The sequence below is a fragment of the Ceratotherium simum genome, chromosome 5 (assembly GCF_057802395.1).
Source record: "Ceratotherium simum simum isolate JZ-2026a chromosome 5, ASM5780239v1, whole genome shotgun sequence".
Lineage (NCBI taxonomy): Eukaryota > Metazoa > Chordata > Mammalia > Perissodactyla > Rhinocerotidae > Ceratotherium > Ceratotherium simum.
The window spans coordinates 51815637-52896650 of NC_141904.1; the positions used below are offsets into that span (position 1 = coordinate 51815637).

Genomic DNA, 1081014 nt, shown 5'->3' on the forward strand with positions numbered 1-1081014 from the left:
CCGCTGCCCCGTGCCCCCAGGATACCAACATCTGGGACACCGGACTGGGATGGGGGCACACGTTAGGCCGACAGAGCCCGACCAGGGAGAGGCCTGAGTCGTCTGGGGCTGCTGTGCGGGCTTGTGGCAGGGGTACCAGGAAGGCAACCTGTTCCAGCCGTCTCCCAACGCTTCTTCGCCTGCAATTCCATTAACAGTGCCTCATCTCTTCCAGATCTTCCTTTGAAGTCCAGCTGCTTCTGGATGAGGGGCCCATTAGTGCCTGTGGCTGTATTCAGCAGTGGCCAAGTGGAGCTGGGACATTCATTCCTTCTTTCCTTCATGCATTCAGTCACCAAAGGTGTCAGAGTATCTGCTCTGAGCCAGGCTTCGTGCTGGGGGCTTGGCATGGAGGAGGGTGAGCCAGACAGGTGACGTCTTTGCTCTAACCACAGGCCCCATACTGCTTTCTCCTCAGAAGCAACTGGAGTGGAGATAATTCTCAGACTGGGGCAGCTCATCCTTATTCCTAGAGGAGCAGGTCTGGGAGGGGTGGGGGGAGCATCAGATTCCCAGCAGTAGGCCCTGGGCTGGTCACTGCCCCTCTCTGAGCCTCAGGCAGTGCATCTGCAAAGCAGGATTATAATAGCTCCTCCTGAACAGGGTAGCCTCAGGTATTAAGCATGGCCTTGCCCAACATTGTGCCTGGCACAATATAGCCGGTCAATAAAAGTTCCTTTCCATCTTGGCCCTGCCATCCCCCTTACCCCACTGAAGAAGCAAACAGACCAGGGCAGGGAGAAAGGAAAACTGAGTGAGAAGACTTCAGTCACCTGTGGCCCCAGCCTGATTCACGCCTTCCCCAGGTCAGCCAACGGTGCAAGCCCTCCTCCTGCAGGGTGGGGGCCCATCTCTCTGCCACCAGGGAGCTGAGGAGCCCGGCCGATGGAGACCCTGCTAGACCAGGATTCACATGTGACCTTGGCAAGTCTCTTCCCTCTCTGGGCTTCTATGTCTCCATCGGGAACATGGGTCCACCACCCAGGTGAGCTAACACTGCTGACCAAGGCTGATGCTGCCCATCCCAACCCTCAGGAGCACCTAGGCTTACCAGCACCCACTGACCAACCCCAAGATAAGCAGCTGCAGCCCTGGGTTCAAATTCTACTCTGTCATTATTAACTGTGGGACCCTGGGCACACCCTCTCTGGGGCTGCTGATGGTCCCTACTTCATAGGGTTGTGCACGGGGTCAAATGTCATGACGGATCCCAGCTCCTGAAACCCAGTAATGACTTCACTGGTGGAAAGGGTAGAGGGACTCAGAGAGAGGAAGGGTGGGCCTGGATGAGAGTTTCCAAAGGACGAGTAAAAACTGGGCCCCTTGCCTCCGTGCCCACTGGTTATGTGGTTACATGTCCATCCAGAACCCCTATGAGCCTCACAACAGCCCTGTGAGGGGCCATGCAGAAGCTGTGGTTTGTTTCCATTTCACCGATGAGAAAAGTGGGAGCTCAGTGAAGGGAAGGATCTTGCCCAATTCACACAGCAAGAGAGAGGCAGACTTAGAATAGGGCCCAGACCTACTGACTCTAAGTGGGGGAGTCTGTGGTGACTGGATGGGTCAAGGGGAAGAGAGGGCACATCTGGCAGGGATGCCTGTTGGGAGCAAAGGCCTGGAGGCAGGAACACATGTGACACAGGCAGGGGGAAACGAAAGCCAGGTTCAATTTCAAAACTTCCTGGAAACTTGGCTCTGGCTTATTGGTAACCAAGCAAAATGTTGGAGGGGCCTCTACAGAGTTGTGCCTCCTGGAGAAGGGAAAGCCAGAGGCCTCAGCGGGCAGAGACGGGGGAAGGACTGAGGCTCAGGCAGACACAAAGAGGAGCTCAGGCAGACTGAGGGGCAAAAAATCAGACCAGGAGATGCATCGACAGGCTGACAACAGGCAGACAGATGGATAGACAGAGGGATGTACAGACACATGGGTAGACAATGGACAGATGGATAGACAAATGGACAGACCAATGAACAGACAGTGAGCACTGAGCAGGATTCAGCAGAGCCAAGAGGAGGAAGGGCATCCCCAGCAGGAAAACCCGTGTGAGCAAAGGCTTGAGATGAGGCTGATAGTTACCTCTGAGCTTTGGGTAGTAGAGGAGGAGGCTGATGTCCTGTTACAGTGAATCTCAGAGGCCCAGGGCCATGAGGAAAGCAGGGCTGGGTGTTGTGTCCCCCTCCACACCCCTGCCGACTGCAGGCAGCCCCCCACAACAGGACAAAGGCAGTTCTTGGGTGGGGCCAGTCATTCCTAACCCCCAAGGATCACTGCCCCACAGCCCTATACAGCTGGTGCCCAACATGTGTTTGGAGGATGGAGCCGGATCACGAAGGCTTCACTATACCAGGAGCCAGGTGTGTGGTCCGCCTCTGGAGCAAATCTGTGACCACCCAGGGCCAATTGGGGGCAGGTGGCGGGCAAGCCTTGGCCACCTGAAGGAGCCTGCTGCAGCCACAGCACGGGGAGCCTCAGTAGGGGCCTACACCAATTAGGAAGGAAGGGGAGGCAGCAATAATTAAAAATTAAAAGCCAACAAGACAGCAGTTTAAAAATGGAAGGAGTAAAAACAATTATCAAAGATGAGGCAACAGGGTGGGCACGTTACAAATGGAGCTGATCACAAAGCACTAATGACGTGGGAAACCTAATTTTTATTGTGTCAGGACTGCGTGATGAAGCACTGGGACTGCTCCCCTGACCCAGGCCCCGTGTGGTCTCCTCTGAGGGTGGTGGGGCTTACTCTCCCTCCACTCGCCTCAGAGGGGCCTGAATGGAGGGGCTGGGGGCAGAGGGCAAGGGCTGGTGGGGAGGTTTGGAGGCAGGGAGGCTAAGGGACAGTGCTGAGGGGCAGAACTGGGAGGCCAGGAATCTGAGGCACGAGCTGGAGTGGGGGCAGATATTGCCCCCTCGGTGTCCCACCGACAAGGCAGCGGTGGTGAAGTCACAGTCCTCCACCGCACCCGGTTGCCGCGGAGACCAGGCGACCCTCTTGGCAGAGGGAGGCTGAGTCAGTTTGAGTAATGGCGGAGAACGCTGCTGCTGATGGAGAAAAATACATCTTCATAACAGGGTGAACCTTTTGGAAAATGGAATAAGTAAAATAATTGAGAGAAAGAAAATTGAGTTTTTATTGCTTTTTAAGTGTTTAAGTGGAGGTTTCATTTAGGGAAATTATCGTTGCTTTTATTTTTAGCCACCGGGTAGGGTGGGGTGGGGCCTGGGGGAGCTTTGATTCAGGATGGGGCTTGGGTCTCCTGCCCCTCCCCAAGGAGCCCCAGGGGCACCCTCATCTCACAGAAGACCACAGCAGATGGTCTGGATCCCACCTTGCCTCCTGGCGTCTCTTGGGTCCTGCCGTCAGGCTGGCCACTTGGACTCCTCTCTCATTGGTCCCCTGAATGTGTTGCAATGCCCCCCTTCACTTCCACAGCTCTTGCCACACAGTCTGGGATGGGCCCAGTGCCTCCCCCTGAGCTCCCTGAGCCTCTGGATGCTCCCTGGTAATTTCCTAGCCCCTCCTGACCGGTCCTGTGTCTCCTGTCTCCAGCCCCGCATGGCATGATGGCAGAGGTGGGGAAGGGGGCTCAGTAAATCCTTATTGACTGCCTCATCTGCTCCATCGAGGCTGAGGAGTGAGGGGGGACTCCTCAGATAGTCCCTGGACCTGATGCACAGAAGGTGCTGTTTGAGCCTCTCTGACGCCCTCTGCCAAGCCTGGGTGTCCATAGTCTCATCCACACTTCTCATCCTCGTTCTCGCCCCTGTCCCAGCTCTAGCTGGAACCCTTCCACACCCTGGAAATGGACAAGCCAAGGCCACCAGAGATCCCACTGGGAAGATCACACAGTGGATGAGGTGGCCTGCCTCTGCAGACCCCACTGCCCTCCCCCTGCCCCGTGTCTGGCTGCTACTTGGGGTTCCATCCTGGGCCTACTCCCATACACACTTTCCTCTCCCTGCATTTGGGCTCTCCAAGGCTCCAGTCTTCCTAGGATCTCCCAGACTCCCTCCTAGGTCCCAGATGGAAGCCCCTGTTGGCTGGTGTTCTTCACTCTTTTCTGGCCCCACCATCTCCCCTTGCTCAGTTCAACCTCTGATCCATTGATTCCACAGACCCTCTCATCTCTTGCCCAGATAGCAGCTCCGGCAGCTTCCTGGTCTCCTGCCTCCACTCTTGTGCTGCTCGCCCAGGCAGCTTCTTTCAATTCCTCAACAGTGTCAAGCTTTCCTCAACCCCAGGGCCTTTGCTCATGCTATTCTTTCTGCTGAGAACATTTTTCCCCTCACTTGGCCTGACCAAGCACAGGGGGTACTCTCACCCTTCAGGTCATGAATCGGGAGGCAGAAACCATGACTCATGTTACTGCAGTCACAAAATGGAATTTATTGGCACAAGTAACTGAAAAGTCCAGATCTATGAGCTTCAGGCATGGTTGGATACAAGTATTCAAATATTATTACCAGAACACAGCATCTCCATCTGGTTGTACCTCCTTGAATGTGAACTCCATGCACAGCCAGGCTCTCCCATGTCCTGCCCCCTCCATATACCTCATTCCCTGTCCCCCCAGCAGAAGCCCAGCATCTGAGAGATAGGAGGAGGGCATGTGCTTGTCCCCAACCCATGGAGAGAGAGTCGTGGGATCAGGGATTCCCCAGGGACAACTGGGAGTGAGCAGCTGAGCAGGCCTGGCCTGTGCTGAGCCTGTGCAGTGCCTTAACTCTCCTTTCCTCAATTAATTCCTTGAGGGGCAATTCTCTTCTTGTCTGGCCCCCCTTTTGTCCTGAGCCCAGAGGCAGGAACCAGACTGTCTTGTTCACCATGGGATCCCCAGTACCCACGAGTAGGGGGGAGTCCCTCATGTTACAGATGGGGAAACTGAGGCAAGGGCTTCGCCAAGATCACACATCCATATTCATGCTAAGATGCCCTATGCTCTGCTCCTCATGTCATCTCCATCACTCCCTTGACCAACCCCTCCTCCCACCCTCCTCCCACATCTGTCTCCCCTCTCTAAAACCCCTCCTATTCCTGGACATGGCTCCAGCTCTGGCTGCCTGTCTATTCATCTCTCCTAAACTCCTCCCATGGTGTCCACACTTTGTTCTCCACTTCCTCAGTCCTAGAACTGCCATATGCTAGCTCCTGCCCAGCCAGGCTCCCTCCAAGGCCCTGGTCGCCCCCCTCTGACTGACATGCACACAGCAGCCCCTCACCAGCACGTGGCTTGTCAGCGGCTGCTCTCCACATCACACACCTGCCTCCCCTCCTGCCCCCCCGGCCACTCTGTCTCAGTCCCTTCAGATGTGTCTTCTTCCAGCCACCCCTGGACCATGGCTATCCCTGGGGCTCTGTCTCCCACTGCTGGTCTCACACCTCCTTTCCCAGGCCATCCTTGTCTGTGGCCTCATTCCCATCCTGGGCCCTGGTGCACACCTTGTTCTCCTGGGTCCCTGATCTCCGCCTCCAGTCACCCCATGGGACACCTCCCCTGTGTGTTCCTGAATGCCTGGAACCCAGCAGGTCCATGTTGAGCTCAGGGTCTGTCCCCTGACATGCTGCCCCCATCCACATCCAATCCATCCCTCCTCCCAGCTCTGCAGCCTCTATAGAGACCAGATTACAACACTCTGGCCTGGACAATTCAGCCTCCAGATGAGCCTTTTCATCCCTCCTCTGCTCAAAACCATCCTTGGCTCCCTATTAAGACCAGCCCCAGCTCCTCAGTGGGCCCCCAGAACGTCCCATACCCACCATGCTGACTGCTCCAACCCCAACCACATGCCTTGACCCTGGCCTCCCGTCTCCACAGATAAACAAGCTGCCATCTCTGGAGGGTGCTCTTGTCGGCCATCTGCCCATGCCCCTGCCTTCTCCAATGCCCAAGTGCCTTCCCTCCCAGTCCTCCCCCTACGTCCACTCCTTTCCCTGGTTAACAGCTCTTATTCTTCAGCCTTAGCTCAGGGGTCACCAACTCTAGGAAGCATGCTGTGCCCCCTCTCCCAAGCCAGACTCCTTCTGTCCCCGGCTCCTCCCCTGCTACAGGATACTTCTCCATGCATGCATTTTCTCCCTGTCATACTCTGCCCCCTCAGGGCAGACAGTGGGTGATTCCTCTCCGTGTCTGCCTGTGCCAGAGCCTGAGCCTGGTGCTCAGTGGGTGCTCACTGAATGAATGAATGAATGAATGAATGGCTTTCCAGTGATAGTCAGGGCTTTCACACATGGGGCCAGTTCTCCTTTGTGAGGGATGTGGTCAGTCCAAAAGACTGGGCACCCTTGGCAAAGCCCAGGACCAGCATTGCCAATGGAACAGGTCATGAGGCATCCTAGAAGCCGGGTAATCTGTCTCCATCCTGACTGTGGCCCCTGCCCCACCAGGAGAGGACCCCTGAGAAGCTGAAAAGACACAAGCTCATCCTCCTGCGCACCTTGGGTCTCCTTTCCATCCTTCCCATTCTCTCCGCCACCACCCAGTCCCGCCTGGCCCCCTTGGTCAGTGGCCTTGGTTGTAGTTCCTTTCCCCTCCCCTTGGCTTCTGCCCTCCTCCCCAGGGTGCATTCTACAGCCGTCTCCAGCAGCCACCCCTCCACCTTGTCCTGCCAGCTCCTCATCACCCCCCTGCTCCCTGCGCAGTCTACGTCTCCTACAAGTCTGCCCTCCATCCGCTGAGTATGGATGCTTTCCTCTTAGAAGTTAAGTTGAATTGATCTGCTGTTTAATTACCCGATGTGTTCATTGCCCACATAGCCTATTAGCAGAGGTGACTGAGGTGGTGGGCAGGTGGACACCTTGGATGTTTCAGTGTCTAGGTGGGCACCTGCCTGCCCAGCAGGGGCACTGCACAGCAGTGCAGATGTGCTTCCCGAGAGGCCAGGGCAGCAGGAGAGGAGTGCACACACCCAGCCACACATGCATTCACAGACACAGACACATAAACACCTTGCTGAGTTTCCACACACATAAACACACGCACACAGTCATGCCCCCACCCCCCACACGGCCAGCGTGTGTATGCACATGTGCACACACACATACACACACCATCACACACACACAGACCATCGTCTCCTCCACCCACACCCACACCAGCTTACTGTGCTTCCAGCTGCAGTCAACAGCTGTTATTACCATCTCTTCTGGGCCTGGCATTCAAGGCCTCTATGACCAAGCCTCAGCAGACCAATCCAGCCATACCTCCTCAAGGTATCCCTGGACACAGGAGAGGAGGCTCTTCATCTCTGCCTGTCTGTGTGTCCATGTAGGTATCAGTCACTCTGAGAGAGCTCTCAGGGCAGACACTCTGGGGTCCCCTCTACAGGTGGTCAGCTCCAGGCCGGGCCTCCCACTTGCACACCACCTCCCCTCCACTCTCAGCCCTGCCCTGGGCAGCACGTGGACTCCGACTTGCCCTGAGCTGATCCTAGGCACTGGGGAAGCGGGGTGGTGGCAGGGAGGACACTTCCTGGAGGAGGCCAAACTCAGAGGAAGATGAGGCCTCACTGAGCGCTACTGTGTGCTGGCGTTTTCACACCGCTGTTGCGTTTGGTCCTTATCACAATCCTGGTCATCCTGTCCCCTGCCCACACATCCTCCAATCCCCCTCCTCTCACAGACAAGGAATGAGCTCATCAGGATGCAATTTCAGTTGCATCTCTTCTCTGGGCCGAGCAGGAGCTGGGGTGGGGTGGGGAGTGGGTATCATTGTCCTTTCTGCCCGTTGCTAACCTAGGGTCATCCGGCTGCACTCAGCCATGATCCTCTCTGGTCCTGCCTCCTATGGGCAATGTCTGAGTGCCAGGCAACTCCTGAGGTCCTCACATGCCCTGTGGCAGAGACACGCCACATAACCCCATCTTACACATAGGGAAAGTGAGACTTTGAGAGTTTAAGCAACTTGCTAGGGAGCTCACAGGTAGGAAGTGGCTGAGGCAGGAATTGACCCTGGGTCAGGTCATCAACTGGGCTGGCTGACACCCCATGCCTTTGATACAGATGGGGAGACTGAAGCCCTGAAGCCAGGAAAGAAAAATACATGGTGGCCCCAAGCACTGCAGCGTGCCTAGTATTCAATGCATGGTATTCTGCCTGGAACTGGAGGACAAAGCTTCCTCCTGAGGATTTCCTGAGGATTAGACTCCAGATTGTAGGGAGCATGTTTAGGCTGCTGGGGATGGGATGCAAACCCCTCCAGGCCACAGTGCACATTTGCATCTGGTAAGGCACTCCCCATTACTAGGCCCTCTTATCTCCACAATAAAACAGCCTCCAGGGGCCTCTCTTTGTGGGGTGTCATTAGCTGCTCCTCCCCTTTGGAGGAAAGTGGCCAAAGGGGTCTTTGTCCAGCTGCCCTCAAAGGCTGACCTTGGATGAGTGAGTACAGTGGCCACTGTTCACAGCTCCCCAACTCCTTTCTCTCCCCAAGGGAGGGCATGGGGTGGGGGAGAAGGAGGGGAAGGAGGGGGAGGAAGATGAGAGGGTAAAGAGAGAGAGAAAAAAGGGAGAGGGAGGAGGCTGTGGGGGAGGAAGGGGGAGGGAGGGGGAGGGAGTGGGAAGGAGGAGGAAGGTGAAGGGAGGAGACAGACGGAGGGGAGAGGAGGAAGGAGGACATACCAACCTGACCTGCAGAGAGGCTGGAGGGAGGGGGAGGCTGGCCGCAGGGGAGTCAGCGATGGCTGCAGGAGACAGATAAGGTTGGGGAGAAAGATGCTGCCACTGTTGGGAGCGCAGGGATTAGGGGCTTCAAGGGCCTGTCCTGGGCCTGTGGGTGGAAACTCAGGAAGAAGGGAGGGCGCCCTAATGAGAAGGGAGGAGAAAAAAGAGAGATCCCATTTTAGGGGACCCCTGTGTCCTTGGGGAGCAATGAAAAAAGCCCCCACCATCATTCCTCTTTGGCTCCTCAGTGAACTGTCTGAGTGGCCCAGGAAGGGCCAGGAGGGAAAAGGCAGCGTGGAAGATCCCCTGGGCTCAGGGCCCTCCCCGAATCAAAGATGTCTCATGGCTATGGCTCCTCCCCTGCATGCCACCCTGGCATGCTCACACTCTGGCAGGTGTGTGTACCAGCCCATGGAGGCAACAGGGACTGCCCCTGCCCTGGTAGAGCTTGGCTACCCTTCACACATATGTGCTGTACAGCCATGTCCTCACACACTCAGGGCCACGCATGGTCTCTTGGATTCCCACACTCAGCTTGGTGCCTGTGGCCTCTCACCTGGGGCAGGTGAAGACATGCCAATGCGAGCCAGGCAGGGACCTGGTGGCAGGTGAGGGGAGAGCCCTGTGTGGCATGCTGTCATTTGCAGGGCTAGATTCTGAGGATACCCTTGTCCTCGCCTCCCAAGGCAGGATGAGGCAGGTCCCTTGCGGAAGCTCCCAGACCCCAGGCTGGAGGAGCCCAGGCCTGAGGCTCCCTGAGTTTGCAATGGCCATGGGGCTGGGCTTGGGATCCAAGTCCCTCCTGGCCAGGGGAATACAGCTCTGTGTGGATGGGGGTGGGACCCTGGCCTTGTTCACGGTGCTGGACCCAGTACCCAACACACATGGGCATGTGGTGGGCACTCACAGATTTCTGGGGTGGATGACTCCTGAGCTATTAAAAGCTGAGTCTCTCAGGGATTTGGTGGGAAGGGGCCCAGAACTGTGCAGGGACCTGTCTGAGGTGGCCTCTCCCCTGAGGAGTCCAGCTGATGAGACTGAGAGTCAGGGAAGCTCTGCCCAGCATCAGCCCCATGGGATGGAGATAGGACCTGCTGGCTGAGAGCCTGGCTGCTGGGAGCAGCTGATGGAGATAAATGGTCCCTGGCTAGGGGTGGGGGTCAGGGCTGGGTAAGGCAGCCTTGGGCCTGAAGGATGACTCAGGGCTGGGCCAAAAAGTCAGGGAGGCCTCCTGCAGTGGATCTGCCTGGGTAGCAGGAACCCAGCTGTCCACAGTCTGCTCAGACCACCTCCACAAGGGCTGAGAGTACGGGGTAGTGGAGGGGCTGGCCCCTCCCTATCCCAGGTGTGGAAGCTGAGGCCTGCAGGGCCCTTAACTGCCCAGTGGGCCAAGCCCCACCAGGGCAGGAAATGGTGGGTTTTCCTGGGTATGTTTTTAAGTGGACCAAGACCCTCCTCACAAAGACCTCAGGGTGAGGGCTGGGCTACTGGAGGGGCCTGGTCCCAGGCCTCATTCATTTGTTCATTCATTCATTCATTCCCATGCCTGCCCCTGGTGTCCTCTCTGCCTGCTATAAACCCCTCTGTACCCAGGGAGGCCATGCCCTTCCCTCTGCTCTGGCATCTCCTTGCCCATGCCACTCTCCTCCTGCCACACTGGCCTCCTGGCTGTTTCTCCAATGAGCTTCCGGACCTCTACTTTTGCTGTTGTTTTTTCCGTCTGGAACTCTCCTGCCCCAGGTGCCCACATGGCTAGCAACTCTTGACACTCAGGTGTTGGCCCAGGGCTTCAGGTGCCCTCCCCTCCTTGAGCACCCATCTGAAGCTTTCCCCCTCCAGTTTTTATTTCCATACAGTCCTGGTTTGTCTCCTTAAAAGCCTAAAAATATCTTGTTTATTGGTTCATCTGTTTATCAACTGTCTCCCCCAGGCATTGGGAGCCCGAAGGAGGCGTCACCTCACCAAGTTGTCCCCAGGAGCCAAGGTCCCAGCTGCTTTCCTTACTGGTCCATGAGTGCCCAGAGGTCCTCAGGGCAGTGTGAGGCAGGCCCTGTTCATGGACCAGAAACAAGAGGACAGTTGCCAGGGCAATGGTCTGCCCATCCCTGAGGGTTCCATATAAAGGCTTAAGGCTTTGGATCCAGTCTATCAGAGGGGGTCCAGATGGCCAGGACCCCAAGGAGCCTACACACCCAGAAATCAGGTTCCCCAAACCCTGCCTGGGCTAGGCCCTGTGGCTGGAGCCCAGAGAGGGTGCATGTGGAGGTTGGCACCAAATCTGGACACCTCCACCCCCAACATGATGGAGATAAACAAGAGGTGTCTGGAGCTGCAGTGGATGACAAGGAGGCTGGTGCAGCCTGAGTGATGCAGGGCTTGGGGAGGGGAACAAGGCAGTGGGAGACAAGACGCTGGGAAAATCTATAAACCCTCCAGGGCGCTGCCCTCCATGGAGAGGAGGGGAGCCCAGTTCAGCCTCAGCCTATGGAGGGGCAATGCCAGAGCCTTTAATGCCATCCTGGTGCTGAATCCTGGGTGGGGGACCAGGCATGGGGCAGTGGAACCTCACCCAGCAGTCCTGGCTCTTCTCCCTACCTACCCCACCCTCTTCTCTCTCCCTCTACCCTCCCAGTGTCCTCAGGCTCCAGGAAGAGTCTTCTCTGGTTACATTCTGGGAATCAGTGGGCCTGGTTGAGCCGTGGCTGTGGGCATCTCGGGTAGCCAAGCTCCTGAGATCCACTCCAGGAGCCCCCAGTCTCTGGTCCTCCCACCCAGCTACTGCCCCAGCAGTCCCTACAAGGGTGGTGCAGGGAAAGGAGCAGGGCCACCGGCCTCTCATTCGTCTGAGATGGTAGGGGGTCCTGTGCCTTGGAGGGGATGTGGCCCCATCTTTCCTCGGCTCCTTGGAGGTCCAGACCACCAGATAACCTCAGGGTCTCTGTGGAGGTCAAGTCCGCAGCTCCAAAGAAGGATGGAGTGAGGCAGAATATGGCTTGCACTGTTGCCACCTGGTGGCTGAAAGAGGAAAAGCATCTGCTATTCCAATTTCCAGAAGGAGGTGGAAGGACATTCCTCAGGGTTAGGGGCAGAGGCACAGGGGAGTAGGATATGGACCCCCTCACCTCCCACTAGCATCCTGGCCAGGAACCTGGGTTTCCACTTGTCTTGGTTCAGCGCTACCCCAGGTGCCATCAGACATGTGCCCACCAGAACCTTCCAGAATGCCTTCAAAGTAGATCTAGCATCAGAGATGGCCTGTCTGGGCTTCACTGTATTAAAAAGAGGACTAAGGGCCTGAATGACATCCAGGGCCACACCTAATGGGTCTTGATGGCAGAGAAGAGGGGGAGAAGTTAGAGGAGCCGGGAGGAGAGCAGGGAGAAGGGGGAACAGGGAGAAGGGGGAGCAGGGAGAAGGGGGAGCAGGGAGAAGGGGGAGCAGGGGGTGGGTACAGCCCAGCCAAGCCTTGCCTGTCCTTTCCTTCTTTACTCACAAATGCAGCTGGTTCTCTCTTTGCAGGACCTGAAGTGAGTCCCATGAGGCTCTCCTCAGCACCTTGCAGTCGCCCACTGTGTTGTAATAACCCCCCTCCCCGCTCCAGAACTCAGGGAGGCCTTGCTCAGGACCCTCAGGCCTTGGCCAACTGGCCCCAGCAGAAGGTCCTCAAGAAAGAACAGATTTCCCTTCCTGCTACCCCTCAATTCCCCACTACTCTGCCTGCATCAAGGTTATGTCAAGGTCACAAAATCTACTGAAGAAATTATGGTGTGGCAGGCAAAGTTAAAACTGGGTACCAAAAATGACTGTTCCTGGAGTCCAAGGAAAAAATCAAATGCAGCCCCTCATGTGGGCTTTCCTGTCCCTTTACTCAACCTTCAGGGGACATATCCTATTTTGCCACTCCATCCTACTGGGGCTAGTCTCCTGACATGGTTTGCCCCTTTCCACCCACCAGGCCATAGGACATGCTGTTTCTCCAGTGGTACATTTCCCAAAGTCTCAATAATTCAGTAAAGAATAATCTTCAAGAAAAGATGGTGTTGAAATCACTGGATAATCTGGGGGGAAAACTTATCTTGGATCCCTACTTCACACTTAAAACAAACACCAAATTCCAGTTGGATCAAAGCTGGAGGGTCTAAAAAATGAAGAACCAATTCCTAGAAGAAGAAGAAAGCAAGGGGATTTCTGCATAGGTTTAATCTGATGTGGCCTTTTCTAAGTGTAACAAAAAACAGGAAAATCATAAGAGAAAAAGTGTATACATCTGACTACATAAAAATCAAAGTTTAAAGACAAACAACAAGCTGAGGAAAAAATTACAAATTTCATAATATATAACTGGGCCCTATAAATCTAGAAGGAAAAGACCAACAATCCCACTGAAAAATGGGCAAAGGAGGTGAACATATAGTTCACACAAAAGGAAATCCAAAAGACTCAACCACTGAAACCACCCTCAACCTCATTCCTCTAAGAAAAATGCAAATTAAATAGGCAAAGCTGGGAAAGGTCCATGCACATTCCAGGGGAAGCGGGGAAGCAGAAACTTGTAGATGCTTGTTAAAGTGTAATTGTGTCACCTCTGTGAAAGTAATTTGGCGATATTTGTCGAAATTAAAAATGCACAGATCCTTTGACCTAGCACTCCCTGCTTCTAGGAATTTATCCTACAGATAAACCCACACGCATGCTATAAACTCACTCACAAATTATGCCCCAGGGTGTTCACTGTGTGATGTTTCTAAGAGTAATCGATTGGAAATAGCCTACCCTGAGGAGCCTGGTGAGTAAATATGGGGCATCGTCACCATACATACTATGCAGCTATTAAAGCGGATGAGGGTGAGGCGGTGCAACATGCAGTGATGTAAGAGACGCTATGTATATGTAGTATATGTATGAGACGCTAACCTCCTGTTTTTTAAAAGAAGGGTAAGTGTTCTGGAATATTGCTGGTGCCCTCCAGACCTCTTAGCCCCCATCTCCCCTGCCCTGTCCCACGAAGTTGAGCTGCATGGGTGGCATCCACCTGGCTCTGCTCTTTGGTATTGGGTCTGGCCAATGGGAGCCCACCAGGAGTTTAGTGAGCAGGAGGAGGAGGTCATGTTTATTCCCTCGGCCCCTCTCAGTCCATCTTCCTCTTGATTTTTCTAAACAGAGATCTGGTCACATCCCTCCCTGTTCAAAACACTCTGTGGCTCCACATTCCCCTCTGGATAGAAGCCAGATCCCCATCATGGATGGGGACCATGAGGCCTTACCACGGCTTTTGAGGGTCTGCTCCTGCTGGCTTCCCATTCCCTATACTTCCAAACCTGTCCCAGGCCCCTAATCTCAGCATAATTTCCTCTGCCTGCAAGCCTCCTCCTGTCCCAGGGGACAGCCTCAAAGGACCTCCGTGTCCTCCCCTGGCTGCTATGCTCCTGCCTTCACAGTGCCAGCCCCCATTATAGTGCCTGCCCCCATGCTGGGCTCTGCCGGGGGGTTGAAAGCAGGGAGCACTCCTCCCCTGCACTCCACTACTGCTCCCGGAATGTACAGTCTGGCTAAATGGACAGAGGTTCCACAGGGCTCTTGGCCTCTGAAATCTTTCAGAGTCTGTTCTGTTGCAAGGCCCAGCTCTGGTCCTCCTAGACTTTGGAAAGAAGGTGCCCTGCTAGACTCATCTCTGGGAGGCTGGACCAAAAGAGGCCAGGGAGGACCCAAGGGACTGGAGACCAAGGCTCAGGGGAGAGCCCTGGAAGGTCTGGCTGTAGGAAGGGGCTGTGGGCAATCAGTAAGAAGCCGTGTTTTTAAAACTAACTCTGCTGTCAGCAGTGGTAAAACAATATAATAAATATGAGAAATAAATCTTGTTACCATATAATGAGCTGCCTTATTAATGTGTTAAACTTGTAAGAAATGCTTAAGTGTTTAATTGGCACCTAATGAGGGTGCCAATTAGGAATCATTATATATTTCTTTAAAAAATCCTAATTGGCAGGGGGGCATTTCAATCAACGCCACAGGGCTGGCTCCACAAGGACCCCATCCTGGTGTGCATCTGGTAGCTATACCTGCAGGGCCACGCATCTGGTGGCTAGCCCCCCTGGAGCCCACAGCAAGGTCAGGGCCACCTGGATCGGACCTGCCCCAAACCCCACCAGGCACCAGGACTCAGTTTCTCCTGGGCCACCAGATCCTGCTTCTTCTTTTTTTTTTTTTTTGTGAGGAAGATCAGCCCTGAGCTAACATCCATGCTAATCCTCCTCTTTTTGCTGAGGAAGACCTGCTCTGAGCTAACATCTATTGCCAGTCCTCCTCCTTTTTTTTCCCCCCCAAAAGCCCCAGTAGACAGTTGTATGTCATAGTTGCACATCCTTCTAGTTGCTGTATGTGGGACGCGGCCTCAGCATGGCCAGAGAAGTGGTGTGTTGGTGCGTGCCCAGGATCCGCCAGTAGTGGAGCGCGCACTTAACCGCTAAGCCACTGGCCGGCGCACCAGATCCTGCTTCTGATTGAAGCCCATCTGAAATGGTGCCTCTGTCAGAAGGCCACCTTGTTTCTCCAGTCATTTGGGGGGACTTGGTCTGTCTGGAGGCTTCGAGAGGCTGGGAGCTTACTGAGGACCAGGACTGTGGCTCTCCACCAGTGCTCAGCACACAGAATCTCAGCATCCCTCACTCAGCTCCCCCAGGAGCCTGGAGAGGAGTGAATGCTGAGTTGGGGGAGGGGTTGCTCCCTGTGGCTGAAGAGAGTCAGGTTGAGAAGTGGTGCTAAAGAGCATCCTAGGGCACGCTTGGAATCTCCCCAGAGGCAGAACCTAGGTCTCTTTCTCTCTTTCTCAGCTAAATCTCATCCTGGCCACCTTTACAAACAGCCCTTTTGTGCCTGGCAGGGCCTCGGGGAGGGCAGGCAATGGGACTGGAGTAGATTCCATCCCTTCAGCCTCCAGGGCTTAGCCCCCCTCCCCAGGAAAAGTAAAGCAGAGCAGATCTACATTCCAGGCCAGGCCAGCGGAAGAGAAGCGTCCTGAGCAGCTGGAGCATGATCAGTTACCAAGTTAATCACTCGGTTAAGTGCCAGAGAGCTGGGAGGAGGGCAGGGAGGGAGGATGCTGCTCACCAGGGGCAAGGCCCAGCCAGGGGTAGGGTGGGGTGTAGCCCTGGCCCAGGCGTGGGGCAGGAGGGCAGAGGCAGGAGACTGGTTGGCTGCAGTCTGAGCAGGTTCCTTGGGCAGGATGGGAAGCAGCAGACTGAGGGCCTGGGAGGCCAGAGAACAGGAGGCCTGTACCAGCTCCAAAGGCCGGGACATCTGCGCTCTCTACACTCTCCCAGGCCAGACCCCAGGGGCAGCTGGGTGTAAAAGAAGCTGAGGGCACTGGCTGGGCCTCAGCCTGGATGTCAGTGGGAGACACCGGGGAAACCCCAGCAGGTGGGCACATTCGTCCACATTTCCATCCAGGAAGGCAGGAGCTGGACTCCTGGTGTGAGAGATTGGGAGACTGGGTGCTCCTCAACAGTGATCTGTGGGCCCTTGGCAGCCCCAGGTAGGAGATGCTGGCACCCAGTGATCGCTTATCAGAACAGAGGGCTGGCAGGCAACACCGTTGGTCCTCCCATTCAACCCCACGCATGTACACCTGGAGGATATAGGGTGAGGATCCAGGGTGCCACAGAGCCTCAGAGCTGACCCAGTCCTAGCCCTGGCCTTGGAAAGCTGGACTGAATCTGCAGCCCTTTCCCTGAGATGCCTGGGTGTAGGGGGTCTAGAGACTTGCCCAGCCTCCTGCCAGGCTAGAGGGAGGTCAGAGACCAGGAAGGTAGGGGCTTGGAGAAGTTTGGGCCACCCTGGTGGGTGCAGGCGGTGTTACTGTCCTGAGAGACTCCATGTCAAGGCCTGCCCAGGCCACATGAACTGTGAGACCTGGGCCCAGGCTGTACCAGGTTCAAACTCCGGCCCTGATGTGCCCTTCACCGGCTGTACACGGAGCCCTGGGCTGCTTTCCCCTGGCTCTTCAGTCTCAAGGTCCTTACTTATGAATTGAGAGTGAGACAGCCCAACTTCCCTAGCCACTGTGGGCATCAGAAATGTGGGTCCTGAGCTGAGAGACACTCTGGGCCTTCCTCCCTCCCCTGACACCCAGCCCACACAGGAATCCCAGGCCTACCACATGTGTGGGTCCAACCAGGCACCCAGAGAGTCATCTTTCAAGTCGAACCCTGAGAGAGAAGGGGGCCCTTCAAAGCTGAGGGGAAATCTGAGAAGCAGGGCCTCCTCCCCTGCCCAGGGTGGAAGGTCTCTGACACAGATCGCACTTGCCGGGACAGGGGCTGGGAAAAGAAAACCCTTCCCAGACAGGTCTCAGCCCCACCTACCCCTCTGCCTGCCACACAGACCCCCTCCTGGGCTGAGGGCTCTAGACCTGGGGTTTTCTCTGTGATGGAGGAGACTACCCCTACTTCTTATTCCTCCCCCTGCATGCTTGCTGACCTTCCTCTAGCTCCTGCAGGTGTGTGTGTGTATGCGGGGGGGTCTGCCCCCTGGGGGGAACAGACACCTACCCTGATCTTCCACTTGCAGAATGAAAGCACCCAGAGGGAGGGGTGGGGGATGGGTACCACTACCTCTCTGAGGTAGGGGTGAGAGAGGTGCCAAGGGCAGACCCAAGCCCAGGTGGGACGGCATCCTGGTCTCACCTGCTGTGCCCCACCTAAGGGGTCTCCATGTTCTCCCCTTCCCCTCCTCCTCTTCTGCACCTGATGCTCACACAATTCTTGTTCATTTCTCAGCATCTCTGGCCTTTCAAGAGTGTCCTCTGTATGACCATAGATGCCCCTGCCTGCAGCTACCCTCTATCCTGAGCCCTCAGAGGCCAGGCAGGATGGGGATGCCAGACCAGCGGCTCCTGGGGTTCCCTCAGATATCCTCAGCCAAGGCCCTCAGACTGACCTGCTGCAGGTGCAGCTGGATGGAATAGGGTGGAGGTGTCTGCCCTCAGCCTCTGAACACCCCCCAGGCATACCTGGCCCCTGTCCCTGCTTTCTTTTTCATATAGATGCAGATATAAAGATATAGACATATAGTGTCTGTTACATGTGTATAACACACATACGCACACACGCACAGACACACACACTCATCCTTTTTTTGTATTTGACATATGTCTCCTCCCATCTTGAATGGAGATGCAGAGACTAGGTTGGTTCACTGACTGGACCATGGTGCTGTGCCCACGGTGGGACTCAGTGATGTTCCTGGAAGGAATCCATAGCAAGATTCAGACTGCTCTACTGGGGTCTCTGGGCTCGCCCCCACAAGAACTTTCCTTTACATTCTGAAGGCATCCCTGGCATCTGCCTGCAGCCAGGCAATGGAATTATTGTATTCACTTTGGCTTGAAGGTGACACTTCACTTTATTAAACAAGAAGATGGCCTCCTCTGAAGGCACCCATCCACATCTACCCTGACACCACCCACTGCAAACTGCCACAGCTTCTGCCCTGAAGCCTGGGTCGCTGTTTATCAGGAGGGGTTTCGCTTATCCCTGTGTGTGTGTCGCGCAGGGGCATTTCCCAAGGGCTCCCTTTAACGGTCATTTCAGGAGCAGTAATGGCAGCAGCTCTATGTCACTCTGTCGGCCTGGCTGAGGGCAGTGAGGAGAGTCCTGGTCGGCTCGCCAGGCCCACAGCTACAAGGAGGACATGTCAACCGGAACATTTCACCCCAATATTTATGGATCCCACACTCCATGGAAGAACTGGGAACTTGCAGGGCATTTGGTTTTCCTCCAGGACTGGGAAAGAAAGCTAGAAAACAGAAGGCAGGTGGAAGGGAAGAGGAGGTGACTGTGAGAGGGCAAGGGATGAGGAAGTGGCTCCCATCACCCACAGAGAGCTGCCCTGTGTCCATCACCTAACCAAGCCCATCCTCTGGGAAAGGGGCATGGGACAGGCAGTGGGACAGAATAGGGACAGGAGTCCTCCTGGAGCCCCATCCCCAGCCCTTACTCTGCAGGCCCCAATTTTTTAGGGTGCTCCAGACATTGGGTCTTCTGCAGCTCCCATATTCTTGGGCTGAGGGGCTACCCAACAGGATGGGAGCACACAGCCCACCCACTCCTTCTCCTCTCCCTCCATGGCCCTCAGAAATCCTTCTGCCAGTCTGCTGAGGGAAGGAGACCTCTCCCCAAGACCAAGGTTGTCACTGACAGGCTCTGCTGTCTAACCCCAGTGTGGGTGGCCTGTGGAGTGCTTACCCAAGGGCCTGTCCCACAGCCCCCACCTCCAGCCCAGCTCTCCACCATGCAACTGAGGGGTTCACCCCCTCCTTGTTTCCATTTATGCTAGCCTGAAGGCTCAGCTCTCTAGGGGAGGGTCTGGATGTCACTTAGAGTCCTGGTTTGTGGAACTTTCAATGCTAAAATTGGGCAGTTGTGAGAAAACCAGGACAATTGGCCACCCTAGTGTCATTCTCCTCCAAACCCTTCTGAACCCTGCAGGTGGATTCCACACACATAATCCTTACGGCTCTCCACCCCCCTCCATCCCCTGCACCCTTGTGCCTTTGGAAAGACCACATTATTTTATTCCCTTTTGTGTTTCAGACCCAGCTCCTTTGGGCCCTGAGGTGGCACACCTCCCCTGGGCCCTTGGGGCTCAAGCCCCCTCCCTCTTCTGGTTCCACAAGGTCCTGTCCACTTGACCTTTTCACCCAAGGGGATGGCAGGCATTGTGACCCCATTCCACAGCTGAGACACAAGGCCCCAGAGCAGCCTTGATCCTAGGGCCAGAGGCATTTCATTAGAAAGATCAAGGAAAACCAACTGGGCTGCCATCTCATAGCTGGGATCCTAGCTACTATCCCCCGGCCCCCCACAGCCCCTCACTCATTCTGCTCCTCCTGGGGTTTCACACCCCGAGCGTCACAGGCTCACACTCTCTTCCTGTAAACATCTTAGTTACATCTTTAATGCTTTCACATGGAGATGCTGTGAGTTAAATTACAGCTTCTGTGCATTCTAAATTACCACCGGCCCTCCAGTCAGCTCAAGTGCTAATGTATTTATAGCAACTAGAGGAAGGAATAAATCCAGAATCTTCCCCATGCAGGCCTCCTAGGCCCTCACATCCTGACACGTGGTATTTGCCCAACAGAAGATTTGTACGTGCTGCCCTCGCATCCCCTCCAACCAGCAGAGGACAGAGATGGTGGTGAAACTGGGCACGGGGCCATGCTTCTGTGCATGCTTATGTGCGCATGCATGCCCAGTGTAGAAAAAGTGCCCAGCTCTTGGGGTTTGGCTTGGCCCAATGCCTTGCAGATGCCCCAGACTGGTATAAGAATTCCAGAGGGGTATGGTATAGGTGGACAATGGGTGGGTGGGCTATGTGATCAAAAAACAGACTAGGTTACTTAGGTCTGTTTCCCAAGGGGTCATCCCCACCCCGTTTCAGGAAGTCAGAACATCCCCTGCTGGCCCGCAGCCTGTGACCACTGCTCTTGGACCAATAGCTTCTCCCCCAACCCCAGATCCCCAGTATACACCAAGACAGGGAACTGTTTTCAGAAGCAAGTTTTTAGAGCCCAGAACCTGGTTTCAGAACCTGGCTTTTAGAGCCCAGAGGAGAGATGCAGTGGGCAGCAGAACCCTCACCTTTGCATCCCTCTCCCTTCAGTCCCTGAACATTGAGGGCAGAGAAGGTGGCCTACCACAATGCTCCTCCACACACCACGGGGTGGGGGTTGACTTGGAGGGTGAAGCCAAAGCAGAATCTCCATCCTGCCCGCTGTGCTGGGACAGGCACACGTCTGCACATGGGCACATTCATGCATATGCATGAGGCCTTTCAGCAGGTCTGGGCACTGCAGCCCTCCACACTGGTTCCCCTACTTTGCCCTCAGCTCCCATCCTAGCTTGGGCCAAGCCAACAACTGGCTGCCAGGGAGGGGTGGCTGGGAGACCTCATGGACCCTCTGTAATATGGATGGACCTTGGGTACAAGCAGCTCTCCTTCTGGCATCCTTGCCCACTGGGCAGTTTCAGCTCCACCCCTGGGCCTCTCCCAGGGTGCCATGACACCCTGTCCCCAAGACCTGGGTGGTTCCTCTTCCCAACCCAGAGGAGGCTCCAGACTTCAAAGACAGGTCTCTCCCTGACAGAGGGGGACCCTTCCTACTCTCCCCACATTTCCTCCACATTAGAGGAGCAGACCCTGATATGAGGGGTCTGGGCAGGACACAAGGAAGCCAGCAGTGGCTCTCAACCTTCCTGACAGGAGGGATGCCCTCCATGCCAGGGCCCTCAGATCAGGGGTCATCAGTGGCCAGATGCCCAGCCTCTCTTAGAGCCTGGAGAGTGAGCAGGTGGGTCCTCGGAACAGCTGGGGCCTCAGCAGGGCAGGTCCTGAGAGTAGGTCTTAACAATCGCGGAGTGGGCAGCTCTGTGGGCACTGTGGCAGGTGTCTTCATCAGAGGTCCAGGCCTGTTCCTGGGCCAATCACGCATGGATGGCATTGGCTACGTCAGTGAACACCAGCCGGGTGGGCCTCTGCAGTGGGCCTTGAGAGGGGAGAGTGGTCTGCAGAGAGACAGTCAGGGGCTTCAGGGACTTTGACCAAGGCCATGCACTCCCTGGCCCAGTAACCTCCACCCTTGCTTCCCGGTGCCTGCTTGCACTTGGCACCAACTATGCCTTCTCCCTGGAATGCCCTCCCTGCAAGCTCAGCCTAGAACTATGACCTGGCCCCCCGTGGCTCCTCCTCCACCAGCCATCCCGGCTTCCACCTTAGGCAGCTGCAGTACTTACCCTGTGGGCCCAGGGGCTGGATTAATTATGCATGCACCACTCTCTCCCAGCAGAGGAGGGCTCACCTCTGCACCCCCAAGCCCCAGCACAGGGCTGGCACAAGAGAGGTACACAGGAAACTACTATCAAATGGTCAGTAGTCCCATGGGCTGGGAGGACCAAAGTTCTCAGCCCGATTTCCTGAATATCCCAAGGGGGAAACGTGTCCTGATCCAAGTGACACAGAACTTGGTGGCAAAACCAGGGGGTCTCCAGATTCCCAGCCTGGACTCTTTCTGAATCCAGTCTCCCAATTCTGCCTCTGTTAGGTCCGGACCCCCCAACAACCTGTGGGGTCAGGGCAAAAAGGGATGCAAAGGGGTTTCATGGGTCGGGGGAGACCAGACCTCCTCATGGTGCTGGCCATTGAGGATAATGGGGACTGGTGGCAAGTGGCCAGGCAGCCCAGTGGCTCTGGCAAGATGACCACCCAGCTACGTGACCCTTTGGACATAGGAGGCGAGTTTGGCTGGGGTCTCCACCTGCCAGGGGGTCTGTCAGTTACTAGAAACCCACCAGTCCACTTGGAGGTGCCACTGCCCCACAGTCAGACCCCAACCTCAACCCATTCAGGACCATGGACCCTCAGGCAGCAGAGGAATCCAGGGTCTCAGCCCCCAACAATCTCTCCCATCAGTCCTCTTCTGCTTTCCTAGCCAGTATGTGGGGGCACACAGGGAAAGAATTAGGATTTTCATTTGCAGATGAGAAGACTGAGGCTCAGAGAGGCCAATGGGGCTCCCAAGATCACCAGGCTCTCAGGGCAGAGCCAGGCCGGACCACAGGGCTGCCCCGGCCTAGCCTTGCGCAGTGAGTCTGCAGGTGGCCATGGAGCAATTCTACCAATTTCTAAACAAACCTGACAAAACCCATATATACCCGACAGCTGCGGCCAGACCACATGGCAGCTGCTGCAAAGCTGCATGAGAAAGGAGGGAGGGTGTGGGTGGGAGAGTCATGAGCAGGCTGCAGGCTAGGTGGGGAGCCTGGTCATGCCCACCTTGCCCTGCGTGGCCTGCGCGGAGGCGGCAGCCTGCACAGAGGCAGCATCCCGCCCGTGCTCCAGCAGCTCTTGTTCCAGTTCATCTTGTTCCTCCGTGGGGTCGAAGTTGTACATGGGCATGAGCTGGTGGCGTAGCTTCTCCAGCCTGGGGGTGGGGGCAGAGGCTGCTGGGGGCAGGGAAGGCCCTTCCCCTCCCACCAGCCCTGCAGGCCCTGCCTGCTGACCAGCTGAGCCACAGCACACAACCATGTTTGGGGTCCTAAAATTTCCCCTGGGATTCATTAAAAGACATTTTTGTACCCATAGTACCAGCTCAACCCCTCAGATGGGTGGCCTGGGAGGGATAGTTACCCATTCCTGGGACCAGATAAGCCATGGGCCACAGGGCTGTCATCTGTGGGGCGCATGGGGACTGCCTAGGCCATGGCCCTGCGTGGTCCACAGCCTCCAGGGGGCCAGGGCGGGGGGAGGGGAGTCAGTGACAGTTACCTCAAGGCAATGGGGCAAGGGTGGCTCAGCCCTCCCCGAGGGAAAGTGGTCACCCCCAACCCCTGACTTCCTGACCAGGGAGGGGGCCCTGATGGTGCGGGACTGTCCTTTCCCACTCGCATCCCCGGGAGTCCAGCCCAGCACTGCCCACGGGCTGGTGTTTGGGGTGGCAGCTGGGGAGTTACCTCTTCTTCTTCCTGATGTACAAAACCTGCAAGAGAAGGAGCAGTGTCAAATGGCCAGGAAAGGAGGCCCTGATTAACACAGCAGTCCCTTGGGATAGAGGGCATGCTGAGGCTAATGAAGGGGAGACCTGTGGCTTCCCATGTCCTCAGGGACCCCATCCCAGGGACGCATACATCCTGCGTTTGTGCCTCCGTTTGATGTTTATTAGATACTGATGGTGCCCAGACTCAGAGGTGGGGAGCAGGCCTGCCCTTGAGGAGCCCAGCCTGGGAAGACCACAGGGTCAGGCCTGGCCTGTGGGCTGGTGAGCCCCACCTCTGCCAATACTGCCTGTGGCCCCAGGAACTCAGCACCTGCCTGGGACTCCTCGGGGCTGAAGGGAGAGGGGAAGTCTTCAGCACACCCTCTCCTCTCAACTCTCCCCAGGCCCAAAGCCATGTATGGGCAAAAAGAACAGGGACAGGCAGTGGCCAGACTCTGCAGGGCAGTGGCTCTAGGCCAGGCTCTGGGCTGGGTTCCTGGGGTTTCCACGGGATGCTGATGGCCCTCAGTGGACAGGGGCTGGGGAGGAAGGCCTGAGCCCCTGGACATCAGCCCAGACAAAACTCCAGAACCCTGGTGCTGGAGGAACCTAGGAAGGTCCTAACCTCCATTGTACAGACTTGAAGATAAAGGCCTAGGCAGCCTGAGATACATCTAAAACCCAAGAGCTCCAGGCTGGAGCAGGAAATCCGGATACAAAGCACAGAGGGGAGAGAGGAAGAGGGTGAGACTCAGGTGACCACCTGGCAGGAACTCTAGGGACCTCTGCCACCAACTCACTCTTCCCTAAAATGGCAGTTTCTCACTACCACGAGCATGACCCCTTCTGCCTGGGGGAAAGCCATGTCCCTAGAGTCTGTCCCAAACTGTCTGTGGCTCCCACACCCTTTGAGGCCCATCCACAGCTTGAATTTGGTTTGGTTTCCATCCTGGCTCAGAGCTCCTTCTACTGCTCGCTCCTGAGGGACCCCAAAGCCCCGGAAAGAAAATGAGGCACCCCTTGCTCCCCCATCCCCTCCAGGGGGTGACACGTGGGCAGTGCTCCTTGTTCTCCTATGGGTGCAAACCACAGGAGCTCCAGGTCTCTGGCCCAGCCCCGACCCACCCTGAATCAGTGGCTCCAGCCCAGTACCCTGTACTCCTTTGCCTCTCAGCCCTGCCCCAAACACTCCTCCCTGCCCTTGGCCCTGTGGTACAGAAGGATCTTCAAGAGAGGCCAGAGCCTGTATCCAAGCTCCACACCTTGCCCTTGCTGTCCCTTCTGCCCCAACTATTTACACCTCCCCCTAACCATACCTTCCTTTTCAAATCTTCCCCACCTCTCACTGTCCAGCTGCAGCCCCATCTCCTCCAGGAAGCCCTCCACTGCTCCTCCTGTGTGAGGCACACAGCTGGGCACTGATTTTACTTCCTTGTACCCAGCATGGCCTGGCTCAGGGTTGGCATGAGGCGAGAGGAAGCAGCACTCGGAAAACATCTCTGGACCTGTCCTCTGGTGCCCAGGAGCTCTTTCCTGCCCTCCACTGTCTTTGCCCCATTAACTCCCTGCCTCTCCTTTTTTGGCAAGAAGACCATTCACCCTGGCCCTTCAAATGTTCCTCCAGAACAAAGACTAAGGGAGTCCTCCCAAGTTCCTGGGACATAATCTTTTGCTAAGAGTTACAAGGGCAGATTCTAGGCCCTACTTTGAGCCTGAGGTTAGGGTGTCTCAGTCTGCTTAACTGCTGCACGGGTGCCAAGGGGAAACACTGGCGTTCTGCCTTGCCCCCCCATAGGAGACTGCTCAGGCCCCGGCCTCACTCTGCATGTTGCGTCTTGACCCTGCCTGCTGACCAGCAGTTGTTCCCTGGCAGTGATCCGGAACCTGCAGGGCCCATATGGTGACCCCGGTTTAACAACAGCTCCAGCCAGGCCATGGAGGGACCATCCATACTCCTATCTGTCAGAGCAACATGCTCCTGAACCTAAGGCCAGCCATCAGAGCCTGTGAGGAGCAGTGGGCAGGATGCCACCATTGCCAGGCCCACTGGGGGACCTCAGGCACACCCCTACCCTTCCTGATCTCAGCCTGCATGATCTCCAATGGTCCCTCAGTGACATTTTGAGTGTCCATGTATGATCTTAGGGGGAAAGCCCATATTTTCAGGGGCAGACACCAGATCTGGAGGCATATGTCCACCATCGGGGGACAACCACAGCTCTCACCCCAGCTCACCTCCATCCTGATGTCTGCTCAACTCTGCCCCTTCTCGTGACACTGAGGCCAGGCCTCCATCTTGAGGTCTCAGCTCGAATGTTGCCTCCTCAGTTGCCCCTGACCACCCAGCCTAGAAAGGCCCCCTGCCCAATTTCCCAACCCAGTCTCTATGCGCTTCTCTCGGCACCCTTGGTTTTTTTTTTAAAGATTTTATTTATTTATTTTTCCCCCAAAGCTCCAGCAGATAGTTGTCTGTCATAGCTGCACATCCTTCTAGTTGCCGTATGTGGGACGCGGCCTCAGCATGGCCAGAGGAGCGGTGCGTCGGTGCGCACCCGGGATCCGAACCCGGGCCACCGGCAGCACAGCGCGCGCACTTAACCGCCAAGCCACGGGGCCGGCCCTCGGCACCCTTGGTTTTATCTGTCTCCCACTCCCCGAGAGAATTACAGAGCAGGACCTTCTCCCCCTAGTTCCTGGGGTCCCGAAGGCTTGATCCAGAGCAGGTGCCCAGTAAATAATTGCCAAGTGACTGAAGGAACGTACAGTGCCAGCAGCCTGCCATGCCCGGAGCATCCCAGCCAGACTCTGCAGTCCAAGATCTATCCCAGTCACCTTCTAGCCTCTACTCCTATTGCACCCCATGCTCATTGCCTCACTGTCCCGCTCACTGCTCACAGAACATCCTGTCTGCCTCCAAACTTTTGCCCATCAGAACCCCCCACCTGGAACACGCTCTTCTCCAACTCCTATGTGGCCTCTATGGCCCAGCTCAAAATGCCATGTATTCCTCAGAACCTTCTCTGGTTCTTCCAATCAGAAGCAGCCTCTCCAATCTCTGGACCCCAGTGGACAAATCCCTGGGGGAGGGGAGGATTGCATTATCATTAACAAACAATTGTCTTCTGATTAGATTCTCCAATTTCTAAACACTGACTACCCTCTTACAACTGAGGCCATCTGGGCCAACCCCAGCCTGCCCCAGCTCTTACCATGGCCACAGCCAGGCCAATCATTGTGATGATCCCGAAGGACAGAAGCATTGTGCCCACACCAGCCGAGCCACCAGCCACATCAGGGATTCTGGTGTCATTAAAGCTGGTGGCTTCTGGGCTGAGGGTGGTGGTCTCAGAGGCTGGCCCATCTGTGGCAGGCTCCAGGTCAGGCTTCGAGGTGGGTGGGCAGCTGCTGAACCAGCCCCTAGCAGATGGAATCCTGGAGTTCATGCTGCTGCTGAGAGGGCCCTGGCTGAGAGACTGTCTGTGGTCAGTCAACCTGCCCAGTCCCTTCTGACATCAGGAGTGTTCGAGCCTGTGGCCCCTGCTACCCATGCAGGTGGCCAGCTCCTTGGATAAAGGGAACTCCCTGCGTCCCTGGGTGCTGGAAAGGAAAGAATAAAAAACATGAAGCTGAAGATGGGACTTGGTGGTGAGATGACGTCCCCCTAAGTTCTGAAGGAACTCAGGAAATAAAAGTTCGAGGGCAAGGGTAAGTTCAGGGGAAATCAGTACATGTGCTTTATATATCCATGGTTCCCATGTGGATTTAGGAACACGAAAATGAAGCCCTGCTCCCTCTTTGTGGGTAAGATGATCATACTGAACACGCTTGGAAGATATGAAGGCAGTGGGGAGGTTTGAAAGAAAAAGTCTCTCCCTTGTGTAATACCCCACCCTCACCCCCTACTCCCCACACTCCCCCCGCCTCCCCACTCCCTGCCTCCCACAGCCCTCACCTCCTGCTTGGAGGAAAAATATTGCAGCTTTTTCCTTTCCCGGAGGGAAACACTTGCCCAAGAGTCAGACAGGCCTGTCTTTGAATTCCAGCTCAGCCACTTAACTAGATAACCCTAGGCAAGTCTCTCCACCTGTGTGTCTCAGTTCTCCTGAGTCCAAGGTGGGAATATTAAGAATGCCTCTCTCACAGGGTCATAGGGTCACTGAAATGTCAGGATGAACAAGTTCCTAGAAAAGACTTAGCTCAGCACAGCCCCCACCCGCAGTAAGTATCCAATAAATGTCAGATCTTCCCCCCTGGCCAACCCAGTTGGGAAAGGGGGAGCCACACAAGCCCCTGGACACAGCCCGCTGTGTGGTCCAGGCTGTGCTTGGAGTGGGGGTGGGGACAGGTGTGGAGAGACCAGAAGACAGGAAGGAGAGAGAGGCTAAAGTCAGGTCCTCTGGCAAGGCTTCTCTGCAGGCTCTTGGGGTCATTCGACCCCCTATAGGAGAGCTAGGGGCTGCCAGGGACAAGAAGAAAAGAAAGAGGAGCATATCTTCCGAGGCAGGGATGGAGTTCTCACTCTGAGGTGCTTCTCCTCCCCTTCCCTCCTCCCTGGGGAGCAGAGTGTGGGAGATGTGCCCAGCCCAGGGTGTGTCTTAGGCCTCCCCAGGCCAGAGGGCCCTGGGTAAGGCAGGATGGGAAGGCGTCCCAGCCAAACTGCAGAAGGACAGCTCGCTCCTAGGGAGAGGAGGGATACACAGCTCATGCTGCACCCATACCTCCCTGCGCTAGTTCATGGGTATATGTGGGGTGCCTCCCTGTGCAGGTGCATGGGGGTGTGTGAGGTGTGCACACACCCGTGACAGCCCCTTAGGAAGGGGCAAGGCTGGCGGAAGGACATGGGATGGGAGAGCCTCATCCCTCTCTGCCCTCTCCCTCCAGCTAGTCTGGGAACGTCAGGAGTCCCAGGTTCTTTCTTGGCTCTGCCACTGACCCCAGGTGTGACCTTGGGCCAGCCCCTTAACTCTTGCTCTGGGGCTCTGTTTACTCCTCCGTCCGAAGGAGAGAAAAGGCCCTGCTCATCACCGTACGGGACTGTCTCAGCGTTCAAAGAGCAAGAGAAGGAAACCGTGGTGAAAGGGGTCGGCACGACCTCCGAGAACCCGCATACCGTTCTCCACCGGGTTCCTCAGTCCTCCCTGCCCCAATCCCCATCCCGCCTCCGCGACTCGGTGATGTCTCCATTCTTGCACCGAAGCGGCGACCTCAGCACTTACTTAATCCTCTCTGGGGTGTGGAGCTCAGCCGGAGAGGTTAGGGGTGGTGGTGACGAGCAGGAGGCTGGGGCCAGGGGTAATCCCCAGGCCCCAGGATGGGGGGCGGTGTGTCCAACCAGAGGACCTCCCTCCCTCTACGCTCCGAGCCGCGGGCTCCGCCTCGCTACGGCGCACCGCCCACAGCCGCGAGCGCCCGCTCTGCCAGCCTGGGCCGAGACAGGCAGGGCCGGGACCCACCGCGGGGGTGGCGCGGACGAGAGCAGCCCCGCGGGTACGTGATGCTCCAGCACCTCTCCTCCTGTCCCTGGCTCCGCGCCCCCGGCCCCCGATAGGTTGCCAGGCCCAGAACCCGCCCGGCATTGGCCCGCTCGCCTGTCGCTCGGATCTGGTCCCGCCCCCAGGAGGAGCCGGGACCCGGGTCGCGGTTCTTGGCGACCACCCCTCACTCCCCTCGGCCTATGCCGGAGTAGGGCGGGGGACCGTGGGTGACCAGCCCCTTCCTAGGCAGAACTCAGCCCCCGGCCTGCCCCGGATCCACCTCCGCCAGGACGTACTCGCGCTCCCATACAGCAGGCGGACGCAGGAGACTTGGGGAGAGCACTGGACTGGGAGTCCTCGGGCCTGCGTTGAACCCTGGCTCTACCCTCTACTGGCTTTGTGACCTAGAGCAAGATGCGTTCCCTCCCTGGGTCTCGGCTTCCTGCTCAGATGGGCTCTGGTGTGAGGGCTCTTGGTAAATGACACCAACCCTGGGGTAGAAATGGGGCATCTTCAGAGAAGTTGGTATCGGGATGGTGTTATTATTGGAGTGGTATTATTGGGCACCCCAACTCAGGCAAGCCTACATCCAGGGCGCGATCATCTCAGGGAAGGGGCCTTCAGATACCTTCTAATCCTCGGGTTTTCAGAGGAGCTTATGGGGATCACCGGAGTAGATTGTTACAGACACAGATCCCCGCGGGTCCTCGGGTCTGGGATGGAGTCGGGACAACTGCATGTTTAATAGTAGTTTAGTTATCCGTGATCGTTAACAATAGATTCTAGGGGGAGTGGGCGTTGGCAGGCCACACTTTGCAGGATACTGTCATGAATTTTATGGAAGGAGCAACTGAGGCCCATCGAGGGCCGGGCACCTGGACAAAGCCTCGCGACGTGTTGGCAACAGAATCAGGATGCAGACCCTAGTCTCCTACGCCCGGTTTCAAGCTCCCTGCTCCAAACTCTAAAACCGAAGCTAGAGGGTCAAGAGCCACCCATGGTCCAGTCGCCACCTGGCCACTCCTGAGTAGCTCAGGCCTCTTCCTCCGCCAGGTCCTGGACACTGGGTCCCGCCCCTAAAATTGGTACCTGCCCCCAACGCTGGGACCCGCCCACGTGCAGCTCTACCAGCCCACGGGCACTGCTAGACCACGTCCCTGGACGTTGCGCGCCAATTGTCGAACCCAGGGCCGGCTGGTGACATGTCTCTGTTCGGGCTGGTTACACAGCGCCCCTGCTGGGTACACAAACGCCAGCTCGGAGCAGTCACCGCGGGCTGGTGCCATATCCCTTCCATGACCTTCAAGAAGACTAGCCAGCCCAGGCCCCCAGGAAGCAACCACACACATCCACGCACTTTCCCGCCCGTGGGCCTGCGGGCGTGGTGGGCGTGGCGTTCACAGCCTCCACTACTGCTCGCCGAGGCCTCCTGAGTGGAACCCAGTGGTCCTAGGAAACCTGGAGCAGGGCGACGGGGTCTGCCCGAGCCCTTTCTCAGCTGCGCCGACCCCGGAAGTAGGGGGGTGGAGGGAGCTCTCCGCCGGCCCACGCACGTCCGGGAGCCGAGATCCCGGCCGTTTCTCCAGGCCCGAGGACGGGTGAGGTAGCTTTCAGGCAAGTATTCGCTGCAGGTGGGGATTGGGACGGGGACGCCTGGACCGCAACACCCTCGGGAGCCCCCATATCCCCCGAGGTACAGATGGGGAGACAGGCTTGGGGAGAGGCGACGTCGCCTGGTTCATTCGGGAAGCCGGGCGGAACTGAGAGGGAAGCTGGGCCCTTGGCTTAAGGCCTCGGCTCTTCCTGGGGCAGCGCTCAGGTGGACAGAGCCGCCTCTGGAGTCTGGAGGACCTGGGTTTGTGTCTTGCCTAGGACAGTTTCTAGCTGGGTGACTTTGGGCAAGTCGCTTCCCATCTCGGAGCCTCCCTTCACTCCCTGCTTGTCTCTGAAGATGTGGCACCTAGCAGGTCTTCAATAAACGCTAGTTTGGACCTTGGCCAGTGTGAAAGGAAAAGGGACCACTGATTTTAAATCTTCAGTTAAACTTGTTTGTGATAACTTAAATATAAAGTTAACAAATACTGTAAATTTTTTAGCTGGCAATTTACGCTGATATTTAGGATTATGGGTTAAATTGGGGAGATGGAGTTTCAGCATACAAATCAATGACAGTACATGCAAAATATCAACAGCAAAACTCCCCAGCAAAGGCAGTCTCCTCCCCCTTGAATTATTAGTTAAGAGCATACAACATTGAGTCCCTCCTGTGGGCTGAGCTGGCTCCCAGGCCCTTGACATTCATTGACTAACGCACTGCTCACCGTGGAGTTGATGTTATTTTCGCCATTTTATGGATGATGAAACTGAAACTTGGAAATAATGACTTTCCAAAGGTTACACACATCTGTCCAGCCCCCCAAGTTTGGGCCTTGACCCACCACCAGTCCATTTATTAGCAGGGACTGAGCTATGTGTTCAGCCCACTTCAGCCAAAGATGTGAAGAAAACATTACTGGCCAAGAGAAGAAGAATCAAATAGGTGGCTGAGGGTCTAAAATGGAATCAAGGAGGTGACAGGGCAAGAGCATGCCCTCTCTCAGGCAGCAGGTCAGAGGGGAGTGGGTCACATGAGACTCAGCTGCTCTCCTGGTTCTCCTTCCCCCTTCCAGGGTGGCGGCCACATCTGAGGACCAGAGCCACTTTGAGGAATGAAGGCCTGTGACTTCCACTGGTCCAGCTGGGGCCAGTGACCATCATCAGCATCTGATATTACCAGGAAGGCTTGGGGACCTGGGAGTGCTCAGGGGAGCCTTCTGCTGAGACATGGAACTTTGGGGCCAAATGCTGCGGGCCCTTGTATCTGGCCTGGGGAGGAGAGGAGGCACTCAGGTCTGGGCCTTCAGCTCATGGCAAACCCATCTGCCTCTGGCTGGGTTGTTGAGTGCCACAGAGGTGGTCAGCTACTGGACGGCAGTCTTTGAGAAGAGGGGCATCCCTGAGGCCCGGGCCTCCAGTGAGTACATCGTGGCTCATGTTCTTGGAGCCAAAACAGTTAAGTGCAGTGTTGTCAAGAGGGTAGGAAGAAGGGGGAGACAGCACCCTGGGGAAGAGACAGTCAGGCTTTTCCACTCCACTGAGAGTGCTGAGCTGAGAGTGATGGGATTTTTCTGAAGGAATGTCTTAGGCGGATACTTATTCATCCAACAAACTGTTACAGTGTGTGTCAGACATTCAGGGTTCAGGGATGACCAGGAGTGGCCAGTGTTGGGCCCACAGGCATTGTCCACATAAGAAACCTAGGTCAGGGCTCCTGGGTCAGGGGGACCAGCCACTCACATTCTCTGTGGGGCAGTTTCAGAGCCTGAGGCCAGTACTTTGGACCCAGCCCCTGACCCCTTGGCAGCTACAGCACGTCAAGGAGCTAAGTAGCCGCCGATTGCGAAGGTGAGCATCCATGGGCCAGACCTGAGGGTTCCGTGTCGGGAGCAGGGATCTAGCTTCCCCCAGCCCCACCAAATTCATGGTCAGGGAGAAGGAAAGTGTCCAAGGACTAGGGAGGTGTTGGGATGAGAGAGTGAAGAGAGGAGTGTCAGGGTAGTAGATAGGGAGGAGGGAAGGTGGGAGGGAGGACCTTGGCTAGGAGTCCCAGGGCACAGGAGACATGACCCTACCTGACACTATTGTCCACAAGTGGTGTCCCTCAACCCAAGCATGGTCCTGTTGGTCCAGGCTCTGGCACTGATGATCACCCAGCTGCCTCTTCTGTAGGATGCCTGTGCAGTACATCCTTGGTGAGTGGGACTTTCAGGGCCTCAATCTGAAGATGGCGCCCCCAGTGTTCATCCCTCGGCCAGAAACAGAGGTAGGTGTGCCACCAGGACAGGGCACCTGTCTTGCCCTAGGCTTCCTCCAGGGGGCACTGGGGCCCCATGACTGCTAATTTTAGAGGCAGTACCCTTCCATACCGGTGTTTCCTGGCTGGCTGGGTAGGTATGGCCAAGAGGACAGAGGTCTCCTGCTGGCCTCCTTGATTCTCCTTACATCCCAAGCCACTGCTGGAGCCCCCAGGGCTGGCAGTGGCTCAGGGTACCCCAACTAATGCTGCCCACCAGATGCTCTGTTCCTGTCATTTCCCTAGGAGCTGTCCTATGGGCCCATGGCCTACCTAACCCACGGGAAACAAACGCCCTTCTTCTCCTCAGGAGGCCTGGGCACAGTGGAGAGGCCTCCAGCTGGATTTCTGGAAGCTTGGTACAGCTATGTGACCTCGGGCAGGTCACTGCCCCTTCTGATCCCAGATGATGAGAGGGTTGGGCCTCCAGATCAGGGAATCTGTGACTTGTTGGTCCTTTTAGATCCACTATCTGGTCAAGTAATCGGCTGTGTCCCACACATTACTAGGACTGGGGAGTGTGTGGTCCCAGAATGCTGTCTCTTGGTGAGGCACCCTAATCCTGGGAGAGTGCTTTCTGTGGCCCTTCTGGGCTTCCCCCTGACCTTGTAGGTGGCAGAGCTAGGAACCAGAGAGAGCAGAGCAGGTGGATGGGGCTGAGTGGGGGCCAGTGGGCAAGCCAGGTTCTAAGAAGGGGTGTTTCTAGAAAGGCACCCAGGCACGCAGACATTCCTGGGAAAGACCAGGCCTCCGTCTGCCTCAGACGGGGACACAGAGCCCTTCCTCACTTTCCAGCCAATAAACCCTCAGACCCCACTTGCCCCCACATCATGCGTTGGGAGGCCAGGTCCTCATCTCACTGCCCTGTGTCAGGGCAGGGACAGTAGAGAATCTGAGACCTTGCTGAAGTCACAAGGGTGCCAAGGGAGGAGCATGGGGGCAGCACTTGGACATCCTGACTCCCAGGTCAAGGCCGCATACCTCACATGGGGCTGCCCCATCTGGGATTGGATGAGCTGGGATGGGGTGCAGAGACTCAGAGAAGGATGTGGCCTGTCACTTGCAGACTTTTGGGAGGCCATCCTGTGGCTCCCCCAAGCATGCGACCTTTAGCCAGGAGGTCATTCACTATCCCCTGAGGCTGCCAAGGGGCAGGGCATGGGAGGGAAGCTACCGTGATGACCTTTGAGTCCCCTCAGAGCTGACCTGGCACCAGCGATGTGTTCCAGGGTTCTGAGTGTTGGGTGAGGACTTCTGGCTCCCATGCACCACCTGCCCCCCCACCCTTTACTGGGTGGGTCTGGGCCAAGAAAGCAGCGCTGCTGCAAGGTGTGGGGAGAGGGGAGGAGGGAGGCTGTGGTTGGGAGGCCGGGTCCTCGCCTCACTGTACAGACATTTCTCAGAACTTGCCAGGTTCGCCCCAAATTTGTGAAGCCGCATTGGGGGGTATCTTACTGAGAACTTGAAAGGATGTGGCCTGTGGCAGGGAGTGAGGAGAATGGGTGCAGGGGAGGGATTGTAGTGCCTGCATTCTCTCTATCCATTGAAGGGCGGTTTCTGATGATGGGTGCTGACGTCTGAAATGCAAAGTTGTAGGTGCCATGTGGCCTGACAAGTTGGGTTTTCCCTGGGGCTGTGAAGGTGGCTCCGTCCCCGGCCTGGCAGTGTGTACAGTGGGAAACCCAAGGCTGGGAGTGTGAGCTGTTCCCACCAGCCTGGTGAGGTGAGGCTCTGTGGGGTGTGGAAGACAAAGTGGCTTGTCTGTGATTGGATTGAGGGAGGCAATGCCATCTTCCTGGGGCTGCCCTACCAGGGATGTGGTCATAATGGAGGGTGCTTGTGGCGCCCAGGTCCTGCTGAGGCCTTGGGCCAATCTCTTGAGGGGTTATGGAGTCCTGTTGAGGCAGTGGCTCTAGGCAGAGCCAACAGCCACCTGCTCCCTGCCTCCTTCCCACATGCCCCTCCACCCCCACCACACTATGTTCTTGGATTCTTCCCTTGTTCACCTGGAAAAGGCGCCCTGGACCTGTGACCAGCTTGGTTTTCAGCCTTCTCAAAGGAGCCTCCAGCTTTAGGCTGAGGGAGGCCCTTCACTGGGTGAGGAAGAGAGTGTTTCTGGACTTCTTGGGGATGGTCTTCACCCCTACCCCCCAGGTGGTCCCACAACCAAGATGATCCTCCCATGGTCCCACGGTCACCTCCCGTGGTGAGTGTAAGGGAGAGGCTAGGGGGCACTGGTGGTGGAGGGGACCCAGTCTCTCACCTTCACACCCTGCCCAAGGTGGCCATTCACGTATGTGGTGTGTATCTCTGAGGTTGAGGGTGTCTCTGTGAGGTGGCTGGTCAGTGTGGCTGGCTGAGGGGTCATTATCCAGCCAGAGTAGGTCTGTCTGTGGCCCAGAAACCAAGAGAAGCTCACACCCCTGACAAGTCTCAGCTATCCCACTGGCTGCTCAGTACGTGGTCTCACCACTGAGACCACAGGCTCTTGGCCATAGCCCTAGACTACTCACTCTGTGCCAGTCCCAGCGCTGTGGGCCCAGCTTCCTGTCAGCACCCCAACAGTCTCCAGTAGTGCCTGGAAGCGAGTGAGGTGAAACCCTCTCCTGCTGAAGCCAGGCTCCCTCCCCACTAGGCAGTAGTTTGTCTGGTGAGGAAGGGGCTTGGAACAGGAAGGGTTGGACCTGCTGGCCAAGTTCTACCTATCTTGGACTTGGTACCCTGGGAACAGGTGAGTTTTGCTCCTGGGATTGTGAGAGCCTGGAAGGATGAAGTGCTTTTTGGGACTCAGCACTGAGAAGCTTATGTGGAAAGTGGATCCGAGTGATCTGGAGCTCTCTGCTCCATTGGGGCCTGACTGTTGATATTTGGAGTTTGGGGTACCTGGAGGTCTGAGACTTAGAGGGTAGCTTCCCGCGGCTGCTGAAAGCTTGCCCAGCACTTGGGAAGTAGCCAAGAGGCCCCTCTGTGAGCTAAGCCCTCGCTGTGGGACACACCGCGATGGGTTACATCCCTGGTCTTCCCATCATGGAGCCTTCAGTCTGGTAGGAGAGGCAAACACCATCCTAGACCTTAGGCTCCCAGTGAGGAAAGCCATGGTAGAGAGAGCCTGGTGGGGGGTTGAGGAAGGCTTTCTGGAGGAGGTGGACCTCTTTTCACATGAGGGAAGCACCCACTTGCTGACGCCTCCCCCCATTCCCTGAGCCAGCCCTGCCTGGGACCCCAGGAGTCTTCAGCCTCTTGGGCGGCCTCTCCTGCCCTCATCCAAAGGGATGCCTTTCAGAAGGGGCTACACTGCCCTTTCCCTGCTCTGTATCTGGCTCCTTGGACCCCCACTCACTGCTGGTTAGAAACATTTTGACCATTGGGCAGAAGCAGCCCTCCACCTTCACCTCCACCCTATATTGACTCCCATGCAGTCTCTGCAGGTAACAGATGAGTGGATGAGACTTGAAACCCTGTTGTTTACAAAGTGACAGTGTCTGAAAGTGTTCCCCTGCTACCAAGGTGGGTATGGTGCAATCAGGCACCTCCTATCACGCCATGTCCCTTACCCCATGCCCTGTGTGCACCATATCCCCCTTCAGACCTGGGGCTCAGGCAGGACTGTGTTCTCCCTTCCCCCCCGTGGAGGGGATTCCCTGTCCCTTTGGCCTAGGAGCCTCTCTGGGGGCCTCCTAAGCTCAGCTCTGTGAAGAAGCTGGGAACACATGAGCCCCTGATTCTTGGCCACCATGAGGTGCAGGCCAGGCTTCAGGTGGCACCTTGACCCCTGGGCCTCAGTTTCCTCGTGGACTGGTTGTGAGGATCCGACAGATTAATACAGGGAAAGTTCTGGAAGCAGAGCTAGGTACAGAGGGAGTGGCCAGGAACCATCACATAGGGTTTTTAGCATTGCTGCAAGCACAAAACAGAAGGATATCTGTAAAGGGCTTAGCTGGGGTTTATTGAACACTTACCGTGTACTGGGCATGGGATCAGTGCTTCACGAATGTGGTTCTGATTAATCCCCATCACCTCCCAATGAGGTGGATTATCCTCAACTGTGCTCAGGTTTACAGATGGGGAAACGGAGGCATGGGGAGACAGAGTGACCTGCCCATGGCCCCAGCTGACTTCAAGTTCAGTCTGGCTTTAGCCAGCCGGCCATTCTACATTGACACAGGAGCTATCTGTGCTTAGGCCTCTGTGCCAAGACCTCCAGGGGCCGAGTCGACACTAACTCTGATCCAGACCCCTCTACCTCCCAGGAGCTGGTTGAATGGGTGCTAGAGGAGGTGACCCAGAGGTCCCATGTGGTGGGAGCCCGAGGTGGCCCCCTCATCTTGGAGGTGGGCTGCGGATCAGGAGCTGTCTCCCTCAGCCTGCTGAGCCAGATCCCCCAGGTGAGCCCCCTCTGCATCCCTCCACCCCGCCCTGGGTAGACTGTGACTGGCACTTACTGTCCCTCCTGCTGATCCCTTCCCCACCCGTCTCTGCTAGAAGCACTTGAGGGGGGCCGGCCCCGTGGCTTAGCGGTTAAGTGCGCGCGCTCCGCTGCTGGCGGCCCGGGTTCGGATCCTGGGCGCGCACCGACGCACCGCTTCTCCTGCCATGCTGAGGCCGCGTCCCACATACAGCAACTGGAAGGATGTGCAGCTATGACATACAACTATCTACTGGGGCTTTGGGGGGAAAAAATAAATAAATAAAATCTTTAAAAAAAAAAAAAAGAAGCACTTGAGGGGAAGTGACTGGAAATAGGAGGACAGGGCAGAAGCACTTGAGGGGAAGTGACTGGAAATAGGAGGACAGGGCTGCCCCCAGCCCACCGTGGTCATAGCCTCTAACTCCCATCCCCTTCTATCTGGCCAGGTCCTGGCCACAGAGAGGGAAAAGCTATTGGATATTTCCCTCCTCTTCAGGTAGGAGTTGGAGGAGGGCTCTGGTCCCTAGGCCTGGCCTCTCCTGTCACCCTGCCTTTCATGTACCCTTGGTTTGTTCTTGGGGCAGAGCCGAGTCATTGCTGTGGATAAGGGAGAAGCAGCCATCTGCCTGACCCATGAGAATGCTCAGAGGTAGGCGGGCTGGGGGGATCAGAGGGTCAGGGTGGGGGGAGTCGGACTTTGGTGCCTGATCAACCCTATCCCGGTGTCAAAGCCACCAAGAAGGGGGAGCTATTGGGGGCAGCCTGATGTGGGTCCCACAGGTTTACGAATGAACGCTGAGTACCAGGTATCTTTCTGGTCCAAGAAGGGTTTATTCTCCCAGTCCTTGTAGCCAAGGGTAAGAGTCTGCCCCCCATGCTCACCTTTACCTTCCCATCTCTCCAGGCTTCAGTTGCAAGACAGGATTCGGATCATCCCCCTCGATGTGACCTTAGGTACCTACCCCACCCATCTTCCCTGGGGTGGGGATCCTGGGTACAGGTGCTGCTGGGTGGATGAAGCACTCTGCAGAGATGGAGAGGGGCCTCCCCAGCATGTGTTCACACACACACACACACACACACACACACAAGGGATATCTCAGGCCAATCCTTGGTGAAGACAGGCAAGTCCCTGTTGCCTCCTGGGTTGACCTGACCCATGAGGGGCCAGCCACAGAGTCTTTCTTACCTTCTGAATGCCCCGTAACTAAGGAGTTTAACTAGGGCTTGCTTGTTGTCAAGAGAGAAGCAGAAGCTCAAGAAAGAGAAAGCCTCTAGGACCAAAATACTTGAGTACCGTCCCTGCCCCCCCCGGCCCAGGCACGGCACGGCTTGGCCATGGCCCTTACAGAGTATCCTCAGCGTTCTGGCTCCAGTTCTGGCTCTATTATGTACCCACATACATAATAGCCTCATGTGTCCCCTCCATGGAGTGTGATACATGTGGTATAGCACTTTGCACAGGGTGGGACTGGTAAATAGCCACCAGAAATCGACTGACTGAAGCCAGGCCTGCCTTCCGTGCACTCAGTCCATGTTGGCTGTGAGGCAGAGTGTGGCAAGGCCAGTGGGGCTGCAGAGGACAGAGGCTCTTGCTTAGGCCAGGCAATCAAGAGGGCTTTCTAAAGGTGACACTTGAGCTGAGTCTTGCTTATTGAGGAGGATTTTGACAGGAAGAAGAGAAGGCAGAGACATTCCAGGTGAAGAGCTGCTGTGTCAGAGCATACATACTCCCAGCTAGACGGCTGGCTGGGGACCCTGGGCACTAGTCTGCAAGTCTGGCTTATCAGGTCCAGACAGACCCACGGTGTAGCTTGGGGGGAGGGACTACCCAAGAGAAATGATGGCAGGTGAGCTACCTCCCATTCACTGCTGTGTTCCCTTTGCCCACAGAGGGGAGCTGGGCACACCTTCTGCCCTGGGGTCCCATGGACTTGGTTGTCAGCAACCCTCCCTACATCTTCCACCAGGACATGGAGCAGCTGGCCCCTGAGATCCGCAGGTGCAGAGTGGCATGGGACAGGGAGACCAGGCCTGAGAAGGCCTAGTGGGATGGGTCTGCCCTGGAGGACCACACCATCGAGAGGGACAGGAAGGGTGGGGGCGCTGAAAAGGGCAGTGGTGTTGAGAGAGGCTCACTCCAGAGCCCACAGACCTCCTTGGGTTCAGCTTCTGCCTTCCCATGTAAGCCCACTAGACTACCACTGGACCTCTCTGAGCCTCGTTTCCTGCCTCCGAAAAGAGAGTGATAGAGGTTTGCAGGGCCGTGGGGAAGACTCAGTGATGACTGAAATATCAGACACAGTTCAGAATACATAGAAGGTGCTCAGATGGGTGCATCATTTTACAGAAGACTGAGGCCCAGAGAGGGAAGGTGCCTTGTCCAAGGTCATGTGGGGGCTTAGCAGGAAAGCTGGGACTAAGGCCCTACTCGAGGCTTTGCACTGAGCCATCCTGCTCCCAAACAGGCTGAGAGCCAGGGGTAGCCCAGGAGCCCCTGGATGAGGCAGCGGTAGTATGGGTCAGGGTACTGGCTCACATTTTCTGTGCTCTCAGGAGTATCAGGGCCAGCTCCAGGCCTCCCCAGACCAAGAATAGGAACAGCCTGGTTGTGGGGAGACCCTCATGCCCTGGGGACTTAGTCAATGAGATTCACCGAGTGTGCCCAGCCCCTCCTGGTGAGGTGCTGCCTGCAGGAGGTTGGGGAATCGGAGCTGCCATCATTAGAGGGCCCCCTCCTCTGGGTCCTCAGACTTTCCTCTCAGGCTAGAGTGTAAGTTCCATGGGACTCCCTTCGTGGATGGCCCTGCTCAGCTCTTTCATACTTTTCAGGCACCCCCTATCCAGTCGCTCACCTCTCACTTGTTTTCCCCTTCAGCTATGAAGACCCAGCAGCCCTGGACGGTGGGGAGGAGGGCATGGACGTCATCACCCACGTCCTGGCCCTGGCACCTTGGCTCCTAAAGGACTCTGGGTATGGATGGCGTGGGTCTCCTGGGTCTGTCCTCAGCAGCCTCCTCCCCTCCCAGTGTGTACTGGGCCTGCCCTGGCAGTCATTCTGTCCCCACCCCTCCCAGCCTGGGCAACCCAGAAGTCCAGGTCCCAGCACTACCTCTAAGCTGACCCATTTCTCTCCAATGTAGAAGCATCTTCTTAGAAGTGGACCCAAGACACCCAGAGCTCGTTGGTAGCTGGCTTCAGAGCAGGCCTGACCTGTCCCTCCATCTCGTGGCTGTGCGCAGGGACTTCTGTGGGAGGTGAGGCTCTACCCACCCCCCGTCCCCCACAGCCACACTGGTGCTTCCACTCAGGCCATCCACAGCTCCGGCTGTGGGGAGAGGGTGCTATTCCCACTTTCTGCTTATTCCCCAGGGCCCAGGTAGTGACTGGCCCCTTGTCCCTGTCTCCCTAGGCCCCGGTTCCTGCACATCCGGAGGTCTGGGCTACAGCCTGGCTGCCCCACAGACACCTGGCCAGGGCACTAGCCTGCCAGAGTGCCTGGCTGACACTTCTTCCTGGAATGCTACTTGGAAGGAGGTGGATGGCACCTTCCAGAACCCCAGATCCTTGTGGCATTCTCCATGGCTCTGTGATTCCCCATGCTCTTCATTTCTAGGAGACTTAGGGGTAGAAGCAAGGGTGAGGGTGTCCTTTCTGGGGTGGCAAAGAGCCAGGGCATCCATAGTTCGGCTCAGGAGCTGAGCAGACCCAGGTTCCCAGTCTGGCCTCATCACATGATGGCCAAGAGCAGGTTGCCCAGTGTCTCTGTGGGTGGAATTGCTCTGAGGACGTTGGGAGATATGGCCAATAAAGTGTCAAGAGACCGACAAGTAGTGACCTAATGTTTTGTTACCATGATTTCTGGGTCCCCTGACCCCTTGCCCCCAGGCAGTGCTGGGAGTAAGAGCTTCCTCCTGCCCCAGTAGGGCTGGCCACCAATCCCGCATGTGGTGGGGACATGGGAGAGCAGTGTGGAGGAAAGAATGTGGGTGCTCCTCCTGGCCTTGGATGCCGGGGGCTGGCACTGAGCAGCTTATTCTAAGGGTTGTCTTAGCCCCCCACTGCCCTGGAGGCGCTCCCACCACTTCTCTGACTGCGGCTGGGCTCTGAGCACAGGAACCTCATCTGAGCTTCAGCTCAGGGATGGTTACCTGCTTCGTAGATGGTCAGGGCTAAGCGTCCTTGCTGCACAGTTCTGGGGTTACGTGTCCACATTCATGTAACTGAAGGCTTGAGCCAGTGAGAGGTGAGCAGGGCTTGTGTTTAATTTTTATTCCTGTAGCTTTTAGCTAAAACATCCCTTCCAAGTTGACTTGGAGTTTCAGATTACTCATCTGTCCCTGGTTGTGGCTGGGGAGAGTGATTAGCTGAGATAGTGACCAGGTTGTGACCTCCACTCCAGCTCTAGTGTGTGCAGACTTGTGGCCACCAGGAGGCCTGAAGGCTCAGCCCTTCTGTCCATAGGGACAGGAAACCTCCAGGTTGGCCGGGTGCTGATGTGAGCCTGCATCAGGGTGAGTCCTGAGGAACACAGCACACCGCCAGACTCCCCCACCCCCACCCCCAGCACTTTCAAGGGCCTGACCTGGTAGTGCAGTGGCCGGAGGCAGTGTGGTCTGCTGGGCAGCAACTTCTGCTGGAGCCAGGATGCTGGGTTCCAGGGCTGTGTCTTGCAGTAAGACCTAAGGCAGCTCCTTTTCCTGCGAGAAGCTGGTTCTTCTGGCTTGAAGGCCAGTGCAAGGTGGCAGCCTCATTTTACTCTCAGTCAGCCAGGTGGAGCTGACATCTGAGTGCCCACTCCCCAGGCAGGGACTCCCCAAGAGATGTGGCCTACTTGAGGTCCCATGGGGGGAGGTGGCCAAGTGGAGATGGAAGTTAGGTCCCTGCCTTTGAGGAGTCTGTATTGCTGGGGTCATACCTGGCCTGAGTGACTCTTCCACTGTGGCTAGGGGTTGCATTTGCCAGAGCAGAGGCCACACTGCAGCTCCCAGAGCCCCAGTATCTTGCCCCTTGCCAGCCCCAGCTGCACGGACCCCAAGCTGCCCCTGGCTTCCTTTGAGGAGGAGGAGCCAGGGCCTCTCCCTCATGGCTGCTCCAGAAGAAACCTGGGAAGGTGACGTGAGGCACAGCCAGAGCAAGGCTCCTGGCTTTCTGAGCCCCACCTGTGCTCTCAGACCTTGGCCTGCCTAGGGCCTCACCCTATTGACCTTCCTCTTCTCTGCCTGTGCCCTTTGGCTCTTGCTGTTTTTGGCAGCATCCAGGGCAGCTGCCCTGACCTCCTCGCAGTCTGTTACCCCCTTGTCCCACAGCCTGGGCCACACCTCAGCCAGTGCTGGCTTCCCTGATGGTCTGACCCTCCTCGCCGCGGGCCCATTGTGAGGAAAGGCCTTAGTGAGCATGTGGGTATGGCACCCCAAGAGAGCATAATGATGGAGAGTGACAGGCTAGGGGCAGCTGGAGTCACTGAAGCAGGAGCCGTGCTTGGGGACAACTTCCTTCCCAGAAAACCGTGAGGCTTTATGTCCCTGAGAAAGAGGTCCGGGCCAAGTGAACTGGCAGGGCAGGGCCTCAAGCCTGCAGCCACTCTCTTGATTGGGCCTTGGACGTTGAGCTCCAGTATTGGAGACACATCAGCCTGGGTGCAGATCCTGGCATCTGCCTTTCACCAGGATGTGACATTGGGCAGATGACTTCGCCTCCCTCAGCCTTGGCTTCCAAGCCTGGGAAATGGGACCAAGTGCTTTATCTTAATAGGATGATTGTGAGGAACCTGTGGGATGCACCTTTCATGGGGCACTATGAGTCTTTCCATTGCCCACCTTGGAGGGCAGATGCAGGGAGGGCCCTGTACCCTCATGCGTCTATCTGGTGCTCAGCACCAACACAAGGCAGACAGACACGGCAGTCTGGAAAGGAGGGAAGGCAGGAATTTCAGTCTTAAGCTCTTGATTTCTCTCTGCCCTCTGGAGATGGAGCCACCAAGAGACTGGTAGCCTGGCAGCCCAGATTTCCCCTCAGCCCCTCCTCTCCCTCTTCACCAGGGCGTGAGTGTCCTGAGGTCCAGGCCACATCAGCTAGTGGCTCCAGCCCAAGGAAAGCCAGGCTCACCTGCCCTATCTCCTCCCCCCTTCCTGGGGCCAGAGCCAGAGCCAGCTGCCTACTTTAGCAGTGTGTTGTGGAGCCCTGAAAGCAGAATGGCATGAAGACGTGGGGCTGATGGTGGAGTCCAGGCTCTGCAGGCCCCTGAGGTCTTGAGGAATGTACCTGCTGCCCACCCAGCCTCCTTGAGCCAGAGCCCTGAGCATGGACAGAGGGTGTAGGAGTCCCTGATCGAAGAACACTTCCATCCCCTCTCCCACAGTGGAGGAAACTGAGACTTTGCATTATAGTTGGATGCTTTTCTCAGCTGCCTGTGGGTTTCACCATGGGGACCATCTAGCTAGTTTATTGAAATGTGCTCCCCAAACCCTTTCTGCTCTCCCCCATCCCTACTTAGACCCTGGGCCATTAACTGCTCCCAATCCCTGCCCTAAACCCTTGGCTGGCTCCCCATGACCTGAGTGTGGTCTCTGTGTCCTGCAGAGTCCAGGTCTGAAGAGGTGGGGCAGGGTGGCTATGGGAAAGGCCCTGGGGATTCCTCCCAAGGCCCCATCAGTGCTCTGAGTAAGCCTCCATCAGAACAAAGCATTCCACTGCTGACTGGCTTTGAGAACTTCAATCTCTGTAGGCCAGCACATTCTTCCCCATCCACCTTTGGATTCTTTTCTCCACTGCTGTACACTCCAGCCTCCCTGTAAAACTCTCCATTCCCTAAACACACTTCCCTCCCTTTGCCCAGCTAGTGTATCCATCAAGAATGCCTTTGTCCACCACTGCTAGTCCAAATCATCCTGTCCTTCAAGCTCCAATACAAATGCTGCCCCCTCTGGAACACCAGAGGGGTGTTATGCTATGTTCTTGCCAGCCTCTAGCCCATACTTCAGCCAGCACCAGTGATGTCCTACCCCATGCATTTGGAAACCTTGTCTTTCTCATCTCTCTAGGGCTCCATGTAGGTCTGGCATATCTCAAGCTCAGTAAATGTCCGCCAATAAGCCAACAGTGTGTGCATTTTCTAGAATGGAGCTGGAACTTCCCATGTGGGTCACATTTGACCTGACAGCAGCTCTTGCATTTTCCAGTCAGCAGGGAGAGGAAGCCACGAGGGGCTGGCCTCCCACCCGAGCCAGGCAGCTGTTCGAGTTGAGCCATGGCCCCTTTAGGCTCAAGTGCACCTGATCTCTGCACAGCGGCCGCGCCAGGAGTACAAGCTGTCCTTGGCGGCATCAGGGGCAGGCGCCTGTTTCCTGGAGCTCTGGGCCTCAGCCAGCCCCCAGGCAGAGTTGGCCAGAACAGTGGCCTGATCCCCCCTCATGACCCCTCAGGGCTGGATAAGCCCTCTGGATGGGGCTTGGGACTGGCAAAGCAACCCTACCCCTCCTGTGGTAGGCAGAATACTGGCCCCAAAGATACCCATGTCCTAATCCCCCAAACCTGTGAATGTGTTACCTTACATGGCAAAAAGAAGTTTGCAGATCTGATTAAGTTAAGGCCGTTGAGATGGAAAGATTATCCTAGATTATTCAGGTGGGCTCAGGGTAATCACAGGTGTCCTTGTAAGAGGGAAGCAGGAACATCAGAGTGAGAGAAGATGTGATAATGGAAGCAGAGGTCAAAATGATGCAGTTTGCTGGAGGAAGGGGCCATGAGCCAAGGACTGCAGACAGCCACTAGACACCGGAAGAGGCAAATAGAACCTCCCCTAGAGCCCCAAGAAAGAAAGCAGTCTTGCCAATACACTGATTTTAGCCCAGTAAAACTGATTTTGGATTTCAGACTTCCAAAACCATAAGATGATGAATTTGTGTTGTTTTAAGCCACTGAATTTGTGGTAATTTGTTAGAGCAGCAATAAAAAACTAATAAAGGCTTTGGTACCCAAAGTGAAGTGCTGCTGTAATAAATACCTAAAAATGGAAGTGGCTTTGGAACTGGAATTTGGAAATGGGCAGAAGCTGGAAGAATTTTGAGGTGCATGATAGATTGCCTTGAACACCTCTTCTTTGAGAGGTGATGTGGCTGGGGGTGGGGGGTAGGGAACCCTCCTCAACCTGAACTACCGAGGCCGCTTACCCACATGTCTAATATGTGGTAGAGCTGGCCCATTCTTGGAGCAAGAGGACTAGAAGGCTGCCCAGGGTGGGCCCCAGAGAGGCTCGCCTGGGCCCTGGGGGTGGGTGGGAATGGGACTGGGAGCAGGGGAGAGGGAGCAAGGCTGGCCTCCATGGCCCATCTCTAGTGGAGATCTTCAGAGAGGATCTCAGAGACTGCCTCCAAGACTGGCCCTGGTCCCCTTGAGTATGTGATGATGAACAGGGGCCCTGCACTCTCTGGGTTGCAGTTGCCACTTCTGTGAAATGAGCATGGCAACCCTTGACCTGAGCTGATGGACCTGACCCCTCCATGTGAGCTGTGGAGGGTTAGAGCTCCTTCCAGCCACCAAGCAGTGTCCAGTCCTGCTCTAGGCCTGGACTGGGCTGTGTCACCACCCTGTCCCTGGGATAGAATCAAGTTTTCCCTGGGATTCTCAGTCTCATGGTCCCCAAAGCTGAAGGGGCCAAATGGAGCCTGGGACACTGTCCCTGTCCAGGCTGGGACCAGGACCCCTTCCAGGTGAAGGATACTAAGGGGCTCTGGAGATGCCATCCCACCTCATCAATGCCTGGGGATCTTGAAGCCATTGTCCCAACTCAGGAGCCACATGCAGAGCTACTGGTTCAGTTTCCTCATCTGTAAAATGGGAGGGTTCACAGCCTCTGTCTCCTGGGATGTCATGAGGGTTGAGTAAAATAACCCCAGAAGCACTTGGTCAGGTCCAGACATGAGCTGATGTGCCTCATGCTGGGTCTGAGAACTGAGAATCTGGAGGCTTGACAGTCTGGACACCTGAGTTCAAGGGTCAGCCTAACCCCAAATCTCCTAGATAGGCTTTGGATGAAACCAAGGGCCTGTTTGTACTGGAGGGGGTGGGTTGCAGCAAGACTCACATCCAATCCCTGATCCTCCCTCTTCCCAAACAGAAAAGGAAGGGGCTTACTCAGGTCACACAGCACTTGCCTCCTGACTCCCAGTATGGTGCTCTCAGTCCCCATTGCTTGCAAGGGCATGTGGTCATTTAATTGGGTGGTGTGGCTCTTTCATATGGTTCTTCATGTAGCTCCTAAACCCAGGGATTTTGGCTTATAAAGCCCTTCGGGCCAGGTTCATGGGCTAATATCAGCCACATTAGCCCAACAACAGCCCCTGGGGGTGTGGAGAGATCTGGGTCCCATCTGGAGCCCTAATAGCTGGGAGGAGAGCAGGGTTTCCCCTTGCAGAATGAGTGAGCACCTCTCCTTCTGAGAGAACTGGTTATGCACCGCACAGACCTTTGGGCATCTCTGGCCTCATAACCAGGAATCAGATGTGTCAGAGCTTCAAATCCTGAGACCCCTGTCCTTCCAGAGACAACACCCCCCCCAACCATCCTACACGAAAATCATCAGGAAAGGCCAATTTTACAGTTCACCAAGTGGGAGAGGCAAGGAGAGCCTACCTCAGCCTCAAATGGGAGCCTTGAACTAAGCTGGCCTCCACTTGGTCCCAGCCATGGCTGAGGGGGAAGGTGAGATGGCTCAGAGCAGCCCTGCCCCATGGTAGGCAGGCCTGGCTGAGTGGCCCCTTCCCAGGGGCTGGGGTCTCTCCCAGACTCTCTGCCTCTCAGAGCACGGCATGTCACCTTATTGCCCCTGCTGTACTGCATCTGTAGCCCTTTCTGGGGCATACGTCTTGGGGGGTGGAGAGGTCAGATATCCCCCCCTACTGAGCCCAGGGAGCAGATTGTTGGGGCTTGGAGCACCCAAAAAGATCCATGTGCCACAGATGAGAACATTGAGGCTCAGCAGGGCAGGGCTGGGGCTTGAGTCCAGGTGTTTTCTCTGGCTCCCAGCCACCAGCCCTTCATCGACTGCAGACCCCCACCCAGCCTTGCTTTCCAGGAACAGTCCTGTCTGCCGGGAGAGGCAGCCAAGTCCCTCTGGGTTGCTGGAAGTCAGTGTGGGGCCGAGCTACATGGGCGAGCAGGGCAAACCCCAAGCTGGAGCTGCATGAGCCTTGCTTGCCCTCGGACCTTGCAGCTGAGCAAAGTGTTCAGCAGTTCCCTGCGCTTTCCTCCTCTTCCTCCACTCCTTGCCATCATTTTCTGAGCTCCTGCAGATACTGGGCCCCAAGCAGCTGCTTTGCATTTATTAGTTTGAATCCTCACGTAACCCTTCAGACTGGGTTTTTAATCTTCTCCAGCATAAAAAACCAAGGCTCAGCAGAGTGCACTCATGGGTCAGGTTGCGCAGCTGGACTGGAAGAGAGGGTGAGGCTGCCATCGGTGCTCATTTGACTGTCAGAGACACTGAGGTCAGCATAGCTAGGTCCTGGGCTGCCCCTTGCAGAGCTCAGTGCAGAGGCCCACCTGGGTCTGTGGATCCTCAGAGCAGGAGCAGGGGTTGCCAGGGCTGTCCCCAGACGGCTTGCTAGAAACCCAGTGGCTACCCTAATGGGCCCTTCTCTTGAGGTGTGTGCAGCATAGGCCCAGGACCTCAGTCTCCCAAGCCCTGCTATGCGCCAGGCTTTGGGGAGACAACGCCAGGCAGAAGGGCCTGTAAAACATGAAGCTTGAATGGTGCACCTTGAACTAAGTGCTTCTGGGGTTATTTTACTCAACTCTCATGACATCCCATGAGACAGAGGCTGTGAACCCTCCCATTTTACAGATGAGGAAACTGAAACTGAGGAAGGCTAAGGAACTTGCTCATATGCTGGATGAACTGGATTCCAGCACTGGCTGAGTGACCTGGGGCCTAAGCTTCACACCAGGCTTGAAGAGGGTAGGGTGCAGAACAGGGATATAGCAGGCAGTAGGGACAGTCTGGGCAAAAGCCCAGAGGCCTGAGGCACATGGGCAGGGATGTGTAGGGGCAAGATGGTGATGTGGTGGGTTCTCTTGGATAAGCTCCAAATGCATTTGGGTACCAGGAGCCTAATACAAGGGTTTTGAGGTGAGTTACAGGGTTACAGGGTCAGGTAGGTATTGAGGATGTTCTCTCTAGCTGCCAGGAGGAGGGAGCTGGGGCAGGAGGCTGCATCTGGGCCAGAGTCTGGAGGCATCTAGAGGCTATAGCAGTGGCATATAGCATCAGACATTCTTGAACAGAACTGACACACAACCATTGCTGAGGGGTTGGGTGTACGGTGGGGGGTGGCCAGGACCACGATGGGGCCCAGGGCTCTGACTGGGACCTGGAGGTCCTGGGGCTACCCTGAACTGGGGACTGGGATGCTAGGGACAGTCAGTGAGCTTGAGAGTGTGGGATGCCCTCAGGACATCCCAGAAGCAGTGTCAGGGGCAATGGACAGGGGCATCTAAAGATCCAAATGCAACCATGTGGGGACATTGCCCAGAGGCAGCCTTTGAGGTGGAGTTGGGAAGACCACCCTCCCAGGCCTCAGTGCTGTCAACAACAGTAACCAGGTGTCTCCATGTGTAAGTGAGTGCCAGGTGCCACACACACTTTGTCATGAATTCTTCTGTCTGCACATCAGGGATGCCTTCCTTGGCCCACTAGACAGATGAAGAGACTGAGGCTTAACCTACCCAACATCACACAACCAGAATGTGGCCGTGCTGGGGTTTGAACCCAGTACTCTGACATCCCCACTGGAAGAGGAGTGAGCAGGCTGCGGAGGCTGACTGCAGCCCAGGGCCTCAACTCCCAGAGGGTCCCCCACCCTCCTCATGGGGTGCCCCCAGGACTGATGGTGGGCTTCCAGGGCAAAGGGGAAAGTGGCGAGTCAAGCAAAGCACCAGACATGCAGGGAGCTTCCTCCCCTCCCAGCTGCCCCTGGGTGCCAAACTTGCACACTCCACAGCAGAGGAGCTGGGCAAAGAGCCCTGGGTGAGGGAGGGAGCTGGGGGGGAGTGGAGGGCAGTGAAAGTGGCTGCTACTGAAAGGAGACTCTGATGTACTCCGGATGTGGGGTGGGCCTGACAGACGCCCAGACTCTGGTTCTCAGCTGACAGGTACATGAGGAAAGTGAGTTCCATCTTAGCATATGGGGGTATGAAACCTACTGTGTCAGGGGGAGCATTTCAGGTCCCATGTCCTGGGAGGTTCCAGAAGGAGGTGCTGGGTGGATGTGCCTAAAACCCTTCTTGAAGGCATTCCACAGCTCAAGAACTGACCATAGCTCGCCACTCTCTGCCGGCAAAGAAATCCACTCTCTCTTCCTTCTTCTGCCCAGCCCTCCTTCCCAGCCCCCTAAAGCTGTGGAGTTTGTTCTTTCAAACCAAGTTTCACGTGGAACCCAGATATGTGTTTTAAAAAAGATAAAAGCAGCATCTTAAACATAAATGTATTTTATAAGTTCAAATTCTCAACACTTTCTTAGTGTTAAGTCCATCAGGGCAAACAGCGATGAGCACAAACGCTTGAACTGGGGGCCAGGATGGGAGTTGCTGTCTTATGTCGGCCTCAGTGTCCGCTTACTTTCAGTGTTTGATTTTGGTGGCACAGGACCAAGTGACCCCTGGTTCTCACAGATAAGTGGTTGCAAACAGTGGCAGTGTTTCTGAAGGCCACCTGGCGGTCTCCTTCCTTCACAGGGACAGCAGTAGAAGCCTTATTTCAAGCTCAGCACAAGCCCATTCTCTGGACACATGGGGAGGATTCTAATGTGTCATAATTTGGTGTTGTGCCCATTTGAGTCAGCGTGGGGTTTTTGTGTGTGTGTGTGAGGAAGATTAGCCCTGAGCTAACATCAGATGCCAATCCTCCCCTTTTTGGCTGAGGAAGACTGGCCCTGTGCTAACATCCATTGCCAATGCTCCTCTTTTTGCTGAGGAAGACTGGCCCTGGGCTAACATCCGGGCCCATCTTCCTCTACTTTATATGGGATGCTGCCACAGCATGGCTTGACAGGAGGTGCATTGGTGTGTGCCCGGGATCTGAACCTGTGAACCCTGGGCCACTGAAGTGGAGCGTGGGAACTTAACCGCTACAAGCCACCAGGCTTGCCCCTGCATGTGTTTTTTTAATTGGGCTTTTTTCAATAGTTAAAAATATGAAAGAAAGAAAAAGAGAGAGGAAGGGAAGGAGGAAGGGAAGGGAACAGAAGGGAAACAAGAGAAAAAGAACTCATGTCAGGTATCTGGGGATGCCCTCCCTCGGGTTCTTAATGTAGGCAGCCTCTGCCTCTCCCAGGAAGCCCACCCTGATTGTGCCACCCCTACATGGCCTGGCAGCCCCCAGTGCCTCCTCTCATCCAGCATCTGTCCCAGCAAGTAAAGCTGGGCCACATGCTCCTGAAAAGTCTCAGGAGTCCATGGCCCCCTCCTGGCTCCGGTGTGGACCTTCCAGGTACTCAATCTTTGGTTCTGGGTCAGGGAAGCAGGCCCCAGGCAGGGGACACAGACTAGGGGCTTCCTCAGGCTCTATGGTGGTGCTTCCAAGGGTGGGAGGACTGGGGAACCCGGCGGCCCTGAAAGCCTGGGGTTTCTGTAGTTCTGGGTACCTTCATTTCTGGGAACTTGCTATGCTTTGGAAAGAGAGAAATGAGAAACAAAACCCTAGGGCCCCAGCACCACCCCCACCCCCTGCCTTTCTGTCTTCCTTCCGCTGAGTCACAGCCAAGAGCCCAGCACCTCAGCCTCCTCGTGGCGCGGCCCCAGTAGGGTCAAATTCAGGGTCATGTGAGGACACAGCATCTGGGACAAGTCCTCTTTTCTTGCCAACATCCTCTGTGAAGGCCTCTGTCGCTGAGGGCTGAGGCTACCTCCCAAGCTTGGGGAAGGGTTGACTAAGGTCCTTATTTGTCCTGTCTCCTCTCCCATCTCCAGGCCCATTGTTCACCCACAAGCATTGAGCACCAACTGTAGGCCAGGCCTAGAAAGGTGGGGTGATTCAGGTGAGATTCTGTCCTTGAGGAACTCATAGACTTGGATATGGACTTCTCCTGACAGGCCTTTGATGGGTGGCTGGCTCCTTAGGCTTGCTCTGGTCAGCAGTGGGGTGCCATGGGAGGCTTTAGGCTCTAGGAAAACCAGGCCACATCACACACGCAGATCACAGAGACTGTATACTCCTACACAGGTACCCACATGTACATGCATGTGCACAGGTGTAGGACTTGAGCACTTGGGTCCATATCCATGATCACAGATGTCTGCACAGGGCCTCCCTTAGAAGGCAGAGCTCCAGGCTCTGGAAACCAGGTCAGGACTGCATGTGTGGGGGATGTCACTCTGTCTCAGAGGCCAAACCACTGCCTCTGAGTCAGGGGAGCCCATGGGAGCTTGAACGCTGTGCCCCCATTTCATGGAAAAAGAAAGCTGAAGCCCAGAAAGGGCCCATGACCTGCCCAGAGTCACACAGCAAGTTGGGGGAGATCTGAGAGGGGAATGAGCCAGACCTTGTCCACATCCTTGACCTATCTGGCCTGACACTTGGGGCTTGACAACCCCTGATGACCACACTGCATCAAACTCTGGGAGATAAGGCTGGCAATTCTTCTAGCAAACCCACCTGGGGACCAACCACAGGGTCCTCCCAAGCTTTACTGACCATTCCTGGGATTTCCCACACCACATCTTTGTTTCTCCTGTCCTAGCTGCCTGGAATGACACTCCCACCTCATTCAGTCTCTCTCTCATTTTTCGAATAAAATCCAGACTTCCAAATTCTGCTTAAGTGATTTCTTCACCTTCTCTGACCCCCTGGAACTTTCCCCTGTCTCTAGCCTCCCCTCAGCCTCTGTCCCCGTCACTCACACCCACTGTTCACCCTCCTGCTAAATGTAAAATTGAGCCCTAGGGTCCTAGCCTGGGGTTGGAGGGTCCTTGGAGGCTGGGACAGCCGGAGCCACACCCAGGCCAACAGGGCCCCTCAGACTTTGCTGGGCACTGGTGTGGGCCCTGGAGTTAAGAGAGGAAATAGCGCCTCTGCCAGGCGTCACCACCTGCCCCAACCTTGCTGGCAGACAAGGCCTGGAGCACTGCCCTCTAGGCAAGGCTGACCCCGAGGAGTTGACTGCTCCAGGTTTTGGTTATTCCTCCGCACCCTGAGCACCCCTCAGCTGTGTGCTAGGCCTGTGCCTGTGTTTGGCAGGGTAGAGGTGGAGGCCAAAGTGTTGAGAACCCTCAGGTTCATTGAGTGTTGCCCCTTCACTAAAAGGCCCCAGACAGAGTTCTCTGCTCTTTTGCAGAGCTCTTCCCTTCCACTGGGTCGGGAAATGGGCAGAGAGGCTGCCTTTACCCCATAAGGCTCTGAGCTCCATTACTACCTGGCTGTCCTCTCACTCCCAACCCCTGCCTGGGAGCCTAAGAACTCTGTCCCAGGCTACAGCTGCTGGCTTTGCTGTGTCTCAGGGAATGGACACAGCGGATCACCCCTCTGAGACAGCCAGCTTGTGTGCAGCCCCTAGTGCAGAGGGGCCAGTTCAGGGGAAGACATCAGGACCTTGCCTTCACAACTGGCTCTGGGCCCTGGAGAAGGTTTGGTGGGTTATGGGGGACAGGAGGGTAAAACTCGCAGCCAAGAGGAAGGTGGCTCTCAGTTCCCCATGCCTCATTTCCTCCTCCCTGGGCAACACCACGCCCAGGCCCCTAATGAAAAGTGAGCTTTGCTGCTTCTCTCTTCTCAGCTGGTATACAGTGTTTGTTGTTGTTTACCACACAGAGAGATGACCTCACTGGTTCTTGCAAGAGTGTGGGAAAGCTGTTAATTTACATGGGTTTATCTTATAACTGGCCACTTTCTTGGTTTCTCTTAGTTTTGTTGTTTGTTGCTTCTCTTGGATTTTTTTTTTTTTTTTTAAAGATTTTATTTATTTATTTTTCCCCCAAAGCCCCAGTACATAGTTGTCTGTCATAGCTGCACATCCTTCTAGTTGCTGTATGTGGGATGCGGCCTCAGCATGGCTGGAGGAGTGGTGCCTCGGTGCGCACCCGGGATCCGAACCCGGGCCGCCGGCAGCGGAGAGCACGCACTTAACCGCTAAGCCACGGGGCCGGCCCTCTCTTGGATTTTCTATATTCGCGTTTTACCACTGAAAATAATGACAAATTTGTCTTTTTTTTCTTTAGTGTGAAATTTTTGTTGTACATTATTGTTTGTCTGTCACCATATAAATGCCTCTCTTCACCTCTTGTGCCTACCCCCTACCCCCCTTGCCCCTGGTAACCACCAAACAGTTCTCTTTGTCTGTGTGTTAGTTTATCTTCCACTTATGAGTGAAATCACGCAATGTTTGTCTTTCTTTTTCTGGCTTATTTCGCTTAACCCAATACCCTCCAGGCCCATCCATGTTGCGAATGGGATGATTTTGTCTTTTTTTATGGCTGAGTAGTATTCCATTGTATATATATACCACATCTTCTTTATCCGATCATCAGTCGAGGGACACTTGGGTTGCTTCCATGTCTTGGCTACAGTGAATAATGCTGCAATGAACATAGGGGTGCATAAGCCTCTTTGGATTGTTGAAAAAATATTTGTAGCTCTTATTTATTTGTTTATTTGTGAGGAAGATCAGCCCTGAGCTAACATCCATGCCAAGCCTCCTCTTTTTGCTGAGGAAGACTGGCTCTGGGCTAACATCCATGCCCATCTTCCTCCACTTTATATAGGATGCCGCCACAGCATGGCCTGACAAGCGGTGTGTCGGTGCATGCCCGGGATCCGAACCCAGGGCCGCCAGCAGCAGATAGCGCGCACTTAACCGCTACGCCATGGGGCCAGCCCCTATAGCTCTTATTTATTTTCCATGTCTTATTGCTTGGCTAAGACCTTCAATATAATATTGAAAAATAGTAATGGCTGGAACATATGTATCTTGTTTCTCGTGTATGTAGGGATGCCTCTGGTGCCTTCTAATAGTGCACTTGCTATTGATTTGGGGCAGATAGCCTTTCTCTAGTTCAAGATGGCTCAGTCTAGTCCGAACTGATTCAGTTTTGTTTGTTTATTTTAGAAGCATATTTATTCGCATCATTCATGCAACAAACCTTCAGTGAATATCTGCTTATTGTCAGCCTACTCTTGGTACCAGAGCATAAGGAAAAACTGACACAGACACTGCCTATAAGGAGCTCATGGTCTAGTGGAAGGATAGAGGTAAATAAACAGGCCCTTATTCTTGGGCTGTGTGGCATGCATTCAGTCACTGTCTGCTCGGCATTGTGCCAGCCACTGGGGATGGGCAGTGTTCAGATAAGGCCCTGCTCACATGGAGGGCTCACAGTCTGGTGGGGTCATATCCCCTTGCACTCAAGTTCCCACACAGCAGTTGCAATGCTCAGCCTGAGGCTTTCTCTGCTGTAGAGGCCAGGTTGGTAAGTGACCAAAAGTGCCAGGGAGCTCACCCCATAGAGCAGCCCTAAGCCAGTGAAGGGTGGGAGTCGGTGGATACACACCCCAGCTTCCTCATCCCTTGGGTGGGACAACCCTGAGGTGTGTTTTACATCATCTCTAAACTGCAGACTGAGCCTCAGGTACGCACAGAGGGAACCCACTCAGTAACACACCTGCTTTGGCTTCTTTTCCTTCCCTGTCTCACTTCCCCTCTCCTCTATGTCAGGAACTGGTAAAGCTCTGAGGTTTTACCCAATTTGCAAGCTAACAAGCTGGCCTGCCGTAATCCCAAGGATGCTGGCAGAAGACACCAGACTCCTGGTTCAGAAATAAAGATCAGTTTAGGGGCCGGCCCCATGGCGTAGTGGTTAAGTGCGCGTGCTCCGCTGCTGGCAGCCCGGGTTCCGATCCCGGGTGCGCACCGACACACCGCTTGTCAGGCCATGCTGTGGCGGTGTCCCATATAAAGTGGAGGAAGATCAGCACGGATGTTAGCTCAGGGACAGTCTTCCCTCAGCAAAAAGAGGAAGATTGGCGTGGATGTTAGCTCAGGGCAGATCTTCCTCGCGTGCACACACACACACTAAATAAATAAATAAATATTAAAAAGATCAGTTTATTATTCACAGTAACAGCAGTAGACAGAGGATCAGCATTTTCTTGTACCACTTTCCTGAACTCCAGTTCCCACAGGGTGACCCAGTAAGGGCCAGATGATGCCTGCGTATGTAGTGGGTTGCATTACAGGAGAGAAATCCTGAACTCAGGGAACCCAAATCTTTTGTAATAAGCTTCAAGCAACCTGCCCAACCTTTGCCCCAGAGGGAGATATGATCTTTATTATACTGGACAATAAACAAATCTGCCTTTTTCCCTGGAGGGAGACACTGTATCTTCTAAGGCTGTCCACCATAATAATCACCCTTGAAAGGATTTGGAACAATGGCAGTCAGCCTCTACTGGAAAGTGTACAGAAATGGGAGAGAACCATGGAAAATTGTCTCCCAACACCCTACTGGTGCTTCTTGGCATCACCTCCCAAGTAAGCTATTTGTATTTGGATCCTTGTCCCAGAGCCTGCTTCTGGGGGAAATCCCCCAAGATGGGGAGATGACACTAAGTGGGTGTTAATGGATTTCTGATGTGACGCTCCTGTCTTCCGACCTGTCCTGCACATAATGTCGGGGAGCCACGTGAAGGAGAAGAGCTTTTCTCACTCAGAATCGATACTGTTGTGACTCCTAGGAAGGTGCTCTAAAGGACTCTTACAGCTTCATTTTTCATGTTTAAATATTTAGTCCATCTAGAATTTGTGGTGGTTGCTTGTGTGAGGTAGACATTGGACTTTATTTTTTTCTGAATCATTCCAATATCATTTATTGGAAATTGTGCCTGGTCTGTCACCACTTTCTTCTCATCTGCCTGGACCTGTTATTTAGAATGTATCACAAACACACAAACGATCAATTCACAATAGACTAAAGAACACGTGGGTGTCACCACCACTGGAGATTTGACACTCAGCGAGGGCATAGTATGAGACAAAGCTAAACACCCACTCAAGACGACACCATCTAGGCCTTGGGAAATGCGGGGAGGTGTGAACCTGCCCCAGAGTTCACAGAGGATTTGAACGTGAATTGGGAAGGTTTATTTCTCTCAAAATACTTAACAGTTAATAAAAATTTAAATAAAATTTTAGTTTTAAAACTTTTGGATTTAAATTTTGACATTAGTTAATTATAACTTATAGTTTGTATTTTGCCTTTTAATTTTACTGATTTTGATTATTTTAAAAATAACTTTTTGGAATATATTTTAAGTACTTTTAATTTTTTAAATATTTTAAATTTAATTTATATGTTTGTGCTCTTTGGACATATTTTATTTTAATCTTTTTACATCATTACTGCTAATAAAATAGTAATTATGTGAAAATCTTGATTATAACAACAATCAATAGTTTTACTGGAATGAAAGCAAGAACAGTAAACGTTACAGAATAAATATATAATACCTTATAAATTAGGCATGTCTTTATTTTCTTACTCACCTAACACACCTGGACATGAGCAATAATCACTAAATTCAACCATCTTTGATATCTGACTTTCTGATATTTTTATACGACTTTCAGATATATAAAAACCACATATTTACAGATTTTTTATTGTTACAAAAGTTTATTTGCTGGGCCGGCCCTGTGGCTTGGTGGTTAAGTGCGCGCGCTGCAATGCTGGTGGCCCGGGTTCGGATCCCGGGTGCGCATCGAGGCACCACTTCTCCGTCCATCCTGAGGCCGAGTCCCACATACAGCAACTAGAAGGATGTGCAGCTATGACATACAACTATCTACTGGGGCTTTGGGGGGAAAAAATAAAATAAATAAAATCTTTAAAAAAAAAAAAAAAAGTTTATTTGCTGAGTATGAGGATGAAGCATCTAGTTAGCAGTTTGTAGCTTGATTTATGATTTTTAAATATTTAGATTCTGTAATATGGGCCTCCGTTTGTCCTCTTGCCTGGAGCACTGCAAGCAGCAGGGCCTGTGCTCCCATGGGAAAAGCGGATGTGGCTACAGGTACCTCTTGTTGCAGTAAAGGGCCAGCTCCTGGGGCTCGTGTCTACATGGACTCATGGTCAAGGGGGAGCCAGAGGGGTGGGGTGGGACTAGGGAGGAGACCCCCAAGGAGAAAGAAAGATCACCAAATCTACACATTTACTCCTTAGCACGATTCCATTGTCTCCACTTTACGGAGGGGGGCTCAGAGAGGATTCGTGACTGGCTCTCGTCATGCTTGTTGCCTGGCTCTGGAATGACCTATAGTAGGGCACCAGTATCCCCTGCAAACCCAGTAGATGCCACCCAGCAACTCTTCCCACTCAGGCTGGAGGCTGCAGGCCCAGTTCTCCCATGGAAGGTTCTTTCCAGTCGAGGCCAGCCAGACTGGGCTACAGGTGCCAGGGTCTCTAAGTGGTAGAGAATGCAGCATTCCCCACAACTGCTGGCTGCCTCAGGTGGCCCCAGAGAACCAGTGCTCCAAAACACAAGCACTGGGGTGAACCATGTCCCTAGGCTGTCCCACCATCCTCCTACAGGGGTCAAAGGACCTCTGTGTCATAGCCCCGCCTCACCAGCCCCCACCCGGGCACTGAGTCTCAGCCCTTCTCAATCCCAGGACTGGACCCTGGAGGACCGGTTGTGGGCCCCCTTCTCTGTGACATGTTTGGGATGGGTGGGTAGCAGGCTTGGAGCTGTGCTCATTGAGAGCCAAGTAGTGACCTGAGGGCATGAAGAGAGAGAAAAGTCCCTGCCCATACCTCTGGCCAGCTTTGGCTAGGGAGGGTTCTCCATTCTTCTGAAAGCAAACAGGTAGTTAAAAGGCTGCCCCAAGCCCACCCAGCCAGAGAGGGAGGCCCTTACTTCCCCTCTATGCTGATCCTGCTCTGCCCCCTAGTCCCCTCAGCCAGACTTCAAGGCCCCTGCTCTGAGGGTGATGACCCTGGGACCCTGTGATGGGAACACTCATGGCTACTCCCTCAAAGTGTGGCTAGGCCCAACCCAGTCTCAGACCTGGGTCACACCCCTCACGACCTTCCTGGGGGCCCTGCAGCTCCTCCTCTTCATTCTCAGGTAGGAAACTGAGGCTCCAACAGGCCACATGCATGCTCAAGGCTGCACAGCTGGGCACTGGTTCTAGGACTGTTCTAGGTGGCCTGATGCTGAAGCTAGGGCCTGTACCCCAGCTGTGGGACAGGGATCTGAGGGAAAGGCTTTGTAGGAAAAGACTGGCCTGAAGGAGTGACAGGAGTCCTGGCCAGAGGCTGCCTGTCCATCAGCAATGGGGACTCAGTGAGCAGGGCCTGGCACTGCTGACCCAACCATGCTCTCCCTCCCACTCTCCCTTAGCCCTTCACACCCCTGGCTGCTCACCGGCCTGGGCAATACACTCACACCTAATATCCCACTTTCACCTGTGTGCCCACACCCACACACTGCCCCTCCCCCAGGCACACAGCCCCCACCTGGGCACTGAGTCTCAGCCCTTTACCCCTCCTGTTTCTGGTTGTCCACTCTTTGCCTATTCCTGGGCTGGATGCCGGGTACCTCAGAGGCCATGCCAGACCTGGGCCTGTCCTGGCAGAGCCCTTAGAGGGGCCCAGCAGACTCAGTGCTAAAGATGGGGGAGTCTAAAGAGGTACCTGCAGTCAGGGAGGGCTTTCTGGAAGCAAGGATACAAGCTGATGCCTCAGCACCCCCTCCCCCTCACCTAGGTCGCTGCCTGTCCTCTGAGCCTCTCTCCCTGGAGTGGCCAGCAGGTTCCAGGAAGCGTCCCCTCGCCCTGCAGTGCTGGTTCCAAGAACTGTCGCTCCTGGCAGTGCTTGCTCAGGATCCTTTCCTAGAATATAGGCCTTGCCCCACCCAGGCTGCTGGGTCTCATTGGGCAGCTGATGGAGGTGGTGGAGGAGGAGGTGCCCTGGAAGAGGCCTCTTTAGGGACCAGACACTGGAAGTTGGGCCCAGGCTGTTAGCCTGGAGAGGGTGGCCACTCTGGGGTGGTGAACAGGAGATCAGTGTGTGTGAAAGAGCTTTGACTCTCAGGCAGCTACAGGGGGCCAGACCCGGGGAGTTCAGCTCAGAGCCTCCCTGCAAACACAAGAGGCGCAATCCTCGGGTCTAGAATTTCCACCAGCTTGCTGCACTCCCCTCTCCATCTGCCCCCTTCCTCACTAGCCTGGCATCCTAGGGTCCCAACCCATAGGCAAATGGCCTCAGAGCAGGCTTTCAGGGGACAGGAATGTCAGGTTCTGAGCAGGAGAGGGGGGATGGCACAGTCAGTGTTGGGGCCCTTGGAAGAACGTGACACCTCTATTATTCTGTTATAATTTCACCCTGCCTGGTTAGGACAGAGGAAGTCACCCCACCCCACACCCCTAGCAAGTCGTTGGGTAGGTGGGGGTTGGGGGTGACAGGCCCTGATTTATGGGCAAGGACAGGGCCCAACTTCCCTCAAGGTCACTGGGCCTCCCCCTCTGGGGTGTGTCCTCCACCCGCCGCCACCTCTGAGCTGGCACCAGGCCTGCTCACCCGCCTGGGACCTGCCAGATCACGTTGAGCAACCAGTTCCTGAGAAGCGTTGAAGGCTGTTTGGTTTAAAATTAACTCCCCCGCTCCCCCCTCCCCTGCCTGTGGGCCTCCTCCGAGTTCTTGGAAGAGGCGCTCTGCTCTTTCTTCCTGGGAAGAGGCCTCCAGCCACAGCTGCTGCGATTCTAGTGAAAACACCTCACCCGGGGTGGGGGTGGGGGGGTGCCCACACCACGCCTTCTCTGTTCTCTGCAAGGCCCAGGGATCCTCCTGGAGCCTAGCATGGCCCAGTTCACCCACTGAGACCCAGAGGAGAAAAGGAGCTATTGTCAAGGTGCTGAGAGGGGGTGCTACTGCCCCCAAAGCCCACAGCCCCCAATCAGGTACCCGCTGGCTCTGAGTGTAGAGGTAAAAAGCTATAGAGACCCAGCCTGGGCACCTCTGGGGTGGGGAGAAAGCTAGCTGACCACACTGACAGCAAACCCAGGACTTTGGTCTGCTTTGAGACATGTATGGCTCAGAGAGAGAAAGCAACCTGCCCAGGGTCACCCAGCTTTGCCTGCCTAAGTTCAGCCTGCCTACTAGATGCCAAGCTGACAACGCTTACCTGGCAAGCATGCCCAGGGGCCAGTCCGCGCAGACATTCGCACAGGGGTAAGAGTGCGCTCTGCTAGGAGGCCCCTCCTGTCCCTTACCCACACTCTAACTGTCCTGGCAACCCATCTCCTCCTGAATAAGCCTTTGTTTTCCAGTGTCTCTTTGGGCTCCCCTGTCTCTGTGGCTTTGGAGAAGAGTTTTCCTAAGAATCTGCTCTCCTAACAGCTCCTCCTACCATGAGAAGGAGCTGAGAAAAACAAAAGAATGTTGGCTAAGTGGAAAGGTCAACACACACACAGTGATGTTGCTCAGAAGTGGGGCTGGTGGGGGTGGGGAGTGGTGAAGTGCTTCTCCAGAGGAGGCTGAGGGCCGAGAGGCACTTTTAAGAACAAAGCTTTGGCCCAACCCAGACTAGGAGTGAAATCCTCACCTCTACTGGAAAGGGAGCCCAGCTCTGGTGACAGGAAGGGCCCAGTCTAGCTCAGTGGTGCTGGGTGTGGGGAAAGTCCCTACAACAAGCCTATGCCTGGGGAGAAATTGCTGGGTACCGCTCCACCTCCAGCCACACCATCGGGGTGTGGGTCTCATTAGCGGGAACTGTGCAGTGGAACAGTCCTTGAGGACTGCCTGGAGGAGTCATGGCAGTCCCAAGTTCTCCCAGCCCTCAGAGGCCAGGTCTTGTGCTCTGGGCCCTGCTTACTTCAACCAGGCCTGGATCATAGAAGAAATTGTCTTTCCATTGAGCATGAAGCTTTGGCCACACCAAAAAGGCTCTACCTGCTCTGGGTCTGCCGCATCTCCTCCTGCTCATAGATGAGCATCAGCTTCCACTCACTCAAACCAGGCCCAGCCACATTCCAACCACTCTGTGGCATGGGTGCTACAACTATCTCTGTTAGATGGAAGGGGAAACTGAGGCTCCAAGAGGTTAAACTATTTGCCTGAGGTCCCAGAGTGATTTTGGATGGGCTGAGATGTGAACCCTGCCTGTGTTCTTTCCACTTGGCTGATTTGCCTCTTCAAAGACATCCCCAGGGGACTTTCATGGACAGCATGGTGTGTGCATGTGTGTGTGTGTGTGTGTATGAGAGAGAGAAAAATTTCACAAGAAGCCAAAGAATGGTGGTTTTGAATCTGTAATGGAAAGTATGTTTTCTCTTCCCCAGGCTGGAGAGACCTGGGAAAACTCAGGCTTCAGCGAGATTCCCCAGGATGCAGTGGATGCCTAAAGTAGGCATGAATAAATGCTGGGGAAGTTAGGGAAGGTGTCTCAGAAAAGGAGCATTTGAGTTGGGCTTTGAAGGGTGAGTAAGAGTTTGCCCTGGCAGAAGTGAGAAAGAAGGACATTCCAGGATGACTGATACAGTGTGGTGGGCTGTTTGGAGGGAGGTAGAATGGATTGGCTTGGCAGTTTGGCAAGCCATATCCTGAAGCCTGGGGTAAGGTGTGGGCAAGATATGGGGGGAGCCTGTGAATATCACTAAGTGGAAGAGGCAGGGCAAGGTTGGGTTTGTAAGTACCTCACTCTGGAGATGGTGGTAGGGCTGAGGGGGCCAAGGAGGAGCCCATCAGGATGGTCCAGCTAGGTGAGTGAGCTATGCTAAGGCTAGATCTGGGCAAGGCAGCCATGGAAAGCAGCAGGAGGGGAGCTTGGGAGGGACCAAGGGCAAGGTGGACGGACTTGGAGAACAACAGGTTGGGGAGCAGGGGTTATGGGGGTTGTCTCTAAGATAGGAGGAGTGTGGAGGCACGTCTAGCAGGCAGTGAAGAGTCCAGGTCTGGACAAGGGGAGTCTGGGGGGGCATGATCCAGGCTGTTCACATTGCCAGCCGGCAGGCAGCAGACTCTAGTTTAAAAGTTGTAGGATAAGGGGAGACAAGCCCTGGCCTGGGATTCAAGGACCTGGGCTCCAACCCCATATGCCCACTTCCTCTCTGGGTGACTACGGACAAGCTACTTTGCCTCTCTGGGTCTCAGGCTTGCATCTTTGAAGTGGGACAGACCCAGAGTCACCTGCCCAGCTCACCTCCCTCACCTCTAACTCACCTCTGAGGGCACAGACTACTGAGGGCTGGGAGACTGACAGGCCTGAGGGAGACCCACCCCTAGATTGAGGGCAAGGGTAGCAGATGGCCTAGTCTCTACTGGAGCTGCCAGAGAAGTTGCTAGAAAGTTGGGCTGGCCTCGCCTTCACCCCAGCCCACGCAGAGACCAGACCAAAGGGTCTGTTCACCAGGACTAGAACCCAAGACCGTGGTTGGCAAAGGACACCTGAGGGTGGAGGGCTGGGCTTCTAGGGCAGCATCAGAGACGATGGAGCGGAGGGCTGCTTATAGCTCTGGGGAGTTGCAGCCCAGTTCCCCTGCAGCCCATGTGGGAACCTCAGGGTCATCAAGAACTGCCCGGCCCACCTCTCAAACGGGATTAAAACAGTGGACAAGGAATATTTACGACAGCTGCAGCAGCTGCCAGGTTGAACCCTATCGGGCTCTCCTCAGCCTCACCTCATACATCCTCTTGGGCCCCCCATCTGCCTCTGAGAGATGCTGTCACTCTTCCCATTTCACAGCTGAGGAATCTTCTGAGGTTCAGTGAGGTCGAAGGAAACTCCCCAGAACCAAGTGCACAGCTCACAATCCAGACTGGAGGGGAGGTTGGGGTAAAACCAGGGTGTGGGGGATGTGCTAGCCAGGATTAAACCTCCAGGGGTCTCCTCTATCTTGAGTCTCAGATGTGGGAGCCTCAGCCTGCTGCCCAAAGTGACCACTGGAGTGACCCCTTGGGTGGCTGGCTGTGCAGCCTGCCTCAACTGGGGAGGGGACCCCACACCCTGCAGTCAGGGGTGGGGAGGACACATTTACCATGAGAGGCTGTTGAATTGCTGGCTAAGCTCGAACCTGCTGTATAATAAAACTGGTTTAACAGGTTGGTATGAAAGGGCTGCCCAAGCCTGCACAGGCTCCACTTCTCCTGGAGGAAGAGGGCCTTTGTAAGTCTCCAGAATCCTGGTGCCTTCTTGGTCAGGCCTTATTTCAGGGCCCCTGACCCTGCACTTCACTGCGGGCAACTGTGCAGGGTGGGAGGGTTCCCACCAGAGAGTGGAGGCAGCCCAGCCATGCCCCCAGCCCTATTCAGGGCTGTGTTCAGCCTTGGACCAGCAAGATTTGCTCAGTTGGTAGATTAACAGCCGGGCCCAGATGCAGGGGCCCCAATAATCCAGGGGATGTTAGGACACTCGATGATCATAGGTGAAGCATCCCAGCAAGACCTTCACTGACGAGAGAAACCTGGATGGCCTAGTGGCATCTCTGTTCCAAAGTCATTCCAGAGGGATGTGGTGAGTCTGGGAGGGACACCACGCAGGACCAACCTCCAAGCTTACCTCCCCATAGCCTGGGAGCATCCGCCGGGGCCCAGCCCCAGCCCCTACCCCTCTCCTCCAGAAGGCCGTCCTGAATCACCCTGCCCCTTCAGCACTTTGTGGGTGCCAAGGCTTTATTTAGCATGCCAGCCCCTGGGAGGCAGGGCAGAGCAATGGTTACACAAGTGAGGTCTTGAATCAGGGTTTGAACCCTGGCTCTGCCCCTCACAAGCTGTGTGACCCTGAAAAAGCCACCATGTCTCTCTTAATCTTACCTCTTCTGCTGTAAATCAGGACAACCTCTGCTGGTGTACAAGGCTGCGTGAGAACTCAAGGGGCATGAAGCCTGCCCAGGATCACCACGTTGCAGCCTTCGTCTCCTCCTGCCTCTCAAACCCTACCCGCCATATCCCATACCTCTCCACCTCCTTTCTGGCCTCCTGCCCCCAGGCCCTTGTGGGGCCATCCCCACCCAGCTGACAGGTTCACCCCTTAGAAATGAGCATCGGATCACAGCATTTCCCTGCTAAACTCTGAAGAGGCACTCCACCGCACCAGAATAAAATCCCCATGCCCCCCTGCCTGCTCCACCCTTCCTCTGTTTCCTCAGCCCTCCTGGGCGGCCATTCCAGACTCCTTACTCCTGATCATGCTGGGTTTGTTCCTGACTTGGGGCCATTGCACTGGCAGTTCCTTCCACCTGGGATGTCCTTTCCCTAAGTTGTCTGTCGAGGCTCAGCCACCCTGCTCCAGAGTTTTCCCTGACCCTCTTATCTGCAGCAGTGTCCCCACACCCAAAGCCACTCTTTGCCCTGCCCCCTGGTTTGCTTTCTTCACACTCTCAAAACCTGATCTGAGCGCCCATTCGTTCACTTGTCCATTGTCTCTCGCCCACCAGCTCATGAGTCCCACAAGGATGGGAACTGTGTCCATCTTGTTCCCTGCTGTGTCCCCATGGTCTAGCTGGAGTCTGACCCAGTTGGTGCCCAAGGAGCTTGTGTGCTGGTAAAGGACTTCATCAGTGAAGGGTTATCACCAGTTACTATCTGTATGTTGTGCAGGGTCCTGTTCACCCACCAGATGGCTCCTCTCTCTCTCCAGCCAGTGTCAGCAGAGCATGCCGCTTTTACTAGCTCAGAACCACCCAGGGGTGATTGCATTGCCCAAAGGATTTTCAGCATCTATTAGGCTGGGTCTGGGGCCTGATGGCATGCCCTCCACTGTCCCTGTTCTAGGCAGCCGTCACTCACTCCCCTGATAGGGAAACATGAAAAGAATATTGAAACAGAAAAATATCAGAGGTCAGAAATAGCTGGCAGCCTCCCCACCCCCCTCCCACCCCCGCCCCAGACAAGAGCTGGACCCTGGCTTGAGCTGAGGCAAGGGTGAGGAGGACAGGACCCTGTTGGCCAGGCCAGTGGCTCCAGAGACCTTAGCAGGCAGGGACATGGGCATAAGACCAGTGTCCAAGAGCAACTCTCTTGAAAGCTGCCACCCCAGCTGCCTGTTCTTGCCATCTCATGTAGCAGACCAGGGTAGATGGGGAGTTGGGACCCCTCAGGGTTAGCTCTGCTCTGTGCCACTTCCTCAGCCGGTCCCTTGCACCCTCTGGGCCTCAGTTTCCTCACTCGTGGAGTATGGGTAATATTTAGACCCACTCCCAGGGTTGTGGTGAGCACTACAGGAGGTGTAAAGCCCTTGTCCATTGCCAGCACCCAGCAGGCACCCTGAGATGTCTTCCCCTCTATGGACAATGAAGAGTTTCTGGGCTTCTCTTGCTACAGCAGCTTTCTGTCCAGGCTACGGCACTAAGTAGGGAACAGCCTGCCTTTGGTCCCTCCGTGTCCACTACTCGCCATCTGGGTGTCTTAGATCTGGGAGTGGAGCAGACTGAGGGGTCACCTCAGGCATTTTGGGAGCCAGAAAAGGGCTGAGATCCAGGCTGAAGCAATGAGGAACCACAGACATCCCTGGCAGGGCCATGGTGACCTGGAGGAAGTGTGCCATCACGCCCTGCAGCCAGCAACAAAGAAAGTGCCAGGCTGGACATTTGGGCCTGGGCACCTCTCCCAGTAAAAACAGCCCTCACTCACCTTTTATTCACTCTCATCCACCTCTTGGTCACTCTCACCCAATGTCAACTCCATTCTTTGCCACAACTATCTCCATGCCCCCAGGGTCCTGTGCCTCTCTAGTTCTTGCTTTGTATCCTTTCCTGCCTCCTCCTCATCATCAACATGTCACTCCTCACACGTTCCTGCTCTCAATCTGCCAGCGTTTGGCTCTTCTAATCTGCAACTTCTAATTGTCTAAGGGCTAAGAAAACAGGAAGGTTAGAACTATTTCTAAAATAAGGGTTAGAAGGCTATGAATGAGATTTAGAGGAGCTTTCCTGTGAGGTATTTAAGTAAAGGTGCAGAAAATTTCAGGACATAGTGGGATTCAAGGCTGAGGTGTTTCAGAGTCAGACCATCAGATAATGGAGAGTGTTTTCATTTTAATTGCTCTTCCACCCACTTCTCGTGTGCAGGACCCTGAATGAGAGGAGAGGGTCCCCCAACTCCAACCAGCCAGGGCCAGAACACTACCAGCCCTCACCTAGGGCCAGACTCTGCAGGCTTACTGGCCACTATCCCCAACTCAACTGTTGTGCCCCACTGCACAGAATGACCCCTCCCCAGGCCTCTCTGCGGTCAGGAATATGAGCTTTCCAGTCACGCCCTGGTGCCTTTGCACACCCTGTACCTTCTCCCTGGCATGACTGGCCCTGACTCCTCTGACTGTTGGCCTCATCTAAAAAGACGCTGCCCCCAGGAGTGGTCCACATCACTCATCCCCCTAGAATTCTCTACTTTCAATCTTTAATTGGCATCTCCTGTTTACACATCTTTCAGGTCAGGTGCTCCTCTGTCTGCCCCGCCCCACCCACCCACCCCCGCCCCGCCACCCGGCAGTGGCCTGGGCAGTGACTCTGCAGGAAATCCAACTGGCCTTCACCTCCTGCCTCCTATCCTCCAAGCGGAACAAGGGGGAATGAGAGAAAGGCTGCTCCCTGCCCCCTCCACTCTTCAATGAGTCCCCTAGTAGGGCCTACTCAGCCATATAAGGTCTCTGGGCCTTGGCTCACCCAAATGTAAAGTGGGAGATAATGATAATAAGATTAAAGGGGACAAATTGTGTACAGAACTCAAAATAGGCCCCACTGAGGGCTCCTTAAATGAAAAGTACAGTTTTATTTTCATTACAGAAAAATCAGTGCAAGAAAAGACTACCAAACTATTTTTTGTTGTAATAATTACTTTATAAAGTCATATCAGGTATGTATTTCGTTCCCTTTCTCATGTGCAGGCGCCTTCCTGGGTAGGAAGCAGCCCCAGCAGAGCTGGAGCGGCAGCCCTTGAACTAGCACCCCCTTTCCTGACACAGCGCATGCGCTCACGTGGGGCCTGTGCCCCCACAAGACCAGCTCTGTGCAGATGGAGCTCTGCCCTGCAAGGGGGTGGAAGGCAGGCTCTGCTGGGAACTGACGCTATGGCTCCAATTTCTTGTCCAATCACTCACCCTCCCAAAACAGGGCTGCAGGCAGAAGAAGGAGGACACATTTACAAGTGGGTGGGTCAGCGCCAGGACTTCCAGGACTGCCTTGGGTCCAGCAACACGTCTCAGGATGGGGCTTTCCGCAGGGAGGAATCAGAGAAGAAGGCAGAGCTGGGGTCTCCGGAGCACTCAGGGCTCGGGGCAGAGAAGTGGGGTTGGCTCACCCCAAGACCAACACAAGAATAAATAAATAAATACTGTATAACTGTGCAGTCCCCAGCCTGGCCTACTCCCCTGCTCCAGGGGACTGTCACTGTCAACCTCAGTTCCTCTGGCTGCCAACCTCCCTGAGACGGGCTGGTTGGAAGGAGGGAGCCCGCCCTGCCCCATGGACTAAGAAACCAGGGCCGGGAAAGTCTACACAGTTCAGGAGGCCACGGCAAGCCTGTGCCCAGCCCACAGGGTAAGACGAGGTCCTGCCTGTCTCCCTCTCTTCTGACACATGGCTCACCACAATGGAGCCACATGGGAGCTGGGGGCGCAACCTCCAAGTCATGTGACACTTCCCCTTACCCCCTGCCTCCTGCTGGCTCTTCCTGCCAGATGCATGCAGGCACCAGGATGACTGGAGGAGGGACAGTGGGAGCCCAAGTCCAGCTGGGGCCAGTGTCCTTTCCTGGGGATGGCTGGGTAAGGCTAGGTGGATGCTCGGCCGAGTCAGAGCTGAAAAGGGTACTGTCGGAGGTAGTCGGCCATGCGCCGGGGCAGTGGCAGGCAGTCCACGTCAGCCACCAGACGGTTGATGACAAGGCGGCACAGGTGCTGCAGGCTGCGGGCGCTGCTTCTGCGCACAAAAGGCTGCACCAGTTTTAGGTGCACAGCAGTGGCTGCAGGGGCAGGCAGCGCTGGGTCACCAGGTGCATCTTCCTTAGGGGTAGGCAAGGCTGGGGTGGGTGCAGGGTCAGGGCTGTCACTTCGGGTGTCAGCAGCACAGGAGGCCACATAGTGCTGTACAAGGCTGACCACATCTGGGAAGGCCAGGATACGTGGCCTGGACAGGCAGTTGGAGTCCAGGCGGAAGCTGGAGTCGGCGTACTCAATGCGCACGTTGGTGGGGCCGCGGGTGGTTTTGACTGACAGTGTGAACAGGTAGCTGGGGTGGGTGCTGTCCCGTACTAGGAATGTGCCCTCTGGCATCTTCTGCAGGTGTTGCCGGGCCTCGCTGGCAGTAATAGAACCCCAATACCAGCCTAGGCAAGTGGAGAGGGGTGTGAGAGACTAATCATAGTGGAAATTAGCTGGGGGCACCAAACCAGGGCAGGGCAGGGCTCTGTCTCCCCCTTCCCACTGTACCTCCCGTAGCAGACTCTCCTGCACAGGGCCATGCCTCTCAAATCGGATTCAATAGGCAGAGCTAAGCTTCCCCCATCAGACTTCCCAGGGCAAGGCCTGCCTCCCTCCTCAGACTCACCAGATTCCCGAAGGTAGGAGAAGGTCTTGGCTATGCACAGCAGATCTTCCTCAGGGTCCAGCACCTTGGGCTCACTCTCTGGCTGGGTCGGGGTGTCCTCTGCTACTTCCTCCAAAAAGGCCCCAGCAGGCAAAGGCTGCATAGCTGGCTCAGGCAGCTCCAGGGACTGGGCCCACAGGGGCCGCTGCCCAATCTGCTCCACAGCCAGCAAAGGACAAGGTCTAGAAGGGGGTGGATGGGCAGTGAGTGCAGGCCCTGTGCTGTCCCCATTTGCAGAGATCCCCTACATCCCAGACTGGCTACATGACCTCTGGCCAGTCCATCTTACTATGAGCCTCAGTTTCCCCTCTGCCCACCCATGGGTTCAATAAGACCAGTACCCCACCTCCCACTTGTCATCACGAAAGGCCCCTTGATTTCTTCCCACACATGTGGGCCCTCTTTTGAAAGAGACTTCTCCACCCTCCTGCACTAATTAAACAGTAATCTCTCTTTCTCTATTTTGCACCAACCAAAAACACAGATCCTTAACTATAGGCGTTTTTAGCTCACAGTGGCCAGTTAGTCTCCCTACCACACTGATAGGATCCAGTGCAAAGAAGCCTCACATTGGCTGAAGTGGGCTGACTACATGGTACTGGTTCTGGTTGGGCCATGGGAGGGGTTGCGTGGGATCCTCCAGAGAGGCCCCAAGATTATGGTAGGAGGCCTGAGGTTACATGCTACCTCCTCACAGACAGGAGTATCTGTCAGAGGGACCTGGGTCCACACTGGCCAGGGCTTAGAGGCTGGAACAATCTCCCCAAACAGGTCAGACTCCTGTTCTCTGCTCCTCCCAGAAAGGGAGGACTTCCAGGGTCTGGGGTAGACAGTGGCCTCTAAAGGCCCTGGCAAGTCTCACCTCCCATAAACATGAGCTCCCACCAAAGGGCAGCGTACTCATCCCACATTCCAGATCCCACCCTGGCAAGCCAGCCCTACTCAGCTCTATCATCTTATGCAAACTTTGCTCTTCACTAGGCCCCAAATTCCACCCCCAATGAGGAGTCCTACCAGCCCAGATACTGAGGGGTTCAGCCACACAGTAGTCTCAGATGGCTAGAGTTGAGTTGCTGAGTTGGCCTCAATCGGAGCAGTAGCTTCTCTCTAGGGGAAGCTCACCCAGCATGGTGGCCTGGGTTTTCCTGGGAGTGAGAGGCAGGGCATGGACCCGGTTCCCAAGGAAGAGACTGCTGGTCCTCCCTCACTCCTCACAAAATACATCCTCAGGCCTCAGTTCAAGGGCTGGTCCCCTGCTGGGCCTCAGAAAACCAAGATAATGAAACCATGGGCCTTGCCCTCCAGGAGAACTTATAACCCAAAGTCATAAAAGCATAAGTGTCATGGGGGAGTCAGGGTCTGTCTGCTCCTGAGCTGAGTCTGCCAGGCCAAAGGAAAGAGGGGGAGGCACTCTGGGCGAGATGACAAGATGAGTAAACAGTGCCAGGTATTGCTTACGAGGCAGGAAAAGGTAGGCAAGAGCTGGTGGCAGGAGCCAGATAGAGGAGCCAGATCTGACAGTGTAGGTTTTAGGTGAGCTCTAGAAGATTTTAACAAGTCAGGGCCCCATGACCACTCATGACGAGAAGGGGCCATAAGACCCTGGCATACCACAGCCTGCCTAATACTTTTCCACACCCACCCTGGCTACACTATGGGGGCTCTGGAATCCCACTTGGGGAGCCAGAGGCCGAGTTCCAGGGAACTGGCAGGTGGCCTGCCTGCTGGGGCCCAGAGCTCAGCTCAGACCCAGGAGCCTTCCAGAAGCACGGTAGGCTGCTAGGTGGTCAGGCCAGAGCCTCTGTGGGTGGCCATGTCCAGACAGTTTAGCAGGACACATGTGAGCGTGGGCACCTCTGGGGCCAATATGGTGTCTAGGTGTGTGAATGGCTGTATTGGTCCCCACAAGCTCCTGGTGAGTGACTGTGTATCTGAGGAGAGGTGTGTCCATGGCTGTGTCATCATCATGGCAGGGGTGGTGTCTGGTGTGTTCCAGGTGTGGGTGGCTTGTACGTGTGTATGCCTGCTGTGGAGCCCAGCCGGTGAGTCCTGCCTGGGGACACATGCCAGTGGTGCATACTCAGCCCTGAGGGGGGACCCCTCAGCAAAGCTGGAAGCCCAAACCTACAGTTGGGAATCCCTGCCCCCTACCCCAGGAGGGCACCAGCTGGTCTGTGGCTGTGCGTTTGGTCTTAAAAATCTTACTCCCTGACACCCAACACTGGCCCTGAGGCTCCAAGGGGAATTTCAGCTAGAGCAAAGTGAAAGAGAGTGTGGGACCCAGAAATTGGGAGGGTCCTGAAGAGGAAGGCAGAGGTGGGGGAGGTGTTCAGGAGTCCCAAAATCCAGATGCTGGAGACAATCATGGAGAAGTATAGAAGGACAGTCTTCCTAGCATCTCCAGGTCTCCTCCCTGGGAACAGGACTGCTCAGAGCAAGGGGCTCTTCAGCCTTGCCCCACCCTTCCTCACTTGGTACCACGCCAGTTCTGATAACAGCAGCCACTGGGCCACCCAGCTCTCCCTGGGTGTGGAGCACCCACGCACATCTCTCTTCTCTCTCCCTGGAGTTTTCTGAACTCCTGTCAGATCAGTCTGGAGAGCATCAGATCCCTCTGATGAAGGAGACGCTGAGGCTCTGGGCGGAAGGAATGTGCCAAGAATGCTCAGCTGAGGCCAAGACTCTGTCTTATCAGCCCTGACCCCACCTCCAAAGTCTTTGGGAAACTTGGAGAAGGGAGGCAAGGAGCCAAGGTCTTTCTCACAATGGGATCCCAGGCTGGGCTGAGAGAAGGGGTGAGGTGATTGTAGGGGTGCCCCAGGCAGGACCAGGCCAAACCCAGGCTCTCCTAAGAACTGCTGGTCAGTAGGTGTCAGCCTGGGGAGAAGCAAAGATCTCAGGCTGGCTTCCCAAGAAGAGCCTAATTGCTAGCCCACGGCAGGATAGTGGATGTCAGGATATAGAGGGGCAGAGGCTGGCCCAAGATCACCAGTAGACCGTGTGGCTGGCAGGCTAGGGTACAGCGTTCCGAGCCCAGAAGGGGGTCTGGGCAGGTGAGCCACGTCTTGGAGGACGCGCTGCCGTTGGCGTCCACCTGCTCCAGCCAGAACCCAGGCTTAGCTCACCCTGTGTTCCTCCCGTCGCCAGCCGACCCCACAGCTGCCCTATCCACAGTGCGAGTAGAGGTGGTGACGGTGTTGTCACCATTCCCTGTTGTCACTCCCGAGGTCCTTCCGCACTCGGTCATCTCCGAGCCGTCAAATCCTCTCAATACCCGGCAGCTAGCACGAGGCCGGTACTCTCCCGTGTGCCTGGCGCGGAGGCTGGGCGGGAGCGGAGAGCCGCGCTTACCCCTGAACGCAGAGGACCATGTCCCGGCAACGACAGCAGCAGCTCCGGAGCTGGGGCTCGGCCAGACGGCGGCGGCTGGAGGGAGCCAGTGGGCGCGGATCGCGCTCGCAGGGCAGGCTCCCAGGGCGCACAGGAGACCGGCAGGGACTGAGAGGCGGCAGGGCGGGCGAGCCAGGAGGGCGCGGGGGGCGGGCCAGGAGGGCGGGGCGGGCCACCTAATCTTTTGTCCTCTGTGTCCCAGCCCTTCCCGGAAGCGACGTCTTCCTAGAACCGCCGGCTGTGCAGCTCGGCCAGGGAGGGGCGCGGGCGGAGGCGTCCGCTCCGGTGTCTGGGGCGGATGGCGGCTAAAGGAAACACCTTTGACAGATTTCCAAGAACTTTCCAGGAAAATGGGGCGGGGTCCCCCGCGCCGACCAATCGCAGCGCAGGAGGCGGAGCCGAGTGGCCTGGGCGGGCCAATTGCAGCGCATGGATCCGAGACTGACGTGACCTAGCAGCGTTGAGCGTGACCTAGAGACCAGTAGGAAAAGATCCGGTTGGAGAAGACTAGGGACGCGACCGGGCTCTACGCGCCTGAGTCCAGACTTCCTTTGGGCCCTCCGCTTCGTCGAGGACAGGCCCCCTTATCTCTCTGTAGAACCGGTGGCAGCGCGAGGAGTGTCTTGGGCCTGTCCTCCCAGCTAGCGGCTCCTCCAAGGCGGTCTGTCTGGTGTGCAAGCGTCCCCTGTGGGCTGCACTTGGACAGCCGGATTCTGTGTGTGGGATGGTGGGAAAGTGGGTGTCATGGGGTGGGGTTTGGAGAGGGACACGGCGGGGGGCGGGGGGAAGGGTGCAGAGGGAGGCCTCAGATCAATGATGACCCTGAGCAGATTCACGGGGGTCAAGCCTGCGGCCACCACAGCCAAAAGGATCCAGGAGAGAACGATTTCTCTGAAAGAGATGGGGGTGAAGGCACATCCTAACCTTGTGCACCAGGCAGGGCCATCCAGTCTGGGCCCCAGGCTGGGCCGCCAATCAGGGAAGAAGTGACTACTGGCTTTGGGAGGCAGGCAGTTATGGTCAGCCCCTAGCTGACCACACAGGACAGTCCACATGTATCTCTGGGTTGGTGGGGCCCCCCCCAAAATGTGGGAGAGAGACCTGGAGCTCCAAACACACAGAGATAAACTGAAGTTAGGGGGATAAAGATAGAAGGATGGAGCAGTGACACCCATCCCATCTACATGGAGCACTTGCTGCATTTGATCCTCAACAGCTGGTATTTCCCCCATTATGCAGATAGGAAGACTGAGCCCCAAGGAACAAAATGCCTTGCTAGGAAATAACAGGGCTAAAGTTTGATCCCAACTCTAAGTCAGAATCCCATGCTCCTATCCCCCACCCTCTCCACCTTTTCCCAGTTCACTGGATTCACCAGGGAGCATCTTGAAAGACCATAGGGGCTGTGGACACCTCCTCCAAGTCCTTAGGCCAGAAGGAGGGGGAGAAAATTAGAGAGGGGCAGGGTCCACTTCCCTCCACTGCCCAGTGTGTACTCCCAGGTTCCCCCCAAAAAAGTAAGCTTTGGGTCCCCTGGCAAGGATGACAGACTCCTGGCAGTGTTCAGAGCCCTGAATGATAGTATCTAGGCTTTTCCCAGGGCAGATAGGGCTGAGCTTGCCCTGCCTGGGAGGGGGCGGAAGACAGAGGAGATCCAGCAGCAAAACCCTGTGAAACAGGAAAAAATAATTGGTTAAGATGAGAAATGACTTCAGCGGACCCACTTCTCGGTAAATTTCCAGAAGGGAAGTCGAGCTTCACAGTAGCCCTGCCAGCCCCTCCTGAGTAGGCCAGAAGCTGGTTTCTTGGGATGGGGGTGGGTGTGGAGACCTCATTACTCATTTTGATGGCTGGGGCACCTGGAGAGCTCAGCATGGAGCCCCTGTGTAAGGCACTGTCTCCCCAGTAGGAACTGTCTACTGCCCCATTACTATGAAGACAAAGGGGCTTCACAGCTGCCAAGCAGCAGAGCTAGGATTTGAACCTGGGTCTCTGTGGGGCCAAATCCCAAGCTATCTACCCCAAGACTCTACCCCTTCCCTCTGTGACTGCTTTTCTGAATGCTTACTATGTGCCAGGCTCTCTCAGCAATTTCCAGCCTCATTTCATTGTCTAACTACTACATATTTTCCCCTCTTTACAGGTGAGGAAACTGAGGCACAGAGCGGTTACATTGTACCCCAGATCTCACAGCTAGCCAGTGGTGAGTTGGGGCTTGGAGCCCAGGGCCCTACCCCCACCCCCACTTCCTCTTGAGGCACCTGCGACATGCCAACTTTTAGGCATCCTTCAGGATCCAGCTTTAAGTTCCTCAGTGAAGCTTCCCTGCCCCTAACTAAGCCAGTCAATGTCAGAGCACCATGAGTGTCCCCTTGAAAGCGTCCCCTATGGAAGTCAGTGATTGTGCAGTTCTAAATTGTGTGTAAACTAAAGGGCCCCAAGGGTTTTGTCCTCTACCCACCATTTGTGAATTTGACAGTGCTTGTGCACCTCACCTGCATGCTGGGAACAGTGGTGTGCCCCTGTTTTGCCCCAAGTGCCTGCCTGCCCCAGGTGTTGTGAGTCCCTCTGGCCATCTCATTATCACCTCTCCTGCCTGGCTGCTCTGCTGGCACCCCTGCTCTGACTGCTGGGCCCACACTGCCACCCGGTGGCAATTCCTTTTATGGTTTCACTTGCCAAATCTCCATAGATTTTCCCTTCCAGGATAATCCCTCCCCTGTACTCCAGGGATTGGCCTTGCTGCAGGATCTCCCTACCCCTCCCCACCCAGAACAGTCCCAAGATGGGTCGGTCACAAGAATACATAGCAGTGTCTTCCTCCAAGTCTGGCTCATTTGGTTTCTATACTCTCACCATGTGCAGCCTCTCCTCTCCCCAAAGGACAGTCCACAGGTGTATGTGTGTGTGAAGGGGTGGGGGGATATGTTCAGCCCCTCACCCCTTAGGCACACACTGGACCCCTTCATCTCTGTAAGCTATTCCAAAGGGCTCGGCCCCTGTCCCCTTAGACATACAGCTATCACCGAGGGTTGCGTGGCAGAGTCTGCCACCATGAACCCACCCCTGCCCCAATCCAGCCATCCCGAATACTGAATCCTCCCATCAGTGTGCAGTTGGATGTGGCAGATGGTCGTTGGAACATGAGCAGCAAGGGGAAACCATGCATCCTGACTCTCCTTGGTTAAGTGAGCAGTTGCAAAACATCTATGATGGACCCAAGTGGGGAATGTGTGTGCTTGTGTAAGCATTGGCATTGGCTATGGAGACTGCAAGAGGAGAGGCATCACCATTACTTACTTTTTACATTTCTGTATGGTTTGAATTTATTATAACAAGCAAGTTTTACGCAATTAAAAATTTTAATATAAAAAAGAGACCAGTTAAACAATTACTATTACAGGGGCCAGCCCGGTGGCGCAAGCGGTTAAGTGCGCGCGCTCCACTGTGGTAGCCCGGGGTTCGCCGGTTCGGATCCCGGGCGCGCACCGACGCACTGCTTGGCAAGCCATGCTGTGGTGGCGTCCCACATAAAGTGGAGGAAGATGGGCACGGATGTTAGCTCAGGGCCAGTCTTCCTCAGCAAAAAAAGAGGAGGATTGGCAGATGTTAGCACAGGGCTGATCTCCTCACACACACAAAAAATTATTACAAAATTTTTAGAACAATTGTAATCTAACTCCACTTTTAGAAAATAAGATATCTCAAAGACCACAGCATACATTGATATGCCCTTGGCTGGGACAAGGAGCCAGCCTCCATCCCCAGCTGCCTAGCACTCTGCTTATGAGTGGGACCCTGATTGTCCAGAATAAGACCTTGCTTAGCTTCAGGTTTGCCTGGCCCAAACCGGTAGCCTCCAGAGGGAGGATTCTTCTCCAGTCTCCGAGCAGAGATGCTTCTGGATCACAGGTCTTCCTCCAAGGCTCTGAGATCTTGGATCAGATTCTCAGGTAGGGCTCAGGGACAGAGGTTCTGGGTCCACCTGGGCATAAATGTGTGTGTGTGCATGCATGTGCATGCCTTTGTGTCTCTGTGCGTGTGCATGCACATGTGTAAACGTGATTGTGCATATATGTGTGTATATGTGAACATGTGTGAGAGTATGTTTGTACATGTGGATGTGGGAGGGGAGCAAGGAGGCACATGAGAGGAAGGCATAGTTTGAGGGTAAGAGCTGGGCCCTGGAGTTGTTCTCGGGGAGTTGGGATGGGGGCTATGCCATGATAACTAGTGACCTTAGGCAGGGCTTGACCTCTCAGGGCTTGTCTGTCTTGTATGTCTGTCCTGTAGGCCACGTGGATGGGTACAGCCCTCCCTCCTCCAGTCCCAGTGAAGTCATGGGGTGCCCAGGTAGAGCACCCACCCAGCGTCTGGTCTGAAAGAAGGTTCAGTACCGTCAGTTAAGGCTATCATCAGGGTTTCTGCTTCACTGAACCCTGCTAGCTCGAAGGTCACCTCAAGGAGGCAGGAAAGAACTCCCCACACCCTCATCCAGCTCAATGCCAGCACACAGTGGGTGCCCACTCTCCAGGACCTGCAGCCCAGGCGTCCACGGTGGGTGTGTGTTAGGGCATGGGGGCGCCCTCACAGGGCCCCAATCCCGAAGCCAGAAGAATGGCTCAGAGACACCTATGGGTGAATCCGAGGCCGCGGTGCCTGCAGCCCTGCCGGTGGCCTGTAGATGGCAGCAGAGGCACGTGCAGGGATCCTGCCCCAAGTCGCACCTTCCCAGTCCCAAGCGAGCCACCTCAGGTGGCTCAGTTCAGGTCCCTCAGCCTCGGGACTGGAGGGTGGGAGGGATGTGCAGCGGTAGTACAGATTTTCCCAAGGAGACAGCAACAGCCCCTGCGGCTCTAGACAAGTTGTTTCTTTTCCGGGGCCCTCAGTTTCCTCATCTGTGAAATAAGAGTTAACAGCCTGTGATGGGAAAACTGGCTCAAAATATGGTCAAAATATGTAAGGTAGTCTAAGATGGGCTCAGAATAGAGACCTAAAGGTGGAAGGGAAACACATAGCTAATGGAGAATATCTGTCACTGGAGTAGGGGGAGGAGGCTTTTTGAACATGACACCAGAAGCCCAAACCATAAGGTGAAAAAAATGATGGATCTGACCCAATAAGAATTTAGGATTTCTGGTCTAAGGAAGCTGCATCCCAATGGAAAAATTAAGCCACAGATATGAGCAGGAGATGCACAGAAAGGGAGAGATGTCAGTGCCCGGGAGACGCCCAGAGCTACCAGGGACGAGAGAGACGCGAATCACAACGAACTACCATTTCACTGGGCATGTCGGCAAAAATTCAGAATTTAGGTAGACTGGCGGTGGGCCACCACTAAAGAAGTCGCAAGCCTCTCAAGCCATATAGAAGGGCCGCCTGGCAGCGTGCAGAGAAAACACCCAACTCAAGTGGCTACCTGAGGTTCCAAGAGAAACACGACTTCCTGCGCTGTCACTTGCTAGGTCGCTGGTAAAATTCAAGGCTCGCACTGCCCATGGGGGACCCGGCTGCGCACGGCCCCCACTGCCTAGGAGGTTTCCGCCCCCTCGAGAAGCCACGCCTCCTATTTCTGTCTCTCCCCCCCACACACCCTCCCTTCTCTGGGGCGGGGCCTCCCAAGGGCTCCGGCCCCGCCCCGTCCTGCCCGAGCTCGCCTGGCCCTTTAAGGCTGACCGAGCCCGGCCCCAAGTTGGGGAAGCGTGGGGGAGGGGGGGCGGTCACGTGGGCCGCCGGCGGCGCGACTCCGCTCAGGGAGCTCGTGGCAGCCGGCTCCCGCGACCGCCGCCCTTGCCCCTCGCCGGCGCCGCAGCCAAGTGCACTGCCGCTAGGTATGCTCTCGGCAGGTACGCCCTCACTGGGCCCCTCCACCTCCCGCTCCCCAGACCTCGCGGCCACTCCGCGCCCAGCCCCTTGCCCTTTTGACAGGTGTCCCGGCCGGACTCGCTTGTGCCCGGCTGCGCCACCACCGCCCCCTGCCGGGCGTCCGTACTCGCAGGCAGTTCGCCCCGCATTCCCGGCCGTGTCCCCGGCCCGTAGCCCAGTCTGGCTCAGGGCCTCCAAGGCTGGGGTGTATTGGAGGAATCTGAGCGGAACTCACTCTTCTCCTCTTCCCCAGGTGGCCCTGGACGCGCCAGGCTGGGGCCGCCTGTGAGCGCCCCGCGGGGGCCATGGATGTCGAGACAGCAGACGAGCAGGGGGGCCCCGCGCCACCGCCAGGTGCACCCTGCGGACTCGGCTCAGCCGGGGCTCCGGCCCTCGGGGGACGGCGGGAGCCCAAGAAGTACGCAGTGACCGATGATTACCAGTTGTCCAAGCAGGTGCTGGGCCTGGGCGTGAATGGCAAGGTGCTTGAGTGCTTCCACCGGCGCACCCGGCAGAAGTGTGCTCTGAAGGTCAGTAACCCCTCACTGCCGTGTGGGTGACGCGGAGGGCCCAACAGCGGAGGCCTGTGGGTGCACGATATGCCCAGGGCCCCTGCTAAGCTTCTTATGCTCAGTATCACGTTTCATCCTCATATTCCTCTGCAGGGTCAGCTCCTGGTCTTCCCCGCTTTACAGATGGGGAAACTGAGGCTTAGCCTAAGCTAAGCTCAGGGTGTCCCTGGGAGCAAGGGGTGGAGTCAGTGTGGGTAGAGCCTGCTGTACCCGGAAGTAGAGGAGTGGCTCCTGACTCATGTTCTGGCTGGGCCTATGTGTTGGGCCCCAAGGGGGGCCGTCACTCAGTTTAGCTGCTCCTTCCATGAAAAGATCTTCTGACTGGAATGAGTTTGAGTTTCCCTCTGCCTGATGCAGAGTCCCCACCAAGGCTTGGGGTAGGACTACTTTCTCCTGTGGCCCCTGCCTGCCTAGTCTGGAGTGGTGGGAGCCTCCCAGGGCTGGCTGGTGGGCAGGGCTTGCGCCCATCTCACCCCTGGGCAGGAGGCTGCTGATAGGCTCCAGCTGAGTCACCGACCCCATGTTGAAAGAGGCAGGCCCTGCTCCAAGCCCGATCCACCCCAGTTCCTGGGCAGAGGGCTGGCCAGCCATCTAGCCATGTCACCCACAGGCTCCCTGGAGGCCTGGCTAAGACCTCACTGATACAGGTGGAATCCCAGGAGTTCTGGGGGTGGCTGATCTAGCCAATGTAGTTCTGGCTTAAGTCACTTAGTTCTGGGCCCAGGACCCTGCCCTATACCCGGAATCCCTTGAATTTGTCATCACTGGGAACTTGACTCAATTGCAGCTTGTGCCAGCAGCCACCTGGATGGGTAGAGCATGGCAAGGAGAGTGGCTCCTGGAGGTTAGAATGCAGCAAAGGATCTTCCCATCTTATAGACGCTGCAATTATGAGCCTGAGCTCAGAGTCCTGTAGATGTGGCTCTGATCTCTGGCCTGCATTTGCCAGCTCCATGACCTTGGACTAGGTCCTGGACTCTTGAAACCAGGTTTCTGCCTCTGTTCAGGGGAAAAGATAAGGGGTTGATGTGAGCTTGGAGTGAGATGATGTGCTTAGGGTGATTGGTACAGGGGCTGGTACAGGCCTAGAGAGGCTACAGGACTTATTTAGGGCACAGGGTCTACAAGTATCTGAGCAGGGACCTGGGCCCAGCTCCCTGTGTCTTTCCCGGAGGTACGAGGGCTGGTAGAGGGGTTGTCTCCCCTGGGTAGTCTTGGAGGGGATCATGAGGATGGGTCCAGAGGAGGCTCAGGGCTGGGCTGGTGACGCCGGGTCCCAGGCACAGCTTCTTCACCTACTAACTCAGCAGTGGAGTGGGGTTGGGGGACCCTTTTGGAGCCCCAGGCAAGGGATTCTCTGAGTCCTTTAGGGAAAAGGTGGCTCTTGTGAGGGGGATAGGGGCTAAGGGGGTGAGAAGTGAGAGTTTCCACCCCCTCCCTCAGCACCATCTCAGCCCTTTCACCTATTCCAGGGTCAGGGGGCAGTTTGGGTGGGCGAGGGGCTGACTGAGAACTTCTTAATACCGAGGCTTTGGCACTGTGAGCCAAGGCTGAGCTCTGACCAGTCCTTGTGGTGCTCCCGATGCTGTGAGTGGGGCAGGGATGGAGTGGGAGGCCAGAGTTCATGGGCCCAGGCAGCACCAGCTTTAGGTAGGGCTGGGCCTAGGCCCTTCCCCATAGGTGTTATGTCTCACAAGTGACTTGGGGAACTTCCGGAGCACCTCCTCTTGAATCTAGGGCCTCAATGCTTTCTCTGTTCTGGACTGGGAACAGGGGCAGGCCTAGAACAGACCCCTTACTCTACACTTTTAGGTTTTATGGGTGAGCATGGCTAAGATTACTGGCTTGGGACCTTCAGGACCTGACCCTAACTTGGCCCTCAAGGGGCACATGGATTAGATGTGACCTCCACCCCAGCACCTTCCTGTTCTTGCTCTTTCCTACTCCCCCTCCAGTGACCAAGCCTGGAAGTCCCTATCCAGCTACACAGGTCCTCACTATCTTCCAAGATGGGACTAGCACAACCTCTGGCACATCATACTTGTACTGTGAGTGGTGACTCTAGCCTTGAGGAGGGAGGTGGCATTTTTCTGCCTATAGCCTTTGCCTATAGGGCCAGGACCTGGAGACCTCAGCACATGGGCAAGCTTGGGGCCAGGGAGCTCAGTCAGTCCATGAATGGGTCTTAACCCTCTCTCTGCCTCTGCCTAGCCTTCTCCCCAGGTGCCTCAGGTCAGCCTAGGTGGAGGCCCTGGGCTCTGTCTTTCTGCCTCCCCAGACCTACATCCCAGGTTCCCAGGCTAGGCTGTCCTCATCTTGTAGCCTGGACTTGTTCAGGCCATCTCTGCCCTTCTTGGTGGTCCAGGCCCAGTGTCCTGGCCTGTTTCCATGCCTGTTTTCTTGGCCCTGTTGCCCAAGATGGCAGATAGTGCTTAACATGAAGGCTGGAACTCAGCAGGCACTCATAAAACAGGAAGAGCTGTGGTCACTGTCCCTGTAGCTGTTGCCATTCTATGGGGGCCCTAGAGGAGCAGGCTCTTCCTTCTCGGGGAGCTGGGCCTCTTCCCCTTTCCCTCAGCTCCTGACCACTGGCTTGGTCCATCTTGGCCTCACTCACACTCAGCAGCTCCCTCCCTTCTGCCTCTAGGGCAGTCATTCACTCTCCATTCCACCCTAAGCACTTGCTGCTGTTCCCTTGGCAGGAACTGGAGGACTGCCTGCCAAGTATGGGGGGCAGGGGACTGCCTCCTACTGACCTTGCCTGTGCCCCTTCCCAGGCCTAACTGGTTAATTGGAACCCCTTGGCTTCACTCCTAACTGGGCACAGCCCTGCAGATCTGTCCCCCTTCAGTCACCCCACCACATCTGAGACCCAGCCCCTCCATCCTGATCACATATATGAAAACTGGGACCTGGAGTTAGTGGTCAGAAGTCAGGTGGCTTGATTGGGATGGGGAATTGTAGCAGAGGCCAGAATTGCCTCCCCTGACTTCCTGCCCAGCCCACTTGTCCTCAGCCTCCTGGCAGGCAGAAGTGACCATGGCACTTAGATAAATAAAAGTAATAAAAGGCCTTGAGACAGAGGCGTTCTGCCTGTGGGAGGAGAGGTGGAGTCTTCTTTTCTGCCCCTGCTCTCTGGGCTCTGGGGCTGGGGGCCCTCATCTCTGGCCACTGGAGCATCCTGGAGTCCCCCCAGGGCTCCCAGTGCCCTCTTCTTCCTTTCTTTGTCAAAGAGAGTGGAGTAGTAGAGTGCTGGATCCACATGCCCAGGAGATCCCTGCATTGTTCCACGGATCGGGCTGGCCTGTTCGAGCTGGTGCTGCGGAGCTGGATTTGAGGGTGTGTGGGGCTGCCGGGCAGGTCAGGTACTTTCTCATGTGTCGGCTGCCACCCCCTCACCTACCATCTCCAGACCGGTCAGATCAGCCTCTGCAGGGCCACTTGTTACTGAGTCAACAAATCAGGAAGTGGAGGGGCTGGCGGCCCTGTACAGCGGAGTCCTCAGTAGTGGTTTTCCTGCTCCCAAGCTTCTCCCCAGGCTCCCCATCTCCTGGAAGGAAAGAATCTGGGGAGCTCCTATGCTACCATGCTGGTGGAGTCTTCTGAACTGCCAGGGGTGGGCAATTTGCTTTTTAAACGAGGATCCTAGGGAGAGCATCAAACTCTAAGAAATGCAAATAGTGGAATTTTTAGCAGAGGTTGATTGTTTTGAGATTCTTCAACCCTGGCCAGCTGGCCTTGCTCACAGCTTTAGAAGCTGCACTCCCAGCTTACTGTCAGAATCCGCTCTGCTGGGACTTCCAGGATCTTTTTCCCATCCCACCCAGGAATTCATGTCACCCCTCCAGGCTTCAGGCCTTGGTGTTGCGCATTCTAATATTCTCATAAATGGCTAACGGTTTTCCAGAGAGTTCTGTCTGGCAGGCCTTGTCCCCAGTGCACAACACATGTTGTCTTACCTAACTCCTGTCATTCCCATTTTATGGATGGAGACACTGATATTCAGAGAGGTGAACGACTTGCACACAGCTGGTGAGTGGCAGGGCTGGAATGTGAGCCTAGGCAGTTTGATGCTAGAGTCTTAGCATCTAAGTCATCCCTTGCCTCATGCAAGTCTATGAGAGGACATGGGAGGGTCTCTGAGACTTGGCCCCTGGAAGGATGCTGGCATCATCCTCCATGGCTCCACTGGGAGCTCTGGCAGCCCCAGCTGGGCGCCAAGTGATGCTGCTGGTGTTTGTCTATATCTGCCCAACTCTCTTCACTGTATGGGACTCTGTGCTTATGAGTGGACAGGTGGTGGTCCCACAAGGCCAGCACACAAGGACCATGATGGCTATGGGCTTGCCTCAGAAAGGTTGTGTGGTTCATCTCAAGCCTTGTGAGTCTTAGACAAGCCCAGCCCAGCAGAATCCAGAGTGCCACAGGCAGGAAGTCGGGTTGGTGAGTGGGCGAAAGGAAACTGTGTCAGGGCTGGGCCAGCCAGGGGAGGCTTCCTAGAAGAGACTGCCAGCTTTCATCCAGGTCTCTGGTCTGAGAAGGATGTGAGTGACAGAGGAGGACACAGGGTGTGTGTGACAACATGCCCTGGTTTGAACAGCTCAGCACCTGCTGTGGAGTACCACATCCCTGCTCACAGTCTCGTGTCTGGCAGGGTGTAGCTGATCTCAGCAGGGCTGATGTCTGGGCCCTGACAAACCCCTGGGGAGCTGTGGAGGGACTAAAGGGCTCTGTGGAAGAAGAGGCATTCTCATAGGGCCTTGAAGGATGAGGAAAAAAGGTTGGCAGGTTGAGGAAAAAGGTTGGCTCCCTCTCCATTTGCCCACAGCTCAGAGTCATACCTCACCCCACGAGAGGCCTCTGTCTGTCTTTGGTGCCCTCCCTCACTAGGTAGGCAAAAATCCTCCCTCCTCCCCCCAGAGCTTTCTTTCATAGCATCACCAGGACCCTTGTGGAGGGCTATTGCTGGAGGTGGTGTAGGGGCTTCTGGGTCGCCTGTGCTGTCCTTGTTCAGTTCAAGAAGGGCCTGGTCTCTGTGAAAACAGAGGTCTGTTCTATCTCTGCTGAGGTTTGCACTTGAAGGAGCTGTTTTCCTACTTGAATCCCTCATCTTCCTCTCCTAGGGCCTCCTTGGGACATCACCATGAGAGATCCCTGTGCCGGGGCAGCAAGTAGAGCATCTGGCTCTGCAGCCCCCATCCTCCTTTGGTCTCGGCCTGGCGATTGGCTGCTGTGTATCCAAAGGAGATGGCCACCAGGCAAGAGCTGAGGATGGTGGTCATCCCTAGGTGAGGGGGTGTTCCCAGCACACCTGTACCATAAGAGTATGCACCAAGCCCTTCCTACCTAGGTGGGTCTGCTGCTCTCAGGGTAGTGAGACCACAGCTTCCATGGCCTCCCGTGTTTTCCTGGGAGAACTTTGGTTCTGCTGCCCTCACTCCCATCTGTTCGAGACCTTGTGTGGCCCCACATAAGAGGCTGCCTGAGGTTGAGAGAGGAGCAGGGCTCTGGGCTTGAAATTCTTCCTGCCATTTTCTCCCCGAGTGACCTTGGACAAAAGGCAGTTTCGGAATCTTTTGCAATACCATTGTCTTTGTGGTGCAGTTGAGCCCTGGGTTTGAACATGTGACAGGAAGCAGGATTCAGTCTTGGTGGCCATAACTATCCCCGCATTCCTGCCATGAGGCATCACAGGCCAGCAGACACTCTCAGAGGGTGGAGCTCTCATTTGGGGCCTCCTGGGTGCATTTTCTTTGGTGGCACATTATTGGGCTTTGTGAGAACTCACTTGGGCTCACCCTGCACCTGGGGAAGCCAGCCCCTTGTGGGGTGGGAAAGAATGGTGTGAAAGGAACCCTCTCATCCTTTTGGAACTAAGTGGATTAGTCCCTGTGGAATTGTAACTAGAATCCTGCTGTGTGGGAACCAGGGGGGTTTGCTTAGACCAGGAGTACAAGGCGGCTGTTTGGAGAACAAGGAGCCTCAGGAGGCCTTTTCAGCACTGGACAGGCCAGAGATGCTGAGAATATTGATTTGGGGTTTTTTGTGGGTTTGATATTAGGGTTGCCTTTTTCTTTAGACTAGGGCTTTGTCCTTGCTGCTTTCTCTTTTTGGTGCTTTCTGTCTTCTCTGCCTCCTTGTTCCTCTTATTTCTTCTTTCCCACCTCTTTCTCCTGTTGTCACTCAGTCCCTCCCCTCTCGGGCCTTGCCACTTCTGTCTCATAGGTCAGGCTCTGCTGGGCCTCTTCTCTGTAGCCTGCAGGCTGAGGGCAGGTGGAGGACACATGCGGGCTGGTCAGGTGCTGGGGATTCATCCTAGTCACCCTGAAAGTCTCCCCCCTCCCAAGGTAGGGTGGGGGTAGGACAGGAAGAAGGAGCGCCTGGCTGTACCCATGCCACTCACAGTGTCCCCTCATGCTGCGGGCCTTGATCAGGTGCTGGCGGCCTTGGCAGACGGAGCAGTGGAGTCAGGAGTATTTGGGCCAAGCTTGTAACCTGAGGCGTCCCCTGTGGAGTGTGGGAAGTCAGCTTCAGCTGCCGCCTCTGCTCTTGGGTCTCCTTATATGTCTCAGTGGTCTGAGACCAGGAGCATTATGACTCCTGAGGAGTCCCTGGCTGAGGTTGGGGAGTCTGGGATCTGACCTGAGCCTGAGCCTCAGAGCCAGCCGGAGGAACCTGTGGAGGGGCTGGGAGGGCTTGAGACATGAGGTGCAACCTACCTCCATTTTAGAGGGCAAAACTGAATGTGCGCTGCCCCCGTACCAGCTGGGATGAGCACACCAGAGCAGCTGACTCTCTAGCCTGCACCCTGCACCTGATGCCTCCTCACCTCAGTGAAGCTCAGAGGCTGTTTTCAGGGGTGAAGGGCCAGGGCCTTGACCTGCCACACCCATCACCCCATTCCTAAGGGTTCAGCCTCCACGAGGGACTCACAGCTTGTTCTGTAGATGTTCCCCCAACATAAACAAGCCCCCTTCTCAGGATGTGGCAGAGGGACTGGCAGGTGCTCTCCATGCTCTCTGGCAGGCAGCAGTACATGGGGTGGGGGTTGGGAGTGGGCCATGGGGATAAGAGCACCTAGTTATCCCTTGAGTCCTTCTCACATGCTAAACACAGCAGAATCTAAGAGTGGGTTGTTATTACCCCCATGTCGTGGATGCACAGACTGAGGTTCAGAAAGGCAAAGTAACTCACTCAGGGTCACAAAGCAGGGACATGTCCAGCCAGGTTGTGGCTCTCAGCCGTCCCTCCCTGTGTGCCAGGCTCAGCTGGGGATCAGAAGCCAGGCCTCTTTCCAAGGCCATAGTCTGCCCATCTGTAAGATGAGGGGCTGGGTGCTCTGCTTGACAAGAGCCCTTCTTCTGGCTGGGAAGACCCTTTTTTGGTGTGCAGTGATCACGGGAAGTGCCAGGGAAGCAGGCAGGTGGTGGGGCCCACCTTGCCCCCTGCTGGGGCTGCTCTGTAGACAGGCAGCATTGAGACTGGCCCCAAGATGCCTCTCCTAAGCCAGTAGCAAATGGTATTGCCAGGGGAACAGTCAGCTGTGGTGACACCACTAGCAGAGTCTGTGTTCTGCTAGGGACAGGGGCTCTGGGGTTATGATCAGGTTTGAAGACCCCTCTCCACTGTACTCCATGGCCCAGTTAGATCTGAATCAGGAAGAGCCTGTACCAGGGTACATCTTTACCCTAGGAAGGCCCAAGAGAGTGGGCATGAGTCACTGCAGCCCATTCCACTGCAGGAATGTCCCTCAGTGCTGCCAGGCCAACACTCTGGTCTCCCAGAGGGCAGGGCCTTCCTTTTTCCCCCGCTTCCCCTTTCTTGTGGCTATGGCTCCATGGCATGATCAGAGACCAGGAAAGTTTCCCAGTAGTTGGCTGGGTGTTGGAGCCCTGGGAGCCCTCTAGCTGAACAGGATCAGGAGAGAGACAGGGGCCAGGAGCCAAGGGCCAAAGGAGGTTGGAAGCCAGTGCCCCTGCCTCCCCTGGGAGGAGCCTGAGTAGGGTGATGGCTGTCTGTGCTCACCCAGACCTGTGTGGGGAGCTACAGGGACGTAGATGAAGCCAAGGGAAGTGGGAGAGATGCCAAGCAGATATGATGTTGGCTTCAAGAAGAGCAGGTCTGGGGGGTGGAGTCAGAAGGTTCCCTAGGCTCTCTGCACCATGCCTCTGGGGTGGTCCAGTATATCCTCCCGACCCCCCGCTTCTTATTCCTTTGTTATCTTTGTGACATCTCCAGGGGGAGAGAGACCAGCTGTCATTCTTCTGAGAGCGAGAGGGTGTTGGGTCCCCTTTCTCCTGAGCTGGCCAGAGGCACGGCCTGCTGGGTGCTTCAGCAGGGGTTGCCTGGGCATGACCTCACTGGCCCTGGTCACCCCCTGCTTAGGGAAGGTGCCACTGCCTTCTGTAGCCTGTACCAGCTATGCAGGCATCACGGCAGCACAACTGGCCAGTTGGGGGACAGACTCTGTGGCTGAGGTGGGGTCTCTTCATGAGGAGGGACCATTGAAGGGACATTATTTCTGAGATTAGGATAAGACACTTGTGTTTGCTAAAATTTTCCAGTCTTATGATGAAAACATCCTATTTTTACACTATCAAAGAAGAAATAGAACTAGGGTAATGTTTTACCAATGATGTAGTTAATTTGACAGAAAAGTCCTTTTTTCTTCTAAGAAGTTAAAGGAGGATAATAGAACCTAGACCTCTGAGTGTGCACTTAGGGGGCTAACAAGGCACCTGTGTGGCCTCTCCTCAACCCGCTACGGGAAGGCCATAGGTGGTATGCTGAGATCTGACACATGCCTGGAGCATGTGTTCTGATCCTGCCACTTAGTGAGTAACCTCCAGGAGAGTGGGGAGGTCAGAGCTCTCTCTGGGCCTCTCCCCCCACTTGTAAAGCAGATGCCAATATTCCCAGACATGCCTGTTCCCCTCCCCCTGTTGCCCTTTGTGAAGAGAGTGCATGCCTATTTCACAGATGGGGAGCTAGGGCTCAGGGGGGTTAAGGGACTGGCCCAAGATCACCACACACTTTGCAGAAGGGCACATTGCTCAAAAGGATGCATGGAGGAGTTGAGGGGTATAAAAGTGTCCGCCACTTGAGAGAATGGGGATGTGCCCCTCTCCAGTCTGCCAAAGCTGAGAGCTGGGTTAGTTCCCTGGCTTCGGTCCCCAGCTCTCAGCCTTGCTTCCCACCCACCAGGGTCCCTCCCCTGAGATCAGCCATACTACTCTCTCCCCACCTTGGAGGGACTGCTCCCTCCTCACTGAGCCTTTCACAGCAAAACAAGATCCGTAGACTTTTTATTCTTGGTCCACTTTTGCAAAGCCCAGTCCAATTTTGCAAACCCCTCTCAGGATCTGAGACTATTTCCTGTGAGCTGCTGGATTGGAGGGAGTCTGCCTCCCCTCGGTCCCAAAGGCTGCATCTGGGTTTCTCCAAGTTCTGGAGAACAGGGAAATGAAGAGCATGAGGCCACCTCAGGGCAAGACCCGGGGGAATCTTGAAGCCAAGCAAACCTTGCAGCCCATTTCCACTCTGCATGCACTTGGCACTCTGCTAATCTGAGCTCTCTGTGTGTTCTCATTCCATCCTCATGGCCACCTGGGAGTACTGTCACTGTCTCTGTTTGCCAGATTGGGCCAGTGAGGCTCAGAGAGGTTGAATGGCCTGCCCAAAGGCAAGTGGAGGATGGCCTCTACACCTGGCATCCAGGTCTGACCTAGAGCCCTATGGTCACAGCTGGTCCTTCATAGTGCGTGTTCCCAGCCTGGGGCACTGGGACACCCCAGGCATGCTCCAACTAGCACTCATGTTCCCACTGTCCTATTCCCTCCCTGCCTGGGAGCCCAGCTCAGCTCCCTCTTTCTGGAAGCATTCTTCCCCTCTCCCACTCCCCTCCACCCCTCCCAGACCTGGTACTTCTGGCTTTGTTTCTAGGTTGTCTATGACTGGTGGGAAACAGATAAACTGAGACCACCAAAATTTAGCAAATTGAAAGAGTCTTGTGTTCCTGAGACTTGACAGTTTCAAAATGTATGTTGGCTTTTCTGTCAGCAGAGCTTCCTGGGAAGGGCAGAGCTTCCTCAGGAGACAGCAGGCTTGGAGCCTCAGCCATTCCCTCCCTTTCTAGGACTCTGGTAGGAGGTAGTCAGAGAGGCTCCCAGCCTGTCAGCTGTCCCCACCCCCACGCCCTACCCCCGGCCATTAGGTCCCCAGGCCTTGGCCTGGAAGGGGAGCAGCTCTTTGGGGGCCCTCCTTGTTCCTGGGTTCCCTCAGGAGGGGTTGACCTTCCCCATCTTGCCTGTTTGGCCAGGTTCTGGCTCTGGAAAGAAAGGAGAATGGAAGAGAAGGAGCCAGGACCAGTTCCCTAGGGCCTACGTTCTCATCAAGCATCCTAATTGGCAGTAATTCATCCATAGACCCCAAAATCCTTGAGGACAGAGTGCCTGTAGCAGCATTCCCAGCCCCAGCTCTGGGCCTGGCTCCCAGGCAGGGCCAATAAATGTTTGCAGGAGTTGGGAAGGGATCTATAAAGTGAGCAGGCCTCCCTGGGCATGAGGGTTGAATCCTGGTTCCCAAAGGACTCCTGGACTTGAAGGTGGCCATGTCTGAACCACGTGACCCAGAGAAACCACCAAACCTCCCTGAGCTCAGCCTCCTCAGCTGAAAATGATGATTAATGAGGCAGTTGTTGAAGGGCAAGGGCTAACGGGTGTGACATGCCGGGTACACGTAGGGGCTCCACGAACATCCACCACTGTTGTAATAACCACCAAGTGGCAGAGCCTGGTCTAGGCACAGGGGTGTGCGTCCAAGCTCCACATATAAAAGGAGCAAAGCAGCTGTCTGCATGGTCCCCACTGCCTAGATGCCAACAGGTCTGGGTTCAAGTCTTGACTCTCACTACCCAGCTGTGTGATTTTGGACAAGTCACTTAACCTGTCAGAGTCACAGTTTCCCCATAGGTAAAAGAAGGATGCTGGTTCTTCTCAGGATATGGTGAGCACTCAATGCGGTAGTATCTGTGACCAAGCGCTGTGGCCAACACAGCACTGGCTGAGCACCAGGAGAGACAGTTACGGGCACTAACGCTGGCCGACTCCATCAGTCCGGAGCATCCAGCTGGGGCCAGGGCACTGGGTTCAGTGGTATCATGTGAGCCAACCTCCCTGGAACTTAGCCTCTGAGGAGGAGAGGTAAATGGGCAGGGTGAGGCAGAGGACAGGATACAGTCAGAACTTAATGGAGTGAGGTCTGATCTGGCATGAGGCCAACTAATCCCTCGCTGCAAAATTGGTTCCATTAGCTTCCTTAATGAGTTACAAAAGCTGGGAAAATGAGTGTGTGAGAGAATAATGGCACATGTCTGAGGTTCTAATTTGAAACTGTGGCTAAAAAGTTAGATTTGACACTACCAGCAGCTCTCCAAATAGTACTAGTGCCCTTAGGGGAGGGGGAGGGTAAAGGCAGTGGCGGGGATGACTCTAGCTTTATAAGGAAGATACTGAGAACTTCAAAAGGAAATTTTTGCTTCTGAACCCTGAATTCGAAGTCAGTCTTTACTGTCCCATCCCTGAGGCTATGGCCTCTGCTCTGAGTGGGCAGAGCAGCCATCAAGGGTCACACTGGTGGCCAGGGGCCAGGGTGAAGTGTGTTAATAACCCTCACTGGTGCTAACAGCATAGGCAGGGGTGGTCTCAAGAACTGGCTGTAAAATGAATCCTGCTATTGCAGTGGTGTCTCTCATAGAATTAGAGATATGTCTCCATGGGAAAACAATCTCAGATAACCACAAAACTGGGAGCCAGGAGGGACCTTAGATAGGCTGAGTTGAAAACTCTTGTCAAGGAAGGAGTGTGGTAGGTTCAAAGTGCTTTTCTTATCTGTAACCTCCCTGTGTAGAGAATAGGGCTTCCCTGCAATGAAAACAATATGAATGGCAAACCTATATTTTCCTATAACATTCTGTTCGGTTCTGCTGCCTGAGTGTTTGGCGCTGAGCATGTGCGCTGTGGTATGATCAACAGCCCAGAAATACAGCTCTTCAGCATTCCGGCCTGCCCTCGCCTGAGGCTAGGATGAGACCCCCAAGGCGGGGGCACATACCAGGCCTTCTTGCCTCTCTCCTCTCCATACTCTGGCACAGAACAAAGCTTGAATCCCAAGGAAGTAAAGGGCCTGGCGATGTTATCTCAGCCCTCCTGACAGTCGTGCCCAGCTGCAATGCCACGTGCTAGCCTCAGTCTTTATGGGGGAATCTGTATTAGATATGTTCAATTGAAACTTTCTGTATCTTTTGCAAAATTATTATTGAAGGCGTTGCCAGAATCTTATATTTTCTCTCATATAAGGTCTGATGCTAAATCCCTTTTAGAATTTGGTCTTGGAAAAATTTCAATGAATATCTGTGCTTCTCTTCAAGCAGCAGAACCTCCCTGGGTTCCTTCTTTGCCAAGGCTCCCAGGAAGCTCAGAATTAAGATGTGTGCTCGATTATAGTTATGAACTTACATGGGTTTCTGGTACATTTCATCTTTCTCGTGATTCTAAAGAGAATCTGATGTGTTTTGTTTTATTTGGCTTCAATCATGCTTTAGAATTATAAAATGCCTGAAATTCTGTTGTCAGTGAGCAGGGCATGTGGAAATAATAGGACTTGTAGTGGCCCATGAGGCAGTGAGAGGAACTGGGTTCCCAGCTTCCAGGAGGTTCCCGTTGCTGTAGGGATGATGTCTCTCAGTGGGTTGTCAGGAAAGCCAGAGTTCAAATTTCTTAATTTGCTGCTGATGGGAGAGATTACAAGCCAGCTGTCTTCCCCTGGAAGGAGTGGGTGTTCTGGCAGAGGTCACAGAACAGCTTGGGCTGGGCTGCAGGTTAATTGGCTGGGAGTGTGGAAGTTGGGGTGGGGTGGGGGAGGCTGCCTGTCCAGGCTGGTGGCCTTGGGGCCTTCTGTGTGTGTGAGACAGATGGAGATACTATGAGCACTTTTACTTGAGAAGAGCCCAGCCCTGGGGTGAGCTGGATGTGGACACTGGATATATGGGTGGGCATATGGGCCTGCATAGGTGGCCCTTCCTGGGCTGGGAAGTGGCTGGAGAAGGGTGTTGGAGGCTGGTCCCAAGGCTGTGCCTTTACAGAATTTCTGTAGACATCCCAGCTCTGTTTGATGCTCTAGGAAGGCAGACAGAATGTTTTTACAGCTCTGGGCAATGTGAGGTGATGGGCCCTACAGTGGAGATGGGGCCTCAGTGGGAGAGGAGGTCTGAGCAGAGGGGTCTGGGCTTGGTCACCTGCTTGGGCAAGGCCGTCACAGGTTGAATTGTGGAAGCAAGACCCCCAGCCTTTCTTGGGCACCTCTCTGTGCCCAGTTCTCTGCTAGGCACTTCAGAGAAATAGAAAATATTGGATGAATAAATGGATAGATGAATGGATCCCACTCTCTGGGGGTTCAAAGTTAATATCGAAGAGGCTGGAGATGCATGCCTACCCATGGTCCACACACTCACACACATCCTCCACCCCCATGGTCCCTATACCCATACACACCCTATACATGCATATACTCATGTTCCCATGCACACACTCGCACCCCCCACCCTGCTCATGCATACACACATGCACCCATTTATTTCAGAACAAGTTTCCCGAGTTTTGCAAGCTATAGTTTTGGCAGTGCCTCTCTGACTTGAGGCCACCCCCTCCTCTAATTTCCCCTCAGGGAGGGGTTGTCTGGATACTCTCTCAAAAGTCCTGTCTCCTCCCTGTTCCAGCCTTGCCTTACTCCAGCCAGGTGGCCCCAGGGCAATGACCTCATCCTCCTGAGCCTCTTTTTCCTCAATCTGTAAATTGGGGCTAATGGTCCCTGCCCTGCTTGCCTCACAGGGTGGCACCAAGCATTTCCATGAGATAAGAGAAAAGAGTGTTTTGTAAACTGCAAATTGTTTTCCAAACAGTCAGATGCTGCTGTTGTTTTCCCTGCTTCTGAACTTAAGAATTCCTCCATCTACATGTAAACCCTGTCCTTGGATGGGAACGGACACAGCATGGAGGTAGTGAGGAGGCCTGGCCAGTTCTGAGGCTCCTATTCCACCTGGTGATGCTGGAGGGGCACAGGCAGGTGTCTGTGGAGGCATGAACCCCTCTGCCCTCAACCTTTGCTGGAGTCCCCTGTCTGGTGGGGTGGGCAGGGATCTGCCATCTGGCTGTGGGCTCTGGGGGCAGGTAAGAAAATTTGGCAAAGGAGAGTGAGGGGAGATGAGAGAGGTGGAAACCACCTCATCAAAGCCTGAGGATAGAACAATGTCATTTTCAAGGAAATGTCCTCTCAAATTCAAGGCTCATCTAACTTCAGTGGGGCCCACACCTCAAGTACAGCCAGGAGCCCCCTCCCTTAGGAGAAAGCCAGGGTTCTGTCTCACAGGTGGGTGTGGGGGTGCCTGTCGGGCACTGGCTGGAGCCCTGGGGCTACCTAGGAGCCATCACAGACCCTCCAGCTTTGGTGGACTTCTTAGGGGGGAGTCTCAGGGGATGTAGGATGGGAATGAGGCGAGGGAGGGCGTCTGTTGGGTTGTCAGAAGGCCATCCCATCTTCTTTTCTTACTAGCTGTGACTGGGGACCAAGATACCAGGTGGCCCCCATTGGGTTCAGGCATTTGGATATGGGGTCTATGGAGACCCAGTGTCTGCTCCATGGGGGCAGTGATGTAGGAGTGGGGCTACAGTAAGCACTTTGCAAGGAGCCCCTGACCAGAAGTCCCCCTTCTGGTCCCCCTCCCCTCAATCTAGTCCAAGCCCTGCAGCTTAACACTGGGGAAACAGAAGCCCAGAGAGGGAAAGGACCAGCCCAAGGTCACACTGAGAATAGGAGTAGAACCTGGGCCTCCTGTCTCCTAGCCCTATGCTCATTCCCACGCCTGAGAAGATGGGGCTCTTGCTTGGGGACACCTTTTATGAAGGATAGTGTGGACTCATGTATCTGCATGAATGAAGCCAACTTGTAGAATGGCCTTGTGGGCTGGAGCAGTCGGGATGGGCTCCTTGGAAGAGGAAGTAAAGTTTGGTTCACCAGAGAGGGTGGGTGAGGTACAGTGGGGAACAAGTTTGGCCAGGTTGTCATATCTCTCAATTGTTGAGCCTTCCTGGGTCCTCATCAATTTAGTCTTATTCTGTCCTCATGATGGGTTGTGAGAGTTTCTTCCCCTTATCCCCACTTTATAGATTGTCCATTAAATCTACAAATATTATCTGAGCCAGTGCTTTGCACCAGGCCCTGTGCCCTAGTACTGGGATCCAGAGGTGAGCAGGCAGATCGGCCCTGCCCTTGTGGGCCCACAGTCTGATGAGGGAGGCAGCATGGTGCCGGCCTGACTGGGGAAGCAGCCACGTGATCTGGGACCAGTTACTTCTCCTCTCTGTGCTTCAATTTCTCAGCTGAAGAACGGTGATAATGAAGTCCCTTCCTTCTCATATTTATAAAGTGCTCAGAACAGATCCAGGCACGTCGAAAGTGCAGTATCTATATGTGTGTGTGTGTTTGTTTAAAGAGTTATCAAAGAAACAATCTAATTATAGGTTGTGAGCAAGTGCTGCACAGTGGGTAGATAAAAAGAGCAATGACGCTGGAGCTTTCTGGGGACCTGGAAATGTTTTCTGTCTTGATTGCGGTGTGGGTCACAGGGGTATGTGCAATTGTCAAAACTCATTGAACTGGACTCTTGAGACCTGTACGTTTTACTGTATGTAAAGTATATGTCAATAAACAAAGCATATATATAAAGAAAGAAAAGTAAAGAGAGAAGGGAGAATGAGGGACCCTTGAGGTCCTCTTTACACAGAATGGTCAGGGAGGTCTTCTGAGAAGAGGTGACATGGGGAGGGGATGCCTGGAAGAGGAGAAGCCTCTGGCTATGGGGAAGAAAGATGAGGAAATGGAGGTTCTAAGAGGTTTGGGGCAACATTCAAGGTCAACCCACCCGAGAGGTCAAGAATGACAGGCCAGGAGATTTCTTGGCAGCTGGGTCTGGATGGGGCCAGGTCCGGGGCTCTGGCCCCTGTGATCTCCCCTGCAGAGAGGCCAGAGGGGGACATTTATTATGCTTCTGGGGGCAGCCCTCTCCTCCTCTCTGTGCCTGTTCTCAGGGCCTTGGCACTCAGAGAAGGACTATTTTAATTGGTGTGGGAAATGGGTTCCTAAATATGGACTGAGTGGGGTGGGAGGCATTGAGAGGCTCCAACTCAGGGCAGCTCCACCTGCCTCTCCACCTTAGCAAGGCACAGGTTGCAAGCCCAGACCATGAGGCTCTCTAGCCTCTCCTCGGCCCCTTCCTCCCGCCTCTCCCTCACACATCTCCTGTCTCTTTCCAGCCCCATGCCCATCCTCCCATCCTTTGTTTGCTCAGGAGCTCAATGTTTTCTGCTAGGCCCCAGCCAGGGACCTGGTTAACCTCACCTGCCTCTGCATTCAAGCTGCTTCCAGCCTGGTGGGAGGTACAGAAGCAAAAACCATCGGGGAGGTGCTGGCGGGACTTTCTAGAGGAGGAGACATCTCAACTGAGCCAGGAAGGTTTCTCAAAAAGAGGGGGTTTGACCCAATGGAGAAGGAGACAGGGCAAGAGTGCACGTGGCATAGGCATAGAGTGAGGCCTGTTTGTACATCGTTCTGGCTAGATCAAAAAGTGTTCTGGGGCTAGAGGTAGCAGGAAATGAGATGGGAAAGGGAGGCAAGTCCTGGGCACCAGGCAAGGAGGTGGCCTTTATCTGGAGGACTGGGGTGGGGATTTAAAGAGTGGAGGGGATAGGTAGAGAAGGGCCGGAGAGAGAGAGGTGGGGCTGAGGAACCCATCGAAAGCATTCCAGCCATGGGCTTGGGATTTTATGTGAGAAGAGAGGACTCTGGTGTACAGGTGAGATGCCAGAGTGGGGCAGAGTAGGGAGGGGGTTCAGAAGACAGCCTGGGGGCCCCAGCAGGACACAATCAGGTCAGGCTGGGGAAAGAGGTGGCGAGGGGCAGGGAGAAGGGTTAGGAGGCCAGGCAGAAAAGGGGTACAGAGAGGACAGAGCAGGGAGGGAGGATGGTGCATCGTGGGTCCTCTGGCTAAGTACTGGGGTACTCCTGGCTAGAGCCACCTCAGGACACTGTGAGGGCAAGCTGGTGTGGTGACTGGGGGTGACTGAACCTCTGTCCCCAGTGCTGTGAGCAAAAAACTAGTGCTTGGGAGCAGTGTGGGCACAGACTGAGGGGTATCTGGGAGGCAAAGACAGCATGAGCAAGGGATCCATGGCTTTCTGGCTGGGAGTGTCTGCCCGCAGCAGCCTCCATGCATGCCCCACCGACTGAGTAATGGAGCAGGGAGCCCAGAGCTGGTGGAGGGGCTTGCCCAACTCCCTGCACTGCCAGGCTAGGGTCGAATCAAGGAGCGCCAGAAATAGAGCTAACAGCAAAGGGGCAGCAGATGTGAGAGCCCACTGCCTTCCTCCCCGCCCCAGTTTACCTTCGCCTAGAGAGCTTGGTCCCAGAGCCAGACCCACAGAGTGCCCTGGCAGAGGGGAAACCATCCTGCCCAGGGGTGGCCCAGGGTCCTGTGGTGCTGAGCAATCTGAGCCCCAATCTTGGGTATCAACCCTAGTCCTTACCCCAGCTCAACTAGGAAACAAATGTGGCTAGGCCTTGGGCAAGCAGCCCTGCCTGGGGATGGCTTGTCCCTGCTCTCCCCATTCTGGGCCTCCTCCCCCTGCACGCTGACTTCTCTTCCTCCCCCTACACCTCCTCTGAGCAGAACTACTCCAGAGCCTTGCTCATTTCTGGTGATTGGCCTTACGGTTGGCAGCCATAGCTCAGGGCTGAGTTAACCTGAGCAAGGATTCTGACGCCCGCCCACCTGCTGCCTGGCTTGCTGTGATGCATTCTGTGGGGATGACTCCATTGTTACTCCATTTTACAGAGCTGTGGGCTGCGGCTTGAAGCTGTCAGTGTTCACCTGAGGTCGCACCGAGTCATTGGAGGAATTCAGTTCTAAACCTAGATCTCATTCCACCAGGCCATCACCTCCCTCAACTAGGGTGCTCTCTGCTCCTAAATTCTACCTCTGGGTCCACAACCCTTGGGCCATCCCATTGGAAAAATGAGGCTCAAGGCGCGTGTGGCCCCTGGCCTGGGGTCCCACAGTTGATATGTGATTTGACTACAAAACTCAATTTCCATTTCAGTTGCTTTCCCTGGGGAGGGGGGCAGGGGTTTCTGTGGCCTCTGAGCCCTTCCAAGCTGTCAGCCACCTCCCAGGGCCTCCCTGAGCTAATGACCAAGCTGCTTAAGGCTGACCCTCAGTCAAGTCCAGAGGCTTATTGGACCACAAGTCAGGAAAACCTGGATTCAAATCCTCATTCTGCCCTTCATAAGCTGGGTGACCTTGAGCAGGTCACAGTCCTCTCTGAGCTTACATGTCCTTATCTGCAAAGTGAGGGCAGTGGCACTATCTGGGTGGCTGCTGGGGAAGTGGGCTATGAGCCTGATGCTTTCTATGCCCACCTGCCCTCAGCTCCTGTATGACAGCCCCAAGGCCCGGCAGGAGGTGGACCACCACTGGCAGGCCTCTGGTGGCCCCCACATTGTGCGCATCCTGGACGTGTATGAGAACATGCATCACAGCAAGCGCTGTCTCCTCATCGTCATGGAATGGTATGCTGGCCCACCCTGCCTTGGCTCCTCACTGCGACCTCTGTGGCCTCCAGGTTCCCGCCATTCTTCCAGGAGCCCTCTCTGTTCTTCACATAGCAGCTCCGAGAGGCACCTCAGCCCCTGAGGGGTAGGGGTGGGGACAGCTGCAGGCCCTGTGCATGGAGCTGTGCAGCTGGCCATGAGGGCATTCCCACAAGGGTGGGAAGGAAGCTACAGGGGCTCTAATATGGCCTCCCTGGGTGTGATTTCCACTTTGTGAGGATGGGCTGGAAGAGCTGTCAGAGAAGGCCGCCAAGCCCTGAATGTGGGTGGGGGAAGATATGGGGAAGAGAGGGACATACATAGTCCCCTCAGCTTTCTCCTTCCTACCCAGGTTTGTGCTCCCATGGTCCCACCAGATGCTGTGTGATCAGGGCCTAGAACCAGGAGCCAGTGGCCTCCTTCACCCTGGGCTTCTCCTATAGCTCTGTGGCTCAGCCCTAGCCTTCCTCAGATCCTGGGTCCTGTGTCTGGGCCTCCATTTCCTCCCCATCTGCCATTCAAGTCCTCCCCTCACCCTACCGGTCAGCAGCTCTTGAGTCAGATTTGGGGTTCAGATCCTGGCTCTGCTACCCACTAGCTGTGTGACCTTGGGCAGCTGTTAACCTCTCTGAATCTTTGTAACTCCCATGTAAAATGTGGAGGAAGATCTTAATGTAGCATTCACCCTGTGCTTGACTCTAGTCTAAGTGCTCCATGTGATTGCTTATTCAATCTTCATAACTCTGTGAGGTTGATGCCATAATCTCCATTTTACAAAAGAGGAAGCTGAGGCACAGAGAGGTGAAGGGACCAGCCCAGGGTCACACAGCAGTGCACACAAAGGGTTTGTCCAGGGCACAGCACATAGTAGGTGCTCAGAAAACAGTGGTCACGATGACAGTAATTGACATGTCATTCCTCATTTGGGGAAATTGAGACTTGGATTGGGGTGGGGCTGCCCAAGCCTCAGCCAGGTGGGGCAGTGCCACTGGGAACACAGGGGCTCCCTGGTAAGATCTGAGCCCACCACCCTTCTCTAGTTCTAAGAGTTCAGCTCAACCCACCCAAGCTGACAACCCTCCATGCACCAGGCTCTGCAAGGCACACAGAGGCTGACAGTGACTGTTCCCCAGGGAAAGAGCAGCAGGGCCTGAGGCCTGGGCCCATGATTCAGGGCAGGGGCAGGTTGAGTCCTCATTCTCCCCCTCCCTGCTTATAGTCACCTTCTCTTACAGCATGGAAGGAGGTGAGTTGTTCAGCAGGATTCAGGAGCGTGGCGACCAGGCTTTCACTGAGAGAGGTATGTGCATGCAGCTGGACCAGTGGGGGCATTCAGGCTGAGACAGATCATACAGAGTTGCTGTGTGATGCCGGGCAAGGCCCTGCTCCTCTCTGTGCCTCAGTCTTCCCAGCTGAACAAGAGAGGATGGGACAGAGTGTTCATACACCAAGGGGTTTTGTAAGTCTGTGACACCTTGTCCGAGATGGACTCTTGATGGCCTTGGGATGGAAGCCTCAAAGCCTCTTTGTGCCAACCAGCAGTTGAGCTGGGGAGAGGTACCCAGGCCTGAGAAAAGAGGTCCAGGTGGGCTGAGGGCATCCCCAGAGGAGACTAGGTGACTAGAGTGGGGGTATGGGATGGGGGTCTTTGGTGGCAGGAGTGCTGTCACCATCTTATGCTATCCCACGGGGGATGATAGAGAGGAGATCCCCAAGCTGCATGACTTTTGACTGGCATCACTGACCCCCTCCTCTGTCTGTGTCTGCAGAAGCTGCAGAGATCATGCGAGATATTGGCACCGCCATCCAGTTCCTGCACAGCCAGAACATCGCCCACAGAGACGTCAAAGTAAGGCTCCAGGACCCAGGTTGGGGGACCCGGGAAGGGAGTACCATCTACAATTCCTGGTGGCTCCCAGCACCCACTAGATGGAGGCCAGGTTTCTTGGTTGGCACTCAAGGCTTCTGCCTCCTGGCCCAGACTGCTCTTCTCAGCCTCTTCTCCGATGTTCTAGCATACTCATTCTGCTCTTGCCAGATGAGTCTCCTTGTTTCCTTCAAACATTATGTAATCCCAAAAGCCATAAGAATAACTGAGTGCCTACCTCAAGCCAGTAGGCCCTGACAAGCATCTCATTTAATCCTCACCTAACCTTGTGAGATATGTGCCATTACCCATTTTACAGATGAGGAAACCGAGGCTCAGAGATTAAGTGTTTTGCCCAAGGCTGCAGTTGCTGCACTGGGAGTCATTCATTCATTTGTTTATTCAGCAAGGATTTTTGTGAACATGTAATGTGCCAGGCCTCAGACAGGGGCTGCCTGACACTGTTGGGGCTTCTGTGAAGTAACAGCCATAGTTTCAATAGATTAAGCCCTCTAACACCAGCATTTTAAGGGAAAGAAGCCATTTGCTGGGAGGCAAGGAAGAAGGAGCAGAGGTAGTCCCAGTTGCTGGGCCTGCTTGCCATTTCAGTGGATGGGCTTCAGAGCTGTTCTCGAGGCTCAGCTCTCCAAATTTCCTATCCAGGGAAGACTGGGTCCTAGAGGTCATCAGGATCAGATGGATGAAATGCAAACTGGGGCAGCCCCGCATACACATGCATGTTCGTGCCAGCCACCATCAGAGCAGAGTCTATAATTCCTGGGCCCTCTGCCTCAGACTTAAGAGCATTATCTCCCTAGGCTTATTTCCCCTGAGACTGGGCAGAGGAGAGTTGAGGGTCTAGCTGCTACATCAGGTCGTCCTTCCTCTGGCTGAGCACTGCCAAACCATCCAGTTATCCTTTGATTTTGGATACACGTGGAGCCACGACAGACTCACCTTCTGAACCCTTGCTTTATTTTGGTCCTGGCTTCCTTTTTTTCCCAAGGAGAGAAAAGCCTTCTGCAGAGGAGATTTTCTCTTGCGTAGACTAAACCTGCTTCCCTGTTTTTATCCCAATCCAAGGTCAGATTGTCATAAGAACCTGAGGAATAGCTTTCACTGGTTCCCAGACTGGAACTCCATCCAACACACCATCCTTCTACCCCAGCTCTCTTTGGGGGTCCCTCCTGCTCCTCTCTGTGGGTTTAGGTCTACCCATTTATTAAAAACCAGCTTCAAGGCTGCCTCCTCCATGCAGACCTCCCCGCTGCCCTCATCCCTCAGGCCTCTCTGTGCTCTGCAACCAGGAAGAACTGCCTCTGTGCAGTTCCTGGGGCCTAGGCAGTGGGGGCCGTCTCCCTGAGCAACCTCAGGTGGGGATGCTCTGCTGGCTCATTCTGGGTTGGTTACAGAACGTGTACTTGGCAACACTGGCTCATGAGCAGCGTACCTTCCCCCAGAACCCTCATTTTGGCATTTCATGGCAGCATCACCAACTCAGTTTCAGAAGTTCCTGCCCCTGGACTCTCTGTGGCACTTGGTTATTCACAGACTTGGCTGAACACCTGCCTCAGTTTCCCCTTTGTGAAAGGAGGTATCACCTCCCAGCCACCTTGGTCTTGCATATTTGGCCCATGTTGTTGGTGGCCAAGGCCCAGGTCTTTTTAACGAGATGGACCTGGCTGTTCCTGCATCGATTAGGGCAAGAGGGGGAGGAAGTCTGGCTGAAGATCACCTTGGGACTCTGCCCCCACGTGGTGCCTAACTCCAGACCAATGTTTTTTCTTCCTGGCCCAGCCTGAAAACCTGCTCTACACATCCAAGGAGAAAGATGCAATACTCAAGCTCACTGACTTTGGCTTTGCCAAGGAGACCACCCAAAATGCCCTGCAGACACCCTGCTACACTCCCTATTATGTGGGTGAGTCCTTGGGACATGGTTTGTACCTCCCTTCCCGCACTGGACCTTGCTGTGTTGTGGGGCAGCCAGTGGGTTGCAGGAGCCAAAGGGTTAAAGCCCAGTAAGGAGGGAGGGGGGCACTGTCTGCGTGGAGGTGGTGACGTGGGGGGCCGGAGGCTGCAAAAATATTCTCCCAGACTTCAGCTTCTGCTTTTGAAAAATAGATCCAGGAAAATTCTGGCTATGGCCTGTGAGCTGAATGACATCACGGCAGCTCTAAATATATACGTGATAAAAGGCTGCCATCAGCTCAGGACGGAGCCCAACCATGGTTGTTTTTCTCCAGTTTTTATCTTCCCGGGATTCGTATTCAGAAAGTGGGCAGGCCCTTCCTCCTACATTAGAAGGATACAGGGCACCAGCCACCTGCCTTGTGGGAGAGGGTCCCATAGGCCAGAGCATGGATGGGACTTGGGAGTGTGCACATACTCATGCTTCCTGGAAAAGCTCCCTGCTCCCTTGTAAGTGGGCAGCCTCCAGACCTGGAAAAGCCCCTGCTGAAAGTGCCCCTTACCTGAGTGGGGTGATGACTCCCCTTACAGAGGGCTCTTCTCCCTCAGGAGAGGCCTTCCAAGAGAACTGTTTAAGGGGTGGGAAGCCCCCTAAGACAGCTGAAATGGCACTCCTTTTACCAGGGTATGTTTTGTAGTATTTCGACTTAGAAATCTTCTGGCCTACCCATCTCATTGCACAGACGGGAAGACCAGACCAAGGCCCCATGGAATGGTAGCCAAGCTGACAGTGGAACCCAGAGCCCTGGCCCTGGCCCCTCCTTGCCTGTGACCTAGGCTGTGTGACCAGGGAGGCAAGGGACCCAGGGCAGCTGGTGGGCTGAGGCCCTCTTGCCTATGGAAGGACCCCACTAAGCCCCAGACTGGCCTTCTCTCCCTCTCCTCCCTCACCAAGGCTGAGTCTGGCCCAAAGGAACTAGAAGGCTATCATTTCTTACAGCCCAGCCTAAAAGCGAGTTTATTTTTTCCGGGAGCTATTTTTCCTCCCCAACTTCACACACATGCTGCCTTCCCAGAAAGTGCCAGACACCAGTCTGGTCTGCCCCCCTACTCCCCCCAAGTCTGGGCACCTGCTCCCCACCTTGCTCAGGCTTCAGGCTTCTGCCTGGGCTCCAAGACCCTTGGGGCTGAGAGCCCTCCTGTGCCCTCTGCCATGGTAGCTCCTGAGGTCCTGGGCCCAGAGAAGTATGACAAGTCATGCGACATGTGGTCCCTGGGCGTCATCATGTACATCCTGTGAGTACCACCGCCTCTACCTCCTGCACCCTCCATGTACCCTCAGTTCCACTTCTGCTCCCCACACAACCTTGGTGAGGAGCTTGAGCAGGTCACTCCTCATGCAGGCTGCCCTTCCCTTCTGATCATGGGACACCCCTCCTTCAGGCTGCCTGAAGGCCTCCCCATGCCAAGGGCAGTTGGCATTCCTGGGATGAGCCCGGGAGTCCAGAGGGCTGGTATTATTCCTATGGTGTCTGGCTGGCTGTCTCCCTAGTCAGGGACTTGGGGAGGAGAATGGGTCCACTCTGATGCTGCCCCCACACCTGGCCGAATGACCTCTGCCCTTCCCCAGCCTATGCGGCTTCCCACCCTTCTACTCCAACACGGGCCAGGCCATCTCCCCAGGGATGAAGAGGAGGATCCGCCTGGGCCAGTATGGCTTCCCGAATCCTGAGTGGTCAGAGGTCTCTGATGATGGTGAGTGAACCTCTCTGCCCCAGCTTGCCCCACTGAACACCATCAGCCTTCATTCTGGGAGATACCACTTTGGTGTCAAACTGATTTGTGTTCAAATCCTGGCTCCTCCACATCCCAGCTGTATGGACAAGTCACCTAATCTTTTTGAACCTCAGTTTCTATATCTGCCAAATGGGCTCAAAACTTGCCTCCTCAAAACTTCCTCTAACTCCTGTCCCTCATTCTTATTTTCCCCTTGGGCACCACAAACAACTCTGCCCTGTGTCAGTTATCTATTGCTGCTTAACAGATCACCCCAAATACTTAGTGGCTTAAAACAAGAAACAGTGACCAGCTCATTGTTTCTGTGGGTTAGGAATTTGGGAGCATATGCAGAGCTTGTGGTCTGTGTGGAGAGATGGGGGGACAACTGGCTTTGAAGAACTCTGCAACCTCACTACTCCCCTCGCTTCCCTAGCCAAGCAGCTGATCCGCCTCCTGCTGAAGACGGACCCCACAGAGAGGCTGACCATCACGCAGTTCATGAACCATCCCTGGATCAATGTGAGCACCTCCTCATCCTGGGATGGGCAGGGTGGTGAACTGGAGCAGGGCTGCCAAGCAGGAGGCTGATGGCTCTGGAGGCCCTGGCACGGGCCAGAGATGTGTGGTAGTGCCCCACCTACACCCTGACTTTACCACTGCTCCAGGCAGTCCCCTTTTATCTCTCTGAGCCTCGGTTTCCTCATCTGAGACTGGGAGTAAGAGAGTGGTTGGGGAAGCCAGTGCTGTCCCAGGTGCCTGCAGGTTCTAATCCATGGGCTTGGGGCTCCTTCCAGCAATCAATTGTGGTGCCACAGACCCCACTTCACACGGCCCGAGTGCTACAGGAAGACAAAGACCACTGGGATGAAGTCAAGGTGGGTGGACTCTGCCTCAGTCTCCCTGCAGGTTCCAGGGTTTTAGAAAAAGGGATTCCAAGACAGTGGCTACCCAGAACTTGGGGCTTTGGCCCCTCCCTCATACCTGGAGCACAGGGTGTCAATGACTGCACCAGTTGTCCAGCCATGGCACTCAGAGCATTGGACTGCACTACCCCATTCAGAGTGGTGCTCCTGACTCACTCCCTCAATGACGGGGGGCTTTGAGCCAGGGGCTTATTGAAGGGGCTTTGGCCACAAGCTTTGGCCATAACCCCTCTTATAATCTACGACATTTGGGAGGGTGGTCAGCCTGGTTTTAGGCTCAGCAGAGGCCAGGTTTGAGCATATGGAGCAGAAGCTCAGAGCCCTAGGGCACCCAGGGTACAATCTTCAGGCCCCAGTGCCTTGGGTATCCAACAAGATGGCCTTCCCTGCAGGCCTTGTGGTTCTGAGCAGGTAACATTGATCCAGGTCCCTGTCTACCCTTGGTGCGGTCCCAGGGAGTCACTATCCGTTCTGTGTCTTAGCGGATAAACTCAGTGTCCACAACAAAGGACTGTAGTGAGGATTATGTGACTCAAAGGGATAAGCCCAGTGCTGGGCACACAGTGGGCACTTGGGCAGCAAAGGTTGTCACTGACATTGCTAAGCAACTGCCCAGGCAGGAGGGTGATGGCTCTTGAGGTCAGTACATCCTGACCTCCCCCACACCTGTCCCCAGGAGGAGATGACCAGTGCTCTGGCAACCATGCGAGTGGACTACGACCAGGTGAAGATCAAGGACTTGAAGACCTCTAACAACCGGCTCCTCAACAAGCGGAGAAAGAAGCAGGGAGTCGGCTCCTCGGCCTCACAGGGCTGCAACAACCAGTAGCTCACGGGGCGTTGGAGGAGTCAGCCTCTCAGCCTGGGGGACAGACTGGAGTGTGCTGAGGCCCTGACCCACAGCACCCAGGGTCATTTTTTTAACAAAAGGATGATTTTGTTGTCTTTTAATGTATCTCTTGGAACTTCAAGATGGGAGACCATGACCCCAAATCTCCTCCAGAGACCCAGAGAAGGGCCAGAGCCTGGGGGCCAGGGAACCACCTGCTGCAGTTACAGCCCCTTTGGCCAGAGTGGCCTGAGTGAGCCAGGGCTCAGTCCTACCCTGGGGCACAGCATTAGACTTCCAGGCCACTAGGAGTTATGGCTGGGCTTCCCTCCTTCCATGGAGTACACCCCCCCAACACTCCCCCTCCACACCCTCGCCGTGGGCAAATGGGCCTGGCCTTGGGAAAGGCATCTGGCCATTGGTTGCCATGGTGACCAGGGACAGAGTTTCTGTCTGTGAATGCTGAGTGAGTGAGCAAGGGAGGGAGAAGGGGCAATTGAGGGTCCGCCTCTGCTTTCTCAGGGAGGATGGTCTCCCTTACACTGCTTGCCCGTCTCAAACTCCCTGCTCTTTGGTCTCCTTGAGGCTGCAGGGTCAGTCTGCCTGCCTTCTGAGTGGTTCAGCCCTGTCTTGCTGCAACCCCATCCCACAGGGCCCTTGGAGCTCTCCCTCCACGGAGTCCCTGGGCCCAGCCATCCTGTTACTACCTAACCCCTACCCAAAGAGTGGCCTCTCATCTCAACTGAGGGTGGGAGGAGTTTTTAATCCTTTTCTACTTTGGAAAATGTCACTGTGACAAAAGCCAGTACAGTTCTCCTGTCCCCACCTGCTCACTGGATCCCAAGCAGGACTCCATAATGGTTCATCCTCCACCCTGTCCTGGTAGACGGCAGGGGCTGTCTCCTGGTGTATTTTTGTGAGAGTGGATGGCAGGGGGCAGGGCCAAGAGGCTCCCCATTAATCACGGGTCTCTTTCTATATTCTGGGTCAGACCTGAGGCTGCTGACTGATGCTTAGGTCTGGTCCAGTCTTCAGCCTGAGTCAGAGTAGAGAGGGTCCCTTCCTTGCTGGTCCAGGCTTACCCAGCCCCCCCCCACTGCCCAGGGTAGCCTCTGGGTGCTGAGTGCCTGATATGGGCCTGACAAGTGCCTGACACCCAGCCAGGTTCCTGGTTCCTGACCCCTCTCTCACTGGCTGGGAAACCCCAGACTGTGTCAGATAGGACAACACTGCTGAATTTTACATCCAGATATCAATAAACACCATTTTGGCATTTTCCCCTGCCTCCTGGGTTTCTCTTTGTCTACATGAGTGGACAAAAGTGGCCCAAGGGCAGCTGTTCACACCCACTAGTGATTTAACCCCTCCTTGAGAGGATGCCTCCGGCCTGGTAAACATGCCAGGCTGAGTCCAGGGCCACTGTGGCCTTGCCAGGTGTGGAAAGGTCAGAGGAGCTGAGGGATGGCAGCTGCCCCATGCCCCCGGCTCTGTGCTGCGCTGGTGCACTGTGTGTGTGACACCCACCCCCCGCCCCGCGTGCACCAGTGTCTGCCTACAGTGGCCACCCCCAGCTGCATGCCAGCCTGCTGAAGGGCGGGCAGAGTGCCTGCTGCAGCACTGAGCTATTTTCAGAAGCTGCCAGATTTCATTTGGCAGCAAGAATGTCGGGGAGGGGTGGGGTGGGATGCTGGAGACTGTCTTTTGACTACTCCGGCAACAGAGCACTCTGAGCCCTCAGGAGCCCTTGTGGGCAGCCTCGAGGGGGGTCCTGACTCGCATGTTCCCCCAGTTCCTATCTCAAAACCTCCCAGTTTTCCAGAGCTCATCTGGCACCCACAGTGCTCCCTCCTCCACCCACTTCCCCTCAGGGTGTGGGGGAGGGTGTGGAGATGTTAGAAGGCAGGGACAGGCACACACTCCTGAGATGGGCTGCTTTCTAGCCTGGCGACATTGGATAAGTCCCCCAACTTTCCTACCTCAATTTCCTCAACCGTGTAGTGGGGATGATAGTGCCCACCCTGTAGAATCATCTAGGGGAGCTGGGTAGATGATGTGTGTGAAGTACTTAGTGGGGTGCCTGATGCATAATTAGTATCCAACACCCATTTGCCACCCCAGCATCCTTAGCTATCAGGAAGGACAGAAGTACTTAAAGTTGCTCAAGAGAAGAGCAATCCAGCCCCAAATCTACCTCTGGGACTTTCTACCCAGAAAATTAGGCCTTCTCTATCCATGGGGTCTCACTCCCAAGGGCCTGCTCTCTAGAGCAGCATCATATGGATTCCTGGGCCTCGGTTCCAGCCCTGGGCTTTAAAGAGAGGGGCCAACTCTTCTGAAGGCCCCTTGGGCTCCCCAGATGAATTCTGGGGGCCTCACCAAGCCTGTGGTTCACACCAACCCTCATCGTGTACTCTGTCCAGTGAAATGCTGGCCAGATGCAAAGGCAGATACAGTCTGGTGACAAAGCTGCAGGAGAGAAGACAGACTCCTTCACTTGGCTACTGAGCACCACTGTGCCTGAGACCTGTGTTGGGTGCCAGGCAGGCACTCAGGAGGGAGGACAAAATATCACACAAATAAGTGTTGAATCACAGGCTTGATATGGTCTATGAAGGAAGGAAGTGGCTTGAGAAGGAGATGTTATGGGGCAGTTTAAACTAAAGAGAGAATTTATGCACCTCAGTGGCTAGGGAGAGTGCCTGATAGGTTATAAGTTATAGGATTGAAGGCAGAACTGCAGAGACCAGGGCCTTAGGGACAGAGGGACTCTGCACCCTTCAGCTCTGCCTGTCTGTGCTTCTCCCTGGGGCTGGCCTGGATTTTCCTCCTGCACAGCCTTCTTCACATGCAAGATGACAGGTGCAGCAGCCCCAGAGGGAGGCACCTGCTCAGATGTCACATGCCAGTCCCAGGGAAGGATTCTTATTGGCCATATTCAGCCCATCGCTGTTGTGGGGGAGGGGCATGAACCTTCCTATGACTAGGTAGGGACCCGGTGGGGGTGGGGGAGCAGAAGTAGTTACCCCCTATCTCCCACATCTGCTTGCACACTTCTAACATCCCATGAGGAGCCTGGCCCAGCAACAAGTCCAACCTAGATCCTGGCCCCTTGATCTCTGGCATCAGGTACAGCTCTCACAAGCCAGGGCCTCAGTGTGGCTGTCTGTGAGATGGGAGCAAATTGCTGACAATCAGTTGGTATCAGGTGAGCTAAGAAGCCAAATAGCCACACGTTCACATCCGCCTGTTCAGACACAGGCATTTGCATGGGCTCCGTGGAGCCTCCCTGGGAGCTTTCAATAAAAAATCCATAAGAGGGGCCAGCCCGGTGGCGTAGCGGTTAAGTGCCCACACTCCGCTTCGGCGGCCCAGGGTTCACAGGTTCGGATCCTAGGCGCGTGCCGACGCACTGCTTGTCAGGCCATGCTGTGGCAGCGTCCCATATAAAGTAGTGGAAGATGGGCAGGGATGTTAGCCCAGGGCCAATCTTCCTCAGCAAAAAGAGGAGGATTGACATCGGATGTCAGCTCAGGGCTAATCTTCCTCAAAAAAAGAAAAAAAAAAGAATCCATAAGAGGTAAATACACATGTGTGAGTGCATGTGTGTGTGACATTTCTTTCCAGTGATGTTCCCCCTGACCCGGCTGACAGCCGAGTTTTCTGTCTTGTAAACCTGGTGCTGGCTGGCTTCTAGCGGCCTGGCTCATTGCTATTCCACACCAGCCCCTCTCCGCCCTCGATTCAGCCCTTCCACTGCAGTGTCAGAATTGAGCCTCAAAATGCAGCTTGCCGCAACCTCTGCAGGGGTCTCAATGCTTCCAGGCCTGCTTGAAACTCCCGCTCACTGGCAGGCATGGGAAGGGACACAGGACCTGTCTTTGGAACTGGCTGCCTTGTGCTGAGCCTTTGCATCACAGCTCACAGCTGCCCCAGACCCAGGATAAAATTCTTCCCTTTGTCCTTCTGGGCAGCCAGCATGTTCACTCCTTGGAATGGAGGCCAGCAGGCAGCAAGGGTCTGGGAAGCCCACCTCCCACCCTGTGTGTGGGTTGGGGTAGGGTTGGTTATTTAGTTTAGAGCCAGGAGATTTGAGCTTTGGTTTACATGAGGCCTTGGGCAAGGCTGTTCCACTTTTTAAGGCTCCCCATCAGTAAAATGAGACATTGATTAATCAAGGCCAGATCCTTCTGTCATCCTTGGCAGACATGCTTCTACCAGTTGATGAATTGTGAGAATGCTCTATGGTCTCATGTACTTTGCTGGGCCTCAGTTTTCGTTTTTTTCTTTTCTTTTTTAATTTTATTTTTGGTAGGGGCCTCAGTTTTCTTATCTCTTAAATGAGAGTAATCCTCACAAGAGTGGGCAAGGTTTCAGTGGAGAAGGGGAGAGGGGTGGCCAAGCCCAAAGGCCTTGGTCACTAGTGCAGCCCAAGTGTCTGCTAGGTGACACATCAAGAAGCCAAGACTCTGCCAGTTCTGCCCTCTCTCCCTTTCCCCTGGCCAGGAGAAGGCAGCCAGTGACTCAAGGGAACCAATTTCCTGGAGCTCAGCAGCTGGTTAGGGCAGGTTAATTGGGGTGTGGGGCCACCTGCTGGTCACCCAGATGAGCATTCAGTAGATGCCTACTGTGTGCCAGAGCCTGAGGGAGCTGTGGTCCTGCCTGGGTAGAGGGGGAGATCACAACCTCATAATGAACAGCTGCCATTTACTGAGTACCTTCTGTGTGCCAGGACTGTGCTGGGGCTTTACATGGAATCTCACTTAGTCCTCACATTCCCATCTTAACGGATGGAGAAACTGAGCCCCAAGCTCTTAGCTGCTGCTCTTTTTGCTGGAGGAGGTCAGAGGAAGGAATGCTTCTTTTGGCTGGGGAGAATCATAGAAGGCTTCCCAGAGGTGGTGACATGTAAATTTGAAAGGCAAGCCAGATTTGGATAGACAAAGATTTGGGAAAACGGCATTCCAGCTGGCAGGTATGGGGTGAGGCAAGGTGAGGAAGCAGGAATGGGATGTATCTGTGTGAAGAACAGAAAACAAGTATGTTTATTGGATGAGAGGCAGCTATGGCAAGGAGGTCTCTCATTTCCTCATCCCATCTCCTGTAGGAAGTCAGGGTGGGAACTCAGGGGTGAGACAGTGGGCATCTGGTGGCAGCTTCTCCTCTTAGTTTCCCAGGGCAATCTCATGTATGGCGGATGCATTCCCCCCTCCCCACATCCACATTTGCCTCCCCTGAAGATATACCCAGATTTTGATGCTAGTTTGTCAAACAATCTATCCACCTCCTCTTGCTGCTGTGACATTTTCAGGTGGCTCCAGAGTTGGTTGTCGGGGGCCAGATCTTTTCACATTGGACCCCCTAGACCCTCAGAATGTGGTTGAGGAATCCTAGGGCCCTCCACCCCTGCTTCCAACAGAGCTATCTGTATATTGGAGTTTCTCCTGAGATTTAATTTCAACAAGAGTTTATGTGCTTAAAAAAAAGTTTGTGGACCACTGAACTAGACACTTAACAAAATTTATCTCAAATCCTGCAGGTGGGCATTATGATCCCATTTTACAGATGGGAAACCAAGGCTCAGAGTGGCTAAGTAGCTTGCTGACGTCCATGACTGGGCTCTGACGTGGCAAACTGGCTACAAGATTGTCCTTTCTCCGTCTGTCCCTGCCCTCAGAGAGTCCAGACTCCTTGGGGACAGGCAGGGAACACCCTCCTGCACTGTCTGATGGGCTGCAACTGAGTGCTAACAAAGGGAATAGAGACGACTGGGTGGTCATGGCTCTCTTATGCAGGCTTGCTTTCCTTTTTCTGGTGGGGAGTTCAGAGAAAGTTGGGGCAAAGAGGAGGTGATGGGGATGAGGAGGCATTGGGGAGCCTGCCTTATCCCCCAAAACCTGCCTCTGCTGCAGGGGCAATGTGGATAAAGCAGAGTATACCCCCATCCCCACCCCAGCCTTCATCTATGTTCACAGGAAGCCAGGGAGACCAGCAAGCCAATCTGCCTATAGACCTGGCAGAGATTCTCTGTGCAGTGGTGAAGCAGGCCCTTCAGCTACCCCCTTGGAGTAGCCCCCCAGTGCACAGACCCTCCCCAGCACAGCTCCACTTCCAGGTGATGGGACCTTGACTCATGGGCCATGTCTCCCCACCTGGGCTGCTGGGGCTGGATGGCAGTCTCAGGGCCCACCAAGGAATGGCCAGGTGAGTGAGGGGCTGGGCTACCCAGCTCTGGGCCTGGCCTGCTCCAGTCACACATTGGAGCTCATGTTTTGAGCACCTAGAGTGAGCCAGGAATATCTTGTACAAGGCCTCGTTTACACTTCTGTTCTTCCATTAGCCCTCCTAGGCAGGAGATATGCCCATCTTGCAGACGAAGTCACTGAGGCTTGAGTGGCACGGGGATAAAGTGCCCAGGTTCCTACATGTGGGGTGTGGCAGGGCCAGGGTCTGAACTCAGGAGCATGGGGCTCTATAATCCCCTTCCTAATAGGAATGCTGTCCCTGCCCAAAGAGTCCCAACCAGGTCTGACCCCTTCCCTGACCTGGCCTGGCTGGAGGGGTCACAAACCCGCCCCTCCCTTCCCCTGATCTTCTTTGCCCCTGGCTGCCAGAGGAAGGGCTCTTGGGGGTAACCTCCCATAACCTCTGGCCCCTGAACCTGAGCAGGGAGTGCCAGGCACCTCTCAGCATGCTTTAAGGTCAGAGCACTTCCCTGTGGATGAGATGGAACCTGGGCCAGCTCACATAGCCTGCCATCCCCTCCCAGCTCTGCTCTGTGTCCTTGGACAACTCCCTTAACTTCTCTGAGCCCATCTCCTCATTAGCACATGTGAACCATGACACCTGTCCCTGGACTATGAGACTGTGAAAAGGCACGATGCCCTGCAGAGCTCTCAGCATGTCATAGGTCCTGAAAAATGTCACCTCACACAAGAGACTGTGGGTATGATGGTATACTGGGAACTGTTGAGTTGTAGGCTAAAAACCTTGAGAAAGGAGGCTGTCTCCCTGGGAAGAGCTCAGTCAGAACCTGTTGATTGAGCTACCCACCAGCCCTTGGGGCTCCTTCTCGGAAGGTCCCTGCCAGGCCAGGGCTGAGTGGGCTGTGCAGTGGGGCTGGCCAGGGCTGCTGGAGTTGACAGGTGAAGCAGAGGAGGCTCTGCCCAATGGCAGCCAGGCAGGTCCAGATAATGCCTCCTCAAAGGGTCATCAAAGGATCCAGGGATTGTGGGGCACACAGCTGGTCACCACACCAGCCAGATGAGGGGATGGGCTGGCCCAGAGTGTCTACCGTGAGCAGGCCTCCCTGGGCTATGGGCTGGGGCAAGCTAAGTAGATGGGACTCCTTCTCTAATGACAGAGCCCATAGCCAAAGTGGTATAACAGGCAGGGACAGGAGGGTCAGGGTAGGTCTCTGAGAAGGGGACACTCAGCTGAGGATAAACTATAAGAAGTTGGCTGTAATACGAGCAGGAAGAAGGGCATCCCAGGCAGAGAGAATAGCAAGTGCAAAGGCCCTGGGGCTGAAAAGACCTTCGAATATCTGAGGAGCATAAATGAGCACAACATGCCTGGAGAGTGCTGTTCTGGTCCAGCCTCTCTTGGATGGAAGTGAGTGTGTGGGCAGCCTTACGGGGCCCCAGGAAATTGGGCTTTTTGGAAGTGCCTTTCTCTAGGCTCTGCCACTGACCACCCAGAACAGGGTCTGGCCTAGGGCTCAGGACTGCCTGGCCAGATGTAAATCAGCCCTCACCTGGCCCTCAGCTCTATAGATGGAACATCAGCTCCTGAGACGGCTTTAATATCTAATTGTTGGCAATAAATTGAACCCACTAAACTGTGGATATAAAGGACACTGGGGCTGTTAACATCAGCAAAGCCAGTGGCCGTGTCTGTTTCCACACTGAGAAGGTGCAATAAGATATAACACACGTCTGGAGATAGATTCTGATCTAGATAGAGACAGGGCCTCCTCTGGGCCTGGGAGAGAGGAGGGTCAATTCCTCTTAGTGAGCTCCTGTAACTGGGGTTCAATCTTATTGGAGTTATGTGAATGCTTGGGTGTAAGATCCTGGGGTGGGGGGTATGCAGAGATTCTCAGCAATAGTCATATACCATAATCTCAGCCAGCAGGAGACAAAGCTCTTCTTTTTCTAGCCCATGAGTCAATGCAAGCCAGGGGACTAGGCTGGGAGCACTGCCAAGGGATGAGGGGACCCCAAGGTGTTCTTCCCAGGACAGGCACCCCTCCTCCCATGCCTGCCCTTCAGGGCCTGTCCTTGGAAGGTTTTCTTCCCTCTGTTGCTCTGGTAGTTAGGTGGGTTTCTTGAGAGAGTTAATTTCATGGAATAAATCCTGCCCATCTGAAGCTGGGAGGGCTGCCTGGAGGAGGCAAAGATGTATTGGGTGGGATGAGGTTTAGGGGAGGGGCAGGCAGCCAGGTTCTGCCCTCTAGGAGGAAGGTGGCCAGAAGTCAGCTGACTCATCCAAGGTCACAAAGAAGGTTAATAGTGGAGCTGTGAACAAAAGAAGGCTCCCTGGAGATGGGAGGGTGGGAATGAGGGCATGATGACTGGAGGGACCTAGAAGAGCTTGTGGGATCTAACTTCAGGGGTTCTGATGTTTCCTCCTTAGAGTCCAATTATATGGAGGGAAAAGTGGTGCTTTTTGAGCTTCTGCATTTTCTCGCCTTTGTGTGTGCCCTCCTGGACTGGCCAAACCCAGCCCTCCAAGGATGGGAGTGGATCCAGGAACAGCGAAAGTCAACACAGATGGGATGGGCGGGCGGCTCTAGATAGAATATGAGAAGGTCAGAGCTGGAAAGTGCCTTATTGCATTTAATTCCCATTTTATAAAGGAGAAAACTGAGGCTCAGAAGCCAGTCTCTCAGCCTAGACTGCCTGCCCCTACGTGTGTAGCCTCCCTGTCTGCTGGTGTGCCCACCTTCCTTTCTGTAGCCTCAGAGTTCCCACTCAAGTCCTCCTGGCTCTCACCTTCTTCTGCAGAGCTGTTTTCTCTTTCTGCTTGTTCCTAAATAGGACTTTGTCAGTGACTGTGCTTAGGGCCTCCATGGCTCTTAATTAGGCTTCCTTGGGTTTCCTTTCTAGAGGCCTTTGGGTGAGGGGAGCATCAGTGCTTGGCACTGGGATCAGGTATAAGGGGCTCTGCCACGGCAGAGAGAAGGGAAGGTGTGGAGGGAGGCTGGTGCTGGGGATGCTGGGCTGCCAGGGCCTAGAGAGCCTGGAGGCCTGGAGGGTACAAGTCACCATCAGTCCGTGGTTCACACCCACCCTTGGTTAGAGTCTTCTCCTTGACAAGCCTTCCCTAGGGCATTCTTAAACAAGCCCCAGGTCTTTGTCCAGGGAAGCCAAGCAATTCTCACGCTGTCAGCCCTTTGAGTCGCCCCTGCCCTGTGATTTGCTGTCTCCTGGAAGGAGGACATTATGGATGCTAGAACCCTCCGTTCATATAACCCTGGCAGCAGTCCTAAGAGGCGGGTGCCCTTCTCACCCATTTCCCAGTTGAGACCTCCCCTGATGAACCAGGTCTCCTCAGACTCCACAGCCCATGCTAGTCTCTTGACCCCACGGTGCCCCTGGCCCTGTCAGAACTTCCCTGACAGGGCCAGGGGCACCTTCCACCTTGAGAACCTGCCTCAGCTTGGATGGCACTTACATTTACTACAGGTCCCTTGAGTAATGCTGCTACAGCCTAGTTCGGGGAACTTGGCCCCAGCTGGCCAACCCTAGTAGTCTCTCACTGGCCAGTGGTTGCCAGGACCAAGGGCCATCGTCACTTCCCCCACTGCTCAAGAAGTCCTTGGGATTTTCTCTGCATCTAGACAAGAGCTCAAAAATGTAGGCCAGGGCCGGCCCCATGGCTTAGCGGTTAAATGCACGCGCTCCGCTACTGGTGGCCCAGGTTCGGATCCCGGTCGTGCACCAACGCACCGCTTCTCTGGCCATGCTGAGGCCGCGTCTCACATACAGCAACTAGAAGGATGTGCAACTAAGACATACAACTATCTACTGAGGCTTTGGGGAAAAAAAAGGAGGAGGATTGGCAATAGATGTTAGCTCAGAGCCGGTCTTCCTCAGCAAAAAGAGGAGGATTAGCATGGATGTTAGCTCAGTGCTGATCTTCCCCACAAAAAAAAAAAAAAAAAAGTAGGCCATATCCTAGAGGTAGAGCTGGGGCAGGAAAGCCTCCTCCACTGCCCTCTCCTTCAAAGTATCTTCCACAGCTTCCAGACTTATCCCCATGGATGTCACGGTCCTAGGTCTGGTACTGCCTATTACAGGTTCTGCAGAAGGTTGAAGTTCAGCCCCTCAAAGACTGCAGCTGCTGCTCTTTCCCAGTATAGAAAAGGGGTTTTGGTGTCAGGGAACACCTGGAGCTCTGGGGCTGGCTGCATCTTGAGCGAGTCTCTTCCCCTCTTTGGAATCTCAGTTTCCTTGCCTGTAAAATGGCCAAAATGATGCTTACAGGGTTTTCGGGAAGATTCAATGTGAGAACATATGAGAAAACGCCATAACCAGAGTCTGCTGCTCCAAGAGTTGAGTTACTCCAACTCAATTGGAGGGAGTGGGGGGCTCTGGACCATTAGTGGTGTGATGAAGGGAGAAGGATATAAAGGGGAGGTGGCATCTGCTCTGACAGAGAGGGCTAGGCCAGCTAGGAGTCCAGAGGCTCCTATGCCTGGCCAAGACCTCTACAGTACAGACAGTGACGGTGGTCTGCCATTTACCGAGAAGAGTTTCTAATAGTCAAGAGCTTGCGGTCCAGGGAGCCAGGAGAAAACAACGTTGGGATGCCAGCCAGCCTGGAGGCAGGAGAGAGTAGGTGGAGGGAGCAGGAGATGGATTCCTCTTCTCCAAAGGCGACATATGTGCTCCTGAACTTGAGTTATCCCTCAGGCCTTGGGTGTTGGGAAGTTAGTCTCCCACCCTCTGCCCCCAGGACCAGTTGACAGGGATGAGGAAGCTTCAGGTTTGGTGAGGGCCAAGGACCACCTTCCAAGCACAAGACAAACGCTGAGGGTACTGCCTGGTTCTAGGCCCAAGGAGGGCAGATTTCAGTCCCCTGTTCTAGCCTCATCCTCTGGCAGTCTTGGTCCATCTCCCCAAACACAGATCTACACCCACTCCTACTCTCCAGGCTGGATTTCTGAGCCCAGCAGCCACAGCCTTGCTTGGATCTGATGAATGAATCAGATCAAATACAAGCAGTATGCTCCCAGGCCTGATTTATCCAACCTCTCCAGAGCAACGGAAACATCTACACCTTGGTTCCCATAAGGAGTAGCATAGGGTCTGTGATGGGCTCTCAGAACAGCCCATAGGTTTGTCAACTGGCCACTGTTACAGTCGAATAAGCAGCTGCCAAAGTTTGTTTTTGAGGTATAATTTATATAAAGTGAAATCTTAAGTATTAATTTAGATAATTTTAAACTAATGAATATACCCATGTAACCAGGATCCAAGTCAGGATATATAACATTTCCATCACCTCAGAAAGTTCCCAATAACCCCCTACTGTGGATGCTGATCTGATTTCTATCACCATAGGTAAGTTTTGTCCATTCTAAGAAGTTCATATAAATAGAATGAATACAGGATGGAAGTATGTAGCTTTTTGTGTCTGGCTTCTTTTTGAGATTCATCTATGTTGTTGTGTTATTAGTTCTTTCCTTTTTATTGTTTTTTTATTGCTGAGTAATATTCCATTTTATGAATATACCACAATTTGGTGCTTATTGGGTTGTTCCAGTTTTTGACTATTATGAAAAAAGCTGCTATGAACATTCATGTACAAGTCTTTGGACTTGTGGATATATGCTTTTATTTCTTTTGGGTAAATACTTCAGACTGAAATGGCTAGTAAATACCTAGAAGTGAAATTTCTGGACATAACATTAAGTGTATGTTTAACTTTTTGAGAAGCTGCCAAATTTCAAGAGTGGTTGTGTCATTTTACATTCCCACCAGCAATTTATGAGACTTTCGGTTGCTCCATATCCTCATCAACATTTGGTGTTATCAGTCCTTTTTATCTTAGCTATTCTGATGGATGTGTAGTGGTATTTCATTGTAGTTTCAGTTTGCATTTCCCTAATGATTAACGATGTGGAGGACTTTTTCCTATGATTATTTGAGCCATTCATATATCTGTTCAAGTCTTTAGCTTATTTTCAAATGTTGGGTTGTTTGCCTTTTTATTATTCAGTTGTAGGAGTTCTTTATATATTCTGGATACATGTCCATTGTCATACGTATGTGTAGGGAACGTTTTCTCTTACATTATGGCTTACCTTCTCATTGTCTTAATGGTGCTTTTGATGAGCAGGAGTTTTTAGTTTTTTGGAAGTTCAATTTATCATTTTTTTCTTTTATGAGTATGTTGTCTCTAAGAAATCTTTACTTGCCCCAAGGTCACAAACATATCCTTCTATTTTTTTTTTTCCCAGAATCTGTATAATTTTAGGTTTTACTTTTGGGGCCATGATCCATCTGTAATTGATTTTTGAGTATGGTGGAAGCCCAGGATTGAGATTTGTATTTTTCTATATGGATATCTAGGCAGCACCATTCTTGAAGAAAAATAAACATTTCTTTCCTCGTTGAATTGCTATGGCACTCTTATAAAAAATCACTTGACTGTATGCCTGTGGGTCTAGTTCTGGACTCTATTTTCTTCCATTGATCACCTGGTTGTCAATATTTGCCAATACTATACTGTCTTGATTACATTCAATCCAGGAACCTGGCATATCTTTCTATTTATTTGGGTCTTCTTTAATTTTCCTTAGCATTATTTTATAGTCTTGCACATCTTGCATTACATTAATTGCTAGTATTTTTAATTTTGGGATGCTATTATAAGTAGAATTTAAAAAATTTTAATGGGCTGGCCCTGTGGCTTAGTGGTTGAATGTGCGTGCTCCACTGCTGGTGGCCCGGGTTTGGATCCTGGGCGCGCACCAACGTGCTGCTTCTCCGGCCATGCTGAGGCCGTGTCCCACATGCAGCAACTGGAAGGATGTACAGCTATGACATACAACTATCTACTGGGGTTTTGGGGGAAAATAAATAAATAAATAAAATTATTAAAAAAAATTTTAAATTTCCCAATAGTTTATTACTAGTTTATGAAAATACAATTGATTTTTATGTATTAATCTTCTGTGACATTGCTACATTTACTTAGCTCTAGTAGTTTTCTACATTCACAATAATGTTATCGGTGAATAATGACAGCTTTACTTCTTCCTTTCCAATCTTGATGCCTTTATTTTCCTTGCCTGTGCAGTGGCTGGGACTTCTAATACAGTGTAGAACAGCAGTGGTGAGAGAAGAGTAAGTTTGAATAAGTAGCTGAGGCTTTGTTTCTTGGGAGGCCATTCTTTTGACTGGAGGAATGACACACTAAGATTTACACTTTAAAAGAATTCCTCTGGCTTCCTGGGAAGAATTGTAGGGGCAAAAGTGGAAGCAGGGAAACCCACAAGAAGGCTGCAGAATTCTTGTGAGAGAAGGAGGTAGTTTGGCCTGGGATGAGGGGAGATCTGGGATGTATCTGGAGTTGGAGTCATAGAACTCATTGTGCATGGATGTAGGGGAAGGAAAGGGGCACCAAGGACGACTGCTAGAGTGTTAAAGTGTTGCCTAGAGCTGCCGGGGAGATGGAGGCTGTCCTTGAGATGAAGAGACTTTGGGGGGGGGGCTTTGCCCACTTTCATTTCAAGATACTATTAGACGTCCCTAGTGTCAAGAGACAGCTGGAGTGATGAAGCTTGAGGCACAGCTTTTGGGAGACATCATGATTTAGATGGAATCCAAAACCACAGGACCAGACAAGAGAGGAGAGAATGTGGAGATGAAGAAAAGGAGACTTAACTCTGGGGCAGAGGTTGAGGAGACATGAAGGAACTGAGAGGGAACAATGAGGTAGGAGAAAAACCAAAATAGTAGTTTTTTGGAAGTCTCTTGAAGCAAATGTTCCAAGAAAAGTCTCTGTGTTGGATGCTGCTAAGCAGAAAAAGTAGGACAAAGACAGAGAAACAACCATTAGATTTCCATCACAGACATCCTTAGTGGCCTTAACACGGGTTTTTCAGTGGAGTGATAGGACTGGAAGCCCAACTGGAGACATGGGAGCTGAAGATATGGAAGTGGAAGTGGAGGCAGTGAGCGCGGTGAAGGGAAGTGGCAGCCTTTCTCCAAGCACCCAGTGAGGAGCCTTGAGGAGCTCTAGGTGTCTGCTGAGGGACCAAAGCCCTCACTGGCCATGGGGAGAGAGAAAAATGGGCCCTGTCTTCTGGAAGTCAGGGCCTGGGCCAGCCAGGGTGGATGAGTAGACCAGACAGGCTGGGGAGAGAGGAGAGGATGAAGCAGGCACAGGAATCCATGCCCAGTACTGTCCCTGGCTCTCTATCACGAGAACCCAGCTTCAAAAAGTCCTTCATGCTCATCACCAGGAGGGATGAGCTACGAGAAGGGTGGGAGAGTAGACTCCAGAGTGCAGGGCAGCCAGTGCTGCCCAGCTCCATGTCCTGCCTATGTGGGTTATTTTCCTGAGAAAGCTGCACTGCTTTATACGGGTAAGTTTGTCAGAAAAGCAACACAAACTCATTGGGAAATTGCAGAAAAGAGATAAAGGTTTACTTCTTGGTATATTTTACTTTGGTTTATTTCTACATGCAATTGTTCTTGCATAATTATAACCACATTGTGAATGGAGTTTTGGGCCTGATTATTTTTCACTGAATGTTACATAATAGACATTCTCCATGTTGATATATAGCTTTCATTGTTGTTATTAATTGCATGGGTTAATGCCCCATGTACAATTACTTCATCCCCTAGTGGTGGTCATTTGGGTTACTTTCAATATTTATAGACAGTATTGCATTGAATATCTATGTGAGTGGAACTTTTTTCCCTTGATTCTTTTTCACAGAACTAACATTTTTGGGGTTTGTGATACCCACTTGCCATATTGCTGGTGGGAGGTCAACTAGACCCACCCCACTGAGAAACACTACATGGGGCAGCCCACTCTCATATTCCTAACTGCCTGTACACTGTCGTTTAAAATTTTTCTTTTTATTTGATGGGCCAAAGACAGGATCTCATTGTAGCTTCAATCTGTCTTTCTTTGACGGTTAGAGCAGATGCTCATTTTCCCATTTGTTCATTTACTGGTTCTATTTCCCCTTATGGGAAGGAGCAGATACTATCAAGTGACCTGCATTTGTCCCTTTCCTAGTGGGCTCTCCCAATGGCTCACCAGCCCCTGCCAGGGCCATCCTTACCCACTGCAGTGATCCAAGGTCAAACCTTGTGTCTTCCTGGACTGTCCCTGACTCCCCCACCAGCCAGGTTTCATGGTCCCATTCTTCCTCCTGAAGGCCTCAAGTAATCCCTGCTACCCGGTTTTCAGTGGGTCAAGAAAGACCCACATCCTGATATCAGGGAAGCATGGAATGGTCACAGCAGCTTCTCAGCCTGCCCTGTATATTCTCCTCTAAGCCATCATCGACTCTGCCCCCGACCACTTCCCCTGGACCTGGCAGAGCCTGTGGGAAACACACCTTGACTGATTGACCAATGTAGTCTCTACTGACTGCTAGGAATTCTGTTGTCTGCCTCCATCCACCTGCCACCTTCCCTAAGGAAATCTCAGGCTCTGGTCACACTGGCCTTGTTGCTGCTTTTCACACGTCTTTGCTGCTTCTTCTCTCTGTGCCTTGGTTTGCGAGACCTCCATCAAGGGTGCCCCCCTTTATTCCTGAGCTATGTTCAACCAAACTCAACCTCTGAGACATTGCCTCCTGAGCCAAGCCTTCCAGGATTTTTCTGGTCTACTTGGCCTCCCTGGCCCTGAATGTCCATGGCATTTATAGTCTATAGGAGCTCTCACAGAGGGCCCTCAATAGGTAGTCTCCTTTCCCCAATCCAACTTCTGAACAAGTACAGAAATAAAAATCCATATGGAGGCCAAAGCATCACAGTCTTCCTTGATGAAGGCTAGGGGGAGAAAGAAGTTTAGTGTGAGGCCAAATAGGCCTGTGAACTGAGCCCAGAATTATGTGACTCCCTCTCTGCCCCCGTCTCACTTGCTCTGGGTGAGTGAGGCTGGGGTATCATAGCCAATGGAGACCGCACAGGGAAGGGAGCTTGGGAATGAGAAATCCACCACCCCCAGTTCATACCCCAGGGAGAAGTGCTGAATCCTGTCGAATTATTATGTAGTCACTTTCTGTGGGTTTTATTGCTTCAACTCCATCATGAGCTCCTTAAGGCTAAGGTATGCAGAGCTTCTTATCCTCACAATGACTCCAAATGGGTAAAGAGGACTCGCTCTTAGTAAGTCCCTCCTCCTCCGTGCATACCCACCCCAGCTAAGTCTGAAATTCTGTTCTGAGGGCCTCATTTCTCTTTCAATACCGGCCTGAATAGATGGAGACTCTATGGGAGCAGGCAGGGACGTAACCACTGTCATTCACTCAGGCCTCAGTCAGGAGAGTAACAGGTACTTTCCTGAGAGCAGGCTTCCATGGGGATGCAGGGTGTGGGGGGCACAATTACTCTTGTTGCTATTGTGCTAGGAATGATAAGAGAGCCAAACAAGCGGTTGGGATGGCACAGACTTGCCTTGCTTAACTCACAATTGTGCTGAGAACCTCCTTTGGGCCTTTACTGGACTGATTGATGAATGATTGGGTCATTCAAGGCCTGGGGGATTAATTATTTTTGGCTGGGCAGGGCATTCCACGGACAGAGCCAGGTTACAAACTCCACTGTCCCACTGGCAGCTGCTTTCTAGAAGAATTAGAGCCCTCACACAATTTGGAGCCCACCTGGTAATGCCTGGATTTCAGAGCTGTGGGTGCACACACATCACTGCACCACATAGTGTTAGAAAAAGATTTCTCTAAAAATAACCACCAAGGAATATTTAATTTGATAGCAAGACTGTGACTAATGCATGAAACAGAGAGAGTCTATGCGACAAGACACAGTACAATAATAGGGAGAAATTCATGTTTGACCTTTAAACCAGTGCAAGATGAAACAGATCTAAGCCTTGGCAGCTGAGGACACTGTGGATCTAGGGAAACTGGCTACGAGCAGGAGATATGATGGTCATGGAGGAGAACTGATGGGATATGCGGTTCTCAAGGGTGTTGCATCATGGAAATATCCCAGGGAAATCAATACCTTTTCGTGTTAAATAGAGAGAAGGGGCTGGTGCTGAGCTAAGCGCTGGCTGGTGAGAGGCGGATACAGGAGGCCAGCCCCGCTGAATGGGGCTGACTGAACCAGCTCTCACAGGCTGGCCTGGGGGAGAGGCAGGTTCCCCAAATGTAAGAAGACCCAGCATTTCTGGGAAGCAATGTGAGTCGGAGGGGTTCTAATGTTGAGTGAACATTTACCCTGTGCTAGGCTCTGTGATGAGTGCTTCGCAGGCATTATCCTCCTAAGTATCCCTGATGTAAAAGCCATTATTATTCCTACTTGACAGAAGAGGAAACTGAGGTCAGAGAGGTTAAGCTAGTTGCCTGGGATCACCCACCTGGAAAATGTCTGGAGCTAGATACGAACCCAGAGCCTTCAAGCTCTATTCGCTGTTCCTAGTTCACTTAAAACTTGAAAAAGCCCAAAGGCTGGCAGTTGCCTAGAGTGACAGGTTGAGGTTGGGGTAGGCTAAGTACGGGTTGTGGTTTCAGCAGGGGCCACCTGGTGACGAGTTCTCATGAAAAATTGCCATGACACCTGGCATGGCAGGTTTCTGGATCAGGATCACTTCTCTGATTGTTCCATAATTCATGCCTGCATATTATAAATTCTGATCCATCACCCTCACTGCTAATTGGAGAACAAAATAATCTCCATTTCTTAGAGTTGCTCCTCCTCAGTGGCAACAGGGTGAGTACTGGTCCCGCTGCTCTCCAGGTCAGGGTCCTGCATGTTCCCAGTACATATCCAAGGTGTGCTCTCAGGAGAGTTCTTTAAAGATAATTTTTGCATCCTCTACTAAATGTTCCTCAAGGAGGAGATCAGCAGTGGTCCCTGATCAGATTCAGGGCCAGTTGATTCTTGGCACGCTTGGTGATTTTCTTTCCCTAGATCCTTAGTATGGGCAGGGCTGTGGATGACAAGCAAGGTGTTGAGATGGCAATTGAAGCAGTGGGGCCCAGAACCCCTCCTAGACTCTGGAGAGTAGGCTCTGCCAGGAGGTAAGCTATTCTTCCCCTCTGAGCCTGGGAGATGAAGGCTGAGCCTATGCTTAGGTGTGCCATCTTGAGAATCAAGGAAGGATTGGCTCAAAGAGGAAGCCTGGAGTGGTCCTGAGTGAGGAGTGGTTCTGCACAGCCTTTGTTGGGTGCTTGGAGAATTGGGGAATGTACAGTGGTGCCCCTGAGCCCAGCACTCAAGGGATGGGCCTTTGCCTAGGTTGTTCCCCTAACACGCCCAGGATCTCCTTGAGGGGTCTGATCTTAGTGCCTGGTCTTACTTGTGTCTCTAGTCTCTGCTTCTGACCCAAAGCCTGGCAATGGTTGGTGCCCCAGTGTTATAGGACCCCCAAGACCCGGCCCTGCCTCCCACTTCAGCCACATTTCTCTCACACTCTCCACTTAGCTTGCTCACTTACTCTTCACATCCTGGTCACACTGGCCTTTCCATTCCTCAGATACATCAAGCTCCCTCCTCACCAGACCTACCTCCTCAAATGCTGCTCCCTCTGCCTAGAGCACTTTCTCTCTTTTACTTGGCTGATTCATTTGCATTGTCAGGTTCCAATTTAAACATCATTTCCTCCAGGAAGTCTTCCCTGACTTACCAAACTAGGTCAGGCCCCTTGGCGGATGCTCTCTTTGTACACTTCACTCTTCTGTCTTAGTACTTATGTCTCTAATTAGAGATTCACTTGTGTGATACTTGGTTCAATGTCTCTTCTCACTAACTAGACGGTAGACTTTGTGACAGGAAAGACCATGAGCACCTTCTGCCCTGGACCTGGTCCATAATAGGTGCTCAATAAGTATTTAGTGAATCAATAATTAAAATTTCCCACACTTCAAGGTGAAAAGTATGAGGAGCTGGTGAGAACAGTCTTAGATCCCTTTCTCTCTTTTTTTTTTTGTGAGGGAGATCAGCCCTGAGCTAACATCCGTGCTAATCCTCCTCTTTTTGCTGAGGAAGACTGGCTCTGAGCTAATATCCATTGCCAATCCTCCTCCTTTTTTTTCTTCCCCAAAGCCCCAGTAGATAGTTGTATGTCATAGTTGCACATCCTTCTAGTTGCTGTATGTGGGACGCGGCCTCAGCATGGCCGGAGAAGCGGTGTGTCGGTGCGCGCCCGGGATCTGAACCCAGGCCGCCAGTAGCGGAGCGCGCGCACTTAACCGCCAAGCCACTGGGCCAGCCCTAGATCCCTTTCTAGCTCCAGTCCCACTGCAATTCAGAGATGGGGTAGGTGGTGCCACACCAAACAAACAGGCTTTGTTTTGCACTTAACTCAAGTGAATTGGTGAAGGCATTGCAATTGGTTGCTTTTTATGTGTAGAGAAATTACCTCTGTCCTGATTTGTAATATCGGTGCTATTTTGGGCTGTTTTTCTCTTTTGGGCCTATTTGTATTGGAGCAATAATTTCACCATTTGGCTACGCAGAGGCCCAATTAATATTACAAATATGGTCCCATAAAATTCACTTCTTGACATTAGAATGTTTTGTTGCTAATTACTCTCCAAGGTTTTTAATTTCAATTCCTCTTTGGTGACTTAGTGCAGAAATTCAAGGGCACAGTTATTTCCCCCAAAAGGCAAGGAGAACTAAGTAATGCCAAATTTCTATCTACTTGCCCTTCCTTTCAGGGGGTATCTTGTTTTTGATTCTATCTCTTCCCATTTTCCTAGCCAGAAACAAACAGCAAACAAACAAAAACCGTAATGGAACAAAGATATAAATTTCTGCAATTAAAAAAAAAAGGCACTCCTTTGCTAATGTATTCATTCAAGCAATGTTTACTGAGCACCTACTATGTGTTAGATCCTGTGTGATAGGCACTAAGGACACCAAAAAGAATACAGTACGGTACTGTCTCCAGGTAGCTCACAGTCTTGAGTGGGCAGGAAGTGCTGAGGAGCCTGTGACATATCTGAGGGTGCTTCTCATGGTGGGGTTTGATAGCTACAGTCCATCCAGAAGTGCCACAGCAGTCACCAGCAGTTGAAATCAGGGAAGCATTGGTCATTTCTCATTTGAAAAACCCTGGCTAACTGCAAGGAATCTGCATTTTAACAATATTTTGAATGGGTTGATAAAACAGGAACAGATGGTTAAAGTTTGTCATTTTAGGGAAAATAATGAAATATTGCACTGCTTAATCTGTCTCTTTTTCACACTCTTCCCTATCCCCTCCCCACCACAAAGATATTCAGATGCTACAAAATTTAAAGCAAAATACTGATAATAATCTTCTTAGTCACTTAGGTCTCTTCACTGGAAAGAACCCTAATTTTGTCAGCTATCTCTGTGTTAACCTTTATTCCAATGTTGCCTCCTGAGAGGAGGTTTCCTAAAAGCCGTTGCTTTGGGGAACACAAGGGATAGTAGCGAAGTGAAACTAGCTTGGGTGCCTGTCTGCCATGAATAAAACTAGCTCTGCAGATGCCTTCTTAACCAGAGCACACCCACTTCTAGAGGAACCCAAAGAACCCTAATTTTGTCAGCTATCTCTGTGTTAACCTTTATTCCAATGTTGCCTCCGGAGAGGAGGTTTCCTAAAAGCTGTTGCTTTGGGGAACACAAGGGGTAGTAGTGAAGTGAAACTAGCTTGGGTGTCTCTCTACCATGAAGAAAACTGGCTCTGCAGATGCTTTCTTAACCAGAGCAGACCCACTTCTAAAGGAACCCAGCAGGGCAGAGATGAGTTGGGTAACGTGTGTTCCTGAGCCTCCTATCCACCTGCCCCTAGGCTGCATGTGGGCATAAGCTCTAGCTGCAGGCACCTCCTGATCAAGAGAAGGCAGAATGTCACCACTATCACTTGCACTTCACTTGGACTTGCCTCTATACCCACTGCATTTCTCTGAAGTTTTCCCACCATTCTGCTTGGACAGAGCTTCAGATGAGATCACCTGCCGGGAGAAGGAAGTGAGTGCTGCTCTAGCACCATGGCCAGAAACTCTTGGGAGAATGAGCATGGTGTGTCACTTGCCTACTGCTTGCTGACTTCAGTAGCAAGAGCCTCCAGGATGCTCCTGGATAAATATCATCTTTGTGGCCACACATTGTTTTATGAGCTGAGTCATCAGACTGACTGGCTCCTTAAATGCTGCTGTCTGAGTCTCCAAGCAGCAGAAAACAAGGAGAGAAGATATGAAGCATAGTTCATCGAGCTTTGTAGAGGACCAGTCCCATTCTCCAAAGGTGATGGGGGATTTATCATTATGGAGTTTGCTTATGTTAAAAATTATTGATTAACCTAAGTTCCATTTAAGAGAAAAAGATGATGCCATCTGCATTTCTTGTACATTATGTACAAAATCTGTTTTGTTATGGGCTGTTTTTTTTTTTTTTTTTTTTTTTTGCGAGGAGATCAGCCTTGTGCTAACAACTGCCAATCCTCCTCTTTTTTTGCTGAGGAAGACTGGCCCTGGGCTAATATCCGTGCCCATCTTACTCCACTTTATATGGGACACCACCATAGCATGGCTTGACAAGCGATGCGTCAGTGCCCGCCCGGGATCCGAACCGGCGAACCCCGGGCTGCCGCAGCGGAGTGCACGCACTTAACCGCTTGTGCCACCGGGCCGGCCCCATGGGCTGTTCTTAATAGCTACCAGTCTTAACGAATTTCCTGCTGAAGACTTGATTCTTTCCTCACTCATCAAGTTGCAATTTATCATCTCAGGTAATGAGTTTAACCTAAAAGTAATAGTGACATGTTAAGTCAAACTGTTTGCAGACTTCTTTGTTTCTTAGATAAATTGCTCCACCATGTTTATTTTTTATATAGCTACTCAAGATGTATCACTGAATTTTAATTAAAGCCAATGTGCCTGTATCATGGAAATTTACTCTAATTAACTCAATTTTCTGAATTTGGAGATTTGTGACTTGCAGAAGTAACTGTCTCAGTTCTCTTTTCCAATCTATTTCATTATGGTCTCAGGAAACATATAGGCAGATTACTCACCCAAGAGTATATGTTGAATTCCTGTTGGGTGGCAAGCACTATGTTAGTCTCTGTGTGGGGCAAAAATAAATGAAGAGCAATCTTTGCCACTAAAGAAGGAAACATGTTTGTCAATGTGCAAGGTGGACACATTTGATCTCTTGGAGGAGGGTGGGATGAATAAGTGTTACAAGAAAGGTCCTCATGGGAGAGCAAAAATCCCCTTCAACCAAGGGCAGTTGTGGCAGCTTTCATGGAGAAAGTGGCCCTGGAGGGTGAGGAGGATCCATGAGTTTCGAGAGAGGAGAGTACATGGACTGAGGGATGCTATATGCAAAGGCCCAGCCAGAGCCAGAGACTAGCAGATGCTTGTGTCTGGAGTTGGGGTGGCCCTGGGGACTTCTGGGAGAGCAGTTTCCAGGAGGTGACAGGGTCATAAACCAGACCTTCGGGACTGAGAGTCAAATGAATTTCATTGAAATAAAGGGATCTGGAGTGGATGATTCTCCTTTGAAGTCAGATAGAGACAGGAAGAAGAGAGAGGGAATGGGGGATGAGGGTATCCACAAGGCAGGTGTTCCTGGGACCATGGAAGGAGCCTGTGGAGTAGAACAGGGTGAAAATGGGGGACAGGGAGCAACAATGGTGCAGTGGGTTCCTGGGGATCCTGAGAAGGAGCAGGCAATGAACCTGAGTGGTAGTTAGGACATAAAGAAGAGTGGGTGGAGAGGAGGGGAGGGCAGGGAGCCAAGGGTCCTGATTTTCAGAGGCAAGCTGGAAGTCAGTTCATATGCTGGGAGGGGTGAGAGAAGACTGAGAGCCTGAGGAAGGGCTCAGAGCAGATGCTGTGGGTATAGGAGAGCAGGTGCATAGTCCTGCTGAAGCCTGATTCTCTATGACATGTGCTATGCCCTTTTGCTTCAATTCAAGAAAACAATCTAAATTTAGTACTAACAGGCTCCATAGAAGTCTGGGACTTTTCAGATGCCCTCCTTCTCACCTTGGCCCCCTTTCTTTCCCCTTGGCCGGTTGGGATTAATGACCTCCCATCCCCGAGCTGAGGTGTGCAGTGGTGGATTGGGACTGTCTTTGTCTGGGGAAGCCATCATCTAAGATGGACTCAGACTGGGAACAAAAGAGTAAACTTCGAGAAAACCAGTCCTTAGGCTCTGAGACCGTCATCAGGTACATCAGCCAATGGAGTGGAACTAGATGATGAAATAAGAGCTTTAAGGTTGTTCAGAAGGTCTGTGTAACCTGGCCCTACTTGCTGGATAGCTCCTTGGAGAAAGCTTTGCGGGAATGTGGCTTCATTCCATGCCACACATTCCATAGTGGCCATTGGGCAGGGGTCTATCTTCCTGGAACAGTTAGTTACATAAATAAGGATATCTCTTTTACTATGTTCTTGGACCAAAAAATAAAAAAATGTGTCTAGCTATTGAGAAACTCAATCACTTACAGAACATTTTCCTGGGGCAGGATTGGGCAGCCTTCATTGGTGAGAGGAGGAGTCTATAGGTCAGGAGCTGGGAGTCTGTGGCAATAATCTGGGTGAGCACAGTTAGGCTTAGGAATAGTAACCAATCATAAAGGACATTGTGAAGGAAGAATCAACAAGATCTGTTGATTACCAAGATATTCTTATATTAGTCTTATTTCCTACTCAACAAGTGTATGTCAGGTGCTGGGCTGGGTGCTGAGGGACCAGAAAGATGACTTTAGCCTGGAACTTGCTTTTTGGGAGCTGAGAGTCTTATAGGAGAAATAAGACACAAAGGCACAGCTTGAATCCCAGGCAAAAGAGGGCTGGATCCGGTCTGCTAGCTGCAGGATCAGGGAAAGTTTCCTGGAAGTGAGGTGCTGAGCTGGGCTTTAAAGAGTAGGGGTGTCCAAGAATGATAGTGAGGGATGACACTAGGGTTTTGATTTGATAGTGCTGGTGACAGAGATGGATGGATCTGCTGGGATGAGGGCTGGGAACACCATGTGGTCCAGATGTAAGTGGAAAGGAGAAGTCCTGCAGCTGCCAGGACTATCCTAGTCTTTGATGAGTGGCTGACCTAGGGTGACAAGATGATATTTGTAGGCATAAGAGTGAACGGATTCTTAGGGAGGAGAGAAAGGAGTAAAGTTTCAGGACCTAGCCAGAAATTCAGAATGACTTGGAAAGCAGAGACTTAGGAACAGTAGAAGCAGTGCCCAGAGCAGGAACCCCGGATCCCAACGAGGAACTGCTTCCCACTAGGAAGGCTGCTGTGATTGTTCAGGCCCAAACATTTACCGCGCAGCCCAACTCAGCGAAACAAGAACCAAGGAGGTGTCAGTTGTTTCGCCTAGAAGGCATCCCAGAGACCCAAGAGCGAGGGGCACGAATATGGCTCACCTGATTCTCCCGCAGCGACCCCACCTTGCGGGCCCCGGAGATGTGCAGGGTGGCTCGCGGGACCTTTCCGGTGACGAGGCCGTGACAGCGCTGTGGGTGACACTAGGATGGGTCTGAAAACGGTATCATTCTCTCCCTTCCCAGCTCTCCCCTCTCCGACTAGGGGGGCCGCGACGATCTCGGAGTGCCTGGTAGAAGTCACTGGACGCGGAAGCCCGTGGGGGCCGAGGGCCTCCCACCAGTCCAGCCCTGTCTACTCCATAGCTTGCCGTCACCGAGGGCCCCAGGTGCGCCGAGGAACCCAGTCCTGACCCCCGAGGGGCCGTCCAATCGCCTCTCGCAGATTTCCCTCCTCTGGCGCGCGGCGGCGGCGCGTGGGTTCGCGCGCGGGCTCGGGCGGCGCGAGCCGGGGCAGCGCGAGCCGCCGCGCGCTGGGGAGTGGCGCATGCGCGGGCGTTCTGCAAGCCGGCTGAGGAGAGCCGAGCCGCGCCGGCGCCGGGAGCCAAGCAGCGGAGCTGTGAGGAGCCGAGTGGCGGCGCGGGAGCGGTGGCGACGGACAGGTGGCGAGCCCTCACCCACACTGCCCGGGACTGCTGGGCTGCCTGCGGAGCCTCGCGGTCCGGACGTGGCGGCGGCATCCCGGACGGCCTGTGAGGGATGCGCCGCCCACTGCCCCGCGCCGCCTGACCGCCCCCGCCTCGGCTCGCGGTGCGCCACAGCCGGGCCCGCGGTCGTCCCCGCCGCGCTGTCGCTTGGCCGCCGCGCCCGCGAGGCCGCCCCCCGGCCCGGCCATGTGGACCCCCACGGAGGAAGAGAAATACGGCGTAGGTAGGTGAGGCCCCGCCCTGGCTGCGGCGGGGTTTTGGGGACGCGCCGGGGCTCTCGACCCCGTGTCGGCCCCGCCTCGGCCCCGCCTCGATTCGCGCTCCCGCGCCACCGCCCCTGCCCGCAGGTTGCGCGGCCAAGGCTCGGGGTGGGCGCGAGGCAAGCGCGGGGCGGGGGCGGCGCGGGCGCCGGCGCGGGGGTGAGAGCGGGTCTCCCGGCGCGGGGAGGGCGGCAGGGGGCGCTGGCGGCGCGGCCTCGGCAGGTGCGGCCGGCGGGGACGGGCGAGGCCCCAGCGGCTGCCCGAGGTTTCTAGTGTGGGGCGCGGGGCAGTTTTACTCAAGAAGCCAAATTCTGTTTTCTCCACTCCCAAGTCTCAATTTTAATGTTTCTGCAGCTGAGTTGACGAGCCCGATGACTATTTATTTTGGGGCAGGAACCTTAAAAATAAAACGATAAAAAACATTGACATCATTTTCCCAGTTCAAAATATTGCAGACATTTGACTAAAAATGTTTGATCCGTTTTGATTTGTTTTGCCTTCAGTATTAAAAATAATTACCTTACAGTGGGAGGTGTTTTTGGACATGTCTCAATGTTAAGTTTAGTGTGTATTATAGTCACAGTTTAGTTTAAAAAAAACCCGGTTTTTAGATGAGACCGTTATTCCTTTTAGAATCTTCTGTTAAAAGCTAGAAGCTTTTAACTCTAGAAGCTAAAACTCTAGAAGCTAAATAATCCTTATAACGTTCAACTTCTTTAAAAAGAATATTGAATAATTTAAGGGATTGAATGTTAGCCTTACTTTTTTAAAAAATTTTTTGTTTATTGCAGTAACATTGGTTTATAACATTGTATAAATTTCGGGTGTACATCATTATACTTCTATTTCTGCATAGATTACATCTTGTTCGCCACCCAAATACTAATTACAGCCCATCACCACACACACATGCTGAGTTATCCCTTTCGCCTTCCTCCCTCCCCTCATCCCCTCTGGTGACCACCAATCCAGTCTCTGTCTGTATGTGTTTGTTTGTTGTTGTTATTATCTACTACTTAATGAGGGAGATCATAAGGTATTTGACCATCTCCCTCTGACTTATTTCACTTTGCATAATACCCTCAGTGTCCATCCATGGTGTCACAAATGGCTGGATTTCATCCTTTCTTATGGCTGAGTAGTATTCCATTGTGTATATATACCACATCTTCTTTATCCATTCGTCCCTTGATGGGCTCTTAGGTTGCTTCCAAGTCTTGGCTATTGTGAATAATGCTGCAATGAACACAGGGGTGCGTGTACCTTTACAAATTGGTGTCTTCAAGTTCTCTGGTTAAATACCCAGCAGTGGAATAGCTGGATCATATGGTAGTTCTATCCTTGGTTTTTTGAGGAATCTCCATACAGTTTTCCATAGTGGCTGCACCAGTTTGCACTCCCACCAGCAGTGTATGAGAGTTGCCTTCTCTCCACATCCTCTCCAACACATGTTGTTTCCTATCTTGTTAATTATAGCCATTCTGACAGGCGTGAGGTGATATCTCATTGTAGTTTTGATTTACATTTCCCTGATAGTTAATGATGCTGAACATCTTTTCATGTGCCTCTTGGCCATCTGTATATCTTCTTTGGAGAAATATCTGTTCAGGTTTGCCCATTTTATAATTGGATTGTTAGTTTTTTTGTTGTTGAGATGCATGAGTTCTTTATATGTTTTGGAGATTAAGCCCTTATCAGATGTATGGTTTGCAAATATCTTCTCCCAGTTGTTAGGTTGTTTTTTTGTTTTGTTGACGGTTTCCTTTGCTGTGCAGCAGCTTTTTAGTTTGATGTAGTCCCATTTGTTTATTTTTTCTATTGTTTCCCTTGCCCAGTCAGACATGGTGCTTGAAAATATGTTGCTAAGACTGATGTTGAAGAGCATACTGCCTATGTTTTCTTCTAGAAGTTTCATAGTTTCAGGTCTTACATTCAAGTCTTTAATCCATTTTGAGTTAATTTTTGTGTATGGTGTAAGGTAAGGGTCTACTTTCAGTTTTTGCATGTGGCTATCCAGTTTTCCCAACACCATTTGTTGAAGAGACTTTCTTTTCTCCATTGTATGTTCTTGGCTCCTTTGTCGAAGATTAGCTGTCCATAGATGTGTGGGTTTATTTCTGGGCTTTCGATTCTGTTCCCTTGATGTGTGTGTCTGTTTTTTCTGCCAGTACCATGCTGTTTTGGTTACTATAGCTTTGTAGTATATTTTGACATCAGGGAGTGTGATACCTCCAGTTTTTTTCTTTTTTCTCAGGATTCTTTTAGCTATTTGGGGTCTTTTGTTCCATATAAATTTTAGGATTCTTTGTTCTATTTCTGTGAAAAGTGTTGTTGGAACTTTGATAGGGATTGCATTGAATCTATAGATTGCTTTAGGAAGTATGGACATCTTAACTATGTTAATTCTTCCAATCCAGGAGCACAGAACATCTTTCCATTTCTTTGTGTCTTCTTCAATTTCTTTCAGCAATGTTTTATAGTTTTCGGTGTACAGATCTTTCACCTCTTTGGTTAAGTTTATTCCTAGGTATTTTATTCTTTTTGTTGCAATTATAAATGGGATTGTATTCTTAATTTCTCTTTCTGCTACTTCGTTGTTAGTGTATAGAAATGCAACTGATTTTTGTATGTTGATTTTGTATCCTGCAACTTTACCATATTCATTTATTACTTCTAAAAGTTTTTTGGTGGATTCTTTAGGGTTTTCTATATATAAAATCATGTCATCTGCAAATAGTGAGAGTTTCACTTCTTCCTTTCCAATTTGGATCCCTTTTATTTCTTTTTCTTGCCTGATGGCTCTGGCTAGGACTTCCAGTACTATGTTAAATGGGAGTGGTGACAGTGGGCATCCTTGTCTGGTTCCTGTTCTTAGAGGGATAGCTTCCAGTTTTTCACTATTGAGGATGATGTTAACTGTGGGTTTGTCATATATGGCTTTTATTATGTTGAGGTACTTTCCTTCTACACCCATTTTATTCAGAGTTTTTATCATAAATGGATGCTGTATCTTGTCAAATGCTTTCTCTGCATCTATTGAGATGATCATGTGATTTTTATTCTTCATTTTATTAATGTGGTGTATTACGTTGATTGATTTGCGAATGTTAAACCATCCCTGCATCCCTGGAATAAATCCCACCTGATCATGGTGTATAATCTTTTTAATGTATTGTTGTATGTGATTTGGTAGTATTTTGTTGAAGATTTTTGCATCGATGTTCATCAGTGATATTGGCCTGTAATTTTCTTTTTTTGTGTTGTCCTTTTCTGGTTTTGGTATCAGGGTAATGTTGGCTTTGTAGAATGAGTTAGGGAGCTTCCCCCCCCCCTCAATTTTTTGGAAGAGTTTGAGAAGGATAGGTATTAAGTCTTCTTTGAAGGTTTGGTAGAATTCACCAGGGAAGCCGCTTGTCTGCTCCTGGACTTTTATTTTTGGGGAGGTTTTTGATTACTGTTTTGATCTCCTTATTGGTGATTGGTCTATTCAAATTCTCTAATTCTTATTCATCCAGTTTTGGGAGGTTGTATGATTCTAAGAATTTATCCATTTCTTCCAGATTGTCCAGTTTGGTGGCATATAGCTTTTCATAGTATTCTCTTATAATCTTTTCTATTTCTGAGGTGTCTGTTGTAATTTCTCCTTTTTCATTTCTGATTTTACTTATTTGAGCTTTCTCTCTTTTTTTCTTGGTGAGTCTAGCTAAAGGTTTGTCCATTTTGTTTATCTTTTCAAAGAACCAGCTCTTGGTTTTATTAATTTTTTCTTTTGTTTTTTTAGTCTCTATTTCATTTATTTCTGGTCTGATTTTTATTGTTTCCCTTCTTCTACTGATTTTGGGCTTTGTTTGTTCTTCTTTTTCCAGTTCCTTTAGGTGCATTGTTAGATTGTTTATTTGAGATTTTTCTTGTTTGTTGAGATAGGCCTGTATCGCTATAAACTTCCCTCTTAGAACTGCTTTTGCTGTATCCCATAAGATCTGGCATGTTGTATTTTCATTTTCATTTGTCTCCAGGTATTTTTTGATTTCTTCTTTGATTTCTTCGTTGACCCAGTCATTGTTCAGTAGCATCTTGTTTAATCTCCACGTATTTGTGGTTTTTCTGATTTTCTTCCTATTGTTGATTTCTAGTTTCATACCGTTATGGTCAGAAAAGATGCTTGGTGTTATTTCAGTCTTAAATTTATGGAGACTTGTTTTGTGGCCTAATATGTGATCAATCCTGGAGAATGTTCCACGTGCATTTGAAAAGAACGTATATCCTTTGGTTTTTGGATGGAATGCTCTGTATATATATCTGCTAGCTCCATCTGTTCTAGTGTGTCATTTCAGGCCAATGTTTCCTTATTGATCTTCTGTTTGGATGATCTATCCGTTGGTGTAAGTGGAGTGTTCAAGTCTCCTGCTCTTATTCTCTTACTGTCTATTTCTCTTTTTATGTCTGTTAATAATTGCTTTATATATTTAGGTACTCCTACATTGGGTGCGTAGATATTTACAAGTGTTATATCCTCTTGTTGGATTGTTCCCTTGATCATTATGTAATGCCCTTCTTTGTTTCTTTTTACAGTTTTTGTTTTAAAGTCTGTTTTGTGTGATATGAGTATTGCTACCCTAGCTTTCTTTTCATTGCCATTTGTGTGGAGTATCTTTTTTCATCCCTTCACTTTCAGTTTGTGAGTGTCTTTAGGTCTGAAATGTGTCTCTTGTATGCAGCATATATATTGGTCTTGTTGTTTTAGCCAATCAGCCACCCTCTGCCTTTTAATTGGAGCATTTAGTCCATTGACGTTTAAAGTAGTTATTGATATGTACTTAGTGCCATTTTTTAACTTTTTTTTTTCTCAGTGTTTCAGTAGTCCTTCTCTGTTCCTTTCTCCTTCTATACAGAATTTATGGTCTCTTTAGTTTGACCTCTGTCTGAAAGCTCTACTCTTTAACTCCCTTCCTCCCTCATTTTATGTTTTTGATATCATGTCTAACCTCTTTTTTGTGCATTTGTATCCATTACCCTCTTATCATGGAAATAGATAATTTTTTCTATTTGTGGTCTTCTTTTTTCCCCTTAAATCAGTCTCTTTAACATTTCTTGTAGCACTGGGTTCCTGGGGACAAACTCCTTTAATTTTTGCTTGTCTGGGAAACTTTTGATCTCTTTCCATTTTGAATAATAACCTTGCTGGGTAGAGTATTCTTGGCTGGAAGTTGTTTCCTTTTAGCACTTTAAATATATCGTGCCACTCTCTTGTAGCCTGTAAGGTTTCTGCTGAGAAGTCAGCTGATAGCCTTATGGGGTTTCCTTTGTATGTAACTTGTTTTTCTCTTGTGGCTTTTAGGATTCTCTCTTCATCTTTAATTCTGGACATTTTGCTTATGATGTGTCTTGGTGTGGGCCTCTTTGGGTTTATCTTGTTTGGGGCTCTCTGTGCTTCCTGTACCTGGATGTCTGTTTCCTTCCTTAGGTTAGGGAAGTTTTCGTCTATTATTTCTTGAAATAGATGATCTGCCCCTTTGTCTCGCTCTTCTCCTTCCGGGACCCCTATATCACGGATGTTAGTGTGCTTGATGTTGTCCCAGAGGTCCCTTAGACTGTCTTCACTCTTTTTAATTCTTTTCTCTTTTACCTGTTCAGCTTGGGTAATTTCTTCTCTCTTTTGTCCAGCTCGCAGATCTGTTTTTCTGTATCTTCTACTCTGCTTTTGAGTCTCTCTAGTGAATTTTTCATTTCCAATATTGTATTCTTCATTTCTGATTGGTTCTTTTTTATATCTTCCATTTCTCTGTTGACATTCTCACTGAATTCATCCATTCTTCTCCCCAGATCAGTGAGAATCCTTAACACTCTTAGTTTGAACTCTCTGTTGAGTAGGTTGCTCATTTCTGTTTCACTTAACTCCTTTTCTGGGGTTTTGTCCTGTTCCCTAACTTGGAATGTATTCCTTTGCCTCCTCATTTTGCCTCTTTCCCTGTGCTTGTGTGTACGTATTAGGTAGGTCAGCTATGTCTCCTGCTCTTGGATAGGTCACCTTATGTAAGTGATGCCTTAGGAGGTCTGCAGTGTGCTTCTCTCAGTTCTCAATGTTCCAGGGGTGACCCCTATGTGGTCTACATGTGTCTTTCTGTTGTGGCCTGTTTGCTCTCCCTGTAGGCACCCAGGGAGGCTGAGTTATGCTCCTGGCCAGCTGTCGTAATGCTCAGCTGCTTGTAGTTGTTGTGGGCCCTTCAGTCTCTTTATCAGGTATGGGGAGCCCCAGCACAGTTGGCTGCAAGTTCTAATACCACATTTGTGTTTCAGTATTTCTTTTAAGTGAGTAGACCCCCAGCGTGGCAGGTTATTAGGCTCAGGGGTTACAAATGCTATAAGCCTCCAGGCTTTAGGTCTCTTGTCAGCTCTCTGAGGATTGCAGCTGGGTGGAGCTAGCTTCAGGCACGGGAGCACCCAATTGTTTCAGGCTTTGGAAGGTGGGGCACACCCCCTATGTGGGTCTTTGAGAAGCACAAATCTTCTGGAGCTGACAAGTCCTGCCACCCACAGGTCCACACACACAGTCCTGGCCCATGTGTGCTCCCCGACCTCCTGAAGTGGACCCAGTCTCTCCATGACAGGAGCCCCACACACTCCACCACCGCCCCACACTCTCCACCTGCTCCTTGTGCATGCCCTGCTGCACTGAAGTGGGTTCAGTTGCCAGGCTGCAGAGAATCCAGTCACCAATCTATGCAGGCCCACAAGTTGCCTGAGGGCTTGTTGTTGGGTGGGGACAGTCTCTAGGGTGGGCTGCCTGCCCTGGCTGAGCTGGATTAAATCGGTGCTCTAGCGGGTGGGGCAGACCCTGGGCTAGCAGGCCCCAGGGACAACTCCAATTGCATCTGTGTTAGCATGCCCACACCAGGCCACAACAATAACCACCGCCAATCTCCCAGTCCGTGGAGAGGTCTCACCTCTCACTGCAGTGCACTCAGAGCCTATCAGGTGAGTCTCTTCACCAAAGCACTGTGCACCATTCTTTCTGGTGGTTTTAGGTTGCTTTCTGAAACGGGTGAGTTTGCACGTGGCCCCTTTAAGAGCCGGTTTTAATTTCTTTGTGAACCAGCTTTTCTGGGGGTACTCTCCAATGTTTTAGTAGCAGGCAAAGTCAGATATTATGCCACTTGTCTCGACTATGTTGGGTCCACAAAATGCCTACAGCAGGAGCGCTCCCCGGCTCAGGGCCCCGCTCCTCCAGGAACTGCTGCGTACCTTTGGGCCGTGAAGCGCTGCGGCTTGTGAAGGCGGTGTTTTTTCTGTGCGGAAAGAAGTTTCTGCCTCTTCCACCTCAATTAGGATTGTCGTTTGTTCCAGGAGTTCCTCTTATCCAGTTTTCAGTTCTCTCTCAGGGGTAATTTTTCCATGTGTAGTTGTAAATTGGCTGTGTCCGTGGGAGGAGGTGAGTTCAGAGTCTGCCTACGCCGCCATCTTGACTTCTCTCCCCTTAGCTTTACTTTTATAATGTTAGTGTTTTGTTGCAATTACGTGATAGAAGAGTTCAGCCACATTGCTTTATTGTAAGTCACCTGTCATCTTGTTCAGTTAGAAACAGATTTAAAATATTGAGTGTACAGGTTTTTTTTTTTCCCCTAAGCCTGTAATGGAAAACTGTAAATAGGGAATCTGTCTAAACAGATTTTTGTTTCCCATTTTTTACTGCAGTTCAATCAAGATTTAGTTCACAATTCACCGCAAAATAACTTTTTAAGCTGGCAGTAGTAACAAACGTTTAGGAATACCATCAGGCAAGTTATCATGTGAGATTGAATTTCTTTAAATATAAGGAACCTGCAGAGAGATCTTCTATGCTGCTAGAAAATCTTGTTTTGAAAGGTAACATTCTGAACTTTTTAATTAGCTGTGCTATAATGGCATGATAACGTGCTAGGATGGAAGTGATAAAAAAACCCCTAGTCTCTGTTGAGGAGGAATTGGGAAATGATGCAAAGAGCCGGGATTCACCTCTGGGGACATTTTACCCTTTCTCTTAGAGCATTCCCTAAATACTAAATAGATTTTGTGTGATGAAAAGTCGATGGTTTATCTTCCCCATAACTTGCTCTCAGAACTGCTTAGCTAGAATAACAAATAATTGATGTGAAAGTGGTCAACTGTCCGGTGGCACCTAAGTAATAATTAGTTTCCTTCTGGGGAGGAACCCGTGAGTAGTGGAGTTAGCAGAGTTCTGAGTCCTGGCTTCTCTTTACTGCTGTTGTGGGCAAGTTATTGAACATCGTTTTCTTAATGTGTAAATTGGGGATAATATTTACCTACAGGGCTGTGAAAATCAAATGAGAGCATACCAAGTGCTTAATAAATGTTAATTTTTTCTTTTCTCTTTGGTACTTGGAGTAATGATAACACTAAGTATTTCCTCAGGTGTGTTAGTTCTGAGGCGGCAATGTAAGATAATCAAGATAGGCGTATGTGAATCTCATAGCACTGGGATTTGGTGTGTGATTTACTCAGGAAGATGGAATGAAATTCTTTTATTCCTAGGACTGTGGGTTTAGCTTTAGAAAGATTATTTCCTGTGGAGGGGCACTGCATTGGACACAGGGCAGGAGTTAAAAGCTTGTTACGTGGGAGAGACAGTTATTCTGAAGACATTAGCAGCTGTGATTTAGTGTAATTTAGATGCCTGTTTTGCCAAACAAGGCAACTCTTCCTACTTTTCTCACAGCTTTCTTCTACTGTCTCTTCCTCAGTTATAGTCTGAAAGTTCTTGTATAAGTTGTTCAAAACTCAGGATACATTTTTTTTTCATAAGCATGGCAAAGCCAGTCTCCTAGGACTTTTCATAAAATTCAGTTCAATCTATAAAGTAGCTTAAATATTGTACTTACAATGAGAAAAATAGTCAATGAAAAATGGTATGTTAGCTGCATTATTTGCTTAATTGCTAGCTTGAAACCATTATCGTTATTTGTATGAGAAAATGTTTTGAGTTTCAGCCAACGTGGAGCACAGATTTCTATCTCTGCTTCCTAACCTGTAATCCTTACAGCAAGGAGGGAAAACTTATACCTACTTCCCACCAATTTGGAGAAATGGCTCGGGTGTTGGTGAGGGAAGGAGTCCCCTGTTGCAGCAGTGCAAAGGAGTTTTTTCCACTGCAGCTCTTCATTTGTATTTGACATTGGTAAGGTTTTTGAGATCCTGTGGTAATATCTTACTGCCTTTCAGATTTTTTATAATATAGGAATTCTGTACAGGTTATAACATTTTCAAATTATTTGATTTATTTACTTAGGACTAGTTGATATCTGAGCTTCCCTTTCCTTTGTAATATTCTGTGATTGACTTTAGAGGGAGGGGAGGAAACTACCTTTTTTTGAGGATCAGTGATGGCCCTGTCAATGTGCTGGGAATTCTCATGTTATACCATGTAGATTCCCAGAGCAGTCCTAATGTTATCTTCATTATTACAGATGAAGAAACTGGATCTCAGAGGGTGTTTAGTCGTTTTCGTCCTTCAACAATTGAATATTCTCCTTAATTTTCTGCTTGGCAATGGGCAGTATTTTGTGATATACTTGACTTGTGCTGTTCTTCTCTGGTAGTACAAGGAGCTGTTCTTTCCTGAACCCTTTAGACCATGTTCTGACTCCTTATGTCTCCTTCTCTCTTAGAGACTCGCAGCTTTCCTTTCTGTTGCCATGAATGCTTGGAAAGCCCTGCATCCTTAGATTCTTTATTTTACTTTTCCAAGAAGTTTCCTCTTCTAAAGTGCATGCGGTGAGAAAAATCCAACCATTTTTTTGTGAAATACTGTCTTTTCCCATATTGATTGCACCCAAACTGCCAAATATAGAAACCAAAGACCAAGAAAATACTTTTCCCATCTTCTAACAGCAGCAGCAGCAGCAGCAAATACCAGCAGCAAATAAGACATGAATGTTTGTAATTAAACTCCTAAAATAGAATAGCAGCAAAGATTTGAGTGCGTATGCGTTAGTTTGGCATCTTAGAAGTGGAAGCTACTTCAGAAGGACATCTTGTTTATTTTGCTGTCATGAAGTAAATTTTTTAATAATTTGGCCCATTTGTTGCTTATTTTTTCCTAATCCCCACTTAGGAGACCATGAAACCTTTTCCACATTACCAACCAGAATACCTTATGTTTTAGTTTTGTAATGTTACTTTTTTTTTTTTCTAATTTAAAAAGTAATGCATATTTTTTGCCCTACTTTTACCTGATTTCCTTTTTCTTGCTTTTTCCCAGATAGGAAAAAGAAAGCACTTTTTTTTTTTTTAAAAGCTCTGAATCCTAAAAAGAAATTTTACTTATAAAGATCTTGTGGTGCAGAGGCATCTGAAGGTGGGGAGGGAATAGATCCATGAAACCAGATCTGAAAGAACCAGTGTTCACAAAATTTCACTGTCTGTTGGTAAATGGGCTACAACTCAGTGAAATAGTATGAGGGTCGTGGGCAGTTTAGTTACTTACTCCATGAGGGAATCCCAGCCTTGAAGCCTCTGCAAGGACCCCAGACCTTTGAGAGGTAAAGACATCCACTAAGGGTAGAGAAGATGTCATATACCCAGGACTTAATTTTGTTCTGAAAAGCAAGGATGTGCTCAGTGTTTTATGATCAGGAGTTGAGTGTTTACAGGGAACTTCCACATCATGATTCTGCTTGAGCCTTACACCATAATATCACTCTCTCCTCTTTTTTAAAGTAAACAGATGAGAAATAAACTTTAGCTGAGAGAAGTTGTGATTGATTTAAGGTATTTAAGCCAGTGAAGTGCTGAGTTGAAATTTGAACCCAGGACTTTGGGATTCTAAACCAAAATTGCTTTTGTTACACCATGTTGCCTCTGAAAGAAATTTGTCAGTAGTGTATGTCTCTGGTTCAAAAGATAAGGCATTCACTACGGATTTTTCAATTTAAACTGGATAGTTACATTTAAGCAATTTTATTTGTATATTAAACATTTTTATAATATTGTATAGTATTTGTTGTTCTGCTTCTGAATGTAATGATTTGCATTGAAAATGAATACAGATTCAGGGCATGACAAGTCAGAAGGCAGGTTTTTAAACTGTCCTGAGGAGTATGTTGGGTACTATTGCTCTCTTTTTAAGCTACTGTTAGTAGGGAGGAAAGAAGTTGAATTTAGCAAACATTTATTGAGTGCCTCCTCAAAAGGTCTTTGTTTTGATCTGTCATTCTATAAAGCAAAAGGAAATAATCAATAGGAAATTATCAACTTTTTGAATAGAAAAGTCAATATGTAACAATATTTTATAGCCTATTCACGTTGCAGTTCATTTTATCATACAGTGTTCTAAGAATGTGCTTTAGAAACATTAAGCTAAATTGTAAACATGACACCATTTTCTATCTAGCATTTTTAGATGCATTGGGAGATGTGACAGTCTCAAAAGAATGGTCATTGAGGTTGAAAATACTTTATATTCATACCATATTTTTACATTAGTCTTATTTTAATTTTTCATAGTCTGTAATTTGAATCTTTTTTTGAATTCTTGTCTTTATTCCTGATGATAAGACATTAGTCCCAATGTGTAAGCATTATTGGATATGCTATATTAGGGTTTTAATTCCACTGTTAGGCTTTTACTGTAATGAACAAACCTGTTTATGATTATGCTCTCAAGACTTTCGTAACCTCTCTTGACAGATTTTGTATGAAAAAGCAAGGTTTTTTTTCACATAAGGCTCTGGAAAGCTAAAAAAATTTCATAAATACATTGCCAGATTATTTTAGCTGTGGCCCAGGTACTTGCAGTTGATTTGCTGTATCACACATTAGGATACTCTGGTGAAGATAATTACTATGTTGGGAAATGTCATTCAGAAGCTTCCTGTTTTCCTACTAATCTACAATGGAGTAAAATCCCAACCTCCTGCTACCATCTGTTTCTCCCTCTCTCTTCAAAACTCATTCATGAGCTCTTGCTGATTGATGAGTGAGGACCAAAATTGATGGAAGAATTAGCGTATGATAAATGCAGAACTTTATTTATAGACTTAATATCATACCTCAAACAGATGTGCATTTGGCCTTTATTCAAATACATTTAATGACGGTGCCCTCACCACTTTTTGGGGCAGCTCATTTTATTGTAGACAGTTGTGATTAGAACATTCTTCCTCATTGAGTAGAATAGACTTCCTGTAACTTCTTGTACGTCCGTGTTCTGTGTCTACATATAAATAATTTGCATCATGGCCCTTCAGTAATTCATAAAATTTTAGAATTGTAAGGGATCTTAGAGATAATAGGGTTTTTTTTTTTTTTTGTGAGGAAGATCAGCCCTGAGCTAACATCCATGCCAGTCCTCCTCTTTTTGCTGAGGAAGACTGACCCTGAGCTAACATCCGTGCCAATCTTCCTCCACTTTCTGTGGGACGCCACCACAGCATGGCCTGACAAGAGTGCATCGGTGCGCGCCTGAGATCCGAACCCAGGCCCCCAGCAGCAGAGCGCGCGCACTTAACCGCTACTCCACGGGGCCGGCCCCGACCTATTTGTACTTTACACTTTAGCCAAACTGAACTTTCCCCAAGTCCTTCTGTCTGGACTTCATTATACCAGTGCTGCCATGTGCCAAGACTATTTGCTGCCTATTAAACACTTCCTGTTATTTGTTGCATCACGTCTTTGTTGATATTATTCCTTCTACTTGGGGGCTTTTCCCCTGTCGTCATCGCTCAGTGTTTCCTATGTGTCAAGGCTCCTTTCGTATATTGCTATCTTTGTATATCTTTTTCTAGACCTTCAACATACCCCCCTCTTTCTCCACCCGGAGAGATTTTGTCCTTTTAGATTCTGTGATAGTTTGTGCCTTACAGTGTTATATATCTTTTATCCTCTTCCATTAGACTAATGTCTTTCCAACTTTTGACTATGACCTACAACAAGAAATACGTTTGAAATTGTTATCTCTTATGTGTTATCTCTTATGTGTATATACATCTCTCTTATGTGTATATATATATCTCTTATGTGTATATACGTATGTATATATACATATATATGTATGTATATGAAAAAGTTAAAGTTTCATAATATAGTACTTACTGTGTATTTTGTACAGTGTACTCTGATATTTTCTATTCATTTCTATTTCATGAAAAAATATTGGTGGTAACTCAATAGCTTTTGTGACCCATGGTTAAAAAAACACTACGCTATAAATTCTTAAAAGTAAGGATTGTGCCGTATTTATTGTTGTATATTCTTGACAGACATAACTCAGTACCAGGCATGTAGAAGGTTTTATACACGTATTTGTAGCATTGAATCGGATATTTTTTGTTAATGTGGCGTAAAGCCTGATTTTTGGATTCTTTTGAGCTGCCATATCACACTGATTACTCAGATTGAATTTATAACAAGTAAACTCTAGGTTTTATTTCATATGAGCTGAAATCAAGCTAGATCTCCTCCATCTTGAACTTGTATGATTGATAATAAATGTAAAATTTTAGTTTCATTTTTTAAAGATTTTACAATTATTTCCATTACATTTCATTGAGGGGGAGCATATTTGGCTTGCGTCTGTTGGTTCTAAGTTGGGGGGGGCGGCGACTAGATGTATTTGGCTTGTCAGTACATCCTGTCAAGTCTTTTTGAAGCTTGAGTTTCTGATCCCACCTTATTCTCTTTTATTTGAACCTTTATCTACACAATTGATAAACCTGTCTTCTGTCTTTTTCCAAGTGTCTGATAAAAATGTTGAACAGAATCAGAAAACATTTTATTGTCTAGAGGGAAGTGTACAGTTTATAAAAAAGTAGATTTTGTTGTGTCGTGTTTTGAGTACAAATTATCTGGATAACTTATTGAACATTTCACGGCAGTGCCAGCTGTGCCACCTTTGTGAACCTGACAGTATTTGGGGTTAGAGTGGACTCCTGACCAGACCATGGTCTATAGCCAAGGAGGAAAGATGCTGTTAAGAGGTCTCTGTGGCCTTAATTTTAAGTGTGGGGAGTGACAAATTTTAGCGTTGAAAAGATAAGTCCATTTTCATCTTTATGTACAGGAGGAAAGGTGGCACCAAACTTTTCTTGAGTTTTGTTTCTGACATTCTCTCCACATTTCCTACACTCTAGGTATGCTGGACAACTCACCCTTTTCCAGGCAGGCCTATAACTTTCCTACTTTTGTTGCTTTTCTCAGGTTGTTGTAATATGACAGGAATGCAATGACTACCATTCTCTGCTTGGGGAGTGCCAACTTAAAAAGCTCAAAAGTCATCTCTTCTTTGATGCCTTCCCAAGCTCTGCCCACTATAAATAAGCACTGCTTCTTGCTCCTACAGCAGTTGGTACCAATCTCTAGTATGGCACTTATCCCTTTAGATCATGCTTAATTGCATCTCCTTGCCTCAGGAGATTGAGCTTCCCCAGGAGAGGAACTTTGTTCTTCATATTTGTAACTCTGGGATCTAGCACGTAGTCAGTGATCAATAAATGCTTAATTAGCAGTCCAACCTAGTGAAGAGTTTTATTTTGTTTTGTTAATCTTGATAGTATTTTAAAAGGTAGACTGCAAATCTAATAATACTTAGTTGTTAGAAATTTGTGACATCACGAATAGACTTTTTTTCTTGGCCTTTCTCTTTCTGAGACTGTTAGGAAGGTTTACTGCTCAGAGCAAATGACTGATTTTGGGTGGTAGCCTTAGGATTCCAGTGTGAATTCATCTCACCTAGAGTTTCACAGTTATTACAACAGTGATTTGGAAATCTTGTAGCAGGTAATTGGGATGCAGTTTGAACTTACCCCAACGGTACCTCTTCCATTTGACATCTTTGGTGAAGCTGTGTTTTGGATGAGTGACTTTTCCAGAGAACTCAAGGTTAAACCTTTAAAAGCACCAAGAGGCTGGCCCCATGGCTTAGCGGTTAAGTGTGTGTGCTCCACTGCTGGCGGCCCGGGTTTGGATCCCGGGCGCACACCGACGCACCGCTTCTCCGGCCATGCTGAGGCCGCGTCCCACATACAGCAACTAGAAGGATGTGCAACTATGACATACAACTATTTACTGGGGCTTTGGGGGGAAAATAAATAAATAAATAAATAAAATCTTAAAAAAAAAAATAAAAGCACCAAGAAAAGATTTTGTCTTTTCTGTTGGAATTTTTTCTAAAATATAATGTATTCTATTCTTTCCTGTATTGTGAATTTAATATGTTGAATACCATTGATCTTTTTCTTTTTCTGTATAACATTTCCCCTCTAATTACATAACATACATATTCGTTATAGAAATGTCGGTAGGGCCGGCCCCGTGGCTTAGAGGTTAAGTGCGCGCACTCCGCTGCTGGTGGCCCGGGTTCGGATCCCGGGTGCGCACCGACGCACCGCCTCTCCAGCCATGCTGAGGCTGTGTCCCACATACAGCAACTAGATGGATGTGCAGCTATGACATACAACTATCTACTGGGGCTTTGGGGGGAAAAATAAATAAATAAATAAAATTATAAAAAAAAAAAAGAAATGTCGGTAAATATAGGAAAAAACACAAAAAAGAAAATAAGGATATCGTATTTTTGTTACCCTGATATAAACCCTCTCAACATATTAGTATAGTTTTCCAGTCTTTTTTCTGTTTATACATTTAAGTAGGCATTTAAAATAAATTTAGGACCATACTGTATATATTGTCTAATAATCTTTTAAATCTGTTGCACTATAAAGATTTTCTTATGTCTGGAATGTTCATTGTTTTAATGACTGCTGTTTCATAATATGGTTGTACTATAATTTAATCTATTTTTGAGCAGTTGGTTGTTTGAAATTAACTATTGCCAGGACAGTGAGGGTACTTGTTTCTCTGTTCCATTGTCAGCATAGGGCATTATTTCCTCTACAGATTTGCATTTTCAAAAATTAAAATTGATACATGCTTGAGAGGAATAAATCCTCAAGCATTACAAAAATAAAATGTTCCCTACTACCGGTTCAACTTCTTGGGCATCAGTTGTTTAACTGAACTTACTGATAATTTGGCACTGTTAATACAAACAAGTGATTATCATATTAATACAGTGGTACTTGTTTGCTTCCCAACTGAAATCCCTAGGAAAATCACTAATTCCAGTTAGTGATTCTATTGTTTGTTTTTTTCTCATCTGGCTGTGATGCTGTCAGGGAATTTGGGGGGATATGTGGGACTCTGATTCACTGATATAACTTGATTCACTGATATAACTTGAAATGGTATTTTTGTTTTTTCTGGGTGTTCTTTCTATCTCTGTATATTTCTTTTCCCTGTAGCTACTTCAAGTATTATCCTTTTCTTTTTGGTCAGCTACTTATTGCTCTATGCTTTTCTCCTCAGCCATACATTTGCAAGTTAGACCTGAATTGAACTTGTTCAAGGGAAACTGGGTAATCAGTTTCGTGAAAAAACTAAAGGCGGCGGGGCGGGGGCAAGGAGGTGGCCGGCCCAGTGGTGTAGTGGTTAAGTTCGCGTGCTCTGCTTCTGGCGGTCCAGGGTTTGCAGGTTCGGATCCTGGGCGCGGACTGATGCACCGCTTATCAAGCCATGTTGTGGCAGGCATCTCACATAAAGTAGAGGAAGATGGGCACGGATGTTAGCCCAGGGCCAATCTTCCTCAGCAAAAAGAGGAATTGGCAACAGATGTTAGCTCAGGGCTAATCTTCCTCAAAAAAAAACCCCCCAAAAAACTGAAGCGGCTTCTTTCCACTCCTTTGGAGATTCAGTGCCTTTCTAACAGACTCAGTCCTGTTAAAAGAACTTTCTGATTCATGGTCAAGGCTGAGCTCTCTAGGAATGCCTGTCTTGGGAACAAAAGCTGTTCTCTGGGAGTGATAGAGCCTCATGTAAATTTGGTCTGTGCAGAGGGCAGTTTCTCTTCTGGGTGGGTGCGTGTAGACATGACATCTGCAACCGTCTTGTTGTCATGAGGAAAGCCAAGAAGGAGGGGGTTTTGTTTTACTTTTGAGTATGGGAGAAGGAAGAAGCACTGAAGGGTTCTTGGAGCACTATGGATGGAGGGAAGGAATCTTTTTTTTTTTGGTAAGGAAGATTAGCCCTGAGCTAACATCTGTTGCCAGTCTTCCTCTTTTTTTTTTGCTGGAGGAAGATTAGCCCTGAGCTAACATCTGTGCCAATCTTCTTCTATTTTGTATGTGGGTTGCCACCACAGCATGGCTGATGAGTGGTGTAGGTCCGCGCCTGGGATCTGAACCCACGAACCCAGGCTGCCGAAGCAGAGCAGGCTAAACTTAACCACTATGCTACAGGGCTGGCCCAGAAGGAATATTTTGAAAAGAAAATCTTTTGATGCCTCTAAACATCTGATACTTAAATACTGAAATATTTAAGCACGGAGACAATGGTATATGACTGTAGGGAATGATACTGTAGTTGTCCCACAAAGCACTCATTGTTTTTATTGATTTGCTTTTTCAGAAACCGTAGTAGGTTTCTGTGTTAGGTATGTAGAGTAATGATCTGTTTTAATTGGTTAATTTTTCACCTTGATATTTAAAAATTATTAATTTTTATTTTGGTAAAATAAACATAAAATGTACATTTTACCCATTTTAAGTGTACAATTCAGTGACACTAAGTACATTCAAATTATTGTATAAGTATCACTACTGTTTATTTCCAGAACTCCTTTATCATCCCCAACAGAAACTCTATACTGCTCCCTCCAGCTCCCGGTAACCTCTATTCTGCTTTCTGCTCTCTATGAATTTGACTATTGTAGATACTGTATATAAATGAAATCATGCAATATTTGTCCTTCTATTTCTGGCTTATGTTACTTATCATAATGTTTTCAAGGTTCATCCATGTTGTAGCATGTATCAGAATTTCATTCCTTTTTATGACTGAATAATATTCCACTGTATATGTATATATCACATTTGTTTATCCATTTATCTGTTGATGTACACGTGGGTTGTTTCCACCTTTTGGCTCTTGTGAATAAAGCTGCTGTGAACATTGGTGTGCAAGTATCTGAGTTCCTGTTTTCAGTTCTCTTGTGTATATTCCTGGGATTGGAATTGCTGGATCAAATGGTAGTTCGATGTTTAACTTTTTGAGAAATTGCGAAAGTGTTTTCCACATTAGCTGTCCCGTTTTACGTTACCACCAGCAGTGTGTGAGGGTTCCATATCCTCACCAACACTCATTATTTTCCTTTTTTTGATGATAGGCGTCCTAATAGATGTAAAGTGGTTTTGAAATGGATTTCCTTAATGATTTGTGATGTTGAGCATCTCTTCATCTGCTTATTGGCCATTTGTATATCTTCTTTGGAGAAATATTCCATTGTATATATATACCACATTTTGTTGATCCATTCTCTGTTGATGGACACTCAGGTTGTTTCTACCTTTTGGCTATTGCGAGTAATGCTGTAGTGAACATTTGGCATACACGGTATTTGTGTGACTCCCTGTTTTCAAATCCTTTGGGTATATACCTAGAAGTAGAATTACTTATCATATGGTAATTCTATGTTTAGTTTTTTGAGGAACTGCCGTATTGTTTTCTCTAGTGTCTGTGCCATTTTACTTTCCCACCAGCACTGCACAAGGATTCCAACTTCTCTACATCCTTGCCAATGTTTATTTTTTCATTTTTGAAGGATGTTTTTATAATAGCTATGCAAATGGGTGTGAAGTGGTATCTCATTGTGGCTTTGATTTGCATTTCCCTAATAATTAGTGATGTTGAGCATCTTTCCGTGTGCTTTTGGCCATTTTATGTCTTCTTGGGAGAAATTTCTATTCAAGTGCTTTGTCCATTTTTATTATTTATTTATTGTGTGTGTGTGTGTGTGTGTGTGTGTGTGTGTGTGTGTATGTGAGGAAGATCAGCCCTGAGCTAACATCCAATGCCAATCCTCCCCTTTTGTGCTGTGAAAGATTGGCCCTGGGCTAACATCCGTGCCCATCTTCCTCTACTTTATATGGGATGCCGCCACAGCATGGCTTGACAAACGGTGCGTCGGTTCGCGCCTGGGATCTGAACCTGTGAACCCTGGGCCGCCAAAGTGGAGTGCGCACACTTAACCATTGCGCCACTGGGCCAGCCCCTTTGCCCATTTTTAGATAGATTTTTTTTGTTCTTATTAAGTTGTAGTTCTTTATATATTCTGGATATTAATCCGTTATCAGATACATGATTTCAAAATGTTTTTTCCCGTTCTGTGATTTGCCTTTTCACTCTGTTATAGTGTCTTTTGGTATACAAAAGTTTTTAATTTTGATGAAGTCTAATTTATTTATGTTTTCCTTCGTTGCCTGTGCTTTTGTTGTCATATCCAAGAAATCATAGCCAGATCCATCATGAAGCTTTCACCTATGTTTTCTTCTAAGAGTTTTAGAATTTTAGCTTTTACATTTGTCTTTTATCTATTTGAAATTCATTTTTGTGTGTGGTGTTAGGTAAGGGTCCAAATTCATTTCATTCCTTTTATTTCTTTTTCTTTTCTTTCTTTATTTCTTTTTTTTGTGAGGAAGATTAGCCCTGAGCTAACATCTGTTGCCAGTCCTCCTCTTTTTGCTGAGGAAGAGTGGCCCTGGGCTAATGTCTGTGCCCATCTTCCTCTACTTTATATGTGGGATGCCTGCCACATCATGGCTTGATAAGCGGTGCGTAGGTCCGTGCCCAGGATCCGAACCTGTGAACCCTGGCCGCCAAAGTGGAGCACATGAACTTAACTACTACACCACCAGGCTGGCGCCCCAACTTCATTCTTTTGTATGTGGATATCCAGTTTCCCCAGCACCATTTGTTGAAGAGACTGTCCTTCCGCATTGGATGATCCTAGCCCCTTAGTCCGAAGATTGTTTGACCACATGTGCTAGTGTTTGTTTCTGGGCTCTCTGTTCTGTTCTGTTGGTGTATATGTCTGTCTTTATTGCTAGTACCACACTGTTTTGATTACTGTAGCTTTGTAGTAGATTTTGAAATTAGGAAGTGTGAGTCCTCCAACTTTGTCCTTTTTCAAGATTGTTTTGGCTATTTGGAGCCTTTTGCGATTCCATATGAATTTTAGGATGAATTTTGCTATTTTTGCAAAAAATGCCGTTGGGATTTTGATAGGGATTGCATTGCATTTATAGGTTGTTTTGGGTAGTATTGTTGTCTTAACAATATTAAGTCTTCCAGTCAGTGACCATGGGATGTCTTTATGTTTAAGTTGTCTTTAATTTCTTTTAACAGTGTCTTGTAATTTTCAGTGTCCAGGTCTTTCACTTTTTTGGTTAAATTTATACCTAAGTATTTTATTTTTATGATGCTATTGTAAATGGAATTGTTTTCTTAATTTTGTTTTTGTATTATTCATTGTTAGTGTATAGAAATACAACTGATTTTTGTGTGTTAATTTGTATCCTGCAACTGGTAGCTCTAATAGTTTTTTTTTGGGGGGGTGGTATGGATTCTTTAAGGTTTTCTACATGTAAGATCATGTCATCTGTGAATAGAGAGAATTTTACCTCTTCCTTTCCAATTTGGATGCGTTTTGTTTTTTATTCCTTGTTTAATTGCTCTGGCTAGAATTTCCAGCACTATGTTGAGTAGGTGAAAGCAGGCATCCTTGTCTTGTTCATGATCTTAGGGTAAAAGCTTTCAGTATTTTGCCATTGAGTATGGTGCTAGCTGTAGATTTTTTTTTTTTTGCTTATAAATGACAGAAGTTTATTTCTCACAGTTCTGGAGGCTGGGAAGTCCAAGATCAAGGCACTGGCAGATTTGGTGTCTGGTGAGAGCCTGTTTCCTCATTCGTAGACAACTATCTTTTCTCTGTGTCTTCACATGGCCTAAGGGACAAGAGAACTCTCTGGGGTCCCCCCCCTTTTTTTTTAAATTGAGATTATATTGGCTTACTGTGTAAATTTCAGGTGTACATTATTATATTTCAGGTTCTGAATAGAATGCATTGTGTTCATTACCAAGAGTCTAGTCTTTTTTTTTGGTGAGGAAGATTGGCCCTGAGCTAACAGAGGTTGCCAATCTTCCTCTTTTTGCTTGAGAAGGATTGTCCCTGAGCTAACATCTGTGTCACTCCTCCTCTGTTTTGTATGTGGGATGCCGCCACAGCATGGCTTGATGAGCAGTGTGTAGGTCTGCGCCCGGGATCTGACCCTGTGAACCCTGGGCCGCTGAAGCGGAGCGCGTGACCTTACCACTGTGCCACCGGGCCGGCCCCCCAACAGTCTGGTTTTTATCTGTCACCATACATGTGTGCCCCTTTATTCCTTTTGCTCTCCCCCCACCGCCTCCTCCTCTGGTAACCACTAATCTGTTCTCCTTATCTATGTGTTTATCTTCCACATATGAGTGAAATCATATGGTGTTTGTCTTTCTCTGTCTGACTTATTTTGCTTAACACAATACCCTCAAGGTCCATCCGTGTTGTTGCAAATGGCACAATTTTGTCATTTTTTATGGCTGAGTAGTATTCCATTGTGGAATTCCACATGTTTTTTATCCATTCATCCACTGTTAAGCACTTGGAGTTGCTTCCACATCTTGGCTATTGTGAATAATGCTGCAGTGAACATAGGGATGCATAAATGTCTTTGAATTGTTGATTTTATGTTCTTTGGATAAATACCCAGTAGTGGGATAGCTGGATCATAAGGTATTTCTTTGTTTCTATTTATTTATTTGTTTATTTTATTTTTCCCCAAAGCCCCAGTAGATAGTTGTATGTCATAGTTGCACATCCTTCTAGTTGCTGTATGTGGGACGCGGCCTCAGCATGGCCGGACAAGCGGTGCGTCGGTGTGCGCCCGGGATCCGAACCCCGGGCCACCAGCAGCGGAGCGCGTGCACTTAACCGCTAAGCCACAGGCCGGCCCCATAAGGTATTTCTATTCTTAGTTTTTTGAGGAATCTCCATACTGTTTTCCATAGTGGCTGCACCAGTTTGCACTCCCACCAGCAGTGTATGAGGGTTCCCTTTTCTCCATATCCTCTCCAACACTTGTTATTTCTTGTCTTGTTAATTATAGCCATCTGACGGTTGTGAGGTGATATCTCATTGTAGTTTTGATTTGCATTTCCATGATAGTTAATGATGATGAACATCTTTTCATGTGCCTGTTGGCCATCTGTATATCTTTTTTGGAAAAATGTTCATATTCTCTGCCCATTTTTTGATCAGGTTGTTTATTTTTCTGTTGTTGAGTTGTATGAGTTCTTTAGATATTTTGGAAATTAAACCCTTGTCAGATATGTGATTTGCAGATATTTTCTCCTAGTTGGTGGGTTGTCTTTTCATTTTATCGATGGTTTCCTTTTTTTTGTTTTTTGTTTTTTTGCATTTATTTATTTGTATTGCGGTAACATTGGTTTATAACATTATAAATTTCAGGTGTAAATCATTATAATTCTATTTCTGCGTAATTACATCATGTTCTCATGTTCACCACCCAAATACTAATTACAATCCATCAGCACACATATGTGCCTAATTATCCCTTTTGCCCTCCTCCCTCCCCTCATGCCTTCTGGTAACCACCAATCCAATCGCTGTCTCTATGTGGTTGTTTATTGTTATTATCTACTACTTAATGAAGGAAGTCATACGGTATTTGACCTTCTCTCTCTGACTTATTTCGCTTTACATAATACTCTCAATGTCCATCCATGTTGTCACAAATGGCTGGATTTCATCGTTTCTTATGGCTGAGTAGTATTCCATTGTTTACATATACCACATCTTCTTTATCCATTCATCCCTTGATGGGCACTCAGGTTGCTTCCAAGTCTTGGCTATTGTGAATAACACTGCAATGAACACAGGGTTGCATGTATCTTTATGCATTGGTGTTTTCAAGTTCTTTACATAAATACCCAGCAGTGGAATAGCTGGATCATATGGTAGTTCTATCCTTGATTTTTTGAGGAATCTCCATACAGTTTTCCATAGTGGCTGCACCAGTTTGCACTCCCACCAGCAGTGTATGAGAGTTCCCTTCTCTCCACATCCTCTCCAACATATGTTGTTTCCTGTCTTCTTAATTATAGCCATTCTGACGGGTGTGAATTGATATCTCATTGTAGTTTTGATTTGCATTTCCCTGATAGTTAATGATGTTGAACATCTTTTCATGTGCCTGTTGGCCATCTGTATATCTTCTTTGGGGAAATGTCTGTTCAGGTCTTTTGCCCATTTTGTAATTGGATTTTTAGTTTTTTTGTTGTTGAGATGTGTGAGTTCTTTATATATTTTGGAGATTAAGCCCTTATCAGATGTATGGTTTGCAAATATCTTCTCCCAATTGTTAGGTTGTCTTTTCGTTTTGTTGATGGTTTCCTTTGCTGTGCAGAAGCTTTTTAGTTTGATGTAGTCCCATTTGTTTATTTTTTCTACTGTTTCTCTTGCCCGGTCAGACATGGTGCTTGAAAATATGTTGCTAAGACTGATGTTGAAGAGCATACTGCCTATGTTTTCTTCTAGAAGTTTCATAGTTTCAGGTCTTACATTCAAGTCTTTAATCCATTTTGAGTTAATTTTTGTGTATGGTGTAAGGTAAGGGTCTACTTTCAATTTTTGCACGTGGCTATCCAGTTTTCCCAACACCATTTGTTGAAGAGACTTTCTGTTCTCCATTGTATATTCTTGGCTCCTTTGTTGAAGATTAGCTGTCCATAGATATGTGGGTTTATTTCTGGGTTTTTGATTCTGTTCACTTGATGTGTGTGTCTGTTTTTGTGTCAGTACCATGCTGTTTTGGTTACTATAGCTTTGTAGTATATTTTGACATCAGGGAGTGTGATACCTCCAGTTTTTTTATTTTTTCTCAGGATTCTTTTCGCTATTCGGGGTCTTTTGTTGTTCCATATATATTTTAGGGTTCTTTGTTCTATTTCTGTGAAAAGTGTTGTTGGAACTTTGATAGGGATTGCATTGAATCTATAGATTGCTTTAGGAACTATGGACGTCTTAACTATGTTAATTCTTCCAATCCAGGAGCACAGAACATCTTTCCATTTCTTTGTGTCTTCTTCAATTTCTTTCAGCAGTGTTTTATAGTTTTCGGTGTACAGATCTTTCACCTCTTTGGTTAAGTTTATTCCTAGGTATTTTATTCTTTTTGTTGCAATTGTAAATGGGATTGTATTCTTAATTTTTCTTTCTGCTACTTCGTTGTTAGTGTATAGAAACGCAACTGATTTTTGTATGTTGATTTTGTATTCTGCAACTTTACTGTATTTATCTTTTATTTCTACAAGTTTTTTGGTGGATTCTTTAGAGTTATCTTTATATAAAATCATGTCATTTGCAAATAGTGAGAGTTTCACTTCTTCCTTTCCAATTTGGATCCCTTTTATTTCTTTCTCTTGCCTGATGGCTCTGTCTAGGACTTCCAATACTGTGTTAAATAGGAGTGGTGAGAATGGGCATCCCTGTCTGGTTCTTGTTCTTAGAGGGATAGCTTTCAGTTTTTCACCATTCAGGATGATATTAGCTGTGGGTGTGTCATCTATGGCTTTTATTATGTTGAGGTACGTTCCTTCTATACCCATTTTATTCTGAGTTTTTATCGTAAATAGATGCTGTATCTTGTCAAATGCTTTCTCTGCATCTAATGAGATGATCATGTGATTTTTATTCTTCATTTTATTGATGTGGTGTGTCACGTTGATTGATTTGTGAATGTTGAACTATCCCTGCATCCCTGGAATAAATCCCACCTGATCATGGTGTATAATCTTTTTAATGTATTGTTGTATGTTATTTTCTAGTATTTTGTTGAAGATTTTTGCATCAATGTTCATTAGTGATATTGGCCTGTAATTTTCTTTTTTTGTGTTGTCCTTGTCTGGTTTTGGTATCAGGTTAATGTCGGCTTCGTACAATGATTTAGGAAGCTTCCCCCCCTCCTCAATTTTTTTGGAAGAGTTTGAGAAGGATAGGTATTAAGTCTTCTTTGAAGGTTTGGTAGTATTCACCAGGGAAGCTGTCTGCTCCTGGAGTTTTATTTTTGGGGAGGTTTTTGATTACTGTTTCGATCTCCTTACTGTTGATTGGTCTATTCAAATTCTCTAATTCTTATTCATCCAGTTTTGGGAGGTTGTATGATTCTAAGAATTTATCCATTTCTTCCAGATTGTCCAATTTGGTGGCATATAGCTTTTCATAGTATTCGCTTGTAATCTTTTCTATTTTTGAAGTGTCCGTTTTAATTTCTCCTCTTTCATTTGTGATTTTACTTATTTGAGTCTTCTCTCTTTTTTTCTTTGTAAGTCTAGTTAAAGCTTTGTCAATTTTTTTTAATCTTTTCAAAGAACCAGCTCTTGGTTTTATTAATTTTTCTATTGTTTTTTTAGTCTTTATTTCATTTGTTTCTGCTCTGATTTTTATTGTTTCCCTTCTTCTACTGATTTTGGGCTTTGTTTGTTCTTCTTTTTCCAATTCCAGTTTAGGTGCATTGTTAGATTGTTTATTTGAGAGTTTTCTTGTTTGTTGAGATAGGTCTGTATTGCTATAAACTTCCCTCTTAGAACCACTTTTGCTGTATCCCATAAATTCTGGCATGTCGCATTTTCGTTTTCATTTGTCTCCAGGCATATTTTGATTTCTCCTTTGATTTCTTCATTGACCCAATCGTTGTTCAGTAGCATTTTGTTTAATCTCCACATATTTGTGGCTTTTCTGATTTTCTTTCTATAGTTGATTTCTAGTTTCATACCGCTCTGGTCAGAAAAGATGCTTTGTATTATTTCAGTTTTCTTAAATTTATGGAGACTTATTTTGTGGCATAATATGTGATCAGTCCTGGAGAATGTTCCATGTGCATTTGAAAAGAATGTGTATTCTTCGGTTTTGGGTGGAATGTTCTGTATATATTTAATAGGTCCGTATGTTCTAGTGTATCGTTTAAGGCCAATGTTTCCTTATTGATCTTCTGTTTGGATGACCTATCCATTGGTGTAAGTGAGGTGTTCAAGTCCCCTACTATTATTGTATTACTGTCTCTCTCTTTCTGTCTGTTAATAATTGGTTTATATGTTTATGTGCTTCTCTGTTGGATGTGTAGATATTTACAAGTGTTATATCCTCTTGTTGGATTGTTCTCTTGATCATTATGTAGTGCCCTTCTGCAGCTGACAGGCCCCACTGCCCACAGCTCCACACGCACCGTCAACACAGTGCTACCCCGTGGGTGTGTCCCGACCTCCTGAAGTGGACCCAGCCTCTCCAAGGCGTGAGCCCCACACACTCCACCACTGCCCGACCCCTCCAGCTGCTCCTTGTGCACACCCTGCCCCACAGAGGTGGACCCAGTCGTCAGGTTGTGGAGAATCCAGTCACCAATCTATGCAGGCCCACACGTTGCCGGAGAGCTTGTTGTTGGGTGGGGCCAGTCCCTCGGGTGGGCTGCCCTCCCTGGCTGAGTTGGATTAAATTGGTGCTCTAGTGGGTGGGGCAGACCCTGGGCTAGCAGGCCCCAGGGAGAACTCCAGTGGCGTCTGCCAGCGTCTGTGTCAGCATGCCCACACCAGGCCACAACGAGGGCTCCTGCCAATGTCCCAGTCCCTGGAGAGATCTCACGTCTACCTGAGATACACTCAGAGCCTGTCAGGTGAGTCTCTTTTCACCAATGGAGTGTGCACCTTTCTTTCTGGTGTTTTTAGATTGCTTTCTGAAATGGGTGCATTTTTGCGTGGGCCCTTTAAGAGCTGGCTTTAATTTCTTTGTGAACCAGCTTTTCTGGGAGTACTCCCCAATGTTGTTAGTAACAAGCAAAGTCAGATATTATGCCACTTGTCTCGGTTGTGCTGGATCCAAAAAATGCCTATAGTGGGAGCGCTCCCCGGCTCAGGTCCCCCACTCCTCCAGGGAAGGCTGCATACCTTTGGGTTGCTCCTGGGCGGCCACGAAGCGTTGCAGCTTGTCAACGTGGCATTTTTTCTCTCCTGAAGGGAATTTCTGCCTCTTCCACCTCAATTAGGATTGTTGTTTGTTGCAAGGGTTCCTCTTATCCAGTTTTCAGTTCTCTCTTAAGGGTAATTTTTCCAAGAGTAGTTGTAAATTGGCTGTGTCTGTGGGAGGAGGTGAGTTCAGAGTCTGCCTATGCTGCCATCTTGACTTTTCTCTTGATGGTTTCCTTTGCCTTGCAAAAGCTTCTTAATCTGATCTAGTCCCATTTGTTAATTTTTTTTGTTTGTTTCCCTTGCCTGAGTAGACACGGTATTCAAAAAGATACTGCTAAGAATGATGTCAAAGAGTGTACTGCCTATATTTTCTTCTAAGAGTTTTATGGTTTCAGGTCTTACGTTCAAGTCTTTAATCCATGTTAGTTCATTTTTGTGTATGGTGTAAGATAATGGTCTACTTTCATTCTTTTGCCTGTGGCTATCCAGTTTTTCCAACACCATTTATTGAAGAGACTTTTCCAGTCTATGCTCTTGGCTCCTTTGTCAAAGATTAGCTGTCCATAGATGTGTGGATTTATTTCTGGCCTCTCACTTTTGTTCCCTTGATGTGTGTGTCTGTTTTTGTGCCAGTACCATGCTGTTTTGGTTACTTTAGCTTTGTGGTATAATTTGAATTCAGGGAGTGTGATACCTCCAACTTTGTTCTTTTTTCTCAGGATTGTTTTGGCAATTTGGGGTCTTTTGTTGTTCCATATAAATTTTAGGATTCTTTGTTCTGTTACCGTGAAGAGTGTCATTGGCATTTTGTTTGGGATTGCATTGACTCTGTTGATTGCTTTAGGTAATATGGACATTTTAACTATGTTTACTCTTCCAATCCATGAGCACAGAATATCTTTGCATTTCTTTATGTCTTCTTCAATTTCTTTTGATGGATGTCTCATAGTTTTCAGTGTATAGGTCTTTCATCTCCTTGGTTAAATTTATTCCCTGATATTTTATTCTTTTTGTTGCAATTATAAATGGTATTGTATTTTTGGCTTCACTTTGTTCTAGTTCGTTTGTGGATTTTTCACATTCACTTTTTTTCTTTCTTTTATAGCAAGGTTAGTTTCCATATCACTTAGTTCAAGCTTGTACATAGCCCTGCTGTGTGTTGCTTGTCTCTGTGAAAGTATGTATCATGTGAATCTGGGCCTTTTATCTCTTCTTTCCTCTCAATATTCATGCCCCATTTTGCTGTTATTTCTGTTGCCTTCCCCAATCCTGATTCATTTTTTCTTATCATCATATTAGTTCATACTCAAGGTTGAGATACTAAAAATTTATTTATATAATTTTTAAGAGTAATGTAAAGTTACACAAGTTAACATGGTTGTTGTTGGGAAAACAGCAGGTAGAGATGAATCAAAAAAAATTTACTTAGCCCAAATCCGAAAGCCAAAGATGTTTATTTTATGGTTACCCTAGATTCTCTTAATCAAATGAAAATGATTTGAAAGTTGAACTTCAAGATAAGTTATTTAAAGTCAGTCTAATATTCTTGAGTTGACACATTAGTGTGGTTCTCACATGTACTTTCACTTAGGGATGTTCTAGGTGCTTATTCCCTAATTCAATGCATAGGAAGAATGTACAGGTCTGCCTACTTTCAACATCCTTAATCTAGAGGATTGTGAAAATTAGGTTTGGGAAGTAGTATCTTATGAGGATAGTAGTTGAAACAATGCTAGTAGACAAGAACTTTTAGTTAACAATGTATATTCATGGAATTTGAGACTTAAAAGGTTCTGTAATGATGTAGCTCAACTCTCTTCTTTATCCAATGAGATCACCAAGGCCAGACATGTAGAGTGATTTGCTCAAGCTCACATAGTTTAGTTCATTGGGTCTTGAATTCAGATCCTGATTCCCTGAAACGGTGCTTTTTCTCCTATCATTGAATCTTGGATAAAACCACCAGAAGATAGGAATGAGTCTAGAAATATTTATCAGATGCTTACTTTGTGGAAGATTTAATGGAGGAAACAAAAATAGACATTTATTTGAAGGCTTTTTTCAATTGTAATTAATAGAAATCCATTTCAAACTGAAGCAGAAGGAAGAATTTATTGCTTCATGTAACCAAAGAAGGCATGAATGTGTCTGGCCTCAGGATAGAATGGGATCAGGGCCTCAAGACATCAGAACCTCTCTGTCTCCATCTTACATTTTGGTGTGTGTCTATGTGTTGGACTCGTTTTTGCAGTTACTAACTTCTTTAAATTTATTCCTTTCATTATTAGGGAACATAGCTCCTGGCAGCTCTGGGGTTACATCTTTGCAATGCATGACAGAATAGGAAAGAGCTATTTCATGTTGGGAAGACTTCAGAGAATGAATGGTATGGCCCAGTCTACTTCACATGCCCATCTGTGTGGTTGAGGGGGTCTGATTGACAGCCCCACTGAAATCACATAGAGTGGAACAGTTTCTGTAAAAGATGAGGATTAGCAATGCTGGACACACAGAATGGTAAGGAAATAAGACTACCTGTTGCACATACACACCATGCACACGAAGCTATAGTAAATGTCAAATGTGGTAGAAGTAGAATGTATCATGGGAGTTCAGAGCTTGGGGCACCAGGTAATATTCCTAAGACTGAAAGAACTGAGTCTTGGTGCATGAATAGGATTTTTGTGAGTGAAGAGGAAGCATGAGAGGAGATCCAGCAAGTACGAAACAGTGAAGTGTAAACTGGAGACTTGGCAAAGTGTTTTTGGAGAACTGTGAATAGACCAAGTTCTGTGATACTGGGAGAAGATTGGGAAGATAGGTTTGGCTGAGAGTGTAGAAGGGTCTTAAATGTCAGAGTAGGGAATTTGGCACTTATTCCTTGGGCAGTGGGGAGCCATTGAAACATTTTGATCAAGGAAAAAAGGTATTTTAGGAAGGTAAATGGAGGAGCATAAGAGTGATTTTGGATTAAGAAAAACTAGGTAAAAGAATAATGGAATTTATTTTCAGAGGAACTAGGCAATACTGTTCTTAACGTGGAGAACCAGTAATGATTGTGAACAAATCACTCAACTACCATCTATTTGCCTCTTCAGTAAAGTAAATATGTTTATCTTTCCTCACAGGTGATCAGAGTTGACATATAATTTCAGTAAGAAAATACTGTGTTGTAGTAGACATTATTGCTTTATGAATGACTTTGTTAACTTTGATACATACGAAAGAGTATTTTTCTCTGTGGTATTTGAAGATGCTAAGTTGGAAATAGATTATTGGTTGAGGAAATGACAATTAACATTTTATTAGTTCATAAAGTAAATGGAATTAATATCTTGGGCTGCATTTTCTTTTAAATTCTTTATTTCAATTAGGTAAATGACAGAAACAAATTCTGAAACTAAACTTCAGTGCTGTGTGTTAATATTATTTTTCCTTCTAGTCTTATGATTTTTTTATTACTAAGAATTCTCAAAACTGCCTTTGTAACTGGGATTTTTGGCACTTGTACCCTAAAACAGTGCTAGAACTGCCATGTGCACTGCTTGTGCTTCTGGGTCTCAAATTCTTGGAGAGAAAGCTCCTCCAACTCCTCTGTCTGTGTCTCTCCCTAGTAATTCACTGTCTCTGTGGCCAGAATGGGAAACAGACCCCTTGATGTCCTCTTCATCTATCCTCCATGCTTCTACCCTTAGCTTCCCCTTTTCCCACTCTGCAAACTACCTCTTTGAAATCTTTGTTCTTCTCCTGACTCACCAGACGTTACATGCTCATCTCCCAACTTCATGACTGAAACTATTTTGGAACTCGGGATACCTAGTTTAACTCTTATATTAGGCATATTCACCCCTTTAAAAAATTTCTCTTAACAACAAAGAAACAAACGACCCAATTAAAAAATGAGCAAAGGATCTGAACAGGCATTTTTCCAAAGAAGATATACAGATGGCCAGCAGGCACATGAAAAGATGTTCAACATCACTAATTATTAGGGAAATGCAAATGAAAACTACAGTGAGATATCACCTCACACCCGTCAGAATGGCTATAATTATCAAGACAAGAAATAACAAGTGTTGGAGATGGTGTGGAGAAAAGGGAACCGTCATACACTGCTGATCGGAATGTAAACTGGTGCAGACACTATGGAAAACAGTATGGAGATTCCTCAAAAAATTCAGAATAGAACTACCATATGATCCAGCTATTCCACTTCTGAGTATTTATCCAAAGAACCTGAAAACATGGAAAGATAGATGCACCCCTATGTTCACTGCAGCATTATTCACAGTAGCTAAGACTTGGAAACAACCTAAGTGCCCATCAATGGATGAATGGATAAAGAAGATGTGGTATATATATATACACAGTGCAGTACTACTTAGCTATAAAAAGGTGAAATCTTGTCACTTGCAGCAACATGGATGGACCTTGAGGGTATTAATGCTAAGCAAAATAAGTCAGTTGGAGAAAGTCAAATACTGTATGATTTCACACATAAGTGGAAGATAACAATGACAAGCAAATAAACATAGAAACAGAGATTAAATTGGTGGTTACCAGAGGGGAAGGGGGGAGAGAGGAGGGCAAAATGGGTGATAGGGCACATGTATATGGTGATGGATGGTAATTAGTCTTTGGCTGATGAACATGGTGTAGTCTACGCAGAAATGGAAATATAATGATGTACACCTGAAATTTATATAATGTTATAAACCAATGTTACCTCAATAAAAAAAGAGCACATTATAATACATTAAAAAATAAATAAAAATTTCTCTTTGCCTGTAGTATGTTTGAAATACATTTAAAAAAGATAGTATCTAACTTGAAGTGCTATGTAGAAATGCAAAAAGATAACCCAATAGCTCTAATTTATAAGCAGCTGATTTTCATCTTAAAGTGGAGACTCACAGTTCTGTTCTAAGGACTAGTGTTTGTATTAAAAGATTTAGCAATGGTAGTTTCTTTTATTTCACGTAGAGAAAAGTAAACTTTAGTATTAAATTCTATATTTTTGTATTACTAGAGTTATACTGAAAAGAGTACAACTTTAGAGACATTCTAGAATGCTTATGTAAATTCAGTATGCTTATACTTGGTATAGGGAAATACACTGTGCTTAGTTTTTTGAAATGTTTATGGCTTTTAAAAGATCATGAAAGTAATACTTGTGAAAACTTCCTCTTAACTCATCCCTGCCACCAACCCAAGTGAATCCTCGCTTCTCCCTTCACCCAACTCAGGTCTGCTCTTAATGGGTTGGTATTTCAGACTCTATGTGTATATAAATATTTAGGTACATTTTAAAAGTAAACAGTGGAATAATATTTTCAAAAACTTACATAGTACTCACTTTTTACCACATACTATTCTAAGTACTTTACATGTATGAATTCTTTAATCCTCACTGCAATCCTATGAAGTGTATGTTATTATTATCCCCATTTTTATTTTTTTTAATTATTTTGTGAGGAAGATTAGCCCTGAGCTAACATCTGTTGCCAATCCTCCTCTTTTTGCTGAGGAAGACTGGCCCTGGGCTACCATCTGTGCCTGTCTTCCTCCATTTTATATGGGACGCTGCCACAGCATGGCTTGACACTGTGCATCAATCGGTGCGTGCCCAGGATCCAAACCCCCGGCTGCTGCAGCGGAGCGCGTGCACTTAACCGCTATGCCACCAGGCCGGCCCAATTATCCCCACTTTTAAAGATGAAGAAACTGAGACACAGGAAGCCTAAGCACCTTGCCCAAGGTCGCAAAAGCAGTAAGTGGTGGAGCCAAGATTCAAACCTAGGCATTCTGGTTTTGGAGTCTGTGTCTTCAACCACTAGCTCTACTGGAAAGATGCCTACCTCTCTGTGGCCACTAAGTCAGAACAAACCTACCTTTGTCCCTGAGCATGGATTTGAGAAACCAAACCTTGGTTTTGCTTTTTGAACTTTTTAAGTAAAAGTTTTATTATATATCATTTGTTTCTACAGCTGCCATCTTTCCTCTACTCTAGTTGTTGGGTGTGGTGGTGGGCGGGGTGAGTGTCAAATTCCATTTTGATAATCTGATAAATGTTATGGACCATCTTCTCAGGAAAATCCACATATGCAAAAATAAAATTTTACTAGGCATATCAGAGTATTTATGGACTTCTTGAAGCCCGTCTTTGGACTCAGATTAAGAACCTCTACTTTTAAACACTTCAACTTGTCTTTTTTCTCTACATGGTATATACATTCTTTTTGTTTTTAGCCTGCCCTTTATGTTAACTGATTTACTTTTTTACGGATTGTTTCTACTTCTTGTTTTGCCATTTTTATTTTTTTTCTTCTTTTAATATCATTATGAACTCATGGATATTTATTCCATATGACATAATCACTCATTCTGATAATAATTCTCAAATTGTCCTGTTTTTAAAGTTCTCCTATGAGGATTTCCTCTGACTGTAGAGACACTTGCTTTCATCTGCTTTGTTCTTTTTTTTTTTTTTTAAAGATTTTATTTATTTATTTATTTTCCCCCCAAAGCCCCAGTAGACAGTTGCACGCCACAGCTGCACATCCTTCCAGTCGCTGTATGTGGGACGCGGCCTCAGCATGGCCAGAGAAGCGGTGCGTCCGTGCGCGCCCGGGATCCGAACCCAGGCCGCCAGCAGCGGAGCGTGCGCACTTAACCGCTAAGTCACGGGGCCGGCCCTGCTTTGTTCTGATAGTTGAGTGTATTTGGTCTTCAGGTTCTAAAGTCTGTGCTGTTTTTTTGTGTTCTTTTTTGAGATAAAAATAAGTTATATAAAATTTCTTTCTGTTTCCTGTGATTAGTTTTCTTCCATGATATTTATCATCTTTTGCGTGTTATTTTCCTTTCTATTTTTGTCTTTTTACAAAAATAGCCTTATTGAGATGTAATTCACTTACCATATATTTCACTCTTTAAAGTATACAGTTCACTTATTTTTAGTATATTTAGAGAGTTGTGCATTCATCACCACTATCTAATTTCAGAACATTTTCATCACCCCAAGAAGAAATCCTATACCCATTAGCAGTCACTCCCCATTCCCTCTCCCCTACCCCTGGCAACCACTCATTCAATCGACTTTCTATCTCTAATAATTTCCCTATTCTAGGCATTACATATAAATGGCATCATACAATATGTGTCCTTTTGTGGCTGGCTTCTTTCACTGAGCATAATGTTTTCAAGGTCCATGTATGCTGCAGCATGTATCAGTACTTCATTCCTTTTTATGGCTGATAATATTCCATTGTATGGATATACCACATTTTATTTAGCTATTCTTCAGTTGATGGATATTTGAATTGTTTATACCTTTTGGATGTTATAAATAATTCTGCTATGAACATTCATGTACAAGTTTTTGTGTGAATGTTTGTTTTCAGTTCTTTTGGACATATGCCCAGAGTGGAATTGCTGGACCATATGGTAATTTTTAATTTTTTGAGGAGCTGCCTTACTGTTTTCCATAGCACCTGGACCCTTTTACATGTCCATCAGCAGAGCACCACCTGAACCATTTTACGTATCCACCAGCAGAGCTCAAGAGTTCCAATTTCTCCACATCTTTGCCAACACTTGTTATTTTCTATGTCTTTTTGATTTTAGCAATTCTGGTGGATGTGAGGTGATATTTCATTGTGGTTTTGATTTGCATTTCCCTGATGATTAGTGATGTTGAGCACCTTTTCATATACCTGTTGACCATTTGTATCTCTTCTTTGGAAAACAGATTCTCTGCCCATTTTTTAATCAGATTGTTTGTATTTCTTTGCTGTTGAGATGTATTCTTTGCTGTTGAGTTCTTGATATATTTTGGGTATTAACCCCTTATTGGATATTTGATTTGCAAATATTTTCTCCCATCTGGTAGGTTATCTCTTCATTTTGTGGATGGTTTCCTTTGCTGTGCAGAAGAATATTAGTTTGATGTAGTCTCATTTGTTTATTTTTGTTTTTGTTGCCTTTGCTTTTGGTGTCAAATCAAAAAATCATTGCCGAGACTAATGTCAAGGAGCTTATTTCCTGTTTTCATCTAGGAGTTTTATGGTTTGTGGTCTTACATTCAAGTCTTTAATCCATTTTGAGTTGATTTTTGTGTATGGTGTAAGATAGGGGTCCAGTTTCATTCTTTTGCATGTGGCTGTCCAGTTTTTCCAGCACCATTTTTTGAGGAGATTATCCTTTCCCCACTGCATATTTTTGGCTCCTTTGTTGTAAATTGATTGACCATTTACGTGTGGGTCTATTTCTGGGCTGTCTTTTCAGTTCTGTTGATCTGTGAGTCTGTTTTTTTATGCCAACACAATACTGTTTTGATTACTGTATCTTGGTCATATGGTTTGAAATCAGGAAGCATCCTACTTCCTGATTTCAGTTTTGTTCTTCTTTGTCAAGATTGCTTTTGCTATTTGGGGTCTTTTGTGATTCCATACGTATTTTAGGATTGTTTGCTCTATGTCTGTGAAAAATGCCTGTGGAATTTTGATAGGGATTGCATTGAATCTGTAGATTACTTTGGGTAGTATGAACATTTTAACAATAATTCTTCCAGTCCATGAACATGGAATATCTTTCCACTTATTTGTGTCGTCTTCAGTTTCTTTCATCAATGTTTTATAGTTTTTATTGTACAGATCTTTCATCTCCTTGGTTAAATTTATTTCTAGGTATTTTATTGTTTTTGATGCAATTGTAAATGGGATTTTTTTTTTAAAGATTTTATTTATTTATTTTTTTCCCCCCAAAGCCCCAGTAGATAGTTGTATGTCATAGCTGCACATCCTTCTAGTTGCTGTACGTGGGACGCGGCCTCAGCATGGCCGGAGAAGCAGTGCGTCGGTGTGCGCCTGGGATCTGAACCTGGGCCGCCAGCAGCAGAGCGCGCGCACTTAACCGCTGAGCCACGAGGCCGGCCCTATTGTGGTATGATTGACATATAACATTATATTAGTTTCAGGTGTACAAAGAGATTGTTTTCCTGATTTCTCTTTCTGATAGTTGATTAGTATATAGAAATGCAACTGATTATTGTATATTGATTTTGTATCCTGTGACTTTACTGAATTCACTTATTAGCTTTAGTAGTTTTTTGGTGGAGTCTTTAGGGTTTTCTATGTATAATATCATGTCATCTGCAAATAGAAACAGTTTTACTTTTTCCTTTCTTATTTGAATGCCTTTTATTTCTTTTTCTTGCCTAATTGCTCTGGCTAGGAATTCCAATGTATGTTGAATAAAAGTGATGAAAATGGGCATTGTTGTCTTGTTCCAGATCTTACAGGAAAAGTTTTCAGCTTTTCACCGTTGAGTATGATGTTAGCTGTGGTTTGTCATGTATGGTCCTTATGTTGATGTACATTCCCTCTATATCCACTTTGTTGAGAGTTTTTATTATAAATGGATGTTGAATATTGTCAAATGCTTTTTCTGCATCTATTGAGATGATCCTATGATTTTTATCGTTCATTTTGTTAATGTGGTTTATCAGTTTGATTTGTGCATGTTGAACCATCCTTGCATCCCTAGAATAAATAAATAATAAATAAATGATGGTATCATTTGCAGCGTAAAAGTTTTTAATTTTGATGAAGCCCAATTTACCTGTTTTTTCTTTTGTTGTTTCTGCTTTTGATGTTGTCTCTAAGATATCATTACCTAATCTAAGCTCACTAAGATTTACTCTTCTGTTTTCTTTAAACATTTTATAGTTTTAGCTCTTACGTTTAGGTCTTTAAGGCCAATATACCTATTTTTTCTTTTGTTGTTTGTGCTTTTGGTGTTGTATCTAAGGAATCATTACCTAGTCATTACCTAGTCTAAGCTCGCTAAGATTTACTCGTTTGTTTTCTTCAAACATTTTATAGTTTTAGCTGTTACGTTTAGGTATTTGATCCATTTTGATTTAATTCTGTGTATGGTGTGAAATAGTAGTACAGTTTCATTGTTTTGTATGTGGATATCCAGTTGTTCCAGTATTATTTGTTTAAAAGACTATTCTTTCCTTATTGATTTAATTTGGGGGGCACTCTTGTGAAAATCAACTTAACATAAATCTAAGGGTTTTTTCCTGGACTCTCAGTTCTATTTCAGTGAGAATTATGCCAATATCATACTGTCTTGATTACTGTAACTTTGTATCACACTGTCTTGATTTCTGTAGCTTTATAGTTGATTTGAAATAGGAAAGTATAGGTCCTCCAACTTTCTTCTTCTTTTTCAAGGTCATTTTGGCTGTTCTGGGTCCTTGCATTTCCCTGTGAATTTGAAGATCAGCTTGTCAGTTTCTGCAGGAAGGCTGGATTTGATTTGGTAGGGATTGTGTTGCATCCATAGATCAATCTGTAGGGTATTGCCATCTTAACAATATTAAGTCTTCTGAACCGTGAGCATGGGATATCTTTCCAGTTATTTAGTTCTTTGATTTCTTTCAGCAGTGTTTTTATTTTATTTTATTATTTTTTTTTTGTGAGGAAGATCAGCCCTGAGCTAACATCCATGCTAATCCTACTCTTTTTGCTGAGGAAGACCGGCTCTGGGCTAACATCTATTGCCAATCCTCCTCCTTTTTTTCCCCAAAGCCCCAGTAGATAGTTGTATGTCATAGTTATACAGCCTTCTAGTTGCTGTATGTGGGACGTGGCCTCAGCATGGCCGGAGAAGCAGTGCGTCGGTGCGCGCCCAGGATCCGAACCTGGGCCGCCAGTAGTGGAGTGTGCACACTTAACTGCTAAGCCACGGGGCCAGCCCTCAGCGGTGTTTTATAGTTTTCAGTGTATGTCTTGCGTTTCTTTTTAAAAATTTGTACCTAATTATTTTATTCTTTTTGGTGTTATTAAATGGAGTTGTTAAAGGAATTCTATTTATAATAGAAATTATTTTCTTTTTTTTTTTTTCAAGATTTTATTTATTTATTTTTCCCCCAAAGCCCCAGTACATAGTTGTCTGTCATAGCTGCACATCCTTCTAGTTGCTGTATGTGGGACGCGGCCTCAGCATGGCTGGAGGAGTGGTGCCTCGGTGCACACCCGGGATCCGAACCCGGGCCGCCAGCAGCGGAGCGCACGCACTTTAACCGCTAAGCCACGGGGCCGACCCAGGAATTATTTTCTTTATTCAATTTTTGGATTGTTTGTTTCTGGTCTATAGAAATACAGTTGATTTTGTGTATTGATCTTGATCCTCAACATTGCTGAACTTGTTTATTAATTCTAGTATTTTTTTAGTGGACTGATTAGGATTTTGTATATAATGTCATATCATCTGCTAACAGAGATAGTTTTACTTTCCAATCTGGGTGACTTTCATTTTTCCCTCCCCCGCCCACAAATTGCCCTGGCTAGTACCTCCACTACGTTATTAAGATTTTATTTATTTATTTATTTTATTTTTTTCCCCCCAAAGCCCCAGTGGATAGTTGTATGTCGTAGCTGCACATCCTTCTAGTTGCTGTATGCGGGACTTGGCCTCAGGATGAACGGAGAAGTGGTGCCTCGATGCGCACCCGGGATCCGAACCCGGGCCACCAGCATCGCAGCGCGCGCACTTAACCACCAAGCCACAGGGCCGGCCCTCCACTACATTATTAAGTAGAAGCAGTGATAGTGGACACATTTGTCTTGTTTCTGATTTTGGGGGAAAGCATCAGTCTTTCCCATCATAATCATGATGTTAGCTGTGAGTTTTTCTCAGGTGCCCTTTATCAGGTTGAGGAAGTTCATTTCTATTTTTAGTTCATTGACTGTTTTTATCATAAAAGGATGCTGGATATTGTTAAATGCTTTTTCTGCATATACTATGATGATTCTATGGTTTTAGTCCTTTATTCTATTAATATTGTATATTTCATTAATTGGTCTTCATATGTCAAACCAAACTTTCAATTCTTGGGATAAATACTACTTGGTAATGTTGTATAGTCCCTTTAAAAAAAATGTTGCTGTGTTTGGTTTGGTAACATTTTGTTGAGGAGTCTTGTGTTTGTATTCAAGGATATTGGTCTGTAGTTTTCTTATTATGTTTTTGTCACGTTTTAGTGTCAGGGTAATACTGGTTTCAGAGGATTAGTTGAAAAATGTTCTTTACTTTTCTGTTTTTTGCGAGAGTTTATGAAGGATTGGTATTAATTCCTCTTTGAATGTTTGGTAGGTTCCTCCAGAGAAGCCATCTGGCCTGTGCATTTCTGGGCTATTTTTTTTATTTGTGAGAAGCTTTAGAGTTACTGATTTGATCTTTTTACTTGTTATAGGCACATTCAGATGTTTCATTTCAGTAATTTGTGTCTGTCATGGAATTTGTTCAGTTTATCTAAGTTATGTAATTTATTGTTGTAGAGTTTTTCATAGTGTTCCTTTATAATCCTTTTTCTTTTTATAAAGTTGGTAGTGATGGCCCAACTTTCATTCTTGGTTTTAGTAATTTGAGTCTTTTCTGTCTCTTTTTTTTCTATCTTGGTTGATGTAGCTAAAGATCTGTCAATTTTATTGATGTTTTCAAAGAACTAACTTTTGGTTTTGTTGATTTTCTCTATTTTCTGTTGTTCTGTTTCATTTACTTCAATTCTGATCTTTATCGTTTTCTTCCTCTGTTTGCTTTAGGTTTAATTTTCTGTTCTTTTTACAGTTCCTTAAGGTAGGAAGTTAGGTTTAAGATATTTCTTCTTTTTTTAATAGAGGTATTTACAGCTATAAATGTTCCTCTAAGCACTTCTTTAGCTGATCCTGTAAAATTTGGCAAAGTGTGTTTTCATCTTCATTCATTTCAAAGTCTTTTCTGTTTTACCTTGTGATTTCTTCTTTGACCCATTGGTTATTTGGGAGTGTGTTGTTTAATTTCCACATATTTGTGAACTTCCCAAATTTCCTGCTGTTACTGATTTGTAATTTAGTTCCATTGTGGTTGGAGGACATAGTTTGTATAATTTCAATCCTTTTAAATTTATGGAGGCTTGTTTTATGGCTAGCATATGCTCTGTCCTAGAAAATGTTCTGTGTGCTCTTGACAAGACTATCTATTTTGTTATTGAGTGACGTGCTTTGCAGTTGTCTCTTAGGCCTAAAACATGCCATGTTTTGCCCTTAATAAGAAATATGTCTAAAACTTGTATGTCCCTGATTCTTTCCCAGTGCTTAGAATGGTTCCTTTGGTGCCTTGGATGGAGGTTTTCACACTTCAGAGCAATGCGCTTTGGTTAGTTTCAGGATGGATGAAGTGAGACTGTGCAAAGGGAAGTGAGAAAGGAGAATCAGCATGATGCCTCAACTTTGTGTTCTCAAGCAGATCTGTATTAGCAAAGTCTATATATATGAAGGCTAAGGATCTGGAAATGGATTCTCTTAAAACTGTCTGTGGCTCTGTATCTTTTTCTGTGACTTCATCTGCCTCCAGAGGTACGTATACCCAAGGTTGAGGATCTTGAAGTAAAGGGTTAAGATTTATGGTTTGCTTTTGTAATCTTTGGGAAACTACCATCATGCGTTGCTTAACGATGGGGATACATGTTCTGGGTAATGCGTCCTTAGGCAATTTGGTTGTCGTGTGAACATCTTAGAGTGTTCTTACACAAACCTAGGTGGTATAGTCTACCACACACCTGGGCTTTATGGGACTAATCTTATGGGACCATTGTCGTGTGTGTGGTCTGTTGACCGAAAAATTGTTATGCGGTGCATGACTGTACTGAAATTTAAGAGCATAAACATGTTGTTTTAGTGAAGTTAATCTGTAGTATGGGTAATGGGAACAAGAGACTGGTTATGGAGCCTATTTTGAGTTTATGCAGAAAGAAATTCACTTTCACTTCATGAAAAACTTGTTGAGAATTTATTTTGTATTAGGCATGAAGGCTGAGTTCTTCTTCAAGAATTCATGGTTACATTTAGTGTTTCAAGTACAGTAATTCTGGTATGTCCTAGATATTGTGGGTGGCAAAAAGAAAGTGTTATGATCTCTAGTCTGATAAATAATATTGTTTATTTCAGCTATATATTTTGAGTTCCAGAATCATATATCCCACTCTCTATTAGGTATCTTCATTTGTATGTCTCCCAGTTACCTGAACTATTTGTCTAGATGGAACTCATGATTCTTCGGTCTCCTTCAACCTATTTGTGTTTTAGCATTTTTTTTGGTCTCAATAAATGATGTCAGTCATATGAAGCTAGGATTTTGCCAGTCTATATTCAGTTATACACCAAGTATTAATGATTTTAAATGTCTCTTGAGGTAAGGGTAGTAAGCCACCCTTGCCCTTTTTGGATTGTTGGATCAGTTTTTTTTTGGTTGGTCTACCTGCATTCAATTTTGATATTCTCCTCTACTTCCTGTTCTACACCGTAGTTTCCTAAGTTGTTTCACTAAAAATGAACCAGATCCTGGTACTCACTTGCTTAAAACCTTTTCATTGCTTCTCTTAGCGTAAAGTTCAGATTTAATCTTTATTTCTGCTGTTAAATTTATTCAGTGCTTATTGTAAGTTCTTTTTGTGAAGTTTCCTCAAAACTTTATCTTCTAATAGTTTCTTCAAGAAAGGATTATGGATAAGATACTCCCAGTGTTTGGTTGTTTAGAATGTTTGTAGCTTTCATACTTCAAGGACGCTTTGGTGGGATAGAATATCCTTTGTTTAGACTTTCTTTCCTTCAGTATCCTTAAAATGTTTCTCTACTGTTTTTCAGTGTTGACTGTTGCTCTTGAGAAATCTGAGGCTAGCATGATTTTAACCCAAATTTTTTCTTTTTAGTTTTAAGTCGAATAAAATTTCTAGGCTGTGCTGAGCATTCTGCATGACTGTTTCTTGGCACAAAGTATGTCCTTTCAATAGATTTCTTCAAGTCTTTCTCACTTCCCATCCACTTCTCCCCCACCCCGGAAAAACTTCCTTAAGTATATCTTCGCTTGTTTTCAGTTTGTTTAGGAATTTCAATTATGTATATATTGGATTCCTTTTGCTGTTTTTGTAGGTATAATTTTCTCTAATTCCCTTTCAAATTTGTGGGTTGATGTTTTTAATCAGTTTTGGAAAAATGTCAAGCATTATCTTTGTGAATATTGTTTGTTTCCCATTTTTTCCTCTTTTATAAAGGACTTGTTTTTTAGGCCTTTTAAATAAGTCCCACATGTCTTGTATACTCTTACTGTATTTTCCCCATTCTTTTTGCTCTTTCTGTTTCAGTTTAGGTAGTTTTTATTGATTTGTCTTCAAGTTCACTAATTCTATGTTCTGCTCTGTCCAGTCTGTTGTTAAACATCTGTTGAGTTCTTAATTTCAGATATTGAATTTTTCATTGTTAGAAAGCTCATTTGATTATTATTTTTAATTAAATTTTTATTGAGGTAACATTGGTTTATAATATTATGTGAATTTCAGGTCTACATCATTATATTTGACTTCTGTGCAGACTACATTGTATTTACCACCAAAAGTCCAGTTGCCATCTGTCACCATGCAAATGTGCCCTTTTGCTGCTTTTGCCCTCCACTGACTGCCCCGCTTCCTCTCTGGTAACCACCAAGCTATTCTCTGTGTCTGTGTGTTTGTTGTTGTTTTTTTATCTTCCACACATGAGTGAACTCATACAATATTTGCCTTTCTCTGTCTGACTTATTTCACTTAGCATAATACTCTCAAGGTCCATCCAAGTTGTTGCAAATGACAAGATTTAATTTTTTTATAGCTGAGTAGTATTCCATTGTGTGTGTGTGTGTGTATATACACACATATATATACACACACACACATATCACATGTTCTTTATCCATTCACCCATTGATGGGCCCTTAGGTTGTTTCCAGGTGTTTTTCTTTCTTTTTTTTTTTGGTGAGGAAGATGACCCTGAGCTGACATCTGTTGCTAGTCTTCCTCTTTTTGCTTGAGAAAGATTGTCACCGAGCTAATGCCTGTGTCAGTCTTCCTCTATTTTGTGTGTGGGACGCCTCCACAGCATGGCTTGATGAGTGGTATATAGATCTGCACTTGGGATCCGAACCCATGAACCCCAGGCCTCCGAAGCAGAGTGTGCAAACTTAACCACTATGCCCACTGGGCTGGTCCCTATTTCCAGGTTTTGGCTAATGTGAATAATGCTGCAGTGAACGTAAGGGCGTGTATGTATCTTTTTGAATTAGCGTTTTCGTGTTCTTTGGATACATACCCAGAAGTGGAATAGCTGGGTCATATGGTAGTTCTATTTTTAATTTTTTGAGAAATTTCAGTACTGTTTTCCATAGTGGCTGCACCAGTTTGCTTCCCACCAGCCGTGTATGAGGGTTCTCTTTTCTCAACATCCTCTCCAAGACTTGTTATTTCTTGTCTTGACAATTATAGCCATTCTGACAGGTGTGAGGTGATATCTCATTGTAGTTTTGATTTGCATTTCCCTAATAATTAGTGACGTTGAACATCTTTTCATGTGCTTGTTGGCCATCTGTATATCTTCCTTCGAAAAATGTGTGTTCATATTCTCATCCATTTTTTGATTGAGTTGTTGATTTTTTTTGTTGTTGAGTTGTATGAGTTCTTTATAATATTTTGGATATTAGTTCCTTATTGGATGTATGATTTACAAATATTTTCTCCCAATCGGTAGGTGGTCTTTTTGTTTTGTTGATTGTTTTTTTGTTTTTTCTTTTTGCTATGCAGAAGCTTTTTAGTTTGATGTAGTCCCCTTTGTTTATTTTTTTCTTTTGTTTCCCTTGCTTGAGGAGACATGATATTCAAAAAGATACTGCTAAGACTGATGTCAAAGAGGGTATTTCGTATGTTTTCTTCTAGGAGTTTTATGGTTTCAGGTCTTACATTCAAGTTTTTAATCCATTTTGAGTTAATTTCTGTGTATGGTATAAGATAATGTTCTACTTCCATTCTTTTGCATGTGTCTGTCTAGTTTTCCCAGCACCATTTATTGAAGAGACTTTCTTTTCTCCATTGTATGTTCTTGGCTCCTTTGTCATAAATTAACTGTCCATAGATGTGTGGTTTTATTTCTGGGCTTTCGATTCTGTTCCATTGGTTTGTATGTCTGTTTTTCTTTTAGTTCCATGCTGTTTTGATTACTATGGCCTTGTAGTATATTTTGACGTCAGAGATTGTGATGCCTCCGGTTTTGTTCTCTTTTCTTAGCAATGCTTTGGCTATTTGGGGTCTTTTGTTGTTCCATATAAATTTAGGATTGTTTGTTGTATCTTTGTGAAGAATGTCATTGGCCTTCTGTTTGGCATTGCATTGAATCTGTAGATTACTTTAGGTAATATGGACATTTTAATCCTGTTGATTCTTTTTCCCCTTTGTGTACACTTCTAGTTTTATTGTGACAAAGCAACTTGTACACTTTTAACATTTAAAACTCAGCATCAGTGCTCGCTTCGGCAGCACATATACTAAAATTGGAACGATACAGAGAAGATTAGCATGGCCCCTGCGCAAGGATGACACGCAAATTCGTGAAGCGTTCCATATTTTTATTAGTATTTGGGTGGTGAACATTATGTAATCTATGCAGAAATAGAAGTATAATGACGTACACCTGAAATTTATACAATGTTATAAACCAATGTTACTGCAATAAACAAAAAATTTAAAAAAATATATAAACAAAAAATTAAAAAAAAATATGTTTAGCTGATTTAAATTCTTTGCCTAGTAAGCTCAAATCTGAGATTCCTCAGGGGCAGTTACTAGTAACTGCTTTTTCACCCTTGTATGGGTCATACTTTAAAAAAATAAATGAATAAATAAATAAAACTCAGCATCATCTTTCCTTTCCAGTGAAACAAAAAAAAAATTAAAAAATAAGTAGGAACAAAATTACAATAGAGAATGTCAATTCCAAATAAGATCCTACAGGTTCTGCTGATTCTCCCATCCAGTGGCAGGGCTCAAGTCATCATTAGGAGAGAATCTTATTTTAAAAGTGTCATCTTAACTGCAAGGATGTCCATTAAACATCACAATTAAACATGCCACAGGAGAAGCCATGTTGTCAAAATGCCCACTTAACCCACCCAAACATCTCAAACCCACCCTTTGCTGAGCTTCTATAACCCCGTTTTTTGTTTTTTTTTAATTGATGTTTTAATGGTTTCTAACATTGTGAAATTTTGGGTTGTACATTTTTGTTTGTCCATCACCACATATATGACTCCCTTCACCCCTTGTGCCCACCCCCCCACCCCCACTGCCCTGGTAACCACAGTCCAGTTTTCTCTGTCCATGTGCTATAACCTCGTTTTTTAAAGTGTTTTTTCTTTTGTTAAACAAGAGAAAGTAGACAGGTACATTTTGGCGAATGCTAACTGTCCATATTCACATAGAGACACAGTGTAATCTCTGAGCCCAATATGCAGAGAAAGGAGGAAAAAAGCTAGAATTCAATACACTACTACTACACTACTAGCATCCTCCAGCTTCCAGCAGAGCTAAGGGAGCAGGTTTTTCTTTTTTCCCCACAGAGAAGTATGGTGGTGTCGAATTCCATAAATTCGACAAAATTCTTTTGTCGAGACAGGAATGGATAAAAATGAATTTGGAACAGAAAGGAGTAGAGATTCTTTTTACAGTGTATTCTGCTTAAGGTATTTCCTCCCAAAATAAGTTGAGAACCATGGTATAAAGAATAGAACAGAGACCTCAAAAACAGGGCGACTGAGTGCAAGAGGGAGGAATAAAAGACTGCAGCTTGCTCCCAGTGACTGGAGAAAACGAAAAAAGGAAGTTGGAATCCACCAGTGCTCCATTAGTCATCTTCTCCTTCATCCTCCTCTCCTTTCATCATCATCTTTTTGTTCTTCACCTTCATCTTCATCCCCTTTTTCATCAATATATTGTCCTCCTCCATGTCAGGCTTTATTATTTGTTTGATTTGAACATTTGGTCCAATCCTTTCCAGGTTTCCATTTGATTTCTGTGGACTTTGAAGATGGATCACCACTCTCATTCAGATGAAACTCTTTGGAGAGAATTCTATTTTCGAAGTAATGGTTTTCATCAAAATAAAGATCTATTCTGCAACCTGATTCAATATCTTCAAATTCTGTCACTTCAATTCTTGTCAAACAATGCAGCACCTCTTCATACTCCTCTCCAAGCAGTGCAGACACTTGTGGATGGTTGACAAATGTTGTTACCCCCAAATTTGGGATTTTGGTCATCAGTTATGACCTCTTCTGAGAAAAGAGTTGGTGGAATTTGTTATATTTATGTTCTGCTTCCAAATCTTCTCACTGGCTTGTTTGTTAATTTTGTAATTCATCAGTATGTTCAGTTGCTTTTTGCTGTTCTTTTTCTGAGGTCTCGTTAGCCCTGTTGTGGTTGGAGTTGAGCTCCTTTTTACTCACTTTGGATGCTGGTGCAGACATGGTGTTGCTCGACTGTTGGGAGAGGTAGGGATTGGGGAGGAGGAGACAAGGGAAGGTGAATGGGGCTGGCAGCAGCTGCCCCTCATGCCAGGTGCGGGTGCTTGCTCCCTCTGGTCCGTCCACCTCCTCCCCCTTGTGGGCTCACCTGCTCTCTCCCTCTCCCTGGCTCGCATGAGCTGCCCTCAGGCCTGGTGATGAGGGCGGGGCTGGGGTGGGGTGCTGGCGGAGCTCTCCTGGAGCCACCTCCTCCTCCACTTACTTCTCTCAGCTAACTATGTTTATTCTTCCAATCCATGAGCACGAATATTTTTCCATTTCTTTATGTCTTTTTCAATTTCTTTCAATAATGTCATATAGTTTTCAGTGTATAGGTCTTTCACCTCCTTGGTTGAGTTTATTCTAGATATTTTGTTCACGTTGTGATTGTAAATGATATTGTATTCTTGACTTCTCTTTCTGCTAGTTAGTTATTAGTATATAGAAATGTAACTGATTTTTGTATGTTGATTTTGTACCCTGCAACCTTGCTGTAGTTGTTGGTTATTTCTGATAGTTTTCTGGGGGATTCTTTAGGGTTTTCTGTACATAGAATCATGTTGCCCACAAATAGGGAGGGTTTTACTTCTTCCTTCCCAATTTGGATACCTTTTATTATTTTTTCTTGCCTAGTTGCTTTCGCCAAAACCTCCAGTACTGTGTTGAATAGGAGTGGCTAAAGTGCACACCCTTGTCTTGTTCCTGTTCCCAGAGGGATGACTTTCAGTTTTTCAACATTGAATACGATGTTGGCTATGGGTTTGTCATTTATGGCCTTTATAATGCTGAGATATTTTCCTTCTATACCCATCTTATTGAGAGTTTTTATCATAAATGGATGATGGATCTTGTCAAATGTTTTCTCTCTATCTATTGAAATGATCATGTGATTTTTATTCTTTATTTTGTTAATGTGTGCACATTGATTGATTTGCAGATGTTGAACCATCCCTGCATCCCTGCTATAAATCCCACTTGATCGTGGTGTATGATCCTTTTAATGTATTGCTGTATTCGATTTGCTAATATTGTGTTGAGGATTTTTGCATCTATGCTCATCAGTGATATTGGCTTGTAATTTTTCTTTTTTGTGTTGTCCTTATCTGGTTTTGGTATCAGGGTGATGTTGGCCTCATATAATGAGTTAGGAAGCATCCCGTCTTCAGTTTTTTGGAATAGTTTGAGAAGGATAGGTATTAAGTCTTCTTTGAATGTTTGGTGGAATTCTTCAGAGAAGCTATCTGGTCCTTGACTTTTATTTTTTGGGAGGTTTTTGATTACTATTTCATTCTCTTTACTTGTGATTGGTCTATTCAGATTCTCCATTTTTTCTTTCTTCAGTTTTAGGAGGTTGTATGATTCTAAGCATTTATCCGTTTCTTCTAGGTTATCCAATTTGTTGGCTTAGAGTTTTTCATGGTATTCTGCTATAATCCTTTGTATTTCTGTGGTATCCATTGTGATTTCTCCTCTTGCATTTTTTTTTTTTTTGTGAGGAAGATCACCCCTGAGCCAACATCTGCCAATCCTCCTCTTTTTGCTGAGGAAGACTGGCCCTGGGCTAACATCCGTGCCCATCTTCCTCCACTTTATATGAGACGCCTGCCACAGCACGGCCTGACAAGCGGTGCGTCGCTGTGCGCCTGGGATCCGAACCGGTGAACCCTGGGCTGCCGCAGTGGAGCGCATGCACTTAACCACTTGCACCATCGGGCCAGCCCCTCTTCTTTTATTTTTAATTTTACCTATTTGCGCTTTCTTTCGTTTTTTCATAGTGAGTCTGGCTAAGGGTTTGTGAATTTTGTTTATCTTCTTCAAGAACTAGCTCTTAGTTTCATTGATCCTTTCTGTTGTTTTTTGTTTTCATTTATTTCAGCTCTAATTTTTATTATTATTCTTCTGATGACTTTGGGTTTTGTTTTTTTTTTAGTTTTGTTAGATATAGTTTTCAGATTACTTATTTGAGATTTTTCTTGTTTATTGAGGTAGGCCTATATTACTTTACATCTCTCTGTTAGTACTGCTTTTGCTGCATCCCATAAGAGTTGGTATGTTGTGTTTTCATTTTCATTTGTCTCTAGGTATTTTTTGATTTCTCCTTTGATTTCTTCATTGATCCAATAATTGTTTAGTAGCATGTTGTTTAGTCTCCACATGTTTTTGACTTTCCCAGGTTTTTTCTTCTAGTCAATTTCTAGTTTCATAGCATTGTGTTCAGAAAAGATGCTTGATATGATTTTGGTCCTCTGAAATTTATTGAGACTTGCCTTGTTTCCCAACATATGGTCTGTTTTTGAGAATGTTCCATGTGCACTTGAGAAGAATGTGTATTCTGCTGTTTTTGGAAGGAATGTTCTATATATATCTATTCAGTCCATCTGGTCTAGTGTTTCATTTAAGGCCACTGTTTCCTTGTTGACTTTCTGTCTGGAGGATCTATCCATTGATGTAAGTGTGTAGTTGAGGTTCCCTACTGTTATTATGTTGCTGCCGATGTCTCCATTTAGGTCTTTTAATAGTTGGTTTATATGCTTTGGTGCTCCTGTGTTTGGTGCATATATAGACATAAGTGTTATGTTCTCTTGGTGGAATGTCCTTTTTATCATTATATACTACTACTCTTTGTCTCTCATTGTGTTTTTTATCTTAGAGTCTACTTTGTCTGATATAAGTATGGCAACATCTGCTTTCTTTTGTTTGCTATTTGTTTGGAGTATCATCTTCCCTCCCTTCACTCTGAGCCCATGTTTGTCTTTTGAGCTGAGATGCGTTTCCTGGAGGAAGTATATTGTTGGGCCTTCTTTTTTAATCGATCCAGCAGTCTGTCTTTTGACTGGAGAGTTCAATCCATTTACATTTAGAGTAATTATTGATATATAAGGATATAATACTGCCATTTTTTCTCATTTTCCACTTCTTCTATATTTCTATTGTTTCTTTTCCCTTGTATTTCTGACTGCCATTTCAATTTGGTGGTTTTGTGTGATGGCTTTCTCAGTTTGCTCTTTATTTATGATTTGTGACTCTGCTCTGATTTTTTTGTTTAGTGGTTACCAGAGGTTTATTTAAAAGATCTCATAGGTGAGATAGTCCATTTTCTGATAACCTCATATCTGCAATAGCCTAAGCAGATTCTATCCCTTTCGCGTTATTTTTGTCACAAATTATTCTTTTTTATGTTGTGAGTTTGTGACTAAATTGAAGTGTTTATAGTTATTTTTGATGCTTCCCTTCATTTTATCTTTTATGTTATAATTGTTTGCTAACCTATTGTGATAGAGAACTTCAATTTTCTGACTTGGTTGTCTATTTATTTCCTTGCTCAGATCTTTGTCAACCTTTGCCTTTTTGTTTCAGGTAGGAAGACTCCCATCATCATTTTTTGTAAGGCAGGTCTAGTGGTGATGAACTCCCTCAACTTTTGTTTATCTGGGAAAGCTTTTGTTTCTCTGTCATATCTGAAAGATAGTTTCACTAGGTAGAGTATTCTTGGCTGAAGGTTTTTGTCTTTCAATATTTTGAATATATCAGTCCATTCTCTCCAGCCTGTAAGGTTTCTGCCTAGAAATCTCCTGAAAGCCTGATAGGGGTTCCTTTCTAGGTTATTTTTTTTGCCTTGCTGCCCTTAATATTTTTTCTTTGTCATTGACTTTTGACAGTTTTAGTATTATGTGCCTTGGAGAAGGTGTTTTTGTATTGATGTAATTAGGAGTTTTGTTGGCTTCATGTACTTTTAAGTCCAGTTCCTTCCCCAGGTTTGGGAAGTTTTCAGCTATTGTTTCTTCAAACAAGCTGTCTGCTCCGTTCTCCCTCTCTTCTCCTGCTGGAATACCTATAATCCTTATGTTACTTTTCCTAATTGAGCAAGATGTTTCTTGAAGAATTTCTACATTTTAAAAAAATCTTAGTTCTCTCTTCTCCTCCGCATGAAGTCTTTCTATATTTCTATTTTCCGGTTCGCTAATTCTCTCCTCCGTAAGGTCTGCTCTATTTTTTATGGCTTCTCCATTTTTCTTTTGCTGAGGAAGATCAGCCCTGAACTAACATCTGTTGCCAGTCTTCCTCGTTCTTTTTTTAAATTGCTTGAGTAAGATTAGCCATGAACTAATATCTGTGCTAGTCTTTCTCTACTTTATATGTGGGTTGCCACCACAGCGTGGCCGATGAGTAGTGTAGGTTTGTGCCCAGGATCTGAAGTTGCGAACTGGGCCACCGAAGTGGAGTGTGCTGAACCTAACCACTATGCCATGGGTCTGGCCCCTCTACGTTATTTTTTATCTCATTAATTGTGTTCTTCATATCCAGAATTTCTGTAGTGTGTTTTTAAGGGCTTCAGTGTTTTTGGTGAAGTATTCCTTTTGTTTATTGATTTTATTCCTGAGTTCATTGAACTGTCTGTATGTGTTTTTTTCTAACTCATTGAGTTTGTTTATGACAACTATTTTGATTTCTCTGTCATTTAGATTGTAATCTTCTGTGACTTCAAGATTGGTTGATGGAGACTTGTTATTTTCCTTCTGTTCTGTAGTGTCACTGTAGTTCTTCATGGTGTTTGATGAATTGATCCTCTGCTGGCACCTTTGTGATAGTATCAGGTTGCAGATTCTGCCTGCCCCTGCTGGCGGTGGGGGACATGAGCTGTGTTTTCTGGTCCCTCTCCATCTGCTAGTAGTTGTGCCAGTTGGGCCACTCTATTCTGGTAGGCTGGCTGCAGCCCGCTTGGTGGGTTGCACTCATTTGGGTGGGGCCTTTGTGCTCGCAGGTGGGTCATGGTTGGGCCTGCTGTGCTCAGCAGGCAGGCTGTGCTTGCATGGGCAGGGCTGTTGCATTCTGCAGGTGTGTCTGGCTGAGCTGCTGGGCTAGGCAGGAGGGGTGCTTTTGCATGAGCCCAGCCACTTGGCAGGACGGTTGTGCTTGCGTTGGTGGGGTGCCTTCGCTGAGCTGCCGCAGCTCAGTGGGAAGTGTTTGCCCAGGTGGGGCCACCTCTGAGGTGGGTGCTCCTGCAGGCTGGGCCACCACAGAGTGTTTGCATGTGGTCTGGCCGCCCCCTCCTCCACTCAGTCACACTGGGGGCTATGTGAGGATCTGTGACCTAGATCGCTGCCACCAGGGAGAGGGAGGGGGAGGGGTCCGCTCACCTAGTTCTACTACTTCTCAGGGATCCAGTCCATCCACCTTCAGATATGTAGCTGTGTGGATCTCTCAGGCATCCTGTTGTTGTGTAGCGAATCTTCTGTTGGTTAAAGAATGTCTGTTTAGTGGTAACTTAGAGGGGAGAGACAAAGGGAACAAGTCACTCTGCCGTGATGCTGACATCACTCCTCTCAGTCATCTCAGTCAGGGATTTAGGTAGTCACATCTGTCTTGCAGTTTTACTAAGAGTGGTGTCTGGTTTCCCCGTGTTTCTATGTTAAGGGTTTTCTGGGCTTTAATTTGAGAGACTGGTAGATCATGGTCTCTTGATTCTGGAAACACTGTAAGAGATTCATTTATGTCCTTGAGGAGTTATTATCCTAGCACACCACTAAATTTGGCAAATACCATGAGGGTTAGACTGGTTTTCTGTTGAAGCAGGTCTCTTTCTTTGTTTGTTTCCAAAACATTGCAAGACTTTAGGAAATTTCATTCTCCCATAGAGAGATTTTAGCATCTCTTCTGAATCTCCTGCATGGCTCCATAGTTCAGCAAATGTGTGGGGTCATGTGTTTGAGCCTTCTCAAGTTTCCAGTTTATTACACCAGTTCTGTGTGACTGCTAAATGCTGGTTTCTTTTTGTTTCAGCAGCAACCTCTTGTCTGGGTCAAACTCAGACTTCAACCTATATCCCTAATTGGAACACACTCCCAAGGAAGAAAGTTAGCTGGCATTTGTTAGCTTCTCGTGGAATGGTTCTCTTTTTCTCTGGAATTTTAGGTCATCTAGTGTTTGTTACTTCCCAAGTTCTCTAATGCGTTTAGAAATATGCTATTTGTAATTTATTCAGCTTTTTCTAATTGTGATAATATAAGCCTGCTGCTACTACCCCATTAACTGTGTTGTAATTTACATTTTGTGTTCATTTTTCTAATTTCTGTTCTCTTTTACTGTGCATTCTACAGTGTTTATTTTTTCTTTGCCCTTTCCAATTTTGTCTTCATTTATATTATAGTTTCTTTTTTCTTTTTTCTTTTCTTGAGTTGTGTCAGTTTTTATCTCATTTTTTCCTGTTGTCTTGCTGTCTCTTTCTTGAGTTCTTGTGCTTATGCTTTGTGGTCCTTTTTCATAGAGGCTTTATTGTGTTTTTAAAATTAATGGTGAAATGCTTGATCACAACTTTTATCTGCTTCAGTGCAACAGTGATGAATATTCCTTGTCGATAGATTTTGCTGTTCTTGTCCACCAGTTTTCATTTAGTCTCTTTATATCAATGCTATTCTAGTTGCTTTTTAAAAACAGCTTTATTGTGGTATAATTGACATATAATAAATTGCACATATTTAGAGTGTTCCATTTGATGTGTTTTGATGTATGTGTATATACTTGGGAAACCATCACCACAATCAAGATAATGAACATATCAATTGCTCTCAAAAGTTTCCTAGTTCTGTTTGGAAGCCATCCCTCCTCTCTCTCCCCAGCCCAATCTGAGGCAAACCCTGCTCAGCTTTGTATCACTATAAATTAGTTTGCATTTTCTAGAATTCTATATAAATGGAATCAAAAGCATGCATTTAATTTTTGGTGTGACTTCTTTCACTCAGCGTAATTATTTTGAGATTCATCCATGTTGCATATATCAATAGTTTTTTCCTTTTTATTGCTGAGTAGTATTGCTAAACATACTAAATTACAGAGAGGCACAAATATATCTTAGGACAAAGAAGAGCCATAGCTGGCTGCTTTTATCCCAGAGCGAATAGGGGGAGGAGTTGAAAAGCCCTCAAGACAGGGTAGGGAGAAGCCAATTGAACTTTTAATGAACTTTTAGTGATTGATCAGAATCCCAAGGACCCCCCAATCGCAGAGCAAGTTTGCACTCATCTGGCAATTATTTTCCACTGAGCCTTCACTTGTGCTTTGGGAGTGTGCCAAAGGTTGAGGACAGGGCAGAAGGACTGTGAGGACGTCTCCAAGATTCATGATCTTTACCAAGTGCATGGCAGTGGTGTTCCAGTGGCTGTGGACAGGGCATGAAAGCTGAGCGAGATCTCCATGAGGTGCATGAGATCTTCATCAAGAGCATAGCAGCAACCTGCTGAAGACTGGGAGTGAGGCAGGTAGGTGGAAAGTGATTTCCTGAGATATAAAAAGCCAGGGACCTAAAAAGCTAGTAGCTTGCCTATAAATCAGAGAGAAATGCAGAGTGAGATGGATTGAGATCTGTAGTTTGTGAAGCAGAAAGAGGTCTTCTATGGTTCAACTGGGCTGGGCTGGGCTGGAAAGCCATAGATGTTCAAAATCTTGCTGGTGCTCAGATTCCTAACCCTGCTGAAGAAAAAGTAATGATTTTGCATCCGAAGCATTTGTGAAGCAGTGGTGAACTAAATCAAATTAAAGCTGAAACAGAGCAAGACCCAGCTTAAGTACTTGTTAAATCGACTCAGTCTCTCAGACTAGTGGGCTGATAAGGAAAGGGCATGCTCTCTTCTACTGTTCTTTACACACAATTGTTTGGCATACGATAAAAAAAATTATGAGACATGCAGTACAGGAAGATAAAAATGAGTCATAATCAAAAGACAAAATAGTCAATAAAAGCAGCTTCACAGATGACCCATGTGTTGGCATTAGCGGATATATAACTGTGATAAATATGCCAAAGGATGTAGGGGAAAGGTGGACAACATGTACGAAGAGATGGGGAATTTCAGCAGGGAAATGGAAACTGAAAAAGAACCACATAGGAATTTTAGAACCAAAAAGTACAGTATCAGAAATGAAGAATTCATTTGGTGGGCTTAGCTGCAGACAGGATGTAGTGTTAGGAAGGATGAGGCAGCTTATAGACAGCTTCGTAGAAATTATCCGTACTGAACCATAAAGAAGAAGATGGACGATAATAAAACTGAACAGAGCTTCTGAAATCTGTGGAATAAAATCAAAGTAGCATATGGGTACTTGGAGTCCCAAAAGGAAAGTAGAGAGAAAATGGAAGAAAAGAAATAATTGAAAAAATAATAGCCGAGAATTTTCCAGCATTCACAAAAGATACTGGTCCACAGATCCAACAAGCTCAGGGCAACCCAAACAGGATCACCTAGATAAATTGTATTCAAAGAAAATCTTAAAATTGGCCTCAGATAAAAGACATCTTAGGGGTGAAACAAGAATGGATAATAACAGTGTGTTGTAGACTTGATAGCATGTAGAGGCAAAATATGACAACAGGAGCTCAAATGGTGGGAAAATAGAGCTCCTGAAGTCAGTTCTTACATTGTTTCTGAGATATTAAAATATTATTTAGGGAAAGACTACGATAAGTTAATGATATATGTTGTAATCACTAAAGTACTGAAAACACCAAGTAGTGTACCTAAAAAGTCAGTAGAAGAGGCAAGTGAAATTGTAAAATGTTCTCTATTAACCAGAAACAAGAGAGGGGCATGAAGTCACCAAGAATGGCAGAGTAGGGAACTTCAAGGATTCACTCTTCTACTGAAGTGGTGATTAAGCTGGCAAAAACTGTCATAATGCTCTTTTTTGAAACTCTGAAATCTAGTGAAAAACTTACAACAACCAGGTGAATGCTTAATGAAGAAAGAGGCTACTAAATTTTGGTGGAAGAGTATTGTGGCCCTTTTGCTTACCCACTTACCCATTCCCCAGCTGGTAACAGCTCTGAGGTCAGTAGCCCACATTCCTAGTGTGGCTTGCTAGTGCCAGAGGGGGCAATATGGACTTGGTTCTCAAAGAGTTGTGGTGTTGTGCATTGTGACCTGTCTAGCAGTGCACAACACTGCTGGGGGATCAGCTCAGGGGCTTGCCTTTGTTTTGCCCCACTCAGAACTCTTTCAGGGCTGGAGTAGCCTCCAGGGCAATGTTTGTTGAAATCATTTAAAGGCATATGCTACCGCAGCCACCTGTGGCAAGGGGCAGCAGATGGGACAAGCAGCAGAGACACTGAGAAACCTAGTAAGGGATAGTCTGGTGAAGGAGATACAGTGAGGCATAATATGCTTTACAAAGTGTATACCAGGGAATCAAAAGTTCACGCACATGCCCAGTGCTAGACACACGCTCAAGAAAGACCTGAGAAGACCCTAAACTTGCACTTCTGGCTTATCTTTAGGCTCTGTGTATGCAGGAACTAAAGGTTAAGGGAGAATTGTGAATGGTCTGGCTAAGCATTGAAGGCATGCCCTAACTCAGGCCAATCTTCAAAGACCAGGAAAGTATTTTTTTTCTCTCCCTTTTGGCTCCAGGTATTTAAGAAAATCTCTGTCAAATCACAAGCTGAGCACTAAGCCAATGGAACAGAGACTTCAGTGACCAGATACCACAAAGAAATACGCTCTTCATAAAACTAGTTTAGAAGAGTCACTAAACCCACAACTACAACCCACAATAAGCAACAACAAACAACTCTGGGGAAGGGAAGAATCAGATTTCTAGGTTACCACGTTATAATATTCAAAATGTCCAGTTTTCAGCAAAAAACTTATAAGACATGCAAAGAAACAAAACCTATAGCCCATTCACAGGAAAAAAAGAAACAGAAACTGTTCCTGAGGAAACCTGGAGATGAGACTTACTAGACAAAAGACTTAACTTTAAAAAATTGTAGGGCCGGCCCCGTGGCTTGGTGGTTGAGTGCGTGCGCTCTGCTGCTGGCGGCCCAGGTTCGGATCCCGGGCACGCACCGACGCACCGCTTCTCCGGCCATGCTGAGGCCGCGTCCCACATGCAGCAACTGGAAGGATGTGCAGCTATGACATACAACTAACTACTGTGGCTTTGGGGGGAAAAAATAAAATAAATAAAATCTTAAAAAATAAATAAAAAATTGTAAATAAATAAATAAAGGTTATATTGGTTTATAACATATAAATTTCAAGTGTACATCGTTATGTTTCAACTTATGTATAGACTGCATTATGTTCATCACCAAAAGTCTAGTTGCCATCTGTGACCTTACACATGTGCCCCTTTAGCCCTTTCGCCCTTCTCCTACCTGCTTCCCCTCTTCTAACCACCAGTCTGTTCTCCGTATCTATGTGTTTGTTTGTCTTCCACATATGAATGAGGTCATATGGTAATTGTCTTTCTCTGTCTGACTTATTTTCCTTAGCATAATGCCCTCAAGGACCGTCCATGTTGTCGCAAATGGCAAGATTTTTGTCTTTTCTATGACTGAGTAGTATTCCATTGTATATATATGCCACATCTTCTTGATCCATTCATCCATTGATGGGACTTAAGTTGCTTTCAAGTCATCACTATTGTGAATAATACTGCAGTGATATTGGGGTGTATATATCTTTTTGAATTAGTGTTTTCATGTTCTTTGGATAAATACCCAGAAGTAGAATAGCTGGATCATATATTTCTGTTTTTAATTTTTTGAGAAATCTCCATACTGTTTTCCATAGTGGCTGCACCAATTTACATTCCCACTAACAGTGTACGAGGGTTCCTCTTTCTCCACGTCCTCTCCAACACTTGTTATTTCTTGTCTTTCTAGTAATAGCCATTCTGACGGCTGTGAGGGGATATATCATTGTAGCTTTGATTTGTATTTCCCTAATCATTAGTGTTGTTGAACATCTTTTCATGTGCCTGTTGGCCATCTGTATATCTTCCTTGGAGAAATGTCTATTCATATTCTCTGCCCATTTTTTGATTGAGTGGTTTGGTTTTTTTGTTGTTCAGTTGTATGAGTTCTTAATATTAACCCCTTATTGGATATATGATTTGCAAGTATCTTTTCCTAATTGGTAGGTTGTCTTTTGTTGATGGTTTTCTTTGTTATGCAGAAGCTTTTTAGTTTGATGTAGTCCCATTTGTTTATTTTTCTTTTGTTTCCCTTGCCTGAGGAGACGTGATATTCAAAAAGATACTGCTAAGACTAATGTCAAAGAGCGCACTGCCTATGTTTTCCTCTAAGAGTTTTATGGTTTCAGGTCTTACAGTCAAGTCTAATCCGTTTTGAATTAATTTTTGTGCATAGTGTAAGATAATGGTCTGCTTTCATTTTTTTGCATGTGGCTGTCCAGTTTTCCCAACATTATTATTTATTGAAGATTCTTTTTTCCATTGTACATTCTTGCCTCCTTTGTTGAAAATTAGCTGTTCATAAATATGTGGGTTTATTTTTGGGCTCTCAATTCTGTTCCATTGATCTGTGCATCTCTTTTTCTGCTAGTATCATGCTGTTTTGATTCCTATAGCTTTGTAGTATATTTTGAAGTCAGGGATTGTGATACCTCCAGCATTGTTCCTTTTTCTCAGGATTGCTTTGGCTATTTGGGGTCTTTTGTTGTTCCATATACATTTTAGGATTCTCTGTTCTGTTTCTGTGAAAAGTATTGTTGGGCCTTTGATAGGGATTGCATTGAATCTGTAGATTGCTTTAGGAAGTATGGACACTTTAACTATGTTATTCCAATTCATGAACACAGAACATCTTTCCATTTCTTTTTGTCGTCTTTGATTTCTTTCGATGATGTCTTATAGTTTTCAGTGTACAGATGTTTCACCACCTTGGTTAAATTTATTTCTAGATATTTTATTCTTTTTTTTTTGTGAGGAAGATCAGCCCTGAGCTAACATCCATGCCAATCCTCCTCTTTTTGCTGAGGAAGAATGGCCCTAGGCTAATATCTGTGCCCATCTTCCTCCACTTTATATGGGATGCTGCCACAGCATGGCCTGATAAGCAGTGCATCGGTGCGTGCCTGGGATCCAAACCTGGGCCGCCAGCAGCAGAGCGCATGCACTTAACCACTATGCCACGGGGCCAGCCCCTAGATATTTTATTCTTTTGGTTGCGATTGTAAATGGAATTGTATTCTTGATTTCTTTTTCTGATATTTTATTGTTAGTGTATAGAAACACAACTGATTTTTATTCTCACTGTGTTCATCTGGTCTTCTCCAGAGTTCAGTGAGTATCCTTATGACCATTAGTTTGTACTCTTTATTAGGTAGCTTGCTTTATCTCTGTTTTGTTTCATTCTTTTTCTGAGGATTTGTCCTGTTCTTTTATTTGGGACATATTCCTTTATTTCCTCATTTTGTCTACTTCTCTGAGCTTATTTCTATGTATTAGGTACATCGGCTTCATCTCCCGATTTTGGAAGTGTGGTCTTATGCAGGAGATGTCTTATGGGGCCCAGCAGTGTGCTTCCCTCTTGTCACTCAGGCCAGATGCTCCAGGGGTGTCCCCTGTGTGGAGTGTGTGTGGCTTTCTATTGTGGTGGGGCCGCTATTGCTGCGGGTGCGTGGATAGTGTGAGCTGCTCTCCGAAGTGGTTGGGTTTGTCGCCCAGAGGTGCACAACTCCTCAGGTGTGCTTGTGTGGGTGGGGTAGGCCCTGGTGCGAGATGTCTGTGTGGTCTGGTGTTGTGCAGCTGCCTCAGGTGTGCTGGTGCTGGGCAGGCCTCTGGCTACAGCAATGTGTGACTATTTCAGGTGTGTTGGTGGGTGGGGCAGATCCCTGGGGCAGGCTGCCTGCACTTCCTGGCTGTTCTCGATTGCCTCAGGGGCTCTAGTGGGTGCGGCAGGCCACAGCACTAACAGGCTTGAGGGAGCGTTCCAAATGGCTCCTGCCAGTATCTTTGTCAGCATGGCTGAACTAGGTCATAAAGATGGCTGCTGCCAGGGTTTCAGTCCCTGGAGGGGGGTGGCAAGTGAGTCTCTTTTACCAATGGATTATGCACTTTTCTCTCTGGAGTTTTTGTGTTGGTTTCTGGGTCAAGTGAGTCTGTGCATGGGCTCCTTAAGAGCAGGTTTTCATTTCCTTTAAGTTCTATTGTTTTCCTTCGTGTATTCCTTGTTGGTTTTCAAAGCCAGGTGTTTTGGGGGCTTATCTCTCTTGTGCTGAATCTAAGGGTTGGAGTGCCTAATGTGGAGCTCAAATCCCGTTCCTCTGGGAAAAGCTCCATACCTTTGAGATCACTGGCGACCTTGAAGCACTGCGGCTAGGGCTTGGTATTTTCCTCAGCAGGACTGTATCTCTCCTCTTCCACCCCTCTCTGTGTTGTCTCTTGGAGAGATTCTTTTTATCCAGTTTTCAGAACTCTCTCAGAGGAAATTATTGCACAGGTCATTCTAGGTCTGCTGTGTCTGTGAGAGGAGACAAGCTCAGATCTTCCTATGCTGCCATCTTCCAAAAACTCTTGTGTAATTTTGTTTATCCATTAATCTGTTGATGGTCACTTAAGTTGTTTCCACCTTTTGGCTATTGTAAATAATACTACTGTGCTGCTATGAACATTAGTGTACAAATATCTATTTGAGTCCTGCTTTCAGTTCTTTTTGGTGTATATCTAGAGATGGAATTGCTGTATCATATGTTAAGTCTATCTCTAACTTTTTGAGTAACCACTGTACTGTTTTCCATAGTCTCTAGACTATTTTTCATTCCCACCAACAATGCATGAAGGTTTTAATTTTTCCACATCCTTGTCAAAACTTGTTCTTTTCTTTTTTTTTTTTTAATAATAGCCACCTTTATGGGTGTGAAGTGGCATCTTATTGTGGTTTTTATTCGCATTTCCCTAATGATTAGTGATGTTCAGCATCTTTTCATGTGCCTGTTGGCCACCTGTATATCTTCTTTGGAGAGATGTATATTAAAGTTCTTTGCCAATTCTAAAGTTAGATTTTTGTTGTTGTTGATTTATGGGAGTTGTTTATATATTCTGGGTGTTAGTCCAGGTGGCTCCACCTCCAGATACCATCACAATGGAATTAGGTTTCAACACATGAATTTTGTGGTGACACAAACATTCAGTCCATAGCAGAGTCCTTTGCCCATTTTTGATTTGGGTTGTTTGGTTTTTTGCTGTTTAGTTTTAGGTGTTCTTTATATATTCTGGATATTTATCCCTTTTTATATTTGTGATTAGCAAATACTTGTTCCCAATATGTAGGTAGCCTTTTCCCTCTGTTGATAGTATCCTTTGATGCACAAAAGTTTTAAATTTGATGAAGTCTTATTTGTCTGTTTTTACTTTTGTTGCCTCTGTCTTTGATGACATAGCCAGGAAGTCATTGCCAAATACAATGTCATGAAACTTTTCCCCCATGTTTTCTTGTAAGAGTTTTATAGTTTTAGCTCTTATATTTAAGTATTTGATCCATTTTGAGTTAATTTTTTATATGGTGTTAGGTAAGGGTTCAACTTCGTTCTTTTGTATGTGGATATCCAGTTTTTCTAGCATCATTTGTTGAAAAGACTGTCCTTTCCTCATTGAATGATCTTGGCACTGTTGTTGAAAATTGTTTGACCATATATGTGAGGGTTTACTTCTGAGTTCTTTATTCTATTCCATTGGTGTATATGTTTCTCTTTATGCCAGTACTGCAATGTTTTGATTACTGTAGCTTTGTGTAGTGGGTTTTTAAATCAGGAAGTGCAAATCCTCCAACTTTGTTCTTCATTTTCAAAATTGTTTTGGCTATTTGGGGTCCCTTGAGCTTCCATATTAAATTTAGGATGAGTCTTTAGATATCTGCAAAAAACATCATTGGGATTTTGATAGGGATTGCATTGATTGCTTCGAGCATTATTGTCATCTTTGGAGGACGGTATTAAGTCCTCCAATCCATGAACACAGATATCTTTGCACTTATTTAGGTCTCTCTTAATTCTTTAATTTCTTTCAGCAATGTTTTGTAGTTTTCAGTGTACAAGTTTTATGCCTCCTTGCTTAAATTTATTCCTAAGTGTTTTATTCTTTTTGATGCTATTGTATATGGAATTGTTTTCTTAATTTCTTTTTCATATTGTCCTTCTTTGTCTCTTGTAACAGTTTTTGACCTAAAATCTATGCTGTTTGATATTGGTGTAACCAACTCAGTTCTGTTTTGTTAGTAATTGCATGGAATATCTTTTTTCATTCTTTTACTTTCAATATATTTTGTCTTTAGATCTACAGTGAGTTTCTTATAGACAGCAAATAGTTGGATCATGTTTTTGTAAGTCTGTTCTGCCAGCCTCTTTTGATTAGAGAGTGTAATCCCTTTAAATTTAACATAATGACAAGGAAGGACTTCTATCATCTTTCAGTTTGTCTGAATGTCTTATATCTTTTTTTTTTTTTTGTGAGGAAGATCAGCCCTGAGCTAACATCCGTGCTAATCCTCCTCTTTTTTTGCTGAGGAAGACCGGCCCTGAGCTAACATCTATTGCCAATCCTCCTCCTTTTTTCCCCCAAAGCCCCAGTAGATAGTTGTATGTCATAGTTGCACATCCTTCTAGTTGCTGTATGTGGGACGTGGCCTCAGCATGGCCGGAGAAGCGGTGCGTCGGTGCGTGCCCGGGATCTGAACCCGGGCTGCCAGTAGCGGAGTGCACGCACTTAACCACTAAGCCATGGGGCCGGCCCTTATATCTTTTTTTTGTTCCTCATTTTCTTCATTACTGATGTCTTTTGTGTTTAGTTGAATTTTTTAGTGACACATGATTCCCTTTTCATTTCCTTTTGTGTATATTCTATAGATATTTTTGTGGTGATCATGGGGATTACATATAACATCCTGGAATTATAACAATCTAATTTGAATTGACTATTTAATGTCAGTTGCATACATAACTCTGCTTCTGTGCAGATCCACCTTTTTTATGTTATTGATGTCACAACTTACATCTTTATACAATGTGTGACTGAATTTAAGGATTGGATGTATAAATATTTTTCTTACATTTGTCTTTTAAATCCTGTAGAAAATAAAGAGCAGAGTTACAAACCCAAATTACAGTAATACTGGTTTTATATTTGCTCATGTATTTACCCTGCTGGAGATCTTGTGTTTTTTCATGCAGCTTTGAGTTGTCTAATATGCTCTTATTTCAACTTGAAGGTCTCCCTTTAGCATTTATTATAGGGCAGGTCTAGTGTTAAGGAACTCTCAGCTTTTGTTCATCTGAAAATGTCTTGATTTCTCCCTCAATTTTTGAAGGACGGTTTTGTGGGTTGTAGAATTCTCTGTTGACAGTTTTCTTTCAGCTTTTTATATTATCTATAATATATAATGTATATATTATCACTTTCTCTGGCCTCCAATGTTTCTGATGAGATATCGGATGATAACATTTTTTTTAATTGAAGTATAATTGACATACAGTATTCTGTTAGTTTCAGGTGTACATCATAGTGATTCAGTATTTACATACATTACAAAATGATCACCAAGATAAGTCTAGTTACCAAAGTTATTACAATATTATTGATTATATTCCCTATGCTGTACATTACATCTTCATTACTTTTTTATAATGGTAAAATAGGTGAAAGGGATTAAGAGGTGCAAACTTCAGATGATAATCTTATTGAGGATCCCTTGTATGTGATGAGTTGCTTCTCTCTTGCTGATTTCAAGTCTGTCTTTGTATTTGACTTTTGATAGTTTGATTATTAGTGTCACTATGTGAGTCTGTTTTAGTTTATTCTACTTGGAGTTCCTTGAGCTTTTAGATTTGTAGACTCATGACTTTAGTCACATTTGGGAAGTTTTTGGCCATTATTTCTTCATCTATTCTTCCTACACTTTTCTCCTTCTTGGGCTCCTGTAATGCCTGTGTTGGTCTATTTGATGAATGTGCTCATTTTTCTTCTTTTTCTTTCTGCTCCTTGGATTCACTACTTTCGGTAGTCTTGCTTTTAAAAGCACCGATTCTTTTTCTACTTGCTCAGTTCTACTGTTGAGCCCCTCTAGTGAATTTTTCATTTTTATTATACTTTTCAGCTCTAGGATTTTTGTTTGTTTTAAATAATTTCTTTTTTGTTGTTGTGAGGAGATCAGCCCTGTGCTAACATCTGCCAATCCTCCTCTTTTTTTGCTGAGGAAGACTGGCCCTGGGCTAACATCCATGCCCATCTTCCTCCACTTTATATGGGATGCTGCCACAGCATGGCTTGCCAAACAGTGCGTTGGTGCGTGCCCTGGATCCAAACTGGCGAACCCTGGGCCGCCGCGGCGGAGCACGTGCACTTTACCATGTGTGCCGCCGGGCTGGCCCCTGAAATAATTTCTATCTGTTGATATTCTCCTTTTGCTTGTGCATCATTTTCCTGATTTCCTTTATTTCTCTGTCTACGTTTTCCTGTAGCTTTCTGAGCATACTTAAGATAGTTGTTTTAAACTCTGTTTTGTAAGTCCAATGTGGGCTTCCTCAGGGGCAGTTTCTATCAGTTCATTTTGCTCCATTGACTAGGCCATGTTTTCCTCTTTCTTTGTATGCCTTGTGATTTTTGTTAAAAATTGGGCATAGTGTTTACTATTATACGGTGGTAACTCTGGAAATCAGATTCTTCCACTTCTCCGGGGTTTGCTGTTATTTTGTTTTTGATCACTGAAGGCTGTGGTAGTTCCTTTATTTTTGAGACTTTTCCAAGCTGCTTTGCAAAGACTATTCCTCGTCATATGTGATCATTGAAGTCTTTGTTCCTTTAAGTTGTGTTCAGCTAATGCTTTGATAGAAATTTCCTTGAGTGCCAGGAGGTCTCCCAATCTTTTTAGATTGGCTATTTGCTGGGGCAGTCTTTAACACTTAGAACACTAAGATAGTTTTTTTCTGAGACTAGGAATCAGCCAAAGGTAAAATCTTAACGTCTTTTGAGGTCTTCTCTGAGCATGCATCTTCCTTGGGCATGCGCATGTCTTTCTAAACTATGGCTACTTTTGAGTATCTTAATTTCTCAAAAGATTCTCACCCTGGCTTTCTCTCTGGGGCTTAGATGGTCTGTGTATGTCCCCACAATCTCTTGCACTAGGCTTCTGTGGGTATGTAGTCATTTTTCAGCTTTTACAATCAGTGCCCGCTGCTTATTCTGCCTGCCTTCTGAGATAGGCAATACAGCGATGAGTGCCTTCCATCAGTCCTTGAGCTACCTCCCAGACAGGTTAGAACAGATGCACATAGTGATTTGCAAATAAGGACTGTTCTGTTCCCTTTGGGATTGAGGAAAGGAACTGGGAACTGGGCTACTCTATCTTTAATACCAAAATCTTTATAGCACTGGGTAGCGTGTGGGCCAAGACAGATGAAAATGCCACAAAACTTTCCTACCGTTTTAAAGATATATGCTAGTTAATCTTTTAGTTTTTAATATATTCTTGCGTGGATTAAAATTTTTATAGATTTTTTTTCCGTGTGGAGATGAGAATACATAGGACAAATATATTCTTCTTTGTAGAAGTAAAATTAACTTGGAAATGGAATCTTTTTATACTTGAATAAATAACTTGTTTTAGGTTCTTTTCTTTTTTTTTTTTAGTTCTAAACATTTATTTTTTTCTTTTACAAAGTGGGATAATTGATATCCTCTTTAAAACATGGTTAAAATGTCTTTTAAAAAGTATCAATTTTGAAAATTTCCTCAAATGTTTTTTTTTTTTTAATTTTTTATTTATTGCAGTAGCACCGGTTTATAACATTGTATAAATTTCAGGTGTACATCATTATACTTCTATTTCTGCATAGATTATATCATGTTCACCACCCAAATACTAATTACAACCCATCACCACACACATGTGCCAAATTATGCCTTTTGCCCTCCCGCCTCCCCCCTTCCCCTCTGGTAACCACCAATCCAATCTCTGTCTCTATGTGTTTGTTTATTGTTGTTATTATCTACTACTTAATGAAGGAAATCATCTGGTATTTGACCTTCTCCCTCTGACTTATTTCGCTTTGCATAATACCCTCAATGTCCATCCATGTTGTCACAAATGGCTGGATTTCATCGTTTCTTATGGCTGAGGAGTATTCCATTGTGTATATATACCACATCTTCTTTATCCATTCCTCCCTTGTTGGGCACTTAGGTTGCTTCCAAGTCTTGGCTATTGTGAATAACGCTGCAATGAACACAGGGGTGCATGTATCTTTACACATTGGTGTTTTCAAGTTCTTTGGTTAAATACCCAGCAGTGGAATAGCTAGAGCATATGGTAGTTCTATCCTTAATTTTTTGAGGAATCTCCATACTGTTTTCCATAGTGGCTGCACCAGTTTGCACTCCCACCAGCAGTGTGGGAGAGTTCTCTTCTCTCGACATCCTCTCCAACACATGTTGTTTCCTGTCCTGTTAATTATAGCCATTCTGATGGGTGTGAGGTGATATCTCATTGTAGTTTTGATTTGCATTTCCCTGATAGTTAATGATGTTGAACATCTTTTCATCTGCCTCTTGGCCATCTGTATGTCTTCTTTGGAGAAATGTCTGTTCTGGTCTTTTGCCCATTTTTTAATTGAGTTGTTAGTTTTTTTTGTTGTTGAGATGCATGAGTTCTTTATATATTTTGGAGATTAAGCCCTTATCAGATGTATGGTTTGCAAATATCTTCTCCCAGTTGTTAAGTTGGCTTTTCGTTTGGTCGATGGTTTCCTTTGCTGTGCAGAAGCTTTTTAGTTTGATGTAGTCCCATTTGTTTATTTTTTCTATTGTTTCCCTTGCCCGGTCAGACATGGTGCTTGAAAATATGTTGCTAAGACTTAGGTTATTTTCTTAGATTGTTTTTTTTTTTTTTTCTGGTGAGGAAGATTGGCCCTGAGCTAACATCTGCCAGTCCTGCTCTCTTTTTGCTGAGGGAGACTGGCCCTGGGCTAACATCCATGCCCATCTTGCTCCACTTTATATGGGACGCCGCCACAGCATGGCCTGACAAGCAGTGTGTTGGTGCACACCTGGGGTCCGAACCGGCGAACCCTGCACTGCCGCAGCAGAGCGCGCGCACCTAACCGCTTGCGCCACTGGGCCGGCCCCTAGATTGTTTTAATTATATCACTTTTCTCAGACTGTGTTCACAGTTATTTGTTACAATCAAGTGGAGAATCTTTGTTAAATCTTTAAAACTGGATTAGTAAAAATAGGGACCACAGGCAGAATCCCTATAGAAATATGTCAGAATTGCAAACCTTCATTTCACACTAATAAGATTAGTGGTGAGTGGGTGATGAGTAAAGCTGACCTAAATATAGTAAGTGAATTTAGATTTCTAACAATGAAGATTAGTTAAGTCATTCCTACTGGTTTCTCTTTTTCCTAATGGGTACAAAATAAAGTTAATTTTTAATATGTCAATTTGTATATAAAATTTTAAAAGACTGTTTATGTTTCTACCACAGTAGAGGATGAAATATTTTACCAATTTCCTAAGTGAGAAGAGAAACCGGCTTTGCCTTCTTGTTTAGTTTCATTCCACTTCTCTGATCTCATGCTATTATAATGTATTTTAAAACATTTCCCACAGTAACCTTATTTTTCAGAAAGTTCTAATCCTTAATATTATAAACACAAAAGAATATATGTCACCTATATGTAGATTATGAGGCATGGTAATGATACAGACATTCACGAATCCACTTTAAAAACCAGAGTAGTGGTTGTCCAGAGCTTCTGTTTTTAATAATGACAGATAAGACCCTTGTAGATGACTACTCTGCAAAAAAACTGTGGTATTTCAACAAAGTAAAAAAATCAGCTACCTAAAGTAACTGGAGAGTGAGCAGAAGCCAGCAGACTCTTCTGTGGAGAATACACTCTGAGGAGGGAACTGTATGAAGTAAGTTTTTGTTTTTATAGCTTTTAGTAAGGTAGTGGGGGTCATGGTGGAAAAATTACAGACTTAATGGCTAGGGAAACAAGAATAATGATAATCATGGTGACTCAATAGAATGAGGAAATTGTGAAAGGGAGAGATCCAGAGAGAGGATCCTGAAATTCTTTTTTTTTTTTTTATTGTAGTAACATTGGTTTATAACATTATATAAATTTTGGGTGTATATCATCATATTTCGATTTCTGTGTAGATTATATCATGTTTACCACCCGAAGACTAATTACAATCCATCACCATACACATGTGCCTAATCACTCCTTTTGCCCCCCTCCCTCCCCTCTTCCCCTTTGGTAACTGTCAGTCCAATCTCTGTCTCTATGTGTGTGTTGGTTGTTGTTTTTAATCTTCTACTTATGAGTGAGGTCGTATGGTATTTGGCTTTCTCCCTCTGACTTATTTTGCTTAGCATAATACTCTCAAGGTCCATCCATGTTGTCACAAATGGCCAGATTTCATCTTTTTTTTCTTTTTTTGGTGAGGAAGATTAGCCCTGAGTTAACATCTGATGCCAATCCTCCTCTTTTTGCGGAGGAAGACCAGCCGTGGGCTAACATCTGTGCCCATCTTCCTCTACTTTATATGGGACGCTGCCATGGCATGGCTTGACAAGCGGTGCATCGGTCTACACCCAGGATCTGCACCCACAAACCCCAGGCCACTGAAGTGGAGTGCACGAACTTAACCACTACACCACTGGGCTGGCCCCCAGGTTTCATCATTTTTTATGGCTGAGTAGTATTCCGTTGTGTATATATACTGCATCTTCTTTATCCATTGGTCCCTTGATGGGCACCTAGCTTGCTTCCAAATCTTGGCTTTTGTGAATAATGCTGCAGTGAACATAGGGGTGCATATATCCTTACGCATTCGTGTTTTCATGTTCTTTTGATAAATGCCCAGCAGTGGAATAGCTGGATTGTATGGTAGTTCTATTCTTAATTTTTTGAGGAATCTCCATGCTTTTTTCCGTAGTGGCTGCACCAGTTTGCCCTCTCACCAACAGTGTATGAGGGTTCCCTTTTCTCCATATCATCTCCAACACTTGTTATTTCCTGTCTTGTTAAGTATAGCCATTCCGACGGGTGTCAGGTAATATCTTATTGTTAAGTTTTGATTTGCATTTCTATGATAGTGATGTTGAACATCTTTTCATGTGCCTGTTGGCCATCTGTATATCTTCTTTGGATAAATGTCTGTTCAGATCTTTTGCCCGTTTTTAAACTGGATTGTTAGTTTTTTTGTTGTTGAGATGAGTTCTTTGTATGTTTTGGAGATTAACCCTTTATGAGATATATGGTTTGCAAATATCTTCTCTGAATTGTTATGTTGTCTTTTCATTTTGTTGATGGTTTCCTTTGCTGTGCAGAAGCTTTTTAGTTTGATGTAGTCCCCTTTGTTTATTTTTTCTGTTGTTTCCCTTGCCCCGTCAGACATGGTACTTGAAAAGATACTGCTAAGACCACTGTTGAAGAGCATACACCTATGTTTTCTTCTATAAGTTTCATGGTTTCAGGTCTTGCATTCAAGTCTTCAATCCATTTTGAGTTAATTTTTGTGTATCGTATAGGATAATAGTACTTCCATTCTTTTGCATGTGGCTGTCCAGTTTTCCCAACACCGTTTATTGAAGAGACTTCCCTTTCTCCGTTGTATGTTCTTTGCTCCCTTGTCAAAAATTAGCTGTCCATAGATGTGTGGGTTTATTTCTGGGCTCTTGATTCTGCTCCATTGATCTGTGTGTCTGTGTTTGTGCCAGTACCATACTATTTTGATTGCTATAGCTTTGTAGTATAATTAGAAATCAGAGAGTGTGATACCTCCAGCTTTGTTCTTTTTTCTCTGGATTCTTTTGGCTATTTGGGGTCTCTTCTTGTTTCATATAAATTTGGGGATTCTTTGTTCCATTTCTGTGAAAAATGTTGTTGGTTCTTTGATAGGGATTGCAGTAAATCTTTAGATTGCTTTAGGAAGTATGCATATTTTAGCTGTTAGTTTTTCCAATCCAAGAGCACAGAATCTCTTTCCATTTCTTTGTGTTTTCTTCAGTTTCTTTCAACAGTGTTTTATAGTTTTCAGTGTACAGGTCTTTTAGTTCTTTGGTTAAGTTTGTTCCTAGGTATTTTATTCTTTTTGTTGTAATTGTAAATGGGATCGTATTCTTAATTTCTCTTTCTGCTACTTCCTTGTTAGTGTATAGAAATGCAACTGATTTTTGTATGTTAATTTTGTATCCTGCAACTTTACCGTATTCATTTTTATTTCTAAAAGATTTTTGGTGGATTCTTTAGGGTTTTCTATATATAAAATCATGTCATCTGCAAAGGGTCCTGAAATTCTCTCTGTCTACAGTCCTCCCTGATCCCTGAACTGAGTATGCACAGACTCTGCAGCTCAACTAACAAAAGATCTGAGCTGAGACTGGAGCTACAGCCCATGAAACAGGTTTATATTTTAAGTCATCTGTAGATTGCCTGCTAAAAGAAACAACACTTAAGTAACAGAATCTGAGATATTCACAAGTAAATATTCGTAATGACTAGGATAAAATCCAAGATTACCTGACATGATGAAATGAGAGAGGATAAAATCAACCAGATGCTTTATATGAGTCAGATGTTGGAAGGAGCAAGTAAAGATTTCAAAGTGGAATTAAAACTATTTTCATTGAATTAGAACAAACTATACTTAGGTGGTTAAAAAGATATTTCAGTGGAGTAAGATAAATACAGTACAACCAAATAGAAATTCTATAAGTGAAAAATATAGTATCAGAAACATAAAATTCACTTGCTGCATATAGCACCAAAAGGAGATGATAGAGGAAGAAGTAAGTGAACTTGAAGGTAGATTTATAGAAATTATCCCGTAAGAAGAACAGAGAGAAAAAAAATCAAAAATTAAATGTAAACTCAAGGACCTTTTAGATAATGTCAAACTTTTTAACATATATGTAATTGGAGTCTCAGAAGGAAAGGAGAGAGAGAGAATGTGGCAGAAAAAATTATTTTAAGAAATAATAGCTGAAAAAACTTCAAAGCATTATATGTCAAATGTACCTCAACAAAAGTCTTTTTCAAAGCTTACGAAGACAGAAATTTACCAGATACAAGATGTTCAGTGAACTCACCAAGCAGAAAAAATAAGAAGCTGCCCATGCTGAGACATACAGTAATTAAACTGTTGAAAGCCCAAGTTAAAATGAAAAAGTTGAAAGAAGCCGGAGAAAAATGACACAGTATATATAGGGAGCAAAATGATCTAACTAATGGCTGACTTCTCATCAGATACCATGGAGCCAAGAAAAGAGTATAATAACATCTTTAAAGGACTGGGAGGAAAAAAAAGGATTTGTCAACTCATAATTTTATATCCAGTGAAAATATCCTTAAAGAATGAAGACGAGCTAAAAGATAATTTCAGATTAAAGAAAACTAAGGATTTGTCATCAACAGAACCGAACTACATAAAATGCTAAAGAAAGTTCTTTGGGCTGAAGGAGAATGATACTAGATGGAAACTCAGATCCTCAAGAAAGAGTAAACAGCATCAGAAATAGTAAATCTAAAAACCATTTTTTATTTTAAAAATATGGTCTTAATTTTGTTTTTTGTAAATAATGTATCTGTTTAAGACAAAAGTTTATGACATTGTCTTGTGTGGTTTATAACAGATATAATATGCATAACAACTGTAATGTAGTGGATGAAGGAAATATAGACCCATATGTTTGCCAGGTTTTATAGTTAACATGAAGTGGTATAATATCAGTTATATATGAACTATTAAAACTTAAGGATTTATATTGTAAATCCTAGAGCAGTCACTAAAATAATATAAAGAAGCATATTTAAAGTGCCAGGAATTTCTTTGAATTTGACACCGTAGGCAAAGACAACAAAATCATAAATAAACAAGTGGAACTGTGTCAAACTGAAAAGCTTCCCCACAGTGAAAGAAACAAGAAGATGAAAAGGCACCCTAAGGAATGGGAGAAAATATGTGCAAATCATCTATTTGATAAGGAGGTAATATCTAAAATATATAACTAACTCATACACATCAATACAAAAAAATTCAATTAAAGAATGGACAGAGGAATTGAATAGACATTTTTCTAAAGAAGACCTACAAATGGCTGATAGGTGCATGAAAAGGTACTCAGTGTTACTAGTCATCAGGGAAATACAAATTGAAACTACAATAAAATAGTACCTCACACCTGTTACAAGGGTTATCATCAAAAAGACAACAGGTAAGTGTTGATTAGGATGTGGAGAAAAGGGAACTCTGGTGCACTGTTAGTGGGAATGTAAATTGGTACAGCCACTATGGAAAACAGTAGGGTGGTTCTTAAAAAAATTGAAAATAGAGCCACCATATAATCCAGCAATTCCACTTCTGGATATATATGTGAAGGAAATGAAATCATTATCACAAAGAGATATCTGCACTCCCATGTTCATTACGATATTATTTACAATAGACAAGACATGGAAACAACCTAAGTATCCACTGACAGATGAATGGATAAAGAAAATGTGGCATATATGTACAACGGAATATTACTCAGCCATATAAAAGAAGGAAATCTTACCATTTGTGACATGGATGGACTGACCTTAAGGGCATTACGCTAAGTGAAATAAGTCAGATAGAGAAAGACAAATTCTATATGATATCACTTATATGTGGAATCTAAAAAAACCAAACTCAGAAACAGAGAACAGTTTGGATGTTGCCAGAGGTGGGAGATGGGGGGTTGGGGAAAAAAGGTGAAGATGGTCAAAAGGTGCAAAAGGTATTTCTACTTATAAGATAAATCAGTTCTGGTGATGTAATGTACAGCATGGTCATGATAGTTAACAATACAGTCCTGTGCCATATAATAATGTTTTGGTCAACAGTGGACCACATATACAGTGGTGGTCCCATAAGATTAGTACCATATAGCCTCGGTGTGTAGTAGGCTATACCATCTAGGTTTGTGTTACATTCTGTGATGTTCGCACAATGACGAAATTGCCTGATGACACATTTTTCAGAATGTATCCCTGCTGTTAAGTGACGCATGAGTGTACTGTGTTGTATATTTGAAAGTTGCTAGGAGAGTAATCTTACAAGTTGTCATTATAAGCAAAAAATTTTGTAACTAAGTGAGATGATGAATGTTAACTAAACTTATTGTGGTAATCATTTCACAATATGTGCATATCTTAAATCATTATGTTGTATACCTTAAACTAATACAAGGTTATATGTTAATTATATCTCAACAAAACTGGAAAAAAAGCCAATAGAAAAACTAAAATGCAATCCTGTGAAATATTGACATAAAAAAGGCAGAAAAGGAGAAACAGAGGAACAAAAGACAGGGGAGATAAATAGAAAACAAATAATAAAATTGCAGTTCCAAACCCAGCTATGTCAGTAATCATATTAAATGATATTGCACTAAATATTGTAATTAAAAGGCAGACTGAATTTAAAAAGACCCAACTATGTGCTGTCTATATATGAAACTCACTTTCAATATAAATATATAAATAGCCTGAAAGCAAATGGATGCAAAAAGATATACCATGATAGCGGGAAGTATAAGGAGTATGGAGTGGCTGTATTAATATCATAGAAATGATTTCAGGATAGAAAGTATTAACAGAGATAACGAGGAACATTTTATAATTATAAAAGGCCAGTCCATCAGAAATACATAATTGTGAATGTGTATGCACCTAATAAGAGAACTTCAAAATACATGTAGCAAAATTGAAAGAACTAGAGAGAGAAATAAATAATTTTGCAGTTATAGTTGGAGATTTTAGCCTCCTTTCAGCGATTGACATAACCCAAAAAGAAATCAGTAAAGCATAGATCTGAATATTATCGACTATCTTGACATTGATATTTATAGGACACTACACTCAACAACAGCAGAATGCACGTTCTTTTCAAGTGCACCTGGTATGTTTACCAGGATAAATCCTATGTTGGGACTTAGAACAATATACAATAAATACAGAAAGATTGAAATCACAGAGTATGCTCTCTGACAACAGAATTAAGTTAGATATCAATAACATATTAACTAGGAAAATCTCAAACATTTGGAAATTAAAACACTCCTCAGTAATTCATAATCAAACATGAGATCACAAGTGAAGTCAGGGAATATTTGGAACTGAATGATAATAAAATACCACATATCAAAATTTGTAGGTTGCAGCCGAAGCAGTGCTTAGCGAGTAACATACAGCTTTAAGTGCCTCTATTAGAAAACAAGAGAGATCTAAAATCAATGATCTGAGTTTCCACTTTAGGTAGGTAGGAAAAGGAATGGCAAATTAAGTCCAAGTAAGTAAAAGTAAAGAAAGAATAAAGATAGGAACATAAATCAATGAAATGAGAAACAGAAAAACAAAAGAGGAGGTCAATGGAAATGAAAGCTTGTATATTGAAAAGAGAAAATTGATAATCTGATAGATTGATTTAGAAGAAAAGAGTGGAGACAGCAATTAGCAATATGAGGAACAAAAGAGAGTGTGTCACTGCAGATCCCACAGACATTAAAAAGATAATAAGGGAATATTATAAATTTTATGCCCATGAGTTTTTTATGCCCATGAACCTAGGTGAAATGGGAAGATTCTTTGAAATACACAAAATAACAAAAGTGACTCAAGGAATAATAGGAAACTATAATATCCCTATATCTACTAAAGAAATGGAATTTGCAATTACAAACTGTTCCACAGAGAAAACTCCAGGCCCAGATGGTTTCAGTGTTGAATTATGTAAAGCATTTTAGGAAGAAATGCTACCAATCCTAAACAGACTCTTTCAGAGAATAGAAGGAACACTTCCCAACTTATTATTTGATACTGATATTACCCTGATACCAAAATAAGACAAACATTATACAAGGCAAGAGAACTATAGACCAAAACCCATCATGAACAGTGGCACAAAAATCCTTAATACAGTTTTATCAAACTGAATGCAGTGGTATGTGAAAAGGATAGTATATCATGAACAATTAGACTTTATCCTGGGAATATGAAGTTGGTTTAACATTAGAAAATCTCGGGGGGCGAACTCAAGATGGCGGCGTAAGCCGACTCGGAACTCACCTCCTCCCATGGACACAGCCAATTTACAACTACTTGTGGAAAAATTACCCCTGAGACAGAACTGAAAACTGGATAAGAGGAACTCCTGCAACAACGGACAATCCTAACTGAGGTAGAAGAGGCAGAGACTCCCTTCTGGAGAGGAAAAACGCCGCCTTCACAAACCGCCAGCTTCACGGCCGCCCGGGAGCAGCGCACAGGTACACAGCCCTCCCTGGAGGCGTGGGGCCCTGAGCCGGGGAGCACCCCTGCTGTGGGCATTTTGTGGACCCAGCACAATCGAGACCAGTGGTATAATAAAACATTGGGGAGTACCCCAAGAAAAGCTGGTTCACAAAGAAACTAAAACCGGCTCTTAAAGGGCCCGTGCGCAAACTCACCCGTTTCAGAAAGCATCCTAAAATCACCAGAAAGAAAGGTGCACAGTGCTGTGGTGAAAAGAGACTCACCTAATAGGCCCTGAGTGCATCTCGGTGAGAGGTGAGACCTCTCAGGGACTGGGACATTGGCGGCGGCCATTGTTGTGGCCTGGTGTGGGCGTGCTGACACAGATGCTGTTGGAGTTCTCCCCGGGGCCTGCTAGCCAAGGGTCTGCCCGACCAGCTAGAGCACCGATTTAATCCACCTCAGCCAGGGCAGGCAGCCCACCCTAGAGACTGGCCCCACCCAACAACAAGCCCTCAGGCAACTTGTGGGCCTGCATAGATTGGTGACTGGATTCTCTGCAGCCTGGCAACTGAGCCGACTTATGCGGGGCAGGGTGTGCACAAGGAGCGGGTGGAGAGTGTGGGGCGGTGGCGGAGGGTGTGGGGCTCCCGCCGTGGAGAGACTGGGTCCGCTTTGGGAGGTTGGGGCGTGCACATGGGGCAGGACTGCGTTGACTGTGTGTGTGGACCTAGGGTGGCAGGGATTGTCAGCTGCAGAAGACTTGTGTTTCTCCAAGACCCACATAGGGGGTTTGCCCCACCTTCCAAAGCCTGAAACAATTGGGTGCTCCTGTGCCTGAGGGCAGCCCCACCCAGCTGCAATCCTCAGCTGACAAGAGACCTAATAGGCTAGAGGCTTACAGCAATTGTAAGGCCCTGAGCCTAACAACCTGCCACGGTGGAGGCCTACTCACTTAAAAGAAATACTGAAACACAAATGTGGTATTAGAACTTGCAGCCAAATGTGCTGGGGCTCCCCACACCTGATAAAGAGACTGAAGGGCCCACGACAACTACAAGCAGCTGAGCATTACGACAGCTGGCCAGGAGCATAACTCGGCCTCCCTGGGCGCCTACAGGGAGAGCAAACAGGCCACAACAAAAGGACACATGTAGCCCACATAGGGGTCACCCCTGGAACATTGAGAACTGAGGGAAGCACACTGGAAGCCTCCTAAGGCATCACTTACATAAGGTCACCTATACAAGAGCAGAAGACGTAGCTGACCTACCTAATATGTAGACACAAGGACAGGGAAAGAGGCAAAATGAGGAGGCAAAAGAATACATTCCAAGTAAGGGAACAAGACAAAACCCCAGAAAAGGAGTTAAGTGAAACAGAAATGAGCAACCTACCCGACAGAGAGTTCAAACAAAGAGTGTTAAGGATGCTCACTGATCTTGGGAGAAGAATGGATGAACTCAGTGAGAATGTCAACAAAGAAATGGAAGATATAAAAAAGAACCAATCAGAAATGAAGACTACAATACTGGAAATGAAAAATTCACTAGAGGGACTCAAAAGCAGAGTAGAGGATACAGAAGAACGGATCTGTGAGCTGGACGAAAGACTAGAAGAAATTACCCAAGCTGAACAGGTAAAAGAGAAGAGAATTAAAAAGAGTGAGGACAGTCTGAGGGACCTCTGGGACAACATCAAGCACACTAACATCCATGTTATAGGTGTCCCGGAAGGAGTAGAGTGAGACAAGGGGGCAGAGAATCTATTTCAAGAAATAATAGATGAAAACTTTCCTAACCTAAGGAAGGAAACAGACATCCAGGTACAGGAAGCACAGAGAGCCCCAAACAAGATAAACCCAAAGAGGCCCACACCAAGACACATCATAATCAAAATGTCCAGAATTAAAGATAAAGAGAGAATCCTAAAAGCCGCAAGAGAATGTCAAGTTACATACAAAGGAAACCCCATAAGGCTATCAGCTGACTTCTCAGCAGAAACCTTACAGGCTAGAAGAGAATGGCACGATATATTTAAAGTGCTAAAAGGAAAAAACTTACAGCCAAGAATACTCTACCCAGCAAGGTTATTATTGAAAATGGAAGGAGAGATCAAAAATTTCCCAGACAAGCAAAAATTAAAGGAGTTTGTCACCAAGAAACCAGTGCTACAGGAAATGTTAAAGGGACTGATTTAAGGGGAAAAGAGAAGACCACAAATAGGAAAAATTATCTATTTCCATGATAAGAACGTAATAGATACAAATACACAAAAAAGAAGTTAGATATGATATCAAAAACATGAGGGAGGAGGGGAGTTAAAGAGTACAGCTTTCAGACAGAGGTCAAACTAAAGTGACCATCAATTCTGTATAGAAGAAGAAAGGAACAGAGAAGGACTACTAAAACACTGAGGGAAAAAAAAGTTAAAAAATGGCAGTAAGTACATACTTATCAATAGCTACCTTAAACGTCATTGGACTAAATGCTCCAATTAAAAGGCATAGGGTGGCTGATTGGATAAAAAAACAAGACCCATATATATGCTGCATACAAGAGACGCACTTCAGACCTAAAGACACTCACAAACTGAAAGTGAAGGGATGGAAAAAGATACTCCACGCAAATGGCAATGAAAAGAAAGCTGGGGTAGCAGTACTCATATCAGACAAAATAGAGTAAAACAAAAACTATAAAAAGAGACAAAGAAGGGCATTACATAGTGATCAAGGGAACAATCCAACAAGAGGATCTAACACTTGTAAATATCTATGCACCCAATGTAGGTGCACCTAAATATATAAAGCAATTATTAACAGACATAAAAAGCGAAATAGACAGTAACGCAATAATAGTAGGGGACTTTAACATTAAACTTACACCAACAGATAGATCATCCAAACAGAAGATCAATAAGGAAACATTGGCCTTAAATGATACACTAGAACAGATGGACCTAGTAGATATATACAGAGCATTCCATCCAAAAGCCGAAGAATACACGTTCTTTTCAAATGCACATGGAACATTCTCCAGGCTTGGTCACATATTAGGCCACAAAACAAGTCTCCATAAATTTAACAAGATTGAAATAATACCAAGGATCTTTTCTGACCACAACGGTATGAAACTAGAAATCAACTATAGGAAGAAAATCAGAAAAGCCACAAATACGTGGAGATTAAACAAGATGCTACTGAACAACGACTGGGTTAATGAAGAAATCAAAGAAGAAATAAAAAAATACCTGGAGACAAATGAAAATGAAAATACGACATGCCAGATCTTATGGGATACAGCAAAAGCGGTTCTAAGAGGGAAGTTTATAGCAATACAGGCCTATCTCAAGAAACAAGAAAAATCTCAAATAAACAATCTAACAATGCACCTAAAGGAACTGGAAAAAGAAGAGCAAACAAAGCCCAAAATCAGTAGAAGAAGGGAAATAATAAAAATCAGAGCAGAAATAAATGAAATAGAGAGCAAAAAAACAATAGAAAAAATTAATAAAACCAAGAGCTGGTTCTTTGAAAAGATCAACAAAATGGACAAACCTTTAGCTAGACTCACCAAGAACAAAAGAGAGAAGGCACAAATAAGTAAAATCAGAAATGAAAGAGGCGAGGTTACAACAGACACCTCAGAAATACAAAAGATTATACGAGAACACTATGAAAAGCTATATACCAACCCGTTCGACAATCTGGAAGAAATGGATAAATTCTTAGAATCATACAACCTTCCAAAACGGGATCAAGAAGAAGTAGAGAATTTGAATAGACCAATCACCAGTAAGGAGATGGAAACAGTAATCACAAACCTCCCCAAAAATAAAAGTCCAGGACCAGATGGCTTCCCTGGTGAATTCTACCAAACATTCAAAGAAGACTTAATACCTATCCTTCTCAAACTCTTCCAAAAAATTTAGGAGGGGGGGAAGCTCCCTAACTCATTCTACGAAGCCGACATTACCCTGATACCAAAACCAGACAAGGACAACACAAAAAAAGAAAATTACAGGCCGATATCACTGATGAACATCGATGCAAAAATCCTCAACAAAATACTAGCAAATCGCATACAACAATACGTTAAAAAGATTATACACCATGATCAAGTGGGATTTATTCCAGGTATGCAGGGATGGTTTAACATTCGCAAATCAATCAACGTAATACACCACATTAATAAAATGAAGAATGAAAATCACATGATCCTCTCAATAGATGCAGAGAAAGCACTTGACAAGATACAGCATCCATTTATGATAAAAACTCTGAATAAAATGGGTATAGAAGGAAAGTACCTCAACATAGTAAAGACCATATATGACAAACCCACAGCTAATATCATCCTCAATGGTGAAAAACTGAAAGCTGTCCCTCTAAGAACAGGAATCAGACAAGGATGCCCGCTGTCACCACTCCTATTTAACATAGTACTGGAAGTCCTAGCCAGAGCCATCAGGCAAGAGAAAGAAATAAAAGGGATCCAAATTGGAAAGGAAGAAGTGAAACTGTCGCTATTTGCAGATGACATGATTTTATATATAGAAAATCCTAAAGAATCCACGAAAAAACTTTTAGAAGTAATAAATGAATATGGTAAAGTTGCAGGATACAAAATCAACATACAAAAATCAGTTGCACTTCTGTACACTAACAACGAAGTAGCAGAAAGAGAAATTAAGAATACAATCCCATTTACAATTGCAACAAAAAGAATAAAATACCTAGGAATAAACTTAACCAAAGAGGCAAAAGATCTGTACACCGAAAACTATAAAACATTGCTGAAAGAAATTGAAGAAGACACAAAGAAATGGAAAGATATTCCGTGCTGTTGGATTGGAAGAATTAACATAGTTAAGATGTCCATACCTCCTAAAGCAATGTATAGATTCAATGCAATCCCTATCAAAGTTCCAACAACAGCTTTCACAGAAATAGAACAAAGCATCCTAAAATTTATATGGAACAACAAAAGACCCTGAATAGGTAAAGGAATCCTGAGAAAAAAGAACAAAGCTGGAGGTATCACACTCCCTGATTTCAAAATATACTACAAAGCAATAGTAACCAAAACAGCATGGTACTGGCACAAAAACAGACACACACATCAATGGAATAGAATCGAAAGCCCAGAAATGAACCCACAAATCTACGGACAGCTAATCTTTGACAAAGGAGCCAAGAACATACAATGGGGAAAAGAAAGTCTCTTCAACAAATGGTGTTGGGAAAACTGGATAGCCACATGCAAACAAATGAAAGTAGACCCTTACCTTACACCATACACAAAGATTAACTCCAAATGTATTAAAGACTTGAATGTAAGACCTGAAAGTATGAAACTTCTAGAAGAAAACTAGGCAGTACGCTCTTCGACATCCGTCTTAGCAACATCTTTTCAAGTACCATGTCTGACCGGGCAAGAGAAACAATAGAAAAAATAAACAAATGGGACTACATCAAACTAAAAAGCTTCTGTACAGCAAAGGAAACCATCAACAAAACGAAAAGACAGCCTAACAATTGGGAGAAGATATTTGCAAACCATACATCTGATAAGGGCTTAATCTCCAAAATATATAAAGAACTCAAGCATCTCAATAACAAAAAAACTAACAACCCAATTAAAAAATGGGCAAAAGACCTGAACAGGCCTTTCTCCAAAGAAGATATACAGATGGCCAACAGACACATGAAAAGATGTTCAAAATCACTAACTATCAGGGAAATGCAAATGAAAACTACAATGAGATATCACCTCACGTCTGTCAGCATGGCTATAATTAACAAGACAGGAAATAACGTGTTGGAGAGGATCTGGAGAGAAGGGAACTCTCGTACACTGCTGGTGGGAGTGCAAACTGGTGCAACCACTATGGAAAACAGTATGGAGATTCCTCAAAAAATCAAGGATAGAACTACCATATGATCCAGCTATTCCACTGTTGGGTATATATCCAAAGAACTTGAAAATACCAATTTGTAAAGGTACACGCACCCCTGTGTTCATTGCAGCATTATTCACAATAGCCAAGACTTGGAAGCAACCTAAGTGCCCATCAAGGGACGAATGGATAAAGAAGATGTGGTATATATACACAATGGAATACTACTCAGCCATAAGAAACGATGAAATCCAGCCATTTGTGACAACATGGATGGACATTGAGGGTATTATGCAAAGTGAAATAACTCAGAGGGAGAAGGTCAAATACCTTATGATTTCCTTCATTAAGTAGTAGATAATAACAACAATAAACAAACACATAGAGATAGAGATTGGATTGGTGGTTACCAGAGGGGAAGGGGGGAGGGAGGAGGGTGAAAGGGATAATTCGGTACATGTGTGTGGTGATGGGGTGTAATTAGTATTTTGGTGGTGAACATGATGTAATCTATGCAGAAATAGAAGCATAATGATGTACACCTGAAATGTTTTACAATGTTATAAACCAATCTTACTGCAATAAACAAAAAATTAAAAAAAAAACATTAGAAAATCTTACAATTTAATTTACTATCTTAATAGTATAAATAAGAAAAATCACAATTTCTATAAATGCGGAAAATACATTTGACAAAATTAAACATCCATTCAAGATAAAAACTGTCAAGAAACTGAGAATAAAAGATAGTTTTGCAATCTGATTAAGGGGCATATGAAAATCCTATACCTAATATACTCTATTGTGACTGGCTCAGTGTTTTCCACCTAAGATCATGATCTACAAAAGTCTAAAGCTGACATCATACATAATGGTGAAACCCTAAACTCTTTCCCCCTAAGATCAGACACAGGCAACAGTGTCCCTTCTCCCTGCTATTCAGTATTGTACTGGTGGTACTAGCCAGTGCAATACAACAGTAAAAAAATAAAGTTTATAAAGATTGGAAAGGAAAAGCTAAAACTCTTTTAAATGCAAACATGATTGTGTATGTACAATTCCCTAAGGAATCTAGGAAAGAAAAGCTACTAGAACTAATAGCTGAATTTAATAAGGCCACAGGCCATAAGGTCAATGTACAAAATCAGTAATATTTTTATGTTAGTGGACAATTATAGATGGAATTATAAAACAACTCCATTTGTATTTAATAGCATTACAAATACCTAGGAACAAAATAAACAATGATATGCAAGACATGCAAACTAAAAAGTATAAAATATTGCAAAGTGATATTAAAGAAAACTTTAACAGATGGAGAGACAAATTTTGTTCATTGGAAGACTGAGTGGTGTTCTCTCCAGGAGATCTCCAAGATGGCAATTCTCTTCAAATTGATATGTAGATTCAGTGCAATCCCAGTCGAAATTTAGGAGACTTTTTTTGAAGAAATTGAGAAGCTCATTTTAAAATTTGTTTTTTTTTTGTGAGGAAGATTGGCCCCTGAGCTAACATCTGTTGCCAATCTTCCTCTTTTTGCTGAGGTGGATTAGCCCTGAGCTAACATCTGTGCTCATCTTCCTCTGTTTTGTATGTGGGATGCTGCCACAGCATGGCTTGATGAGTGGTGCGTAGGTCTGCGCCCGGCATCCGAACCTGCGAACCCTGTGCCGCCGAAGCAGAGTGCATGAACTTAACCACTATGCCACTGGGCTGGTCCCCTGATTTTAAAATTTATATGGAAAGGCAATGGACATAGAATAGTGAAAACAATCTTGAAAAAGAAAAATAACATTGTAGGACTTAGAATACCTGATTTGAAGACTTTGACTATCAAGCTACTATAATTAAGAAAATGTAGTATTGTCATAAGTATAGACATATAGATTAATGAAATTGGATAGAATCCAGAACTAGATCCATGCTTATATTCTCAGTTGATTTTGGCAAATGTGCCAAGTCAATTCATGGTGGAATGGGCAGTCTTTTCAACAAATGATGTGGGAACATCTGGATTTCTGTATGAAAAACAACCTCAACCTTTTCTCAAGGCAAAATTAACTTAAAATGTATCAGAACTAAAACTATTAAATTTCTAGAAGAAAATAAAGAAGAATATCTTTGTGATGTTGGGGTAGACAAAGATTTCCTAAAAAGGACACTAGAGGCACAAACTGTAAAAGGAAAGAAATTTGGTGAAATGTACTTAATCAAAATTAAAAACTTTTGCTTTTTGAGAGACACAGTAAAGAAAACTAAAAGGCAACCACAGTCCTGGAGAAAATGTTTGCAAAACCTTTATACGGCAAATGACTTGTAATCTCAAAACTCAGTAATAATACAATAAAAGAATGGGCAGAAGATTTGAACAGAGCCTTTAGAAAAGAAGGCGTACCAGTGGTCAGTGAGCTGAGCCATTGGTATCGAATCTGTTCATATATGCATCACCCAGTCAGTTTCGGACTTGGGTGAATTGACAAAGTGTGGTATGTCCATAGAAAGGCATACTACTCAATTAAACAGAATGAACTGTTGATACATGCAGCTACTCAAAGGAGTTATGCTGAGGGAAAGAAGTCAGTCAAAAAGGTTGCATACGATATGATTGCATTTTTATGACGTTTCCCAAAAGATAAAACTATAGTGGTGGAGAACAGATTAGTGATTGCCATTGGTAGAGATGGGGAAAGGTACAACTCTAAAGGGATAGCACGAGGGAGTTTTTTTTGGGTGATGGAACTGTTCTGAATGTTGTTTGTGGTGATGGTAACACAAATGTATGCATGTGCTAAGATTCATAGAACTATACACTGAAAAAAATTCCAACTTATAATTTTAAAAATAAAAAATGTAAGTCTAAGATTCAACAGTCTTGTGTGCAGCTCTAATATATTGTACTTCATTAATCTATTCTTCTGTCAGTTAATATTTTTTTTCCCTCTCTTTTGTTACTAAGAACAGTGCTGCTCTGAACCTTCTTGTGTTGCCTCCTGGCATACATGTGTATTTTTTTTTAGGGTATGTGAGTAGGAGAGGAATTGCTGAGTTCTAGCATGTGCACAGTCCAATTTGAGAAGATAATGCCAAATTGTTTTCAGTTTACATTTTTTCTATGGTGTATAAGATACCTGCATGTCTGAAAATGTCTTCATTTTATCCTCTTTATTAATAGTTTAGCTAGGTATAGAATGCTGAGTTAGAAATCATTTTCTTTCAGCATTTTCAAGGTATTGTTCCATTGTCTTCTGGCTTGCAGTGTTAGTATTAAAAAGTCTGTGATTTCTGATCTTTTGGGTACAATCTGTTATTCTATTTGGAAGCTTATTAATAGAACCGTTATTCTGCTCCCAGGGTTCTGGGATTTCACGATATGTTCACAGATTTCTCAATATGTTCCTTAGTGTGGGTTTATTGTCATCCAATATATTGGGTCCTTGGGGGCCCTTTCCATTAACTCTAAATGGATAGTATGAGAAGGCCTGAAGGGTATAAGCCTTGGATACCAGAGTTCTGAGAGCCTGGAGTTGGAAGATGGCTGGAGTTTTTTCTGTGTATGTTCACATAATCCTCCTGTTTTTTGTATTCATCCCCAGTCTACCAGATGTGCCTGGTGTCACCCAATCCAGAGTAAAGATCCATTTACTCTTTCAGAGAATAAACTTCCAGTCATTTTCCTGAGTGGAGGAAAGGGGATACACTGAGATATAGATTGAAAGATTTGAATTTAATGATCTAAATGATGTCTGGACAATTTAAAGTCAGTCTTTTCTTATTTTAGCACTTCTTTGAACTCCCTGCTTCCTTCCTGCCACTTCCAGAGTTGCCCGTTATTGCTAATTCTTGAGCCTGTTAAGGATTTTGAGATGTAAATTGGGTTGGTTCTTTCTACTATTGGTATGAGTTTGTTTTTCTCAGACTTGCCCATCTGTTTTTCAGCTTTTAAAGTTATTTAGGTTTTGTTTCCTTAGCCATTTTCTTCATCCTGTGGGTTACAGTGTTAAAAATAATTTTTTTTCTTAACTGTGGTTTCGGTTAGATTTTAGGAGGGAGTGAAATTAGATGTTTGTGTTTGGCTAGCTTCCTTTGGAATTTGAATTTTTAAATTTTATGTCCTGACTATTTGTTGGAATCGAGAAAGTGATGATTTTTAACTTTCCCAACCTAAGAAACCCAGTAATTCATCAAGGAATTCCTTCTCAGGTGCTGGGAAGCTTCATACTAATACCAGTGGAGTGTAGGGTTTGAAGAGGTTTTCCCCATAAAGAACCACGAAGCCCTATTTTTTGAATGCTTGACTCAGGCATTAAAGATGGAGAGTGGTGGGGCTAGCCCCGTGGCATAGTGATTAAATTCGTGTGCTCTGCTTTGGTGGCCCGGGGTTAGCAGGTTCGGATCCCAGGCATGGACCTACACGTCACTTATCAAGCCATGCTGTGGCAGGCGTCCCATATATAAAATAGAGGAAGATGAGCACGGATGTTAGCCCAGGGCCAATCTTTCTCTTTTTGTGAGGAAGATTGGCCACAGATCTTAGCTCAGGACTAATCTTACTCACCAAAAAAAAAAAAAAAAAAAGATTGAGAGTGCTAAAGGCTTGAAATCTTTTTAGAAATCAATGGCTGTTTTCCATGGACATCAGTGAACTTATTTGCATGATTCTCCAAGAGTGGCCACAGCTTTCATCAAATTCTCAGGCACATTTGTCTGCTTGAGGCATGAAGTTAGGTTTTCAAGTGAAGTGATGTAGGGACTTTATCCTGTTTTCTACCATAGGTGAAGATTAGATTCACCCTTTGAATCCCAACATTTTGTCAGTGTTGGTCTTTTATGCAGTTAGTTACAGTGAGAGACTGTTTGCAAATCACAATAGAAAATTGTAGGTTCTTTGTTTCTGCCTTAAATAATCACTTTATTTTTATTACCTATTTTCAGTTTATCTATTATGCTTAATGAGCCTGGTTTGTGTTAATTTTCTAGCTTTATGACTTAGCATCCCTAGTCTTATACTATTATATTTCAGATCGCATGTATGGTTGCTAGGTTTTTTTTTTTTTAATCTTATTTTTTGTACTTCCAGGCAGAAACAATTCTTGGTAATTATGCTACTGCATAATGACAGTTTTCCAGCTAAATAAACAGCACATTGAGATTGTGTGCCGTGATTATTATATCAACTTTTTGAGTCCTTTTCTTCCACTTGAGGTTTTGGGGGTTTTGTTTAGATTTAGTATAGTAGATTTTTAAATATCCTCTAGCATAGTAGTTTAATATTCATCTCTTGCAGTTTTTTGTATTATCTTGCTGTCTTATTTTCTAGTCGACCTATTGTGGGGAATGGCATAACTGTCCTTTATGCAGAACAGATATATACCGGTGAACTGCACTAAATTAAAATTTTTTTTGGTAGGTTGAAGTCAGTGTACCAATTATCTTTCCCTTTTTAACTGTTTCTATTTCATGTTATTTTTAGACCAGCCAAGTCATTTTGTTGCTCCTCCATTCTCACCTGTCCTTTTCGCATGAGTTACTGTGTCTTTTGCATTGTTCCTCAGTACTTTCCTTCAAACATTTCTACTTTTTAAAATTGAACCACCCATTCCTTAGCACTTCATTCTGTTTTTCTCCTTAGCATTTACTTGATCATCTGACATACCATACTTTTTTTGTATGTGAGGAAGATTAGCCCTGAGCTAACATCTGTCGCCAATCCTCCTCTTTTTGCTGAGGAAGATTGGCCCTGGGCTAACACCCATGCCCATTTTCCTCTACCTTATATGGGACACTGCCACAGCGTGGCTTGACAAGTGGTGCACTGGTCTGTGCCCAGGACCTGAACCTGTGAACTCCGGGCTGCTGAAGCAGAGTGCGTGACCTAACTGCTAGGGCCAGCCCCCATACCATACATTTTTGTTTGTTTATAACTTATCTATTTCCAGAATGTTTAAGCTCCACAAGTGCAATGGTTTTTGTATCTTTTGTTCACTGCTATATCCCCAGAGTAGAAAGTGGGTGGGATATAATAAATATTTGTTGAAAGGATCTCTGCCCATTCATACGCTTCTCTTCCTTCAAAACAAATATAAAGAGAAAGGTTTTGGTTACTACACAGTCCTGGATTTGAATCCTGGTGTTACTTCTTACTAGTTCTGTGACCTAGGGGTGGCTAATTGAACAACCTGGTACCTGTTTCTTTCTCTATATGACTGGCAGTTAAACTCGTTGGATTTAAAGTGAGCCACCTTAGTTCACCATGACTCCTTCTTGAAAAACCACTTTATTGATTTAAAATTGACATACAATAAACACTTATTTAAAGTGTACAATTTGATAAGTTTTGACATATGTATTTACCCTTGACTCCATCCGCTTGATTACCCCCAAAAGTTTCTTTATGCCCATTTTTAATCCCACCCTTTCATTCCTTCTTTCCCGTCTTACCCCTTACCCCATCTTCATACAACCACTGACGTGCTTTCTGTCACTGTAGATTAGTTTACATTTTCTAAAGTTTTATATACATCAGTCATACTGTATGTACTCTTCTTTTGCCTGCTTCTTTTAGCCTAATTATTTTGAGATTTATCTGTGTTGTTGCATGTATCAATAGTTCATTCCTTATTTTTGCCGAATAGTATTGCATTGTTTGGACATACCACAATTTGTTTATCCATTTATCTGTTGATGGACATCTGGGTTGTTTCCAGTTTTTTTCTTTCACTAATGAAGCTACGATGAACACCCATGTGTAGGTCTTGGAATGGTTGTCTTTTTCCTTTTCTCTGGAAATACCTAGGAGTGGAATGGCTGGATTATGTGGCAAATGTGAGCTTAACTTTTTTAGAAACTGCCAAACTTTCTTCCAAAATGACAGTACCATTTTACATTCCCACCAGCAGTATATGAAAATTTCAGTTCTTCCACATCCTGCCAACATTTGGTATGGTCAATCTTTTTAATTCTAGCCGTCTATACATGTGTAGTGGTATCTCATTGTGGCTTTAATTTGCATTTCCTAGTGACTAATGATGTTGAGCATCTTTTTATGTGCCATCTGTTTCTCTTCTTTGGAGTGAATGTTTGAAATCTTTTTGCCCGTTTAAAAATTAGACTCTTACTGTTGGGCTTTTTCCATTGTAGTTGAAGTTTGGAATCATTAATTTATTTAAGCCATGCTTTCGATTGGTCTTAAAATTTCATGCCCCATATCTAGATTTTTCTTTTTATGGTAATAGCTTTAAAGAAAAATTGTGGTAAAATATGCATAACATAAAATTTACCATTTTACATTTTTTGAGTGCATTCATAATGTTGTATAGCCATCACCATTATCTATTTTCAGAACTTTTCATTATCCCAAACAAAACTCTGAACTTGTTAGACAATAACTCTGCATCCCCCCTCCCCCCGCCCCAGTCTAGATATTTCATGTAAGTGGAATCATACAGTACTTGTCATTTTGTGTTTGGCTTATTTCACTTAGCATAATGTTTTCAAAGTTTATCCATGTGTTGTATCATGTATGAAAACTTTATTACTTTTTATGGCTGACTAGTATTCCATGTGTGTATGTGTCTGTGTGACATTTTGTTTATCTACTAATCTGTTGATGGACGCTTAGGTTGTTTCCATCTTTTAGCTGTTGTGAATAACACTGCTATGTACATTGATGTACAAGTGTCTGAGTCCCTGTTTTCAGTTCTTTTTGGTATATACGTAGGAGTATAATTCTTGGATCATGTGGTAATTCTATGTTTAACTTTTTGAGGAACTGCCAAACTGTTTTCTGTAGCAGCTGCACCATTTTATATTCCCACCAGCTATGCACAAGGGTTCCAATTTCTCCACATCTTTGTCAACACTTAGCATTTTCTGTTTTTTTTTTTTTTAAGAAAATAATAGCCATCCTAGTGGGTGTTATGTGGTATCTTGTGGATTTAATTTGCATTCCTCTAATGACTAAGGATGTTGAGCATCTTTTCATGTGCTTATGGTCATTTGCATATCTTCTTTGTTGAAATGTCTGTTAAAGTCTTTTGCCCATTTTTGAATTGGGTTTATTTTTATTTTTGTTGAGCTGTAGCACTTCTTTATATATTCTGTATATTAAAGCCTTTTAAGACATATGATTTGCAAATATTTTCTACCGTTCTGTGCACTGTCTTTTTACTCTCTTATTAGTGTCCTTTGATGCACAAATCTTTTAAATTTGATGAAGCCCAATTTATCTGTTTTCTTTTTTTGTACTTTTGGTGTCGTATCTGAGAAACTGTTGCCAAATCTTATGTCATGAATATTTGCCCCTGTGTTTTCTTCTGAGAGTCTGATAGTTTTAGCTCTTTTATTTAGGTCTTCAATCCATTTTGAGTTTATTTATTTTATTTTATTTTTTTTGTGAGGAAGATTAGCCCTGAGCTAAATCTGTTGCCAGTCCTCCTCTTTTTGCTGAGGAAGACTGGCCCTGGGCTAATGTCTTTGCCCATCTACCTCCATTTTATATGGGATGCCGCCACAGCATGACTTGACAAGCGGTGTGTTGGTGCGCGCCTGGGATCTGAACCCTGGGCCGCTGCAGTGGCGCATGCGCACTTAACCACTGTGCCACCAGGCTGGTCCCCCACTTTGAGTTTATATTTGTATATGGTGTAAGAGAAGGATCCAACTTCATTCTTTTGCATGTGGATATTGTTTTCCCAGCACCGTTTGCTGAACAGTTTATTTTTTTCCCCTGCATTTAATGGTCTTGGCGCTCTTGTTAAAATCTATTGACTATATGTATCAGGATTCATTTCTGGCTCTTAGTTATATTCCATTGATCTATATGTCTATCCTTATGCCAGTACCACAGTGTTTTGATTACTGTAGTTTTGTAGTAAGTTTTGACTCTAGAAAGTGTGAATCATCCAATTTTGTTCTTCTTTTTAAGATTGTTTTGGCTTGTGATTCCATATGATTTTAGGATAGGCTTTTCTATTTTTGCAAAGAATACCTTTGAGATTTTGATAGGGATTGCATTGAATCTATAGATTGCTTTGGGTAGTATTGTCATCTTGACAATATTAATTCTGTCAATCCATGAACACAGGCTGTGTTTCCATTTATTTAGATCTTCTTTAATTTCTCTCAGCAGCACTTTGTAGTTTTCAGTGTACAGGTCTTGTGCTTCTTTGGCTAAATTTAGTCCTAAGTATTTTATTCTTTCTGATGCTGTTGTAAATGGAATTAGGTCACAATCAAGACAAACATCTGCACTGGTCCTTCAGGGATCCACTAGACCATCCAAAATGTGTAACACTGAATTTTTGGAGGACAAGGTCTACACTGCCTGCCCTGGTACCAGGCAGCTGCTCCAGGAATGCAGTCTGCTGCAGTCTGCTATTCCCATTGTGGAGCAGGGGCTGAGGACTGGGCTACAATAGCTGATTTGCGCATGTTGTTCTCCTACCCAGAATCAGTAACCTCTCCCTTCATCCCTTCATACTGAGCACTCCTCTGGTTGTTATAAGTGTTCACTTAGGTTCCAGAGTTGCAAGATAGTTGATTCTGGTTGTTTTTTTCCAGTTTACTGGTTCTTTGAGTGGAGGGACCAACTCGTAGAGCTTCCTACTTTGCCATTGTGTGTGACATTATTCTTATTGTTGGATTTTAAGAGTTTTTAAAAATATATTTGGGATACAAGTCCTTTATCAGATATATGCTTTGTAAAGATTTTCTTTCAGTCTGTGTCTTTTCTTTTCATTCTCTTAACAGTGTCTTTCAAAGAGCAGCAAGTTTTAAATTTTGATGATGTCCAATTTAACATTTTGTCCTTTTATGGATTATGCTTTCAGTGTTTTATCTAAGAAATCTTTGCCTAACCCAAGTTCACAATGATTTTCTCTGACATTGTCTTCTGTAAGCTTTATAGTTTTAGGTTTATATTTAGGTCTATTATCCATTTCAAGTTTTTTTTTTTTTAATATGGTACAAGGTATGGATCTAAGTTTATTTTTTTTCATATGATATCCAGTTGTTCTGGCACCATTTGTTGAATAGGCTATCCTTTTCCCACTGCAGTGTCTTTATATCTTTGTAAAAAACAAACTGTCTGTATATGTGCGAGTTTATTTCTGGACTCATTATTCCGTTCCACTGCTCTCAGTCTGTCTTTACATTAATACCACACTGTTTTGATTATTGTAGCTATATAATAATTGAAATCAGATGGTGTTAGTCTTCCAACTTTTTGCTTTTTCAGAGTTGTTTTGGTTATTCTATATCCTTTCGTTTCTACGTGATTTTAAAAATCAGCTTGTCAGTTTCTACAAAAAACAGATTTTGATTGAGATTGCATTGAATCTACAGATGAATTTGGAGAATATTATTTTAACAATATGAAGTCTTTTGACCAATGAACAATGCATATCTCTTCATTTATTTGGGTTTTCTTTAATTTCTCTCAAATATTTTATAGTTTTTAGTGTACAGATTTTTCACATATTTTGTCCTATTTACCCCTATGTATTTCATATTTTTGATGTTATTTTAAATGGTATTTTTTAAAGTCTCTTTTTCTGCTAGTATATAGAAATGTGATTGATTTTTGTATAATGACCTTTTAACATGTAACCTTACTTATTAATAAACGCACTTATTAGTTCTAGAAACTTTTGGTAGATTCCATTTGATTTTCTATGTAGACAATAATGTCACCTGCACATGAGTTTTACTTCTTCCTTCCTTTCCAGTTAGGATGCTTTTTATTTCTTTTTTTTTTTACCTGACTGTGCTGGCTAGAACCTCTGTACAATCTTCAAAGTGGTAAGAGTAGACATCTTTTCTTTTTCCTGAGCTTAGAGGGAAAGGATTCAGTCTTGTAAAGTTGACTTCTGAAAATTAAACTAGTGAGTTCCCACAGTGGATGTCAGTAACCACTGCTGGGGAAAGCCAAGAGCTTATGTAGGATGCCAAAGGGTTTGGGATGCCCTCTCCAGGGAGCAAAGACTGCAGTGTGGTCAGAACTATGGAAAAGACAACTCCACTGTGGAAAAGAGAACTCCAAAGAGCCAGATGTTGGTAGTGTTTGTGTGATCTTCAAAGAAGAGAGACATGAGTTTTTTGGAACTAAATACACAATCTCTGGAGAATAGTGCTTTTTCTTGGGACGAGGTTGGTGCTTTTAGGCTTTGCATGACTTTGATGAAATAACTCCTCCAGACTCTCCACCCCCTTTCACGTGGTTTCTTGCTTACCAAACTGCCTTCTGAAACACTTGTATTCTGCTACCATACTGCAATACTGCTACAAGTAGTATTGCTTAAATGGGGACATCAGCATCTTGGATGCTGGGAAAGAAAGTTCTACATTAAAAAGTTAATTACTTACTAAAGTTGGTTATTTATTGGGATTGATTATGAGGGATAGATTGGTGTGACTATTATGAGTCAGACGAACTCTCTTGAAATACCTTCTCATTTATTATAATAACTACTGCTGTCTTTTAGGCCTCTTAGAAGACTGCCACCTAGATTTCTTCTGCTGATTCCTTCCTTACTTCCTCCCTTCCCGTCTCCTCCCCTCCTCTTCTCTCCTCTGCTTTCCTTTCTCCTCCCCTCCCTTCCCTCTTTCCCTCCTTCCTTCCTCCCTTCCCCTCCCTCCTTCCCTATGGGATAATGTGTGTGATATGCCTAGGAAAAGTGCTCAAGATGGGAGTAGACCTTCATCAGTTTCTTTATATCAGCACTCACCTCTTCTCTATATAGGCTTTGTGGGTATAGCTTTAAATAGTCTTCTATTATTCCAGATATTTAATTAACCTTTGTTCTGCTTCCATAGCCTAGGACAATTTAACATTTAATGTTTGCATAGCTAAAGATGAAATACTTTTTATCACTTACGTTCTGTTGGAAGTACATTTCTAGTGCGTAGTACAGCACCGAGGAATGGGAATAAGGAATGAAGAATTATGTTTAGGGCAAAGGGGAATTGAAAGAAAAGAAGTAAAACTTATGTTTTTCTTCTCTACCTGGCCTTGTAAATAGCTTCAGAGAATAAGCTTATTTGTAAGTGGGTTTGATTTAAGGCTGGAGTAGCTTATTAAGAATAGATATTTTTATGAATCAATCTATAGTCAATATCTCTTTTTTAAACTTGTTTTTGTTCCTATTTTTCTCAATCCCTAGTGGCTATCACCTCTGACTACCTCTATGAATTAAGCATGGCTCATAGAAAAATCCTATCATAGGGGCTCCTTATCACCCAGTAATTATTCTAAAAAGAAAGGTCGAGAAGTCTATCTAGAAGCAAATTACAGTTAAATTGGTATATTTACGTTCTAGTGAAGATCAGATAAAAGTCTTGGAGCATTTCTGTGAACTTAATCATTCCAGATGTGCTAAGGTGGCATTTACTGACAGTTTTTTCTTTGGAGCCTAGCTCCATAGTTAATTTTCTTATTTCTCTCTCTGTTCTCAATTTATTATACACACGGGCATTTGCCCAATTTCCTATTAGCCCTTAAGGAATATACAGTCTACCTTTTATTTTATTTTATTTTATTTTTTTGTGAGGAAGATCAGCCCTGAGCTAACATCTGCCAATCCTCCTCTTTTTGCTGAGGGAGACTGGCCCTGGGCTGACGTCCATGCCCATCTTCCTCTACTTTATATGGGATGCGGCCACAGCATGGCTTGACAAGCCGTGCAGCGGTGCACACCCGGGATCCGAACCGGCAAACCCCAGGCCGCCGCAGCGGAGCGCGTGCATTTAACCGCTTGCGCCACCAGGCTGGCCCTACAGTCTACGTTTTATTTTATGTTGCAGTGCTTCACTAGCTTTGCATGAGGTAATGCTAAAATAATACTTAATTATCAGTTGGGAAAGAGGGATGGGTTACTTGGGCATTATTCATGGCCAAATTTTGTGTGCCTTAAGCCAAATTTCCTTTGCTATCCATTTACTTTCAGGGTGTGTCACTCCCTTGTCCAGCTGAAGGAAAGCAAATTAATTTCATTATCGGCCCAAACAAAACTTAATTAGGAAGACAGATCTGCCCTAAGAGATCATATGTTGCAAAGCTAAACAAATTATTTTGGTTTGAGCCACATTTTTTTCTTTCTCCTTTCAGTGGTATGGATAATACAAAAATGACTGTTGTTGGGATGGCTTCTCATTTAATGTAATCATTTTAAGATTCACTAAAGTAGTGTAATAATGCTTCAAATGCAAAATATTTTGATACGTTTTTTAACTTAGAAATAAGAAAAAAATAGCATAAACTATGTAAAGGACTCATAATTTTTTTGCGGATTCCTAAAGCAGTACTAGGTGATAATGTAGTATACTTGTTGCATTAAAACATAAAACTATTTTTAAGGTAAAACAGTCCTTGAGGTAACTTTTTCATGTGTCTTTGGACCTGTAACGTGATTGTTTCAGGGGCTTAAAAAGAGTTGACTTTTTATAAGCACTTTTAGTGCAATGGATACATAAGTATTACAGTTCATGTAAATAAATGTTAGTGAAATTCATAGTAGTCCTTCCGTCTTGAGATTATTATGATAGCATGAAATAGCAGCAGTTAATTACATGCACAATAGCAGTAATGAACACACAAGTTCGTTCTTATAATTTGATGGTTTGACATAAACCCCAGTACCAATAAGAATGTTTGTTTTTACTTTTCCTTCCTATATCATAGGGAAGTTGTCAAATGGAAAATGATAATTCATAGGAAGCTTTGTGAATTCTTCGTAAGAAGAGTGTGTTACGTAGTTTTAAAATATACTAGTGAAGAGGTAAAAAATCTATTCAGTGATCATAACGTGGAGGAAGGCAGGGAACAAATATTAAACTACTTCTCATGTAGTGAAATGACCTACAACACTATATAAATTCCTCCCTCCTGTACTTGGTGCTACTTTTGTCACATTTACTTTTCAAAATACTACAAATACGCAACACATTGGTACTATTTTGGCTTTAGACAGAGAGTTGACAAATATTTTCTCTAAAGGATCAGATAGTAAATATTTTAAACTTTATGGGCCAAGAGGCAAGATTGAGGATATTATGTAGGTACTTATAGAACAAGAAAGGAAACAAATTTTCACATATTTTTTGATGAAATTCAAAATATAATAATAATTAAGTACAGTTTTTTAATGAGAATAATAGAATTATTTTTTTTGAATTAACGTTTTGTTTAATTGGTGTGCAATGTTAGTGTTCCCTATGATCAAAATCAGTTGCAAATCTTCATCTGTTAATGATGACCTGTAATGAGATTTTATGTTTTTCATCTTTATAAATACCTTTTCAGACAGATAGGTATTGCCAAATACTGATAGGTATTATCAGTGTTCACCGTAGGTGAATATTTTAATTTGAGAATATTCATCACTTGGAAGGCATTTATGGAATTTATTAGTGTCTTCTCTTGTTATTTGCCATTTAGCATGTCTTTACATTGCAGATTAAAGTACTTCCAACTGATGTAGTTAGGTGGAGGTTCCTCAGTTGCACCATTAAATGGATTTTGAAATATGGAGATTTCCTTTGCAGTTGCATTGAAGTTTAAAAAACTTGGTGGGAACTGTATTTTGAGCTCAGAAATGTATGTGCTGCAAATTTGAGTGAGAATGGAGATCTTCTTATTTTAACTTTTGACAGTATGGGAAGTGTATAAAGCAGCTTGACGTCAGTTGTGATTCAAGTTGACATTGAAATGACTTTACTGTAGGTATAAGTTTCACAAATAAGCATGGCTTTAAGTTGCATTCATTAAGAAACATCATCAAGACTGAAGTAAAAGCTAATTTCCAAAGCCATTTATTATTTGATCATAGTAGTTGAGGGCAGTTGTCCTTCAGAAAAATTGCAATAAAACGACGACTACTAAGCCATCTTGCTGCTGTGGACTTGAGCAAGTCAGGATATTCAGCTTCTGTTTCTCATGACCATCTTCACTTCCTTGAATTTTTAAGTCCATGAGAGCAAATGAAGTTCTTTTGTTGACTAATGGTAGACTTACACGTGAAAGAGTCATATAATTTCTGCAGAGTACTTGCTGATGAATAATACACTGAATAACCATCGATTTTCACAAGCTTAGTAAATTTGTCCGACTAAACTCTTTCTTGCTCCATATATATTTTCACCACTATTAGTTATAATGCATCTTAGTAGATTTCACTTCAGATTGTACTGAGTTAGTGTTGTCTCAATTTGTTCAGTCATGTTGGACTTGGCATTGACTCCTTGAATATAACTGAGCAGTATCAGTAACATCTGTTAACTTATCGAGAGTCAAGGAAAACCACTTAGAGTCCTTTGCCTTTTAGAAAGAAGTGTACAATTCAGTAGTTTTAGTATGTTCAGAAGGTTGTGTAACCATCACCACTATCTAATTCCAGAATATTGTCATCACTCCATAAAGAATCCCTGTACCCAGTAGTAGTCACTTCTGCCAATCCCCTCTCCCCTCCAGGATATGGCAACCACTAATCTACTGTGTCCATGGATTTGCCTATTCTGGACATTTCATATAAATGGAATCATTCAATAAGTGGCCTTTTGTGTCTGACTTCTTTAACTTAGCATGGATTTTTACGCTTCATCCATGTTGTAGCGTGTATCAGTGTTTTATTCTCTTTGGATGAATAATATTCCATTGTATGCATAGACCACGTTTTGCTTTTCCATTCATCAGTTGATGGATATGTGGATTATTTTTGCTTTTTGGCTATTTTGAATTCTGTTATTGAACATTTGTGTATAAGTTTTTGTGTGAGCATCTATTTTCAGTTCTCTTGGGGTGTATACCTAGGAGTGGTAATGCTGGCTCATATGATAATTGTATGCTTTTTGAGGAACTGCCAAACTATTTTCACAGCAGCTTCATCATTTTACATTTCTACTAGCAATATGTCCCCACATTTTTGTTATCAGTCTTCTTGATTATAGCCATCCTGCTTGGTGTGAAGTGGTATCTTGTGGTTTTTTATCAGCACTTCAGTAATGACTAATGATGTTGAGTGTCTTTTCGTGTGCTTATTGGCCATTTGTACATCTTCTTTAGAGAAATGTCTGTTCAGATCCTTAGTCCATTTTAAAATTGGGTTATTTGTTTTTTTATCATTGAGTTGTAAAAGTTCTTTATATATATTCTGGATGCAAACCCCTTATGAGATATGATTTGCAAATGTTTTCTCCCATTCCCTGGATTGTCTTTTTCACTTTCTTGATGGTGTCCTTTGCAGCACAAAAGTTTTTAAGTTTGATGAAGTCCAGTTTATTTATTCTTTCTTTTGTTGATTATGATTTTGGTGTCATAAATAAGAAACCATTGACTAATTTAAGGTCATGAAGATTTACTTCTATATTTTAAGAATTTTATAGTTTAGCTCTTACATTGTCTTTGATCCATTTTGAGGTAAAATTCACATATATTGAATTGCAGAAATCTTAGTTGTACAGTTTTGACTGCAGTATACACTTATGTAACCCACTCTCAAATACAATTTATATCTTTCTAGAACGTCCTTTTTGTACTTACCCAATCAAATCCCTATTCCTCTGGAGGCAAGTAGTGTTCTGATTTTATTCACCTTAGATTAATTTAGCCTTTTCTAGATCTTTTTGTAAATGGAATTACGTAGTATGTATACTTTTGCATCTAACTTCTTTTGCTCAGCATAATGATTGTGATATTCACCCACTGTGTTACTTGTATCAGTTGATCTTTATTTTTTATTGCTAAGTAGTATTACGTTGTATGAATGTTGCATGTTTTATTTGTGCTCTTCTTGATGAACAGTTGGGTTGTTTCCAGTTCTGAGCTGTTGTGAATCAAGTTGCTGTGAACATTCTTGTAGAAGTCTTTTTTTTAAAGTTAACCTGGCTAGGAGGTTATCAGTCTTTTCAAAGAACCAGTTTTTGGTTTCATTGTTTCCCCCCCCCCCCCCCCGTTGTTTGATCTTTTTTTATTTCACTGATTTTAGCTCTTCGCTTTTTCATTTTGTCTCTTCTTTATTCTCATTCTTTGAATTTAAATTGCTTCTTTTCTAGTTTCTTAAGGTGGGATCTTAGATAATTGATTTGAGATTTTTCTTTTTTTCTAATGTAAGCATCTTTTTATCAACTTTGGAAAATTATTACCCATTACGTCTTCTAATATTTCTTCTGTTTTATTCTCTCTCTTCTCTCCTCTGGGACTCCAATTATACATGGATTGGAGATGTCTGTTAGCCCACATGTCTCTTATGATATATTTTTTTATTTTATTCTTTTTTATAGTTCTGTAGTTTAGTTTGGGTAATTTCTATTGTCCTATCTTTGAGTTCACTCATACTTTCTTCAGATCTATTCATTCTCTTGTTAAGCCCATCCAATGAATATGAAATTTATGATATTTTAATTTTCAGTTCTAAATTTTCACTTAGGTCTTTTTTTGTTTTGACAATTCAAGTGTTTTTGAAATTTAAATTTCACTCTGTTTTTTATGGTGTGAGATGAAAACAAGAATCACATAAGTAAGTTTTAAATTTTCATGTACTTTATCATTTACATCAAACACTAATGAAAGCTTAGTGAATAGTTTTCAGATGTGTAACCACTGTAATTAAAATAAGAAGTTCTTTGCTTTGGTTTAGCGATTTTTCTATATAATTTAATATATTAATACACCTGTCTTTGGTTGGGAATGCTTAGAATCTAATGGTCAATTTGGGGAGAATCTATATCTTTATACTATTGAGTCTTGCAGTCCATTAATATGATGTATACCTTTGTTTATTAGGCTTTTTTTTTGCTGAGGAAGAGTCACCCTGAGCTAACATCTATTGCTAATCTTCCTCTTTTTTTGCTTGAGGAAGATTCGCCCTGAGATAACATCTGTGCCAATCTTCTTGTATTTTGTATGTGGGTTGCCTCTACAGCATGGCTGCTGAGTGGTGTAGGTCCATGCCTGGGAACCAAACCTGGGCCATTTAAGCAGAGCATGCCAAACTTAACCACTAGGCCACGGGGCTGGCCCCTATTAGGCTTTTAATATCTCTACTGTCTTGTAGTTTTCTATATAGAGTTCTTCCATGTATGTCTTAGATTCATTTATAGTTACTTGGCATTTTTTGTTGCTGTTATAAATGGTATATTTCTAAAATATTTCATTTTCTTTCTAATTGTTTGTTCCTATATAGACTTAAAAAAATTCTCCTTGTATCTAGTGACCTTGCTACATTCACATATCCTCTGTAATAGTTTATGTCTAGGTTCTTTTGGATTTTTTTGTGTACATATTCAGACCTGCAGATATGACACTTTTATTTCTTTGTTTCTAATCATTATACCTTTTATTTCTTTTTCTGCTTTATTTGCACTGCTGGCCCTTCAGTGCAATGTTGAATAGAAATGGTAGTGGACATCCTCTTCTTGTTCCTAACCTTAGTGATAAAATAAATGTTCAGTATTTCACCAATATGTATGATGTTTGCTATAGATACATTGTACATAACCTTTATCAGATAAAAGAAGTTCTCTTCTATTCTTAGTTTGTTAAGAATTTTAGTTATGAGTGGATATTCAATTTTATCAAATGCCTTTTTTGCGTTTATAGAGATGATCACATGATTTTTTCCTTCATTGATTTTCTAATAGTAAACCAATCTTACGTTCCTGGAATGAACCCAAGTTGGTCATGATGTCTCATTCTTTTTATGTATAGTTGGATTTGATTTGTTTTTTATTTTTTAAAAAAGATTTTTGCATCTATGATCTTGAGAGAGATTGGACTGTAATTTTCCTTTCTTATAATGTTCTTGTCAGGTTTTATCATCATGCTGAATTCAAAATGAATCCCCTTTTCCTTATTTTCTGGAAGAGTTTATTTGTGATTGGTGTTATTTCTTCCTCAAATGTTTGGAAAATTCACTGGTAAAGTAATCAGGATCTGGTATTTCATTCGTGGGAAGATTTTAATTACAGATTCACTTTAATAGATATAGGACTATTCAAGTTTTTAACTTCTCTGTCAGTTTTCGTAAGTTTTATCTTTCTATAAATTTGCCCATCTATTCTAAATGTTCAAATCTGTTGGTATAAAGTTTTTTGTAATGTTCTTTATACATCACTTAATTATTAATTACATTAATGTTTTTAATGTTTTGATTGCTGATATTGATAATTTGTACCTTTACTCTTTTTTTCCTGATCAGTTTTGCCTAGGTGTCTATCAGTGTTAGTGTTTTCAAAGAACCAATTTTAGATTATAAGGCTTGTTATGTGGTGTTGTAAGTCCTTTAAGATTGGCAAGAGGGTTCTTGGTCCTTTGTAGTCTTATATAAATTTTGAAATCAATTTATTAATTTTCTATAAAAATGACATGAGATTTTGATTGATATCTATGGATTTTCTCTGTTGTATATTAGCTTTTTATTTCATTAATTTCTGTTTCCATTTTTATTATGGGGATTCTGTTTCTCAAAGCATGATCATATGTTTTTGGTGATTCTTTATAAAAAAATACCTATTTGTTTGTTTATAGTAGATAAGAGGCTTCCAATGTTAATTTTTTCTTAACCAATTCATACATATTTGCCCAAAAAAGACATGTGAACACAGGTCACGCTGAGGGAAAGAGAGACTTTGTTTACACAGATGTTTTCACCCACATGCACACACCACTTAGGAATAGTAATTTTACCAAAATGTACTTCAGTGTCCCGAACTACTTAATATTACCTTTCAAAATGTAGATTAACCAAGTTGAAAGGGGCTTACGTATTTGAAAGATGAATTAGTGAAGAAGGGAGATTATATATTTTAGAAAATTTAGTGCTTAATTTCAGTGACACTGACCCTGCCTCAGTATTTAAAAATGCTAATTGATGTGTTTATCCTTATTTTTCTAGTGATATGCAGCTTTCGGGGATCTGTCCCTCAAGGGTTGGTCTTAGAAATAGGAGAAACAGTCCAGATCCTTGAAAAATGTGAAGGTAAGTATGGACCTATAAACACACCAATGGTGATAATTTGGGGCAGTATTATATACATTTATTTTGTAGTAATAGATTATAAGCAATCATCTTGAAGCCATAGTTAACAACATTATGGTATACTGTTATAAAACCCTTCCTGATCTGTGTTCATCCTAAAGGTATGAGCTATTTTGGCTCTAATCTAATAGCAACAATTAAGTAACTCATTGTTGACTGTCAGAACATGATTTTTATATACTACGTCAAATGATTATTTTTGGTTTCCTACCGTCAAATAAATAATCTTCCACCCAAGCTTAGCTGCATTTGAATAGAATTGAATTGTAATCAGTTTATTTGTATGTTTCTGTCTGATTGGCTGGGCATGATCAGTCATAATTAAATCAAGGCAGTAATATATGCTCAAATGCAGTTTGGCTTGACTGCTGTTCTCTTCTGAGACATATGTGGGTATTTCTGCTATAACATTTATGCATTATTGAAAAATATCACACTCTTCAAAATCATGCACTCAAATCAACAAGAAATATGGGAAAAATTAAGTTAGGGAGAAATCACACAAAATCAGAGCATTGACAAAAACAAAATTGATACTGTGGGAAATAACCTGGGCAGCCTAGGCTAGCAGTTCAGCATGACTAGAAGCCATCTCAAAGTATATAACAGAGTGGAAGTGTTGCTGTGTAGTCATGAAGACAATGCACATGAGCTCTGATCTGATTGGCTACTGTTAAGATGGGTATGGGAGTAAGGCAACCTGCCATAACCCAGGAATCATATAAGTTTGGGAGTACACTTTCTGGAAAGAGAGCTCTTGTCTAGCACTCATTTAAAATTTTCTTAACATAGAAATATAAATCAACACCCCTTCATGATAAAAACTCTTACTAAAATAAGAATAGAAGGGCATTTTCTTAATCTGATAAAGGATATCTACTAAAAAGCCTACAGCAAACATCATATTCAGTTGTGAAATATTGAAAGATTTCCCACTGAGATCTCAAAATGAGAACTGCTGTCACCACATCTATAGAACATTGTACTGGCAGTACTAGCTAGCACAGCAAGGTAAGAAAAATAAAATACATAAGGAATGGAAAGATAAAATAGAAACAATCATTTGTAGATAATATAAATGTTATGTAGAACATCCACTAGAATCTATAGAAAAAACTATGAGAATAAATAAGGGAATTTAGCAAGCTTGATGGCCACAATGTCAGTATTTTAAATATACATTATTTTTCTAGGTGTTTATAACAAAGAATTAGGAAATAAATTAAAGAAACAATGCTATTTATATAGTGTCCCAAACATCAAATGCGTAGAAGTAAATCTAATGAAAGAAATCGATGTTAAAAACTACAAATATATTATTGATAGAAATAAAGAAAATCTAAAGAAATGTAAAGATTTACCATGTTTATGGATTGAAAGACTTACTGTCAAGAGATGTCAGTTTTCCCCAAATTGATCTAGGTTTAATGCAATCCCAATAAAAATCCACTAGGTTTTGTTTTTTGTTTTTTGTTTTGGAAATTGAACAGCTGATTCTAACATGTATATGAAAATGCAAAAGATTACAAAGAGCCAAGACACTTGTGAAGAAGATAATCAAACTGGAGAATTTCTACTACCAGATATCAAGATTTATTATAAATTAAGACATTGTGGTTTGGGGGCAAAGACAGAATAATGAAATAGAATAGAGGGTCGAGAAGCAGACTATCATGTATATCATCCAGTGATATATGAAAAATGTGATATTGCAGTGCAGTGGGGGAAATGATGTTCTTTACAGTAGGTGATGCTGGGCCAGTTGGAATGAAAAATGATGGCCTATTCAATAAATGGTATTGGGTCAATATTGAAAGCAATGAATCTTGATCCTTACCTCACAGCATATACCCCAGATTCCAGATGGATGGTAGATATCAACATGAAATGTAAAACAATAATACACCTTGAAAGAAGCATAGGAAAATATTCTTCTTGACCTTGGGGTAGCCAGAGATCTTTTATAAGGATCCGTAAAGCACTAACCATTAAGGAAAAGATTGATAAGTTGTACTTTATTAAAATGAAGATCTCTTGTTCAAAAGATATCAAGGAGAGGGAAAGGGCAAGTTCCAGAGTGAGAGATATTTGGCAAACAACTTGTATTTAGAATATATAAAGAACTACTACAAATCAGAAATAAGACAGTCCAATATAAAAATGGGCAGAAGGCTTGAATAGGTTCCTCACAAAATAGATATTCTGATGGCTCATAAACATATGGAGAGGTGTTTAATCTCAGTCATCAGCAAATGCAAATTAAAACCACAATGAGATACCACCACACAGCCATTAGAATGACTAAAATTCAAAACAGTGACAATATCAAGTGCTGATGAGGATGTGGAACAACTGATACTCTCATAATACTGCTGATGGGAGAGAAAATGGGATAATCACTTTGGAAAACTCTCTGGCACTATTTACTAAAGAAGAATGTATATGTACCTTACGATCCAGCAGTTCTACTCATAATCCAACAGCAAAATACATGTATAAAATGTTAGTAGCAGCTTTATTTGTAATTGCTGCAAACTGGAAACAACCAAAATGTTCATCAGCAGTAGAATGGATAATTGTGGTATATTTGTATAATTGAATGTGATACAGAAAGAAAAACGAATGAATTGTTGCTACACACAGCAGTACAGGTGAATATCACAGACACACTTTTGAGAGAAGCAGCCAGATGTAAGTGTTTATACTGTTATGGTTCCATGTACATAAAGTGCAGAACCAGGTAAAACTCACTGCTGGTGATATTAGTCAAAATAGTGGTTAGATAACCACTCTCATATTTGGCTTCTATTGCTAAGAGTGTATCTGTGATATTGTATGTAGTAACAATTCATCCATTTTCCTTTCTGTATTACATTCAATTTAAGGGTGTGTGTGTGTGTGTGTGTGTTAGTGACTGGAAGAGACACGAGTGGCTTTTGGGATGCTGCTAATATTTTATTTATCTGAGTGGTGGGCGTACAGGTGTATACTCTTTGAAAATTTATTTAGCTGTAGACCAATGATTTGCATACTTATGGATGTTACATATCAATAAAAAATTTACTTAAGAAAATGAAAGAACTTTAAAAAATTGATAAAAGTATAAAGATGCAACAACATAGATGAATCTAAAAATATTGTTGAACAAAAGGGCCAGATATAAAAGATTACAATCTGTATGATTCCATTTATATGAAATTCAAGAACGAGCAACACTACAAATCTGTTGGGATAGAAATCAGAATAGTGGTTGCCTCTGGGAGAAGATTGACTGGAAAGAGGCATGAGGGAACTGTCAGGGTGATTGAAAAGTTCTGCCTTAAAGAAATATGTGTTACATGGGTGTTACGTTTGTCAGTGTTCATAGAACTGTACATTCATGATCTGTGCATTTCACTGTATGTAAGTTATGCATCAATGAAATGGAGTGATGTTAAAAAAGGTTGAAAATCAAGCCGCAGACTGGAATTTTTTTACAATAATATAACTGACAAAGATAAACAACCAGAATATAAAAGAACTCTTTTTTTGTGTGTGTGTGAGGAAGATTGGCCCTGAGCTAATATCTGCCAATCCTCCTCTTTTTGCTGAGGAAGACTGGCCCTGGGCTAACATCCATGCCCACCTTCCTCCACTTTATATGGGACGCCGCCACAGCATGGCTTGACAAGCAGTGCCCCGGTGCGCGCCTGGGATCCGAACCAGCGAACCCTGGGCTGCCGTAGCGGAGCGCACGCACTTAACCGCTTGTGCCACTGGGCCGGCCACAAAAGAACTCTTATAAAGCAATAAAAATAAGTAACAGGTGAATAGAAAAATGAACAAAAATATGATCAGGGACTTCACAGAAATGCTCAATCTGGTCAGCAGTCAAGGAATAGTATGTTAAAACCAGAATGATGATAAATGCCACACATATTGGTTTGAGAAGACTAAAATGTCTGACATATCCAGATGTTGGCACAAATATGTTTCAGTGGGAATTCTTATACACTGCTGATATCTTAAGTTAGATGTGCATTTCCTGTGACCTAGCAGTTTGACTCCTAAGCTTATACCTTAAAGAAGTGTTTTTTAAGCTATCCTTATCAAATTGTTATGGGGTTACAAATTCCATTTAGTGGCTCACAGTCAGCATTAATAAAAAAGAATAGAATAAAAAATATCAAAAGTATATTGCTGTATCAGTCATGATCCAATCAGAAGAGAGAAATCACACTAATAATTTGAATAGGGAATATTTAATATAAATAATTGTTAATAGTAAAAAGTGTTAGCTACTAAAAAGGGTAAAAGAAGATTCAAAGGGATATAGAAGTAGCAAATGCAGAAATCAACTGCTGAGCCGGCCCGTGGCTTAGCGGTTAAGTGCACATGCTCTGCTGCTGGCGGCCCTGGTTCAGATCTCGGGCGCGCACCGACGCACCGCTTCTCCGGCCATGCTGAGGCCGCGTCCCACATACAGCAACTAGAAGGATGTGCAGCTATGATATACAACTATCTATTGGGGCTTTGGGGGAAAATAAAAAATAAATAAAATCATTAAAAAAAAAATAGAAATCAACTGCTACTTCTAGGGCTGAGGAAAAGCCGACAAGGGAGAAACTAAGAATTTAAAAGGATACCTCCCCGCCTCGAGGCTAAGATTCAGACCTCTTTCAAAAGGGCATGGCCCGCTGGAGGAATTTGTAGCCTGCCCATGGTGAAGAAACTTGCCAGAGGGTATGGATTGGAGTTGGTCTATAGGAGCAACCTGCTGGGTAGCAGAAAAATTTATGGAAAAGCATGAGTGAGCCAGAGCTGGTCCATAGGTGTGACTCCTCAGGTGGTGGAGAAATTTGCAAAGAATAAGAGCCATAACTTGTCTGTGAAGGTGGCTGAGGTAAGCACTACTGGACCTCCAACATGCCAATCAGCTGGCTAGGGTACTGACAGTAAAACAACAGCACACTAGAACCAAGAAGGGAAGCCCCTTTTTCCTGCTTTGGCCTTGCAGTGTCTCATTAGTACCTTCTACTGCAAAGCCTAACACTGAGCTGGCAAAGGAGAAATGTTTATACAGTTTGTATTAGTCTGGGTTTTCCAGAGAAACAGAACCAATATAAGTCTATGTATATAAATAAAGATTTATTATAAAGAATTGACTGGCATGGTTATGGAGGCTGAGAAGTCTCAGGGTCTGTGGTTGGCAATTTGGAGACCCAGGAGAGCCAACGGTAGAGTTCCAGTTCGACTCTGAAAACCGAGAACCGGAAGAGCTGATGGTGTAAGTTCCAGACTGAGGCCAAGTGTGAAGGCGGGAGAAGACCATTGTCCCAGCTTGAAGACAGGCAGAGAGCAAAATCTCTCTTAATCCACCTGTTTGTTCTATTCAGGCCTTCAGTGGATTGGATGAGTCCCACCCACATTGGGAAAGACAATCTGCTTTACTCAGTCTACCAATTAAAATGTCAGTCAGATCCAGAAACATTCTCATCGACACACCCAGAATAATGTTTAACAGAATATCTGAGCACTTTGTAGCCCAGTAGGTTGACCATAGGATTAACTGTCATAGGCCCCAACTCCAGTATTAAAAAGCAGGATGAAGAAGGATAGATTTGGTGCTGAGGGGCAGTAAATTGGTAACTGGCACAATTCCATGTGGCATCATTAAAGTTTTTCTTCATGAGGTTTGCTTCAATTTTATGTGTATGGGATCATGATATAAAATATATTCTAAGTCTGCGCCATGGTAAAAAATATTTGAATGCCACTGATCTGGAGAAACTTCTACATATGTGTACTTGAAGACACGTACAGCATTGTGTGTAGTTGTAAAAAATTGGTAACATTTTTAATGTCTACCAACAAGAGAATGTTAGAGAAGTAAATTCTGGGATCTAATATACAGCATGGCGATTATAGTTAATAATACTGTATTATATGCTTGAGAGTTACTAAGAGAGTAGATCTCAAATGTTCTCACCACAAAAGAAATGGTAATTATGTGACGTGCTGGAGGTGTTAGCTAGCTACTATGGTGGTAATCATTTGTCAATATTTAAGTGTATAGGATCAACACATTGTATACCTTAAACTTATACAATGTTACATGTCAATTATATCTCAATAAAGCTGGAAAAAAATTTAAAAAATCAATAAAAATAAAGAAAAAACATGAAAAAATAACATGCTTATATTTCTATTTCTTAATTTTTTCCATTTTATCCTTATATATTCACTCTCTGCAGTGGAAGATAAGACTTGAGCTCTATTATCCTTTCCTATTCCAAGAATACACAAACATACTTGTTACATTCTTTCAATGTGCTTACTATCCTTGTTAGTTAAATTAGTTTTTGGTATTTATATTATTATGATTAATTCATGGCTGATCTATATAGTGTATTATCATTGTATCTTGTATTACCATTTGTTATCTCTGGAATTAATATTTAACTTATTTTTTTAATTTACTTAGTTTTCCCTGTACCTATCAATTTATCCCCAAATTTCTCAATAGTACTGGAACTATTGGACCATTCAAATGTCTCAGATCTTGGTTTTGGTTATTTTCCTTTATAATCATCCTGGGAACAACCTTTGTTTCTTTTTATGTTGTTTATGTGTTTCTGTTTCTGTTTCCTAGATCCGAATTTATCCTTTTTTTTTAGGACATTCTAATTTTTGTGGTGAGGAAGTCTTCTAGGAATTTCTTGAGAAAAAATATTATGGAAGATAAATTTTTTGAGAGCGTGAATGTGTGAAAAAAATCTTTATTTTGCTCTCCTACTTGATGGATAATTTGGTTGGGTATATAGTCCTCGGTTGGAAATTATTTGTCTTCATACATTTCAAGGCATTGCTCCACTTGCTATTGCATAAGTCAGATGGCATTCTGATTTTTGATCCTTTTATTATCTGGAAGCTCTTAGGCTGTATTTATTTTCAGCATTCTGATATTTTATAATCATATATTTACCTTTGGATATGTTGTTATTTCCCCTTCTCCCAAATTTATTGTGCTGAACATTCATTGGACCTTTTTAATCTAGAAACTAATATTTTTCCATTCTAGGAAATTTTTTCATTATTTTTAGGATTATTTTCTTCCCTATATGTTCTTTCTGTTCTTCCAATCCTGTTACTTGGATGGTGCCTCTCCTGTCTAGGCTGAATCTGTAAGTTGATGATTTTTCCTCATCTTTCCGTGTCTTTATCTTTTTATTCTTTGTTTTGGGATATATAGGCCATATTATGTCCTAAACTTTCTACTGGGTTTTTGTTTCTTCTCTTACATTTCCTTTTTCCAAGAGCGTTTCTTGCTATCTAAATGTTATAGCTTCTTTTTCTTTTGTATGGATGTAAATCTATATTTTCTCTCTGAGGCTATTATAGTTTAATTTTTTTTTATTTTGACCTTTATTCTTCTTCCTGCATTCTTTCTCCTCTGAATCTCCTCCCCTTGCCTCCCTTTTCCTGTTTTGATCTTTGTGTTCTGTGTTAGAGGCTTTGCTTAAATGACTGGTGAGCCTTATTTGTGCACATGTGAGGCTGAGGAGGAGAGGGCTTCACACTGGTAGCTAATCAGGTGATTTCTTTGACATTTATATTTCACTAGAGAATACTATCCTGCCCCCAGCCCAATTACCACTGTCCTTAAGATTTTTTCTCTTGCATTAGTTATCTTGAAGAACTAATGCTGCAGTATTCTCTATGGGGGTTAGAAGCCTATGCCATTGTCCCGGCAGCCCAGTAGGAGTAGGGATTGGGATCTATTTTCAGTTTGGTGCTCATCTCTGTCCTTAGCAAAGCAGGGGTCCCTGAACTCTGAGCCTGCCTGCTTCAAATTCTCCAGGGGTGACCCTGTGGTTTTCTGATAGTGTGGAGAGGTAGAGGGATGTCTAGTCCTACTTGGTGGGTAGAACACGGAAAGAACTGCAGAGTTATGACTGGTTTTCTTATGGAGTTTCAACTAGTCCTTTTGTTTTCGACTCTATACCATACCCAGGCCTTCTATTTTTTTCTGTTTTCTGTCTTTATTGAGGTATAATTGACATATAACATTGTATACATTTAAGGTATAGATTGTGATAATTTGATACACATATATGTTGCAAAATGTTTGCTTCAATAGGGTTAGTTAACAAATCTTTTACCTCAAGTAATTACTGTTTTCTCGTTGTTATGGTGAGAACATTAAAGCTGTACCCTCACAGCAATTTTCAAGTATACAATATAGTTATTGTTACTTATAGTCACTATACATTAGATCCCCAGAACTTACTCATCTTATAACTTTGTACCCTTTGACTAGCATCTCCCTGTTTCCCCTGACTGCTCAGCCCCTGGCAACTGCCATTTTACTCTCTGTTTCTATGCGTTTGGCCTTTTTTTTTTAGATTCCACATATAAGTGAGATCAAACAGTACTTTGTCTTGCTCTGTCTGACTTATGTCACGTCTGACTTATGTCCCTTAGCGTGATGCCCTCAAGGTCCTTCTGTGTTGTCACAAGTGGCAGGATTTCCTTCTTTCTCATGGCTGAATAATATTCCATTGTGTGTGTGTGTGTGTGTATATATATATATATATACATATACATATAGACATATATACATATACATATAGACACACACACATTTTCTTCATCCATTCATCTGTTGATGGACACAGGTTGTTTCCATGTCTTGGCTATTGTAAATTATGCTGCAATGAACATGGGAGTGCAGATATCGCTTTGAGATAGTGATTTGATCTTCTTCGGATATATACCCAGAAGTAGGATTGCTGGATCACATGGTAGTTCTGGTTTTAATTTTTTTGATGAACTTCCATACTGTTTTCCATAGTGGCTGCACCAATTTACATTCCCATCAACAGTGCACCAGAGTTCCCTTTTCTCCACATCCTTGTCGGCATTTGTTGTCTCTTGTCTTTTTGATGATAGCCATTCTAACAGATGTGAGATGGTATCTCATTTTGGTTTTGATTTGCATTTCCCTGATGATTAGTGATGTTGAGCACCTTTTCATATACCTGTTGGCCATTTGTATGTCTTCTTTGGAAGAATGTCTATTCACTGCTTAATTTTTGATCAGATTGTTTTTTTGCTATTGATTTGTATGAATTCCTTATATATTTTGGATGTTAACTGTTTATCGGATATATGGTTTGCAAATATTTTCACCCATTCTGTATGTTGCCTTTTCATTTTGATGATTGTTTCTTTTGCTGCAGAAGCTTTTTAGCTTGATGTAGTCCCACTTATTAATTTTTGCTTTTTTTGCTTGTGTTTTTGGTGTCATATCCAGAAAAATCATTGCCAAAATCAGTGTCAAGGGGCTTTTTCCCTTTGTTTTCTTCTAGGAGTCTTATGGTTTCAGGTCTTATGTTTAAGTCTTTTGTCCATTTCAAGGTAGTTTTTGTGAGTGGTATAAGATAGAGGTTTTATTTCATTCTTTTGCATATGTATATCCAGTTTTCCCAGCACCATTTATTGAAGAGACTATCCTTTCCCTATTGAGTATTCTTATCCCTCTTGTCAAATATTAGTTGACCATATATGCATGGGTTTATTTCTGAATTCTTGATTCTCTTCCATTGGTCTTTGTGTCTGTTTTTATGTCAGTGCCATGCAGTTGTGACTACTATAGCTTTGTAATATAGTTTTTTTTTTTTTTTTAAAGATTTTATTTATTTATTTTTCCCCCAAAGCCCCAGTACATAGTTGTCTGTCATAGCTGCACATCCTTCTAGTTGCTGTATGTGGGACGCGGCCTCAGCATGGCTGGAGGAGTGGTGCCTCGGTGCGCACCCGGGATCCGAACCCGGGCCGCCGGCAGCGAAGCGCACGCACTTAACCGCTAAGCCACGGGGCCGGCCCAATATAGTTTGAAATCAGGAAGCACGATGCCTCTGGCGTTGTTCTTTCTCAAGATTGCTTTGGCTGTTTGGGGTCTTTTGTGATTCCATGTGAATTTTAGGATTGTTTTTTTCTATTCTGTGGAAAATGTCGTTGAAATTTTGATAGAGATTGCACTGAATCTATAGATGGATTTGGGTAGTATGGATATTTTATCAATATCAACTCTTCTAATCATTTGACACAGGATATCTTTCCATGTATCTGTGGTCTTTTTCAATTTCTTTCCTCATTGTCTTATATTTTTTGGTGTATAGATCTTTCACTTCCTTGGTTAAATTTATTCCTATTTTATTGTTTTTGATGCTATTGTAAATGGCATTGTTTTCTTAATTTCTTTTTCAGATAGTTCCTTTTTAGTGTATAGAAACTCAACTGATTTTTTAATATTAATTTTGTGTCTTGCAACTTCACTGAATTTGTTTATTCTGGCAGTTTTTTGGTAGGGTCTTTAGGATTTTTCTCTATGTAGGATCTTGTCATCTGCAGGCCTTCTTGACCTGATACCTTGAATTCCTATGATTTGCTAGTTTTGTGTTGGGAATTGACTCTTGGTCTCTCTGTTTTTACACTTAGGTTTTAGTATTTGTCTGTTTGCTTTCAAGCTTCCAAATGTTTTAAGTGCTTGTTGTCTGCTGTCATCTAAATTATCTTTTCCTAGGCTATGTGGGTTTATTCGTTTATTTTTAGTCTTTTACTTACTATCATTTTGTTGAGGTTTTGGAGAGAAAAGAGATGAACAGTTTTGTTTAATCTACGTTTTAAAGTTAAAATCTAAAATTTAAAATTAAATTGAATGCATATTTACTGAGTTCATTAATTGCTGGCTAGTGTTTGGTACATAGGTTTTCTTCTGGGACATATTTTTGTTTTCCCTTAAATATTTAAGCATAGCTCTCCTTTTGCATCTTCCCTTCCAATTATTTTACTTAGTGCTCCATTATTTCCTTCAGAACAAATGATGAATGGTAGATGGAGAATCTCACATATTAAGTACCTAGAATTAAATAACAAAAATAGTACAAGAAGTGTATTTACATTATTCTAGGTTCAGAAGAATATCATTGTGAGAGTATGTCCTAAGCAGGCAGTGAGTAAAGGGCCCCTGGTACATGAGCAGAGGAGCTCTAATATTGTGCTTTTACCCATGTAGGTGAGTATCATGTGTCATTTACTGATGCCTACCATGTGCAGGCCCTTCCTGGATTGGCTCTGGTGATACAAAAGTACAATATTACGTTTCCTCTATCTTCTTGAAAGGATTGTGTGTCTGCTTGGGATAAAAGATATGTGAACATATATTTATACTAGAACATGTTAGATGGGGTCAAGTGCAAGGTGTTATGGCTACACAGAGGCCTGAGCTATTGACTTCACTAGGACAGGAAGGGGGTGAGGAGAGGAGCAGGGAAGATTTTATAAATGTTTTGGTATTGAGCTGCCTTGAAAGAGAAGTTTACCAGGCCTGAGAGGTTGTTGAGTATTTAAAGTATTTAGAAATTGTTTTATGGCAGCAGTCAGGTAGCCTCAGACTATTGCTTGATGTTGGTTGATTAATGTCATTTTCCCTGTCATAAGTAATAACAAAATCTAATTGTTTCAAGAACCCATTCAAGTAGGTACCCTGTCTTCGTTATGTCAACTCTAAGCCAGGAATTCCACTTAAATTCACTTGCTGGGCTCATGCTTCTAAATGAAAGTATGTAAAAAATTCTCTGACTTCAATATTGAGATACTGTTTGTTGCTCATATTATGACATATGCTTTGTGCTGGAAGACTCATGCCAATTATCCAAATTGCATCTGTTTGCTGATTTGTTGTCTGTATAGCTCTCTGAAGCCATCTTATTTATGTCCTGCCTTACAATCTAGTGAGAAACCTACATGCATCTTGCATGTACTCCTGCTGTAGGTTTCTCACTTGATTCCAGCTTCTAGTTTACCGTGAGCATTTCTGCCTTCTATCCCTTTCTCATTCTCTTGGTCTGATTTGACTTAGCTGTACATAGCCCTAAAATTGATGCTGGCTCTTCTGTAAGAACATTTCCACTATCAAGCTGGAGATTGTAAAGCTGATTTTTTTCCTGAATTATATTATGGATATAGTTTCATACATATGTAATAACAGGTTCTTCTTCTAAAGTGGTGCTAAAAAGCCATTCTACTCCTAAAATTTATTTTAAAAAAGTTTAAAAAAATAACAGAATCTTTTATTCTGTGATCTAAGTAATACAGATATTTATTAATTCTGTTAGTCTCTCTGTGATCAGAATGAATCCAAATATTGCCATAATTATTTTGTTTACATAGGGAGAAAATAAATAATTAAATCAGTTTTCATGTTGCTGAAGGTGAATCTATCAGTGAGTAGACAAGGTGAGCCAGGTTAAGTCATCTAGAAATCTTCTGATTTCCTTTTCTAATTTTTTCATTCATGTATATTCCAACCTGTAAGACTATTTTGTGCTAGTTTTCTATTTGTTGAAATTTAATTTTCCTTTTCTTATCTTGCCTTGCTATAATATTCAGACTATGAATCAGTATCAGCGTCAGCAAAAGAGTTAACTTTCTGATACACATATAGAGATGAAAGAAGGTGATTCATTATTGCTAATGTTATTGAAAAATTATAAAATAAAGAGATTCCTAGGTTGGGTATCATTTTTATTAATCTCTACTGTACTTGGTTGGGTAGATATTCCCTGCAACTTTCTTTTTTTTTTTTTTTTCCGTTTAGTTTTTTTTTTTTTACTTTTTTTATTGCGGTGACATTGGTTTATAACATTGTATAAATTTCAGGTGTACATCATTATATTTCTGTTTCTGCACAGATTACATCATGTTCCCATGTTCACCACCCAAATACTAATTACAGTCCATCACCACATACATATGCCTAATTATCCCTTTCGCCCTCCTCCCCCCGCCTTCCGCTCTGGTAACCACCAATCCAATCTCTGTCTCTATGTGTTTGTTTGTTGTTGTTATTATGTACTACTTAATGAGGGAGATCATACGGTATTTGACCTTCTCCCTCTGAGTTATTTCACTTTGCATAATACCCTCAATGTCCATCCATGTTGTCACAAATGGCTGGATTTCGTCATTTCTTATGGCTGCATAGTATTCCGTTGTGTATATATACCACATCTTCTTTATCCATTTGTCCCTTGATGGGTGCTTAGGTTGCTTCCAAGTCTTGGCTATTGTGAATAACGCTGCAATGAACACAGGGGTGCATGTATCTTTATGCATTGGTGTTTTCACGTTCTTTGGATAAATACCCAACAGTGGAATAGCTGGATCGTATAGTAGTTCTAACCTTAATTTTTTGAGGAATCTCCATACTGTTTTCCATAGTGGCTGCACCAGTTTGCACTCCCACCAGCAGTGTACGAGAGTTCCCTTCTCTCCACATCCTCTCCAACACACACTGTTTCCTGTCTTGTTAATTATAGCCATTCTGACGGGCGTGAGGTGATATCTCATTGTAGTTTTCATTTGCGTTTCCCTGATAGTTAATGATGTTGAACATCTTTTCATGTGCCTGTTGGCCATCTGTATATCTTCTTTGGAGAAATGTCTGTTCAGGTCTTTTGCCTATTTTTTAATTGGATTGTTAGTTTTTTTGTTGTTGAGATGCATGAGTTCTTTATATATTTTGGAGATTAAGCCCTTATCAGATGTATGGTTTGCAACTATCTTCTCCTAGATGTTAGGTTGTCTTTTCGTTTTGTTGATGGTTTCCTTTGCTGTGCAGAAGCTTTTTAGTTTGATGTAGTCCCATTTGTTTATTTTTTCTATTGTTTCCCTTGCCCAGTCAGACATGGTGCTTGAAAATATGTTGCTAAGACCGATGTCGAAGAGCGTACTGCCTATGTTTTCTTCTAGAAGTTTCATGTCTTACATTCAAGTCTTTAATCCATTTTGAGTTAATTTTTGTGTATGGTGTAAGGTAATGGTCTACTTTCATTCTTTTGCATGTGACTGTACAGTTTTCCCAACACCATTTGTTGAAGAGACTTTCCTTTCTCCATTGTATGTTCTTGGCTCCTTGGTCGAAGATTAGCCGTCCACAGACGTGTGGGTCCCTGCAACTTTCTAATGGCACTTAAGAATTTTAAGTTTAATGAGATTATATGGATAGTAAAAATTTGTATCTTTATGATAAGAAAAAAGGCTTCTTGTAACTATAAAGACTATTTCTGTTAACTTTAAGAAATGATTTATTTTATGTATAAAAGTTGTCACACAATTTCAAATTAGAGTACTTAGTGTACATTTGTATAATATAGTTCTAAACACTTAATACTGTTCCTTTTAAATGCCTTTGAAAAATTTTCCATTATGCTTGTAATTTAAGTTAATGTTTAAAAGTAAATGAAAGTTTTATAATAATCCTTTGCTCTCTACCTACCCTTTTGTAGGCAATATTAGTAGATATTATGCATTCATTATTTTAGCTAATCCTCAAAATAACCTTATGAAACATTACTATCTCCATGTTTAGTTGAGGAAACTAAAGCTCAAGAGGTTGAAGGGAACATAGGTGGTATGTGGCAGAAAGAGGATTCTGCTTGTCTGCCCTGAATATTAAGCTGTTTGGAATTTACTGAGATTCTAATTTTGGAAAAACCACTATGTCTCGAGATCCATTTCTAAAGTCTATTGGCTTGTGTTGGGATTGCTATTTCTCCTAATAGGTTATTTTAATAAGTGAATGAATGAACACTTAGCAGATGTATTTATGAGGTCTTCTGTTTTTGGACATTTGGGCAATAGAGTTAGTTTTAAATCACAGTTTTCTGGTCACCAGGAAAGTTTTTATTCATGGAGTATTATTTGAGAGTTTTTTAAATTAGTAGTAAACTGTGGGCTATGTAAAAGAAGCCTCAGGGTTTGAAGTTATTTATATAGACATGTGTTTGCTTCCCCTGGGTCCTGAAGATGGCCTATGGTGAGTAGAGGAGGGCTGTAATATTTTGTAGTTTTGTGAACATATTTGAAACCAAATTTGTCAGGGATTCAGAATGATGCTGATAATCTAAGTCTCACATGACCTCTGATGAATGGCCCCAGCCACCTCACACTGCTCTATCTCTTCTCTTTGTATTCTCAAGTCCTGCCTATATGCTGCCATTTCCTAGTGTACCTTAATCAGGATACACCACTGGTGTCTGTACACCATTAGAGAGGATAATGGAGTGGATCTTGGGAGACCAGGGTTCTATTTCTAGCACTGTTGTGGATGATTTATGACAGTGAGCATGATCTCGTGATGCCTCAAGTTCCCCTTCTATAAGATATGCAGGATAGCTATTTTTTCATGGAAATTTTAGGTGGATGCGTGTACTAGTATCCTTTGAGCTTTTGACAGGAAAATCACAGTTTATATTCAGATGTGCCTTGGATGGTGTTGCTACTTTGGTTATATCCTAGAGTCCTCTTTTACATTTTTAGTCATTTACTATCTTTTACCTGTTTGTTATGAGAGGTTCGGGGATTCGATCGGAGATGTCAAAGACACTTTCCACTCCAAACAAATGGACTGAAGGTATATTTTATTATATAGAGGATAGTAAAGGCGATAGTCTGCAAACAGATCCGAATAGGTCAAATATTAAGAAGGAAAAAACATCAGCCCGACTGGAAAGGGAAAACATCCACATCGGCTGAAGAGAAATGACACAAATCAACCGGAAAGAGAAACACCAGGTTGACCGAAAAGAGAACACATCAAATCAGTTACTTCATATCAAATCAATTACTTCACATCAAATCAGTTACTCACAACATCCACGCCCCACTGCCAGGAGAGCCCTGTCAATGGACGCGGCTGGGCAAGGATCACACGTCCTGGGCAAGGTGTCCCTTCCACAGGTGGAACTCTCACCAGGTCTCAGCTTCCAGCAGTTTATATAAGCAGTTACAGAGTTTACAGAGCAAGCATCTAGTGTTCCCATGCACAAAACAGTTATCAGTGGTGTAGGTGCACTGAGCCCCTTGGCTAACGTCCCAGCCCAGTAGTTGTGTACGTGCATTGTTTTCTTTGGTTATCGTCTTAGCCCGGCACAGATGGCCAGTCCATCCCGTGCTACGACGCTCCAAGAGCCTTGAACTGTTACAACTTGCAACTCCCTCCATGGGAGAAAGGCCAGTTCCCGGGAAAAGGCCAGTTCCCACCACACAGAAAGCAGCTTTTATATTTCTTTTTGTGCTGGTGGCTGTAGGTCAATGGAGCGGCCACACATGGCTGTACTCATGTCAAGACACTGTTTAATGATTCTTTATATTAAATTTTTCCTGTTTAAAAGATTGATGTGGTTTCTATCTCCTGACTAGACCCCAGCTGATATCCTGATGTCAGAGTTTCCATAACAGATAGAGGCCAGATCTCCATACAGTGAATCATAAAGCCAGGAAGCTTCACCCATACATTTAGAGCTTCCGGTTAACTTTTTATTTCCTTTCTTTAAATATGAGCAGAAAACCAAGGATACAAGATATGTGAGAATGCCTCTAATATTAAAGATGACTCTTCTCCTTCCCCCCAAAAAAAGAAAAAGGAAAAGGGAAAAAAAAAAAGCAACTTGTGGAAAAGAGACTACATAGGGTAAAGAAAACTTAAAAAACAGACCTTATCATTAATGTCCTCTGAGAGATAAAGGAAGACATTGCATCCATGAAACAAGAACAGGATGTTATAAAAAAGGAACATTCAGACAACAGAAAAGAGCTCTTAGAAATTAAAAACATGATAGCAGGAATGAAAAATATCAGTAGAAGAGTTGGAAGATAAAATTGAGGAAATTTCCCAGAAAGTAGAGCAAAAATACAAGTCATAGAGAATTAGAGGTCACCTTCAAGGGGTGCTTCATTTAGTGGAGATTCAGAAACATAGAATAGAGAAACTGAAAGATAAAAATCTACTATGAAATATTTCAGGAAAATTTTCCAGAATAGAAGGTCGTGGGTTTCCATCTTGAAGGAACCCAGCCAAGTACCTAAGGCAAATGAATGAAAATAGACCTATATTATTGTGAAATTTCAGAATATTGGGACCAAGAAGATTCAACAGGTGTTCAAAGACAGGAAAAAGCATGGTATATACAAAGGATTGGATTTTAACATGGAATCGAGAAGACAGTGGAGCAGCATCTTCAAAATGTTGACAGAAAATGATTTCTAATCTAGAATTTTATAACCCAGCCAAACTATGAATTGAATATGAGACTATACTAAAGATATTTTCTGAGATACAAAGGTCTCAGTTTTCCTCCCCTATAACTCTTCTCAAGAAGCTACTAGGAGATGTTTTCCTGTAAAACAAAGCAATAAATTAAAGAATAGGAAGACATAGGATTCAGGAAACAGGAGAGACTCTTGAAGGTACTCCCCAGGCTGAATGTAAAGAGCTATAATCAGGATGACAGGTGAGTACTAGAAGTAGAAAGTAATCAGGACAAATTAGAGCTGTGTGATGAGAGAGAGAGAGACAGACAGACAGACAGACATATTGAAGGCTGTCATCACCATATTCCTTGTTGCCATTGTATCACTTTTTAAATCTGAGGATAGAATGACTGATTGATCTTGTGCCAGAATTTTATATGTACTTGACTTGTTTTGACAAAGTTCCTACTCAGCTCTATAGTCTGCTGCGTGTATCAGCTGAGAATACTTATTCTACCACTGTATGCCTGTGTGTCGAGTGCAAGGAGTAGTCTGAAGAGTCTTTGTGAAAATGAAGTGGCAGTCTTAGATGTTGCATCTGGAGGGGAAATTGGTAATTAGAAGAGAGATGTGGTAGTGAAGAGCTATACACTAGTTGCAGGAGCTCTAGAGTTGGCTCTTTTGTAATTTGGTGTTTTTCCTCTACATAAATGTAATTTGAAGTCCATAGTATTCTCTGACAGCTAGTAATGTTGAAGGCATAGATTATATATGGCTTTATCTGCCCTCTTCTTTGATCTGTATGTCCTTTTGGAGGCTATGTGGAGAGTTTTAATGCCTACCATTATTCTGGGGCCAAGTGGAAGCCACCTATTCTTTTGCTTTTAACTTTTATGCATTCTTATTTTTATTTTATTTTTTTGCTGAGGAAGATCTGCCCTGAGCTAACATCGTGCCAGTCTTCCTCTATCTTGTATGTGAGCTGCTGCCATAGCATAGCCACCCACGAGTGGTGTAGGTCCAGGCCTGGGAACCGAACCTGGGCCGCCAAAGCGGAGTGTGCTGAACTTAACCACTGGGTCACTGGGCTGGCCTCCAGTGCATTCTTATTTTTAAGTGTGTGTATGTGTGGGGGAGTGTGTAAATAGAATGTAATGGGGGTTTATTTTTATTTAGTCTGACAAGCTTGATTATTTAGTCCATTTGCATTTGATTTGATTATTGGTCTAGTTAGGTTCAAGTGTGTCATCTTGGTCTTGGTTCCTTATTTCTTGACTTATTCTTTATGTCTTCCTTAGACTAACCTAGCATTTTTATTATTCTATTTATTTTCCTCTAATTAGCTTGTTGGTTTTATTTGTCCCTTGGTGGTTACCCTAGAGTTTAAAACAGGGATCCTTGACTTGTTAGAGTCTACTTTAAATTTGTACTTTTACCACTCCCAACGATGCATGAACTTTACAGTGATTTAATTGCATTTACCACTCGCTAGCCTTTTGTACCACTGTTGTCATATGTCTTACTTCTGTCTGTATTCGTTTGCCCACGTTTTTTACCCTTTTCAATGCTTTTCCCTTCTTTCTGCTTTTTTGTGGTTCCATCTGGGATCATTTTCTTTTTACCACAAGCACTCCTTTTAGTAGTATTTCTTTTAGTGCAGATTTGCTGCACATTCATTCAGCTTCCGTTTATGTGAATCTGTTTTTAATTTGTTATCATTTTTGAAAGATATTTTCCCTGGGTGTAGAATTCTAGGTTGATGAATATTTTAGCATTTTAAAGATTTTACTTCATTAATTTTTGATTTCCATAGTTTCTGTTGAAAAGTCACTGTGAGTGTTATTATTGTTGCCCTTAAAGGTAATGTGGCTCTGTTCAGCTCTTTAGCCCCTCAGCTGCTGCTTTCTGCTGGGCTTCTTGGAGTCTTGCCCTGCATGCCAGTTTAGGAATTGGGCAATCCCAAGAGTGGGGATTGTATTGGTAGCTCTCAATGTCAACCCTTTTCTCTTTATCTCTGTGGGACTGTCATTTTTGCTGCGATGCGCTCAGGGAAAAAGTCAAGTGAATGTGGAGCTCACTTGGATGTGATTCTCTTTTCTCAAGGATTATACTGCCTCAAGTCTGGTCTATGATAGTTGCTCTCCAATGTTCTTACATAATTGTTTCACGTATTTCCTTCAGGTTTATATTTGTCCAATGCAGAGTATTTTGTCAGGGTTAGAACCAGAAGTTTATAAATGTATTATAAATATATTTGAATTCTAAAAGAGTTTTAAAAATATCTTAATCAGTGGGTAGTCTTACTGAAATTTGCTTATGGCTCTCCAGAGTGACTAATTTTAAGGGAACAGTAATTCATTTGGAAGCAAAAGTTCTCAATTTTTTAATGTGTATTTATTTATTGCCAATTAATATCTTTTATACTTACTACTCATGAATGAAGATTTAAAATAGCATTACATTATGCAAATAAACACACAAGATTATTCTTTAATAGTTTTCAGTGAAAATAATAGAGGATTTTGAATATAGGCTTTTGAATAATTATGTTTCCCCATTTTGGGGCTGAATTCTCTATATAAGTTCTTTTTTTTTTTTTTTTTTTTTTACAAGTGGTTGGCACTCTCTTTCCTACCTATTAGTTATATAATTGGAAAAAGGATAAAGAATTGGGTCAGCTGTGCATATTTTTTTTGATGTACCAAAGAAATATTTTTAGAAGATTGTAGATTTTATTTTTGGCTCTTCATTTTACAGTTGGTTACTTAAATGATCTCTAAAGTGGATCTACATGCAAGTCTGCCCTTCAGAACGAGCCATGATTTTTTCTTAAACTATTTTTAATCATGATATGGAATGGAAGAGAAATTGTGCTTTTCATCTACCTGTTTGTACTTCCTGTGCAGCTGTCAGCCCGGGCTTGGGGCTGGGGGTAAATAAATTTGCATTATTTTCCTTTTGTCAGTGAAGAATGTGTTACACCTTTGAAATAAAAAGTTTGAAACTTCTTGTTGAAGGGTACTTGTTGTTGGACTGCATTTGCTGCTTTTCATCTGGCTTGATTGGTTTGCACCTGGAATCTTTGTAAAGGACTGCTGGTTGTTGATTGTCACATGGCCTGATCTATATAGAGGCTTCATTCTTTTGGGTTAACACTGCTGGCACTGTTCTGCAGCCTCTCTGTCATTAGCAGTTGTAGTGGTACTGTTGGCTCTTTTTCAATAGTATAGCCTCACTTACATTGGGTGACTGGCAAGGACATTTCACAATCAAATAATAATGCGTATTTAACAAAGTGGTATTCAGTGTTTGAGATGATAGGTGTGAGAACACCTAGCACAGAGCGTGGCACAGAGACGGGCGACACTATTTTTTGTCTATATGTTTAAATAATTGTAGCTTTCAGATGAATTAATCTTATTACTATATATATTTACACACAAGACCCAGAGTATTTTCCCAAACAGCTTTTCCTCTTAATTTGTATTTCCCTTGTTATTTATTGCTTTTCTAACCTAATGGGATTAAATTGTTTTAAAAAGTTCCATTAAAAAAAAATCAGGTTTGAAGTGACTTTCTTTTAATACACAGAGCCTGTTTGGTATGACCAATCATGGAAGGTATAATCCAGAGTGAAGTTGACTAATGTAAACTTTTATACCTATCTCATTTCATTCACACAGTAAGGACTTAATGAGCCCTTACTTAGTGATGGTAAGCCCACATATACATGTGTGCTGCTTTCCTACTTCTATGACAATTATCTAATATTCCCAGTTTTTTCTATTTTTTTTGGTACGTTAATTACCTTTAAACAGTATATAATGTTTCTGTGAGTTTTATTATCTTTGAAAATGTAGTGAATCCCTAGCTGTCTTTCTAAAATCTACAATTTGCTTCTTGTTGTTCAGTCTAATCTGGTTATATTTTATTTAAAATTCTATTTTCTATTTTTAAAATCTCCTTTGTGGACTAATTGCTTAAATAGAATACACTTTGAATAACTCGTAAGTTCTAAAATCCCTAGTGATTTCAGTATAAAATAGAGTTTAACATTATGTCTCTATTAGAAATTGTTTCATTTATTACCTTAAATTTTTTTTTGTGTGGTGAGGAATATTTGCCCTGATGAACTAACATTCATTGCCAATCTTCTTCTTTTTTTTTTTTTTTTTACTTGAGGAAGATTAGTCCTGAGCTAACATCTGTGCCAATCTTCCTCTATTTTGTATGCGGGATGCCTCCACAGTGTGGCTGAATGGAGTAGGTCTGCGCCTGGGATCCAAACCAGTGAACCTCGGTCTGCCGAAGCAGAGCGTACGGAACTTAAACCACTCGGCCACGGGGCTGGCCCCTTATTACCTTAATTTTTACTCACATTTTATGAAGTGGCATTTTTAGAATCTGGGTTTATGATACTTTTAATGTAGACTCTTTAGATATACATTATTGAATTTTCTAACTTCACTAGTATATAATTTTAAAATTTATTTTAGGTAAGATTATGATTTTTAGTAACTGTAATCAGTTACATTTAAGTTGATGAAATGCATATGTGTCACTTTTTCAGTGATCTCCACTAGAATTATAATGTCTGAGTGAAAGGAGTTTACACAGCTTGGAACTGTTTCTATATCAAATAAGACCAATATCAGAGGAATACAAACTCCATAAGCAAACATTCTTATTAGACACCTGTTCCACAATATCACTACATGCTTTCACCAGGACACTAAAATCAAGTCTAATTTTTCAGGGTCCAGTTAATATCCTAGAGCCTTTGGTTTTACTGTTGCTTTTCCACTTTACTTTTCTAATATTTGTCATTTTCCATCTTATCTTGAGGACCTTCTACAGATAAGTTGTTTTTTTAAAGTGACATTATGCTTTGCATTGGTATTATTATTATTTTTTTTTTAAGTAAGACTACAACCTGTATTTTATTTTGCTTACTTGGTACTACTTCTTTTCTTGGCTCTTTTCAGCGCAGAACTTTTAGCAGTAGTGACTCTTACTTATTTCTTATATTGATGAATTTGATGTTATAAAGAATTTTTGTAAACCTGGCTTTGAGGAAACCTACTTTGGCTTTTCATGAAAAACTATACATCCAGTAATAAACTATATAGACTAAGAAAATAAGCTTATTCTCTTAGGCCAGTCTATGTTTTGGGACACTAAATCAAGAGAGACATTTTAGCTCTTATATTCCTAATTTACTTTGTATATCTTGTTGATTTTGGTAGAAGTCTTACTTTAAGTCATGAATAGAAAGACCATCTTAGATGGATAGCTTCACATAGCATTTTATGTGAAGATGAGTTATAAGTAAAAGTCAGTTGAAACAGCTATGGTTATAAGCATGAAGAGATTCAGTGGTGGCTTTTTAAGAATACAGGAATTGTGGCTGAAGTCATATTCATCATGCAAATAGTTTTTTTTTTTAATTTTTTGTTTATTGCAGTAACATTGGTTTATAACATTGTATAAATGGTGTTGTATAAATTTCAGGTGTACATCATTATACTTCTATTTCTGTATAGATTACATCATGTTCACCACCCAGATACTAATTACAACCGATCACCACACACATGTGCCGAATTATCCCTTTCGCCCTCCCCCTCCCCCCTTCCCATCTGGTAACCACCAATCCAATCTCTGTCTCTATGTGTTTGTTTATTGTTGTTATTATCTACTACTTAATGAGGGAAATCATATGGTATTTGACCTTCTCCCTCTGACTTATTTCACTTTGCATAATACCCTTGTTGTGACAAATGGTTGGATTTCATCATTTCTTATGGCTGAGGAGTATTCCATTGTGTATACATAGCACATCTTTTTTATCCATTCGTCCCTTGATGGGCACTTAGGTTGCCTCCAAATCTTGGCTATTGTGAATAACGCAGCAGTGAACACCAGGGTGTGTGTATCTTTATGCATTGGTGTTTTCAAGTTCTTTGGATAAATAGCCAGCAGTGGAATAGCTGGATCATATGGTAGTTCTATCCTTGATTTTTTGAGGAATCTCCATACTGTTTTCCATAGTGGCTGCACCAGTTTGCACTCCCACCAGCAGTGTATGAGAGTTTCCTTCTCTCCACATCCTCTCCAACATATGTTGTTTCCTGTCTTGTTAATTATAGCCATTCTGACAGGCGTGAGGTGATATCTCATTGTAGTTTTCATTTGCATTTCCCTGATAGTTAGTGATTTTGAACATCTTTTCATGTGTCTGTTGGGCATCTGTATATCTTCTTTGGAGAAATGTCTGTTCAGGTCTTTTGCCCATTTTTTAATTGGGTTGGTAGTTTTTTTGTTGTTGAGATGCATAAGTACTTTATATATTTTAGAGATTAACCCCTTATCAGATGTATGGTTTGCAACTATCTTCTCCCAATTGTTAGGTTGTCTTTTCATTTTGTTGATGGTTTCCTTTGCTGTGCAGAAGCTTTTTAGTTTGATGTAGTCCCATTTGTTTATTTTTTCTATTGTTTCTCTTGCCCAGTCAGACATGGTGCTTGAAAATATGTTGCTAAGACTGATGTTGAAGAGCATGCTGCCTATGTTTTCTTCTAGAAGTTTCATAGTTTCAGGTCTTACATTCAAGTCTTTAATCCATTTTGAGTTAATTTTTGTGTATGGTGTAAGGTAAGGGTCTACTTACAATTTTTGCATGTGACTATCCAGTTTTCCCAACACCATTTGTTGAAGAGACTTTCTTTTCTCCATTGTATGTTCTTGGCTCCTTTGTTGAAGATTAGGTGTCCATAGATGTGTGGGTTTATTTCTGGGCTTTCGATTCTATTCCATTGATTGTGTGTCTGTTTTTGTGCCGGTACCATGCTGTTTTGCTTACTATAGCTTTGTAGTATATTTTGAAATCAGGGAGTGTGATACCTCCAGCTTTGTTCTTTTTTCTCAGGATTCCTTTACCTGTTCAGGGTCTTTTGTTGTTCCATGTATATTTTAGGATTCTTTGTTCTATTTCTGTGAAAGCTGTTGTTGGAACTTTGATAGGGATTGCATTGAATCCATAGATTGCTTTAGGAAGTATGGACATCTTAACTATGTTAATTCTTCCAATCCAAGAGCACGGAATATCTTTCCATTTCTTTGTGTCTTCTTCAGTTTCTTTCAGCAATGTTTTATAGTTTTCGGTGTACAGCTCTTTCACCTCTTTGGTTAAGTTTATTCCTAGGTATTTTATTCTTTTTATTGCAGTTGTAAATGGGATGGTATTCTTAATTTTTCTTTCTGCTACTTCGTTGTTAGTGTATAGAAATGCAACTGATTTTTGTATGTTGCTTTTGTATCCTGCAACTTTACCATATTCGTTTATTACTTTTAAAAGTTTTCTGGTGGATTCTTTAGGGTTTTCTATATATAAAATCATGTCATCTGCAAATAGTGAGAGTTTCACTTCTTCCTTTCCAATTTGGATCCCTTTTATTTCTTTCTCTTGCCTGATTGCTCTGGCTAGGACTTCTAGTACTATGTTAAATAGGAGTGGTGACAGTGGGCATCCTTGTCTGGTTCCTGTTCTTAGAGGGATAGCTTTCAGTTTTTCACCATTGAGGATGATATTAGCTGTGGGTTTGTCATCTATGGCCTTTATTATGTTGAGGTACTTTCCTTCTATACTCATTTTATTCAGAGTTTTTATCATAAATGGATACTGTATCTTATCAAATGCTTTCTCTTCATCTATTGAGAGGATCATGTGATTTTTATTCTTCATTTTATTAATGTGGTGTATTACGTTGATTGATTTGCGAATGTTAAACCATCCCTGCATACCTGGAATAAATCCCACTTGATCATGGTGTATAATCTTTTTAACGTATTGTTGTATGCAATTTGCTAGTATTTTCTTGAGAATTTTTGCACTGATGTTCATCAGTGATATTGACCTGTAATTTTCTTTTTTTTGTGTTGTCCTTGTCTGGTTTTGGTATCAGGGTAATGTCAGCTTCGTAGAATGAGTTAGGGAGCTTCTCCCCCTCCTCAGTTTTTTGGAAGAGTTTGAGAAGGATAGGTATTAAGTCTTCTTTGAATGTTTGGTAGAATTCTCCAGGGAAGCCGTCTGGTCCTGGACTTTTATTTTTGGGGAGGTTGTGGTTACTGTTTCGATGTCCTTACTGGTGATTGGTTTATTCAAATTCTCTACTTCTTCTTGATCCCGTTTTGGAAGGTTGTATGATTCTAAGAATTTATCCATTTCTTCCAGATTGTCGAATTGGTTGGCATATAGTTTTTCATAGTATTCTCTTATAGTCTTTTGTATTTCTGAGGTGTCTGTTGTAACCTCGCCTCTTCATTTCTGATTTTACTTTTTTGTGCCTTCTCTGTTTTTTCCTTGGTGAGTCTAGCTAAAGGTTTGTCAATTTTGTTTATCTTTTCAAAGAACCAGCTCTTGGTTTTATTAATTTTTTCTATTTTTTAAATCTCTATTTCATTTATTTCTGCTCTGATTTTTATTATTTCCCTCTTCTACTGATTTTGGGCTTTGTTTGTTCTTCTTTTTCCAGTTCCTTTAGGTGCTTTTTTTTAGATTATTTGAGATTTTTCTAGTTTGTTGAGATAGGCCTGTATTGCTATAAACTTCCCTCTTAGAACCGCTTTTGCTGTATCCCATAAATTCTGGCATGTCGTATTTTCATTTTCATTTGTCTCCAGGTGTTTTTTTGATTTCTCCTTTGATTTCTTCGTTGACCCAGTCGTTGTTCAGTAGCATTTTGTTTAATCTTCACGTATTGTGGCTTTTCTGATTTTCTTCCTATAGTTGATTTCCAGTTTCATACTGTTGTCAGAAAAGATGCTTGGTATTATTTCAATCTTCTTAAATTTGTGGAGACTCGTTTTGTGGCCTAATATGTGATCAATCCTGGAGAATGTTCCATGTGCATTTGAAAAGAACGTGTATTCTTTGGTTTTTGGGTGGAATGCTCTGTATATATCTACTAGATCCATCTGTTCTAGTGTGTCATTTAAGGCCAGTGTTTCCTTATTGATCTTCTGTTTGGATGATCTATCCATTGGTGTAAGTGGAGTGTTAAAGTCCCCTACTATTGTTGTGTTACTATTTCTCTTTTTATGTCTGTTAATAATTGCTTTATATATTTAGGTGCACCTACATTGGGTGCATAGATATTTACAAGTGTTATATCCTCTTGTTGGATTGTTCCCTTGATCATTATGTAATGCCGTTCTTTGTCTCTTTTTACAGTTTTTGTTTTAAAGTCTATTTTGTCTGATATGAGTACTGCTACCCCAGCTTTCCTTTCCTTGCCATTTGCGTGGAGTATCTTTTCCATCCCTTCACTTTCAGTTTGTGAGTGTCTTTAGGTCTGAAGTGTGTTTCTTGTATGCAGCATATATATGGGTCTTGTTTTTTTATCTAAACAGCCACCCTCTGCCTTTTAATTGGAGCATTTAGTCCATTGACGTTTAAAGTAGCTATTGATAAGTATGTACTTACTGCCATTTTTGAACTTTTTTTTTCTCAGTGTTTTTTAGTCCTTCTCTGTTCCTTTCTTCTTCTATACAGAATTGATGGTCTCTTTAGTTTGACCTCTGTCTGAAAGCTCTAGTCTTTAACTCCCCTCTTCCCTCCTTTTATATGCTTTATATCATATCTAACCTCATTTTTGTGCATTTGTATTCATTACCCTCTTATCATGGAAACAGATAATTTTTCCTATTTGTGGTCTTCTCTATTCTTCGTAAGTCAGTCCCTGTAACATTTCTTGTAGCACTGGTTTCTTGGTGACAAATCCTTTAATTTTCACTTCTCTGGGAAATATTTGATCTCTCCTTCCATTTTGAATGATAACCTTGCTGGATAGAGTATTCTTGGCTGTAAGTTTTTTCCTTTTAGCACTTTAAATATATCGTGCCAGTCTCTTGTAGCCTGTAAGGTGTCTGCTGAGAAGTCAGCTGATAGCCTTATGGCGTTTCCTTTGTATGTAACTTGACTTTCTCTTGTGGCTCTTAGGATTCTCTGTTTATCTTTAATTCTGGACATTTTGGTTATGATGTGTCTTGGTGTGGGCTTCTTTGGGTTTATCTTGTTTGGTGCTTTCTGTGCTTCCTGTACCTGGATGTCTGTTTCCTTCCTTAGGTTAGGGAAGTTTTCATCTATTATTTCTTGAAATAGATGCTCTGCCCCTTTGTCTTGGTCTTCTCCTTCCGGGACCCCTATAACGTGGATGTTAGTGTGCTTGATGTTGTCCCAGAGGTCCCTTAGACTCTCCTCACTCTTTTTAATTCTTTTCTCTTTTACCTGTTCAACTTGCATAATTTCTTCTAGTCTTTCGTCCAGCTCACAGATCCGTTCTTCTGTATCCTCTACTCTGCTTTTGAGTCCCTCTAGTGAATTTTTCATTTCCAGTTTTGTATTCTTCATTTCTGATTGGTTCTTTTTTATATCTTCAATTTCTTCGTTGACATTCTCACTGAGTTTATCTATTCTTCTCCCAGATCAGTGAACATCCTTAACACTCTTAGTTTGAACTCTTTGTCGGGTAGGTTGCTCATTTCTGTTTCACTTAGCTCGTTTTCTGGGGTTTTGTCCGGGTCCCTAACTTGGAATGTATTCCTTTGCCTCCTCATTTTGCCTCTCTCCCTTTGCTTGTGTCTCCGTATTAGGTAGGTGAGCTACGTCTCCTGCTCTTGGATAGGTCACCTTATGTAAGTGATGCCTTAGGAGGCCTTCAGTGTGCTTCCCTCAATTTTCAATGTTCCAGGGGTGACCCCATGTGGTCTACGTGTGTCCTTCTATTGTGGCCTGTTTGCTCTCCCTGTAGGCACCCAGGGAGGCTGAGTTATGCTCCTGGCCAGCTGTCGTAATGCTCAGCTGCTTGTAGTTGTTGTGGGCCCTTCAGTCTCTTTATCAGGTGTGGGGAGCCCCAGCACAGTTGGCTGCAAGTTCTAATACCACATTTGTGTTTCAGTATTTCTTTTAAGTGAGTAGGCCCCCAGTGTGGCAGGTTATTAGGCTCAGGGGCTTACAAATGTTATAAGCCTCCAGGCTTTAGGTCTCTTGTCAGCTCTCTGAGGATTGCAGCTGAGTGGAGCTGGCCTCAGGCATGGGAGCACCCAATTGTTTCAGGCTTCGGAAGGTGGGGGCAAACCCCCTCTGTGGGTCTTTGAGAAGCACAAATCTTCTGCAGCTGACAAGCCCTGCCACCCACAGGTCCACACACACAGTCAACACAGCCCTGCCCCATGTGTGCTCCCCGACCTCCTGAAGTGGACCCAGTCTCTCCACGGCAGAAGCCCGACACACTCCACCACCGCCCCACACTCTCCACCTGCTCATTGTGCATGCCCTGCTGCACTGAAGTGGGCTCCGTTGCCAGGCTGCAGTGAATCCAGTCACCAATCTATGCAGGCCCACAAGTTGCCTGAGGGCTTGTTGTTGTGTGGGGACAGTCTCTAGGGTGGGCTGCCTGCCCTCGCTGAGCTGGAGTAAATCGGTCCTCTAGTGGGTGGGGCAGACCCTGAGCTAGCAGGCCCTAGGGAGAACTCCAATGGTGTCTCTGTCAGCACACCCACACCAGGCCACAACAATGGCCGCCGCCAATGTCCCAGTCCCTGGAGAGGTCTCACCTCTCACTGCAGTGCACTCAGAGCCTATCAGGTGAGTCTCTTTTCACCAAAGCACTGTGCACCTTTCTTTCTGGTGATTTTAGGTTGCTTTCTGAAACGGGTGAGTTTGCACATGGGCCCTTTAAGAGCCGGTTTTAATTTCTTTGTGAACCAGCTTTTCTGGGGATACTACCCAATGTTTTAGTAGCAGGCAAAGTCAGATATTATGCTACTCGTCTGGATTGTGCTGGGTCCACAAAATGTCCACTGCAGGGGCGCTCGCTGGCTCAGGGTCCCGCTCCTCCAGGGAGGGCTGCGTAGCTTTGTGCTGCTCCCCGGCGGCCGTGAGGCGCTGTCGCTTGTGAAGGCGGTGTTTTTCCTCTCCAGAAGGCACTTTCTGCCTCTTCTACCTCAATTAGGATTATCTGTTGTTGCAGGAGTTCATCTTATTCAGTTTTCAGTTCTGTCTCAGGGGTAATTTTTCCACAAGTAGTTGTAAATTGGCTGTGTCCGCGGGAGCAGGTAAGTTCAGAGTCTGCCTACGCCGCCATTTTGACTTCTCTCCTCCATCATGCAAATAATTTAGACTTCATAAATTATTACTAATTAAAAAGAGATTATATGGTGAAAACATCATTCCTGTTTAATGTTGGAAGAATTATTCTCTTTCCGTGAGTTTAGAGGCGCTTCATACTCTTTCACTCTGGTTTTAGGTTCAGTGATTGTACTTGCTGTTCCAGTAGTAAATCTTCTCTTTAAGAGTGTTTGTATCAATGTTTTGCTTGTGAGAAAGGAAGACATAGATGTTAATTCATGCACTAATTTGAACATCCATTAGATAGGTAAGAGTATATCTTTTTTATTTGTATCCCTACTTTTTCCAAAATACATTTAGGAGTACAGTATGGACTTTTGGTCTGCTAATGTTTCATAGAATGAACACCATTTATATTAAGAAACTTAAGACTGCCATCATTTCATTTCATAAGCCCAGTCTCCTCTGGGGAGGTTTAGAAATACACTTTACAGTGTTATTTAGCAAACATAGAGTTTTAGTGTGTCTTGTTTCTCTGTCACTACTCCCCACAAATAATGATTACAATGTGTCAGACATTGTACAAGGCACTTTACATATATCAATTCTGATTTTATCAACAACCTTGCTAGTTAGGTATTATCACCCCATATATTAATGATTCATTCATTCTTTCAGTCACCAAATAAATAATTTGTGTCCCTAATGCAAGTCAAGGACTCTTTTAGCTACAGGGGCTCAGCTATAAAAGAATAAAACAAAGTCCCTATTCTTATCAAAAAGAATAAGGAAGGATAAAACAGATAGAAGGAGAGAGTGACTGCATGCATTGGGGTGGGGTGGGGTGGGCGGCTTCTGTCTTCTATGTGTGTATATAGCGTATTCGTGGAATGCCTTTCTAAGAAGATAACATTTGGGTGGAGAACAAATGGAAGTGAGGAAGCAATTCTGTGGTTTTCTGAGAGAAGTGCAGTCTAGGCATATGTGCAGAAACTTAAGGGCCTGAGGTATGGGAGCTTGCTTTGTGAGTTGAAGGAATTGCAGAGAGACTACTAATATGGCTGTCGTGAAGGGGTTGGTAGGGGAGCAGCAGAGAGAGTGGTGGGAGATGAGATCAGCAGAGGCTGTAGTAAGGACTTAAGATTTTACTTTGAGATGGGATGCCATTGGACAGTTCTGAGCAGAGGAATTACTGAGGCTCAACGAATTATGCTTTGCTTTTGGAATTTGAAGATAACACCCAAACTTTTCCCAGTAATTCTTGTCTTGTAAAGTTTCATCACTAGACATTTGGGTAAAGTGGAATAATTCTGTGTTTCCCACAATAGTCCTTTGAGTAACATGTGCCTAGCTTAGAAGTTAGAGAGTTGCAGCAAGTTATTGAGGAAGGGAAGAACTGGTGTTTCTGGAGACAGCCATTGTTAAGCATTTCTTGGAATTCAATCATGATATTAAGTCAAAGGTATACATGATAATTGATTCCTTGAAAGAAGCAGTCTTTGTGATAAATTATAAACTTGTGTTGTAATAAGGCCTTCCTTTTCTCATTCAATTTTCCACAAAAATTTATATCTGAAAATGTTAGAGTATAAAAATATGTCTGAATCTTAAATTCCTAACAGTGGTCAAACCATCAGATGTTGACTCACCAGATGAGGAAGACTGCTATACTCTTCAATTAAATGTGTATGATGACAATGAAGTTGATGAGGACTCAGGCAACCTGACCATCAAGAGGGTTTCACTTTCTGTGCCAGCATTGTGAACTCTTGGAAACGCAAAGATAAATGATGAACATGAGAGCCGAGAATTATAGTTGCAAAGGTAGATTGTCCAGGGTTCTTGTAATAGAAACAGACATTTGGAAGATGCTTCATTGTACTAGCTCATTAAAAACATCTCTTTCCTGTTGATTCTTAATGATTTTGGGTATATTCGAGTTCTTTGATTCTTTGAGATAAAGTGAAGAACTTTTTGGTTCTATGTGTAAAAGACATAAAAAGAATGAGGAGTTCTTCCTTCTCTCTCTCCATCTTATCCTTTCTTCACTCTCTCCAATTCTGAATCTTTCATGGTATGGACACATTTGGCAAAATTTGTAGCACAGTTTTGCTTTTAAGAAAAGGTGATAGCTGAAATTCATTGAGCACAGTTCTCACTACCGTCACAATGTATCATCCCATGGAAATGATAATGTTGTGTTTTTGAAGCTACTTAGTATTCAACAAAACTGGTCTGTTTTCCTCTCCTCTGCTCCCCTATCTTCTGATAAGAAGCAAGAGTTTATGTTTCAGTTTAAGATATATATTTCATTCATAAGGAAACAGCTTTTTGATAAACGATATTGTGAGAGTTTACTTGATGAGAAATTGCTGACCATTGTAAACATGTTATCTGATCAAGTGTTTACCTGAAATCTTGAGGTGGTGCTTAATCTTCATGTATTTTCATCCCAATTATTCTCTCATTGTCATTTTATAAAAGCATAAAAAAAATAAGTGATATATTTGCATCAAAATATCTGTTATATTGAAGCATTTGGATTGCTTAGATCCTTAACACTTTTTTTGAGTAGTGCAAGAGAGATTCATATGTTAACATGAATGGCATTGCAGTCAGATCTAAAATGACCTTTCATAAGATTTAACAAGGTAGCTTCAAGTGTTTATGAAATATGAGAAAGTATGGGAGTGTGACCAGTACTTTTATATTGTGAGTAATATATTAAAGGCAACAAAGCATTCTTATAAATGTCTCCTAGTGCATATGTACCGGAAATTTCCTAAGGCAGTAATTCTCAGCCTTTTCAGACCCAGTGTTACCCTGCCTTTTTTTTTCTTTATAACAGCTTTATTGAGATATAATTCACATACCATAAAATTCACCCTTTTAAAATGTACAATTCATTGTTTTTTATAGTAGATTTAGAGTTATGCAACCATCACCACTGTCTAATTTTATTTTATTTTATTTTATTTTTTTTTAAAGATTTTATTTATTTATTTTTCCCCCAACGCCCCAGTAGGTAGTTGTATGTCATGGCTGCACATCCTTCTAGTTGCTGTATGTGGGACGCGGCCTCAGCGTGGCCGGAGAAGCGGCGCGTCGGTGCGATCCCGGGATCCGAACCCGGGCCGCCAGCAGCAGAGCGCGCGCACTTAACCGCTAAGCCACGGGGCCGGCCCCTCTAATTTTAGAACATTTTTGTCACCTGAAAAAGAAATCCTATACCCATTAGCAAACACTTGCCATATCCCCCCACCCCCCAGCCCCTGGCAACCACTAATGTACTTTCTCTGTTTATGGATTTGCCTATTCTGGACATTTCGTGTAAATGGAATTATACAATTTGTGCCTGATTTCTTTCACTTAGCACAGTGTTTTCAAGGTTCATCCATGTTGAATCATGTATCAGAACTTGATTCCTTTTTATGGTTGAGTAGTATTCCATTGTATGTATATACTGCATTTTGTTTATCCGTTCATCAGTTGGCAGACATTTGGGTTGTTTCCACCTTTTGTTTTTTCTTTAACACATTTATGAATAATTTTATTCAGACTCTTCACACCTATCTTTAAGATCAATACCATCATTGAAGGTATTCCATTCATCGTTGAAGCCACCTTCTGAGTTCTCTAACATCATTTTTCAAAGCTCATTATTGTCACTTCCAACTGTTTGAAATACAGCGCTTTTGGAATGTGGAAATGATTTTATCATTAAAAACTTAAAGAATCATCTGCAAAACATCAGATCAACTGGTTTTTGTTTGTTTTAGCCTTTTTATAGGGGATCTTTAGAAGGTTTCTTTACAACAATGGGTCTTAAAGTGTGGCCCTAGACCCCAGCATCAGCATCACCTGGGAACTTATTAGAAATTCACATTCTCAGGCTTCACCCAGACTCACCAACTCAAAAACTCTGGGAATAAGGCCCCGCAAGCTGGGTTTTAATAAACCCTACATTCCACCTTTTGGTTATTGTGAATAATGTTGCTATTTGTGTGCAAATAGTTGTTTGAATACCTGTTTTTAATTTTTTTGGTTATATACTTAGGAGGAAAATTGCTGGGTTATATGGTAGTTCTATCTTTAACATTTTGAGGAACTGTACCATTTTACAAACCTGTTTACAAATGTATGAGCATTCCAATATCTCCATATCTTTGTCAACACATGTTGTTGTCTGTCTTTTTTCTTGTAGCTGTTTCATTGGGGGAGAAATGATATCTCACTGTGGTTTTGATTTGCATTTCTCTAATGACTAATAATCTTGAACTTCTTTTCATGTCCTTATTGGCCATTTGTATATCTTCTTTAGAGAAATGTCTGTTTAAATCTGTTGCCCATTAAAAACATTAGATTATTTATATTTTTATTTAGTTGTACAAGTTCTTTTTATATTCTGGATACTGGTCTCTTTTTGGGCGTATGATTTGCAAATTTTTTCTCCCAGTCTGTGGGTTGTATTTTCCCTTTTCTTGGTGTCCTTTGAAGCACAAAAGCTTTTGATTTTAATGAAGTCCAATTTATTTATTTTTTCTATTGTTGCTTGCATATGAAACCATTGCTTAACCCAAGGTCATGAAGATTTATGCCTATGTTTTATTCTAAGTATTTTTCCTTTTTGAAATTATAAGTATTTATAGTGTTTTATCTGGCAGCTCAGACCACTGCAAGATTTCCAAAAATTCCTCTAGAGTACAGTAGTGTCCCCAATTCAGTGCTACTGTATGAGGGATAATATATAGAAGTAGAATTTCAATGTCATACAATATGCAGATAATACTGCATTGTTTTTGAAAGTGGGGACCGTTTATTGTCACCCTCACTAGCAATATCTGATTCCTCTACATTCTCTTGGCAATGCCTGATATTGTTAGAATTTAAAATAAAAATTCTAACCAAGGTAGTAGATATGGAATGTTATCCTTGTGTGTGTGTGTGTTTTAGTCAGGTTATTGAGGTATAACATATACAGTAAAAGTCACCATTTTTGAAGTACAGTTCTATGAATTTTGTGAATTTTGGCAAGTGCATAACCTTATAACCATTGCCAGAGTTAAGATACAGAACATTTTCATTACTTCCAAAATGTAACATTATGCTCCTTGTAGTTAACCTTCCTTCCCAACCCTCTTCCCCCAGCTCTGACAACCACTGATTTATTTTCTATTCCTCTAGTTCTGTGTTTTCCAGAATGTCATGTAAATGAAATCATACATTATATAGCCTTTTGTGTCTGACTTTTTTCACTTAGCATAATCCATTTGAAATCCATTCATGTTGTGTCTGAAGTTTATTCTTTCTGACTACAAATTTCATCATATAGGTTTAAACCACACTTTATTTATCCATGCAGCAGTTGATGGATGTTTTAATTGCTTATTTTTGAAGATTATGAATAAAGTAGTTATAAACATTGGGTATAGATTTTAATGTGGACTTTTTTGTTTTTCTATTCTGTAAATACCTAGGGGTGGGATTGCTGGGTCACATAGTAAATGCATTTAAAAAAAATAGACTTTATTTTTTAGAGCAGTTTTAGGTTCACAATAAAATTGAGCAGAAAGTAGAGAGAGTTTCCATACTCCCTGCCCCCACATATGCACAGCCTCCCCCACTATCTGCATCCACACCAGAGTGGGTACATTTGTTATAATCAATGAACCTGCACTGACACATCATTATCACCCAAAGTCCGTAGTTTACATCAGGGTTCACTCTTGGTGTTGTATGTCCTATGGTTTGGATAAATGTATAATGACATGTATCCACCATTATAACATACAGAATAGTTTCACTGCCCTAGAAATCCTTCACCTATTTATTCCTACCTCATCGCTAACCCCTGATCTTTTTACTGTTTCCATAGTTTTGCCTTTTCCAGGATGTCATCTAGTTGAAATCATACAGTATGTGGCCTTTTCAGATTGGCTTCTTTCATTTAGTAATATGCATTTAAAGTTCCTCCATGTCTTTTTGTGGCTTGATAGCTCATTTCTTTTTATCACTGAATATTATTCCAGTGTCTAGATGTACCACAATTTATGTATGCATTCACATACTGAAGGACATCTTGGTTGTTTCCAAGTTTTGGCAATTATGAATAAAGCTGCGATAAACATCCATGTGCAGGTTTTTGTGTGGACATAAATTTTCAGCTCATTTGAATAAATACCAAGGAGTGAGACTGATGGATCGTATGGTAAGAGTATATATTTAGTTTTGTAAGAAACCGCTAAACTGTCTTCCAAAATGGCTGTACCATTTTGGATTCCCACCAGCAGTGAATGAGAGTTCCTGTTGCTCCACATCCTTGTCAGCATTTGATGTTATCATTGTTTTTGGGTTTTGGCCCTCCTAATAGGCGTATAGTGGTATCTCATTTTAATTTGCAATTCTCAAATCACATATGATGTTGAGCATCTTTTCATATGTTTATTTGCCATCTGTATATCTTTTTTGGTGAGGTATCTGTTCAGGTCTTTTGCCCAATTTTTAATCGAGTTGTTCATTTTCTTATTGTTAAGTTTTAAGAGTTCTTTGTTTATTTAAAATAACAGTCCTTTATGAGATATGCCTTTTTTGTGTGTGTGTGAGGAAGATCAGCCCTTTGCTAACATCTGTCAATCCTCCTCTTTTTTTGCTGAGGAAGACTGGCCCTGGGCTAACATTGTGCCCATCTTCCTCCACTTTATATGGGACGCCACCACAGCATGGCTTGCCAAGCGGTGCGTTGGTGTGCGCCCGGGATCCAAACCGGCAAACCCTGGGCCGCCACAGCGGAGCGCGAACACTTCATCACTTGCGCCACCAGGCAGGCCCTGAGATATGCCTTTTATAAATATTTTCTCCTAGTCTGTGGCTTGTCTTCTCACTCTCTTGACAGTGTCTTTTGCAGAGCAGAATTTTTTAATTTTAACAAAGTCTAGTTTATTGATTCTTTCTTTCATGGACCGTGCATTTGGTGTTGTATCTAAAAGGTCATTGCCATACCCAAGGTCATCTAGATACTCTCTTATGTTATCTTCTAGGAGTTTTATAGTTTTGTGTTTTACATGTAGATCTGTGATCCGTTTTGAGCTAGTTTTTGTGAAGGGTGTAAGGTCTTTGTCTAGCTTCATTTTTTTTTGCATGTGAATGTCGAGTTGTCCCAGTACCATTTGTCGCAAGGACTGTCCTATATCCATTGTATTGCCTTCGCTCCTTTATAAAAGATCAGTTGACTGTATTTATGTGGGTCTGTTTCTGTGCTATTTTGTTCTATTGATCTGTTTGTCTATTCTTTCTCTAATACTGCACTGTGTTGATTACTGTAGCTTTATATTATGTCTTGAAGTCCATAGTGTCAGTCTTCCGACTTTTTTCGTCTTCAATATTGTGTTGCCTTTCTAGGTCTTTTACCTCTCCACATAAGCTTTAGAATCAGTTTGTCAGTATCCAAAACACAGGTTTTTATTGGAAGTAGGTTGCTTTTTCACTGTGTTGATTATGTCTTTTGAAGCACAGAAGTTTTTAATTTTGATGTAGTCCAATTTATCTATTTTTACTTTTGTTGCTTTTGCATTTGGTGTCATGTCCAAGAAATCATAGTCAAATCTAATATCACGAAGATTTTCACTGTGTTTTCTTCTAAGAATTTTATAGTTTTAGGTCTTAACTGTTTTTTAAAGAGCAAAAGTTTAAAACTTTTGTGAAGATTGCGTTATTCTGTTATGATGGAGTGTGCTTAAGAAATCTTTGTCTAATCTGATAAGGGCTTAATCTCCAAAATATATAAAGAACTCATGCATCTCAACAACAAAAAAACTACCAACTCAATTAAAAAATGGGCAAAAGACCTGAATAGACATTTCTCCAAAGAAGATATACAGATGGCCAACAGACACATGAAAAGATGCTCAAAATCACTATCAGGGAAATGCAAATCAAAAGTAGAATGAGATATCACCTCACGCGGGTCAGAATGGCTATAATTAACAAGACAGGAAACAACATGTGTTGGAGAGGATGTGGAGAGAAGGGAACTCTCATACACTGCTGGTGGGAGTGCAAACTTGTGCAGCCACTATGGAAAACAGTATGGAGAGTCCTCAAAAAATCAAGGATAGAACTACCATATGATCCAGCTATTCCACTGCTGGCTATTTATCCAAAGAACTTGAAAATACCAATTTGTAAAGGTACATGCACCCCTGTGTTCATTGCAGCGTTATTCACAATAGCCAAGACTTGGAAGCAACCTAAGTGCCCATCAAGGGACGAATGGATAAAGAAGATGTGGTATATATACACAATGGAATACTACTCAGCCATAAGTAATGATGAAATCCAGCTATTTGTGACAACATGGTTGGACATTGAGGGTATAATACAAAGTGAAATAAGTCAGAGGGAGAAGGTCAAATACCGTATGATTTCCTTCATTAAGTAGTAGATAATAACAACAATAAACAAACACATAGGGACAGAGATTGGATTGGTGGTTACCAGAGGGGAAGGGGGGAGGGAGGAGGGTGAAAGGGATAATTCGGTACATGTGTGTGGTGATGGGTTGTAATTAGTATTTTGGTGGTGAACATGATATAATCTATGCAGAAATAGAAGTATAATGATGTACACCTGAAATTTTTACAATGTTATAAACCAATGTTACTGCAATAAACAAAAAATTAAAAAAAAATCATTGTCTAACCTAAGGTCACAGAAAGGTGCTCCTGTAGTTCTTTTTTTTTTTTTTTTAATTTTATTTCTTTCTTTCTTTTTCCCCAAAGCCCCAGTAGATAGTTGTATGTCGTAGTTGCACATCCTTCTAGTTGCTGTATGTGGGACACGGCCTCAGCATGGCCGGAGAAGCGGTGCATCGGTGCACGCCTGGGATCCGAACCCAGGCCGCCAGTAGCAGAGCGCGTGCACTTAACCGCTAAGCCACGGGGCCGGCCCTCTCCTGTAGTTCTTTTACAAGTTTTATACTTTTAGATTTACATTTAAGTCTATGATACATTTTGGGGTAATTTTGTTTATAGTGCAAGGTGATGAGTTGAGATTCTTTTCTTTTTTTTGTGTGTGTATATGTATGTCCAGTAGTTTCAGCACCATTTGTTGAGAAGACTTCTCATTTCTCCATTGAAGTGCCTTTGCACCTTGGTCAAAAATCAATTGTTCATTTATGTGTGGGTTTCTGGATTTTCCAATCTATTTCATAGATCTATATATCTATCCTTTAGCCAGTACACACCATCTCGATTATGTTAGGTTTATATTGAGTCTGGAAATCAAGTAGTGTAAGTCATTCAAATTTTTTCTTACTCTTCAAAATTGTTTTGATTATTCTAGTAGTCATTTGCCTTTCCATATGAATTTTAGAAAGAACTTGTTACTACCTTCAAAAATTTTTGCTGGGATTTGGTTGGGATTGCATTGAATCTATAGGTCAATTTGGGGATAATTGACATCTTAAAAATACTGGGTTTTGCAATTTGTGAACATGGTAAACCTCTTCATTTATTTAGGTCTTATTTGATTTCCTCTGTTCTGTCTTCTTCAGAGGCTGATAGTTTTTTGCTTTTCACCGTGAACGCAGGGCTTTTGGCTTTCAGATTTAACACAGGGCTGCAGAAAGGGAGATGGGATAGGGCAAATTAAAAAGGTCATTGCTCTTACCGAGATTCAGATTTCTTGAATAAATACTTTTTGGATTATTTCAAGCCTTTGGTTTACTTGAGTTCTAAAAAAGTTGATTTTGACAGTTTTTTCTTTTATTGAGGAGAGGCTTTTTCGAGATCCTTACTCTGCCATACCTGCTGATATCATTCTCTATTCTGTTTCTTAAGATACTGTAAAGTGTCACATTGGTTAGGTTATCACTTTTTTTTTCTTTTTAATAAATGAAGATATTGAGACTCAAGGTATAAATTGAGTTATTCACATTTATGATCTCAGTTGTTGTACTAAACAGAAGCAAGGATATTTCTTCTTTTATTGTTTGTTATGATTTCAGGGGAGAAGAAGTTGATTCTGTTCCTCAGCTTTGTTGTGAGATTTAGAGGTTAATACATGGAACCACCTCTCACTTCCAATACACAGAATTAAGAACAATAAGCTCTCAATTAATATTAGCTATTATCAATAATCTCTTTCTTTTTTTCTTCATCTTCCTCCTTTATTTTTATTTTTGGTGAGGTAGATTGGCCCTGAGGTAACATCTGTTGCCAATCTTCCTCCTTTTGCTTGAGGAAGATTATCACTGAGCTAACATCTGTGCCAATCTTCCTCTGTTTTTTTGTATGTGGGACACTACCACAGCATGGCTTAATGAACGATGTGTAGGTCCGTGCTCAGGATCCAAACCCGGGAACCCCGGGCCACCGAAGTCGAGGGTATGAAGATAACCACTACGCCACTGGGCTGGCCCCCTCACCTTCCTCCTTTAAATACAATTATTGGCTTTCTTTCCTTCTGATTGAAGCTGTTTCCTCTTAAATCCAAGCAGAGAAACTATAGCAGAACTCTGAAAATAATAGTTTGGAATTGAGAAAAGTTGGCAATAAAATTTCCTTTCTTTGAAAATTATTTTTATTGTGTAATTAAAACTTTCATTATCATTGCCATGTATGAATGCTGAGAGGGAATAAATGAAGTACAAATGTCAACTTTAGCAGTTGGAAAGCCAAGAAATGAGAGTAGTATAGTTTAGTGCGTGGGAGATTGAATGAGATCAGGAAACAGAAAGTCTGGGCTATACTCCCTATCTGCTACGGAAAAAGCTATATGATTTTGGCATTTTCCTGCCCCTAACAGTTTCATCTGGGAATTTTCATGGACGTGGATTACACATCCTCCTCTGAGCTCTTTTCTAATTTTTTGTGTCTTATTCAGTTGAAAGGGCTTTGTGTCTTTTGATGAAAATTGGGAATGTTGTATTTATTGTAAGACTTTTTGTTTTTTGTTTTTTGGAGTAAATTACTGCTAATAAAGGCAGTTAGAAAGTTTTGCGTTATTTTTTTTCCATAAAAATACTCATATTATGTCTCTTACAGAAAATGACAATATGATTTTAATATTCTTTATATCCTTTGTTTTAGGTTGGTACAGAGGAGTTTCAACAAAGAAGCCAAATGTAAAGGTAATGAAAAGTTTATTGTTAACTTTTCTAATGTAGGAAGCTGCCTAGTATATTCGTTTGATATAAAAACAATTCTTGTTTGTTTATCTCTTAATCTTTTACAGTAGCCACACTCATTCTTTCTTTTACAGACCTGTATCAGACTCTGCTGTCTCAGCAGTATTAAAATGTTTTTTTTTAACAGGACAGAAAATGCATGTATGGTCTTAGCTGCAAAGCTTATTTTGAAAAAGCCTATGTAGGACATTTAATATGTTTTCCTTCAAATATTTGACAAAAAGTAAATTGACTTATTCATAGCCCTAGTCCTGTGGAGGCATGTGATTAATTAGATTAATTTATTTGTAAAATACAAAATGGAAAAAACTTTCAAATAATCTTCAGTTAGATATGTTTTTGTTGATTATAATATTCTTGTTAAAATGTGAATTTAAACAAGACTTATCAGTGCAGAATACTGATTTTATGAAATAGATTTTGTGTTTTATTCTGTTACGAATTAATATTAATTTGATCAAATAAAATATATTTTAATTGGCAGTTATAACACATTCAGGAACATTCTTCTCTGGTAATGCATTTGCAAAAACTTATTTCTGCTTACTCTTTTATATAATTAATATTATCAGCTTTTCTTACATATTTTCTGTAGCTTAATATTTAAAGTATTATGCTTTTTATTGTATGGAAACAAATCAAAATTATCACATTATTTTTATTAAAAAAGAAAATTGCTCAGAGTTCTAACCATCAGTTTTGCCAGTAGAATCATTCGTCTTGGAAGTTTTTAAGGTAATGATTATAAGAAGACTGTATCCTCAAATTTTAATTCCTTATGGCCAGGGCTTCTCATCCTCGGCACTGTTGACATTTTGGGCCAGATAATTCTTTGTTGTGGGGGGCTGTCCTGTGCATTATATAAGATGTTTAGCAGCATATATGATCTCTACTCACTAGATGTCAGTAGCATTACCCCCTTAGGTTGTGACAATGAAAAATATCTCTAGACATTGCCAAAGGCCCTGGAGCTGGAGTGTGGTGGTAAATTCCCCCCTGGCTGAGAACCACTGTTCATAGGTACTCTTTTTCCTTGTAGTTCTAATTTTAAAACACATTTTCAGGTGTAGGAATGGCTATGTGAAAATGATTTCTATTTGTATTTTATGTGTTTTATCTTGATTTAAAATTGTCAAAAATTTAGAACTTGAATAAATAAGAAATCTTATAAACGATTGGAAAGCTGTACTTTGTGATATTGCATGCTATTTATTTTTAGTAATATTCGTGATCTTGACCACCTCACCACCTTGCTTCCAATACTAGTGTTGGGGGATCAATGTGGAGATCATGGTCATTGAAATTATTGTACGTTTGTGATTAAAATATCAAATTGATGCACAGTGTGTGGCTTGAAAACCTTCTTCAGTGAGACATGAATGATAATACCCCTAAAATATTTTCTATTACTGTACAACAAAGTGCCCCAAAATGTAGTGGATTAAACTAATCACCATTTTATTGCTTGTGATTTTGTGCCTTGACTGGGGTCATCTGGGTAGTTATTATGTTACATCTATATCACCTGTGGCTACAGTCATCTGGGAGCTCAGCTGGCTGAAATGTCCTAGAGGGTTTATTCTCATGTCTGGCATCTTGGCAGGGATGGCTGGAATGCTGTCCTCAGCCAGACCACTGAAATAGCTAGGCTTCTCCCTCTAGTCTCAAGGTCTCTCTCTCTCCATTTAGCTTCTTCAGCAGAATGATCAGAGTTCTATTTTAGAGTTAAGGAAAAGTGCTCAGAACCTCCTACCTACAGTCTAAATTCTTTTTCCTACAATAAAGGTGTTTAGAGTCTGTGGGAGAGGCTGTTTTGTGATTAAGAATGAGTCTATAAGCTAATCAAAATGAGGAAACCAGATTACACCAATCTAAAGTGTTAGAGCTCATTTTGTCTGATCAGACTACTTTAATTTCTTTACTTTGGGCTAATGTGGTACTTCTGAGATTGTGTATTTTGGTAATACCAACTCCACTTGAGGATCTTAAATTATTCTAGCATTTATTAACAAACTATATCTGTATACCTCTTAATAGCTTGTATTTGTATTCTTAAACTTAAAGTAACAGGTGGAAAGACAGTGTTAATAACTGAATTTTATTTCTTGTAGTAGTGATCTTTTGTGGAATCAGAGTGAAAATTCTTGTGTTTGTAAAAGATAATCATTTAGTGATTCCACAAACTTAAAAAAATGCATTCCTATTTTATCTTTTATTTGTCTTAATGTTATGGTCACAGTAAGTAAAAAATTTCAATAAGTTTTTCATAGCTGTTGGTAGTTAAAGAAAAATAAAAAAGGTGACTTATTAAAGTATGTCTTCAGTTGTGTATGATGTATACTAATAATAAAATAAAACTTGAATTAGCCCAAATAAAATAATATCTGGACTAGATAGCAAATATAGCATTCATAAATATTAGTAAGTGGTAGAACATTTCTTTCTATAAAACAGTTAAAAAAAACTCTCAAAGTCTAATTGTTTTGTTCTCTGTAAATACTTTGCAGTAAGATATAATAAACATTGAGAAGGAAGATACTGGGATGATTATAAAATACACTTCCAGTTATATATTTTTGTAACCATATATTAAAATTATACAGTTTGAGAAGCACAATATTCAGGAAATATGTACTACTAAACTTTATGTTAAATGATTTTAAGAATGATAGTTTCTTGTCTTCTGCATTTTTTTGAAGACTTTATTTTTCCAGGATACACTTCTAGGGTAAAACTTATTTTGGCATTGTAATTTTAGAGACCAAAAGTTTTTGGGACACAGTGTTATCTTCTGGTGAAATGTCGTGTTATATATTTGTTAGGCTTGCCAAAATATTAGCTTTCTTAAGAACATACATGAAGAACTAAAGAATGAGAGAGTAAGATAAAATTAAGAAAAAGGACAACAGATATCTGATGACAATTTTATGCTTTTTATACAACATATGCTCAAGAGGAAAAGAATGAAATTCAAGAGAGTTTATATTTACTATCATTTTGTGGTTTCAGGATCAGCTTTTATACAATAGTTGTCAACTGGATACCTAGAATTCTGCAAGATAGGAACAAAATTCTAGGACCTTATAGAATGTTTTGCATAGCAAAAGTGGAGGTATAGAGGCATGAAATTGCAAGGCATGTTCCAGGAATGGCAAATAGTCCAAACTGACTAGGGCATAGTACAATGATGGATGATAAGGCAGGGAAGGTAGGTTGGGTCCATATTAAAGTGTCTTATGCCAAAGAATATAAGGAATGCTAAAGGAATTTGGATTATGTCTCACTGGCAACAGGGAATCTGTCATTCAACAGAGGCATGGATCTACTATTGCCTCACAGTATAACTATAAAATAGAGTTTATTGGAGAATCAGTAAGCACCTGTTAAAGATACCTATTGAAGTATTTATGGATGATTTCTGATATGTGCTCTAAAATACTGCAATGGGTAAAATTGTGTTTGTGGGAATTAATGAATCAAGATTGGCAAAATGTTGATAATTGTTGAAGCTAAATGATAGATTCATGGATGTTCAATATATTATTCTAATTTTTTGTATATTTGAATTGGGGATAACATTATTACTTATCTCATAGAATTGTTTTGAGGAATCAGTGAGCTTATTTGAAGCTCTTAACACAGTGCTTAGCACGTGATAACAGCACAATAAATATTTGCTTCTTTTCCTGTAACAACTACTACTGTGACAGCATAGGGCTGAAAATGAGACTTTAAAGACTGCCAACACCTTGGAGGACAGAAGAAGGAACTAGCACAAAGAGATTGAGAAATAGAGGTACACATTCAAATTCTAATATACCAGAGTGGAAAGAGCTCAGTGAACACGTGGGTCTTCGATAAAGACCTAGTGTGACCGCATGTTAAGAGTAAGGTCAAACAACCCTAGAATAATGGCCACTCTAGGTATACTCTTACTATTTTGATTACGATAGCTTTGTAATATAGTTTGAGATCAGGAAGTGTGATGCAACCAGCTTTGCTCTTTTTGCTCAGGATAGCTATTCGGAGTCTTGTGGTTCCGTATGAATTTTAGGATTGTTTCTTCTATTTCTGTGAAAAATGCCATTGGAATTTTGATAGGAATTACATTAAATATGTAGATGGCTTTGTGGACATTTTAACAATATTAATTCTTCCAATCCATAAACTTGGGATATCTTTCCATTTATTTGTGTTTTATTCGATTTCTTTTATCTATGTCTTATAGTTTTCAGTATACAAATTTTTCACTTTCTTGGTTAAATTTATTCCAAAATATTTTATTCTTTTTGCTGTTGTAAAAGATATTGTTTTCTTAATTTCTCTTTTCAATGGTTCATTGTTAGTGTAAGAAATGCAATCTATTTTTTGTTTATTAATTTTGTGTCATGCTACTTGACATGAATTCCTTTTATCAGTTCTAAAAGTTTTTTGGTGGAGGCTTTATGGTTTTCTGTATGTGAGATCATGTGATATGCGAATACAGACAGTTTTACTTCTTTTCAATTTACATGACTTTTATTTCTTTTCTTGCCTTATTGCTATAGGTAGGACTTCTAGTACTATGTTGAATAGAAGTGGAAAGGGTGAGCATCCTTATTTTGTTTCTGATTTTAGAGGTAAAGCTTTGATGAGTATGGTGTTTGCTGTGGGCTTGCCATATATGGCCTTTATTATGTTGAGGTACATTCCATCTATACCTGATTTGTTGAAAGTTTGTGTTGTAATAGTTTGCTGCATTTTGTCAAATGCTATTCTGCATTTATTGAGATGATCATATGATTTTACCCTTTATTTTGTTAATGTGGTATATCACACATATTGATTTGCATATGTTGAACTATCCTTGCATTTCATGGATAAATCCCACTTAATAACAGTGTGTGATTCTTTTAATGTGTTACATTTGGTTTGCTAATATTTTCTTTTTATTTTATTGAGGTCATATTGGCTTTTAACATTGTGTAAATTTCAGGTGTACATTATTATGTTTCAGTTTCTGTGTGGATTGCATCGTGTTCACCACCAATGGTCTAGTTTTTATCCGTCACCATACGCATGTGCCTCTTTACCCCTTTTGCTCTCCCCCCACCCCCTTTTCCTCTGGTAACCACTAATCTGTTCTCCTTATCTATGTGTTTGTTTATCTTCCACATATGAGTGAAATAATACAGTGTTTGTCTTTCTCTATCTGACTTATTTCACTTAGCATAATACCTTCAAGGTCCATCCATGTTGTAGCAAATGGCACAATTTTGTCTTTTTTAATGGCTGAGTAGTATTCCATTGTATATATATATATACACCACATCTTCTTTATCTGTTCATCCATTAATGGGCACTTGGGTTGCTTCCATATCTTCGCTATTGTGAATAATGCTTCGATGAACATAGGAGTGCATAAATCTTTTTCAATTGTTGATTTCATATTTTTTTGATAAATATCCAGTAGTGGAATAGCTGGATCATATAGTATTTCTATATTTAGTTTTTTGAGAAATCTCCATATTGTTTTCCGTAATGGCTGCACCAGTTTGTTTTCCCACCAGCAGTGTATAAGGGTTCCCTTTTCTCCACATCCTCTCCAACATTTGTTATTTCTTGTCTTGTTAATTATAGCCATTCTGACGGGTGTGAGGTGATATCTCATTGTAGTTTTGATTTGCATTTCCCTAATAATTAGTGATGTTGAACATCTTTTCATGTACCTGTTGGCCATCTGTATATCTTCTCTGGAAAAATGTTCCTATCCTCTGCCCATTTTTTGTTTGGGTTGTTCATTTTTTTGTTGTTGAGTTGTATGAGTTCTTTATATATTTTGGAAATTAACCCCGTGTTGGATATGTGATTTGCAAATATTTTCTCCCAGTTGGTGGGTTGCCTTTTTGTTTTGTTCGTGGTTTCCTTTGCTGTGCAGAAGCTTTTTAATCTCATGTAGTCCCATTTGTTTATTTTTTCTTTTGTTTCCCTTGCCTGAGTAGACATGGTACTTGAAAAGATACTGCTAAGACCGACATCAAACAGTGTACTGCCTGTATTTTCTTCTACGAGTTCTATGGTTTCAGGTTTTACATTCAAATCTTTAATCCATTTTGAGTTAATTTTTGTATATGGTGTAAGATAATGGTCTACTTTCATTCTTTTGCATGTGGCCATCCAGTTTTCCCAACACCATTTATTGAAAAGACTTTCCTTTCTCCATTGTATGTTCTTGGCTCTTTTGTTGAAGATTAACTGTCTATAGATGTTTCCATAACCCTTGCTGAGAATTTTTTTGCATCTATGTTTATTAGGATATTGGCTTGTAATTTTCTTTTCTTGTCGTGTCCTTCTCTGGCTCAGGTATCAAGGTAATGCTGGCTTTGTAAAATGAGTTTGGAAGTGTTCCCTCCTCTTCAATTTTTTGGAAGACTCTCAGAAGGATTGGCATTGATTCTTCTTTAAATCTTTGGTAGAATTCACCAGTGAAACCATCTGGTACAGGACTTTTCCTTTTTTTTTTCTTTTTTCTTTTTTGTGAGGAAGATCGGCCCTGAGCTAACATCTGCCAATCCTCTTCTTTTTTGCTCAGGAAGACTGGCTCTGGGCTAACATCCATGCCCATCTTCCTCCACTTTATATGGGATGCCGCCACAGCATGGCCTGACAAGCGGTGCGTCGGTGTGTCCCTGGGATCCGAATCAGTGAACCCCAGGCTGCCGCAGCGGAGCATGTGCACTTAACCGCTTGCGCCACCGGGCTGGCCCCCAGGACTTTTCTTTATTGAGAGGCTTTAAATTACTGATTCAGTCTCCTTATTCATAATTGGTTTGTTCAGATTTTCTATTTCTTTATGATTCATTTATGTTAGGATGCATGTTTCTAAGAATTTGTCTATTTCTTCGAGGTTATCCAGTTTTTTGGTGTGTAATTGTTATAGTAGTCTCTTATGATCCTTTGTATTTTTCTGGTATCAGTTGTAGTCTCTATTCTTTCATTTCCGTTTTTATTTGATTCTTTTATTTTCGTTAGTCTGGCTAAAGGTTTTTCAATTTTGTTTATCTTTTCAAATAACTAGGTCTTAGTTTCATTGATCTTTTCTATTGTTTTTCTAGCATCCATTTCATTTATTTCTTCTCTGATCTTTATCCTTCTGCTAATTTTGGGCTTAATTTGTTGTTCTTTTTCTATTTTCTTGAGATATAAAGTTAGGTTGTTTTTTGAGATCTTTCTTTTTTTCTTTTTTTTATTGAGGTAACATTGGTTTATAACACTATATAAATTTCAGGTGTACATCATTATATTGCGATTTCTGTATAGACTACATCAGGTTTACCACCCAAAGACTAATTACTGTCCATCACCATACACTTGTGCGCTATTACTCCTTTTGCCCTCTTTCCTCCCCCCTTCCCCTCTGGTAACCACAGTCTCTGTATCTGTGAGTTTGTTTGTTGTTGTTGTTTTTATCTTCCACTTATAAGTGAAATCATGTGGTATTTAATTTTCTCCATCTGATTTACTTTGCTTAGCGTAATATCAAGGTCCATCTATGTTGTTGCAAATAGCAAGATTTCATCTTTTTTGTGGCTGAGTTGTCTTCCATTGTTCTTTTTTTCTTATTGTAGACATTTATCACTATAAACTTCCATCTTAGAACTGCTTTTTTTCTGCGTATTATAAGTTTGGTAGGTTTTGTTTCCATTTTTGTTTGTCTCAAGATATTTTTGATTTCCTTTGATCCATTGGTTATTCAGGAGTGTGTTGTTTAATTTCCACATATTTATGAGTTTTCCAGCTTTCTTCTTGTTATTGATTTCTACTGTGATACCATTGTGATTAGAAAAGATAATTGATATGATTTCAGTCTTTTTGAGTTGTTTTGTGGCCTAACATGTTATCTGTCCTGGAGAATATTCCTTGTCTACTTGAGAACAATGTGTTTTCTGCTGATATTGAAGGGAATGTTCTATATATGTCTGTTAGGTCCATTTGGTCTAAAGTATAATTTAAGTCTAATGATTTCTCACTGAGTTTTTGGTTTTATGATCTATCCATTATTGAAATTGTGGCATTGAAATCCCTAGTTATTTATTTATTTGTTTATTTTTTTGGTGAGGAAGATCGGCCCTGAGCTAACATCTGCCAATCCTCCTCTTTTTGCTGAGGAAGACTGGCCGTGGGCTAACATCCATGCCCGTCTCCCTCTACTTTATATGGGACGCCGCCACACCATGGCTTGCCAAGCAGCGCGTCAGTGCACCCCCAGGATCCGAACCAGCGAACCCCGGGCTGCCGCAGCGGAGCACACGCACTTAACAACTTGCACCACCAGGCTGGCCCCTGAAATCCCTTGTTATTTTTGTAGTGCTGTGTCTTTCTCCTTTCAGATCTCCCTTCAGTTAGTATTTGTTTAATATATTGGGGTGCTCTGTTGTTGGGTGCATATATGTTTACAATTGTTATATCCTTGTGATGAATTAACCCCTTTGTCATTATATAATCACCTTTTTAAACTGTTGTCTTGTTTTTGACTTGAAGTCTCTTTTGTCTTATATAAGTATAGTTACCCCTGCTCTCTTTTAGTTTACATTTACACGGAATATCTTTTTCCCTATCTTCCCTTTGAGTGTATATTTATCTTTAAAGGTGAAGTGAGTCTTGTAGGCAGCATGAAGTTGGGTTATTGTTTTTAATCCGTTTAGCAACTGTATGTCTTTTGATTGGAGGATTTAATCCATTTACATTTAAATAATTATTGATAGGTAAGGACTTACTGATGCCATCTTGATAATTGTTTTCTGGCTCTTTTATAGTTCCTTTGTCCCTTCTTTCCTTCTCTTGTTGTCTTCCTTTGTGAATTGATGATTTTCTATAATGATATAGTTTGATTTCCTTCTCTTTACCTTTTGCATATCTACTGTAAGTTTTTCTGTGTGGTCGTTCTGAGGTTTACATAAAATATCTTGTAACAGTCTATTTTATGCTGCTAACATCTTAACTTCAATCTCATATAAAAACTCTACCCTTTTACTCCTCCTACCCACATTTTATATTTTTGATGTCACAATTTACATCTTCTTATATTGTGTATCCATTAAGAAATTATTGTAGCTGTAGTTATTTTTAAAACTTTTGTGCTTTAACCCTTATACTGGAGTTAACTAATATGCCACCATATTACAGTGTTAGAGTATTCTGAATTTGACTGTGTATTTACCTTTACCAGTGTGTTTTATATTTTCATGTATTTTTTATGTTACTAGTTAGTGTTTTTTCGTTGCAGCTTGAAGAACTCCTTTAGCATTTCTTATAAGGCAGGTTTAGTGGTGATGAACACTCTCTGTTTTTGTTTCTTGGAAAGTCTTTATTTCTCCTTCATTTTTGAAAGACATCTTTTCTGGGTAAAATATTCTTAGTTGGCACTTGTTTTCTTTCAGTCTTTGAATATATCATCCCACTCTCTTCTGGCCTGCGAGGTTTCTGCTTGCAAGAACTCTGCTGATAGCCTTATGGGGGTTACCTTGTAAGTTACATACTTTTTTTCTCTTGCTTCTTCTGAAATTCTTTTTGTCTTTGAATTTTAGTTCGTTTTGTTATGATGTGTCTTGGAGTTGATCTTTTTGGGTTTGAATGTTTTTGGGGATCCAGCCTCCTGAACTGGGATGTTCAGATCTCTCCCCAGATTTGGGAAGTTCTCAGCCATTATTTCTTTAAATAGCCTTCTGCCCCTTTCTTCCTCCCACCTACTTCTGGAACTGCAGTAATGCATGGATTGTTTGCTTTGATGGAATCACATAATTCACATAAACTTTCTTCCCTCTTTTCGTTCTTTTTTCTTTGTTCTTTTCTGATTGGGTAATTTCAAAGGTCCTGTGTTCAGTCTCACTGATTTTTTCTTTTGCTTGATTAAGTCAGCTGTTGACACCCTTTATTGCATTTTTCATTAAATTTTTTGTAATCTTCAGGTGCAGAATTTCTGTTTGGTTCTTTTTTATTATTTCTGTGTATCTGTTAAACTCTTTCTTGTATTGTTTTCATGATTTCATTGAATGGTCTGTCTTTGTTTTCTTGTAGCTCTCTGAGCTTCCTTAAAACAACTGTTTTAAATTCTTCATTGGGTAAATCACAGATTTGTTTCTTTGGGATAGGTTACTGGAAAATTATTGTGTTCTTTTGGTGGTTTCATGTTTCCTTTATTTTTCATGTTCCTTGAAGTCTTGCATTGCTGTCTTTACATTTGAAGAAACAATCACCTCTTTCATTTGTACTGACTGTCTTTGGTAGAGAAATACTTTCTGTCAACTCTGCTGGGTGTTCTCCAGCTTTTGTAGACCTTTGCTATGCATGCACCTGCCCCACACTTCTTGTTCTGTTTTGGGGTGAAATTCTCAAGATCATATGCCTTCTCTCAATCCTGCAAAGTCAGGCTGGTTGGTAACAGCCTCCTGTTTGCTTTACACAGGGCAGTGCTGAATGCTCAAGTTTGCTTGCTTTCTCCCAATCCTGCAGAGCTGGACAGCTTTCTGCATGTGCTTAGTAGCCATCTACAAAGGCTTGCACTCATTGCTGCCCTTGGGGGTGCATACAGGGAGCTGGCCATGGAGTTGGAGAGTCTGTGGGGGAGGTGTGCAGAGCATTGAGGGTGCCCATGGTCCGGTTAGGGAGATCTGCAGGCAAGGCATCCCCATTGGCTCATGGACAGGTTTCCTGATGGAGTCTTTGAAGTGGTTAGTAGGATGCCTTCCCTTCAAGAGTCATGGCTGCTGTTGTTTTAGCCCCTCCCTGTGCCCCCAGTTGTGCAGCACACCTCAGTATCCTGGATGGGTTTAGAAAGAAGTGGGCCTCTTTGACAGCATCCCGCGTATGTAGGAAAGCCAGGTGCTCACTTGCATGTTCTAACTTTCCCCCATGGGAGAAATCACAGCCCAAGAAGTTCTCTCTTGGCACTTAATTTTTGCATAATTTTTGCTGTGCTGCCTTGTGGGAGGGATGATGCAGGTAAAGTGAAGCTGTTCCTGTTACCCTCTTCAGTGCGTCCAATCTTGGATTTTTTTTCCTCCAACAATGTGCTGGAACTTCTTTACTGGGCTCCTGGACTTCCACAAAGTCACTCTTGTCCATGGTTGATTGTCAAAATCGGTGTTCTTTTTTGGTGGGAAAATGGTAGAAAACTCCTATTCCGCCATTTTGCTTGTGTCACTCCTATGTGATTCTATTGCTATTTTTTTTGAGAGTTTTATTTTTATCATGAATTGAGGTTGAATTTTGTCATATGCTTTTTCTGCATTAGTACGAGTATGTGACTTTTCTTCTTTAGACTGTTAATATGGTAGATTACATTGATTTTTGAGTATTGAAAATACCTTGCATCCCTTAAAAAAAACCTCATGGTACACATAACTCTTCTTACATATTGCTGAATTCTATTTGATAACATTTTGTTAAGGATTTTTACATCTATATTCATGAGGGATATTGGTCTATAGATTTTTTTCTTTACTCTATCTTTGACTGATTTTGGTATAAGAGTAATAGTAGCTTCATGAGATGAATTAGAAAATTTGGTATCAGAGTAACACTAGCTTCATAAAATGAATTAAGAAAGTCGTGTTCACTCTTCAGTCATTTGGTACAATTAAGCAGTGAAGCCATCTGGGTCTGAAGATTTCTTTTTTTGGAGTTTTTAAAATATGAATTCAATTTTCTTAATAGTTATAGGGCTATTCAAATTATATATTTTATATTGGTTGGATTATGGTAGTTTGTGTTTTTCGAGGAATTGGTTCATTTCTCATATGTTGTCTGTTTATGTGTGTAGTGTTTTTTGTAGTATTTCTTTCTAATCCTTTTGATGTCTACAGGGTTTATGTAATACCCCATTTCATTCCTGATATTTATGACTTGTGTCTTCTCTATTTTTTCTTTGTTAGTCTTGCTAGAAATTAGTCAATTTTGTTGATCTTTCCAAAGATCAACTTTCTTCGTTGATTTTCTCTGTTGTTTTTCTGTTTGTAATTTTATTGATTTATACTCTTCTCTTTTTCTTTCTGCTTGCTTTGGTTTTATTTTGCTCTTCTAGGTTCTTAAGGGTACTTAGATTATTGATTTGCAATTTTGCTCTTTGATAATATATTTATTTAATGCCAATAATTTTCCTTTCAGCACTTCTTTCCCTGTGTCGCACTAATTTTGATATATTATATCATTTTCATTCAGTTCAGTGTAATATTTTATTTGCTCTGAGAACTCCTCTTTGATGCATGGATTATTTAGAAATATGCTGTTTTATTTCTAAGTGTTTGTAGATTTTCCTTTTAGTTTTGTGTTACTGATATCCAGTTTGATTTCATTGTGGTTTGAGAAATCACTGTGTGTATGATTTCAGTTGTTTTAAATTTGTTGGCATTTGTGTTTTTGTCCAGGATATGATTTATCTTGGTATATGTCCTGTGGGCACTTGAAAAGAATGTGTATTTGCTTTTGGTGATTGGAATATTCTGTGAATATTGGTCGATCCTATTGGTCGATGGTGTTGAGTTATTCTTTATCATTGCTGTTTTTCTGTCTAATTGTTCTATAAGTAACTATAATTGTGGATTTGTCTATTTTCATTTCTGTCAGTTTTGCTTCATATATTTTGTAGCTCTGTTGTTTAGTGCGTACACATTTGTGATTGCTGTGTCTTCTTGGTAGTTGACCTTGCATCATTATATGTTCTTCTTTGTGTCTGATAATTTTCTTTGCTCTGGAGTCTACTTTATGTAATAAACTCCTACTTTCTTTTCATTAATTTTTGCATAACATATTTTTTCCATTATTTTGCTTACAACTTGCCTATGTTGTTATATTTGTAGTGAGTTTTTTTGTAAATAACTATATTTTAGGTCAAGTTTTATAATCTACTCTGCCTATCTCTGTCTTTTAATTAGTATATTTAGATTATCTACATTTAGTGTAATTATTAAAGCCTTCCATTTATTTTTTTTCTCTTCTGTTTTTTCTGTTTCTTTTTCCTGCCTTCTTGTGGGTCACTTGAAAATTTTTCAAGAATTCCATTTTGATGTGTATGTCTTTGTAGAGCTTTTTAGTGGTTACCCTAGGTATTATATTAAATATGCAGAACTTATCACAGTCTGCTGGTGTTGCCATTTTCTAGTTGGGTGAATTGTAGACACCTTATCTCCATTTATGTCTGTTTACCTTTCCCTTTATAAGTGTGTTAAATATTTTTTCTCATGCGTTTAGAACCGTATTAGATAGTGTTACAATTTTTACTTCAACTGTCAAACATAATTTAAAAAATTCAAGAGAAGGAAAGTCTATTGTATTTACCCTTCTTTTTGCTTACCTTCTTTTTTCGTTTTTCCTGATGTTTCAAGATTCCTTGTTCTTGAGCTTTTCTGTGTAGAGCATTTTCTTTAGCCTTTCTTTCAGCGTAGGTCTGCTGGTAACACATTCTCTTAGTTTGCCTTCATCTGAAATTTTCTTGATTTCTCTTTCATTCCCAAAGAATGTTTTTGGTGGATATAGGATTCTAGGTTGACAGTTCTTTTCTTTCAGCACTGGAAAACTTTTGTACCACTTCCTTTTGCTCTCTGTGTTTTTTAATTAAAATTTTTGTTTAAATGTGGTATTATAAATATTTTAATTTTATAGTTATATTTAAAAATTCAAAAATACATGGTAAAATGCACAAAAATATTTTCTAGTTTCATACATTCATAGTGTTTTGCAGTCATCACCACTATCTAATACCAAAACATTTTCATCATCCCAAACAGAAACCCTGTACCAATTTCCCTGTTCTCCAGCCCCTGACAACCACTTTCTGTCTCGATGAATTTGTCTATTGTGGACATTTAATATAAGTGAAATCATGTATTATGTGGCCTTTTGTGTCTAGCTTTTTTTACTCAGTATAATGTTTTCAAGGGTCATCCTTGATGTGGCATGTATCAGTACTTAATTGCTTTTATGGTTGAATGACATTCATTGTATGGATATATCACAGTTTGTTTATCTACTTGTCACTTGTAGGAGAGTTGGGTTGTTTCTACCTTTTGGCTATTGTAAGTAGTGCTGCTGTCCTTTCTGATTTTGGTGAGAAGTTCACTGTCATTGAATAGTTTTTTCCACTAGAGAGGTAAGGTATTGTTTCTCTGCTACTTTCAAGATTTTTTTGTTTTCCTGTAGTATTCAGAAATGTAACTATGTTGTGTCTTAGTGTATATTTCTTTTGGTGTATCTTGTTTGGGATTTGCTCAGCTTCTTCAATCTGTAGGTTTATGTCTTTGCCAAATTTCAGAAGTTTTCTTTTTTTGTTTTAAATTTCTATTAGACTTTATTTTTTAGAACAGTTTTAGATTTACAGAAAAATTGTGCAAAAAGTACAGAGAGCCTCCCCACCACCCCCATTTTCTCCTCTATTCACATCCTGCATTAGTGTGGTACATTTGCTACATTTGATGAGCCAATATTGGTGCACTATTAATATTATTCATGGTTTACATTAGTCTTCACTCTTTGTGTTGTACAGTTCTCTGGGTTTTGACAAATGCAAAGTGTCATGTATCTATCATAAGAAGTTTCGTTGCCCTAAAAGTACTCTGTGCTCCATCTATTCATTTCTTTTCCTCTCCTCCAGGACCCTTGGGAACCACTGATATTTTTACTGCCTCTGTAATTTACCTTTTAAAGAATGTCATTTAGTTGGGATCATATAGAATGTAGCCTTTTCAGATTGGCTTCTTTCACTCAGCAGTATGCAGTCAAGATTCTGCCATGTCTTTTTGTGTCTTGATAGCTCATTTCTTCCGTTATTTGGATAGACTATAGGTTGTTTATCCATTCACTTATTGAAGGACATATTGGTTGCTTCCAAGTTTTGGCATTTATAAATAAAACAGTTATAAACGTTTGTGTACAGGTTTTTGTGTGGACAAAAGTTTTCAACTCATTTGGGTAATTACTAAGGAGTGCAATTGCTAGATCGTATGGTAAGAGTATGTTTAGTTTTGTAAGAAACTGCCAGAACGTCTTCTGAAGTGGCTATACCATTTTGCATTCCCACCAGCAGTGAATGAGAGTTCTTGTTGCTCCATATCCTTGCTAGGATTTCTTCATGTACATTTTAAGCCTTGCCTTGCCCTCTGTCCCCTCTCCTCCCAGGCCTTGATGACATGAATGTTAGGTATTTTTTTGTTGTAGCCATAGTCACACAGGTCCCTGAGGCTCTGTTCATTTTTTTTCAGTCTATTTTCTCTTTATTGTGTAGTCTGATGTATTTATACTCTCAACACTTCTGACACAAAATGTGTGGGTTTTTTTTCCCATATCAGCAACCAGTTATCCAACTGTCTGGACACCAGCTTGGTGTCCAGTAATTCCATCCAAAGACCCTACCTGTTAAGGACTCAGTCCTGCAAGACTGCCTCAGCTCAGATGCATCTCAAGTCTTGGGCTTCCCATACTTCTGACCAACCAGTTATAAACTGAGGATTCCCATGATCCCCCCTCTCACATTTGAAAATTTGCTAGAACAGCTCACAGAACTCAGGAAAACAGTTTAGTTACTATCACCAGTTTATTATAAAGGATGCAACTCAGGAACAGCCAAATGTAAGAGATGCATAGGGCAAGGGATGTGAGCTGCGGCATGGAGCTTCTGTGCCATCTGTCAGCATGCTAACCTCATAGCAACGTGATGTGTTTACCAACCTGGAAGCTGTCCAAACCCCATTGTTTAAGATTTTTATGGGGGTTCCTTTATGAAGGCATGATTTATTAAATCATTGTCCCTTTGCGATTAACTCAATCTCCAGCCCCTCTCTCCTCCCTCTAATCACATGATTGGTTCCTCTGGCAACCATCTCCCAGCCTGAAGCTATCTAGGATTGAAGCTAGCAAGAGTCACCTCATTATCATAAACTCAGGAACAGTTGAAAGGGGCTTATTGTGAATAACAAAAGATGTTCCATTTAGCCCTATCCAGAAATTCCAAGAGTTTTAGAAAGCTCTTGTGTCAGGGACTGGGGAAGAAGAAATATATATTTCTTATTATATCACAATATCACATTCAGATGTGTCATTTTTTATTTTCCTGTCTTCTAGTTCATTGCCTTTTTTCCTCTGTCATCTTCATTCTGCTGTCGAGCCCTTCAACATCTATTTCTTTGTTGAGACTTTTTTGTTTTATTTGCTCAGACTTTTTATTTTTTCATTTGTTTCAAGCATATTTGTAATTGCTCATTGAAACATTTTTATGATGGCTCCTTTAAAATCTTTGTCAGATAATTCTAACACTTTTGTCCTGTTGGTGTTGACATGTATTTTTTTTTCCCCTTCATTTTGAGATCTTCCTGGTTCTTGGTGTGACAAGTGATTTTCAATTGAAACCTGGACCTTTGGGTATTATGTTATGAGACACTGCATCTTATTTAAACCTTCTGTTTTAGCTGGCTTTTTGTGACAGTGCTTCTGCAAGAGAAGTAGCGGTTCTGCCTTATTATTGCCAAATGGGGATTGAAGTCCGTCTTTTCCACTCAGCTTCTGTTGACACCGAAGGGTGCAGGCTCCTTGTTACTACTGATCGGGTATGCAAATTCCAGCTTTGTACTGGTTTTCCACTGATTAATCATTGGCTAGAAGGCATTGTAGTTCCTCCTTACTGCTCCCCATGTGGCCTCCAGTGACACCAGGAGGAGGGGTGGTAGCTTTGTTTTTGCTGAGTGATGGTGAAAGTCCCACCTCTCCCCTAGGCCTCTTCTGACACTACCACAGCAGAGTGATGGAGGGGGTCTCATTAAAGCTAGTTAGGAGTGGAAGTCCAGGTACCCCCCACTGCCCCTGAGTGGTGGGGGCTTGTTATTGCCCAATGAGGTAGAAAGTCTTGGCTCCCAACTCAGCCTTTTCTGACACTACACCAGTGTAAGGTTTAGGTGCCTCGTTACAGCCTGATGAGGGTGAAAGTCCAGTCTCTCCAGTCAACCTTGCTCATGTGGGTAGGAGTTGGGCCACAGCTTTTTTGGTGGTATTTGGAAGCAATATAGTGGTTATTATTGAAAAATTTTCTGTGTTGATAGGCTTACCCTTTCCTGATCCTTAAGCTAGAGAGAGCAGGCTTTTATTGGGGTGTTTTTTTGTCTGTGTCTATTGGTATTTCCAAATTTTCAGCTTTTTCAGGTTTAAGTAGTAGAAATATAAGGCACAAGAAATCGAGGGAATGTACCACCTGCTGTTTCTTGGATCTCAAGGTCCCCAGTTGGTCTACCTTCTCTGTCCACCTTCAGAGTCTTCCAGTCTTTAAAAAATATATTTATGTCCAGAATTTTATATATGTGGTATATATATTATGTATACCACATATATGTTTATGTATATGTTATATGTATATGTATGCCCATGTTATATATATATTGTCCAGAGTTTTTCACTGTACTTAGCAGGAGGACTAGTGAATATTATATCTTCTCCATCTTCCTGGAAGTGTATGTTAATCCTGTGTGTTTTTAACTTTTTACTACTAATTCTTTCTTTACAGATAACCAGTTCTCATCATTTAAGTTTGGTTGCATGCAGTTGTGTGTTTTATCCTATTTTAAGTTGCATATTTTCTCTTATTAGGATTCCCTAGTGGTATAGGTTATCTTTTATTATGAGTCAGTATATAAAATGCGTTACTGGTGGTCTTGATGTCAGCATCATGGTGGGATAAGACATCTCTAGTTTTTGTCCTCACCCTCAGCAACAAACATTCTGCATCCATCCACAAACCAAAGTGCCTTTGCGAGAGGTGTGGGATCCAGCATCATATGCCAAGGGAACCAGGAGAAGTCTCACCCACTTGTGCGTAGGTAATAGGCAGGCAGACCTTAGTTACAGCTGTGGATCCTGAAGTGACCTGTGAACCACCTCCACCCTCCCAGTCTGGGAGCCTGTGGAGAACACTGACTTAGACAATCACCCACAGAAGAGAGAACCTTTGTGGAAATCCAGGTTTCTAGCAGAGAAGATCCAGCACTCTGTTGGAGCTAAAAATTAAGAGTTTGAACACACTAGAGTGGGTAATAGGAATAGTTTGACTTTGCCCATGTCAGTCTTCTCCCAAGGCAGCATAGGTTAGGATCAGGGGAGATCTTCCTAGGCCTGTGATTAATCCCCTGGGGGAAAGAGAGAGCATGTTAGTGCGCATCTGGCTTGTTCAGCTCTGTGCATGCTGCTGGAGAGGCTCATTTCTCTCTGGCCTAATCCAGAGTACTAAATCAGGAGCTCCATGACTGGGAGATGGGAAAAGTTTGGGAAAATGGGATGTAGGATTCTTGGAGGGCATTAAATAGAATCAGATCCTACTAACCACGTGGCAGACTCCCTCAAGAAGCCCACCCACGGGTCCCCCTAACTGGCCAATGGGCATCCCCAGTGCTCTGTGTGCCTTACCCACATGCACCTGCCTGCTGCAGCTGGATCACTGTGCACATTTCTTAAGGTGTCAGTGAGCGTGAACTTTTGAAGACTTCTAGGGAGCACACACAGAAAGTAGGCCCAAATCTGCAGTACAGAGAGACCACAAACTTGAGCTATAGTGCTACTTTTGGGAAAACATAAGAGTGGCTGTCAGCAGTCAGCTTCTGGTGCATTGCAGGATCAATGGAAGGCATATAAGCTGAAGAATTCTGCCACAAAAGGGAGCAAGAATGGATCAGGTGTATCTATAGGTGTGAGAAATCCACAGTCTCTAGGAGGGTTGGTAGAAGGTATTTCTCCCCTGATGGCAGTTAGTAAAGACTGGAGGAGGTGACTGCTACTTCACATTTGAAGATGGCAATGTGAAACTCCAAGAAACAGAAAAATCAAGGAAACCTATAACACCAAAGGGTCACAAAAATCTTCCAGTAACTGAATCCAAAGACATGGAGATCTGTGATTTCCATTCCAGATGAAGAATTCAAAATAGCTGTTTTCAGGAAATTCAGTGAGCTAAGGAAAACCCAGAAAGACAATTCAGTGAAATGAGGAAACAATACATAAAAAAATTAAAAATTTAAGTAAGAGGGGCCGGCTAGGTGGCGCAAGAAGTTAAGTATGCGTGCTCTGCTGCGGCGGCCCGGGTTCGCTGGTTCGGATCCCAGGCGCGCACCAATGCACTGCTTGGCAAGCCATGCTGTGGCGGCGTCCCATATAAAGTGGAGGAAGATGGGCACAGATGTTAGCCCAGGGCCAGTCTTCCTCAGCAAAAAAAGAGGAGGATTGGCAGATGTTAGCATAGGGCTGATCTCCTCACACACAAAAAAATTTAAGTAAGAGATAGAAATTATAAAAAAGAAGCAAACAAATTCTGGAATTCATGAATTCAATGAATGAAATTAAAAAATGCAATAGAGAGCATTGATAGCAAACTTGACAAGCAGAAGAAAGAATCAGTGAGATTGAAGACAGGAAATTTGAAGTTATCCAGTCAGAGGAGAACAAAGAAAAAAGAATGAAAAAGAGTAAAGAAAGCTTTCATGATCTATGGAAACTAAAAAGACCAATTTGTGAATCATTGGAGTTTAGAAGAAGAGAGGGAAAAGGGGGAAGAAAGCTTATTTAAAAAAACAATGGCTGAGAACTTCCCAAATCTAGGGAGAGATTTGGATATGTCTCTTCATGAAGCTCATGGGTCACCAAACTCAACATAAAGAAATCCACTCCAAGACACATTATAACAACACTGTCAAGTCAAAGAAAATGAGAGATCTTAAAAGCAGCAAGAGAAAAAAAAAGTTGGTAACTTACAAGGTAACCCTCCATTAGGCTATCAGTGGATTTCTCAGCAGAAATCTTACAGGCCAGAAGAGAGTGGGATAATACATATTCAAAGTGCTTAAAGAAAAAAAAATGCCAACCAAGGATACTTGATCTAGCAAAGCTATCCTTTAGAAATGAAGGAGAAATATAAGCTTTCCTAGTTAAACAAAAGCTAAGGGAATTATTACCACTAGACCTGCCTTACAAGCAATGCTGAAAGGAGTTCTTCAAGCTGAAATGAAAGGATGCTAATTAATTAGTAATATGAAAATATAAAACACACTGGTAAAGATAAGTGTACAGTCATGTGCTGCAAAATGACATTTCAGTCAACGATGGACCGCAAATATGACAGTGGTCCCGTAAGATTGTAATGGAGCTGAAAAATTTTTATTGTCTAATGACATCTTAGCTGTCGTAATGTCACAGCATAGTGCATCACTCACGTGTTTGTCATGATGCGAGTGTAAACAAACCTGCACTGCCAGTTGTATAAAAGTATAGCACATACAATGATGTACAATGTGTAATACTTGATAATAACGAAAAGCAACTATGTTACTGGTTCGTGTATTTACTGTACTTTTTATCATTGTTTTAGGGTATACTCTTTCTACTTAAGAGACATTTAATATAAAGCACTTTTCCATGTATGTTGGCAGCAGCCTTATACATCTTGTGTTTACAGTGTCTCTTGATTACATCATTTTCTCTTATGCTTAATTTAATCTTGTGTTGTTTTGTTCATCATGACCCCCTAAGCATACAGAATTCACTGCCAGTGTTGCCAGTAAGTGGCCATGTCAAGTGGTTGACCTAGAAATTAAATTAAAAGTGATTAAGGGCTATGAAGGGGGAAAGTCAGTGATGGTTATTGCTTGTCAGTCAGTCATGCATGACTGACTTGTTCTTCTCATTGAAGAACAAGATCAAAGTGACAGAAGCTGTTAAAGGATCTGTTTTATTGAAGGCAATGAGACTAACAAAAATTCGAGAAGGGCCTATATCAGACATGGAGAAACTTCTAATAAGCTTGGTTGAAGACCGGGCACAGAAGCATACCCTCTCAGTGCCATGACGATCATGGCCAAAGCAAAAAGTTTGTTTGCAATGTTCAAAGAAAAGGCTGGACTCAACTACGATGTTGATTTACTGCTAGCTCTGGGTGGTTTAAATGATTCAAGAATGGTTATTCATTACATACTGTGAAAGTGAGTGGTGAATCTGCAAGTGCTGATGTGAAGGCAGCTGAAGAACTTTAGGAAACTCTAGATAAGCTAATTATGGAGGAAAATTACTTGGCCAGAGCAAATATTAAATATGGATGAAACCTCCCTATTCTGGAGACAGGTGCCTGAAAGGACTTTCATCCATAAGGAGGCCAAGTCAATGCCAGGTTTCAAAGCTTTTAAGGACAGGATAACAGTCTTGCATGGGGACAGTGTTGTAGACTACAAATTGAAACCCTTTGTGATCTGGCACATTGAGAACCCCAGGGCCTTCAAGCATATCAGTAAACACACACTTCCAGAGTACTACAGGAACAATAAGAAGTCATGGATGACGTAGCTCCTCTTCCAAGATGCCCTCTTGAATTGCTATGTCAGCAACATGGAGAAGTATTATTTGGAGAATAACGTAGCTTTCAAGATTTTGCTTATTGTTGATAATGCTCCCAGACATCCTCCTTTTATTGGTGTTTTTCATCCCAATATCAAAACAGTGTTTCTCCCTCCAAACACCACCTCTTTGATTCAGCCAATGGATCAAGGGTGTATAGCAGCTTTTAAGGCCTATTACCTGAGAAAGACCTTTGCCCAGGCTATTGCTACAACTGAGGAAGACACTGATGCAATTTTGGAAGGATTACAACATCTATGACTGCATCAAGAACCTTGCCTAGGCTTGAGTGATATCATTAAGGAGTATATGAATGGCATCTGGAAGAAGACACTCAAGAGGTTCATCCGTGACTTCGGAGGATTTGCCAAGGATGAGGAGATTGCAAAAATCAACAAGGCTGTGGTTGAGATGGCAAACAACTTTAACCGGGGTGTGAATGAGGATGACGTTGAGGAGCTCCTGAGGTGGTTCCTGAGGAATTGACAAATGAGAAGTTGTTGGAACTGGAACAATAATGGATAGCTGAAGAAGAGGCAAGAGAAAAGGAAACAGAAAGACAAGAAAAAGAACTCCTAAGAAAATTCACAGTGAAGGATTTAGCAGAAGCTTTTCTAGATCTCAACAAGCTCCTTAAAAAGTTTAAAAACATGGACCCCAGGACTGAAAGGTTTGCATTAGTAGAGAGGAATGTTCATGGTGCAATCTGATGACAGGCAAATCTGTGATGAAAAAAAGAAACCAAGCAAACTACCATGGACACATTTCTGAAAAGAATGACACCTCCTCAAAAAGAGCCTCAGTCAAGTCTTCAGGAGGTATTCCAGAAGAAGGCATTGTTATCATAGGAGATGACAGCTCCATGCATGTTATTGCCCCTGAAGACCGTCCAGTGGGATAAGATGTGGAGGTGGAAGACAGTGGTATTGATGATCCTGACCATGTTTAGGCCTAGGATAATGTGTGTGTTTGTGTCTTGCACAAAAAAGTTTAAAAAGTAAAAAAAAAACAAAACCTTTTTTTAAATAGAAAAAAGCTTATGGAATAAGGATATGAAGAAAATTTCTTCGTACAGCTGCAGAGTGGTGTTGTAAGCTAAGTATTATTACATAAGAGTCACAAAGTTAAATTAAAACATGTATAATTTAAAAAGTTACAGTAAACTAAAGTTAATTTATTACTGAAGAAAGAAAAAATTTTAAATAAATTTAGTGTGGCATAAGTATACAGTGTTTTAGTGTGCAGTAATGTCCTAGGCCTTCACATTCACTCACCACTCACTCACTGACTCACCCAGAGCAACTTCCAGTCTGGCAAACTCCATTCATGGTAAGTGCCCTATACCATTTTTTATCTTTTATACTGTATTTTTATGTACCTTTTCTATGTTTAGATATATTTAAATACACAAATACCATTGTGTTACAGTTGCCTATGGTGTTCAATACAGTGACATGCTGTACAGGTATGTAGCTTAGGAGCAATAGGCTATACCATATCGTGTAGGCATGTAGTAGGCTATACCATCTAGGTTTGCATAAGTACACTCTATGATATTCACACAATGACAAAATCGCCTAACAACGCATTTCTGACAGTGTATCCCCATTGTTAAGCAATGCATAACTGTATAGTCAAATTCAGAATACTCTAATACTGTAATATTGTGGTGTGTTAATTCTAGTATAAAAAGACAAGAGTATTAAAAATAACTATAGCTACAATAGTTTAAAAATACACAATATAGATGTAGGTAAATTGTGACATCAGAAACAATAGAAGTGGGGGAGAGTAAAAGGGTAGTTTTGTATGTGATCAAAGTTACAGTATAAAATAAGCTGTTATATCTATAAGATGTTTTATGTAAGCACTATGGTAACCACAAAGCAAAAATCTACAATAGATTCATGAAAGATAAAGATATGAGAATCAAAGCATATGACTATGGAAGAATCATCAATTCATAATGGAAATCAGCAAAAGAGATAGAAAGGAACAAGGGAACTATAAAACAGCCAGAAACAATAAGGTGGCCTTAGTAGGCTTTACCTATCAATAATTACTCTAAATGTAAATGGATTAAATTCTCCAATCAAAAGTCCTAGAGTGGCTCGATGGATTAAAAAGAAAACGAGACCCCAACAGCATGCTGCCTACAAGAGACTGTCTTCAGCTTTAATGACACATGTAGGTTGCAAGTGAAGGGATGGAAGAAGATATTTCATGCGAGTGGAAACCAAAAGAGAGCACAGAAATACAAAGGATCATAAGAGACTGCTATGAATAGTTATATGCCAACAAATTGGATAACCTAGAAAAAAATGGATAAATTTCTAGAAACATACAACCGACCAAGAATGAATCAGGAAGAAATAGGAAATCTGAATAGTCCAATAATAAGTATGGAGGTTGCATCAGAAATCAAAAATCTTCCAACAAAGAAAAGTCCAGGAGTAGATGACTTCACTGGTAAATTCTACTAAACGTAAAGAAGAATTAACACCAGTCTTTCTCAAACTCTTCCAAAAAATTGAAGAGGAGGGAACACTCCCAGTCTCATTTCATCATGCTAGCATTACCCTGATACCAAAGCTAGAGAAGGACACTGCAGGAAAAGAAAACTACAGGCTAATATCCCTGATGAATATAGATGCAAAAATTCTTGACAAAATATTAGCAATCCAAATTTAACAGCACATTAAAAGGATCGTATACTATGATGAAGTGGGATTTTTCCAAGGGATGCTAAGATGGTTCCACATGTACAAAGCAATAAATGTGATACACTGCCTTAATAGAATGAAAGATAAAAATCATATGATCAATGCAATAAATGCAAAAAAAGTATTTGACAGAATACAACATTCTTTTATGAATAAAACTCTCAACAAATTGGGTTTAGAAGGAACATACCTCAACATAATAAAGGCCATGTATGACAAGCTCACAGCTAACATCATATTCAATGGTGAAAGGTTGAAAGCTTTTCCTCTAAGATGAGGAACAAGTCCAGGATGTCCAGTCTCACCATCCTTATTCAACAGAGTACTGGAAGTCCTAGCCAGAGCAATCAGGTAAGAAAAGGAAATGAAAGGCATCCAAATAGGAAAGGAAGAAGTAACATTGTATTTATTTACAGATGATATGGTACAAATGTAGAAAGGAATGTAGATATATAGAAAATCCTAAGGACTCCACCAGAAAACGGTTAGAACTAATCAACAAATTCAGTAAAATTTCAGGATATAAAATTTATACACAGAATTTAGTTGTTTCTATACACTCGTAACAATGAAATATCTGAAAAAGAAATAAAGGAAACAGTCCCATTCACAATAGCATCAAAAAAAAATCAAATACTTTGGAAAAAATTCAACCAAAGAGATAAAAGATGTGTACAGTGAAAACTATACAGTGCATTACTGTAGACCAGCTGCTGATGGCCTTGTGTAGATTGAGTTTATTATTGGTAGTGGTGTGGGCCAAAGTATAAAAAAAAATTTAGGCCATCTGTGTTTTATTTGAAGGGAGTTTCAGACATCAGGAAAAGAAGTGAAACATTGATTGGAAAACGCAATTGTTTTTTAAAACAGAATCCATTTTTTATCCCTGAGTAATTGAAATCAAATTATGGCAAATACCACAAGTTGAAACCATTTGAAAAGAGTAAAAGAAGAAATACTTATAGAAGCTCCCAAATGGATTCATTTTTGTCAATACAAATGTTAGTCCGAGTCTAAGAACTGTTTCTCTAGCTCAGAGCTGGATAATCTGTAAGTTGTTGGGTAGGTTATGTGTTTGGTTTTGTAGATACATGCCAAGCTTTGTATATAAGGCTATATTCTGAGAGTGATTTGATGGAACATTTCCAATCTGTAACTTTAAAAAAATTTTTTTTTCATAGTTGCTTAGGATCAGTTTTCCCCTGAGGAAATTCCTATCTAATATAGTTTGTGCAACTTTGCATTCTTAATTAATATGCAAAGTGGTTGCTACACTAAGAGATATGCTGTGTTGTTGATAGAGTAGCTTTATGCTGAAAGCTGAGTGCTATTTTAGTGTATATGAAATGTTAATCATAAATTACTTTTTCTAATGGGAAACTTTTTGTTTTTTACAGGGGATCTTTCCTGCAAATTATGTTCACTTGAAAAAGGCAATTGTCAGTAACAGGGGGTGAGTAGTTGGCCATACTGAATTTATTTACAATTTTTATAGGTTGCAGGGAATGGTTTTTTTCTTTTTGGTTCCTTGGATAAAATATACTATTGATATGTTTTCCTGCCAAAAATATACTTGTATCATATATAATTCTGAGGACATAATTTTTTCTTAAAATACTGACAACTTGAATCTGTTTTCTTATATACTGGAAAGGTAACCTGAGTGTGGATTTTATAAAAGCAATTAAGCATGCACTATGTTTTTTTAATGATGTACTATTTTGAGAATAGTCCTTGATAGGATAGGAGTTAGTGATAAATCTGTCATTTTGTTTCTATATGTCCAAGTGAGGGAAACTTGTATTTTCTTTTTGCAAGTAGAGATTCAAAAAAACATTGAAGGCATACCTTAGGGATAAAAAGACTGTACAAAATGGACACATAGTTTTATCCCAAATTTGAGAAACAGAATGTAAATATATCAAAATGTTAACATTTGTTGTTTTTGCACGTTTGTATTGTGAGTGATTTTTTAAACATTCTTTACTGTCATGTCCTATTTTAAAAGTTATAAATATGTATTATAAAATTGTGATTTTATTTTTCAAAATTTATCATTATAAAATATAACATTTAAGGTACTGTATAACCATGATAGCTTTTGGTACTAGAAATAATGTTTTTGACCAGAGGTTGAGTAAGCATCAGAGTAACCTTCTGTGGTAAGTTAGCATTTAGTCGGAGAGAGAGAAACTTTTTTTAAAAAATTTTTTGTTTATTGCAGTAACATTGGTTTATAACATTGTAAAGATTTCAGGTGTACATCATTATACTTCTATTTCTGCATAGATTACATCATGTTCACCACCCAAATACTAATTACAACCCATCACCACACACATGTACCCAATTATCCCTTTCACCCTCCTCCCTCCCCCCTTCCCCTCTGGTAACCACCAATCCAATCTCTGTCCCTATGTGTTTGTTTATTGTTGTTATTATCTACTACTTAATGAAGGAAATCATACGGTATTTGACCTTCTCCCTCTGACTTATTTCACTTTGCATTATATCCTCAATGTCCATCCATGTTGTCACAAATGGCTGGATTTCATCGTTTCTTATGGCTGAGTAGTATTCCATTGTGTATATATACCACATCTTCTTTATCCATTCGTCCCTTGATGGGCACTTAGGTTGCTTCCAAGTCTTGGCTATTGTGAATAACGCTGCAATGAACACAGGGGTGCATGTTCCTTTACAAATTGGTATTTTCAAGTTCTTTGGATAAATAGCCAGCAGTGGAATAGCTGGATCATATGGTAGTTCTATCCTTGATTTTTTGAGGAATCTCCATACTGTTTTCCATAGTGGCTGCACCAGTTTGCACTCCCACCAGCAGTGTATGAGAGTTCCCTTCTCTCCACATCGTTTAAGGCCAATGTTTCCTTATTGATCTTCTGTTTGGATGATCTATCTGTTGGTGTAAGTGGAGTGTTAAAAGTCCCCTACTATTATTGTGTTACTGTCTATTTCTGTTTTTATGTCTGTTAATAATTGCTTTATATATTTAGGTGCACCTACACTGGGTGCATAGATATTTACAAGTGTTATATCCTCTTGTTGGATTGTTCCCTTGATCATTATGTAATGCCCTTCTTTGTCTCTTTTTACAGTTTTTATTTTAAAGTCTATTTTGTCTGATATGAGTACTGCTACCCCAGCTTTCTTTTCATTGCCATTTGCATGGAGTATCTTTTTCCATCCCTTCACTTTCAGTTTGTGAGTGTCTTTAGGTCTGAAGTGTGTCTCTTGTATGCAGCATATATATGGGTCTTGTTTTTTTATCCAGTCAGCCACCCTATGCCTTTTAATTGGAGCATTTAGTCCATTGACGTTTAAAGTAGCTATTGATAAGTATGTACTTACTGCCATTTTTTAACTTTTTTTTTTTCCTCAGTGTTTTAGTAGTCCTTCTCTGTTCCTTTCTTCTTCTATACAGAACTGATGGTCACTTTAGTTTGACCTCTGTCTGAAAGCTGTACTCTTTAACTCCCCTCCTCCCTCCTTTTATGTTTTTGATATCATATCTAACCTCTTTTTTGTGCATTTGTATCCATTACGTTCTTATCATGGAAATAGATAATTTTTCCTATTTGTGGTCTTCTCTTTTCCCCTTAAATCAGTCCCTTTAACATTTCTTGTAGCACTGGTTTCTTGGTGACAAACTCCTTTAATTTTTTCTTGTCTGGGAAATTTTTGATCTCTCCTTCCATTTTGAATGATAACCTTGCTGGATAGAGTATTCTTGGCTGTAAGTTTTTTCCTTTTAGCACTTTAAATATATTGTGCCATTCTCTTCTAGCCTGTAGGGTTTCTGCTGAGAAGTCAGCTGATAGCCTTATGGGGTTTCCTTTGTATGTAACTTGACATTCTCTTGCGGCTTTTAGGATTCTCTCTTTATCTTTAATTCTGGACATTTCGATTATGATGTGTGGAGAGAGAGAAACTTATGAATCACTTTACAAGGTAGAATTTAAAATGGGAAATTCTTTACACATATTTGAAGAGTGAAAGGAAAAAAGAGAAAATACTGATATAAACCAGAATAATAACTGCAGAAAGCAGTCTACACTCTAATGACTGGGGATACAAAAGATAATAGGTTGGGAATGCCAGAACCCAGGAACTTGGAAGATGGGTCTTGGGACACTGGAACTCAAACGTCTGAGGAGGGAACATCACATGGCTGCTGCTAGTATGTATGAACGAGGGCAGTGAGCCTGTTTCTGGGAATGCCAAAAGCAACTAGAGGCTGGAATCAGTTTTCTTTGGTGGGGAATCGTTTACAGGAACAGAGAGAAACACTTCTTACCTCCCTTTGCCCAGTATCTTTCTAATGCCCTGAGCTGACAAAGGAGCTTGTGAAACGAAATTTGCAATTCCCAGCCTCAGTCATTTCCTAGAAGGGGCAGATTTGGAGATGAGAGTTATTAGTAAATGAGTGATACGCTTTCCAAGTTAAAATTTGTTATTGAGGCGTAGTAAGAATATAACTGAGAAGAAGATTCAGAGATGAATGCGTGACCAACATACTTCGTATTCTTCCCCTTCTCCGTTTAGAAAACATCAAAGACACAAAGATATAGAGAAAGAAAACTTGAAAATCCTGTGTTAGTGAACCTTTGCAACAAGTAACCTACCACCTTAAGTTTATAAGTAAGGACTGCTAAAAGCATCAAGACTAGATAGAAGTTGTATGGGAAAGGGAAAAGGGGGTATCTAGATTGGGATCAGGAAAGCATATATTTCAGAAAGTGCTAATAAAATACATTTTCTGAATGTGAATGGCCCACCTCGAAATGCAAAAATAATATCCTTTAGATTTATAACACTTTGGTCAGTAATGGGGCTGTTGCGAGCTGAAATTGGACAGAAGCTGCATGCGGGTGAGGTGAGAAAAGGAGATAGAGTGTCCAGGGATCCAGAAATAGAGTGCCTCAGAACATGCCAGCCAGTTAATACACTTCTTGATAATAAGGGACTCATCTTAAATCCAGGAGCCATGTGCTGTATTTCTAACAGTTGTAAAGGAAACTGGGGAACACTTTGCTAGAAGAAGAATCCTTACCTGGATTCATTTTGTTTCAGGAAAGCAGAGGAGGTATGGCTCTAAAGAATTACACAGAGCAGCCATATATTGTTGGAAGCTGAGAAATAGAGTCTTTAGGATGTAAATCTTAAAAAGCTACCTGGAATTAATTCAGTATATAAACCTCCTGCAGATTGATGGTCCAGAATAACATTTCTAAAATCTGAAGAAAATATTTTAAAAAATTGTCTGCAGGTGCTGAAGAGCAATCAATGTAGGCAGGACCTGGAGGGGGTGTGATCGTTTTTTTTTGTGTGTGTGTGTGTGTGAGGAAGATCAGCCCTGAGCTAACACCATGCCAATCCTCCTCTTTTTGCTGAGGAAGACCAGCCCTGAGCTAACATCTATTGCCAATCATCCTCCTTTTTTTCCCTTTTTCTCCCCAAAGCCCCATTAGTTTTTTTTTTTTTTTTAATTTTATTTATTTATTTTTCCCCCAAAGCCCCAGTAGACAGTTGTATGTCATAGCTGCACATCCTTCTAGTTGTTCTATGTGGGACGCGGCCTCAGCATGGCTGGACAAGCGGTGCGTCGGTGCGCGCCCGGGATCCGAACCCCGGGCCGCTGGTATCGGAGCGCACGCACTTAACCGCTAAGCCACGGGGCCGGCCCTAGCCCCACTAGTTGTATGTCATAGTTGCACATCCTTCTAGTTGCTGTATGTGGGACGCCGCCTCAGCATGGCCAGACAAGCAGTGCATTGGTACGCGCCTGGGATCCGAACCCGGGCCACCAGTAGCGGAGCGTGCGCACTTAAACGCTAAGCCACAGGGCCGGCTCCGGGGCTGTGATCCTTGAAGGAAGGGATGCACACAAGGAGAGTTCATGTTTACTTCGGGCTTGTTTCTCACAGAGAATTTTTCAGTTTATTGTGATGTGGTGGAACAGATCCTGAACAGAAAGTGGTAGTCTTTTAGGGCTGAGGAAACGTTAAGTTGGAGTTTGGAACTCTCAGGGAGGCTGGAAATTAAGAGGCAAAATCCAGAGATTAGGATCTTAATTTGCATACAGATTCCCCTATGTGATTGACTCCTAGCTTCTTTTGGGCTTTGCAAGGCTCGAAGAATCTTAGTGGAAGAGTATAGCTAGCAGGCTAAAAAGCTGAGTCGACTTCACCAGCCACCTAATACTGATGAGAAAAATATTAGACTTCAAGAACTGCCATGTTATAGGGGCCTTGGTTAAATATTTTAAGCTTTCTGTTGAGACGCCTAAAGGACCACACTCTATAAGTAAGGGCCGTGCCCTGGGAGCAAGGACCAAACCATAGGAGTACGGGCAAAATTGAAATAGACCAGTCCTCATAAAGCTTAAACCTCTGAAAACACAAGGGACATTTGAAGAAGAAATAAAAGCACTCATAATACTCTCATACAGAAATAACCACTATAATGGGTTAATGTCCTTTTTTTTATGCATGGTATTTTTACTCTGTTCCCTATTATAAGTTAATTCTCCTCCTTCCTTTTTTTCCACTGTTACAAATACTGCTTTGATGATACATCTCTTTTTTGTATCTTCCTCTTTGGCCTCACTTTGTATTCTTTTCATACTCTTATTCCTCTTTCACGCCCTTAAATACTATTAACTCATGAGTTTTATCTCAACTCTGTTTTATTCCTTTACATGCAGAGTGGGCCTGTCTTGTTCAGGAATAGAAAGGCAGACAATTTGACTATAGTGCAGTATGTAGAGGTGAGGGCAATAAAAGGAGACCCAGAGTGGCAGCAAAAGAATGAATATTGTAGGGCCTCGTAGGCCATGTCAGGGGTGTTAGTTTTTATTGAGTGAACCAGGAAGCCACTAAAGGTCTTTGGAAAGAGAAGGAACGTATTCTTATTTAATTTTAAAAGAGTTATTCTGGGCTGCTTTGTTGAGACTAGAACTGTTAGTGGGGCAAGGGCAGAAGTAGGGAGATGTGGTAGAAGATTACAGTAGTCCATGGAAGATGACATGGTAGCATGGACTCAGGTGTTCACTGGAGTGATAAGTGATAAGTTGCCCTATATATTTTGAAGTTAGAGCTGACACGATTTGCTGGTAGCATATAGAGTAGACAAAAGAGGAATTGAAGATGACTCTAGGGATTTTGGTCTTAATAACTGTAAAATTTTAGTTGCCATTCACTGAGATGTGAAAGTTTGGGAAGGATATGATTTGGGGAGAAAATCAAAGAATTCAATTTTGGACATGTTAAATTTGAAATGACTCTTAGATATTCAAATGGAGGTGTCAGGTAGGCAGTGGGCTATATGAATGTGGAGTTCTGGGGAGAGTATGGGGCTAGAGACTTAAATTTGGAAGTCATCAGCTTTCAGATGGTACTTAAAACTATGGGGCTTGATAACAGTAAAGGGGTTATTGTAGGTGGAGAAGAAGTGAGGTGAAGACAGAATACTGGGGAACTGTAGTGTTTAAGGATAGGAGTGGAGAATAAGTCAAAAGAATCTGAAAAGTTGTGGTTAGTGAAGTAGGTGGAGAAATGAAACAGCAGTGTCTTGGAGACGAAGCAAAGAAAATATTTAGAGGATGGACTAATCAAATATGTCTTGTGTTGTTGAAGTTGAGTAAGATTGAAGATCTTGTTAAGAGCAGTTTGGGTAGAATGATGGGAGTGAAAGCCTCATAAGAGATTTGAGGGAGAATGAAAGAAGAAGAAGTAGAATACAGTGTAAAAGACTCAAATTATAGCCCTCATAACCATAACTGAATGGCAGATGGCAACATATTTGATTTTGGAATAATTGTACTAGGTAATCCTTTAAAAAATTCATCTGACTCTTTTAATCTAATTTTTTTTATTTTGAAAATTTTCAAATCTACAGATAAGTTACTAGAATAATGTAAATAACATCCATATCCTTTCCCTTAGATTCACCAGTTACCAGTATTTTTCTGTATTCTACTCATGTTCTCCACCCAGCCCTGCTCTTATACATGAGAGTAAGTTTTAGGCATCCTAATACTTCACTGCTAAATATTTCAGTATATATCTCCTAAGAAAAAGCATATTCTCCAACATAATCACAATATAATTATTACACTCAGGAAATTTAACTTTGAAACAACAGTACTGTAAAATATATAGTCCATATTCAAATGGCCCTAATTTTCCCAGCAGTGTCCTTTATAGCTGTTTTTGTTTGTTTTTTGTGTATGGGGGGCTGTGGTCCAGGATCCAATAAAGAATTAAGTATTGTAAATAGTGACGGTTTTGCTTCTTTCCAATTTGGATGCCATTTATATCTTTTTCTTGCCTAATTGCTCTGGCTAGGATTTCCAATATTATGTTGAATAAAAGTGATGAGAGTGGGCATTCTTGTCTTGTCCCTGCTCTTAGAAGAAAAGCTTTCAGTTTTTCACTGTTGAGTAAGATGTTAGCTGTGGGCTTGTCATATATGGCCTTTATTATGTTGAGCTATGTTCCCTCTATACCCACTTTGTTGAGAGGTTTTATCATAAATGGATATTGAATATTATCAAATGCTTTTTCTGCATCCATTGAGATGATCATATGATTTTTATCTTTCATTTTGTTAATGTGTATCATGTTGATTAATTTGCAAATGTTGAATCATCCTCGCATCCTTGGAATAAATCCCACTTGATCATGGTATATGATTTTAATGTGCTGTTAAATTCAGATTGTTAATATTTTGTTGAGGAGTTTTGCATCTGTGTTCATCAGGGACACTGGCTTGTAATTTTCTTTTTTGGTGGTGTCCTTGTCTGGTTTTGGTATCAGGGTAGTGCTGGCCTTGTAAAATGAGTTTGGGAGCATTCCCTCCTCTTCAGTTTTTTGGAAGACCTTGAAAATGATAGGTATTAAATCTTCTTTGAACGTTTGGTAGAATTTACCAATGAAGCTGTCTGATCCTGGACTTTTGTTTGTTGGGAGGTTTTTGATTACTGACTCGGTCTCCTTACTAGTAATCAGTCTGAATTGTTCAGATTTTCTGTTTCTTCATGATTCAGTCTTAGAAGATGGTATGTTCCTAGGAGTTTATCCATTTCTTCTAGGTTGTCCACTTTGTTGGCATATAATTGTTAATAGTAATCTCTTATGGTCCTTTGTATTTCTTTGGTATCAGTTGTGACTTCTCTGCTTTCATTTCTGATTTTATTTATTTGAGCGCTTTCTCTTTTTTTTTTTTTAGTCAGTCCAGCTAAAAGTTTGTCAATTTTATCTTTTCAAAGAAACAGCTCTTAGTTTCATTGATCTTTTTAATTGTCTTTTTAGTCTCTATTTCATTTATTTTCTCTCTATACCCAGTTTATTGAGAGTTTTTATCATAAATGGATGTTGGCTCTTGTCAAAAGCCTTCTCTGCATCTATTGAGATGATCATATGGTTTTTGTTCCTCGTTTTGTTAATGTGGTGTATCACATTGATTGATTTGCGGATGTTGAAGCATTCCTGTGTTCCTGGTATAAATCCCACTTGATCATGGCGTATGATCTTTTTAATGTATTGCTGTATTCAGTTTGCCAATATTTTGTTGAGGATTTTTGCATCTATGTTCATTAGGGATATTGATCTGTAGTTTTCCTTCTTAGTATTGTCTTTGCCTGGCTTTGGTATCAGGGTGATGGTGACCTCGTAGAATGTGTTGGGAAGTGTTCCATTTTCTTCTGTTTTTGGAATAGTTTGAGAATGATAGGTATTAAGTCTTCTTTGAATGTTTCGTAAAATTCTCCAGAGAAGTCATCTGCTCCTGGACTTTTATTTTTTGGGAGGTTTTTGATTACTGTTTCAATCTCTTTGCTTGTGATTGGTCTATTCAGGTTCTCTATTTCTTCTTGATTTAGTTTTGGGAGGTTGTATGAGTTTAAGAATTTATCCATTTCTTCTAGATTGTCCAATTTGTTGGCATATAGTTTTTCATAGTGTTCTCTTATAATCTTTTGTATTTCTGTGGTATCTGTTGTAATTTCTCCTTTTTCAGTTCTAGTTTTATTTATTTGAGCCTTCTGTCTGTTTTTCTTGGTGAGTCTGGCTAAGGGTTTGTCAGTTTTGTTTATCTTCTCAAAGAACCAGCTCTTTGTTTCATTGATCCTTTCTACTGTTTTTTTTATTTGTTTCATTTTTTTCTTCTCTGATTTTTATTATTTCCCTCCTTGTGCTGACTTTAGACTTTTTTCTTCTTTTTCTAATTCCATTAGGCATAGTTTGAGGTTGCTTGTTTGGGCGTTTTCTTGTTTGTTAAGGTGGGCCTGCATTGCTATGAGTTTCCCTCTCAGGACCGCTTTTCCTGCATCCCATATGAGTTGGTACGGTATATTTTCATTTTCATTGGTCTCCATATATGATTTGATTTCTCCTTTAATTTCATCAATGATCCGTTGGTTGTTCAGTAGCATGTTGTTGAGTCTCCACAGCTTTGGCACTTTCCTGTTTTTTTCCTTGCAGTTGATTTCTAGCTTCATGGCATTATGATCAGAAAAGATGCTTGTTATGATTTCAGTCTTCTTAAATTTATATAAACATACCTTGTTTATATAAATTTCCCAATATGTGGTCTATTCTTGAGAATGTTCCATGCACACTTGAGAAGAATATGTAATCTGCTACGTTTGGATGGAATGCTTTATATATATATCTGTTAAGTCCATCTCATCAAGTTTTTCTTTTAAGTCCATTATTTCCTTATTGATTTTCTGTCTGGATGGATCTGTCCATTGATGAGAGTGGGGTGTTAAGATCCCCTACTATTATTGTGTTGTAGTTAATATCTCCTTTTAGGTTTGTTAATAGTTGCTTTATGTACCTTGGTGCTCCTGTATTGGGTGCATATATATTTAAAAGTGATATGTCTTCTTGGTGGAGTGTCCTTTTTATCATTATATATTGCTCCTCTTTGTCTCTCATTACCTGTTTTATCTTGAAGTCAACTTTGTCTGATATAAGTATGGCAACACCTGCTTTCTTTTGTTTGCCGTTAGCTTGGAGTATTGTCTTCCATCCTTTCACCCTGAGCCTGTGTTTGTCTTTAGAGCTGAGATGTGTTTCCTGGAGGCAGCATATTGTTGCGTCTTGTTTTTTAATCCATCCCACCACTCTGTGTCTTTTGATTGGAGAATTCAGTCTGTTTACAATTAGGGTAATTATTGATACATGGGGGCTTGTGGTTGTTATTTTATCACTCTTTTTCTGGTTCTTTTGCATTTCTTTTGTTTCTCGTCCCATGTGTTTTGGACTACCAATTCAGTTTGGTAGTTCTGTACGGGGGTCCTTTTAATTTTCTCTTTCTTTATTGTGTGTGATTCTGTTCTGATTATTTGGTTAGTGGTTACCATGAGATTTGTATAAAAAATCTCGTGGATGTAATAGTCCATTTTTTGATGGCCTCTTATTCCCTTACACTAAGTCGTTTCAATCCCTTTCCTCTTCCTCTTCTAAGTTATTGTTGTCAGATCTTATTCCTTCTTGTGTTGTGAGTTCGTGTTTAACATGATGAGGTTATATTTATGCTTTGTGCTTACCTTCCCTTGATCTTTGGTTTTATAATTAAGTATTTGCTAATCTATTTTGATAGAGGACTGCAATTTTTCTGGTTTTGTCGACCTGTTTTCCTCCTTGTTCAAAACTTTGAATCCCCTTTCTCTTTTTTTTCCTCAGGGATGAGGGCCTTCTGGAGCACTTCTTGTAGTGGGGGTCTTGTGGCAAGAAACTCCCTTAGCTTTTGTTTATCTGAGATAGTTATTATTTCTCCATCATATCTGAAGGATATTTTTGCTGGATAGTGTATTCTTGGCTGAAAGTTTTTGTCTTTCAGAATTTTGAATATATCGTTCCACTCTCTCCTAGCTTATAAAGTGTCTGTCAAGAAATCGGCTGAGAGCCTGATAGGAAATCCTTTTGTATGTCATTTTTTTTCGTCTAGCTGCCCTTATCAGCCAGCTTTACTACTATATGCCTTGGAGAGGGTCTTTTCATGTTGATATATTTAGGAGATCTATTTATTTCATTCACTAGTATTTCCAGCTCCTTCCCCAGATTTGGGAAGTTCTCAGCTATTATTTCTTTGAACAAGTTCTCTGCTCCTTTTCCCCTCTCTTCTCCCTCTGGAATACCTATAATCCTTATGTTGGATTTCCTAATTGAGTCGGATATTTCTTGGAGAGTTTCTTCATTTCTTTTTAGTTGTACTACTCTTTCCTCCTCCATCTGGAGCATTTCTGCATTGCTGTCCTCAATATTGCTAATTCTTTCCTCCATATTGTCAGCTCTGATGCTTAAGACTTCCAGATTCGTCGTTATCTCCTCTATTGTATTTTTCATCTCTAAGATTTCTGATTGTTTTTTTTTATAGTTTCAATCTCTTTTGTGAAGAAACTCATGATTTCATTGAATTGTCTGTGTTTTCTTGTATTTCATTAAGCTTTTTTATGATGGCTATTTTGAATTCTCTGTCATTATGGTTATCCATTTCTATGCTTTCCAGGTTGACTTCTGGGTGCTTGTCATTTTCCTTTTGGTCTGGAGATGTAATATATTTTTGCATAGTGCCTGTCGGTGTTGGCTTACTTTTCCTCATAGTGAAAATACATGATTGCAGTTTCCACTTGCTGCCGCTAGGTGGGGGTCAAGGTCTGTGTATTCTGGCCCGCCTCAATCCGCGAGCACTCTCATCGGCCCTTGGCTGATCTTAGGTGTGGCTGGGTGGAGGCTGCTGTGGGGTAAGCGTGGGAATAGCTGGGACTGGAGCGCAGCTAGGCCGAAGCAGCTGGGACTCGGGTGCGGGTGGGTTGAAGCAGCTGTAGCTGAAGTGCTGCTGGGCCAAAGAAGCAGGAGCTGGAGCGCTGCTGGGGCAAAGAAGCTGGAACTGGAGTGCTCTGGGCCGAAGAAGGAAGAGGTGGAGTGCCACTGGGCCAAAGAAGCTGGAACTGGAGCGTGCTGGGTCAGAGAAGCTGGGACTGGAGTGTGGTGGGCTGAAGTTGCTGATGCGAAGTCAGCTGGAGCCCGAGCACAGGCCAAGCTGAAACAGCTGGAGCTGGGGTGGGGGTCGTCCAGCCGAAGGAGCTGGGGCCATGGCACAGTAGAGCCAGGGAAGCTGGGACCATGGCTCGGTCCTGCTGGAGCAGCTGGGGCGGTGGTGTGGTGGGGCCTGCAGTGCTGCTGCCTCTGGTGCAGGGGCACAGGCTTGTCCTGCTGCCTGGGCACCTGGAGGCCGCTCCCTGTGGGGGTGGGGCGCGGTCACGCTGCCCCTGCTGGTGGGGTCCAGGCACTTTGGGGCTGCTGCCTCTGGGGACTTGGCTGAGGTGAAGTGCCACTGTGCTGAATCGCCGGTTGGGCTGGCCGGGTGGGGGAGGGGCGCTTACTTGCGCCTCCGCGATCTCAGAGGTTTCTCGCCTCGCTCTTGCTCTCTGCTTTCCTGAGGGGCTAGCTTGTTGAAACTACCCTCGCAACAGTTTGGCTCCCTCCATAGGGGGACCCCCACGGGCTGTGAGGGGTCTTGGAGAGCACCGTTTTTCACGGGGTGAGCCGGCTCTCCCCCTCCTCTGAGAGCTGTATCGTCTCAGTCTCTGGGTTGCAGTCCTTGGGGAAGGAAGGGAGCTCCTCTTACCTCCTTCCACTTACTCTGGGGATTCCAGCACCTCAATCCTCAGGTGTACAGCTGCCTGGGTGCCTCAGATGTCCCCTGTGTTGTGTGAATAGCTTCTCTTGGAATATGAATGTCCTTTTTGTTGTGTCTTAGAAGGGGGGAGTTCAATAGGGGAAGCTCACTCTGCCATCATGCTGACGTCAGTCTCTATACCAGCTTTATAAGTGATTAGTCCATGACCTTTACGAAATGTTTACCTTTACCAGTGCGATTTTTACTTTTATATGTTTTCTTGTTGCTAATTAGTGTCCTTTCTTTTTAGCTTAAAGAAGTCCCTTTTACTTTTCTTGTAAGGTCAATTTAGTGGTGGTGAACTACTTTAGGTTTTGCTTGTCTAGAAAAGTCTTTATCTTTCCTTGAATTCTGAATGCTACCCTTGCTGGGTAGAGTATTCTTGGTTGGAAATTTTTTGCTTACAGCGCTTGACTATATCATGCCACTCTCTTTGGTATCTGCTGAAAAGTCTGCTAATAGTCATATGGGAGTTGCCTCAGATGTAACAAGTTATTTTTCTCTTACTGCTTTTAAGATTCTCTCTTTAACTTTTGATATTTTAATTATAATGTGTCTTGGTGTGAATCTTTTTGGGTTCGTCTTTTTTCGAATTCTCTCAGCTTCAGGGATCTATGTGTCTGTTTCCTTTCTCAGGTTAGGGAATTTTTCAGCCATTGTTTCTTCAAATAAGTTTACTGTCCCTCTCTCTCTCTTCTCCTCTGGGACCCCTATAATGTGAACATTGTTCTGCTTGATGTTATCCTAGAGGTCCTTTAAGATCTCTTCACTTAAAAAAATTTTTTTTTTCCTGCTGCTGTTTGGGTGAGTTGCACTGCCCTGTCTTCCACATCACTGATCCTTTCTTCTGCTTCACCTGATCTGCTGTTGATTCCCTCTAGTGTATTTTTCAGTTCACTTATTCTTTAGCTCTGTGACATCTGTTGGTACTTTCTTATGTTTTACAACTCTTTGTTGACGTTCTCTCTGTGTTCATTCATTCTCTCAAGATTGATGAGGATCTTTACGACCATTACTTTGAACTCTTTGTCAGGTAAATTACTTATCTCTGTTTCATTAGGGTTTTTTCTTGGGTTTTATCTTGTTCTTTCATTTGGAACATATTCCTTTGTTTTCTTGACTCTCTGTGTTTGTTTTTATGTGTTAGGTGGAACAGCTACCTCTCCCAGTCTTGAAGGAGTGATCACGGGAAGACTGGGGGTGTGTTTTAGTTTGCTGTCTGTGTAGTACCCTCGGGGTCGTAGCTTGCCAAGAACTGTCTCTTTGATTATTTTAGTCTTGTGGAGCTCGGAAACACAAGCCCTGCTGGCTGCCAGAGCCAGGCCTTTAAGGTGTCTGGCTGAGGCAGGACCACAGGGGAGCACTAGGCTGGGGTGCACCTACCTGTCAGCTTTGGTGGGGCTGTGGGGGGAGTTCAGGGGTGGGGCAAGCTCACTGGCTTTAGCAGGCTGTGGCAGAGTGCAGGGGTGGAGCAAGCCTGCCTGCATTAGCAGGGTAGAGGGAGAACACAAGAATGGCACCCACCAGCACTTTCGTCCTTGGAGAGAGTTCCAATACACCCCTGCCCCTCTGGCAGACACATTAGGATTAGCAAATGAATCTCCTTCACCTATGGTCTAGGCGCTTGTCAAACTGCTGCTTTTCTGCTAGGTCACAGGGCGAGTGGGTCCGTGCATGACCCCTTTAAGGGTAGAATCTTAGTTTCCTACAGTCCTTTAGGTCTTGGATGTAAACTCTGTTGGTTTTTAAAGCCAGGTGTTTTTGAGGGTTCATCTCTCTGGTGCAAGTCTTAAGAGTTGGAGTCCCTGATGTGGAGTTGGAACTTCTTGCTACTCAGGGAGAAGCTCTGTACTTGTGAGATCTCTTCCAATTATGGGTCGCTGCGCTGGAGGGGTGGGGTTTTTGGCAAGAGTGTATCTCTGCCTCTCCTGCCAGTCTCGATGTGGCCCTCTTATTCTTCATTGTGGAGGAGCTGTTCAACTAGTTTTCAGGTCCTTTTCAGAGGAAATTGTTCTATATATAGCTGTAGATTTGATAAGTAGGAGGAAGTGAGTTCAGGATCTTCCTAAGCTGCAATCTGGAGCCACCGCCTCTTAAAGACAGTATTTCTAAAAGTAAAATTGAAGATTTATGTAACAAAACTGAAATGTTTTACATTAATTCATTTCAATGACGCTATTGTAGTGTTTTACTGCAAAAGAGTACCTCTCTTTTTTTTTTCAGTCAATTAGACGTACCTCTCTTTGTATTTGCATGAATTTAAGATTTGGGTTACTCAGATTGAAAAGGGCGGTAGATAGTATTCTGGTGTTTTATCAAAGATAATATGGCTGTTTTTTTGTGGCTCTGGTTCTAGGCAGTATGAAACTGTGGTTCCACTGGAAGATTCTATTGTGACTGAGGTTACAGCAACTCTACAAGAATGGGCCAGTCTGTGGAAACAACTTTATGTGGTAAGTAGTTGATAACTAATTTACTAGAGCGTTAAAGTTCCATTGTACCAAGTGAAAAAAATTATATTACCTATGCCAATTGCAAAATTTTATATTTCTGAATATTTGTAGTTTTTCAAGTGTATGTTTCTAATATTAACTGAAACATAGTAGACTGAGGTTTGTCCAACTTGAAGAGAAAACATTCTTCGTATGCCTGCAGTTCCTCTATCCTATCCCAGTCAGTAGAATGTAAGTTCCATAAAATCAGAGATTTTAGCTGTCTTACTCATTGCTGTATCCCCAGAAGCTTTCATAAAACAGGTGTTTACTGAACAAATGAACACACTGGAGAGTTACATTGTGAACCTAGTGGTAAAGGCCATGAAGTTGTATCAACAGTTTCTTACAGCTACTAAGCTTAAAGGATATGTCATATATGACACTTTTTGCTAGGCCAACAATTAATAGAAAGATTAATAAAAAACCAGTCCATATCCTTTGAAACTTACAGAGTGATAGGACACAAAAAAATCTAGACTAAAAATAGGTGACGGGGTTTGGATTCTGAACAAGGTGGAGTAAATACATTCTATTTTACTCCTCCTAGTAATCAAAACAAAAATCATGGACAAAACCCGTGAAAACTGAAAATTAGGGAAAAGAAGGTGGGCTGACTAGGGGCCTTAAGACTCAAGGATTGAGTGAATTCCCTGATTGTTGTTTTTTTCTTGCCTCCCATATGTCCTGGCCTGGGCTCGAGAGAAGCCCACAATTTGGAAATGCTAATGGGTGCAGACAAAAAAAAAAGCACCAAGGAAAGCTTGTTCTCTCTAGCCAAAGGATGACCCAACAAGACAGAAACCTTTTAACTTAGCCTGCGTGTTCTCGAGGAGAACATCACAATAAAAGCTGCACTCCCTCCCACTCCAACAGGCATTGCAGCAGTGGAATTGGTGGCCAGAGCTCTGTCTTATACACACACCCTTTCCCCCACCTGCAGTAACAAGGAGGTATCCCTCTCCGTTGGGGCCTGTGGGCCGACCTCTGACTTCTACCCCTCCCCTCCACAATACCCCTCCCCTCCACAATAATGCAGCAATGCCTCTCCTCACTGGAGCCTGTAGGGAGGATTCTGACTTCCACCCCACCAGCAGTTACAAGGTGGCACCTCTCCTTAGCAGAGCCTCTGGATGGGACTCTGGCTTTTGTAACTACCCAGCATTAACAAGGTGGTTCCCTTACCCTGTAGGGTTGTGTGGGCAAAATCTGACTTCCTTCTGTGCTCTGAAGTAAGGAAGAAGCATCCCTCCACAGAGGAACCTGTGGTTGGAGCTCTTGACTTCCACTGCCCCTGCGGTAATAAGGTGGTGTTCTCCCCAGCTGAGCCTATGGGCAGAAATCTGACTTCCACACCCCCTACCCCGATGTTAATGAGGCAGTGCCCCTCTCTGGTACACTATGTGGACAGAACCCTATTTTCCATCCTTGTGCTGCTGAAATGACAAAAAATGTTGGTGTGCTTTACATTTTCTCCCTGAAATTGCACTCTCTATGAACAAGCTAAATCTGAAACTCCAAGGAAAGAAACAGCTTATTTGTGACCTAGATAGATAGGCACAAGAATTTTTGTGAAAACTGAAACTTTTTCTAATACAAATCAGTAATAATGATTTTACAAATTTTTAACATGAATTAATATATAGAAAATTTCAAGTATAATTGACAATGTTATTTGAATTGACTTTAGACACTGTAACACACATTTGAAGAAGAATTTTCGATATTGATTAATTTATAATTACTTCTCAATTTATGCAATACCTGTTTGGATTTGATGTTAATACTACTGATTTAACATAACAGTGATTAACTAAACTTGGATAGATGTAGTCTTTACACTGATAACTACAGAATCAGATAATTGATTACTATAAGGTTAAATAAATTATACTAAAAGAAATGAACCGCTTTTGTCACTGTGAATGTGAAAATGAAAGGAGAAGCGGTTTTTTAGTACTGAATTCAATTTTGGGAAAAACTTTTAAGTATATTTGGAACAACTTGAGTATCTTTATGTTTTCCAACTGTAAACTTTATGAAATCTAAATACAGATCAAATATTTATTATGAAAATTTAGCATCTGAAGTGAGAGATGTTTTAAGTATAAAATACCTGCTTGAGTTCCAACACTTAGTACAAAGAAATGAATGGAAAATATTTCGTTAGTGTATTTTTTTATATTTCTTATTTGTTGAAATGATGTTTTGCATATATTAGGTTAAACAAAATGTATTGTTTAAATTTAAGAAAATAAATGACATAATAAGAATATACTTAACAGTTTAGACCATAAAGGAAAAGAATTTCTAAAAACCAGAATAAGTTAAATCCGTAGAGAAGAGTGTTTAGCAACTTTTTAGAAGATTAATGTTACTCATTTCTGTATGCAAGGAAGAAGTAATCTGAACTTAGATTACAGGAAGATACACATTTTCTAACATTTGGATTTAAAATATAAATGGTAGCACTTTTTTGGTGTGAAGTTGAGTCCAATCACTGATACTTAATAAACAACTTCTTAAGTTGATATTACTCTTAAATCATAATAACTATATGAAATAGAAACTATACCCATTTTACAGATGTACTTTCTCGTAATCTCCTTAAATTTTCTCTACTCTCCGTCAAGAAAACAATTTTGAAAAATTAAGTAACTCAGCAGCACTTATGATTAATATAAGAGAGGGCTTTGTTAGCCCAAAATGGCTAGCTCTTTTTTATTTTTGGTGAGGAATATTAGCCCTGAGCTAACATCTGTTGCCAATCCTCCTCTTTTTGCTGAGGAAGATTGACCCCTGGGCTAATATCTATGCCCATCTTCCTCTATGTGGGACGCTGCCATAGCATGGCTTGATAAGTGGTGCGTTGGTGTGCGCCTGGGATCCGAACCCGCGAACCCTGGGCCTCTGAAGCGGAGCTTGTGAACTTAACCCCTGTGCCACCAGGGTGGTCCCCCCAAGATGGCTGGCTCTTGATAGCACGTCTACACTCCAGCTGTGGGAAGGAGGAAAAGAAAGAAAAAGGGCATGCTCTTTCCTTTTAAGGACACTTCTTAGAAGTTGCACAAAACATTTTCTACCTACTTTCTTGTTCATCGTAACTCAATCACGGGGTAACCTCTAGCTAAAAGAGAGGCTGAGAATTGATCTTTATTCCAGATGGCCATATACTAGCCAAAAATCAGGACTTCTATGACTACAGAAAAGTGAGGAATGAATACTCTAACTCTAGCAAGAGATCGCTAGCAATTTCTGCCACAGCAACCTTGCAAATTGTTTGTGTGTAAAGTTCTAATGCATTTTTCTTCTTTTGCCAAATCTGTTTGTGAAATAGTGGAATTATGCCTTCACCCCACTTTAATATATTAAACATGAAGAAGTAATGAAGTCGTTCGTTAAGAATCATTAGACTCACCCAAGCTTGACGTTAAAATGTTTTGGTAACTTGATATGCTTTCGTGAAGATAAATATATTGTACCTAAAAGTTAAAATCGTGCAAATATGATGTCTTCTTTTATAGTACCTGATCTTACTCAAAAATATTCTGGATAATTTAGAGCTGCTATTTGGTGCATTAGTTTAGAACATTTAAATTTTGAAAAATTGAGGTGTGCTTTTGGGGCTTATATACTTGCCTACCGTTTTTCCAGAGATACAGAAAAACTTGAAAATGGGAGGCTATATTGGAAAGAGGACTACTGCAAACAATAATTTTTATATTTTATACTCAGCGTTTGAAATTGCCATTATAATTTTGAAATTTATCTTTTGATGAACAGAATGTTGTCTTTGCCATTTTAACAAATCACACTGTTTCTGGTTAATTCTTTTTAACCTATTATTAATGTGGCAAATGTCAAATGATTGTTCTTATTCTGTTATGCATGTAGGAAGTCAGACGTGTAGCCAATTAAATTCAAAACAAATGAATACAAATCTTCTCCAAATGACTTTCTACTGGAAGAGAATAAAAATCTGTTATGTTATTAAAATCAGCCAGAGAGCTAAATATTCTCCCTTTGTTTTCCCTACTTAATTTCAAACCTTATAGTTTTTTTCTTAATCTGACTTTACTAAGAGGCAGTTAATTACCTGGCTGTCCTCTGAGAAAGAGTATACTTGAGAGCCAGAATGAATCTAGGTTAACAACTTCTAAAGTCTAATTTATCTGATTTTGAAAACAAAAAGAAGATAATATAAATAAAAGACAAACAGTAAACTATGAGAAAGAAGTCTCAGCATCTAGGACTATAAAGATGAATACCTTTCTGTATATAGATTGCATAAAAATCAATAAGAAAACCAGTAAAGACACCAATAGATAATCAGCAAAGGATACAAACAAGCCGTTCGTAAAACATTACATTAGGGAAATATTCAGTCTTACTAATGATCAAAGAGATGTAAATTAAATCAATGAAATAATAAATTCTCCTTCAAATTAGCAGGTGAGAAAGTGGAATCACCCTCTGCCGTTGAATTTCTGTGGAAACGAATACCTCCATACTTTGCCGGTAGATATCAAGTTTGGTTAGCACACTTGAAAAATAGTTTAGGAAAAGCCTTAAAATTCTTCAGACCCTAGACATTCTAATTCTGGGAATTTGTTTTAAGATAATGTTAAATATGGAAGTCGAATGAATCTCTATTTCCTAAATATTTCCATTGAAGCATTATTTGCAATAGCAAAAATAAATTTACTTCTTTAATGTGCCAGCTGTGGTCCAATTAAGACATAGATGAGTTAGTGCTTACATCTGAAGAGCCATTAGAAAAATTTAAATAGTATGTTATATAATAAAGTGAAAATTAGTACACAAATCATATATAAAGCATAATTTTACCTGTATTCTGAAAACATATTTGGAAGAAAAATTAAGAAAATGCACCAAAATAATAATGGAAATTAATTGAGGGGCTAAGATATTAGATGTCTTCTTTTTCTTATCTTTCTACTTTCAAAATTTTGAATTGTGAATATGTATTATTTTAATTGTTAGGAAAAAAAATAAAGCTTTCATTAAAAAAATAAATGAGGGGGCCGGCCCGGTGGCGCAAGCGGTTAGGTGCGCGCGCTCCGCTGCGGCGGCCCGGGGTTCGCTGGTTCGGATCCCGGGCGCGCACCGACGCACTGCTTGGCAAGCCATGCTGTGGCGGCGTCCCATATAAAGTGGAGGAAGATGGGCACAGATGTTAGCCCAGGGCTGTCTTCCTCAGCAAAAAAAAAAAAAGAGGAGGATTGGCAGATGTTAGCACAGGGCTGATCTCCTCACAAAAAAAATAAAAATAAAAATTAAAAAAAAAATAAAAATAAATGATATTGTGAAATAATACTACCAGTGTTAAGTGAATAAGATGTGTATACAAGAGCTTAAGGTAAGAGATTATACTACTTAATTTGCTATGTTTAGCTTTTATCACAGCATCAGCAAGTATATATTAGTAGAGAAAGGGCATTGGATCTGGGCTTGAATCTGAGTCTTTTACCTTCTATGTTGGGCTTGTTATTAGGTCTTAGCTTTATAATACCCATTTCTAGCACAAAAAACTATTTCAGAGTATTATTAGAGATTAAATAAAGTTGCATATAAAGCTTCAAACAATCAGTGTTAATTGCATTATCCTGTTTTTCATGTGAACTATATGTTCTCCAGGTACACATAATTGATGTCTATTGTCTGATATAGGTGATATTCAGAATGATAGTAGTTTCATCACATAAGAAGCTTCTTTATAGAGAGAAATAAATAGACTCAATGCAGTGGACTTCATTTCTATAATGGGGTATTTGGATAAGAGTGTATGTATACTTGAGCCAGGGTAGAAAAACCCCCATCATTCTGAGGCAGTTAAAACCATAATCTCCCCATCCAGTAATCCTATTTTGATGTGAAAAAGATTGTCTGAGAACCATCATATGTGGAAAATGATGATATCATTACTCATTCCTGTCAAAAAAAAGATTGTCAAATTTTAGATATTTATGCTACAAGTACTTGTTTTTTTTTAACCAAAAGCACATTAGAAATCACATACAGAAGGTATCTTTCTCTTTTTGCTAAGATAACAATTGAGGCCAATTATTAATAAGGTTAGAAAATTAATTTGTTACCAAGAATTATCCTTATTCTTCATTTTTAGAGTTATCACAGCAATGAGAAAAATAGAATTTTCCAACAACTAAGAAATCTTCATAAAAAACTATGTAGTTGTTTGCATTTTCCATGAGAGAGTTTAACATTCAATTATAGTGTCTTTAATATGACACTATAAACTAAATAGTAAAGGTATGTGTACTTGTGTTAATTTTGGACAATGAATTTTCCCTCAAGTGTATAACTGAGGCATTTTATAATTGTAGCTAAATTCTTTCAGTCATTTGTACTATTTTAGGGTGACACAGTATTAGAATTTTTGCTTTCCCGTTAAAAACTCACGTTTATTTAAGTGGATCTCTATTATGAATCCTTTATTTTTCCTTTGTGATGGAATATATCTTAGTGCAGCCATGTTTTCTTGTTATAGGAACATATTAAACGCATTTCTACGAGCACATAGTTGCTGAAGATGATATGCTTTACAACAGTTCTACTTTGTATTGCTATAAGAGGTTTTTTAAAAATTTTTTCAGGAATCCCTAAGAAATGAACAATTTCTAGATTTTACTGGAAATAAGGCACAGTTCTCTAAATTCTGCTGTATAGTGTCTTTTTAATCTTTGGAAGATTAAATTTGTAAATGGAAGGCGGCATGTCATATTGGGGCCCTACTTAAAGAACAGAAGATATAAAATTCATTTTTATGATCGTCCCAAGAATGTTGATTTGCCAAACATTGAGAACATATGTGCTTACATCATCATATATTTAGGGTGCATATCAGAAGAATTCAACAGAGAGACATCATGTAGGGCTAAGTGCATGGGCTCTGGAAAGAGACTTTCTGAGTTCAAATTCTGATGCCACAGCTTGCTAGCTGCATGATTTTGTGCCTCTTGGTTTCCTCCTGGGAGATAATTATGGTATCTACCTCCTAGGATTATCATGTTGTTTAAGATATAAAAAGCTTGGAACAGTGCCTGGCACATTTTAAGTGCATGATTAAAATGCTTAGTACTTATTTCATTTTTGTTGTTATTTAGTGGGATTTAATATTGTAGTAGTCTGTTGCTTAAGTGAGTTTTCCACCTGTGTTAGTCCTACATTTTTTCAAATATATCCTAGCCCCCTGTTTCACCCTCGCCTAAATTTTTATTTTTTTTTTTTTAATTTTTTGTTTATTGCAGTAACATTGGTTTATAACATTGTAAAAATTTCAGGTGTACATCATTGTACTTCTATTTCTGCATAGATTACATCATGTTCACCACCAAAATACTAATTACAACCCATCACCACACACATGTACCCAATTATCCCTTTCACCCTCCTCCCTCCCCCCTTCCCCTCTGCCTCGCCTAAATTTTTAATCTTTAGAAGGGCAAGCCTTTTTTCTTGCTGCATTTTAAGATATATTTTCTACATAGCAAAGTGATAGTTTTAAAGGGTTTTCTCTCAAAATATATTCTATAAATCAGTATTTTAATGATTTAAGGCTGTTTTTTTCCCAACTGAGGATAACTACTTAAAGTTATCCTCAGTTGGGAAAAAAATACACTAAAGTGTATTTTAGTGTATTTTACACTAATACACTATAAAATAAACACTAATACACTAATAATAAAATAAAAACACTAATACACTAATAAAATAGTGTATTTTACACTAATAAAATACACTAAAGTATTTTATTTTAGCTAGGTTTAAAATCTAAAAGAATGTTTTAGCAGACATCCTTGTGGCTGTCTAGTATCCAGACTCCTCTTCTTCCTTGTTAAAAGAGCTCCAAAGTGTTTAGGTTGGCAGTGTGTACAGCTGAAGTATCCATCTTTCCAGAATCCCGTGAAAGTAGAGGAGGCTGTGTGATGCATTCCTGGCCATGAGCTATAAGCAGAAGTTTCTACAAGGAGTTTCTGGAAAAGCCATTGTTTTTCTTGTAACAAATGACTTTACTACATTGGTATGTGGTGGAGCTGCCGTCTTATTATGAGAGGTGACGATTATGAAGTTAAAAATCACCTTCCAAGGGTTGTAGAGCACAAAGATGGAAGCTATCTAAGATATTGCTGATATTATAGAATCACTGTAACAGCCCTAGATTTATTTACTTCTGAACTTTTTCTTATGTGAAAAAATAATCCTCTATTTAGTTAAATCCTTTTATCAGATTTGTTAAATGCAGCCAAACACAAACCTAGTTGATTTATATGTCACTGAAGGAATAGTGAATTTTCTCATTAAATGATTGATTCCCACTATTTTAAAAAATTAATTAATTTTTTATTGTGGTAGCATTGGTTTATAACATTATATAAATTTCAGATGTACATCATTATATTTCCATTTCTATATAGATTACATCTTGTTCACCACCCAAAACTAATTACAATCCATCACCATACACATGTGCCTGATGGCTCCCTTTGCCTTCCTCTCTCCCCACCTCCCCTCTGGTAACCACCAATCCAATCTCTGTCTCTATGTGTTTGTTTGTTTTCATCTTCTCACTAATGAGTGAGATCATACAGTATTTGACTTTCTCCCTCTAACTTATTTCACATAGCATAATACCCTTAAGGTCAATCCATGTTGTCACAAATGGCCAGATTTCATCCTTTTTTATGGCTGAGTAGTATTCCATGGTGTATATACCACATCTTCTTTATCCATTTGTCCCTTATGGGCACTTAGGTTGCTTCTAAATCTTGGCCATTGTGAATAATGCTGCAGTGAACATAGGGGTGCATGTATCTTTATGCATTTATGTTTTCATATTCTTTGCATAAATACCCAGCAGTGGAATAGCTGGATCATATGGTAGTTCTATTCTTAATTTTTTGAGGAATCTCCGTGCTTTTTTCCATAGTGGCTGCACCAGTTTTCACTCCCACCAGCAGTGTATGCGAGTTCCCTTTTCTCCACGTCATCTCCAGCGCTTGTTATTTCCTTTGTTGTTAATTATAGCCATTCTGACTGGTGTGAGGTGATATCTCATTGTAGTTTTGATTTGCATTTCCCTGATAATCAGTGATGTTGAACATCTTTTCATGTGCCTTTTGGCCATCTGTATATCTCTTTTGAAAAAAGTCTGTTCAGATCTTTTGCCCAAAAATGTTCAGATAATTTTTTTTTCTTTTTGGTGCGGAAGATTGGCCCTGAGCTAACATCTGTTGCCCATCTTCCTCTTTTTGCTGAGGAAGATTGGCCCTGAGCTAACATCTGTGCCCATCTTCCTCTATTTTGTATGTTGGACACCACGACAGCATGGCTTGATGAACCATTGTCAGTCCGCGCCAGGATGCGAACCCATGAACCCCAGGCCACCGAAGTGGAGCACACGAACTTAAGCACTATGCCACCAGGCCAGCCCCCAGATCATTTTTTAATTGGGTTGTTAGTTTTTTTTGTTGTTGAGATATATGAATTCTTTATATATTTTGGATATTAACCCCTTATCAGATATATGGTTTGCGAATATCTTCTCCCAATTGTTAGGTTGTCTTTTCGTTTTGTTGATGGTTTCCTTTGCTGTGCAGAAGCTTTTTAGTTTGATGTAGTCCCATTTGTTTATTTTTTCTGTTGTTTCCCTTGCCCAGTCAGACTTGAAAATATGCTCTTAAGACCTATGTCGAAGAGTGTACTGCCTATGTTTTCTTCTAGAAGTTTCATGGTTTCAGGTCTTATGTTCAAGTCTTTAATCCATTTTGAGTTAACTTTTGTGTATGGTGTAAGATAACGGTCTACTTTCATTTTTTTCCTTGTGGCTGACCAGTTTTCCCAGCATCATTTGTTGAAGAGACTTTCCTTTTTCCATTGTATGTTTTTGGCTCCCTTGTCGAAAATTAGCTGTCCATAGATGTGTGGGTTTATTTCTGGGCTCTCGATTCTGTTCTCTTGATCTGTGTGTGTGTTTTTGTGCCAATACCATGCTGTTTTGATTCCTATAGCTTTGCAGTATATTTTGAAATCAGGGAGTGTGATAACGTCCAGCTTTGTTCTTTTTTCTATGGATGCCTTTGGCTATTTGGGGTCTTTTGTTGTTTCATATAAATTTTAGGATTCTTCGTCCTACTTTTGTGAAAAATGTTGTTGAAACTTTGATACGGATTGCATTGAATCTGTAGATTGCTTTAGAAGGTATGGACATTTTAACTATGTCAATTCTTCCAATCCAAGAATGTGGAATATCTTTCCTTTCTTTGTGTCTTCTTCAGTTTCTTTCAACAATGTTTTATAGTTTTCAGTGTTCAGGTCTTTCGCCTCTTTGGTTAAGTTTACTCCTAGGTATTTTGTTTTTTTGTTGCAATTATAAATGGGATTGTATTCTTAATTTCTCTTTCTTCTTCTTCGTTAGTGTATAGAAAAGCAACTGATTTTTGTATGTTGATTTTGTATCCTGCAACTTTACTGTATTTATCTTTTATTTCTACAAGTTTTCTGGTGGATTCTTTAGAGTTATCTATATATAAAATCATGTCATCTGCAGATAGTGACAATTTCACTTCTTCCTTTCTAATTTGGATCCCTTTTATTTCTTTTTCTTGCCTGATTGCTCTGGCTAGGACTTCCAACACTATGTTAAGTAGGAGTGGTGCGAGTGGGCATCCTTGTCTGGTTCCTGTTCTTAGAGGGATAGCTTTCAGTTTTTCTCCATTGAGAATGATATTAGCTGTGGATTTGTCATATATGGCCTTTATTATATTGAGATACTTTCCACCTGTACCCATTTTATACAGAGTTTTTATCATAAGCAGATTCTGTATCTTGTCAAATGCTTTCTCTGCATCTATTGAGATGTTCATGTGATTTTTATTCTTCATTTTGTTAATGTGATGTATCACATTGATTGATTTGTGGATGTTAAACCATCCCTGCATCTTTGGAATAAATCCCACTTGATCATGGTGTATGACCTTTTTTTTACTTTTTTGTAGTGAGGAAGATTCTCCCTGAGCTAACATCCATTGGCAGTCTTCCTCTTTTTTCGCTTGAGAAAGATTATCCCTGAGCTAACATCCGTACCAGTCTTCCTCTATTTTGTCTGTGGGATGCCTCCACAGCATGGCTGATGATTGGAGTAGGTCTGTGCCTGGGATCTGAACCTGCGAACCTGGGCCACAGAAGCAGAGTGCATGGAACTTGAACCACTCGGCCACGGGGCTGGCCCCCTGTATTATCTTTTTAACGTGTTGTTGTATTTGATTTGCTAGTATTTTGTTGAGGATTTTTGCATCAATATTCATCAGTGATATTGGCCTCTAATTTTCTTTTTTTGTTGTTGTCCTTGTCTTGTTTCGGTATCAGGGTAATGTTGAGTTCGTAGAATGAGTTAGGAAGCTTCCCCTCCTCTTCAATTTTTTTGTAAGAGTTTGGGAAGGATAGGTATTAAGTCTTCTTTGAATGTTTGGTAGAATTCTCCAGGGAAGCCGTCTAGTCCTGGAATTTTATTTTTTGGGAAGTTTTTGATTACTGTTCTGATCTCCGTACTGGTGACTGGTCTATTCACATTCTCTATTTCTTCTTGATTCAGTTTTGCAAGGTTGTATGATTCTAAGAATTTATCCATTTCTTCTAGATTATCCAATTTGTTAGTGTATAGCTTTTCCTAGTATTCTCTTATAATCTTTTGTATTTCTGAGGTGTCCCCTGTAATTTCTCCTCTTTCATTTCTGATTTCATTTGATAGTTGTCTCTGCTTTTCTTGGTGAGTCTAGCTAAAGGTTTGTGAATTTTGTTTATCATTTCAAAGACCTAGCTCTTAATTTCATTGATTTTTTTCTGTTGTTTTTTAAGTCTCTATTTCATTTATTTCTGCTCTGATGTTTATTATTTTCTTCCTTCTACTGATTTTGTGCTTGGTTCTTTTTTCAGTTACTTTAGGTGCACTGTGTTAGATTGTTTGCGATTTTTCTTGTTTGTTGAGGTAGGCCTGTGTTGCTATAAACGTCCCTCTTAGAACTGCTTTTGCTGTATCCCATAAATTTTGGTATTATTGATTTACATTTAAAGTAATTATTGATAGGTAAGGATTTACTGTTGCCATTTTAAAAATTGTTTTCTGGCTCTTTTGTAGTTCCTTTGTTCCTTTCTTCCTCTCTTGCTATCTTCATTTGTGATTTCATAATATTTTGTCATGGTATACTTTGTTTCTTTTTTCTTTCTCTTTTGTGTAACCTACCTACTGTAGGGTTTTGCTTTGTGGTACCATGAGGCTTACATAAAATATAGATATAACAGTCTATTTTAAGCCGATAGCTTAACTTTTATCAGACAAAGACTCTAAACTTCAACTTCTCTCCCCACATTCTAGGTTATTGATGTCACAAGTTTATCTTTTATATATGGTATATCTATTAACACATTATTTTAGTTATAATTATATTTATAACTTTTGTCTTTTAACTTTTATACAGGAGTTAAAAGTGATTTACATACCACTAATACAGTATTACATATTCTGAATTTGACCACGTTGTTACCTTTACCAGTGTGTTTTATATTTTCATATGTTTTTATTTTGTTAGCATTCTTTTGTTTCAATGTGAGGAACTCCCTTTAGCGTTTCTTGTAAGGCAGGTCTAGTGGTGATGAACTCTCTCAGCTTTTGTTTGTGTGGGAAAGTCTTTATTGCTCCTTCATTGGTGAAGGACAACTTTCTCAGGAAAAGTATTCATGGTTGACAGTTTTTTTCTTTGAGCACTTTGAATGTATCATCCCACTATTGGCCTGCAAAGTTTCTGCTGAGAAATCCACTGATAGTCTTATGGAGGTTCCCTTGTATGTGACTTATTTTTTTCCTCTTACTGCTTTTAAAATTTTTCTTTGTGTTCAGTTTTAGACAGTTTTATTATAATGTGCATTAGAGAAGATCTTTTTGGATTGAAACTTATTGGGTACCTATGAACTTTATGAACTTGGATGTCCAGATCTCTTGCCAGATTTGTCAGGTTCCCAGCTATTATTTTTTTAAATAAGCTTTCTACTCTTTCTCCCTCTCTTCTCCTTCTGGGACTCCAATAACACGTAAATTGTTTCTTTTAATGATATCCTATAATTTATGTAGGCTTTCCTCACACTTTTTTATTCTATTATTCTTTTTGCTCGTCTGGCTGGATAATTTCAGATGACCTATCTTTGAGTTCCCTGATTTTTTTCTTTTGTTTGGTCCAGTCTGCTTTGAAGCTTTCTATTGAATTCTTTAGTTCAACTATTGTATTGTTTAACTCTAGGATTTACGTGTTTTTTTATTTTTTATGGTTTCTGTTACTTTGTTGAATGTCTCATTTTCTTCGTGCATTGTTTTCCTAGTTTTGTTTAGTTGTCTATCTATATTTTCTTGTAATTCACTGAATTTTTAAAGAGGATTATTCTGAATTCTTTGTTAGACAGTTTACAGATCTCCATCAGAGTCACTCATTGGATTTTTATTAGTTTCCTTTGGTGGTGTTGTGTTTTTCTTGTTTATTTGTGATGCTTGTGGCCTTGCATTCAATTTGCAGATTTATTAAATAGGTACCTCTTCCAGTCTTAACAGACTGGCTTCTGCAGGGAAAGCCCTTCATCAGTCAGCCCAACCAGAGATTCTGGGTGGGCTGTCTGGTGGCAGACTTGCTTCTGGAGTCCTTGGATAGGTAGGTATAGTTCCTGGGTCAGCATGTAGGCAGAATTGGTACTTGAGTCCACAGAGGCTGGCCTGGTGCATGGGTGCATGGGAGCAGGCTGGAGCCTGGGTCCCTGGGGGCCAGCCTGGTGCCTGAGTCTGCAGGCACCTAGGTTTGAGTGGTGGGCCTGGACCCTTGTTCCATGGGGGCCAACAAGGTGCTGAGGACCACAGGTGGGCCTGGTGACTGTGTCCATGGGGGCAGGCCTAGCATCTGGGTCCATGGGGGCCAGGTTGGATCTTGTGTCCATGGGTGTAGACCTGGAGCCTGGGTCTTTGGGAGCTGGCCTGAAGCCTGGATCCACAGGGGCCAACCTGGTGTTGGAGTGGGTCTTGAGTCTGAGTCTGCACAGGCTTGTCTGGCACTGGGATTAGCCTAGTACCTACATCCACATGGCTGGGTCTGATCCTGAGTCTTCAGGGTTCAGCCTAGCACTGGGGTCCACTGTGGGCAGGCCTAGTGCCTGAGACCACAGAGGCAGGCCTAGTGTCTGGGACATCCTGAGTCCAAGAGGGTAGGCCTGGCGCTTGGGTTTGTGAGGGCTGGTGTGGTGTTATGATGGGCCTAGAGCCCTAGTCCATGGGGGCGGTCCTGGAGCATGGGTCTGGGGATGCTGGCCTGGTTTCAAGATCTGCTAGAGCAGGCCTGGACCCTGGGTCCGCTGGAGCGACCCTGCACCCTGGTTCCGCTGGACCCTGGGGCCACAGGGGCCAGTCTGGTGCTGGGGCCCCCAGGGTTGGCCTTGAAGTTGAGTCCACAGGGTCTGTTGTGGTGTTGGGGTGGGCTCGGAGCCTTAGGCCATGGGAGGTAGTCTGGAGGGTGATGCCATGGAGGCCAGCTTGGTGCTAGGGTGGGCCAGGAGCCTGGGTCTCTGGGTGTGGGCGTAGAGGTTGGGCCCATGAGAAGGCTGGGACCTGGCTTGGCACAGAGTTGAGCCTGGAATCTAGGTCCGTGGTGGTCAGCTTGGTGCAGATTGGGGCTGGAAGTCTGAGTTTGTGGAGTGGGCATAAAGGCCAGATCCACAGGAGTTAGCAAGGCACAGGGGCAGGCTGGGAGCCTTGGTTTGTGGGTGCCCACCTGGAGGCTGGGTCCACGGAGGCCAGCCTGACGCTTGGTCCGTGGGAGGCAGCCTGGCGTTAGAGTGAGCCTGGAGCCTGAGACTGTGGGAGTCTGACTGGAGTTTAGGTCTGTGGGGGCTGGCCTGGCGCTGGGGCAGGCTGGGAGTTTGGTTTCAGGAGAGACTGCCTGGGGCTGCAAGAGTTCACTTGGTGCTGATGCTGGCCTTGTGCTGGTGTCTGCAGTGAAGTTAAGGTGCTCATTCCACTCCCGTTCCCTTATGGAGCGAGTCTCTCTCTGCGCTGGGCTGCCTGGGCTTTTGGGAGGAGTGATAGGAGTGACATAAAACTGTCTTTTTTACTCTTTTCAACGCATCTTTTCTTATTTCTGTGCTCCACCCGCATGCAGTAATCCCTCACCTGGAATCCTTAGCTCTGGTGAAGTTATTTTCATGCATAGAAAGTTGTTCAAATTGATGTTTCTGTGAGGGGACAAGTGCTGGAAAGTCCTGTATTGCCATCTTGCTGATGTCACTTATGGTCAATTAATTTTTGCCAAAGGTGACAAGTCAGTTAAATGAGGAAAAGGAAAGTATTTTTAGCAAGTGAGGACAAATGATATCCATATACAGGGAAAAATGAACGTTGACCTTACCTCACACCATACACTAGACCCAAATATAAAAGCTAAATCTATACAACTTCACAATGGAAACATAAGAGAAAAATCTTAGCAACCTAGGGGTGGGCTAGATTTCATAGGGCATTAAAAAGCACAAACCATAAAAGAAAAAACTGACATATTTAAGACGTCATCAAAATTAAAAGCTTTTGTTCTTTGGAATGCACTGTAAATAAAATGAAAAGTAAGTACAGACTGGGAGAAAATATCTGTTACATATTTCTGACAAAGGAATTACATTCTGAAAAAAGAACTCTTACAACTTAATAATAAGACAACCCAACCAGAAAGAGCAAAGGATTTGAATAGACAATTCACAGATGAAGAAATATGAATGGCGAGTAAAGATGCTCAACATCATTAGGGAAATGCTAATTAAAACTACAATGAGATATCACTATGGATCTGTTAGAATGGCTAAAATTAAAAAGACTGACAGTATCGAGTGTGGACAAGGATGTGGAGCAACTGCAACTCTCATACACTGTTGGTGGGAATGTAAAATAGTACTCCCATTTTGGAAAATGGTGTGGCAGGTTCTTCTTTAGTTAAGTATACATTTACCCAAGATATTTACTGAAGGGAAATGAAAATATATATTGACACAGAGACTTGTATACAAATGTCTGTTTATGGCTTTATTCATAATAGCCAACACTGGAAATGACTCAGATGTCCATTGATAAATTAATAATCAAATTTTGGTATATCCATATAAATAAATATTAAGCAATAAAAATAAGTGAACCCCTGATAGATGTAACAATGATGGCTCTTAAAAACATGCTGAATAAAAGGAAATAGAGTACATACTCTATGATTTCATTAATAAGTTGTAGAACAAATAAAACTAATGCGTGTTCATAGAAAGCAAATCAGTGGTTGTCTGGGGCTGGGAGTGATGCTGAGGCCTAAATGCAAAGAGACAGGATAAAACTTAGGAGGATGAGGAAATATGTCTTGATTGTTGTAGCAGTTACGTGGTATATGCATTTTGTAAAACTCATTGAATTGTACATTTAGAATAGGTACAGTTTATTATATTTAAATTAAACTTCAAAAGGATTATATTTTTTTTAAAGAAAAAAACAACTAATTGAAGGAGGTGCTAAAGATTGATCAAACTTAAGTGATTTTCTTAAAATTTGTGCTTGTTGGTTTATGAAACTCTTCTTCCTCAGATGTCACAGTTCCTAAAAGCATTCTCTGGCTTAATCCCTAACTAAAATTTTCAGGTATTTTTAAAGAGCTGATGTATATTCATTAATTATTTCCTTGAAACTTGATCAATCTTTCTTTAAGAAAAACGTTCCTTTGAAATTAAGCAGAATCAAGTAATCTGTAAAGAAAAAGACCCTAGTCTTAAAATCTGATTTAAAAAATTCAGATTTCTTTTTATTTAGAAAATGGCATTTGATTTCCAAGATTCAATTTCCATTGAATGCCTGGTTAATCCATTAAATTGCCAAAAAATAAAAAAATGAAGAAGATGCTGTGTCTACATTACTTAAGTAGTAGTCTGAGATTGGACAAAGCAGAGCTTGTGTCCTTCCTGGTTTTCAAGGAATCCTAGAAGAGTATTATGAATGATCCCATTTTCCTCTCCACTCCCACTTATACAGCCGTCCGTATTAGAACGTTGGCTTGCCAATTGACAACACATTTCATAGGAACAAGAAAGGGTCATTTCCTGCATGACTAGAAATTTCTCTTTCTTGAATGACTAGAAACCTCTGGAAAATTCAGTACATTGAATATGAAATGAATGTGGGCAACTCTCAACTAAAGAATGTATTTTCTAAGAAAGACAATAGACATAAATATATATGCAGATACATACATACACAGATAAGCTCTTCCTGGAATATTTGAGGAAGAATGAGAGAGGTAATATGTTAAAGTTCATTTGGCTGTCTTTTTTTTTTTTTTTTTTTTTTGGTGAGGAAGATTAGCCCTGAGCTAACATCTGTTGCCAATCCTCCTCTTTTTGCTGAGGAAGACTGGCCCTGGGCTAACATCCGTGCCCATCTTCCTCTGCTTTATATGGGACACCACCACAGCATGGCTTGATAAGTGGTGTGTGGGTCCACGCCCAGGGTCCGAACCGGCGAACCCTGGGCTGCCACAGCAGGACGCGCGCACCCAACCACCTGCGCCACCAGGCTGGCCCCTAAGACTCCTTTTTTATCTTGTTTATTTATGTATATATTTTTTCTCTTTATTCCCCATTCCCTATCCCTACTTGTATTCTCCCACCATCGCTACTGTGGTATTAATAGTTATTATCATATATTTAACAAATTTTCTTGGATATGTTATTCCCAAAAGATTTTGTATGTGTGTTTTTAATTTATGCAAAAACATTGAAATTTATATTTACCCAAACAATGTAATGTTGCTATATGTACATCTAGTTTATTATTTCTTGCTCTTGCTCCTAGTTTGCCTCCAACTTCCTGATGCTATAAATAGTGCTGTGATAAACATCCTATAAATGTTGCCTCAAAGACCTATGTGAGGCCGGCCCTGTGGCTTGGTGGTTGAGTGCGCGCGCTGCGATGCTGGCGGCCCGGGTTCGGATCCCGGGTGCGCATCGAGGCACCACTTCTCCGTTCATCCTGAGGCCGAGTCCCACATACAGCAACTAGAAGGATGTGCAGCTACGACACACAACTATCCACTGGGGCTTTGGGGGGAAAAAATAAAATAAATAAAATCTTAAAAAAAAAAAAAAAAAAAAAAAAGACCTATGTGAGAGTTTCTGTGGGATATCACTGAGAGTGAGACGGCTGTATTGTAGAGTATACGCCTATTTAATTTTACCAGATTACTACCACAAATTGCTGATGGGGCTGTACTACTGTCATGATTTTTGCAATTCTGGTGTATATCAAGTGGTATCTTATTGTCATTTTCTTTTGCTGTTTTTTCTGATTAGTAGTATTGCTGACTGTTGCTTTATAGATTTGTTTTTAGGATTTCCCCTTATGTTAATTATTATGCATATCCTTTGTCTGTTCTTCTTTTGGGTTTTGTCTTTTTCTTGTTGATTTGTAGCAATTCCTTATAATTTTTAGGTCTTTGATTGCCAGTTTTGGCTGTTGTATATGTCTACTCTCTGCTCCCAGTCTATCATCTGTGTTACTTTTGTGATTCCTTCATTGTACAGAAATCCTAAATAGTAATATAATAACCTGCAGGTTTCTGCCTTATGATTTGTGCCTTGGGGTCTTGTTTAACAGTTCCTTCCTATTTCAAAGTCACAAAGATATTCCTACTACTTTTTATTTTATTAGTTCCATGGTTTTACCTTTCATGTTTATGTCTTTAAACCATCTGGAACTCACTCTCCAGATGGAAATCTGGAATCCCAACTTTACTTTTCTCAATATGATAAGCCAGTTTTCCTCATATCACCTACTAATCAAGGTGTTCATATCAGCGTAGTGTCAGCTTTGTAGAATGAGTTAGGGAGCTTCCCCCTCTTCTCAGTTTTTTGGAAGAGTTTGAGAAGGGTAGGTATTAAGTCTTCTTTGAATGTTTGGTAGAATTCACCAGGGACGCCGTCCGGTCCTGGACTTGTATTTTGGGGGAGATTTTTGATTACTGTTTCGATCTCCTTACTGGTGATTGATCTATTCAAATTCTCTATTTCTTCTTGACCCAATTTTGGAAGGTTGCATGATTCTAAGAATTTTACCATTTCTTCCAGATTGTCGAATTTGTTGGCATATAGCTTTTCATAGTATTTTCTTTTAATCTTTTGTATTTCTGAGGTGTCCATTGTAATTTCTCCTCTTTTAGTTCTGATTTTACTTATTTGAGCCTTCTCTCTTTTTTTCTTGGTGAGTGTAGCTAAAGGTTTGTCCATTTTGTTTATCTTTTCAAAGAACCAGCTCTTGGTTTTATTAATTTTTTCTATTGTTTTTTAAGTCTCTATTTCATTTATTTCTCTTCTGATTTTTATTATTTCCCTCCTTCTACTGATTTTGGGCTTTGTTTGTTCTTCTTTTTCCAGTTCCTTTAGGTGCATTGTTAGATTGTTTGAGATTTTTCTTGTTTGTTGAGATAGACCTGTATTGCTGTCAACTTCCCTCTTAGAACTGCTTTTGCTGTATCCCATAAATTCTGGCATGTTGTATAATCATTTTCATTTGTCTCCAGGTATTTTTTGAATTCTCCTTTGATTTCTTCATTGAGCCAAGCATTGCTCAGTGGTATTTTGTTTAATCGCCACATATTTGTGGCTTTTCTGAATTTCTCCCTATAGTTGATTTCTAGTTTCATACCACTGCGGTCAGAAAAGATGCTTGGTATTTTCAGTCTTCTTAAATTTATGTGGACTTGTTTTCTGGCCTAAAGTGTGATCAATCCTGGAGAATGTTCCATGTGCATTTGAAAAGAATGTGTATTCTTTGGTTTTTGGATGGAACGTTCTGTATATATCTACTAGGTCCATCTGTTCTAGTGTGTCATTTAAGGCCTATGTTTCCTTATTGATCTTCTGTTTGGATGATCTATCCGTTGGGGTAAGTGGAGTGTTAAAGTCCCCTACTATTATTGTGTTACTGTCTCTTTCTGTTTTTATCTGTGTTAATAATTGCTTTATACATTTAGGTGCTCCTAAGTTGGGTGCATAGATATTTATAAGTGTTATATCCGCTTGTATCTTTCCCTTGATCATTATGGAATGCCCTTCTTTGTCTCTTTTTACAGTTTGTTTTAAAGTCTATTTTGTCTGATATAAGTTTTGCTACCCCAACTGTTTTTCATTGCCATTTGCGTGGAGTATCTTTTTCCATCCCTTCCCTTTCAGTTTGTGAGTGTCTTTCGGTCTGAAGTGTGTCTCTTGTATGCAGCATATAGATGGGTCTTGTTTTTTTATCCAGTCAGCCACCCTGTGCCTTTTAATTGGAGCATTTAGTCCATTGACATTTAAAGTAGCTATTGATAAGTACGTACTTACTGCCATTTTTTAACTTTTTTTTCCTCAGTGTTTTAGTAGTCCATCTCTGTTCCTTTCTTCTTCTCTTGCTCTCTTTCCTTGTGGTTTGATGGCTTTCTTTAGTATTATGTTTGGGTTCCTTTTTCTTAGTTTTTTTGTATTTATTATGTGTTTCTGGTTTGTGATTACCATGGGGTCCGTATACAGTAACCTACATATATAGGAATCTATAGTAAGTTGATGGTCTCTTTAGTTTGATCTCTTTCTGAAAGCTCTGCTCTTTAACTTTCCTCCTGCCACATTTTATGTTTTTGATATCATATCTAACCTCTTTTCTTGTGAATTTGTATCCATTATCCTCTTATCATGGAAATAGATAATTTTTCCTATTTGTGGTCTTTTCCCCTTAAATAAGTCCCTTTTGCATTTCTTGTAGTACTGGTTTCTTGGTGACAAACTCCTTTAATTTTTGCTTGTTTAGGAAACTTTTTACCTCTCCTTCCATTTTGAATGATAACCTTGCCAGGTAGAGTATTGTTGGCTGTAAGTTTTTTCCCTTTAGCACTTTAAATATATCGTGCCACTCTCTTCTAGCCTGTAATGTTTCTGCTGAGAAGTCAGCTGATAGACTTATGGGGTTTCCTTTCTATGTAACTTTTCTTTCTCTTGCGGGTTTTAGGATTCTCTGTTTATCTTTTATTCTGAACATTTTAGTTATGTGTGTGGGCCTCTTTGGGTTTGTCTTGTTTGGTGCTCTCTATGCTTCCTGTACCTGGATGTCTCTTTCCTTCCTTAGGTTAGGGAAATTTTCATCTATTATTTCTTCAAATAGATTCTCTGTCCCTTTGTCTCTTTCTTCTCCTTCTGGGACACCTATAACATGGATGTTAGTGTGCTTGATGTTGTCCCAGAGGGCCATTAGACTGTCCTCACTCTTTTTAATTCTTTTTTCTTTTCCTGTTCAGCTTAGGTGATTTCCTCTAGTCTTTCATCCAGCTCGCAGATCCATTCTTCTGTATCCTCTACTCTGTTTTTGAGTCCCTCTAGTGAATTTTTCATTTCCAGTATTGTATTCTTCATTTCTTTTTTTTTTTGTAATAATTTTATTTATTTATTTTTCCCCTGAAGCCCCAGTAGGTAGTTGTATGTCATAGTTGCACATCCTTCTAGTTGCTCTATGTGGGACTCAGCCTCAGCATGGCTGGAGAAGCAGTGCGTCGGTGCACGCCCGGGATCCGAACCTGGGCCGCCAGCAGCGGAGCGCGCGCACTTAACCACTAAGCCACGGGGCCGGCCCCTGTATTCTTCATTTCTGATTCGTTCTTTTTTATATCTTCTGTTTCTTTGTTGATGTTCTCACTGAGTTCATCCATTCTTCTCCCAACATCAGTGAGCATCCTTAACACTCTTTGTTTGAACTCTTTGTTGGGTAGGTTGCTCATTTCTGTTTCACATAGGTGGAGTTTTGTCTGGGGTTTTTTCCTGTTCCCTAACTTGGAATGTATTCCTTTTCCTCCTCATTTTGCCTCTTTCCTTGTGCTTGTGTCTGTGTATTAGGTAGGTCAGCTACATCTCCTGCTCTTGGATAGGTGACCTTATATAAGTGATGCCTTATGAGAGCCGCAGCGTGCTTCCCTCAGTTCTGAATGTTCCAGGAGTGACCCCTATGTGGGCGATGTGTGTCCTTCTGTTGTGGCGTGTTTGCTCTCCCTGTAGGTGCCCAGGGAGGCTGAGCTATGCTCCTGGCCAGCTGTTGTAATGCTCAGCTGCTTGTAGTTGTTGTGGGCTCTTCAGTCTCTTTATCGGGTGTCGGGAGCCCCAGCATAGTTGGCTGCAAGTTCTAATAGCACATTTGTGTCTCAGTATTTCTTTTAAGTGTGTAGTTCCCCAGCGTGGCTGGTTGTTAGGCTCAGGGGCTTACAACTGCTGTAAGCCTCCAGCCTTTAGGTCTCTTCTCAGCTCTCTGAGGATTGCAGCTGGGTGGGGTTGGCCTCAGGCATGGGAGCACCCAATTGTTTCAGGCTTTGGAATGTGGGGCAAACCCCCATGTGGGTCTTTGAGAAGCACAAGTCTTCTGCAGCTGACAAGCCCCACCGCCCACAGGTCCACACGCACAGTCAACACAGTCCTGCCCCATGTGCGCGCCCCCACCTCCTGAAGTCACCCAGTCTCTCCATGGCGGGAGCCCCACACACTCCACCACCACCCCACACTTTCTACCTGCTCCTTGTGCACGCCTGCCCCACTGAAGTGGGCCCAGTCACCAGGCTGCAGAGAATCCAGTCACCAATCTATGCAGGCCCACAAGTTGCCCGAGGGCTTGTTGTTGGGTGGGGCCAATCCCTAGGGTGGGCTGCCTGCCCTTGCTGAACTAGATTAAATCAGTGCTCTAGTGGGTGGGGCAGACCCTGGGCTAGCAGGCCCCAGGGAGAACTCCAATGGCGTCTGCCAGTGTCTGTGTCAGCACGCCCACACCCGGTGACAACAGTGGCTGCTGCCAACATCCCAGTCCCTGGAGAGGTCTCACCTCTCACTGAGATGCACTCAGAGCCTATCAGGTGAGTCCCTTTTCACCAAAGGACTGTGCACCTTTCTTTCTGGTGATTTTAGGTTGCTTTCTGAAATGGGTGAATTTGTGCGTGGGCCCTTTAAGAGCCGATTTTAATTTCTTTGTGAGCCAGCTTTTCTGGGGGTACTTCCCATTGTTTTAGCAGCAGGCAAAGTCAGATATTATGCCACTCATCTTGATTGTACTGGGTCCGCAAAATGCCTACAGTGGGAGCTCTCCCGGCTCAGGGCCCCATTCCTCCAGGGAGGGCTCCATACCTTTGGGCTGCTCCCTGGTGGCCGTGAAGCACTGAAGCCTGTAACGGTGGCGTTTTTTCTCTCTGGAAGGGAATTTCTGCAGCTTTCACCTCAATTAGGATTGTCGTTTGTTGCAGGAGTTCCTCTTATCCAGTTTTCAGTTCTCTCTCAGGGGTAATTTTTCCATGAGTAGTTGTAAATTGGCTGTGTCCGTAGGAGGAGGTGAGTTCAGAGTCTGCTTACGCCACCATCTTGATTTCTCGCCTCAGCATATTGATTTTAATAGTTTACTTTGGGTTCTGCTTTTATAAATAAGGTTCCAAAGAAGTTTTGTTAGAGTTGGTCATTATTCTGAAGTCCATTCAACTCTGCAGCATAGTCAAAATCATGTCTGTGCTAAGAGCCAGACCATGGATAGTTGTCAGTTTACCACACAATTATCCTTTTGGAGGAATCTTTCTAGTGAACCAGATAGTCTTGCCCAGGCAATACACCTTTGCATTACCATATATGAACCTTCTTCTCTTGATCCTCATTAAAGACATGGAGCTGTGCTGATAGAAGGAGATGGATTTACCTCTTCTACCATCTCTACCAGTCTGGAAATTACAAAAAATTGAGTGGAGTTCAGAGTGGCTGCACTGAACAATGTATAAGGCTGAATACACCTGTTGTTTGTGTTAGAGGTGATTTAGAGTAGTGGTTTCCAAACTAGTTTTTCATTGTGCATCATAACCATTAAAAGTTTTTTTTGAATGCACATATACTTACTTATAATCTATGTATGTATCCATGTATATTAATGTTATTAAACATAGAAAACAGAACTAAATTTCAACATCAGAAAGATTAAATAATGTAAATTTTTATGTGGTTTAAAACCAATATTCTGTTCAGTAAATATCATCAATAGTATCATATTGGTATATGAGAATTAAACAATTATAGTATTAGATGGTTATATATAACCATATATATTTTTAATGAAAGTAACTTGATTTAAAATGCTTTACTTTTATTAAATTCTTTGTTTTATATTTTGTGATGTATCAGTCTGATGGCAGCCCATTGGGGTCAGGCCTAGGACTTCATATTAGTAATGCTTAATTTGTTTCTCTTATTTTTCAAGAAAAGAAATTATAAAATAGCTTCTGTCTACTTTATTCAGAGTAACACATTTTTTAAAAGGGTTCATTTCATCAGGAGGATGTAAAATTTTTGTGTAGAAAGTTTTTTAAAATAGGCAAAGTAAACTACTTTTTTTTTTTTCTTGAGGCTAATTAGCCCTGAGCTAACATCTGTTGCCAGTCTTCCTCGCTTTTACTTTGAGGAAGATTAGCCCTGAGCTAACATCTGTGCCAGTCTTCCTCTACTTTATATATGTGGGTTGATGCCACAGGGTGGCTGACGAGTAGTGTAGATCCACGCCCGGGATCCAAACCCGTGAACTTGGGGCACCGAAGTGGAATGCACCGAACTCAACCACTACACCTCGGGCTGGCCCCCAAACAGTACTTTTTAAGAGATAAATACATTGCTAAAATATGAATGAACAAAAGGATACAAATGAAGATCGTGGTTACCTGTAGGAGGTTGAAAGGATTATTATTAGTGAAGTGCACATAGTAAGACTGGAGGACGGGCCAGATGTGGTGCCCTGGCAAGGGTGCCGTGGTCGTAATCTAGAAGACTTGGTGATGTTTGAGAGCCATGTCAACAGCAGTGTCTTTTGGAGGGAGGGCAAGGAATGTGGTATGGTAATAACTACACTTAAGAGCACTTACTAGGTTCCAGGCACAGTTAACCCCTTACAACCCTAGACAGATGCTCTTTTTTTGTTGTTGTTATTGTTAAAAGGATGAGGCAACCAAAGTCATGCAGAGGTTAGTAAACTTGCCCAAGGCACCACAGTTGGCAGAATTGAAATAGAAAACCAGGCATTCTGACTCCAGAGCCAGTATTCTTACCCACTGTGCTGTATTGTCTCTACATTAAAAAATTATGAAACTCCAGAGCAAGGATCAGTCGTAGGAAGGCAGGAGATGGTCTGGATAAATTTCACAGGTTGAGTGTTGTTTTTTTTTTTTTTTTTATTGATGTTTCAATGGTTTCTAACATTGTGAAATTTTTGGGTTGTACATTTTTGTTTGTCCATCACCATATATATGACTCCCTTCACCCCTTGTGCCCACCCCCCCACCCCCACTGCCCCTGGTAACCACAGTCCAGTTTTCTCTGTCCATGTGTTGGTTTATATTTCACATATGAGTGAGATCATACAGTGTTTGTCTTTCTCTTTCTGGCTTATTTCACTTAACATAATACGCTCCAGGCCCATCCATGTTGTTGCAAATGGGACGATTTTGTCTTTTTTTATGGCTGAGTAGTATTCCATTGTGTATATATACCACATCTTCTTGATCCAATCGTCAGTCGAGGGACACTTAGGCTGCTTCCACTTCTTGGCTATGGTGAATAATGCTGCAGTGAACATAGGGGTGCATAAGCCTCTTTGGATTGTTGATTTCAGGTTCGTTGGATAGATTCCCAGTAGTGGGATGGCTGGATCATAGGGCATCTCTATTTTTAATTCTTTGAGGAATCTCCATACCGTTTTCCATAGAGGCTGCACCAATTTGCATTCCCACCAGCTGTGTATGAGGGTTCCTGTTTCTCCACATCCTCTCCAACATTTGTTGTTTTTTGTCTTGGTGATTATAGCCATTCTAACGGGTGTGAGGTGGTATCTTAGTGTTGTTTTGATTTGCATTTCCCTGATGATTAGTGATGTTGAGCATCTTTTCATGTGCCTATTGGCCATGTGTATATCTTCCTTGGAGAAGTGTCTCTTCATTTCCTCTGCCCATTTTTTGATCGGGTTGTTTGTTTTTTTGTTGTTCAGTTGTGTAAGTTCTTTATATATTATGGAGATCAACCCCTTGTCAGATGTATGTTTTGCAAATATTCTCTCCCAGCTGGTTGGTTGTCTGTTCATCTTGATTCTGGTTTCATTAGTCTTATAAAAGCTCTTTATAGAGTGAGTGTTTTTAATGGTGATAAACTCGAGGGGTAAATGGTAAGGGGTGGTGGAGTGGGGGAGTAAGGTAGTTTATGTTTTCATTTAAAGTTCCCAGCTGTTTTGTTCTTTTCGGTAGGTAAGGAAGAGTCATTTAAAAGGGCTAGAGCCAGATGGGTAGGATTTAGCACAACACGGTCCCTTTATGCTCTTGGAATTACGTTATGGCCTTGTGTTGAAAGTACTGTTCATGATGCATCTCTTGATAACTTTGATGCAAATGTGCTCCTTCTGCCTTTTTCCCTTCTTTGCTGCAGGAGGGTGACTCATATCCTGAAGTAGCTTGGTTGGCACGATAGCTGCTGTCATTTCTGTCCTGTATGTACTGTCACCAGATGTGAAAGCTATGAATGGACAGATGCTGTGCTCTAGTCAGGAGACAAAGCTTTCTCCAGGGCATTCTTCTGCTGTGGAATGTGTTTTGTTCCTCCTCCACTCTGGGAATGAGATGTATAAATGGTCAAGCTTTGTGTTGATTCTGACAGGGGATCATTGTACTAGTGCAGGTTTGGCTGATTTCATTTGTTAATATTTAAAGTAATAAACAGCAGTGAAGGCTGGATTGACACTCTACTTAACTTTGTGACCCAGAGCAACCCACTTGTGGTAGAGGATAGGGGAGGGCCTTTTATGGTAGGGGTTATTTAATTTCATCTTTTAAAAAAAATCAAAGATATCGGGGCAGGCCCGGTGGCATAGTGGTTAAGTTCACGCACTCCACTTCGGTGGCCCGAGGTTCACGGGTTTGGATCCTGGGCGTGGACCTACACACTGCTTATCAAGCCATGCTGTGACAGGCGTCCCCCATATAAAGTAGAGGAAGATGGACATGGATGTTGGCCCAGGGCCAGTCTTCCTCAGCAAAAAAATGAGGATTGGCATGGATGTTAGCTCAGGGCTGGTCTTCCTCACACACACACAAAAAATATATCAAAGATACATGTATATATGGGGTTTTAAATCATACATTAAAGACAACTAGGCCTTTAATGAAAAATAGTAGTTCTTGGCCCTGTCTCTCCCCGTACCTGATTCTCACTCTACACCCATTTTATTCATCTCTTTAACTATTTCTTCTGATATTTCATACTTCTAAATAATAATTTATAATGTATGTCTTGATTTTTTTCTATTTTTAAGTATCATTTAGTGATCTCCTATTATAGAAGATAAGAATTAAGCTCTGAATGTTCTTCTCCGTGCACTTATACTCTTTCCTTCCTCCAATACTTCCAAAAGAATTATATCACCATTTTTTTTGGTTAAAGCAATATGCCTGTGTAACTAGTACTTCGCCTCTGAGCCACATAGTGAATTAAGGTTACATTTCATTTCTTGTGTAACTTTGTTTTTTTATAGTTAATAATTGTTTCTCTTTTCATTTGTTTTGTTTCCTCTGTTTTATGCCTAACCCTCTGGCAGAAATGAAAATCTCCTTTGAGTATGTTCAAACACTTTAGGTATTTTACCGGTTTAATTTTTTTTCAGTGTTATCCCATATGGAACCCTCCAACTTCCTGTGTTATTCTGGTGAGAATTTTCTTTGCCCCTCTCCTAGGTCCGTTTGTCCCCTGGATTAAACCAGTGTCACCTTATTCTTGGTTTACTTCCTCATTTGATGACTCTCTTTCTGCATAGCTTCCTGTGAAAAGTATGTGGGAGAAAATTTTTTTTGAGATTTTGCATATTTGAAATGTCTAGCCTTACCTTGATTGATAGTTTGGCTTGATATAAAATTCTTGGTTACAGATAAAGTACAGAAGTTTTAAAGCATTGCTTCATTATTTTCTGCCTTCTGCTGTTGATGTTGAGAAATCCAATGTCATTCTAGTTCCTGACTCTTTAATCGACAAATTGTTTTCCATGAAAGATTTTAGAATCATCTCTTTATCCCCAGTGTTCTGTAATTTTACAGTGATGTGTCTTAGTTCTATCTTTTTTCATTGATTATACCGACTGAGTTCTGTCATCCTAAAAACTCATTTACTTCAGGTCTGGGACATTTATTTTATCACTTCTTTGACAGTTTCTTCCTCTGTTCTCACAGTTCTCTCTTCCTAGAACTTTTATTAGAATTGGACGTCATGGGGCCGGCCCCGTGGCTTAGCGGTTAAGTGCACGCGCTCCGCTGCTGGCGGCCCGGGGTTCGGATCCCGGGCGTGCACCGACGCACCGCTTCTCCGGCCATGCTGAGGCCACATCCCACATACAGCAACTAGAAGGCTGTGCAACTATGACATACAACTATCTACTGGGGCTTTGGGGGGAAAAAAAAAATTGGATGTCCTGGTATGATTCACTAGTTTTCTTATATTTTCTGCCCCGTTTATCCATTGTATTACTTTTATGTTCTACTTTCTAGCAGAATTTCTCAACTTTCTATTCCATCATTTTTACTGAATTTTGTTTTAAATTATAGCTATCCTATTTTTAAGTTCCAAAAGCCCTTTGGGCTCTGGATCTTTTTCTCCTTTTCTGTTACTATATCCTGTTCCTATCTCTATGCTCTCCAAAAATATTAATTATTATTTCTTTGAAATTTTCTTGTACTCCTGGCATTGTTTCTCTTTCCTCCAATTTCCATTTTTCTTATTGTTTGGGTCTCTTTCTGTCATGTTGGAAGCTTTCTTCCTTATATGGTGTTCTTTTCTATTCATATTTAAGAATGAGGCATTAAAATATTGACAGAAAGCTCTGTGAATGGGGCTAGTATTTACTAACTGGTGGACATTACTCAAGAGTGATCAGAAGAGGGACTGGCTTTTCGTGGGAGGAGAGCAACTGCCAATATTTCTGGGTCTTTTTCCTGGGCTGAGTTTTCCCAGTGAAGAATCCTATATTGTCCTTCCTAAGAAGGTGTAGGCCTGGCTGTCAACACTTTGGGAGCTCAGTGTGGGAAGAGTACCAGGGATCCCATCATTTACTACCTAGTCTTTGACTTAATTTCTCCTTGTTTTAACATCATCAGCTCTGTTTGGTGCCCTCCAGTGTATAGACCCTGTTTTAACCTCTGCGGGGAGCAAAGTATCACGTGGAGAAAGCTATCAGGTAGAGAAAGCCTGGCAGAGTAGAGTAAGGGTGATGATCTGAAGGTCTTACAGCCTTTTAAAAGACTTTGTTTTTTTGGTGAGGAAGATTGTCCCTGAGCTAACATCTGTGCCAGTCTTCCTTTATTTTGTATGTGGGATGCCGCCACAACATGGCTTGATGGGTGGTTTGTAGGTCTGTGCCTGGGACCCAAACCCATAAACCCTGGGCTGCCGAAGCGGAGCATGGGAATTTACCTGCTATGCCACCGGGCCAGCCCCTTAACCAATTCTCCTGTTTCCATTCCCCAAGCACACCCTCCAGACCCACCACACCCACACCAACATATACATCTTCAGAGGTTCCTGGTACCTCCAGTCCCTGAGCCTTTCTGTACCCTCCCACCCTCCCCATTTGATTTCCTCACTCTGTCACCAGGGCTTATTTTTCAGTCTTGTATTTTCTGCCAGGTTAACTACTTTCCAGCTTTCATCTTTAACATTTGGAGGAGGGGGTGATTGGGGCAGGTTTCTTATTGGTCTCTGTATCTAAGAAGAGGTACCTAGAGGAGACAGATTAAATGCTGTCTTTAAGTAGAAGTTCATTCTGTCTTGTGTAGAAGGGCTGACTGTGAGCCTGAGAATGCCTTAATTGTCCACAGCCCACTGTTAGCCTGTTCAGAATTGTGGATGGGTGCCCTTGACATCAGCAACTGCAGCCTACATTTTTCATATCACTGATATTTTCCCCACCTTTCAGTTGGTTTTTCTTCTTCTTATGAAGATTCTTATTTGTTCTAGGGAAAGAATTTTTGATCAGCTTACTTAAACTAAGATAGAGTTTCAAGTCTTAGCTCTCCTGCAAATATTTGTGTTATAAAAGAGGCTTGAAGTTTTAAAGGGTGTTATTTTGGTTATCAATAAGTCTGTAAGGGAGAATGTGTTTGGGTTGTCAGTGGAGTGAGGAAGATATCCTGGCCCCTGAGAGATGGAAGAGTAAATATGTATGCCAAGCAAATAGATTGTATAGGCACACCGCCATATTAGTGAACAGTTTAAAAAGAAGTTCCTTATTGCTTTTTTGCATTTTTATTTCTTGCAAATATTTGCTTTGAAGATCAGTATGAAAGAGCTTGAATTCAGATATTGTTTTGTTTCACAGAAATTTCTCTTTTGAACTCATTTTCAAGCCTTTGCCAGCTATGTCATTGAACAACCTAAAATGAAAGTTTAAATTTCTGGGCTTAAAACATATTTTTTGCAGAAAGGTCATTGGGGTTGCAAATACGGCAGTTTAGATATTTTTATATTATGCTGAGATGAGTCCTAGAGCTTTGGGGTATAATATAAACATTTTGAATAGGATTTGAGGTTACTTCATAGTAAGAGACTTGATTATTAATAATAATTTAAAAAAAGGAATATTGGAGAAGTTTGAATAAACTCAAGTTCTTAATGGTTAATTTTTTAACAAGAAATAAAATGAGAAAATAAGCCATCTACCTAGATATAATAAAAGAATATTCAAAAGTAAGAGGTAAAATGGAGAGAGATCTGGGAGTCTTCTCTTAACAACTTGGACTTTAGATGCAATGTTTAACTTCCATTAAATTGATTTTCACCTAAAGTTTTTAGTACTCATGGCAGGACATTTGTTCTTTTTGAGGAGAGCAGTACTTTTGATGTAATTTTCTTTTAATTAGATTTTATAATCATATTAGCATATATTAACCAGTCTGTATGCATTTGTAGTTTTAAAATAAAGGTGTAACATACTTTATGATAGATACTCTACAACTTTGCTCATTTACTAACTCAGAGGCATCATTGCAGCACAACTTTTCTTTCCACATTGGGTTACAACCAGTTTAGTAAAAATAATTTTTAAATCGAGTATTAAAACTCAAAATTTTTCTGCAGAGTTTCAGGGATTCTTTCACAATGATGAGGCAGATTCTTCTTGGCATGTAGTTGCAACATAGTTTAATTATTCTAAATTTATGCTTTCTGCTGACTCTTCAGTATACTGTCCAAATATTTTGTGACTATTCTTGACAAATATTAGACTATAGAGCTTTTGGAGAGAGTGAACGTGTTGCTAAGGTGGGCTACAGCTTTCTTTTTCTTCTTCCTCTTTTTAAAAATTTTTCTGCTTTTATTTTATCAGTGACAGGAACTAGGGATGCAGGAAAGCTAAACCTTACTGCCAACCTAATTATGCTGTTACTTTAATCCACTGAGGAGCAGGCCTCTCAGTAGACAAGGATTGTTCAGCCTGAGTGGGATATTCAGCTGTCCTGTGGCATCAGGTGATCCTAGGTAAATTGTGTGCTCTGGGGCCAGTTGCCCAGATTCCTCACCTTGAATGGTATGTATTCTCTTCTGCTAATAAACCCAATAGTGCAGCATGGTGTCAGAGCAATGCTGAGTGGAGCCTTTAGTGCTAGGGCGTCTGGTCAAAGAGGTCATTAGGTTGGCGTGGAAAAAGAAATTAGCACATTGATTGTAATAATAGTGCTGCTTTCTGATTATATGATCCATTTCATTCTTAGTGCGGGGTTAGCATTCCCAGCTTTATATATTTAGAAACAGTAACTAATTTTCTATTGGAAAAAAATACTGTACAGTTGTTCCAGCTATCTACATAACAAACTACCTCAAAGCTTAGTGACTTAAGACAACTATTTACTATATTTCATTCTTCTCTGGATACAGTGAGCTTGTTGGGAAGTTTTCACATAGAGTTTCTCACTCTGTTGCAGTCAGATGTTGGTAGGAGCTATGGTCCTCTGAAGGCTCGACTGGGCTACACATGGCATCTAAGATGGCTCACTCACTCAGCTGGGACTGCTTACTAGAGTGTCTCCTTTGGCCTTTCCATGTAGCTTGGGCTTTGCACAGCATGGAAGCTGAATTCTGAGAGGGAACCTCCCAAGACTATGTATTCCAAGAGGCAGGAAGCAGAAGCTGCAAGACTAGTTAAGGGCTGTGCCTAGAACTACCCTAGCTCACTGCTGTCGTGTTCGATTGGTCAGAGCAGTCTCACGGCCTGCCCAGATTCAAGGGTGTGAAGAAATATACTCCACCTCATACTGGAGGGGTGTCAAGGTCATGTTTTTGCAGAAGAGTCCTTGGAGTGGGAGATATTGTAGTCAACTGTGGACGATAGAACCTGTTAGAAACTCTTGATTAAAAAAATAAGTAACTATGTAATGCCTTAAAAGACTCTATTAGTATATTCTTGCATTGATATTGTATATATATGTGTGCATATATGTGTTGCATAGATATTGTATGTATGTGCATGTGTGTATATATTATGTCTGTGTATATATGTGTATATATACACATACATATAAACATATTTCTGTATCAATATACTTCATTATAATTGGCTTAAAAAAAACCACAATCGCACTTTTAATTAGTGTTCACAAATCTCAAAACCATCTGACAGTTAAACCACCTTTCCCCTGCTGATTTGTGTTACCATTCTCTATGAAACTGTTTTACATATTCTCCAACCTCTAACACCCTGTCCCATCCCACTCATGCTCGGCTGATGACCTTACTTTTTATTTCCTTGAGATTAAAGCAACCAGAGAAAAAATTTAGTTATCCTATCACCAAATCTCCCAACTACCTATGTTACTACCCATATTCTATACTTTTTCTCTCCGTGATGCTATATAGAGTATCCAGCCTAAGCGAAACCTCCCCTTTTGACCTGGGACCCATCTCTTCTTGGCTACTCAAAGATTTAACACCTCCGTCATCAAATTTTCCATCTCTACTAGATCATTCCCTTCAGCATACAAATAGCCTGAAATTTTGTCCCATTTTAAAAAACTTTCCCTTGATCACACAACTCCATTCTGCTACCCCATTTCTCTGCTTGGAATTACTGAAAATTCTACAAAAGAGTTGTCTATGCTCTCTCTCCATTCCTTTTTCTCCCATTACTCTTGAACTCACTCAACCATTCATTTAAAACTGCCCTTGTAGAGTTCATTGCTGGCCACCATAATGCCAAATCTAGGCCAATTCTCAGTCTGTATTTTATTTAACCTCTCAGTGCATTTGACAAAGTCCTCCTTAAAACAAAGTCCCCCTGTTTTCAGTACTCTCCTGTATTTCCTCTCACCTCACTGGTTACTCCTTCTTAGTTTCCTCTGCTAGATACTCTCACCTTCCTGACCTCTTAACTCAATGTCAAACTTAGCATGTCCAAGTTGAACCTTGGTCCTTCTTCCAGACACGCTCCCCAGGCCAAGAAAAAGAGTGATTGTTGACCACATTCATATCCCACATCTCATCTATCAACAGGTCCTGACAGGTCTATCTACAAAACATGTCAAAACTCCAAGCTCTAAAATTTTTACCATCACCATTCTTACCTTCATCCAGTCAGCCATCATCCTATGCATTGTTGTAATAAATAGCGTTCTGACTGGAATTCCCACTTTCCTCTTTGCCTTTTCATGGTTTATTCTCAACAGAGCACTCAGAGTGATGCTTTCAGGACTTAAGTCATATCACACGACTCTTCTGCTCCAAATCTCCAGTGGCTTCCCATCTTGCTTGGAATATAAGCCAAAGCTCTTAACATGGCTTACAAAGGCCCTGCATAACCTGGTCCCTGTTGCCTCTCTGACTGGATCCCCATTGTTCACTTTGCTTCAGCTGCACTGACCTCTTTGTTCTCCGCGAAAATGCCGAGTTCACTTCCACATGGGGGCATTTACTCTTGCTGTTTCTTATGCCTCTAAAACTTCCCCAGTTTTCCAAAATGCCTTCACCTTATTTCATTCAGGTTTCCACTTAAAGTTCAGCTCCCAAAGAAACCTTTCCCTGGCCACCCTACTGGAAGCAGTACCTTCTTCCATTCCCCAGCCAGTCCACACTTAGCTACCCACTGTCCCTACTCTGCTTTAATTTTTCTTCTTAGAACTTTTTGCTACCATCATTTATTTCTGTGGTCTGTCTCTGCTCTCCAGGATGAAAGCACCATGAGAATAGGGATTTTTGATCACAGCAAAGTGAAAACACTCAGCAGGTGCTCAATAAGCATTTGTTAATCGAGTGGATGAATAAATGCTTATGTATGTATGCAGTGGATTATTGTGTATGGTTTGATGGGAAAATAATTATATAATTCTGATTTTCTATTTTAAACTTAGACAGGTAGCCTTTTTTTATCAAAAAGAAATGATGTGCTGAAAGCAAACACCACATTGCCTTTATTGCTTATCGTCAAGATCTCAATTTTCCAGATGATGCAGTTTGCTTTGGCCTTGTTGCTTTTTGAGCTGGCATGAATTTGAGTTCTTCCCTTCTGCCAGCATCGTGTACCATCACGGTGCTTAACTTGTCTTCAGATGTTCATTGAGTGAAGAAAGGACAGCATGCTATTTGAAACGATGTAGTTAGAGTGCTTGATTTCTAAGATCTTCTAGTTATAAATAGTTTCTCTTTAAGATGGACTTTTAAAAGTCTAATGCTCCATTAGATGATTTCTAAGTGCTCCATTAGATGATTTCTAAGTAGTATGATGTAGTAGTATGATGTATGTATGTAGTAGTATGTAGTAGTATGATGTAGTAGTAAGATCACTGCCACCTAAAAACATTAGCTGATTCTACTGGTTTGTAATTTGCTTTATAATTAATTTTATTTATAGCCACTTGAAATCAAGCTTATTTTGGCAAGTGTCTTTTTAGAGGACATCCCAAATAGAAACTTTACTAACACTATGGTACCGGTTGATCTGTCTTTAAAAGCATTCTTTATAGGGCCGGCCCCATGGCTTAGCGGTTAAGTGCGCGCGCTGTGCTGCTGGCGGCCCGGGTTCGGATCCCAGGCGCGCACCTACACGCCACTTCTCCGGCCATGCTGAGGCTGCGTCCCACGTACAGCAACTAGAAGGCTGTGCAACTATGACATACAACTGTCTACTGGGGCTTTGGGGGAAAAAAATAAATAAATAAAAATTAAATGAAACACAACTGCATTAACCTGTGGCATTAAAAAAAAAAAGCATTCTTTATAGATAAGTTACATTCTAAGAATTTTAATTATCATATAAAGTTATGCTTCTCTATAACAGAAACAGAAACCTAAAAATTCCAAAATCAAGATTTCACTTGTGAGCAAATAAGACTTTAGTTTTTAAATCTATATTCTTAAGTAAATATTTTTGCTCAAGCGTCTACTGTGATGGCACTTACATTTCTTACTTGTAAGGTTAAAACCATTGTGATGTCCATAATTAAGTTCATTAAGATGTTTACAATTAACTCTTATAAAGGTAACACTTTTTATTAAACCGAAAAGGTAGAAATCTATGACACTAGGGACACGTAGTTTACAAAATGCTAATTAAAGCTAGATGAGACCTGGAAACCTGGAGTGCCTCTCACTCCAGAGACTGTGGCTTTATATTGAAACCTTAGTTCCTTCAAAATAGGGCAAGTGATTCTCTCTCCCTCAACTTGAGTATCCCTCCTGGAGAAATCAGAGATATTGGTGAATGATTGAAATCTTGGTTGTTACATACAGAGTAACTTCTGTCAGGGAAAATAGCTCTAGGCTCCTGTGTAACTTTCTGTTCTGATTAAGTTTAGTAACTTTGATTTACTGGAAAATGAATAGTCCAGGATGGAGTAGAAATAAACAAATGATACTTTGCATGATCCAGATCAATTATATTACCTGTTAGATGTCACTGTGTAGAGATTTTTAGACAATAGGAACTAAGGACTTTAAGATTCTTGAATAAGCTCCTTTTTACGTTGCCTAAAGAAGTTCAGAAAAATGAGTGCTTTCCATAGTTGAACTATTTCGCTTTCTTTTTTCATTCTCTTCCCATATCCATTTTTTATTTCATTCAACACCAAAAATGCCCCTCCAGAAACACAAAGTAGATCTTTTCTACAAGCTACGCCATGTGATGAATGAACTTATTGACCTTCGAAGGCAGCTACTGTCTGGCCACCTGACTCAGGATCAAGTGCGGGAGGTTAAGCGGCACATCACTGTGCGCCTGGACTGGGGTAATGAGTAAGTATGAGTATCGTTTGGGCATCTCTTAGTTTCGTTTATGGTAACTCATTTATCATGGGATTTGTACCTGATCAGAGCTTCTCTTTAATGATTAAAAGACGTTGTTATATTCTCCCTTAAGCTTTGATAATTTTTACTATGAGGAGTTTTTTCTTTTAGTTTAGCCAAGGAGACTCACTGGTTCTACTCACTGAAACTCTCTCAACCTCTATTTTCACTTCTGGAAAATTACATAATTGGACTGCATTATCCTCTGAGATCTCTTCTAGCTCAAATTCCTTGATTCTAGACCTCAGTGATCAGAATACATTTTTGTTCCATCTTTTAATACCTTTTTATTTCACGTGAATTTGGTGTCCTTTACATTTTATAGCCATACAATGAATCTGAATAAGCATATACTACAAATGGGAACTATCTACATCTGTATTTTAGAAGATTCTTAACTAATTTGTCATTCAAAAATAGTCCTGCGTTTATGCAGTGTGTGTGATTATTTGCTATTGCCATAAAAGTAAAATTCTAAGACTTTGGCATAGGAAGCTAGAGTAGATAGTATTCAGATTTATTTGTTCCTAGATTTAATAATTGATATAATTCTCAGGTGCTGTTGTCATTCTCTTAAAATCAGGTACATTGAACTTTGAACTGACCAGGTTGCTTCCTGTTTAAGGTATATGTATATACCTTAAGTATATTTTAGTACAAGTCTTTAGCTCTCTCTCAAGACATCATTGAAATGAGAGAAAATAAAGAGAATGGGAGGGATCCTAGCAATATATGGGATATATGAACCCATTTCTAGAAGCTGGAAGGTAGGTGGAGGATTATTGACAGAGGAAGGCCCAGTATATGTGGAGGAAACTTTAGCTAATGAAGGAGCTGCTCTGCACTGCAGCTCCCAGAATCATGGAGAATGGGAGTGTGCCTTGGAGCTTAAAAAAGGGGGATTGCTTAAAAGTATGTAAAAGGAATAATCCACAGCCATGAGCAGAAAGCCTGACAGCCAGGTGTTTGCCCTTCAGATAAACAAATACCAAGACCAACTGCCTGGGGGGAAACTGGGCAACAAGAGTGTGAAATGGGACTTTATTGCAAAGCACTCCATATTGTGGCATTTAAAGGTTTCAAAGTGTAATGACCAGATCACTTCCACTTACTAGAAAGAGAAGCTTGCTAGTCACCTACTCATGTACAAAAAACTCACCACACTTCTTCTTCTAGTACCTTTTAAATCTGAATGGACAAAGAGTATCATCAGGTATTTGAAAAAATCCTTCCACAAGGAAGAGAGAGAGACCAGGATAAACAACACACCTTACCTAGAGGAAATAACCAGGCCTCAGAGAGAACTAGAGATTAGTAAAGAACTTTTAAAAAAATTTCTGAGTAGGGGCCTATGCCATGGCCTAGTGGTTAAGTTTGGCGCACTCCACTTTGGTGGCCTTGGCCCGGTTCCCAGGCACAGACCTATACCACTTGTCAGCAGCCATGCTGTGGCAGCGACACTCATACAAAATAGAGGAAGACTGGCAACGGATGTTAGCCCAGGGTGAATCTTTCTCAGCAAAAAAAGAAGAAAAAAATCTCTGAGTATTCTCAAAGAGAATCAAGATCTATTAAGTAGAATAAAATGCTTATGAAAAAGGAATGGAGAATGTGGTTTCAAAATAAAACATTCAGGAAGGTAATTTTATGTTATCTCTAGGAAAATAAAACAAAAAGATGAGAAATGAAGAGCAATGCAGAGGTTTAATACAGGGGGTCCAACATCAGACATTATAATTTCTAGAAAAAGAACAAAGGCGATAAAGAGGAAATTCTAAAGAAAGGATAGAAGAGAATTTCACAGAGCCAAAGAGGAGGAGTTTTAGGATAGAAAGAGCCCACCAAATACCTAGTATAATGAATGGGGACGAAAATACCACAGCGAGGCACATTAAGATATTTCAGTATTCTAAGGCTGAAGAGAAAATCCTAAAAAATTTTCAGATAGAAAAACAGGTCTTCTTACAAAAGAATGAGAATGACACCAGCCTGAAAAGTTTTATCAGTAACGATGGATGCTAAAACATAATGAAGTAATATCTTCAAAATTCTTGAGGGAAAGGCCAGCCAGAATTTTATAAACAACCAAACTATCAAGTGTAAGGGCCAAATAAAGCCATTTTAAAGTATTCAGGGATGCAGAAGTTACCTTTCATGGCCCTTTTCTTAAGAAGGGACTTAAGAATGTTTTCTTGCAAAAGTGGAAGAGTAAATCAGGAAAGAGGATACACAGAATCTAATAAGCAGTGGATCAAGCCCGGAGTGATACTGTTCATCAATGGTAAAGAAAAAAGTACAACCCTAAATTGGCTATTTGTGACCTTTTAAAGTGAAAATATCTTATCCTTGTTTGTTTCATTAAATTACACCCTCTCTTGACTGTTAATAGGGTTGCTTGGCACACACCACAGACTCCTTTATAACATGGATTTCAGGTGTACCATAGATAAGACAGTGTTCTCTAAATCTGTCTTGGGGCGATAAAAATCTTAGCAAAATATAGTATGTTAACTTACAGTATAGCTACTGATCCTGTCTCCTGGGTTCCAAACAGTACTGTTATAAAATGGTATCATTGCATTTATTTAAAAGATCAATAATAGTAATAATTGCAAACATAACTTTACTATGTGCCGAGCAAATTCTTACATTTTAACTGATGACACTAACAGTTTTATAAATCATTAGGTTGCAATTTAACTACAGCTATACGTACCAGTAAATAAAGAAGAGAAATATTTTAGAACTATCAATAGCTGTTTATAATAAAACTTGGGAAACAGACCAATCAGATTTTGCAATCAAATTGGAAAACGTAAAGATGGTAGCTTGGAAACAAGTTCAAATTATATTTGAAAAAGGCAAAGACCATTATAAATACCTGTCAGTAAATTAAAGAGCGATTCCACCTTCATTATAATAACTTTTTCTCAACAAAGTGTGTGTGTAGGAGGAAGTAGTTATATGTCCATTTTAGTAAACAAAGAAAAATCAGGAGCATAGTTTCATCCCCCTCCCCTACTTTTTTTCATCCTCCCCTCTCCCTTCCCCCTGCACCTTGTTTGTATCTTCTTCCTTCCTTTCTCTCTCCCCTTCCACTTCTTTCTTTCCTCTTTTCCTCTTCTTTCGTTTTTTTACCCCAGTGGAAAATACAGTCACCTAAAAACTTAAATAAGAACTTTGTAGGTCTGTCATTATTAAAGAAAAAAGACATGTTGCCCCCAAAACTGATAGGACTATTCTCTCTAGTTCTCACTTGAACTAACTTTTTAAAAAATTTTCCTTCTTTCTTTGAAAGAAGAGATGGTATACTGCAAAAAGTAAAATCATTTTATACTGTTAGGTTATGTAAAGGAGACTGTTCCACGCAACGGCTGAGCTCTGATAAACATATCCATTGTTGCTGTTTTATGTCCTGATAGTTCCACACTTCTTGTTCCACCACACTTTTATAAATGCCATAAAATATTGAAGCTTAGCATATGTTGGCATGTGGTGAATGCACAATGTTTGCAAAATGTATTTTTACATTTTAGTTGATGTAATTAATGTTAATCATGTATAATTTGAAACTTTTATGCCTTTTTATATAAGCTCTTACACAGACATTATAGCTCTGCCTTTTCAGAACCTATTTCAGAAGTTACTAATAATAGCTATTAATAGTTTATTGAGTACATCTACCTATATATCATTGTGGCAAGTGCATGTTCTTACTTATATGTACTGTTATAATGAAATGCTATTATACTCTTCCAAGATAGCAGCTCTGTTTTACCTAACGAGGAAACTGAGGCTCAGAAGCACTTTTTCCAATGTTGCATAGTGAGTGGTAGAGCTGGTGTTTTTACTCAGAACTGATCCCAAAGCCTATATGCTTTATACAGAACTTTTCCATCTCTCTGATTATTTTTAAGTGTGAATCTTAAAACCAGACAAAGTATTGCCAGTATTTCTAGTCCATTGGTTATTTGATCTTTGTTCTGTTCCCCTAGAGTGAATACTCTGTGTCCCATAATATATATCTGATTTAGCATTGAGTTAGAGCTTTCAAGGATGGAAACTAAACTGGTGCTATACTCTTTTATTTAGAGTTCAAATTAAATGCAGAGCTCACCACATCTACATAACAATTTTTATTTTGTTTCCTGACATTAGAAATTATGATTTATTTGGCCAAAAATTTGAATATTCTGGCATTAAATATATGTGGCTTACACTTGTTGGCCTATTTGCATGTGTGTACACTCATTTCATAAATAAAAATTATTAAAATTATATTAGGTAGAAATCAGCACTTATGTTATTAAATTTTTAGAAACTAAAATACAAGAAGGGCATAAAACGAAGTTGTGTTCAAATTAACTAGCCATTATCTCTGCTCAGGCCTCCTATTCAAAGAATAATATTGTCAGTTAATTACAGTCTCTCCAAGAGAATTTTAAAATAATTTGTCTAGCAATGTAATTTTAATGTGTTAATTTAATATTTTCAACACCTTCCATAAAGATCTTGATAAAAGTTTCTTCTCAGTCTCTAATCTCATTACTACAGTAAATATAGCATAGCTAAGTTAAAATTGCATTAATGCAGGACTGACACAACCTAATTGATTTTTGGCTTAGAAAAATATCTAAGTAAGAAATGTTTTATTATTAGAATAATTTATAGGATTTTTATATTTGTCCTTTAGGTAGAAAGTACAGATTTGAATAAAATGTAAATTTATAGCTTTTGTTGAATTAGAATTGTGTTTCTATAGATTATAAGTATCAAATGAAATAATTGGTATCTTTTTATTGTCAAGTCACAATGTTTAAGACATCATCAATAAACATATAATTTTTAGTTCTTTTGTTCTTTCTCTCCATCTCCCTCTATCATATTCCCTCCCTACTTCTCTCTTTTGTACCTTCTTTCAACCCATATCTCTTTCTTTCCACTTAATTTATGTCCCTCACCAAGGGAATTGCTCTTGGAGTAAGCAACACAAGCAGTAGTTTGGGTTGTAGTATGCAGAAAATACTGCCACCCCACCTTCCATCCCAACAAGTTTCCTCTGAGTAGATTTTTAGCTAGGACTCAAAAAAGTTTATGGCTCAGTACTTTCCCTTTAAGGACCTGGTGATATTTTCCAGCTTAAGGACATCTGAAATTAGCAGAAGTTTCCAAAGACTTCTTAGAGTTCTTATACAGGTTGTTGTGACCATCAGTCAGTATCTTGCTTTACTCAAGAAGTCTAAGATAACTTATTATTTTTTTTTTTTTTGGTGAGGAAGATTAGCCCTGAGCTAACATCTGTTGCCAATCCTCGTCTTTTCGCTGAGAAAGATTGGCCCTGGGCTAACATCCGTGCCCATCTTCCTCCATTTTATACGTGGGATGCCTGCCACAGCATGGCTTGATAAGTGGTGCGTAGGTCTGCGCCCAGGACCCGAACCCACAAACCCGAGGCAGCCAAGCTGAGCACGTGAACTCAACCACTATGCCACCAGGCTGGCCCCTGAGATAACTATTTTTAAAATGCGTGTGTGTCAGAATCCTTCTGTCAAGTAATCATGTTCAAATGACTAACTTACACACACACACTCACTTTGTACGTCTGTTTTGCTCATTATCATACCCTGCACTTAGCACAACACCCGCACTTGGTAGGCACTACGCAAATGTATCTAAGTAGTGAAAGGCGTTTGTTCTTACACTTGGTGGCCCCTCATTCACCAATTTGTATTGTTTCCCTCTGGATTGATGTATTGACACAAAATCATTCCTCAAACTATTTTGACTGAATTGATTACAATCACTTATAGCCATTAGTACTTAATTTTCATCAGTATTAGTAGAAAGTCAGCAGGTGTAGTAGAAATACCATAGATTCAGAGTAAGACAAATCTAGCTTGAGATAAACCCAACTCTGCTCCCTTAATAGGCCTCTTGGTTAACCTCTCTGGGCTTCACCTTCCTCATTATGAAATGGGTCTAATACTATCTACTTCCCATAGTGCTTCGAGATGATATACATAGAATGCCTATTCCAAGTAAGCGTTCAATAAAGGGTAGCTGTTATTAGTTATAGCTTATTATATTTTTTATTATATAAATATACCATGCTTTCATTAGTGTAGTTGTTATCTGTATGCTGTTTTTACTGTAAGTATTAGAAAAAGGCACTGCTCACAGGAAATCTTAATATATCCAGCCTTTCTCAACGATTCTGGAGGAGAACTAAGTCCTAATGCTTTAAAACATCCACTGTATGTAATTAATTAACTTCAGGTTATTTTCTATGTTCTGTGGTTCAGATGAGGACCCTAGAAGAAAAAGATACAAATAGAAAATAGAGTAGAATATAGAATATTCAAAAGAAATGTAAAATTCAAAGAATTTGATATAGAGATTCAGGGCCTTTAGAAAGGTGCACCTGAAAGTATGTAGGACCAGGAGTATATCTCTTATTCACTGCTGTGTCCCTAAGTTCAGCATATGAGCCTGGCATAAAGTGGGTACTAATAAATATTTATTGAATTATTGGAATGGATGGATAAGTGATCAATGACAGGTTGTGAGAGAAGACTAAATATTTTTGTAAAGATTGTTTACCTAAGACCATTTTTGAAAACTCAGCTCTGTACTACCTCTGTATGTAGATATATGCCTCCTGTTGTGTCCATCTGTTTGAGTCTTTTTTTCAGACGCTATGTCTCTTTGATCACCATCCTTATACTTCAAGCCATATTTTGACTAATGATGTAATAATACATAATGATAATAATTATAACAGCAGTAGCAGTTCACAATGCCAGGCAATATGCTGCGTGCTTTACATGGATTAATCCTTACAACAGCCTACCATAGGAGATAAGACAGTGTGGCTTCATGAAAAAGCCAAGAAAGAAACCAGGCAATCTGACATCAGATGTCATGCTCCTATTAGACCCATGCTCCTGACTACTCTGCTGCACTGTCTTCCTTTGCTGTGAAGATAGAAAAGAGACTAGAACAGTTGACCATTCCCTGCACTTACTGTTCACTATTCTAAGAGTAAACCATAGGAAGAAATAGCCAGGAAACTCTTTTTCATAGTTGAAATTTATAGTGAGCGTGTATTGCTTCTCACTGTACAGCATCTCTGTCTTCTTCCAATGAGGACAATCCTCCAATTTAACTTTTGAAAACTACTCTTCCTTCATTGAGACAATCTTAGTAGAAGGAACTGAGTCTACAGTTTTATCAGATCATCCATTAATCATTTTTCTTATTCCTAAGATAATAAAATCGAGAAACTAAAAGATACTGTGCTCTAGAGGCTTCTAGGAGAGGTAAAACATGCTACTGTCGGGAGAATTAGCATGATGAATACGAACATTTGCTTGACTCAAAACTGCTGTATTCCCTGTATGCAGCACCATTGGTGGTACATGATTAGTCCTCAGAGAGTATCTGTGGAGTGAGTGGGTAGGTATATGTGTAGATAGTTGAATGGACAAGCAAGCTAAGGGTGTCATAATATTAAGATAGAGTTTGCGTAGATGCCCCTCTCTAGAAAGGCGCATCACTGTATGTGGTGCACTACCACAGAGTGCATATACTCAGTCCTGGCCTCATTGACTTAGATCCATCGTGGATTTTTTCTTAAGCTGTTGTATTGAAAACATCTATTTTGATTGGCTTGTTTACACAGTCCTTTTTGTTACTTAATTTAATATTTAGACTGTCTTATATATTTTGCGTCCACTAATGGTTAAAGAATATGTATGAAATTTTGTCTCTTCATTTTTGTATTTAAAAAAGTTTCAATAGCATGACTATAGAAAATTTGGAAAATGTTTTAGATGATTTATGTAATTCCACTTCCCTAATACAAATACTAATATCATTTTCGTGATCTTTCTACATGCATATAAAAGTACTTTAAATATTTGAGATCATATATGCAAAATTATCTTTATAATGTAAATTGCTTTTTATGACGAGAGGTAGAAAGGATGTGCTTCAGCTCTCTTTTGTTCTCCATGACACTACTGCCTTTACGTGCTGTTAGTGTTATCAGAGGCCTGAAATTAAGAATAGCTAATAAGAGGTGATTGAATAGAGTATTTCTTTGATAAAAGAAGACAGAATCCCAGTGGAAGAAAAATAAAATCTCTTATAGATTTAAGTGCATTAACTTCGGTAATCAGACTCAATGGCATAGTTTTACCATTAAACTGTAAACTATTGTAATTAAGGCCATGGTATATTACTGATCTTATCATGCAAAACTGTAAGGTGTTTTTTTCAGTATTTAGTACCAAAAAATTATTTCGTCTTTAAAAACTCATGTTTTTTTGTTAAAGGATAATGCAAGTTAAAATAGTTAGTTAATAGAAAAGCATGAGTTTTTATCCTTAAGAAGAAAAGACAGGTTTCTCCTTTTTTCTTACCTGCTAGAAATTACACATCTAAATTTTAATTTTTAATCATAGTGCTCATATTAGCCTGTGCGATTAGTATGTTTGCTTCTACCTTCTTCTTCATATAGGTTTGATTTTACATTTTTGTTTTAGCAATCTTATTGCAACTTCTTTAACCTCTTCATATCTTTCTCTATAAATAGGATGAAAATTGTAAAGAAAATAGTCTGCATTTTAGATACACACATGGCTTTATTTTAAATGAGTGGGAGTTTTATGCACAGAAGGACCCTACAGAATTAGTTTTGCTATCATATTCTAAAAGTAGTTCATAGTCTAGTAGAAGAGAAAAAAATATATACTTCTCCTTCCACTGTCAATGGAATACTTTTGCCAGAGGCAATAATTCATAACTGTTGTTTTGGAGTAGGGTGGTCACAGAGCAGCTCTGAGACCCTGAAGAGAGTTTTAGACCCTCTCCTCAGAAAAAATTTCATACATGAACACACTCACATACTGTTGTAAGCAGCTTCAGGGGTCCACAACCTGCTAAATCCATTGGACTCCAGGCTTAGAGCTGTTGTCCTAAAGAGTGAGAAAGGAGCTAACATTTATTGAGTATAAATTATGTAGCATATTTAAACCCAAGAGTTCTGACTGTCCAGGGTTATTTCAACTGCCTCCCAATCAAACGTTAATCACCATCACTTATTTCTTCCTGCCCAAGTTATACCAGATCTTCTAAATACTGTTTTCTGTAGTAGTGGTACTCCTTGGTTAAACTTCCATCTAAAATTTCTTAACATATTGGATGATGTGTGGTGAGTTCTTTACTGTAATCCAATGTTGGTATTAACTGATTGAAAATGAGATCAAACTCAATGGTAACATACATTTCTTTGAGTTTAATATCTTTAGGAGGTGATTTCTATGTATTTGACTTTGGATTACAAATATATTTGGACACTGAATAATTTTTTCAGCCTAATGAAAGTAATGCATGACTGAGCCTTGAGCATGCTTGTAGGATAGGGAGAAATAGAAAAGTAAACTTATTATTGACTTATTAATGACTTATTAATGATCTGTAGAAAACCCATCCTTAATGAATTTAAGCAATCTGTTACAAACATGATACTGAATGTATCCTTTTTTTTAGTTGAGGTCACATTGGTTTATAACATTTTATAAATTTCCGGTGTACATCATTATATTTTGACTTCTGTATAGACTGCATCGTGTTAGCAACCAAAAGACTAGTTGCCATCCGTCACCATATGCATTTGCCCCTTTATCCCTTTTGCCCTCCCCTTGCCACCTTTCCCTCTGGTAACTACCAATCTCTTCTCCATAGCCGTATGTTTGTTTGTTTATCTTGTATGAATCCTTTTTACCATCACAAGTGGGAACTGCTTGATGACTGAAACTATCAGTTATAAATCCCTAGCCTCATTTATTTACCTAAAGGTGATCACAATTAGGTGTTGCTGGATAAAGGCATGTTCCTGCTGGGGCAGCATCTAAACCTTTTTCCACAGGGTCATGGCAGATATAGGCTCCTAGGCACATAAAGAGAGAGAAGTACTCTGAGGACACGCAATGCTGAGTGTGGTCTTTCTCTTTACTAGGCATTTGGGCCTGGACCTGGTGCCTCGAAAGGACTTTGAAGTAGTGGATTCGGACCAGATTAGTGTCTCAGATCTCTATAAAATGGTAAGAAATCTAACACAGGGTAGCTTGTTCCTACACACCTCATTTTTTCTCCTTTGTTTATTTTCCCTAATTATGTTATGAAACAGTATTGCTAAAATTTTTCCTTTGTGTATGTCCCAGTGTACTTAAGGGGTCTTCCTTATTCTGACAGTACATATCACACTTGCTTTCTAAGTGGAATTGCTATGTAGGGCTATTGGGCTTACTGTAATGTCTAGGGGTCATTTCTCTGTGGTTTTGCTGATGAACAGAGCTTCTTCAGCCTGCAACAGTTACTAAAATTCTGTCTCTCCCCACCTCTTAAGAAGAGAAGGTAGTTGAAGCTGAAAAGAGCCAATTGTTGGTTAATGTAGTGATTAAACCTGGAAATAACATACCAGTATTTCTAAGAGAGACAGAACTTGATAAATCCTTACCTGTCGGTTGGTTATTACAAAAAATGTGTTGAGTTGACTGATGACCAAGATTACATTTTACAGGCTAAATGAGAAGAACTAATTAAAAGAAAAGTACAAAATTTTAAAGTAAAACAAATAAACATCAGAAACCTCAGGTGACTATTAAGCTTAGACTAAGAGAATGAGTAAAACCTCATTTTGAGGAGTATATATTTAAGGAGTATATATTGGTGAGAATTACAAGTTTTAGAAAGAATTACAAGTTTCTTTTTAAGAAAATGTAATTTTTTAGGAAACATAGAGGATAGAGGATATGAAGTATTTTGCCTGGTTGGGGTCTTAGGAAATTTGCCTAAATAGTATACAAATAACATATCAATTGCTTCTGTACATTTGCTTATGTGTATTTGCTAGTATCCAAAAGCATTTGTGTATAGTTGCCTTAACTGTGCTCTCTGCAGTGTGATAAAAGTGTGAAATATAGAGATTAAAGATGAACAAGACTTATTCCTCCCCTCAAGAATATCACCATCGAAAATATTGGTTCCTAACCTTTTCTGGGTCATGGAGGATCAGATGAAATTTGTTCTCAGGACAGTGCAAGTGGTTTTGTATACAAAGTTTTATAATCAATTTTAAGGAATTGATGGCCAGTTCCTTCCAGTGCTTGCCCCTGAAGCCCATGATTGATTTCCATGTTTAGAAACTAATCTAGTGGGATTAGATAGACCACAAACAAACAATTGCCATATATGTGCTGCATGCCATAATTAAGATATACACTGATGCTGTTAGAGAGAGTGACTGATTTCCTGGGGCTGGGAAAAATCAGTGAAAGCTTCCAGAGGTACTAATACTTAAGGTGAGTCTTGAGGGATGAGCAGCGGTTCACCAGGAAGACAAACAAGAAGGAAAGACATTCCAAAATGTCACACAGCGTAAGGAAGTGGTAGTTCCAGGAAACTGTAAGATATTTGGTAATTCAGGCATGTAGGTATATGTTAGTGGTTGGGAGATAAGGCCAAGAAGAAGGCAAGAGCCAGATCATGAAGAGCTTTATAAGCCCCAGATTGAACTCTATCCAGTAGTCTGATAGAACCATGGGAGTGACATGATCAGATATGGGTTTCAAATGCTGATTCTGTCTACCGAGAGTGTAAAGTGCAGAAGACTGGAATCAGAGAGGAAGGAGACCATGGAAGTGATTCAGGCAAGAAATAATGGCTAGGCAGCAATAGGAATGGAGAAGAAATACAGTAGAGAATGTAGATCTTAGTAAGTAAAAAGGATGAATTTTGATGATCAATTACATGTGGAAAGTGAAGAGAGAATGGGAGTTTGAGGCTAAGAACTCCCCTCAGAATGGTGGCTTGGAGGATGCTATTTTTGGTAAGGATTTTGCATTTTATTCTAAGTGTAACAGAAGGCTTGTGAAGATATTTGATCTGGCTTACATTTTAAAAGAATCCCTCCAGCTGATATGTGCAGAAGGACTGGAGTGGAGCAAGAATGGAAGCAGAGAGCAGTCATTCAAGCAAAAGATTTTAATTTCCGTATCTTGGGCTAAAGTTTGAACAATGGAAGTGATAAGAAGTTGTTGGATTCTGAACATGTGTTGGAGATAGATCCGATCAAAGTTGTTGATAGATTGAATTGGCTTGTGTGTGTACAAAAAAAAGAAAGGTGAGAGAAGAATGACTCTTGGGTTTTGACCTGCCCAACTTTGACCTGGGTAAAAGTGGAATAGGAAACATTGTGGAATAAGCAGATTTGGGAGTTAGAGCAGTGGGGATCAATAGTTCTGGATTTTCTTAAGTCTGAGATGCCCTTTTAGACCTCCAAACTGAAATGTTGAAAGTCAAGTTCAGAAGCGAAGTTCAGATATAGAGATTTTAAAGTGATCAGTGTATATGAGGTTTTTAAAGTTGTTGGATGAGATGACTGTGCACTTCCCTAAACCTCTATGCAGTGAAACCCAGTGGTCAGCAGAGCCTATGCAGCATTTCCAGACAGCCAAGCATCAATAGACATTGGAGGAAATCTCCTACATGCAAGTTAGAGACCAAAACAAATACATATGAAAGAAACAAACTCAGCAGAAGAAAATGGTGGTTTCTGTCCTCAAAGAGAAATGAGGAAACAACCAGGAAACAGAGTGGAGCACTCTAAGAAGCAATCCAAGGAGTGCTAGAAAATTACAAATGAGATAACTGGAATAAAGTTGGTATAAAGATTAAAAGATAAAGTAGGGAAAATCTCCCTGAAAGCAGGATGACAACAACAAAATAAATGAACAATTGGAGATAAATGTTACAAAAGTTAGAGGTTCAATCCAAGAGGTCCAATATCCAGATAATGGAGTTTCAGAAGAGAGAACAGAGATAAAAAGAGGAAAATTACTGAAGAAATCATTTAAAAAACTTTTCCAGGGTGGTGATGTCACCAAGATGAAGAAGTAGGAGAACCCATCCTCTGTCCCTCCACAAAGATCAACAATTAGACAGCTATCCATGAACAAAAATAGCTCTGGGAAAGCTCAGAAGAAAGCTTCCACTTAAAAAGCTTCAGCAATACAGTGGAGCAAAAAACCTGAGAATAACCAAACAAAAAGGGTAGGAGGAACAGTTTTGTTTTGCCTGCATCATCCCATACCCCAGGCTGGCACTGCTCAGCATCAAGAAGAAATTCCCTGGCTTGAAAGAATTCCTCTCTCCAGGAAAAGAAGAGCAGGGTGAGCAACCAGTTATCTCAGCCCTTCAGGGCACTGGACAAAGGACTTGCTTCAGTCTCACCCTACCTAGAGACTGGCAAAGCTGAGACATATAGAGATAGCTAGGAACAAGGGAGAAGGGCAGGGGCTACTCGTATCACATATGCAGTGTGAGTGACCCTGGTGTCCAGTGGCCTGCTCTGAGTAGGATCCTAGCAGCCTTTGATGCTGAGGACCTCAACAACCCTTGAAGATACTGCAGACCCCTCAGCTTTCATCACTGAGAACCTCATCATGGACCCCAACAGACTGCTTCACAGAGGACCCCAGCATCTTTCACCACTGAAGAAACCAATGGCCAGCACAACCGCCGCAGAACCCTTGCAGATTTTGCCATTAAGATTTCATGCCACCGGTAGTTGTGTTCACAGACGCCAGCTGCCTGAGTTCCCCTATTCCCTCCCTACCCCTTGCTAGAGCATGATATATGCTGCAGCAGCCAGCCCCAGCCTCTGCAGCTGTGTGCATATAAAATGCCAGCCTAGGCCCCCATCACTGATCCCCACTGCTGTGCATGTGCTCATGTCTAGCTCCTGCAGCTGTGCACCTGCACACTGCCAGCCTGACTCCTATCACTGACTTCCATTGCCATGCATGCATCCATGGTGAGCCCCTGTAACCACCGAGTGTACACTAATAGCCAAGGCCCCCACAGGTCTTTGTGGGCCTAGATATAGCCTTGACTCTTGCCACTGGCCTGCATCGCTGGGCTCACCTAAAGCTAGCCCCTACAGCTTTACACCTGCACACTGCCAGCCCAGATCCTATCCCACCCTCCGCTGCGATGCATGTGCTGATGGCTGGCCTTTACAGCCATGTGGATGCATGGCAACAGCCAAGGCCCCTGCAGTTGCTAGTGCATCTGCAGTTGGCATCAGCTATTCCTGCTGGTCCTGGCGCTTGCTATTACCTATTCGTCTGCAGCTTCGCATGCCACTATGCAGGCACCTGCAGCTGGCCCCTGCAGCTGAGCATGTATGTATCACCGGCTTTGGCCACCATTGCTGCTTGGCCTCGTCCCTAGCTGCTGGACCTGGAAGAACCACTGAGGACCTAACATCCCTTACAGGCACTGTGGAACATCCCTTACAGCCACTGTGGACCCAAGAATCATGTGGTTGTTGATGTTGTGGACCCCCGTGGCCCGAGTTGATGAGACACTATGCACCCCTGGGCCCACAGCTGCCACATACCCCACACTTGGCACCTCACACCACTAGATCTGAAGTCACAGCATGCTCTAGCATGTCCCCTCCCATAGCTGAAGGTCTTTCCTTACTGAAGTCACTCCCTAAGGTCGGGAAAAGTGACTGCTCTTTAAATGCACAGACAACTATGCAAGACTACAGGGATCACAAAGAATCAGGGAAACATGACACCACCAAAGGAACATAGTAAGCTTTCAGTAACTGACCCCAAGGAAATGGAGGTACATGAATTGCCTGACAGAGAATTCAAAATAATTGTTCTAAAGATGCTTGGAGAGCCACAAGAGAACACAGATAAGCAAGTGAACAAATCAGGTAAACAATACAAGAACAAAATGAGAAGTTCATAAAAAAGATAGAAAATATTGGGGCCAGCCCTGTGGCTTAGCGGTTAAGTGTGTGTGCTCCACTACTGACAGCCCAGGTCCGAATCCTGGGTGCGCACCGACGCACCACTTTTCCAGCCATGCTGAGGCTGCATCCCACATACAGCAACTAGAAGGATGTGCAACTATGACATACAACTATCTACTGGGGCTTTGGGGAAAAATAAAAAGGAGGAGGATTGGCAATAGATGTTAGCTCAGGGCCGGTCTTCCTCAGCAAAAAGAGGAAGACTAACATGGCTGTTAGCTCAGGGCTGATCTTCCTCACACACACAAAAAAAGATAGAAAATATAAAAAAGAACCAAACATAAATTTTGGAGCTGAAGAGTATAATGACTGCACTGAAGAATTCAGTAGAGAGTTTCAACATCAGACTGGACCAAGCAGAAGAAAGAATCACTGAACTTGAAGACAGATAAATTGAAATTATCCAGTCAAAGGAGCAAAAGAAAAAAGAATGAAAAAGAATGAAGAAAACTTATAGGACTTATGAGAAACCATTAAGAGAATCAATCTAAAAAAATAAAAAATAAAAAGGGAATCAATCTACATATTATTGGAGTACCAGAAGGAGAAGAGTGGGAGAAAGGGACAGAAAGCTTATTTAGAGTATAATGACTGAGAACTTCCCAAATCTGGGGAAAGATTTGGACATCAAACTTCATGAAGCACATAGGTCCGCAAACAATTTCAACCCAAAGAGATCATCTCCAAGACATTATAATAAAACTGTCAAAAATAAAAGACAGAGTGGAATCTTGAAATGAGGAAGAGAAAAGAAGCTTGTCACTTACAAGGGAATCCCCATAAGGCTATGAGCATATTTCTCAGCAGAAACCTTGCAGGCCAGGAAAGAGTGGGATGATATAGTCAAAGTGCTGAAAGAAAAATCCTGCCAACCAAGAACACTTTACCCAACAAAGTTGTTCTTCAGAAATGAAGGAGATAGAAACACTTTTCCAGACAGACAAAAACTGAGGGAGTTCGTCACTACCAGACCTGCCTTACAGGAAATGCTGAAAGTTCTTCAAGCTGAAATGAAAAGATGCTAATTAGTAACAGGAAAACATGTGAAAATATAAAACCAGTGGTAAAGATAAGTATATAGTCACATTCAGAATACTCCAATGTTGTAATATGGTGGTATGTAACTCTAGTATAAAGGGTTAAAAGACAGAGGAATTAAAAATAACTATAACTACAAAAAAATAACTATAGCTATAATAATTTGTTAGTGAGATAAAATAATATAAAAACAATATGAAAAGATATAAATTGTGACATCAAAAGCATAAAGGAGGGGGTGAGTAAAGGGGTAAAGATTTTGTGTGGGATCAAAGTTAAGTGTAATCTGCTTAAAATAGACTATTATATCTGTAAGATGTTTTATGTAAGCCTTATGTAGCCAGAAAGCAAAAACCTACAGTAGATACACAGAAGATAAAGAAAAGGGAATCAAAGCATACCACTATGGAAAATCATAAATTTACAATGAAAGATAGCAAGAAAGGAGGAAAGTAACTACAAAAAGAGCCAGAAAACAATTTAAAAATGGCAATAGAAGTCTTTACCTGTCAATAATCACTTTAAATCTAAATGGATTAAATTCTCAATCAAAATATATGGGATGATTGAATGGATTAAAAAAAACCAAACATGATCCAAGAATGTGCTACCTACAACAGGCTCAGTTTAGCTTTGAGGACACACACAGGCTGAAAGTGAAGGGACAAAGAAAGAAATTGCGTACAAATGGAAACTAAAAGGTGGCAGTGGTAGCTATTTTTATATCAGACAAAATAGACTTTAAGTCAAAAACTGTAAGAAGAGACAATAAGGTGATTATATAATGATAAAGGGGTCAATTCATCAAGAGCATATAACAACTGTAAATATATATGCACCCAACTTCAAAGCACCTAAATGTATAAAGCAAATATTAACATAACAGAAGAGAGAAGTAGACAGCAATACAATAATTGTAGGGGACTTCAAACCCCACTTTCAACAATGGGTAGATCATCCCAACAGAAAATCAATGAGGACACATTGGACTTGAACTACACTTAGTACCAAATGGCCTAACAGACGTATACAGAATATTCCATTCAACAGCAGCAGGATATACATTCTTAAGTGCACACAGAACAATCTCCAAGATAGATTGCCACAAAACAAGTCTTAACAAATTTAAGAAGATTGAAATCATATAAAATATTTTTTCTGACCATGTGATTTGAAACTAGAAATCAGTAATAGGAAGAAAACTGGAAAATTCATAAATATGTGGAAATTAAGCAACATGCCTGAACAACCAATAGGTCAAAGAAGACATGAAAAGGAAAATCAAAACAATTCTTGAGACAAAAAAAAATGGAACACAAAATACTAAAACTTATGAGAGGCAGCAAAAGCATTTCTAAGGAGAGTTTATAGTGATAAATACCTACACTAAGAAAAAAGAAAGATCTCAAATAACCAAACTTTTTACCTCAAAGAACTAGATAAAGAACAAAGTAAGCCCAGAGTTTGCTAAAGGAAGGAGATAACAAAGATCAAAGCAAAAATAAATTAAATAGAGAATAGAAAACAATGAAAACGATCAACAAAACTAAGAGTTGTTTTTTTGAAAAGAAACAAAATTAACAAACCTTTAGCTAGACTTACCAAGAAAAAAGGAGGACTCAAATAAATAAAATTGTAAATGAAAGAGGAGATATTACAACTTATAAAACAGAAATACAAATGATCATAAGAGACTACTATGAATAATTATATGTCAACATATTGAACAACTTAGATAGAAACATACAACCTACCAAGACTAAATCATGAAGAAATAGAAAAACTGAACAGACCAATAACAAATAAGGAGATTGAATCAGTAACCAAAAACTTCTCAACAAAGAAAAGCCGAGGACCGGAGAGCTTCAAGGGTGAATACTGTCAAACATTTAAGAAACATGAATGCCAGTCCTTCTCAAACATTTTCAAAAAATTGAAGAGGAAGGAACCCTCCCAAAATTTTACAAGGCCAGCATTACCCTGACACCAAAGCCAGATAAGGATACTACAAGAAAAAAACACTACAGGCCAATATCCCTGATCAATATAGATTGATAGCAAAAATTCTCAACAAGATTCTAGCAAACCAAACTCAATGGCACATTAAAAGGATCATACACTGTGATCAAGTGAGATTTATTCCTGGGATGCAATGATGGTTCAACGTATGCAAATCAATGTGTGATACACCTCATCAGTGGAATGAAAGAAATCATATAATCATCTCAAAAGATGCAGAAAAGGCATTTGACAAAATTCAAAATTCTTTCAGGATAAAAACCTGCGAGAAAATGGTCATAGAAGAAACACACCTCGACAAGGTAAAGGCTTTATTTTTTTTATTTTTTTTTTTTTTAATTTTTTGTTTATTGCAGTAACATTGGTTTATAACATTGTAAAAATTTCAGGTGTACATCATTGTACTTCTATTTCTGCATGGACTACATCATGTTCACCACCAAAATACTAATTACAACCCATCACCACACACATGTAAGGTAAAGGCTTTATATGACAAGCCCACAGCCAACATCACACCCGACAGTGAAAGGTTGAAAGCTTTTCTTCTAAGATCAAGAACAAGACAAAGGTGCTCGCTGTCACCGTTTCTATTCAACATAGTACAGAAAGTCCTAACCACAGCAGTTAGGCAAGAAAAAGAAAGAAAAGGCATCCAGATTGGAAATGGAGAAGTCAAATTGTTTCTGTTTGCAGATGACATGATCTTATGTATAGAAAATTCTAAAGACTCCACCAAGAAACTGTTAGAACTAATAAATTCAGCAAAGTTTCAGGATACAAAATCAACATACAAAAATCAATTGCAAAAATCAGAATACACTAACAATGAACTATCTGAAAAAGAAATAAAGAAAACAATCCCATTTACAATAGCATCAAAAACAATAAAATACTTAGGAATAAATTTAACCAAGGAAGTGAAAGATCTATACACTGCAAACTATAAGACATTGATGAAAGAAATTAAAGATGACACAAATAAATGGAAAGATACCCTGTGTTCATGAATTGGAAAAGTTAATATTGTTAAAATGTCCATACTACCCAAAGTCATCTATAGAATTCAGTGCAATCCCTATCAAAATTCCAATGGTATTTTCCACAGAAATAGGAAAAATGATCCTAAAATTTGTATGGAACCACAGTAGGCCCCGAATAACCAAGACAATTTTGAGAAAGAACAAAGCTGGAGGCATCACACTTTCTGATTTCAAACTGTATTACTACTCTATAGTAATCAAAACAATGTGGTATTGGCATAAAAACAGACACATAGACCAATGGAACAGAATCAAGACCCCAGAAATAAACCCACACATATATGATCAACTAATATTTGACAAGGAAGCCAATAAAATATTCAATGGGGAAAGGATCGTCTCTTCAATAAATGTTGGAAAAACTGAATATTCACATGTAGAAGAATGAAATTGTACCCCTATCTTATACCACTCACAAAAAAGGACTCTAAATGGATTAAGGACTTAAGTGTTAGACCTGAAACCATAAATCTCCTAGAAGAAAACATAGGGGGAAAGCTGCTTGACATTGGTGTTGGCAGTGATTTTTTGGATATGACACCAAAAGCACAAGCAACAAAAACAAAAGTCAATAAGTGGGACTACATCAAACAAAAAAGTATCTGTGTAGCAAAAGAAACAGCAAAATAGAAAGTCAACCTACAGAATAGGAGAAAATATTTGCAAACCATGTATCTGATAAAGAGTTAATATCCAAAATATGTAAGGAACTCCTAAAACTTGATAGCAAAAACCCAAATAATATGATTTTTGAAGTGGGCAAAAGATCTTACTTTCTTTCAAAGACGACGTAGGAATTCATGAAAAGATGTTCAGTGTCACTAATCATCAGGGAAATGCAAATCAAAACCACAGGGAGATATTACCCTCACACCTGTTAGAATGCCTATCATCAAAAAGACAAGAGATAAATGCTGGTAAGAATGTGGAAAAGAGAATTTTTCTGCACTATTGGTGGGAATGTAAATTTGTACAGCCACAATGGAAAACAGTATGGAGGTTCCTCAAAAACTTAAAAATAGAACTACTATATGATCCAAAAATCCTACTTCTGGGCATATATCCAAAAGAATTGAAATCGGGATCTCAAAAAGATAGCTGCACTTCTGTGTTCATTGCAGTATTCACAATAGCCAAGACATAGAAACAACGTAAGTGTTCATCAGTGAGTGAATGGATAAAGAAAATGTGGTGTATATATACAATGGAATATGATTTAGCCATAATAAAGAAGGAAATGCTGCCATTTGCAACCACTTTGATAAAACTTGAGAGAGTTATGCTAAATGAAATAAATCAGATAGAGAATGATAAATACTTTTTGATCTCACTTATGTGTGGAATCTGAAAAAGCTGAACTCATAGAAACAGAGAGTAGATTGGTGGTTGCCAGGGGCTGGGGAGTGAGGAAAATGAGGAGATGTTGGTTAAAGGGTACAAGCTTCCAGGTATGAGAGAATTAAGTTCTGGGGATTTAATGTACAGCATGGTGACCGTAGTTAACAATGGTATATTGTATTCTTGAAAGTTGCTAAAAGATCTCTTAGATCTTAAATGTTCTCACAATAAAAACAACAACGTAATTATGTTAGATGAAGGTTGTATTAACTAACTTGAGTGTGGTACTCATTTCGCAATATATATGTGTATCAAATCATCATATTGTACACCTTAAACTTGTACAATATTATATGTCAATTATATCTCAATAAAGCTAGGGGGGGAATAAAACTTTCCCAGAATATAGATATGAGTTTCCAGATTGAACGGGCCCAACAAGTATTTAGCACTTAATTGTGCAATTTCAGCTCACTAAAGCTGAAAGCTTCCAGAGAGAAAAATAGATCACCTACTAAGGATTTGTTCTAAGAGTGGCACTTGTCTTCCTAATAGCAACATTTAAGACTAGAAAATACTGAAACATTGCCTTTAAAATTCTGAGAGAAAATTCAACTTAGAATTCTATGTTTGCTTAGCCACATTATCAGTCAAGTGGGAAAGTATCCTAAAGAAAATTTCAGTCACTCAAAGTCTCAGAAAAAAAAAATTTCTCTCTTTAACTCCTTTTCAGGAAATTACTGAAGAATAAATTATTTCTTTAAAATGAAGGAGTAAACCAATAGATGCTATTATGTGCCCAGGAAAGGGATTATGACTCAAATGAGAGGTGCAAAGAATACCAATGTTAACATCAGAGGGAAATCCCAGGATGACAGTTGTGCAATAGGCCTACAGAGTAACTGGTCCAGATTAAAGCAGAAGGGCAGCCAGGAGGGATATCTCCAGGAGAAAAACCACTTCATAGTATATCTGGTAGTTTTTAGCATATGGAGAATGTTATTGAAAGGTATTTTATAGAGCTGTTGGAAGGCATAGGAAAAGACCCTATAATTTAAATGAAACTATCTCCAGTATGAAAGCAGAAAGTAGTAAAAGAAAGGAAATGTAATTGAAGTACACTACTTGGCTCAGCAGTGAATAATATTTAAAAGTTACAATAGTAATATAAACAAGTTTTAACCAAAACTTGTGAGATGTTAGGAAGATAGATGAAGGGAAATGGATGTAAGCAAATGTGAAAGTCCTCAACTGCCAGAATAAGAAGCCAATAGATAAATCTAAAATTGGATAAAAAGCAATATAAATATGATGTTTAGAAATATTTAATAAATTCTAGAAAACACAGTAAAGAGTTGAAGGTACTTATCTCTAGGGAACAGGACAGGATGAACAGAGGACTAATAATTTTATTGCAAGCCTTTTAGGCCTATTTAACTTTTAAAACTATATGCTAATATTACTTTTAATAAATTAAAATGTTAATTTTAACAGATTTATCAAAAAGGCGTAAAGTTCAAGTCTCATGTTATTTTATGCTGATTTTTCTTTTTATCCCATGTATTTGCTTTTAGGTAGAAAGAATTACATATGACGAAGAAAAACTGATGTTGAGAGTCCCATAAATTCATGAAACCACTTATTTTCATGTTGAATTGCATATAGTAAATGTTTTGGTTAAATGTTAAATTTATCAACAAAGTTCAAAGGAGTAACCTTTTAAAATCTTTTGTATTTACATTTAAATCTATTACTAGAGATTACAAAGACTCAATATGAAACTTTCTGATTATAATAATACTCCTTGCCACACATTTTATAAGAAAACTTTTATAAATAGGATTATACCTTAAATTTGCATTTAGAACATTTTGTATTTCATTAAAAAAAAAACAAGCCTCTACCCAAATGTTGGGTAATAATGATTGATAAAAATCTCTTTAAATACAGAAATGGATTTCCTATTCTATATGACAAGAACTAAAGGAATCGTCTAATGCTCCTCAATTCTTACTTCTGCATAATAACAAGTCTAACACTTTCAACAATAGAGATTTGGTGCTGCCCAAATTAGAAAGCATTTCAAAGTCCAACAACAAAGTATTTGTGTTAATCTTAATTAGCCATGCCTCTTTGGGAAATGTAGACACTTGAGGATTACACGATATGAGAGCTTCTAAATTGTGGGAAGATCTAACAGAATATTCACATTATAACCTCCTGCTTCATTGTTATCCTTCCACAACTAGCATCTGTCAGGAACTGTGTTAGTCTGTTATCTTCTAGTGCTGATTAATATTTTTAATAGATCAATGTTTATACTTCCATGTCCAGATTTAAATCAATTGATTAGATTGTTTACTAACAATCAGGCATCATTTCATTGGTGATCCTGACTAGATATGTCTTATTTTTCCTTGGAAGACCCACAATACCTAACACAATTCCCGACATAATATAGCAGGCAATTAATTGTGTTATTCAATTGAATAGAATGTCTTAAGCTGCACAGTTTTTTTTCCATATTGGTAGACTTTTGTAGACTAAATGGAACAGAGACTTCAAAGGGCTGAAAACTTGTTTACAGGGGAAAATTTGGCAGAGGCAGTAACGTAGTCCATGCATTTCTTAATTAATTTATATTTTTGATGTACATTGCTAGGCATTTAGGATATAAAGATAATTAAGACAAGTACTTTGCTCCCTGGGAGGGCAAAGTCTAGAGTTGGATAGCAAACATGGAAACATAATACATTATAGCCCTAATACGGGTAATGATGGCTCTGAAGAGGGAAGTATCAGCTGGCCAGCTGCAGGCTGCCTGACAACAGGGTAGTGGTTTTTCTTTACAGTGCCATGAAAGAAAGTCCAAAATGCCAGTTTTGATGCCTTTCTCTGGCCACCCATATGGTGGTTTGCTTTCAGACTAGGTTGAAAAGTTCTCCCCAAGTTAAATGCTTCTGAAGTCTAGAATGACATTTATTATTGTCAACAGGGATGTTTTACACTGAAATTAACTGTAAACTCCTATTTATAGTTATAATTGAATATTTATGTTTATGATTGGTAGTCATTTTTAAGAATTAGTCAGTAAATCCACTGGAGAAGAAATGACTTAGTGCAACCCCTGAATGTAAAATAAAACAATGGAATGCATTTTAGGCCGGCAACCTTCCCAGTGGGATGTGGGTCGTTAAACCATAGAAAGCTTGACTTTTTTCTGAAAGACTGAATTTTTAAAAGCTTTTTTGTAGCCTGTTTTATATATGGAGTTTGTTTTGTACATATACATTCTATGTGATGATTTCCCCAGCTGGTGGAGGCCTGTTTTTATTGTATTTAATATCTATCATGGGAACATATAGTCCCATGAATGAACATTAATAGTCAATAATAATTAACTAATATAGCTAATAAAGCACATGAATATTTAATAATTAGCAAATATAGCTAGTGAGATGCATTTAAATTAATATTTAATTGTACTTCAGTTTTATTTAGGGTTAAATGTGTGTATTTGGAAAAAGAATGAAACCGTTCTACTCAGCAGCCGGTCTTCTTACCCCAATGATGTGGAACAGTTCACCAAATGAGTGCTGTCTCACACTTCTAGGACGCAAAAGCGAGCGGGATAGAAACTCTCATTGTTGAGTTTACCAAGACCAGGGACTGAGTGTTTGTGAACCTACCATTCTTCCTGGCCAGGGTTTACTTCTAAATGTGACTGACTTTTCTTTAGTAACTAATTATAAAGAAGAATACCAATAATAAGAAGAATAGTAATTATAGATAACAGTTATCAGGCATTTACAATATGATAGATACTAAGGTGGGTTAATCTACACAAAACCCTATGAAGTTGAGTTCAGCATAAAATGTTATCCTCACTTTACAGATGAAGAAACACAAGTGTGAGTCAAGATTTAAAACCATGTGTCCTGATTTCTGCACTTAGGTCCCTAACTGCTGTGTCCTGGTGCTTCCCATTATGTAATTTGAGCCTCGCTATAACCCTGTGAGGAAGACAATGAAAGCTTTTATCTCAAGTTTACAGTTGAGGAAAATGTCTCTTGGAGAGAGTAAGCAATTTGTCTGAAGTTTCACAACCCATTTGCATGTAGCTGGGATTGGAATTTGCTTCTTATAACTTCAGCCAGCAGCACAGGAACAGCATGGAGAGATGTTTGGGAGGAAGCCCCTTTTGGTTAAAAGCTACACCTCCTCCTCTTTCAGAGAGCCTGAAGAAGCTGGATCACGCAGCTGAGGATGTGGTACAGTGTGTGGAGAAGACAGTGCCAAAGCAGAAATCCAGTAGCAAGCACCCACTTGTCACTTGGCTGGTACTCTGAGCTGGAGAGGCTTGAGTTTGAACCCAGACTTTGCTGCCTTCTTGCTGTGTGACCTTTTGCAAATCATTTCCTTACCCTAGGCCTTAGTTGTCTCCTTCAAGTACAAATAACTTTTGCCTCATAAGGTTATCAGAATTAAATGAGATCATATATATAAAAGACATAGCAGAATACCTAACATATAGAAGGTACTTAATACAAGCTAGTTTCCTTCCCAGTTGAGTGAATTTTTGTTTCTTTCTTTCCATAGCATTTATCTAGCCGGCAGAGTGTACAGCAAAGTACATCCCAGGTAAGCAGCTTAACCAGGCCTCCCAGTCTTTTCCCTCAACTCTTTCTTGTAAGAGATCACAACATAGAGATGCACCAGGAAATGACAGATGCTACTGACTTCTTGATTGTTTGGTGCCTTTCACCTGAGGAGCCCTGACCTCCAAGCAGATTTGGCCAGTCTCCACTCCTCTGTGCAAATTTACATAAGCACAATTGAAAGAAAGTAGACTGAGAGACTGAAATGAACCAGTCTGGAATAGAATAAAAATGTCATATAGAATGGTAACTAATTATCATCTGAGAGTGTAAATCAAGTGCATCAGGGTCCAAGAAATGACTTTGAAAATGGTTCCCTGGAGAATTTAGATGTTTGTGACGTGGTGGAGATTTTGAGTTCACTTGTAAGTTGGAATTACTGTTCCCATATCTCCTTCACTCTGTTTACTTCTCCCAGCTGCATATTTTCCCACCTCAAACCAAGCATATTGATGCAGCACCCCCTACTAGCAGAGAAAACACCTTCAGTCTCTCTCTTAAATGATCCCCTTCAGCAATATGAGGAGTTAGTCATTTAGTTTTCATTTTATTTATGATCAATGTAATGAATAACAGAAGTCACTGTTTTTTGTCTTCCTCATTAGGTAGATACAGTGCGCCCACGTCATGGGGAAACCTGTCGGATGCCAGTGCCACATCACTTCTTCCTCAGTCTGAAGAGTTTCACCTACAATACCATTGGGGAAGATACTGATGTCTTCTTTTCCTTATATGATATGAGAGAAGGCAAGCAGATCAGGTAAAAGTTACTAGATTTTCTGGTGAGGTCGAGACTGCATTAGGATGGTATGGCCTGGGTCATAGGCATCTCTGGCCTTCAGAGAAGACAGATGCACAGAGGAGGTAAAACAAGATAAAGTGACCTCCTCTTATTTAACTGGGAGTTTTGCCTCAAATCCCAGTGTACCCTGAAGGCACATGTGGCCTCTTTTTTATTCTATGCCTATTTCCACATGGAAGCTCAAATCTCAGTCTTGGCTATCATCACCCCAGGGAGAGAAAAGGATGCGTCTATTCAGTGCCAGAGAAAACACATAGGAGAAACATAGAACAAAGCAAATCCAGAAAAGAGGGCGAATTCTAGAATGCAGGAAGCCCTGGGCTCTGCTTTGCTGCATGTGGGAGAGAGGGTTCACAGGGAAATAGGCTAATGGTGTCCTGTCTGAGGGCAGTCCCAGCCCTCAGTGCCTTTCCAGCCCTGTGAAGGGGAGAGCACCTTCTGAGCAGAAGGGAAGGTTGGCCTGACTCCATCGTTCATCTTTGCCTTGGGTAGGAGGAGGGGCTGCAGAAAAGGGCTGACATGTGTCTTGGCAGAGCAGTGAGGCCCTTAAGCATGAGCAACTACAACAGTGCTTTTCCCCTTGAAAGGTAGGGAGGAATCAAGGAGACACTCTAGGCTTCTCTTCCTCTAGAGGCCAGCAAGGCTCTGATGGGGTGAGATGACCTTTGTAGCCAACTTGTAATTTTTAGAGAGTCCAAACATTTCTGTGTCATCGTCTTCTAGGTGGGGCAGAGAGAAAATAAATCTTGGGATACTTTTATATTGCTTGGTAACTTCCTGTGTTAAGAGTGCTTTATGGGGTTTTTTGTTTTGTTTTTTTACTTAAAATTTGAAAATAACTGTGAAACAATTGTTCACTTTTCCACTTGCATGTTTCATGTGGGAAAATTAAAAAAGGAAGTTATAACAGAGTACAGAAGAAAAGCAGTTAGTGTGCATGCTCCACAGTGCCTCTGATCTTGACCACCCCCTCAAAAAAAAAAATTAAAGCACTATGCTTCGTTTTGGCATAGAAATAAAATGATACACTCATTGATGAGGGCATGTGGGTTTTCCTTGTCACCAATGGCTCCCAGTATGTGCTTCTAGGAAAGCTGTGGTAGAGAAGCTAGTAGTGGTGGTGGTAGCAGCTACAGCTGCTATACACAGGCAAGACTACAGGCCAGGGCTGTGTGGATGTAGATTCTGGCTGCTCTTGTTTCTCTATTATACCACAGGTTTGTAAACTTTATTAATTATTTTGTGTGTGGAAGAATCCTTTCTTCAAGCTAAATTTTATGAGAAAGTCCAGTGTCTGAAACAGATAAAATAGAACTACTCCACCAATGAAGGGAAAGGGGAAATAACAGGAATCTCACTGTCCTCTTGCCCAGCCAGTACCCTGTGGAACCCTTGAAAGTCCTTGGTTTGCAGTTTGAAAACCAGAGCACACTACTTTGTCATCCTTGAGTGCCAGGGACTGTGTCTTCTCTCTCCGTGATCCCAGCACTTCACACAGTGCCTGTACCCAGTACATGCTTTATCGGGCTTATTGCACAGAGAAGATCCCAACCCAGCAGAGACATCCCACTGCTCTGTTTGTAATCCGTGCAGGATCATCAGTGCACCAGTTGATTTATCATTGGATTTACTGTTTATAACTTAGCCTTAATAAACGATGAAACATTTTAAAAGAGGAAATGTAAAAAAAAAAATTTTGTAGAGTTGCTGGAAATGTGTAGGTCATTTAAAAATCCCTGGATATTAGAGAGCTGTACCTCCTCCCCATTCACATAATAAAAATATAAGGTCTCTAATTGAAAATATTATCCACTTTCTTTCAAGAGTGAAGTAATAAGCAGAATTTTAGATCTGGGTTTAATCAATCAATATTCTTTCTTCTTTCTATTAGGGTTTGTGTAGTTGTATAAGCTCTCAAAAATTTTAGGTCATTGAGCTGGTATTACCAGATAATTATGCTTGCATTATGATTAAGTATTAAATTGGTCTTATATTACTTTCTTGAAGCAGTTGTCAGAAGTCACGAAAGGTTAGGGATGTATTTCATCAGGTACACAGAGCATTAATACAGAGCAATCAGTTTAATTGTTTCTTCCCCTCAAGAGAACTCCTTGAGTGACTGTCTTTCCAATCAAATATTGCTAGTCTAGTCTCCAATAAAATGGTGCTAATCTAGTGTTCAGTATTACCAGGACACTCTCACCTCTATGCCAAAGAATACATCTGAGCAGGGGGAGCAGGCTAAAGAGAAGACCTGATATTCCTCCACTTCGTCTCGTTGCTGATTCCACAGGCAAACCTAGAGGAGCTTAAGGTGAATGACAAATTGCAAACCTACATAGTACATTCTTACACATGTTGACTGATGAGTGAGTATTAGACTATCTGCAGGAGGGAAGAAGCAGCAGCTGGCAGGGCCTTGGTAGCTCTGATTTTTGTGACATTTCATCATTCTGAACAGAATCATAAACATTTAGCCTTGAAATCTAAATCTCTGGTTAAGACCTCTCCCATGAGCTTCAGGTCCTCATTTCCTTTTTCCTACCAGACATCTACCTTTGGATGTCCCCCAGCCATTTCTACCTCCGTGTGTCTAAACTGAATTCATTTTCTTTCTTCACACACATACTTCCTCCTGTGCTCCTTAAATCAAGTGAAAGACATAGTCATTTGCTCAGAGATCCATGTCAGAAACTTAGGAGTCGTCTTAGGCTCCTCCCTCTCTATCTCCTTCTCTTCTCAATTAATTATTGTATTCTGTCAACTTCTATCTTCTCAGTATTAATCAAATCACTGCCCCCACTCCATCCCCACTGTCACTCCACGTTTCTTCCCAAACATAGACTCCCTGAATCTACTGTCTTCCTACCCTGAGTTATTCTCCACACTACCACTATACTTCTCTTTTAAAAATGCAAACTGGGGGCCGGCCCGGTGGCGAAGCGGTTAAGTGCGCGCGCTCTGCTGCTGGTGGCCCGGGTTCGGATCCCGGGCGCAAACCGACACACCGCTTGTCAGGCCATGCTATGGCGGCATCCCATATATGGTGGAGGAAGACAGGCATGGATGTTAGCTCCGGGCCAGTCTTTCTCAGCAAAAAGAGGAGGATTGGCATGGCTGTTAGCTCAGGGCTGATCTTCCTCACACACACACACAAAAAATCAAACTGTTCATGTCAGCTCCCACTTAACCTAAAGCCCTTGTTACTTAGCGTGGCATAAAAGGCCCAGCATGATATAATTCTTCCTATTTCTCTAACTTTATTTCATGGATCCTGTTTTACTCCTGATGACTTATTTGGCTTTCCCTAAACATGCCTTGCTCTTTCATGCCTCCCTACCCTTGTTGGCTTGGTAAACTCCTGTCTATTCTCTAAAACTTAACTTTATGGGGGTGGGCACAAGGGGTGGAGGGAGGCACTTATATGGTGACTGACAAACAATAATGTACAACAAAAATTTCACAATAAAAAAAAACTCAACTATATGAAAACTTCCTCAATATTTATGTAGGATCAGGCCCTGGGATTTCATTGTTCCCATGTACCTAGCTTTATCTCATTACTAGATTTTATGTTGTAACTGTACACATGCGTATAGACTTCGCCCCCTGGAACGGGAGCTTCCTTGTGTGTTTTTTGGTACTACTTTCTCCATAGTACTAAGCACAGGACTTTGGATATTGGAGCATTAAATAAATATTTATTGAGTGAATGAATGAATAAGTGCATCTATCAAATAAGTACCAATCAATCACCTGGGAATCAAGAAATTTTCATTTAATTCAACAGTTTAGCAAGCGTTTACTGAGGGTTTCTTGTTTGTGGGCCCCTGCAATAACTGGTAGGGATTTAGAGGTTAAAAAGAAATGTCCCTGACCCTGAGGAGGCCTGAACAGGGCATTATAAGATTCCTAAGATGTGAAACATGTTTTTCCTGATTTTAAGTATCAGACAAACTGAGTGGAAAAGTAAGATGGGCAGGTGTCTTATTGACATGTGGCAAGACTTTAAGCACAATAAGAAATCAGAGAAAAACAAAAAATACAACCTGTTCAGATAGAAACTTTTATAGAGTTTTTTTAAGCTAAAAAAAGGGAGTTCTGTCCAAATCCTGGTGGTTTTATATATTTTTTCGAATCAGTTACATTTCAGACTTTGCTTTATATTTAGGATTAAATTGTATAGTTTGGGAAAGAAATACAGTCAGTTTTGCAATGTAATATACTGAGAGAGATGGCTTTTCCTGTCGTGGTGAGCTGGATCAGTTGTCAGCAGGGTTTTGAATTCACTATTCAAAGAAATATTTTAAAAAAGGAAAAAGAAGTCAGGGAAGAAGAGGATCATTGAGAGACTGAGAAGCCGAAAAGGGCTCTTGAAGGAAATAAAAGTAGTTGAATTAAAGAGTATCCAGGATTCAGAATAGGGTCTTAATTTATTTGTTCAGCAAATATTTATTAGTGTCTACCAGATATTGGGTTAGATGCTAGGGACAGTGAGCAAGAGACATATCTGCTTGTCTTCTTGGAGCTTACAATCTAGTAGAGAGACCAACTCTCTCTAGTAGAGAGATTATTAAATACATGATCACATTAATAAGTGCATAGTTTAAAAATTGTGATAAGTGCTATAAAGGAAAATCATGCAGGGTGCTATGAAATCTCATGTAGAGTGGAGTGAGGGGAAGCTCTCATGGCATCCAAGCCAAGGCTTCAAATATGAGTAAGCAAAAAGAGTGGATAATGTGATCTAGGCAGAAGAAGGTCTAGATGCAGAGAAAAATTTGGTACATTCAAAGAACTGAGAGGTGGTCAGTGTTGGAATGTGGTAAGTGAGAGAAGGAAAGGATATCACAAGAGGCAGTTGAAGAGCTGGTCAGGGACCAGATTATGCAAGGCCTTATAGCCATGGAAGGATTTTGGATTTTATTGTAAGTTCAAGAAGAGAGGATAATCAAGCATGAAAAGTAACAGGCAAAAGCGTGAGTCAGAAACAATAAAGACATCAATGTATGTGTGCAGGAGATTAGAAGAAGCTGTTAGAGCTAGGAAAATGTTTGTGTTGACAGTAAACTCCAGGTCTTCAACCTATTTCTTACCCATCTTTGACTACTCACAGCCCCTTGAACAAAGAGAGAGCTCAGTAAATATCCAATGAGGAAAAAAAGTGCTAGAGACAAGATTAAATAGGTCTAGGATAGCCCTGAAAACCCTGTATACTAATTTAGACTTGATGCATTAGATAGCCCTTATGAATCCTTGAGCAGAGGAATAACATGTTGAAGGTGGTTGAGTTTATCACAGTGGCTAAAAATATAGGTTAAACTGGAAAGTAGATGAGATGAGTTAGAAGCTGTTGCAGACATGAAGTGATAAGGCCCCAGGATAAGGGGGCTAGCAGTAAGATTAGAGAAGAAAGAGTACCTTGTTCTATAAGATATCATCCCAGCCTCATCACCTCTATAACCTAATTTCCTATCATTCCACCCTTGATCACTCTACAATGGCCTCCTTGCTATTCCCTGAAAACATAACACGTGTTCCTACTTCAGGGCATTTTTTTTCCCCTGCTGTTTCCTGGATATCCTTATGATGCTTACATTCTCATCTTCTTCAGATTTTTACTCAAATATCACCCTCTCAGGCTTTTCCTGGCCACCCTGTCTAGAATTGAAACCATCATTACCACCAGCTCCCACATACACATACATGTCCTCAATGTCCCTTCCTTGCTTTATATTTTTCCTTAGCACTTAATACCATCTAGCATACTAAATAGTTTACATATTTATCTTTTTCATTGTCTGTGTCCCACCACTGGACTGTAATCACCATGAGAATCGAGACTTTTCTAATCTCATTCACCAGCAAATCCCCTGACCCTAGGAGAATTGGCATGTGGTAGGTCTCAGTAGTTATTTGTTGAATGGATGAGTAGTCTACTAAATTAGCAACAAACTTAGTTATTTTTTATTTTTTATTTTTCTTGTGAGGAAGATCAGCCCAGAGCTAACATGCGATGCCAATCCTCCTCTTTTTGCCAAGGAAGATTGGCCCTGGGCTAACATCTTTGCCCATCTTCCTCTACTTTATATGGGATGCCACCACAGCATGGCTTGACAAGGGGTGCGTCGGTGCCCGCCTGGGATCCAAACCCTGGGCCACCGCAGCAGAGCGTGCACACTTGACTGCTGCGCCATCGGGCCAGCCCCCCAAACTTAGTTATTCCTCTTATCCTTTTTTCTCTCTCTTTTTAAAACATATAACTGAATGGTTTTTTACCTTAGAAACAAGGAGAGTGGTGCTATAATTATTGAAGCCAGCCGAGTGAAAGAAATGATGAGTTCTGTTTTGGCTATGTTGAGTTTGAAGTGATAGCTAAACAACCCACAGGCCATGTGGTGGAGGCATCTGGGATGCAGGTGAGATGTCACAGATGAAGGTGAGAATTGTCATGGGATAGTTCTTGCGTGCAGAAACAAAGCTATCTGAAAAAGTGAGAACATGTAAAAAGAGCAAAGGCTAAAATATAGGGAATATTTCAGTCATTAAGAAAACATTTTGTATACCTAACATGCACAATGTGCTGCCAGGTAATTTGGAATTCATTTAAGGTTGGGGAAGAAGTACCAGTAAAGGAGAAGAAACAATTGAACAAAGCTGGAGGCATCACGCTTCTTGATTTCAAAATATAATACAAAGCTACAGTAATCAAAACAGTATGGTATGGGAATAAAAAAAGGACATAATGACCATTGCAACAGAATAGAAATCCCAGAAATAAACCCATGCATATACAGTCAACTGATCTTTGACAAGGGCACCAGTAATATACAATGGGGAAAGGATAGTCTCTTCAATAAATGGTGTTGGGAAAACCAGATATCCACATGTAAAAGAATGAAATTTTACCCTTCCATTGTATGCAAAAATCAACTCAGAATGGATTAAAGACGTAATGTATAAGACCTGAAACTGTAAAACTCCTAGAAGAAAACATAGGGAAAAAACTTATTGACATTGGCCTTGGCAATTATTTTTTGGATCTGACACCAAAAACACAACAAAAGCAAAAATAGACAAGTGGGATTACATCAAACTAAAAAACTTCATTCTACACAACAAAGGAAACAACAAAATGAAAAGGCAACCTACAAAATGGGAGAAAATATCTGCAAACCATATATCTGATAAAGGGTTAGTATCCAAAATGTATAAGAAACTCCTACAACTCAATAGCAAAAAAAAAACCTGACTAAAGACGGGCAAAGGAAATGAATAGATGTTTCTCTGAAGAAGACGTATACATGGCCAACAGGTCTATGAAAAGGTACTCAACATCACTAATCAACAGGGAAATGTAAATCAAAACCACAGTGATAAATCACCTCACAATTGTTAGGATGGCTATCAAAAACAAAAAATAAAAAGATAAGTGTTGGGGAGGATGTAGAGAAAAAGGAACCCTTGTACACTGTTGGTGATGTAAATTAGTGCAGCCACTATGGAAAACAGTACGGAGGTTCCTCAAAAAATAGAAAATAGAAGTACCATATGATCCAGCAATCCCATTTCTGGGTGTATATCCAGAGGAATTGAAATCAGGTTCTCAAAGAGATAGCTGTACTCTCATGTTCATTGCTGCATTATTCACAGAAGCCAAGACATGGAAGCAACCTAAATGTAGATCAGTGGATGAATGGATAAAGAAAATGTGGTGTATACATACAATGGAATATTGTTCAGCGTTAAAAAAAGAAAGACATCCTGCCATTTACAACAACATGGATGAACTTGGAGGACATTATGCTTCGTGAAATAAGCCATACATAGAAAGCCAAATACTTCATGATACCACTTACAAGAGTAATCTAAAATAGTCAAACTCATAGAGTAGAGGGTAAAATGGTGGTTTTCAGAGCCTGGGGGGAGGGGAAAATGGTGAGGTATTAGTTAAAGGGTACAAAATTTCAGTTATACAAGATGAATAAGTTTCTAGAGATCTGTACAGCATAATGCATACAGGTAACAATACTATACTGTATACTGAAAAATTTGCTAAGAAGGTAAATGTTATGTTGTGTTCTTATTTCACTATAAATAAATAACAATAGCAATAATAATAAATTGGGCAGGACGAAACTTGGAGGTGATGGATATGTTTATGGCATAGGTTGTGGTGATGGTTTCACAGGTGTATACTTTAAAATCATCTGGTTGTGTAAATTAAATATGTACAGCTTTTTGTATGTCAATCATACCTCAATAAAGTGATTTAAAAAAAAAGGAAATGTGGGGAGATGTGAATTTTCCTGCCAGGTGTTACACCCCATAACAGTGCAAGACTTACTAAAACGTATATGTATTTTCTATGTAATCACATAACCAGTATGACAAATATGCAGATTTGTCTCACTTATGCTCTGAAACAGGATTTTCTAAGATAATCATTGATCTCATTACAGGCAAATAAAATCGTTTTTCTTGCGGAGAAAAAAAAACAGAGAAGGAATTACCTTACTCTCCTTTTTATTTTTTCAATGGCATTTATCACCTTCTACATTCTACATAATTTAATAATTGTGTTTATTGTTTTTTGTCTGTTTCTTCATTTTGTCTCTTCAGTTATGGGCTCCTCCTGGGCAGGGATGTATTTATTTTGTTCACTGAGGTACCCAAATGCCTGGAACAGTGCTTGCCACCTAGTAAGTGCTAAATAAATATTTGTTGAATAAATGAGTATAACTGTCCAGAATGTAGCAAAGAGATATGAGGAGATGAAAAATATGAAAGAAGTATTAAGGAACATGAGACTAGAATGATAAAGGGTAATAAACATCTAATTAGAATCACAGAAAAAGAGAAAAGAATGGAGAAGATGTTCTCCAAGAGACAATGGCTAATAATTTTTCATCACTGATGAAAGACATGAAGACACAAATATAAGGCCGCTTATTTGTTTTGTTTTCACAAGATTCTTCCTCTGGAGCAATGCACTCTTTGACAATTGTCAGAGGATGGAGAAGCCAACGTTGCTAAGTAGAACTTGTCCTCATAGCCACCAACTCACTCTTTGGTAATCGTGAATTTACAACATCCAAGTTGGGCCAAAATGCTTTGTTCTTAACAAACATAGTATAAGTTGGGAAAAGAGATGAAGCCCACTGCTGGTTTATGGTGTCTTGATTGAAGACGGTTTCACCACCAAAAACAAAAAGAAGATTTTTGATTTCTTAAGCACTCTTGCACATAGATACAATTAAAATATAAATTTAAAAAATAAAAGTATTCACAGAAGAAACCTTTAGATTCCCTAACCTAACTTACAGTCAGATGTGACCTTAAATGAGGTCAAGGACTGCCATTGACATCAAATTGCTTTTATGGAAAAGCCATGGTACAGCTGTTCCTTTAGTTGCTTCTAAATACTGGCCTTTGTGGGCACCTGTTGAAACATTGCCTGAGAGTTTGTCAGTAGATAGCTGCCTTTCTGTGCCCCTCAATTTTGCTGAGCGCCTCTTCCATGTTTACACTCCAATTGTCAACAAACCACATCATTGGCAAGCAACCTCCTTGCCCCCAAATGAAGAAAAATGAATATTGTTTTCAGCTTAGGATGCTAGAAAAAGAAAAACAAAGTTAACCTAAAGAAAGCAAAAGGAAGAAAATAATATAATAATAGAACTTAAAGAAATAAACAATAGGATCAATAAAATAAAAACCAACTCTCTGAAAAAAAGAAACTTAAAAAAATAGACATACCAGTAGCAAGAATAATCAAGAAAAAATACATAAAGTATAAATATTAAAAATTATATGTAACACTTTTTAAAATTGAGGTAAGGTTCACATAACATAAAATTAACCATTTAAAAGTGAACAGTTGAGGGGCTGGCCCGGTAGCACAAGCGGTTGGGTGCGCGAGCTCCGCTGCAGCTGCCCGGGATTCACAGGTTCGGATCCCAGGCACGCACCGACGCACTGCTTGTCGAAGCCATGCTGTGGCAGTGTCCCATATAAAGTAGAGGAAGATGGGCAGGGATGTTGGCCCAGGGCCAGTCTTCCTCAGCAAAAAGAGGAGGATTGGCAGATGTTAGCTCAGGGCCCATCTTCTTGACAAAAAAAAAAAAAAAAGCAAAACAAAAACCAAACAAACAAAAAAAAAGTGAACAGTTGAGTGGTATTTACTGCATTCACAGTGAACCACATTCACCATCTCTGTCTAGTTCCAAAATATTTTCATCAACCCAAAAGGAAGCCCTGAACCTGATAAACAGTTGCTCCTCATCTCCCCACTCCACTCCACTCCCAGTACCTGGCAGCCACCAGTCTGCATTCCATCTCTATGGATTTATCTGTTCTAGATATGTCACATAAATGGAATCATACAATATGTGACCTTTTATGTCTGGATTCTTTCACTTATCATAATGATTTTAAGGTTCATTCATGTTGTAGCATGCATCAGTACTTCATTTCTTTATATGACTGAATCGTATGGATATGCCACAATTTGTGTATCCATTCACTCATTGATGGACAGTTGTGCTGTTTCTACATTTTGAATATAATGAGTAGTGCTACTGTGGACATGTGTTTATATGTATTTGTTTGAGTCCGTGTCTTTTATTCTTTTAGGTATATATCTAGGAGTGGAACTGCTAGGTCATATAGTAATTCTGTGTTTAACTTTTGATTAAGTGCCAAACTGTTTCCCACAGTGGCTCAGCCATTTTACATTCCTACCAGCAATGTACAAGGGTTCCAATTTCTCCACATCTTCATCAACACTTGCTGTTTTCTTTTTTTATTCTAGTTATCCTACTGGATATGAATTAGTACCTCACTGTGGTTTGATTTGCATTTTCATGATGACTAATGCCTGAGCATCTTTTCATGTGTTTGTTAATCATTTGTATATCTTCCTTGGAAAAATGTGTATTCAAGTCCTTGGACCATTTTTAATTGGATTATCTGTTTGTCTTTTTGTTGAGTTCTAAGAGTTCTTTATATTTTCTGAATACTAGACCCTTATCAGATACGTGATTTGCAAATATTTTCTCCCATTCTGTATCTTTTACTTACTTGATAATGTCCTTCGATGCACAACAGTTTTTAATTTTCATAAAGTCCAATGTATCTATTTTTTTCTGTTATTGCGTGTGCTTTTGGTGTCATGGAACACATTTTTAAATTTGTGTACCTATACTATGAACAATTTGATACCAAAAATCTTGTGCTCATATGTATAAGAATGTTATTTTTGTATTAGCAGATATCTTAAGGCAGGCTGAATGTCCATAAGTAGTAAGAGTAATGACTAAATAATAGTGTAATGTTTGAAAAGATTGAGGTGAAAAGAAGTGAGAGAGGGACTAAATTAGTTTTCTATTGTTGCATAACAAATTACCAACAAATTTAATGGATTAAAAAATTACCCATTTTTTAGTTCACAGTTCTGTAGGTTAGAAGTCTGCCAAGGCTTGACTGGGTTCTCTGCTCAGGGTATCACAAGGCTGAAGTCAAAGTTTCAGCTGGGCTGCATTCTAGTCTGAAAGCTCTAGGGGAAAATTTGCTTCCAAGCTCATTGGTTGTTGTTGGCAGGATCAGTCTCTTACACTTACAAGACTGAGGTTCCCATTTCTTTGCTGGCTGTCAGCTGGGAGCCTCTCTCAGCTTCTGAAGGCTGCCTGCTTTCCTTGCTAGGTAGCCCCCTCCGTCTTCAGGTTAGCAACAGTGCAGTGAATCCTTCTCATGCTTGTAATCTCTGACTTTCTTTTCTGCAACTAGCAGGAGAAAATTCTGGCTTTTGAAGGACTCATGAGATTAGGTCAGGCTCACCCAGATAATCTCCCTACTTTATGGTCAACTGTGCCATATAACATAACCTAATAATGTGAGTAAAAGCCACCATATTTACTGTCCCAGGGATTATGCAACCCAAGGATTGCGGAGGGGAGATTTGCGGGACCATCTATATGCATATAATATATATATATTATAATCTCTAGTGATTTTTTAAAAGACTAAAATTTTTAAAAAGAATGCTAGAACTGACAGATATTTGAAGTTTTGGTAGTAATTCTTTCTTAAAAGTAGTTTCTTTCTTAAAAGTAGCTGGCATCAATCTTAGTGGAAAGACAATTAGAGCAAATTATAACAAATATTAGATTTTCCTATATGAGTAGAAAAACCAAAAATTTGTCACTTATATGTGTCTCCTTCAAATGGCTAGCTTGGCAGTGTGGAACACACGTCTGCTTTGCTTTTGAGTGATGATGGGGTAAGAGAAGAACAGAACCTATAAATGGCCAGAATTTAAAGTATCCTGTATATTTTTTTCCTAATATCATGGATTCCCCTTCTGTAAGGAACTCATTGCCTTTGTTAAGAAAATATTTTTCTGTATACACATCTATTATGATTGTTAACTGTTATCTTAATGTATTTAATAATTACCACATAATTACCTCCTCAAAATAATACAAAGAATCTTCTTTTAGAGTAGAATTTGTGTTATGATTTGCATTTGGTTCTGTATGGATACACTTATCTTTTCTATTATGTGAATTTCCTTATTCATAGGAGGAGTATTATTGTGTAACTAACTTATTTTCTCTACACCACCAGTGTGCTTGTTAATATGCCTGCTTCTCTCGCTGGCCCTCTACAAATTTAGCAGAGTGCTTTAAAGCCTCAGGGCACCAATAATTGATTTCATCACTCAACTGGCTTTCCCTAAGGAGTCTTCTCTATGCCAGCTTTTTCTATTAGGCCTTGGGAATACAAAGTTGCCCTCAAAAACTTAAACCTCTCTTGATTATCATGTGAAAACACTTATGTTAGCCATCTTTTCATGGATGATGTGCAAAGTAAGCTAAAAAGCCTCATTTCTTATTCTCCTGGAGTTCACTCAGCATTCAAAATAACCCTTGCAGAGAATAAACTTTTTCTTGAAAATCAGCTGCTTCTGTCACTGAAGTAGAGGGCTCTGCCTGAGAGTCAAGCATTCTACCCAAATGAGATAATCTGCTTCTGTGAAAATCTTGAGCGCCCCTGGAGAGAAATTTTCTTTTAAAATGATGGATAAGAACTTTGTTTATTAAATCAGTTTGACTTCCCTCTGCAAAAGATGTCATGTCTTACAATGCAACTGGAGGTTATCTGCAGGAGCTCAGGCAGACAGTGATGGACCTGCAGTTCAGTCTTGGTCCTTCCACTCAGGGCCCCACCATCTGTCTTAACTTGGTCTGGGACATACACTTCAGCTCACTACCCAACATTCCTCCAAGGATTTTCTGTGAGTCCCAGCAGGAATAACAGGAGCTAGTATCTGGCTCTGGTGATTGTCAATATCACTTTCTTTGTCTACCCTGCTTTCTAGTCTGTCATTGTCATGCATATTTTCCCTGGAAATTACGAAAGTCTAGGGAAATTAAAAATTAGCTTACTCTCTCACACACAAAGAAAGCCAGGGGTCTGTGCCCTATGGATGGAGAAGCTAACATAGGGATATTTAAGTGAACCTGTTTATAATCCTATTGTCTTATAAGTATTCTCATTAATATATTTTCTTATGTAACACAAAACTAAAAATATAGGCAGAATGAATGCAAATACAGTTTAAAGCTAAATATATTTTATTCCAGTGGCCAAGCCAACTCAATGCTTCTACATAGGCATCAGATCTTGCTTAGAAATATTAGAGCGAAATGTGCTAAGAGATTTGCAAAGTGAAACTTTTACTTTAGATGTATACCTTGGCCTATGGTTAAACCTATGTCTTTTTTCACCTGAGAATAAGTTCAGAAATTGCTGTCTTGTGTATGCCATCTCTTATTATGTTCTGAGTCTAGATGTCAGACTGGAGAAAATTTTTAATACAGTATCCTACAGAGTTTGGATAAAACAGTAAAAGAAATTATCGGGTTCTTTAAGAAGTTCTTTGTTTACAAGAAATTTACCTTATGCTCTTGTCTGGTCTGTAACACACAGTACAAAGTAGAATAGAATGACTAATGCTTTTGATGGAGAATTAAGGGGTATCAGAGGTAGAAGTTTTAGTGGAGTAGTGTAGTCATTTGTATATGAATCAAATGTTTATTTTTTACTTACTATGTGCTTTCACTATTATAGGCTCTAGAGATATGGCAGTAAATAAAACACACAAAAATTCCTGCCCTCCTGAAGCTTATGTTCTAGTACGGGGAGTCAGTCAACAAATATAATATTAAGTAAATTTACTTAATATACTTGTCTAGTATATTTGGAGGGATAAATGTTATGGAATAGAAAAAGTAAGTATGAGGGAGAATTTGCTATTTTGAATAAGGTAGTCAGGGTAGGCCTTACTGAGAAGGTGAACATACCATGGGGCTATCTTCCAGGGGAGAGACCTTTTTTCTACCATCTTCTCATCCTTGGATCTCAAAATGACTTCCAAATTAATGAGGTGGAGCTAAGGGATGAAATTACAGTCAGCCTTCTCACCGTTGGTCACTTAAGTATAAATAAGGAAACTAGAAGGGAAAACTTTGCAGTAATCCAGATGAAAGATGATGATGGCTTCAATTTGGGCTATTTTTTTAAAGGTAGAACTGTGTTGGTTTCATTTCTGGCATGGTAGAGTGAGCTCCTAACAGAGCAGCCCTTCCACAATTAACTATTAACACTGAGTAAAATTTAAAACCACCTTAGGTTCTGCAGAGTGAACAAAAGCAGGCAAATATTGGAAGTGAGTAAAAACTTAGAGAAAGGGACCAACACAGAGTGAGTTTCCTGTTTTTGTGGTTTTGATCTGAGCTGTAGTCAGCATAGCATGGGGTAGCTAAAACTCCAGTAGAAAGCCTGCCATATTTTTAGCCTGAGGAACCAAGAGATGGAGCCTGGGGCAGGCATGACCACTGAAGAGAGTCCTAGAGATTAGAGAGCAGGAGATGGAGAATCCCAAATTCCATATATGAACTCTGCCCATGTCACTGGCTGATCCCTGAACCACACATATGCAAGGCAAACTCAAAGCAGCTAGCAGGCAGAGCTGAAAGAAAACTAAGATTTGACCAGCCATCAATCTGAGGAGAAACAGATTACGTAAGTCTAAACAAGTTAATTCTCTATTAAAACAAAAATACTAACCCTCTTCAGAAGAATATAAGAAACTCCAGAGTCTTCACAACATAAAAATTACAGTGTCCAAGATACAATCTGAAATTATGGGGCATACAAAGAACCAGGAAAGTGTGACCCATTCTCAAGGGAAAAGATCAACAGAGGCCAATCCTGAGATAACTCAGATGTTGGAATTATCAGACAAGGATTTTAAAGCAGTGATTATAACATGTTCAATGACTGAAAAGACAGTAAAAATCTCAACAGAAAAATAGAAAATATTTTTTTTAAATACCACATGGAAATTTTAGAACTGAAAAATATAGTATCTGTATTAAGAATATCTGGAATAAAAATAACACTGGATGAGATTAATTGAACCATAGATGATAGAATCAGTGATTTGAAGACGAATATAAATTATCCAATCTAAAGAAGAGAGAGAAAAAATGTTGAAACAAAATAAAATAAACAACAAAGCCTCAGGGTGACAATTTCAAAAGACCCACGTTGGAATTTCGGAAGGAGAAGAGAGTGCTTGCTTCGGCAGCACATATACTAAAATTAGAACGATACAGAGAAGATTAGCATGGCCCCTGCGCAAGGATGACATGCAAATTCGTGAAGCGTTCCATACTTTTAGACCCATATATATGCTGAATGCAAGAGACACACTTCCGACCTAAAGACACTCACAAACTGAAAGTGAAGGGATAGAAAAAGATACTCCACGCAAATGGCAATGAAAGGAAAGCTGGGGTAGCAGTACTCATATCAGACAAAATAAACTTTAAAACAAAAATGTAAAAAGAGACAAAGAATGGCATTACATAATGATCAAGGGAAAAATCCAACAAGAGGATATAACACTTGTAAATATCTATGCACCCAATGTAGGGGCACCTAAATATATAAAGCAATTATTAACAGACATAAAAAGAGAAATAGACAGTAACATAATAATAGTGGGGGGCTTTAACACTCCACTTACACCAATGGATAGATCATCCAAACAGAAGATCAATAAGGAAACATTGGCCTTAAATGACACACTAGAACAGATGGAGCTAGTAGATATATACAGAGCATTCCATCCAAAAGCCGAAGAATACACGTTCTTTTCAAACGCACATGGAACATTCTCCAGGATTGATCACATATTAGGCCACAAAACGAGTCTCCATAAATTTAAGAAGACTGAAATAATACCAAGCATCTTTTCTGACCACAACAGTATGAAACTGGAAATCAACTATAGGAAGAAAATCAGAAAAGCCACAAATACGTGCAGATTAAACAAAATGCTACTGAACAACGACTGGGTCAACGAAGAAATCAAAGGAGAAATCAAAAACTACCTGGAGACAAATGAAAATGAAAATACGACATGCCAGAATTTATGGGATACAGCAAAAGCGGTTCTAAGAGGGAAGTTTATAGCAATACAGGCCTATCTCAACAAACAAAAATCTCAAATAACAATCTAACAATGTACCTAAAGGAACTGGAAAAAGAAGAACAAACAAAGCCCCAAATCAGTAGAAGAAGGGAAATAATAAAAATCAGAGCAGAAATAAATGAAATAGAGAGCAAAAAAACAATAGAAAAAATTAATAAAACCAAGAGCTTGTTCTTTGAAAAGATCAACAAAATGGACAAACCTTTAGCTAGACTCAGAAAGAACAAAAGAGAGAAGGCACAAATAAGTAAAATCAGAAATGAAAGAGGAGGGCCGGCCCCATGGCTTAGCGGTTAATTGCGTGCGCTCTGCTGCTGGCGGCCAGGGGTTCGATCCTGGGCGCGCACCGACACACCGCTTCTCCAGCCATGCTGAGGCCGCGTCCCACATACAGCAACTAGAAGGATGTGCAGCTATGACCTACAACTATCTGCTGGGGCTTTGGGGAAAAAATAAAAAAATAAAAAAAAAAAGAAAAGAAATAGGAGAAATTACAACAGACACCTCAGAAATACAAAAGATTAAAAGAGAATACTATGAAAAGCTATATGCCAACTAATTCGACAATCTGGAAAAAATGGATAAATTCTTAGAATCATACAACCTTCCAAAACGGGATCAAGAAGAAGTAGAGAATTTGAATAGACCAATCACCAGTAAGGACATCGAAACAGTGATCAAAAACCTCCCCAAAAATAAAAGTCCAGGACCAGACGGCTTCCCTGGTGAATTCTACCAAACATTCAAAGAAGACTTAATACCTATCCTTCTCAAACTCTTCCAAAAAATTGAGGAAGGGGGGAAGCTCCCTAACTCATTCTACAAAGCTGACATTACCCTGATACCAAAACCAGACAAGGACAACACAAAAAAGGAAAATTACAGGCCAATATCACTGATGAACATCAATGCAAAAATCCTCAACAAAATACTAGCAAATCGCATACAACAATACGTTAAAAAGATTATACACCATGATCAAGTGGGATTTATTCCAGGTATGCAGGGATGGTTTGCAATAGCAAATCAATCAACATAATACACCACATTAATAAAATGAAGAATAAAAATCACATGATCATTTCAATAGATGCAGAGAAAGCATTTGACAAGATACAGCATCCATTTATGATAAAAACTCTGAATAAAATGGGTATAGAAGGAAAGTACCTCAACATAATAAAGGCCATATATGACAAACCCACAGCTAATATCATCCTTAATGGTGAAAAACTGAAAGCTATTCCTTTAAGAACCGGAACCAGACAAGGATGCCCACTGTCACCACTCCTATTTAACATAGTACTGGAAGTCCTAGCCAGAGCCATCAGGCAAGAAAAAGAAATAAAAGGGATCCAAATTGGAAAGGAAGAAGTGAAACTCTCACTATTTGCAGATGACATGATTTTATACATAGAAAACCCTAAAGAATCCACCAAAAAACTTTTAGAAGTAATAAACAAATATGGTAAAGTTGCAGGATACAAAATCAACATATAAAAATCAGTTGCATTTCTATACACTAACAACGAAGTAGCAGAAAGAGAAATTAAGAATACAATCCCATTTACAATTGCAACAAAAAAAATAAAATACCTAGGAATAAACTTAACCAAAGAGGTGAAAGAGCTGTACACGGAAAACTATAAAACATTGCTGAAAGAAATTGAAGAAGACACAAAGAAATGGAAAGATATTCCATGCTCTTGGATTGGAAGAATTCACATAGTTAAGATGTCCATACTTCCTAAAGCAATCTATAGATTCAATGCAATCCCTATCGAAGTTCCAGCAACATTTTTCACAGAAATAGAACAAAGAATCCTAAAATTTATATGGAACAACAAAAGACCCCAAATAGGTAAAGGAATCCTGAGGAAAAAGAACAAAGCTGGAGGTATCACACTCCCTGATTTCAAAATATACTACAAAGCTATAGTAACCAAAACAGCATGGTACTGGCACAAAAACAGACACACAGATCAATGGAATAGAATCGAAAGCCCAGAAATAAACCCACACATCTATGGACAGCTAATCTTTGACAAAGGAGCCAAGAACATACAATGGAGAAAAGAAATTCTCTTCAACAAATGGTGTTGGGAAAACTGGATAGCCATATGCAAAAAAGTGAAAGTAGACCCTTACCTTACACCATACACAAAAATTAACTCAAAATGGATTAAAGACTTGAATGTAAGACCTGAATCAAACTAAAAAGCTTCTGCACAGCAAAGGAAACCATCAGCAAAACGAAAAGACAACCTAACAATTGGGAGAAGATATTTGCAAACCATACATCTGATAAGGGGTTAATCTCTAAAATATATAAAGAACTCATGCATCTCAACAACAAAAAAACTAACAACCCAATTAAAAAATGGGCAAAAGACCTGAACAGACATTTTTCCAAATAAGATATACAGATGGCCAACAGACACGTGAAAAGATGTTCAAAATCATTAACTATCAGCGAAATGCAAATCAGAACTACAATGAGATATCACCTGACGCCCGTCAGAATGGCTATAATTAACAAGACAGGAAACAACATGTGTTGGAGATGATGTGGAGAGAAGGGAACTCTCATACACTACTGGTGGGAGTGCAAACTGGTGCAGCCACTATGGGAAACAGTATGGAGATTCCTCAAAAAATCAAGGATAGAACTACCATATGATCCAGCTATTCCACTATTGGGTATATATCCAAAGAACTTGAAAATACCAATTTGTAAAGGTACATGCACCCCTGTGTTCATTGCAGCGTTATTCACAATAGCCAAGACTTGGAAGCAACCTAAGTACCCATCAAGGGACGAATGGATAAAGAAGATGTGGTCTATATACACAATGGAATACTCCTCAGCCATAAGAAACATTGAAATCCAGGCATTTGTGACAACATGGATGGACATTGAGGGTATTATGCAAAGTGAAATAAGTCAGAGGGAGAAGGTCAAATACCATATGATTTCCTTCATTAAGTAGTAGATAATAACAAGAATAAACAAATACATAGAGACAGAGATTGGATTGGTGGTTACCAGAGGGGAAGGGGGGAGGGAGGAGGGCGAAAGGGATAATTAGGCACGTGTGTGGTGATAGGTTGTAATTAGTATTTTGGTGGTGAACATGATGTAATCTATGCAGAAATAGAAGTATAATGACGTACACCTGAAATTTATACAATGTTATAAACCAATGTTACTGCAATAAAAAAAAATTTAAAATAAAAAAGAAAAAGAATTGAGCAGAAAAAACTTTGAAGAAATAATGTGGAATAACTTCCCCAATTTTGTGGAAGACATAAATTTATGGATTCAAGAAGCCCATCAAACACCAAACAGGATAAGTATGTCACATCATAGCCTAGCTGCCTAAAATCAACTAAAAAGAAAATGTTAAAAGCAGCTGGTAAAAAATGACACATTACATACAGGGAAGCAACAATTCAAGTGATCATGTGCTTTGTATCAGAAACTATAGAGGCCAGAAGATGGTAGAAAAACATCTTTAAAGTATTGAAGGACAAACAAATAGAAAATTATACCCAGTGAAAAAAATCTTTCAAGAATGAAGACGAAATAGAGATAGTTTCAGATAAACGAAAACTAAGAGAATGTGTCACCAGCAAAATTGCACTTCAAGTGATAGTAATCGAAGTTCTCCAGGCTAAAAGAAAGAAGCAGAGGAAATCTCAGATCCTCAGGAATGAATGAAGAGCATTGGAAATGGTAAATCTATGGGTACATAGAAAAGACTATTTATCCTCTCAATTTTTAAAAAATACGTGTGTAAAGCAGAAATAACATTTTCTTGAGGGTGTTATAATGTATGTACTTGTAGTGCATATGACAACTATAGCAGAGAGGATGGGGGGAGTGTAATTTCTATAGTTGCAAGGTTTCTACATTTTATGGAAAATGGAAAAATATTAACTCTAAATTGTGAAAAGGATATGTAAAATAATGCAAAGAGGTATAGCTAAAAAGCCAAATAGATAAATTAAATGGAATTCTAAATTATAACCAATAATGGGAGATTCCTGGAACTGTTTTGGTTCTTTCTTTCCTCACATTCTAAAGTACATGTTCATGGTGCTTAAAGCCAAGTCAGGACCCGGCCCTGTGGCTGAGTGGTTCAAGTTCCACGTGCTCTGCTTTGGCAGCCCAGGTTCGCATGTTCAGATCCCGGGCGTGTTCAGATCCCTACTCCACTCACCAGCCATGCTGTGGCAGTGTCCCATGTACAAAACAGAGGAAAATTGGCACAGATGTTAGCTCAGGGCTAATCTTCCTCAAGCAAAAAAAAAAAAAAAAAAGAAAAGGGAGGAGTGGCAACAGCTGTTAGCTTGGGGAGAATCTTCCTCAGAAAAAAAAAAAAGCCAAGTCACATTAAGAGAGTATGATTTCAGGTATCATTTAAAATGGTAATGAGTTGCCTCAGTGGCTAAATTTAATTAATCTTTCTTAGATGGAACATTGCTAGACAGTAGAGGTCAAAATCATCAAGACCCAGGAGGAGAAAACAGGTAACTTGTGGTAGAAGGAAAATTCTCTGTGAATATTAAGTGGTGGTAAACTTTTAAACAAGTTTTTCCATTTAAGTTGAAAACTGAAGAATTGCCATAATGTGCACACACTAATTTCTCCCTCAGTTCTTTTTCTTTAGAGTATTATATGTGCAAGCAAAAATGTTACAGAGCCTGCAGTGAACTGGTAACATTTATCAAATGAATGAATGACTTGTTATAAACTCTCAAATGGACTTCCAGCATTAAGTCGATAGTTGCAAAAATGACTTTGTGTAGAATCTGGCTGAATTCAGATTAAAGGCGTTCTCTCCTTTCCCCTGTTTCTACTCCTGCCTCAAGGCCAAAGCCACAGATAGAGTGATTCAAGTAGGTTAGTCACTCTGTCTCCTATCCCCACCATCTACTTGGCTCCATCCCTTGGGCTACTGATTCCTAGGTGCTAGTCAGCAGAAGACAGTTCTCAAAGGATCCACACCATCCCTCCCGGTCCTACAGATCACTGAAGTAACTGCTATAGTCTTCTCAAATATAGCTGCTGCAGATCACAATCTGTTAAAAACCCATAGAGAGCACCTGCCAGAGATGTCAGTCCCTAGGTTGGGATATCCACTGATCACCACTAAGGGCTTTGTTAAAGAAAAAAATTATTCAGACACTTGTTAAAGAAAGTAAGGCAGACTTTATTCAGGACCATTGCGATAGGTGTAAGGACCACTGCAATGAGGTTTTGCGTTAGAGGAGAGAGATTGGGCTCAACTATGAATACAACAGGGGTGAGGAGGAATTTATAGCCAGAAAGCCGGGTTGGAGTCAGTGGATGGAAAATTACTTAAAAAAAAATCAGGGGTAAGGGGGGATTCTGGCTAGACCAACCTAACCAACCTGCTGAAGGCAGGCCAGGGTGATCAGATATCACCTGGGGGGTGATGGGGAATGAGGACCCTGATTGATATTGACGATGATCAGATATTGAAGGTGAGGGATTCTGGCTAAATCAACTTACCAGTATTCTTGCTAAAATTAGACAATGCAAAGAAGGAAATGGAAGTCTAAAAGTCGAGGCCTAGTTGAAAAAAAGCTCAAGAGGAACCTGACTAGAGTTTGGTCAAGGAGAGAATCTCTGTCGGTTTCCTTCTCAAGCTGTATAGTCTGAGTTTGGCCAAAGAATGTCTGTCCATCAATGGGTCAGCAGATCTTGACCCAGCACCTGCTGTGTTCCTGATCAAGAGAATCCCTGCCCTCAGGGAAGCACATTTGATAAATATGTAAACAAGATAGTTTCAGGTACTACTACAGCTAATCAGACTGCTTTTTAAGAGGAAATTCCATAGCCACAAGTATTCTATGAAGCCTTTTTGATCCAGGTGATGAGCAAAACTTTGGGAAATAAACCTCAGAAGGTAGCTGTCAGGAAGCATTTAAAGGCTGTGGGGTATGGAAGCAAAAGTCGCATGTTTCAGTGAATTGATAATGAGCTAACAGCCCTTTCTTCAGGAGAGGTGTACACACTTTTCTGTGCAAGGGGACTTTTTCTCTTCAGATACATGCAGTGTCAGCTAGGACTTGCTCTTTTCTGAGGCCATTGAAGGTTCACTTTTTCTTGCTGCTCTTGCCAATACTGACACCAGTACAAACTAATTTTCTTCATGATTCTAAATCTCACATTTGCAGAGTAACTAAAGATATTCCAGAGTAGTAGATGTAGGAAAATATGAAGAGATTGAAGAAAATACAGGATTGAAGTTCACTATATTTCTTGTGTTTCTTTCAAAAAGCTTTATTGTTAAAATATATTTAGCTCGGGGAGATTTCAACTAATTTGTGTTTCCCTGGAAACCAGATGCTTAGAGAAACAGTTTAACTGTAAGGCCTGTGGCTGGTGTCCTTAGAGTCATAATCCTGGAAGCTGTCTGAGGCTGGGTTCCCTAAGACACAACTGGTAGTGATTGGAAGTGTTTCTGTCAGAACCAGAGGCATTTCCTCACAAACTCTAGGCATTATTTTCTCTGCCTTCATTAAAGCAATGTATAAAACATCTGTCTGGCTTTACATTTGGAGTTATTAGAGATCATCTGAAGACAGAGCAAGATTTTTAAAACTGAATCTTTGAATCCTCACATGGAAGTGGAAAAACACTAGGTACTGGATCCTGTCAGCAAATCAGTGCATCAGGATTTGTGTTTTGGAGGGTGTGCTGTATGCCGTCTAAAAGCAAAGAATGGAGACTCGTGAGAGAGAATGGAAAACTGAGCATTGGATGTGTAGCCTTGGTGTCCGTGGAGCAAGCTGTGTGGCTGTTGTTAGGGTAACTAGAAATCAGGCGCAAAGGAAGGAAAGAAATAGTGGAGAAACAGCACAAATGAGAGGAAACTCTCAGACTAGGGTGATCCTTTGCAGTATGTGGAACCAGGAAGGTCCACAGTGATGACTTGTTTGACAAAGGTAGATGGTATGAGAGAAAAATGGAAATCTAGAATTTCAAATACAAAATATATACAGTTATGAGCTTTAAAAAATGAGTTCTTCAGTAGAAAGCAGTGGAGAATATTTTGTCACAACACTCCTTGTATAAACATTGTATCTTAATATGGCATCTGGAGATGTGGCTGCTGCTTTCTGAGGGAACACTCCAAGTAGCTTTCCCTCTGAGCACATTTAAAAGAGACACTCATGTGGAAATAGATTCTGTTAGTTGTTTACCTTGAACTCAGTTAATTATTATTAAATCTCCCAGTGCTACCCCCCAAAGCCATAATACATTTTATATGGACTCTTCAAATCAAAGTTGTAAAACTCTCTATTAATATCTACCTGATTTGCCCTGAAGTTTTGAACCTAAACACATAAACAGATAGCCTGTTTTCTCAAGGACTTTTAATGGAAAATAGAAATATTTCAGTACCTGAAGACAGAAGGGAGAGATATGCATAGCAGATGCACTAAACCAATGATATTGGAGGCCCAGGAGCTGGAGCCTGGGCTAAGGTGCACGTACAGAAGAAGTGAATAGAACAGAAAAGAGAGATTCCAGTACCTGGAAAAGTGAATGCAAAGCTAGTTTATAAGTTGCACAGGAAAACAAGTCTTATAGTCATCCTTTGTTTATTGGATAAAGATCATATTATCTTCCTTGATTATCCAACTCGACTAGACTTTGCTCTGAATTACTTGTTGGAGTCACTGTTGAGAGTATGTTGAGGCCGTTAACCACAAGAGGGAATACAAATGGAGTAGACAGGTTTAAGGGGCCTGGTTTTAGACCAGTAGTTCTTAACCTTGGCTGCACATTAGAATTCAAGTTCCCAATGTGCAGGCTGCTCCCCAGATTAATTAAATCAGGAGCTCTTAAGTGATTCCAGTGTGCAGGGAAGGGAAGGTTAAGTACTACCACCTGGGACAGCTGAGTTTAAGGAATCTGTAGGATTTTGTGTAGAGCTACTACATCCAGACGGCAGTAGGAGGGTGTTAGAAATAATTTGTTAGTAATATAGTTACAGTACTGATTTGAAAATTATTTACTTTTTGTAAGTTAGAGTGGATTTGAGTTTATAATTATAGTATTGTTAATTTAGTCAACATACATTGCACACCACTGTCATGTGTAAGACAGTGTTCCAGGTGTCAGGGATTTAACACCAAACAAGACAGAGAAAATCCCTTCCTTCTTGTAATTTACATTCTAGAGAAGGAAACAGACAATAAATAAATATGTATGATAAAACCAGGAAGAAAATGAAGCAGTTGAGAATCACAGTAATAGGACATGGCACTTTTAAAATTAAGGTGCTTAGGAAAGACCCTTCTAAAGAGATGATACTGTCTTCTCAGCCTATTATAATCACTGAACCTCTCAGGACTCCAGTGGCTGACCCCTGAACTCAAGAGGCTTCCTCAACCATTGACCTCTAAAATATCCCATAACAGTATTGGCCCCCAAATATTATTGCCAGAAGCTTTACAATCACTGAAAGTCTTAAGCTTCCCAAACATTTATCCACATGCCCCAATCACTAATCCTCCCAGACTCCAGAGCTGCTCACAACACCCCTTCTATTGTAAATCAGACAGACTCCCAGTAATGGGACATTCGGACGTCACAGGACCCCAAATAAATGACCAGACCCACACAGATGCCTCCATTACTGATCTAATATACCTGTTAATTCCTCACACCCAACACTGAAACTTAGGTTTGCTCCCTAGTTAGCAGCACCCAGTGGACCAACAAATCACTTATAATGATCGTCCTTTCAAACCTGGCTACTCAAAGTTTGATCCAAGGACAATGGCATCAGCAAAACTTGGGAGCTTGTTAGAAACTGAGAACCACAGCCCTTCCCCCAAGTGCTGAATCAGTATGCATTTCTAGTAAGATTGCCCAGATGGTTCATCTGCATGTTAAAGTTTGAGAAGCATAGCTCTAAACACTTCTTGCCCAGTAGGCTCACAATAACTGACAACTCCGGGGCCCCTGACCACAGAATTCTTTCTGCCCCTCAACTGACCACTTAATTACTAATTTCCAACAGGACTCTTTGATCCCTGAATTTGGCAGGCCCATTAATCCCTGAATCTCAGTTGTATTCCAAAAGAAAGGGGTGGTATTACAGCCAGCATGCTGGAAATGCCACATAACCTTGGGGAGTTAATGGGATTTGTACTGTAGAGGTTTAAAAAAAGAAAAGTGGTTTAAAACTGCCTAAAGATTGGAAAGGTAGATCTGGAGAAAAAGAAGTCCAGGCTAGAGATTTAGGTGTCAGCATTCCGTGATTGTTGAAGTCAGAAGAAGGGGTCGGATCACCAAGGGGGAATATTTTAGAGAAAGAATTGAGTTGAGAAAAGAACTGAGAGGAAGAGGAATAAGATCCCTCGAAGTAAACTGCAAAAGAGAAGTCAGAAGAAGAATCAGCAGAAGCCAGCAAAGGAAATGTTTCAAGAGCAGAGATGGGGTAGGAGGACTTGTCCTATGCTCGGCATTATTTCATGCCAGCATTGATGTTAGAAGCTGCAGAGCAGTAAGACACAATGACAACTGTTGGATTTGGAGGCCATTAGGAGAAATTTTAGTTTATAAAAAGTGTTTTAGACCATTGGATAAGAAGAAACTAACCCACAGTTGGTTAAGGAGTGCAGGAATATAGAGGCAGAGATGAGGATACTCTGTGAAGAAGTTTGGTGGAAAAGGAGAATAGCAGGACTGAGGGAAGGCCTTTAGAGGGAAGCATGAAGATAGAAGAGATTATGCCATGGGGCATGATCCCACAGGGACTGGGGAGGAGGAATAGAAATGCATAAAATCATAAATAATTTGAATTAGGCTGTGATAAATTTGGAAAACATTCTATGTCCAATGATATTTGTTTTCCTGTGAGGCTTAAGGAGAAATGTAAAGGTTTGGATCCATCTCTGTGGGGAATGAAGATTAGAAAGGGACAGGAGTGAACACTCCTTGAGCTCATGTGATGTGCCAAGCCGCATGCCAGGACCTTTACTTATGTCACTTAATTCAATCCCTGTATCAACTCTGAGGTTGAACAGTTTGCTAGTGTCCAGTCCAGAATTTAAGTCCCGATCTGCCCCCTGCTTTATTTCCATTACACCATATTGCCACAGGGTTTCATGAGAGAATAGCCAAGCATATTCCAGGATCAGCAGGAGATAGAAATCAGAAACTTTTAAGGGGACCTAATAGTCATAGTCATGGATTCCATCAGCCCAGGGATCTGTATGTGGTGACTTGACTGCTCACTATCCCTTCCAAAAAAACAACAGGCAGATTTCCCTATGAGCAATCCTCTGAGATACAGATTCTTGATGCCAGAATGTTATGTCACTGAAAGCCCATTAGGAGCCCAGATTTAAGAGAAAAGCTGAGGAAAAAACTTACTGAGATAAAAATTAAACATTTATCTGCTTCAGAAACCCTGACTTATAAGTTGTTTTACTTAGTTTGCTTTGAATTTTTGCGCTGAAACATCTTTTTACTTCCACTAAAAAATTTGTGGGAAATATAAAGGCTCACACTGATAAAGCTAAGTACCCTATATACGGCTTCAGAGGAAACAGTTAACCTAGTTTATCTTAATTAGTTAGTGACATTGCTGTAGGGTCAAAAGTCAAAAAGTATGGCTATAGAGGAAAAGGAGGAATCAGCTTGCAGTCAGTTTCCCACTGCCCAGAAGAGCATCCTAGCATCTGACATGGGCCTGCAAGATTCATGGATATATGACGACACAGAAGTAAACCAGGGAGAAGAAGCCTAGGACCCTTTGATACTCTCTCCTGAGAAGATTGCCTGTGCACACAAACACACATGCCCCCTTTACATCCTGCTTCTGAGGGTACACCGAGCTTCTGAAAGTTGTCTAACTCCAGGTTGCAAACTCCCCTTTTTTAGGCATAAAAGACCCACTCTGGGAAGAGTCCCTGTGCTATCTTAGGACCTATGCCTTGGCATCAACCTCATCCCATCTGCCTACTGTGGCTCCATACTCTGCTCCTAACCAGGGTGTAGTCAGTCATGACTAGTCTGTGGCTTATCTCACTGCCCCTAAGAATAGTTCAATCCACCCATGGTCTATTCCCAATACCATCCCTGTTTGAGATTCTCCAGCCTCAGCCCTGTAAGTCAGAACTCATCAGGATTCCTGGGCTTGACCTCTGAGATCTGTCCTTGCCCTTGTCCTAAACTCTCTGAACTCATGCTCCTGCTAGAGCCTACCTGCCTCACCATGGTTAGTGCTGCCGAGTAAGCTAGACTGCTTAACCCCTCTGTGCTTCCGTTTCCTTATCTAAAAAATAGTAGTGTCTGTCTCATCAAAGTGTGATAATACATGTAAAATCCCTAGAATAGGCCCTGGCAGATAGTGAATCTCAGACATTCACAGTTATCATCGTTATTATATGTGTTGGAGCTTTGCTCTTGAGTTCAAATATCAGTGTTCATTATATGCTTTAGTTGGGCTTCTGAAAAACAGGAAGGGCAAATAAAGGTGAGTTGCCACTGTGAAGATTCTTCCCACCACAGAGGCCCTGCTTTTGCTGGGCACCTGGCAGGTACCCTCCGCTAGGCCCTCAAGTGACAGGATCTCTGTCAGCTTTGCCTGGGTTGCAGGACAGCAGAGAGATTACATCAAGCTAAGATGTCATCAGAGCCCCGTGGCAGCAGCAGGCACATTCAGAATATTCATTTATTGCTGTGAAGCCTGTGGGAACCTTTAAAGCAGGAAAAAGCTATGTGCATAGAGATTGGAGCCTTCTTTGGGGCAAACTGCCCCTTTTTTATTTCTCATTTTGCTCTCAGGTACCTTGGTATTTTAATTGTGTTGTCCTTAGAAAGTTATTAGAAGAAGATTTTATTAGGTGAAATTTATTTTTATTTAGTAAGTCTCGATAAACTGTAAGCCTCTGTGCTTGATTCTTTGGGGGTAGCAGAGATGTAGGAGGTAACAGTCCCTACTGTTTTACAGACAAGGACACTGGACTTAAAGGACGTGTTAGAGATCCCCAGGACAACCCCTAGTGGTCATTCACTGGAAGGACTCGTGGGACTCAGCATGTAGTTGTACTCATAACTGAGATTTATTACAGCGACATAGTAAGGATACACAGCTGGATCTTAAGGGAGAATGACACAGGCAGAGTCTGGAGGAATCCATGCGCAGGCTTTCTTATGCTCTCTACCTTACATGAGGGGTCACACAGAGCCCACTCTTCCAGCGGTGAAAATGCAGCAACATGTGCACAGTGTTTCTGCCCTAGGAAGCCCATTAGAGATCCAGCACCCAATGTTTATTGGGGGCTGTCACAGAGACATCCTCTGCTTAACATGCACAAAATTCCCAGAAGGAAAGCAAATGTTCATCATAAACCAGATAGTTCACACAAACAGTCTAGGCACAGTGAGTCACCTTTAACTGTTGGGAACACTCTCAGAGCCAAATTCCCAGATGCCAGCCAAAGGCCAACCTTGCAAGCAGGCGTTTTTAAGGATAGAGGTCTCGGGCCTACCAATTTTTTCTTCACAGAGAAGGTGTCACATATGTACACAACCAGCTCTAATCCTAGCCTGTCAGAGTCACTACCATAAATGTTTAGATGTTAGAGGAGGAACATTACCCTTCTGACTGGTAGGGTCATAGAAGCCTTCATGACACTGCATGTTTGAGCTGGACCTCAAAGAATAGGCGGAGAGAGAAGTAGGGAGCAACACAGAGAAGAGAGAGACAGGATGCAGTGAGCAAAAAAGAGTACTTTTAGGAAAAGGCAAGCAGGCCCATCTGGCCTGAAACAAGGTATGTTGATGGAAGCAGGGGAATCTGGGAAGGCAGGGAGAGGACAGATGCTGGAGGGCCTGGACTGCGAGGTAGAGGCTTGTGGGCTTCTTCTACAGAGATGGAGCACCTCTGAAGGTTTCTCTTATAAGAAAGGAAGTCATATAGTTCAAGCCATGTTTGCAGAAGATGTGTCTGGGAGTGGTAGGTAGCTGGCCTGGAGGTTGGAGTGCCTAGAGATGGAAGGCTACTAAGATACCTAGACATATTCTCAAAGGGCCTGTGCTTCAGAAGATGCTCATTCATTTATGGCCCACCTCAGTCTATAGGAAATACATAAAATAAATGGGGAAGGTAAACTCTATGTCTGTGTTATAAGAGTGCCCTATATTACCTTTGCTGGCAGGCCAGAGATGACTAAGCCTGTCTTAACATGTGCAGTGAAGTGGTGCCAACTGCTGCAGCATTCTAAATGAAGAGAAGAGATTGTGTTTACTTAAAAATATTGTGCCAGCCCTGGTGGTCTAGTGGTTAAGATTTGGTGCTCTCACCACTGTGGCCCAGGTTCTTTTCCCAGTCAGAATCACACCACTCATCTATCAGTTGTCATAGTGTGGTGGCTGCATGTTGCTGTGACGCTGAAAGTATGCTACCGGTATTTCACATACCGGCAAGGTTACCCGTGGTGGACAGATTTCAGCAGAGCTTCCAGACTAAGACAGTCTAGGAAGAAGGACCTGGCTACCCAGTTCTTAAAAAACTGGCTATGAAAACCCTATGAATAGCAGCAGAGCATTGTCAGATATAGCACCAGAAGGTGAGAGGATGGCCCAAATGACTGGGTAGGGTTCCACTCTGCTGTACACAGGGTCCCTAGAAGTCAGAATTAACTCAACGGCACTAACAACAAAAACAGATTGTGCGGCCTGTGCTGATCAGAATACTCAGAAATTGCCAAATCCCCATTCCAAGTCTGCACAAATATCTGGCTGTCTTCTCCCACCCCCAAGCGTGGGTAGAGCAAATATCCACCTTAGTACACCTTCTTTCATGAAGCTGCAAGTACTCTATGCACACTTCTGGGTTTCAAGGCCGCCCTACTCTCATCACAAGGTTCAGAAGGGGCCAAAGGACAGGCCACATGGGACCTGCTCACTGGTAGTTCTTTATTTTCTGTCTGACTTCCTGGATTCTTATCCCAGATCCCTGGCCATTGACATCTCAAACTGCCTTGCTTGGGGCCCACGCTCCTGGCTCACAGAATTTTGGTCCAGCCCATTTGTATAGACCACAGACTTCTTCATCTATGCTTCGATTGCTAGGTTTTCAGAGGTCAACTTGCCTCTCATGCCCATTTGTAAACCTTAGAGACCAGGAATGCCTGCCCCAGAGAGTGCCAATCCTAGACCTGGCCCTCTGAACATCTTTCCTCCAGCCCCAAAACCCTACTTGTGTATTCTGACCCTAGTGTGCCAGCATTATAATTTTGTACTTTGAAACAATGCTGCTATGCAGTAGTATAGAGCCCTTTGTCTCAGTGACCGGCCCCCCCCTCCCCGGACCCTATAGAGCTGTGCTGTCCATTCTGTCATCCTAGAAAGTTCTATATATGGTAGAACATTATGGTATGTGTGGTAGCTACTAGCTATATATGGCTATTTAGCACTTGAAATGTGGCTGGTGTGACCGAGAACTGAGTTTCTAATTTTAATTAAATTTAAGTATAAATAACTACATGTGGCTAGTGGCTACCACACTGTATAGCATAACATAGAACCTGGTGGACTGACTGATCTGGTGAACTGGTTGTGCAAGGCTGTGGCAGAAAGGGTAGACAGAGTCCGTGTGCACAGGATATCAAGAGGAGGGAAAAACGTGAAGCAAAAGAGGAAAATTAAGAATGAGAGAGTCCTTTGTAGTCTCAAATGTATCCATTTGTGCACATTTATGGGTGTATAATATTTAGAGGCATGTAGTTATTTTCAAATTGGCTTGTTTCTTTTTGATCAATATTAAATCTTATGTTCACCATTTAAATTTATATCATGAAAGACAATTGGAATGAGTGCAGCCTTTGGAGAATCCAGACTTGAGTTGGAATCTTGTCTCCATACCTTACTAGCTGTGTTACTGCAGTATTGTTTTAAAAATAATATCAGCAATTTTTCCATATTTTAAGGGAGAGTAAAAAGAATTTGACAGTGCAGTGGACATTGTTCCTATATTTTAAGCTATTTTTAAAAAATTTAGAGTTCATAATCTAGACTTTTAAAGTTTTAGTACTTAGGAAATCTTTGTTTGCTGTTATTCCTTGAGATTATTCCTGAGCTTCTCAGTCTTATACTATAAAAGCCTAGAAAATATCTAGTAAATATCTGACAGATTAGAATATTTGGCTTTCGGGTTGGCTGAATTTTCTAGCTTCCATTCAGAAAACAATCAAGATTTTTCTGTTTCTCCTGTGTATGTTTATTTTGGTTTCTATAAACTCTGCTATTCCCATCAGGACTCCCTCATATAATATCATATTAAACAACAAGACTTTGCCTCATTGAGGCACAGGAACAGCAGCAGAAATAGTGACAAGAACAAGTTAATAGGTATAAATAATGTATATTCTGGTATCCTTAGAGGACTTACGTAGTTACAGTAGGCAAAATCTATAGGAGTGCATGTGTGTGTGTGTTGTATGGACGATCAGGACAAACCTTAGACAAATACTATGATTTTTCTTCCATCTGTCAGTGTATGTTCCTATTACCTTGTATCATGCCACCCAGAAAAACATGTATAGTGAGTAAAGGAATTAAATTAAAAAGAACAAAAATGTTCACATTCTGAACAAAGAACTGGAAAGCACAGAACAAAAGATTATCACTATAAGTGTGGATAATGAGGGAAGAAGGGAGCAAGATGAGGAAGATACTCTTTCCAGTGAAAACTTGGAGCGTTCCTGCCAAGTTCCCTTATCACATGAGATACTATCTGAGAAAGTGCTGATAAACTCTAAAGTGCAGTACACATGTCGGTAATTGCTGTCATCCTGTTCAAAACCTTGTTGTATGTTTGTTTCATTTCCATTATGCTATGTAGAAGTTCCAAAGCCTCACTGTAAAGACTGTGGAAAGTCTCATATGTTGAATTCCTGGAGAGTGATGTTTGTTCATTCAAAGTTTGTTTTACTTGCAATCAGATCCTACTAGTGAAAGAGTGAAGTTTTCAGGTTATCTTTTTCCAGTTATTGGAATATCCATGAGGAAATGCCATGATTGGATTATGTTGGGTATGATCTTTCATAAAAGACATTTATTTTTTTTAGTAGTATAGCCAAGACAGTATTTTTACATGAGGCCTTAGAGAGCAAACACACTTTAGCATTTGTTAAAATCTTTCCAGTTTGCATAATCAATAAATTGGAAAATATTTTAATAAATAAATAGGAAAACATTAGATCATGTTATCAGTGACTTGCTCTTAAATGCTTTATTTTTCTGTGGCAGTGCTTGGTCATAATTTATCTGACTATACTTAGATAAATATAAGAGAGAGCATCCTGTACACTTGATGAAAGAGTTCTTAGCTAAGTTGATTTTTTCAGCCTTCATTCATGTATTGATTTGTTCAGCATTTCTTGCAGAACTGTTAGATCCGGGTTACTATGGGGAAGTTGCAAAGGACCCATCTACGAAGGGTGTATTTATCTATACCTGACAAAAGAGCTATTCCTGAATACAGAGAAGCAGCCGCTGTTCTAACACTGCTGTTTTGGCATCAAGCGCTAGCATGATTACTTTTCTATAATACTTCAGACTGCTTGACTTTCAGCTGAGAAGTATAAAAGTGTGACACTTTTTAGTTCCCGTAGGTGTGATTAGCAAAACACATGGAAGGCAGGGTCAATCTCCCTGCCCCACAACTTCCCCACATGGATGTACACCTTCTTTAGAAGCATTATGACTTGAATGTTGGAGATGTCAGAGATGAACTGACTCAGCGTTGTGCTGTCCTGTCAGCAGAGCCTCACCTTCGCTTCACCCCCGTTTATTCATCTACGTGCTTTTTATGATTAGAATTGGCAGGCTGATTCTGGGATGAGAGCATAAATCATTAAAGTAGAAACAACTGTAGCTCCCCACATAACTGATCAAGTTATTGTTTAGTTCATTTTCATGAGAAGTGCATGATTTCTTTTTTTTTGAAAGATTTTATTTATTTATTTTATTTTTTCCCCCCAAAGCCCCAGTGGATAGTTGTGTGTCGTAGCTGCACATCCTTCTAGTTGCTGCACGTGGGACTCGGCCTCAGGATGAACGGAGAAGTGGTGCCTCGATGCGCACCCGGGATCCGAACCCGGGCCGTCAGCATCGCAGCGCGCACACTTAACCACCAAGCCACAGGGCCGGCCCTAGAAGTGCATGATTTCTAAAGACCCTATAGGGGCTGTATGATTATAAAATGCTATTATAACTATTTGAGAATATGTGATAACAGATTTACTCATGTGTCTCTTTTGCTTTAGAGAAATGAAAAGAATCTGTTTTCTGGGATTGTTTGTCATTCAGGAATCTCCGCTTGTTCCAAATCAGGCAAGGTGTTGCCCCCATCATCTCTCATTTTCCTTGGTGGAAATGTTATGAACTTCAAAAAGACTACATGCCACTAGCAGAGCTGGAATGGGGGCTTGGCATAGACTTTCTAATCAGAAGAGTTGGAGTGCTCCATATGGGTAACGGAGATCCTGAGGCTAGCTGGGTTCCCTGAGCCTGTGTGATGCAGACACTCACTATGCATGTCTAGGGCAAGATGTGGTTTGCAGCATTTCCCAGATATATTTGCCCATGGAATCCCTCTCCCTGCCTGCCCACCACACATGTGTTTTTCAATGCTCATTTCATAAGATGAAATACAGATAAAGCATGGGCTTTGAATTCAAACAGATTCAGATGAGAATTCCAACTTCACAACTTAACTCTGTACTTTCTGATTTCGAGCCAGAAGCTTTGCCCCTCTGACTCTCAGTTTCCTCAAAGGTGAAATACCTGTTATGAGAATAAAATACAATTAGGCAAGAAAAGAAACAGTTTAAACAATGTGTGGTACACAAAAGACATTCATTAAGTGGCTGCTGTTGCTGCTGCTATAGCAAGCTGATGAGCACCAGAGCCGTATCTTCCACCCACATCTTTTCCCTGAGCTTCAGACTTGGGTTTTCAGCTGCCTGTTTTCTCTTCACCTAGGTATCCCACAGAGGCCTCAAATTCAGTATGGTAAATCTGAACTTTATATCTTCCTCCCTCGTATCTTCTCTGATTGGCAATACTACATCCAATCAACTGCTAAATCTGGTCAGCTATGTCTCCTAAATATATCTCACATCCGTTGGCGTCTCTTCAGTCCCAAAACTGTATCATAGCTTTCTGGGGCTACTGCAGTTGTCTTTTGAGTATTTTCTATATTACTAACCTGCCTTCTGCACTGCAGCCCAAGTGATCATTCTAAAGACGTAAGAGATCAACACTGCTTCTCATAAGGCCCATAATAGGGTTTTCCAGACTTCCTAATCCTAACAACCAAGACCTTTTTAAAAAAACAGATTCTTGGACTCCCTCCAGGAGTTCTCTCTTCTACAGATTCTGATCCAGAAGATCTGGGATGGGGCCCAGGAATCTGCATTTTTAATAAGCTTCCAGAAATTCTTGATGATAGCCGAATTTGGAGCACGCTCACATGTAAGTTCACACTGCGGATTTGTCCATTCTGTGTTGCATAACACCTTTGACCATGCTCTCAACTGGCCTCTTAACTCAGGCTCTGAGCTTCCCTGCCATCAAGCTGCCTCCTACTTCAGAAAGTCTGTACCTGGAGCACTCTCCTTCTAGAATCCCCTTCTCTTCATCTCTAACACGCTTTACCAAATACCAGAACCCTAGCAATATTGTAGGAATCTGTTCTAGTATCTCATTTAGGCAGCCTACCCTCATCCCAGGAGAGCCTGTCAGCCCCTTTCTATGCTATTATAGCATTTTCACATTGTGTTGCAATTTTTGGTTTATGTATGTCTCTCTTCCAATAGACTCGGAATGTTGAGAATAGGGACCATTTCATTTCTGTATTCCGAGCATCTAGCTCAGTTTGTGGAACAAGGTAGGAGTTCATGAATGTTTGTCAAATGAATAAAAAGGAGAGAGGAAAGCTGAAAAGAACCCTTGAATTGTACTAGTAGTTATAAAAATGTTCTTTGGAGCCCTTAAGTGTTCAGGGACAGTTGATGGTTAAGAGAGAGGCCTAAGTAGGGAGGATTCCTGCCCCTGCCCCCGCCGCCTTCCCCATCTGTGATTCAACCAAAGTAGCTCTGTCTTTAAATTTTTTCTTTTACATTATCAAAATTTTATAGTTTAGATGTCGGTGAGGGCCGGCCCGGTGGCTTAGCAGTTAAGTGCGCGCGCTCCGCTGCTGGCGGCCCGGGTTCAGATCCCGGGCGCACACCGACGCACCGCTTCTCTGGCCATGCTGAGGCCGCGTCCCACATACAGCAACTAGAAGGCTGTGCAACTATGACATACAACTATCTACTGGGGCTTTGGGGGAAAAAAATAAATAAATAAAAATTAGATGTCTGTGAGATTAATTTTTTTTCATTGTGGTAACATTGGTTTATAACTTTATATAAATTTTAGGTGTACATCATTATATTTCGATTTCTGTGTAGATTACATCATGTTCACCACTCAAAGACTAATTACAATCTATCACCACACACATGTGCCTAATCACCTCTTTTGCCTTCCCCGCCGCCTCCCGCCTGGTAACCACCAATCCAATCTCTGTCTCTATGTGATTGTTTGTTGTTGTTTTTATCTTCTACTTATGAGTGAGATCATATGGTATTTGACTTTCTCCCTCTGACTTACTTTGCTTAGCATTATACCCTCAAGGTCCATCCATGTTGTCACAAATGGCCGGGTTTCATCATTTTTTATGGCTAAGTAGTGTTCCATTGTGTATATATAGCACATCTTCTTTATCCATTTATCCCTTGATGGGCACCTAGGTTGCTTCCAAGTCTCGGCTATTGTGAATAATGCTGCAGTGAACAGGGGTGCGTGTATCTTTACCCATTTGTGTTTTCATGTTCTTTGGATAAAAGCCCAGCAATGGAATAGCTGGATCGTATGGCAGTTCTATTCTTAATTTTTTGAGGAATCCCCATACTGTTTTCTATAGTGGCTGCACCAGTTTGCACTCCACCAGCAGTGTATGAGAGTTCCCTTCTCTCCACGTCCTCTTCAACGCTTGTTGTTTCCTGTCTTGTTAATTATAGCGATTCTGACGAGAGTGAGGTGATATCTCATTGTAGTTTTGATCTGCATTTCCCTGATAGTTACTGATGTTGAACATCTTTTCATGTGCCTGTTGGCCATCTGTATACCTTCTTTGGAGAAATGTCTGTTCAGGTCCTTTGCCCATTTTTTAACTGGGTTGTTAGTTTTTTTGTTGTTGAGATGTATGAGTTCTTTATATTTTGGATATTAACGCTTTATCAGATACCTGGTTTGCAAATATCTTCTCACAGTTGTTAGGTTGTCTTTTCATTTTGTTGACGGTTTCCTTTGCTGTGCAGCAGCTTTTTAGTTTGATGTAGTCCCATTTGTTTATTTTTTCTGTTGTTTCCCTTGCCCGGTCAGACACGGTACTTGAAAAGATGCTGCTAAGACCAGTGTCAAAAGAGCGTACTGCCTATGTTTTCTTCTAGAAGTTTCATGATTTCAGGCCTTACATTCAAATCTTTAATCCATTTTGAGTTAATTTTTGTCTATGGTGTAAGATAATGGTCTGCTTTCATTCTTTTGCACGTGGCTGTCCAGTTTTCCGAACACCATTTACTGAAGAGACTTTCCTTTCTCCATTGTATGGTCTTGGCTCCCTTGTCAAAAATTAGCTGTCCATAGATGTGTGGATTTATTTCTGGGCTCTCGATGCTGTTATCTTGATCTATGTGTCTGTTTTTGTGCCAGTACCATGCTGTTTTGGTTACTATAGCTTTGTAGTATATTTTGACATCAGGGAGTATGCAACTTCCAGCTTTGTTCTTTTTTCTCAGGATGCCTTTTGCTATTTGGGGTCTTTTGTTGTTCCATACACATTTTAGGATTCTTCGTTCTGTTTTCTGTGAAAATGTCATGGGAACTTTGATAGGGATTGCGTTATATCTACAGATTGCTTTAGGAAGTATGGACATTTTAACTATGTTAATTCTTACAATCCAAGAGCACGGAATATCTGTCCGTTTCTTTGTGTCTTCTTCAATTTCTTTCAACAATGGTTTATAGTTTTCAGTGTACAGATCTTTCACCTTTGTGGTTAAGTTTATTCCTAGGTGTTTTATTCTTTTTGTTGCAAGTGTAAATGGGATTGTATTCTTAATTTCTCTCTCTGCTACTTAAATCGTTAGTGTATAGAAACGCAGCTGATTTTTGTATGTTGATTTTGTATCCTGCAACTTCACCGTATTCATTTATTATTTCTACAAGTCGTTTGGTGGATTCTTTAGGGTTTTCCATATATAAAATCACGTCATCTACAAATAGTGACAGTTTCACTTCTTCCTTTCCAATGTGGATCCCTTTTATTTCTTTTTCTTGCCTGATTGCTCTGGCTAGGACTTCCAATACTGTGTTAAGTAGGAGTGGTGACAGTGGGCATCCTTGTCTGGTTCTTGTTCTTAGAGGGACAGCTTTCAGTTTCTCACCATTGAGAATGATATTAGCTGTGGGTGTGTCATCTATGGCCTTTATTATGTCGAGGTACTTTCCTTCTGTACCCATTTTATTTAGGGTTTTTATCATAAATGGATGCTGTGTCTTGTCAGATGCCTTCTCTACATCTGTTGAGACGATTGTGTGATTTTTATTCTTTCTTTTGTTAATGTGGTGTATCACGTTGATTGATTTGAGGATGCTGAACCATCCCTGCATCCTTGGAATAAATCCCGCCTGATCACGATGTCTGATCTTTTTAATGGGTATTGTTGTATTCAATTTGCTAGCAATTTGCTAGGATTTTTGCATCAAAGTTCATCAGCGATATTGGCCTGTAATTTTCTTTTTTTTGTGTTGTCCTTGTCTGTTTTTGGTATCAGGGTAATGTTGGCTTCATAGAATGAGTTAGGAAGCGTCCCTCCTCTTCAATTTTTCGGAAGAGTTTGAGAAGGATAAGTATTAAGTCTTCTTTGAATGTTTGGTAGATTTCACCAGGGAAGCCGTCTGGTCCTGGACTTTTATTTTGGGGGAGGTTTTTGATTGTTGTTTCAATCTCCTTACTGGTGATTGGTCTATTCAAATTCTCTACTTCTTCTTGATTCAGTTTTGGAAGGTTGTATGATTCTAAGAATTTATCCGTTTCTTCTAGATTATCCAGTTTGTTGGCATATCGCCTTTCATAGTATTCTCTTTTAATCTTTTGTATTTCTGAGGTGTCCGTTGTAATTTCTCCCCTTTCACTTCTGATTTTACTTATTTGAGCCTTCTCTCTTTTTTTCTCGGTGAGTCTAGCTAAAGGTTGGTCAACTTTTTAATCTTCAAAGACCCAGCTCTTGGTTTCACTGATGTTTTCTATGTTTTTTAAGTCCCTATTTTATTTATTTCTGCTCTGATTTTTATTATTTCCCTCCTTCTACTGATTTGGGGCTTTGTTTGTTGTTCTTTTTCCAGTTCCTTTAGGTGCACTGTTAGATTGTTTATTTGAGATTTTTCTTGTTTGTTGAGGTAGGCCTCTGTTGCTATAAACTTCCCTCTTAGAACCGCTTTTGCCGTATCCCATAAATTCTGGGATGTCGTATTTTCATTTTCATTTGTCTCCAGGTATTTTTTGATTTCTCCTTTGATTTCCTCATTGACCCAGTCAGTGTTCAGTAGCATTTTGTTTAATCTCCACATTTTTGTGGCTTTTCTGATTATCTTCCTGTAGCTGATTTCTAGTCTCATACCGTTGTGGTCAGAAAAGATACCTGGTATTATTTCAGTCTTCTTAAATTTACTGAGACTTGTTTTGTGGCCTAATATGTGATCAATCCTGGAGAATGTTCCATGTGCATTTGAAAAGAATGTGTATTCTTCGGTTTGGGGATGGAATGTTCTGCATATCTACTAGGTCCGTCTGGTCTGGTGTGTCGTTTAAGGCCAGTGTTTCCTTACTGATCTTCTGTTTGGATGATCTATCCATTGGTGTCAGTGGAGTGTTCAAGTCCCCTACTATTATTGCGTTACTGCGTATTTCTCCTCTTATGTCTGTTAGTAACTGCTTTATATATTTAGGTGCTCCTATGTTGGGTGCACAGATATTTACAAGTGTTATACCCTCTTGTTGGGATATTGTTCCCTTTGTCATTATGTAGTGCCCTTCTTTGTCTCTTGTTTACGGGTTTTGTTTTAAAGTCTATTTTGTCTGATACAAGTTTCGCGACCCTAGCTTTCTTTTCATTGCCATTTGCGTGGAGTATCTTTCTCCATGCCTTCACTTTCAGTTTGTGAGTGTCTTTAGGTCTGAAGTGTGTCTCTTGTATGCAGCATATATATATGGGTCTTGTTTGTTTATCCAATCAGCCACCCTATGCCCTTTGATTGGGGCATTTAGTCCATTGACATTTGAAGTAGCTATTGATAAGTATGTACTTATTTGCCATTTTTTTACTTTTCTTCTGGGTGTTTTAGTAGTTCTTCTCTGTTCCTTTCTTGTTCTCTTGCTCTCTTCCCTTGTGGTTTGACGGCTTTCTTTAGTATTCTGTTTGGGTTCCTTTCTCTTAGTTTTTTGTGTATTTATTATAGGTTTCTGGTTTGTGATTACCATGAGGTTCATATATAATAACCTGTATACAGCAATCTATATTAAGTTGATGGTCTCTTTAGTTTGACCTCTTTCTAAAAGCTCTACTCTTTTATTCCCCTCCTCCCACATTTTATGTTTTTGATATCACATCTAAACTCGTTTGTGTTTTTGTATCCATTACCCTCTTATCATGGAAATAGATAATTTTTTCCTATCTGTGGCCTTCTCTTTCCCCCTTAAGTAAGTCCCTTTAGCATTTCTTGTAGGACTGGTTTCTTGGTGATAAACTCCTTTAGTTTTTGCTCATCTGGGAAACTCTTTATCTCTCCTTCCCTTCTGAATGATAACCTTGCCAGGTAGAGTATTCTTGGCTGTAGGTTTTTTCCTTTCAGCACTTTAAATATATCATGGCACTGTCTTCTAGCTTGTAAGATTTCTGCTGAGAAGTCAGCTGATAGCCTTATGGGGTTTCCTTTGTATATAACTTGTTGCCTTTCTCTTGAGGCTTTTAGGATTCTCTCTTTATCTTTAATTCTTGTCATTTTAATTATAATGTGTCTCAGTGTGGGCCTCTTTGGGTTTACCTTGTTTGGTGCTCTCTGTGCTTCCTGTACCTGGACATCTGTTTCCTTCCTTAGGTTAGGAAAGTTTTCAGCTATTATTTCTTCAAATAGATTCTCTGCCCCTTTGTCTCTCTCTTCTCCTTCTGGGACACCTATAACACGGATGTTAGTGTGCTTGATGTTGTCCCATAGGTCCCTTAGACCATCCTCCTCTTTTTAATTCTCTTTTCTTTTACCTGTTCAGCTTGGGTGATTTCCTCTAGTCTTTGGTCCAGCTTGCTGATCCATTCTTCGGTACCATCTCCTCTGCTTTTGAGTCCCTCTAGCGAATTTTTCCTTTCCAATATTGTATTCTTCATTTTTGATTGGTTATTCTTTATATTTTCCATTTCTTTGCTGATGTTCTCACTGAGTTCATCCATTCTTCTCCCAAGATCAGTCAGCATCCTTATTACTCTTTGTTTGAACTCTGTGTCAGGTAGATTGCTCATTTCTGTTTCATTTAGTTCTTTCTCTGGGGTTTTGTCCTGTTCCCTTACTTGGAACATATTCCCTTGCCTCCTCGTTTTGTTCTTTTTCTGTGCTTGTATCTATGTATTAGGTAGGTCAGCTACATCTCCTGATCTTGGAGAGGTGACCTGATGTAAGAGGTGCTTTATGAGGCTCGGCTGTGTGCTTCCCTCTCGTCACCAGTACCAAATGTTACAGGAGTGTCCCCTTTGTGGGCTACATGTGTCCTTCTGTTGTAGCAAGGTTGTTCTTGCTGGAGGTGCCCAGGGAGGCTGAGTTGTCCCCCTCGCCGTCTGGTTGTAATGCTCAGCTGAACACGGCTGCTACGGACCCTTCAGTCACTCTTTCAGGTGTGGGGAGCCCCAGCACAGTTGGCTGCCAGGTCTAATAGCACATTCCTGTTGTAGTTTTTCTGTTAAGTGAGTAGAGCCCCACTGTGGCTGGTTGCTAGTCTCTGGGGCTTACAGTTGCTCTAGGCCTCTAGCTTGCAAGGCTATTGTCAGCTCCTTCAGGATTGTAGCTGAGTGGGACCGGCCCCAGGCGTGGGAGCACCCATTTGTTTCAGGCTTTGGAGGTTGGGGCCGATCCTCTATGTGGCTTTTTGAGAGACACAAGCCTTCTGCAGCTGGCAGGCCCTTCTGACCACAGGGCTACACACAGCGTCAACACAGTCCTTCCCTGTGCGTGTACACTAACCCCCTGAAGTGGACCCAGTTGTCCCACTGCAGAGGCCCCACACGCTCCACCAATGCCCCAGACACTCCACCCACTCCTCGCGTACTCTTTGCCCCGCAGAGGTGAATCCACTCACCTGGCTGCAGGGGATCCAGGCTCCCCGCCTGTGCAGGCCCACAAGTTTCTTGGGGACTTACTATTGGGTGGGGCCAGTCCCTAGGGCAGGCTGCCTGCTCTGGGTGAGCTGGAGTAAATTGGTGCTCTAGGGGGTGGGGCCGATCCTGGGCTGAGAGGCCAGTGGAAGAACTCCAATGGCATCTGCCAGCGACTGTGTCATCACACCTATACTAGGTCACAGCAATGACTCCCGCCAATGTCTCAGTCCCTAGAGAGGTCTTACCTCTCACTAAGTTGCACCCAGAGCCTATTAAGTGAGTCTCTTTTCAGCAAAGGACTGTGCACCTTTCTTTCTGCCGATTTTAGGTTGCTGTCTGAAATGGGTGAATTTGTGTGTTGGCCCTTTAAGAGCTGGCTTTTTCCCCTCTTATGTCCAGTAGTTTTTATGGGGGTATTCCCCGTTGTTGTTAGTAGCCGGCAAAGCCAGATATTATGATACTTGTCTCGGTTGTGCTGAGTCCAAAAGCTGCTTATAGCAGTAAGGCTCCCCTGCTGTGATCCCCCACTCCTCCAGGGATGGAGGCGTACCTTAGGATTGCTCCTGGGTGGCCGTGAAGCGCTGCAGCTTGTGAAGGTAGCTTTTTTTCTATCCAGAAAGGAATTTCTGTCTCGTGCACCTCAGTCAGCAGTGTCCCTTGTTGCGGGGGTTCTTTGTATCCAGTTTTCAGTTCTCTCTTAGGGATAATTGTTCCAAGAGTTGTTGTAAATTTGTTGTATCTGTGGGAGGAGGTGAGTTCAGAGTCCGCTGGCACCACCATCTTGACATAGCCTCTTAAATTTTTTATATGTTGGTGAGCAGCGTAAGGTTTTGTTGAAAAGAAGGGAAAACCTGTTACCAAAAATAAATTTGAAAACCACAGCACTGATTTGTCTTCATGAAACTGCTTTATGTGTTTTTGCTCTCCATGCTTTAGAATGAAGTAGGAAAAGCTGAAGAGTTTGAGAAATACAGCCAAGTGATCTAAACTCGAAAATGAATCTGTGAGGAAATATTAGACATTTCCTGATCTGAGTAGTATGGCCTTGGGGCTACTTGCCTGTTTTTAAGCTCCTGGGAGTGTATCATGAAAGAGATGCTAAGAAGTTGGCATCCTTCTCCACAGAGGACCAAATGAGAAACATGAATGTTAAATTGAAAGAGGTGAGAGAATTCCTTTGAATTTATTTGAGGAGTGTGCTTATATTTCCAAAACAGTCTTCAGGGTACGCTCCCTGAGGATCAGAGACTCTGTCTCTGCCTCAGCACTTGGACAGCACCTTATTGGTAGTCACTGAACATTTGCTGTAGGGATGGCATGAATTACCATCAATGGAGAACTGCGTAAAGTGTATGAATTAGAACTCTCAAAGTAAGTGATCTTAAAATTAAGACACTATTAAACTTGTCACAGATTCAAATTATGAATTCATTTATAAACACTTGTTCAGTGAAATCAATGTACCTTCATATACTGTTCATGCATAGCTTATCATAAAGACAACTAAATCTAGAGCAGTTCTCTTATAACATTGCTTATTGAAGAGTAAGAATTTAACACTATCTCTTTTTTTCTCCTGAAAGAATTAGAGTTTTCTCACATTATCTAAGAGAACAACTAACCTGTTACACTCATATAGAACTGTGAATGTTTGTAAAATCTCATGAATAAATTTTACTCTTTTGGCCACAGTTCCTTTCACACCTTTGGGAAATATGAGTAGTTGCTGTAGCTCTAGTTGGCGAATAGATTCAATCAGCATTTATCAAACTTGGTTCGCACACTTCACCACCTTACACAGAAGTGGGCTGTGGCGTCAAATGTCACCTGTTCTGTTGGTACTTAAAACACACGACAACATTTTAAGCCTCTGAAAAGTCCTAGAGGGTAGACGCTTTCTAACTGTGTTTAATGCAGTATTTCCCAACAATGTTTGACCACTTCTTTTGCAGAATAGCTGTTGCCAAATCAGGAAACATTGGATAGATATTTGCCTTCAAATGGTTTGAATGTTAACAGAAAGCAGCATTTATTTATCATACCCACTGGAGAAGCTAGCAAAACAGGAAATACTTAGATGTATACCTAAAGCCCTTTGAAATGAAAAAACAGTTATTGTGAGTTTCACAAATTGTGAAGAAGGCCAAGTAAAACCAGAAGCATGAAAAATTAGGCAATGTGACACTTGAGCAGGCACTGTGAGAACTGCCTTAGGGGCCTTCTTTCACTATTAAGGAGAAAAAGAAGTTCTTGGGTTCTGATAGGGCCAGCAACCCTGTCTACCCAGGAGTTTTCTTTATTTACCCTTTTATCTTTGGACCAGAGCTTGATGTATCTCCTCCAAATAGCACCCCTCTCTGTGGGTATCTAGGAGCTCCAAACGATAGCCCACTTGATGGATGTCTGCCCTTAAGAGATTCACAGAGAGTGAATGGTGAGATGGTGAGAGCAGTTGCATTTCTTCCTTCCAAAGAAGAGTACAAAGTAATCATAAATTCTCTTGAAAAACATAAACTTCCTAAAATTGTTTTTATACTCATATCAAGTTAATAGGTAATTGGGTGGTTGTTATATGAATGTATGTGTAGTAGTTAGGCTAGATCAACTGCTGTAACAAATAGAAAAATGTATAATGACTCAAACAAAATAGAAGTGTATTTCTTGCTTATATAACATCACTGGGTAGGTGAATTTGCAGTAAGTAGGATGGTCCTCATCCACACAGTCATTCAGGGAGTCAGACTAATGGGTACTCTGCCATCACCAATACATGGCCTCAAGGTTGCCCTGAGGGTCATTTCCACTCCACACATCTGAAATGGGAAAGAACATGAAGGTACACATGTAAAAGGTTTTTAGGGCTAAGCCTGGAAATAGCACACATCACTTCCATCCACATTTATGTCTAGAACTCACGTGGCTGCACCCAGCTGCAAGGGAAGCTGAGAAGTGTGGTCTAGCTGGCAGCCCAAGAAGAAACAGAGAACGTGGATTTTAGTGAGCAGCTGGGAGACTCTGTGTGCCACAACATACTTGATGCTTCTCAGTCCTTGGCCACCAAGTTAGAAAGCTGACTTGTTCTGACAAGATTGCTCTCTATTAGCTCAATAGTGTTTCTGCATAGTATGATGGTGATGCTACCTGTTCAATTTATGGTGACTTTCGTCAGCGTGCTTCCACACACCACACAGCAGTTCTTCAGGGAATTTCCAGTTTTATTCATTAAACATTTACTGAGCACCTATTTATATGTTAAGCTCTTGGAAGTACTAAAAATATAGAAGTGAACAAAGGTCCTTGTTCTTAGGGAGCTTATTCTCTCATGTAAGAGAAAGATAAAGAAAATAATTAGTGTGTGCCAAGTGTTGTAAAGCAGAGAGAGGGTAATGGGGAGGGGAGGAAGAATATTGCTTTTGCTGACATCATCAGACCTGGCTTCTCTGGGAAACTGGCATTTGAGCTAAGCCACTTGGGCTGAAAGAACAGCATTTCAGGCAGAGGTAACAGCACATGCAAAAGGTCCCAAGGCAAGAATGAGCTTGACTTGTTCAAGAAACTTACATCTAGGAGACCAGTGTGTATGGAGAGTAGTAAACAAGAAAGGCTCCTGTGAGATGGAGCTGTAAAGATATGCCAAATGTTCCACACAAGGCCTTGCAGATCTTGGAGATCTGATTTTTATTTTATCTGAGAGCAAGAGTAAGCCATGAAAAGGTTTGTTGTTGTTTTTGCTGTTTGTTTCTTGCAACAGCTTTATGAGATATAATTCACATACCATAGAATTCATCCATTCAAAAGGTACAATTCAATGGCATTTTGTATATTGGAGTTGTGAAATTATTACCACAATTTTAGAACATTTTCATCATCCCGAAAAGAAACTTCATACCCTTTAGAAGTCACCCTATTTCCTCCTAAGCTCCTGGCCTCTAGACAACCACTAATGTATTTTCTGTCTCTATAGACTTGTCTATTCTGGACATTTCCTATAAAGGAGATCATACAATATGTGGTCTTCTGTGACTGGCTTCTATCACTCAGCATAATGATTTTGAGGTTTATCAACATTGTAGCATGTATCAATACATCATTGCTTTTATGGATGAATAGTATTCCGTTGTATGGATATACCTACCATGTTTTATTTATCCATTCATTTGTTGATGGGTATTTTGATTGTTTTCACCTTTTGGCTATTATTAATAATGCTGCTATGAACCTTCATGTACAGGTTTTTGTGTGGCCATTTTTTCATTTCTCTTCAATATATACTTAGGAGTAGAATTGCTGGATCATATATTAAACTATGTTTAACGTTTTGAGGAACCGCCAAACTGTTTTCCAAAGTGACTGCACCATTTTACATTCCCACCAGCAGTATATGATGATTCCACTTTCTCCACTTCCTTGTCAACACTTGTCGTTATCTGTCTTTCTGATTAAAGCCATTCTAGTGGAAGTGAAGTATTACTTTCATTGTGGTTTCAATTTGCATTTCCCTAATGGCTAATGGTGTTGAACATCTTTTCATGTCCTCATTGGCCATTTGTTTATCTTCTTTGGAGAAATATCCATTCAAGTCCTTTTATAATTGAGTTGTAAGAGTTCTTTATATATTCTAGATACAAGTCCCTTATCAGATATATTATTTGCAGATATTTTCTGCCATTCTCTGGATTGTCTTTCCCCTGCTTGATGTTGTCCTTTGAAGCATAGAAGTTTTTAATTTTGATGAAGTCCAACTTATCTATTTTTTCTTTCATTACTTGTACTTTTAGTGTTCTAAGAAACTATTGCATAATCTAAGGTCATGAATATGCTTATGTTTTCTTCTAAGAGTTTTATAGTTTTCACTCATATATTTATATTTATTATTCATTTTTAGTTAATTTTTATAAATGGTGTAAAATAGAGGTCCAACTTCATTCTTTTTTTTGTGGATATTCAATTGCCCCAGCACCATTTGTTGAAAATATTATTCTTTCCTTCATTGAAGTGTCTTGACACCCTTGTATGAAAAAATCGTTAACCATAGGAAAAGGTTTTAAGATGGAAAGTGGTGTGATCTGATTCATATTTGAGAAGAATCAATCTCTCTGAAGAATGAGTTATAAAGAGGCAAAAAGGGAAGTAGAGAGATCAGCTGGGAAGCTGTTATAATAATCCCAGTTAGAGTCCAGTGGTGGCCTAGTCTAGTGGTAGTGAAGGAGATGGAGAATTTGTAAAATTTCAAGATTATACTTTGGAGAGAGCATTGACTCAACCAAATTTCCTTTTTTGCTACCTTTCCACTTGTCCCTATGACAACCATCATTTCTACTTTCCCTTGGTATATTTTCTTTCAGATGGTCTTGAGAATTTTTCCTGTTTCTGGATGTCTTTTTTTTTTTTTTTAACTTTACTTTGATGTTCTTATTTCCTATTTTTCTGATAAGCCTCAACTTTCCATTACTAAAACTACAAACTTATTTGTGTCTACATCTATCGTTTCCTCCTTTACTATTTCTTTAATTCTCTCAGTTCTCTGGGGAGGTGGAAACCTCTTTTACCTTTACCAATTATTTTCTCTATCTCTTCTGTCTTCAACATCTCCCCTTCTACAAGCATTGTCCCAGTAGACGTAAATGTTCGTAGCTGTATCCTGTCTTTTTTTGAAGTTAGGTTTGATGAACTGTAATTTACATATGGTAAAATTCCCCTTGTTTAATGCATAAGTTTAACATCAGTGAGTTTTGACAAATCTATAGTTATGAAAGCACCACCATAGTCAAGAAATAGAACATTTCATCTTTTCAGAAAGTTCCCTCATGCACCTTTGCGGTCAATCCCTGCCCTCCTTCCTCAGCCCTGGCAACTCTTGATCTCATTTCTGTCCCTATAGTTTTGCTTTTTCTAGAATGTAGTATAATGGAGACATACAGTATATGATCTTTTATGATTGGGTTCTTTCACTTAGCATAATACTTTTGAAACTCATCCATATTATTATACATCTCAGTAGTTTTTTCGTTTTATCGTAAAGTAATAGTCCATTGTATGGTTGTACCATTGTATGAATTCCATTATCCATCTCCTGATGTCCTTTTAGGTTCTTTACAGTTTCTAGCTATTAGGGATAAAACTGATATAAACGTTCACATACAGGTCTTTGTGTAGGCCTATGTTTTCATTTCTCCTGATTGAATATCTAGAAGTAGAATTGTTGTGTTATATAGTAAGTGTATGTTTAACTTTATATGAAACTTGTTAGGCTATTTTCCAAAATGGCTACACCATTTTGCATTCCCCTCAACAGTTTATGAGAGTTCTAGTTGCTCTACATTTCTCACCAATCCTTGGTGTATTTAATTTTAGCCATTCTGGTACATGTGTAGTGGTATCTCACTGTGCTTTTAATTTGCATTTCTCTAATGATTAATGATATTTTCTTGAGCTTATTTATCATCCCTGTATATTATTTGGTGAAGGGTCTGTTTAAGTCTTTTGTCCATTTTTTAATTGAGTTGTTACTTATTACTGAGTTCTGCGAGTTCTTTATATGTTGTCAATACAATCCTTTCTTAGATGAGTGTTTTTAAATATTTTCTCCCAGTCTGTAGCTCATCTTTTCATTTTCTTGGCAGTGTCTTTCAAAGAAAAGGCGATTTTAATTTTGATAAAGTCCAGTTTATCATAGGTTGTGATTCATTATATTTGCTTAATATCTGAGATCACAAAGATTTTTCTTTTGTCTGCTAAATATGGAAGTACAGATGTAAACAAAATATACAAAGGTGTACCTGTCTTCATTTTTTTCCTGTGTTTTCTTCTTATATTTAGATCTGTGATACATTCAAGTTAACGTGTGTGTGTGTGTGTGTGTGTGTGTGTGTGTGTGTTTTACTTTGTTTTTTGTTAACAGGTTCATTCTGGTGCTAGTGATAACAGTAGAGCCTAAAATAAAAGCAGTTTTACAGAGTTCTCTGGATGATTGGAATAATCTAGTTGATTGCATGAAAGACACAAATTTTTCATGAAAAGTCGTTTTTTTTCCAGCTATCTTCTAACTTAAATTTTTAATAAGAGAAAATAATAAGTAATCAATAAATAATGAAAACTCCCTATGTATTTTTAATTTTTTTAGGCAAGGATCAAGTTAGTTTTTTTGTAGTCAAGGATCAAGGCTCAGTTTTTTTCATAAGGATTATTCAGTGCCATTTGTTGAAACTACTATGCTCCCTTATTGAATTTTGATACCTTTATTGAAAGTTAATTGAGTATATACATGTGGGTTATGCCATCTTTTAACAAAGACCTCCCTCAACCCAGCATGCCCATTAACTAAAAGTTCATCACTTCTACCTCTTCACAGCCGTTCTTTAAAGAGTGGTCTAGACTCACTATTTCTGCTTCCTCACTTCTTAGTCCTCATTGGATTCTTTCTCTACCATTCCGTTAAAACGGTTCTTGCAAGAATCATCAGTAATCTCTGTTCTGACATCCAGTGGACACTGTTTTGTCTTTGTCTCATGTACCTCTCAGTGGCCTTAGACCTCACTGATCCCTCCCTCCCTTCTCTTTCGGACACTTTCTTCCCTTGACTAATAGAGCATCCCACCATCCTCTTTATTTTTCTTCTGTTTTCCTATTTGTCCCTATGTGTCTACTTTAATAGTTCTTCTTCTTTTGCCTATTTCTTAAATATCAATGTCCCTCAAGATTCTGACCAAAGCCCTTTTTTCTTCTCGTTTTATGCACATTCCTTCCTTATTCCCATCTCATCCCCTGGCTGAAGAATCTCAAATTTATATCTGGCCCAAATCTTTTCTGAGCTTTATGTCTGCATATTTAACTGCCTACCAGGACTGTGAGCTCTATGAAGAAAAGTACCTTGTGTATATCTTGTTCGCATTTGTATTCCCATGTTTAGCACACAGAACTTCATGACTGTTTGTTGACTGAATGAACAAATGAATACATGAACAAACTGTGCAGTTGATATTATAACATATCTTATAATTCTAGTACAATATTTTAATATTGGCCCTGTTACTGATACTACATATATGGAGTGAGTATATGACTGGGAGAAGTAAATTATTTTTAGAATCACATACTTTGTCTTTGCCATGGCTCAGTTTTCCTGTTACAGTTGGTAGGGAACCTTGGGATGAAGAGATGGGAATGAGATCCTGGGCAGGGGCAGGAAGGAGATGAGAGAGCAAGGAGACATTTCTTCAGGTGTTGCAAACACTATTTCTAAGGTTTTTTAGTCCAATAATTTGCTTCAGGAATTAAATTATGTTGTTTGGGGAATAAAATATTTTAATGGCCCTATTCTGGTTGTGGCTTTAGTTATAATACATTATTTCTCTTTGACTTTTCACCCAAATTTTTCTTAAGTCCCTGTAACATTTTTTTCTTAGCCCTAAAATTATTCTTGAGAGTGATATAGGAAGATGTAAATTGGATAATATAGATTCTTTTGGATCCAGTATGATGAATATTTTTATGATCTGAGTGTTCACATCAAAGAATGTATATGCTTATTATGGGCTTAGCATTATGCCTGGAGCTTTAGGGGTATTTGGGAAAAATATAAGACACAATCTTCATTGCTGCCCTCAGGGAGCACACAACTTTAGGGAGGTAAGAGCCACAGTCAGCAAGTAAACAGCAACACCTATCAAGCAGTTTGTAGTGTCTGTTGCATGTTGCTTGGCAAGAAAAATAGTGTCCTGCCACTAGACATGTATTTTTGGCCTTGCTTGTCACTGTGAGCTGTTCTGAAAGTGTTTAGGGTTTCTCTGTAAATGACTTTTTTATTTGTTCTAGAGCATGTGGTCCCTTACATTTTTCTCTCTCTCTCTCCTACATTTCAGTGAGCGGTTTTTGGTGAGACTGAACAAGAACGGTGGGCCAAGGAACCCAGAGAAGATAGAACGAATGTGTGCCCTCTTTACCGTATGTGCAAATTCTCTTTCCCTTCTCTGCTGTTGACTCTAACCAGGGGCCTGCTCTGTGGATATTTTCACCCTGGAAATGAGCATTTATTCTTATTTCCCCACACACTGGGGAGAATAGCACTTGATTTATGTTTCTATCAGGTTTTAGTGAAATATTTAAAGAAAACTGAAATTAGCTACAGTTTTTAATTGAATTTTTTATTAAAGAAATATAATCAAGTACCTTTTACTGATGTAGGTTTTATAAGCTATTTAATATAATAGACACTGAGAAAAGTCTTTCTTACTGTTCTTATTCAAGGCCACTGGGAATTTTTCTGATGTGTAAGTATAGTTTCTGTCAAGGGATCCACAAAATTTACAGCTTTGCAGTTTTTTAGTGAGTGCATATAAAAAGAGAAAACTAAATAGTTCTTATCTTTCAAGTACTAAACAGAGGGTCTTGCCTGCTATGATCTGTACTTTAGTTTTTTCTGAAAAACCATGCTGTTACTCATGGTCTCTGAGATCATGGATTCATCAACCCAGAAAAGGCTTGGTAATCTGCTTATGGGAAAGTGCTAAGCCTCACAGTACCACATTGCCTTGTGTATTCTTCATGTTGATTCTGATTTACTAAATTTTTTCTACTGAGTTAAAAAACTATTTATTTGAGTTAATTTATTTGCTGAAGAAGAAAACAGGACTGTGTCACAATTTTAAACCAGTTTTGACTATCGTGAATTTTTTGATCTGCTTCATTGATATTGAGATACATCAAGACCTGTTGAGTGCAGGGAGGTGTGATAGTCTCACAATGCTGCCCTTGTGTGAGTTGCGCAATTGATGTGTGAGAGTCAGGTGTCTCAAAATTTACAGTGGGCTTCTTAAACACAAATGGGATTTATCTTGGGATCTGATACGTGACTTTCTCTGAAAGATAAAATTGGATTTGTTTACCTGACTTTTTGTTCGTTTACTACAATTTTGTCTTCCAAAACCTCAAATGATATTACTGCAGAATCAGAAACCACTTTCACAGGGATAGCTTTTATTGAAAATGCTCCAGAAGTACAGAAAGATTTATAAATTTAGCTAAGCTGAAATGATGTTTTGTCCATCTTTGAGCTCAGCATTCAAAGTTTAGAAGATAATGCAGAAAGATAGCAGAAAAAGCAGACCCATGATGAAAGTTAAGGGAGTTGAGATGGTTTAGTCTGGGAGGATCAACGCTCTCTCTTTAATAGAAAAAGAACAAGAGAAAGAGTCCAAATTGCCGTTAATGGGATTTAAGTTAGAGTATTGGGTGAGAGCTTCTGAAGTGAGAGTACCTAAACACTGAGGTAGTTCCCTGGGGCCACCTTTCTGAAACAGAATTAGAAAGAAATGAGACACTCGTCTGTTTAGAATGTCTCAGTGACCTTAGGAGGTTTTTCTAGATCCTGGTTCTCTGGTATTATTTGGTTAAAGCAGCAAAAGAATTGTTGGTTCCTTGCTCTTTGGCTTTGTGGGAACAGAGCTGTGTGCATGTGCTATCCTTGAATATGATGAGTGCAGACCTTGTCTCTTGAAAAATGAACTTAATTATGATGATATTTGAATGTAATTACAGTAAATCAAAATTTTCATTATGCAGCATTTTAATTATCTGTATGGGCCCAGAAGCCTAAGCTGTAGCTCCAACTTTATAAATCAGATATGCTCCCAACACTCATAATGTACTCTTTTTTTTTTTGTGAGGAAGATCAGCCCCAAGCTAACACCCGTGCCCATCTTCCTCTACTTTATATGGGACGCCGCCACAGCATGGCTTGACAAGCAGTGCGTCAGTGCGCACCCGGGATCCGAACTGGCAAACCCCGGGCCGCCGCAGCGGAGATCATGCACTTTACCTCTTGCACCACCGGGTCAGCCCCCATAATGTACTCTTATTCTGCCACAATGAGAAGGCGCAAGGCTGCTAAAAATGCCACTTCTGTAGTTTCCTTTCCAGTACAGCCCTGGATTTTTTTAAAAAAGATCCCAAAAGTGATTTGAGGAATTTTTACAAAGCACACAAGATTTTTGAACAAGATTGTCTTAGCCAGGATTTTCATGTTTTACTTTAAGCTATATGAAATAATAATTTTGGTGGAACTTGTTTTTATCTTGTTTTATCTAAGACATGAGTTCCTCCTTTGGGCTAAAAGAATTTTCCATGTTGGTATAGACGTGTTACAAAGTTTCAGAGTAAATGCAAGAAAATGCAGCCACAGCTGTGGTCAGTGCCAGCCTGTTAGCTTACCTAGCATCAGGAAAAGGGGACCATACAAACTGAGCAGTTTTGCAGGATTACTCAAACAGACTTCAGAGCTACATTACAGACAGTCACATTATCCGTGGCACAACCTTGTTCTCTGCAAAGCCTGGTTTTTTCTAACCTTGTTAGATTTCAGAGCTTCCTGTGCAGGAAGGATTTTATCCAAGAAGGAGGTGTTTCATATTTATGAATGTCTAATACAGTGAGGATTTTGCTGACTTTCAAATGATAAACAATGGCTGTGTGTATGAGCATGTGAGAGCATGTCTGTGTATCTACTCATTACTAGGTATCTAGTGTCTCACACACAGTACCTGGCAGATACTAAGTCCTCAATAACAATTTGTTACATAAATAAACAAATATACGTTTATTTTTTATTATAGTTGTGTGACCAACTCAGAAAATAAATTTGTGCTGTTTTCCCTGTGTTAGTTGGCATTCTATTTTCTATATTTATTTATACTCTTCCACATTTCAAGATAGAATTTTAGGTAGTGATTTCTTGGAATTAAGAATGAACTTGAGGCCCTGTGGCTTAGCGGTTGAGTGCGCGTGCTCCGCTGCTGGCAGCCCGGGTTCAGATCCCAGGCGCACATCAATGCACCGCTTCTCCGGCCATGCTGAGGCCACGTCCCACATACAGCAACTAGAAAGATGTGCAGCTATGACATACAACTATCTACTGGGGCTTTGGGGGGAAAAAATAAATAAATAAAAATCTTTAAAAGAATGAACTTGATTATTTGTGTAATAACATCATGTATTATAATATTGCCTCCTTTTCTGCAGCCTAAGTATGAATAAATTGGCTTTGTTTTGTATTTGTAAGTTCCGTTATCTCTACAGAAAAAGGGCAGTCCCGGCACAGGGAAGTAAATTGACTTTTCCATGTTTCACGTGGAACATCAGTAACTGAGTCTAAGATGCTGAGCCCTGAATCACTGCCCTGTCTACCCACCATGTAGTTGGGAACCAGCTTCTAGTTATGTAGGACTAGAGGGTACGATCCAGTAAGTAAATCTAAATTCAAACCGTGCTCACCAGATGATTGGTGGGTGAGTCACCCCTCTTCCCATCTTAGTTTACAAGTCTCGTGATTATTGTAACATAGATAGCCACACTTGGTACTTAGTCTTGAAGAGTTTTTGTTTAGTAACTCTATGGTAACTGTGTTTAACTGTGCACTTATATTTAATAAGATAGCTTTTACATTGAAATTTGACGTTGAAATTAAGTGGGACTCACAAATAATAATTTTACTGAAAATATTTTCTTGCACTGATTATTATCATCTTATATTTATTGACCTCAAATAAATACCACAGAGAGTTCTAGGTACCATGTACAACATGGTCAGAAAGAGCCCCTACCCAGCCACTTGGAAAATACCATAAGTTATATTTAAGGCTTCATCCTTTTATTCACTCACACAGAGCCAAGGAAGAGGTCCCGTGCTCTTGTATACAATCCATCTGATTAGTGTTTGGTCAGCTTTGGTAACTGGCTTGAATTCTCTAGGTATATTGGGATTGATAATTGTACTGGTCTTTGATAGTTTGGATTAACACAATCCAAGTATGTAGAAGGAACCATTTCACTTTGAAATGTGTCCAACATTTCAATATCCTTCAGTAATAGGCATGTTTCAATCCCAAAAAGCACATAAAAATGGTAATCTGCTTTTCAATTTCTATTTGTTATTTAGTAGCCCATCTTAATAAGTTTCAAAATACAGTGCTATTTTAAGGATATCATTTTAAATTCCATTTCTAAATTAAAGGAATTAGTTAAATGGAGCCTGAAACATCCTTTTTCAATATCAAAAGACAATTTTCATGTAAAAATACATCTTTGTGATTCCAGAGATACCAATTTATGTTAAATTATTTTGTAACCTATTTTATTGTAAGCATATTTCATTATTCCATCAAGTATTTGGTGAAATAACCATCTAGAATCTAAAAGTTTCAATTTTACCATTACCCATTACTTTTTAATATCTCCTTTGCTTTTATATGTTCAGGACCACTCTAGAGGGCAGAGCTGGGACTAAGGTGAGACAAGCAAACCACAGGATCCTGAGAGTGAGACCTCCTTAAATTTTGCACCTTACGTGCCTTCCTTGTCTCACCCTAGTCCTAACCCTGCAACAGGGTATAAAAATAAAGCAAACATGGGGACTCGATCTCAAAGCTCATTCAAAATCGTGACTGCCACTTGATTGTCCCTCTTCCTGCTTTATTGAAGAGAGAGAAGCATCTGGAACCAATCAGAAAATGAAAGATTGGAAGGAAATGGAACTAAGGGAACTTTTCCTAGAAGCAAAAGGGAAATCATGGGAACCTGTCTCATTGAGGACAGAGGTTACTCCATATTCACAACAATGGCTGGGAGTGAGCAGCGAGTTGATAACCTGGTGAAAAGTTTGAAACAGAATATATGTTAAAGGAAGTTTTAGGGGCTGGCCCAGTGGCGTAGTGGTTAAGTGTGCGCACTCCGCTGCCGGGGCCCAGGGTTCAGATCCTGGGCGCACACTGACACACAGCTTGTCAAGCCGTGCTGTGGCGGCGTCCCATATAAACTGGAGAAAGATGGACACGAATGTTAGCCCAGGGCCAGTCTTCCTCAGCAAAAAAAAAAAGAGGAGGATTGGCGACAGATGTTAGCTCAGGGCTAATCTTCCTCACAAAAAAACCAGAAAGTTGTGTTACTTAAGTACAACGTGTTAAATAAAGTATAAATACATACTCATAAACATTTTATTTCAAAATATGTTCTAAACAAATAATTTAATGTATACAATTCTTTTCAAAACCCTAGTTTTAAAAGTTTCTGATTCTGGATCAGATTTGTTTACTTAAAGAAAGCCCCTAACATTTTCCAGATAAAATTGTTTTCAGCTTTATACTTCAGCACAAATGATACATATCTAAATTTAGAAGTGGAGATCAAATTAAACTAAGCTGCTGTGATAGCTGAGTTTGATGTAAATGAATGCATTTTTTTCACTTAAGATCTTTTGCTCCCTATTTGTTGAGGTTTCACTAGACCAAATTAATCTCTTTTCAGGGGAACATATCTAGTGTGTAATAATCATTTGTGGGGCCGGCCCTGTGGCTTAGCGGTTAAGTGCATGCGCTCCGCTACTGGCAGCCCGGGTTCGGATCCTGGGCGCGCACCGACACACCACTTCTCTGGCCATGCTGAGGCCGAGTCCCACATACAGCAACTAGCAGGATGTGCAACTATGACATACAACTATCTACTGGGGCTTTGGGGCAAAAAAAAGGAGGAGGGTTGGCAATAGATGTTAGCTCAGAGCCCGTCTTCCTCAGCAAAAAGAGGAGGATTAGCACGGATGTTAGCTCAGGGCTGATCTTCCTCACACACACACACAAAAAAATCATTTGTGGGCAATGGAATAAATGTAAAATTAGTAAGGAATAAACTTTTAGAATTTCAGTCGTTAATGAGCTTTTTGGTATTTTCTCACTTTTTTCTGCATTGAACATTTCTTTTGTTATAAGGTGTTTTCATGTGATGTTAGAATAAACATGGGTAGGGCAATATGAAGATTTCTAATGTGAGAACACTTGTAGATATTTGTTAGTTCTAAAAAAGAGCTGGAAAAATATTGTCAATAAAATAAACTTCCACAGGCATGTAAGATATCCAAACTTTCATTGCATGTACTTTAATCCCCCTCCGCCACCTATAACATATGCTAAAAGTGACAAGAGCAAACCATTATGAGATTCAAAATGAAATTTTAATTATTTTCTGTGTATTCATTACCTTAATTTACTTATTTTTTCTCTTCTCTTAGGATCTGAGCAGCAAAGATATGAAGAGAGATTTATATATAGTTGCACATGTGATACGAATAGGTACTGTCCTCCTTATCCATTCACATGACTAAGACCAGCCCGACTTGGGATAAGTATCTACTATGTATGAGCTTTGTCTTCTCTCTAGCCCCCTTACCTGTTATGTCAGGTCTCAGGAGTAGAATCCAGCTCGTATTAGAGCTCTTCCTTAAGCTCAGCTGCTGTGGTAGCTGAGTTTGATATAAATGAATGAAAGTGTTTTTTTCACTTGAAATCTTCCACTTGCTATTTGATTTTGGACCCAAACTCTTTATTTCAAGTGGCCTGCTATTTGACATTCTCTCCATCACAATACCCTGCCTCTGTACCAGCGCTCCACCTCTGAGATCTTATAGCAGGTTGCCAGGGTTACCAATTTAACAGGTGATGAATGGCCTTTGCTGTGTTTTGTATCCAAAAATATGTATCTATGCTAGTTTCTACAAAATTAGAGTTACTGTACTTACTGCAGTAGATGAATGGTATCTCACATCTACCCCACTCAAGATGAAAAAAGTGATTTTTGCTACTGTTCTGTGGTTGCTTTGCCCAGCCTTATTTCAAGTTTATGACATAATTTGGAGAGCTATGACTAACCAAGTCTTCCTCAATATGTTTGGGTTCTGGCATATCTTGTACATTTTTGTCAAAGAGTATTTTTTAATGCTTTGCCAACAAAACAACTATTTTTCTGTACTTTTGTTTTTTATTTTGCTGTACCTAATAAAGCATTTGTTGAGGTTCCAGCTTTGTATTTGCAAGTCCCATTACCACTGTGGGCACAGCCTTGGTAAGCAGGAAAAGCAAGCTTGCATCCACTTTCTGAGACTGCTTTCGCTCCCGCAGTGGTTTAGGAGCAGCTTTTGCAGCAGAATTTGGTTAGAAGAATAACACATTGTCCTCCTTATCGTGCATACGTGGTGTTTACCTGGCAGCGAAAACACTAAACTTTGTATCTTTAGTATGCCTAAGAATTTTAACTGTTAGCACACTAGTTTTTCTAAGAAATTCATGAAACCACTGTTTTATTCTCATATGATTAATAAATGGACTGTTGGTGTTGAGATAGGTAATAAGGATGGTTGATTGAAAGTGGTGCAGGGGAAGAGCCCTGGCCAAAAGCCTGTTTGGCATTCCTCCACATAAATATCCTTGCATCTTTGGATGGCTCCCTTCAGTCCTAAATTAGTCTTCCAATTTAGAGGATCTCTCAGGTGCATATAGATCTGGCATCCTTGGATGATGATGACAATCAGGTGATGCTGAAGAGGAGTATGGAGTTCACAATCTGACTGGTGTTTTCTACTGTGCCCCAGGCCGGATGCTCCTGAATGACTCAAAGAAGGGTCCTGCTCACCTCCACTACCGGCGACCATATGGCTGTGCGGTCCTAAGCATCCTGGATGTCCTACACTCACTCACAGAATTAAAGGAAGAAAAGGATTTTGTTCTTAAGGTTTACACGTGAGTAGTGGACATCAGACATCAGAAATGTTAATGATTTGCAACATAAGACATCCTAGCACTGACCTTGAGAGCAGCAATTCTCAAGCTTTGTGGGACATAGAATCATCAGGATATGTTGGATAGGGAGTTTTTTGAAAATGCAGAGATTTTGATCTAAGGTTTGGGTTGGAGCTTAAGCAGCTGTGTTTTAAATAAGCTTCCCAGGTGATTTTGAAGCAGCTAAATTTGGAACCTTCTGTCCTAAAGTAAAAGTCTGATAGTATACATTTCCTCTTCTATCCAGGATTAACCAACCTTGTTATACATTTACAGAAAAACTAATAATGTAACTTCTCATGTTTTTTGGATATAAAAGAGTCCTCTGTGTCTAATACTTGCCCACCAGCTATTGTAACTGAGCTGGCTACTGATGCAGATTTCTTCCAAGAATGATCACAAGTCAGGGTGCCCTATCTTTGAAGAAAAGCCAGTTTTTCTGAGGAGCTGAGGTTTCCCTCTTTACTTCTGCCACCACAGATCTGTACGTCACATCCAACCAGGCATGGCATTATTTTTAGTGTTCATTAGCCAAGGGATCTGCCTTATAGAAACTGTGTGTCTCCTCTTGACTCTTGTTAAACAATAGAAGAAAACAAATAAAGAAAAGAAATACAGAATCCAGGCATATCGTCTGTCTTTGCTTATAGACACTTAGGCATGAATAGTAGTACTGAAAACATGATCAATGGTGAGTTTAGTGAGTTTTTAAAGCAGTTGTATTTCTAACTGTGAGAATTTTTTTTAAAAATCTGTCCTCTTTTGGTTTCAACCCCATGTTGTTTTTCCAGATTAAATCTAATACTGCCAATCACCACATTAATATATCTTCACCAAAATATTGTATGGGCGTTTTTCTGTATTATCTGTTCTATATGATTGAGTCATAAAATGAACTTAATTGATAATTACACTTAATTTGGGCCTTTGTATAATCAACCACATTTTATTAATTTCAAAATAAAGGCCCAGATCTCCATATTACCTATTTTGCCTTAAGCTCTGTTCTGTTCAGAGTTGTGTACTTCATTTGAAATAGTAACTTACAAAGGAAATTTTGGCAGGTTTTTTCTTCCTTTCATGTATCAGTCACAGACTTTCTCCATATACCAATTCTCTTCATTGATGGATGGTGGGGCCTGCTTCTTAATACACCTCCCTCCCTTTAAAAAGGACTAAACAGGGGGCCGGCCCCATGGCCTAGTGGTTAAATTCGGCATTCTCTGCTTCAGCAGCCTGGGTTTGGTTCCTGGGCGCAGACCTACACCACTCATCGGTGGCCATGGTGTGGCGGCGACCCACATACTAAATAGGGGAAGATTAGCACAGATGTTAGCTCAGGGTGAATCTTCCTTGGCAAAAAAAAAAAAGTATTAATAAAAATAAAAAGGACTAAACAGGATTGGTTTCAAGATGGCAGCCTAGGCAGACTCTGAACTCACCTCCTCCCTTGGACACAACAGACTTACAACAACTCTTGGAACAATTACTCCTGAGAGAGAACAGAAAACTGGATAAGAGGCAACACATGACAGTCCTGACTGAGGTGGAAGAAACAGAAATTCCCTTTTGGAGAGAAAAAAAGCCACCTTTGCAAGTTGCAGCGCTTCATGGGCGCCTGGGAGCAATCCTAAGGTACGCAGCCTTCCCTGGAGGAGTGGGGGATCTGAGCAGGGGAGCGTTGCTGCTATAACCATTCTTTGGACCCAGCACAACTGAAAGGAGTGTCATAATATCTGGCGTTCCTGGCTACTAACATCAACAGCGAATACTCCCAGAAAAGCTGTGCGTAAGGGGAAAAAAAACAAAAAAAACCCAGCTCTTAAAGGGCCAACACACAAATTCACCCTTTTCTGAGAGCAACCAAAAATCACCAGAAAGAAAGGTGCACAGTCATTTGGTGAAAAGAGGCTCATCAGATAGGCCCTGGGTGCAGCTCGGTGAGAGGTGAGACCTCTCCAGGGACTGAGATGTTGTCGGCATCCATTGTTGTGACCTGCTACAGGTGTGCTGATATACCTCTCAGCCCAGGGTCTGCGCCACCCACTATAGCACTGATTTAATTTAACCTCACCCACAGCAAGCAGCCTGCCCTAGCGATTGGCCCCACCCAACAACAAGCCCTCGGGCAACTTGTGGGCCTGCATAGGCTAGGTGCCTGGATTTCTGCAGCTGGGCAAGTGGGTTCACCTCTGCGAGGCAGGGCCTGCACGAGGAGCAGGTGGAGTGTGTGGGGCCTTGGTGGAGTGTGTAGGGCCTCTGCCTTGGGGCAGCTGGGTCCGCTTCAGGGGCTCAGGATGCATGCACCAGGCAGGACTGTGTTGACGATATGTGTGGCCCTATAGGTGGTGGAACTTGTCAGCTGCAGAAGACTTGTTCTTCTCAAACAACCACATAGGGGATCAGCCCCACCTTCCAGAGGCTGAAACAATGGGATACACCCCTGCCTGTGGCCAGACCCACCCAGCTGCAATCCTGAGAGAGCTGATAAGAGCCGAATAGGAATGGTGCATACAGCACTTGTAAGGCCCTGAGCCTAACAATCAGCCATGCTGGGGGCTGGCTCATTTAACAGAAAAACTACAACAGGAATGTGCTATTAGACCTGGCAGCCAACTGTGCTGGGGCTCCCCACACCTGAAAGAGTGACTGAAGGGTCCGTAGCAGCCGTGTTCAGCTGAGCATTACAACCAGACGGCGAGGGGGACAACTCAGCCTCCCTGGGCACCTCCAGCAAGAACAACCTTGCTACAACAGAAGGACACATGTAGCCCACAAAGGGGACACTCCTGTAACATTTGGTACTGGTGACGAGAGGGAAGCACACAGCCGAGCCTCATAAAGCACCTCTTACATCAGGTCACCTCTCCAAGATCAGGAGATGTAGCTGACCTACCTAATACATAGATACAAGCACAGAAAAAGAACAAAACGAGGAGGCAAGGGAATATGTTCCAAGTAAGGGAACAGGACAAAACCCCAGAGAAAGAACTAAATGAAACAGAAATGAGCAATCTACCTGACACAGAGTTCAAACAAAGAGTAATAAGGATGCTGACTGATCTTGGGAGAAGAATGGATGAACTCAGTGAGAACATCAGCAAAGAAATGGAAAATATAAAGAATAACCAATCAAAAATGAAGAATACAATATTGGAAAGGAAAAATTCGCTAGAGGGACTCAAAAGCAGAGGAGATGGTACCGAAGAATGGATCAGCAAGCTGGACCAAAGACTAGAGGAAATCACCCAAGCTGAACAGGTAAAAGAAAAGAGAATTAAAAAGAGGAGGATGGTCTAAGGGACCTATGGGACAACATCAAGCACACTAACATCCGTGTTATAGGTGTCCCAGAAGGAGAAGAGAGAGACAAAGGGGCAGAGAATCTATTTGAAGAAATAATAGCTGAAAACTTTCCTAACCTAAGGAAGGAAACAGATGTCCAGGTACAGGAAGCACAGAGAGCACCAAACAAGGTAAACCCAAAGAGGCCCACACTGAGACACATTATAATTAAAATGACAAGAATTAAAGATAAAGAGAGAATCCTAAAAGCCTCAAGAGAAAGGCAACAAGTTATATACAAAGGAAACCCCATAAGGCTATCAGCTGACTTCTCAGCAGAAATCTTACAAGCTAGAAGACAGTGCCATGATATATTTAAAGTGCTGAAAGGAAAAAACCTACAGCCAAGAATACTCTACCTGGCAAGGTTATCATTCAGAAGGGAAGGAGAGATAAAGAGTTTCCCAGATGAGCAAAAACTAAAGGAGTTTATCACCAAGAAACCAGTCCTACAAGAAATGCTAAAGGGACTTACTTAAGGGGGAAAGAGAAGGCCACAGATAGGAAAAAATTATCTATTTCCATGATAAGAGGGTAATGGATACAAAAACACAAACGAGTTTAGATGTGATATCAAAAACATAAAATGTGGGAGGAGGGGAATAAAAGAGTAGAGCTTTTAGAAAGAGGTCAAACTAAAGAGACCATCAACTTAATATAGATTGCTGTATACAGGTTATTATATATGAACCTCATGGTAATCACAAACCAGAAACCTATAATAAATACACAAAAAACTAAGAGAAAGGAACCCAAACAGAATACTAAAGAAAGCCGTCAAACCACAAGGGAAGAGAGCAAGAGAACAAGAAAGGAACAGAGAAGAACTACTAAAACACCCAGAAGAAAAGTAAAAAAATGGCAAATAAGTACATACTTATCAATAGCTACTTCAAATGTCAATGGACTAAATGCCCCAATCAAAGGGCATAGGGTGGCTGATTGGATAAACAAACAAGACCCATATATATATGCTGCATACAAGAGACACACTTCAGACCTAAAGACACTCACAAACTGAAAGTGAAGGCATGGAGAAAGATACTCCACGCAAATGGCAATGAAAAGAAAGCTAGGGTCGCGAAACTTGTATCAGACAAAATAGACTTTAAAACAAAACCCGTAAACAAGAGACAAAGAAGGGCACTACATAATGACAAAGGGAACAATATCCCAACAAGAGGGTATAACACTTGTAAATATCTGTGCACCCAACATAGGAGCACCTAAATATATAAAGCAGTTACTAACAGACATAAGAGGAGAAATACGCAGTAACGCAATAATAGTAGGGGACTTGAACACTCCACTGACACCAATGGATAGATCATCCAAACAGAAGATCAGTAAGGAAACACTGGCCTTAAACGACACACCAGACCAGACGGACCTAGTAGATATGCAGAACATTCCATCCCCAAACCGAAGAATACACATTCTTTTCAAATGCACATGGAACATTCTCCAGGATTGATCACATATTAGGCCACAAAACAAGTCTCAGTAAATTTAAGAAGACTGAAATAATACCAGGTATCTTTTCTGACCACAACGGTATGAGACTAGAAATCAGCTACAGGAAGATAATCAGAAAAGCCACAAAAATGTGGAGATTAAACAAAATGCTACTGAACACTGACTGGGTCAATGAGGAAATCAAAGGAGAAATCAAAAAATACCTGGAGACAAATGAAAATGAAAATACGACATCCCAGAATTTATGGGATACGGCAAAAGCGGTTCTAAGAGGGAAGTTTATAGCAACAGAGGCCTACCTCAACAAACAAGAAAAATCTCAAATAAACAATCTAACAGTGCACCTAAAGGAACTGGAAAAGAACAACAAACAAACCCCCAAACAAGAAGAAGGAGGGAAATAATAAAAATCAGAGCAGAAATAAATAAAATAGGGACTTAAAAAACATAGAAAACATCAGTGAAACCAAGAGCTGGGTCTTTGAAGATTAAAAAGTTGACCAACCTTTAGCTAGACTCACCGAGAAAAAAAGAGAGAAGGCTCAAATAAGTAAAATCAGAAGTGAAAGGGGAGAAATTACAACGGACACCTCAGAAATACAAAAGATTAAAAGAGAATACTATGAAAGGCGATATGCCAACAAACTGGATAATCTAGAAGAAACGGATAAATTCTTAGAATCATACAACCTTCCAAAACTGAATCAAGAAGAAGTAGAGAATTTGAATAGACCAATCACCAGTAAGGAGATTGAAACAACAATCAAAAACCTCCCCCAAAATAAAAGTCCAGGACCAGACGGCTTCCCTGGTGAAATCTACCAAACATTCAAAGAAGACTTAATACTTATCCTTCTCAAACTCTTCCGAAAAATTGAAGAGGAGGGGACGCTTCCTAACTCATTCTATGAAGCCAACATTACCCTGATACCAAAAACAGACAAGGACAACACAAAAAAAAGAAAATTACAGGCCAATATCGCTGATGAACTTTGATGCAAAAATCCTAGCAAATTGCTAGCAAATTGAATACAACAATACCCATTAAAAAGATCAGACATCGTGATCAGGCGGGATTTATTCCAAGGATGCAGGGATGGTTCAGCATCCTCAAATCAATCAACGTGATACACCACATTAACAAAAGAAAGAATAAAAATCACACAATCGTCTCAACAGATGTAGAGAAGGCATCTGACAAGACACAGCATCCATTTATGATAAAAACCCTAAATAAAATGGGTACAGAAGGAAAGTACCTCGACATAATAAAGGCCATAGATGACACACCCACAGCTAATATCATTCTCAATGGTGAGAAACTGAAAGCTGTCCCTCTAAGAACAAGAACCAGACAAGGATGCCCACTGTCACCACTCCTACTTAACACAGTATTGGAAGTCCTAGCCAGAGCAATCAGGCAAGAAAAAGAAATAAAAGGGATCCACATTGGAAAGGAAGAAGTGAAACTGTCACTATTTGTAGATGACGTGATTTTATATATGGAAAACCCTAAAGAATCCACCAAACGACTTGTAGAAATAATAAATGAATACGGTGAAGTTGCAGGATACAAAATCAACATACAAAAATCAGCTGCGTTTCTATACACTAACGACGAAGTAGCAGAGAGAGAAATTAAGAATACAATCCCATTTACACTTGCAACAAAAAGAATAAAACACCTAGGAATAAACTTAACCACAAAGGTGAAAGATCTGTACACTGAAAACTATAAACCATTGTTGAAAGAAATTGAAGAAGACACAAAGAAACGGACAGATATTCCGTGCTCTTGGATTGTAAGAATTAACATAGTTAAAATGTCCATACTTCCTAAAGCAATCTGTAGATATAACGCAATCCCTATCAAAGTTCCCATGACATTTTCACAGAAAACAGAACGAAGAATCCTAAAATGTGTATGGAACAACAAAAGACCCCAAATAGCAAAAGGCATCCTGAGAAAAAAGAACAAAGCTGGAAGTTGCATACTCCCTGATGTCAAAATATACTACAAAGCTATAGTAACCAAAACAGCATGGTACTGGCACAAAAACAGACACATAGATCAAGATAACAGCATCGAGAGCCCAGAAATAAATCCACACATCTATGGACAGCTAATTTTTGACAAGGGAGCCAAGACCATACAATGGAGAAAGGAAAGTCTCTTCAGTAAATGGTGTTCGGAAAACTGGACAGCCACGTGCAAAAGAATGAAAGCAGACCATTATCTTACACCATAGACAAAAATTAACTCAAAATGGATTAAAGATTTGAATGTAAGGCCTGAAATCATGAAACTTCTAGAAGAAAACATAGGCAGTACGCTCTTTTGACACTGGTCTTAGCAGCATCTTTTCAAGTACCGTGTCTGACCGGGCAAGGGAAACAACAGAAAAAATAAACAAATGGGACTACATCAAACTAAAAAGCTGCTGCACAGCAAAGGAAACCGTCAACAAAATGAAAAGACAACCTAACAACTGTGAGAAGATATTTGCAAACCAGGTATCTGATAAAGCGTTAATATCCAAAATATAAAGAACTCATACATCTCAACAACAAAAAAACTGACAACCCAGTTAAAAAATGGGCAAAGGACCTGAACAGACATTTCTCCAAAGAAGGTATACAGATGGCCAACAGGCACATGAAAAGATGTTCAACATCAGTAACTATCAGGGAAATGCAGATCAAAACTACAATGAGATATCACCTCACTCTCGTCAGAATCGCTATAATTAACAAGACAGGAAACAACAAGCGTTGAAGAGGACGTGGAGAGAAGGGAACTCTCATACACTGCTGGTGGAGTGCAAACTGGTGCAGCCACTATAGAAAACAGTATGGGGATTCCTCAAAAAATTAAGAATAGAACTGCCATACGATCCAGCTATTCCATTGCTGGGCTTTTATCCAAAGAACATGAAAACACAAATGGGTAAAGATACACGCACCCCTGTTCACTGCAGCATTATTCACAATAGCCGAGACTTGGAAGCAACCTAGGTGCCCATCAAGGGATAAATGGATAAAGAAGATGTGCTATATATACACAATGGAACACTACTTAGCCATAAAAAATGATGAAACCCGGCCATTTGTGACAACATGGATGGACCTTGAGGGTATAATGCTAAGCAAAGTAAGTCAGAGGGAGAAAGTCAAATACCATATGATCTCACTCATAAGTAGAAGATAAAAACAACAACAAACAATCACATAGAGACAGAGATTGGATTGGTGGTTACCAGGCGGGAGGCGGCGGGGAAGGCAAAAGAGGTGATTAGGCACATGTGTGTGGTGATAGATTGTAATTAGTCTTTGAGTGGTGAACATGATGTAATCTACACAGAAATCGAAATATAATGATGTACACCTGAAATTTATATTATGTTTAAACCTATGTTACGGCAGTAAAAAAAAAATAGGGCGTTGACTCATTGATGTGTAGTAACGTCACTAAAGTTGCTCAAGATAAGAAATTTAAAAATAGAGTAAAGTATAATACAGTGAACTAAACAGAAATTAAAAATCATTGTCAATATCATCTTACTCCACTCTGTGCTTTCCAAAGTCAAGGGGTTTATAGATAACACTCCATAATTGCATCTCTTTACATGTATCAGCTTTTCCTTGCTTCAGTGCAAATTCTCATTGTGGATAGGGGCTTGCACAGCATCCCTCTTGAAGTCGTACTCTCAGGCTTAATTGTTCTGATTGCTTCTAAAACAACAGATTTCAGTACCAACATGTCACTTTGGAAGAAGTGGGATTCCTGTGTAGCTTTTTCTTAGCTCCTTCCTATGAGGTGTGCCTAATATATTAGTTCTAAAAAGCCAAAGAAAGATATTTTTATAGAGAAGATAGTTTTAAAACACATTTTTTGAAGAACTAATATAGTTAAAATGTGGCATAATTTTTCCCCTTGAAAATATTAATAGACTTTCAAACAGACTTCCAACTGCATATTCGTGAAATTGATTTTGTGTACTCTATGGAATTCCTCTAGGATTAGTGTTTTAAATCCATGTGAGCACGGTGAATCCAGCCCTCAGGAGAAGCAACATTTTCCAGTAAGTTTCAGGGGACATATTTGTTAGACTGAATTGGAAGCTTAAAGGCTTTGCTAATTGCTACCGATAGTGCTTTAGCCTTTCTTAAACAGGATTTTGCAAGGATAAAAACCTCTTGTATAGTTTTAATCAGTGAGTTGGCAAACTATCTCATTAGTTGTTGACATTCTCATCGTTTCTTTGATTATTCAGAGTCAGCCTCAACCAGAGAATATTCAAGCTCCAGTATATCTCTTCCCATGGTTACTGCTCTGGCTTTATAGATGTTGTTTAATGTGTGTGTATTGGAAGGTACAACATCCTTTTAAGAAAATCTCAACAAGAAGCCGAGGCATGAAAACTAGGTCACTTCCTGATGAGCCAAAAGCCTTAAAAATCACACATCAATAACCACTATGCAGTTCAGTCTGGTATAGATATCATATCTTTCGTCTTGGCCAGAGGGGCAAGGGTCACAAGCAGGCACAGGGCTTGCTGAACCTGGAGCCTAGGACATGAAAGGAGAGGAGTGACAAGGAGCTAAAGCCAACTTCAGGGTGGGGGATGTCCATAAATAATGCGTGTGACCAAATACAAGATGTCTCTGAATATGTGATGACCACTGTCCAACTTCACAATGAAAAACTCCAAATAAACATTTTTAGGCCAACCTTAATGAAATAGATAAATAACTACTTAGAATATTAAATTTATCATTTTAGTTATATTTTAAATATTATGTAAAATGTATATTACACATTATGTACTCAATCACGTATTATGTAAAATTAAGAAGTATTGCTTTTTCCCCATTCTCACATGTTATGAGAAAATTTTACTCAAAGTTTTATATGCAATGATGCCATCAGGTCTTTGTTATCACTAGAGAACTTTCTGAGTCATCTGACACAGTTTTCTAAGACACATTATTTTCACTTCCATCATATTGGTTTTAATACATCACACTTTTTGAATCCTTGATGATGCTTTCACTGGAAATTCATCCTGATGCCCAATTACATATGTTGCTTAACAGTTGGACGCTTGATGTTTGTTTTCACTTGTCCTGTAGGCCCGTATATGTGACCTTAATGATACAGCTACTTATTATGCTGCTTTTAAGGTAAGTTTATGGTAACATCCAGCACTTCAATTTGGACATCATATCCAAGGATAAATACTAAATACGTGTAGTTTTTCTCTTTAAAAAAATTTTTTTAACCAGTTCTGTCAGAAGAACTTTATAAGTGTCTAAAACTTGCATTAATTGAGGTCATTTCATGCTAATGTAACTGACCCAAACAGTGCTATTCAGTGATATTCAAAATAAAGTGATTCAGAGAATGCCCCATAGCATGAAAGTCTTTGTGAGGACAGAAATATAAGGTGGCAGCCTCTTCTGTGAGTGATGACTGGAAGGGAACCTCTCCTTATATTTGGGGTAGACACAAGCATTCTCAGAACATTGCCTTTGGGTTGTTTCATATCCACCTTATCCATGAAACTGGCTTAACTGGAGGGTACTTGTTTAGGAACGATTCTTAAATGGAAGTTCATTCTTAAATGAGTAAAGGGCCGTTGGGTCATCCTCATTTTGGTACAGAGAAAAGAAGGCTGAAGTCTTTATATATAATAACTTTAAATGAAAAATACTGTTTCTCACTTGCAAGTCAGGTAAGGAAGTAGCTCATATTTCTCTCTCTCCTAGCCTAGGCCTTCCCAATTTTCCATGGATTATCATCTACCTAGGACCATTATCTGCTGTGTCCATTATCAGTGTTCAGACACACATTGTTGGAGCATCTGCACCAAGTATCTGCTCAGGCCATACAAGGAAGATTCAAATCCAGTAGGCCAGTGCCCATGGAACTGCTCTGTTTGGACTTCTAATGCCCCCTGTCTCTAGCCTCAGTGCACAACTGGATTCATTTGTGTATTAGTGCTGCTGCAAAACAGAACTCATTAACTAATGAGCCAGATTAAAGAAAGTCAGCTCAAGATGACTCCTGTTCGTGCAGAGGTGAGAGGCTCACAACAGGAGTCTCTAACATGGATCTAAGTCTTCACATATGAAATCCCAAATATTCTCTACCACAGGATTGGAAAGCACATCAGATTTCTTTTCCTTTTTTCTGTTCTGCTGCTGCTTCAGGAAGAATGACGTGAAAGAACAGTGGTTCTAAGAGTAGGCAGAGTATATAAAGGCAGAGCTGCCTTTATATAACGACTTTGTTAGCTGACTTAAAAGTATGTCAGTAGTATATATGATCCCAGCTTGCTTTTTCAAAAAAATAGATAATACTTTCATCTACTGGATAGATAGATGAGATTATAGGTAGGTAGAAGCTGTGAGATTTGGTAAAATAACCCTAATTCCCTGAACTTCAGTTTCCTCATCTACAATATTGAAAAAAAAAAAAGGAATAAGTAATATAAGAGAGAGAGAAAACAAGAACCCATATGAACTAGTGAATCAAACAGGAAAGAAGTGGATAAATTGGAGGACTGGTTATTCAGCAGATGATGTGTACCCAAATAATGGGCATACTACACGCCATCTAAAAGGAGTTTCCTATCTATTTTTTTTTTTGCGGAGAAGTATTCGCCCTGACCTAACATCTGTTACCAATCTTCCTCTTTTTTTTTTCTTCTCTCCCCAAAGTCCCAGTGCATGGTTGTATATCCTAGCTGTAAGTCCTTCTAGTTCTTCTATGTGAGCCACCGGCACAGCCTGGCAACTAACAGATGGGTGGTATGGTTCCACAACCAGGAAAAAACCTGAGCTGCCAAAGCAGTGAGAGTGCCGAACTTTAACCACTAGACCTTCAGAGCTGGCTCTCCTGTCTTTTTTGTCCCCAGTGACTCTTGGTTTTTGGCAAGTTCCGCTTTTACATCTAAACTACAAATCCTACATAATTCCATCCATAATATCTTAATTGTTCCATGGTAGTCACATAAAATGTCACCTGTTTTCAATAGTAATGCCAGTGTACATTTTTTTAGTGCTCTGTGCTCTTTCAGAGCTCTTCTGGATGTATAATCACATGGAAACTTCATACCAACCCTGTGCACTCAGTGAGGAAGATGGTCAACACCATGGTTAAGTAAGGGACTCAACAAATTAATGACATTTCTTGGAAGAACAGAAGAATGGTAGTAATCATATTTTGATTTAAAAATTAATCATTCACTTAACCTATAATGATTCAAAACCAGCAACAATAACAAAAAATGCTAGGGATAGAAGTCATATCACAGGCTTTGTAGAACATGTTATTTTTAAAGTGTTAATCCTTCCTTATGGTCAATGTTTAGTTTTTATCGCTGTTGGGTTATCATACTTCCTATTAACCAGTAATAATAAAGGCACAAATTAGGTTAAAAACTGAATTAATATTTCTGTTAGTAAAAATTTGAACATTGCTATCCTGAAGGAAACCCTAATAGAAATAAATACAGGGCCGGCCCCGTGGCATAGCGGTTAAGTACGCGCGCTCCACTGTTGGCGGCCTGAGTTCAGATCCCAGGCACGCAGCAAGGCACCGCTTGTCAGGCCATGCTGTGGTGGCGGCCCACATGAAGTGGAGGAAGATAGGCACAGATGTTAGCCCAGGACCAGTCTTCCTTAACAAAAAGAGGAGGATTGGCATGGATGTTAGCTCAGGGCTGATCTTCCTCACACACAAAAAAAGAAATAAAAGCAGGATGTATAATCATCCATCACAAAGGTGCAGGTAAGAACATAGACCATACAGTACAAAAGTGCTGTAAATAGTGTTAAAAAAAATCAGAATACCTATAGCAAAGGACAGAAGAAAGCCCATCCATATCAGTTATAACAATAAATATAATTGAGATGAACAAAAATCCTGTTAGATAAAAATTCTCAAAATAGGGTCAAAAAACAAAATCCATCTATATATTAATAAGAGACACACAAAGATGAGACACAGAAAGATTAAAGCAGGCTAAGTATAAAAAATACAAACAAAATGAAAACATGTCACAATATTAATGATAAGAAATAAACTTAAAAAGTATAGAGTGAATATTCTATGTCAGGAGTATCACGGATTGATAGAAAAAGAACACACATACGCTATAAGGTTAAATTTGGTTTCCTGTTTATCCTCCAAGAACACATGATCTCACAAGAAGCAAAGTGACCTCTCAGGCCAGGCACAGACACAGCACATGACAGCACCACCCACTACCTCAGCCCCAGAATCCCCAGCAGGAGCAGCCCGATTACTTTATCCCTGCAAAGTAGAGGGTTACTACTATGCTACCCGTTAAATTCATGGTTCACACCTCCATTCTGGAGATATTTGCCCAACGGTCCATGTACTTCATTTTAAAGAAACATTGACCAAACTCAGCCTAACACACCCACTTTCTTAACTGGGGAGAGAAAGCAGTGTGAGAGCCCAAGTCTCCTTGCTGTCATCTCTGCCTTTAGCTCCCCAGTGTCCCAGAAAGACCTTTTTTTCCTCCACAGGGATAGAAAGAGCGTTTATACCAATATGCAGTGGAATTTATAGTGAAGATCAGATTGTCATGACCTTTAGGCATATAATAATATTGACTCAAAATTATAGCCAATTTATTAGAGATACAAAGACAAGATAAAATTACAGTAAAAGCAAGAGATTTTAACATGCCTCTTGACGGGTAAGAAGACAAATATAAATAAGGATGAAGACAAATATCTAAATCAGATAAATAAATCTGACTTAGGAGAGAATCTGAATAAGGTTGATATGACAGACAATGACATTCACCATGGGCTGTTATTATCTCTCTTATACAGGTGAGGCAACAGGGCACAGGGTGATGAGACACGTGCCTGAGCAGCCTGGTTAAGAGACCATACTCTTAGCCACTTGCTCTCCTACCTCTAAGTAGAGTGAGCATAATTTATCATCTAAATCAGGACATTCTGATAGTCAAAAGGAGTGGTGTTGATGTCAGGACGTTAGGTATAACCAGAATATCCCAGCTCTCCAGGCCGTAGGTCCTCCCAGCTCTAAACAAATTTTTTATCCAACCAAGAGAATGCATCTTTTCAAGTGCTCAGGGAACATTTAAAAAAAATTATTCGTAGAAAAAGTTTCTGTAAATTCTGTAAGATACAGGCCACGTTTTCTGATCACAGTGCAATTAGCATAGAATACATCAGAGGGGAAACCTATACAATCATCCTGATATCAAAAAGATACTTGACGAAGGTCAACCTTTATTCCCAATTATTTAACAATCTCGGCTTAGTAAACTAAGAATAAAATGCTTTTCTTGGAGTTTGAGGGGGGCTAATGGATACCAATAGATTGGTTCTGAGATCAGAATATTAAGCAGGTATACATAAAAATGGATATACAATGTAGAGTAGCATAGATGTAAATTTACAATGTGTATATATATATGTAAGTAGTACAGATAAATGTGTCACCTTTATTAGCAACAACACTGAAATTTGAGATCATAGTTGAGATCTGTGAGCCACATGGACTTTCATGTTTGTTTCCTATGGCTACTATAACAAATTACCACAAGTTTTGTGGTTTAAAACAACAGAAATTTTTTCGCACAATCTGGAGGCCAGAAGTCTTGAATCAAGATGCCAGCACGACAACACTCCTTTTGGAGTGTCTAGGGTAAAATCTATTCTTTGCATCTTCCAGCTTCTGTTTCTGTGTGTGTATGTGTGTGAGGAAGATCAGCCCTGAGCTAACAGCCATGCCAGTCCTCTTCTTTTTGCTGAGGAAGACTACCCTGAGCTAACATCCATGCCCATCTTCCTCCACTTTAGGTGGGATGCCACCACAGCATGGCCTGACAAGTGGTGCATCAGTGCACACCCGGGATCTGAACCCAGGCCGCCAGCAGCAGAGCACGTGCACTTAAATGCTACGCCATGGGGCAGGCCCAACATCTTCCAGCTTCTGATGGCCGTCATCATGCCTTGACCTGGGACTTCATCACTCCAGTCTCTGCTTCTCTGGTCACATTGCTTCCTTTTCTGTCTTTATCTTCTCTTCTACCTTAAATCTTCTTCTGCCTTTCTCTAAGGACATTTGTCATTGAACTTGGGCTTACCCAGATAATCCAAGATAATCTTCTGTGAAGATCCTTAATTACACCCGCAAAGACCCTTTTTCCAAATAAGGTAATAGTCACAGGTTCCAGGGATTAGGGTATGGACATATCTTTTTAGGGGCCACCATTCAACCTACTATAACTTGTGATTAACATGAGCCCTGAATTAGAAAGACTTTTAAAGTCACCATCAATGTGGAGCCTGGTGGTGCAGAGATTGTGTGCTCTCTGCAAACAGGTTGGTCCCAAAAGAGGGAAGAGGCAGAACTGAGATGTTCATGCCCAGGTTCTTCTCCTAGAAGCACTGGCCAAAGAACTTACTTCTTCTCCCAGGAAAGTGATGGAAGGGGCTGAAGTGTTACTCATGGAAGCCCTTCTACTACTTGCAAATGGAGTAAAAATAAGTATTTCTGAGAGGTGACATCAGCATTGTGGCAGAGTGAGTTGTTCCCTTTGTCTCTCCCCTCTAAGTTATAAGCAGTAGGACATTTATAGACCAACAAAAGATTCTCTGCAGAGCACACCAGAACGCCTGATAGATCCATACATCTATACATCTGAAGGTGAGTGGACTGGACCTTCTGGAGGCAATGGAACCAGGGGAGCAGCAGCGGCAATTCCCAAGACTAGAGACTCCAGGACTGCAACCAGCCACGCCTGCAACCAGAGGCCCCAGGAACTGCAGTCATGCCCATGAATGGAGGCCCCAGAAACCCAGGCATCCCAGGCTCCTGGATGCGCTGGAAACTGCTGAGGGGCCTATAACCAGAGGCTCCAGGAACCATGATGATACCTGTAACCCAGCCCCTTCCCACTCCTCTTGCTGCGATGTCTTCGACCCTGGGCCTCCCGGCAGGAGGGGCTGCATCCAGGACCCCAGGTCCCCAACTGCAGTGGCAGTGCCCATGACCTGAGGTCCCAGGAGGCGTGCTGGCATCCAAGACCAGAAGCTTCAAGAAACCCGGAACTGCTTGCAACCCAGGTACCCCTCCCCCTGCGGCGGTGGCACGTTGCCCACAACCCCAGCTCACCCAGCAGCAGCAGTGACACCTACAAACCGAGTGCCTCTGGCAGCAGTGATGCCGGCACCCCCAGAAAGCCCGGGAGCAGCAGTGCCTGAGCCCACAGAGAGCCAGGTAACAGCGACAGCAGAGCCCATGACCTCAGATCCCCCTCAGCTGCAGCAGTGCTCACAACTTGGGCCCTTCCACTTGTAGCAGCAGCGCCTGCAGACCCAACAAACCTGGAGGTGGTGAAGGTGCCTGTGACCCCAGATCCCACTCCACTCTTCCCCTTCCTGTGCTACAGTGGGGGATCCCATGACCCAGGCTACCCCAGAAGCAGCAGAGGTGCTCACCAGCCCAGTGAGTCTGGTGACGACACCCATGGCTGCAGCGACATCATAAGCAGCAAGATACCAGAAACCTCAGATACGCAAGCAGGACAACAAGGGCACTGATGACAATACCTCTGGCAGAGGCAGTGGAGGGTGGGAAGTGCAGGCTCTCAAATACAACCAGAAGCAGCTCAGAATCAAAGTAAACAAAGCCTTACCCAAATAAGAAAAGTGTTTGCTATCACAAATGCACCAGCAAAGGAGCAACTCATCAAGCACCATGAAAAACTACAGTAGCATGGTATCACAAAAAGAAAACGAAAGTTCTGCAGAAACTAAACTTGAAATCATGGAAGATTGTGATCTAATTGACAGAGAATTCAAAATGGTTGTCATGAAGAAACTCAACAAATTACAAGCAAACTTTGAAAGACTCAGTGAGCTGAGAGGAATAAAATTAATTAACAGGAGTACTTCACCAAAGAGATTGAAACTCTAAAAAAGAACCAAACAGAAATTCTGGAACTGAAGAACACAATAAATGAGATGAATAGTAAAGTAGAAAGCCTTGGAAATAGAGCAGACCATATGGAAGAGAGAATTAGCTAGCTCAAAGATAGAAATCTAGAAATGATTCAGATGGAAGAGGAGAGAGAAGTAATTTTTTAAAAAATGGAGAAATTCAGGGCCGGCCTGGTGTTGCAAGCAGTTAAGTGTGTGCGCTCTGCTTTGGCGGCCTGGGTTCACAGGTTCAGATCCCCAGCGCGCAGCAACACACCGCTTGTCAAAGCCATGCTGTGGCGGCATCCCATATAAAGTGGAGGAAGATGGGCACGGGTGTTAGCTCAAGGCCAACCTTCTTCAGCAAAAAAAGAGGAGGATTGGCATCAGATATTAGCTCAGGGCTGATCTTCCTCACCAAAAAAAAAAAGAGAGAAATTCTGCAAGAAATGTCTGACTTAAATATCTATCTGAAATGTGAGGATAATGGTGTCCCAGAAGGAGAAGAGAGGGAGAAGGGAGCAGAGAGCTTATTTAAAGAAATAATAGCTGAGAACTTCCCAAATCTGGGGAAGGAACTGAATATACAAGTACATGAAGCTAGTAGAACACCTAATTATCTCAAAAGACCTTCTCCAAGGCACATCATATTAAAAGATCTTCTCCAATGCACGTTATATTAAAACTGTCGAAAGTCAATGACAAAGAAAGAATATTAAGGGCGGCCAGAGAAGAAAATAACCTACAAAGCAACCCCCATTAGGCTATCAGCAGATTCCTCAGCAGAAACACTGCAGGCCAGAAGAGAGTGGGATGATATATTCAAAATATTAAAAGATAAAAACTGTCAGTCAAGAATACTGTATCCAGCAAAGTTATCTTTCAAATATGAAGGAAAAATAAAGGCTTTCCCAGACAAACAAAGCTGAGGGAGTTCATCACCACTAGACCTGCCTTACAGGAAATCTTGAAAAGAGCTCTCCTACCTGAAACAAAAAGGCAAAAGTATACAAAGCTTTAAGCAAAGTGATAAATAGACAGACAGAATTAGAAACTCTATATTAGAACAGGTTAGTAAACAATTATAACGTAAAGGCTAAAGGGAAAGAAGGCATTAAAAATAACTATAACCACTTAAATTTGGTAGCAAACTCACAATACAAACGGGGATAATTTGTGACAATAAAAACATAGAAGGAGAAGAGGAAAAGGATGGAACCTGCATGGGCAAATGGAGATAAGATGTTATCAGTAGAAAAAGGACTACCTCACCTATGAGATCTTTTATACAAACCTCATGGTAACCACAAAACAAAAATTCTGGGCAGAGTCACAAAACACAAAAAGAGGAAATAAAAGCACCGAACTGAAATGGCACACAGAAACACAAGGAAAAAGAAACAATGAAAATATAGAACCAGAAAACAAAAAATAAAATGGCAGTATTAAGCTCTCATATATCAATAATCACCCTAAATGTAAATGGATGGAATCACTAATCAAAAGACATAGAGTGGCTGGATGGATTAAAAGCAAGACCAAACAATATTCTACCTCCGGGAGACCCATCCTGGCTCTAAAGACAAACATAGGCTCAAAATGAAGTGATGGAAGATGATACTCCAAGCAAATGACAACCAAAAGAAAGTGGGTGTAGCCATACTTACATCAGATAAAATAGACTTCAAGCCAAAAAAGATAACAAGAGACAAAGTTGGACATTATATAATGATAAAAGGGACATTCTACCAAGAAGACATAAAGTTTTATATTAATATATATGCACCTAACATAGGAGCACCAAAGTATACAAAGCAACTAGTAACAGACCTAAAGGGAGAAATTGACAGCAACACAATAAAAGTAGGGGACTTTAATACCCCCCTTACATGAATGGATAGATCATCCAGACAGAAAATCAACAAGGAAGCATTAGCCTTAAATGAAACACTAGATCAGATAGACTTACCAGATATATATAGAATATTCCATCCAAAAGCAGTGGAATACACATTCTTCTCAAGTGAACATGGGACAATCTCAAAGATAGACCATATGCTGGGAAACAGAGCAAGTCTCCATAAATTTAAGAAGACTGAAATAATACCAAGCATCTTTTCTGACCACAACGGTATGAAACTAAAAATCAACTACAAGAAGAAAGCTGGGAAAGTCACAAATACATAGAGACTAAACAACATGCTACTGAACAATTACTGGATCAACGAAGAAATCAAAGGAGAAATCAAAAAAAACCTGGAGACAAATGAAAATGAAAACACAACACACCAGAATCTATGGGCTGCAGCAAAAGTGGTACTAAGAGGAAAGTTGATAGCAATACAGGCCTACCTCAAAAAACAAGAAAAATCTCAAACAAACAATCTAACGGTACATCTAAAGGAACTAGAAAAAGAAGAAAAAACGAAGCCCAACATCAGTAGAGGGAAGGAAATAATAAATATCAGAGCAGAAATAAATAAAATAGAGTCTAAAAGGATAATAAAAAAGATCAATGAAACTAAGACTGGTTCTTTGAAAACAAAATTGACAACCCTTAGTTAGACTCACTAAGGAAAAAAGAGAAGGCTCAAAGAAATAAAATCAGAAATTACAGAGGAGAAATTACAGTGCATAGCCCAGCAATACAAAAGATTGTAAGAGAATACTGTGAAAAGCTATACACCAACACACTGGATAACCTAGAAGAAATGGATAAATTCTTAGAATCATACAGCCTCCTAAAACTGAATCAAGAAGAAATAGAGAATCTGAATAGGTCAGTTGCTAGTAAAGAGATTAAAACTGTAATCAAAAACCTCCCAAAAAACAAAAGTTCAGGACCGGATGGCTTCCCTGGCGAATTCTACCAAACATTCAAAGATTTAATACCTATCCTTCTCAAACTCTTCCAAAAAATTGAAGAGGAGGGGACGCTTCCTAACTCATTTTACAAGGCCAACATTACCCTGATACCAAAACCAGACATGGACAACACAAAAAAGGAAAATTACAGGCCAGTATCACTGATGAACATTGATGCAAAAATTCTTCACAGAATATTAGCAAGTTGAATCAGGCAAGAAAAAGGAAAAAATGGTATCCAAATTGGAAAGGAAGAAGTAAAACTGTCACTATTTGCAGATAACATGATTATATGTATAGAAAACCCTTTTTCTTGCCTGATTGCTCTGGCTAGGACTTCCAATACTATGCTGAATAAGAGTGGTGAATGTGGGCATCCTTCTCTTGTTCCTATTCTTAGCTTTCAGTTTTTCACCATTAAGGGTGATATTAGCTGTGAGTTTGACATATGTGGGCTTTATTATGTTGAGGTACTTTCCTTCTATACTGATTTTATTCAGAGTTTTTATCATAAATTGGTGCTGTATCTTGTCAAATGCTGTCTCTGCATCTATTGAGATGATCATGTGATTTTTATTCTTCATTTTGTTAATGCGGTGTATATCACACTGATTGATTTGCAGATGTTGAACCATCCCTGCATCCCCAGAATAAATCTCAGTTGATTGTGGTGTGTGCCCTTTTAATATATTGTAATGTTCGGCTTGTTCATCATCACTAATTATTAGGGAAATGCAAATCAAAATTACAATGAAATATCACCTCACACCTATCAGAATGGCTATATTAAAAAGATAAGAAATAACAAGTATTGGAGAGGATATGGAGAAAGGGGAACCCTCATACACTGCTGGTAGGAATGTAAATTGGTGCAGCCACTATGGAAAACAGTGTGGAGATTCCACACAAAATTAAAAATGGGAATACCATATTATCCAGCTATTCTACTTTTGGGTATTTATCGAAAGAACCTGAAAACATTAATTATAAAAGGTATATGTAGTCCTATGTTCATGGCAGCATTATTCACAATAGCCAAGACTTGGAAGCAGCCTAAGTGCCTATCAGTGGATGAACGGATAAAGAAAATACACACACACACATACAGCGGAATAGTACTTGGCCATAAAAAAGACAAAATCGTGCCATTTGTGACAACATGGATGGACCTTGAGGGTATTATGCCAAGCACAATAAGTCAGACAGAGAAAGACAATTACCATATGATTTAACTTGTATGTAAAAGATAAACAAACAAGCACATAGATAAGGAGAGCAGATTAGTGGTTACCAGAGGGGAAGGAAGCAGGGGGAGAGTGGAAGGGATAAAGGGGAACAAGTATTCAGTGATGGATGGCAACTAGATTTTGGTGGTTGCAGTCTATACAGAAGTCTATACAGTCTATACAGAAGTTGAAATATAGTTGCAATGCAGTCTATACAGAAGTTGAAATATAATGATGCACACCTGAAATTTATATAATGTTATAAACTGATGTGATCTCAGTAAAAAAAATCTAAAACACTATAATTTTATATATCCTACTTGTCTTTTTTTTTTCAATTGTCTGTATTAAAATAAACATATAAGTAGTAAAATAAGAAATAGTTTAAATTTTTCATCAATAAAAAGACAGTTTCTCATGGCCCATGAGAGCCCATCCAGAATGAATCAGATTGGTTGATTATATCAGTTTGGTCTTAGACACTGTTCAATTGGCCCATTTTTATAGGAATGTGTGCTGTTCTTCTTCATCCTTCTTGATGCTTCTCTCTTCTTTTGCACTAAAAGTAAGAAGTGCATGAACAAGTGGTCAGCATCAGTAGTGTTCCTAAATCTGTAGGTTGTTGCCTATTTTCTAGCTTATTAGGACTTTCAACCAAATAAGGCCAAAATAAAGCAGGGCACACCCAAAGAGAAAGAATTTTAGTATAGAGTATTTGCATTAAATTAAGTTTTAAGCCATAGTCAAGACTTGGATTGCAATTAGTTGCAATTAGGTGAAAGTAGATAAAATGGACATGCTGACTGATGTCAGGGAGACAAATACCCTGAAACCTGGAGCAGGACTAAGGTTTTCAGGGTTACAGTACTTTGCAGCCTCTCCTACTCCACCATCTGCCTCCTGCCCTGCTTTTGAGACCAGGCAGACCTATGTTTAGACTCCACCTCCACCTCACTCTCCTCATCTGTAAGATGATAATACCTATCTTATAGGATTATGAGAATTAAGTAAAATAAAATATGGGAAAATATCCCAATCATTACCTGCCTATAGTTGGCACCCTTCTAAAAATGCAAACTTACAGGTCTTACAAACAACCATCTAAAATTTCTTGAATGCTTTTTTTGGGTTGCCCACCATGGAGAAAGATGAGAAGAAAGTTGAGTGAATACCGGTCAGAAACACAGAAATCAAGAAGATAAGGAGGGGGCCGGCTCCGTGGCTTAGCGGTTGAGTGCGCGCGCTCTGATGCTGGCGGCCCGGGTTCGGATCCGGATCCCGGGAGCGCCCCGAGGCACCACTTCTCCGTGCAACGCGAGGCCGAGTCCCACGTACAGCAACTAGAAGGATGTGAACCTATGACATACAACTATCTACTGGGGCTTTGAGGGGAAAAAACTGAATAAATAAAATCTTTAAAAAAAAAAAAAAAAAAAAAAAGAAGATAAGGAGGTAGTGGGGAAGAGGCAAATGATAAAATGTGCCCCAATACATGAGTGAATAAGAGGAGTATTCTGAACTCTGTTGAACAGAACCTGCACCCCTACTCCAGTGCTTCTGAATGCTTGGAGATTCCCTGGAAAAAAACCAAAAACCTCTCATCCCTCTGTCTTATTTCTTAGGTAAAATTCCTGGACATGTAGTGGTTGAAGTGCTGCTTCACTACCTGTGCTTGTCATCTTCTCTGTGATGAAAGTGGACCATCACAGAGGCACACAGACCTCCTTTAGACCACAATCCCTCATGCTTCTTACAATTGAGGACAAACTATTCAACATCAGTAATAGTGCTCTAAATATTAATTTGATTGGATATGACATAATCATGCCTTACTATAATCACAGCTCATTAGATTATTTAATAAATGCTTACATTTATAACTTTTCCTTACAAAATCCTAGTGTTTGGTTAAAATATGTTGATGACACCACATCCACTTAGTTTCAGATGACTTGAGTTGCTCATTTTGGCATTCTGAAAAGGGAGATGTTTGAAAGGCCCATTAGAAAGTGATTACACTGGTCCAGAAGAGAGGTGATAATGGCTGAACCAAGGGCATGAAGGCGAGGGGTCAGATGTGACAGATTTTAAGATAAAAGTGTATAGGACATAGTGACAGCTAGAAGGGTTTGGCTTTAGTGAACTAGTGGGTTCTACTCAGTGAGAGGGAGTCTCTGGGAGCAGACAGATGGGAGAGAGATGATAAGCTCTCTTGTGGCCATGCAGGTCAGGAACTTAGGATGAGTCTGGGCTGGAGACACTGCTTTGGGGCTTGGCAGCTTCTGGTGGTGGTTGAAACTATGGGAGTAGGATGGGATTGCCCAGGAAAGCTTGTAGGGTAGGAAGGCAATGGGCTGAAGGCAGAGTTGTGAAGACCACCGATAGTTAAGGGGTGTGCAAAGGGAGAGGAGTGGCAGGGGCAAGCCATCCGTTGCTGGCATCTGAATTGTACGTGAGTGTATGTATACTGGGTAGAAGGGTACGTGTGAGTGAAATAATACACATGGTTCACTCTTGATGTTCACTGTTGATGTGGTCAGCAAAGCACCAGCTCCCCTATACTACCAAGGAGCCAGTGAGTGTTTTATTGGAGAAATAATAAAATTATACCACCTATTAAAGAGAGTGAGTTAATATTCAAGACACTTCTTTTGAAATGAGAGGAGTATGTTATTTATGACAAACTGTAGTCAGATTTCTGTTAAAGAAAGCAACTGCTGATCTTATAAACCTAGAAAGTGACAGAAAGCTGACAGCAAGACAACTCTTTGAATCCTCACCCGCTGGGCACTTCTCTGATGTACTGACTGGTTGGAAGAGATGAGACAGTGTGCATGTCAGACAGGAAGGGCTGGATGTGCTGCTGCCAGCACATCTCACTTTTGATTTCCAACTGAGTTGCTAAATCACAAGTGATCATTTTAAAGACTACTCTCTCCCTTCCTTTGTTTGGAAAGAATTCTGCAAGCAAGAATTTATCCTCACAGCCCTGGACTGTGAGAACCTCGTCTTTGAAAATTCTTTGCAACATCTCTGCGTAAGTACTGACTGAGGAATCTGAAGAGCCACTGATTGAGTAACAAAATTAAGATAGTGACCAACCTCCTTGATCTCTGAATAGCCTCTATACAAACCCTTTTATTTAGAAACCTGTTGTGCTTCACACTACTGATGGCACATGATATAACTCTTACTGGAGTTTCTTCTTGGAAGTGGCTGTGCTGGACTGCACACTTCTGAGTAACCATGGAAAGATTCTGTGGGTTTTCCTTTGTGTGTGGGTCCTGTTTTCTAAGTCAGTGGGTCCATACCTCCCTATCCAACAGGGGAAGCGGCGGGGCCAGGGCTACGGGGACTCTCGGTGTCCCGAGATGGAATTTTCAAGAGATGACCATAATCTCATTCCACTTGTTTCACTGAGATGTCTGCATTAGGATGAGGAATTCCTAGTCTGTGTTCCTAAGCTATACCAAATGGTTGCCTTGGTGCAGCCCCCTTGGAGTTTCCCTTTAGAGGAGAAGACTCTGAAATGTCAGAAATTAACAGAGGTGCAGTGTTGTTCCTCCATTCTCTCTTTTGTCCCAATCCCAAAGTTCCTAGGCAACTACTTTATTCTTACATATTTAGACATCCAGCTTTCTCTGCTAAGTCTTTCTTCCACTTGATGACAAAAATTTCACAGTGAACCAAACCCACTACTCTTCCAAACTTTTCTTCTTGGTCTGGCTGAAATGCAGCCACAAACAAATATCTACATTGCCTTGAGCTTAGCAGGATTTTACTCTGGGTCCAGTATAATGACAGTATAAAGCCAGTGTGAGGCATGGCAGTTTCTAAACTTGTTGCGTAGTACTTGTCAAGAGGAACTGTTTTTTTCTCTGTCAAAAACTTCCCTCTGGAGCCTAGTTGTGTGTGTGTGTGCGTATGTGTGTGTAAGGGGCTAAAAAGGAAAAACGTCACATGGGAGAGTGCTACTTCAGAGAATAAGTTATTTTGCCACTTAGAAAATAGTTGTAGAGATTCATTTTAGAGTTTCTAGTCTTTCCCCAAGTGTAAATCTTCTGTGTGCCTTAACAGAAAACAAGCCTTGCTAAATTTACTAAAATATACATTCGTTTCTTTAGGAAAGTGAGTTTGAAGTTTCCCTTCAAACTTACTGTTACACCTTGGAACGTCAGACCAGATATTTAAAACCCTTGAGAATCATAATGCCTGTCCTTCTGTTGCAGGTGCAACAACGAGAGTGAGTGGTCCCAGATCCAGGAGAATATCATCCGCAAGTCCAGCGCCAAGTACTCTGCCCCCAGCGCCAGCCATGGTGATGTACTTCTCTTGCTAGAAAACATTGTGTTGCCTTTGTAGTCGCTGATCACACATACCTAAATTGATTTGTGCTGATCAGTTGCCATATGTAAAGTTCACTTCCCTACAGACATTTATTCTCCTGCCCAGGCACTTTCTACTATTTCTTTTTGCGATAATTTAAGACCTTCCTAAATTATTTCCAACCAAAATACATTTTCTGGGTTTTTTGTGTGTGTGTGATGGATTCCATGTGCTTTGATAGGTAACTTGAGTTCCAATTTAAATCCAGAGTGAACAAAAGAGTTGCAGGGTTTGTTACATTGTGAAGTCTGTGTTTTCCTGAACAAAGATTACATACCTAGCCCCCTAAAAAGACCAATATTAATATCACTTGTTCTATTGCTGGCAGTGTTAGCATCACCAAGAAAGCTTGACACTAATGAGAATCAATGATTAGTCTGCCAATATCAGTTATTCTGGAACTAGAATAGAACATCTTTATTTCAAAGAAGCTTGCTTTCATCTTAGTTCAACTTCCTTTCCTTTTCCCTCCTTTTCTTTTAAAATTCTGTTTAAATAATTTCTGTGTAAATCTTGGTGTAATTCTACACTTTAGAAAGATTGTGTTTTCTAAATCAAACTTTAATTGCTTAAGTTAGAAGCACTATTTAAAAGCCTATGAACTTTTATATACTCTTGAAGATAGCTATCAAATTTACATAGAACCATGTTTCTCCTGACAGTTTTTACCTCTACGTTATTTCATAACCTCTTTTACATAACCTTCTTTGTGTTAACTTTCGTAGACTTGTTGTGAATAAAAAGTTGGCCTTAAATGACAGTGTAAAGCCACTGCAAAACATGACAGTTTTCCAAAGTTGTTGAGAACTGTTTTTTTCTGTATCAGGGTCAGCAGATATTCAACTAGGAGGGTCCTTGGAGCAGCTCTACACCACAGGCTGCAAAGTTTAAGACCCTTAGCTGGGAGAACTTGATTCCTCTACAACTCTGTAGCGTGGGGGTCCTCAGGGCCTGTCTCACTATTTTTAAGTGACTGCTTTCCCTTATGTATGTGCCTAGATGCCAACGAGCTCCATGCAGTGTGCTTGAAAGGGAAAGGGAGTTCATATTCCTCACCTAAAACTAGGCTAAAGCAAGAGTCAAATAAAATCTTGTTTTTAAAATGTGGAAAAGTTACTAGCAATTTGGAAAACTACTGTTTACATCAATATTTGTAATGTTCTTTGCTTTATTTACTTATTTGGTTTATAAAGAGCTGCCCTTGGCTATAAGTTTTTGGGACGTGATATGATTAAAGCATGGAGAACATTTTAAAGGCGAGATGGTGGTAATAATACATTAAAGAAACAACTGAAAGAGCAGTTTTCACCGTCACCACACCAGGTTCACATGTTGAGTCTTGTCTCACTCCCCAGATCTAGCAGGGACTGTGCCATCTTCAGTGTCGTGGTTCCTGTGCAAATTGACCATTTAAAGAGTGTTAGAAAGGCTCCCGTACCTCTGTGCTGAGGGCACCAAAGACTTCAAAGTGCCTCAGTGATAGCCCTCATGAGAGGAGGTCTCCATGCACTTGTGGAAAAGCTGGGAGGAGAAAAAGACTGCTTCTCTTTGAAGTGTTGACTTGGTAGATGGTTGAGATCTTGGATATTACCTGTTTCAACTCCCTCATTAAATAAATGAGGAAACTGACGTTCAATGAAATGACTTATTCACTGAACCAGGGAGTCCAGGTTTCCTGACTCCAGGCCACTGGTCTTGGCACTCTATTGCCAAGCTTCTGAGCATCGATTTTCCACTGCTGGGCTCTGGGGTCTTCATGTCAGAGAATTTCATAGATTGTTCAAGGAATAATTCAGGTCTTTATTAGACTCCTTAATTAAAGATATATCTTTACAAAAAATTAATTTACTTTGCTGTAAACTGTCACCCATCTTTGTTAAACATCATGGACAGTTCATTGCCTTGGCAATTCTGTTTCAGAAGTCATTAATGCTTTCACTTCAAGTCAAATCATATAAAAATGCAGAAAGAATTGATACATTGGTTTTGAATGCCGAGTAAATATGTCATTCAACAGTCTCTCTCTCTTAAATGCAGCTTTAATATATGTGGCTCCTCATTTCCATTGTTGGCCTCTTAGCTATGTAGCCACAGACCTAACTTTTAGCAATTCCAGTAGCATGAAGGTCATTAAGAACAAATGAAGACAAACAAAACAGTTGACACGTTGGTTTTCTATGTATTTTTAAAGGACTGTTAACTACAGATTCATTTACATATCTTGGGCTAAGATTAATTTACATTATTAATCCTCATCCAGCTCTTCCACAAAAGATGGAGGTGGAGAGGGGCAGGGACAGGTTGGTAACCCTCCAGTATTCCACACAGGTGTCAATTTGTCCTGTTGCTTTTTTATGGGACAGTCTTTAACCTGAGAAGAAATTCAATAAGAAAATAGTTTTCTTGTGTTAGGGATCATATTAACAGAGAAATTGTATAGTCTTAGTTACTTTCAGGTTCTTTGGCTTGAGAGCTGGATGATTGGTAGGTAGAACACCAGGTGTTGCTGAGGGACTGTTTGCATACTGGGTAGGCGAGTGGGTCTCTTTTCTGAATTATTCACAGAGGCTTTTCTGTCCTGCCTTAGCATTATTTGGCATGTGCCTCACTCATCCAGGGTTTCAGAACCAGAAAAGAGATCCAGCAGTTCCAGGATCCCAGCCCCTAGAAAAGAGGATGGAGTTTTTATAGCCTCCATTGGTGGCTTCTTTCATTCTTTGTGTGCCTTTTCACTTGCTCTCTTGCGTAAACTGAAGCCCTCTTCCTCTTATTTGTCACATTTAGAGGTGGAAAGCAGCTGCTCAGGATCCTTTTGGGTAGCTTGAAAGCTAGATGTGACTCTCAAACACCTTCAGTCTACATCCTCACTAGTTGTGCTTTGCATCTCTAAGCCAATTTGATTGCTCAGAAAATGAGATGAAAGGCAGTCAGTGGGTTCTTGAATAAATCCCCGTCAATGCAGAATGATAAGAGTGCACCCATTGATTTGTTTTCCTTTGCCCTCCAACCACCATCTCAGATTCTGAAAACTGTCCCATCCTCAGCTATCCACTCCAAGTTAGGCCGTCGCCTAAGTCAGTGGATTTCTCTTCACCCAGAGGATAAGATGTGATAGCTGTGTAAAGATACTGCAAGTAAATGATCTGGGGTTGCCGGGGACAGTTGAATACCTCCCAAGCTGCTCTCTGCAGAGATCATTGTGGTCTGTGTTCTGGCCCTCCTGCCTTCCATGTTCTTAAACTAATTGTAGTTGAGCCCACCAAGTGATTAGGCTGGAAAACTTACTTTAGGGTGGTCAAAATCCCAAACGCTGATTATCTAACCATAATGCCAACTGGAATACCATATGTCTGCTTTTTAGGGCACTGTGATCCTGTTGTTAATGACACCTGGGACATCATGTGTGTAATCCCAGGGTTTATTGGGGAACATGAGCTTAGCTGAAGCAGTGAGATCATCTTGAGGTTCTATCTGGGCTGCAGTATAACCATATTTTCTCCCCTGGCCCAGCTGTGAGAGTATATATTCCTAGTTACTAGAATATTTTGATCTGCCAAATATAGTGTCTGTGACTCTTCTTTCTGACTACTCTCTTTCTCTTCTTCTCCATCCCCTCTCCACTCTCCATTCCCAGACCATTCTTGTTCTACAGCTCGGCTTATTACTGTCTCCATTCCAGCCACCATGCTTCTGATTGTCCTAATTATCATAACATCTTCCCTCATTTCTAGATGTTCGTCTTCTGAGCAACTCCCAAGTTTATAGGTTGACAAGGTTGCTTCCTGCTGATTCATAAATCAACACCTAAATTCATCATCCTGTTAACAGTTAACCTCATTCACAGAATCTCAGAAGGCACTTCTTAACTCCATCTAGCCTCACAGCCTTCTAGCCAGTGGGTGCAGTGGGGACCCTTGGGGGCAGGGGAGGGGCCAGTTTCCAGGAGTTTCTTACTTTGTGCAAAAGTCCTTAGGGTACAAGTATGAGCCAGAAGCCAGCTCACCTGAGGGGACATTACACATTCTCCCAAGTTCTGAACAAAGCCCTTGGAATCATCTGGAGGGTCTGAAACTCTCACAGAGTCTGATGCAAGGCTCAGTTAGCCCCACAAAACACCCCTTCTTTTCCTTTCAGTGCAGTGGTTCCCTGCAGGGAGAATGTGACGTCTGCTCTGCTACCCTTTTTATAAGCTGTTGCAAGATTGAACCCGCAAATTGCTTCCCACACTTTGGCATACCTCTCACATAAAACATAGCACCTCTTAGCTCATTCATTTCCAGATAGTGGGAAAGCCTGACACAAGGTCTTCTTTGGTCACCCTTGTTTCTAGTCTGCCATTGTTTCTGTAGACATCTCTGGGTCTCTAAAAATCTACAGTTTATTTAGTTCAACACTCCCATTCAGTATTCGCTAGGGCCCAACCAGGCCCTGGATTGGATGCTGGGGAACAGAGAGGAGGGCAGCTCAATCTCCCAGACCTCAGTCTGTGTTTAATAGATTAGTTCTCTGGGCTAGTTCTCTGGGTTATTGAGGTAATCTTGACCTAAATTCCTTTAGCTTTCTAGAATATTTCTTCAGAATAACATATACTTTCTGGATCAAAATTTTTCTGAAGAAAAATGCTGAACTTGGCGCATTTTCCTCTGAAAAACTGTGACTCTATGTCTTTTCTAGTACTACAATGCAGGGTGGAAGTGTGGTTCTGAGTAAGAAAATGCTTTTGTTTTTGCAGGTCTTATCATTTCTCTGCAGCTACTTCGTGGAGACATGGAACAGATTAGGAGAGAAAATCCCATGATATTTAATAGGGGATTGGCAATTACAAGAAAATTGGGATTTCCTGATGTCATCATGCCAGGTAGGCAGAACTTCTTGGGACTGGGATGGGAGAAGGGTTAGGAGGATGGAGTTCATTGCTCCTCTCATGAGCAGGTGGTGAACCATACGTTAAAAACCTCTGCATCCCAAGTCAGGTTGCTGATTGCAGTCTGCAGCCAGTGGCTCCTTTGGCTCTTGTGGGCATTTGTTCTTTTCCAGAAGCCCCCACATCACATTCACCAGTGCAACATGACAGTCCAGCAGATGGGCTTTGTTGTCTCCAGTGGAGGCTTTATGGTAGGAACCAACATGAAACTCTTCATGGAGATGCCTTTTTACACTCTTCTCTTCCATTACATTTCTTAGAATTGGCTCACAAGAACTTCCTCTTTAAGGGGAATAATGTACCAAAATATGTGCCTGTAGCATTGACGAATCCCAATTCGTGTAGGAATAGCAGATACATTATAATGTATCAGAAAAATGGATCAGGCAAATGGTATAAATTAGGCACTGTGAATATTACTACCTGGGCAGTTTCTCAGGAATTGTCTTACCCTCCTCATCTAATGCCCGATGGAAAGCCAGGGCAGAAAGTGGGAATGCATTGACCCTTAAGTGTAGTTCCAGCAGGTCAATCCCAGGTTCATGTTTCTTAGCCAGGCAAATGCAGGCAAAGCTGGAGAAGTGGATCCAGACAGGCCATCAGAGCCCAGGGGGTGATAGGGAATGAGAGAAGGGTAGAGGCGTAGCTCAGACGGATGGCAGGTGGTCTGATAACCAGAGAAGATGTGAATAAGGAGTGGGAAATCAAGACAGGCAAATAGCTAGTTGTCTGGATGGATTATAGGAGGAGTGAACCTACCTTTTCCATTGAGTTTTAATGCTCCACTACAGGCTTATTTGCTTTTGTTTAAAAGGTCCAAGCCAGGCTAGATTGAACTGATTGTGACTACTCTAAATATCACCTATTTGGAGTTCTTCATGGTGCATGGAATTCTTCATCTTCTTGTTGGAAATATTTGCCAACACATATCCAGAGGGGAATGTGACCTGAGCATAGAGAAGGCGCATGTGATGGATTCCACCTGCCTTCCAACTTCCCACACTATGCCCAACTTGTTTTTTGTCACCTTCTCCATCTCCATGGACGCTGTGAATGCAGACCAAGCTGCTGTGAACAGCCTTCATCTCCTACTCATACACACAGGAGGGTCTTTTGGATGGGAAACCTAGGCCACTCAGTCAATTCTGTGTTTATCTTTAAATGCTAAGGAGATTTCATGCTTATTAAAGGCCCCCATCTGGCTGTTGTAGAAGTGATGGCCTCCATAGGACGTTTCTCCCATCCTGTCCTGACACCATTCCTCAGCCCTCTATGGCCCTGGTTATCGAGAAAACAAGAGCCCAGGCATAGTCCCTGGCTTTTTGGCAATGTGTCATGGACGAAAGAATAGATGGTTGCCAAAATTGATCTGGTGATCTTTTTTTAATTAGAGATCAGGCTTGTAAGATGCAGTCATATATTCTAAGAGATGTACTTAAAGTCCTTCGTTTCTTTTAAGGACTTGTTTGTCTAAAATTTGGACATTTCCTTCCTGTTAGCCTTCACAGTCATAGAATTAAAACCAAGTGAGCAGAGATTAGAAAGGAACAAGCTTCAGTCAAAAATGTTTTTAAGCAAACTTTGATTTCACGAGTTACATTGTCCAAACCTCATCTATGGAATGAGATCTTTTTGTGGAGCATTCTCTATCTCATGATATCATTGATACACAGGTTTATAAAGGACTTCTGGGTATGCTAGACATCACTGTGGAAATCAGCTGTATCAGGGGTAAAGCAAGCTGAAGTTAAGGGGGTTTTCCCTTCCCTGGGCGGTTAAGGGATCATCATCTGATTTGCCTCACAAGGCTGAGACATTGGACAATCCTAGGAGGTCTAGCCTGGGGCTGTGAGTGTGCTGCTTCCTGGGTTGTCTGCCTTTGAGTGCTGAGTGCTAGAGCTGAAAGTAAGGATTGGTTCACAGGCAGGAAGCAGTTCTTTGTGCATAATCTGTCTTCTCCGCTACCCTTCCTCCCTTTGAGGAAAGAGCGTTTTGCACAGATGGCCACTCCCAGAGTAGTGAGCTAACAACTGACAGCCCCCTTAATGCACCCCAAGATATCATCAGAGTGGGTTTGCCATCCTTGGGCAAGGTGAGAGGGATGGCCTGCAGGTCCTACTGGAGCAGTAGGAAAAACAGTCAACCTATCTTGGGAAACCAGAACATGGCAAGGAGTGCCTTGGTGAGACTTCCAAGCCCTGACCACCTGTCCACCTGCAGCTAGTCTACCCTTCACCTGTGAGAATATTGTACCTGGGCTGCAGCAGTCCCTCAGCCCTCACAGTGCTGGTGTGACCAAGTTACAAGAAGTTGCAACTTCTTCTTGACATGTAGATATATGGGAAATGAACAAGGAAGCAAATTGTCAGTAACTGTGAACATTTCAACAAATCTGAGAAATTAGAGTAAATGTAAAAATTAGAATTATTTATGAACTTATGATCCTTATTTTAAAATTACCCAGCATTTAGCAGAAACTACCAGATACTCATTTGGAGAGGTCTTTTTTGTCAGGATGGCCCAAATAGGTCATTGTCAAAGCATATTGACAAAGCTTACACCTCTGAGGTAGAAAGCTGTAACTCGGTACAGTTACAGAGTTCAGACAGACTCTAGCCACACCTGTATCCAAAATACCATTTCAAAAAAGATATTTCTGATGGTCTCCCATTGCTTTCAATGGGTATGTACATATACGTGACTGATGTGAATGAGAGATGTCCTACTCTGCCACAGCTGAAGCCCTGACTACACGGCCATCCAGCTCTGCTCGTGACCCATGGTAATAAGCAAGAGGCAAGAGTGCTGTTGCTGGTATTCTGGGAGGTCCCAGAGAAGGCACGCCAACCCGGGAATCCATTCTAGATTATAGAATAACAAATAGATGTGGGGATTTAAGCATAACATTGAAACTGAGCACTTATAGCCTCTTGTTGGTTGGGTACTATATTTCTGTGAATACTTCCTCCTTCCCTCCAAACTTATTTTAGTTCAGTACCAAAGCTAATAACTCTATAGCACACTTTTACTCCTTTCCTAGATTTTTTTTTCAAGTAGATGGGCAGGAAAGACTAGAGCAGGACAGTTATTCCAGGTGAACAAGTTGAATTTAACACTGTTCCCATTGACTCACTTGTCAGAAATTAGCCAAAATAAAACTTTAAAGAAAACTGTCAGCCAAAAGACTGTAAACTGAAAGGAATGATTTAAAACTTCTTGCTCAAGAAGGGGCTGTACCGTTCTCCAGACCATGTCTAAGCCCGCAGAGATGTACTGCCACCTCCACGTCTTTCTCTAATTCTTAGCTTTCCTGGAAAATCTATTCCCTGGAGTCAGTAGAAATACAGAATTCTGTCATGGCTCTGTGGGAATTACATTTTAACTTGTTTTCTAAGCCTTGAATTTTTAAGGTTATCATTTATTGTGGGCAATATGGGCCGAGTTTCGTATTAGTTAAATGGTCTTCAGTCTTATCAGAAGAAATTTGCCCTTTGATTTAGTGTGTTCTAGCTGATGACTACGTTTTTCCTAAAGCAGTAGTTCTCTAACTTTAGTATGTATCTGAATCACTTGCGGGGATTGGAAACAGAGATTGCTAGGCCCACGGCAAGAGTTTCTAAAGATTTTTTTTTTTTTTAAGATTTTATTTATTTTATTCTTTTCCCCCCAAAGCCCCAGTAGATAGTTGTATGTCATAGCTGCACATCCTTCCAGTTGCCGTATGTGGGACTCAGCCTCAGGATGGACGGAGAAGTGGTGCCTCGATGCGCACCCGGGATCCGAACCCAGGCCACCAGCATTGCAGCGCGCGCGCACTTAACCACCAAGCCACAGGGCCGGCCCAAGAGTTTCTGATACACTAGGATTGGGGTGGGACCTGACAATTTGCATTCCTCGCAAGCTCTCTAGTGATGGTGATGCTGCTGGTTTGGCACCCCCTTTGAAAACCATGACCTAGAGAGTACTCTGCTTTATGGGGCCCGCTCTGTAGCCTAGTGGTTAAGTTCAGCGCCCTCTGCTTCGGCAGCCTGGGTTCGGTTCCTGGGCACGGACCTACACCACTAGGTGGCGGTCGTGCTGTGGCGGCAACCCACATACAAAATAGAGGAAAGTTGGCACAGATGTTAGCTCAGGGCAAATCTTCCTCAGCAAAAGAAATAAAAAAGAGAGAGAGTACTCTGCTTTAGAGATGCTTTGCCTCTCCCTGAGTAAGACCTGGCACAAGTACTGCTCCTTTCTGAGTTGCCCTGAACTTGTCCATTAGAAGGCACCTATGCAGGTATGGCATCCCTCTAAGGGACTCGCTGACTCTTGCCCTTGTGCTCAGAAATACACTGTGTCCTTTGCTTTGACCCCTGATAAAAAGTGCATGCTTCATCGCTGACCTGCAGGTGATATTTTTTTCTCTTTTCCTGTTTGTCTTAATTGTTCTTGTTTCTCTCTGTGCTGTCCCCTCATTCTCGCCCCTTTCTTTCTGGTGCAGAGATGAAGATAGTTGGGTGTAAGTTCCTGCTTTTGTGTGTCCTGTCTGCTTTTTGCCTGCTTTGTTTCCATCTTCATTTGTTTCATGGAATGTTGCAATACTGGGATGGGGTCTCATGTACATTATTAATCCTTCATCAGCCTCACCTTTTGGAGTAACGGACAAGATGTAAAAAGAGAAGCTACCAGCCCAGAAGACTGTGTATTACTTTGGGTGTTCATTAAGATCTGAGGAAACTAAGGACATACAGGAATGTTTAGAATAACAAGCTTAACAAGCCCTAGGTGTATAGCTACAGGAAAAGATTTTTATGAGACAGATCAGCTACTCCCATTGAAAAGAAAATGAGTAGTGCTTATCTCAAACTACAAAGAATCAGAAAGGCAGAAAGGTTCTCTTTTCAGCTCTGCTGGACACATCTCATACAAAGGGCAAATACATATAGACATGACTTTTGAAAGAAAGCTCTCCTCAAGGGGAGTGATGACAGTATTTACCACAAGTATATTCATAGGACTGTGGTTAGACTGAGTGTCAAATGAGGCTTTAGCAGTATCTCTAAGGGATAGTTAAGGAATGATCACATCTGGCCCCCAACAGATTGGAAGATCATCACGTCCCTGACCCAAGAAATGAATTACCATGTATAGTAATGTCACACTATACCCATTCCTGTCCTCTTGTTAGAGCAGAGAACATCACTGACTTTGTAACAATAGAAACCAGTAGAAGTGCGACACTGAAAACATGGTTAGAAAAATAAAGAACTTATCTCTTTCCTGGATACTCTAAACAAGTCCTCCCAAGTTGTCTTTTTATTTTTTTATCTCTTCCTCAAAATAATGACTACAACAAAGTAAAACATTGGTCATATGCCTGGAACTGTCCAAGTTGAATGGTTGTTAATGTCTCCACTTCTCCATGAATGCTGTCAAGAGACTTCACTCCTGTTCTGCCAATAAATAGAATTGGCACTGTCCCAAGCAGGCTGCTGTGTCTGCTGGAAAAAAGTTAGTTCTAGTTTTATATGGTCTTAAGGGAAAGAAAGCGCTATCCACAGAAGCTCCTCCTAATCCTATCTAGAAGTAGACAACATATAAATAATATAGTATTAAATACTATTATCCTTGAACCCCAAGCCTCCTAATATGTGGTGTGAGTAATTTATACAGAGGGAACATGAATATAATAAAGAATCCAAACAAGACTGAGTGCCCACACCTGTGTGGCTATCCTGTCCCATTTCTCCTGGGATGGAATTCCACATAGGCTGGAACCATTTGGCCCAAAAACTCCAAGTAAGGCTGGAGTGTCTGGCAAGAGATTCTCTTGCTAACAGATGCTTTGGTTTTTGAGCTGGACCTCAGAGGTTCAGAAACCTTTATGGAGACTGCTGTCAAAAGAGACCGGCAAACATGTTGTGAACTTTGTTTCTCCAGAGTCATACTAGGCTGCAGGTCTTCAGAGGATCAGACCTGACCACTGAGGCATACAGTTCTGTCACTGCTGGATGTAGCTCTATCACAGTGCTCCCCAGCCCCCTAAGATTTCTGGTAGCTGAAAAGCACTGTTTCCTTCTAAGACCTCTCACTCTGTAAGGACTCCAGAATGATTCAGGCCAAACCCTGATATAATAAGATAGCCTCAGGTTCATTACCTTGCTCCTTCCCAGCGGCTATTTGTGTAGACTTATAGGAATCTGGATTTTTGATTTGTGGTTCCAGTGTAGTGAAGCTGTTCTTGACACAAACACTCCAAGTGGAGCATCAGCAAACTATAGCCCACGGGCCAAATCCAGCTAGCAACCTATTTTTGTACTACCTGCCAGCTAAAAATGGTTTTTTACATTTTAGAAGGGTTATGAAAACAAAGAACATGTGACAGAGACCTGTGTGACCCACAAAGTGGGTCTAAAATACTATTTGGCCTCTTACAGAAAAAGTTTGCCAACCTCTGCGTACTCTTAAGTCCCTAGTTCCCTGACATGCAGCTATACCAACAGCTGGCATTGACTACTGTGTGAAACTGTGAAAGGGACAGAGACTATTTATTCTCAGGCCCTTTTACAAGAGCAGCCTCATTCATTCATCTTTGCATTCAAGCAACTCGGTTGCTTGTCAGCCGAGCACTAAACGCTCAGAGATGTAAGGCGTTGCTGATGCTATTAAGATGCACTGCCAACCTTAGGAAGCAGAGGACACCTAACAAAGGGAGGCAGGGCTGCCCCCAACATACCTACTCCCACTCCACGCAGAAAAACCTCCTCCTCCCATGCCCCTTCCAGCACTCCTCCATGCTGCCTAAGAGCTGCACAGCCCCCAACCCCCAGCCAAACTTCATCAGCATCTTCCCAGCAGAGCCCCCATGTTCTGGTCCCCTGGTGTTAAACCCTGGAAAGCATCAGAATCATCTGGGGATTTTTTTTTAATGTATGTACACAACCCCAGCCAAGACCCACTGGAATCTCAAGGGGTGGATGCTAGAGATCTAGTTTTAACAAGCTCCCTAGGTGATTAAAACACAGTCAGCCAGGCAGTGGTCTGCAAACTAACCTCAGAAACCACTGCTCAGGCCTTGTCTTTCCCATCCTCATTGTAATGTGCCTGTCTTCATCCCTTTTCTGGTAATATTTCCTGGTAATTAGTGTCAAACTTTACAGGAGCCTCCTGGACATAGTGCCTTAACACAAAGACATGATTCCACTGGTAGACTTTGTGAACATGTAACTGCAACAGGAACAGCTTAAGAGCAGGGAACCCTGGGAGGCTATCTTTAAGGCAGGCCTTGGTCATTAGATCCCTGGAGATTTTCACATTTGCTTCTTCTTAGGTTTTCTTCTAGTTCCAGGAGAATTAGTGGAGAGCTCAATTTAAATGATCCCCCAGAGAACTTTTGACAAGAAGGCCCTAGCAGCGTTAACTATCACAAAGTCCTGTTCTCAAAATTGAGGCCATAATTTGCAAAATTGCAACCCATAAGGCCGCCTGACACTTATTCTGACTGAGAACAGCCCTGGTCTAGGCAAGTCTGTTCTCCAAATAAAGAGCAGCCAAAGATCTGATGAAATCAAGCTGCTTCAGTCTGTAACTCAGAGGGTACAGTTACTTGTATTGATAAATTTTCTCAGCTAGGTGATCGCCAAAGGCATTCTGTTTACATAGAAAATTTTAAAAGAATGAAAATCTAGGAATATCTAGCTTAGCCCTTCCATTTGAAATTGGCATTTTGGTTTAAAATGCCCTGGAGGAGCTGCCCAGAAACTATAAGCTCACTCTGTAAAACCAAAACAGACCAAATTCTGTCATTATCAATCTCCAAGACAATGCCCAGTTTTGTATTAATATTCTATATCATATATTGCTAGGAAAAGTTTGAAATGTTTCATTTGAATGATATGTTTATTGTAACATGTTTAACTGTGTATAGAGGCACAGAAATTAAGAATGTTTGTACAACTTAGAATTCTGTTGCTGGTAGCCACCATCTGCTTTTAAAAGCCATGTGGTGATGTACACCTGAAATTTATATAATGTTATAAACCAATGTTACCTCAATAAAAAAAAAAGTCCAATATCATCTAATTCCTATTAAAATCATTTGAATAGTTATTATAATAAAAGGTAAAATCTATAGTGATGATAAGAACTGTTTTTGTCATTGAATCTCAAGTGGAAAGATATTTTGGATTTGTTCTAATAATATTCCAAATAAAAAGGGTTATAATTCTTTTTTATTTACTTATTTATTTATTTTTCCCCCAAAGCCCCAGTAGATAGTTGTATGTTACAGTTGCACATCCTTCTAGTTGTTGTATGTGGGACGCGACCTCAGCATGGCCGGAGAAGCATTGCGTCGGTGCGCGCCCGGGATCCGAACCTGGGCCGCCAGCATCGGAGTGTGAGCACTTAACCACTAAGCCGCAGGGCCGGCCCAAGGATTATAATTCTTAAAATAAAAATAAATAAATAAATAAATAAAGCCACACAGGTTATCTTGAGAATAACTTCCAGAGAGTGCTGATTTAAAGCAGGGTAATATTTAAACAAAGCACCTGTTCTTTAGCTTAGACATTAAAATTGTCTAGACTATTCACTTTTTGCCAAATCAGCCTAGAAATTGAATAATTACTTAAATTCCATAGAAAAGCTAATGTGTAACTAAAAGGCTTTTATCAAAAGAAAGCTTTGAGATGTCTGTTTCAGTTGTTAAAATTCAAGGTATAGGGCTGGCCCCGTGGCTTAGCGGTTAGGTGCGCATGCTCCGCTACTGGCGGCCCGGGTTCAGATCCCGGGCGCACACCGATGCACTGCTTCTCCGGCCATGTTGAGGCTGCGTCCCACATACAGCAACTAGAAGGATGTGCAACTATGACATACAGCTATCTACTGGGGCTTTGGGGAAGAAAAAAAAGGAGGATTGGCAATAGATGTTAGCTCAGAGCCGGTCTTCCTCAGCAAAAAGAGGAGGATTAGCATGGATGTTAGCTCAGGGCTGATCTTCCTCACAAAAAACAAACAAACAAAAAATTAAAAAAAAAAAATTCAAAGTATAACCACCTCTGATTTATCCTATTATAATAGCAATACCTCATAGTAAAGTTTCCAGCTAATTTTGAATTTTACTTTCAAGACTGATTTTATTCAGCCTGTGTCCTGACAGTAGCAAACTGATGGATTTGAGTTTCCCTTCTTCTTCTGCTTGCCTTCCCTACCCTACCTGTATACCTGAGTGCTATTTTAATGATATTTAATGAGGGCCCAAACAGGAATGTCCAAAGGAGCCAAATTAAAGTTCCAAACTCATCAGAATTCAAAGTACAGGCTCTCCTCAACCCAAAAGGAAAGTCTGTGTGGATTGCAAGGATGGACACCCTGATGGCTGTCCCACCTACCCAGCCGTTGCATTTCTATGTGATTTTCAGAACACATTTTCCTCTTCCCTTCTTGGTAGCTTCAGGGCTGTATGTTTGGGGAGCAGGATGGCTTTCACTGATTAGAGAAAGTTCTCTGGGCTGTCAGAGAATACTTAATTGCTTTTCATGGACTGCTCTTCCCCACTTGAGCCAAAGTATTTTGAGAACTTCATTACGTGACCAAATAACCATGATTTCACTCTTGGGATAAGAAGGCAACCTGAAGAATAGAAGGTCTGGTCATGAAGACCCCAGAAGCCCAAGATATATGCCAGTCCTGGTCTATCACTGTTTCATACATAAGAGACATTAAAACACTTCCACAATTAGAGAGGTAGTCAGTGCAGAAAAGAGGCCATCATCATATATCTGACCAAACCAGAAAGCTCACTTGCTAACCAAAAACAAAACCTGTTTAATGTCATTGTGATTCCAAGTAATGAACATATTTAGATGTGCCAGTTTTTCTAAGACCTGAAGCGGAAAGAATTTCTGGCTTCTGAATTGGCTTGCTTTGCAAGGATGTTTTTCCATCACCTCTCAATTTCAGGCTGCTAACACATCTTCACTTTGGCCTTACCTGTTTTGCTTTGCCATTTTCTTCCTTTGAAGATTTTCTTCCCACAGCCTTCACTGTATTTTTTTGGAATTCAAAAGCTCTTCTTTAGAATGTGTGAATAAAACTGGTCGTGTTACAGATTTAGAAGCTAAGAGCAGCCTAAATAAGCTCTTCTTACATATGGACACACCCATCCTCCCTAAAAAGGGAGAAGTGACTTAGGTCATTTTAGACTTGCAATTTGAGCTTCTCCTGCCCAGTCTTAAGCAGCAGATATGGGCAAAGTGGACTGGAGTCAGAGCACAGGGAAGCAACAAGAGGACAACAGATTGTTGCCCCAGTACTCTACCACCTGTGCTTCTGGTAGGTCATCTGCTCCCAGAGCACTTGCAGCTAAAAGAAGAAAAATTAACAGGTAGTCCAGTGCCCTCTCCTGGCACTCCAGCAGGGAATAGGATTTAGAGTTAAGCCTCCAGAAGTGAAAAGTAGTGTACTATCCTCTAGTTAGAAGGGTTGAGTGTTGCAAAAAGAAAACTTAGAAATAAGAAACTACTTTTTTTTTTTGAGGGAAAGGAGGAGGGATTAGTAGTTAAAACATAGACATGATTAAAATAAGTGTTATTCCTGTTGATTCTAAAATCTTTCCTCTTTGGAAGGCTTAGATTATAGCTATTCTGGAGGCGAGAGAGACTGAGCAGTCACCTATAATCTGAGAGAAGGTTCTCTGCCCTGTCATTTCCCACCCTGGACAAGCTGTGGTGAACAGCTTTAGGATTCAAACTGAGAGAGCACATGACTAACCAACCTGAATACTGCTGCACTGATATGGGTAGAATGTCCATCGTTATTAACCAAGCTTGGAATGTCCTGAGCACACACTTGAACCCTGGAGGATCCAAATGCTAGCCTGGTCCTCCATGCAAATGGGGCAGTATGGCTTCTTGGTCATGAAGACATGGCATTTCTTTCCCCACAGGTGATATCCGCAATGACCTTTACCTAACCCTGGAGAAGGGGGATTTTGAGAGAGGGGGAAAGAGTGTACAAAAGAACATTGAAGTGACCATGTATGTGCTTTATGCAGATGGAGAAATATTGAAGGTAAGGCTTGCCATTCAGTTTGGAATGGAGGCTAATCCTATAATAATTCTAGTACTTCTGTGGACTTTGTTCAAAGACCCTTTCTCCTCAGGCGGGACTGAACTCAAATCACCCCATATACATTCTTCTCTGCCTTTTCCTTTCTTCCAGGAAACCCCGCAGTACACTTTGATAATGACTTCCAGTGTCATACAGCCCTTTTAGAAATTCTTCCTACTGTCTGACCTGAATCCTTCCTGCTCCCATTTAGACCTATTCCCTCTAGTTCTGTCCTATATGTTACTTCTTCTGTCATTCTTTCTAGCATTAAGCTGCCTACTTTTGGTAACTGTTATTAGGTCCCACACTTTTTGTTTCTTGAGCTAATACAGAAAACTATATTTGCTCCTTGGTCAAGGATGGGACTTAGGCACTCACTTGCTGGTACCAAATTATGTGACAAGGAACAGTAGCAGACTCAGGCCCTAAAAGATTATTTCCAGTCAATGCAGTGCAAAGATCCTCTGTCACTCTTCATTGAAAGCAAGGAGCTGGAGTGCTGTTTTTCTATTGTCAGTATATAGTTTTTCCCTCAGTCATGTCATGGTGAAGTCCCTGGCAAAAAATTTGCATAGCACTTGGTAGAAGGCAAATAAGTCTTTTATAAACCTTGCTTCTATATGTTGGCAACAGAATAGGAATGATCATCCACGTTTTACTGAAGGGAAAAGGTAAAATTAGTCCAAGTCATCCCCTAAAGCTAGAAAGAAATGGAGGAGAATGTTAAAATGATAGTAGAAACAATGATTTGTGTGTCATTTTAAAAACCCACCTCAAGAACTAAGGCGTGTCCATTGCTTGCATGGATACTGCTGAGGTCAGCAGAGCTGTCAGCTGTTCACACCATCCCGGTGCAGACGGTGCAGACAGACTGCTCCTGATTGTATTGCCTGAAGCTTCCTGTCCTCCAGGGAAAAGGCATGGACAGAACTGCATTTACATGGCAATATCGAGGAACTGGGGTCAAGTGAAATCTGGTCTATCTCATTTATATCTGAGGACAGTCAACCAAGGGACCTAAAATGCCAGTGCAACATTGGGCTGAGGAAGATTAGAAAACAAGCTCTCTCCACTTTATAATTTAATTATTTTTCTGACCTGGTAAAGTGCCATGTACAATTGACTTCTCCCATGGAGTTTATTGTTCCCTTTCTTAGTAAGGATGAAGAGCCTACCTTAGTGATTCACATGCACTCCTCAGCTTCCCTCTAGTTTATTGAGCAGTGTGTGTGCTTTACTTCTGCCCCAAGGAAAACAAGGGGCTTTGTGACTGCTGATTCCTTATACCATCTACACAGTTGTTTCCAAAAGTATTGAATTTAAGTCAAATGAGTTTTCTTATCTTATAGATTTGCCTTGGTGGGAAAATGAGACCTGCACAAAGGAGAAAGTAAGGTGTTTTAGTGACAAAGAGAAATCCAAGGACTCCCTCCAGGAAGGTGACACCTTATTGTGCTTCTCTCTTCCAGGATTGCATCAGCTTGGGTTCAGGAGAGCCAAATAGGAGTTCCTACCACTCCTTCGTCCTCTACCACAGTAATAGTCCTCGCTGGGGAGAAATTATCAAATTGCCTATCCCCATCGACAGATTCCGGGGCTCCCACCTGCGCTTCGAGTTCAGACATTGTTCCAGTGAGTGAGACTTCTCTCCACATTCCTTTGAGGATATGAATATAACTATTTCCTCTCTGAAACAGAATTAAGAGGGTTCTTATTATTGGGGCAAGAAAATGAGGAGTTGTGAATAAATGGGTACTCAGAGATGGGATGTCATCAGAGGCTGCTTTTTCAGACACTGATATTGGCCCTCCTAGTGTCTGACCTGGACACTGGGTAATTGCCAGTGTCATTCCCCTGTGGGTGTTTCCTTTGTTAGTATTAAATTGCTTCTTAAAGAGCCCCTGGTTTATCAAGACCAGCAGTTTAGTTTCCATTTGGGTCTAGGTATCCTGTGTACCTTGAGATATAAATGAAAACTCAGTTCAGTATATTTCTTATCATTCCTGCTACCTAATTAATGAAAGAAGTAAGGGACAAAGAAGTAAAGAGTGTAGGTGATAAGTACAAGGGGGGTTTCTGTAAAAAGCAAGAAAAACTAACACTTGGCTCTGATTGCAGCAAAGGACAAAGGGGAAAAGAAACTCTTTGGCTTTGCATTCTCACCCCTGATGCGGGATGATGGCACCACCCTCTCAGATGATATCCATGAGCTCTATGTGTACAAGGTATGGGGACTGGCTATCTCTCACCCCAACCCCCACTCCCCTGAGGCCACTCTCACACATGGGCCTCAGTTAGGTGGTTTTCATTGGACGGGCCAGAGGATCCAGGGTAGTGCACTGGTGGGTGACAGCAGGACAGCTCTGAGTAGGCTTTTGTCTTCTAAATACAGTGGCCTTCCTCCCACAAGTAATGCCAGCAGGCCCTCTGTTTGCCACCTCCCACTCCACTAGTAATGGAAATCTATTACCAACCCCTCTCTGCCATTGTGGCCTTGGCTAGTACATTTGGAGACCTGCTATTTGAGATCTTGTTTCTGTCAGCTGTCACAGCATAGCTGCCAACCAAGGCTGTCTGCAAACCAGGTGGAGACCACATGCCCTGCTATGTTCTCTTTAAAAGGCATGTGAGCCATTCTGGGGAGTTTCTTAAACAGAAAGCACTCTTCTAAAAGGACCTGAGGCCCAAGGTCCAGCCTCGGAAAGATGAGCACAAATGTCAACTCAGAAATCCCCTGGGACCGGATTTTTAAATGTGGCATGGTTCAGAAAACATACTGTATTCTTTACTTTTGGCCTACAGTGTGATGAGAATAGCACATTTAACAACCATGCTCTGTACCTGGGCCTGCCCTGCTGCAAAGAGGACTACAGTGGCTGCCCTAACATCCCCTCCAGCCTCATCTTCCAGCGTAGCACCAAAGAGTCTTTCTTTATTTCCACACAGCTCTCCTCCACCAAACTCACCCAGAACGGTAGGTGATGGTGCCCTCCACTGTCCTCAGTTGCTGGTTCCACGTTGCTGATGTATATTAAGGGAGACAGAACTTATTGCTTTTTCATATCACAGTGAGGGGATTCTTTGCATTCAAAGATGAATAGATCTCTTGGCAATAGCAGCCTTTGAAGTTTCTCATGGTTTTAGCAGCTCCACAGTATACATCCAGAGTTCACAGATGTGTCTTTGGCCTTGATCTCAGCACTAAAAAGGCTGTTATAATACAGCTATTTCTGTTCCTCTAGATCCCACCTGTTCTTGTCTGGGAGAGTCTGGGCTTCACTTGTCCTTGGCATAGCCAGAGTTCACCATCTTTTGGGCTTGCTTTCTAGTGGACCTCCTTGCTCTGCTGAAATGGAAGGCATTTCCAGACCGTGTCATGGACATCCTAGGGCGGCTCCGGCATGTCAGTGGGGAAGAAATTGTTAAGGTATGGCTTGCACGCAATTTGCACATGCTGCCTGAGCAAGCAGCTAGGCAGAAGGCCTTACTTGCCCTTCTGCCAGTAAGTCTCTAAGTCCATTTTTCAAGATATATAATTAGATGAGTAAGAATAAAGTTTTGTTCCTTTTTTTTTTTTGTTAGCTTCTTTTTTAAAAGTAGGTGTCACAATAGGTTTATTACCTTTTAGAAACTATATTTAAGTTATAAACCCTATTTTCTGACTCGTTTTTCTTCTTAGAAAGCAAAACGATAATTAAAGGGTAATGGTAAGAGCACCCTCTCAGAAACAATCCCAGTGCTTTGTGCTGCCTACATTCCTTTAGGTCTCCTCTTTCTTCCTTCTCTTGCTCATTTTCCTTACTTTGTAACCCTCTTACCACAAACCCAGCCTGATGTCTTTCTGGCTCTACTTGATTATCTATAAGAACTCTAAATACTCTCCATTAACTTGTAGCTGCTGATTTTGCCCAGTCTTTCACTTAGAGTCCATACTAGGGAACCCTTCCTTACTCCCTGCTTCAACTGCTTTCTTCAGGTACCTTGTAACATTTCCCATCTAATGCTTTGAGCAGATTGACAGCAATACTACCAGTCCCCAGTTGTTTTCTGTAGGACTTCTCTGCAGTATGTAGAATATTTGCCCACCTGGTTTTAGCTCAAGAATACCTCCAGGCGCTGCCTGATGGTGAAAGCCCCACAGGTGGATTCTACAGAATGGACTGAACTCTACTGAGGATAATTGAGGTGCTTTTGGTGATCAGCAAGAGCAGTGGAATGTAAGATAGAGATTAAACGTCAAGAAGGCAACTTGTCCATCAATGAGCATTCTTAGCTTTATCATTGCAAGTATCAAATCAGTTAGAAGGGATGCACTGTCTATACTTTCATTTTACAACTCCATTGACTCAATAATACACAACATGGTGTCTCCAAATAAGGAACAGTTTTAAAGTCTGTGTACCTCTTTATACTTCCATGAAATCTTGTATGGATTTTGTTTTAATTTATTGGAGTATCATAAATTTTAAAAAGAACTCTTCACAAACAAGCTAATACTAGTTTTTGAAACTTAAGATAAATTCACACTCAGGGCATTCTTTTCCTTCTAAACATATTAAAAATATCAGCCAGTAAACAGGTAACGTATTAAGAGAAGTCTGTAATTTTTTTAAGCCTAAGTCGTCATATTCTTTACAAGAGAACATCCTATCAGCATACCTGGTTTTAGCATCAGTAATTTCTCTCAAGCCAGCCAGAAGAGAATATGCTGGCATTTTAAAGTGTTTTTTTACTTTTTATTGGGAGATTTAAAACATAACAGAAAAGTAGACAGAATAGTATCAAGAACCCTGCATGTACCCATCACCCAGCCCCAACTATCATTAACCAATGGCCAATCCTGCCCATCAACTCCTCTGTCCGCACCTTCCACCTTATATTGTTTTGAAATAAATTGTAAACGTTGTATCATTAATTTGCATTTTGACCAACAGAATGTTAGATTTTAGTTTTAACGACTGCAAGTATCTATGAATATTCATTATTCTCTCCCTTGGTTTTTGCATCTTAGAAGGAAAAAGGCACATGCGCAGAAAAACAAACAAACAAAAACCAGTGCTTCGAAATCTTTTACCCTCATTGACAACCCTCATCAGCTGCATTATTCCTTCTTCTGGGATGCTAACTTCTGGGATACTAACTTCTAGACCAGAAAATAGTTTCTGTGGATAAGGCCTAGCTTGCCGCACTCTCATCCAAATGTCCTCTATAGAGTTAGGCCACAGTAGAGAGAAAGGGACTGTTGAACTCCTCAGGGTCCCAGAAAAGTGACCTCTTTTTCTCAAAATGAATTTGGCATCAGAATCACTTAGATTGTCTTTATTTCAAGATTGCTATTCTACATGGATGTCCTATATTTTTTAGGTAATTGTCCTTTCCTTAGAAGTTTAGCACTTACCCAACAGGAAGAGCTTCTCTAGGTCTCTCTCCAGGTCCTTTGGACTATAAGCAAACACTCCAAGTCCACCTAGTTATTTCTTAGCTGGGTGGAGGGTAGGGTACTAGATTATTTTTAAGTGGTGGTTTGAGATCTTAGGAGATCTTTGACTTTGTTCATTGGAAGATAAATTCATTGATGTATGCAAGTTTAACCATGTGTACAGGGTCCGAAGACATGAGCCCTCTGATTTTAATGATGTTGCAGTTTCTGCAGGACATCTTAGATACGCTCTTTGTGATTTTGGATGATAATACAGAGAAATACGGCCTCTTGGTATTTCAGTCTTTGGTAAGTCTCGTCCTTCCTGACTTTCCATTTTTATTAATTATTCCTGTCACATATTTTTAAAAATCTAGGGGAAGCAATTTATTAGAGTGAGTCAGCACAAAGTGTAGATGTTTCCAATAGAAGAGGGACTGAGGAGTGTCACCCAAGGAGGATAAACTAACCAACCTACCAGGCAGATCCCTATAAGATCGTTTGAAGAATTCGGCATGGTCAGGTCCAGACCTCAACTTTGTAGTTTTGATACTCAATCTCATCACTATTGCAACGTTGCTTGGCCCCTGAAATAGTGACCTACACCAACAAAAGACCCAGAGACTAACATAGAAAACCAGACAACTCATTTTTCACTTACAAAGTAGGATATAACCACCAGGAAAAGCAGAGACTCACTCATGCTGGTCTGAGCATGACACTCTCTCCCTCTGCACAGTTGTTGGGAACCAGAGTCTCAGAAGGTTGCTTAGTGAGAATGGACAGTGATTTTAATGTTTAGTGCATTTGCTTAATATGTCCAGTCCCATAGGAGGGCTGTATGTTCAAGGAGAACCAGATACTCTAAGTCTACCTGATAGGTGAGGAGCAGAGGCCAGAGTTAAATGGTATTTGCATAGTTTGCCTCTCTGGCTTTTCTTCTTCCTTGCTTCCCTGAGCAGCCAACCCCAATTCTGAAGGTCACAGCCTTTTGTAGCTGATTTGGCACAGAGGACAATCTTTTTTTTCTCTCTTTTCCAAGTTTTTTGAGACAACGTAGTGTTTATGCCACTTACATAGGTATTGTTTTGCCTTCCCTGGTCCATATTTTACCACCCAGCATTATTGTAAAGAGAGAGTAACACTGGCATAAACAGGTAAGTCCCAGGTCTCTATTGGAGAAGCTGGGCGTGGCAAGAATAGAACAGACAAGACAGAAATACAGACACAAAATAGAAATCTTACATTCACTGCCCGTGGGGAACACTAGAGAAAACACCTATAGTTTGCCTTTCCTTGAAGAAGCAAGAGTTCTGTTTCCTGCTGAGGATACATCTGAGGCCTCCAGTGAACCCTGGTACCCTCCATTTCTCCCAGGTATTCATCATCAACCTGCTCCGAGACATCAAATATTTCCACTTCCGGCCTGTAATGGACACTTACGTCCAGAAGCACTTTGCTGGAGCCCTGGCATACAAGTAAGTTATGTTTGGCATCATGAATAGGACTTGTGTTTGAATACAAAGACAGGCTTAAAAAAAGCTCGGTGGCAGCCACCGTTCATTCAGCTGACCTTTTTTTTTTAACTTCATTTATTTATTTTTTTAATTGTGATAAAATACACATAACAAAAAATTTACTATCTTAACCATTTTTAAATGTACAGCTCAGTGGCATTAAGTACTACATTATTATACAACCATCACCACCGTCTGCCTCCAGAACTCATTTCATCTTGCAAAACTGAAACTCTGTACCCATTAAACAATAATTCCCCATTTTCCCCTGTCCCCTAGCTCCTGCTCAACCACCATTACACTTTCTGTCTCTATGAATTCTCCTATTCTAGGTACCTCATCTAAATTGAATCATACAATATTTGTCTTTTTGTGACTGGCTTATTTCACTTACCATAATGGCCTCAAAGTTCATCCATGTTGTAGCATGTGTCAGAATTTCCTTCCTTTTAAAGGCTGAATACTGTTCCATTGTATGTTTGTACCACATTTTGTTTATCCGTTCATCTGTTGATGAGTATTTCGGTTGCGTCCACCTTTAGCTATAATGAATAATGCCACTGTGAACATGGGTGTACAAATATCTCTTCAAGACCCTGATTTCAGTTCTTTTGGATATATACCCAGAAATGGAATGGCTGGATCATATGGTAATTCTACTTTTAATTTTTTGAGGAACCACCATACTGTTTTCCACAGTGGCTACCCCATTTTATATTCCCACCCACAGTGCACAAGGATTCCAATATCTCCACATTATCACCAAGACTTGTTATTTTCTGAGGTTTTTTTGTATTTTGGAGTTTTTTTGATAGTAGCCTTTCTAATGGATGTGAGGTGGTATCTTGTGATTTTGATTTGCATTTCCCTAATTATTAGTGATGTTGAACATCTCTTCATGTGCTTATTGACTATTTGCATATCTTCTTTGGAGAAAAATCTATTCAAGTTCTTTGCACATTTTTGAATCAGGTTGTTTGGTTTTTTGTTGTTGAGCTGTAGGAGTTCTTTATATATTCTGGATATTAACCCCTTATCAGGTATATGATTTGCAAATATTTTCTACCATTGCCTTTTCATTCTGTTGATTGTGTCCTTTGATGCTCAAAAGTTTTCAGTTTTGATGTAGTCCAATTTATCTATTTTTTCTTTTGTTGCCTGTGCTTTTGATGTCATATCCAAGAAATCATTGCTTAATCCATTGTCACAAAGCTTTTCTCCTACGTTTTTGTCTAAGAGTTTTATAGTTTTAGCTCTTACATTTTGGTCATTACTCCATTTTGAGTTAATTTTTGTTCATTGTGTAACATAAGAATCCAACTTTATTTTGCATGTGGATATCCAGTTTTCCCAATACAATTTGTTGAGGAAGATTATCTTTTCCCCATTTATTGGTCTTGGCACCCTTGTTGAAAATCATTTGACCATATATGCGAGGGTTTATTTCTGGGCTATTTTATTCTATTGATGTGTATGTCTCTCTTTAGGCCAGTACCACACTGTTTTGTTTTGTTTTTGTGTGTGTGTGAGGAAGATCAGCCCTGAGCTAACGTCCGAGTACCACACTGTTTTGATTACTGTAGCTTTATAGTAAGTTTTGAAATCAGGAAGTGTGAGTCCTCTAACTTTGTTCTTCTTTTTCAAGATTGTTTTGGTTGTTCGGGGTCCCTTGAGATTTCCATCTGAACTTTAGGATGGATTTTTCTATTTCTACAAAAAATGTCATTGGGATTTTGATAGAGATTGCATTGAATCTATAGATCATTTTGAGTAGTGTTGACATCTTAACAATATTGTCTTCCAATCCATAAACATGGATGTCTTTCCATTTATTAGTAACTTCTTCAGTTTCTTTCAGCAGCATTTCATAGTTTTCAAAGTACAAGTCTTTCACCTCCCTGGTTAAGTTTATTCCTAAGTATTTTAATCTTTTTTTTTTAATTGAAGTGACATTGATTTATAACATTATATTAATTTCATGTGTACATCATTGTATTTCATCTTCTTTATAGATTGTATCATGTTCACCGCCAAAAGTCTAGTTTCCATCCATCCCTGTACAAATGTGCCTTTTTACTCCTTTTGCCCTCGTCCCGCCCCCCTTCCACTCTGGTAATCACCAGTCTGTTCTCTGTATCTGTGTGTTTGTTTATTTTGTTTTATCTTCTACATATGAATGAAATCATATAGTATTTGTCTTTCTCCATCTGACTTATTTCACTTAGCATAATACCCTCAAAATCCATCCATGTTGTTGCAGATGGCAAGATTCCATCTTTTTTATGACTGAGTAGTATTCCATTGTATGTATGTTACCACATCTTCTTTATCCATTCATCTGTCGATGAGCACTTAGGTTGTTTCCAAGTCTTAGCTATTGTAAGTAATGCTGCCATGAACACAGGGGTGCATATATCTTTTCAAATTAGTGTTTTCGTGTTCTTGGATAAATCTCCAGAAATGGAATAGCTGGATCATGTGACAGTTCTATTTTTCATTTTCTGAGAAATCGCCATTCTGTTTTGCATAGTGGCTGCACCAATTTACATTGCCACCAGCAGTTTATGAGGGTTCCTTTTTCTCCACATCCTCTCTAATGCTTGTTATTTCTTGTTTTTTTATTTTTATTTATTTATTTTTTCCTTGAGGAAGACTGACCCTGAGCTAACATCTGTTGCCAATCTTCCCCTTTTTGCTTGAGGAAGATGGTCCCTGAGCTAACATCTGTGCCAGTCTTCCTCTACTTTGCATATGGGACACCGTCACAGCATGGCTTGATGAGCGGTGTGTAGGTCCATGCCTGAGATCCGAACCTGGGAACTCCAGGCTGCTGAAGTGGAGCACGCGAACCTAACCACTATACTATTGGGCCGGCCCCTTCTCTTTTTAGTAATAGCCATTCTGATGGGCATGAGGTGATATCTCATTATAATTTTGATTTGCGTTTCCCTAATAATCAGTGATTTTGAACATCTTTTCTTGAACATCTTTTCATGTGCCTCTTGGCTAGCTGTATATCTTCCTTGGAAAAATGTCTGTTCAGATCCTCTGCCCATTTTTTAAAAGTGTTATTTGTTTTTTTGTTGTTGAGTTGTATGAGTTTTTTATATATTTTGGATATTAATCCCTTATTGAATATTTGATTTGCAGATATCTTCTCCTTCTCTTGGTAGATTGTCTTTTCATTTTGTTGATGGTTTCCTTTGCCATGCAGAAGGTTTTAGGTTTGATGTAGTCCCACTTGTTTATTTTTTCTTTTTTTTCCATTGCCTGAGGATACGTATCCAAAAAGATATTGCTCAGACCAATGTCAAAGAGCATACTGCTTATGTTTTCTTCTAGGCGTTTTATGATTTCAGGTCTTATATTCAAGTCTTTAATCCATTTTGAGTTAATTTTTGTGTATGGTGTAAGATAATGGTCTACTTTCATGCTTTTGCATGTGACTGTCTAGTTTTCCCAGCACCATTTATTGAAGAGACTTTCCTTTTTCCATTGTATGTTCTTGGCTCCTTAGTCAAAAATTAGCTATCCCTAAATATGTAGGTTTATTTCTAGGCTCTCAATTCTGCTCCATTGATCTGTGTGTCTGTTTTTCTGCCAGTACTATGCTGTTTTGATTACTATAGCTTTGTAGTATATTTTGAAATCGGGGAATGTGATACCTCTAGCTTTGTTCTTTTTTTTTTTTTCAGAATCGCTTTGGCTATTTGGGGTCCTTTGTTGTTCCATATAAATTTTAGGATTCTTTGTTCTATTTCCATCAAAAATGTCATTGGGATTTTGATAGGGATTGCATTGAAACTGTAGATCGCTTTAAATAATATGAACATTTTAACTATATTAATTCTTCCAATCCATGAGCATGGGATATCTTTCTATTTCTTTGTGTCTTTTTTGATTTCTTTCAACAATGTCTTATAGTTTTTAGTGTACAGGTCTTTTACCTCCTTGGTTAAATTTATTCCTAAGTATTCTTTTTTTGATGCCACTATAAATGGATTGTTTTCTTAATTTCCTTTTTGGGTTGTTCATTGTTAGTGTATAGAAACACAACTGATTTTTGTATGTTGATTTTGTATCCTGCAATGTTGCTGAATTTGTTTATTACTTATAACAGGTTTTTTTGTGGAATCTGTAGGTTTTTCTACATATAAGATCATGTTAGCTGCAAATAGTGACAGTTTTATTTCTTCCTTTCCAATTTGGATGCCTTTTATTGCTTTTTCTTGCCTAATTGCTCTTCCAGTACTGTGTTGAGTAGAAGTAGCAAAAGCAGGCATCATTCCTTTGTTCCTGATCTTAGAGGAACAGCTTTCAGTCTTTCACCATTGAGTATGATGTTAGCTGTGAGCTTTCAACTGACATTTTAAAGTATAGTTTATTACATAGTTATCATACTTTTCCTTCTAAGAAATGATGGCAAAGCTGCTGAGAATAAGTCTTGCTCTTCCCATAAGAAACATGTGAATAGCTAAATATAGTACCCACAAATAAATGTCAAAGAAAATTTAAAAACAGTCTATAAAAGAGATATTATGAATAGTAAAGATGGGAAATACTCATGGGTTATCTAAGCCATTAAAGTCATAAAAAAAAAAGTCAGCATTTTCTTCTATGGAATTAGCACAATTTTTTAAAACATAAATAAAACCCAAGGGTGGCGAGGCTGTGGAGTCACTGGAACTCTGACACTCTGATGTCACTTTGAAGAGCAGGCACTGTGCTATGTGCTTTACATGTGTCATCTCACTAGTATTCACAATAACTTTGAGATACACTATTGTTTCCTCCATATTTTAAATGAAGAGAATGAGGCACAGAGGGATCAAATAACTTGCCCAAGGATATAGAGCTAGAAACTGATAGGCCCCAGATGTGAACCCTGCTGTCTGACCAGGGCCTGCACTCTTGACCTCTGTGCTCTATTGCCACGTAAGTGTTCAGGCCTTCTGATCCTGTAATCCTATTCCACTCAGATGACTTGGTCCTAAGGAAATAAGATAGTTGGGATGGAGGTGGAGCGAGGAGGGACACACGAGACTATATACATTTATTCAGAGTCTACTATTTACTAGTAATTGTTGTATGTTCTGGAGACATAGCAATTTTAGACAAAACAAAAATACACATCTAGTCCAAGACTTTGGGAAAACTTTCTTGTATCAAAGAAGAAATGTGTGTCAGAGAGAGTGGGAAAGAATGATTATAATTGCTAATTAAAATGTGGCAACTCTTTATGGACAAGGAGTGTTGTCTGGTCTCAAATGACCAAAGATTTTACAGCTGTAATGGATGTATCACTCCATTCCAGCTCATCAGCAGAATATATTTCCTGTGTGGCTAATTCAGGGCTCCAAATATTTCAGGCTTCATTGCTTTTGGATTAAAGTGTGGTTTCTGGAACTGTTTTCTTTCTCAGGGAGCTTATCCGCTGTTTGAAATGGTACATGGACTGCTCAGCAGAACTGATTCGGCAGGACCACATTCAGGAAGCCATGCGGGTAACGTACTGAGCTTGCTGCACAAGGGCCCACCCCTGAAATTATTTCTGTGTAATCTCAATGGTTTAGTGTGCAGGACAAGTGTAGACATCCCAATACACTGCCCTGCTTTCAGAAATAACTGCCTTTATTCATGTAATTCCCCTTTCCTCACCTTGATTGTGTCCCAGAAGATTTTTATTCCTGATAATTTTATCTTAAAACAAGAGGGAGGGATGATGTGCACATGGCTCCTGGCCATCCTCCCTGCCTGGTTTTTACCGACAGCATCAGTCTTTGCTTCACTGGCTAAAGTATCATATCTCCTTCTAAGCCAATGTTGGTGGCAACATTGATTAGAATTAAGATCTTCCAATATTTTTCCCTTCTTCAGTAGTTACTAAACATTATTTTTTAGAACTATTTTAGATAAAAAGAGCTGATTGGATGCACTATATGTGGATATATCGAGAAGAATATAATCCTAAAACCTTCACCTTTTGGAGGAACCCAGAGATCCCCATGACAATACCCCTTCTTGGACAGGTTCCATGACCAGGCAGCCCTTTGCATTGCTAGGCATCTCCAGTTTACAGGGGGCCATCCTCATTGTGAGTTAATTCCACTTTCTGGTAACTTCTTTTCACGGCTACTGCTTCTGCTATAGAGAACCACCTATGAGAATGTTGATCCCTCCTTTGCTCGGTAGTTTTTCAGGTAGCTATTTGAAGAAAACTGTTGTATCCTCTGTGAACTCACTTAAAGCAAGTCCATGCTTTCTCTCTTTCTGTCCCTGTCTTTTCTTGTTCTTGAGTTACTTTTCTTTTAGTTGCTTTTTACCCATGTCTTTCCCACCCTTTCTGGCTGGCAATAAAAGAAGAATGGCAGCAAAATAGTTCTGTTTTTTCTCTGTCCACTTTTAGTGTCACAGCATCTGCTCTAAGTACTACAGGGCCTATGATTTTGTTGTTTTTGTCCACATGGTAACAGGTGAAACAGATGATTCTCAAGCATCATCAGATCAAAGAGGCAAAATCAAATCATAGATCTGTGTTTCCCTTCCTCTTCTCTGCACATTCTGTAAAAATCTAAGGCCACAAGTCTCATTTCTATCCTCCTTCATACATTACATGTCTACTGAGCAGTCAGCATCTGTCGTGGGTGCTAAGATGCAAAGAGGAGTAAGTTCAGCCTCTCCACTTAAAAGAACACCTTTGCTGTGTCCTGAGGGGAAGCAGGTACAAACACAGGTATAGAGCAGTGTTCTGAGCGTGATATGAGGGCAGGGCTTGGGTTCTGTTCTCTGAACCCCAACACCTGTCAGATACCTCACACAATATTTGAGGGGATAAAAGTTGAGTTAAATGCAAAAGGTTCTGGTGAATCCATAAATTAATTGCTTGAGGATACTAGAGGAGGCATCACAGAAGTTGTTTTCTCCTAAGAATCATTCATTCAGTCATTCATTTAGTCAATGTTGCTTCATACCTACCATGTGTCAGACACTGTATTAGTCACTGGGGATTCAGCAGGGGCCCAAGCAGAAAAGGCTAGGCCTTCATGGCACTTCCATTCAAGTGGGGGAAAGACAGGCAGTAAACATGTAAAACAAATAAATAAACAAAGTCAGTGAGAAAAAACACTTCTTGAATACTATGAAGGAAATAAAGAGGATCATGGAATAGACTAGCTGGAGAGGAAGATTTACTTCAGATCAAAAGTCTAGGGAGCCAGCCCTGATGGCCTAGTGGTTCAAGTTTGGTGCACTCCACTTTGGCGGCCCAGCTTTGGTTCCCAGGTGCAGAACCACATCACTCATCTGTCAGTAGCCATTCTGTGGCAGTGGCTCACATAGAAGAACCAGAAGAACTTACAACTATGTCCTGGGGCTTTGTGGGGGGAAAAGAATAAAAAAGAAGGAAGATTGGCAACAGACGTTAGCTTAGGGTGAATCTTCCCCTGCAAAAAAAAAAAGTTTAACGAAAGCTTCTCTGAGTAGGTGACCTTTGAGTTGAAATCAGTGTTAAGAGCTGGGGGATTCCAGACTGAGGAAACAGCATGTTTAAAAGCCTGGATGGGAAAGAGCGGGAGTTTTCAAGTGACCAAAAAGTGGCTGATATGACCAAAGCATAGGCTTTAAAATGTTAGATTGGATGTGGGAGGTGACAGAAAGGGAAATCTGAGGCTGAGTCCAAGGGGTCTGGCTAGATCAGCTGGGTTGATGGCAGGATCACTTATGGAGGTGCAGAATTCCTGAAGAAGATCAGGTTTGGGTGGAGAGAATTGGAAGAGTTCCATTGAGGGAGTACTTTCCTGAGGTACTTTCATACTTGTTCTTACCATTTCAAACTTGTTTGAGTGGCAACTAATACTAATGCATGTAGACCTAAGGTTTTATCAGGCCATTTCCCATTCTTCATCAAATTTCAATTTACAAGACCTCTTGACCAAACTAGTAAGTCTCCATCCGATCCTGTTTTCATCGTTCTTCACAGGATGTATATCTCCTGGCCTGACACCTCTTATTCTGGTATCATAAGCTTTGGACCAAGAAAACACCTCCTCTTTACTGCTCTTGATTTAATTGCTCCTCTTTATTGCTCTTGCCACTCATAGTCCATCTCTTCCCTTCACTTTCAGAGTCATGACCTTTCCAAAAAAGTTCTTCTGCTAAAGAAGATGAAAATAAAGAGTCATTTATTTTCTTACTTGGTTATGTTATTTGTTCCCATGTGAATGACCTGTAGTGGGTATCCTTGGTGGGTTTGAGGATGGCTTTTGGCAAGGTGTTCCCAAAAGACAGCTCAGTTTTCACTGCTGAGCTGCATCAGGTCTTTACCAGAGAGCCATGAGGAGGAAGGAGGAGGTAAAATGGATCTCCTTGGTGATAGAAAGGTTGTAATAACTTTTAGGATCTCTTTTCCTTTCAGGTTTATTAACTTAAGTAGAAAAAGAGCAGCTGCGTCAGCCACAGTTAAGTGTTCCATCATCTCCACACAGGGTTGGGAGCACCCTTGAACTTTGAACAAATTCCATGGGATCTACCTGTCACTTTCTACCCCACTCTTCTGCCCTCCTCTCCTTCCCCAGTTACATCTGTCACAGGCAGCTAGCATCACCTGGTCCTGGCCAAGCTGGTGCTGAACATAAAAATCAAGAGGACTGGGAAAGGGGGATGTCAGGTGGTGAAGGATCACTGGAAATGGACCTATTTTCCATGCCCTTGTCCAGATTTTCACAGGGCCGACTTCAGCACCAGCCTTGTGCTTCTCTGCAAAGTGTTTTATATTTTAGAAATTAGTGGAACAACTAAACCCTCATGCCCAGGAAGTACAAGTGACTTTGCTGTCTGGTTCTGCCTCTCACTTTGAAACTAGTGGATGTTTCAAGCCACTCAATACATCTCTTGTGGTAGTTGTTTTAAACTGAAAAAAACTGGTGATGAGGAAAACATTTTTCTTTGTAACATTAGTGTATGTAGGACAGACTTGCCAGGTTCTTCACTGACCAGGCATTAAAAGACTACGGCCTGGGCCGGCTCCGTGGCTTAGCGGTTAAGTGCGCGCGCTCTGGTGCTGGCGGCCCGGGTTCGGATCCCAGGCACGCCCCAAGGCACCACTTCTCCGTCCAACCCGAGGCCGAGTCCCACGTACAGCAACTAGAGGGATGTGAACCTATGACATACAACTGTCTACTGGGGCTTTGGGGGGAAAAAAATGAATAAATAAAATCTTTAAAAAAAAAAAAAAAAAGACTACGGCCTCATTTATGGAGATGAGGCCACACACTCTAACAATCTTCTGGTGCAAGTGTTAGAAGACACATTTTTCTAAACTAGGCATTTTCCAGTGCCAACTTAGTTTATCGTGGGCCACACACAAAAGAAGTTTTGTCAAACTTTCTGACAGATGGATAGATCATGAAAAGTAGCTTGGGAATTGTTTCCTGTTACATATTTTAAGTAACTGAGCTCCATTTGTTTCTTCCTTGGATGAGTTTCTCCCCAATGTCTCTGCCTTTCCAGTGTCTTGGAAATCTTTGGCATTTCTTTAATTAGAAAGCATAATGTTGGATCTTGAATCTGTTCTCTTAAAAGGGAATTACTCTTTTGATAAGCATGGGCCAAGCTGGAGGGACTCCTCAAAATCAGATTCTGCTCCCAAAACACGTTATGGGAGCTTCCTCTTCTGTATTGTTCATGAACTGTTTATGGCAGATGTCCTGGTCTGGAAGAGGATGAAGAGTGAGTGTGTCAGGTCCACCATCTGCTGCGCAACTGGGGGCAAGTTTTTGCCAGACTTGACCCCTGGTGAGAAGGGTAGCACTGTGTCAGGCCCCAGCTATTTTTCAGAGATGCAGAAGACTCCTTAAAAGACTCTTCCTTCTTGGAATAAATTCAAGAGAGGTTCTTACATCATTGCCTTTGTAGCCTCTTATTTTCAGACCTGAAAAAAAAAGAAACAGAGAAACTTAATTTCCTTTTGATCCTGTATATTCTTGAATTCAGCTGCTTTCATAATAGTCTATGGTTCCTCAATTCCAGAACCTGAAAAACAGTCATGAAATAATTCGATGATTCTTTCAGTAAGAAGACAGCTGCTGCTTGGTGACCATTTGAACTTTTGAGAAAAAGTTTAAAAAAAATAAAGGGCTTGTCTCCATAGTTGGAATTGTCCATCGCCTGATTTTGGTGTAGAATTTGCTGTTACTTTGCCCTTTATTCCCTGCTAGTTTAGTTCCTAGCCATCTTTAACACCTCTCCATCTCTTTTTCTCCCATACCTCCAGGCCTTAGAGTACCTTTTTAAGTTCATCGTTCAGTCAAGGATCCTGTACTCACGAGCCACCTGTGGGATGGAAGAGGAGCAATTCCGGTCCAGCATCCAAGAACTTTTCCAGTCCATCCGGTTTGTGCTCAGTCTGGACAGCAGAAACTCAGAGACACTCCTTTTCACTCAGGTCTGTGAGCTGCAGAGAAGTTGCTGCTGGATTCTTGTCTGTCTTAGGAGGTGGTTTCTTTGTCCTCTGGCTTCCAAAGTCCAAGAAGCCCTGTCAGGCTCCTGTGTGTTGGGTAAGGGGTGATTTATAAGGAAATACCTAATAGAACAAAAGGCTACTTTTACTTAAAAGCCAGCTATGCCCCAGCTGCCAAATATAAAATAACTCAATGGCTTTCTGGTGAACAAGTACAATTTTGTTCTCAGGAGCTCTCTTTAGACTAAATTTGTTTAGCTACCATACTATTAGTTGTTTATGAGCATCTTATTTACAGAGGATATTCAGATTGTGTATGGAATTTTATTTCCTAGTCACTGTATTAATTTAAAAAACCTTAGATTGTACTTCTCCATTCCAGCAGTTAAGAGTGAAATAGGTTGAAAAACAACAGAAATAACTAGAAAACTTTTGCTAAGATTTAGGGTTAGATTTCTTTTGGAAATAACACTGTGGTAGGAAATTTGCGTCCTTATATTAAAATTGTCTGATCAGCTAGTCTGTATCTTTTCTGTGTAACCTCACCCTAGAAAGGATGAAGGATATTGTTCATTACGCAAGTCACAAGGGGGTTATTTTCTCTTATAAATAATTGTCAGCATTTTATCTAATGGATTGCACTTCTTTGATTTTTTGAAGCCAATTATCAAAACCTGTCAGCAAAGACCAGACAGCCTCTCTCATGTCCATTCATTCAGTCACTGCCAGGTCTGTCATGCAAATGTATGTTTTAATATCTCATTTAAGATTAGAATAGTCGCTTTTTTGTTTTCTACTTGCCTCTATGTTGCTTCTTGATGCCAGTTGCCCGTAGGCCCCTTGGCCCAGAGAACAGGTGAGCAACTGCGAGCTAGACTCTATAAAAGAGTAGGAATACCTCAAGGTTACCAAGTGCCTCTGTAAGAAAGTCTCCTTCCATGGTCTCTCCCCCCTAAGTACCCCAAGGAACTCATCTTCTTCCTCCCTTCCTCTCCTTCACCCCGTCTGTTCCTGCCAGCAAGGGCCTAGGACACCTACTCCTCCCCTGAGTCTGCAGAGATATGGGGAGCTGACAGAATAAGGCAGATATGTTTCCTGAGAGTTCAGCAATATCCTATGCTCAATGACATGCTCCTACCAGATCAGGATAAATAGTTTAGATCTAGTCTCAGCTTAGATCTGAGTCAGGCTCAGACCTGCTTCTTTGTTGCCAGGCTCATGTTTCATGAGTTTCAGAACTCTTGGCAAGTATATTACTCAGTCAGACTTTATGTCTTTGATTCTGACCACTAGGAGATGTTAGGATGCAAGTGTTCTTCTGCCCTGGTGCATACGTATAGGAAATTTCACCATTTAAGAAAGCAAATCAGCTACTGTTTGTTGTTGACTATGAAGTCCCTGCCTTTCCCTCCTTGTCTTTTGTATCTAGCTGCTTATAAAAATATGTTTTTGTCCTGGTTCTAATTACTGCAAAACAATCTCTTTGATATCTCAGGGAGTTATAAATCTGCAGATAGAATTTATATAAGTTCTGTACTTGGGCCTGGCCTAAACATAGACTGCAGTATGACAGACCTGTTTCCCCATGGCATAAATTTTCACTCAGTGAGTGAGTGAAATTACTGCCTGAGGAAGCAGTCAGGAAAAACACCTCCGCTCCCCTAGCTGCCAATTAGGAAGAGTGCACTCTCATCTTCTTGTCTCAGGCTGCCACTTCATTTCCCTTTGTAAATCTTGGGTTAATAGTGTAAGAGGACTTAGAAGTGGAAAAAGCCTCCTTCAGGCTGCTTCCATTTGGATAAGAGAGAGGAATGAGAACCAAGATTTATCGAAGGCCTATTGTGTGCCAGGCACTCTACTGGAAACTAACTTTAGGCACCTAATTTTTTTCCTCATACCAATACCAGGAGGTAAGTAATAGCACTGTCCCCATTTTGTAGATGAGAAAACTGAGGATTAGGCAGTAACTCACCCAAGGTTATGTGGCAGATAGTGGTAAAACTAGGATTTAAACTCATGTCTGTCTCATTCCAAAACCTATTCTCTTTCTCCTATCCTACTCTGCTTCCCAAAGCCTCTGAAACTATTATCTGAAGAGGCCACCTCGTAGGTCTCCTAGAGCTGAGATCCTAGAAGAGAAGTCTTCAAACACACACTTTTTCTTCACCCGGGCCATCTAGGTCGCTGAACTCTATGCCAACATCATCAATAGTCCTCAAGAGTTCATGGCTGACTAAATCCAAACATTCTCCATCCTTTTGGATTTACACTTGAGACTGCAAGGCATCACATATGAAGGAAATAGTTTACAAAGTCTTCAGATTTCATGGTTACAAATAAATGTCTCTATTCTGGGAAAATGGTCTAGCTTTTAGAGCTGAATTGCTGGCTGCAGGGCTGTGAGTGGAGTTCAGTTATTGCTGCTTGGAGGTGCTCACCTATCTCTGCCATACGTACTTTGAGAGGTCCCTGGCTTGAGTTTGGAACCAAAATTGGGAAGTCAAGAGCTTGATCATAGAGACAGACAAAAAATTTTAATCCATTTTATGAGCAAAAACAGCTATGGATATTAAGCCATGTTGTCCTGTTTTCTCTTTATATTCTCTTCTCTTGCCAGCAAATGCCTTGGCAAGTTATGAAAGCTTCAGATGGCCTGGGCCCCAGTAAATTCTCTTGTCTTGGTTTCCTTTTGCATTCTCTGTGTTCCATGCCCCAAGAATGCTGCAGGAATGGATAGAGTCAAAGCCCAGGAAGGAGTCCACCTGAGGCTGGGTTGCTGCAGTGCCTTCTCAACCCCTCACCACCTTGTGTCATTGTCTGAGTAGGCAAGATAGACACACACCTAACTCTGAGCTAACCACGGCTTCACTTATTTCTGCAGGCTGCACTCCTCAATTCCTTCCCAACTATCTTTGACGAGCTGCTGCAGATGTTCACTGTGCAGGAGGTGGCAGAGTTTGTGAGAGGGACTCTGGGGAGCATGCCCAGCACCGTGCACATTGGGCAGTCAATGGATGTGGTGAAGCTACAGTCTATTGCCCGGACTGTAGACAGCCGCCTATTTTCTTTCTCAGGTAAATCAAGTTGAGATGAGAGTCAGGCTCACCTTTCCTCCTTTCCAGTGTGTTAGCCAAGTCGTAATCAAAGGACCAGTTTTATCAACCATCATGCAAGAAGCCAGTGGCCCTTAAAATGCAGAGATTTTGGTAAACTGTGTTAGAGAATGCAGCCGAGACCTAGGCCTACTGTCTCACTCACAGTTTATTCCTAGGGACCTACATGGGGTGGTGCAGAGCAACCTCCAGGGCGACAAGCCTACCCAGCTGCCAGGAATGGGCCTGCCATACCCCTAGCAGGAGAGGAAAGCAGAAGGAAAGCGGGGGAGCAAGAGAGAAGGGTCTCGCCCAAGGTGATAAGGATAAGTCAAGGAAATAATAAAGACTCTGAAAGGGGCCCCTGAGGACACACTGTGCTGTCTCTGTTCCTTGCCTCACTAGTCAGACAGATTCCTTTTCCTCTCTTTGAAGGAGGCTCTAAGGATTAGACAAAGAGATGGACAGGGAGCCCTCCATGATCTTCAAGAGGTCAGGACAGCCTAACAAATACCATCAGCAACCCAGAGAGCTTTTCAGAGAGAAGCTCTGGATTTACACCCGAAACCACATTGAATGTGATCAAGTGCAGCCTTGCAGTGGTACCAAGTATTCAATGTTAAGATGCCAAATTTTAAGATCAATATGAGGCTGATCCTTTAAGTGGAATATCACTATCATAGAATACACTTCTACGGCACAGGAATAAATCTGAAATGGTAGCAAAATTATTAGAATTTTTTTTTGCTGGGAAAGATTCGCCCTGAGCTAACATCTGTTGCCAATCTTCCTCTCTCTCTTTTTTTCTTCTCCCCAAACCCCCAGTACATAGTTATATATTCTAGTTGTAAGTCCTTCTAGTTCTCCTATGTGAGCTGCCACCACAGCATGGCTACTGACAGACGAGTGATGTGGTTCTGCACCCAGGAACTGAACCCGGGCCGCTGAAGTGGAGCACACCAAACTTTAACCACTAGGCCATCAGGGCTGGCTCTAGAATTTTTATAATTAGAATTTTTTATAGGAAAATTTTTTGTGTGTGTGTGAGGAAGATCAGCCCTGAACTAACATCCATGCCTATCCTCCTCTTTTTTTGCTGAGGAAGACAGGCCCTGAGCTAACATCCGTGCCCATCTTCCTCCACTTTATGTGGGACGCAGCCTCAGCATGGCCTGACAAGCGGTATGTCAGTGCGCGCCCGGGATCTGAACCTGGGCCGCCAGCAGTGGAGCATACGCACTTAACCGCTACGCCACGGGGGCCGGCCCTATAGGAAAATTTTTTAAGTTTGACTTTTAAAGTATAAGAACAGTAGTTTCTCAGGCTAGTGGTATACACATTTGCAGTACGAAATAGGTGTTCTCTTTAACTTAACTCTGCCAGTGTAGAGTATTGCTGACGGTAAAGCTGCACCAAGAAAGTCAGCTTTTCTCAACCGGTAACTATTTATGGTAAACGTTTCTCACTTCACTAGTTCCTGGATTGAAGATTTTATCAATGGTTTGGACACACTATCACTGAGGTCATTGCACACACTCAAGCTTTGTGTACAGCTTAAAGAAGATACTTTCTGAATGTATGGGAACAGGGACAGCAAACTGCCCTCATTGACATACTTTATTTCTAATATTTATATGTACTTGCTCCTTCCCATAATCACTTAAGAAAAATTTTTATTAAACTTTATGTAGCAGTGGAACTATGTAATTGGATTTTGAGGTAACAAGTCATCGCCAGATTTTCATTTGCATCTCACTTTCATTGAATGCCTGAGTTGCAGCATCTTCCCTGAAGCAGAAGGATTTTTACCAATGGTATCATTAAACTAACAGTTAAATTCTCAGAGCACATCAGTTTGGTCTCTTCTTCAGCAGGTTCTAGTAACAAACTACTGTTTTGTCTGCAGGCAGCTATTGGTTGTTATAAAGCCTGCTATGTTGGTATTTTGATCTACAAAATACAGTATGAACTCTTCTTTTATCCAAGCATCCTTTTAAACAGAATAGCTGTCATTCCATTTTATTTGAACATATTTTAAGTATTTGACAAGGCAGTCCCCCAAAGCTCTTGTATGTCATGCAATTTGTCTTTGGCTGAAAAAGATTTTCTTTCTGAATTTTATCTGGAAAAAATTTTAATTATGGTCACATATGAACAATAAATCCAAAATGCCATGGCTTACATTACTGTTACTCTGACTGAATCACGCTGGCCAGGTATGAAGGTACCTGCAGAGTTACATAGTCACTGACCATATAGGAGTGCAGGGCACCAGAAATATGTTGACACTTGTATTTCACTTTGTCTTCTCACCACACCTATGAAATAAATGTGGAAGAGGCCATTAGTACCTCATTCTACAGATGGGGAAAATCAAGCCCATTGGAGGAGTCAACCTGCCTGAGGTCTTAGAGTGAGTTAATAGAGGAGCTTGAACTAGGATACAGCCTTCCTGAATTCAGGGTTCTAAATATAGTCACCTCCTGATGAAAATACTATTCAGGTAATATTGAAGAGAAAAGAAGAGAAAAATATTTGAATTTATGCAGTATGATTGACAATAAGGTTTAGCTAATTATCGAAGTCTTATGACAGAAGTCCTGCTTCTATTCCGTTCATTGCTGTGGACACACCTAGCGTCCCACAGGCCTGAGGGGCAAAAAGAGCCAGGCCTAATGGCTGCCATAAAGTAAGTGCACGTGGGGATGGAAGTGCCAGGCCACCTAGGCAGGGCATTGTGAAGAGGGACCATTTATAATCAATATCAAGTCTGTAAGTTCAATCAATGTAGTTCATAGAAGTAGCTGTAACATTTAAATGGAGTTTTCACTGTAAGCTGTGCTTTTAATTTGGAGTTGTCATTAAAAGAGATTTTTGTTGGGAAGCAATATCCTAACATCCATCCTGCACAAAATGCCATATATACTAAGGCTGGAAATGAGAAAGAAGGAAAGAGAGATGGAAGGATAATGCTGTGAAATGTCTTAATAATAATATCCAGAATAATGCTGTGAAATGTCTTAATAATAATATCTGGAAAGTGGGCTTTTAGGCCCACATAAGGTAAGGGGGTGACCTCCAGCTTGGCCCCAGTCCCAGCCCCATCTGCTTTGAGACTGGCTAAGTCCCACAGTGCCACTGGCTTCTAGAAGTAGCTGGTTCTTCTCTGAAGGACTTCTTCACCTTTGTCTTTTCTCTCCCAGAATCTCGCCGCATCCTGCTTCCTGTGGTTCTCCATCACATTCACCTTCACCTGAGGCAGCAGAAAGAGCTGCTAATCTGCTCAGGGATTCTTGGCAGCATCTTTTCCATCATCAAGACAAGCTCTCTGGTAGTGGCCCCATACCCACTCCATCCCCCACCCAGCTCTACCCTAGTCTTGTGTTTCTTTAGCCTGACACAGACCAACAAAGATCACTTTGTATACTTCTCAGTCAGAGAAGCTTTTGTCAGTGACAGGAAGGTGCCCAAGTGAATGGAGGCCTGTGTGTGTCCAGCAGGCTTCTCAGCATAACACAGTCTTGCTATTTTAAAAAGTTACACTCTGATAAATCCACCCAGAAGCATAGTTATCTGTAGTACCAGAAAGCCCCATCCTGTGCCATACTCTCTTTCTATCAAAAGGTATTAATTCTGTGTTCCTGGGAGTGTTCTGAGGATGCTCAGACATAAGCACAGGGAGGCAGACCCAGGCTGAGAGGCACCTTGCTCATTCAGACTTCTCTGTCAGCTTCCTGGCAGCTTTAGTCCACCCATATGGCATTCCTATACCAGGACAGATGAGGTCAGGATGTACAAGAGATAAATGTTGCCCACAAGAGCTCTGAGCCTTCATAAGATGGTAGAAGTATACTTTAGGAGTCAGGTTTCAACTAGTGGTGCTTTTGCCTATTTTCTTTCCTCTTTATTTTTTCTTTTTAAAAGAGATCTGTGGTGGGAGGGGAGTGAGGAGGATAGGGAAGGAGGGAAGAAAAGACATGTATCAGGCATGGATAGGGTAGGAATTTATTTTAATAATATTTATTTTATATATTTATGATAATAGAAATGCATATTTCTTATAGAAAATTTGGAAAGTATAAAGAAAGAAATTAAGAACAGGACTGAGTTTTTATTACACCATCTTATTAAGTTGAGATAAGGTTTCTAGAGAATAAAATTTCAAGTGCATTTAAAATGAAGACCAGTAGCCAGGTGATAAGAACATATGAGGTTAGGCTATCCATGTGGACCAGGAGAGGTGCAGAAAAGAAAAGAGTAGGCTTGGTTTGAGTAGGATGCAGGGATCCAATAGGGTACTCTGGTGTCCATACTGAAAGTACCATCTGGTGACGGGGACCCAGCTTGGCACAGTGACTGTGATGGTTGTAGTGGCCCTGCTGTTTTCTCTTGGCTGCAGGCAAGGCTTGGCAGCTCTCCTTCCCACCGGGCCTCAGAAAGGCAAGACCAGCACGTAAGGTCTACTAGTAACCCAAGGTCAGCCTCGCGGAGGTGGGAGTCTTATTGCCAAAGGAAAGACAGAAATTGAAGGGAAAAAGAAAGGGGAAGGAGGAATGGAGAGGAATGGGAACAGGTAAAAACCTTGAAGGAGAAGGTCTGGTTGTATTTGTGGGGCTAGAGAGTCAGGTGCAATTAATTGCTTACAACTACTCAAAGAGGTAACATAGGTAAGAGTGTTACGATCAGTTCAACAGATGAGAAAGATGACTTTGGCCCCAAGAGCTGCTCAAATTCTCCATTTGGAACGGGCCACAGTATAATTATATTGAATGGATGGGTAGGAGGTAGATGAAATTTAAGTTCCATGAGAGCAGAGATAGTCTTTCTTGTTCACCTCTGTATACTTAGGTTCTTAAACAGTGACTGGCATATGGTAAATGCTTAATGAATGGTGGATTGATGGAGGGAGGGACAGATGGACATTTGGACCAGTAATAGTATAAAGAGGCTGGAGAAGGGGCAGTGGGAATCTCTTTGTGAGATAATTAAAATCAAGCTGCAGGATTCGAGACTGAATCTAAGAAGTCTAGAAAAGGATAGCACAGACTCTTCCTAAATTCACAGCCTGGTAGCTGGGAAGTAGCCCTTAGTGAGGAGACATGCTCCATTGTTTTTGTGAGGCTGCCCGAGAAAGGTGCACTGAGACCCAAGTCCTTCAGATGGACCAGGGAACACAAGTAAAAATGCTCAGGAGCTAGAAGTGGGACCCAGGCATATCTGGGCAGCAATCAGGGCTGGTAAAGATTAAGATCACCCAAGGAGAAAACCCTGAGGAGAAAACAGTCTTCAGAAAGACTGAGATACTTCTATGTGCGTTAGCAATAGTGAAAGTGCTGCCACCACACCCTGTGCTGTGAATACTTACCATTTTCTCAAAGTGTTAGCAGTGTTATGCTTTCCCCTGACTTTTCTAGGGAAATCAAAGAAAACATTTAACTCGGGACCTTTGCTTCTGCCCTGTATATTGAAATTAATGTATCTGCCTGAGGATTAGAATTGTGGATGTCAAGGTGGTGCTGGGTTAGGGTCAGGCCCCAGCCACCACACCAGTCAGCAGTGGCAGCTATGCCTCACCTCCTCTCAGAGCTGTTTTCCTGAGTTCCTTGACACTGCATGCTAGTGAGGCTGAGAACTCAGTGTGGAGAATCCAGTCAGAAGACGACTCCTGACATGACGGATTTAGTAAGTACTGCCAGCTGCATATCAGCCTGGCCTGATGCTAATGGTGTGCTCTCTTGCTCCTTGCTCCAGGAGGCAGATGTCATAGAGGAGGTAGAAATGATGGTGGAGAGCCTCCTGGACGTGCTCTTGCAGACTCTCCTCACCATCATGAGCAAATCGCACGCTCAGGAGGCGGTAAGAGGGCAGCGGTGCCCGCAGTGCACAGCTGAGATCACTGTTAGTAACTAACATTCAGGTTTTCTTGCTTTCTTTTCTAACCTGGGGCTCCTCCACGCCAACCCCCATCTCACCATCTCATCAGCCTCCCTTCCTGCATGGTTGTCAGCATGCTGCCCTCTTCCCTCCTCAAATCTGACTCCCTTCTCCACTCTGAAAGCTCTAGGTTCATACTTCCAGGAATCTACTTTAGGGCAGATTCAGGGAATGCTTCTTGTCCTGTTTTCCTGCACACTGTCTCCAATGGCCTTTGCCTTTGAGCCAAGTCATTTTCTATAATGTGGAATGAAGCAGAGATGTAATAAGAGGTTGAAGGTGAAAAATAGACTATTACTTCTAAAAACAGGCTTTCCTAAATGATGTGAGAATAATTTTCTCAGAATTTGCTTGTAACAGATTAGTTGCTTTTGTCCATAGTGTTTGTATCTAAATGTCGAGCATCAGGAAAAATGTGATGAGGTAGGATTACACTGGCATTACTGGATAATGATCTCCCATGATCTAGAGAAGCAGACTGGGAAAGCCTCTCAGAAGGGGCACAGATACAGCCCCCAGAGCCCCCTCTCCTCTTCCTAGGGTGGACTTCTTAGCCCTGATGTTGGAACATGATAAACAGATTGCATGGAATCTTCCAGTTGGCAGATGGGAGATTACAATGATCTCTTTGAAGAAAACCCTCTAGGGAGCAAGCTAAGCTCTAGCATGCTAGGGAGAGCAGGGAGAGGAGAGACTTGTCATGTGTTCTGGAGCATTGGGCTTGGAAAGAATATCTGCTCCCTTAGGAGCTCCTATTGAGGGCAGTCTCACTGTAGGTAAAAGCATATGCACTCTGGCGTGTCCTGGTAACCCATCCTTCTAACCAACAATGACATAGTTCTTGCTGTGGGCCAGACCCTGCTTTATGTGCTTTACAAATATTAACTCATTTAGCAGTACTTACTAATGAAGTGATTTATTTTATATAGATTTAATGAAGATGATAATTTAGTGAGTACTTCTTTATGTACTGGACTTTTTACTTAAATGCTTTATGTACATTAATTCATCTGATCTTCACAACAAATCTGTGAATTATGGCTTATTATGCGCATTTTTCAGATAAAACTGAGGTTCATATACATGTATATATTTTACATGCATATATGTATAATAATTTCATGGGTCTAGAAAGGATTTGAGAGACTAAAAAACTGTGATCAAATTCCCTTGAGTTTAAAACATTTGAAAATTGTCCAAATGAAGTAATTTTCCTCCATCCCTTTTGAAGAGACAACCTTCTACGAGGAGGCCATGCTTGGCTGCCCCATGCCAAAAATTGTCATAAGATGGTAAAAGTCTTTGGAGTCCTTAAAGCAAGGTTTTCTTCCGTGTACCCCAGTTGGGACTTGAAGAAATTTTGAAGACTTCTTTTTTATCCTTAAATTTTTACTTGCATTAAAGCCCATAGCTCGTCTTCTCATAAAAGTCAGTTTTGACTCCTCTGCTTTCCGGACACTTATGTTGATCTATATGTTCCATCTGCCTGGGCCGGTAACCACACATTAGTTCTGGGAGATCCCCAAAGAGATCCTTGTAGAAGGGCTGCTCCAGCCCAGTAAGATGAACAGAGTCCAAATTCTGTCCAGTGAAGGCTGAGCGCCCTTTTCCGAGTAGCCTCTCCAGATTTCAGTACAGTGCCTTTGCAACATATGATGACAAAGGACTTTTTAGCCAGAACTTTCCTAGCAAAAAAACCAGACTATCTGTCTCAGTTTGCAGTACTTCTTTGTTATAGGTTAAGGTTTTTCAATTAGCTCCGTGCTGCAGAGGTCTTATTAAAACTCCCGAGCCCTTCTGGCTTCCGTTAGCAGAAAAGAAAACTCATTTTCAGGGCCAGAGTTGTCACCTTCCGTTTCATGATCATTGGGGCCATCTCAGACCCTTCCTTCTCTCCTTGCCCTCTGTAGATCGGGTGGGCGGGGTGACGACAATGTCCTTGTGATTGGCTGTGCTAAGTGTTTTTTTGTTGGTCCTCAGGGTGAGTATGTATCGTGCCTTCTCTCGCTGCTCCGCCAGATGTGTGACACCCATTACCAGCACCTCCTGGACAACTTCCAGAGCAAAGATGAACTCAAGGTAGGCATTGAATTCAAAGCACTTGACCTTTCAGCCAGGAAAGGAAGCGTGCAGCTAAGACTGCCCAGGGGCTTTTCATCTGCCAGGGGGCAAGTGCAAGTGACCAGCACTGCCAAGGGTGTTGCCCCACTTTACAGCTGAATGTATAGCTTTCAGGACCTGAAGCTGGCAATGTCCCCATACAGCCAGAACCCAATAACATTGGCAAGTTTTCCCTGACTGATAGCAGCCCTGTGACCATGTGCCTCAATGAGAGACTACTCTGGGCCACACTGGTTGTCAGCAAACCACTTCTCCTCCCTTTCTTATGAACTCAACAGTTGCCTTATATTTTCCCTCTACAAACCAGGCTTTGCTGTTTAATAACTGTAATAATAATAATGGTATGGCAACTAGACTTTTGGTGGGGAACAAGATGTGGTCTATACAGAAGGCAAAATATAATAATGTATACATGAAATTTATACAGTGTTATATAAATCAGTGTTACCTCAATAAAAAAAACTAATGATGGTGACAACTTTTCATTAAAATGTATTTCTGGAAGATACCTGTAGAGAGCAAAAGTAAGCACTGCCTATCAGCTGCCTTACTCTGGATCCAAACACTGAGGGGCAGATAGTGCAGAGAAATGGGCTCATGATCCAGACGACGGGAGAGCATTCCAAAGCTTGTTGTGGTATCAGCTGCTGACAGACTCCTGGAGCTTTTGTCTGCTGCTCAGTTCATCCCTGGATAAAAGAACTACTGCAAACTTTAGGTCTATGCTCTGCCTCCATTCAGAGCCAAGTCACTTGCATTTGCTAGTAATGCGTTACACCGTTTTTCATTTGTGTGATGTTTATTAATCATATGTTTTGGTTAATAAGTATCACTTGCCACTTTCTGGTATGTGATCCTGCCTGTCTTTCCACAGACATGGGTCTCTGCAGATTGTTAGCATTAACTCGTTGCAGTGAGGCCAGCCTGTCATCTCAGAGGATGAACTTGATAGCCTTTGAAGCAAGCCACAAGTTAGCCAGAACTCAGAGCTCACCTCCAGGTCAAGTAGTGCTTGAGCTGGGGTGTGGAGCCTGAAAGTCCAATCTTGGCTGTTCTAGCTCATTTTCATCCTGTGTGTTCGTGTGTTATATACTAATTGATTCTCAATCAGAAGCTCAGGCTGGCATCATTCTCCTACTTTTTAATTAAATGTTTATGTATAAAAAATGTTTTTGTATAAACAATGTGTATACATAATTTTAAAAGCCAAAGCATATTACAAAGCTTGTAACATAAAACAGTGATTCCCTGGCTCAACTTGGCCTGTGTCTAGTCGCTGCTCCCCAAGAGCAGCCACTTTAAACTCTTTTGGTATTCTTCAAGTAGCTTCTACTGCCATTTTAAAATTTTTGATTGTTAGTTATTATCTATTTTCTTCTTCCCATGGAAAATGAGGATGTTTCTCCTGAGTCATTCATCTCTCACACATACGTGTCCTTCTTCTTGTTCTTTGAATATAGTTTACATACATTTTTGTTTAAACTGGTAATCAACTCTTTATACTCAGCTAGGTGAGCCACGAGTTGTACTATTATACTTCCTTTCTTGTAAAACTTTTTGTTTTTCCTGGAATTAATTGCCTCTTTTGTTGTTTGCTTGTTTGTTATTTTCTTTTGGTTTTCAAATCTGGCTAGGATTTCTAGCTCCCTCTATCATCTCTATAATATACCTGTTCTTCCAACTTTCCTCATGGTCAAATCTGTCAGATACTGTTAGGGCACTTTTATTTCCCCTGGAGACTTGCCCTGGTTTTATTTGTTTCAGTCTCCGTCTTTCATGGTAGAGACTTTCCTCCTATATGTAGAGACTCCTGGATGTCAGTCTTGGTCTAAAAGTGAGGTCCATTGGTGTTCCATGTGTGTGTCTCCAGCAGGCTTCCCTGTAGATGACCAAAGAGGGTCTGGTCATTCGGTCAGAGCATCCTCTAATTCCTGTATCTGTTGGCCTGTTCTCTTAGACTTGTCTGTTTCCCCAAAGAGGAATCTTTTACACCTCCTAGGGATGGAGTAGCCTGCCAATATTTTGCGAACCAAATAGCAAAAAGAGGCTGGCAGTCTTCCAGTACAGCAAGTCAACCTTCTCTCAACACCTGTTTTCATTTTGGCATCTCAGCCCTCAGCTGTTGCTGTATCCTTGAGAACAGATCCTCAGTGATCAACTACTCCAGAGAGCATCCCTCAGTCTTTTGACAGTGTGGGGAAAGGCCCTTCACCTAATGACATGAGATGGCAGAGGGGATCTTGGGGAGACTGTAAACCAATCTTCCTGTTTTTTAGCCCTCATACCCGAGTCTCAGAGGTGTCTGGTGATACCTGCAGTTTCTGAGAGTCTTGCTTCCTGTTGCTGTCACCTCCAGATTCTCTTGGATATCGGCTTCTTAAGTATACTAAGTTATTTACCATGAAAGCTTTCAAAATTTATTGACCTCTTTTGATTACTGTGTTCTCCTCTCCTGTTTTCATTGTCTCTGTGGGCCTATGTATTTCTGTTGTTTGACTGTCATTTTAGAGTATTTAAGGAGAAACAGAGATGAGGGGACATGTTCAATCTACCACACTGGATATGGAATTCTGTACATGTGTTCTTTTTTTATGACAGCATTATTGAGATATAATTTGTATACCATAAAATTCACACTTTTAAACTGTATAATTCAGTGTCTCTTTGATTATATCCATCTTAAAAGACTTATCACAAGTACCAAGATCAAGTTAATAACTTAAAACTTCCCACAAAGAAAAACCCAAGACAAAATGGCTTTGTTGGTGAATTCTATCAAATTTTTAAAGAATTAATACCGATCCTTCACACCTCTTTCAAAAAATGAAGAGGAGGAACACTTCCCAACTCATTTTATGAGGTCAGTTTTACCCTGATGCAAAAACCAGATAAAGATATCACAAGAAAAGCAAACTACAGACCAATATCCCTTATGAATATAAATGCAAAAATCTTCAACAAAATACTAGCAAACTGAATCCAGCAACGTATTACAGGAATTACACACCCTGATCAAATGGGATTTATCTCAGAAATGCAAGGTTGGCTTGACATATGACATCAGTCAGTGTAATACACCATTAAATAGAATAAAAGACAAAAAACATGATCACCATAATGGATGTAGAAAAGGCATTTTTTAAAAATCCACCAACCTTTTGTGATAAAATCATTCAACAAACTAGAAACAGAAAGGAACTTCTTCAAACTGATACAGGGCATCTGTGAAAAACCCACAGCTAATGTCATACTTAATAACAAAAGACTGAATGCTTTCCCCTTAAGATCAGGAGCAAGAGAAAGATATCTGCTCTAGCCACTTATATTCATTATGTTGGAGGATCTAGCTGGGGCAATTAGGCATGAAAAAGAAATAAAAGCATTTAGATTGGAAAGGAAGAAGTAAAACTATCTCTATCCTCAGATGATATGATTTTGTATACAGAAAATCCTAAGGCATTCACAAAAACACTATCAGGGGTAATAAACAAGTTCAGGAAGGTTGCAGGATACACAATCACTGTACAAAAATTAATTATATTTCTTTACACTAGCAATAAACAATCCAAAAATGAAATTAAGAAAACAGTTCCATTTACAGGAGCAACAAAATGAATAAAATAATTAGGGAAAGAAATTAAAGAATACCTAAATAAATGGAAAGACACTCCATGTTCATGGATTGGAATACTTAATATTTTTAAGATGACAGTACTTCACGGTTGATCTACAGGTTTCACATAAGACCTATCAAAGTTCTAGCTGCCTTTTTGCAGATATTGACAATCTGATCCATAATTTATATGGAAATGTAAGAGACTCAAAATAGCCAAACAATCCTGAAAAAGAAAACAAAATTGCAGGATTCACACTTTCCAGTTTCAAAACTTAGAACAAAACAGTAATCAAGACTGGTACTGGGGCCAGCCCCGTGGCTTGGCGGTTAAGTGCGCGCACTCCGCTGCTGGCGGCCCAGGTTCGGATCCCGGGCCCGCACCGACGCACCGCTTCTCCAGCCATGCTGAGGCCACGTCCCACGTACAGCAACTGGAAGGATGTGCAGCTATGACATACAGCTATCTGCTGGGGCTTTGGGGGAAAAAGAAATAAATAAAATTAAGAAAAAAAAAAAAGACTGGTACTGGCATAAAGAGAGACATATAGATCAATGGAGTTAGATTGAAAGTCCAGAAATAAACCTTTATATTTATAGTTGATTGATTTTCAATAATGGTATCAAGACAATTCAGTGAGGAAAGAAGAGTCTTTTCAACAAATAGTGCTGGGACAACTTGATATCTACATGCAAAAGAATGAAATTGTACCCCTACCTGACACCATATACAAAAATAACATGAACAGGATCATAGACCTAAATGTAAGAGCTAAACTATAAACCTCTTAGGAAAAAACATAGGAGAATATCTTTATGTCCTTGGGTTAAGCAGTGATTTCTTAAATATGACACCAAAAGCACAAGCAACAAAAGAAAAAATAGATGTTAGACTTCATCAAAATTAAATACTTTTGTGTTTCAAAGGACACCATCAAGAAAGTGAAAGACAACCCACAGAAGGAAAGAAAATATTGGCAAATCATATATCTAATAAAGAATTTGTATCTAAAATATATAAAGAACTCTTATAATTCAACAATAAAAAGGCAAAAACCCAATTTAAAAATGGGCAAAGTATTTTAATAGACATTTCCCTAAAGAAGATACATAACTAGCCAATACACACATGAAAAAATGTTCAACATGATTAGTCATTAGCGAAATACAAATCAAAAGCACAATAAGGTATCATTTCGCATTGAAAGTGGATATAATAAAAAATATTGACAAATATTGATATTCTAATTTAAACATTTGGTAGAATTCACTAGTGAAGCTGTCTACTCCTATACTTTTCTTTGTGTGAAGCTTTTTAATTATTAATTTGATCTCTTCCCTTATGATAGGTATATTCAGATTTTCTGTTTCTTCTTAAATGAATTTTAGTAGTTTGTGTCTTTCTAGGAATTTGATTGTTTCATCCAGATTATACAATATGTTGGCATGCATTTGTTCATAGTAGTCCCTTATAATCCTTTCTAGTTCTGTAACATTGGTAATGATGTCCCTTCTTTCCTCCCTAATTTTAGTAGTTTGAGTCTTCTTTCTCCTTTTTCTTTTCTTGGTCAATTTAGCTAAAGGTTTGTCGATTTTGTTGATCTTTACAAAGAACCAACTTTTGGTTTCACTTATTTTTATATTTTTCTATTCTCTATTTCATTTATTTCTGCTCTAATTTTTATTATTCCCTTCCTTCTGTTCACTTTAGGTTTAGTTTGCTCTTCTTTTTCTAGTTTCTTAACGTGTAAGGTAGGTTATTGATTTGCAATCTTTCTTTTTAATATAGGCACTTACAGCTGTAAGCTTTAGCTTCATCCCTTAAGTTTTGATTTGATGTGTTTTCATTTTTATTCATCTCAAAGTATTTCCTACTTTCCCTTGTGGTTTCTTCTTTGACTCATTTGTTATTTGGGAGTGTGTTGTTTAACTGCACATCTTTTTTATTTTGCCAAATTTTCTTCTGTTATTGATTTCTTTTTTGTTTTTATCACACAACAGTTATTTTATTTTATTTTATTTTATTTTGTTTGTTTATTGCAGTAACATTGGTTTATAACATTGTATAAATTTCAGGTGTACATCATTATGCTTCTATTTCTGCGTAGATTACATCATGTTCTCATGTTCACCACCCAAATACTAATTACAATCCATCACCACACACGTACCTAATTATCCCTTTTGCCCTCCTCACCCCCGTCCCCTCTGTTAACCACCAATACAATCTCTGTCTCTATGTTTGTTTGTTGTTGTTATTATCCACTACTTAGTGAGATCATGTGGTAATTTGACCTTCTCCCTCTGACTTATTTCACTTTGCACAATACCTTCAATGTCCATCCGTGTTGTCACAAATGGCTGGATTTCATAGTTTCCTATGGCTGAGTAGTATTCCATTGTGTATATATACCACATCTTCTTTATCCATTCCTCCCATCATGGGCACTTAGGTTGCTTCCAAGTCTTGGCTATTGTGAATAATGCTGCAATGAACACAGCGGTGCATGTTTCTTTATGCTTTGGTGTTTTCACATTCTTTGGATAAATACTCAGCAGTGGAATAGCTGGATCATATGGCAGTTCTATCCTTAATTTTTTGAGGAATCTCCATACTGTTTTCCATAGTGGTTGCACCAGTTTGCACTCCCACCAGCAGCGTATGAGAGTTCTCTTCTCTCCACATCCTCCCCAACACTTGTTGTTTCCTGTCTTGTTAATTATAGCCATTCTGATGGGCGTGAAGTGATATCTCATTGTAGTTTTGATTTGCATTTCCCTGGTAGTTAATAATGTTGAAATCTTTTCATGTGCCTTTTGGCCATCTGTATATCTCCTTTGGAGAAATGTCTGTTCAGGTCTTTTGCCCATTTTTTAATTGGGTTGTTAGTTTTTTTGTTGTTGAGATGCATGAGTTCTTTATATATTTCGGAGATTAACCCCTCATCGGATGTATGGTTTGCAAATATCTTCTCCCAGTTGTTAGGTTGTCTTTTTCTTTTGTTGATGGTTTCCTTTGCTGTGCGGAAGCTTTTTAGTTTGTTGTAGTCCCATTTGTTTATTTTTTCTATTGTTTCCCTTGCCTGGTCAGACATGGTGCTTGAAAATATGTTGCTAAGACCAATGTCGAAGAGCGTACTGCCTATGTTTGCTTCTAGAACTTTCATGGTTTCAGGTGTTAAATTCAAGTCTTTAATCCATTTTGAATTAATTTTTGTGTAGGGTGTAAGGTAATGATCTACTTTCATTTTTTGCATGTGGCTGTCCAGTTTTCCCAGCACCATTTGTTGAAGAGACTTTCCTTTCTGCATTGTATGTTCTTGGCTCCTTTGTCGAAGATTAGCTGCCCATAGATGTGTGGGGTTCTTTCTGGGCTTTCAATTCTATTCCGTTGATCTGTGTGTCTGTATTTTGCCAGTACCATGCTGTTTTGGTTACTATAGCTTTGTAGTGCATTTTGAAATCAGGGAGTGTGGTACCTCCAGCTTTGTTCTTTTTTCTTAGGATTCCTTTGGCTATTTGGGGTCTTTTGTTGTTCCATATAAATTTTAGGATTCTTTGTTCTATTTCAGTGAAAAATGTTGTTGGAACTTTGATAGGGATTGCATTGAACCTATAGATTGCTTTAGGAAGTATGGACATCTTAACTATGTTAATTCTTCCAATCCAAGAGCACGGAATATCTTTCCATTTCTTTCTGTCTTCTTTGATTTCTTTCAGCAATGTTTTATAGTTTTCCGTGGACAGATCTTTCACCTCTTTGGTTAAGTTTATTCCTAGGTATTTTATTCTTCTTGTTGCAATTGTAAATGGGATTGTATTCTTAATTTCTCTTTCTGCTACTTCGTTGTTAGTGTATAGAAATGCAACTGATTTTTATATGTTGATTTTGTATCCTGCAACTTTACCATATTCGTTTATTACTTCTAAAAGTTTTTTGGTGGATTCTTTAGGGTTTTCTATATATAAAATCATGTCATCTGCAAATAGTGAGAGTTTCACTTCTTCCTTTCCAATTTGGATCCCTTTTATTTCTTTTTCTCTCCTGATGGCTCTGGCTAGGACTTCCAATACTATGTTAAATAGGAGTGGTGGGAGTAGGCATCATTGTCTGGTTCCTGTTCTTAGGGGGATAGCTTTCAGTTTTTCACCATTAAGGATGATATTAGCTGTGGGTTTGCCATATATGGGCTTTATTATGTTGAGGTACTTTCCTTCTATACCCATTTTATTCAGAGTTTTTATCATAAATGGATGCTGTATCTTGTCAAATGCTTTCTCTGCATCTGTTGAGATGATCGTGTGATTTTTATTCTTCATTTTATTAATGTGGTGTATTATGTTGATTGATTTGTGAATGTTGAACCATCCCTGCATACCTGGAATAAAACCCTCTTGATCATGGTGTATAATCTTTTTAAGGTATTGTTGTATGCGATTTGCTAGTATTTTGTTGAGGATTTTTGCATCGATGTTCATCAGTGATATTGGCCTGTAGTTTTCTTTTTTTTGTGTTGTCCTTGTCTGGTTTTGATATCAGGGTAATGTCGGCTTCGTAGAATGAGTTAGGGAGCTTCCCCCCTTCCTCAATTTTTTGGAAAAGTTTGAGAAGGATAGGTATTAAGTCTTCTTTGAATGTTTGGTAGATTTCACCAGGGAAGCCGTCTGGTCCTGGATTTTTATTTTTGGGGAGGTTTTTGATTACTGTTTTGATCTCCTTACTGGTGATTGGTCTATTCAAATTCTCTATTTCTTCTTGATCCAGTTTTGGAAGGTTGTATGATTCTGAGAATTTATCCATTTGTTTCAGATTGTCAAATTGGTTGGCGTATAGCTTTTCATAGTATTCCCTTATAATCTTTTGTATTTCTCAGGCGTCCCTTGTAATTTCTTCTCTTTCATTTCTGATTTTACTTATTTCTGCCTTCTCTCTTTTTTCTTGATGAGTCTAGCTAAAGGTTTATCAATTTTGGTGATCTTTTCAAAGAACAAGCTCTTGGTTTTATTAATTTTTTCTGTTGTTTTTTTGGTCTCTATTTCATTTATTTCTGCTCTGATTTTTATTATTTCCCTTCTTCTACTGATTTGGGGCTTTGTTTGTTCTTCTTTTTCCAGTTCCTTTAGGTGCATTGTTAGATTGTTTATTTGAGATTTTTCTTGTTTGTTGAGATAGGCCTGGATTGCTATAAACTTCCCACTTAGAACCACTTTTGCTGTATCCCATAAATTCTGGCATGTCGTATCTTCATTTTCATTTGTCTCCAGGTATTTTTTGATTTCTTCTTTGATTTCTTCATTGACCCAGTCGTTGTTCGGTAGCATTTTGTTTAATCTCCACCTATTTGTGGCTTTTCTGATTTTCTTCCTGTAGTTGATTTCTAGTTTCATACCGTTGTGGTCAGAAAAGATGCTTGGTATTATTTCAATCTTCTTAAATTTATGGAGACTTGTTTTGTGGCCTATATGTGATAAATCCTGGAGAATGTTCCATGTGCATTTGAAAAGAACGTGTATTCTTCGGCTTTTGGATGGAATGCTCTGTATATATCTACTAGGTGCATCTGTTCTAGTGTGTCATTTAAGGGCAATGTTTCCTTATTGATGTTCTGTTTGGATGATCTATCCATTGGTGTAAGTGGAGTGTTAAAGTCCCCTACTATTATTGTGTTACTGTCTATTTCTCTTTTTATGTCTGTTAATAATTGCTTTATATTTTTAGATGCACCTACATTAGGTGCGTAGATATGTACAAGTGTTATATCCTCTTGTTGGATTGTTTCCTTGATCATTATGTAATGCCCTTCTTTGTCTCTTTTTACAATGTTTGTTTTAAAGTCTATTTTGTCTGATATGAGTATAGCTACCCCAGCTTTCTTTTCATTGCCATTTCTGTGGAGTATCTTTTTCCGTCCCTTCACTTTCAGTTTGTGAATGTCTTTAGGTCTGAAGTGTGTCTCTTGTATGTAGCATGTATATGGGTCTTGTTTTTTCATCCAGTCAGCCACCCTCTGCCTTTTAATTGGAGCATTTAGTCCATTGACGTTTAAAGTAGCTATTGGTAAGTATGTACTTACTGCCATTTTTTAACTTTTTTTTTCTCAGTGTTTTAGTAGTCCATCTCTGTTCTTTTCTCCTTCTATACAGTATTGATGGTCTCTTTAGTTTGACCTTTGTCTGAAAGCTCTACTCTTTAACACCCCTCCTCCCTCATTTTATGGTTTTGATATCATATTTAACCTCTTTTTTGTGCATTTGTATCCATTACCCTCTTATCGTGGAAATAGATAATTTTTCCTATTTGTGGTCTTCTCTCTTCCCCTTAAATCAGTCCCTTTAACATTTCTTGTAGCACTGGTTTCTTGGGGACAAACTCCTTTAATTTTTGCTTGTCTGGGAAATTTTTGATCTCTCCTTCCATTTTCAATGATAACCTTGCTGGGTAGAGTATTCTTGACTGTAAGTTTTTTCCTTTTAGCACTTTAAATATATCGTGCCACTCTCTTCTAGCCTTTCTGCTAGGTTTCTGCTGAGAAGTCAGCTGATAGCCTTATGGTGTTTCCTTTTTATGTAACTTGACTTTCTCTTGGGGCTTTTAGGATTCTCTCTTTATCTTTAATTCTGGACATTTTGATTATGATGTGTCTTGGTGTGGGCCTCTTTGGCTTTATCTTGTTTGGGGCTCTCTGTGCTTCCTGTACCTGGATGTCTGTTTCCTTCCTTAGGTTAGGGAAGTTTTCATCTCTTATTTCTTGAAATAGATTCTCTGCCCCTTTGTCTCGCTCTTCTCCTTCCGGGACACCTATAACACGGATGTTAGTGCGCTTGATGTTGTCCCAGAGGTCCCTTAGACTGTCCTCACTCTTTTTAATTCTTTTTTCTTTTACCTGTTCAGCTTGGGTAATTTCTTCTAGTTTTCATCCAGCTTGCAGATCCGTTCTTCTGTGTCCTCTACTCTGCTTTTGAGTCCCTCTAGTGAATTTTTCATTTCCAGTTTTGTATTCTTCATTTCTGCATGGTTCTTTTTTTTTTTTCCATTTCTTTGTTGACATTCTCACTCAGTTCATCTTGTTCTTCTCCCCAGATCAGTGAGCATCCTTAACACGCTTGGTTTGAACTCTCTGTCGGGTAGGTTGCTCATTTCTGTTTCACTTAGTTCCTTTTCTGGGGTTTTGTCCTGTTCCCTTACTAGGAATGTATTCCTTTGCCTCCTTATTTTGCTTCTCTCCCTGTGCTTGTGTGTACGTATTAGGTAGGTCAGCTACGTCTCCTGCTCTTGGATAGGCGACGTTATATAAGTGATGCCTTAGGAGGTCTGCAGTGTGCTTCCCTCAGTTCTCAGTGTTCCAGGGGTGACCCCTATGTGGTCTACGTGTGTCCTTCTGTTGTGGCCTGTTTGCTCTCCCTGTAGGCGCCCAGGTAGGCTGAGTTATGCTCCTGGCCAGCTGTTGTAATGCTCAGCTGCTTGTAGTTGTTTTGGGCCCTTCAGTCTCTTTATCAGATGTGGGGAGCCCCAGCACAGTGGGCTGCAAGTTCTAATACCACATTTGTGTTGCAGTATTTCTTGTAAGTGAGTAGGCCCCCAGCGTGGCAGGTTGTTAGGCTCATGCACTTACAATTGCTGTAAGCCTCCAGCCTTTAAGTCTCTTGTCAGCTCTCTGAGGATTGCAGCTGGGTGGGGCTGGCCTCAGGCACGGGAGCACCCAATTGTTTCAAGCTTTGGAAGGTGGGGCAAAACCCCTATGTGGCTCTTTGAGAAGCACAAGTCTTCTACAGCTGACAAGCCCTGCCGCCCACAGGTCTGCACACACAGTCAACACAGTCCTGCCCCATGTGCACGCCCCAACCTCCTAAAGTGGACCCAGTCTCTCCACGGCAGGAGCCCCACACACTCCACCACCTCTCCACACTCTCCACCCACTCCTTGTGCATGCCCTGCCCCACTGAAGCCGGCTCAGTTGCCAGGCTGCAGAGAATCCAGTCACCAATCTCTGCAGGCCCACAAGATGCCTGAGGGGTTGTTGTTGGGTGGGGCCAGTCTGTAGGGTGGGCTGCCTGCCCTGGCTGAGCTGGATTAAATCAGTGCTCTAGTGGGTGAGGCAGACCCTGGGCTAGCAGGCCACAGGGAGAACTCCAATGGTGTCTGTGTCAGCACGCCCACACCAGGCCACAACAATGGCCACCACCAATGTCCCAGTCCCTGGAGAGGTCTCACCTCTCACTGCAGTGCACTCAGAGCCTATCAGGTGAGTCTCTTTTCACCAAAGCACTGTGCACCTTTCTTTCTGCTGATTTTAGGTTGCCTTCTGAAACGGGTGAGTTTGCGCATGGGCCCTTTAAGAGCCGGTTTCAATTTCTTTGTGAACCAGCTTTTCTTGGGGTACTCCCCAATGTTTTAGTAGTAGGCAAAGTCAGATATTATGCCTCTCCTCTGGATTGTGCTGGGTCCACAAAATGCCCACAGCGGGGGCACTGCCTGGCTCAGGGCCCCGCTCCTCCAGGGAGGGCTGCGTACCTGTGGGTTGCTCCCGGGTGGCCATGAGGTGCTGCGGCTTGTGAAGGCGGAGTTTCTGCCTCTTCCACCTCAATTAAGATTGTCCTTAGTTGCAGGAGTTCATCTTAACCAGTTTTCAGTTCTGTCTCAGGGGTAATTTTTCCACAAGTAGTTGTAAATTGGCTGTGTCCGCGGGAGGAGGTGAGTTCAGAGACTGCTTACGCCACCATCTTGACTTCTCCCCCAGGTTTTGTTTTTAAGTCTGTTTTGTCTGATTTAAGTTTTGCTACCCCAGCTTTCCTTTCATTGCCGTTTGCATGGAGTATCTTTCTCCATCTCTTCACTTTCAGTTTGTGAGTGTCTTTAGGTCTGAAGTCTGTATCTCTTTTATGCAGCATATATATGGGTCTTGTTTTTTTATCCAGTCAGCAACTCTAGGCCTTTTAATTGGAGCATTTAGTCTATTGATGTTTAAAGTAGCTATTGATAAGTGTGTACTTACTGCCATTTTTTAACTTTTTTTTCTGGGTTTTTTAGTAGTTCTTCTCTGTTCCTTTCTTCTTCTCTTGCTCTCTTCCCTTGTGGTTTGTTGACTTCCTTTAGTATTATGTTTGGGTTCCTTTCTTTTAGTTTTTTGTGTATTTATTATAGTTTTCTGGGTTGTGATTACCATGGGGTTCATATACAGTAACCTACATATATAGCCTGCTGTTAAGTTGGTGGTCTCTTTGGTTTGACCTCTGTCTGAAGACTCTACTCTTTATCTCCCCTCCTCCCACATTTTATGTTTTTGATATCGTATCCCACCTCTTTTTTTACATTTGTATCCATTACCCTCTTATCATGGAAATAGATAATTTTTCCTATTTGTGGCCTTCTCTTTTCCCCTTAAGTAAATCCCTTTAGCATTTCTTGTAGTACTGGTTTCTTGGTGACAAACTGCTTCAATTTTTGCTTGTCTAGGAAACTTTTTATCTCTCCTTTCATTTTGAATGATAACCTTGCCACGTAGAGTATTCTTGGCTGTAGGTTTCTTCCTTTTACCACTTTAAATATATCGTGCCACTCTCTTCTAGCCTGTAAGGTGTCTGCTGAGAAGTCAGCTGATAGTCTTATGGGGTTTCCTTTATATGTAACTTGTCTTTCTCTTGCGGCTTTTAGGATTCTCTCTTTATCTTTAATTCTGGACATTTTAATTATGATGTGTCTTGGTATGGGCCTCTTTGCGTTTATCTTGTTTGGTGCTTTCTGTGCTTCCTGTACCTGGATGTCTGTTTCCTTCCTTAGGTTAGAGATGATTTCAGCTATTATTTCTTGAAATAGATTCTTTGCCCCTTTGTCTCTCTCTTCTCCTTCTGGGATACCTATAACATGGACGTTAGTGCACTTTATGTTTTCGCAGAGGTCCGTTACACTGTCCTCACTCTTTTTACTTCCTTTTTTTTTATCTGTTGAGCTTGGCTGATTTCTTCTGGTCTTTCGTCCAGCTCGCAGATCCATTCTTCTGTTTCCTCTACTCTGCTTTTGAGTCCCTCTAGTGAATTTTTCATTTCCAGTATTGTATTCTTCATTTCTGATTGGTTCTTTTTTATATCTTGCATTTCTTTGTTGATGTTCTCACTGAGTTCATCCATTCTTCTCTCCAGATCAGTGAGCATCCTTAACACTCGTTTGAACTCTTTGTCGGGTAGGTTGCTCATTTCTGTTTCACTTAGTTCCTTTTCTGGGGCTTTGTCCTGTTCCCTTACTTGGAACATATTCCTTTGCCTCTTCATTTTGCCTCTTTCCCTGTGCCTGTGTGTATGTATTAGGTAGGTCAGCTAGATCTCCTGCTCTTGGAGAGTTCACCTTATATAAGTGATGCCTTATGAGGCCAAGCAGTGTGCTTCCCTCTGTTCCTAATGTTCCAGGAGTGACCCCTGTGTGGGCTACGTTTGTCCTTCTGTTGTGGCACCATTGTTCTTCCCATAGGTGCCCAGAAAGGCTGAGCTATGCCCCTGGCCAGCTGTTGTAATGCTCAGCTGCTTGTAGTTGTTGTGGGCCCTTCAGTCTCTTTATCGAGTGTGGGGAGCCCCAGCACAGTTGGCTGCAAGTTCTAATAGTGCATTCCTGTTGAAGTATTTCTATTAAAAGAGTAGGCCCCCAGCATGGCACGTTGTTAGGCTCGGCAGCTTACAATTGCTGTAAGCCTCCAGCCTTTAGGTCTTTGTCAGCTCTCTGAGGATTGCAGCTGGGTGGGGCTGGCCTCAGGCATGGGAGCCCCCAGTTGTTTCAGGCTTTGGAAGGTGGAGCTGATCCCCTATGTGGCTGTTTGAGAAGCACAAGTCTCTGCACCTGACAAGCCCCACTGCCCACAGGTCCACACAAACAGTCAACACAGTCCTGCCCCGTGCACGCGGCCCGACCTCCTGAAGTGGACTCAGTCTCTCCACGGTGGGAGCCTCACACGCTCCACCACCACCCAACACTCTCCACCTTGTCCTTGCACACGCCCTGCCCCACAGAGGTAGACCCAGTCGCCAGGCTGCAGAGAATCCATGTACCAATCTATGCAGGCCCACAAGTTGCCCAAGGGCTTGTTTTCGGGTGGGGCCTGTCCCTAGGGTGGGCTTCCCGCCCTGGCTGAGCTGGATTAAATCTGTGCTCTAGTGGGTGGGACAGACCCCGGGCTGGCAGGCCCCATGGCAAACTCCAATGGCGTCTGCCAGCATCTGTGTCAGCATGCCCACACCAGGCCGCAACAAGGGCCACTGCCAATGTCCCAGTCCCTGGAGAGGTCTCACCTCTCACCGAGATGCACTCAGAGCCTATCAGGTGAGTCTCTTTTCACCAAAGGACTGTGCACCTTTCTTTCTGGTGATTTTAGGTTGCTTTCTGAAATGAATGAGTTTGTGCCTCAGCCCTTTAAAGGCCAGCTTTAATTTCTTTGTGAACCAGCTTTTCTGGGGGCACTCCCCAATGTTTTAGTAGCAAGCAAAGTCAGATATTATGCCACTCATCTCAGTTGTGCTGGGTCCAAAAGCCTACAGTGGGAGTGCTCCCCCGCTCAGGGCCCCACTTCTCCAGGGAAGGCTGCGTGCCTTTTGGCTGCTTCTGGGTGGCCATGAAGCACTGTGGCTTGTGAAGGTGGCGTTTTTTCTCTCCAAATGGAAATTTCTGCGTCTTCCACCTCAATTAGGATTGTCGTTTGTTGCAAGAGTTCCTCTTATCCAGTTTTCAGTTCTGTCTCAGGGGTAATTTTTCCAAGAGTACTTGCAAATTGGCTGTGTCCGTGGGAGGAGGTGAGATCAGAGTCCACCTACGCCGCCATCTTCTGTTGTTGATTTCTAACTCCCTTCCATAGTGGTTGGGGAACATGATTTATATGATTTCAATTCTTTAAATTTGTTGAGACTTACTTTATGGCCTAAAATATGATCTGTCTTAGAGAAGAGAATGCACATATCCTTCTATGTGCATTTGAAAAGAATGTGTGTATTCTGCTGTTATTGGATGGCATGTTATATAGATGTCTCTTAGGTCTAGTTAGTATGTAGTATTGTTCAAGATTTCTTTTTTCTTGTTGATCTTTGATTTAGTTGTTCAATACATTTTTGAAAGTGGTATATTAAAGTCTCTAACTGTTTTTGTTGAATTATCTATTTTTACTTTCAATTCTCTTGGTTTTTGCTTCGTGTATTTTGAGGCTTTAAGTGCATATATCTTTATAATTATGTCTTCCAGATTGATTGGCTCTTTTATCATTATAAAATGTCCTTTTTTGGTCTCTAATAGCAATTTTTGTCCAAGTCTATATTGTTGATGTTAACATAGCCACACCAGTTCTCTTTTGGGTGCTACTGTTATTGTATATATTTTTCTATCCTTTACTTTCAACATATTTGTGTCTTTGAATCTAAAGTGTGTATCTTGTAGACACCATATAGTTGGATCATGTTTATTTTTTGTCTCTTCTTCTCATCTCTGCCTTTTGATTGGAGTGTTTAATCCATTTATGTTTACTGTAATTACCAATAAGTTAGGATTTACACCTGCCATTTTGTTCTTTGTTTTATATCTGTCTTATGTCTTCTTTGTTCCAGTACTCCTCCATTTCTTCCTTCTTTTGTGTTTTATAAATATTTTTAGTATGCCATTTTAATTCTCTCATCATTTCTTTTAGTATATTTTTTAAGTTATTTTCTTAGTGGTTTCCCTGGGATTTGCAATGAACATCTTAACTTAAAACAATCTAATTTGGATTCATGCCAATTTAATTTTAGTAGTGTACAAAAACTTTGCTCCAATATAGCTCCACTCTTCCCCTTCCTTTGTGCAATTACTGTCATACAAATTACATCTTTATATATTATATTCTCATCAACACAGTTTTATAATTATTGCTTTATGCAATTGTTTTATAAATCAAATAGGAGAAGAAAAGAGTTACAAACATAGATATATACTGTCTTTTATATTTACCTATATAGTCACCTTTCCTAGTGGTCTTCATTTCTTCGTGTGGATTCAGGTTACTGTCTAGTGCCCTTTTATTTAAGTCTGAGAGACTCCTTTTAGTATTTCTTGTAGGTCAGGTCTACTAGTAAGAAATTCTCTCAGTTTTTTTAATCTGAGAATGTCTTAATTTCTTCATTTTTGCATGATTGTTTTGCTAGATGTAGGATTCTTGGTTGACATTCTTTCAGTACTTTGAATATTTCATCCCACTGCCTTCTGGCCTCCATCATATCTACTGATAAGTCACCTGTTAATATTATTGGGAATCATTTGTACATAATGAGTTGTTTTTTTCTTGTTGCTTTTAGGATTCTCTCTTTGTTTTTGGCTTTGATGGTTTGACTATGATGTATCTGTATGTAGATCTCTTTGATTTTATTCTGTTTAGAGTTCATTGAGCTTCTTAGATATGTAGATTAAATCTTCATCAAATTTGGGAAGTTTTTTGCCAATATTTCTTCAATATCTCTTCCTCTTTCTCTCCTCTCTTTCTGACACTTCCATTATTTGTATGTTTGTACACTTGATGGTGTCTCACAAGTCTCTGATCCTTTGTTTATTTTTCTTCATTTGTTTTTTTCTTTCTGTTCCTCTTGATAATCTTAATTGACCTATCTTTAAATTCATTGATTCTTCTGCCAGTTCAGATCTGCTGTTGAGCCCCTCTCATGAATTTTTCATTTCAGCTATGGTACTTTTCAACGCCACAATTTTTATTTGATGCTTTTAAAATAATTTCTGTCTTTTTTGTTGATATTCTCTATTTGGTGAGATATTGTTCTTATACTTTCCTTCAATTCTTTAGGCATGGTTTCCTTTAGTTCTTTGAACATATTTATAAACAGCTGATTTAAAGTCTTTTCCTGGTGGGCCAGCCCCGTGGCTTAGTGGTTAAGTGCGCGCGCTCTGCTGCTGGCGACCCGGGGTTTGGATCCCGGGCGCGCACCGACTCACCACTTCTCTGGCCATGCTGAGGCCGCGTCCCACATACATCAACTAGAAGGATGTGCAGCTATGACATACAACTATCTACTGGGGCTTTGGGGGGAAGAAAATAAATAAATAAAATCTTTAAAAATAAATAAATAAATAAATAAATAAATAAAAAATAAAGTCTTTTCCTGGTAAGTCCAGCATTTGAGCCACTCCAGAGAAAAGTTTCTATCAACTTCTTTTTTCCTGTGTATGGTCCACACTTTTCTGTTTCATTTTATGTCTTATAATTTTTTTGTTGGAAACTGGACAATTTAAATAATGTTGCAACTCTGAATATCAGATTACCTCCCCTACCCCAGAGTTTTTTGTTGTTACTTTTTGTTGTTTTGTTTTTGTTGATGTTTGTTTGCTTGTTTAGTGACTTTCTTGGACTAATTCTTTAATGTCTGTATTCTTTGTTGTATGCAGCCACTGAAGTCTTTATTCAGTTAACTTAGTGACCAGTTAATAACTGGACAGAGATTTCCGTAAATGCCTTGAATTAATAAGTCTCCCACATTTTTCTGAGTGGCTCTGTGTATGTGTTGGGGCTCACCTTCAGTGCTCCAGCAGTTTACATTTCTGCCTTAGCCTTCACTTTCTGCTTGCATAGAGCCTCAAAGTCAGCCAAACGTGAGAGATTAGGCTTCTTAGCTCTTTCCTGGGAATGTGTATAGCCCTGCACGTGTGTGTGGCCTTCTAGATTCCCAGGAATATGTCAGAGCTTTTCAAAGCCCCCTATGGATATCTCATCCCCCAGATTTTTCCTTTAAGTGTTTTGATCATTCTCTTATTTACTCAACTGATATGGCTGCTTCATGCAGCTGGGATGTTAACGTATTGTGGCTGATTTTTTTCAACAAATGCCTAGGGTTAGGGGTTTTCTCAATGAGTGAGCTCTGAGTCAGGTCAAATAAGCCCTCTGAATAAGGCTTTCCCAGGGAGCTGCCAAACAGATCAAAAAGTAACAGTTCTCTGGGGATGGCACTTTTTTGCAAGCTCCAAAACTGTTTTGTCCCTTCCAGTGACTGCTACGCTGCTGGTTTTTGCTACTACCATGGTTCCAAAGCTACTTGTTTTCAGGGCTACCATGGAGGTAGGGAGAGAAAGAGGATGGGAATGGGCAAGTTAAAATGCAACAAAGATCACTGTTCTTATTGAGATTCTACCATTTTTCTTGAATAACACTCCTTGGATTGTTGCAACCTTTGATTCACCAGTCTTTGCCACTGTTCTCTCTGCTTTCATGAAGGAGCAAATTTTTGGAGGTCCTTAGTCTGCCATTCCTAAAGTGCTTCTCCTGTCAATGTGTTCTTAACATCCAAGAAAGCAGGTTCTTATGATCATGTGCTCGGGGCCATGCTCCAAAGAATGAGATCCGTGGCCTTAGTTGGATACCAGTTCTGCTGGACTCTAACTTTCCCTAGCTTTGGGCTTTAGACACTGGGCTGAGTGGGTACAGAGCTGCCTCTGTTCTGCCCAGTTTGGGTCTGCCCCCATCTGGCCTTTGAGAGTGCCTAGAACTCACTCTCATGCAGCCCTCTAAGAGAAAAGCAACCCACAAAGGGAACCAAAATTGAACCCACTATTCCCACCCGTTCTCATGGTCTAGAGGTCAGGGGGGCCTTGTTGAGGAAATGCCTGCTGCAGTGGTAGTAGGGGTGTCTCATTCATGTCAGATTTTCCTCTTGGATCAGGAATTCCTGCTGAAGATTTTCTGTGTGTTCCGGAACTTGATGAAGATGAGTGTCTTTCCTCGGGACTGGATGGTGATGAGACTTCTCACAAGCAAGTGAGTGTAGAAGGGCCCTGCACCGACATCCACAGAGCTGTTCTCAGACTAAGGAGAGTGTGTGCATTTGTGAGAGAGAAACTAAGACAGAGATCAAGGCAATGAGGAGAGAGCGGAGAGAGTAAATGTGAAAAATGTTTGCAGGCACAGTCACCAGGACTTGACCACTTACCATAAGTTCAAGAAGAAGAAAGAGTCAAAGATAGTTCAAAAATGGATTCTAAATGCCTGGCAGATGGTGTCATGGCAAGGGTAGAAAAGGAAGTATTAAGAACGTGAAATATAATACCTAGAAAAGGGTTCCTCCTTGAGGAAGACCTGCTCCGTGGCCCGTTGGCCTCTGTTACTCTCTCGTTTCAGGCAGTATCCCAAACCTTCCTCTTGAGTTGATTTGTGATGTCTGCCAGACACTGCTTGCCTCCCACAGCTAGTGCTAAATACCCACCTGAGTCCTGGCTGTGAGGCTCTGGCCACTTCTCCCTCCAGCCTCAGAATTCACTCTAAGGCTGACCCCAAATTTCCTGCCCCATTTATATTTCTAGCCTCTGCTGCCTCTTTGCAAACCAAACAAGTGATACAGGTGGTAAGGTGTTGGCTCATCTGGTCTCCCTCCACTCAGGAGAAGGCCACTTGGCCTCCACTCTCTAACCTGCTGCCTCCTCCCACTGATCTGCCTTTTATGTTGGCATTATGCAAAATGTCGTGAAATTATTTATGTTAGATATATTAGCAAGATATCAGCATGGTCTTTTCACTTTGTACCTTTTTTCTTTTTTCAAAACTGAAAACTTTTTATACCGAACAGAAGAATGGTTTTAAACGAAGTTGCACAGACAGTGGATTTTCCATTTGACTTCCTCTTGTTTCTGTCTCTTAGCTCTACTCGGAGCACTTCAGGCTCCCCAGGCCATCCTGCAGGAGCAGCCTCTTCTTTCAAGTCTTTTACTTTTCTAATTTGTCACCCCTGCTGCTGATGGGCTGGTCTTTCTAATGCAGCTTTTGCCTTGCCCCTCTTCTGCACCAAAGCCCAGTGGTCATTGTTAGACGTAAGCTCCTTTGCCAGGCAGCCAAGGCCCTCTGTAATCAAACCCTTACCTGCCTATCCCACCTCACTTCCTCTCTACCGCAACCTGTGCCCTTGGTTCCAGAAAGCCAGGCTCCCATTGCCCCTTACATATGCCCAGGCTAAAATTGAGAGTGATATTCTAGACGAAAGGCTAAAATCAAATGACTTATAAATGAAAAAAGTAGTATATGACAAAAGTAGGGATTTAATAACTATAAACCCCTATTATCAAGTAAAATAATAAAATTATACTTCAAGTCCTCTGGTATTCATAATACATGTTCGTTACCCAAAAGTCCTCAATATGCTAAAATCACTCTTTGAACTGGAAGAAACCATAAAGAACCATCAAACTCCACCCTCCTCCTTTTATAGTCAGGGAAACTGGGGCCCAGAGAGAAGTCGTACCAAGGCCAGGTGATGGCAGAGCTAGGTCTAGAACCCACTGATGTTCTGTGCTGTTCTGCTAACTATGGGGCATTTCTCCAAGACTGGTTTTCTGTAGTGTTTGTGCCATCCATCTCTTTGTTTTATAGTCACATCTTACATGAGAGCAAGTCGTATTCAAGAAGTTCGTGCACAGGCCATAGACAGTTGACCCTTAGCTGTCGGATGCTATTTGTTAGTCTTTTAACTCTGCCAATACCTTGTTCCCTTACTTCAGTATTATAGTCACTACTGTCCAGTACCTGTCTTCTGCACTGCACAAGAATTTCACAGAGACAGACTTCGACTTTAAGGTAGGAGCTCCTGAAATCCATCACTATCTTCGTAATAACCCTAGAAAGCCAGAAACCAAGCTCACTATTTTTGTTTTTCATTTACTTAGAACAACCATTTTATTTTGCTCACAACTTTGCATATCGGGAATTTGAGAAGGACTCAGCTAAGTGTCAGATGGGTGGCTGGGGCAAGCTCACTGGTTTTTGCTTCATTAATATGTTCATAGTATCAAACAGCTTCCAAGCTTGATAGTGACTAGAATATGACATAGGAGCTTCCCTATTGGAGATGTTGGGAGCCAGACATTCATGAGTATGCTTTCTAGTCCAGAATCAACGCTATTGGCTTCAGAGAAGTCAAGAAAGAAAAAAATAAAGTCCTATTTGCAAAGATATTTAAAAAGGAAAAAAAATCAAGGTCTTAAAATTGCAACATGAATTCTGTGCTACATGCATATGTTTAGAATCTCTCTTTGCAAGGTTAAGGACTCAGGCTGTCACATGTTTCCTCTTTCTCTGTCTCTCTAGGTGTGGAATTCTTATTTTAGCCTGGCAGTTCTGTTCATAAATCAGCCAAGCCTCCAGCTAGAAACCATCACTTCATCTAAGAGGAAGAAGATTCTAGATAAGTAAGACATACATCTCTTATTCACCTCCCTACCACATGCCCAGATGGGGTTATGTTTCCATGAGAGGTTCCTTCAGAAGTCCACAAGGTTCTCACCGAGTAGCTTCCCAAGGAGCCAAGTGTGAGAATTCCGTTGAGAGCCAAATGACTTAGTATTTTGGGAAGCATTAGAAACAGTGCTGAAGTACGGGCCTCATTGGGTTTGTAGCCCTGTCTTCCTGAACCTTCTCCCACTAATAGCTGGCTCCTGTGTTACTATTTCCAGGTATGGGGACATGCGTGTGATGATGGCTTATGAACTGTTCAGCATGTGGCAGAATTTGGGTAGGTCTTTTCTCCCTATTTTTCCCTTCCACACATTGCATAACCAAATAAAAAATGACAAGACTAATAACTTTCCCCAGGTTGTATGAATGTTAATTCAGACCCAAGAGATCTTTACTTATCTTTAACATAACACCTCAGATGGATGGTGTAGCACATGTGCACAAAGCCCTTGGCAGGAAGAATTAGGCTGAGAAGTAAGACCCCAGTAATACATATGTATAGTTTTTGTCTTTTTTTTTTTTAAGAACTAAAGTCAAACGGAGAAAAAAAGATGAGGACTCCAGTAGCTTTTCCGAGTTTGAGAAGTCATGCCTGTAAGATCGTCTGTGCTCTTCGTGTCCCAGTCCAGATGTTGCAGGCTCAAAAGCCTAGATTTTGGAGACACTCAGCACATAAGCAAGGGCAGCTATTCATTTTAATAAAGATTAAAATACTTCTTGGGTCTCTGGTATTCAGGCATACAAATCAGGTTCCTGACATCAATTGCATGAAGGTTGCGTATAAAAAGGGAATTACAGCCCCTAGGTGAGATTGATTTTAGCTTTCTGTCTTTTGACAGCTTCTCATTACAGCTTCTCTGATATCCACTGCTTTGGATCTGAAATTGTTAGAGTTTTTGGTAGAATTCTTAGAATACCCTGGTGACTAAGTGGGCCATGCTTTGGTATTGTAGGCTTCTGAGTAGCCTGTTGGGATGCTAGAGAAGCTGCTGTTAGTCTTCCTAGTGAAGTCTGCTTTCAGCTGAGCTCGTGGCTCTGAAACCTTAGGAATGATGGTCATAAAATCTCACAGTCCTCCATTAACCATCCCAGTCACTAACCCTAGAGGCAGCAGGCATGGTACGAGGCATTCCTGCCAGCAAGCACTAGGGCCTTCCATCCATAAGTGGGGATGCATTTCCCCAAGAAGGCTTTCCAGCTTCAGTACTCTTACTCCCTGCATCCAGCACAATTTGAGTATAGATTTTAACCCTGAAGTTGACTCTGAAATTCCCAGGGACACAAGGGACTAGTAGCTGTACCAAATACCAAGATTGGAATATACAGAAATATACAGAATCAGCCTCAGGGCTAACATTTGCTCCTTAGATAGGCTTTTAAAATGGAAGAAATCAAAAAAGATGCCAAATTTACCTGATAGAGCCATTCCTGCCTCATTGTTTTTGGTGGAAATGGCATTTTCTATTCCTTAAGAACTGATTTTACTTGGCTGTAGCAATCATTGCACAGGCCCAGTTTGTCTCCTTCTTAGTCTCTGAAGGACTGAAAGCAAGGCTCTGGAAAATGGTTCACTCTGCACCAGTGCAAGGAAGAGAAAAATTCTGTCCCAGGGTCCTCAGGACTGGCTCTGGCTTCTGGGAACATGTCCCAGATGGCAGGCCAGTCACAGGGAAACCCATATCACCCACTTCCCGTGGAAAAGCCTTATTATGAAAGTTGAGGGATGAGCTGAGCTGGTCTGAATAGATGTAGTGCTACCATCAGAAATGCAATGTGAAGACAAGGGGCGGGGGACAGGGAGGTGGCACAGAGAGAGTCTCTAAGCCAGTCTGTTGGAGAAGGGCTGTGCAGGAGGCTCCTGCTAACTCAGGAGGGGGCCTCTTGAGTGTACAAGAGTGCAGGCAATGAAGAGGCCCATGGACTTCAGACTTCTAGTGGCTGGATCAGGGACTGAACACCCTTACCACTTAAATGCCTCTGAGCCAGAGATAGAAACCCCAGGGATAGCATGTTGTGTTTAAGCACAAATAGATGGATTTTCCTTGCTAAATAAACACTTTGAACAGACTCTCTGAAACTATCACAGGTTACTCAGAAATCCTCTTCTGTCTAGAGTAGTGAACTTTATTCCTTGACCTCAGAATGATTTTCAGGTAGTTTGTGAACCTCCCAGTAAATTCTTTGGAAAGGCAGTTTGTGCTTGTTGAACATTTGGTTTAACTGGGCTGGGCCAGTTTTACCCATGAGCTCTAAAAAGCCAAGAGAGGGAGTATCTCAGAAAACCATAGGGGAGAGCTTGCTTTGTTCTCATATGCTTCCAGTGAAGATCAAAACATGTGCTGTGGCCCCATTTGAGAAGCTTCCATGGAAGGAGAAAAGCAAGCATAAATTAATATCTGTTGGGTTTTGTTGTTCAGGTGAACATAAGATCCACTTTATTCCGGGAATGATTGGTCCTTTTCTGGGTGTGACACTGGTCCCACAGCCAGAAGTGCGAAATATCATGATTCCCATCTTTCATGACATGATGGACTGGGAGCAGAGGAAAAATGGCAACTTCAAACAGGTAAGACGACACCTGGCAGTGTTCAAGGTGCTCTCCTCTGGAATGGACCCTTTCTGCCCAGGCAGGTGATGCAGATAGCCAGGCTGTGGTTCCAGTGGGAATTGGCTATGGCTTGGCCATCTTGAATCCTGTTCAAGGATTTTCTCTTACTTGCTGGCCAGAATTGATTTGTAGATTTTCTTCATGAAGTTAGAGGCCAGAAAACAATCAGAGGAAAAGAATGAACATCATGTGAAAGGAACTTTCTGATCAAGGAGAAAATGGCTGAGACTATAACCTACCAGCTTCATTCAGGAGAGGTTTCTGGGAGTGTGCTGTCCTTCCTCTCTGGATCCCCAAGGTATGATCCAGGCATTTCTAGGGCTGGAACCCAGACCAGATGACTTCATGGCTCACGGTCGCCCGGAATTTCCCAGACTCCTGCACGGAGGGGTGGGTCCAGGAGGTGTAAGCCCTTGACTTCTGACTGAGTGGCATCTGGCTGTCCCTCTGTGCAATTCTTCAGCCACCCCTAAGGGAGAGGAGATGGTCCCTGCCTTTATATCTGTAGCTCCAGGAAATAGGACTAGGACCAACAGGGGTCAGTGGTAGGGAAGCCGGTTTTAGCTAATAAAAGAAATAACTTGGGGCCGGCCCGGTGGTGTAGTGGTTAGGTTCACATACTCTGCTTCGGCAGCCCAGGGTACACGGGTTCAGATCCCGGTGCAGACCTATGCACCACTCATCAAGCCATGCTGTGGCGGTGTCCCATATACAAAATAGAGGAAGATTGGCACAGATGTTAGCTCAGCAACAATCTTCCTCACCAAAAAAAAAAAAAGAGAGAGGAATAACTTGCTAGCTACAAGAACTGTCTGTCCACTGTAAGTTGGCCTGCATTTGGGGATGGGGAGTTTCTCTTTGCTGGTGGTTCTCAAGCGGAGGCTCCTAGGAGGCCTCTAGGGGAAATTTCTATATTGGCTTGGGGACTGTACTAGTTCCCCACTAAACTCCCTCCCAACCCTGTGGTTCTGGGATAAACCACTGGTCTTAGAGTGAGTGATTGTAACAGTGAGGAGCAGATTAGGCAAACAGTAATTTTTAAATTTTTGTTTATTTTTAAATTTACAAAGAGTAAAATTCATTCTTTTTGATTTACAGTACTGTGAATTTTGACAAATACAAAAAGTCAGGTAACTACCACCACAATCAAGATTTTTTGAATTCCTCTACTTTCGTCTTGCTGCCTCTTTGTACTCAGACCCTTCCCCTACCTTTAACCTATGGCAACCACTGATCTATTCTCCATCGCTATAGGTGTACCTTTTCCAGAATGTCATGTAATTGAAATCATGTAGACTGTAACCTTTTGAGACTAGCTTCTTTCACTTAGAATAATGCCTTTAAGAGATTCATTCATGTTGCGTGTATCGGTTTTTCTATTGCTGAGTACTATTCTGTTGCAGTTTATTCATTCACCATTTGAAGGACATTTGAGTTTTCACTTTTTTGGTGATTATGAATAAAGCTGCTAAAAAACATTTCTTTACAGGTTTTTGTATGAATATAATCTTTCATTTTTCTTGGGTAAATACCTAGGAATAGGATTGTTGAGTATTGTGGTAAATATCATGTTTAACTTGATAAGAAGCTATCATACTGTTTTCCAAAGTGGCTATACCATTTTGAAGTCCCAGCAGCAGTGGTGTATGGGAGTTCTGGTTGATCTATATACTCACCAGCATTTGATATCTCTTTGTTTATTTTAACCGTTCTAATAGGTGTATAGGTGTATATCATTGTGGTTTTAATTTCCATTTCCCTAGTGACTAATAATATTGAGCATCTTTTAATGTGTTTATTTACCATCTTTATATCTTCTTTGGTGAAATGATTATTCAAAACTTGTGTGTTTTTTTTTGTTGTTGTTGTTGTTTTTAGTGTTTGTCCCTTGGTTATTTCCTTTCTATTTCTTTGATTTTTTTTTATTGAGGTAACTTTGGTTTATAACATTATATAAACTTCAGGTGTACATCATTATATTTTGACGTTTGTATAGACTACATCGTGTTCACCACCAAAAGTTTAGTTTCTGTCTGTCACCGTACAAACGTCCCCCTTTAGTCCTTTTGCCCTCACCCCACCTCTTTTCCCCTCTGATAATCACCAATCTGTTTTCTGTATCTATGTGTTTGTTTTTATTAGTTTTTTTATCTTCCACATATGAGTGAAATAATACTGTATTTGTCTTTCTCCGTCAGACTTATTTTGCTTAGCATAATACCCTCAAGGTCCATCCATGTTGTCACAAATGGCAAGATTTCATCTTTTTTATGGCTGAGTAGTATTCCATTGTATATATGCATACCACATATTCTTTATCCACTCATCTATCAGTGGACACTTAGGATATTTCTGTGTCTTGCCTATTGTAAATAATGCTGCAATGAACATAGGGGTGCATATATCTTTTAAAATTAGTGTTTTCTTCTTCTTTGGATAAATACTCAGCAGTATTTATACTGGAATAGCTGGATCATATGGTAGTTCTATGAAAACTTGTGTTTATTTTTAATTGGGTTGTTTGTTTTCTTATTGGTGAGTTTTAAGGGTTCTTTATATATCCTGGATGTAAGTCCTTTGTTGAATATATGATTTACAAATATAGTCTTCAGTCTTCAGTCTCCCAGTCTTCAGCTTGTCTTTTCATATACTAAATGATATCTTTCACAGAACAAAAGTTTTAAATTTTTATGCAGTCTAAATGTTTTTCTTGTATGGATCATGATTTGGGGATCATATCTGAGAACTCTTTGCCTAACCCAGGACAACAAAATTTTTTTTCCTGTGTTTCTTCAAGAAGTTTTTTGATTTTATATTTAGATCTATGATCTATTCTGAGGTAATGTTTGTATAAGGTATGAAGTATGGATCTAGGCTCTTTTTGTGTGTGTGTGTATGGATGTCTAGTACCTTTTGTTGAAGAGACTTTTCTGTATCAAAAAGTAATTGACCATATGTGTGGATCTCTTTCTGGACTTGCTAGTCTTTCCATTGATCTATATGTCTAATCTTTCACCAATACCACATTGTCTTGATTATGGTAGCTTTATGGTTAATCTTAAAATTAGGTGGTGTGAATCCTCTAACTTTGCTCTTTTTTTTTTCAATATTGTATTAGCTGTTCCAATTCTTTTTCCTATAAATCTCAGAATCAGCATGTCAATATCTAAAAAATTCCTGCTGGGATTTTGATTGAGATTGCATTGAATCTATAGATCAAATTGAGAAGAATTGATATCTTAATAATACTTCTAGTCCATGAAGACAATATATCTCTCCATTTATTTAGGTGTTCTTTGATTTTTTTTTTAATGTTTTGTAGTTTCAGCATATAGATCGTGCACATACATTATTAGATTTTAAAGTATTTCCTGGGTTTTGATGTTATTATAAATTATTCTGATTTTTAAATTTTGTTTTCCAGTTGTTTGTTGCTAGTAGATAAATACAATTGTTTTTATATATTAACCTTGTATCCTGCACCCTTGCTAAACTCACTTATTAGTTCTAGAAGCTTTTTTGTAGATTCCTTGGGATTTTCTATTTAGATAATCCTGTTACCTGTGAATAGAGACAATTTTATTTCTTCCTTTCTAAACTGTATGCGTTTTATTTCTTTTTCTTGCCTCATTGCACTGACTAGGACCTCTGGTCTGATGTTGAATAAGAGTGATGAGAGTGGATATCCTTGCCTTATTCTTAATCAAAGGAGAGAGCATTCAGTGCTTCACAATTAAGTATGACGCTAGCTCTAGGTTTTTTATAGATGCTCTTTATCATGGGTAAATAGTATTTAAGATAAGAACCCGTTTTTGGAGTGTGCACTTCTAATGCCTTCAGAACTTCAGGAAATAGTAACTTCAAACAGAAAAGAACTGTTGCTTTGCTATGTCGTCACAACCTGTGCCTTCTAATTGTGTGAAATGCACAACTGCCTGATGAGAGAACCCAGTTATCAAGAGGTAGATGACATTGCAGAACTGTACCATGGGTTATCTGAGTCTCCTAAGAGAGGGGCTGGACTTCATCACACCATCACTAACACTGAATAAAGAAGGTTAGCTTTGTGGAAGACTATGTTGGAGTTTGTTTGTCTAACACTTCAAGACTCAGCTGATGAGGTGTGTTCTTTCCCCCAATAAGACTGTCATGAATAATTGATATCCAGCAAACCATGTAAACCTTACTATCCTTGGTTCAAAAAAATCTTGCTGCTGCTTCCTTTTGCCATCAAATATCTTAGAAGAGTGGTCTTCTCTCTCTCTCTTTTTTTTTTTTTTTTGTGAGGAAGATCAGCCCTGAGCTAGCATCCGTGCTGATCCTCCTCTTTTTGCTGAGGAAGACCAGCTCTGAGCTAACATCTATTGCCAATCCTCCTCTTTTTTTTTTTCCCCAAAGCCCCAGTAGATAGTTGTATGTCATAGTTGCACATCCTTCTAGTTGCTGTATGTGGGACGCGGCCTCAGCATGGCCAGAGAAGCAGCGTGTCGGTGCGCGCCTGGGATCCGAACCCAGGCTGCCAGTAGCGGAGCGCGTGCACTTAACCGCCAAGCCACGGGGCTGGCCCAAGTGGTCTTCTCTTTTAACACCCACATTTCCACTTCGCAACTTCCTGAAATATCCTATTTCAATCTAATATATAGGGCCAGCCCTGTGGCTTGGTGGTTAAGTGCGCGCGCTGCAATGCTGGTGGCCCGGGTTCAGATCCCGGGTGCGCATCGAGGCACCACTTCTCCGTCCATCCTGAGGCCGAGTCCCACATACAGCAACTAGAAGGATGTGCAGCTATGACATACAACTATCTACTGGGGCTTTGGGGGGAAAAATAAAATAAATAAAATCTTTAAAAAAAAAAAAAATCAATCTAATATATATTGTGCTCCCACTTTTGTTGAAACTGTTCTCTTGAAGGTCACCCATAACCTTCTAATCTCAAAATCCAATGATTTTTTGGTCTTGATTCCAAGTGTGCTTTCCACAAGCACACTTTGGCTCTGTTAACTACTCCCCTACTTCTTACCACCTACTAAAAATACTTCTTCTAATTATAAAAACAGTACTTATTTAATGTAGAAAAATTAAAAATGCAAATATGCTATAATGAAAAAATTTAACCCATAATTCTATTATTAGTAACTTGTAGGGGAGGAAGACAGGGTATCTCTTTTTTAAACTTTTCCAATGCATAAAGTTTTTTAAGTTAAAAAAATGGAATTATAGTGTATATTCATTTTTTCAGAACCATTGTGTATATTGGTTTTTAATCTTCCTTTTTTAGTAGCACCTTGTCATACCTATCTCTTTGTGTTAGTTAATGCTTCTCTGCACTACACTGTCAGTTTAGAGGCTACATGGTATTCCATTGCATGGCTGGACCACAATATATTTAGTCAGGCTTCTAGTTTTAGAAACTTAGGTTCGTTCAAAATTCTTGTTGTTAACATTGCAAAAAAACATTTACATTCCTAATTTTTTTCTTAGGTAATTTCTTACCTGTTTTCTGGATCAAAGACCAAAAACATGTCTTAAATTTTTACGACACTATTTCTTGAAACTCTGTTGTTCATTGACTTCTCAGACCCCAGTCCACCCTTTCTTTGTGTGCTGTTTCTAAGCACTGACCACGCTGAGCTGTGTCAGCTATTGTCCCTACCTCCCCTACCAGATGATGAACTATTGGGAACCAGGACTATTTCTTATACTTGTATTTCGTAGGACCCAACATGGTGCCTGAGACATGGTGGGTTCCTGGAGATGAAAGTCAAAACTAACATTCATTGAGCACTTCCCAAGAGCTAGGGCACAGTGACACTGAAGAGGAATGTTAACCCCCATTACCATTTCACAAATGAGAAAACTTAGGCTTAGAGAGGTAAATATTTTGTCCAGAAGTAGGCAGCTGGTTATGTCACAGGACAAGTATTTGTTGCATGAATAACAAGGTGTCACTTCAGGAATCTTGGTTCTATAGAATAAAAGTAACTCTGCAAACCTAAAGTTGTCAATATTACCCATTATGACATGATATATTTGAAGAACTTAACATTTCATTTCACTTAGAGACATTGATTTTGCATACATTGATCTTCAGTGTCCCCCGTTTTGGATTTCTCAATTTCTCCTAATACCTTCTTCCTGTATCAGCACTACAGGGGGTAATGAAATAATGTTGCCATGTCCTTTCATCACCAGCTCCTGTGCCTAATACAGAAGTTTAACACTTGAATAAGCATCAGACCCACTTGGGGGGCTTGTTAAAACACAAATTGCTACCTGCCTGCTGAGTTTCTGATCCATTGGGAGCCTGAGAATTTGCGTTTCTAATAAGATCTCTAGTGACTGATGCTGCTAGCCCAGGGACCCATTTTGAGAACTCCAGGGAACTGGTGCACCCTTGTTTGCACTGTTGTACTTTCTGCTGCTCCAGGTCCCCTTCCCACCTTTGTGCTGTTCTGGGAAGCACAAGCTTCCTGTACCTGCATATTTGAAGAGAGATCCCTTGTAATAAACAGACCCTTTTCCCTTTGGGAGGCTTGTAGCCAGCTGATTGACCTGGTGAGGCAAGACTAGCTTTGAACTGGGAATGAGACACCTTTTCTTCTAGGCCCAGCTCTACCTGACTTTACTTGACTCCAGGCAAGTCCCTTCTGATGCCTCGTCTCTACACAGAGAGAGGGATGACATCAATCGCTAAGGACCTCTGGTGTCAGACTTTCTATTTCCTCTGAAATGTATATTCAAGCAGCTGACTCATCAGGTTAAACATAAATGTACAGTGGTCCCCAGTCTGGCCATGTAGCAGACCACTATAAAAAGGGCCATGTATTCATCCATTCTCATTTTGTGCTGATGGGATTTCAGAAACCATAATTAGCTTCAATGAATTTCCTAATTCAGTTATTCTTTTATTGCTTCATTTCCTTAGGACTCTTTGGCCCTATGTGGAGTGAGACAATGCTTCTGTTATAGTTCATTATTAAATGCAGCCATGCCATTTTTTGTTTATATGAAATATCCATATAAATAATACCACAGTACCACATTTCTAAGGCTAAGGAAGTGTTTAAAAGACTTTATCTCACATCACTTACAACTAATTTCTCACCTCAGAGTAAATCCAGAGAGGCCTATTAGAAAAGTGGCTGAGCATTGCTGAGTGCTTTCAGTGGGGTAGGAACAAATGCAATATTTTATCTCACAGTTTAGGAATCTTATAACAAATGCACGGGGCCCCAGTGATGAGGCAGTGGCAGGGGCAGCAGCCCCAAGGGCTTTAGGTCCTGTGGGGACAAACAGTGGAGCTTTTTATCCTGAAAGAGAATCTCTAAAGGAAACATTCACATCTTGCACAACCCAGCCTAATGCCAGCCATTAGTGTGAGGACCAGCCCCCCAGCAAGCTTGCTTTGTGACTGGCTGACAAGAGGGTAAAGTTCTAACCAAATGTATTTTATACATATAAATTTTTTTGAATGAACATTTTTTAAGAAAGAAAAACACTTGACAAAGGCCTCTTTTGGATCCAAAATAATTTTCTTTCCAGGGAATCCTTGCTTTTTGTCCCTAGACTAGGAAAAGAGTATCTGTGGTTTTTAAGTTTTTACTTAAACCATCTAGAGTGGAAGGTCTTTCTGACTGGGGAGGCAGGGTGGTTTCTTGGTGCTGTAGATGAGATCCTGCCTTCCCTAGGATTTTTTTGGTACAAGCACAAAATCAGGAAGCAGTTTCCCACCATCCTCACCTATCTGAGGGGCTGAATATCCCATCATTCCTCTGAGGTCAGCTCAGGTTTACGAAGTTTCTGCTTCCCTCTAGGTGGAGGCCGAGCTGATTGACAAGCTGGACAGCATGGTGTCAGAAGGGAAAGGCGACGAGAGCTACAGGGAGCTCTTCGGCCTGCTGTAAGCTGCTTCAGCCCCAGGCACCCCATGTTGGGGGAGGGGGTGAAGTGGGCTAATGAAGGGTAGGGGTACAACCCACACTGGGCAGGCTTCAGAGGGTGGGTATCAGGAGAGACCCAGTTTGTTCCTGGCAGTAGTAGTGCTCACCTTCTGTTAATAAGAAAGTGGCATCATGACAACAAGCCCTTTTAGGGATTGCCGTAATTGACGGAAGAGGTAGCGACAGGTGATAACTCTGAGCTCCTAGATTTCCTGATAGGAAAAGGATCATCGTATGTCTTCATAGTATGCACTGTATCCAGTTGGGCAAACAGCTCATGGGGACTCAATGAGGGCTCAATGCTGGCATTTCTGAGGGGGGGAAAAGTTAAATCCCTGCTTTGTAAGACCATACAATCAGCTTGAAAAACACTACCATGGATCTTGTGACTTGAACGAGTCATACTCCCTCTCCAGGCCAGTTTCCCTGTTTGTGAGACAGGGTGATTGTACTAAATGAATGACATCAAAGGTTCTCCCAGGTCCACCATTCGTGATTTCTGTCTTGAGTTGATAGAGGCCAAGAGACCTTACAGGACTTGCCACAAGTCCAAAGGAGGGACTCAGGGGAACCATGGTTCTCCCAGATAGATAGTGATTTGGGTATTTTATCTTCCTAAAAAACAAAATCGTAAGACATTTACAGCTCTAGAGTCCCCTCCCATCTCACTCATTATTTCCAGCTTTGAGATTTTCTTTGTTTTAGTGCCATTTTGAAGATAAACCTGTAACATTTTTCCAGTAATAATACTGTGCATTTGCTTAGAACTTTACAGTGTACAAAATGTGTTGATATTTGGTATTTAATCCTCACAACACACCCATAAGGTGGGCAGGGCAGATGTTATCCCAGTGAATAGAGGTGATGAAACTGAGCTCAGAGAAGTGTTAGCATGCCCTCAATTGCATGACCAGTAAGAAGCAGCTTTTGGGGGAGGACCCAGATCTTCCGATTTCAAGAGGGGGGAATCTTTCTGCTATATCATGCCCACTTTTACCATCATGACCCTGATAAGTCATGCAATAAAATGTGAATTTATTTGAAACTTAATTGTAATTTGTAAAAATGAATTCATACTTTAGTATTTCTCTTTTAGCTGAAGATGTTTCTAACTGTGGAAATAAGGCAGAGAAATCTCTTCGTAAGCCGTTAATAGATGACTTTACTACAAAGGAAAAAGCACAGAAATAACTTGCAATTACTAATTACCTGACCAAACAGTGTTTCATAAACTTTTCTAAAATCTTATCCGAGAATTGAAAGCCACTGATAACCATGAACAGCATTCCCCAGTTTGTGTTTTGGGGAAGATGTTTGTAGGTATGCTGGAAAAAAAATAAGTGAATCAAGAGCTAGTCAGTTTAAAAAGACTCAAAAACAAAATTGAACAGGCCTCTGTATTGTAGGCTTTCTTAAAATCTTTAATGTGCAGAAAGATGTGAATTATCTCCAAAATGAAGGTGTAGTGACCAGTATTTACCATGCTTAATTGCCCACAGAACACTTCTCCCTGTCCTCCAAGACCGCAGAGCTCTGTAGAACAGTTTGAGAAACGCTGACACAGTGGCTTTATCCACGTAGCTTAGAGGCCAGAGCCAGTGGTCCCTCCTTCTCTCTCTACTAATATGGATTACATGGGAAACCCTCACTTTCCCAGAAGGCTTGGCTCAGGCTGGATGCTCTGGGCAGGAAAGATCGTCATCGTCTTAGCAGCATTAACAGCAGCCGGGCTGTGAGCGTGAGTCCCCAGTACTGGGCCCCTAGCTGGGAGCTAGGGACAGTGTAGAAAGGAATCAGGAGTGAGACCTAGACCTGGGCTCATCACTGGAGCAAGCAGAAAGAGTCCAGGTCATTGTCTCCTAGGAAAGAACTATGGGAAGGCAGAGAATCTCAGAGGCCAGGCTCTTTGGAGAAGCCAGAGGCTGCCCTGAGGTACCAGGAGCATGGGGCTGAGTGAGAAAAGGATTTAGCAACACCTAGGCATTTAGCTCTTGGCTCTGGCACATTTTACATAGAAGCATCTCCTGACAGTGGAGATGGCCGTGTATAGCTCCTGGATTCACTCAGTGTCCCTCATGCTGGGCCCTCGAGACTGGTAGGAATCTTTCCTTTGGTTTACAAGAAAAGGTTGGTGTGTATGTTTGAGGATGGCTCTAAGCAGTGATGGAGGCAGTCAGCCAGTTGGCAAAGCCAGATCCAACCGTCAGTGGGCTTTTAATCAGCTGCCTTTTTAGAACAGCCCTCACTGTGATGGTCTGTGAGGGCGGGGGCTTTGAAACCCCTCTCTCAGTTCAGTGGTATCCTTAGGAACTTGTACAGGAAAATGGAAGATATGTTCATTTGTTGCTGCCAGTTCAGTAATTGCCTTGTCTTTGCTTTCTGCTGCATGGAGTAGAACCCAGCTGTTTGGGCCCTACCCCAGGTAAGACTGTAGTTTGGTAAGTCTGCTGTCTCCAGATCCATCACAGGCCCCATGGGCTCTGGGACCTGACTTTTGAGCTCAAGGAAGGAAGGCTCATGAATTGTGTATTGTGTTTGCTTCCTCTGCCTTTGTACCAATAGCCTGCTGGAGAAGGTTGAACAGGAAACATGGCGCGAGACCGGCATTTCCTTTGTGACCTCAGTCACCCGCCTCATGGAACGCCTTCTTGACTACAGGTATCTACTCAGGCACCTACCTGACCTCGTCTCTCGTCAGGATACTCTCCCCAGCAAGGACATCCATTGACCTTAAAACTAAGACCATGTGCCCTTCAGGGGAGAACTATTCTAGTGTTGGGTGCCCTCACCAATCATTAGGAATCTACTGATGGCCAAGGAGAGAAAGGGAGAGAGCCTTCTCCCAGGGGTAAGCCAGGGCTTCCTAGGATCCCCCTGATATGTGGGCACATTTACCCAGGAGACATCCCAGGGACATGCAGCCATCTGGCTTTTCATCCAGAAAGGTCAAGGCTCAGAGGAAGGGGCACAGCAAGAGGGAAGAGAAAGGCTGTCTCTAGAGCAAAGGAGGGAAAAATTGTAGGTCCTTAGTGCAGACCTTCCTCAGAGCCATATGGCAGATAGGCAGGGAAATGTCTCCTGGTACAGAAGTGAGACCCAGGAGGACTTTCAGTTGGCTTTTCCAGGGACCAGAGACCCCACTTTTCCATACCTCTGTTCTTTGCCTAAAGTCTATTTATTTCTGTCCCTTGGTCCTGGCCATGAGTAGATTAGAGGAAGCAGCCTGTGAGCTTAGAGATGTTTATGTTATGTTCAATCTGAGAGTTCATGTGAAATTAGTTTTTTCATGAAAGCCTGCCTTCTCAGTCCTATCATGGTTTTTGAATTAGTCCGAAAGTAACAATGAAGCTACCACTGCATGCTTAGCTGTTCTCTTATCAGAGTTCAGATGGTGGCTAAGAGTGCCGTTAGGGAGCCTAGAGGAACGTAATAAGGAATGAGGAAGAATGATAGAGGAACCCAGCCCCAAGCAATAGTTTTTGGTTTTTTGTTTCTTTTAAATGTACTTTTAGAACTTTATTTTTTATTTTTTGCTGGGAAAGATTCGCCCTGAGCTAACATCTGTTGCCAATCTTGGTCTCTCTTTCTTTTTTTCTCCCCAAAGCCCCAGTACATAGTTGTATATTCTAGTTGTAAGTCCTTCTGGTTCTTCTATGTGAGCTGCCACCAAAGCATGGCTACTGACAGACGAGTGATGTGGTTCTGCCCCCAGGAACCGAACCCTGGGCTGCCAAAACAGAGCGCAATGAACTTTAACCACTAGGCCATCACGGCTGGCTTGTAAGCAATAGCTTTCTTCTCTGTGCTACAAGATATGCAAATGCCAAGGGGGAGCATTTTCAACCCATGGATCAGGAAATTAGGGAATTTAGGCCACCTCCAGTTGCTGCTGATTAGAAGGTGCTGCTATGCCACGACTTCTGCTATGCAGAAGACTCAGGTGTCCAATGCGCTGGCCTGGGTATGCAAATGGAATTCCTGAGAAATGTGGTCACATCTTGAGCATCCCCTCTTCCTGTAGCACAGTTGTACTTGTGTGAGCTACAGCACATTTTTCTTGGGCCTTATGAGGTCCCCCTTTTTGGGGACCCTTTTAGAACAGGGGACTCCTTTGCTCACACCATATTCCTAGCCTCTCCTGCACCTGCCATCAGACAAGAAAGAGGGGTGGTCAAAACTCTGTACCTCCCCCTCACTGCAGCGTTTACTAAAGGTTGGCCCTATTTTCTGTGGCCTACTAGAAAAAGTAGAAATTAATTTCTTAGGCTCCAAGGCCTAGTTCCAGCTGCCTGTTTGATTTTTCTACCTACCTTGCACAAGCGACTCAAACTCGGGGCCAAAACCAATTTCATTGTCCTCCATTTCTTGTCTCAATGATGGTTCCTACAAAACAAAGTTCAGACTCTTTCACATGGCATCAAAGGCCCTTTGTAAACTGGCCTTTACCCACCTCTCTAGCCCTATCTCCTGCCAGTCCCCACTACCCATGCCCTGCATCCCAACCTCCCAGTGTTGCTTCTTATTATCATGAAAAGAAACACCATGATGGTTACGATGGCTCTCATTTATTAAAAATATGCCATATGCTTTGTGCTTTACAAACATTGTCTCTAATCCCATAAGCAGCCCTGAAAGATTATCGTTGTTTTTACCAATGAGGAAACACCATTGTGGTAGAAGTGCCATTGCCAGGATTTGAGACCACATCTATCTGACTCAAGAGCAATGCCCTGTCTCCTCATCTGTGCTGTCACCACATCCTTCCCTTCAGGCTACTCTATATGCTGTGTCCTCCCAAGACTGGCCTTCCAACCCACCCCCATCAAGCAGTCTTTCCCAGCCAGGAGCTTACCTGGCTCTCTGTGCACACCTTTTGCAGAGCGTGAGTCACTGTGGATGATGATCATTTGTGACATTTATGATTGATCCAATAGAGGAAAGCCAGCTCTTTGAGGATAAGGACCTTGTCCTTATCTCCCTGGTCCCCTGCATGGAGGCGTGATGATCCCCTGGCAGGTGTGCAGTACATATTGATTGATTGGATGAACTTACTGGGAAGACCATGCAGGAACCAAAGAAGTCTCTTCTTCTACCCCAGTTCAGTTTAGTTCAATAATAACTTACTAAGAAAATAGTTGTTGAAAGCTAAAAAATAGATATATTGATTATAAATAAGCAATCAGTAGGTTGTACTGCAGAATGACCTGAGCCTAGAGTGTGAGACTCAATTTTAGACTAACTCAAACCTTAGGTACTCAGAGGAGTACCTCTTCAACTTTTGTGTTAATGTCTTCAACTTTTGTGTGAACCCCAGACACTCTGTGTTGGATATAAAGATGCTCATTGGTAGCAACTGTATTTCCCAAGTTAGGAAGCAAAGCTCTAGGGGGGTTTTCTTAGTGCCTTAACACAGACAGGGACAGAGTTAGGGTTGCCAAGCCCTTGGGGCTCTAAGTGGAACCTCCACCTGGAAGAGGCAACTGGAGGTTATAGAGGCTTCCTTTCCCAGGCCCCTCCAGTCACACTGAGAGCTGCCTGGCCACTGGTCTAGGCCACTGCCAGCTCACTGCACACAGCTACAGCCAGGTGCTTTAGAAGCCTCTTTCAGGAGAGTCTTCCCTGTTCATCCTCCAGAGAAAGAGTGAAAGAGGGAGCAATGGCTGCACCCAATTCAGAGACTTTAAAAGGTGTCCTCTCGAGTAGCCATACAGAAGTGATGCAAAGCCACACAGAAGAGAAGAGTCTGCTGTTAGCAGTTCATGGGAGAGGCAGTCATGGAGCACAAAGGTGTGTAGGAATGCCCCTGGCATCACAGTGTTGAGGCCAGTGCTTTTCTGTTAAATTGATTTGGCTGTGAAGTTCTGGTTGTGACTAAACAGAAGGTGATGCTTGGTAAATGTTTCAGATGCTATCCAGAAAAAAACAAACCATTAAATGCCAAAGTAGCTAGGTGAGATCTCACTGCCCACCATGGGGCCAACTTATTGGAGAGACAGATGCCTCCTGCCACTTTGTGGGTTGCTTGGAACAAGTTGACCATCTGGCCCTTAGGTTCATTCCTCTTGAAAAGTCACAGCAGTTTCCTGTCCCTGTTAGCACTTAAAGGACAGGTTCTGCAGTGGCATGTTCAGGACCCCCATGTCTGGCTACAAAGGAACCAAATGCTTGATGGGGTGAATGTGCTGATAGGGCATACCTAGAGAGGAGGGCCTTAGTTCCAAACCCCATAGAGCTGCCAACTCTGACAATAGCCCTCCATAGGAGGAAGGACACTTGGCTTTGCAGAATACCGTGAGTGGTGTGGATTCTCAGTATTCCTTTCTTTCAAAGAAGTCACCTCAAAGAAGTCATCCTTTTGTGTGCTGGGATGCAGCTGGGAAGGTGAGGATAACTGAGTTTGTCAAATGACCATCCAGAGGCTCAGTGACTTGGACTAGGGCTCCTGACTCCCAGCTATGATGCTCGTAATGGGGCCCCATGCCTGTCAGTGGAGCAAAGCCAAGGCACACTCTCCACCCGACCCTAATGGTCCATAAACCCCCCTTATGCAGCCTTTTCCCAGATCTGCTAATGCACGACTGCATAAGGAACTATATCTTCTCCAGAGCAGTGTGGGGTACGACAGAAGGAGACACAACAGTCAGATGGGACTCTGGCTGGCTGTGTGTACAGGAGGCTTCTTACTGGATTTACCAGTCTGGTTCTCATTCTCTTTCATCGCCTTGTGCCAGGCCTCTGTTCTTCCCAGAGGAGCTTGGCTTTGATGAGTCCCCTCTCCCTTGGGAAGGATCCATTCTCAGTGTTGCCATTTTTCTGTGTCTCACAGGCCAGCCCTGACCCCTCCTACACCCAACCCTGCACAGCATGAATGCAGCTCAGCCCTGGGTGAAGCTACCTCTAAATCAGAAAGAAGCTCCAAACCTGCTGCTTCTAATTAGAGGGATTCCAAAAACTAGTGCACAGGAAGAACATAGGGAGAAAAGCCAATGAGGTGGTGAATGTGGCAGCCATGCCACGTTTGCTGTGGTGAAAGGGTCCTGAGCTAGATCCCTGGAGTGGAGCATCTTGGGTTGTATTCAGCACTATCCTACAAAATGAAACTTGTCCTTTAAGGAAAGCTCTGTGCCTATCCTTTTGGGAACTTGAGGAGTCAACTTTCTACTTTACTGACACACTCTTCTGTGCTGAGGACAATGGTAGGTATCACTTAATGCCCTGATGTAGCTCTACACTCTGCCACCAGAACAAAGGGTTCAGTTGAACAGAGATCTTTGAATCCCAAGAGTGAGTCCAAAGCTCAGAGGGAGCTCACAGTATAGTCCTCATCTGTGGAAACAGTTCCTGTTGGAGAACATCTTAATCTTGGGTTTGGTCATACTTATGCCTCAATGACACTGCAGTTCTGTGTGTTCTCCCAGAGACAACACTTCGTGCCATGGGACACTCATCTGCACTTTCCCTTCCAGAGACTGCATGAAAGGAGAGGAGACAGAAAATAAGAAGATTGGCTGCACTGTTAACCTGATGGTGAGAGGACATGGGCTCTTCCTCCTATCTGACTAGTAGAATGGTTTCTGTCCTGCACTGTGATTGGCTTGGCCTTCCTACAATACAGGGCTGTAAGCCGAAGAGTTTGAATCAGGACATCAGCTCTGTTACTGGTATCTTGGAGACCAGCACCTCATCAGTCACACTCCCACTTGGGAAAGGAATGAAATGAGCTTCTCTTTGGGTGGAGCTCTAGCCTGGCCTCTTGGCAAGGTCCTGCTAATCCTGATGTAAACTAATACCCAATCGGCTCTGATCCCCATTCTGCCCTAGCACTCTTCCTCCTTCTTACTACTCAGGGCTCCTGCAGATCTGCCAGTGGTTCTACTCCCAGCAGGTGTGCCTCTGGCCGGCCCTTTCTCTTTCTGGTGCTGGCTGCCTCCATGGCCTGCCATATCTCTCCTGCCCAGCACACCCAGGACTTTGGCCAGCTGCCTGGAGCTCAGGTATGGCCTCCACAGGTGGCAGCCTTTCTCATGTTTATGTGTACTTCCTTCTCTCTTACAGAACTTTTACAAATCTGAGATTAACAAAGAAGAGATGTATATCCGCTATATCCATAAGCTTTGTGACATGCATTTGCAAGCCGAAAACTACACAGGTGAGTGGGAGGGGGAAAGCCGTGCCTCCCCATGAGGACAGACTGCATGAATATACACCGCTGACAGAGAAAGGCTCTGGGCTGGTGCCTGCCAGATCTTAGCAGAGTGTTGGGGCCCTTGGTGCCCCCTCACGTTGCTACTTTCCCTCAACTCCTTTGTAACATATGGTAGAGAGAAAGCAGGCAGAACTTCCACTTGTGCCTTTGTGCCATGTCCTCTGCTGCCTGAGGCTGTAACACTCTCCTTGCCTACTATCCACTCCCATCTGAGGCTTCAAGAGTGACTTCCAAATTCTGGTGTGCCAGGTTCAGAGCATCCTGAGCTCACTGTAACTCCTCATGAGCAGAGCCTTTCTTAGGACCTTCACAGCTGGAGCTAAGTGAGGCCATAACACAGAAACATCTGCCTAACCCTGGGCCTTCTAGAACTCTCTGGCAGACCTCCCTAGCAGTCTAGGCTCTTCCTCTGCAACTGCACAGAAGCCCCACATTGAGCTCCCAATGGAGAGTATGGAAAGTGTTCATCTGACTTTCTGATGGGCCCCTTCATTGTATCTACAATTTAATCCCTTACTAAGGCCTTTTCTAATAGAACAAATTTAAAAGCATTTCAATGTTCCTGTTACACTCTGTTTACTGAGCACCACTCTGAGTCAGGAGGGTATGTGCATACATGTGTGTCCTGCTTGATAACCTTGTGTCATAGTTCCCCCAAAATAGCCACTTTCTTCACTGTCGTGACCAGCCACTACATCTTAGCCCTTGGGCCATAGGACTTAGATTTGTGTGATAGACCAGGAAATTGAAGCTATTCTTGTCCACAAACATTACTAGAATTAGATGGATTTGTAGAAACATAGAATCCTCCTTCCTTATCTCCAGATGTTAGAGAGTGTTTGGCATAGACGCCACCTTTTCTGACAACACAGCTTGGCAAGAATTAAATCTGAAATGCCTGGGCTGAATCTGCCATTCTCCACATCCACTTCCACCCATGATCTCAGCAACCCTCTGAGAGAGCAGCAAAGTGACAGACTTTGATAAATTCCATGTATCAGTAGAGGCCTTTACTAAACTCCTGAAGGACTGGGCCATGATAAAGAGGCCATGTCAGGGATTTAGATAGAGAGAGGGTGCTGAGCCTTGTCTCTGGTGACCTCAGGAATGACATCTGAAAAGAATATAGGCAGGGAAGAAAAAGATTTCATATGGCTTTCTAAGCTCCAGAGGGAGGCCTTGAGTGCCTCAGGGGCTTGTACCCTGAGAGAAAAGCCTTCCTGGATCTAGTGAGTAGGTGTGTGCATCCCTGGGCAGGAGAGTCCAGTGGCCAGAGCACAGGCAGAGAGGCAAGGATGAGGAGAAGCCTGGAGAGTGGCCACAGGCAAGTGGGCCTGGCTAAAACTGGAAGTGGGTCACAAAATAATTAGAAATAAAATTCTTCATAGTCCTGGGGAACAAACTTGAGTAGGGCAAAAACTAGAGCTAATTAACTTGCCAGTATGAGATGCCCACTAAAAATGAGCAAATAGAGCAGGAAAGAGCAGACTGTGTAATGAGGACCCTGAGCAGTGACTGTAATTCAGTGTAACTCATTCCTTGGAATTTAGGAAGCCACAGTATTTAGCTACTGTTGTTTTATATAACCCACTCTGACCGTTCTACAGGTAAGATAAGGTGTCACTGGGCCTCTGCCCTGGGCCCAGCATCAACCTCCAGGAATGGAGCTTCTGGCTCCGGGCCCATCACGCAGTTACTACCATTCACACTCCTTCTCTCTGGTCCTTTGAGAAACAGTAGAAATGAAGAGAAAGGGTCATTCCCAGGGTCGTGCTGAGGTAAGAAAATGGAGCTAGAGGCATTGAGGCTGGCTTAGGGAGGGCTGAAAAAAGCCTTGATCAGTGCTCACCCCTAAGAGCCAGTTCTGGTAAGCTTAGAAAGGAAGCTGTAGTCAGTTGAGCAAAAAGGAACCCAAGAGCTCTCTCTGACACGTCAGTGTCTCCCAAAGCAAGGCAACCTGTGCACAGACTCTCAGGTCGACTCTCTGGGCCAACTGTATCTGGATGCCAGAACAGGTGACCAGGCCATGAGAGGAAGGTGTCTACTAGAATCTTTGACTCCTTCATGCTGTGGTCAAGAGTTTTTGGCTGGCTGGGCAGCCCCTCTGTCTCACTTTTGGTATCCAATGTCCCTGACCTGGGTTGCACATGCCTTGTACTGGCATGCTGCTTAGCCCAGTCGCCTGCACCAGGCTGCTCTTGGACCCCTGAGGAGAAGCCCATGGACCTCTCTATTGCCTCCTCCCACAGAGGCTGCATTCACTCTTCTTCTCTACTGTGAGCTGCTGCAGTGGGAGGAACGGCCACTGCGGGAATTCCTCCACTACCCATCTCAGACAGAATGGCAGCGGAAAGAGGGACTGTGCCGCAAGATCGTCCACTACTTTAACAAAGGCAAGGTAGGTGTCATTAGTCAAGTCTTTCAGCCCCTCAGCTTCTGCGGTAATGCATGGCATCTCGACGCTGTAGGGATGGCAGCAGCTGCAGAGGGTGGTGTGTGGAATGGTGAGTGGGTGGATGCCTATGTGTGCATCAGATTTGGAGGCAGCATGATTTTCTCTGGGGAAAAAAAAATAACAGCTTAATTCTGTGGCTTGGAAGCCACTTCCAGATTAGGGGTTAAGAGACAACCCCACATACCAGCTTTGCACATCTGTAAATGCTAGTGCTTCTACAGCAGAGGCTTCTGGGCCCCCAGCTATGTTTATTAGATTTACTTAAAGAATTGATGTGGCTTTCTAATTTTCCATAGAAAAAATGAATGGGTTTTAACCATAGCCAAAGGAGGCCTGTACTGCCTCTTACTGGGACATGTTCTTGTCTTGGATTTCCCTTCCTCACAGCACAGCCTGGGCTTCTCTCATTGGGGTTATTCTCCATCAAACTCAATTCTGTAGGATTAGCAGGCACTGTCAGCATTGGTTCAGGCTTCCTTGGGGATTTCTGACCATCCTGTTCCCATCTCTGGGAGAGCTCCTTGTGGGGCCGTGGGAGCACTTATTTTTGGATGTGGGCCATAGTAGCCTGAGATTGTGTAACTTGTTGAAGCTATTCTTTCATTCCTGAGCTTTGAGTATATTTTAGAAAGCTGAAATAGGACCATTCAGGGAACTGCAGTGGCTGAGCCCCTGACTCGAATGGAAATGGTTTTGAAAAAGGAGTTTTTCATCATAAAAAAAAAAAGTTTAAACATTAATGATTTTTGCCCATAAATCAGAAAACATTCATCAGTTTTACATAACATAAGAGACTTCTGTGTTTGTCAAAAACATTCACCCATGTAGAGAATGCACTGGTAAGCAAGAACCTTTCCAAAACCCCAGGAGCTCTCGTGTAACGCAGCCCAGAAAGGATGCCCATGCTCAGCTCTCAGCCAGCCATATATGATTAATCCACAGTGCTGGCCCAAAGCCTCCTCTCCTTGCTAGTCCAGGGCTGGACTTACGGCCCCATGCTAGCACACTTTTAGGGCTATCTTCCTGGCACCCAGTTCACTTGGAACTGCAGCTTACCCACATACCCAGCAAGCTCTCCCAGCTCAGAAGGAACGTCGTAAGCATGGTAGAGCATGCATGAGTGCTTTTATTGTATTAGTTCTCTTCTTTTTCCATGGGCACAGAGTGGAGTATTATCCTCATCTGATTGAGCCTGCCAGTGGGACATATGAGCATTAATGACACCTTCTGTATCCCACACTACAGTAGTATTTAGAAAAGCTGGTTTAAAGCTTAGTATGGACAAGGAAATGAAATGCAAAACCTGCCTGAGTATTGTGGATCAGCAAGAGGGGGAGAAGGATTGGGAGGCTCCATAGGCCACTTTCTCAGGGATCTCCCACTCCTTCTAGTAACCCTGCCTTTGCTGTGAATTGCTGAGGGAGCAAGTTCTATGCTAAGTACAGACCACTCAGTGAGCCCTTTCATGAGCTCATCCTCAAAGGGATGTTTATCAGATTCATTCTCTTGGGCTCATACAGAAGGTCCAACTTTCTGTGTCTGTGCCTCAGCACCTAATGGAGTCAGTGAATAGGGCTAACCAATTCTTGAAAACATTCAGGGTTCTTTTTAATGGTTCCAGAAAGCAAAACCTGGTTGCTGCAGGAAAAGTGCTCCTGTAGGGTTCTTAGCACGAGGAGAAAAGCTACCTTCGCAGCAGGAGGAGGACAGGAAAAGGAGAAGACTCCAGGGAAGGGGCAGATAAAGGGGTTCTGGCCTTCAGCACTGCCAGCGCACCCTGCCTCACAAGCCACGCCCTCCTGACTTTTCTTCCACACACTCCCAGATAACTCTCTGTTATCTGTCTTAGACAACTCAATCTCCTTTGGTCTCATGTTTATTTCCTGAGTACCCAGAGGGACTGAGTCAGAAGTTCAACTCATGGCCGTAGCCTAGCCCTGAGCCATTCTTTCCAATGGTGAGGTGGTTAACCTGGGAATCTGCTCCAAGGTAAACTGGGCTTTGGTCCACAGATGGTCAGCTCTCCCGGGCTACCAGGGAGAGAGGGACACTCCAAAGGGTAGGGTGTGGCTGAGTGGGAGTTGAAAGAAGGAAGGGAAGGTGAGAAGATGGGAGCTGGTCCTTCATCACAGGGCAGAGGGATCAGATAGGAAGAGAAGCTGGACAGAGTCCGCTGGCCCCTATGTATCTGGCATACAGACCGTCAGGACCAGAACAGCCTTCTCTTTGGGGGTGAGCTTGGGCTCTCCTGCCTGAGGGTTGCTATTTCCCACACTCCTTTGAGGGAATGATGAGTCTGTTGCTTCTAATATGTTGTGTGTAAACAGAAATACAAAGACTGCCAGTCTGGAGTCCCAGGCCTTTGCCTTCCTTTCCAGTTTGATTAAAGTGAGCCCTAAGTCAGTGCAACTTTTGTGCCATCCCTGTCAGGGGGCAACTAAGATTTGTAAAAGCACACATCTGCCAGAGCTGGTAGAAGTGATTAGATTTCAGACACTGGTAAGGAGTTTTAGAGTTGCTTTGCCTCCTGCCAGAAGGAAGGAAATCAAGGGAAAAGATGTAGATAGATGGGGATGCATTGTACCTGCAGCACATTCCCTACCTGCATTCAAGATTTTTATTTATTTATTTTTTTCCCCCCAAAGCCCCAGTAGATAGTTGTATGTCATAGCTGCACATCCTTCTAGTTGCTGTATGTGGGACGCGGCCTCAGCATGGCCGGAGAAGCAGTGCGTCGGTGCGCGCCCGCGATCCAAACCCGGGCCGCCAGCAGCGGAGCGCGCGCACTCAACCGCTAAGCCACGGGGCCGGCCCCCTACCTGCATTCAGAGGCAGCTCTCAAAGCCCCCAGCCCACCAGTGTTCCAGCACAACCCCTCAAGGCTGGCAGAGGGTCTTAAAACTCTTAGTCCTGGCTCACTCTAAAGATAAGTGGGGGGTTGAGGGAGGGCTTAGAGCAGCAGGGCTACAAATTAGAGCAGAGATACCAGCAAGGCAGGTGATCATTGATCCCAGTAGGGGAGAAGACTTGCTTTACTGGGAGCTACTGTCAGCAGACAGAATGCCTTTAGCCCTACATGGGGCTCTCATCACCTAAATAAGCAGTTCTCCACGGCGTGCTCTTGGCAGGCTGGCCAGAAATCTGCACACAGCTCAGCTGGTTAGCCAGCTGCCTGCCGGGCAGACACTGTTGTGGACCCTTGGCTGAAACCTGCCCAAGCAGCTCTTGGAGCCAGGCAGAGGACTGACGTGTGCCCCCTTGAAAGCTGTAGTGTGGGGGTACAAGAGGCTTTCTAGCTCACTGAGGCAGAGGCATTGTATTGGGCAAGGAGACAGGGTCGATTTGAAATTCTCTTTGGTTTGTTTCAATGTTTTTAATTGGTCCTGCAGTTTCAATCCATATGGCATTAATGTCTTCAAAGGATAGAAATAATATGCTCTTTTTGAGAAACACTGTCCCAAATGAAATAGTATTGTTCTTCTCCTTGATGCTATTTCAAATAGTATTTTTAAAAAATATAGTCCAGGGGCTGGCCCTGTGGCGTAGTGGTTAAGTGCGCGCACTCCGCTGCTGGCGGCCCAGGTTCGGATCCCGGGCGGGCACCGAGGCACCACTTGTCAGGCCATGCTGTGGCGGCATCCCATATAAAGTGGAGGAAGATAGGCACAGATATTAACCCAGGGCCAGTCTTCCTCAGCAAAAAGAGGAGGATTGGCATGGATGTTAGCTCAGGGCTGATCTTCCTTACAAAAAAAAAAAATATATATATATATATACACATGTATATACGTATATACATATATACATGTATATATATATAGTCCTTATTGTTTAAACATTCATACTGAAATATTTATGGGTGAAATTACATGACGTCTGAGATTTGCTTCAAAAACTATGGGGAGGAATAAGTGGATGGAGTATTAATGATACAGGACTGGCCATGAGTTGGTCATTGTTGAGGCTGGGTGATAAGTACCTAGGGGTTCATTCTTCTATTCTGTTTTTCTATATGCTTAAAATTTCCTGTAATAAAAAATCTTTAATTAGTGTTTAGAAGTTGGGAAGAAAAACGTGGCTAAAATATTAAGCAAACTGATGATTCCCAATCTAACCAAGAGAGAAAGCAGTATATTAAAAAGAGAAGAAAATGAACAATATTGCCCCTTAGTGAAGACCACTGCAGCCCTTCTCAGGCACCTGTTAGATGGGCCTGTCACCGTAACAGGAGCCACACCACAGAAACAGCCTGGGACCTGACTAGGCAAGGATCATCTGAAGCCTACTTTAAGATTTGAATCTTTCTGTAGAGGAAATTGGCAGTCCTACTATCAAGTCCTTGGGTAGCCACTTCCTGCTTGGTTTCCATACTTGTTTCTGAGCTTAAAAGATCTTAATTTAAAAGTCATTGTTTCCTTCATTAACTCATTAAGTAAATCTTTATTGAGTACCTGCTTATGCTTGGTACTGTTCTAGGCTCTGAGGATAAAGTAAATAAACAGGGTCCCTGCCCTCATGCAGTTTATCATCTGATTGAGACTAATACAATAAAAAAGTAAATACTTTTTTTAAATAAGATAACTTCAAAGTAATGAAACAGAGGGTGGGTGGGGAAATGCCTATCCTTGACAAGGTAGTCAGGGAAAGGTCTCTTGGAGGTGGAGACGTTTGAGTAGAAACCTGAAAGCTGTGCCTTGAGCTAGAAAGCCACAGTGCTGTGTGTTGTGCTCCACAAATTGGTTTTGAGCATACGTTCTTTGTGACATATGAGTTGCAGCAGGCCTTTTGTTGTGCTCTCTGATGTGTTTGATGTGGGCTTGGGCTTTCCAAGGATGCCCGAGGTGCTGAAGCTTTGTTCCTATTTCTGATGCAGAGCTGGGAGTTTGGGATCCCACTGTGCAGGGAGCTGGCTTGTCAGTATGAGAGCCTCTACGATTATCAGAGCCTCAGCTGGATTCGGGTGAGCTTTGCCCCTTCCCCTACCCTAACCCTGGCTGGAGGTGCCAGAACTCTGCTGGCATCAATTTCTGAGTGAGCATTCACTGCGGGCCCAGCCCTTGGTTTAGTGTTATGGACAGTAAAGAAGCAGAAGCCAAGGTTCTTGCCTTCGAGATGCTTACAGTCTGACTGGGGAACCAAACACACACTTGATAAATAATTGTATGATCGAGACCCAAGGGCCACTGGTGCTCAAGGAAGGGAGAAGCAACGTATGCAGGATAGGATGGAGGTTTCAAGGAAGAGGTGGCAGCTTGACTTCATGAAGAAGCTTTTCCTGAAATGATTTTGTTCAGGGATGCTTCATCTGAAAACTTTGTAAGATCTTTCCCTGTTTTGGCTTGTGGTCACTTTCAAGCACCTTGTTCTTACTCCTTTCTTTGAAGCAAAATATTCAAAAATTAAGCGAAATGCCCCATGCACTTTGAAGGTCTCCACCAAATTTTTCCTGATTCCTGGTGCCAGGTTCTGAATCCTAACAGCTGGTGAGTTCATTGGCAAAGAGAGGTCAACAATCTCAGCTCACCCTCCTCCTGTACCCTTGTCAGTGTGGCTAGCTCTGCTGTGTGCCCTGATCCCAGTTGGGATTTGGGCCTATATAATAGGTATGGTTCTCTAGCAGTGACCTCTTGACTGGTCCTTGAAGGCCTCTGTTTCCTGGCAGGCTGGCTTGATTGAATGCATTAGAGCTCCCTTCCCAATCAAAGTTGGGTGAGTTTTTCTGAGTGTAAAGCCAGGTCAGCCAAGACTAAAAAACTTACTGACCTTGGTAATGCCAGACATCATGGATATTAGTTCAACCTTTAAAGTTTAAAATCTCCTACATTGTAACCAGTACCAGTGATGCTGGCAATTGAGCCTTCCTCACTCTATTAGCATCTTTAGTCAGATAATAGATGAACAAGAGCAATGCAGTTGGACTGATGCAAAATGGTGCTGAGAATTGCTGTTAGCCACCTATAAGCAACACTAGCCAGGGGTCAGTTGGCATAGTGAATATCAGTCAGAACCAGAAATACCTGGAGAAAAAAAATCCATGTTAAACTTGTGCCCCTGAAAGTGCAGGAAGCCTGGGTCTCTGTGGGGCCAGGTCCATCAACTGGGAAGGACATTCAGAGCAGCCTCTCAGGACTGCAGTAGGCAGGCCTGTCCCCACCCCACCGTCAGATGACAATAGAGGAGGACGGCTTGCTCTTCCATCATGCAGCTTCCTTGGGAGAGGCTGATCATGGCTAGGGGCTCACTCTTTATCTAGACTGAGTTGCCATGTTCTCTTTCCAAAAGACAATGTCTACTTGGGCCTAGAAGTACTTGCTTTGGACACCGCTAGCAGTCAAGTCAACCTGAAAGGCAACTGCCTTTCTCATTCACAGAAAATGGAGGCCAGTTACTATGACAACATCATGGAGCAGCAGCGCCTGGAGCCTGAGTTCTTTCGAGTTGGCTTCTATGGCAGGAAGTTTCCTTTCTTCCTTCGGGTGAGTCCATTCAGATAGTCATAAGAACTTACGTCATTTACACATAATTCATTTATAACCTGTTTTCTCGTTTTTACGTTTTTCCCTTTTCTACTGAATACTTCTTTTTTTGAAGGACTGACCAGTCAACAAAAGGCATTTGGCTTTATTTGACTGAGCAGCCTGCCAAGTTTAGACTCTATTTAACTCTGCTGTACTATTTTGTAGCTGTCTGTAATGTATGAGGGTGGTTTTCTTACCAAATCAGCCAAGTTCCTTCAGGAAATGACCAGGGTCTGAGAATGTCCCATAGTAATATTTAGAAATCTTCCAACTTCTGCCTCCAGTGCCTAGAATCCTCCATTGTGACTGTTCTTAGCCAGACAGGACACCAGTACAGCCCTGACCTCAACAGCAGGCTAGCCTCTTGAGGTTTGTCCTTTAAGATTGATGATTCTTCCCTCTGGCTGCACTGTAGGCTGTGCAGCCATGATAGAGAAGAGTTGATTTGAGAGAACCCAGAGGACATTCCCCTTTGTTCCTGGGGCTTGTGAGAGCTGCCAAACATTGGATTTGGCTGTGGAAAGCCTTTTCTAGGCAGCCAGTTCTCTGGCCCAGGATGATGACAGCCATTTCTCTCCACCAATCCCTAGAAGGCTGAGGCGGAGTATAAACCGTGAAAAGAATGACTCAGCACAGACATATTAACACCAATTGAACAGTTGTGATTTTCTTCTTTATTCAGCACCACCTAGAGGCTCCTCGAGGAGTCAGCCTAGGATTTTGTAAGCTGTAGCCCATAGGGATTCATTATTCTCAGATGACCTAAATGAATCTGTGCTGATGAAAGGGCCCTGGAGCTGCAGTTGAGACTAGCTCTGATTGTCCCCAGTTCCAATATCTTACTGAAGTTCAGTGTCCACAAGTCTCAACCAGCAGCTGGGAAAGTTCATGGGATCCCTTTGATATGTTTGGGATCCTGTCTTATTGGAGAAATTGCTTTAGCCAATGAGCACTAAGCTTGGTATCACATTGAGGGGCAACTGGATTTAATGACTACTTTAAAAAAGCCAGTCTGCTAGCAACAGAATCCAGGCTAACCACATTTCAGATGTAAGGTAGGTCAACTTGCACATTTCCTGAACAGTAATCATTCTAGTGTAAAAGGAAAAATAATTTCTGTAGGAACTAGTAATACTGACAGGGTCAGCAAGCACATTCTGCCTAATTGTGATCCCCAGGAAGGCTCTGATTCCATTACACAGGAGTGTTTCTGGTAGCAGAATGTGAATGAGTAGAGGACCTCCTTCACTCTTTAGGGATCATCCAGTGCAGGCATTTCAGAAATGGCATATTTGTTGCCTTCATCAGCATAGATCATACCACACCAGTTGAGGTGGAGGTCTGCAGAAGAGGAAGAACGAATTTTACAAGAATTAGAAACCAAAAGCATCTTTAGAAAGTCCTCTGATAAACTAATGATTCTTGCCTGGTAGCTTATTTCTTTCTCATTTTATCTTTGCAAATTATGTTTTATTGTCATTTTATTTTCGTTGTTTAGTCCCACAATTGTACATCATAAACCAGATTTTACTCCAGAACATCATTATTTTGGATATTACAAAATTACGCCTTGGTGGCCCCCATTTCTGTTCCTGCCAAATAGGAGGTCTCCATCATAGTACAATCTGGCTCCCACCCCTCATGCTCATGTCACAGGACACATCAGTGTCTCAGGGCTCTCAGAGCTTTCTGACGGGTAGGTCCTGACATAGAACCTGCATCTGAGCTACCCAAAGAATGCTTGCAAGTGGCAGTCTGAGTGTTCAGAAGTAGTTTCAAGGGTGCCAGTAATGGAGGAAGAATAACAACGTGTGTTAGGAAATGTTACCGGTCAGTCCATGCCTATCGCCATGCAGGGCGCAGTCCCTAGGAGCTATGTTTCAGGCATACAAATCTGCCTGGTCTAGCCACATGCTGCCTTCCCTTCCCTCAGCTGCTCAGTTTGTCTGTGCCAAATGGAATAAGTCCCAGTGGAGGTAGCTGTTTGCCTTGTAGATGGCAAGGACAAAGTGCAAAGCAGTGGCAGCCAGATCTGTCTTGTGCGGGGATGCTGGGGCTCTCACTCGAGCACACTTGAAACTGACAACCATCCTCAAGGTCAACACTATGTGCCTTCCTTCTGCTGGGTCTTCCCCAGAAGGCTAAGCTACTCCCTCACCTTCTGTGAACACATAGGCCATCTATTGCTTTAGCTTTGTCAGCTTGGTTTCTCTGGACCATCTGCCTACCTCGCTTCACAAATGTAATTATCTACTAATCTGCACAGAGAGAGGAAAACATCTAGCCCTCCCTTCTTGGGGGAATTTCTGTTTCTCTTCATTTGACCTATGAACAGACACTGGTGAGGATTGTACATTTGTGAGTAGATATGAAAAGACAAATTCTTCACAATTACCTTCTTTGTCAGTTCTGTTTATCAATCAAGGGACTTAGAAATGTCTCTGCCTTTTGACTTGTCTATTCGACTGGAGAAGCCAGCCTGCTCCTCCTGACCTTGACTTCCCTTCTAGTGTTGCCATTCTGTTCTTATCTGTCTGGACATGTGGCCCAGCCTTAGCTGAGTTCTCCCATAGTAAGAGGGGAAGTGAAAAGGGAGCAGAAATCCTATTCCAAAAAGGCTGAGGTCCTCCAAGGCCTGGCCTGTGATCATCCCTGTACCGGGAAACATAGGCTGGCCCTGTGGAACTTCTTTCTCTCTATTCCTCTGAAGGCATGCCAGAAGGGGCTGCCATAGCTTGACACCACTTTATGAAAGTGGATCTGGTGAGGCAGCTGGATGGGCAGACAGATGTCACCAGAGGGCTTCAGAGGAATCTGCAGCCACTCGCTCTTGACCAACTGTGAGGTAGACAAAGCAGCAGAGTTGAGGGTGCCTTGTCTTGGCTTCAGTCCACAGGGAGAAAAACTGAGACCTAACCCAAACCAAATATGATGTAACACAAGGTTTTACAAAATACGTAGTTAGAATGATATCAATTTGTTCTGCTGACACATTTGCAAAGGAATTGCTGCGATAATTAATCGCTGAATACCTACTGGATGCTGAGCAATGTTTAGACTGTTTCTCCCAGCTGATAAAAGGGATCCTTCAAAGCACATACCTGATCACCCTCCCTTTTTAAAATTATTTGGTGGCAACGCCTAGCAATCACCCCTTGGCACACACCTGCAGGTCTCTTCAGTCACCCTCCCACCAGTTCTCCACATGCACTTTCTGTCTAGCTGCACCTTTTCCTGTCTTGGCTGTTGTCCCTTGGTTGTCACTGCACCCACATAGATTGCCCTTCCCCACTCCTCTCTATGAAGCTAACCCAGGTGGACATTTCAAGACTCTTTTCAGGCCTGGTTTTTTCCAAAATCCCACCTCCCACCTTGTACCCCTTCCCGGATAAGGTGCCCTCCCTCCTCCAAGCTTCTGCAGCCTGAGCCCTGCCCCTGGGGCTGCCACATCACAATGCAATTCTCCCTTCTTCTGTCCCTCTCCCTTCTTGACCATCATTTCCCTTAGGACAGGAACTGAGTACTGTGCCTCATGCCTGCCACAGGGACTCCTAGGACATGTTTGTGAAATGAGTAACTACTGACACCTTTGAGGAGGTGGGGGGCTACAGGCAAGGCATAGAGTGTGCTCTCATGTTTGTGGCAGAACAAAGAATATGTGTGCCGTGGCCACGACTACGAGAGGCTGGAGGCCTTCCAGCAGAGGATGCTCAGCGAGTTCCCACAGGCCGTCGCCATGCAGCACCCCAACCACCCTGACGACGCCATCCTGCAGTGTGACGCCCAGTGTATCTTTCGACACTTGGTGGGGGAAGGAGGGCTGGGGCCCTGGGAGGTGAGGCCCACCTAGTCAGCTGCCCCTCTGCCATGTTGTTGCCTTACAGGCTAGGTTACCAGTAAGTCCTGAACCAGAGTATACCCTCATCACTAAGCCTATATGTAGTAGGGCACTCGTGCCTTACAGAGGAGGCCATGGCATGCCTTTAGCCATGGGGGGCCTAGTCATCAGCAGGGCTTCAGGGGGACCTTCATCCCTCAGGCTGGCTGCTACCAGCACCTTAGTCCCCACCCTGCCTTATGAGGGTCCTGCCTAGGCAGCCAGGAACAATCACTGTACAGGGTGATTTGAGGTCATACCAGGACTCTTGCCATGGGGATACCACCAGTTTTGTGCCCTGTTCCACTCCCGTGTGCATGTTATTATCTCTCATCTTGATGAGGAGGACTGAGGCAGAGCCCCAGGGATGGGGGCAGAGGGAGTGGGGAAAGAGACGGAGGGAGATGGCACTTGGAAGTCTGAATGCAAACACTGGCCTGCCTCTCATCCCCCTCACACGGCTTCCTTGGAAGCCTCTTGACAGTCGCCATGTCTGTGGCAAGCTTATTCCAGAGAGGGGAGGGCAGAAGAACTCCCATATGTTATCTCCCCACAAAGACCCCAAAGAGCATTTTATTAAAAGGTTGTTTTGCAGTAAATACAGTTTACCTCCAGTGGGCAGGCTCAGGCCCTTGCAGCTTTCTCACTTCTGAGGAGTGGTCACCTGCATTCTCCTGACCCTTTTCCCCTTCTTTCTTAAAGGGGCACTGGAGAACACTTGGCTGTTGACATCTTACCTTGGCTGAGTGCTCAGGAGACTCACCACTGTAGCAGGGAGGGGTGCAGATAGGGAGATTTGGTCTAACTGTGCTTGGATCTGATCTGACCCTTGAGATGCTGCTGCTGCCGGTAGGGAACTCAGGCAACTATGCTCTTCTCTCCTTTGAGGGGATGACAGGGGTCACCCACTCAGGTCCATCTCTCTGGCAAGTCTGGGTTTCCCCTTCACTTCCTGCCCAGACTTGCAGATCTATGCAGTGACGCCCATTCCAGATTATGTGGATGTCCTACAGATGGATAGGGTCCCGGATCGCGTCAAGAGCTTCTACCGTGTCAACAATGTGAGGAAGTTCCGGTATGACAGGCCTTTTCACAAAGGCCCCAAGGACAAGGAGAATGAATTCAAGGTGAACAAATCTAGGAAAGCAGGGACAGGGCTTATAGCGAGGCCAGGGGCAAGCCTCACTTTCTTGGGAACTTGTTACTGTCTCATCCTTCAAGCAGGTGGGGTGTGGCAAAAATTGCCTAATGGCCTCTACCTGCCTGTGCCCTCCCTGCAGAGCCTGTGGATTGAGCGTACCACACTGACCCTGACCCACAGCTTGCCCGGCATCTCTCGGTGGTTCGAAGTGGAGAGGAGGGAACTGGTGAGACACGTTTCAGATGGGGCTGATCTTCACAGCTGCTCCCTCAGCCCTGGCTTTCAGGACCTTTCTCTAAGGACTGAAGAAAGAAAGAAAGAACTTTGGCCACCTGCCTGGCCTAGGCTCCCACAGGCCAATCCTGTGCGGGGGGCTTTGTACACCTTCTCTCATTTAAACCTCACAACACCCTTAGGCAGAAGATGTTTTTAATCTCCCAGTTTACAAATGTGGAAACTGCTCTCTGAGGTTCAGGAAGCCAGAGCTCTCTGACTTCAGAACTGGTGCTCTTCACTTCTAAGTGCTACAAATCAGAAGAGAACATTAGAAACAGGGAGTCTCAAATCCACAGGAACAAGGGTGGCAATCAGCATCCCAGGTTTTAGCTCCCTGCTGTCAGGACTGTGATGAGGGAGGGGTTATCACTGTGCCTGGGATGACACTGTGTTCTGTGTGCCCCCAGGTGGAGGTGAGCCCTCTGGAGAACGCCATCCAAGTGGTTGAGAATAAGAATCAGGAGCTGCGGGCCCTGATCAGCCAGTATCAACACAAGCAGGTACATGGCAACATCAACCTGCTCAGCATGTGCCTGAATGGCGTCATCGATGCAGCAGTTAATGGAGGCATTGCACGCTACCAAGAGGTGAGCTGGGGCCCTAGACCAAACCCACACAGGCAGCCCGGCTGGGAAGGTGGTTCTCAGGCTCCTCTTCTTGAGATTCCAGCCTCCTAGGGCAGCCTTCCCAGCTAGGCCTCTCCCGGCTGTGCCTCAGCTGACTGAGGATGGTCCTGGGATGAGGCTTTAAGCTCCCTATTTCTGTGGCACAGCTCTCTGGTAGGGCCTTTTGTTCCTTTTTATTCTCTGAACTCGGACAGATGAGTAATCCATCTGATTATGGAAGGATGTTAAGTGGCATCCAGGAGGAGCCCTGGAGCCCAGCACTTAACAAGAAGCGAGCTGTGGGCTGTCTAAGAAACTAGACACCCTGGCCACTGGCTCTGCCTGCCCTTCTGGCTCTGACCACTGGCTCTGCCTGCCCTACCCGGGCTATCTAGGCTCCATGAGGGACTGAGACCAGCATTCAGGCTTAGATGACTTGGCCACCATCAGTCCTTATTAAATACAAAAAACTCACCTATGACTGCAGGAGGTTCAAGCAGGCCAGGCTAGAGGTGTGTTGATGTGTGTACCTGTGAGGAGGCAGCCTGGCTGCCTGTCAGGTGGCACCTTCAAACTCAAGCTTCTTGGGCCCCATCTAAGTAGTAGTTCTGGGAAGAGTCTTCCTGACTTGGCCTTTCCTTTCACAGGCCTTCTTTGATAAAGATTACATCACCAAGCACCCAGGAGATGCTGAGAAGATCACCCAGCTCAAGGAGCTTATGCAGGAGCAGGTATGTCTTGCAGGGCTTGGAGGCCAAGGGCCAGGAGGAAAAGGCTATGCATAATAGGATGGCTGGAGTTCTCAAGGGCTGCTCCCTGGCTAACAGAGTGGCCTTGTCTGTCACTGTAATAGGTCCATATCCTTGGAGTTGGACTGGCAGTTCATGAGAAGTTCGTGCACCCAGAAATGCGCCCTCTGCATAAGAAACTGATAGATCAGTTCCAAATGATGCGGGCCAGTCTCTACCACGTAAGCTGACCCCTGTCTTGCCCCTGCTGCAGTAGAACCAGGTGTCACTTCCTCCAGACCTGTGCAATAAGCGAAAAGAAAGGTGGGGGACGGGGAAGGAGAATGTGAAGGAAAAGCTATCCCTACCACAGAGGGGCAGAAAAGAGGTGGGTGCTCTATCCAGGGGAAGGATGCCCAGGATCCCCTCATTCACTCCCTCACTAAGAAGTCAGATGCAAGGGCAAAGAATGCTTTTTCAAGCCACTGTGCTGGTGAAGAGAAGTTTTCACATGAGGAAGAAAAGAGCTAAAGTATACGGCCTACATATAGGGGTCTCTTTGGAAATATTTTTTATCCCAAGAACCTGCAGAGGTAAGGCATAGCCTGAACCACCCCTCTCTCCTCATCTCCCACCTTCTCTCTCCCTTCCCATCTTCATAACCTTTCTTCCCTCTCTCTCTCTTTTCCTTCTCTTTACCTTTCCCCTTTAGCTCCCTTCCTTCCCTCCCTCTTTTTTCCTCTAACATGTCTGGCGAGCCAGGCTCACGTCTGAGAAAGCCTAGGGCAGGCAGTACTTTCGTCTTCTTAGAGGAGTCAGGCAGGTTCTGGGGCTGGCCCGGGCCCTGGAAAGTCTCCCTGACTCTGGCCTGGCTCTTAGGCCTCCACTGCAGGATTTTGCCCAAGGACTCATGCACACAAACAGAAGCAAGTGTTCAGGACTAGTTTCCCTTCGGGGTTCTTCCAGGGAATACCACTTGGCTGAGAATAGGGTTCAGGTAGTCTTGAGCCCCCTGTTCACATAGCCTCACCCCATTTTCAATCATGGGGCTGACTGCAAGTGTTTTCTAGGGAAACTTACCTGTTAAAACAGGCTGGCTGCCAGATCTCAAGGGTTGTGAGCCCAATTACCTGGTGCTCTCTTCTCATCACCCAGGATCACTAGGTAGAAGTGGCAGGGAGGCAAGGGAAGTAGAGCTGTTTGGTGTGGGGCAAGGCCATCATGGACAAGAAGTTGCCCTTTAGGGATGACCACTGGCCACAGAGGCTCTGGGGAGGAGGCTGGACCACTCAGATTCAGTGGGCCTGGTGTGTTGGGGTTGACTTGCTTTGTTTTTGGATGCTGGAGTTCTGGTCATCTCAGTCCCTCCAAGCCCCTAGTGCAAGTCTAAGCCTGTTTCTGCGCAAATGTGGACAGCAGGAAATGTAGAAAGAGAAAAAGAAGCTTGTCTGCAGTTTGAGAAGTGGGCACATTTTCCAGAGAAAAGCCCATAGTGCCTGAAATTTCTCCTTTCTGTAATGATTTCTCCATGGTATTTAAAGGTTAAACATGCAGAGAAAGTCTACATCTTCCCCTTAAAATTAGGATGTCCATTTAGTAAAGAACTTGGGTAGTGTCACTGAATCTGAAGGGTATTCCATTACCTCTCATTCTACTGTGTCTCTTGCTGGTATGGCTGCTCTCTGCTGTGTACAAACTTCTCCATCACAGCAGGTGACCCAGACAAGCTAGAACCTGGCCATCAGGAGTGTTCTCTGCCACGCAGCAAAAAGCACAAAATGCTCGGCCACATTTGTCAGGGTCTCCGGGGCACACATGGAGGTGTCCTCTCCAGCTGTAGAAGCACATTTGAGCCTTCTGCATGCTTTGGAAGTGGGGGTGGAAAACCTGCTGCTGCTTCAGGGCAAGCTCAGAAACATCCCCAGTGGACTTAGGGTCCACAGATTGTGAAGGACTTAAGGAAACCTGGATAGTTGTGCTTTGTTTCCTCAGAGTCGCAAATAGGGACACGAACCAATGTGCTGTCACCCAAGAGGGTTTGGGATCAAAAGTTTCTGCTGAGATGTCTTCATACTTAATAAGAATTTGATTATGCTAAAATAGAACTGTACTGTTTTTCAATTACTTACATCAGGATTGTGTGTCCTATCTCCCATAGACTGTGTCACAGACAACTTAACCCAGGTCACAAAGAGCTGGGCCATTTAGCAATCCAATAAAACCCAACCCCAGTCCTTATGTAAGAGGTGCCCACTGACTGACAGCTCATAATCAGCTCTTTCTCTCCTGTTTCCCAGCTCTTGTTCTACTTATTCTGTAGTGAGAAAGCCCGTTAACACACTCCTATGAACTCAGAGCGACTCTTCCAGATGGGTTCTCTTAATAGGGTCAACCTAGGGCCTCACAGCCTCTAGTCTAGGCTCCATTGCAGTTAGGAGGGTGTTTTAGTCGTGAAGAGGTCGTTGCCCAAAAGAAGTCAGCAGTTCCGATTCAGCCAACAGTATACAATTCTTTTTTTTCCTTTTACATTTCTACACCAGCCTGTTCTTCCCTCTCACCCCTTAATTATTTATTTATTGTTTACTCTCTGGTGAAGGGGACATTAATTTCTCAACAGGAGTTTCCAGGTTTGGACAAGCTAAGTCCTGCATGTTCAAGCAGCAGCACCCCACGGGGAAATGTCCTAGCATCCCATAGCCCCATGAGCCCCGAGAGCATCAAGATGACCCACCGGCACAGGTACGGCCTTAAGACTGGGGAGGGTCCCCTCCACCGCGGTAAGTCTGAATGTCGAGAGTCAGAGAAAAGAAGTCCAAAATAGTGTTTGTGTGTACTCACTCACATGCCCTCTTACCCATGAATACAGCAAACACTTACACAGCTCCTGACGCAGGACCCATGCTCTGCATCCAGTGCATCCCTATCCTGGGTAACAGGAGAGTATACATGGTATTGTGGGAACACAGAGGAAGGGGCATTTGGGGTAAGTCTTGAAGAATAAATAGAAGTTTGCTAAGCAGAAAAGAGTTGGGGTTAGGAGAGTTATCGAGCAAGATCCAGGCAAAGTGACTGACATGTGCAGACGCCTCAAGATATGAACAAGCCAGCCTGGTCAGCACTACAAGTAGAACCAAGTGGCTGGAGTACAGGATTGCAGGGCATGGAAGGGGGCCAGGACCAGCTCTGAATGGGCATTGTTCATTTAGGCCTTTGGACTTGATCCCAAGGTGAATGAGGATCACCAATCAGTTTTAAGGAAGAGAACAATATGGTGATGTAGACATCAAGGTGTGGCTGCTCTGAACTCAGGAGTCCTAGTCTGCCTGGGCTCAACTGAGGATACTCAAAGCCTCCAAGGCAGGAAAGCCAGGCCAGCGGAGGAGCCAGTGAGAGGACCCCCTCACTTGGGTTTGTTTTCCAGTGTGAGCAGCAAGTCAGCACAGAGTGAGCACTCAGCAAAGAGAAGGAATGAATGAATGAGGGCTGCCTAGTATTGCTAGAGGAGAGCTGTTGGCAAGCCTGTGGCCACAGATGTGGAAGGAATCCGACAGATGGGTCACATCCAGCTATTTTGATAGCTTCCCCATACCGGGAAGACACCCCTGACATAGGAGCAGATCCCGGGGGGTTGGGCGCTTGCTCAGATTAATACCCCATAGCACGGGGGATCAGGGATTCTTGACCTGATTCAGCATCTCTCTCTCATTCCTCCTAATTGAGAAACTGCTGATGTCATCAGACTGAGTAGCCACAAACAATTTAACTCTAAGTAGAGACTATGCCAGCCTACCGTTGGCCCTCCCAGACGAGGGGCCCCTGAGCAGCGGGGTGGGGTTCAGAACTGCTCCAGGCCTCAGATGGGTATGAGCATTAGCTGTGGAACTCTCCAAACCAGTGGTGGCTGAGGCTGGGGATGACTGTTTCGCACACCCCCTTCTACTGTCTGCCCACCACCTAGGATGGTTTCTCAGCTCCAGGCCTGACTTCTCCCTATTTTCCACTCTTGTTTGCAGCCCTATGAACTTCATGGGCACAGGCCGCCATTCATCATCCTCTCTCTCCTCACATGCGTCTAGTGAAGCGGGAAACGTGGTGATGCTGGGCGACAGCTCCATGGGCGAGGCTCCCGAGGACCTTTACCACCACATGCAGGTACCAGAGCTGTCCAAGGAGAATGGGCCAGGGCATTGTACCTGGAGAACTCACCTCTCTGCTGGCTGATCTGATATGAGGGCTGGCAACTCTGCCTAGTTCCGTAGTTGCTGAATTCAGAACATCCAGAGCTAGCAAAACTGCCTTCCCTCCACACTATTCCCATGTCACAGTTCCCAGGCCTAATTTCCCAAGAAGGAAATCCAGCTTCAGTCTTGGCTGCTCTTAGAGATCCCCGGGGGAAAGATCCTCTGCTAAAGTGCCCTCCTGCTTGGCATTCCTGATGGCTAAATGCTGCTTCCTCCATGGGCACCATCACTAGAGCCAACCCAACAGCCCTGCTCCATGGGTGGTGTGGGTGACCCTTAGTGCTGACCATCAGCCTGGCTTCCATCAGTTCCCAGGGTACAGCATCATATACTGGGTCTGGGCACTTCATGGCATGAAGATGCCAACTCTGGGCCAGTCCTATAATCCTGGCCATACAGACCTCTATCCTGCTGATTTTTCTCCCTTTGCAGCTCGCGTATCCCAATCCCAGGTACCAGGGCTCAGTCACCAACGTCTCTGTTCTGTCCTCGTCCCAGGCAAGCCCTTCTTCCTCCAGCCTGAGTTCCACTCACTCAGCACCATCCCAGATGATTACCTCTGCCCCTTCCAGTGCCCGAGGTAAGGATGGCAGGGCGCTGCTTGCAGAAGGGAGAGGAGAGGGCCTCATGTACCTCACTAGACCTCCTCTCCTCTGTGGCTGTGTCTGAAAGTGGCCTTGTGACTGAGAAAATGTTCACCTGTGCTTTCAGCAGTAAGGACTCAGGGTTCCTACCTCCAGTTCTCTCTGGCTGGCTTCAGACCCTGCTTTGAGCACTGGTGGCAGGCGTGCTGCCTCTGAGGTCACCAGCCATCGCATCTCTACCTCAGTTAAGGGGACACACAGCCTAGGAGAAAGCTCAGTTCTTTTCCATTGAAATGTTTGAAGAATAAAGATCAAAGTTAAGGCAAAAGTGAGTCTTGTCTTGAGGAATCAAGTATGATGACAAAGTATGAAAATTAAATTTGAAGGCTAAAATTAAAATGGGAAATGTTATTCTAAAACAGTAACAACAACCAAAAAAACTTTCTTCAGGTGGGAAAGGCTTAATCAGGAGAGATGGCTCTATAAAAAGCTATTTACTTTGCCAGTTATTGCTTGATTTCTTATTCCATTGGATAAATATTATTCTCTGAGAACTAGCATCTTTTACACGTTCTGCTCCTTGTTCCCACGTTACAGTCTGATTCTCTGTCCTTTTAGATAGGAACATTTGCAGTGGAATGGAAATTAGCTGTGGTAACTAAGATCTAGTGCTTCCCAGGTTTGGCTTTGCCAGGGTAGTAACAGAAGAGAGTGATCTGAGCTTGCCAGCCAGCAACTGGCTGTTGCGTCCAGGCTTCAGAGGGATAGAGTCTCTTTGTTCTCCTCATTATTATGAAGACAAAGAAATAGCACAAATTTATGACATGGAGAGTCATTAAGGAAAAAAATCTCTTTCTTCAAAGCACATAAACCTCTAAGGCCCACAAAAGGAGTGATAAAGAGAACAGGGACAAAGTGATGGAGAGATGCAGTGGCCCACCAGGAAAAGCCTCAGCAGACAGCAGAGAGGGATAAGGTTGCAACAGGTGCAGCCACGTACTTGCACCTGAAGCGTCCAGCCCAACCCCACATTTCCTGTTGGGGAGACAAGGCCAGTGAGAGAGGTTTAAGGCCATCAAACAGTTCATGGCCAAGCTGAATTTGAAGTACAAGTCTTTACACCCTCCAGCCCTCAGTCTGATGCCCATTCCACTTCCGTGGTTGCCTTCCTAACATGGACTATGGTACTCAGAAAAGGGGAGCCAGCATTTGGAAGCAGGCATTCCTAGTGTTAAAGAAGATAATTGAACCAACAAAGGGGTACTTGTTGAAGATCTGTCCATATGTGAAGGCTGCAGACATAAAGAAGGAAGAGTGATTTGTGTTATAAAGAAGGCACTTTCAAAGATGGCTTCGGGAATAGAAAAGAAGGAAACCCTGAGAAGTTAGCCATGAATACTATAGTGTAGAGGTCAGCATTTGCAGTGTCTTAAAGTAAATGCTCCTGAACAGAGGTACAGAAACAGATTTTGTAATCTAATCTGTTGTGTGGGTTTTTTCCTAACCTGAACACTCTCTAAGATATACTCAGCCATCCCTAAGTCTTTGTGTGGGTATTCTCTGAACCGTGATTGTTGATAAAGAACAGAAGGCAGCAAAGGATGACACTGCTCAGATACTTCTCTAGGCTGTGCCTGGTACTCAGTGCCCTGGAAAAATAAGGATGCCATCAGGGACCTCATAGGCTGGCTGCTACCACCTTTGTCCTTCCAGCTAACTGTTTAATGATCTCTGTTCACTCATCAAGCTATTGTGAGTGCTCCATGAGGCATCTGCATGGTTCTTGCATCGTCAGAGTTGAATAGAGAGAAATTATTTTCTCCCTGTTTGGAAGTAATCCCTCTTTATTTCAGATGGCTTGGTTATCTGTTGCTGCATAATAACCCACACACACACACCAAAATCTTAGTAGCTTAAAACAACAATTTATTATCATCTCTCATGGTTCTATGGGTTAACAGGGCTCACTGAGTGATTCTCACTTACATTCTCTCATGAGCTTGTAGTCAGATGTCACCTGGGGCTGGAATCATCTAACGGCTCAACTAGGCTAGACATCCAAGATGGCTCACTCACATGGCTGGCAGTTGATAATAGCTATCAGCTGGGAGCTCAGCTGGGGCTGTCAACCTGAGTCCCTACATATGGCCTTTCCATGGCTTGGGCTTCTAACAGCATGCAGCTGATTTTCCCCAGAGCAAGCATTCCAAGAGACCCAGGCAGAAGCTGCAAGGCTTCTTATTACCCAGTTTTGGAAATCCCAGAATGACCCTTTTGCCATATTCTGTTGTCTAGTCAAGTCACTAAGGCCAACCCAGATACCAGGGTGGGGAATGAGACTCCACCTCATGATGTGAGGAGTGGCATGTGTGTTTTGGGAGGGAAGGCATTGATGGTTGCTGTCTCTGGAGACAAGCTATCCCAATGGCCAAATTCCAGGTTATCATAGAGAGAAAGGCTGATAGAAGCCCCTTCCCTTCCTGGAATAGACACTAAATACACTGGTGGCCTTCCTCGCCATGCCCATTGACACTCTTCTGCTGTAGTTTCTGTTGCTTTGGATACCTTCAAGACAAATGGCCTGCAAAGCACAGTCTTTTAAGTCTTGTAAGTCGGCAGCACCTCCTGGTGGTCAAAAGACTGATTGGGGCTAGGAAACTTGGGGATTGTGATGGATCCTCCTAAAATAATTCAGTCATGCTGGGACTTAGTGGCCCTGGGGTTTACCAGACTACAACTCAAGTAGTTCAGAAGTCTTGTGATGTGAAAGCCCTTGTGGTAATTAAAAGTTTTCATGAACAGTAGCCATCACTCTCTCCTACCATGGGATTGGCTGCCCAGGGCGGAGGGCGGTGGGAGGGAAGTGAGATGGTAGAGTTGGAAAATTTAGTGGGTAGCACAGACCACCCTTTGTTGTAGCACCAAATGGCCTTCCATAACAGATACAAATCCTCAGCAGAGCCCCTGTGGCCTGCAGGCTGCTGTCCCTCCATCCTAGCCCCGCAACGTGTATCAGGATATTGGGTACATAGATCTGAGGTTGGCTTGGTGAGCCAGGCTGTGAGCTCCATGAAGTCAGGGACCACAGCCAGCCTAAGCAAGGCAGTATACCATGTTCCAACTGCATGCCTGATGTGCAATGGGTATTAGATATGAGTTTGATATAACTGAGTTTGTGTAAAGGTGCTGTTGTCTCTTTCTGTGCTTCTTTCTGTGCACGCTAAGTGGAGGGTAGCCCCATCCAGAGCTGTGACTCGCAGGGCTCAGGGAGCATTTGGAGTTTCTTTCTGGGAAGGCACTATAGAAATCAGTGAGATTAGGAGCTCTTTTCCTTTTTTCTTTACACGATCATTCTCTCGATGTTGCCTCAGAGCAAAAGTTCTAAAAGAAAACATTGAAATCAGTAAAGAAAATCATCAAATAGTAGCAATTCAGGCCTAGTGTTTCAAAAAAGCATACTTTACTCGTTCCCTTACCGGTGAAGGATATTTTTAAGACTAGGTCTTAAAGCCAGCCCTGAGGTTCTACAAACAGGATCACTCAGACCAGCTGTGGAAGAAGTTTACATAAATAGTAATTGCAGTAAGGTTTTTATGTATACTGACTTCTTCAAGGTGTTTAAGCCTTATCTTCTTGAACTACAGTGAGTACCAGATGAATCTCTCAAGGACTCCTGGGCAAGCTGGCTGCAGAATACCTTTTTAGTTATGCCCTGATAGAGCCTGCACTGCAAACTCAAAGGAGGGCCCCAGAGACCCTGGGTTTCAGGGACACAGAGCCTCCGGAGCTGCAAGTTCACCTTTCAGATGGAGCCCAGCTTCACTAAAAGCACACCACAGAGAGACGTTTCAACTACTTGAGCCAGCCAGGGGCTGCCAGTGGACAAGTAGGGGCCACTAGGGTTCAGGTGATCCTTCCATGAGGAGTCCAGAAGACCCCACTAGTTTCTCATGGACAATCTGGTGTCTGGCACAATGAGTAGTGACATTTGGAGGGCCTTCCAAATTATCCATTCTCGAGGAAAGCCAGCAAGTTATTCTCACTCTTTCTGTGGAAGGTCTCCTCGAGGACCGTGGGTTGACAGGTTCCTGGGCCCATAGCTATGGCCGGCATCGATGGGGAGCTGACATGTGGCGTGGTGTGGCCCCCATAACAGCTCGTCAGGCTGGAAGAGGTCACTGCAGAGGCCTCACAAGAAAAGAACATGAACCAAGTCAACTCAAGAGCCTGGGTTAAAGACCCACAACTCCCAGACTAGCTCCATGACCCCCAAGTTCACTGAAGGGCAACTCTCAGAAACCCTGTAGAGCCACCTGTGTGCAGGGCCCTGGGCCCCCAGCCTGTCTGGCTCTAGGGCTGCAGTAGGACAGCCAGGAAGACAGAGGCCACACACTGGGGGCCTGGAATCTGGGAGGTAGAAGCCTCTGGGAAAAGCTGGTAGGGGGCCAGCTGAGAACAGGGCCAGTGGTGTCTAGAGAAAGGAAGTGTGTAGAGACACAGTGTCAAGTAAGAACTGTGCCGCTATGTTATCTGAGTGTCTCTGTCTCTGTGATGGCTCCATTGCAAGCTGGCCTGTGCCCATGCCTGGGCCCCCTGAGAGAGCCCAGCATCCAGGCCATACCCATCTGCCAAGAGTGCTGGGTGTAGGGGGCCACAAGGGCTTGGTTCCAGTCCTCAACTGTCCTCATGATCTGCCTCTGAGTATGGTGAGGGGGCTCTGTCAGTGGGTCTGCATCACCCCAGTCTGCACTATGTCTGCCTTGGCTGGAGCACCAGGTGCAGCCCCCACCACCATGTAACGACCAGGCTCTGCTTCATTCCTTCTGTGCTTGCCAAGCTCATCCTCATCCCAACTGCAAGGGGACACCTTCCCTGGTTCCCTGGCCCCAAGGATGCTTGCCCACTGGGCCCTCCATCTGTGGCTTGTCATCTGTGCGTGATTGTTCTCACTTGGTTACAGGCTCTCCCTCTCTGCCAGATAAGTACCGCCACGCCCGGGAAATGATGTTGCTGCTGCCCACCCACCGGGACCGCCCAAGCAGTGCCATGTATCCAGCAGCCATCCTAGAGAATGGTCAGGTAGTACACCCAGCCTACTGACTGCCCTCTGCTGCAAATGTGTTGGCCTGGGACTTCTTTCATTGCATTTGCTAGGCTTTATGCATTGTTCTACATTCCTCCCGCATTCTGCCATAAGACCCTCAGAAGGCTGCTGAGCTCTTAGATGGAGACTGCAGTGAATCTGAGGACCAGCAATCCTGACGGAGTATAATTGTGGGTAGAATGGCAGCAGAGTTGCAACCACCATTGCTTGTGTGGCTATCTGTGTTTCTGGCCAGCCTCCTGGACTCCTAAACAGTCTGACAGAGGAAATTGGTTCTTTCCTGTCCCTAGAAGGCAGTGGTGGACATGAGTCTGGAGGATGGCCTTCATTCCTGAGTGTGTGTGAAGGGCATCCTCACTGGAGCAAACTGCCTCTTTCATCCATCCATCCACATGAAGCCCCTCACTACCTGCTGGGACTACTCTCCACACCATTTGCACAGCTCTCCAAATACCCTGCCTGGGGGCTTTGAACAAGAAACTGCAGGGATTAACTCCTTCCCCTGTCCAATCTGCCCCGCCCTTCAATCAGACTCCATGAAAGTCACCTCCAAGCAACTGTTTACCTAGTACCAGAGTGCCAGGAGTTTCTCAGCGGTACATCCCAGTGCCTGATCAGCCCTGCCAGGTAGAGGGAGCAGGTCTGCTTGGCAGCTGCCCATCAAAACAGTGGGTCCTGTCTGTGACTCTAGGCTTGAGTGCTGCCCTTTCCCCTCAGTGCTAACATGGGCCTGTGTGGTGGATCTCCAGGAGGCTAAACTTGTCAGTGCTCAGGGGTAAAAGGGTCCCTAAAACCTTTCTGCCAGTGGGTCTCTCTCCCTGGCAGGACAGAGGATGCAGTTAGATGCCCTCGGGTGCCTATGTTCTTTTTCTTGGCCATGCACAAGAGAGCCTGGGGCCTAGCCAGACACTGGAGGGTGGTGTCTCAAATGTTGCATGTGGCAGCAGTCAGAGCCAGATAGCACTGGACAGTCTTCCTACAGCTGGCCTGAAGTTCTCAACACGTCTCAAGCATGAGCCATACCACTGCTCTGATGTCCCCGTCTGATCTTGGACTGTCCTGCCTACTGTGGCCCACAACACTGCCCCGCAAGGTGTAACTGGTTGTTTTTACCCTCTTTGATGTTTTTCTCCTTCTCTCAGCTGCCAAATTTCCAGCGGGCCCTGTTCCAGCAAGTGGTCGGAACCTGCAAACCCTGCAGTGATCCCAATCTGTCTGTGGCTGAAAAAGGTATTGTTCCTCTTCCCAGGTGGCCTTCCCCCATTTCTGTTCCCATCCTGAGTGTCTGACCCTCGTCTCTAAGCAGCTGGCCAAGGCTGAGCCACACTCCAACACCTAGTCCTGTCTATCTGTCCAGAGTCCTGACCAATTCCTGTGCTCACTGTTTAACGCACATCTGGCTTGGTGCTAAGGTTTGGATCCTGTTAGTTTGGATCCTAGTTTGTATCTCTCCCTCTCCAGGGCCCACCCTCAAAGAGGCCCCAGCTGCCAACTGCCCTGAGCCCACCATTATGGAAACTCAGGCTGCTGTGTGCAAACTGTGGGCCACTACTCCCCTGGGTTCCTCCCAACCAGCCCCAGAATTCAGCAGGCCCTGTTGCCCCTTTAGTCCCTCTCAACTTGAGCCCTCAGGGACCTCTCCTTGTTGCTCAGAATAGGTCTGCAGCCAAGCAAGCCCCAAGAAGAAGGGAAAGGACAGGCCATGGCAAAGTGAATTTCCCAGAGACAGTCCTCTCCAGGGGAAGCCCTGGGTACCCTAAGGGAGTCCAGTCCTCTTTGAGTCCAGCCACTCTGGGCAGCAGCTGCTTTGAGTCTGTCTTATACATCGCAAGCCCATCCAACTATACTGTGAGTCTGGGCAATCCTTAGAACAGAGGCTGTTCAGATAGTGGCGTTTTACCCTGTGTTCTGCTCCACAAGCTGATGGAAGAACCAGGCTCGGACCCATATGACCCTGGCCCAAAGCCTCAGACATGGTGACCTGAGTTAATTTTAACACAGAGCAATACCTGTATGAGGACCACGGTAAACCTACCTGCCACACAGAACCTGGCCCCATATCAGTCCCTCTCCTTTTAGGTTCCCCCCCCCACCTCCATCTGTTGGAGTTAGGGCACACTCAGTCCCCAACGATACAACCTATTGTCCCATCAGAACATGTCCCTCCAAAGCTGTTGTCATTGCACCTCCCCACTAAGTGCTGTCTGCTGTCCCCACTTCCACTGTTCCTCCCTTGCTCATCACAGAGGACATGGCTCTGTGTCCTCTTTTTTTTTTTTTTTTTTGTGAGGAAGATCAGCCCTGAGCTAACATCCATGCCAATCCTCCTCTTTTTGCTGAGGAAGACCGGCCCTGAGCTAACATCTGTTGCCAATCCTCCTCCTTTTTTTCCTTTTTTCTCTCCAAAGCCCCAGTAGATAGTTGTACGTCATAGTTGCACATCCTTCTAGTTGCTGTATGTGGGACGCCACCTCAGCATGGCCAGACAAGCGGTGCATCGGTGCACGCCCGGGATCCAAACCTGGGCCGCCAGCAGCGGAGCACGCGCACTTAGCCGCTAAGCCATGGGGCTGGCCCCTCTGTATCTTCTTCAAGGACACCAAATACTGAGTCCATGACCTCAGTGCCTGGTAGGCATCAGCACCAGGTGCTCAACCACAAAGGTCATGAAGACTCTGGCTGAAGATGCTTTCCTAACCTCAAGGTTGCACATGCCAAAACCATGTGGCTTACCTGGACCCCTGCACCTGTGCCCTCAGAGTGCCCTTTTGGCCTCCAGGGCCAGAATCATCAGTGGCTTTTCTTCACCTGAGATGTGGAGCAATCTCAAAACTAGCCAAGAGCACAGATGGGCTCAGAGCTCAAATAGGTGCTGGTGGCCAGACCAGGACCCTATGCTACCTGGACACAGAAGAGCCTCAGGCCACAGACCAGGTTGCAACAAGAAGCTGGACACACACCCCCAGGTGTGGAAGGAAAGAGAGTTGTCTCAGAACAGAGGCTGAGCCCAGAGCAAGCATGTCCACGCCACAAGGCCTGCGCTTAGTGGGCAGCAAATTAGATGTTTGCCTAGTGGGAACACATAGGCCAGAGTAATAACTCCCTAAGTCTTTACCTGGATCCTCCAGGGCAGGAACTGTACATACTTGTCACCATTCTCTTGTCATCAGGATCCTGAGTCCCACAAGGGCTTTACTTCTCATTTGCAAGTATCTTTCTTTGCCAGGCAGTGACTCTCAAACCAGGCAAGCCTGCTCTCATGGCTATGGGCTATGCACTGGGGACCTCAGGCCAGTGCTGGATCATGGTTAACAGAGAGAGAGAGAGAGAGAGAGAGAGAGAGAGAGAAATGGCCAGGACACAGTGAGGATTGCCCCTCTTCTCCTAGAATAAGTCACTCTATCATAGATTTTCCACTAGCCCAGTGCACGTGTGCTGCATGGCAAAGTGCTGCAAGGCCACCTGCCTCATTGCTCACCAACATCAGGCTATGGGGTGAGCTTGATGATTTCTGGTTCACATGGAGTGGCTCAGGCAGGCACCCTTTGTAAATCAATGCAGCCTTGCCAGCTTTCTTCCCCCATAGCCGTCCTGCCTACAAGTTCCTTTGGTCCCTTGTGGGCAAACTTTTGCAGCCCCACAATTCTTCCAGGGCCTAAATGTGCTTTTGAGATCTTGGGCTGTCAGAACCTCTTTGGGGAAGCTGCTTAGACCCACCTCCAAGCTTCTTATTCCCTGAGATTTGGTGGCTTTTTATGGAGACGGAACTTTTCTTTTTGGGGAGAGGGAACTTCAATGCTGAGGACCAGGAAGCTTATGCTGCATCTTGGGGAGAGCTTGCATGAGAATGGGCCTGTCCTGTTCTTGGGGTGGCTCAGGCTCTCTGAGGAGGCCTTCTGGTGGAATCTACCTGACGCTCATCAGATTCGGAATTCTTTCCTCCCTTCAGGTGACAGCTGAGTGCCTGCTCACCCAGTCACTGGCATACCCTCCCTCCTGTCACTAGCCATCAACCATCCCATGAGACTGATCAATCCTTCTTAGAACTGAGGTTGTTTAGATAGTGGAGTTCTACCCTATATTCTGTTGCAAGCCCATGCCAGTTCCTGACCAGTGAGGAAGAAGAGGATGGACATAACCTCCTCATCACCTGGACCATGTGGGGCTCAGACCCTGCTGGCCACATCTACCTCGAAGGCTAGATTCCATCTCCTTTCCTTCCAGAGCCTCTCAGGTCCATTAGGCCCTGGCATTCCCACTCAGTACGTGGAGCAGGAAGAACCCAAACCCCAGCCTTCTCAGGCTTACTTTAGCTACGACTGCCTCGGAACAAAGCCAGTGGCTAGGACCCTGGATTGTGAGCTTCTTCCCTGCTGCTGACAGCCCAAAAGAGAGATTGTGCTTGCCTGGTTCCATCAGAGAAAGGGCATATTTCTTCTTGGTGGTATTTGTTCTCTAGAAGGAGTTGGCCAACAGGATTCACACGTCCCCTGCTGCTCCTGCAGAATGGCACCGTCACACCCCAAAGTCCAGCCATTCCTCCTCTCCTGCCTAGTCTTGCAAAGTAGCTCACCCCAGCTGTGGCTGACGGCCAGTATTCTGGTACTGGACTCCTTCCTTAGCGTAGGTGGACATGCTGTGTTCCTCTTTGTCCAGAACCCACTCTACCCTGCCTCCATGGTATGTGGGTGCCAGGAACTGGGCCTCTCTGCATGCCCTAAAGCACCCATGGGCTTCACAGCCTTCCCTCCTCTTGGGAAGCAGCAGGTCCAGCTGCACTTGGACCACGACTCCTGGGCTTTATACTCTTTTCTCCAACGGGCACAGTAAATACCAGTCCTCGCGTAGAAAAAACCCCTGTGCATCCCAAAACCAGCCAGTGGGCACAGAAGCAATGGAGGTAGGCAAAGCTTGTACGTTACCACAGGCCCTTTGTGGGGCCAATTGGGGGCAGCTCCTGCCCACTTGCTGGCCATCCACTAGCTCTAGAAGAAGGCAGTCTCTGCCTCCTGCCCATCCTGCTCCATGCTTTTCCCATTGGGCTGAGACAGTAAGAGAGCCCTGACTCTTGACTTTGTTGGAAAGCTCTGTGGCCTGCACTCTTTCTCTATTCTCAGTCTCATCAGCCTGTTCCACGCTCCTCACCTCTTCTCTTCTCTTCTCCTCCTGGCAAATCCCGGAGGCTACAGATGTTCACTCCTTTCTGTACTTTCTCTCAGCTTGTCTCATCCTAAGTACTCTTCAGACATCAGTTCACTCTGTTGCCATCCTCTTAAGCAGCTTCTGTCGGTGGCCACTCTCCACTATGGGTCACAGTGTCTTGGTTGGCCAGTGTTTTTTGTTCCATGGGCTGGCATGCCACCCCCACATGTGCTGGGTACATAGTGTACACCTGGAGAAGCCATATGCTGTATGGTAGGCTTCTCCCAGAGGGTAGCTCCAGAAGTAACCCCCCTTCATGCCATCTCTTTCCACCCTTCAGCGGTGCCAGCAGCCCCCAGCAGCTGGAGCCTGGATAGCGGAGCCCGAGAGGCCCAGCCCTTCCTGTCTGCCCACATGGGGCACATCCTGGCCCCCCCAGTGCCTCCCCGAAGCCTGCTGCATGGTAAGAAGACCTCCAGCGGGTCCCCCAGATAGTCCCTGGTCTCAGACTCTGCTCAGGGACAAGGGCAGCAGCCCTCAAGTCTGAGAAGATGGGCCATTCTCTGGGCTGACTCAGCCAAGGAAAAAACATCCCTGTCACAGAAAGGATCCTGCTGGGCTTTGGGGTCAGTGAGGTTTCTGACTACAGCAGGTGAGCTCAGTAAGGCCTTCCCAACCAGAGAGGCTGAAGACGACAGAACTGACTGTGCACTCAACCTTCTTGACCTCATGTGTGGCATAGATATCTTTTACTCTAGCAGCCTGTGTTTTGGAGAACTTCAATGAAAAGGGAGGTTTTTCTATGGCCTTCAATGCTGAGGGGTCCCCAGGAGACTCTTCCCACACCTGCCCAGTTGGCCCAGCAAGATGTGCTGGTATGCAGCCCAAGAGCGGCCCCAGCTGAGGCTCTGGTTCTGTTCCCTTTGCAGGTCATTACTCCCTACACTTTGACGCCTTCCACCACCCCCTGGGTGACACCCCCCCGGCCCTCCCTGCCAGGACCCTGCGCAAGGTAATGTACTGCAGTGACAGCCCCACCAGGCTGTGAGATGAGTCAACTCATCTGCTCTGGAATCACCCCTGGGGTCTACAAAAAGAACCCGAGCCCTCCCCTGCTCCTCTGTCCCTGAGAGCCCAGCTGGGCAGAAGCTGGGGGTGGCCCGAGGCACATTTGAGATGCAGATGACCAATGTGTCCTGCAACAAATGCAGTGGGGACAGGAAGGTCAGAGGGTCCTGGAGATAGCAACACACACAGTACCCAGAGCGTGTGGGCAACGAGCAGTGGGAAGCCAGGGGGCTCTCTGCTAGCACCATGAGGTATCAACACACCACAGTTCAAGAGGTAAAGAAACATTCCTGTGGTCTGTTGTAGAGCATTTTAAACTAGAGTCCAGTCAAAGCAAGAAGCAACAGACACCAAAGCTTTATGAAAAACTCATTAATTTTTCTGCAAATTGGAAAAGACTGACTCTATCACAGATTTTAGCAACAAAATGCACTCATCTGGTCCATGGGCCACCTCAGAAAGAGAGGTTCTTTCTGCCCTTCCCAACTGGCCTGATAACCCAGTCCTTCTGTCAGTACGCCAGAGCCACATCCAGCAGCCAGGGCAGGGCCATTTTTTGGCCCACAGAAATGTAGGTGATTCTGGGGTTCCATTGGCTTGCTGAGGGCAGCAGGGAGGTGAGGGGGTTGCTATTGAAGAAACAAGAAACATGCAGTTGATGAGAGTTATTTTATTTTTTTTTTGAGGAAAATTGGCCTTGAGCTAACATCTGTGCCCATCTTCCTCTATTTTGTATGTGGGACGCCACCACAGCATGGCTTAACCAGTGGTGCCTCAGTCCACGCCCGGGATTTGAACCCACAAACCCTGGGCTGCCAAAGCAGAGTGCACGAACCCAATCACTAGGCCCCCGGGCTGGCCCCTCATGAGAGTTATTTTAAAGTTCATTGATAAGCATACTGTTCGTCTTCTCTTCACATGGTGGGCCAGCCAGCCTGTCTGGAGAGGATTCTAACATACCCATCCTTTCTTTTGCAGTCTCCTCTCCACCCTATCCCAGCCTCCCCCACAAGCCCCCAGTCAGGTCTGGACGGCAGTAACTCTACACTGTCTGGCAGTGCCAGCAGTGGTGTGTCCTCCTTGAGCGAGAGTAACTTTGGGCACTCCTCAGAGGCCCCACCTCGAACCGACACCATGGACTCCATGCCGAGCCAGGCCTGGAACGCTGATGAAGATCTTGAGCCACCCTACCTCCCTGTCCACTACAGCCTCTCCGAGTCTGCCGTCCTGGACTCCATCAAGGCCCAGCCATGCCGAAGCCACTCAGCTCCAGGATGTGTCATCCCTCAGGACCCTATGGACCCACCTGCGCTGCCACCCAAGCCCTACCACCCCCGGCTGCCGGCTCTGGAGCACGACGAGGGTGTGCTCCTGCGCGAAGAGGCTGAGAGGCCTCGGGGCCTACACCGCAAGGCCTCACTGCCTCCTGGGAGCACCAAGGAAGAGCAGGCCCGCATGGCCTGGGAGCACGGCCGAGGGGAACAGTGAGGGGCAGGGAAGCGGCTGGGATGCCGACCTCAGCGAGCAGCTTGCCCAACCACTCCAGGTCTGAAAAGCAAGTCCCCCCCCAGGGAGCCAGAGAGGCCTGGCACTCAGGAGAGAACCACCCCGAGTCTATGTTCTACTGCCGTGAACATGTGTGTTAACATGTACAGAGGCCACAGCAGCATGTAGGGTTGTGGCTTCTCTTTTTATTTCATTTTCTACCTTTCCATTTCTATGAGTTTTCTTCCCTTTGTGCAGTAGATGCTTTCTTCCTCCTGCAGTTCCAGACCACGTGGAACTATATGGAGATATTGCACAGACAGAATCGCTTTGCAGCTCTGCAGGGCCCAGGGGTAGAAGCCCAGGCCCTCCCTCCAGGGTAGAGATGCACAGGATGGATATTGCACTAGGGATCTCTTCCTTTGCTGTGTGGACAGAATAACTCATGGTTGTATTCAGGGATTGCAAGGACCACGTGGACTACATGTCACAGGTGGACAAGGGGACTACAAGCCGTTTTGCACAAATGCCTGCCCACTCTTCCATGCAGGTGTGTGCAGCTGAGGGGATGGCTAGGCCAACCTGCCAGCTCAGGCATGTGACCTGTCCTACCTGCACGCCCAGGGCACACTGCCAGGCTTCCATGGGCCAGCCCTGCCTCCTACTCTACCTTGGATTTTTCCATCACTTTTATTTCTGACCATTCACTCCCTTCTGATCTCAATACACCTCACGCCCTGCAGGAGCCCCCTTGGCAAATGGATTTGCAAAGGTTATCTCCCATCCTCTGGGGCTTGAGTGAGGGTGTGGAGCCAGGGACTACCCTAGCCACCTTCTTCCCCAGGGCCCAGGAGGCCATGTGTTGAGAGATGAGCTGGTATAAGAGTGAGGCTGGGTGTGGCAGGGGCCAGAAATCCTCTGAGCTTTCAGAAGTGGCCAGAATGCCTGTCATCCAGTTCCTGAATCAGGGATTTTCAGCACTACCTCCGAGCAGTGGGGTTGGCTGCCCAGCCAGGCTTCCAAGCCCTGAGGATTCGTGGTCAGGTTCAGCAAGCTCCTGGGTAAAGAGGGTGAGAGGGAGCTTCTCCTTTTGGAAGCAGAGAGCTACGCAGGTTGAATTATCCTCTCCAAGTGGCCAAGTGCAGGAGCCCCTCTCCTGCCCTGTGGGGACCACCACTCAGGGTTCAGGGCAGGCAGGAGGGCAGTTTCTCCAGCCTTCCCAGTCTGTTGGGCAAAGCGCAGTGGTGTCTTTATAGGAAAACTCTTTCAGGTCAGGGCACTGATTTTCCTCTTGGTTTATTATTTGCGGGGATAGAGTGGGGTGGTAACAGTCTTTTACCAGGGTGCTTCTAAGTTACTTAAAAAACAGTCTACAAAATATTTTTTTCTTTCCTTTGCTTGAGTTCACAACTTGGATGGTCACAAGGCTGCCTTCTCCTTGTTGAGCTGGTGTTCTCCCCTAGTTCCTCTTCTGCTGGCCTGTCTGACCTCCATGGCCAGGCCCTGGGCCCTAGCCGTCCATCCCTTCCCCACACCCCCTCTTTCCAAACAGACAAGGCTATGGTCAAGGTGTTTTTCTCTTGAAAACAAATGCCAGGGCCGGCCCCGTGGCTTAGCGGTTAAGTGCGCGCGCTCCGCTGCTGGCGACCCGGGTTCGGATCCCGGGTGCGCACCGACGCGCCGCTTCTCCGGCCATGCTGAGGCCGAGTCCCACATACAGCAACTAGAAGGATGTGCAGCTATGACGTACAACTATCTACTGGGGCTTTGGGGGGAAAAAATAAATAAATAAATAAATAAATAAAATGAAAAGAAAACAAATGCCAGCTTGTTTAACAGGAATGCCAGCAAGTAACCTATTAGGAAAGGTGGAGGGCCGCATTACCTTCAGGGCATCTGGGGGCGTTTATCACCAGTGTGGGTCTTTTCGGATACTGTTAAGGTTGACCCTAGGCAGGGTGGGTCAGTCATGGCAGCACCAACCTCGGAAGACAGGCCTGGACCATCTGGTATTCACAAGTGTTAGAGGGTCTGGGGCTAGCTTTGGATTTGATTCTTAGGTAGGAGGGCATGTTTCGATTTTAGGGCACTTCTGAACCTCAGTCCCTGGATAAGGCAGTCATCACATAAGAACATGAAACTTCTCCACCTGGTGGCTCGGGAGGGTAGTGTGGGTTCATTTGGCCTTGCTTTAAGCAAGGTGAGCCAGGTTTGTTTTCCCTCTCCATTTTCCCTAACTGGATGAAAAGGACATATTCCAAATCCCTTTTGTTGGAGAATCAGCCAGTTTGAGGGGAAGTGGGAAGCCAGAGATAAGAATCCTCTGAAAAGATTGTGAAATACTGATTTTCATTCTTTCAAGCTTATTTGTAAATACCTATTTGAATGCTGTGTATTTGTACAGGAATTTGAGCAAAAAATGTATAGAGTGTGATGTCCAATTGGTATTCAGCCCTATAAATGTGTTTTTAACCTCTGGCATTCTGTGCTTATTTAAAATAAGAAAAGTTCTAACCATTTCTTTTATGTATTTATGTTTTAAAAAAATGATTTAAAAATGATCTTACCTGTACCAGAAAACAAAGTTAAAAAAAATTTGTACTAGTGTCCCAAGAGGTATTTTACTGTATATATTGTGCTAGCATGTTCTAAATCCAAGTAATGTGAATTTTAGATGTAAATATCTGCCATTTGATTTTTCCCCCTTTCCCCACTCCCTTGACTGCTGTGATGTGAATTAAAGATGAATACCTGACACTGACCCACTGAATTCACTGAATGGGAGCAGCACAAGTGCCCCTCTCCATCCCTGGTCGCTGGGCTCCAAGTCCTTTTAGCCCCATACAAATGTTTCTGCACTGACTACAGCCAATCTTTCCCACGTCCTGCCTTCAAGGACAGGAAGCCAAGCCTTGCACTTGAAAGGAGAGCAGCCAGAGGAAACGTCCTCCGATGCTCGTTCGCTGACCCAGAGGACCCTACTTCAGGAGGTGCTCTCAGCAGCCAACCCCCCCCGCCACTGGGAAGCAGGAAGGGGCGGGCCAACCACCTGGGCCAGGCTTCCGGAAGTCGTGAGGAAATGCAGAACTCTTCCAAGAGTGGGGGACAAACCTTCTAAGCCCTCTTATTGCGAGGCGGGATGGTTCTGATCCCAAAGCTACGGCACCTAGCCCCGGCGCTTCCTTGGGTCTAAGACGGCAGCCCGAGGTGAGCCCTTCCGGTGGGAGGTCCTCCAGCCCAGAGCCTGCAAGTTGCCTCCGGTCAGCCGGGGGTCAAGCGAGCGGGCCCCTGAGCTGATAGGGAACTCCGGGCTTGGGCAGCAGGCCTCGCAGACGCTTCTCCAGGGCTGGTTCCCCCCGCCCACGAGATCGTTTAAAAAAAGAAAAAGGAGAGAAACCTCTTCCGAGCCTTGCCTGCGGTCGGCCGCCCTCCCTGCCTGCCCTTGGGTCGCGGGTGAGCCCAGAACCCCTGACTTGCGCGAGTCGGGGCCCTGGGCGGGGAAGTCCGCGGGGTTCTTCGCGCATGTGTGGGGCCCACAACAGCGGATACGCGAGACAATTCAGCAGGCGCGGCAGGCGTCCGAATCCGACTCCAGCCCGCGTCGCCCGGCTTCGTCCAAAGCCGCTGCCCCTACCCAACATGGCGGCTTTTACCGCTTCCGCCGCCTCCGCGGCCGCTTCCTGAGGACCGCCCTGATTCAATCAGCGGCCGACAACTGTCTAGGGCCGGGGGCGGTGACGCCGCCAGCCAATGGGGAAGGGCAGCGTGGAGCCGCCCGTCTGGGCTCCAAGGCGCGTGGACCAATGGGAGTGAGGCGTGTGGGAGGGTGCCCGGGGTCGCCCACCAATGGGGAGCTACGGCGCGCGGCCGGGACCCGGAGGCTGCGCAGCGCGGCGGGCGAGGTTCACTCGGGCGGCGGCGGCGGCGAAGCTGGAGGATGTGGGCCGCAAGGGGGCTAGCGGTGGCGCTGGCCCTGAGCGTGCTGCCGGGCAGTTGGGCGCTGCGGCCGGGCGACTGCGAAGGTGCGGCGGGACCCGGGTCCAAGCTCTGTGGCCGGCATGGCGGCGGCGCTGAGCCCAACCAATCCACGGAGCGGCCGAGAGGCCGGGTCTGGAACAGGCGTGGGTGGCGGCGGCCGTCCCCAGTAGGGTCTGCCTGAGGAGGGCCAGACGCCGGGCCTAGAAAACATTTCGTGGGTCTAGAAAACATTGGTCCGACGCGAAAAAGTTGGGACTAGATCATGCTGAAAACTTGGCCTGAAATTGAGATAACGCCGGAGTTTTTGTCCCTTCCCATCACTAGACAGAGACTTTCGGGAGCGGCCCTGGTCCGGATCGGCAGTCCTGAGGGCCGACCGTGGGTACCTGGTGGGGTTGCGAGGCTGCACCTCGGGGTTCGGTGTTGTGTTTGGAAGTGAGCAGCATTTGGATCGTTTTACTCTTAGGCCTCCAGTTGGTCTATTTATGAGGTCACAGTGAGTCCATCTCAAGGACACGTGTTCAGTCTCGCTTTAAACTTTATGGAAGAAGCAGGGGAGAGTTTGTGGGTCATGGGGTGATGCTCGTTCCCCGCATGCCCTGGGTGTACCAAGGCACCCCAGCAACCTGGAGCTGGGTTCTGCCCACCTGTGGGCACCTGAGAAAAATCGATGATGGAAACACTCGCCTGTCTCTGTCTTTCCTATTAAATTTGCTGACGGGTTTCCCTCCTGGTGGATTGGGGTGCAACTTGGTGATTGCTGAGCATCTCACTTCCCTCTCTTTTCCAGTGTGTATTTCTTATCTGGGAAGGTTTTACCAGGACCTCAAAAACAGAGATGTCACATTCTCACCAGCTTCTATTGAAAAAGAACTAGTAAAGTTCTGCCGTGAAGCAAGGGGCAAAGAGAATCGGTTGGTGAGTAGCTGGCGACCCTCCCCAGCTGGCCTTTCCTCTGCGTCAAAAGCACTGCCCACTTGTCTATTTAGGGGGCCAGCTATCTGTCAGTGAACTAATGCGGGAGTAAACTGCTTTCATATATTCTGCAGTTGTGATGTTTTTCATCCTGTTAATATTGATTAAGCACCTACTGTGTGCTGGGCACTGGGGATATCGGGAGAGAAATGACAGTCAGGCAGACAAATGATGCAGTGGGATGGGTGTCATGAAAAAAAAAAACAGACCAGGATAGTATGGTAGAGAGGGCAGGTGCTGATTTAGACAGAGTAGTCAAGAATCTATCTGAGGAAGGATCATCATTGTGGTGGGGCAAGAGCATCCCAGGAAGAGAGAACAGCCAGTGTGAGTGCCCAGAGGCCAGAAGAAGATAAAATGTGCACAGAGTAGTCCAGGGCTGAACTGAGGACAAGAACTCTAATGAAATGATGGCTTTTGTAGCTTTAATTTCCCGGCAGTCTTTGGTTTGTCTGTCTCTGTTTAAATGTTTGAACCCTGATGGCTCTCAAACTTATATGGTGGTTGTCAGCTCTGGGACCAAGCATGTATTAAGAGCCGGGGGTTTACACTGACAGAATCTGACTGCCAGTACAAGCAGGGCATGGGAAATTGAGGCCCTCGCAGAGAAGGAAGATGTTTTGAGATGTCAATGTGTTTTGGAGGAGATGGCTCTCGAGTGGCACCTCCTGAAAGGCATTGTCTTTTGCTGCAGTGCTACTACATTGGGGCCACAGATGATGCAGCCACCAAGATCATCAATGAGGTGTCAAAGCCCCTGGCCCACCACATCCCTGTGGAGAAGATCTGTGAGAAGCTCAAGAAGAAGGACAGCCAGATCTGTGAGCTAAAGTATGGTGAGTGTGGCCAGGCCTTATTTAACACACTGTGCCCTCTCTGTGCTGAGGCATTATGGAGTTTACTTTATAGCTGGGAGAGGCGGGGGATAAACTAGAGCCGTCATGAGTGAGTTAGGTAGCATAGTAGATGGTGCTAAAAGAGGAGGTGGGGGCGCGGGGGGGATCTTGCATCATGGTGGGTAGAGGTCAGACTAGGCCTCAAACTTTGAAGGAGGTGGGAGATTAGCCAAGGGGACAGCTAATGGAAGAGCATTCCAGGCAGAGGAAATAGCGCACAGGCAGCCAGTGGCATGACAGATGGGTGGGCAAGTCACAGAGGGCCTTGCAGGTTGGTGAAGATTGGGCTTTTAGTCTGAGTGAAGTTGGGAACATTAGTTTTTGAGCAGAGAAGGGATGTTTTCTGACTCGGGTTTAACACGTTTGTCCTGGCTGCAAGCTCTGAAGGCCCAGCAATCTTGATTATTTTGAAAAGAAATGCTGTATCCAAACAGGCAAGCCCAAGAGTTTTGGGCACTGCAGCATCTCTCTGGCTGAATAGGTCTCTGGTAGAAAAAACAGTCCAGGTCTTTAGAAGGAGTCAGGGCCAGAAATAGTTGTCCTCTTTTGCAAAATTTAAACAGCACCAACATATTTTATTGTGACCTAAGTGTCCAAGGGCCTGTGTTCCCCTACTTGTATCATGGATGCCTGGTCTTCTGAGAGTGATCCTTGGACAGGTGCAGTTGACTCAAGGTCTCTCTGTGATCACAAGTGGTCATGAGAGTAAGCTCCTGGCTCAGGGGCCTGACCAGGGCCTGTGTTGGGAAGTTGGGGCTAGGGATCTGTCTGCTCTGTCACCCTGGAGTTTTCATGCTACAGTGAATTGGCCTGTACCGTGACTATGTAAGAGGCACTTGGGAGAGTGGGAGCCACATTTCTCCTGTAAGGTTCCTTGTGGCCTTCATCCCTGTCCCTGGCAACACTGCATATCTGTGGTGGACACTGCCAGCATGAGACCAACCTTCCTGGTGAAGAGGCCCAAGCCAGTTCCCCATCTTGGGGGCAGTGGACACTAGCACACCTGGGTGTGTCTGGATATGTCTCTCCCCTCACAACCACTAGGGTTGCTTGTTTTAAGGGGTGATTTGGCTGTGCAGGGGTGATCCATCTTGGGACTTTGGGGGTCCGTGGGTGCTCCCACCCAGCTAGTTACTCTCCCTTCTCTCGCCTCCAGACAAGCAGATCGACCTGAGCACAGTGGACCTGAAGAAGCTCCGAGTTAAAGAGCTAAAGAAGATCCTGGACGACTGGGGGGAGACGTGCAAAGGCTGTGCAGAGAAGTCTGACTACATCCGGAAGATTAATGAACTGATGCCTAAATATGCCCCCAAGGCAGCCAGTTCACGGACTGATTTGTAGTCTGGCCGATCCCTGCTGCACCTGAGGGAAAAAAACAGTTCATCTGTGTCTTCCCCAAACAGCATTTTTGTAATTTATTTTTTAGGCGGCTCCTGACAATGTCAGTTGTGAAGCCTGGAGCTTTCCTGATGATGCTGGCTCTACAGCGCCCCCATGGGGGGATTCACTTCGTTCTGTTGCTGGTTTACTCTAGGACTTCAAAGTGTGTCTGGGATTTTTTTATTAAAGGAAGAAAATTTGTAGCTGTCCTTGGAGAATTAAAGTGAATACTGAAATAGGGTTTTACCCCTAATGAAGATCCCACCAGTTTATGCTTTCCGGTTTACAAAGAGTTTTCAGGTATATTCACATTTGTCCCTCAACCACAGGGCTGGACCAGGGGCTGAGGCATGTGGGGTTGTGCAGGACTAGAGGGGAGCCCTGGAGAAGGCTGGGCTTGATACCCCACGCTGCAGTGACTTACCGGCAGGAGGGGCTGGAGGCCGCACAGCTGCTTGCTAGGCATAGGGGATTGAGTCTGATGTACAAGGGAGGGGCTTACCTCAGGGCTCGGTACCCACAGGACTGAGGGTGTGTTTAGTGTGGTTTTCTGGGATGATGACTTCAATAACTGTGTATGTTGAGTGCTGTCATATTTCTAAAGATGCTCTTGGCCTGTCTACCTCCACCAGACACTGTCCAGATCTGGCCATCTACTCACTCATCTGAGTTTGTGGTCTAGTGTCAGTCCCAAGCTTCTAATGCCTAATTGGGGTTTTTGCAAGACTGGCAGGAGTCGGTTTGTACAAAGAGCCAGTGAGAGGCTGCCTTTTGCCTTTTTTACCCAAGATAAGTCTAACAGTTGAGGTCCTGATGGCTTGTCCCCAGAGTCTGATTTTTTAGTTGCTCTCTGTGGGGTTGGTGCTTGGGAAACCCAGTTGTCACCATGAGCTGTGGCTTGATGGAGACACCTCTGTTCCTCGGGCCTGCAGACACTGAAAGGAAGGACTAAGAAGCTGTGCTTTCCAAGGAATTGGTCTGACCTCCGATCACAGCATTTGTGCAGTTCCTAAATTCAGTTTGCCCATAGAAGGGGCCTCAGCTGCTGTGGAGTCCACTAATGCTTGGCAGTGGCAGTCCCACGTTTTGCACCTCTGCAGCACTGTTTCTGAGGAAAGCGAGAAAGTTGAGCCACTTCTCTGGCCAAGACGATCTGAAAAGCACAGTGTCTGTCCTAAGCCCCTGAAAGGTGCTGGGAAAATCCATGGCTGGAGCCAGAAGTCTTAGGAGATGGAGCTGTCTCAGCTTACCACCCTAATCTGTGATCCGGTGGCCTCCGTGCCCTCCAGGCCGCATTGAACAGAGGAACAGGGAAAACAGCCCAACTACTAAGCTCTAGGGCTGACCCCCAAGGTTATCTGAAGAGGTTAACTCCCTTTCTGGAAGCAGATTTCAGGAGGTCGTGCAGTGTTATAGGTCTTCCTTCCAAGACCTCTCCCCTCGCACCTGCCTGAGTTGCTCCAGGAGCTGCTTTATGGTTGTGGGAAGAACTGTGATGCACTCTTCCCCACCCCATGGTTTCTGTGGCTGATGCTGGGTCAAGTTCTCCGATGCCTCTAGCAAATCTCCCTGAAGAATGAAAGCTTCCTCAAGGGGCTTGGGCCCCTGGACAGGATTACCCCTCACCTCGAGAGAAGAGGTCCTACCCCTGGAGGTGGATAGGAGGGCACTGGGCAGCAAAAGGTAAGTGTGTCAAGCTGTGGTAGCTACTGGGTTTGGCCATCTGTTCGCCCCTGGCTCCATGGCCCTGCCGTTACGGCCCGCCGTCTACTTGGATGCCCACAGCAGAGTGGCTCAGTGGCGCCAAGGAGCTTATTCCCATCCGTAAACTGCAGATTGGTTCTTGGGTCTCTGTTCCTGGGCCCAGACAGGTATCGTCTTCTGCATGCATAGTCATGGTCATGGCCTTTCCGGGGACCGATGCAGGTGAACCTGAACGCAGAGAATGCCCGGACGGGGCCTAGGGAGCAGCGTTCTTCTGTCCTCGGGGTTGTCAACTCCGGACTCCAGTCAAGAGATGCTGTGGCGGGGAGATGGGAGCCACCCAAGCCTAGTCCTAGTCCTTTTACACCGCATAAGAGGCCGCTGGGTCAAGACCCAGCACCTGGGCGCCCAAGGAGGTTGCCTGCCACTCCTGCTCCAATCAGCACGGGCCCCAGCCAGGAGCGGCAGGCCTAGATCCTGCCTCGCCTGCTAGGGTCGTGGGCAGTGCGAGCCAGCCCGGATCTCGCGTGGAATCCCATCTCTCCTCGTAGCCGCGGCCGCGCGGTGGCGACAAAGCTCACTGCCCGGCTGCGCTTGCCCGGCTGCGCTTGCCCGGCTGCGCTTGCCCGGCTGCGCTTGCCCGGCTGCGCTTGCCCGGCTGCGCTTGCCCGGCTGCGCTTGCCCGGCTGCGCTTGCCCGGCTGCCATGGAGTCACGTGGCGTGGGGCGGCGCAGCCCGATGACGTACGCTCAGCGTAGCTCTCGCCCCGCCCGCCTCGAGGTCACGTGGCGCCGCCGGCGCAGCTTGATAGCGCGACGCCCAGCCCCTGGGCGCCGCTGCTACCCCGCCCCGCCGTCACCGCCGCACCGAGTCCTTTTGTCCAAGATGGCGGCGCCGGGGGCGCCGCTTCTTCGGCCGCCGCTGCCGCCGATCTGAGGGGCCTGCGGGCCGCCCGCCCGCCCGCCGCGCCGGCGCCATGAAGAGGCAGAGCGAGCGAGACTCGAGCCCGAGCGGGCGCGGCTCGTCATCGTCGGCCAAGCGGCCGCGGGAGCGCGAACGGGAGGCGGAGGCGGGCGGGCGGCGGGCAGCGCACAAGGCCTCGGGCGGCGCCAAGCACCCCGTACCGACGCGGGGTCGCGACAAACCCCGCGGTAGCGGGGGCGGCGGGGGTGGGCATCGCGACGGCCGCGGGGCCGGGGACGCGAATCACCGTGCGAGCAGCGGCCGCTCCTCGGGCTCAGGCGCCGGCGGCGGGGGACGCGGGGGCAAGGCCTCGGGGGACCCGGGCGCCTCAGGCGCTTCGCCCCGCGCATCCCCATTGCCGCCACCTCCGCCGCCTCCCGGAGCCGAGCCCGCGGGTCCCGGCTCGTCGGCGGCCGCGCCCGAGTACAAGACGCTGCTCATCAGCAGCCTGAGCCCCGCGTTGCCCGCCGAGCACCTCGAGGACCGGCTCTTCCACCAGTTCAAGCGCTTCGGCGAGATCAGCCTGCGCCTGTCGCACACGCCTGAGCTGGGCCGCGTGGCCTACGTGAACTTCCGGCACCCGCAGGACGCGCGCGAGGCCCGCCAGCACGCCCTGGCCCGCCAGCTGCTGCTCTACGACCGCCCGCTCAAAGTGGAGCCCGTGTACCTGCGCGGCGGCGGCGGCGGTGGCGGCGCCGGTGGCGGGAGCAGCCGGCGAAGCAGCAGCAGCAGCGCCGCCGCCTCCACGCCGCCCCCCGGGCCGCCCGCGCCCGCCGACCCGTTGGGCTACCTGCCGCTGCACGGCGGCTACCAGTACAAGCAGCGCTCGCTATCCCCTGTAGCTGCTCCGCCACTGCGGGAGCCCCGCGCCCGCCACGCCGCTGCAGCCTTTGCCCTGGATGCCGCCGCTGCCGCCGCCGTAGGACTGTCCCGTGAGCGGGCCCTGGACTACTACGGGCTGTACGACGACCGCGGGCGTCCCTACGGCTACCCAGCCGTGTGCGAGGAGGACCTGATGCCTGAGGACGACCAACGGGCTACACGCAACCTCTTTATTGGGAATTTGGACCATAGCGTGTCTGAAGTGGAGCTGCGACGGGCCTTCGAGAAGTACGGCATCATTGAGGAGGTGGTCATCAAGAGACCTGCCCGTGGCCAGGGCGGTGCATACGCCTTCCTCAAGTTCCAGAACCTGGACATGGCCCACAGGGCCAAGGTGGCCATGTCGGGCCGGGTGATTGGCCGCAACCCCATTAAAATAGGCTATGGCAAGGCCAACCCCACCACTCGGCTCTGGGTGGGTGGCCTGGGACCTAACACCTCATTGGCGGCTCTGGCTCGGGAGTTTGACCGCTTTGGGAGCATTCGGACCATTGATCATGTCAAAGGAGATAGCTTTGCCTACATCCAGTATGAGAGCTTGGATGCAGCTCAGGCCGCCTGTGCTAAAATGAGGGGCTTTCCCTTGGGTGGTCCAGACCGCAGACTGCGTGTGGATTTTGCCAAAGCGGAGGAGACTCGGTATCCCCAGCAGTACCAGCCCTCACCCCTTCCTGTGCATTACGAGCTTCTCCCAGATGGATATACCCGGCACCGAAACCTGGATGCAGACCTGCGGGTGCGGGATAGGACCCCCCCACACCTCTTGTACTCAGACCGAGACCGGACCTTTTTGGAAGGGGATTGGACCAGCCCCAGTAAAAGCTCTGACCGCCGAAACAGCCTGGAGGGCTACAGTCGCTCAGTGCGCAGCCGGAGTGGTGAGCGCTGGGGAGGAGATGGGGACCGGGTCCTACCCAAGCCCTGGGAGGAGAGGCGGAAGCGGAGGAGCCTTTCCAGTGACCGCGGGAGGACAACCCACTCCCCTTATGAGGAACGGAGCAGGACCAAGGGTGGTGGGCAGCAAGCGGACCGAGGCTCTGACCGCACCCCTGAGCGCAGCCGGAAGGAAAACCACTCCAGTGAAGGGACCAAGGAGTCGAGCAGCAACTCCCTCAGCAACAGCAGATATGGAGCTGAGGAGCGGAGCCACCACCACCACCATGAGGCTCCAGACTCTTCCCACGGGAAGAAGACACGAGAGAGCGAGCGCAATCATCGGACCACTGAGGGTGAGCCCAAGCCTCTTGAAGAGTCAAAACACGAGACCAAAAAGCTCAAGAATCTTTCAGAGTATGCCCAGACACTGCAGCTGGGTTGGAACGGGTTTCTAGTGTTGAAAAACAGCTGCTTCCCAACATCTATGCACATCCTAGAGGGGGACCAGGGAGTTATCAGTGGTCTCCTCAAAGACCATACTTCTGGGAGTAAGCTGACCCAGCTGAAGATTGCCCAGCGCCTTCGACTGGACCAGCCCAAGCTCGATGAGGTCACACGGCGCATCAAGCAGGGGAGCCCCAATGGCTATGCAGTGCTCCTAGCCACCCAGGCAACCCCCAGTGGGCCTAGCACTGAGGGGATGCCCACGGTAGAGCCAGGACTACAGAGGCGGCTTCTCAGGAACCTGGTCTCCTACTTGAAACAGAAGCAGGCAGCAGGGGTGATCAGCCTGCCAGTGGGGGGGTCCAAGGGCAGAGACAGCACAGGCATGCTCTATGCCTTCCCGCCCTGTGACTTTTCACAGCAGTACCTCCAGTCAGCACTAAGAACATTGGGCAAGCTAGAAGAAGAACACATGGTGATAGTTATAGTAAGAGACACTGCCTAGCCCAAACTTATCTTTTCAGCTCCACGTTTGTCACAAAAGCAGTTATTTTAAAATCTGATCCCCCCTCTATTCTATCCCCCTGGTTGGAATTCTCTGCTAGGTTATTTTGGTTCATTTGGTTGGGGACCAAAAAGTCCTGTCCCCCACCAAAACTAAGGTCTTAGGTTTTGGGGTTTTTTTTTTTTTTTAACAGCAATGAGAAGGGAATCCTGTCATGTTGATTTCTAGTGTACAAGATACTGTCTGCTGTGTTGTGTATTTTTTTATTTTTTGACTGACTAACTGTATGGAAAGTTGTCAGTAAAGCCTTTGTCAGAGGATGGATTTTTAATCCTGTTCAGAGTCCTGGTTAAATCAAGTTTTTTCTCAGAGAATGGAAGACTTTTCCCCACTGCATGCATGCAAATGCTGTATGTCGTCTTTCCAGCACTGGCATTTCTCAAAGTCCTGCTGCATTGATGGCTCTCAGTCCCTCGGCTCTTTGGGCTGAGTCAGAACTGTGTTCACATTTGTTGTTAATCTTGAGAGCAGGGAGGCTTCAACCCTGCCATACCAGCCTGAGCGGAGCCCATGCAAAAGGGGGTGAGCCTAAGGTCTGTAGCCAGCGGCCGTGGTAGTTTAGTTTGTGGTTTTTGTCATCCTGCCCTAAACAACTTGTGTGTCCGTCGGTTTGAGCTGTAGGTATTAGACAAAGCACCTAATCTTAAGGCCTTTTTGCAGGTAGTCTTTAGCAGTTGTGTGGTCTTGCAGTCATGGGAAGGAGCAGTGCAATACTGGTGCCAAGGGGTCTTGGTGCCACGGGTCCGTGTGGGCTCCCTCTCTTGTTCAGCCTCCCTTCTAGCCTTAATGCGGCGGCCCTGGGATACCCAGTTGGAGACAGAGCTGCCCCAGATGCCCAGGGACACTAGAGGCCAAATGCTGGAATGGAGGGCGGGAGGCAGCTTTCCTTGGTTAATTCTTGAACTTTACCTGGTGTTTGTGAATTCTGGCTCTTCCTTTGGTTGGTTGGGGCTGATGTGTCAATGGAGTGGGGAGTGTGCCAGGTCACTAGAGCTTTGTGGGGAACACTGAATCCCTGGACCGAAGAATTTTTGCAATACTGTATGGGAGTGCAGCGGGTTAGGAAGATGTTCTTGTTAGCTGACATAACTGTTTCCCAGGTGCAAGGTGAGAATGTTTGCCTAGGCCTCTTGGCCTGATACTAAGAAAGTTGAGACTGCTGGGACATAGGTGCTTCTGTGGGGAAATGATATCACAGTCGCTGAGGTGTTGGGCAGTGCTAGAGCTCCAAGCTATTCAAGCCACGCTGGGGAGGAAATGTGGAGGCCTCAAACTGGGAGAGAAGGATAGCTTCAAGGAGCCTTCGTTTCTGTCCATGCTTGTCTCTTATAAGGTAGTATGGCCAGCACTGGCAACTGAAGCCAGCAGTGTCAGGGACCAGGGAGCTGTATGACTCTGGGAGCTGTATGACAGAGTCATACAGCTGTTATCACCATAGAACCTAGCCCAAATACTATTATTCAGGGTGTTTGTGTGGCAGTTGGATGTTCCAAAAGGAACGTTGTCAGGGCTGAGGGAGAAGAGAAGGTCCAGGAGAGAAATGAGCCCCCAAATGACCAGGAACTTCAGGTTCTGTTGGCCATGCCATCCTCACTCTCCAGGTCTAGTGCACTACCCCAGCTGGCACAGGGCAGCGCAGGTGACATCTGGGACGTTTTGAGAGAAAACTCATGGGGTGGAGGCTGGGCTCAGTGCAGACTGCATGGAGAATACATACCTCTCCATAAGGACAGTGAAAGAGGTGTCTTTTCGAGACACTGGAGATTTAAAATGAACAGGGGAGGTGCCTGGGAAGTACTGCTCACTGAGCTTCAGCTGGTGCTCATGAGAGAACAAGCATGTTCATGACAGAAAACATTAACATAAGGAAGTGTTTAACGTGTTTGTCTATACTTGAGCTGTGGTCACAACTGCCAGCTATCTATCTAAGCAAATCAAGGGCAGTTACAGCAGGCCACAGCTGCACCATTCCAGGGCAGTTGTACTGCCAGAAGCAGGAGTGGGCCTCTTGTTCAGAGCAAATGAGGCAGGGGTGGCTTGAAGGCATACTAAAGGGTTTCCTTAGACAAATGCCTGGTCACAGGCCAGAGCTGCCTTGCCATGTAAAAAGTCTAAAACTTCCCTGGGCTGTTTCTTGATAGAGTGGGTGCTCAGAATAACATGCCTCCTAGCTTTCCCAGACAGAACCCTGCTAGAAAATCTGGTTGGAGAAGACACTTCAACCCTTGCCTTGTCCACCCTTCTTCAAGGATAGGTGCTCTCTGGCCCTAAAAAGAGTTACAGAGTTTTGGTGAAGAGCCACAGGCCACTGTGTGGCCTTTCTCCTCCTCCTCTTCCTTAGACCCCCTTCTCAGCCACTTCCTTCTTTTGGCTTTTAAGACACAGCAAGTTCCGTAACCTCGCAGAAAGGCCTTAGCCAGCACTAGTGAGGGTAGGTCAGGTGGTCAAGGCCCTGGTTGATCTATGAGACTGCCCTGGGAGAGAAATAACTAGGCGTCCAGTGCCTCCACCTGAAGTTCAGGTCCTATCTGAGGTGTCACTTGAAGGCAAAAAAATCAACATTAGTCAAAATTTGCCTCACTGGTGATTTGCTATTGTTCTACATGTTTCTTCCCAAGTGAGTCAGCTCTTGAGCCCTGGCAGAATAAGAAAGAGAGCTGATGTTTCCTTAGCCTCTTGGCGCTCTTCCCTAAGGGTGTGTTGTCAAGTCAACCAGAATCCTCCTTTCCTACTAGAGGTCCCCATCTCTACCCAAGAGACCTGTGGGTGCTCCCAAGAGCTCCTGGCAGAGTTCAGGGAGACAGTGGCTCAGTTAATGACTAGAATATTGTGCTTTTACTACTTCTTAACTTTTAACTGTTTTCTTCTAATGCATTCAGCACCAGCAGTCAAGACTATTCCACTGGTTAGGTGTTAGCAACCCATTTAAGCTGAAGCATGAAGCAACTTAAGAGCTGAGACCTCTGATCTCTACAGGACCAAGAGGTACCTGGGTGACACAGGTCCGCTTCAGTGTGTGTGATAAACTGTATGGTGCTCCAAAGCCCAGCAAGGCTTTACCAGCCCCTGGTGACTTTTAGCTGTCTTGTCTTGTTCACTTCACAACGAAATTTGTCTCTTCTTCTCTCGGCAAAGGGAGAAAAGTCTCTTTAGCTACATAATACCTATATAATAGAAACTAAGAAGCTGTTACTTAGGCAAACTCAAAGGAAGAAAGAGACTAGGGTCTCCTGTTTATTGTGGGAAGGAAAGGGGGTTGAGGAAGGGGTGAGGTGGGTGAAAAGGTAAGAGCACCTGGTACTTTCCCTGGCAGTAGCAGAGTTTAACCCAGGCCAGTTTTAGAGGCCTGTGAAATTATCTGCCAACCTAGCCTGACCAAGCCCCAGCTGCCCCTCAACTGCCAAACGTGAAGAACTGCTCAAGTCCACTGTTACACTCCCTTTCAGGAAACAGTAATGACAGTCCCCTGACTACAGGTATAGCCAAAATGCTTTCACTCCTTAGCTTTGCCAGCTCTTTCCTCCAAAACTTCTCAGAACCCTTAACTTTCCAAAAGCTCCACCAGATCTGTACTCTGGAGCTGGCTTCTTGATTCAGAACCCGGGGATAGAAAGATGGGTCCATAGTGAACAATGCCCTGAGCGCCTCCCTCCACCTCATGTGGTACTCTACTCTTACAAAGACAGATACTCCCTCTGGGGGAGAGCTGCAGACCAGGGTTAGACGCTGTGACTAAGCTGCTTTCCTCCCCAGAGTCCTTTATTTGGGCAGAACGTGTTCTCACCACCGTCCTGGACTGCCTCTCTTGGAAGGCGTCTTCTCTAGTGCCTGGCTAGAGCTGCAAAGAAAGGGACAGACCCCACTTTGGTAAAAGAGAATAGGGTAAGGCTATAAACAAACAAAGACAGACTTGTAGTTTATTTTGTATTTTTTTTTTTAAATAAATACACTTTACATTAAAGAAAAAGGCCTTTGATTTGTAATTTCCACATTGGGGAGAAAGCGAAGAAAAAAAGATTTTGAAAAACTGAATCACAAAGAAAAATAGAGGGAGTGAACTTACATCCTAAGTTCCCTCAACTCCACAAAACCAATATCCATAATGACCTTGCTGCCCCCAAACCATGAAGGTGGGTGAATCTAGGCATTTACTCAATAAGCAGTGCCTTCCTCCCGCTCTGGCACAAAGGAAAACAAATTAACCCGACAGCATATGAGGCAACAAAACAGGTTAAAAAATCATATATTATATTTATAATAAAATATTCTTAATCCTTATCAATTTAAGAAACCACGATTTTCCTTTTCATTTAAATACGTATGTAAAAATGCCTCTGTATTGTTCTTTAGACATCATTTTCTCCCATAGAAAATGAAGTGCAGGGACAAGAGACCTGGTGGATATAAGTTCATACCCTCAGTTATAAATGCCTGTTTTTTTTCTTTTTAAGTTTTATAAAAAACTACTTCTTGTTCTTTAAGTAAAGAACATTATACAAAGAAAATATATTGTGAAATAACCCCAGAGACATGTTTTTTTTTTTTTTTCCCTTGAGGAAAGATATGTCCATCCTAGGAGAAGGGGGAAGCAGAATAGGGCCTAACCTCTGTTGTCTTTTTTGTGGTTGTTACTGTTTTTGGAAGGACCCTCAGATTCCAGTGAGATTATCTAAAGCCATAATCCTCTGAATACAGGGCATGCAGTTCCTTAAAAGACAGACAGCCCTGGGAGAAAGGGAAGGGAAGGTGTTCTGAATTCATTTGACTCAGTTTCTCGCCTGCGAAGAATCTCTTCCATGTGGTGATGGCTCTCACTCATTCAGAGATAAGATGATGTCATCTTCCAAATCAGAGTTGTCAGAGCTGTCGGCTGAAAGGTAAGAAAAGGGAGAAACTAGATTATGCACTGGGCTTATAGGAAGCTTTCAGGAAGGAAGCACCTGTATACAACATACATTTATGCCTGAGCAAGGCTAATTACCAGTTTCCAGAAAAAAGAAAACACATCAATTAACTCTGTGGAGCTGGCTCTGGAGAATATACTTGTTGGCAACCTTGGTCACCCCTGGGATCTCCCGCTCTCTTACCTTTCAAAAGGCTTGGATGCGGTGCCCTCTGCTTCCTAGAGGTTCTTCTTCCTGACTGGGAGGCCCTAAAGGAACCAGGCAAGCCCACTCTGAGGCTTCCACCCATGGTGCCTTGAATGGCTACAAAGGGGCAGGGTAAGGGGAGCAATAAGTGAGCCCCCACAGCCCTTTCGCCTCTGGAGTCTTTCAGAGATGAGTACAGGCCTGCCTGACCCAAAGGACCACTAAAAAGGTAGGCTGAGCCCAATCAAGAGTGAGATTTCTCTTTTCCTCAACTCCTTAGCCATTCTCCTCAGAAGACCTCATAAAGGCAGAGATAGTCAACCTAGGATTCAATCCTCTGCAATTTCTGAATATAATCTGCAGGGAACGAATTCCCAAAAAGGTACAGGCCAGCTTGCAGCAATACTAGAGAAGGAAAACCTAGAAACTCTAGGCTGGAGGCCAGCAGGGAGTAGCTATGATGCCCTGGAAGGTGGCAGTGTCTGGCAAACAAGGAGTCCTCTGCCTGACCACCTGCCTTGGGCAGTGAAGAGACCACATTAACACCACAGTAACACCCCCATTAAGGGGTGAAACTGTCAGTAGCAAAAAGAACCCTCAAAATGAGGTAGATACACACCATGTCTGGTTGATCAAAATTGGAGAGAAACATAGTACCTGGCTGATAAGGACTCTAGTTTTTGCTGAGTGAAGGTAAGGGAAAGGTCTTACTGCCCATTTTGATTACTCACAGCTCAGAAAGCTGAGAAATGATTTTAACAAAGTCCTCAGGGAAGTGAGCAGACTGATCCTGAGCTGGAGCCCTGCAAATGCCCATAGGCCCTGAGGTTCCCATGTGGAGAGGGACAGGTACTGGTTGCAAAGAATCTCTCATCAGCCTTTCCCAGATACCTGAGAGAATCAACTCTCGGGAAAGCTGAGGTAGAACAATACATGTTCCCAAACCTTCCTTCATTAACTACAGTCTCCTTTAGGAAGACAACTGAAGTGGCTCAAGTAAAACCAAGAAAAATGTGGCCGTAATACAAAAAAATCCTGAAAGTACACAAAAGAAATGGCTGGAAAAACCAGTGTTCCTGGGTCTAAAAGGGTGCAAGCATGGCCTGACTGTACTGGTGAGAAGTGGGGAAAACAGGATGGAGAGATCAAAGAACTAGTACCTGACACAGCTGAACCAAAGTCTCATCAACTTCCTTGCTGCAAGAGCTCCAGGAGGAAGTGCCAGCAGGGACGCGTAGGGCCTGCTCCCCAGAGCCAAGCACTTCACTGTGTCCTGGGCCCACGGTAGAACTCCGGAGAATCCCCCAGTGCTCATACAATCTATGAGCCAACAATGCTAGACCCACCTGCCTGAGATCTGTCTGATCATCATCTATATGGCTAACAGTATGAACAATTCTGCCTCACATCTAAGGACTGTAAATGCAGCTAGACAAGGATCACAGCACTATCTTCTTTAAGCAAATAACTGTCAGGAGCAGAGTTTGAGAGAGAACCTTCAGTGTTTGGGCACTGACTCCCCTCCTGGTGGTCAGGTGGCAGGACTTCCTTCTCTACCTTCTTTAGGCTTTTCTTATCCTCTAAGTGTTGAAGAGACCCAATCCCAGATCCTGGTCAGGACCTTTCTTTCTGGAAGGCCCTTTGAGGCAAAGGCAGTCCAGATATAAATAATTAATCCCTGCAATGTTGAATCTGCTGCTCTACAACATATGGGCCTTTTGGAGGGCAGAACAAAGAAACACAAAGACCTCAGAATCAAGGTGTTTCTCTTCCTGGGGCTGGGGTTCTGCATCTGGAATCAATCACTGGGTCTCTTGGGGATCCGGGGCCTATGCAAGGTTATGTGGGGGCACGTGGATATGATTTTCTATAGTCCAGATGATTTTCATCATATCCTAAAAGGGCTCTATAAACCCAAAAGGTTAAGAGCTACTGCTCTAGAGGATTAGTGTGAGGCAAAATATTGGCAAACCATACAGAGAATGCTCCGTCTGCTCTGTTGCGAGCTGCTGGGGGCCTCTAAAAAAAAGAAGAGCGTGGAGTACACACCACAGATGGCTCCTCTACATCACCACCTCAATTCTAGAGCCCAAGCTGAAATGTCTTCAAGTTGTCATTTATTACAGCATTTTCACATCATAAATATTCCCACTAAGTTAAATTCATTCTCACTGCTGACAGAATTAAGGTTTTCCAGATTACTTCTTGGGCTTGAAAGAAGGAACTTCCTAAACTAAACAGTTAAAGACTAATAATTTTACAGGCCAAATACAAATTTAGTGGCTTTATATTCAATTAAGAAAGGAAAAATTAGCGATACTCTCTTATGTCAGGGGCACTGCCACCAGCTGCTCCCCTTGTAAGGAGCTCCTACCTTATTGTAATTGAAGGAAAATAGAACTTGCGTCCCAAGTGTCACTATTCATAGATGATAAAAAGGTTCAGTAGAACTTGCCCTTTTATTCCCATCAATACTGTCATGTGTCCCTTGCCCCTTAGTCCCTCTTACTTGGCTCTCTGACCATGGCTAGGGATAAGGCAAGTCCTCCTCCACTGAATCACCTCAACCTCCAAGTACGGAAAAATGGAAGCTGGTAAACAGCAGATGGGCAGATTTAAGGCACTCCCTCTCAGCCCCCACAGAGCTTCCTCAAAATACTACTTCGGCAAGAGGACTTATATAAAAAAGACAGTCTCACCTAAGCCAACTGCCTTCAGTCTTGAGGGCTAGAAGCACATATAAGATTTACCCCAAAGAAAATGGATTCAGATTTGGAATAGGAGAATCTTTTTTATATATGCTTAAATATATACTGCCACTCACCTCCTACCATACATACACACACTGTCTCTGTCTCTCTCTTCTACCACCAAACACCAATGATTATAAAAACTAGTAATCTATGAAAAGGCTTGGCATTTGTTGGGCCTAGGCCAGCACAATAGAATTTTCTGTAATGATGTAAATGTTCTATATCTGTGCTATTCAATATGGTAGCCACATTTGGCTACTAAGCACTTGAAATGTGGACATGAAAATGAGGAAGTGAATTTTTAATTTAATTAAAATTTTAATAACCACATGTGATTAGTGGCTTCCATATTAGGCAGAATACCTACCGTGGTTGTGAGAATGCTGGCTGGGTTAGCTACATGAAAAATGGTTGGCTATCAGAGGGATTACTCCCTAACTAAGCAGGGCAGCAGTAGAAGAACCAGGACCACAGCAAGCTTGAGTCTGTTAACAGTGACACACATCACAGTGATGCCAAATATGTCCTCTTGAAACATGCAGAGCATAGCTGCAGAACTAGAAAACTCTTAGAACTACTAGCTGATTTATTCAGGATTCCTCAGCATAGTCAGGAGACGACTTGACTTCAGAAACCTGTCCGAATGGGAAATTACTAGAAAAATCGGAGCTTGTTCTTCATAACTTAGAATAAGAAAGGGAAAAGAAAGGAACAAAACAGAAGCCAAGAGAAATATTTGTCCCCCCTGGCCTTTAAGAGATTAGGCAAAAGCAGACAGGAAAGGGCTCCACCACAAAAGGGCTTTTATTTCTTCATAACTTTAGAAGGGAGCAGGCATAGCACCCCATAAGCAGCTGCCTCTGACAATTCCAGCTCTGCCCTTCGGAAAGAACTACACTTTAGCCTTCCACTCAAAGGCTAATCCTCTAAAGTAGGGGTCCACAAACCATGGCCCATGGGCCAAACCACACCCATCACCTATTTTTGTAAATAAGGTTTTATTAGGACATAGCCACAATCATTAATTTACGTCTTGTCTCTGGCTGCTTCTGCACTACAACAGCAGAGTTGAGTAGCTGCAACAGAGACCATATGGCCCACAAACCATAAAGTATTTACTGACCAGCCTTTATAAAAAAAGTCTGCCAACCTCTGTTTTAGAGATAAGAGGTAACAGCCATTTGGTTACATAGTCTGATGGCAGAACAGATGATCAGAGATGTGAAACTGCTTTTCCTCAAGGGGCCAGAGTGGTGAATCTATAGCTATGGGGCACAGTAACCTGGTGTGGCTTCCCTGCTGGGCTGGCACAGGGAAGGGACCTTTCCGTGGGTGCCAAGGCTCAGCCTCATGGTTGGCCCTAGACTTACTGTCCCCCAGGATCAGTTCCACTTCCTCGTCTGCATCAGAGTCTTCGTCCTCCCCGTCCTCTCCCTCCTCTAGAAGGTTTGCTAGCTCCTCGTCAGAGGGAGAAAAGTCATTGTCCCCATCCTCCCCTGCGTTCTCGTTGTTGTCATCCTCCAACTCCGCCTCCAGCAACTGGTCAGTGTCAAGCTCATCTAGATCATCAGTGTCGTCATCATCTTCATCATCATCTTCTTCCTCCTGTTCTTCCTCTTCCTGGTAAGAAAGCATGAGGTCCATTAGGACAAATACAAAGGCCTAACCCATGTGGGCCACATGGGGAGTCTTTCCCTCCTGACCAAAGGACAGGGGAGGAAACTGTCAGTAGAGAGTGGTAATCTAGGTTAGCACAGACTTCATGGGCCAGCCACACTTGTCAATGAAGGCTGAAACAGGCACATACATGTTCCCCAGGACACTCGAAGCACCCCTCAGACAAGGATTACTGGTCACTCCACAAAGGCATTACTGGTCACACAGCCCTTATCCAAGGAAACAGAAAGCTCACTTCACAGAGGCCTCTGTCATCAATATTTTAGGTTCCTAACTAACTAATAATAAACCCAAGGGAGCTCTTCTCTCTCTCCTGCATCAACCAAACCAAGAGAAATCAGCTAAGGCACTGAAACAAAAGCTTCTATCTGGAATCTAAAAAGCAATGCTTTAACAAAACAGAGGAAGAACACAGCTGCTAAGTCATTAGCTCCTAAGCCCTTCAAGTTCTTGCCCTTGACCTTATAACCAAGAATGTGGGTAAACCTTTGACAATGCTATCATAAGCATCTGATGATCTGAACATCCAACAAAAGACTTTTACAATATAGAACATTAACAGATATCCACATATTCTGTTTCAAGCCACACACACACACACACACACACACACACACTGTCCATCCCTCTGTTCTTAAGAGAACTTCCCAAAGGAAGAAAAACTACTACAAAACTAATGAAATACATGATTCTAGGTACCCTGGGCTTTATAAATGATACATCCTGGCATCTGCCACAGATTTAAACTTTGCACTAGAATCCAAATTGTTTCCCTTCCAGCAGGAGAGGGCACAAAGACACCTCTTTGCTAAAGATGACAGCTATTCCCAGGTAAATGTGACCAACATTCAATCACTTATCCTGCTCAAACATCAACTGTCAGCCTTGCCAGTAGCAAAAGGATTCTAATTCCTGCAATAATAAAATATAAAATCCAATTAATATATCAGCTTAATGAAAGTCAAGACAGAACAAGCCCAACATAAGCAGAAAAAATATTTAAAAAACATTCTTCAAAGTTTTGCAGCATGCCAATCACTTAAAAACCAAATATTTTGTGCTTATGCAGCCACTAGTATTCATCAGCTATAACGTAAACTAGGCTCACATTCAGCAGAGTAGCTCTGCTTTATGAACTTTTGACCATTTTGGAACCACTATTTAGAGATTTTTTGATATAATGTTTGACCCAGTGATTTAGACTTTTCAACAATTTCTACCAGCTATATGGGAAAAACCAACCCCTTTAAATACCCAGTAATCCTAATGCCTGTACAAGTGTGTGTACGTTCTATACCAGAGTTTGCACGTGTGTGTGTGTGTGTGAATTCACACATATGATGGCCTGAGACCACTGTTCCACAGCCTTGGCCGCCCATTACCTCCACATGGATGGCTACTAAGCATCCACTCACTTGAAAGGAGGTGAGACTACTTGGAGGCAGTATTGATAAGCTGAGGCACAGATAAGCTCCTAGGCCCTACAAGCACATCACATCAGCTCATAGAAATAACTGGGAAAGGAGAGGAAGGTCAAACTTCAGGGAAATAATCCAAAGTGCTTACCAGATTACAACTTTTGCCTCTTTTTTCCAGGCATATTTTCATGGCCTTGACCAAAATTAGTTCTAATCCATTTAATAAAGTACCACAGTTAAAAACAAGTACACTAAAGAAGAGGGTATCCAGGGCCCTGTGTTTCTGAAGCCTCTATGGAAAAGAATAATTACATTTAAAATTTAAGATAGCTTAACTTTTTAAAATTTTTAATACATAGTTATTGATATGCATATTCATCATTGGTGGAAGAGTATGGAATAGGAGAAAATGCCCAGGCATTAGGATCAAACAACCCAGGGTTAGAATCCTGGCTCTGCCAACTACATGTTGTGTGAATTTGGGCAATTTACATAAATTTTCAGTATCTCAGGATAGCATAACTTTTAAAGGTCCACAGTTGAGTGGATATGTAAAAGCTTAGAGTAAACTGTTCAAATAGGCATCTGTTAGCCAGCAAATTTAGGAAGACCATTCTCTTTCATTTCTGAAAACATCAAAGCTTAGCTGATCCAGGAGAACTGAGGAAAAAAAGCTCCCAAATCAAGAGCAATCCTAGAAAATATGTCAACCAGGGTCTAAGCTTTGAACTACAGACACTATTCAAAATTCTTTCAGGACCCTACAAACCCAACCTTTATTTAATCTTGTAGCAAGAGAAATAGTTTATTCACCCCAGAAGACCACGAGGACATACTACAACCATGACAGGGGAAGGGAAATGAGTAGGAAGAGATCTACCTGACTCTCATGCAGAACACATCACTTCATGATTTACACTCTGTATTTAATGACTAACAAACACTGGTTTAACATGTATTTTGTTACCTAGAGACATGGCCATAAACTCACTTTCTAAATTTTAAATCTGAAACCTGGATCATGAAACAGAGGCTCACAAGATCTGTCCAAAGTGCCGTGGTAGAATCTAAACTGAACCCAAAAGAGTCTAGGAAGCAATTTTAGGAACACTCTTTGCTGGTTTAAGTACTTGGTTGGTAACATGAGCCCCTCTCCCTCATATCTAAAGAATATAGCTTCCATTAATGAGTGGTCAAAAAAAGTAAAAACTAAAAATTATTACCCAATGAAAAAAGCAAATCTTACTAGAATCCTGACTCAACTCCAGCAACATTTAGGTATGGTTTTGGATCTAGGAATATTGTTTTTTTTTAATTCTCTAAGAGTTCTCTTTAAGGGCTTGGAAACAGAATTAGAGGACTTCATGGCCAGGCTAAACTACTAATAAATTTCCCTACAGAAAGAATTCCAAAACTTTTCTCAATTCCACCTTAAGTCAATTTCATGGTTACCCTAAACCCCTGCAGATAAACCAATCCACTCCCCTCCTGTACAGAGAACAGGTCAACTGGCATGAGCTCCCTCAGCCGCCCTCTAGTTCCCTCTCCACATCTAAACCTGACTTCAACCCTGGTCTGAGGAGGAAGCAAGCCTTCCACTCCTGCTCTGGAGCTCAGTCCACCCCAGGACCTCGTTACCACAGCTGTACTTTTCTCATCCCACTCCACTCACCTCTATCCTCACATACATCTCCAACGGCTTCTCACCTTCTCTGAAGAGGTTCAGCTTCCCCAAACCTAACAATTTCTCGATCTACACAGGCTTCAAATTCCTTCCACCTATAGACTTTTTGACCTAAACCCTGTTCCTGGCCTCCAGGTACTCAGCCTTCACTCGCTCACTCATTCATTCATTCACTCTGTCCCTTGACAGTCTGGCTTCTGCCCACACCACTCCATAGTGTAGCAGTTAATGGTGTGTGCTCTGGAGCCAGGCTGCCTCCACTGAATCCAAACTATTATCACTATGAATGACTTTGGGGCAATTTACTTAACTTCGTGGGGTTGTTATTAGGATTTAAACGGGGGGAAAAATAGGTATGCACGTATGTATATAATAAGCTCTTTGGAAAGTGCCTGGCATATACTAAGGGTTCAACAAGTGTTAATTTGTTGTTCCTATTACAACGACTGAACCCTTCCTAAAGGAATACAAAGGCCTGAATGGCCAACCACAGGGCTTCTCTACAGTGACTGACACTAATCAATCCTGGCCTCCACACTGGGCTGCTGGACTGAGCTTTACCTGGTCTCTTCCAAATCTCCTCTTCTAGGCATAGGGGTGCCTACAACTTTTATTTCTGCCTTCATATTTCCTCTCATTCATAAATCTTGAACTCTCATTAGATAGCTCTATACATCTGTACCACAGAAATTTTAAATCCCTTAATTCTAAAACTAAACTCAAAGCACCCCTAAACCTAGCACCTTTTCCACACTCCTCCAAGTTACCAGATGAAAATATCAAACATCTTTCACTTCTCCCACTTCTGTGGCTTCACACCCAGTTAACTACTGTTTCCCACAAATCTGAGATCCCTAGTACTCCCTCCTATCCACTCTCATTGGACTCACCTACTGCATTCTCCCTCCTCCTGCCTGTCTCATCTCTCTAACTCTCTATGGTCTTATCCCTTCCCAGATCAAAAACTCCCAGGAGCTCTATAATGCTGCCCATGTTACAGAATTACAACAGAAACAATGACCATTTACTAAACATCTATCTAATACTAATTTCTCTGAATCTCAATTTTTTGTTAAACACAGTGATTTAGTGGCTCCTACTCAGGTGTGACCATCAGAATCACCTAGGAAAACATTTTCCAAAATACACATGCCGAAATTCCACACAAGGTCCAGGTTGACAGAACCAATCTTTACAAAGGAAGCTCACACAGGTGGATTTTAGAAAGGTTCCTCTGGAATTGTGAAATGCACCCATAATGAAGAACCTCTGAAGGTTACATAAGATGACATAAGATGCCCTCTGAAGTACCTTCTGGTTCTAAAGTTCTACTTTTCTGTAATAATATACATCCTATCCACGGACTCCCAATGACAGAACCAAAAAGGTGAGTCCAGATATTACCACTGACTTTCTTGGCTACATCAAACTGTATTGTTCTCTAGGACTTCAACAATTTGATTTTTTAAATTAGTGCAGTATTTGATTCTAGACCATTCAAAATTCTTCTTGAGCATATGTCTGTTTTTCAAGAGAAATAGCTTTTAGCCTATACTGTCTTAAAAAATATAACCAATCTCGGGCCGGCCCCGTGGCTTAGCTGTTAAGTGCGCACGCTCCGCTACTGGTGGCCCGGGTTCGGATCCCGGGCGCACACCAACGCACCGCTTCTCCAGCCACGCTGAGGCTGCGTCCCACATACAGCAACTACAAGGATGTGCAACTATGACATACAAATATCTACTGGGGCTTTGGGGGGAAAAAGGAGGAGGATTGGCAATAGATGTTAGCTCAAAGCCGGTCTTCCTCAGCAAAAAGAAGAGGATTAGCATGGATGTTAGCTCAGGGCTGATCTTCCTCACACACACAAAAATATATATATATATAACCAATCTCTTAGAAAACAAACCTCTGGTCATACTTTAAGAACAGTTAATCTAAAAACTAGGATAGCTTTTCAAAAAATGTAATTAAAACCTGAGCCTACTGTCTTGACACTTCAACATGTCATATTTTGCAAAATTTAAACTCTTGCTTTCTCCTTTTTACACTTGTTCCTAGTGTTAACTATCCTTCAAAGCTATACATTCATTGCAGGGTTGTAACTGCTTGTGTTTTTCTCTCCTCACCAGCAGAATCTAACTCATGTACGCTTTAAAATTTTAGACAAAAAAAAAAAGCCTTTCAGGAATCACTGACCAGGCTTACAGCAGGTGTGTAATCAGTAAAGACTCTTACCATCCGCTCCTAGGCAACGGAGAACACACAGGAAGCACAGCACACAGTGTGTCCCAGATTTCAAAATGGCGTGGAGAAAAGAGAACATTACTATTGTCTTGGTTTTTTGGGGTTTTTAAATAAGTTTAAAGTTAACTATAATTAGCTGAAATGTATTGGCTTTTCAAAATCTAGGAACAATGATCAATTATTAATCTTCTGTTCTACGATTTTCCTAAAAGCCAACATCAAAGTTGACTGAAATTGATTTTTAAAAACAACACAGATACCAAAATTCTAATGGATAATATGAGCTTTGATAAGTGACCGGCTTATCTCTGCTTTGATCAAATGCCTAAAGGCAGGCAGACTAGCAGCTCCAGGAACTAAATATGTATGGCTGTCAAATACGTTGTGTATGTTTTCATTCAACAATATAGTAGTACAGTTCATCCCTTCTTGTTAATCTCCAAACTTATTTAAAAATAAGGGCAAAAGACAACTATTTTTATGGTATGTAAATTAAATCTGAATAAAGCTTTTCAAATAAATATATAGGCTCTTTATGCTGGACCATTTTATCAGATGGCAGCTGATTATTCAGGCTTCTGAGTTTATTTTGCTAAGGTGAAAAGGCAAATTCAAAAGGTGTCAGTCACAGGTGCCTGCATCCCTGAGCCATATAAGTCATACCTGGAACATCTGAGAAGACCTGAGAGCAGATATCTAGACTAGGACGAAATTTTGAATAGAAAATGACTCATATGAAAATGAAGTCTCCAGTTTTAAAATCAGGTGAGGGATACAAAGAAAAATGAGTTAAAAAAAAATCAAGCTGGCACAGGGAAGAGGTGGTGAGGAGAAATCTGGTATAGATAGTAAATACAGCAAAACACTACTGCATGATTCCAGGAGGACATGTGAATCAACAGGACATGTGCATCAACAGAATTAAGGCTACAAAGAAAACTTGCTTAAATAGATATGGTATTATCCCACTAAACCATCTCTAAATAAAAAATCAAAACACCAAGGGCTTACAGGTGAAAACAGTTCTCTAAGGGATGTCCTTCAAACATGAAACACACCAGATGATCCATAGGAACTGTGGTATCAATAAGCAGTGAAATGTGCCTTGATCCTGAGAAATCAAGAAGCAATGCTAACTCACCCATATTGCACACCTATCCACACAACTAGTCCTCTCCCAGCTAGAAAGTTTTCATGCTCTTCCACAGACTGCACTTTAGGGCCACTCATTAGGGCCCTCTTGAGCTTGCCCCTCTCAATCTTGGCTGGCCATGCCAAGGAAGCCTCTATTTTTCCTTCCTGCATCAGACAGTCATAAGTCCTAACAACCACCCTAACTCCCTTTCTAATATCTTTCTCCCTTAATCTCTCAAAAGGAAAGTTGAACAGAAGCAGAGAAAAAAAATTAGTCTTTTCTCTGACCCACACCTCCCTGGAGAGGGTGGGGTAAGAAGAGAGGAGCACTTAAGTTGTTCCTTTATGGTGGTCTCTTGCTTCCACAGCCAGCCACTGAAGAGTCACCTCTCATCACTCCACATCTGCAGGAAGAATGAGGCCAACCCCGAGAACAGCCCTCCAGCTCCCAAGGTGTCTAGGGCAACGCTAGCTTCTTTTTTCTTGACCTCCTCCTCTTAGACAGACAACAGGTATCACATGGACCCAGGTGACAATCCCCAGAGAAGATTTCTGCTCACTGCCTCATAAACTGTTAGGACGTGGGAGGGTAGGGATAATGGTAATGATAAAAGCCAGTTTTTGCTTTAGATTTACAGTTCAACATGTAACATGCAAGAAGCTTAATACAGAACTGATATTTGGGTAGTGATATGTAGTGATAGGGATAGTGATGAATGAACCCATAGAGGACGAGACAGTCTGCAGCCACCTGTACCACTGTAATATACCAACAAACAGCTTGACAACATCACCTTCTATATCTACTCAAGGATAAACCACATCTTATTTCATGATAGCTAAAGTGGAAAACAGCATGCATTAAAGGAGAGGAAGGGGTGTCTAAGGTAGCAAAAGGCCACAAGAATAAAAGAACAGACACACTATTAAGAAACTGACCAAAGGCAACCACACGATGTTAGGAGGATCTAATACCACTTGCGAACTCTGGTACCAAGAAAGACTAGCAACACGTACAAGTTAAATAGTACAGCACTCAAGAAAACATGAAGATCCATGTCACAAAAAAATTGAAGATCTCAAGTATCCATCTAAAGACCTCTCCCTTTTACCCATATCTGATAAACTAAATGAGCTTTAAACATTGCCAGCTCGTCTCATCCATGAAACCAAGGAGATCACTGAGGACCCTATAGGCCATGCAGCTAGAAAGCACTAAAGGAATCCTTTCTATACTTGGGAATCCCTGGCACCATTTGGTGAAGTGGTTTAAACTCTGAAGGCTAATTGTCCTTTACAATAAATATGGTGTTTAGAAAACTATGGTACTGCTTCTGGTTTCCAGTTTGGCATGTAAAGAAGCTTGAAGTCGCCACTCTATGCTAACACAAGTAAAATCAATAACTCTGGGGGCTGGCCCAGTGGCACAGTGGTTAAGTTCATGTGCTCCCCTTCAGCAGCCCAGGGTTCAGAGGTTCGGATCCCAAGCATGGACATACACACTGCTCATCGAGCCATGCTGTGGCGGCATCCCACATACAAAATAGAGGAAGACTGGCACAGATGTTAGCTCAGCAACAATCTTCCTCAAGCCAAAAGAGGAAGATTGGCAACAGATGTTAGCTCAAGGCCAATCTACCTCACCAAAAAAAAAAAAACAAACCAATAAAATACAATCAATAACTTCTTCAAATCAACAGACAGGTAGGGTCACAGGGCAAACCACTGCTCCCAAAACTGGGGAAACCAACAGGCAAATACAGAGAATTGCAATTTGCCAGAGCAGAAACCCAGGAACACAAACCTCCACAGGGTCCAGTGTTAAGGTAGGGAAACCTGAACTATAACTGATGAATTGCTGGAGACAATTCTGAGGAAAGTCTGAGAGATAAAAACTCCAGGGAGAACCAGTCATCAGGACCCCCATGCTTTTTTGAGTTTTACCTCCAGGAGCTTGACCAGGTTCTCATGGTGAATATCAGAGAAAAATCCCCTCCTGCTTCTGGCAGAAGAAGGGAAAAGGGACCATTTTGAAATACATCAGAACATTCTGTTCTTCTTAACAAAGCGTGCCCTCAGAAGAAACTATTTAACCAGAGCCTAATCTGCTGGGCTTTTATGAGAGCCTAACTGACTTCGGAGAAGGAAAATACCCTACTCCAGCCCACTCTAGCCATCCTGTCCCATTGAAAGCAGATGGAAAAAATTGAGGAGCACATGTGAAGTTCACAGTACAGAGGTATAGACTCACTAAAAGACTGAGACCTAGTCATAGGACTATAGAGTGCTTCTCCTTCCCCCACACCTCACTACCACATCACTAAAGGCCTATTTACAGCAGTTCCTTTTGCCCAGCACATCATGTCCAGCTATCAAGAAAAAATTACAAGACATACTAAAAGAGAAAAAAGCACAATTTAAAGAGACAGAGCAAGCATCAGAACCAGACTCAGATATGGCAGGGATTATCAGACCAGGAATTTAAAATAATTATGATTAAGATGCTGAGGGCTCTCTGATGGATAAAATAGACAGCATGCAAGAACAGAAGGGCAATGGAAGCAGAGAGATGGAAATTCTAAGAAAGAACCAAAAAGAATCTAAAACACTGTGACAGAAATAAAGAATGTCTTTCATGGGCTTTATTAGTAGACTGGACACAGTTAAGGAAAGAATCTCTGAGCTTGAGGATATCTCAATAGACATCACCAAAACTGAAAAGCAAAGAGAAGAAAGACTGAAAAAGACAGAACAGAATATCCAAGAACTGTGGGATAACTACAAAAAGCATAACATACATGTAATGGGAATTTTAGAAGGAGAAGGGAAGAAGGAACAGAAGAAATATTTGAAACAATAATGACTGAAAATTACTCCCCAAATTAATGTCAGATAACAAATTACAGATTCAGGAAGCTCTAAGAACCCTGAGGAGAATAAATGCCAAAAAAAACCTACACCTAGGCATATCATTTTCAAACTATAGAAAATCAAAGACAAAGAAAAAATCCTGAAAGAAGCCAAAGGGGGGGAAAAAAATACCTTACCTACAGAGGAACAAAGATAAGAATTATATCCCACTTCTCCTCAGAAACCATGCAAGCAAGAAGACAGCAGAGTGAAATATTTAAAATACTGAGAGACAAAAACCACAAACCTAGAATTCTGTACCCTGTGACATTATCCTTCAAAAGCAAAGGAGAAATAGACTTTTTCAGACAAACAAAAATTGAGGGAATTTGTTGTCAGTAGACCTGCCTGGCAAGAAATGTTAAAAGAAATTCTTCAGAGAGAAGGAAAATGATCAAGGTCAGAAACTGATCTATATAGACAGCACTATACAAGGAATAAGTGAGGGTAGAATAAAAATCTTATTTTTCTTTATTCTTAATTGATCTAACAGATAGTTTGTTCAAAATAATAATAGCAACAATTGTATTCAATTATGTATGACTGGGGGTGTGAGTGTGTGTATATATATACATACACACATGCTTATGTATGCTTATACATAAGTGAAAGGAATGACAGCAATGAAACAAGGGACAAAAAGGGAGAAATTAGGATTATTTTGTTATCATAAAGTACTTGAACTACCTATGAAGGGTATAGTGTTATTTGAAAGTGGACTCGGATTACCTGTAAATGTATATTGCAACCTTTAGGGCAACCACTAAAAAGAGTTAAAAAAGAAGTATAACTAATATGCTAATAAAGGAGAGAGAATTCTATAAAATGCTCAACTAAAACCACAGATAGCAGAAAAAGAGTGAGACAAAAACAGGAACAAAGAACAAGGGCAACAAATAGAAAACAGTAACAAATATGACAGACATTAGTCCAACTATATCAATAACCACTTTGAATGTCAATGTCCCAAACGCATGAATTAAAAGACAGATATATCAGAGTGGATCAAGAAACAAGACCCAACTATATGTTGTCTATAAGAAACCTACTTTAAATATAAAGACACATATAGACAAATGAATGGAGAGAGATATACCACACTAACACAAATCAAAAGAAAGCTGGGGTAGCTATATTAGTCTCAGGACAAAACACACTTCAAACGAAGGAAAGTTATCAGGGATAAAGAAGGGCATTATATAAGGATAAGAGTCAATTCTCCAAGAAGACATAACAATTCTTAATGTGTATGTGCCTAACAACAGAGCATCAAAATATGTGAGGCAAAAACTGACAGAATTGCAAGGAGAAATAAATGAATCCACTATCGTAACTGGAGACTTCTACACCCCTCTATGAGAAACAGATACAGCAGGCAGAAAATCAGTAAGGACACAGGTGAACTCACCAACACGATCAACCAGCTGGATATAATGGACATCTACAGACTACTTCATCCAACAACAACTGAACACACATTTTTCTCAAGCTCACATGGAACATTCACCAAGATAGACCATATTCTGGGCCACAAAACACACCTTAACAAATTTAAAAGAAGAGAAATGATACAATGTCTGCAGACCACAATGGAATTAAACTAGAAATCAGTAACAGAAAGATAACTACAAAATCCCAAAGTACTTGGAGATTAAACAACACACTTCTAAATAACACATGGGTCAAAAAAGAAATCTCAAATTAAAAAATACTTTGAACTAAACGAAAACACAACCTATAAAAATTTGTGGGATGCAGCAAAAGAAGCACAGAGGGAAATTTATAGCACTGAATGCATATATTAGAAAAGAAGAAAGATTTAAAATCAATCACCTAAGCTTCCATCTTAGGAAACCACAAAAAGAAAAGCAAATTAAATCTTAAGTAAGCAAAAGAAAAGAATTAACAGAAATTAGAGCAGAAATCAATGAAATTGAAAAGAGGAAATTAATAGAGAAAAAAACAATGAAGCCAAAAGCTGGTTCTTTGAAAAGATCAATAAAATCGATAAGCCTCTAAGCCAGGCTTACTGAGAAAAAAAGAGAGAGGACACAAATTGCTAGTATCAAAAACAAAAGGGAACATCGCTACAGAGCCCATGGACATTAAAAGAATAATAAAGGAATACTATAAACAACCCTATGCCCACAAATTTGATAACCTAGATAAAATCGACCAATTCCTTGAAAGACACAATTTGCCAAAATACACACAAGAAAAATAGATAATCTGAATAGGCCTATATGTATTAAAGAAATTGAATCAATATTAACCTTCCAAAGCAGAAAGAACCAGGCTCAGATGGGTTCACTGCTCAATTCTACCAAACATTTAAAAAAGAAATTATATCAATTCTCTAAAATCTCTTCTAGAAGACAGAAGCAGATAGAATACTTTTTAATTCATTTTATGAGGCCAGCATTACCCTAATACTAAAGCCAGACAAAGACACTGCAAGAAATGAAAACTATAGACCAACATTTCTCAGGAACATAGATGTAAAAATCCTCAACAAAATATAAGGAAAACAAATCCCAAGGTTTTGGCCAGAGCAATTAGGCAAGAAAAAAGAATAAAAGGAATCCAAATAGGCAATGAAGAACTGAAACTCTCGCTGTTTACAGACGACATGTAGAAAACTCTAAAGAATCCATCGGAAAACTATTAGAAATAATCAACAAGTACAGCAAAATTGCAGGGTACAAAATCAACTTAAAAAATCGGTTGCATTTCTATATTCTCATAACAAACTAACAGAAAAAGAAGTCAAGAAGACAACCCCATTTACAATCGCAACAAAAAGAATAAAATATCTAGGAATATATTTAACCAAGGAGGTGAAAGACCTATACAATGAAAACTTTAAGACATTATTGAAAGAAATCCATGATGACATAAAGAAATGGAAAGACATCCCATGCACATGGATTGGAAGAATAAACATAGTTAAAATGTCCACACTACCTAAAGCAATCTACAGATTCAATGCAATCCCAATCAGAATCCCAATGACATTCTTCACGGAAATACAACAAAGAATACTAAAATTCATATGGGGCAACAAAAGACCCTGAACAGCCACAGCAATCCAGAGAAAAAACAAAGCTAGAGGCATCACAATCCCTGACTTCAAAATATACTACAAAGCTATAATAATTAAAACAGCATGGTACTGGTACAAAAACAGACACACAGATCAATGGAACAGAACTGAAAGCCCAGAAATAAAACCACACATCTACAGACAGCTAATCTTCGACAAAGGAGCTAAGAACATACAATGGAGAAAGGAAAGTCTCTTCAATAAATCGTGCTGGGAAAACTGGACAGCCACAAGCAAAAGAAAGAAAGTAGACCATCTTCTTTGGCCATACACAAAAATTAACTCAAAATGGATCAAAGACTTGAAAGTAAGACCTGAAACTATAAAACTCCTGGAAGAAAATATAGGCAGTACACTTTTTGACACTGGTCATAGAGGGATCTTTTTGAATTCCATGTCTACTTGGACAAGGGAAATAAAAGAAAAAAATAAACAAGTAGGACTTCCTGAGACTAAAGAGCTTCTGCAAGGCAAAGGAAACCAGGATCAAAATGAAAAGACAACCCACCAGCTGGAGGAAATATTTGCAAATCACATATCTAACAAGGGGTTAATCTCCATAATATATAAAGAATTCACACAACTCAGCAACAAAAAAACAAACAACCAGATCAAAAAATGGGCAGAGGATATGAACAGACCTTTTCCCAAGGAAGATATACAGATGGCCAATAGGCACATGAAAAGATGTTCAACATCACTAATCATCAGGGAAATGCAAATCAAAACTACACTCAGATATCACCTTACACCCATCAGAACGGCTATAATCGCCAAGACAAAAAATTACAAATGTTAGAGAGGTTGTGGAGAAACGGGAACCCTCATTCACTGCTGGTGGGAATGCAAACTGGTGCAGCCTCTATGCAAAACAGTATGGAGATTCCTCAAAAAATTAAAAATACAAATACCTTATGATCCAGCTATCCCACTACTGGGTATTTATCCAAAGAACCTGAAATCAATAATCCAAGGAAGCTTCTCCCCGCCTGTTCATTGCAGCATTATTCACTACAGCCAAGAAGCGGAAGCAACCCAAGTGCCCCTCAATTGATGACTGGATAAAGAAGATGTGGTATATTTATACAATGGAATACTACTCAGCCATAAAAAAAAAAAAGACAAAATCGTCCCATTTGCAACAACATGGATGGACCTGGAGGGTATTACATTAAGTGAAATAAGCCAGACAGAGAAAGACAAACACCACATGATTTCACTCATATGTGGAAGATAAACTAACATGCGGACAGAGAGAACAGTTTGGTGGTTACCACTGGGAAGGGGGTTGAGGGGTGGGCACAAGGGTTGAAGGGATGCATTTATACGGCGACTGACAATAACGTACAACTAAAAGTTCACAATGTTATAAACTATTATGACAATAAAAAAAAAAAAATCCCACAATGTATAAAAAGAATTAAACACCACAACCAAGTAGGCTGTATTCCAGCTATGCAAGGCTGGTTCACATTTTAAAATCAATTAATGTAATTTGTTACTTCAACAGACTAAAGAAGAAAAATCACATGATCATATCAATAGATACAGAAAAAGATTTTAACAAAACCCAACACCCATGATTAAAAACTTTCAGCAAAATAGGAATGAAGGGGAACTTCCTCAAGTAAACAAAGAACATCTACAAAAAACCACAGCTAACATCACACTTAATGGCAAGAAACTCAAAGCTTTCCTGCTAAAATCAGGATCAAGATCAAGTTCACTGCTTTTCAACATCATACTAGAAGTCCTAACTAAACATCATACTAGAAGTCCTAACTAATGCAATAAGACAAGAAAAGGAAATAAAAGGTATATGGATTGGAAAGGAAAAAATAAAGCTGTCTTTGTTTACAGATGACATGATCACCTATGTAGAAAATCCAAAAGAACTGACAAAAAAAACTCCACAATAAAGCAAGTCACACAAATTTTTTGGTTTCCCAGTGCATATAAAAGTTATGTTTAGGCACCAACCCGGTGGCACAAGTGGTTAAGAGCGTGCGCTCCACTTTGGCGGCCCGGGGTTCACAGGTTCGGACCCCGGGCATGCACCGAAGCACTGCTTGTCAAGCCATGCTGTGGCGGCGTCCCATATAAAGTAGAGGAACGTGGGCATGGATATTACCTCAGGGCCAATCTTCCTCAGAAAAAGAAACAAAAAAAAAGATGAGGATTGGCATTGGATGTTAGCTCAGGGCTGATCTTCCTCACATACAAAATAAGCTATGTTTACACTATACTGTAATCTATTAAGTGTGCAATAGCATTATGTCTAAAAAATGATGTACATACCTTAATTTAAAAATACTTTACTGCTAAAAAATGCTAACCATCATCTGAGCCTTCAGGGAGTGATAATCTTTTTTCTGGTGCAGGGTCTTGTAAAAAAAATAAAAAGCAACATCTGCAAAGTGCAATACATCAAAGCACAATAAAACGAGGTACATCCGTATAGCAGCTTTCCTATATACCAGCAATGAACAAGTGGAAACTAAAATTAAAAATACAGTATCATTTACATTAGCACCCCAAAAAATGAAATACTTAGGTATAAATCTAACAAAATATGTACAAGATCTACATGAGGAACACTACAAAACTCTGATGAAAGAAATCAAATAATTAAACAAATGGAGAGAGAGTCCATGTTTGTGGATGGGAAAACTCAATTTTGTCAAGATGTCAGATGTCCCTAACTTGATCTGTAGATTCAATGCAATCCCATCCAAAATCCCAGAAAGTTATTTTGTGGATATCAACAAACTGATTTGAAAGTTTATATGGAGAGGCAAATGACACAGAACAGCCAACAGAATACTGAAGGAGAAGAACAAAGAAGACCAACACTACCCAACTTCAAAATTTACTATAAAGCTAGAGAAAGGGGCCAGCCCGGTGGCATAGTGGTTGGGTTCACGCATTCCACTTCAGCAGCCCAGGGTTCATGGGTTCAGATCCTGGGCACAGACCTATACAGTGCTCACCGGGCCATGCTGTGGTGGCATCCCACAAGGAAACTAGAAGAAGATTGGCACAGATGTTAGCTTAGAGACAATCTTCCTCAAAATAAATAAATAAATAGAAAAATAAATAAATAAAAATAAAGCTACAATAATCGAGACAAGGGGTATCGGAGAAAGAACAGGTAAATAAATTAGTGGAATAGAAGCGAGAACCCAGAAACAGACCCACATAAATATAGTCAGTTGATCTTTGACAAAAGAGCACAGGCAATACAATGGAAAAAAGTCTTTTCAATAAATATGTTTGAACAACTGGATATCTACATGCAAAAAAATGAATCTAGGCACAGACCTCACACCCTTCACAAATATTAACTCAAAATAGATCACAGACCTAAATGTAAAACACAAAACTATAGAACTCCTAGAGATAATGAAAGAGAAAATCTAAATGACCTTGAGTTTAGCAATAACTTTTTAAATGCAACCTTAAAGGCACAATCCATAAAAGAAATAATTGATAAGCTGGTCTTCATTAAAATAAAAACTCTGCAGAAGACACTGTCAAGAGAATGACAAAGACAAGCCACAGACTAGGAGAAAATATTTGCAAATGACATATCAGATAAAGGACTGTTAGCCAGAATATTCAAAGAACTCTTAAAACTCAATAAAAACACAAGCAACCCAATTTAAAAATGGGCCAAAGACTTTTAACAGATACCTCACCAAAGATACACAGATGGCAAATAAGCATATGAAAAGATGCTCCACATCATATGTCATCAGGAAAATGCAAATTAAAACAACCAGAGAGCCTTCCAGTGGAAAAAAGCTCCCTGAAGTGGAGGAGGAGCCCAAAATGATTTGGGGAGAAAGTCTTCCTTTTAGTCTGGTAGGAGGCATCAGGTGGGGTCTCAAAAAGGCTCAGTTAAACAAGTTTCAGAAAACATTGTAGCAGGCTCATAAAACTTTAAGACCTAAATTCCTTTCTACTAAAAAAAAAATCTTAACTATACATTTTGATTGTGTGTAGACATTGTTCAACTAAAGAAATAAATGTCTACTAATTTTTTAGTTAAATAAATAATAGGATACCGCTACACACCTATTAGAGTGGCCAAAATCCAAAACAGTGACATCATCAAACGCTGATGAGGATGTGCAGCAACAGGAATTCTCATTCACTGATGATGGGAATGCAAAATGAATGATACGGCCACTTTGGTAGACAGTTTGGCAGTCTCTTACACAATCCAGCAAATACCAGTGCTCCTTGGTATTTACCCAAAGGAGTTAAAAACTTACGTCCACACAAAACCTGTATATGGATGTTTATATGAGTTTTATTCATGATTGCCAAAATTTTATTCAAAATTATGCAAAACAAAATTGCCAAAACTATTCAAAATTGTAACCAAGATGTCCATCAGTAGGTGAATGGATAAATAAACTGTGGTACATCCAGACAATGGAATACTATTCAGCACTAAAATGAAATGAGCTATCAAGTCATGAAAAGACATGGAACAAACTTAAATGCATAGTACTAAATGAAAGAAGCCAATCTGAAAAGGCTACATACTATATGATTCCAATTATACAACACTCTGGAAAAGGCAAAACTATGGAAACAGTAAGACAATCAATGGCTGCCAGGGGCTGAAAGGAGGGAAAGATGAATATGTAGAGCACAGAGGATTTTTAGGGTAGTGAAACTATTCTGTATGATACTATAATGGTGAATACATGTCTATACATTTGTCCAAACCCACAGAATATACAACACCAAGAGTGAACCCTAATGAAACTATGGAGTCTGGATGATAATGATGTGTCAATGTAGGTTCATCAGTTATAACAAATGTACCATTCTGGTATGGGATGCTGATAACAGGGAAGGCTATGCACGTGGGGACAGGGCATATATGGGAAATCTCTGTACCAGAATTCTGCTCAATCTTGCTGTGAACATAAAAATGCTCTAAAAAATAAAGTCTGTTCAAGAAAAAACAAAAACTATTGTCCTGAGGATGTCATATTCAGTAAAGTGCTTTATAAAATAATAGTCCCATGGTATCCAACAAGGATCATGACTATATTCATCTGTGTGTGAGGGGAGAGGTAAGATAGAGCTGGGAAAGGGCATCCCACAGAGCGAAGCACTGAAATCATGGTGCCTCTGGGTCAAGAAGCCAGCCCTGAAGAAAGCTCTGCTCTGATCCCACAGTGACTACTAACCCCAAATATATACAAGAGTCTCCTTTCCTCACTCTGCTCAGAAACCCATTTCTGGGATTGTGAATCACCTCTGAGCTTTAATAAAACACATGCTTAGGCAGTCAGAACATTCCACCAGAGACGGTAGAGATCAAGAAAGCACACACAGGGGAATGTTAGGTGAGTCTCTGTTCTAGTTTTTTGACCCCAGGTGATAGAGTACTCAAGGATTCGATTTAGAGGATAAACTACAGGTTCATAACCTGTAAAGCCCAACAGTGGAACACACACCTAAATCGCAAACTGGCACAACAAAAGACCCTTGCTTAGTCAATACTAAGACCTGTCAGAGAAAAATATGAGTCCGTTTGCCCACAGTATTGGACTTGCATCCAAAAAATACTTTCAAAGTTACCATTTTCAAAAATTTTTGCTTTTAAAAAACTCTTTTGAATCTCAAGTACAAGCTGTTTGGGAAGGATACTATTCCATTAGCCCTAATCGTTGCGCATGATTTTACCAAAGAGTAGAGGAGGGATGAGTGAGAGCGCATGATGACAGAGCTAACAGGATAGTGTGCTTCCTCTTGTCCTACAGGGGCCCCTCCCCTCACCTAGAGTATCTCTGTGCCCTTAAAGAGGAGACAAAGCACCAAGACTAAGCAATGCCATATTGGAAGAAAAAACAGAAATGAACCCAAGATGTGGAAAAAAGACATTTTATCTGCTTTAATATCTGCAACAAGAAAGTAAAACCCTGGTCATTCATTTTCAACTTTATGTTACTCACTCAGCAATAAATACTTCTCGGGTTAGACAAAAGAATCTGGCCTGGAGAGTGTACACTTGGAAAAAAATATGGTGTGAGCCCAGTAAACAGGAAAGATCTACTGAAACTCTTCAGAGCTAATACTGACACACCACACAGGCAAGCACCAAGTATAATATGACCACAAATTAAAATTCCCTATGAAAAACAAAAAGGTAAGACTCTGTGGGACAAGATACTATCTACCTACATTTTATAAATGTTTAATTTTTCAAAAGCATCCAAATCTTCTCCTTACCTGTAAGTTCCACTCTATTACTCTGAAAATAGACTATGCCATCATGCTGAGAAAATGCAAATGAGAACTTTATAAAAGTTAAGCCATTTTTATGATCTATCTCAGCAGAGTGACTTTTCTGTTTTGTATTGACAGTGGGAGTATGGGGGCTGCTTATCCTGAAAGCCAGACAGGGCATTGGTCCTGAGGGTGAGCTCAAGGAAATCTCTAAAAAAAAAAATCAGAGATTGCTAACCTGCAAAGTAATCTACAAATGGAACTTACAGGACCATCAGGTACTGGTTAAAGTTTTGTACCAACAAAAATCTGCTTTCTTCTGACTATCAGTGATCAAGGGCAAATGACAGGCCTTCACAATATGCCAACAGGTAGCAAAGGCAGATCTTAAAAAAACCCTTTAGCGAACAGAAGAAGAGCATTACCTCTATAAAGCATGGTTCAGTAGAAAGAAATCTCAAAGACCACTGACCTGGTCCTCCTCTTCATCCTCATCCTCTGCCAGACGCTGCCTGCCCACTTCATATAGCCTGCACACTGTGTCCATGTTCAGAGCATCCATGCTGCCTTGGTTCTGAAACAGAACACCCAGTCCACAAGGAGCAGTTAGTTTTCAGAAGGCCCACATCCACACCTCAGCTCTGACTGGCACCCATGTAGCTATCAAAGCTTCCAATACCCAAAATTCTTGAACTGACTCTGAAAATGTTATACCTAGGACACAAAAAAGGAAAGAAAAACAGGATGAGAAGGCTTGGGCAGCGAGGGACATGGGCACAAGAGACACCACCACCCTTGGAACAAACCTGTCTTGCTCTGATGAGAGATCCAGACTCCTCTAAGAAAGGGATGACAGTGTGAGTCCAGGATAATAGGGGACAGGACTCTCCACACTGTTTTATACTGGGACTTTCTTACTATTTCTCTTCTACTGTATATCTCAAATCCCATCAAATGAGTAGGTTATCAATAATCTACCATCCGGAATGCATCAACTTTAGAACACATCTTATATCAGACAAAACATCTGCAGTATAAATTGAAAATGATCCTAAACATCAGAACAAAACAGCAGGGTTTCTGCTAGCTCCCTTTACCTCAATGACAGCAAGATAGCAGTCTTTGGTGTCTGTACACAAGTCAAAGATGTTCCGTTTCACATCAATGGTCGCTGGAAAACAGAATATGACAAGACTCGGGATTGGACTATGGCTGTGACCTTACAACCAGCTTTTCCTCTAAAGGAATTCAAGGTGATTGTTCATAAATATTTCCGTAACTCCTCTCCTTTTCAATGAAAAATTACCTTAAATAAGGTCTGCCCCTTCATGCTTACCTATAGGTTTGTAGTCAGTTGCATTAAATGTTCGGAAAGATGATCCAAAAGGGCTTTTCATCCTCTCTTCCATTAAATCATCTTCATCGTCTGCCTGCAACATAGCTGGTTGGGAAGTTGAGGGAAAGGGAGTAAGAAGCGAAATACTATTAGAATCAGAAACATTCCCTATTCACAAGTGCAGAAAATGTTAATGGACAATCAAGACTTCAATGAGTTTCCTCGTACTAAATTCACTCTGCATTAAGTCAGTTCCTTGCATGTGCCAACCACTGCGATAAACAATATCCTCAACCTCTCATCTAGCTCCCAACAAGTATTACTGCTTAAGGTTGACAAAACTGCAAGACGACAACGCAAAGGTTTTTAAGTTCATAATGATACACGTGGGAAATTACTGCATGACATTTCTTTCTAGACAAGATTTACTTGTTATCTTCAAAGCCAGTGGCCTTTGATCCTAAATCAATATTAGTTTCATCTTCTCTTTTGTCACCATTTGTACTATCATTTTATCTTTTATGTTACAACTTTCAAATGCTTTCCAATTCACATTTGAGAGATATTTCCAAAAAGGAAGTATCAAATTAAGTGAGAAGGGAGAGAAGAGAGAAAGAGAATGACAAAGAAAAATAAAAAGTTTATTACCTCCATACATCACTGTCCCTGTGTGGTTGAACACCACGCGACACTGATCCAGAGCAGGAACTGTGTGTAAAAGATGGAAAGTGCGAAGGTCCCACTAGGAGATGACTGGTTAAGGAAAACCTTTTTACACAAAACTCCTTATCTAACATTATGGGGGAAATTCTGAAATATCACTTTTTTTCCCTCCTGCTAGATATTACTGCTTTAAAAGTCAATGAGATAAAGGTAAAACAAAAGCATGTAGCATACATATTATTGAACAACATCCCTGAAAATTTCCTACGGCATCCCCATATACATGAAAGCTACCTGAACTCCCTTCCTCTTAATAGTAGCACTTTACTTTACTCTTATGTCTAGCAATTGATTTCTATAGAGCAAAAGTAAAATCCTTCTGAAGATAAAAGTCAATTCAACATTTGGGGAAGTGGGAGGCAGGAATCTGGTCACTCTTCCCAATACAAAGAAAATGTGCTAGTGAAAGTCATCGGTAATTACCAACATCAACAAGAGTCCACTTGAGATTCACTGATACTTCAAAACAAAGGAGAGGCACCAGATTACCTGTGTAGATACTTTCACCAGGTATTAATAGAAATATCAATTATTTCTGCATCACAAACTAGATAACAAATGGAAAATAAGACATGGGTGTAAAGAATACAATCTCAGTATTAATGATGACCTCCAGCCCATTCGGATGGAAAACGCCACTGATGTTCATGTTGAACTTGTCAAACTTGTGGATGGCCTGTGCAGAGCGGACATCCCAGAGGACGCCATCATTTAAGACAAGATCATCTGTAGGATTAAAGGTGGCACAGTTCCTCTTGTAGTTGTTGGCAAGATCTGGGTTAAACAGAGTCAACAGCTTGTTGCCAGTCTGAATATCATAAATCTTTAGAGAAGAAGGGGTGGGAAGAGAAAAATCAGACCAATCCATCCACTGACAAATTCAAAGAGAAGCTGCGTAAAATATCTCTCCCACGCTTTCCAAATCCCGCCAAAATTACAAAAGCCCTAATATTATAAAATAACTGGAAAGCAGAAGGACCACACCCATCCAATCAAAGTTGAAGCGCTCTGGTTCCCATTCAAAGTTCGAAAAGTCTCTTTCCCACAAGTAAGAAAATGAGAAGTGAGACTGCAATAGGGGTAAGAAAACTCTCTTCTTCCCCTCCCCCTTTCAAGAAACAGAAAATGTTTCCAAGATTGAAACTGAGAAATTCTCCATAGGGATTAACCAACAATTACCCATAGAATACTCTTAACGGTTAATTTTTGGAGAAGGGTATCAACGAAATACCCTTTTCTCCTTAAACTTTCCCAATATACATATTTTAGCCCTATAATATTAAAAGTTCCAAAGTCTACAATGTGCAACCCACACAGAGACCAGATCTTTCCCATCTGCTTACAGACATGCTGTAATATTTCCAATCTTTTAAAAAATCCTCCTTTAATATAAGAACAAATAAGGAGACACCACAAGGAAACAATCAAACAAATCCAGATCATGGGACAAGACAACTAGCCTGGTCTCTTCAAAAGTCAATGTCATGAAAACTGGAGAAATGGTTCTTGGCTTTAAAACATTAGTGAGACATAACAACCAAATGCAATATGTGAATCTTGGCTGGATCCTGGTTCAAAAAAAAAAAACAACATTTGAAACCAAACACATCAGGAACAACTGAGAAAACTGAGTATGGAATGGATACTAGATGATATTTGGGAATTATTATAAATTTCTTAAATTTGATAATAGAGTGTGATTATGTGATAAGAAGTCCTTATTGCCAGGATACTCATGCTGTAAGACTTAGGGATAAAATGTCATGATGTCTGCAACTTACTTTCAAAGGATTCAGAAAAACACACATTCACACAAAAAGAAAATATGGCAAAATATCAAACTGATGAATCTAGGTGGTACATATATGTACTAGTCTTTCAACTCTTCTATGTATTTTAATATTTCAAATGAAAAGTTCAGGAGAAACTCTTCCTTCACTACCCCATACCCACTCACCTCAACCTACTACCCTACTTTTCTGCTCTTGCAGCAGAACACTTCAAAAGACTTGGCTATACTCAGTGTCTCCACTTCTCTCCTTCTGTTCTTTTATGAACCCACTCTAATCAGATTTTCACCCCCGTGCATGGAACCAGCTCCTGACATGGTTAACAATGAACTCCACATTGTTAAATCAAAGGTCACCTCTCAATTCTCATTTTATGCAACTCATCAGCAGTTTCTGACCCAGCTGATCAATCCTTTCTCAAAAAAGTCTTCCCCTGCCTTCTAGGGCACATCTTTTTCCTAGGGTACATCTTTTTCCTAGGGTCTCCTGCTGCCTTACTGGCTACTCTCTTTGGTCTCCTTCTCAAGTTCCCCCTCACTTGGCAACTTCTAAATACTCGCATGTGCCAGGACTCTGTCCCCACACTTCTTCCCTTCTCTAGCCTCCTTAATGATCTCATCCAGGTTCATGACTCTAAATACTATCAACATATGGACAACTCCTATATTTATATTTCCCATCCCAGACCTCTCACCTGAACTCCCAATTTGTATATTCAATTGCCCATTCCCTACTTGAATATCTAACAGAATCACAAACCTCATGTTTCCAAAACCCCAGAGCCCAGCCCCATCACCTGTCATGGCTTCCACCATGCCCACCTGGGCCTAGCTCCATTGCAGCTCTCATATGCAAGCTTGCAGAACACCCTCCCAATTGCTTTTGCTTCTCTCACAGAAACCAGACTCACAGTTTAAGAACTTTATATCCAGTCATGTGTCCTCTGCTCACCCTCCAGTGTCTTCATCTCACTCAGAGGTAAAGCCAAAGGTCCTAACAATAGCCTGCAAGATGCTACATGATATGCTCTTGCTTCTCTCACAGAAACCAGACTCACAGTTTAGGAACTTTATATCCAGTCATGTGTCCTCTGCTCACCCTCCAGTGTCTTCATCTCACTCAGAGGTAAAGCCAAAGGTCCTAACAATAGCCTGCAAGATGCTACATGATATGCACCGTCCCCCTCAGCAATCACCCTCTGCTTTCCCTCCCACCTCCCAACTAAGAGCTTATTCCCTTACCATTCCCTCTTTCTTAGAACACTCTTCCCCTAGATATCTGCATGACACCCACACTTCCTTCAAGATGCTGCTTAAACATTACCCAATCAGTGACACTGACTATCCTAGATAAAACAGAAGTACCCCACACCACCACCAAGCACTTCCTACCTCTCACCCTGCTTTCTTTTCCTAGGCAGCACTTACCATCTGACATACCGTATATTTGCTTCTTTATTTACTGTCTCCCCAATGAGGCTCCATAAAGGCAGGGATTTTATTTCATCTAAAACTTAGCATTTGAAAATATCTGCTATGCTAATGACATTTTTCTCAAATTGCTAGATTAAGTTCATGTTCAGTCCTTTTACATTTTTCCCATATAGCATAGAACCACTTTATTACACTTCTAGATTCTAACTGTCACTGAGTAATTTCCAGTTGCCAATTTCCAGTCCAATGTGAGGACTTAAGTCCTCACATTCAGTCCAGAAGATTTCAGTACAAATAAATGGGCATAAAGCAGTGGATTAAGTACTTACGTGGGCAATGTCTCCTTTTGTGCCTATGACCCGATCCTGAGAGTGCTTACTGAACTCAACATAGTGATCTTCTGTGAAGGAATGCCTACAGACAAACAACAGAAGTACTGATAACGGACCTTCAGGACACACCCATTCAACTGACTGAAAATAAAGGTGATCCCCAGGCTCCTGTCCAACAATATTCACCTGATGATTCTCAGCTCCCAGAGGAAAATATTGTACACTTAAAAGTAAAAAGAAAATTCTCTCCATCAGTTTATCCAAGCAGAACCAAAATAATTAATGGTAATTACTTGGTTAAAGAAATGGCTAATAGGGCACATGTGCCTTTGCTGCGGCAAAGAGTGTAGCTGTCATATGTGAACATGAGAAAATACACAGATGTGCCATTTTGGATTAGTGAAGGGTCTGCTGTGTGATGCGCATGTATATCCCTGATACGAATAGCCAGGAATTAAGAAAGATAAAATCTTATTAAACATGAGCCACAGATGAGGAAGAGAGAAGTTAACAATAATTCACAGCATTCTTCTTTTCCCAAAAGGCTTCCAGTCTAAGCATCAGATGAAGGGAGTGTAAATTAGGTAAACTGTAAAACAGAAGGAAAACTGTAAAACAGAAGGAGTAGGTTGTAAAACTAGATACGTACTTCATATCAAATACTGATTTCATTCCCCAAAGTGCAGACAGAGGCTGGCTCCAAGTAGCAGATGTCAGTAGCAAGGATCCATCCTAAAAGAAGAAGGAGGCCCGAGATAGATGACCATATGTTTATATAAATGCAGACAATACTATCTGCCATTAGCATTTTAAAATACAAGCTTAAAAAATATTGTTGGATTATAAAGAAAATAGGAAGACTACCAGGAACAAAGAAATGCTCAGAAGCTGCTAGGACTTAAGTACATGCACCTGCAGTGCCCTAAAAAATAACGAAATTTAAAAGAATATTAAATCCTCCTGAACTAGTAACACGAAATACAAGAGTTCTAAGGGTAGGGGGAAAAAAAACTTGGAAAGATGACAAAGATGGTTCCTCCTTTCTTAATATTCAGGCCATATTATTCAGTCTCCCTCATGTGAGATATCAGTCAACCGAAAACATTTGTTAGACTTTCTGGATAAGGACTCAACGGTTTTTGCAAGAGAAAGCCCAATAAAGGGTGAGCCTTCTTTACTCTAAAATGAAGAAAATTATCCTTATCATCTTAATAGTTCTGACTTTTAGAAATAGCAAAGGTGTCAATTCCATCCACAGAACAGTACTAATAAACTATGACACACTGGAATTACATAATGCTTGTTTTCCTAAAAATTCACAGTACTTTGAGATTTCTCTCTCACACAGAAAGAGAACTTTTGTGGTCACAGGTGATAATCTCAGTTTCCAACCGAGGCAAATTTTTTAAAAAATTACATACGTATATGTGTGTGTCTGTATATATGTGTGTATCTATACCTCTAGGTCTTAGAACAACAGTTGGCAGACTTTCACTTAAAGGGCCAGAGAGTAAATACTTTAGGCTTTGCGGGCCATATGGTCTGTGTCGCAACTACTTAACTCTGCTGTTGTAGCACATAAGCAACCACAGACAACACATAAATGTACCAGCATGGCTGTGTTCCAATAAAACTTTATGTACAAATACAGGCAGCCAGCTCGCCAGCCAGCCCATAGGCCTATAGTTCACCAATCCATCTTAGAAGAATGATTGAGGACAACCTAGGAAGGGGTCCTTACCCTGGAAGGTTCAAGGTGTGTGATGGCCGAGTTGTGACAGTTATAGCTAGCCTCCTCCTGTCCACTAAACACATTATAGAGCTTCAACTGCCCAGTGCAGGTGCCAAGCATCAGGAATCGCTCCCGTGCTGAAAATGCACAACAAGTGAAGCCACTCTCATCCTCATTGGCTTCCCGGAACACTGAAATAGGACGAAACCTAAGCAAAAAAAAGGAGGATCAGAGACAAAGAATATGCAGGGAGTCAGAAAACTTTGGTAGAGCATTTATGTTTCAAATGGGTTCTCAGAAAATATCACAGTGACCTTCAGAGTGGTTCATTTTCATTTTAAATGAGAGAAAGGGAGCTCCACTTACAAATTTAAACAGTAACAAAAATTCCCCATGTTTAAAACTTGTGATCTCATTGGGGCCGGCCCCGTGGCTTAGCGGTTAAGTGCGCGCGTTCCGTTACCAGCGGCCCGGGTTCGGAGCCCGGGCGCGCACTGACGCACAGCTTCTCCGGCTATGCTGAGGCTGCGTCCCACAAACAGCAACTAGAAGGATGTCCAACTATGACATACAATTATCTACTGGGGCTTTTGGGGGGCGGGGGGAAGGAGGAGGATTGGCAATAGATGTTAGCTCAGAGCCAGTCTTCCTCAGCAAAAAGAGGAGGATTAGCATGGATGTTAGTTCAGGGCTGATCTTCCTCAAAAACAAAAAACAAAAAACTTGTGCTCTCATAACCTCTATGTAAGATTTGTACAGAGTCAGAATAGGAGACAACTTGGACCAGCACAGAAACAAGTTTGGGAGCCTAGCTAGAGACAGTGGGTTGCATGGGTTCTAGAAACACTAGTTTTAACAACAACACAGTTTATCACATCAATATATTGCCAACAATCACACATGGAACCCATGGTTGACAAAAGGGGGTACAGTCACACTGCTCACGTATTTACACAAAGTGACAATCACTGGTATTTCAGGCCAACAAAAGGCTTTCTGGACTAATCGCTCTATGCTGATATTGCCTAAGCACTTTGATTTAAATAGAAGAATCATTCCAATTCCCAGGGAGTGAGGTGGCCTCTCCTTACCTGCTAAAGATAAGGTGCCTATCAAAGCATCCGCCATCCACCCCTCCATACTTTGGAAATGATGCCCTGCGGTTTAGCCTTGAGGTAAAGTTTACTGGCGCTTGCCGCCTCTGTTTTGGTTCAGGACATTGGTGAGGAGTAAAGAGAGAGAAAGGTGGGCAGGTGGCAACTGGGTTCTTGCAGCGTGCATGCTGCTCTCTAAGATATTCTGTGATGATACTGTCCAGCGTAGGTGGGGAAGGAAGATGTCTATCCAACTGCTTTTTTATGGCTGGGCTTTGGCTATAGGCGCCATGGTCCGACTTCTGCCGCAATACTCTGATTTTCCTGCCATTGCAAGGTGATGGCCTCTCTCTGATAAAACTGATCCTACCAATCAAAGGGGAGTTGCCTGCATAAGACGGGCCAGGCAGAGCTAGTGAACCCTGGGAGGGCCGTGGCTGAGGATGGGCAGTGGGGGCAGAAGGGGCAGAGGCACCCACAGCAGGATGGCTGCCCAGTCGAGTTGCAATGCCATTGGCGATGCGAGGGGTTCGGGGAAGAGAGACAGGAGAAGCAGCAGCAGTGACTGGGGTGAAGGCAGAAGAATGGGAGGCAGCAGTCATGGGCAGGTCAGCCTCTTTCGTCAGCACAGTTGCTGTCTCCCCAAGCCCTTTAGAAATGAGATGGTTTCGTATCAAAAGAAGCAGCTCTTTCTCAGGGAAGGAGATCCTTGACTGGGCAACAACATCTGCTTTCTGTAGTCGTGCCAGGGACACATCAGTGCCAATGAGAAGTGGCTTTCCTGATACCCGTTCAATGAGCTCAGCGGCATACTTGCAGAACTTGACATGGTCACTGCGCTTGTCCTGCAGCACAGGTTCCTTCATCAGCTGTTGGATCTGGCAGCTGCTGAAAAGGGGCAGTTTGCTGATGATCTGCCGGACAGTGCTACTGCGAGACAGGCCCACCAGGGCCTTGCAGGCCAGGGCCCGGATCTGGTCTGCATCTGTAATAGGCATCTTGATGGAGAGTAAGGATAGGAGCACCTTGATGCCATTGTTGGACTGGACCACATTCCACATCTTGGCCAGGGTGTGCTCACTGCTTTTGGGAGTCTGAGGCAGCTTTCTCCGAGGAGTTCCAGAAATAAATTTGCCAATACTGGAAATTCGGTTATCCGGGCCACACACACAATTGATGATAATTTGAAGTGCTGACTTCTGAATTTCAGCATCATGGACAAAGAACTCACCCTCAGCCACTCCCAAAATAATGCTTATACCTATTGGGGAAAAAAACAAAACACTTTATATGATTCCTCATAAAACTAATGGCCAACTTCAAGGGTTGTTCCAGAGTCAAAATTTAGAATTCTATTCATTTTGTTCCACTTAAAAGAAAACTACCACATTTTCGTTAAGGTACAGTCATGCACCGACCGCCTAACAATGTTTTAGTCAACAACAGACCGCATATACAATGGTGGTCCCATAAGATGAATACCATACAGCCTAGGTGTGTAGTGGGGTATACCATCTAGGTTTGTGTAAGTACATGCTGTGATGTTCACAGAACAACAAAATCGCCAAACAACACATTCCTCAGAATTCCTGTCCTTAAGCAATGCATGACTATACAAGGAACTGTTTTTATAAAATACAATCTGGTTCTACTACAATGTATCTTTATGATGCAATACCTCATATGCAGTTGTTAAATAGGGGAATGACGTTAGTATTACGTGCAAGTCACCAAGGTTTCACCTGCAATTTTTCCTAGGTAAGGAACAAGCAAAAATACTGGGAATAAATTAAAACCTTCACCAGGAAAGGAAAAAGCCCTCAGCCTGGCTGCTACAGTGGCAGCAGGAATCTTTCTGCCATATATGAAGAAAGTTAAAAACAAGTGGCTATGTCTTGGGCTTTCTCCCCAGAGTGGTGCACCCCAGGACCCACAGCCAGTCACATACTACTTTCCATGCTCACCTTAGCAGCAGCTCTCATCAGCCCTGATCTTAAGAAAGTGTATTTTTCAAGCAAAGTGTATTTTCCTTTTGTTTTTGTGTATGATAGCTTCTATCCATTCTGAGCTGTTTACCAAGAAGTGATTTTTTTAGAGCTCAGATTACAAAGTTGCTTAAGTTTTTTATTCTGTCCCAGTCCATTTTTCCTATAAACCTTATTTTTAGTGCAAGACCCTACAGAGTACAAGGTTTTCAGGAATGCACATGTACCATCATAGCAGAAAACCTGAGTTTACTAACATGACTCCCTTATATGAAACTGTATGGCATGACGTAGAAGGGACAGACAAGGTACCCTCTTCTACCACCTTCTATTCTAATACTGCAAAATTAGGTCAAGTAAGTAACCACAACCAGAATAGCAAAGGAAAACAAATCCAGACCAAGCAATAACAAAAACAGCAAGGTCCAACCTACCTACAGTGGAGACAGTGGAGCCAGCCTCATCCAGCACATCCACTGATTCTGCCAACTGGAGCTGGATTTTTGGCACAACAGTAAGAATAGCCAGGACATCCAAAGCAAAGCGCACAGTGTCATTCCTGGACAGAAAGAAGAATTAGTCAAAGAGAAACTAGGATAAAGCCACAAAAAACAACAACAGTTAAAGAGAGAGACAGAGAGATACAACGGATCAGAACTACTACCTGTGTGGCTCTGTCCCTAGCCATGGCATCAAAAGAGGATTTGTAAGTCACCATGACATTACTTCCGAAATACATGGGAATGGAATTTTCACCTAACAAACTGCTAAGATTAAAAACAAAGGATAACCCTCAATGCTGGTAAGGACGTGTAGAGACGATTGCTCTCAAACTTTTGCTGAGGGTAGAAATTAGGACACTCTTTTTACAAAATAATCTGGAAATATGAAACAAGATTCTTAAAATGTTCATAACCTTTGGCCCAGGAATTTTACCTCTAGGAATATGCCCTAAGGAAATAATCAGAAGTACAAACAAGTATTTACATATTAAGATGTCCATTATCACATCATTTAAAATAGCAAAAGAATTTAAAAACCTGCAGAGACAACAGGAATACATGTGTTAAGTTATGGTACCCTAATATGATGAATTATTCTGTGGCTACTGACAATTGTTTTCAAAGAACTCTAAAGGATGAGGGAAAAGGCTCATAATACAACATTAATGAAACAGAAAATTTAAGATATAAAATTTAAAATCTGACAATACCAAATACTAGCAAGAAGGTAGAGAAATGAAAACTCCCATATACTGCTGGTGGGAGAAGAAAATGGTATGATCATTTTCCAAGCAATTTGGCAATATCCAATAAAGATGATGTGCAAACACCCTACAACCCAGGTTGTTAAGTATCATACCCTCAAGAGAGACTCCAAAAGGAAGTTCATGGTGCCATTCATTTGACAGCAAAAAAAAAAAAAACACAAACACTAAATGTCCATCAATAGGAGAACAAACTGTAGTATAGAAATACAAGATTTCAAATAAATATCAACACATATAAATCTCAAAAACATAAGGGTGAAAAAGTTGCAAATGATGCATACAGGACAATATTTATATGACATAAAAACATACAAAAGAGTATTATATTATTGTTTATGTACACACACAAATGTAGAGTATAAAAGCATGAATGGAGAGAATGCACTCCAAATTCAGAAAATTGGTCACTCTGGGGAGGCAGAAGGAGGAAAGGAACTGAGAAAGAAGAAAATATAACAACATGCCAAATCTGAGTATGTAGTAGTAGTTATATTATTCTTTATACCTTTCTGTATTTTGAAATATTTCATAAAAAAGATGAATTTGATTAAATACTATAATCTCAATTATGTAATTTACATACATTATGGAAAAAACACTGAAGAAATTAACAATGGCTAAGGATAATTTTCTTTCCTCTTTATAAGGTTCTGTGTATTCTAAGCAGAAACAAGTATTTAATTTTATTTTTAAAAATAAACTTTTAAAGGACATATTCCAAACATATTTATATTTTCTTAATAATCCAAATATGGATTTACCAGTCAAAAAATGTATAACCTTCCTAGTTATCTTTTGTTTTTTGTTTTTTTTTTTTGTGAGGAAGATCAGCCCTGGGCTAACATCTGCCAATCCTCTTCTTTTTTGCTGAGGAAGACTGGCCCTGGGCTAACAACCGTGCCCATCTTCCTCCACTTTATATGGGACACCACCACAGCATGGCTTGACAAGCAGTGCATCAGTGCGCGCCTGGGATCCAACCCGGCGCACCCCGGGCCGCCGCAGCGAAGCGCGCGCACTTAACCGCTTGTGCCACCGGGCCAGCCCCCCTAGTTATCTTTTGAGCTTCCATCATCTGTTAAGCAAAGTTCTCCAAGTAAATATAACCTACTTCAATACTCTAGAAGAGAAGAGTGGTTGTCAAAGTGTGGTTAGGGGACCCCTGTGTGTCTCTGAGGTCCTGTGACGTAAAAACTATTTTCATAATAACATGAAGATGTTATTTTGCTTTCTTACTCTCATTCTCTCATGAGTGTACAGTGGAGCTTTCCAGAGACTATGTCATGTATGATGTCACAAAAGACTGAATACAGAAGCAGATATGAGATATTAAGCCAGACACTTTAAAAACTTGCTGAAATCATCTAGTTTTATTCTGGAAATTTTTCATAAAGAATGCTAACATGCAATGGGTTCATATTATTTTTAAATAAATTCATAAATATTTTTACATTTTCTCAGTTTTCATTTCAAGTATGGTAAATATCAATAAATATAACACAAAAACAAAAGCTCTTTGGGGTTGTCAATAATTTTTAATACAGTAAAGTGGTCCTGAGACCAAAAAGTTTGAAAACGGCTGCTCCAAAAGTATCCTCCTAGACTGAATATCCTGGTATTTAGCAAACAAGCTATATGCACCCTAAATAAGCCTCTCTTGTCTTCATGGCAATGGGTGGAGAGGGAAAGAAGGTCAAGAACCACTGTATATAAACTTTATTACTACCTTCTCTTTAGACTCCATCTCTTCCAAAATTGATGTAAAATTTTAATTCATTTTACATCATCCTCACACAGAACCCACCAAACCTCCTGATTCTATCAGCTGTCCTTTTCTGAGCCTCATCCTGCTCTGCTCTGACTGCTTTTAACTGAATTGTGAAAATCACAAGAGCAAAAAATATAGCTTTATATGAAGGTAAGATAAGCATTATATATGGCTGTCAAGCAGTAGAGAGACATCTAAAGTCTAAGTACCAAAGAATACTGGACTCCAGTCTTGAGACAAGACTTCAACCCCACCTCTGCAGCTGTAGCCATGTAAATTATATAACTTCTCTAAGAGTACAGATGTTCATCCCTGCCTATTGTGCAGTATTTATAATCACCAGACCATAAATATAAACAAACTCTCTGTAAATTAAAAATGATATTATCATGCTTAATCTAGTTTCTCAGATTCAAGCCCATCATTTCAACTCAGTTCAACAAATGTTTGTTAAGGGTACACTATGTATAAACCAACATCAACTTTAGCAAAAAGGAGAATCTAACTTCATTTGAAACTTCTCTCTGGTCCCACCTTGCATAGTAGGTCTTCCAATTGCAGGCAATAGAAATAAGCTGCAATAAGAGTTGGACACAAGAAAGTTTGAGGAAGACTTCAGCTGGTTCCCAGTATAGCTGTGCTGGGCCATATTCTATCAAAAACTCCATCATTTCCACAATCTGTTCATGAGTATATGAACATGCCTATAAGGAAAGACATATATTATTAAAGAACTCTACCACCTGCTTGCTACCTTCTCCAGCACAGCTCAATGGCCAACAGGTTTTAATAATAAAGCTAAGTAATAACAGCTTTCAAATTCCGCAATTCTTGAGTTAATAGCCCACATGTGAAATAATGAATACATGTTCAATCTTGTGTTTTATTTATAAGTAGACTCACATTTTGCCCAAAAAGGTAAGAAAATGTTCAATTTGTTGGTACATAAACTTCACAGCTTAAGAAGAGAAAGCAGCACTATATAAAATAATTGGTTTCTTTTCAATTTGTGATTTTTAAAATATGCAGACACTAATCTTCACTCCAAAACACATCAAGTAAGTTCAAAAATGACAGAGAAGTGGAGTTATAGACACACCCTTTCAAAAAAGAAATTCCACACAGGAGGTAGGATATCTAGTACTTTTCATGAAAGAAAGCCCTTTGCACATACTTCAGGTCTTTTAGTTCTAGTATCCCAGAGAAGTAGCAACTTACAACTGGGAACAAAATAAGTTCTTGAAATTCACCTATTACATCCATTTTCAAGTATTCTGCATCCACACAGGGCAAGTATAATCCAACCATGTACATCTCACACAGACTCTACTGATCTGAATGTGAGTGTCAGGCCCAAGATTGCTATAAAGAGTATTAATAACTTTTCCTTTTAAGACAAGGCCCTCTCACCTTGTATGGCGGTTGAGGATGGACAAGAATACCACCCTCCGTCCTCTGAAGCGACTGCTTCACTTGTTCCAATTTAATGGCCAGGTGAGCCTCAAAGTACTTGCGCAGGGCCATGCAGGTATGCTTCCCAGTTTGGCGGCTAGCAAATATTTCATCATCACTCAGAAGCGCACCCTGATCTTCTAAATTCAGAATCTCCAAAGTACTGATCTATTAAGAAGCAAAAGGGGGGGGTGGAGGGGACATACAGGAAGAGAAAAGTAAGAGGAGGAAAAAGATTTTAGTAAACTTTTATGCTCAACAAGACTGACAAACATCAAAGTACACCTGTCTATCAACATGCTAAGATTAGCCATATGAAAGCAAACTGAAAATGCATATTGAAAACTTTTTTTGTACAGAGCTTTCAATCATGTTGTAAGACATATAGGCACAAAACCATTGCTGTTAGATCAAGATTACTGACAGCAATTCCCCCTATAAGATTACTAGATTCAAGGCATGTCTACAATGGCACAGAGTCCTCTAACCACTTAAGAAGAGAAACTTGTGAATGAAGAGGGGAAAAAACATTTCATCCACAAAGAATCATAGCAAAATTCCTCCAGTCAGAAGCTTCTCTCAATGCTGCTGAAGGGCAGCCAAGACAAGCAGGACCCCTACTCCTTGCAAAGAGAAGCCACTGAAGAACCTTACCAAGTTCACCAGACGACGAAGACCATCATAGCGGTCAAAGAGCTCCAACACGGCCCGGAAGGAGAAGCAGATTGAGAAAAACATGGTAGCATGGCAGCAGCCTGAGGCATGAGAACATTCCATTAACCACAGGGTATAGTTCACCACATCAGACAGAACATTGTGGGGATGCATGCAAACCTGCAAAAAATAAAAATAAAACATAATTTTAAAAAATTTTGGGTAAAGGAACCTTTGAAAGGGATGAAAAATCCACCAGTGCAGACAGAGATTTTTGAAGAATACAACAATCTTTCCTGGTCAAGTCGATCTGAGTTTAAAGCTTAAGTTATAAATGAAATTTTGTAACAATCTATTCCAAATCTGAAAACAATCTAAACTTAATTATTTAAATTTGACCTATACTTAGTGAGTGCCAAATTTTGCAAATACTTACATCCTTTAATGCTCACAATGCTCTGTTACACAGGTATTAGGATTATTAGGATTCCCACTTAGATAAGGAAGAGGGTTCAGAGAGGTAAGGGACTTCTCCAAGGTGATAAAAATGGCTGAGCATTCTGATACTAAAAGTCTACAAGTTTACTATCCATTCGCTCTCTGATTGATTCACATATATTTTGATGTCTCCTATGAGTCAGACAATGAATTCTAAAGCATTCCCCAGGTTTGCTTGGTACTTTTTTCTCTATCTTAGCCATAACTGATTTTGTGTATATGCACACGCATTAGGTTACTATTCTCAACAAGACTACAAACTCCTACATAATGTTGATCTCAAAGGGGAAAAAATTAAAATTAAAACGTTATTAATAAATATGCAAAGATGAATAAAGACGTAGCCCAAGAAGAATTTACCAACTTCACTCTACCATAAAAGCCACACCACATATAATACTAGAAAAATGTTCCAGGCATAGAAATGACAAGAGTTTTCCTAGGGGTGTCTGGGGACCCATTACTTTTCAAATGTACAACCCACTTAAGCTTTTTTTAAAATCACTAAATAAAAACACCTTAACTGGAAAAACAGAAGAACTAGAGGGGGAACGTCTGGAGCTCTGAGAACAACTGGAATGATTTTACTATCTCCACCAAAAACTATTTGTTAACATACATAAAGCATCATCTGTTGTTTTTATAATAGATTGACTAAAAAAATGCAAACTATAACTCCACTGAGGGACATCTGAAAAAAGCCTGAAGACTAATCCTAATGCAACCAAAATTGGAAAAACTAAAATAAAGCTCCCAGATCCCAATCCATCTTTTTTTTCCCCCCCCCACAGTCAGGGAAAAGAACGACCTTTCTAAACAATTTTACATTTTTAGACTGCTTTGTGAGAACCAGACATTCAGGGCCAGCCCTGGTTGCCTAGTGGTTAAGCTCAGCGCACTCTGCTTTGGCAGCCTGGGTTCGGTTCCCGGGCACGGACCTACACCACTCATCTGTCAGTGGCCATGCTGTGGTGGTAGCTCACATACAAAAAGAGGAAGATTGGCAGCAGATGTTAGCTCAGGGTGAATCTTCCTCAGCAAAAAAAAAAGAAGGGGGGACGGCCCGGTGACATAGTGGCTGGGTTCGTGCACTCTGGCGGCCCAGGGTTTGTGGGTTCGGATCCTGGGCACGGACCTACACATCGCTTGTCAAGCTATGCTGTGGCAGTGACTCACATACAAGATGGAGAAAGACTGGCACATGTGTTAGCTCAGGGACAATCTTCCTCAAGCAGAAAGAGGAAGATTGGCAACAGATGTTAGCTCAGGGCCAATCTTCCTCACCAAAAAAAATAAAAATAAAACCAGACATTCATGCCTCTTGCTTCTTTCATTAAAATTTACTCCAACTATTCATTTTTTCTTATCCAAAAGTCATCCTGTGAATGTGCTAGACACCCAATCCCACTACCATATACCTGAATGGACTGGACTTACTCTTTCCATGGCATCCTGGTTGTAGGACAGGTAATACAAGCACATAGATACACCAGTTGCAGCCATAGAAGGACGAGGAATTTCCAGTAATTTCTGTACTCCACCATGTGCAACAAATTCTGTGGCAAACTTGTTATGAAGCAGGAGAGATGCTAGGTGCTAAATAAAGAGGACTCAAGTTACTGTGGAACAATCTAGAATAATCACACAATCTCTTCACAAAATATTATAAACCGGCTAAATACAAGGAATCCTCTGAAGTAGAAAACAACTCCTTTACAACAGAAACTTAAGTAAAACCAACACTGCTTAAGGGAAACAAAACAAAGAAACTCTAAGATTCCATAACATTTCCTTCGAACATAAAAGGTTTTCATGAAGGTGAAAAATAAGAAATGAAAAATATTTGCTATAAGTAATGACACAGTTCTACAACCATTTTATTATTACATAGCTTTTTTGTTTTTTGTGGGGGATTTTGGTGAGGAAGATTAGCCCTGAGCTAATGTCTGTTGCCAATCCTCGTCTTTTTTGCTGAAGAAGATTGGCCCTAGGCTAACATTCGCACCCATCTTCCTCTACTTTATATGTGGGATGCCTGCCACAGCATGGCTTTTTAAGCAGTGCGTAGGTCCACACCTGGGATCTGAACCTGCAAACCCCGGCCGCGAAAGTGGAGCACGTGGACTTAACCACTATGCCACTGGGCTGGTCCCCTTATTATTGCATAGCTTCCCTAAAGGATTTTTGTTAACCTTCCCATTTTAATCCTTTTAACATAATCAGCTCTATGTTCTAGCTTTGGCTCAGTCACTGACTCATCATCTAATAAAATCTCAAATTTTGCCTTCTTGTAAACTGATCCTCAATATCTCCCCAGAGAACAATCTTCAGCAAATTATCAAAACTCGTAAATTCTTAGAACTCATCAAAATGCACTTTAAACACATCTTTAAAAGTTTATCTTTTAACTTTTGTTAACTTCCTGTTTAATTCCAACTAGCCTCTCTGGGTGGACCCTATCTCCTGGGCAATTCTAAGGGCAGGGAATGCAATGCAAGGAGCAGATGGCCGGATGACTCTGAACCCAAGCCAATGAGAACGGGGCCTCGGGAGAGCTAGAGCTCTCCCCTCCTGTTTCTCATGCCAAGGTGTCTTACAGCTGGTGATGCAGGCACAAGGTACAGACAAGACAACACAGATTTACAATGACAGTAGTGCCCCCTTATTGGTGGTTTTGTTTTTCAGGGCTTCAGTTACCTTCAGTCAACCAAGGTCTGAAAATGTTAAGTGGAAAATTCCAGAAATAAACAATTCATAAGTTTTAAACCGCACACCTTTCTGAGTAGCATGATGAAATTCTCATGCCGTTCTGCTTTGTCCCACTCAGGACACGAATCATCCCTTTGTCCAGTATATCCACACTGTATACACCACTCACCTATTAGTCAGTTAGTAGCCATCTTGGTTATCAGATCAACTGTCACAGTATCACAGAGCTTGTGTTCAACTAACCCTTATTTTACTTAATAATGGCCCCAAAGCACAAGAGCAGTGATGCTGGCAATTCAGATATGCCAAAGAGAAGCGGTAAAGTGCTTCCTTTTAAGTGAAAAGGTGAAAGTTCTCGACTTAAGGAAAGAAAAAAAATCATATGCTGAGATTCTCCCGCGTAGCCGGAAGAGGGATGCGGGCAAGAGAATCTCAAGATGTGAAATGAATGTGTTGAAGTTTTCAGCTACCAGATCCTGGCCAGGGAGCATGAAGTGTCGATACAGAAGTGTCTGCAGCACCTGCTGCAGATCGTGGAGACGGAGAAGACAGTGGCCAAGCAGCTACGGCGGCAGATCGAAGATGGGGAGATCAATATCGAGCGGCTGAAGGCAGAGGACCAGCTAAATACTTTGCTGGGCCCAGTGCAAAATGAAAATGCAGGGCTCTTAAGAATTTGAAGGCAGCAACAGCAGAGCTTTAAACCAGGCATTAGGCCCTTCTAAGCGGGCTGTGCACAGGTCACACATTGAGGACACCAGCCCTGTCTCTACTCTCTCTATACTCTCCACCCCAAGAACCCTCACCCGCAGCCTTCTCTCCCTAGAGGTAACGGGAGATCACACCCAAACAAAAGTCTGCCCAAAATTTATTAAGAAAACTATCCAGCTCTGGAGTGACGTCAGCATCATGGTGGAGTGAGCTTTCCCGTAAACTCTTCCCCTGATAAGATACAACAAAAGCAACAGTCACAGACCAACAAGGGAATCCTAGACAGCGAAAAGCAAGATCGGAAAGATCCACACTGCCGCACATCTGAGAGTGGAACGTGCTGGGCCCCCGGAGGAAGTGAAGAGAGGTAAGGAGAACTCCTCTCCCTCCCCATCAGATCAGCGATCCTAGTCCGTGTGGCTCCCAGAGTGGGGGAGGGGCGGCCCTCTGTAGGGAAACCATAGCTCTTCGGGCTCTCTCAGCCAGTGGGAAACTCCCACACAGAGGACTCAGAACTGCTACGGGGTACCATCAACATCTGAGCACCCCTGGAGAGCAGATAACAAGGGGCGAACGAGAAGCCCCCCACGCCAGGGACCCAGGGGGCAAAAGAGAGGGCCCCCCCTTTCGCCGCAAGCCGGACACTGCAGCTCAGCCGACCAGACCAGACCAAGCGACTGGTGGATCGCAGTGAACAGCCAGGGCAGAGCGCAGGGGGGCTCAGATTACACAGCCCTTTACCACCACACAGTGGCGGCAGGTGGAAATTGCAACCAGAGATTTCCAGGATGAGAAAAAACAAAGCCAATATAGGAACCACAGTGCAAAGGTATATGAAATCACCAGACCAGAAGGAAAATGACAAGCATCCAGAAACCAACCCTGAAGACAGAAATCCATAACCTAAATGACAGAGATTTCAAAATAGCTATCATAAAAAAACTCAATGAAATACGAGACAACACAAACAATTCAATGAAATTAGGAGTTTCTTCACAAAAGAGATTGAAATCATAAAGAACAACCAATCAGTGCCGATGGAGATGAAGAACACAATGAGATAAAGGAAAATCTAGAATCTTTAAAGAACAGAGCTGACAATATGGACGAAAGAATTAGCATTTTAGAGGACAGGAATACAGATATGCTCCAGATGGAAGAGGAGAGAGAACTAACACTAAAAAGAAATGAAGAAAGTCTCTGAGAAATATCTGACTCTATTAGGAAATGTAACATAAGAATTATAGGTAATCCTGAGGGAGAAGAGAGGGAAAGAGGAACAGAGAGCCTATTCAAGGAAATAATAGCTGAGGACTTCCCAAATCTGGGGAAGGAGCAGGAAATAAATACCAGTAAGCGAAGCCAACAGATCACCTAAATACGTCAACAGGCAAAGGCTCACTCGACGACATCTAGTGGTAAAGCGGGCCAAAGTGAATGACAAAGAAACAATATTAATGGCAGCTAGACAAAAACAAAAAATAACGTACAAAGGAACTCCCATCAGGCTCTCAGCGGATTTCTCAACAGAAACTTTACAGGCTGGGAGAGACTGGAATGATAGATTCAGAATACTGAAAGACAAAAACTTTCAGCCAAGAATACTCTATCCAGCAAAAATATCCTTCAAATATGATGGAGAAATAGTAACTTTCCCAGACAAACAAAAGCTAAGGGAGTTCATGGCCACGAGACCCCCACTATAAGAAATACTCAAGAAGGCCCTCAGGCCTGAAAAAAAGAAGAGAAAGCTTTGAGCAAGGAGAAAACTGGGTAGACAAACTCAGAAAAACAGTAGATCTTTACCGGAATAGGTTAGCAACCACTTAAATACTAAAATCAAAGATCAAAGGAAGGAATTCACCAAAAATACATTTAACCTCATCACTGTAAACACACACCCACAACACAAGATAGAATAAGGTATAACAAGAACAACTTAGAAGGGGAAGAGGAAAGTGATGGAACTGACTTAGTATAAGGAAACAGGAGGCCATCAGATAATGGACTATCTCATACACAAGATTTTTTACACAAACCTCAAGGTAACCACTAAACAAATAATCAAAACAAAATCACATATGATAAACAAAGAGAAAACTAGAAGAGTCATAAGACAGACCAACCAAACTGAATTGGCAGTACAAAACAAATGGGACAAGAAACAAAGGAAATGCAAAAGAACCGGAAAATAAGTGACAAAACAGCAACATTAAGCCCTCATATATCAATAATTATCCTAAATGTAAATGGATTGAACTCTCCAATCAAAAGATTCAGAGTGGCAGGATGGATTAAAAAGCAAGACCCAACAATATGCTGCCTCCAGGAAACACATCTCAGCACTAAAACAAGCACAGGCTCAGAGTGAAAGAATGGAAGACAATACTCCAAGCTAATGGCAAACAAAAGAAAGCAGGTGTTGCCATACTCATATCAGACAAAGAAGACTTCAAGATAAAACAGGTTAAGAGAGACAAAGAAGGGAAATATATAATGATAAACGGGACACTCCACCAAGAAGACATATCACTTATAAATATATATGCACCCAACATAGAAGCACCAATGTACATAAAGCAACTATTAACAAACCTAAAAGGAGGCATTAACAACAACACAATAATAGTAGACCTTAATACTCCACTTACATCAATGGATAGATCATCCAGACAAAAAGTCAATAAAGAAATAGTAGACTTAAATGAAAAACTGGATGAGATGGACCTAGTAGACATATACAGAGCACTCCATCCAAAAACAGCTGATTACACATTCTTCTCAAGCGCGCATGGAACATTCTCAAGGATAGACCATATGTTGGGAAACAAAGCAAGCCTCAATAAATTTAAGAAGATTGAAATCATAACAAGCATCTCTTCAGACCACAATGCTATGAAACTGGAAATCAACCACGAAAAAAAAACTGGGAAAGTGACAAAAATGTGGAGATTAAATAACATGCTACTGAACAACCAATGGATCATTGATGAAATTAAAGGAGAAATCAAAAACTATCTGGAAACAAACGAAAATGAAAACATGCCATACCAAACCATATGGGATGCAGCAAAAGTGGTCCTGAGAGGGAAACTCACAGCAATAGAAGCACACCTTAACAAACAAGAGAAAATTAACACCTAACAGAACTAGAAAAAGAAGAACAAACAAAGCCCAAAGTCAGCAGAAGGAGAGAAATAATAAAAATCAGAGCAGAAATAAATGAAATTGAGACCAAAAAAACAGTAGAAAGGATTAATGAAACAAAGAGTTGGTTCTTTGAGAAGATAAACAAAATCGACAAACCCTTAGCCAGGCTTACTAAGAAAAAAAGAGAAAAGGCTCAAGTAAATAAAATTAGAAATGAAAGAGGAGAAATTACAATGGATACCACGGAAATACAGAGGATTATAAGAAAATACTATGAGAAATTATATGCCAACAAATTGGACAATCTAGAAGAAATGGATAAATTCTTAGATGCATACAACCTCCCAAAACTGAACCAAGAAGAAATGGAGAATCTGAATAGACCAATCACAAGTAAAGACATTGAAACAGTAATCAAAAACCTCCCAAAAAATAAAAGTCCAGGACCAGATGGCTTCTCCGGTGAATTTTACCAAACATTCAAAGATTTAATACCCATCCTTCTCAAACTATTCCAAAAAATAGAGGAAGATGGAACACTTCCTAAATCATTCTACAAGGCCAACATCACCCTGATACCAAAGCCAGACAAAGACAATACAAAGAAGGAAAATTACAGGCCAATATTGCTGACGAACGTAGATGCAGAAATCCTCAACAAAATATTGGCAAACTGAATACAACAATACATTAAAAAGATCATACACCATGATCAAGTGGGATTTATACCAGGGACACAGGGATGGTTCAACATCTGCAAATCAATCAACGTGATACACAACATCAACAAAACAAAGAATAAAAACCACAAGGTCATCTCAATAGAGGCAGAGAAGGCATCTGACAAGATACAACATCCATTTATGATAAAAACTCTCAACAAAATGGGAATAGAAAGAAAGTACCTCAACAAAATACAGGCTATTTATGACAAACCCACAGCCAACATCATACTCAACGGGGAAAGACTGAAAGCCATTCCTCTGAGAACAGTAACGAGGCAGGGCTGCCCACTCTCACCACTCCTGTTCAACATAGTACTGGAGGTTCTGGCCACAGAAATGAGGCAAGAAAAAGGAATAAAAGGAATCCAAATAGGTAACGAAGAAGTGAAACTCTCACTATTTGCAGATGACATGATTTTATATATAGGAAACCCTAAAGAATCCATTGGAAAAATATTAGAAATAATCAACAACTACAGCAAACTCGCAGGGTACAAAATCGATCTACAAAAATCAGTTGCATTTCTGTATGCTAATAACAAACTAACAGAAAGAGCTCAAAAAGATAATACCATTTACAATTGCATCAAAATGAATAAAATTACCTAGGAATAAATCTTACCAAGGAGGTGAAAGACCTATACAATGAAAACTACAAGACATTATTGAAAGAAATCAATGATGACATAAAGAAATGGAAAGACATACCATGCACATGGATTGGAAGAATAAACATAGTTAAAATGTCTGTATTACCTAAAGCAATCTACAGATTCAATGCAATCCCAATCAGAATTCCAATGACATTCTTCACGGAAATAGAAAAAAGAATACTAAAATTCGTATGGGGCAACAAAAGACGCCAAATAGCTAAAGCAATCCTAAGAAAAAAGATCAAAGCTGGAGGCATCACAATCCTTGACTTCAAAACATACTACAAAGTAATAGTAATCAAAACAGCATGGTACTGGTACAAAAACAGACACACAGATCAATGGAACAGAATTGAAAGCCCAGAAATAAAACCACACATATACGGACAGCTAATTTTCGACAAAGGTGCTAGGAACATACAATGGAGAAAGGAAAGTCTCTTCAATAAATGGTGTTGGGAAAACTGGACAGCCACATGCAAAAGAATGAAAGTGGACCATCTGCTATCGTCATTCACAAAAATTAACTCAGAATGGATCAAAGACCTGAAGGTGAGACCTGAAACTATAAAACTCATAGAAGAAAATATAGGCAACACACTATTTGACATTGGTCATAAAGGAATCTTTTTGGATGACATGCCTACCCAGACTAGGGAAACTAAAGAAAAAATAAACAAGTGGGACTTTATCAGATTAAAGAGCTTCTACAAGACAAATGAAACCAGAATCAAGATGAACAGACAACCCACCAGCTGGGAGAGAATATGTGCAAAACATACATCTGACAAGGGGTTGATCTCCATAGTATATAAAGAACTCACACAACTGAACAACAAAAAAACAAACAACCCGATCAAAAAATGGGCAGAGGAAATGAACAGACACTTCTCCAAAGAAGATATACAGATGGCCAATAGGCACATGAAAAGATGTTCAACATCACTAATCATCAGGGAAATGCAAATCAAAACAACACTAAGATATCACCTCACGCCTGTTAGAACGGCTACAATCACCAAGACAAAAAACAAGTGTTGGAGAGGACGTGGAGAAACAGGAACCCTCATACACAGCTGGTGGGAATGCAAACTGGTGCAGCCTCTATGGAAAACGGTACGGAGATTCCTCAAAGAATTAAAAATAGAGATGCCCTATGATCCAGCTATCCCACTAATGGGAATCAATCCAACGAATCTGAAATCAACAATCCAAAGAGGCTTATGCACCCCTACTTTCATTGCAGCATTATTCACTATAGCCAAGAAGTGGAAGCAACCTAAGTGTCCCTCGACTGACCACTGGATCAAGAAAATGTGGTGTATATATATATACAATGGATACTACTCAGTGACAAAATCGTCACATTTGCAACAACATGGATGGGCCTGGACAGTATTATGTTAAGTGAAGTAAGCCAGAAAGAGAAAGACTAACACTGTGTGATCTCACCATATGTGGAATATAAACCAACACACGGACAGAGAAAACTGTATTGTGGTTACCAGGGGCAATGGGGGTGGAGGGTGGGCACAAGGGGTGAAGGGAGACATATATATAGGGTGATGGACAAACAAAAATGTACAACCCAAAATTTCACAATGTTAAAAACTATTAAAACATCAATAAAAAAAAAAATCATACGCTGAGGTTGCTAAGATCTATGGTAGCTTTTGTTAGAGTATATTGTTATAATTGTTCTATTTTATTATTAGTTACTGTTGTTAATCTCTTACTGTGCCTAATTTATAAATTAAACTTTATCATAGGTTTGTATGTACAAGAAAAAACATAGAATATATAGGGTTCGGTATTATCTGTGGTTTCAGGCATCCACTGGGGGTCTTGGAACGTATCCTCCACAGGTAAGGGGGGACTACTGTACATGATTTGACATCTGTGTGGATCTCACCAAAATCAATGGCAAAAACAATAGGTATGTACCCTCTTCAGAATTCTCCCAACACCCAGAATCAGACTAATCCTTGTAATTCAAATCCCTTTCTTCTTTATTCTATTTTTATTCTATTACACAAGCCTCTACACCACACTCCCACCCAGTCCTTCCTCCAAGAAGCAGCTAACACTTAGGCCACTGCATATGGTTTTTCTCATAATGTATGACCGTAAAGTGGCAGTTCCACTGCCAAGATAGGTAGGTGGGGAAACAGGGAACAAGCAGGCTCAACCTTTACTTGAGAACCTTAATTCTATCTGGCCCAACCCAGCCTATAACCTGGATCACCTCACTCATGGGGGCAAAGATTCCATTTTCTCTCCTTATACTGTACCTCCATACAAGGTCTAGTTCTTTAATTTACTATTTTAACCTATTTCATTACTACTAACTTCAACAGCTGTCCCTTCTACACAACTGAGTGTTCTTTTTGAATCAAATAGTACACATATCTTTCTATATCTTTACTTCCCTATAAGAAGGATCTCTTTTGTGACTCTTCCCTGTTCATCTCTATTTTCTTTAATCCTTTCTATGACTTTGCACGGAAATAGCTGAATAGTTACAACCATTATAATTCCTCATACAACAACCTATAGAAAGAGCAACTGCCCAAATCTCTTCTTCCACTATATCCTGTTCAGGATCAGATGCTGCATCTGAAAGCAATACGTTTGGGCCACTGGAGACAACTCTGACCTCCAGCTTTGTCTGATAGTTCAAAATATAATCATGAGTTTACACATATGCACGCACAAAATGCATCCCACACACAGGGACACATTCCAAAATATGTCTGACCTCCAAATTTAAAATTTCTGGAGTCTGAAAGGCAAATTTCCTCACTTCTATTTCATTTCAATGTACTCTGGAACTCTGCTGCCCAGTGCAGTAGTCATTGGCCACATGTGGCTAAATAAATTAAAATTAAGTTAAAAATTCAGTGCCTCTGTGTACATTTTAACTGCTCACATACGGCTAGTAGCCACTGTATTGAACAGCACAGACACAGAACATTTCCATTATCACAGAAAGTTCTACGGGACTGCATAGCTCTTGAATATCAAAAATGAAGTTGTGAATTTAAAGACTCAGAGAGGGGCCGGCCCGGTGGCTTAGCGGTTGAGTGCGCGCGCTCCACTACTGGTGGCCCGGGTTTGGATCCCGGGCGCGCACCGACGCACCGCTTCTCTGGCCGTGCTGAGGCCATGTCCCACGTACAGCAACTGGAAGGATGTGCAACTATGACATACAACTATCTACTGGGATTTTGGGGCAAAAAAAAAAGGAGGAGGATTGGCAATAGATGTTAGCTCAGAGCCAGTCTTCCTCAGCAAAAAGAGGAGGATTAGCACAGATGTTAGCTCAGGGCTGATCTTCCTCACAAAAAAAATAAATAAATAAAAATAAATAAATAAATAAAGACTCAGAGAGAGCATCATCTCTTTTTCAGAGGTCCTTTCTGGAAACTCACGGAAAACAGACCACTCCTTCCTTTGTGCCCCACACTTTTTTCACAACATCTGTAATATCTATTTCTTTTTTTTTTTAATTTTATTTATTTATTTATTTTTTACCCCAAAGCCCCAGTAGATAGTTGTATGTCATGGTTGCACATCCTCCTAGTTGCTGTATGTGGGACACGGCCTCAGCATGGCCGGAGAAGCGGTGCGTCAGTGCACGCCCGGGATCCGAACCCGGGCCGCCAGCAGCAGAGCGCACGCACTTAACCGCTAAGCCATGGGGCCGGCCCACATCTGTAATATCTAAAAGAAATTATAGGTTTACATGCCTGTCTCTCTTAACCAAATGATAAAGAGCAAGGACCTGATTTATTTATTTAATATTAAAAACATGACAGAATGGTACTTTATTCATTAGTTACCTGTTGGGTAGAACTGTACAACAGCTATGATTTTATTCATTCAACTTATCTCTCTCCATTCAGATTATCTTAATTACCATGCATAGGTATGGATTTGGTGAGCAAGGACTTACTTGCCCCTTTGTAACCTAGGAAATCGCTTACCTTTACTGAATTTGGGTCTGCCTCTATTTCTTTACTCATTTTCTGATTTATATTTTGTTGGCCCTAGATAATCTATCATCATACAATATATATTATTTATAGTTAAAAATTTAGAAAAAGTGGCACTGGCTGACAGAGGGAATATCTAAAAGACAGTACGACATAAGGTACTATACACACAGTTTTCCATTCCTATTCAGTAACAATACCTGAGGCCACTCCTAGGTCTAGATCCAATTTCTACCTTAACATTCAACCCTCTAGGACTGACCTTCGATTTCTGTGGAGGCACCTGGTAAGCCTAATCTCTTCTATCTAAATAAGAATTTTTCTATTTTACTATTTTGACATATCTGGCAATAGAAGGCCCAGAGCAATAAAACCCAGAGATGCTATATACCAAAACAATAGGCACACCCTTGTCAATAAAATGCTCAATGACCTAATATTTTTTTAAGAACTTTATACCTTTAGCGCCTCAAACGTAAGCAGGACATCATTAGTTTGCTTCAGGTCAATATAGAACATCATCAACTCCCGTGATCCAAGTTGCATGAATATGGGAAGTAGCTGAAATGAAGACCAAATACAAGTCTTAACATTTGGCTTTACTTTCACATACCTCCTATTCCATTATGAGAGAAGATTAAAAAAAATGGGGTACCTCTTCCCCGCTCCTCTATGAAGATAAACATAGGAACACACTTTGACCAAACAGGCCTTATCAGAAGTGACCTGCATAAGACTTTACCAGTTTGGGGCAAAGACTTTTCTGTATCAAGAGTAGAAACACATCCATGTATAAAATGCTACCATAAAATACCACAGAAATAAATATAGTAGTCCTAAGAATGAGCAGTACCCTTCCAAATAAGCTTACCTCCTGATATTCTCCTAGGGGAGTCAAATATTGGAGAATTAGTCGCTGCTCAATAGCAGGAGTCATAGGATAAAGGGTATAATTGGTGCCAATCACCCAGGGGGACATTTCTGACCAGCTGCTATTAGACAGCTCAACAAACATGCGATCTGGATCAGATGAAGAGAAACCCAACTTTTGCTTGGCTTTCCTAAAGCTCTCTCTGTCACCCTGTTTGGCTGACTTGTTTTTCCTCAATCCTCCTTCCTCAGGTTTGTTTGCTGAGTTCACTCTGCTACTCGTCTTGTGGCCTGAATCAAGATGAAAAGAGATCTCCATGTCTCCAGAGGCTTCCTCTTGTTCACCATCCACTACATCTACAGCCATGTCCCCATAGTCCATATCCACAGCTTCTTCATCCAGAGGCAAAAGAGGTTCAGAGGAGAGCTTTCGTGGGCTGGGACGCTTGCTTTCTTGCCGCAGAGCCACTTCCTGAAGCTGTAGCTCCCTCAGTCTCCGCAGCACTATTGCCACCTATCAACAGATATTGGAATAAAAGGGGTTGTCTCTTCTGCATCTTAATTTAAATAATTCTTAATAAATAATTCTTATTTCCACTTAAGGAGAACTAGATACTCAGGCAATTATCCCAATGCCTGGTGAAAGCAAAGATTCTATAAATATATTAAAGTGATTTCTATAGCTTGATGAAATAAGCAGGGGCTAAAAGTATCATTCCCCATAAAATTTACCAGAGAACCCAAACTAGAATATCTGCACGTAAGACAAATCATTCACAACTGATCTGTCTGGATAAAGGTGGGCAGGACCATCACACCTAAAGAGATACTAGATATATTCATGATGTTTTAAAAGCATCTTCGAAAATCAAACATGAAGGTTTCTCAAACTTTTATCTGTTGTAAGTTGTATCTGTTAGATACTGTCATCTACATTACACATAATTACATAATCTATTTTCCAAGTTCACCATTTATTTTTTATTTTAAGTACTTATTTTTTGGGCCAACTCTAAAAGGTAGTATTGTGCTTAGTTTTAAAAAGAGAGAGCGGTTATGTCTGCAATTTACTTTGAACTGCAAAAAAAAAAAAAAAAAGAAAGGTGAACAGATAGAAGGAAGGGTGGATGGATGGATCTGTAATAAAATAAGTATAGTAAAATGCTGACAGTCAACTTAAGTGGTGTGTATACAGCTGTTCACTGTAAAATTCTTTCAATTTTGCTCTATGTTTGAAAATTTTCATAATCCAAATGTTGAAGAAGGAAAGAGAATGGTATTATTCTATATCTGGTATAAACTATCATGATCCGTGACAAGATGAAAAACAGCTATTTTCAAGTTAAAAAAAAAAAGTAAAATCAAAACTCTTATGAAAAGTAATCCTGACATTGAAATTATAGCTATACTATAGTACAAGGTAATAAGATCTACCTATTCGAGTTTAGGTAGCAAGAAAGAACTTGTGAATACTCTCCCATCTTACGTAAAAATTCATTTTAACATGGTCCTTACCAGCTGTGAATTTTCATCCCGGTAGTTGGCAGCAATGTCTTGATTTTCCATAGCACCTCCTAATAGTCCAGTAGAATATGTCCTCAATGGCTGATCAGCCTCTCGGGCCCATTTGAAAAGATTCTCAACAATTCCTTCCTATATTAAAGGAAATGAAATAGTACAATTGAGAAGAAACTCATTTTCATAATTAAAGATATAAGCAAATATTTCAATCTTGTGAGAAAAATTTTTAATAAAATATTTCAATGCTGCTCCTAAGATTAAAAAATGCAGGCAAACTAAGTGTCCAATAGTAGGTGGTTTAGTTAATAAAATAACTATGCATCTGTGAAACAGAATCCTATTTAGCCATTAAAACTCAAGCTATAGATCAACAATCACATAATACAGTCCTACTTTAGATGTTGAGACCCAAAAGGTTCCATGACCAAGCAGGGAGCACTAAAAATTCTATGACCCTCTGAGGTTCAGAATGCACAACTAACACTATTAATGTTCTGAGAAGTTCTCCATCAAAGAAGTATTTAACTCCACATACCCCAAATTCACTTTTAGTTTTTATTATGAAATATAATACATATAAACATGTATAGTCCAGTCAAATAAAATGAAAATTACCTGTGATCTACAACTGAGCTTAAAAAATAGAACCCTCCCATGTGTCCCTCCCTGTACCACCTGTCTCCTCCCTCCACAAAGGGTACCTAAATTCCTAAATTTTAACAATTTCCTTGTTAAACTTTTGTTAAATATATGCTTTAAACTGTATAAATTGCATGGTACTTGATATATTTTTCTGCAACTTGTTTCTTTTACTCAATATTATGTTTTTTACATTCATCCGTATGTTTTTTATATTCATCTATATTGTTACATGTAATTGACACACTTTTAAAGAACACTCAACATAAGAAAGGCTTTACAAATAATAACTTATTTCATCCTATCAACTCTTTATGATTGGGTAAGTTCTATATTTGCAGAAGAGGAAACTGAGTCACAATGAGGTTAAGTAACTTACCAAAAATCATACAACTACTAAGTGGCAGAGCTAGGGTCTGATCCTAGGCAGTGTACCTCCAGATGCTCTTCACCTCCATATTTTGCTGCTATTTTGTTGGCTTAACTATTTTTGTCCTAGTAGATACCTAGGAACAGAACTGCTAAGTCACAGGGTATGTGCCTGCTCAACTTTACTAGAGGTGGCCAAACTATTTTCCAAAGTGACTGCAACAATTCACATTTCCACCAACAGCGAATAAAGTTCTTTTTTTCTACATCTTTGCCAACACTTGGCCACTATCAGACATTTTATTTTTTGCAATCTGGTGGGTGTAAAAATAGCATTTCATTTAATTTGAATTTCCTCATTTACTAATGAGGTTCAGCATTTTTTCATGTCTGTTGACCAGTCAGGCTTCCACTTCTGTGAAATACTCATGCCTTTTACCAGTGTTTTATGATAAACACAAGTTCTTAACTTTTATGTAATCATACTTAATAATATTTTCTTTTTAACTTTGTGTATTTTATATCTTAAGAAACTCTTCCCTAGGGTCATGGAGTCATTCTCTTATATATTTCCAAACATTTTTATCTTTTTTGAAAATTAACACTGAAAAATACACTTTGAGAAATTTTGTTTTAAAATATTTATTGAGATGGAAATATATTTACCATCTACTTTAAGTGTCTTTTATTGTTCCCTCTTTCCAAATGGTATAAAGAAACTTAAAATACTAACTCCAACTATCCCCTTCTATCTACAAGTTACCCAACTTTTGTTCTCCCTTTTGCCTTCCAAAATTGTTTATTTTGGTCAATATTGCTAGGTTTACAGAAGTACTCTGAAGACATTTTCTATTATTATCTGGCTTCTATTGCTGCGGTGGTGAAGTCTGCTCTGTTTGATTATTTGCAGGAATCTTTTTTACTCTGGTTGCTTTCAAAATCTTCTCCCTGGGGGGCAAGCCTGGTGGCGGAGCCGTTAAGTTCACGAGTTCCGTTTCAGCGGCCTGGGGTTCACCAGTTCAGATCCTAGGTGCGGATCTACTCACTGCTCATCAAGCCATGCTGAGGCGGCGTCCCATACAGAAGAGCTACAACTCTACAACTATGATACACAACTATGTACTGGGGCTTTGGGAGGAAAAAAATAAATAAAAAGAGGAAGACTGGCAACAGATGCTGGCACAGGGCCAATCCCCCTCAAAAAAAAAAAAATCTTCTCTTTGTCTTTGGTATTCTTCATTAGACTTCCTGAATCTCAGTAGTCATGCATTTCATTTATTTGTAAAATCCTAGCCTCCTCTCTCAGAATATTGCCTTTGCCTTTCCCTTATCTTTCTATTCTCTCCTTCTAAAACTAAAACTAAAATCTAAATCTCCTTTTAGATACAGTTTGAACTTTCTAATTCTAGTCTCTGTATCTCAACTTCTTTCATTTTTTTAATCTCTTATTTCTAGGAACTTCATTATTGGCTGTCTTGTCAGATCTCTCAGTTCATTAATTCTATCTTCAGCTGTGTCTAAACTTCACTCTACCTCATCTATTAAGTTTTTAAATTCAATACTGTTAATTTTTATTTCCAATAGTTCTTTGGTTCATTTGCCAAATGGCCATTTTTTTCATCATCTTGGACTTTTCTTAGAGTTCTGATTCCTTTGTTTACATCCAATAATTTTTAACCATTTTTAAGTATACAATTCAGTGAGATTAAGTATATTCACAATGTTGTGTAACCATTACCACTATCTATTACAATGTGTAACCACTACTCATATCTATTTTCAGAACGTCTTCATTACCCCAAATAGAAACTCTACCCCCACTTTCAATAATGGATAGAACAACCAAACAGAAGATCAATAAGGAAACAGAGGAGTTGAAAAACACTATAAACCAATAAGACCCAACAGACATATAAAGAAAACTCATCCCAACAAGACAGAATACACATTCTTCTCAAGTACACATGGAACATCTTCCAGGAGAGACCATATGTTAGGCCACAAAACAAGTGTTAAAAATTAAAAATGATGGAACTCATACCAAGAATCTTTCCCAATCACAATGGAATGAAATGAGAAATCAACAACCCAAAGTAAACTGGAAAATTTGTATGTGCAAACTGAAACAACACACTCTTAAACAAGCAATGGGTCAAAGGAGAAATCACAAGGGAAATTGGAAAATACCTTGAGATGAACGAAAACAAAAACACAACATACTAAAACTTACAGGATATATATAGCAAAAGCAGTGCTAAGAGAGAAACTTACAGCTGCAAATACATACAATTAAAAAAGAAGATGTCAAACCAATAACCTAACTGTACACTTTTAAAGAACTAGAAAAAGAGCAAACAAAACCCAAAGGTACCAGAAGTAAGGAAATAATAAACATTAGAGTGGAGATAAATAAAATAGTGAATATAAAAATACAGAAAATCAATAAACCAAAAGTTGTTTCTTTGAACAAAACTGACAAAACTTTAGCTAGAGTGACCAAGAAAAAAAGAGAAGACTCAAATTACCAGAATCAAAAATGAAGGAGAGGGAGCCGGCCCTGCGGCTTAGTGGTTAAGTGCGCGCACTCCGCTGCTGGCGGCCCAGGTTTGCATCCCGGGCGCGCACGGACGCACCGCTTCTCCGGCCATGCTGAGGCCGCGTCCCATGTACAGCAACTAGAAGGATGTGCATCTATGACATACAACTATCTACTGGGGCTTTGTGGGAAAAAAATAAATAAAAAAAAAATTTAAAAAAAAGAAAATGAAAGAGGGGACATTCCTACCAATTTTACAGAAATAAAAAGGATTATAAGAGAATCCTACGAGCAACTGTATGCCAACAAATTGAATAACTTAGATAAAATGTACAAATTCTTAGAAACACAATCTACCAAAACTGATTCATGAATCGAAAAACTGAATAGACCTATAACTAGTAAAGAGACTGAATCAGTAATCAAAAACCTCTCAAAACAGAAAAACCCAGGACCAAATGGCTTCACACTGAATTCTACCAACCATTTAAAAGAAGAATTAACACTAGTCCTTCTCAAACTCCTCCAAAAAATTGCTGAGAAGGGAACACTTCCTATCTCATTCTATGAGGCCAGCATTACCCTGATACTAAAGCCAGACAAAGGCACTACAAGAAAACTACGGATCAATATCCCTTATGAATACTGACATAAAAATCCTCGAAGAAATACTAACAAACTGACTCCAGCAGCACAGTAAGAGGAATATACAACACGACCAAGTGGATTTACCCAGGTACGCAAGTTTAGTTCAACATACAAAAATCAATCAATGTAATACGTTACATAAGTAGAATTAGTGTGAAATTAATTATCCTGAATAGAAAACCACATGACCATCTCGATGCATAAAAACAATTTTACATAAGTCAACACCTTTTCATTAAAAGAAATCTTAATAAACCAGGAATAGAAGGAAACTTCCTCAGCATAATAAAGTCCAGTTATGAAAAACCCACAACTAACATTGTACTCAAAGGTGCAAGATTAACAGGCTTTCTTCTAAGATCAAGAACAAGACAAGGATGTCTGCTTTCACTATTTCTATTCAACAGACTGCTGGAAGTTCTAGCCAGAACAATTAGGCAAGAAAAAGAAAGCATCTAGGTTGGAAAGGAAGAAGTAAAACTGTCTCTATTTGCAGATGATATGATCTTATACATAGAAAACTCTATAAAGATTCCACACACACAAAAATGTTAAAGCTAATAAATGAATTCAGCAAAGTACAGGATACAAAATCAATACACAAAAATCAGTTACATTTCTATACACCAGTAATGAAAAGTCCGAAAAGAAAACACATCCAATTGTTTAAAAGGGACTTTCTAATATCTTTCAGATAACTGTTCTATTTTGTTCTATTTATTATAATTGTTGACTACATATCAGGGAGGATTATTTCCCAGCGTATTTTGTAATTATTTGTGAACTCCCTTTTAGTGGCAATTGCTTTTTCTGTGAGAATCCCTTGTGGCCTGGATTGTGAGAGCTCCCCCTCCAGAGTAGTTTTACATTTGCTTTTCCCAGACACTCAAGGAATATCACTGGTGCAGGACAATTTTTGCTGTTTTCAATTTCTTAACTGTGGGGTTCCAAAGTTTTAATCATATGGTAGAAATTACAAACATACACCTAAATAAGGCCCATGCCCAAACTTTCTCAGAGGAGACTTATCTACCCTTGCCCCTTAGAGTGGAGTCAGAGACTGAGAAACCTGTCATCTCCCTATAGTAGCAGGCAGATATTTTTCTTTTCCATTGTTTCAATTAAGGTCCTTTGTGAGTCCGTTTTATGTAGGAGTCAGGGTCCTAGTTCCAACTCCTCAACCAAGATTTTGTCTCCTGTCCTCAATTACAACCTTGGTTTTACAGTTCTCCCCTCATTTATGGCACCTAAAGATTTCTCTTTCCGAGAGTTTATTACAGTTAACCCAGAATTTGTATGTATGTGCAACAGGAGAGTTCACAAGCTATCCTGGTCGGTCATCTTGATAAATCTGGGTCTCCGCCCTTCTTTCCTGAAACCATTTCTTTTCTCTCTGCTTCTGAAAGACCATATATACTCGTGGTTTTCCTCCTACCTCATGGAATGCTATAAGGTTTAAGTGACATAATGCAAATCAAATATTTAGCACAGGGCTGGTACTCAATAAAGGGTAGTCATCCACCTAACTGACCCCACACTTTCTTCATAAAATAGCTATTAATATTTTAGGGGAATCTTAATGTTCTGGAGTGTAAAATCTGGGAAATGCTGACAAAGATTACACCGAGACTTCATTCTCTCTGATTTTATCCCTCCCACCTCTAACAATTTAAGACAACCTCAGAGAGAAAAATGTTAAAGTAATACTCAAAGAATATGTCCCCAAAGGTCCTGATCTGACTGGATTAAGAGCATACACTGATAAATTTAACAGTATGAAAAATCTAGCACATAAACGATATTAAAGTATTCAGGTCTATAATACACTTAATGATGAAAATACACAGCCAAAGAACTTTAAATAAAAATAAAATGTAAAGACATTTCACTACCTCTGAAAATGTAAGTCGGCAACTTTTTTAAACAGTGGCTAGAATTAACAGAATCAATTTAGGGCCGGCCCCGTGGCTTAGCGGTTAGGTGCTCGCGCTCCGCTGCTGGCGGCCTGGGTTCGGATCCCGGGCGCACACCGACGCACTGCTTCTCCCACCATGCTGAGGCCACGTCCCACACACAGCAACTAGAAGGATGTGCAACTATGACATACAACTATCTACTGGGGCTTTGGGGGCAAAATAAATAAATAAATAAATAAAATTATTAAAAAAAAAAGAATCAATTTAGTGACTTGCAAGCAGCTCTAAAATAAAAAAGAAATGAAATAGAAAATATCAAAATGCATCACACAAAGGGTAAACAATATTCAAAAAACTTCTTTTTCACACATGTACTGTACAGACCAGGCTGCAATGTAAAAAAAAAAAAAATGTAAAAAGTATTACTATGGTTAACAAACTTTGAGAAACACTGCTCTAAAGCAACGAGTCTTTTTTTTTTTTTTAAAGAAATGTTTTTTTTTGTTTGTTTGTTTGTTTTTTTTTTTAAAGATTTTATTTATTTTATTTTTTCCCCCCAAAGCCCCAGTAGATAGTTGTATGTCATAGCTGCACATCCTTCCAGCTGCTGTATGCGGGACTCGGCCTCAGGATGGAGGGAGAAGCGGTGCCTCAATGCGCACCCGGGATCCGAACCCGGGGCCACCAGCATTGCAGCGCACGCACTTAACCACCAAGCCACAGGGCCGGCCCAAAAAGCAACGAGTCTTAACCATAGCTTTGTGAAACACTAGTAGCCAATCTGCTCAGAAATAATGTTTTCTAACTCATTAGTTTACAAGTTATAATTAAATGTTTTTTAAAGAAGTAAAATAGATTCACACCAAAAAATTTGCATAGGATACTTCTGAAGGGTAAAGATCATCATGTAATCCAATGGTAAGGTTTTACAGTGTCAAATAGGTTTGTAATCTGTACTCTAGGTCACTGGATTCAAGGCAATGTTATTTCCATTCTAATACATGATTATCCTTGAATAATTCACTTTTCCCAACTTAAGAGAAATTAGTTATTAAGAAACAAAATTGCAGAACAGTTTCTGACATCCAAAAGGTATTCACTTTATTCTAAATATACAACAATGCAACCATAAAGAACCAGAGATGATTTTCCTACAATGACAACCAGGAAACTTTTACAAAGCACAGTAAAATCATCTATAATCTTCTATAAATCTTGTATATACAAATACAATGTTATAAATACTTCACCTGTCATTCTGGTTTTCAAAAGAATTCACATTTTTTTTAATTGATGTCACAATAGTTTATAACTGTGAAATTTCAGTCGTACATTATTGTCAGTCACCATATAAATGCGCCCCTTCACCCCTTGTGCCCATCCCCCAACACCCTTCCCCCTGGTAACCACCAGACTACTCTCTGTCTGTGTGTTCATCTTCCACATATGAGTGAAATCGTATGGTGTTTGTCTGTCTTTGTCTGGCTTATTTCACTTAACACAATACTCTCAAGGTCCACCCATGTTGTTGAAAATGGGTCGATTTTGTCTTTTTTATGGCTGAGTAGTATTCCATTGTATACATACATCACATCCTCTTTATTCCATTGTGTATATATACCACATCTTCTTTACCCAATCATCAGTTGAGGGACACCTGGATTGCTTCCACTTCTTGGCTATAGTGAATAATGCTGCAATTAACATACGGGTGGCATAAGCCTCTTTGGATTGTTGATTTCAGGTTCTTTGGATAAATACCCAGTAGTGGCACAGCTGGATCATCAAGTATTTCTATTCGTAATTTTTTGAGGAATCTCCATACTGTTTTCCATAAAGGCTGCACCAGTTTGCATTCCCACCACCACTGAATTAGGGTTCCTGTTTCTCCACAATCTCTCTAACATTTGTTATTTTTTGTCTTGGTGATTATAGCCATTCTAACGGGTGTAAGGATACATTAGTGTAGTTTTGATTTGCATTTCCCTGATGATTAGTGATGCTGAACATCTTTTCATGTGCCTACTGGCCATTTGTATATCTTCCTTAGAAAAATGTCCACATCCTCTGCCCATTTTTTGATCGGGTTGTTTTTTGTTGTTGAGTTATGTGAGTTCTTTATATATTGTGGAGATTAACCCCCTGTCAGACATGTGATTTGCAAATATTTTCTCCCAGCTGGTGGGCTATCTTTCATTTTGATCCTGGTTTCCTTTGCCTTGCAAAAGCTCTTTAGTCTGATGAAGTCCCACCTGTTTATTTTTTTCTTTTGTTTCCCTTGTCCGAGTAGATGTGGAAATCAAAAAGATCCCTCTAAGACCAACGTCAAAGAGTGTACTGCCTATGTTTTCTCCTAGGAATTTTACACTTTCATGTCTTACCTTCAAGTCTTTGATCCATTGTGAGTTAACTTTTGTGTAAAGCAAAAGAAGATGGTCTACTTTCATTCTTTTGCATGTGGCTGTCCAGTTTTCCCAGCACCATTTATTGAAGAGACTTTCCTTTCTCCATTGTACGTTCTTAGCTCCTCTGTCAAAAATTAGCTGTCCACAGAAGTGAGGTTTTATTTCTGGGCTTTCAGTTCTGTTCCACTGATCTGTGTGTCCATTTTTGTACCAGTACCATGCTGTTTTAATTATTATCGCTTTGTGATATGTTTTGAAGTCAGGGATTGTGATGCCTCCAGCTTTGTTCTTCTTTTCAGGATTGCTTTAGCTATTTGGGGTCTTCTGTTGCCCCACATGTATTTTAGGATTCTTTGTTCTATTTCCGTGAAGAATGTCATTGGGATTCTGATTGTGATTGCATTAAATCTGTAGATTGCTTTAGGTAGTATGGACATTTTAACTATGTTTATTTAGACCAACTAATTTTTGACATTTCAAGCATACACACACAGTCACTATCAAATTACCATATTCTGGTCTTCATAGCACTTATCTTTATTGGAAATTATCAGTTTATTTATCAGTTTATTTGTATTTGCCCTCCCAAACACAAATATGAATATAAGCTCCCATTTTGCTGATAAAATATTCTTAGCACCTAGCATAAAATATAGCACAAAACAGGCTTTCAAATATTAACTAAATAAATATTAAATACCGGGCCGGCCCCGTGGCTTAGCGGTTAAGTGCGCACGCTCCACTACTGGCAGCCCAGGTTCGGATCCTGGGCGTGCACCGACGCACCGCTTCTCCAGCTATGCTGAGGCCGCGTCCCACATACAGCAACTAGAAGGATGTGCAACTATGACATACAACTATCTACTGGGGCTTTGGGGGACAAAAAAAAGGAGGAGGATTGGCAATAGATGTTAGCTCAGAGCCGGTCTTCCTCAGCAAAAAGAAGAGGATTAGCATGGATGTTAGCTCAGGGCTGATGTTCCTCACAAAAAAAAAAAAAAATTAAATACCACCAAGAATAGGATGGGCTTCCTCAGAGTAGTAAGTCCTTCATCACTGCGGAACAGCACTCATCATCAATGAGAGTTTGGATAAGATCATAAATCCATTCTAAAAACATATGATCTTGAGATTTCAAAAAAGTACTATAGCACCCAAGCAGCGAGTACTGCTTAAAATAGTTAATTGTAAATTTTTCTTATTGTCTTGATTTCTTAAATATCTATAACATATATTACTACTGTAACAAGAAAAAAACAATTATTTTAACAAAGACAAATCAATCAAACGGATCACCATTCAATTAAAAAATAAAATGATGATTTTTCTATTTAGTAAGTACCTTTTCTTGAAAGACAACAGCAGTTTCCAGCCCTGGCATGATGTCCAGTAGGAGTCGACAAGCCGCAGTGTTTAAAGGGGGCTCTCGGCTTGTCATCACATATGCATTCACCAGCTGTACAGAAAAGAAGGAATACTTGTCATCTGAAATTTAACCCAGTCAAATCAATGAAGTCTAATAAATCTTTAATATACTCCCATCGCTTGCCTAAAGGGTATTATAGAAGACTGTACATAATAATTAATAATTAAACCTTTAATTATTATACTTATGATCCTGCTCAGCCATGATAATACCATATACAATTTCTTCTGCAGATTTAAAGTCAAATCCCCCCATGGGCCGGCCCCGTGGCTTAGCGGTTAAGTGCGCGCGCTCTGCTGCTGGCAGCCCGGATTCGGATCCCGGGCACACACCCACGCACCGCTTCTCCGGCCATGCTGAGGGCGCGTCCCACATACAGCAACTAGAAGGATGTACAGCTATGACATACGACTATCTACTGGCTTTGGGGGGGGGAAATAAAAAATAAATAAATATTTAAAATCCCCCCAAAACAACAACGCAGCAACCATAAAGAAATTAAAACTCAAAGGCTATCACAAAAAAATCACCCCCATCCTCACATAACACTTTTTCAGAAGGATAAAGCAGGACAAGATAAGCCCCCCACCCCCAGATTCTTGACAATGGTTAATGAAAACCTTGAATTTTGTATTTTCATATATATAATATATAAATAAATATATTAATAAAACTTCCCTTTTGGCATCAAATATTTACTGAATCTACTACTAAGTGGCACTGTGTTCTGTGTTGAGTATACAACAGTGAATAAGACACAGTCCTACTATCAAAGGGTTCCTAATCTAACAGAGGTGATGCTGGGAAAACAAATATCATGAGTACAGGATGCTACAGGGCCTATAGGAGGCCACACAACCCCTGCAGAGGAACCAGAGAAGGCTTTAGAGAGGAAGGGATTCCAAGCCAGAAGGTAAAGGACAAGTAGGAGTAGCTAAGGAGGCATGGGGAAAAGAGGTGGGCCAAAGGGCAAGAACTGAAAATTGAGAGAACAAACACCAGAGACAGAATGAGCTTATATACCAAAGTAAAGAATCTAAAATTTATCTTCAGGGCAATGGGAAACCACTAATGGATTTTAAGCAAGAGGGTGCCATGATCACTTTTTGCATTTTAGCAATATTTCTTGGCTATAAAGTGAAGAATGGGTTGGAAGAAGACAAGACAAGAAGAGAAACCAGTGAAGAGGCTATTGCAGTAACCAAGCAAGAGATGGTAGTGGCTAAACTAAGGTCTGGCAACATGGGCAGAAAGAAGTGGAGGGACTTGTGAAGGTTAAGGCGGAGGGAATAATAAGACCTGTAAGTTCATTGATTAAGACAGCCTGAAGCAATAAAGGATAACTTCCAGCTGGTTAGACAAACAAGGAAACCATTACTGAGCTAGAGAACAAGAGAAAACAGGTTGTGGAGCAAACAATTAGCTAAATGGAATTGAAGGTGCCTGTGGGTGATATATGTGTGGGAATGTCTACAAGGCAGCTGGAAGTGATCTGAAGCTGAGAAAAGACACTGGTGACAGACAAATAAATTTGGGAGTTAATACAATACAGATAATAGCAATAGCTAATACTTACTGAGCCCTCATGTGCCAGGTTCTGTGCTAAGCACTTTTCATGCATAATTTCATTCAAGGATTACAAAAACATTTTAAGGTAAGAACTATCATCTCTATTTATAGATTAGGAAAATAAAGCTTGGAGAAAATAAAGCTTGGAGAGGTTTAAGGTGCCTAAAGATCAAACTGTCAGTGAACAGTGAAGCTGCATTCGGATTCCAAAAATGGATCCCAAAGCCCATGCTCTTAAGCATCAAGCCATTCTGCCTCCAAAAACAAACCTAACAGCAGCAATTTATTGAGCAATCACTATATTACTATGTTCAGGACCTGGGAGTGCTATAAGTATTTCTCTTCCCCTATTTACTCCTCAACAGCCCTGAGTGCGAGAAAGCACCTTTCTCTCCCTCCACATGCCCAATGCACACACCACAGTTGTCAGTGCAGAATCATGTCACATACACCACTTATTTTTCTATTCAAGAACCCAAGAGGTGAAACGTCAGCGTCATGGCAGAGTGAGCTTTCCCATGAACTCTTCCCCCGATAAGATACAACAAAAGCAACAGTCACAGACCAACAACAGAATCCCAGACAGTGAAAAGCTAGATCAGAAAGATCCACACTGCTGCACATCTGAACATGCTGGGCCCCCGGAGGAAGTGGGGAGAGGTAAGGAGAACTCCTCTCCCTCCCCATCAAATCAGCGATCCCCGTCAGCGTCGCTCCCAGAGAGGGGGGAGGGGCAGCCCTTGGCGGGGAAACCGTAGCTCTTCCGGCTCTCTCAGCCAGTGGGAAACTCCTGCACAGAGGACTCAGAAGAGCCACAGGGCTACCATCAACATCTGAGCACCCCAGAGAGCGGATAACGAGGGGCAAACGAGAAGCCCCCCACACCAGGGACCCAGAGGGCAAAAGAGAGAGCCCCCACCCTCCCCACTCCCCCCGCAAACCGGACCCTGCAGCTCAGCCAACCAGACCAAGCGATCCGTGGCAGACCAGATCAAGCGATCCGACCCGTGGATCGCAGCAGAAAAACCGCAGCGGAGTGCAGGGGGCTTAGATTACACAGCCCTTTACCACCACACAGTGGCGGCGGGGGGAATTGCAACCAGAGATTTCCAGGATGAGGAAAAACAAAGCCAACCAAAATGCAAAGATATATGAAATCACCAGACCAGCAGGAAAATGACAAGTACCCAGAAATCAACCCTGAAGACACAGAAATCCATAATATAAACGACAGAGATTTCAAAATAGCTATCATAAAAACACTCAACGGAACACGAGACAACACAAACAATTCAATGAGCTTAGGAGTTTCTTCACAAAAGAGATTGAAATCATGAAAACCAATCAGTGCTGATGGAGATGAAGAACACAATGGAGGACATAAGGGAGAATCTGGAATCTTTAAAGAACAGAGCTGACAATATGGACGAAAGAATTAGCATTTTAGAGGACAGGAATACAGATACGCTCCAGATGGAAGAGGAGAGAGAACTAAGACTAAAAAGAAATGAAGAAAGTCTCCGAGAAATATCCGACTCTATTAGGAAATGTAACATAAGAATTATAGGTATTTCTGAGGGAGAAGACAGGGAAAGAGGAACAGAGAGCCTATTCAAGGAAATAATAGCTGAGAATTTCCCAAATCTGGGGAAGGAGCAGGAAATACCACTAAGTGAAGCCAACAGGTCACCTAAATATATTAACAGACAAAGGCCCTCACCACGACACCTAGTGGTAAGGTTAGCCAAAGTCAATGACAAAGAAACAATATTAAGGGCAGCTAGACAAAAACAAAAAATAACGTACAAAGGAACTCCCATCAGGCTCTCAGCGGATTTCTCAACAGAAACTTTACAGGCTGGGAGAGACTGGAATGATATATTCAGAATACTGAAAGACAAAAACTTTCAGCCAAGAATACTCTATCCAGCAAAAATATCCTTCAAATATGATGGAGAAATAGTAACTTTCCCAGACAAACAAAAGCTAAGGGAGTTCATGGCCACGAGACCCCCACTACAAGAAATACTCAAGAAGGCCCTCAAGCCTGAAAAAAAGAAGAGAAAGGGAATACAAAGCTTGGAGCAAAGAGAAAACTAGGTAGATAAACTCAGAAAAACAGTAGATCTTTACCGGAATAGGTTAGCAACCACTTAAATACTAAAATCAAAGATCAAAGGAAGGAATTCACCAAAAACAAATTTAACCTCATCACTGTAAACACACACCCACAACACAAGACAGAATAAGGTATAACAAGAACAACTTAGAAGGGGAAGAGGAAAGTGATGGAACTGACTTAGTATAAGGAAACAGGAGGCCATCAGATAATGGACTATCTCATACACAAGATTTTTTACACAAACCTCAAGGTAACCACTAAACAAATAATCAAAACAAAATCACATATGATAAACAAAGAGAAAACTAGAAGAGTCATAAGACAGACCAACCAAACTGAATTGGCAGTACAAAACAAATGGGACAAGAAACAAAGGAAATGCAAAAGAACCGGAAAATAAGTGACAAAACAGCAACATTAAGCCCTCATATATCAATAATTATCCTAAATGTAAATGGATTGAACTCTCCAATCAAAAGATTCAGAGTGGCAGGATGGATTAAAAAGCAAGACCCAACAATATGCTGCCTCCAGGAAACACATCTCAGCACTAAAGACAAGCACAGGCTCAGAGTGAAAGAATGGAAGACAATACTCCAAGCTAATGGCAAACAAAAGAAAGCAGGTGTTGCCATACTCATATCAGACAAAGTAGACTTCAAGATAAAACAGGTTAAGAAAGACAAAGAAGGAAGATATATAATGATAAAAGGGACACTCCACCAAGAAGACATATCACTTATAAATATATATGCACCCAATATAGAAGCACCAATGTACATAAAGCAACTATTAACAAACCTAAAAGGAGACATTAACAACAACACAATAATAGTAGGAGATCTTAAATACCCCACATACATCAATGGATAGATCATCCAGACAAAAAGTCAATAAAAGAAATAGTAGACTTAAATGAAAAACTGGATGAGATGGACCTAGTAGACATATGAAGAGCACTCCATCCAAAAACAGCTGACTACACATTCTTCTCAAGCGCGCATGGAACATTCTCAAGGATAGACCATATGTTGGGAAACAAAGCAAGCCTCAATAAATTTAAGAAGATTGAAATCATAACAAGCATCTCTTCAGACCATAATGCTATGAAACTGGAAATCAACCACAAAACAAAAACTGGGAAAGTGACAAAAATGTGGAGATTAAACAACATGCTACTGAACAACCAATGGATCATTGATGAAATTAAAGGAGAAATCAAAAACTACCTAGAAACAAACGAAAATGAAAATATGCTATACCAAACCATATGGGATGCAGCAAAAGCGGTCCTGAGGACCGCTATGAGGGAAACTCATAGCGATACAAGCCCACCTTAACAAACAAGAAAAAGCCCAAATAGGCAACCTTAAATTACACCTAGCAGAACTAGAAAAAGAAGAACAAACAAAGCCCAAAGTGAGCAGAAGGAGAGAAATAATAAAAATCAGAGCAGAAATAAATGAAATTGAGACCAAAAAAACAGTAGAAAGGATTAATGAAACAAACAGTTCTTTGAGAAGATAAACAAAATCGACAAACCCTTAGCCAGGCTTACTAAGAAGAAAAGAGAAAAGGCTCAAGTAAATAAAATTAGAAATGAAAGAGGAGAAATTACAATGGATACCACGGAAATACAGAGGATTACAAGAGAATACTATGAGAAATTATATGCCAACAAATTGGACAATCTAGAAGAAATGGATAAATTCTTAGATGCATACAACCTCCCAAAACTGAACCAAGAAGAAATGCAGAATCTGAATAGATCAATCACAAGCAAAGACATTGAAACAGTAATCAAAAACCTCCCAAAAAATAAAAGTCCAGGACCAGATGGCTTCTCCGGTGAATTTTACCAAACATTCAAAGAAGATTTAATACCCATCCTTCTCAAACTATTCCAAAAAACAGAGGAAGACGGAACACTTCCTAAATCATTCTACAAGGCCAACATCACCCTAATACCAAAGCCAGACAAAGACAATACAAAGAAAGAAAATTACAGGCCAATATCGCTGATGAACATAGATGCAAAAATCCTCAACAAAATATTGGCAAACCGAATACAACAATACATTAAAAAGATCATAAACCATGATTAATTTATACCAGGGATTTAATCAGACCATAATGCTATGAAACTGGAAATCAATCACGAAAAAAAACCTGGGATTTATACCAGGTATGCAGGGATGGTTCAATGTCCGCAAATCAATCCACATGATACATCACATCAACAAAACAAAGAATAAAAACCACATGGTCATCTCAATAGACACAGAGAAGGCATTTGACAAGACACAACATCCATTTGTGATAAAAACTCTCAACAAAATGGGAATAGTAGGAAAGTACCTCAATATAATAAAGGCTATTTATGACAAACCCACAGCCAATATCATACTCAACAGGGAAAGACTGAAAGCCATTCCTCTGAGAACAGTAACGAGGCAGGGCTGCCCACCTCACCACTCCTGTTCAACATAGTACTGGAGGTTTTGGCCAGAGCAATTAGGCAAGAAAAAGGAATAAAAGGAATCCAAATAGGTAACGAAGAAGTGAAACTCTCACTATTTGCAGATGACATGATTTTATATATAGGAAACCCTAAAGAAGCTGTTGGAAAACTATTAGAAATAATCAACAACTACAGCAAAGTTGCAGGGCACAAAATCAATCTATAAAAATCAGTTGCATTTCTGTATGCTAATAACAAACTAACAGAAAGAGAGCTCAAAAAGATAATACCATTTACAATTGCATCAAAAAGAATAAAATACCTAGGAATAAATCTCACCAAGGAGGTGAAGGACCTATACAATGAGAACTACAAGACACTATTGAAAGAAATCCATGATGACATAAAGAAATGGAAAGATATGCCATGCACGTGGATTGGAAGAGTAAACATAGTTAAAATGTCTATATTACTTAAAGCAATCTATAGACTCAATGCATTCCCAATCAGAATGCCAATGACGTTCTTCACGGAAATAGAAAAAAGAATACTAAAATTTATATGGGTCAACAAAAGAACCCGAATAGCTAAAGCAATCCTAAGAAAAAAAATCAAAGCAGGAGGCGGCATCACAATCCCTGACTTCAAAACATACTACAAAGCAATAGTAATCAAAACAGCACGGTACTGGTACAAAAACAGACACACAGATCAATGGAACAGAATTGAAAGCCCAGAAATAAAACCACACATATACAGACAGCTAATTTTTGACAAAGAACATACAACGGAGAAAGGAAAGTCTCTTCAATAAATGGTGTTGGGAAAACTGGACAGCCACACGCAAAAGAATCAAAGTGGATCATCTGCTATCGTCATTCACAAAAATTAACTCAAGACCTGAACCTGAAGGTGAGACCTGAAACTATAAAACTCATAGAAGAAAATATAGGCAACACACTATTTTACATTGGTCATAAAGGAATCTTTTTGGATGACATGCCTACCCAGACTAGGAAAACTAAAGAAAAAGTAAACAAGTGGGACTTTATCAGATCAAAGAGCTTCTACAAGACAAACGAAACCAGAATCAAGATGAACAGACAACACACCAGCTGGGAGAGAATATGTGCAAAACATACATCTGACAAGGGGTTGATCTCCATAGTATATAAAGAACTCACACAACTGAACACCAAAAAAACAAACAATCCGATCAAAAAATGGGCAGAGGAAATGAACAGACACTTCTCCAAAGAAGATATACAGATGGCCAATAGGCACATGAAAAGATGTTCAACATCACTAATCATCAGGGAAATGCAAATCAAAACAACACTAAGATATCACCTCATGCCCGTTAGAATGGCTATAATCACCAAGACAAAAAACAACAAGTGTTGGAGAGGATGTGGAGAAACAGGAAGCCTCATACACGGCTGGTGGGAATGCAAACTGGTGCAGCCTCTATGGAAAACGGTATGGAGATTCCTCAGAGAATTAAAAATAGAGATGCCCTAAGACCCAGCCATCCCACTACTGGGAATCTATCCAACAAACCTGAAATCAACAATCCAAAGAGGCTTATGCACCCCTATGTTCATTGCAGCATTACTCACCACAGCCAAGAAGTGGAAGCAACCTAAGTGTCCCTCGACTGACGAGTGGATTAAGAAAATGTGGCATATATATACAATGGAATACTACTCAGCCATTAAAAAAAGACAAAATCAACCCATTTGCAACAACATGGATGGGCCTGGAGCGTATTATGTTAAGTGAAATAAGCCAGAAAGAGAAAGACAAACACTGTATGATCTCACTCATATGTGGAATATAAACCAACACATGGACAGAGAAAACTGTACTGTGGTAACCAGGGGCGGGGGGGGGGGGGCATAAGGGGTGAAGGGAGTCATATATATGGTGATGGACAACCAAAAATGTACAACCCAAAATTTCACAATGTTAAAAACCATTAAAACATCAATAGAAAAAAAAAAAACAAACAACCCAAGAGGACTCCTATATTCCCAAACTCAAAATCATCTTGCCCAAGGATGAGCACAGATGCCTTGGGAGCCCTCGCCAATATTCAGCTGAACAAAGTACACACCAAAAGAGAAAATACTTTGGCCACAACCAGGACTTCAGTAAAAAGAAGTTCATGTTTACTCTTATTTCATTGAACCAATACCAAATAAAACCATCTACCCACTCTATTCCCAACTTTGCCAAGGCCTCAGGAGAAAGTAAACTAGTCATAAAAAATAATAAAGGTACAACATCTGATGATGATAATCTCTGGAGAAAAGTAAGAAGCAAACCTACTGCATTCATGAAATCATCATTCTTGAAGAGTATTCTCAGCAAGTGGCCCAGCATACACTCTGGATCAGCTCGACCTACCAAAAGAAGAGGGGAGGAACAAACAAAGGAATGAGTAAGTCATCCAGTCAAGCAATTTAGACCTCTGGAAAGGCACTTGGATTGTTATAAGTACTATTAAAATGCCAGCAAAAATAAACAGAAACACAGAAAAGATTCTTCTGATGAATTAGACTTCCTAAGACACATTCTTTAAAATTAAAAGTGACAATATAAAAACTTGAGACAATGCTCTCTAACTCTCCCATCTCCCAGCATATTGCCTACACAGCAATGCTGAATTAAACAAAATGAGCACTAGACCCAGACCAACATCACTAAGATTATACAAGGTCTAGAAAAGAATCATAAAGGAGCTTAAGAGAAAGAAAACTACTGATTTCCCAGGCAGAAAAAGGTAGGAAGCACAACTTCTTTTCATGACTGGCCTGGAGAAGATAGGCTCCAAGTCCAATCTCTCAACTATAATGCCAACAGCAGCAGAAATGCGTCCTCAAACCTGTAAAGACACCCCAGGTTCGGGGGGAAATCCCACTAAGCAATCACCACACTCTAAAGATACAGTAACATTGGCCATCTTAACTTTTGCGCTCCTGGGGAAAGAAAAGAGGCCAGGGACCTAGGATCTACTCAACATACAACCTAAAAGTCAAAGAATTAGTTAATGGTTGAAAGAATCATTGGTTTGTTTTTAAAACAGATACCATCTATTTTATTTAATTTTCCTTTCATAGCAGTAGAGCGGCAAATTTAGTCAAAGGATACAATTTCAGATGAAGAAAAGATGTAAGCTGCTGATATGAAATTTTCACCAAGCTGTAATTAGTATCCCAAAGTAATTCCCAAAAAGAAAAATTAGAGAATGGTATCAAAAAAACAAATGAGGACTCAGATTACCTAACTTTCTCCGTTTATAAAAGATGAAAGAGACCCTTATTTTTATTAATAGAAATTATGCCTAATGACAAATTTGCTTTAAACATAAGACGTAGGGAGGAAAATACTGTCTTTGAATTTCTACTGAAAAAAGGCATATAATTTCTGTCTCTCCCTTCCTTCCTCTTCACCATTTCATCCTTTCCAAGGCAATGTCACTAAGCATGATCATCTCTCTTTTAATTCTTTTCATAAATCCCACGCATTAACTTAATTTCTTATTTTACACTTTCGTACTTTTTCATGTTCTGATTGCCTTACTGAAGATGTGGGTTAGAACTAGGTGAAGAGTCCTCTGAAATCACAAGTAGGGATGTCTAGGACAAGAGCAGCACGTAGTATCACATAAACAACTGGACACAATCTGAAAAGCCTATCTTGCTTACATTTGAGGACAAATGTGTAAGAAACAAAAATAAACCCTGGAACATTCAGGTGGATATACAATGTTCTTATTTTTATAACTCCCGCCCATTCTCTCTCTCTCTCCACACACAAAATCTCAGACTCTCCTCTTCACAAAGGACTGCTTCTGGCTTTAGACAGAGAGAGAGAAAGTTTATATGCAGTGTGGGTCCCTACAAGACTTAAGCTTTGCCCACTGGTAATCTACCTTAGAGAGAACATAAAATGGCAAAGTCTCAAGTTCCATATAGTTCTATATTATACAGCAAATTCCATGCCAAAGCAGGCTGGGTTGTCATGGCTCTAATTAAACTAGCTCAAAATAAAACCAAATTAACAGGAGATGGCGTATTTTTGCTGATGAGACACTGAAGCAAACATCAAGAAGTCCGTTTATTCACATGGATAAGGAGAACAGATTAGTAGTTACCAGAGGGAAAGCAGGTTGGGGGAAGGGCGAAAAGGGGACACGTGTATGGTGACGGATAAAAACTATTGTTGGTGAGCATGATGTAGACTATACAGAAACTGACAGATAGTAATGTACACCTGAAATTACACAGTTTTAAGCCAATATGACCTCAATAAAATAAATAAAAAATAATAAAAATTTTTAAAAGTCTGTTTATTATTCAAGGTTCCAAGTATCAACCACATAACTAAAAGCAAAGCACTGAATGCTCAACTACATTTCCCCATCAGTAAAAGGATAATTATTGTTGTTAAAAAGATAAAAGCACAGAGCATAACTCTTTTTGGTTTAAAAGTCAGAAAGGGAGAACATTTTTCTCTTTTTAAGTCTTGGTAATCATACCAATTGAGTCAATAAGGTATACAATTTAGTTCCTTTAAATTAATCACATTCTATTTGATCAGTAAATATTATAAATATTTCAACTTTTTCCAGGAACTTATTTTCCTCAGGGCCCCCACCTTGAGCAGTATTTTAACAAACAAAAGGTCTTAAAACTTAGCATAAAAGATGCTATTTCAACTGAAAAATATTCCTATTAAGCAATTTTCTTTTGTAAGAAAATTAGAGCCAGGCTTAAGAGAACACAGGTCTCACCAGGATGTCGATCATCAAATGGGTCTGGATCCCCCTTACGATACTCTTCAGTTTCTTTTTCAATCAATTCAGACATCCTAGCACAAAGGGGAAGACAAGGTCAACTATAAAAAAGCATACAAAAAAATGTACCACCACCTACAATAGTCAATTCAACAAGCAAAGTATAAAATAAAAGCAAAAAGTTAGAAAAGGGTATTTTCCTGATGAACACAGAGATCTAAACAACCGCCTCATAAAACAATTTCTACTCCAAAACTCATTCTTCTCTCTACTTTCCTGTCTCAAAATATAGTACTACCGTCCCCTCGGAAGCCAAATACCCAAGAGTCATCATTAAAATGCTCCTTTTCAGGGCCAATCCAGTGGCATAGTGGTTAGGTTTGGCCCACTCTGCTTTGGAGGCCCAGATTCACAGGTTCAGATCCCAGGCGCGGACCTACACCACTCATCAAGCAATGCTGTGGCAGCAACCCACGTACAAAATAGAGGAAGACTGTCACAGATGACAGCTCAGGGCTAGCCTTCCTGAAGCAAAAACAAGAAGACTGGCAACAGGTGTTAGCTCAGGGCCAATCTTCCTCACCAAAAAAAAAAAAAAAAAAAAGGTTCCTTTTCTCCTCATTCCCCACAATAACAATTCCTGTTAGCTCTGTGAACATGAGATGGCATACTTTAGCTGACGAGACACTAAAGCAGACGTCAAGAAGTCTGTTTATTCACATGGGTAATGAGAACAGATTAGTGTTCTAAACAAAATATCTCAATTGCAAACATTTCTCTAGATCTTAACCATTCCTACCCTTGTTCAGACCACCATGATCAACTGCCTGGACTACTTGCAATAGCCTTTTCCCTGATCTCCTTTGCTTCCTGCTTCCATGCCTGACCTGACACAATCCATTCTCCAACTTCCAATGACTTACCACAATAACTTGAATTAAACCCAAGTACTACCACGGCTTACAATAATCTGGCTTCTGTCTGCATCTCTGACCAGTTCTTCTACTTCTCTACCCCTCCTTCATTAAGCTTCAATCACATGGCCCTCTCTGCTCTTCAGAGTCCAGGTTCATAACTGCCTCAGGGCCTTTCTATGTGCTGTTACCTCAGCCTGTAACATTCTTCCCCTACCTAAGCTCCCACCCTTGCCCCCAAGCAGCCACTCATCTGCTTTCTCTCACTACAGATTAATTTTGGCTATTCTAGAATTTCATATAAATGGAATCACATATACTCTTTCTATGTCTGGCTACTTTGGTTCAGCATGTTTTGAGTCATCCATGTCACTGTATGTATCAATAGTTCCTTTTTATTTATGCATTCTTTTTGAAACAAGAAAAACCACTTTTTGAGTATCCTAAGCAACACTGACATTTTAATCTATTATAATGATAATCAAATACAAGGCTATCACACTGCCCAGTATCTATCATGCCTGTCCTAACACAAACTCTTCTATATGCTTTATTTCCACAAAACCTTCCTAGCCTTAAGGGTTAAGCTCCTTGCAAAGATTCTTGCCCAATCTGATTCATTTTTTCCATCAAGCTTCAAGAGTATTTCTACTTTTTCTACCTTTCCCTCTAAACTCTGAAAATTCTCCTTGCCATAAAGGGCAACCACACAAAATATACCTAGAATTACATAAGATCTACTAATACCTTCAGTTGAAATTAATCATCTAGCACAGCAGAAGTTAAAAACACGGATTCTGGAGGTAGGTGGCCAGAGTTCAAATCACACCCCTTCCACTAACTAGGTGTGACTTTGGTCAAGTTACTTAACCTCTCTGTGCCTCAGCTGTAAAATGAGGATAACAGTCTCTACCTTATAGAGTTTCCTTGAGGTGTAAGTTAATATATGTACTCTGCTTAGAACAAAGCCTAACATGTGAGAGTTATTTAGGTGTTGTTACCATGAAAACTGGGAATCAAAAACAACCGAATAAAACAATTTACGGTCAATATTGACTGGGATGGGGCAGGAGGGAGCCTTCTCCAGGTAGTACTGAAGTTCCATAACTTGATCTGAATGATGGTTTTATAACTAAAAAATCCATCAGGCAGAGTACTTTACAGTACATAAATTATATCTCAATAATATTAAAAAAAAAAACCCAGAACCTAGGTTAAGTTCACATGGCTTGGCCCAATGCCAGTTCCTTTTCACACAATCAAACCAAAGCCTCAATAATAATAAATAATATAAGTAAAAAGTTAAAGTTATAAAGTCATACATTTTTCTTAGGAAAATCCCCAAAAGATCACAAAAATAAAGGTCAATAAAAGTGTGGGTGGGCCTGAAATTCATTTGCTTCTCATAAACATTTGCTTCTCAAAACATCCAAAACTGCAGCCAGTTGGGGGGGGGGGGGGGGCGACGGACTGTGAAGGTACTTCAAGAAATATTCAGTGAACTAACAGACCCAACAATTTGGAGGATGGCGGAAGTTGCTGCTATCCAAAATAAACTACACTTTGAATTCACCCTGCTGTCTCTTAAACTCCCTGTCTAACCTTGGAGATCTTTTTAAGATCTTGCTCCATGCAACTTTATTTTCCATTCCTATCTTATATTGACCCTCCACTCTAGTGGGGCCCATTTCCTCACTGCCATAAAACATGCCCTAGTTCCTTCTCCCCTCGATTCCTTTTACAGTCACATTTTTCACTTTTCCTAGAAAACCTTGTCTCTGATTTTCATCAAGCTATCATTCTACTATCTTTCAAGTCCCTGTTCCAAGCAACCTTTACCACATCCTATACTGGAAAGCCCACAGAATGGAAAGCCATCCTATACTGGAAAGCCCACCCTATACTGGAAAGCCCATTGAAGTTAAAACCCAACTTTAGCTTTCCACTGCCTGGCTATGCAGTCTTTTACAAGTAGCTCTGAGGATAGCCATCTTTAACAATGTAGCTCTCAGTGATACTTTTAGTGACAAATGAGGAAGTTGAGGTTCAGAGAAGTGTCCCGTACAGTTCTGATACACAAAAGGTCCTTGAATATTTGTTGAGTGAATAAAAGAAACTGACTCATTCAAATTCTTTCCATTCTCATAATCTCTAAAATATTTACAAACCATACTGCCTGATTTAGCACTTCATTATATATTATTTTGTACTACTTTGCAGTGTTTCTTATCCATTAGTTGCCTCCCACATGGTTAGCTCCTTGAAGACAGGGCCCCTCTATTTTAGGCTCTGCTGAATATCATAGCATGGTGACAAAGACGAGGATCAAATATGATAATGTGAAAAATAGCCTTGAAAATAAACATTGAGGGCCGGCCCCGTGGCTTGGTGGTTAAGTGAGCGCACTCCACTGCTGGCGACCCGGGTTCGGATCCCAGGCTCGCACCGACGCGCTGCTTCTCTGGCCATGCTGAGGCCGCGTCCCACATACAGCAACTAGAAGGATGTGCAGCTATGACACACAACTATCTGCTGGGGCTTTGGGGGGAAAAATAAATAAATAAAATCTTTAAAAAAAAAAAAGATATTAAAAAAAAAAAAGAAAATAAACATTGAGTATTTTTAGTATACATGCTGAATAAATATTTTTTGAGCAATTAAGTAGACTCACCACTAACATTAACACCCCCATTTATGACTCTCTCCTCCTTTCACAGTTATGTCAATAATCTACATGTTAACTGCACAATACTTAGATTCTTTAATTCACTGTGGCTGCATTCCAAGAATCTTATGATTAGTAGTTCTTAATCTCCAATGCCTCTACAAAATCCACTTTCCACCAGTTAACAATAATCCTGTCCCTAAAAAAAACTGTACTTTCATATGTTCCCCATGTATCAAGAGCAATTATGAACAAAGCATTTATTCCTGTTTAAACTTTTATAGGATCGTAGTTTTCTTTATCCCTAAAGAATAGATCATTGCATAAACAAAAAGCTTTTTCCACTGCTATGATACCAAAGATTAGGTGTTCAAGATCCCCATGTTCCAGTGACCTCCTGCTTAGAAAAACCATGAGCACCCCCCTCCCAGCCTTTGTTTTTCACTTTTTCTCAAAACATTCATTCAATAAAATTATGTCCCGCACAGTTACTATGTACCAGGCAGAGGGCAAGTCATTGTCTGAGGAAACACCAATAACAAGGTATAGTACCTGCCTTCAAAAGGCTTACAATTTAGTAAGGAGACATATGTAAAAAGATAATTATAGTACAATGTGGTAACAGTTAAAATGGGGGGAAATTATAATATATTTATGAATGACAGGAATATTTAACCAAAAAAAAAAGAAAGAGTCCCCAAACCTACCTAGGAACATCAAAGTCAGAGAAGGTTTTACAGACATGATTCTTGAAAGGACTAGAGCTTGCCAAGGAAAAGGCATTTCAGGCCAAAGAAACAGCAAATGTAAAGGCGGACAGACATTAGAAAATATGGTACTATTCCTTACTGAAGAAAACCAACACTATGAGGCAGAAAAAGGATGTAGGGGCCAAATCATATCTCATAGGCCACTCTAAAAAGTTTACAATTTACTCCGTAGGAAAAAGGGAGCCAAGGGAGAATTACAAGCAGAGGTATGACAATCAGATTTGTGTGGGAGAAAGATGAATCTTTCAGCAAAGGGGAGGATGTATCAGAAGAGGATAAACTGGAGACAGAGGGATAATGCACACCGCCTAATGGGCCAGGCAAGGCATGATCAATATCTAATGAAGGAAGTGGTAGTAGGGATGGGGAAGAGGAGGAAGCAGAAATTCTCAGGGCTTGGTGACTAAATTGTGCTGATAGAGGAATACACTGGGGAGGATGGTTTTCAGTTTTTTCATTTAAAATCATTTACCCACCAAGGCAGGGAGTACAAAAGCACAAGCTGTGAATAAGGAGGGAAGTAGGATGAAGACAACAAGCTCTGTTTTGGACATGGTATGTTTCAGGTGTCTAAGGAATAGCCGGTAAAGATGTGTACACCAAGCAGCTGAGAAATGGATCTGAAATTTTTTAAAAACGGGGGTCTGAAGCAGATATAGAGATTTGAAAAGTTAATTTAAGAATAATGTTTTAAATCATGGACAAGGATGAAACTATCTAGGTAGAATATTTAGGGTGAAGAGAGAAAAGAACCACACACAAAACCCTGGGGTTAAAACACAGGCAGGAAAAAAACATACGAAGGAGAATGACGATAAAGGGCCTGAAAGGAAAGGTAAGAAATTTAAAGAGCTTCTAGAAGTAGGGAGATAAAGACTAGTTCTGAAAGGGAAAAAATGAATTTAGAATTCAGAGCATTCACAACATTTCATAGATGAAAATGTTCCTATACTATTCTCCAATTTTTCCTTTTTTTAAAAATTAGTTTTTAAAAAAAACTTAACTTTTCATACCTGGTAAGGATAGGTACCATGTCCTGCCCACTGCCATGCTCCTTTTCCCACTGCTCCAGCAGGGTAGTGAGCTCAGCTTTGGAGTCTACATGTACCACTACTGTAGTCATGGCTTGGCCTAAAGAAGCAAAAAAAGAACAACATTACATGAACACAGGAAAATAAACCTGACATACTTCCTACAAAAGGAAAAGAGAGGAAAGGAAAGAAAAGGGATGAGCAAGCTAGGGAAATAATTAAAAGCAAGGAAAATTTAACTCTTGGACCCTTTAGACAATTTTATTTGTGGTACAGTGGGAAACCTGGGACTGGGAGCCTCATCAAGTCATGATAAACAAGTTCTTTCACCTCTCAATCTCAGTGTATCCAACCGCAAATGAGACAAGGAATGAGACAAACGAGACAGGGAATTGGATCAAAATCATGATTCTTAACCTTTCTAGGATCAGGAACCCCCCTGAGAATCAGACAAAAGCTGTGGTGCCTTTCTCCTCTCAAAAATGCATACCACACATAGAATAATCCCAGGTCTAGATCTCTGAGGTCCAAAACTCTGAGGCTACATTTTTTTTAAGATACAAAATGTAGCAAAAACTACTCCCCAAAATATTTTGCTCTTGTAAGTCTTTGGGAGAAAGTTCCATGAAAGACAAACAGCACATTAATTCTTAACAAAAGGCCAAGAACTAAAGTGGATGTCATTACCAACACCAAAGTTGGGAAGCAGTATTATAATCCATTTGTCCTTCAGGCTTCCTAAACTCTCTCACAGCTGATTTCCTGGAAGGAGGATAAGAGGCTGGAGAGAGGCAGAGAGATTTGCTGGATTGACTGGACAGCCCAGGGGTATAGAAGGACAGAGAGCTGAGACAGGCTTTAGTGGAAGCACATAAGGCATACACACGGGGAAGAGAGGTTCATAGGGGCTCCAAAAGGGATAAATGAGACTCTAATATTTAGATGGTTTATAGTTCAACTTCTTTGCCAAAGTACCTTTAGGCTCAAAATGTCAGATCCTACCATGCAAAATGTGTATTTTCACAGAAACAGCACCCGTTCTATAAATACAGTTTCTCGCCAGAAAGGGATCACTAGCTGATCTAGGATTATTTTGTACTCTTCTAAAAATATTTAATATAAGACCAAAATAAATATACGTAAAAGATGATACCACCAACTCTAAAATGTAAAATATTTGTTTTTAATAAAGTAGAGGCAATTCTAATAGTAGATAGTGATTCACATCACCTGAGCTACCCATAACTCCAAAGGAGAGTATTTTCACAAAATAAAAAACAACAAAATTAAAAGGCTTCTTTTCTGCAGAGAAGAATCCACGTTTTCAGACTTTCTAACCAAAGCCAGAAAAAGTAAATGCTACAGGGGCAACCGACTAACACGGACTTCTGACCTTATATTTGAGAAAACCCAGGCTGTATTTTTACTGCAATCTACTAACTATACATGCATTTTTTAAAATAAACTTCTTATTTGGAATAATTTTAGATTTATAAAAAAGTTGCTAAGATAGTAGAAAGAATTCCCATTTACCCTTCACCCAGTTCAATTTTCTCTAATGTTACCATCTTATTTTATAACGGTACACTGTCAAAATGAAGAAACCCAACATTGGTACATTATTATTAACTAAACTCCAAAATTGTTTCAGATTTCACCAGTTTTCCCATTCATGTCCTTTTCCTGTTCCAAGATCTCATTCAGGATACTACATTGCACTTAGTTGTCATATCCCCCTAGTGTCCTCTGGTCTGTGACAGTTTTTGAGTCTTGCCTTGTTTTTCATGACCTCAACAATCTTGAGAAGTACCAGCCAGGGCTGTAGGGTGGAGCAATAATTTAAGGAATTTTTTTTCAACAGTAAAATTTTATGCTAAAGTAAAAGATCTAGAGACTGGGCAAAGTAGTAACACATGGTAACAGCAACATTAATCACTTAAGACATCCTAAAACTGCAAGAGAGTGACAGCTTTACTGGTAAATTCTACCAAACATCTGAAGAATAATTAACATCAATCCTGAAATTCTTCCAAAAAATAGAACAGGAGGGATACTTCCTAATTTATTCCATGAATCCAGCATTACCTTGATACCAAGGCCAGATAAAGACATCACAAGAGGGGCTGGCCCCGTGGCTTAGCGGTTAAGCGCGCGCACTCTGCTACTGGCGGCCCGGGTTCGGATCCCAGGCGTGCACCAATGCACCGCTTCTCCAGCCATGCTGAGGCTGCGTCCCACATACAGCAACTAGAAGGATGTGCAACTATGACATACAACTATCTACTGGGGCTTTGGGCAGAAAAAAGGGGGGAAAAAGAGGAGGATTGGCAATAGATGTTAGCTCAGAGCCAGTCTTCCTCAGCAAAAAGAGGAGGATTAGCATGGATGTTAGCTCAGGGCTGATCTTCCTCACCAAAACAAAAAAAAAAAGACATCACAAGAAAACTACAGACCAACATCCTTTATGAATACAGACACAAAAATCCTCAACAAACTACTAGCAAGCTGAATAAATCAGCATATAAAAAGGATTATATATATATGACAGTATATATGATACACGTGATATTATATATATTATACATCATGCATATATATACCTATATCCATGATACACATAACATGACCAAGTGGGATTTACCCCAGGAATGCAAGGGTGGTTCAACATACAAAAATAAATTAATGTAATACATCACATTACAGTCATGTATCATTTAACGATGAGGATACATCCTGAGAAATGCATCGTTAGGCAATTTCATTGTTGTGTGAACATCATAGAGTGTACTTACACAAACCTAGATGGTATAGCCTAGTACACATTTAGGCTATATGGTAGGAATCTTATAAGACCACCATCATATATGTGGTCTGTCATTGACTGAAACATTATTACGTGGCGCGTGAGTGTAACAGAATAAGGAAGAAAAAACACATGATCATCGGATTGATACAGAAAAAGCATCTGACAAAATCCAACACCCTTTTGTGATGAAAACACTCATTAAATTGGGAAGAAGAGAGAACGTCCTCAACATGGTACAGGGCATTAAAAAAAACTCACAGCTAACATTATACTCAATGGTAAAAGACTGAAAGCTTTCCACCTAAAATCAGAAACAAGACAAGGATGCCTGCAGTCACCATTTATATTCAAGATTATACTGGAGTTTTAGCCAGAGCAATTAGGCAAAAAAAGAAATAAAAGGCATCCAAGTTAGAAAGAAAGAAGTAAAATTATCTTTATTCACAGATGACATGATCCTATATATAGAAAATCTTAAAGAATCCACAAAAAGACTATTAGAGTTAAAAAATTAGCAAGAAATTACCAAAATTACAGGGTACAAGATCAACACACAACCATCAGTTGTATTGCTATACACTAGTAATGAACAACCCAAATATGAAGTTAAGAAAACAATTTCATTTACAAAAGCACCCAAAAGAATAAAACATTAAGGAATAAATTTAACCCAAAAAGGCACAAGACTTACACACTGAAAACTACAAAACACTGCTGAAATAAATTAGAGAAGACTTAAACAAACAGAAAGACATCCTATGTTCATGGATTAGAAGATTTAATATTAAGATGGCAATACTCAGGGCTGGCCCAGTGGCATGGTGGTTAAGTTCGCACACTCCGCTTTGGCAGCCCAGGGTTCGCAGGTTCAGATTGTGGGCGCAGATCTACACACCACTTATCAAGCAAAGCTGTGGCAGGCATCCCACATATAAAAACATAGAGGAAGATGGGCACAGATGTTAGCCCAGGGCCAATCTTCCTCAGCAAAAAGAGGAGGATTAGCAACAGTTGTTAGCTCAGGGATAATCTTCCTTACAAAAAAATTTTAAAAAGTAAAATAAAATAAAATAACCTTAAAAAAAAAAAAAAAAGACGGCAATACTTTCCAAAGCAGTCAACAGTCAATGCAATCCCTATCAAAATCCTAATGACCTTTTCGGCAAAACTGGAAACGTCGAGGGGCCAGCCCAGTGGCGTAGTGGTTAGGTTCGCGCACACTGCTTAGGTGGCCTGGGGTTCGCAGGTTCGGATCACAGGCGCAGACCTACACACCGCTTATCAAGCCATGCTGTGGCAGGCGTCCCACATAAAGTGGAGGACAATGGGCACAGATGTTAGCTCAGGGCCAATCTTCCTCAGCAAAAAGATGGGACTGGCAGCAGATGTTAGCTCAAAGCTTAATCTTCCTCACAAAAAAAAAAAAAAGGAAACGTCGAACCTAAAATTCATATGTAACTGTAAGGGACCCTGAATAGCCAAAACAATCTTGAAAAAGTATGTTGGAGAATTCACACTTCTGACTTCAAAACTTGCTACAAAGCTACTGTAATCAAAACAGTGTGGTACTGGAAAGACATGTATACCAATGCAATAGAACTGAGAGTCCAGAAATAAATTCTCACATTTACAGTCAACTGATTTTCAACAAGTGTGCCAAGACCATTAGTAGGGAAAGAATTTGTTGAAAGACCATCAGACAAACATATTGTGCTGAGACAACTGGATATCCACATACAAAACAATGAAGTTGGATCCTTGCCTCACACCATATACAAAAGTTAACTCAAAAAGAATCAAAGACCTAAATGTAAGAGCTGAAACTATAAAACTCTTAGAGGCAGGAGCCAGCCAGGTGGCAGAGTGGTTGTGTTCGCGTACTCCGCTTCAGCGGCCCGGCATTCTCAGGTTCGGATCCCAGGCACGGACCTGCGCACCACTCATGGGGCCACGCTGCGGCAGCGTCCCACATGCAGAATGCTGGAGAACTGGCACAGATGTTGGCTCGAGGACAATCATCCTCAAGCAAAAAAAGAGGATGATCAGCCACAGCTGTTAGCTCAGGGCCAATTTTCCTGACACAAAAAAAAAATCTCTTAAGAGGTAAACAGAGGGGAAAATTTTCATGACCTTGAAAGTGGCAAGGGATTTTTATTTATGACACTAAAAGCATAAGCAACAAAAGAACAAATAGATAAACTGGACTTCAAAATTTAAAACTCTTATGCATTAAAGGACAGTATTAATAAAGTGAAAAGACAACCCACGTAATGGGACAGCATATTTGCAAATCATATATCAGATAAAGATTTAGTTTCCAGAATACGTAAAGAACTTCTACAACTTAATAACAAAAAACCTGACTCAAAAATGGGCAAAGGACTTGAAAAGACATTTCTCCAAAGAAGATATTACATACAGCCAACAAGCAGATGAAAAGATGCTCAACAACACAAGCCATTGGGGAAATGAAAACCAAAACCACGATGAGAAACCACTCACACCTACTAGGATGACTAGAACCAAAAAAACAGAAAATAACAAGCACTGGCAAGGATGTGGAGAAACTGGAATGTACACTGATGGTGAGAATGTAAAATGGTACAGCAATTGAGGAAAACAGTTGGTGGCTCTTCAAAAAGTTTTTTTAAAAAAGTTAAACATAGGGGGCCGGCCGGGTGCCCTAGTGGTTAAGTTCCCACGCTCCACCTAGGCGGCCCCATCCCAGGGTTCACAGGTTCGGATCCCAGGCTCGAACCTTTGTACCGCTTATCAAGCCACGCTGTGGTAGGCGTCTCACATATAAAAGTAGAGGAAGATGGGCATGTTAGCCCAGGGCCAGCCTTCCTCAGCAAAAAGAGGACTGGCAACAGATGTTAGCTCAGGGCTAATCTTCCTCACCAAAAAAAAAAAAAAAAAAATTAAACATAGAATTATATGACCCAGCAATTCCACTCCAAGGTATATACCCAAAAGAACTGAAAACAGATACTCAAACAAATACTTGTACACAAATGTTCAAAGAAGCATATTCACAATAGCCAAAAGGTGGAAACAACCCCAGATGTCCATCAACAGATGAATAGATAAACAAAATATGGTTATATTCACACAATGCAATATTATTCAGCAATAGGAAGGAATGATGTACTGATACATGTTACAGCTGTGGATGAATCTTTTTGTTTTTTTGTGTGTGTGTGAGGAAGATCAGCCCTGAGCTAACATCCGTGCTAATTCTCCTCTTTTTGCTGAGGAAGACTGGCTCTGAGCTAACATCTACTGCTAATCCTCCTCCTTTTTGTCCCCCAAAGCCCCAGTAGATAGTGTATGTCGTAGTTGCACATCCTTCTAGTTGCTGTATGTGGGACGCAGCCTCAGCGTGGCCGGAGAAGCGGTGTGTCAGTGCGTGCCCAGGATCCGAACCCGGGCCGCCAGTAGCGGAGCGCACGCACTTAACCGCTAAGCCACGGGGCCGGCCCTGTGGATGAATCTTGAAAACAATACACTAAGTGAAAAAAGCCAGACACAAAAGGTCACATATTTTATGGCCTATTTATATGAAACATCCAGAATAGGTAAATCCATATACAGAAAGCTGCCTAGTAGTGGCCAGGAGCTTGGTGGAGGAGGAAATAGGGAATGACTGCTTAATGGGTATGGGGTTTCCTTTGGGGAGGATGAAAATGTCTTGGAACTAAAGAGGTGATGGTTGCACCACATTGTTAATCTACTAAATGACACTGAATTGTGTACTTCAAAATGATTAATGGATAATTTATGGTATGTGGATTTTACCACAATGTTTTTTTAATGGGGGGAAAAAAAAAAGGTCCAGGAGGGAATGCCTTTTGGATAACTTAAGCAATCAGCCTAGGGGAACACATAAAGGGAAAGTGTAAAGAAAATACTACCTCTAATAAAGGTCAGCACAAGCACAGTAAAATACTAAAATTTTCAAGTTCAATTTAGACACATACATACTTCTGGTATCATTTTCAAAACTTCCGATTAATTATGCCTGAGAATAATTATAATTTTGAGAATAATCACTTGCCCAGGGAAAATATAAACTTACAATAGACTAAAACAATAATATCAATGATAATTCATTTTAGTATCAATGAAAAACTATTAATAAAAAATGTAAACGGTGCAGTCATCTTGTTATCCACAAAACAATGAAGGTGCATTACTCAATTTACTATGTTTGAAAGTGAGTGCTTTAAGTGGTATGCAGAATTTACAGCCTGCCCTATAGTGACACAACAGTTACCACTTAGTGAATAATAATACGGGACAGACATTTGGCTAAGTAATTCACTACGTTATTCTGAATTTTCACAACCAACCTTCCCCTTTTTTACAAATGAGGAAATGGGCTCAGAGAGGGCCCCAAAACCAACCAAGTGTTACTCGGTAGAAAAGGGTTTCAAGCATCAAATCCCAACTCTGTGGACAAACCTGTGAGATCTTGGTCAAGTTATTTAACTTCTCCAAATCTCAATTTCCTTTTCTGTAAAATGGAAATGGTTCTTGTGAGGGTAAAATGATAATACTGTTCATACAGTGGAATAATATAAAGCCCTACAAAAAAATACATAGAATGTCTTTTTTCTAAAGCATGGCTGCCAAGGTATTCCGGGGTATGATGTTTCTGCATCTTATTTCCCAACGGTTCCACAAAATAAAGAAATATATACCACATTTATAAATAGAAAAGAATATGGCAAAATAGTAACAATTGTTGAATCTGGATGGATAAACAAGTGTCATTTTACTATTCTTTCAACTTTTTAGTATGTTTGAAAATTTTCATAACAAAAAGAAAAAAATTAAGAAACATTTCCTTTCCTAATTTGAACCAACTTTCAAATATATTGTCAAATGAGAAAAGCAAAGTGTGTGTGTGAGAGAGAGTGTGTGTGTCCCTAGAATAAAATATCCCTGGAAGAATACACAAGGAAAGGATACTATCTATCATGTGTTAAGTAATTGACTTTCTGAGGGTTAAAGATAAGAGAAAGATTTTTCTCCGTATGTTATTACCCCAGCTCTACAATTTTTCCACTATTTTGTAACCTTTTGTAACTTTTTAAACCATAAAATCTGTCCTCTTCTAATACACAATACTGAATGGCATTCAACAGAAACTATCCCAAAGCCTAAAATAAAGTCCACATTAAGGACAGATTCCTGCAAGGTTACAATCCTGAAACAAACATCTGAAAGCGTTCTTCCTTATTTAAAAAAAACAAAAAAATGGGGGAAAAAATCCAAGTTTGGAACTTCAAATAAAATTTATCCAATAATTAGCATGACATATAAGATCATGTGTAACAATTGTCTATTCCTGTCCATGACCATCTCCTTTACAAAAACAATGTAAGAAAACTGGTAATAAATCAACTTCAGTCACTTCAAACTAACAAGTGGTTCATTCTACCAGACTCCTCCTCTATTAAATTTAACAACTGTACAACAGAAAGAACAGTAAAACACTGCTCAGCAACCACTCAAGAGATTTTGAGCATAAAATGATCTCCTTTATATTCCCCAAATTCTGTATCTATTATCTCAATATCCACAAATATATTACCGCTGGAAAGCGCATAAGGTAAAACTGCTATATAGAAAACCCAAATCTCGACAGCAACAAGCAGAAAAATACCAAACGAATTCCTAAAGAGTCTAAATATACAAGCTTATATAAACCTTAAAGGTAAACTCCAGTAAACTGGAGAAAGAAAATTACAGAATGACACTGTCAATGAACCTCACTCTGTATATTAACAAAGCGTTTAGAACAGGAACATGCTGCTAATATAAATTAATAATTAAAACATGAAGACTAATTAAAAGACATCATTGAAAAGACAGAGTAAGGAAAAACTGAGGCCAACATGACGTGAACAAGGACGAGTCATTTGGGACTCAAAAAGAACTACTACAAACACTCCAAAACCACTTCAACAAATGCGAAACCCGAGCGCTAACACTGCAATAAGAGGAAGTGACACGGACAGCATCTAGGAAGAGAAGAGACAGTTAAGCAAATGCCTCTGACACCACAGTTAAAAACTATAAAACCCCCAGAAATAGGCTCCCGGGAAGCTTGGTGGGCACTTGGAAGGTTTGGCTCCACGCTGCAAGCCCCGCACACCTCTCTCCACCCCTCCGCTCCACCCTGGGTGTGACAGAACTGGGCGGAAAGCTCCGCCCCCCTAGCCCGGGTCCGAGAGCCGGGCCACGCAAGGGGAGGTGGCACGAGGCCGAGGGAGGGGAGAGCCCGCCCAGGTGACTGGAGCTGGAGGCGGAGACAGTCTGGGAAGGGGCCCGCCGTACGGCAAGGAAGATGGAGCCCCCCAGCTCGTACGGAACCGAGACTGGGAGGATTGGGAAGAAAAAGGTGACGAGGGGAATAAGAGGCGCCCTTCCTCCTGGTAGGGGTGGCACAGTCCTGCCCCCCACTCCGAGCGGAAGAGTTACTCTCGGAAAGCTGCTTTCGCGGACTGGAGGAAGAACGTGGAGGCCCCGCCCCCAAGCCAAGAATCTGGAGGAGGAAAAGTCCTGTCAGGCCCCGGGCCCAGCCTTCCCAGCGGGCCGGCCCGCCCCCTCCCCGCCGGCGGCCCAGGCAGGTGCCGCCCCTCCCCCAGCCCGGCGCCCACTCTCCCGCCCGCACCGCCACGCGCCTTATCTCCTCGCGCCCCTCCCAGAGAGCCGTCTCCTTCCTTTCCCCACTCACCTTCCCGGGCGGCTCCGCCGCTCCCCCCTGACCCCGCCAGTGGCCACAGTTCACACACCGCCTCAGGTCCCGCACTCACTCTCCCTCACTCACACACAGCGCGACCGCGGCTCCGGAACGGCCCACATATTATGCGTCACTCGCGTGCTACGTGCCCCCCCCCCGCGCGCGCGCCCCGAGTTGGCGCGGGGCTTGCTGGCAGGAGGCGGGAGGAGAACGCCAGCGCGAACGGAGAAATATCGACGAGCCCCGGGGCCGCCGGGAAATGAAGTTCCGCTTCTAGGGGCAGGGCCCGCTAATCTTGATTTGCGCGTGAGCACTTCTCCCTCGCGCATTGACTTCTGGAATTTGTAGTTTTTAGCATAAACACCAACTGCTGTGTACTCATTGGCTGCTTCGGTAGGCGGCAGCGAAAAGTGAGGCACTCAATGCTCCCAAGCCAGGGCTGTTAGGGCTTGATACCTTGTCAGTACCTTTTCTGCCCTGTGTGACAGGGGGGAGTCTGTTGTATTCTCTCGTTTGCCCCATTATACCTAGAACATACCAGGATGTAAGAAAATATTTCTGGCAAGCATATCAGAAATCATAGCACTCATTAAATACAAGGCACTGGCTTTTCTTTGTCTTTCTGTTCAAGACCTAGCCTGTAGGATCAACAAATATTTATCCTAGGTAAGGAAAAAAAATCAAAAGGACATAGAGTAAGGCAGGGCTGACCTCAGAGGTCATCTAATTCGTTTATTTTGCAGCTGGGAAAAATGAGGCCCAGAGAGACTGAGTGACTTGCCTAGCATCACACAACCAATTAGCTTGGGAGCAGAACCAGAACTATCCCTGACTCTGACTCAGGGATCCCTTTTTAGGGACATGAAAGATAAATGTGACTCCACAGCTTAACAGAATCTCTCCCTCACAACATGCTACCCAGCTTTTGTCTCCCTGGGGGTCCTGAGCAAGTTTCTGTGCATTTCTATGGAGTCCTCACAGCCAACACTTTCATGGGGGAACACAGGACACAGCAAGCCTGCTGCCATGCTCAGGTTCTGTAGCTAGTAAGAAGTTAGCCAGAGCCTAGAAGCTTGATTCCATTTCCCACTGGACTCCATTCCCCTTCTTTCCAGGAAACAGACCTCCCTCCTTCACTTAAGTGTGTAACTTGGAGCAGGTGCTCAGGCACAAAATTCTAGAATGTGGAGTGGCAGCACTGCAGACATGTCACCTCTCTGCAACCCTTTCGCCCACCACAACACACAGCTCTCTTCTCTGTGCTTCTGGAACTTTGCCTATATCAATAATTGTCACTACCATTTTCATTAACCTTACAGCAGGCTCAGCTCTGAGCCAAGTTTTTTACCCACACTTTTTCATATAACCCTCACTACCACTCCACAGGGTAGATTTGGTTAGCCACATGTACAGATGATAAATTTAAGCCCAGAGAGGTGACCCAAGGAATGGGGACTAGTTTTGTGGGTTCAGAGGCTGGACTCATTAACTTTCCTATGCCTGTCCTCCAGCACTCCTTCAGCTGACTTTCCTTAAGTCACTTTCCTAAGGGCCATGCCTCCCTGGGCCATGAACCCAAAATACATGAGGATAGAGTGTTCAAGCCTTAGATACCCTCCTTCTGTCCTTGGTCTAGCCAGCGCCTTGGTGACTTTCCCCGCTGGTCCTGAAAGGCAGAGCCCTTGTGGGAACCCAGGGTCCAGCTCACCTGCTCCTGGCACCGCCTCAGCCTGCCACCAGATGGCACTACTCTCCTTCAGAAACCCAGCCTGGAGCCCTGGGTCAGTAATGGGAGTGAGGGGCATCGCAGAGGGGGCTTTGGAGAAGCCAGGGCCCAGGAGGCTGGGAAGCAGACCAGGAGCTATAGAAAGCCTGTCTAGCAGCTTTTCCGTCCAGATTCTGTGCTCTGTAACTCCTGTAGCCCCCTCACCCCTGCCAGCACCCACACCCACAGCCCTACACTTGCAGGCACTCCCAGACTCCCACTCTGGGACTCCCACTGTGAATCATTGGAAAGATATTCCTTGGCCTCCTTGAAGAATACCTCTGGAATCTGTCCCCCCTGCTCTGCCTGTGCCCACCCACTCTATGATGTGCCTCAGAAAGCAGCAGCCACCATCCAAAAGGGCAAGGAGTAATGCTTGCAGGACTGCCCAGTGTCAGAGAAAGGGCAAAAGGGGCAAAAGCAGCCCAGTTCTGGCCCCAAGGGCTACACACTTAGCTATGCTCCACCCGCCCTCACCCTCAAGCATGCCCATGCACTGGGGTAGGAAAATCGATAGCATCAAGTCCTCTGGGCTTCAGGACACTACTCATCTTTCTCCCTCTCTTCACCCTATCACTCTTCTCTCCCATCACCTACTTCCCAGTCTCACCAGAGCCAGGTGCTCCCACCAGCCCATCCCTACCCTGGTGCCACCACAACTCCTGTGCCTCCTCCTGCAACTCCCCAGGGCCAGGAGGTGAGGCCAACTGTCCCACATCCACTCCCGCTCTGCTATTGGCTGAACAAGACTGCTACTGCAAGTGTCCAGGAGTCACAGGAGCTGCCAAGGAGAGGCTCGGGCCTGCTAGACTCTGGGAACCCCAGCCTGGACAAAGAGAGAATTCCATTCATTTACTCAGTGACTTCCCCCTGCCTGGGAGCCCCAACAGCCTCCTAGAAAAGTGGAACACTACCCTCATTACACATGAGGTATGCAAAGCAACCGCTCCTGTGTGACTACATCCATGCCCACCACTCTCGTTTTACAGAGGGAGAAATTGAGTGTTCCCATAGTTTAAGCCACCACCTTGTCCAGTGATCACAGCAGCTGCAGTTTCCAGAAATCAGTCCCCACCTCCTGCTCCCACAAGCACAACTTCATAGAGGGGCTTGAGGCTCAAGTGGGAAATGAAGCAGTGACCCTCAGAGCCACCCCAGCTTCCACATACCAGGGCTCCAGCCAGAGCAAGGAGCCCGCAGAGGAGGCCCATGCAATATTTAGGACATACTTATATTTTCAAAATTATTGTTTATCTGAAATTAAAAGTGCACCAGTCATCTTATGTTTTATCTGGCAATCCCACTCAAAACCACTGCTCTGCCACAGACCACAAGGACTCCCTTCTGTGGCCCCCAGGGCCTCCCTTAAATCGTTGCAAAATAGTTAGAAACAAATCAGAACAGCTGCCTCCTGATGGGTCTCATTAAAAATTAGATAAGCCAAGTCTCCCTTATCTAAAAGCTGATGATCTGGGTGATATAAGGCTCAAATCTCCCTTTCTACCCTTTTCTCTTTAACCCTATTGCTGATGGTCAGAGATGAGAAAATAGTTTTTCCTCTTTATTGGGAAGAGTTTGCAAAAGGAGACAGGTCAGCAGCTGAGTCCAGCTTTGGAGGCAGACAGGCCTGCATCCTAATACTGGTGCTCCCATTTACCAGCTGTGGGACCTTGGCCTAATTGCTTCACCTCTCAAGCTTCAGTTTCCCTGCCTGGAAAATAGAAATAATGATACCTCCTTTCTAGCATTGTTATGAGGATTAAATGCGATAATGTATATAAAGTGCTTAGCTTGGGGCCTGGCACACAGTAAGTGCTAACTACATGATAGCTATTCCTATTTGGATTATTCTCAGTCTGCGGCAGTCCCAGCGCAGTTCTTCAGGACCACCTCATCCCGGTCTGGTTCCTCTTTCCTCCAGTACTGCCTGCTGGAAGAGCTCAGGCTTTCCTCATTTAAATGAGAAATGAGCTCCTTATCAGAAAAATCCTAGGGCACATTTTCGGAAGCACTGGGAAATAGTAGAGTAGCCACTCTTGGAGATCACCTGTTCACTCTCAGCAGAGAACTGAAAACTGAGGGTGTCGGAGGGTGCATTTAAGAGGATCTCCTCCTAGGCCTCCTCATGCCCGCAAAGGCTACCACTGATCAAGGGTGAAGCCAAGGAGCCCCTTGGATGTGATGCCAGACATATCACCTTCCCCAAACCAGCCCATGGTCCCTGCCTCCCTGCTGGGATGAAGCTTGCATCTGGAAACCCTACCCAGAGCACACCCACTTCCTTCCCTGTGGTTCTCAGGCAGGATGGTGATGTCACAATCAAAGTAGAGGCCAGAGGGGGTGGCCAGAGATGGTATACTCTGGGCCTCCCTCACAATGGACCTGCCCAGCACAAACAGGGGCTGTAGCATGAAGAGGGCCAAACTCTGCCGTCCAGGTACTCCCAGGACCTGTCGGATCTCCCAGCCTGGCTGCCAGTTATCATCTGACTCCCAGAGGCTATGCTCTAGGTCAGAGTTAGAGGTTGGGAGACAGGGCAGGGGAGGTAAGAAGAAAGCACTCCAGCCTCTTTTGTCTCAGGTTCCTGGCATTGTAAATCCTTCTGGGAAGAAAAAACAGTGGAGTCAGCATTGGAGAGAGAAGCCCTTGGATTTTTGGCATTGCCTGTTTGTAGCCACAAGACCTTTCTACAGGATTCAGGGATCTCTGGCCTGACCCATTTGAAAGAACTCTGAGGACTACTGGGGCAGACCCTGATGAAGACTCAGGTCAGATAAAGCTTCCCAATCTGTCAGTTCTTTCACTTTGAAAAGCCTAGAGAAGAATGCCTTTGTCTAATGGGAGGAGGCTGGTTTGATCCCCAATTCAGATGTCAGAGACCCACCACCACCACCACCTGGAGTAACTACCTCCTTTTCTCCCCAAACCTGGCTGTGATGGGCCTGGACCTCCGAGAGATATTGCCTGATATAGCCAGGGGTACCCAGTTAGGCCTGGGAGCCGAAGTCATCAAGGAAAGGTATTTCTAAGTGTAGAGTGTGTCCTGGGCTCTTACCATGAGGCAGTTCTTCTTCATTCCCTCAGAGGTGGGGGTGTCTCTCCATGAAAAGTCACATGATGTTCCTGAGGGGAGACCCTCTGCCCGGCTCCTCTTTCACCAGGCCCAAATTTGTCACAAGATAGCCTTTTGTGAAGTCACAAAGCTGGCTGCCTCTCCACAGGAAAAGGGACCAGGACAACCAGGGACTAGTGGGCATGACTTAGGTGGACAGAGGGCTTCAGAAGTGGTCTTTGGACTCTGGAGAGGGGTGTGGGGTTTAGTGAGGCTCAGGTTGTAGGGGGTGGGGTGTCTGTTGGAGACCTGGGGATGAGGATAGTTTCTCAGGTCTTGGTCATTTCCAGGAGGTGAGAACAGCTGGGGCCTGTGTCTGTCTGTGGTCTTTGGCCACGGGCCTGTCCTTTGAGACCTGGGGGGGCAGAGGGGGTGCAGGGGCCCTGCCCCAACTGACTATATATAAAGGTCCTGATCACTGATGTTCTGGGTGTTCCATTGCAAATAGAGGTTAAGACCTGTGAGTAGGGGACCATATCTTCCCCTCCGTGCAACCCATCCATGATTATCTACTTGAATATTCCACCTGCTTGCTGGGTAAGCACATGGTGCCAAATTCTGCTACGTTGATAAGCAGCCCTGTCAGACTGCTCAGAGGAAGAAGAATGTCAGGAGAAGAAATAGTAGTGCCCAGTGCTCCAGAGTGTAGAGACTCTCACTGCCAGAGGAGCCCACTTGGGAGAAAACAGGAGTGAGGAGAAAGCTTCACTACAAAAAGTGTGGAAAGTCAGCCACCATTTTGCAAGGTCAAAGTTTGTATGTGGGGGATGGGGAGAGCCACTTGATGGAAGCTTTGTTTTTTTTTTTTTAAATAATTTTATTTATTTATTTTCCCCCCAAAGCCCAGGTAGATAGTTGTATGTCATAGTTGCACATCCTTCTAGTTGCTGTATGTGGGACGCGGCCTCAGCATGGCCGGAGAAGCGATGCGTCGGTGTGCACCCAGGATCCGAAACCGGGCCGCCAGCAGTGGAGCGCGCTCACTTAACTGCTAAGCCACAGGGCCGGCCCGATGGAAGCTTTGTTTTAAAAACAAATGAACAAAATTGTTCTCAGTGAAGTTAAGGATTCCTGAGCTCTGGCTCTGTGCCTAGCCCCGTACCCTGTGTCCCCCAGGCTGTTGAGGATGCAGCACAGTAGAGCTGACAGGTCCAGCCCTCAAGGGCCTACAGTCTAGGGACTGAGTGACAGTGCCCAGCTGCCTCCCTTAAAGAGAAGGCTAATGTCCTGGGAAACGGTAGAGCAGCCTGGAACCCAGGAGCCCCACTTCCCAGGCCAGGGCCCTACATTTCCCTTAAGGTAAGAACAGACTAGAATCTTGAGAGATTTTGACAGTTGAGCCAAGGCAGCTTCACAGTGCCTCTCAGAGTCTACTGGTCCAGGTCTTGGGGTTGTTCATTTTGTTGAGAGTGGCTTTCCCCTACGTGGCTCCTGTCTTGGTCACTTTTGTTGCTGCATTCAATCCATGCCTCCACAGAGGGTCCCCCGGCTGTCTGCTCTATTGAGCCAGTGAGTGTGCTGTGGGGACAGGCCAGGCCTGAGGGGTAAGAGAGTAGAAGGTGACCCTGGGCAAGTTTCCCCATCCATCCTTCATAAGTTTACTAGATCTATGGTTTTCAAATTTTGTTAGTATTATTTCACCATAGAATTCTTTTTTTCCCAATGAAATCTTGTACACTTGTTCATTAAGTAGATGAAAAGAGCCATGTTGGGAGTTGCAGGACATGGTGTGGCAGAGTCCCTACCAGTTCTGAGAACCCCCTTGGGTTCCAAGAAACTCAGTTTGAAAACCATGTGTCACGTGGCTTCCAGACCCTTCCGGGTTTGGCCTGCCATGAATCTGTGACTCCAGGATCTGTGCAGGATGAGATCAGGCCAAGGAATGCCATGTTTAGTGGCCACCTTAGAGTCCTGCCCTGAATATCTTCCCCTACTACCACTTCCAGATCTTGGTTCCAGTTCAGCTTATTTACAACTGTCAGTGTATCCCCAGCCCGCCTCTCACCTAGCCCTCTGCTCCCAACTTTGCTTCTCTCCTGCTGGCTCTGAAATCAGCATCCAGGGCTCTGTGGCCTGAAGCCCACATGGAGTCCTAAATCAGGAGCACGTCAGGCACCTTTCTGTACTTGAGTTCAGTAGGCAGGAGACAAGAGACTGTCTTTCTCCAGGTAACATTCACTTTTGCCTGACTCTTCTGAGACCCGTGTAGCCTCAGGAATTGTCCTTGTCTTTTTTTGAATGCAGGACGTATTTGATTTCCTGGGGCAGCTAGCCTCACCTAGTAGCCGGAAGATGTCCAGGGCAGCCTGAGTGGAGAACAAACCCTGTCCTCCCCATTTCTTTTCCCCTTACATGCAGGTCAGAGAGGACTTGGGCAAGGTGGGCTCCCCACCCTACAAGCCAGGCAGAGCTGGATTCCAGGGCCTTTTATTCCAAAGAATCCATGGGAAGCATCATGGCCTTGGCTACTCTAAGAAGGACAACAAATTCAGGAGAGCAGAGTAATGGTGCTGTGGACCTTGCTATAGGGAAAGGTAGCTACACTGTAGCTGAGATCAAAGGCTGCTCTGCTCTTATGGCTGAGGAGGTAGGGCAAATAAGAGCAAACCTTCGCACCGGCCAGGTGTGGTGAACAAATGAACAAGGCCCTCCAGTAAGCTGACTGGCTAGTACAAGGTTCTCAACCCTGGCTGCACATTCGAATCACCTATGGAGATTTTATGACCTCCCAGTGCCAGGACCCTATTCCAGATCAACTAAATCAGTATCTCTACAGGGGAGACACAGGCATCATTGTTTTCCAAAGCTCCCCAAGTGACTAATTCACAGCCAAGGCAGAGAACCACTGGTCTAGGGGGAGAGATTGGCATTAAACAGGATGTGGGCCTGATGGTATTCACCCTGAGGTGGGGCCTAGAGGCCTGAAATCCTGGGGGCTGAGTAAGCTGGGCCCTGCTGCTACTGGAAGTCGTGGGACTCCTGCCCCTTCCCAACCTACCTACACACTCACCCACACACTCCAAAGCACTTACTGCAGGGAAAGTAGGACAGAAGGCTCAGGGATCCAGCCCCAGGGAAGGAGAGCATGCACTCTGGTTTAGAATCTTGACCCTGCCCCTCTCTAGTTGTGTGGCCCTGGCAACCATCTGAGTCTCAATTCCTCATCAGTAAAATGGGGCAATATTGCCTACTTTGAGGGTGAGTTGCAAGGAAGCACCTAGCTCACAGGAAGAACTCCTGAGACGGGACTGCTAGCAGCAGAAGCAGCCCAGGCTCCCTCTGTCATCACAGGCAGAACCCTAGTGATCACCTGTCCAACCCCCTGGTTATACACACAAGGGCCTCAAAGTCCAGAGGGGAGAAGTTTTCCCAGGCCAAGCAGCCAGTGGGAACCCAAATCTCACTCCACACAGGCAGCTTCACATCACAGTGGCCTTCCTACGTTGGGCTTTAGTTCTCCTCATCCAGCAAAACTCCAAAAATAATTACTGGGGCCTCTAAAGAAGCAAGCAGGAATTTTTGAAATACTTTTAGAATGTCTTATTTGTGATGCCTGGTTCACCCTTGGGGCAGAGGGTGTGTTCAGCCAGTCTGGCCAATTGGCCCCATGGGCTCTCTGTCCTCAGTCCCTTTTGATTTTCCTGATCCAGAGAAGAAGGTTCATTACCTCAGTGCCAAGGGTGTGGCCCCGTGAGGCTGATGACTACAGAAGAAGGATGCCACTCTGCTCCTGGGGCCTGGGCCTGGGGTTGGGAAGGGAGGGGAGGGCAGGGAAGAGGCATGGTTGGTTTTCCATATAAGCCTTTTTTGTACTCTGACTTTGTAGCCACTGAGAATGTACTACTTTGATAAAAATAAAATTATATTGAAAAATAAAACTACACATGTCATTATGTGTTCATCAGAACCTACAGAATGTATAACACCAGGAGTGAACCCTAATGTAAGCTATAGACTTTGGGTGATAATGATGTGTCAGTGTAGGTTCATTGATTGTGACAAGTGTACCACTCTCCTGGAGGATGTTGATGGGGGAGTGGGGGCGGGCAGAGGGTTTTGAGGAACTCTGTACTTTCTGCTCAATTTTGCTGTGAACCTAAAACTGTTCTAAAAATAGTCTATTAATAAAGAAATAAAAAAAAATAAAACGGACATATGCAGAGAATAGTACCCTCCCTATGGTGTTTGTGAGGATTATATAAGCTAATGGACAGGTGATTGCTCAATATAAGTTGGCTTTTGTGTTTTTTTCTAAAGCCATCTCTGTTCCGTGGCTCCTTCTCAGCTGCCACTCATGGAAAGGAGATGGTGGGAACAGGCACTTCCCGCCCTTTATCTCAGGATGCTGAGGCACCAGAGGCTTTGTCACTAGCTCAGTCACATGGTTTAACTGGTGATGCTACGGCCAGCCCTCTGGTGACAGTTACTGACCTCTGTTGAGGCTAGAGTTCTGCACTCAATCCGGACTCCTAACAGGCACTGAGCACCTACTTTGTGTGAGGTCCTATGCTCAGCCCTTCAAAGTGTTCTCTCAACAGTTCTATGAGGTAGGCATCATGCTCCATTTTAACAGATGAGTAACCTGTGGTTCATAGAAGCCTGTCCAAGGCTTCTGGATCCCAGTGGTTCTTAGCTCCTTTTTTTCCATTTTTTAAATTGTGATAAAGTACACATAACATAAAATTTACCATCTTAACCATTTTAAGTGTGCAGTCCAGTGGTACACATTCATAACGTTGTGCAACCATCACCACCATCCATCTCCATAACTCTTTTCGTCTTGTAAAACTGAAACTCTATACCCATTAAACAATAACTCCTCATTCTTCACTCACCCTAGCCCCTGGCAACCACCATTCTACTTTCTATGAATTTGACTACTTTAGATACCTCACATAAGTGGAATCATACAGTATTTGTCTTTCTATGACTGGGTTATTTCACTTAGCATAATGTCCTCAAGGTTCATCCATGTTGTAGAATATGTCAGAATTTCCTTCCTTTTTTTTTTTCTTTTTCTTTCTTTTTTTTTTTTGGTGAGGATGATCAGCCCTGAGCTAACATCCATGCCAATTCTCCTCTTTTTGCTGAGGAAGACTGGCCCTAGGCTAACATCCATGCCCATCTTCCTCCACTTTATATGAGACGCCACCACAGCATGGCTTGAAATGCAGTGCATCCGTGCGCACCTGGGATCTGAACCCGGGCTGCCAGCAGCGGAGCTCATGCACTTAACTGCTACGCCACAGGGCGGGCCCTCCTTCCTTTTTAAAGGCCGAATAATATTCCATTGTATGTATATACCATATTTTGTTTATCCATTCATCTGTCAATGGACACTTGGGTTGCTTCCACATTTTAGCTATTGTGAACAACGCTGCTACGAACATGAGTGTATAAATATCTCCTCGAGACTCTGCTTTCAATTCTTTTGGCTACATACTCAGAAGTGGAATTGCTGAGTCATGTGGTAATTCCATTTTTAATTTTTGAGCAAACACCATATTGTTTTGCACAGCAGCTGTACCGTTTTACGTTCCCACCAACAGTGCAGAAGGGTTCCAATTTCTCCACATTCTCACCAATATTGTTATTTTGTTTATTTCATTGCTAATGTATAGAAATGCAACTGATTTTTATGTGTTGAGTTTGTATCCTGCTACTTTGCTGAATTCGTTTATTCGTTCTAATAGTATTTGTGTGTGTGTGTTTGGAATTTTTAGGCTTTTCTACGTATAAGATCCTATTATCTGCAAACAGAGATTATTTAACTTCTTCCTTTCCAGTTTGGATGCCTTTAATTTCTTTTTCTCGCCTAATTTCTCTGGCTAGAAATTTCAGTACTATGTTGAGTAGAAGTGGCAAAAGCAGGCACCATTGCCTTTTTCCTGATGTTAGAGGAAAAGCTTTCAGACTTTCACTGTTGCATATTATTTTTGCTGTGGGTTTTTCATATATGACTTTTATTACATTGAAGTAGTTTCCTTCTTTCCTAGTTTGTTGTGTTTTTATCATGAAAATGTATTGAATTTTGTCAAATGTCTTTTCTGCCTCAATTGAGATGATCATGTGTTTTTTTCTCCTTCATTCTATTAATATGGTGCATTACATTGATCAATTTTAGTATGATGAACCATCCTTGCACTCCAGGAATAAATCACACTTGGTTGTGGTGTATAATCCTCTTAATATGCTGCTGAATTCAGTTTGCTAGTATTTTTTTGAGGATTTTTGTATCAATATTCATTCATAAGGGTTTAAAGATATATAGTTTTCTTTTCTTGTAGGATTTTTATCTAACTTTGGTATCAGGGTAATGCTGACCTTATAAAATGAGTTTAGCAAGTGTTCCCTCCTCTTTGATTTTTGGAAAAGTTTGAGAAGGGTATTAGTTCTTCTTTAAATGCTTGGTAGAATTCATGAGTGAAGCCATCAGGTCCAGGGCTTTTCTTTGTTGGGATATTTTTGATTATTGAGTCAGTCTCCTTACTAGTTAGAGGTCTATTCAACTTTTCTATTTCTTCGTGATTTAGCCTTGGTAGGTTTTGTGTTTCTAAAAAGAATTTGTCCATTTCATCCAGGTTATCCAATTTGTTGGCATATAATTCTTCATAGTAATCTCTTATAATCCTTTTCATTTCTGTAGAATTTTTAGTAACATCCCCACTTCCATTTCTGATTTTAGTAATTTGAATCTTCTCTTTTTTTCTTGATCACTCTAGCTGAAGGTTTGTCAATTTTATTGATCTTTTCAAAGAACCAACTTTTAGTTTCATTAATTTTCTGTTTTTCTTTTCTCTATTTCATTTATCCTTTGGTCCTTAGGACCAAATGCTATGGATCCTCTCCCCAGAAAACTGCCCATACACATCAAAATCTGCATACATATTCAGGGTCTTCACAGACCCCTGAAACCCAAAGATCTCTGCTTACAAATTTTGGTGCTGAAGGGCTTAAAATTCCCAGTGGTCCCTGAAAGGTTAAACTGGGGAGAGAGCAAGGCACAGGAAAAGGAAAGGGGCCAGCACTGATAACTCATTAGACACTGAATCAGTGAGAACCTCTTGAATTTTATTGTGGTAGGTTGGGTTGGGCCCAGAGCATCCGCATTTCTAACAAGCTCCCAATGAGGCCAGAGCCATTGGTTCTGATGCATACTTTGGGCAATAAGGCTCTAAACAACCACATCTTCTCTAGCTCTGCTTCTCTGCTTATCAGGTAAGTTTCCCTCTCCACAAAAGACATCTTCAGGCAGGCGGGAGTCACCCTGACTCCTCCCTTCTCTTAACCACACTTTTAGTTACCAAGAGATGACAATACCGTTTCCTAAACAGTTTTGACTCCATTTGTCCATTTTTGGCCCCCCTCCTTTCAGTTTAGTTCGCCAACATCTCCTGCTTGGACCATTGTAGAGTTCTCCCTACCCCAAGGCATGATCCCCTAGCCTCCGCTCTTGGAGCAATTTAAAATGCAAGTTGTCTTAGACTTTTAATGTGGCTTACAAGGGCCTGTGTGACCCTGGCCCTAGTAATATCCCCAGCCTCGTTTCTTTGCATCTTACTCATGCAGTTCTCGCCTCTTGGCCTTTACCTCTGCTCTTCCTTTACTCAGAATCCTCCTCTCCATCTTTCACCTGACTCCCATTCTTCCTCCTGACCTGGCCTGCCTGCCCCTTTCCCTCCTTTCTAGGTTGGGAGCCTGCCTGGCCACACTTGCCTCCATTAGGGCCGTTGGGATAATATCCAAACCACCTGAAGCTCCTTTAAGCAAAATGATGAGCTCACTGTAAGGAGAAAAGGGAGTATTTTTTGGACTCCACAGGAAGGAACCCTGGTCCTTCCCTCTATCCCTCCTCTGGGACTCTCAGCCCAGTGCCTTCTGACTGGCTGCTTCATTGCTCTCTGCGTCTTTGAAACTTGGCTCCAAATTCTTGGGATATAGAATCTAATTGACCCGTCTATAATTAGGTATTCTCCTTGGACCCATCAGCTACTGGTAGGGTACTGAGACACACAGCACAAACATACTCTCCAGGACTCACTACTGAATGGGTGGGCAGTTTTGGAAAGGGGAGTATGGGCTAAGTAGACCCCAAAGGTGTCTCCTGCAACTCTTAGGGTATTTACCTTGTGCTTCCCTCTTGTAGGGGGTAACTACCTGCTACTGGTCTGCCTCCCCCTGTGGACATGAGCTGTTAGGATAGAGGCCAAGTTGTATAACTCTGTCTCCAGGGCAGAAACAGAATGTGCCCAATCAATATTTGTGGGATGAAGTGCGAAGAAAGCCCAAAAAAGGACTGGCCTTCAGGCGCATGGAGCCATCACAGAAGAGATGACCTTTGGGCCAGGCGTTAAAACAGACTGAGTTTCCTAACTGGGAAGAAAGGTTCAGCTAGAGGGAATGGTGGCTCTGTGGCCTGAATTAGTCCAACCACACATTATGAACACTTAGTGATTAACAACACATTTGGTGATGGCTATGAGGATAGGGTAACGCTTGGAAATGGGTGAGGAGGAGCTGAAGGGAAGATTAGACTTCTGGAGTATCTGAACCAGATGTTTCCTCCTTTGAACCCCTGCTGATAGTTTGTTGTCACAGGAGTTAAGGCTATATTATAATTATGTTTGTGTTCCTGTGTCCGCCAGGAGCCTCAGGGGCTGCGTGCTTTTCATCTTTGTATAACAAATCCCCAGGGTCTTTTGAATGAAAATGAATCCCCTCATGGCAAATGGAGGCTGTGGACAACCCTAATATTCTATTCAATACATGCTCATGGAACCCAATCCTGTCCTAGACTTTGAGGCTACTGATGTGGGCCAACCTGGTCCCATCTGGAGGAGTCAGACGCAATTCCAATAAGAACGAGATAGGTGCTATAACCAAGATAATTGCAAAAGTGCAGCTGAGTCTGGGAAATCCCAGCCAATCTCTTGTAGAGTGAGTAAGAGCCTGTAATCCTCTCTGGAAGGAGATGGTGGAATTAACTTAAAACAGCAAAGATATTAGCCAAATTTGCTTTGAACTAAATAAGCCTGTACATGTGTTTACCACTTTCAAAGATTTTTTGTAGCCATTTTCTGTCTTACCATTGCAAGCATGTTATTCTCATTTTACAGATGAAGAACCCATCTTAGGGAGGGTAAGTGATTTGCCCAACATCACACAGCATGTGAGAGGATCTGGTCCCCTCCTACCATCCCTGTTCTTCCTCAGGGATGAGGAAGTTCTTCTTGGAAGGAGTTACAGCCTCTCCCAGACACTTCAAGTTTTCTCTAGACCTTGGAGTCTGTAAGTGGGTACTATTCTTTCTCCCCTAATCAGAAAAACAGGTATTGATCACCTACTATGTGGAAGGCATCATCCCTCCTTCCTATTGAAACCTGCTCTCAGAAAAGCACTAGCATAATAGTTATTTACCACTGAAGCAAGTAAATACTCCTATTTTCCTCACTGTGCAACATATATATATATATATTCACATATATATATGTGAATTCTTAGATCTGGATTCAAATTCTGGCTCCAACAGTTACTGACTGTGAGATCTCATGTAACTCAACCTCTCTGAGCTTCAGGTTTTTCTTTTTTTTAATTGAGGTAGAATTCACATAACAGAAAATTAACCATTTCAAGTGAAAAATCCAGTGGCATGTAGTACATTCACAATGTTATGCAAGCACCACTTCTGTCTAGTTTCAAAACATTTTCATCACCCCCAAATAAGACCGCATACCCATTAAGCAGTTACTCTCCATTGTCCACCCCCCCACCTCCTTTAGCCCCTGGCAACCATCAGTCTGCTTTCTGTCTCTCTGGATTTACCTGTTCTGGATATTCCATGTAAATGGAATCACACGATATGTGACCTTTTGTATCTGGCTTCTTTCACTTAGCATATTGTTTTCAATATGCTACATTTTGTAGTATGTATCAGTACTTCATTCCTTTTTATGGCTAAAGAACATTCTGTTGTATGGATATACCACATTTTGTTTACCCATTCATCTGTTGATGAACACTCAGGTTGTTTCCACCTTTTGGCTATTGTGAATAGTGGTACAAGGAACACTGGCATACAAGTATCTGTTTGAGTCATTGGTTTCAATTCTTTTGGGTAAATACCTAGGAGTGAAATTGCTGGGTCATACCATAATTCTATGTTTAACTTTATGAGGAACCATACTGTACTGTCAATCCCATACTGTTTTGATTACTGTAGCTTTGTAGTAGGTTTTGAAATCAGGAAGTGTGAGTCCTCCAGATTTGTTCTTCTTCTTCAAGATTGTTTTGGCTATTTGGGGGTCCCTTGAGATTCCACATGAATTTTAGGATGGATTTTTCTATTTCTGCAAAAAACTATTTCTATTTCTATTTGATAGGGTTTGCATCAAATCTATATGCTGTTTTGGGTAGTATTGACATCTTAACAATTCATGAACACAGGATGTCTTTCCATTTATTTGTATATTATTTAATTGCTTTTAGGAACATTTTATAGCTTTCAGTGTACAAGTCTTTTGTCTCTTTGGTTAAGTTTATTCCTATGTATTTTATTCTTTTTGATGCTAGTGTAAATGAAATTGTTTTCTTAATTTCCTTTCGAGATTGTTCACTGTTAGTGTATGGAAACGCAACTGACTTTTGTGTGTTGGTTTTGTATCCTGTAACTTTGCTGAAATCATTTATTAGTTCTAATCTTTTTTCTTTTTTGGCATGGAATCTTTAGAATTTTCTACGTATGAGATCATGTAATCTGTGAACAGAGATAATTTTACTTCTTTTCCAATTGGGATGTCTTTTATTTCTTTTTCTTGCCTAATTGCTCTGGCTAGGACATTCATTATTATGTTGAACAGAAGTGGTGAAAGTGGGCATGCTTGTCTTATTCTGATCTTGGAGGAAAAAGTTTCCTTAGTTTTTCACCATTGAATACAATGTTAGCTATGGCCTTTCATATATAACCTTTATTGTGTTGAGGTAGTCTCCTCCTTCTCCTAGTCTGTTGATTGTTTTTTCTTTTTTTAAATTGTTTTGCTGATGAAAATTCACCCTGAGCTGACATCTTCTGCCAGTCTTCCTCCTTTTGCATGTGAGCTGCTGCCACAGCATGGCCACCGACAGACGAATAGCGTAGGTCTGTGCCCAGGAACCGAACCTTGGCTTCTGAAGCAAAGTGTGACAAACTTAACCACTAAGCCACCAGCACTGGCCCTTTTTCTTGTTTTTTGTTTTTTTTAGTCAGCAAAGGGCCAATTTGGATGCCTTTCATCTTTTTCTTGCCTAATTGCTCTGACTAGAACTTCCAGTGCAATCTTAAATAGCAGTGGTGAAAGCAGGCATCTTTGTTTTGTTCCTGGTCTTAAGAAGAAAGTTTTCAAAGCTTTCAGTATTTCACCATTGAGAACAACATTAGCTGTGGATTTTTTATAAATACTTTTATCATGTTAAGGAATTTCCCTTGTTTCCTAGTTTTTATCATGAAAGCCAACCTTGCTCCTGGGAATATCCATATGTGGTGAGGGTGGGCAGATCCTCATGGCCCTGGAGCCCAGGACTCCTCACATTTCCCACCTAGCCCTAAAACAGGATTGGTTGAATGAAACCTGAACCACCAAAACTTTGGTTCTAAAGTGATGTGGGAGTGGCCACTGACTGAGCTGTCAGGAGTTACATGGAGAGGCCAGAAACGACCCATCCCAGCCTGCCCAGCTAAACCCTGAAGTCCAGCTAGAACTACTTCTTCCTTGTTTTTCCTATATCCATGCCTTTTCCCATGCTGTTCTGCTATCCAAGGCCTCTTTATTCTTTTTTTTTTTAATTTTTTTTTCCCAAGGCCCCAGTAGATAGTTGTATGTCATAGCTGCACATCCTTCTAGTTGCTGTACCTGGGACACGGCCTCAGCATGGCCGGCGAAGCGGTGCGTCGGTGCGTGCCCGGGGTTCCAGGCCGGGGCTGCCAGCAGCGGAGTGCTCGCACTTAACCGCTAAGCCACGGGGCCGGCCCCGGCCTCTTTATTCTTAAAAGTCCTTCTCTAGCAAGTCTTCTTCCATTGTACTATACCCCTACCTTGTACAAGGGAGCTCTTCCCTCCATTTTCCCATGGCCCCTCTTTTATACCATCCTTGGAGAAATCACCTCATTCCGTAGGGTATCACAATTCAGGTAAGCTTTACCAGGCATGCCAAAAGCTCCAAGGGACCCCTACCCCTTCCCTTTCATTCCCAGTGCCTCACAGCCCTGCTTCAAGGATCGGCCCAACACATTCATATTTGTTAAGCATATTTATTGAGCTCTTCTGTACCTAGTCTAGATCTTGGGGATCTTGGTAAGATTGACAAGATCTTCATTCCATGGACCTCACAATCTTATGAGGGGATAAAGATGATAAACAGAGAAAGAAAAATATCAGATAGTGTTAAGTTCTCTGCAAATATAGAAAATAGGGTGGTGTAAGGGTGACCGGGCAGCTACTTAGATTGGGTGAGTGGTCATGGAGGACTTCTCTGAGGAAGCTGGTGGAGCTGATGGAACTAATGGAATTATTCTCTGTAGGACTTTTTTTTTTAATTGACTTCATGATAGTTTATAACATTGTGAAATTTTAGTTGTACATTATTGTTTGTCCGTCACCATATAAATGAGTCCCTTCACCCCTTGTGCCCACCCCCCCACCCCCTTCCCCTTGGTAACCATCAAACTGTTCTGTCTGTGTGTTAGTTTATCTTCCACATATGAGTGAAATTGTATGGTGTCTGTCTTTCTCTGTCTGGCTTATTTCGTTTAACATAATATCGTCCAGGTCTATCCATGTTGTTGCAAATGGGACGATTTTGTCTTTTTTTATGGCTGAGTAGCATTCCATTGTGTATATATACCACATCTTTTTTATCCAATCATCAGTGGAGGGACAATTGGGTTACTTCCACTTCTTGGCTATAGTGAATAATGCTGCAATTAACATAGGGGGGGCATAAGCCTCTTTGGATTGTTGGTTTCAGGTTCTTTGGATAAATACCCAGTAGTGGGATAGCTGGATCATAAAGCATTTCTATTTGTAATTTTTTGAGGAATCTCCATACTATTTTCCATAGAGGCTGCACCAGTTTGCATTCCCACCAGCACTGAATTAGGGTTCCCGTTTCTCCACAATCTCTCTAACATTTGTTATTTTTTGTCTTGGTGATTATAGCCATTCTAAAGGGTGTAAGGTGATATCTTAGTGTAGTTTGGTTTGCATTTCCCTGATGATTAGTGATGCTGAACATCATTTCATGTGTCTATTGGTCATTTGTATATCTTCCTTGGAAAAATGTTTGTTCATTTCCTCTGCCCATTTTTTGATCTGGTTGTTTGTTTTTTTATTGTTGAGTTGTGTGAGTTCTTTATATATTAAGGAGATTAACTCCTTGTCAGATATATGATTTGCAAATATTTTCTCCCAGCTGGTGGGTTGCCTATTCATTTTGATCCTGGTTTCCTTTGCCTTGCAGAAGCTCTTTAGTCTGATGAAGTCCCACTTGCTTATTTTTTCTTTTGTTTCCCTTGTCCGAGTAGACATGGAATTCGAAAAGATCCCTCGATGACCGATGTCTGCCTTTATTTTCTTCCAGGAGTTTTATAGTTTCATGTCTTCAAGGCTTTGATCCATTTTGAGTTAATTTTTGTGTATGGAGAAAGAAAATAGTCTACTTTCATTCTCTTGCATGTAGCTGTCCAGTTTTCCCAGCACCATTTATTAAAAAGACTTTCCTTTCTCCATTGTGTGTTCTTAGCTCCTTTGTCCAAGATTAGCTGTCCATAGATGTGTGGTTTTATTTCTGGGCTTTCAATTCTGTTCCATTGATATGTATGTCTGTAGGACTTTTTTAAAGCAACTGTTGGGGGCTGGCCTGGTGGCCTAGCGGTTAAGTGGGCATGCTCTGCTGCAGCACCCCGGGGTTCCGATCCTGGGTATGCACGATGCACCGCTTATCAAGCCATGCTGTGGCCGCATCCCATATAAAGTGGAGGAAGGTGGGCATGGATGTTAGCCCAGGGCCAGTCTTCCTCATTAAAAAGAGAAGGATGGCAACAGATGTTAGCTCAGGCAGGGCTAATCTTCCTTGCCAAATAAATAAATAAATAAATAAAGCAACTGTCTATGACATCTATCTATTGACTTGGCAAATGTACATGGTTATCTATCAGGTACAGTAATCTGTGCTGTTTCCCTAGGAGTTGATCAACAGCATCTCTCACACCTTTCCCACTGCCAGCCCTGAACATGATCCCCTCAAGACCATGAAACCTGGGAGCAGAGCTACAGGCCACTTCTCCACTCTCCAGGGCAGGTGGCCGGCAGTTCTCACTACATCCCCTACTGCCCCTGAGCTCTGGTCCTTCTGCCTAGAATTCTCCTTCCGTGAGCCTTCACATGCTTCTCTTTGGCATTCTTGGCATTCAGGTGTCAGCTGACAGGTCACCTCATCAGGGTGGTCTTACCCAATTCCTCCCCTCTCCTGGCAGCCTCTCTCCCATACAGGTCTCTGTTTTATGTTCTTTTCAGCACTCATTAGAATTTGAAATTATTTTGTGCTATTTGTCTCCCCTGTTTAGAGGTAAGCTACTTTAGGGTGGAGACCTGTTTTCTCTTGTTCAGTGCTGTGTTCCCCAGGGCCTAGATCAGCATCTGAAGTACAGTTCGGGGACAATAAGTGTCTGCTGAATGAACATCCACATTGGACAGGTTTTTATTAGTTACACTTTACAAACCAGAATCCTTCAAGTTCAACTTTGAGCATAGTTCTTCATTCACTTCAGTGTGTGGTTATGAGTAGGCTCGACCTATGTATCCTGTGCTCAAACCCAATCTCCCAGCTTCAGTTTTTCTGTCTTTGAAGTGGGATGGTAATTGTACATACCTCACAATATCAATGTGAGGATTAAATGTGTTAATAGCTGTAAAATGCTTACAGTTAACGCTTGGCATGTCTTTTACTATTCCCCAGCATACAGCACAGTACCTGGTACAAGGTAAGTATCCAGTAAATAATTGCTGAATGGGGAATCTTATGGTGCAACAATTTTGCCAGGCCTTCATTAGACGTTAGGATGGATTTTTTTAAAAGCCTCCCAGAGATTATAATCTAGTATGAGGGAAGTGGTATACAAGCAGAAAGTTAAAAAATATCCCAAGAATAGGATGGCTATTGAAGAAAGAAATACAACTATCTATCACCTTGGAACCTGGTTCAAAGTGATCATGGCTTTGGCATCCAGAAGTGGGGGTGGGCTGGAAGTGTGGCTAATGGAGAAAGGACTGAGCTGGCTTTCATGGAATGAAGAGGAGGTGAAGCAGGTGAAAGGAAGAGGGTGTTTTTCCAAGCGTGAGTTCACGGTGATGGAGAAGGCTTAGTTCTAGTTTCTAATTTATTAACCAGTCACTGGGTAGTCTTGTCTAACCCCAGCAGGAAGACCCCAGATTTTTTAACCTCACTTAAAGGTAGAGCCATCAATAGGAAGGTATGCGTGTGAATTAATCTGGGAATTCTCCCCTAATAGAATCCATTTTCCTACAGGTGAATTGGGGGGTACCATGATCTCCAAAGGTGGTTGTGGGGGCATAACATCATCCAAGTTGTCGGGGAAGCTCCTGGAGGGTAAGGAAGTAGCGATGTCACAGAAGGGCAATGGCATCTTGGGAGGAGGGAATGGAAGGGGCTTTCATCACCAGAGGAGCCAGCCCTAGCCCTGGTTGCTCCAACTCAGTGACAGAGGAGGAAGGTAAGTGTGGATGTCTTTGGTGATTGTGTATTGGGCCTTTTGGGGGCAGGGAGATAAACAATGAGACTGCTTTCTCAAGTCTCTGCCCAGCTTCAATGGTCTCTCTGTCCTCCCTCTGGTCATCTTTAGGGCTTTCACCTTAACCTGCTTCAACCATTGAGACCAAATCTGCTTTACGTGTCACACAGGGAGTCCAAGCTAAGAGGTCAATTGGGGAAAATGCAAGGCCTGGAGGAAGGAGGGGTCAGAGTGCTGATCTGACCTTGGGATGGTGAGAGAAGAGAACCAGCTTTTGAGGCATCCTTTGTCCTTTAAGTGTGTAAGATAAAGTCCCCTTACTTGGAGGAGCAGAGAGTCTCCACAGGTTTTGAGCATGCTGCTTTCTAACCCCTGAGCCTGCCATCTCCAAATGGTTAACAAAACACCTTTAGACAGAGCCATTTCCTTACTTCCAGAGAACAATATAAATGGAAATCCATGCGTGTTTGTGTGTGACAGTGACAAAATTTCATTCAGGTGCAAGTGACTGACTGATATCAGAGCTTTTATGGAAAGTCTCTTCAGACAAGGGAGAAAGTGTATCAAGGCAAAATTTCCTGAGTCTCAGAAGCCAAGGGGCTAAGTGAGAATGGAAAATTTGAGAACAAGCAAAAGCTATGATTCTTTTTGGAGTACCTTCTGCAGATCTAAATTCCCATGGATAGTTTGGGAACACACACTTGTATTTTTATAACCTAACTTGCTCTGAAAATAACTATGTCTGATATCTAGAGGTGTGAAGGCCCAGAAGAAGAGGGAGGTGGGGAGGAGAAAGGATTTTTGTGTGTGTGTGTGTGTGAGGTAGACTAGCCCTGCTGCTGCCAATCCTCTTTTTGCTGAGGAAGATTGGCCCTGGGCTAACATCCGTGCCCATCTTGCTCTGCTTTATATGGGACTCCGCCACAGCATGGCTTGATAAGCAGTGCATAGGTCCACCACCAGGATCGGGACCTGTGAACTCCAGGGCCAGCTCAGCAAACCGCGTGCACTTAACCACTACGCCACCAGGCCGGCCCAGAATGGATTTTTTATCCTCTTGATTTTATGAGGAAAACAAAACAAAACCTCAAAATTAAAAAAAAAAAAAAAGTCTGCTTTCAGAATTTTTTCATCATCTCACCAATGTTGGAGGAGGAGGAGGTAAAGGAGGAGGAGGTGGTATTGGAGGAGGGGGAGGAGGAAAGAACCTGGGGTTGTAATGGAGAGAGCTGACACAAAAACACTTTTCTCCTTAGCTGGAGCCCACATGGCAGTAATTCCCAACTTGAGGGAGGAGAATCTGCATCCTTAACCTCCCCCTGAGTGTCAGTGATCAAGAAAGCCTTTTCTTGTCCCTGCTTCTTTCCCAGGCAATTCAGAAGACAGCTTTGGTCAACAGGAACCGGGACAGGAGGTAGGGGTTAGGGGGGACACCGCGAGTTACATGTGCGCATCAATTTCGGGGGTCCTTGAGGGCTGCGCACAACCTCTGTCGGAGGCGATAGTAGCAGTAGCAGTCATCACCGGCAGCATCGGCAATGACCGTGCCCCAAAGTTGAGCCCCACATCCCTGCACCAGGCACTTGCATCATCCCATTCAATCCTAACCAGCCTCCGAGGTTATCGCCAAGTGAGGAACGAGGAGGAACCGAGACTCAACTGAAGCACCAAGTGACCGGCGTGTCTCTTTGGTGGCTGGCGGGGCGTAAACCCATTCCGTCGGACCCACCCTGGAGCCGGGTGGATTCCGGCCTGGGATTTCCGTGTCGCATTCACTTCTGAAACGGTCATCTGTAGCACAGAGGTCTCTATCCAGGGAGGAATCGCGGTCCACCTGGCGCGGGGGAAGAACCGCCTCCGGTCGGCTCTCAGCGGAACTCTCCTGTCGGCGGCGCGTGTTCCCGTCCGGTCGGCCGGGCGCGCGGGCCGGGAGGGGGACTCTTTCTGGCGCGGACCGCGAGCGGAGGCTGCGAGCGCCGCCGCCGGAGAAGACCGACGCTCGGCCAGGGCCAGCCTGGGGCGCCCGGGCCTGGCCGGCTGCTTCCCGCCTCACCCGCCACCCCTGCCGCCGCAGACACCGCCGAGGCGGGCGCAGCAGAACTCGCGGCCACTCGGCCCTGCCCGGCCTGGCGCGGCCTGGAGCCGCGGCGCGGGAGGTGAGTGCCGGTACCCGCCCCCGGCCCCCCGCTCGGGCCGCCGGGACCCGCAACAATGGGAGCCGAGTGGGAAGGCGGCCCGGGCCCCTGGCGCTCAGCGGCCTGGGGCAGCAAGCCGCTCCCGGCAGCCCAGGCCTGGGGGCGCTGGATCCGACCTGGGAAACTCCAGTGGCCAGAGGCTTGGCGGGGTCTTGTCCTCGACTCAGGGCCTCGGTGGCTTGATATTTAGGATTTTTGTAGCCGGGAAGGGAGTCCTAGGGCCACGGAGACTTAACTCTAGTGACGTGCGCTCTCAACGCTTGATGCAGACGCCCTGGAGGCTGACCATAGCGGGGTGGATGGGGCGGGGTGGGGGGGAGCTCGCGTTTGGAATTCTAGGGGCCTCAGTGTGCCTGGTCCCTAAGGAGCATCGGGATGCATTACCCGCTGCTCCCAGCTCTGTGAACTTGGCAGACTGGGGTCTGGCTGGGGAGAAGAGGCATTGAGAGTTTAGCTTCTCTGAGGTAACCGGTGATTAGTTCCTGGAGAGTCAGGAGCTCAGCTGGGCTTAGGGGGAATTGAGCAAAGAGCTGGATTCTCGGGGGCCCAGATGCGTCCTGGCGTTGAGTGGTTCTCAGGCGGGGAATTTGTCACGAGTGTCACGGTGAGTCTTTTTGGCTACTTTGGTGTTAGGGTGAGGCCAGAGTTGTGATTTGGGGAGTGTAAAGGAGGGTTGGTAGGCTGCTGAGGTTGGAGAATTAGCTTTATTTGGGCCATGGTGGTGGCAGCCTGGGAGCTGAACAACGGAACTTGGCAGAGTGGGCTTCATGATAGAGAATGACCTCTTACTGCGGGGGCGTGGGTGACTCAGATCTGCTAGAATTCCTGTCCCTTGCTAGTGGATGTGGCTGACTATATTGTTGGCTGGGCACTGAGGTAGTTGGGGCTGGAAGGGGCGTTTGGGGGCTGAATGAGCTTGTTCCTAAGTAGAAGACAACATGGACCCTTCCTTCTTACTCCAAGTCAGAATGGTAGCTGTCATTGACAATATTTTAAGTAAAGAATTTCTTTGTGGTATTTGGATCCAAAGCTTTCCTCTGTTCATTTTTTTTCCTCCTTTGTTTTTGAATTGTGACTCATATTTTCTTTTCAGCCCTGTAGCTATTGTTTGTAATGATAGACAAACCTAGACACCATAATGTATGTAAATTATCGGGGTTTTTGGCCCAATTCTTATAAATCTCAATTAAGAGCCTGTTTTCACTAATTTGTTTGTCATTATTTAATGAGGCAACTTGAGAGAGGGATGTGAAAACCCTAACAGTTTATGTTGTTAAAAGTTCTTTATAGGGGCCTGCCCAGTGGCGTAGTGGTTAAGTTCGTGCACTTGGCTTAGGCGGCCAGGGGTTCTCCGGTTCGCATCCCTGGCGGTGACCTGCGCGTTGCTCATCAAGCCATGCTGTGGCAGGCATCCCACATATGAAGTAGAGGAAGATGGGCACACATGTTAGCCTGGGGCCAGTCTTCCTCAGCGAAAAGAGGGGGATTGACAATGGATGTTAGCTCAGGCCTAATCTTCCTCACCGAAAGAAAAAAAGTTCTTTGCATCCCTAAATCCACGAAACTTCATTTTTCCTGCTGCCGTGAAGTCGTTACATTGAATCTGTTAAATCTTAGTGACTGTCATTTCAGCCCTCCCAGGACATTGTCTTCACCAGAAGTGTTATCCATTCTCAATGAATTTGGTCTATACACTGTGTGTCATCTGTATATTGAAAGACAGTGTGCAAACTCCAACTCTGAGGCCTGCAGCTGTGCACCAGAGCTCTGTGTGTACTATTCAGGCAAAAGTTGGTGTGTTTTCTGTAGATGAGATATCAAACCCTGTATGAAAAAAACGTTGCGCTTTCTGAGTTTATTTAGAGTGTTAGGAGGTACTGCCTGGTTAGTATACTAGACTATAAATTTTCAGGTGAGATGTGAGGTAATTCTAACTATTTGTAGTTATACTGATAGTTCTGGGGATTGTTTTTTCCCTTAATCTTTAAAAAATCATTATTTCCCTTGGATTGTATTCTTTGTTTCTTTTTCTCTCTTTTAAATTTTGTATCTGAAGTAATTCATTCTTTCATAAACCAGTGCTATTGAGTTATGCTAGGCACTGTGTTGGCCACCTCCACAATGGTGATATTTTTGACATTTTAATAGTAGTTTAGTCCTTAGTGCAGAATTGGCTATAGATCTATGAAAGAAGAAGTGATTCACATATATCAAGCTTTTAATCAGTAAAGGCATTAAATAAAGTTTTTATAAAGTATTAATTTTGACTAGTGAAATTGATTATCTTCATACATTTCCATGTAGAAGATTTATCTAAAATGTGTCACATTGGTATGGGCTTGTTTTTGCATTATTTTGTTTAAATACACCCATTAATTTTAAGTACTCCTGTAGACAAACCACAAGGCAAACATTTCGTTTCTTTATGTGTCTGGATGAACAGTGATTTACAAAACCGTATATGTGCTCAGGTTCCCAGGAAGCCATCACACTTTCCTTCCTGTGGTTTTGGGAGCATGAAGGCGTTGCTTACTCCATTTGTCTGGTTCACTGTATGTAGGCTGGGAGTGTCTGCTGATCGCTTGGAGTGTTATCCCCTAGAACAGGAGGAGTAAGATTGAGGTAAGGCTCAGTCTATTTGAAATTGCTTGCCTCTTGATTTACTGCATAAAATATAATATAAATTACATTTGAATTTTCTTTGCTTTAATTGTTAATTTCCATTTTGATCTAGTATAATGCAATTCTGTCTTTTCTCTCTTTGCTATCTCTCTGTGTATATATTTTGGCCAAAAATAAAAGAAGAAATTTAAATTCAAGAAATCTAAATTCACTTAGATAATAAATAAGTTCTTTGAAATGTCTCATTTTCCATCTGCTATATTCACTTGATCAAAGAAAATAAAAACTGGTTTATTTGTTGCTTTGAAGGCAAAGTGATTGCTGAAAGAAATGTTTTTGACTAGTCAAATGGATCAACTTCAGAAACTTGAAAAGCAGGCTTAGAGTTTTTTTTTTATTTCTTTAGAAAAATTCTGAGGTGCCTAGTGCAATGGGAAGAGCATGGTCTTGGGAGTCATGCCACCTCTACCTCTTGCTTGCTTTTTGACCCTGGGTAAGCTGTTAACCTCTCTGAACCTTGTTTTTTATTTTATTTTTTTCATTTGTAAAATGGGGCTAATATAACCTCTGCAGGTTGTAATGAGGTCTAGAAATAAGGGCCCTAGTGCTTCGTGGGGTCAGTACTTGTTGTTAGTAGTAGTTAGCGTGTATTATTATGTAGGGGGCACTATTCTCAGTAGTATTAGTAGTAGGAGTGTAGCTGGGTGCTATGCGTAGATGAGGGCCTCAGTTTCCTTTTATGGTGATGAAGGCAGCCTGCTGTCTGCACCTGTTGGCACCCTGGACAGGTGAGAGAATTGTTTAGGTAGTCTTTATCCAGTATTGGTGGGCAGGAGTGCACGCTATAAAGTCCAAGGTCATTCCTGGCACTGGTAGGTTTTTTGCTGTCAGTTACTATGGTGAAGCCAGGAGGTGAATGTTTGGTATGTCTTTGTTTTGGGAACAGTGGGCATTCCCATTGACAGAGTGCTAGAGTATGCCAGGCAGCATCATGTTCTGTGTGGCCCTTTATCCTAGTGTTCTCTAGCTTTCTTCTGTTGGCATCAGAGACCTGACTTGGGTCTTTTTGCCTGAAGGGCTCCAGATGCTGGAGAGATTTGTTGTCTTTCTCTAATTTGGGCTACTTTGGGAGAATCTAGCACTCTGTTCAGAAATGTTTTTGATGAACAGAAGGTTCACAGGCTTTGTTATAGAATTGTTCAGTTTTATTTTTTCCCTGTGAGAGGAAAAAAAAAGAAAAGTCCAGAGAATAATAAGTATGAGCCAGATAGAAGTGATTCAGAATAACTGGCCCTAAATCTCTTCTAGTCTTCCTTGATCAAATGGCCTATCTATTCCAGTGGTCTTTAACTCCAACTAAAAGTAAGTAATATTTCTCTGGCCTCAAAATACTGTGAACATCTAGATTATGGTATGTCTCTACTTCAACATCTCACAAGGACCTCTATGACCCATCCTTGTTGTTATCTTTCTTTCTAGTCCCTCCTCTGCCGTAATTCCTCGGGCACTTGAGGTTCCAGTTATAGTGAACTCTTTGAAGGTCCCAGCATGCTCAGGCTATTCCTCCTGATAATTTTCCTCCCCATTCTAGTGCTTTTCTCACTCTTGGGCTTGAATTTACCAGGAATTCAGGTACCACCATCTCTTAAAAGCCTTCCTTGATTCTTTCCAGATTAAGCTGAATGCCTTTCTTTTGTATGGCCGTTGCAGTCTGTGCAAGCTTCTTTCATAATCACACTGTACTCTTAACTTTTGATATTTTTGTGTTTTCCATGCCTAGGTTGTGACCTACTTGAGGGCAGGACTTTGTCTTGTTTATCTTTATATCCCAGTACCTACCCATTTCTGACACAGAGTAGCTACTCAGTAAATGTTTGCAGGGTGAACAAATGAATGACCTCTGCATGTGAAATGGCAGGAAACCATTCCTTGTGGAGCTGGTGGTGTGATAAGTGTTCTGACCTCATGGCTGCATCTGATCCTGGCTGAAGCAGTGCTTCTGCTTTTGTAGTTCCAAATTGCTAAAAGCAATACTTTATTTTGCTGTGAAAATGTGTTGCTTATTCCACATGTTATGGTTTTGAGGCTGGGGGGCTATTTCTTGCTCTCTTTGGGTCTTGCCAAAGTTTCCCTTGGAAGAGATTATAACAGTTCTTCATTAGTATTATCTAGATCTTCCGTTGGACATTTACTGCTCTGAGCACTTTGTCCTCAAGTGTAAAGAAAAGTGACTAGTCAGTTTGGGCCACAAGGTCTCCAGGCAACTACTGGCCAGCCTGGGAGTGGGTAATGGATTTAACACTACGATGTGTGACTTTTGTAGGCTGATGGACCGTTTGGAGCCAGCTGAGCTCAGTGTCACCATACTCAGGATATAAGATTATTTGCCCAAACTTTATTTAGGAATTTGAACTCAGTAACTATGAAATTATCTGTACTAGTTCTTTGCTCAGCCTAATACTGTACTAACACTGAAACTGATATATTAATTCTTTGTTAGGAGGCTGTGTGTTCTGAGTTATTAACCTAGAAGTTATGGAATTGTGATTCTTTTAGTCACCCTCTTGGTTCTTCTTAGTGGTAAAATAACTTGGGAGTATACTATCTAAATTACTTTGATTTAATTTTCGTAGTTGATCAGATCACATAGGAATTCTACTGAAGGCCAGGTGTGAGGAACTTTATTGAAGCTTACATAATGCAGGTGTTCTTTCATGCAGGTAACAAACATAACAGATTGCAGAAAAGGAAAGCATGAAAAGTAACTGTAGTTAGATTAAAGATAAAAATTGATATGAGATAAAAAGGAAAACTGAGACAAAGCATAAGGTGCTTTAAATGTGGCAAGGAACTGTTAAATTTAAGACATTTTGTGAGCAGTATTGAGATGTTGAGAAGGAAATTGTTATATAGGTTAGAAGCAATAAAAACGTGGACAATTTCAGCTAGCGCAGGTACCTTGGAGGTACTACCACCCACTTAGGCTTTTACAGCAGCATTGATGGAAGTTATATGTAGGCAGAAATGAAAAATGTTTGCTTTACTAAGTATACCTTGTGTATGTATGATATTATAGTTTATAAAGCACTTTCATATACATTTACTTTACTCTCCCAACAACCCTGTGAGGCAGATATCCCCATTTTACAGATGAGGAAGCAAACACGAAGAGGTGAAGTGGCTTGCTTTCAAGTGCACAAAGCCAATAAGAAGAAAATCGGGGACTTGATGCCAGGTTTTCTGATTCTAAGTTTAGGGCCTTTTTTATGTCCTCATAGGATATTGTTAGGGCTTCAGTTTGGGGTGACAGTCACCCCTTCTTCCAGGCTTCTGGCCAGTGGAGGAGACACACAAAGAAGGTAGTGCCACATAGGGAGTAGAGCTTCTGCTCCGTTAACAGCAGCCCATTAACTCTGGAAGAGCTGGATTGGGTAGGAACCTAGAGGGAGCTCCACTTTCCTCACAGATCACTTAGTGGTCAAGAGAAAAATGCAGAACCAGGGTGGAGATGTTTTTGCACTTGAGGCCCAGTGACACAAGTAGGGGTCTTCCTCCTAATGGGATGGTGTGTAGAAATTGGAAGAAAAATGGAAATTTGGGAAAGAATCCTTTAGGTGTGATTCTGGCTTGAGCTCAGTCCCTTTGCTCTTACTGTGCTTTCCAGTCCCACTGTCTCCCCACCCTATCTCTTCACCTTTTTCTTCCCCACTGTTTCCCCCTGCCACATTAGCTTGGACGCTGGTTTGCCATGGTCCACAGTTTCTGTGCTGCCTTCCCCAGGTCTGAGAACCCTTTGCCTGCCTGACTTTGTGCTCTATCTGCTCTGCCAGTTGCCTTCCCTAAATTCTCTCTCTTGGCTTCATTTGCTGACCCTAGGCTGCCCAGTGTTTCTGGAGAGTCAGGAAAATGGGCTGTATTGCTTGTCTTGGCAGTGGTTCCCATTGCCTCTCTTGAGTTGAGCTCTCTCTGTCCCTCACGGTGCTTCTGTGCTGCCTTCTCAGGGTCCCATTTCCCAGAACAGCTGCTTGCATGTTTCCCAAGGCGCTTTTTTTCCTCAGGCCCTAGACCTGCCCTTCATCTCCCTCATCTTGACCTGTGACTTCACGTTAGGGCTTGTGCTTCCTAATTTTTACCCCTTTCCTTTCTCTCGTGATACTTTCATCACTCAGAGTCTCTTGCTTTCAGAAAGTTTTTGACTTTTTCCCCTGATTATACAAGTAATGTATGAGCACAGTAAAATTCAGGCATTTTTAAATAAAGAAAGGAACCCATAATCCCATGCCTCAGTGTTAACCACCGTTAAGATCTATATATATATTTTTTTGTGTGAGGAAGATCAGCCCTGAGCTAACATCTGTGCCCATCTTCCTCCACTTTATATGGGACGCCGCCACAGCATGGCTTGACAAGCAGTGCATGGGTGCGCGCCCGGGATCCAAACCTGTGAACCCCGGGCCACTGCAGCGGAGTGCGTGCACTTAACTGTTTGCGCCACTGGGCCGTCCCCCATTAAGATCTATATTTATCTACATTTTTTTCCACTGTGCATGCTAATGTGTGTGTATGTGTGTGAGATAAAGCAATTCCTTTTTACAGAAATGGGATCACAACAAATCTACTCTTCTGTAACTTGCTTTTTTAATGCTTCTATCTTGGGCATTTTCCCATGTTTAGGACACTCATCGATCATGTCTTAGTTACATAGCATTGTGTTGTATATTTGTATCAATTTTTCTAGTCTCCTGGTAATAGACATTTGTTTCTACTTCTTTGCAGTTACAAGCATCTTTGTATATCTTTGTATACCTCTTTGTATACATGATATACATCTTTCTAAACTTTGTATACTTACTTCTTAGGATAAATTACTACAAGTGGAATTTCTGTGTTAAAGGCTATGCATGTTTAAAATTTTGCTACATATTACCAAATAACTTTCAAAAGATTGTATCAATTTATATTTCTCCTCTAGCACTGAACATTATCCATATTTTTAATCTTTGCCAATTTGAAGCCTACATAACTAATTTTTATTTATATTTCCTAATTGAGGAGGATGAGCATCTTTTCATGTGTTTATTTCATATATATTGATTGATCAATCAATTAATTAATTGATTAATCAGTTGTCTCCTTTCTAGCATCTTCCTATCTTCCCTCTTATCCCTTTTTTGTTTTTACCTACATACAAGGTAGAACCATAGTAATTTTGCTTAGCTCTGGGCTTCTCATGCTACCCTAGCCTTCTCCTTCCTATCCCTGTCTCTTTTATCTAAAATCCAATTTTACTGCCATTTCCTTACCGCCTGCTTTATCTATGTCTCTTAATCCTTTGTGAGTTGGCTTCTGGTCCTATATTTATCCTGAACACTATCTCTGAGGTGAAGTCCTTGTTGCCTGGACAAAGATTTTTTCCTTGATGCATGTTCTCCCTTGTTTTGACTAACTCCCCACTCCCCACCATCTTTCCAGGGAGGGAAGCTACACATGAGTGGGCTTTTTATTATGGAAAATTTCAAACATATACAACAGTAGGGAGTATAGTATAACGAACCCCATGTACTCAAATTCAACAATTATCAGCATTTCCCCCATTTTTTCTTTCAATTGTCCTCCCCATTTTGTTGTTGTTGTTGGCATGTTTTAAAGCTAAATCTCAGACATTGTCACTGAGTGTGTGCCTCCAATAAGAACATTTTATTTTTTTAACGTCATTACATTGCCATTTTCTACCCTAGTGAAAAATAATATTTCCCTAATAGTGAGGACTTGATTTTTAATCCTGGCTCTGATACCTGCTGTTTAACTTGGGCAGTTTATATGCTTGTTTTCTCTTGAAATGTAGTGAAGATAGTGATGATAATGCTACCTCATAGGGTTGTTGTGAGGTTATCTCATTTACTTTGACATAAAGTGCTTAACAAAGTGCTTTACCTACGCAGAGGCTCAGACATTTCTTGTCTTTACTTTGTATTCGTCCATCCATCCATCCATTCAGCGGATATTTATTGAACATGTATGTGTCAGCCGAAGAGGAGATGCTGACCTTGCCTTCTAGGATTCCGCCCCATCTTGATTCTCTCCCTGCCTCTCAGATGTGCCTTTTTAAAATCCCTCCCTTTTGCCCCCCTGGATGTGGATGTAACCCAGGTTTGTTGTTTTCCTCTTCTATTCCCTCTGTAGTCTGGCCCTCAGAGATCTAGCTCTTGTACTTCCACCACTTCACGTTATCTAAGTGACTCGATTCTGTAACCCTGGTTTCTTTACCAAGCAACAAACCCACATTTCAGCTTGGTTTTTGGACATTTCTGTCTGGTGAGAAGGATAAATGTAAAGTACACTGAGCTGATTCTGCAGACAAGGGCTGCACCTCAGTCTCAGCCACTAACTTCATGGCTTGAGGAATTCAGTCACCTCTCTTGGTCTTGGTTTCCTTAGTTAGAAGGATGGAAGGGCTGGATTAGATTCTGAAGTCCTATCCAGCTTTAAAAGTCTGTCAACTGTGAGAAGGTGGTTTCAGTAATAACCTACTCAGCATATGTGGAACATTCACCATTCTGCTCCCCGAACAAGTTTCTGACTTCCCCTGCCTGGCCTCTCCCAGAAATCCAGGTTTCACTCTATGGCTCTTACCTCTCGTTTGTCCTCAACACTAGGCCAATTACTGCATGGCTAATTCTTCAGTTAATCCTGACTCCTGGCTCTTCCCGGAACACACTTTTGGCCCTTTTCAGATTTGCATCTGTATTCACATTGTTTCCCCTGAACCTGTTCTGGCCAATTGAAATTATGACTTTCTTTCTAGGCTTAGTTCAGGTGACAGCTTCATCTGCATTGGAAGTGAGTCCTCCCTCTTCTGACGCCCATGACTGGCAGTGCGTCAGTGACATTTCACAATATACCTGGTATTTCAGATATTTGTGTGCATAAGTTTTTCTTGCCTTCTAGTTTGTAAGCTCCTTGAGTACCACATTTACATTGTATGTAATTTTGCATCCTACATTGTCTAGCACAATTCTTTGTACTAATAGTTTTTAAGTAGGTACTGATTGAATAAGTGACTGAACTAAAGTAGACTGCTTCAAGTTAACATTTATGGAAACGTTTTTATTTATTTATTTAATTTTTTTTTCCCCCAAAGCCCCAGTAGATAGTTGTATGTCATAGCTGCACATCCTTCTAGTTACTGTATGTGGGACAAGGCCTCAGCATGGCCGGCGAAGCGGTGCGTCGGTGCGCGCCCGGATCCGAACCCGGGCTGCCAGCAGTGGAGCGCGCGCACTTAACTGCTGGGCCACGGGGCTGGCCCCATATGGAAACGTTTTTAAACCCAGGTGTTCTAAGGATGTGATGATTACGTAGTCAAGAATGAAGAAGGCCTAGCTTGTGAAATGGTATCAGTGGTACTAATTCAGATGCTAATTCCTTGATCTCAAAATTCAAAGAATCTTCTGCTTTCCTGTCTCAGAGTTGGGAAGATTTTCTGACTCTTTTGGATAATATGATTTAGCTTCGCCAAAGCATTGCTGGTAATACTGTTGTCATCATGAAGTAGTTAAAGGTAATTGCCAACATTATTGAAAGCCAACTTACCATGGGCTAGACACTGTGCTAATTGCTTTATTTTTTCACTTTACTTAAAAAATAATCTTATATGAGATATGTACTATTATTATTCTCATTTTATAAATGAAGAAACCTAGGTTTAGAGAAATTAACTTCTTTAGTGCCCCATAGATAGAAAGTGGCAATGCTGGGATTCTGACACAGGCCATCTCATTGAGTCTATATTCTTCACTGGTGTACTGCTTTCCTGTCCAAAACATGTTTACTGTCAGTGGCTCTTTTATATGTTTATTTTCTAGCACTTATCCCTCATCAAAAATCTTGCATGGATTTCTTTATCTTCCCCCCGCCAGCCCCCAACCAGCTATCCCTCTGTTGTTCTTTCTGCTTTTGGTGAAGGGTATGCCATTGTTTTTGCAGTCACCCAGACTTCAAGCCTCAGAGTCGTGTTTAATTCCTCCCTTTCCTTCCTGTACAGAAGATTCTGCTGAGTTTTCCTTAGTAATGTCTTACACCTGCTCCATTCTTTCTGGTTTCTTTGCCTTCCCCTTTTTTTTTTTTTTAATAAATTTTTATTTATTTTCCCCCAAAGCACCAGTAGATAGTTGTATGTCGTAGTTGCACAGCCTTCTAGTTGCTGTATGTGGGACGTGGCCTCAGCATGGCCGGAGAAGTGGTGCGTCGGTGCATGCCCGGGATCCGAACCCGGGTCACCAGCAGCGGAGCGCGTGCACTTAACCGCTAAGCCATGGGGCCGGCCCTTTGCCTTCCCCTTAATCCAGGCTCTCCAGATCTAGTCCTGGATTATGACAGCTGATTTTCCTTCCTCCATTCTCTTCATCTTTGCAGTCCTTTGCAAAGGATTGCCTTTCACTCATCTCTCTTCAGTTAAAAATCCTTCTGTGGTTCCTGTACTGGAGTTCCTGAAAGCCAATTTTCTTTTTTTTTTTTTTTCCTTTTTTTTTCTGTGAGGAACATTGGCTTTGAGCTAACATCCGTTGCCAATCCTCCTCTTTTTGCTGAGGAAGATTGGCTCTGAGCTAACATCTGTGCCCATCTTCCTCTATGTTGTATATGGGACACCGCCACACGTGGCTTGATGAGCGGTATATCAGTCCATGCCTGGGATCCGAACCTGTGAACCCCAGGCTGCTGAAGTGGAGTGTGCGAACTTAACCACTATACCACCGGGCCGGCCCCTAAAAGCCAGTTTTCAAATAGTGTCGTAATCACCTGGGGAGCTTCTTTAAAGCATGTAAGTCCTCATAATAACACTGTGAGGTTGATGCTGTTATTTCCAGTTTAGAGATGAGAAAACAGAGGCTTAAAGAGACGGAGTCACCTGCACAAGATCACTATTAGTGGGAACTGGAGAACTCTGTATTTTTAACAAGCTCTCCAGATTCTGATGCTCTGACAGGTTTAGAAAACACTAGGTAGCCTTCAACCCCTTTTAGAATCCCCCTTCCCCCATGCTGTCTTTTTCTGCAGTTCCGGTGATCCCTCCATCCAATGGGTCTGAAATTTCTGTAGCATTTGACTCTGTTGATCATACCCACCTTCCTAATGTCTTTCCTGGTAGCATACTTCCCTGGCTGGTTCTTTCCCTTCCTCTCTGACTCTCTATGCAGGCTCCTTTTCTCCATTCCCTCATGGTTTGGCCCATCCTTGGCTACCTTTCCCTCACTACACACATTCTCTGAGCATCTTCTGTATTTGAGGCTTCAGCTACCTGAATGTAGCAAGAACACTCAAATCTATATCTCTGACCTCAATCCGTTTTCCAGCTGTTTCTGGCATTTCACCATTAACAACACTGTTAGCTAACCTGTTGTTCAAGTTGGAAGCCTGGGCCATGGATAAGAGCTTAGAGTCTGGAATTAGAAGTCTGAGTTGGAATTGAATTCTACCCCTCTGGGTATATTTGGGGCAGGTCACTTAACCTCTCTAAACCCTAGATTCCTTATCTGTGTGATGGGATAACATTACTTTCCTCATGGTATTGTGAAGATTCAATGGGAGAATGTAGATAAAACACTTAACAATTTGGTTAATATTTATGGAGCCCTTCTTATGTACCAAGTACTGTGATGGATGCTGGGGAGACAGTGGTGAGCAAGGCTGCCCTCATGGGGCTCCAGTTGGCTACTGAAGTCTTACTGGTTTTGCCTCCATAGTCTCTTATGTTTCCTCTTTTCTTCCTTCTCATTGCTACTACTGTAGTTCAGAGTCTCATCACCTTTTTTCCCAGACTGTTACAATGCTTCCTATTGAATTTCCTTGCCTCCACACAGCCACCAGAGTGTTCTTTTTAAATTGGGAATTCAGATGTGCCACTTACCTGCTTGAGATCCCTCAGTGGCTCCCACTGGAGGCTCATGGACTATGGGGAGGATTGCATGGAAATAAATATTGAGTCCACTTCTGAGCTCAGCAGAGAAGGTCTCAATGCATAATAGTTATATCTGCCAGAGGTGCAGACAGGGAAGTGGTGCCAGGTGCTGTATATTTGCCAATCCTTGTATAGGACAAAGTTCAGACACCTTAGCAAGGTTCTCAGGACACTGCTTGATCATGATCTGGCCTGTCTACTTCTTATCTCTTGCAATTTCCTTATTTACTCCCTCTAGCCACTAGTGCCACGGAACTGTACTTCTGCATGTGTCATTCCCTCTCCCTCAATGACTTCATCCTTCTCAAAGAAAGGTCTGTTTTCCTTTAACATTCAGGTTTGTTGCCTCCTCTGGGAAGCCTTCAACAGCCTTTCCAGGCAAAATTTTTTCTTTTCTGTCCTGTAGAACCTTAGTTTGACTTTTTTTTCTTCTGAAACATAATTCATGTACCATAAATTTCACCATTTTTAAGTGTTCAATTCAGTGGTTTTTAGTATATTCACAAGGTTATGAAACCATTACCACTATCTAATTCCAGAACATTTCATTACTACGAAAGAAACCTATACTCATTAAGCAGTCACTCCCTATTCTCCCTTCCCCCTATCCCCTGGTAATCACTAATCTACTTTCTGTTTCTATGGATTCGCCGATTCTGGGCATTTCAGATAAATGGAACCATCCAAAATGTGGCAGTTGACTGGATGATCCCTGGAGGGCTCCAGTCATCACTCTATGACCAGAGTTCTCTTGTCTGTGTATCTTCAGTGCCTACCAGTACTAGTTAATAGTAGATACTTAATCAGTATTTATTGATGAATCATTTTATCTCCCTTTCCAGACCTGACACTTCTGCCCTTTCAGCACTCCTCAGATCCAAGCTGTGATTCCTGTGTGGGAGGTCCTCTCCTCCCCTCCTCACTTGTCTAATTCTGCCCCGCTTCACGGGTTGTCTCAAGGTCTGCCTCCTTCAGGAAGCCTTCCAACAGCATCCAAACCTCAGACTATATTGCTTTCTTCTCTGAACTCGGGTGCATTTAGGGTCGCTTTCATTCATTTGGCACTTAATAAATGTAGTTTTAACTGTGTCCTTGACTGGATTGCTAGTAAGCCCATGAATGCTAAGACTCCCTTTTTGCACTCCCAATACAAATATATAGTGGAATTACATCTAACATTTTACCTTACTTAAATTCAACTATACACTTTTCAAAAAGAAAAAAGAGAGAGAGAGAGAGCAAAGAATGATGATTTAAATAGTGAGGAAATTTCTACTCACCATTCTACTCACTCAGTGAGCGAGTACCCACAGGCCGTGGATGCAGTCAATATTGTTACAGTTAATCTGATTGACAAGACCTATAGATTTGAAGAATTCTTAACATTGGCAGAAGAGAAATTGTTTAGGTGGCGTGGTGATGGATTGGTAAGTATTCTACCAAAAAAAAAAAAAAAGAAGAAGAAGAAGAATTGAGGGCCATAGAGAATTATTGACTCACAAAGATTTGTTGGAAATGATAGGGAGGAAGATGAATAGGGAAAGCCTACACACTGAAATCTTCATACAGTTGCTGTTCTGGTCCAAGCAGCAAAACACATGAGCAGTTTAATTTCTGAATATTGTACCTTTTTGGAATTGTTTTTGGTGTATATACCTACAGGAATACATACATAAAACTATACTGTATTTAGGGCCGGCTCCGTGGCTTAGCGGTTAAGTGCGCGCGCTCTGATGCTGGCGGCCCGGGTTCGGATCCCGGGAGCGCCCCGAGGCACCACTTCTCCGTCCAATGCGAGGCCGAGTCCCACGTACAGCAACTAGAAGGATGTGAACCTATGACATACAACTATCTACTGGGGCTTTGGGGGGAAAAAACTGAATAAATAAAATCTTTAAAAAAAAAAAAAAACTATACTGTATTTATATGGGCAATTGAAAAGGCTTTTTCAAGGGTGACTTTAACTATTGATGATCTTTCTTCACATGCTGACTTGAGGCCTTCATCTGAGCCCTAGCTAAGACAGGGCCCCTGTAGTAGACACCCAGTGAACTTTTATTGGCACTATGAGAGCTTGCCTGGTTGGTCACTGGATGTGGATATGGATTGGGGAAGTCACAGCTTGAAAAATAGGATGCTGCTAAGGATGGGGATGAAGTCAGGCAGGATTTGTTCACTGACGGCTTGCCCTGACAGAGAAAACATGTATAAAGATAAAATGCTGATTTTACAATTATAAAGTCATATTTATTCATTGTAAAACAAAAGAATAAAGAAGAAAATAATAACTTTTTTTGGTAAAACTACCAGCCAGTGATAAGAAACGGTTAACCTTTTGGTGCATTTCCTTTTTGTTTTTTTCCCCTCTATGCATATATAAATACTTGCACATGTGTAATTTTATTTTTTAAATTGGGATCTAAATATTACATTTTTTGTGCTCTTTATATAACATTATATTGTAAAAATAGTCTTGAAAATCTTCCCCTGAAATTTGCTCTACTCTGTCTATTTTATGTTCCTCAGAAAGGCTCTTGTGCTAATGGATCAGAAGCCTCTTTGACAGGGCCATGTGTTTCATATATTGGTAGATTTGTTCATGAACTTGACCACATCTGCTTTGCAAGCTCTGATTAGGGCAAATTAGAATTCACCCATTGACTCTCAGCCCAAATTCCTCCATCAGAGACTTGTGACCTGGTCACATCTGTCAGATGGCCCCTGTTAGACTTGCTCTCCATCTACCAACTCTGAAGTGGATATTTCAGATTAAATGTTGTTTAAAACATTTTAGATGTTTAGAAGAAAGCTTGATTTTTTTTTTTTTTTTAAATCAAAACTATGTGCTATAGCAGCATCTTAAAGAACAATTCCATGTCAAGGACATTTTGGCAAGTTTTTCTCTCTTGAAGATTCACTTCTCTTATTATTCTGTAAGTACAAGTAGAAAAGAATGCTTTTTGAAGTATACAGTCAATACATTCCTTATGAGAAATCGAATCTATGAAACAGCAATATCAATAAAATAGTCTACTGAAATGGAAAGTGTTACCCTTTCAGATGTAGTGTGTTTAAATTTTGTCTCCACTGATATTCTTCCTTCCCCAGGTTATATTTCTCCAGCTGCCTGACCTCTTGTAAGGAGTCTTGAATCGTAACGTGGGTAGAGCATTTGGTTCTTATTGCTTCCATAAGTGTTATCTCTGGCTTAATGTTTTTCATTTAGTAACTTTGGTGTTTTACCCTTGGTAACTTTTGCCTCACCTGACCTTCTTCAGATCTGAACTGAACATTCCAGAGCCCTACTTGGTTCCTTTCTTGACTATGGGTGGGCCTTTCAGTGTGGGTTATTTTGGCTGTCTCTGTGTTCTCTTCCCTTCCTTACTGTTTTATCCACTCATTGTTTGTAGACTTGGTTTAACCAGTTTTGTCTGGTAGGAATGTCTGTTTTCTCAGCTTGGGGCCAAGTTTTTACTTAACTTTTGGGTAAAACTATATAGTATCCCCACTGCTGTTTCCAGAGATGAGCTTTCCGAAACCAGTTTTATTTGTTTAGAAACCAGATAGCACATATTACGGTGGAAGATGTTACACACATATTGGAAATAAAAACAGGTTCTCTCTAAAGGGAACATTGGTTGCCTATAAGAGAACCAACATACTGATATGTACTGGGCAGTCTCAGCCACTAGGGCTTCCAAATGGGCTGTAGTTTTTCATAAGAGACACTGTAAGTTTCACATTTATGGAGGATTTATTTGTGTTGTGCTACGTTATGGAGTGTTTATTATGTTGCTGGATCATATGCTGTGTGAACCCTTATAGCACCTGAAGTATAGGTGTCATTACTCCAGATGAGGAGAACGTAAATAATTTGCCCCAGTTAATTGGTGCCATTAACCTGGGTCTCTTGGACACCAAAGAGCTCCCACTCCATGATACACCCACTGTTTCAGCAGTGCTGATAGTAAAAGCTGGGATATGCATAGCATCTAGTCTCCAGCCTGGCCTGGTGTCTGTGGAGGAGGAGGTGACAGCAGCACCCTAGGTCCTGGTTAGGGAAACCTGGAAGGGAAACCTCATGCATCTTTTACTCTTTCATTGAGGCTTGAAGCACAATACTCCACCAGCTCTGTTTATTTTACCTCCTAAATAATTCTTAAATCTGGCCTTTCCTCTGGCTTGTTAACTGGCACTATTTCCTTTCTCCTATTCCATCTTCCACATTTTTTCCAGCAGATTTTTCTTCCAGACTATGTTTTGAATGCTAATAATGTGCTAAATACTGAGCTGTGTATCTTCGTAGTACAATTTACATTTATATTCATTCACCACCTGATCCTCTTAATAATCCTTGAAGGTAGGACGTACCTCCATTTTACAGGTGAGGAAACTGGCCCAGAGAGATTAAGTGACTTGCCCCAGGTGACACTGAAAAATGAGCTGGGATTTGTTTTCCCTTTGAAACTGCATACACCTATGCTTTTATCCAGCATTCTGTGGTACTGAGTAATCTTCATAAAAGACAGATCTGATCATGTCATTCTAGTCTTCCTTGCAGAATAAAATCCAATCTCCTTAGCATGTGTTCAGGGTGCTCCATGATCTTGGCCCTCTTACTTCTCCAGGCTCATTGTCTACTCTTCCCTCATACTTCCTGCTTTATGCTCCAGTATAAAACATTGATTCAGAGACAAAAAAGAGCAGAACTCATTTAAGGAAATCCAAGACGTTTGGATAGACCTGACCTGTCTTTGTTCTTTATTTTCATGTACCCAGTAGATGTTAGTTGTTTAATAAGTTTTTGTTGAACTGAACAGAATTTTTGGAGATGTGACTCTCTAGAAAGAGACATTCCAGAGACCGCCAAAGCTTCCACAGTGGTGAGCTGTTTTATCAATTTTAATAACTTGAAGTGGGCCGCCCAGTGGTGCAACGGTTAAGTGCGCGGGCTCCGCTTCAGCGGCCCGAGGGTTCACTGGTTCGGATCCCTGGCAGGCACCGACGCACCGCTTGTCGAGCCATGCTGTGGCGGTGTCCTATATAAAGTGAGGAGATGGGCACTGATGTTAGGCCAGGGCCAATCTTACTCAGCAAAAAAAAAGAAGAGGATTGGCAATGGATGTTAGCTCTGGGCTGATCTTCCTTACAAAAATAACTAACTAACTAACTAACTAACTTGGAGTAGGTAAGGGTCAATTTCTGACATGAGGGAGGTAACCTATTATTAAAAACAGAGCCTAAGGTTTTTCTGATTTTGGCACTTGGATGTGTTAGAACTATCTTTGTAGAACCATCTTTTTCCTCCTTTTTTTAGTTGGACCTCCACTGCTGTTCAGAATTTTTTGTTGACTGGTACCCTAGGAGGCTGTATTCTTAAGTAATGGCTTTGGTTTCCTATGGTGTATGAGCTTTCCAAGTATTGGTTCTCAGTTATCACTTCTGTTCTTTCTCTGAAGCTTCGTAGAACAGCCTGATCAAGATCTCAGAGCCTCTTTATGTCAGGGTACAGAGAATTTGCATTTTAGTAAAAGAAGCTCTTGGTTTGTAAGTCATGGTCTCCACACCTTCCTGCCAGTGTGTTTTTCAAAAACCACCAGGGTCAGCAGTTAGAATGTAGTAATACCATAGCATTTGCTTTATCATTTTGCTGAGAAAGGTTCCTTTCTTTTTAACCCTTTTGTGTGTAAGCATTTGGTAGTACATTTAGTGAATTTTAACTGATTGTTAAATCTGCAGATAATGAAAGTATTGAATTTCCCTGACACTGGAAAAGGCCTAGGTGTGGGAAGATTAGTTAACTAGATGGTAGAGTATCCAGAGTATCAGCTTGTCTTCCACAGATCATGATCCCTCTCCTTTCACTGAAGTTCCTCTCAAATATTTCCCTAAACATGCTGTGGTTATTTTCAAATCTTCCTTAAAAATCTGTTACTTCATGTCAAGTTTAGAGACAGCCTAGAGGGAGACAACTTCTGGAAAGCAAAATTAAATAATTGATTCAGCTACCGATGGGCTTTTCAGGGTTTCTCAGGGTTTTGAGTCAGCTGGCTATAGCCTCTTTATCTTGATGTTAATGTGTTGTATAGACATAAGCCTTCTGAAGTGTTTGAAGCTGCTGCCAGGGCCTGGTAAGGGACTCAGGAAATCCACAGACCAGGAGTATCTTCCCCAAAGCAATGAAGCAATTTGTCTCCCTCTTACACAGGAAAACAACAGACGCTCGCTGTGGGCCACAGTTAGCAGAATGCAATGGATTTGGGGTCCTCCGTTATATGTTAACTGAAGATGTGAGATTTGTTATCTAGGATGCCTAACCTAATGTAAACATAGAGTAAGGAATTAGAAATAGAGGGACTAGATAAGAGGTATAAGAGGGGCTTCTGTGGTCTGCCCTTTCCTTTAATCCTCTAAAGAAGAGGCTAATTAATATTAGGATTCAGTAAAGCATAGATATTGGTTTCTTGGCTAAACCAGATGTAGCCTGTTAAAGAAACTAGCCCAGATGGGATGTTATAATAGGGGGAAAAAGTGCTGAAAGAGGGCAGTTCAGCTTTGAGGGAGCATGTAGTGCATGTTATTTATATGGTTATAATAAGATATTGTTAAGAAACAGCGTTTCATTTGAGGATCATGTGTTTGATTCTTTTCTACAAATCCAAATGAGAGAAGCTTTATTACTTCCCGTTTTGTTGATGACGGTGGAGGGTATGGGACCCCTGAAGGCAGTGTCTAGAGATGAGAACAAAGAGGTCTTTTCACTACTCAGTCCAATTACCAGTCTCAAATGCTTTGGGAAGCCTATGTAAGTTGCCAGGATTGAGCTTCAGGAACATGTATAAATATTGAACCTCCTCAGTCTCTCAGATTCTTTTCTGATTGAGATTAGGACATTTTGTCTATTGAGTTGCTTAACACCAGTGCCCATGAGCTCCATTTTTCTTATTTTTAAGGAAAGGAGGCTTTGAGGCAGCGGCACTGTCAGTTTCCTGGGCAGGTGACTGGCCTTCCCCAGGAAGAATGTCCTCCCACCCCTACCCATCCCCCTTCTAGCACAGGCTGCTACAACACAAGCAGAGGAGAGCCTGCTGTCCTTCTGTGTCATCCCTGCAAGGGTGTTCTTCCTTCACAGTGTGTTTATGTCCATCAAATGTTGATTCTTGTTACTTTTTAAAAAAAAAATCATTACATATTAATCCAGTTAGAACTAGCGTGAGAATTTTAAGAAGTGATACAATTTGCGAAACATAGCATTCCTGTGGAACTCTGCTCAGCAGATCAAAAATGCCACAAGCATGTGTCCTGAGTAGTTGACAAGGGTGATTTAGGTTTGAGTCACCAGCTGGAATGATGTGATAAACCCCCCTATATCCAAGTTTCCATCATAGAGCTGGAACTGATTGATTTTTTTTTTTGCGCTAATTTTTAGTGCCCCAAAATGGCATTTTGGGGTGGCTGCCTTTTAGAACTTTTATTTACTATTTTGGGTGGAGGTTGTTTATTATTTATTTTATTTATTTCAAACATATAGAACAGTATTCAGAATAATATAACAAATACATGTTTATGGCCCTTCAGCTTTGTCATATCTCAGCTTTGTACCATAATTTTGTTTCAGATATTTATACTTAAAAAAAAACAGAATGAGGGGCCGGCCCGGTGGCGCAAGCGGTTAGGTGCGCGCGCTCCGCTGCGGCGGCCCAGGGTTCGCTGGTTCGGATCCAGGCGCGCACCGACGCACTGCTTGGCAAGCCATGCTGTGCCGGCGTCCCATATAAAGTGGAGGAAGATGGGCACAGATGTTAGCCCAGGGCCGTCTTCCTCAGCAAAAAAAGAGGAGGATTGGCGGATGTTAGCTCAGGGCTGATCTCCTCACAAAAAACAAACAAACAAACAAACAAAAAACAGAATGAAGTTATTTAACTTCCCAGTCTATTTCCCTCCCCCCGCCAGAGGTAACACTATTCTGAATTATATGTCATTCCCATGCATGTTTGCATGTTTTTCTTCTTTTACTACGTGTATGTTTCCTTACAACATTGAGTGTTTTGTATATTTTAAAACTATAAATAGTTATCTTGTATTTATCTTTTTGCAACTTTCTTTTTCACTTAATATTATATCACTGAAGTTTATCCATGTTGATTTATATTATACTCTAGTTGATTTATTTCTTTTCTTTCTTTTTTTTTTTGTGAGGAAGATCAGCCCTGAGCTAACATCCATGCCAATCCTCCTTTCTCTTTTTTTTTTTTTTTTGTGTGAGGAAGATCAGCCCTGAGCTAACATCCATGCTAATCCTCCTCTTTTTGCTGAGGAAGACCGGCTCTGAGCTAACCTCTATTGCCAATCCTCCTCCTTTTATTTTCCCCCAAAGCCTCAGTAGATAGTTGTATGTCATAGTTGCACATCCTTCTAGTTGCTGTATGTGGGATGCGGCCTCAGCATGGCCGGAGAAGCAGTGCGTTGGTGTGCGCCCGGGATCCGAACCCGGGCCGCCAGTAGCAGAGCGGGCACACTTAACCGCTAAGCCATGGGGCGGCCCAGATGCCAATCCTCCTCTTTTTTTGCTGAGAAAGACTGGCCCTGAGCTAACATCCGTGCCCATCTTCCTCCACTTTATGTGGGATGCCGCCACAGCATGGCTTGACAAGCGGTGCATCGTGCACGCCCGGAATCTGAACCCCGGGTCGCCAGCAGTGGAGTGTGCGCACTTAACCACTATGCCACGGGCCAGCCCCTAGTTGATTTATTTCAAGTTGTGTATATTCCATTGGATGAGTGGGGTATAATGTATTTATGTACTTTCTTATTAATGAATATTTAGATTGCCTTTTGTTCACTGATCCTTACAATGACACAATGTAAATTTAAAATTTCCTTGTATACTTGTCCTAGAATTTCCCTGGGAGTAAAATTTCTGAATCGTAGGTCACAGGCATCTTTAAACTTGCTAGATGTTCCCAATTATTCAAAGTATCAATCTGTACTCCCACCCGTTGTGTATACGAATCCCCCTTGCTTAGCAGCTTCCCCAGCACTTTGTACTGTCAGACTTTGGCATAAACTTTATCTAATGTGTGTGAAATATTTTTTGGTCGTTTGAGTTTTCTCTTCTAGAATTACCTAGTCATATCCTTTGAGTAGTTTTCTATTAGGTATATTTTTTTCCTACTGGTTTTTAAGAGTTTCTTATATGTTCTGGATACTAATCCTTCGACTAGTTCTATGCTTGCAGATATCCCCCAGGGTGTGCCTGGTCTTTGCTTTGTTTATAGTATTCTCTTGTGCGGACATTTTCATTTTTGATGTAGTGAAGTTTATTGATCTTTTCCTTTATAGTTTGCACATTTTGTGCCTTGGGATTTTGATTAGAAGTGCATTGAGTTTGTAGGGAAAATTGACATTTTGTAATAGTCTCTTCCCATCCATGAACATGTCTGATTATCTTTCTGATTATTTAGGTCTCTTAATATCTTTAAGTGAAGTGTTATACTTTTTCCACAAAGTTCTTACATATCTTAACATAGATTTATTACTAGATACCATATGGTTATTGTTGCTATTATAAATAATATTGTTTTTAAAATTACACTTTCTAAATGGGTGTTGGCGGTATTTAGAAATAAAACGGATTTTTCTGTATTCATCTCCCATCCAACCACCTGACTGAGCTCTCTGTATTTCTAATAGTTTGCCTGTAGATTTTCTGTGTTGAAATATATAATCCTTGACTGTTGACCATTTTCCTTCTTTTTTCCAATCCCTATGCTTTTTGTGGGTATATGTGTCTTATTTGTTGGTTAGAATCTCTAACTTGATGTCGATAGAAATATTGATAGCATGCGACCATGTCTTGTTCCTGAATTTAAAGGCTATGCTCCCAGTGCCTCATACTAAACATGGTGGTTGCTTTTGGTAGACTCCCTTTGTCCAGTGAAAGAAGTGCTCTTCTAGTTTGCTGAGTTTGTTGGCTTTTGTAATCATGAATGGGTTTTGAATTTTATTTATTTATTTATTTATTTATTTTTTATTTTGGTTATGATTTTTTTTTCTGGCTCTATTTTTTTTTATTGTGAAGTTTTTGTTGTACATTATTGTTTATCAGTCACCATATAAGTGCATGCCTTCACCCCTTGTGCCCACCCCCCACCCACCTAGCCCCTGGTAACCACCAAACAGTTCTATCTGTGAGTGTGTTGGTTTGTCTTCCACATATGAGTGAAATCATGCACTGTTTGTCTTTCTCTTTCTGGCTTATTTCACTTAACATAACACCCTCCAGGTCCATCCATGTTGTTGCAAATGGGACGATTTTGTCTTTTTTTATGGCTGAGTAGTATCCATTGTATATATATACCACATTTTCTTGATCCAGTGGTCAGTCGAGGGACACTTAGGTTGCTTCCACTTCTTGGGTATAGTGAATAATGCTGCAATGAACGTAGGGGTGCATAAGCCTCTTTGGATTGTTGATTTCAGGTTTGTTGGGTAGATACCCAGTAGTGGGATAGCTGGATCATAAGGTATTTGTATTTTTAATTTTTTGAGGAATCTCCATACTGTTTTCCATAGAGGCTGCACCAGTTTGTATTCCTACCAGCAGTGGATTCCCATTTCTCCACAGCCTCTCCAGCAATTGTTGCTTTTTTTCTTGGTGATTATAACCATTCTAATGGGTATAAGGTGATATCTTAGTGTGGTTTTGATTTGCATTTCCCTGATGACTAGTGATGTTGAGCATCTTTTCATGTGCCTATTGGCCATCTGTATATCTTCTTTGGAAAAGCATCTCTTTATTTCCTCTGCCCATTTTTTGATTGGGTTGTTTGTTTTTTTGTTATTCAGTTGTGTGAGTTCTGTATATATTATGGAGATCAATCCCTTGTCAGATATACAGTTTGCCAATATTTTTTCCCAGCTCGTGGGTTCCCTATTCATTTTGATCCTGGTTTCATTTGCCTTGTAGAAGCTCTTTAATCTGATGAAGTCCCACTTGTTTATTTTTTCTTTTGTTTCGCTTGTCTGAGTAGACATGGAATTCAAGAAGATCCCTTTATGGCTGATGGTGAGTAGTGTACTACCTATATTTTCCTCCGGGAGTTTTATAGTTTCAGGTCTCACCTTCAGGTCTTTGATCTATTTTGAGTTAATTTTTGTGTATGGTGAAAGAAGGTGGTCTACTTTCATTCTTTTGCAAGTGGCTGTCCAGTTTTCCCAGCACTATTTATTGATGAGATTTTCCTTTCTCCACTGTATGTCCTTAGCTCCTTTGTCAAAGATTAGCTGCCCATAGATATGGGTTTTATTTCTGGACTTTCAATTCTGTTCTATTGATCTGTGTGTCTGTTTTTGTACCAGTACCATGCTGTTTTAATTACTATCGCTTTGTAGTATGTTTTGAAGTCAGGGATTGTGATGCCTCCAACCTTGTTCTTCTTTTTCAGGATTGCTTTAGCTAAATGGGGTCTTTTGTTGCCCCATATGAATGTTAGTATTCTTTGTTCTATTTCTGTGAAGAATGTCCTTGGGATTCTAATTGAGATTGCATTGAATCTGTAGATTGCTTTAGGTAGTATGGACATTTTAACTATGTTTATTCTTCCAATCCAAGTGCATGGAATATTTTTCCATTTCTTTGTGTCATCGATTTCACTCAATAATGTCTTATAGTTTTCCTTGTATAGGTATTTCACTTCCTTGGTTAAATTTACTCCTAGATATTTTATTCTTTTTGTTGCAATTGTAAATGGGATTGTCTTCTTGAGTTCTCTTTATGTTAGTATGTTGTTGGTATATAGAAATGCAACTGATTTCTGTAAGTTGATTTTGTACCCTGCCGCTTGGCCGTAGTTGTTGATTATTTCTAATAGTTTTCCAATGGATTCTTTAGGGTTTTCTATATATAAGATCATATCATCTGCAAACAGTGAGAGTTTCACTTCTTCGTTGCCTATTTGTATTCCTTTTATTCCTTTTTCTTGCCTAATTGCTCTGGCCAGAACCTCCAGTACTGTGTTGAATAAGAGTGGGCACCCTTGTCTTGTCCCTGTTTCCAGAGGGATGGCTTTCAGTTTTTCCACACTGAGTATGGTGTTGGCTGTGGGTTTGTCATAAATGGCCTTTATTATGTTAAGGTACTTTCCTTCTATACCCATTTTATTGCGAGTTTTTATCATAAATGGATGTTGGTCTCTGCATCTATTGAGATGATCATATGGTTTTATTCCTCGTTTGTATCACATTGATTGATTTGTGGATGTTGAACCATCCCTGTGTACCTGGTATAAATTCCACTCAATCATGGTGTATGATCTTTTTAATGTATTGCTGTATTCGGTTTGCCAATATTTTGTTGAGGATTTTTGCATCTGTGTTCATCAGGGATGTTGGTCTGTAGTTTTCCTTCTTAGTATTGTCTTCGCCTGGCTTTGGTATCAGGGTGATGTTGGCCTTGTAGAATGTGTTGGGAAGTGTTCCATCTTCCTCTACTTTTTGGAATAGTTTGAGAAAGATAGGTATTAAGTCTTCTTTGAATGTTTGGTAAAATTCTCCAGAGAAGCTGTCTGGTCCTGGACTTTTGGATTTTGAATTTTATGAAAGCTTTTTCTGCATCTTTTGAGATAGTGTGTAGTTTATCTCCTTTAATCTGGTAGTTATAGTATCAGAAGTTTTTAGGAGTCTGACCCTGTTGTCTCTTGCTTTTGTTTGATTAGTCTCTGAAGTATTTGTATTTTGGACTGTGAACTCATCTTCAGTAAGGCTTTATCTGTGGGAATCTTATGTAGCCCAGGTTGAGGTATGTCCCAGAGATGTTTTGCGTTTGCTTCTAGGCAACCAGGGTGTATCACTTGCCTGGGACCACTTTAGTTTTGGTTAATTTCTTGGACCATGTAGGTAAATATTAGGTAGGTCAGTATACATTTCAAACTTAAATTGGTTCAAGGGCAGACTCATGGTTACAGACTTCCATTGGATACCTTTTTTCACTCTTCCAACCTAGGTTGACACAAGCTTTTATGTTGTCCTCTGTGTTGTTGGTCAGATTTTTCTAGACCACTCTTTCATGAGAGTATAACTCTTCAAGGCCACAGCTTTATGTAGAAGTCACAGTCCTTTCTTTTGAACTTCTCTGAGCCCAAGGCATTGTCTCTTTTCTCCCCTCCTCTCTCCAAGACTGGCACCCTCCTATTTCCCTAGGACTGCTGTAATGTCAGCTCTCAAGAGTATTCATCTGTGTTTTTAGTTTGCCTTTCATTTTTGGTCCTTGGAAATTTCTGTTACTTTTTTTGTGAAAAGAGCTGTGGGTTTAAAATGGATGCTTATTCTAATTCTATCCATATTTCTAGGTGTTTTGCAGTAGGAGAATTTGCAGGGTCTCCCGTCTGCCAAGGTGCCAGGCAGGAAGTCCTTGTCCAGCTTGTTAGATGTACCTTGTTCATTGTGGCACTATCTTGTTGGTTTCCACTGGATAGTTTCTAGAACTGTTGACCTGGAATCTTCCTCTGGTGCTGGCCTGCCTTTATGACTCTGGTATACCCGATATTCAAGTACTGTTTCTCAGTTAATAATTTCTTTTGCGGATAATAATTTTATAGGCTTTCGCTGCAAAAGTGGAATCAGTGGGGGAGCTATAAAATGGTACACTTAATCTTGGTTTGTGTTAATTCTGAAATTTGAAATGGAGTGTATTTTATAGTTCTTGATCAAGATAACAGCAGCACTAAAGGCATTTGTAAAACTGCATGGGTCTTTTCCATCCTTTTACGTGAGTGACATTTTTTACAATCCCGTCCAAGCTTAAAATATGTAATTATTCTTATAACTTCAATATTTTGTTTGTTGTAAAGAGTAAAATACAGTTTGAATAATACTAATATCAAGTCAAAAATCTAAGTGGAGGCCAGCCTCATATGTCATATCCAAGGTAGTGCAAAAATAACTTAATGATATGAACTTCATTAAGAGCAGGACTATCTTAAAATGGGGACATTTGAATGTGAAGAGGCCTGCCTGTCAGAATTGTTTATTATAGAAGTCAGGGTTTTTTGTCTTTAGTTAATGGAAGAAATGATGAGGAGATTGTGGATATAGCTGTGATGTGTAGTGTTCGGTAGTTTATTGATCAGCATGACTGAGTGGCAGCCTCTAGCCGTGGGTTTATAATGCCCTATAGATGCAACCATTGACTTAGCTGTGCCTTTTGTTTAGCTTCACTGTTATGTAACAGTGAGTTGCACTCCTCATTCTTGTGTGCTGTGGTGAGCAGGTGGGAGGATTAGCTCTTCATCCTGTCATTTTTCTGTCACTCACTCCCGTTTTTTTTTTGGGCATTTTTATTTTGGCTGAGGTGCTGGGGCAATGTCCACCTGAGAACAGGTCACAAGAATGTTTAATAACTACTCGTTGACTGAATGACCGGAAGATTGGAACTTCATTAACTTGCTTGCCCAAATGCAGGCCTGGAGTCTGTCCTTGAGATTTGGCGGTTGTCTCTAGGTGTTCCACTTTTATTCTTCACTCTCAGTCAACTAGATTGTCTTGGATTGTGGTTGCCAACTGCTGTAAGTTGGCATAGTGAGTGCTGATGAAGCAGAGGTTTGGGGTTTAATTCTAGGGTACAGCTTCACCATGGTTAGAGAGAAACCATGCAGCCCCAGACTGTACCCTTAACTGCACTAGGGTGAATGAGTATCCTTGGGCACCAGGGGACCAAGTAAGAGAGGGTGGATGTGTTTAGGGCAGATGTTTAGTGTAATTAGGGGAGAAAATGCATTGTAAATTTCCTTATGTTGTTTTTCATTTTTGTATTAGGGATATCATTTTAAATTATGATTAGATTTGATTTGGAATTTGGTATTTATTCAAATGTTACAGACTTCTTTGGTGTCCCAAAATGACATTTTTGTTGATTCTTTCTGTTTTGGAGTCAGATAGTCCTATGGCTTCTTGCTCTACCTCTGGGTTCTCTTCTTTGAGGCATATATTTGTGTCCACCCCCACAGTGCCTGGCACAGTGTCTTTATCATAGAAAGTACCTAGGCTTTGGACTGAATAAATTACTAGCCTTTCTGCCTTTCCCTTTGACTATTCTTTCTCCAAAATAATTATCTGCCACTTTTTTCTTTAAAATATTTCCTTAAGCTTTTAGTTCATCTCAGCCTTTGCCCTTCGTCCCCTCTACCATAACAATATCTCCTGGCTATAAGGTCCCTGTGTGAATTATTTTGGTCTCTGTACCTCCCATTTGGTATAATGAAGTTTGGCCTTGTCTCCATGGTATAGCATCTTTATCTGAAGAGTGGCGGGAGGTACATACAGCTGGGTGTGTGCATGTACACAGGCCCTGTTCCAGTCTTTGACAGATGGCCCTTCTTCCCAAGGGTTAACATCCATTATTTTCTGTTTACAGAAGTGAGGCTTTCCTGCAGGTCCTCTTCTTACTTGCAAAATCTATAGCCTGAGTTTTGTCCAGACTCCATATGCTTTTCCCCAGAGAAGCTATAGGAGTATTAGTTTGAAAGAAGAAAGCTTTTTTCTACTTCACTATATTGGCTTAGGTCAGGTGCACACTTTCTTTTCCACTTATCTTTGCTAATATTCAGATGTCACTGTTTTCTTCAGTATTTATGTCCGGTGTTAGTAAAGAGAGACTTATGGGGCAAGTTTATTTAAGTAACTCTGATTGGTTCAGTGGTATGAATCTTAAGCTATTTACTTCTACAATGCTGAAATGTGTGTGTGTGTGTGTGTGTGTGTGTGTGTGTGTGTGTGTGTGTAAGAGCCTAAGAACTGGGCACAGGTTGAATAGCCTTGGCCATAAAGTAACAGTGAAACATGTAATCTAGATAGATTACGTTAGTCTTCTTAGAAGACTGTTCAGAACTGGGCCACATCTACACAAAAAAGGGAGGGCAAGCTGGTGAGTCCAATAGCACTACCTGCCTGTGGTGTGCTATTTGTTTATGACATTGATCAGACCTAGAGCTTTCCAGAGGGAACCCAAGTGATACTTGCCTCAGAAATGGTTCCAGTTCCTGCTGGGCTCAGGGGAAGAGGGAGAGAGTCCTACTCACTAGAAAGAGAAGTCCTGTCTGTTTATAGGGATGCTGGGAGGCTTAATTAGCCTTTTTAACCCTAAGTTATTGTGTCTTAAAGGAAAGAAAGTTTGTAACTAATTTGTTACTAATTAACTATAGAGAATTGTCAGCTAGGTAATGTTTCAAATCCGTACTTTGAAGTAAGATATTTTTGTTTTCAAGTGTTTAAATTTTTGGAGAACTAGGAACAGATGATTTTATTCTTTCTTGTTACCTGTCTTTTAGAAGGTTATTTATTTATTTTTACCACTAAATACTTCACTGTGTATTTCTTAAGGACATTTTCTTACATAACCACTGAACAATTCTCAAAATCAGGAAATATAATATTGATACAATACTTTTATCTAATCCATAGTCCATATTCAGTTGCATTAACTGTTGTCCTCACTATTGGCTTTTTTTTTTTTTTTTTTTTTTTTTTTTTTAAGATTTTATTTATTCAGTTTTTTTTCCCCCCAAAGCCCCAGTAGATAGTTGTATGTCATAGGTTCACATCCTTCTAGTTGCTGTATCACTATTGGCTTTTATAGCTGTTTGCTTCCTCAGGTCTACAATCTAATCCAGGATCCCACATTGCATTTAGTCTTCTCTAATCTGAAACAGTTCTTAGAGAATTATTTTACATCTATCATGGGGGTGTACACAGTCCCAGAATTCTTATCTTCTAATTCTCGTTCTGATCCTGACTTCCTCATGGCATTCTAGAGAAAGGTGCTGCCACCTTGAGAGGAAAGGGATTGTGTTTGAATGGAACTCATTTGTGTAATTCAGTTCTTCCACATTTTAGCAGCTACTAATAGATTTGGTGGTCTAAGGGGATTTGTTAGCCAAGGGAGGGGAGGCGTCTAACAGTCAGGTGATGGTTAGACTCTATACGTATTTTGAACTGGTTAGATCACTAATGATCCTCACTGTTTCTGCTAGTTTTCTCATAATTCTCATAATCAGTTTTTATTATCCATATTTTACTGGAAATACAGAAAATAGTGCATCTGAAACAGAATTGGTTGATCTGTGGTTCTTTTCTTCCTTTGTGGTTTGAGGGGTTGAACCACTATGGATTTCCATTTACAAATCCCTGTACCATTTAATTACTAATTTAAGTCAACTGGAAATGTAACATTTAGTAGTTTAAAGGTTCAGGTTACCTGTTGCATTGAAGTAAATGCCACAATTTGTTTTTGCACATGGAAAGTCAAGAAATAATGGATCTTTAAACTTTCTGTTGCACTTTGCAGATGTAAACTTTTTGCCGTGATTTGTCACTTACATCTTTGTGGCACTGGGGTGTTTTCCAGCACCAAAAACCAATTCTCTGATTCTCTAGATACCAACTGGGTGTTCAACAATTCAGTTCTGACACTGCCTAGAGTTAGCACAAACCCTATAGGTTAAGGATTCAGTCCCACAAGACTGCCTCTACTTCAGATGCCAGTTGCAAGTCCTTGACTACGCATGCTTCTGCCTGACTGACCATAAATCAGGAGTTCCCATGACCCCCTCCTTAGATTCAATAATTTGCAAGAAAGATTCATAGAACTCAGGAATGCATTTTATTTATGTTTACCAGTTTATTTTTATTTTATTTTTATTATTTATTTGTTTATTTGCAGAGGAAGAGTCGCCCTGAGCTAACATCTGTTGCCAATCTTCCTCTTTTTTTTTTTTTTTTTGTGAGGAAGATCAGCCCTAAGCTAACATCCATGCCAATCCTCCTCTTTTTGCTGAGGAAGACTGTCCCTGGGCTAACATCTGTGCCCATCTTCCTCCACTTTATATGGGATGCCACCACAGCATGGCCTGACAAGCGGTGCCTTGGTGCATGCCCACAATCAGAACCCTGGGCCGCCAGCAGCGGAGCGCGCACACTTAACCGCTATGCCAGGGGGCTGGCCCCCAATCTTCCTCTTTTTTTGTTTGAGGAAGATTAGCCTTGAGCTAACATCTGTGCCAGTCTTCCTCTATTTTGTAAGTGGGTTGCCGCCACAGCATGGCTGATGAGTGGTATAGGTCCACACCCAGGATCTGAACCCTAGAATCCAGGCTGCCCAAGTGGAGCATGCCGAACTTAACCACTACACCACAGGGCCAGCTCCCTACCAGTTTGTTTTAAAGGATTCAACTCAGAAACAGCCAAATGGAAGAGATGCATAGTGCAAGGAATGGGGGTGGGGATGGTGTGGAGCTTCAATGCCCTTTTCAAGTGTGTCACTCTCCCAGAACCTTGATGTGTTCTCTGACACAAAAACTCTCTGAACCTCAATGTTTAAGAGTTTTTATAGAACTTAATCTCCAGCTCCCTGCTCCCATCTTAGAGGTTGGTGGATAGGGCTGAAAGTTCCAACCTTCTAGTCACTTGGTCTTTCTGGTAACCACTCACATCCTAGGCTATCTAGGGGCCCCACCCTAAGTCACTTCATTAGCATAAATTCAGGTGTGGTCAAAAGAGTCTTGATATGAATAACAAAAGACACTCCTATTACTCAGAAAATTCCAAGAGTTTTGGGAGCTTTGTGCCAGGAACCAGGGGCAAAGACCAAATATATTTTTGTATTGTACCACAGGCATCATAAGGAGTCTGCACCTGACTAGCATTACCATTCATTTTAGAACTGTGAGAAGTGGATCCAGGAGAGTTTATCTCTGTCTTTTTTTTTTTTTTAAAGATTTTATTTATTTTATTTTTTCCCCCCAAAGCCCCAGTAGATAGCCGTATGTCATAGCTGCACATCCTTCTAGTTGCTGTATGTGGGACCCGGCCTCAGGATGGAGGGAGAGGTGGTGCCTCGATGCGCACCCGGGATCCGAACCCGGGCCACCAGCATTGCAGCGCGCACACTTAACCACCAAGCCACAGGGCCGGCCCTATCTCTGTCTTTAAAGAGCTAGGTGCACAGCGTGCCCAAGTCACAGGCAAAGCCAACGTGAAAACCTTGAATAACCATGTAAATACAATTATATTTTCCCTCTAGAATATTTTGAAAATATAAGAGTGTATATCACAAAATAGTAGTCATCCATTAAAACTTTTGTTTATAGTAGATATTATAGGAATTTAGGGAATTTAGGAAAAACCACAGTATACAACCGTATACCATGTAAATATAGCTGTTTTAAAAGAAATGATAATTGAAAATCTAAAGTTGTCAGCATCAACTCGGAAAATTAGTGGTTATTATTTGTATTATAGAAGGATTCATGTTCAGTCCCCGCTATAGTCTTATTTTTAAAAGCTTTGATTTGTTGAAATCCTACTTGTACAGAGCTTTTCAGGATTGTCTCCAGTGGGTAGGTTGACTAGATACAGAGAAGTCTTTACCAAAGTTCATGCTGAATGTTTGTAGGATGGTGAAGGCAAACCATCCCTTCTGTGCACAGCTTGTATTTGTCTGTGTTTGAAGGCACCCAGACTGAGCTCCATGGCTTTGTGATAGAACTCTTAGGAGAGAGAAGAGCCTCAGAAGCCTGGGGCTTTGGGAAGAGAATGGTGAGGGGGAGTGGAGGTGATGGTGGTGGGGGAGTCTGAGGGATAGGACACCATGATTTGGCTTCTCTCCAAGCTTCTTCAGTCTCATCATCTTAGATAAATCTGACCTACTTTTAGGCTGATCTGGACTCAGGGCTGGCTTAAGCTCCAGGAAGCCTAGGGAAAGTGGGCCATCCATGCCCCTGCCATGTGGGCCCTTGTCTCTGTAATTCCCATTTTAAGAAGTTAGAACTGTGTGGAAAGAGATAGAGGGCTCACAAGTTGAATGGTAACATATTTAGCCAGAATTGCTTTTACTCTTGCCTCATGCCCTGTATTCAGAGATCTGGGGACCTTACTTTCTTTTTTTATCACCCTCAGATTACACCGTTCTGGTGTTTTAACATACGTGGTATGGGTGTGTGTGTGTGTGTGTGAGTGTGTGAGAGAGAGAGAGAATTTTTCAGAGCCCAAGTTTCTCTGGGGAGCAGTGGCTGTATTACACAGGCTTCTCATAGCCAAAGCTGTCATCCCTGTTTTAGCTCATATCTTCCCGACTCAATTGTTCCTTCTCTCTCTCTCTCCCTCTCCCCACACCTCTTTCTTTCTTCCTCTCTGCCTCTCCCTTTCCCTCCCAACATCCCCCCCTCTTTTTTTTTTTTTTTTCCAGCTGACTCCATGGAGAATGAAATGAGTCTTTGATTTGCTCCCCTCAGCAGTGGCCTTCTAGAGCTTTACTCCTACTTATTCAAAATGCCTGGGACTGACCCTGCAGGGATGTACTGCTCAGTGACCTCTTGGATGAAGGGCCTAAGGCTGGGGAACTTGAGAGGGGAACACAAGGAGCCTCAGCCCTTGGCCATTTCAAAGGGGATGTGAATAGCAGAGATTCAGTGGTAAAAGTAAAACTTTGACTTTGCAAATATAGTATTAACTTCAGTCATTGAGAAAGTTTGCCCTTGATGGTTAATTACATTTATAAAGTAACCTGTGTATATCATGTATATATCAGATTAATCTTGTAATTTTGTATTCGAATGCAGTATAGAACTGTTCAAATATTTTATGATGTTCCTGTAATGTGGTCCTCTGTTTGTTACATTTTAAAAATGCCAATTTTTCTTTCTTTGTGATAGTTGAAAATTTGGGGGAAGAGACCTTAGATCTTAGAGTCTTGTTGTCTTAGAATAGTGGTTCTCAAACTTTTTGGTCTTAGAATCCTTTTATACTCCTAAAAATTATTGAAGGCCCCAAAGGGCTTTTGTTTATATGGGTTATATTGGTCAATATTTGCTGTTTTGGAAATTAAAACAGAGAAATAAAAATATTCATTTAAAAATAATTTAACTCATATGATAACATAATTTTTTAATGAAAAATAACTATATTTTCCAAAACAAAAAAACTAGAAGAGTAGAATTGTTTTACACATTTGAAAATTTGAAAATGTCTGGCTGAGTAGAGACAGCTAGATTCTCAGATCTGCTTCTGCATTTAGTCTGTTGTGACATTGTTTTGTTGTTGACTTATTATATTGTTGAAGCGCATGAAGAATGTAGTTGGAAAAGGGAGGACTGTTTTTTTTGAACAGTTTTATTTATTTATTTTTTATTTTTTTGTGAGGAAGATCAGCCCTGAGCTAACATCCATGCTAATCCTCCTCTTTTTGCTGAGGAAGACCGGCTCTGAGCTAACATCTATTGCCAATCCTCCACCTTTTTTTTTTTTTCCCCCCAAAGCCCCAGTGGATAGTTGTATGTCATAGTTGCACATTGTTCTAGTTGCTGTATGTGGGACGCGGCCGCAGCATGGCCGGAGAAGCGGTGCTCCGTGCGCCCAGGATCTGAACCCCGGGCTGCCAGTAGCCAGTGGCGGAGCGCGCGCGCTTAACCATGCGGGCACTTAACCACTAAGCCACGGGGCCAGCCCAGGAGAACTGTTTTAATAGCCTTTTCAGATAATTGTGGGTATTGTTTGAACTATGCCAAAACTCTGACAAGTGGTAGTTTTTTCAAGATTAATTGTAATACTGAATTTGAAACCATATCAAGGAACTTTTTGTATTGTTACATTAAAATCCATCAGCTTTCTTGCACTTTGAATGGCTCTTTAACCCATGCATGTTTTTGACTTTGTGGCCCCCTTGAAAGGATCTTGAGGACCCCTAGGGGTCCCTGGACCACCCTTTGAGAACTGCTGTCTGCTGTCAGAGACTCTGGAAGGGATCTTGAAGATGACCTCAGGGCCATCTCTCTCCTGGGCTGGAATAAGACGGATAAGGGAAGCTAAGGGAGAACTGATTTGCCTAAGGTCATGCAGCTGTTTTCCCATAGAGCTGTGGCTAGAGTTGAGGTTTCTTGACTGATTCTGTAAACAAGCCTCCATTGCCTCTCCTGTGCTTGGTGCTGAGTCACTGGGCTTGGCCCCACTGCATTGCCTTTTGGAGAGAGTTGTCTCCTGTGGCCCTGCTCCTTGCAGTCCTTAATGTGTTTGTTAACCTTTCCTTCCTTATTTTGTCCTAAGTTCCAAATTGTCGAAAGTCTCATTAGATTTCCAAATAAAATATTTTGAGCTGTCAGTTTAGCTCTATAGTGCTTTGTATGTTTTATATGTGATTCTAAGTAACTAACAGGTAATCAAAAGGCATTTGGGCTACAAGGAAGTTTGAAGTCAACACTGGGTCTTTGTCTTGCATAGGAGAGGTGTTTTGAAATAACTTTAGAGATCCACAGTGGATCTCTCAGCAAACTGGAAGAATCTTGTGGGTACCCAATGAGTACTATATGTGGACTGAACTCTTTTTTTTTTGGTGAGGAAGGTCAGCCCTGAGCTAACATCTGTGCTAATCCTCCTCTTGTTGCTGAGGAAGACCCGCTCTGAGCTAACATCTATTGCCAATCCTCCTCCTTTTTTTCCCCCAAAGCCCCAGTAGATAGTTGTATGTCGTAGTTGCACATCCTTCTAGTTGCTGTATGTGGGACGCGGCCTCAGCATGGCCGGAGAAGCGGTGCGTCAGTGCGCGCCCGGGATCTGAACCCCGGGCGGCCACCAGCGGAGTGCGCGCACTCAACCGCCAAGCCACAGGGCCGGCCCAGGACTGAACTCTTTTTAATCTTTGAATTGTATAAATTCTTTGACTAATGGATTTCTTCGAAGGAGTGTTGCCTAAAGTTTGAGTTGAATGTTTTCATGCTCTTAAAAGACTTTTTTTCCCCTTGTAAATTAGTGTAAATGCATGGTTTTGTTTATATTCTTAATGCACAAAAAAATGTGAGTAGCACTTGCTGTGGAATTGCTTTGAGATTATTTGAGGACATATACTACTACTCAAGGTCACCAAAATTAATGAGGACACAGCAGTTTGGAATGGATTGTTTTTTATTAAGGTTAGGATCAGGGTGCTGCTGAGGACCGCAAAGACATCTCTGAATTTGCTTGGGCTGCCCCGCAGTAGTGAGACAGTGTGGATGTCCACAGTTTTATGATTTCAGTGCAAACTCTCCAAGCATGGTCTGCTTTGTAAACAAAGGCTTTGATAGTGTGTATGTATGTCTTTGTGTGTTTTTTCCTCCTGTGTATTCTTCGTCCCAATGGTGTGTCTAAGGCCTGTGCCCACATGATTAATTCTGCTGATTCTTGGCCAGGCACAACTCTATAAACTGGTGGTGTTGTCTTTGAACCTAGCAGGGCAGAGGAACCTTTTCCTTCACTCTCAAGATTGCTGTGAGGAGCTAGACTGGGATTGGCTGTGAGTTTCTTCATAATTACAGCCTCCTTTTAGCAAACCCAATATATTAAACTGTAGACATTAATACATTACTTAGGGATTGAATATTTGCTTTTCAGAGTGGTTCTCTTTAGAGTTCCTTTAAATAGCTAGTTCTCCAGTTTCATTAATACAGAATTTGACTCCCAGAATTTGCTTCATTAAGGCACAGCACACCCATAATCACTCTTCTAGTTTCTCTGTGTATTAGAGGCAGAGCTCCTCTTCACTGAAGATTGAAGCAGTATTTCACATGGGATGAGGAGCACTTTGGGGGGATACATTTTTTCCTTATCAACTTTTTTCCCCATGTCTGTCTAACAGTTCTACTAAGAGCTAATTTCTTTTTTTTTTTTTTTAAATGCAGCTCTTTATCTTTATTTTTTTTTAAAGATTTTATTTATTTATTTTTTCCCCCCAAAGCCCCAGTAGATAGTTGTATGTCATAGCTGCACATCCTTCTAGTTGCTGTATGTGGGACGCGGCCTCAGCATGGCGGGAGAAGCGGCGCGTCAATGCGCGCCTGGGATCCGAACCCGGGCCGCCAGTAGCGGAACGCGAGCACTTAACCGCTAAGCCAAGGGGCCGGCCCAAGAGCTAATTTCTTAAATCAGGGTTGCCTTCCTGTGTTCTGGAAGGCAGTGCCCACATGGAAGTGTCTGTGTGTATGGGTGGAGCCCCTTAGAGACAGAATGTAATTGACTGTGTTGCTGCCCCTAAGATCAACTTTTCCCCTTTTTGGTTTTTTGAAGGAGATCAGTAACAGCAAAACCTGCCCCTTATTTAGTTGGTATGATTCTAAAGAGCTGAGAACAGAATTCATTGTGTCATCTCTGTAAAGAAATTTAGTGGCTCGTGGAAGGGAGGGAAAGAGAAAACCGAAATTTGGTGGGACTTAAGAAATCTATCACTTTCCAGTTTCTTCTCTGTTATGGGCGTCTGATGGCCTGGATACTGTTTTAAAGTGTCCTCTGTTTTTAAAACCTTCTGAGTAGGCAGCTGGATCAATGTCTCTTATATTCTAATAGTATGTATGGTTGTTGGATGTTTAATTGATGTTTGCTTCTATCTGTCAGGAGCTTGGGGCTGATGTTTTGAAGATGTTTGTTAACTGAGTGTTTATAGGAGGCTTTTCCTTGTTACTGCTTACCTCTAAGTAATTGTCATTCTTCCACCACCACACAATTTCTTCTCTAAAATGGTAGGCATTCAGATTACCTAAAGGTACTTGCTAATTAAAAATTGTTCTCTAAAAGCCACTCTATAATCAACCAAGCACACTCTAAGCAAAAACTTATCTCAAGCAGTCTAGGATGAAATAGGGGTTATGCTGATTATGAACATTGACTTCCAAACACAGAGGAGTTGATGATGAATTATCATCATACTAGTGTTCAGAAATAGATTTCACCGCGAATGTTCAGAAATAAATTTCACTTCCAAAGCTGCTGATATCTAATTGATTTACTACTTCCTTTCTAAAACCTGATGAACTAAAGACAGGATAGTCATCACCTCAGAGATTTGGAATCTGCTTTGTCACTCAGTGAATGGGAGCTCAGCATCAGTTATATTAATTTGTATTTGTAGATCACCTTTCTTCCCTGTGCCTTAGTGCCCTTTGTAGATGTTTTTGGAAGTGTGTTATTAATGCAAAAATTTAAATTTATTACTAAATCATTTCACAACTGTTCTTTGTTTTAGTTGTCTTGAGAGGCTAAGTGTGTGACCCATCGGGACACACACACTCATAATTCCTGTGGTTTTTAACTGAGCAGTCTTTTTTTGTGTGTGAGGAAGATTAGCCCTGAGCTAACATCTGTTGCCAATCCTCCTCTTTTTGCTGAGGAAGATTGGCCCTGGGCTAACATCCATGCTCATCGTCCTCTACTTTATATGGGACCCCACCACAGCATGGCTTGGCAAGTGGTGCATTGGTGCGTGCCTGGGATCCGAACCTGCGAACCCCGGGCTGCTGAAATGGAGCGCGTACCCTTAACTGCTAAACCACCAGGCCGGCCCCTAACTGAGCAGTCTTAAACTTAAGTTCTAGTTTTCCAAAACTCCAGAGGATCTAGTTTCCTTCATTTTGTTTCTTTTTCTGTTCAGGAGAACATAGAAGTTCTGTTTCAAATTGTGTCTAGACCTTAATAAGAAATTTCAGTTCTGGAATAGTTTTTGTGTTGAATAATTAGAGACTTGTGTTTCAGTTTTTATTTTGGGAGATGTGAGGAAATTTAAGATGACTGATTGTTAATGTGGTTGTCTATGGCAGTTTGTCTTATAAAAGTTTATTTATCTTGTGCCCTCTCCCCCACATTGTATGATGAAAAATTTGAAATATACAGAAAAATTGAAAGAATTGGTCAGTGAATCTTCGTGTTAACCTTTTGCTATATTTGCTGTATCATAGAGCAATCCATCTAGCTTTTTTTTATTGAGGTATAATTGATATATAACATTTTATTTTTTTCAGATGAACAACATAATGATTCGATATTTGTATATATTGTGAAATGATCATCCCAGTAAGCCTAGTTAACATTTGTCACCATAGATAGTTAACAGAATATTTTTTCTTGTGATGAGAACTTGTAAGATTTACTCTTAGCAACTTCAAATATGCAATATAGTATTATTAACTGTAGTCACCATGCTGTATATTACATCTTTATGACTTATTTATTTTATAACTGGAAGCTGAAGGATTCCCTTCACCCATTTTGCCCACTCTCCCACCCTTCGCGTCTAGCAACCACCAGTTTGTTCTCTGTATCTTTGAGCTTGTTTTTTTTTTTTTAGATTCCACATATAAATGAGATCATACGGTATTTGTCTTTCTCTGTCTTATTTCACTTAGCACAGTGCCCTCAAGGTCCATCCATGTTGTTGCAAATGGCAAGATTTCATTCTTTTTTATGGCTGAATAATATTCCGTTGTGTATCTATATACTATATTTTCTTTATCCATTCATCCGTTGATGGACACTTAGGTTGTTTCCATATCTTGGCTATTGTAAATAATACTGCAGTGAACATGGGGGTGCATATATCTTTTCAAGTTAGTGTTTTTATTTTCTTCAGATACATACCCAGATGTGTAATTGCTGGATCCTATAGTAGTTCTATTTTTAATCTTTTGAGGAGCTTTCATACTGTTTTCCATAATGGATGCACCAATTTACATTCCCACTACAGTGTACAAGAGTTCTCTTTTCTCCACATCCTTGCCAGCACATGTTATTTCTTATCTTTTTGATAATAGCCATTCTAACAGGTGTGAGGTGATATCTCATTGTGATTTTACTTCCCACTTCTTTGATGATTAGTACTGTTGAGCATCTTTACCTGTTGGCCATCTGTGTGTCTTCTTTAGAAAAATGTCTATTCAGGTCCTCTGCCCATTTTTCAATCGGATTTTTTTTGCTATTAAGTTGTATGAGTTCTTTATATATTTTGGATATTAACCCCTTATTAGATATATGATTTGCAAATATTTTCTCCCATTCAGTAGGTTGCCTTTTCATTTTGTTTATGGTTTCCTTTAGTGCAGAAGCTTTTTAGTTTGATGTAGTCCCACTAGTTTATCTTTGCTTTTGGTGTCAAATCCAAAATATCATCATCAAGACCTATGTCAAGGAGCCTACTGCCTGGGTTTTCTCCTAGGAGTTTTATGGTTTCAAGTCTTACATTTAAGTCTTTAATTCATTTTGAATTAAAAGGATGAAACCAGACCACTATCTTACACCATACACAAAAATTAATTATATTAATACTGTTTTGATTACTATAGCTGTCTACAGATATCTGTGTGGCTCCCTTCTCCTTCTGGTCTCTGCTCAGTGGGAACTTCTCTGACATCCCCCTACCCCCCATATAAAATAGCAGCTCCTTTTGGGACACACCAGCCTCCTAGCACTCCCCAACATTATTTTTCTGCTTCCTATTTTGTCCCCAAAGCCTAGTCTAGTGCCTGTGATTATATATCCATATATGTGTATATGTATAGATGTATATCTCTGTATCTTTATATAGATATAGAAAGTTGGTGTTCAGGAAATAGTCGATGCATAAAGTCAATGCATACATGAACAAATGCAAATTCTGAAGTGTATAATGTGTTCATTCGTTTGGTCACTTTAAGATATTTTCTGTGCAAGCAGCTAAGAGAAGCTTGAGCTGGGCAGAGAGTCACCAAAACATATCTCAGGGCCAGTGCACTTGTGGGGAATGTTGAGGTTTGGGTATGGTTAGCTTGCCTTGCTTAGAAAAGCTTCAAGGAATTCATCCTTGGCAATTTTCTCTTTGAAAGATTCATGCTCCCAAGTGAAGCCCTTGGTGATTCTGATTCCTCTTGTCCTCCTTCTAGGATCCCTGCAGTGGACCATGAGTCGGTAATGCCCACTGAGGACCTCTGGGAGCCATGTCAGACGAATCCGCCTCAGGGAGCGATCCAGACCTGGACCCGGACGTGGAGCTGGAGGATGTGGAAGAGGAGGAGGAGGAGGAGGAGGTGGCAGTGGAGGAGCATGGCAGGGATGACGAGGAAGACCTGCTGGATGGTGAGTGACTCTAGTGAGTGGCAGAGGTTGCCTCATCTTTTCTTCTAATGGAATTCTTCCTGACAGAGCGTGGTGTTCCAGTTGGATTTCTTAGATCATCCATCATGAGAAGGCAGTGATTGGGAACTCAGCAACAATCAATTCATATGCTTCTTCTCAGGAAATGGATTGTCCTCTATATAAGCCTCACCTTAGAGCTGGAAGGACCTTTAGCATTTAGCTCATCTTTGACAGACGTGCAGACTGAGATCCAAGGATTTGAGAGCGGAGCATACTTGCCCAAGTCATGGAGGAATCAGTGGCAGAGTCACTGTGGTGAGACTTTGGGGTCTGGGGGTCATGAACCCCTCAGGTGACCACAAGTAGGCATAGGGGTAATTATGAGTGGTCTGTGAGTTTCCTGAAGTTACACTCATAATTCTGCTTGTATGGACATGAGGAAATTGTCTGGGGAGAGATTCTCAGGTAGCTTTACAACTCCAGAAAGCTTATTTCATCTCCTGTAGTGCTGTTCTGCCTCCCAGCCACTTCCACTGACTATAAATTGCTCTTACTGGGAGAGCTGCACCTCCATAGCTGGTAGACCCCCTTTGGACTCCTATTTGGTTTGCTTGGCTCATGCCTTCCTTTGCTCCCAACTTGTTGAAGTGGCATTGGACTTTTTCTTTTCATCTTCAGTCTAATGTTAGATCATCTGGCCAGCCACAGGGCTTGTTGGTTAACTCCACCCTTTCATGGTGTAGGATTTAGTTGTTTGTAAGCTTTCTATTGACTGAGGAATAAAGTTTTTGTCTGTTTATAACAGACCACCCTCGTGGAATTTAACATTGCATTAGATCATCGTTGCTTAGATCTGAAGGAGCATAGGAAATTGTGCTCCTGCCATTCTCCAGATTCTGGGAGAATGAACATTGATCCTCTTTCTTTGCTGATGTTACTATCTTCAGTTCTCATTCATCCTAATAGCTGCCATATGGTTCAGGGATCAATTTTCTCTCATTTATACTGTCTAGAAGTCTCTGCCCCATTTCCATTTCACCTCTGGCAGGGAAATTACCGTTTCACTTCTTTTTTTTCCTAAGAGCATCATTTCCTGTCTACTGCTAGCTTATTCGTTGGAGTCTTTCCCCTGGCTGGTTATGTAGTTCCTTTCTATAAAGTAGAATGAGTAGAAATAATGAAAGAGAGTGATGTGAGGGTGCACCCTCAGACTGTTTTGCTTGGCTCTCATGGTTCCTCAGATGACATTAGAGTCCCCAGGTATCTGCATCATTTTTTGCTTTTTATCATTTGGGTTCTCAGAATTATATTTTCAGACACCCCTAGCACTCTTGTGAGGTTTAGATTGCATTTTAGATGCTGCTGGTGAGTATAATGGATATATATACATGGTCTTCCCTCTGGTCATCCCACTGTACCAATGGGCGGAGCAGCCAGCTTTCTAAAATTAGGAATTTGTTGTTGTTAGTGCCCTTGAGTCAATTCTGCCTCCTAGCAACCCTGTGTACAGCAGAGTGGAACCCTGCCTGGTCTTTTTGTGCCATCCTCTCACCTTCCGGTGCTATATCAGGCAGTGCTCCACTGTTATTCATAGGGTTTTCATGGTCAATTTTTTTGGAAGTTGGTGGCCAGGTCCTTCTTCCTAGTCTTAGTCTGGAAGCTCTGCTGACACCTGTCCACCATGGGTGACCCTGCTGATATTTGAAATACCCGTAGCATAGCTTTCAGAGCAACACACAGCTGCCACAATACGACAACTGACAGATGGTGGTGTGGTTCTCTGACCAGGAAAAGAACCCAGGCCACTGGCAGTGAGAACACCAAATCTTAACCACTAGACCACCAGCACTGGCTAAAATAATAGCTATGAATAATCTAGTCTTAGATGGTATAGTGTGATGTAGTCCTTTGGTTTTCTTAGAACAGTGATTCTCAACCTGGGGTGATTTTGCCTCTTGGGGGACAGTTTACATCTGAAGACATTTTTGGTTGTCAGGACTCCTGGGGGGTGAGGTAGGAATGCTACTGGCATCTTGTGGGTAGAGACCAGGGTTGCTGCTAAACATCCTGCATTGCATAGGACAACTCCCTCCTACACACAGTTATCTGGCCCCAAATGTCAATAGTGCTGAGGTTGAGAAACACTTTCAAAAGGGAAACTGTTACTTCAGCCCTTTTATGTGAAGTTTTATCTCTATTGAATAACAATAGCTCACTTTTGTAGTGCTTCCTTGTAGTTTACACAAACATCTGAACAATCATAGTAACCTTTTCAAAGAACCGTCTTTTGACTCTGGTAATTCCCCTCTATTGTGTTGGTTTTCTTTGTAATTTCTACTTTATAATATTCTTCCTTCTACTTTTGGGTTTATTTTGCATTACTTTCCAACTTCTTAAGAGCATACTTAGCTCATTTCAGCCTTTTTTCCCCCCTAATAAAAGCATTTAAAGCTATAAATTTCCTTCTATTTACTGCTTTAGCTCCATCCCCTCACAAGCATTTTGACACACTTTATCTTACTTGATTATCTTGATAATCCTATGTTTTAGGTAGGGCAGATACATTTTACAGATGAGGGAACTGAGGCCCAGAAAGGCAAATGGCTTATTCAGTGTAACTTAGCAAGAAAGTAGCAAAGCTGGGTCTTTGGTTTTTAAGGTGGTGCTCCTATTAGAAACCTATGCTGCTTCTGAGACCATAGATTCATGTAATTCCCTTGCCTGTGATGTGTTTGCTTTCTTTCTTAGTTTGCGCTTTGAGGGAAGAAGTTGGTTGGTGATATTGTTGACCAGAGGTGAGAGGACAATTAGAAGAAATAGCACAAATAAAGGCAAAGTAGAAGGGAAAGTATGTCATGTGCTAGAGAATGATGAGCTATCCTATTTGGTATAGAACTGGGCACAATAGGGGGATGACCACAGTGAGACTAGAGTGATGGCCTGTGGTCAGATCATGGAGGAGTTTAGAATTTGTTTTATAGTCAGCATGGAATTGATGGAAATTTTTACTGAGGAGCATTCATTAGGCTTTTGCTTTTAGAAATGTTATTCTAGCAGTGTACAGAAGAGATGGCTTGTAGATAGGGAAGATCAGTTAGTTCTGTGGTAGAACTTTATGGGAAGGGTTAATGAGGATTTGAACTGTTTGGGTCAGTTGACCTGTACAGAAGGAGTAAATGGTCAGATTTGTTGCAGTGGAGTTTATAGGACTTGGTGACTTACTGGATGTGTGCGGCAGGTCGAAGATGGAATAGGTAAAGCCTGGGAGGATGATGAAACTTTTACAGAGGTGGGAAGAACAAGATAGGGAGTGGATGGGGGAGTTAAAGATATTTTTAGTTTTGCTACATTAAGTTGGGGTGTTGTCTCCCCCTTGATACTGACCTTTGAATGTTCAATTGTGGAATATTAGTCTGAGAACTGGCTGTCGTAGAACATGGAGGCTTTGGGTTTTGGGGAACAGCACCATGACTTTGTCTTCAAAAAAGTGGGGAGAAGGTAGTGCTTTCTGTTTATAACATGTTAGGAGACCTATGGCATGTTGTGAGACATTTTGGATTGGTTTTTCATTCTCCTGTTTTTCTTTTCTCTTGATGTCTGTACTGGGCTTACTCGATTCTTTTGGAATGGTGGGGAAAGCTGGGTGTCAGCACCTTTGGGGTCTGTTGTTATTAGAGGCTGAGGTTCAAAACCTGGTGCCTTTGGAATTGGCTTTCCTTGTGCAGTGGTTTTTCCAGCTTAGTATTTTCTTCTAGCTCAGCTTCAGGTCCAGTCTCTTGCCCCAGATAAGGTACTTGGAAATATTTAGATGAAGGAAACTCCTAGAATAATCTAGCTTTTACAAGAAAAGTTTGTTTTCAGTTGCTGCTTAATGTGTGTTCCAGTGGATATGAGAGTGTGGCATGGCTGATGCATGTCACAGAGTCTTACGTTTTCAGGGCTTAGTAAAGAGATTTTCCTTTGCCTTGTTGGTTCATTGGCACTTGTTTTTCTCAGTGCTGTTCTATTCTTTAAGCCTACAGTAGATTCTTCCTTTCATGGTCTTGGCAACTGTAGTTGATAAAGAATCTAGACCAAGAAGTGTTTCCAAGAGTTTGTCTGTCTGTACAAATGGCAAACATCCTAAGATTATTTTCCCATGGTAGTCTTGTCCCCCTGTAGCAGGGAGACATGGGAGAAAAATAGCAAGAAACCTGGGCCTAAATATGCACTAAAGGTTGGGGAGTGGGGGTGATGCTTAGAATTTAATATGTTTAACAAGAACTTCATGTGTTTCCTATTAACATTCATCTGGATTAATGAATCCAATTCCTGGTTTCACTCCACAATTTCAGTTGTTCTCCAGGTGTGTAATAAATCTTAGTTAATAATGCGATTCCCCCTCCCCCTCCCCCTTGCACTTCTTTTAGGCTACCCTTATTCTTGTGGAGTATTTGCAAGGAACAGCCAGATGCCCCACTTTTTTTCCTCTGATATTTTTACCTCATTACCTGTCCCGGTTTCTCTGGCCTTTGCCTAGTTCTCCAGCAGAGGTCTTGGGGCTACCACCACCCTTTTCTTCTGAGAGCACTCTGCTCATCTAAGCTGTTTGGCTCATGTGAACTGCCTCGTTCAGCTAAGACAAGAGTAGGGTTTTTCTAAAGGAATTTTACTGGAAAACAAACCAAGGACCCAGCCAGAAACTACAGACTTAAAGAACTTACTGGTTATTCTAAGAATGATTGCTTGCCAAAGGCTTTTATTTCCAAACTTGATTCCTCAGGTTGTGGTAGGGTACTGGGAGTTTATGGAGCTTCAGGGTGAACGTGACAAACCTTGTTGGAGTGTCAATTTTATCAGAAGATTGGTGGAGTGGTGTCAGGGTTTGGGAGTTGAGTACTTTAACTGGTAAGGAATTTTTTTAAAAATTTGTGATGAAAATTCAGGCATAGAAATCAGAATTCACATACATCTTTAAAATAAAGTTAGATTTTCTTCAAATAAATTTTAGAGTAGCATTTGAGTGCTTTGAATGGTGCCCTGAGAGCCCCAAAGGGATAAGAACATTTTCTGCAGTCACGTAGGACCCTTCAGTGGAAAAGTTTGAGAAGCCCTGATTTAAGTTAATCAAGATCTGGCCACACTTAGTGGTTAAGTGCGTGCACTCCGCTGCTGGCGACCGGGGTTCGGATCCCGGGCACGCACTGACGCACCGCTTCTCCAGCCATGCTGAGGCCGCGGCCCACATACAGCAACTAGAGGGATGTGCAGCTATGACATACAGCTAGATCTACTGGGGCTTTGGGGGGAAAAATAAATAAATAAATAAAACTTAAAAAAAAAAAAAGATCTGGCCACAGATTGACTTGATGGGAACATCTTTTTAGAACATATAGGCCTTTTTTTTTTTCTGTTTTATTCTTGTCTGTTTCACCTGGCATATCAGGATACTAGGGTCTTGGAATTAGATATGTGGCATGGTTAGTCCTTTCTGGAACTTGCTTCATAGCCATCTTGTTGACAGAAAGCTAGCCTCTGGATGTCAACTTTGGCCTCAGACTAACCCCCTTCAGCTTGGACCACTGGGTAAGGAAAGCTAGTCTCCTTCTCCACTCCTGGGTCTCTGACTCTCCTGCAGGGAATTTGCTTTTTGCTTTTTCTCTGTGCCCTTTGCTTGCAATATAAAGAATCAGGGGTAAAGTGTTCTAGGCAAAGGGCCAAGGCAAAGGCCCTGGGGTGGGAACAGATTTGCTTGTTTGAGAATTAGGGGGCCTGGCCCCGTGGCGTAGTGGTTAAGTTCAGCATGCTCTTCTTTGGCTGCCCTGGTTCATGCGTTCGTATCCTGGGCGTGGACCTACACCACTTGTCAGCCATGCTGTGGCAGTGACCCACATATAAAGTAGAGGAAGATTGGCACAGATGTTAGCTCAGGGCTAATCTTCCTCAGCAAAAAAAAAGAAAAAAAAAGGAATCAGAAAGGTAGAGGCCATGGCAGCTGGACTGTAGAGAGCAAAGGGCAGAGTGGTCTGAGATGAGATAGGTAGGGAGGGGCCTGAGCATGTGGGACCAGTGGTGGCAGTTTGAGATACAACTGGAACCCTGGATTTATTTGCTTGGGTTCTAACAGGTGCTATTTTCAGACTCGCTCTGTGAGTTCTGGACATATCAGTAAATAGCAACAGTCTGCGGGAATAGTCATGCTCTCTGAGCAGCTGGAAGTGGAAGAAGTGTAGGGGAGCTTCCAGAGTTTTTAACCAAGATCAGAGTGGCTGGTTTTTGTTTCGTAAAGAATTGTACCTGGGAGGAGTAGTTTCAGCAATCTAAAGGGAATCCTAGGCAATGTTTTCTCCCTCCTGTGGAAGCCCACAGGGCTCTTCACAAGGCCACATTGGTTATGGAGGTTGTAGTTTTCACCATTGATTATGGCCTTTCTGTCACATTAGAGATCCCTATTTTGAGCCTAGATTTCTTCCTCTTCTAAGAATAATTTTAAATAAATGTTACGAATCCTGTGATTGCCTAATGTCCTAGATCCTTCTTTGGAGAATGTGTCTGGAATTTGGATAATATTTCAAAATCTATAATCCTAAACTTCTTGTTGACTTTACTATTTAACAATAACTTTCTGATTATGAGTAATATGTGCTTATTAAATAAATTTTGGAAAAATATAGAACATTATAAGGAACACAAAAATTACCCATAACTCCATCAGCCAGAAATAGCAAGGGTGCTGATATTTTGTTGTATTTTTTCTATGCAAACGTTATTTTTACAAAACTGGAATCCTATTGTGTATTCTTTTTTGCAGGTGTCATTTAAAATTCTTCAAAATCAAAATTGTTTTGTAATTTCATGGCATTTCATTTATTTTTACTTTTCTAAGTTTTTATTTAAGAAAAAAAAAAACGTAAAAAGATTAGTGGTTCCAGGGTTTTAGCAGGGAGGGAAGGATGAATCGGCACACAGAGGATTTTTAGGGCAATGAAGCTACTCTTATGATACCATAATGGTGGATACATGTCATTATATATTTGTCCAAACCCATAAAATGTTCAACACCAAGAGTGAACCCTAATGTAAACTATGGGCTTTGGGTAATAATGATGTGTCAATGTAATTTCATCCATTGTAACAAATGTACCACTCTGGTGGGGAATATTGATAATGGGCGAGGCTATACCTGGGTAGGGGCAGCGGGTATTTGGGAAATCTCTGTACCTTCCTCTCAATTGTACTGTGAACCTAAAATGGTGGGAATATCTTGTGTCTTCAGTCTTTCACCCAGTGTTTTCAGCTTTTGTTTATAATTCTTGCCCAAATCAGTTATTAATGTGGTGGCTGCAAAGTGGTGTTTTTTCTGATTCTATATCCTCCCACGTTTATTTGCATTTTTTGGTAAAGATGAGCTTTCCTTCCCCACTTTTTTTTTTTTTGATATCAGTAGGGTCTCAGATTCTTTTATTTTTTGCTGAGGAACATTCGCCCTGAGCTAATATCCGTTGCCAATCTTCCTCTCTTTGCTTGAGGAAGATTCACCCTGAGCTAACATCCTAACATCTGTGCCAGTCTTCCTGTGTTTTGTATGTGGGTCGCTGCCACAGCATGGCCACTGACAAGTGGTGTAGGTTCGTGCCTGGGAACCAAGCCCAGGCCACCGGAGCAGAGCGCACTGAGCTTAATCACTAGGCCGTGGGGTCGGCCCTTCAGATTCTTTTTTGAAAGAATTTAATGTGGTAGAATCCATTCCTGTTATTCATTTTGGTGCTCAAATTGTCTCAGATTTGGCTAGTGGGAGCCCCTTCCAGCTGACTTCTGTGTTCCTTTGACATGTTCCCTATAATTTATGAGCACTTCCTTTTCTTTCTGGCATAACAATATGTTCCAGGCCTAGCTTATGTATTTTCTCTGTTCCAACCTTGGAATTGGCCTTTTCTCCAAGGTATCCTTTCTTTTAAGAGGGGAATGGTATTTAGAAACCAAGATCTGGGCTGTACATGTGCTCACTACTACTGGGTTGTCATTGATTATAGGCTCTTCTGGTGGATAGGGCTAGGAAATATATTTATTTTAAAAATCATGTATTCATAACAATACTCTTAGTTTTAAACCTTTTCCCATTCCATATCTGTATCTCCCTTCTCCCATAGTGAGAACCTGGTTCCCAGCATCATCAATGTGTTTACTCATTTGCTCAGTCCTACAGTACACTCAAAATAGTTTCAAATGGGTCCACTACAAACAATAAGTAAAGTTCAAGATTTTTTTTGCAGTTTTTTTTCCTTTTAATATATCCCACTGAGGCTGTATATTCAGAGTATCTACAGTTTCAAAGCTACCCGGATTTTTTCTCTTTTTTTCCATGTTTTTTCCCAACTTTATTGAGAATTGTATGCTATGTGTATAACCCTGAAACCATCATCAAAATCAAGATAATGAGCATATCCATTACCTCTGAAAGTTTCTTTATACCCCTTTGAAGTCCCTCCCTGCCCTCTAACTCTGTCCCTAGGGAATCACTAATCTTCTTTCTGTCCTAATTGATTAGTTTATATTTTCTAGAATTTTTGTGTAAATGGAACCACATAGTATATTCATTCTCTTTCTCTCTCTTTCTGGGGATCTGGCTTCTTTCACTCAGCATAATTACTTTAAGATTCATCCATGTTGTGTATGTCACTTGTTCATTCCTCTTCATTACTGAGTAGTATTCCATTGTATGGATATACTCCAATTTGTTTATCCCTGCCTTGTTTTTTTGGGGGAGGGGTCGGGGTAGTTTCCGTTTTTTTTTTTTTTTTTTTTTGCTATTACAAATAAAGCCATTATGAACATTCATGTAAAAACCTTTGTATGGATATGTGCTTTCGTTTTGCTTGGGTAATGGACTCTGTCATCTCTATTGGCTATCCAAGTATGGGGGAACGTGGAATTGGATAGAACTGAGAATAGAACCTGGTGACATTTTGCTAGAGACCTCTCTTTAGGTGAACCATTAACTAACATTCTGTTCATCTGTCTGTGAATCTAAGTGATTATTCTTCAGCCTACAGACCACCATCTATTTACAAGATTATCAGAGTAGACTTTGTAAAATGCATTAGTTGAAATCAAGTTCTTGTTAGAAAGGTACCTAATAGAGTCTATTAGGAGTCAAAATTGCTTAAAAAGTTGTGTAGCCCAGTAAGTGTCAGTGCCTAAAAGAGTGGCAGGGCTCAAAGAGAGCAAGGGGCACAGGAGTGCAATACAGTGGGTGAGTGCAGCAAAAGGGAAAGGGATGCATTCATTCAGTCATTCAATAATATTTATTGAGCACCTACTCTTTGCTAGGCATTGTCATGGGCATGGGAATACAGCAGGGAATAAAAATGCCTCTCCTCATGAGATTTTCATTTTAATAGGTAGAGACAGATGATAAGTAAGTACATAAACAGCATGTCAAAAGGTGTTAAGTGCTGTGAAGAAAGGGGGACTAGGTAAAGTATGAATGAGGGGTGATACTATTTTACGTAGAATAGTCAAGAACAACCTCACTAGATTAGATGACTTTTGAGTTTGAGCCATGAAGGAAGTCGGGGAGGCTAGGCTGGTGGTTGTCTAGGGAAAGACCATTCCAGGCAGGTTGGATAGCAGCAGCAAAAATCCAAAGGCAGGAGCTTTCTTGGTGTATGGGAGGAACACCAAGGACCCAAGGTAGCTGAAGCAGAGTATACCAGGATAAGGGTGGTAGAAGAGGGGCCATGGGGTCAGACTGTGTTGGACCTTATTCTGTGAGGTGGGAGCCATTGGAGGGTTTGAGCAGAGGAATGATATGATCTGACTTAGGTTTTAAAAGATCACTCTGGGGCCGGCCCCAGTAGCCTAGTGGTTAAGTTTGGCGTGCTCTGCTTTGGCGGCCCAGGTTCAGTTCCCAGGCACGGACCTACACCACTCGTCTATCAGTGGCCAAGCTGTGACGGCTCACATACAAAACAGAGGAAGATTGGCAATGGATGTTAGCTCAGAGCGCATTTTCCTCAGCAAAAAGAGGAAGATTGGCAGCAGATGTTAGCTCAGGGCGAATCTTCCTGGGCAAAAAAAAAAAGATCACTCTGGCTGATATGTAAGGAACAGGCTGTAATGGAGACAAGGGCAAAAGCAGGGAGACTAATTAGGATATTGCACAAATCTGGGCAGGAGGTGATGGTGGCTTGGTGGAGGTGATAGAAGTAGTTGGATTCTGGATATGTTTTAAAGATAGAGCCAATAGGATTTGTTGATGAAACAGATGTAGATTGTTTAAGAGAAAGAAGATTAGGATGGATTCCAAGGTTTTTGGATTGAACAACTTGAAGATGCCATTTTCTGAGCTTGGGAAGATTAGCAGAGAGGCACAGATTGGGGGCAGACAGGAGTTTAGTTTTGGAGACATATTAAGCTCGACATGTCTTACGCCTTCAAGTTCAGATGTCTAGAAGGCAGTTAGACTACTGAGTTGAAGTTCAAAGGAGAACTCTCTGTTGGAGCTAAAGACATGGGATATGTCTGTATATAACTGATAGTTAAATCACAGGGCAGAATGAGATCATCCCAGGAGTAAGAGAAGTTAAAGAGAAGTGGTCTGAGCGACTAAGCACCGGGCACTCAGAGGTGGGAAGGGGATGAGGATGATCTAGGAAAGAAGACATGGCTATGAGGTAGTAGGAGACCCACGGGAAAAGTGCTATAGAACCCAAATTAAAAAAAAAAATCATTTCAAGGAGGAAGTGATGACTGTGGTAGTTAAAGGCTGATGATAACCCTGGTAGTATGAGGACCAAGAATTGACTGTTGGATTTAACAGGGTTGTGGTAGTCATTGGTGCCCTTGATGAGCAGTTTCAGTGCAGTGATAGGGGCTCAAGCCAGAACAGCTGGAGAGAAGTTGGAGACCCCAAGAATAGACAACTCTTGAGGAGTTTTGCTATGTAAGGAAACAGAAAAAAGAGGCAGTAAATGAAGGGGTATTTGAGATCAAGGAAGGGCTTTTTTAAAAGTTAAAAGGTTTTATCCTTTTAACTTTTTGCCAGTGGGATCAGATAGGGAGGGAGAGATTGATGATGCAGGAGAGATTGAGGGCAGTCCATACTTGCTCAAGCCAAGCTGCAGCTGTGGCCTGGGAAAGCCTTTGCCTCAGTGTGTTAGTGTGTGATAGAGAGAGGAACAGGGCCAGCCTGGTGGCATAGTGGTTAAGTTCGTGTGCTCCACTTCAGTGGCCTGGGGTTCGCGGGTTCGGATCCCAGGCGCGGACCTATGCACCGCTCATCCAGCCGTGCTGTGGCAGGTGTCCCATATATAAAATAGAGGAATATGGGCACAGATGTTAGCTCAGGGCCAATCTTCCTCACACACAAAGAAATAAAAATAAAAAAATAAAAAGAAACGTCCCTCAGGGCAAGGCAACCACCTTCGTTTAAACTTTTGTGATCTTGGGCGAGTCCTTAGGTTCTCTTCCATAAAATGCAAAGTCTGCAACCTGAACTCTAGATCTGTTGTTCTCTTGTTCTGGGTGAAGACAGGAAGGATAGCATGTTTTTAGGAACAAAAAGGAATCACCAAAGCAGAGAAAAGGGCTATGAATCAACCTGGGGGAGCAGTTAGGCCATGTGACTGAATGCACTTAGAGAAGACAGTGTTAATAGCTCTCTATTGCATTTCAGTATTTTCTTCTCAACTTAGATGACCAACAGCATTCCTTAAATTACAGATTCAAGTCAGATCTTTTTATTCTGTATCTGTCCTATTTTCCTTCTCCCTTTCCCCAGAAAGTTGTATCACCTTTTCCTGAGACAACTTGAATATCTGTTGTTGGGCTGGTTTTTTGGAATAGCCTAAGTCCGAGTTTAGGGTGACCTCCTTGTTAGAAATGAAGTGGTGCCAATTTTGATACCAGTTCTGTTCTTCCTTTCTGTGTGTCAGTCTTAGAGACACAAAGGGGCGGAGAGTTGTTTTGTAAACCCGCATGAGAAAAGCATGTCGAATGTTGACCCAGTTATTCAGAGTGACCTTGTAGGATCTTTAACACTCCTTCTGAATAATCCAGGGGGTGGGAGCTTCTGATTTTGGGTTTAATTTGCATTTCACTGATTACTTGAGATGTTGAACCATTTTCCATATGCTTATGACCATTTTCACTTTTGTGAAGTGACTGGACACATTTTTTGACCATTTTTCTTCTGCCCATTTCTGATTGACTTATAGGAATTCTCTATGTCTGGATATGAGTCTTTTGTTGGATACACACACACACACACACACACACACACACACACACACCCTTCCTTCTTTCCCTTCTGTATTGCTTGATTTTTCTCCCTCTTAATTGTGGGCTTTTTTTTTTTTTTTTTTGCAGTTTTATGCTTTTTTAAATTGTAGTTTTGATGATAGATGTTTTAATTTTAATGAAATTGGACTTATTTTTTCCCTTTATGTTTAGTGCTTTTTGTGCCTTGTTTAAAAAATCTTTGTCTACCCCAAGGTCATGAAGATATTCTCTTGTTATCTTCTAGAAGCTTTGATGTTTTACCTTCACATTTAAGTCTATGATCCATCTGGAATTGATTTTTGTATAGTGTGAGGTAGGGGTCAAGTTTCATCCCCTCTTTCCCCAGTATGATTATTTAATTGATCCAGCACTCGGCACTTTCTTTTTGTTGTACCCTTTGTTGTACCTCAAGGCACTATACATATGTGGCTCTGTCTCTGAACTCTGTTTTTTTCCCACATAACTTTCAGGGAAATGGGAGAAGAGGGGAGATTGTGCACTGTGGTGGCTAAGAGCATGACCTCTGGAGCCAGATCAACCACCTGGGTTCAAATCCTGTTTTTACTACTTGTAGCTTTGTGAGGCAAGTTTCCTCATCTGTAGAATGGGAATAATTACAGCATCATCTACTTAATAGGGCTATTTTGAAGACTGAATGAGTTACTATTTGTAACATGAATAAATCTAGCTGAAGAAGGAAAACGAGCATTGCTGGTGAGCTGGGCATCAGTGCTTCTGGGAGCAGAGTTAGTGACTGGAGCAGTTGTTGGATGGCCTTGGACATGACTAGGGATTGGGTGGGGTCTGTATCTATAAGGGCACATCACAGATCTGGTGGTGGGGCTGCAGCTGTTCATCAGTTGCTGTGAGTACCCTGACTTCAGAGTTACCCAGCAACCCTCCTGAAGGGAAGGTCTTTAAGTATTTTCTGAATCGTCTTCTAAAGTCTTCAGATAGTCTTTGGTCCAATTTAGAGTACAGAAGCAGGATGTGCCAGGTTTGAATAAGTTCCCCAAACAGCATACCTAGAAAGACAACAGCAGCTCTTAACTTTATCTCCACAGCTATATTGACAGGCACTGTAGCTTAGCAATGTTGGACATATGCTGAAATAAAAAGGAAGAAACCTAGAGAAGACTTTCTGGAGGCTAATCGTTAAGTGGAGACCTGAAAAAGAGTATGAGTTAGAATTGTCATTAGAATCTAACACAAATCTGTTAGCTGAAGAGATGGGGGAAGAGGGACACAGCATTAGCAGAGGCCCAGAGACCCTGAGAGGACTTTGCTTTTCAGGCTGGAGAGCAAGAAGCAGAAGGTGTGTGGTTAGAGGTGGTTGGAGGGAAGTACTTGGTAGGCAGAGAGAAGGCTGGAGGCTAGCAAACAGAAAAGGCCTTAAACATTTTAGATTTTATCCTAAGGGCAGAAGAGACAGTTTTAAACTGTTTTAAAAGATCCTGGGTGGGTAGAGACTGTGACATGATCATATTCAGAAAGGTCGATCTTTCTGCAGTGTGGAATGGAGGGGAAGCAATCAGGAGGCAAGGACACCCTTTGGAGGCTGATGCAGGAATCCAGACCAGGTAGTACAATAGTATGGAGAGAAGCAGAGTGGGATATTTAGGTACCTTCTTCAGGCACAGAATTCGTGATTGAACATGAGGAGAGGCAAGAAGACATGGATGAGGTTTTTTTCCTTGATGGTGACTGAATATGGTAGAGGTCTATAGAGTGCGAGGTCCTGGGAGAGCCACTGCTGAATGCTTTTTCAGTTTAGAGACTTTGTACTTATGTTCTAGCCACTCTTCTTTTAATTGTTCCTTTCACTCATTAGGAAGCAAAGCTGCAGTGTGTTCCCAGATAGATAAATATTTTCTTTGCATTTTCTATGGCCCCAAGGAAAAGATTTGTTGTTTTATTTTATCTTTATATATATTTTTTATTTTATTGAGGTTGTAATAGTTTATAACATTGTGAAATTTCAGTTGTACATTATTGTTTGTCAGTAACTCTATATATGTGCCCCTTTATCCTTTATGCCCATCCCCCAACCTCCTTCCCCTCTGGTAACTACTAATCTGTTCTTTGTCCATGAATCTGTTTATCTTCCACATATGAGTGGAATCATCCGGTGTTTGTATGGCTTATTTTGCTTAAATAATACCTTCAAGGTCTATCCATGTTGTTGTAAATGGGATGATTTTGTCTTTTTTTATGGCTCAGTAGTATTTCATTATATATATATATATATATATATATATATATACACCACATCTTCTTTATCCATTCATCAGTCGATGGGCACTTGGGTTGTTTCCATATCTTGGCTATTGTGAATAATGCTGCAATTAACATAGGTGTGCATAAGTTTCTTTGAATTGTTGATTTCAAGTTCTTTGGATAAATACCCAGTAGTAGGATAGCTGGATCATAAAGTATTTCTATTTTTCAATTTTTTGAGAAATCTCCATACTGTTTTCCATAGTGGCTGCACCGGTTTGCATTCCCACCACCAGTGTATGAGGGTTCCCCTTTCTCCACATCCTCTCTGGCATTTATTATTTTTTGTCTTGGTAATTATAGCCATTCTAACAGGTGTAAGGTGATATCTCATTGTAGTTTTGATTTGCATTTCCCTAACGATTAGTAATGTTGAACATCTTTTCTTGTGCCTGTTGGCCATCTGTATATCTTCTTTGGAAAAATGTCTGTTCATAACTCTGCCCATTTGTTGATTGGGTTGTTTGCTTTTTTGCTGTTGAGTTGTATGAGTTCTTTATATAGTATGGAGATTAACCCCTTGTTGGATATATGATTTGCAAATATTTTCTCCCAGTTGGTGGATTGTCTTCGTTTTGTTCCTGGTTTTCTTTGCCTTGCAGAAGCTCTTTAGTCTGATGAAGTCCCATTTTGTTTATTTTTTCTTTTGTTTCCCTTGCCCAAGGAGACATGGTATTCGAAAAGATCCTTCTCAGACCGATGTCGGAGTGTACTGCCTATATTTTCTTCTAGGAGTTTTATGGTTTCAGGTCTTACCTTCAAGTCTTTGATCCATTTTGAGTTAATTTTTGTGTATGGAGAAAGATAATGGTCTACTTTCATTCTTTTGCATGTGGCTGTCCAGTTTTCCCAGCACCATTTATTGAAGAGACTTTCCTTTCTCCACTGTATGTTCTTAGATCCTTTGTCAAAGATTAGCTGTCTGTAGATGTGTGGTTTTTTTTATTTTTTAATTTTTCCCCCCAAAGCCCCAGTGGATAGTTGTGTGTCGTAGCTGCACATCCTTCTAGTTGCTGCATGTGGGACTCGGCCTCAGGATGAACGGAGAAGTGGTGCCTCGATGCGCACCCGGGATCCGAACCCGGGCCACCAGCATCGCAGCGCACGCACTTAACCACCAAGCCACAGGGCCGGCCCAAGTAGATGTGTGGTTTTATTTCTGGGCTTTCACTTCTATTTCATTGATCTGTGTGTCTGTTTTTGTACCAGTACCATGCTGTTTTGATTACTATCGCTTTGTAGTATATTTTGAAGTCAGGAATTGTGATGCCTCCAGCTTTGTTCTTTTTTCTCAGCATTGCTTTGGCTATTTGGGGTCTTTTGTTGCCCTATATGAATTTTAGGATTCTTTGTTCTATTTCCATAAAGAATGTCATTGGTGTTGTTTTATTTTTATTTATTTATTTATTCATTCAGTCATTCATTTTTTGGTGAGGAAGATTAGCCCTGAGCTAACACCTGTTGCAAATCCTCCTCTTTTTGCTGAGGAAAATTGGCCCTGAGCTAACATCTGTGCCCATATTCCTCTATTTTATATGTGGGACACCTGCCACAGCATGGCTTGATAAGCAGTGCGTAGGTCTGCGCCTGGGATCTGAACCGGCGAACTCCAGGCCACTGAAGCAGAGCACGCGAACTTAACCACTACACCACTGGGCTGGCCCCAATAAACCACTACACCACCGGGCCAGCCCCAATAACCCACTACACCACCACCAGGCAGACCCCAGTAAACCACTACACCACTGGGCTGGCCGCAAGTGTTGTATTATTTTTAATATGGTCAGTCAGAAAGGGCTTTACCTAGCTTTCTCTGACTAGAGTTTACTCTTCAGCCTTTTGCATTCATAGAGTTAACATTTGTTTCAACTAATGAGACAGTTCAGAAGGTCTTTGACGTGCAAATTTGTTATTTTGCTATGGTATGACTTTAAATGATGCTTTCTTTAGGCTTGGGTGTGGGAACTGATCATTGTGCCCTGCCCTCCCCAGTATCTGCTCCTCAACCTACCCTGTCCTTTGCTCTCAAATCAGAAATTCTTATCATCATTAAGAGCCTGAAGGGATCATTTAAATGTTTCAGTTATATGTGAATGCATATTGTGGAGGAAATTATGCGCTGTAGTAGTAGTCTCTACATTTTGGGATTTTGCAAAGGTTTTTCACTTCTCTCTTGCCACCTGTGCTTTCCCACCATGATGTCTACTGCAAAGACTGATGCTCCGCTTGTGAAACCCCAGTCTTGGTTCACAGCCCTTTCTCAACTACTGAATCCTTCTGGGAATTTTGTGGTTTTATTTTTTTGTGGTTTGTGGCCTAAGTGCTTCAGAGTGTTCATCAGTAGAATGGAAAAGTAAACTGAGTTCTGTGGATCACCCCCCCGCCACACACACACACACACACACACACACACACACACACACACAGGTTACTACCGTGCTTTTGTTTGTCCATGAATTGGTTTTACTGCCTTCTACTCACTTAGGTTAACAGACACAACAGTAACATATTTTGGAGAATTATCACCTTAGTATGTGTACCCAAGTCCTCGCTCAAATAAAAGAAGCAGAATGAGCTGTTGGTGTTTTACTTTGCCCATTCCCTCTTAAAAGGGGCAGCACTTGTGCCCTCCTAGTTTCCTCTTGCTTATTGTGGACACCCTTACATGGGGCCCTAGTGGAGTTTGCATGTTATGGAAAGATTTGTATATTATTCTATGCCTTTGCCACCATTTAAAATGGATTTCCAGGTGGGAGAACGGGTGTGACTCGAACAGCAATGTGGGGCTTTACCTGCCAAAGCTCCAGAGGGAAGGGCCACAATGGCCCAAGGCTGCAAACAGGCTTGTTCTCTTCATTCTTCTTTTAAAATCTCCACTCTGGGGATGCAGAGGTCCTATTGGCCCCTCTAACTCTCAGCTCTCAGGCTGATTCCTTGAAAGAGGCTGCCAGTCGGAGGCCCTTGAACCAGCTCCAGTCCCAACATCTCTCTCGAGTTATATAACATCAAGCAGCTACAGTGTCCAGAACCGCTTTATTCCCTCTAGTGTGGATGGCACGTGGAGGGAGCACTGGCCCTTTAGTGATTCTGAAGTTTCCAGGAATGATTTGCTTGAGTCTTTAATTCTATTTTTATTTCTCCCATGTTTGGATCACCCATACTTTGGGAAACAAGCAACAAAACATTCCATTGCCTCTGTCTTACCATTCAGATCCCTAACCCATTCCTTTTTAAAAACTTTTACTGGAGAGATGAGAGATCTTTGGAGATAAAATTGAGAGAGGGCCTCTTGATGAAAGAGAGGACAGCTTATTGTCACTTGAAGGCCTTTGACAGAGTCTGGAAGGAAGGGACATGCCCACAGGAAGCTGGCCGCAGGTCAGCAGGTGCCATGGTCACCATGTGCCTTGGGTCATGTGTTGCTCTTGGATGAACTGTGGCTGTTTCCAGATATGATTTGGCTCTTTTTCCACCTTCTGCTCTGTTGGCAATGAGGTTTCCCTTCTTTAATGTGTAATAATGGCTATGGCTATTTGTGAGATTGCCTCTGGAATTCGGGGGATGGAAGGAATTAGGGAAATCAAGCTGAGTTTGTGATTTGGCATTCATGTTTAGCATAAAGACTTTGGTTAAGGAGAGACAAAATTAGTGGATGTTTTCTCATGGCTGATGTATAATAAAGTTGAGTGGTTGGAGAAGGTAGAGGAGTACTTTCCCAGCTCAAATTTGAATCAGCTCAAATTTCTGAAGTAGTGATGTCGGTTTTGGCTGTTAGAGGTGATGATGTTTTTCATATTTGTAAATGTTCTTTATTGTATTCTGGATATACTAATCCTTATTTATACAGTTATTGTATATGTTATTTATAAAATATGTATATATACACACACTATACTGTCTGCAGCACAGGGCTAGAATTTCAAATGAGTTGAAAAGATGTGTAGTTGTGTTTACAAATGATTGTTTCTTTACTGTTTTAGCCTTGATTGTGCTAAAAGTAGTGATTCTCAACAGGGAGTGATTTTGCCCCGAGGTGACATTTGGCAATGTATGGAGACATTTTTGGTTGTCACAACTGGGAAGGTGCTATTAGAATCTAGTGGATAGAGGCCTGGGATGCTGCTAAACATCCTACAGTGCACAGGACAGCCTCCCACAATGAAACATTATCCAGTCCAAAATGTCGGTAGTGCTGAGGTTGAGAAACGCATTGCAGTCTTGGTATCTTTTAAAAATGATTTGTAGGGGCCTGCCCGGTGGTGTAGTGGTTGTTTGTGTGCTCTGCTTTGGCAGGCCAGGGTTCGCAGGTTTGGATCCTGGGCACAGACCTACACACTGCTTATCAAGCTATGCTGTGGCAGGTGTCCCACATATAAAGTAGAGGAAGATGGGCATGGATGTTAGCCCAGGGCCAATCTTCCTCAGGAAAAGGAGGAGGATTGACAGTGGAGGTTAGCTCAGGGGTAATCTTTCTCACCAAAAAAATAAAAAAATAAATAAAAAATAAAAATGATTTGCAGTTGTTCCCCTCTCCTGTGAGAGCTAAGTGAGAAAGCTGGCCATTTCTTTGCTTCATGTCTTATGTTGTTTCATGAGTTAGTCAGAATGGTATTGGTCTCCTTGCTCTCAGATCTCATTTTTAAAGATGTGTTTAATTTAGAATCCACTAATGCTTTTTAATATTAATGCTATGAAGAATTATTTCTTCCTAAGGAGCAACTATGATGAGAATTTTTTTTCCCCTCAAACTGTCTGTCATGACTATTTTGAAAGTGGATCACATTTTGGTCTGTGTGAGTTTTTAACTTTTTTAGGCCTATTGGTAAATGTATTGGCTTTCCATGACATTTATAGAGTCAGGGGAAGCTTGGTCCACAGAGAACATCAATGTGTGCTTGAAGATGATAAATAAACATATTGAATAAGATCTTATATACTTTGGTGGACTTTTTATTCATATATATTTTTCTCTATTGGCAATTTTTATAAAAACAAGCTCATTAAAAAAAAATTCAGGGGCCGGCCCGGTGGCGCAAGCAGTTAAATGTGCACGCTCTGCTTCGGCGGCCTAGGGTTCGCAGGTTTGGATCCCAGGCGCGCCGACGCACCGCTTGTCAAGCCATGCTGTGGCAGCGTCCCATATAAAGTAGAGGAAGATGGGCACAGATGTTAGCTCAGGGCCAATCTTCCTCAAGAAAAAAGAGGAGGATTGGCATCGGATGTTAGCTCAGGGCTAGTCCTCCTCACACACACACACAAAAAAATTCAACAGACATTTATTATCTATTATGTGGCAGGCATTTTTGTTAGGCTTTAGAGATAACAGTGGTGAAGGAGATGGACAGAATCTCTGCTACAAGGAGAGGGAGCTACATTCTAGAAGGAGAGACAGATGATAAGTGTTGAATCAAATTACTAAAATAACTTCAGATCTTGATAAGAACCATGTAGGCAATAAAGGAAGAGAATGAGCCTCAGGGATAGGGAGGAAGGGTCTATTTTACCCAGAGTAGTGGTGGTGGTGGTGATGGGGCTCTCTGAGGATGTAGCAGTTATGCTTTTCTTTTCAAAGAATCAACTTTTGGTTTTGTTTTTGCCTTAGTTTTTCTCTATTTCATTAATCTACCCTTATCTTTATTGTTTTCTTCCTACTACTTTCTTTAGGTTTAATTTCCTGTTCTTTTTCTAATTTTGTGAGAAGAAAATTTACATCATTGATTTTCACTCTTTGTTATTTTTGACATATTAATCTAAGGCTATGAATTTCCCTTTTAGCATAACTTTAGCAGTATCACAAATTTTTAAAGAATCTTTTTTTTTTTTTTTTTTTGATGAGGGAGAGTGGCCATGAGCTTCCTCTTTTTGCTTGAGGAAGATTGTCACTGAGCTAACATCTGTGCCAGTCTTCCTCTATTTTGTATGTGGGACACCGCCACAGCATGGCTTGATGAGCAGTGTGTAGGTCCGCACCCGAGATCCAAGCTCACAAACCCTGGGCCGCCGAAGTGGAGCACGCAAGCCTAACCACTCTGCCACTGGGCTGGCCCTCAATGTTATTATATAACTTGCATACAGTAAAATTCACATCTTTCACATGTACAGGTCGATGCCTGTTGACAAATGTATACACTCATGTAATCACCATCCTAATCAAGATATAGAAAATATCTGTTTTCCCAGAAAGTTCTCTCATGGCCCTTTGTAGTCAATTTTCCAGGTAACAACTGAACTGATTTCTGTTATTATAGATTAGCTTTGTTTGTTCTAGAATTTCATATAATGGTATTATACAATACATATTCTTTTGTGTTTGGCCTCTTGCTCAGCATAATGTCTTTGAGATTCTTCTATGTTTTTGCATGTGTTCATAGTATGTTCCTTTTGATTGCTGGGTAGTATTCTAATTGCATAAATATACTACAACTTGTTTATCCATTCACCTATTGATGGACATTTAATCTTTTGAATAAAGCTACTCTGGACATTCCTGTAAAGTTGATTTTTTTTTTTTTTTTTTTTAATTAGGGATATAATTTCATTTATCTTGGATAAAACACTTAGAAGTGAATTGCTGGGTCATATGGTAGGTGTATGTTTAACTTTATAAGAAACTGCCAAAATGTTTTCCAAAGTGATGGTACCACTTTCCACTCCTGCCAGCAGTGCGTGAGACTTCCAGGTGCCCCACATCTTTGTCAGCACTTGGTATGGTCAGTCTTATTAATTTTAGCCATTCTAGTGGATGTCAAGTGGTATCTGACTGTAGTTTAAATCTGCATTTTCCTAACGATATTGAACATCTTTTCATGTGTTCATTGGCCATATGTATGTGTCTTTTTGTGAAGTATCTGTTCCTCCCCTTTTGCTCTTCTTTTTTGGGTGGTTTGTCATCTTACTGAGTTGTAACAGTTTTTTAAAATATAGTCTAAATATAAGTCTTTCGTTAGATATATGTATTGTTAATGTTTTCTACAAGACTGTGACTTGACTTTTCTTTTTTTTAAGGGTGCCTTTTGAAGAGCAGAAGTTTTTAATTTTGATGAGGGACACTTTATCAGTTTTTTCCCTTGTGGTTCCAGCTTTTTGTGTCCTGCTTAAGAAATCTTTGCCTACTCCAAAGTCAGAAATATTTTCTGTTTTTAACTAGAAGTTTTATAGTTTAAACTTTTACATTTAGGTCCTTGATCTATTTTGAATTATTGTTTGTATATGATGTGGATTGAGGTGAAGATTGAGCTTCATTGTTTTTCTATAAGAGAATCTATTGCAAATGGTGTTTTGAAAAGATTATCTTTCTCCGTTGAATTACTTTGGTGCCTTTGTAAAGAATCAGTTGACCATAAATGTGTGGTCTAATTCTGGACTCTATTCCATTAATCACTATGTCTATCCTTATGCAAAACCATAATTACTGTAGTTTGAAGCAGGTAGTACAAGAATTTCAACTTTGTTGTTCTTTTTAAAAATTCTCTTGATTACTCTAGGACCTTTGCATTTTCATAAAAATTTTAGACTCAGCTTGTTAATTTCTGTTGCAGTCAGATAGTGGTCACAGCTAAAATAGCAAACAAGGTGGAAGCTACATTACCTTTTATGATCTGGCCTTGGAAATTACACAGTGTCACTTTTGTCTTATTCTTTTGGTTATAAGCAAGTCATAAGCCCACCCAGCTTCAAGAGAAAGGAATTAGATCTACTTCTCAATAGGAGGAGTATCAAGATCATACTGTAGAAAAGCATGTGGGATAGAAGATATTGTTGCATTCATCTTTGAAAAAAACAGTCTGCCACATTTCACCCTCTGGCCGCAGTAATTCGCATTTTTCCCACATGCAAAATACACTACCCCCTCTCCTTAAGACCCCTAAAGTCTCATCACATTATAGCATCAGCTCAAATTTCAAGATCTTGTTATCTCACTCAGATCTGTGTGTGGATGTGGCTTTCAAGTGTAGTTTCTTGAGTTCACTTTCTAAGTACATTTTCTCTTATCTGAAGACTTTTATGACTAAAGAGACAAGTTATCTGCCTCTCTACCAACATAATATATTGGTACAGGGATAAGGTGGATACTCTTATTCAAAATGTAGGGCAGGGGATGGGGGAAAAGAGAAGGGAATGAGAGGCACACAGCAGTTATTGATCATAACTCAATATTACTCACTGGGAACTCAATATTTCTCCAGGGCTTTTGGCTTTATCCTCTGGACCCTTAGTTCTGCCCTCTGAATAATCCTATTTCACAAAAAGTAGCCTGGATTACAGCTGAGTCTCAGCCTGTTGACTGCCTCTAGAAGTTTGAGGGTCCAAACCCTTTTTTCACTTTGTACTGTCTATCCCTTTCAGTCCAGGCTCATACAATTCCTTTATAACCTTATGTATCAGTATAAAATCCACTTCATTAGACAAAAGCCACATCCACAAATCTCTTTGAGATAATCTCTTTTCTACTTGGCCTTCCTGGGAGGATGCCATGGGACAATGATCTAAGATTTTTCTAAGTTCTGTTGTTTAGCAGAGATCTGCTAGGCGTGCCTTTAAGATCTTTATTAGGCCTTTTGTCTGTTTGAAAAGGTCTGTGAGGCACTACCTTAAATATTTGTGAGATTATAACAAAGCATCTTACAGGTCTACCCGGGATTTGAGCTCTATTTTCCATGTTATTGCACGTGACAGAGTTGCTAAACTTTCTGACACAGTGTCTCCTATCCTTTAGCTTCCTATAACATTTTCCTTTAAGTCTTCCTCAGTAATCTCCTTGAGGCCCTTAAGGCTTTCACTACCAGTCTCCTCATGGCCTTTCCAGCTTCCACTCACCACTTGATCCCAAACACAACACCATGGTTTAAGTTTTTATTGTGGCAGCACCCTAGGCAGGTATCAAGTTTCTGTTTCAGTTAGTATTATTGTGTCATAAGTCTCCCCCAAACTTAGTGATTTAAAACAATAACATTTATTTTATTATTCCTCATGGTTACTGTGGGTAAGCTATTCAGGAAGGGGTTGGCTGGCAGTCTAACATCTAGACCATATAGATTTCTCTTGATTGAATTTTTCTTGACTATGGATCATATTTTCCTGTTTCTTTGCATATCTGGTGATTTTTTTTGATTAAATAATGGTCTTTGTGCATAATACATTGTAGAGACTCCGCATTCTGTTATCTTCCTCTGAAGACTGTTCATTCTAATTTTAGCAAGCAGTTCAGTAACTGATTGATCACTTTGAACTTGTGAAGTCTTGGTTTCATGCTTTTTTATTTTTTTATTATTTATTTATTTATTTTTTACCAAATGATTGTGTATTTTATTTAGTAAACATTTTAAAAAATAATTTGAATTAGGTGCCAATATTTAAAGATGAAGATTTTGACAAAAAAAATATAAATACCTTTCTTTTTCTTTTTTTAAATTTTTTGTTTATTGCAGTAACATTGGTTTATAACATTGTATAAATTTCAGGTGTACATCATTATACTTCTTTTATTTTATTTATTTATTTATTTACCCCCCCCCCCCCAAAGCCAGTGCGTGCCCGGGATCTGAACCCGGGCCCCCAGCAGTGGAACGTGTGCACTTAACTGCTAAGCCACAGGGATGGCCCAATCATCATTATACTTCTATTTCTGCATAGATTACATCATGTTCACCACCCAAATACTAATTACAACTCATCACCACACACATGTGCCGAACTATCCCTTTGGCCCTCCTCCCTACCCCCTTCCCCTCTGGTAACCACCAATCCAATCTCTGTCTCTATGTGTTTGTTTGTTGTTGTTATCATCTACTGCTTAATGAGGGAAATCATACGGTATTTGACCTTCTCCCTCTGACTTATTTCACTTTGCATGATACCCTCAATGTCCATCCATGTTGTCACAAATGGCTGGATTTCATCGTTTCTTATGGCTGAGTAGTATTCCATTGTGTATATATACCACATCTTTATTCATTCGTCCCTTGATGGGCACTTAGGTTGCTTCCAAGTCTTGGCTATTGTGAATAACGCTGCAGTGAACACAGGGGTGCATGTATCTTTACGCATTGGTGTTTTCTAGTTCTTTAGATAAATACCCAGCAGTGGAATAGCTGGATCATATGGTAGTTCTATCCTTGATTTTTTGAGGAATCTCCATACTGTTTTCCATAGTGGCTGCACAAGTTTGCACTCCCACCAGCAGTGTGTGAGAGTTCCCTTCTCTCTACATCCTCTCCAACATGTGTTGTTTCCTGTCTTGTTAATTATAGCCATTCTGATGGGCATGAGGTGATATCTCGTTGTAGTTTTGATTTGCATTTCCCTGATAGTTAATGATTTTGAACATCCTTTCATGTGTCTGTTGGCCATTTGTATATCTTCTTTGGAGAAATGTCTGTTCAGGTCTTTTGCCCATTTTTTAATTGGGTTGTTAGTTTTTTTGTTGTTGAGATGCATGAGTTCTTTATATATTTTGGAGATTAACGCCTTATCCGATGTTTGGTTTGCAAATATCTTCTCCCAGTTGTTAGGTTGTCTTTTCGTTTTGTTGATGGTTTCCTTTGCTGTGCAGAAGCTTTTTAGTTTGATGTAGTCCCATTTGTTTATTTTTTCTATTGTTTCTCTTGCCCAGTCAGACATGGTGCTTGAAAATATGTTGCTAAGACCAATGTCAAAGAGCGTACTGCCTATGTTTTCTTCTAGAAGTTTCATAGTTTCAGGTCTTACATTCAAGTCTTTAATCCATTTTGAGTTGATTTTTGTGTATGGTGTAAGGTAAGGATCTACTTTCATTTTTTTGCATGTGGCTGTCCAGTTTTCCCAACACCATTTGTTGAAGAGACTTTCTTTTCTCCATTGTATGTTCTTGGCTCCTTTGTCAAAGATTAGCTGTCCCTAGATGTGTGGGTTTATTTCTGGGCTTTCGATTCTATTCCATTGATCTGTGTGTCTGTTTTTGTGCCAGTACCATGCTGTTTTGGTCACTATACCTTTATAGTATATTTTGAAATCAGGGAGTGTGATACCTCCAGCTTTGTTCTTTTTTCTCAGGATTCCTTTAGCTATTCGCGGTCTTTTGTTGTTCCATATAAATTTTAGGATTCTTTGTTCTATTTCTGTGAAAAATGTTGTTGGAACTTTGATAGGGATTGCATTGAATCTATAGATGGCTTTAGGAAGTATGGACATCTTAACTATGTTAATTCTTCCAATCCAAGAGCACGGAATATCTTTCCATTTCTTTGTGTCTTCTTCAATTTCTTTCAGCAATGTTTTATAGTTTTCAGTGTACAGATCTTTCACCTCTTTGGTTAAGTTTATTCCTAGGTATTTTATTCTTTTTGTTGCATTTGAAGATTTTTTTTTTTTTTTAATTTATTTTTCCCCCAAAGCCCCAGTAGATAGTTGTATGTCGTAGTTGCACATCCATTCTAGTTGCTGTATGTGGGACGCGGCCTCAGCATGGCCAGAGAGGCGGTGTGTCGGTGCTCGCCGGGGATCCGAACCCGGGCCGCCAGCAGCGGAGCGCGCGCACTTAACCGCTAAGCCACGTGGCCGGCCCTTTTGTTGCATTTGTAAATGGGATTGTATTCTTAATTTCTCTTTCTGCTACTTCGTTGTTAGTGTATAGAAATGCAGCTGATTTTTGTATGTTGATTTTGTATCCTGAAACTTTACCATATTCGTTTATTACTTCTAAAAGTTTTTTGGTGAATTCTTTAGGGTTTTATATATATAAAATCATGTCATCTGCAAATAGTGACAGTTTCACTTCTTCTTTTCCAATTTGGATCCCTTTTTATTTCTTTTTCTTGCGTGATTGCTCTGGCTAGGACTTCCAGTACTATGTTAAACAGGAGTGGTGACAGTGGGCATCCTTGTCTGGTTCCTATTCTTAGAGGGATAGCTTTCAGTCTTTCACCATTGAGGATGATATTAGCTGTGGGTTTGTCATATATGGCCTTTATTATGTTGAGGTACTTTCCTTCTATCCCCATTTTATTTAGAGTTTTTATCATAAATGGATGCTGTATCTTGTCAAATGCTTTCTCTGCATCTATTGAGATGATCATGTGATTTTTATTCTTCATTTTATTAATGTGATGTATTACGTTGATTGATTTGCGAATGTTGAACCATCCCTGCATACCTCGAGTAAATCCCACTTGATCATGGTGTATAATCTTTTTAACGTATTGTTGTATGTGATTTGCTAGTATTTTGTTGAGGATTTTTGCATCGATGTTCATCAGTGATATTGGCCTGTAATTTTCTTTTTTTGTGTTGTCCTTGTCTGGTTTTGGTATCAGGGTAATGTCAGCTTCGTAGAATGAGTTAGGGAGCTTCCCCCTCTCCTCAGTTTTTTGAAAGAGTTTGAGAAGGATAGGTATTAAGTCTTCTTTGAATGTTTGGTAGGTTTTATGGTTTTTTAGTACCAATCTGTGAAAAGCCCAAGATGTTTCCCAAACCTAATTTGGCAGGATTCAATCTCTAAATTCTCTCCCCCTGCAGATCTTGTTAGGGTTTGGTTTTAGGCTTTGTTAGGGAGGATCTAATATAGTTCTTACTCTAGAGTGTGGTTCTTACTCCTAGGGACAGCCTTTCTGTTGTCTCAGCTGGATGGTAGGTTAACGGTTAATAAGATGTTAATGAGGTCTTTCCACCCTGGTAGGTCTGGAACTCCCAAATTCCCCTGGCACTACTTTTCCCCTAGCACTGCTGGACTTCTAGTATCTCTATTCTGCTCTCAACCCAGTAACTGCTGCTATCTGACAAGCCTAGGGTGGTCTCTCCCTGTGCATGCATAGCCAAGCCTGTAGTCATAGACTCATAGAATCCTTCACTTAGACTTCTGGGGCCCCCTTCTTTGCATAATTCTCTTTTCTTCAATGCCCTCCCCCAAAATTTCAGCCACCTAAGTTGCCCCAAACTCTGATCTCTACCTCCTCAGCTCAGTGGTGCTTTACTTCGGCTCCAGCTGTTTATGCTGCAGTAGGAAGTTGTCCCCAGGCAGAGTGGTGGGTGATCGTGGACTCATCTCACGTTGTTAGTGCCATTGAATCAATTCTGATTCCTACCGACCCTGTGTACAGCAGAGTGGAACCCTGCCCAGTTTTGTGGCCTCCTCTCACCTTCTGGTGCTTTATCAGACAGTGCGCCTCTGCTCTTCATAGGGTTTTCATGGCCAGTTTTTTCAGAAGTGGGTGCCAGGTCCTTCTTCATAGTCTGTCTTAGTCTGGAAGCTCTACTGAAACCTGTCCACCATGGGTGACCCTGCTGGTGTTTGAAATACTGGTGGCATAGCTTTCAACATCACAGCAACACTCAGCTGCCACAGTATGACAACTGACAGGTGGGTGGTGTGGTTCCCTGACTGGGAAACGAACCCGAGCTATGGTGGTGAGAACTTATCTCATGAGTTTCCCCTTTTCAGCATTTGCAGTCTTGCACTGCCTGTTTAACACTACCTGAAAGTGCCTTCCTCAAATATTTTCTCCAATTTTATCATCGTTTACAGAGAGCGAGTGTTCCAGTTACTATTATTGCATAACAAATTTATCTTAAAACTTACCAGCTTAAACAGTCATTGTATTATGCTCATGATTTTGTGAGTCAGGAATTCTGGACGGCAGTGGCTGGGCAGCTTTCATTTGGGCTCTCTCGTGCATTTATAGTTATCTGAAGGTTTGACTAGGCTAGACATCCAAGTTTACTCACTTGGCTGACAGTTGATGCTGCTTGTTGGTGGTGAACTTGGCTGACTCTGTCTACTGGAGTGCCCACATGCAGTTATTCCATGTGGCCTGGGCCTTCATACAGCATGGCAGCCTCAGAGTAGTCAGACTGTTTACATGGTGGCTGAGGGCTCAAAATGCAGTGTCCCAGATCACAAGGCAGATTTTGCATTGACTTTTATGACCTAGTCTCAGAGGTTGCATGGTGTCACTTCTGCTCTACTCTTTTGGGTTAAGCAGTCATGAGTTCACCTAGGCTCAAGTGGCGGGGGGGGGGACACTCCACCTCTTATTAGAAGAGTCAAAGCATTTGCCACCATTTAAGAAAAAAATCACTGCAGAGGGTTAGTTCAGGACCAGTTACTCTCTCACAGCCAGAAGTGGAAGTTTATTCCTTAAGTTCTATAATGTTATATAATGATGTTCTAATTTCCACTGATATTTCTTTTTTGACCTATGGATCATTTAGAAGTGTATGGTTTATTCGGAAGTGTATAGATACAGTTGGGAATTTTCTACTTATCTTTTTGTTTTTTATTTCTAGCTTAATTCCACTGTCAGATACATACTATGAATGATTTCAGTTGTTTGAAATTTGTTCAGGTTTGCCTTATGGTCCAGTGTATGGGCAATTTTGATAAATGATGCATGAGTTGTTGAAAAGAATGTGTGTTTTGTCATTGTTGAGTGAAGTGTTCCAAATATGTTAGTTGATTCAGGTTTGTTAATTGTTTCCTTTAGCTCTTGTGTAGCCCTACTGTGGTTTTTTTGTCTGTTGGCTGTTATTAGTTATTATTATTATTTTTTAAAATTTTTTGTTTATTGCAGTAGCATTGGTTTATAACATTGTATAAATTTCAGGTGTACATCATTATACTTCTATTTCTGCATAGATTACATCATGTTCACCACCCAAATACTAATTACAACCCATCACCACACACATGTGCCGAATTATCCCTTTCGCCCTCCTCCCTCCCCCCTTCCCCTCTGGTAACCACCAATCCAATCTCTGTCTCTATGTGTTTGTTTATTGTTGTTATTATCTACTACTTAATGAGGGAAATCATACCGTATTTGACCTTCTCCCTCTGACTTATTTCACTTTGCATAGTACCCTCAATGTCCATCCATGTTGTCACAAATGGCTGGATTTCATTGTTTCTTATGGCTGAGTAGTATTCTATTGTGTATATATACCACATCTTCTTTATCCATTCGTCCCTTGATGGGCACTTAGGTTGCTTCCAAGTCTTGGCTATTGTGAATAACGCTGCAATGAACACAGGGGTCCATGTATCTTTATGCGTTGGTGTTTTCAAGTTCTTTAGATAAATACCCAGCAGTGGAATAGCTGGATCATATGGTAGTTCTATCCTTGATTTTTTGAGGAATCTCCATACTGTTTTCCATAGTGGCTGCACCAGTTTGCAGTCCCACCAGCAATGTGTGAGTGTTCCCTTCTCTCCACATCCTCTCCAACACATGTTGTTTCCTGTCTTGTTAATTATAGCCATTCTGATGGGCGTGAGGTGATATCTCATTGTAGTTTTGATTTGCATTTCCCTGATAGTTAATGATTTTGAACATCCTTTCATGTGTCTGTTGGCCATCTGTATATCTTCTTTGGAGAAATGTCTGTTCAGGTCTTTTGCCCATTTTTTAATTGGGTTGTTAGTTTTTTTGTTGTTGAGATGCATGGGTTCTTTATATATTTTAGAGATTAACCCCTTATCAGATGTATGGTTTGCAAATATCTTCTCCCAATTGTTAGGTTGTCTTTTCGTTTTGTTGATGGTTTCCTTTGCTGTGCAGAAGCTTTTTAGTTTGATGTAGTCCCATTTGTTTATTTTTTCTATTGTTTCTCTTGCCCGGTCAGACATGGTGCTTGAAAATATGTTGCTAAGACCCACGTCGAAGAGCGTACTGCTTATGTTTTCTTCTAGAAGTTTCATAGTTTCAGGTCTTACATTCAAGTCCTTAATCCATTTGACCTTAATTTTTGTGTCTGGTGTAAGGTAAGGGTCGACTTTCATTTTTCTGCATGTGGCTATCCAGTTTTCCCAACACCATTTGTTGAAGAGACTTTCTTTTCTCCATTGTATGTTCTTGGCTCCTGTGTCAAAAATTAGCTGTCCATAGATGTGTGGGTTGTTATTAGTTATTAAAAGAGGTATGTTAGTCTCTCACTATGATTGTAGATTTGTATATTTCTCCTTTTTGTTTTGTCAGTTTTAATATATTTTGAAGCTAAGGTATTGTGTGCATACAGATATGATATTGCTATATCTTCTTTGTATATTATATTGATCCTTTGTCATTATTCTTTTTATTTCTAGTAATACTTCTTACCCTAATATCTCTTTCACTTGATGCTGGTATAGATACACCAGCTTTCAGTTAGTGTTTATTTTTTTACTTTAAACTTTTTTCTATTCTTATTTAAGTTGTGTCACTTGCTAGCACCAGATAGTTGAGTCTTGTTTTCTTTAATTCAGTCTAACAGTTTTAGTCTTTTAATTGGAATATTTAGTTCATTTATATTTAATGTAATTATTGATATAGTTGTGCTAAAATTTATCATCTTACTATTTATTTTCTGCTTCATCTTTGTTTTTTTTCTTCTTTTGGGTTAATCAATTTTTTTTTTGTTTTGTTTTGTTTTTTAAATGATTCAATTTTCTCCCTACTGGCTTGTTAGTTATACAATCTTTTACTATAATTTTAGCGATTATCTGAGTTTACAGTATGCATCCTTGTCTAATTTAAATTGTTGCTTTTATTACTTTCCCAACTATATTAGGACCTTAGAACACTTTAGATTTGTTTACCTCTTTCCTGCCTTTTATGGTTTTGTTCTTATGCATTTTAATTCTATATATTTTAAATACCATTGTTGTTGTTTTTCTATAGTCAATATTCATTTATGTTTTCACACATATACCCTTTTTGTTGTTCTTCAGTCCTTTCTTCATTTCTTTTTTCTGTCAGAGATCATTTTCTTTTGTGTCTGAAGGACTCCGTTGGTATTTATTTTTCTGTATTTCCCGAACAAACTTAATTCTGTGTTTTTGTTTGCCTGAAAGTATCTTTATTTTGCCCTCATTTTTGAATAATATATTACTTGGTACAAAATTCTAGGTTGCCAGTTATGTTCTTTTAACATTTAGAAGATTTTCCACTGTCTTCTAGTGGCTTTCATGTCTCACAAATCCATTGTCATTCTTTTTGTTGCTTCTTTGGAGGTAATGTGCTCTCCCCCATCCATGACTGCTTGTACAATTTTCTCTTTGTTTATAGTTTTCAACAGTTTTGCTATAATCTCCCTAGGAATGGTTTTTTTGTATTTATCCTACCTGGCATTCACAGAGCTTCTTGATTCCAGTTATTATATATTTTGTTTCTAGAATTTCCTTTTGATTCTCTCCCTTTTTTTTTTTTTTATTTTTATGAGGAAGATCAGGCCTGAGCTAACATCCATGCCAATCCTCCTCTTTTTTTGCTGAGGAAGACTGGCCCTGGGCTAACATCCATGCCCATCTTCCTCCACTTTACGTGGGATGCCACCACAGCGTGGCCTGACAAGTGGTGCATCGGTGTGCGCCTGGGATCCGAACCTGGGCCGCCAGCAACAGAGTGCATGCACTTAACAGCTACGCCACAGGGCCGGCCCCTGATTCTCTTTTTTAAATATTCTGATTACCTGGTGACATTCTCCATCTTTTCGTTTATTTTCTCCATTTGTTTCTTTGTTTTCTTGCACATTTTATCAGAGTTATTTTTTTAGTATCTGGATCACCACTGATTCTGGTTCTGTTGTCTGTTTACCCTTCTTTGTTGTTTATCATTTGGTCTTGCCTTCTGACATACCTGGTAAGTTTTCATTGAATGCTGGGCATTGTATATAAAATTGTAGAGATGATGGATGATGTTTTTAGAGAGGGTTTCCCTTTCCTCTTCTAGGCAGATGTAGTGGGGCTTATCACCTTAATCCAGTTGGGCAGAGCTGAATAAAAGCTGAATATCTAATACTGGTACATCTCTGCTTTTAGGGTGCAGCCATCCCATGAGTTACAATTGAGAGCCAAGGTGTTCACTGAGCCCATCTGCTCTGGTGGGCCCTAAATACTAATCCTTGTCTTCTTTGCACCTTGAGATTGCAGAAATATCTGCTCTGCTTTTCGGTGGCTTTCTGCTTAGCTTCTTAGCCTCCCATCTCACTCAGCTTTAGAATGAAGCAAATGACTTGAACAGAAAATGAGCTGAGTGTTTGGCTCAGTTCTGCCTTTCCCTTCTCACCAGGATCTTGGCTCCTCGTGTCTCCAATTTTTGTCTTTTTAGCCTCATGGAATTGTCAAAAATTCTTCTAGTTTCTTTGCCTCTTAGTAACAGCTCTCTGTTTGCGTGACTTAGATTCTCAGCTTCTTGCCCCAGCACCTAGACTTGGCAAAAGAGGGGAAAAAAAGGCTGTAAAATGTTGCCTTACGTCTTCTCTGGAATCTTGTCCCTTCAACTCCTGGTTGTCTCAGCATTTCTTCAGTGCCTTCAAAAGGTTTTTTGTTGTTTGTTTTTTTAAATTTGATAACATGTTTCTAGCTGTTATTGGTGCAAGCGTTGGTTTGCCTCAAGCTATTTCATCTTAGCAAGAAGCAGAAGCACCAAGCCAACTTTAAAATATATATGTTCTTATTGAGGTATTATTCATCATTTTAAAGTCTACAATTCAGTGATTTTTAGTATATTCACAAGGTTGTGCAACCATCACCACTGTCTAATTTCAGAATATTTTCTTCACCTCAAAAATAAGCCTTGTTACCCATAAGCAATCACTCCCATTACCCTCTCCCCCAGCCCCTGGCAACTACTATCATACTTTCTGTCTGTATAGATTTACCTGTTTTGAGCATTTCTATAAATGGAATCATGCAATATGTGGCCTCTTGTGTCTGACTTCTTTAACTTAGGATAATGACTAAGCCAAGGGCCAGTCCCAGTGGCCTAGTGGTTAAGTTTGGCGCACTCTGCTTCGGTGGCCTGGGTTCAGTTCCCGGGTGTGGACCTACACCATTTGTCTGTCAGTGGCTGTGCTGTGGTGGCAGCCCACATACAAAAAAAAAAAGGGAAGATTGGCAGCGGGTGTTAGCTCAGGGCAAATCTTCCTTAGCCAAAAAAAAAAAAAAGACTAAGCCAAAGTGTGTGTGTGTGTGTGTGTGTGTGTGTGTGGCAACATATGTATAACATAAAATTTACCATTTTAGCCATTTTTAAGTATACAGTTCAGTGGCATTAAGTACATTCACATTGTTGTGCAACCATCACCACTATTCATCACCAGAATTTTTTCATCATCTCATACTGAAACTCTGTACCCATTAAACAATTACTCCCCATTCCCTCTTCCCCCAGCCCTTGAGAACCACCGTTCTACTTTCTGTCTCTATGATTTTAAGTATGCTAAGTACCTCATGTAAGTGGAATCATACAATATTTTTGTGACTGGCTTATTTCATTTAGCCTAATGTCCTTAAAATTCATCCAGGTTGTAGCATATGTTAGAATTTCCTTCCTTTTTAAGGCTGAATGATAATCCATTGTATGTATATATCACATTTTGCTTATCCTTTTATCTGTCGATGGATACTTGGGTTGCTTCAATGTTCTAGTGATTGTGAATAATGCTGCTATGAACAAGGGTGTATAAATATTTCTTTGAGACTCTGCTTTCACTTCTTTTTAGTATACACCCAGAATTAGAATGGCTGGATCATATGGTAATTCTATGTTTAATTTTTTGTTTTTAATTTTGCCATACTGTTTTCCATAGCTGCTATACCATTTTACATTCCCACCAACAGTACACAAGAGTTCCAATTTATCCACATCCTTGCTAACACTTGTTTTTTGTTTTTTTGATAGTAGCCATCCTGATGGGTATGAGGTGGTATGTTATTGTGGTTTTGATTTGCGTTTCCCTAATGGTTAGTGATATTGGGCATCTTTATATGTGCTGAATGGCCATTTGTATATTTTCTTTGGAGAAATGTCTATTCATGTTCCTTGACCATTTTTGAATCAGTTTGATTTTTGTTGTTGAATTTTAGGAGTTCTCTGTATATTCTGGATATTAATCCCTCCTCAGATATATCATTTGCAAATATTTTCTCCCATTCCATGGGTTGCCTTTTCACTCTGTTGATAGTGTCTTTTTTGTTTTTTTTTTTTTTTTTTTGGTGAGGAAGATTAGCCCTGAGCTGACATCTGTTGCCAATCCTCCTCTTTTTGCTGAGGAAGATTGGCCCTGGGCTAACATCTGTGCCCATCTTCCTCTACTTTATATGTGGGACGCCTGCCACAGCATGGCTTGATAAGTGGTGCGTAGGTCCACCCCAGGATCCGAACCTGTGAACCCTGGGCCAACGAAGTGGAGCATGCAGACTTAACCACTACGCCATTGGGCTGGCCCCTGATGGTGTCTTTTGATGCACAAAATTTTTAAATTATCATGAAGTCCAGTTTTTTTTCCCTTTTATTGCCTGTGCCTTTGGTGTCACTTCCAAGAAATCATTGCCAAATCCAATGTCATGAAGCTTTTTAAAAACCCTGTTTTCTTCTAAGAGTTTTATAGTTTTAGGTTTTACATCTAGTTCTTTGATCCATTTTGAGTTAATTTTTGTATATGGTATAAGGTAAATGTCCAATTTCATTTTTTTGCATGTGAATATCCAGTTTCCCCAGCACCATTTGCTGAAGAGACTGTCCTTTTCCTATTTAATGGTATTGGCACTCTTGTTGAAGATCATTTGACCATATATGTGAGAGTTTATTTCTGGGCTTTCTATTGTATTCCATTGTTCTTTGTCTGTCTTTATGCCGGTACCATGCTGCTTCGATTACTGTAGCTTTGCAGTAAGTTTTGAAATCAGGAAGTGTGAGTCTTCCAACTTCCCTCTTTTTCAAAATTGTTTTTGCCTGTGTTTGTAAATAAAGTTCTACTGGAACACAGCTATGCTTGTTCACTCATTTGTTTATGTATGGCTGCTTTTGAGCTATGATGGCAAAGTTGAGTAGTTGCAACAGAGACCTTATGGCCCACAAAACCTAAAGTATTTACTATGTGGTCTTTTACAGAAAAAAAGTTTGCCAAACCCCGAATATTAAAACTCTTTGCTCATTTCCTCAGCTGTAGTAGATTGTACCACAAATAAGTAAATCAAAAGGAAAAATAATTTGTACAAAGATACTTTTGCCACTGTAGATGCTAATGGAAAATAAGAAAGAGCCCAAATGCCCAGCAACAAGGGGATGATGAAGCATTGTGTGAGTGTCTATCGATGGATGAATGGATAAAGAAATTTTGGTATGTGTACACACACACACACACACACACACACACTATAATATTATATACTCATAAAAAAGAATGGAATCTTGCCATTTGTGACAACATGGATGGACCTTGAGGGCATTATGCTAAGTGAAATAAGTCAGACAGAGAAAGACAAATACCATATGATCTCTCTTATATGTGGAATCTTACTTAAAAAAACAAGCTCATGGATACAGACAACAGATTAGTGATTGCCAGAGACAGGGTTAGGGGGTGGGAGAAATAGATAAAGGGGGTCAAAAGATAAAAAGAAAAATATATATATATGGTGCATTACTGAGCAACAACAAAAAAGATGCAATTTTTAAAAAAATAAAAACAAAAACTTGCAATGCATAAGCCCAGAAGTTCTTGTTCAGTGTAGTTAAATTTCATGAACAGACTATTATCTCATAAGTTATAATGCTACACCAACATTGAGTATTGCACTTTATTCTAGCTTTGTCTATGTCTTTTTGTTCAAAAAAGTATGTCAAAAATATACAAACACATAAATACTTTTAGCAATTTTATAAAGACTTAGTAGTGCTGCAGAAACTAAAATATAGTGACGCTTGAATAGAATGCATTTTCTTAAAAAACAGTAACATATAGCTTTAAAAAATAGATTAGTACTTGTTACATTTTATTTTCCATTAAAACTTCTAAAATTAAAAAAATCGTATATTTCTTATGCTGGAAAATCTCAAACATGATTAAAAAAATAGAGACAATGGTAAATGAACCCTGTGTTCTCAGTACTGTCTTTAATACTTGTTAATACAGGGCTAGTCTTGTTTTATTTATTCCCTCCAACCTTGGATTATTTGGAAGTAGATCCTTAACATTGTAACATTTTAGCTATAAAAACTTCAGAGTGTATTTATTCTCTAACATAATCAAGTCCTAAGGAAACAAAAACCAAAACAAACACAATACCGTTACCACACCTAAATTTTTAAAATCAGTAATTCCTTATACCATAATATATCCAGATAATCCCTGATTATCTTGAAAAAATTATTTTTACTACTAATTTATTAAAATCCTCTTTGTTGTTGTTAGTGCTGTTGAGTTGATTCTGACTGCTAGAGGTCCTGTGTATGGCACAACGGAACCCTGCCCGGTCTTTTTGCACCATCCTCTCACCTTCTGGTGCTATATCAGACAATGCGGTGCTGCTGTTCATAGGGTTTTCATGGCCAATTTTTTCGGAAGTGAGTGGCCAGGTCCTTCTTCCTAGTCTTAGTCTGGAAGCTCCACTGAAACCTGTCCACCATGGGTGACCCTGCTGGGGTTTGAAATACTGGTGACATAGCTTTTAGCATTATAGCAACACACAGCCACCGCAGTATGACAACCAACAGACTGGTGGAGTGGTTCCCTGACTGGGAAATGAACCTGGGCCACGGCGGTCAGAATGCTGAATCTTAACCACTAGACCACTGGGCCTGGCTATTAAAATCCCTACAAGATCCACATTTATAATTTTATTTATTTATTTATTTTTCCCCCCAAAGCCCCAGTAGATAGTTGTATGTCATAGTTGCACATCCTTCTAGTTGCTGTATGTGGGATGCGGCCTCAGCATGGCCGGAGAAGTGGTACGCCGGTGCGCACCCAGGATCTGAACCCAGCCCTCCAGCAGTGGAGCACGCGTACTTAACTGCTAAGCCATGGGGCCGGCCCCCTACAAGGTCCACATTTAGTTGATTTGTCTTTTAAATCTCTTTAATATATAAGCTTTCCATACTTTTTCATTTTCTTTTTTTCCTTGCAACTTATTTATAGAAGAGAAGGATTCGCTTGTTCTGTAGTTTCACACATTTCTAGATCTTGGTGATTGCATCCCTGTGGTTTTCTTTAACAAGTTTAACATAGTTCTTTGTTTAACATAGTTCTTTGTCCCCCGTATTTTTTGCAAATTGGGAGTGAGATATCAAGGTGTATTCAGATTCAGGTTCAGTGTTTTAGCACACATACATCATAGGTTCTGGTATATACATCCTGTCACATCATGTCAGGAGGCACATGGTAAGACTTGGAATCTACTATCTTCGTTTATACAGATGGATTGAGGAAGAAGAAGAGATAGAACAGCTGGAGAAAGGGCCCTGGAAGTGTTTGTACCTTGTACCCTCAATGAATGAAATGTAGGGCTTTTTCTTTCAAAGCTACTCATTTGCCTAGTCATATTTGTCATGGCGGTGTTCATACTCATTCCTGAGAAGCTTATGTAAGTGTTCATTGGTGTTTATGTAACTCTGGTGATTACTGCTCATAGCTGGCTCACGTGAAGGAGAAAGTTCAGGGGTGTTTGTGACCAGATCTGATTCTGTGATTCCTGAACTTGGGTAGTTATAGTCATTGACTTTTAAATCATGTAGACACTAATTTCCCTTTGTTGTCTGTCAAAGCACATGTCTCTTTACCTCCTTGTTGAACCTTTTCTCTTTTTTCCTCAGTAGCTTTTGGTGGGTTATATTCTAGAATTTTGAGGAGGACTTTTTTGAAAGTTAAATTAATTATTTTGATTAGGTTGTAAATTCACGTTTTAATATCCGGAAGGTACAAAAGAGCATATAGTGAAAAGTTACATTTTGACTTAAGGAAAAATTAATTATAGATATTTTGAAATAATTTTATTATTAAGAATAGTTTAAGATGTAGTATATATATATATTTTTTTTTGTAATGCACATTATTTTTTTAAATTTTTTTGTGAGGAAATCAGCTCTGAGCTAACATCCGATGCCAATCCTCCTCTTTTTTGCTGAGGAAGATTGACTCTGGGCTAACATCTGAGCCCATCGTCCTCTACTTTATATGGGACGCTGCCACAGCACGGCTTGACAAGCAGTGCGTCAGTGCACACCCGGGATCCGAACCTGCGAAGCCTGGGCTGCCGCAGCGGAGCATGTGTGCTTAACCACTATGCCACAGGGCCGGCCCCCTGTGGTATATATTATAATGTTATGTAGAAACCAGAAACTTCATAATCATCATGAAGCAGCAATGAAGCACTTGTGAAACACAGACTTACATGACAACAAACTTTAAATATGGGTACCTCTGTAAACTAAAGCTTTTTAACAAGCAAACAGTAGTTGTTAAACCCAGAAGCTGAGGATTCATTCAAAGAATGTCGGGTGGTAATAAGCTGGTTTAGACCTGTATCCTTTATATAAAGGAAAGGGGTAACCTGTGCCTGAACTAAGTGTGCGTGAAAATTGTATATACTATGTCTGATCATTTTAAAATTGCTGCTGCACTTGGCCACATTCAACCCCTGCCAGACAGGAATTCACAGCCAGGCCTCACAAGTTGGAGTGTTTGATAGTGAATTTGTCTGTGATATTGAAAGACTATCAGGTTCTGTTCTTCCTCCTCCCAGAAACAGCCCACTCTGCAAGGCAGAAACCAGAAGAAAGAAATATAACAGTTGGCAACAAGCTCCCACTGCCCAACAGATCAAGTTCAAACCCCTTGGCCTGACATTCAAGGCCTGCCCTCTGTGCTCTGACTTTGTCCTGTCTACCTACTCTAACCTTGCCTCCAACTAGTTCTCCAAGTGGTTACCCAATAAATTTGCTTGTGAAATAGAAACAAAACAAAAGGCTTTAAGGCCAGGAGAGCATCAAAGATCATTATCAGAACCAAGTCAGAGGACCCAGCAAAACAACAAGTTGAAGTGTGCCAGCCCAGTCCCAAATGTAGTTGGTGTGTAGGCCAAGCTGCAGTGTTTGTGGAAGTGGCCATTTAGCAATGGATATCCCCTCTTAGGGAGTCTGCTGTCCAGCTACCTGTTCTTTGGGAGGAGGGGAATTTGATGGCTTCCCCTTTTGGGAGGGAAGAATTCAGAGCTGTGAGTTAGGAGGAAGGTGACAGTAGTATAATATGACAATATTATCTCTTTGGAGGGGTGGGGAGCCTGCAGGAATGATAGTTCTTCTTAAGGAAAGCAGAGAATTGTTGAACTTTCCTCCTGTAGTGCTTCAGATGGAAATGACAGAGGACTGTTTGAAGATGGTAGTGAATTTGGGAGGGAAACTAGTCAGACTTGGAGCTCCACTTTGGAGCTTCTCTTTTAGTTCTCATGTCTGGCTGGACACACGAGCAACAGCATCTTGCTTCCTCAGCAGGTGGAACATGCTCACGTTGCATTCCCAATGCTTCTTGCCACCCTGTACTCTACTGTCTTTGGGAGGTCTTTCGTAAAAGGCCTGCTGTGGATCCGTTGATAATAGAGAGGGACTATGGTGTTTTAACCTCTTGTTCATGTTAATGGTATTGTAGTATCCCATCAGGAGCATTCCTTTTCTGGTGCCTCCCTTGACCATTTCCCCTTTGCTTTTCAAAAAGCAAAGGTTATCTACCTGAAACCTTCAGGGATCTCTCAGTGTGAGGGCCCAAGAAGGTGCTTCCAGAGCTGCTGCGGGGGAGTGAATCACCCTTGGCGTTCACATGTGAGTGTGTGTGTGTGCGTGCACACATGTTCACACCCACCTATCCCCTTCTACCTCTCACTTTTACAGTGGCCATATTAGCTTCCCCACTCCACCCAAACACCAAGCAGTGGAATGTAGAATGCCAGGAAGAAAAGGCCTTGGAAATAGTCCTCCCTGGGACAGGCGTTGACTTCTGTGCCAGTGTCCAGGAAGGATCTTGAGTCTATACCCAAGTTGGTTTGTTGGGTTGGAAGGCCCCTCCTGCTGCTGCTTTGCTTAATTCATTTTAGCCAATATTCAACTGCATGTATTTTCCCAATCATTCCACTGTGTTTAAAGTCTCTATTCCTTTTGCTTATGTTCCTATATCTGCCTAGTATGTTCTTTCTTTCTTTCTTTACTAGCTGGTGCCTACCCGTTCCGTTAGATTAAATCTAGGTTTCACCTTTCCCAAGGAAGCACCTCCATGGCCAGCCCTAGGCAAGGCTGGATTAGGTGTCCTTTCCTGAAGTGTTGTTGCTTTAGGTACTCACCACACTTTAAACATGTTTCCCCATGTGGACCATTCCATTATGCTTTAACACGAGGCCTGGTGCATAGCAGATGCTCAAATGTGTATTAGGCTAAACTAAAAGCAGGGGGCAGGAGAGGCAACAGTGGCTGGTTTGTGGCAGTCTCATGTGGAGAGGTTTAGAATGAAGATGTGGGGGGTGTGTGTGTGTGTGTTTTTAGGAAATACTCATTTTGTGACAACAAAATGCAGTTTGCACATGTCATTTCTGCTTCCCCTTTTGCTTTCTTATTTCTGATCTTTGATTAGGATATATAATTGAAGTTTGCATTCTCTGCACAAATAAATACCGCTACCCAACATGGCTGACTAAGCCCCAGAACTTTGTGTGTTCCCAGACTGTTCAGTGAGGTTGGGAGTATGGAGTTCCATTGAGGTAGGCAGACCTGGGTTTGAAGAATAATATTTTCCATGAAAGAGCTATTGACATCCCCATTTTACAAATGTGGAAACTATGGCTCAGAGAAGTGGAACCCGTGAACAGAGAGCTAGTAAGTGACAGAGAGGCTTCAATGCCAGGATTCCATACCAGGGCTGCTTGACTATGAAGCTCAGCCTCTTAAGTGTCTGCTCCTGTTTTCCTGCTTATTTCCTATATACCCATAGGCAAGTCTTTTTAACTTTTTAGGGCTTCAGTTTTTCATATTTAAAATGAGGGGAGCAAAACTCACCTTGTACTGTTATTGTAAGGAAGAAAGGAGATAAGAAACCAGAAATCATAGTAAAAGCAGCAGCTGCTTTATATAGTCATTGTTTTAGCACTTTATTTAGGCTGTCTCATGTAATCATCATCATAACCTTCTGAGGTTGAGTAATAACAGTACAGTTGTTATTCTCTTTTTATAATTGAGGAACAGAATGGTATAATAAAGGGCAGAGCTAGTGTTCACATCCCACTCCTCTGGCTTCAGTGTCCGTACTGAACCCCTGTGCTCTGTTATCTCTTGGGAAACATTAGTTTCCAACTCCATGCTATTCTAGAATCTGGCATCAATATGAAAGAGACCATAAGGAACTCAGAATGTTAATAGGGCAAGGAGGGGCTATACCAAGCCACAGAAGGTGAACAGTAACAGAGTGTCTGGTACACTCATGATTCCCTGACTTGGCCACTAACTAGTGAGACGGCCCATTTGTTATTTTTCAGTGGTTGAGTGCATAGGATGATATTTTTCTTTTGGCTTGGGGACATCAGTTTACTAGTTCGCTCATTGAGATCTGTGGCAACCCTACCTCCCTTTACCAAAGCCTACAGAGTTAAATGTTTCTTACCCCACTGACAGTTGAATCCATACTGATATAAGTGTTGAATATATAAATGAGGGAGAAGGGACAAATTTCCCTTACAGAAAAATTCCAAATAATAAATGTAGAAGCAAAGAGGGAAATAGAAAACCACCATTAGTAATAATTGGCCCAGGTAAGATCCACTGATGAATATTATAATGAGTGGATGAAACTTTTAAGAAACAGGATATTTGCATCCTCAAAGCCTCAAAGTCCTGCCCTACCAAATATTTTTTTGTACATGGTTTTAATATATGTCCAGAAATTCTTTGACGCCCTTTCCTCCAGGAACTAGAGCTTCATTCTCCTCCCCTAGAATGTGGGCTGGACCTAGTGATTTGCTTCTAATGAATAAAATATGGAAAGGGAAAAATAGTAATTTTAAAGTGGAGAAATCTGGCAGACACCACTTTGAGCAAGTGATCAAGTTTAATATTACCAGTAATAAGTCTTGCTGATGTCATGTGATGTGATGAGGACACTTTACCTCTGTAATATTCCTCTCCCAAAACCAGAACCCTAATCTAATCATGAGAAAGCATCAAACAAACCCAAATTGGAGGGCAGTCTATAAAACACCTGACCAGTACTCTTCAAAAAAGTGTCAAAGTCATGAAAGACAAGAATAGGCTGAGAAACTGCCACAATTTAGGGGACACTAAGGAGACGTGACAAATAAATGCAGTATGATATTCTGGGTGGGATCCTGTAACACAAAAAGGACATTAGTGGAAAACTGATGAAATCCAAGTAAACTTTAAAGTTTAGTTAAACAAAAATAATCCCACCAAAAAAACCAAAAAACTTCCTGAGTCCTTCTTGCCTAAGAGCCAAGTGGCATTGACTAGAGCACCTCAGTTATAGCATTTATGTTCTGGTTTTGAATTCCTCTTACCTTTGGGAAAGACCTTTTTGTTGTGTAGTATGTGTATCTGGGAGGCTTTGGTGGATTTGGAGACAGGCTTATGGTCTGTGTGACTCAAAACCTGACCATCTAGTGAACAGAATGCTGTTTAGCAGATTGAGGAGAGAGATGTGCACATGGACCCTCCTCCCCAACCCCAATCCTTGCTGCTGTTTGATGCTACAAATGACATTCCCTCTGCCAGGAATTTCTTCTGTTTCTCCCCCTGTCCCCAAGGCAATACCTTTAGACATTCTGCTAAGCTTTCAAGGCCTCACTCCCATTTTACTTCCCTTATGATTCCTTGTGTGATCATCTCACGAAATAGTATCTTTGATATTCCTGTGACCCTAAAACGGTTATTCTTGGTTTAGCTAATTACCTCTGGCTGAAAAGTGATATCTTAAACTTTTAAGCTCTTTAAGTCAGTTGGCCTACCCCTCCTGTGATATTTAGCACACTTTGCCTTATTATGTCTAGAAAAAAAACTCTTTGAAGGGAAGGAGTCTTATAAATATCCCTTGAAGCATCTAGGACAGTGCTTGCCATGTTGTAAGCCCTCATTAAATGGCTGGTGAATTGAATGAGTGAACACTTTAAGACACTGAAAGGAGGAGTATTCTCCCTGTTGGCAGATGAGACTTGCTTAGAGTCACACAAGTGAGTGTGAGCTGTATTTGGAAGCCAGCTGTCCCTTTCTGAGCAGTCTGAGGCCAAGAAGCTTCCCCACTCTGATCATAGTGCTAAATTATAGCAAGAGTGATAGCTATCTTTTGTTGTGAGCCTACTGTGGGCCAGGCTTGGTTCTAGGCATGCACACTATTTAGTCCTCACAACAGCTCTGAAGTGTGGGCATCACTATCATCATTTTATAGATAAGTCCATTGAAGTTCAGAGAAGTAAGTAACTTGCCTTAGATCATCAGCTAATAAGTTGCTGAGCTGAGAGTTGAACCCAGGTATGTGTGGCATCAAAACCCATTTTTTCCCCCAGTACAAGTTGGTCCCTGGCACCTCTTTCCCCTTGTCTTTTCAGACCCATCCCTGGAAGACATGTGTGGCACTGAATGTGCCCAGCTGGAGGAAGATGGGCAGCAGCCACCACGGTGCACTTCAACTACCTCATCTCAGTCTGAGCCTTCAGAGCAGCTTAGGCACCACCAAGGCAAGAGCCTAGCCTCCGAGGACCCCAAAAAGAAGAGAGCTCAGAAGCCCTCCCACATGAGGAGAAACATACGGTGAGCTGTGCGCTGGGTAAGAGAAGAAGAGAGGGAGTAGAGGTATTACCTTCATTTGAAGGCTGTCAGTAGCAGAAGGACTGATTTGAGTAGGAGACTTCTTTCCAAAGGAGAAGAGTGTAAGCTGTGTGTCTCAACTAATAGCGAAGATGCAGCTCAGGACCACTGGGCCTGGACTGTCAGAGGATGCAGGGTAGATGTGGATGGCACTCCAGCACCACTGGGGAGTGTCTCACTCTCTGGAGGCCCTGTGAAGCAGCCCAAGAATGATAGAGTGCTCTGGTGGGCTCTGTTTATTCCTTTATTTTTTCCTTATGTCTCAAAAGGAAAGGAGATAAAAGAAGTTGAGCTCGTATCTTCTTAGAACTCAACTTCAGTTGGCCGGGGACTGTCTCGTCCAAAGCAGAGCTTCCTCCTTGAGCTAAGCAATCAGCAGATGTGAACTTCCTTAACTATCCAAATCCTCAACAGTCTTTCCTTCTACCAAATAACAATTTTGCTATTAAAGGAGAAAAATGATATCTTTTTCTCTTTCTACCCTCATCTTTTTTCTTTTTTAAACATAATGACAACTTGAAAATATTGCTCTAAGTTTGGGAAATAAGGGTGTAGAATCCATAATCATACTTTCCTCTATAACAGCTCTATGTTTTAATACTGCTTTTCAGCTTTATGAATCACACATTACTCTATTTTACTCTTGATCTATTATGTGCAGAGATGAGTCGGCAGGAGCATCTGTCAGGAAGTTAAATGATATGAAAAATATTTTAGCCCAGAACCACCTGACCCCTAAAGTACCCTCCCACCCTTTTTTTTTTCTCTTAACCTTGCCTGTTGCATGGGTGTAGTGGGACTGATGTAGCTTCTCCTTCTCCTGCCTCAGCTCTCTGAGCTCAGCACTGACGATTTCCCTCTTTAGCTTGACATTACATTGCCCAAATGTCAAGTGAACCCACGTGCTCTCTCTCATTTTAATGTTTAGAAAGCTGCTCCGGGAGGATCAATTGGAGCCAGTTACCAAAGCAGCACAACAGGAAGAGTTGGAAAGAAGGAAACGCCTGGAGCAGCAGAGGAAGGATTATGCAGCCCCCATTCCCACTGTTCCCCTGGAGTTCCTTCCCGGTAAGCAGTGGAGGTGGCAGGAAAGACCCTGTACTGCAGGGAGAAGAGGGCCTCGGTATGCACAGTGGTCAAGGACAGATCCTGGAATAAGATCGTGGCCTCTTAGGAATCCTTTCGTGTCATCCAGCTTCTTGGGAGCACACGATCAGAAGGGTCTCATTTAAAAAGTTAAGATGGATAAGAATGTACTCCTGAAATTGATCTTATTTAGATTTTTCCCCTGTAACTTTGGATCTTAACTTGTTAAGGGATTAGGACCTTTTCTAGTGGTTAGGTGGATACCAGGAAGTAAGAACCAGTAGAGAAAAGGGAATTTGGAACGAGGGCTGAGGTTTTTGAGATGTCCTCTACTCTCCTCAGGGGGTATTCCCCTGAGAGCAACAAAGGAGGAGGGATGGTGAATCATTTTGGGAAATATGTTTGAGCTAAATATCGTTTTGACATTCCCTTCCATCTTTCTTTTCCTAGAGGAAATTGTCTTAAGAGCAAGCGATGGTCCCCAACTGCCTCCTCGGGTCTTGGCCCAGGAAGTCATTTGTTTGGACAGTAGCAGTGGCAGTGAGGATGAAAAAAGCAGTCGAGATGGTAAGATCGAGCCAGAGGTGCTTCTCATTCATCTTGACCCAGTGTGCACCCTGAGAGACTGGCTGTACATTTGAGTAGGAAAGAGTTCAGTCCTTCCTCATTCAGTTTGGGGTCTGACTGTGACAAATTTCTGAATCTCCTTGGTAAATGTAAGTTTTTCCCTTGTCTTAGCTTGAAGTTGGAAGAGAGAAATAATAAAAATCAAAATTTTCATAAGTGATGATAAGTTCTAACTTTGTTTCCGTGCACTTTTGCTTTAACAATGGGCAGTAAATTATCTCTGCTCCCTGGGTTTTTGTTTTGTTTTGTTTTGTTGGCTGTCTCAGAGGTGATTGAACTGAGCTCTGGAGAGGAGGACACTCTGCACATTGTGGACAGCAGTGAGTCTGTCAGTGAAGAGGATGAGGAAGAAGAGAAGGGTGGCACCCATGTGAATGATGTCTTAAACCAGCGTGATGCTCTGGGGCGGGTCCTTGTCAACCTGAACCACCCTCCGGAGGAGGAGAATGTCTTCCTGGCCCCACAGTTGGCACGGGCAGTGAAACCTCACCAGGTACTGTAAATCTTGACTCTCCTCTTCGTTTCTTTTCAGCTTCCTTGCTGTGGACGTCCCCTGCTGGTGGTTGTTATTTCGCAGCTCGCGAAGTACTTGTTTGGTATCGCAAGCAGCTATTGGAAAGGCCTGATCCTTTCTCCTAGCAGTTGATGCTTTAGGATTCCTGAAGAATGGGAAGGGACAAGCCTCAGGTTTGCCCTATCATGTAGAAAGCATTGGATCTCTTGGCTTAATAATCTTGATCCTCCTTCTGTGAGATATGCAAGACTGATTGAGATGATCTCTGGAGAGCAGTGCTTTAATTAGGACCTTGTGGCTCCAGAAGAGTTGTGAGAGTCAGAAGTCTGAGAAACTTTCTGATAGGAGGGAGCAGAATAGTTTGTGTTGACCCAGAGCCTAGAATCAGAACCAGTGAGTGAAAATTTCATGAACACAGAGGTTGACTCAATATAAGCACTCTAACAATAAGAACTGCTCCTCATGGAATGGGCTGCCTTGAGGTGAGCAGCCAAGGGCAGCCAGGCCAAGGCTGGTTGAAAGACCCTGTCAGGAATTTGGTACTGCAGATTCTTCTCTCAGGTGGGCCATTGTACCAGGTGACTGCTTTTCTGTATTTTCTCCAAGAAGACTGTCGCCAGTAGACTAGTCAGGGTACAGGGAAACTTCTGTAGCCATCCACACCAGTTGTCTAGTATAATGTCTGCTCATTTACTTAATTCTTACTAATTCCAAAGTGAGTAAAACTAGAGCCCTGGTCTTTGCCAGTCCCTCTGACATTTGTCTGTGTTTGTCCCTTGTCAGATTGGTGGGATCCGGTTCCTGTATGATAACCTGGTTGAGTCCCTGGAGAGGTTTAAGACCAGTAGTGGCTTTGGCTGTATCCTGGCCCATAGCATGGGTCTGGGGAAAACTTTACAAGTGATCTCCTTCATTGATGTCCTCTTCCGCCACACACCAGCCAAAACTGTCCTTGCCATTGTGCCGGTAAGAATTTGGGAAGGTACCACTTAGTTACCCTTTTGAAGAGCTCGGGGTTAATGCCTTACTGGGCACTAAAAAACTTGATGAGCTCAGCTCTCAGCTTGTTCTTTAAAACTTTCTTTTTGGACTTGGCTTTCTGACAGGTTAATACTCTTCAGAATTGGCTGGCAGAGTTCAACATGTGGCTCCCAGCTCCTGAAGCCCTTCCAGCTGACAACAAGCCTGAAGAAGTTCAGCCTCGGTTCTTTAAAGTTCACATCTTGAATGATGAGCACAAGTAGGTGGCCTGCCCTCTCCTCTTTGCCCCTTTCCTTTTAGCCTTCTTCCCAGGATCCACATGTCAAGGCAGTCTATTTGGATATATGCCCTGTCCTCCCAGATTCCTTTTGGTTGCTTTTTTTTGGACTGCTTTCTTTCTTTTTTTTTTTTTTTTTTTGAGGAAGATCAGCCCTGAGCTAACATCTGCCAATCCTCTTCTTTTTTGCTGAGGAAGACTGGCCCTGAGCTAACATTTGTGCCTATCTTCTTCCACTTTATGTGGGATGCCGTCACAGCATGGCCTGACAAGCGCTGCATGGATGCGCGCCCCGGATCCGAACCCGGGCCGCCAGCAGGCTTAACCGCTAAGCCACAGGGCTGGCCCCATCCTTTTGGTTTCTTGATGTGTCCCTTTCTCTCTTCTTTTTTTTTTTTTTTTTTTTTAATTTTTTGTTTATTGCAGTAACACCTTTCTCTCTTCTTGCTATTCATTTTTTCTCAGCCTAGCTTTTCAGTAAAGTCAGAGTTACGTAGCCTGGGAGATTTCTTGTGTTCTGCTTGAAGAAGCTTTTATGCCCTGAAAAATCTGTGTGCGTGGTCAGATTTTCCCATTTATATAGTAATAAAATTCAACATGATAAAGTGAAACTTTCCGTTTTCTAACTTTTCACCTCTTACATTTCTCTTTTCTTAGAAACCTAATCATCAGTCTCTTCTTTTAAGCACAGGTCTGCAGTTGACCTTTAATGGTACAACTTCCAAGCTTTGAAAGGTGCAAACCTTTCTTTGTTTTAGATTTAAATAAAATTGTTTTCCATTCCATAAATTCAACCTGATTTCCAGAAATCTAATATCAATGGATAATTGAGAAGGTAGACTTTCTTTTCTGTAAAGGCTGCCTTTTATGATGTTTGGTCACGCACATCAAAATGAGGAGACTGTGAGTGGCCCCACAAGTGGTTGATCACCTGCTCTTCTTTCTTAGATTTCAGGACTGTTAGTTTACTTGCAGTTAATGAAAGACAGGCAGGGCTCAGTTGTTTAGGAGTGGAGGGACTGTGCTGAGTGTCATCTGATTTCTGCTACTCTTTCTCCTTTACTGCTTGTCGGTGGCTCTTTATTTACCAGGGCTTGGGCAGGTGAAATGCAGAATGTTCCCTTGCTTTTACTACCTTGTATTTATTATGGGAATAACTTGAAATTCTCCCTCTAATGTAGAATTGTAGTCATGCATGTACATCCAAGGAGGTTGTCACTTTTGCTTGCCTTGTGCCATTGAATTTCTGGTTTTTGCTGTTTAACTCTCATCGGTGACCCAGTTCATCCTTAGTGCAATTAGTATCTTTAGGATACTGGGAAAGTTCTTGGCAGCTGACCAGCCCTGTGGTGTTGCTACATGAAGTCTTTGGCAATAAGAAATTCTAAATATACATCAACACAGCTTTGATTGTGAGAAATTCTTCCTGGGGAGCAGGGGAAGCAGTAATATTTTCTCTCTGTTCACTCTTGCAGGACAATGGCAGCTCGTGCTAAAGTGATGGCTGATTGGGTGTCAGAGGGTGGGGTACTGCTGATGGGGTACGAAATGTACAGACTCCTCACTCTGAAGAAATCCTTTGCCACGGGTAGACCGAAGAAAACCAAGAAACGTTCTCACCCGGTCATCATTGATCTGGATGAGGAAGATCGACAGCAAGAGTTTCGGAGAGGTGGGCAGCCTTGTCCTGAATACTCTTAGGCATGTTTCAGGGAAAAAGAAATAGCACCTACTCAAATGTGAAGCATTATTGATGTGAGTTGTGTTGTTGTGAAACAGAAGTCCTGATCCCCAAGATAGATGGGATGACCTCCACTGGCTCTCAGAAAGTACTCCTTTCTCTGCAGGCAGTGGAATTCTGGTTAGGCCAGGCCACAGACTGGCTCAGGGAAGATTCCCCTGCCTGTCTGGCCCTGTTTCTCTCACAAAACAGCTGGGAGAGTAACTGCTTCCTTGACCACTTCCTAGAGATATTCTGAGATACCATTTGGAAAATATTTATAAAGTATTTAAATCACTAATATACAGAGTAGTAATAATGTTTATGAATTTATAAAAAAAGAATTTATCCCATTTTTTTTAAGTGAAAGCCATTCTTCTTGTAGTTCTACTTCCTCTTCTCAGGGGCCTTTGCCTATTTGGGGAAGAAAGTTTTTTTTAGAGTTCAGAAGCTGTTTCATTTTATAGGTCTCTTCATCTATGAGATTACGTTTGTTCTAGGTTTGCTTCTGTGGTAGAGCTGGGATGAATTTGCCATTTAGCAATGACTGGCGAGTAACTCCAAGAAGACCTTATCTTTTAGCTAGCTCCCACCAGCCAGTCCTCAGATGGCGCCAAGATACTGCCAATGGTGAGAGCCGACTAAAGTGTCTGGATTATTCCTATCAGTTTCATCCAGACTCATTTTCAATCCTAGGCTGATACTCTATAAAGACATTCTCTGCTGCCCAGTTGGTGTAAGCCCTAAGAATGCAAGTCAGTTTTGCTCTTAGCCTAAAGGGAAAAAAAATAACGAAAGGAAAGGGGAAAAAGGGATATTTACTGCGAGAGTCAACAGGCCAGGTTAATGTGTCACACCAAATGCACAGAAGCTTGGATGGCTGGCTCCCTTTCACCAATGAGGGCTGACTCTTGCTTTCCTGCTTCCTTCATTTCTTCTATCTCCTCCAGGGTGCACCCCTACTTCTCATATTGTTGACTAAGAGCAGGCCCTCTCACCCTCTGACTCCAGATCCTCTTCCCTCCCTAGAGTTTGAGAAGGCCTTATGCCGCCCTGGCCCTGACGTGGTGATCTGTGACGAGGGACACCGCATCAAAAACTGCCAGGCCAGCACCTCGCAGGCCCTGAAGAACATTCGCTCTCGCCGTCGGGTGGTGCTGACCGGGTACCCCCTGCAAAACAACCTCATCGAGTACTGGTGCATGGTAGACTTTGTGCGCCCAGACTTCCTTGGCACCCGGCAGGAGTTCAGCAACATGTTTGAACGCCCCATCCTGAATGGGCAGTGTATTGACAGCACGCCTCAGGATGTCCGCCTCATGCGGTACCGGAGCCACGTCCTGCACAGCCTCCTGGAGGGTTTTGTGCAGAGGTGAGCCATCCTCAGGGCCCTGTTTTCTGAATCCTCAGAGAGCCCACGGTGTAATGGCATGCCAAGGCTATCCTGAAGGAGAAATGTTGTTACAGTGAGAGGGCCCCTTCCTAGTGGGGCAATAGTAAAACTTTGCTTTTACTGAATAGCTTTTCCTGAATAGCTAGCAGGATGGATAGGCACTGTTTCATCCTGTGAAAGTTTGGCCTAGAAGTACTTCTCTCAAAAGTTAATCTTTGCAGTTTAGGGATTCCCGCCTTACTTGTTGAGAGAAGCAAGAGAGAGCTAGCATTCTGTTGACTTGGGTGAAAGAATAGAAGTGGTTCTAAGGGGCATGACCTTGACAGTTTCAGCATCTCCATAGATGTAGCTTAGGCTAGTCTAAAGCGTTCCCCTTGTTTTTCCTTGTTAGGATGGCATGTGAGAGAAAGATTAGAGAAGAAGCCCTAGATCAGGGTAAGAACCTGGAGTTCCCCTGGTTTCTGGAGTGGACCTGAGACAGGTCACTCTGCCTCTTTGCTTTAGTTTTCATCCTTAAAATGAGTTTCTTCTTGATGGTTGCTGAACCAATCCTCATTATTGCAAGGCTGCTGTGAATGTTGAGATCCTCAAGAGGGAGGTATGGCAGACGTGCAGGGTTCTGTTTTTATCCTGCACTGACCCCTCCTGGCCACACTGCCATGTCAGTTCTGATCTTTACCTTTGTAGGAGAGGCCACACTGTGCTGAAGATTCATCTCCCTGCCAAGGAAGAAAATGTGATCCTGGTGCGGCTCTCCAAGATCCAGCGAGATTTGTACACACAGTTCATGGACCGCTTCCGGGACTGTGGTAGCAGTGGCTGGCTGGGGCTGAACCCCCTCAAGGCTTTCTGTGTGTGCTGCAAGGTGTGTTGAAGCCTCAGGGAATACTGAGGTACAGAGTAAGGATTCACATGGTCCCAAGGGAATTACTCCTGCTGGGAGTCCTTGATAAAGGGAGAATAAAGTGATATTCCAAACTTGAGAAATCCCTTCCTTTCTCACTGATTTTTTTCACTCGGAAAAAGGAGGTGATGGAGGAACTCTGTGGGGCAGAGTTTTTGACTGCTAGCATAATCAAGATTCAAGAAATATATAGCTTAGACAAGTTATTAGGGGTACCTTCCATTTGATTCTATATTTAATCAGATTGAGAACTCTTTCATCCTGATAATACTTGAGATGGTTTGGGGACAGCAGGGCCCAGGTATCTTTAGCACTAAGCCTCATGAGCAGGTTGATGAACCTGACTTGTCTTTGATCCGGCGAAGCGCTCCCTCTTGCCTCATGAGGGACCTGTTTCTCTGACAGCTCTCAGCTGACCCATTGGGTATTATTCCCAATTGACCACTGCTTTATAAGTCAGCTGAAGGTATGTGTCTGGGGATAGATGGGGTTTCAAAATATTTCTTTGGAGCCACAGTCCAAGACCAGGGCCAGGAAGCTAAAGCAGACATGGTCTGTGAGGATACTGCAGTGCCAGCATACCCTTCCTACCTGCCCACCTCTCCCCCAGGAATTCTCAACTCCTACCACGAATAGTCCCTGAAATGACTTATGGTTGGTCATCTGTAAGTCAGATACATTTGTCTGTAGGGAGAGATTGGTCTTGTTTCATACAGTAGTTGACTGTAGCCACACAGTGAAAACAGGGACGTTCTTTCTCTTATTTAAATAAGAGTGCAAGGCTTGTGACACAGTCTTTTTGATAATATACCAAACATACCGGCATGTCCTCTAGTATGGACTCTCCCATTCATGTGTCATGGTGATCAGAGTTGGTTAGTGAAAATGAATGTGCAGGCTGTTTGGCTATGTGGGAGTTGGGGATACTTTAATTTCTGATGTGACAGTGTGTGCTGTGAGAGTTATGTATTTGAGCAGGTGCATGTTTCCAGACTCCCTGGGACACCTTTAGATTTTTCTCTGTCCTGTGCCACCTCTCCTTTAACTTGAACCTCAGATTTGGAATCACCCCGATGTGCTGTATGAAGCCCTTCAGAAGGAGAGCCTAGCCAATGAGCAGGACCTAGACGTGGAAGAGCTTGGCTCAGCGGGAACTGGTGCCCGCTGCACGTCACAGGGAATGAAAGGCAAGGGGGAAGACAGCACCTTGGGCTCCTCAGTGGGAGAGGCAACCAACAGCAAGTTCTTACAAGGGGTCGGCTTCAACCCTTTCCAGGAGCGAGGCAACAATATTGTCACTTATGAATGGGTGAGTCAAGTAGATCCTTCTGCAGCCATGGACCACTGCTGAGAATGAATGGTGCAGAGCCTACGTGGGGAGAGGGTGAGGGGGTGCACAGTACACTATACTGCCAAGGTCTCTGCAGGGAACTGTAAAGGTTGCTCATGAGCTGCTGTCTTGGAGGGAGAGAATTTTATTTCTAGTGACCTGGCCATGGACCTGCTCCAAGCTGCCTCATTTCTCTCTTGCAGGCCAAGGACCTTTTGACTAATTACAAGACTGGAGTCTTAGAGAATTCTCCCAAGATGGTACTGCTTTTCCACCTGATTGAAGAAAGTGTGAAGCTTGGGGACAAGATCCTTGTGTTCAGGTAGGAAGAGAAATTCCCAAGCGATGCTGTGTGTCTATGGTAAAGAGTAACACAGCCCCTGTAGAGGGAGACTGTCTGGGGTCACTCAAGCCCCCTTTTCTCTCTCCATGCCTCTGCAACCCAGTACTTCTTGTGAAGACCTTGCATTTCATTTCTTTCTTGGAATTTCTTTCTTTGCCCAATATGATTTCTCTGGAGAGAACAATTTAAAACCCGAGGCTAACATTGGAGATCTATAGTCTAATTCTTCAAATTGTGGCCCAGGCCAAATCTGACCTGTGACCTGTTGTTTACAGCTTGAGAACTAGTTTTTACATTTTTAAGGCTTTTTTTAAAAAAAAAAAAGGATATGCAGCAGAGACTATGTGTGATCTGCCAATCCTAAAAATATTTACTATCTGGCATTTTACAGAAAATGTTTGCTGACCCCTGGTCTAATCTGCTTCTATACCTCCTCAGCATTTTTTTCTTTAAAAAGCTTTGTATATAAGGCCAAATAAGTAATGTGCTTTGTTCCAGAGTCACATTCTCAGTCTGACCAGAGCTTAGAGTTCCATCAAGGCCTGATTCCTCAGGGAAACAGACATAAAGTAGATTGCTTCTCCTTTGTTCTGACTAGCTTATCTCCAGTGACAGCTAAGTGGCAGGAGCCTTGCTTAGGAGCCTCAGAGTCAGGGTTCCCGTGTGTGACACACTCGGGGAGGACAACAGTGATTCTAACTTGGGGAGAGCCTAATGTTCCACTGGCTTTATGGATCACTTCTGAGGAAGCTGGCTCTATAACTTGGAAGCAGTTGAGTAATTCTGTCTTCCTACTAAGACCCGTAATATTGCCTGTGGCCTATAATTAGATCTAATGTATATTCATGCAGTGTTGTTTTTTAATGCTGATGCTATTTGTTACTATGCACTGAGCCAAACCCCAGAATTTTTCAGTTGAGGAAGTAATAGGGTAAAGCATTTTTTAGTGAGGTGGTAGTGATAAGTGTGTGGCTGACTCTGCTCCCATTATGAACTAGGGAGAAAATCCTTGGTGGTTCTTTGTGGGTTTACCTCTTATGGGGAGTAGGCTGTGGGAACTCCCACTGTCAGAAGGCTGTGTGATTGTGGGCATAGTGGGGAACAAGATTCCCTTGGGTTTGGGAGCCTTCTGAACCAAACATTGTCCCTTTCAGCCAGAGCCTTTCCACCTTGGCTCTCATCGAGGAGTTCCTAGGGAAACGAGAAGTACCCTGTCTACCTGGTGCCGAGGGGCAAGGAGTACAGAAGTGGGTTCGAAATGTCAGCTACTTCCGTGAGTTCATTGCTGCTTTGTTTCTGGAGCCTTGACAAGGTCTGCTTAAGGGTTTCCTTTCCTTCTCTCTCTTCTTCTCTTTTCCTACTCCATTCTCCATCAAAGGCATAGGAGTATCTGTGATTAGCCAAGGAGCAGGGAGATACTGAGAGCGAGCTCCTGTGTGTGGGGCATTGTACTAGAGGCTGGGGGGCTTAGGTGAGATAGCGGGAGTGCAGAGAAGTAGAAGGCATAGGCCTTGTCTTCATCTGAGATGGGACAACTTGAGGACAAATACAAAGCAGCACTGATCAAGTGCCCTAACTAGGGTTCTAAGGAGGACAGAATCATGCTGGTGAGGCTGATTGGAGATGGCTTCCTGGAGGAAGTGAAACTTGGACTGGACTCACAAAGATGGGGAGAATTTGAATATACAGAGCTAGTGTGGCCCAAAAATCATTCTAGGTGGAAGGAGCAGATTGAACACAAGCCTAGATCGTGCATTCTTTATGGAGGAGATAGTGTCCCTAAAGGGTGAAAATTGGTTCTTGACGGGATGAAAAATATCTTAACTTTTTAAAAGTATAGAAAACAAATATGTCTACAGTAAATAGACTTATACAGTATATCTATGGTATTAAAATTCATGATGATTGGGAAAAAATGTATTAAAAAAAAGGCTCCTTAAGGGAGTGGTAATGAAAAAAAAAGTTGAAAAATATTTACCACAGGCACTTACCAAATATTGACATTTGGATCAGATAATTCTTTCTTGTAGGGGGCTGTCCTGTGCATTGTAGGATATTTAGCAGCATCGCTGGTCTCTACTCACTAGGTAGCAGTATCATCCACTCATTATAACAACCAAGAATGTCTCCAGACGTTGCCAAATGTGCCCCATAGGATGGGAGGGTGCAGAAATCACCCTTATTAAGAAACATTGGCCTAAAGGAAGGATTTAGAGAAATGGAGGTTCAGGGGGTGGTGAGTAGACCCCCAGCACAGGGTCTGGCCTCAGGCCTTGTGTTGACTATAGGCTTGCCCAGTGAGTCAGTGCTGAGCTATCCTCGGAATTGTGGGAACTCAGGTTGGAAAGGTAGGTTGGGGTGCTGATCAAGAGAGCCTCTAATCCCAGGCAATTAAACTAATGCTTCCTATAACAGTAGTAATTCAGTTCTCCATGTGGTATTTCATACCCTTAGCTTTGCTCTTTTCTCTACTTTGCCTGAGGTGACAAATACAGCCCCCCCTCTTATTCATGCTTCTTCTTAACTGAAGGTTACTTTTTCTCCTTCTTTTGAGCTTCCTTCTTTTCATTCATATGTCCCATTTCACATCTCCAGATCTATTCCTTTTATGTCTCCTTATAGCAAGTTCTTAGCCTTAGGAGCATGTTAACAATGCAGATTGCTGGTGGAGGGACATCATCAATATCAAAACATAAAACCCTTGGTCCTTCTTTATTCACCAGGATTCACAGGACTGAGGCAGAGAAGTCACCCTGAACCGATGTTTACCAAGCTGCCATATTTAGGGTGATTCTTAGTGCACTCTAAAGTCTAGGAACCTTGGCCTTAAAATTGACCCAAGATACTAAACGGAGGAACATAGTTTATAATCTTTGTTGCACATGAGAATCACCTTGGGGGTATTTTTATTTTTATTTTTTTTAAATTTTATTTATTTTATTTTTTCCCCCCAACGCCCCAGTGGATAGTTGTATGTTGTAGCTGCACATCCTTCTAGTTGCTGTATGCGGGACTCGGCCTCAGGATGAACGGAGAAGTGGTGCCTCGATGCACACCCGGGATCCGAACCCGGGCCACCAGCATCGCAGCGCGCGCACTTAACCACCAAGCCACAGGGCCGGCCCATTGGGGGTATTTTTAAATTATAGATACCTGGGTCTCATGGTAGACCCATGGAATGTTCAGGGGGTGGAATCTGAGCACTGTAGTTTGTGTGTGTTTGTTTTGTTTTCAAAACACATTTGCCCAGTGATTTTGCTGTGTACCCCTACCCTCATCTGTCCATTTCTTGTGGTTTTCCTTCTATCCTAGGACTAGATGGTAGCACCCCTGCCTTTGAGAGGGAGCGGCTCATTAATCAGTTCAATGATCCCAGCAACCTCACCACCTGGCTGTTTCTTCTCTCCACAAGGTGAGTGGATCTTGAGAGGGGAGGTCAGAGGGCTGTGTTCAGGGCAATTGGCCACGTGGGCAGGTACCCCAAAGGCTCATCCAAGTTCCGTCAGAAGAGATCTGCTCGGGTTTATGACTTGTTTTTGAGGTCAGAGAGAGGACCCGAAAAGGAAGTTGTGTTAGAAGGGCAATCATGATAGTGTCGTGAAGTTCTTTGAGACCTTCATTAACAATGGTCATAATTAGTTTTTCTCTCAGGAGTGTTCTGAGGCTTAAACAATGTGATGAATGTGAACGTGCCTTAAAAATTAGAAAGTGCAATCTAACTGTAAAAGGCTGATGGCGTTATTTGTCTTATGCCAAGCAGCTCGAAGGCTGTGCTGCCTACTGCCTTCAGAATGCCTTTGATAGGGTATGAACCAGTCATTCTCCTAAGTTGTTAGACTAAACACACCAGAAACATCTGTATGCAGATGTTTCCCCTCACCAAGTGACATCACTCTGGGTCCACGATGTGGGCCTTACTCGTTACAGAGGGGTGGAGAGTGGGTTTTCTTTCTGAGCTGGTAGGTACTTCCATGTTGGATTTTCAAGGCCTACTTTTCAGTGCTTGAAGAATGTACACAGCAGGACAGCAGAATTCTCCAGTATGTTGTGCTTAGGACAAAGAGGATGATATTGGGGTAGGAGTCACAGAGAGTAAAACCAATTTGAAAACCATCTTTAAAACTAAAAGCTCTGTGATTGTCGGCTTGTGTTTTAAAGGGCCGGGTGTTTGGGCGTGAATCTGATTGGTGCAAACCGAGTGGTGGTGTTTGATGCTTCCTGGAACCCTTGCCATGATGCCCAGGCAGTATGTCGGGTATACCGTTATGGCCAGAAAAAGCCCTGTCACATCTATCGCCTTGTGGCTGATTTCACCCTCGAAAAGAAGATCTATGACCGTCAGATTTCCAAGCAGGGCATGTCAGGTGGGCCATCTTCCAGGCTCAGAAGAGGCACATTTGTACAGGCTACCATCCTTATTGTATCAAGGGTGGGAGCGGAGGGGCAGGCTGTGGGAACACAGGCAGGCTTTCAATCATAGAAAGCCAGCAGTTCCTCCCATCTTGTTGTGATTCAAATAATTGCTTAAGAGGGGATTGACCTCAATTTGTTGAAGGTGGGTTTAATGGTAAGAGCTGAGCTAGTTATGCAGGTTTCTCTTAGGATATTTCCGTTTCACCAGGGCCTCAGACCTGGTCTTTGACTTTCAGATATGGGATGGCCTGAGGTGGTTTAGATATTAGTGACAATTATACCACCACAACCTCTCTTCTTTCTCTCTGCAGGCCTTTGTAGCTTTGCTTTTGCAGTCTTCTTTGCCATGTACTGACTTTCTCCATGTCTTCTCCACTCTAGATCGGGTGGTGGATGATCTCAATCCAATGCTGAACTTTACCCGGAAGGAGGTAGAGAACCTGCTGCACTTTGTTGAGAAGGAGCCAGCTCCCCAAGGATCCTTGAATGTAAGGGGGATCAAGGAGCCAGTCCTGCAACTTGCCTGTCTGAAGTACCCTCACCTCATCACCAAGGTAAGAACCTGGTATGCATGCAGTCCCTGGTACGGCAGTCTCCATCGAGGGAGGCTTGTCTGGCAAGCTTGTTTCGTTCGTCTGAAGTTTTGTTTCATGCAGATGACTTATACTCAACTGGTTCTTTTCCTTGTCCCATGCAGTGTCCCCCCAACCCCCAACCACCTACCCTCACCCTTAATCTGCTCCTAGAAGTGCTGAGCTCAGACCATGTGGACTAATTTGGCCAGTGTGAGTTTCCCTAGCAGCAAGACAGGGCAAAAGTTCTGAAAATTTAGTTTGTTAATTCTCTGAACACTCTCATCTTTTTGATATGGAAGGCAGATGGGTTGTCTAAAGCTGGTAGGTTAGAATTGTGAATTACACTCTTGACGGAAAGACAGTAAACCTGCCTGTGTGTCTGTAAGCAGGCTCTTTGCTAGTGCTGGAGACAGCCAGCCCTTTCTTGGTTTCAAAGTAAGGCTCATTGTATATCAGTCATGTTGGCATGAATACTGGTAATTAAATCAACAATCTTCCTTTTCCCCAGGAGCCTTTTGAGCATGAATCATTGCTCCTTAACCGAAAGGATCACAAGCTGACCAAGGCCGAGAAAAAAGCAGCAAAGAAAAGCTATGAGGAAGACAAACGCACATCGGTTCCCTACACCCGTCCATCATATGCGCAGTATTACCCCGCCAGTGACCAGAGCCTGACCAGCATCCCCGCCTTTAGTCAGAGAAACTGGTGAGTCACTGAAAGGGGAGGAAGGTCTGCTGCTGGGCCCAAACCTTTCAATTGGTTCCTTTTTTAGATAAAGGGAGAGCCTACAACTTGCTCTTTGGCTGATATAAACTGACAAGTTCTGCTCTTGGATGAGGTGCAGAAGAACTTCAGTAGTCCTGGTGTTTTAAGTGGCTCTGGCTGGAAGAGTGAGCTGCTGGCCTTGTAACTCAGGAGAGTCCTTCTGGACTCCTGGGGAGATGCAGCTTCCCAAAACACAGAGGTCCAGCCCTCCTGCACAGCTGCCTCCTATCCACAGCACCTTGGTCCTAGACCTTGCTTAGCAGTGAAATTCAAGGGTGAAGGCCAGGTACTCTGTGGGTCTTGGATTGCAGTCAGGGAATTCTGCTGCTCCTAATGGGATTTCATTCTGTGGTTGTGCCATGATCCTGAGCAAAAAGCTTTTCTTGAATACAACTTCTAGAACTGTTCAGAATATGAACAGGATGAAAGCCAATTGCTAAGCAGAGAGAGAGGCTCTTTGTAAGATTACAATTACAGGGGCTGGCCCTGTGGCCTAGTGTTTAAGTTCTACGTGCTCTCTGCTGTGGCAGCCCAGGTTCAGTTCCTGGATGCGGACCTACACTGCTTGTCGGCGGCCGTGCTATGGCAGTGACCCACATACAAAATAGAGAAAGGTTGGCACAGGTGTTATCTCAGGGCAAATCTTCCTCAGAAAAACAGAGAAAAAAAGAAAAAATAAGATTACAGTTACAGAAGTTATCTATGTTTAATATTTTTTCTCATTTCAAGACAGTGCCTCATAGCCCTTACCAGATCAGCTGCCTGAGTGAGTGGTTTGCATTTTTAAATTGTTTGATTATCTTGAATTAAAGATAATTATTTTATTTGAGGAGGGTAGATTTAAAACTTTTTTCTTATGAAGATTCCATGTAAAAAAAAAAACTTGCCAAGTGAGATTCTAAAGGAACTAAAACTATGTAAGATTTTATATAGGACTCTAATTTTTGGTGAGTAAATTTGCTACTTTTTATGTACAAGATGCTTTCAAGTAGAAAGTCGCTCTATTTCAAAACCTTCAGACTTTATTTCTGTGTCATTTTCCAAGATACTGTTGCCTGGGAATGTTCTCCTCTCATCCTCTACCCCTTTTTTCTCTTTTCTGGGCTTTTCCGTGTAACAGCAAGAATGGCCGAAGCCTGAACCCATGAGAGAAAAGCCATGTTGGGGGAAGATGTGACAAATGGGCTGGGCTGTGAGGAGATGTCAGCTCCGTTTCTGGCCCAGCTGTGGCCCTCTGGGAGGCATCAGCCTCTCGCAGCATTTGATGAGCCATCCCATGATCCTGCTGATTTCTTATCCTGTCTGGATACGCATGAGGAGGCCTTCCTGCCCAAATTCCTAGCCTCAGCCCCTGCAGAGTATGGGGCTTGGGCTAAGTTTCTGTTACCCTTCTGACTTTTGATCCTGGGAAGAGTCTCATTGACATTGCAGGGCCCCTAGCTCCTGTAAAAGCCACCTTGGGCAGACATTGAGGAAATGGGCCACAGACCTGGTGAGCTTGCTGTGCTATCTGGCCTACTTGGGAATGTGGGAGTCCATAGGGCCCAGGGGGCTGCCCAGAGGTTCCTATAGCAACCTGAGAGCAGTGTGATTGAGGAGTCATGCCAACCGACTCCAACAGCAGAGTGATGTATAAGTGTTCTTTTATATGCCAGTCTTCAGTCAGATGAGGAAGAACATACCAGTCCAAGGACGTCTCTTTCCCGGTACTAAAGACCAAAGATGCAGACTTCAGAAAGCTTGTAGACAGGGACTTAATTTCAAAAATCTTAAATCAGGAGTAGCTTTCTCAAGGTAGTAACATCCAGTTGAAAGGAAGATGAAGAGGGAGGAATACGTCGTTGACCATGGGGTAACATTTTGGCATTTTGGTAGTAAGAGACGCACAGCCAGTGCTTAGGCTGGTCATGGCCGTGTGCCGTTGAGAAGTCTGGTTTCTGTGCACAGCATTTTGGCTGCTGCTGCTTTTGTGGTGGTCATGACTAGAGGGGCACTTTGGAGACTGGCCCCAGGAGGAGCTCAGTGAAAAGTAAAACAGAGGAGAGAGAAATGTCTGCATTACTTATTAAAACTTGAGGTTTCAGAGAGTAAAGATGGTTCAAGTTGGACAGAGGGTCTCTCAAGATCACCTGAACATGTGGCATCACATGGCCCTTTTTCCTGGAGTGAATGAGAAAATTCCACCCATTTGTCGTCAATTTAGCATACACTGTGTTCTGAAGAACTTTTCCTCTCTTATTGCATCTTTGCCTCTTCCTGACTTCCCTCCAAGGACTAATTCCTTATGTCTGTAGACGGTCCAAATTCTAGAGGAGCAGATGTTGCTTCACATCTCCAAAAAGATATTATTTCACTGATATATGATTCTTCTTAGACTCTGAGAGGCTTTATCCCTCACTGCCTCCCTGTCTCTGCTCTGTCCCAGTCCTGCCTCTAGTCTCCTTTTGAATTGACCATACCCTGCAGGTTCTTCTGATCCTTCTCTCAGTGGCAACTGAGGCTGTAGAATGGGGAAGTCTGGAGAGGCTCTGCAGCCTTTGTAGAAAGGTAAGTAAAGGCTGTTCTGACAAGCTCCCTTAGTGTGCTTTTCTTTCTCTCACAGGCAGCCAACGCTGAAGAGTGATGAGAAGCCTGTGGCCAGTGTTCGTCCTGTACAGTCCACCCCCATCCCCATGATGCCCCGGCATGTCCCACTGGGAGGCAGTGTAAGCTCTGCCTCCAGCACAAATCCAGCTATGAACTTCCCAATCAACTACCTGCAACGTGCGGGAGTCCTTGTGCAGAAGGTGGTCACCACAACAGGTTGGAAACTCCTGGGTTCTCTTCTAGGTGTGCTGTCCCTTTTAAAATTACTTTGTTCATTCAGGAAGTATTTATTAAACACATTTTTTAACTAGGTCTTACTTCATTGGCACTATAGGTAAAAATAGAGAAGACAGCAGTCCCTAATCTTGAAGAATTTGCATTCTAATGAAATATCTTAAGAATAATGACATGGAACTGAGTTTTCTTTAATATGGTAGGTGGGATAGACTCTGATCACTGCAGAGATTGTGGAAATATCACTGGGACACAGGGTCTTCTGAGAGAGATGTGAATGTATTGAGTCCTGCCTGACTGTAGGGTCAGTTGGATATAAAGGACAGCTGTCAACCTTCCTGAATGTCACTTGCTTCTTTCTTTGTGAGTGTGATGTGGGTTGAGCTTGGTGTGCTGGTGGTAGGAGGTGGGCAGCCCATCCAGCCCTGTGATTGGTTCTGTCATTCAGGATAATTGGGAAGGAAAGCATTTCATGATGCTGTTTTTCATCTTGTTATCCAGAAATATTCATGATATGTAAATTTTAATGAAAATATCTTTTTTTAAAAAATTTTTTGTTTATTGCAGTAACATCGGTTTATAACGTTGTATAAATTTCAGGTGTACATCATTATACTTCTATTTCTGCATAGATTACATCATGTTCACCACCCAAATACTAATTACAACACATCACCACACACATGTACCAAATTATCCCTTTCACCCTCCTCCTTCCCCGCTTCCCCTCTGGTATCCACCAATCCAATCTCTGTGCTATGTGTTTCTTTATTGTTGTTATTATCTACTACTTAATGAAGGAAATCATATGGTGTTTGACCTTCTCCCGCTGACTTATTACACTTTGCATTATACCCTCAATGTCCATCCATGTTGTCATAAATGGCTGGATTTCATCGTTTCTTATGGCAGAGTAGTATTCCATTGTGTATATATACCACAGCTTCTTTATCCATTCGTCCCTCTATGGGCACTTAGGTTGCTTCCAAGTCTTGGCTATTATGAATAATGCTGCAATGAACACAGGGGTGCATGTACCTTTACAAATTGGTGTTTTCAAGTTCTTTGGATAAATACCCAGCAGTGGAATAGCTGGATCATATGGTAGTTCTATCCTTGATTTTTTGAGGAATCTCCATACTGTTTTCCATAGTGGCTGCACCAGTTTTCACTCCCACCAGCAGTGTATGAGAGTTCCCTTCTCTCCACATCTTCTCCAACACATGTTGTTTCCTGTCTTGTTAATTATAGCCATTCTGACGGGCGTGAGGTGATATCTCATTGTAGTTTTGATTTGCATTTCCCTGATAGTTAGTGATTTTGAACATCTTTTCATGTGTCTGTTGGCCATCTGTATATGTTCTTTGGAGAAATGTCTGTTCAGGTCTTTTGCCCATTTTTTAATTGGGTTGTTAGTTTTTTTGTTGTTGAGATGCATGAGTTCTTTATATATTTTGGAGATTAAGCCCTTATCAGATGTATGGTTTGCAAATATCTTCTCCCAATTGTTAGGTTTGTTTTTTCGTTTTGTTGATGGTTTCCTTTGCTGTGCAGAAGCTTTTTAGTTTGATGTAGTCCCATTTGTTTATTTTTTCTATTGTTTCTCTTGCCCAGTCAGACATGGTGTTTGAAAATATGTTGCTAAGACCGATGTCGAAGAGCGTACTGCCTATGTTTTCTTCTAGAAGTTTCACAGTTTCAGGTCTTACATTCAAGTCTTTAATCCATTTGGAGTTAATTTTTGTGTATGGTGTAAGGTAAGGGTCAACTTTCATTTTTTTGCATGTGGCTATCCAGTTTTCCCAACACCATTTGTTGAAGAGACTTTCTTTTCCCCATTGTATGTTCTTAGCTCCTTTGTCCAAGATTAGCTGTCCCTAGATGTGTGAGTTTATTTCTGGGCTTTCAATTCTATTCCATTGATCTGTGTGTCTGTTTTTGTGCCAGTACCATGCTGTTTTGGTTACTATAGCTTTGTAGTATATTTTGAAATCAGGGAGTGTGATACCTCCAGCTTTGTTCTTTTTTCTCAGGATTCCTTTAGCTATTTGGGGTCTTTTGTTGTTCCATATAAATTTTAGGATGCTTTCTTCTATTTCTGTGAAAAATGTTGTTGGAACTTTGATAGGGATTGCATTGAATCTATAGATTGCTTTAGGAAGTATGGACATCTTAACTATGTTAATTCTTCCAATCCAGGAGCACGGAATATCTTTCCATTTCTTTGTGTCTTCTTCAATTTCTTTCAGCAATGTTTTATAGTTTTCAGTGTACAGATCTTTCACCTCTTTGGTTAAGTTTATTCCTAGGTATTTTATTCTTTTTGTTGCAATTGTAAATGGGATTGTATTCTTAATTTCTCTCTCTGCTACTTCGTTGTTAGTGTACAGAAATGCAACTGATTTTTGTATGTTCATTTTGTATCCTGCAAATTTACCATATTCGTTTATTACTTCTAAAAGTTTTCTGGTGGATTCTTTAGGGTTTTCTATATATAAAATCATGTCATCTGCAAATAGTGACAGTTTTACCTCTTCCTTTCCAATTTGGATCCCTTTTATTTCTTTCTCTTGCCTGATTGCTCTGACTAGGACTTCCAGTACTGTGTTAAATAGGAGTGGTGACAGTGGGCATCCTTGTCTGGTTCCTGTTCTTAGAGGGATAGCTTTCAGTTTTTCACCATTGAGGATGATATTAGCTGTGGGTTTCTCATATATGGTCTTTATTATGTTGAGGTACTTTCCTTCTATACCTATTTTATTCAGAGTTTTTATCATAAATGGATGCTGTATCTTGTCAAATGCTTTCTCTGCATCTATTGAGATGATCATGTGATTTGTATTCTTCATTTTATTAATGTGGTGTATCACGTTGATTGATTTGCGAATGTTAAACCATCCCTGCATACCTGGAATAAATCCCACTTGATCATGGTGTATAATCTTTTTAATGTATTGTTGTATGCTATTTGCTAGTATTTTGTTGAGGATTTTTGCATCGATGTTCATCAGTGATGTTGGCCTGTAATTTTCTTTTTTTCTGTTGTCCTTGTCTGGTTTTGGTATCAGGGTAATGTCAGCTTCGTAGAATGAGTTAGGGAGCTTCCCCCCCTCCTCAGTTTTTTGGAAGAGTTTGAGAAGGATAGGTATTAAGTCTTCTTTGAATGTTTGGTAGAATTCACGAGGGAAGCCGTCTGGTCCTGGACTTTTACTTTTGGGGAGGTTTGTGATTACTGTTTCGATCTCCTTACTGGTGATTTGTCTATTCAAATTCTCTACTTCTTCTTGATCCAGTTTTGGAAGGTTGTATGATTCTAAGAATTTATCCATTTCTTCCAGATTGTCAAATTGCTTGGCATATAGCTTTTCATAGTATTCTATTATAATCTTTTGTATTTCTGAGGTGTCTGTTGTAACCTTTCCTCTTTCATTTCTGATTTTACTTATTTGTGCCTTCTCTCTTTTTTTCTTGGTGAGTCTAGCTAAAGGTTTGGCAATTTTGGTTATGTTTTCAAAGAACCAACTCTTGGTTTTATTAATTTTTTGTATTGTTTTTTTGGTCTCTATTTCATGTATTTCTGCTCTGATTTTTATTATTTCCCTTCTTCTACTGATTTGGGGCTTTGTTTGTTCTTCTTTTTCCAGTTCCTTTAGGTGCATTGTTAGATTGTTTATTTGAGATTTTTCTTGTTTGTTGAGATAGGCCTGTATCGCTATAAACTTCCCTTTAGAACCGCTTTTGCTGTATCCCATAAATTCTGGCATGTCGTATTTTCATTTTCATTTGTCTCCAGGTATTTTTTGATTTCTTCTGTGATTTCTTCGTTAACCCAGTTGTTGTTCAGTAGCATTTTGTTTAATCTCCATGTATATGTGGCTTTTCTGATTTTCTTCCTATAGTTGATTTCTAGTTTCATACCGTTGTGGTCAGAAAAGATGCTTGGTATTATTTCATTCTTCTTAAATTTATGGAGACTTGTTTTGTGGCCTAATGTGTGATCAATCCTGGAGAATGTTCCATGTGCATTTGAAAAGAACGTGTATTCTTCGGTTTTTGGATGGAATGCTCTGTATATATCTACTAGGTCCATCTGTTCTAGTGTGTCGTTTAAGGCCAGTGTTTCCTTATTGATCTTCTGTTTGGATGATCTATCCTTTGGTGTAAGTGGAGTGTTAAAGTCCCCTACTATTATTGTGTTACTGTCTATTTCTGTTTTTATGTCTGTTAATAATTGCTTTATATATTTAGGTGCACCTACATTGGGTGCATAGATATTTACAAGTGTTATATCCTCTTGTTGGATTGTTCCCTTGATCATTATGTAATGCCCTTCTTTGTCTCTTTTCACAGTGTTTGTTTTAAAGTCTATTTTGTCTGATATGAGTACTGCTACCCCAGCTTTCTTTTCATTGCCATTTGCGTGGAGTATCTTTTTCCATCCCTTTACTTTCAGTTTGTGAGTGTCTTTAGGTCTGAAGTGTGTCTCTTGTATGCAGCATATATATGGGTCTTGTTTTTTTATCCAGTCAGCCACCCTATTCCTTTTAATTGGAGCATTTAGTCCATTGACGTTTAAAGTAGCTATTGATAAGTATGTACTTACTGCCATTTTTTAACCTTTTTTTTTTTTTCTCAGTGTTTTAGTAGTCCTTCTCTGCTCCTTTCTTCTTCTATACAGAATTGATGGTCACTTTAGTTTGACCTCTGTCTGAAAGCTGTTCTCTTTAACTCCCCTCCTCCCTCCTTTTATGTTTTTGTATCATATCTAACCTCTTTTTTGTGCATTTGTATCCATTACCCTCTTATCATGGAAATAGATAATTTTTCCTATTTGTGGTCTTCTCTTTTCCCCTTAAATCAGTCCCTTTAACATTTCTTGTAGCACTGGTTTCTTGGTGACAAACTCCTTTAATTTTTTCTTGTCTGGGAAATTTTTGATCTCTCCTTCCATTTTGAATGATAACCTTGCTGGGTAGAATATTCTTGGCTGGAAGTTTTTTCCTTTTAGCACTTTAAGTATATCGTGCCATTCTCTTCTAGCCTGTAAGGTTTCTGCTGAGAAGTCATCTGATAGCCTTATGGGATTTCCTTTGTATGTAACTTGACATTCTCTTGTGGCTTTTAGGATTCTCTCTTTATCTTTAACTCTGGATATTTTGATTATGATGTGTCTTGGTGTGGGCCTCTTTGGGTTTATCTTGTTTGGGGCTCTCTGTGCTTCCTGTACCTGGATGTCTGTTTCCTTCCTTAGGTTAGGGAAGTTTTCATCTATTATTTCTTGAAATAGATTCTCTGGCCCCTTGTCTCGCTCTACTCCTTCCGGGACACCTATAGCACGGATGTTAGTGTGCTTGATGTTGTCCCAGGGGTCCCTTAGACTGTCCTCACTCTTTTTAATTCTTTTCTCTTTTACCTGTTCAGCTTGGGTAATTTCTTCTAGTCTTTTGTCCAGCTCACAGATCCGTTCTTCTGTATCCTCTACTCTGCTTTTGAGTCCCTCTAATGAATTTTTCATTTCCAGTATTGTATTCTTCATTTCTGATTGGTTCTTTTTTATATCTTCCATTTCTTTGTTGACATTCTCACTGAGTTCATCTATTCTTCTCCCCAGATCAGTGAGCATCCTTAACACTCTTAGTTTGAACTCTCTGTTGGGTAGGTTGCTCATTTCTGTTTCACTTAGTTCCTTTTCTGGGGTTTTGTCCTGTTCCCTTACTTGGAGTGTATTCTTTTGCCTCCTCATTTTGCCTCTTTCCCTGTGCTTGTGTCTACATATTAGGTAGGTCAGCTAGGTCTCCTGCTCTTGAATAGGTGACCTTATGTAAGTGATGCCTTAGGAGGCTTCCAGTGTGTTTCCCTCAGTTCTCAATGTTCCAGGGGTCACCTCTATGTGGGCTACGTGTGTCTTTCTGTTGTGGCCTGTTTGCTCTCCCTGTAGGCACCCAGGGAGTTCGAGTTATGCTCCTGGCCAGATGTTGTAATGCTCAGCTGCTTGTAGTTGTCGTGGGCCCTTCAGTCTCTTTTATGAGGTGTGGGGAGCCCCAGCACAGTGGGCTGCAAGTTCTAATACCACATTTGTGTTGCAGTATTTCTTTTAAGTGAGTAGGCCCCCAGCGTGGCAGGTTGTTAGGCTCAGGGCCTTACAATTGCTGTAAGCCTCTAGCCTATTAGGTTTCTTGTCAGCTCTCTGAGGATTGCACCTGGGTGGGGCTGGCCTCAGGCACAGGAGCATCCAATTGTTTCGGGCTTTGGAAGGTGGGGCAAACCCCCTATGTGGGTCTTTGAGAAGCACAAGTCTTCTGCAGCTGACAAGCCCTGCCACCCACAGGTCCATACACACAGTCAACACAGTCCTACCCCATGTGGGCACCCTGACCTTCCCAAGCGGACCCAGTCTCTCCACGGTGGGAGCCCCATACACTCCGCCACCGCCCCACACTCTCCACCCACTCCTTGTGCACGCCCTGCCCCACTGAAGTCGGCTCAGTTGCCAGGCTGCAGAGAATCCAGTCACCAATCTATGCAGGCCCACAAGTTGCTTGAGGGCTTGTTTTTGGGTGTGGCCAGTCTCTAGGGTGGGCTGCCTGCCCTGGCTGAGCTGGATTAAATCGGTGCTCTAGTGGGTGGGGCAGACCCTGGGCTAGCAGGCCCCAGGGAGAACTCCAATGGAGTCTGTGTCAGCACACCCACACCAGGCCACAACAATGGCCGCTGCCAATGTCCCAGTCCCTGGAGAGGTCTCACCCCTCACCGAGATGCACTCAGGGCCTATTAGGTGAGTCTCTTTTCACCACAGCACTGTGCACCTTTCTTTCTGGTGATTTTAGGTTGCTTTCTGAAACTGGTGAGTTTGCACGTGGGCCCTTTAAGAGCTGGTTTTAGTTTCTTTGTGAACAGGGTTTTCTGGGGGTACTCCCCAATGTTTTAGTAGCAGGCAAAGTCAGATATTATGCCACTTGTCTCGATTGTGCTGGGTCCACAAAATGCCCACAGTGGGGGCGCTCCCCGGCTCAGGGCCCCGCTCCTCCAGGGAGGCTGTGTACCTGTGGGCTGCTCCCGGCGGCCGTGAAGCTGGGGGCTTGTGAAGGCGGCATTTTTCCTCTCCAGAAGGGAGTCTCTGCCTCTTCTGCCTCAGTTAGGATTGTCTGTTGTTGCAGGAGTTCCTCTTATCCAGTTTTCAGTTCTGTCTCAGGGGTAATTTTTCCACGAGTAGTTGTAAATTGGCTGTGTCCACGGGAGGAGGTGAGTTCCGAGTCTGCTTACGCCGCCATCTTGACCTCTCCCCTAATGAAAATATCTTAATTGATTTTTTTGAGTATGAAAATAATACATGTCCATTGTAAAAAAAATTTGAAATGAGTAAGAACAAAAAGAGAGCCTCTTGTAATCCTGCTTTTCTGCTGATTCTTGGAAATACTCTTCATTCTTTAGTTAGGTGTGGAGTAATGCCACCAAGGAAGAGGATGAGGCCACTTTTGGAGCCTAAAGTAATGGGCAGCAGATACATGCAAATAGCTTAGGGAGGAGGACAAAAAAATACATAGAAATAACCATTTGAACTAAAACATTTTGTTAACCAAAACCTCTATGAATTCTTAATTAAATCATGAGAAATTGATCAGAAAGATGGTCAGATTTCTAAAAACTTTCTTGTTTTCACAGTATTCTTTATTTAGATAATTGTGAGAGGTCCTGCTTGCTTCACCTTTCTTGGTTCTGACCTCTGCTCCACTGAGAGGCTTTAGGAAAACTGTTGAGGAACGGGGCTGGATGTGGACTTGGCATTTTCTTTCCCTCCTTCAGTCAGGCCCGTGTAATCTAAATCTAAGGTTTGTGTCTTCAATAGATATTGTTATTCCTGGACTCAACAGCTCCACAGATGTACAGGCAAGAATTAATGCTGGTGAGAGCATCCACATCATCCGTGGGACGAAAGGTGAGAGCCTGACCAAGCGGCCCATCCCCTGCCTTTGATTGAGAGTGCTGGGCTAGGAAGCAGAATACATATGGCTTAAGCTAGAGGAGGGATAGGAGTCATCCTATAAGAGTGTCATGTGTAGGGAAGCATGAGAAAATGACCTTTCTAGGAGCTAAGCAGAGTTGGAGTGGGCCCAAAGGATATCTGTTAGTGATTAAAAGAAAGGAGTTAGAGTCCCTACATCCCTGTATTTTGCCATCATTTTTATGGAGGATCTTCGGGTGGGTTTGGATAGACACAGTGTTTTGTGTTGGTCTCAGCCTTTTGTTAATGATGCCTATTGGCTAGCAATGCCTGAGGTGCTCACCTCCCATGTTACTTGTGGTGAGCCCCCACAGACATTTCCTCGGAGCTAATGTTGTGGCTGGACCAGCCCTTGTGGTTCTTATGATTGCAAGATGCACCTCAGCAACAACCATTAGGGGACTTCGAAAAAGCAAGGTTTATTACTCATAGGTCCTGGGTACATGGCATGGGATGGTTAAGGGCCACATAGGGAGGTCATGGTGGAGTGGGGTGAGAGAGCGAGCAAATGAACGAGCGCAGACCTGGGTATCTGCCTTTATTAGGGTCCAAAAGTGGGATGGCTAGGGTTTCACCAGTTCGTTCTTTATTGGCAAATTTAAAACATAAGAGCAGGAATTAGGGCATGGCAAGGGAAAAGCGGGGACACTCAAGGGTCAGTTATCTAGGTTACCCTGGGCTTTCTAAAAGGGGAACTTCACGGGTAGGGGCAACCTGGTTCCTTATCTAGTGGTTTAGCTAGTAGCTGTCATACAGCTGCCAATTTGTTTGTTTGAGATGGATGTCTTGGAAATGGATGCCTCGGTAATCAAAAGCTTAATATCTGGCACTTACAGTACACACAGGGAGACCAAAATTGGAGAGAAAGAGCTTGGAATGGGTTATAAGCCAACATGTATGTTATTGTGTCATCTTACCTACTTGCTAGGAGTGGGGTGGAAGTCTCCAACTAGGAAATGTATTAGGTGGATGAATTAGTATACATGGATTGCACGACAGAATTTTCGAATGTGGTAATTTAACAAGTCCACTGCCTCTGGTCTCCTTACAGAGAGAGATGAGATTGCTGGAGTGAGAAATCTGGGCTAGACAGTGTCAGGACACAATCCAAGCCTATCTTGCATATCAGCCTTTACTGTGTGAGGCTCCCTGAGGTTCTTTGTTTAGTAAGGAGATTTTACCCTAGCTTCTGGTGGGTCAAAGTGCTATTAGGTCCAGGGAAAAGATGCCATGAAATACATGGCGCACAGAGAAGATATGCCTAGCCCCCTTACTGGGCTCTTCCTAGCCTAGAGCAGAGGTTGGCAAACTATGGCCCGCAGGCCAAATCTAGCCTGCTTCCTTTTGCTTTACCTTTGAGCTAAGAATGGGTTTTACATTCTCAATTGGTTGAAAAAAAATCAAAAGCGTGATATTTTGTGACATGTGAAAATTATATGAAATTCACATTTCGGTGTCCTAAATGAAGATCTTTGGAGCACAGCCATACCCAGCTGTTTTCATGTGACAGCAGCAGAGTTGAGTAGTTGCAGCAGAGACCTTATGGCTCACAAAGCCAAAAATATTTACTAACTGGCCCTTTAAGAAAAAGTTTGCTGACCTCTGGCCTAGAGGCAGCCTTGATAGTCCAGGAAATTGATCAAAAGACATATGCAAGATTGAAGGGAAGGTAGATTAGTGCCCTGTGGCAATAGAATGTGGGTCTTGAATTATTCCTACCAAAGGAGAGAGAGTATTGAGGCAATAAGGCTCCTTCCTCCCAGGTCAAGAAGATGACTGGGGCCAGAGTACCTGGTTCAGAATAGAGGGTCTCAACTTATTCTCTTTCACAGCACCTTGTTTATGTCCTCCATTGCATTTAACCTTTCTGATATTTTCTGGTATAATTGTCTGTCTCCCCCTCTAGAGGTTAAGCTCCTTTTCTGTCTTATATACTTCAGTGTCTAGAACAGTGCCTGGTAGTCATGCAATCAGTGTTTGTGGAATAAATGAAAAATATTAGGTCCACAGTTCAGCCAGCCCACTTCTCATTCAGGGGTCTTTTTTTTTAGATTTTATTTATTTTTATTTATTTTCCCCCCAAAGCCCCAGTAGATAGTTGTATGTCATAGCTGCACATCCTTCTGGTTGCTGTATATGGGACGCGGCCTCAGCATGGCCGGAGAAGCGGTGCGTCAGTGCACGCCCGGGATCCGAACCCGGGTGGCCAGCAGCGGAGCGCGTGCACTTCACCGCTAAGCCACAGGGCCGGCCCATCATTCAGGGGTCTTGAGAGAGGGTGTAAGACCTAATTTTATAGCTGTTTCCCAGCCCACGATGCCTAGGCCTGGAGTTTCCCAGGATTGGCTGTATTGCATGTCTGCTCCTAACAGTCTTCCTCATGTTTCTTTTTAGGGACGTATATCCGCACCAGCGATGGACGAATCTTTGCTGTCCGGGCGACTGGCAAACCAAAGGCCCCTGAAGATAGTCGGATGGCTGCCTCAGGTATAGTGGCTTGTACTTTCCATTGACCTACGCAGCATTTTTTTGTTTGGTTTGTAATTAATTTATTTTTTGAATAGATAATGTGTACATGGTTCATAATTCAAAAGGTACAAAAAGGGGTAAAGTGAAGTTTTTCTCCCTCCATACTCCCAGCCATCCATTGCTCCTTCTTGGAGGTGCTGGTCTCATTTGTTTTTTTCAGAGATATTCTATACATATACATGGTACAGGGATGTGTGTGTGCACATGTGTGTGTGTGTATAAAAAATATATATGTATATAACTTTTCTTTGTATTTTTAAAACAGATGCTAACTTACTATAATATACTGTTTACTCCTTTTTTCACTCACTAGTGTATCTCAGTGCTTGTTCCTTTCATTTCTTTGGATGTGCCTCCTTGAAGTTTTGCATAGGATGTCGTTAGATGGGTATAACACAGCACATTCCGAGTTCCCTGTCCTTGGTCGTTTCGATTTTATTACTCCACTGTTACAGTACTGATTCACAGTCATGTGGGTGTATCTATAGAATAAATTCCTAGAATTGGGATTGCCAAGTCACAGAGTGTATGTGTGGCACATTAACAGTGTTAGGAAGTCTTGCCAAGTTCCTCTGTATGGGAATGGTTCTCATTTATCCTCCCACTATGAGGTATGAGAGCTAGACTGCTCTTGTTCCTAGCTTTTATTATGGAAATTTTCATACATACAGACAAGTTGAAAGAACAGCACTATGAGCACCCGTATACTCTGCATCTAGATCCAGTGACTATTACTGTTCTCCTAAACTTTCTTCTGTCTCTCTCTCCCTTCCTGATAGTTGAACTATTTGTAAATTGAAGACATCATGTCATTTTACCTCTAAATACTTTTCCACACATCTCCTAAGATTAAGAACATTTTCCTCCTAGTCACAAGATCATTATCACACTAAAAAAAAGTTAACAGTTCCACAGTATTACCTACTATCCAGGCCATATTCAGATTTCCTAGTTGTCCCAATCGTCTTTCATGGCCATGGATTTTGTTGTGTTTTTAAACCAGGATGAACTGCCCTTTTTTTTTTGTGAGGAAGATCAGCCCTGTGCTAACATCTGCCAATCCTCCTCTTTTTTTGCTGAGGAAGACTGGCCCTGGGCTAACATCTGTGCCCATCTTCCTCCACTTTGTATGGGACGCCGCCATAGCATGGCTTGCCAAGCGGTGCATCAGTGCGCGCTGGGATGCGAACCGGCGAACCCCGGGCCGCCGTAGTGGAGCGCGCGCACTTAACCGCTTGCGCCACTGGGTTGGCCCCCCAGGATGAACTGGTTTTTAAACTTCATTTTCCTCTTTTCTCCCAGCCTGCTCACTGACCATCTTTGCCCCCAGAAAGAGTCTGACTCGTTATAAGAATGATCTCAGCGTTTCATGTCCGTTATCTCATAGGATTCACCTTGATGGAGTTCTACAGATTGAGGAACTGGGGTGCAGAGAAGCTACATGTCTTGTCACTGACAGGCTTGTTTCCTAGATCAAAGGATTTCTTTCTTTGTGACTGGGAAAAGTTGACTGAGTAATGTTGTTTGGACATCAAATAATTTGAATTTGGGGGACCATAGGACGGGATTTTTTTTTTAGTGGAATTTTTTCCTATACCCTCCTTCTCTCCCTGGGTATTCTGGTTCTCAGTTACCTACATTTTGTCCCCAGGTTCCCAGGGGCCTTCTCTCGAGTCCACAAGCAACGGCAGACACAGTGCCTCATCACCCAAAGCCCCCGACCCTGAGGGGCTGGCCAGGCCCGTCTCTCCAGACAGCCCGGAGATCATCAGTGAGCTCCAGCATTATGCAGATGTGGCTGCTGCCCGGGAATCCCGTCAGAGCTCCCCGAGCTCCAATGCCGCCCTGCCTGGCCTCCCGGCCCAACTTGTGGACAGCAGTGCTGTTCCTGGGACAGCTCTCGGGACTGAGCCTCGACATGGGGGTCATTGCCTCAATAGTTCCCTCTTGGTGACTGGCCAGCCCTGTGGTGACAGGCACCCAGTGTTGGACTTAAGGGGACACAAGCGAAAGTTGGCCACACCACCTGCTGCCCAGGAGTCAGCCCGCCGGCGGTCCAGGAAGGGCCATCTGCCAGCCCCCGTGCAGCCGTATGAACACGGGTATCCAGTTTCTGGCGGGTTTGCCATGCCACCCATCTCCTTAAACCATAACCTCACCCCACCCTTCACCTCCCAGGCTGGGGAGAACTCCCTGTTTGTGGGTAGTACCCCTTCCTACTACCAGCTGTCCAATTTGCTGGCAGATGCCCGCCTGGTGTTTCCAGTGACTACTGACCCTTTGGTGCCAGCAGGCCCTGTCAGTTCCTCTTCCACGGCTACCTCAGTCACTGCCAGCAACCCCTCCTTCATGCTCAACCCCTCTGTACCAGGGATACTACCCAGCTACTCACTCCCATTCTCACAGCCACTCCTATCCGAACCGAGGATGTTTGCGCCTTTTCCTTCCCCTGTCTTGCCCAGCAACCTTTCACGGGGCATGTCTGTCTACCCAGGCTACATGTCCCCACATGCAGGCTACTCAGCTGGTGGCCTCCTGCGGTCCCAGGTGCCTCCATTTGACTCTCATGAGGTTGCTGAGGTGGGATTCAGCTCCAATGATGATGAGGATAAAGATGATGATGTGATAGAAGTCACTGGGAAATAGCTGGAGAGCCCCTTTCCACCTCACTTGGGGCCTCCAGCAGGTTGCCCACCAACCTGGAAGGCAGTGATCTGAGCTTTCTGAGAATAGGGCACTTGGCAGGAGGGAAAAGAAAGAGGACAAAGAAAGGTGGTTGACCATAGTGGCAGGGCTCTGTTGCTGTTTAACAAAAGAGGCAAAAAAATCCAACAGAGCAGCAATAGCGGGAAATCAGGGACCCAAAACAGGAATGGAGGGGCAGGGCATCCTGTCTCTCCTCCTGCCTGCCTTGCTTTTGCTGTCTGCTTGCTTGCTTACCCATCTGAGTGTAGAAGTTCACATCCCATTTCTGTCTTTGGGAACATTCTCTCCCAAGAGAGCTGCCTTACTGGGTGACTTAGCTTGGCCTGGAGAGGGGAAGGGAGGGAGAGAGGGTAGGAGAAGGTGGGTGGGCAGGGAGAGCAGACTGAGATTCCGTGTGAAGTGGAGTCTTTTTAGGGGATGGGAAAGAAGCAGACCAGGTATGTGTGTTTGTGTGTGTGTGTGTGTTTATGTACGTACGTACATGTATGTAACAGAGCAGGGGTGAAGGTGGGAGGGAAGGGAGGGAGGGAGGGACTACGAGGGAAACTAAAAAATGAATTTATCTTTTTAAAAATGGAAATCAGAGTGTGGGTCATGGCAACTATTAGTGTGAACATCAGGCTTATATCAGTAAGCCCAGGAGAAGAGCCATGGAAACCACAAGTTTCCTTCTAGTTGGGTGAAGAGAAGCCCCAGCTAACCTGAGTCCCTGGTTTTCAGAGCCACATTTATTTTAGAATTTGGGGCAAATTGTGAGAGAAAATGGGCATTACCAATCTCTATCTCTTTCCCCAGTGGTTGTCTCTGAGCAGATCTCCCTTTCCAGGATGTGAGATTGTCTGTGTGCAGAGGCTGGGAGGGAGAAGCACTGCAGTGTGTGAGTGAGAGGTCATGGAGTTGTGGCCAGAAAAGTCATTCTTCACAAAGATGGAACTGAACCCCCAGCTGCCTATCCTGGTGGCCTTTCCTTTCCCTCCACATTAGAGAGCACCATGTTAATTTATTTCCTATGGGCAATTATTTATTATTTGGAATTTTCATGTGTCTTGTTTTTTTTTTCGGGGGTGGGGGGATGGTGGAAGGGGAGGTTAGGGAGAAAGAGGGTAGGAGATGGGAAGGGAAATGTTAAGATATTCCAGACCCCATAGCTGCTGGTGAATAAATCCCAGGTGGATGGTGAATTGACCAAGGAAAGAGAGTTAGGCTTGACCAAGGTTTATATTAAACAACTTGTTTGCAGGAAATGGCCTCTTGGGAAGATTAGGGAATCCTGTAACTGGATAGTTAATCCACAGAGATTAAAATTTAGGATCATAGAATTTGCTATTGGGAAGTAAGTGGTCCCAAATTTGGAGCTGTGTCCTGCTGAGATGGCCTTAGAGGCAGGCTCTCTATGCTGAATAGTGAAGCTTTGTATCAGTGGCTGCTGGTTGAGGGAACAGACTATTGATTTTCTTTTGAGAAATGTCTTGGCTTCCCCAGCTTATCAGATGATCAATGTGGGCCTGGTATCTGCTACCTCCATCCTCTTTGAAGGAACATGGAGCCCTTCCTCTGTAGAAGCCTTAAGTCTGACTTTTGTCTTAAAAGAAGACTTCAGTCATTCTGGGTCTCCCCTTTCTTGTTGCCAGTGCCAGGGGTGGGGGCATCTAGTCTTTAAGCATAAACATGGGCTGTTTTCCTATTGGCTTTTTTCCCCCCGCTACTGAGACTTTGCTAGGCAGTTTTTTTTTTGTTGTTTTTTGTTTTTTTGGTGAGGAAGATTAGCCCTGAGCTAACATGTGTTGCCAATCCTCCTATTTTTGCTGAGAAAGATTGGCCCTGGGCTAACATCCCTGCCCATCTTCCTCTACTTTATATGTGGGACGCCTGCTGCAGCATGGGTTGATAAGCAGTGCATAGGTCCGCGCCCTGGATCCAAACCTGCGAACCCCAGGCTGCTGAAGCAGAGCACGCGAAATTAACCACTGTGCCTCTGGGCCAGCCCTGCTACGCAGTTCTTTATGATGAACAAACCTTGTCTGGCTTTAGAGCTCTACCACCTACCCGTGGGTCCTTCCTCACTGGGCAGCTGCTGTACCTGCCTCTTCCCAGCCCTGGAGGCAGCTTAGCCAGGTCACCCCTAGTAGTCGCTGCTTCTGCAACTCTTCTGACCAGCCCGTTTCCATTGTTGGGGGACCTGAGAACACTCCGGGGTGTTGTCCCCAGAGAAGAGACAAGGAGATGGCTGATGGTGGTGCATGCATGTGTGTTTGTGTGCTGTCCAGTTACACCAAAAGTGGACCGTAAGGAGCTTGCTTTCTCTGTTTTCATAAGCACCCTGTCAGACACTTAACTCTCCTACTCATAGAAGCCTTAGATCTACAATTTAGCTATGCAAATTATTTTAATAATTTAAAAATAGCAGTTCCAACCAGTGCTTTCTCTTTCAGATGCATCCCAAGAATGGATGGTGAAGGGACTGAGTTGGAGTGGGCTCTCAGGTTGAGGCTGGTGCAGCAGGAGTGAGCTAGCCTGGATCTCCTATTTGCAGAGCACACTCACAACCTGGGCTACAACTGATGTTTCTAAGGCCCTGGAGCACTGGGATCCCAGAGACATGGGTGGATGGGTGTGTGTGTGTGTGTGTATGTAGTCGGGGAAGGAAGAGTATTTCTGTGTTGACGTGTAGGAAAATCATGGCAGCAGGCTCTGAGAATCCAGAAACTATCCCAGCAAAGAATTTAAACTAGAGGGATGGGCTTTTGAAGGTACCAGAGAGTGAATGGGTATTCTGAGAGGCAGTCCATGCTGGCTCCCTACCCAGTGGTTCCAGGAGCTGGGTCTTGCTTCAACTTGGGAGGGGCCATAGTTTTGGGAGGATGACCTGGCTAGAGAAGGCTTTCTTTGATATCTGCAGCTTAAATCGTATAGGGGGTTGGGGTTGGGAACATGGGAAATTGGAGTGTTACCAGTTCCATGGGTTTTTTTTTTAATGAACCTGAAAACACTTCTCTGACTTTTCTGCTGTCTCTTTATGTGTGCTGGTAGGCAAGTGTGCATGCACACCAAACATGAGCATGTGTGTGAGGGAAGCAGGAAATGTCTTAGAGCCTAAGAACCATGCTTTACAGCTTCTTTGATCAAAAATACTTGGTGGTCACTTCCACCCACCATCCAGGCCTGAGTGATGGAAGGATGGTGACATGAGGGAGGGCAGAAGATAAGGCCTAGGCATTTTCCCTCAATATTATCTTCCACAGAATGTTTTCAATGGCCTCTCAAGCCACATCCGTTTGGGGTAGGCTAAATCCTCAGCCTAGGGAATATAGTACTACTTGATAATTCAGAATTACCATTTGTGGTGATGCTTGATTTCCTTTTCTTAATATCTTTGTGGATAAAAATCAACAGAGACAAAGTAGCCATTTAAGTGAGAAAGTAAGTGAACCATGTTGGATCAGATCTGTTTCTTCAGATTAGATATCTGCAAAGTCCTCACCCCCTTGACCTGTGCTTCTTAAGTATCTATCTCATCATCTCCTGACTTAGGATAATTCTGTCTAGTCCTTGGTATTCTCTTCCCTAGGAATTAGTGTGTGGAATCTCTATATACTTGTGATTCACAACTAAGTATGAAAATTTCCCACTTCAGGGCATGAAGCTGGGGTAAAGTTTTGCTGATATGTTGAAACACTCAACCAAACTTTAGTGGTCTGGGTGGGACTGTCACTCCCAAAGCTGTGAGCAGAGCAAGGCTCTCTGCTTCAGTCTGTTCAAGCCTGGCATTGCTCTGGAACTGAGTCCTCATCCCATGGGGAAGGTCTTCTGGGGAGCTTTACGTTCCTTGTTCCTGGTGTTCCTGGCCATGACCCTCTTCCTTCTGCTTCCCAGTTCCTTGTGATTTCTCAGAAGACCAGTGTTTCTCTTCTGAGCCATGGCCTCCTGTGCACTGAACTAAGTGGCTTTTCCCCACCAAAATGCCTGAGAGAAGAGCTCCTTCCCCCAGTGGACTGCCAGGAGACTTTCTGGCCCTCTGCTGACTGTTTCCAAGAAATCCACACCTCAAGGCCTGTCTGAGAATGCTGCGCTCTCCACAGTCACCTTCAGACTCCATTCCCCTGCTACTGACTTCTCTTCTACCCTGTGTATTCCTCTATGACTCCTTAATGTCTGTTCTGTGCCAGTAGCTTGGCCCTAGGCCGTTTTTGAATACCCGAGTCTTACGATGAACTTCCTAAGCAGGCAGTGTCCAACTTCTTTGCTCTTCAGGGACCTGAATCTGCCCCTTTCCTCTCTCACAGGTCTATTTGATATAGTAATCTAGTGCACTGGGGAGAGGTAGCCAAGCAGATTGCAGAGTCTGTAGTGCCGAGGGCTGGGGGAGATTTGGGTACTCTCTTACCACTACTGGGATGACACTCAAAAGAGAGGGGACCTCATACTGTGACCTGACCCAGGACTCTCCCCTGGAAGAGAGCTCAGCCCAGATGTGTGTGCGCGTGTGTGTGTGTGACAGAAAGTGTTTGTGTGTGTATGCACATGCATACTCATGTGCATGTGGGTGTTAACTGACTTATCTGGTTGTGTTACTCAGGGTGGGCTGGGGACTCACCGGAAGAATCCTCTCAGGCTACCCAAGACTGGTTTTTTCCTGTACCCTCTCCAGAAGGGTAAGGGGAAGGAGGTCCAGGTGGGTTGAGGGGGTCACAATGGATAACCACTAAGGCCACACTGCTGCCAGGAGGAGTGGGGGGAGATGAGGTGGCCCCAAGGGACCTGGCACCTGGCTTTGGTTTTCCATCTTCTTTCCTCAGGACGCCCCCTGAGGCCTGGGACCTGCACCTGGCTTTGAGGAGCATCTGTGGCTGGGTGCTCCAGCTGCTGGTGTGATCATGGGCTTCCCTCCTCTCTCAGCAGGGCAGGTGCTCCTGCCCCAGAGATTGGGCAACTGGCTGTTTCTATGACATATTTATTTTTACTTGTGTTTCATGTCACTTTTTTAAAAAAGCAAACAGAACAATTGTAAGTCAGTATAACTGCCTATCAGTTTTCTTTATTTCTCTTTTTGTAAAATAAAATTTAAACTCAAGAAGGCAGCGTTGTTTGGTAAAGGAATTGTCTGAATAGCCACAGAGGGGTGGTAGTGAAAGGGATATAACTTAGAGCATAGCGGGTGCTGGGATGGCACCTGGGGCAGGGGAACAGAGGGCAGACTGCTGGCAGGCTCTTTGTTGTAGTGGGGTTCACTAGGTTTTTTCTGCCTTTGCTCACCTGAAAAGGACCACATGTCCAGGCTCTAGAGGAAACAGCGAAGCTGACTCAGAGTGGCTTGAGGCTAGCTGGTCCTCAGTCATGGCAAGTCCTACAGGGAATGCCGTGAGTGACTGAGGATTGGGTGCAACATCAGTGCCTTCAGAGGGTGGGAGATGGCTGGTGGCAGGGTTTGCAGAGTGTCATACACTGTATGTGCATTCTCCGTTTGTCATCTGAATTAGAGGATCTAACCACTGCCTCACAGAGAACTAACCAGGGGTTTGGAACATGAGGAGATAGGGGTAGGAGAGGACAGTCCACTCTTTGGCCCCCCAAGTTTGCTCCCTTTGAGAGGAGGACTCGGGGAATCATGCTCTGGAAATTTACTAAGGGAGAATTAAAGAGCCTCTGTGGGGATTCCTTGGACAGTGGAAGGCAGGAGGAAGCAAAGGCGAAGTCTGGGCTCATGAGAAGAGAATATGTACTATTGGGAGATAGGACTGGGAGTGGAGCATATGTGGGGCAGATGGCTAGGTGAGCAGGTCTGCTCAGACTTGCTACAAGGGGGAGAGGAAAGTGCCTTGGCTGCTGCCTCCTGGTGGCCAGTGGAGGCCTCCCAGGGATCCTGCCAAGGGCGGGGCTTGTTCTGTTGGGAGCTGCCTGAGATGAAGCCAGGGAGGCTGATGGCCAGCAGCCCCAGTCACCGCTGGACTCCTTTCATGACAGAGGCGCTGAAGCTCCTAAGGCACACCCTGAATTCTGATGTGGGGCTCTGCAGTTCCCCAACCAGGCTAAAGGAAGTAAGCAGAGAGGACAAGATGAGGAAAGGGCAGCTCAAGACAACAGTTTCCTGTGAGAAGCCCATCAGCTTCTGAGAAGCAGAACTGACCATGCAAACCCTGCAGGCAAAGGCTGTCTGTCTTTGTGCCAGTGTACTGGCCCTTCCCTGTCTCACAGGAAATGCTTCCAAGTGTATAACTCACTTGCCTGGGGCACGCAAAGGGCTTTATCATGTGTTTGATGTTCATAAGCAAAACAGAACTGCCACGACCCTGTCAGCCCAGCCCTGAGTGCTGTGAGGGGCCAGTTGCCCATTCTGCCAGTCTGCGCAGAGGGCTGGGACAGGCTTGGCCTTACGGATGAGGTTCAGTCTTCCCTGCCTATGGAAGAAACCATGCGGAGCAGAGGGAAAGGAAGACAAGATTATGAGTGCCTCTGGGTGCCCAGTCTGTCCTTTGCTAGTGCAGTAGTGGGCTCCACAGTAAGATGATTCCCCTCCCAAACATCAATCCTCCATGTTAGGAGCACCAAGGTAGCTCTTGGCCCAGCCTGTCTTGTAGCCAAGCTTGTGAGCATAGTTGTCCCTTCCCCAACCCCCTCCACTGCAAGATGGGACCTCTCACGAAGGCAAGGTTTTATCTTTGGAACTCTACAAGAGTGCTTTGTAGTTTGTAGGTCCTCAGAAATATGAGCTGAAGATTGAATCTGTCTTTAAGGAGTTTACACTTGACCTGGGAGTTACCTAGAAAATCCTAAGCTAGAACTCCTTCTCCCACTTCGCTGCCACATCCAGGACACTGAGGGAGGAGTCTGGAAGGGGGGCGGCGCCTTGGTTTTGTTCACTCAGTATCCCCAGCCCCTAGAACTGTCCCGGCAGGGAGTGATACTTAATAAGTGTTGAATGATCACCCCTGTGCTCTGGTTGGGGATGAGGTGGGGTGGGAGGGAGTGTTCGAGGCAGGAAGGTGATATTTGCACTGCCCAGAGGTTAGATCCACTAGCTACTTCCCTGAGCCCAGATTGGGCTTCAGTTTCCTCAGCTGTAAAACGGGAGCAAGTGGCCCTGCCTTGCTCGGTTCCCAGGTCTGTCGCGAAGCTTCGGTGGGAGAAAGTGGCAGGACCAAGGGTGGTACAAATGCCAGAGGCTGATACTGCTGTGCTGGATTTCCGAAACCTCTTCAAACGCTCGTCTCTGGTGCTGGCTTCCTGGACCCAGCCTGGCTCTCTACTTCGGGCCACCAGGCTGACTTCTCCCCACGCCTGGGGCCGGGCAGTTGTGTTCTAGCCAACCCAGATGCCAAGGGGTTGTTGCTAAGTCACCCACGCCATCCCGGCAGTTTGTGGGAGGCAGGAAGCTGCCCGGTGGGTTCCGCCCCTGGCAGCTCCAGGGGATAGGAGCAGGCTCGGTTGTCGTGGAGACGGGGTGGGGCAGGTCTCCGCCCTTCGGGCCCCGCGCGCACGCGCGCACGGCCACGGCCACGTCCCGCCGCGAGAGGGGGCGGAGCGAGCGTCAGCGGCGGGCGGGCGCAGGCTCCGCGACCTAGCCCGGAGCCGCCTGCGCGGATCGGTGTCCGCGGCGGGCGGCCGCTGAGGTGAGGGCAGGGCTGGAGGAGAGGCGTTCTCGTTGGGGCGGCCTCGCGCGCACTGAGGGCCTGAGACCTCCGTCCGCCTGGGCGTGACGTCAGGGCCCCCCGCGTCCCCTCCGTGGCCCAGGCCACTCTGCACCTTGTCTCGCCCGCATCTGGCCCCGGCCGGGTCCAAGGGCCCGAACGCGACCTTGGACCAGCCCTTCCACCCCGGGCCGCCGCCGGCCGCGGGTGCAGGGCACGCCCCGACGCAGTGGAGCCCGGGTCGGGGCGGGGGGTGGGGAACGACACGGAGGCAAGAGCCACACTTTAACTCCGCCCCGGTCCCCTGAGGCCGCGCCTCGCAGCCGTGGCTGCAAACTTGAGCGTCCCTTAAGTTGCGGAGGTGTGTGGGGCCCCGTGAGGTCGTGGCTGGAAAGAAAGGGGCTGGGTAAATAGGCGAGGCGCAGGGTAGCAGGGGCTGGGAGCCGAGAGTGGGAGGCAGTTTCTTCTTCCTCCCGCGCAGGCCCCTCGGAACCCCGGTCTTCCCGCTCCCCGCCGGCGCCCAAGTTCTGCCTGCGGGGGCGCCCTTTAAGGGCTGGGCCCGCGGCCCCAGCGCACGTGAGCGGCTCCAGGAAGCTGGCGCGGGGTAGCCCGCCCTGCCGCTCGCCGGCACCCGGCCAGAGGCGACCACCCCGGCCATCTCACCACAGGAGAAACCGAGGCCCAAGAGGCGGCACAGCCTCCCCAAGGGCAGCGGCAGGGCCTGTTTCAGGGCCGGGTGTGGTGGCTGGGCCACTCCAGGAAGAGGACTTTGCAAAAACAGGGGCGTGAGCAGGGTCTCAATGAAGAGTTGACATTGTGAGGCCGAGTTTGGCTTCTGATTTCCCTAAGGGGTCTGAGGATGTGGTGGAGGTGCAACCTTGTGACGAGGAGGGATTTCTTGTAGAAGCCCTGGTGGGCTTTCCCTGAAAAGGGAGCAGTCAGGACATGGTGCCTGGCTTAGTGGTTGTTTTCTTTCTGCCCCCAGCATTGGAGTACTTGGAGCACTTGGAGCACTTGGTCCCTGCCTTGCTGGATGGCATGAGTTGCTAAAAGTGAGCCTGGCTTTTCAGGTGAGCTTTTCTAGCCCTTCTCCTTGCCTTTCTCTTGAGTTTGGGGAGATTCACAGTGCCCGGCCTCCTTCCTGTGCTGACCAAAGATCTGGGACCCCCCAGGTCGTTTCCCCTCTTTTCTGAGCAGTTTAGGAGGTGAGAGGAAGAGAAAAGTGGGGACGAAGTTCTTTTGAGGGGACAGAGAGTTTGCAGCCGAGAAGGGTAGGTCAGAATGAGGGCTGGTCACTCCCAAGGCAACTGAGAGACCTAGACGCTGAGAGCTTTCAGCTGAGAGCCTTGGGTTAAGAGATGTCCAACATAGATTAAATGCTGGGGCTTTTCTAGAAGCCCATCACCAGAGAGGAGAGAGAAAGTGGAAAGGGGGGCCTGGAGTCAAACTGCCTGGGTTCCCATTGCCTGCATTTTGGTCCAAGTGGCTCTGCTTAATACCTGTGTGACCTTGGGCAGATCTCTTAACCTCTAACCATTTGTTTCTTGATCCATACCTACCTTGTTTTGAGGATTAATGAAGTAGCTGTGTCTCAGCATTTAGACAGTACTGGCATATAGTAAGTACTCAGTGAAAGATTTATCATCATTGTCTTTATCATCAAAGAAAATGGAATGAAACTAACTGGAGGCAAGATGAGTAGGACAGGGAATGCGTCCAAAAAAAGATAGTGCAGCTGTGGGCCAGGAACATGGGTGGGTGAGACCAGTGTGAGGCACCTCAGTGTCAGAACACCAAAGGTTTAGAAGTTTACTTGGCCTCTTTGTGAGGCAAACATTGTGTGCATTGACTCCAAAGACAATTTTCAGCAAAAAATTTTGACACCCAGAACCCGTAGGGAACAGCTTGTGCCATAGAGCTAAATTTTCTGTAGGACTGAAGTGTTGACTTTCAGCAGCCAAACTTTTTAAATTTTAAATATTAATTTTAAATACTTGGGGTGGGAATGTTCCTCCAACGGGTCACATGCTTACCTTCCTCTTTAGACAGTCTTCTCTGTGCTGGGCAACTCAAGTCAAGCCCTCTGTATAAGAGGCTTAGGCTTCTGGCCCCAAGCTTCATGGAGTGCTGGGTGGTCTGCCTTGAATGGCTCACACACCGGCCTCTGTGTTGTGTTCCTGGACCTGCTCTTGGATAGCTTCTCTGCTTTTTTTTTTTTTTTCCCTGAAACGAATGTCTTTATTGTTTGTACCATACAAATAGGAGGATTGGGGAAAGGCCAGTGGGGAGGAGGGAGAATTGTCAGATAAATGACATATACACACAAAAAGGAAAAAGATCTCTCCATCTCACCCCAGGATGCCTTTCTGTGAACTACCTAGTACAGGAAGTGAGGTGGGGAGATCAAAAGCACAAAAACTAAATTCGGAATACCTGTAGATGCCCTGACCAGTACCCCTCCCCCATGGGATGAAATGCTCGGGCCAGGTACAGTAACTCTTACTTTTCCCTGCTGTGTGTCTCTACTTCTAGCGGCCTTTTCCTCCTCCTCGCAGTTTCTAATCTATGGGCTGGAAAAGTGGGATGAAGCTTGTTAGCACCGGTGGCTCAAGTCTGGGAAGCGTAGTGCTGGACTTTGTTCTTCCTGCTCAGGCTGTTTTGATCTGGTCTCTGGTTCTGGATGGGTGAGCTTGCTGGATAGCCAGATTCTGCAGGCCAAATGTGCTTAGCAAAGGAGAGTTTCCTATGAGAGTCTCTTCTGTGGCACATTTTCACCCTAGGGTTTTGTTCCTCATGGTTTCCTTGTTTGTTAAGCATTTGGACCCTGGTACTTGCCTATCTTCCCTCTGGCAGTGGTCCATGAGACTTGAGGAGGCTGGGCGAGCAGTGTGGCTCAGCTGTGGGAAGGAAGAAGCAATGTGGGGAAAAGGTAGGCTGGCTGGCTGGCCCATCTCAGGGGAGGCTAGTCAGGGCTGGGAGTATGTCGCTGGCTGATTCATTCCTATCCCCCTTTATGACTCAGTTTCCCCAGGTGTGACCAAGACTGCTGTCTGACAGAGCTGCTCTGAGAGCCTCAACTATTGTGACTAAGAAATAAAGAGGCTTGTGGCTTCAGTCATCCTTTGTAGCTCCCTTCTAGGTCACTCTGTGTAAACACCTCTGGCCCCTCCCCCTCCTGGGTTAGAGCACCTGAGGCAGGGCTGAGGTTGGGCCAGAACTGGCTGGCAGGCAGGTGGGCATGTTGGTCAGAGCACGCTACTAGCCTCCTCTCCCTTCTGTCTCCTTTGCAGCTGCCTTAGGGTGCGGCGTTGGGGCACAGAGCCATGTCGGACCTGCTGCTACTGGGCCTGATTGGGGGACTGACTCTGCTGCTGCTGCTGACGCTGCTGGCCTTTGCCGGGTATTCAGGGCTGCTGGCTGGGGTGGCAGTGAGTGCTGGCTCACCCCCCATCCGCAACGTCACTATGGCCTACAAGTTCCACATGGGGCCCTACGGCGAGACTGGGCGGCTTTTCACTGAGAGCTGCAGTGTCTCCCCCAAGCTCCGCTCCATCGCCATCTACTATGACAACCCCCACGTGGTAAGGAGCCTCCTGTGCCCTGGCTGGGGTTCCACCCCACGGACGGACATAGGGCAGAGCTTGTGTGGGGAGGGGTGTTTTGGTTTCTGAGGAAGGGATGGGAAAATCTTTGAGCTGGGCCCGCAGACCATTCCTCTCTGAGCTTGAAGCTCCTTCTGGGTTTAGCCTGGACTTCTGCTCCAGGCATCCATATGCTGGCTTTCTGCTTGCCAAGGTCTGGTTTCCCTGGCTCGTGGCTACCCATGGACTTCTGAGTGCAGGGGGCCACACCACTGTGAGTCCCTAGCCTCTGCCAGGGCTTTGGTCCCCTGCCTCTTCTTCATGCTGTCCCTCTCTCTTCCATCCCCACTTGAGGCCAGTGCTTGAAGGCCAGATTCAGATTCTCCTCTCTCTTTGGGGTCATATCTTCTTTCTGTGCCTTCCCTCTTTCAGCTCTCCTGCTGAAAGAATGTAGAATCCCACCTCTTCGGCCATTATGGTGGTCCCTGGCCTAGTGATAAGGCATTTCTTTGGACATCAAGCTGCCTGGTTGGGAGAGGGCTGGGGTGGGAGGGCAAGTGGAGCCAGGTGAGCTGCCCAGAATGTCTAGGATGCTGGGGTCAGAGACTAACCCAGCATCACTGGCACCCTGTGGGCGTCTGGCTGTACTCACAGACTGTGGTTAGTCAGGGCTCGCCAGTGTGGCCTCTTGCCATGCCATGGGGTGGTGCTGCCCGCAGCTGTATGGGCTGGTAGCTCTGCTAAGGGTTCTTCAGCCTCCAGCTCTGAGCCTTGGCAAACCAGGCATTTGGAATCCCCACCTCTGGTTTCCTTGTCTGGAGAGCTCAACTGGGCAAGGCCTATAGCCTACCCACTGTTTGCTGACCAGTCTTCACTGGGGCACTCAGTTGAAACAAGGGTGTGCTGACTCCCTCTCTGTGCCAGGTTCTGCTTGACACTTGCACTCTGGAGATGAACAGACCTGGCCCTGCCCTCAGGAAGCTTAGTGTAGTTGGCAAGTCAGCCCACACAAATGAATATTCAACAAGGCACTGTGTTCAGTGCCCACAGAGCTTTGAGCTGTTGGTTTGGGGAGGGTGCCTCAAGTCCGCAGAGGAGGCTTAGAGAGGAGGTAGATTTCAGCTGGGCCCTCTCCCATGAGTAGAATTTTGCTCTGCCGGGAAGAGCCTCCTGGCTAAGGGAACTGCAATAACAAAGGCCTGCAGACATGGGATGACAGGGGAAGTGTGGCCAGTGGACATGCAGTGGGTGGAGAAAGAGGTAGAAAACTTCACTGGGCCAGGTGGTGGGAGGTACAGCTGGTTGGGAGGGAAGAGGTGGCACAACTTGCCACCTGCAATTTAGGAAGCTAACTGGGTGGCAGGCAGAAGAGGGAAGGAGAGGAGGCAGGGAGGCCATCAGGGAGATTGGACTGGGCCCAGTTGAGAGGTACCATGGCTTGGTTGAGGGATGAGTAGATACTGAGGTTTTGAGGTCACATGGCTGGGAGATGGCACTAAGTGGGAGTCGAGAGCACTGGGGCCCATGTGGGATATGGCAGGTGCTGGGATGTGGGAAGCTCCTAGACCAGATGCCCGACCCCCACCCCTGCAGGGGCCTGTTGTGAAAGTCCCTGCCCCTCCCATACCTGTAGGCCTCAGTGGGAGGGAGGACCTTGCAGCTGCCTCTTTCCTCATTGGCATGTCTGCCTGTTCCAGAAGCAGCATGTTGCCTCTTGGGTTGGAGGTGCAAATTCCAGGATGAGAAAGGGCTAAGGCAGCAGGTTACCTTAGGGTCAGTGCTCTTGGCTGGTCCAGGGAAGAGTGAGATAGAAGAACCCTGGCATGAGGCGCTCTCCCAATGGCCTCCTGGCCCAGCCACTGCCTCCAGGCAGCCCACCATACAGCTCTCCTGTGGTAGACCGCATGGGGAGGGCCTTGGGTGTCTAGGGTTGGCTGGGCACAGCCTGACTTGGGTGCCAGTCTGGGGAACCATGGCCTGAGAGTACAACCGTGAGGCTGGCGGGGCTGGGTTCTGATTCTGTCTCATCACTGTCCTGCTGTGTGATCTTGGGCATATCACATAATCTTTCTGAGCCTCCATTTCCTCATCTGCTGAGTAATGTTAAGATACCTGCTTCATAGGCTGGCAAGGGTTAAGTTAAGTGACATAGGTGAGACATTCACCTCAGCTCCTGTTCCTCAATAGATGTTTAACAATAACAAACAAAAGGGTGGATAAGGCACTCATGGTAATTAGGTGTGATGAGGGTTAGGCTGAGTACTCATGACCCTGGCCTAGACCCTTGGCCTGGCTGTGGACATCTGGTTGGCACAGAGGATGATCATATAGGTCAAAGTGGCTCCTCTGATCCTGTCCCTCCCAGTCCTGGGTCACTTCGGAAAACACTTGTGTCCCCATTCACAGCTGGGTCATATCCTGATACCTGGGATGGCTCAGGGATATTTAGTTCCCACCTCCTCTGCGAGCTGGGCAGTATATTCTCTGCCTGGCAGAGATCCTAAAAGCTTCAGGGAACCATAGACCTCAGGCTTCGGGTGCTGGTGACTATCACAGACTATCTGGTCCATAAGGACCCGAGGCCTCTGGATCCACACTGCTGATCTTATAGAGGAGGAGACTGAGGATCAGATAGCAGGAATTGAGGTACTGATCTTACACAGTTCACTCATGCTTTTTTGTTTTCATTCAACAAATATTTGAGCACCTGGTCTGTTTCACTCTGTGTTGGGCACTGGGGGGCACTGTGGGGACCAAGGGGCCCAGCCCTCAGGACCTCTCAGTGTAGGAGTGTCAGGGGAACCTGGAGGAGAGTCCCCATCCAGTCCTGGGGAAGGCTAAGAACCCAAGCTTTCTGTTCCCTAGGCTGCCTCTCCCAGCAGTGTCCAGCATGGGGCCCTGCATATGTGGTTCACGGAAGGGACAGGATGTAGGCTGAGTTGTTGAGTCTCCCATCCCTCCTCTCGCTCTTCAGCTCAGCACAACAGGAGCCATAACCTGTTTCTCTGTGAGCGTGGGGAGGAAGTAAGGCTATTTCAGGCTCTGTGAGTGGGGCAGGTGAGAGGTGACCACCTACCGTAGATGCTGCCCACCTCCATGAGGTGTGGACTGACAGTTCCCTAGCCACACCCCTTCCTGGGCAGGGGGAGGCTGATTCCTGAGAAAGGCCTGGTGAAGCCTCACCTGGTCTGGTTGTGGGCCCAGGAAGTGACACAGGAAAGGGCACCACCAAGGCAAGGTTGTGGCAATTGCTGTGGACACTTTGATGTCAGATGCTGCTTGAGCCTCTATATCCTGGAGATAGATATAGATGTAGATATACATTAATGTGCGTATATCAGCCTTATATTATGAAGTTCTGTATGGGAGCAGGCTGCAAGGTCTGGGTGTGTGGTTCTTGTGGGGCAGGAGGAAGGATTCTGTTCTCCATCCCTGAGGGCCTTGGTGGAGGTGGGGGGAGGAAGGAAAGAACATGTGGCAGCACATAGATAGACCCTGGTAGTGGCTCCTAGGTGTCCCTTTTCTCTCCAGGGCCCTGCAATCATGGATTATGGCCATTTCCTCTTCTAAGTACTGAGGGAGGGGGGCGAGTTCTGGAGTCAGTCACTGATTCCCCCTTCCCCCCTCAGTGCACACACATACACAGATCCAGTTATGCCTTGTCCTTGTATAGCTGGAGAAGGGTCAAAACTGCTCCTCTGAGAAACTCCTGCTTCTGAGGTGGGGGTTGGGGGTTTGGACAGTAACTTTAGCCTACTCTTCTGGACCTGATCTCTTTGGGAGCCTTGGGTATTGGGGAGACGGAAGGAGCTGGGCACCTGAACACTTCACTTGATCCTGGCCAGCTCTGGCCTGTGGACAGGCTCTCGTGGCTAGGCTGCTGTCGCTGTGCCCATGGATCTGTCCTGTCTGCCAGCCTGGCCCTCCACCTCCTGCCCCACCCTCTGCTACCACTGTCTCCACTGCTATTTGGGGCTTAAGCAACCTGCCTGTCTGCCCTTGTGGGGAGCCTGGCTGAGGCAAGTGGGGCGTAGCAGCCAGTTCAGTTTACCTGTCCTAGGGGTTTAGCTTACACCTCGGAGGGAGTGCTTGCTATAGGCATGGAGTGGGTGGGGTGACTTGTGGCACTTGGGTTCTGCCTTAAGTAAGCTAGACTGCATAGAAGCTCGTTTTTCCTCCTAGTCCACTGAGAGTCACCCCGGGGCCACCAAGTCTGCAGGGGCTGAGGCTGGTGAGAGTTCTGACTTAGGCCTGTCCCACACTTTCACTTCAGTGTTTGTGGGATGAGGCCTCCCTGCCCTCCCTGGAAGCACTGAGGTCATGTGGAGCCTGGGAAGGGGTGAGGGAGTCGGATTTCCCCAGATTGACCTGTTAACAAGGCCAGTGTGGATGTGGGCTGGGCTGGTGTTTCCTGAGGGCCCAGGCTGTCTCCTAACCCAATTAATCCTGTGATAGTTTTCTGCCAGATGGAGTCCAGGCTTTTGCTCCACAGCAGGTTAGTTGCGTGGGGCAGCCTTGGAAGGGTGAGCCCCTCTCTGCCCAGCAGAGCTACCTTTGGAAGGGAGGAGGGCTAAGGTGTGGGAGGAGAGGGCTTTGGGCTTGTCCTTCTCAGTTTGAATCAAGGCTCCATTGCTTACCAGTATGTGACTCTGAGAGAGTCATTTGGCCTCTCTGAGAATCCCTGCCTTAAGGTTTTTGTTTTTCTGGGGCTAAATAATAAGGATAAGGCACAATACCCAGACCCTAATAGGTGCTTAGCCCTCTTGGCATCCACGCCTGCTTCTGAGGGCCTTGTCCCACTGGGACTTGGTACTTTCAGGAACCCTGCTTGCCTGCCTCTGGCCTAGCCTCCTGCAGGTTGCCTGGGCCATGGGAGGAGGCACAGCATAGGAAGAAGCCATTGTGCAGGCCATTCCTAGCCAGGGCCTATTTCTCAGGCTCCCAAGTGACCATGGGCTGTGTGGCGCAGCTCTGGAGCCAGTCTGATTGGGTTCGACTCTTGACTCCAACACTGCCTTGCTGTGTGACCTTTGCTGAATAGCTTTGTCTCTGGGTCTCAGAAACAGAGTTGGTTACAGTACCCACTGCACAGTGCTGTTTGGATTTAATGCGCTGATGCATGGAAAGCAGTAATTGGGACAGGTAGTGAGTACTTTGTCAGATACCAGCTGTTGTAAGGATTATGCTTGGGGGTGAAAAGAGGAAGGCCCTGAAAGACTTCTAGCTGGGAGCTCCCAGAAAGGCCCTGGACCCCACTTTGGAGGTTGACATCCTGCTGGCTTCCTTCCTCCTCAACCTGATGTATGGGTCCTGTCCTTTGGCCTTAGTGTCTGCATTGGCCATGTCCTGACTAGTGCTGACCCCACTGTGCCGTTGGGTACCAGCTTCTCAGGGAAGTAGGACCTGTGAGACTTGGGGTATTGACCTGCAGCACCCAAGAGGGTAAATGAACCCACTGTTCACCCTCCAGTAATGGGCAGGTGCGGCTGCTCTGTTCCCCTAGGGGGCACCAGTGCAAGCTAAGGGCACTACCCCTCCTTTTCCCCTTTCCTTGGGCAACTCTTGGCTGGGAAGGCTGGCCAGGGAGGAGTCAAGGCAGCCCTCTGGGCCTGGGTTTGGCAGACAGTACAGCTGTCCCTGTCAGGTTATGCGGATTATGGACTTGGGGCTGGCCATTTCTGCTGAACCTGAGGGCTGGATTTGGTCTGGGCCAGCTGACACCATTTTTCCTTCCTGGATCCTGGAAGATATCAATCTTGTCCAATTTCCAGACTCAGGGAGTCTTGGCCGAGTAGGAACCCTGTCTTCACTATGGTCTCACACAACAGGGTCAGCAGGGTACTGTGAGGCTTCTCTGGAAGGGGCAGTGGGGCCACTCATACCTGGAAGCTTTAGGTTCCAAGCAGACCGCCCCCTTCTCACAGTGGTAGGACTCAGGAGTCCTCACAGCCTGAAGGAGATGCTCTGATACCTTTTTTCTAGTTCTCTTGCTTTGAGGGAAGATTCTGGATGGGCCTGCTTTTACCCAAAGTGGTAGTGGGTCTCACCACTGCCCTGTCTCTGTGGTGTGGTTCCTTGCTGGTGCTAGTTCTGGTCCAGCTCTTGTTCTGGACATAAGTACTGAGAGAATAACTGATATGGGGAGGAAAGGGAGCAGGCAGATGGAACTGGCAAACCCAGGCTGATCTCCTAGGGTCAGGCCCAACAAAAACGTTGCATTGAACCAAGGTGGGTGAGGTTTCTAAGGACACCCCCACCTTCTAGGCCCTTGACAACCTCAGTGGGCCATTCCTTGGAGGTGGGCCTGGGCTCTTCTGGGAGTCCAGGGAAGCCTTTCTCTGCTCCTAGACCAGCCTTGCCATTTCTCAGCTTGTCTTAGGGCCTGTCCCATCTTCTCCCTGCTGGCGCCTGGTTCAGCTGCCTCCTGGCTCTAGCTTGGTACAGGACTGCTTAGTGGGTGGTAGGCTGGTTGAGTAACCTCCTAGGCTGTCCCTTAGCCACTGGCCAGGGCAGGGGAGGGGGCAGGAAGTATCCTCACTTGTGGAATTGAGGGGTTGCTCAGGCAGGAAGGGAACACCTGTGCCCCACACACCTCTGGGAGCTCAGGAGCTCTGTCTCTTTATTAGCTGTTTCCCTGCTCTGTGACAGGAGTTCCTCCTTGTCCAAGGTGGAGGGAGAGGTTTGCTCATGGTGCAGGGCCCGTGTGTGCATGTGTATGCACGCATGTACTGTCACTGAGCATACCCCAGGAACTTTCTGTGTGCATGGGATCCTGGACTTTTCTGCCTAGAGGCCTAGAATGATGGGGAGAGATGGATAGGTCATCAGTTATAGTGCAGCACAAGACCTACTCCCTCGGGTGGGCATTTGGGATCAGAGAGGAGGGGCTGCTTGGCAGGGAGCAACAGAGGGCTTTGAGGAGGAGTGTTGTGCTGAGTCTTGAAGGATAGGCAGGAGTTTCCCAGGCAGAAGGGACTCTAGAATAGGGTGAAGAAGGACATTCCAGGCAGAGGAAGTAGCTTAAGAAAAGGCAGGAACCATGGGAGGACGTGGCAGGTTTGGGGAGCTGCAAATAGTTCCATGTGGGCGTGTGAGGCGGGGGGTGTGGTGGGAGAGGAGGCTGGGCCAGAGCCTGGGTTTGTCCTTTCCTCTGCCACTCAGACACTTAGTGGGTGCCCGACTACCTGAGTCCTAGGCCCTGCTGGGGCCTGGGGATGCAGAAAAGGAGTGCTAGGTGAGTGTATGGACAACTCCGGGCAGTGGTTTGGGCCACTTAAGACAGCCTTGCATGCTGGGCTTGGGATTGTCGTCTTAGAGGTGAATTGGGAGCCATTGAGAGGTTCAAAGCAAGATGATCACAGGTGTTCTGGTACCTTTTGGGGAGTGAGGAGGATGTTGAGCTGCTGAACTGATCCAAACCCAGGCAGGCCAGGGGTTGGAGAAATCAAGTGACCTTCCATCCATTTCTCCATCTAACCTATATTGGATGTTTCTTTTGTACAGCATAGCTTGCTAGGGTCAGGAACATAAAGATGGGCTTTCCAGCAGCAGGCACTGTCCCTTGGTCTGTGCCTGCCAGAACCTGCCTTTCTGGCCTTCCTCAAGTCTTGGGGTGTGAATGGGGCAGTTGCACCACCTAGAGTCAAGAGGTGGTACTGCAGTGATCTTCTCCAATGCCTCTGCCTGGGTAGGGTGGGAGGAGCGTCAGGCCTAGAAGTGACTGTGCTGTAAGGTAGACTTGATGTGGGCAAGAGTTTACAGCAAAATGTTGGTGTGTGTGTGGGTACCACCGAGCCACCCTGAAGGCTCCTCAAGAGGGTGTTTGAACCTAAAGGATGGGCAGGGTGGAGCTGCATTTTCAGAGGTTTGGGTGGATGGGCATTCTAGGCCAGGGGTCACTTGTTGGCCTGTGTCATAGCTACTGATAACTAACAACAATTATGGAGTGCTGGAACTGGCTAAGGCCTCGTGTGCAGTATCTCATTTAATACGACAATTCTGTAGGTAGTTACCAAGGAACCGGGGCTCCAAGAAACCAAGGGACTTGTCCAGAATCATACAACTCAAGATTCACACCCAGACCTTCCTCTCTCCAGAAGTTGTGGTTCTAACCGCTGCACCATATTGCCTGCCACTAAAGCCCTGAGCTAGGCTTAATGACATAAGATTCAAGGGGGCAGCAAGGGGACCAGAGCTGCAGAGAGCTGGGGGTTACCCCGGGGACTATGCAGAGGTGAAAGCCTGGAGTCAATGCCCCAGTCCCAGGCAAAGTGAGACTCCAAGGACAGGGTTGGGTTGGCCAGAGTAGAGAGGCAGAGCAGAGCTGAGAAACCCCTTGGAAAAGGACAGAATGGGAGGGCAGAGACAAGAACAGGTAAAAATGACTTCACGGTGCTGGGAAGATGAGCCCATCTTCCCAGAGGAAGATGCAAGAGAGAGGAGCAAGTGGAGGTAGAGGAAATTTAAATTTAGAGGTCAGTGGGCCCTTGGAGGGAGAAAGGGGCCTTCAGATTGAGGAATACCCAGGATTGAGAACACCAGGTCTGTGGTGAGTCTTTTGGATTCAGAAACAGATACTCTGGGGGGCTCAGCCCAAGGGCTGGTACAGACTCAGGCAGCAGGAGGTGAGACAAACTGGGGCCCCTTGATGCCAGGAGGAGAAGTAAGTGCTGGGCCTTGCAGGCCTGGCGTCATGCCTAGGAAGTGTTGGAGACTCACATAGGGGCCCCACCTAGCTGGGGTTTGTGGGAGCCAGGGGAGGGAGGGCAGCTAGGGAGGAGAGCAGAGTGCAGGGAAGTGCTGGTACTAGGGGCCCAGAGAGACTTGGGGGGGAACCAACAGTCTCTGGTTTAGCCAGGAAGGGACTTGAGAAGTGGGGCAGGGCCTGGAATGGGGCATGGGTTGGAGAGGAGGTCTAGAGGCCCCGGCGATGGTGGCTGGCCCTGCCTAAGAGCCTAGGGAAGGAGATCTCTCACACAGTTTCATTAGCAGAGTTGGATGCAATTCCGCTTCCTGACCAGTGCTTCCCACAGTCCCTCACAGCCGGCACGGGGCCTGGCATGTTTATTGGAGGAATAAACGAAGGGATGGATGAGTCCTGCAGTAGGTTGCCACAGGCTGGGGCCACAGATAGGTTCCAGCAGGAAAGTAATCCTCACCATCCTGGGTTCTGGGGCTATGTGGCCTGTTGGAGCTGGTGGTCCTGCCAGGCCTGAGCTAGCACAGAATCCAGGAGGCATGAGGTCTAAGGGCCTCCTTCCTTTGCCCAACCCTGACACCCCTGCTCTGCCTCCCCAGGTGCCCCCTGACAAGTGCCGCTGTGCAGTGGGCAGCATTCTGAGTGAAGGTGAGGAATCACCCTCCCCTGAACTCATCCACCTCTACCAGAAATTTGGCTTCAAGGTGTTCTCCTTCCCGGCACCCAGCCATGTGGTGACAGCCACCTTCCCCTACACCACCACCCTGTCCATCTGGCTGGCTACCCGCCGTGTCCATCCTGCCCTGGATGCCTACATCAAGGTGAGAGAGACACTGGTGTGTGTGTTGTTGGGGGGCAGCCAGTTCTTAGGGTGGGAGCCAGGGATGACTGCCGAGGCTGGAGGAAAAGGTGGTTTGGGGACGGCAGCACCCTGCGGCCCTCGTGGAGCAGGTGCCTGTGGGGCTAGGAAAATGGGCAGAGGCTGCTGGCATCTCTTCCAGATGCCCAAGATCTTGTGGGTGCCAGGGCGTCTACCAGGAGCATGGGGAGCTTGTTCAGAAACCAAGCTTGGTCAGTTCAACTCTGGCCTGGACCAGAGACATCCTTAGTGCTCAGCCTCCCCTCTGGGCTCAGATGGATGGACAGGCCCACCCTGATTCCATCCTGCTGGAGGCCTGCAGAGCAAGGGGCTTGAGGCTCCCAGTGGCTGGTAGGCCCCAGGTTCCAAGTGTTGCCCTTGGCTCTGCCTCTGCATGGCTTACGTATCTGCTCCCTGAGCCCACGACTAGGGCAGCAATGGCAGGCCCTGTCTCCTTCAGTTCCTGATCTGGTCATTGGCAATGCTGGCAGACTGGCCTGCCTGGAGGAAGCAAGAGAGCCAGCTACCAGGAGATCTGACAGTGTCCACAGAGGTTTTGTCAAACTTTCCCTGTTACATATCCCTCCTCCTCTGAAACATTTTTGTAAGCTTGGGTGCTAGGGAAATGACCCCAATTTGAGCTTAGAAGCGATTGTTTATTCATCTGTTCAACTTGTATTTATTGAATGTCTGTGTGCCAGGTGCTGTGCTAGACACAATGTGAGATGTTTGTGTGTGAAATAAGCATTTACAGTGAGATGGTGGAGATAGGTAATAAATGTCAGACAAAAATGGGATGTGCTAGAAAAGAACAGGATGAGAAAAGGCAGGGGACCAACCTGGACAGAGTGGTCAGGGACAGCCTCTTGGAGGAGGTAACCTCTCAGGCAGAATCCCAGAAGAATCTTTGGAGAGGGGCTAAGAAGGTTCTAGGCAGAGCAGAGTGAAAGCATGGGTTTGATCTAAAGGCAGTGGGAAGTCACTGCAGTGTTCCAGCCATCAAAGTAACATGATCTGAGCCGTGCTTGTACAAGACGGGCTCTCCCATCCCTGGGCAGGGTGGGATTGGATCATGGATCCTAGGGACTGGGTGGAGGTGCTTAGGAGGCTCTCATAAGTCCTGCTGTGAATGGCGGCAGCTTGGACTGGGGCAGTGGCTGTAGAGAAGCAGACAAAGGTGGAGATTTACAATCTATTTTGGGGGCCAGCCCCGTCGCTTAGCGGTTAAGTGCGCGCGTTCCACTACTGGCGGCCCGGGTTCGGATCCCCGGCGCGCACCGACGCGCTGCTTCTCCGGCCATGCTGAGGCCACGTCCCACACACAGCAACTAGAAGGATGTGCAACTATGACATACAACTATCTACTGGGGCTTTGGGGAAAAAAAAAGGAGGAGGATTGGCAATAGATGTTAGCTCAGAGCCGGTCTGCCTCAGCAAAAAGAGGAGGATTAGCATGGATGTTAGCTCAGGTCAGCACACACACACAAAAAATGTCTACAATCTATTTTGGAGGTAGAACTGATGGCCTTGTGGGTGGATTGGATGTTGGGGAGGGGAGAGAGTGGAAGGAATCAGCAGGCTCCCATGGCTCTGGCCTGGGCAGGTGGGTGAGCGTGTAGTGGTGCTTTTCACTGAGATATGGAGAGCTGAGGGAGGACCTGGTTTGGGGGGCAACTAGCTCTGTGGGCTGTGTCAGGGGAACTGCCTGAGAGACTTCCAAGTGGTGGTGTGGAGTCGGCAGTGACGTGTGTAGTCTGGAGCTTAGAGAGGGTTGGGCTGGTGGATGTTTGGGGACATGAGCCTATTGACAGTATTTGCCCTGGGGGATGGCCTGTGCAGAGGGCATGGCCAGTGTGGCTGGGAACAGGACAAAAAAGCAGGAATGTGAACTTGGCGGATTTGGAGGAACCTGGTGTCTTTGTTCTCCAGAGCAGCTTGGGGAAAGGGACGGGACCTTGGTGATGGAAATGGGAGCTCAGACAGGTCTGGTTAAGGAGGTGTAAGAGTCTGGTGTCAGAGCTGGGGAATGAATAAATGGGTCCCTGGGTCACCAGCTGTTGCCTTTGTGGTCAAGGACAGGAAGAGGAGAAAGAGGAGGGCTGTCATTGCGATAGGGTAGGGCTGCAGGGAAAATAGAGGTGGATTTCCTTGGTGAGCTGGAGGGTGGCAGCCAAAAGGGTGCTGAGGAGGATGTGCTTACCTGGGGTTGAGATTGGGCTGGAGGCTGAGGGGCAGGGTGAGGCAGGAGATGGGGCAGATGTCTGGTGGAGAGGGCAGGAAGGGACACAACAGTGCCCGAAGCCTGCTCAGCATGCCTCCTGAGGGGGCCTCACCCATTTCCCCCACAGAGGGGTTTTGTGTGGTCTGTCTGCTGTCAACCTCAAGGGCCTATCTGGAGGAGCACCCCTGGGAAGAGACTCTCTGGGTTCCAGACCTCAGAACAAGACATGTGGCATGTGGTGTGGTGGTGAGCAACTCAGCCACCAAAGCCTTTTCCTGGCTTCAGGGGTTTATTTTTAGACACCTTTGTCCAAATTTCCCAGCCTCTGACAGCTTTACAAGTTGCCTGATTTTGACGTCACCTCTTTGATGAAAGCCTTTCCTCCTCCTTCCTCCTCCATGGGAGCCTGTCAGCTGTGCTCTGGGTTTGATTCTCCTCAGGTGGGGGCTGGAGCAGGGAGAGTACCATCATCTTTCCTGCCTGGGATGAAGAAGCCAGGGGTACGGGGGAGAGCAAGGGGCTTGCTTCTCCAGGTATGTCTGTGAGGCATGCTGGTATGGGCTTGGCCACCAGCTGGGAGAGTGAGAGAGATGCCAGGCTGCCCATGTGGAGGCATGGCCCAAGGTACTCCGCTGGTGTTTGGAGGCAGGGGTCACCTCTGCCCTGCGTTTAGCCTGATCTTGTGTCCTGGGGAACAGAGCCAGGTGAAAGATGAGGATGGGGCTGCCTGTTTGTTGGTCTCAGCCTGCAGTGGACAGGAGGGTGGCTCTGTGTCTCTCTCAGCTCAGGAGACAAAAGAGAAAATAAGGCTTCCTCCCACACCTGCCCTCCCCTCCACTGCCCTGGGACCAGAGAAAGGAGGCTGCTAATGAAACTCTGGGCTCTTCTGACTCTCCCAGCCCTGACAGCTGGCTTCTTTTAAGTGTGTGTGTGTACGTGCACCCTTCTTTTTCTCCACCTCCCTGGCTCCTCTCTGCATCTGAGCTGAGTCTGCTGTGGAGGTGCTTCAAATGGAATGACAGCAGCCGTCGGCTCTCTGTTTCAGGAGGGGTGAGGGAGGCCAGTAGCCCTGCTGCCAGGAGAAGGGAGGGAGAGCCTGGCAGGCTGGGGCTAGGGGCAGGGGTGAGTGGTCTCAGAGCTTTGGAGAAGGAGAGGAGAGCAGCTGCTGTCCTGGCAGTTGCAGATGTGCCTGAGCCTAGGGCAAGATTGGTCTCATGGGACAGCAAGGGTCCTGGGGGTCGCTTTGAGGAACCCGAAGAGGAGCATTTGTCAGGTGTCTGTGGGGATTCTGGAAGGATGTCTGGATGCCAGCTTTCTGGTCTGTGTGGCAGCACCTGGCTCTCTGGCCAGCATTCCCCAGCTTGGCAGCCTGGCATGCTGAGTTATAGGGGTTGGAATTCTCTCTTTCTTCCTGTAAACCACTGGGGGCCCCCAGGCTCTCTGGGACATGGTATGTGTGAGGGATCCCTGAGTACTGTGTGACTATCAGTCTATGTGGAATATGCCCCAGCTTTGTCAGGCTGCTCCATCAGAGTTCAAGGAGGTGGCCTCCCGAGCAGGAGGAGACCACTCCCTGAACCCCAGAAAGAGAGGTCTTCCGGCAGCTGCAGGAAGAAACTCAGCTTCCTGGAACTTGCAAGGCCACAGAGAAGATGGGGCCCACCCCAGAGCAATAGGCGAAGGCCCCAAAATTCACTGCAGGGTAGGACAGTCTTACTGAGTATCAAGGGAAAGCTTGGGGCACATGGAACAGACCAGAACTGAGTGAGAGGCTTGGGGATCCCGTGTGTGGGATTGGTGTGAGAGGTTCCTGAGCTCAGGACCTGGCTCATGTCTTTCTGTAACACTTGGCGGGGGAGGTCATTAAGAATGTTAGACTGGCCAGCCGAGTCCCCCCTGTGCCTGACTTGCTCTCAACAGGATCCATGATCTTTGCCATAACCCCCTTCCCCAGAGTCTCTGCTTTCCAGGAGTTTTCAGGGGAGAGTCCTTGTGAAATGTTTGGATATCTTCTCCTGAGTTTAGGGAGACACAGGGGATTGGCTGAGTGGAAGCTGGTTGGCTGGGAAGTGTAGACAGGCCCTGGAGGTCAGACACTGGCTCTTTCTCCATAGAATTGGAGAGAAGCTAGGGGAGTGGGGGCAGGGTGAGTGCAGTGAGCCAGTGCAGGGAAACCTTAGTGGTAGAGTTCTGGGATAGCTGGGTTGTTGGAGTTGTCCTACCAGGGGTTTCAAGTGGGCGGGGACCCCAAACTATAGTTCTCAGACTGCTGTGGGATAGGAGCCTAGGGGCTGTGCTGGGGTGCCCCCGTGGCTGGCAGCCAGGGGTGGGAGGGCTGCACTCGGACCGTTACTTGTTTCAACTGGAGTAGCTCTGCCTCTTGGTTTTACAAACGAGATGACTTTGTGAGCTTTTGTTTGGAAGAGGACATCTAAGACGTAACTGGTTTGAAAACCTCTTTTCCTAAGAGAGGTGCACAACTGGGCAGGTGCCTCCTCCACCCCTGGCCAACTGCACGTCTGTTCCAGATCGTGAGGATGCTGTGGCAGCAGTTGCATTGTGAGTGGAACTGGGAGGCACCAGGGTTCAACCCTTGTGCGGGCAGGGCAGGGGCTCCCAGAAGAGGCGGCTCTAGGGGAGCACCACTGATTGGAAGCTGGACCTGGAGGGAGCCCTGGGGAATCTCAGGGTGGGGATTCGAGTGATGGGTGATAGGATGGCAGTGTCATGGGGCAGCTAGCTGGGAGCTAAGGTGCAGGGGCCTCAGCAAGGTGCTTGCGGAAGTAGGTCAGCGTGTTGAGCCTAATTCTGCTGGAGGCTCCCAGCAGCGTGGTCAGAGCCTGAGTCCTGGCCAGTGTCTCAGAATCTCCTGTATTTGTTTCTCCTTAACCTGCCTTGGGTGACTTTGAGGGAGTCAGTGGCGGGCGTGGTTTGAGTTCGCACTGGGGCCAGAACACCAGTGGGGAGCAATGTGGCCCTGGCAGTGGGAATCCAGGTGAGGAGGCCCCAACAGGATGTGAGATTTGGGGTCATCTCTCTCTCTGTGCTGATCACCTTTGCTGAGCTAATGTGGGAGGATTCCAAGCTTTATTTTTAATAAGGGAGGCCCTCCTGGCACCTCAGCTCAGTCACTGAATCAGCAGTTATTTACTGAGCCTTCTTTTGTGCAGCCTTGTTCGGAACGTGGGGGACCCAGCTGGGAGGCAGTCATAGGGTCCTAGTCAAAGCCAGCGTCCCCATCATTTTACAAATGGGGAGACTGAGGCCTGGGGAGGGGAGATTACCCAAGGTCAAGGGATGAAGCAGTGGCTGAGTCCAGACTGGGTCCCCTGGGCTGAGGATCATTCTAATGGCTACATGCCTTTTGCCACTCTGCTCTGTCCGTGAGTGGGGCTGGGCCCAAGAGGCTGAGGACTTGTCACGAACTTGGGATACACTTGGGATGCTGCCCAGGGTGGGCCTGGGATGGCAGCACTGTGGCCCAACACCCACTTGACCCTGTGTCGCCCGCCCTGGTGGGCAGAGTCTGGGGCTGAGGCTGCTGGTCTGGGACACTGCTAGGGGAGCCAGAAGCAAAGGGCAGGAAGAGCCTGGCTGCCCCTTGCCCAGCAGGCACTTGTTAAGGGAGGCCTTATTCGGCCTCATGTCCTCACCCTCAATGAGGTGGAGATGGCTCCATTCCCAGGTTTCCATCACTGGGGCTCCAGGGCCAGCTCACCTGCCAGTGCTGCCACCTGCTAATTGGCCTGCCCCAGCTCAGGGAGGAGGGCAATCTCAGCAGCACCAGGACCTGGGGCTGAGTGACAAGCCCCTAGAACTCTTTCCTCCTCCATTTTCCCCAGCCACAGGGCTAGCCATGCCTAGGGACAGTGGGGTGGGGAGGGGAGGGATGGATTCACTGGGAAAGGAAAAGCAAGGCAGCCTTGGGTGTCGTGGCATTTGGCCTGAGCCTTGAAGGATCGGTAGTGTTCTCTAGGTGGGAAGGCACGTCACGCAGAGGCACTGACTTGGGCAGGGCTTGTGTGTCCATTGTGGCTGGAGTGCAGGGGAGGAGATAAGGTTGGTTCCTGCAGGCTCTACGGAGCCACTGATGGTGTCTGAGCAGATGAGTGACAGCATCTGGGGCTGGGCTTTGAAATGTACTTGAGCATGGGGAGATGGGGAGGAAGAGCTGGAAGCCATAGCTGAACTCTGAATGAGGGTAAGAAAAGTTAACTGAGAGTAGCAGTGACTCTCCACTGCCAGATTCCCCCAAGCCAAAAGGAGACCCCCCACCCCATGCCAGGGCTTGGCTTCCCTGACTCCCCTTAGGGAGCTGCCCCCGGATGTTGAGGTGTGGGGGTACCCACAGGAGGCCAGGCCTCTCTCCTCTGCTGTCTTAGGCCCTGGAACCTGTTCCTCAGCCTCTCTGGCTTCACGTCTCCTCGCTCCCCTAGCCCAGGACTCAAAGCACAAAGCCAGCCTTTGCTGAGGCAGGCGTGGGAGCCGTCACTCTCGAAATACCAGCTTGGATATGGTAGCTTGGCAGCCCTGCAGGACCCTGGAGGCTGAGGCTTGTCTGGATGCTGCTGTGGGGTTGGGCCATCACCAATCCAGAGGAAGCCGTTTTCCCCAGGCAGACAGGACTTACCAAGGAAGAATTCTATGGCTCTTCTCCAGAAAGGTTGGGATTCCCAGAACAAGGAAGAGGGAGAGATTCTGAGGAGGGGGCTTGCCCTCCAGAGCAGAACAACTCTGCCCTTTAACAGAGTTAAAGACAGGAAACCAAAGGCTCCAGAGGGAAGGGCTTCCCTGAGGAGCGAGCGGAGGTCAGAGGTGCCAGTCAGAGGTGCCAGTTGGAGACGAGAGATTCAGGGCCTTCTCCTCCTCCCCTACCCTCTCTCCTTCCCCCCTCTCTCCTCTCCATCCCCACTTGCCCACCTGTCCTTCCCCTCTGGTACTTCCTGATTCCTCTGGCTCCCAGGTGCTGGCTTCATGGCTCCATCTGCACCGAGCAGCCTTCCTGCTGCTGGATAATCAATCAGCAACATTTTCTTCGGCTTGTGAGCCAGACGGGGGGTGCTCAAGGTCCTTGACTGCACAGATCCTGCAAAGAGCATATGGGTCTTGGAGAGGGGTGGACTGAGGAGCCTGCCATGGTAGCAGCAGCATCTGGGAGGCGTGGCTGCCCTCCTAGATTTGGAAGGGAGAGTGGTGGGATCCCAGGACTGAGCCCCCCGAACTCTCCATGGGGCACTCACCCCTACACTCCCTAGCCGTCTGGTTTTACTCCACAAGGGCCCAGGAAGGCCAGAGCAGGGCTGAGCTGGGGTTGAGTATTGGCTTTTCTGGGCCCTGGGGAAGGAAAGGCTGGGCGTGGCTGCAGGGTGAGGGGCTTCCTGGCCCACCCACATACTAGGGTGGTAAAGGGCCTGTGTCCCCTATGCCTGCTTAGAAGGAATCACCCTCTCCTGCTCCTCTATGCCCCAGCCCACCCTGGTCTCCATTGCTGCCGAGGCCCCCTCATGGGCCACCCAGGAAGCCAGGGCCTGGGTGTGCACAGATATGAGCAGAGGTGTAAATTGTGTGGCAAGCTGCCGGCTCTGAGGTGAAAATGAAAAGTCTTCAGGCAGCGGCAGCAGCAGGCACAGCAGGCTAGGGTGCCAGGCACAGTGCCCCGTCTCCCCGCCCCACTCTCTCTCATACCTTCCCCTTTCTGCAGTCTTTCCCAGGCTCCTGCCTGGGCCTGGCTCCTCTGCCATCCCCTCCCCTGCCATTCTGGCGGGGTTCCCAGATAGACCCTGGGCTAGACCCAACCCCAAGAGGCTTTTATCTCTTGCTTCCATTATGTTTTCCAACTGGCTGACTAGTGCACAGAGAAATGGGCTGTGCTTTTGTTAATTTTGTGACCTTCATATTTGTGGTAGTTTCTCTATCGATTTTTTTGGGTTTTTCAAGCATATAATTGTCTTATCTTTAAGTAATGGTATTTTTATTCATCTTTTCTAATTCCTCATCTCTTCTGAGATCATCTAGTCCAATCTCTTTATTTTACAATAGGGGAAATTGAGACCCAGAGAATAGAAGCCAACCATTTGTCAATAGCTAGACCAGGGCTGTGGGCTCCTCCCTGGAGCTCTCTCTGCCACTTCCTGCCCTTTCTCTCCCCTCCCTGGCAAGTCTCACCTCACTCCTTGTCTCTTTTGCATGTCATTTTCAGAGCTTTGGGCCCTCCTGCTATGAGAGGGGAGGGTGCTCACCAGCCTTTCTGCAGGCTCTCCCTGCTGGCATTGCAAGGCCCCCAGAGCTGTCTCCTGCTGTCACCTCCCACCCCACAGACAGGTTTAGGTTCTGGGCCAGAGGCTGTTGGGAGGCCCAGTGGAGATGAGAGGGAGCCAGGGAGAGGGAAGTTGACAGAAGTTTCCTGGGCAGAATAATAACAGTGTGCCACATTCCAGCCACAGCTCCTGCTGCGCCTCCCCCATCACTTTGCACATGTGATGCAGACCGGCTGCCTAAGGGGCCTCCAGGGTCTGAGCACCCACTTGCAGGGACTGCTGTGTGCAGGCGGTGCATGTTGGTGTCTGAGTAATTAAAAATGAGCAAGCCTCACTTCACCCAGTGAGAAGATGCCACCACCTTGGGTGGGATGCAACAGCTGTTTGCTGGCTGTGTGGCTCCCTGGCTGTCTGGCATGGCATGGAGGGATGGATCAGACTAGGCAGCTCAGGGTGACAGGCAGGCCCAGTGCCCCTCATCCCAGTGAGGCAGGAGGTAAGGGGCTGTGATGGGGTAAAGACAGACAGAACAGACACACCCCATTCTGGGCCTAGAGCTCATGTAGGAGATATGTGACCCAGTCCTTGACCTGTACTCATTGCCTTGTCCTTTTGGGGCTTTGAGGCCACCTAGCTCTGAGCAAACCCAGCCTCTGGGCAGCCTGGGAGTGGGATCCACTCTCAGTTTCCGCCTGGGCCTGACATCTTCTGTCCTCCCCTACCCCCCAAAGCCGAAGCCAGAGCATGGATTGCTGCTCCGAGAGCAGAACACCAAATGAGGGTAGTTCAGGTCCTCTCTCTTAACTCCTTCCTCTGCTCCCCTAATTCAGTAAGAACTACCAGGAGAGGCACTGTGGGTCCTCTGGGGAAACCTTGGCCCAGTGTGCCAATCTAGCCCCTTTGCAGGAGCTCTGAGCTGTGTGAGCCAAGTGCTTGCCCCCTTCCCAGGAGATGAGCTCAACCTGAGATGCGGAGGGAATGGGGGTTTGTGTTCCCAAGGTAGCTGAGGCAGTGGCACCGTGGCACCCTTATGTGCGCTGCTCCTTTCTTTGTCCACCAGCACAGGGTGGTGGTGGAGGAAGTGCTGGCGACTAAGGTCTCCTGGAAATCTCTGCATTATGGGTGGTGTCCCAGTCCCCCTCTTGTTTCTGCTTGTGGAAGACCCAGGTGGGAGGGAAGCCATGGGGGTGTGTCTGAGGGACTAGAACTCCTAAATCCAGTTTCTAGCAGTTCCTGATGACACTTTGGCATGATTAGCTGACTTCTTCCTGTTAGGTGGGGAGAATTCTGGATGTCTGCATCTCTCCCACCTTGGAGAGGGGACTTGTGGTCCCCTTGAGTCTGTGTGTGGGAGTGAGTTGCTCTGGGTTGTAATCTCATCAGATAGCCTGTGGCTTCAGTGTCAGAGCAGGTTCCCTGTCCCAATGATGCTTCCTGAAGCCTCTGGCTGTCTGGGCTGTGGGAGAGGGCATGCCCAGATCTGGGAGGCCTCCAGGCCCATGCAGACCCCTTTCCCCAGCAGTACCAGCCCAGTGTGGCGTTGACCTGGTGACCTTGGCCCTTGGCAGTCTGCTCTCCAAGGGCTCCCTGGCGCTAGCTGAGGGAGAGGCAGCTGGTCTTGCCTTCCTCTGATGATTTTCCAGTATTTACAAGCTCATTGACATGCTGCCCGGGCTGCAGCTCCTGCTGTGTAGCAAGGACTTGAGAGCTGGCCCTTGGCTACCCTCTCTTACCTCAGAGGCTGCACCTGGCTGGGAGGGAAAGGGCTTGTTCTCTCTGCCTGATCTCTTAGGAACAGGGCATGTGGCTAGTCCTGCTCCTTACCCTCTATCCCCAGGCCCCACTGGACTCATAGCTCAGTGGGCAGAGCATGGAGAGGGGTCTTCCAGGAGAGGCCTCTCCAAGGAGAGGCTACAGGGACAACTATAAGTCCCTCCCCTGCCTGTGGGCCTGGATTGGAACTTTGTGCCTTTGCTTTCTTCCTGCCCCTTCTCCTCTGCCCCTGAGTCTGAATTTTGACAGGACCCAGCATGTGTTAAAATGATTTGGGGCTGAGCCATCAATGCGATTTTAATTAGCTCTGTGCCTCCCTCCAACAGAGAGGGCCAGGGGCCCCCAGGTGGCGGGGGTAGGACCTGGCTGGGCTCTGGTATGAAGCTGCCCCTCCAGAGGTTTGGGGAGCAGACTTGGGCAGCTGGCACTCCCTGTGTGGGATGCTGTCAGGAGGGAGGGCTGGGCAGAAAAGGAAGGGCTGTGTAGCCAGGCCACAGTTTTCTCTCCCTCCTCTGTCTCCTCTGTTCTCCCCAACGGCTTTGAGATGAAGGCGACGGCAAGGATAGAGGATGCAGTTTCCATGGCAACGGGGCTGTCCACAGCCAGGCAACTTCAGAGCTGGGCTCTCCGGAGGAGGCAGATGCACAGAGCAGCCGCAGAACTGCCTCCCCCCTGCCACTGAGGGGGCTGGCAGAGCAGGTGGCAAGGGTGCCTGCCTGGTGCTGCCCACCCTAATGCCCTGCTTAGAGGGGAGGGTGGAGAGCACTACTCTTATCATCCGTGTTACTTCTAGAAGAGAAGCTAGGCATGTGGCTTGAGTGTTAACAAGGGTTGGGGTAGGGTCCCATTGTCCCTGAAATTTCTGGGTGGGCACAGGCTCTGGTGCCCGGGAGCATCATCAAAAGCCAGTTGTCTGCAGTTCTTGAGAGATGGGCCTCCAGGTAACTGATCGCCACTCAGTGGCTTCCCTTTGGACCCTTTGAATGTCCAGAGCATGGGGATGCTGGTGAAGGCCATGCCCTGATTGGGTTCAGGAGCCCTTTTCTTCCCTCTAGCTACCAGGGAAGGACCTGGACCTTCTTCAGGGAGCCTCCCTGACCCTGGCCTTGGTGACATGGCCCAAACTACTGAGTGGGGCTAAGGTTTGGCAGATGCCCGCCCCCAAGTGCTGACATTAGAGGGGCCCCATAGCCTGGTAGCTCCTGCTTCCTGATGTCATGTTCTTGTTCAGCCTCCTCTCGAGGACTAGGGTTGGGCTGAGTGTGTGGGCAGGTGGAGAAGCAGAGGCAGCCATCGGTTTCTTCAGAGATGGGAGGAGCTGGAGGCGTGGACTCATGAGATGCCCTAGAGAGCACCCAGGTTGGCAAACAAGATTGGACTCAAACTATTAAATATAATGACTTTCCTTCATGACCCTGGAGGTGTCAGGGCTAGAGTGTCCCACTCTGTGTTTGAGCACATGGAGACTTTGGATGAAAGGCCTTGCCTGGGTCACCCATGGAGTCAGAGGTTGAACTGGCAGCTAGACCTTGGGCCAGGCCATCCACCCCCCATGTGGCCTCCTAGATGCACCCTGCCTCCAGCTGGCTACTGAGGGCCCTGGCTGGATAAACCTTTCAGGCTCACCCCTCCTTCTCTCTTTCCTTAGGGGGCTTATTTTTACCCCTTTTCACTTGCTTTAATTGGAGGGGGTTCCTCAACCCTAAGGTTGCCAGGCAGGCAGACAAGTGGAGCCCTGGAGTGGCTTCTCCCCACCAGGCGATAAGTCTCTCATTACTGCTAAGTGGAAAGCTCATTTCAGAGCTCGTGGTGAGAGCCAGGCAGGTGCTATAAATAGCCGTGTTGTGAAGGTTGGCAGGTGAGCAGTGACAAGGCAGGGGCCTCACATTCATCTTAGTGGGTAATTGTACTCCATCCCATTAAAGGGGGGCAGGCTCAGGAGCAAGATGCTCTTGACCCCTGTTCTGATTGTTGCTGTCTGCCTCAGCACAGCTCTGGCATGTGTCTGTGCCCTCTTTCACACACACTGGGGGATGGGGAGCTTTGGGTTCTGTGTCCAGGCCGAGGGGAGTGGAGTGCCTGTCTCAGAACATGGGGCCCTATAAGCTGGTACTTCAGGCCACTGGGGAGCTGGGATAATGTCCAGTGTTAGACCTGCTTTTCCTGCCTGCCCTTCCAGACTAGTCTGCCTCCTCCCCCTTGGCTGAAACTCTGAGCTCAGGTGCGAGAAGGGATGGGAACCAACCACATCTGATAGTCTTAGAGGTTGGCGTAGACCTGAACTAGTAGGGGAATGATAGTGGAAGAGGGGTTTAGCTTGCCTGGAGCCCCTGTCCAGGCTTTGCCGGTAACATGTCTGTAAGGGCAAGGTCAGGGGCACTGACCTTTCCTGATATCTGTGGGTCAGTCAGCATTGTCCAGGGTGGAGAGGAGGTCACTATCAGGGGTCCTGGGATGGAAAGTCCGGTAGGTCAGACCTTGGCTTGGCTTGGGTGCCTGGGGCCATAGTTCATGGAGTCCCTGTCCTGGGGTAGTCCAGGGTGCTAAGCTTCACAGCCCTGTGAGACCACTGCTTTCTGGAACAGTCTTTTGGTCCCAGACATACACATAGGATTAGTAGTGCCAGGCTCCTGGGTTCTTTTAGCACCTGTTGTAGGGTGTTGTCCCAAGGACTCCTGAGTCCTCAGACCATTGCCCCCTGGAGTGTGGGGCTCTGCCCTTAGGGTGCTCTGTGTGTGCCTCCCTCTTTGAGGGAGATTGGGGCAGGAGGCAAAGCCAGCCCCCAGGGACAGAATAAACAATAGACAGTTCCTGGGGCCACTCAGGGACAGGCCACTATAGGTCTCATTCTACCTTTTGCCATTCTCTGACAAGGAGCGGAAACTGTGTGCCCACCCCCGACTAGAGATCTACCAGCAAGACCAGATCTATTTCATGTGCCCACTGGCACGGCAGGGAGACTTCTATGTGCCTGAGATGAAGGAGGCAGAACGGAAAAGCTGGGGTCCTGCGGAGGCCAGTGATGCCCAGATGGATGGCACAGGTACGGAGGATGGGGGAATGAGGGCAGGGCCCTGCCTGAAGCCCTTCTCTCTGGACATGCTGGGCATGGTTGAGGAGGCTCCTCCCTGGCTGGGTTGGCACTGTGGGTGTCTAGGCTAAGCTTGGCAGAGGTGGAGGAAGGACACCTGCCTTCCTCAGGACCCACATGCAGAGTTGCCTGTTCCCAGACATGTGGATCCATGTAGATGTGGATTCACACATGTTATCCCTGGCAACACAGATACAAAGACCCTGCCCGGATCCCCTTCAGATGCAACAGGAGTACTCTTGGAAACACAGATCACAGACAGGTTCCAGTTGCTCATGGGAGGGGGCTGAGGCTGCTCAGGAAAGGCATCAGTTGGGTGGGGCTCATCAGGAAATGAGATTGGCACTGGATCTGGAAGGTGCGGAGGGAAGAAGGTGTTCTCTTGTCCCCAGTATGGGGCCCTGCCCAGAGCCAGCTGCTTTCTCCCTGCCACAGAGCAACCAGGGAGCTTGCACAGGGGAGCCAGGAGATCAGGGCCCTGCCCCTTCCACCAGAACAGCCTTCAGCAGCAGTCCAGAGCAACAACCCCAGGACCAGGCCAGTTGCTTCGCCTGCTCTCAGCCCACCCCCTTGCCATGAGCTCTTGTGACCCTGGGCTGTCCCCAGGGGTGAGGGGGTCTTCTGGTAACATCCCAAGTGGTCCCAAGGGGTCCAACCCTTGGCCATGCTGGTGGAGCCTTGTGTGACTCTCAAAGTCCATGACCTGTGGGAGTGCTGCAGGGCTGGGAGGAGAGCGGCTATCCCTCTTCACCTCCTTCTTTAGGAGGCTCCCTCTGTCCATCCAGTCTTCAATAGTCAAGGTCATCCTAGAGAGGCATGTGTTGGCAGGGGCAGAGGGGTACTGGGAGGCAGTCTCCACTCCCTGGGGGCCATGTCCAACACAGTTAACTTCATCTGCCACTTAATTACCTCCATGGAGCACTGCTCCCACCCGCCTAGTAGTGCCCGGCAGACACTCTTCAGCACAGGATGTGGCACAAGGTCAGCAGGCGCAAGCAGTCCTGTGGGCAGGAATGGGGAGTGCTTTGATCTTCCTTCAACCTCCCTCTACTGCCTGCGCCCCACTCCTTGGCCCACCCACCCAACTTCCCTCCCAAACACTGCCTGCCAGGGGTGTTCAAGGACTGCTTGGCCTCTGCTACAGCTGGCTGCAGCCAAAGCTCCCACCCCCCACCAGCTCCTTGGCCTGTCCTCCCCACCAGCCTGCCTGCCCACTCCCTGGTGTGGGGGCCGAGGGGTCTGCCCATTTCTGACAGGTCTGCCCTGATATCTGGGGCGGACTTCGGGTGTCTGCCTGCCAGGTGCATGCCAGTTGCGCGGCAGTGTGTGGTGGGCGCCTGGCCACCCAAGGCTTGGCCTGTCCCTGCCTGCCTCCCCGCTGAGGCCCCTCTTGGGCTGGAAGATGAAAGGGGATGATTAGCTGCCTTGTGCCTGTTATTACATTGATGTATTATTTAGCTCCAGAGACGCGATGAATATTTGATCTCTTTGCACTGGCTGTGGGCAGTGGAGGAGGGAGGGACTGGGGTGAAGGTGGCAGCTTCATTCCCTGCCCCAGCAGTCCTGGGAATTTAGGTGCTGCCCTGTCTTGCCTGGCCTCTTCTGCCCTGGGACACAGGCCCAGGACTCTGGGACTTCCTCCTGTGCAGCCCTTGGTGGGGCTGGAGGGCTGCCGCTTCCTTGCCTTGGACTCCTTTGCCAGAAAGTGTCCACATGTCCCCAGGGGCTGTCCCCATCCCAGCATGGTGGGCCCTGGCCTGAAGGGGCACCCTTGGGCTCCTTCCTCTGATCACTCCTGCCTAGGAGCTAGGAGAGGGAGGAGGCAAGCAGGCAGATTCCCATACCCAGGTCCCAAGAGAGCCAGTGAGTGGGTGGGTGGGTAGAACATGACATTTCAGTGGGGCCAGGGAGAAACTATCCCCTTGCTTTGTTCCTTTCAGGCCTGCAGCCCCTAGGGCACTGATCATCATTTAAGGAGTGAGTGCCAGGGTCAGAGGGAACTACCTATAACTTGGGGCATAGCTCGGGCTCACCTTGAATGCCTCCATGCTGGGAGCCAAGACTGGGGCCCCAGCAAGAAGAGGGCCCTGGGCCAACACCCTGGCACTTCCAGAGCTCAACTCACCTCTGCCAGTAGGACCCAGAGGGCATATTCTTGGGGCCTCGGGGAGCAGACCCCAAATCCCCCCACCCCGACCATAGGCTCCAGCTGAGGCTCAATGAAAGTTCCATGCCAAGTCCAAATGCCAAGCAGTCCCCACCTGTGTCTGACTCGGGACTCCATCACCATGGAGACAGGATCTGGGGAAGCTAGCCCAACCCTCACCTTCTGTGATATTCAACAGCTGCCCCTCTCCCTCTCACACAGGAGGGGAGGCATATGGGCCTTCTCTCATTGTGTAGGAATCCATGTCTGGATTCCTACACAGTGGGCCTGAGCTCTTTGCCCCTTGTTTCCACCCCCCAACTGCTGTCAGTGCCTCTGATCTGGGGAGATGAATTGAGGGGTTGCTCCTGAACAGGGCAGATGAAGGGGCTGCTTGTCTGGAGGACATGTTGGGGGTCGAAGGAGCAGGCTGGGAGGGATCTGGACCCTCAGCCCAGCTCAGCACTGTCCCAGGGCTCTCCAGCCACCAGCAGAGTGCTCTCATGCTGCTTTGTGGCTCAGGAACCACCATTGTTTGGGGTGGGTAAGGGCTCCTCTGGGATGACCCAGGCATAGAGGAAGAAAGCCCTTAAAATGCTTCATCCCAGCACTCTCCTTCTGTGCAACTGGTTGAGGATTTCTCGAGACTTCTCCATCCCAATTCTGCCCCAGCATCCTCCTCGGATCAGGGCTCAGCCAGAAGCACAGGCCGGGAAGCACAGACTTCCTGAATATGGATGCTCCTTGGGGAGCCCTGCATGAGGGAGAGGGGGTACAGTGGGCAGGAGAGTAGGCCAGGCCTCCTGGTCCATTTTCCCGTCCTCATGCTTTATGGGCAATGTTCTAGAGCTGACCAAAGTTTGTCCAAACAAACCTCTCTCCAAGCCTGAAATGGGGGGTGGAGGAAGGGACACTACTTGAGTCTCTTTGTTCTACCCTCAGCTCTTCACCTCTGGGCTGAGTGGTCCTTAATGGACTGTTGAGGGGGGGAGGCGGGCAGCAGGCTTTGTGAGAGTGCAGGGAGCTGAGGCTAATTCAGGGTAAGGAGAGGAGTGCACAGCAGGCTACCCTCCTTTCTTCCCTCCCTCCCCGCTCTCGCCTTCTGCCCTGTCAGTGCAGCCCCAGTCAGGGCAGAGGGCAGAGGGCAGAGGGCAGCTGGAATGAGCCTCCTGAGCCAGGGGCAGCTTTATTATTAATGAGCACACTGTGTATGCTGGGCTGGTGGTAGAGCCTCTGTCCTCTCCTTGGAGGAGGAGGCGGAGGTCCTAGCTAACCTGTGCGCCCTATTCCTGGCCCAGGAGCTGACACGATGAGTGACACGAGTTCTGTAAGCCCGGAGGTGGGTCCTGGCAGCCGGGAGACTTCAGCTGCTACGCTGTCCCCTGGGGTGAGCAGCCGTGGCTGGGACGACAGTGACACCCGCAGCGAGCAAAGCTATAGCGAGTCGGGTGCCAGTGGCTCATCCTTTGAGGAGCTGGACCTGGAGGGTGACGGACCCCTGGGGGAGCCAAGGCTGAACCCTGAGGCCGAGCCCCTGGGAACAGCCAAGTGGCCCCGGGAGCCCAGTACCCCTGAGAAGGGCGAGGAGTAACCTGTGGCCCACACCCTCACGTGGTGCAGATGCTAAGGAACTGAGCAGACTCTCCAGCCCTCTTTCTCCTTCACCTCCCGGGCCCAGGCTGGGGCCAGGGGTCTCAGGGCGATCTGACTTCCACTGCCCCAGGCCTCTAGCCAAGCCTTCTTCTCATTGCTCGCTCTGCTCCTAGGGCCATAGGAGCCAGGGACTGTTTACTGCACCCAGCCCCCTGGGCTGCCGCCCCTATTACATCTTTTTTCAGATTTACATTGGAGCTTCCAGGACCCAGAATAAAGCAAATGATTTTCTTGTTTCACCTGGATTTGGGCTGTGCATTTGTTTGTTTGTTCCACCTTGGGGAGCCCTGTACAGATAGGCTGGGAGTGGGCAGGAGCACTCCCAGCCCGAGGAGAGGAAGGAATGTGGCCAGGTGTCCTCGGGTGGGTGGAGGAAGGGGGTATTGGAGGCCCTGCACTCCCTGCTCTGTGGCCCCAATTGACAGCTGCCTCTCTGTGGCAGCAGCCCCAGAATCTCCCCCAGGCTGCTTGAGAACGGGCAGAGCAGGGCAGGGGGTGTGAGAGCTGAGCATGGAGTGCCCTCCAGGATTTAGGAGTGGGGAGCTCATAGCCTGCCTTTGTCTGCCTCCAAGGGATGCCTTTGTGTCTGTGGCTCGAGTGTGCCTGTGCTCATGCTGCTATCTGCCCAGCAGGTGAGGATGTCCTTGCTCTGCCTGCCAGTGCTTGTGTACCTGTGTGTGTGTGTACGCACATGCATACATGCCTTTGGTTCTGTGTAACCATGGATGGGTCTGCTGGTGGTGGTCCTGGGTTAGGCTGTGCCCAAGTGGACATCAGGATGTGATTGTGGTTGGTCGTGGCTGTATTCATGTGGATGGCTATGTGCACGTGTTGCTGTGCTTTATGTGTCTAACTGTCTGTGTTTGTATTATAGGGGTGTGAGGCTGGAAAGCTAGGATCATCACTATGGGAGCATTGTCCATGTACAGCTATCTGTGTGTGTCTGTGTGTCTGTATACAGCTAGGTGTATGTGGTTGTATGTTTTTATGTAAAGCTATGTGTTTTTCCTTGTGTCCACATGTAAAGCTATAGGTCTGTGCAGCTGTATTCATGAGTACTACTATTAATGTGTGAACATGTCCACGTATACAGCTATATGTATGTGACTGTGTCCGTACGTACAGCTGTGTGTGTGGATGTGTGTATATGTGTACTGCTGCGTGTGTGGCCGTGTCCACATGTACAGCTCTGTGTGTAAAGCTGGGTGTATGTATTTGTGTGGGCAGCTGGGGACAGATAGCACAGGCTCTGGGGCTAAATCTGGGTGTAGGCCCCCTCCCCAAATCCTTCACCACAGTCTGGTGCTATAGCTTATCTACCACCCCCTACCCAGAGGTGTCCTTCCCCATTCTGCTGCAGGAAGGAAGAAGAGTCAAAAGCGTCTTCTCAGAGCTGTCCTCCCTCTGCTTGGGCTCCAGCTCCCACTCCCTCCCACACAGCAGCCAGTTTCAGGAACCTCTTCCCCAGCCCCCTCCCCTCCCAGATTCCTCTGCCAGCCCCAGCATGTCCCTCAGGGTTGACCCTAGTCCCTGGTCCTGCAGCCCCCACCCCCACCCCAGGTTGATATCTCTTTGCCATAAATACCCTTTTCACATGAGAGTGGGGATTACTGGAGGGCAGAGGTGGGGGAGGTCAGAGCTGAGTGTGTCGGGGGGGAGAGTAGCAGATTTAAAGGTCATCTGCAGAAAGGAAGAGGCTGAGGCCTCATCCTACTCGGACCCCCTCCCCATTTCTTCCTTCTAGTGACTCAGGCCCCAACTCTCACATGGGGCCAAAGACACATGCCCCTGCCCCAGGCCTGGCTTAGGGACTGAGCTGCAGTCCATGGGTAGGGAGAATGGATGTGAAGATAGGGACAGACTTGTCGCAGCATGCTAAGCGGTCCACCTATCTCCCACGTGCCCCCTTAACTACCTCCCAATGGCACCCTGCAACTCTAGGGCCAGCCCCTCCACGCTTGCAGATGGGAATCCATAGCACTGTGCGCACCTCCTGGGGCTCAGTGACCTTCCCAGCCCTGTGCCCCTTGCCAGCGGCCGCTCTCTGGAACGCAGTCAGACCGCGAGGTGGAGCGCCCGAGGATTCAGCACCACGCGGCGGACAGCTCCAGGTCCGTGGTCTTGCGAAGAACAGGAGCCGGAGGCGCAGGGCGAGGAGTGGTGGAGGAGTCTGGAGGGAGGCGGAGGCCCAGTTGGGAGCGGAAGATCGGGAGTGAGGAGGAACGGAGGAGGGGCTGGGGGCGGGCCGGGGCCGGGGGCGGGGCGGGCCGGGATTGAAAGCAGCGGGGCGAGCGGGCGGGCGGGCAGAGAGCGCAGAGCCGCTGAGCAAGCGGGAGGTGAAACCGTGCGCCCTCGCTCCTCTCCGTTTCTCTCGGAGACAGAACCGGGCTCGCCAGGTAGGGTAAGCCCATGGTGCCGCGGCCGCCGCCGACCTTATCGATCCTGACCCCACGTCCCGGAGTCCCACGGTCCCTCGAGTTCTGGGGCGCCCGGGCCAGGACGGGCCGGGGCGTCCAGACAGCGCTCGTCAGTAGCTCCGGGAAGAGGGAAGACAACCCCAGGAGTCCAGCCTTTCTTCCCCAGAGAACGCACGCCCTGCATCGCGCTCCCTGGTTCCTCCTGCCCCTCCGTCCTTTGGTCCGTCTTTCTGTCTGTGTCTCTGTCTTTGTCTCAGCCTCTCGGGCTCAATCTCTACCTGCCTGGATTTTGTGGCCCAGGCTCCCCTGCTGCTTGCCTCTCAGGTTCTGTGCCTGTCGAGCTTTGGTCCTGGCCGCGCCTTTGGGAGGCTCGTGGTCTTGACCATTTGGGGCCTCAGCCCCCATCTGGGTCCCTGTTCCCATCTGTGTTGGTCTTCATGCTTGCCTCTGTCTCCTGTTTGCCTGATTGAGCTGCTTCTTTCAGAGTACCCACAGGATCCCAGTTCTCTTGCCCTGGCCCCAGTGGGAGATTAACTCTGAGGAGCTGAGGGGACAAAGTGAAGAACCCCAGTCTCTGTGGCCAGGACATGGGATCCTTGAACCAGTTGCTGCCCTTCTTCAGGCTCAGTTTTTCTCTCCTAGCCTTCTCAAGTCTGCATGATTGTGAGAGCCTGTGTGGGTGTCTGGGAGGGCAGCTGGGTACAAATGATGGGGTGCAGAGTGGAAGAGGGAGGGAGAGGTCTCTGAGGGCCAGGGACAGGGTGGACAGGGCTCTGAAGCTGAGGATGAGGAGATTGGAGATGGTGACTTTCTCTGCTTGGTTCTGAGCTGAAGAGAAAACAGAGGCCAAAAGTCTCAAATAGCATTGTATGTAGAGCTAAGGTGTCCAAAAGTCTCACCTTGAGCATTGTTTGAGATTTTGACCAGATGAACTGACCCCAACCCCTGACACACATACACTCACATCTACTTTCCCTGTTGACTTAGGACCTATGGCCGCTTCGGTGTCCCTCCCTGGGGCCAGCCTCTCCACCTTGCTGTCTAACTCCCAGGGCCTAGAGTCTCTTTTACTTCTTCAGTCAGGGATCTGTGGGGATGTCTTTTTAAGAACCAGAGGCTGGGACCCTTAGGTGCTCACTTGGGCTCCAGTTTCCCTAGGGGTTGGAGACTACCCTTTAGAGACTCTTCCTTCCCTCTTCCCTGTTGGGTTCTAAGCCAGCAATTGCCCCTTTCTGGAAATCCAAGGCTCAAGATGGAGACTGGACCCCAAGATTATAACTCTGACCTGGCCTCTGCTGCAAAGCTGTTGACCTTGGGATTCTGGGAGGTTTATGCAGGTTCTTGGATGCTCTGATTCACAGTGGGAAAGGTGTTGGCTGGGGTCTCCTGTCTTCTGTCTGGGCCTCTACTTTCTGCCTCCCTTTCTCTCTGCTGAGTTTGGGATGGGCACAGGGCCCATCTCCAGACCCAGATCAGGGCAGGACTGAGAGACAGGCTAAGGGGGTGTCTTAGGAGCTTCTCAGCCTAGATAGTGACACCTCTCCCTGGTTCCTGAGTCCCTGGGAAAAGGGTTTGGGGGAGGCAGAGTCAGAAGTGGTAGCCGCTCTTAATTCCTCTTCTCCCTATCTGTTTGTCTGTCTGTCTCTCTCTGCAGGAGCTGGGTCCCTTCTCATCTCTCTTCCTGTCTTCCTTTCCTGGTCCCTGTTTCCTCCTCTCTTTGCCTTTGCTGCTTCTATCTCATCTCCTGGAGGCCCAGGCCTGCTGAACCCATCCATCCCCTTTGGGGCCATGGGATCACTGCTTGCACTCCTGGCACTGCTGCTGCTGTGGGGCGCTGTGGCTGAGGGCCCGGCCAAGAAGGTGCTGACCCTGGATGGGGACCTGGTGCTGGGTGGGCTATTCCCGGTACACCAGAAGGGGGCCTCGGCAGAGGAATGTGGTCCTGTCAATGAGCATCGCGGCATCCAGCGCCTGGAGGCCATGCTTTTTGCACTGGACCGCATCAATCGCGACCCCCGCCTGCTGCCAGGTGTGCGCCTGGGTGCGCACATACTCGACAGCTGCTCCAAGGACACACACGCCCTGGAGCAGGCACTTGACTTCGTGCGTGCCTCGCTCAGCCGCAGCGCTGATGGTTCACGCCACATCTGCCCTGATGGCTCTTATGCCACCCATGGTGATGCCCCCACTGCCATCACTGGTGTCATTGGCGGCTCCTACAGTGACGTCTCCATCCAGGTACATGGGAGCTGCCCAAATGGGGGCTGTGGAGGGAGGCTGGAGGTGGAGACCTAGAATTCTTGCTGAGCAGGGGCTCTGGGATGCCATGCATTGGAAGAGAACTGGAAGCTTCCTTTGACTAGCTTTTTACAGAAGACTAAGAAAGTGCCCCTGTCACATAATGAGGGTCGATTTGTAGAGAGCGTGCAAGGAAAACATTCCACTTCCAACACACAGATACACAGACACACATACCTGATATTAAACAGTTCTGAGAAGCTTAATAGCCAGGCCTCTTGAGTCAGAACTCCAGGTTTGAATCCTGGCTCCCTCACTTACCGTGTGACTCTGGGCGTTATTTCTCTCTTCTGTGCCTCAGTTTCCTCCTTAAAAAAGGGACTTTAACGCTTGACACTTGTAGGGTTGTGGTTAAAATTTAATGAGGTAATACATGCAAAGCATATATCAGGGGCCTCACAAGTTATAAGGGCATAATCAATATTAGCAGCTATTATTATTAACCCATTTTATAGATGAGGAAACAGACTTGGAGAGAGGGAGGCCACAAGTCAAGGCATCTACCTGCAAAGTGGAGACGTGAACCTAGAGCTCTCAGCCAAGGGCCTCCAGATCTGTCAGATCATCTATCCATGGATTTGAAAGGAGTGGAAGATAGGAGCCAGGAGCATCCCAGAGAAGAGAAACAGGGGTTGGGGGCCCAGGAGGAAGAGAAGCAGAATGCGTGTGGGAGGGTCTCCAGGGTCTGCAAGATTTGAAGGGGTGAGAAGGTGAGGGAACAAGGCCCCCCTCCTCCTGCTCTCCCACAAGGGGTCAGCAGAGGGTACTGGCCCAGCTGATGTCCTTGGGCACGCCTGGCTGCTTTAGCCCAGGTAGGATCCTCCTTCTCCCTGACTGGGTCCCACCTCTTACCTGGACCCTTAACTGCCTGGTGCCCATCATAGGCTGCTAGAAGATGAGTCCAGAACTGGGATTGGAGTTGGGGGTTGCCAGGAGGGCCTTGACTGGGGCCTCAGCTTCCTTTAGGAGGCTGGCTGAGGACCTCTGACCTGTTCAGGAGAAATGAAGCAGGAATCTGAACCATGGAGGCAGCTTCTGGCCTGGAGTGGGGGAGGCCTGCTCATCCCCCTACTGTAGGGAGTGAATTATTGGTCCTGCTAGTCCCAGCTTCTGGAGGTGGCCAGTAGTGGCTTGGACAGGTGTGGCTGTGCCTGCACCCACATCTGCAGCCCTGGCTGGGGGCAGGGATGGGTGGGAAGCCTCCCACCTGATGATGTCTTTAGGGGCCTCTGGGGTGCTCTCCCAGCAAGCACCTCTGCACAATTCTCTTCAGGGCCCCATGCATTCATCTCTAGGAGCCCAGCTACCTCCCTCTCACCCCAAGCTGCCTGCCTCCTATAGCAGGGCCCACACCTCAGCATCAGTCTGCCTTTTCCTTGTCTAGGTCAAAACAAGGCCTGGCCCTTAATTCTTATCCTGCACCTGTCAATGATTCCACCTCATTCCTACCTCTTCTCTCTTGCCCAAATTCCTATCATCTTCCATATGCCAGGCACTGTGGCCTCACATGCATCATCATTTTTATCTTCTCAGCCGCCTTCTAAGGCAGGAATGAGAAACTGAGGCCTGGAGGGGTTTGATAACTTTCCCAGGGACACAGACAGAGGTGGAAAGTATGGGGGGAGAGGGCATTGAGACTGTCAGCCTAAGAGCCTGTGTCCCAGTTGCAAATACAGGACCTAGCTCCCTCCTGTGGAACCTGCACCATGGCCTGCTCTCACCTACTCACCATCCCACCAGGTCCTTGGCTGGACCCTGCTCTTGGGTCAGAGGATGGGAGAAGGGTTGCCAGACAGCTGGTGGTAAGCAGGAAGCCTCGTTTATTTCAGGCTCAGGCATCCAATGGAGACCAACCATTGGACTCTCAGGGCTGTGGGGACCCTCAGATCTGAGTCTTCCTTCTTTGGGAGCTTTTTCCATTACCCCACAGGATTGACTCTGGGAAAGGGTTTCCTGCCCCAAACAGGTAGAGAGCTTGAGAGCCCTGAGCATCCCAGATGCCATCTAGTGTCTCCCTCTGCCCTGTGCAGCCAAGTGCCAACCTCGTTCCACCCCAGGACTTGGGTCTTCTCTTGGCTCCCTCCTTTTGCTACTGCCATATGCCTGAAGGGGACAGCAGAAGAGTTCAGGTGTGGCTCAGGCTCTGGTGCCTCAGCCCTGGGTCTTCTCTTTCCCAGCCCTTGGGAGGGGGTAGAAAACTCCCTGTGCCTAAGGGGAAGACACCTCAAGACAGGATATAGGTCTTTTGGAAGAGGGAGACCTCAGGGCTGACCATGTGGACATTGGATCCCAAGGTCGGATAGCTGTGGGGGACACTTCTGTCTCTAGCATTTGACTTGGTCTCTGATCTTTGTCCTCTCTACCCCTCCCCTAGGTGGCAAACCTCCTGCGGCTATTTCAGATCCCACAGATCAGCTATGCCTCCACCAGTGCCAAGCTGAGTGACAAGTCCCGCTATGACTACTTTGCCCGCACAGTGCCCCCTGATTTCTTCCAAGCCAAGGCCATGGCCGAGATTCTCCGCTTCTTCAACTGGACCTATGTGTCCACTGTGGCGTCCGAGGGTGACTATGGTGAGACAGGCATCGAAGCTTTTGAGCTAGAGGCCCGCGCCCGCAACATCTGTGTGGCCACCTCGGAGAAGGTGGGCCGCGCCATGAGCCGCACAGCTTTTGAGGGTGTGGTGCGAGCCCTGCTTCAGAAGCCCAGTGCCCGCGTGGCCGTCCTGTTCACCCGTTCTGAGGACGCCCGTGAGCTCCTCGCTGCCACCCAGCGCCTCAACGCCAGCTTCACCTGGGTGGCCAGTGATGGCTGGGGGGCCTTGGAGAGTGTGGTGGCAGGCAGCGAGGGGGCCGCTGAGGGTGCCATCACCATCGAGCTGGCCTCCTATCCCGTCAGTGAATTTGCCTCCTACTTCCGGAGCCTGGACCCCTGGAACAACAGCCGGAACCCCTGGTTCCGTGAGTTCTGGGAGCAGAGGTTCCGCTGCAGCTTCCGACGGCGAGACTGTGCAGCCCACTCACTGCGGGCCGTGCCCTTTGAGCAAGAGTCCAAGATCATGTTTGTGGTCAATGCAGTGTATGCCATGGCCCATGCACTGCACAATATGCACCAAGCCCTCTGCCCCAATACCACCCACCTCTGTGACGCAATGCGGCCTGTCAACGGGCGCCGCCTCTACAAGGACTTCGTGCTCAATGTCAAGTTCGATGGTAATGGTGCTGGCCAGTGTCCACCAGGCTGCTGGCCTTTGGAGGGTGAGAGGGAGCAGGCCTTCAGGTTCCATTACTTGGCTAACATAACCTACAGCAAGGAAAACATAGCCTACGGCAAGTAAGGGACTCACCCAGAGGACTGGTATCAGAGCCAGGACAAGGATGGCTAGGCAGAGAGGACTTCAACTAGAGCCAGGACTGAGGTTCTACTTTCTGAGACCCTTCCAGAGAGTAGACTTATGGCCTGGTCCTGTGCTTTGAGGGTCTCTGGTTCCTGCCTGGGCCTTGTCCTCTCATGCCTCTTTATTATGCAGGGAGTAAGACCAGGGGGCCTCATGCCTGTTCTCAGGCAGCAAAACATCAGTGAGAGTCAGAATAAGGGTGGGTTGAGAGTGAGCATCAGGATGACAGTCTATTTTCTGGGAAAATTTCTATTCCTAATCTTGTTTTTCCACTCAAGGTGGCCACAGTCTCTTCAAACCAAAAGTTATTTTAATAAAAGTTCCAGCTTTAAGAAAAATGAATGCCTCAGAGTCATCACTGTGCTTCAGGAAGCACATGGTGTGGTCTTTAGGTTTGTGGAGATGCCTGGGATTTAAGCTTGGGGTTCTCTTGGGATTTAGGGTTGAGGTTTGTGGTAGCCTCTAATTTAGGAAAACGGTTGGGGATAAGGCTGGCTTTAGTGTTAGGTGAGGATCGGAAGGATGAGGAGTGGCCTCTGTTCTTGGGTTTGTGTTCCATGTTAGGGTGAAGGTTGAGGTCACAGCAGGATGACCCACCAATCCTACCCTCTCTTCCTTCCCTCCCCAGCCCCCTTCCGCCCAGCTGACACCCACAGTGAGGTCCGCTTCGACCGCTTTGGTGACGGTATTGGCCGCTACAACATCTTCACCTATCTGCGGGCAGGCAGTGGGCACTATCGCTACCAGAAGGTGGGCTACTGGGCAGAAGGCCTGACCCTGGACACTAGACTCATCCCATGGGCCTCGCCCTCAGCTGGCCCCCTGCCTGCCTCTCGCTGCAGTGAGCCCTGCCTCCAGAATGAGGTGAAGAGCGTGCAGCCGGGGGAGGTCTGCTGCTGGCTCTGCATCCCCTGCCAGCCCTACGAGTACCGGCTGGATGAGTTCACTTGTGCTGACTGTGGCCTGGGCTACTGGCCCAACGCTAGCCTGACTGGCTGCTTCGAGCTGCCCCAGGAGTACATCCGCTGGGGGGATGCCTGGGCTGTGGGACCTGTCACCATTGCCTGCCTAGGTGCCCTGGCCACCCTTTTTGTGCTGGGCGTCTTTGTGCGACACAATGCCACACCAGTGGTCAAGGCCTCAGGCCGGGAGCTCTGCTACATCCTGTTGGGTGGTGTCTTCCTCTGCTACTGCATGACCTTCATCTTCATTGCCAAGCCATCCACAGTGGTGTGTACCTTACGGCGCCTTGGTTTGGGTACCGCCTTCTCCGTCTGCTACTCAGCCCTGCTCACCAAGACCAACCGCATTGCGCGCATCTTCGGTGGGGCCCGGGAGGGAGCCCAGCGGCCACGCTTCATCAGTCCCGCCTCGCAGGTGGCCATCTGCCTGGCACTTATCTCGGGCCAGCTGCTCATCGTGGCCACCTGGCTGGTGGTGGAGGCACCAGGCACAGGCAAGGAGACAGCCCCTGAGCGGCGGGAGGTGGTGACATTGCGCTGCAACCATCGCGATGCAAGCATGCTGGGCTCACTGGCTTACAACGTGCTCCTCATCGCGCTCTGCACGCTCTATGCCTTCAAGACCCGCAAGTGCCCTGAGAACTTCAATGAGGCCAAGTTCATCGGCTTCACCATGTACACCACCTGTATCATCTGGCTGGCCTTTCTGCCCATCTTCTATGTCACCTCCAGTGACTACCGGGTAAGCTACCTGCTACAGAAGTTGGAGGGTGGGACACTGGACCTTCTGTTTCCTGGTATCTCATTTAATCTTCTGATAACTCTGAGGCTGCAACAAGTTAAATGCTCACCTAGGGGCACAAAGCTTGTGGTGGCCCAGTTGGGACTAGACCCCAGGGGAAGGTGGGAAGGCTGAGTGGGACCTGTGGAAATGCCCAGGGAGGTAGAGGAGTTAGAGCTGAGAAGAGATTTCAGGACTTGGATGTCATCCCCTAATCTGGGAGGAGATGGGGGTGCCGAAATACGTCCAAATGAGCAGAGGTTCTGCCCTACTCCACTGAGAGGTTGGCTGCAGAAGGGGAAACCTGGTCTCTGCTCTTGGGGAGCTGCTGGGCTAGCAGGGTGATTGACCAAAGAGCTAAGTCAAGAAATGCTGCTGACTGGTTTAAGTTGACAAAAGGCCCCAGCGAGAGTGCAAAAGAGGGAGATATGTATGTGGTGGTGGTGGTGGTGGTGGTGGTGGTGGTGGTGTGTGTATATGTAGAGAATCGGGGAGGGCTTCTTGGAAGAGGAATCCTTGAACTGGGCTCTGCAGGACAGGCAGGTTTGAATAGGTAGGGCAGAGGAGGTGGGGGAGGGCAGCCAATACGGAGGCTGATTGGAGCAGAGGGTATGCATTGACTTACCATGTTGAGGAGGGGAGGCATAAATGGTGGAAAGGCAGGCAGAGGTGAAGGTGGAAAACTGGAATGCGAATGGCAGAGCTGTTGAGCCACACAGCTCCAGGGGGTACCATGCTCTGATGCAGAGCCCTGCAGTGTGGTGTGGTGCCCACTGGAGCCATGCAACTCTGGGGTTGAGAGATGAAACCAGGGAAAGCAGGAAAAGATAGAGCGAAGAAGGGCAGGAGATCTGGGGTGTAGGGTCGAAGAAGGTTAAAGCAGGTGAAAACTGTACCCTAGTTGGTGGCTTCCAAGCAAAGTTCCACCTGGCACTGAGTGTCTCAATGGGTCTCCTCAGCTTCAAGGGGCAATGGCTGCTTCAGATGGGGTGGTCAGGGAAGGCCTCTCTGAGGAGGTGACGGATGAGCTGAGCTCTGAACAATAAGAGGATCATCTTGGTGAATCTTCATGACTCTGGAGTAAACTCCGTGGCTCTCCCCGTTTTGCAGATGAAGAAACGGAGACTCAGGGAGGTTCAATCGTTTGCCTAAGGTCACTCAGCTTGGGAGTGTAGAGCAGGGTCTGAACTGACAATCTTAACAATTAAAGGAGCAGGAAAATCGAGACAAGAGCCCCTGCAGAGGCCCTTTCCCCCAGGACAGAGGTATGGTGGACAGTGCTGGGGGCCAGGATGGCTGGGCTTGGCGGCTCTTCCACCTGCTGGGCCACCTGCCTGGTGGTGGAGGCCAGGGCTGGGGAGGGAATCTGCTCTGATTCAGCCTGCATTTGCGTATTATTTGCATTTGCATGCCAATAATAAGCAGCTATGGACTCAGCTGAGACACACACAGTACCCACACATGCATCCATGTGCACACGCACACACTTGTGCACACACACATGCTTACACATATATGCATGCGGATACACACATACATGTACCCCCCACATGCTCACACATGTGCACACACAAGCATGCCTGGTATACATACAGATCTTCCCACTTACACAGACAACCATACACATGCATCTACACTCACACACACCTGCACATACTCACCACCCCTACATACACACACCCACACACATATACACTCACTCACATGTATGTACTCCATACCTGCACCTCTTCACACACACATGCCCACATACACACACACCTGCACACACACACACTCCCATGCATACATGCACCCATGCATGTTCACCCCCACAGCTGGAACTTTGGTCTCCTTGAAATGATGGTCCACTGGGGCTGACGCTGGGACTGTGCCCAATTTTTCTAGAAATCCTTTGGGGCTTGGCAAATGGACCAAGGCCCAGTGTTGGATGCTTACCCCATTTCCTATCCTGCAGCCCGGGCAGGGGGTGCTGAGGCAGGGCCCAGGCCTTTGGGCCAGACTCATCCTTGACCTCACCCATCGCAGGTGCAGACCACCACCATGTGTGTGTCAGTCAGCCTCAGCGGCTCTGTGGTTCTTGGCTGTCTCTTCGCACCCAAGCTGCACATCATCCTCTTCCAGCCACAGAAGAATGTGGTTAGCCACCGTGTGCCCACCAGCCGCTTTGGCAGCGCTGCCGCCAGGGCCAGCTCCAGCCTTGGCCAAGGTCAGCATACAACTAAGCACCCCTCTCCGCCTGTGCTCCCTCTCCCTGCCTCAGCTCCGCAGCTTGGGGGCCACTCCCTGGGTTGCTGAGATTCCTTGGCTAGGCGCAGAGTGCCTCCTAGATGAAGCTGGACAGAAGAGGGTGGGGTGGAGAGGAGCCTCCTTTGGCAGCCCTGCTTCCCCTGCTGCCTGCCCTCTATGGAGGACCTCAGGGTCGGCCCCAACCTCTGGTTTCCTTTCCGTAGGGTCTGGCTCCCAGTTTGTCCCCACTGTTTGCAATGGCCGCGAGGTGGTGGACTCAACAACGTCATCACTTTGAGGACCCCACACTCCTGCCTTGACACGGTTGCTCCCTGGAACCTGGTGCAGACCCACATCCAGGGCCAGGAGGAAGTTGGCTAGAGCACTGCAATAACACCAACCCCGTGCCCACCCCCAGAGCCACTTACCTACCTACTTACTCCAACCCTTCAGAGTCAGAAGTCAGCGTCCTTGGCCCAGGAGCCTCTGCAATGGCCACCACCTGCCCTTGCAGCGTGTCCCCTCCTTGCCAGGCCCAGGACTCGGAAAGGAGCAAGCCAGGGTCTACTCTGCCCTGGAACAGGGTGGCTGAGGACTGTAGGCCCCAACCTCCAATCAGCAAAGGTGCTTCCAGCCTTGCCCCTCCCTCCTTCTAGGACCTTTTTAATTTTTTATATAAGTTATTGTGGGATGGGGAGGGGGGTTAGTGTGGGGGCCGTTCCTCCCCCTGTAGTAGTTTGTCTTGTGGTTTATTTTGTATTATCTGTAAATAAACTGTCTTTATTAAAAAAGTCATTCTTTGCCCTTGACCCAGGGAGGCCCCTCATGCCCGCCACAGTCTCCTAACCTTCATTTTGCCGGTATTTGTTGACTCTGCCCTGTGCCTGCTGTTAGGACCTGGCAGCCACCAAGACAGATCCAGCCCTGCCTGGTGAGGAGACAGAAAATGAATAAGCCATCGTCTCTTAAAAAGAGCCACTGCAGACTGGCCAAGGCACTAGTGGGGCGAGGGCAGGATGTTTAAATGGACGCAGGCTCATCTGGCATTCCAGGGGGGACGTGGAAGGTGTGGGTGATAGGGCAGGAGCGGCAGCTAACTGTGACCCCTGGGAACTGCAGTCTTTTCCACGGCCGGCTTGCCTGGCACTTGGAGGAGCCTTGGTCAGCACAGAACCAGGCTGAGTGTTTGGTGTAGAGGGAACCAAGGGGAGGCACCAGACCGAACATCGCCTGTTTACATGGCATGTACAAAGCCAGAAAGAGCTCGTGAGGAGGGAGGAGATGAAGCAGGAAGGGCAGAGGCTGGGCAGCTGAACAGGCCATCTGCTGTCTGGCCTGATGAGAGGTGGGAGAATGCGGCCTTTCTCCAATCCCTGGAGGAGCTCTGGCCCATGGCTGGGTGGTGGAGCCGAGCGCTCCTTGAACATCCTCTACATTTGCCGTCTGCAGCTCACCAGCAGAGGGCGCAGAGACACAGTCTCAGCCACTTGGCTCAGCTGGGCTACCGCTGCCCTCCCGTGGCCTAGCAGGGCAGTGGGCACCGAACCCAAACAGGAGCATAAGAACCTGGCAGCTTCTGGGGAACCCCCAGACTGCCGAATCTCAGAGGGACAAGGTCCTGTGTTGGGAGACAGGCAGGCGGGGAACATTTGTTATTTTTTTATTTTTATTTTTTTTAAATTTTTTGTTTATTGCAGTAACATTGGTTTATAACGTTGTAAAAATTTCAGGTGTACATCATTGTACTTCTATTTCTGCATAGATTACATCATGTTCACCACCAAAATACTAATTACAACCCATCACCACACACATGTACCCAATTATCCCTTTCACCCTCCTCCCTCCCCCCTTCCCCTCTGGTAACCACCAATCCAATCTCTGTCCCTATGTGTTTGTTTATTGTTGTTACAGAACTACCATATGATCCAGCTATTCCACTGTTGGGTATTTATCCAAAGAACTTGAAAACACCAATTTGCAAAGGTACATGCACCCCTGTGTTCATTGCAGCCTTATTCACGATAGCCAAGACTTGGAAGCAACCTAAGTGCCCATCAAGGGACGAATGGATAAAAAAGCTGTGGTATATATACACAATGGAATACTACTCAGCCATAAGAAACGATGAAATCCAGCCATTTGTGACAACATGGATGGACATTGAGGGCATGATGCAAAGTGAAATAAGTCAGAGGGAGAAGGTCAAATACCGTATGATTTCCTTCATTAAGTAGTACATTTGTTATTTTTAAGTGAACTCATTTGCATCTACAGGACCAGCGAGTCTGTGGAAATTTGGGTTAACATTAAAAAAATGGAAACGGGCCTGCCCGATTGTGTAGTGGTTGGGTTTGTGTGCTCTGCTTCAACGGCCTGGGGTTCGCAGGTTCAGATCCCAGGCGCGGACATATACACCGCTTGTCAAGCCATGCCGTGGCTTGACACATGCAAAGTGGAGGAGGATTGACCCAGATGTTACCTCAGGGACAATCTTCCTCAAGCAAAAAGAGGAGGATTGGCAACAGATGTTAGCTCAGGGCCAATCTTCCTCACCAAAAAAAAAAAAAAAAAAGGAAAACAGAAAACTAGAAAAAGAAAATTGCAGGAATGGCTCTTCTTCTCCAGCCAGTATTTGGGGTGTAGGAATGCCAAATAAAATACAGAATGCCCAGTTAAATTTGAATGTCATATAAACAATGAATAATTTTTTAGTGTAAGTGTGTCCCATGCAATATTTGGGACATACTTATACTAAATATTTTTGTTATTTATCTGACATTCAAATTTAACTGGGCATCCTGTATTTTCATTTGCTAATTTTGGCAACCCTGTTGAGGTATCTGTTCCAGATCCCTGGCCCCAAATGACCCAGGCCTGGATGCAGCCCCCAGTAGCTGGATACCAGGGCACTGTACCCCGTGGGACCTGCAATGCTGTTCCCTGCTTCCAGTGTGACCTTTTCTGGGTCTTCCTGCCAAACTGGACCCAGGGAACATTTACCCACCCTCCCAGCCCCTGGACAGACCAAGACAGAGCTCTGATCCTCTTCCACCTGTAAAGCAGCCCTCCTTCGCATGGCTCAGGGACAATTTCCTTAAAATGTAATAATAATAATAATTTTTAAAAGCTAGTAATTAACATGGTTCACAGCTAAAAAGGAACAAAGGGTGTTCAGTGAAGAATATCCTTCTATCCCTGCCACCCCTCTAGGGGGAAGGACCCAGAGGTCTGGGGGTCAGGGGAGAGGGCAGGAGGTAGGTGAAGAATTCCTAAGGGCCAGTCCTCTCATCTGTCAGCCACATTCCTTTCCTTCCACTGGCCTCATCGTCCTTCCCTTGCCATCCCCACCACCCCCTACCGCTGCCTCCCCAACAGTGTTGTAGGTGGAGGATCTCTTGGCCTTCACTCCTCAACTCTCAACCCTTATCACATATCACTAAGATCAATCCCTTCCAGCTCCCCTTGCCTCCAGTCCTTCTCCCAGTCCTGAGTGGCCTGGGTTTATGTCTTCACTCTCCTCTCCAATACCATGTCCATGTCCCCTGACACAAAGCCCTGACACTTCTGCCTGGGAAGGGGGTGGGGGCTCAGGGGTCTCTATTGGGCTGACCTTGCTCATGTGACACATGGATTCCTCAAAGGAGAGCCCTGCCCTTTCTGGGGACTGAAGAGCAGAGACACCAAGCATTTGGGGTTCTCTCCCACCCTAAGGAGCTACCCATTCTGGTGAATTGACTGTCCTTGAGCATAATCCCCAGTGTCAACTTAAAAATAAAACAGCCAGTTACCACCAGCAAAATTAGTTTATTCAGGAATAGCCAGAGGAATTACAATTCAGGAAATGCAAGCTGTGGTGGACCATAGGCAAATACAGAGAACAAAGGAAGGGAGCTTGTTTTTGTTGTTTTTTTGCTGTTTTAATAGTTTTTAACATTGTGAAATTTTGGGTTGTACATTTTTGTTTGTCCATCACCATATATATGTCTCCGGAAGGGAGCTTGTTTTTATAGAGAAAGGGGGGGAATTGGGAAAGGCTGTTCTAAACAAAAATTCATTGGAGGAAATTAAGAGTTCAGGATGGCTGCAGCTTCTCATCAGCTGAACTGTGACATTTCTCATTGGCTGGTCTGTTGCTGGGCAAAGAGAAAATCTTTCTTCCTCCTGCTGGAATAGTAAAGTAGTTGCACTTGCTACCCACAATTGTAAAGTAAACTGCAAAAGACAGTGTGTACATGACAGGTCCCCCTGCAGGGCTTCCCTGACTCCATTTTATAATTTATTTATTTATTTATTTCCCCCAAAGCCCCAGTAGATAGTTGTATGTCATAGTTGCACAGCCTTCTAGTTGCTGTGTGTGGGACGTGGCCTCAGCATGGCCGGAGAAGCGGTGCATCGGTGTGTGCTGTGTGCCCGGGATCCGAACCCCGGGCCGCCAGCAGCGGAGCGCACGCACTTAACTGCTAAGCCACGGGGCCGGCCCACCTGACTCCATTTTAAATGTTTTCCCTTTATATATTAATTTTTAAACCAGTTTGCTTTGCTTGTGTAGCCAGAGTTTACCCTGGGGCATGGTTGTTTCTCCCCGTGGCTTTGTTCAAAGAACCTCCCAGCCCCACTTCCATCTTTTACCTGTCTCTTGTATTGGTCCTGTGCAAACAACAGGGTAGCCCTCAGCTTCTCTGGGTGTGCCTGACTCTCTCACTCAGCCATGAGTCCCTATGGCTTGGGTGAGGGTGGTTCAGGTCCCCTCTACTAACTGCTCCCCCAGTCCTGGCATGGGGTCAGGGGGAGTGAGCCCTTTCCAGGAGCAGACCCTTGAGACAGAATATCATAATCCAATAAGAAGTTAGTGATGTATTGAGCAGAGTTTTTGGGAACAAAAAATGGAGATGAAGGGATGACATGGAGCCAGGAATAAGATTCAAGCTCTTCTATATCCCCGAATCCTGTGGGGCACCTTGCCCCAGAGTTACATTCATGCCAGAGCTCGCTCTCTCTGTTTCTCCCACCCCACCCTGGGTGCTCTTGCCTCTTCTCCTGGAGTGGGGGTCATGGGAGGTAGAGGGGAAAGGAGGGGTCACTGAAGGTCTCAAAACTCTCTGAAAATGTCCCCATCCCAACCTCCTGCAGAAAAAGGAAAGAAGCCTACCACTCCCACTGCCCATGGGCCAGTGGGGCATTAAGCACTAAAGATGAGGGAGAGGGGCTGAATCTGGGGAAAGCAGGGGAAGGAAAAAGGCAGAGGTTAAAGGGAAGGGAAAAGGAGGGAGGAGGGAAATGGAGGAGACCTGGGGGGAGATGTAGGGAGCCAGGAGGAGGAGCAGGAGGAAGAAAGTAAAACATGTAAGCTTTAAACCCTGAATGAAGGCTGTCACCAAGATGTCAGGTTTTTGCTTTTTTTGAAGAAAAATCACTTTATTCTTTCCGTGAAAACAATATATGCTCCTTATAAACAGTTTAAGCATTGCAGAAAAGTAGAAAAAGAAAATAAAAGTGTTAACCAAGTTTCATCATTCAAATATAACCATCATTAACATTTCTGGTATAGCATCTTAGACATATTTCTATGCAGTTTTACAGATAGAAGAAGAGATAGAAATACTTTCTAAAAATGGGATCGTGCCATATGTCTATTTTTTTTTTAGTGAAGAAGATTTAATTTTACTTGATTCTAGTTGAAGAAAATGAATCTGAAGTGAAACTGAAGAAATTCTTGAACTTCACGTACATTTCTTCACCACAAAAGATATTTTTCCCCCTTAAAGTTCCCTGTAAGCTTGAGAAAAGAGACAGAGCGACATTTAGAGGTAAACATTCCTTTAGTTTCAGGGAATCTGGGGAGAGTTTGACCCATGATTCAAGCCCTGCCTATCACACACTGCACCTGCTCCTGGGGATTGTTGACTGTCTAACCTGTCTTTTACACACTGCTGCCACACTCAACAGTGGGAGAGAGGCAGACACCCACAGGTGCCAGGTGGCTAGCAAGGTATTTCAGCAGAGTGACTCCTGGCCCTGCAGCTTCTCTGTGCTGATGTGGTCTGTACTGCTGCCGCTTCCCAGCCCTCAGGAATGGCAGCATGAGAAGCTGCGTCTGGGTTCCTGAGAGGGCCCTGGGGTTCTGGGTTCCCTTTTCTGGATCCTTTCTCCAAGCAAAATAAACTTGGTGCTGAAACAGCCTCTAGTGTCTTGTGAGTTTGATTCACGAAATCTGGCGGTCTTGAAACTCACTCTGGTGGTCTTGCAGCCTCATTGTGTTTTTTTATTAACCATATTTTCATTGTAGACCGTGATGATTGATTCCTTGTTGAGAAATTGCGAACATTAGCATTATTAGTAGTTTTACATTGTCTGGTTTTATCACGTTTAAATTCTGTTTCGTAACAGTACTTTCCTTAGTTGTTTAGTATTCATTCTATATCTAATGTTGCCACAGGTCACCACAGTCCTTTTACTTCTGCTTCTCCATTCCTGAGTTCTAACTTTTGATTTACTTTTAATTGTTGAGATTTTGTTAAGTAGCTTTTATTTTTCATGAAAGGCTCATGGTCCCCATATTCTGAGTTATTTTATATTTGACAATACTCTTTCTCCCTCTTTTCATGTATGTTATTACAAAGATTAGGCTTTATTATTTTATTTTACCAAATTTTAATACAACTCATTTTAATAAAAAGACACTCTTGCCTCCAATTATTACTTCCCGTTTTTATTATGAAAATTTTATTTATATATAAAAAAGTAGAATACCTCCATGAACTCATTAGCTACCTTTAGAATTATCAACCTCTGGCCAATATTTTTTTCTTATATGCCCCCTTTCTTTTCCTCCCATGCCTTCCAGGATTTTTAAAATGTAAATTCAGGGTGGTACTCTTATCCTTTCAATTAAATAATATATAACATTTATTGAGCATTTACTGTGTTCTGCACACTGTTATTGTATATTTATGTTATTGTACATATTGTACTTAGGTTATTTCATTTAATCCAATAGCCATATCAGGTATACTCTATTAATATACCCATTACACAGATGTGAAATAAATTTTTTTATTGAAAAATGCACACAGTTTACGGAGGTAAATCTCAATGAATTTTTTCACAAAGTGAACACACCATTTAACCATCACTCAGATTAGTGATTAGCCTCTTGACTTTTTACTTGAATAAAAGATTGACTGGTTTTAGTATTTTGGGGTCCGTGTTCTTTCTTTCTTTTTTCTCCATGAGGAAGATCAGCCCTGAGCTAACATCCAATGCTGATCCTCCTCTTTTTGCTGAGGAAGACTGGCCCTGGGCTAACATCCGTGCCCATCTTCCTCTACTTTATACATGGGACATTGCCACAGCATGGCTTGACAAGCGGTGTATCGGTGCACGCCTGGGATCCGAACCTGCAAACCCTAGGCCACTGAAGTGGAGCATGCACACTTAACTGCTCTGCCACCGGGCCGGCCCCTCCATATTATTTCTTTTAAAAAATTTAATTTTATATTATTTTATTTTTATTATTATTTAAACTTTTTAGAGGCTGGCCCAGTGGCACAGTGGTTAAGTTCGCGCGCTCTGCTTTGGCGGCCCAGGGTTCGTGAGTTTGGATCCTGGGCACCGACAGATGCACCACTCATCAAGCCATGCTGTGGCAATGTCCCATGTATAAAATAGAGGAAGATGGGCACGGATGTTAGCTGAGGGCTAATCTTTCTCAGCAAAAAGAGGAAGATTGGCAGTGGATATTAGCCCAGGGCTGACCTCCCTCACCAAAAAAAAAAAAAAAAAAAAAAAAATTTTTTTTAAACAGTTTTTGATTTATAAGAAAATTGTAAAGATAGTACAGAGTTCCCACATACCCTACATCCAGATTCCTCTATTATTAACATTTTATATTAGTAAATTAGTAACAAATAGTACATTTGTTACAATTAATGGACAAATATTGATACATTAGTATTAACTAAAAATCCTTAGTTTATTCAGATTTCCTAGTTTTTACCTAATATTCTTTTTCTGTTCCAGGGTCCCATCCAGGATACCACATTATATTTAGTCATCATGTCTCCTTAAGCTCTGTTGGAGGAGGTCATTGAGGGGACATGAATGCTAGTTGACCCGAGAGCTTGACTCCGGCAATCGGAGGCTCCTCATTCCCTCCTCTGGTGTTGGAATGTACCTTCTCCCCACCATTCTCACAGTGGAATCCGTTTTAAGGATGCAGCCATGAGACAGCAGTGCATTTTTGAGACCATCTGGATGGTTTATGTGACTGAACCCAGTTAAGGCCTCTAAACAAACTTTTTAGATCTTGGCAGGGAGGTGCAGAGGTCTATTCGTCTCGTGGCTGCCCAAGATAAACCTTGTAAGTTCCCTTTCTTGTTAAAACTGCCACTTACCAATCTGGAGTGGTCTGCTTCTTTTCTTTGGTGTCTCCTTGTCCTCCGAGTATGGGGCCAGTTTGCCAACTAACAGGCTCCTCTTTCAAAAAAATTTTTTATATATCTCTTTTTTCCCCCCAGTTTTATTGAAATATAATTGACATGCATTGCTGTATAAGTTTAAGGTGTACAGCATAATGGTTTGACTTACATATATTGTGAAATGTTTACCACATTAAGTTTAGTTAGCATCTATCATCTCATATTGACACAATAAAAAGACAAAGCAAAAAAAGAAAAGAAAAATTTTTCCTTGTGATGAGAACTCTTAGGATTTAAACTCTTAACAACTTTCATATATATCACACAGCAATGTTAACTATAGCCATCATGTTGTACATTACATCCCTAGTACTTATTTCTCTTATAACTGGAAGTTTGTACCTTTTTACCACCATCCTCATGGTCCACACTCTGTCCTTCAGAATTTGGTAAATGTTTCTCCATTGTCTTCTAGCTTTGAGTGTTGCTGTAGAGAAGTCTGATGCCTGTCTGATTTTAAAACAAATATTGAGGAGTAGTCTACATATACAGTAGTCTACTATACATGCAGTAGTCTATGCATAAAATGCATAGATTTTAAGAGTACAATTCTGTGAATTTTGACAAATGTGTACACCCATGTAAACATCACCCAAATCTAGATGTAGAACTTTCCCATTACTCCCGAAAGGTCCCTCAGGCTTCTTTCAACTAACTACCACCTCCTCCCAGAGACGACCATTGTTCTGATTTTGATCACCATAGACTTGTTTTGCCTGTTCTTTATATAAATCGAATCATACCATATGTACTCTTTTGTGTCTGACTTTTTTCTCTCAATCTCGTTTATGTGATTCATCCATGTTGCTGTATCAGACCTTCGTTCCTTTTCTTTCTTTTTTTTTTCTTTCTTTTTTATTGCACTAACATTGGTATGTAACATTGTATAAATTTCAGGCATGCATCATTGTACTTCTATTTCTGCATTGATTACAATATGTTCACCACCCAAATACTAATTACAATCCATCACCACACACATGTGCCTAGTTATCCCTTTCGCCCTCCTCCCTCCCCCCTTCCCCTCTGGTAACCACCAATCCAATCTCTGTCTCTATGTGTTTATTTGTTGTTGTTATTATCTTCTACTTATGAGGGAGATCCTACGGTATTTGACCTTCTCCCTCTGACTTATTTCGCTTTTCATAGCTGAGTAGTGTTCATTGTACAAATACATCATAATTTGGTTACCCAGTCTCCCGTTGATGTATATTTGGATTGTTTCCAATTTTTAAAGCTGTTATAAATATATCTACTATGAACACTTCTGAGCAAGTCTTTTTGTGGACATAGGTTTTCAGTTTTCTCTAGTGAATGCCTAAGAGTGAAATGGCTGATTCGTAGGGTCAGTGTTTTTTAATTTTTATTAGAACTTGCCAAATGGTTTTCTCAAGTGGTTGTGCCATTTTACAGCAATACATAAGAATTCCAGATACTCCACCTCCTTGCCATCATCAGCCTTTTTAACTCTAGTGAGTGTGTAGTGGTATCTTATTGTGGTTTTAATTTGTATTTCTCTGGTGATTAGTTATACAGAGCATCTTCTCATGTACTTTTTGGCTATTCATCTATCTTCTTTTTTGAAGTATTTGTTCCAGTCTTTTGCCCATTTTTATTGGGTTATTTATCTTTTAATATTGATTTATAGGAGTTCTTTATATATTCAGGATGAGTCCTTTATCAGATAAATGTATTGTGAATCGTTTTCCTTACTCGCTTTTAATTATCTTACTCCATTAATGAGCAAAGATTTTAATTTTGCTGAAGTACAGTTTATCCATTTTTTTATAGTTAGTGCCTTTTATGTCCTGTCCAAGAAATATTTGCTTGCTCCAAGTTCGTCAAAATATTCTCCTATTTTTTTGGTCTGTACTTTTCTTTTAACAGGGTGAAATTAACATAACATAAAACTAACCATTTTAAAGTGAGCAGTTCAGGGGCTGGCCCCATGGCGTAGCAGGTAAGTGCATGTGCTCCACTGCTGGTGGCCTGGGTTTGGATCCCGGGTGCGCACCAACGCACCGCTTGTCAGGCCATGCTGTGGCGGCGTCCCATATAAAGTGGAGGAAGACGGGCACAGATGTTAGCCCAGGGTCGGTCTTCCTCAGCAAAAAGAGGAGGATTGGCATGGATGTTAGCTCAGGGGTGATCTTCCTCACACACACACACACACACACAAGTGAGCAATTCAGTGGCATTTAGTACTTTCACAGTGTTGCATAACCAACACCTCTATCTAGTTCCAAAACATTTCCATCACTCCAAAGGAAACCCTGTACCCATTAACCAGTTACTCCCCATTCCTCCCTCCTCCAGCCCCTGGCAAAACCACCAATCTTCTTTCTATCTCTATTCATTTGCCTATTCTGGATATTACATATAAATGGAATCATGCAGTATATGACCTTGTGTGTCTGGCTTCTTTCACTTAGCATAATGTTTTTGATATTTATCCATGTCGTATTATTTATTAGTACATCATTCTTTTTAATGGCTGAATAATATTCTATTGTATGTGTATACCACATTTTTCTTATCCATTCATTCATTGATGAACATTTGGGTTGTTTCCACCTTTTTTCTATGGCGAATAGTGCTGGTATAAACGTTCATGTACAAGTATTTATCTGAGTACTTGTTCTCTATTCTTGTGGGGTATACAACTAGGATTGAAATTGCCAGATCATATGGTAATTCTATGTTTAATATTTTGAGGAACCACAGCTGAACCATTTTATATTCCCACCAGCAATATATTAGAGTGCCCTTTATCATGTTGAAGATCTTCCATTCCTTGTTTTCTGAATGTTTTTATCATGGAAGGATGTTGGATTTTGTCAACAGCTTTGACTTTATCAATTGAGATGATCATGTGATTTTTTTCCATTTGTTCTGTTGATATGTTATATTACATTAAATGGTTTTGTATGTTGAACCAATCTTAAATTCTGGGAATAAATCCCACTTGGTCATGGTGTACTATCCATGGTGTACTATCCCTTGATATACAAAGGTGTACATTAAAAGGATCTGCTTTATTAGTATTTTGTTGAGTATTTTTGCGTCTATATTCATAAGGGTTATTGATCTACAGTTTTCTTTTCTGTGATGTCCTTGTCTGGCTTTGATATGAGGATAATACTGGCCTCATAGAATGAGTTAGGAAGTGTTTTCTCTTCTTCTATTTTCTGGAAGAGTTTGAAAAGGATTGGTGTTAATTCTTCTTTAAAGGTTTGGTAGAATTCACTAGTGAAGCCACCTGATCCTGAATTTTTCTTGTTGGGAGGTTTTTGATTAATGATTCAATGTCTTTGTTATGGGTCTATTCAGATTTTCTATTTCTTCTTGGGTCAATTTTGGTAATTTGTGTGTTTCTAAGAATTTTTCCATTTCTTCTATGTTACCCAGTTTATTGGAGTACAATTGTTCATAGTTTTCTCTTATAATTCTTTTTAAAACCACTTTATTGAGGCATGATTGATATACAAAAAGCTGTACATATTTAATGTATATGACTTGATAAGTTTGGAGATACGTATACACCCTTGAGACCATCACCAAAATCAAGGCTATAAACTTATCCATCAGCTCCAAAAGATTCCTTTCATCCCCCATTATTTATTAAATTAAAATTTCTTTTTCTTTTGTGGTAAGAGCATGTAACATAAGATCTAACTTCTTAGCAAATTTTTAAGTATACAATACAGTATTGTTAATTATAAGCTCTATGTTGTACAGTAGATCTCCAGAATTTTCTCATTTTGCATAAATGAAACTTTGTACCCTTTGACTGACACCTCTCCATTTCCCCCTTCTCCCAACCCTGATAATCATTATTCTACTCTCTCTGAGTTTGGCTATTTTGGATTCCTCATAAAATTGGGATCATGCAGTAATTTTTCCTTCTGTGTCTGGCTTATTTCACTTAGCATAATGTCCAGGTCCATCCACATTGTTGCAAATGGCAGGATTTCCTTCTTTTTTTATGGCTGAATTATATATATATATATATATATATATATATATATAGCATTTTCTTTTTCCTGTTTCCTTGTCTGTCAATGGATATTTAGGTTGTTTCCATATCCTTTTTGTTATTAGTACCATTGAGTCGATTCTGACTCCTAGCAACCCTGTGTACAGCAGAGTGGAACACTGCTCAGTCTTTTTGCACCATCCTCTCACCTTTGGCACTATATAAGACAATGCTCTGCTGCTATTCATAGGGTTTTCATAGCCAGTTTCTTCAGAAGTGGTGGTCAGGTCCTTCTTCTTAGTCTGTCTTAGTCTGGAAGCTCCACTGAAACCTGTCCACCATGGATGACCCTGCTGGTATTTGAAATACTGGTGGCATAGCTTTCAGCGTCACAGCAACACACAGCCACCACAGTATAACAACTGACAGATGGATGGTATGGTTCCCTGACTGAGAAATAAACCCAGGACGTGGTAGTGAGAGGGCCGAATCTTAGACCAGCAGGGCTGGCTTTCATATCTTGGGTATTGTGAATAATGTTACAATGAACATAGGAGTACAGATATATCTTTGAGATACTGGCTTCAATTCCTTTGGATTTACACCCAGAATTGGGATTGATTAATCAAATGGTAATTGTATTTTTAATTCTTTGAGGAGCCTCCATACTGTTTTCCATGGTGGCTGTACCAATTTACATTTTCACTAGCAATGTACAAGGATTCCCTTTTCTCCACCAACACTTGTTATCTTTTGTGGAGTTTTTTTGGTGATAGGCATTCTAATAGGTGTGAGATGATATCTCATTGTGGTTTTGATTTGCATTTCCCTGATGATTAGTGATGTTGAGCATCTTATTCTGGGATTCTCATTATGCATATTTTGGTACTCTTGATGGTGTCCCACATGTCTCTTAAGCCCTGCTAGTTTTTCTTCATTCTTTTTTATTTCTTCTCCTCAGACTGGATAATTTCAATTGGCTTATTTTCAAGTTCACTGATTGTTTCTTCTGCCTGCTGAAATCTGCTATTGAAACCTTCTAGTGGGTTTTAATTTCAGTTATTGTACATTTCAACTCCAGAATTTCTATTTTGTTCCTTTTTATAATTTCTAGCTCTTTATTAATTTTCTCTATTTGTTCATACATTTTTGTCCAAGTTTCCTTTAGTTCTTCATCCTTGGTGTCCTATAGCTCTTTGAGAATATTTAAGACAGTTGATTTAAAGTCTTTGTCTAGTAGGTCTAATGTCTGTGCCTCCTCAGAGAAAATTTCTGTTAATGTCTTCTGTGAATGGGTCATACTTTCTTGTTTCTTTGCATGTTTTGTATTTTTTTTGTTGAAAACTGGACATTTTGAATATTACAATGTGGTAAATCTGGAAATCAGAGTCTTCTCCCTAAAGGTGTGTTTTTGTTGCTTGCTATGGGCTGTGGTTTTTTGGTTAATGACTTTTCTAAATTATTTTTTTTAAATCTGCATTCTTTTTAACATGTGGTCTCTGAAGTCTATCTTCCTTTAGCTGTGTTCAGCTAGTGATTTGATGGAAATTTTCTTGAATGCCAGGAGAGAGAGGAGAAAAAAGAAAGGAAAAGAAACTCTCCTAGTTTTTGCAGTTTGGTTCTGCACTGGGACACTCCTTCAACACGTAGCCAGGCTATTTAGAACTCTGCCTTAGCCTTCATTTTCTGTTTTCACTGAGCTTAGAGATCAGATGGAGGCAAAAGCTTCAGGTCTTCTCAGGTATTTTCTGAACATGAGTCTTGCCCTAGGCGTACACATGGCTTTCTAAATTTCCCAGTATACACAGGCATTTTGAATGCCTTAATTTCTAAAAGAAACTCTCTCCCCAGATTTTCCTCCAGGGTTTTAGCACTCTATTATATGCCTCAACTGTAATTTTTTGCCCCGGGCAGCTGTTTTTTGTCTTACATTGTTCCAGGAGTGCCTACTGCTTCTCTATCCTAAGTGAGTTCTGAGTTAGACAAAACAAAGGCAGGTGTCTTGCATCAGTCTTTCAGGTAGCACCCAGACAGATAAGAACAGACAAACACAATTCTTTGGGACTATGGTCTGCACTGCTCTGGAATCAGTAAACAGGTCCCACACTGGGAACGTGGGCTGCCATCTTCAAGACTGCCCCCAACTGTGTCTGTGTGTGTGACAACAACAAGTAAAAATTCCACAAAGTTTCCTACTATTTTTAAGTTGCCTTTTTCTTGAATTAGCAGTCATTTGGTTGCTGTAAACTTAGTTTTCCAGAGTTCTGACAAAGTTGATTCTGATAGTTTTTGCTTGACTTTCTGATGTTTCTGTGGAGGGATGGGCCCTTGGAGCTACCCACTTTGCCATTTCCATGGATGTTACTCCACTCCTGATTTTTTCTAGAAACTTTACTTTTAGCTTTTACGTTTAGGACTTAGATCTTTCTTGAATTAATTTTTGTGTGTGACATAAGATAGGGTCAATATTAATTTTTATCCTTATGAATATTCAGTTCTTCCAGCGTTGTTGAAAAGACTCTCCTTTCCCCACTGAATTATATTGGGACCCTTTCCTTAAATCAATTGACCATAAATGGGTGGGTCTACTTCTAGACTCTATTTTGTCTCATTAATCTGCTTGTTTATCTTAATAAACACCACATTATCTTAATTACCATAGCTTTATAGTAAATCTTGAGATCAGGTAGGATAAACCCTTCAACTTGATTCTTTCTTTCTTTATTCTTAATTTTTTTTCAAGATTGTTTTGGCTGTTCTAGGTCCTTTGCATTTCAATATAGATTTTAGAAACAGCCTTTCAAGTTTTACAAAAACAATCTGTTGGAATTTTGTTTGGGATTGCATTGAATATATAGATCAATTTGTGGGAAATTGTAATCTTAACAATATTCTCATTCACTTCATGAATATGGCATATCTTTTCATTTTATTCAGTCTTCTAATTTAATTTCTCTCAACAATGTTTTGTAGTTTTCAGTGTAGCACTATTACAGTTATTTTGTTAAATTTATTCTTAGGCATTTGATTTTTTGATGCTATTGGAAATGATTTTTTTGTGTGTGAGGAAGATTAGCCCTGAGCTGACATCTGATGCCAATTGTCCTCTTTTTGCTGAGGAAGATTGGCCCTGGGCTAACATCCGTGCCCATCTTCCTCTACTTTTTATGGGATGCCACCACAGCATGGCTTGACAAGCAGTCCGTTGGTCCGTGCCTGGCATCCGAACCTGTGAACCTAGGGCCGCTGAAGCAGAGCACACAAACTTAGCTGCTATGCCACTGGGCCGGCCCCTGGAAGTGATTTTTTAAGTTTAATTTCATTTTCCAGTTTGTTGTTAGATACAGCTTACTTTTATATTGTGGTAAAATATATATGACATAAAATATACCATTTTAACCATTTTTAAGTACAGTTCTACGGCATTAAATATATTCATGTCATTGTGCAACCATCACCACCATCCATCTGCAGAGCTTTTTCATCTTCTCCAACTGAAACTCTGTACCCATTAGACACTAACTTTCCATCCCCTCATTCCCCTGCTCTTGGCAAACACCATTCTACTTTCTGTCTCTATGAATTTGACTACTCTAGAAACATCATATAAGAGGAAATCATACAGTGTTTGTTCTTTTGTGATTGGCTTATTTCACTTAGCATTATGTCCACAAGGTTCATTCATATCGTGGCATGTGTCAAAATTTCCTTCCTTTTTAAGGCTGCATAACATTCCAACATATATATGTGCCACATTTTGTTTATCCACTCATCTGTCAATGGACACTTGGGTTGCTTCCACTTTTTGGCTATTGTGAATATATTGCTATGACCAGGGGTATACAAATATCTGTTTGAATCCCAGCTTTAAACTCTTTGGGGTATACACCCAGAACTGGAATTACTGGATCATATGGAAATTCCATGTTTAATTTTTTAAGAATTGCCATACCATTTTCTATAATAGCTGCACAATTTTGCATTACTACCAACAATGCACAAATGTTCCAATTTCTCCACATCTTTGCCAACATTTGTTATTTTGGATTTTTTTTTTGGTTTGTTTTTTAATAATAGCCATCCTAATGGGTATGAAGTGGTATCTCATTGTAGTTTTAATTTGCATTCCCCTAATGACTAGTGATGTTGCATATCTTTTCATGTGATTTTTGGCCATGTGTATTTCTTCTTTGTACAATTGCTTTTCGTATATTAACTCTGTATCCTGTGACTATGCTAAACTTACATATTCAAGTAGGTTTTGGGTAGATTCTTTTTTTTTGTGAGAAAGATTGGCCCTGAGCTAACATCTGGCAATCCTCCTTTTTCATTTGCTGAGGAAGACTGGCCCTGGGCTAACATCCATGCCCATCTTCCTCCGTTTTATATGGGATGCTGCCACAGCATGGCTTGACAAGCTGTGCGTCGGTGCGCGCTCGGGATCCGAGCCGGCAAACCCTGGGCTGCTGCAGTGGAAAGCACGCACTGAACCGCCTGCGCCACCAGGCAAGCCCCTTGGGTAGATTCTTTACGACTGTCTATGTACATAATCAGGCTGCTTGCAAATGAAGACAGGTTTACTGCTTTCGTTCTAATCATTATGCCTTTTCTTTTTTATTAATAGGCTTTCATTTTACAGCAGTTTTAGGTTTACAGAAAAACTGTGCAGAAAATAGAGTTCCCATGGGCTCCCTGCTCGGCATCTCACTGCACACAGTTTCACTTATTATTAACATCCTGCATTAGCGTGATACATTGATTACAATTGACAAACCAATATTGATACATTATTATTAACTAGTAATAATTAGTTTACAGTAGGGTTCACTTTGTGTTGTATAGTTCTATAGGTTTTAACAAGTACATAACGTCACGTATCCGCACTTATGGTATCATACAGAATAGTTTCTTTTTTTTTTTTTTTTAAAGATTTATTTATTTATTTTCACCCCAAAGCCCCAGTAGTTAGTTGTATGTCATAGTTGCAGAGCTTTCTAGTTGCCGTATGTGGGACGCGGCCTCAGCGTAGCCGGAGAAGCGGTGCGTCGGTGTGCGCCCGGGATCCGAACCCGGGCCGCCAGCATCAGAGAGCACGCACTTAACCGCTAAGCCACAGGGCCGGCCCCAGAATAGTTTCAACATCATAAAATTGTCCTGTGCTTCACCTATTCATCCCTCATTCCCTCCACCAAACACCTGCCAACCATTTACTATTTGCTGTCTCTATAGTTTGCCTTTTCCAGAATGTCATATACAGTCATGCACTGTATAATGTTGTTTTAGTCAACGACGGACCACTTATACGATGGTGGTTCCGTAAGATTAATACCATATAGCCTAGGTGTGTGGTAGGCTCTACCTTCTCGGTTTATGAAAGTATACTCTATAATGTTTGCACAATGACAAAATTGCCTAATGATGCATTTCTTAGAATTTATTCCCACCATTAAGCAATGCATGTGTGTAGTTGGAATCATACAGTGTGTAGCCTTTTCACACTGACTTCTTTTACTTAACAACGTGCGTTTAAGCTTCCTCTACATATTTTTGCGGCTTGATACCTCATTTCTTTTTATCACTAAATAATATTCCATTGTATGGATGTGCCACAATGTGTTCATCCATTTCATCATAGCAAGGACATCCTAGTGGCTTTCAGCTTTTGGCAATTATGAATAAAGCTTCTATAAACATTCATGTGTAGATTTTTGTGTGGACATAAGTTTTCAACTCATTTGAGTAAATACGAAGGAGCTCAATTGCTGGATCATGTGGTAGGCCTATGTTTAGTTTTGTACTAAGCTGCTGTACAAAGTGGCTGCACCATTTTGCATTCCACTAGCAATAAATAAGAGTTCCTCTTGCTCCACATCTTAGCCAGAATTTGATGTTGTCAGTGTCCGGATTTTGGCTTTTCTAGTAGGTGTGTAGTAGTATCTCACTGCTGTTTTAATTTGCCATTGTCTAATGACATATAATGTTGAACACCTTTTCATATGCTAATTTGCCATCTGTATATCTTTTTTGGCGAAGTGTCTGTTCAGGTTTTTTGCCTAATTTTTAATGAGTTGTTCATTTTCTTTTTTTTTTTTTTTTTTTTTTTTTTAAAGATTTTATTTATTTATTTTTTCCCCCAAAGCCCCAGTAGATAGTTGTGTGTCATAGCTGCACATCCTTCTAGTTGCTGTATGTGGGACGTGGCCTCAGCATGGCCGGAGAAGCAGCGCGTCGGTGCGAGCCCGGGATCCGAACCCGGGTCGCCAGCAGTGGAGCGCGCTCACTTAACCACCAAGCCATGGGGCCAGCCCTGTTCATTTTCTTATTGTTGAGTTTTCAGAGTTCTTTGTAGTTTTTGGATAGCAATCCTTTATCAGATGTATCTTTTGCAAATGTTTTTCTTCCATTTGTGGCTTGTCTTCTCATTCTCTTGTGAACGTCTTTTAGTATTCCCATTACACATATGTTACACTTTTTGCAGCTGTCCCACATTTCTTGCATATTCTGTTACTTTTTTTTCAGTTTTTTTCCTCATTGTTTTTCAGTTTTGGAAGTTCCTGTTGACATACCTCAAACTCAGAGATTCTTTCCTCAGCTATGTCCAGTATACTAATCAACTCATCAGACAGTCTTCATTTCTGCTACATTGTTTTTGATCTCTAGCATTTTCTTTTTTTCTTTCTTGGAATGTCCATTTCTCTGCTTATGTTATCCATATGCTCTTGCATGTTGTCCACTTTTTCCATTAAAGCCCTTAGCATGTTAACTATAATTATCTTAAATTCCCAGTCTGATAATTCCAACATCCCTACCATATCTGATGCTGGTTCTGTTGCTTGTTCAGTCTCTTCTGTTTTTGTTTTGTTTTTTATTTTTTGCAGAGGAAGATTTGTCCTAAGCTAACAAATGTTGCCAATTTTCCTCCTTTTTTCTTCCTCCCTCCCCCCAAAGCCCCAGTACATAGTTGTGTATAGTTGTAAGTTCTTCTGGTTCTTCTATTTGAGCAGCCACCACAGCATGGCTACTGATAGATGAGTGGTGTGTTTCTGCACCCGGGAACCAACCTGAGCTACCGAAGTGGAGCGCACAGGACTTTAACCACTAGGCTATCAGGGCTGGCTCTCTTCTGACTGTTTTTTTGTCTTTTAGTATGACTTGTAATTTTTTGTTGAATTATAAACATAATGTATGGGGTAAAAGGAAGTGCAACAAATAGGTCTTTAGTAATGTAGTGCTAAAGCATGTGTGTGTGAAGTTATTACTAAGTGAAGGCTCACTGCCTGATGTGCATAGAACCAATATTACAACACTGGCTTCTGAGAGAAGAAATAACTTGATTGCATGGCTAACCACCAAGGAGACAGGAGGCAAGGCTCAAATCTGTCTCCCCGAGCTGAAGTGGGGACAGATTTTTAAGGAGTTGAGAGTGATAGTGGTTATACAAAAATGCTAACTTGGTGGAATCTGATTGGAGGGTGGGAATGTAACAGTCGTATAAGTCTGATGTGCTATTTGCTTCGTATTAGCTTCCCCATTCCACTTTCTCTTTACGTTTAGTTTCGTAGTTGGGGAACTTTTGGTTCCTAGGCAGCTCGAGGTCATCTGAAGACAAGGTTTCCATCTTCTGAGCATGCTCCAGCCCCCCCAAAACAACTTTTGATACAACATTGTTATTGATACAATAAGATACAAGGTGGTCAGTAAGAACTGGCCTATGATGGTTACAAAGTGTTCTATAGTCTGGTGATTAGGTCACAGTTTTTTGGTGAGCCTATGTCCCTGGACTGTGAAGTTCATAAGTGCTCAGTTTTTTCCCCTTAGGTGGGGCAGGAAGGCTAGAGGGGGCTAGAGTAGGGTATTTTGTGTGTGTGTGTGTGAGGGAGATTAGCCCTGAGCTAGCATCCACCGCCAATCATCCTCTTTTTGCTGAGGAAGACTGGCCCTGCGCTAACATCCATGCCCATCTTCCTCTACTTTATATGGGATGCCGCCACAGCATGGCTTGACAAGCGGTGCGTTGGTGCGCGCCCGGGATCCGAACCCGGGCTGCCAGTAGTGGAGCACATGCACTTAACCGCTAAGCCAGGGGGCCGGCCCCCTGTACATGGTTTTAGATAAGGGTCTAACTTCATTTTTTGGCATGTGGATATCCAGTTTTCCCAGCACCATGGGTTGAAAAGACTGTGCTTTCCCCATTTAAAACTTTAAGGACATAGTTGAATTCAACAGCACCATCAATCAACTGGATATAATTGGCATCTATAGACTACTTCATCCAACAATACATTATTCTCAAGCACACATGGAACACTCACCAAGATAGACCACATTCTGGGTCATAAAACATACCTTAACAAATTTAAAAGAGTAGAAATCATACATTGTCTGCTCTCAGACCACAATGGAATTAAACTAGAAATCATTAACAGAAAGATAGCTGGAAAATCCCAAAATATGTGGAGAATAAACAACACACTTCTACACAACATATGGGTCAAAGGATAAATCTTAAGGCAAATTTAAAAATTTTTTGAATTAAATAAAAATACAATTAGCAAAATTTGTGGGATCAGCAAAAGCAGCACATAAAGGAGAATGTATAGCATTGAATGCATATCAGAAAAGAAGGAAGATCTGAAATAAATATCTAAGCCTCCACTTTAGGAAACTAGAAAAAGAAGAGCAAATTAAATACAAAGTAAGCAGAGGAAAAGAAATAATAAAAATTAAAGCAGAAATCAGTGAAATTGAGGGGCCGGCCCCGTGGCTTAGCGGTTAAGTGTGGACGCTCCACAGTGGCGGCCTGGGTTCGGATCCCGGGCACACACCGACGCACCGCTTCTCCGGCCATGCTGAGGCTGTGGCCCACATACAGCAACTAGAAGGATGTGCAACTATGACACAAAACTATCTACTGGGGCTTTGGGGGGGAAAATAAATAAATAAAATCTTAAAAAAAAAAAAGAAATCAGTGAAATTGAAAATAGGAACTCAGAGAAAATCAACAAAATCAAACTGGTTCTTTGAAAAGATTAGTAAAATAAATAAGCTTCTAGCCAAGCTAACTAACAAAAAAAGAGAGAAGATACAAATTATTAATATCAGAAATGACAGAGGAAACATCACTACAGATCCCATGATCATTAATAACATAATAAAAGAATACTTTGAACAACTCTATCCCACAAATTTGAACCTAGGTGCAATGGACCAATTCCTTAAGACATAATCTGCCAACATACACACAGGAAGAAGTAGATAATCTGAGTAGGCCTATATCTATTAAAGAAATTGATTTAATAATTAGTAACTTTCCAAAACAGAAAACATCAGATTAAGATGGGTTCACTGGTGAAGTCTACCAAACATTTAAAAGAGAAATTATATCAACTCTCTACAATATTTTCTAGAAGATAGAAGCAGATGGAATACTTCCTAACTCATTCTATAAGGCCAGCATTACCCTAATACCAAAGCCAGACAAAAATATTACAAGAAATGAAATATACAGACCAACATCTCTCCTGAACATAGATGCAAAAATCCTCAAAAAAATATTAGCAAATCAAATCCCACATGTATAAAAGGAATTATACACCACAACCAAGTGAGATGTATTCCAGCTGTGCAAGGATGGTTCATATTTTAAAACCAATTAATGTAATTTATTATTTCAACAGGCTAAAGAAGAAAATCACATGGTCATATCAAGATGCAGAAAAGGACTTTGATAAAACCCAACACCCATGATTAAAAACTCTCAGAAAAATAGTAATGGATGAGAGCTTCTTCAACTAGATAAAGAACACCTACAAAACACCACAGCTAAATCATACTTAATGGTGAGAAACTCAAAGCTCTCCTGCTAAGATCTTGATCAAGGTCACTTCTTTTCAACATCACACTGGAAATTCTAGCTTATGCAATAAGACAAGAAAAGGAAAGAAAATGTATACAGATTAGGAAGAAGAAATAAAACTGTTTTTTTTCACAGACAACAAGACCATCTATGTAGAAAATATAAAAGAATGAATACAAAAGCTTCTGGAGCTAAGTGATTGTAGGAAGATTGCAGAATATAAAGTTAATATACATAAGTCAATTGCTTACCTATATACCAGCAATGAAAAAGTAGAATTTCAAATTAAAAACACATTACTATTTATGTAGCATCCCCAAAAATAAAATACTTAGATGTAAATTTAACAAAATATGTACAAGATATATATGAGGAAAACGATAAAACTCTGATGAAGATATCAAAGAAGAACTAAATAATGGAGAGATATTCCTCGTGTATGAATAGGAAGACTCAACATTGTTAATGGATGGGCATTGAGGGTATTATGCAAAGTGAAATAAGTCAGAGGGAGAAGGTCAAATACCATATGATCTCACTGATCAAGTAGTAGAAAATAACAACAACAAACAAACACATAGAGACAGAGATTGGATTGGTGGTTACCAGAGGGGAAGAGGGGAGGGAAAATGGCAAAAGGGATAATTAGGCACATGTGTGTGGTGATGGACTGTAATTAGTATTTGGGGGGTGAACATGAGAACATGATGTAATCCATGCAGAAATAGAAGTATAATGATGTACACCTGAAATTTATACAATGTTATAAACCAATGTTACTGCAATAAACAAACAAACAACAACAACAACAAAAATCCTGACATGTAGCAGGCTCTCAGTAAAAAAAAAACAAAACAGGGCCGGCCCTGTGGCTTAGCGGTTAAGTGTGTGCGCTCCGCTGCTGGTGGCCCGGGTTCAGATCCCGGGCGCGCACCGACGCACCACTTCTCCGGCCATGCTGAGGCCGCGTCCCACATACAGCAACTAGAAGGATGTGCAGCTATGACATACAACTATCTACTGGGGCTTTGGGGGAAAAAAATAAATTAACAAAAACAAAAACATTGTTAAGATGTCAGTTCTTCCTAACCTGATCTATAAGATTCAGCACAACCCCAATCAAAATCCCAGTAAGTTATTTTGTGTATATCCACAAACTGATTCTAAAGTTTGTATGGAGAGCCAAAAGATCCATAATAGCCAACACAATATTGAAGGAGAAGAACAAAGTCAAATGACTGACACTACCCGACTTCCACTCTTACTGTAAAGCTACAGTAATCAAGACCGTGTGATATTGTTGAAAGAATAGACAAATAGAACAGAATAGAGTCTAGAAATAGACCCACACAAATATAGTAATCTGATCTTTGAAAAAGGAGCAAAGGCAATCCAATGGAGAAAGGAGAGTCTTTTCAACAAATGATGCTAAAAAATTTGTACATCCACATACAAAAAGAAAAAAAAAGAAGATGCTAGACACAGACCTTACATCCTTCACAAAAGGTAACTCAAAATGGATGATAGACCTAAATGTAAAATGCAAAATTATAAAAATCCTAGAAGATAACGTAGGAGAAAACCTAGATCACCTTAGGTATGGTGATGACTTTTTAGATATAACATGAAAGGCATAATCCATGAAAGAAATAACTGATAAGCTGGACTTCAATAAAATAAAAACTTCTGTTCCGCAAAAGACTCTGTCAATAGAATGAGAAGACAGGCCACAGATTGAAAGAAAATATTTGCAAGGGACTATGTAAAAAATACAAAGAACTTTGAAAACTCAACACTAGGAAAACAAAAAACCCAATTAAAACTTGGGCAAAAGAGCTGAACAGACACTTCAGCAAAGAAGATGCACATATGGCAAATAAGCATATGAAAAGATGCTCCACATCATACACCATTAGAGAATTGCAAATGAAAACAATAATGCAATACTACTACACACCTATTAGGATGGCCAAAATTCAAAACACTGATGACACCAAATGCTGGCCAGGATGTGGAACAACAGAAATTCTCATTCACTTCTGGTGAGAATGCAAAATTGTACAACTGCTTTGGAATACAGTTTGACAGTTTCTTACAAAACAAAATATACCCTTACCATACAATCCAGCAAATTGCATACCTTGGTATTTACCCAAATGAATTGAAAACTTATGTCCACAGGAAAATCTACACACAGATGTTTATAGCAGCTTTATTTATAATTGCCAAAACTTGGACACAACCAAGATGTCCTCATGAATAAATAAATAAATAAATAGGTAAATAAACTATAGTATGTGTAGACAATGGAATATTACTCAGCACTAAAAAGAAATGAGCTATCATGCAATGAAAAATCATGGAGGAAACTTGAATTCATATTACTAAGTGAAAGTAGCCAATTTGAAAGGCTACAGACTGTATGGTTCCAACTATATTACATTCTAGGAAAGATAAAACAATGGGACAATAAAAATATTAGTGGTTGTCAGGGCTAGGAGTTAGGGCAGTGAGAGCAATGAATAAGCAGAGCATAGAGCATTTTTAGGTCAGTGAAACCATTTTGTACAATACTACACTGTTTGGATACATGTTATTATACATTTGTCAAAACTCGAAGAATGTACAACATCAAGGGTGAATCCTAATGTAAACTATGATTGTGAGGTATCAATGTATGTTCATTGATTGTAACGAATGCACCACTCTGGAGTGGGATGTTTATTGTGGGAGAGGTTGTGCATGTATGGAGATGGGCTATATGGGAACTTTATGTACTTTCTGCTCAGTTTTGCTGTGAACCTAAAACTACTCTAAAAAATAAAATTTATTAATTAAAAATATTAATGATTGCTTTGCAGCAAGTTAGATAAAACTTAAGAGAGACAGAGTGGAGGCAGTATTTGAAAAGATAATGGTGAGAATTTTGCAGAATTGATGTCAGACAACAATGGATGGATTTAACAAACCAAAATAATCTTAAGTACATAAGCAAATTAAATGAAACTCCAGAGCACCAAATTTAAAGAGAAATTCTTAAAAATAGCCAGAGAGAAAAGAGAGTAAGCTTTCCAAGGAATGACAATTAGATTGACAGCTGATTTCTCTACAACAACAATAAAAGTCAGAAGATGCTGTAATGATATCTTCAGTGCACTGAAGAAAAATAATTGCCAATCAAGTATTCTATTCTATGTGAAAATATCTTTCAAGAATAATGGGAAGTGAAGACATGTTTAGTCATATAAACACTGAAAGAGTTGACCAACATCTGGTCCTCATTAAAGGAAACTCCGTAGAACATATTTCAGGTAGAAGAAAAGTGACCCCAAATGGAAGGTCTGAGAGCCAAGAAGGAAAAAAAGAGGAAAGAAAATTGTAAATATGGGGGCAAATGTAAACAAACATTGACTGTATGAAACAACAACAATAAATGTATTTTGAGGTTATAAAAATTGAATTAAAAGAACACAACAATAATGTAAGTTGGGTGGTGGGATAAATGAGTTAAAATGTTCTAAGCTTATAAAATTGTTCAGCTGTTAAGTAGGTATGTTGCAATTTCTAAGGTGACTACTAAAAGATTCAAATCAAACCATGTAATTTCAAAACCTGTAGAGGGAAAAAATGGAATGGGAAAAAAAAAACAGTCAATGAAAAAGAAGTAGAAAATATTGAGACAATGGAAAGCACAAAATAATATGGTAGAAATAAATCTCAATCTGCTATTACAATAAATGTGAGTAGATTGAATGTTCAAGTAAAGAAGCAAAGAATGTCACACTGAATTTAAAAATATATCCAGATACATGCAGTTGACAAAAGACACATCTAAAACACCAAGATACCAAAAGGTTGAAAAGAATATCTCTCCATTTATTTAGATCTTTAATTTCTTTCAGTAATATTTTGTAGTTTTTAATGTAGAAAATGCGAATATCTTTTGTTTAATTTATTCCTAAGTATTTTATTCTTTTTGATGCTATTTTGAATGGAATTGTTTTCTTAATTTCATTTTGGATTTTTTATTGTTAGTGAATAAAATACAATTGATTTTTGTGTATTGATATTATATCTGCAACCCTGATGAACTTGTTTGTTATTTCCAATAGATGTTTTTTATAGATTCATTAGGATTTTCTATATAGATGATCATTTCATCTATGAGTAAAGACAGTTTTATTTCCTACTTTCTAATGTGGATTGGATGGATTCAATTCCTTTCCCCCTCTTTCTTCTTTCTCTCTTTCCTTCCTTTCCTCCCTCCTTTCCTTCTTTTCTTTGCCTTGTTGCACTGGCTAGAACCTCCAGCACATGTTGAGAACATGTGGCAAAAGCAAACATTCTTGCCTTTTTGCTCATCCTAGGGAGAAAGCATTCAGTCTTTTATCATAAAGTATGATATTAGCTATAGATTTTTAAAATTGCCCTTTACCAGGTTGACAGTGTTCCCTTCTACTCCTAGTTTGTTGAGAGATTTTTTTCATGTATGGGTGTTGGATTTTGTCAAATGCTCTTTTGTGTCTACTGTGATGATCATGTGGTTTTGTCCTTTATTATATTAATATGGTATATTGAATTAATTGATTTTTGGATGTTAAACCAACCCTGTATTCCTTAGATAAGTTCTACTTAGTCATGGTGTATAATCCTTTTATATATTGCTGAATTTGGTTTGCTAATATTTTGTTAAGAATTTTTGTGTCTAGCCTCTGCCATTAAAGCCCCACAGTGCTCTGCCATCGACTGTATCGCGCTGTGACCTCTATGAAATCATAGGAGGGACGCCACAGAACCCGGGAACTGAGAAATGGAAGTCTGATGGCGGCATAAGCAGACTCTGAACTCACCTCCTCCCACAGACACAGCCAATTTACAACTACTTGTGGAAAAATTACCCCTGAGACAGAACTGAAAACAGGATAAGAGGAACTCCCGCAACAACAAAGGACAATCCTAATTGAGGAAGAAGAGGCAGAAACTCCTTTCTGGAGAAGAAAAATGCCACCTTCACAAGCCGCAGCGCCTCACGGCCACCTGGGAGCAGCCCAAAGGTATGCAACCCTCCCTGGCAGAGCGGGGCCCTGAGCTGGGGAGTGCCCCCGCTGTGGGCATTTTGTGGACCCAGCACAATCGAGACGAGTGGCATAATATCTGACTTTGCCTGCTACTAAACCATGGGGGAGTACCCACAGAAAAGCTGGTTCACAAAGAAATTAAAACCGGTTCTTAAAGGGCCCACGCGCAAACTCACCTGTTTCAGAAAGCAACCTAAAATCACCAGAAAGAAAGGTGCACAGTGCTTTGGTGAAAAGAGACTCACCGGATAGGCCCTGAGTGCATCTCGGTGAGAGGTGAGACCTCTCCAGGGACTGGGACATTGGCGGCAGCCATTGTTGTGGCCTGGTGTGGGCGTGCTGACACAGACGCCATTGGAGTTCTCCCTGGGGCCTGCTAGCCGAGGGTCTGCCCCACCCACTAGAGCACCGATATAATTTAGCTCAGCCAGGGCAGGTAGCCCACCGTAGAGACGGGCCAACAACAAGCCATCAGGCAACTTGTGGGCCTGCATAGATTGGTGACTGGATTCTCTGCAGCCTGGCAACTGAGCCCGCTTCAGTGGGGAGGGCGTGCACAAGGAGTGGGTGGGGAGTGTGGGGCTCCCACCGTGGAGAGACTGGGTCCACTTCAGGAGGTCAGGGCGTGCACACGGGGCAGGACTGTGTTGACTGTGTGTGTGGACCTGTGGGTGGCAGGGCTTGTCAGGTGCAGAAGACTTGTGCTTCTCAAAGACCCACATAGGGGGTTTGCCCCACCTTCCAAAGCCTGAAAAAATTGGGTGCTCCCATGCCTTAGGCTAGCCCCACCCAGCTGCAATCCTCAGAGAACTGACAAGATACCTAAAGGCTGGAGGCTTATAGCAATTGTAAGGCCTGAGCCTAACAACCTGCCATGCTGGGGTCCTACTCACTTAAAAAAAATACTACAACACAAATGTGGTATTAGAACTTGCAGCCAACTGTGCTGGGGCTCCCCACATCTGATAAAGTGACTGAAAGGCCCACAACAACTACAAGCAGCTGAGCATTACGACAGCTAGCCAGGAGTATAACTCAGCCTCCCTGGGTGCCTACAGGGAGAGCAAACGGGCCACAACAGAAGAACACACATCACCCACAAGGGGTCACCCCTGGAACATTGAGAACTGAGGGAAGCACACTGCAGGCCTCCTAAGGCATCACTTATATAAGGTCACCTATCCAAGAGCAGGAGACGTAGCTGACCTACCTAATACGTAGACACAAGCACAAGGAAAGAGGTAAAATGAGGCAAAGGAATACATTCCAAGTAAGGGAACAGGACAAAACCCCAGAAAAGGAACTAAGTGAAACAGAAATGAGCAACCTACCCGACAAAGAGTTCATACAAAGAGTGTTAAGGATGCTCACTGATCTGGGGAGAAAAATAGATGAACTCAGTGAGAATGTCAACAAAGAAATGGAAGACAACAAAAAGAACCAATCAGAAATGAAGAATACAATACTGGAAATGAAAAATTCACTAGAGGGACTCAAAAGCAGAGAGGAGGATACGGAAGAACGGATCTGTGAGCTGAACGAAAGACTGGAAGAAATTACCCAAGCTGAACAGGTAAAAGAGAAAAGAATTAAAAAGAGTGAGGACAGTCTAAGGGACCTCTGGGACAACATCAAGTGCGCTAACATCCGTGTTATAGGTGTCTGGGAAGGAGAAGAGCGTGACAAAGGGGCAGAGAATCTATTTCAAGAAATAATAGATGAAAACTTCCTTAACCTAAGGAAGGAAACAGACATCCAGGTACAGGAATCACAGAGAGCCCCAAACAAGATAAACCCAAAGAGGCCCACACCAAGACACATCATAATCAAAATGTCCAGAATTAAAGATAAAGAGAGAATCCTAAAAGCCACAAGAGAAAGTCAAGTTACATACAAAGGAAATCCCATAAGGCTATCAGATGACTTCTCAGCAGAAACCTTACAGGCTAGAAGAGGGTGGCACGATATATTTAAAGATCTAAAAGGAAAAAACTTCCAGCCAAGAATACTCTACCCAGCAAGGTTATCATTCAAAATGGAAGGAGAGATCAAAAATTTCCCAGATAAGCAAAAATTAAAGGAGTTTGTCCCCAAGAAACCAGTGCTACAAGAAATGTTAAAGGGACTGATTTAAGGGAAAAAGAGAAGACCACAAATAGGAAAAATTATCTATTTCCGTGATAAGAGGGTAATGGATACAAATGCACAAAAAAGAGGTTAGATATGATATCAAAAACATAAAATGAAGGAGGAGGGGAGTTAAAGAGTAGAGCTTTCAGACAGAGGTCAAACTAAAGAGACCATCAATTCTGTATAGAAGGAGAAAGGAACAGACAGGGACTACTAAAACATGAGAAAAAAAAAAGTTAAAAAATGGCAGTAAGTACATACTTATCAATAGCTACTTTAAACGTCAATGGACTAAATGCTCCAATTAAAAGGCATAGGGTGGCTGATTGGATAAAACAACAAGACCCATATATATGCTGCATACAAGAGACACACTTCAGACCTAAAGACACTCAAAAACTGAAAGTGAAGGGATGGAAAAAGATACTCCATGCAAATGGCAATTAAAAGAAAGCTGGTGTAGCAGTACTCATATCAGACAAAATAGACTTTAAAACAAAAACTGTAAAAAGAGACAAAGAAGGGCATTACATAATGATCAAGGGAACAATCCAACAAGAGGATATAACACCTGTAAATATCTATGCACCCAAGGTAGGTGCACCTAAATATATAAAGCAATTATTAACAGACATAAAAAAAGAAATAGACAGTAACAAATAATAGTAGGGGACTTTAACACTCCACTTACACCAAAGGATAGATCATCCAAAGAGAAGATCAATAAGGAAACATTGGCCTTAAATGACACACTAGAACAGGTGGACCTAGTAGATATATAAAGAGCATTCCATCCCAAAACCGAAGAATACACGTTCTTTTCAAATGCACATGGAACATTCTCCAGGATTGATCACATATTAGGCCACAAAACGAGTCTCCATAAATTTAAGAAGATTGAAATAATACCAAGCATCTTTTCTGACCACAACGGTATGAAACTAGAAATCAACAATAGGAAGAAAATCAGAAAAGCCACATATACGAGGAGATTAAACAAAATGCTACTGAACAACGACTGGGTTAACGAAGAAATCAAAGAAGAAATCAAAAAATACCTGGAGACAATGAAAATGAAAATACGACACGCCAGAATTTATGGGATACAGCAAAAGCGGTTCTAAGAGGGAAGTTTATAGTGATACAGGCCTATCTCAACAAACAAGAAAATTCTCAAATAAACAATCTAAAATGCACCTAAAGGAACTGGAAAAAGAAGAACAAACAAAGCCCCAAATCAGTAGAAGAAGGGAAATAATAAAAATCAGAGCAGAAATAAATGAAATAGAGACCAAAAAAACAATAGAAAAAATTAATAAAACCAAGAGCTGGTTCTTTGAAAAGATAAACAAAATTGACAAATCTTTAGCTAGACTCACCAAGAAAAAAAGAGAGAAGGCACAAATAAGTAAAATCAGAAATGAAAGAGGAAAGGTTACAACAGACACCTCAGAAATACAAAAGATTATAAGAGAATACTAGGAAAGGTATATGCCAAGCAATTTGACAATCTGGAAGAAATGGACAAATTCTTAGAATCATACAACCTTCCAAAACTGGATCAAGAAGAAGTAGAGAATTTGAATAGACAAATCACCAGTAAGGAGATCGAAACAGTAATCACAAACCTCCCCAAAAATAAAAGTCCAGGACCAGACGGCTTCCCTCGTGAATTCTACCAAACATTCAAAGAAGACTTAATACCTATCCTTCTCAAACTCTTCCAAAAATTTGAGGAGCAGGGGAAGCTCCCTAACTCATTCTACAAAGCCGACATTACCCTGATACCAAAACCAGACAAGGACAACACAAAAAAAGAAAATCACAGGCCAATATCACTGATGAACATCGATGCAAAAATCCTCAAGAAAATACTAGCAAATCGCATACAACAATACGTTAAAAAAGATTATACACCATGATCAAGTGGGATTCATTCCAGGTATGCAGGGATGGTTTAACATTCGCAAATCAATCAACGTAATACACCACATTAATAAAATGAAGAATAAAAATCACATGATCATCTCAATAGATGCAGAGAAAGCATTTGACAAGATACAGCATCCATTTATGATAAAAACTCTGAATAAAATGGGTACAGAAGGAAAGTACCTCAACGTAATAAAGACCATATATGAGAAACCCACAGCTAATATCATCCTCAATGGTGAAAAACTGAAAGCTATCCCTCTAAGAACAGGAACCAGACAAGGATGCCCACTGTCACCACTCCTATTTAACATAGTACTGGAAGTCCTAGCCAGAGCAATCAGGCAAGAGAAAGAAATAAAAGGGATCCAAATTGGAAAGGAAGAGGTAAAACTGTCACTATTTGCAGATGACATGATTTTATATATAGAAAACCCTAAAGAATCCACCAGAAAACTTTTAGAAGTAATAAACGAATATGGTAAATTTGCAGGATACAAAATGAACATACAAAAATCAGTTGCATTTCTGTACACTAACAATGAAGTAGCAGAAAGAGAAATTAAGAATACCATCCCATTTACAATTGCAACAAAAAGAATAAAATACCTAGGAATAAACTTAACCAAAGAGGTGAAAGAGCTGTACACCGAAAACTATAAAACATTTCTGAAAGAAATTGAAGAAGACACAAAGAAATGGAAAGATATTCCGTGCTCCTGGATTGGAAGAATTAACATAGTTAAGATGTCCATACTTCCTAAAGCCATCTATAGATTCAATGCAATCCCTATCAAAGTTCCAGCAACATTTTTCACAGAAATAGAAGAAAGCATCCTAAAATTTATATGGAACAGCAAAAGACCGCAAATAGCTAAAGGAATCCTGAGAAAAAAGAACAAAGCTGGAGGTATCACACTCCCTGATTTCAAAATATACTACAAAGCTACAGTAACCAAAACAGCATGGTACTGGCACAAAAACAGACACACAGATCAATGGAATAGAATTGAAAGCTCAGAAATAAACCCACACATCTATGGACAGCTAATCTTGACAAAGGAGCCAAGAACATACAATGGGGAAAAGAAAGTCTCTTCAACAAATGGTGTTGGGAAAACTGGATAGCCATATGCAAAAAAATGAAAGTAGACCCTTACCTTACACCATACACAAAAACTCCAAATGGATTAAAGACATGAATGTAAGACCTGAAACTGTGAAACTTCTAGAAGAAAACATAGGCAGTATGCTCTTCGACATCGGTCTTAGCAACATCTTTTCAAACACCACATCTGACCGGGCAAGGGAAACAATAGAAAAAATAAACAAATGGGACTACATCAAACTAAAAAGCTTCTGCACAGCAAAGGAAACCATCAACAAAACGAAAAGACAACCTAACAATTGGGAGAAGATATTTGCAAACCATACATCTGATAAGGGATTAATCTCCAAAATATATAAAGAACTCATGCATCTCAACAACAAAAAAACTAACAACCCAATTAAAAAATGGGCAAAAGACCTGAACAGACATTTCTCCAAAGAAGATATACAGATGGCCAACAGACACATGAAAAGATGTTCACAATCACTAACTATCAGCGAAATGCAAATCAAAACTACAATGAGATATCACCTCACGCCCGTTAGAATGGCTATAATTAACAAGACAGGAAACAACATGTGTTGGAGAGGATGTGGAGGGAAGGGAACTCTCATACACTGCTGGTGGGAGTGCAAACTGGTGCAGCCACTATGGAAAAACAGTATGGAGATTCCTCAAAAAATCAAGGATAGAACTACCATATGATCCAGCTATTCCACTGTTGGGTATTTATCCAAAGAACTTGAAAACACCAATTTGCAAAGGTACATGCACCCCTGTGTTCATTGCAGCGTTATTCACAATAGCCAAGACTTGGAAGCAACCTAAGTGCCCATCAAGGAACGAATGGATAAAGAAGCTGTGGTATATATACACAATGGAATACTACTCAGCCATAAGAAACCATGAAACCAGTCATTTGTGACAACGTGGATGGACATTGAGGGTATAATGCAAAGTGAAATAAGTCAGAGGGAGATGGTCAAATACCGTATGATTTCCTTCATTAAGTAGTAGATAATAACAACAATAAACAAACACATAGGGACAGAGATTGGATTGGTGGATACCAGAGGGAAGGGGGGAGGGAGGAGGGTGAAAGGGATAATTTGGTACATGTGTGTGGTGATGTGTTGTAATTAGTATTTGGGTGGTGAACATGATGTAATCTATGCAGAAATAGAAGTATAATGATGTACACCCGAAATTTTTACAATGTTATAAACCAATGTTACTGCAATACACAAAAAATTAAAAAAAAAAAAGAATTTTTGTGTCTATAGTCATGAGGTATATTATCTGTAGTTTTCTTTTATTGTGATATCTTTCACTAGGTTTTATATTATTTCTTCTTTCAATATATTGTAGTACTCACCAGTGAAGCCATCTAGGTCTTGACTTTTCTTTATGGGAAAATTTTCATTAAGAATTAAATTTCTTTACTTGCTATTAATCTATTCAGATGTTTTGTGTCTTCCTGAGTCAGTTTCGGTAATTTGTGTTTTTGTAGAAATTTGTCCATTTAATCTGAAGTGTCCAATTTGTTGGCATAGAGTAGGGCCAGTAGTAATGTCTCATTTTTTACTTCTGATTTAGATAATTTGTGTCTTTTTTCTTCTTTTCTTTGTAACTGTAGCTAAGGATTTGCCAAATTGGTTGCTGTTTCAAAAGAACCAACTTTTGGTTTTATTGTTTTTCTCTATTTTTTTTTTGTTTTCCATTTCATTGATTTCCACATCAGTCTTTACTACTTCCTTCCTTCCCCTTGCTTTTGGGTTTAGTTTTGTACCCTTCTCCTAATTTTTAATGTGAAAGCTTAGGTTATTTATTTGAGATCTTTCTTTTTGTCTGATATGGATATTTAATGCTCTAAATTTCCTTTTAAACACTGCTTTAGCTACATTCCATAAATTTTGATAAGTTTTGTTTTCATTTTCATTCAGTTCAAGATATTTTTAAACTTCCCTTGTAATTTCTTCTTTGAACCATGAGTTATTTGGAAGTGTATTGTTTAACATTCAACATCTGTGGCTTTCCAAGCTTTCTTCTTCTTGGGGGATCTCTAATTCCATTGTGGTCAGAGAACATACTTATTATGACTTCAATCTTTTAAAATTTATTTAGACTTATTTTGTGGCCCCATATATGGTTTATCCTGGAGAATGTTCCATGTGTATTTGAAAAGAATATGTATTCTGCACTCACTAGGTGGTGTCCTATAAATGTCTGCTAGGTTCATTTGGTTGATGGAGTTGTTTAAGTCTTCTATAATCACAATAATTCTTTGTCTATTTGTTCTATCAATTATCGAGAGAGGACTATTAAAACCTCCAGCTATTATTGTTGAGTTTTCTATTTCTCCTTTAAGTTCTGCCAGCTTTTGCTTCATGTGTTTTGGAGCCCTTTTGTTAGGTACACTTACATTTATAATTACTACATCTTCCTAATATATTGATCCTTTTATCATTATGAAATATTCCTCTTTGTTTCCAGTATTATTTATTTTCTTAACACCTATTTTCTCTTTTGGGGCCATTCTAGCTCTCTATTCTCATCCTTTTACTTCCAACATATTTGGGTCTTTGCATCTAAGATATGTCGTTTGTAGACAGCATATAGTTGGATGTCATTTTTTTTTTTAATCCAGTCTGACCATATTTGTTCTTTAGTGTGGTTTTTAGCCCATTCACATTTAATGTAATTATTGTTATGGCTAGATTTATGTCTATCATTTTGCGATTTGCTTTCTATTTGTTGTTTTATTTCTATTTTTTTGTTTCTTTGTTCCTCCATTACTGTATTATTTTGTATTTAATAAATCTTCTTTTAGCACACTATTTTAATTTCTCTGATGATTTCTTTTACTGTACTTTTTAGTTACTTTCTTACTGGTTGCTGAAGTGCTTATTACAATATACATCAGAATGATACTAATTTAGTTCTGGGAATCATAAATATGTGACTCTTTCAGATTGGCTTCTTCTACTTAAAAATATGTTTTTAAGGTTTTTCCATGCCTTTTTGTGGCTTGACGGCTCCTTTCTTTTTATCACTAAATAATATTGCATTATATGGATATACCACAGTGTGTTTATCCATTCACTTGTTGAAGCACATCTTGGTTGCTTCCCAGGTTTTGCAGTTATGAATAAAGCTTATAAACATTGAAATGCAGGTTTTTGTGTGGACAGAAGTTCTCAGCTCATTTGGGTAAATATTAAGGAGCACAATTGCTGGATCATATGGTAAGAGTATGTGTAGTTTTCTAAGAAGAAGCTGATCTGTACCATTTTGGAATCCACCAACAATGAATGACAGCTCCTGTTGCTCTTCATCCTCATCAGCACTTGGTATTGTCAGTATTTTGGAATTTGGGTATTCGTATAGGTGTGTAGTGGTATCATGTATTGTTGTTTGATAGCAATTCCCTAATGACCTGTGGTATTGAGCATCTTTTCATGTTTGTCATCTGTATATCTTCTTTTTATTCCAGCTTTATTGAGATAATATTGACATATACCATATGTAAGTTTAAAGTGTACAATGTGAGATCTGATACACATATATTTTGTGAAATGATTACCACAATAAGGTTAGTTAACACCTCCATCACCTCACATAATTACCATTATTTTTGTAGTGATAACATTTAATATTTACTCTCCTAACATCTTTCAAGTATATAATACAGTATTATTAATTATAGTCATCATGCTGTATATTAGTTCCCCAGAAATTATTGATCTTATGGCTGGAAGTTTGTACCCTTTGACCAACATCTCCCCATTTTCCCCACCTGCCAGCCCCTGGCAACCACGATTCTACTTTGTATTTCTGAGTTTGGTTTTTTTAGATTCCTCATATAATTGAGAACTTACAGTATTTGTCTTTCTCTGTCTGACTTATTTCACTTAGCATAATGCCCTCAAGGCCCATCCATGTCACAAAAGGCTGAATTTCCTTCTTTTTTTACAGGTGAATAATAGTATGGCATATATATATATATATATATGCCATATTGTCTTTATCCATTCATCTGTCAATAAATATTTAGGTTGTTTCACTGTCTTGGCTATTGTGAATAATGCTGCAATGAACATGGGGGTGCAGATATCACCTCGAGACAATGACTTTATTTCCTTCACATGTTTATCCAAAAGTGGGATTGCTGTATCATATGGTAGTTCTATTTTTAATTTTTTGAGGAAACTCCATATTATTTTCCATCATGGCTTCACCAATTTACATTCCCACCAACAGTGCACAAGAGTTCCCTTTTTTCCACAGCCTCACCAACACTTACTTCTTGTCTTTTTGAAAACAGCCATTCTAACAGATTTGAGGTGACAGCTCATTGTGGTTTTGATTTGCATTTCCCTGATGACCAGTAATGTTGAGCATCTCTTCATGTACCTGTTTGCCATTTGTATGTTTTCTTTGAAAAAATGTCTATCAAGTCCTTTGCCCATTTTTAAATTGTATTATGTGTCTTTTTGCTATTGAGTTTTATGAGTTCCTTATATATTTTTTATTCTTTCACTCTCTAGTTTAGTTTCTTTTCGTTACATTTTACTAGTAATTTTTTAAAAAATGGGAATGGATGCTTAATTCTAATCACATGATTTTTTCTTCTTTAGTCAATTACAATGATGGATTTTTCAGTGTTGAACCATCTTTAGTTTCCTGGGGAAACTCCTATTTGTTCATTATGTATATATATTTAATATTGATTCTTGTGATTTGCTAATATTCTAGCTATGGTTTTAACTTCTATATTTATTATGGGAAGTGGTTTTAATATTCCTCTGTTATAATACACTTGTCTGGGTTTTTTTTTGAGGAGTCTTTTTCAGCTTTATTGAAGTATAATTGACAAAGAAAATTGAAAGATACTTAAAGTGTACATTGTGATGATTTGATATATGAATATATTGTGAAAGGATTCTTCCCATCTAGTTAATTAACATATCCATTACTATATATTTATATTTGGTGAGAACATTTAAGTTCTACTCTCTTAGCAAATTTCAATTATACAATACAGTGTTATCAACTATAAGGTATAACTAACGTTATACATTAGAGCCTCAGAACACTTGTCTGGTTTTGATACCAACACTATACCAGCATCATAAAGATAGTTGGGTAGCTTTCTGTTCTTTGTATACTCTGGAATAGTTTATATTACTTAGAATGATCTGCTCTTTTATATTTTGTAGAACTTCTTGGTGGCAAAGACTGACCATTGCCCTCAATACTCACTTTATCCTTTAAATGGGTGTGTGTGTGTGTGTGTGTGTGTGTGTGTGTGTGTGTTCTTTGAGAGTTCCATCCTATCAGGGCTTTCCTACAGCCAGAGCCAGCCGTCTCCTTGAGGAGGCAGTTAGGAGAGTGTGGTTAAGAGCCCAGGTCCTGGAGTCAGACATCTGCATTTGAGTCCTGGTCCCTCATCCTTTGGCCTGTCTGAGCACTCGTTCTTCAGCTTCCTCCTTCTGCCTCATCTGGTACCCCTCTCCTCTTGCTTTCCCTTTTCCAAAACTGTGGTCCTCTCTTATCCACTGACGGCCCTTATCCCCGTCTGTTCACGATTGTGAGATTTTTTTTGGTGAAGTTAATTGCATTCTCTTCATTTTACTTGGATCTCAGGGGAAAGGAGATTAAATGTGTTTTTAAACAGCTAAATTTTCTCTCCTGATTTTTTTTCTGCTGTTTTAGTTTAAATCACCAGCTTCCTTTTATTTCAGATGTGTCCATTATAAACAACACATGGTTGGATATTTTTTAAAACCCAATGTGAGATTCTGTTAATAGACGAATTTTACCCATTTCCATTTAATGAGGACTTATTCCCATCTTTGGTTTTCTATCATGCTTTCTTATGATTTTTTTATTCCATTTCATACTTCCATTGATTTGATTGAGCTTCCTTCTTCATGTTTTTCCTCTCATGTTTTAGGAATTGTGGCAGACGCAGCTGGTTGCCTCTCCAATATCTACTCTCTCTTCTATTCTGTAAATTGAACTCTGAGGTAGGGCACATTGATTTGTTTACTAACATTCTTGTTCTCCTCTCCTTTCAGGTATGTGGGGAGATTGCATTTTCCTTCTGCTTGAAGTTAGACACAGCTACATGACTGTTGAGCCAATAAAAGGGGAAGAGAAGTGAAATATAACACTTTTAAGTGAAATGCTATAACATTGGTGCTCTTCTCTCCAGCCATTCCTTCTCCTGCTTGGGCAAGTGCAACCACAGGAGCTCATATCCACATGGAGGGGGTATAAGAGTGGAGCAGCCTGGAAGGCTGAGCTAACACACGGAAGGACACTGCCTTGGAGAGTTGCCTGGACCCCAGCAGAATTTGTGTGAGTGAGAAATACATTTCGGTTAAGCCATTGATGTTTGCAAGTTTCTCTCAGAGCAGAATCTAGCCTCTTTGGATACACCTGAGTTTGGTCATGGTGGCAACATGTGTCCTTGTAGCAGGGAGGGTCATGTAACAGTTCTAGCCAATGAAACATAAGTGGAGGGGGCTGGATGAGTGAGCCTTCTGGGAAAGGCCTTTAAAGGAAATGAAGCCAGCTGGCATGAGTGGTTTCTCTTTGTGCCCTTCCTCTTGCCTGAAGACGCATGTAGACATGATGGCTGGAACTAGGAGTCACATTGAGAGTATGAGGACTAGGATCCGATCCCAAGGTGCAGTGTGGAAGCAGAGAAGAAGGGACCTGTTGACATTGTGCAGCTTCTGTATCTTGGTCTGCCCATTGCTGGGCTTCATTTATGGGAGAAGAAATCAAACTTCTATTTTGTTTAAGCTACTGTTTTTCAGGTTTCTGTTCCTAAGAGCCCAATACAATTCCTAACTGTTATGGAAGTTATTTAAATAGTAACTTTTATTCCTCTATTATTTATACTAAAACTACTTTCATGTTGTTATTGTGGAAATTTTCAAACATATCCAAAGGTAGACAGAGTAGTCATCATCCACCTTCAACAATGATCAACTCATAACCTGTCATCTTTCATTGATACCTCCCACTCTCCCCTCCTGGATTGGTTCTTGCAGCTGGTCTTGCCTGCATGCTCTTGAGGGTGCCATGTTGTCCTCAGCCCCCGCCAATAGATGAACCTGCTTGGGTACCCCATCCACAGACCTAAACCCACCTTCTGTGATGCCCTTCGTCCCTGCCTTGGTCTTGAGTGGTGAGGTCCCCACAGCCTGTGGCTTCTTGTCCCTGTCCTAGACCTCTTTGAGACCACCAGTCCTTTTGGCACTTCTTACCTCCCCCATTGTGGGGGTCCAGGGACTCTTCACTACTTCCCAGCCCCATAAGGGAGTATACAGGGCTCAATGGAGGCAGCCCTCAGACCCAGCACTTTGGCACTCCCTCAACTTTTACCACCTTTCACCTCTGAGCCATGTAGTTTCCCCAGCTTACGTTCTCAGATTCCTCTATGCCTACTGGGGTAACCTGAGGGGAGAGGCTGAGGGTAGGATCTGGTGGCAGGCTGCAGCAGTACATAAGCCCCCCACACTCCTCTGTTTCAGGGTCATGAATGGGTTTTTATCTCTTCCTCTGCGGTTGAAACTTTCTCTACCTGCCCTGTCCCCCATCCCTTTTCACTCTCAGACTCTATGGTCACCCTCTTTATAGTCACACTCTACATTAAGTTGTTTGTTCTTGACACTTGATATGAAAGCTCAGCTTGGGAGAGCCCAGAAAACAATTTTTCCTTTCAACTCATTCTAGCTCTTCTACATAATAAGCTTCCAGACTAGTAACTTGTGGTGGAGTTGAACAAACTCAATTTTTAGAAGCAAAGCTGAGCAAAGTCCTCTCTACACCAAGCAACATCCACGTGGTGAGATGGGAGTGGGGTGGGGTGGTAGTCAGAACCAGTGTTCTCCAGTAACATGCGTAGATGCGTATGTGTATGATCGGTGGGATGTTGGCCCACTCAAGCTGCCTGGTGTGGCATGACAGTGGCTGTGGCCATCTCCTTTTGGGTTTGGCATGTGGGACAGAGAGAGTCAGAAGACAAGGCAGGATGGAGACCTGGGATCAGAGCTGAGGTTGTGATGCATGAGGTGAGGGGCTTGAGAGCAAGGAGTAGGTGTCCTGGGAGCAAGGAGACTAGATGCCATCTGGGAATCATTTTCCAGGGCTGGAAGGGACCTGCAGAGGATGGGCCCTTACTTACTGAACTATCTTCTTAGGGGCCCAGGAGGCTGGGCCAGTCTGAGGGTCAGTATATTTCTTCGTTGATCAGGCCTAGGGCACATATCTCTTGTGGACATGATGTCACCTGGGGGAAGAGCAAGAGTGGGTACACAAAGTCCCCCAGAGTGCTCTCAGGCCCACTTCTGCCCCAAAGCTGCAAGCATGCTCCTCCCATTCCCATTTCTAGTGTTTCAGTGTATTCTCAGGAAGAGTTTCTTATGCAGCTCGATTCTCGATGATGGTGGGGAAGAGAAGGGAGGGTCTGTGAAGTTCTGTGAGGATCTGAGAAGTCTACCTCTCAGCTCACCCCTGCTGAGGAGGGGAAGGTGGCTCTACTGATCTAGGCAATGCCAGCCAAGCCACAGACCTCACTGTTAAAGGGGAGCCTCTCTCCTGACTCCTGTCCTATGTCTCATTCACTTCCTCTGCCTAAGGCTCTCTGATGCCCAGCACCCACAGGTCCAGACCATCTCTGGCTTCTCAAGACTCCTGACCATTGGAGGGACACCCAAGGTGGTGGTAAAGACCTTGGATGAAGTTTGGCCTCCTTGGTCTGGCCCCTGAGTTTCCATTGCTCACACCTGTGTGGTGCCATCTTCCTGGGATCCTGTCTACCTGGGACAAAAGGCCCCTCCCAATATTCCTCCCAATAACCTCTCCCCATCCCTTCCCCCGGCTACCAGGAGGGGCTGTGTCTTCCTGCTTCCAAAGGTTTTTGACTCAAAGTGGCTCTTCTGGATCCCCCGTTTCACTTTGCATTCTTAGGTCACCAGAGAGCAGAAAGCCTTGATTACCTTGAGCTCACTGAGTGTTTGGCTTGGAATTCTGCATGACCATCCGCAGGTGGGACCACACAGGCTGAATAGGGGCATATAACCTGGGCTGGGAAGGGCTTAACTCAGCAGTTTCCAAATTGTGGTTGCATATTGAATTCTAATGCCCACGCCTCCACCAGTCCAATTAAAACAGAATCTCTGGGTTGGCACAGGCATCAGTAATTTTTTATGTCCCAGGGGATTCCAATATCCAATGTAGGTTGAGAACCAGAGACTTAAACCCTTGCCAGCACAGGTTTTAAACACCTCTCACTGCAGGGGTGGCGCCTACAGGGCTAGTCATGCAGAATTCCCGTCATGTTCAGCATGCAGACCTAACCAGTTTCCTACCACTCACTGCTGCTAGTAGCAGGAGGAGAAAGCTGTGCCCAAAGCTCCTGAAGGATGTCCCTTGGAAGAGCAAGGTACCCGGCTGCATTATTGCCACCTGCAGCTACTAGAGGTAATGAGTGTTGGGCTGAACACTGAATCCTCACATCCACTGCAGCTGTTCTGGAGACACCCTCCCCGGAACCCCAAACACATACACACACACACAAGGGGGCCTGGGCTGAGGGACAGCCTTACCCAGCTGCAAGGCCCATGAAGACCTCTGACTTCTGCATACCTCCCCAACTTGTCCTCCCATTCCTCGTGCAAAGCCACCCATTGCAAAACCCTGGGGAGGGTCACGGAGCTCAGACTTCTGGGATGCAGGTATAGAGACAAACATCTGAGGGACACGGGGTGAGAGTGAGGAACCTTGGGCATGGATGACAAAGCAGAGACTGTGGGAGATCATGTACAGAGATGGTTGAGACATAGATGCAAGAGGTAACAGGAGACTTAGCAGAGCAGAGACCCATGAGCACCCACTCGAGGCAGGCCTGGCAGGCTGCGGCAGTCTGTGGAGGGTTGGGGGAAAGAGAGAGGATCTTGGAGGGGAGGCCAGCACAGCTGCTTCTGAGGATGTGGTAGGATTTAGAGGTTGCATCCCCAAACCAATGACCTCCAATGGCAGAAGGACAGCCCTTCCCCCTGCCCACCCCTAGTCCTCCTCTGCTTGTTTACCCACTCCTGACACTCCCCCCTCCCCTCCCCCACCCCATGCCTGGTTCTCCCAGGGAGTGGCCAGCAGAGGGGAGAGAAGCCTTGTCTCTCAGCCCTAGGGAGGGAGGCAGCAGGCACAGCTGCTGCTCCTCAGCTCCTGCCATGGCCTTCCCCAGGGGCTGGCTCTGGCTTGCTGTCCTCCAGTGAGACACAGTGCCTGTCCTGCTGTTACTCAGGGGGGTACTCTGTCCTCTTGGCTCCCTGCCAAGCGCTGTGCTGGCCACAAGGGCTCTGCCAAGCACAGGGCTGTGGAATCCTGGCCTTCCCATCTGGCTCTGGCTCCAGCCAGACTGTCTGGTGTCCTATTCTGAATGGAGATGCCTGAGCAGGGCTGCAGAAAAATAAAGCCCAATGCCTATCCCCACTTGTGGAGGGAGCTGAGGTCAGGCTGGCTGAGGTGTCAGAGCCTGACCTGGGCCCTGGGGTCTCTTTTGGGTGCAAGATTGGTCAGGTTTGCATTAGGAGCAAAAGCCCATGTTAGGTTGCCCTGGGATGGGCTCTAGATCACACCAGGTAACCATTTTTTGGGTGGAAGGCAGGAAGGTTAGGGGCTGATCTTTCTTCTATGGGTCTAATTTCTAAGGGGCAGTTTCCATCGTGATCAGTAAATGTCTTTATTGGAAGAGAGATCCAGTCTCCTTGGCTCTGCCAGCACCCTAGGTCATGAGAATTTCGATGTCGAGCTCCAGCCGGCTGGCTCTGACCTCATAGCAGCCCCGGATCAGGCCTCGGGTTTGGCTGGCATGCCAGCGCCAGTAAGACTGGATGACGCAGGCCGCTTGGCGTGCCTGAAGAAACCGTCTGCGGGCCTGCCACATTCGCACCTGTGCCTGCACCTTCACCACGGCCCACTCCTGGCAGGTGTAGACTCTTAGTGCCAGGCGCCGTCTTTGCTCCAATGTCTTGGCCTGCATCGACCTCCACCAGCACTGGATGACCCAGGCCCTGAGTGCTGCATGCAGTAACGTCCGGCGCACCATGTTGCCACGCCACCATGCCTGAATCTTTATGGCTGCCTTCTCTAACTGATCAGGGGAAGGAACAACAGGGAGATGCTCAGTGGGGTACCCTCCCATTCCTGTCCCCTCCTCTGGTGCTGGGAGGAAAGGGGGCCTGGCCGAGTTGGCCCTGCCCTCTCATTTCTAGGCCCATCCATCTTATTTTCAATCCCCCACTCACCTTCGGACACTGCTCATTATCCACTAGGCAGATCCCTCCTGTATGGGCCTTACCGACATTTTGTGTGTCCATGGCCCTGGTGTTTAGAGTCCACTCATCTATCAGTTAGGCCACCCTAGTCTTTAGCCCCGCCCTCGACTGTTAGTCACCCCCTATCATTAGACTCCGCCCACCTGCACACAAGGCTCCCCTCATCGGGTCCTGTCCATCTACATTTTAGCTACATCTCTCTCTCCTCTTCTCCTGCTTGTGTCTCCTTATGGATTGACCAGTCACCCTGTTTATTGATTCCCATCATTTTGGGGGGCCTGCCGTTATCTCTTGCTTTCAGTTTATTTCTCAGACCCAACTGGCGTCAGTTAAGTCTTGCTCTTTCTACACCTTCCAGTCACTTATTTTTGTTTCTGCTGGTGGCAGTGAAGAAAGAGATTCACGCAGCTTTCCTTCAAGTAAGGGGTTTTACTTTAGGAATACTCATCGCTAGTAGCTGGATTTCTGGAAGCTTCAGAGTCGGAGCCCGTGGGAGGGGGTCAAGCAGTGTGTTCATGGGGCAGTATGTTTTTGTGTAAAATTTGTGAAAGCGAGATAATTTAGCTGCAGTTAGAGAGGGCCTCTGTCTCCCCCTCTCTGACTCCCTCTGTCAGCCTTCTCCTCTTGGGTGGTGTGGAATGGCTGCAGCCTCTTTAGGGGCATGACTAGGGGGAAGCTGAGTTGGAATATACTTAGTTTAGGTTAATTGGGATAGATTTGTGTGGTTCACCATCACCCCTGGGAATAAACACACTTTTCCTAGCCATGGTGATGGAACTGGCTTCCAAGACTGCTCCTTCCTGTTTCTGCATCCACTCACCTGTCACGGTATGAAAATGTGGGGACAGAAGTGCCGCTACGGTGATAGGAACATGCCCTACAGTGCCCAGCACCAGAAGTATGTGGGCAGGAGAGGAAAAGCAAGGTTTGAAAAGTACAGAGACAAAAGCTGGTCTGTAGAAAACTCCTCCTGCTAGCAGACATGTAAAACCGTGAAGTGGGAGATTCTGTTCTCACTGATGCCTGATTAAAATTGAAGTTCTGTCTTGTCAGGAGTATACTTGACAATGCAGTGAGATGATTATAAACATACCATACTTTTTTGTTTTTTTTGGTGTGAATTTTGTGAAATAGAACTTATCAGAATTCTTGTGATTGCAGGGCACCAACTAGTAGAACTAGTCTGAACAGTGTATGCATTGACATGAGAAACCGTATGTTTTATGCACCCCGAGTGTCAATAATAAACAAGTTTCTATAGAAAATGATATTGCAAAATCATCATATGAAGAAATAATCAAAAGTTATGCAGCAAAAAATGTTATAGAGGTGAGACAGTTTAATATGTACATTATGTTTTGGTATTTGCCAACTTTTAAAAATTTGTAATTTATTGTGATTTCTTTACTCGTCCTAAATATGCATTTGCCTAATTTTAAGTCTGTAATTTTGTATTCTTTTTGTCAAAGTAGGCCTTCCAAATTATATAAGCTTCAGGTGGCACAAAACCTGGATCTGCCCTTCTGTGCTGTAAGAATGAAGCTGTGCAGCCAGGTCTCCCGGGAGCTCACAGAGAGCTGCGTTTCTAGGATTCAGAGTTAGGACTGGAACTGCAGGCGCAGGTATGCAGAGATGCTGAGAGTCCTTTGGGATTTGGAAGGCTATTCTGGCTTTGGCTTTAGCGAGCATGTTATCACTCATTTTTCTGCATGAGGCTTTGCTGGGTTCTCACCACTTGAGGGGCTGTGCACTGTCTGTGGCTCCTGTTTATGTGTATTTGAGGCCTCGTATCATCACTCGTACTAATTGCCATGGCACTGTCCATTGGGGTGTCTTACAGGTTCTGGCCCTATTTTCAACCAAGCAACCTCTTTGCCTCATGTTAAAAGTCCTCAAGAATGGACCCTATTGCTTCCTTTAATGACTGTCAATCTGGGTGAGCAGAGCCCTGGTATCCGCCATCTCGAAGGCCTCCATTGCTGCTTAAACCGTTGGTCCTGGCATCTGACATCCACTCCCAGCCCAACTTGCTGGATTCTGCAGAAGGGATCACTTAGAAGGGGGCTGTGGATGTGGCCAGCCCTCTAAGGCTCAGTCCATCCAGGCCAGGTTGCCGTGGTCAGGATGCCAGATCCCACTGTTCCTTGTGGATCTCTCCCCTCCCCACCTCTGGCCTGGCTGGTTGTTGCCAGAATATCCTGGCTTTGTGCCTTTCTTAGAGGTCCCAGGAAAAACTTGCCAGCCCCTTTTATGTTCATGCTTCTGCAGTTATTCACAAAGTGGCAGCAGAGGGGGCGGAAAGGTAAGATGAACTCCCTGAATTCAAGTTTTCACAGACCACGAACCTTGGTCTCTGTTTTCTTACTGCTCCCCTCCCCCGCTTCCAATTCTGTCCCTCTTGCTTGATTTTTTTTTTCTGATTATAAATATAGTATGTCTGTTGCTAAAATTTCAAATAATGCAGAAACGTAGAAGGTGGATAGTGAATTTCCCATGAAATTTGCTCCCAGAGCTATTCCTCCAGACCTTATACCATGAACAGACTGACTTAAATTTTCTATTAAAAATAATGTTTGTAATTTATATATTTCAAACTAAAATTTCCCTCAGCGATCAATGTTTCCACCCTGACATGATTACTGCTCTCAGCTTGGAGGGTATCCTCGACAATTAGCTATGCACTTACATACACAGTACATCCATGAACCTAAAGAAATATAAAGCTGTTTTGTGTGTTTCTATGTATATTTTTAAATTAATTGAGGTAAAAATCATATAACATAAAATTGTCCATTTTAACCATTTTAAAGTATACAATTAAGTGGCTTTTAATACATTCACAATGGTGTACAACCACCACCATTACCTAATTCCAGTTTCTAATTTCATCTAATTTTAATTCTAATTTCATCACCTCAAAAAGAAAGCCCATACCCGTTAAGCAGTCACTTCCCATTACCTTTTCCTTACCCCAGGCCCTGGCAACCATTAATCTGCTTTTAGTCTCTATGGATTTTCCTATTCTGGATATTTCATGTAAATGGAATCACATAATATATGGCCTTTTGTGTCTGGCTTCTTTCACTTAGCATGATGCATCTGTATTGTAGCATGTATCAGTACTTCATTCCTTTTTATGGCTAAATAATATTCCATTGTATGTATATACCACATTTTGTTTATACATTCATAAACTGACAGATATTTGAGTTGTTTTCACTCTTTGGTGATTGTGAATATTACTGCTATGAGCATTTGTGTACAAGTATTTGTTTGAATCCCTAGTTTCAGTTCTTTTGGGTATATACCTAGGAGTGGAATTGCTGGATCATATGGTAATTCTGTGTTTAACTTTTTGAGGAACACCAAACTGTTTTCCACAGCAGCTATACCATTTTACATTCCCACCAGTCTCCACAACCTTGCCAACACTTGTTTTTTTTGCATTTATTTTTTATTATAGCCATCCTAGTGTGAAGTGGTATCTCATTGTTATGATTTGCATTTCCCTAAGACTAATGATGCTGAGCATATTTTCATCTGCTTTTGGGGCATTTGTATATCTTTCTTTGGAGCAATATCTATTCAAGTCCGTTTCTGACTTTTTAAATTTTTATTTATTTATTTATTTTTAATTTTTTGTTTATTGCACTAACATTGGTTTATAACATTGTATAAATTTCAGGTGTACATCATTACACTTCTATTTCTGCATAGATTACATCATGTTCACCACCCAAATACTAATTACAACCCATCACCACACACATGTGCTGAATTATCCCTTTTGCCCTCCTCCCTCCCCCGATCCCCTCTGATAACCACCAATCCAATCACTGTCTCTATGTGTTTGTTTATTGTTGTTATTATCTACTACTTAATGAAGGAAATCATACGGTATTTGACCTTCTCCCTCTGACTTATTTCACTTTGCATAATACCCTCAATGTCCATCCATGTTGTCACAAATGGCTGGATTTCATCGTTTCTTGTGGCTGAGTAGTATTCCATTGTGTATATATACCACATCTTCTTTATCCATTCGTTCCTTGATGGGCACTTAGGTTGCTTCCAAGTCTTGGCTATTGTGAATAACGCTGCAATGAACACAGGGGTGCATGTATCTTTATGCATTGGTGTTTTCAAGTTCTTTGGATAAATACCCAGCAGTGGAATAGCTGGATCATATGGTAGTTCTATCCTTGATTTTTTGAGGAATCTCCATACTGTTTTCCATAGTGGCTGCACCAGTTTGCACTCCCACCAGCAGTGTATGAGAGTTCCCTTCTCTCCACATCCTCTCCAACACATGTTGTTTCCTGTCTTGTTCATTATAGCCATTCTAACGGGCGTGAGGTGATATCTCATTGTAGTTTTGATTTGCATTTCCCTGATAGTTAGTGATTTTGAACATCTTTTCATGTGTCTATTGGCCATCTGTATATCTTCTTTGGAGAAATGTCTGTTCAGGTCTTTTGCCCATTTTTTAATTGGGTTGTTAGTTTTTTTTGTTGTTGAGATGCATGAGTTCTTTATATATTTTGGAGATTAATCCCTTATCAGATGTATGGTTTGCAAATATCTTCTCCCAATTGTTAGGTTGTCTTTTCGTTTTGTTGACGGTTTCCTTTGCTGTGCAGAAGCTTTTTAGTTTGATGTAGTCCCATTTGTTTATTTTTTCTATTGTTTCTCTTGCCCGGTACGACACGGTGCTTGAAAATATGTTGCTAAGACGGATGTTGAAGAGCGTACTGCCTATGTTTTCTTCTAGAAGTTTCACAGTTTCAGGTCTTACATTCAAGTCTTTAATCCATTTGGAGTTAATTTTTGTGTATGGTGTAAGGTAAGGATTTACTTTCATTTGTTTGCATGTGGCTATCCAGTTTTCCCAACACCATTTGTTGAAGAGACTTTCTTTTCTCCATTGTATGTTCTTGGCTCCTTTGTCCAAGATTAGCTGTCCATAGATGTGTGGGTTTATTTCTGGGCTTTCGATTCTATTCCATTGATCTGTGTGTCTGTTTTTGTGCCAGTACCATGCTGTTTTGGTTACTATAGCTTCGTAGTATATTTTGAAATCAGGGAGTGTGATACCTCCAGCTTTGTTCTTTTTTCTCAGGATTCCTTTAGCTATTCACGGTCTTTTGTTGTTCCATATAAATTTTAGGATTCTTTGTTCTATTTCTGTGAAAAATGTTGTTGGAACTTTGATAGGGATTGCATTGAATCTATGGATGGCTTTAGGAAGTATGGACATCTTAACTATGTTAATTCTTCCAATCCAAGAGCACGGAATATCTTTCCATTTCTTTGTGTCTTCTTCAATTTCTTTCAGAAATGTTCTATAATTTTCCATGTACAGCTCTTTCACCTCTTTGGTTAAGTTTATTCCTAGGTATTTTATTCTTTTTGTTGCAATTGTAAATGGGATGGTATTCTTAATTTCTCTTCCTGCTACTTCGTTGTTAGTGTATAGAAATGCAAGTCATTTTTGTATGTTGATTTTGTATCCTGCAAATTCACCATATTCGTTTATTACTTCTAAAAGTTTTCTGGTGGATTCTTTAGGGTTTTCTATATATAAAATCATGTCATCTGCAAATAGTGACAGTTTTACTTCTTCAACAATTTGGATCCCTTTTATTTCTTTCTCTTGCCTGATTGCTCTGGCTAGGACTTCCAGTACTATGTTAAATAGGAGTGGTGACAGTGGGCATCCTTGTCTGGTTCCTGTTCTTAGAGGGATAGCTTTCAGTTTTTCACCATTGAGGATGATATTAGCTGTGGGTTTCTCATATATGGTCTTTATTACGTTGAGGTACTTTCCTTCTGTACCCATTTTATTCAGAGTTTTTATCATAAATGGATGCTGTATCTTGTCAAATGTTTTCTCTGCATCTATTGAGATGATCATGTGATTTGTATTCTTCATTTTATTAATGTGGTGTATTACGTTGATTGATTTGCGAATGTTAAACCATCCCTGCATACCTGGAATGAATCCCACTTGATCATGGTGTATAATCTTTTTTAACGTATTGTTGTATGCGATTTGCTAGTATTTTGTTGAGGATTTTTGCATCGATGTTCATCAGTGATATTGGCCTGTAATTTTCTTTTTTTGTGTTGTCCTTGTCTGGTTTTGGTATCAGGGTAATGTCGGCTTCGTAGAATGAGTTAGGGAGTTTCCCCCGCTCCTCAATTTTTTGGAAGAGTTTGAGAAGGATAGGTATTATGTCTTCTTTGATTGTTTGGTAGAATTCATGAGGGAAGCCATCTGGTCCTGGACTTTTATTTTTGGGGAGGTTTGTGATTACTGTTTCGATCTCCTTACTGGTGATTGGTCTATTCAAATTCTCTACTTCTTTTTGATCCAGTTTTGGAAGGTTGTATGATTCTAAGAATTTATCCATTTCTTCCAGATTGTCAAATTTGTTGGCATATAGCTTTTCATAGTATTCTCTTATAATCTTTTGTATTTCTGAGGTGTCTGTTGTAATTTCTCCTCTTTCAGTTCTGATTTTACTTATTTGTGCCTTCTCTCTTTTTTTCTTGGTGAGTCTAGCTAAAGGTTTGTCAATTTTGTTTATCTTTGCAAAGAGCCAGTTCTTGGAATTGTTAATTTTTTCTATTGTTTTTTTGGTCTCTATTTCATTTATTTCTGCTCTGATTTTTATTATTTCCCTTCTTCTACTGATTTGGGGCTTTGTTTGTTCTTCTTTTTTCAGTCCTTTAGGTGCATTGTTAGATTGTTTATTTGAGATTTTTCTTGTTTGTTGAGATAGGCCTGTATTGCTATAAACTTCCCTCTGGAACTGCTTTTGCTGTATCATATAAATTCTGGTATGTCCTATTTTCATTTTCATTTGCCTCCAGGTATTTTTTGATTTCTTCTTTGATTTCTTCGTTAACCCAGTCGTTGTTCAGTAGCATTTTGTTTAATCTCCACGTATTTGTGGCTTTTCTGATTTTCTTCCTATAGTTGATTTCTAGTTTCATACCGTTGTGGTCAGAAAAGATGCTTGGTATTATTTCAATCTTCTTAAATTTATGGAGACTTGTTTTGTGGCCTAGTATGTGGTCAGTCCTGGAGAATGTTCCATGTACATTTGAAAAGAACATGTATTCTTCGGTTTTTGAATGCAATGCTCTGTATATCTACTAGGTCCATCTGTTCTAGTGTATCATTTAAGGCCAATGTTTCCTTATTTATTTTCTGTTTGGATGATCTATCCTTTGGTGTAGGTGGAGTGTTAAAGTCCCCTACTATTATTGTGTTACTGTCTATTTCTGTTTTTATGTCTGTTAATAATTACTTTATATATTTAGGTGCACCTACATTGGGTGTGTAGATATTTACAAGTGTTATATCCTCTTGTTGGATTGTTCACTAGATCATTATGTTATGCCCTTCTTTGTCTCTTTTCACAGTTTTTGTTTTAAAGTCTTTTTTGTCTGATATGAGTACTGCTACCCCAGCTCTCTTTTCATTGCCATTTGCATGGAGTATCTTTTCCATCCCTTCACTTTCAGTTTGTGAGTGTCTTTAGGTCTGAAGTGTGTCTCTTGTATGCAGCATATATATGGGTCTTGTTGTTTTATCCAATCAGCCACCCTATGCCTTTTAATTGGAGCATTTAGTCCATTGATGTTTAAAGTAGCTATTGATAAGTATGTACTTACTGCCATTTTTAAACTTTTTTTTTCTCAGTGTTTTAGTAGTCCCTGTCTGTTCCTTTCTCCTTCTATACAGAATTGATGGTCTCTTTAGTTTGACCTCTGTCTGAAAGCTCTACTCTTTAACTCCCCTCCTCCCTCCTTTTATGTTTTTGATATCATATCTAACCTCTTTTTTGTGCATTTGTATCCATTACCCTCTTATCACGGAAATAGATAATTTTTCCTATTTGTGGTCTTCTCTTTTTCCCTTAAATCAGTCCCTTTAACATTTCTTGTAGCACTGGTTTCTTGGGGACAAACTCCTTTAATTTTTGCTTATCTGGGAAATTTTTGATCTCTCCTTCCATTTTGAATGATAACCTTGCTGGGTAGAGTATTCTTGGCTGGAAGTTTTTTCCTTTTAGCAGTTTCAATATATCGTGCCACTCTCTTCTAGCCTGTAAGGTTTCTGCTGAGAAGTCATCTGATAGCCTTATGGGATTTCCTTTGTATGTAACTTGACTTTCTCTTGTGGCTTTTAGGATTCTCTCTTTATCTTTAATTCTGGACATTTTGATTATGATGTGTCTTGGTGTGGGCCTCTTTGGGTTTATCTTGTTTGGGGCTCTCTGTGCTTCCTGTACCTGGATGTCTGTTTCCTTCCTTAGGTTAGGGAAGTTTTCATCTATTATTTCTTGAAATAGATTCTCTGCCCCTTTGTCTCGCTCTTCTCCTTCCGGGACACCTATAACACGGATGTTAGCGCACTTGATGTTGTCCCAGAGGTCCCTTAGACTGTCCTCACTCTTTTTAATTCTTTTCTCTTTTACCTGTTCAGCTTGGGTAATTTCTTCCAGTCTTTCGTCCAGCTCACAGATCCATTCTTCTGTATCCTCTACTCTGCTTTTGAGTCCCTCTAGTGAATTTTTCATTTCCAGTATTGTATTCTTCATTTCTGATTGGTTCTTTTTGTTGTCTTCCATTTCTTTGTTGACATTCTCACTGAGTTCATCTATTCTTCTCCCCAGATCAGTGAGCATCCTTAACACTCTTTGTTTGAACTCTTTGTCAGGTAGGTTGCTCATTTCTGTTTCACTTAGTTCCTTTTCTGGGGTTTTGTCCTGTTCCCTTACTTGGAATGTATTCCTTTGCCTCATTTTACCTCTTTCCTTGTGCTTGTGTCTACGTATTAGGTAGGTCAGCTACGTCTCCTGCTCTTGGATAGGTGACCTTATATAAGTGATGCCTTAGGAGGCCTGCAGTGTGCTTCCCTCAGTCCTCAATGTTCCAGGGGTGACCCTTATGTGGGCGACGTGTGTCCTTCTGTTATGGCCTGTTTGCTCTCCCTGTAGGCGCCCAGGGAGGCCGAGTTATGTGTTGTGGGCCCTTCAGTCTCTTTATCAGGTGTGGGGAGCCCCAGCACAATTGGCTGCAAGTTCTAATACCACATTTGTGTTGTAGTATTTCTTTTAAGTGAGTAGGCCCCCAGCATGGCAGGTTGTTAGGCTCAGGGCCTTACAATTACTATAACCTCCACCCTTTAGGTCTCTTGTCAGTTCTCTGAGGATGGCACCTGGGTGGGGCTTGCCTCAGGCTCGGGAGCACCCAACTGTTTCAGGCTTTGGAAGGTGGGGCAAACCCCCTATGTGGGTCTTTGAGAAGCACAAGTCCTCTGCAGCTGACAAGCCCTGCCACCCACAGGTCCACACACACAGTCAACACAGTCCTGCCCCGTGTGCGCGCCTCAACCTCCCGAAGCGGACCCAGTCTCTCCGTGGCGGGAGCCTCACACACTCCACCACCACCCCATACTCTCCACCCGCTTCTTGTGCACGCCCTGTCCCTCTGAAGTCGCCTCAGTTGCCAGGCTGCAGAGAGTCCAGTCTCCTATCTATGCAGGCCCACAAGTTGCCTGAGGGCTTGTTGTTGGTTGGCGCCAGTCTCTAGTGTAGGCTTCCGCCCTGGCTGAGCTGGATTAAATCAGTGCTCTAGTGGGTGGAGCAGACCCTGGGCTAGCAGGCCCCAGGGAGAACTCCAATGGCGTCTGTGTCAGCACGCCCACACCAGGCCACAACAATGGCCGCCGCCAATGTCCCAGTCCCTGGAGAGGTCTCACCTCTCACCGACATGCACTCAGGGCCTATTAGGTGAGTCTCTTTTCACCAAAGCACTGTGCACCTTTCTTTCTGGTGATTTTAGGTTGCTTTCTGAAACGGGTGAGTTTGTGCATGGGCCTTTTAAGAGCCGGTTTTAATTTCTTTGTGAACCAGCTTTTCTGGGGGTATTCCCCAATGTTTTAGTAGCAGGCAAAGTCAGATATTATGTCACTCATCTCGATTGTGCTGGGTCCACAAAATGCCTACAGTGCGGGCACTCCCCAGCTCAGGGCCCCGCTCCTCCAGGGATGGCTGCGTACATTTGGGTTGCTCCCGGGCGGCCGTGAGGCACTGTGGCTTGTGTACGTGGCGTTTTACCTCTCCAGAAGGGAGTTTCTGCCTCTTCTACCTCAGTTAGGATTGTCGTTTGTTGCAGGACTTCCTCTTATCCAGTTTTCAGTTCTGTCTCAGGGGTAATTTTTCCACGAGTAGTTGTAAATTGGCTGTGTCCACGGGAGGAGGTGAGTTCAGAGTCTGCCTACGCCGCCATCTTGACTTCCTCTCTCTTCATATATTCTTGACACCAGATTGTTATCAGATATATGATTTGAAAATATTTTCTTCCATTCTGCATCTTTTCACTCTCTTCATAATGTTCTTTGATGCACAAAAGTTTTTAATTTTGATCAAGTTCAATTTATCTATTTTTTCTTTTGTTGCTTGTACTTTGGTGTCATAGCCAAGAATCCATTGCCAGATACAAAGTCATGAAGATTTTCCCCTGTGTTTTCTAAGAGTTACATTTCTTACATTTAGGACTTCAATCGATTATGAGTTAATATTTGTATATGTTGTGAGGGAAGAGTCCAACTTCATTCTTTTGCATGGGTTTATCCAGTCGTCCCAGAAATATTTATTGAAGAGATTATCCTTTCCCCCAAGTCTTTCTATCCTTGTTCAAAATCAATTGAACATAGATCGATAGGTGTATTTCTGGTCTCAATTCTAGTCCCTTGATCTATATATCTATCTTTATGCCAGTACCACACTGTCTTGATTACTGTAGCTTTGCGGTAACTTTTGAAATCGAGAAGTTTGAGTTCTCCAATTTTATCTTTTTCAAGACTGTTTTGGCTGTTCTGGGACCTTTGCAATTCCATATGAACTTTAAGATTAGCTAGTCTATTTCTGAAAAAAAAAAAAAGGCAGTGGGAATTTTGATAGGGATTGCATTGAATCTGTACATTGATTTTTGGGAGTATTAAGTCTTCTGACCCAGAACACAGAATATCTTTCCATTTATTTAGGTCTCCTTTAATTTCTTTCAACAATGTTTTATAGTTTAAGTGTACAAGTCTTGCACCTGCTTGGTTAAATTTATTCATAAGTATTTTATTCTTTTTGATGCTACTATAAAAACAATTATTTTCTTAATTGTATTTTTGAATTTTCCATTGCCAGTGTATAGAAACACAAATGATTTTTGTGTGTTTATCTTATATGTTGCAACTTTGAGGAATTAGTTTATTAGTGTGAATAATTTTTTTGTGGATTCTTTAGGATTTTCTGTATGTAAGATTGTGTCATCTGCAAACAGAATTTTGCTTCCTTCTTTCCACTTTGGATGCGTTTTAGTTTGCTTTCTTGCTTAATTGCCCTGGCTAAAACTTCCAGTACAATGTTGAATAGCAGTGATGAAAGCAGATATCTTTGTCTTATTCTTCATCTTAGAGAAAGGAATTTCAGTCTTTCACCATTAAGTATGATGTTAGTTGTGGGCTTTTCATAGCTGCCCTTTATCAGGGTGAGAAGTTCCCTTCCATTCCCAATTTATTGAATGTTTTTTTCATGAACAGGTGTTAGATTTTGTCAAATTCTTTTTCTGTGTCAATTGAGATGATCATGTGATGTTTTTCCTCTTTAATCTATTAATATGGTGCATTACATTGATTTTTGTATGTTGAAACTGCCTTGTATTCCTGGGATAAATCTCATTAGGTCATGATATATAATCCTTTTAACATGCTTTTGGCTTTGATTTCCTAATATTTTGTTGAAGATTTTTGCATCTGTACTCGTACTTGGTATTGGTCTTTAGTTTTCTTTTCTTATAGTGCCTTTGTCTGGCTTTAGTGTCATGGTAATACTGGCTTCAAAGAATGAGTTAGGAAGTGTTCCTTTCTCTCCTATTTTTGGGAAGAATGTAAGAAGGATTGGTGTCAGTTCTTCTTTAATGCTTCATGAAATTCACCAATGAAGTCAACTGGTCCTGGGCTTTTTTTTTTTTTGTGAGGAAGACCAGCCCAGAGCTAACATCCATGCCAATCCTCCTCTTTTTGCTGAGGAAGACTGGCCCTGGGCTAACATCTGTGCCCATCTTCCTCCACTTTATATGGGACGCCACCACAGCATGGCCTGACAAGCGGTGCATTGGTGTGCACCTGGGATCCGAACCTGGGCCCCCAGCAGTGGAGCACGTGCACTTAACTGCTATGCCATGGGGCCGGCCCCCCTGGACTTTTTTTTATTGGAAGATTTTTGATCACTGATTCAATCTCTTTACTTTCTAGATCTATTCAGATTTTCTATTACTTCCTTAGTCATTTTTGGTAGTTTGTGTATTTCTAGGAATTTGCCCATTTCATCTAGGTTATCTAATTTGTTGGCATATAACTGTTCATAGTATTCTCATATGATCCTTATTATTGCATATCTGATTTTAATAATTTGAGTCTTCTCTCTTTTTACTTGTTCAGTCTAGCTAAAGGTTTGTCAATTTTGTTTTTTGTTTTTTTTTTTTAAAGAATCAGCTTTTGGTTTCATTTATCTACTGTTTTTGTATTTTCTATTTCATTCATTGCTTCTCTAATCTTCATTATTTCTCTCTTTCTGTTTGCTTTGTGTTTAGTTTGCTCTTCTTTTTCTAGTTCCTTGAGGTGGAAGGTTATTAATTTGAGATATTTCTTCTTTTTTAATGTAGGCATTTACAGCTATAAATTTCCCTGTGAGCACTGCTTTTGCTGCATCCCACCAGTTTTGGTATGTTGTGTTTTTGTTTTCAATCATATCAAAGTATTTTCTAATTTTCCTTGTAATTTCTTCTTTGACCCATTAGTTGTTTAAAAGTGTGTTGTTGAGTTCCACAAATTGGTAAATTTTCCAGATTTCCTTTTATTAATGATTAATTCTTATTAATATTCCATTATTAATATATTTTTCTATTATCATTCCATTGTGGCCATAGAAGATACTCCATATGATCTCAATCTTTTTCAATTTATTCAGACTTGTTTTGCAGCCTAATATATGGACTATCCTGGAGGATGTTCTATGTGCACTTGAGGAGAATGGATATTGTGCTCTTGTTGGGTGGAGTGTTCAATATAGGTCTGTTAGGTCTACTTGCTGTGTAACGGTGTTCAAATCTTCCAATTCCTTATTTATCTTTTCTCTAGTTGATCTATTGATTACTGAAAATGGGATGTTGAAGTCTCCAACGATTATTGTTGAACTTTCTGTTTCTCCCATCATTTCTGTCAGTTTTTGCTTCATATATTTTGGGGGTCTTGTTACATGTATATATATTTATAATTGTTATATATTCTTGATAGATTGATCCATTATCATTATATAATGTCTTTCTTTGTCTCTTGTAACAATTTTTGTCTTAAAGTCTATTTTGTCTCATAATTAGTATATCCACCCCAGCTCTCTTTTGGTATTGTTTGCCTGGTATATCCTTTTCCATCCTTTCACTTTTAACCTATTTTTGTCCTTAGATCCAAAGAGAGTCTCTTGTAGACAGAATATAGTTGGATCATGTTTTTAAAAAAATCTATCCTGCCATTCTCTGCTTTTTGATTGGAGAGTTTAATCTGTTTACTGTCATTATTGATAAGAAAGAACTTACTTCTGCCACTTTGCTGTTTGTTTTCTATATGTCATATTCTTATTGTTCCTTAATTCCTCCATTACTCCCTTCTTTTGTGTTACATATTTTCTAGTTTACCATTTTGATTCCCTTCTTCTTTCCTTTACTATATGTTTTTCAGTTTTTTCTTAGTGTTGTTCTGGAGATTACAATTAGCATCTTAAAGTACAACAATCCTAGTCAAATTAATACAACTTAGTTTCAAGAGTATATAAAAACTTTTGTCCTATAAAGCTCCACAGCTCCCTTATGTTATTGTCCTTACAGTTTCCTTCATATGAGCCCTATGTTTAATTTATTCCTAAATATTTAATAATTTTGTTATTATGGATGGAATGTTTTATCCAATTCAATTTCCATTTAGTTACTGTTAATACAGAGAAACACTGCTGATTTCTGTATATTTATTTTGTATCAGGCCACATACCAAATTCTCTATGATTTCTTACAGACTTTTTTCCTCATTGGGTTCTCTTGGAATTTCTAGGTAAAGGATCATATCAGCGGCAGAAAGAAATAATTTTTATCTCCTTTTCAAAATTTATCCTGATTTTTCCATTTGGTTGCATTTGCTGGAACCAAAACAATGTGTGTAATAGTAATGATAGAAGGTGTCTCTGTCAGGTTCCTGATTTTAATGGAAATAGTTTTCTTTCCCCCCATCACTTAGAATGTTGTTTGCCTTAAACAAAACAAAACTAAGCAAAACTAGTCTTTATCAATTTTGATTAATTTTTCTATCCCAGTTTTACCCAGAGTGTTATTAAGATCAGCTGCTGAACTTTATAAGTGGCATTTTTAGCATCCATTGATTTGATCAGGAGGCTTTTTGTTTTTCCTTTAAATTATTCACTAAAAAAATGCTAATTCTTCCTGATATTGAGACTTTCCTGGAATAAACTTTATTTAATCTTACTATATTATTCTTTTGACATGTTGCTGGATTCTGTTTAGTAATATTTTATTTCACAGTTTATATCTATATTGATTAGTATGATTGGGCTGTATTGATCAGCAAACTACTGCCCCAAGGTCAAATATGGCCCAATGCCCATTTTTGCACAGCCCACAACCTAAAAATGGTTTCTCACATTTTTAAATGGTTGAGAAAAAAATCAAAAGGATAATAATATTTTGTCACATGTGAAAATGACATTAAATTCAAATTTCAATGTCCATAATAAAGATTTATTGGAAAATGGGTGTAAAAGGAAAGTACCTCAAGATAATAAAGGCGATATATGATAAACCCACAGCTAAAATCATACTCAATGGTGCAAAATTGAAAGATTTTCCTCTAAGATCAGAAAAAATACAAGGATGCCCACTCTTGTCACTTTTATTCAGCACAGGGTTGGAAGTCCTAGCCAGAGCATTTAGGCAAGAAAAAGAACTAAAAGCCATCCAAATTGGAAAGGAAGAAGTAAAACTGTCACTATTTGTGGATGACATGATTTATACATAGAAAACCCTAAAGAATCCACCAAAAAACTATTAGAAATTATAAGTGAATACGGTAAAGTTTCAGAGTACGAAATCAATATGCAAAAATATGTTGCATTTCTATACACTAACAACAAACTATCAGAGAAATTAAGAAAACAATCCCATTTACAATTGCAACAAAAAGAATAAAATACCTAGGAATAAATTTAACCAAGGAGGTGAAAGACTTGTACACTAAAAACTATAAGACATTGTTGAAAGAAATTGAAGAATTCTCAAAGAAATGGAAAGATACTTCATTCTCATGGATTAGAAGACTTAACATTGTCAAAATGTCCATATCACCCAAAGCAATCTACAGATCCAATGCAATCCCTATCAAAATCCCAATGGTATTTTTCACAGAAATAGAAGAAAAAATCCTAAAATTTGTATGGAACGACAAAATATCCCAAATAGCCAAAGCAATCATGAGAAAAAAGAACAAAGCCAGAGATATCACACTCCCTGACTTCAAACTGTATTCAAAAGCTATAGTAATCAAAACAGTATGGTCTTGGCAGAAAAAGATACACAGATCAATGAAACAGAAGTGAGATCCCCAAAATAAATTGATACATATAAGGATAGCTAATTTACTACAGAGGAGCCAGAAACATACAGTAGAGAAAGGAAAGACTCTTCCATAAATGGTGTTGGGAAAACTGGATAACCACATGCAAAAGAATGAATGTAGACCAGTATCTTACACCGTACACAAAAATTAACTCAAAATGGATTAAAGACTTGAATGTAAGACCTGAAACCATACAACTCCTAGAAGAAAATATAGGCAGTATGCACTTTGACATCCGTCTTAGCAGTACCTTTTTTAAATACCATGTCTAATTAGGCAAGGAAAACAAAAGAAAAAGTAAATAAATGGGACTACATCAAACTAAAAAGCTTCTGCACAGCAAAGGAAACCATCAACAAAATGAAAAGGCAACCTACTGAATGAGAAAAGATATTTGCAAACCATATATCTGATAAGGGGTTAATATCCAAAATATATAAATAACTCATACAACTCAACAACAAAAAAACCAAACAACCCAATTAATAAATGGGCAGAAGATCTGAACAGATATTTCTCCAAAGAAGACATGCAGATGGCCAACAGGTACATGAAAAGATGCTCAGCCTCACTAATCATCAGGGAAATCCAAAACTACAACACTACAATGAGATATTACCTCATGCCCGTCAAAATGGCTGTTATCCAAAAAACAAGACATAACAAGTGTTGGAGAGGATGTGGAGAAAAGGGAATTCTTGGGCCGGCCCCGTGGCTTAGTGGTTAAGTGCGCGCGCTCCACTGCTGGCGGCCCGGGGCTCCGATCCCGGGCATGCACCGACGCACCGCTTCTCCGGCCATGCTGAGGCCGTGTCCCACATACAGCAACTAGAAGGATGTGCAGCTATGACATACAACTATCTACTGGGGCTTTGGGGGAAAAAATAAATAAATCAAAATTATAAAAAAAACAAAAAAACAAAAGGGAATTCTTGCACACTGTTGGTGGGAATGTGAATTGGTACAGCCACTATGGAAAACAGTATGGAGATTCCTCAAAAAATTAAGAATAGAACTACTTTATGATCCTGCTATTTCACTTCTGGGTATTTAACTGAAGAAAACAAGACACTAATTTGAAAAGATATGGGCACCCCTATGTTCCTTGCAGCATTATTTACAACAACCAAGACATGGAAACAACCTAAGTGCCCATTGACAAATGAAGGGATAAAGCAGAAGTGGTATAGATATACAATGGAATGCTACTCAGCCATAAAAAAGATGAAATCTTGCCATTCACAACAACATGGATGGACCTTGAGAGTATTTTGCTAAGTGAAATAATTAGATAGAGAAAAACAAATACGATATGACTTCACTCATAAGTGGAATATTAAAAAAAAATGCAAAAAAACCCCAAAACAAACTCATAGATATAGACAACAGATTGGTGGTTACTAGAGGGGAAGAGGGTGAGGGGTGGGCAAAATAGGTGAAGGAGGTCGATCGTATGATGATGGATGGAAACTAGACTTCTGGTGGTGAGCATGCTGTAGTGTATACAGATGTCAAATTATAATGTTGTACACCTGATACTTACATTATATTATAAACCAATGTTGCCTCAATAATAGAAAAGATTTATTGGAACGCTACCCCACTCATTCATTTCTATAATATTTATGGCTGCTTTTGTGCTTCAACACATAGTTGAGTAGTCGCAACAGAGACCGTATGGCCCACAAACCTAAAATATTTACTATTTGGCTCTTTACAGGAAACATTTGCCAACCCCTTGGCTAGCTTTTTTTGGGGGGGCTTGTCTTTATCAAGTTTGGTGTTTAGCTTAAATTGGCTTCATGAAACAAATTGGAGAGTTCTCCCTCTTTTTTTCTATTAGAAAATAGTTTAAATAGCTTCGGAATGATCTCTTCTGTAAAGGTTAAATAAAACCCAGCTATGAAACCATCTGGTCCCGGGGCAATATTTAATACATAATAGTATAATCTTATGTGGTAATTCATCTGTTCAAGTTTTCAACTTTTCTTTGATTGATTTTGGTAATTTATATTTTGCTAGGATATCATCCACTTCCTCAATATTTCCAAATTTTGTTAGCCATAATGTTGCCTAGAATATTCTCTTCAAATAATTTTAATTTTCCCCACATCTGTAGTTGTGTCTCAGTTCTCATTTCCTATCTTGTATATTTTTACCCTCTCTCTTTTTTCTTTAATCTGGTTTGTAGGAGTTTATCTATTTTATTAGTCTTTTTCAAAGAACTAGCTTTTGAACTTATTTATCTTTCCTGCAATTTTTTTGTTGGGGGGGTGTTCTGTTTCATGAATTTGAACTTTAATTTTTATTATCTCCTTTGTCCTCATTTCTGTTGGATTATTTTGTTGTTTTTGTTTTTTTTCTCATTCTTAGGATAAATACTGAGTTCCCACATTTTTGCTCTTTCTTCCTTAATAATGAAGGCATTTGGGGCTGTCAAATTCCCCCCAAGCTCAGGCTTTGTTAGGAGGCAGTCTGTTTTTCAGAGAAAAAAAAAAAAAGGTAGTCTTCTTTCTCTTTCGGTAGTTTGCAGTTTCATTTTGGTTTTGTCTTCCATCAAGGGTTTTTCTTAATTTCCAATGAGGAAATTTAATTTTTAAATTATTTGTTTCTGATGTTATTGGACATGATCACTGATTATACTTTTAAAATTAAGCTTTCTTTGGTGCCCAAGTGCATGCCAGTCCTTTGTAAATATTCTATGGACAAATGAAATAAGTGATTACTATCTGAAAGATGTAAAGTTCTGTATGTATCTGATGAATTTTTTTTGTTGATTATTATTTATTCAGTTCTCCTGTGTCCTTGGTTTTTGGCTGCTGATATGGAAATGTCTCACAATAGTGATCACATTCTCCCTGCATTTCATATTTCTGGTAGTTTGTTAGCTGATTCTTGGGGATTTTTAAAGTAGGTGACCAAATCAATGGTAGATACTGACAGTTTTGTAGTGTTTCTTCCTCCCAATATGTACACCTCTTTTTTTTTTTTTTCCTCTTTTCATCTATTGTTGTTGCACAAGAACTCCAGTACAATGTTGAAAAGGATTTGAGGGGAGTGGCACCGCTTTTCCCTCTGACTTTAACACTTTTCATGCTTTCCCACCAACAAGGATATTTATAGGAAGTTTATTTTAGCTAACTTTTTCTTTCTTTTTTTTTTTGTGAGGAAGATCAGCCCTGAGCTAACATCTGCCAATCCTCCTCTTTTTTGCTGAGGAAGACTGGGCCTGGGCTAACATCTGTGCCCATCTTCCTCTACTTTATACGGGACGCCGCAACAGCATGGCTTGACAAGCGGTGCATCAGTGTGCACTCAGGTTCTGAACCCCGGGCCGCCATAGTGGAGCGCGCGCACTTAACTGCTGCACCACCGGGTCGGCCCTTAGCTATCTTTTTCAAATTAATTACGTTTCTTCCTATTCTGATATGCTAATGGAGTTTTTTTTAGACTTTAATATTTTTTAAAAAGACTATTTTTTAGATCAGTTTTGGATTCACAGCAAAATTGAGCAGAAGGTACAGAGATTTCCCATATACCTCCTGCCCCTACACGTGCATAACTTTCCCCATTATCAACATCCCACACCAAAGTGGTACATTTGTTACAAATGACGAACCTACATTGACACATCATTATCATCCAGAGTCCATCGTTTTTTGCTTTTGTTTTTGTTTTGTGAGGAAGATCAGCCCTGAGCTAACATCCATGCCAATCCTCCTCTTTTTGCTGAGGAAGACTGGCCCTGGGCTAACATCTGTGCATATCTTCCTCCACTTTATATGGGACGCCACCAGAGCATGGCCTGACAAGTGGCGCATTGGTGCGCACCTGGGATCTGAACCCGGGCTGCCAGAAGCAGAGTGCACGCACTTAACCACTATGCCACGGGCCGGCCCCAGTCCATAGTTTTTATTAGGGTTCTCCATGTTGTACATTCTACGGATATGGATAAATGTATAATGAGTGACATGTATCCACCATTATCGTATCATACAGAGTATTTTTACTACCCTCCTCCCCAGGCCCTGGCAACCACTGATAATTTTACTGTCTCCATGGTTTTGCCTTTTCTAGAATGTCATATAGTTGGAATCATACAGTATGTAGCCTGTTCAGATTGTTTCCTTTCACTTAGTAATATGCATTTATGATCTTCTGTGTCTTTTCATGGCTGGATAGCTCTTTTTTTCTTTTTAGTGTTGGATAATATTCCATTGTCTGGATGTGCCACAGTTTATTTATCCATTTACCTCCTGAAGGACATCTTAGTTGCTTCCCAGTTTTAGCAATTATGAATAAAGCTGCTATAATCATCTGTGTGCAGGTTTTTGTGTGGGCATAGTTTTCAGCTCCTTTGCGTAAATACCAAGGAGCAAGATTGCTGAATCATATGGTAAGAGTATGTTTAGTTTTGTAAGAGACTGCCAAACCGTCTTCCAAGGTGGCTGTACCATTTTGCATTCCCAAAAAGAATAACTGAGGGTTCTAGTTGCTCCACATCCTTGCCAGCATTTGGCATTGCCAATGTCCTGGATTTTGGCCATTCTAAAAGGTATGTAGTGGTATCTCATTGTTGTTTTTATTTGCATTACCTGATGACGTATGATATGGAGCATCTTTTCATGTGCTTGCCATTTGTATATCTTCTTTGGTGAGGTGTCTGTTAAGATCTTTGGCCCATTTTCTGATAGATTGTTTGCTAACAGTTTTTTAAATGAAGAATTTTATTAAATAATTTTCTATTTTTTTTTCCTTCAAAATTTAGTTAAAGGCAGAGCAACATATCGTCTTCAGAGAGACTGAAGGAGAAGAGATTGCTGGAGAGGTTGGGAGGGTTTTTTTTTTTTTTGAGGAAGAGTGGGTCTAAGCTAACATCTGTTGCCGATCTCCCTCTTTTTCTCTTTTTCCTCTCCCCAAAGCCCCAGTACATAGTTGTATATCCTAGTTGTAGGTCCTTCTAGTTCTCCTATGTGGGACGCCACCTCAGCATGGCTTGATTAGTGGTGAGTACGTCCCTGCCCAGGATCCGAATTGGCGAATCCCAGGCCACCAAAGCAGAATGTGCGAACTTGATCATTGAACCACCAGGCTGGCCCCTGCTTTTCTTTTTACAACTGCAGAAAGGATTTCATGGTTTTCTTCTTTGATCTGTTAGTATCGTGAATTACATCAATAGATTTTTTACTGTGGAAACCTCCTCACAGTGGTGGGTCTTGGCCATATTTTAGATGAGCTGGCACCTGAGCCCCTTCCCCATGTTTGGGGACTACCCTTTTTATTTCTTTTGGTGGGAGACAGCCTGCCTTTAATTATAGAGAAGAAAATGCTGGCTTCTCATTTTCCCAGCTTCCCTGGCTGCTGGGCAGACATGTGACCAGGTTTGGCCAATCAAATGTACCCACTAGGGATTTTCAGTCTGCAGCCTGTGATCCAGAGACCCAGGAGAGCATTCTTTGTGCCAGCGATGGAATCTTTATCAGGCTGGTTCTGTGATGTGGCATTCTTTGTGGTTCTGGATGTGTAGCTTCTCTTTGCTCTGCCTGTTTCTAAGCCTAATCCCCAGGCATCCTGAAAATCTGGTGATTTTCTACTAAATATTGTTTCAGGACTTTTATTTCCTGCTTAAATAAATATGAATCCTCTTATGTTGTTTGTAGTTAAGAACAATGACCAATATACTTGCATTCATGGCATAAATCCTACTTGTTTAAGTATTTTTTGAAATCATCATTGGATTTGGTTAGTTAATGTTTGTATCTGGGTTCATAAGTCAAATCAGCCTATAGTTTTCTCTTCTTGCACTGACTTAATCTGATTTTGGTGTCAAGTGGGTGATAACTTTGGGGAATATTTCTGTAGGTAAAATTCCCAGAGTAGAATTGATGGATCAAGGGGTCTGTGCATTTTTAGTTTTGATGGATATTGTTAAATTTCTATTGAAAGAGGTTTTGCCAATTTGCATTCTGACCCACAGCATATGATACTGCCTGTTTCTCTTCACCCTTACCAACACGGAGGACCTGTCATCACCAATCTACCTGTAATTTCTTTTGGATGAATTGAGCATTTTTGCATTTGTTCAGAATCCTTTTTTCCCTACTGTTTTCTTTTTCTCTGAACTGTCTGTTCATGTGCTTTGCCTGGGTGGTTGGTTTTTCTTCTTATTTGGGGGAAATCCTGGTCTAACTCTTTGTCCTACAGTGATCTGCTGGTTTGGAGTTTAAGCTCAGTTCCCTTTGATATTGATTTTAATAGCTGCTGAACTGTAAAAGATCCTCACAAAGACCTGCAACTTGGAGGGAAGTTGACATTGTTGGCTCTGCCTCCTAATTCAAGACACTCACTTTCCAATTGTATCCACAATTATGCAAAGGTTTTTATTGAAATCACGTGAAAAAATTCCATACTCTCTAATGACAATCAATTATCCTATAAACAAATCAGAAGGTGTTGCATTTTTAAATTTTTAACAAATGGATTTAAAACCAATACAATTTTGGGGGAGAAGATAAGTAAGTGATAAGTAGGTGAGGGAATTATATTTCCAAAATTTTAAGTGTTGAGCTATAAGAGTTTTCGTGAGTGAATCACATTCCTTTTGGTAGCAAAATCACACAAAGAAGAAAATTTTTCAAAACGTCTGTTTTCTAAAAGCAGTTTCAATGGCATCTTATTTTGGCTGGTGAGGCACTCCCTCTAGAGGCAAGAAAAATATCAGCACCAGCCTTTCTTCTGGTGGCTTGTGCTTGCCAGTTAGTAACATTTCAGTCTCCAGTTTTTTGCAGGACATCTTTTTAACTCACTTGACCTTGTTGGTGAGGGTTAGCATTGTTAAAACTGGACAGCACGATACATAAACCTCTTTGTGAGTGCACAGCAAACGCAAATGGTCATCTGTCCTAATTCATGGAAAGCACATTTTTTTGTTGGTTTGTCTTGCTCCCTGGAATGTGACCTCCATTCAGGTAGGGACGTCGTCCATCTTACTCTTTGTTGTAACAAATGCCTGTAATGGTACCTGGCACGCAGCAAGGGTTCAATAATTGTTGAATGAATGAATGAACCTTTGAACAAACGTTCTCCTTAGTGTTGCTTGGAATCCATGACCAGGCCCTGTGGCCACGGGAAGGTATCTGTGTATGACCAAGGGCTGAGTGGCCTGTGCTCATTGGGATTTATTTAACTGGCTTGGACCAAATTCATTCACTCACCACTTTTTTATTAAGCACTCACTCTGTGCCACACGATGTTGTAGGGGCTGGGGACCCAGCAGTGGAAAAGGCAGGCAAGATTCCTGCACTTACGGAGCAGTTATTTAGAGAGTGGTTAGATGGTAACATTTGTTATGGAGAAAAATCAAGAAGGGAAGGGAGACAGAGCGTGCTGGATGGAGAGGAGGTCTCAATTTTAAGTGGGTGGTCAGAGAGCATGTCACTGAGAGGTGAAGGAGGGAGGGAGGAAGCTATGCAGCCATCTAGGGGACGAGCAAGTGTCAAGGCACTGAAGCAGGAATGTGCCCAGCATGTTTGAGGAACATCAAGGAGGCTGGTGTGGCAGAAGAAGAGTAAGACAGGGGGAGAGGAATGGGGATGGAGTCAGAAAAATAAATTTAGGAGACATGTCACAGAGATGTGAAATTGCTAGAAAGAATGGTTGAGAATTTTCCAGCAATGAGGAAGGACCCTGTGAGTCAAAGGCAAAAGCAGGGCTGGGCCTTCCCCACAGACTTCCCTGCTTCCAAAAGTGGCTTCCAGGTTGCCTTCTCATTGACCATTTTCTTGGAAAGAGTCTGATCAGGACTATGAGGTGATAACTCCTAAAGTGATTCTGATGTGGCCCACATTTCAGGAGATAGGAGATGTTCTAGGGGGGCACAAGGTATATACTGGAGGAATCTGCTTAACTAGAGTCTTGCTGAACTAAGTTGAATTAAGAAGAGAATACCTCAGGGGCCATCCCCGTGGCTTAGCAGTTAAGTGCGCACGCTCTGCTACTGGCGGCCCAGGTTTGGATCCCGGGAGCACACCGACGCACAGCTTTTCAGGCCATAGCTGAGGCCGCATCCCACGTACAGCAACTAGAAGGATGTGCAACTATGACATACAACTATCTGCTGGGGCTTTGGAGAGAAAAAGGGAAAAAAAAGGAGGAGCATTGGCAGTAGATGTTAGCTCAGGGCCGGTCTTCCTTAGCAAAAAGAGGAGGATTGGCACGGATGTTAGCTCAGGGCTGATCTTCTTCACAAAAAAAAAAAAAAAAAGAAGAGACTACCTCAGACCTCGATGGTCAGGGGAGGATGGAGGGAGCGTTAAATTCTCTCTGCCCTTGTCTGCAGGTCATCGGGCCTACTTAACCCGGACTGCCACCACTGCCCTCATTGACCAATGAGAATCTTGAAATGAAAACTCTCAACACCTCACAGCATCCACTGACTCCAGAAAGGAACAGCCTCCATTTGAGATGACAGAACAAGGTAAACTTTCTGGACACTGATAGGATTCTCTGTAGCCTCATCTTGTTACTCTTGGACTCTTTTGTACGTTTTCACAGGCTGGTAATTGTGCTAAACTTTCTAGTGTGAGTGGTGATGGACAATGGCATTGCCCTGGACTTCCTGCTGGCTACTTGAGGTGGGGTGTGTGCTGTTGCCAACACCTCTTTCAGCTTTTGGATTAATGACATATTCAACTGGCTCAGCTCCCGATGGGGAGCCTGGCTGCAGTCGATACTCTTAGTGGGCGTGATCACCCAGCTGGGAGTCACAGTTATGGTCATTCTCATCCAGTGTTGCCTAAGACGAATAAGGCTCAAGCCCCAATATGCACAGCTAATTGGGGTATCTGATGGGGTGGCCTAGGCTCCTGAGAATTCTTAGCTGGATACACGAAAGTGAGGGGATGGAGCTGTAGAGGAATGGCTTTGCCATGGCAAGCTTGCACATATCCACATAGGCTACAAAGACAAAAGCTTGAACCACAGTGAAGCTGAGTCTTGGCTGGATGCCTTGGGATCCTCCTAGAACAGGAGAAGATAGAAGGCTTGTAAGGAGCTGCTGTAAAATGTCATCCCTTTTGTTGTGTGGCACAAGAACTACAGGGAGCTGGCACTTTGGCTAATCTTCCTTTCACTGTCTATGTGAGTAAAAAACTGTCTGAATCTAAAGCGGCTCACTGGTTGAACCAGTCAGGCCTCGGCCTTGATTTTCCCTGTCATGTATCTTGTGTGTGCTTGACAGAAAGCCATGCACCTGGGGCTAGTTATCTGTCTTGGTTACTCTGAAACCTCTGGACTGGGAAAGTTGCAAGTTGTAATGCTGATCTTCTGCCTATATGACTGGAATGATATAAAAGACAGGTAGGAAACTAAGCACTGGTTCCTTGTGTCAATGGGCCCCTTGTGGGTGAAAGGTGGGGAGGAACAAGCATCTGCATGGTGGGTAGCTGCTGGACTCCTGAGGAGACCGAAGTTGCCATGCATGCTGATTTCTTGACCTGTGTTTTCTATAGAGTTAAGTAAACTTAGTGCTAGATTAAAGTTTGTTGTGTCTTGAGTTTGATGGCTAATCTACCCTGCCAGTGGTGGGACAGATCTGAATTTGCAGATTGAGGGCAGAAATAAGTGCAAGTATGTCAGTAATCACAATAAGTGTAATGCATTAAACTCAACAATTAAAAGGCAGGTTCAGGGGCCACCCCCGTGGCCTAGCAGTTAAGTTTGCATGCTCTATTTTGGCGGCCCAAGATCGGATCCTGGGCACGGACCTACACCACTTATCAGCCATACTGTGGTGGCAACCCACACACAAAATAGAGAAAGATTGGCACAGAAGTTAGCTGAGGGCGAATCTTCCTTAGGCAAAAAGAAGAAGATTGGCAACAGATGTTAGCTCAAGGTGAATCTTCCTCAGCAAAAAAAAAAAAAAATGTTCATAGATTGGGTTAAATATATTAAACGCATCTATAAATGTTTATAAGAGGTACATCTAAAACAAAGTAACACAGAAAGTTTGAAAACAAAAAGATAGAAAAAAGGTTTATCAGGCAAATTCTCAACAAAAGAAAACTATTGTAACATAGAACAGAATAAAATAGAACATAAAATGGAATTTAAACATTAAAAGAAATTAAAAGTATTTTATACTAGGGGTCATCAAACTATGGCCCACTGACCAATCCTACCCACTGCCTGTTTTTATTAAAAAAGTTTTATTAGAACACAATCACTCTCTTTTGTTTACCTATTATTTATGGCTGCTTTTGAACTATAATGGGAGGTTGGAGCAGTTGCTACAGAGACTGAATGGCTGGCAAAGCCTAAAATATTTACTATCAGGCTCTTTATAGAAAAACTTTGCCAGCTCCTATTTTAAACAAACAAAAGGAACATTATTACAAGAAGCTATAATAGCTTGGAATTTGCATGTATTCAACAACATAACTTCAAAAATATATAAGGAAAAAACTGATAGAATTATAGAGAGAAGTAGAAAATTCTACACTTATAACTGTCTCAGACACTTATAGATCAAGCAGACAAAAAATGGTAATAGAGGGCTGGCTCCGTGGCTTAGCGGTTGAGTGCGCGCCCTCCACTGCTGGCGGCCTGGGTTCGGATCCTGGGCGCGCACAGATGCACTGCTTCTCCGGCCATGCTGGGGCCGCATCCCACATGCAGCAACTAGAAGGATGTGCAGCTATGACATACAGCTATCTACTGGGGCTTTGGGGGGAAAATAAATTAATTAATTAATTTAAAAAATGGTAATAGAATATTGGAAATATCTAATGGATATATGTGGAAAACAATATGGTGTTTTCTTAAAAAATTAAACATAGAATTACCATATGATCCAGCAATTTCATTTCTGGGTATAAACCCAAAATAATTGAAAGCAGCATCTTGAAGGATATTTGTACATCCATGTTCATAGCAGCATTATTCACACTAGATAAAATATCAAAACACGCACATGTCCATCAATGGATGAATGGATAAGCAAAATGTGGCATATAAATACAATGGAATATTATTTAGCCTTAAAAAGGAAGATAATTCTGATTTATGCCTCAACATTGATAAACCTTGAGGACATTATGCTAAGAGAAACCCAGTCAGAAAAAGACGAATACTGGATGATTCCACTTATATGAGGTACTTAGAGTAGTCAAAATAACAGAGACAGAAAGTAGAATTGTGGTTGCCTGAGGCTGGAGGTGGGGGGATGGGTAGTTATTGTTTAATGGGTATGGAGTTTCTTTTTTTTTTTTTGTGAGGAGGACCAGCACTGAGATAACATCCAATGCCAATCCTCCTCTTTTTTGCTGAGGAAGACTGGCCCTGGGCTAACATCCGTGTCCATCTTCCTCTACTTTACATGGGATGCCGCCACAGCATGGCTTAACAAGTGGTGCGTCAGTGTGCACCCGGGATCCGAACCGGTGAACCCCAGGCCGCTGCAGCAGAGAGCGTGCACTTAACCGCTTGTGCCACCGAGTTGGCCCCTGGAGTTTCATTTTTATAAGATGAAAGGAGTTATGGAGATGGATGATGGTGATAACTGAGCAACATTATGAATGTATTTAATACCACTGAACTGTACAGTTAAAAATGGTTAAGATAGTAAATTTTATGTTATGTGTATTTCACTACAATAAAAAAATGAATGAGTAAATATAATTAAAATGGAAAAGCTGAAGAAACTTTTTCAGGGAAGCAGAAAATAATGGATGTTCCATATAAATAGAAGAAACTCACATTATTGATGTCACAAGCATTAAGTGTCCTGGACCCAGAATTCAAAAATAACAAGTGTCAACTCAACATTGGCACCTTGTTCCTCACCTCCCTGGTTAGAGGTAGAGATGGTGAGAGGAGTGGTGAAGAGGCTGCTGAAAAGCCAAGGAACTGAACTTTTGAACAGAATTTTTGATAGCTTGTTGGTGAGAAGGCACAGAAGTTGGAAACTAGGCCTTCCAAGAATGAAAGCAAATCCCCAAATGTTTAGTGTTGGAAGCCAAGATGGTTTACAGTACTAGGAGAAAGGTGAATTGAAAATAATCCAGCATTTCCAATGATACAAACCCAGTTTCACATCATTTTTTTCAATCTCTGAAATTGGATTAAGATGATCCAGGATTGCTAATGCTCCAGTCACCTGTCAAAGCAAATGTAAATCATCTCTGAAGAAAAATAACATCATCTCAGACCTCAACTTCTTTTGAAAAATTTTCTTATACAACATCCATCACTCAATAAAAATTAACCAAACTTCAGACTAAAAAAAAATGCTGGAAAACAAGAGAAATAACTGACAACAGAAATAGACTGACAGAGGATCCAGATAATAAAGTTGTAGATACAAATTTTAAAATAACTATGCTTAATGTGTTAATGAAAATAGAAGACAAAATGAGAATTCAGCAGAAAACTGAAACCTATTTAAAAAGTAACAAATGGGGAATTTTAGAACAGAAAAACACAATAACAAATTAGAAATTCAATGGGTGAGATTAACAGAAGATTAGATAAAGATGAAGAGAGAATTAATGAATCAAAAGATAAGTCAGGAGGAAAGATATGCAATAAAGCACAGAGAAACATAGGGATGGAAATACAAAAGAAAGGATAGGAGACACTAGCAATACAGTGAAAAGTTCAAATATATATAATTAGAATCTTATCCCAGAAGAAGAGTATAGAGAATGAGGAAAAGGCCATATTTGAAGAGATAATAGCTTAGCACTTTCCAAAACTGAGAAAATATATAAGACTACAGATTCAAGAAGCCCAAGCAGGAAAAATTAAAAAGAAAACCACACATGGGCATGTAATTATAAAACTGGTAAAAACCAAAGACAAAGAGAAAACTCTCAAAAATATAGAAAACAAGACTACTTCAAAGAAGCAACAATTAGACTAATAGCTGACTCCTTAGCAGAAGGAATGGAAGCAAGAAAACAGTGAAATTGTATTGTTAAAGTATTGAAAGAAAATAAATAATACCTACAGATCAACCTGTTGAACCCATCCTTCAATTATGAGGATGAAATACAGAACTTTTTAGACAAACAAAATGAGAAAATTAATCACCAGCAGACCAACACTAAAAGAAATACTAAAGTGTATTCTTTAGGCAGAAGATAATGAGCCTAGATGGCAGACAGAGATGCAGGAGCAATAAAAATAATAAATATTTTGGAAATCTAAACAATAATGAATTGTGCAAAACAGTAATTATTTAACTTGGGAAGGGAATTAAATTAAGTTAAAATGTTCTGAGCTCCTTGAATTGTCTTGGAAGATGTAAAAGTACTAACTTTATATTAGACTTTGATAAATTAAGGATGCATAGTGTATTCTTTAAGGTTGCTCTGTTTAATATGGTAGCCAGTAGCCACATGTGGCTATTGATGCTTAGAAATGTGACTAGTCCTAAATAAGATGTGCTGTAAATGTGAAATATACACCAGATTTCAAAGCCTTGGTACAAAAAAAAAAGAGAGAGAATATTATACCTTTAATAACTTATATCAAGTTATTACATGATGAAATGATAATTTGGATATACTGGATTAAATAAAATATATTATTAAAATTAAGTTCAATGGTCTCTTTTTCTCTTTTTTTTTTTTTTACCACGGTTACTAGAAAATTTAATATTATATATGTGGCTCACATATTATATTTGCAACACACATTATATTTCTATTGGATAGTGCTGGTCTAAAGTAATCACTAAACAAATAGTAAAAAGAAAAAAAAGTGTTTAACTTACAAGCTAATGAGGTTGGGAGATGAGGGAAGATGGAATAATAAAAACAATCAAGCCAAAAAAGGAAAGAAAGGACAGAAAGGTGAAAAAAAAAAGAATAGATGAAGGAAATGGAAAACAACTAGTAAGAAGATTGAAACATGAATATACCAGTAATTACACTATAGGTAAATGGACTAAAATTACAAGATAAAGATTGTCAGTCTAGATTAAAAACAAAACAACATGTTGCTTATAAGAGGCACATCTAAAATACAAAGATTCAGAAAGACTGCAAGTAAAAGGATTGACAATTGTAAACCTTGCAAACACTAACCAAATTACTAGTTGTCATTACTAATACAGTCATGTGTTGCTTAATGACGGGGATAAGTTCTGAGAAATGCATTGTTAGGAGATCTCGTCGTTGTGTGAACATCATATAGGGTACTTACAGAAACCTAGATGAAATAGCTTACTTCACACCTAGGCTATATGGTGCTTATGGGACCACCATCATACATGCTGTCTGTCAACTGAAATGTCATTATGCAGTGCATGACTGTACAAGTATGGCTGGACATGCCCACCTTTGGGTGCATATCTCCATTCAAGGTTTGACATTCCCACTCATAGCTGGACATCCCACCATAGCTGGGCATGCCACCCATGGTTGGAAATTCCAACTCATGCCTGGACATCCCCACTCATGCCTGGCCATTGAGGAGTTCAGCTGCTGTGATTTTTGTAGGCCTGACCATCGGCAATTACAAAGGCTTTACCTGGCAAGCCTCATGAGGAAAAGCTGTCCTCCCCACACCAGACTTGGTCACAACCAATGCATCTCAACCTCTGAAGGGACTTACATTCAAGGACTCAGGCCACCAGGGCCAGCTGTGCCCTTACTCTTAGCTGCATTCCTGGCCCAGGTTGCATTCATTTGGAGGCCTCTTTATCGGGGGCCTTTGACTGAGGGCTTTTCTAGATGCCTCTGCCAGGACCATCTTAATGGGGCAGGGGAGGGATTTAAAGACATTTTTATACACTCTGAGTCAGTACTCAGTACTTTTCCACTCCTGGCCCTTCACTCTCCCTCCTCTGGGCCCCTGGGTTCATAAAACAGCCTTTTATTTAGGGATCCCTAGGCAATGAGACAACCCCTGTGTCTATGCTGATCCACGTGACTCTCGAACTGTGTGCTGTTCTATGGGGGAAAATGGAATGGGGAGAGTCGGCGCTTTCTCCAGTTTAGCCTCTTGCTTATACTATTGCAATAAATAATTAAAAGCTTGACTGTTAACTTTCATTTTGGCTTGTTATCTTAATCGTCTACCCTGACACCTGTCAGCTCAGCTCTCTCCAGCTCAGCTGAGCTTCTGACAGATATATTTATTCATGGCTGGACATGCTATCAAAGGCTGGACATCTCCATCCCGCCAATTACCAATAGCTGGACATCTCCATCTATGATTGTACATCCCCCCATGGCTGAACAGTCACACACGTGGCTGGGCATCCCCTCTCATGGCTGAACATCCTGCCTGACTGGACTTGCCCTTGCATGTACTGATAAAGTGTTTGTGTGCACATTTGGCAACTTCATGGACTTGAGAAGAAACACTCTCTTCCTCTTTTTTCCTTCTCCTTCCTCAAGCAAGTTCTACTTTTTCTAGCCCCTGCCCCAAATTTGTGTTACCTTGTCTCCTCTTAGTATGTGGGCAGGATTTTTATGTTTTTGCATAAAAGGAACAGGTCCCAGTTTTACTCTATTAGGTACTGGAATTTGACTTATCACCATTTGTCTTCTTTTCTCTCAAAAAGCTGGTGCTCTATCATTCAGGCTTTCAGGCAAACTTAGGTTGGCAATTCTTAGATCATGTCTCAGATTAGCTTCGTCTCTGTCTGTCTCTGTCTGTCTCTGTCTCTGACACACACACACAGTTGGGAATATGGTATGGATGTTTCTATGCTAAAATTTATCATCGTAATGGTCCCATCAATTATCGCCACCACAGTGGCCTGGATAAAATTTCCATTGCTGTGCTCCCTCCACCTGTCTTCCTTTCCACAACAGTGTCCACGTCATCACACCAGCAGAGCTCAACAGCCCCTTTTCTCTACCGTTAAAGTTCTCGTCTTCTCTCCTCCATTGATGCCCACATAATACTCCATTCTTTTGCCTCTTTCCCTCTCTTCTCTTAAACTACCGTCTAAATCAGGAATCTTTTGGTTGCAAATGACAGAAAACTGGCTTAGGTTTAAAAAAGAGAGAATTTATTGGTTTACCTGAAAGTTAAGAGGGATATCAGTTTATGTGTCTGCTATAACAAATTACCACAAACTTCGTAGCTTAAAACAGCAGAAATTTGTTCTCTCATAGTTCTGTAGGCTGGAGTCTGAAATAAAAGTGTCAGGAGAGCCACACTCCCTCCAGAAGCTCTAGAGATTTCCTTCTTCGGCTTCTCCAGCTTCTGGTGGCTGCTGGCATTCCTTGGCTTGAGGTCACATCACTTCAATCTCTGCCTCCATCGTCACATTGCCTTCTCTTCTGTGTGCCTCTGCCCCTCTCTTACAAGGATACATGTGGATTGCATTTAGGTCTTACCATATAATCCAGGATACTCGTCCTCACAAGATCTTTCACTTAATCACATCTTATGTCATACGAGGTAACATTCACAGATTCCAGGGATTTGATGTGGATATCTTTTGGAAACTTAAACAACAGTGGCTCAAACAAATTAGAGGATTATTTTTATCTTACTCAGAAAAAACCTAGATGTGGGTGGTCCCCAGCTGGTGTCCAGACTTCTTCTATCACTCTACTTTCCTATGCTTATGATTAGACTCTTGTCTTCGTACTCTCAATATGGCTACCAAAGTGCCAACTATCATGTGTACATTTCAGGAAAGAAGAGGGGTAAAGGCAAAGGGCAAGAAGGCCATCCTGGCTTGAGGCAGCCTCTTTATAAGCTTTGCCAGAAGACCCACCCAGTGACTTCTGCTGACATTTCATTGGCCAGTGAGTGCCGCATGACTATTCCTAGCTGCAAGGGAGCCTGATGAAGGCCATCTTTTTTGTTCCCCCTCTCTAGTCTGGACATATTGGTACCCCAAATTATTATGGTTCTATTGGTTAAGAAAATGGATACTGGCAAGGCAACTAGCAGTCTCTTGTCTCAACTTCTAAAATAGTAAAAGGAATAAAATTCCAAAGAAAATCCAATCAATTGAACAAAGATAGGGAAAAATGAAAGAAAAAGATGATAGATGGAAACCATGAAACAGTATGGCAATAAGTCCAGTCATATTAGAAATCATAATAAATGTGAATTTGTGGTATTCATCTATTAAAAGTACAGAGATTTTGCTGGATCAAAACAGACTCACCTGTATTTTATTAACAAAAGGAGATGAGAAGTTGAAAATAAAGCAGTGGGTAAAAATACAGCAGGAGAGAGACTCCTACTTCTGATAATTGTGTGCTAAGTAATTAAGGTTAATTCTTTTGCTGAGAATAACTGTAAAAGCTGATCAAAATACTTTTTAAGTTTCTGCTTGGAGGAATTGAAAAGTAGCAATATAGTAAAAAAGCTCTGGGCCATGACCTACACTAAGAAAGAAATCCAGAGATGCAAGCCTGGCGTTTGGGGATTGGCCAACACCTTCATCTTCAAACAGATAATTCCTGTGCCTCTCCTGTCCCATGTGTTGCACCTACAATTTCCCCCATCTTCCAGCTTCCTTCTGTCTTCCCCACTGCCCTCATCCCATTAACTTCACACTGACACACCCCCAGCCATAAAATGGCCTCCTCGTCTTCTCTACATCTCCCCCATAACCCCAAACTGGCCTCACCCTCCACACTCCAAATGTACTCCTCAGTGACCCCTGGGGCTGAGAATCTGAGAAGGAACCAGGTTCTCACAGTAACCCCCAGGCCTTCTGCTCGGCATTGACTTTGTGGCTCCAGGGGGGTCTTCAGAGGCCAACAGCAGGCAGAGCTGGGGCCCTGCTTGTGTAATGGCTGACCCTCACCCATCTCCTGACTGTGATCTTGAGGTCCTCAGGAAAAGAGGAAGACAGGAGAGTGCTTGAGGCCACTTCAGCCTGAGATGGGGGCCCTGGCTGGTCCTGGGGGCTTCATGGGTTTTCTGGCCTGTGTAGGTCCTGCTCTCTCAGGAGGCTGATGACTGGGTACCTGGCAGATGGGCCAGACACAGGGGATGGTCCAGACACAGGGGATTTAGCCACAGTGAGGGAGTTTACTCTGAACCCTCAATTAAATTCCACTATCTTCATCAAAGATGATTATTGTTAAATTTTTATAGTATATATCTCCCTAATCCTCTCCTTTTTAAAATAATGCCTTTATAACACATACATATAAATATATACCTAGAGAGGGACCATATTGTTCTTCAATTAAATTTCTTTTACTTATACCTTCCATGTCAGTACACAGAGAACAAACTCATTCTTTGTGATTTTATTAAATGCTTCTTAATAGATGAGTTAGATGAGTTTTTACAATTCTATATTCCCCAGCAACCACCACCCAAAGCAAGATATAGTACATTTCTCTGTTTCTCTGTGCTGTTTGCAGGCAATACCTCTTAAACCCCTACACTAGATAGAAACTCTATTCTTAATTATTTTACCTACAGTTTAGTTTTGCCTGTTTTAAAATTTTGCATAAATGAAATCATCCTGTAAGTACTCTTTTACGTCTGGCTTCTTTCATTTAGTATAATGCTTTTGAGATTCATCTATATTATCGTGTGCATCAATATTATTACTACATATTATTTCATGATATGAATATACCACAATTTCTTTGTCTAGTCACCTGTTGGTGAACTTTGAGTGGTTCCCAATTTTGACCTATGTGAATAAAGGTGCCATGAACATTCATGCACAAATCTTTTGTAGACATGTGTTTTCGTTTTTGTTGTATAAATACCTAGGAATATAACTGCTGAGTTAGAGGGTGGGTATATGCTTAACTTTATTAGAAACTGCTAAACCATTTTACAAAGTGCTTCTACTGTTTCCTACCTTCCCACTAGTGGCATATAAGAAATCCACCTGTTGTACATCCTTGCCAATATTTGGTGTTGTCAGTGTTTTTTATTTTAGCCATTCTCTAGGGTGTCTGGGGATATCTCACTGTGATTCTAATTTTCATTTCCCCCATGACTAATGATGTTGGGCATCTTTTCATGTGATTATTAGCCATTCATAAATCCCTTTTTGTGAAACACTTATTTAACACTTATTTAAGAATTTTGCTCATTCTTTCTAATCATTATTTGGTTCCATTGTTTGATTGAACTGAAATCCATGTATTTGAATTCCCTATCTATGAAGGTTTAAATTGTCTCAAATTTATGTTTTTATCAACCATCCTGAAATGACTGAATTTATACACTTTTACACCAATGGGCCGGTATTTCCAGTGTCCTGCCTAGTCAGCCAAATTTGGGGCATTTATGGCAGGAAAGAATGGACAGGATTTCCACATTTTCACTAAAAAGGGCTCAACTGTTGGGAACCATCCTGATGCCTGAGTCATAGGTGCCCTTATGACGTCATAGCTTTCTCCCCTCTGTCCCTCTTCCTGCCAGAGCTGTGGCTGGAGGAGTACAGACCTGAGAGCAATGGAACTCTCATGTTGCTAACTATGGGAAATTTAGGGGATTGCAGACCTGAAGGGATTTGAACCATCTATTTCCAAATCATGGGCATTCGATGTTGTGTAAGAGAGAACCAGTTCACCCAAAGTTGCAGGCAGGGGAAGGTGGATTTCCATATTAACTCAGGAAGCGAGTCCTACATCTAGGGTCTCTGGGCAAGCCAGGAGGTTGAGTATGTGGCAGACTTGGTACAGAGTAGTACAGAGAACAACCTACCCACACATTTCCCCTCTAAACTCTAATTACAGAAGGATGGCCAGTTTTGTGAAATTGTAGTAGAAGATGTTGATGAAACCACATTGATGAAAGAGAAAGAGAAGAAGAAAAAGGAAAAGAAAGGAAAACCTCCACCTCCATCACCACCACCACCTCCACCACCTCCACCCCCTCCACCCCCTCCACCAAAGGTAGGTTGATGGAGGCCCTCAAAGTTGAGGGTGACACCAACCTGCAACATCTCTGACCGAGCCACGCAGGAGTGATGGGTTGTCTTCTCTGTGGCCCGTAGCATGGGATGATCATGGAATTTGTCATCCAAACCAGGAAACATTTGTAAGTGAAAGATAGTGCTATGAATGGTTACTCGGGAACAATAATCATAAACTGAGAATGTCTCAGGCCAACCAGAGTGAATGGCTGCCTTATCCAGAGCTGGGATGATAGGGATTGACTCATCCCTGGCTCTCCTCTTCTCCTAGTCTCTTCTTGGTCTGAGAAAGGTGGGTGACTGAGACATGGAGACTTGGTTGTAGGGAGGGGAAACCTGACAAGTGGGAGTCAGACAATGCAAAGTTGGGGAGTGGAGTGGTGAGGGCTGTGTTCGGGGAACACGTTGCCAAGTACAGGGAACCCACGTCTAGAATTGTGTGGGAGCATGTGTGCAGGATGCGTGCCTGTATGTGTGCTAATTGAAGTTTAAGGTGTGAGAACGAAAAGAAGTGAAAATGAGAAATAAATGAGAAAGACTCTAAACTGTGTGGAGCAGGGAAACTTCTAATACTGTGACTCGACAGAAGGAGACAGCAGGTTGTGGACTAGAGCTGAAGTCAGGCATGAAAGGCAAGCAAAGGATGCCACTTCTCTAGCCTGTGGGTGGGATTTGAAGGGAAAGGATATGTATCCCAGGTAGGTGGTCAGGCACAGGTGGAACCTGACAACCCTTTGACACTTAGATCATGGTGTTCTTGTTCTGGTTGACTGGCCAACCAGATCCATGTAACCAGGTGATAGCTAGGGCAGGTGTGCCTCATGTTGCAGATGAGGAGCCTGAGACTCAGAGAGCAACATGATCCATGCCCATTAAGAAGAGAGTGGCAGAGACAGGACACTTATCTAGTCTTCCGGCTCCAGCCAATGTCCCTGCCCAGTGCTCCTGAACTTCTGAAGAAGGAGCAGTGGTTGATAATAGATCAGCACCTCTACCTGGCACACCCTGGGGCTGAGATGGGTGGGGAATGTTTCCTGAGTGTCCCTTTGTTTCCCTAGAAACCCCGCCCCCCAGAGATAAAGAAGCCAATCGCCAATGAGCTGACAGCCATAAAGATCCAGGCCTGGTGGCGGGGCATCCTGGTGCGACGGACACTGCTGCACGCGGCGCTCAGAACTTCCATCATTCAGCGGTGGTGGAAGCTGACACTGGCAAAACTGCTGGAGAAGAGGCGGCGGGCGGCCCTAGTGTACCACGCGCTGCAAGAATGGGCAGTGGTCAAGCTGCAGTCCTGGGTCCGCATGTGGCGCATCCACCTTCGTTACTGCCGTTTGCTCCATGCTGTCCGCATCATCCAGGTTTACTGGCGCTGCCATAGTTGCCATACTCGTGGCTTTTTCCGTGGCAGCTATGAACTCACAGCAAGCCAGCTGGGGCTTGAGCTTGAGATCTTTCTAGGATCACAGATTTGTCGTATTACAGACTGCATCCCCTTCCCAATAAAGAACTGATCAGGTCTGCTCCAACTCTGTGTCAGCATGATCTCTGTCAGACAAGCTGCAGGTGGTCCTTGTCTCAGTGAAGGGTCAGGGAAAATGATGGCAGATACTGGACATCTCACAGGTCAGCTCTGAGGAAGCGGCAGGGGTTGTCTGGGGTCCCATGTGGAGAAGGATCCTGAGAGCCCTATGCCGGATGAGCAGGACCTGTGATTGATTAGCAATGTCTGCCCTGGGCAGAAAAGTGGGGGTTGCAGGGCGGCCAAGTCAGCCGGCTCCAGGGAGACGCCTTCACAGTGTGATCTATGTAAATGGTGTCCCCTGTAGTTGTGCAACATGGAGGCCTGTGTCACCTGATGCTCTTTTTTTTTTTTATTGATGTTTTAATGTTTTTTAACATTGTGAAATTTTGGGTTGTGCATTTTTGTTTGTCCATCACCATACATATATAACTCCCTTCAACCCTTGTGCCCACCCCCCAACCCCACTGCCCCTGGTAACCACAGTACAGTTTTCTCTGTCCATGTGTTGGTTTATATTCCACATATGAGTGAGATCATACAGTGTTTGTCTTTCTCTTTCTGGCTTATTTCACTTAACATAATACATTCCAGGCCCATCCATGTTGTTGCAAATGGAACGATTTTGTCTTTTTTTTATGGCTGAGTAGTATTCCATTGTATATATATACCACATTTTCTTAATCCAGTTGTCAGTCGAGGGACACTTAGGTTGCTTCCACTTCTTGGCTATGGTGAATAATGCTGCAATGAACATAGGGGTGCATAAGCCTCTTTGGATTGTTGATTTCAGGTTCGTTGGATAGATTACCAGTAATGGGATGGCTGGGTCATAGGGCATCCCAATTTTAAGTCTTTGAGGAATCTTCATACTGTTTTCCATAGAGGCTGCACCAGTTTGCATTCCCACCAGCTGTGTATGAGGGTTCCTGTTTCTCCACATCCTCTCCAACACTTGTTGTTTCTTGTCTTGGTGATTATAGCCATTCTAACGGGCGTGAGGTGGTATCTTAGTGTTGTTTTGATTTGCATTTCCCTGATGATTAGTGATGTTGAACATCTTTTCATGTGCCTATTGGCCATCTGTATATCTTCTTTGGAGAAGTGTCTGTTCATTTCCTCTGCCCATTTTTTGATCGGGTTGTTTGGTTTTTTTGGTGTTCAGTTGTGTGAGTTCTTTATATATTATGGAGATCAACCCCTTGTCAGATGTATGTTTTGCAAATATTCTCTCCCAGCTGGTGTGTTGTCTGTTCATCTTGATTCTGGTTTCGTTTGTCTTATAGAAGCTCTTTAATCTGATAAAGTCCCACTTGTTTATTTTTTCTTTAGTTTCCCTAGTCTGGGTAGGCATGTCATCCGAAAAGATTCCTTTATAACCAATGTCAAATAGTGTGTTGCCTATATTTTCTTCTATGAGTTTTATAGTTTCAGGTCTCACCTTCAGGTCTTTGATCCATTTTGAGTTAATTTTTGTGAATGGCGATAGCAGATGGTCCACTTTCATTCTTTTGCATGTGGCTCTCCAGCTTTCCCAACACCATTTATTGAAGAGACTTTCCTTTCTCCATTGTATGTTCTTAGCACCTTTGTCGAAAATTAGCCGTCCGTATATGTGGTGTTTTATTTCTGGGCTTTCAATTCTGTTCCATTGATCTGTGTGTCTGTTTTTGTACCAGTACCATGCTGTTTTGATTACTATTGCTTTGTAGTATCACCTGATGCTCTTAATCCTTTAGTGTCTTCCCATTTAATTAGAACAGTTCCAAAAGTCCCCCCTGTGGTCTACATAAGTCTGAATGGTCTGTCTCTGGCCACCTCATCCTCCTAGTCCTCCCTGACTGCTCTGCTGTTATCAAACATCCCCAGCACACTCCCATCTCAGTGCTTTGCACTTGCTGCCTCCTCTCCTTGGATTGTCTTCTTGCAGATGGAGCTCTCACTCCATTCAGATTTGTCTCTGCTCCGTGCTCCCTCCTCAGGGAGGCCTTCCTTGACCATCTTATTGAAACAGCTTTCCCTCCCCGCTACTCTATGCTCTAGCTCCTGACTCTGCTTTGCTGTTTTCAAAGTCCTCATCACTGCCAGGTTATCTTACCTCAATTTCTATTTTCTGTTCCCCCTACTGGAGGGTGAGCTCCAGGAGAGCAGGGACTCTGGGTTCAGTGCTGTGTTCCCAGGACCTAGAACAGTAGGTTCTCTCTCTTTCTTTCAGTATGTTATTGCACATGTTTTTTATTTTCTGTGTATTATGACGTTTTGACATCTTAAAAACAAAAATCCCTTTCTGGCTTGGGAGAGGCTGCCCCTCCCAGGGCTAGCCAATTCTTACTCTTAGTCCTGAATCAAAGGACTCAGCCTGGAGAGCATGCCTTTGACTTGCAAACTAACCAGTCCAGAGCCATACCTCCTCTCTCTGGCCTGTACCTCTCAGGAGGCAATATTCCTCTGCCTTAATCATCCCAGGGTCAGGTGCCAGGCATCTGGGGACCACCCCTATAGACAGAGCCCACCGAAATTGTTCAAACTAGCCAATCCTATACTGTTCACCCTGCCCTGCCTCACCTTTCCCACTCCAATAAAGGCCATGGCAAAAGCTCATTTCTCACTCTTGTCTTCTGCCACCTGAACAAAACCTGATGCTTCCCCTATGACATGCGGTGACCTCCTCTCTAGGAGCTGTGAGTATAACAGACTTCGTTTCTTGCGCCTCTCCTATTCTCTTGTGGCCGCACCTGACTGACCATCACATAAAAGAACACAAAACATATATATACTAAGTGAAATTCACATAACCATGTTTAGATTAACCACATGCTAGTAACGTTTGACATAAGATTGTTAACATAAGATTAACAATTCAGTGGCGTTCAGTACGTTCACAGTGTTAAGCAACCACTATCATCTATATCAGGTTCTAAAACATTTTTATCATCCTAAAAGAAAACCACATGCCCATTATCCAATCATTCCCCAGTAACCACTCCTCCAGCCACTGGAAACCAGCAATCTGCATTCTATCTCCATGGATTTACACATCAGTGAAATCGTACAATATTTTGTGTCTGGTTTCTTTCACTTAACATGATGTTTTCAATGTTCATCCATATCGTAGCATGGATCAGTACTTCACAGCTCTTTATTCCTGAATGATATACCCTTGAATGGAAGTGCCAGCTTTTGTTTAACCACTCATCTGTTGATGGACATTTTGTTTCCTTGCAGTAACATTGGTTTATAACATTATATAAATTTCAGGTGTACACCATTATATTTCGATTTCTGTGTAGATTACATCATCTTCACCGCCCAAAGACTAATTACAATACGTCACCACACACGTGTGCCTAATCATCCCTTTCACCCTCCTCCCTCCTCCTTTCCCCTCTGGTAACCACCAATCCAATCTCTGACTCTATGTGATTGTTTGTTGTTGTTGTTTTTATCTCCTACTTATGAGTGAGATTACATGGTATTTGACTTTCTCCCTCTGACTTATTTTCCTTAGCATAATACCCTCAAGGTCCATCCATGTTGTCACAAATCGTCGGATTTCATGGGTTCTTATGGCTGAGTAGTATTCCACTGTGTATATATACCATATCTTTATCCATTCATCCCTTGAAGGACACCTACGTTGCTTCCAAGTCTTGGATATTGTGAATCATGCTGCAATGAAGACAGGAGTGCATATATTATTATGTATTCATGTTTTCACGTTCTTCGGATGAATATCCAGCAGTGGAATAGCTGGATCGTGTGGTAGTTCCATTCTTAATTTTTTGAGGAATCTCCATACTGTTTTCCATAGTGGCTGCACCAGTTTGCACTCCCACCAGCAGTGTATGAGAGTTCCCTTCTCTCCACATCCTCTCCAACATTTGTTGTTTCCTCTCTTGTTGATTACAGCCATTCTGATGGGAGTGAGGTGATATCCCATTGTAGTTTTGATTTGCATTTCCCTGGTAGTTAATGATGTTGAACATCTTTTCATGTGCCTGTTGGTCAGCTGTATATCTTCTTTGGAGAAATGTCTGCTCGGGTCCTTTCCCTATTTTTTAATTGGGTGGTCAGTTTTTTTGTTGTTGAGATGTATGACTTCTTTATATACTTTGGATATGAACCCCTTATCATATCTTCTCCCAATTGCGAGACTGTCTTTTCGTTTTGTTGATGGTTTCCTTTGCTGTGTAGAAGCTTTTTAGTTTGATGGAGTCCCATTCGCTTATTTTTTCTATTGTTTTCCTTGCCCGGTCAGACATGGTACTTGAAAATATGTTGCTAAGACCAGCGTTGAAGAGCATACTGCCTATGTTTTCTTCTAGAAGTTTCATGGTTTCAGGTCTTACATTCAAGTCTTTAATCCATTGGGAGTTAATTTTTGTGTGTGGTGTAAGATAATGGTCTACGTACATTTTTTTGCTTGTGGCTGACCAGTTTTCCAAACAGCATTTATTGAAGAGACTTTCCTTTCTCTATTGTATGTTCTTGGCTCCCTTGTCAAAAATTAGCTGTCCATAGATGTGTGGGTTTACTTCTGAGCTCTCGATTCTGTTCCATTGATCTCTGTGTCTATTTTTGTGCCAGTACCATACTGTTTTGGTTACTATAGCTTTGTAGCATATTTTGAAATCAGAGGGTGTGATACCTCCAGCTTTGTTCTCTTTTCTCAGGATTCCTTTAGCTATTCTGGGTCTTTTGTTATTCCATATAAATTTTAGGATTCTTTGTTGTATTTCTGTGAAAAATGTTGTTGGAACTTTGATAGGGATTGCATTGAATGTACAGATTGTTTAGGAAGTATGGACATTTTAACTATGTTAATTCTTCCAATCCTAGGGCATGGAATATCTTTCCATTTCTTTTTTTTTTTTTTTTCTTTTTTGAGGAAGATCAGCCCTAAGCTTCTGGACACTTCTGGAACACTCCATTTTCAGCCCCTTTCCCTTCTCAAGAGAATGGAGGGTGGGGCTGAAAATCCAAGCTTCTAATATGGCTTTGTCTTTCTGGTAGCCAGTCCTCGTCCAAGATCCACCCAAGAGCCCACCCAGAGTCACTTCACTATAACAAAAGACACACCAGAAAATTACGAGGATTTCAGGAGCCCTGTGTCAGGATCTGGGATCAAAGACCAAATGTTAGGACAAAAGATGCTCCTAGTGCTTTTATCATGTAGGAAATTACAAGAGTTTCAGGAGCTCTGTGCCAGGAACTGGGGGCAGAGACTAACATATATTATTTGTTATCTCACAAATCTGGATTATCTTGGTGTAAGAAATAAGTAAGGAAATAAACATGAAGGGGACATGTCAAAAGGACACAGAAGCCAGCCTGAGGAGCTCCCAGTGGTCAAATCTAGGGAAAATTGAGCACTAAAATTACTACGATAGTAGCAAATTAAAAACTATTAAATTAAATAGGTTTATTTAGTCCATACTGATCAGTCCATACGGATACAAATTAAGAAATGAAAAATTAATGTAGAGACGAGAAATCTCTTCCTCACGGTAGAAAGCTAACTAACAATTATAGGAAAATGATGATATTAGAAAGTCACTGCTTGGAAACCATCATAGTAATAAATAACTCAGGCAAGAAACGTTAAGAAATGCTAATATAGTGGGTGAAATGCGTTGAGGGATGGGATTTTGCATGGTCTCAAAGCATCTCCTTATAAAAATATTTATTAATTACAAAGAGAAAATATACTTTACAGTAATGTGGAAGACAAAACATTGATCAATTGATAAAGTTAATGTCATTACTAATGGAGTAAATAGACAGTATGTGCCACCTAATAGTTTGTAATGAAAAGGACACAGCATCTGTTATCTTCCACCCAAAAACATATAAGGAGAGTCTAATCATGAGAAAACATCAGACAAACCCAAATTGAGAGACATTATACAAAATGGCTGACCTATAAACCTCAAAAATATCAAGATCATAAAAATAAAGAAAAGACTAGGCATTGTTCAAGATTAGAAGACTCCAAATAGACATGATAACTGCAAGTAGTATGTGATCCTTGATTGAATTCTTAGCTATAAAGGATGTTACTGGGACAGTGGGTGAAAGGCACATCTCCGGGAGAAGGTGATGCAAGAGTCCTTTCAGTATATCTCTAAGTTTTAAATTATTTCCAAATAAACTATTTTTGAAATTTGGAAGATTAGGGTGAGGATCTACAGCCCCTAGAACGGTACTTGGCTCAGTGTAGGTGCCAATCTACGGAGGGTTGAAAGAATTTCCTATAAAAGACCTTTACAATGTGGAGGTCAAAAGACAAAAGTACTAAAATTACTTATTTCCATGATAAGAAGGTAATGGATACACACACACACACACAAAAGAGATTAGATATGATATCAAAAACATAAAACGTGAGGGGAGGGGAGTAAAAGAGTAGAGCTTTTAGACAGAGGTCAAACTGAAGAGACCATCAACTTAATATAGATTGCTATATATGTAGGTTACTATATATGAACTTTATGGTAATCACAAACCAGAAACCTATAATAAATACAAAAAAAACTAAGAGATAGGAACCCAAACAAAATAGTAAAGAAAGCCATCGAACCACAAGAGAAGAGAGCAAGAGAAGAAAGGAACAGAGAAGAACTACTAAAACACCCAGATAAAAAGGAACAAAATGGCGATAAGTACAAAGTTATCAGTAGCTATTTTAAATGTCAATGGACTAAACACTCCAATCAAAAGGCATAGGGTGGCTGATTGGATAAAAAACAAAAAAGAGCCATATATATGCTGCATACAAGAGACACACTTCAGACCTAAAGATATTCACTAACTGAAAGTGAAGGGATAGAAAAAGATACTCCATGCAAATGGCAATGAAAAGAAAGCTTGGGTAGCAATACTTATATCAGATAAAATAGACTTTAAAACAAACACTGTACCAAGAGACAAGGAAGGGCATAACATAATGACAAAGGGAACAATCCAACAAGAAGTCATAACACTTGTTAATATCTATGCATCCAACAGAGGAGCACATAAATATATAAATCAATTATTAACAGACATAAAAGGAGAAATAGACAGTAACACAATAATAGTAGGGGACTTGAACACTCCACTTACACCAATGGATATATCCTCCAAACAGAAGATCAGTAAGGAAATATTGGCCTTAAATGACAGCTAAGAACAGATGGGCTTAGTAGATATATACAGAACAGTCCATCCAAAAACGGAAGAATACACATTCTTTTCAAATGCACGTGGAACATTCTCCAGGAGTGATCACATATTTGGCCACAAAACAAATCTCAATAAATTTAAGAAGATTGGAATAATACCAAGCATCTTTTCTGACCACAACGGTGTGAAACTAATAATCAACTACAGGAAGAAAATCAGAAAAGCCACAAATACGTGGATATTAAACAAAATGCTACTGAACACCGATTGGGTCAAAGAAGAAATCAAAGGAGAAATCAAAAAATACCTGGAGACAAATGAAAATGAAAATACGACATACAAAATTTATGGGGTACAGCAAAAGCAGTTCTAAGAGGGAAGTTTATAGCAATACAGGCCTACCTCAACAAACAAGAAAACTCTCAAATAAACAACCGAACAGTACACTTAAAGGAACTGGAAAAAGAAGAACAAACAAAACCCAAAATCAGTAGAAGAAAGGAAATAATAAAAATCAGAGGAGAAATAAGTGACTTACAGACTAAAAAAACAATAGAAACAATCAATGAAACCAAGAGCTTGTTCTTTGAAAAGATCAACAAAATTGACATACCTTTAGCTAGACTCACCAAGAAAAAAAGAGAGAAGGCTCAAACAAATCAAATCAGAAATGAAAGAGGAGAAATTACAATAGACACCTCAGAAATAAAAACGACTATAAGAGAATACTATGGAAAGCTACATGCCAACACATTGGCTAATCTAGAAGAAATGGACAAATTCCTAGAACCATACAACCTTCCAAAACTGAAGCAAGAAGAAATAGAGAATTTGAATAACCAATCACCAGTAAGGAGATCAAAACAGTAAGCATAAACCTCCGAAAAATGAAAGTCCAGTACCAGATGGCTTCCCTGGTGGATTCTATCAAACATTCAAAGAAAACTTATTACCTATCCTTCTCAAACTCTTCCAAAAAATTGAAGAGGAGGGGAAGCTTCCTAACTCATTCTACGAAGCCAACGTTACCCTGATAATGAAGCCAAACGAGGACAGAAAACAAGAAAATTACAGACCAATATCACTGATGAACATCAATGCAAAAATCCTCAACAAAATACTAGCAAATAGAACACAACAATATGTTAAAAAGATCAGGGGCCGGCCTGGTGGCGCAAACGGTTAAGTGCCCGCGCTCTGCTACGACGACCCGGGGTTCACCAGTTCGGATCCTGGGCGCACACCGACACACCACTTGGCAAGCCATGCTGTGGCGACGTCCCATATAAAGTGGAGGAAGATGGGCATGGATGTTAGCCCACGGCCAGTCTTCCTCAGCAAAAAAGAGGATTGGCAGATGTTAGCTCAGGGCCAATCTTCCTCACAAAAAAAAAAAAAAGATCATACACCATGGTCAAGTGGGATTTATTCCAGGGATGCAGGGATGGCTCAATATCAGCAAATCAATCAATGTGATACACCACATTAACAAATGAAGAATAAAATCACACAATCATCTCAAGAGATGCAGAGAAAGCATTTGACAAGATACTGCATCCATTTATGATAAAATCTCTGAATAAAATGGGTATAGAAGGAAAGTACCAATAAAGGCCATATATGACCAACCTACAGCTAATATCATTCTCAATGGTGAAAAACTGAAAACTATCCTTCTACGAACAGGAACCAGACAAGGATACCCAATTTCACCACTGTTATTTAATGCAAAATTGGAAATCCTAGCCAGAGCAATCAGAAAAGAAAAAGAAATAAAAGAGATCAAAGATCCAAATTGGAAAGAAAGAAGTGAAACTGTCACTATTGGCAGAAGACATGATTTTATATACAGAAAACTCTAAAGAATCCACCAAAAAACTTTTAGAAATAATAAATGAATATGGTAAAGTTGCAGGATACAAAATCAACATACAAAAATCAGTTGTGTCTCTATACACTAACAACGAAGTAGCAGAAAGAGAAATTAAGAATACAACCCCATTTACAATTGCAACAAAGAGAATAAAATAGATAGGAATCAACTTAACCAAATAGGTGAAAGATCTGTACACCAAAAACTATAAAACATTATTGAAAGAAACTGAAGAGGACACAAAGAAATGGAAAGATATTCTGTGCCCTTGGATTGGAAGAATTAACATAGTTAAAATGTCCATACTTCCTAAACAATCTATAGATTCAATGCAATCCCTATCAAAGTTCCAACAACATTTTTCACAGAAATAGAACAAAGAATCCTAAAATTTAAATGGAATAACAAATGACTCTGGATAGCCGAAGGAATCCTGAGAAAAGAGAACAAAGCTGGAGGTATCACACCCTTTGATTTCAAAATATACTACATGGGGCCGGCCCAGTGGCACAAGCAGTTGGGTGTGTGCACTCCGCCACAGCGGCCCAGGGTTCGCCGGTTTGGATCCTGGGCACCCACCGACGCACCGCTTGTCAAGACATGCTGTGGCGGCATCCCATATAAAGTGGAGGAAGATGGGCATGGACGTTAGCCCACAGCCAGTCTTCCTCAGCAAAAAGTGGAGGATTGGCAGATGTCAGCTCAGGGCTGATCTTCCTTACAAAAGAAATATATATATACACATATACTACAAAGCTATAGTAACCAAAACAGTGTGATACTGGCACAAAAACAGACACAGATATCAATGGTACAGAGTTGAGAGCCCAGAAGTAAACCCACACATCTACGGACAGCTAATTTTTGTCAAGGGAGCCAAGAACATACAATAGAGAAAGGAAAGTCTCTTCAATAAATGCTGTTTGGAAAACTGGTCAGCCACAAGCAAAAAAAACGAACGTAGACCATTATCCTACACCACACACAAAAATTAACTCCAAATGGATTAAAGACTTGAATGTAAGACCTGAAACCATGAAACTTCTAGAAGAAAACATAGGCAGTATGCTCTTCGACATTGGTCTTAGCAACATATTTTCCATTACCATGTCTGACCGGGCAAGGGAAACAATAGAAAAAATAAACCCATTGGACTCCAACAAACTAAAAACCTTCTACACAGCAAAGGAAACCATCAACAAAACGAAAAGACAGTCTCACAATTGGGAGAAGATATTTGCAAACCATATATGTGATAAGGGGTTCATATCCAAAATATATAAAGAAGTCATACATCTCAACAACAAAAATACTGACCACCCAATTAAAAAATAGGCAAAGGACCTGAACAGACATTTCTCCAAAGAAGATATACAGCTGACCAACAGGCACATGAAAAGATGTTCAACATCATTAACTACCAGGGAAAAGCAAATCAAAACTACAATGAGATATCACCTCACTCCCATCAGAATGGCTATAATTAACAAGAGCGGAAACAACAAGTGTTGGAGAGGATGTGGAGAGAAGGGAACGCTCATACACTGCTGGTGGGAGTGCAAACTGGTGCAGCCACTATGGAAAACAGTACAGAGACTCCTCAAAAAATTAAGAATAGAACTACCATACGACCCAGGTATTCCACTGCTGAGTATTTATCCGAAGAACGTGAAAACACGAATGAGTAATAATGCATGCTCCCCTGTGTTCATTGCAGCATGATTTGCAGTATCCAAGACTTGGAAGCAACCTAGGTGCCCATCAAGGGATGAATGGATGTGGTGTATATATACGATGGAATACTACTCAGCCATAAGAACCCATGAAATCCGACGATTTGTGACAACATGGATGGACCTTGAGAGTATTATGCTAAGGAAAATAAGTCAGAGGGAGAAAGTCAAATACCGTGTAATCTCACGCATAAGTAGAAGAGAAAAACAACAACAAACAACACATAGAGTCAGAGATTGGATTAGTGGTTACCAGAGAGAAAGCAGGGAGGGAGGAGGGAAAAGGGATGATTAGGCACAGTTGTGTGGTGATGGATTGTAATTAGTCTTTGGGCGGTGAACATGATGTAATCTATACAGAAATAGAAATACAGTGATGTACACCTGAAATTTATATAATATTACTAACCAATGTTATTGCAATTAAAAAAGAATAACTTTACAAGTAAGGTAATGTCAGCCAAAATGGTAGAGTAAGGACCTCCAATAATTCAATGCTCCATAAAAGCAACCAAAAAGCTGGTAAATATTATCAAAATCAACTTTTTTCAGAACTCTGGAAATTAACCAAAGGCTTACAGCAACTCAAGAAGCATTTATTCAAGAAAAACAGCTGAATCTCAATAAGAGCGGCAATCTTGGTGGCATTTTAATTCGTTCTAGTTCTAGCTCCCATTCTCCAGCTCAGTGGTAGTCTTCAAAGCTAACATTCCACATTCCCAGAGTTGCTTAGCAGTCGCTGAGAGGGAAATGGGAGAGAGCTCTTTCAAAGTTTCATTGCTCAAAAACTGACATTATTTGACCTGGAAGACCTGACTCAGACATTTCCCAGGATTAAAAGGCTTCTCCCTAGAGAGGGGCTGGGGTTGGTGGGGGAGGGTTGAAAACAATTAGAGGCAAGTGTTTTACTTTGCAGCTGCCTGAGATGATGGATAATGGTTGGAGCAAACAATAGATTAATCAAAAAGCTGAAGAAGAAAAAATGCTTAGTGACATGACCATAGGGACTTTGGAAAGGTCCAACATATTCCTAGGAACCTAGAAGGCCGTTTATAGTATTTTCCTATGCATGATCAGGAAATACCTGAGAAGGCCCTAGGTTTTCACCTCTGGCTGACCTTAAGGCTCTGTGCAGGCAGGAAATGAAGGCTAAGGCAGAGTTGTAAACTGCCTGGCTGAGTATTGAAGGTAACTCCCAACACACACAGAGAGACTCTTGGCAAAGATTTATTGTTTGCACGAATTTAAGGAAATTTCTGGCAAACTATTATCTGACCACTAAGTTAGTTGAGTAGAGACTTCAGTTGTCACACACACACACACACACACACACACACACACAGACACAAATACAGGATTTATGGGTTTAATTCAGAATATCACTAAACAAACGAACAAACAATAACTACAAAAAGCACGACAATAACAAAACCCAGGGAGAGAGGAGAATCTGATTTCTAGAGTTACCACTGTATAATTTTAAATGGCCAGTTTCAACAAAAAAATCACAAAACATGCAAAAAAAAAAAAACCCAAGAAAGTATAGTCCATACACAGGAATGAAAATGTAATCAATAGAAATCATTCTTTAAGAAGCCCAGGTAGTGGACTTACTAGACAAACACTTTCAGTCAGGTATTTTAAATATGCTCAAAGAAGCAAAGGAAACCATGTCTAAGGAAAAATGAAAGTTATGGGAATCAAATTCTCACCAAACAGAGAATATCCACAAAGAGGTAGAAATTACAAAAAAGAAACAAGTGTAGGTTCTGGAGGTGAAAAATACAACAACGACAATGAAAAACTGCAATGAAAAAAGCAAAGAGACAAAAATAATATTTGAAGAAATAAAGACCTTAAACTCCCCAAATTTGCTGAAAAAGATCTACACAAGAAGCTCAACAAACTCCAAGTAGAATAAATTTAAAGATATTCAGATATAGACACATAATCAAACTGTCTAAAGACAAAGAGAGATTCTTTGTTTGTTTGTTTATTGCAGTAACATTGGTTTATAACATTGTATAAATTTCAGGTGTACATCATTATACTTCTATTTCTGCATAGATTACATCATGTTCACCACTCAAATACTAACTACAACCCATCACGACCCACATGTGCCGAATTATCTCTTTCGCCCTCCTCCCTCCCCCCTTCCCCTCTGGTAACCACGAATCCAATCTCTGTCTCTATGTGTTTGTTTATTGTTGTTATTATCTACTACTTAATGAAGGAAATCATACAGTATTTGACCTTCTCCTTCTGACTTATTTCACTGACAAGAGAGATTCTTAAGAGCAGCAAGAGAGAAGCAACTCGTTACATAAAAGGGATTCACAAAAAGATTATATGCTCATTTCTCATCACGCATTCCAGAGGCCAGACGGTGGTGGAACGACATATTCAAAGTGCTGAAAGAAAAAACTGTCAGAGAGTGATGTCATCAAGTGATGGAATAGGAATTTTCTATTCCTATTCATCTTCCCCCCAAAGAACACCGATTTTGACAATCATCTCTGGACAAGAGAGGTGAAAGTCCAGGAGTCCAGCAGAGAAGTTCCAGCACACCATTGGAGCAAAAAAAATCAGATTGGATGCATTGAAGAGGATAAGAGGAACAATTTGACTTTACCTGCATCACCACTCCCCAAGGCAGCACAGTCAGTGCTAAGAAAGGCCTTCTCATTCCGTGATTTCTCCTGCAGGAGAAAGTGAGAGCATATGAGTGAGCGTCTGGCTTTTCCAGCTGTGCAGGATGCTGCCAAAGAGGCCTATTTCACACTCACCCCATCCAGACTACTGAGGCATGAACTGCATGACTGGGGAGCCATGACAAGCTGGGAAAATAGCATCCAGGGCTTGGCATGGAGTGTATCAGAGGAACATGGATCCTACTAACCACAACATGGACTCCATTGGGAGGCCTGCACACAAGTCACTGGGGACACCTCAGGTGTGGATCCCCTCACCCGGCCAACAGGCACCCTCAGCACTCTGCATGCCGACGCACACCACAACCCCATGGTCAGTTCTCTGTGTGTGTTCCTGATAGCAGTGAGGGTGAGCTTTTGCAGACAGCTAGTGAGCACATGCAGAAACCCAGCCTGAATTTGAAGGCCTGAGAGAAACCAAAAACTTGAGCATGCAGCACCACCCTAGGGAAAGGAAAAGGGAGACTGTCGGCACTCAGCCTGGATTTGCAGAATCAAGAGAAGGCATACAGCTTAAGAATTCTGCCACAAGAGGAAGCAAGAACTGTGGAGCAGGCATACCCCTAGAAAAGGTCTGAATGCCTCAGAATCCCTAGCAGTGCCGAAGGAAGAAATTTCTACTCCAAAGCCATACAGTGAAGACTGGAGGAGGTGCTTCTTCAAATGTGGAAACACAGAGGCAAGACTTCAAGGAAAATGAAAAATCAAGGAAATATGACACCACTGTGGGGGATCAGGGTTGGCCACCTCAAAAATGTGTCTCTTTACCTTGATTGTTTTCAGGAACAGGGGACTCTGTGAAAAGCTTTGGCCTCCCCCCCACTAGCTGCCTAAAAGAATTTGGGATGGAGGGCCTGTCCCTGGGACAGGCCATCACCATGGATAACTCTGGGTATCAATAGACTGGGAGGGTCCTTGCCAAGCCCATTCTTATCAAAGTTCTGTTTACCAAACATTTGCATTTGTAAGAGAAATCTCCATTTGTACAGGTATCTCCCTCTCTATCCTGGGGAAGGGGGGGGGATGACCTCATCTCTAGAAACTTGTCAAGGTGGAAGGCGAGGCCTTAAATCTGCATAGTACCCTTACTCTTGTTTACTGTGCTTTTCTGGTAATCTCCCATAGCTGACTCCCCCCACCCCCAACATCCTCCTTTCTCTTTTCCTGAATCTATTTAAGAAGAGCACCTCCACCATTTTGTCAAGAAACTCAATTTCCCTGGTCTCTCCCACGTATGCATGTTATAAAGCTTTGTTTGATTTTCTCCTGCTGTTCACTCTCATGTCAATTTAATTTGCAGCCCAGCCAGAAAGGACCCGGCGTGGGTAGAGGATAATCTTCCTCCCCTTCACCACCAAAGGAACACAATAATTTTCCAGTAACTGACCCCAAATAAATGGAGATCTGAGATTTACCCAATAAAGAATTCAAAGTGGCTGTTTTAGAGACACTCAGTGAGCTAAGAAGTACAATGAACAATTGTACATCCACAAACTGGATAACCTAGATGAAATGGATAAATTCCTAGAAATACAAAACCCATCAAGACTGAATCATGAAGAAATAGAAAATCTGAATAAACCTATAACTAGAAAAGAGATGACTCAGTAATCAAATTTCCCTCAAAAGTAAAGCCAAGACCACACGGCTTCATGGCAAATTCTACCAAACATTTTTTTTAAAGTTAATACAAATCCTTTTCAAACTTCTCAAAAAAATTAAGGAGGATGGAACACGTCCTAACTCATTGAATGAGGCCAGCATTACCTTGATACCAAAGCCAGACCAGGACACTACAACAAAAGAAATCTCCAAACCAATATCCCTTATGAACATGGATGCAAAAACTCTCAACAAAATACTAGCAAACCGGACTCTACAGCACATTAAAAGGATCAACACCATGACAAAGTGAGATCTATCCCTGGAATGAAAGGATGGTTCAACACATTCAAATCATTTAATGTAATACATCACATTGACAAAATGAAGGATAAAAATAATATGATTATCTTAAGAAAGGCAGAAAAAGCATTTGACAATATTCAACATCCTTTCATGATGGAAAAAACACAACAAATTGGGTACAGAAGAAATGTAACTCAACATAATAGAGGCCTTGTATGACAAGCCCACAGCTAACATCCTACTCAACAGTGAAAAGCTGAAGCTTTTCCTCTAAAATCAGGGGTAAGACACGGGCACCCACTCTCACCACTTCTATTCAACATAGGAGTGGAGCAATGAGTACTGGAGCTATTCAACATAGCCAGAGCAATCACACACACACACACACACACACACACACACACACACACACACACAAATCAAAGACATCCAAGTCAGAAAGGAAGAAATAAAATTCTCTCTGTTTGCATGACACGATTTTATGCATGGAAAACCCTAGAGACTCCACCAATAAACTGTCACAACTAATAAACAAATTCAGTAAAGTTGCAGAATAAAAAATGAGCATACAAAAATCAATTACATTTCTATACACTAACTGTAACCTATCAGAAAAAGAAATTAAGAATATAATGCCATTTCCAATAGCATCAAAAACAATAAAATACTTACAAATAAATTTAACCAAGGAGGTGAAAGATCTATACACTAAAAACTATAAGACACTGATGAAAGAAATTGAAGAAGACACAAAGAAAAGGAAAGATATCTCGTGTCCATGGATCAGAAGAGTTAACATTGTTAAAATGTTCATACTAACCAAAGTGATCTACAGATTCAATGCAATCTCTCTCATAATTCCAATGGCATCTTTCAGAGAAATAGAAAAAATGATCCAAAAATTCATTTCAAACCACAAAAGGCCCCAAATAGCTAAAGCAACCTTGACCAAGGAGACCAAAGCTGGAGGCATCACACTTCCTGATTTCAAATTATGTTACAAAGCTATAATAATCAAAACAGTATGGTACTGGCATATAAATAGACACATAGACCAATGGAACAGAATAGAGAACCCAGAAATAAACCATCATATTTATGACCAACTGATCTATGACAAGAGACCCAAGAATACACAATGGGGAAAGGACAATCTCTTCAATAAATAGTGTCTGGAAAACTGGATATCCACAATCAAAAGAATGAAATTGAACACTTATCTTACCCCATACACAAAAATCAACTCAAAACGGATTAAAGGACCAAATGTAAGATCTGAAAATGTAAAGCTCCTAGAAGAAAACATAGGGGAAATCTGCTTGACATTGGTCTTGGCAATGATTTTTTGGATATGACACCAAAAGCATAGACAACGTAAACAAAGTACAAATCTTCTGCACAGCAAAGGAAATAATTAGAAAAATGCAAAGCTAACCTGCAGAATTGGAGAAAATATTTACAAACCTTACATCTGATAAGGGGTTAATATCCATAATACATAAGGAACTCATAGAACTCAACAGCAAAACACACACACACACACACACACACACACACACAATCTGATTTAAAAATGGTCAGTGACCCAAATAGAGATTTTTCCAAAGAAGGCATACAAATGGCCAACTGGTACATGAAAAAGTACTCAAGGGCCGGCCCCATGGCTTAGCGGTTAAGAGCACGCGCTCCGCTACTGGTGGCCCGGTTTCGGATCCCGGGCGCGCACCAATGCACCGCTTCTCCAGCCATGCTGAGGCCGCGTCCCACATACAGCAACTAGAAGGATGTGCAACTATGACATACAACTATCTACTGGGGCTTTGGGGAAAAAAAGGAAGAGGATTGGCAATAGATGTTAGCTCAGAGCCGGTCTTCCTCAGCAAAAAGAGGAGGATTGGCATGGATGTTAGCTCAAGGCTGATCTTCCTCACAAAAAAAAAAAAAGAAAGAAAAAGAAAAAGTACTCAACATCACTAATCATCAGGGAAATGCAAATCAAAACCACAATGAGCTAGTCACTTCACACCTGCTAGAATGGCTATGATCAAAATGACAAGAGATAAGTGTTGGCAAGGATGTGGAGAAAAGGGAACACTTGTGTGTTGTTGATGGCAATGTAAATTGGTAAGCCATTATGGAAAACAGTATGAAGTGTCCTCAACACATTTGAGAATGATATTAGCTGTGGGTTTGTCATATATGGCCTTTATTATGTTGAGGTACTTTTCTTCTATAGCCATTTTATTCAGAGTTTTTATCATAAATGGATGCTGTATCTTGTCAAATGCTTTCTCTGCATCTATTGAGATGATAATGTGATTTTCATTCTTCATTTTATTAATGTGGTGTATCACGTTGATTGATTTGCGAATGTTGAACCATCCCTGCATACCTGGAATAAATCCCACTTGATCATGGTGTATAACCTTTTTAACATATTGTTGTATGCGATTTGCTAGTATTTTGTTGAGGACTTTTGCATCGATGTTCATCAGTGATATTGGCCTGCAATTTTCTTTTTTTGTGTGGTCCTTGTCTGGTTTTGGTATCAGGGTAATGTCAGCTTCGTAGAATGAGTTAGGGAGCTTCACATCCTCCTCAATTTTTTGGAAGAGTTTGAGAAGGATAGGTATTAAGTCTTCTTTGAATGTTTGCTAGAATTCACTAGGGAAGCCATTGGGTCCTGGACTTTTATTTTTGGGGAGATTTTTTTTTTCCTCTCTTTTTTTAAATTTTATTTTATTTTTATTTTTTATTTTTTTTAATTTTTTGTTTATTGCAGTAACATTGGTGGGGAGGTTTTTGATTACTGTTTCGATGTCCTTACTGGTGATTGGTCTATTCAAATTCTCTACTTCTTCTTGATCCCGTTTTGAAAGGTTGTATGATTCTAAGAATTTATCCATTTCTTCCAGATGGTGAAACTGGTTGGCATATAGCTTTTCATAGTATTCTCTTATAGTCTTTTGTATTTCTGAGGTGTCTGTTGTAATTTCTCCTCTTTCATTTCTGATTTTACTTATCTGTGCCTTCTCTCTTTTTTTCTTGGTGAGTCTAGCTAAAGGTTTGTCAATTTTGTTTATCTTTTCAAAGAACAAGCTCTTGGTTTTATTAATTTTTTCTATTGTTTTTTTAGTGTCTATTTCATTCATTTCCACTCTGATTTTTATTATTTCCCTTCTTCTACTGATTTTGGGCTTTGTTTGTTCTTCTTTTTCCAGTTCCTTTAGGTGCATTGTTAGATTGTTTATTTGAGATTTTTCTTGTTTGTTGAGATAGGCCTGTATCGCTATAAACTTCCCTCTTAGAACTGCTTTTGCTGTATCCCATAAATTCTGGCATGTCGTATTTTCATTTTCATTTGTCTCCAGGTATTTTTTGATTTCTCCTTTGATTTCTTCGTTGACCCAGTCGTTGTTCAGTAGCATTTTGTTTAATCTCCACATATTTGTGGCTTTTCTGATTTTCTTCCTATAGTTGATTTCTAGTTTCATACCGTTGTGGTCAGAAAAGATGCTTGGTATTATTTCAATCTTCTTAAATTTATGGAGACTCGTTTTGTGGCCTAATATGTGATCAATCCTGGAGAATGTTCCATATGCATTTTAAAAGAACTTGTATTCTTCGGTTTTTGGATGGAATGCTCTGTGTATATCTACTAGGTCCATCTGTTCTAGTGTGTCATTTAAGGCCAATCTTTCCTTATTGATCTTCTCTTTGGATGATCTATCCTTTGGTGTAAGTGGAGTGTTAAAGTCCCCTACTATTATTGTGTTACTGTCTATTTCTGTTTTTATGTCTGTTAATAATTGCTTTATATATATAGGTGCACCTACATTAGGTGCGTAGATATTTACAAGTGTTATATCCTCTTGTTGGATTGTTCCCTTGATCATTATGTAATGCCCTTCTTTGTCTCTTTTCACAGTTTTTGTTTTAAAGTCTATTTTGTCTGATATGAGTATTGCTACCCCAGCTTTCTTTTCATTGCCATTTGCGTTGAGTATCTTTTTCCATCCCTTCACTTTCAGTTTGTGAGTGTCTTTAGGTCTGAAGTGTGTCTCTTGTATGCAGCATATATATGGGTCTTGTTGTTTTATCCAATCAGCCACCCTATGCCTTTTAATTGGAGCATTTAGTCCATTGATGTTTAAAGTAGCTATTGATAAGTATGTACTTACTGCCATTTTTTAATTTGTTTTCTCAGTGTTTTAGTGGTCTTTCTCTGTTCCTTTCTCCTTCTATACAGAATTGATGGTCTCTTTAGTTTGACCTCTGTCTGAAAGCTCTACTCTTTAACTCCCCTCCTCCCTCCTTTTATGTTTTTGATATCATATCTAACCTCTTTTTTGTGCATTTGTATCCATTACCCTCTTATCATGGAAATAGATAATTCTTCCTATTTGTGGTCTTCTTTTTTCCCCTTAAATCAGTCCCTTTAACATTTCTTGTAGCACTGGTTTCTTGGTGACAAACTCCTTTAATTTATGCTTGTCTGGGAAATTTTTGATCTCTCCTTCCATTTTGAATGATAACCTTGCTGGATAGAGTATTCTTGGCTGAAAGTTTTTTCCTTTTAGCACTTTCAATATATCATGCCACTCTCTTCTAGCCTGTAAGGTTTCCACTGAGAAGTCATCTGATAGCCTTATGGGGTTTCCTTTGTATGTAACTTGTCTTTCTCTTGCAGCTTTTAGGATTCTCTCTTTATCTTTAATTCTGGACATTTTGATCATGATGTGTCTTGGTGTGGGCCTCTTTGGATTTATCTTGTTTGGGGCTCTCTGTGATTCCTGTACCTGGATGTCTGTTTCCTTCCTTAGGTTAGGGAAGTTTTCATCTATTATTTCTTGAAATAGATTCTCTGCCCCTTTGTCTCGCTCTCCTCCTTCCGGGACACCTATAACACGGATGTTAGCGCACTTGATGTTGTCCCAGAGGTCCCTTAGACTGTCCTCACTCTTTTAAATTCTTTTCTCTTTTACCTGTTCAGCTTGGGTAATTTCCTCTAGTCTTTCGTTCAGCTCGCAGATCCGTTCTTCTGTATCCTCTACTCTGCTTTTGAGTCCCTCTAGTGAATTTTTCATTTCCAGTATTGTATTCTTCATTTCTGATTGGTTCTTTTTGTTGTCTTCCATTTCTTTGTTGACATTCTCACTGAGTTAATCTAGTATTCTCCCCAGATCAGTGAGCATCCTTAACACTCTTTGTTTGAACTCTCTGTCGGGTAGGTTGCTCAGTTCTGTTTCACTTAGTTCCTTTTCTGGGGTTTTGTCCTGTTCCCTTACTTGGAATGTATTCCTTTGCCTCATTTTGCCTCTTTCCCTGTGCTTGTGTCTACGTATTATGTAGGTCAGCTACGTCTCCTGCTCTTGGATAGGTGACCTTACATAAGTGATGCCTTAGGAGGCCTTCAGTGTGCTTCCCTCAGTTCTCAATGTTCCAGGGGTGACCCCTATGTGGGCTACGTGTGCCCTTCTGTTGTGGCCTGTTTGTCTCCCTGTAGGTGCCCAGGGAGGCCGAGTTATGCTCCTGGCCAGCTGTTGTAATACTCAACTGCTTGTAGTTGTTGTGATCCCTTCAGTCTCTATATCAGGTGTGGGGAGCCCCAGCACAGTTGGCTGCAAGTTCTAAACCACATTTGTGTTGCAGTATTTCTTTTAAGTGAGTAGGCCCCCAGCATGGCAGGTTGTTAGGCTCAGGGCCTTACAATTGCTATAAAGCCTCCAGCCTTTAGGTCTCTTGTCAGCTCTCTGACGATTGCAGCTGGGTAGGGCTGGCCTCAGGCCTGGGAGCACCCAATTGTTTCAGGCTTTGGAAGGTGGGGCAAACCCCCTATGTGGGTCTTTGAGAAGCACAAGTCTTCTGCAGCTGACAAGCCCTGCCACCCACAGGTCCACACACACAGTCAACACAGTCCTGCCCCGTGTGCGTGCCCCGACCTCCTGAAGTGGACCCAGTCTCTCCACAGCCGGAGCCCCACACACTCCACCACTGCCCCACACTCTCCTTCCTTGTGCACGCCCTGCCCCACTGAAATCGGCTCAGTTGCCAGGCTGCAGAGAATCCAGCCACCAATCCATGCAGGCCCACAAGTTGCCTGAGGGTTTGTTGGGAGGGGCCAGTCTCTAGGGTGGGCTGCCTGCCCTGGCTGAGCTGGATTAAATCAGTGCTCCAGTGGGTGGGGCAGACCCTGGGCTAGCAGGCCCCAGGGAGAACTCCAATGGCGTCTGTCTCAGCATGCCCACACCAGGCCACAACAATGGCCGCCACCAATGTCCCAGTCCCTGGAGAGGTCTCACCTCTCACTGCAATGCACTCAGAGCCCATCAGGTGAGTCTCTTTTCACCAAAGCACTGTGCACCTTTCTTTCTGGTGATTTTCGATTGCTTTCTGAAACGGGTGAGTTTGTGCATGGGCCCTTTAAGAGCTGGTTTTAATTTCTTTGTGAACCAGCTTTTCTGGGGTGACTCCCCAATGTTTTAGTAGCAGGCAAAGTCAGATATTATGCCACTCGTCTCGATTGTGCTGGGTCCACAAAGTGCCTACAATGGGGGTGCTCCCCGGCTCAGGGACCCTCTCCTCCAGGGAGGGCTGCGTACCTTTGGGCTGCTCCCTGGCAGTCGAGAAGTTTGTGGCTTGTGAAGGCGGCGTTTTTTTCTCTCCTGAAGGGAGTTTCTGCCTCTTCCACCTCAATTAGGATTGTCCTTTGTTGCAGGAGTTCCTCTTATCCAGCTTTCAGTTCTGTCTCAGAGGTAATTTTTCCACGAGTAGTTGTAAATTGGCTGTGTCTGCGGGAGGAGGTGAGTTCAGAGTCTGTTTATGCTGCCATCTTGACTTCTCTCCATGTTCGAAAAAGAACTGCATGTGATCCAGCAATCCCACTTCTGGGTATATATCCAAAGGATATAAAAGCACTACCTTGATGAAATATCTGCATTCCCAAGTACATTGTAGCATGATTCACAATAGCCAAGATATGGAAACAGCCTAAATGTCCACCAATGGATGAAGGTATAAATAAAATGTAAGATTACACATACCTCTCACGATTCCCAATTTCAAAAATTACTACAAAGCTGCAGTAATCAAAACTGTGGTAATGGTGTAAAGACAGACATATAGATCAATGAAATAGAATTGAGAATACAGAAATAAACCCACGTATCTATAGCCAATTGATTTTTGACAAGGGTGCCAAGTCCGTTCAATGGAGAAAAAAAAAAACTTTTCAACAAATGGTGCTGAAACAACTGCATATCCACAGGCAAAGAATTAATTTGAACCCATATCTCACAACATATAAAAAACTTAAAACAGATCAAAGACCTAAATGTATGAGCTAGGACTGTGAAATTCTTAGAAGTGTAAATCTTCATGTTCTTGGATTAGGCAACAGTTTCTTAGCTATGACACTTAAAACACAAGCAACCAAAGGGGAAAAACAAATAAATCAGAATTCATTAAAATTAAAAAACTTTTATTCTTTGCAGAACACTTCAAGGAAGTGAAAAGACAACTGACGGAATGAGAGAAAATATTTGCAAATCATATATCTGATAATAGTATAGTATCCAAAATATATAAAAACTTTACAACTCAACAGTAAATAAAAACAACCCAATTAATAAATGGCTAAAGGATTTGAATAGACGTTTCTCCAAAGAAGATGTACGCATGGCCAATAAGCCCATGAAAAGTTGCTCAACATCATTAATCATCAAAGGAATGCAAATGGAAACCACAGTGAGATACCACTTCACATCCGTTTTTTTTTTTTAAAGATTTTTTTTATTTATTTTATTTTTTCCCCCCAAAGCCCCAGCAGATAGTTGTATGTCATAGCTGCACATCCTTCCAGCTGCGGCATGTGGGACTCGGCCTCAGGATGGACGGAGAAGTGGCGCCTCGATGCGCACCCGGGATCCGAACCCGGGCCGCCAGCATTGCAGCGCGCGCACTTAACCACCAAGCCACAGGGCCGGCCCTTCACATCCGTTTTGATGGCTATAATTTTTTCAAAAAAGGAAAGTAACAAGTGTTGGTGAGCATGTGGAGAAATGGTGCAGCTGCCATGGAAAGCTGTTTGGTGGTTCCTCAAAAAATGAAAAGTAGATTTACCTTATGACCTAGCAATTCCACTCCTTGGCATATACCCAAGAGAATTGAAAACACATGCCGTACAAAAACATGTACACCAATATTCATAGCAGTATTGTTCATAATAGTCAAAGAGTGGAATCAACTCAAATGTCCATTAACTGACGAATGGATTAAAAATTGTAGTACATACATACAATGGAATATTATTCAGCCATAGAAACGTATGAAGTACTAACACATGCTACAGCATGAATGCATCTTGAAAACACTGCTAAGTAAAAGAAGCCAGACACAAGAAGTTACTTATTGTGTGATTTCAATCATATGAAATATCCAAAATAGGAAAATCTATAATGATGTTAAGTAGATCAGTGGTTGCCAGAGACTGGGGGAGGGCAGAGTGGTGATTGACTGCTAGTGAGTATGGGGTTTATTTTTGGAGGGATGAAAATGTTCTGGAATCAGGTGGTGGTGAGAGTTGCACAACTTGGTGAATGTACTAGAGACTACTGAATTATACCCCTTTAAATGGTGAGGTTTTTGGCTAGTTTTTGGATTTTTGTGTTTTGGTCAGTGAGGAAGATTGGCCCTGAGCCAATCTCTTCCAGTCTTCCTCTATTTTGTATGTGGAATGCCGCCACAGCATGGCTTGATGAGCAGTGTGTAGGTCCGTGCCTGGGATCCAAACCTGTGAACCCCAAGACGCCGAAGCAGAGCACGAGAACTTAACCACTACACCCCTGGGCCAGCCCCTAAATGGTGAGTTTTATGGATTGTGAATTATATCTCAAAAAAAGAGACCTTTACAAACAAAATTTTTAAAAGTTTACAGAAAGACATAAAAGAATTCCTAAGCAAATGGAGGGATAGTCTGTGTTCTTAGAATGGACTCAGTCTTATGATAGCTTTTCTCCCCAAGGTTAACACACTTACAATGAAAATCCCAGCAAGACTTTTCAGGAAACTAACACTGACACCAAGAAATGCTTGATAGAAATTTCTATCGTCAACAATAGCTTTGAATAGTTTGTCACATTGTGAATATCTGAATTTGTAATTTTTAACTATTTGGGTATGAATCTACCAGGTCTTGGCGCCTTATTTATAGGGGATCTTTAATAGCCTTCTCAATTTATCAAGTTTTACATATTTTCTTCAGTTAATTTTAGTAATTTACACTTAGTTAAGAAATCAGTTCCTCTTAGTTTTCAAATTTGCTGACATAATATTCTCTTATATTTATTTAAACCTCCATGTGATTATTTCCCGTTTCTCATTCCATTTTTGTTCTGTTTCTTGATCACCCAGGTTCATGGGATGTTTATCTGTAATACTGGTCTTTTCAAAATACCATCTTTTAAACTTATTTTCCAACACCAATTTTTGTTTTCTATTCAATTTACTGCTTTCTAGATTCATCTAGTCTCTCATTCTGATTTCCTACGGTGTGCTGAGGGACTGAAACTGAGTCAAAGGAAGACAGGAAATGCCAAATCTGAGAAGACACTAGAGAGCTGTATAGAGATAAACTGCCATGGTCCCTCCTGCTCGCCTGTGTGACTGATCATGAGATCCTCACTGGAGGAGAGCTCTGGAATGGAATGGACTCAAGTGCCCTGGGATGTCTCTGACAAGACGAAAGCAGACAGGCAAAACAAGTCCCCATGGAGCTTGTTTCTGAGGAAGACTCAACTGCGTGGCAGATATCCTAATCCTTATGTCATAACGCAATTGTGAACTCATAGCTCTCGCCCTCATATTACTCATGCCAGACATTGGGAAATAGAGAAGTCAAAGCTAATGAACCATCTAGAGACAAACCATGGGGATTCAATTTTGTGTAAGAGATATGGCCAGATCTACTAGGCAGGCTAGGGGTGGGTGGGAATCACCCTGGACTTCATAGGCCTTGGGAAAAGAGGGGATGCTAAAGCAGTGGGTATCCTTGTGCAGAGCCATAGAGACAAACAGCAGTCTTAACTCCTCCCTTCATTTCCCATTTACTTCTGTTGACAGACAAACGGCCATTTAATTTTAATTGTAGTTGAAGATGTTGAAGAAACAATTGAATGGCAGATAAGGAAGAAGCAGAAAGCCGAGGTGAGTAAAATCTCCACGTAATTAAGGGATATCCAGAACATTTATGTCTGTGTCGTGAGGTGTAGACTTGTGCCTCTTACGGATCCAGAGTCTAAAATAATCAGGAGTCAACTCAATATTGGCTCATTTTCCCTCCACTTCCTTCTCAGCATGGGCTCTCTGGGTCTGGGTCTGATTCTGACCTAGAGAGTGAATGGAGAGAATGAAAGCCATTAAGAAATGCATGGGCCTGGGAGATGAGAATATGAGGACTCTAGAGAGTAGAATGTTCAAAATACGGGAAGGCTGGGAGGAGAATATGTGATGAGGGTGCTGAAAACCCACCAAAGTATAGAGATACTATATTGTCGTGGCAGAGAGAAATCAGCCAATGGTGGTTTGGGACTAGAATTAGCAGAGAATGCCAGGCAAAAGCCTTATGAGGCCAAACCTCCCAAAGCCAATAAGCACTGCAGAGATAGAGTGTAACTAACAAAGTCCCTCACATGCCTAATGCACCTTTCTAGTTACTAGTGGTTTTTCCCTTGACCCACGCACCTGTGAGGTAGTCAAGAGGAGGATACTGTGACTCTGAGGGCAAGGTGATGTGTCCATAGTGGCAGAGCAGGGCTCCCCACCCTGGTCTGCTGGCTCTGAGTCAGTGGCCTGCTAATTCCCCTAACCGCTCCAAAGAAGAACTGACTGTTAAGAGAATGCAGGCCCCTTCCAGGACGATGCGGGAAGTTGGTGGCAGGAAGGTCCCTGAGTGGTCTCTCTTATCTCTGCCTAGAATGATTTTAGAAAAAAAAGAGCAGCAGCCACGGAGATCCAGGCCTGGTGGCGTGGCACTCTCTTGCGCCGGACATTGCTGCACGCAGCCCTCAGGGCCTGGATCATTCAACGCTGGTGGAGGAAGACACTGGTGAGGCTGCTGCTGAAGAAGCGGAGGGCTGCCCTGATTACCTACACAAATAGAGAGAGGGCAGTGGTCAAGCTCCAGTCTTTGGTCCGTATGTGGCGCATCCACTGGCGATACTGCCAGGTGCTCAACGCCATCTACATCATCCAGTGCCACTGGCAATGCCACAACTGCCAGACCTGTGCTCTCCTCCGGGGCCACTGCGTAGTCACAGCCACTCACCTGCAGTTCCACATTGAGATCATCAACCCCTAAGGGCTGGCAAGAAGGGGCACTGTGTCTCCTGTCCCCAGTAAAGGTCTAACCTGGTCTGGTGTGTCTCATGGTCTCCCCCAGCTAATGGAAATTTTGAGGCTTAGGCCATGCTGCCTCCTCTTCTCCCTGGGAAGGAACTTCAGTGAGGTTTTCCCCCCTTGCCTGTGGACCCTGTTCTGGACTGACAATGACCATATGCCACTTACTCAGTTGTCAAAACAGAAACTGAGGTCCTAGTCTTCCCTGATATATGACAGAGCCAAAAGTCGCAGTTCCCATGCCCAGCCCCATTCCTTTCTTCTCACCCAGTGATCTGAGAGACAAGTGGTCTGCATCTTCCTGATGACTCTGGGCACATCTGCACATGAGAATGGACTCTGAGGCTCTTCTCTGTCAGCCCAGAGTCAGAGAATGGCTGGGGTCTAGGATACCTCACACAAGACAAAGTATCTTTGGCAAGCACCGAGAGACAATGCCAACATCTGGCTGACTCTTCTGAGAGCAGTGCAATGCAGCCCCAGGTGAAGGACAGGAGGCTGGCCTTAGTGATGGGTGGGACTAGTCATGCTGATGAGCAGCTGACGACCTTGGGGACTAGTAGGAGTTCACGGCACTTCAACTCTATCTCCACAATTCCCTTACCAGAACTCCTCTCCCTGAGGGATGTGCAACAAACAGGCCTCCCTCTGTATGACCCCCATCCCTACCTTTGTCTCCATTCTTGGTGATTTTATCATTGGCCAAGATGATCCTATCAATCTCCCTAATTCATTCTAATAAACCTTGTTTGCTCCCCTCCTCAGTCACTCACTCCCATGGTCACACTAAAGCAGTGCTATTCAATAGAACTTCTGTTATGATGGAAATTTTCTGTATCTGTGCTGTCCAATGTGGTAGCCACTAGCCATACATGGTTGTGGAGCACTTGCAATGTGCCGAATGCAATGAAAGAATTGAATTTTAGTTTTATTTAATTTAAATTAACTTAAGTTTAAATAACCTCATGTGGCTAGTGGCTCTTCCATTGGACAACGTGGCTCTAGACCTCACACCTCACCATTACTGATAATTGTTTGTTTTTGTTAGTGCCATTCCAGTCGAATCCAACTGCTAGCAACCCTGTGTACAGCAGAGCGAAACACTGCCCGGTCTTTTTTGTGCCATTTTCTCATCTCCCAGAGCTATATCAGACAGTGCTGTGGTGCTATTCATAGGGTTTTCATGGCCAATTTTTCTGGAAGTGAGTGGCCAGGTCGATCTTCCTACTCTGTCTCAGCCTGGAAGCTCCACTAAAACCTTTCTACCCAGGGTGACCCTGCTGGTGTTTGAAATACCGGTGGCACGGCAACATGGAGCCACCATAGTATGACAACTGACAGATGCGTGGTATGGTTCCCTGACCGGGAAATGAATCCAGGCTGGGGCATTGAGTGTACCGAATCTTAACTACCAGACCACCAGGGCTGGCTATCAATAATTGTACTATTGCCCAAATTGTTTTTCCTAGTGTTCCAGTCTCTGATTACTTTATTTTCTCTTTCCAGTTCACTTTTCAAATAACCCCAATAGAATGTTTCTTCAGATGTGATAAGATCTTCCAATCTATTGACCCTAACAATTTTGCTTTGCAACCATCACCCCTGACACGCCCTTGCATCTTTCTTGACCCCAATCAGATTCTGTGGTGAATTATTATAATCTCTCCCCAGCACAACTTGACTTCCTTTGGCCCTCTCTCCCTCTCTGCAAACATGTGTGGGATGAACTCAACCATCTACCTGCTCTGCGCCTGCAGAAGAGCGAGTATGGCGGGAGCAAAACCATGAGACATGGTCTTAGTTTATATTCATGACTGCAGCTGCAGATCTCCACTGGACAAATTTCCAATAAATTTCTCTGATATGTTTGCAGTTCTATATTTTGAGTTGAATAATTCAAACCACCTCCTCCCCAAATGTTCAGTTCCGTTTCTTCTCCCTTTGAACTCAATGATGATAATGTATGTCACCACACACTTAACTGAGAAATGGGAGCAGACTGGATCCCCATATTCCTACCAGCTCATTCTCCGTCCTCTCTCCATTTGGACCACACTTGCTGCCTTCCCTCCAGTGAAATAAATGAAAGGTCTTTGATCTCATCAAAGGCCAACCACTTCACTATTCTGCTGCCATCTCAAGGTATTTGATCCTTCATTCATAACCCCACTACCCAAATTGTCAAAGTCTACCTCTTCCATCTTTAAAAAATATGTCCTTGATAAAGAAGATGTGGTATATACACATAGTGAAATACTACTCAGCCATAAAAAAGATGAAATCTTGCCATTTGCAACCACATGAATGGACTTTGAGAGTATTATGCTAAGTGAAATAAGTCAGATGGAGAAAGACAAATACCATATGATTCACTGGTATGTGGAAGATAAACAACAAACACACAGATACAGAGAACAGATTAGTGGTTACCAGAGGGGAAGAGGGCTGTGGGGAGGGTGAAAGGGGTAAAAGGGCACATTTGAACGGAGATGGATGGAAACTAGACTTTTGGTGGTCAACATGATGTAATCTATACAGAAGTTGAAATATAATGATGTACACCTGAAAGTTATATAATGTTATAAACTAATGCTACCTCAATAAAAAAATTTTTAAGTATGTCCTTGATCCATTTCTGTTCCAGTTGTTTGCTTCTCCTCATAGCAAAACATGCTGTCACTGTTTCCACTTCTGTTCCTACCATTTTCTCTTCAATCCATTCCACTGAAGCTTCTTTCCCTCTCACTCCACTGAAACTGCACTGATCATCATCACCAATATTCCAACTGGCCAAATCCAATTGTTATTTTTCTGATATTACCTTATGCAGTCTCTCTACATCAGGCTACAGAGTTAACTACACTTTTCTTACTGACATACATAATTTTTTTAAGACAAATAATAAAAATCACACCATTTAACCCATTAATACTGTAATATATGTCTTTAGTAAGAAGAACTTTGTAAAAATATAACCTCAACATTATCGTATCTTTCAACATTCACAATAATTCCTTAATATCACAGAATATGTATATGCACCAATAACTGAGTTTCAAAAGACATAAAGCAGAATTCTCCTGTGCCCCTTTGTAGTGAATCACTACTCCACCACCAGACCCTAGCAAACACTGAGCTGTACTCTGTCTCTAGTGTTTTGACTTTTCCAGAATCTCATATAAAAGAAATTATAGTTTGTAGCATTTTGAGTCTGACTTCTTTCACTTAGCATAATGTGTTTGAGATTTCTCTATGGTGTTGTGGGTATTCATTTGTTGTTGTTGCTGAATAGTATTTCACTGTATGGATGTTATTGGAGGCTTTCACCAGTTGAAGGAGCTTGGAGTTGTTTCCAGTTTTTGGTGATAACAAATGAATCTGCTATGTATATCTGTGTACAGTTTTCTCTGTGAACCTAAGTTTTGCCCTTTCTTTGGTTAAAAACCTAGGAATGGTGGAATACTACTCAGCCATAAAAAAAGACAAAATCGTCCTATTTGCAACAACATGGATAGTCCTGGAGACTATTATGTTAAGTGAAGTAAGCCATAAAGAGAAAGACAAACACTGTATGATCTCACTCATATGTGGAACATAAACCAACAGATGGACAGAAAAAAACTGTATTGTAGTTACCAGGGGCAATGGGGGTAGGGGGTGGGCACAAGGGGTGAAGGGAGACGTATATATGATGATGGACAAACAAAAATGTACAACCCAAAATTTCACAATGTTATAAACTATTAAAACATAAATTAAAAAAAAAAAACTAGGAATGGGAGCTTCCAGTTCTGGCACAAGATGGTATTGACTCACTTTTCCCTTCTCCTCCTCTCTAAATGAAAACTAAATACTCTGAAACTAATTCAACAGACAATCATGAAAGGACTCTGAAATGTGGAAAGGAGAAGGTGGATCAGCTAGGAATCTCAAGATTTTAATAGATACACCATGATGAATTCCCTGGGATTTCTTTTATCTATCATATATCTCAGAATGAACACCAGAGATGTCTGCAGCCCAGAACCACCAAAAGGCACAGGGAAAACAACACAAAACAAACAAAAAATGAAAAAAGTCTGCTCTCTCTGGCCAAAGGAAGGGGAAGCCCCTCAGTGACTAAGCAGGGAGACCCATACCTAGTGGCAATGATAGACTGTACTGCTTGTAGCAGTGACTCCAGTACCCAGATGAGCCAATCCATCCCACACTCCACACCTGCTGGTAGTATCAGGCATTAACTGCTCACAGCAACAGCAACAGTGGAACCCAGACTTATCCACCCACTCTGCACCCCACATCTGCCGGCAGCAGTGGCCCAATCTGTCCTAAGTAGCTTTAACAGCAGAACCCAGGTGGGTCAACCCACCGCATTTTTCATCTGCTGGCAGAGGAAGGCCTGATCCACCTACAGCAGCAACAGTAGAACCTGGGCAGGTCAAATCCTCCCTCACCCCAAACTAGAGAGGAAGGGAAGGGAACCCCCCATACCTCAGCTCCAGCAGGCCTAGTGTCTTCTGGCCTTCCACCCAATGGCAGAGGGCAATCCAGACCCAGCAGCTCCTGGCTGTCTCTTCAGCCACAAAAGAAGATCCAGAACAGGAGTCTCCTGGCCCTCCAACCAACAGCAAAGTGTCATCCAGGTAGGCCTTTTCCTCCTCTGGTAGCAACAGTAGAGATAGAATGGGAAACCCACTGGCACCAGGTGGTCAGGGAATAGGTGAGGGTCCTGCTCTCCATTCCAGAGATTCAACATCCCTAACCCTCCATCTAACGACAACAGAGGACCCAGAGAAATACCTTCAACCTTGCAAGTGGCACCAGAAGGAATGTAGTCAAAGTACGAGTGGAACCAAAAGAGCAAAGCACACCATAATTGCTATGAAGGAGCTCATAAAAGTAAATTCTCATTAGAAATAGAGCCCACAAAAGTAGGCTAGAATCTACATGCTAAATTTCAACAGGATGCTGCTTTCTAAAATGGGAGACTTAACTAGCATCAAGAGTTTCCTAACATAATATGCAAAATGTCCAGCATACAATAGAAAATCACTCATCACATTAAGAATCAATAAAATCACAACTTGAATGAGAAAAGACAACCAACTGATGCTGAAATGAATCAGATGTTGGACTTATGTGACAAAAATTTTAATGCAACCACCATAAAATTGCTTCAACAGGTAATTACAAGTTCCCTCAAAGCAAACAAAAAAAAAAATAGAAAACCTCACTAAAGAAATAGAAGTTACAAAAAAGAACCAAAGGGAAATTATAGAACTGAAAAACACAATCACTGAAATTAAAAAAAAAAAAAAAAAAAGATTTGCTAGATAGGCTCAATAGTAAAGTGGAGAGAACATAAGATAATATCAATAACTCAAGGGCAGATCAACAGAAATTGCTCAGTCTGAACAATGGAGAGAAAATAAACTGAAAAAAGATGAACAGAACCTCAAGGACCTATGGGACAACAACAAAAGATCTAACATCTATGTCACTGGAGTCTCAGAAGGAGAGGAGAAAGAATGTGGGGCTGAAAAAGTACTGGAAGAAATAACGGCTGAAAACATTTCCAATTTGGTGAAAGATATAACCTATAGATTCAAGAAGTTGATCAAGCCCCAAAGAGAATAAACCAAAATAAATTCATGCCAAGATACATCATAATTAAACTTCTGAAAACTAAAGACAAAGAAAATCTTGGAAGCAACCACAGAGGAAACAATGTATTACCTATAGGGAAAAATAACTCAGATAACAGTGATCTCTTATCTGAAACCATGGAAGTCAGAAGGAGGTATCACATTTTTCAAGTGCTGAAAGAAAAGAACTGTCAAACTCAAATTCTAATCCACCAAAACTATCCTTCACGAACGAAGAGGAAATAAAGACATTCTCAGACAAAGGAAAGCTAAGAGAATTTATTGTTAACAGATCTATTCTTAAAGAATGGCTAAGAGAAACTCACACAACAGAAAGTAAATGATAACAAAAGAAGGCTTAGAACTTCAGGAAGGAAAGAACAATACAAGGGATAAAATTAAGGGTAAATGTAATAGACTATCTTTCTCCTCTGAGATTCCTAAATCACATTGGATGGTTGAAGCAAAAATTATAACATCTGTTGTGGTGCTTAATGTATGTAGAATACTTGAGACAATTATATCAAAAGTGGGGAGGATGAAGGGACATAAATAGAAGTAAAGTTTTCATACTTCACTCAGCATAGCAAACATCAACACCAGCACATTGTGATGAGTTAAGAATGTATATGGTAATACCTAGAGCAATAACTATAAAAAGTAATAAGACTAATATGCATTTTAAGATTTGGAATCCTAAAAACTGTTCAAGTAACTCACAGAAAGCCAGGTAAAGAAAGAAAGCTGTCTATAAGAAACTCAGTTCAAACCCAACAAAACAGGTAGGTTAAAAGTATAAGGATAAAAAAAGATATGTCATGCTAACAATTTTTTAAAAAGCAGTAATAGCTATAATAATATCAGATAAAGTAGGCTTCAGAGAATAAAAATATTAGTAGGAACCAAAAGGAATATTACATTTAAAAGGTCCCTAAAAAGAAATCTTCAGGCAGATGGCTTCACTGGAGAATTTTTGCCAAATGTTTAAAGAATTTTTTTTATTGTGAAATTTTTGTTGTACATTATTGTTTGTCAGTCACCATATAAATGCATCCCTTCACCCCTTGTGCCCACCCCCCACCCTCCTTGCCCTTGGTAACCACCAAACAGTTCTATCTGTTGTGTGTTGGTTTATCTTCCACATATAAGTGAAATAATGCAGTGTTTGTCTTTCTCTTTCTGGCTTATTTTGCTTAACATAATACCCTCCAGGTCCAACCATGTTGTTGCAAATAGGACGATTTTGTCTTTTTTTATGGCTGAGGAGTATTCTATTGTACATATATACCACATCTTCTTTATCCAATCATCAGTCGAGGGACACTTGGGTTGCTTCCATGTCTTGGCTATAGTGAATAGTGCTGCAATGAACATAGGGGTGCATAACCCTCTTTGGATTATTGATTTCGGGTTCGTTAGGTAGATACCTCGTAGTGGGATAGCTGGATCATAAGTTATTTCTATTTTTAATTTTTTGAAGAATCTCCATACTGTTTTCCATAGAGGCTGCACCAGTTTGCATTCCCACCAGCAGCGAATTAGGGTTTCCATTTCTCCACAGTCTCTCCAGCATTTGTTGTTTTTTGTCTTGGTGATTATAGCCATTATGATGGGTGTAAGATGATATCTTAGTGTGGTTTTGATTTGCATGTCCCTGACGATTAGTGATGTTGAACATCTTTTCATGTGCCTATTGGTCATCATCTGTATATCTTCTTTGTAAAAGTGTCTGTTCATTTCCTCTGCCCATTTTTTGATCGGGTTGTTTGTTTTTTTGTTGTTCAATTGCCTGAGTTCTTTATATATTATTGAGGTTAATCCCTTGTCAGATATATGATTTGCAAATATTTTTTCCCAGCTGGTGGGTTCCCTGTTCATTTTGATCCTGGTTTCATTTGCCTTGTAGAAGATCTTTAATCTGATGAAGTCTCACTTGTTTATTTTTTCTTTTGTTTCCCTTGTCTGAGTAGACATGGAATTCAAAAAGATCCATTTACGCCCGATGATGAATAGTGTACTACCTATATTTTCCTTCAGGAGTTTTATAGTTTCAGGTCTCACCTTCAGGTCTTTGATCCATTTTGAGTTAATTTTTGTGTATGGCGAGAGAAGATGGTCTACTTTCATTCTTTCGCAAGTGGCTGTCCAGTTTTCCCAGCACCATTTATTGAAGAGACTTTCCTTTCTCCATTGTATGTTCTTAGCTCCTTTGTCAAAGATTAGCTGCCTGTAGATGTAAGGTTTTATTTCTGGGTTTTCAATTCTGTTCCATTGATCTGTGTGTCTGTTTTTGTACCAGTACCATGCTGTTTTGATTACTGTCGCTTTGTAGTATATTTTGAAGTCAGAGATTGTGATGCTTCCGGCTTTGTTCTTTCTTCTCAGGATTGCTTCAGCTATTCGGGGTCTTTTGTTGCCCCATATGAATGTTAGTATTCTTTGTTCTATTTCTGTGAAGAATGTCCTTGGGATTCTGATTGGGATTGCATTGAATCTGTAGATTGCTTTAGGTGGTATGGACATTTTAACTATGTTTATTCTTCCAATCCAAGTGCATGGAATATTTTTCCATTTCTTTGTGTCACCATTGATTTCACTCAATAATGTCTTATAGTTTTCCTTGTATAGGTCTTTCACTTCCTTGGTTAAATTTATTCCTAGCTATTTTATTCTTTTTGTTGCAATTGTAAATGGGATTGTCTTCTTGAGTTCCCGTTCTGTTAGTTGTTGGTATATAGAAATGCAATTGATTTCCGTAAGTTGATTTTGTACCCTGCAACTTTGCTGTAGTTGTTGATTATTTCTTATATTTTTCCAATGTATTCTTTAGGGTTTTCTATATATAAGATCATGTCATCTGCAAACAGTGAGAGTTTCACTTCTTTGTTGCCCATTTGTATTCCTTTTATTCCTTTTTCTTGCCTAATTGCTCTGGCCAGAACCTCCTGTTTTGTGTTGAATAAGAGTGGTGAGAGTAGGCACCCTTGTCTTGTTCCTGTTTTCAGAGGGATGGCTTTCAGTTTTCCCCCGTTGAGTATGATCTTGGCTGTGGGTTTGTCATATATCGCCTTTATTATATTAAGGTACTTTCCTTCTATACCCATTTTGTTGAGAGTTTTTATCATAAATGGATGTTGGATCTTGTCAAATCCCTTCTCTGAGATGATCATATGGTTTTTGTTCCTCGTTTTGTTAATGTGTTGTATCACATTCATTGATTTGCAGATGTTGAGCCATGCCTGTGTCCCTGGTATAAATCCCACTTGATCATGGTGTATGATGTTTTTAATGTATTGCTGTATTCTGTTTGCCAATATTTTGTTGAGGATTTTTGCATCTATGTTCATCAGCGATGTTGGTCTGTAGTTTTCCTTCTTAGTATTGTCTTTTTCCGGCTTTGGTATCAGGGTGATGTTGGCCTTGTAGAATGTGTTAGGAAGTGTTGGGAACACTTCTATTTTTTGGAATAGTTTGAGAAGGATAAGTATTAAATCTTCTTTGAATGTTTGGTAAAATTCTCCAGAGAAGCCAACTGGTCCCGGACTTTTATTTTTTGGGAGGTTTTTGATTACTGTTTCAATCTCTTTACTTGTGATTAGTCTATTCAGGTTCTCTATCTCTCCTTGATTCAGTTTTGGGAGGTCGTATAAGTCTAAGAATTTATCCATTTCTTCTAGATTGTCCAATTTGTTGGCATATAGTTTTTCACAGTATTCTCTTAAAATCTTTTGTATTTCTGTGGTATCTGTTGTCATTTCTCCTTTTCCATTTCTAATTTTATTTATTTGATCCTTCTGTCTTTTTTTCTTGGTGAGTCTGGTTAAGGGTTTCTCAATTTTGTTTATCTTCTCAAAGAACCAGATCTTTGTTTCATTGATCCTTTCTACCATTTTTTGATTTCAATTTCATTTATTTCTGCTCAGATTTTTATTATTTCCCTCCTTCTGCTGACTTTAGGCTTTGTTTGTTCTTCTTTTTCTAATTCTGTTAGGCGTAGTTTGAGGTTGCTTATTTGGGCTTTTTCTTGTTTGTTAAGGTGGGCCTGTATTGCTATGACTTTCCCTCTCAGGACCACTTTTGCTGCATCCCATATGAGTTGGTATGGTACATTTTCGTTTTCATTTGTCTCCAGATATGATTTGATTTCTCCTTTAATTTCATCGATAATCCATTGGTTGTTTAGTAGCATGTTGTAGAGTCTCCACAACTTTGTCACTTTCCCGGTTTTTTTCTTGTAGTTGATTTCTAGCTTCATGGCGTTATACTTGGAAAAGATGCTTGTTATGATTTCAATCTTCTTAAATTTATATAAGCATCCCTTGTTTCCCCACATATGGTCTATTCTTGAGAATGTTCCATGTGCGCTGGAGAAGAATGTGTAATCTGCAGTGTTTGGATGGGGTGCTCTCTACATATCCATTAAGATATATATGCTCTCCATATATCTATTAAGTCCGTCTCATCAAGTTTTTCATTTAAGTCCATTATTTCCTTATTGATTTTCTGTCTTGATGATCTATCCATTGATGAAAGTGGGGTGTTAAGATACCCTACTATTATTGTGTTGTTGTTAATATCTCCTTTTAGGTTTGTTAATAGTTTCTTTATGTACTTTGGTGCTCCTGTGTTGGGTGCATATATATTTACAAGTGATATGTCTTCTTGGTGGTGCCCCTTTTATCACTATATAGTGGCCCTCTTTGTCTCTCATTACCTGTTTTATCTTGAAGTCAACTTTGTCTGAGATAAGTATGGTGACACCTGCTTTCTTTTGTTTGCCATTAGCTTGGAGTATTGTCTTTCATCCTTTCACTCTGAGCCTGTGTTTGTTTTTAGAGCTGAGACGTGTTTCCTGAAGGCAGCATATTGTTGGGTCTTGCTTTTTAATCCATCCCACTATATTGTGTCTTTTGATTGGAGAGTTCAGTCCATTTACATTTAGGGTAATTATTGATATATGAGAGCTTATTGTTGCTATTTTATTGCTCATTTTCCCGTTCTTTTGTATTTCTTTTGTTTCTCGTCCCGTGTGTTTCAGACTACCAGTGCAGTTTCGTAGTTCTATATGGGGCTTCTCTTAGTTTTCTCTTTCTTAATGTTTGACCCTGTTCTGATTGTCTGTTAGTAGTTACCATGAGGTTTGTATAAAAAAATCTCGTGGATGTGATAGTCCATTTTTTGATGGCCTCTTATTCCCTTAGACTAAGTCCATTCAACCCCTTTTGCTTCCCCTTAAATAAGAAATTTTATGTCAATTTTACATAATGTCTTCCAGAAAATAGAAAAGCAGAGACCACTCCCAACTTTCATGAGGCCAGTATTACTTTGATACCAAAATCAGACAATGGGAATGAAAAAACAACAACAACAACAAAAAACAAAATTGTAGGTCAATATCTCTCAGGAACTTAGATGTAAAAATCCACAACAAAATATTAGCATATCAAACCCAACAATGTACAAAGGGAAATATATACCATGAACAAGTAGAAATTTATTCCAGGTAAGCAAGGCTACTTAAAGATTCAAAAATTTATCAATCAACCATATCAACAGGCTAAAGCAGAAAAATTATATGACTATATATATATATAGTCAGAAATAGAAAAGTCATTTGACAAAATCCAACACCCATTTATGATCAAAAGGAAACTCTCAGCAAGTTAGGAATAGAGGGGAACTACTTCCACTTGATAAAGAGAATCTATAAAAAGCCTACATCTAACATCATACTTAATAGTGAAAGACTGAATGTTTTTCCCCCTAATATCGAGAATAAGACAAAGATGTCCACTCTCACCAATTCTGTTCAATGTTGTACTGGAAGTTCTAGCCAAGGCAATTAGGCAAGAAAAAGAAATTAAAGGCATACAGATAGGAAACTAATAAATAAAACTTGTCTCTATTTGCGGATGACACGGTTATCTACGTGGAAAATTCAAAGGAATGTCCAAAAAGATCACTGCAAAGAAAATGAAATACTTAGATACACACTTAACAAAACATGTATAGGATCTGTATGCTAAATATTACAAAATGTTGATGAAATAATAAAAAAAGACCTAAGTCAATGGAGAGACATACCACGTTCATGAACTGTAGGACTCAACAGAGTAAAAATGGCAATTCTCCGCAAATAGATATACTGTTTTAATGCAATTACTATCAAAATCCCAGAAAAGTGTTTTGTAGACATAGACAAGCTTATTATAAAATTTATCTGGAAAGACACCAGCACTAAATTAGATAAAACAATCTTGAAAGCGAAGAATAAAACGGGAGAAATCACTCTACTCAATACTAAGGCTTAGTGTATGGCTACAGGAGTCAAGACAGTGTGGTATTTGTCGAGGGATAGACATATAAATCAATGGAATTGAACAGAGAACCCAGAAATAGACCTACACAAACATGCTCAACTGATTTTTGATAAAGGAGCAAAAGCAATTAAATAAAGGAAGGATGGCCTTTTCAACAGATGATACTGTAGCAACTGGACATCCACAGGCCAAAAAAAAAAAATGAACCTTGACCTAAATTGCACAATTTATACAAAAATTAACTCAAAATTGATCACCAAATTAACTGTAAAATGTAAAAGTATAAACCTTCAGGGAAAAATGAGAGAAAGTCAAGGCAAAAATTTCTTAGATTTGACAGCAAAAGTACAATTCATAACAGGAAAATCGATTCATTAGACTTAATCAAAATTTAAAACTTTTGCTCTATGAAAGACCCTGTTAAGAGGATGAAGACAAGTTACATTATGGAAGAAAATATTTGCAAACCACATATCCAATGAAGGACTTGTATCTAGAATATATTTTTATCTTTTTAACCAGCTTTATTGAAGTATAATTACAAATAAAAATTGTATATTTTTAAGCTGTACAACATGATGGTTTGATATACGTATATGTTGTGAAATGATTACTGCAATCAAATTAACACATTCATCACCTCACAATTACTTTTTTTTTATGAGAACACTTAAAGACTACTCTCTTAGCAAATTTCAAGTATAAAGTTTGGTATTATTAATTATATTCGTCATGCTGTACTTTAGATCCCCAAACTTATTTGTTATATAACTGAAAGTTTGTGCCCTTTGACCAACACCTCCCCATTTTCCCCACCTCCCAGCCCTTTATAACCATGGTTTGACTTTATTAGACTCCACATGTAAGGGAGATCATACAGTATTTGTCTTTCTCTGGCTTATTTTACTTAGCATAGTGTCCTCCAGGTTCATCTATGTTGTCACAAATGTAAGTATTTCCTTCTCTTTTCATGGTTAAATAATATTCCATTGTATATATATCCATTCATCCTTTGATCCATATCTTGGCTATTATAAATAATACTGCAGTGAACAATGGAATGCAGATATCTTCAATATAGTGATTTTATTTTCTTTGGATATATACTCAGAAGTAGAATTGCTAGATCATATGGTAGTTCTATTTTGAATATGCTGAGTAACTTCCCTACTGTTTAACATAATGGCTGCACCAATTTACATTCCCACCAGCAGTGTACAAGGATTCTCTTATCTTCATACCCTCAACCACACTTGTTAGCTCTTGTCTTTTTGATAATAACCATTCTATGAGGTGTGAGGTTATATCTCATTGTGGTTTTGATTTGCATTTCTATGATGATTAGTAATGTTGAGTACCTTTTCATCTACCTGTTTTTCAGTGGCTGTATGTGGGACGTGGCCTCAGCATGGCCGAAGAAGCGGTGCCTCGGTGCGCGCCCGGGATCCAAACCAGGGCCGCCAGCAGCGGAGCGCGTGCACTTAACCGCTAAGCCATGGGGCCGGCCTCATCTACCTGTTTTCCATTTGTATGTTTTCTTTGAAAAAAATGTCTATTCAAGTCCTTTGCCTATTTTTAAATTGGGTTGTTTAGTTTTTTTGCTATTGAGTTGTATGAGTTCCTTGTGTATTTTGGCTATTAACCCATCATCAGATACAAAATTTGCAAATATTTTCTCCCATTCTGTAGGTTGCCTTTTTATTTTGCTGATTGTTTCCTTTCCTGTGCAAAGCTTTTTAGTTTGATATAGTCCCACTCGTTTACTTTTGCTTTTGTTGCCATATCCAAAAAATCATTGCCAAGGCCAATGTCAAGCAGTTTTTCCCTTATGTTTTCTTATAGGAGTTTTACAGTTTCAGGTCTTACATATAAGTCTTTTTTTTTTTATTTAATTTAATTTAATTTTTCCCCAAAGCCCCAGTAGATAGTTGTATGTCATAGTTGCACATCCCTCTAGTTGCTGTATGTGGGACACCGCCTCAGCATGTCTGGACAAGCAGTGCGTCAGTGCGCGCCCGGGATCCGAACCTGGACCGCCAGCAGTGGAGCACGTGCACTTAACCGCTAAGCCATGGGGCCGGCCCCATATGTCTTTAATCCATTTTGATTTGGTTTTCATAGATGATATAAGATAAGGGTTCGATTTCATTCTTTTGCATGTGAATATCCAGTTTTCCCACCATTTATTGAAGAGACCATCATTTCCCCCATTGTGTATTCTTGGCTCCCTTGTCAAATATTACTTGACCATACATCCATGGGTTTATTACTGGGCTCTCAATCTGTCCCATTGGTCTATGTGTCTGTTTTTATGCCAGTACCATACTGTTCTTTTTTTTTTTTTAATTTTTTGTTTATTGCAGTAACATTGGTTTATAACATTGTAAAAAATTTCAGGTGTACATCATTATACTTCCATTTCTGCATAGATTACATCATGATCACCACCAAAATGCTAATTACAACCCATCACCACACACATGTACCGAATTATTCCTTTCACCGTCCTCGCTCCCCCCTTCCCCTCTGGTAACCACCAATCCAATCTCTGTCTCTATGTGTTTGTTTATTGTTGTTATTATCTACTACTTAATGAAGGAAATCATACGGTATTTGACCTTCTCCCTCTGACTTATTTCACTTTGCATTATACCCTCAATGTCCATCCATGTTGTCACAAATGCCTGGATTTCATCGTTTCTTATGGCTGAGTAGTATTCTGTTGTGTATATATACCACATCTTCTTTATCCATTCGTCCCTTGATGGGCACTTAGGTTGCTTCCAAGTCTTGGCTATTGTGAATAACGCTGCAATGAACACAGGGGTGCATGTACCTTTACAAATTGGTGTTTTCAAGTTCTTTCGGTAAATACCCAACAGTGGAATAGCTGGATCATATGGTAGTTCTATCCTTGATTTTCTGAGGAATCTCCATACTGTTTTCCATAGTGGCTGCACCAGTTTTCACTCCCACCAGCAGTGTATGAGAGTTCCCTTCCCTCCACATCCTCTCCAACACATGTTGTTTCCTGTCTTGTTAATTATAGCCATTCTGACGGGCGGGAGGTGATATCTCATTGTAGTTTTGATTTGCATTTCGCTGATAGTTAGTGATTTCGAACATCTTTTCATGTGTCTGTTGGCCATCTGTATATCTTCTTTGGAGAAATGTCTGTTCAGGTCTTTTGCCCATCTTTTAATTGGGTTGTTAGTTTTTTTGTTGTTGAGATGCATGAGTTCTTTATATATTTTGGAGATTAAGCCCTTATCAGATGTATGGTTTGCAAATATCTTCTCCCAATTGTTAGGTTGTCTTTTCGTTTTGTTGACGGTTTCCTTTGCTGTACAGAAGCTTTTTAGTTTGATGTAGTCCCATTTGTTTATTTTTTCTACTGTTTCTCTTGCCCAGTCAGACATGGTGTTTGAAAAGATGTTGCTAATACCGATGTGGAAGAGCGTACTGCCTATGTTTTCTTCTAGAAGTTTCATAGTTTCAGGTCTTACATTCAAGTCTTTAATCCATTTGGAGTTAATTTTTGTGTATGGTGTAAGGTAAGGGTCTACTTTCATTTTTTTGCATGTGGCTATCCAGTTTTCCCAACACCATTTGTTGAAGAGACTTTCTTTTCCCCATTGTATGTTCTTGGCTCCTTTGTCAAAGATTAGCTGTCCATAGACGTGTGGGTTTATTTCTGAGCTTTCAATTCTATTCCATTGATCTGTGTGTCTGTTTTTGTGCCAGTACCATGCTGTTTTGGTTACTATAGCTTTGTAGTATATTTTGAAATCAGGGAGTGTGATACCTCCAGCTTTGTTCTTTTTTCTCAGGATTCCTTTAGCTATTCACTGTCTTTTGTTGTTCCATATAAATTTTAGGATTCTTTGTTCTATTTCTGTGAAAAATGTTGTTGGAACTTTGATAGGGATTGCATTGAATCTATAGATGGCTTTAGGAAGTATGGACATCTTAACTATGTTAATTCTTCCAATCCAAGAGCACAGAATATCTTTCCATTTCTTTGTGTCTTCTTCAGTTTCTTTCAGAAATGTTTTATAGTTTTTGGTGTACAGATCTTTCACCTCTTTGGTTAAGTTTATTCCAAGGTATTTTATTCTTTTTGTTGCAATTGTGAATGGGATGGTATTCTTAATTTCTCTTTCTGCTACTTCGTTGTTAGTGTACAGAAATGCAACTGATTTTTGTATGTTCATTTTGTATCCTGCAAATTTACCGTATTCATTTATTACTTCTAAAAGTTTTCTGGTGGATTCTTTAGGGTTTTCTATATATAAAATCATGTCATCTGCAAATAGTGACAGTTTCACTTCTTCTTTTCCAATTTGGATCCCTTTTATTTCTTTCTCTTGCCTGACTGCTCTGGCTAGGACTTCCAGTACTATGTTAAATAGGAGTGGTGACAGTGGGCATCCTTGTCTGGTTCCTGTTCTTAGAGGGATAGCTTTCAGTTTTTCACCATTGAGGATGATGTTAGCTGTGGGTTTCTCATATATGGTCTTTATTATGTTGAGGTACTTTCCTTCTATACCCATTTTATTCAGAGTTTTTATCATAAATGGATGCTGTATCTTGTCAAATGTTTTCTCTGCATCTATTGAGATGATCATGTGATTTTTATTCTTCATTTTATTAATGTGGTGTATTACGTTGATTGATTTGCGAATGTTAAACCATCCCTGCATACCTGGAATGAATCCCACTTGATCATGGTGTATAATCTTTTTAACGTATTGTTGTATGCGATTTGCTAGTATTTTGTTGAGGATTTTTGCATCGATGTTCATCAGTGATATTGGCCTGTAATTTTCTTTTTTTGTGTTGTCCTTGTCTGGTTTTGGTATCAGGGTAATGTCAGCTTCGTAGCATGACTTAGGGAGCTTCCCCCCCTCCTCAATTTTTGGAAAAGTTTGAGAAGGATAGGTATTAAATCTTCTTTGAATGTTTGGTAGAATTCACCAAGGAAGCCATCTGGTCCTGGACTTTTATTTTTGGGGAGGTTTTTGATTACTGTTTTGATCTCCTTACTGGTGATTGGTCTATTCAAATTCTCTACTTCTTCTTGATCCAGTTTTGGAAGGTTGTATGAGTCTAAGAATTTATCCATTTCTTCCAGATTGTCGAATTGGTTGGCATATAGCTTTTCATAGTATTCTCTTATAATCTTTTGTATTTCTGAGGTGTCTGAGTACTACACTGTTCTGATTACTATAGCTTTGTAATATAGTTTGAAATCAGGAAGTGTGATGCCTCCAGCTTTGTTCCTTTTTCTCGAGATTACTTTGACTATTCAAGGTCTCCTGTGGTTAGATACAAATTTTAGAATTGTTTTTCTGTTTCTGTGAAAAATGTCGTTGGAATTATGACAGAGATTTCATTAAGTCCATGGATCATAGTATGGACATTTTAACAATATTAATTCTTCTGAACCATGAACATGGGATATTTTTCCATTTATTTGTATCTTCTTCAGTTGCTTTCATCAATGCCTTATGGTTTTCAGTATATAGAACTTTCACCTCCTTGGTTACATTTATTCCTAAGTGTTTTATTATTTTGATGCTACTGTAAATGGAATTGTGTTCTTAACTTCTTTTTCAGATAGATTGTTGCTAATGTATGGAAATGCAACTGATTTTTGCATGTTGATTTTATGTTCTGCAACTTTACTGAATTTGTTTATTAGTTCTAATAGTTTATTGGTGGAATTTTAGGGTTTTTTTGTGTATAAGACCATGTCATGCAAACAGAGAGAATATTACTTCTTCCTTTCAGATTTGGATGACCTATTTCTTTTCCTTGCCTAATTGCTCTGGCTAAGACTTCCAGTACTATGTTGAATAGAAGTGGTGAAAGTGGACATCTTTGTCTTGTTCCTGATCTTAGTGGAAAAGCCTTCAACCTTTCACCATCGAGTATAATGTTAGATGTGAGCATGTCATATATGGCCTTTATTATAATGAGGTGAGTTTATTCTATATGCAATTTGTTTAGAGCTTTATCATGAAAGGATGTTGAATAATGTCAAATGCTTTTTCTGTATTTATTAAAGTGATCATGTGATTTTGATCTTTCATTCTGTTAATATGGTGCTTTATATTGATTGATTGGAGTATGTTGAGCCATCCTTGCATCCCAGGGATAAATCTTACTTGGTCATTGTATATAATCCTTTTAATATGTTGTTGAATTTAGTTTGCTAATATTTTGTTGAGGATTTTTGCATCGATGTTCGTAAGGGATATTAGCCTGTAATTTCTTTTTCTCATAGTGTTCTTTTTTGGCTTTGGTATGGGTAATGCTGACCTTATAAATCAGTTTGGAAGTGTTTTCTCTCTTCAATTTCTTGGAAAAGTTTGAGAAGAATTGGCTTTAAATGATTGGTAGAATTCATTGTCAAGCATACAGTCTTGGCTTTCTTTATTGGGAGATTTTTTTTTTTATTACTGCTTTAATCCCCATACTCATTATTGGCCTGTTCAGATTTTCTGTTTCTTCATGATTCAGTTTGGTAGGTTGTATGTTTCTAGGAATTCATCCATTTCTTCTAGGTTATCCAATTTTTTGGCACATAGCTGTTTGTAGTAGTCTCTTATGACCCTCTGTATTTCTGTGGTATCAGTTATAATATACACTCTTTTATTTACAGTTTTATTTATTTGAGTCCTCTCTCTTTTTTTCTTGGTTAGTCTAGCTAAAGGTGTTTCAAAATTGTATATCTTTTCAAAACAACCAACCCAGGTTTGTTGTTTTTTTCTATTATCATACTATTCTCTATTTCATTTATTTCTGCTCTAATCTTTATTATTTCTTTCCTTTTGCTCACTTGGGACTAGTTTGTTCTTCTTTTTCTAGTTCCTTAAGGTGTAAAATTAGGTTGTTAATTTGAGATCTTTCTTTTTTCTTAAGGTAGGCATTATCATGATAAATTTCCTTCTTAAAACTGCTTTGGCTCTATCCCATAAGTTTTAGTGTGTTGTGTTTCCATTTTCATTCATCTCAAGATACTTTGATTTCCATTATTATTTCTCCTTTAACCCATTGTTTGTTCAGGAGTGTGTTGTTTAATTTCCATATATTTGGGGATTTTTCAATTTTCCTCCTGTTATTGATCTCTAATTTCATACTATTGTGGTCAGAGAAGATACTTGGTATGATTTTGATCTTCTTAAATTTGCTAATACTTGTTGTGTGACCTAACGTATGATCTATTCTGGCGAATGTCCCATGTGTGCTTGAGAAGAGTGTTATTCTGGCACTGTCGAATGTAACATTCTGTGTATATCTGTTAGGTCCATTTGGTCAATGGTGTTATTCAAGTTCATTATTTCCTCATTGATTTTCTGACTAGATGACCTATCCATTGTTGCAAGTGGGTTTTGAAGTTCCCTACTATTATCATATTGCTGTCTCTTGCTCCCTTACTTCTGTTCAGATTTGCTCTAAATGTTTGGGTGCTCCAATGTTGGGTGCATATATATTTACAATTGTTATATCCTCTTGATGAATTGCTCCTTTATCACTATATAGTGACCTTTGTCCCCTGTGACTGATTTTGACTGAAAGTCTATTTTGTTTCATAAAAGAATAGCCAATCCTGCTTTCTTTTGCTTACCATTTTCATAGAATGTCTTTTTCCATCTCTTCACTTTCAGCCTGTGACTGTTTTTAAAGCTTAAGGGAGGGGCCGGCCCCATGGCTTAGCAGTTAAGTGCGCACGCTCCACTACTGGCGGCCCGGGTTCGGATCCCGGGCGTGCACTGATGCACCGCTTCTCCGGCCATGCTGAGGCCATGTCCCACATACAGCAACTAGAAGGATGTGCAACCATGACATACAACTATCTACTGGGCTTTGGGGAAAAAAAAGGAGGAGGATTGGCAATAGATGTTAGCTCAGAGCCAGTCTTCTTCAGCAAAAGGAGGAGGATTAGCATGGATGTTAGCTCAGGGCTGACCTTCCTCACAAAAAAAAATAAATAAAATAAAAAATAAAGTTTAAGGGAGTCTGTTGTAGGCAACATATTGTTGATCTTGCTTTTTTGAAATCCATTCTCTGTGCCTTTTGATTGGAAAAGTTAATCCATTTGCATTTAAAATGATTATTGATAGAGAAGGATTTATGATTGCCATTATGTTATTTTCTGACTATTTTTGTAGTTCCTTTGTTTCTTTTATCCCTTCTTGTTGTCTTCCTTTATGATTTATTTCTTTTTGTAGTGGTATACTTTTGTTGCTTTCTCTTTCTCTTTCTATTTTCTACAACTACTAGAGGTTTTTTCTTTGTGGTTACCAAGAGGCTTACATAAAACATCTTATAATTATAGCAATCTATTTTAAGCTATTAACAACTGACCTTCAATTACATACAAAAACTCTAGTTTTACTTTTCTTCCCCCCACATTTTATATCACACTTTATACTTTTTTATATTGTGCCTCCATTAACAAATGATTGTAGCTATAGTTATTTTTATTGCTATTCTTTAACTGTTAAAAGTGATTTATGCATCATTACAGTATTAGAGTATTCTGAATTTAACCATATATTTAATTTACCAATGAGTTTTATACTTTCACATGTTTTCATGGGCTTTCTTAGAGTCCTTTCATTTCAACTTGAAGAATTCTCTTTACCATTTCTTATAAGGCAAGTCCACTGGTGATGAAGTCTCTCTGCTTTTTCTTGTCTGGTCTTTCTCTCTCCTTCAATGTGAAGGACAGAATTTCTGGGTATAGTATTCTTGGTTGGAAGCTTTTTCTTTCAGCACTTTGAATATATCCTCCCACTTACTACTGGCCTGAAAGGTTTCTACTGAGATATCCACTGATAGTCTTATGGGGCAGTGGGGTCCCTTGTATGTGATAAGTTGGTTTTCTTTTGCTGCTTTCAAAATTTTCTCTTTGTCTTTGACTTTTAACAATTTGATTATAATGAATCTCAGAGTAGTCTTCCTTGGGTTGATCTTGCTTGGAGTCCTTTAAGCTTCACATACTTGGATGTCCCTATCTCTCCCAAAGTATAAGGAGTTTTCAGCTGTTGTTACTTTAAATAAGTTTTATGCCCTCTATCTGCCTTCTCTTCTCTTTCTGGGACGTCTATGATGCATATGTTTGTTCACGTAGTGGTATCCCGTTATTCATGTAGGCTTTCTTCACTCTTTTTTGCTCCTTTTTTCTTTTTGTTCCTCTATCTGGCTAAAATAAAATGACCTGTCTTCGAGTTCCCTTATTCTTTCTTCTGCATGATGAAGTCTGCTGTTGAAGCCTCTATAAAATTTCAGTCTGCCACTGTATTCTTCAGCTCCAGGATTTCTGTTTGGTTCTTTTTTATGGTTTCTATTCCTTATACTTCTTATTTTGTTCATGCATTGTTTTCCTGATTTTTTTTAGTTGTCTATCTGTGCTCTGTTGCATCTCACTCAGCTTCTTTGAGGTGATTACTTTGAATTCATTATTAGGCAGTTCATATATTTCTATTTCTTTATGCTCAGCTACTGGAACTTTGTTAGATTCTTTTGTTGGTGTCATGTTTGCCTGATTCTTCATGATTTATATAGCCTTATGTTGGTGCCTGTGCATTTCAAGGAGCAAACACCTCTTCCAGTCTTTGCAGACTGGTTTTGTCAGGTAAGGACCTTCTACTGTTGTTTCCCCAGGCTGATGGGCTTACCTTCAGAATAACAGCCAAGCTGTGTTGGAACTGAATCACAGTGCCTTTGCTGGGTCTGCAAAGGGTTAGTGGTTGACGGGCCTGTTATAAGGGGCTTGGGCAGGCAGGAATTCTCTCTGGTCCATGGGTATACATGAATGCCTCCAGGACCTTGCTCAGCAGGGCTGGTTCTGAGGGAAGTGTCCACAGTTGTATCTGCAGACAGCAGGCCTATTACCAGGTGTATGGATGGGTGTGACTCCCAGTACGTCCCTAGGAAACCTCCCACCAGAACACCGGGTAGGCCCTGGGCAGCAGAATTGGCCCTATATCATGGCTGAGAGAGACTGGAACAGAGTCCTAGGGCTGCTTCATCATTCACAGCCGGTACTGATTTCTGCAGGCCTGGTTCTGGAGACATTCATGGGTGTGTCTCCTAATTGGTCTCTGGGTGGGCAGGACTGCTCATGGATTGTGACTTGGATGGGCTGAAGCCAAGTCACTGGGCTGTTTCAGAATCTGCTGTCATACCAAGGTTGCCTGTTCTGCTTCCAGGGGCACTGATGGGCATGTCTCCAAGTAGGTCCTATGCTGGCAGGGCTGCCTGTAGACTGCAGCTGGGAGGGGCTAGACCCAAATTACAGGGCCATTTCAGGATCTCAAGAGGTGCAGCTGAGCACATCTCCCACTGGGTTCTTGGACTGGCAGGACTGTTTGCAGACTGCAGCTGAGAAGGGCTATAGCTGAGTTACAAGGCTATTTCAGGATCTTCAGTCGGACAAAGTGTGGCAGGCTTGCCTCCAGGGGCTCCCAGACTGTGGCTGAGAGGGCCGGGAGCTGAATCACAGGCCACTTCAGGGTCCACAGCCAGGACCAAGGTCTGTGGGCCTATTTCCTCATGCATGGACAGACATGACTCCTTTGAGGTCCCTTGGTGTATGGTGCTGGTGGCAGGATCAGGGCCATACAGGGCTGTAGCCAACTCCACAAGAAGGCAGAGCTGTTTCCAGGTCTGTAACCAGGATAACAGTTGGTAAGTCAGCCACCTGGGCATGGGCCTGCATTCTCAAAACGGACTTCCTGAGTCTTAGACTCCACCAGGATTTCACAGTCTCCTACCTGTATCCCAAACCTCCCACAAAGGCACTTTCATCCATGGATGACTGCCAAATTATTGTTGCTGACGGGGGATATGAGTAGGGAACCTCATATTCCACCACCTTGCTAATGTCACTCTGCTAGAATATATATTTTTTTAACTCTCAAAACACGACAGTAAAAAGGAAACAATTCAACTAGAAAATGGGCAAAAGACATGAACAGACATTTCACTAGAGAGTATATGGATGAGAAATAAGCACTTGAAAAGATATTCAACTTCATTGGCCATTAGGACAATGCAAATCAAAACCACAAAGAGATGTCACTACACACCTATCAGGATGGCTAAAACAAATAATAACAGGAAAACCAAATCCTGGTGAGGATACAGAGAAATGGGATTTCTCATATATTGCTGGCGGGAAAGTTAAATGGCACAGTCACCCTGGAAAACAATTTTGCAGTTTCCTAAAGAACTAAACATGCAACTATCTTACAACCCATAAGTTGCACTCTTGGGTATTATCCCCAGAAAATGGAAATATATGTTCACACAAAAGCCTATACATGAAGTCACTGTGTTCCAGAGGAAAAAATGGGTCACAGCCCGTGGACGAAGGAATCAGAGCAGCATTAGACTATAGAAGAAAGTGGATCAAAGTCCTCAAAATTCTGAGGAAAATTATCTTCAATCTAGAATTCTCTTCTAAGCAAAGCTATCAATCAGATTTGAGCGTAGAATAAAGTCTTTTTCAGACATGCAAGTCTTTACAGATTTGTATCCATGCACCTTTTTCTTAGGAAACTATTATAGGACGTGCTTTACCAAAATGAGGGACTAAATCCAAGACAGAGGGAAACACGGCATGCTGGATCATGTTCCTGTCACTTGGTGAAGGCCTCAATGTAAAATGGAAGCCAGAATCTAATGGAAAAAACATGTGACCCTGGGTGGGAAAGCAGTAGTTTAAAATATTTCAAAAGCACAATTATAAGGTGGGAAATGAATGGAAAGATATCTGTGCAATGAAAGATACCATGAAAAAAGTTAACAGGCAGGTGACTGTCTGGGAAAGGATATTTGCAACATTTCTATCCATCAAAGGGTTATCAAAGGAAATCATACAAGAGAATGATGGGAATCCAATAGAAAAACAGGCCAAGGACAAGATCAGGCAATTACACAGAGACACCAAATGGCCAAGATGCAATAATAACAAGAGCTTAAAAACACATAGTAGTACTAGGACCAGGCGTCCTTCCAAAGGCTTCACCTGCATGAATCCTCACACCAGCTCAATGAAGGAGGAACAATGTCACTGTCTGCACTTTACTCAGCAGGAAACAGACACAAAGAGGCTGAAAGACTTGCCCAAGTTCACACAGCCAGAAGGGGTCTGTTTCAAGATTGGAGCCCACATACTCACACTTAAGAATCACACTTAGCTCAAGTCTCTAGTCAGAAATGCAAATTAAAACAGCAAGGTGACATCACTTTATATCTTTCAGTTCAGGAAAAATTAGGAAGTGATTGACAGAGGTTAGACTGGTGCTACCACTGTGGAGAGCAATCTATTAGGATTTAGTGGCATAGAGGAGCCACCTGTCCTATGACTCAACAAGCCACCCCAGCATGTATCCCCTGGAGATTGCCTCCCACTGCTGCACAGAGACACACAGGAAGATGCTCCTCACAGCATTGTCTGCTGTAGAGAATCATTGGAGGTGACTTGGAAATTAATTCATCAGTGGAGAAGAGAGGAGAAAAACAGGTTACGCTGGGTCATGAGTACACATCGAGTCATTATCCGTAATCAAATTTTTTATATATTTAAACATTTTCATAATAAAAAGAGCTTTTATGAAGTTGTGCAGGAAAAGAAAGGGAATCCGAGTGTGCTCCATAGCATGGCTGTCAGCAGCACTCACACAGTCATGATAATGTAAACCCTGAATCGTGATCAGACCTAAATTGCAAATAACCTCATGGGAAGATGAAGGGAGAAAAAGGGGTCTTGTTGGGGTGATGAATAAATGAAAAGCAATAAGATATATTGGAGTATATGAGAAAGCTATTTGGTTTAAAATTGATTTGGGGGCCAGCCCAGTGGCGTAGCGGTTAAGTTCGCATGGTCCACTTCGGTGGCCCAGGGTTCGTGGGTTTGCATCCCGGGTGCAGGCTATGCACTGCTTATCAAGCCATGCTGTGGCGGTGTCCCATATAAAGTAGAGGAATATGGGCACGGATGTTAGCCCAGAGCCAATCTTCCTCAGCAAAAAGAAGAGGATTGGCAACAGACATTAGCTCAGGGCTAATCTTCCTCAAAAAACTCATTTGGCCTGACCTGGTTTTTCCAGAAAGGCCTGACATGACACGGCCTATGGAGCATGCATTGTACATCTGCTTTAAACATTTACAATGTCCCAAAGCCGAGAATGATGCCCTTAAAGATACAGATGTTGCCTCCCTACATATCAGTATTTCTTTATAGATAAGCATTTCTTCCCAGACACTAAGGATTAATTACTAACCTACTGTGCTCATCTTGTGACCACTGATCTGCTGTGCTGGCAAAGCATCTTGTAACTTTGGTAAAAAGGATATTCCTGTCATATTTGATGCATGTTCCTTGTTCCAAGACAGTATACAACCATCGTGTACACCCCACATCTTAGAGTGCTTCCTTCCTTGGGGAGGGAAGCTCCCGGGATATAGTCCTCAAAACTGGCTTATGTAGTAAACTCACCCCCATTTTGATTTATAGATTGATTACAGAATACTTGTGTCAACAGGGGAGAGGCAGAAAGCTAAATCTTCATCTTCCTTGGTGAGAAGTTGATAGATAACACCTTGAAATGAAGAGACCACATCAGCATGTTACGGAGATCTGGAGGGAGCTATCCACAGCGTCGGTTAAGAGAAGTGAAGGTGGCTGGGAAACGGCAATGGGGACATCCAGAAGATGGCTGGTTTGGGAAGCAAGCCTGAATAACTAATTGACTCTTTAAAATATGACCACTGCCACCACCAGAGGAGTCTACAGTGGTGGGGACACTATCTCCTAAATAATGACTTATGTTTGGAAAATTCCTCCAGCCCACTAAGTTTCAGACACAGCACAAAAGGGCTTATTTTGTTTTAAGGAACATATATTGTCTTGATAAGCACCACTAAATAGCTACAGAAGGACAGAGAGTTACACCAGCTGAAGGGAGGGAGTAGAAATTGGCTGACGTACCACCATCCTGACCCTTCCTTGGCCCTTTCTGCTCACCCTCCATACTCACTGATCCCCATTAAAAGAAGGACTTTCCCACCCACTGAGGAAGATCACCATGCCAGAGAAGGCAGGAGGGCCCAGGGAGCAGACTGAGCCCATGCTCCTTCTTCTGCACTGCATAAGATGCTCTCCTCAGTGGCTGATAAGAGGATAGTCCTGTGGGTGGGCCAGACTGGAGATCACTCTTGGGACAGGACAGACTCACAGGGACTGTAGTTCCACTAAGGACTCTGGTCCATCTCTGGCAGGAGGGAAACGGGCAGGTGTTTCCTCATTATGCAATGACTTTGAACCTGGAGAAGGCAACCTGGTCCCTGGGTCATAGTTGCCCTTGTGACATCATGGTTATCTTCTCCTCCACCGCCCTTCCTGCCTCTGCCAGGCCATTGGAGCTGGGACCAGAAGAGGTGTTAACACCTGAACCACTGCCCCAAAACCATGGGCAATAAATGCTGTGTAAGACTTAGTCAGACACCCCCTCCCTGGGGGTGGGGTGTTGCCCCATGGAAGAGGGAAGCACCAGAAGACTTCAAAGGACCCAGGGAAAGAATGGGGAGCTGGGGCTGTGGGGACTTTGCACAGAGGTTGATCCTCACTCATGCTTTCTCTGTACATTCTGATTGCAGAAGTCTGATCCAGATTATGATGCACTAGAGAGAGAGAGGCAGAAGGTAGGTGGGGCCCAGGAGCATGAGAGAACTGTAAATCATTGACTCTCTGATCCAGAGTCCTTGGAAATGGAGGATCCATCTCTGGTTCCACAGGAGTCAGTTCAGTGTTGCTTTTCTGTCTCCATAAATTCCCTCCCTATTCTGGGTGATCTGTGTTAAGTATGGAGAGAATAACAGAGAGACGAGGAGTCAGGATGCAAACAGGCCACATGGAAGTTGGGGCACAGAACAGTGGGAACTGGAAAGCTGGAGAAGGGGCAGCTTGGGCTAGAAGGATATAGGGTGACTGAGAGGTAGTAGTGGAAGCCAAAAGAAGTGAGGTGAAGGGAAAACCCCAAGGGGCTGTGGCATGGCATGAGGCATCAGGAGGCAGCATCACAGGCTTTTGAGCTGAGATGCAAGCCGTAAATGCAGAGGTTCATCCTCATGAAGACCCTTTGGCTCCTCACACCCATGCCGGGTCTTCTGGATCAGAAAGTTCCACTGGTTCCACGAACCTGTGAAGACCAAAGGGCAAGCATACCCCCATTTTATAGACAAGGACAGTGTGACTCAGAGGGTGAGCAGATGTGTATGTGGCCACAGACAGGAAAGAAGTAGAGGAAAAACCCCACCCAGGTCTCCTGGGTCCTGAGAACCATCAGGGAAAAGGCTGATTGTTAAGAGAGAAGAGCAGAGCTTCTTTGTGGCAGACACCAGAGCTGTGGTTGAAGGTGACAAATTCACTTAGAGTTTTCTCCTTTGCTTGGTTAGTTGCTTCTTGCAAAACAACGCCAGAGAGCAAGAGTCAATGCAGCTGGGAAGATCCAGGCCTGGTGGCGTGGCACCCTGGTACGTAGGACGCTGCTAGTAGCTGCCCTCAGGGCCTGGATGATTCAGATCTGGTGGAGAACTCTCACATGGAGATGTGTGCATAAGAAGCAGCAGGCCCTGTTGAAGACCTATGTAATCCAGGAGCAGGCGGCGGTCAAGCTCCAGTCCTGGGTTCGCATGTGGCAGTGCCATCAACATTACTGCCAAATGTGCAACGCTGTCTGCATACTCCAGGCCCCAAAGAGCTGCTTCGATTTCCAGACCAATGATGTTTTACAGCCACAATGCAAAGGCGCTTCCAACCAGCTAGAGTTCCACATTGAAATCCTATCAGTCTAAAAGCACTACAGGGTGGAGAACTGGCTCCACTGCCCCAATAAATATCTGACCAGGTCTTATGTGTCTCAGTGACTCCCACACCATGAGAACCCCCTAGGATTCAGGCCATGCCCCTCTTCTTCTACTTGGGGAAAGACTTCAATACAGGTACCTCCCTTTCACCCCTCAGTGCTATGGATCCTGTTCTGGACTGACAGAGGCCATATGCCACTGACTCTATCCAAATCAGAAACTGCCACCTGAGGCTGTCCTCATATAGGCAGAGCCAGGTGTCCCATTCCACAGCCCTAGCACCATTCTTGTCTCCTGAACTTGCAATTGGGAGGGGTTGGGCTTTGTATTCCTGAAGACTGTAGGCACCTACTCTTAGGAGAGTTGCGCCTGAGGCCATGCTCTGTCAGCTTGCCACTTGGGGCCAGCTGGGGCTTGCACCCATTTCCTTCCTATTTGGCAAGCCCCAGACAGAAGTCAGGCACTTGGCTGGCTCCCCTAGGAGGAGTGCAGCCCAGAGAAAGCACAGGAGGCTGGCCTTAGTGATGACTGGGCACAAGGTTTTGCAAGCTTCATGATAACTAGGATGCTTTTTTCTTTGGGAAATAGCAGATATTATGATCTTAAGGAACCTCAGCCCTGCCTCTGTCCTCCCTCCTCAGGACTGGCTTCTCGAAGATGCTGAACACAGGGCTCCCACTGATATAACCTCCTCCCTATGAATGACACCATTCTTGGTGACTTCAACATTGACTGGATGATGCCCCGAAGCTCCTTGCCTCTCACTTCCAGTAATTTGACTTCCATCCTACCTTAGTCACCCACTCCTATGATCGCACTATAGACCATTGCTTCTCAAGCTGTCTGTGGGTGAGGACCATTTTTTTAAAATGTCCAATCTATCATAGAACAATTCTTTGGTAAAACAATAAAAATAAATTATGAGAAAAATAAATGGGAAAGGCATACGGAATAGAAGGCTTGTTTTTAATTATTAGATTGAACATACATAAAATTACTATTTCAATTTGCTATAGAAGTTTCTAAATGCTTACTCTCAACCTCTGTACTTATCTTGGTGATAGCGAATGCTCACCACACTTCAGGTGGCATTACCCCAGTCCTTGTCATCATTCATAACTGACCACAGCAACAATATTAATTTCAATCATCCTGGTCTCTGACTTTTGCCTTCTATCCTTTAGGGCAGAGGTCAGAAAACTATGGCCTGCAGTTGAGTAGTCATGACAGAGACTGAATGGACATCAAGCCTAAGATACTACCCAGCCCTATAAAGAAAAAGTTTGTCAACCCTTGTGTTAGAGCCACTGATTCTTATGCATCAAACCAAATGCTTCTTCAGTCCTAATTAGGACCTCCCAGAGATTGACCTTACCAATGGTTTAATGCCCATTCATGCTATCATGTTCTCATCTCTTGTCCCCAGCAGAGATTCCCTTCTCTGTTGAGCATTCTCTTAGAATTTTACCACCATTGGACCTCTCTCTCTCCACCTTTGGATGAACCCAACCCTTCACCTCTTTCATCCCACACCAAAAGAGTGGAACTTCCCTGAAAGAAAACAAATCACTATATTTCATGGTTTTGGTTTGTATTCAGGATCAGCTAGACAAACTTCTCCAAACAGTTTTCTGTGAGTTTGCTTTTTGACCTGAAGATTTCACATTCTTTCCTCTCTTTTCAAATGGGCAATTCTCCCTCTTTTCCTCTTGACCTCAAATGATGATGTCACCACACACTTAACTGAGGAAATGAAAGCAGACTGGACCCCCATCTTCCTACCATCTCATCCTTTGTCTCTGCATCATGTGCACCACACTTGTTGCCTTCCTTAAGTTGACATGAATTGTCTTTGGCCCATCTGAGGCCAGCCCCTGCATTTTGTTCATCTTGTGTTCTTCTTTTTCGTTTGCCCACTATCACTTCTTGCCTTCGCAATGACATCATCCTGTAATTTCATTTGCTTCTCTAAATCAGTTTCTATCTTTTCACCAAATCATTCCCATTGGCATACAAAGTGTCCCCATCATTAAAAAGTCCATCCTTGACTACCTCCTATTGCAGTTCTTTGCATCTCCTCATAGCTAAACATGTTATGACTGTCTCCCCTTCCACTCCTCCCATTCTCTCCTAAACTCACTCCAACTGAGCCTCCCTTCCCCCTAATTCACAGAAACTATACGCGTCAAGGGTATTGACTGAAAGAGACTGTTTGCAAAAATGACCAAAATTACTTCACTTCTTGTATCCATGCTCTTTGCAATGTGACTTTGTAGCTCCATTGATCAAGAGGTGGAGGCTACTTAACCTCCTCTTGTACCTAGGCTTCCTTGTGACTTTCTTTGGCTGATAGTATACAGTGGAAGTGATACTGTGCCAGTTACAAGCCTAGGCTTTAAGAGATCTTGCACAGCCATCTGCCACCAGAACAAGGAGACTCTTGCTGTAGCATGAGAGACCACATGGGGCAGAGATGGGCCATCTTTGATGAGGCCATATTACACCACCAGCCCCCAGCTCACCGGCCAACTGACCACATATATTTGATTGGGCCTAGCTAAGAACAAAAGAATCACCCAGATGAGCCTAGCCTAAACTGTCACTCCACAAAACTATGAGCTCAATAAATGGTTGTTCTTTTAAGTTTCTATGTTTTGGGCGGTTGGTTCAACAAATGATAACATCATCTAAAACCACCAACTAACTTGCGTAGTCCAATGGTCAATTCTCTGTCCTCTGCCCTCTCATTTCGCATCCTCTCTGCATCAGACTACAGGGTTGACCACTTTCTCCTACTTGAAACACTCTCCTTTTGGCTCTAGAGACACCACACTCTCCTATTTTTCCTCTTTCTTCACTGGCTGCTCTTAATCTTATCAATGGCTTCTCCATTGGTCAGCCTCTAACCTATGAGGTGCTCAATCCTAAAACTTCTTTTAGTATCTTTTTATGTTTACTCCCCGATAGTATCATCCAGTCACATGATCTTAAATATCTGCTGTATCTTGATGCCACTCAGCTCTACATCTCCATCCCTGATACCTCCTCAGAATTCTGTACTTCAAAGTGCAACTTCCCACTTGATATCTTGCTTGGATGTCTAGTAGGTTTTTTAAACATAATGTGGCAGAAACAGGACTTCTCATTCCCCATGCCTCGTGCTTCTGTCCAAAACTTGCTTCTCCTTGTGCCTTGACCATTCACCCAATGTGTTTGATTCAAATTTTTCTCTGAATCCTCCCTTTTACTTAGCTCTACCCATTCCATCCGACACCAATCCATCAGCAAACAATGTTGGCTTCATCTCTGCAATATAGCAATATCTGCAATACAGCAGATAGTGAGGATTGGAGGAACTGGATCTCTCACACATTGCTGGTGGGAATGTAAAATGGGGTAGCTGCTATGGAAGACAGTTTGGTGATTTCTCAAAAAGTTAAATATAGAATTACCATATGACCCAGCAATTCTATTCCTAGGTACATATCCAAAAGAGTTGAAAACCTATGTTCAAACTGAAACTTGTACAAAGATTTCATAGTAGAATAATAGCCAAAAAAGTGGAAATAACCCAGATGGGTGAACAGCTAAACAAATTGTAGTACATCCATACCATGGTCTACTTCAGTAGCAAAAAGGAATGAAGTACTGATCGATGTAACAACTTGTATGGATCTCAAGGAAGAATAAAGACCTGAGAGCAATGGAACTATCTAGCTCCTAACTATGGGAAATTTAAGGGATTGCAGACCTGAGGGTATTCAACCCATCTATTTCCAAGTCATGGGCTTTCAAAGTTGAGTAAGGGAGACCAGTCCACTCAAAATTGCAGGCAGGGTAAGGTGGGTTTCCACAGTTAATTAGGGATGTGAGCTCTACATCTAGGGCATCTGCGCAAGCCGGGAGATTGAGTATGTGGTAGACTTGTCACAGAGTTGTACAGAGAAAAACCTACCCATACCTTTCCTCTCTAGACTCTGATTACAAAAGGATGACCAGTTAGATAAAATCATAAAGAAAGATTTTGATGAAACCAAACTGGTGAAAAAGAAAGTAAAGGAGAAAAAGATAGAGAAAGAGGAGCATCCACCACACCCTCTCCATCAAAGAAAGGTAGGTTGATGGAGGCCCTCAAAGTTGAGAGAGACCCCAACCTGCAACATCTGTGGCCCAAGTCACCCAGGAATGATGGGTTGTCTTCTCTGTGGCCCATAGCATGGGATGATCATGGAATTTGTCATCCAAACCAGGAAACATTTGTAAGTGAAAGATAGTGCTATGAATGATTACTCGGGAACAATGATCATAAACTGAGAATGTCTCAGGCCAACCAGAGTGCATGGCTGCACTATCCAGAGCTGGGGTGATGGGGATTGACTCATCCCTGGCTCTCCTCTTCTCCTAGTCTCTTCTTGGTCTGAGAAAGTTGGGTGACTGAGACATGTTGTAGGGAGGAGAAACCTGACAAGTGAGAGTCAGACCATGCAAAGTTGGGGAGTGGAGTGGTGAGGGCTGTGTTTGGGGAACACGTTGCCAAGTACAGGGAACCCACGTCTAGAATTGTATGGGAGCGTGTGTGCAGGATGTGTGCCTGTATGTGTGCTAATTGAAGTTTAAGGTGCGAAAACCAAAAGAAATGAAAGTGAGAAATAAATGAGAAAGACTCTAAACTGTGTGGAGCAGGGAAACTTCTAATACTGTGACTCGACAGAAGGAGACAGCAGGTTGTGGACTAGAGCTGAAGTCAGGCATGAAAGGCAAGCAAAGGATGCCACTTCTCTAGCCTGTGGGTGGGATTTGAAGGGAAAAGATATGTATCCCATGTAGCTGGTCAGGCACAGGTGGAACATGACAACCCTGTGACACTTAGATCATGGTGTTCTTGTTCTGGTTGACTGGCCAACTAGGTCCACCTAACCGGGTGATAGCTAGGGCAGGTGTGCCTCATGTTGCAGATGAGGAGCCTGAGACTCAGAGAGCAACATGATCCATGCCCATTAAGAAGAGAGTGGCAGAGACAGGACACTTATCTAGTCTTCCGGCTCCAGCCAATGTCCCTGCCCAGTGCTCCTGAACTTCTGAAGAAGGAGCAGTGGTTGATAATAGATCAGCACCTCTACCAGGCACACCCTGGGGCTGAGATGGGTGGGGAATGTTTCCTGAGTGTCCCTTTGTTTCCCTAGAAACCCCGCCCCCCGAAGATAAAGAAGCCGATGGCCAATGAGCTGATAGCCATAAAGGTCCAGGCCTGGTGGCGGGGCATCCTGGTGCGACGGACGCTGCTGCACGCCGCACTCAGAGCTTCCATCATTTCGCGGTGGTGGAATCTGACACTGGCAAAACTGCTGGAGAAGAGGCGGCGGGCGGCCCTAGTGTACCACGCGCTGCAAGAATGGGCAGTGGTCAAGCTGCAGTCCTGGGTCCGCATGTGGCGCATCCACCTTCGTTACTGCCGTTTGCTCCATGCTGTCCGCATCATCCAGGTTTACTGGCGCTGCCATAGTTGCCATACTCGTGGCTTTTTCCGTGGCAGCTATGAACTCACAGCAAGCCAGCTGGGGCTTGAGCTTGAGATCTTTCTAGGATCACAGATTTGTCGTATTACAGACTGCATCCCCTTCCCAATAAAGAACTGATCAGGTCTGCTCCAACTCTGTGTCAGCATGATCTCTGTCAGACAAGCTGCAGGTGGTCCTTGTCTCAGTGAAGGGTCAGGGAAAATGATGGCAGATACTGGACATCTCACAGGTCAGCTCTGAGGAAGCGGCAGGGGTTGTCTGGGGTCCCATGTGGAGAAGGATCCTGAGAGCCCTATGCCGGATGAGCAGGACCTGTGATTGATTAGCAATGTCTGCCCTGGGCAGAAAAGTGGGGGTTGCAGGGCGGCCAAGTCAGCCGGCTCCAGGGAGACGCCTTCACAGTGTGATCTATGTAAATGGTGTCCCCTGTAGTTGTGCAACATGGAGGCCTGTGTCACCTGATGCTCTTTTTTTTTTTTTATTGATGTTTTAATGTTTTTTAACATTGTGAATTTTTGGGTTTGGAGTTTTGTTTGTCCATCACCATACATATATAACTCCCTTCAACCCTTGTGCCCACCCCCCAACCCCACTGCCCCTGGTAACCACAGTACAGTTTTCTCTGTCCATGTGTTGGTTTATATTCCACATATGAGTGAGATCATACAGTGTTTGTCTTTCTCTTTCTGGCTTATTTCACTTAACATAATACGTTCCAGGCCCATCCATGTTGTTGCAAATGGAACGATTTTGTCTTTTTTTTATGGCTGAGTAGTATTCCATTGTATATATATACCACATTTTCTTAATCCAGTTGTCAGTCGAGGGACACTTAGGTTGCTTCCACTTCTTGGCTATGGTGAATAATGCTGCAATGAACATAGGGGTGCATAAGCCTCTTTGGATTGTTGATTTCAGGTTCGTTGGATAGATTACCAGTAATGGGATGGCTGGGTCATAGGGCATCCCAATTTTAAGTCTTTGAGGAATCTTCATACTGTTTTCCATAGAGGCTGCACCAGTTTGCATTCCCACCAGCTGTGTATGAGGGTTCCTGTTTCTCCACATCCTCTCCAACACTTGTTGTTTCTTGTCTTGGTGATTATAGCCATTCTAACGGGCGTGAGGTGGTATCTTAGTGTTGTTTTGATTTGCATTTCTGATGATTAGTGATGTTGAACATCTTTTCATGTGCCTATTGGCCATCTGTATATCTTCTTTGGAGAAGTGTCTGTTCATTTCCTCTGCCCATTTTTTGATCGGGTTGTTTGGTTTTTTTGGTGTTCAGTTGTGTGAGTTCTTTATATATTATGGAGATCAACCCCTTGTCAGATGTATGTTTTGCAAATATTCTCTCCCAGCTGGTGTGTTGTCTGTTCATCTTGATTCTGGTTTCGTTTGTCTTATAGAAGCTCTTTAATCTGATAAAGTCCCACTTGTTTATTTTTTCTTTAGTTTCCCTAGTCTGGGTAGGCATGTCATCCGAAAAGATTCCTTTATAACCAATGTCAAATAGTGTGTTGCCTATATTTTCTTCTATGAGTTTTATAGTTTCAGGTCTCACCTTCAGGTCTTTGATCCATTTTGAGTTAATTTTTGTGAATGGCGATAGCAGATGGTCCACTTTCATTCTTTTGCATGTGGCTCTCCAGCTTTCCCAACACCATTTATTGAAGAGACTTTCCTTTCTCCATTGTATGTTCTTAGCACCTTTGTCGAAAATTAGCCGTCCGTATATGTGGTGTTTTATTTCTGGGCTTTCAATTCTGTTCCATTGATCTGTGTGTCTGTTTTTGTACCAGTACCATGCTGTTTTGATTACTATTGCTTTGTAGTATCACCTGATGCTCTTAATCCTTTAGTGTCTTCCCATTTAATTAGAACAGTTCCAAAAGTCCCCCCTGTGGTCTACATAAGTCTGAATGGTCTGTCTCTGGCCACCTCATCCTCCCAGTCCTCCCTGACTGCTCTGCTGTTATCAAACATCCCCAGCACACTCCCATCTCAGTGCTTTGCACTTGCTGCCTCCTCTCCTTGGATTGTCTTCTTGCAGATGGAGCTCTCACTCCATTCAGATTTGTCTCTGCTCCGTGCTCCCTCCTCAGGGAGGCCTTCCTTGACCATCTTATTGAAACAGCTTTCCCTCCCCGCTACTCTATGCTCTAGCTCCTGACTCTGCTTTGCTGTTTTCAAAGTCCTCATCACTGCCAGGTTATCTTACCTCAATTTCTATTTTCTGTTCCCCCTACTGGAGGGTGAGCTCCAGGAGAGCAGGGACTCTGGGTTCAGTGCTGTGTTCCCAGGACCTAGAACAGTAGGTTCTCTCTCTTTCTTTCAGTATGTTATTGCACATGTTTTTTATTTTCTGTGTATTATGACGTTTTGACATCTTAAAAACAAAAATCCCTTTCTGGCTTGGGAGAGGCTGCCCCTCCCAGGGCTAGCCAATTCTTACTCTTAGTCCTGAATCAAAGGACTCAGCCTGGAGAGCATGCCTTTGACTTGCAAACTAACCAGTCCAGAGCCATACCTCCTCTCTCTGGCCTGTACCTCTCAGGAGGCAATATTCCTCTGCCTTAATCATCCCAGGGTCAGGTGCCAGGCATCTGGGGACCACCCCTATAGACAGAGCCCACCGAAATTGTTCAAACTAGCCAATCCTATACTGTTCACCCTGCCCTGCCTCACCTTTCCCACTCCAATAAAGGCCATGGCAAAAGCTCATTTCTCACTCTTGTCTTCTGCCACCTGAACAAAACCTGATGCTTCCCCTATGACATGCGGTGACCTCCTCTCTAGGAGCTGTGAGTATAACAGACTTCGTTTCTTGCGCCTCTCCTATTCTCTTGTGGCCGCACCTGACTGACCATCACATAAAAGAACACAAAACATATATATACTAAGTGAAATTCACATAACCATGTTTAGATTAACCACATGCTAGTAACGTTTGACATAAGATTGTTAACATAAGATTAACAATTCAGTGGCGTTCAGTACGTTCACAGTGTTAAGCAACCACTATCATCTATATCAGGTTCTAAAACATTTTTATCATCCTAAAAGAAAACCACATGCCCATTATCCAATCATTCCCCAGTAACCACTCCTCCAGCCACTGGAAACCAGCAATCTGCATTCTATCTCCATGGATTTACACATCAGTGAAATCGTACAATATTTTGTGTCTGGTTTCTTTCACTTAACATGATGTTTTCAATGTTCATCCATATCGTAGCATGGATCAGTACTTCACAGCTCTTTATTCCTGAATGATATACCCTTGAATGGAAGTGCCAGCTTTTGTTTAACCACTCATCTGTTGATGGACATTTTGTTTCCTTGCAGTAACATTGGTTTATAACATTATATAAATTTCAGGTGTACACCATTATATTTCGATTTCTGTGTAGATTACATCATCTTCACCGCCCAAAGACTAATTACAATACGTCACCACACACGTGTGCCTAATCATCCCTTTCACCCTCCTCCCTCCTCCTTTCCTCTGGTAACCACCAATCCAATCTCTGACTCTATGTGATTGTTTGTTGTTGTTGTTTTTATCTCCTACTTATGAGTGAGATTACATGGTATTTGACTTTCTCCCTCTGACTTATTTTCCTTAGCATAATACCCTCAAGGTCCATCCATGTTGTCACAAATCGTCGGATTTCATGGGTTCTTATGGCTGAGTAGTATTCCACTGTGTATATATACCATATCTTTATCCATTCATCCCTTGAAGGACACCTACGTTGCTTCCAAGTCTTGGATATTGTGAATCATGCTGCAATGAAGACAGGAGTGCATATATTATTATGTATTCATGTTTTCACGTTCTTCGGATGAATATCCAGCAGTGGAATAGCTGGATCGTGTGGTAGTTCCATTCTTAATTTTTTGAGGAATCTCCATACTGTTTTCCATAGTGGCTGCACCAGTTTGCACTCCCACCAGCAGTGTATGAGAGTTCCCTTCTCTCCACATCCTCTCCAACATTTGTTGTTTCCTCTCTTGTTGATTACAGCCATTCTGATGGGAGTGAGGTGATATCCCATTGTAGTTTTGATTTGCATTTCCCTGGTAGTTAATGATGTTGAACATCTTTTCATGTGCCTGTTGGTCAGCTGTATATCTTCTTTGGAGAAATGTCTGCTCGGGTCCTTTCCCTATTTTTTAATTGGGTGGTCAGTTTTTTTGTTGTTGAGATGTATGACTTCTTTATATACTTTGGATATGAACCCCTTATCATATCTTCTCCCAATTGCGAGACTGTCTTTTCGTTTTGTTGATGGTTTCCTTTGCTGTGTAGAAGCTTTTTAGTTTGATGGAGTCCCATTCGCTTATTTTTTCTATTGTTTTCCTTGCCCGGTCAGACATGGTACTTGAAAATATGTTGCTAAGACCAGCGTTGAAGAGCATACTGCCTATGTTTTCTTCTAGAAGTTTCATGGTTTCAGGTCTTACATTCAAGTCTTTAATCCATTGGGAGTTAATTTTTGTGTGTGGTGTAAGATAATGGTCTACGTACATTTTTTTGCTTGTGGCTGACCAGTTTTCCAAACAGCATTTATTGAAGAGACTTTCCTTTCTCTATTGTATGTTCTTGGCTCCCTTGTCAAAAATTAGCTGTCCATAGATGTGTGGGTTTACTTCTGAGCTCTCGATTCTGTTCCATTGATCTCTGTGTCTATTTTTGTGCCAGTACCATACTGTTTTGGTTACTATAGCTTTGTAGCATATTTTGAAATCAGAGGGTGTGATACCTCCAGCTTTGTTCTCTTTTCTCAGGATTCCTTTAGCTATTCTGGGTCTTTTGTTATTCCATATAAATTTTAGGATTCTTTGTTGTATTTCTGTGAAAAATGTTGTTGGAACTTTGATAGGGATTGCATTGAATGTACAGATTGTTTAGGAAGTATGGACATTTTAACTATGTTAATTCTTCCAATCCTAGGGCATGGAATATCTTTCCATTTCTTTTCTTTTTTTTTCTTTTTTGAGGAAGATCAGCCCTAAGCTTCTGGACACTTCTGGAACACTCCATTTTCAGCCCCTTTCCCTTCTCAAGAGAATGGAGGGTGGGGCTGAAAATCCAAGCTTCTAATATGGCTTTGTCTTTCTGGTAGCCAGTCCTCGTCCAAGATCCACCCAAGAGCCCACCCAGAGTCACTTCACTATAACAAAAGACACACCAGAAAATTACGAGGATTTCAGGAGCCCTGTGTCAGGATCTGGGATCAAAGACCAAATGTTAGGACAAAAGATGCTCCTAGTGCTTTTATCATGTAGGAAATTACAAGAGTTTCAGGAGCTCTGTGCCAGGAACTGGGGGCAGAGACTAACATATATTATTTGTTATCTCACAAATCTGGATTATCTTGGTGTAAGAAATAAGTAAGGAAATAAACATGAAGGGGACATGTCAAAAGGACACAGAAGCCAGCCTGAGGAGCTCCCAGTGGTCAAATCTAGGGAAAATTGAGCACTAAAATTACTACGATAGTAGCAAATTAAAAACTATTAAATTAAATAGGTTTATTTAGTCCATACTGATCAGTCCATACGGATACAAATTAAGAAATGAAAAATTAATGTAGAGACGAGAAATCTCTTCCTCACGGTAGAAAGCTAACTAACAATTATAGGAAAATGATGATATTAGAAAGTCACTGCTTGGAAACCATCATAGTAATAAATAACTCAGGCAAGAAACGTTAAGAAATGCTAATATAGTGGGTGAAATGCGTTGAGGGATGGGATTTTGCATGGTCTCAAAGCATCTCCTTATAAAAATATTTATTAATTACAAAGAGAAAATATACTTTACAGTAATGTGGAAGACAAAACATTGATCAATTGATAAAGTTAATGTCATTACTAATGGAGTAAATAGACAGTATGTGCCACCTAATAGTTTGTAATGAAAAGGACACAGCATCTGTTATCTTCCACCCAAAAACATATAAGGAGAGTCTAATCATGAGAAAACATCAGACAAACCCAAATTGAGAGACATTATACAAAATGGCTGACCTATAAACCTCAAAAATATCAAGATCATAAAAATAAAGAAAAGACTAGGCATTGTTCAAGATTAGAAGACTCCAAATAGACATGATAACTGCAAGTAGTATGTGATCCTTGATTGAATTCTTAGCTATAAAGGATGTTACTGGGACAGTGGGTGAAAGGCACATCTCCGGGGGAAGGTGATGCAAGAGTCCTTTCAGTATATCTCTAAGTTTTAAATTATTTCCAAATAAACTATTTTTGAAATTTGGAAGATTAGGGTGAGGCTCTACATCCCCTAGAATGGTACTTGGCTCAGTGTAGGTGCCAATCTACGGAGGGTTGAAAGAATTTCCTATAAAAGACCTTTACAATGTGGAGGTCGAAAGACAAAAGTACTAAAATTGCTTATTTCCATGATAAGAGGGTAATGGATACACACACACACACACAAAAGAGATTAGATATGATATCAAAAACATAAAACTTGAGGGGAGGGGAGTAAAAGAGTAGAGCTTTTAGAAAGAGGTCAAACTGAAGAGACCATCAACTTAATACATAGATTGCTATATATGTAGGTTACTATATATGAACTTCATGGTAGTCACAAACCAGAAACCTATAATAAATACAAAAAAAACTAAGAGATAGGAATCCAAACAAAATAGTAAAGAAAGCCATCAAACCACAAGAGAAGAGAGCAAGAGAAGAAAGGAACAGAGAAGAACTACTAAAACACCCAGATAAAAAGGAACAAAATGGCGATAAGTACATACTTATCAGTAGCTATTTTAAATGTCAATGGACTAAACGCTCCAATCAAAAGGCATAGGGTGGCTGATTGGATAAAAAACAAAAAAGAGCCATATATATGCTGCATACAAGAGACACACTTCAGACCTAAAGATATTCACTAACTGAAAGTGAAGGGATAGAAAAAGATACTCCATGCAAATGGCAATGAAAAGAAAGCTTGGGTAGCAATACTTATATCAGATAAAATAGACTTTAAAACAAACACTGTACCAAGAGACAAGGAAGGGCATAACATAATGACAAAGGGAACAATCCAACAAGAAGTCATAACACTTGTTAATATCTATGCATCCAACAGAGGAGCACATAAATATATAAATCAATTATTAACAGACATAAAAGGAGAAATAGACAGTAACACAATAATAGTAGGGGACTTGAACACTCCACTTACACCAATGGATAGATCCTCCAAACAGAAGATCAGTAAGGAAATATTGGCCTTAAACGACAGCTAAGAACAGATGGGCTTAGTAGATATATACAGAACAGTCCATCCAAAAACGGAAGAACACGCATTCTTTTCAAATGCACGTGGAACATTCTCCAGGAGTGATCACATATTAGGTCACAAAACAAATCTCAAAAAATTTAATAAGATTGGAATAATACCAAGCATCTTTTCTGACCACAACGGTGTGAAACTAATAATCAACTACAGGAAGAAAATCAGAAAAGCCACAAATACGTGAATATTAAACAAAATGCTACTGAACACCGATTGGGTCAAAGAAGAAATCAAAGGAGAAATCAAAAAATACCTGGAGACAAATGAAAATGAAAATACGACATACAAAATTTATGGGGTACAGCAAAAGCAGTTCTAAGAGGGAAGTTTATAGCAATACAGGCCTACCTCAACAAACAAGGAAACTCTCAAATAAACAACCGAACAGTACACTTAAAGGAACTGGAAAAAGAAGAACAAACGAAACCCAAAATCAGTAGAAGAAAGGAAATAATAAAAATCAGAGGAGAAATAAGTGACTTACAGACTAAAAAAACAATAGAAACAATCAATGAAACCAAGAGCTTGTTCTTTGAAAAGATCAACAAAATTGACGTACCTTTAGCTAGACTCACCAAGAAAAAAAGAGAGAAGGCTCAAACAAATCAAATCAGAAATGAAAGAGGAGAAATTACAATAAACACCCCAGAAATAAAAAAGATTATAAGAGAATACTATGGAAAGCTATATGCCAACACATTGGCTAATCTAGAAGAAATGGACAAATTCCTAGAACCATACAACCTTCCAAAACTGAAGCAAGAAGAAATAGAGAATTTGAATAACCAATCACCAGTAAGGAGATCAAAACAGTAAGCAAAAACCTCCGAAAAATAAAAGTCCAGTACCAGATGGCTTCCCTGGTGGATTCTATCAAACATTCAAAGAAAACTTATTACCTATCCTTCTCAAACTCTTCCAAAAAATTGAAGAGGAGGGGAAGCTTCCTAACTCATTCTACGAAGCCAACGTTACCCTGATAATGAAGCCAAACGAGGACAGAAAAAAAGAAAATTACAGACCAATATCACTGATGAACATCAATGCAAAAATCCTCAACAAAATACTAGCAAATAGAACACAACAATATGTTAAAAAGATCATACACCATGGTCAAGTGGGATTTATTCCAGGGATGCAGGGATGGTTCAACATCGGCAAATCAATCAATGTGATACACCACATTAACAAATGGAGGAAAAAATCACACAATCATCTCAAGAGATGCAGAGAAAGCATTTGACAAGATACTGCATCCATTTATGATAAAATCTCTGAATAAAATGGGTATAGAAGGAAAGTACCAATAAAGGCCATATATGACCAACCCACAGCTAATATCATTCTCAATGGTGAAAAACTGAAAACTACTCTTCTACGAACAGGAACCAGACAAGGATACCCAATTTCACCACTGTTATTTAATGTAGTATTGGAAATCCTAGCCAGAGCAATCAGACAAGAAAAAGAAATAAAAGAGATCCAAATTGGAAAGAAAGAAGTGAAACTGTCACTATTTGCAGATGACATGATTTTATATATAGAAAACTCTAAAGAATCCACCAAAAAACTTTTAGAAATAATAAATGAATACAATAAAGTTGCAGGATACAAAATCAACATACAAAAATCAGTTGCATTTCTATACACTAACAACGAAGTAGCAGAAAGAGAAATTAAGAATACAACCCCATTTACAATTGCAACAAAGAGAATAAAATAGATAGGAATAAACTTAACCAAATAGGTGAAAGATCTGTACACCAAAAACTATAAAACATTATTGAAAGAAACTGAAGAGGACACAAAGAAATGGAAAGACATTCTGTGCCCTTGGATTGGAAGAATTAACATAGTTAAAATGTCCATACTTCCTAAACAATCTATAGATTCAATGCAATCCCTATGAAAGTTCCAACAACATTTTTCACAGAAATAGAACAAAGAATCCTAAAATTTAAATGGAATAACAAATGACTCTGGATAGCCGAAGGAATCCTGAGAAAAGAGAACAAAGCTGGAGGTATCACACCCTTTGATTTCAAAATATACTACATGGGGCCGGCCCAGTGGCACAAGCGGTTGGGTGTGTGCGCTCCGCCACAGCGGCCCAGGGTTCACTGGTTTGGATCCTGGGCACCCACTGATGCACCGCTTGTCAAGACATGCTGTGGCGGCATCCCATATAAAGTGGAGGAAGATGGGCATGGACGTTAGCCCACAGCCAGTCTTCCTCAGCAAAAAGTGGAGGATTGGCAGATGTTAGCTCAGGGCTGATCTTCCTCACAAAAGAAATATATATATACATATATACTACAAAGCTATAGTAACCAAAACAGTGTGATACTGGCACAAAAACAGACACAGATATCAATGGTACAGAGTTGAGAGCCCAGAAGTAAACCCACACATCTATGGACAGCTAATTTTTGTCAAGGGAGCCAAGAACATACAATAGAGAAAGGAAAGTCTCTTCAATAAATGCTGTTTGGAAAACTGGTCAGCCACAAGCAAAAAAACGAATGTAGACCATTATCTTACACCACACACAAAAATTAACTCCCAATGGATTAAAGACTTGAATGTAAGACCTGAAACCATAAAACTTCTAGAAGAAAACATAGGCAGTATGCTCTTCGACATTGGTCTTGACTGGGCAAGGGAAACAATAGAAAAAATAAACCCATGGGACTCCATCGAACTAAAAACCTTCTACACAGCAAAGGAAACCATCAACAAAATGAAAAGACAACCTAACAATTGGGAGAAGATATTTGCAAACCATACATCTGATAAGGGCTTAATCTCCAAAATATATAAAGAACTCATGTATCTCAACAACAAAAAACTAACAACCCAATTAAAAAATGGGCCAAAGACCTGAACAGACATTTCTCCAAAGAAGATATACAGATGGCCAACAGACACATGAAAAGATGTTCAAAATCACTAACTATCAGGGAAATGCAAATCAAAACTACAAAGAGATATCACCTCACTCCCATCAGAATGGCTATAATTAACAAGACAGGAAACAACAAGTGTTGGAGAGGATGTGGAGAGAAGGGAACTCTCATACACTGCTGGTGGGAGTGCAAACTGGTGCAGCCACTATGGAAAACAGTATGGAGATTCCTCAAAAAATCAAGGATAGAACTAGCATATGATCCAGCTATTCCACTGTTGGGTATTTATCCAAAGAACTTGAAAACACCAATTTGTAAAGGTACATGCACCTCTGTGTTCATTGCAGCGTTATTCACAATAGCCAAGACTTGGAAGCAACCTAAGTGCCCATCAAGGGACGAATGGATAAAGAAGATGTGGTATATATACACAATGGAATACTACTCGGCCATAAGAAACGATGAAATCCAGGCATTTGTGACAACATGGATGGACATTGAGGGTATAATGCAAAGTGAAATAAGTCAGAGGGAGAAGGTCAAATACCGTATGATTTCCTTCATTAAGTAGTAGATAATAACAACAATAAACAAACACATAGAGACAGAGATTGGATTGATGGTTACCAGAGGGGAAGTGGGGAGGAAGGAGGCTGAAAGGGATAGTTCGGTACATGTGTGTGGTGATGGGTTGTAATTAGTATTTTGGTGGTGAACATGATGTAATCTATGCAGAAATAGAAGTATAATGATGTACACCTGAAATTTTTACAATGTATAAACCAATGTTACTCCAATAAATAAAAAATTAAAAAAAAAAAAGAAAAACATTAGAGAAAATCAATGAAACAAAAAGTTGGTTCTTTGAAAAAATCAACTAAATTGATCAACCTTTAGCTAGATGGACCAAGAAAGAAAAACCACACTCATCTAAAACCAGAAATAAAAGTGGAGACATTACTACCAACTCTATAAAAATTAAAGGATTATAAGAGAGTACTATGAATAACTGTATGTCAATGAATTGGATAACCTAGATGAAATGTACAAATTCCTGGAAACACAAAACCTAACAAGACTGAATTGGAAAGAAATAGAAAATCTTAAGAGATTCATAACTATTAAGGAGATTGAATCAGTAACCAAAAGCCTCCTAGCAAAGAAAAGCCCTGGACCTGACGGCTTCATTGCTGAATTCTAACAAACACTTAAAGAAGTAATACTAATCCTTCTCAAACTCTTCCAAAATATTGAAAAAGAGGGAACACTTCCTAACTCATTTTATAAATCCAGCATCGCCCTGATACCAAAGCCAGACAAAGAAACTATAGGAAAATGAAACTTCAGACCAATAGCCCTGATGAACATAGATGGAAAAGTCCTCAAAAAAATACTATCAAATAGAATTCTGCAGCACATTAAAAGGATTATGCACTGTGACCAAGTGGGAAATATTCCTGGGATGCAAGGATTGTTCAACATACAAAAATCAGTCAATGTAAGATACCACATTAACAGAATAAAGGGGAAAAAAACAAGAGCATCTCAATTGATGCATAAAAAGCTTTTGACAAAATTCAACCCCTTTTCATGATGAAAATACTCAACAAACAAGGAATAGAAAGAAATCACCTCAACATAATAAAGGCCACATATGAAAATCCACAGGTAATATCACACTCAACGAGCAAGATTGAAATCTATTCCTCTGAGATCAGGAACAAGACAAGGATGCCCACTGTTACCATTTTGCTTCAGCATAGTATTGAAAGTCCTAGCCAGAGCAATTAGGCAAGAAAAAGAAATAAAAGGCATCCAAGTTGGAAAGGAAGAAGTAAAATTATCTCTGTCTTCAGATAACGTGATTTTGTATGCAGAACACCCTAAAAATTCCACACACACACACACACAAAAAAAAACTGTTAGAAGTAAAAAATGAATTTGGAAAGTAGCAGGATACAAAGTCAACACATAAAAATCAGTTGCACTTCTATACACTAACCATGAACAAAACAAAAAGGAAATTTAAAAAAAATAATCCCATTTACAATGGAATCAAAACCTATAAAATACTTAGAAATAGACTTAACCAAGGAGGTGAAAGATTCGTATTTTGAAAACTATAAACCATTACTGAAAGAGTTAAAGACACAAATAAACAGAAAGACACCCCATGGATTGGAAGACTTAATATTGTTGCGATGTCAATACTCCCAAAGGAATCTATAGATTCAACGCAATCTCTATTAAAATTCATGTCATTTTTTGAAGAAAGAGAAAAATCTATCCTAAAATTTACATGGAATCTCAAGTGACCCCGAATAACCAAACCAATATTGAAAAAGAAGAACAAAGTTGGATGTCTCATACTTCCTGTTTTCAAAACTTATTACAAAGCTACAGTAATCAAAACAGTGTGGTACCAACATAAAAACAGTCAGACAGACATATAGATCAATGGAATAGAATAGAGAGCCCAGAAATAAACCCTCACATGTATAGTCAAATGATCTTCAACAAGAGTGCCAAGACCATTCAATAGGGAAAGGACAGTCTCTTCAACTAGTGGGGCTGAGAAAACTAGACATCCACATTCAAAAGGATCCAGAAGATGGACCCTTACTTCACACTACACAAAAATAAAAATGACTCAAAATGGACCAAAGACCTAACTAAACTTAAGAACTAAAACTATAAAACTCTTAGAAGAAAAGATCAGGGAAATCTTCATGACATTGGATTTGGCAGTGATTTCTTGTATATGACACAAAAATCACAGGCAACAAAAGAAAAACATAAATTGGATTATATCAAAATTAAAAATTTCTGTGCATCAAAGGACAAAAACAACAGAGTGGAAAGTAATCCATAGATAGGATAAAATCTTTGCAAGTAATATATATGATAATGTATTAAAATCCAGAATATATAGAGAACATCTACAACTCAACAACAACAAAAAAACTGATTCAAAAATGGGCAAAGGACTTAAATAGATATTTCTCCAAAGAAGATATACAAATTGCCAACAAGCATATGAAAAGATGCTCAACATCACTAATCATTAGGGAAATGCAAATCAAAACTACAGTGAGATACCACCCATAAGATGTCTACTATCAAAAAAAAAAGAGATTAACTATTGACGTGGAGAAATTGGAACACTTGTGTACTGCTAATGGGAACGTAAAATGGTATAACTGCTATGGAAAACAGCATAACAATTCCTCAAAAGTTAAAAATAGAATAACCAAGGCTGGCCCCATGGCTTAGCAGTTAAGTGCGCGTGCTCTGCTGCTGGCGGCCCGGGTTCAGATCCTGGGCACGCACCAACGCACTGCTTGTCCGGCCATGCTGAGGCCGTGTCCCACATACAGCAACTAGAAGGATGTGCAGCTATGACATACAACTATCTCCTGGGGCTTTGGGGGAAAATAAATAAATAAAATTTTAAAAAAATAGAATAACCATATGATCCAGCCATTCCATTTCTGGGTATATACTCAGAAGAATCGAAAGTAGAGTCTTAAAGAGATATTGGTACCTCCATATTCGCAGCAGCATTACTCACAGTAGCAAAAAGGTGGAAGCAACTCAAGAGTCCATCCACAGATGAAAGGATAAACAAAATGTGGTGTATTCATTGAGTAGAATATTATTCAGCCTTAGAAAGGAAGCAAATTCTGACACACGCTACATGAATGAAACTTGAAGACATTATGCTAAGTGAAACGTCAGTCACAGAACGGCAAATACTTTATAATTCCACTCATATGAGGTATTTAGAGTAATCAATTCATAGAGACAGAAAGTAGAATGATGGTGGCTAGGCGCCAGGGGAAGGGAGAATGGAGAATTATTGTTTAATGGGTAGAGAGTTTCAACTTTGCAAGATGAATAAAGTTCTGGAGAAGGACAGTGGTGATAGTTGCACAACAGTGTGAATATACTTAATGCCACTGAGCTGTATGGTTAAAATGGTAAGTTTTGTGTTATGTATATTTTACTACAATTTTTAAGACAGTATTTTTAAAAGATTTGGGGGAAAAGGAGCAAAAGTTGACACAGAACTCCATGTTGCACAACTATAGAGGGCGCCATTTACATAGACCATACTGTGAAGGCGTCTTTCTGGAGTTATCTGACTTGGCAGTCCTGCAACCTCAACTCTCCTACCCATGGCAGACATCACTAATCAACCACAGGCCCTGCTCATCCAGCACCAGGCTCTCAGAATCCTTCTCCACACAGGACCCCAGACAACCCCTGATGCTTCTTCAGGGCTGATTTATGAGAAGCCAAGTATTTGCCATCATTAGCTCAACGACCTCCTTGAAATATGTGTGATGGAGAGAGCTGGGGACAAAGATATAACAGACCTGATCATTCTTTTATTGGAAAGGGTATGCATTGCTGCACTTTACAAGCTTGTGAGCCCAAAGTGATTTCAAGTTGAAGATTCAGTTGGTTTTCTTTGAGGTCGTAATGGCCCTGAATCAAGCCACGAGTGTGGCAACTATGCCAGCGCCAGTAAACCTGGATGATGTGGACAGCATGGAGCAAACGGCAGAAACGAAGGCGGATGCGCCACATGCGGACCCTGGACTGCAGCTTGACCACTGCCCATTCTTGCTGTGCATAGAACACTAGGGCCGCCCTCCGCCTGTTCTCCAACAGCTTGGCCAGCTTCTGCTTCCACCAGCATTGAATGATCCGTGCTCTGAGCACTAGGTGCAGCAGCGTCCGGCGCACCAGGGTGCCTCGCCACCAGGCCTGGATGAACACGACTGGTTCCTGTTCCATCATCATGATCTTCACTTTTTTGGGCCCTTATAAGAGAAAACAGGGACACTTAGGAAACTCATACATTTCGGCTCTAAGGTGTGCCAGGAAGGGGTCCTGATCCTCTATCAACAATCACCCCTTTCTCTGACGTTCAAGAGAGCTGTTGTGGTCAACAGCTGGACCCAGGAGACCAAGTAGGTGTCCTGCTTCTGCCATTCTCTGATTAATGGATATGGACACATCATCTTGCCCTCAGGGTCTCAGGGTCTCCATCTGGAAAATGGAGGTACACCTGCAATTGCAACCTCACCCAGTTTTACGTGGACCTGGTTTGCCAGTCTAGAGCAAGAAGACCGTGATCTAGAGGTACAAGAGATACAAGTTTCACCTGGACCTGACCACCTAGCTGAGATCCATGTCTATTCTCTTCAAACTCCTCCCATCTGCTGGATAAGTGGCATCCTTTGCTCCCCCTGCCCTCTTACTTCTGACTTCAGGTTAAACCCACAGCTTGCTATCTCCTTTCTGCCTCACCAAAGTATTAAAAGATGCTCCACCTCATACACTTTATTAAGAGCTTAAACACCAGTTAACACATACATCAGTACAAAGATACACATGCACACACACTGCTAGACCCAGTCTCCCTGTACCTTGGCCATTGTATTCCCCAAACACAGTCCCCACCTTGTAGCTCCCAACTCTATGTGGTCTGGGTTGGCCCCCCTTGCCCCCCCTCCTTGGCACAATCCACATGCCTTGGCCAGACCCACATCTCTTAGCCTAAGGAGAAAATGGGGGGAAAGGACAGCCAAGGAGGAGTCAATCCCTGTTCATTCCAGCTCTATGTATGCTGATCATTCATCCAGTTTGCCTGGTACATACTGGGTATACGCCTGTTGTCCTGGTGTAGTGTTGATAAGTGCTCCTTTCACTCACTGAAGCATCTCTCTTTGGACAATAAATCACATGTTCACAGACCTTTGGGTCATTCTGCTGGACCACAAGGGTCAGAGATGGCACAAGCCAAGCCTCCCCAACACTGTAGAGCCTGGACCCATCTACCCATGGAAGAGTGGGAAGGGCAGGGGCAGTGGTGTGAGTGGGGGTGTCAGGGGTAGAGTCTCTTCCTCTTCTCTCCTTTGCTCCTTCAAGCTCTGTTCTATCAATGTGCTTTCACCATTATCTTTGATTATAATTTAGAAGGTTTGCTGACCTTCTGTAATCAGAGTTTAAAGAGAAGGACATGGGAGAGAGTACAGGCGCTCTCCCCAACACTAGGCGCCAGGTCAACCACACACTTGCTTCCTGGCCTTTCCTAGTGAAACTGAGGATGACGGAGTTAAAATTTCCCTGGACTAGGGTGAAACTGTGCCTTGTACCCACAAGGTTAACGTGGGAAACAGAATAACCAAAGTTTCTGAGCTTGCCTTGCAGAACAGCAGGAGGATCGCTGATAAGAGAGGAACTTGCTGACAGTTCCCTGCCTGACTAAGCATCTTGCAGGAACATTGAGAAGCTAAAAGACTGATTGCAAACTTTAGATGTCAAAGACTAAAAATCCATCCCGTGCAACACATAGAACAGATAGTCAAGCCTGTGCAGAGGACTCTTAGAACTTCAGCCCCCAAGGCCACATGCTCCCCCTCCCCTACCTAAAACCCCAAATAAAAACCCTTGCTAGTAGCTTTTCGAGCAGTTTGGGATCACAGCGTGAGCTGCCTGTTCTCCTTGCTCAGCGCTTTGCAATAAAATTCCTACTTTCTTTCACTATACCCGGTGTCAGAGATTGGCTTCCTGTGCGACGGGTGAGCAAACACACTTCAGGTTCGATATCACTAGGACCTCAGACATGGAGGAAGGATCCCATCCTGAGGTAACTATGGGAAATGTACTGCCCTCCCAGAAAGTTTGGGTGGATCTGATTGTCTCTTACAAAACATTAAATGCCCTTGACTTGGGGTAGATAGTCAAATTCCCTCAGGCATGCGCTCTACTAAATTACCCATGGTTAGGGGTTAGGTGGTCCCATCCCTCTCAGGTCTGTACTCCTTCAGCCACAGCTCTGGCAGGAAGAGTGGAGGAGGGGAGAGAGCCATGATGTCATAACGGCAACTATGACTCGGGCGCCAGGATGTCTCCCAACAGCTGAGCCCCCTCTAAGGAAAACCTGGAAGACCCATCCTTTCTTTCCTACCAGAATGGCCAGAGGTCTGGCTACAAGGATCACCTCAAAAACTGACCCATTGACACAAAAGTGTATAATGATACTCATCAAAGCCGGGCTGGTGTTCATCAAATGGATTTCAATTCATTTAAACAATGATATGCCAAATAACAATTAGAAAGAATGAGTATGCTCTCTATGGACGGATATAGAAGAGTGAAGATTTAGCAAGATTAGCAAGTTCATCAAATCAACCTGAACTCAACATAAGCATATATTTATACACGTGTTATAGAGGCATTATTTTAAAAGGGGTGGGGATTAGGAAGATATACACAAAAATTAGCAGCGATCATCTCTGACGAGGATAGAGGAATTGGGGGAACAAAGTAAAATCCTTCACGGTGGCTAAAGCTCCTATGTCTGGCCTATCTGTAGATCACCTAGTTATCAGGCCCAGGGGAAGGCAGGACCCATATAGGCCAACTCATGAAGCCCTCAGGACCAGCCAGAACATTCCATTATTACAAAGTTCCCATGCAGTTCCCACTCCCAAGATGGGGCAACCATTGCTCTGTCCCCATTGATGATAGTTGTCCTTTCTGCAGCACACATACCTGGATTCACACAGTGTGCCCTCTTCAGAGTCTGGCTTCTTCTCAGGCTTAGGCTCAAGTGGCCTCAAGTACTCTCCTGTCTTTTTCTTCCCCTGAGGGCCTCAAGGTCACAATCAGGAGATGGGTGAGGGTCAGCCACTGCACAAGCAGGGCCCCACATCTGCCTGCTCCTGGCCTCTGAAGACCCCCTTGATCATTGTGAGGCCCTGGTCCACTCTTAGGATCACAGTTCCAGGGGTCACTGAGGAGCACATTTGCAATGTATAGATTAAGTGTGGGGGACGCCAGTGTGAAGCTATGGGAAGATGTAAAGAAGAGGAGGAGGCCACTTAAGGCTGGGGGGGCATCAGTGTAAAGTTAATGGGATGAGGAACATGGGGAAGATAGGAGTAAATTAGAGCATGGGGGAAATAATGGGGTACGGTATGTGGGACAGGAAAGGTGCAGGAAGCATCTGTTTGAAGATAAGACCACACTCCTGGCAAACCCTCATCAGTTTAATGCCTCCATTTGTCTGTCTCCAGAGTCTAGCCCCTAGTCACCACATTCTGATGTCCATGGCAATAGCAATGGAGTGATGACATTCACCCCACTTCACAGATGAGGAAACTAAGGTGCAGAGACTTACATGGCTTACCCTGGTCTCACAGCTGATTAGTCATGGTGCCAGCATTTAGTCCCAGCTCTGCTCTGAACTGCTACACCATGTGGACTCCAGCATCTCTGTGCTTTTCTGATGCTTCTGATTCTCATTGTTTCTAGAAAAGAATCTAAGAAACCTCCATCCTGAATCTTTAAAAATTAGCTAAGTGAAAGAAACCACCTGAGTGTGTTTGAGGTGGTAGGTGAGATTCAAGTCCCTCTGCTCCAGGAGGACAGAAAAGATCCCACATATGGAGCTCAGGGGAACAAGGGGGCTAGGGCCCAGGATGAAGGGAGACTCACACAGGGAAGAGGCCAGGGGCTGGGGTGTCTGTAGATGTGGTGACCTTAGGGGCAGGGAGAGTGCTGTGGCCTTGAGTATCACCAAGACCTGCTCAGACTCAAGCCAGTTGGCAGAGAGAGCCACTCAATTGTGTAGTCACTGTTTGCTGACCAGCCTCTTCCCTCTTGGGTTCCTGGAGAGCAGAGCCTGAGCATTTTTCATGTTCGTGACCCCAGAGGCTACACAGTATAAGGACACAGTAACTAAAAAATAATTGTTCATTGAGTGAGCAATGAATGGATGAATGAATGGACTATCCACCCCCTAGCCCTCTTCTCTGTGGAGACCCGAAGCCTTTAGGGCATGCAACCCTTCTTTCCATTCCTATGGATAGATCCTGTCATGCCTTACCTTGCCCCCTCCACCCTGGTAGGGGTGGGAGTGGGCATGGGCTGGTGCTGAAAATCCCCGGGTGAGATGAGGAAGCTGGAGCACTTTGGGGCTGGGAGAGAGGGGTGACACTGGGAAAGCAGGGGAGGGAGAAAGGAAGAACCCTGGGAGGGACACGAAAGAGGAGAAATGTGGGGACTTGGAGTCTGAGAGAGAAAGGTGGTGAGAATGGAGGAAAAGTGAGACAGAGGGTGACTTTTCCAGGCTATCCCCAGTGGAAGACCTGAAACCTCAGGCTGTCCTCACTAAAGAGTCTTGTGGCTGCTCTCTTCTGTCCACTGAATGCCCACTGCCCCTGCCAGGACGTCCTGGCAGGTGGATTTTGAGAATGAGTCCAAGACCCCTTAGTGGCCCAGCTGAGATCCTTGCTCCAGGGCTGTGGATGGGGTGGTTGCCCACTGAAGACTCTTCCTCTCTCCTTCCTCATGGTCCCCAGCCCAACCCTGAGTCTACCGTGGGTGATCAAGTCCTGGAACCACAATAGAACCCCTGAGTTTACCTCAGCTGGAGTGAGGCCCTGGCCCAAGAGACACATTTGCTTTAACATTGGGCCTCAGACCTGGGAGTTCTGTAAAGCCTCCATATTGCTTGTTTAAGGTATTGTGGGGTCAGGGAAGTTCAGGATTGGATAGTCCTGGGCAGCTGACTGCCATGACAGTATGGCAGCCTGGGGTGTTCTATGGGCCAGATCTGTCTTATATTCAGTTCCCTAATACAGACTCTGAGATGGAAAGTTGCATGTGGACGTTTAATTGGAGAGTGCTCTTGGAAGACACACTTCTAAGGAAGTGAGGAATACAATATTGGGCAGAAGGGAGAAGCTGACCTACAATGTATTTGCAACCGATCTCAGCCAATCCTACAGAGAGCTTGGCAGTTGGGATGGCCCTTCAGAATTGTTCCAAATTCAGGCAAGGGGACTTGGCCTTTGTATCCAACTGTATTAGTTTGCTAGGAATGACGTAACAAAGTACCACAAACTGTGTGGCTTAGAACAAAGAAATTTGTTGTCTCACAATTCTGGAGCCTAGGTGTCCAAAAGCAATGTGTTGGCAAGGCCATGCTCTCTCTGAAACCTGTAGGGGGAGGATCTTTTCTTGCTTCCTTCTAGTTTCTGGTGGTTTGTTGGCAATCTTTGGAGTTCCTTGGTTTATAGATGCATCACTCCAATCCTCCTTCTTCACATGGCATTCTCCCTATGTCTTCTTTCTGTGCACATCTCTTCTGCACACATCTGTGTCTGTGTCCAAATTTCCCCTTTTTAAAAGGACACCAGTCATATTGGATTAGGACCCACCCTAACGACCTCATCTTAACTCGACTATATCTGCAAAAACTCCATTTCCAAATAAGATCACATTCTGAGGTACTGAGGGTTAGGACTTCGATATATCTTTTTTGTGGGGGAGGACACAATTCAACCCATAACACCAATCATAAGCAGTCACTGGATGCAGGCTTCCCATTAGGAGAGGATATAACCTTGCTCAAATGTCTTCCCTGTGACCAAAGGCAATTCTCAGTGCGGGATACAGCAGTGACCCAGCAGCAGCCAATATTCTCAATAGCTGTGGGATGAGTCGTCAGCTATGAAGAGAGGATCCACTACATCCACATATTCACTACGACCCACCCCTTTATGCCACTCAGATCTACTTGCTTCCCATAGTAAGTTTTTACCATTTAAAAATAGCTTCTTCAGGATTCAGGTTGGTCTTGTCTCCTGGGAAAACTTAAAAAAGAAGGGTCAGAGGGACAAACTTCAGTCCCCACTGCTACAGTTTATTTTGAGGCCATTATTTGCGCTCTTTTTCCCCTTCCTCTACCACCCTTTCGAGATTTCCCTCACCTTTGACTAGCATTTCTGCTGGCCTAGGCAGTTTGCCTGAGGGATCAGATTCTCTGGTTACCTTATACTTCCCAGGCCATGATTGTGTTCATCTGCCATTACACCTGGGCAGCAAGCACCAAGAGATCTTGCAGTGAGTCACCCAAGCAGCATTCATAGTTTTCCCTGCCGCTATAGTGTAGCAGCAGCCCCCTCACCCTCTCTTGATGATCAGGGCTAAATATCCCTGCCAGTATGGTGACTCTTTTCATTATCTGCTGTCTCTTGGCAAAAGGAATCTGAAGTAACTGAGTCACAGCCAGAGCTTTAAGCTTAATGGCACTCTTGCTATGACCATTGGCAACTGCCTTCCCTCCCTAGAAACCAGAACCTCCAGACAGGTGGAGGCTAGAGTTGCAGGGACAGAAAGCACAAATTCCCCAGTGTATAACTGGACGGGGTGGTCACAGGTGCATTACCATTTTCACACATTGCTTCTGAGACACAAGCATTCAACCTGTTAGGGACTCAGCACCATGTAATGGGCATTGATTTAGGGCTTGGGTTGGTAAACTACAGCCTGTGGGTTAAATCCAGCCCATTGCCTGTTTTTGTACATCCTGCAAAGAATGGTTTTTACATTTTTCAGTGGTTGAAAAAACTCAAAAGAATGATATTTCATGACACATGAAAATTATATGAAATTCAAATTTCAATGTCTATAAATAAAATTTTATTGGAACACAGCCACACTTACTTGTTTATGTGTTGTCTATAGCCACATTTGGACTATGACAGATTTGAGTAGTTGTGACAAAGACTGTATGAGGTGCTCTCATGACTTCCCACTGCTGCTCAGCACACAACAAATCACGGCGGTACAATTATAACTAAACAGTGTTTTGAGTGCCACACATACTGCTGTGCTGTGACTTATTTTTTATTCCAAATGCATATCCATCATGTCAAAACAAGAAAAGAGGAGAAAAGTGGACTTCAAAGTCTGTATTTTTTTATTGAGGTAATATTGGTTTATAACATTATATAAATGTCAGATATACATCATTATATTTCAATTTCTGCGTAGACTACATCATGTTCATCACCCAGGACTAATTACCATCCATCACTGTACACATGTGCCCTTTTACTCCTTTTTCCCTTTTCCCTACCCCCTTCCCCTCTAGTAACCACCAATCTATTCTCTGTATCTATGTATTTGTTTGTTGTTGTTGTTCTTGTTGTCTTCCATATATGAGTGAAATTATATGGTATTTGGCTTTCTCCATCTGACTCTTCGCTTAGCATAATACCCTCAAGGTCCATCTGTGGCAAGACTTCATCTTTTTTACGGTTGAGTAGTATTCCATTGTGTATACATACCACATCTTCTGTATCCATGTATCCATTGATGGGCACTTAGGTTGTTTCCAAGTCTTGGCTATTGCGAATAATGCTGCAACGAACATAGGGGTGCAAATATCTTTTTGAAGTAGTATTTACGTGTTCTTTGGATAAATACTCAGAAATGGAATAGCTGGATCCTATGGTAGTTCTATTCTTAATTTTTTGAGACATCTCCGTACTGTTTTCCATAGTGGCTGCACCAGTTTACTTTCCCACCACCAGTGTATGGGGGCTCCCTTTTCTCCACATCCTCTCCAACACTTGTTTTTCTTGTCTTTTTAATTTTAGCCATTCTGATGGGCATGAGGTGATATCTCATTGTAGTTTTCATTTGCATTTCCCTAATGATTAGTGATGTTGAACATCATTTTTTAAAATTTTTTGGGGGGAAGATCAGCCCTTTGCTAACATCTGCCAATCTTCCTCTTTTTTTGCTGAGGAAGACCGGCCCAGTGCTAACATCCGTGCCCATCTTGCTCCACTTTATATGGGACGCCGCCACAGCATGGCTTGCCAAGCAGTGCATTGGTGCGCGCCCGGGATCCGAACCAGTGAACCCCAGGCCACCGCAGGCGGAGCATGCGCACTTAACCGCTTGCACCACCGGGCTGGCCCCTGAACATGTTTTCATGTGCCTGTTGGCCATCTGTATATCTTCTTTGGAAAATGTCTGTTCAGATCCTTTGCCCATATTTTAATTGGGTTGTTTGTTTTTTGTTGTTGCGTTGTATGAGTTCTGCATATATTTTGGATGTTAACCCTGCATCAGATACATGATTTTCGAATATCTTCTCCCAACGGTTAGGTTGTCTTTTCCTTTTGTTGATGGTTTCCTTTGCTGTGCAGAAGCTTTTTAGGTTAATGCAGTCTCACTTGTTTATTTTTTCTTTTGTTTCCCTTGCCTGGGCAGACATGGTATTCTAAAAGATACTGCAAGACCCACGTCCAAGAGCACACTGCCTATGTTTTCTTCTAGGATTTTTACGGTTTCAGGTCTTACATTCAAGTCTTTAATCCATTTTGAGTTAATTTTTGTGTATGGCGTAAGACAATGGTCTACTTTCATTCTTTTGCATGTGGCTCTCTGTTCCGCCACATGCCCAGCTGGGTGAGCAGTGTGGCATAGGTTGCCAAGAGACTGAAGAAACAACTCGGAGACAGCAGGCAAGACATATGGGTTTATTAGGGAGTTACTTACAGGGAAGGTCCAGAGGCAGCTGGCTGGACAGGAAATGTGTATCCGCTACCACCCCCTGAGATAAGCTTGCTTAAATAGGCAGAAGAACAAAGGCTACATGCTTGTCTAGGGGGATCATCCCTGTATGACCAGCATTCCAAGGACCAGAGCCCCTCACCTCCCAGAGCCTCGGTGTTCTCTCAGGCTACGAGGGTCTTTGTGCTAATTATCCCATGAGAAAACAGCTGGGTTGGCCAATCCCAGGACTGTTTTCATGAGGGCTGGCGTGTATCCCAGACAAGGAGCCTCAAGGACACATGGTTTTAAAAGGGCACACGGGCTAGTTACCTACACTGTCCAACACCATTTACTGAAGAGACTTTCCTTTCTCCATTGTATGTTCTTAGCTCCTTTGTCAAAAATGAGCTGTCCATAGATATGTGGGTTTATTTCTGGGCTCTTGATTCTATTCCATTGAACTGTGTGTCTGTTTTTCTGCCAGTCCCATGCTGTTTTGATTACTATAGCTTTGTAGCATATTTTGAAATCAGGGAGCGTAATACCTCCAGATTTATTCTTTTTTCTCAGGATTTCTCTGGCTATTTGGGGTCTTTTGTTGTTCCACATAAATTTTAGGATTCTTTGTTCTATTTTGGTGAAAAATGTTATTGGGGTGGTCTGCCCAGTGGAGTAGTGGTTAAGTTCACGCGCTCCGCTTAGACGGCCTGGGGTTTGCAGTTTCAGATCCCGGGCGTGGACCTACACACTGCTTATCAAGCCATGCTGTGGCAGGTGTCCCACATATACAGTAGAGGAAGGTGGGCATGGATGTTAGCCTAGGGCCAATCTTCCTCAGCAAAAAGAGGAGGATTGGCAACAAATGTTAGCTCGGGGCTAATCTTCCTCTCCAAAAAAAAATAAGGCAAATGATTTCAAGTGGCTTTCCTTGGCTCTTGATGAGTTGACAGATGTTACCAGTACAGCTCAGTTGTTGTTCATTGAATGGGTGAAAGCCAAGTTTGAAGTGACTGAAGAATTAGGCTCTATGAATAGTCTGCATGAAGCAAATACAGCTGAAAATATTTGTTAAATAAGTCAAGAAAACACTAATTCAGTACAACCTGAAGTGGAATCTATTAAGATGTGTTAAAACTGATAGTGGTAAAAATACGTGTGGAACAGAAAAAAGGCTTAGTTAGACAAATTTACAAAGTTTATGAAAATACAAAGTGCTTAAGGCTTATGGTTACTCACTATATTATTCATCAGTAGGTACCTCATGGAAATTGTTTGAACCAGTAATGTCATGGTAAGCTTCACTTGCCATTATTGACTTAACTGTCATCAGTTCCATGAATTTTTGTTAGAAATTGAAGCTGAATATCCTGATCCCACCCCCCCCCCAACCACACAGCAGTTCCATGGCTTGGCAGTGATAAAGTTTTACTGAGGACTTTTAAGCTCAGGGTCAAGATTGAAATTTTCCTGAATGAGAAAAACTGCCTCCAACTACTACTATCAAACAATGAATGGCATTGGAAATAAGCTTTCGCTGCAGTCTTCATGTTTTTTAGCTAGTTAAACCCTAAGTTAAAGGGCAAAACAATGCTTTTCTGTAAAACTCATACTGTGGTAAAGTCATTTTGACAACAGGTAATTTTAAATCATAAGTATTGTCAAGCTGCTTTATGTATTTCCTGAGCCATCAAAGGTTAAAACAAGAAGGGAAATAACCATTTCCACACAAACTTGCACTGGATATATTTTCTGAGCTCAAACTACAGTTCCAGTAGTGAGCATTTTTCAGACTTCCATGCAAGTACGAGAGGAGTTTCCATATTTATAAATTTATTTATCTAAGTGATTGAGGAGCAATGACCTGAACTTCATTTGGAAGTAATTAATCTGCTATGTAATGACACGCTGAAAGGCAAATATCAAGAGAAGAATCTAATAGAAGTCTACAAATGTCTTCCAAGTGATGAATAGTCTCAATGAAAATCCTATGCTCATGGATTTATATCCGTATTTGGCAGTACCAGATATTTCACACAGTATCTATGTGCATGAAAAGACATTTTCAAAGGTAACATATGTAAAATTTCATCACAGACAAGCATTACTAGATAAATATTTGCAGTTGATTTTGGTGATAGGGAACACTAGCTTTCAGCCCCAATTATACTAAATATTATTCCCCTCTCACCAAAAAAAAAGATGCATTATTCTCATTAGTAGACCTGTACTATAAAAATGTACTCAATTATTACTATATTTTGAATTTCATCAACAAAAACTTTGTGGAAATTTGTTTTCTCTCTTGCTATATAACTACCTACATGTAATATCATCCATTTTACCTCTTAGCCTATAAAGGCTAAAATAGTCACAATGTTGAATATCTTTTCATGTGCTTATTTGCCATCCATATGTCCTCTTTAGTGAAGTTTCTGTCCAAGTCTTTGGTCATTTTTTAATTGGGCTGTGTATTTTATTACTGATGAGTTTTTGAGAGTTCTTTATATATTATGAATACAAGTTCTTTTTCAGATATGTGATTTACAAATATTTCCTCCCATTATATCCATTATATTTTTTCATTCTTTTAAAAGTATCTTTCATAGATGAAAAGTTAGTAATCAAAATTAATGACTTTTGATGAAGCCCAATTTATCAATTTTTTTCTTTTATGAATCATACTTTCGTTGTCATGTCTAAAAACTCTTTGCATAACCCTGGGTAATAAAGATTTTCTCCTATGTTATCTGCTAAAATTTTATGGTTGTCTATTTTACATTTTATATCTATGATCCATTTTGAATTAATTTTGTATAAGGTATGAGGATTAGGTTGAGATTCATCCTTTTGCATATGGATTTCCAATTGTTCCAACACCATTTGTTGAAAAGACTATCCTTTTTCATTGACATCCTTTTGTATCTTGTCAAAAATTGATTGGACTTGTTCGTGTGAGTCTATTTCTGGACTCTATTCTGTTCATTTATCTATATTGTCTATCCCTTCACCAATACCACAGTCTTAATTATTATTATAGCTTTATAGTGTCTTAAAATCAGATAGTATGATTTCTCCAACTTTATTGTTTTTCAAGATTGTTTTGGCTATTCTAATTCTTTTGATTTTCCATGTTAAAAAATTTTAGAATCAGCTTGTCTATACCTATAAAAATCCTCTTGGATTTTGATTGGAATCTCACTAAACCTATAGATAACTTTGAGGATAATTGACATCTTTACAATGTTGTGTCTTCCAATCCATGAATATAGTGTGTTTCTCCATTTATTTGGATCTTCTTTAGTTTCTTTCATCATCATTTTGTAGTTTTCCACATACAGATCCTGTACATATTTTTCTAGATTTATACCTAAGAATTTCATTTTATGGAGCTAGTGTAGATGGTATATTGTTTTTTATATTTTAGTTTCACATTGTTCATTGCTAATATACAGAAATATGATTGACTTTTGTGTGTTGACCTTGTTTCTTGAAACCTTACTCAACCCTCCTATCAGTTCTAGGAAATTTTTGGGTTTTGTTTCATAGATTCCTTGGGATTTGGTACATAGACAATCATGTTGCTTGCAAATAGGGGTAGTTTTATTTCCTTATTTCCAATCTTTATATCTTTATTTCTTTTTCTTCCCTCATGGCTCTGGCTAAGACTTCCGTAAATAGGACTGGTGAGAGAGAACATCCTTGCCTTGTTCCCAGACTTCCAGTTTTTTCACCATTAAGTAGGATATTAGTTGTAGGATTTTTGTTGATAATCTTTGGCAGGTTGAACAAATTCTCTTCTAGTCCTAATTTGCAGACAGCTTTTATTATGGATGAATATTGAATTTTGTCAAAAGGTTTTTGTGCATCAATTGACACGCCCATGCGGTTTTTCATCTTTAAATTAATAATATGATGGATTACAGTGATTGTTTTTCAAATACTGAAATTACATTCCTGAAATATTGAAGCTGTGCATTCCTGAAATAGAGCCTACTTGGTCATGCAGGATGCGTGTGTGTGTGTGTGTGTGTGTGCGTGTGTGTGGTGATGTATAATATTATATACTTTATGTATAATATATGCTGCTAAGTTGGATTTGCTAAAATTTGTTGATGATTTTTTTGCTTCTATGGTCGTGTGGTGTATTGGGCTGTAGCTTTCTATTATACTGCCTTTGTCTATTTTTGCTATCAGAGTAATGTTGGCCTCATAAAATGAATTGAGAAGTATCCCCTCCTCTTCTATTTTATGGAAGAGATTGTGCAGACTTGGTGTTATTTATTTATAAAATATTTGGTAGAATTTGACAGTAAAACCATCTGGAAAGTTTTAAACTACAAATTCAAATTTTAAAGTAGCTATAGGATGATTCAGATTACTTATTTCATCTTGGACAAGTTTTGGTAGTTTTGGGTTTTCAAGGAATTGATCCATTTTATCAAAGCTGTTAAATTAATGTGTGTATAGTTGTTCATAGTATTCCCTTATTATCCTTTTAATGCCTGTGTGGTCTGTAGTGATATCTCCTCTTTTGTTCTCTTATTGATAATTTGTGTCTTCTCTTTTTTTTTCTTGGCTAGTCTGGATAGTTTTATCAATTTTATTGATCTGAGGAAATGTTATGTAAGATCCCATGCAGGTGGATCACTGTGTAAGCCCTTAGGTAGTCGGAGGAAGGAAAGGTAAACTCATAGTCGTAATATGTGTCTATCACTGTCAGAACAAATCATTGGCCCTTCCAGGATTGGAAGAAGCCCAATGTAGTCAACTTGTCACCACCATCTGGCCATTAGGTCACTTCAAGGAAAGGTGTCATATTGGGAATTCAGTGTTGGCCTCTGCTGCTGGCAACTTGAACACAGCAGTAGCAGTAGCTACATAAGCCTTGCTAAGTCAGAGCCTACGCTGTTGGGTCCATACATTGCCTCTATCTGTGCCTCCATGACCACAGGACCCATTGTACCAGCACTAGAGTGGGTGACAGAGGCTGCCTGACATCAACCAGCCAAGCCATTTTGTCTGCTTCATTGTTTAGTGCCTGTTCTGTGGTGGATGTTCCCCGGTAGTGGAATACAAAGATTTTTGTATTGTAACATACAATACAAAGATTTTTACTCTTTGTGCTGTGGAAGATCAAAATTTTGCCACCCCAAAATATATCTCTTTGCCTTAATTATTTTCTCTGATGGACATCTGACCTCCCCCACTAACTGCCTAAAGGAATTTAACTCTAAATATAGACAGACTGGCAGTGTCCTTGCTAAGCCCATTCTTATCAAAGTTCTGTTTACCAAACATTTACATTTGTAAAGGTATCTCCCTCTATGTACTGGGAAGAGGGGGGGATGGCCTTATCTCTGGAAACTCTTTTCAGTACGGAAGGAGAGTACTTAAATCTACATACCCTTGATTGCTGTGCTTTCCAGTAAACCCCCATAGCAGTCTCCTCCCCCACCTCCAACATCCTACTTTGTCTTTAGCTGAAGGTAGTATTTAAGATGAGAATCTCTGCCATTTTGTTGAGAAACTCAGTTTCCCTGGTTTCTCCTATGTATACATGTTATTAAACTTGGTATTATTTTCTCCTGCTAAGCCGTCTTTTAATTATTTAGCAAGCCATAAGAACCTTAAGGGAAAGGGAAGAAGGTGATTCTCCCTTTTCCCCAACAGTGCATACTCTCCTATGTTCATCTGCCTGCTTCTAGTTTAGACTTCCTTGTCCCCAATTTTCCAATCTTTGTGTTTCCAGGAAAATGCCCACTAAGCCATTCACTACTGCTGAAAAGTCCATATGTATTCTATCTCAGGCCATTTCTCTTTCCACACAAAGTGGATGTATAGGACAAGAGGGAGAATCCCCCTCTGCCCTTTCCCTTAAGGTTCATATGGCTGGCCAAATAATTAACAAGACAGGTTAGCAGGATAAAATAATACCAAGTTTAATAACATGTATACATGGGAGAAACCAGGGACACTGCTTTTCTCAACACAATAGCAGAAATTCTCGTCCTAAATACCATCTTCAGCTAAAGACAAAAGAGAATGTTGGGGGTGGGGGGAGTTAGTCACAGGAGATTATCACTAAAGCACAGTAAACAAGAGTAAGGTCATTATGCAGATTTAATGCGTCACCTTCCACATTGATAAGTTTCTAGAAATGAGGTCATCCCCCCTCTTCCCAATACAGAGAGGGAGATACCTTTACAAATGGAGATTTTCCTTAAAAATGTGAATATTTGTCTGGCAACTCCTCACAGGGCCATCTAGAGAATGTGGCCAGAGAGACAGAACTTCTGGTAAGATGGGCTTGTTGGTGCCTTTCCTATTGTAACATCTATTTTACATTAAATTACAGATCTTCTCTGTCAAATTCTTTAGGCAGTTAGTGGGGGAGGTCAAATGTCTGTCAGAGAAAACAATCAAGGTAAAGAGGTAGATTTCAGGGTGGCCAAATCTTGATCTCCCACAGATGCATAGCCTGAAACTCTGCCCATTGAGAGGACTTTCCCTCACCACTGCCTTTCAAGGCTACCTTTGAGTGAGGCTGTAGTTAGCTACTGTCTATTTTGGGATAACATGTACATTCTAAGTTTAACAATCTGTAAATCAGGGTCAGGCATTTTCCTCTTATGTCAGCTGGCCCCAAGGGGTTCCCCACAAGCCCACAGGTACGAGCTGAGAGGAGATGGTGGTACAATAGTGGTGTGTTACTTGAGACTCTAGGCTACTTGCCCGTGTAGCTTGCTTCTTCAGTTTCCCATTGTCTGTCCCCATTGCTATTCACGAACTTAGGGAGGAGTGTCACAGTTCTTCAGACTCAAAGGTCTCAGGAAGACCTGGGAATTCAAGTTTTGGGGGGCATCAACCCAAATGATCCCACCCCGTGTGTAAGGGTTCCATTCATTCTCCTTCCCTGATCTTGGCAAAACACTCTTAGTAGAGAGTTCAATCTTCTATTAAGATTGAACCAATGAAGATTGGCCACTCTGATGATTAAGTCCTAGGCCTGCCCCTCAGCTTTCTCTGCCTTTCCAATGCAGATGAGAGCTTCTTTATATGCTACCAAGAAGGCCCTCTGGGCTTTTACCCTTTGCTTTTAATTGCCTATTACTTGTTCTCAGCCTTTTGTTATCTTTTTCTAGAGCTTCAATAGAGCTTAGAAATAGCCATCCAATCCTTTGTAGTTAATCCCCCCATGCTTTTCAAATACCTGCTATGTCACACCAGCTAGTGCATTCCCTACCTCCTATATATGATCCCAGTTCACTGCCTGTGAGTTAACATCTAAACCACCACCTTATGCCCAGGCCTATCTTACCACTAGTTGCTGCACTTACCACTAGTGTTAGGGTCCTCACTGCCAGCCAGGCAATGATGAAGTGAATTATCCTGATTCAAAACCCCATCTTACTATCTGCTTTCTCAGACAACCTCTGAGATGAACAATTGCAGTTTGGGTTCCCCAGGAAAGGAGACTCTAAGATGGAGTTTAGTGTTCAGGATGTGCAGTATTTGGAACAAATCAGTATCTATCACTCTGCCCCAAATCGGTCAAGAACTTCAGCCTAATTTTCTTTTCTTCACCCATTGCCTCTAGCAACCTGATATGTGAGTATCACCTCAGATAGTTATACATATTTTTTTGTGGAAACTCTCGCTTGTAACAATAAATTTTATGGGCATCTGTGCTCATCACTACTATTTGTGTCATTCTCCTGAGTTCATTTTTCTTTGTTATGGAGTTCATTTCCCAGAAATATTTTCGGAGACTTTTGATGTAAATTTTGAATTAATAAAAATGTCTTTGAATTAATAAAAATGTCTTTCATTTTGCCCTTACACTTGAATAACATTTTAGGTGGTATATCATTCAATGCTTAAATTTATTTTCTTTCAGAGCATTGAGGATGTGGCTCCACTTTCTCCTTGCACCGTATTGCTGCTTAGAAACCTGCTGTCAATCTGAAACTTATTCCTTCCTGGCTAGTTTTTTTTTTTTTTTTTTCTCTTTAAATATTTAAATATTTTATCTCTATCAGTTATGACACTGTACCACAAGCTGTTTGGAGCTCCATCTGTTCTCTTTCACCTTTTTAAGTCAATTGAGTCTCTTTAAGCTCTGGAAAATTCGTTAATGCTTTGAATGTTCTTGCTCTCCATCTCTGTACTTCCTTTCTCATGAACACTAATTCAACCATGACTGGAACTCCTAGATCGATGCTTCATTCTTTTATTTACTTTTTTTAACCTTTTCATTTCTCTGGAATCATCATTCCAGGATGATTCCTCATATCCAATTTTCCACTCACTAATCTGCACTTTAGTTATGTCCATTCTGCTATTCATCCCATCTATCAAGTTTTAATTTTTTTTGTGTGTGTGTGAGGAAGATCAGCCCTGAGCTAACATCCATGCTAATCCTCCTCTTTTTGCTGAGGAAGACCGGCTCTGAGCTAACATCTATTGCCAATCCTCCTCCTTTTTTTTCCCCCAAAGCCCCAGTAGATAGTTGTAGGTCATAGTTGCACATCCTTCTAGTTGCTGTATGTGGGACTTGGCCTCAGCATGGCCGGAGAAGCGGTGCATCAGTGTGCGCCTGGGATCCGAACCCGGGCCACCAGTAGCGGAGCGCACGCACTTAACCGCTAAGCCCCGGGGCCGGCCCACAAGTTTTAATTTTAACACTGTTCCTTTCTAAAATTCATAAATGGCCCTTTTTACTAATGGTTTGTTCTTCTTCTATGGCTAATTGGTCTTCTCCCATTCCTCAAGAATATTAAATTTACTTCTTTAAATTGTCTTCTAAAGTCTTTCCCTTTGCTATCATGTTTCTGATTGTTGAGTTTAGGGATGTTTTTTCATGCTGTTGGTTTCCTCCAAAGCTTGGTGATTCTTGGTTGCGTGCTCATCTTTTTTTTTGAGATTTCCTCTTTGCCTGTTGATGAGTGCCATGTGCCTGACTCCACGGACTGCAGGAGAGATGTTGGTTGTCAGGAGTGGGCGGTCTCCTGGGCAGGGATCTTCCTGTGCAAGGGTGTCCATGGCACTAGGCCCTGCAGCCCCTCCCCAGGCCAGTCACAGCCCCTACCTGGAGATAGGCCATCTCTTGCCAACCTCGTGATTCAACTGGAGAGTTGGCTGCTCCTCCTATCGGTATATTCCAACCAACCCCTGCAGTAGCCCTCAGCCCCTGTTGCCCCCTGGACCAGCTGCCTCCAAGCTTGGACGGACTGCATGGCCACTGTCTACTTTTGTATGAGACCCTTTTTAGACCTTTGATTTATTTTCTTTCAGTCTTTTCACATCTGTCTTCTGTCGCTTAAAGAGTCTGCATAATTTCTGCCCACTGAAGTCTTCTTCCTAATTTTTTAAGGTACTATTAGAGATTTTTAAAATAAATATATTTTACTGATATTTCTATGAATTTATACCAAGAGAGGAAGACCTAAGCCTGTGCTCACATATTTTTATTCATTTTCTCAAGGACATTGTCTGAGTTTTCTTTATAGTCATGTTTCCTTGAGGTTTGGGGTGAAAATGTTGAAGCAAATTTATCCAGTGACTGACAATTTTCTGCTGCAGATGGTTTGTCTCTATTTTTTTTAATTGCAAATTTAGTTTCCTCTTGTCCTTTCCTTCATTTTCTTCCCTTCCCTTCCTGAACAACTTAGTCTGAAAGTCATTAAGCTTGGCAGCGCAACATAGGTGCACCTGGGGAGGAAGAGAGCCGCCAAACACAGAGTGGGCTGTGGATTCCAAGAGGGCGAGGAAAGTGTTGGCATAGGAGGACTGCCTAGCATGGAACCCAGGCAGGGTGAAGAGGAGTCCACACAGGGGCCTGCTTGCACAGTGTTGGAACCCAGGCAGAGTGAAGAGGGAGTCCGAACACAGGGATCCAAGGTCAAGGCAGTAATGGGTACCTTGTGTGGGATGAAGAGGGCATCCTTAGTGGTGTAGGAAGTCAGGACTTGAGCACAGCAAGGAGGGTATCTGTGCAAAAGGCACCCTGACATCTCATGTCATCCCAGGTTTGGTGAAAGGGGCATTCACACAGGACAGCAACCAATGTGGGAAGCTGGATCCTGAGCTACATGGAGAGGGTAATGGCCCAGCAGGGTATCAGAGCTCAAGCAAGGTGGGGACAGTGTTGCATGGGAAAGGGGCCAGAAGCAGCCACAAGATTAGTTACATACAGGGAAGATCAAATAAGAAAGTTTATTAAGGATAATGGGAGCCAGATGTCTTAATCTTGGAAACAGAAGGTAAAAATATGGAAAGGAGAAACTAGAATGAACTCTTTTATTTTATTTTTTTAATTGAGGTTGCATTGGTTTATAACATTATATAAATTTCAGATGTATGTCATTATACTTCGACTTCTGTATAGACTGCATCATGTTCACCACCAAAAGTCTAGTTGCTATCCATCACCGTACACATGTGCCCCTTTACTTCTTTCACCCTCCCTCTGCCCCCTCCCCCTCTTGTAACCACCAATCTGGTCTCTGTATCTAAGTGTGAACTCTTTGATTTTAGGTTGTGATTTTAGGTATCAGTGTTAACTCATACATTTCAATATAGATGACAGATAGATGATAGAAAGATGATAGATAGATAGATAGATAGATAGATAGATAGATAGATAGATAGATAATAGATGATAGATAGATAGATAGATAGATAGATAGATAGATAGATAGATAGATAGACAGAAAGGCAGAAATGTGTGTGCTTGTGTGTGTGCACAAAAATATATTCCCTAGCTCTGTCCACTGAGAGGCTTGGGACCAGTGGCATCCCAATAATGATGAGCACACCCTGGTGTGCTTTGGGAGGCCACTCCACTCCACCCTAGAAATTGCTGTTTATCCCTGGCTGCCAATTTTTAAGGTTTGTGGATGCCACCTTTTTCCTCATTTTATTGCTGATGCTGAATTTTTAAGGTACTTGACATTCACACTGAAAGATGAGGATCATTAGCCCAACTTCACAGGAAACCGGGGCTCAGAGAGGGAAAATGATGTATCCACGACCACATGGCAGTGAGTGGGGGAGCCAGCGATCTGACCAAGGTCGGTCTGGCTCCAAAGTCCTTGCTCTTTACTCTGAGACACTGAATACAAAAGAGAAAAGAAGGCAAAGAGAGAGGAGACAGAAATCCTTCAGAGCAAGAGTGAGAGACCAGGACCTGAGTGAGACACAAAGGGCAGGACACGGAGGAACAGAGCAGGAAATACAGAGCTCATGCCCCAGTGCAAGACAGAGAGCTGGGAGCCTGAAACACCTGGGCAGTGTCTCAGAACCTCTGCCCACCAGCTCTCCAGGGCAGAGTAGATGGAGCAGGGCTGGACATGGGGCTTCTGAGCTTGCAGCCTTGATAGAGAATAACCCAAGACCTCAGACCCCTCTCCCTCTGCAGGAAGCCGTGGGACAGCAGTGCCCAGATGGGCAGAAGGACAGCCTAACCTTGATCTCTTAATCATCACCTAGACCACGATCCCACCCCAGGTGGCAGCTTTTCACAGAAAGGGACTGTCAGATGTCCCAGCTCCACCTTGACCAGCTCTTGCAGAGACTGGCCGTGGGGAGAAGGTGAGAGAGACATGGCTGATGCCTTCTCAGCTCTGGGTCTGTGATAGCCTAGGGCCTGACACTTGCCAGATGGTTTGACTAGCAGCAGAATGCCTTCTTTCCTCATCCCCATACCTATGGAACCACCCATGCCCACCAAGTCTAGAGGAAAATGAGTCCTAGCCTCCATTTGGGGCTGGAGGGTGAGGGACAGACAGAGTTTGAGGTGGGAATGAGGACTGGGGCTATGCACTCTAACAATGTCCAGTTTGGGTCTCAGATTCTGACTTGGAGGCCAAGTATGAGGATATAGCCCCAAGTTGGGCAGGGAGCTGTTAGAGAAGGTCATTGAGAGGACGTGACCACCAGTTGACCTGCAAGCTGGACCTGGGCAATCAGAGGTTCCTCTCTTCCTCCCTTGTCTTTGGAATGTATGCTCTGCCCACTGTTCCCACAGTGGGAGCCATTTTCAAAGACGCAACCTTGAGAGAGCAATGTATTATTGAGACCATCTGGATGGTATACATGACTGAACTCAGTTAAGGCCTCTATACACACTTTTAAGATTCTGGTGGGCAGGTGTAGAGATCTACTCGTCTTGTAGGTGCCCAAGACAAGCCTCATATGTAAGTTCCCTTGCTTATTAAATGGCCACCTACCAACATGGAGTGCCTCTTTCTTGGGTCTCTCCTTGCCCTCCGTATATGGGAGCCAGTTACAAACCAACAGGAGCCAGAATCACAGAGCTTGGGTTGGGTGGGCTCCTTTCAAGCATAGGGGTGGGAGAACAAGCCTTGAGCAACTAGATCCAGGTGGGTAAATGCCTGGCAAATATGCTGCCATTGCCATCACCTACCCTGCCTCCCCACCCCGGCTTGCATTATACACAATCTTGGAGGGAGGCACCGTTTACATAGACCAAACATGAATGATGCATCCTGAGTTGGCCGACATGGCAGATCTGTACCACTGACTTTCCTATTTATGGCAGACATTGCTAATCAATCATAGTCTCTGCTCAGTCTGGGCAAAGGCTCAGAATCCTTATCCTGAGACAACTTCAGGGCCTCAAACAACCACTGCTGATTCCTCAGAACTAGCATGTGAGATGCTAAGTATCTGCCATCATTTACCCTGACCTCCTAGATCTTGTCAAACAGAAAGAGGCTGGGGAAAGACCACTTCACTGCTTTATTGGGAGGGGAATACACTCCGTCACAATGCAAGGCTCTGAGCCCAGCAAGATCTCTAGCTCGAGATGCAGCTGGTTGGCCGTGACTCTGTAGTGGCCCTTGATGAAACCCTGGGAAGCGCAGGAGTGGCACCTCCAATAGGCCTGGATGATGCGGGCAGCATTGAGCAAACAGCAATAGCGCCGATGGATGCGCCACATGCGGACCCAGGACTGCAGCTTGACTGCTGCCCACTCCTTCTGTATAAAGGCCTCCAGCGCCATCCACCGCCTCTTCTCCAGTAGCTTCGCTTGCATCTGCCTCCACCAGCTCTGAATGATCAAAGCTCTGAGGGCCGCGTGTAGCAGCGTCCGGCGCACCAGGGTGCCGCGCCACCAGGCCTGGATCTTTACAACTTCCGGATAACTGGTGGCAGGCTTATTTTGGTTTCCTGAGATCTTGAAAGAAAAAAGAGGGGACACTCAGAGAATATTCCTCACCCACTTCAGCCCCAGGGTGTGCCAGGAAGGGACTCTGATTCCCTATCAATGATCATCCCTTCTTCTGAACCCCAAGAGCACAGGGTGAGAAGACCAGGTAGGTGTCCTGTCTCTACCCCTCTCTGGTTAATGGACATGGACATATCACATTGACCTCTGAATCTCAGAGTCCCCAACTGTAAAATGGGAGTATATCTGCCCTGGCTACCCAGTTTTATATGGATCAAGTTGTCCAGCCTAGGGCAAGAATGCTATGATCTATGGGTCAAAGGGTTACCATGTTCCATGTGACTCTACCCTCCTAACCAAGATCCATAACCCTTCCATTCAGAGTCCACCTACCTGCTGGAGAAGTGGCATCCTTTGATAATCCTGCCCTTTCATCTTTGACTCCAGCTCCAGTCCACAACCTACTGTCTTCTTCTGTCATGTCATAGTATTAAGAGTTTCTCCCACCCCAAAAAATTCTGCCTCTCTTCTCTCTTCCCCATCTTCACTCCTCTTGACTTTCACACTTTAAATCTTAATTAACAAGCAAACATAGATGCACAAGCTCAACCACACACACACACACACACACACAAAATATTGATTAAGCCTAGCTTCCCGAATGTTGGCCATTCCATTCCACAAACACAGCCCCCACATTCCCAGCCCCAGCCCTGTGTGGTATGGGGAAGGGGGCCATACTTCTCTGGGTCTCTTATTAGCATTATCCACTTTCTTTGTCTCAATCGTATTCATATGCTTAGCCTGAAAACAAAATGGGGGAAGAGGACAGACAAGAATGAGTTTATTCCTGCTCTTAGCTCCAGACCATGCACAAGACACTAGCCATAAGGACTAGGACACAAGGACCAGAGACATCCAAGTCAGGGCTCCTCCTACCTCCACATTCTTCTCTGAGGTCAGTGGTGCTGAAAATAAACCAGTAGGTTCCCGTTTCTGCTGAGGCTCATTTTTAGTGTGTTCATTAATTTTTTTAGGCTGGTCCTTCTCCTGCAATCAGCAGTTAGAAGAGAGGCAATAGTAAGGCTGCTCTCTCTCCCTCTCCATTCAGGATCCCACACATCCCCAGCCCAGAGTTGCCCAGAGTTTCCCAGAGTATTCAGATGTCAAAGGGTTCCCTCATCCTGAGAAACCTATAGGGGACATCCCTAAAAAGCCTGCCTGGTTTGTCTGCAGCTCTCTTACTCACCATTGGTCCCACATGGATTGGGTGCAGATGGTTCAAATCCCCTCAGGTCTGTGTTCATTTAGCCATGGCATGGGTATAAAGAGTGGAGGGAGGAGACCTCTGATGTCATAAGGGCAGCTATGACTCAGGCACCAAGATAGCTCACAATAGTTGAGCCCTCTCCAAGGAAAAGATGAAAGTGCTGTCCGTTCTTTTCTGGTGGGAATGGCCAAAGCCTTGGCTACAAAAGCAAGACACCAGAAATACTGGCCCATTGATATAAAGGTGTATAAAGATAGTCAGTCATTGGTAATAACCCCAATTGGTATAATTGGGAATTGATTTAGTGGTTTACAGTCCATTCATAATATAGGATACTGCAGAAATTAAAAAATGATGAATTTGATCTATATGTGCTGATGAAGAAGTATAACGAAGATGTATTTATAAGAGAAAAAGTTGAAGATCATTATGACCCATTTATGTGAATAAAACCATCAAGATACATATTATACATATATGTTGTAAATGCATATAAAGGGGGATAACAGTACATATATATATACCAAACTGCTAGTGATGACTACCTTAGGAGACAAGAATTGAATTGCTGACCCATCAATACGATGCCCAGGGAACTCCATGAGGCCCCCAGGACCACCTGAGTCACCCATCTCAGGCTCCAATGGGCTCAAGTGCTCTCTTATTTTCTTCTGCCCCTGAGGGACTCAAGGCTACATCAGATGGGTGAGGGGTAACCAATACCAAAGTTCTTACCTCTGTTCTTAGCTCTGAACCATGCAAAAGACAATTGCCACAAGGCCCTAGACAATAGGTGGGGCCCTCCCCACCTCTGCCTATTCCTGTCCTCTGAAGACCCATGTGGTTAGTATGAGGCCCCGGTACCCCCTCAGAGTCACAGTCCCAGAGGTCACTGAGGAGTGAATTTCTCACCCCTTCCAGAACTCTGAGGTGAATCGCATGATTGAGGAGTGGGAGGGGCTGAAAGAACAGCAGGTAAGGCTCGAAACCTATCAAAAGGATGCGGATCCTACTAACCACTTTGCGTACTCCATCAGGAAGCCTACCCATAAGCCACTGAGGATGCCTCACTTGTGGATCTCCCAACTGGCATACAGGCACCCCTAACACTCTGCCACTCACGCACATGCACCAGTACCCATGGTTGGCTCCTTGTGTGAGCCCCTGAGGGTGGCAAGTAGGAGCCTTTGCAGATGGCTAGTGAGCATGCATAGAAAGCCAGTTGACTTTGTGGAACTGGGGAAAAGCCCGCAAACTTGAGCATTCAGCACCGCCCTAGGGAAAGCAAATGGGGAGCTATCAGAATACAGCCTGACTTTGCAGGATTGAGAGAAGGCATACAGTCTTAAGAATCCTCCTCCCCCCAAGTGGGAACAAGAAGTGTGGAGCAGGCATATCCATAGAAAATCTCTGAGAAAGCCTGAGAATCCCTAGCAGGGCTGACAGAAAGAAAGGGGCAGAAAGCTTAACTAAAGAAATAATAGCTGAGGATGTCCAAATCTCTGGACATTCAGTTCATGACACTCATAGGTTCCCATATTTAGTCCAAAGAAATCTTATCAAAGACATAGTATAGTAAAACTTTCTAAAATCAAAGACAAAGAAAGAATTTTTAAAAGCAGCAAGAGAAAAAAAATTTCTCACATACAAGGAAACTCCCATAAGGCTATCAGTGGATTCCTTAGCAGAAACCTCACAGGCCATGAGAAAGTGCTGAAAGATGATATATTCAAGTGCTGAAAGAAAAATCTGCCAACCAAGAATACTTTACCCAGCAAAGCTGTGTCCTTTAGAAATGAAGGCAAGATAAAGACTTTCCCAGACGAAAGCTGAGGGATTTCATCACCACTAGACCTGCCTTATAAGAAATGCTGAAAGGAGTTCTTCAAGCTGAAATGAAAGGACACTAATTAGTAACAGTTAAAATATGAAAATATAAAACACGCAGGGAAAAGTAAGTATATAGTGAAATTCAGAATACTCTAATACTGTAATATGGTGGTATGTTAATTACTTAACTCTAGTATAAAGGTTAAAGTATAAACCCTAGTATAAAGTATTAAAAATAACTATAGCTACAATAATTTGTTATAAATACACAGTATAAAAAGATGTAAATTGCCACATCAGAAACAAAATTGAGGGGAGGAGTGAAAGAGTAAGGTATGTGTATGAAGTTGAAGTTGTTACCAATTTAAAATAGACTATTGTAACTATAAGATGTTTTATGTAAGCCTCATGGTAGCCACAAAGCAAAAACCTAAAATAGATACACAAAAGATAAAAGAAAGGAATCAAAGTATACTACTATGGAAAAACATCAATTCAAAAAGGAAGAGAGCATGAGAGGAAGAAAGGAACAAAGGAACTACAAAACTGCCAGAAAATAATTAATAAGATGGCATTAATAAGTGCATACCTATCAATAAGTACTTTACATGTAAATGGATTAAATTCTCCAATCAAAAGACATAGAGTGGCTAAATGTATTGGAAAAAAAAAAGACCCAACTATATGCTGCTTAACAAAGACTCACTTCAGTTTTAAGGACAAACATAAGCTGAAAGTAAAGAGATGGAAAAAGATATCCCATGTAAATGGAAACCAAAAGAGAGCAGTTATAACTACTCCTTTATCAGACAAAATAGACTTTAAGTCAAAAACCATAACAAGAAACAAAGAAGGTCTTTTGATAATGATAAAGGGATCAATTCATCAAGAAGTTATAACAATTTAAAAGAACACTGGAGCATCTAAATATATTAAGCAACTACTTGGGCCGGCCCTGTGGCTTGGTGGTTAAGTGTGCGCGCTGCGATGCTGGTGGCCCGGGTTCGGATCCCGGGTGCGCATCGAGGCACCGCTTCTCCGTTCATCCTGAGGCCGAGTCCCGCATACAGCAACTAGAAGGATGTGCAGCTACGACATACAACTATCCACTGGGGCTTTGGGGGGAAAAAATAAAATAAATAAAATCTTTAAAAAATAAATAAATAAATAAATAAATAAATAAATAAATATATTAAGCAACTACTAATAGACCTGAAAGCAGAAAAAAACAACAACATAATAATAGTAGGTGACTTCAACACCCCACTTTCAACAATGGATAGATCATCCAGGCAGAAAATCAATAAGGAAAAATTGGACTTGAGCTATACTTTAACCAAATGGACCTAATGGACATATACAGATTATATACAGAATATTCCAACAGCACAAGAACACACATTCTTCTCAAGTGCACACAGAACATTCTCCAGAGTAGATCATATGTTAGGTCACAAAACAATTCTTAACAAATTTAAGAAGATTGAATCATACCAAGTATATTTTCTGATTATAATGATATGAAACTAGAAATCAATAACAGAAGGAAAACTGGAAAAGTCACAAATATGTGGAAATTAAACAACGTACTCCTGAACAACAAATGGGTCAAATAAAAAATCAAAAAATATCTTGAAACAAACAAAAATGGAAACACAACATACCAAAACCAATGGAATGCAGCAAAAGTAGTTGTATGAGGGAATTTTATAACAATAAATGCCTACATTAAGGAAAAAGAAAGATCTCAAATAAACAGCCTAACTTTACACCTCAAGGAACTAGAAAAAATATTAGCCCAAAGTTAGCATAAGGAAGGAAATAACAAAGATCAGAGCAGAAATAAATGTAATAGAGATCAGAAAAACAATAGAAAAAAATCAAAAAAGCTAAGAGCTATTTTTTAAAAGATAAAAAATTGACAAACTTTAGTTAGACTAAGAAAAAAAGAGAGAAAACTCAAATAAATAAAATCGGAAATGAAAGAAGAGACATTACAACTGATACCACAGAAATACAAAGGATCATAAGAGAATACTGTGAACAACTATGCCAACAAGTTGAAATAACCTAGAAGAAATGGTTAAATTCATAGAAACATACAATCTACCAAGACTGAATCATGAAGAAATAGAAAATCTGAACAGATCAATAGTGAGTAAGGAGATTGAAGCAGTAATCAAAAACCTCCCAACAAATAAAACCAGAACCTGATGGCTTTATTGATGAATTCTACCAAACATTTAAAGAAGAATTAATACCTTCTCAAACTCTCCCCAAAAATTTAAGAGATGGGAATACTTCCAAACTCATTTTACAAAGACAGCATTACCCTGATACCAAAGCCAGACAAGGACACTACAAGAAAAGAAAATTATAGGCCAATATGCCTGAAGAACATAGATGCAAACATGCTCAAAAAAATAGTAGCAAACCAAATTCAACAGCACATGAAAAGGATCACGCATCACTATCAAGTGGGATTTATCCCTGGCATGCAAGGATTGTTCAACATATGCAAATTAATAAGTGTGATATACCACATTAACTGAATGAAGGATAAAAATCATATGATCATCCCAATAGATATAGAAAAAGTATTTGACAAAAGTCAAAATCCTTTCATGATAAAAACTGTCAACAAATTTGGTAGAGAAGAAATGTACCTCAACATAATAAAGACCTTATATGACAAGCTCACAGCTAATATCATACTCAATGGTGAAAAGCTAAAAGCTTTTCCTCTAAGATTAGGAACAAGACAAGGGTGCCCACTCTCATCACTCCTATTCAACATAGTGGCGGAAGTCCTAGCCAAAGCAATCAGGAGAGAAAAGTAATAAACGCCATCTAAATTGGAAAGGAAAAAATAAATTATCTCTATTTGCAGAAACATGATCCCAAATATAAAAAACCCTAAATTCTCCACCAATAAACTGTGAGAACTAATAAACAAATTCAGTAAAGTTTCTGGATACAAAGTCAAGACAAAAATCAGTTGTGTTATTATATACTAACAACAAACTATCAGAAAGAGAAGTTTTTAAAAAATCTCATTTACAATAGCATCAAAAACAATAAAATATAAGGAATAAATTTAACCAAGGAGGTGAAAGATATCCCATGTTTATGATTCAGAAGAGTTAATATTGTTAAAATGTCCATAACATTCAAATCTATCTACAGATTCAAAGCAATCCCCACCAAAATTCCAATGGCATTTTTCACAGAAATAGAAAAAACAATCCTAAAACTCATATGGCACTAAAAAAGACCCCAAATAGCCAAAGAAAAATTAAAAAAAACCCACAAAGCTGGAGACATCACACTTACTGATTTCAAACTATATTACAAAGCTAGAGTAATCAAAATGGTATGGTACTGTCATTAAAATAGACATGCAGACCGATGGAACAGAATCAAGAGCCCAGAAATAAACCCCTGCATATACAGTCAACTAATATTTGACAAGGGAGCCAAGAATAGTCTCTTTAATAAATGTTGCTGGGAAACTGGACCCCTATCTTACACCAATCACAAAAATCAACTTGAAATGTATTAAGGACTTAAATATAAGACCTGAAACCATAAAACTCCTAGAAGATAACATAGGGAAAATGCTCCTAGACATTGGTCTTGGCAATGAATTTTTGGATATGACACCAAAGCACAAATAATAAAAGCAAAAATCAACAAGTAGGACTCTATCAAACTAAAAAGCTTCTGCACAGCAAAGGAAGCAATCAACAAAATGAAAAGGCAACCTACGGAATGGGAGAAAATACTTGTAAACTATATATCTGATAAAGGGTTAATATTAAAATATATAAGGAACTTATACAACTCAATAACAAAAAAATAAATAATCTGATTTAAAAATAGGCAAAGGACCTGAATAGACATTTTTCTATACAAATGGTCAACATGTAGATGAAAAGATGCTCAACATCACTAATCATCAGGGAAATGCAAATCAAAACCACAATGAGATATCAGATCACACATGTTAGAATAGCTATTATCAAAAAAACAAGAGATAACGCGACCTGGTGAGGGTGTGGAGAAAGAGGGAACCCTTGTGCACTGTTTGTGGCGATCTAAATTGGTACAGCCACTATGGAAAGGTTATTATGAAGGTTCCTCCCAAAATTAAAAATACAACTAGGATATAATCCAGCAATCCCACTTCTTGATACATATCCAAAGGAAATGAAATCACTATCTCAAAGAGACATCTGCACTCCCATGTTCAGTGCAGCATTATTCACATTAGCCAAGACATGGAAACAACCTATGTGTCCATCAACAGACAAATGGATTTTCAAAATGTGATTCATAGATAGATAAGTCTATATCTATAGATGATAGATAGATAGATAGATAGATAGATAGATAGATAGATAATAGATGATATAGACAGATACAGATACATATTGGAATATTATTCAGCCATGAGAAAGAAGGAAATACATCCATTTGCAACAACATGAACCTAGAGGACATTATACTAAGTGAAATAGACAAAGACAAATACTGTATGATCTCATTTCTATGTGGAGTCTGAAAAAAAAAGTCAAATTCATAGAAAGAGAGTAGAACAGTGGTTACTAGAGGCTGGGGGTTAGGAAGATGAGGAGATGTTGGTCAAAGGATACAAGTCTTCAGTAATAAGATGAATAACTTCTGGGAATCTAATGTACAGCATAGTGACTAGAGTTAACAATACTGTACGCATACTTGAAATTTTCTGAAAGAATAGATATTAAGCGTTCTCATAAAAAAAAAAAGGTAACTATGTGAGGAGATGTATGTGTTAATCAACCTGATTGTGGTAACCATTTCACAAAGTATACTTATATCAAATCATCATGTTGTACACTTTAAATATATTTGTCAATTCTACCTCAAAAAAGCTGGAGGAAAAAAGTCCAAATGAACTAAATTTCAAAAGAGGTTGATGGCTGCTTTCATGCCTGTGAATATTTACTAAGTTTCTGGATACAGGGACATGGGTGGATTCAGGATACAGGGGTGAGTCTGCCATATACAGAGAAATGTTGCTAAGTAGAGGAGAAGCCACCTGAGCTTACAGTTGCTGCATATGAGCTGTTAGGCTAACTGTAATCTGGAAAAACCACACACGCAGATTGAGTCCTCTGCAATCATCATTCTCCCCATGGGGCTTCTGCTGGATCAGAGAGTCAGTGGCTAAGCTGGACAGCAGAGAGAAATCTCAAGTCTCACAGTGCTAAGATTCCACACTTCTTATGAAGAAAGGAGTCTTATTCCACCCTCAAGACCCTTGAAAATGAGGTGGCTGAAAATTAACTAAAGTGGCAACCCAGTCCCAATCCAACTGAACTCCTGATTAGTTGAAAAATGACCTACCTCAGTGTCTAAAGCTTTTATCAACAGTGCTTGGCATACAATTTTTTTAAAAAAAGACATGTGGGGGCTGGCCCAGTGGCATAGCAAAGTTCATGTGCTCTGCTTCGGCAGCCAGGGGTTCACAGGTTCCAATTCTGGGGGTGGACTGACGCACCACTTGTCAAGCCATGCTGTGGCCATGTCCCATATAAAGTAGAGGAAGATGGGCACAGATGTTAGCCCAGAGCCAATCTTCCTCAGCAAAAAAGAGGAGGATTGGCGGCGGATGTGAGCTCAGGGCTGATCTTCCTCACTAAAAAAAAAAAGGCGTGAAGAAGTAGGAAAATGTGACCTGTAATCAAAATGAAAAAAACAATACAAGCAGACACATAGATGATTCATACGTCAGAATTAGCAGACAAGGAGTTTAAAATAGCTAATAACATATAAATATGGATATAATGGATAAAGAATTTAGAGGAAAAGGTAGACTAAATGAGTGAAAAGACAGAGGATTTCAGCAGACAAATAGAAACTCTAAAAGAAGAAAAAAGAACTAAGTAGGAATTCTAAAACTGAAAAATACAATACCCAAAATATATAATTCACTGGATAGGGTAAAAAAAGAAAAGATTATTAAACTCAAGGACAGGTCAAAAAAATATACAAACATGATAAATACAAATAAAACCACTTATAGGCACAACATAGTGAAATTGCTGAAAAAGATAAAAAGAAAATCTTTAAAAAGAAATCAGAGAAAAAGGTTGCATTACATTTAGGGGAAGAAAAATTAAAGGGACAGATGACTTGTCATCAGGAACAAATGGAAGCCAGAAGAAAATGCAATGACATTGTAAAGTGCTAAAGAAATGGGGGAAAAGCCAGCCTAAAATTCTGTACTCAGAAAAAATAATCTTCGAAAATAAAGATATAGAAATAAAAAGGTCTGCTCTTACCACCTCTATTTAACAATGTACTGAAGGTCCTAGCCAGTGCAATAAGGTAAGAAAGTGAAATAAAATGCCTAAAAAAATATTTTAAAGAATTGTGTCTATGTTATTCGCAGATGGCATGATAATGTACATAAAAATTTCCAAAGAAGGGGCCGGCCCCATGGCTTAGTGGTTGGGTGCCTGCGCTCCACTGCTGGCGGCCCGGGTTCGGATCCCGGGCGCGCACAGATGCACCGCTTCTCTGGCCACGTTGAGGCTGTGTCCCACATGCAGCAACTGGAAGGTTGTGCAGCTGTGACATACCACTATCTACTGGGGCTTTGGGGGGAAAAAATAAATAAATAAAATCTTTAAAAAAAAAATTTCCAAAGAAATATATCCCAAAAACTACTATAACTAATAATTTAGTAAACATGTAAGATAGCCATAGTCTTGTTTGCACATATCTGTGAATGTACTAAAAACCATTGAATTGTACACTTTAAATGGGTGAATTGTATGGCATGTGAATTATATCTCAATAAAGCTGTGTAAAAATAAAAAAAAAGCGCCCCCAAACTTGAAAGACATAAAGGCAATATGCAAAAATCAATGTATTTCTATACATCAATGATCAGTTGGGAAATCCTTGATAGAAGTGCAAAGTTGAAGGATTTATATTATCTCATTTTAAGACTTACTGTCTTGAAAAACTATAAAGTTACAGTAAACAAACAGTGTGGTTTTAGTGTAGGAAGAGAAACAGATCAATGAAACAAAATAGAGAAGCCAGAAATAGACTCACATTTATACAGTCTATTGATTTTTTTAATGTACCAAGATAATTCAATGCAGAAAGAAAATGCGTTTTTCAATGGGAAAAAAAATGAATCTTGACCCCTAACATCATAGACAAAATAATTAATTCAAGATGGATCATAGACCAAAACAAAAACTAAAGCTAAAACTATAAATTTTCTAGGAAAAAAAATGAGAATTATTTTGTAACCTTACAGTTGACAAAGATATCTTCGGACAGAGAAAGCACTAAGTATAAAATATTCATAGACTGGACTTCAACCAAATTAAAACAGTCTGTTTATCGAAAGAAAGCATTTTTAAAAATTCACGGGCTGGGGAAAAGAACATTAACAATATAAATATATCTGACAAAGGACTCATATCCAGAATATAAAAACTTCTACACCTCAATAATAAAAACTAGCAACTCAAAAACACGGACAAATGTTTAAACCAATACTTTATAAAAGAAAATATACAAATGGCCACTAAACACATGAAAAGTTGCTCAACATCATTACCCATTAGGAAAAGGCAAAATTTAAATCACAATAGGATATCACTACATATCCATTAAGATGGCTAAAATGAATGAAAAAACAGAACCAAATGTTTACAAGATGGAACAAGCAATTTGGAAATTAGTTTGGCTATTTCTGACAAAATTAAGCTTACACTTACAGCTACCTTATGACTCAGCAATTCCACTCCTAGGTATTTACTCAAGAGAAGTGAAAACATTTGTGTTCACAAAAAGACCTGTACAGGAGCGCTGGTAGCATTATATTCACAATAGCCAAATACTGAAAACAAGTCAAATGTCTATAAACAGGAGAATGGATAAATAAATTTTATGAGTATACTGATAAAATGAAATACTATTAAACAATAAAAAGCCAAGTACTAATAATACATGCAATAACATAGATAAATCTTACAGACATGATGTTAAGGGGAAAAAGCCAAGCACAACAGAACATATTGTATAATTCCATTTATATGAAGTTTTAAAACATGTAAAACTAATATGTAGTGATAGAAATCAGAACACTGTTTGCCTCTGGGAGTTGAGATTGATTAGAAAGAGGCACGAAGAAACTTTCTGGTGTGATAGAAATGTTCTATATCTTGATGAGGTCTAGATTATGAGATATGCATTTGTAAAAACTCATTTAACTGCACATTTAAGATTTCTTTATTTCACTATACATAATTTATACCTTGACTTTTTTTAAATGACTTTGAAATAAAGATATTTTCAAAAAAACAAGCGTTGAGAAAGTTTATCACCAGCAGATTCACACTACAAGAAATGCTAAAGGAAGATCCCAAATGTAAGCCCAGATCAGCAGGTAGGAATGAAAGCCCCCCAAAGTGGTAAATGTGTGGGTACGTAGAAAAGACCACCGTTTAAAATTTCTTTAAAATACTATTAAGTCCAATGCTGGCAAGATGGAGTAAGTGTGCTACAGCCAATCTTTCCCAATTACTACAATTAAAAACTCTGGATAGAATACAAAAAACAACTGGACTCTGAAAAGTAAACAATAGCAGGCAGACTGGGGAAGAGAGTCAATCAATACTTGAAGAACAATCAGTTCCAGTTTCCAGGTCAAAGTTGAGGGCAGCCCAAAATGCAGAACTGCACAAGTGTGGACAGCAAAGAATCCAAGAGAAAGCCCCTCTTTTTGACGAGAGAATCAGAAAAAAGACACCTCCTCAAGCCAGAGACTATGGACAACATCCCTTTTTCTCCTTTTTTTTTTCTGTTTTTCTTTTTTCTCCCATGGCTCTGCCCCAAATTTGAGTCACAGAGCTGCACTGCCACGGTGGTGGTGCTATGAGCTTCTGAAAAACCATCTCCTCGGCTAGAGGAAATGTCCAGGATACAATCCAAAATTACTCAACATATGAAGAGCCAGGAAAATCTGATTAATTCTTAAGGAAAAAGACAATCAATTAATGTTAGAAGTATCAGACAAAGACTTTTAAGCAGTTATTATAACCATCATCCGTGAGGTAAATGTGAACACTTTCTAAATGAAGGGAAAGATAGGAGTTCTCAGAAGAGACATAAAACCTGAAACAAAACAAAACAGGAACCAAATGGAAATTTTACAACTGTAAAATACAATATCTGAAATAAAGAATTCACTGACAGACTCATTAGCAGAATGGAGATGACAGAGAAATCAGTCAGTGAGCTTGACTACAGAGCAATAGAAATTAGATAACCTGAACAGAGAGAAAAAATTAAAAGAGCCTCAGAAATCTGTGGAACAAGATCAAAAGGTCTAACATTTATGTTATTGGAGTCCGAGAAAAAAATGGGTGTAGAAAGAGTTTTTGAAGAAATAACGGCTGAAAATTTCCCAAATTTTGTGAAATACACAAATTTATAGATTCAAGAATCTCAGCAAACACCAAAAAGAATATATCCAATTAATAACAAAAAAACAAACAACCTGATTCAAAAAATGGGCAAAGGACTCGAATAGATATTTCTCCAAAGAAGATATATGAATGGTCAATAAGCATATGAAAAGATGCTCAACATCATTAATAATTAGGAAAATACCAATCAAAACCACAATGAGATACCACCTCACAGTCCTTAGGATGGCTGCTATCAAAAAAACAGAAAACAAGTGTTGGTGAGGATGTGGAGAAACTGGAACTTTCATGCACTGTTAGTTGGAATGTAAAGTAGTACCGCCACTGTGGAAAATAGTATGGAGACTCCTCAAAAAAATCAAAAATAGAATTACCATATGACCCAGCAATGCCACTTCTAGGTATATACCCAAAAGAAATGAAAGCACGGCTCTCAAAGAGATATTTGTACACCCATGTTCATAGCAGCATTATTCACAATAGGTAAAACATGTAAGCAACCCAAGTGCCCATTGAGGGATAAATGCAAAAGCTAAATGTGGTATATACATAAAAGGGAATACTGTTCAGCTTTAAAAAGGAAGGAAATTCTGCTATATGCTACAACATGGGTGAACCTTGAGGACACTATGCTAAGTGATCTAAGCCAGTCACAGAAAGGGAAGTACTGTGTAATTCCACTTATATGAGGTACTTAAGAGTAGTCAAAATCATAAAGACAGAAAGTAAAATCATGGTTGCCAAAGAGCCTGGGCCCAGGGAAGAAGCGGGAGTTACTGTTTAATAGGTACAGTTGGCGTTCCATATCCACAGGTCCCACATCCATTCAACCAACCATGGATCGTGTATTATGTTTGTGAACTGTAGTTGGTTAAACCCTGGCTGTGAACCCAAGGCTGCCAGAGGGCCGACTAAGGGACTTGAGCATTGCGGATTTGGGTATCCATGGCGGTCCTGGAACCAATCAGTTTCAGATTTACAAGAGTTATGGGAATGGATGATGGTGATGGCTGCACAACAATGTGAATGTATTTAATACCACAAACTGTGGGCCGGCCCCATGGCTTAGCGGTTAGGTGCACAAGCTCTGCAGCTGGCGACCCGAGTTCAGATCCCCAGCGCACACCAACGCAGCGCTTCTCCAGCCATGCTGGGGACGCGTCCCACATACAGCAACTAAAGGGATGTGAAGCTATGACATACAACTATCTACTGGGGCTTTGGGGGAAAAAATAAATAAATAAATAAAATTATAAAAAAAAAATACCACAAACTGTACACTTAAAAATGGTTCAGATGGGGCCGGCCCCGTGGCTTAGCGGTTAAGTGCGTGCGCTCTGCTGCTGGCGGCACAGGTTCGGATCCCGGGCACGCACCGATGCACCACTTCTCTGGCCATGCTGAGGCCGCGTCCCACATACAGTAACTAGAAGGATGTGCAATTATGACATACAACTATCTACTGGGGCTTTGGGGAAAAAAATAAATAAATAAAAATTATAAAAAAAATGGTTCAGATGGTAAATTTTATGTTATGTGTATTTTAACATGATAAAAAAAGAAAAAAAAGATATACTCGAGAAAACCATGCCCAGACACATCATAATTAAACTGTTGAAAACCAAAGAAAAAGAAAAACATCATAAAAGCAACCAGAGGAAAATGATGCATTACTTATAGGGAAACAATGATTCAAATGACTGTGGATTTCTTATCAGAAACCACAGAGACCAGAGATCAGGAAACAGTGGAACAGGGCCGGCCCCGTGGCTTAGCAGTTAAGTGCGCCCACTCCACTACTGGCGGCCCGGGTTCAGATCCCGGGCGCGCACCGACGAACCACTTCTCCTGCCGTGCTGAGGCCGTGTCCCACATACAGCAACTAGAAGGATGCAGCTATGACATACAACTATCTACTGGGGCTTTGGGGAAAAAAAGATGGAGGATTGGCAATAGATGTCAGCTCAGAGCTGGTCTTCCTCAGCAAAAAGAGGAGGATTGGCATGGATGTTAGCTCAGGGTTGATCTTCCTCACAAAAAAAAAAGGAAACAGTGGAACAATATTCTTTTTTTTTTTTTAATTTTTTGTTTATTGCAGTAACATTGGTTTATAACATTGTATAAATGTCAGGTGTACATCATTATACTTCTATTTCTGCATGGAATACATCATGTTCACCACCCAAATACTAATTACAACCCATCACCACACACATGTGCTGAATTATCCCTTTCGCCCTCCTCCCGCCCCCCCTTCCCGTCTGGTAACCACCAATCCAGTCACTGTCTCTATGTGTTTGTTTATTGTTATTATTATCTACTACTTAATGAAGGAAATCATACGGTATTTGACCTTCTCCCTCTGACTTATTTCACTTGGCATAATTCCCTCAATGTCCATCCATGTTGTCACAAATGGCTGGATTTCATCGTTTCTTATGGCTGAGTAGTATCCCGTTGTGTATATATACCACATCTTCTTTATCCATTCGCCCCTTGATGGGCACTTAGGTTGCTTCCAAGTCTTGGCTATTGTTAATAATGCTACAATGAACACAGGGGTGCATGTATCTTTACACATTGGTGTTTTCAAGTTCTTTGGATAAATACCCAACAGTGGAATAGCTGGATCATAAGGTAGTTCTATCCTTGATTTTTTGAGAGATCTCCATACTGTTTTCCATAGTGGCTGCACCAGTTTGCACTCCCACCAGCAGTGTATGAGAGTTCCCTTCTCTCCACATCCTCTCCAACACTTGTTGTTTCCTGTCTTGTTAATTATAGCCATTCTGACGGGCATGAGGTGATATCTCATTGTAGTTTTGATTTGCATTTCGCTGATAGTTAAGGATTTTGAACATCTTTTCATGTGTCTGTTGGCCATCTGTATATCTTCTTTGGAGAAATGTCTGTTCAGGTCTTTTGCCCATTTTTTAACTGGGTTGTTAGTTTTTTTGTTGTTGAGATGCATGAGTTCTTTATATATTTTGGAGATTAAGCCCTTATCAGATGTATGGTTTGCAAATATCTTCTCCCAATTGTTAGGTTGTCTTTTCGTTTTGTTGATGGTTTCCTTTGCTGTGCAGAAGCTTTTTAGTTTGATGTAGTCCCATTTGTTTATTTTTTCTATTGTTTCTCTTGCCCGGTCAGACATGGTGTTTGAAAAGATGTTGCTAAGACCGATGTCGAAGAGCGTACAGCCTATGTTTTCTTCTAGAAGTTTCATAGTTTCAGGTCTTACATTCAAGTCTTTAATCCATTTTGAGTTGATTTTTGTGTATGGTGTAAGGTAAGGGTCTACTTTCATTTTTTTGCATATTGCTATCCAGTTTTCCCAACATCATTTGTTGAAGAGACTTTCTTTTCTCCATTGTATGTTCTTGGCTCCTTTGTCAAAGATTAGCTGTCCATAGACATGTGGGTTTATTTCTGGGCTTTCGATTCTATTCCATTGATCTGTGTGTCTGTTTTTGTGCCAGTACCATGCTGTTTTGGTTACTATAGCTTTGTAGTACATTTTGAAATCAGGGAATGTGATACCTCCAGCTTTGTTCTTTTTTCTCAGGATTCCTTTAGCTATTCGGGGTCTTTTGTTGTTCCATATAAATTTTAGGATTCTTTGTTCTATTTCTGTGAAAAATGTTGTTGGAACTTTGATAGGGATTGCATTGAATCTATAGATGGCTTTAGGAAGTATGGACATCTTAACTATGTTAATTCTTCCAATCCAAGAGCATGGAATATCTTTCCATTTCTTTGTGTCTTCTTCAATTACTTTCAGCAATGTTTTATAGTTTTCAGTGTACAGATCTTTCACCTCTTTGGTTAAGTTTATTCCTAGGTATTTTGTTCTTTTTGTTGCAATTGTAAGTGGGATTGTATCCTTAACTTCTCTTTCTGCTACTTCGTTGTTAGTGTATAGAAACGCAACTGATTTTTGTATGTTGATTTTGTATCCTGCAACTTTACCGTATTCGTTTATTACTTCTAAAAGTTTTTTGGTGGATTCTTTAGGCTTTTCTATATATAAAATCATGTCATCTGCAAATAGTGATAGTTTCATATCTTCCTTTCCAATTTGGATCCCTTTTATTTCTTTTTCTTGCCTGATTGCTCTGGCTAGGACTTCCAGTACTATGTTAAACAGGAGTGGTGACAGTGGGCATCCTTGTCTGGTTCCCGTTCTTAGAGGGATAGCTTTCAGTTTTTCACCATTGAGGATGATATTAGCTGTGGGTTTCTCATATATGGCCTTTATTATGTTGAGGTACTTTCCTTCTATCCCCATTTTATTTAGAGTTTTTATCATAAATGGATGCTGTATCTTGTCAAATGCTTTCTCTGCATCTATTGAGATAATCATGTGATTTTTATTCTTCATTTTATTAATGTGGTGTATTACATTGATTGATTTGCTATTGCAAACCATCCCTGCATACCTGGAATAAATCCCACTTGATCATGGTGTATAATCTTTTTAACGTATTGTTGCATGCGATTTGCTAGCATTTTGTTGAGGATTTTTGCATCGATGTTCATCAGTGATATTGGCCTGTAATTTTCTTTTTTTGTGTTGTCCTTGTCTGGTTTTGGTATCAGGGTAATGTCAGCTTCGTAGAATGACTTAGGGAGCTTCCCTCCTCCTCAATTTTTGGAAAAGTTTGAGAAGGATAGGTATTAAGTCTTCTTTGAATGTTTGGTAGAATTCACCAGGGAAGCCGTCTAGTCTTGGACTTTTATTTTTGGGGAGGTTTGTGATTACTGTTTCGATCTCCTTACTGGTGATTGGTCTATTCAAATTCTCTACTTCTTCTTGATCCAGTTTTGGAAGGTTGTATGATTCTAAGAATTTATCCATTTCTTCCAGATTGTCGAATTGGTTGGCATATAGCTTTTTCATAGTATTCTCTTATAATCTTTCGTATTCCTGAGGTGTCTGTTGTAATTTCTCCTCTTTCAGTTCTAATTTTACTTATTTGTTCCTTTTCTCTTTTTTTCTTGGTTAGTGTAGCTAAAGGTTTGTCAATTTTGTTGATCTTTTCAAAAAACCATCTCTTGCTTTTATTAATTTTTTCTATTTTTTTTTAGTCTCTATTTCATTTATTTCTGCTCTGATTTTTATTATTTCCCTTCTTCTACTGATTTTGGGCTTTGTTTGCTCTTCTTTTTCCAGTTCCTTTAGGTGCATTGTTAGATTGTTTATTTGAGATTTTTCTTGTTTGTTGAGATAGGCCTGTATTGCTATAAACTTCCCTCTTAGAACCACTTTTGCTGTATCCCATAAATTCTGGCTTGTCGTATTTTCATTTTCATTTGTCTCCAGGTATTTTTTGATTTCTTCTTTGATTTCTTCGTTGACCCAGTCGTTGTTCAGTAGCATTTTGTTTAATCTCCACATATTTGTGGCTTTTCTGATTTTCTTCCTATAGTTGATTTCCAGTTTCATGCCGTTGTGGTCAGAAAAGATGCTTGGTATTATTTCAATCTTCTTAAATTTATGGAGACTCGTTTTGTGGCCTAATATGTGATCAATCCTGGAGAATGTTCCATGTGCATTTGAAAAGAACATGTATTCTCTGGTTTTTGGATGGCATGCTCTGTATATATCTACTAGCTCCATCTGTTCTAGTGTGTCATTTAAGGCCAATGTTTCCTTATTGATCTTCTGTTTGGATGATCTATCCATTGGTGTAAGTGGAGTGTTAAAGTCCCCTACTGTTATTGTGTTACTGTCTATTTCTCTTTGTATGTCTGTTAATAATTGCTTTATATATTTATGTGCACCTACATTGGGTGCATAGATATTTACAAGTGTTATATCCTCTTGTTGGATTGTTCCCTTGATCATTATGTAATGCCCTTCTTTGTCTCTTTTTACAGTTTTTGTTTTAAAGTCTATTTTGTCTGATATGAGTACTGCTACCCCAGCTTTCTTTTCATTGCCATTTGCGTGGAGTATCTTTTTCCATCCCTTCACTTTCAGTTTGTGAGTGTCTTTAGGTCTGAAGTGTGTCTCTTGTATGCACCATATATACAGGTCTTGGTGTTTTATCCAATCAGCCACCCTATGCCTTTTAATTGGGGCATTTAGTCCATTGACGTTTAAAGTAGCTATTGATAAGTATGTACTTACTGCCATTTTTTAACTTTTTTTCTCAGTGTTTTAGTAGTCCTTCTCTGTTCCTTTCTCCTTCTATACAGAATTGATGGTCTCTTTAGTTTGACCTCTGTCTGAAAGCTCTACTCTTTAACTCCCCTCCTCCTTCATTTTATGTTTTTGATATCATATCTAACCTCTTTTTTGTGCATTTGTATCCATTGCCCTCTTATCATGGAAATAGATAATTTTTCCTATTTGTGGTCTTCTCTTTTCCCCTTAAATCAGTTCCTTTAACATTTCTTGTAGCACTGGTTTCTTAGTGACAAACTCCTTTAATTTTTGCTTGTCTGGGAAATTTTCGATCTCTCCTTCCATTTTTTTTTTAATTTTATTTATTTGTTTTTTTCCGCCCAAAGCCCCTGTAGATAGTTGCATGTCACAGCTGCACATCCTTCCAGCTGCTGTATATGGGACACGGCCTCAGCATGGCTGGAAAAGCCATGTGGCAGTGCACGCCAGGGACCCAAACCTGGGCCGCCAGCAGCGGAGCGCGCGCACCTAACCGCCAAGCCACGGGGCCGGCCCTCTCCTTCCATTTTGAATGATAACCTTGCCAGGTAGAGTATTCTTGGCTGTAAGTTTTTTTGCTTTTAGCACTTTAAATATATCGTGCCACTCTCTTCTAGCCTGTAAGGTTTCTGCTGAGAAGTCAGCTGATAGCATTATGGGGTTTCCTTTGTATGTAACTAGTCTTTCTCTGGCAGCTTTTAGGATCCTCTCTTTATCTTTAATTCTAGACATTTTGATTATGATGTGTCTTGGTGTGGGCCTCTTTCAGTTTGTCTTGTTTGGGGCTCTCTGTGCTTCCTGTACCTGGATGTCTGCTTCCTTCCTCAGGTTAGGGAAGTTTTCATCTATTATTTCTTGAAATAGATTCTCTGCCCCTTTGTCTCTCTCTTCTCCTTCCGGGACACCTATAACATGGATGTTAGTGCGCTTGATGTTGTCCCAGAGGTCCCTTAAACTGTCCTCACTCTTTTTAATTCTTTTCTCTTTTACCTGTTCATCTTGGGTAATTTCTTCTAGTCTTTCGTCCAGCTCGCAGATCTGTTCTTCCGTATCCTCTACTCTGCTTTTGAGTCCCTCTAGCGAATTTTTCATTTCTGATTGGTTCTTTTTTATATCTTCCATTTCTCTGTTGACATTCTCACTGAGTTCATCTATTCTTCTCCCCACATCAGTGAGCATCCTTAACACTCTTGGTTTGAACTCTCTGTTGGGTAGGTTGCTCATTTCTGTTTCACTTAGTTCCTTTTCTGGAGTTTTGTCCTGTTCCCTTACTTGAAATGTATTCCTTTGCCTCCTCATTTTGCCTCTTTCCCTGTGCTTGTGTCTATATATTAGGTAAGTCAACTACGTCTCCTGCTCTTGGATAGGTGACCTTATACAAGTGATGCCATAGGAGTCCTGCAGTGTGCTTTCCTCAGTTCTCAATGTTCCAGGAGTGACCCCTATGTGGGCTACGAGTGTCGTTCTGTTGTGGCCTGTTTGTCTCCCTGTATGCGCCCAGGTAGGCCGAGTTATGCTTCTGGTCAGCTGTTGTAATGCTCAGCTGTTTGTAGTTGTTGTGGGCCCTTCAGTCTCTTTATCAGGTATGGGGAGCCCCAGCACAGTTGGCTGCAAGTTCTAATACCACATTTGTGTTGCAGTATTTCTTTTAAGTGAGTAGGCCCCCAGCATGGCAGGTTGTTAGGCTCAGGGGCTTACAATTGCTATAAGCCTCCAGCCTTTAGGTCTCTTGTCAGCTCTCTGAGGATTGCAGCTGGGTGGGGCTGGCCTCAGGCACAGGAGCACCCAATTGGAACAATATTCTTAAAGCGCTTAAAGAGAAGAACTGTCACCCAGAATTCTGCATCCAGCAAAAATATCCTTCAGGAGTAACAGTGAAATAAAGACATTCTCAGATGAAGGAAATCAGAGAATTGGCTGCTTAGCAGACCTGCTCTTAAAGAAATGCTGAAGGAAGTTCTTCAGGAAGAAGGGAAATAATACCAGAGAGAAATTTGGAACTTCAATAATGAAGACAGTACAACAGAAATGGTAAATACCTGGGTAATTATAATAGACTCTTTTTCTTCTCTTAAGTTCTTTAAAATATGTTTGACTGTTATAGCATTGTCGGGTGGGACTCTAAAAGGATCTAAGTGTAATACACGAGGCAACAGTTACATAAAAGTGTGAAGGTAAAGAGATTTATGTGGTTGTGAAGTTTCTACATTTTACTTCAGGTGGTAAAATATTAACTCTAAGTAGATTATGAAAATTTAAGTATGTATACCGTAATTCCTGGGGCAAACACTAAAAATATATATATAAACATATCCAAAAAGCCAAAAGATAAATTAAAATGGAACGCTAAAAAAATTTAAATAACCAAAAAAAAATCAGGAGTGGAGGGACAGAGGGGGAAAATAACAGAAGGAACTCACAGAAAACAAATAATATAATTAGACTTAAATCAAATTATATCAATAATTACATTAAATGTAAACAGTCTAAATATGCCAAATAAAAGACAAGCATTATCAGATTGGATTATTTTAAAGACAAATTATAGGCTTTCTACAAGAAACCCATTTTAAATATAATGATATAAGCAGGTTAAAAGTAAAAGGAGTAATTAATAACAAGTAAACAAACAATCCAATAAAAAATGGGTAAAGACTTGAACAAATATTTCACCAAAGAGGATATGAGGATGGCAAGTAAGTGCATGAAAAGATGTTCAACACGATTAGGGAAATGCAAATTAAAACCACAATGAGATGCCACTACATCCCTATAAGAATTACTAAAATTAAAAATCTTGGGGCCAGCCCGGTCACGTAGTGGTTAGATTTGCGCACTCCTCTGTGGCAGCCCAAGGTTCACAGGTTCGAATCCTGGGTGCAGACCGACATACCACTCGTCAAGCCATCCTGTGGCAGCATCCCACATACAAGGTAGAGGAAGATGGGCACAGATGTTAGCTCAGAGCCAATCTTCCTCACCCCTCCACCCCCACCCCCAAAAAAATCCTGACACCACCAAGCGCTGGCAAGAATGATGAGTAACTGGAACCCTCATATGTTGCTGATCGAAATAAGAGAAATCCAGCCACTCTGGAAAATGGTGTGGTAGTTTCTTACAAAGGTAAACATATACTTACCATATGACCCAGAAATCCTGCTCCTGGGCATTTGCCCTAGTGAGATTAAAACTTATGTTCACACAAAAATATGTACACAAATGTTTACAGCAGCTTCATTTGTAATAGCCAAAAACTGGGAATAACCCAAATGTCCTTCAAAGGGTGAATGGATTGGTACGTCCATACAATGGAATATAATTCAGCAGTAAGAAGAAATAAGCTACTGATACACACAACAACTCGTACAAATCTCAAAGAATTTATGCTGACAGACATTATGCCAGTCTCAAAAGATTATACACAATATGATTCCATTTATTTGACATTCTTTTAAAGGCAAAACTATAGTGTTGGAAAACAGATCAGTGGTTTCCAGGAGTTATGGGTAGGGTAAGAGTTTGAATATAAAGGAGTGGCACAAGAGAGTTTTGGGGGGTGACAGAACTGTTGTGTAGATCACTGGTGGTGGTGGTTATACAAATCTATACAGGCATTAAATTCGTAGGACTATATACAAACATTTTAAAAAGTAAATTTTGGGCAGCTAATCTTTGACAAAGGAGCTAAGGACATACAGTGGAGAAAGGAAAGTTTCTTCAATAAATGGTGCTGGGCAAACTGGATAGCCACTTGCAAAAGAATGAAAGTAGACCATCTTCTTTCACCATACACAAAAATTAACTCAAAATGGATCAAAGACCTGAAGGTGAGACCTGAAACAATAAAACTCCTGGAGGAAAATATAGGTAGTACACAACTCAAGATCGGCCATAAAGGGATCTTTCTGAATTCCTTGTCTACTCAGACAAGGGAAACAAAAGAAAAAATAAACAAGTGGGACTTCATCAGATTAAAGATCTTCTACAAGGCAAATGAAACTAGGATCAAAATGAATAGGCAACCCACCAGCTGGGAAAAAATATTTGCAAACCATATATCTGACAAGGGATTAATCTCCATAATATTTAAAGAACTCACAACAACTGAATAACAAAAAAACAAACAACCCAATCAAAAAATGGGCAGAGGAAATGAACAGACACTTCTCCAAGAAGATATACAGATGGCTAATAGGCACGTGAAAAGATGCTCAACATCACTAATCATCAGGGAAATGCAAATCAAAACCACACTAAGATATCACCTTACACCAATTAGAATGGCTATAATCGCCAAGACAAAAAGCAACAAATGCTGGAGAGGCTGTGGAGAAATGGGAATGCTAACCCACTGCTGGTGGGAATGCAAACTGCGTTCTCTGCAGCCTTTATGGAAAACAGCATGGAGATGCCTCAAAAAATTAAAAATAGAAATACCTTATGATCCAGCTATCCCACTACTGGGTATCTACCCAACAAACCTGAAATCAACAATCCAAAGAGGCTTATGTTCATCGCAGCATTATTCACTGTAGCCAAGACATGGAAGCAACCCAAGCATTCCTCGACTGATGATTGGATAAAGAAGATGTGATACATATATACCATGGAATACTACTCAGCCATAAAAAAGGCAAAATTGTCCCATTTGCAACAACATGGATGGACCTGGAGGGTATTATGTTAAGTGAAATAAGCCAGAAATAGAAAGACAAACAGTTTTTTCACAGCCTGTCTTTTCACAGGCTGTGAAAAGACAAACAGCCTGATTTCACTCATATGTCGAAGATAAACCAACACACGGACAGATAGAACTGTTTGGTGGTGACCAGGGGCAAGGTGGGTGAGGGGTAGGCACAAGGGGTAGAGGGATGCACTTATATGGTGACTGATAAACAATAATGTACAACAAACATTTCACATAAGAAAAAAAGTAAATTTTACTCTAGGATAATTATTAATAAAATTATTTTTTAACTCAACAGTAAGAAAACCAGCAACCTAATTTTAAAATGAGCAAAAGATTTAAATAGACACTTCACCAAAGAAGATATACAGATGGAAAATAATCACATGAAAAGATATCCGACATCATTATCCACTAGGAAATGCAAGTTAACACTAAAAGGAGATACCACTATGCACTTATTAAAATAGCTGAGACTTAAGATACTGATAATAACAAGTGCTGACAAGGATGTGGAGCAACTAGAACTCTCATAAATTGCTAATGAGAATGCAAAATGGTACAGATACTATGGAAAGCAATTTGGCAGTTTCTAATAAACATATAAAGTTAAACCCAGCAACCTAGCTCCTTGGTATTTACCACGGAGAAATGAAAACTTGTGTCCACAAAAAAATTGTACACAAATGTTCATAGCAGCTCTATTCATAATCACCAAAAATTAGAAACAACCCAAATGTCCATCACAATGTGAATGGATAAACAAACTAGGGTCCATTCATACAATGGAGTACTGCTCGGTAATAAAAAGGACACAACAATATGGATGAATTTGAAGACATTATGCTGAATCAAAGAAGCCAGCCTCAAAACATAACATACTATATGATTCCATTTATGTGACTTTCTCAAAAAGACAGATCAGTGGCTGCCGGGGTTAGAGATAGGGGAGAATTTGACTACAAAGGGACAGCACAGGGAGTTTTTTTTAGGGTGACATAACTATTCCCTATCTTGGTTGTGATAGCAGTTATACAAATCTATACATATGTTATAATTCATAATTTACAAAACTGTACACCTCCCAAAAAAGTCAGTTTTACTGTATGACAATTTTTAAAATTTTTGATAATTTTTAAAATTAAAAAATTTTTTAAACTGATGAGATAATTTTTTCACATCAAACAAGTTTATTGGATGTAAATTTAAAAAATAACTCAGTGCAATCATGTTCCTCATACTTGGGTCCATGTGCATTTGAGGAGTGGAGAGAGAGATTCAAGCCTCTGCACTCAAGGGCACAGGAAAGATCCCACACGTGGAGCACAGGGAAACAGGGGGCTGGGGCCCAGGATGAAGGAGCACTCAGACAGGGAGGAGGCCAGGGGTGACCCAAAGGGCAAGAAGGGTGCTGGGGCCTTGAGTGCCACCAGGACCTACTCAGACTCAAGTCAGTGGGCAGGGAGGAGACACCCCAGGGGCTGAGGAACAGAGGGGTGACACCAACCAAAGGGAGGTTTTGAGGCTGTGCTGGGCAAGCAGTCTGGGTTGAGCATGATGAGGGTGAGCCTCCTGGAGCTGGAGTAAAGGACACCACACAGGGAACAAGATACAAGTTCCCCTCAGGACTATTGTGGGTGATTCCCAGGCACAGAAGTACCAGCATTCCAGGGTCTCTCCCCATTCTCTCACCCCACCCCCACCATTCTCCACTACCTCTACCAGAGTTTCCCCCGAGAGGTTCTCAGTAGACCCCTTCAAGGAGGGGTGGGAAGGAGAGAAGAAAAGAGACGCCAGTGAGGCTCTCAATGGGATCAGCCCTCTGAATACGCTCCCAGCCCCAGAGCCCTCGGGGAAAGGAAAGCAGGTCAGCTGGGAGTGGCCTGTGATAAGATGGCCCTTCCCATCAGCCCCTGCCTTGGTCATTTCTTCTGCAGCAGCTCCACCCCCACCCCCAAATAAGTGACCCTTGCATGCAGACTCTGCCACAGCTGCCCTCCCAGCAGGACACCGGGGGTTGACTTGGTGGATCTGCACCCTGGGAAATCCCATGGGCCCTTTTACAGCTCTCCATTTTGGTCCTCACCTGATCCTATGCAGTCACATTTTTGCCAGCCTGTCACTTTCCTCCTCCGGCTTCTGAGAAACAGAGTCGGCATTTTCCTCGTTTGTGTCCTCAGACGCTAAACAGTGCTGGCACATGGTAGGTACTAAATAAATACTCATTGAATGAATGAATGAGATAGAGTAAAAGAGGACCAGACTGCTTCTCTAAGGAGATCCAAAGCCCTCAGGTCCTGAGACCTTTCCCTCCATTCTTAGGGACAGGTCCCGTCACTGCTCTTCCCTGTGCCCAGTGCCCCAGTAGGGGTGGAGGTATACAGGAAATGACTGGGCTGGGGTTGAGGAAGCTCTGCATTGAGGAAGGTGGAGTTCAGCACTGAGAAATGGACAGCAACCAGACCAGGGAGCCAGGAAAAGGTAGGGGTGGGGAAGAAAGAAGGGGAAAAGCCTGGGAAAGAGAGAAATGAGCTGGACATAATGCATTAGGAGGGGAGGGGCAGGGGAGCAAGCAGTTGGAGAAGAGCTGGCAGCCAACCCCTCCCTGTACCAGCTGTCGCTCTATCTTCCTTACCCCTGCCCAGGCTTTCTGTCCATATGCTTCTCCAGTCAGGAGGCACTGGGTGGTGGATCTTTGAGGAAGATTCTAGGACTCCTGCATGACCCAGTTGAATCCCAGCACCCCCAGGACTGTGAGTGGGGTGGTGGTCCCCAAGAGCATCTACCCTCACTCCTTGCTGGTGGTGCCCCTACCCCTGGGGGACTGGGGCCCAAGGCAGGTAGAGAACTCAAATTTGTCCCTTCTGGTAAGAGGCCTGCCTCAGTGCCATGTTAGCGTTGTCACTGGATCCCAAAGCTGTAGGTTTTATGTGCGATCAATAGATGGAGTGACTTTTAGAGTCTCTTTCATCAGCATGTCATGTGGCTTATTTAGGTCCTGGGGATGCCCTCAAATATGTGGCCATGTCAGCTCCACTCTCCCTCTTTCCCCTGTCCTCACCTAACCTTCAAACTATGTGTCCATATTTGTTAGTCCATTTGTGATTCTGACACCAATTCCAACATGTGTGTTTTTTCCACACCACCAAGCAATTCTCCAACACCAGCTCAGTGTCCTATAATTCAACTCATTTCTGACACTATCTACCTGGGGTTAGCATCAGATCCCACAGGTTAAGGGCTCAGTCAGTTCTCAATAAGAACCTGTGCTTCTTAACGACCTGCCATAGACCAGAAGTTCCAACAACTCACTACTAGGGTTTGATTAATTTGCTAGAGTGGCTCACAGAACTCAGAGAAACATTTTACTTACTAGATCATGAGTTGTCGTAAAAGGATATAACTCAACAGTCAGATGGAAGAGATGCACAGGACAAGGTATGTGGGAAGGGGCGCAGTGCCACTCTCCCAGTGTCTCCACATGTTCACCAACCTGAAGGCTCTCTGAACCTTGTCCATTTGGGTTTTTATGGAGGCTTCATTACACAGGCACAATTGATTAAATCATTGGCCATTGGTGATTGAACTCAATCTCCAGCCCCTCTCCCCTTTCTGGAGGTCTGGGGGTGGGACTGAAAGTTCCAACCCTCTAATCACATGGTTGGTTCCCTGGCAACCAGCTCCATCCTTAGGTGACCTAGGGGTTATCCAAAAGTCGTCTCATTAACACAACAAAAGACACCTTTATTGCTCTCATCACTTGGGAAGTTCCAAAGGTTTTAGGAGCTTTGTATCAGGAATGGGATGAACACCAAATATATATTTCTTATTATAAATCACAACATCACACTATTCTTAGTCAAGAACCATTCTGCTGTGCGTGAGAGAAACTCAAACTGGCTCAAAAGGGGGGACTGGCCAACTGAGGCATAGCTGAATCCAGAGTCCAAACAATATTGCCCCGGCTCATTCTCACTCTCCCTCTCTCCATCCGTTTCCGCTTCCCAGCAGATTTCCCACTACTATGGTAGCAAAATGGCTGCCAGCAGTTGCCACCTCATCCTCACAAAGCTACTTCTCTCAATAGTTCCAAATTTGAGTCCAACTGTACTAACTAGATTCATGTGCCCATCCCCAAAACAATCACCATGGCTATAGAAACTTGTTAGTTCAATTGGCTGGCAAAGGACCCCACTTGCACCCCCAGATGGGGGGTGTGACTCTGCTCCCCAGAATCACAGGGCTTCATATATGTTATAAAACATATAGCAGTGAGCTCATTGCCTACTCAACTTTCCTACACCTACCAGACATTGCAAATGTAATGAGTCCTCAACTAAACTCCTGATCCTCCTCCTGGTCCATCCCTGCATGGTCTTCCTCGCCTCGGAAAATGTCACCACTGGGTAAACGTCACCACCATTTACACCTCTGTAAACGTCCACTATGTTGCCCCCTTTATCTCATCCCACAATCAACCCATCAGCAAGATCTGTTGGCTTCACCTCCAAACACATCTCAAACACAGCTTTGTCTCTCCACTTCTCCTACTGCTGTCCCTCCCTCTCACAGCACCATCATCTCTTACCTGCTATTACTATAGCTCCCTAACTGGCCTCCTCTCTTTCTCCAAACCTCTACCCCTAATCAGTTCTCCACACAGCAGCCAGAGAGTGGTTTTTTCTTTTTCTTTTGAACCAGATCACATTACTTTTCTGCTATCAATCCTCTCATGCTTTCCCATTGCTTTTGAAAAAAACCCCAGGACTTTCCCACGACCCTGAGGCCCTACTTGAACTGGAACTGCTGACATCTCCAGCTCACTCTCCCTGCCTTCCCATCATCTGCTCCAGCCACAAAGGCCACCTCTCTGCTCTTCTTGTCTTGGAAGTTTTGCACAGGCTATCCCAAGTGTGGGGATGCTCCTCCCTCAGATCTTCCTGTCATTCAGGTCTTGCTCAATGGCACTTCTCCAGAGAAACCTTAGAGATCACCTGTTCCAGTCCCTGTTCTTTTACCCTGCTTTATCTCTTAGCACCATAGCACTTGTGTTATATATCTGCTTGTTTAAGAATTTATGTCCTCCAGAGTGTAAGCTGCTTCAACGCAGGAAATTTTTCTTGTTCATTTCTGTATCCCCATGGCCTAGAACAGGATCTGGGGTATTAGTGGAACTCAACAGTTTTGTTGAACAGATGGATGGATGGACATGCTACATGGGGAACGGATAGTTTTCCATAAGAAATGCAAGTTCTCTTCCCAGAAGAAAAGGAAATGAGTACCTGGCAGACAAAACCACAGGTACCCAGGACAAGTAATATTGTCACCATCCCCAGCAAGTGGCTTCACCCTTGCCACTGCCGCCAGAAGCTACCTCTCAGGGCTGCAAAAAGATGAAGCCCAGGGCATATCCTGGGAAGGTGGGTTACCAGTCCCATTCCCTTCACCTCTCTGATTCTCAGTTCCCCTTTTGGAGTTAGGGTTGGTGGGAAAGTCCCTGAGAATGACACATGGGAGAATGGGGGGTGTAGATGAGTCAGAAGTTCAGACCTTACTCCTAGACCCATTCTCAGGCAGGGAGAGGGAAGAGTGGATACTGGCTGCTCATCTGATGTGCCACTCTCCTAACAGTGGCCAGCAGTTTGGGGTGAGGTCATTCCATCCTTGACTCCTCCTGGACCATCAGAGTCTGATATTGCCCTCTAGCAACATCTCCTGCCTACTCAGGAGTAGAAGACCACAGCTCTGGCAGGAGGGAAGAGGAGGGATGCTCTGGACTGAGCAGTAGGGTATGTGGTGGATTGATTGCAGAAACATCCCCAGTTTCTGTACCCTTTGCAACACAACGTTGCAGTTCCTCCCATCAAGAGATGGAGCCTCTTTCCCTTAAATCTGGGCTCGCCTGTGATCTACTTTGGCCAACAGAATGTGATAGAAGTGCCAGATCCAAGCCTGGGCCTCTAGATGACTTGTACACTTCTGCTCACTCTTCTGGAACCCTGTGCAGACATGTGAACAAGCCTGAGCTATCCTACTGGAGAATGAGAAGCCAGTTATAGGACTCCAGTTTTCCCAGCTGAGGCCTTAGACTGGCCTACTGCCAGCCAACCTCCAAATGTAGGAAACATGAGTCAAGATCAGCAGAGCCCCTAATACAAGGCTGACTGCAAAAGCATACGTAAGCTCAGTTGCGACCAGAAGAAACACTCAGTTGACCAATAGACCTGTGAGCAATAATTGTTCTAAGCCACTGAGTTTTAGTATGGTTTGCTATCCAGCAATAGCTAACTAATGCAGGAGATGTGGAGAACATCCTTCTACCTCCAAGAGCTAGGTGGGAGGCACATCCTCATGAAATAGCCAGATTTTGGACAAAGCAAAAGGTGAAGTGAAGGATCCCAGAAGATGCTGAAGGTTTGCTGATGGCAGCCGCTGCTCAGGAACTCAACTACATGGAATAGAGAGCCCAGAAATAAACCCACCTGTATATAGTCAAATGATCTTTGACAAGGTGCTAAGAGTACTCAACGGGGAAGGACAGTCTCTTCAACAAATGGTGTCAGCAAAACTAGATATCCACATGCAGAAGAATGAAACTGGAACCCTATCTTACACAACTCACAAAAAATTAATTCAAAATGGATCAAAGACTTAAATGTAAGACCTAAAACTGTAAAACTCTTCGAAGAAAATCTAGAGTAAAAGCTTTACAATACTGCACTTGGCAATGATTTCTTCAATGTCACACAAAAGGCACAGGCAACAAAAGAAAAATTGGACTCCATGAAAATTTTACAATTCTGTGAGTCAAAAGACAGAATCAACAAAGTAAAAAGGCAACCCACAGAATGGGAGAAACTATTTGCAAATCACATATTTGATAAAGGATTAATATCCAGAAAATACACAGAACTCCTAAAACGCACAACAAAAAAGACATGACTCAAAAGTGGGCAGAGGACTTGGATATTTCTCCGAAGACATAAAAATGACCAATAAGCACATGAAAAGATGTTCAACATCACGAATTATTACAGAAATGCAAATCAAAACCTCACTGAAATACCACCTTATACCCATTAGGATGGCTGCTATAAAAATAACAGGTATTGGTAAAGATGTGGAGAATTTAGAACTCTTGTGCACTGTGGGTGGAATTGCAAAATGGTGCAACCACTATGGAAAACAGTATGGCAGTTCTTCAAAAAATTAAAAATAAAACTACCATATGATCCAACAATCCCACTTGTGGGTATATATCCAAAAAAATTGAAAGCAAGTTCTCAAAGAGATATTTGCACATTCATGCTCACAGCAGCGTTATTCACAATAGCCAAGAGGTGGAAGCAACCCAAATGCCCACTGACGGATGAATGGACAGACAAAATGTGATACAACCATACACTGGAATATTACTCAGTCTTAAAAAGGAAGGAAATCCTGTCACACTCAGCATGGATGAACTTTGAGGACATTATACTAAGTGAAATAAGCCAGACACAAAAAGACAAATACTGTGTGATTCCACTCATGAGGTATCTAAAGTAATTAAATTCATAGAAACGGAAAGTGGAATGGTGGTTACCACAGGCTAGGGGAGAGAGAAGTGTGGAGCTGTTTTTGTTTGTTTGTTTTCGCGTGAGGAAGATGAGCCCTGAGCTAACATCCATTGCCAATCCTCCTCTTTTTGCTGAGGAATATTGGCCCTGGGCTAACATCCGCGCCCATCTGCCTCTACTTTATATGGGACCCCACCACAGCATGGCTTGACAAGCAGTGCGTTGGTCCGTGCCCAGGATCTGAACCTGCGAACCCTGGGCCGCCAAAGTGGAGCGCACGAACTTAACCGCTACACTAGCAGGCCGGCCCCTGGAGTTGTTTTAATGGTTATAGAGTTTCAGTTTTGCAAGATGAAAAAGTTCTGGAACTCCGTTACACAACAGGGTGAATATACTTAACACCACTGCACTGTACACTTAAAAATGGTTAAGATGTTTTTTACTGTAATTAAAATAAATAAATAAGGTCCCAGCTACAGCAAGGAAGTCTCAGCTGACCAAGACTGAGAATAGAAGCCATAAGAGAAATTATTTTCAGTTTCAATTCCAAGAGCATTTATTTTCGAATCTTACTTTCTTCCTGGGAATGTGCTAACAGGAAAAGCGTTCATATATCAAGGGGCATTTCAGTGTTGTTTGCAATGTTATTCAGGAGGTATGTTTATGCTACTGTTGAGCTCAATTTGAGGCAGGACATAGGGAGTGAATTCTATCAACATCTTCTGATCCATAACAGGATTTTCAGGGGTTCAACCTGAACCTGACCCTTCTGGCCCCAGAAGGAAAGCAGGAGTGGGTCTGTCTGAGCAGGGAGGCCTCATGAGCGTGGCAGCAGGAGGGAAGCCCTGTGGCTTCCTCCTCCGAGGGGACCACCTCTCCCCTTAAGAACCACAGGCAGACCCCGCCCCCAGCGGCAGTCTGTCCCCTTCAGCTTCCTGACCTGGCC

General features: G+C 42.7%; 17 protein-coding genes, 2 non-coding genes and 2 pseudogenes across 49 annotated transcripts; 14 read left to right on the forward strand and 7 right to left on the reverse strand.

Moving 5' to 3' along the window:
- Window positions 1–18076: 18076 nt before the first annotated feature.
- On the reverse strand, window positions 18077–28722 carry C5H3orf18 (chromosome 5 C3orf18 homolog). Its single transcript, XM_087431090.1, has 5 exons — window positions 28443–28722; window positions 26436–26823; window positions 23204–23229; window positions 22527–22674; window positions 18077–21259 (listed from the first exon to the last, which is right to left on the reverse strand). The coding sequence occupies exons 2-5, from the start codon at window positions 26667–26669 to the stop codon at window positions 21179–21181; spliced, it is 489 nt and encodes a 162-aa protein (XP_087287216.1). The 5' UTR covers window positions 26670–26823; window positions 28443–28722; the 3' UTR covers window positions 18077–21178.
- An 854-nt stretch (window positions 28723–29576) lies between these two features.
- Window positions 29577–40830, forward strand: HEMK1 (HemK methyltransferase 1, mitochondrial release factors N(5)-glutamine). Its single transcript, XM_087431089.1, has 11 exons — window positions 29577–30314; window positions 31370–31751; window positions 32053–32144; window positions 32469–32562; window positions 36843–36977; window positions 37585–37649; window positions 37905–37954; window positions 38894–39002; window positions 39879–39974; window positions 40144–40257; window positions 40413–40830. The coding sequence occupies exons 2-11, from the start codon at window positions 31524–31526 to the stop codon at window positions 40483–40485; spliced, it is 1056 nt and encodes a 351-aa protein (XP_087287215.1). The 5' UTR covers window positions 29577–30314; window positions 31370–31523; the 3' UTR covers window positions 40486–40830.
- A 25898-nt stretch (window positions 40831–66728) lies between these two features.
- On the reverse strand, window positions 66729–72262 carry CISH (cytokine inducible SH2 containing protein). 3 transcript variants are annotated; one of them, XM_004419755.3, is made up of 3 exons: window positions 71917–72262; window positions 68527–68747; window positions 66729–68305 (listed from the first exon to the last, which is right to left on the reverse strand). In XM_004419755.3, exons 1-3 carry the CDS (start codon window positions 71934–71936, stop codon window positions 67773–67775), a joined length of 774 nt encoding a protein of 257 aa, XP_004419812.1. In that variant the 5' UTR covers window positions 71937–72262; the 3' UTR covers window positions 66729–67772. The 3 variants fall into 3 exon arrangements, with proteins under 3 accessions (XP_004419812.1, XP_014648019.1, XP_014648026.1); XM_014792533.2 differs by lacking the exon at window positions 71917–72262 and adding an exon at window positions 71691–71910; XM_014792540.2 differs by lacking the exon at window positions 71917–72262 and adding an exon at window positions 70501–71777 and having other exon boundaries at window positions 68527–68751.
- A 1877-nt stretch (window positions 72263–74139) lies between these two features.
- Window positions 74140–105678, forward strand: MAPKAPK3 (MAPK activated protein kinase 3). Of its 4 annotated transcripts, none has more exons than XM_087431087.1 (11): window positions 74140–74158; window positions 78074–78350; window positions 96931–97070; window positions 98327–98391; window positions 98861–98940; window positions 100756–100879; window positions 102090–102165; window positions 102500–102624; window positions 103082–103167; window positions 103443–103523; window positions 104248–105678. In XM_087431087.1, the coding sequence occupies exons 2-11, from the start codon at window positions 78126–78128 to the stop codon at window positions 104398–104400; spliced, it is 1155 nt and encodes a 384-aa protein (XP_087287213.1). In that variant the 5' UTR covers window positions 74140–74158; window positions 78074–78125; the 3' UTR covers window positions 104401–105678. The 4 variants fall into 4 exon arrangements, with proteins under 4 accessions (XP_087287213.1, XP_014648003.1, XP_014648011.1 ...); XM_014792517.2 differs by lacking the exon at window positions 74140–74158 and adding an exon at window positions 77686–77786; XM_014792525.2 differs by lacking the exon at window positions 74140–74158 and adding an exon at window positions 77703–77801.
- A 23793-nt stretch (window positions 105679–129471) lies between these two features.
- DOCK3 (dedicator of cytokinesis 3) lies at window positions 129472–578204 on the forward strand. 9 transcript variants are annotated; one of them, XM_087431091.1, is made up of 54 exons: window positions 129472–129802; window positions 229985–230068; window positions 270425–270465; window positions 296030–296085; window positions 310699–310795; window positions 347097–347245; window positions 357318–357402; window positions 372230–372271; window positions 372894–373048; window positions 424052–424133; window positions 430243–430303; window positions 431599–431746; window positions 456921–457009; window positions 461810–461935; window positions 472932–473056; window positions 474565–474727; window positions 475214–475320; window positions 475898–476069; window positions 476425–476522; window positions 478740–478823; window positions 479892–479992; window positions 485454–485535; window positions 490302–490472; window positions 493369–493561; window positions 496783–496910; window positions 499331–499435; window positions 501494–501592; window positions 520908–521002; window positions 522733–522808; window positions 523319–523419; window positions 523684–523742; window positions 525883–526031; window positions 533888–533973; window positions 536409–536435; window positions 536576–536671; window positions 541432–541540; window positions 542069–542162; window positions 544469–544617; window positions 549548–549634; window positions 551046–551150; window positions 554839–554980; window positions 556030–556196; window positions 556350–556436; window positions 556894–557073; window positions 557739–557822; window positions 557945–558061; window positions 560437–560558; window positions 561833–561971; window positions 562493–562640; window positions 567605–567723; window positions 568891–568978; window positions 573231–573353; window positions 573820–573902; window positions 574937–578204. In XM_087431091.1, exons 1-54 carry the CDS (start codon window positions 129766–129768, stop codon window positions 575444–575446), a joined length of 6222 nt encoding a protein of 2073 aa, XP_087287217.1. In that variant the 5' UTR covers window positions 129472–129765; the 3' UTR covers window positions 575447–578204. The 9 variants fall into 9 exon arrangements, with proteins under 9 accessions (XP_087287217.1, XP_087287218.1, XP_087287222.1 ...); XM_087431092.1 differs by having other exon boundaries at window positions 567623–567723; XM_087431096.1 differs by having other exon boundaries at window positions 562559–562640.
- LOC147917046 (U6 spliceosomal RNA) lies at window positions 174105–174211 on the forward strand. Its single transcript, XR_015552383.1, has one exon. It is a non-coding gene; the product is annotated as a U6 spliceosomal RNA (small nuclear RNA).
- Window positions 175587–176105, reverse strand: LOC147917047 (protein SET-like; annotated as a pseudogene).
- Window positions 388730–388836, forward strand: LOC147917048 (U6 spliceosomal RNA). The gene has a single exon (XR_015552388.1). It is a non-coding gene; the product is annotated as a U6 spliceosomal RNA (small nuclear RNA).
- Window positions 578205–579307: 1103 nt separating the features above from the next.
- Window positions 579308–582881, forward strand: MANF (mesencephalic astrocyte derived neurotrophic factor). The gene is made up of 4 exons (XM_004419757.3): window positions 579308–579465; window positions 580212–580339; window positions 581091–581232; window positions 582449–582881. The coding sequence occupies exons 1-4, from the start codon at window positions 579381–579383 to the stop codon at window positions 582631–582633; spliced, it is 540 nt and encodes a 179-aa protein (XP_004419814.1). The 5' UTR covers window positions 579308–579380; the 3' UTR covers window positions 582634–582881.
- A 125-nt stretch (window positions 582882–583006) lies between these two features.
- On the forward strand, window positions 583007–588377 carry RBM15B (RNA binding motif protein 15B). Its single transcript, XM_004419758.3, has one exon. It carries the CDS (start codon window positions 585353–585355, stop codon window positions 588044–588046), a length of 2694 nt encoding a protein of 897 aa, XP_004419815.1. The 5' UTR covers window positions 583007–585352; the 3' UTR covers window positions 588047–588377.
- A 3622-nt stretch (window positions 588378–591999) lies between these two features.
- On the reverse strand, window positions 592000–682798 carry DCAF1 (DDB1 and CUL4 associated factor 1). Of its 4 annotated transcripts, XM_087431102.1 has the most exons (25): window positions 682599–682796; window positions 673030–673147; window positions 667665–667741; window positions 665198–665271; window positions 656631–656744; window positions 646770–646907; window positions 645256–645768; window positions 644844–644945; window positions 633879–634037; window positions 631944–632123; window positions 631248–631457; window positions 630372–630541; window positions 627234–627358; window positions 624812–626075; window positions 623730–623928; window positions 622638–622720; window positions 621986–622070; window positions 619023–619256; window positions 618359–618452; window positions 617711–617815; window positions 617472–617545; window positions 616847–616948; window positions 597320–597569; window positions 593194–593258; window positions 592000–592976 (listed from the first exon to the last, which is right to left on the reverse strand). In XM_087431102.1, the coding sequence occupies exons 2-24, from the start codon at window positions 673137–673139 to the stop codon at window positions 593197–593199; spliced, it is 4524 nt and encodes a 1507-aa protein (XP_087287228.1). In that variant the 5' UTR covers window positions 673140–673147; window positions 682599–682796; the 3' UTR covers window positions 592000–592976; window positions 593194–593196. The 4 variants fall into 4 exon arrangements, with proteins under 4 accessions (XP_087287228.1, XP_014648079.1, XP_087287229.1 ...); XM_014792593.2 differs by lacking the exon at window positions 593194–593258 and having other exon boundaries at window positions 682599–682795; XM_087431101.1 differs by lacking the exons at window positions 592000–592976; window positions 593194–593258 and having other exon boundaries at window positions 593277–597569.
- A 22438-nt stretch (window positions 682799–705236) lies between these two features.
- RAD54L2 (RAD54 like 2) lies at window positions 705237–821540 on the forward strand. Of its 5 annotated transcripts, none has more exons than XM_087431105.1 (24): window positions 705238–705418; window positions 707929–708079; window positions 708486–708572; window positions 745742–745934; window positions 789799–790000; window positions 790986–791125; window positions 791594–791710; window positions 792037–792263; window positions 793068–793250; window positions 793391–793524; window positions 795018–795214; window positions 796274–796634; window positions 797343–797520; window positions 798617–798868; window positions 799093–799211; window positions 800387–800505; window positions 802545–802644; window positions 803391–803596; window positions 804027–804199; window positions 804729–804925; window positions 807588–807787; window positions 815652–815741; window positions 818202–818294; window positions 819988–821540. In XM_087431105.1, the coding sequence occupies exons 4-24, from the start codon at window positions 745796–745798 to the stop codon at window positions 820980–820982; spliced, it is 4422 nt and encodes a 1473-aa protein (XP_087287231.1). In that variant the 5' UTR covers window positions 705238–705418; window positions 707929–708079; window positions 708486–708572; window positions 745742–745795; the 3' UTR covers window positions 820983–821540. The 5 variants fall into 5 exon arrangements, with proteins under 5 accessions (XP_087287235.1, XP_087287231.1, XP_087287234.1 ...); XM_087431108.1 differs by having other exon boundaries at window positions 796292–796634; XM_087431109.1 differs by lacking the exon at window positions 798617–798868 and having other exon boundaries at window positions 705237–705418.
- A 7044-nt stretch (window positions 821541–828584) lies between these two features.
- On the forward strand, window positions 828585–859191 carry TEX264 (testis expressed 264, ER-phagy receptor). Of its 4 annotated transcripts, none has more exons than XM_087431113.1 (6): window positions 828585–828649; window positions 829653–829737; window positions 831958–832248; window positions 841546–841767; window positions 854931–855099; window positions 858592–859191. In XM_087431113.1, the coding sequence occupies exons 3-6, from the start codon at window positions 831991–831993 to the stop codon at window positions 858882–858884; spliced, it is 942 nt and encodes a 313-aa protein (XP_087287239.1). In that variant the 5' UTR covers window positions 828585–828649; window positions 829653–829737; window positions 831958–831990; the 3' UTR covers window positions 858885–859191. The 4 variants fall into 4 exon arrangements, with proteins under 4 accessions (XP_087287239.1, XP_087287241.1, XP_087287242.1 ...); XM_087431115.1 differs by lacking the exon at window positions 858592–859191 and adding an exon at window positions 855583–858585; XM_087431114.1 differs by lacking the exon at window positions 828585–828649 and adding an exon at window positions 828925–829028.
- A 2022-nt stretch (window positions 859192–861213) lies between these two features.
- On the forward strand, window positions 861214–873700 carry GRM2 (glutamate metabotropic receptor 2). Of its 5 annotated transcripts, XR_015552220.1 has the most exons (7): window positions 861214–863601; window positions 866036–866873; window positions 867687–868762; window positions 870830–871010; window positions 871255–871654; window positions 871845–871961; window positions 872945–873068. XR_015552220.1 is itself a non-coding variant. In XM_087431110.1 (5 exons), the coding sequence occupies exons 1-5, from the start codon at window positions 863152–863154 to the stop codon at window positions 873265–873267; spliced, it is 2868 nt and encodes a 955-aa protein (XP_087287236.1). In that variant the 5' UTR covers window positions 861214–863151; the 3' UTR covers window positions 873268–873700. The 5 variants fall into 5 exon arrangements, 3 of the variants coding, with proteins under 3 accessions (XP_087287236.1, XP_004419822.1, XP_087287238.1); XR_015552221.1 differs by lacking the exons at window positions 871255–871654; window positions 871845–871961; window positions 872945–873068 and adding an exon at window positions 869912–870066 and having other exon boundaries at window positions 870830–870955; XM_087431110.1 differs by lacking the exons at window positions 871255–871654; window positions 871845–871961 and having other exon boundaries at window positions 872945–873700.
- A 40694-nt stretch (window positions 873701–914394) lies between these two features.
- On the reverse strand, window positions 914395–915013 carry IQCF6 (IQ motif containing F6). 2 transcript variants are annotated; one of them, XM_087431736.1, is made up of 2 exons: window positions 914975–915013; window positions 914395–914763 (listed from the first exon to the last, which is right to left on the reverse strand). In XM_087431736.1, exons 1-2 carry the CDS (start codon window positions 914987–914989, stop codon window positions 914395–914397), a joined length of 384 nt encoding a protein of 127 aa, XP_087287862.1. In that variant the 5' UTR covers window positions 914990–915013. The 2 variants fall into 2 exon arrangements, with proteins under 2 accessions (XP_087287862.1, XP_004419823.2); XM_004419766.3 differs by having other exon boundaries at window positions 914918–914989.
- Window positions 915014–950188: 35175 nt separating this feature from the next.
- LOC101387338 (IQ domain-containing protein F5-like) lies at window positions 950189–952082 on the forward strand. Of its 2 annotated transcripts, none has more exons than XM_014788730.2 (3): window positions 950189–950206; window positions 950393–950551; window positions 951630–952082. In XM_014788730.2, exons 1-3 carry the CDS (start codon window positions 950189–950191, stop codon window positions 952080–952082), a joined length of 630 nt encoding a protein of 209 aa, XP_014644216.1. The 2 variants fall into 2 exon arrangements, with proteins under 2 accessions (XP_014644216.1, XP_087287863.1); XM_087431737.1 differs by having other exon boundaries at window positions 951648–952082.
- Window positions 952083–977407: 25325 nt separating this feature from the next.
- On the forward strand, window positions 977408–978838 carry IQCF2 (IQ motif containing F2). Of its 2 annotated transcripts, XM_087431738.1 has the most exons (4): window positions 977408–977425; window positions 977602–977685; window positions 977970–977985; window positions 978477–978838. In XM_087431738.1, exons 1-4 carry the CDS (start codon window positions 977408–977410, stop codon window positions 978836–978838), a joined length of 480 nt encoding a protein of 159 aa, XP_087287864.1. The 2 variants fall into 2 exon arrangements, with proteins under 2 accessions (XP_087287864.1, XP_004420042.1); XM_004419985.3 differs by lacking the exon at window positions 977970–977985 and having other exon boundaries at window positions 978455–978838.
- Window positions 978839–1005329: 26491 nt separating this feature from the next.
- IQCF3 (IQ motif containing F3) lies at window positions 1005330–1006714 on the forward strand. Its single transcript, XM_004419767.3, has 3 exons — window positions 1005330–1005347; window positions 1005518–1005562; window positions 1006316–1006714. Exons 1-3 carry the CDS (start codon window positions 1005330–1005332, stop codon window positions 1006712–1006714), a joined length of 462 nt encoding a protein of 153 aa, XP_004419824.1.
- A 3417-nt stretch (window positions 1006715–1010131) lies between these two features.
- On the forward strand, window positions 1010132–1012362 carry LOC101387852 (IQ domain-containing protein F5 pseudogene; annotated as a pseudogene).
- A 14511-nt stretch (window positions 1012363–1026873) lies between these two features.
- On the reverse strand, window positions 1026874–1029284 carry LOC101388118 (IQ domain-containing protein F5). Its single transcript, XM_087431678.1, has 3 exons — window positions 1029281–1029284; window positions 1028375–1028461; window positions 1026874–1027316 (listed from the first exon to the last, which is right to left on the reverse strand). The coding sequence occupies exons 1-3, from the start codon at window positions 1029282–1029284 to the stop codon at window positions 1026874–1026876; spliced, it is 534 nt and encodes a 177-aa protein (XP_087287804.1).
- A 19334-nt stretch (window positions 1029285–1048618) lies between these two features.
- Window positions 1048619–1050371, reverse strand: LOC101388371 (IQ domain-containing protein F1). Its single transcript, XM_087431739.1, has 4 exons — window positions 1050306–1050371; window positions 1049996–1050106; window positions 1049798–1049860; window positions 1048619–1049065 (listed from the first exon to the last, which is right to left on the reverse strand). The coding sequence occupies exons 1-4, from the start codon at window positions 1050306–1050308 to the stop codon at window positions 1048619–1048621; spliced, it is 624 nt and encodes a 207-aa protein (XP_087287865.1). The 5' UTR covers window positions 1050309–1050371.
- Between the last annotated feature and the right edge of the window lie 30643 nt (window positions 1050372–1081014).

Coding starts and splice junctions, on each gene's coding strand:
- C5H3orf18 (XM_087431090.1), bottom strand. CDS start 26,669: ATGAACTCCAGGATTCCATCTGCTAGGGGCTGGTTCAGCAGCTGCCCA. Junction 23,230..26,435: donor TTGGCCTGGCTGTGGCCATG/GTAAGAGCTGGG, acceptor CTTCTCTTGCAG/GTTTTGTACATCAGGAAGAA. Junction 21,260..22,526: donor CGCAGGCCACGCAGGGCAAG/GTGGGCATGACC, acceptor GTCTCTCTGCAG/ACCACTCTCCCCTCTCAAGG.
- HEMK1 (XM_087431089.1), top strand. CDS start 31,524: ATGGAACTTTGGGGCCAAATGCTGCGGGCCCTTGTATCTGGCCTGGGG. Junction 31,752..32,052: donor ATGTTCTTGGAGCCAAAACA/GTTAAGTGCAGT, acceptor TCTGTGGGGCAG/TTTCAGAGCCTGAGGCCAGT. Junction 36,978..37,584: donor TGCTGAGCCAGATCCCCCAG/GTGAGCCCCCTC, acceptor TTCTTGGGGCAG/AGCCGAGTCATTGCTGTGGA.
- CISH (XM_014792540.2), bottom strand. CDS start 70,630: ATGTGTCCCCAGGCAGGACTCACCGGCTGGGCTCCACAGCAGGCATAC. Junction 68,752..70,500: donor AGCCATGGACACACCTCTCC/TCAGATACACAG, acceptor ATCCACCCCCTT/CTAGACCTTGTCCTTTGCTG. Junction 68,306..68,526: donor CTCCTACCTTCGGGAATCTG/GTGAGTCTGAGG, acceptor CCACTTGCCTAG/GCTGGTATTGGGGTTCTATT.
- MAPKAPK3 (XM_087431087.1), top strand. CDS start 78,126: ATGGATGTCGAGACAGCAGACGAGCAGGGGGGCCCCGCGCCACCGCCA. Junction 98,941..100,755: donor TCGCCCACAGAGACGTCAAA/GTAAGGCTCCAG, acceptor TTCCTGGCCCAG/CCTGAAAACCTGCTCTACAC. Junction 102,625..103,081: donor GTCAGAGGTCTCTGATGATG/GTGAGTGAACCT, acceptor TCGCTTCCCTAG/CCAAGCAGCTGATCCGCCTC.
- DOCK3 (XM_087431091.1), top strand. CDS start 129,766: ATGTGGACCCCCACGGAGGAAGAGAAATACGGCGTAG. Junction 372,272..372,893: donor TACAGCAAAGTACATCCCAG/GTAAGCAGCTTA, acceptor CTTCCTCATTAG/GTAGATACAGTGCGCCCACG. Junction 479,993..485,453: donor GCTGGAGCCCTGGCATACAA/GTAAGTTATGTT, acceptor TTTCTTTCTCAG/GGAGCTTATCCGCTGTTTGA.
- MANF (XM_004419757.3), top strand. CDS start 579,381: ATGTGGGCCGCAAGGGGGCTAGCGGTGGCGCTGGCCCTGAGCGTGCTG. Junction 579,466..580,211: donor GCGGCCGGGCGACTGCGAAG/GTGCGGCGGGAC, acceptor TCTCTTTTCCAG/TGTGTATTTCTTATCTGGGA. Junction 581,233..582,448: donor GATCTGTGAGCTAAAGTATG/GTGAGTGTGGCC, acceptor TCTCGCCTCCAG/ACAAGCAGATCGACCTGAGC.
- RBM15B (XM_004419758.3), top strand. CDS start 585,353: ATGAAGAGGCAGAGCGAGCGAGACTCGAGCCCGAGCGGGCGCGGCTCG.
- DCAF1 (XM_087431101.1), bottom strand. CDS start 673,139: ATGACTACAGTAGTGGTACATGTAGACTCCAAAGCTGAGCTCACTACC. Junction 634,038..644,843: donor TTACGTTTGAGGCGCTAAAG/GTATAAAGTTCT, acceptor CTCTTTATTTAG/CACCTAGCATCTCTCCTGCT. Junction 630,542..631,247: donor ATCCTCAACCGCCATACAAG/GTGAGAGGGCCT, acceptor CTTTCCTTATAG/GCATGTTCATATACTCATGA.
- RAD54L2 (XM_087431105.1), top strand. CDS start 745,796: ATGTCAGACGAATCCGCCTCAGGGAGCGATCCAGACCTGGACCCGGAC. Junction 796,635..797,342: donor CTGGAGGGTTTTGTGCAGAG/GTGAGCCATCCT, acceptor TTACCTTTGTAG/GAGAGGCCACACTGTGCTGA. Junction 815,742..818,201: donor CATCATCCGTGGGACGAAAG/GTGAGAGCCTGA, acceptor GTTTCTTTTTAG/GGACGTATATCCGCACCAGC.
- TEX264 (XM_087431113.1), top strand. CDS start 831,991: ATGTCGGACCTGCTGCTACTGGGCCTGATTGGGGGACTGACTCTGCTG. Junction 832,249..841,545: donor ACTATGACAACCCCCACGTG/GTAAGGAGCCTC, acceptor CTGCCTCCCCAG/GTGCCCCCTGACAAGTGCCG. Junction 855,100..858,591: donor TGCCCAGATGGATGGCACAG/GTACGGAGGATG, acceptor TTCCTGGCCCAG/GAGCTGACACGATGAGTGAC.
- GRM2 (XM_087431110.1), top strand. CDS start 863,152: ATGGGATCACTGCTTGCACTCCTGGCACTGCTGCTGCTGTGGGGCGCT. Junction 866,874..867,686: donor GCTCAATGTCAAGTTCGATG/GTAATGGTGCTG, acceptor TTCCCTCCCCAG/CCCCCTTCCGCCCAGCTGAC. Junction 871,011..872,944: donor CAGCTCCAGCCTTGGCCAAG/GTCAGCATACAA, acceptor TTGTTGTTACAG/AACTACCATATGATCCAGCT.
- IQCF6 (XM_004419766.3), bottom strand. CDS start 914,989: ATGGACACACAAAATGTCGGTAAGGCCCATACAGGAGGGATCTGCCTA. Junction 914,764..914,917: donor ATAATGAGCAGTGTCCGAAG/GTGAGTGGGGGA, acceptor TCCCCTGATCAG/TTAGAGAAGGCAGCCATAAA.
- LOC101387338 (XM_014788730.2), top strand. Junction 950,552..951,629: donor CTCCACCCCCTCCACCAAAG/GTAGGTTGATGG, acceptor TTGTTTCCCTAG/AAACCCCGCCCCCCAGAGAT.
- IQCF2 (XM_004419985.3), top strand. Junction 977,686..978,454: donor GGAAGAAGCAGAAAGCCGAG/GTGAGTAAAATC, acceptor ATCTCTGCCTAG/AATGATTTTAGAAAAAAAAG.
- IQCF3 (XM_004419767.3), top strand. Junction 1,005,563..1,006,315: donor TAGAGAGAGAGAGGCAGAAG/GTAGGTGGGGCC, acceptor TTGCTTGGTTAG/TTGCTTCTTGCAAAACAACG.
- LOC101388118 (XM_087431678.1), bottom strand. Junction 1,027,317..1,028,374: donor ACCCCTGACACCCCCACTCA/CACCACTGCCCC, acceptor TCTTATAAGGGC/CCAAAAAAGTGAAGATCATG.
- LOC101388371 (XM_087431739.1), bottom strand. Junction 1,049,861..1,049,995: donor CCTCAGAGAAGAATGTGGAG/GTAGGAGGAGCC, acceptor TTTTGTTTTCAG/GCTAAGCATATGAATACGAT. Junction 1,049,066..1,049,797: donor CTAATAAGAGACCCAGAGAA/GTATGGCCCCCT, acceptor TTTTCTTTCAAG/ATCTCAGGAAACCAAAATAA.